General features: G+C 41.7%; 5 protein-coding genes and 3 non-coding genes across 10 annotated transcripts; 6 read left to right on the top strand and 2 right to left on the bottom strand.

Annotated features, from left to right (window-relative positions):
* Positions 1-3,708: 3,708 nt before the first annotated feature.
* LOC126284615 (protein suppressor of forked) lies at positions 3,709-113,275 on the bottom strand. The gene is made up of 15 exons (XM_049983681.1): positions 113,032-113,275; positions 112,599-112,790; positions 73,265-73,297; positions 46,888-46,985; positions 36,391-36,544; positions 26,862-27,095; positions 26,211-26,402; positions 25,177-25,368; positions 11,713-11,959; positions 11,546-11,615; positions 10,289-10,385; positions 10,113-10,201; positions 9,779-9,951; positions 6,705-6,839; positions 3,709-4,938 (listed from the first exon to the last, which is right to left on the bottom strand). Exons 1-15 carry the CDS (start codon positions 113,065-113,067, stop codon positions 4,700-4,702), a joined length of 2,181 nt encoding a protein of 726 aa, XP_049839638.1. The 5' UTR covers positions 113,068-113,275; the 3' UTR covers positions 3,709-4,699.
* Positions 113,276-172,786: 59,511 nt separating this feature from the next.
* Positions 172,787-660,749, top strand: LOC126284614 (carboxylesterase 1C-like). Its single transcript, XM_049983679.1, has 14 exons — positions 172,787-173,189; positions 270,297-270,519; positions 342,543-342,685; positions 349,438-349,584; positions 371,975-372,122; positions 402,167-402,352; positions 412,748-412,938; positions 427,591-427,762; positions 493,577-493,758; positions 520,119-520,266; positions 538,662-538,806; positions 546,800-547,165; positions 610,883-611,502; positions 660,449-660,749. Exons 2-14 carry the CDS (start codon positions 270,303-270,305, stop codon positions 660,595-660,597), a joined length of 2,814 nt encoding a protein of 937 aa, XP_049839636.1. The 5' UTR covers positions 172,787-173,189; positions 270,297-270,302; the 3' UTR covers positions 660,598-660,749.
* Trnap-cgg (transfer RNA proline (anticodon CGG)) lies at positions 366,007-366,081 on the top strand. Its single transcript has one exon. It is a non-coding gene; the product is annotated as a tRNA-Pro (tRNA).
* A 38,666-nt stretch (positions 660,750-699,415) lies between the features above and the next one.
* On the top strand, positions 699,416-785,460 carry LOC126284613 (retinoblastoma-binding protein 5 homolog). Of its 2 annotated transcripts, none has more exons than XM_049983678.1 (11): positions 699,416-699,630; positions 699,715-699,740; positions 699,931-700,103; positions 728,932-729,049; positions 732,789-732,899; positions 734,968-735,149; positions 740,632-740,751; positions 749,512-749,665; positions 767,422-767,638; positions 778,625-778,915; positions 785,031-785,460. In XM_049983678.1, exons 1-11 carry the CDS (start codon positions 699,612-699,614, stop codon positions 785,132-785,134), a joined length of 1,515 nt encoding a protein of 504 aa, XP_049839635.1. In that variant the 5' UTR covers positions 699,416-699,611; the 3' UTR covers positions 785,135-785,460. The 2 variants fall into 2 exon arrangements, with proteins under 2 accessions (XP_049839635.1, XP_049839634.1); XM_049983677.1 differs by having other exon boundaries at positions 699,471-699,630; positions 767,422-767,634; positions 778,621-778,915.
* A 26,075-nt stretch (positions 785,461-811,535) lies between these two features.
* LOC126284110 (uncharacterized) lies at positions 811,536-903,068 on the top strand. Of its 2 annotated transcripts, none has more exons than XM_049982770.1 (11): positions 811,536-812,079; positions 816,935-817,046; positions 850,015-850,108; positions 852,713-852,767; positions 871,248-871,388; positions 873,643-873,805; positions 873,907-874,003; positions 890,051-890,234; positions 895,987-896,120; positions 901,492-901,689; positions 901,851-903,068. In XM_049982770.1, the coding sequence occupies exons 1-11, from the start codon at positions 811,965-811,967 to the stop codon at positions 901,902-901,904; spliced, it is 1,347 nt and encodes a 448-aa protein (XP_049838727.1). In that variant the 5' UTR covers positions 811,536-811,964; the 3' UTR covers positions 901,905-903,068. The 2 variants fall into 2 exon arrangements, with proteins under 2 accessions (XP_049838727.1, XP_049838726.1); XM_049982769.1 differs by having other exon boundaries at positions 890,048-890,234.
* A 23,899-nt stretch (positions 903,069-926,967) lies between these two features.
* Positions 926,968-971,843, top strand: LOC126284211 (GPI transamidase component PIG-S). Its single transcript, XM_049982978.1, has 8 exons — positions 926,968-927,466; positions 927,554-927,784; positions 927,860-928,066; positions 941,234-941,452; positions 964,192-964,365; positions 967,773-968,059; positions 970,357-970,703; positions 971,510-971,843. Exons 1-8 carry the CDS (start codon positions 927,382-927,384, stop codon positions 971,622-971,624), a joined length of 1,665 nt encoding a protein of 554 aa, XP_049838935.1. The 5' UTR covers positions 926,968-927,381; the 3' UTR covers positions 971,625-971,843.
* Positions 960,523-960,597, bottom strand: Trnat-ugu (transfer RNA threonine (anticodon UGU)). Its single transcript has one exon. It is a non-coding gene; the product is annotated as a tRNA-Thr (tRNA).
* Positions 960,997-961,070, top strand: Trnat-ugu (transfer RNA threonine (anticodon UGU)). The gene has a single exon. It is a non-coding gene; the product is annotated as a tRNA-Thr (tRNA).
* Positions 971,844-1,147,422: the final 175,579 nt, after the last annotated feature.

Raw genomic sequence — 1,147,422 nt, 5'->3', positions numbered from 1 at the left:
GCAGGCCAAGATCATTAATTAATATATTCAAAACATTTTGTAAAGTTCATTTATTAAATAAGAAGTGCATTCATGCTTATAATAAAGTATTTATGAGTAATCTTTTATAAACAGTGAATAGTTTTTGGTATCAGTAGAACTTTAAGATAATGAGTAGTCATTTAAAACATGCGTCTACTTTGTAAATTTGTTATGAAGCAAATGGTGGCTCATTTACTAGATTCTAAGTAAAACACTGCAGTAACTATGGGGGAATGCATGTTATTTGTGTGAGCAGTTTTGTGCTGAAGTATTCCGATTGATTCTGGGAAGCTAGGAAGGATTTGTGGAGCAGTTTTGAAAGGAACTATATGTAGGGACTCTGGAGAGGAGACATGTTGTAGATTAGGGTGACGAGACTCAGGGCTGCGTAGACTTTGTGAGGGACATCGAGGTCTGGGTAGACAATCCGAATGAGATAAAAAGTTGGAGTTCTGCGATGCAATAGGCCAAAATACTTTAACTTTTGTTGACACTTATAAATTTTCTAAGCGACATGGGACTTAGTCTCAGAGACTCTGCTTTACGGACCAGTGTCGTATACTTAGCTTATCGGGACTACCCCTCAGTTTATGCAGTTTTTACTGCACTTGAAAATCGTTAATTTTGTTACCTTTGGGTCCCTAGACTTACCCACTACTTGGAAACTAACTTATGCTAAGAACAACACACAGACCCATGCTCCAGGGAGGACTCAAACCTCTGGTGGGAGGGGCTGCGCAATCCGTGACATGGCGTGCGGCCACTCCGCGCAGTACCATTTTAACAGTTTCAGTGTTTTGTCTGAATAAACCAGTACATATAACCTAAACCTTTTGCTGTCACCTACATCAATTATTCACTGGCATCCAATCCTTTTTTGTTTATGATTATTATTGTTATTCTTAATATATTTCTAATTGTGTCACTTAATAGTTCAATGCTTGGGTAATTCAACAGCACGATCACAGGTAAACTACAATATTGTAGTGAAATCTATTGCTGGGCATGAAAGCAGATGTAGTTAGGGCTGAGGTTCTGGGGAACAAATGAACAGAATATATCAACAATGCTTAAGCTACAAAAATGGCTGCACAAATTATAAGCAAGTGGTAAAGGATCTCACTTCAGTGAGTGTCTAACTCCTTAACTTAAAACTCTGAGTTATTTTGTTTTTGCAATTTTTATAGAAATTTAAAAACCTGTCTATGCTCAGGCAACTTAAAAAAACATCTTAATAAAAATAAAAGATTGTTTCAACGATTCAGAAATAATGATTTTGATGTAAGAAATGAAGAACGTGGAAGATCAGCAAAAAAGTTCGAAGACGCCGAATTGCAAGCAATATTGGATGACGAGACACTTTGAGTCAGAAGCAAATGGCAGCAATGCTAAATGTTGCACAACAAACAATTTCTGACCATTTGAAAGGTATGGGAAAGCTCCAAAAGTGTGGAAAATGGGTGCCACATGAACTGAATGAAAGAAAGATGGAAAACCAAAAAACCATTTGTCAAATTTTGCTTCAAAGACATGAAAGAAAATTAATTTTGCATCGAATTGTTACTGGCGATGAAAAATGGATTTATTTTAAGAATCCTAAACAAGAAAAATCATGGGTTAATCCGGGACAACCATCAACATTGACTGCATAACCAAATCGATTTGACAAGAAGACAATGCTCTGTGTTTGGTGGGATCAGAAAGGTGTGGTGCATCATGAACTTCTAAAACCCAGTGAAACTGTGAATACTAATCACTACAGACAACAAATGATCAATGTGAACTATGCATTGATCGAAAAAAGACCAGAATGGGCCAGAAGACATGGCAAAGTAATTTTTTTACATGCCAATGCACCTGCACACAAAGCAAAACTGGTTCAGGATACAATCAAAACACTTGGCTGGGAGCTGCTACCCCACCGGCCGTATTCACCAGACTTGGCCCCTTCCAACTACTATTTGTTTTCATCAATGGGACACGCATTGGCTGAGGAACACTTCGATTCCTACAAAGAAGTTGAAAATTGGGCGTCTGATTGGTTTGCTTCAAAAGACGAACATTTCTATTGGTGTGGTGTCCAAAAATTGCCAGAAAGGTGGTCAAAATATATAGAAAGCAATGGTCAGTAGTCTGAATAAAATGTTTTTACTTTTCAAATTAGTGTTTCATTTTCACAAAAAAATGCTCATTTCATACTGGTACACCTGGTACATACATCCACTGTACTCCTGTCAGCTCCTCCAAGATTTATGTTCACAAAAAACCATTGTGAAATACATGGTTAGACTTCACGGTTACATAGAAACTAAAAACTGACTTCCAGTTTCGGGATATTTTAGTCGAAGTCCATTTCATGAGTACAATTGGGATTTTATTATTGGTGATCTTTAAATTTCTGTAATGCATTATTTTTTTAGCTTTAAAAGCTGTCTTTATATGTCTGCACATAATGTCATTCTTTATATTATGTTTTTCATTGATTAAAAAAAATTATTATTTTTTGGGATATAATTTGGAAAAAAAAGTGAAGTTAAGGGAATTCTGACTGTTCCATGTGAATAGATTTTGCAAATTTAATCCACATGAAGAAAGACAGATCAGTGCCCAATGAAAAAGTCTCTTCTTGAACACAGGACCAAGTAAAACCACCATCCTCACTAGGAAAAATAACACAAAAATCCAAAATAGTTTGTCATTCAATGGAATTAAATTATACAACAAACTTCCACAAGTGGTCAAAGACATATATGCTTTCAGGAATACTCTAAACAATTATGTGCTAGAAGTGTTTTTACACTGTCTAGGATTAACTGAAATGAAATGCAGCCTTTGTTGACAATGATGCTAATGATTAACTACTGTGATTAAGAGGCATTTTTAAATATGTTCAATACAAAAGATATATTTATGTGTGAGGGCTATTCAGAAAGTTATTTCTGATTGCTCATGAAATGAAAACCACTGTGAAAAATCAGAAAAGTTTCTTTTTTTTGAAACAGCTGGCTACACCTTCCAGCTACTTCTCTATAAAGTTGCGGCTCCAACTTAAGACATTTGTCGTAGCGTTGTGTCTACTTTCCAGTGCTCTCATCATAGAGGGCAGCCACTTGTGCTTTCTGCCAATCCTCTATGCTGGTCTACAGCTCGTTTACTGTACCAAAATGTTGTCTTTAAAGCCAGCAGTGCGTGTGCAGAGAAGAATCACAGGACAGCCAGTTATGGGCTGTACTGACAGTGATCAAAAACTTCCCATCGAAAATGCTGCAAGGGTCAGCTTCATAGCCCCTGGAGACTGTGGCCGAGAGTTGTCACGAAGAAGGAACCGCATGACAGTTTTATTATGTGGGTTGCATGACATCAGGCAAAATCTTTCACCAGCCCCTCATACTTGGTGGGAGATCCTATTTCCTAGGCATCTTCATATGCTCACTGTGCACTCAGAACTGAAAGGAGCAATGTGTGACAACTGGCAGGCATAACAGACACACTGCCCAACACATCTGTGTAAAGCTTTTAACAGTGTTTTCCATTTTGTGACCGATCACAACTTACTTTCTGAATAGCCTTTGTATTAATGTGCCTGTGTTATGTACATTTGTGTGTTTACAACATCCAAAACATTTATATTGCCTTGGATGGATCAATAAATAAATAAATAAATAAAGAAGAATGGAATATGTAACAGTGAAAACAAAAATTTATAATTTATGACCAACAGCTTTATTTACAAAAAACTCAATAAGCATGATAGCCTAAAAGTTTTGTATTTACTACAAATCATACATAGTTTCATTCGTTTGATTTATTTTGTGTTTATATGATATTAACTATATACAAGTATCAAAACGACAACAATATTTTAAAATAAAAAGGCTTATTGTACTACGAATTCTTCTTGTACTATTCAGACGTTCTTATTCATCCAAAATTTACAGAGCAACACGACTCATGAGAACTGAAATATGTATAGTTTCAAATACTGTCACAACACACTGAAATGCACTTTTCAAGCACCTAGACCTCTGATCACCATCACAAAATGGTGAACTTACTGGAAACACACATTCTATTAACATAAAACAGACACGACTTCAAGCCGAAAGGTCATAAAATATTTCTATAAACTATATATTTTACAGTTCTTTTGTAAAATTACAAATGGACTATCACACAGTAGCTAAAATCCATTTCATCTCTTAGCATAACTCTTACACGTGTTTTGTGTGAATGATTCATGTCCTATTTATTGAAAGAGATGATACTACTGATTGTTCAGAATGGACGTGAAATTAACGAAAGTATGATATAACTAATGAGCACTGCTTTCTTTATCTCTTGGTTTAAAAGTAAGTACATGTGACCATAACATTTGTTTTTGTAGACAATACACTTGACTTGCATTGCTTCCCGATGTGAAGCAACATGTTTTTACATCAAAATTAGTAACTGAAGGGTGTAAATGTTACACGTGGTACAATATTATGCATAAGAACAGTACCTTGTTCGACTCATAAGTCGGTTTACAGTCATATTACTTGATAAAGTTGTTTTCAGTATGAAATTTTCTGAATGGCACGGTCATTATCAGGTGTGCTGTTGAACCAGAACTGTTTCGCATTGCTCATATCCACATGGATCATTCGTCAATGTCCAATAAATACGAAGGTGCCTGATGTCATTTAACACGTTTCTGTTGGCGGGCACGATATATATCATTAACTGGTGGAGCACCAGTCATATCATCGTCCTCACTATCATCTCCACCTGCAGCTCCTAGCCTTCGCCGTCTCTTGTTGGTATACAGGTTACCTAAGGAGATTGAGCCCTCAGAGTTCTCATCAACAATCCAGTGCACTGATTTTGCTAGATCAAAAAGTTTTGTATCACATCCATTATCTGCTATAGGAGGGGGAGCTGAAACATTAAAAACATGCACATTACTGTGGGTTCTACATTACAACACAATACATAATATTCAAACAAATAAGAAACTGTGAATAGTAGAACTGGAGAAAACAAATGGAAAAATGCAAAGAAAGATAAGAAATATAAGGTTTTCAAAGCCAAATTTTTTGGATCAGATTGCGTGGCTGAACACATGTAAAACATGAGTGAATCCAAGAAACCTAGTTGTTCTACTAGCACACACTTTTTGTATCCATGCACACTTCATTTAATAATCTCTCTCTTCCTATATTCTCTTTATTCCTAAGCATTCATCATGTACTTACCATATTTTTTCTCTGCATCTTATGTTACTAGCTTTGATATGGTGAATGCAACATTTGTAATAATGGAATGAGTAAAAGGCTCGCAATGAATCAAATTTATTAGAGCCTATTTATAAAAGGAAAAAAAAAACCACCATAAGCGAATGAACATTAAGATAAAAATGAACTGTCTCTGTGTGTTACCGCATTTAAAACAAATGGTTCCTCTGTGACACCCAAGAGCAGTATGACCAAAACACTAGCATTTGAAACAATGCATTGAGCTGGGGACATAACCCGTTGGAAGGAACTCCCGAGTCAAGAGTTCTGGCTACACAAGCCCTCTTGTTTGATTGGATGTCAGGCACTAACAGCAGCTCACCCTTTCTGCTGGGAGGAAGAGGAGAGAATTTTGAGGATTCTATCATGGTCCCACGAACAGTTTGGGAAATAAAGGTCCACCTAAACAGAGCTCCACATGCCTAGGTAGGCTATATACAACTGAGGTGTCGTAGGTTCCCCAGAGGTTGGCCGCTAACAACTGTTCCACCTCAAAAGCCATGCACCTCATCAGCACACCTTGAAACTGAAGAAGTAGTAGTAGTAGTATTTTTCCCAAGGTCAACCCAATATGCCCATTCCCTGTGGCACACAATGTTCCACCTTCACACCACACTGTATTCACTGAAGCATGCCCACATCTCACAGTGACAGAGGATTGGTGACATTTACCAGTCCCAGCTCAGGAACCTGGGGGCACCTGGCTCATACACAGAAAACAAATGCTGACTCCCTTGGGGCACGGCAATACATACGGTTAAAACTAGTAATCCTGTAACTGTTAACACAGGACCCTTGGCAAGCAAACTGGTTTTCCAAAGAAGACTATAGTACATCCTTTTTTTCAGTTTTACACTTCTGTGGTACAATGGTAGTTAACTGATATGCTAAACAGCAATGTTCTCAATAACATTATACTGAAAGGTATTTTATTCATCTATTTCACTATCTTACTACTACACCACAATGTTTACATGGTCACAAATATACCAAATTTGGAATGGTCTTTCCTGTTTGTTAATTTTCATGCAGATACAACAACTGATAATGTTCCAGTTCAAAATTTATATAATTACTGGAAAGAGCAAAATACTTCAATTATGATTAATCAAAAACTGACATGCTGAACAATGAGTTTATTAATATGTCTGGATCATGACAAACCTCATTTATGAGAGGGAGAAACATTCATGTTCATTCTTTCAACTATTTTCATACACCTAAATCCAGGTAGATGCTACTACAGTACCAGCAACAGACACTGGACTTCTTGTTTTTGATTTTGTTGTTGTTGTTGTTGTTGTTATATGAAATATTTGTTACATGTACTCACATGGTGCGTGTACTACTATATTAAACAAGTTCAGTCCAACTGTGAAACTTCCGAAATTCTCATTTGCAAGTACTTACGATTGTCAGGCAGCTGTATCTTGTTGAAGACCTCCAACAACAAATCAACAGCAACAAATGGTCCCCGAAAGCACCCCGGTGGTGGAAGTAAGGTGCACAGCTGTGCAGCTGCTGGAGGGATCGGGAATACACCACCTATAAGAGAAAGCATGAAACTAAGTATTTAAATCACTAACATTATGGAAATACTACACTCTACAATTCCACGTCTCAACATTGATTCTGCATTGCCATCAAAGAAAACACTCTTTTTATCAAACCTGCAGTTCGGTAAGTGTTTTTTTTTTTTTTTTGGAAGTTGCCATACACAATTCATAGCTATATCCCCAGTTAAAGCAGTTGTTGCAGTTTCTGACCTCAACAGCTTCTTTGACAACAGAATCCCAGTAGTTAAATACATGGGTTACGGCACAAAAGTACTTCCTGGGATTCTATTATCAAAAAAGCCAATGTGATCAGAATACAGAACAATAGCTGTAATTGAAACAGCAGTATAACCTTTGAGGTGCACCGGAATGAGCATTAGATACTGTAAGACTACAGAGAAATAAGTTAAGTTGTTGTTGTTGTCTTCAGTCCTGAGACTGGTTTGATGCAGCTCTCCATGCCACTCTATCCTGTGCAAGCCTCTTCATCTCCCAGTACCTAATGCAACCTACATCCTTCTGAATCTGCTTAGTGTATTCATCTCTCGATATCCCTCTACGATTTTTACCCTCCACACTGCCCTCCAATACTAAATTGGTGATCCCTTGATGCCTCAGAACACGTCCTACCAACCGATCCCTTCTTCTGGTCAAGTTGTGCCACAAACTTCTCTTCTCCCCAATCCTATTCAATACTTCCTCATTAGTTACGTGATCTACCAATCTAATCTTCAGCATTCTCCTGCAGCACCACATTTTGAAAGCTTCTATTCTCTTCTTGTCCAAACTATTTTTTGTCCATGTTTCACTTCCATACATGGCTACACTCCATACAAATACTTTCAGAAATGACTTCCTGACACTTACATATATACTCGATGTTAACAAATTTCTCTTCTTCAGAAACGGTTTCCTTGCCATTGCCAGTCTACATTTTATATCCTCTCTAATTTGACCATCATCAGTTATTTTGCTCCCCAAATAGCAAAACTCCTTTACTACTTTCAGTGTCTCATTTCCTAATCTAATTCCCTCAGCATCACTCGACTTAATTCGACTACATTGCATTATCCTCGTTTTGCTTTTGTTGATGTTCATCTTATACCCTCCTTTCAAGACACTGTCCATTCCGTTCAACTGCTCTTCCAAGTCCTTTGCTGTCTCTGACGGAATTACAATGTCATCGGCAAACCTCAAAATTTTTATTTCTTCTCCCTGGATTTTAATACCTACTGCGAATTTTTCTTTTGTTTCCTTTACTACTTGCTCAATATACAGATTGAATAACATCGGGGAGTGGCTACAACCCTGTCTTACTCCCTTCCCGACCACTGCTTCCCTGTCATGTCTCTTGACTCTTATAACTGCCATCTGGTTTCTGTACAAATTGTAAATAGCCTTTCGATACTTGTCTTTACCTCTGCCACCTTCAGAATTTGAAAGAGAGTATTCCAGTCAACATTAACAAAAGCTTTCCCTAAGTTTGCAAATGATAGAAATGTAGGTTTGCCTTTCCTTAATCTATCTTCTACGATAATTCATAGGGTCAGTATTGCTTCACGTGTTCCAACATTTCCACGGAATACAAATTGATCTCCTCCGAGATTGGCTTCTACCAATTTTTTCCATTCGTCTGTACAGAATTCATGCTAGTATTTTGCAGCCGTGACTTATTATACTCATAGTTCGGTAATTTTCACATCTGTCAACATCTGCTTTCTTTGGGATTGGAATAATTATATTCTTTTTGAAGTACGAGGGTATTTCAGCTGACTCATACACCTTGCTCACCAGATGGTAAAGTTTTGTCAGGGCTGGTTCTCCCAAGGCAGTCAGTAGTTCTAATGGAATGTTGTGTACACTCGGGACCTTGTTTCGACTTAGATCTTTCAGTGCAATGTCAAATTCTTCATGCAGTATCATATCTCCCATTTCATCTTCATCCTCTTCCATTTCCATAATATTGCCCTCAAGTACATCGCCCTTGTATAGAACCTCTATATATTCCTGCCACCTTTCTGCTTTCCCTTCTTTGTTCAAATCTGGTTTTCCATCTGAGCTCTTGATATTCATACAAGTGATTCTCTTTTCTCCGAAGGTCTATTTAATGTTCCTACAGGCAGTATCTATCTTACCCATAGTGATATATACTTCTACATCCTTACATTTGTCGTCTAGCCATCCCTGCTTAGCCATTTTGCAATTCCTGCCAATCTCATTTTTGAGATGTTTGTATTCCTTTTTGCCTGCTTCATTTACTGCATTTTTATACTTTCTCCTTTCATCAATTCAATTCAGTATCTCTTCTGTTAGCGAAGGATTTCTACTAGCCCTCATCTTTTTACCTACTTGATTCTCTGTTGCCCTCACTCTTTCATCTCTCAAAGCTACCCATTCTTCTTATACTGCATTTTTTTCATGCGTTCTTGTCAATAGTTTCCTAATGCTCTCTCTGAAACTCTCTATAACTTCTGGTTCTTTTAGTTTATCCAGGTACCATCTCCTTAAATTCCCACCTTTTTGGAGTTTCTTCAGTTTTAATCTACAATGACAATATTATGAAAATGATACATTGTTGCTCACCATAAAGTGGAGATGTTGAGTTACAGATAGGCACAGCAAAAAAAGAAAAAAAGACTTTCAAACAAGTTAGGTTTTGGTCAAAGAGGCCTCCTCCTTAATCAGACCCCCCCCCCAATGTGTAAACAAAACTCACACACACCTGACCACTGTCTGACTGTCGAGGAAAGACTTCCTATCTGACCTTGGCAGGCAGAGAGAGAGTGTGTGAGAGTTCTGTTTGTGTTTCTACTTTAAGTTAAACTGCATGTTAGCAATGTATCCAAAAATACCAGCTTGTAGAAAGAATGCATTACTTTACTAAAGATACGTTTACAAATATCACAAACATACAGTCTCCTTCATTACCAGGTACAGGATGATCACCAGGTATGGTATTAGCTTTAGGTTTGTAAGGTATCATCTGTGAGACATCTGGCCGAGGAACTTTGGCAGCTTCGTCTTCATCTAAAGCTGAGCAGGCAGCCAGAGGGTGAAACGCTCTCGATGCTGTGCTTGCAACTTCATTGTATCCTATTGCTCTATAAGAAAAAATAAACAGTTTGAGCACTGGTTAACAGATTAAGGATGTGGATTAATTAAGTATTTTCTAGAGGGAAGCAGACACGTTGTTTTAGAGGTCACCAATGTTCAACACAACACATACTTCTGACATTTTTCTTTAGATGCAATAAATACTTACTTTAGTTCACCTGGAGTACAGGGATACAAATCAAGGAATTTGTATCTATCCACTAGCTGAGCTGTTTCCTTTCCTTGAAATTCTTTTATCTGCAAAGAAGAAAAAACAGTAATGTTTAAACACAACATTTCTTATTTATAAATGTATATTTTATGTTGTTTAATGAAAATACTAACCTGACTGAGAACAGCACTTCGCCTCTTTTCAACTTTAACAATACTTGCGAGGTCTCCAATATTTGATTCAAATTCAAGAAAACGATTCCAGATTTCACTGTAAATTAACATCTCACAGTCAGTATGAAACAACTGTTCTAATTATACGGCTGAGAAAGGAAATTAGATATGGTACATATCACAACTCTGAAATCACCCAAAACCTTCAATATATACTCTTTCCCTTTAAATATGTCTGCTTGTGTCTGTGTATGTGCGGATGGATATGTGTGTGTGTGTGTGTGTGTGTGTGTGTGTGTGTGTGTGTGTGTGTGTGTGTGTGTGTGTGCGCGCGCGCGAGGGTACACCTGTCCATTTTTCCCCCTAAGGGAAGTCTTTCCGCTCCCGGGATTGGAATAACTCGTTACCCTCTCCCTTGAAAACCACATCCTTTCGTCTTTCCCTTTCCTTCCCTCTTTCCTGAAGAAGCAACCATCGGTTGCGAAAGCAAGTAATTCTGTGTGTGTGTTTGTGTGTTTTGTTCATTGTGCCTGTCTGCCTGTCTGCCGGCGCTTTCCCGCTTGGTAAGTCTTGGAATCTTTGTTTTTAATATATGAAGGGCTTAAATGGCTTTTACTTATCTTCTTCAAATTAAATTACATACAAAACACTTGTATACAGTCCCAAATTTATATTTATTATTCTGTGGTGCATTTCAGGGCACAGTATCTCAATTTTGTATGGCTAACAATTCTGTTTTTCTTGTATTATTGGTGATTATAAAAATACAGAAGACTGGTGCAAGATGCGTATTTATTCCAGAATGAAAATACAAAAATTTGTTTCTTTTTTCAAGAAAATTATAGTGCAAGATAGACAATATTAAAGTAGCAAAGAGACATGAGAAGCACAGCACTGTACACCGTTGCGAAACTTCGTGAAAGAGTTAAACTGTAAATCATGTGCCAGAGTAGCTCCTTCGAATTTTATTTCAGCACACAGCTATAATTTCTATAACAGCATGCAATCCATTGTGAAGTAACTTATTAAAACTAAAAACAAGCCCATAGGCTGAGGACAACTCATTATTCCATAATATCCATTATTCCAGGAGAGGTAGTCTGATAAGCTATGTATGCATGCATGAGAGTTCTGTGAGATGTGGGAAGTGGGAGGAAGGTACCCATTAAGAGCTCAGTCATGTTTTGTAAAACTCTTAAGACATTTCCAGGATACATAATAACAGGAAAATAATACTAAAATACAATTTATACTTACACAGACTTTTCAGGCTCTAAGCTACCAGAAGACAGTACTCTTTCAAACAGAACTCTTGTGTTGTTATCCTCTGAAATAATAATGAAACAAAAGGAAAAAAAATTAACTGATGTCATATCCACTGGTGATGGGGTAAACAGTATGAACAATATTTAAATGGAACTCACCATTTAAGTGGGAAAGATAGTCAATATAGCACAGTATATAATCAGGGTTATCCGAAAACTTCTTTAGGCCTAGTTCAAATATTCTGAAAGCAATATTCTTGTCCTTGCTGCAATAATATTCCATCAATGCAGCAGCTACAAAAACGTGGAACCTAGAGCGTGAATCTTCCCTCGCTCTCTTGAACACTGTGCGAGCAGATTTTATTCCTTCAGCACGTCTAGCAAACTTCATGTACTGTACATAGGCCTAGACAAGCAAAAATTTTAAATGTAACAGCAATGACACAAGCATGTATACCAGCAGTCATTATCACAGCATTGGCTTTTGTCATTCCTGCAATATTTATGTTTCAAAATTTCATTTACTGGCCCGAAGAAAACAAACTACATACTTCTTGGTCATAATTTAGTGCCTCAATCCGTGTTAATTACAAATAGAAATTCCTAAATTAGTAATTACAAGTGAATAATTAAAGGTAGTACAACTGATAAAAGTTTCTGCATTTTCAGACAAATGAGGATAACATCTTCATGAGTAGCTAAAGTAATATACATAGTGAAGTCCATCCCATGAGATAATGTCCAAGTTAACACTTTCAACTTCAATAGCAGAAGATCCTCTTGAAAAAGAGATACATCTGTTGCAGAGTTATTGAGGACAAGATTGGAAAATGAAAAACAGATGCATATTCAGAAGTTGGTAATATAATGTGTTAGCACACACTTTTAAGCACCAATGAATTACAAATATTGTAAAGGAGGAAGGGGAACACACACACACACACACACACACACACACACACACACACACACACACACACACACACACAGAGAGAGAGAGAGAGAGAGAGAGAGAGAGAGAGAGAGAGAGAGAGGTATAACAAATAGGGGAGTAGCAGATGGAGAAAAAAGGGGAAAAGAGGAGGGGGAGAGGACTGAGGAGAAAAGAACACTGACAGCTACTATTGCTAGAATGTAAACATCCTGTAGAGTCAGTATATTAAATGTCATCAGCTTGCATGCCAGTCACAACTACTATAATATTAAGACTCAGCTACATAAGGAATGAAGAAAAGAAGTGCTTAAATAAATCAGAAAAGAAATTGCACAACTGACATCAAAAGTGGTATTTCATTTTTTTAGTTTGTACTCCAAGAAACAATGTGGCTAAAGGTGTGACCTCCCCACAAATAATATCCGCTGATAGCTTTCTTTTTGTTGAAACTGCAGCGTTTAGTGGGCAGAGACTGCTCTCATGACAGGGAGAACGGTGTTTTTGAACCACAGTGGCAAGTTGTAGACCCAAACCCAAAACACTATGTTAAATAAAAAGTAGGGGACAAATTGAATGGCTGTTGGCACAAATGTGATACCAGCCAAATCAATAATTACACTCACTTGCAACAACAACTGTGCACCATCTAAAAACTATACTGTAGATGAACAGGGAATAATGACAGTGTGAAATATTTGCTGTGTTTAATTTCAAAAATTAATCAGTTATTGCAAATATGTTACAGCTTAATGACAGAATTAATATTATGAAATATCACCTGCATGAATATGATATACAGAGGGATTCGGGAAAACGTAGACACTCTTTGATGGTCAATATTAATAGAACAAAATGAAATACTGTGACAATTCTTGCACGAGGGGAAGATTATTTTGTGGGTTCAAATCACACCTTATTAGCAGCCAAACAACATCAATGTCAGAGAACAACAGCTGTCAGTGTTGCTGGTGTGACAGCAGCACAGGACACCAGCCACACAGGACGCGATCACAGTTTCTCGTAGCTCATTCAGTGTAGCTGGCTTCCGTTGACGAATTTCATTTTTCAAAGTCCACTATAGGTAGCAATAAAGAGGTGTAAAGTCTGGAGGCCACAATGAATACTCAAGAGCTCCTCTCCAAACTGTCTATCTTCCAGGTAGATTTCCATCCAAGCAGGAAGTGATGACTTTCTGGTAGAGAGGTGCAACACCATTTTGTTGTAGGTAAAAATCTTTCATTTACAAACACCACTTGCATGGGAGGTAAAAATCAATGTTTGCAGCATATGAAAATACACCTCACCAGTTACAGTACCTTCAAGTAAGGATGGACCAATCAAACCATGTGATGACAGACCAGATCACACATTAACACACGGTAGATTGAAATGTTTGTCCACATAAATGTGAGGATTTTCAGGAGCCTCGTACATGCAGCTGTGGCAGTTTACAGTACCATTCAGTTTGAATTGTGCCTCATCAGATCAGAGAACCATCCTTGAAAACTGTTCATTCTCATGAAGCATGCCTTCACACCACTCACAGTACTCCAATCCTTTGGTCTGGGCCACCCTCGTTCACACAGTGCGGCAATCCTAGAATCTACACTTTCCACTTTCAGAATTTGTCATCTGCTTGATCAGCTTATCCTACTGTCACGTGAACCATGCTTCACAGATTTTTTAGGTGACCTAGTAAAATGTTGCAACACAGCAGCACTGAAAGCTGACTTGCTGACGTTTTTGGTCAGCCTGACCCTTACTCACATCCTGAACAGTACTGCTGCCTTCATGCTTACACCAAACGTCATACATTGTTGTACATGTTGGTGGCTGAGTTCTGTACACATTATGCCACTGCCATTGTACCTCCATCATGTTTTAATACTTTCAGTATCACTTCAATATGGCCTTGCATTGCTCAAATGATAACCTTACTTCATTCACTGCTGTGCTGTCATCTGCTGGAAAATCTGTACCACAGTCTATTGAGAAAATAATGGCCTATGCTACCGTGCACAATTACAGAAATATGTCATTTCATTCCACAGATATTTACTATGAAGGAGTCTTCAACATGGGGGGCTGTAATCCCCCCTCCTTCCTAATTCCCTGTATTGTCCACATTAGTCGTCTATGAAGATTTGAGAGGGGCAAAGATTACAATAAACTTTCTAGCTTGCTTAGCTCATCATGTAGAGCTGGCTCCAGTTCTTCTTTTCTATGGATCTGATTCTTGAAGCGGAAAATGTTACATCCTAGGTCCTCACTGTTGGACTGATCTAAATAAATTTAAAGATTGCTGTTGCAGAATTTTTGTTTTTATGTAAATCTATTTTCTCAAATTTTAGTATACCATACAGTCTTTTGATTTTTCCCATTTACAAGGGCAAAATTACATTGAAACTTCCTGACAGTTTAAAACTGTGAGGACAGGTACCGAGTCGTGCTTGGGTAGCTCAGTTGGTAAAGCACTTGCCCGTGAAATGCAAAGGTCACGAGTTCGAGTCTCGGTCCGGTACACAGTTTTAATCTGTCAGGAGGTTTCATATCAGTGCACACTCGGCTGCAGAGTGAAAATCTCATTCTGAAATTAAATTGTTTGCACAAAATACAAAAATACATCTGACCATATCAGAGACATGCTTACGACTCTGACACTCTGCAGGAATATCCATATTCTAAAGTGTTAACAATTTTTCTTAACAAATGAATTTCTGCTTGTTTGTTACATTATTGCTTTTGATTATTATTTCATAAATAAATCCAGTAATAACCATAGTAACCAATACAGTACTGCGTAAATAATAGTATAAATATTAAGTGTGTCAATAGTTTATAATTTCAAATGTTCATCATCATCATCATCATTTAAGACTGATTATGCCTTTCAGCGTTCAGTCTGGAGCATAGCCCCCCTTATAAAATTCCTCCATGATCCCCTATTCAGTGCTAACATTGGTGCCTCTTCTGATGTTAAACCTATTACTTCAAAATCATTCTTAACCGAATCCAGGTACCTTCTCCTTGGTCTGCCCCGACTCCTCCTACCCTCTACTGCTTAACCCATGAGTCTCTTGGGTAACCTTCCTTCTCCCATGCGTGTAACATGATCCCACCATCTAAGCCTGTTCGCCCTGACTGCTACATCTATAGAGATCATTCCCAGTTTTTCTTTGATTTCCTCATTGTGGACACCCTCCTGCCATTGTTCCCATCTACTAGTACCTGCAATCATCCTAGCTACTTTCATATCCGTAACCTCAACCTTGTTGATAAGGTAACCTGAATCCACACAGCTTTCGCTCCCATACAAAAAAGTTGGTCGAAAGATTGAACGGTGCACAGATAACTTAGTCTTGGTACTGACTTCCTTCTTGCAGAAGAGAGTAGATCGTAGCTGAGCGCTCACTGCATTAGCTTTGCTACACCTCGCTTCCAGTTATTTCACTATGTTGCCATCCTGTGAGAATATGCATCCTAAGTACTTGAAACTGTCCACCTGTTCTAACTTAGTTCCTCCTATTTGGCACTCAATCCGTTCATATTTATTTCCCACTGACATTACTTTCGTTTTGGAGATGCTAATCTTCATACCATAGCCCTTACATTTCTGATCTAACCCTGCAAACTTTCAATCATTGGAGATGCTAATCTTCATACCATAGCCCTTACATTTCTGATCTAGCCCTGCAAACTTTCAATCGAATCTGCCATCACAACTAAATCATCTGCATAAGCAAGACTGCTTTTTTGTGTTCACATATCTTAATCTCACCCAGACAGTCTATTGTTTTCAACATATGAGCCATAAATAATATGAACAACAGTGGAGACAGGTTGCAGCCTTGTCTTACCCCTGAAACTACTCTGAACCATGAACTCAATTTACCGTCCACTCTAACTGCTGCCTGACTATCCATGTAAATACCTTTAATTGCTTGCAAAAGTTTGCCTCCTATTCCATAATCTCGTAGAACAGACAATAACTTCCTCCTAGGAACCCGGTCATATGCCTTTTCTAGATCTATAAAGCATAGATACAGTTCCCTGTTTCACTCATAACACTTCTCCATTATTTGCCGTAAGCTAAAGATCTGGTCCTGACAACCTCTAAGAGGCCTAAACCCACACTGATTTTCATCCAATTGGTACTCAACTAATACTCGCACTTTCCTTTCAACAATGCCTGAGAAGATTTTACCCACAACGCTGATTAAAGAGATACCTCTGTAGTCGTTACAAACTTTTATGTTTCCATGTTTAAAGATTGGTGTGATTACTGCTTTTGTCCAGTCTGATGGAACCTGTCCCGACTCCCATGGCATTTCAATTATCCTGTGTAGCCATTTAAGACCTGACATTCCACTGTATTTGAAGAGTTCAGACTTAATTTCATCCACCCCAGCTGCTTTATTGCACTGCAATCTATTGACCATTTTCTCAACTTCCTCAAATGTGATCCTATTTCCATCATCATTCCTATCCCATTCTACCTCGAAATCTGAAACATTGCTGATCGTATTTTTACCTACATTCAGCAACTCTTCAAAATATTCCTTCCATCTGCCCAAGGCATCCACAGGATTCACCAGCAGTTTTCCTGACCTGTCCATAATACTTATCATTTCCTTCTTACCTCCATTTCGAAGACTGCTAATTACACTCCAGAATGGTTTTCCAGCAGCTTGACCCATAGTCTCCAACCTGTTTCCAAAGTCTTCCCAAGATTTCTTCTTAGATGCTGCAAGTATCTGTTTGGCTTTGTTTCTTTCTTCAACATAACTTTCTCTGTCTACCTGAGTTCTAGTAAGTAGCCATTTTTGATATGCCTTATTTTTCCTTTTACAGGCTGCCTTAACTGTGTCATTCCACCAAGCTGTTAGCTTCATCCTACTTTTACACACTACTGTTCCAAGACATTCTTTAGCCACTTCTAGTACTGCATCCCTGTACCTTGTCCATTCCTTTCCCAATGAATGTAATTGACTACATTCAACTAACTGGTACCTTTCTGAGATCGCTGTTATGTACTTGTGCCTGATTTCCTTATCCTGAAGTTTCTCCACTCTTATCCTACTACATATGGACCTGACCACTGCACTTTTGGCCTCACAATCCCAATTTCACTGCAGATTAAATAATGATCAGTGTCATCAAAGAATCCCCTGAATACACGTGTGTCCCTCACAGCCTTCCTGAACTCCTGATCTGTTGTTATATAGTCAATGACAGATCTGGTTCCTCTGCTTTCCCAAGTATACCGGTGAATGCTCTTATGTTTAAAAAAGGAGTTTGTGATTACTAAGCCCATACTGGCACAGAAATCCAAGAGTTGTTTCTCATTCCTGTTGGCCTCAATATCCTCTCCAAATTTACCCCTAACCTTTTCATATCCTTCTGTTCGATTTCCAATCCTGGCGTTAAAATCACCCATGAGCAGAACACTGTCCTTGTCCTTTACTCTAACAACTGCATCACTGAGTGCCTCATAAAAACTATCCATCTTATCTTGATCTGCCCCTTCACAATGCAAATATACTGACACAATCCTAATTTTCTTGCTAGACACTGTCAAATCTATCCCCATCAGTTGTTCGTTTACATACATTTTTGCAACTACGCTGGGTCCCATTTCTTTGCTGATGTAAAGCCCTACACCCCATTGTGCTATTCCTGCTTTGACTCCTGACAGGTAGACCTTGTATTCTCCCATTTTCTCTTCTTTCTCACCCCTTACCCGAATGTCACTAACGGCTAAAACATCCAGCCCCATCTTACTTGCAGCCTCTGCCAGCTCTACCTTCTTCCTAGGGTAGCCCCCATTGATATTAATAGGTCCCCATCTCATTACCATTTGTTTGCCAAGTCGTATCTTAGGAGTCCCTGGTTTGTCAGTTAGAGGTGGGACTCCGTCACCTCCAAAGGTCCGAGGCATTTTGCTCTGATTGTTGCCAGCATCATATTTAAAGTATCAGGGAAGCACGTTGCTAGCCTTACTTGCCCCGAGTCCCATTGGGTTTTACCCCTAATGGCTGAGGGAGTAACTGGTGGATTTGGTAGCCTTAGCCGTATGAGCACAAAGGTGACCACGACTCAGAATATGTCCGAGATGCCTAGCCTTATTCCAAAGTAAATGGTATCCTGACTGTCGGGACCACTTACTTGGTCACTCATACGTTGACCGTGGTTCATGAACTAGGACATGACTACAGGAACCCACACCGTGAACCACAATTTCAAATGTTTCTAAAAAAAATTATTTTAACTATACATTCAGAACTAGTAGTTATCAATTATGACACTGAGCTTAAAACACTTTATAAAGTAATTCAGTTTCATAAATCTTAGCTTGAAATATAAGATACTGTGTATAAAATTACATGAAAGTTTTCAGAAAAGCAACTGAAATAATAGTGATCTGCCCAAAATTCAAAAAATAATACTGTTTTTGAAAACTACTGTTGAGGAAAGGTAATGCTAGAGGAGGATGTCCTGCTACATGGTAAATCAGCTACTGTATAAATTTGAAGAGGTTGAAAAAAATCAGACAAGCAGTTGCAAACCAATAGTTTTTTAGCCTTTGATCTAGGTTTTTATATTTTTAAAAGTGTCTTCTTTAGAAGGAATTGACCCTAAAATGTATATAATGCTTACAAACTATTTTTACATACATATCTAAATATTAATAACAGAAAATTATTTATGAGGTAAACTTGTTACATCACATGGTGGTAAATTACATTACCTAAAGCTGAGTGGCTCTTATCAAATATAAAATTGATATAAAAACCAGAAACATCACATCCCATGGCTTAAACAGCAGCCAGATTAATTATATTCAGCATATTTCATAATAAATGTGCAAATGTAATGCTCTTGTCAACATAAAATTAAAATAGGAGTACAAAGGACTGACTTTGTAACCAGGTATGAGGGTTCTTCTTTTAAAAAAAAAAAAAAAAAAAAGGGGGGGGGGGGGGGGGGGAACAACACTGCCATCAGTGGAGCTTGTGTAGTATACATTTCTGCAACTAGGTGGGAATAGTGCAACTCATCACAAGTTCAGTGCTGCCTATGTTGTCGACCTGGCTTGTTCTGTTCATTTACAGTAATTGTTTTCACTGGCGCTGTTTTCATCTTGTTTCATTTTTATGATGGCAACTTTTAAACAACATACAGTTTTAAAATTTTGTTTTCTACTCTGTAAAAATGCTGCTGAAACTGTTTTAATCTTGAAAACAGCTTAGCAAGATGATGCTACGGGGAAAGTGTACAAGTGGTTTGCTCGATTTAAAAATGGCGACATGTTGGTTGATGACAAACCTCATTCTCGACTTGCATCAACTGCCCAAATTGAGGAAAATATTGAAAAAAATCGAGAACTTGTGCTCACAGACTATCAACAGACAACTGATGACCGTCAAAGAAATTTTAAGAAGATGGTGCAACAGTGTTTGTCAAAAAAGACCCAATTTGCAAAGACAGGTTCTTCCAACACGAAAACACACAGCCATCTCTGTTACATAGTTTTTGGCTAAAACTGGCACGGTTCTGCTGCACCTTATTTGCCTGACCTGGCTCCATGTGAATTTTTCTTGTTAGCAGGCATGAAAGGACACTGATTTGACAACATTGAGGAAGTCAATGGAAAAACTCGGAAGGAGCTGTCTGTTGTTTCTAGAGATGACTACAAAAAATGCTTTGAAGAGCGGAGGCACAGTGGGACAACTGTATTAGTTGTAACGGAGAGTATTTTGACAAGGATAAGATTGCTTTGGAAACAATTTTAAAACATATAGCTTTTAAAAAGTACTTTTTTTGTACCCCTCTCATATATTCATTTTTAGGACTCACTCCTGAAGAAGAATATATTTTTAGAAACATCAAAACCTAGATCAAGGGTTAAATGAACTTTGGTTTGCAACTAGTTGGCTAATTTTTTTCGACCTCTTTGATCAAAGAGTGTCTACATTTTCCTGGAAACCTCTGTATAACTGAACAAGATTGTGTAAGGAACAGATTTGTTTGATGTTCTCTGAGAAAACAGTGTGTTACAGATATAGACAGACATTGGAATTGGTGCTCTATTTCTCTAGCACAGAAGACAGCTCACTTTAACAGCAAATAGACTGACTTCACTTCACTTCAAAATGGGTTACACTGAAATACCCATGTAACATGGAGCTGACATGAATTTGTCTTATAAACATAATGATACACTTCGGTAAACATAATTATAAATATCACACATAGATTTAGTACACAATTTTCCATCTTTATGTAATATGGAATGAATCATATTTGTGTATAAATAACATACATGTAAATATCCTCCCACTGCCCATGTATGTAATAATACCTATTACAAGTATAAAGTTAAATAAAATAAATTGTTCTTACACATGCAATGGGATTTTGATAGCAAATTTAGTAAAGTACGATTGTGTGTGTGTGTGTGTGTGTGTGTGTAAACACATAAACACATTTATATGTTTGTGCTTATTGCTCACAAGAGAGATGCCAACAGGACAAATTCCAAGAAAACATACATTTTGAAACAAACACTGATATTTGTTGGTCAGCACAAAACAACTCTCCAAATATCTCGATGAATGCGAACAATGAACTGGATCAATATAGGTCTGACAAAATACGGAAAGATCATTCGAATTTGTAGTTAACCAAGAACTTGTAGACAGTTCCCTATGTCCAGGCCTCCAGCTTGTCTTTACTGTTCCGATTGTTGTTGTATAGTGTAGCTAGAACAGGTTAGCCATTTGGCTGGAAAGATCAACTTCTCTACCAGAGTTCAGTAGTGCAGTGTCTACAACAGCCATCTAATCATTTAGAGTGCATAAAGTCATATCTACAAAACGGACACCAAATAGTTGAAGTCTTGTACAAAGAAGGAAAACATTTAACTTCCTATCAATCAGAAAAAAACAGTGTGTTAAATATGGTGGGACCAATCTTGTTCTTGCTTTTTGTAAATGACTAGAACCATCCAGCCCTAACTATAAGTACATTAAATACGCTGATGATACAAATATACTTTTCAAAGGAAATACCCCAGAAGAGCTCCAAAATGAAATAGAAAGAGCACTTCACATGTATCAGAATGGTTTGCAGTGAACAACTTAATAATAAACACACATAAAACAAACACTATGCATCTACACACAGCCTTTAACTACAACCATATAACTGTTAGGCAAAAGACTTGAAACTGTAAATAGCACCAAATTTTTGGGAGTTTGGATCCAAGATAAGAGGGCAGAAACACACACAACACCTATGTAGTAAATTAAATACCATTTGTTATAGTATAAAAATTCTTGCTGGATGCACATCAATGCAAGCCATAAAAAATGTGTACTATGCCCAAACAGAATCACTAGTAAAATATGGTTTAATTTGCTGGGGAAATTCACCACCTAGCAAAAGCTGTTTTATTGTACAAAAAAGAATTATAAGAGCCATGGAAGGCTCAGAAACTCGATCTTCATGCAAACCTTCATTTAAAAAGCTTCATATTCTTCAATTACCATGCCTATATATCCTATAAACAATAATGTTTATAAGGAAAATCACAGACGAAAATACCAAGATTGGTCCAAAAACCAAGATATCCATTCATACAATACAAGGAATAATCAAGATTTACATATGCAGTTTTCACATACAACACTAAAACAAAAAGGACCCTTGCAAGTAGTAAAAAAAACTGTATAACAAACTACCTAAAAAAATTAAGGCAATAACTGGCATGCATAAATTCAAAACTGTTGAGAGTGACTACTTGCTACAGAATTGCTACTATAGTGTTGATGAATTTTTATCTACAATATAAATATGTGAAAAATTTAAATAGTTTATACAATTAAGGCCAAAATAAGAAATGTGTACATGTACATTTATCTGTGTATTGTATGTGGTCTATTATTTTCTGTTAAACTTTATTGCAAATTATTTGACTTGTCCTATAAATATACAATACAGTACAATACAATGTTGTCCAAAGTCTCTCTCTGACATGCTACACATGTACAACAAGAACTTTTTCTGCTTAGAAGTGAAGGTGGTACTTTTTAGGTAAAAAATTTAACTTGTGTTCCACTACAATCCCTTTCAGTGTCAATGCACTTTGTCCAATGCTGTCCCAGTATGTAGATCCCATAAGTAAAATAGAATTTTGAGAGGTCTGTAGAACATTCACATGACTTTTGTAACTCTTCACTGGGATCAAAGCATTTTCCAGCCATACATTTCTTCAGATGTGTTGATAACTGAAAGTTAAATGGTGCCAAATCTGATGAATTCAGTTTAAATGCAACAGTTTTGCCAAATGGAAGCATCTTTATGGGCACAATGATTGTCCTAATGGAAGATTATTATTATTATTATTCTCTCTCTTCTCAGACGTTATGTCTGGTCAAAAACAGAAAGTGACGCGGACCTTGATCAAGCGTGACTTCCTTTTAACTGTAGGGTATATGTTACATTGCATTTAGGAACTTTCGGGTAATTGAACATGTATCAATAATTACAGATTTCTGTAATTGTATATATACGTTTGGATGTAGCTGTATTGCGTTGATGTACTGGTGGATATTGTGTGGTATGACTCCTGTAGTTGATAGTATAATTGGTACGATGTCAACTTTATCCTGATGCCACATGTCTTTGACTTCCTCAGCCAACTGGACGTATTTTTCAATTTTTTCTCCTGTTTACTTTTGTATATATGTTGTATTGGGTATGGATATTTCGATTAGTTGTGTTAATTTCTTCTTTTTATTGGCGAGTATGATGTCAGGTTTGTTATGTGGTGTTGTTTCATCTGTTATAATGGTTCTGTTCCAGTATAATTTGTATTCATAATTCTCCAGTAGATTTCGTGGTGCATACTTGTATGTGGGAACGTTTTGTTTTATAAGTTTATGTTGTAAGGCAAGCTGTTGATATATTATTTTTGGTACATTGTCATGTCTTCTGGGGTATCCTGTATTTGCTAGTATTGTACATCCGCTTGTGATGTGATCTACTGTTTCTATTTGTTGTTTACAAAGTCTGCATTTATCTGTTGTGGTATTGGGATCTTTAATAATATGCTTGCTGTAATATCTGGTGTTTATTGTTTGATCCTGTATTACAATCATGAATCCTTCCGTCTCACTGTATATATTGCCTTTTCTTAGCCATGTGCTGGATGCGTCTTGATCAATGTGTGGCTGTCTTAGATGCTACGGGTGCTTGCCATGTAGTGTTTTCTTTTTCCAATTTACTTTCTTTGTATCTGTTGATGTTTATTATTATTATTATTATTATTATTATTATTATTATTTTCAGTTGAGATTACTTCTTATGTACTTTTCCATATTATTTTCAGTTCAGGTGACTTCTCATGTACTTTTCCACATCCTTGCATAGAATTTGTTAGTTCTTGTTTTACCTTTCGGAAGGTAATTAACAAAAAAGAATCACCTTTGCACCTCATTTTTCCTTTTAGATAAAGGGTAATCAGTTTGCAACCCATTTGACTGATTTCTGTTTTGTTGCTGGCTTGAAGTTATGGACACAGGTATCACCTACTGTATTAAGTATGTCAACAAAATCTGTTGGACTCGTTTTTTTAAAATGCCCCAAACATTTTGTTCCACATTTACTTTTGAGCAGCAAGTAGCTATAGTAATATGCACATAAGAAGTCAGGTGGTGGGGCGCTGCGCAGTGGCAAGGAGCAATGTACTATGTGATATGAAACTTCCTGGCAGATTAAAACTGCGTGCCCAACCGAGACTCGAACTACTTCAGATAATAGTGTCATTCTGCCACATCAGTCTTAGCAAGTGCAATGGGCTGCACGTAGAACATTTAACATTTATTTTCATGTTAGTTAGGTATGGTGAGATTACTTAGCCATTGTCTTGTTCATTATTGGTGATATTAAAGAAACATGGCAAGTATTATGTTAAGCAGCAATAGAAATAGTTTCCCAAGCATATAAATTCTATTAGGGAGAGTCAGAAGCAGAAACAGTGGTCCACCGTCGTGCTCATTCGAGTGTTACCAGATACCATGGTATGCAACACCTGGAGTGTGAGGTGTGACAGAGAGACACTGAGAAAACTGATGATGCCTCTCTCTGGGTGGAACGCTTCACATTGACACACTATAATGCAGCAGCTATTTTACATCAAGATTTCACCAGCTATTGCATGCATCTTATTTGACAGTTGCAAAATACTAGATTCTGCACTTTCTAACAGTCCTTCATGTGGAATACATTTAAGCAAAGCAGAGCCAGGTTTAGAATCAGTGGCCTCTTCTTTATGATTAAAAGCTATGGAACAGAGTTTTCAGAAAGTTTCATCTACTACGCATAAACTGCTGTACCAAATAAACTGTCACAACTAAACATATGCAAATAAGGGCTAATTCTACTACACTATTTTAGTTATATGCAGGCATCGTCATCCTATTTCACTGCAAGAACTTTCTGGTATCATGTACAATGTAATAATTCACTCAATACAATTCTCAACAACATATATGACATTAATTAAGAAAATACAATACTGGAAAAATTCATTATAAATGTTCTAAGTCTATCTTTAAACCATCAAAACCTCTGGAAAATGGAAAAAACAAAGAAACCACACGCAACATTGATTCTCTACCACTTACCAGTGTTGGATCAATGTCAGGAATCTCAAGAAAACGACCATAGATTTGATGCACCTTCTCATATTTTAGTCTTCCTTCTTCGAAATCGGCATAAGCAAAATAGAGTAACATGTTCTTTTTCAACAAAGAAGCTGTTGCCCTCTCATATACTGCAGCAGCTTCATCACTGAACAGTTTTGCTGCTGTAACATCCTGAACAATAAACAATTACTGTGAAATTAATGTGTCATATTATCTACGCTCAGTGAGACAATTATATAAAATACTTTTCATTTACATACAGAAATTTGTAAAATATTTTTTGCACTGTGCTAATACGTCACAGGCTTTTATTTATGCACCATCTCCATTTACTAAACCCAGAACTGACTGGATACTGTATCAGAATTAAAACATGAAATTAAGATTTGCCATGCGAAAGAATATATTTCATAAACTATGAAATAACAATCATTATGGCACTTAAATGTAGTAAATTTGTTTTCAAAGTCTTATGACATTGAGCAAATATTTAATACTTAATTCCCAACTGTAGGGGAAAAAAAGCTGAGAGATTTCTGGTAGAATAAGTGGTGAATCATTACAGAAGTTAAAATGAGTATGAGTAACAGGGAGCTCTATGGTCAAGCTCTGTGAACCATATTAGATACAAAAAGGTGCAGTGACTAAGTAGTTCTATGTAAACAAGTAAGTTGAAATCATTAATAATCAAACTACAAAGCCCCAGGGACCACATCCTTGTTATTGCAGCACTTCATATAAGCATGCCACATACTGAATGGTGCTTTTTAAAAAGCTCATAGTAAATTCCAGTACAAATACTACAGTCCTCCAACATATTGCATTCATTTATAACTAATTAATAAGTAAAATAACATGATAAATCCATCTACAGCAGATGTTTTGCATCTTGAAATTTTACATTAAGAAACATTTACCATGTAAATATATTATGCATATTTATGTCTTATCTCTATTCCTGCTGACAAAAATGGACTCATGACTTCAAACTTACAACTTTCTATCGAACTTACCCCTTTCTCTGTTAGAAGCTTTGAACTCTGCTCAAGAAACTGTGCGGCCTCATACCAGATATCAGGATGATGTCCTAAACACAAAAGACATTGTTCAAAAGCAAACATAACACGCCTTGTAATCAAAGTAGTGTCCTCAGTTCGCAAAGGGTTTGATTTTTCCCATGCAATGTACTTCTTCCAGAGGTCAACCTGAAAAATAATTTAGACAGAGACAGAATACAGCTATATATTCTCAGGTATGCAGAATGGAAAAGATAAATAATAATGCAACAGGCAAATTTTGAAAAATAATCACTGTGTTTCTAACCAAATCTCGTACCAGCCAAAAGAAACATCTACAACAATACAGTATGCACTTTTCCAAAAATGAATTTCAATCTGTAGTCTAAAAACAACGGTAATGGTCCATAAAATACCTTCTTGTTACAAACACCACATAGTCGACACTCAAAATTTGAAGCAGCATGAACTGACTAAGATTCAGACTTAATCAAATTGATAGTTTTAAATTGAAATTCAACATAAACAAAAGTGACATAAAAGTTATAATTAAACATACTACACATACACCTTATTATCACAATTAATTTTAAGTGCCTCCACTTTTTCATTTCTATAGCTAAATTATGAATCAAGTAAGAGAATCACCTGCTTCAACTCTTCTGGATGGCCCATTGGAGGTATGCTAGGGCTGTTCCTATTTAGACCTCTTGTCACCGCTTCAAATTCTTTCGCTACACGACGAGCATTCATGTAGTCACGACTACGTTCCATAGACATCTTTTCTGCGATGATTGGATTAATGTTTTGTTCAAAGTTAATATAGTCCTTCCACAACTGTTCAATATTCACCATAGGATTTATTACCCCTCTCTGATAAACCTGTAATTATAAGACACTATTATTTGCAGTTAACACAGTTGTCACCTAACCTACCATGCATAAACACAGGGTTACTATAAATGATTCATTTGTTTTCAACAATCTATATTTTGCAAAGCATTAAATGTTCGAATATGACGATTCCCTGACAAAGTGGTGACAAATCAAGGAAATAGTTTGCTGTCTTGGAAATGTGAGACCTTCGATTCATATAGACAGGTAGATCACCACAATATGAAAATGAGGAGCACTGAAAATCTTCATGAAATTGCAGCACAAGAACAAGATTCGCTGAAGGCTAATATTTTCTGTGCAGTGTCACAGATGAAGCTGTATGGGACTTTTCCTTCTGTGAGAAGACTGACAGGTACCTCTTATCTTGATATGTTGCAGTTGCAGATGTTTTCACAACTGACTGCTGATTCCAAGAATTTCATCTTCCAAAAAGATGAGGCACCGATGTTTGTTGTTACCTAAACAACGAATTTCATTGTTGAATTGGACTTAGTAGTGAAGATGATGTGGCTCTATTCTATTTGCCCTGCACGCTGACTGGCTTACACTGTGTGACTCTTTCCGTTGGGGGTACATTAAGTATATTGTATAGCACCCTCAGTGTAAGGGTGGGGTGGCTACAAGTCAGGATGGTGTGAATGGGTGGTGGAGGTGAGGTGGAGCCCAGGAGGCTCCACAGACAGGCAGCTCCAAGTGTAACAAGACATTTATTGAAACATCTGCATTGTTTGACACACTGAGTCAGTCACTGGCTGGCCTCTGAATTCTGCTGGGCTGGGTGCCTGCAATGCTGACACGAATACTCCTCCAAGCCCTCAGTCTCTCTATGCAATCTCCACGCCAGTGGTATTACTCCATCTGCTATGGTCCCAAGCAACATCCAGCTGTCGAAATCCATCACAGTGAAATGCCCTTTCTGCACTGACTGTGAACTAATGATGGTGTGCACGGGGAGCACTCTGCTGCCCACTGAGCAGGAGTGAGCTGTGCTGCTGGTGTTGACCTATGAAGGCCAGCTACACCCTGGCACTAAGTCTGAAGAGGGACTCGGTGCACAATGCCGTTGTTCTGCCATGGCCTCTAACCAGTATAGCTTTACACTGTGATAAACTTGTCATGCATTTCACTGATTCCCCTGCTTCTCCAACACCTTTGTATTTGCCTTCTATACTTATTTTCATATGTCTTGCACTGTTTTTGCAAATTCCCATACCAACTCTCCATCTTTACTTTTCTTTGTCTTCATAAAATTGAACAATGATGGCATTTTCTGACCATATACCTCTCATATGGAGACAATCCTCTATTCGTTTGTACTTCTGAATTATAGGCTCACATAATGTAACTTAGATACGTACACCAATCACCATGGTGTACGTTCATGTAGTAACTTAACATTTTCCCAATTGTTCTACCTACCCATTTACCTTCTACCAATGGCTTGTGGATGAAGAGACTAGTTCTTAACTAAACTTCTTCACATGCAACAACCAACACTTCATACCTGTTTCATAGGTATCACATCTGGAACTCCCAACCTCAATATCCAGTTATTAATTATTCCTTGTGCAACTTCACTACCTGGTGGTTTGGCATAATAACTATTCTCATGTACTGTTAAAATTGATCTATTATTGTTATTACAGAGTGGTTCCTGCTGGTATACACCTGAATGGTCCAAATACATCAAACACAGACATTTCAAATGGCTCTGATACTTCTGCCAGCCTCTGCAATAGTCCTCTTTTATGATATAAGTCAACTTGTTGTGCACACTAAATGTAATTCCTCTCATATTGATCCACATTTGCTTTCCTTCCTCTTCACCAGTATCTTTCCGCCATTCTCTAGTTTGTTGCTCTGCACCCTCCATGACCAGGAATCATGTCATCATGTGCTTCCTTTAAAACTACTACTTTAAATTTTCTGGTACTAGTACCTGCTACCCTAGTCTCATGTCCTTGCACAACAATCAGTCATATATGCTGATCTGTGATTGCACTTTTTACTGATTACAGTAATTGTCAGAACTCTGCGCTGCCTAACACTTCGCAAGACCATGACCCAGAACTTTCACTACTGCTACCTTTCTTCTTAGTGCATCTGCATTCCTACGCTTCTTACCTGGCTTGTATACTACTTAACAGTTGAACCCACTACATCTCAGGGCCCATCTTTCAGCCTACTGGATGTGTCTTTCAGTTTCAATCAACCCCTTCAAAACAGTGAGATAGGTCACTACCCAAATTTTTCCCCTGTACTGATAACATTACTGATAACATCTCAAATACATCGACACCATAAATGGCGGTCAAAATCTCCTCTTCCGTTGCTTGAATAGTTGTTCTCCGCTGCATTCAGCTGGCTTGACGTGTAGGCTACAGGATTCAGTTCATCATTAATCTCCTGGCTTAAAGCACACCCCAAGGTATGATTATATGGGTCACATGAAATGAGAATCTCCTTCTGAAGTCTGAAAATACTGGAATTAGGCTGGATGTCAAAACTCACTCTCAGAGTTGGCACACTTCTATCCCACTAATTTCACCTGTTTGCATGTGTTGGCATGCTTTGTCAGTAAGCCCTTTCACAGACTTTCTGTAGTAATCCCCAAACAGGCTACAGTTCCTTAATCAATTTGGGCACTGGAAATTCTCTTACAGCTTCTACAAGCCTAAGGTCCCTCATCACGTCATCTTTACTAATTACATGGGTTAAATACCTTACCCCTGTGGAATGCAAAATGGCTCTATTCTGTGATCAACAGCAGACGAGCAACTCTTTGTCTCATAAATACTTCCTGAGACGAAGTCAGCACTACTCCAGGTCTTTTTAGAACATGGTGATACAGCCTAAGTAAACAACACAAGAAAGACTCTCAACACACCATTTATTAACCTGTGAAATGTTGCAGGTGCATTTTTCAATCAAAACAGCACTCCTTTTTCAATCAAAACTGCATTCTTTTGAACCAAATGGAAGCAAAAATGCTGTCTTTGGCCGGTATTTAAGAACAACCTCCAATAGATGGAAGCCACTCATCAAATCCATGACAGTAAAGTACCAACATTGTCCCAAGCTATCAATGATCTCGGTAAAGTTGAGGACAAGGTATCCATCTGTAACAATCTTTGTGTTCAAAAAGAACCTGTGCTATCTTTAACCATCTATATACTTTGTCAGTACAATCACAATTCCTGTGCCCCATGTACTACTACTCTCTCTTATTATCCCATCAGCTAACTGCTGGTTAGTAAAGTCTTCCATAACCAGCTAGAAATACCTAGGTATGCAATATGGTTTCTGACACATCGGTGCTTCATACCATGTTAGTTTTGGTGTTCAGTCATGGGCATTGCTGGCAACAGATTGCAAGGAAAGAGTAAATTCTCAAATTTATCTGTTTCTCTCTCCACTCTGCTTGGGGCTCCACTTTCCTATATATAATGCAGTTTTATGGCAGCTTGCAGCTGCTTGTGGTTCACACTCCTCATGCAGAATGTCCAAGCTCACTATCAACATCCCATTTCCTAACTTCATTTCCTCAGTGGAAAAATTATCCATATTTATGGGTACCACTCACCAGTCAAACCTCTCTTGCACATGCACAACACTTGTCTTAATAAAACACCTTGTTGGATCAAGTATATTATTCTCTTCCAAAGCCTTTACAATACAAAACATACCCTCAGGTAGATCAGGTTCCACACTCACCCAAAGTGACTTTCGGGTGCCACTTGGCACACAATTATGTGAATCAGGCCTTGGTGCAATTATATACTAGACAACCCTCACACAAAAGTTCTACAATGGCAACAGCTTCCCCTAGCTGTAATGTCATTCTACTAAGTTCTACTCTATGTTGCCGAAAGTAAAATATAGCACAATGTTGATACAAAAAGTCTAACACTGGGATTATGCGATACACTACTTCCACAGACTGCTTACGCTGGGCGGCTCCTACATGAAAATCCACGTCTGCCGACGCCAATGGTCTCTTATCACTATCCCTGTAACCTATAGCACAGTGGGTTCCATTACCTTCAACCCACTACATTTCTACTGGCAACCAACACATGGGCCCTTATGTCCAACAGAAATTTCTACTCTACACCTCTTACAGCACCTCCACCTCTGCATAAGTATTTGCTGCATCTAATTTCAACATGATCACCTTTAGATGGACTTTGTATTCCCTGGCTGCTTACCACCTTCTCACCAACTCTTGTTGTCTATTACCAAAATTCTACTGCTGATATCTTCCATTTCCTCTATTTCCCTGTAGCTGGCAAAACTGCCTCTGTAAATACCCTTTCTGCTTAATGTTTGCAGAAATTTTCTCACGTCCATCTCATACGCCTGTTGATACGTCAATTTCTTCAAAATCCACCGCTAATCTAAAATCAGAATACAGATGCTTTGGTGCATCTGTATACACCATTTTTGACATATCTGATATCCCCTCAGAAAAGCATTGAGTGCCCTTTGCTTAGCTTCTTGCAGCAAAACATTCTTTGTCATATCATGCTACCCTAACTTGTTTGTGGTTTCATTACATTTCCTTATCCTGTCTGTGAAATCTTATAGTTTCCCCATGTCTCTTTACAATAGTGTTCAACTGCTGCTGAAAATATCTTGCACTATTCTGTTTTTTACAAAATCCTCTGCACCAACTGTTCAAAGCTTGCTGCATTCTTCCGTACATCTCGTGTACATTTTCACTTCTCCCACTAGTCACGATTTTGGTACACATAATTATTGGCTACCAGTCCAACCACCCATCTCTACTCATTCTCTGAGGTCCTCTAAAAATGACCACACTTCCTCAGGCGATTTTCCAGGAAAGGGAGCAATTAATCCTGCAGCAACTGGCTCTGCCTAATGCTGCAGTACATGAAACAATGCTAACTGTTTTTCCTAGCTGTCAGCTGTCCTTGTACCTGAATATTATCTGTTATCAGCTGTGCTACCTTTTATAACAATATCCTCACTGCTTCCAGCTCTGGCACACATTGCATCTCTGGCTCCGCCATTATGACACACGTACTCTCCATTACACACAATAACACAAAAATAAATTATTACTCCAAAAGAGCATCACAAATTAGTCTTGTTATATCATGAGCCACCTACAGTTTCTACACTATTTTGCAATATGACAATATCGATGATATGTATAAGGCACTGACTCCGTACATGCCACAGTATGCCTAAGAAAGTTACATTGTGTACAGCTTACAGACACCAAATACTACTCTCAACCATTACCCTTCAACTCAGATAAGTCAACTGGCTCTTCTGACCTAAACAAAGTAACCTCCAAGTTACAATGACTGTCATGTCTTGCTTTCACGTCTATTACATTCTCCAAAACACAACACCAAATGGTTCATTGCTCACTGCACTGCGCTCAGCTGACACTGTAGGACATGTTGCAAGGTGCAAGTAGGTTGTGGAGGTGAGGTTGGAGCCCAGGAGGCTCAAGAGAAAGGGAGCTCCAAATGTCAAAATTTTTTTATTGATGCATCTTCACTGCTTGATACACCAGGTCAGCTGCCAACTGGCCACTGAATTCTGCAGGAGTGGCTGCCAGCACACTCCATGGATACTCAGTCAAACCGAAGACCTCATTACATAAACTGGCTGTACAATCCCTGCACCAACAGTGTGTACTGCATGATAGTGTATAATGTCCATCTTGCAATGGCAGTGGCGGTTGGTGTGCTCAGGGAATGACCCTGGGCAGGAGTCGGCCATGCTGCTGGTGTTAATTTGTAATGGCCAGCTGTACCAGGGCACTAAGTCCAGTGATGGAATGGGTGCACACTGCTTTTGTCCTGGCATGGGCTCATACTGGTGACTTCTGCTGGCATATCCGTGTGGCATTCTCATTTGGCATAGCCCCATCACCCTGGTAGGGGTACGAAACAGAATAATTCCATTACAAAAATGTCCAGTGTCTATGTCAGCAGATGTGTGTATATGCAACTACCACTCATTTATTCTAACACGCCACAGCCACTGTCAATGTGGAAATCTGTCTAGCCATTTGCTGATCTAGTCTGTGCAGTACCACTGAGTTGCTGTTCCAACAAGTAACCTGCCTCGTAACAGTGCATTGGCCTTTTTTAATTATTACAGTGACAATACCCCGCGGTTGCCTACCATCAGTGCTGCAGCAATGTACCCTCTCATGCACATGCTACACATTAAAGCACAAATGTGGGCGGTTTTCTGCAGTCGTGTGACCAGATGGGCACTCACAGAACATTTATAGAATGCAAAATGCAGACTATGTGAGTTTACAGTTCTACTCCTTCATAAATCATATTTGTACATGTAATACTTTGGAAAATGCAGAGTTTTGAATTGAATTAAACACTTGCAATAGTCCTGTAACTGACATGTGGCTCCCATCCCAGCGCAAGTCTTTTGATCTGATACCATTTCTGTGAGTTGTGTATATTTAATTAAGTAATTTCTAATGTGACACCAAACTGCTGATCAGATTTTCCTTAAAGAGAAAAAACTGAAGTGGCCACTGGGAAATAAACTCTGACCTCCACGTCAGAAAGCAATGTAATTATTCCAATTTGAAAACAAGCAGGTGTTGATAACTGTGAATATTACCAAACCATCAGTTTAACAACTCATGGTTACAAAATACTGAGACAAATAATTTACAGAAAAATGAAGACATTGGTAAAAGCCAGGTTCCAGACAAATGAAGGAACATACGAGGCAATAGACTGAAGGAAGGCAAAGCAATGTCAATTGCATTTGTGGATTTAGAGAAAACTTTGACATTGATGGCTGGAACACACTCTCTGAAATTCTGAAGGCGAGGGGGATAAAACACAGGGACCAAAAGAGGGAGACAAGACAACAATTGTAGCAATTAAAGGATGTGGAAGGAAAGGATTGGTTGAGGAGGGGGTGGGAGTGGGAGTGGGGGTGGGGGTGGGAGAGGGGCAAGCTATCCCCAATGTTATTCAATCTGTACACTGAGGAAAAAGTAAACAAAACTGAGAAGATATCTGGAAAGGGAGTCAAAGTTCAGCTCTGATATTTGCCAATGATACTGTAATTCTGTTGGAGGCAACAAAGGACTTGGGAAGCAGTTGCTTATGGAATTAGCTTAGGAAATGAGACAAGGTAGTAGACATGTTTTGCTGTTTGGGTAGCACATTAACTGCCAATGGGTGAAGAAGACATGCTATCAAATGCAGACAGGCAATGGGAGACAAAAAGCATTTCTGAAAGAAGAGAATTTATTAATTTCCAATATGAATGTATTAAGAGTATTTTCTGAAGGTATTTTTCTGGAGTGTAGCCTTGAAAAGAAGTGAAACATGGACAATCAGCAGTTTGGACAAGAAGAAAAGCTTTTGAAATATGGTGGGCAAAGTGAATAACAAATGTGAAGGTACTGAATCAAGTTGAGGAAATAAGGAATTTATGGCACAACAGCAATACGGGAGAGACAGATTGCTACACGCCAACTCAACACAGAGGTGGTGTCGAGTCGCAGGCAGGTTTAATGAAAAAGAATGCTAAAAATATTCAACTTTCGGAGTATGTCCTTTGTCTGAAGCAGCATGCACATGCAAGTGAACACATACACGCAGACGAGCACATGCACACGCAAGCGACACACACATGCCCAGCCTTAGCACTTAGCACCGAGAGACAATGGTGGCCATGTGCACTAGAATTGTGCTTTTGTGTGTGTCTATATACAGGGTGTTCAAAAAGTCTCTCTGCAATGCCGTATGACTGTTAGCCGCACATGCTGTACGATTGTTCACCTGCTGAGTTTTTCAATGAAAGAATAAATGCACAATGATACTGCAGTGATATTCCCTACCCATTCTTAGGAGAACTTGTGTCAAGTGAAATATTAAATCGTTATTTTCAACAAGATGGTGCAATTGCACATACAGTTCACGTTTCAATGTCACTGCTTGCTGATGTTTTTGTTGATCATATAATTTCACAGGGACTTTGCCATGATCGCCTGACCTAACACAATGAAAGCAAGTGTCTATAAAAACCATCCAAAATCCATTGATGAATTGGAAACTCCAAAATCCAATTTCACTGCTTCTGTTACAGAAGAAATGTTACAGCTTGTGCTTGGAAACATGATTAGACAAATTGAATTATGTATTCAACAACAGGGGGGACACTTTCAACATTTAATGTGAAAATTTGTAAGTAGAAATGAATATTCAATAAATTAATAACATGTATTTCAATGAGTTTCATTTTGGTACAGTCACTGCAGCATACGGCATGCATGGCTAACAATCACACGGCATTATGCACAACACAAAAGATTGCTGGGCGCATCTGTAACTCCACACCACATCTATATGGTGAGTAGATATCTATCCTTTCCAAGTAGTTGTTCTTATGTCCTGGACTTTCCATTGTTAAATTTGGGTCACAACTTGATTAAAAGAAGCAATCGGTTGGTAAGACATTTCTTGAGATACAAGTGTACCATCATTTTGGAAAAGGAAGGAAGCATGGAGGGTAAAAATTGTAGAGAGAGACCTAGGCATGAATACAGTAATCAGGTACAAGTGAACGTAGGTTGCAGTAGTTATTAAGAGATAATGAGGCTTACACATGATAGACTGGCACGGAGAGATGCAATAAACCAATCTCTGGATTCAAAATCACAATAGAAAACAACCCATTTTTCATCACTTAAGAATAAGTGTCAGATTAGTTCTGATCCAAAAAAGGCTCCAAATACCAACTCTAATTCCAATATGCACAACAGCAAAGATATATGTCATTCACTACAGTTATAATCAGTACAGGACATTATAAAAATTAAAAATTAATGATCTGGAAGGATTCTTGTCCTGAAACATATTTCATAGTTTTTTATCAGTGTCATTAACACATTCTTTTCTCTCCTCTTATGTAATTTTATACTTCAGTTTTTCATCCACACTATGATAATGACAGCGCATACTACGAGTAACACACTACAAGTACACCGTATGTTTATATCATCTAATGGACAAGGAACTGATTAGATCTTGGCTTAATGTATTTGGATAAGCATCTGATTGTAGTACCAAAAGTACAACTTAAACAGTGCAACTAACATATTTCAAACCATTAAAAAAAATATATTAATACATAAATGTAGTGTCTCATCTCTCTGCAAATAGCTCATTATACTGCATCAATTCTTGCCTGTAATGGCATTATGCAATCCACTTTTTCACAAACACTTTATTAAAGATTGTAGGTAACTGACCTTTCTTACAGCACTGATTTTCTGATTTTCAGCATATGACCCCACAGCCTCAACACTCTTCAAGAAATTCACATAATCGTTCCATATTGAATAAGACTGAATATCCATTCCTATTTTTTCCAGTGCAAAATCATATGCTTGTGCCATCTTCTCTCTGAAATAAATAAATTTGGAACTCCAAAACTAAGTCGCTGATAAAAAATATTAGAGTGTGTCTTGCATTACACTAAAAGTATAAAGAAACAAACAGGATAACTAGAACTTATCATCCTCAATATCAACTACAATTCAGAATTTAACTGTACATGCAAGACAGCCCAACAATACATTACCAAAAATATCCCATGTCTAATTTATGTAATGTGCAACAAGACAAACAGCGTACAAAGTCCTACCTTCGTGTGTGTGTGTGTGTGTGTGTGTGTGTGTGTGTGTGTTTGTGTAGGAGTGAAGAGTGTTAAATGGAAAAAGCTGTGTACAAGACCTTTCAAAATGGTCCATTTCAGTTCCATTAAACATAAAAATAACTACCAACTTTGCAGACATTGAAATAATCATGTTATCCATATATTTTGTGCGTTTTCATTTCTTGATTTCCTATGCGAGAATATTTTGGAGTACTTCCTTATTTAGAAGGGAAATGTATGACCTCGAATGCTGAGAATTGCACAAAAAATGTAGTTAGAATATAATCAGACAATTGAAAATTCAAGACGGAATGTAACAATATTATGAAAAGGAAAGTTGCTACTCACCATATAGCAAAGATGCTGGGTCGCAGATAGGAACACTTTCAGCAATTACGGCCTTCGTCAACAAATAGATGACACACACACACACACACACACACACACACACACACACACACACACACACACACACACACACACACACACACAAATGCAACTTGCACATACGACTGCAGTGCCAGGCAACTGAAACCACACTGTGAGCAGCAGCACCAGTGCATGATGGGAGTGGCGACTGGGTGGAGGTAAGGAGGAGGCTGGGTGCAGGGAGGGAGAGGGACAGTATGCTGGGGGTGGCAGACAGTGAAGTGCTGCTGGTTAGATAGAGGGCAGGGGAGAGGTGGGGAAGAGAGGGGGGGGGGGGGGGGGGGGGAGGAGAAGCAGAAAAGTAAAAAGACTGAGTGTGCTGGTGATGGTGGAATGAGAGCTGTGTAGTGCTGAAATAGGAACAGGGAATGGGCTGGATGGGTGAGGTTGTGACTGACAAAAGTTTGAGACCTGGAGGGTAATGGGAATGTAGAATGTACTGCAGGGAGAGTTCCCACCTACGCAATTCAGAAAAAGCTGGTGTTGTTGGTAAGGATCCATATGGCACAGGCTGTGAAGCAGTCATTGAAGTGAAGGCTATCAAGTTTGGCAGTGTGTTCAGCAACAGGGTGGTCCAGGCCACAGTTTGTTGGCCACTATTCTTGCAGACAGCTTGTTGGTTGTCATGCGCATAGTGGTTGCAGCTTAGCTTGTAGATCACATTACTGGTTTCACAGATAGCCCTGCCTTTGATGGGATAGGTAATGTTTGTGACAGCACTGATGTAGGTGGTCTTGCATCTAGGTCTATTACAGGGGAATGAGCCATGAGGTAAGAGGTTGGGAGCAGGGCTTGTGTAAGGATGGACAAGTATATTGTGTAGGTTCGGTTGACGGCGGAATACCACTGTGGGAGGGGTGGGAAGGATATTGGGCAGGACATTTCTCATTTCAGGGCACGACGAGAGGCAGTCGAAACCCTGGCAAAGAATGTAATTCAGATGCTCCAATCCTGGATGGTACTTAGTTATGAGGGGACTGCTCCTCTGTGGCTGAAATGTGGGATTTTGTGAGATGTTGGGAGACTGGAAAGGTAAGGCATGGGAGATTTGTTTTTGTACAAGGTTGGGAGGATAATTACAGTCTTTGAAGGCTTCAGTGAGAGACTTGGTACATTTCGAACGGGACTGCTCAGCACTGCAGATGCGATGACCATAGGTGGATAGGCTGTATGGAAGGGACTTCTTGGTATGGAACGGTTGGCAGTTGTCGAAGGGTGGTGTTGCTCGTGGTTCATAGGTTTGATATGGACAGAGGTAGTGATGTAGCCATCTTTGAGGTGGAGATCAACATCTAGGAAGGTAGCTTGTTAGGTTGAGTAGGACCAGGTGAAGCAAATGAGGGAGATGAGGTTGTGGAGGAATGCAAATAGGGTGTCCTCACCTTCAATCCAGATAGCAAAGATGTCATCAATGAATTTGAACGAGGTTAGAGGTTTAGGGTTCTGGGTTTTTTTTAGGAAGGATTCCTCTAGATGGCCCATGAATAGGTTGGCATAGGATGGTGCCATGTGGATGTCCTAGCTGTACCCCAGAATTGGTTTGTAGGTGATAACTTCAAAGGAGAAGTAATTGTGGGTGAGGACATAGTTGTCATGGCGATTAGGAAGGAAGTTGTTGGTTAGGAATCCATTGGGTGTTGAGAAAACTGGTGTTCAATAGTGTAAGGCCAGGTACACTAGAAATATTAGTGTAAAGGGAGGTGGAATCAGAAGCGATGAGCAGGACATTGTGTGGTAAAGGGAGGTGGAATCAGAAGCGATGAGCAGGACATTGTGTGGTAAAGGGACAGGAACTGTGGAGAGTTGGTGGAGGAAATGGTTTTTGTATCTTTTATATAGGAGGATAGGTTCCGGGTAATAGGTTGAAGGCGTTGTCTACAAGAGCAGAGATTCTCTCAGTGGGGGCACAGTAACCAGGCACAATGGGGTGTCCTGTGTGGTTCGGTTTACGGACTTTAGGAACCGTGTAGAAGGTACGAGTGCGGGTAGTGGTAGGGGTGACTAGAGAGATGGGATGGGCCAAACGATTTAAGTAGTGACTGGAGACCCTGGTGGATTTCTGGAATGGGGTCACTGTGGCAAGGTTTGTAGGTGGTAGTATCTGACAGCTGGCAGAGTCGTCCTGCCAGGTAATGCCTGCAGTTTGAAATAACAGTGATGGAGCCTTTGTCTGCAGATAGAATTGTAAGGTCGAGATCAGTTTTTAGATGGTGGACAACAATTCTTTCTGTGAATGTAAGGTTAGTTTGCATGATGTGGGATTTGGGGAATGATGGTGAGGCAAGGTTCGAGGTTAAGAAATTCTGGAAACTAAACAGGGGGGGATTTGGGAGCAGTGGAGGTGGATCACAGTTGGATGGAGGAGTGAACTGAGTTGGTCCTTGGTTGAGTCTGATTGGTAGGGTTCGTGGTGACAAAGTGTTTCCACTGTAGCGACCGGGAGAAGGAGAGAAGGTCTTTAACAAGTCCTGCTTGATTGAATTTGGAAGTTTCTTTCCTACAACTACCAAGCCACCCACAGCCATGGTCCCTCTCAAAATATACCAAGGGTCTCATTGAAGCTTTCACAGACAGTAATTATCTTGCCAACCTTGTACAATAACAAATCTCCCAAGCCTTACCTTTCCAGTCGCCCACCACCTCACAAAGTCCCACCTCCGGCCACAGAGGAGCATCCTCTCATAACTCCGTACCACCCAGGACAGGAGCAACTGCATTACATTCTCTGCTAGGGTTTCTACTAACTCTTATCATGTCCTGAAATGAGAAATGTCATGCCTACTATCCTTCCCACCCCTCCCACAGTGGTATTCCACTGTCCACTGAACCTACACAATATACAAACAATCCTGTTGGAAGAACATCCGCAACTGAGAATTATACCTGAGGTTTAAAATACTGCTTCAGCTGTAAATTTCTTTTATTATTGCGACCAGTTTTGGGCTCTCATAAGCCAATCCTCAGGTGTTGCAACCGTGTTGTGGCCCCTGGGCACTGCAGTGGACGTGTACTAAGTGCAGTGTGCTACCTATGAGCGCACAATAAGAAGGGAGAACTCCCTGTTCTGCGCTCATAGGTAGCGCACAGTGCCTAGTACATATCCACCGTGACACTCTGGGGAGGGGGAGGGGGGGGGGGGGGAGGCACTATCCTTCCCACCCTCTCACAGTGGTATACATATCCACCGAACCTACACAAGGAGGATTGACTCACGAGAGCCCGAAACCGGTTGTGATAATAAAAGAAATTTATAACTGAAGCGGTATTTTCAACCTCTGATAACCAATATGCTCATCCATACTTACACAAGCTCTGCTCCCAACCGCCTTACCTCATGGCTCATACCTCCGCAAGAGACCTAGATGCAAGACCTGCCCCATACATCCCACCACCACCACCAGTCCTGTCAGTAACATCACCTATCCTATCAAAGGCAGGGCTACCTGTGAAACCAGTCATGTGGTCTACAAGCTAAGTGGCAACTACTGTGTCTATGTAGGCATGACAACCAACAAGCTGTCTGTCCGCATGAATGGCCACCAACAAACTGTGACCAAGAAACAAGTGGACCACCCTGTTGCTGAATATGCTGCCAAACATGATATTCTTCATTAGAGTTACTGCTTCACAGCCTGTGCCATATGGATCCTTACCACCAACACCAGATTTTTTTAATTGCGCTGATGGGAACATTCCCTGCAATACATCCTATGTTCTCCTAAACCTCCTGGCCTCAACCTTCGTTAGCTGTACGCAGTCATCCACTCCAAGCTCTGTCTCAGACGCAGAGATCCGGACCACTGTTTCCTTCATTATGAGTATAAACAACCCAATTTCACACATTATCGAAGTCAGTACAATTACCTTGTAAACAGCTTTCATTCGTTTATGGTTCCAGCTGGAGGCACATTTTCTTTGGTTAAAAACTCAATTATAGCATGCTCCTCCTAATGCATAATGTAGTTATGTTACTCATTGCCATGCTATGCGCTATAATTCGCAGCCCTCTAGCAAGAGAGAGTTGCAATTTGTGTCAGCATAATGCACAAGTCAATCAAGCAATATGCATTACATGTAATACCTCAACCAATATTGAGAACTGAATAAATGAGTTAGAAGCATTACTTTTCATCATGCCCTTGTATAAAATCAAATGGAGGTAACACAGGAGCAGGTATAATAATAAATATGGAAATAGGAATGCGAGTGCTATGAACAACATAGAGAAGGCACAGTATCCTAGACAGACGCGAAATCAACTCCCTTAAAGTTCATTGGATGTTATTTATTTTTCTGAATGTAAACCACTTCCCAAGAGACATATTTTTAATATCCCGTCAGTTTGTGTCATCATAACGACCGGGAGAGCGGTGTGCTGACCACACGCCCCTCCTATCCGCATCTTCAACTGAGGATGACACAGTGGTCGGATGGTCCCGATGGGCCACTTGTGGCCTGAAGACAGACTACATGTCAGTTTGTGTATGGCAGTCGCAGCATACCGTCCCCTTGCAACACGACTTCAGTTGGGGTGCTATTTACCGCATTGTTTATCTTTTCCCCTTCTTTATGGTGCTGTTTATAATCTTCTCTCTCATTTCATTTAGTGATTGGTTACAGTGTCATCATCACGTTTTAACCCCTGACTATCGCTTTTTGTGAAATTTCCCAAATTAAAAAAAAAAAAAAAGTGTTAAGGTCAGGATGTAAAAGCGGTTTATTAATTAAAATCCAAGAATTCAGTCTTGCAGACACTTTTTATAGCTCCGATATGGTCTTTGCATAATACTATTTATGATCTGTCTCCTTTTTATTCATACCTCCTCCTGATGTTAATTTAAATTATGAGACTGGTCTTGCCTCTAATGAGGGGTTTACAACAGCTGCAGCTGTTTTTATTCAACATGCACAAGTTTATATGCCTACTAGCTGTACAGATGATTAAGAGACTGAAAGAATGTATGAAGAGAACAGAATTTAGCACTTTCATTTCTTTCATTGCAAGCATTACTGATGTCAATACAATCACCACAGTACACAGCTTTAATTCTTTTATGGATCAGAACTGGGTGATGAACCATTAATTGTGGTGAATAACTGGAACTCAATGGTCCAAACCAAAGAGATGGAAAACTAATATGGAATACAGAATAGGCGAAAGCGATTAAAGAGGAAGTCACTCGGTAGAATTTTGCACAGAGCATAATGTAATCATTGCCAACACGTTGTTCAAGGAGGAGGAAAGATGGAGGTTTAACATTCTATCAACATTTGAGGTAATTACACTTACACACAATCTCAAATTTTTTAAAGGGTTGGGAAGTAAATCAGCCTCCCTCTTTCAAAGAATCTATTCCAACATTTGTCTGGAATGATTAAAGGAAACCACAGAAAACCTAAATTTGATTGGCCGGATGTGGACTTGAATCATTGTCCTCCAGAATGTGATTCCAGTGTGTTAATCACTGTATCACCTTGCTAAATACATCATATGAAAATCATGAAAGGAGACTGTATATTAGAAAGAGACCTGGAGACCCAAGATGATTTCAGATGGGTTATATAACCATACAATAGAGGTATCAAAACCAAATTTTAAAATGAAAAATATTCTTGGAGGCAGGTGTGGACTCTGGCCATAATTTATTGGTTATGAACTGCAGATTCAAACTGAAGAAATTGCAGGAAGGTCAGAAATTAAGGAGCTGGAGAGTAAAAAGTTGCTGAGAATTTTGGGGGATGCATTAGACAACTGACGGCAACAGAGGAATGAACTATGATAGACCAAATAGGTAGCACTGACAGGCGAAAATTGAAGGCAGCAGAGGGTCAAACAAGCAAAACAACATGAGCTAATAGAAATCTTTGATAATGCTCTCAAGGCATTTAAGTTAAATAATGAAAAGAAAAAAATTTAAAAGGACAACAAATTGAGATCTCTAAAAGATGAGACCGATAGGAATTGTAAAATGGCAAAGCAAGAACGGTCACAGGAGAAATGGAAATCTTTAGAAGCACACATGACTAAAAGTACAATTAGATGCTGCCTGCAGTAAAGTTAAATAAACTTTTAGAAAAAAGACAAGCAGCTTTAAGAACATAAGGAGCGAAGATTGCAAGGCTAAACTAAGCAAAGAAAGAAAAACTGAAAGATGGAAGGAACATACAGAAAGGCTACATAATGTAAATAAACTTGAAGACAACATTACGGGAGGGAAACGGGGAATAGATGAAGATGTGATGAGTGTTGATATACTGTTAGAAGAATTTGACAGAGCATTGGAAAACCTAAATAAAAACAATGCTATGGAATAAATGACATTCCAGAGAGTTACTGAGATCCTTGGGTGAGCCAGCCATAACAAAACTTTTCCACCTGATGCACAAGATGTATGAGACAAATGAAATACTCTCAGATTTCATGAAAAATGTAATGTTTCCAATTACAAATAATGTGTGTGTGAATATTATCGTATCACCAGTTCAATAGGTCATGGTTGCTTAATACCACCACGAATTATTTACATAAGAATGAAAACTCGACTTCAGGGAAAATAGTTTGCGTTTTGGAGGAATGTGCAAACATTCAAGGTGATATTTACTCTTCAACTTGTCTTAGTAGCAAAAATGCAAAACATACCTTTGTAACATTTGTCAAGTTTGAGAAAGCTTTTGACATTTCTGGAATACACTATTGGGAAATACAGGGAGTGAAATATTATTTACAACTTGTATAATAATCAAAGGGGAGTAGTATTTTAGAAGAGAGAGATTACTGAGAGAGTTGTAATCAATTCTAAATGTTATTCAATCTTGTCATTGAGGAAGCAATAAAGAAAACCACAGAGAAATTTGGAAAGAGAACTGAAGTCCAGGGAGAGGAAATAAAAACATTACATACGCCAATGACACTGTAATTCTGTCAGAGACAGCAAAGGACTTTGGAGAGCAGTTGAATGGAATGGGTAGCATCTTGGAAAGAGGCTATAAGTTGTATATCAACGAAAGTCAAACAAAGGTAGTAGAATGTTGTTGTTTTAAAACAACTGCTGATGCTAAAGGACTTAGCCTAGGAAATAAAGACATTAAAAGTAGAAGATGCATTTTGCTATTTGGGTAGAAAAGTAACTGAGATGGCAGAAGTAGGGGGAATATGCAACACAGACTGGAGATAGCAACAAAAGCATTTTCAGAAAGCGGAATTTGTTAAAATCATATATATATATGTTTAAGTGTGAAGAAGTCTTTTCCAGAGATGTTTGTCTGGAGTATAGCCTTATATAGAAGTTGGATGATAAACAGTTCAGGCAAGGAGAGAATAGAAGCTTTTGAAATATGGTACTACCAAAGAATGTTGAAAATTAGATAGGTAAATTGAATAACTAATGAACAGAGCTGAGGAAAAAAGACATATTTGGCACAACTTTGCTAAAAAAAAAAAAAAAAAAAAAAAAAAAAAAAAAAAAAAAAGGGATCAGTTGATAAAACATATCTTGAGGTGTCAAAAAATCATCAACTCAGTAATAGCGGCCAGTACAGAGCGGAAAAAAAATATATACAACAGTGGATATTGTCCATATACAGAGAAGGGCAGTTTTACTCTTGGCACAAGGTCACAGACAAAACACACTTGACGATAAATGTAAACTTTCTCGAAAAGCCTACTTACAAAATTCCAAGAAGCATGCTTAAATGACGAATATAAGAATTTACTACAGTACCACATATTGCTCTAGTTAGGATCATGAGGACAAGGTTACATTAATAATAGTGTGTACAGAGGCATTTAAACAGTAATTATTCCCACATTCCGTACCAAATGGAATGGAAAGAAGCTAATATAATCAAAATACCCACCCTGCCCTGCACTTCACAGTGGTTTGCAGAGTATGGATGTAGCTGCAGATTGCAATCAAGATGATCATAGGCTTTCGGGTCAAGTGTGGAAGCATTTCTGAACAGCTAAGTTTGTAAACTGCTCACAAGCTGCCTTGACTAAAGTATACTGTGACTGTGAAAAATGGCACCATCCAAAACTGGCAATGAGGCAACTTAGGCCAACCACAGGCCATAATGACAACAGATTGATTACAACAATCAAGTTCTAATGGATGTAGGCTGCATTAGTTATGCAGAGATGAAGAGGCTTGCACATGATAAACTAGCACTGAGAGCTGCATCAAACCAGCCTTCTGATTTAAGATCACAATGCCAAATTATAAATTGTTTGACTTGGAATTTATAAACAACAAAACATGGAGCAAACAATAAAACCACAAAAAAAACATGCATATCATTGGACGATAAGAAAATTACAGAGTCTGAGTTAAATAGTAGCAGAGATACAAAATTATGAGCCATATAAAACACACAGCCCACTCACATTAATATGACCACATCCAACATCCGATTTCAGTGTGCAATAACCATTCATAGATGGCCGGTGGCAGCACTAGCAATGGAGAGTATATAAAATGTGTCGGGGGCGGGGGGAGGCACAAAGTGCAGTCAGTATCATAACGCAGAAATGGAGTGATTTTTCTGACATACGAAGGGGGCATGATCATTGGCTTTCGGGTCAAGAGTGGAAGCCTTTCTGAACAGCTAAGTTTGTAAACTGCTCACAAGCTGCCATGATGAAAGTATATCATGAATGGGGAAAAATGGCACCATCCAAAAGAAGCACTGTGGCAACTTCGGTCCACCAAAGGCCATAATGATGCGGATGAAAGACGCGGATGTGTGTACGGGTGAGTAGACGTGCAACTGTTGAGCAATTGACCACCCAGATAAACAAAGGGGCTACCAACTGTGTACTCAACAACAGTTCAGCAAATGTTGCTGCATATGGGCACCTGCCACAGGTGCCCGACTTACACATACATGCTGACTTGTTCATCAGTGACAAAGGCTGAAATTTGCATGTCAGTACCACAATTGGACGTCCTCTGAGTGAAGACAGGTGGTTTTTACAGACAAATCATGTTTTATGCATGCTCGTATAGATGGCCGTTGGTGTGTATGGCCTGCAACAATCGTCGGAAGGATTGATGTCAGAGGGGAGAGTGGTATGGCCTGGGAAATGTTTCTGTGGCATCCCCTGGATGATCTTGTCATTCTGGAAGCCACAGTGGATCAAAACAATTATGCATCTATCCTTGGGGGAACACATCTACCCTGCATCTAACAGCATGACAATGCAATGAGACACACAGCTCCCAGCATACATGCATGGTTCGAAGAGCATTAGGATGACTTTACCATATTCCCTTGGTCACTGTACTCCCTGGATTTAAACCCAGTTGAAACTCTGTGGGACCTTCTTGATCAGACCGTTCATCCTGCAGATCCTCAACCAAGAAACCTAGCACAGCTGGTCACAGCACTGGAGTTGGCATGGCTCCACACTCCTGTCAGTGCCTTCCAGAACCCCACTGACACTTCCTGTACATCTTGCAGTGGTAAGCACTGCAAAACTTGGTTATTCAGGCTTTTGACAGGTGATCACATTAATGTAACTGGACAGTATCACCGTTATGTTCAGGATTTGATCTGAACAAACAACATAATCATTGCACAAAAGGTACAAAACTTTATATATATATATATATATATATATATATATATATATATATATGTGTGTAGAAAAACATGTACTTACTTGTAAGTTGGGAGAGTATTCTTTGTTTCTTTCACATAGGACAGGTACAACTTCCATAATTCTATGTTAAGGACCTTCATAAGACACCTTTGGAATAGCTGAAACAGAAGTAAATCATAAGTTTTGATACAGTTCATGATTAAATTTGTGGACATTCTGGATTTCAGTTTCAGAATGGCAGCATTTTTCCTCTCATGTAGCAGCATAAATACCTGAAAATGAAGTCCTCTTGCAGCTGCACAAGGACTGACGTAAAGTAAGAGTACTAAACTCACAATAACTGTAATATAACAACAATACTAAACTTTCAATTGTGATATGGTATGCTACTACTTACGGTGATTTGGTAACACAGAGTAAAGCAACTAACTAAATATTTTTGTCAGATTTCTTGTTTCAAATATGACTAACAGTATGTAAGAAGGTGACAATATACAGTCTTAATTCAAAGTAAAAATCAGGACTATCTTAGCTCGTGAAAATTAGACTTGTGCCTGCAAGTTAAGAGACCTGCAAGATGCACTAGATACCATAACACGAACGCAATGCTTCACCTACGGCAATTGATGGTTTGGTTTAGCGAGTGATTCTGGTTATCTCATCAACTGGTTGGCTCTTGAGACTTTTTACAAACATGTCATTATTTTGGAGTGGGACTGGTAATAGTAGGAGCTTATATGCCAAAGTATGTTTTACAGCAGTTCTGAGAAAATTGTGGTTTACTGGGGAGGGGGGGGGGGGGGGGGAGATACCCTGCAGCAGTATGTGGCCCTTTTTGTGGTACATATGGATTTGGGATTCACTTGATGGATGATTATGTTGAAGCGCACAGAGCAGCTGCAGTGTGTCGATATTACATGTCTAGTGTGATCAGGTTGTTCTCTGGGCTCTCAAATCTAATTGAAAAGGTATGACCACATATTGCAACCTTAACTCCACCTTCATAAATCAATGATGCCATCGAGAGGCCGATTCTTTAGTAATAAATGGCATTACCACAAGCCGAAATGGGCAAGACTCATCCACAATACAGGGATCTGTTGTTATCTTGTACTGCCTTTCTGTAAACCATTGGTGGAGAGAGAACAAACAGTAAGTGCCCCTTACAGCTTATGGCCAGTTTCCTGGTATGTCTTGCTTCCGTATTGCCACATTACAAGTCACAATTTAAAGCCATTATGACTATATTTCGACCGTAACTGTATCAAAAATTATGAAAAAGTTTATTTAAATAACCGCTACCAGTCACAAAATTTGTTACTACTGTATTATTTATTGAGCAACATGTTTCGGGGAATACCCCATCTTCAGGCTCAAAGGCCTTACAAAAACATATTTTAACATTAAAGTCATATTAAAGCCTTTTATAAGAGCTGTTGGTGTCTTTGTCCTTCAGGCGTCGCAGTCTCGTTGTGCTGGGATGAGGCGTTTCCATTCCCGTGGTTCTCTTGGTGTCCTTGGTCACTGGTCACAAGTATTCACTGACGTAACTTACTGTTACGTCAGTGAATACTTGTGACCAGTGACCAAGGACACCAAGAGAACCACGGGAATGGAAACGCCTCATCCCAGCACAACGAGACTGCGACGCCTGAAGGACAAAGACACCAACAGCTCTTATAAAAGGCTTTAATATGACTTTAATGTTAAAATATGTTTTTGTAAGGCCTTTGAGCCTGAAGATGGGGTATTCCCCGAAACATGTTGCTCAATAAATAATACAGTAGTAACAAATTTTGTGACTGGTAGCGGTTATTTAAATAAACTTTTTCATAACAAGTCACAATGTTTTACTGCACATATTACAGCTGTGGCTACTGCCGCCTTTGCTGATTCCAAAGTTCCTTCATACAAGAGCATGTCTTTCAGACTGTTTAACACAACTGGTCAACATTATTTCACTCTGCTTACCATTAGAATTCCAGTTTCCCAGAAAATAGTGATATAACTGTGGAACAATCTCTCAACATCAAACACACATTTTTCTAGTAGAATATTTGGTTTAGTGTGTTCTCCTGAATCTGAGTATGTTGCCCAGCTCACAAAGCATTCTCTAATTTGTAAAACTCAATGACTGGCTTTTTGTAAAGGTAATTTTACATCACAATTTTATTTGGGGCTACAGCACTGGTGATTTGATTCTGGTAATGGGATGTGGTCAACAACATGCTGTTTTCACTGTCATTATGCCCAGTCATTACCACTGATACTATGCTATGATATGCTCAGCACAGCTTTATACCAGGGGTGTAGAGACTTGCTAGTATGCAGGCTGAAAATGGCTTGTCCCATGTTGCCAGAAGTCTGTATGTCCCTGCTTTATACCAATAAGAAACCTCTTTGTCAACCAAGAACAGTTGTCATGATTCACAAACATGTACACTGACTCATAATAATAATAATAGACATACTAAGCTGAATCACCGTTTTTATTTCTAAAAGGAAAGCAACTACTTTAGCACACTATAACATTTTCCCCACATTCCCTTCTCCATGCTTACATTTCTAGTTGTAATTGCCACTCTATTACTAGGTAAAGACAATTCTTCACACATATATTTTTTGTTTTTCCTGCGATACATGCTCTTCTTACTACAAAGGACAACCTGATATAAACAACCCCTTTTAAGAAAAAATGGCACTAGCTCCCCAAATTTCACCTTTTGCTGATAATCTTCTGATTACAGGTCATGCACCTAAAGCTATATCCGATATCAACATCTTGCATGTCGAGAAGAAAGTGCGCAGAGTAGATATTCTTGAAGAATTAGAGATTTTTAAACATATTTCTTGAAATGATAGCCTCATTCTCAATAAGCAGCTGCAGTTGAATAACAAATTTCTTCAACGGTACGAAGCTGTTACTTGACATTTAATTTTAGGTCTCCTCATGCGGTCCACAGAATATTTTTTTTTTTCTCCATCTGAGTAATCTAATAATTTTTCATTTATTAACACGTTTATTGGCTGTATTTCATGTTATTTCGTTTTCTACAGGTTGCGTCATTCAGCCCTTTCTGTCTTTTCTATAATGACGTTTTTATGCTTCAAACTGTACTTCTAAGATCTGATGTATACGAAATGTAACTATCTGTCACTATTAAACAAATATTGCCTTTTACATTATGTACTGAACAATATTCATTATAATTTTGCCTGTCTACATTTAAATGTTAAGTAGCCAAGTTGTACCCGCGGCTACTAGATGGCCCTCTCGCTGCAATGTCATGTTCACCTGCCACTCTTGTTAACGGCACCGCCTCAGTCTGTTGCAACCTGTGGCTGTACAGATATGAGCAGCCCCTAGAGGCTCAACTTCACACATTCCTTTTAAATATTATTTAACTAAAGCCCTTCTGGCCTGTTATTTATTTTGTACGTGACATGTAAGAACTGCCTCTGTCTCGTATCTTAAAGTCAGTACTTACACTTTTTTTTTTTTAAATATAAAAAAAAAAATTTCTTCCCACAAATTTGTAATTATGTTATAGACCACTTGAAATGTCTAAATTCTGATGAAGGCACTCTTAGAAGTGTTGAAACCTGATTAGTAAGACTAAAAAAACTGTGACTGAGGGCTCATTTGTTTCAATTTTATGTTCTTCACACTGACCCGGTTTCAAGCACACCCATAAAGCTGTCTATGACCAAACACTTATACTGTGCTAAACAACTTAACATACCAAACTCCAAGGTAACAAGAATTTCTATTAAACAAAAGATTATCAACATTACACTGTTCCTGCTTAGTGTGGTGTTGTAAGGATACCGACAGTCTTGAAATGCTCCACATGTATTTATTTCTGTGTTTGCAACAAGCTTGTGATCACCATTTAGTGGCATCTCAAATGCAATACTGTATAATTGGCATACACAATCATACATGTGAGCTTTTATGCATGTTTTCTGGTTTCCTATAAAAGACCTCTGTGTTTAAAAAAAAATTGTAAAGGAAGGAAGAATAAGATTTAATGTCCAGTCGATGATGAGGTCAACAGAGATAGAGCACATGTCTGAATTGGGGAAGGAGAGTGACAGACACTGGCAGTGGTCTTTCAAAGGAACCTTAGATGATTTGGGGGGGGGGGGGGGGAATCACAAAAAAAACTGAATCTGTATGACTTATTGGGCACTTCCGCCATCATCCTACTGAATGTGTGTCCTGTGTTTTTTGACTGCCCCACCCAGATTGGTAGGAAAATGCAAATACTTTTGACTAAAATCACGAGTGACATAAGACCGTGGACTTTGTTGATTCAATTTACGAGAGCACATTGCGACAAACAACAGAACAATTTTTGTTATTTCCAATAACTAGCTCTTTGCTTTAGGTGATCAGTCCAAGAACTTCCCTGTAAAACAGATGAATAATCCACAGTTCCTTACATAAACTAGGCACAGAGACTGAGAGAAACACTGTGACTGACTCGTAAACAAGATACTTCTATAGTATATCTCCAGCCTCAGGCCACACAAATGGTACCTTAACGGATTTTCACTTCCTAGAAAGTCATCACATGATCTGACAACATTACATAGCAAACCACTGAAGTTTTGCTTTAACTACCATTCTACCATTTATGATACACCACTTGGGTGATCTGAAGTTGGGAAAATCAATAAAAGAACTGAGTATTTTCTACTGCTTGGTAGGAGGGAAATACAATTTTTTTTGTAGCAGGTGGGGGTGTGGTGGATAGGAATGCATTACAAGATCCCTGAGGTGAGTGAAGGTTGGAGAAATAGAGAAGCTAAAAGCTGAGAGGATCACAAAAGCACAGAACTATAAAACAAGTTGGAGAGAGAGAGAGAGAGAGAGAGAGAGAGAGAGAGAGAGAGAGAGAGAGAGAGAGAGAGGAGGGGGGGGGTGGAGGTGGTAGTCAGGAGGTTACTGACTACAGGTGCTCCCAACCAGGAGAATTTTATAATCATTTGATGTGTGGGATGAAACATTTCCTCCTTGAAGATCACAGGGGCTGGTGATAGGGAGGAGGAGCCAGAGAGCAATAGCAATGACAGTTACTAATATCAGCTGTTTTACCAATCACCATGTGTTGCAGTTGAATAGTGGAAGTTGTGACAAAGTCACCACATTATGCTTCATCCCAGCACCATCAGCATCCAATTACTGTGTCACTATGGACACTGCTTCCATGATGCCAGTATACTGCCCATACCCATGGGCATATCCTCATTGATCAATCTCTCCCAACAACTGGTGGCTACACTGACATCATTCAACAGAATTAATTTATTTTAAAGGCTGAGTCTACAAATAAATTTGTGACAGCCACTCACAAACAGAAGGTACTAATTTACATGAACCTCTTTAGGTGGTCCCTAAAAGATGCTTCCCAGTGCATAGAAAACCAAACACTTCAAACCAATTCTGAGTGCTGATAGATTTAGTCCACAAACACTTAGTAATAGACATTGCTGCCACTTCTCCAGGACAATGAATCATCTCCCAAATGCATATCAGATGGTGCTCCTCTAATTTCATCAATGTTGATTTATGTATATTTGTTGGCTCATTAGCAATCTTTCCTGCAGAATATTCACCAACTACCAAGACCACCTCTTTAACAACAGCCACAAACCAAATTAACCTGAGTGTTTGTGAAAGCTGTATAAGTAATGTGAAGCAGCCCTATTCAAACATGCAACATTTACTTACGTAAGGAAGTAATTTCAAATCAGTACATAAATATCCCTTGCATTTATCTGAGACTCCCCACAGACCGCTCACAAAACACCTAAATGGTCATAAAGTATCACCTTTTAGTAAAAGTGCTTTGTGAATTACAATCAAAAGTAGATACCGAACCTAATTATACAAACAAAATCAACAGTTTATGGTCTCTGTGGACATCAAAGGACACCATTCATAGATGCATAAAGCTTAAAATTATTTTCATAGATGATCACTGGATGAATCCATGAAAAGTCAACTTTGGATCTGTTTCAAATGAATGCTTGGATGGTGCAATTGGAAAAACACTGCCCTGGTTAGGCATAAGAGTTTAAGTTTTCAATTACATTCACTACAGTATGTATACTTTGCTAAAGAATGTCATCCAGCTATACAATTATCCTTGATGACATTTCGCTTTAACCCTATGTCCTTGAAATATATGACACGAACAAAGTAAGTCGTTGGAATTCTTGGAAAACCTGCAACACATGACAACTTACCTCACACGATGACGTACAATAAATTATTGGAATTTAATGTAATGGTTACAGACTGAGCCAGCCTTCTCTTTCAATTACTATACTACAGTCTTCTTTGTAACTGTTTAATTAAAATGGTTATTAGAAATTTGAGTTATACATGAAAAAAAAATTATTTTTCTACTTCGTGATCTTTTGATTTATTTACTTCTATCTAATCTCTTAACATTAGAACCAAAGAGTTGTAATGATGTTGGAAGCTCACATTCAATCCTTTATTGATAAACAATATAAATACAATTGGACTGGCTGCCAATACCTGCCATCTGTCATTTATATGAATATATACTTGACATTTTAGACAGTTCTGAAAATCCAGTCCAAACAAATTGAAACTTTCTGATTACCAGGATACCACAGTAAAAAGTGACTTATCTCTATAAAACTCCAGTATGTTTCTGTGTATATTTGTCTACATTACAATGTCCTTATTTCTAATAAAGGTTGAATATGGGTGTAATGTGTGGATTTCAGCTTATTACAAATATTGCAAAGTAATCCTAATTGCTCTGACTGCCCTCAATAAGAATTTTCTTCCATATTCATTAAACAGTTAAGAACAGCATGAACATGCTGTCAAGAGAAAAATGCTATAATTTACTTGGGAACATGTCGTCCAAACGCATCAACATTGAGATGGAGGTAATCGTGGGTTCACTTTCGCAATGTCTTTGCCATATTTACTATCCCTTAATCCCTCAAACATATTTCCTTCTTCACTGAACAGAAGTGTCAAAGATGGAAGATTGGGAAGCACAAGTAGTCCACAAATGTTAATACAGTCTACATTTCCCATGAGTTACTTCTCTTAATGTATAGCTTTACTTATTCCACATCCTTGAATGTTATCATTTGTAACAGGGTCTTTTGTTGAATGGAAGACTAAATGAATAAATTTTTTCACAAGAAACGATACACACACATTTTTGTAGCCTTCGTGGGTAGTCTGGAAATACATATTTAAATACGTTGCTCGATACTACATAAACCTAACTTTATATTTCATATGCGCTCCACATCACTTCTACCTCTTAAAACCTTTAGACTGTTCAATTTATGTTCCCGCATTTTATCCAAGCATTTCCTGTTCTCTGCCTGAGATTTCTGCATGGAGGAGCAGGAATCAGAAAAGGAAGAAACAATAAACTGCAACATCTGAGATTCAAATCCCACAACAGGCAATAAGACTAAAGCTTGTTTCCTGCTCCCACAAGGGGCCTCACATTTATGATAGTCAATCACATACACAAAAACTATTGTTAAGCAATATTTGCATCTCATATCTAATATCACCTTCCCATTCATTTTGATACAAACAAAAGGGGTCTGCTGTGATGTGACTGGCTTACAAACCATAACCTTAAACTCGTCAAAGAACAAAACAAAGGCTATGGCAACTTAATTCCACGTGTCATTCTGCCAAAGCGCAATTAAAATGATAAATTATTTAATATTTATGGACCTCTCCTTTGTTAACGAGTAGTGCAACTCACCTAAATTGTTTGGCTAATATTGTGGTCTTCTAAGGCCCTACTTAAGACAGGGTATAATGATAATGATCACAAGCCTTCTGTTTCTCCCATTAAGACTGCACTGCATTAAACACCACCTTCAAGTCCTTAGGGGGTTCTATGCTATCCCCAGAGTTTCAGTTGGACTACTCTTCACCTGTAACCAATTCCACTGTGTAATGACTATCAAGAGTCCCTACACACAGCTTTCACCAACAAAGGCTCAGTCACACCCATTTGCCAAACTTCAGTTAAAATGTGTGGTATGGGAAGGTACTATTACAAAGCATTTCACAATAATTTCCTGCAGACTGATAGCTACTTTTTGAACACATTGGCTAAAAATTTACATAATAGTCAAACTACAGCACTTTTTAAATAATAATAATAATAATAAAACCTCGTCAACGTTTGTCGAAAGAGAATTTACCTTGTCTAAAATCTCAGATCTGAACGCATCAGAGAGAGACAAACCCATTAGACCTGTCACTTGGTTTAAGCTTTGATTATAGTGATTTATTTTTGCTGTTTGTTTCCACATTTCTTATTCTTTGAAACACCAGTTTCCCCGTCTGGTTATGTATTCATTACCAGCTGACTTCATACCTCCGGTCCCACCTTATGGAATCTTCAATTTATTATTGTTTGTTCTTTTTTTTTGCCACAATTCAGATTCAAATTCACTGGTGATTCACATAAGCATATAGGCTATTGCTGATAGTAAAAGTACTTGGGTTTTGGCACTGTGGCTTTCTATTCCAAATCTTTGGATCCAGCATTTTGGCCTCCTCTTGGGAACTGGCTATACATTGTGTTGCATCCAAAGATTCTTGAAAGAATCATGTGGTGCCAAATCAAAGAAACATTAACATCACTGATGATTCCGCTTTTCACAACGGATATGAGCCCATAATATTAAAGTTATAAATCAGTTCAACTGGCCTTAACTTAGAAAAATAAATCTGATACTATCATTATTTCTACTACCTACCTTGTTGAAGTTCTGCCAGCATATTTGAAATAAATCTCAAAGAAATATGTTCATTCACACTTCAATTGCAATTTTCAAAATAAGTATTTCACCTTCTTTCACTTAGAAGTGATGAACTTGACACTTTTATTACCTTACATACATCACAAACCTAAACCAGGTTTTTTTCCCCTCTATTTAAAGTTGTTGCAATATCGATGCTTTGTCTTTATCTACTGCCAGTTCTCCAGACAACTATGTGACAAGTTGTTTTAGAACTTTAAATTCTCCTTACATTAGGATCTCTAAAACTAGAGAAGGATGGAGAAACATACCAAGTGTTATCTTTTCAAAGCAACTGTGTGTGAGGCACTAAACTTTACAATCTAATAGCAAGTGTCTGAAACTTGTTTCATCAGGCAGCTTAACTGAGAACCTCTTACAGAACTAGTGCCTCAAATATTTTTTAAATGGAAAAGACACTTACAAGCTATCAACTTTAAAAAATAAACAAATTTCTAGTGCTCATTTCACACTGACAACACTCATTTCACACCATTCCAAATGTTACTGCTTCTTCCTAAAATATTCAACTCCTTGTACTCTGTATGCTTCTCACATTGTTACATAATCTTTATTCATTTCTAATGGTGGATCAGTGGTAAACTGTAAAGAGCTTTAAGACTGCACCTTTCTCTTTTGATTCAAATACTAAATGAATTAATAATTACTCTGCAAACCATCTAATTTTTTCTTTCTTTTATCTACTTTTTTAAAGAAAAAACAATTTTGTGAGTTCAATAACCTTCAACAATTTTATTTTAAATCTGTATCTCAGTCACTTGGCAAGTGGCAACTTCTTTTAAATTACTAACAATATGCTTTAGTTAAAATGTTGATTGCTGTATAGCTGCCAGCAGCCACAGCAGAACCACACATCTAATGTCGTGTACCTGGCCTGGCAATGAAACATCCATTACTAAGAATGCAGCAGTCAACACATTAAGGTACACAGTTTATTAGCGGTCCCTCACCACCTGCTCCTGTCACATCAAGAAATCCAATGCTTGTGAAAGCCATATTCAGAGTAATTTATAATATCTGTGTGTATTACTGAGTAACACTCTTATTACAGCAATACTTCTTGATAAATACAAAGATATTAATTTATTTACATGGATCTTGTTACTAAAAGACAGAAGTGACACTTTTTTGGAAGGTTTATATATGCAAACTACTCTAGATTAAGACACACACAACTGGCAACACGAACAGTAATTTGAACAGCAGCTACATGATGGCTATGCAGGGAGGAAGGGGGTGTGTGTGTGTGTGTGTGTGTGTGTGTGTGTGTGTGAGAGAGAGAGAGAGAGAGAGAGAGAGAGAGAGAGAGAGAGAGAGAGAGAGAGAGCACTAGCTAGCTCAATTTTTTCCAGTGACTTTGCTGAATGGTTGGTATTATACTGTAATAGGTAAAGTAAAGACATGTGCTAGTAAGGAGGGGGGGGGGGGGCAGTTGCACCTTCCACACTGGGATACAGGGAACAAAAGATTTGGAAAGTTACAGCATAGAAAACCAGGAGGGAAGGACCCTCTGTGAGAAGAGTGTGGATGAGTGTTCATAGATGAAGAATGGGATGGAGGGGGCCAAAGAAGTAACAAGTTTATGGGGAATAAAAAGAGTCAAAATAGAAGTGGGAAATGTGGTGGAGTTTAGTGAAAAGAGTAAAAAATGGACATGGCTAGTCTGAGAACAGATGAGCAGCAGAAGAGAAGGATGTGTTAGTCATGATTTTTCCTCCTATCCACTGAAAGGAAGCTGATGTTACACAGGAAGAGTCAGATGGCATACATAGTTAACAGCCACTTAGCAGCAGGCTCTATACAGAGTGAGTTGATGCTGTTCAGTTTGAAATTGGCCATTCAAACACATAATATGGTAAATTTCAACAGCTGCTTCACAATGTGTGTGATGATCCTGCTCACATAGGTGAAAATTCTCCTTACCAACACATTCTTTGTTTCTCCTATTTTCCTCTATTTCTGCTAGTACTGAGAGAGATAGTGTGGTGGTGAGACACTTGTCACACATTCAAGAAGGCAGCAATTCAAATCCCCAAGTTTTCCATGGCTTCATGAAATTGTTTGGTGCTTTTCAAAAGAACCATCCTGGTATTTGCCACAGACTGAATTCCTTCCTTAACAAAGCTTCTTGGCAACAGGACACTACATCCCCTTTTCATTCTTCAGTTAAAAAAAAAAATAAAAATCCACATTTCAAATTCTGTGGCCCATTTCTTTACTGCTGCTATGTAAGTCTGTTGTCTGAAAACTCACTCATCTCCTAAATTCTGGAGATTTTACAGGCACTGTATATCCCGTGATAATACATATATTTGCAAGGAGAATATTTGTTCTGCAATTTCTCAGTTTTTAATTACTGTTGGACCAATGTAACCAATGTGATGTAACAAAGATGATGTCAGTCAGAATTGGTAAAATAGTGTTCTGGATTGTATTTATACAGAACCTTCCAAATCATTAATTGTCTTACTGAACAATGCAGAAGCTTCCAGACAATTCCAGATTGTAACAGAACCTTCTAAAATAAGCTTGAAAATAATAATATTTAAATGTATTAGATTGGGTACTGGTTTCTGCAAAAGGTATTATGTAACAATTACTATTTGTTTGTTACTGTCTTATGAATATTACAATTAAATGCTCTGTTACACCTGATTTTTTAAAACTTATTAACAATCAGTGTTGTGTCTGTAAATATTGCATACATAATGGTTTCCAAATTTTGTTCCTTATAGATTTATTTATTTATTATGAAAGTGGTGGACAATCTTGAATAATCTAGAAAATTCTGTGTGTGTGGTCCACAAACAAAAGGACACGAACTTACACTTCAACTGTTAACAGACAAAGAAAACAAGCAGCTAATCAAATTTGTAATCCAACAGTAATGACACGCCTTTATTAGGAGTTTGTTAATTGACTGAACTGTAGGGTACGAAAGATGAATAAGCTGGCCAGGAAACAGAATCTCTTCCTGTTTCTCACCTTTCAGGGAAATTGATTTAATAGTTCATGAGCAAACTGAGCAAAGTTAGAATATCAACACAATTACAACAAAACAATACTGACAAAATTTCAAAAAGAAATTCCATCTTTAGAGGAGAATCAAAAGAAGCTTTTACTACTACTACTACTACTACTACTACTACTACGAAATTTTCATGAAACAGCAATCCAGCTGTTCATTTCCATTTCAAAAGAAATGGTTTTTCACCACATTGTGTGTGCATCAGAATACACCAACAAAGCAAGTAATGGGAGGACAAACAAAGTGTTTGGAAAACCAACTCCTCATTACAGTTATACTATGAATGAACCACGTGTTCATACCGTGCAGCAATTTTACCTAGAAGATAAATGGGGCTCCTTCCACCACTGGGCTAATGAAAGAGGCACGATCACTAGAACAGTTGTAAGAGAAAAAGTTGTGAACATCGAATGATACACAACAAAAAAAGAAACAAACATTTTCCACATTGGAAGGTAAAAATTATGATGATGAATGTGTGTGGTTCCATAACTGCCTAGAGATATCTGTTCTGTATGTATTGTATTAAGTACGCTGTTTAATACCACCTAGAGATGTCTGCTTTGTATGTATTGTATTAAGTATGCTGTTTAATCTCTAAGAACTTGGTAGACATAACATTACACCTTGGTTGAACATGTGAAATCATCAGTAGACTGTGGCAATGTGTGGGGGGTCTCTCCATCGAGAATGAAGTACGTGTATGATGCAGCACGTCTCTTGAGAACCACAGTTGTGCAGAAAAGTTTCCGTATCATATCACAAACCTCGTAATGCACAAGTTACACCAACTCAAATGGGAAACACTGAGCCCTGCAGTCCTGATCTCACCCCATGTGATTATGCCACCTTCGAACCCTTAATAAAGGCCTTGAAGGATCAACGAACTCTGTCAAACAAGGATATGCAGCACTGTCATGCTTTTGTCCAAAACACCTTCTCCAGAAACACACACACACACACACACACACACACACACACACACACACACACACACACACACACACACACCCCTACACACACCTACTTTCTCTGGCCTCTGTGGCCTGACTAAGGACTGGAATTATGTCTGAAATGAGCAGCAATACAGAGTGGTTGTGTAGTGGGTGTAAGAAGGCAGTACACCCTTGTTCCCAACCCCTTGCCTCATAGCTCATACCCCTGCAACAGACCTGGATGCAAGACCTGTCCCACACACCCTACTCATACCACCACTACCACTTCCTCCTCCAGTGCTGTCACAGACATCTCCTATACCATCAAAGGCAGAGCTACCTGCGGAAGCAGCCATGTGATCTACAAACTAAGCCATAACCACCACGCTGCTTTCTACATGGGCAACACAACTGTCAACCTGTCTGTCCACATCACAGCCACTCACAAACTGTGAGCAAGAGAGCTGGACTACACAGTTGCTAAACATGCAGCCTAACACAATGTGCTTCACTTCAATGATCGTGTCACAGCCTGTGCCAACTGGATCCTTCCTGCAAACTCCAGATTTTCTGAATTGCACAGGTGGGAACTCCTGCTACGACATATCCTTCGTTCCTGCATCCCCCTGGTTTCAACCTCCCTAGTCCTCCACCTACCTACCCCCCTCCCTGCTTCCAAAGCAGCACTGAGCATGACTTTATTCCATCAATGCACCCATCAGTCTTTTCCCCTTCTCTCCCTGTTCTGCTCTACTAACATTCATCATAGGCACTCTGCTGCAGAATAGAAGATTCCACCTCTTTCTCTCTGTTACATGCAAAAGAATGATCAACGGCAAGGCAGTGTGCTCCTTCTGTGTTTTTTAATTTGTACAATTATCAGCATATTCCAGAACATTGCAGACATTTCACCTACTTTGATTATAGCAGTGGGGCTGCCCAACGGAAGAAATTTAAAGAGATAAAAGAAAAGTTAATTTCATCTTTGGATAGAATTAAGCTGTCCTACAAAGTCAGTCATCTAACGGTAAACCCCAGCAACAATTGTGTGTGCACAGTTCACTTGTGGAACTGAGAAGTCTAGTGCAAATTGATTGTCACATGGAAAGGTAAATGACTACCAATGGCCAAAATCTGTTTATGTCTGGATGTTATTCTTTGCCATAGGCTGTCCTACAAAAAGTGCTGCCTTACCACTGGGCTGAAGGTGAGGCAAGGAACAATATTTCAAGAAAGATCACTGCCACCACATTGGGAGCTAGTCCTCACATTCCGAGGATGTCTGCTCTTGCTTTGCACTCATGAGCTTCAGAGTACACTTCATCTGTATAGCATGCATCTGCTCACACAAAGCAGGTTGACACTACACCAAGGTGTACGAAGCCAATTCCAGTTGACAAACTGTCAGAAGAGCGATCACTGCTGATGTAGAGAAGGAAAAGCAGATCAGTCATCCCCATCATCCAATGCACGATTATCAAGCTAGTCTGTCAACTAAAATCTAGAAACAGCTCCATTGCTAGAAGTCTGCTGCTGGTTGGTTGGTTGATTTGGGGAAGGGGACCAAACAGCAAGGTCATCAGTCCCAGCAGATTAGGGAAGGATGGGAAAGATGGGAAAGGAAGTCAGCTGTGCCCTTTCCAAAGGAACCACCCAGCATTTGCGTGAAGCGATTTAGGGAAATCAAAGAAAACCTAAACCAAGATGGACGGGCACAGGTTTGAACCATTGCGCTCACAAATGCAAGTCCAGTGTGCTAAACAGTGTGCCACCTCACTCGGTTCTGCCACTGGAAGGGAAACTGAAGTCTAACTGCATCACCTGAGGGAAGATTAATCTGCCATCATATATCCCGGCAAAGCAAGAGCTACAATGGTTGAAATATTTATTAATCACCATGAATTACTTCGTCTTTTGCAGCAGTTTGCTTCAGGTTATACCAGTCCCATTGTTGTTGAACTTTATTAACATATTTTTGCCTTTATAATCTGACTTCTTCATGCATGTTTTCCAACAATACGCAACTCTTTGTTGTCTGGTTTTACAATGAAACCAGTGTTTATACTGCCATTTTTGAGTTGAGAGTTTGCAGTGAAACGATGGGCACACCAGAATTATTTGTCTGTTGGTCTCAGCACCATAGAGACAGTCTCTAAGTCAGGATTTAATCAGTCCACGATTTCAACATTACTGGGAAAAAAAGGGAGGAGGGGGGGGGGGGGAGGGAGGGAGGAAATGTTGATCGTGAGAAAGGAAGAGGCTGGAAAAGGGCGTCTACTGCCAAACAGGACAGGGTATTGAAAAGGCTTTCTTTCATTCAAGTATCATCGTGTGTCACCAACTGAACTAAAGCGAGACTGGGAAGAAATGTGCAACATCTCAGTAACCAGTAGAAGTGTAAGAAATAGACTACTAGAGGCTGGACTCTCAGCCTGTAGTTCTAGAAGGAAGCCTTTATTGACCAAGATAATGCGACAACAGCGACTAAAATGGGCAAAGGCATATGTGACATGGACACCAGAGATGTGAAGCAAAGTAATCTTTTCAGACTAGTCCAAATTTAATCTGTATGGCTCAGATGGAAAAGTGTTCGTGCGTCAAAAGCTGAAGAATTTTTGCCATCGTGCAAGAAAACACATACAGCCCAACACCCAAACGGACAGATGGCTTGGCGCTGCATTTCCAGTCACAAAGTTGTCTGGACTTCATCAATGGTACTGTCAATGCAGATGCCAACATAATCATCCTTGAATGGAAGCTTACGCCAACCATTAGACACAAGTTTGGAGATGTTTCCAATTGCATTTTTCAGGATGACTCCGCTCCTTGCCATAGAACTTTGAAGGTGAGTCCTATGACTAATATTAGTACCAAACATGAAGCAGATTACTTTCTTGGTTAATTATCACACAGTTCTACATTTCAGGTAAAATCTTTCCTTTGACAAAATGGGGCTTTAATATTAGAGTGGCCTGGAAACAGCCCCAATTCAATCCTATTGAGAACTGTTGGAAGGTTATGGGAAATGCTATCACCAAAAAGAAGCCACAGAATAAACGGGAGCTGGTGGAGACCCTTGTGTATGTGTGTTTCATGAACTGAGTGAGGAGTACATTACAAAGTTAGTTCTTTCAATGCCTTCACAATGCCAAGCAGAGATTAATGTGTGTGGTGAAACAACAAAGTATCAGATGCAACAATGTATTTGTATGAGGAAATACAAACACTAAAACCCATCAGTTTTATGTTATAGCATTAATATGTAGTGTTTCTTTCAACATTAGTATTCATATTTCAGAATAGCGAACAGAATAGCTGACATATCCACTTACACTCATTTCTCAAGAAATTGTTTAAACTATAAAAAATAAACATTTTTATAGAAAGAAGAATTAAAACAAAATGACAAACGTTATTGTGTATAGTCATTTCTGATAGAAATCAAGAGAAATCAGGCAAGTTTTGCTTAGTTCTTCAATGATTGCAACAAAAAAATGTTAATTTAAAAGGTGATGCAATAAATATTTCCACTACTGTATCTGCTGAAAATGTTCTGCATTACCCTGTTTGGAGAGCAATCATCTTAAAATGGGCATCCTCCATTGCAAGACCAACACCCAAATATGGGGCATCCCTCCCAGCAGATGGAGACACATCTAGTGAGTGCAGAACCCGAATCACTTGCTCATATGCCCTCTATTGCAACACTCTTACATAATATAAGATTGGATTGTAGCAAATAATGCCGTCAGAGTTCCCACATTCTAGAAATGCTGACCATATGCATAAATGAATAAATTGAGTCAAACCGTACAGAGAAAAATCAATCTCATTTTTCCATGATTAGATAAATGAGAGGAGAAAAATATTTGAAACATGAAGCTTCATACTACATAGTTTCATCAGAGGAAAACTGAATGAAGAAAAGCAATAAATTATGAGAGAATTGTTGGGCAGTGCCTACCTTGAGGAGGCACAAAGAGTGTAGTACTGCAGACAGACATACTCAGAAGTTATGCACTTCCTGACTTTCAGAACTAATAGTTCCCTTCCTCAGGAGATTGGGAGGGGATTTGGGGGAGGACTCATTGGCAAAGGTTAAAAAGAAGGGCAAGTCACTCAAATCCTAGGATGGGAGCAACTCACTGTAAGCGACGACGAGGATCAAGTAAGATCTTTGTCAAACCTTGTCCCAAACTACAGGTGGGTATCTCTCATCCTGGAATCTGAGTGACCTGCCCTTCCTTTTAAGATTCACCTATCTGTTCCTTCTTCCCAAGTAAGGAATTATTTGTTCCAAAAGCTAGGAAACTTATCACTTCTACTTTTGTGTGTTTATCAGCAGTACTACACCTTTTTTTTATCCCTCCTGAAGGTAAGCAGTCACCAAAAATTCTGTATCATAATATATTACATATTTTCCCTGTCTTGTTAAGTGAATTATAACAGCAGCTATACCCAGTAACAACAACATTTAAATAAACTAAAACAACTACCTACAAATATAATTTCTACACAAATTACACAGTTCTGAACAATATGTTAACATCCTTTTAATACTATGTGTCACATTTTTAAGAAATTGTTATATAAGAAAGGATATCATAGGTGTGAAACGGTGGTCCAATGTAAGAGACGACCTGATGGACCATATCGCATCAGGCTAAATAAATACACTAGAAAAAGAAATTAATATGCCACTGAGGTATTAAAGAAAAAGGAGGGATACAAAGGCTAGAATTTAATGTACTTTCAACTCTGTGACAACTAGAACAGATTGAAAGGATGAGGGGAAACAGCAGTGGCCTTTGTAAGGAACCAACACAGATCCTCTAGCGACATATTTTATGGAAATTTTAAATCGGCAAAGGTGAACATGGATTTAAATCCCATTCTCATCCATACAAACCTAGTGTCTTTAACAACTGTGCTACTTCATATGTACCCTGTTAATCCACTGTTCTGTATTGCACTGTACATTTCAGTAATACTTGCTTATAATAAAGCTTTAAGCTTTATATCATCAACCACCACATCAAGAATTTAGCCCTCCACAATGATTATTTTCACCTGCAGTCACCATCAATATCATTACACCCAGTGCACTACCCAAGAACAGACTTTTTCATTTATACCTCCATGTTATGGAAATACGTCACCACCTCACTATACTTAGCTTGCTGAAGGCCAATCCTTTCTTCGAGTAATTACTTTCTGTTCTTAAATAAGGTTGTCTTCACAGATACGTATCTCCTGTCTCATTTCACAGAATCTAAATCGCCTCAACTCACCATATGCAGATTTCACGTTTATCTTTTGGTAGAACTTAAGCGATGTGATCCAGCACATGTTCATACGTAGTCTCAACTCTAACCCAAGAACATTTTGCTATTACTATAATCATTTAGATAGAGAGAAAACAATAATCACAACTAAGTCATTATCATCGTCACCATCATCAAACTATCAGCAAACTATCAGCAACTGTAACATATACACAATATAGTCCCTCAAAACCTGTCTCTGAACTTTTTTTCCATTATTTGAGCAATGAGGAAACTGCTTGAAGAAATACAAGAAGCCATTTACTTACACTTTCATTTATGACAAGACATGTTTTGGGCTTAAGCTCTTCTGCCGGTGACTTCGCAATGTTACACATTTATTTCCACTATATTAAATACATTTTTAATGCTTCAGCTGTTCTGAGCAAAATAATTTCTTTAAGCTGTACATACAGGATGTACATGAAGTCCAGGAACACTTAATTATTTCTTGCACAAGGACTAAACATTGTACAGATGTCATATTGCATTTTGAAGAGAAATTCAAACTTTTTTTACAAACATTCGATATGCGAACCGTGAGTGATCCGACAGAATGTTAATCGAATTTGTTGCACACCCGTCCCAGCATGGCATCATCGACTGTGGCAGTTGCTTCCTGTATTCTCTCCCAGAGCTCTGCTACATCACGTGGTAGAGGTGGTACATACACCAGATCTTTAATGTGTCCCCACAGAAAAAAAGTCACACGGAGGGACATCTAGTGATCAGGGAGACCATTTCATGAAACAGCTCACTCCACAACTGAACTCACCAAGTTTGCGACTAACGCTGACTATCGGCAAATTACCAAACTATGCTGTGATGGTATACATGGGGGGGAGGGGAGGGGGGACGACTTTCAGGGTTTTCTTCAAAATGACATTTGTATGATATCTGTACAATGTTTGGTTCTGTTGCAATAAATAATTGAGAGTGTTCCCAGACTTTATGCACACCCTGTATTTCCAAGTCAACCACAAAAATCTAATCCACAACTAAGGGCTCTAACTTTCATTTTACATACCTCCGTGTATAATATTAGAACATGACTGCTAAAGAAATTGTTACGTGTATAATATTAGAACATGACTGCTAAAGAAATTGTTATTTCGCACTGACAGCTGCAGCATTCAAAATTTGGAGGGAATATTGATCACAAATATTTAACTGTATTAACCGCCTTGAAAATGGTCAATCCATCTTGGATGCTGTATTTCTTAAGGTATTTAAATATTTCAACTTCAAGACAAAGACAGCTTACTGAATTCAAAATCACCTGTTGTGATGACATTTGCATCGCTGTTTCAACTGAGCAAGACCTTTTCTTATAAACATTGCATTCCAGATAACTTTCAGATCTGATTGTAATTAATGACTGAAGAGTTATTACTGTTCCATGCTAGCCCAACATCAAAATATTAGAAGAGCTAAAGTCGTACAAGCTTGTTGCCAATTTTTGTTTTTCTAAAGACAGAAATTCTGTGTTATGGGTGGAAAAATGAATGTCCCAACTAAACAATTCTGGAAACTTAGTAAATTAATGTAAAGTACATACCTATAACTTTTATTAACCATGATCACATAAATTAGGTCTAAGCCTACTGGAAAGTGTAAGATTATTAATTTATAACACACAGTCGTTTGATCAATATCCCAACTATTTACACCAAGTACACCTGCTTCAGTAGTATCCAACAGTGAAACACCAATGCAGATTTAAGAATGATACATGCAACTTTTACCTCCTTGAAACACTCCAGTGACGTATCAAAAAGAAAAAGAAATGAGAAACTGTTTCCAAAAATGGGTGAAGTACTTTTGCAGTTTTGAGGAAATACTGAAACAGCATATAAATGAAGAACATTTTTCATAACACAACTGAACTTTATTCTTCATTACAGGCTGCTACATACATCAAGAACTGTATGTTGGAAAAGACGGAATATGATAATTTACCATTAAAAAAAATGGTGTGTTGATATATATATGTGTATTACATTTACAATTTTTCTACTATTATTGTCACAAAATGCAGTGAATTACAATTACGGAAAAAAACAGATATAGCTTACTGTTTCCATAATATGGTTTGCACTGTTTCAAATTTCTCAAAACAATACAATTCTGCCTCCATACTCATGTTTCTCTCTTTAGAACTTACTACAGCCACAAAATATGTGTAACATGAGTAAAAGCAAATGATTTGCAATGGATGAACCTCTCCTATAGAGCTGGAATAAATATTCCAAAATTCTGCTGCTGCTCTCTGCCTTTGATCTACTTTCTTTCTGTTTCAAATGTAATTAATGCCTGCTCCCCAAGAGCATGGAACAAGCACCAGATTATCACTTAAATCAGGATGTTAGCCGTATATCAGCAACAGTTATAACAGCCACACACAAATATGGAGCTCTATATTACACTTCACAATGATGCAGATCCATACTGCTATTATTTATTCAGAGATTTCTCATAAATGTTGTGGTACAGTCTTTTTTTTAAGAGCTATGTTCATGTATGTGTGTTTCAAGAAGTACTATTCCCTTATTGAAGTGTAGTATACAAAATGAACCACTATAACAATGTCATTTTTATAACTAAAGTGAGAAAAAAATTTCTAAAAACGCTAAAAGACACCAAATGAGAACTGGGACTCAACTGCACAACTTAAGTATGGGGGAAGCAGAAAAATTATTCTCTCATTGACCAACATCACTAGTCGTACTGACATGTGCATTACACAATTACCTCTACTTTTTCTCCTCATGCTGAATTCAGAAGTAAAATTATGTAGCAATTTTTAGGTACATGTTTAAGAATCATTTCTTTAGTATTCAAAATGAACACTTGTTTATGGAAGGACAATACGAGATTTATCAATATTTCACCACTACTTTAGCAGAAAATATTCTTTATCTGTTTACAATATTTTTCCGTTCTTTCAAATCAGCTTCTGCCAGCAAATTACTATAGCTTACAGCTAACACTTAAGCATTTGCATTTTACCTTTTGTAAGAATACATTTTCTTGGAAATTTCCAAACAAAGCTTCTGTCTTCAAATATGGTATCTTCACTGTTTTGCGTACATTCAGTAACTGATAATTTGTTTTATGGGTACAAACTGAATGGGACTGGCTCGCATTCCTTGAACATGAAGTAGAAGTCACCTGGCAAGACTCATTAACAAGTGATCTCTCTTGGGATAAAAAACACACAAGAGTTTCGAAGTTCACTAGCGAAACCAACTCTCTCCCCATAATAATTTTTTGTTTCAGATTTCTAACAGCTGTCTTATGATTTAAGATATTCTGTAAACTTTCAGCCAATGGGCAAAATTAAAAAAAAATACCATTCCTAACCACAACATGAACTGTTACTTTACACTTTGTCTTCTACGCAAGTAAGTTCCAAATAAAACATGTTTCAAGGTTCAGTAACTTCAGATATTAAACAGCAATGTGTAAAAGGTTCAAACAGCACTAATGGTACAAAGTGTTGACAAATTTTGCCCACAATAACACAATTTACTACATACCGAGAACATACGAACATTATGGACCCTACACTGAAACTGTTCTAAACTAAACTCTGGTAAATTGAGATGAAATAATTCAATAATAATAATGTAAGTACAGTGTATTTAAATTCCATTTTCAATTACATCTCAACTTTGAAACAACAACACTTATTATTTCAATGTTATCATCCATTAACTGCTTATCAATTAACATTACAGAACATAAAATCTGTCCAAGACTTGTGTCCTCGAGATCCCTTATCAAAATTCTTAGGAAGATTATTCCTCAAACACACCTTCTACGTAAGCAAGTTTTGGTAATATTCACCTGGACTCTTCAGAAATAGAAGCTTGTTTAATTTGTTTATCCCCTCCAAAACAACAATCATTTTTTTGATCACCTTCAGAGATCCCAGTCTGTAGGGCAGTGGCTTGTACCTTGAGCCAGAATGAACTTCGAGCTGATCTTATATCTCTGGTCTATACTCTCAGTAATTTCCACACCACATATTTCCTACTTTGAATGCGTGTAGCCAGCTATTACAGGACAAAGGAATAATTACTTCAATGTCCTAGACATTGTTTCTTTCCGCAAAAAGAAAGTTTTTGTTCTTAGTTCAATGTTGTTCTAGATACAAATGCACAAATAGAATTAAAACATAAATGGTTGGTAATTATGGTAGATAACTATCATGTTAATTTTCCTATCTTTTCTTATTTTAGTTTATGTAACCATTTATTGAAGTGGGAGAAAAGTATCTTGAGTCAGGAAAATGGTCATGGCCCAGTGTACTTTGTAACAGAAATTTACAATATGGCAATGAAGTTTTAAAAAATAGAAAAGCTAGACAGACTTAAAACAATAAAAGTAATTTGTTTCTTTTAAATGTTAATTAACATGAACGTTTTAGGCCTATTTGTTAACCAGAAAAAAATAGTGTATTCATTTGGATATTAGTTTGTTAGCCAAGTGTTTATGTTCAATAAAGTTTAATATTATATGACTTGTCCACTTATTTTTTAAGCTGTGGCTCATGGTACAAGACCACATTGTACTTTAAGCCAAATACAACACTTTGAAAAATTATGATACAACCTTTTAATAAACTATTATGTATTGTGAACCATTTGATGAGTAAGAAAAGTACTGAAATGGTTAAATAAGCTCATTACAATACCAATTACTGCATCTGATGTGATGGTAAAAAAGTAATTAAAAAACCATGCTACACACAGAAGCCCATCTCCTTATACTTCAATTCAGATTAAAAGTCAATACCTGTACATTTTGATACATGTCACACACTATCATAGAGTCTGTCCTCCTTTCCGCCAAATTACACTCATTATATTAATGATTTTGACAACTATATCCTTCCACTCTCATCCCAGATGTGGATTAGTTTGCCTACAAAAACATTTCTCAAGCTATTTTTAAGACAAATACTACACATCAAATCACGTATCAGTGTTTTCTGAATCAATCTAATATTATCCTAGAATTTATGAAAGAAAAAGGTCAATGTACTTGTTTTATAGCAACTACCCCCTGCAAAGTGGTTGACTAAGTATCTCCGGATGAGACTACTCAGTTCAACTTTGTCGAGTTCCATAACCCTTTTAGCATCATCCACAACTGTTGAATCATCATAATACTTTCAGTAACAATTGAAAGAGCACACAAGTCTAGAGCATTTTCAAATCGCAATAGAGTGCTCCAACACAATCAACATTAACTCCAAAAGCATTGGAGCTTTACAAATAAAAAAAATTAACTTATTGTTGACATGAGATTAGGCTGTTTAATCTATTTACATCTAAACATAATAAAAAGTAGAACATTAGGTTTCAGCAAAACCATAGTTTCCACACACAAATAAAAAGAAAATGAGAAATTAATGTGTTAAGTTTATAATTCCTGGTATATATTGTGCTGACATTTATTCATGGAAAAAGCTAACTGACTAATCATAAAGCTTTGTGGTACTTAGATAAGGGAGTATGTCTTGCAGATGCTGCTTTAAACAGTCACAAATAGAAACAAAATTATCAACAGGTATCAATCTATAAGAAGTTAACTGGACTGGAAAGAAAAATTTACCTAGAGAGCAAGAATGAATTGACAACCCATCACCTGCAGAAACATGTCTGAAATACTGAGAATTTTTGTTTCGTTTGGTATCAATTTATTGCTGGTCACCAGACAGACAATATGCCAGTTTTTCACACTTACTGGTTTTAACAGATAACAAAGGCAAAAGCATCTGAACCAAATCAAATAAAAAATTACACAGAAATAAATGTACAAAGAGAGAAATTGCTAGGCATTTATAAAAATAATTAAAGTAAATAATTAGCAAACTGTTTAATTCTTTTCTGTGGGTCTTTGGCAGCTGAGTAAAATTATAGTACCATTCTGGACAGAAGACTTGGGACTTAGGTGAAGAAAATGGACAAATCTACTGGATCATTTTAACATATGACAGAAAATTGTGATGATGAGTTTAAGTTTCAATGCAGTATCTCTACTGTTATAACTAGTCTGTTTCCATATTATAATTTCTAAATGAACTTACTTTCTTCTCTCTCCTCTTCAGTCCATAAAGTAAAACAAAGTCTTATCACTTTCTAGTGTTTCCATCAGTCCTTTTATGACTTTCAAGAAACAGGGCTTTTGCTACTGCTTTCACACATAGGTAATTAATGTTTTTTTTGTTTTGTTCGAAAAGTCAACAGTCACTGGGTAACAGATACCCTCAATCAAGGTTTGTCCACACAAATCACTTCCATCAACAACAAAATGTCAATGGTAAATTATGAAACAAATCAAATCACAGAAACACTAAAAGGCGGATAGTGCATTAAACTAAACAAAAGTAAGAATACACCAACTCTCATCCACAATTAAATTAAACACCACTTCTTCTGCAATCCACAAAATAAAAAGTGCTTCCTAAAACCAATACTGTTTTCTGTAACAGTTGACGAGATTTATCTAACACTGCTGCTTTTTGGTTCATTAAATTGATAAAAATAGTGATATAAGGAGTAAAGTAGATGCAGCAATATAAAACACACACACACAGCAAAAATAGGCTGATTTCGAAAGTGAAATTTCTGATATTTTTAGAACATAACTTAATACAAATGTTCATGTTCTGTAAGACATACAAACTACACAGTTGAAATAATCACGAAACACTGACACAAAGTACAACATAAAATAATCTATAATACAGCTGAAGTGTATATCAAACTTCTGTTAAACCATACTGCTTTGCATTTTATTTTTATGCAGTAGAATGTGAGACGTAAATATTTTACAGAATTTATTTTACACAACGAAATTACAAATACTACTTGTTAAACAGAAACGAAGTGCAGTCCCAAGAGTTAAAAAAAAATGTCTTTATTGAATTCTATATATTACATAAGATCCATATGGGGGACTGCATATGAAATGATGGTCATGGGTCGATTAATAAATGACCCTTTAACACAGCCTTGCAATAAAGAGACACATTGAAACAGAATTTGATGAAATGAAAGAGCTCTTACAAAAATATTAGTTCTCGTTTTGTGATGCAACACGAAATACCATCTTTGTACACTTGATTGGACAGCTTCCAATATGTGCACACTATAACGGTACAAAAACACATCAAAAAAACATAGGCCATGTGTGAATTTTATACTGCAGTTGCATTTCTGAAGTAACAAAGGGGAGGGTAGCAGCATACAGGATTTCTGCCAAAGTTTATCAAGAGAGAAAAATTATGTCCAAAAGTTATTATACTAAAACTACCTCAGTAATACACTGGAGCTCTTCCACTCATCACATTCTATCTCTATTAAGGGGAAAATGTTATATCACACTCTCACTCATTCAGAGAAGTTCTTGAATATACACTGCTTCCTACTGAAGCAATCAACACAGTTCATTAAATGTTCAATTAAAAAAATTGAATACACTCAAGAACTTCATTACCCACTCAACAGAGAGGAGGGAATTAGGCATTGTTAACTCAGAAAGTGGCACTTTCTGGCACTTGGCAAACTATATTAATCAAAGGTACCAAGTCTCCTGTGAAGAATGTTTTGGTGTGTAAGATTTACACTAAATTCTCTCAACTTGCACACAATATGACCACAGTCATTTGATGAACTGCAATAAATTTATAAAAATCTCTTCATCAATTTCCATTTTCTCCCCATCACGTGCTTCATACTACTACGAAAATAAATCATTTTCATGGAAACAGGTACTACATATAGAACTCAAAAGACAGTGAACTCCCATACTATTATGACAACATACTTAGAGAGAACCACTGTTTTCGTCGTGTTTCACAAAGACAACTGTTTAAAGCTTTCATTGCTTTCCTCTCTACTCCCAATCTACAATGGAAAATAGAAACAAATACAAGGTTACTTTTGCAGAAGATAAACATTTCTGTTACCAATTCCTTTAGTTCAAAACCAACAAGGTATTGCATCAACCCACCAATGTGGAAAGGACTTGCTCAAAGGCAATTGCCAGCAAAAATGCTCTACTGAGTCTTGTTTAGACACACACAAAGAAATTTAAACAAAAATATATGTTTCTAATACAAAAATTTGTGATTTCCATCTAGTCAGCCAAAATTGCCAGAAAACATCACCTCCCAAGTGTTGTACACGAAGTCCAAATGAAAAATAACTTGTCTTAAATGAATCAGCATTTTTATTTACCAATATCAGAAATAAAACATTATCACTAAGATCACATACCTTTTCTACTTTCTCATAATTTCTTGCCTTCATCTGAAAAGGAGAAATAGAAACAAATTAATTTACAGGTAGTAATTAAGACACACAGAAAAATTTGGATGTACAGCCTCAGATATGATTTTTGACATCGATTCAAAATTCTCAACAAGTCCTAAGACTCGGAGATCAATGAACCTTCAATTTTGCGCAGTGTTTGGTCATCATGAAGATTATGGAAAATCTGCTGCGCACCATGTTCTCATATGGATTAAATGAATACAAACAGAGGGCACAATAAAAGTACACCATTTTTAATATCTAAACTTTTACAATAACATTTGTCCTCACAAACACAGAACTGGACCTTACTATAATTATATTACATATAATGAAGCCCATCTGACTTCTGAATGTGCTCAGAATTACAGGATACCATCAAGCAAGAGGTGCATGCAATGGACTTGACTAATCTCCAAGACTCGAGGAGAACTGTTGATCATGTTCAGAGAGATTTCGGGATTGCAGCTGGTCATTGTAAACTTCTCTCCACAATATTTCGACTGGACATCTGTCAGTCATCGTCAAGTGAGCCGTCAAAGACTGATGAAGCTGTTCTCCCCTGCACCTCATATAGCGCACAGAGTATTACTATGCATGTGTTAGAGTCACAGTGACCGAAGGACCACACCACTCGCTGGCAGTGCCCTAGCTAGTGAACTGCAGAGGTAAGCTGTCTTCGGCATTGTTGCTCACTGCAATCATTGGAGTATTCCCGCATCTTCGCCTGGAGCAAATCTCCAACATGACAATAATATAATCTCTAAAGAAAAGGCTGCACTACAATATCTCAGAGCATCTGGACATAGTGGTACTGAAGGCTGATAAAGGTACTTAGTTTGTATTTGGAGAAGATGTATGACCCACTTAGTGATAGTATGTACAAGACGACTAATCACACCCTCCAGGATACGTGAAACAAAAGACATATACACTCCTAAATTCTTCCTTGTTTCCTCCAGAGACAATTAAGTGGTTACGACCACATGACAGCATGCCGCCAAGTCTATATGACCTTCCTTTATGGACTATACTGAGTAATATTGATGCCCCACATATGATTTAGCCAAACATGTGCTTGCTTGCTGAGACCATTGGTTGGCAAATATCATATACAGAATTCAGCAGATTTTATCAACAGAACTTGGGCTCTCCACCTACGTAGTTAACATCTTTTATTGAGTTTTGATACAGGATCTCTTTCTACATAGGTACCTCCTGCCGATTCCTTGATACTAATTGGCAAACAGTCAGACATGCTCTTTCCAAATGTATGTGTGTAAAAAAATTTTAACTGATTGACGGCATTATCATGGGCAGCCTCTTGTCTCCCCTGGTGGCTAACTTTTTTATGGGGGATTTTGAGGAGGGAGCACTTCAGTCAGCAGTTCTTAAATCAACTGTTTTTTTGGAGGTACATATACGATATTTTTCTTTCTTTCATTATAAATATTTCCTTCACAATATCAAGAATACTTAGCGATATTCAGGTGAAAGTAATTTTCTACCCATTTTCTAAGACTTCGGACCTGCTGGGGTCAGTGAAGGATAATTTGTTATGGCAGAAGGTGGGAATTTACAAAATACCCAGCACATTTAAACAAATGAGGTCTATTTAATGTTGACAGAAAACTGTTTTAAGAGAATGCAAAATAAAAGACAATGGCCCCTTCAAGGTCTCTAGATGCAGGAGTTCGAACAGATAAAGAGAAACTTGTCTTGGCACAGGAGGGTGGAAGGTCTACTGGAGAAGCTGTAGAGAATATAGAGGCAGCATGAAAACTTACGACGTAATGAGAACGTATATGAATTGCCTAATACAAAACCCAGTGCTCCATTTTAATGATTTCTTTCGGCAAGCAAAACACACAAATCCACTACACTATCTCATATCATGTGGTAAGAATAACCTTATATTAATGACAAATGCCAGTAAAAATATGAATTTTTATCAAAGTAAGTTTCATTAATAATTTTCATTAGCATTCTGCCTTAAGCAAAGCAAAATTATTTCTTTCCAGTTTATCATGCTTAAGACTTGCAAGTTAGCTTCAAAGCAGCAAACTGATAAAGAGAAAAGGATAAAAGTTCAGTTTACTCCTTCATATTAGATAGTTTAAACATTATAAAACTGCAACTGTAGAGAGATACTGTCTGTTAATATGCCCTACATGGAGACCTACAGAAAACTGAATTTTTGCAAAATTTTCTATCTATGGTATGTGAAGCTCAGAACTTAAATATCTATACCCAAAAGCAGTTCAAGGCAACTCTAAAAAAATTCTTGATAGAACTGACTTTGATGTTTTCTGAGGAACTTTAATTCACTAAAATTATGAAGATTTATGCAATGATCCGCATCACGTCAGAAAACGGCAATTGGGTAATTAAGGGTTTGCTGTTTCTAGTCTCTCCCCCCCCCCCCCCCCTCTCCCCATTTTTTTCCATTCAGATCAAATACCTACTTCATTTAAATAGAACAGACACTGAGGTTCTGCCTGTTCTGATGTCACACGCATCTGTCTGGTGCTCCCCAGAATATGTCCAAGATAAATCACCACACCAATTCAAATAGAACCTAATTTCCTTTTACCTATAACTGCTATTATTACTTAAACCTACTCCTTTGCAATTCAATTCTCAGCCTATAAACACACAGAATCTCAAAAACTCAATTCAGCAGTGAGGGTGCATCACAAATGCCTATTTATCACCATATGCATTTGCACCCTTACACTCTGTTTTAAGGGAGTGTGTCACTAATGTATCTTTCCTCAATTGTTCTAACAGTCACCACCACAGCAGAGTAACTAACACCATCAAATCTTTGTTCACTTTGTACACAACCAGAGTCAGCTGCAATTACGGTATACATATATCGCCATCATTTTGGATGTGATCTCCCTCTTTATGAGTGTCCCATTTAGTAAAATTAAAATCTTGAAATTAATTGCAGAGAAGTTCAACAATAGTGTCTCCAAACATTTTAGGTTCCTTCTGATGGCACTTTATTTCCTGTTTGGCAGGAAATAATATGAACAAACCAATGGCATTCTAATAGGTGGTCTGTTATCACATGTCATGTCAAACCTACACATGGAACACTGACGTAAAGACACTAGACTCCATCGATTTCAAACCAACGCATTTCTATCAATACATGCATGACTTTTTGTACTGTGGCTACACGGAACAAAAAAGCTTAAAGACTTCCTGCAACATTTAAACTTCATCCTTCCTACATTCACACTCCCGAACATTAAAAAGGGGCAAACTCCCTTTCCTCAACATGTTAAGAGGAAGTATATATAGGGCGACTGTGCTAAATAGGGGAAATCAGCAGGAAATGATCCCCATGAAGATAAGAATTATTGATCCATCATTTCTGTACAGTACAATGGAGTGCATGATATGCTGTGATAAGACCATTAGACAAGGTGTTCAAGACAGTCCCCACAGACCTCTAATCATGCTTGAACACGACACAGTAACAACGGACACACATTAAAATATGCCATCCTGCAACCAAATGCTGTCACAGGCAGCATGAATACATTGTTCCAGTATCTGGATGTCCAGCATGGTCTCTGCATACAAGGCTTCTTTTAGCCCCCCCTCCCATCCACACACACCCAGAAATCTGAACAGTTGAGATCTGGCAACCGATTCAATGGCTAGAGTAGATGTTGAGATGGCTCCATATGGAAATGTGGAAGTGAGAACCTGAGCTGGTGTAGATAGTTTGTTGCCACCATACTGTGGGGATTCTCTGTAGCTCACATGTGGGCTCCTCGTAAAAGTAGCCTCATTTGCGAGTAGGATGGGTGACAGAAATCCCAGCACCATGATGGCCTCTGCAAGGAACCAGTAACAAAATCAACGACGAGGAGGTAGGACCGTTGATGTTGATAGTGGCAGCTGTCATGGAGAATGTTCCACAAAATCACTGGCTTAATCCCATGTTGGTGGGTCAATAGCCTGATAATGATACTGGAGTCATCATATACAATGTTAGGATACCTATTTCTCTAGGGCCTGTGACCACACTGGGTGCACCAACATTCCAGTTACCCACTCCTGTTAATTAGCCTGTCAGAAACAGTAACACTGTTGCAAATTTTTTTTATTGTGAGGTTTCCATCTGCGAGATACTTTTCCCAGTACAGTAGTGCTGATGTCTGCCCAGTGCTATTTGCCTGTCTGCATGTAAAGACCATGTCAGCCTTTTCCTGGTTCATATACCAGGCCACTGTGAGTCAGTTCTGCAGAACATGATACCTCAACATCACAGTGAGTCAGCAGCAGCAGTGAAGCAGATGCCCCTAGTGCCAATGTGAGAGTGCAATGCTGTCATGGACAAAATTACTGAATGCTTGAATGTGGAGCTAAGCACAACACATCCACTTGCCTTGTTTGTTCTCATGTATGCTTTCAATAACTGAAACCTACAATGACAAAGATCTTTTATCTCCACCTTCAAGTGAGTGTGCCTCTCTTGGAACATATTTCTGGCCACATGTCCATACAATCTTTTTTCTCCTTATCCTCTCATGGATTGTTTCCTCTAGTTTGTCACAATTTAGCAAAATCACCCTGAAAACTCAAACACAGACTTCTGTCTCCATGCCTCAACCTGTTCCCATCCTTCGTGAAGAAATTCAGTTATAAAGACTAGTACACAGAGTTTACATTCTTTTAGAAAAGGACAACCTTGCCCAAGAATTATGACATCTGTACATAGTGGTTAGTTGGTTGATTTTGCGGGAGGGGACTAAACAGCAAGATCATTGGTCTTATCAGATTAGGGAAGGATGAAGAGGGGTCAACCGTGCCCTTTCAAAGAAACCGTCCCTGCATTTGCCTGAAGAGTTTTAGGGAAATCACGGAAAACCTAAATCAGGATGGCCGGGCACAGATTTTAAACTTCCATTCTCCTAAATGCTAGTCCAGCGTGAAAACAGTGTTAGGAATGAATGGGTACTTAGAGCACCAAACTGAGTAGGTATCGAACTCAAAATCAAGAATGCCCAAAAAAGAGCCTCACACTGGCCCAACAGCAGGCAAGTCTGTAACTTCTATAAAAACATGGCAGCTGGTGCACTTCGGTCCTGTAAACAACTATAAAAAATTTTCTTTGTAATTTTGAACTCACTCTAGGTCTTCGAAAGCTGGATGTGTCCCTCATGCCATGGAAGTAGCACAAAATATATCTACATCTACATCTACATGACTACTCTTCAATTCACATTTAAGTGCTTGGCAGAGGGTTCATCAAACCACAATCATACTATCTCTCTACTATTCCACTCGCGAACAGCGAGCAGGAAAAACGAACACCTAAACCTTTCTGTTCGAGCTCTGATTTCTCTTATTTTATTTTGACGATCATTCCTACCTATGTAGGTTGGGCTCAACAAAATATTTTCGATTTCGGAAGAGAAAGTTGGTGACTGAAATTTCGTAAAAAGGTCTCGCCGCGACGAAAAACGTCTATGCTGTAATAACTTCCATCCCAATTCGTGTATCATATCTGCCACACTCTCTCCCCTATAACGCGATAATACAAAATGAGCTGCCCTTTTTTGCACCCTTTCGATGTCCTCCGTCAATCCCACCTGGTAAGGATCCCACACCGCGCAGCAATATTCTAACAGAGGACGAACGAGTGTAGTGTAAGCTGTCTTTTTAGTGGACTTGTTGCATCTTCTAAGTGTCCTGCCAATGAAACGCAACCTTTGGCTCGCCTTCCCGACAATATTATCGATGTGGTCCTTCCAACTGAAGTTGTTCGTAATTTTAACACCGAAGTACTTAGTTGAATTGACAGCCTTGAGAATTTTACTATTTATCGAGTAATCGAATTCCAACGGATTTCTTTTGGAACTCATGTGGATCATCTCACACTTTTCGTTATTTAGCGTCAACTGCCACCTGACACCATGCAGCAATCTTTTCTAAATCGCTTTGCAGCTGATACTGGTCTTCGGATGACCTTACTAGACGGTAAATTACAGCATCATCTGCGAACTACGTAAGAGAACTGCTCAGATTGTCACCCAGGTCATTTATATAGATCAGGAACAGTAGAGGTCCCAGGACGCTTCCCTGGGGAACACCTGATATCACTTCAGTTTTACTCGATTTGCCGTCTATTACTACGAACTGCGACCTTCCCGACAGGAAATCACGAATCCAGTCGCACAACTGAGACGATAACCCATAGCTCCGCAGCTTGATTAGAAGTCGCTTGTGAGGAACGGTGTCAAAAGCTTTCCGGAAATCTAGAAATACGGAATCAACTTGAGATCCCCTGTCGATAGCGGCCATTACTTCGTGTGAATAAAGAGCTAGCTGCGTTGCAGAAGAGCGATGTTTTCTGAAGCCATGCTGATTACATGTCAATAGGAGGAGAAATGCAAGGAACATCATCAGTGACAACCAAGAAGATCAGCTGCTTCGGAATGTGCTTCGAATGTAATTGTGAAATGAAATTTGAAGAGACTAGTATTGTGGTGCAAACAGTTTGAGGTAGAGTAATTATGGATTCTACTGAAATATAGATGTCAGAAAACCTACAAAACAGGAATGGCGGTTTCAATTTAAATAACACACAATTTATTACATTGCTGCGCATCACATCCAACAGGGCTGCAAAACACTAAGAGCATGGACTTCTTGGGAAATACCAGTACAGGCTCTGAAAAACATAAGAGAATCAAAGGGCACAGTGGGCACCAGGAGCCTAATTCAGCTATAGATAATGATGCATGAGCAAACAATAGTTCATAGTCCGATTGGAGTTCAGGCTGCACAACAGCAAAAGCTTAGCTGTTGAGGCCTGCCCAATAGATGATATAACAGCAAAACTCACAGCACCTGAAGATAACAAATGGTTTGACAGCCAAAATGTTGTTCATGTAACAGAAACTTGGCTGTATACTTGAAACCACACCATTAACATACACAATCCTTAAAATGTCACTTGTTGGAAGGCAATTATGTCAGGAATGAACTGCATGTTCAAACAAAGTAAAGCATATTTGACATATTGACAACTGACAATTTTGCGTTGACCACAAAGTACAAGAACAGTAAACTAAATGCACATAAGCCACAGCCCAAGTCGGAAATTTACATTGGGGTCATTCCATATCAAGTGACTTAGAATAAAAAATGATCCTCACTCTACCATCTCAGATACGGTTCAAAACTGTTTTTGTATACATACGTATGTGTTAGGTCAATGTGCAAAATTTTGGCTCACCATTGAGGACCATACCAAGGCACAAAGCACAGTGTGAAGAATTCGGTTAACTTTGTGCATCTTCTGTGATACCCATCACTTTGAATTTTTGTATCCTAGTAAAACTTTTGTTGCCAAATGCAGCTAAAGCATTCAAATTCCTTAGAAATGACTATCCATTATGATACTTAGCCTGAAAGTGCCTTCTAAAATTTATCGTGAAAGATTCAAGCCCTACTTTAACCATCCTTTACTATAATGGAAAGGAAGCTGGAACCTTGATTTTTGGGCTGCTAGCCAACAACCAGGTGCTCACTATACGACACCAGTATTAGCAGTTATGAGTAAATAGTTCCAATTTTATTGACCATTGCCTCAAGTATCAAATTGAAAATTTCTAGCACTTTTCAGGATCAGTTTTCTATATTACTATCAACTCTGGCCATCTTTTTATTGACACCACTGAAAAGAGCACATTTTTTGTTACAAGGGACTTGAAAAAGTAGCATGGTAATTTTCCATATAAGGTGTTAAAAGTACATTAAAAGAAACCTAAGCCGTTACGCTTACTGCATGTATTAACATGTTGGCAGCTGTTGTGCTGGCGAATGTCAAAGCACTCGTGTTGCTATTTGTTAGCACAAATTATTGGCAGCATGATACTTTTGTTCCTCTGATGTGCAGGTAAAACTGTTTCATATATAGGTTCCAGAAACTTCTGGAAATTAGGTATGACTGTTTATAACACAGGGCATGGGTTCCAGAAATTTCTGTAAATTGAGATGCAGATATTGCTGCTTTATAACACAGGGCATGGCTTACAAAAACTTCTGGAAATTCGACTTAATTGTATGACTTTTACAACAGATTCCAGAAACTTCTGGAAATTTAATATGCAGATTGATTTATAAAGCAAGGCATGGATTCCAGAAACATACATGCAGGTACAACAGTTTTATAACAAGGCACCAGGAAACTTACAGAAAATTCCAGAATGTTCTCCAGTATTCTCATTTTATACATTCACACTATATAAGATGAAGATAGGCCTGAACAGAAGCTTTGCCCTGCTTGTAGAGTTGACGTCAATGAAGGGGAGGGGGGGGAGGGGAGCACCAAGCAATTGCCATGATCAGAGTTTGATGATGCTATAGTTGCTTCAGACAGCTTGAAATTTAGCTAGACAACAATAATTGTTTCAACACAAATTCCAGCACATTTCAAACTTGGATTCTAGTGGATATGCAAAACAAACGGTAAGGCAAGTTCAAATGGTTGTGACTACCAAAACTGTTGAAACTGGCGGGCTTAAAGCAGATGTTATAAAACCGCAACCAGGTCAAAAATGCCACGATTTCTCTTCATACAAAGTGCACATCAATGAATTGAAAGGAAAACAGGTAGTGTCCTCAGGTTCTGAGAAAGTTCAGATTTTAACTTTGGCCCCTAGCAGCTGGAGCATTAAAAAAAAATTTTAAAAAAATGGACGAATTCAACGCATCTGAGCAAATGGTGAAAACTGCCAGAAAGCTGAAGGAAGGGAAAGGCATATTAGTGAAACCAGATCCAAAGGGAGGAAAGACTTTGCAAGAAGATATTAGGGGAAGTGTAGCAAAATTCTATGGAAGTGATGAAGTCGACTCTGCCCTGGAAAAATGGACTTTTTGCCATCAGGACACCAATTGGCCCAAAATTTCATATGCAGAAACTTTTGCGGCTTTGTAACTTGAAATAAGCCTATCAAGAATATCACAGACAACATTTACCAAAAGTTGGCTTTTCCAAATTTTGTGAGCTCCAGCCAAAGTGGTGCATCACAGTTGGTTCAGCAACACACTGTGTTTGTACACCTCATCAAAATGTAAAGTTGTGCTAGCAGCGACTCCAATTAAGGATGACTACAAGAGTTTGTTAGCCAAAACGACTTGCTACATGGATTCAAAAGATTGCATGCTCCGACAATGTGACCAATGCCCTGTATTGGAAGTTTTGGAAAGCTTTGTAGAAACTGCATTTCAAGGGAACGACACTGAGGAAACAACTGAATTCAAGGAATGGATACATGCTGACCGATATACCCTGGACACAAAGCAGTCAACAACTGAAGAATTTATCGAAAACATTGTGACCAAAATTGCATATCTCTCACCCCATCATTACATAGGAAAGCATCAAAGCAAATACCTAAGAGAAAGCAAAGAAAATCTGTAATATGGAAAGTTGGTTGTTCTGATGGATTTTTCAGAAAATTATTCATTTATTGTGCAGGACACTGTACAAGGCTTCCATTGTGAAAATAGTCAGGCCACATTACATTCCTTTGTTATTTACCAAAAGGCTTTGACTGGAAAGATCTGATCTCTTAGCTTCTGCATCACCAGCTACTGCTTGTGATATGATACAGTTGCAATTCACATTTTTTGCTCCAAGCTGATTGATCACCTGAGAACCAACTTTCCAGTGCTGAAGCACATCAGCTATTTCAGCAATGGATCAGCTGCCCAATACAAATATTTCAAGAACTTCATGGATCTATGTCAGTACTACAATTACTTTAGTATCAGTGCAGAATGGAACTTTTTCAACACAAGCCGTCTAAAGTCTCCATGTGATGGTATTGGGGGCACAATAAAGCAATTAGCAGCAAGAGCCAAGTCTCCAAGGGCCAACTTTCAGATCAAATTCTAACACCAAGTGATCTATTCAGAATTTGTGATGAACAAGTTAACAGAATTAAATTCCTTTTTATAATGAGGTAAAAAACTGATGCTGCAAGACCTTTGCAAGAAAGGAGATTTGAAAATGGTTGGACAGCTGCAGGGACCAGAGAAAACCACTGCTTCTGAACAATCTATGAAAAACAGTTACAAATTAGGTGTCATTTATTGCAAGTGTTAATCAGCATACTTCGAGTGTTTCAACTGACAGCATCCAATCTAGGCAATACATAGCCTCCATTTATGACAACAAATGGTGGATTGGAAACGCCTGTGACATATCACTGGAAGAATGAGATTCCTTAGCTTCATGCATCCACATGGTCCAACTCAATCATTCCATTACCCTCTATGAGAGGACACCTGATGGATCACAGAGGAGCAGATAATCAGCAGTTTGCCAGCTCCAAGTGCCAATTCCATGGGTCGGATATACACTTACCCATCAGATGTGCTGAAGAGCATTGAAGAGAATTTTAGAGCTATCAATATGGTTGCATGAACTCGTGCAACAAATTTATGATGCTCTGTTCATTTTGTGAACTTATTGCTTAGTTAAGTTCACAGCAATGTTGTTTATTAGCTCATTTCTGTATGGCATTCATTAAAATTATTTTGTCAAGCACACAGTATGCCCAAAAGCTAAGGTATCTTCAAACATAGTTTAAAAACCTTATATGGAAAATTACATTCTACTTTTTAATGTTCCCTGTAGCAAAAAATGAGCTCTTTCCAATGATGTCAGTTAAAAGATGATCAGAGATGATAGCCATATTAAAAACTGGTACCGAAAAAAGCTGTAGATTTTCAATTTTCAAATTGACACTTGAAACAAGGGTCAATAAAATCAGAACTATATACTCATAAATGCTAATACTGGTGTAGTACAGTGAGCACATGGTTGTTGGCTAGCAGCTCAAAAATCAAAGTCATAGCTGTTTTTTCCCTTTTAGTAAAAGATACTTTAAGTGTGACAAAACTTTCACGATAAATTTTACAAGACACTTTCGGACCAAGTAGCATACGGGGTCATAATTACTGAGTGCTATAGCTGCATTCAGCACTAAAAGTTGTGCTACTGTATAAAAATCCAAGGTGATAGATGTCACATCAGATGCACGAAGCTATACCAAAGTTTGCCAAATTATTCACCCCATGCACTTCACGATCTGGTATGGGTCAACTAACGTGGCCCTAGTTCTGGAACAACAAAGAATAGAGCCAAAATTTTTGCACAGTGACGAAACATATACATATGCGCTCGCGCACTTTCACTCTGCAGCGGAGTGTGCACTGATATGAAAATTCCTAGCAGATCAAAACTGTGTGCGGACCGAGACTCGAACTCGGGACCTTTGCCTTTCGCGGGCAAGTGCTCTACCAACTGAGCTACCCAATACGACTCACGGCCCATCCTCACAGCTTTATTTCTGCCAGTATCTCATCTCCTACCTTCCAAACTTTCGGGAATGCTAGTTCTGCAAGGTTCACAGGAGAGTTGAAGTGAAGCTTGTGAGGATGGTGCGCGGGTCGTGCTTGGGTAGCTCAGCTGGTAGAGCACTTGCCCGCAAAAGGCAAAGGTCCCGAGTTCGAGTCTCGGTCCGGCACATAGTTTTGATCTGCCAGGAAGTTTAATATTAATATTGTCTGCGTGAACAGCAACAAACCCAACACCCTTCCTTAGTGACACATTTAAAATTACTTCAACACATTTGAAGGACTCTATATACGAGATATACTTGGAATTTGCAAATTTCATTTTTGAAAACAGTAAGTGTCAAACTACAATCTAATATGGCCTAGCAAATGAAAAGAAAGACAGATTAGGGTTTAACATCCTGTCAATGGTGAGATAACTAAAGGTGGAGCACAAGCCCGCCTGAGGGATGGAAACTGGCCATTGTTTCCACAGAAATTACCCTGAATTTTGCCTTAAAGAACTTAATAAAGTCACAGACAATCCTAACCTGAAAGGCTGGCTAAAGATTTGAACTATCACTTTCTCAGATGTCCAGTCTCTCTCCACTTCATCATGTCAGTCAGCAACCAACAAATGTATTCAAGAACAGAGCATACAGACAAAGTTGATATATTCTTTAATTCAGTAGCTTCTGATGAACAATTTATCAGAATTCTTCTGTACAGCTGTAATAATCGCTTTTCAAGATCAATGAAGCATCTAAAATCAGTTTTCCAATGCTTTCTTATACAAATAGACTGAATTTTGAAGAAAATTTCATACAATGTAAAATTTCAGAATCAATCTTCATGAGGATGACAACAATCACCAACTACACCTATGTCATATGCCTACTTCAAACATTCACATATGCTAATAAAAAATGCTATGATGATAGAAAGTATGCCCAAGTTGAAAGTTTCGCTGAATTCATAAAGACTGAACGAAAACTTTGTGAGGATGAGAGAAGCAGAATTTGGCACCAGATGTTTGGAAAGGAATTAGCTTTCACTCAAAATTATTTAGGGAAACTGGAGGAAACCTGAATGTAAGTCTGCCAGTCAACTACTTGCACTACTTCACTTGGTACCATAGCTCGTTTCTTCATTGCCTTTTTATTTTAACATACACTCAATTTTGCTTTATGGACATTGCCAGATCTTAAAGTATCTATAATTTATTTACATATCAAGTTGATCAGTCTCTCCCAAAGGTCAATGTGACACATTTATTACGTCATCACCCAGGAAGTGCGCTACAGATATACCGTAACATTGTCTACTAGTACCAAACAAACACACTCCTGGAAATGGAAAAAAGAACACATTGACACCGGTGTGTCAGACCCACCATACTTGCTCCGGACACTGCGAGAGGGCTGTACAAGCAATGATCACACGCACGGCACAGCGGGCACACCAGGAACCGCGGTGTTGGCCGTCGAATGGCGCTAGCTGCGCAGCATTTGTGCACTGCCGCCGTCAGTGTCAGCCAGTTTGCCGTGGCATACGGAGCTCCATCGCAGTCTTTAACACTGGTAGCAAGCCGCGACAGCGTGGACGTGAACCGTATGTGCAGTTGACGGACTTTGAGCGAGGGCGTATAGTGGGAATGCGGGGGGCAAGGTGGACGTACCGCCGAATTGCTCAACACGTGGGGCGTGAGGTCTCCACAGTACATCGATGTTGTCGCCAGTGGTCAGCGGAAGTGGCACGTGCCCGTCGACCTGGGACCGGACCGCACGGATGCACGCCAAGACCGTAGGATCCTACGCAGTGCCGTACGGGACCGCACCACCACTTCCCAGCAAATTAGGGACCAGCTAGGAAGGTTTTCAAGGCTGTTCTGGGATGCCTTTTTCTTTTCTTATTTATTATTCTGTATACGGTAAAATAACTGATACTGTGCAAGTCTTCTGGATTGAGTGATTCAAAATATACCTGAGATAGGCATGGGCTGCAAAATTAAAAACGTCACCATTTATTAAAATAATGTAATTTCCCACAAAAGTGGGTTGTCAATGAGAACACTAAGGTATTTCAACTACAATATGCTGGAACTTCTAACTAGTTGGCCAGATTTGGTACATTGTACTTTTCCCCTACTCACATCTAAAGAATTTAGTGCCCAAGCCATACTTCAGGTGTGGAATACAGCTATTAGAAAAACTAGACAAAGTATATTGACCCAAAATGGGCCTATGACATAGAAAGGCATTTTTCAGTTTAATCAGACTTTCAGTGCAACACCAAAAACTTTTCATTTTGCTCTAAATTCTTACACAGCCGAAAAAACACTTAATATTTTTTATGAAGTATGTCTACACAGAAGACTTAAGGCCTATACTGTTAGAATATTTCTTTTGTGTTGTAACTATCTCCACCACAAGAATCTGTCTACTCTCTGGGTACTACTGTTAACAGCTGTAGGAGTGCAGCAGACAGATGGAATAAAATGCTATTACAAACCATCTTATGAAAGGAGTTTTGCAACTAATGGAAGCATTACACAAAGCAAAAAGTTAAGTCAACAACAGAATAAATTGTTTGTCACAGGTCTAGATTCTGCCAACTATAAAATTCTTCTGTAATTGATAGTTGGAGAGAATGTCACAGTTGAAAGAAGTCTGCAACAACCAGTTACAGATGTTGGCCACTGAAGCAATGTGTATATGGATGGTTTTATCCCCTCAGCATCAGCTTGGGCCTGAAGATCATAGCCATACAATAAATGAGATCATAAGGATAACTAGGTGTCATTTCTTACACAATTCTATTGTACACTTTAGAGAGCAATGTCATTCAGACTGTTCACAGAACGAAATGTTCGCTGATAATCTATCTGTATCTGGAATAGAACATAATTGACCATCAGTATAGGACGCAATTACTATAACAAATGAGAGATGATCATTAAGACAATGTATTAATATATTTACTGCAAGAAAGGAAACCTACCTTGCTAAGTGGAGCTGATAAGGTTAAAGAACCAAATATGATCTCTCAAAATAATTCAAGCAGCAACTAAGGAGTTGTCAATGCAATACCCAGAAATATAAAGCAAATATGAAAAATATTAAATATTTCTAGAAACAATATTTACAATGGCGAACAGATAAACGCTTATTTCCTCAACAATTCCACCACAACCAATCCGAGTACTTTTATGCTTACACTAACTGCACGAATTCCTTTTTAAGTTCTTTCAGTTTTCTACACAAACCATGCACGATTTGAACCATATTTGCATGGAGGTGAAAGTTATATAGTGTGGACATCTTGCATACTTTGTAATCACCCCTTGCATATTTTGTGGTTTATGTGCAATATACAGGGTGATTCATGTAGATATGCAAATATTTTATTACGTTATTCTACAAGTAAACCTAAATAAAAAATTTCATATAAACATATGTCAACAAATGTTTAGTTATGGAGTTACAGATAATAAAAGATTTTGCCTGAAATTTAACAACTTCGTTAATATGAACCCATCACGAAACTTAACGAGGTTAAAGTAAAGCACGATTTTCATTTATTTTGTTGTGACCTTGAGACGAGTTGGTTCTCTGTATTGTTCAGTGAAACATAATAACAGTGTATTTAAGTGAAACCATGTAGTAACTGTTGTAGTTTGTAGATTATTTATGCCTTTCAAATTTACGACAGGGGAATAAGCCGAGGTGGTGTTAATTTATGGCAAATGTGATGATATTGCTATGGCTGCAATTGGACGTTATCCAACTCTGAGGATTCCGAATTTACGAATCATTAGCAGTGGAGTATTTCAAATGTTGGGAGACCGGTTCTTTTCATAATCAGTACAAGCACTCAATATGTGAAGACTATGACTATGATGAGGATATTATGGATGTTCAACATAACCCGGCTACCAGTACACAACGTACTCTTCAACAATTAGGCATCTCACAATCTAAGGTATGGCATACACCAAAGCACAATCTGTATCCTTGACATAAACAAAAAGTGCATCATTTACACCCAGAAGATCCTGCCCTTTGTTTGGCATTGTGCAACTGGTTAAATAATAAACGGTGGTTACACAAATACATTTTATTTACTGATGAGGCACAGTTTACTGAAGATGGTATAAAAATTTACATAATGAAGATGTATGGTCTGAAGCAAACCCACAAGCAGCAGTGCAACACAATTTCCACCAGCAATTTAGCATAAATTGTGTGGGGTAGTATAATCAACACACTTCATTGAGCGTCTAGCTTGCTTCCTTCAAGAAGAAATGTTCCGCTTGCTCGAAAATGTTCCACTTGCTCCGCAACTGTAAATGTATTTTCAACATGACAGCAGACCTCCATATTTCCACAACACTATTCCTACACATTTAAATGAACATTTTCCCCAGAAATGGATTGGTTGTGGTGCTACACGTCTATGGCCACCCAGATCACCCGATTTAACACCAATGGAATTTTGTGTATGGGGATGGATGAAAGACAGTTTATCAAGACAAAGTCAATACATGTGAGGCATTACTTGCTCGCATTATGAATGCAGTAAACGAAATTAAGAAGAGCCCTGTGAAACTGAAAGGAGCAACAAAATCTGTTCATAAACATGCAGCTAAATGCATTAAACTTGGTGAAGACATTTTTGAACGTTTATTGTTAATTTGTATGTACCCTGTACAATTTCCTTAACAATGAGCTTTGTTTCTTCCAGCTTAACATAAATTCACGTGTGCTATGGTATTAATTACAGCAGATTATCTGACATATTCATACAGTTTCAGTTAACGTTATTACCATCATTTTTCCAAAATTAAATTCTCTACAACTTGTGTTGAAAACTTTGTGCAATTGTCTGGAATTTAAAAACAAATTGGGCCAAGTAGTTAATACATTAAAAATTTTACTAAATTACATCTTTGCTTATTTGTATGTTCTTTAAAACTACTTCAAATAAACGTCTGGGACATGTTTTATTAGATTCCCCAGATCAATAACAAAATAAATGAAAATCGTGCTTTATTTTCTCTTACAGTTTTGGGATGGCTTCATATTAGCAAAGTTGCTAAATTTCAGGCAAAATCTTATCAGCCATAACTATACATTTGCGGACCTATGTTTGTATGAACTTTGTTTAGTTTTACTTTTAAAGTAACATTAAAATATTTGCATATATTCATGAATCATGCTGTGTGTACATAATACACATCAAAATACTCTTAAGACTATTTCATTATCTAACATCTCGTTCTGACATTGCCATGCAGGTTTAGTTCTTAGGACAAAGGGTATTAAAAATGTCACAAACAAACATTAGACTACATTACAGATCAGTCTGCTACCATACACTTTATTCGGCATTCACATTTGTTGGCTTCACCAATTCTCTATCAAATTACCACTTTCCAATCCAACCTAGACTTTGGGCTGCATTAAATATCTTACTGTTAGAACAAAGATTTCAGGGGGTTCAATATCACACTCTAGTCTTCATTTAAAATAACATATCATTAACTCAGTGCCTCAATCACCCAAATAAATGTAGATCAGCAAACATAGTCTACAGATACAGGTGAATGAAGTTATTCACAGTAGAACAAACAGAACTTCGAGATATTGTAGCTACGTGTTAAGCAATACTTGTAGCATTGGCTTTTTTTCTTTTCAGCTTCAATGTGTCAATTTCATATACATTGTCTTTAACAAGTGTACACGTGGACAAGGAAAAAAATTCCCAAATTTTCCCCGGATGTCCCGGTTCAAAATAAGGTTTTTTCCCTGGGTGAAAATACTTTTTTCATATTAAGCGACATTTCCCTCTGAACTGGGAAACTTACAAAACTTATCAATCCTTTGAATGGTTAAGGTTTTATACAAAGTCTTAGAATTTCCAGCACTTTAGGGGAAAGAAAAGGAAACACGTTTTCAAAAGATGTTTGTTGTGCAGCAACGCATGGGCCACATATTTTCATATTACAACACTCTGAATATTTTCATACTATGAAAGTATAAATTTGAATTCCATCGAAAACAGTATGTCTGTATCCAAAACATTGAAATCGAGATTGTCGTGTGATTTAGCAAGGCTGCTTTCACAGTGGCACCGACTATGGTCATCAGACACTGTCACCTAAGACTGCTCAATAACATTGATCAACAACTGGGTCACTGTGCATCCAATCTCTCTTGTAAGTTTGTGGCAGGATCAAGGACGTAAAATTAGGTCAGAATGTGTTTCATGTATGAGGTAGGTTATATTTTAACTTCCAACGACGGGATGGATGCCACAATACTACTGCTTGGAGACGAGTGCTGAAGAGCGGCTTTTGCTATTAAAAAATGCAAGCAAATGAGCTACATCCATCTCAAAAAGAACGTGGCAAGTACTGTACACTGTCCTCAGTTACTGGAATTGCCAAACAAGACGAAAGGGAAAACACCATAGCACATAAGTTAAAAACACTTAACTCTGTGATGCCACTTTCCTTCTCTCACCATCAATTAGTGTCTGAAGGTATCACCACCTTAGAAATTAACTGACCGTAACTGATGTTTCTCATATTTACACACATGTATTATGAAAACATGCAGTTTCAGTGATACACTGCACTATCTATCTCTCCAAAACATGTTGTACACAGTGTGGTTTATTATGATAAAGTGGCAGGATGTGCGACTTTGATGTGTAAAATTTTTGCCAATGAGGTTATGAGCACTAATGGCTAATTTACATGGCGAAGGTACATGCTTCTATTGTATGAAGCACGGGTAAAATGTGTGTACGTAAGCAAATATTATTTAATGAAAGACAGATTTGAGGTTTCACAGCAGCTCACTTTATTCTAAAAATTGTGAAAAGTAATCCAGTACTGGCAGTATATTCAGATAATTAGATTCTAGTAGGCTTCGATGCTATCTAAACATTTACACAGTGGATTTGAGAAACAAAGTAAACATATTCCTGGAGGCAATATTATTTAATATTGAATATTGCTTTTAATAAAGAAAATCAATATTACATTGTCTTTTAGTGCCCTTGCATGGCTCCAAAGTTCGGCATAGAACACATTAAAAATTTCTTAGTACAGGTACCTCAGGTGCAAGAGTGAAAACATTAAATTTTAAATTAGTATTTAGGGCATTGTAAATAACATCCAACACATCACACAAAAACTTTGGAACTGAACTTTTCAGAATGTGATTAGTAGAAAGATGTAATCGGCAGATGTCAAATATAAAAAGTGTCACTTTAGTTTACTTGACCCACAACTGCATCTTTAATGTGAGAATCAGTTGTTTTTTTTTAATGGACCTCGAATCACTCCTCTACAAGTAAGGGCTTACTCAAAATCTGTTTTGCTGAATGTGTTTAATGTTGTGCAGGCATACGTCAGTTAACCTTCAATGACTGCCATTCAATACACGTCAGAAAGACAAACATGAAATTTAGTGTAAGTATTGCTGAACATCTAGAGCACTGAAAATCAGAAACAAATACATACACCACATTTGAAAATCACCCAATCTAATAGAATCACCACCCTACTGCCATAAAAACAACACCCACAAGTGTAATAATAATTTGTAAACAGCTGATGTCCACCTCAACTCAAAGAGATTCACTACAGTAATTTTAATTAAAAGATAAGCCATCCTTGTCAGTTGAACAAATTTTTCCTGGTTATAATCCACACCTCAAAATTATGATGAATATTTTGCCCACTTGTGGCAACTCCAGAGTGTGTGAACTCCAGAGTCCATAGATTCTGAACTGTATGAAGGTTAATAAATTTTTTATGCTCGGTATGCCACAGACTCCACCTTTGACTAAACTTATCAGCTTCTCATAGTTTACGTTTCGTGTCGTCCATAATGACCAGAAAAGAAAACTGATGTGAATTCCATTGGTTGTTGCCCGAATATGTATGTTTGGACAATGAGATCAGCTACATTGTCACCATACATGTAGTACCGTCCTCGGCTGATGTTGGTAGTTGGCAGAAGCTACCGACATCATTACGCAAATCGTGGCTCATGTCACGTGATTTCCCCAGCCGATGACAGCAGACATTAAGAGAACAGGTCATGTGACAGTCAGCCAGTAGCAACATCATTTTAATAGCACGACATGCAAATAGGAAAGTTAATGGTTTAAATTAATATAAATGATGTAGCTACAAGAAAAGCTACACCTTCACTTATAATATTGATCTTTTTTGCATGTATTACACTAAGATACATCATGCAAATTTTGCAGGAAACTTTAATAACGACAAATTTCTTGCTTTCTGCAATTGAAATTATTCTAAGTGGATTATCCTCATAGTGTTAAGTTTTTAATGAGAGTCAAATGCTCTGTGATTACAAAATTCATCGCACAATCTCAGATGTAAAATAATTCATCTTGTGTAAAAGGAAATTTACTTTTAAAGTAACACTTTTCAAACTAACATTCGCAACATTTTCCTGCTGCCTGTTTGAAAGAAGTTTGTTTCAGCCATTGCCAGAGAACGCCAGAAAACACTTTACTAGGCGTGCGCAGCTACGATGATGTACAAAGCCTGTATGCTCGTATGTATAAAACATTAAGAGATCTTACACTAAACCATAAAGGAAAAATCAGAGGATACTCTATGAGCATCGGGTTGGTTGGTTGGTTGTTCAGGGTAGGAGACCAGACAGCGCAGTCATCAGTCTCATCGGATTAGGGAAGGATGGGGAAGGAAGTCGGCCGTGCCCTTTCAGAGGAACCATCTCGGCATTTGCCTTGAGTGATTTAGGGAAATCACGGAAAACCTAAATCAGGATGGCCAGACGCGGGATTGAACCGTCGTCCTCCCGAATGCGAGTCCAGTGTATGAGCATCGGGACTTCATAGACCGTACTAAACTGCGTAAGCTGACAAACTACACATTCTTATGTACATATTGACAAGTATGCCGCCAAACTGATATTACAATTTTCAGTGGGGATTTCGGGACGTGAATTTTCTTGGGATACAACTGTACTAACTCATTTTATTCTTTATTATGGCATAATGCCATATGGGTCATCAGATGAAAAAGTGCACTTTAAATTCAGTGAACAAATGAAATCGGCCAATAGTGTGGAATGAAACACTTGGTTTCAAATTAACTGACTGCTTCAGCAGAACGGACTAATAAAAGCAAAATTTCTTCAGCAAACTGACAAAATAACTTCACTGTTCTGCAAGAGAATTAATGCCTGACTGCCAAACACACGGAAATGAGAAAACAAACTAACAACTATTTTTGCCTTCCGTAATTATGTGAATGTATTTTAATTAACTTGACAGCTGCTGGCCACACAAAAATATTTTGTGTTCATTTGACATGGGAGGCATAAACTATGAGGAAACAGCAAAATCACTGGTCCCTTAGATACAACCCCCCCCCCCCCCCCCCGCCTCTACAACTCTAGACTGATACTGATCTGCGCACGCGCGAATCTAGCAACTTAGGAACGACGGAAAATATTTGCCTGGCAGCGTATGGCTGCTTGTTGCTATTGCCGATATAGCTAACAGCCACACTTAAGGTAGCCAGAAGCAGGAGAAGGTACTGTTCATAGGCGACTCAACTGAATCTGACCCCACTGGCAATTGCTCAAACATAAACAGCTGCGATGTCACTAATCGGAAGCATTTTGTTGTTATTAAGTATTGTACAGTCTTTGACATTTTTCTGTTGGCAGACACTTGTCTGCGCACTGCGTTTTGTCATAAATGGCGCATTTCCTTTGCAACTTCAGTTTTAATTTGAATTTTTCTCTCGTTTATGTTTTTTGTTGCAGTATCATTCTGCAGTATCGGGATACAGTAATATCTTTGTTAAAGTGTCAGTTCTTACCAGTCACAATTACAAAAATTTAACTGAAACAATGAAAAATTTGCGGGTTTTTCCCAGTTTTCTCCTGGATGAAAAAATTCCTGAATTTTTCCCCGTTTTCCCAGGGCGTATACACCCTGCTTTAAAGAATTAAATATGCCTCTGAAAAGTTGTCTCTGATAAACAGTAAAATTAAAGCAGTATGAATAGCTGTCAGCGAGTATATTTTACAGCATAACTGTGCAAGACTCCTTGCTACCTATCTAGAACCTAAATGAATATTTAATTCTTTAAAGCAGGATGTTTACTTCTCAAAGGCATCTCAACATAGTTCATTCATATTCAAAGTATCAAAGATTTGAAATTTTTCCACCTAAGGCACTTTGCCAATGTCTTTCAGTTGGAAGTGTCCTGGAGACAATACAACCTGATGGCAACAGAACAAAGATCTGTTTCTAGCAGCATACCATCCAAAACAACCAGCTGATTGAATGCATAAAAAATTCATTAACACAATACCTCAATTTTGGAGTCATCTGGTTTAACATCCATCTGTCTGCATGTTATGAAATTAATGCACATTATGCATAATTTTGTTCTTTGCTTTTCTAACACCATCAAATTAACAAGCCCTTAAGAAGTATTTAGATGTTTATACCAAATGAGAAGTTTGGCACTGGTCTGTGGTTTATACTTCCGTGAATGAGGCTTTACTTTCATGAATGACAGTAATATGGCATACAATGAAACTATGGGTAACTTCAGATATAAGTACGTTCAAATATCCAAGAAATAAAAATAAATGACTTAACTGTATGGACAGTAAGAACATCAGTGAAGAACTTCAGGATTCTGCATTATGACTACGGTGTTCTACATAGTCCAGTCATTAAAGTGACCACCTTCTATATACAACGTCAATGTGTAACAACCACATACAGACAGCAGGTGTCAGCACTAGCGGTGGAGGGTTTATAAAGCCTGTTGAGAGTCAAGGAAAACAGTGCAGTCTTTTTCGTAATGAGGAAACTAGGCTATTTACCTTTCCAAAAAGGTAATGTTCATGGGCTTTTGGACCAAGGATGAAAGCATTTCTGAAACAGCTGAATTTGGAAACTGTTCACATGCTGTCATGATTAAAATATACTGTGGATGGCAAAACAGTGTTATCGAAACTGGTGTGGAGGAAAGTATGGTGGAGAACACACCACGGATGCCAAGGGCGAACAACAGCTATGAAGATGTGTACAGGCAAACAGACATGCAGCTGCTGATCAATTGACCACCCAGATGAACCAAGGGGCTACCAAGTGTCTCTTACACTACTATTAAGCAAACATTGCTGTATATGAGCCAACTCTGCAGCAGGTGGATGGTTTATACACCAATGCTGAGTGCTGGTCATCAGTGATGAAGGATGGAATTGTATGCCAATACTGCAACTAGACATCCAATTAGTGGCAACAGGAGTCCTCTTCAGATGAACCATGTTTTTATGCTTCAGACGGATACCCAGTGGTGTGAAATGTCTGAATGCAAACACCCTGCAACAATCATCAGAAGGTCCAGGCTGGAGGATGAAGCTTTCTCATTCTTCAAGGAACAAGTGAAATATTCGAAGCGCTGGAATTGAAATTTGTGTTCTACAGAGCTTACTCTTCCCTTGAATTTTCAGCACAACAGATTCGACATTTTTTTTAATCACTGGTTTTGAATGGAGGTTGTGGTGAAATACACGAGGATGGAGGATCCAATCTTCATATAGCTATCCTGATACAGGTTTTCCATGGCTTCTCTAATTTACTTCACAATTTCAAGTAGTTCCTACTGTAAGGCCACAGCCAACTAACTGTTGCATCCTTGCCATACTGTACTTTATATAGCTTGCTCTTGGACATCCGACTGGTCAGTCGGCGAGACTTAGCAGAGGAGCGCCTCTGAGGATGTCCAGCGCAGTCCTGGACAAAATGTCAGGAACAGAAGAGTTTATTGGACCATGACCTCACATGCCAAAAGGTCTACCAAGTAGATATGTCATTCGGCCATGAAAGCCTTCATTCTATGATTACTGACACTATTCCTATCCCACAGCAGTCCACACAGCAAAACATGGACACTCAGGCATCTGACAGATGGTCACATTAATGTGACTGGACAATTTATAATGCTGTAAATGACTGCAATTGGACACAACATAGAGAAGGCAGCAGGTGGATGGACTAAGCATGTGATGCACAGTCATCAGATCTGGTGAGGTGGGGTGACACGGAGACGTGACAGGACAGAGGAAGGGAAACTGTTGAATGGAGGGTGTGGGGACAGTGGGTTACCAAAGACTGAGGCTAGAACAATTTCAGGAGCACAGGATGAGATGCAAAGGTCACTCCCACTGCATAATTAAGAGAAGCTGGTGGCAGAGAGGAAGACACAGATGGCTCAGGTCGTGAAGCAGCTATTGAAACTGTATGTATGTGCTCTATGCTCTGCTACATATTGTGCGCCCAGGTGGTCAATTTCCTTCATGGCAACAGTTTGGTGACAGCCATTCGTTCTGGTGGACAGCTGGTGGTCACACTGACATAAAAAGCTGTGCAGTGTTTGCAGCACAGTTGATGCCTACTTTCACACATGGCCTGGCCTCTAATAGGGTAGGATAAAGTCTGTGACAGGACTGGAGTAGGAAATGCCAGATGGGTGGACTGGACACATCTTATACCTTGGTCTTCCACTGGGACGTGAGCCCTGTGGCACTAGTTTCGAGGTAGGAGCGACATAAGGGGGTGGAAAAGGATGTTACATGGGTTGGGTGGGTGAGGGTGTACTATTTTTTTTTTTTTGGGGGGGGGGGGGGGTTATGGGAAGGATCTTGGGTAGGATGTCCCTAATTTCAGAGCAATCGAACCTCTGGCAATGAATATGGTTCAGTTGTTCTAGCCCAGGGTGACATTAGGTGACAAGGAGGAGATGCTCCTTTGTAGCAGATTCTTGCAGGTGGCTGGAGGATTTGAGTTGTGTGAAAATATGGCGTAGGAAATCATGTTTGCAAACTAGGTTGGGGTAGAGCTTGTCTGAGGGTGTGCATTTTGACTTTTTTGGCACTAAGGTGAGGTTATCAGCACCCTGATACATTTTAAAAGGAACAAATGTGATACAAATCACAAATTGTTGCACACACAGAATGAAACCTACAAAATGACACTCATGTGCTCCCTCACATTCACTCACACAATCACTTATCTCACACATCTTAAGACAATGGACAAAGTGTGGGAGGTGCTACATCAGTGATTGAAACAAAAGTAAAATGACAGATCAGCTAAAACAGCAGCACAGGGATATGTGACTACCTGACCACTTCCAAAAAACATGAGTGAAGCAGTAACCTTGTTAACATATGAAGAACATCTCCCTAAAATTTTTAGAAACAAGTTGACATCACAGAACCTTAAAATGCTAACCACATTTGTTTCAATGTCACTTAAAATAGAGGGCAGATCTGCAAGCAAATCTGCTGCCGCCCTCTGGTCCCTAAATAAAAAACAATCTAGCAAAATGTGGCATACAGTGATCTGCATGCCACAAGCACCACACATTGGAGGGTCCTCTTACTGGAGAAAGAAACCATGCATCAGAGGGTTGTTGCCTTTGTGAAGACTAAAAAGAACAACCACATCCCGTCTTCATGGCTAAAAGGAGGTACTGAACAGTGCTCCTTAGTCTATCAAGGTAAAGGTTGCCTCCTTAAGATGAGCTGAAGACTTTGGGATGAATAAATCAGTGGCATGATGGATCACTTGTGTGAAGTGGTCCACTCATTCCTGGACACTGTTGTTTTCAAACACAGCCAGCTGGCCGAACAGCTTCCAGTTAGACCCATTGACCATCCATTTTGGTGGCTTCTTTTCATGCAATCTTCCATCCTGTAGGTGAATCCACTGTGGGAAGTGATCAATGAATTGAAGGTCATCAGTTGCTGTGCTAAGACTAAGATCTTGAGGGCAGGAAGAGAGGTCGATGGCCAAGGACGACCGAGTAGCAGTCAAGAAATGAGTGAGGACTGCATCTGCTGAGGATGCACAGCTCCTGAGACATCATGAAGTTCTTCAAGACTCGACCCCTGGGACAAATATAGTTTGAGCCCCATAGTACACTTTGGAACTTGAAATCACCCAGTAGGAGAAATTATTTAGGTATTTGTTCCATACTATATGAGAGAGCAATTTGAGTATCACATCTTGTGGCGGTAAATACAGGGAGCTAATAGTGATCTCCTGACCGACATGAACTGCAACTGCTACTTCCTGTAGGTCAGTTACCAAGGAGAGAGCAGAGGAATGCTGTGTGTTGTTGACACAAACAGCAACCCCTCTCGCTCTTAGTCAGGTCATCCTTTTGGTGGAGGGTATAGCTCCATAGGACAAGAAGTCAGTGGCTTTAAAATTTGTTTCTTGTAAACACATACACAGGAGTTGGTCTGTGCTAGGAGTTCCAGTTCCTCCACGTACGTCCTGAATCCCTTAATGTTCCACTACAATATGAGTGTCATCTGTCAGAGTTTGCACTTTCAGTCTGTCTTTCCACAGTCAATGGAGGCTCAGTGGCGGGGAGGGGACTGATGTGTGCCCCACGTGGACATCAAGGTCCATCAGCTTTGTCCACGAGTCTTAATAGATGTCCGAGTGACGTGGATATTGTCAGACTGTTTGCTTCCCATCTCCATTAGCAACTGATTCTTTGTCTTTAACTTTGGTTTTTTTTATTTTTGCCTCTAGTTTTTGGAGCCACAGCCATGGACATGGTAACAGCAGTATTGGCTGGACCAGTCTGAACCTTTGGAGCAGCAGGGAGCTCTGCAGAATTGGCAGCCACAACCTTGTCTGAAGTTCTCAGTAAAGGTACAAGCTTTGAAGTTACTGCAGCACCACAAAAGTGCATTGACAGATGCATGTACAAGTGCTAACACCAGCAACATCCATTCATGCAGTAGCATCTGCTTTCTGAACTGGCTGTTTAAGGGCAGATGCAAAGGATGTAGTGAACATCTGACGCCACTTGGCCTTTTAGATATTTTTGAGCTCGTTGTCCCTACTCCAAGCAAGGTGATCTCTAGCGCAGTTTAGACACTTTGAATGAGATTAACAACCAATTCCTCCATGGGTGACATTACCACAAGTGTCTTCTCCTTACAACCTAAGGTGGTGTGCACAAAGCACTGGCATTTGAAACAGCACACAGAGTTAGTGACATCAGGCGATACACTGAGGCGAACGAAATCTGCCTTAATGTGCTCTAGAAGTTTCGTGCTGCTGAAAGTGAGGATAAACGAGTCGGATTTGACAAGATTACCATCCACCCATCACATGATGTTTTGCACATCAACTATTCTTTCTTGGGCCCACTCCACTTTCAGTATTTCTTTGAAAATGTCCCCAGATCCCTGCATGTCACAACACTTTAAAAAAAGAAAATTGAGTAGAAGATATGGCAGCTGTTGAAATGCAGGTGGTTAGTGGGTTTAATGTGGACAGAGGTATGGATGAAGCCATCAGAATGGTGGAGGTCAACGTCGAGGTAAGTGGCACATTGGTTTGAAGAGGACCGGGTAGAAAAGGCGTTCATGTTGTGAAGAAATGAGAACAGGGTGTCTTGGCCCTGAGTCCAGATGATGAAGGTATCACCAACGAATCAGAACCACACTGGGGTTGAGATAGTTGGGAGGCTAGGTAGGTTTCCTCTAGATGGCCCATAAACTGATTGACAGGGGTGGTTTCAATGCAGTTGCCAATGGCTGTGCTGCATATTTGTTTGTATATCTTCCCTTCAAAGGAAAAGTGTGGGTCAGGATATAGTTGGAAAGGTGTGTAAGGAATGTGGTAGTGGGTCTGGAGCATGAATGACATTAGAAGTAGTGTTCTATAGTGGCAAGGACACAGGCAAGGGCAATGCTGATGTATATGGAGTGGCATCTACAGTGATGAGTAGGAATCCAGTAAAGAGGTGGGTTGGTTGTTTCTTTGTTGGGGTCAAAGGGACCAAACTGCAAGTTCCTCAGTCCTTTCATCCTATATGTATCAAACCAGGGGCAATGGTCAAAATAAGGATACAAATGGCAAATCCTGAGAAGCCCAGTTGTAAGCAAGATACAATAAGACATAGATAAAATCAAGGAGAAGTAGGAGGGGAGTGAGAGGGGATAAGGTGGGCAATCCATTCTGCCCAGAATGCAGTGAGAGGTCTCCCAGAGCAAAGTATGTGGTGGGAGGTGCCTCCTCTGAATCCCACCAGAACCATCTCACCACACATTACCCCAAGAAACAAGCAACACAGACAAGATGATGAAAGTTTAAAAAAGATAAAACATTAAAAACAGAGAAGACATAAAAGAACAAGGAGAATAAAAGAGTGGGAAGGGTAAGAGCCAGGTCAGATTGCCAAGCATGGGCCGCTATGGGACCCCTAGGTCACAGCAGGCAAAGGGTGCCCCTCCAAACCGTCAGGTGGTCACTGAGGTCAAAAGTGCCCCACCTTGCAGACATGAGTTGAAACAATCTTTGTTGGTGAAATGTAAAACCTTTGGCATCATCTGCTAGCACCAGAAGTACCTTATTACGAAGTTCAGGATGCAGCCAGAAAGCAGCCAAATTTAGACAGTCTAGTATGGTGTGGGCAATTGCCAGACAGGTGCCACATCAGTAACGTGGGTCCCCAAATGGGGAGAAATTAGCTGTGGCTCAGCCAAGGGTGGCCAATGCATAGCTAAGAAAGGACAATGTACTACCTGCGAGAAATGAGAATGGAAGACTGCCACATGGTAGTTTCCAAGATCGACATCCTGGTAGGTAATTTTCCCAAGTGGTCAGCATGTTCACTTCTTGATAGTCCACCATGTCCAGGGGTCGAAAGATGAGTGGCTGTCCAGCTTTATGGAGGTCCAAAAGAAGATTCTTGATAGTCATGACTGATAGGTGACAAGGGTATTATTGGTTTATAGCCTGAAGGTTACTCGTGGAGTCTCTGCAGATTGGAAACATCTTACCGGTCCTAGAACGAGCACAGCTAAGGGCTCGTTTGATGATCAATTCAGTAGTGAAGACACTGCATCTATTTGGCAAGGAGCATAGTTAACGGCACCTTGCATGTGTGTATGCAAAACCAGTTCATCCATCGACCATTGAGCTGTCAGTGGGTGCCACTTACAAGCCTGGAAATGTGTCGAGGACAGCCAGCAACAGGTGGCGAAACATCGTGGGGTCAACTGAAACTTTCAGCTGAAAAGATAAATTGTGACAATGGGGGAATATGCGACTGCTCCCTGACAAGAGGGGACAGTGAAGGCGGTTTGAATCCAGAGCAAAGACACTGTAGTGACCCCAGTTCTTGGTCTCAACACGTATAGCACAATTGAGTAGTTGCTGTTAGTGCCTGATCTGTAGTGCAGGGACCCCAGTCTACCTCAGTAGGCTGTTCACAGGACTAGTTCGAAAGGCTCCTTTTGCAAGTCAGAACCCATGGTGGTGTATTGGGTGCTATGACCACAATGCTAAGGGTGACACCAAACCATATGCCAGACTCCCATAATCAATACAGGACAGGATCACAGCTTTGTAAAGCTGCAGAAGAGTACTGCGGTCAGCACTCCAGCTGGTATTACTAAGGCAACAAAGTGCATTAAGAAGTAGCCAGCACCTCTGATTAAGTTGACAAAACCAGGGAAGCCACGTCAACAGAGTATCAACGGCCAGTCCCAAAAAAGTGATAAGTCTCTACCATATTGAGTAACTGGTCATTAAGGTAAAGTTCTGGTTGTGGGTGAACAGCACAACTGTGACAGAAGTGCATGATGCAAGTCTCAGTGGCAGGAAGCTGAAAGCCGTGGCTGAATGCCCAGGACTGTGCCTTTCGAATGGCACCCTGCACTCGGCAACAGCCACACTAGAGGAGTAACAGTAAAAGCAAAAACAATTATCTAACAAGGAGAGCGATACTTAATACAGAGCCCTGCAGGGCCCCATTCTCTTTGATATGGGGGGTAATGTGAGAAGCACCATCTCTACTGCAAAAGTACGGTAAAACAAAAACTTTAAGTGGGCCTCAGAGACACTATTCATTTAAGGTAGCAAGGATGTGGTGTCACCATGTGATATCATAAGCCTTTTGTAGGTCGAAGAAGACAATAGGGTATTTACATCAATCAAAAGGTGTCTGGAAGACAGACCGCATACAAACCAAATTATCAACAGTGGAACACCCTTGGCGAAAACTGCCCTGGGACAGAGCAGAAGGTCCAGAGACTGAAGGAGACAACACAGTCGCTGGCTCAACTTGCATTCAAGGCTAACTGGGCAATAGCTGTCCATCTCTAGGGGTGTTTGACTTATAGGTGATTGAACCTTTGATTGTGGATGTCATCTGGTCCTGGGACTGTATCACAGCACAGGGCTAGGGCACTGAATAAATCGCACTCACTGAATGGAGCATTATACGGCTCCAGGTGATGTGTTGTGAAAGGTAAGTGCAGACAATCCACTGTTTGTGGACATGAAAGGCAGGCTGATTTTTCTCAGATGCAAAGACTAGCACAATCAGGGTGCATACGTGGACGGAAAAAAAAAAAATCCCTGATTTTTCTCGCATTCCTCAGTTAAAAATACACTTTCTCACGGGTGACAGTATATTTTCCCTTATCAATACTTCGAATGAATGGTTATGGTTATGGTTTTATACACAGGCGTACAATTTCCCGGCATTTTCGGAAATGAAACTCACGGAAAAGAGATACATTTTGGAAATATCTGATGTGCAGCAACATGTACACTGCGTATTTTCGTATTACGAAAGTATACATTGGAATGCCACCAAACACAGCATGATACTTTTCGAATAATTGAAATCGGGATTTTGGTGTTTTTTAAAGCCGTTCGTAGCTCATGTCATGTGATCTCGCCAGCCGATATTCAGGGCATAGGATACGTGATGTGGTCAGGCAACAGCAACATCACTTGTTAAGTAGCACAAATACACAAACTGGGGAAGTTAATAATTTAAATTAATATACATAATGTTGCTACAATAAAATCAAAGCTGCAAGAGAAACTAAGCTTTCGCATATACCGTTGATCTTTTTGCGCATGTTACACATTAAGATATATCACACAAATGTGCCAGTAAAATTTTTAATGTCATAAATGTCTGATCTTCAGGGTTCGAAATACTTCTAAATGGCTTGTCGTTAAAGAGTTGATTTTTAAATGAGAGTCAAACGCTCTGTGATTTAATAAATTCATGGTACATTCTTGCACATAGTCCAACTTACGTAAAAGGATATTTACTTTTAAAGTAACGCTTTTCAAACCACTATTCGCAATATTTTCCCGCGACCTGTTAGAAATAGGTTCGTTTCAGCAGTTGCCAGAGGGCACAGATACCAGGTGACACCGCATTTGGGTAGCTATCATGACGTAGGAAGCCCATATGTATGTTCGTCTAAAATATTAAAAGGTCATGTATTTCATGAAAGAAACAAGACATCTGAGGATACTCCAAGAGCATCTGAATTTCGTGAAGCATACTAAAATGTGCACATTTAAAGTGCATAATTAAACTGCACATGCGTATGTCCAGATTTCCAATGAAGTAGACCTCAACCTGATATTAAGCTTTTCAGTCTGGTTTTCGGGATGTAAATTTTCTTGGAACACCAGTACTGTATATCATGTATGGTTCTTTATTATGGCATAATACCATACGTGGTAGAAAATGAAAACGTGCACCTGACATGCATTGAAAAGTTTAAACTAGCCAGTACTGTGGAATTATACATTTCGTTTCAAATACATTGACTACCTCAGTGGAAAAGGTTAACAGAAGTCAAATTTCTTTAGCAAACTGACAAAAATAACTTCATTGTTCCACAAGGCGATTAATGCTTGACGGTCAGAAAGATGGAAATAAAATAAAATCTGAAACTAATGACATCATTCAGCCTTCCGTAATTATGTGAATGTGCTTTAATTCACTTGATAGCTCCAGGCCACAGATATCCATTTTGTTTTCATTTGGCGTGAGAGTAAACGAAGGGAAACAGCAAAATCACTAATGTAAACACGGGTCACGTGGAGACTACCCACTATAACTCAGACTGCTCTGCGCATCAGCCACGGCTCTCAGACATTTGTGAACTGGGTCATTGCTATTTAAAAAAAATCGAACTTCCAAAATATGTTCATCTTGTAGCGCACATCTTTCTGAGAAGTATGAAACATAAAACATGTGTATGAGGAAATGTAAGACATTATTTGGTCTTAAGTGTGCCAAATTGCAGTGCCACGCCTCTTCATAACGCATTTTCCTACCGCACGTCCAAACTATATTCAGGACAGTGGAAGTTTAAATGTCCTCTGGTGCCTCTCCTGCTCCCAGTCGGCCAGTTTTACAGCCTGCCCCTCTTTAAAAAAATCTCGCAATTAATAGCGGATGGGATTATTTGTTATCGAGAGAACAAGAACTCTTCAGAAAATCTGAACTGTTTATTGCCTATTAGTTAATAACTTGCTGTTTTGTGTGACATAAGATTAAATATAGGATATTTAAATCCAATACTGACAGGAGATAAGCAAGAAATTACACATTTCTTCAAACCTTAGCTCCTAGCATTTTTTTCTCTCTAATCTTGCTACAGCTTTACATGACATGCCTTCCTTTCTGCGAAAGAATCTATTACCTCATCAAAGTTCATCAAACGCATTGCTACATGAAAAGTAGACATGTTGTTAAATACTGAAACAGCTTTTAATACAAATAATACCCAAGACTGGTGTGGTTTCTTTATCTGATTACATCTATTTTGTCACTGTGCTAGATAAAACAAAATAGGCCTTTCTAATATGGCAGCAATTTTGTAACACACCAAATAAACAAGACAGTTTTGGCACAAATGGCCATTTTTATAACACGACAGAATGTAATTCAGGAAGTACCAATATCAAATGCCTATTAGGCCTACTACAAGCAAAAAGCTTTATTTTAGGAAATCTTTTCACATTTCGTTAGTACACACCAGCTTCTCAAGCATGAAATGGAAAAGTAGTATTACGAATTTTTTTTATAAATTTGGAAATCATCTTATTCTTCCATAATTTTGTGATAACCCCATTTCTTCTCCTTCCTCATTCTAACAAACAATCTTGTCATCACAAATTATGTAGCTATTGCGGCCAATGTCAAAATTTGTTTGCCGATTAACTTCACTAACCCTGCCAGAATGACAGGTTTAGTTATCCCGCAATTATTTTCTGGTTAGGCGTTATACTTCCAGAATAGAACTTACGCGGCTGCTAGCTGGGGACTGTAGTACTGGCCCTTACAAAGTGTAGCAATCTGGCCAAAAGATTTCTGTCAAAATTTCATTTTCTTGGATACACCGAGAACATAATACATATTCTCTCTCAACTATTATTCCTGTCAGATGTTTATTTCCATTCTGGTAGTCTGAATATATGAAATTCGCTAGTTATTATAACAATGCTGATCATTCACAAACCAAATCAGCTTAAAATGTGTTAAAAAATGTTCAAAAACCAACAGGTAAGCATTTCAAAATCATATGAATAATCAACAGAGAAATGTGCGCTGGATGCTAGGTGATTTGTGAAACAAATTTTTTTTCCTCAAGAATATGAATTTGGTGCCCCTTTTCTCGGTAGCATCTAGCTGCTTGCTGCGACTGCTTGCACAGCCAACAGCCACATTCCTATAGCCAGAAGCAGGAGAATCTACTACTAAAACGTGACTCAACTGCGCACGTGCCCGCGTGTAACTGCAAAAACAAATCGAATGTAAACAGTTGCAACTTCATGTTATGAAGCACTGCATAGCCTTCCTAAAGCCTTTGACACATTTTCAATTGGCAGACACTTGCATGAGCACTACATTTCGTTATTCTATATTGCGCATTTCCTTTGCAATTTAAGTTATTTTGGTTTTTTCTATCGTTCATGTTTTATTGTTGAGTATTATTATGGAGCAGCGGGATACAGTAATATCCTTTGTTAGTAATATCCTTACAAAATTTAACTGAAAACTGAAACAATGAAAAATTCCCAGAATTCTAAAAATATCCTGGGTATTTCTCGGTTTTCTCCTGGATGAAAAAATTCCCAGGTTTTTCCTGGATCTCCCAGGTCGTATACACCCTGACAATGCAGAGCAAAATGTTCAACTACAATATCTGGATCAGTGAAAACAGAACTGTTCGAAGAAATACCAAAGACACCTGTTGAGAACTGGTATCCATAGAAGCTTCTTATCTTTGCCGAAACCTGTGAAGGCAGCCATGTTTAAAATCTTTACCTGTGAAGGATGCGTACGTGGTTCAACGGTTGAAATGTATTGTTCACAGCATTCTTGCTTCCTTGTTTTTTTAAGTGGGGGACCAGGTACAGAGCCAGTTGAAGGCAACGAGATGCTCGATTGATGGATGGTGCCTATGGGGCTGGAAAGCCTGCCTACAATCCCTAATGGCCATGACGATTTTCGAGGTCCCCGAGGTACTACCTTTCGACAGGGAGATCCCAAAGAATAGGGGACCTCTAATTTGGCTGCCACCAGAATGGCTGCTGTTGCATTCTAAACAGCCTCATCAATGCCTCCACTTTGCAGTAGCTCAAACGGTGGAGGTGAAAGCATCCCAGCTGGCAATGTTGAGAGTCCATCTAGGCAAGCACCCAGGGCAATGACGCTGAGGGAGAGACAGGAAGATTGGGAAACGGTCACTAAAACACAGCTCACTGTGGATCCTCCAGTGGATGGATGTGAGAAGACCAGAGCTGCAAATATAAAGATCAATGGCCGAGTAAGTGCTACAATGAAGTGTGTAGAAGTACCCAGTATTAAAGAGACAGGGGCCAAGATCTGCCAGTAAACTTTCGATGTCTTTACTGTGGCCAATTACAAATACATTCTGAGGCACTCCATGATCAGGAGGGATTAAGTATTACAGATGGTAAAATCCTGAAATGCCCTTCCCTGAACAGCCATAGCCTTCAAAGTTTTATTAAGAGTCACACGTTACTGTATGTAGAGTCCAGAACATATGTACAAACTCCACTTGACATCATAACTGCAGCAATTATTCAAATATCCCAGTAGCCAAGAAGGGCAATGCAGAAAGCAGGGGAGGAGCTTAAGAGAGGTCATAGATCAGACAGGTGGTGGTAAAAAAGCACTTCAATTCCACTTAATTGTGCAGTCTGCACATTGTGAGGGAGTGAAGGGACCAAGCAGGCAGATTGTCACAGGGTCACCTGCTGTCACAGGTTGAGACACACATTGTGTGGTGTGATCTGGATCAGTGTGTGTGGGGGGGGGGGGGGGGGGGGGGGTAACCTGGGACCACTGCTGTGACCACAAAAGAAGAGCATGTGGGATTCGTTGGTGTGAGAGCCACCTGAACTTACTTCATCTTCGAAGACATCTTTCTGTCTTTTGTATCTTTAGGGGGTTTGGATGACAGAGCTTCCCTGAATTAGTTACAGGGATTGAAGAAGATCATGATGCCCTACAACCAGCAGCTCCTTCAGCCAATGGCTGGAATCCAGATACAGGCTGGCAGAAGCATTGGAGGGGAGTGTACCAAGGGACACATTACTGGCGTGAGATTCCAAAGTTCATGTATCTCCAGATGGGGGATGGGGATTAGTGTCCACAATAGTGGGGAGCCATCATTCCAAAAGTGGATGACGGGGAACCAGCAGGAAGATATCCCGAACTATCAGGAGAGGGCATGCATGGCTGAGCAAGCCCTGAGGGTTCACTGTATGATGTGTAATGGAGAGTATCTTTGGCAGAGGGGGCAAAATCATGGGTGTTACATACGACATTGTGACGAGTGCAGGCTGTAGACACTTTTTCTTGGTCTCTCTTGGTACATCAGTCTGTCCAGAGTTTTATATTCATGCATTTCTTATTGTCTCTGAAAGACAGTGCAGTCGACGGGGACAGGGAGGAGTACAAGGAATGTTTGCATGCTACGGCCACCCGCAATGCCTACAGACTGGACTGGTGTTGCAATGCGAAGATGTGACTGGGGTGGGAAGGGGGGTTGAGGGGCTAGGGGACATACAGTTTCACGTCACATTGGTATACCACCACCTTGTCCTTTTTAGGCAATGAATCACTTTCAAAGTCTAAGATAAAGGTCCTGGTAGCAACCTATGGACATGACAAACAAAATTTACACTCTGTTGCTCCAAGTTGGTGCTAGCTCATCATCAGACTGCAAGAGGAACTCACAATGGAAAATGATGCCTTGAACTATGTTTAGACTATTATGGGGAGTGATAGTCACCAGAATGTTACCCAGCTTGTCACAAGAAAGCAACGCCCATGACTGGGCAGGGGATACAGTTTTAATCAAAACTGATCTACTCTTCATTTTGGAGATGGTGGCTACTTCCCCAACCCAGTCCTCTATAGTCTCTACAAAGAATAAAGGCCTTGTGTTCAAAAAGGAATCCCATCTGTCCTTGTAAGAACCAGGTATTGGGAGGAATATTTCTCTGCTTATCGTATAGCCCCATGTTCCTCCCACAGCTTATCAGGGAAGGAAACATTTTGGGGTTATAGCTATCTGCATTGAAAGATTTTTTCTCTTCTGAAGAGACCACTGGGGCCATGTGACCACCAGTGGGAAAAAGTTTCTTCCATTTCATATGCAAGTCATCTGCCATAGTGTCACCCATTTCAAATGGGGACTCTTCCCTTGGGCTCCTCTCGGCCACAGCAAAGGCTACCTGGCCAGTGATCCATTGCTTGAAGTCCCTGTGCTCCAGTCATAATGGGCAGATACTCCATGGTATGCATGGTGAGGAGTCAGCTCAAGTACCAACAGTGCGATCCCCGTGTGGTCACAGACCTACTACTGTGCAGGTACTTTACTACCTTCTCGCAATAGGATGGTCACCATGAAATTTTGGGCATGCTACCTTATTGTAAAGGAAGGGTGATAAGGTGGAAAGCACAAAGGTAGAACAGACACCACACTGAGGTGACCTTTCCTGCACTACTTGCACTTCTGAAAAATTTGGAAAAGTAGTGGCAGGTCAAACCCAATGATGGGGACCATGCACTTACTAATGAAAAGGTATAGAATGCACCAGAAGTGAAACATAAAACCGAGACCCTAAAACATGTGCCGTGTTCAAGAAATGCAGATGGGGAAAGGGATAGTGGAAGCACAGGCTTGCAGCACAGAAACGTGAGTAGTGCTGTGAAGGCTGGCAGCATGTGGTACCAAGACACGTATAGAGGAGTGATGGAGTCAGTGAAGAAGTGTTTAGCATCAATGTAAAAGGATGGGTTTCAGGCAATTGGTTCAAAGTGTTTGTCAACAGCTGAAATTCGTTTGGTGGGAATAAAATAGCCAACTACACTGAGACGTTAAGGATTATTGGGTTTGTGGATTTTGGGGAGCATGTAGAAATAGCCAACTACACTGAGACATTAAGGATTATTGGGTTTGTGGATTTTGGGGAGCATGTAGAGGTGGGTGTGTGGGGTGTCTTCGGGGCGATTTCTATTTGTTAAGTTTCTGGATTTTGTGAAAGGTTTGGGAGTCTTGGAGGATGAGGAATTGAAAAGGTCAGCTATGCAGGGTCTGAGTGCTATGAGAAGTTATCAAAAAAGTTCTCTGTTGGTAGGATAGATGTTGATGGATTAAGTAGTTGAAAGAGTCTTGTAGCATGAGGTCTAGGTTAGGTTGGAAGATGACTGAATTCCAAAGCCAACGAATGTGGAATGAGTAATTCTTGTCACAGCACACATTTTACACATGCAGGATTTCAACAAGTGGCTTATGTACACTATATTTATTTTATCACGGTCAAATTGTACAGCTATTATCAGTGATTTCAATTTCTCCATATCGGGTTGGAATCAGTAAAAAGGAAGGTGGTATAGGTAATCTATGAAGTTCTAATCTGGAACAAGTCTGTGGTCAAAAATATGAACTGGTTTCATTTAGTGGGTAGTCCATTAAATTTCCATACAACAAATTGGCTGATTGGAGGGGACGAAACAGAGAGGTCATCAGTCCCATTAGATTATGGAAGGATGGGGAAGGAAGTCTGCCGTGGTCTTTCAAAGGAACCATCCCAGAATTTACCTGAAACAATTTAGGGAAATCACAGAAAACCTAAATCAGGATGGCCAGATGCGGGTCTGAACTGCCATCCTCCCGAATGTGAGTCCAGTGTGCTAAAATAAAACAAGCTCTCAACCAAATGGCACCTGTATTTCAAAACATATGTATTTCTTGAATTGTTTAGATGACCTTCAACTCACTTTATGCATTTACCTCATTAACATTAGTATTAAGTATGAGTTATAATGACATTTCCATACAACAAATTGGGTGATTGGAGGGGACGAAAAAGAGAGGTCATCAGTCCCATTAGATTATGGAAGGATGGGGACACACTTTAATTTCAGATGAAACACAAAAGCTTTGTAGCTCCATGTGAATGTGTGCCATGGTCAGATGTACATGGTAGGTTGGAAAGTGATGGTCTTGACATGAGTTTGTAAAGGCAACAAATGGTAATACTTAAAATTATAAGAAACCTTGATTGTGGTGACAAACTGAAATGTAACAAAGTTTATGTCAAAGCCAAGTAGGTAGGTGACAAATTTACAAGGAGCAGAGGAAGCAGTGTGAGGAAGTTGAAAATACAAATAAATAGTATTTTAAGTACTAAGGATTACTACAGACTGCCCAGCAACTCAAATTTCTTATTTCTCTAACTGATGTCAATTCCACCTCTCAATTTTCTCCCCAACAATACAATATGCTCGCACCTGCACATTTTGAGGCAGTCATGCACTCCATCATACACATGTACAGTCCCATTCAAATACTTTACTTGGTTGACTGAACCTACCAATACTGGCTGCCACCTTTGATTCTTTACTATTATAAGATATGTGCAAACAGAGACAGAACTAAACACTGACAATTATTTTGCAGCCTTTAAGGAATACAGGTTATGGGGCCTATTGAGACCGATGCATACTTTGGCCCACAGTCACCTTAGGTTGAAAACTGAGCCTGATCCCTGAGATGGTAAAGACAACAAATATGTCATGCAAATAATTATAAGGTAAAAGTTATGTATTGGACTCCCCTCGCATTTTTCAATATGGCAAAGATGTAACCATTAGGCTTCGCTACTTGGCAATTTGTTACCACAACCAGATTTTCTGCTTTCACATTCACTGGCTTAAAGGAAAAAAGTCACCAACATAATCTAGACCTTTGGGCATACTACAAATCAGTCTGTCAAAGATTCCAGGGTGTGTCCTACCAGCCACAAATACTCAAGATAATGACAAATCTCCATAAACAATGGACTTTGAAGTTACCAATGACAGGAGGAAAAAACCTATTGTCCAAGGTCTACCAAAGAATTTCTAAGGAATCTAGTGCTCAAAAAACATTACCAAGCATTAGACAAGCATAACAAGCCAGCCCATAAGAGGTAAAATGGATAGAGAGAAGACATTAAATCATAAATAGGCACTGCTTGCTTCTGTGTCATTACAATGCTATTCTACGGCAAGTCATAATGATCTCAGTCAAAACACCACATTTACAAATTGCAATAGGTGCAGGTAAGTATAGTGAAACTCAAATAATTATGTAGTGCATTTCATAACTTATCAGAAAAATAACTGTCCATGCAGCATAGCTTCATTTGCAAATATTCTTCTAGCCAAGGCTCAATTTTTACAAATCTATTCAAAACACAAATAAAAGGTGAAAGTTGACTGTAGCAAAAAATGCCGTACATAGTAGAACCAGTGTTACCACGTAAAAATTTATAGCCCTTAGGTCACCATGTCACGGGCGCTCATTAATGTCACTTTTAGAGCAAACAATTTTGTGCTAAAAGGCAAAACAAAGCACAAGTCATTTATAGTAATGCAATACGACTCAAAGTTAAGAACGGGGATGGTCAATATTTCCACTAACTGCCCCATTATTATCCATACCTCTTGTTCTATATAAATCTTCCAGTATCTTCCAGCACTGGGAAACGTCGTGACTAGTTTCTCAAACAGAGGACGCATTTCTCCAATCCACTTGGTCTGAGCTTCGCGGATAAGGAGACTCCATGCCTCTAGGTCGAACGGATTTTCTTCGATCTGCTTCTGCGCCTTTTGCAGTTTCTCGTTTCCCCATTCCTACAACAGAAAAAACATAGTTAACGTGGCGTGTTGAATACCATAACGCGCGGGAGAAGGACGGAGAGTCTCTGCGTGTATTTCCCCATAACAAACCGAGTTCAAGCACAACACCAGCTACAAACTATTCCCTCACCTTAACAGAACCCTAGATTTCGCAGTTCGTTCCTGTTAATTAGAGATATATAAAACATGTAGCCTAAAAACATGCTGAATTTTCCAGTGTTGCACAAATACTCACCAACTCTAGTTTTCCTTCTGATGCGTTGTGATTCATGGTGAACGCCTACAAAGAAAATAATTATAAACTGCTTAATTTCTCACGAAAGAAATATAACCCCACTCCCTAACGACTACCGCAACCGTATCAACGCAACCAACACACATAGCTTCCCTCCCCCACTTCCACGACCAAGTACTCCAAAGTTTGAAAAAGGAAAGATATCAAACTTAAAGGCGTGTGTTTGCTAGCAAGTAACTTCTGAAAGTACTTGCTGAGGTTTTTCATTTGTTGAGGTGCTTACATTACAACAAAAACATGCGCAATTTCTCGTCTGTGAGTCACTTCGTCACGATGATTTCATGAACTTGCTGTAAGAACTTGAGGAAGTGCTTCCACTACAGTAATATCGTGGGATAGGCAACCAGAAGATTACAAATGAGAATGTAGTCGTTCAAGTCTAAGTGTTCAAGAAACATCGCTGAAAAAAAAATCTTTTGAGAACGTCGTATTCAAGTTCTGAACTTCTCTTGTCAACTGCATAGTCAAGTATACGTAAAAAAAAAAGGACAAATATGCAGCCACCTCTGTCACCAATGGATGGCCTTTTAGGTGTCCTTCGATTTTTAACTCACAAATGACCGACATGACCCATTCTACAATATTTCTCAATTGTGTGGGACCTGTACCAAATAAGACTAACAGGGGATATTAAATGAATACAGAGAGGGGTAGCACAACCCGTCAAAGGTTTGCCTGGCGCATGGGAGAGTGTCACATTGGTGTGGAAGAAACTGAACTGGCAGACGTAAATTATCAAAAAAAAAAAAAAAAAAAACCAGTTACAATGTTTCAAGAAAGGCTTAAATGATGACTCTAGGAATATACCAGAACATCACACGTATCGCTCCTGTAGGGATCGCGAGGACAAGATTAGATTCATTAAATTGTCTACAAATGCATTTAAACAGTAGTTCTTCCTGCACTCCTCACGGAATATGAATCGGAAAAAAGTCTTAATAACTGTTCCAATTGGATGTACCATAAGGCATGCACTTCAGAGTGGTTTGGCGAGTATAGATGTAAATAAGGAAATAAAACATTTAAATGTGAAAAAACGAAATATTTATTTTCAGTAATTACCCCTGTATTTATTTAATTTGTGTATTCTGAAGAGATTCTTTCCACTCGCTCACATATCTCCGCAAGTCCATATTTGCACGATTTCTGCTATCGTTCTCGAATGCTGTGAGGCCCTATTTCAAATTTTTGAAAAGATAATATTTGAAGGTTAGTATTTTGCTAGCCCATAAGCTCAGTAAACATTTACAGAACAGTTACCTCGTAAATGATCCACTTAGGCAGTATCAAGTAAAATAATTTCTTCATCTGACAGTGTACACATTGTTGAAGTGAAATTTCTGTCATCAGAAATCCTAGTATCTTACTCCGCAGAAAGTTCGAAAATTGATTCAATTCATATATTTTAATTTATTTTTACTTGATGCTTGTTATAACGATCTAAGCTCAGGAACAACATAGTCTTCAAACACCTGATATTCAGCAATAGGCTTCCGAACCACTTCTAATGCATTCCGAAAAATGATATCAAAACTTGCCTGACTGAGTTTCTTCCTTGCGAAAGGTGTTCTTGTAGCTTCTGTTTCAGTAAAGTTTTCCTCCAAAAGAATATTTAAGTCACATTCATTTTCCTTATTTTCATTGTCTGATACCTGAAATAAATACGATAATGTTGTATAAATCTTATTGTTCAAAAGGCTAAATTTCAGATATAATTGTTTTCTGTAATTTTAGTTAGCCTCAACAGAAGCAGAATGGTTACAAATGGATAAGGGTTTAGAAAATAGATCTTCAAAAATGTTGATGCTATGGCATGAAAACAGCTCCGAAAAAATAAGGCGCCAGAGACTGGTTTGATGCAGCTATCCATGCTACTCTATCCTATGCAAGCTTCTTCATCTCCAGTGTATTTATCTGTTGGTTTCCCTCGACGACTTAGGCCCTCCATGCATCCCTCCAATACCAAATTGGTGGTCGCTTGATCCCTTAGAACGTGTCCTACCAACTGATCCCTTCTTTTGGTCAGATTGTGCCACAAATCCCTCTTCTCCCCAATTCTATTCAGTACCTCCTCATTAATTACAAGATCTATCCATCTAATCTTCAGCATTCTTCTGTAGCACCACATTTCCAAAACCTTCTATTCTCATCTTGTCCAAATCATTTATCGTCTATGTTTCGTTTCCATAAATGGCTACACTCCATCGTATTGTATTGTACTATATCGAACTGGGGACCTAGAAACGACGGAGAGGAATTGTCCCTGTTGCAGTCCACAGTGGTGCACAACCCCACTACAGGCTACAGCAGTCCACTCAGCCCTCCACCACCCCACACTGAACCCAGGGTTATTGTGCGGTTCAGCCCTCCAACGGACCCCCCTGGGAATGTCTCACATCAGACAAGTGTAATCTCAACGTTTGCATGGTAGAGTGATTATGGTGTATGTATACGTGGAGAACGTGTTAGCGCAGGAATATCTGACATAGTGTAACTGAGGCGGAATAAGGGGAACCAGTCCGCATTCACCGAGGTAGATGGAAATCCGCCTTAAAAACCATCCACAGACTGATCGGCACACAGGACCTCGACACTAATCAATCAGACAGATTCGTAACAGGAACCGGCACATCTTCCCATCTAGAAAGCAGTGCTTTAGACCACACGACTAACTGGGCGGGCCGCTACACTCCATGGAAATTGAATTAGAAAAGACATCCGGACAATTAAATCTATACTCGATGTCAACAAATTTCTATTCTCCAGAAGTGCTTTCCTAGCAATAGCCAATCTACATTTTATATGCTCTCTACTTCGACCATCACCAGTTATTTTGTTACCCAAATAGCAAAACTCATCTACTACTTTAAAGAGTCTCATTTCCTAATCTAATTTTCTCAGCATCATCTGATTTAATTCGACTACATTCCATTATCTTCGTTTCGAGTTTGTTGCTGTTCATTTTATATTCTCCTTTCAAGACATTGTCCATTCTGTTCAGCTTCTTTTCCAGGTCCTTTCCTGTCTCTGACAGAATTACAGTGTCATCAGCAAAACCTCAAGGTTTTTATTCCTTTTCCATGGATTTTAACTTCCACTCCAGGTCTGCTTTCAAATGGTTCAAATGGCTTTGAGCACTATGCGACTTAACATCTGAGGTCAGCAGTCCCCTAGAACTTAGAACTAATTAAACCTAACTAACCTAAGGACATCACACACATCCATGCCCGAGGCAAGATTCGAACCTGCGACCGGAGCGGTCGCTCGGCTCCAGACTGTAGCGCCTAGAACCGCACGGCCACTCCAGCCGGCTAGGCTTTCTTTACTGCTTGCTCAATATACAGATTGAATAACATCGGGGATAGACTACAACCCTGACTCGCCCCTTTCTCAACCACTGCTTTCCTTTAATGCCCCTCAAATCTTATAATTGCCATCTGGTTTCTGTACAAATTGTAAATAGTCTCTAAATCCCTGTACTTAACCTCTGCCACCTTCAGCATTTGAAAGATAGTATTCCAGTCAACATTGTCAGAAGCTTTCTCTAAGTCTACAAAAGCTAGAAACGTAGGTTTGGCTTTCCTTAATTTTTCTTTGAAGATATGTCACAGGGTCAGTATTGCCTCACAAAAAATGGCTTAGAGCTACTTAAACCTAACTAACCTAAGGACATCACACACATCCATGCCCATGGCAGGATTCGAACCTGCGACCGTAGCGGTCTCGTGGTTTCAGACTGAAGCGCCTAGAACCACTTGGCCACACTGGCCGGCAATTGCCTCACATGCTCCAACATTTCTACATACTCCAAACTAATCTTCTCTGAGGTTGACTTCTACCAGTTTTAATTTACAGTTCATAACTAACAAATTGTGTTCAGAGTCCACATCTGCCCCTGGTTCCTAAATCTATGTTTTACCATTATATAATCTATCTGAAACCTTCCAGCGTCTCCAGGCCTCTTCCACATATAAAACCTTCTTTCGTGATTCTTAAACAAAGTGTTAGCTATGATTAAGTTACGCTCTTTGCAAACTTATACCAGACAGCCAATAATGCGTTCACTATGCTGTTCGTAGCTGCATATTCATGCTACTGTTTTGTATTGTTTACTGAACCTACTCCTGCATTACCCCTATTTGATTTTGTATTTATACTCCTGTATTCACCTGACCAAATCTCTTGTTTCAATTGCCATCGAACTTCGTTAATTTCCCCTATATCTAACTTTAACCTATCCTTTTCCCTTTTTAAATTCTCTATCCTACCTGCCTGATTAATGAATCTGACATTCTACACTCCTTATAACAACATCCTACTGAGTAGACCCCCCCCTCCCCCTAGAGAACCGAATGGGGGACTATTTTACATCCAGAATATTTTACCCATGAGGACGCCATCATCATTTAACCATACAGTAAAGGTGCATGCTCCCAGGAAAGTTACATCTGTAGTTTCATGGACCAGACTATCGAGCTTATAATTTAATTTGGGCAGTAATGGTGGAATATCTGATGATTGGAGTTTCTATAATCATAAACTGTCAGAATCTTTTGGGTGTAATACTTTCCTTGAACTTTAATGTCAAAAAGTCTTCAGAAGTAATATTTTACTGCTGTCGAAAATGCATTTGTTCTAAAAATATATATTATGAAGCCTTACCATTTCAGAGATCTATCAAAGCAAAATCAGGTGTTTAATTAATGGCTCTCTAGATCGACAAATATGTCTGAAAGTTGTTTTAAAACGTTACAAACTTCAGTTCTTCCAAAGAAAGAAACCCTGAGCAAAATTACCAAGGCAATTTGAGCTCTCCAAAACTTTTAATGGAAGAGGAGATCACAGCAATTCCGATTATGAACCGCATGGCACATTTTACTTTCGCAGAATTCCTAAACATATGTAATGGCAATTATCAGGAAAGGAACCGTGGGATGGATTTACCAAGAACTTTGTTTTGCTAGATGGGAAAATAGAATGGAAATTCAGGCATCTTTATGCATTAGCTGAATTTTTAATATTAGCTTAAAGATAAATGCAATACATTTATAATCAAAGGAAATTAATACTGTTTGTAGAAAGTTAAAAGTGTTTCAGTTATCAAATTATACCTCTGTTTTCCTTGCTGTGTAGGAGCTAATTGTAAATTTCACTCTGTCACTTATTCTAATTTGTTTTATTGTAAGTGCACAACTTATTGATTTCTCTCTGTGTTGTGGTGTCAGTTTTTTTAAAACCTCATGTAATATCTTCTAGAATGTACTGATTCTTAGTTCTAATTTGATAGGCTATGTGTTTTGGGTCCCACAACAGAGACAACTTCAATTTCTGAAGTAACAACTGTGTTTTCTCACAAGGTTTGAGTGTTTAAGGATACCAAACAGCTATGGTCATCAGTCTCCTATTCACCCCCTCCTCAGGACAAAAGCAACATACCCACTCTGTCTATGTATAGAGTAAATTCAGTATGCAAGTGTTAGAAAGTGTTATACATATTTGCGTACCACATATGTGAGGCAAACATGAAAGCCAACCTGGTATTAACCTAGTGGGGTGCGGGAAGCCACTAAAGAACCACACCTGGCGGACCAGCAGCCGGACCCCACATCATTAAACTGCCAGGAAGGTTCGATCTGGGGCCAGTATACATCCCTGTACTGCAAGCGGTCATGTTAATATATACAGCTCACTGGGAGGGTTTTCACTTTGACACTGATCATGTTAACATATACAGCTCACTGGGAGGGTTTTCACTTTGACACTGACATATGAACACAAAAAATTCCTGTAAAGCCATGTGTTGACTAACTAATACTTCTGCAAGTTCTTTCACTTGGAAACTCAACCAGCAAGTTGACTTCCAAGAGTTTTTCTAACTTCCGGAAGCAGCTCTTTTTTTTATGTTAGTGGGGGCAGTTCCTTCCATCTCGCTGCAACTATTTGCTGAACTTGCATATTGCTGGAAGTTTTCCTCGAAATTGCTAAAGTTTTGAGTCTTCAATACCGTTACATAAATGTCATTGTCGAAAAGGATGATGACACAAACACATATAGACCAAAACAACTGTACTATTAGAATCTGTAAATGTATATCATTGGCCACCATAGCTAAGGAAGTGTGAACTTAATTTACAGATTTCTCTGTTTCACCAGAAGGGGAACTAAAGGGGCAGAAGAGATGTCTTCAAATTTTAGCTGTTTTTTAATGTTGACACAAACATAAATAAACTACGTTTATAATAAAATACAGTATGTAGTAAAACACAGTTTGTAAAACTCGAAGAGTAGTGAAAAGGCCATCACTTGATGGTTTAGGTTGCTGCATTTTGTGTCCTGTTTTCGAATATTTGATTCTACATCAGACAAGATAAGTTTGAAACTAGTGTACAACATCCTCAGAAAGTTATAATTTGAGTGAAGTTATCAGATTTTATGTTGTTCAATAGCGTTTTTTGATAAGTTAAATATGTAAGAGAAGGGCTTGTACTTTGAGCATATTGTTTTTGGATGATTTAGCTTATCATACTAGACACAATAATTGGGTTTTTGATGTGCTTATTCAACCATTTCATTGCTTGTCTTATTTAGTATGAAATGAATTCTAAATACATAGTTAGATTATAAAAAGGCTATGTCATAGATAATTTTTCAAAATATTCTATTTGGTCATGCACCATGAGCCACAATTTAATGTAAATCCATAAGTTATAAAGGGTGACAATTATTGAGCTATATGAAATAAATTTCCATAACTTCTGAACATTTTGCATTAGAATGTTCAAACTGCATGGTTGGTTGTGGGGCATGATGGATTTAGTATGCATATGTGCATGCCTCTTGTTATTGTCGGTCATTTGTATGGGAAAATGTCACTGAATAGCATGCTTGAATGTATAGCGATTGTAAAGGGCTACTATGCGAGCAATAACAGCCCAATGGCGGTTCAAAGGAAGTTTGTGAGAGAGTTCAAGCCAAAGACAACTGGTCCAAGTGTGTTAAGAATCAAGAATTTGAATTGCAAGTTTGAGAGAACAGGTAGTGTTCCTGATGACAGTGAAAACGCCTGAAAACATTGAGAAGAACGCACTGTGTTTCAAACATGCTCCAGGACAAGCTGCACAACACGTGGAAATCAACCAGGAGACACTGTGACAAACTGTTGTTTGATACCTGCATCTCTTCCCATACAAAATTCAAACCTATCAGCCATTAAGCAATAGGATCTTGGAACAGCGGTTGTGTTTCGACAACACTATTGTCCACAGAATTGAGGAACAGGACATTGATGTGAAAATGGTTTGGTTTAGTGACAAAGAATATTTTCATTTGGACGGGTTCATCAATAAGCAAAACTGGCATATTTGAGGGACTGAAACTCCGCATTTCGCGATCAAGAAGTGTCTCCACACACAACGAGTGACTTACGATGTGCAAGGTACAGACACATAATAATCAGTGCAATTTTCCTTGATGGCACAGCGACTACCGAACGGTACATGGAGGTTTTGGAAGATCATTTCATCCTCATTATCCAAAGTGGCCCTGATTTCAAAAAGACTTGGTTCATGTAAGATGGAGCTCAAACTCATCGAAGCAGGAGAGCGTTTGATGGCCTGCAAGAGCATTTTGGGGACCACATTATGGCTCTGGGGTACTCAGAAGTGGCCTCGATTGGCCACCATATTCATCAGATCTGAACACATGCGACTTCTTTTTTGTGGGGCTATTAATGATAAGGTGTACAGCAATAACCTCAAATCCATTGCTGAGCTGAAAACAGCCATTCAGGAGGTTATCATCAGCATCGATGTTCCAACAATTCAGCGGGCCACGCAGAATTTTGCTACTCGTCTGCACCACATTATCACTAATGACAGTACACATATCAAACATGTCATAACCAAAATCCGAATACTTGTAGTGACGTTTTCATGTTGAATAAAGTGTGTGCACACCATAGTTTGTAACTAATTTACGATTTTTTTCATATAGTTCATTAGTTGTCACCCTGTATATTACGAATAGTATTTACCAAACATTAATACTGAGCTAATAAGTTGAACATCCAAATAAACACACACAAAAGTAATTTTTCTCTTGTAAAAAATCAGGCCTGAAGTTCACGTTAATAAACTTTAAAAAGTAACGAATTATTGTTATTGTTTTAAGTGTACATAGAATATCTACATTGTTTACCTCCACTGCAATATTTTTAATACCTGTTACAAAATTTTGTTCATTTCTGATTGATTAATTGATGCTGCAGCCACAAAAATGAAGAGGTAAACTCAATTGTTTACACCTTCACATTGCTGGTTCTGAAAGTAATCTGAAAACATGTTCTTCACCTACTTCAACTACTAAAGGCGATACAAAAGTACTACTTCATCTTCCATTGCTTAGGAATTTCATAGTCGGGTATCCATAATTTACAGAAATAATATTTTTCAGAGTGTTTTTTGTTTTTGTTTCAAAATTCACCAAAGCCATTGTCCAGAACATCTTGTTTCCTCTAAATCTGTGCCCACATCAAATGAAATATCATCAGCTTTAATAAACATAAACATGGTCCATAGTAGGCAATAATGTGATTTTTTAATAGTGTGATTAGCTAATTTCGACCACTTGTCATTGTCAAGTACCTGTAAAACAAACTTGGAAACACTACATTGACTGCATACATAGCCATGTATAAATAATACTTTCATGCATCTTATTAAGATAACACATTACTGCACAAATTTCTTGTAACTACATGGTACCATATTTTTGCATTCGGAGTAGAAAGTGACTGAAACTTCATGAAAAGATTCCTCTGCAGCAACAGACGCCTTTGTTTTAAAGATGTCCACCTCAAATTCTGTATCATGTCAATATACTCTCTCCCTCATTTCGCGATAATACAAAATGTGCTGCTCTTCTTTGAAATTTCTTGATGTACTCTGTTAATCCTATCATATAAGGATCCCAGACCATGCTGCAGTATTCCAAAAGGTGACGGACGGGTGTAGGGCAGGCAGTCTCTTTAGTAGACCCGATAAATATTTGAACTTTCTTGGTGTACTCTGTTATTCCTATCATGTAAGTATCCCAGACCATGCAGGAGTACTCCAAAAGATGATGGAGGAGTGTTGGATAAGCAGTCTCTTTAGTAAATCCGTTACATTTTCTAAGTGTTCTGCCAATAAAACTCAGTCTTTGCTTTGCCTTCTCCATGCATTTTCTATGTGTTCTTCCCAATTTGAGTTGTTCATAATTGTAAGTCCTTTACATTTGGCTGATTTATCATGTAACTGAAGTTAAATGTATTCCTTTTAGCACTCGTGGATGACGTCACACATTTCACATTTCATTACTTAGTCTCAATTGCCGATTTTCGCACTATTCAGATATCTTTTCTAAATCGTTTTGCAATTTGTTTTGATCTTCTGATGACTTGTCTAGACAATAAACGACAGTATCATCTGTAAAGATGGATGCTCAGAGTGTCTCCTAAATTGTTTATACAGGTAAGGAACAACAGAGGACCTATAAGGAACAGCAGAGGACCTGTAAGGAAAAGCAGAGGACCTATAACACTACTTTGGGGAACGCCAGAAATCACTTCTGTTTTACTTGATGACGAACTGTGACCTCTCTGACATAAAATCACGAATCCAGTCACATAACTGAGATGATGTTCTATAAGCACGCAATTTCACTACAACCTCTTAGTGTGGCACAGTATCAAAAGACTTCCGTATGTCTAGAAATACGGAATCAATTTTAAATGCCTTGATAATAGCAACCATCACTTCATGTGACTACACGACTGGTTGTGTTTCACAAGAACGATGCTTTCTAAATTCATGTTGACTGTGTATCAATAGACCACTTTGAGGTAAATCATAATGTTCAAACACAATACATGTCCCAAAATCTTGGTCTATATCGACATTAATTATATGAGTCTGTAATTTAGTAGCAGCTTTCCAGCCTTTGGGTATGGATCTTTTGTCAAGTGAGCAGTTGTATATAATTGTTAAGTATGGAGCAATTGTATCAGCATACTCTGACAGGAACCTAACTGACATACAGGCTGGACCAGAAGACTTGCCTTTATTAAGTGATTTAAGTTGCTTCACTGCTCCGTGGATGTCTTCTTCTAAGTTGGCAGCTCTTCTTGATTCGAATTTTGGAAAACTTACTTCATCTTCTTTGGTACAGAAATTTCAGAATGCTGCATATAGTAACTCTGCTTTGGCAGCACTGTCGTCGATAGTATTTCCAATGCTATCGTGCAGATAAGGCATCGATTGTGTCTTGGTGCTAGCATACTTTACATATGACCAGAATCTTTTTGGGTTTTCTGCCAGGTTTCGAGCAAAAATTTCGTTGCGGAAGCTATTCTAAGCATCTTGCATTGATGTCCGCTCTAAATTTCGAGCTTCTGTAAAAGATTAACAATCTATAAGATTTTGCATTCGTTTAAATTTGGCGTGTTTTTTTCATTGTTTCTGCAACAGTGTTCTGACCCATTTTGTATACCAGGTGGGATTGGCACCATCGTTTGTTAATTTATTTGGTATAAATCTCTCAATTGCTGTCGATAACATTTCTTTGAATTCAAGCCTCATCTGGTTAACATATACATTGTTAATTTGGAAGGAGTGGAGATTGTCTCTCAGGAAGGTGTCATGAGACTTTTTATCTGCACTTTTGAGGAGGTATACTTTTCATTTAGTTTTGGTGGATTTTGGGGTTACAATATTCAGTCTGACAACGACAACCCTGTGTTCAGTGCTCCCTGTTGCTATTTTGATGCTCGTTATTAGCTCAGGATTATTTGTTGCTAAGGGTCATGTGGGCTTTCACATCCATGTACTATTTGCATGGGCTGATGAACTAATAATTTTCAGAGAATGCATTTAGCACAATTTTGGATAATATTTTAAGTATATCTCCAAATTTAAACATTCGCCAACATACTGAGTGTAATTTAAAGTCACCACCAACTATAATTGTATGAGTTGGGTACGTGTTTGCAAGTTTTCTTTGAACCACTCAGCAATTTATCATCTGAGATAGTCCACCCACTTGCAATAAACACTGTGTCTTGCTGGTGCAGTGGTTACTGCAACAGCCTTTCAAGCAGGAAAAATCAGGTTCGAGTCTTAGACTGGAACAAATTTTTACTCACAGCTGCTGATTCCACATAAAAAGTCACAATGCAGCTGATATCATTAGTTCATTCCCTTTTCTTTCCTTTCTTCTCTCTTTACCTTGAATTTACATGTAATTATCATGATTGCAGACTGCACTGTTCTTTTGGTCATGTCTCAAAGAACACACACCATGAATTTATATATAATCGATTTGCCTGGATGGGCAATGAATTCACAATCTTTATTGCAGATGCACATTTACATTCATCCTCCAGTGGGGAATCCAAAATTAGTGAGCATGGAGGATGTGGATGGGGACTGCTGATAGGTGCCTTTAGATGGGAGTGTGGATCAGCCGGGGAGCGCGCCAAGATAGTCTACACATTTGCAGCAAACATTGTGTCTGGGTGGCAACTGCCTAGTAAGCAGCAGATCCCAGGTTACAGTCACAGTCCTGCACCTGTTTTCCCTCATCGCCGCTATTTCCTCATAACAAGTCCCAATGGAGCTGATATCATTAGTTCCTTCCCTTTCCTTTCCTCCCCTACACCTTCAATTTGCATAATATTTTCTTTATCATTATCCATTATATTGGACATTTCGACTCTTCTTCCCCTTTTGTTTCTTGGTACTTATTCTTGTGATTGTTTAGCACTACTAATTTCAATTTCACTGTGAATATCCTAAAAGATATCAGCTAAGTTTGTTGCTTAACAACTCTAATAGATTTTCATCATGGGTAACATGACAAATATTCTGTCGTACACAATTCCCAAGAAAGCTTTTATAACCATATCACAGGAAGTTTCGTTTCATTCATTACATATGAAGTTGTTATTTTCCTAGTCAATAATTAGGTGATTACAATTTCCTCCAGCTATTATAGCATGAATCAAATGAAACTATATGATTCCAGAGATGTTTTCAAGACTCAAACATATATGACATATAAATGCAGACTGAAGTGATCAGTGACTACATTCATACCAAAGCTGGGATTCAAACCTAGGTATCCTGCACACTAGACAAATGAACTAACTGCCACACCACCCAGGCACAGTGGCTTTGCACAACTGCACAAACTACCATAGCATGCCACACTCTCAATCCAAATTCTCATTCACACTTCAACCCACCTGGTATTACCCCTAACCCTGAACAGCATTGGAGATGCTGTCCATCTGTATTGGAAAAGCACCTCAGAATCACATGAAATGGAGAATCCTGACTGAAACCCAGGAACAGGTGCTTTAATCAAATGAAACCATATGTTTCCAGAGTCCTTTACAAGTCTCAAAATGTTTAGGGGGAATACCAAGTGAGCTGTGCATTTGAGCAAAGCTGCTATGCCTGGCATAATTGTTAGTGCATTTGCCTAGTGAGCAGGAGACCTGGGTTCGAATACTGGGCTTAGTACAAATTTCCATTCAGCACTTCAGTCTGCATATACACATTACAGAAGTTTGAGATGTGGAAAGGTTTCTGCCTAGCAACCAAGAGACCTGAGTTCAGGTCTTAGTAAAAATTTACAGTCATCATTTCTTTCTATATATACATCACAGATGTGTGAGACTTGTAAAGGTCTCTGGAACCATACAGTTTCATTTTATTCATGCTATAATAGTTGGAGAAAATTTTTATCATGTAATTATTGACTAGGATAATTAAAACTTCATGTGTAATGAATGAGATGAAACTTACATGTAGGTTGTCTGCAACTTAAATAGTTTGATCACAAAAAATGGTTTTGTCCACATTCATGCCACTTTGTATTGTTATGTTACTAGCAAAATTAAGTTTTTAAAACTAATTACACTTATACACTCCAAATTGTATCTAATTAGTAATGCCGCTGCTACTTTCAATTATCCATGTCTTATCTATAAGAAAATTCAGGTCTTAATGCACGGATTGTACATTAAGTGTAAGCATCAAATACATCAATTTTTCTCTTACAAATACATTCCATACGTGCTGGTTGCTGGTGCTGTTGCAACACGACCACATTGCATTTATTGTCAGAAGGGAGACCTCGTCACTATCAAGTTAGCTTTGAGTGAAACCCTAGCCTCTATCCGATCTAACGTTTTCCCTTCACAGACATTATTTCTGTAGAACTAGTCGACAACTCTGCTCGAAAAGTACACGTAAAACTCATGGCAGGTTAAAACTGAGACTCGAACGCATGACCTTTGCCTTTCACGGGCACGTGCACGACCGACTGAGCCACCAGAGCACGACTCACGACCCATCATCCACACACCTTTACTTCCGCCAGTACCTCCTCTCCTACCCTCCAAACTTCACAGAAATCCTCCTATGAAACTTGCAGGACTAGCACTCCTGGGAAAAAGGATATTGCGGAGATATAGTCACAACTGGGAGATGTTACCGGAATGAATTTTTCACTCTGCAGCGGAGTGTGCACTAGTATGAAACTTCCAGATAGGCACTCGTGTCACGGATCGAGGCTCGAACTCGGGCCTTTGCATTTGGCGGAGAAAAGTAGAACTCTTGCACACAGTTGCAATACGCCAGAAAGTTTCATATCAGTGCACACTCTGCTGCACAATGAAAAAATTGATTCTGAAAGTACACGTCATTTTGAATCGACTTCCCAGTAAAGTTGGTGTGAAACTGTTTCCCTTGATATATAGTTAGCCGAAATACATTGCTGACTGTGATGGAAGAACATTAAATGTCGCCATTTTCACACATCTACCGTTGCCGAACACAGACTCACAACAAACACGCAATTATATTTGACAAAATGAAAGTCTTACCCCATGAATCTACCTACTGGGATTCTGTCATCGATGAAGCCTTTGAACTGAGAATATGCAACAACAACTTTAACAATGGCGGTGGCTATGGCCTTTGTGGTATGTGGAAGCGTAGGCTCTACGCTGAAATGCTACAGAGGAATAACCTTCTTTATCTATCATCTAAAGCAATCAGTATCGCTGCTAATGTTCCTCCATCGCTGTTATCGACATAATCTCAGGTAGCATACGGAAATCCGAAACCTCCTGACGACTCCATGATATAATTCAGCCAACTACGAGGGTTGTTTTTTAAGTAAGGGCCGCTCGCACGTATAGTCCGATAGTTCGCGCGGACGCCGCAACAAGCCACCGCGCCACTTGCCGGCATCCTTCCTGTTCACACTGATGCAAATTGCAGCTCTGTAGCTGACGTGTAGGCATCGCTGTGCTACTTTATAATGTTTACGATTATTGAATCGCCCGCCGCGTGTGAGATACAGTCAGTGATACATTTTTTGACCGAGAGAAACCTATCAGCTGCAGAAATTCATCGTCAGTTAACAGAAGTTTATGGCTTGAATGCAATGAGTGAAGGTAAAGTGTATATATGGATTAAAGAGTTTAAAAATGGCTGTCAAAACGTCCATGACGAAGAACGCTAAGGCCGGCCCGCCGTGGTCACTGATGATTTGGTGGTTGCAGTCGCAACAAAAATTCGTGAGGACAGAAGATTCACAATTTCCACTCTTTCTTTGGAATTTCCACACGTTTCAAGATCGGTTTTGTACAAAATTGTGTCTAAAAACCTAAACTTTAAGAAACAGTGTTCTCGGTGGGTACTCAGACTCCTTACAGAGGATCACAAAGGGAAGAGATTTGACATTTCATTGGACTTTTTGATTCGTTACAAGGAACATGGGGATGACATGTTGAGTCAAATTGTCACTGGAGATGACACATGGGTATCCCATTTCACTCCCGAAAGCAAGCGACAAACGATGGAATGGCGACACACAACCTCACCCGTCAAGGTCAAAGCCAAACAGACGCTGTCAACGCGCAAGATTATGGCAACTATGTTATGGGACCGGCGCGGTGTTTTGCTAGTGGACTTTATGCCACGAGGAACGACAATCAACTCAGATGTCTACTGTGCAACTCTAAAGAGCAATTCAAAACAAAAGGCGCGGCATGCTGACAAAAGGAGTTTTCCTCCTGCACGATAACGCTATGCCTCACACCTCTCAAAAGACTCGGGATTTGATTGATTATTTTGGCTGGGAAGTTTTGGACCATGCACCATACAGCCCCGACCTTGCTCATAGCGATTTTCACCTTTTCCCGTACTTGAAACACCATCTTGGTGGGCAGCGCTTCAATGACGACGATGAAGTGAAAGCGACTGTGAACTCTTGGCTGTCGGAGCAGGCGGCCGAATTCTTTGAAGAGGGAATTAAAAACTTAGTTGTACGGTATGACAAGTGCTTAAATAAACAAGGCAACTATGTAGAAAAATAGGTACAAGTGCGTAGAATCAGAAAATAAGTTTTTTACAAAAGTATTTGTATTTTTAAAAAAAAATAAATCGGCCCTTACTTAAAAAACAACCCTCGAACATACGAAAGTAGCATACGGCCCACATTTGCATGGTGACCATTCAAAAAGATCTACTGTCACCTCTGCTTTCGCCAGTACTTTCGCCTGGTTTTGTAACCATTTTTAACTTTCGGAGAACTGTCATGAGTGGCAAATTTAAATTTGCTTCTTTTGCCAAAACAGAGTGAAGTTTAGACAGCCTCACCTCACTAAGGTGTTTCGCAGACGCTGTTGCAAAAGAATTCTGAAAGAAGCGGTTTGTTAAGTTTATTGAGTGAGAAACTACGGAAACGTGAGGCCACTGGCTTATGAAAAAGCACATTCTTGGTACAAAATAAACGTGTAATGTCTTCACTTATGGTACATTGAATTTCTCGTTGAACCAGCTTCTCGATGTCCCTTAAAAATTGCATTCCTTCATCAAAAAAAGTTTATAGTTAGTGGAAAAACATGGTAGATAGTGAAGTTTTGCTTAATAACCACATCGCAAAACAATCTCCTCTTTGCATGCCATTATTTGCTAAAAACTCATTTCGACATCACACACCCTTTATGAAATATGAGTAGTGTTGTGGATATTTCACTCACTCAGGCTTTATCGCTGGCGCGGCGCAATCGCAGTTGAGTGTGCTACGTCAGATCAGTTTTCTCGAGATTGGTGACAGAGACCACCAGCCAAATCATAAAAAAATTTCAGTATGGTAGGTAAATTTCATACGCTGCAACACATTATGCAATACGCACCAAATGCAAAATCACAGCGATCTCCATATTTCGTTACAAACCTTTTCGAAATTCGCGCAGTTTCTTAGTTCCACGTAAATAACACAGTAACTATGACCATTAACGAAACGATGGGCATGTCGTCAAGAGCCTGACATATAAAGCTGTAAGTAAAGCAAAAAAAAAAAAAAAAAATCCGTAAAATCGTGTGAGATAGATTGCAGGGTGTGCGCCTCGAGTCTTTTACCGCCGACCGATCCGAATGGCTGACTTTATCGGCCTATCCTTCCGAACAAACGAATGAACTTGTCCAGCGCTTTGGGCGAAAAATGGTCACTACGCATCGGCCACCGTATCCAGCGCAGGCTATACAGGGTGGTCCATTGATCGTGACTGGGTCAAATATCTCACGAAATAAGCGTCAAACGAGAAAACTACAAAGAACGAAACTTGTCTAGCTTGAAGGGGGAAACCAGATGGCGCTATGGTTGGCCCGCTAGATGGTGCTGCCATGGGTCAAACTGATATCAACCGCATTTTTAAAAAATAGAAACCTCCATTTTTATTACATATTCGTGTAGTACGTAAAGAAATATGAATGTTTTAGTTGGACCACTTTTTCCGCTTTGTGATAGATGGCGCTGTAATAATCACAAACATATGGCTGACAATTTTAGACCAACAGTTGGTAACAGGTAAGTTTTTAAAATTAAAATACAGAACGTAGGTACGTTTGAACATTTTATTTCGGTTGTTCCAATGTGATACATGTACCTTTGTGAACATATCATTTCTGAGAACGCATGCTGTTACAGCGAAATTACCAGTAAATACCACATTAATGCAATAAATGCTTAAAATGATGTCCGTCAACCTCAATGTATTTGGCAATACGTGTAACGACATACCTCTCAACAGTGAGTAGTTCGCCTTCCGTAATGTTCGCACATACATTGACAATGCGCTGATGCGTGTTGCCAGCCGTTGTCTGTAGATCACGATAGCAAATATTCTTCAACTTTCCCCACAGAAAGAAATCCGGAGACGTCAGATCCGGTGAACGTGCGGGCCATGGTATGGTGCTTCGACGACAAATCTACCTGTCATGAAATATGCTATTCAATACCGCTTCAACCGCAAGCGAGCTATGTGCCGGACATCCATCGTGTTGGAAGTACATCGCCATTCTGTCATGCAGTGAAACATCTTGTAGTAACATCGGTAGAACATTATGTAGAAAATCAGCATACATTGCACCATTTAGATTGCCATCGATAAAATGGGGTCCAATTATCCTTCCTCCCATAATGCTGCACCATACATTAACCCGCCAAGGTCGCTGATGTTCCACTTGTCGCAGCCATCGTGGATTTTGCGTTGTCCAGTAGTGCATATTATGCCGGTTTACGTGACCGCTGTTGGTGAATGACGCTAAATAGAACGCGTGCAAAAAATCTGTCATCGTCCCGTAATTTCTCTTTTGCCCAGTGGCAGAACAGTACACGACGTTCAAAGCCGTCGCCATGCAATTCCTGGTGTATAGAAATATGGTACGGGTGCAATCGATGTTGATGTAGCATTCTCAACACCGACGTTTTTGAGATTCCCGATTCTCGTGCAATTTGTGTGCTACTGATGTGCGGATTAGCCGCGACAACAGCTAAAACACCTACTTGGGCATAATCGTTTGTTGCAGGTCGTGGTTGACGTTTCATATGTGGCTGAACACTTCTTGTTTCCTTAAATAACATAACTATCCGGCGAACGGTTCGGACACTTGGATGATGTCGTCCAGGATACCGAGCAGCATACAGAGCACACGCCCGTTGGGCATTTTGATGACAATAGCCGTACATCAACACGATATCGACCTTTTCCGCAATTGGTAAACGGTCCATTTTAACACAGGTAATGTATCACGAAGCAAATAGCGTCCGCACTGGCGGAATGTTACGTGATACCACGTACTTATGCGTTTGTGACTATTACAGTGCCATCTATCACAAAGCGAAAAAAGTGGCCCAACTAAACCATTTATATTTCTTTACGTACTACATGAATATGTAATAAAAATGGGGGTTCCTATTTAAAAAAAAAAACACGCAGTTGATATCCGTTTGGCCTATGGCAGCGCCGTCTAGCGGGCCAACCATAGCGCCATCTGGTTTCCTCCTTCAAGCTAGACGAATTTCGTTGTTTGTAGTTTTTTGGTTTGATGCTTATTTCGTGAGATATTTGGCCCCGTCACTATCAATGGACCACCCTGTATATAATGGCTAATCTGGGACACAGTCGCCAAAGCCCACCACAGGTTGCCCATCTTACAGCTCCCATAGCCTTCAGAAATTTGATTTTCAGTATTTCGTACAATTGTTGACCGAATTTTAAAAAATTTAAATGCTGTCATACTCTAATGAGTATGCTGAAGAAATAACACAAATAGTTAAATATTACAGTCAGAAACTGTGTATATGTCTCTATGCAGCCTAGCTTGCTACACGGAAATTGCCCCTACTATAAAGGGGGTTTGGAAAATCCCATTACAAACTTCTATGACTTGTAGAGGGAAGTGAGTAGACAATATTCTGAACTGGAACATGGTTGGAAGTGTTCTGTTTCCGTGCAACAACCATTTGATGAAAATGTTGGAAACACTACCACTTTTACAAGTAATTAATTATGTGTGACCCAGCACATCACTTGTTTTACAAATCCACTCATTAAGAGCCAAAGAAACTGCTCTTGTAACTATCTACCGGTTCTCTTCAACGTGATGCAGTACCATCTCTTCCAATATGGGTGTGTGGCGTCTCCCTGGAGCACCACAGTCACGACTGCTGATGGTGAAAGTCTGCTTTCTGGAAGCTGTTGTGCAATTGTGGCGAAAAGGTTATGCGCTGAAGTCGGACGTTGTGAAGAGCGATCTTAAAAAAAGGCGACGAGCAGCTCTTTCATTACCGTGAGCTTCGCCATTCAGAAGGATCATGTCGGTATAGTCTGCGAACTGTGTAAGGCGCCTCTTACGTGAGGAAGACATTTTTACCAGGTTTAATAAATTATTGTCTGTTATTGATGTTATGCTGTAGTCCGTAGCCGGCCATGAGTCGGAGAGCATATCCCACGCTGGCTGGCTAGGTGGGGCTCGGCACTGGACCTTAGCGACAAGCGTCAGCCTGGGAAATATGCATGACGGGAAGTACCGCCATCTTGGCGCCAAAGTCACCGATTTTGTTTATTTATATTTAATCATTAAAGTCATTTATGACAACATGAATACTAGGAGGAGCCTCTGGATGTTTAAAACTATTTATCATAATTTTGTCTCGTTAAAATCCACATCCGTTCATTAACAAATGCATACCTTAGTAAGTACGAACTTGATCGGAAATTCAAGAACGGTGACGAAACTAGTAAGAGATAAAGACTGCGCGCCAAAGTCGGCAGTCAGCGTTAAGAGCTCTTCCTGTCTTGTTCGATGGTAGCCATGCTCTCGGTTACGAGTAGTTTGTGAGATCGAGTGTTTCATTATAGATCTAATAGGAATTAAAGTGATATTACGGCATTCTGAATGTTAATTTCGATTAAATAGATACCCCAAAGTTGATCGACAGCAATTTCAGATAATTAGCTTCCACCGTCAGAGACATCGAATGTGCCAATGAAGAATCTGCACGAGGCGACATTTACGAGAGCTGCACCGCGCACAGGTAGGAGGAAATCCGACGACACGACCCACCAAGGCGGATCACGGAAGTCCGACTTACATTCGCAAATTCCGGTTGAAACTGCTGATCAGTTATACTGTACGTCACATACACCACCTTCTACGGACTCAGTTTAGAAGCGAAGGGATCTTGCAACTTGTAATCAAACATGTCCCTCTAACACTCACATACACATGAATGAGACTCAAACTAGGTCAGAAAGGTAGGTTGGAAGTCAAATGATTTCAGCCGACCCGACGTAACCCCCCCCCCCCCCCCCCCCCACCCATGATGGTTACCTTGTTGCGTACCTACCCAGTAAACACGTTTTCAAACTGTTGTATAACGGAAAAGGTACATTTCCGGACATGAGTTCCTATTCAAAATATCAAAATATTATGTAATCACCTTCCCCCCCCCCCCCTAAAAGTACTAGAAGTTTGTAATGAGAATTTCTGCACACCCTGTATTCCTCTGATATCTGAGAAAGAGAACACTCAGCGTCTTTCAACCAGCTTTAAACATAATTTCAATCCTTTATGAAGTTGTCTCTCGCTGACACTCCCCCACAAAATGATGGAAGGACAAAAGTTAATCGTTTATGGAGTGCAAATTACCCACACTGTACTCTTCCAGTGTCTAATAATCAGAGCACTTAGCGACTTCCAACAAACTTCAAACATCATTTCAAGTCTTTTCTCGCTTACAGGTCTAACGTCAAATATTTTACACGTTAAGTCACTTGTAGAATAATCATACGCTTGGAGCTGTTTTACACGTGGGAGTTCGATTCTTCAAAGAATCGAGGGTTTATTGCTGAACCACGAATTACTCGGCGGCCGCTGTGGCCGAGCGGTTCTAGGCGCTTCAGTATGGAACAGCGCGACCGCTACGTTCGCAGGTTCGAATCCTGCCTCGGGCATGGATGTGTGTGATGTCCTTAGGTTAGTTAGGTTTAAGTAGTTCTAAGTTCTAGGGGACTGATGACCTCAGAAGTTAAGTCCCATAGTGCTCAGACCATTTGAACAATTTTTTTACTCATTTATTTATGTGTTGTATCCCTTTATTATAATACTGTTTATTTATGCATTTATTTCACTGGCAAGGTTCTTCAGACCCTTTCGTACATCAAATAAGATGTCCTTAGTGGCTGTATTATAATGTGAATACTACATTCGCAGCAGCAGCTGATGACGATGATACGTAATATTGAATATATCATAAAACTGGGCAACTTTGTGGTTGAAATATAGCTTTGTGACAAGAGCATGCTCTAGGTTTTTATTCTTGCGTACTGTTATTTGCATCAACATTCAACGTTTAGCTCTGGTGAGTTATTTTCTTACATAGTGCTGTCATTGGTGGCGGTGTTACATGACATTTTTTTCCAAAGCTGATCCACAACTTGTTTAATAATGCAATATATAGATCCGACTAGTAAATAAAAATAAAATCAGATGTAGTAGTTCTAAGTTCTAGGGGACTAATGACCTCAGATGTTAAGTCCCATAGTGCTCAGAGCCATTTGAACCATTTGAACGAATTACTCACGCTAGCGTCTTTTATGCAGTGTACCCTGATTTGGCGAAACCCTCCTAACAAATATAATTTTTCCAATTCGTTTCCCTGCTACTTATTTAATATTTTTATCCAGTTTCTTGTCGCTTAGCAGTATTACTGCTAAATACTTTAAAGATGTGACAGGCTGCGCCAGTTTACTCCTGATCTTATAATCTAACACTATCGAATACTTTGTCTTTCTACAGTCGTTGTCCTGTATTATGAGAACGTAATTTTTCGTGGTGATATTTATGCACAAACGTTTCTCTAATCAAAATATCCACGGGTGCACTGCCGGTCTATAGTGTCCAACGGGCACAATATTTCGGCGATCAAACATGTCGCCATCATCAGGTGAACTGACGGACTGAGCTCCTATGAACGTGCCGGCACGGAGATCCGTACGCTATGGCTGCTCAGGGGGAACTGGGTTCGGTCGCGGCGGCGGCCGATTTAAATACCCTCCGCCCGCGGCCCGCTCCCTCTGCCGTCCGCGCCCCGCGCCACGGTAGCGCGTTGGAACAGATTGCGGCGGCGTCTGAGATGACGTCGGTGTGATGGCTCTGTCCGCCGTGGTCGTCACAACTATGCGTTTGCTCGATTTACTCTTGATTAACCCAATCGCTGGTTCCCAAGCCTTGCTAAGATTATAGCCACAGTCACGGTTTATGAGGTCGTCATTGGTGCGAATTTCGATGGCCTCTCTAACAACGCTGTCCCAGTATCTCGACGTCTGTACCAGAATCCTCGTGCGGTCATACTCCATAGCGTGATTTTCTGACAAACAATGTTCAGCGACCGCCGACTTGCTCGGATACATCAGTCGAGTGTGCCTATGGTGTTCACGGCATCGATCCTCGACGGTACGCATCGTCTGACCAATATACGACTTGCCACATTGACACGGAATCTGGTACACGCCGGCCTTCCTCAAACCGAGGTCATCTTTGTTTGGCGCTCCCCACCAGTGCACGAGTTTTATTCGGAGGACAAAACACAGTTCCGACCCGGTGTTTCTTCAGAATGCGGGCGATTTTCCCCGAGAGTGCCCCTGTGTATGGAATAAATGCAGTGCCTACCTCCTCCCTCGTGACTTCATCCATCTCAACAGGTTGTGCTGCAGTGGTTGGGCTGAGAGCACGTTGGATCTGCCACTGTGAGTACCCATTTTTTCGAAACACAGTTCTCAGATGTTCCAATTCCTGGGGTAGACTCTCTGTGTCAGAGATAGTGCGCACCCTATGTATTAGAGTTTTAAGTACCCCATTCCTCTGTGAAGGGTGGTGGCAGCTGTCTGCGTGCAAATACAGATCAGTGTGTGTTGTCTTTCGATACACCCCATGACCTAGGGTGCCGTCAGCCCTTCTCCTGACCAAGACGTCAAGGAAAGGTAATTTACCATCCGTTTCAGTCTCCATAGTGAATTTGATGTTGGGGTGTATGGAGTTTAGATGTGTAAGGAAGTCAAGGAGTTTATCCATACCATGTGGCCAGATGACGAACGTGTCGTCCACGTAACGGAAAAAGCAAGTAGGTTTCCATTCGGATGACGACAGGGCTTCCTTCTCGAAGTTCTCCATGTACAAATTCGCTACCACCGGTGAGAGTGGGCTACCCATGGCGACTCCTTCCGTTTGTTCGTAGTATTCTCCATTAAAAAGAAAATACGTGGAAGTCAAGACATGCCTAAAAAGTTCAGTGGTATGCTCGTCAAACCTCTGACCAATCAACTCTAGCGACTGTCGCAGGGGTACCCTCGTAAACAAGGAAACGACGTCAAAACTCACCATGATATCTGACTCATCCAACCTGAAGCTATCAAGGCGTTTAACAAAATCCACGGAATTGCGGATGTGATGAGGGCATTTACCCACATAAGGACTTAATATTCCCGTCAGGTATTTGGCCAACAAATATGTAGGTGCCCTGATGTTGCTGACAATGGGGCGTAATGGTACCCCCTCTTTGTGAACCTTCGGGAGTCCATATAGTCTAGGCGGTACCGGACCTTGGGGTAACAATTTCTTAGCGTCACCCTCCGGTAAATCTGCGTCCTTGAGAAGAACCCTCGTCTTGTTCTCCACCTTCTTTGTAGGGTCAACGCTGATCGTCCGGTAGGAATCGTCATTTAGCAGGCTCTGCGTCTTATCAGTGTAGTCCTTATGGGAGACAACAACTGTAGCATTGCCTTTGTCAGCCGGTAAGACAACAATTTCAGAGCGTTCCCTCAGATCACGAATGGCCGCCCTCTCTTTACTGCTGATATTTGACTTCATCGGCTTGGATTTCGTCAACGCACGACAAGTTTCACGACGTATTTCCTCTGCTGATTCTGGCGGAAGTCGAGCTGCAACCTGTTCAACAGCACTAACAATTTCTGCGACCGGAGTGAACTTGGGGGTGGGAGCGAAGTTGAGACCTTTCTGCAAAACCGAGACCGCATCATCACTCAACACCATGCCACTCAAATTGATGACAGTCTTGCACGGAACCTGCAGAGATGGTTTGTCAAGGAGACGTGAGAACTTAGCTGTTTGACGTCCCGTAGCCAAATACCTGACGGGAATATTAAGTCCTTATGTGGGTAAATGCCCTCATCACATCCGCAATTCCGTGGATTTTGTTAAACGCCTTGATAGCTTCAGGTTGTATGAGTCAGATATCATGGTGAGTTTTGACGTCGTTTCCTTGTTTACGAGGGTATGGATAAACTCCTTGACTTCCTTACACATCTAAACTCCATACACCCCAACATCAAATTCACTATGGAGACCGAAACGGATGGTAAATTACCTTTCCTTGACGTCTTGGTCAGGAGAAGGGCTGACGGCACCCTAGGTCATGGGGTGTATCGAAAGACAACACACACTGATCTGTATTTGCACGCAGACAGCTGCCACCACCCTTCACAGAGGAATGGGGTACTTAAAACTCTAATACATAGGGTGCGCACTATCTCTGACACAGAGAGTCTACCACAGGAATTGGAACATCTGAGAACTGTGTTTCGAAAAAATGGGTACTCACAGTGGCAGATCCAACGTGCTCTCAGCCCAACCACTGCAGCACAACCTGTTGAGATGGATGAAGTCACGAGGGAGGAGGTAGGCACTGCATTTATTCCATACACAGGGGCACTCTCGGGGAAAATCGCCCGCATTCTGAAGAAACACCGGGTCGGAACTGTGTTTTGTCCTCCGAATAAAACTCGTGCACTGGTGGGGAGCGCCAAACAAAGATGACCTCGGTTTGAGGAAGGCCGGCGTGTACCAGATTCCGTGTCAATGTGGCAAGTCGTATATTGGTCAGACGATGCGTACCGTCGAGGATCGATGCCGTGAACACCAGAGGCACACTCGACTGATGTATCCGAGCAAGTCGGCGGTCGATCACGCTATGGAGTATGACCGCACGAGGATTCTGGTACAGACGTCGAGATACTGGGACAGCGTTGTTAGAGAGGCCATCGAAATTCGCACCAATGACGACCTCATAAACCGTGACTGTGGCTATAATCTTAGCAAGGCTTGGGAACCAGCGATTGGGTTAATCAAGAGTAAATCGAGCAAACGCATAGTTGTGACGACCACGGCGGACAGAGCCATCACACCGACGTCATCTCAGACGCCGCCGCAATCTGTTCCACCGCGCTACCGTGGCGCGGGGCGCGGACGGCAGAGGGAGCGCGCCGCGGGCGGAGGGTATTTAAATCGGCCGCCGCCGCGACCGAACCCAGTTCCCCCTGAGCAGCCATAGCGTACGGATCTCCGTGCCGGCACGTTCACAGGAGCTCAGTCCGTCAGTTCACCTGATGATGGCGACATGTTTGATCGCCGAAATATTGTGCCCGTTGGACACTATAGACCGGCAGTACACCCGTGGATATTTTGATTATCAAATACGCCGGGAGAAACTCAAGAATCACAAAACGTTTCTCTGTTTAATCAGCGTCGCAGGTTAGTTTGTATGCTAATTCCACGACTTCCTCCGTCGTCACTGTACGAAAATAACTGAGTTGCGAGTTGTTTCGACGGAACGGCCACTACTTCGTGTGACCTTTCCTTCCGTTTTCCCTCTCTGCAGAGCCATCCGTATTCTTCTGCACTGATACAGGGTGACAATTATTGAACTAAGGGAAAAAAACGTAAATTAGTTAAAAACCACGGCATGCACACACTTTATTCAACATGTAAACGTCACTACGGATAATCAGATTTAGGTTACGACACGCTCTTTATGCCTGCCGTCATGTGGCGTGGACGAATAGCGCTATTCCGCATGACCCACTGAAGGTCGAAATATCGATGCTGTCGATGACCTCCTGAATGTCTGTTTTAAGCACAACAGTGGTTTTGGGGTTACTGGTGTACACTTCATCCTTAATACAGCCCCACAAAAATAAGTCGCATTTTTTCAGATCCGGAGAATGTAGCGGGGAATCGAGGCCTATGCCAGTGGCCTCTGGGTACCCCAGAGCCATAATGCGGTCTCCAGAGTGCTTCTGCAGGACACCAAACACTCTCCTGCTTCGATGGAATCGAGTTCAGTCTTGCATTAACCACACCTAGTGGAAATCAGGGTCACTTTGGATAACGGGGATGAAATCATCTCCCAAAACCTTACCTAATCGTTCGGTAGTCACCGTTCCATCAAGGAATATCGCACCGATTACTCCGTGACTGGACATTGCTCACCATAAAGTTACCACTTAAGGGTGAAGAGACTTCCCGACAGCAAAATGCGGATTCTCAGTCCCCCAAATGCGCCACTTTTGCTTATTGACAAATCTATCCAAATGAAAGTGGGATTCGTCGCTAACCCACACCATATTAGTTCCCATAATGCCCCGCGGCCAACCGTGCAGTTTGAACGCCCTAACGCAAACCGTTCAAAAGTTATGACGATCTTATTTCGTATAGTTCAATAATTATCATCCTGTGCTTTGAGCGCGATGGCCTCGCCGCGCGTCACATCCACGCACCGTCCCGTCATTAACACACGCACACACCGATGCAGCCTGACATGGATTTGCCACGCAAATTGCAAGACGGCGTGTATTCCGAACCCCCTCCCACAGTGCTGAGGAAAATGTTATTCAAACCAATCGTGTATACATGGGTAGAAACGAGCACACCACATACAGCTGTTAGCAAGCTTTCTGTCATGAATGGTAATGCTCTCTCGAAGTGGATGCTTTGCGCATCATAACTGGTTTCGCCAAAACACGCCAAGCCCAGCTTTTGCTGCAGCTCGGAGTACTCCCCTTCCTGTGCACATAGTAAACACTCTTTCACCCTGTGTTCCTCAGCCCGTACCTATAATACGCGGTTAAGGGGGGTAGGACGTCAAATTGGCCGACTTGAAACAGGAGAGACACCACAGTCTATACTTTTACAAGTAAATTTATAAAACTTTGTCAGCATGACCAGGTAGGATTCAGGATTCACACTCATAACAGTGGATGTTCAAAAACATAACAAAGTAATTTTTTTTACATGTGAGAATTTCATCATTTTTTCACTTACTATTGGCTGGCTGCATTTGCGCACTTTTCTTCATATGTAAGAGAGATTCTTCGATGAATTTTGCACAGCATACAAACCATGCTTACAGGTGTATGAAACTATAGAATTTCCGAAATCTATTAAAAACTTTGGTAAATTGAGATAATTAATTATAAAACTTGAGTTTTTACTAAAAATGAAGTTTAAAGTGTAACAGCTCATTCATTTTTCCATAAAATAAATAAATTGTAGAGTTTCACACAACTGTAAGTATGGTTTGTTCAAATGGTTCAAATGGCTCTGAGCACTATGGGACTTAACTTCTGAGGTCATCAGTCCCCCAGAACTTAGAACTACTTAAACCTAACTATCCTAAGGACATCACACACATCCATGCCCGAGGCAGGATTCGAACCTGCGACAGTAGCTGTGGCGTGGTTCCAGACTGTAGCGCCTAGAACCAAGTATGGTTTGTACGCTATGCAAAATCGATCCAAAAATCTCTCTTACTTATGAAAAAAAGTGAACCTATAGCAACAAATGCACTCAATAGTAAGTGAAAAAATGATGAAGGTTCGCTTGATAAAAACTTATTTTGTTATGTTTTTGAACTTCCAGTCCTATGAGTGTGAATCCTGAATTCTTCTTTGTTGCACTGACAAAGTTTTATGAATTTATTTGTAAAAGTATACACAGTAGGAATTAAAATGTCCTGTGGTGCTCTTCTGCTCCAAGTTGGTCCCTTTGCCGTCCTTCTCCATCCCCCCCCCACCCCCCCCACCCCCACACACTCCCCACCCCCTAAGCCTTTTTATAGGTACACGTTTTCTTGTCCCAGATGATAAATCGATATACCCTTGTCGTAGGCGTAACCGAGCATTCTACTGGTTCACAGAAATTTAATGTTGAATGATACCTCCCTGGGGGACCCCTTTTTGGAGGAACAGAATAGAGTGAAAACTTCGAACTCCCTAAATTCTGATTTCGCTATCCATTCTGCCCGCCAACCAATTTATATCCGCCGGTTAGTACCTTTCTGTGTCCAGAAATTTCCTCGAAAGGTGCTAATATCGCACCCGCGGCAATTTTCATCACCTAACTTCGAACTGAACAGAAAACCCCCGCTGGCGCAATGTGAAGGCTGCTCTGGAAATCGTCGATTGTAGTTGAAGTTACGTGCTTACCGTCTGTCTAAGGCACCCTTCCCTCCAGCACCCAAGCCTCACTAACCTGCGCCGGCCACGGTGGCCGAGCGGTTCTAGGCGCTTCAGTCCGGAACCGCGAGACTGCTAGGTCGCAGGTTCGAATCCTGCCTCGGGCATGGATGTATGTGATGTTCTTAGGTTAGTTAGGTTTAAGTAGTTCTAAGTTCTAGGGGACTGATGACCTCCGATGTTAAGTCCCATAGTGCTCAGAGACACTTGAACCACTTTTCTACTAACTTTCACCACCGATTATTACTATCCCTAATCCCTTATCGAAGCGAAAGCATTCTAGGTCTGCCTATTCCAGTCATGTAAGAGAAGCCATTTTCATCGAGTTGTGTGCTAACAATTCACGCACGTATGCAAGGGTCTACACCTTTATTATTGCACCCGCTACTGCTCAAGAACTTTATGAATAGTAAGAAATTGTTTCGCTTTCCACATTACGTGTTGTAACGTTGTGTATTTCGCCTTCGACGCTACGTAGAGCGTCGAGGTTGAGAGTCGAATATTTCGTATAAGCTTTGTTCCTTACTCCTATCGTATGTCCCGAAAACAAGAGATACAATGCTGATGCATCAACTCCAAATCTTAACCACTTGCAAGCTAATGAAAGAGTATTGAATGTCTTCAACTAACCTCTCTGTCTCTAAAGCAGCCTGTCGAGTATCTGATAGCAATACCTGGAAACGATACATTGACATCGTAATATCATAATGAACTTTAGCACTGTGCCAGTCAGTGTAACATCTCAATAGTGTTTCGCATTCCATTGTTTCTGTGTCTACGTATACTCATGTGAGTAGGTGATACTGCCATTCGTGGTAATTTATCACGACCCACTGATGTTCAGAATATGTGGGTATACCATCCGACATGTTAATCTGATTTTTTCCAGATTTTTCCTGTTGCGTGACTTGGCCAGCTAGTCTCTTTTTAGCTATAAGCGCAAAAACTCAGCAGCTACATCTACACTGATGATTACGTTTGTTTACACCTTAAAATCCACTGAGTGTAGCCAGAGCAAAATAGAACGTTTACAAGCGGAAAAGCTCCAAACCCTTTCACCCGAGTTGTGTCAGTACTTAGTCATCCAGTTATTACCCTCGTAGGTAGCAGCCAGTTATATTCGTTGTAACACAATGTCGACTGTCACCCTACCAAGTTCTATTTCCACCTCCCCATTTTATATTCCCAAGGCATGGACACCCACCCACAACACAGAACTAGTTTGCAAGGAGTAGATACCAAATCTCATGTCAAACAATTTCTGTCATTCCTATGGCCTTTGAGTACTACGATAATCAGTAAAGTTAAGCAATAACTGTATTTTGAGATTCATTTATACACCCAATCGCTTAAGACGGAGAATGCGCACGCCTAAAACCTTATTCTATCGTAAGAAAAAGACTTCCCAAACTCTACGTAGTAGCTTAGCCCTCTAGAAAATTATGTACACACTATTTTGTTACCCCAATGTTATATGCGCTTTTTCATGAACCCGTGTTGCCTTTGTAAGCACTCTCCCAGGGCCTGTATTAAAATTACCCCTGTGAGAGTGTCCCAGGCGCTATGCTGTTAACTGTGCGCCAATAATCACCTACCAGCCATTACGGTGTGGTGGGCATACAAATGGGCCCGCCTCGCCGCCCTGCTGCAACCGAGTGTATGTAAGTCCAGTCGGCCATCTACCATGCAGCAGAAATTACCAATCACCAGTTTTTTGGAAGCTTAGGATTACAGAATGCCCTTGCAAAGTAACTAACTGAAAGTAAAAAGTAGAGCCTTGCCCTCCTTTTAGTCTGCAAGACCCCTATGCCCATCACCACCTTGTCTGAGGGAGCAACATCATACTCCTTTAAAATTTTTTGAATTGTAATTGCTGCTCCTGCAGAAAGGGGAGGGGTGCGCAATGTCGCTAGTTCAAAAGGAATTATGCTAGGGATAACACAAAATTTTTAAAGTTTTTATTACCTGAATTTCAATTTCAGTTAACGTAAAATACCTGCTTGGAGCTGGTTTGACACGGCTGCCCACCCGGCCATGCCACGAGCTGTCCACGTGAATACCAATCAGCTACCCATGGGAAAAAATATTGAGTGCATGAAGCCGCTACTCTCGTGGTCCGCTCAGAGAAAACCAAGTGCGAGGGATCTACGACGCGAGGCTCGCTGGCGATCAGCGATGAGATGCAGCCACAAAGGCGACACTCTCTTCTCTGCTGGCTCTTGAACCGAACAGACACACCTATCCTTGTCTCCCTGATGGCTTCCTCTCAGTACCCATGTTTCAACACCTCTGAACTGGCGACGTCCTCCTGGTGACCCTGTATACCGAATCTGAATAAATTTTCTTTATAGTCTAACCCGACATTTTGCTTCAAACGAAGGGACGTCCCAACCTCGCAGGTCCGCTCCTAACTCTTCGGAACAGGGATAGGTTTACAACTGGTTCAGAGCAAACAGCTTAACCCTTAATCTTGCAAAAAACTTATATAATGCAGTTTCAAACAAATAAAAGTGATTTGCAGGTACCAGAAGCAGAGGCAAATAGGCATACACTGAATGACACACCATTATTGAACATCCCATGCATCCTGATGGATGACAGAGTGAGGCCGCAAGTGGATAAGTTAACTACAATCATGCTCATAAATTAAGAATAATTGTAGAATGTGATGCCACACAACGTGGCACTACACAAACTGGCGCTAATAACATAGGCACATAGGGAACACACACGACCCAGATCTGTAAGTCTACGGTATTGGTGATAAGTTGAGAAACCGTCTCAAAACACGTGTTACAACCCCACTGTTTCTTGCGCATGTACCCCGACATCAATATGGGATATGATCACCATGCATATGTACACAGACTGCACAACGTGTTGGCATACTCTGCATCAGGTCGTCAAGCAGCTGCTGGGGTATAGCCTCCCATTCTTAACACCAGTGGCTGTCGGAGCTTCTGAAGTGTCGTTGTGGTCTGAAGACGTGCAGCGATACATCGACTGAGAGCATCCCAGACATTCTCGATGGGGTTTAGGTCTGGAGAACAGGCAGGCCACTCCATTCGCCTGATATCTTCTGTTTCAAGGTACTCCTCCACGATGGCAGCTTGGTGGGGCAGTGCGTTATCATCCATCAGGAGGAAGGTGGAACCCACTGCACCCCTGAAAAGGCGGACACACTGGAGCAAAATGACGTCACGTCACACCTGACCTGTTACAGTTCCTCTGTCAAAGACATGCAGAGGTGTATGTGCACCAATCACAATCCCACCCCACACCATCAAACCACGACCTCCATACAGGGCCCTTTCAATGACATTGAGAGGTTGGTATCTGGTTCCTAGTTCACGCCAAATGAAAACCTGGCGAGAATCACTGTTCAGATTATAACTGGACCCGTCTGTGAACGTAACATGGGACCACTGTTCCAATGACCACGTACTGTGTTCTTGACACCAGGCTTTACGGGCTCAGTGGAATGCACCTTGCAGGTCTCCAGGCAAATAAACTTTGTCTGTTCAGTCGTCTGCAGACTGTGTGTCTGGAAGCAACTTTTCCAATGGCTGCGGTAAGGTCCCGAGCAAAGCTACCTGCTACCGTGACCGTCTGCGGGCACTGATTGTGAGATATCGGTCTTCTTGTGGTGTTGTACACTGTGGACGTCCCGTACTGTAGCACCTGGAAACGTTTCCTGTCTGCTGGAATCGTTGCCATAATCTTGACATCACACCTTGTGGCACACAGAGGGCCCGTACTATGACTTGCTGTGTTTAACCAGCCTCCTGTCGCCCTAGTATTCTACTCCTCATAACATCATCAATATGTATTCTTTGAGCCATTTTCAACACAATCACCATTAGAACGTCTGAAAATGTCTGCATACTTACTCGCTGCACCGTACCCTGACATGCACCAACACACCTCTGCGTATGTGGACTGCTGGCAGCGCCACTGTGCGACGACCGCAGGTCAAATGCACCTCATGGTCATACCCCGAGGTGATTGAAACCCGCAAACCGCCCACCAGAGCTTTGTTTCATCATGTCTCACCATTACCCTTAATTTATGAGCATGAGTGTATTACAGGTGCATATTATTAATCGTTATTGGACCGTTTGAAAACCGAGCTGCAAGAAAAACGCCGGCGATTGGACCGCAAAAATGTCCTTTTCCATCACGACAATGCACCAGCACACACCTCAGCAGTTGTGATCGCAAATTAATGGTAATAGGATTCCAATTTATTTTACATCCCACCACCATTCACCAGACTTGACTCCGTCGGACTACCATTTGTTCCCCAATTTGAAGAAATGGCTGGCGGGACAAGGATTTTATTCAAACAAGGTGGTGATTGCAGCAACTAATAGCTATTTTGCAGACTTGGACAATGCCTATTATTCGGAAGGGATCAACAAATTAGAACAGCGTTGGACGAAGTGTATAAGTCTAAAAGGAGACTATGTCGAAAAATGAAAAAGGTTTACCCCAAACACGTAAGTAGATTTTATTTTTGCATGGACTTTTCAAACGCCCCTCATACACTGATAGGCAGAGTCCATTTAGTGTGTGTGTGTGTGTGTGTGTGTGTGTGTGTCGTTTGGGAACTTATGGGCGCCCAACGGCGAGGTTATCAGCGCCCTGACATTGATGAAAGCAAACGAATGCAGATAAGAACGAAAACTGTCGTACACGCATGCACACGAAGCGACCACACAATGACTATCTCACAGGCACTGTCACATGCATTAAAACTGATGAGGAGGCAAGATAACTAATCAAGAAATTAAAACAGAGGGAAAACAAAACACAAAAGAGCTAAAAGAACAGCATGGGGAAATGAGACTGGTTAACCACTTACGAAAAGATTTGGGTGAGCTAGCCATCACCTTGACACATAATTTTGTTAAAAATGTGGGACAATTCACAGAACTTTAAAACCCGAACCACATTCGTTTGAGTATTGCATAAAATAGACTGCAGATCCGCCGGCAAATCTGCTGCAGTCCGCTGGTCAGCAAATAAAATGCAGTCCAATAAAATGTGGTGCACCGTGATCTGCACGCCACAAGCACCACACATCGGAGGGTCCTCTCGCCAGAGTAAAACTCCATGCGTCATGGGGCTATGGCCGATGCGAAGATGAGTAAGGATGACCTCGTCCCGTCGACCTGGCTGGAAGGAAGTACGCCACGGCCGAGTTGTGGGCTTGATCACATGGAGATTGTTGTCAGTCACTTCTAGCCACTCATGTTCCCAACGACACAGGGCTTTATACTTCAACAGCGAGGTGAGGGCATGAAGTGGGATAGCACACTGAAAGACCTCATGGTCACGTCACGCCTCCTTGGCTGCTCGATCAGCCCTTTCATTACCCAGAATTCCGGCCTGCCCTGGTACACAGCAAAAAGACACCTGCTTCCCCAGTCGCTGTAGTTGGATGAGGGCGTCGTGGTTAGTCTGGATTCCTTTATCTGCTGGGTACAAACGCTGGAGATAGTAAAGGGCGCTCAAAGAATCTGAACAGACGAGAAATCTAACACTGGGAGAAAGTCTCATATGCTCCAGTGCTCGCAAAATGGCATATAATTCTGCGTCAAAGATGGTAAATTCGGGAGTCAGTCTGACCTTGAGGACACGATCCGGAAAGACGACAGACCAACCAACAGAGTCACCCTACTGAAACCCAGCTGTAATAACAGTTACATGGTCGTGGTGCTCAGATAAAATGCCAGAAACGACCCGATTACAAACGGAAACTGGAGTGCAATCTCTCCTGTACCGCACCAAATTTAAAATCGCTCTGGGCCTCTTCAGTAGCCAGGGTGGCAGGCGGTTAAAACCCTGGATTTGGGGTCATACAGACTCCACACCGAGGGACTCTAGCACACGTTGCACACAGATCCCCAACGGCAACATAGCCAGGGGACGGTGGGAAAAAAGGCGGTCCAGAGGCGGATGAGCAACAATATGGTGAGCAGGTGAGATTGGAGCTGCAAGAAACTTGCATGCCTGGCGCACCAGTAGGAGCTGCCGCCGGATCGTAAGTGGCGGTTCCCCGGCCTCAGCACAGAGGCTGGGTATGGGACTTGTCCGATAAGCACCTGTGGCAAGTTGAATCCCTCCATGGTGGACAGCGTCAAGGATCCGCAAATATGACTGCCTAGCTCACCCATACACTGTGCACCCATAGTCTAGCTGTGAACGCACAAGCCCAAAAAACTGCAGGAGATGCGCCCTGCCCGCTCCCCAAGAACCGTGGCTGAGGCACTTGAGAATGTTCAGTGCCTTCAGGGTTCTGGCTTCCAAGTCTCGTAGTTGTGGCATCCATGACAACCTGGAGTCAAAAATTAGGCACAGAAACCACACTGTGTCTCTGAAATGTAGGACAGAATCCCCCATATGCAAGGCAGGCAAATTAAAAGGTCGACGAGAACGATTAAAATGAACACAAACACACTAATCGGCAGAAAACTGAGCACTAGTCTTTGCTGCCCACTCCTCTAACCACCGCACTGTAAATTGCAACTGACGGTTCACTGTTGCAACACTGGAGGAGTAACAGAAAACAGCAAAGTCGTCCCCAAATAAGGAGCACTGTACTGGACTCCTCACTGTAGATGTTATACTGTTGATGGCTATGGCAAAGAGGGTAACACCCGAAACACTGCCCTGGGGGACACCATTCTCCTGCTCAAATCGATCAGAGAGTGTGTTACCAACCCGGGTAGGAAAGACGGAATGAAAGTGGGGAGGTGGCCACGAAAGCCCCATTCGTGTAGTTGTGCTAGAATACAGTGTCTCCAAGTAGTATCATATGCCTTACTGATATCAAAGAATATGCCGATACAGTGATGTTGACGGAGGAAAGCCTGCTGAATAGACGCCTCTAGGAGGGTCAGGTTGCCGACCATGGACCGTTATTTGCGGAATACACACTGAGAGCGGCTAAGAAGTTGCCTGGTCTCCAAAAGCCAGACCAGACGACCGTTAACCATCTGTTCCAGGGTCTTTCCTATACAGCTCGTTAGGGCGATGCTCCGATAACTACTTGGAAACGTGCAGTCGTTTCATGGTTTGAACAGAGGGACCACAATTGCCTTCCTCCACGAGTTGGGGAAGTTACCTGTCTGCCATATTATATTAAAACAGTCGAGCAGGATATTCTGGGACGCTGCTGGCAGTTGACGAAGCATGCAATACCGGATGTGGTCGTGACCAGGTGCAGTGTCAGCAGTCTCAGCCAGTGCTGATTCGAGCTCCCACATAGAGAAAGGGGAGTTGTAGGCCTCACAACCATTGAACCTGAAATCCAACTGTTCCCTCTCTACAGTTGCACGGTAGCGACAAAATGCGGGATCCTGGCTTGCATTGGCAGTAGTTTGCGCAAAATGCTCGGCCAGCGTCTGAGCAATGTCTCTGGGCGCCGTCTGGAGGCACCCCTGATTCAGTACTGCTGCAATTGGTAAACGGCTGCATGTACCAGAAATCCTGTGGATGGCTTCCCATACTTTTGTGGAACAAGTGGAATGGTTGATGGAATCCAGGAACTCCTGCCATGACCTTTTTTTGCTCTCTTTAATGACTCGGCGTGCCCTGGCTCTCACGATTCGAAAGGCGGTGAGATTGACCACTGTCGGGCGGCATTTAAATCGTCGAAGAGAAGCACGCCTGTCCTGTATGGATGAATGGCACTCTTCTGTCCACCAAGGTACAGGTCGCCACTTAAGAGGGCTAAAAGACTTTGGTATGGACAGGTCAGCAGCATGATCGATCACAAGTGTGATGTGATCCACCCATTCCTGTATGCTCTTTCGGCGTTCAAAGACAGCCAACCGACTGAACAGCAGCCAGTTAGCCCTGCCAGTCATCCATGTTGGCGGCTTCTGTTCCAGCAATACACCATCCAAGAGATGAATGCGGATGGGGAAGTGATCGCTGGAATGAAGGTCATCAATGACCTCCCAGTGAACAGAGTCGGTGAGGCTCGGAGAATAGAAAGATAGGCCAATGGCTGAGAATGACCCAGTAGCAGCAGAGAAATGAGTCGGAGTACCAGTGTTGAGGTGGCGTTGCAGCTACAACCTGAGAAATGAGAGGGGATGTAGCAGCGCTGGGCAGTGCACAAGACTTGATCTGGGGAGGGGTAGGAAGCTCTATGATGTCAGCCACCAAGGCAGGCTTCACAGGAACTGCAGCAGCACACATGTGTTGACAAACGCAGGCGCTAGTGCTGACAGTAGCAACTTCTGTTTGTGTAGTGGCGTCAATTTTCAGGACTGGCTGTTTCAGAATGGAAGAAAAGGAGGCAGCGAACGTGGGCGGCTACATGGACTTGTATATTTTCTTCACTTCACCATACACGATGCGTTTGGTGGTTTTGAGTTCCTGGATCTTCCGTTTCTCAAGGAAAACTCTGCAGTCCCTACTCCACACAGGGTGATCCCCAAGGCAGTTGACACACTTGGGAGGAGAGGAGCAACTAACTCACCCCTTATGGGTGGCTTTACCACATGTCCTGCAAGTGGCTTCCCTTCTACAGCCGAGAATAGTGTGCCCAAAGTGTTGGCATTTAAAACACCGCATTGGATTGGGGAAATAAGGCCGCACACTGAGATGTAGGAAACCTGCCTTCACATGCTCTAGTAGTTTGGTGCTGTGAAAAGTACGAATAAACGAGTCGGACTTCATGAGAGCGCCATCCACCTGTTTCATAACATGTTGCACTTCCAGAATTCCTTCCTGGGACCATTTAGCTTTCAGTTCTTCTTGGGGAATGTCAATGAGATTCCTGCAAGTCACAACACCTTTGCTGTAGTTCAAGGTGTTGTGAAATTCAGTCTCTATCGCAAACTCCCCAAGGAACTGTGACTTCTGAAGGTTCTTGACTGTTGGAAGCTAGATGTTTCAACCAACAAGGTCCCATTTCGCAAGTGCTTAACAGATTTTAAGGTGCCAGCAATGCCTTATAAACCTTTCTGGATATAAAATGGTGAAACTTTATCAAAACTCCCCTCTTTTCTTTAAACTAGAAGAAACACATTCTGTAAAGCAGCATGCGTTCTGTTACAACTAACAGAATCAGGAGGACTGGCTACGCGAGCCCTCTTGTTAGACTGGGTGTTGGAACCTACCAGCGGCCTACCCTTTCCGCTGGGAGGAGAAGAATAAAAGTTAGAGGGTTCCATCTCGGTCCCACGAGCAGCTAGGGAACTAGAAGTCCACCTATACAAAGCCCCACGTGCCTAGGTAAGCCTTAGACAACTGAGGTGCGGCAGGTTCCCCAGAAGTTGTCTGCTAACGACTGTTCCACCTCAACAGCCATACATCTCATCAGTGTGCAGCACACCTTGAGATTGAGTTTCTTTTTCATAGAGGTTTAGTCCATCCTCGCGAACCGGGCTGTCAAGCCAAGATCCCCATTCTCTGAGACACACAATGTTCCAAATGTTCCACTGCCGCACTGCACCGTGTTCGCTGAATCATGCCCAGAGCTTACAGTGACAAGAGACTGGCGGCGCTTACCAGTCACCAGCTCGGGAACCCCGAGGTCACCAAGCCTGTAGCCAGCAAATGAATACCGAGCCCCTGGGGGCATCCACTTAGTAGTGCTGTTATGGCTGTGCTGAAAACATCAGCTCGTAAAGTTTATGACGTGTTTATGGGAAGACTGTTTGACGTAGAGAAAAAACAACTAACACACTGATGTGCGTACAAACTAACGTATCCCATATAAAATTATCTACACTTACACTGATGCGACAAAACTCTTGGCACAGCGATGTGCACATATACAGATGGCAGTAGTATCACATACACAAAGTATAAGAGGGCAGTACATTGGCTGAGATTTCATTTGTACTCAGGTGATTCATGTGTATGGCCGCACGATGGGAATCAACAGACTTCGAGTGTGGAATGGTAGATGAAGCTGGAGGGATGGGACATTTCGTTGTGGAAATCGCAAGGCACCAAGTCACAGCCAACTGTCGGCGCCTGTCGATTGCATCAGTTGGCCAAAATACAGCCGCCACACTGGTAGCGTAGCAGTAACATACAGCTGCTGTCTCACACCCAGCACAACCGATGTAGGCTGAGGTGACAAAAGTCATGGGATAGCGATATGCACACAGAGAGATGGCGGCAGTAACGCGTACACAAGGTATAAAAGGTGAGTGCATTGGCGGAGCTGTCACTTGTACTCAGGTGATTCATATAAAAAGGTTTCCAAAGTGATAATGGCCGCACAAGTGAATGAACAGATCCTGGACACGGATTGGTACATGGGGCCTGAGACATTGGAAATTCCATTTCGGAAATCGTTAGGGAATTCAATATTCCGCGGTCCACAGTGTCAAAAGTGTGCTGAGAATACCAAATTTCAGGCTTGACCTCTCACCACGGACAACGCAGTGGCCGACGACCTTCACTTAACGACCGAGAGAAACAGCATTTGCTTAGAGCTGTCGGCGCTAACAGACAAGCAACACTGCGTAAAATAGCCACAGAAATCAATGTGGGGCGTACGACGAACGTATCCGTTAGGACAGTGCGGCGAAATTTGGCGTTAATGGGCTATGGCAGCAGACGACCGACGTAGGTGCTTTTACTAACTGCACGACATCGCCTGCAATGACCATACCGGTTGGACACTACGACTGGAAAACCGTGGTCTCGTCCTATAAGTTTCGAGTTCAGCTGATAAGAGCTCATGGTATGGATCGAGTTTGGTGCTGATTCCATGTGAGTTTGGTAGAGATTCCATGTAGCCATGGAGCCAATCTGTCAACAAGGTACTGTGCAAGCTGGTGGTGGCTCCATAAAGATGTCAGTTGTGTTTACAGGGAATAGACTGGATCCTCTGGTCCAACTGAACCGGCCATTGACTGGAAATGTTTATGTTCGGCTAATTGGAGACCATTCATGGACATCATGTTCCTTAGCAACACTGCGACTTGTATGGATGACAATGCACCATTCCACTGGGACATAACTGTTCGCGAATGATTTGAAGAACAATCTGGAAAATCTGACGATTGCCTTTGCTAGCGAGATCGTCTGATATGAATCCCATCGAACATTTATAGGACATAATCGAGAGGTCAGTTCTTGCACAAAAACCTACACCGGCAACCCTTTTGCAGTTACGGATGGTTATAGAGGCAACATGGCTCAGTAGTTCTGCAGAGGCCTCCAACGACTTGTTGAGTCCATGCCACGTCGAGCTGCTACTCTATGCCACGCAAAAATGAGGTCCGACATTATATTCGGAGGTATACCGTGACTTTTGTTACCTTAGTGTATACCCAATACGCCCTGTATAAGGGCTTATCAAGAAGTTTCCGTTCGAAGACCGTACAGTCCAGAATAGGTATGCCAATCAGGCAAAATTGCCTTGAGCATTGAGGCAATCATCCTACCGACGCACCAAGTTGAAGATATCCGTTTGGTAAAACACCGCGTATTGCAGTGTGAAGCGGTCTACAACAGCCTACTTCACGTCTCGTTAGACAGGAATCATCGATCCTTCAAGGCCTTTGTTGAGGGGTTGAAGGCATAATCATCGCATGGGGAGAGATCAGGATTATAGCACCCGTTCTCAAGTGTCCACCACTTAACATCAACATCATACTCCGCAAGCCACCTAATAGTGTGTGGGCAAGCCACCTAATAGTGTGTGGCGGAGGGCATGTTTGGTACCACTATCTGATTCCTCCAACCCTGTTCCACTCGCGAATAGTGCGTGGGAAGAATGATTGTCGGTAAGCTTCTGTATTAGCTCTAATTTCTCGAATTTTCTCCTCTTGGGCAGTACGCGAGAAGTAATATGTTGCCTCACTCCTCCTGAAAAGCGCTGTCCCGAAATTTCAATAGTAAATCTCTCTGTGATACATAACGTCTCTCTTGTGACGTCTACCAGTAGAGTTTGTTTAGCATTTCCGTAACGCTCTCTCACCAGCTAAACGATCCCGTGACGAAACGCGCCTCTCTTCTTTGGATCTTCTCTATCTCCTCTATCAGTCCTACCAGATAGGGATCTAAGATAAATGAACAGTATTCAAGAATCGGGCGAACAAGCGCCTTATAAGTCACGACAGACATGTTGACCCACATACGGTCTGTGTTCAGCAAAGGATATCTGCTGGTGTTTGCCTCTCCGGCAGCCAAGAAAAGAATAACAGCACGTTGATCCTGTTTGGACGCATTTGGTAATAAATACGTCATAGCCAACCTTTCGACATCTGCCGCACGTACGTCGGGGACACGAATGTCACTCTAATCCCTTGCGTACATATACCCGCAGCAGAGTAGCGCTACGTTGCATATATCGTGCAGCATCGGCCTCAAACGGAAATTTTTTGGCTGTCCCTTTTAATTCATACTCTTTGGTTATACATGAACCACGACTAAGGTTACCCATCTTTTTAGAGACAAAGGACGAATCTTATTGCCGGCCGCGGTGGTCTCGCGGTTCTGGGCGCGCAGTCCGGAGCCGTGCGACTGCTACGGTCGCAGGTTCGAATCCTGCCTCGGGCATGGATGTGTGTGATGTCCTTAGGTTAGTTAGGTTTAAGTAGTTCTAAGTTCTAGGGGACTGATGACCACAGCAGTTGAGTCCCATAGTGCTCAGAGCCATTTGAACCATTTTTTTGAACGAATCTTATTTCAAGGAGAGATAAACAAAAAGTTTCATTTTTTAAAATGAACCATTTTGAAAATTTACTTATTGATTTCGTTAGGTACGAATTTTCCGCACTTCTGTCATTAAACATCAATTTCTGATTGATTTTAAAAGTTCGATAAAAGGAGATACATTGTAAATGCTGCTGAGCGTTTCGGCATTTTGCTCCTGACACAAAGTTCACTGTTGAGTGAACGAACTATTCGTAAACACGGACTAAAGATTGAACTAAACGTTACATAATGCCATCAAATAAAAAGAAAATACAGGAACAGTAACAGCGACGACAGGCATTAGAGCAAAGGTCCGTCGCATGCAATATCGCTGCAATAGGTCGGGTGCCTCGAGCCTCCCCCACCTGCCCAGTCTCTAAACAAACACACACATGGGTTATTTTCCAAGCAATTTCAACCAGTAATACGAAAGCCACTGTCGTATCGACAGCAATAGATAGATTCATACCTCATACGTTAATAAGAGACGGGACTGATCCAAAATGGTACACAAAATACACTCCTGGAAATTGAAATAAGAACACCGTGAATTCATTGTCCCAGGAAGGGGAAACTTTATTGACACATTCCTGGGGTCAGATACATCACATGATCACACTGACAGAACCACAGGCACATAGACACAGGCAACAGAGCATGCACAATATCGGCACTAGTACAGTGTATATCCACCTTTCGCAGCAATGCAGGCTGCTATTCTCCCATGGAGACGATCGTAGAGATGCTGGATGTAGTCCTGTGGAACGGCTTGCCATGCCATTTCCACCTGGCGCCTCAGTTGGACCAGCGTTCGTGCTGGACGTGCAGACCGCGTGAGACGACGCTTCATCCAGTCCCAAACATGCTCAATGGGGGACAGATCCGGAGATCTTGCTGGCCAGGGTAGTTGACTTGCACCTTCTAGAGCACGTTGGGTGGCACGGGATACATGCAGACGTGCATTGTCCTGTTGGAACTGCAAGTTCCCTTGCTGGTCTAGGAATGGTAGAACGATGGGTTCGATGACGGTTTGGATGTACCGTGCACTATTCAGTGTCCCCTCGACGATCACCAGAGGTGTACGGCCATTGTAGGAGATCGCTCCCCACACCATGATGCCGGGTGTTGGCCCTGTGTGCCTCGGTCGTATGCAGTCCTGACTGTGGTGCTCACCTGCACGGCGCCAAATACGCATACGACCATCATTGGCACCAAGGCAGAAGCGACTCTCATCGCTGAAGACGACACGTCTCCATTCGTCCCTCCATCCACGCCTGTCGCGACACCACTGGAGGCGGGCTGCACGATGTTGGGGCGTGAGCGGAAGACGGCCTAACGGTGTGCGGGACCGTAGCCCAGCTTCATGGAGACGGTTGCGAATGGTCCTCGCCGATACCCCAGGAGCAACAGTGTCCCTAATTTGCTGGGAAGTGGCGGTGCGGTCCCCTACGGCACTGCGTAGAATCCTACGGTCTTGGCGTGCATCCGTGCGTCGCTGCGGTCCGGTCCCAGGTCTACGGGCACGTGCACCTTCCGCAGACCACTGGCGACAACATCGATGTACTGTGGAGACCTCACGCCCCACGTGTTGAGCAATTCGGTGGTACGTCCACCCGGCCTCCCGCATGCCCACTATACGCCCTCGCTCAAAGTCCGTCAAGTGCACATACGGTTCACGTCCACGCTGTCGCGGCATGCTACCAGTGTTAAAGACTGCGATGGAGCTCCGTATGCCACGGCAAACTGGCTGACACTGACGGCGGCGGTGCACAAATGCTGCGCAGCTAGCGTTATTCGACGGCCAACACCGCGGTTCCTGGTGTGTCCGCTGTGCCGTGCGTGTGATCATAGCTTGTACAGCCCTCTCGCAGTGTCCGGAGCAAGTATGGTGGGTCTGACACACCGGTGTCAATGTGTTCTTTTTTCCATTTCCAGGAGTGTACGTCAGAACATTGTTGCAGAAGCAACTAAAAAGCATGCCAAATTCAGAAGAACGCAAAATCCCCAAGACTGGCTAAGTTTCACGGAATCTCGAAATTTAGTACGGACGACAATGCGAGATGCTTTTAATAGTTTCCACAATGAAACATTGTCTCAAAATATGGTAGAAAACCCAAAGAGATTCTGGTTGTATGTAAAGTACACCAGTGGCAAAAAACAGTTAGTACTGTCACTGAGCGATAGCGATGGAAATGTTACCGATTATGCTGGCACTAAAGCCGAGTTACTAAATACAGATTTCCGTAATTCCTTCACGAAAGAAGACGAAGTAAATATACCAGAATTAGAAACCAGAACAGCTGTTAGCATGAGTGACATAAAAGTAGATATCTTAGGTGTTGTGAAACAACTCAAATCACTTAAGCAAGGAAAGACTTCCGGTCCAGATGGTATACCAATCAGGTTCCTTTCAGAGGATGCAGACACAATAGCGCCTTTCTTAGCAATCATATAGAAACGCCCTCTTGACGAAAGGTTTGTTCGTAAAGACTGGGAAGTAGCACAGCTCACACCACTATTCAAGAAAAATAGGAGTAACCCATTGAATTACGGATCCATACCACTGACCTCAATTTGCAGTAGGATATTGTACACTAACAATATGAATCACCTTGAAGAAAATGAGTTATTGATACATAATCAACACGGATTTAGAAAATATCGTTCTTTATTCCCATGAAGTAATGAGTGCTGTTGATAAGTATCTCAGATCGATTTCATATGCTTAGATTTTAGGAAGGCTTTTGATACCGTTCCTCAGAAGCGATTATTAATCAAATTGCGTGCATGTGGAGTATCGTCGCAGTTGTGTGACTGGGTTCGTGATTTCCTCTCAGAGGCGTTACAGTTCGTAGTGATAGACGGCAAATCATCAAGTAGAACAGAAGTGATATCTGGCGTTCCGCAAGGCAGTGTCATAGGTCCTCTGCTGATCCTGATTTACATAAACGATCTAGGTGATAATCTGAGCAGCCCCCTTAGATTGTTTTCAGATGACGCTGAAATTTACCGTCTAGCAAAAACCTTCAGACGGTCAATTCCAATTACAAAATGTCCTAGAGAGAATTTCTGTATGGTACGAAAAGTGGCAATTGGCACTAAACAAAGAAAAGAGCGAGTTCATTCACATGGGTACTAAAAGAAGTCCGATACATTTTGGGTATAAGATAAATCGCACAAATCTAAGGGCTGTCAATTCTACTAAATACCTAGGAATTACAATTACAAGCAACTTAAATTGGAAAGACCACATAGATAATATTGTGGGGAAGGCGAAACAAAGACTGCACTTTGTTGGCAGAACACTTAGGAGATGCGACAGACCCACTAAAGAGACAACCTACATTACACTTGTCCGTCCTCTGCTGGAATATTGCTGCGCGGAATGGGATCATTACCAGATAGTATTGAGGATATCGAAACAGTACAATGAAGGGCAGCTCGTTTCGTGTTACCGCGAAATAGGGGTGAGAGTGTCACTGAAGTGATACGCGAGTTCGGGTGACTCAGACCTCGAACGGAAAGATTTAGGTGTTCCTTTTTCCCACGCGCATTCGAGAGTGGAATGGTAGAGAAGTAATATGAAAATGGTTCGACGAACCCTCTGCCAGGCACTTAAGTATGAATTGCAGAGTAACCATGTAGATGTAGATGTGGTGGGAAGTTCTGCTATGCTATATGTTTAGCTACAATTGCAGTTGATCTGCGTATCCCCAAGAATACCTGCAAAAAAACCATTAAAAATGTTGGTTGGTTGTTTTGGGGAAAGAGACCAGACAGCGAGGTCGTCGGTCTCATCGCATTAGGGAAGGACAGGGAAGGAAGTCGGCCGTTCCCTTTGAAAGGAACCATCCCGGCCTTTGCCTGGAGCGATTTAGGGAAATCACGGAAAACCTAAATCAGGATGGCCGGACGCGGGATTGAACCGTTGTCCTCCCGAACCACTGCGCCACCTCGCTCGGTCATTAAACATGTGAATTGTAATTTAGTAAACGTATTTGGAAACTCTCTTGTTCGGAGATGTAAGTTTCATGACAGAAAATATTACATTTTTCACTGACTCCAAGTGGCTTGTCTACATCTTTCCAGTTTTCTAAAAAATGCTTTTTTCGTTTGCTGATCCTCAAATTCTTTTTCATTCATTAGTGTTACAGTTTCACTTCAAGTATTTACACAGTTTGTTCTGCAGTCTCGATGTGTTGCATATAAATGTCAATAGTAGCACTCCTGGTTACCATAACTTGTTATGACTTGTATAAGGGAGAGTGACGCCATATGAAATGACAACGGACTAAATTAAAATGCTCGCCTAATATTATGATACGTCATTGCGTTTACAAGTTAAAAACTTTATTAATACACGTAACTGTTTCATAAATAACTGAATCAACAGATAGTTTATAGTTACTATGGACTTCCTCAAATTCTACAGCACAAGTTTCACAATGCTAATCACTGCAAACGTCCGAAGTCCTATTTTGTATTACTCCTTAATACGAATGGCGCCGGCTGCGGTGGCCGAGCGGTTCTAGGCGCTCAGTCCGGAACCAAGCGACTGCTGCGGTCGCAGGTTCGAATCCTGCCTCGGGCATGAATGTGGTGATGTCCCTAGGTTAGTTAGGTTTAAGTAGTTCTAAGTTCTAGGGGACTGATGACCACAGATGTTAAGTCCCATGGTGCTCAGAGTCATTTGAACCATTTGAATAGTATGGCAACTCCATACTCTGGCTCTACTTCACTTCTCAAGAGTAGTTCATGGTCCCAGAATACCTATAAATCGTATTGCGAAGTTCTTAATCATCATGCATAAAACGAGGCGAAACAAAACTGCACAACCACGCTTAATAACTAGAGAAACGATTCACAGCCATATTGCCACACTTCGCTGCTAACCAACCAGGCAGCCATATTGCAAGTACGAATCGCATGCGATTCATGGGAATACCTGGGATAGCGACCAATTGGTGCGATATTCAGACGCACGTGCGATATACAAGGGTTGAATGACAAGTAATGCCTCCACCTTCGTTAATTGGGTTTGGATGGGAACATTTTAATAAATCAAACACAGAAATAATCCTTAGAATGTGATCTTTAGTTACCAATATTCACCTGTCCACATGATCACCAGCCAATTGGATACGTTTGTGCCAACGATGAACAAGTTTTCTGAAGCCGTAATGGAAGAAGTCGACACTTTGTTTCTGCAATCACAGTCCCAAAGTTCTGTCAACGTCGTGATCAGAAGAATAATAATGTTCCCACAGATCGTCTTTCATTACCTGGAACCGATGGAAGTCAGATGGTGCTAAATCTGGACTGTATGAAGGATGCTGTACGGTGGTGATATTCAGTCTCTTAAGTTCTACTGTGGTGGCACGTGAAGTGTGTGGTTTGGCACTGTCATGCTGCAGGAAAAGATTGCCCTTTTCCTTTCGGACCCTTGTTAGCTGTCATTTCAGAGTTCGCAGCGTTCTGATCTAACGATCTGAATTTATTGTCGTTCCTCGATCAAGGAAAACAATATCGATAACACCATCTGCGTCCCAGAACACTGTGGCCATAATCTTTTCAACTGAGGGCTGCGTCTTGAATTTCTTTTTCAGGGGCAAGTCTTTGTATCGATATTCCATAAACTGACTTTTCGTCTCCGGGTCGTAATGGTGTACCCACGTTTCGTCTCCTGTCACAACTGAATGGAGAAAGGCTTCGCCGTCATTCTCGTAACGCGAAAGGAGTTCATAGTAAATTTCAAGTCTGCAGCGATTTCATTTCAAGAGTCAGCATCCGGGGTATCCATCGTGCACAGGTCTTCCGGTAGCCAAGCAAAGCAATAATGTGACCCACATGTTCTTGTGAAATGCCGATTGTGCTTGCAATTTCTCTCTGAGTGATACGATGATCGTTCTGAATCAATCTGTCAACATTTGCTTGTGAAACTCGGCGGTTGCTGTCACATGACGTCCAACTCTTTGTCACGCAGGTGAGATGTTCCCGCCTCAGCATCTTTAGACTTACTTGCCCAACGACGCACAGTACTCACGTCAACGCAATCACCATAAACTGCTTTCATTCTCTGATGAATGTCCTTTGGGGAGTGACACCTTTTGGTGTCAAGAATTCAATGACTGCACGTTGCATAATAGCACTGACCGACCGTCTGCGCAGGGCTCCACATTTTACACTGTAACTACACAACCGTTCCCGCCAACTGGAGCTGTAGAGAAGATGCTACGGAACAAGCCAGTACCTACCGCATAGCAATGCTGCCAACTGTTGAAATGTTACGAAGGTACTCTACCTTGCTTATCAGTCGACCGTCGTACGAAGCGATCGGTCGCCTGTGCTGAGTCGCTCGTGTTTGGGGCGTAACGTTTTGTCATCAGTATTGAATGGTCATGCTCGATTTGTCAAATAAAACGTTACGTATGGACGTTAAGTGTGACAGTCTTGCATGAACTGAATGAAGTTTGACAAAGTCGCAAAAGACTGATAGGCTAGAGCTTTGTGTAATTGTTTTAAAACTTAGCCCCGCCGTCTGTCTAATCTCGATAAAGGCTCGAACTATTATTTTAGCGTGTGTAGAGGCGAAAGACAATGGCAAACTTACGACACTGTACACAGGAATTTTTCACGGAATTCACAGAGCTGTACCAAAGTTTTCCTTGCCTTTGGCAAGTAGAATCTGAGGATTACAGCAACCGAGACAGAAACGAATCCGGGCTACGGCCGTTAGTTAATAAGTACGAGGAAATGGATCCTAAAGCAGGAAAAGAGTTGGTCATCAAAAAGCATCTATCTGATCTGGAGCTGGAACGGAAGAAATTTATAAACCTTCCTCGTGCTGCTTTGATTTATTTTCCTTCTTAAGTGTCGAATCGACCAACATCCGTGTAGATCAGGGTCAAATAAAGAAAGGCACTCATTTTAATGATGATTCTATAAGGGTATCGCCATATACTTGCTGAAAAGTTCATTAATGACGTTATTTTTTAAGCTTGACTGGAAAAATTAACGAAAGACTTGACACTTGTCAACAGGGCTGGCTTTTCGGCAGGACTGAGTATAATGCAACAGAGTTTTCTTCACAATTATCGGGAAAATCTCCCCAGTGGTAAAATGAGTTAACCACTACTTAGTGTTCTAGTTCAGTCTATTATTGGCTCAAATAGAAATATAATTAATGTAGATAATTTCTCAGGCTTACCAGGAACTTCTAAACACTTTGCTGATTTCGGGAATGATTCCGTAAATTATGCAGATCCTAATCTATCTTTAAAATATTTTCTGCGACTTTAATGTGCTTGTAACTCTTGCCTGTCACTGAAAACTTTAACGTTGCAGTGAGTATCTCGTGGGGGCCCAGAACCACTACCATACAATATCTTTATTTTAGTTTCTGAGATTACAAGCTTTAACAGTTTACAGTGCGTTTCTGTGTTCATATGTAAGTTATCGCGCAAATCATCCGATTTTTGCTGCAGTTACCGGAGAAGATTCACACGAGAGAATGCCTCTCTCTTCAATAACAACTCTCGGGACCACCGTGAACGAAGTGTAGACTCTGTTTTCTTCGTTGAAGAGTACACACCGCAACCATCGTCACTAACAGTTCTTCCTGCATGATGATTTCGAAAGGACTGAGCGAAAAACTGAACAAAAAATTTAGCGAAAGTTTGAACAGTGTAGCTGTGCGATTGTTGTCAGTTTTGCTGTCAGTCTTGCTGATCGTGTAAGTCTGACAACACAGCGTTGCGTAGGCCATGCTTAACAGTCGACAGTAACTACACGGTGTCCACAAATGAGACTCCAACATTTTAATATCCTATATCTTTCTCGTTTCAGATGGTGGACCTGTGAATCCTGAAGGGGCAGACAGAGCAACTCAACAAGTTTGTGGTGTGCAAATAAGTGGCCGTAGTGGAGCTGCAATCAATTGTTTTAGCAAAATGGATATGAAGGAGCGTGCACAAGTGGTCTGGTAGTATGCAGAGATAAAATCGGCGACCCAAGTGCAAAGAAACTTTCGTCGAGTTTACAACAAAGCGCCCCCGTCGTTCAAGACTATAAAGAAGTGGTGTGATCAGTTTTTGGCTACTGGGAGTGTTGCGAAAGGGCATGGTGGTGGTAAGCCTGGGATCAGCGAACATCATGTGGAACAAGTGCGGCGGTCATTCAAACAAAGTTCACAGAAGTCAGTGCGACAGGCAGCACGAGAACTTCGTATGAACGTTCAACAGTGTTCAAAGTGCTTCATCATCGATTGCGTTTGTGCGCATATTAAGTGCAGGCTGTGCAAGAAATTAAGCCTGATGATCGACCAAAGCAAGAAGAGTTTGCATATGTCATGTTAGTTCGCACCGTCGCGGACGAGACATATGTATCACGCGTGATGTTTACTGAGGAGGCAACCCTTCACGTGTCAGGGGCCGTCAGCTGTCACAATGTGCTCATCTGGGGGTCCGAAAATCCACATGCACCTATGGAACACATGCGCGACAGTCCGAAAGTTAATGTGTGGTGTGGTTTGATGATAAATCGCATTGTTGGGCCGTTTTTCTTTCAGGAGCCGACTGTGGAAGGAGCCATCTACCTGGACATGTTGGAACAATTTGTCGTGCCACAGATAACAGATCTGCAGCAAAATGTGATGTTTCAACAGGACGGTGCACCACCCTACTGGAGCCTTGATGTCCGAAAATTTTTAAATGACACATTCCCGCAACGATGGACTGGCCGTGGAGGTCCAATTCCTTGATCGCCACCGCCCGACATAACCCCCATAGGTTTTTTCTTGTGGGGCTATGTGAAAGACCGGGTATACGCCACACCAGTGAAGGACCTGCAAGACTTGTCATCAACGCTGTCACAGAACAGATGCTCCCAACACATGGCACGAAATCGATTATAGACATGATATTGTTCGCGCTACCGGTGGCGCCCATGTTCAAGTGTACCGAACCGTCCACCTGTGTATGAAAACTTGATAAGCTGCTGTATGATTTCCCTGTATTTGTTCGTCAATAAATTGTGTTTCCTCTCAGATTTTATGAGTTCAGATGTTGGAGTCTCATTGTGGACACCCTGTATTTAGGAACTACAAAACGATTGATTGTTTCCGTTCAGAACTGAATGTGGCGGGGTCAAGCAAGCCCATTTGTCACTCCGCAGCATTCTAGAGGGATTCGAACTTGGCTAAAAGCTGTTTACCTTCTGCAATGTTGGATAGAGATATGTTTAACCGTGAAACTAAAGTAACAATGTGTACTCATACATACTTGGGACGACTGTGAAATGTTAACAGTTGTTTGTGGCGGGATGAGATTTGTACTTACGTGCGTGCTGACGTGATTTCCTGTACAAAATATTTATCTTCCACACAAGTAAATGGCTGTTATATGTTTAAAGGCTAGATTCGAATGATTTTTATTTTATGGAAATCATCATATCGTTTCAATAAAACGGAATGTAGACTGTCGCTAAAATTTGGCTACATTTCTTTCTTCCCCACTTGTTCCTAAAGGAACCTTTGCTCCACTTTGTACCACGAACGATATTTTAGCTTATTTAGTTATGCTTTAGTTGCATCTGGATCAATTTATACCACAAGTGATGAAATGAAGAATGAGTCTTTTCAGTACAAAAGGAATGGCATGTATAATGCCTACTTTAAATTTGGAATGTCCTCTAAGAAGTCTTCACTTACCCTTGGTGGTAGGTTACCTACTGCTGTATCTGGATTTTTGGATGTTGCACGGTGAGGCAAATAAAAGTGGTCCGGAGAACCAATTCTAGGGAACAAAAAACACTGCAGAGGAAAAGAAACGCAGTACTAAACCGACCATAGCATTTTAGTTGAAAATGACCACCATTCACCTCTTGACACTTCTGGGCCTTTGTCAGCAAGTTACTGACGGCGGATCGAAGCTGGACTGCTGGAATTACAGCAATCTGACCTGAAATGTTCTGCTGCATTTTTTGAAGACTATGAAGGTTGTTGCGATACACCTTACACTCTAGGGATCCTATCACAAAGTAACTGCACACTGACAGATCAGGTGACGTAGGTATCCAGCGAGTCCGCCGATCAGGCTAACCTCTGCTAACAACTCAGTCAGGCGTGAAGATGTCTAAATGTATTCCAAGGTTCGCCCGGCTGTATGAGCAGTTGCTCCATCCTGTTGGAAGTGGCTGTATGGGCAGATGAACCATCCTTTTGGGAGTAACTGAAGGTCTTTTCATCCTACGACAATGTTGCCACAAATGGTATCCACAAGTCCGGGCCACTTTTATATGCCTGTAAACATCTAGCGTAGTCAGTCTCGCATTCACGCCCAGGATGGAGTTTAGTGTACACCATCTGCATCTACAGTATATCCTATGTACAAGTGTGAGAACGTTTTCTAAATGTTTACGTAGCTTGTACCTGAGGGGGAGCGTGGGTATACATCTAGTGGGACGTGGGAAACCGCCTAAAAACCACATCCAGGCTGGCTGGCTCACCAGTCCTCGTTGTTAATTCGATCCGAATTAGGACGCCCGACCCATGTCCCGGATGCGACGTGTTAACACGCTCGGTTAACCCCACGTGGGTGTTGTATGGGTTCCTCTTGGGTTATGCGATCCCCATTTGAATAACACTGCCTTAGTCCAACTAATTTAAATACTACAGACTGGTTATAATCTGAGGAAAGAAACAATGAATAATTCACAATGGGCAAAAAAAAAGAAACGGACTCAGTTAATGGTTTCTATTTGGTTGTTCCCACAATCTCTACAGTAGTTGGTCAGACTAGCTCGGATATACTAAAAGAAGAGAGCAGGGGACTTACCTTTATATATGTAGAGGGGGGAGGGGGAATTTAATGAAACATGTTTTATTTACTTACCGAAACATGACTACAACTTATGTTTTATGTTTTCAAGGAGTAATGATCATCAATTAGGCTTTTGACAGATGATGAAAGCTATGTACAGGGTGGTCCATTGATCGTGACCGAGCCAAATATCTCACGAAATAAGCATTAAACGAAAAAACTACCAAGAACGAAACTTGTCTAGCTTGAAGGGGGAAACCAGATGGCGCTATGGTTGGCCCGCTAGATGGTGCTGCCATGGGTCAAACTGATATCAACCGCATTTTTTAAAAATAGAAACCTCCATTTTTATTACATATTCGTGTAGTACTTAAAGAAATATGAATGTTTTAGTTGGACCACTTTTTTCGCTTTGTGGTAGATGGCTCTGTAATAGTCACAAACATATGGCTCAAAATTTTAGACAAACAGTTGGTAAAAGGTAGGTTTTATAAATTAAAATACAGAACGTAGGTACGTTTGAACATTTTATTTCGGTTGTTCCAATGTGATACATGAACCTTTGTGAACTCATCATTTCTGAGAACGCATGCTGTTACAGCGAGATTACCAGTAAATACCACAGTAATGCACTAAATGTTCAAAATGAAGTCTGTCAACCTCAATGCATTTGGAAATACGTGTAACGACATTCCTCTCAGCAGTGAGTAGTTCGCCTTCCGTAATGTTCGCACACGCATTGACAATGCGCTGACGCATGTTGTCAGGCGTTGTCGGTGGATCACGATGGTAAATATCCTTCAACTTTTCTCACAGAAAGAAATCAGGGGACGTCAGATCCGGTGAACGTGCGGGCCATGGTATGGTGCTTCGACGACCATTTCAGCTGTCATAATGCTGCACCATACATTAACCCGCCAAGGTCGCTGATGTTCCACTTGTCGCAGCCATCGTGGATTTTCCGTCGTCTAATAGTGCATATTATGCCGGTTTATGTTACCGCTGTTGATGAATGACGCTTTGTCGGTAAATAGAACGCGTGCAAAAAATCTGTCATCGTCCCGTAATTTTTCTTGTACCCAGTGGTAGAACTGTACACGACGTTCAAAGCCGTCGCCATGCAATTCCTGGTGCATAGAAACATGGTAGTGATGCAATCGATGTTGATGTAGCATTCTCAACACCGACGTTTTTGAGATTCCCGATTCTCGTGCAATTTGTCTGCTACTGATGTGCGGATTAGCTGTGACAGCAGCTAGAACACCTACTTGGGCATCATCGTTTGTTGAAGGTCGTGGTTGACGTTCCTGTCTTCTTAAATAACGCAACTATCCGGCGAACGGTCCAGACACTTGGATGATGTCGTCCAAGATACCGAGCAGCATACAGAGCACACGCCCGTTCGGCATTTTGATAACAATAGCCATACATCAACACGATATCGACCTTTTCCGCAATTGGTAAACGGTCGATTTTAACACGGGTAATGTACCACGCACGAAGCAAATACCGTCCGCACTGTCGGAATGTTACGTGATCCCACGCACTTACACGTTTCTGACTATTACAGCGCCATCTATTACAAAGCGAAAAAAGTGGTCCAACTAAAGCATTCACATTTCTTTACGTACTACATTAATATGTAATAAAAATGGGGGTCCCTATTTAAAAAAAAAAACGCAGTTGACATCCGTTTGAACTATGGCAGCGCTATCTATTGGGCCAACCATAGCGCCATCTGGTTTCCCCCTTCAAGCTAGACAAGTTTCGTTCTTTGTAGTTTTTTCGTTTGATGCTTATTTCGTGAGGTATTTGGCCCGGTCACTGTCAATGGACCACCCTGTATATCCAAAGGGCAAAAGATATTTCTTACGTGATATAATCACAATATAACAACGTCCTATAGCTTTTGATAAGTGAGTTTACCTGTCCCAAAAGAGATGACGTAAATGAATGAATCATTTGCTTGCAGTGACTTAGAAGCTTCAATTTCTTAACACCGACAGGAGAACTAGACCTTACTACGTGACAAAAAAAAAGAAAATGAAATAAGCGTGTGGCACTGTTGGCATTGAGGTACTATCCGGCGAAGTTCGGCCGGGAGGCCCCCTCCGGGTCAGTTCGGACGCCGAGTCTATTTTAGTAGACGCCAGATTGGGCGACTTGCGTGCCGGTGATGAGTATGAAATGATGGTGAGGACAACACAACATTCAGTCCACGAGCAGAGAATATCTCCCACCCGGTCGGGAATCAAACCCGGGCCCGCTGCATGGGAGGCAAGCACGTTACCACTCAGCCAAGCAGGCGGACTGTACCTGACAAACATTCAACTTGATACGCTAAACTTTTCCAGAGAAAAAGGGTCTTAATAGACGAACAGATAAACAGACAGATCGACAAAAATGACAAAAAATTGTACTGTGAAACCTTGCTTCTCGGCAAATTTCATGACTCTAGGTCAACGGTAAGCACCCTATAGGTTTTGAGCCGTTAGCTTTTAAGTCTCAAAATATGTCATGTAATTAGCCATATCGTTTGACTGTAGTGAGTTAGTACACCTCCAAGCGACCATAGACCGTAACAAGTGACGCAGATTTCAACTTGATAGGTTTACGTGTTCCTGAGAAAAAGGGTTCTTAACAGTCGGTTAGATAGACGGACGGACGGACGGACAACAAAGCAATCCAATAAGGGTCCCCTTTTACAGAGTGAGGCACGGAACCCTAAAAATGAATTAAACACATAGGTTTACCGACCGTCAGCCCTCCTATACACAGTTCGCTAACGAAATAGTACGAGAAAATTACACTAGTGTTCTACGGACCCTTCGTCACGTGACATACTGTAGTAGTTGTCCTTCTGACACAACTGTAGATACACACAGGATATATGTCTACTTATTAGAGCAGTGGCTCACAACGGGGTTAGTAATGCCTACCGTTGGGCGTAGAAAAGATCAAAGGACGCTTTCCTGAGCCGTGGTAAATTTTAGGGACGATGGAGTGGTGATAATAAATATGACATCAAATGTCAAAACGTTAGTTGCACTGCATCATGCTCAGGCCTCTCGCTAATAACAATGTGTTAATTTTTAAAAATATATATTTTTAATCAACTGCTGGGCTCCGTACCTCACCTGGTAAAAACGGTGTAAGATCACTTTTTTGTTCTTTGCAAAAACAGACATAATGTCTGATAGGAAGCCGCAATTAGTGATTTTAAAATGTTACTTAAAATCAGTCTTGATTGCAAAATGTTTATTCATATGACCGGTTTCGGTTCCTTTAGAACCAGCTTAAGATCTTAATGATAATGATACTAATTTACTATTTCACGAATGCAAACCTTTTTCATCCTATCTAATCAACATCAGATGTACCTTAACGTACCTGATATTTCGGTTACAGGAGTAACCCGTCAAAACACAGTATATTTCACATGCTGCGTCACAATAAATTGGTTGGCAGAATGCACGTCATTTATATTAATTATAACACTATTACCTACTGGTGGCGTCTGGTACATTTGTTACATTTTTAATTTTGATAAGTACAGATTTTAACCTTGACATCTACAGAGAGATTTTTAGAGATAAAAGTTAATTACAAAAATCTACTGAATACAGTATGTGCATATGTAATGTAACAAATGTACCACACGCCACCTGTAGGTAATAGTGTTATAATTAATATAAATGACGTGCATTATGCCAACCAATTTTATGTGACGCAGCATGTGAAAGCTGCGGTGTTTTGGACGGTCTACGGCTGTAACGGAAATATCAGGTACGTTCCGGTACATCTGATGATCATTAGATAGGATGAAAAAGGTTTGTGTTCGTGAAATAGTAAATTAGTATCATTATCGTTACAGATCAGAAAATGATTCTAGAGGAACCGAAACCGGTCATATGAATAAACATTTTGCAATCAGGACGGATTGTAAGTAACTTTTTTGTCCGTCCGCCTGCGTGTCCAACTGTAAAATACCTTTTTCCTCAGGAACAAGTAGACGTATCAAGTTGAAATTTATGTCACGTACTAAGGACTACAGTCCCTTGGAGGTGTAAAAAATGTCACAGACCCTTGGCGGTGTAAGAAACTGAAGCTTGTAAGTTAAACTGCGGCCCGCGTTCTCAGCCGTATTTTATAATATGCAATAGCAGCCGAATCTAAAAATGGTCACATAACTTGAATAACTTCTTAAGAGTATATACTCAGTAATACTTTAAGATGTGCTTAATTTTAACTGACGTGAATTCCGTTGTAAGTCAAGCAAAGTTTGCCATTACGTCAGGGACGGAGTGGTAAGCAGCGTGGCCACTGCGGGGGTAATAGAAGTGAAGGGGGGATATTTTATTGCTTGTCTTACAACGATTACAATTCACGAGCATGTGTAACATTCACCGGTCGGGTGCTAGGATTTAAATGTGAACGGAAACAACAAGTATTCGTCAATGCGCATCACACAGATGGTTACCATCAAGTGTGGTGCACACTTGAAAAATGTAATATGATATCAAATTAGGTCTGTTGTAACCCAATGAGTAAAAGAAAAATGACATTCAAAAATTTTGTAAACATCTGTGATCGTGTCTCTTATTGTTATTACTGTTGTTGATTAATATAAGATACTAATTTATATAGAGTACCAATTAACAGTAAGATCGGTAGGGAACAGTGTGGTGAAGTGTACAGGACGGAAAAGGTGGCAGTTACATATTTTTAGTCCCGAGCAGCATTGCTGCCTGCCAAGAAGCGCTCGAACTATTTCTAATACACGTCGCCTTTGTTGTCAGCTAACTGAGGAAGCTTGTTCAGTTGTTTTTTTAGCAAAAACGTTTTTTTTTGTCTTTGACTCGTCTGATGTAGAATACGACGTATATTATTCTTGTTACCTCACTCGTATGGCGACAAACAATTGTTTACCATATCAATGTTTAAACAGCGTCCTTTGGCCTGCATATGTAGTTCCTATTTATGAACTACGGTTTGATAGTTTCTTGCGCGGATCACTAATGCCGACATGACGTCCGACCGGGAAAAGTGTCCCCATTATTCGTCGGGAAAAGTGGCTAAGGTGTTCATCCCTTTGTGACAATTTTGAATTAATTAAATTGTATTATTTATAACCATCTCCGTTCTATTGTATTTGGCCTCTGTTCCTTTCTGACAATTTTGAATTAATTAAATTGTATCTCTTCTATTGTATCTGGCCCACTACAAAAGGCCGATTGTAAATAGTCTGCTGCAGGCGCGTGGTTTTATTTCAGATACTAGAGTGTGAAAACGACTAAAAATGCGGCCCGAAATCACAAAAACAATCATGAGATCTTGTTGCGGGATCACTGGCCGCAGTACCCATTTAGGTACGGAAAATGACTTCAGAAAAATGCATGTAGTTCCAATATATTTTCTTTGTTACTTAAAACTTTTTGGTGTGATGCCCTATAACATGTGGTTCCAAATTTGTAAGTGGGAAGCTTCTTTCAGTAACCATGGGTTGGTGAAAATTAAATTTCTCTTTGAGTGGCTTTTTAACCCGCTCTCACCCTCCCTTCCAACGCTGCCAGGGATGACGCCCTACAGTGTCAATACAGGCTCTGAAGCAAAATAATTGATGAATAGTTGCTCAAGTTAGTGACATCAAAATATATAGAAATTTATGTGACGTATTTGGACACTCGCAAACTCGCTCCTCGAAATTTAGAATGTACTTCATGTTGACCTAGAACAATAAAATTTGGCAAGAAGCAAGATTTCACTGCACAACCAAAGAAAAAAAATCAAAAAGTTGTTAATTAGTAATAACATCAAACCAAAAATGGTTTTTGTCGTTTATTACCAGACTCTGTCCGTCCGTCTGTTAAGACCCCATTTTCTCGACAACAGGTAAACGTATCAAGCGGAAATTTGTGTCATACGCTAGGGTCTATGGCCCCTTGGCGTTGTAATAAATGTCAGCTTGTAAGTCAATGCAGTCCAACGACACGGCCATTTATGTCACATATTTTGATACTTCCTAACTCAGTCATCAAGATCTTTAGCGTACTTCTCATTGGTCTAGAATCATGAAATTTTGTAAGAAGCAAGGTTTCACTGTAAAAGTAAAGGAAAAAATCCGAAAATAGTGAATTTGTAATTACATCACACGGATATTTTTTTTAATCATTTGTTACCCTACAGTGTGCCTGTCTTCAATCTATTAAGACCCATTTTTTCTCAGGAAAGGGTATACGGATCACGTTGAAATTTATACTACATACTCATATCAATGGTCCTTTGGTGATGTAAAGAAATTAAGCTTCTACGTCAATGCAATCAAAAGATAGCAATTTATGTCACATATTTTGATACTCGCAAACTCACTTATTGAAACCTGCACGTGTACTTCCAGTTGACAGACTCATGAAATTTGGTAAGAAGCGAAGTTTCACAATGCAAGTAAAGAAAAAATAGATGATTGCTGATTTGTAATTAAACCACACGAAAAAATCTTTTGTCGTTTGTTGTCCGACGTCAAACTTCGAAATTATAACAGTCCTGTAAATCTTAGGATACTGCGACCGATATCTTCGGAATCGGTTAATGGTCTATATAATGGTCTATATAATGAAGTGCGAGTTCTACGCGTACCTGGCCAATTTTTGAGCAACACATCAATATTGTTAAAATCTTTTAATAAAGTTATTTTAAAAATCTAACTTTTATCGAGTATATATGTACCATACTTCATCACCGAGTATGCCATCAAATAACTGTAGGACAACGAGTGCTATGACCCGAAAAGAACTGGAAAACTATGAAATTCTTTATTGATTTCAAGAACGGGAGCCTTAAGGTTTTTTTTCTGAAACTGAGCGGTTAGCATTTTTTTTTAAAGAAAAGGGGGGAGAAGGCTGGGACCCTGCGTCGTGGGTGATGACGACTCTTCAAAGAACAATTGCATCCGCGAGCGAAAAATAAAGATTTTTTATTGACCATTATATATCAGAAACAAATGCGAGCAGGAGGAGATTGCTGTTACCTCAAGGGAAATAATTTCTATTAGCACCGCTCAAGGCAATTTACAAAGAATTTCCAAACATCGGCTCGACATCATATTCGATAAACGCAACATGTTGAAATAAATGTGATCAGAAGTAGATAGGAGCCACAAAAATTTAAGCTGACTCGTTAAAATCGAATATAAGTAAAATGCTGAAATGCGTTACATTGTTACAAATGACGTTAAGTCAGTCAAATTTTGATGAAATTCTTTAAAATACACAATGCAGGAAATATAGACCTTTCAAAGACCAACGTTTCTCGCAGCTGAGACAAGTAAAAGAAAAATGTGTGACGAAATTAAAAATAAAAAAACGACATGGCCTGTCTTTTAAGTGACATTAAGGATAAAACTTATGTAACAGAAGAAAGCAGAACAGATTCTGGGAACAGCAGAAATGAAAGAGACTGTCTTCTTAACATTAGTAAATGAACAAAAAGTCATAGCAACATTAAAAATTAAACAAATTAAGAGTATCTATTACTTAGATATAACTGTAGCAGAGCAATAATGTAGCGGACAAAGGAATCCATACTTTTGCTACGTACGTTGTTTCACACATTGAGAAAAACTGGTTTTAGAAACAGTAAATTTTCTAAAGATCTGTTACAATAATCGGAAATCCTAATCGGGATTATGAGAGAGTCTCTTATCAGTTCTGGCATGCATCTACATAGGGGGAGGGGGGAGAGGAATATGGTTCTAAGTTACGGTACAACGTAACCATTACTTACTTTAGTATCCTTCTGCACGCAGAGCACAATTTTATCGCGCATTTTTTTCGTCATCTACTGCTGGATCAAACTGCTGGATTCAAAAAATATTTCTCGTTAAAATCCAACGACGTTACGTAAAACTGAGAAAGATATGCGCTATATCACTATTGCTTCCTGAAGCTCGAATTAAATGCCAACGATCTACTTCTCAGTAGTTGACGACACCATAAAATAACTGCGATCGTAAGCGAGAAATGAACCTTCTTTTACACTCTTTGGTCCTTATGTGACAGAAAAAAATTGTTGATAATCTATAGTAGAGAAGTCGATCACGGAGGTTTTAACTAAATTAAAACGAATTAATTCACTTTCTCTACACCACTGAATGCATGATTTAAAAAAGAAATCAACGGCGATTTCAACTGTGGGAAACGCGATGTACAGCGAGAGTCATATGTTTTTATTTATTTTCTGAGTGATACGCAATTGTAACAAAGGATTTGTGATTCAGTTTTGTCCGCTGGAAGACTTATTATGGAGAGCATTTTGAGTAACCCATATTAAAAGGAACGAACGCGTGCAACTAAGCATTAAGAATATTCTCCTTACAGGCGGCCTCAACAGAGCCGGTAAGTATTGTATTTTTCAAATCAACATGTTATGCAGATATTAAGGCACCAGAGCTTACCATTGTGTGTGTAACCGATGTTGGGAATTAAAAATTGAAAGGTCCTGAAAATCCCGAAATTGTCAAGGATTTATTCGTCAGAATGAGATATCATTAACTTATTTCCTCCAGCTCTATTTTGAGAAGGTTAAGGCGTAGAAGTGCGAAACAAAAGCTTTGTAGTAGTTAGCAATACAGTAAACAAAGTATTACTGTAAACATCTCTGATGAACGAAACATCAATTCTGCATGTTTACTGTTGCCATGATGGACGTGAAGGCAATCGTTTTCACAATTTCAGTATGTGAAAAAAGCGAAAACAGTCATGCATATTCATACAGTTTTAGTAGGTATTCTTGTATGAAAATAGTTTATTTAAAGACTTCAACCAATTGGGGAAACATGTCACGTGTTTGTGTTGATCCAAGGTCTTGGCAAAGCAAGCACGATGGTGCCTGCAACAGTATTTTTCCCCTTTTTCTAGTCTTTTAAATGTTTGACATAAAAGTGATTTCCTGGCGTGAAAGCGACTTCCTCAACTGTTTTGGCTTGCGGGAATGCAAATCAGATGTTTGCGTACTATCAGCTGCCAGAGCGTTTTACGCATCGCAGTTTCCTGCAAAACTTAAATAACTTTCTTTCTTCGGAGTTTTACTGTTATTTGTAATGAAACATATATCTTTAACAATTATCTTATAATGAAATGCTATTGTTACTCTTACACATTTGTGCATCAATTTATGTAGTACATGTTGTAACGAGACATGAACAGTGCTGCCGTTTCCACACTTTGTCGATTATGTATATCAGAAACAAAAGCTCTCCATTGCGTTTTTGCTACACCTTTTGAACCATTATTTATCCTACATCGACTTTTAAGGTTTGCGAACCGTCATGTGGTACATGGCAGAGGGTACGTCCCATTGTACCAGTTATTACGTTTTCTTCTCGTTCTATTTACGTGGAGCGAGGGATGAAAAATTGTTTGAATGTCTCTGTGCGTGCAGTGATTATTCTAATCTTATCCTCACGATCCCCGCATGAGCGATACATTGGGTATTGTAGTATATTCGTAGAGTCATCATTTAAAGCTTGTTTTTGAAACTTTGCCAATAGACTTGCTCGGGATCAATCTATCTCGAAGAGTCTTTATGTTCAATTCCTTCAGTATCTCTCGGTCTCTCGCCCGCTGATCAGACAAACCTGTGACCATTCGTGCTGTCCTTCTCTGTCTACGCTCAGTACTCCCTATTCGCCCTATTTGGGGTCTAGTTTAGCAGGGGATACAACCCGTCAGCTTTGACCAATGACTTCAGAATTGGCCAGAGAGCATGTATTACAAAGATGAAAGAGCTGAGAAGAATGTTCAGAAACAAAGGAATGCAAGAGAGAAAAACTGTACTTTACATATATAAGGGCCAGAACCATTTTCACGTTAACGATATCGCGTGTTTGTATCTTAGTATTTCTCCGCAAAATACAATGGAAAGAAATGAATGAAATATATTACTAGCAAAGAATACATCACGTTACATGTATGTCAGTTGTATCTCGAAACTCTTTAGAACTGTATTGCTTAAGTGCAGTACGGGATACAAGTAATAATAATTATAATAATAATTATTATTATTACTTGTATACGGGATACAAGTAGTAGGAATAATAATAATAATAATAATAATAATAATAATTATTATTATTATTACTACTTGTATCCCGTACTGCACCTAAGCAATAAAGTTCAGCGGACGTTGATTTCTTAGTTTCGACTAGCATTGCTGTCCTGTTGTTCACTTGAACTATGTATCCTCTGCTTCACTAAACGGTAAATGAAACACCGGATACAAATTAAAAGTTCACTCGATGTGTGTTGCTTAAGTACAGTACGGAATAAGAGTTTGTCGTAAGTCGATTTCTTCGTTTTCACCAGTATTACTGTCCTGTTCTTCCCCTGAACGATGTATGCTCCGCTTCAGTAAACTGTAAGTGTAACACGGGATACAAATTGTAGATGTGTTGTTCATTTCGTCTCCGCTATTACTAACAGTCCTTTCTTACGTACGTATCAGTACTGCTGATGACAGAAGGACCTACGTATGTAATATACGTATACCAGTCTTCCGTTGACGTCTGTATATGTACACTGGTAACGAAAAGGTGGAAATAGACGTAAGTTACATTTGAAACCTGTACCACAACTGAACTACACGGAGACAAGAAGACGACACATGTAGAATTTGTAACCCGTACTTCTCTATGGGGTACAGTTTTCTTGTTGCCTTGGACGCTAATAGTATCCCATTCGTTACTTGATCTATATAGCTATACGCAACATTTGTATATTTGACATATATAGTGTCGGTGTAAAGGTGAAGTGAAGGACGGGATACAAATTTTAGTTGTGTCGTCAGTGTGAAGGCGAAGTGAAGGACGGGATACAAATTTTAGTTGTGTCGTGAGTGTAAAGGCGAAGTGAGGGACGGGATACAAATTTCAGTTGTGACAGGGGTTTCGCCTGTGATACAGTAAGTACACATTCGAAAATGTCGTACTGATACTAGTGCTGGGAAACGAAAGAATATCGACAGCTGAGAAATTTCTATTACGTAATGTCAAAATAGTGAAATACAGTGAAAGAAGCAAATGGAAGCGTGAACTTAGAACACAGAAATATCGAGGAATAACCGAAGCTCGCGTAGACAGACAGTAACGAAAATTACAAACCCACAAACAGACAAATCCATTCATATAAACGAAAATAGGACAGTATAAATTGCTCTACAATAACAAACTAATACTCCAAATTACCTCAATATCATTGCGAATAATTTTAATGTACAATGATAGCGCTTATCCGGAACACAGAACTGTTTTATTATCTATGCGTCGAAGTGAAGACATTACTATCTATGACTAATGTATGACGTCATTGGTCAAAGCCGACCGGTTGTATCCCCTGCTTCACTAGACCCCCTATTTGGTACGGGTCCCACACACTTGAACAATATTCTAGAACCGGTCGCACGAGTGCTTTTGTAAGTAACCTTCTTTGTAAACTGATTACACTTTCCTAGTCTTTTACCAATAAATCGAAATCTACCACCTGCTTTAACCATTCCTATTCGTGTCCCTATAAAGTGTTACACCCAGATATTTGTATGAGTTGGCCGATTCCAACAGTGACTCATTGATATTATAGTCACTGGATTGTAAATATTTTCGTTTTTTAATATCACATTTTACAATTTTGAACATTTAGAGCAATTTGCCAATCTTTGCACCACTTTGAAATCTTATCAAGAGCTGACTGAATATTTATGCAACTTCTTTCAGATAGTACTTCGTTATACAATACTGCATCATCTGCAAGAAAGGTTACTGTTAATATTGTCTGCAAGGTCATTAATATACAGCATGAGAAGCAAGGGACTCAACACATTTTCCTGGGGTACAGCTGAAGTTACTTCACATATGACGATGATCCTCTGTCCAAGGCAACATGCTGTCTCTTCCCTATCAAAAAGTCTTCAGTCCAGTCACAAATTTCACTTGATATCCCGGATGATCGTACTTTTGACGGTAAGCGAAGTTGTGGTACTGAGTCAAATGCTTTTTGGAATTCAAGAAATACTGAATCTTCCTGATTGCCTTGATCCAAAGCTTTCAGTATGTCATGTGAGAAAAGCGCAAATTTTATTTCGTGTGATCGATGTTTTCGGAATTAATGCTGGTTGGCACTGAGGAGCTCATTCTGTTCAAGATACCTCATCATGTTTGAGCTCAGTGTATGTTCTGTGCTGCTATGTAATATCTCAGACCAGACATTTCAAGTAACTTCCATAATATGAATTTGACCCTCACTACCCCAGCAGAAATCATGTGCATCATAAAATCTTTAAAATCAAAAACATCTAGTAGGTATAATGAAATATCAACAAAGTTAATTAAATAATGTGATTCTGAGTTAAGTAACATATAAAGCTACCTGTGTAACCAGTCGTTTATCAGTGGAATATTTCCTGAATGTTTGAAATATGCTAAAGTTAAGCCACTGTTTAAGAAGGGAGAAAAAAATAACATCAAATTTGGGTCCAATTTTACTTTTGGCAGCATTCTCAAAAATTTTAGAAAAAGTAATGTACAATCGGCTTTGTAACCATCTTATCTCAAATAACATAATGTTAAAGTCGCAGTTCGGATTTCTAAAGGGTTCTGACATTGAGAAGGCTGTCTACACTTACAGTGAAAATGAGCTTGATTCATTAGACAAAAATTGCAGGCAACTGGTATATTTTGTGACCTGTCAAAGGCATTTGACTGTGTAAACCACAATATCTTTTTAAGTAAATTAGAATATTATGGTGTAACAGGAAATGCTGCAAAACGGTTCAAATCTTATATCTCTGGCAGGAAACAGGAAATGCTGCAAAATGGTTCAAATCTTATATCTCTGGCAAGAAACAAAGGGTGTTTTTAGGAAAGAGACAGGTATTAAGCTATCAAGCATCATCCAACTGGGAACTAATTACATGTGGGTCCCACAATGTTCCATTTTAGGTCCCTTACTTTTTCTTGTGTGTATCAATGACCTTTCTTCAGCACCATTAAAAGATGCCAAGTTCGTTTTGTTTGCCGATGATACAAACATTGAAGTAAATAGCAAATCAAGCGTAGTCTCAGAAAGATCGCCTATTAAAATATTTGTGGACGTTAAGCACTGGTTCCTAGCCAATTCCTTGTCACTAAACTTTGAAAAAACACAGTACATGTAGTTCAGAACTTGTAAGGGGTGTCCCACGAGTATATGCCTAACATACGAAGCCAAGCAGATAGAAGAAGTGGACACTGTTAAATTCTTGGGATTACAGCTTGATAATAACTTCAACTGGGAGGAGCACACCACATAACTGCTGAAGCGTCTTAACAATTCTCTATTTGCAATGCGAATTGTGTCAGACATAGGGTATATAAAATCGAAAAATCTGGCATACTATGCTTACTTTCATTCCATAATGTCATATGGGATTATTTTTTGGGGTAATTCATAAAGCCAAGCTAAAGATTTCTGGGCACAAAAACGTGCAGTAAGAGTTATATGTGGTATGAACTCGAAGAACATCCTGCAGAAGCCTGTTTATGGACCTAGGAATACTAACTACTGCTTCCCAATATATTTATTCCTTAATGAAATTTGTCATTAAAAATACATCACTTTTTCAAACCAACAGCTCAATTCATGGAATCAATACTAGAAGTAAGAATAGTCTTCACAAGGATTTAAAGTCACTTACTCTTGTACAAAAAGATGTGTATTATTCAGGAACACACATTTTCAATAACTTGCCAGCAGCCGTAAAAACCTTAATAACCAATGAAATTCAGTTTAAGAGAAACCTAAAGGATTTACTGGTGGCCAAATCCTTCTACTCCATTAATGAATTTCTCAGTAGAACCAATAATAAAAACTTTTTACTTTAAATTTATTGCATTACTGTTTGTAAATGATTATTTCATATAGTGTTCATTAAAAAAATTACGACCATTCCATTTGGGACCTGTGGAATGGTACTTAAGCTTATTTGTTTGAGTTGTAAATATTTGTCATTTATTATTGTTTTTCTAACATGTTCTGCATCCTGGAGGACCTCTTCACTACGGATCAATTGGAATGAAAGTAAATCTAATCTAATCTAATCTAATGCCAACTATACTGGACGGTACTTTTGTGGAGCACTTGTACTATCTTTTTTGTAGACAGATGTGAGCTGTGCTTTTTTCCGAGAACGCGGCACGGTTTTTGTTCGAGAGATCTACAACAGATTATAATTATAAGTGGGACTAATTGAGCGCCAAATTCAGTGTAGAATCTGACAGGGATTGCATGGAGCCCTGGAGGTGTGTTCAATTTTAACGATTTCAGCCGTTTCTCAACACCAACGACACTAATATTTATTCCATTCATCTTTTCAGTGGTACCAGGATTAAACTAGGACAGTTCTCCTCGGTTTTTCTGTTAAAGGAACATTTATTTGAAAACGGAGTTAATCATTTCAACTTTTGATTTGGTACCCTTAATTTCACTTCCTGGCCCATTCGCTAGGGACTAGCCACTAACTTTGGTGGCACTAATAGTCTTTAAATACGACTCGAACTTCTTTGGGTTTTGTGAAATGTCATTTGACGTTATTCTACTGCTTTAGTCACTGAACGCTTCACGCATTTCTCTCTTGACAGCCAAACGCGTTTCATTCATCATCTCTCTATGTATAGCCCGTCACATTGTTTTTCACCTATTATGCAATAATCTCTGTTTGTTGAGAAGTTTCCTTACAGTGACTGTATACTATGGACGTTCCCTGTTGCACTGGGTGCATATCTATCCATTGCATAGTCAACTATTCTTTTGAACTTGGGCCTTAGTTTCTCTACATGCTTCTGCCCTGTGCTGACAGTTGCAAGTTCTTCATTGAGATATGACATTACTGATTTTTTATGTAGTTTACTGAACACTTATGATCTTTCTGCTTGTTTTAACACTTCTTTGTACTTTGGCAATCAATGTTGCCACAACTGCATCATGGTTACTGATGCCAGTTTCGATGTGGGCATCCTCAAAAAGGACAGTCCTATTTGCTGCATCAGATCTGGTAGATTTCCATCATGAGAGGGGTTCCTAACTACCTGTTTTAGGTAGTTGTTGTGGAAGAGATTTAGTTATACTTCAAAGGATGTCTTATCAAGCACAACACTAGCAAAACTATAATTTTCCCAATCAATTGGTCGATAATTAGAACCCACCGATGATTATAGTATGATTTGGAAACATGTAGAAGTGAACTAAGATTTTCTCTAAAGTTTTCGGTTACATCAAACGATGAGTCAGGTGAGCGATAGAAGGTTGCACTAATCGTTTTCAGCTCACCCCTGATACTGAGTCTCACATGCAGCTTCAATTTCTATCCCGGCGGATTAGAGTTTCCTGTACACTGCGACAAACACACCACCTCTATTTCCCCATTCACCTATCTTTTCAATGAAGTTGTTGTGGTCTTTAGCCCAAAGACTGGTTTGATGCAGCTCTCCATGCTACTCTATCCTATGCGAGTCTCATCATCTCCGAATACCTACTGCAACTTACATCTTTTTGAATCTGCTTACTGTATTTACCTCTTGGTCCCCGTCTACGATTTTTATCCCCCACACTTGCCTCAAATACTAAAGTGATGATAACTTTGATGTCTCACAATGTATCCTGTCACCCTATCCCGCCTTGTAATCAGATTGGGCCACAAATTTCTTGTCTCCTCGATTCTATTCAGTACCTCATCATTACTAACCACCTAATCTTCAGCATTCCTCTGTAGCACCCTCTTTCATAAGCTCGTATTTCCCTCTTGTCTAAACTGTTTTTCGTCCAATTTCCACTTTCATACATGGCTGCATACTATGCAAATACTTTCCGAAAAGACTTCCTAATAACTAAATTTATATTCGATGTAAACAAATTTCTCTTCTTCACAAACGCTTTCCTTGCCATCAACAATCTACATTTTACGTTCTCCCTTCTTCGGCCATTATCAGTTATTTTGCAATGCAAATAGCAAAAGTCGTCAAATGCTTTCATTGTCTCGTTTCCTAATCTAATCCCGTCAGCATCACCTGACTTAATTCCAATATATATCCCATTATCTTTCTTTTGCTTTCCTTGATGTTCATCTTATATCCTCCTTTCAAGAGTCTGCCCACTCCGTTCATCTTCTCTTCCAAGTCTTTTGCTGTCTCTGAGAGAATTACAATATCATCGGCAAACTACAAAGCTTTTACTTCTTCTCTCTGGGCATTAATTTCTACTCTAAATTTTTCTTTGGTTTCCTTTACTGCTTGTTCAGTGTACATACTGAGTAACATCAATCCTGTCTCACTCCCTCCTTACCCACTGCCTACCTTCCATGCAGCTAGTCTCATAACTGCCTTCTGGTTTTTGTAAAAGTTGTAAATAGCCCTTCGCTCCCTATATTTTACCCCTGCCACCTTTAAAATTTAAAAGAGATTATTCCAGGGAACATTGTCAAAAGCTTTCTCTAAGTCTACAAACGATATAAATGTAGCTTTGCCTTTCCCTAAACTATGTGCTAAGATAAGTCGTAGTGTTAATCTTGCCTCGTGTCTTCCAGAATTGTTCCGGTATCCAAACTGACCTTCCCTGAGTTCGGCTTCCACCAGTATTTTCATTCTTCTGTAAAGAATTCGTGTTAGTATTTTGCAACCATGACGTACTACACTGATAGTTCGGCAATTTTCAGACTTGTCAGCAACTGCTTTCTTTGGAATTGGAATTACTGCCTTCTCGTAAAGACTGAGGGTAATTCGCCTGTCTCATACATCTTGCTCACCAGCTAGAAGAATTTTGTCATGGCTTTCGCTCCCAACACCATCAGTAGTTCTGACGGAATATCGTCTACTCCTGGGGTCTTGTTTCGATTTAGATCTTTCAGAGGTTTGTCAAATTCTTCTCGCATTATCATATCATCCATCTCATCTTCATTTACGTGCACTTCCGTTTCCTTTCAAGTTCATCTTCATTGTATAGACTCTTTATACACTCCTTCCACTTTTCAGCTTCCCCCTTTTTGCTTAGGATTGGTTTATCATCTGAGCTCTTGATATTCATACAGCTGCTTTTCTTTTCCCCAAAGGCCTTTTTAATTTTCCTGTAGGCGGTATCCATCTTTCCCCTAGAGGAACAAGCTTCTAAATCCGTACTTCGTCCTCTGCCATTTCTGCTTAGCAATTTTAGCTTCCTGTCAATCTCATTTTCTTAACGTTTGTATTCCCTTTCACCTGCTTTTGTTTGTTGCATTTTTAAATTTTCTCCCTTCATCAGTTAAATTCAATATTTCTTGCCTTATCCACGGATTTTACCTACGTTATCTTCTGGTTCCTTAACTGTTTCGTCTCTTAAAGCTACCTCTTCGTCTTCTACTGTATTTCTTTGTCCTGTACTAGTCAACCACTGAGAGATGCTCCCTCTGAAACTCTCAACAACCTCTGGTTCTTTTCAACTTTCCAGGTCCCATCTCCGTAATTTTCTGCCTTTTTGCAAACTTCTTTAGTTTCAGTCTAAAGTTCGTAAACAACACATTGTGGTCAGAGTCGACATCTGCCCCTGGATATGTCTTACACTTTAAAATCTGGTTCCTAAATCTCTGTCCAAACATTATGTAATCAGTCGGAAACCTTCCGGTGTCTCTAGGTCTCTTTCACGGATACAACCTTATTTTATGATTCTTAAATCAAGTGTTAGCGATGATTAAATAACACTCTGTACAAAATTCTACGAGACAGCTACCTCTTTCATACCTATTCAACAGTCGATATTCATCTACTATTTTTCCTTCTCTCCCTTTTTGTAATACCGAATTTCAGTCCCCCATCACAATTAAATTTTCGTCTCTTTTAACTATGTGAATAATTCCTTTTATGTCTCCATACATTTCTTCAATCTCTTCATCGTCTACCAAACTAGTTGACATATAAATTTGTACTATGCCGTTCATATTAGCTGACCCGCATTCCTATTTTCTTATTTATTGTTATACCTACTCATAAATTACGCCTAGTTGACTATGTATTTGTAACACTGACCAGAAGTCCTTTCCTCCTGCTACCGACCTTCACTAATGCCCACTATATCTATCTTCAGCCTATCTATTTTCCTTTTTAAATTTTCTAACAAACCTACTCACACCTGCCCAATTAAGGGATCTAATATTCCAGACTCCGATCCGTAGAATGCCAGTTTTGTTTCTCCTGATGACGATATCCTTCTGAGTAGTCACCACTCGGAGATCGAATGGCGAACCATTTTACCTCCGGAATGTTTCACCCAACAGGACGTCATCTCATTTAACCATACAGTAAAGCTGCATGTCCTCGGGGAAAACTGTGCCTGTTGTTTCCTCTTGATTTCAGCCGTTCGCAATACCAGCACAGCAAGGCTGTTTTGGTTGATGTTACAACGACAGATCACTCACTCATCCAGACGTTGCCCCCGCAACTGCTGAAAAGACTGCTGGCTCTGTTCAGGAATCACACGTTTGTCTGGCCTCTTAACAGATACTCCTCCGTTGTGGTTGTTTCTGAGGTACAGCTAACTATATCGCTGAGGCACACAAGTCACCCCGCAGAGTACAAATCCCATGGCTCATGGGATCCTTTCGGTACACACTTAAATTTTCTCCAAAAATCTCACTGCTATAAATTTCAGGTTTCAGCCAGTTTTTTTGTACCTAGCGTCACTGCTTTTCATGAGCGCTTCTACTTCTAGCACTTTGTTGCCAATGCTTCGGCAGTGTATCATCAGGATTTTAATACTCTCACCTGCGATGGGCTTTCTTTCGATCTTACACTGATACTCCTATGTTTCCAACAGCTATCGTTATCTGGATTGGATGGATAGTCGCCTAATCTAAAAGCCCTTGTGCCCTCCCCACAAACACTTATCTACTTGAGTAGCAGCCTCTTTTGTGTAGTACACACCTGACGCATTTGCAGGAACCCTACAGTTCTCAACCTTCTGCAGCAAGTCCAGGAGGTCGCAACGTAGCTTTCCACAGAACCTTCGAAGTGGCTGGGTAAGTCCTCCCACTCGACTCGGAACCAATTTCCGGTGACAATGCTGCAGATTGCGAGCTTCGCTGAAGCTCCATGCATGGTCTTCTTAACCCTCTCTGCCAGTCGTCGGAATGAGCGAAGTATGAACTCGGAGCGCAAACGACAGGCATCATTTGTTCCAACATGCATCTCCAGTTGGTTGCACCCTGTTCCCTTATTGGCTGCCGGAACAGAATCTTCAACATGTTGAATGAGGTCGCCAGACGTACACACTGCGCGCAGCAGGAGTCCTTTCGTTCCCCTTACCGTCATTTCCCTAGTTGCGAATTCTTCTTCTTGATTATATCCTGCAAAGTAATTGACATCATGATTTAACTTACTTTGAACTATTTCTCATGCAACTGAAGTTAAGCCTACCATTTAGTTTCCTCGTCTGCACTTTGTACTTTGGTCGAATACTGGAAAACGCCCATTTGTCGAGAGGCGCTTTCTAGCTGCTAATTCTTCTTTTTGATTATATCCTCCAAAGTAAATGACACCATGCTTTGACTTACTTTGAATTACTTCTCATGCAATTTAAATTACGCCTACCCTTTAGTTTCCTCGTCTGACATGCTCATACATCCCTACATCTTCTTACTCATTGGGTGCCTTATTTGGCATTTTTGAGTTTAAAAGCTTATATACAGGATGAGGCAAATAAGCCCAGACAAGTGGATATGATTGGACGTGAGTGTATGGATTAACGGAGGAGGAAAAGATCTACAGTTATTTCCAACAGAAAGGAGCATCTGTTCATGCAGCCGGCCGAAACTTGGGTCACGCTTACGTAATCTTCATCACTGGCAGAGTTATTAGCAGAAGTCAGTCTGGTCGCTGCCCATATCACCTGTCCCGTCAGTGTGCGATTACTTCACGTGGGGCCCTCAAGTCTAAAGCGTGTCACAGCAACCCTCATGGTCTTCAAGAACTTTAACAGAACATTTCTGAAAAGACTGAAAAAATGCCAGCAGTGCAGTTTCGATTCGTCTTCAGCAACTTGTTAACCAGGGCCTAGAATTGCCAAGAGATGAATGATGGTCACATTCAACATCTGATATCGTCAGGTTAGTACTGTATTTCCTTTCCTCTGCCGTGTTTTCTTGTACCCTGGAACTCTCTTCTACAGTCCACTTTTATTTGCCTCGCCTTGTTCTTCTACATGTACGTCTACATGGATACTCTGCAAATCACATTTAAGTGCCTGGAAGAGGGTTCATCGAATCACCTTCGCAATTCCCTATTCCAAACTCGTATAGCGCACGGAAAGAACGAACACCTATATCTTTCCGTACGAGCTCTGATTTCCCTTATTTTATCGTGGTGATCGTTTCTCCATATGTAGGTCGGTGTCAACAAATATTTTCGCATTCGGAGGAGAAAGTTGGTGATTGGAATTTCGTGAGAAGATTCCGTCGCACAGTAAAATGCCATTCTTTTAACGATGCCCAGCCCAAATCCTGTATCATTTCAGTGACGCTCTCTCCCATATTTCGCTATACTGCAAAACGTGCAGCCCTTCTTTGAACTTTCTCAATGTACTCCGTCAGTCCTAACTGGTAAGGATCCCACACAGCACAGCAGTATTCTAAAAGAGGACGGACAAGCGTAGTGTAGGCAGTCTCGTTAGTAGGTCTGTTACATTTTCTAAGTGTCCTGCCAATGAAACGCAGTCTTTGGTTAGCCTTCCCCACAACATTTTCTGTGTTCCTTCCAATTTATGTTGTTCGCAGTTGTAATTCCTAGGTATTTAGTTGAATTTACGGCCTTTAGATTTGACTGATTCATTGTGTAACCTAAGTTTAACGGATTCCTTTTAGCACTCATGTCGATGACCATACGCTTTTCGATATTTAGGGTCAATTGCCAATTTTCACACCATACGTATATCTTTTCTAAATCGTTTTACAATTTGTTTTGATCTTCTGATGACTTTACTAGTCGATAAACGACAGCGTCCTCTGCAAACAACCTAAGACGGCTGCTCAGATAGTATCCCAAATCGTTTATATAGTTAAGGAACAGCAAAGGGCATGTAACACTACCTTGGGGAACGCCAGAAATCCCTTCTGTTTTACTCGATGCCTTTCCGTCAATTACTACAGACTGTGACCTCTCTGACAGGAAATCTCAAATCCAGTCACATAAATGAGACCATATTCCTTAAGCACGCAATTTCACTACAAGCCGCTTGTGTGGTACAGTGTCGATTTTGTTGCATACCTTCTTTGGGATTTTTAATTTTGGTTTGTTGCTCACGATGGTGTCACAATAGTGTCCCTTTTCCTCATGCTCTCCTCCTTCTGCGGTTCAAGTTCATTCTCAGAAAGAGAGGGAAGGTATTTGGAAATATTCTTATCTCTCTAGCGATTTATTTCCGTTCTTAAACTTGCTTATTATCAGAAGCAGGAAAGATATCACAATATTTACTGCAGAAATGTTTTTAAACTTGTATACTGAAGAGATAAAAGTAATTTTGTACTGTAGGCCACTATTGTGACGTCATCGTGAATAACAAACCAAAATTAAAAATACGAAAGAAGGTATTTAGCAGAAATCGGTTAAAAACTGTAACACATGTGATAAAGCAACAAAGTAAGCTCATATCTCCTGTTTAGGTAAAGAAATTTCGAGAATAACGAAGACTTCTGGCAAGGAAGACTACTTACGTCAGTTATAACAATGGTCACCGCGCAGGTCACGTGACATGTGATTACTTCTCAAGCGGAAGCAGCTCGTGGTTCGGGACGTCCACAGAAAAGTAGCGAGTGAAGCTTGCGCACCTTGTGGCGCTCTTTAATTTTTCTTCTTTAATTTTTCTTCTTTGTCATCATCCAAAACAATTAAGTCGAAAAGACGTGGAGGAGAATATAGACATTGTTAGACTGCGAAGTAGTGACGTAGTTCAGGGTGATAGATTTGATGAAAAACAGAAATTTACTGCAATTCGCGGCCAGGCGAAAAAAATGAGATAGAAGAAAACGCAAAATTGGAGATACACAAGGTTTGGAAAGATTAACGCGGCGAAACGCACTTCCGCCCTAGTACCTAGAGCTTTCAAAAACTGAGCAGCAGTGAGAGTCGTTAACGAAGAAAGAGCCACATCATTTTCGTGGTTGTTTCTTCAAATCATCTTTTGCTACGCTTTCCGGAAGGTTTACAAACTTTACGAAAAATGTGATGATATACTGTTGCTGTTTTGAAATTTAACGTATTTTTAATAGTTTATTATTTTTTTGTAACCATTTATTTAACTAGAGGTCACAAGATCTCTATAAATTCATCTTTTTGTAGAACTGATGAGCGCCTACTGCGAGGGTCTGGGATTTACGACGCAACCCCTTCTCTGGTTTTATTTTTTTTTTTTTAATTGGCCTTTGTAGGTTTTCAGTTTAATCAAAGATAAAACATTGACCTTATCATCTCATACATAGCAAAATCAATCTGACTAGTTCGTTCACAAATTAATATAGAAATGTACATAACCGCAAAGATACTATAACGACAGAAATTTCTTTTATTTCTTTTCTCTCAAATGTTTTAAAATTTACAAACTAAATTTACGTACTATCAATCTGGCTCCTGTATGTATATGAACACATCACATGGACGTAACTTAAAATTTGTCTTTAAAATCTAATTCATAGGCCTATATAAATTTATTGTTGTAGTATATAGTTTTAAGATCTACATGTAGGTATTTTCGTTTCTTATGTGGTTTTACAGGAGGTTCACGAATTTTGAGTATTTTAGTGTGAAGGACTAGTGTTTGCAGGTGCCTCGCTACAGAGGAAAATTGCATTTCATTTGATTCCGTATCTTCATTCATCTTTGTATGTGTGTCGCACTGAAACTATCTGTGTATGTGTGCAAATGTCGACGGCGTGTGCTGTGTGTCTTGTTTGGAAATCTATTTGTTCCATTCACTCGCGGTACTTCCAATTGACAACAGTAACGCCAACAAGTTTTCAGTACTGTCCAATTCGGTCTCGGGACTGTTTTTCCTGCATTGCTTCTTGTATCTTAACAATGAGACACAGAGTTTGGACACGTTCATTGATGAAGAGTTGGCCTGTATGACACTCGTGTGCAATTTCATGGAAGGTAATAGGAGAACGGTACAACGAAGAAAAGCCGAGATTTGCTCGCGTTTGTTCTGAAGGTTGTTGCATTACTCTGCGATTACAGTCGTATATTTTGGTGGTTGTATATTACAAGCTTTTTCACTGTTTGGAGATATTTTTACAGAAACTAAGGCAGCTGCAGTAAGAAACCAAATAAATTATAATTATATTATTATTCTGTAACGAGTCACCAAAGACTATGAGTCTCTTACACCAAAATTCTCAGAGCATATCCCCGAGAAACATCCGATATTTGTTTTGGGTTTTCCCTTCATAAAGCTAACGTGTGACTCATGCTTCAGCCGTGTGCAGATAGGTGTCCACAATAATAGGTTGTTTTTATTGTCGTATACAGTTTCCTTTGATGAGCGCAGAACTTTCACGCATCCCAGAATTATGTGGTTTAGGTCTACTTCTTCGTTCAAGTGATATTAGCTGTTTGGCGATTCAACTGGTTTAATTCTGTGTAGTGATTATGCTACAGCCTTAGACTACATCGTCAACAATGTATTATGGGAAGTACTCGGAAATACAGAAGTACCAGATCATCTCGTTAACCTCCTACAGAATTTATATTCTGACCAAGTAGCCACTTTGAGAACCGTATATGGAGCAAATAAACGCATCAAGATTCAGAAAGGAGATCGACAAGGGTGTGTATTGTCGTCCTATTTATTCAATCCGTATGCAGTGCACATTATGAGGAATTCCGTGTTAGATGAAAAAGGTATGCAGATGATGCCATACTGATGGTAGTAGGTGAAGAAGAGATCCTCCTACTGAAGGGGAAAGAAGAAAGTGCAAAGGCTGGTCTAATGCTGAACGTCAAGGAAACGAAAAGTATGGCAGCTACACCTATGTCTTGTAGCAGGAGAAACAATGGAGGTAGTTTCTGCTTTCAACTGTCTCCGTTCCCAGATTTCGGATGATGTGGACTGCAGCCACGAAATCAAGAGACGTTTATTATTTGGTATAAAGGCAACGTCCAACCTTGACAAATTTTTAAGGAGTGGAGAGACAATTTTAGTGACAAAGATCCAAATAGAAAGAGCTAAGATCTTTGCAGTTATGATGTACATATGTGAGACCTGGTCCATAAGAAAAGCAGAACGCCTTAGAATAGGCTTCTTTGAATTGTGGGGTTGGAGTAAACTCCTTAGAGTTCCACGGACTGCAAAGAGAACGTATGAGTCGGTATTACAGCAAACAAAAACTTACTGCTCTCTGGAAGGGCTAATACTAATAGTGAAACAGAAGCTGACCTACTTAGCCACATCACGAGAAAACATGATTCGCTGGAAAAGATGTTAATGCTGGGGAATATCTAAAAGACAGGGAAAAGAGGGCGGCAAAGGATGAGCTGGATTGATGGCATCACAAAAAAATGGTTCAAATGGCTCTGAGAACTATGGGACTTAACTTCTGAGGTCATCAGTCCCCTAGAACTTACAACTGCTTGAACCTAACTAACCTAAGGACATCACACACATCCATGCCCGAGGCAGGATTCGAACCTGCGACTGTAGCGGTCGCGCGGTTCCAGACTGCAGCGCATTGAACCGCTCGGCCACCCCGGCCGGCAATGGCATCACAGAAGTAATTGATTCCAACCTGGAGTCTTCGGGAGGTAGTGTTAAGACAGAAAGAGCTGGCGTACTTTAGTTCATCGGATCACGGAGTGAAATAGACTAAACGACTAGAAAGAGAGAGAGAGAGAGAGAGAGAGAGAGAGAGAGAGAGAGAGGTAACACGCACGACTTAATCGCAATCTAATGACGATGACTGAACATCTTCTTCTAATGTTTGCCTGATTGTGTAAATGTCGTTTAGGTGTGATCCCCCCCCCCCCCCTCTCTCTCTCTCTCTCTACTGTGATGTGTTCCACTGTGAAGATGTTTTAAAAAGTCACGTATTCAAACAGTGCATAGTTCTGGTCAAAATTAGAATAAATGAGATATATAATAGAAAATAAATGCTTTCCTTGTGACATAACGGTCAGTATTCAGTGGTGTCGTCTTGCTTACTGCTGACGTCCATTGCTCATTTCGTACTGGTTGTGGTTGTCTTTGTACTTGGGCTTCTGATTCTCATGCTGTTAACACAACACAACTATCTTCTACGTCAACCATTCCGTACGTAGCTTTTGTGACTGTGCTGGCATCAGAACAGAAATGGTGATTCTTGTGGAGTGTAAACAGTTAAATGTGGTCCTATTATTCGACATGGGAAATAGTAGACATGATGTTCTGCTATACAGGCTGTAAACGATAACTGGTTTCCGTTTACCAGAGTGGCTTACAGGAAGTCACGACGAACAATTTGATATTGGTCACTTGCGGTATACCAAGTCAGAAAACTACCTCAAATTGACCTAAAGCCACCCAAGCTACAGCGCATGTGCCTCGCGCGAGATTTTCAGTATTCTCTCGCTCTCTTCGCGCACTTTACTAGTTCTGTAGAAAAAACGAAGAGTTACTCTTTTGTTGGGTAACTGATGTAGCTTAATTTTCTACTGGGTTACGTATTCGATAGAGGCAGGGATTTTTGAGATATCTTCCCTCATCGATCAGGATTTTTACTATTTGATTTATGGGACCCCTCTTACCGCTGCGCAGTAATCGACATTTATTAGACTTCTACTTTGCGAACCACTGTGAAGTGCGTGGTTGAGGGTACATACCGTTGTATCAGTTATTAGGGATTCTTCCCGTTCCAGTCACGTATGGAGCGCGGGAAGAATGATTGTTTAAATGACTCTGTGCGTGCTGTAATTAATGTAAACTTGTCTCCTCGATCCCTTTGGGAGCGATACGTAGGTGGTTGTAAGTCCCTCGAATCATCATTTAAAGCCGGTTCTTGAAACTTTGTTAGTAGGCTGTCTCGTGATAGCCTACGTCTATCTTCAAGGGTCTGCCAGTTCACTTTCTTCATCGTCTCTTTGACCCGCTCACACAGCTGAAACAAAGCTGTGACAACTCATGCTGCTCTTTTCTGTGTATGTTCAATATTCCGTGTTGGTCCTATCTGGTACGTGGCCCAGACACTTGAGCAATATTCTAAAATGGGTTGTAAGCATCATTTGTAAACACTGTTGTTTGCAAACTAATTGTATTTCTGAATATTCTACCAATAAACCAAGTATTCCATCTGCTTTATCCACGACTGAGCCTGTGTGATCATTTCATTTAATTTTCCTACAAATATTACACCCAGATATTTGTAAGAACTGTCCGAGTTCAACAGCGATGCATTGATATTATAGTCGTAGGATACCATGTTTTTTTTTCCTTTTGTGAAGTGCACAATTTTACATTTCTCAACATTTAATGCAAGCTGCCAATCTTTGCACGAAGATCTGATGAAGATCTGACTCACCATTTATTCAGCTTCCTTCATTATAGATAAATGCGTCATCTGCAAAAAGTCTGAGATTAATATTGATATAGTCCGCAGGTTTATTAATATGCCGCAGTGGTACCACCGGTATCCGTCAGATCACCGAAGTTAAGCTCTGTGAGGCTGGGCTAGCACTTGGATCGGTGACCATCCGGTCTGCCGAGCGCTGTTGGCAAGTAGGGTGCACTCAGCCCTTGTCCGGCAAACTGAGGAGATACTTGACTGAGAAGTAGCGGCTACGGTCACTCAAACTTACATACGGATGGGAGAGCGGTGTGCTGACCTCATGTCCATTCAGTGACGCGTGTGGGCTGAGGATGACACGGCGGTCGGTCGGACCGTCAGATCTTCATGGCCTGCTCAGCGGAGTTTTAGGTTTATTACCATGTAACATAAACAGCAAGGCTCCCAACAGGCTTCCCTGGGGCAGGCCCGAAGTTACTTTTACATCTGACAATAGCTTTCCATGGAAGATAAAATGCTGCGTCTTCCCTACCAAAAAATTTATCATTCCAGTCACAAATTTCGCTTGATACCCCATATGATCGTACTTTTGATAATAATTTACTGAGCCAAACAGAAAGAAGTTGTTTCTCACGCTGCAATGTCTTACTGTGCACAGTGTGCAGTCAAGAACATTAAAATGTGAGGTCTGCAGTACATTCCGGATGTTTTAATCTTCGATTACCTGCTCTCTTTTTTCCTTCATAAATTCAACAACAGTAAATTTTAAATGGAAAAATCGGTCCACGCATTCCCCTTCGCTTAACCAACATAGTTTACAACGATAAATGAAGACTCCATACTCTTTGTTCATTTTCTTCGAGAACTGTTGCAATCAGCAGTGAATGAATGCGTGCGGCAACGGAAATTTTGCTGCTCATGCCATCAGTTTCTTCACGTGCCGCGTGCTTGCAAGTTTAGCACAAAGTGCTTCTTGATCTACTGGACAATGAATCCTTTTGCTCCTTCAGTGTCAACTAAACCTCTGAATTCTTCCTGAATGGTATTGTAATATCGTTTCATAGCAAATTTACAGTACTCGTCGCTGATATGCCTTCATTATAGATATCGAGAATCTCATCTGTATCTTCTGTTATTCTTACTCATTTTTAGGGAGTTGTTTTTGTCCAAACATCCACCGGACCTGCAAACGTCGCTCATACCACGAACAAATAGTGAAAGATAAACAGCGCTAACTTCACGAATCTGCCGAACCGAAGAGAGTTGTACCGACCGAAATATGGCACCAGCAATACTAAATGAAATGCCGCCCTGAACCGAGTAGTTCCGAGAAGGAACGAGCATACCCGAAAAAGGGCAAACTGTGGCCCACACGCATCCCGGATACTCGGCCCGTGCGAAGTTCGGCACGCCGTGGCCGGCTCTGTTTTACCTCATCCCATTGGGTTCAGATCGCGACTCAGGGCAGGCCAGCCCTTTTCAGGAATATTGTTGTCAACAAACCATCACTTCACAGATGCTGCTTCATGAGAGGGTACATTGTAGTGAAATTACGAAACAAGCTTCCTCTGTGAAACTCGCTGCAACTATGATGGTTAGAACTAGTGTGAATGAACCTCGAAAGTCAGTAGCACTTGTCAGGACCAAAATATGCAGTGGCCCCTTTTCCTGTCCTGGTTGCTTTACCCCATGTTTGCTTACATGTAGTGATACACCTCAGTGGTTCAACCCATGTGGGAATGCTTTCCTGAAACGTGCATCGGTACTTCCCCATCAACACATTGTCCTATGAGGATCATCAGACTTCACAGGTGGAGAGAATGTGATGCCCAAGTTCCATTCAGGATGTTCCCTTGTCAACATTCTTCCTGCACCAATGTGCTGCGGGAGAGGAGACCGATGTGCAGATGTTAGTAATGAGCGCCTATAGACCAAAATGGTCGAGTGGTGATTGTTGTGTGCTGCCTGAGTTGACACGTCCCTTCCACAGTTAATGTCCTCTTAAGCCCAAAAAGGGGGCTCCAATATAACTATGAAAAACCCTCCATACAATATCACCTGCACCTTATTTCACTGTCGGAATTGAACATGATACCAGGTAACATTCTCCAGGTATTTTCGAAACCCAAGCCTGTCCACATAACCAGCTTCTGGAAAGCTCGAGGGTCCCTCTCTGTCAGTACATGAAATCTGCTTGGTCTTGGATTAGCTGTGGGTGTTCCTTCGCGTTTGCACTTCACAATCATATCACCAACAGCCGACTGGCACCAGCTTTAGGAGGGTTGAAATGCATCTTATGGATTTATCACTCAGATGATGTCCAATGGCTAGTTTATGTTCGAAGTTATGAGCTGTCCTGACCGACTCATTCTGCTCTTACTGCTTTTCTACAGACAATACAATACTGACGTTTAGAGGCCAACTCCTGATTACATAAGGGTGTCCGTATATTTTTGATCAAATAGTGTGGAGTGTTCACTGTTCATCCAGTCATTTTGCCTTGAAGGGTAATTTAAAGCTTAGTCGAGCTTGGATTGTCACTTTACAGTAAGAAGAGTCGAAACTAGAGAAAGCTGCCTTCCAGAATGGTACAGGATACACTACATTGCCGACATTCGAACACTCATCCATTGCAGAGAGAAACAAAAGATGAAAGATCTGTCACGTAGTATTCTTCTGTAGCCAACATCAGCTCAAGACCGCTCTGTACAAATTGAAGGCTGAAGCTACCACAACGAGAAACCTGCCCAGGTGTGTCACGTGTGTTAAAGCGCCACTTCCAGGATGCAGAGGTGCCCTTGTCCAACATAATGGAACTCGCCTGGCGGATTAACGACGGGGATCTGTGAGAAGGCCAGCCTGGGTGTGCTTTTTAGGAACACTGGGCTGGTACCCAAGTCCCACCTCAGTTACCCGAATCGCGAACGTTTAGAAAACCTTCGTTCACTATTACATGAATAACACTACAAACAACCAGTTGGGGTTCATATATTCCATCCCAGGGAGGTAAAGGGATAGCAACAGGAAGGGCACTCGACCATCCCTTAAATTAACCATCCAAAAGGAAAAGATGTACCTCAATGCATTGTTTATTTAGAGGCAGCAGATAGACGGAACCGCCATCGGTCATCAATTTGACCTCTAGGAGTCCGTTGCGACCATTAGTACAACCCCTCCCCCCCCCCCCCCACCCAACCCCTTCCACAGCTTTCCTCCAAGCACCGTGGTGCGCCAAGAGCGTTGGCAAGCGAACGTCTTGAATGGAAACAACGTCTGTGGCGTCAGATTCTCTTCAGCCACGAGTGCAGTAAAGCCAGAAGATGAAAGTAGAACAACGTGCTTGTGGCGAAATACCAATGCACTTATCAGGAAGATAGTCCCACATGAGTTCGGGTTTAAGTTTTGAGGTGTGTCAGAATCGGTATCATACAGGGGAAGATGAGGTAAAGTGGCCTTCACATGTCTTTTGCCCTGAACGGTAATGCTGCCTGACGAGAATTGGTCAAACTAAAATACACCATCATTATTGTCAGTGAGTTTGACAGTTTTAATGAACACTGTTCTGATTTTCAGTCGTCTGGTGTAAAGGTCATTAATAATATTCTTCATACCTCACTTATATATAGAGTAATACTTTTTGACATCATCATCGATTTTGTTTACAAATGTAGTACCTTGTCGTTCCTTGCGGTTTGATTGTTTCATCTGTAAACCATTAATTCCGATATGGCGCTCGATTGGGGAAAGATGTCACACTGCTCATCAGAAAAAATGGTCAAGATGCTTATCCCAATAAGAATTTGTTGTTTCCATATGTTACACATAGTACTACAGACCAGATTGACTTATAAATAATTTTATATGTAAAGTTATTACCTGTCACACTCTCACATTGTGAAGGTTATTATTAATTAATTTATTTAAAACCGTTTATGTTCTATGAGGTGCGCTGTGATGATAAGACGACCAGATCTGCTTTTTTATATCCATTTTTTGTTTAAGAATTTTTAACATAATGCAGCCCTGTCAGCAACTGTGAGAATTGAACATGTAACACGTCAGCCTCAGTTGCAAGTAGAAACCAATCTTTACCCAGGTTTCAGCCAAAATAATTTGACCATCTTCAGAAGCCAAAGTTTGGCCATGTCAAGTACGAGTATAAAACTGTTCCACCGTAGTAACCAGTCATAAATCTACATTACTTGGGCCGAAGAGAAACAGCAGGCCCCACTGTGCAATAGTCGACATACAGGGTGTCCAGAAAAGGACTCCCTGATTTCAAAATTAAATATCTCGAAAACAAAGATCGATAGAGGAATGCAGTAAACGGTATGTTTATTGTGAAAGCTGTAAGAAGTTTATACAGCAGTTTGAAATAATAGTTACAAAAGCTGCTAACAGATGGCGCTGTACGCTGTACTGCTCATATCAGCATACATAAGTGAAATAATCGTTTGAAAACAATTTTTGCAAACAATCACATCACAATGTTTTCAAAATGTTCACCATTGGCACTACAGAGGTGGCGTAAACGAAGGATGAAATTCGCCATCACATTTCGTAGTGTCTCAACCGAAATGGATTCAGATGCCACAGAGATCGCCTGTTCATGCTCGTCCAACGTGGCGGGATGCTTCGGGTAGATCATGTCTTTTCTGTGCCCCACAAAAAAAGTCACAGGGAGTCAAATCCGGCGAATATGGAGGCCAATCCATGACTGCACCAGTAAATTTGGAATATTCCAAAGCAATGACTCGATTCCCGAAGTATTCCTCAAGAAAGCGAAACGCTTGTTCGGTCCGATCTGGTCGGGCTCCATCTTGCATAAACCATTCAGTACCTGGTCGATCCTCTAACGCTTGCTGTGTGGCGACAAATTGTTCCAAAATTGCAACGTAACGTGCACCAGTGACCGTTTCTCGAATGAAAAAAGGGCCAATAATGCCTCTGCTGCATACTGCAGCCCACACAGTATCTTTAGGAGAATACAGGGGTTTCGCTTCACACCAATATGGCTTTTCGGAACCCCAAAATCGCCAGTTCTGCTTATTCACGTATCCATTCAGATGGAAGTGTGCTTCATCTGTAAACCAGATGCAGCCAACATCAAATCCTTCACTATCAATCATTGTGAGCATCTGATTAGCAAAGGCAACTCTTTGTTGCACAGCTCGTACGGGTATGGCCTGGTGCGTTTGAATTTTGAATGGAAACATGTGTAGGCTCTTTCTCAGTATTTTCTGCGTGCTGGAACGCTTCAAACCAGTCTCAGATGCAATCCTACGGACGGATGACATTGGATTTCGCTGAATAATTCCAGAAACTGTGGCGATGTTTTCAGGCGTAACTACGGTTTGCTTGCGGCCAACATGCCCCACTAGATCACCAGTTACGCTGCCTGTTCGTTGAAATTTTGTGAAGAGCGTACGAATGGTTTTCGCATCGGATCCTTTTGGAACATAAAACCGTGCTTGAAAACTTCGCCTTGTTGCCGTAGGACTCTCTTCTAACCTGTGGTACTCTAGCACCAGAAAAACGCTTTGTTCAATGGAGTACATGGTTTTAATCTCTTCCTTCGGTACGGTAACATCCTTTCACGTTTCCATAGTGGAACTGATCGCTCTGGGCTTCGGATCGGCATTACGTATGGCGATTACAGCGTCATCTGTTAGCAGCTTTTGTAACTATTATTTCAAACTGCTGTATAAACTTCTTACAGCTTTCACAGTAAACATACCGTTTACTGGATTCCTCTATCGATCTTTGTTTTCGAGATATTTAATTTTGAAATCAGGGAGTCCTTTTCTGGACACGCTGTAGCTGCTTAAACAACTCAGACATAAGGTTCGTGCGTTGGTCTGATGGTTGTTCGTATTCACAACTGCGAATACATTTCATGTATCTCATGACAGCTGTACTCGTCGCAGTGCCTGTTTCTTTGGACGTGTATGCATGTCCGAAAAAATAGTGTACCATCCTTCTTAACAAGACAAGCACTAAAGTATCGTTTCTAAAAAGGTCAGCCACTTCACAGTTTTCTGCTGATTCGTGTAGAAAACATGATAGAAAATTTCCAGGTATCTGGCTTCTCATTCTTAGCCCGTTAATGTGGATGGTTTGTAGTCTTTGTATGTGTGTTTTCGATGCGTTACCCCATGCTACGCAGGATTACTATTTCTGCTTAGCCGGCCGGAGTGGCCGAGCGGTTCTAGGTGTTACAGTCTCGAACTGCGCGACCGCTACAGTCGCAGGTTCGAATCCTGCCTTGGGCATGGATGTGTGTGATGTCCTTAGGTTAGTTAGGTTTAAGTATTTCTCAGTTCTAGGGGACTGATGACCTCAGATGTTAAGTCCCATAGTGCTCAGAGCCATTTGAACCATTTCTGGCCGGCCGGTGTGGCCGTGCGGTTATAGGCGCTTCAGTCTTGAACCGCGTGACCGCTACGGTCGCAGGTTCGAATCCTGCCTTGGGCATGGATGTGTGTGATGTCCTTAGGTTGGTTAGGTTTTAGTAGTTCGAAGTTCTAAGGGACAGATGACCACAGATGTTAAGTCCCATAGTGCTCAGAGCCATTTCAACCATTTTTGAACCATTTCTGACTGATTAATGGTATAATGTCCCAAGAGATTGTGCAACCCGCCAGGGTAGCCGAGAACGCTAACGCGTTGCTTCCTGGAGTCGGGTAGGCGCGCAGGCCACATATTGAATCCGCCCGGCGGATTAAAGACGAGGGCCGGTGTTCGGGACAGCCTGTATGTGGTTTTTTAGGCGTTTTCCACATCGCGCTAGGTGAATACCGGTCTGGTCCTGATGTTCCACCTTAGTTACAAGGCTCGCAGACGTCTGAACACATTCGCAGTATTCTATGGATTACACTCGATGCAGACAGTTGGGGTACACTAATTCCCCGTCCTGAAGGGGGGGGGGGGTATGGGGTGGGGCAGGAAGGGCATCCGGCCACCCCTTAGACATTAACATACCAAATCTGATTAACGATGGCCGACCCTGCGTAACTGCGGGACAAGGCTCAAGCAATGGATAGAGTCCCAAGAGACTGTGAGGTTTTGCTTGTCGCTTGTTGTATATGCTATTGCCAGGTGAGTTTTCTACAAACGACGGCCTCTCGGAACGAGGAGATCCACTGTATGGGTTCGCTGAAGAGAAATATTTTTTGAAAGAATGGAGGGATGCCGTTTTAATGATGATCATCACCTAGCTCTTAGTAGTAATAAATCTATCGAAGCCACTGTTTTCCCCAGGATACAGTGTTTGACAGGCTTCTTGAAGTCGATGATGAAATGCCTATGGCCACCTACCTCTACTGTTATGAGGATTGTTTCGTCCGCATAATGAATCGCATAATCCTTGCCATCTTCGGTAGGTACGACGTGTATAGAGAGTACAATACTGGCACTGTACTGATGCCTATGGCTCACCAACCCTGATTTCACGGGTGTAACTGACCACCGAACTCTCTACTCCTAATTTCTTAATCTTTCTCAAGAGATTGAGCGGGCGAATGCTGTTCTCTTGAAAAATTTCCTTCCCTCTTCTGGCAGTATTGTTTAGTTGTGTCTTTTCGTTTAGGAAAGTGTGGCACTTTTCCTGCTACTCAAGGAGTAGCAATGTGGACCTTTCCTTAGCAGTCTTTAACTTGATGGTACTGTGCCTGTCTGCCAACTAGCTCTGCGACGCGCTCATCTTGGCATAGATGGTCTCTGCCACCGAACGGAACCGGGTCCTAAGTGTTTCCGTGTTTGCAAGAGCGTGAAAGTCAGCTGTCGGGAAAAGCATGGGGACGGTCGTGTTGGAGCTCTATTTTGAAACTTTTTTACCGGTTCTGTGGTCACTCTAGCTGTGCAGCCTCATAGAGGACACGTACGTTCCAGTATTGCTCTTAATTGATTTCCATAGAGCCATTAACCACTAGCGACACCTAAGCGCAGACGGCGTTGCAGACAGGGCACACGACCTTCAACATACACTGCTGGCCACTAAAATTGCTACACCACGAAGATGACGTGCTACAGACCCGAAATTTGACCGACAAGAAGAAGATGCTGTGATATGCAAATGATTAGCTTTTCAGAGCATTCACACAAGTTTGGCGCCGGTGGCAACACCTACAACGTGCTGACACGAGGAAAGTTTCCAACCGATTTCTCATACACAAACAGCAGTTGACCGGCGTTGCCTAGTGAAACGTTGTTGTTATGCCTCGTGTAGGGAGGAGAAATGCGTACCAACACATTTCCGACTTTGATAAAGGTCGGATTGTACCCTGTCGCGATTGAGGTTTATCGTATCGCGACATTGCTGCTCGCGTTGGTCGATATCTAATGACTGTTAGCAGAAAATGGAATCGGTGGGTTCAGGAGGGCAATACGGAACGCCGTGGTGGATCCTAACGGCCTCGTATCAGTAGCACTCGAGATGACAGGCACTTATCCGCATGGCTGTAACGGATCGTGCAGCCACGTCTCGATCCCGGAGTCAACAGATGGGGACGTTTGCAAGACAACACCATCTGCACAAACAGTTCGACGACGTTTCCAGCGGCATGGGCTATCAGCTCGAAGATCATGGCTGCAGTTACCCTTGACGCTGCATCACAGACAGGAGCGCCTGCGATGGTGTACTCAACGACGAACCTGGGCGCACGAATGACAAAACGTCATTTTTTTCTGATGAATCCAGGTATTGTTTACAGCATCGTGATGGTCGCATCCGTGTTTGGCGACATCAGGGTGAACGCATATTGGAAGCGGGTAGTCGTCATCGCCATACTGGCGTATCACCTTGCGTATGGTATGGGGTTGGTTACACGTCTTGGTCCCTCTTGTTCGCATTGACAGCACTTTGAACAGTGGACGCTACATTTCAGATGTGTTACGACCCGTGGCTCTACACTTCATTCGATCCCTGCGAAACCCTACCTTTGAGCAGGATAATGCACGACTGCATGTTGCAGGTCCTGTACGGCCTTTCTGGACACAGAAAATGTTCGACTGCTGCCTTGGCCAGCACATTCATCAGATCTCTCACCAATCGAAAACGTCTGGTCAATGGTGGCCGAGCAGCTGGCTCATCACAATACGCCAGTCACTACTCTTGATGAACTGTGTATCGTGTTGAAGCTGCATGAGCAACTGTACCTGTACACGCCATCCAAGCTCTGTTTGACTCAATACCCAGGCGTATCAAGGCCGTTATTACGGCCAGAGGTGGTTGTTTTGAGTACTGATTTCTCAGGATGTATGCACTCAAATTGCGTGAAAATGAAATCACATGTCAGGTCTAGTATAATATATTTGTCCAATAAATACCCGTTTATCATCTGCATTTCTTCTTGGTGTAGCAATTTTAATGGCCAGTAGTGTATGTTTTCTCCCGACGCTTTCCGGCAGATGCCGAAGAAGTAGACGGGCGTAGAGTCCAGGGTCGATGGCCGGCGTAGCGAAGACGTAGCACCTGGACGTTCCGGCTGCGTCGAAGCATCTTCCAGGCGGCAGTCCGCGGCGGGTCGAAAGACGCCTGCTTCCCTTTATTCCGGCTATTTAATACGGCGGCTCCAGTTTTCCTCCGCTGATACCGGAGTGATGATTGGCGGCCGTTGGCGATCCCTGACTGGTGGAGGGTGTTATCATTGTGTGACTATCCGCCTCGGAAAAAGGCTCGTGCACATGCGTAGTTGCAGGCGCCGCTTTAACTCTGCCGCGGTAGCCGATCGTTGGGTTTGTGAGGCTGTGCTCGCTAGATTCGTAACACCAGGCATACAAACTACAACGGTTCACAGTTTAAGAGATTTAGAATGCATTCCCGACAAGGCAAGTTACTGAAGAGACCTCACCCATTTCCTTCATCACTGTAGAAACTCCGAAGCAGCTCGCACCGAAACCGCACAAAGCCAAATCTGCTCTCAGACCTGATCTCCAAGCAGAGCAGAACCTAGAAACAGATGTTTCTCAGTGTGGCATTTCCATATCAGGTGGCTATCACGTGCGACATCAAGGTATTTTACGGTGCTGCCCCACGGAAGATTCTGGTCTTGTGGCTGCAGCAGTTGAATTGGTCTTCTCAGTGACCGTTTCCCGAGACGTCTGGTGGGCATGATTTTATCTGTGTGTAGAAAAATGCGCCGTTTCCTTGTCCTTTTTTCTGTCGCGTTAAGTGCGGTTTGTAGTCGTGCCAGATTCATGTTGTCGAGGAGGAAAAAACGTTGTGTCATCAGCGTACTGTGCGGTACGTAGATGAAGAGCAGTAGGGATGTCAGAAGTGCCAGAGACACAGTTTTTCATTGGTTTTAACATCGTTACGGAATCCTGAGAGTATATTTTATGGAGTAACCCAGTGCGCCAAAAGGAGCCGAAGACTTTTGCTGCGTGCATTAGGAGTAGCCCACAGTAGTCTTTGCCGTTAAAGCTCTCTGTGGCTGCTTCAACCAATATCGCGATTTAGTGTTGGTACAACTTGCTGTCTCGTCATATGGCTATAGTTTACCGAGGGTACGTAGTAGACTAATTGGCTTGTAGTGTCGCGGGAACATCGGGTTCTTTTCCTGGTTTCACGATCACGACCACTTCCAGGTGTCTCCACAATTTCAGAACTGTTGTGGTCACGCGATCTCATTAAAGACACCTGAGACATAACCAGCGCTATCTGTTGAGCTGGTCATGGCCTGAGACCTTTTTAGTTGGAAATGATTTGATACTTTGGACAACATCGTCAGAGATGAAGAGCGGAAGGTAGTCGCTGTTGTCCGACGTGTTCCCTGTTGCCCCTTCTGGTCTGAATTGTTTTTCTAGCATGGCTGGTGCATTCGCTTTATCGGCAACGCTGAATGCAGTCCACGTTCACCGTCTGGTGCATCCGCTTTCTCGGCAACCGCTGATTGCAGTCCGCGTTTACCATGCAAGGGCACCATTCTTGTAATGTGAATTATAGCTTGCTATAAGCTGTGATTCACTGAGGGTGAGTGGAAAAAGGCTTTTATCCCAGTTTTACTACCCTTCCGGAAAAGCCTTGGGAGTAATTTTCGTGACGTAGCCCGATATGCCAAACTGACCCGAAGACTTTTGGTACATCTAGTACCGAAACATTGTGAGCCGTTACCCCTCAGTGCAATCAGATATTACGCAGTACCCCCCCCCCCCTCTCCCCCGCTATCATCATATTTAGTTTTTGTAAGCATTTTATTAAACCACGAGCCAATGATTTCTTTAATAGACAAAATAATTATCAGTGCATCACGATTGTATCTATTACTCCTTTCAGAACTTCTCAGAAAAGAAAGCTAACTCTCCACATTGAGAGTAGAACGTGCTTCTTCTGCAACACTCTTCATTCTCATTTAAAGTCAGCCAAAATAAATTGTGCAGTATGCTTACTGTTTGTAAATCAGTTAATTGCTAGACAAGTTGGAAGACTCCAGGCTTATAATGCTTTATGTCTGACCACTGCCAATAATAATAATAATAATAATAATAATAATAATAATAATAATAATAATAATAATAATAATAATAATACTGCGTAGGCCTTACAGCAGTACCGAGCGATGTGGCGCAGGGGTTAGACACTGGACTCGCATTCGGGAGGACGATGGTTCAATACCGCGTCCCGACATCCTGATTTAGGTTTTCCGTGATTTCCCTAAATCACTCCAAGCAAATGCCGGGATGGTTCCTCTGAAAGGGCACGGCCGACTTCCTTCCCGAATCCCATGAGACCGATGACCTCGCTGTCTGGTCTCCTCCAACAAAAAAAAATTTTAAAAAAATGTAGTACCCATTACATAGTTACTGTTTTATTATGTAGTCAATAAGTCCGTTTATTGTCGCGATGTGAATAATGAAGCAATTTCAGATGTCTTGCGGAAACTACCTACAACTCGGAGAAGGCATTTACATGATATTTTTAAGCATATGTTGTATGTATGGCTCAATTTCACTGCCACAGACCCACGGAATAAAATACACTACTGGTCATTAAAATTGCTACATCACGAAGATGACGTGCTACAGACGCGAAATTTTACCGACAAGAAGAAGATGCTGTGATATGCAAATGATTAGCGTTTCAGAGCATTCACACAAGGTTTGCGCTGGTGGCGACACCTACAACGTGCTGACATGAGGAAAGTTTCCAACCGATTTCTCATACACAAGCAACAGTTTACCGGCGTTGCCTGGTGAAACGTTGTTGTGATGCCTCGTGTAAGGAGGATAAATGGGTACCATCACATTTCCGACTTTGATAAAGGTCAGATTGTAGCCTATCGCGATTGCGGTTTATCGTATCGCGACGTTGCTGCTCGCGTTGATCGAGATCCAATGACTGTTAGCAGAATATGGAATGGGTGGGTTCAGGAGGGTAATACGGAACGCCGTGCTGGATCCCAACGGCCTCGTATCACTAGCAGTCGAGACGACAGGCATCTTATCCGCATGGCTGTAACGGATCGTGCAGCCACGTCTCGGTCCACGAGTTAACAGATGGGGACGTTTGCAAAACAACAACCATCTGCACGAACAGTTCGACGACGTTTGCAGCAGCGTGGACTATCAGCTCGGAGACCATGGCTGCGGTTACCCTTGAAGCTGCATCACAGACAGGAGCGCCTGCGATGATGTACTCAACGACGAACCTGGGTGCACGAATGACAAAACGTCATTTTTGCGGATGAATCCAGGTTTTGGTTACAGCATCATGATAGCCGCATCCGTGTTTGGCGACATCGCGGTGAACGCACATTGGAAGCGTGTATTCGTCGTCGCCATACTAGCGATGGCGTGCCATTCGTTACAAGTCTTGGTCACCTCTTGTTCGCATTGACGGCACTTTGAACAGTGGACGTTACATTTCAGATGTGTTACGACCCGTGGCTCTACCCTTCATTCGATCCCTGCGAAACCCTACATTGCAGGTCCTGTACGGGCCTTTCTGGATACAGAAAATGTTCGACTGCTGCCCTGGCCAGCATATTATCCAGATCTCTCGCCAATTGAAAACGTCTGGTCAATGGTGAACGAGCAACTCACTCGTCACAATACGCCAGTCGCTACTATTGATGAACTGTGGTATCGTGTTGAAGCTGCATGGCTGCATGGGCAGCAGCTGTACCTGTACACGTCATCCAAGCTCTGTTTGACTCAATGTCCAGGCGTATCAAGCCTGTTATTACGGCCAGAGTTGGTTGTTCTGGATATTGATTTCTCAGGATCTATGCATCCAAATTGCGTGAAAATGTAATCATAAGTCAGTTCTAGTATAATATATTTGTCCAATGAATACCCGTTTATCATCTGCATTTCTTCCTGGTGTAGCAATTTTATTGGTCAGTAGTTAAAAAATGGTTCAAATGGCTCTGAGCACTATGGGACTTAACTTCTGATGTCATCAGTCTCCTAGAACTTAGAACTACTTAAAGCGAACTAACCTAAGGACTTCACACACATCCATGCCCGAGGTAGGATTCGAACCTGCGTCCGTAGCGTTCGCGCGGTTCCAGACTGTGGCGCCTAGAACCGCTCGGCCAATGGCCAATAGTGTATAAATCTAGTATGTAGGGGGATGAAATATTAAGGAAGATGTTCAAAGATTTGTTTCGCAAGCAGTAGGCTCCGCAAAATTTTGTCACCCAACACTGCTTGTATTTGTAAAATAAAAAAAAAAAAATAAAAAAAAAATATGGTCGAAGGTGAAATGACCGCTACGGAGGTGGAAGAGCCGTTCCTATAGTGGTCAGTCCGGCGATGCGTTTACCACCTGAGCATCGATGGGTTGGCAGTGACTATGGGAGGGGCTGCAGCAAAACCGACGACGTGCCTGTAAACTCGTTATTACTCCAACAAGCTACAGCAGTTACATGTGCGCACTCTCTATGTCCAGCGTCGTCCAACGGCGTCCATGTTCCGCGGATATGGTGCCAGATGTAGTGCAGACAGGCGACGTGACATGGACTCAGCAAGTCGTTGGAAGTACCCTGCAGAAATACTGAGCCGTGTTGCCTATACAGCCGTCCATAATTGCAAAAGTGTTGCTGTTGCAGGATGTTGTGCAAGAACTGACCTCTCGATTATATCCCGTAAACGTTAGATGGGATTTGTGTCGGGTGATGTGGGTGGCGAAATCATTGGCCCAAAGTGTCCAGAATGTTCTTCAGACCGGTGGTGAAAAATTGTGGACGAGTGATATAGCATCTTCTGGTAAACATTCCGGGATGTAAGATCGTAGTCTGTGAAACTCTTCAGCTCCTAACGTTTCGTCCAGAGCTGCGCTGGACATCTTCAGAGGCAACAGTGCCTTGTTGACATCGTAAGTGCATAGCTTCGTGAGGTCTACATCTATATCTACATGGTTACTCTGCAAATTACACTTAAGAGCGTGGCAGAGATAATTTCAATCGGAAAGAAGAGACCATGAAACTTAGTGATATTTGTACTGTAGCACTACAGAATTGCTAGACAGTTTTATCTGTGACGAGATTACGATCTATAGTTAAGTTTTATCTCTGATAAAGATTATCTCTGCATATCACGTGTAACTCTGGCCACGCCCACCTTCTACGATATATAAGTCGCTCTCAGACGTCCGACCCGGCAGTCGGCAAGACTCACCGGAGGAGAAACACCCCTCTGAAGATGTCCAGCGCAGCTCTTGACGAAACGTTGAGAGCTGAAGAGTTTCATGGACCACGACCTTACATCCCGGAAGGTTTAGCAGAAGATATGTCATCCGGTCGTGAAAGCCTTCATACTATGATATAGCATCGTTGTTTGGAAACGTGAAGTCCACGAATGGCTGTAAATGGTCTCCAAGGGGCCGAATATAACCATTTCTAGTCAGTGTTCGGTTCGGTTGGATCAGAGGACCCGGACAAACACACCACTATGGAGTCACCACCAGCTTGCACAGTGCCTTGTTGACATCGAAAGTGCATAGCTTCGTGGGGTCTACATCTATATCTACATGGTCCTCTGCAAATCACACTTAAGAGCGTGGCAGAGGGTTCATCGAACCATTTTCATCCTACATCTCTACTGTTCCACTCTCGAATGGCGCGTGGGAAAAAGGAACATCTAAATATTTCCGTTCGAGCTCTGATTTCTCTTATTTTATTATGATGATGATTTCTCCCTACGTAGGTGGATGCCAACAAAATATTTTTGCATTCGGAAGAGAAAGTTGGTGATTGAAATTTCGTAAATAGATCTCGCCGCAAAGAAAACCACCTCTGTTTCAGTGACTACCACCCAAACTTGCGTATCATATCAGTGACACTCTCACCTCTATTGACCGATAACACGAAACGAGCTGCCCTTCTTTGCACTTTTTCGACGTCCTCCGTCAATCCCACCTGATAAGGATCCCACACCGCGCAGCAATATTCCAGCAGAGGACGGACAAGTGTAATGAAGGCTGTCTCTTTAGTGGGTTTGTCGCATCTTCTAAGTGTTCTACCAACAAAGCGCAGTCTTTGTTTCTCCTTCCCCAAAATATTATCTATGTGGTCTTTCCAATTTAAGTTGCTCGTAACTATAATTCCTAGGTATTTAGTCGAATTGACAGCCCTTAGATTTGTGCGATTTATCGTATACCCACAATTTATCGGATTTCTTTTAGTACCCATGTGGATGAACTCCCACGTATCTTGTTTAGTGCCAATTGCCACTTTTCGCACCATACAGAAATTCTCCCTAGATCATTTTGTAATTGGAATTGCTCGTCTGATGATCTTACTAGACTGTAAATTACAGAGTCATCTGCAACCAATCTAAGGGGGTTGCTCAGATTATCACCTACATGCTTTATGTAAATCAGGAACAGCAGAGGGCCTATGACACTACCTTGCGGAACGCCAGATATCACTTTTGTTCTGCTCACTGATTTGCCGTCTATCGCTACGAACTGTGACCTCTCTGAGAGGAAATCACGAATCCAGTCACACAACTTCTAAACATTCATGGTGGTGTCTGTTTGTTCTATATCGTGTCTCCCTACCACTTTCGCGCAACGACGCTCTGAGCGTGGTTTTTAGGGAATTGACTAGTTTGAACCTGGGACCTGTTGCTGGTAAGGAGACGCCAGACTACACATGACATGTAGAATTTAGAAGAGTTCAGTGAGACTAGCGATGATATAACCAAATACTAAATGATCTCAGCGTCAGCTCCACTGCACTCCCTGTAAAAGAATCTTAATAGTAACTAAATTTAGTGAAAGGGGTTCAAGGCTTTCCTATTTTTAGTTAGCTGGTAAAATAACGTCGAAAAAGCAGTTAAGTTAACCATTGGAAATTTTATTCTACTCACAAAACATCGTTTATAAATTGCACTATTGATAAAAGGAAATGTTTTAATACAGGATGGTAAAAACCAACTGCGTTCAACAAAAATGTGAACGAATATTCCCTGAATGGGTTTCCAAGTTCTACAATCGATCGAAGGATGACCTATGCCATATCACATCTATAATCTAGGTTTAATTTAAGTTTCACAAAAGAGAAAACTATCAAAATGGTCTACAGTGACCCTTAATTATCTTTAATTACTTACCTAACTTGTCGTAAATTACAGTGGCTGATGTGGCTTCTCAATAACTATATAAAAGAAAAATCATCGCGTTTCAGATCTGTTCTTCAAGTGGCAAATGTGATCACCATGAGTTTTAATTAACGATCGACACTAGTATTACGCAAAAAAAGGTGGTGTAACAGATGAGACTTTTGCAGTTCTGAGTGAAGCCTTATGCGCTCAAAAATGCGGCATCGCGTGCGTTCATTACCTTGTCGGTGTTTAGGCAGCGTCAGGGCAGCGGCGGGCAGCACAGCTCCGCTCACCTTGCCATCTCGGAAGCAACTCTCTCCTAACTTCTCCTTACTACAATTTACCGAAGTTGGTTTAAAAAAACTATCTGGATGTGTTTTCATCTGACCAATCAACGTCTCAATGTTAACCTTAAGCTCCGCCTACAAAAATTCTGTCTATCCAATAAGAAACGTTGTACTTTTCGTGGTGGGGCAATGTTTTTAAAGTTTGCAACGTAACAGAGACGCGAAAAACTCTCACGCTAAAACCTGCAGCTGGTGTGGTTCTTTTAGCGTTATCGGAAGATCTATACTGTTTTTCTGGAGGGCTCTATCTTTTAACATGGGCTGGGGAGTGGTCCTAATGTAACAGACACGCGAAAAGGCTCACGCTAAAACTTACGGGTGGTAGTGGCCCTTTTTGTGTTATCGTAAGATCTATACTGTTTTTCTGGAGGGCTCTAGCTTTTAACATGGGCTGGGGGGTGGTCCTTGCCGTAACAGAGACGCAAAAAAGTCTCACGCTAAAACGTGCAGGTGGTTGTCTTAGAGGTAGGCTGGCGACGTGGGTGTCCAGTCCGTCCCTTATCGTAGGGCCTTCTAGCTTAACACGGTTCTGCTCTCGGCTTCTGCTCTCGTTTCTCCCCTCGGAACTGCGTCGGTCTCACGGTGGGAAGGTATGACATGCATTTAGGCATTCTTGTGTTAGTCTGTGGTATTCCATTTGCTCACTCGTTACTCGTATTACTTTGGTTAATTTAATGTCACGATTTATTCGGAGCTATGTGACATACTACTGGATTTGCTTATCATGTCAGGGTTTTCATGGAAGGTGTTGGATTTGCCTGACACCTTCCAAACTAAGACGATACTCCATATGCACGCAATTTGACTAAGAAAAATCACTCGCGTCGGTTTTCTGCCGCCATAGCCCATTAACGCCAAATTTTGAGCACTGTCCTAACGGATACGTTCATCGTACGATCCACATTGATTTCAACGGTTGTTTTTCCCAGTGTTGCTTGTATGTTAGCACTAACAACTCTACGCAGACGCGCTGCTGCTCTCGGTCGTTAAGTGAAGGTCATCGGTCACTGCGTTGTCTGTGGTGAGAGGTTATGCGGGAAATCTGGTATTCTTGGCACACTCTTGACACTGTGGATCTTGGAATATTGAATTCCCCAACGATTTCCGAAATGGAATTTCCAATACCTCAATCTCCAAGTACCATTCTGTATCCAAAATCTGTTAATTCACTTATGTGGCCGTAATCACTACTGAAACCTTTTCACATGAATCACCTGAGTACAAGTGACAGCTCCGCTTTTGGTTTCAAAGGGTTGGCAAGGGCTACGGAAGACCGACGTGAGGAGAAAGTAGCGTGCATGTAAATTCTTTATTACAACAACATGCTACAGCAGCTATCGGTCCGCGATCTTGTCCGGCAACGTGGTCCAGCGTCGTCCCACAGCGTCCATGTTACGCGGGGCGCCGATCTCGCGTTCCTCGGCAACGGGAAGCAGTGTCACTAACTGCTGCCTTATAGTGCCAAGGCCCTGCGTAGTCGGCATAACTTCGAGAGAATTATACAGGGTGAAAAGTATTTAAACCGACAAACTCTGGGAGGTTGTAGGGGACATCAAAACAAATACACTCCTGGAAATGGAAAAAAGAACACATTGACACCGGTGCGTCAGACCCACCATACTTGCTCCGGACACTGCGAGAGGGCTGTACAAGCAATGATCACACGCACGGCACAGCGGACACACCAGGAACCGCGGTGTTGGCCGTCGAATGGCGCTAGCTGCGCAGCATTTGTGCACCGCCGCCGTCAGTGTCAGCCAGTTTGCCGTGGCATACGGAGCTCCATCGCAGTCTTTAACACTGGTAGCATGCCGCGACAGCGTGGACGTGAACCGTATGTGCAGTTGACGGACTTTGAGCGAGGGCGTATAGTGGGCATGCGGGAGGCCGGGTGGACGTACCACCGAATTGCTCAACACGTGGGGCGTGAGGTCTCCACAGTACATCGATGTTGTCGCCAGTGGTCTGCGGAAGGTGCACGTGCCCGTCGACCTGGGACCGGACCGCAGCGACGCACGGATGCACGCCAAGACCGTAGGGGACCGCACCACCACTTCCCAGCAAATTACGGACACTGTTGCTCCTGGGGTATCGGCGAGGACCATTCGCAACCGTCTCCATAAAGCTGGGCTACGGTGCCGCACACCGTTAGGCCGTCTTCCGCTTGCGCCCCAACATCGTGCAGCCCGCCTCCAGTGGTGTCGCGACAGGCGTGGATGGAGGGACGAATGGAGACGTGTCGTCTTCAGCGATGAGAGTCGCTTCTGCCTTGGTGCCAATGATGATCGTATGCGTGTTTGGCGCCGTGCAGGTGAGCGCCACAATCAGGACTGCATACGACTGAGGCACACAGGGCCAACACCCGGCATCATGGTGTGGGGAGCGATCTCCTACACTGGCCGTACACCTCTGGTGATCGTCGAGGGGACACTGAATAGTGCACGGTACATCCAAACCGTCATCGAACCCATCGTTCTACCATTCCTAGACCGGCAAGGGAACTTGCTGTTCCAACAGGACAATGCACGTCCGCATGTATCCCGTGCCACCCAACGTGCTCTAGAAGGTGTAAGTCAACTACCCTGGCCAGCAAGATCTCCGGATCTGTCCCCCATTGAGCATGTTTGGGACTGGATGAAGCGTCGTCTCACGCGGTCTGCACGTCCAGCACGAACGCTGGTCCAACTGAGGCGCCAGGTGGAAATGGCATGGCAAGCTGTTCCACAGGACTACATCCAGCATCTCTACGATCGTCTCCATGGGAGAATAGCAGCCTGCATTGCTTAGAAAGGTGGATATACACTGTACTAGTGCCGACATCGTGCATGCTCTGTTGCCTGTGTCTATGTGCCTGTGGTTCTGTCAGTGTGATCATGTGATGTATCTGACCCCAGGAATGTGTCAATAAAGTTTCCCCTTCCTGGGACAATGAATTCACGGTGTTCTTATTTCAATTTCCAGGAGTGTATTTTCCCCTAATCTCATTTTTTCCTATGAGGAGTATTTAAACCGGTAGAGGAAGATTTCTCTGGCGGCAAATTAATTAAATCAACAAACACTTTCCTATTTTTTTATGACCAAGAGACAACACATTAAGACAACCCAATTTCAATTACAGTAGATTTTAAAATTTGCCTCCATTGACACGTAAACTAAGGTTACGTCGTCGGATCATGTTCTGTCTGACACGGGCAAAAACCCCAGAGTATCCTGTATTGTTCCTGCTGCTGCTACTATCCGGGCAACCAGATCCCCATCTGATGCAACAGGAGTTGCGTTAACAAGGCTGCGCATCTTTCCCCACACAAAAAGTCCAGAGGGGGCATATCTGGGGATCGAGCAGGCCATAGTACAGGATCACCTCTGCCAATCCACGTTTCTGAGAACCGTCGGTTCAGGAATCGACGCACACGACGACTGAAATGTGCCGGCGCCCCGTCATGTTTGAACAACATACGTTGTATTGTAAGGAGCGAGACGTCTTCCAGCAAATTCTGGCAATGCTCTGGCCAGAAAGTTGTAATAGTGCCTGCCATATAATGGCCTAGGCAGCAGATACTGCCCAGTTAAACAGTCCCCAACAACACCGACCCACACTTTAATGAAGAACCGCACTTGATGAACGCTAGTAACTTTGGCATGTGGGTTATCCTCACTCCAAACATGCGAATTGTGCATGTTGAAGACTCCATCACGCCCGAACGTTGCTTCATCGGTAAACAACACAGAGGATGGAAATGTAGTATGCATTTCACACTGTTCCAGGTACCACTGCGAAAACTGTGCTCTGGGTGGATAATAAACTGGTTCCAGGTTGTGGACGCGCTGTTAAGTGAAATGAACGTAACAATTGCTCTCGAAGGACTGTTCTTACATTCGTTTGATTCGTCCCCATGTTATGTGCAATTGCACGAGTGCTGATTGAAGAATCCCGCTCCACATACTGCAAGACAGCTTCCTCAAACTGCAGCGTTCGTACCGTGCGACGTCGTCCCTGTCCAGTAATCTGCTAAATGAGCCGGTCTCACGCAGGCGTTGGTACACAGCAGCAAAGGTCGTATGATGCGGGATACGGCGATTAGGATATTGTTGTTGATAAACCCTCTGTGCAGCTCGTCCGTTGTGGTGCGCTACGTAGTACGGTTCAAATGGCTCTGAGCACTATGGGACTCAACTACTGTGGTCATTAGTCCCCTAGAACTTAGAACTACTTAAACCTAACTAACCTAAGGACATCACACACATCCATGCCCGAGGCAGGATTCGAACCTGCGACCGTAGCAGTCGCATGGTTCCGGACTGCGCGCCTAGAACCGCGAGACCACCGCGGCCGGCTACGTAGTACGCACCAACCATATCAGTGAACTCACTCCAGGTGTATCGCTCCATTAGTTAATAGAGACAATACACTACTTCAGTGGTGGACAGCACTTGCCCAGTTGCCTACAACTGAAGAGCGTAATACGCCCTGTAACAACTGAAGAACGTAATACAGCCTCCATGAGTTTAAATAATCCTCATAGGAAAAAAAGGCCCTGCAACCTCCCAGCGTTTGTCAGATTAAATAGTTTTTACCCTGTATATTGACGAGAAGAATTACATTTCACCACCGATAGTAGGTGAGCGGAAAGCACAACATCGGCGCTCATGACGAGCCAGACAGCGGTGCTCAACAAAAATGGAGTGGGGCAGAGCAGCTAGACATGACCACGTCACTTTCGTTACATGATGAAGGTAACGCATTTGCTAATGCAACAATGCGTACCTAAAGCTTTTACGAACTAGTCCTATACTATACAAACTCGTTAAGCAAGAGAGGCTGAGTGTGATGTTGTTGCATTAATTTGTTCCGAAAGCGGTGTTGATATTCAAGACCATAAAAGTGGGTTAAAAGCTGTGTGCTGTGTGGGGAAGTTAGCCTTGCATTACTGAGCAACTGTTTCACCAGGTGTCCAGTCTAGATTACCAAATTCGCAACCAGACTAACGTTAATTATAATCTTTTAATCGTCATACGACAACCGGTGATATATATATATATATATATATATATATATATATATATATATATATATATATATATATATATATTAATAAAAAGAAATAAATCAGTTTATATTTGGAAATTTATTTTAACATTGATCATTGAAGTTTCAGCATATTAAACTTGATTCATAACGAAACTGGTGCCTTATTTAGGATTGTGAAAATGTAGTTTGTAATCTTACGTAACACATCAAATATAGAACCAAGATTGGGAGACTGCATACAACACTGCATTCATAAAATAACACACGAAGAACGTCGAAACATATGCAAGAGGAAATTAACCACAACTTTCACCCAAAGAAGTTACTTTCGTAGCACAATCCTGACCGTCATGTAATTACCACACACTGGTATACTAAATTCATACAACTCTCTGTGAAATCTTCCCGAAAAGAATAGCTGAGGGCTACTTTGATGATTACACCACATGCTTCACGTATTCAACTTGCTTTACACAAAGAGTGTAACTCCACAATAATTTTGATAGTTAAAATAAATTAGATCGAAAAGCAATTTACAAAAGAAAAACCTCAAACTGGTTACTATCGTCTTACTATTAACCTGATGGGTCAAGCAATTGTATAAGCACGTGGTACTGGTCTCACAAAGTACACCCTACGTGGGTTGAACATAAAGAAAAGCTCCTATATTGAAAAATATTGTCAAGACGAGACGTTATAATCTCACGCACATTCGCATTTAAGATTGATGATCTTAGTTAGAGTTACTGATCAATACGTGGTTCCACTTTACTCACAAAGTAGTGACAAAGCAACTAGTGGAAGATATTCTGAACTTCACACTCGAAATACACTGCGTTGCAATTTAAGATAACATTAGATATTTTGGAGCTAAACCTGAAATAAAGGTGATTAAATTTTCAGTTAGGCTGAACTTAAGAAATCCATTGTCCTACGGACTTAGCACACACGCGCTTAGCCGGAGATCTTACCACTTCAGACGCTCGCCGCGGACAGACTGACCTGGGCTCCTACCGAGCGCCGGCCACGGTGGTCTAGTGGTTCTAGGCGCGCAGTCCGGAACCGCGGGACTGCTACGGTCGCAGGTTCGAATCCTGCCTCGGGCATGGATGTGTGTGGTGTCCTTAGGTTAGTTCGGTTTAAGTAGTTCTAAGTTCTAGGGGACTAATGACCACAGATGTTAAGTCCCATAATGCTCAGAGCCATTTGAACCATTTTTTTTCCTACCGAGCGTGCTTAACAGATACAAACAGAAGTGACCAGAGAGGAATCATCCTATACCAACATGACAAGGGTCGGACAGGACCATACTAAGAATAGAAACCTCTCTGCTTTTAGAAAGCGTAGCTACCTGTTCCGACGTTGGTCCTACTGTTCTCTAGCAGACACGCTTGTCTGCTACCATCAAGCATGCAACTAGAAATACATTTCCTCATTCATTCTCTCACACAGAAGGGAAGGGGGATGACAGTATCTTATCATATACAGTATATAAAAGAAAGCGGATGTAGGTTCCATATGAGACTGTGTGACATGAATTACATATAAACTGTGTTTTAAAGTGTAGTAGTGTGACAGATCGTTCTTCTTTATGTGTAAAAGTAACACGTTCCACTGTTCAGTCTCCTCTCAGATAGTCAGAAACACCACAGCAAATTTAGAAGAGGAATTTATGTCGTAAATGACAACAGATTTAAGAAATTAACATGAAAGGAATTCAACAGAGACCTTTCAAGAGTGAGAACCGGTGATATTCATAATAGCAGGACTTGTGCGACCGTGACAAGTGACATTGGAGAAACATTAGCCACTACTTCGCTCCATAAATAAACTAGAAGTTAAGCTCATAAGGCAGTCGGTCAGAAGAATCGATGGCATACGTACCGTTAGCACTCGATTTCCTGATTACAGTAGACTGAATAGATCTGCTTGCTACTGAAAACCGACAGCCGCTACTGGGACAGATGGCTACCTCGCTGTAATCACCAGTCGCAGAGTTCAATACTACAGTCTGCTGCTGTCGCATACGGGGGGGGCGTTATTGCTGCTCAAGATGAAAGGCGATGAGCGGGAGGGAGCAGAGCACCTCCAAAATCGGCGTGTATGAATCCAACATACTCACTGGCGCGGCATCACGGTACAGCAAGCGCCGGAGCCACGGCGAGAGGCAAACAGCCTTGGCAGCACCTGACAGGAACGGAGAACGCCGCCTCAGCGACCTTGAGCAGGCTGAATACTGTTTACGACGCGAATCCTAGACGGGCACCGACAGCCTACAATCGCACCAAAAAGTATTGGTGCACACGTGCGTATTTATCGGTGCTGGCTACAAACGCTGCACCTTCCGGTACACAGCACATGTACGTGCTACCTCACGTACTAGACATTACAATTCTGCCCACAGTGCCTACCATTAAGAAAGAAATGCAGTGTTAAGGGCAAACATGTATCTACTCTACACACAAAAAGTATGGGCACAGAGCGTGTCTTCTCGGTATAATGCTGGGTTTTCGGGTACCGGAACGCCATCTGCTGGAGCAATAGACACTGCGTGTTGTTGACGGCCCAGTCGCTGGTATGTTGCTGTATTGCGCGATCTACATCTACATCTACGTGATTATGCTATTCACAATAAAGTGCCTGGCAGAGGGTTCAATGAACCACCTTCATGCTGTCTCTCTACCGTTCCACTCTCGAACGGCACGCGGGAAAAACGAGAGATAGTGGTCAGCATGGGGCCGAAGAAGAAGGAACATTCAGTGGCGTTGCGTGAGAGAGTGGTATTCACAAGGGAGAAGCTATCGACAAGTCGGAGCAACACCACGGTATGAGCCCTCATTCATAAATATAAAGAGACTGGAACTACAGTGAACAAGCGTCGTCCTGGACGTCCAAAAGTGCTTACAAGCCGAGAGCGTCGCCGTATCATCGCACTTGCTCGGAAGGAACCTGCAACAAGTGCAGCAACTATTGCTGAGGTTCTTCAGACAACGTCCGACAAGACGGTTAGTGTTCAAACTATACGGAATGTGTTGAATGAGGCTGACATGCATTGACGTCTCCCAGAAAAAAGCCATACAAATCGGAAATTAACCGGCAGAAACGCCTGCAGTTTGCCAAGGACTAAATCAGCAAACCAATAGAGATTTAGAACACTGTGATATTTAGCGACGAATCGAAGTTCAATGTGTTCGGATTTTATGCAAGAAAGAACTTTGTCGCAAGCCGAATACGGACCTCGACATCAAACATATGCATCCTTCAGCCAAACACGGTGGGGGCGGTATCATAGTTCAAATGGCTCTGAGCACTATGGGACTTAACTTCTGAGGTCATCAGTCCCGGTCGCGCGGTTCCAGACTGTAGCGCCTAGAACCGCTCTCCCACCCCGGCCGGCGCGGTATCATGGTCTGAGGCTGCATGGTGGCGTCAAGCGTTGGAAATCTAGCTGTGATCCACGGTACAATGGATCATATGAGATACATCGACGTGTTGCGAGGTAATTTACACGCTAGTGCACAGACATTGGGCCTTACTGTGGTGTTTCATTTGCAGCAAGACAACGACCCGAAACATAACCACCATGAAAACCCGAGAGTGGTTACTGTACAATGCCCCCAGAATGGTTCTAACACCACCTCAGAGCCCTGATTTGAACCCCACTGAGACCCGGTAGGTTCGTCTTGACACACAAGTCAGAAAAAGGCGTCCTTCCTGTAAAAACGACCTGGAGAAAGTGCTCCTGGAGGAATGGTCGAAAATTACCCCTGATATCACCTGGAATTTAATACAAAGCATCTCTAGGCGTTAACGTGCTGTTACAGACGGTAAAGGGATGCACACTAGCTATTAGAAGGCGAACACCAATGAAGAACACGAACACACTGTACGATTCATACGCGTGTGAAAATACTTTTTTTGGATGCAGAAGAGCGATGTTTATTTTCATAACACTGTATGTTACTTTACGGACAGGTGATTTGGACATATTTGTAACCTAAGTAATGTAAGGTGGCACGTGTCTGGCTTCTGTTCTGAAATGTATGTTTCGTTTAACCTACAACCACTAAAATGTAACTGTGCCAATACTTTTTGCTGCGATTGTACGTCAGTAGCGAGTCACGACACTGATCGTAACTTATGGAAATAAATAACTAATTCTGGATCTTCTTTCACTGTATCTACCGGCGACAACAGGACACCACCATCCTTCTCAGGAAAACTGGCAAGGAGCTAAGTGGGAGAGTGCCTCGTGACGCAGAACAACCTCTACTTCCGCCCTCCCAACAGCTGCCTCTTGCATTCTGGACAAAAGTACTGTACTATTTTCAACAGAACTTTATAGTATCACACCAGTCTCACCAATTGTCAAAGAAGGCAAGGACGTTTTACGGAGAAAGCTGAAGAAAAGCTTGGGCTAATTGAATTACATGACTATTCAGCTGTTGCCATTCTATTGGAGCCAAGGCTTAAAAGCACACATTTTCAAGGTCCAGCAGAATGAGGGCGAGCCACACATAAGTGTGTCTATGAGGAACAAAGTAGCGCAGTGAATCGGAGGAAGGTGCTGCTTCCTCTACTGTAACACAGAAACAAGACTTTTGGAAACGTCATAAATAGCTACTACATGGCAGTGAAAAGAAAATGGAAACACAACAAAGTGGCGAAATTGCGCTTAATTTGTAAAACCCTCTTATATCTTTAGAAAACAACCCATTTGCAGAACGGAAAGACATGAAAGTAATTTTTCAGTGTTTGTAGAAACATTCTCGATAATATTTTGTCGTCATTGAAACAACTGTGCCTAGTGAATGTTTACTTCCAAAAGCTGGTGCAATGGATCAGAATGCAAATAGGTTATCTCCTAAATATTTACAGCAATTCTCCTTTTGTAAAATCTTCTGAAAGGTGACTTTTAAGCATTATCATCAATAATGAAATAAAAGCATTTGTTTTATTAGACTATGTAACATAAGAAATCAAGTAAAATATCGTATAGACTCAGCATTACATCATATGAATGAAAAAATTAAGAAGTTCCGCTTTGCATTGGTATCGATATATGTGGAGTACATCTAATCTACACTACTGGTCATTTAAATTGCTACACCAAGAAGAAATGCAGATGATAAACGGGTATTCATTGGACAAATATATTATACTAGAACTGACATGTGATTACATTTTTACGATATTTGGGTGCATAGATACTGAGAAATCAGTACCCAGAAAAACCACCTCTGGCCTTAATAACGGCCTTGATACGCCTGGGCATTGAGACAGAGCTTGGATGACGTGTACAGGTACAGCTGCCCATGCAGCTTCAACACGATCGCACAGTTCATCAAGAGTAGTGACTGGCGTATTGTGACGAGCCAGTTGCTCGGCCACCACTGACCAGACGTTTTCAGTTGGTGAGAGATCTGGAGAATGTGCTGGCCAGGGGAGCAGTCGAACATTTTCTGTATCCAGAAAGGCCCGTACAGAACCTGCAACATGCGGTCGTGCATTATCCTGTTGAAATGTAGAGTTTCGCAGGGATCGAATGAAGGGTAGAGCCACGGGTCGTAACGCATCTGAAATGTAACGTCCACTGTTCAAAGTGCCGTCAATGCGAACAAGAGGTGACCGAGACGTGTAACCAAATGGCACCCCATACAATCACGCAGGGCGATACGCCAGTATGGCGATGACGAATACACGCTTCCAATGTGCGTTCACCGCGATATCGCCAAACACTGATGCGACGATCATGATACTGTAAACAGAACCTGGATTCATCCGAAAAAATTACGTTTTGCCATTCTTGCACCCAGGTTCGTCGTCGAGTACACCATCGCAGGCGCTCCTGTCTGTGATGCAGCGTCAAGGGTAACCGCAGCCATGGTCTCCGAGCTGATAGTCCATGCTGCTGGAAACGTCGTCGAACTGTTCGTGAAGATGGTTGTTGTCTTGCAAACGTCCTCATCTGTTGACTCAAGGATCGAGACGTGGGTGCACGATTCGTTACAGCCATGCCCATAAGATGCCTGTCATCTCGACCGCTAGTTATGTGAGGCCGTTGGGATCCAGCACGGCATTCCGTATTGCCCTCATGAACCCACCGATTCCATATTCTGCTAACAGTCATTGGATCTCGATCAACGCGAGCAGCAATGTCGCGATACGATAAACCGCAATCGCGATAGGCTACGATCCGACCTTTATCAAAGTCGGAAATGTGATGGTACGCATTTATCCTCCTTACACGAGCCATCGCAACAACGTTTCACCAGGCAACGTCGGTCAACTACTGTTTGTGTATGAGAAATCGATTGGAAACTTTCCTCATGTCAGCACGTTGTAGGTGTCGCCACCGGCGCCCTTCCATGGGTGATGCTGAATTTCGCCATTCCACGGATTGCTGGTTTAATTCAGGTATAACGTAAGCCACTTATATTTCACCGGCTGTGACAATTTGGCTTAAAAACTCGTCACTTTCGTGACTGTACTACTCCAGGAATGTCAAAGAACTGGCTAAACATTGGCTTTTGTGCACCTCATTTAGCAATTTCGGTATGCAGCGATGGCATAACTTTCGTTAGTTTAAAACGTTCTCCAACGACTGCAAGAGGTTCACTTCTTGACACTTGAGGAAATGCGTCATATAACGTCGAAATCGTAGTTCTCTCTCACATTTTCATTAACTTTCTGCACCAAATCGTCAGTAATGACTGAACATCGCCCACATTGTTCCTCGTATGGCCACCTTTGAAAGCTCTCACCCCATTCTGTATCCTATCGCTCATAAGGATTCCTCCATGCAATTCTCTGATCTGACGATGAATTCCAGCCACTTTGATGCCTGCAGCACTAAGAAAGCGAATCGCAGCGCGTACTTCAGAGTCGTCGGGCTTCTCAGTCGGAGGAGGCATTTCAAATACTCACAAATAAACAGAAACGCACCGAACCCAAGTCAGTGGCTTGCCATCAGAGGGCGGTACGAAGCGCGCTTACGGCAAATGCCAACAGCGGCGCTAGAGTGGTGGAATTTCAAAAGGTTCTTACTTAAAAAACATGTCTCGTATTTCAGATGACGTCACTCTCACCAAACGGGGCCGGAGTGAAATGGAACGGCAAGTAAAGTCAAAGTCAAAATCACGTCATGTCAAAGACATCTTTATACTTTAACAAAATTAGCTGCAAATAGTTTATTTCTTCTTGTTTCTACACAGGTTCAAGGCAAGCTTTCGGCATTTGTACTGTTTTAAAGTGATCCTTTTGACAATACATTTATATACCATTTTATTCTACGTCTGTGTAACAGTACTTCAAGATTTTTATCTCATGTATAATATACGTCGATGGAACGGCGTGCATAAAATATATAAGAAGGCAATTTCTTTCATTTACTACGTTGTTAATAAATGTCTCCTTCTACAGAAATTTCGTCCACTTTTTTGACAACGCAGTAAATAAAAGATATTACATTCAAAATGTTTTATGGACGTAAATGTTTGTGTTATTGTGGTCTTCAGTCTTGAGACTGGTTTGATGCAGCTCTCCATGCTACTCTATCATGTGCAAGCTTCTTCATCTCTCAGTACCTATTGCAGCCCACATACTTCTGAATCTGCTAAGTGTATTCATCTCTCGGTCTCCTTCTACGATTTTTACCCTCCACGCTACCCTCCAGTACTAAATTGATGATCCGTTGATGCCTCAGAACATGTCCTACCAACCGATTCCCTCTTCTAGTCAAGTTGTGCCAAAAACTCCTCTTCTCCCCAATTCTATTCACTACCTCCTCATTAGTTATGTGATCTATCCATCTAATCTTCAGCATTCTTCTGTACCACTACATTTCGAAAGCTTCTATTCTCTTCTCATCTAAACTATTTATCGTCCATGTTTCACTTCTATACATGGCTACACTCCATAAACATACTTTCAGAAACGACTCCCTGGCACTTAAATCAATACTCTATGTTAACAAATTTCTCTTCTTCAGAAACGCTTTCCTTGCCATTGCCAGTCTACATTTTACATCCTCTCTACTTCGACCATCATCAGTTTTTTGCTGCCCAAATAGCAAAACCCCCTTACTGCTTTAAGTGTCTCATTTCCTAATCTAATTCCTTCAGCATCACCCTACTTAATTCGACTACATTCCATTATCCTCGTTTTGCTTTTGCTGATGTTCGTCTTATACCCTCCTTTCAAGACACTATCCATTCCGTTTAACTGCTCTTCCAAGTCCTTTGCTGTCTCTGACAGAATTACAATGTCATCGGCAAACCTCAAAGTTTTTATTTCTTCTCCATCATGAATTTTAATACCTACTCCGAATTTTTCTTTTGTTTCCTTCATTGCTTGCTCAATATACAGATTGAATAACATCGGGAAGAGGCTACAACCCTGTCTCACTCCCTTCCCAACCACTGCTTCCCTTTCATGTCCCTCAATTCTTATAACTGCCATTTGGTTTTTATGCAAATTGTAAATAGCCTTTCGCTCCCTGTATTTTACCCCTGGTTTGCCCTTCCTTAATCTAGCTTCTAAGAAAAGTCGTAGGGTCAGTATTGCCTCACATGTTCCAATATTTTTACTGAATCCAAACTGATCATCCCTTAGGTTGGCTTCTACTAGTTTTTCCATTCGTCTGTAAAGAATTCGCGCTGGTATATATTCTGATATTCTTTATCTTATTATAACCATGGACCTTGCCGTTGGTGGGGAGGCTTGCGTGGCTCAGCGATATAGATAGCCGTACCGTAGGTACAACCACAACGGAGGGATATCTGTTGAGAGGCCAGACAAGCGCGTGGTTCCTGAAGAGGGGCAGCAGCCTTTTCAGTAGTTGCAGGGGCAACAGTCTGGATGATTGACTGATCTGGCTTTGTAACAATAACCAAAACAGCCTTACTGTGCTGGTACTGCGAACGGTTGAAAGCAAGGGGAAACTACAGCCGTAATTTTTCCCGAGGGCATGCAGCTTTATTGTATGGTTAATGATGATGGCGTCCTCTTGGGTAAAATATTCCGGAGGTAAAATAGTCCCCCATTCGGATCTCCGGGCGGGGACTACTCAAGAGGACGTCGTTATCAGGAGAAAGAAAACTGGCGATCTACGGATCGGAGCGTGGAATGTCAGATCCCTTAATCGGGCAGGTAGGTTAGAAAATTTAAAAAGGGAAGTGGATAGGTTAAAGTTAGATATGGTGGGAATTAGTGACGTTCGGTGGCAGGGGGAACAAGACTTTTGGTCAGGCGAATACAGGGTTATAAATACAAAGTCAAATAGGGGTAATGCAGGAGTAGGTTTAAAAATGAATAAAAAAAATAGGAATGCGGGTAAGCTACTACAAACAGCATAGTGAACTCATTATTGTGGCCAAGCTAGACACGAAGCGCACGACTACTACAGTAGTACAAGTTTATATGCCAACTAACTGTGCAGATGACGAAGAAATTGAAGAAATGTATGATGAAATAAAAGAAATTATTCAGATAGTGAAGGGAGACGAAAATTTAATAGTCATAGGTGACTGGAATATAAGATAAAAATCTCATAGTATGTTACATAGACATAGAATATCGATCTTAGTGTTGAACGTCCCGTCGACAACGAGGTCTTTAGAGACGGAGCGCAAGCTCGCGTGAGGGAAGGATGGGGAAGGAAATCGGCCGTGCCCTTTCAAAGGAACCATCCCGGCATTTGCCTGAAGCGATTTAGGGAAATCACGGAAAACCTAAATCAGGATGGCCGGAGACGGGATTGAACCGTCGTCCTCCCGAATGCGAGTCCGACATAGAATAAAATGACACATAAATGTAATGTCAAGAAGAACACTTGAAAATGGCACAAATGCCTATGTAAAAACAACAAGAAATAAATTGTTTAAAGATAATTTTGTAAAAGTATAGCCTCATGCAAGCTGCGGGCCCAGCAGAAAAGAAGTTGTTTAAGATAATGTACAGTCAGTTCCACAAGAATATGTACGCCATAATTTTAAATGTAACTTTCGCAGCGATATCCTTGGTAGTGGTAGTGATCTCGAATCTGTAATCAATGCGCTTTTCCACAGTGTATAGATACACAGTGTGAGAGTTGAATGCTTTATTTTGTCGGTTGCAGCTTAAAATGAGTGCAAAATATCGGAAGTGTCACGAGCCAATGTTCTTCGTTAAAACACCCAAAGGGACCAAAGTTTTCATATGGAGCTGTTGCTAAATTTGTTAGAAAGTCAAAGATATTCATGCGAAGACGGTCGAAAGATATTTAGAGGTTGGAAACGTGGATGATTTACCGGAGAGAGGGCTAAGGTCACAAGCTATAATCCATAATGGTGGCGAATGGATTAATTATTAGGTAATTGTGCGTTTAGTAATACCATGTGTTTTCATGTAAACGAATATTCATAATAGTGTCTTGTATTTCATACGTGTAACTGCGTACATTTTCTTGTGAAACTGACTATATAGAGGTTAGGGACAGAGGTAATGTGCAGGTACGGATGCGTATGGGTTAAGAAGCGTTGTGTCAGTTCTGAAACATTGCTTGAAGATAAATTCCTTTGAGTTTTGGTGTCGGCTATTCTCTCTTCGTATTGTCTTCTTCTCCGAAAAGGTCCATTTAAAAATTCAAGTCGTCGTCGCATTGGGATGTGGAGATTAGTACATAGCTCGGTAGGGAAACGAGAACTTGCGACTTCTGCATATTATAACATCTAATTAACACAATATTGGGAGAGTTCAAGTACATAAATCTTAATCGCATCCGTTTAAAAGACCAACAGGCACCAAGATCGGCGAAAAAAAACTATTGAGGTACAGAAAAAATCGGTAGTACAGGCTTCAGTTTTTTGTCAGGAAGCTTACTCACTTCTATCATCTCTCTCTACGATGTTTTTGGGGTACAGGGCCAGCACGAAAAAGAATCATTGCAATTATTTATTTGTATGTGTAGGCCATTTAAAAAACCTACACAACTGCCACCCCCCTCCGCTCCACAATGTATACGGCGTGATCCATGTCAGCGGAGTGGTGGTGCATTACAGTATGTGCACATTTGACCCTTGGCAGGAACGGGTACTGAGCCCTTTACTCTTGGCCGAGTTTACCTCGTTTGCCCAAGGAATGTATCATTACATTACATTCTTTCTTTCGCTTACGCCATAATCCCACAGCGATCGCAGGGTCGGCATGGTTACAACGGATTTGGCAATTTTAGTGTTAGGGATGGTCGGATGCCCTTCCTGCCGCCATCCCGTACACTCCCCCCCCCCCCCCCCCCCCCCTCCCGGACGGAATCAGTGTACCCCAACTGTCTGCATCTAGTGTAAATCGTGAAATGGTGCGGACGTGTTTCAAATGTCTGCGACGCGTGCAACTGAGGCGGAACGTGGTGATCAGCCCAGTATTCACCTAGCGGGATGTGGAAAACCGCCTAAAAACCACATCCAGGCTGGCTGGCACATCGGCTCTCGTCGTTAATCCGCCGGGCGGATTGGATCCGGGGCCGGCGCGCCTACCCGAATTCAGCAAGCAGTGCGTTAGCGCGCTCGACTACCCTGGTGGGTCACATTACGTATTTATCAAATTTTGTTTAATGTATACTTTACAAATTATTACTACTACATATAAAACTTTTTAACGGTTGATTCAACGGGCGCATTTGAATGAGTCTGCAGTGTGATTATTGGAACCTAACCGCTGCTATTGCGGCATTGTTCACTGCGCGCACTTCGCGTGTCATATGTTGCACACGTACTTGAATTTGTTAACGCTGTAGTTAAGTCGAACTGTCCATGAGGTCTACAATTTCACTTATTTACCCCAGTCAATATCGCATTGCTGCAACGTGGTGTGCTGAGGCTTGTGCTTAGTGAAACCATCGATGCGAGGAGGTTCATCTCTAAGTTCAAAATGGCTCTGAGCACTATGAGACTTAACTTCCGAGGTCATCTGTCCCCTATAACTTAGAACTACTTGAACCTAACTAACCTAAGGACATCACACAGCCGGCCGGGGTGGCCGAGTGGTTCTAGGCGCTACAGTCTGGAACCACGCGACCTCTACGGTCGCAGGTTCGAATCCTGTCTCGGGCATGGATGTGTGTGATGTCCTTAGGTTAGTTAGGTTTAAGTAGTTCTAAGTTCTAGGGGATTGATGACCTCAGATTTTAAGTCCCATAGTGCTCAGAGCTATTTGACATCACACACATCCATGCCCGAGGCACGATTCGAACCTGCGACCGCGGCGTTCGCGCGGTTCCAGACTGTAGCGCCTAGAACCGCTCGGCCACCAAAGCCGGCTCATCATTAAGACCCAGGCATTTTTTCCCGTCGTAATCCACATGTTTCAGTGGTTGAACCAGGCTCTCGCTATCAGCATTTCGAAGCCACTTGAACGGTTTCAAGTCTCCAGTACCTTTATTCGTTTCGGTACCCTGTGTGGTAGAATGTCTTGTCGATACACGAGGCCACCGAGGATATAAATGTTCGTTACAAGTCAGCACAGGTACAATTTTTTTACGCGAACACGCGGAATTATGGGTTTCATATCTTCATTAAATGTTCGTAGCACATTTTCAGTTATTAGTTCACATTTGCAGTCCTGGAAAACATGTTCAGCTTTACATTGCGTTCTATACATAGTTTTTACATGTCATCATTGTTACGATAAGCTAAGTATTTACGTTTTAAAATATATTGACACGCCGAGCTTGTGTATCTCTTACTCCGTACACGTACATTTTAATATGGCATTTACATTTCTTTACATAAATATCGTACAAAAATTTACACAAACGCTGCACGGAAATTATACATACAAGGCAGTTTATATTACGTACGTTTGTTATGATTTTTATGTCACGTAAGATTGCTCAGGTTTTACATTATCATTTTTATCACGTTTTTTTGAATGTTCGTTTGTGAACAATCTGTATTCATAGTCTCATCTTACTTTAACATTACACATGCTGGCACTTTTTCAGTCTCATTTTCCAGTATTGGCAAAATATTTGCTTACAACATTAACACATGATGAGCGAGAGTTTTGTTTTCATACATTGCATCTGACGCGAGTATCCATCGTTACAGATGCCGAGGAAAGAAAGCTTCGTAACATGAAATCGCGATGTGTTGTTGTTGTGGTCTTCAGTCCCGAGACTGGTTTGATGCAGCTCTCCATGCTACTCTATCCTGTGCAAGCTTCTTCATCTCCGAGTAACTACTGCAGCCTACATCCTTCTGAATCTACTTAGTGTATTCATCTCTTGGTCTCCCTCTACGATTTTTACCCTCCACTCTGCCCTCCAATACTAAATTGGTGATCCCTTGATGCCTCAGAACATGTCCTACCAACCGATCCCTTCTTCTAGTCAAGTTGTGCCACAAACTCCTCTTCTCCCCAATTCTATTCAGTACCTACTCATTAACTGTGTGATCTATACATTACGTTTAGCTGCTCCTCTGACAAGTTTAGTAGGATGTGTCTGCTGGTCTACAGGAAACGTTATGGACAGGAAGAAGCTTTCTATTTTACTCTGCTACTGAAATCCTTCGTTCATCAGTAGAGAACAATTGAGGACATCATTTCATGACTATCCACTCGTGTTACTCCACTTACTTCGTGTTTACCAACTACTCATACATCCTGACAGTACAAGATTGCGTTATACAAGTTTCATCATTGACTGTAAACGGGGTACTTCAGTGTCGGTGACTTATACTCCATTTTGCTACATGACATAATTCTTGTTGTGCATAAATATGTTTATACGAGAATTGTGTCAATGAAGAAGTGTAAAACAATGTTGAGACAACTTGTGTTCGTGTGCAAATGTACTGCAATAACTCTTGCTTGGCGCTCTTCTGTCACATGGACTTGTAATGGTTGGTCTGACCCCTTTTCATTTGGTAGCACAAGATGTAAGTTCTACTTTTTTATACGTCTGAAGTACTGCAGCTTTTAATACACACATTCACACCATCAGACTCCCACATGTTTTTACACACATAATTAATTATTTTCAGTGCGGCCCTTATGCTTTGGTACCAAAGACCTAACTATTGTGTCCCCTATTTTATCCAGGACGTGACTCTGTGTCATTCGCTGGAAGGACATTTAAACACTAACTTAAAAGTAAGTGCATAGTTGCTCGCTGGCTACTAATGCATCACACTTTCAACGTTCAGATATTCAATTTCTGTGAGTTCGCACAATTTTTTTATGAGTTGTAAGAGCGCACATGTTCGTACTGCGGTTGTCTTTTTGACTTACCTTTTTGCACCTCGAAGGAAAAGTGTTGTCGTAGGCGGGTCACAATTCAATCTTTCGTAGTATATTCAAGACTTAGTTTGTATCCTATTCCTTCATTGCTCATGTAGACATCTCCTTTCGTGTAGCGTATAAATAGCCACTTGTATAAATGTAACTAGCTTGTACATAGTATCATACTGTGTAGCTATTTTTCTGTAGATATCGTTTTAAGTTTTCTGTAAGTGTAGATTGCCTGGCGTTTCTTTGTAAGCTACGATCGTCGTCTGTCGGCCGTCCGTTGGATTAGTTGAGCTGTTCGCATACGTGGAGATGGTCAGCCTTAAGGCTGGTTACTGCGCGTGCGCAGTTCTGCCCTCATTCCACTTCGCCACTTCGTGCACTGCGTCTCAATCGCACGCCTACTGCATGTTTAGACAGTACAGTGTCAAATTAAATAATTTCTCGCGCTCGGCGAGGGTAATGTTTTCTGAGCTTCTGTGGCTCTTTAACATACAATGAAAACCTTACATATCTAAAACTTACATCGCCGACCGCGGTGGCCTCGCGGTTAAGGCGCTCAGTCCGGAACCGCATGACTGCTACGGTCGCAGGTTCGCATCCTGCCTCGGGCATGGATGTGTGTGATGACCTTAGGTTAGTTAGGTTTAAGTAGTTCTAAGTTCTAGGGGACTGATGACCACTGATGTTAAGTCCCATAGTGCTCACAGCCATTTGAACCATTTTTTTAAAACTTACATCCTAATAAAGCAACACACATGAATTAGGCAAAACGAAATAGTAAACACCAAAAGTAAAAAGTACAGGGTGGCGCACGAAATGTGTTATCAATTGTTTCTTTCACAATTTACGACGCACATTAGATATTCCGCTGGGATCTCTACAGCAGTACCAGCAGAGCTTGGAAAAACAAATGAGTTACGAAATGACGTGTAATTCACGATACTGCCGCTAGGAGACTAGTAACTAGCAGTGGCTGACAATGGAAGACTGACGACACAGCAACTATCGGCAATTGTGTTACTTTTTCATGAAACGAAAAGCCTTGTTGAGACTCAGAGGCGTTTTCGACAACAGTTCGACAACAACACACGATGGGCCCCATGCAAGAACATCCACAGGTTGTTCGATATATTTGTACAGGAAGGAACAGTATTGGAAGCGAAGCGACCTCGGCCGAAGCCTGTTTGTTCGCCGGAGAATATTGAAGCGTTGTGAGTTGCTGTACAGAGAAGTCCCAGGAGTTCGTGTAGAAAGGCATCAGTGCAACTGGGAATATTCAGACGCTCTGTTCAACGCATTCTGAAAAGTGACCTCCATATGTACCCATACAAAATGACCTACGCACAGAAGCTCACTGAAGAACACAAGCAGCAGAGACTACTGTTTGTTCAGTGGGGGGAGGATAGGGAAGAAACACTCAACAACGTTTGGTTTTCAGGCGCATTTTCATTTAGACGGTGTGGTTAACAAACAAAATGTACGCTTTTGGGCCACTGAAAACCGACAAGTGCTTCATGTACGACATTATGCTCTGAGGATTACAGCATGGGCAGCAATTTCCAGTTACGTACCTATTGGACCCTTTTCCTTTGAAGAAACTGTGAACAGCGAGCATTTTTTGAGCATGCTTTGCAGTAGCTTCATTCCACAGCTTCTTGCTACTGCCTTGCCCTTCAACACGCAGTGGTTCATGCAAGATGGAGCAAGGCCACATACTGCAAACACTGTGTTCGTGTTTTTACACGAGCATTTCGATATGCGGATAATTTCACTCAGGTTTCCAGGTCGCTTCAATGATGGACAAAATTGCCCCCCCCCCCCCCCCCAATAGCCCAGACCTCAATCCATGTGACTTTTTTCTTTGGGGGTGCCGAAAGGAAAAAATTTTCCCGAAACGTCTACGTGATGTAATGGAGCCCAGAAGACTTATTCTTCAAGCTTGCAGTGAAATTACGGAAGACATGTGCCGTAGGGTAACCACTAACTTCAGTGTTCGTTTGAAGGAAGTTAGGAAACGAAATGGTGGACATATTGAACATGTACTGAGTTAGAACAAATCTCCATGGATGGCTCTTCATTGTAGTATATGTTCATTTCAGATTGTATTGACAAAATCGTAACACATTTCGTGCGCCACCCTGTACATTCAAGTGGAGTGTATGTCATCTTCGATATACTCTCTTATACATTGCACCAAGCCGTGCTTGATCAGTGTCAGATTCTGTTTGGTGCACAAATTCAAGTAAATCCTTGTGTGGGTGGTGATGGTGATAAGTTTCTATGGGACCAAACTGCTGAGGTCATCAGCCTGTAGGCTAGATTACTTAATCTAACTTAAACTAGGGCAACACACGCACACCCCATGCACGAGGAATGACTCGGAGAGGGGGGGGGGGGGGGGGGGGGCGAGCCGCGCAAACTGCGGCGAGGCTCCTTATACCGGGGCTACCCCACACCGCGACTTGTGTGGGGTGTGGGTAGACCCCTTTTTCCTTACCACTGTTTGGTAAGTATTTTTTGGTAAGTATACTAACGTATGGGCTCCTGGGCGAGGGATTTTTGATGTTATGTGTTCAATGAATTTTAAGGATACAGGGTACTTATAAATGGTGAAAAATCGAAACTTTTTTATGACTTTATTAAATTCTATAGTCTTTCCTGACTACATTGATATACACATTATTCGGTTTCTAATGAAAAATGACCTATATAGACCAAATTTTTATGTTAGGGGCATGTATGCTGCCACGCCCCCTTTATTTCTGTTACAGAAACCAGTATTATTTCGAAAAATATGTGAACTTTCTGTTTCCATTGATTATACGTATGGTACATTGTATATGTTGGTAACAGTGCAGGCTTTTAGTGTCTGTAAATGATTATCTTTGCTAGTATTTACTTTTGTTTCGCTGAAGCAGTTTGTCCACGTGTTACGAGGGTCACTCCAAAAGAAATGCACACTATCTTTGTAAAAATTCAGTTCTCATTCTGCATGTGTGAAAGTTTTACAGTGTGTAGATACATCCTTCCCGCTTGTTTTCAAACTTAGTTCAACCTGTTCCCGTGAGTGACGCCATCACAGCATGTCTTCAAGACGGCTGCTACACTTGACGTTCGTCGGAAGCAACGCGCTGTCATAGTATTCCTGTGCTGTGAAAACGAGACAGTGGGAAACATCCACAAGAGGTTGAAAAAGGTGTATGGAGATGCTGCCGTCGATCACAGTACAGTTAGTCGTTGGGCGAGGAGGTTACGTGATGAAAGTGGGCACAGAAATATTGAGGCTTGTCCACGCAGCGGCAGGCCTCGTACTGTACACACTCCAGACCATGTGCAGGAGTTAACGAATTGGTGACTGCTGACAGACACATCACTGTGAACGAATTCTCACGCTACGTTGGGATAGGGGAAGGAAGTGTTTGCAGAATACTGAAATTGATGGCGTTAAAAAAGGTTTGTGTCATGTGGGTTCCCAGTATGTTGACAGTGGCTCGCAAAGAACAAGAAAAACAGTATGCAGCAAACTTTTGGGACAGTACGAGAATGGTGGAGATGAATTTCTTGGAAGAAATGTGACAGATGATGAAACATGGCTCCATCATTTTTCACCACAGACGAAGAGGCAATCAATGGAGTGGTATCATGCAAATTCAGCCAAGAAAAAAATTCAAATCTCACCTTCTGCTTGAAAAGTTATGGCTACGGTGTTTTTCGATTCCGAAGGACTCTTGCTTGTGGACATCATGCCAAGTGGAACCATATTCTGAGCCATATGTGACGACACTGAAGAAACTTCCAGCTCGACTGAGTTGTGTTCGACCACATCCGCAAAAAGCAGGATGTTTTGCTGTTGCACGGCAGTGGACGTCCGCATGTCAGTTAAAAAACCATGGAGGCGATCACAAAACTTGGAAACTGAAAGACTCTTCGTGGAACAAGGTTTGAAGATGATGATTCCCTTGTACATGCTGCCAAACAGTGGTTCCAACAGGTTGGTCCAGAATTTTACTGTACAGATATACAGACGCTGGTTCCAAGATGGAGTAAGGCAGTTGAGAAGGTTGGAAATTATGTAGAGAAATGAAAATATTGTTCCTAAAGGATGTATCTACACACTGTAAGACTTTCAAACATGTAGAATAAAAGATGGGTTTAAAAAAAAAAGAGTGCAGTTCTTTTGGAGTGACCCTCGTATGAATGTTTGTTGCTCAAGTGCTACATATATTTATGGAAGTACATATCCTTTAGTGTGCAATGAATACGAACTATGCTACACACCAAGAAATTCAATAAAAGGTAATTCTGTGGTAACCAGTTCACAAACAAAGCAGGCAACACTGTTGAAAGTAACCTATGTATCAGTTCTTCAGGGAAGAAACTCCCACATGGCACGCCTCCTGGTGATTCAAATTTTTGTGTTAACGATGACACTGTTTGCAGTGGATTTGTTGTTGTTGATGTGGGCATCTTATCTTCTTTGATAAAGGAAGTGGTGAAATGTAAACAATGTAATGGTGTAGAGTGTCTGGAAATAACTGAACAACAAAGTAGCCGGTAGGGTTTAGCGTCAAAATTAGTTGTTCTGTGCAGATCCTGCAATACATCTACCTTAAAATGACTTCGAACATTGTGCAAAATTCATGTGATGTAAATTTGTAGTTAATGCGTGCAATAGGAAAAGGAAAAGAAGGCTGTTCAAATGTTTTGTGGTTTGATGGACCTTCCTCCTCCTCCCAGTAAGTCCAGCAAGTACATAAAAATACTTCTAGTGCCTTGACGGAACTGTCTAAAGCATCTATGAAACGTGCAGTAGAAGAAACTGTAAATATTAGTGTAACCAGGGACAGTGCTGTTGCACTTAATGGGACATGGCAACGTTTAGGACATCGTTTCTTGAATGGTGTTGTAAGTGCTACTTCTCTGGAGAATGGAAAAGTTGTTGATGTTGAGTGCTTATCTAAGGACTGCCACACCTGCCATGGTAACACTGAAGGACATATTGAACATCAGTCTTCTAAGAATTATTAGGGTTACAGCGGAGGTACGGAGTGTGATGGACCTCTACAAATATCAGAGGTCGGTGCCCGTTTATAACATAAGATATACGAAGTACCTCGGAGATGGGGACTCTAAAGCTTTCAATAAAATTGATGAGTTCAATGTGTATGGTGATACCTTGGTAACAAAACTGGAGTGTAGTGGACATGTGCAAAAGAGGCTAGGTGCTAGATTGAGGAAGCTACGAGGAAAAATGAAAGGAAAGTTGCTATCTGATGGGAAATCTCTGTCTGGCTGAGGTAGATTGACAGAAAATGTAATAGACCTTCTTCAGTGCTATTATGGACTGGCCATTAGACGAACTGCACCTCTGAATGATGTTACAGGAATTAGGAAAGCTGTATGGGCTACATAGTTCCATAAGTTATCCACAGATGACCAACCTGTTCACTAAGTTGCCCTAAAGGAGCAGATTCTTGGTGTGGTTACCAAAATGCAAAATAAAATGGTCAAATATACCATCATATGCATTCTTTTCCTGAGCCTGTGATGAATAAAATAAAACCAATTTTTAGAGCCCTGAATAACCCTGTTGTGTTTAGTAAATGTCTTCATAGGGGCACTCAGAATACAAATGAAAGTTTCAACCATTGCACATCGGAAAGATAACCCAAGAATGTTTTTGTAGGACTAAATACATTAAACATAGGTGTACTAGATGAACTGATATGTTTAGATGATGTAGTGATGGGAAGGTTAAAGTTCTGAGAAATTTAGGCATAAATTGTTGCTCTAATATGGAAGACCAATTGCTTACGTGTGACAGACAACGAGTGCATGAAACTGAAAGATTCGCTCATCCAGTTACCAAAGAAGCAAGAAGTGCTAAAAGCAATGTCAAGAGGAAGTTTGAAGATGAAGAAATACTGCAAGATGAAGACTATGTTTCAGGAATGTTCTGAGGCACAGTTGAATTGGGCTCGCATCTTCATTCGCAATTTCCCACAAGTTATATTTTTCAGAATTCATGTACAAATAGTTCCTAAAGTTTATAAATCATTGATCTATTTTTTTCTGTAACCTGCAATAGTCCATACTAATGTAGTAGACCTAAGATTTATTGCAGAATCAACTAAATTATAGAAAAAGTAACATTTTTTATTGGGAAAAATTATTAAAATTAAAATTTATGATGTGATATTTTTTATCCTTGTAATATACATAATAGGTGGAATTAGATAGGTCTAGTACCTGAGCCATCATGTGATGCTTATCTGGTAAACATTTGGTCTCCTTCAAATGTATAACATTGCATTAAATGGTACCTCAATTTGAGGAAGCATTTTGGGAAAAAAATTGCATCAATTTCTTTGTAATTCTTTTAGTAACCCTAAGCAGGTTCAAAAATATTCGAAAAACTTCTGATTTGTTTAGAAAGTGTGCCAGCAGGAAATAGATGTTGATTTTTACATAATATTGAGCCAGAAAAGTACCCTGTATCCTTAACCCTTTCCCTACCGAAATATGAGTTCATTAGTTTGGCTATGACTCCGTATTCCGACGACCTACAAAAGACATGAGCTTAGAGCTTTTAAGTGCTCTCACAAGGTGGAGGTAGCAATCAGTAAACCATCAACATATACAGTGGCTTTACTTAACAAATGGTTCAAATGGCTTTAAGCACTATGGGACTTAACAGCTGAGGTCATCAGTCCGCTATGATTAGAACTACTTAAACCTAACTAACCTAAGGACACCACACACATCCATGACTGAGGCAGGATTCGAGCCATGTTTTAGTTAACAATCAGGTTTTAACACCCGATCTAAAGGAGAAATAAATACGCCTGCACTGAAGTTTAAACCAAAAGGGAGAACACAGAAATGGCTTTTACCCCCACATAAAAGGCTGTCCTTAACAGTATCTTCATGCAGTGCAGTTTATCAGTACGAGGCTAGGAGATCTATTGTGATGAGGTACTTAACGTTATGGAACTTTAAAAGATGTTCTAGATTATCAGGCTGCATCCTGACAGGCACAACGATTTTATTAGCCGTGCGTCGAGCACGAGGTGGACACTGCCTTTTCGTTTGATGATGGCCAAAATGTGGCTACAGCATAGCGATAAGAATGGTTGTATTATTTACCAGTTTAGTATTCTACTGATCTCTTTCCTCAGAGCCTCCTGTTTGGCCTATGGAATGGGTAACACGCAAAGCAGAAGGTTTCGTGCGGATACAACTCCATCTTGTATTTGTACCCCTTGATTATGCCTGGGCGTCATTAAAAACATGAGCATAACGTATTAAAAGCTCCTGCAGTTCTTCCGTTTGTTCTGGGATCGATGACCTCGCTGTTTGCCTCCCTTAAGTCAGCCAAGTCTTCTTCAGTAAGACAAGCTGACTCACTTACTTTGACGTGCACGATCACGGGGCCTATTTCCTCTTCCTGTGACTGGCCAATTCCCTGTGTGTTTACAAACATGACGGTAGGGTAGAAGAATTGTATTCGAACGTCAGCAGTGTCTTTGGTTTGCTTTCTCTAGCATCTGATTTGGCTAGGTCTACGGAATCTTGTTGGTCGTTCACAACAAAATGACACTTCCCATTACCAGTACCAGTCTGCGCTTGGTACATCCTAAAAGTGTCCATGCCGATAAGGCAGTTTATCATGAGCCTCTCAACCACAAGGAAAATGCGTTCTAAAGAGAAGCTGTCAATTTTAATAGGAACCCATGTCTGCAATTTTACGCCTTTGGACGTACCCCTTACCGCTGTTTGGATTTTACAATTTTGGACTGGAAGCGTCAGTATGTGTCCTCGTTTTTGTAATTGATCAAACAGACGCTGTGAAACTATATTCATGATAGCTCCAGTGTCTGGTACCATGGAAACGCTGAAACCAAATATTTGTGCATTGATTATTACCTGTAATGTGTCTTCATTTTCATCTACACAGTTGCTAATGTCTTCCAGGCACAGATCGTCTTTGATATCACCACACACCACAGCTGTATCTAAGAAAACAGCATTTAACTTGTTCCATGCCCCCGCCCCTATTACTGGTCATCGAACGGGGGCCTATCGAGACAGGTTCGAGTTACCCGAATTAAGCAAAGCACTGACCTAGTTAGGGGTAACCTCAACTATGTCCACATTATGCGCCGCTTTGGCCAGTTGATGTCTTGCGCGGATCCCGAATCGAAATTCCGTTGTCCCTGGCCGCTATATGAAATGTACTGCTTATAGTCAGGCGGGGCGGGTTATTTTGTCGCCCGGTTACATTTTCCTCTTGCCATCTGCCGTTCGGGCCATTGCCCACGGTCGCCGGCGCATTGTACGGTTGCTGACTATAATCTCTCTACCCATTTGTCCTGCCGGCCAGGGTGGCAGAGGGGTTCCAGGTGCTGCAGCCTGGAACCGCGCGACCGCTACGGTCACAGGTTCGAATCCTGCCTCGGGCATGGATGTGTGTGATGTCCTTAGGTTAGTTAGGTTTAAGTAGTTCTAAGTTCTAGGAGACTGATGACCTTAGAAGTTAAGTCGCATAATGCTCAAAGCCATTTGAGCCATTTGTCCTGACTGATTGGAATTCTGTCCTTGGTTATTTTTACACCCTCGCTTGAATTCTTGTCCCTTTCTGGTACCAAGTATATTCCTGTTGGTACTGCTGTGATGGAATATGGCTGGAAACCGTGTTGGTTGGTATCGCCATTCCCTCCGTTTTTTCTTTAGTTCGTGTGGGTCTGCCTACGCCCTGTCACTTCGTGGCTGTGCAGGTCTCTCTTCGTAGATAAGATCAATGGAATCGAGATCTGAGAGGAAATTCTCTGTCTCGTGCACAGGAGTGGTGATTAATTTCTCACGTATGTTAGCCGGTAGTCGGCTTTTCAAAATGTTTAGGACGTCAACGTGTGATATCGGATTTGTCCAGTAACGGATTTTATTCAGATACTTCTCGAAGTGTCTTCTGAACCCTCCGTGTTTGCTGCTAAATGGCGCCGGGTTAAACATTTCGCGCTCTGTCTCTCTCGCACTGCGGTGGACCAGAACTTGTCTAGGCATGCACTTTCAAACTGTTCGTAGGTGTGACATTTTTTCGCCATGTCAGTGGTCCACAGCAAGACATTACCCTGTGTATAACCTACTACAGGGCGTATCTTCTGCGCTTCGGACCACTTCCTTGGCAAAATGTTCCGTCAGGTTCCCATGAACACGACTGGATTGTTCCCTTACCTTCGCAAGAAAAAAAAATCAGAATCTGCCTGTGTCGTAATAAGCCTTTATCCGCAAACAAAGTAGAAAGGCATGCAGCACTGTACGTTGGTGATTTGGCATTGTTTTGATGTATCGGATTGTGTACATATTACCTGTGCACGACCGGGACAAAAGCGTGCTACATGTTATGTTTTTGATCTATTTCAAAAAAATGTTCAAATGCCTCTGAGCACTATGGGACTTAACATCTGAGGTCATCAGTCCCCTAGAACTTAGAACTACTTAAACCTAACTAACCTAAGGACATCACACACATCCATGCCCGAGGCAGGATTCGAACATGCGACCGTAGCGGTCGCGCGTTTCCAGACTGAAGCGCCTAGAACCGCTCGGCCACGGTAGCGCAGGCATCGAATGAGGGGTAGAGCCACGGGTCGTACCACACCTGGAATGTAACGTCCACTGTTCAAAGTGCCGTCAGTGCGAACAAGAGGTGACCGAGACGTGTAACCAACCGCACCCCATACCATCACGCCGGGTGATATCGCCAGTATGGCGATGACGAATACACGCTCCAATGTGCGTTCACCGCGATGTCGCCAAACACGGATGCGACCATCATGATGCTGTAAACAGAACCTGGGTTCATCCGAAAAAATGACGATTTGCCATTCGTGAACCCAGGTTCATCGTTGAGTACACCATCGCAGGCGCTCCTGTCTGTGATGCAGCGTCAAGGGTAACCGCAGCCATGGTCTCCGAGCTGATAGTCCATGCTGCTGCACAACGCCGTCGAACTGTTCGTGAAGATGGTTGTTGTCTTGCAAACGTCCCCATCTGTTGACTCCGGGATCGAGACGTGGCTGCACTATGCGTTACAGCCATGCGAATAAGATGCCAGTCATATCGACTGCTAGTGAAACGTGGCCGTTGGAATCCAGCAAGACGATCCGTATTACCCTCCTGAACCCACCGATTCCATATTCTGCTAACAGTCATTGGATCTCGATCAACGCGAGCAGCAATGTCGCGATACGATAAACCGCAATCGTGATAGGCTACAATCTGACCTTTATCAAAGTCGTAAATGTGATGGTACGCATTTCTCCTCCTTACACGAGGCATCACAACAACGTTTCACCAGGCGATGCACAACTGCTGTTTGTGTATGAGAAATCGGTTGGAAACTTTCCTCATGTCAGCACGTTGTAGGTGTCGCCACCGGCGCCAACCTTGTGTGAATGCTCTGAAAAGCTAATCATTTGCATATCACAGCATATTCTTCCTGTCGGTTAAATTTCATGTATGTAGCACATCTTCCTGGTGTAGCAATTTTAATGGCCAGTATTGTGCATGACCCTTGCGTTCCTGGACTATCTTCAGCGCCAAGGTACTGCCTTGGTCTAGCTTACCAACCTCGGCTCTATCCTTTATTTCTATAATGTCTCCATCCATCCTTTCTTTCTCCTTTCTCATGAACTGAATATTTAAACTAATGCCACCTAGTTGCAATGACAGGTCTTCTACCTGTTCATGTAGGCCTTTGTACGCTATTTGCCACCTGTCAACGGTAACTGCGACTTCATTTATATTCTGGTACTATTGTGAGTGCTGCTGCTGCTGCATTTTTGTCTGAGCCTCAGATACCTCCTTCACCTTTTCCGCGATCTGTTCTTGTCTCGCCTACTGATGACACTTTTTGGCTGAAATTATTCATATCGAGTGACAGATCAGTGAGCTATTGTGTTTTTAGATCTTTCCCCATACTTGAAAGTCTATCCCATGATTCATTTGAAAGATTAGCAGATAAATCTTTTGCCAAGTCATTGAACTGTTGCATTACATCGGTTTTGAAAGCATCAAGAGTTTGGTTTTGCTGTTCAAGTAATTCCTTTTGTGTATCTGTCACTTGTTTTATAAAATCATTAAATTGTTCGTTTTATTGTTTCCAGAAATCTCTAAATTTTTCATTTGATGTTTATTTTTTTCTCGCCCTTAAACTTCTTCTTGAGATCATTGAAGTTTTGCTTAAAAACTGTTGTAACATTTGCATCACGATCGGGGTTTCCGGTGTGCGCAATGCAACCTGTCCAATCACGTTTGCATCAGGTCTAAGTGTGGCAGGCAAAGAATGATTTAACAAGTACGCGCTGTCGCGCGTTACAATTGCATCAGGGGAAAATAATACTCCCTGGAGAATGCTGTGAATCTGTCTCATCTACTGTCATCATCGTATCATTACGAACGATAATGTTACTATCATTTTTGTCCACATTAATTGAAACATATAATTGGTTGTCGTCACTGCAACCGGCGTTTTCAGTTTCGATTTCATTTGTTGCCACGTCCATGTCGGCGGCATTTTTTTCCTTGCTCTCGGGCAATGGCCTGGCAAGAATGTGCCTATCATGTGTACTCATTTCTTGATAATTTTAAAAAATGACAACATAAATGTATACTTTTGAAAATGAAATATTCTGTTTGTAATAGTGAGATACCACTATGAAACCTATAGAGTTGTGCCTCGCTAACACGTATCAAAATACATTGTATGCGTAACTGAATGGTACGCACAGATTTCTCTCCCTAAAATTAATTTTCAGTCCAAGTGTCTACGTATTTTAGGAGAATGCTTCAATTTGGGAATTGGATTAGGAAAAGTACTTGGATCACTATTGGCAGAGACGCTGCTAAGCGCAGTCATGCACGCAATGAATCGTGAATTTTCCTTCCTTTTCGTTGCTTTTTCTCTCCTTGCGGAAGTAATTCTCCAATTGATCAGTTTTAATGTGTTGCGCATAGTGTGATTTCCATCCTCGTTGCGATAATATGGTATACCATTCATGAAACAGAGGAAGACAACAAATAATATAATAGGAAATTTACAAAATTATATAATTATTTTAAACTATTAAAAACGTGTATACTGTCTCCCGATGGCGACGTCGTAGTATAGGTCGCCAGAGAGAGGTAATGTGAGTTGGTCATAGCTGACATAGCTATGTTAATGCACGTTTTCCGCACCAGAAATTGTAAGCCCAGAAACGCGCCCAGGCGTGGATTCGTGAGGGTTAAGAACTGTTGTGTTTGTTATGGAACATTGCTTGAAGATTAATCCCTTTGAGTTTTGGTGTGCGGCTTGACATTTATTTCGTCGCACCAACGATGTACAAATCTGCCGACGTGGCTGCGTCAGCTATTCTCTCTTCGTATTGATTTCTATGAAAAGATCAGTATGCAAGTCCTCTTCGCATCGGGATGTGAAGGCAAGTAAAACTCAGTAAGGTAGTTGTAGAAACTATCGGCATTGTAGTTGTAGATTGTCGGAGCTGTGTTGGGAAAGAACCACAGCTCCGAGACCTGATAGAAAGCACTGAAGCTCAAATAGTTATAGGTACAGAAATCTGCCTAAAGCCGGAAACAAGGTTCAGCCGAAATTTTTCAAACGACCTAACAGTGTTCAGAAAGGATAGATTAAATACAGTTGGTGGTTGAGTATTTATTCCTATCAGAAGTAATAAATGTAGATGTCGTCTGACTAGGGCCTCCCGCCGCGTAGACCGTTCGCCGCGTGCAAACCTTTCGATTTGAAGCCATTTCAGCGACTTGCGCTTCGAGGGGCATGAAATGATGATGATGATTAGGACAACACATCACCCAGTCCCTGAGCGGAGAAAATCTCCGACCCAGCCGGGAATCGAACGCGGACCCTTATGATTGACAGTCTGTCGCGCTGACCCCTCAGCTTCCGGGAGCGGGTGCTGTCAGAAATAGTTTGCCTTGTAGTGAAATTGAAGTAGATAGGAACTACGGAATAGTTTGGACTAAACTATTAATTTGATCGTTATACCGACCCCCCCCCCCCCCCCCCCCCACCCCGACTCACAAGATATGGTTGCTGAACTGCTGAAACAAAACTTGAGCCTCATTTCAAATAGGTACCCCACTCATATAATTAAAGTCGGTAGTGACTTCAATTTACCCTCAATATGCTGGAAAAATTATACGTTTAGAGGCGGTGTCAGGCGTCAGGCATAAAACGTCATCCGAAATTGCACGCAAAGCTTTCTCAGAAAATTATTTTGAACGATTGTTCATGAGACCACTCGAGGCGTAAATGCTTGCGAAAGCATACTAGGCCTCTTAGCAACAAATTATCCTGGACAAATGGGGAGTGTCATGACAGATACGGGGATTAGCGACCACAAGGTAGTTGCTGCTAGGCTGGATACCGTAACACCCACAAGCATCAAAAAGAAACGCAAAGCACATCTATTTTAAAAAAGCTGATGAAAATGCTCTCAACGAATTTTAAAAGATAGTCTCCACTCCTACCGATCTCATCATGAAAGCGTAGAAAAGATGTGAGATCATTTCAAAGAGATAGTTTCGACGGCAATTGAGAGATACATACCAAGTAAATTAATAAGTGATGGTACTGGTCCCCCATGGTACACAAAACGGGTCAGACCGCTATTGCAAAAGGACCGAAAAAAGCATGCCAAATTTTAAAAAAACGCAACAGCCCCAAGATTCGCAGTATTGCAGAAGTTCGAAATATAGTGCGTACTTCAATGCGAGATACTTTTAATAATTTCCACAACGAAACACTGTCTCGAAATCTGGTAGAAAATCCAAAGAGTTTCTGGTCATATATGAAGCACAGCAAGTGGTAATCAATACCTTCACTGTGCGATAACAACGGTGAAGTCACTGATGACAGTGCCACAAAAGAAGAGTTATTGAACACGGTTTTCCGAAACTCCGTCATCAAAGAAGACGAAGTAAATATTCCTGAGTTCCAATCAAGAACGACGGCCAAGATGAGAAACGTGGAAGTAGATATCCTCGGTGTAGCAAAGCAGCTTAAATCACTTAATAAAGGCAAGGCCTCCGATCCAGATTGTATAGGTTCCTTTCAGAGTATGCTGATGCAATAGCTCATTATTAAGAGATTATATACAACCGCTTGCTCACAGAAAGCTCCTTACCTAAAGACTGGAAAATTACTCACGTCACATCAATACCCATAAAGGGAAATAGGACTAATCCCCTGAATTACAGGACAACATCACTAACGTCGATTTTCATAGGGTTTTGGAACATAAACTGTGTTTGAACATTATGAATTACCTCGAAGAGAACGATTTATTGACACATAGCAAGAATTCAGAAAATATCGTCCTTCTGAAACACAACTAGCTCTTTATAATAATGAAGTAATGAGTGCTATCGACAGGGAAAGGCAAATTGATTCCATGTTTTTAAATTTCCAGAAAGCTTTCGCCACTGTTCCTCACAAGCGTCTTCTAACCAAACTGCGTGCCTATGGAATATCGCCTCAGTTGTGCAAATAGATTCCTGATTTCCTGTCAGAAAGGTTACAGTTCGTAGTAACAGACGAAATGTCATCTATTAAAACAGAAATGATATCCAGCGTTCCCCAAGGAAGTGTTATAGGCCCTCTATTGTTCCTGATCTATATTAACTGCATAGGAGCCAATCTGAGTTGCCCTCCTAGATTGTTTGCAGATGATGCTGTCATTTACATTCTTGTAAAGTCATCAGATCACCAAAAAGAATTGCAAAATGATTTAGAGACCATATCTGTATGATAAGAATTGCAAAATGATTTAGATAACATATCTGTATGGTCCCCCCCATGAACCATGGACCTTGCCGTTGGTGGGGAGGCTTGCGTGCCTCAACGATACAGATAGCCGTACCGTAGGTGCAACCACAACGGAGGGGTATCTGTTGAGAAGCAACACTAACGTGTGGTTCCTGAAGAGGGGCCGCAGCCTTTTCAGTAGTTGCAGGGATGGATGATTGACTGATCTGGCCTCGTAACAAGAACCAAAACAGCCTTGCTGAGCTGGTACTGCGAACGGCTGAAAGCAAGGGGAAACTACAGCCGTAATTTTTCCCGAGGGCATGCAGCTTTACCGTATGATTAAGTGATGATGGCATCCTCTTGGGTAAAATATTCCGGAGGTAAAATAGTCCCCCATCCGGATCTCCAGGCGGGGACTACTCAAGAGGATGTCATTATCAGAAGAAAGAAAACTGGCGTTCTACTGATCGGAACGTGGAATGTCAGAGCACTTAATCGGGCAGGTAGGTTAGAAAATTTAAAAAGGGAAATGGATAGGTTAAAGTTAGATATCGTGGGAATCAGTGAAGTTCGGTGGCAGGAGGAACAAGACTTCTGGTCAGGTGACTACAGGGTTATAAACACAAAATGAAATAGGGGTAATGCAGGAGTAGGTTTAATAATGAATAGAAAAATAGGAATGTGGGTAAGCTACTACAAACAGCATAAACGCATTATTGTGGCCAAAATAGATACGAAGCCCACATCTACTACAATAGTACTAGTTTATATGCCAACTAGCTCTGCAGATGACGAAGAAATTGAAGAAATGTATGATGAAATAAAAGAAATTATTCAGATGGTGAAGGGTGATGATAATTTAATAGTCATGGTTGACTGGAATTCGGTAGTAGGAAAAGGCAGAGAAGGGAACGTAGTAGGTGAATAAGGACTGGGGCAAAGAAATGAAAGAGGAAGCCGCCTGGTAGAATTTTGCACGGAGCACAACTTAATCATAGCTAACACTTGGTTCAGGAATCATAAAAGGAAGCTGTATACATGGAAGAAGCCTGGAGATACTGACAGGTTTAAGATTTAGGAAGCAGGTTTTAAATTGTAAGACATTTCCAGGGGCAGATGTGGACTCTGACCACAATCTATTGGTTATGACCTGTAGATTAAAACTGGAGAAACTGCAAAAAGGTGGGAATTTAAGGAGATGGGACCTGGATAAACTGAAAGAACCAGAGGTTGTACAGAGTTTCAGGGAGAGCATAAGGGAACAATTGACAGGAATGGGTGATTAAATACAGTAGAAGAAGAATGGGTAGCTTTGAGGGATGAAGTAGTGAAGGCAGCAGAAAATCAAGTAGGTAAAAAGACGAGGGCTAGTAGAAATCCTTGGGTAACAGGATAAATATTGAATTTAATTGATGAAAGGAGAGAATATAAAAATGCAGTAAATGAAGCAGGCAAAAAGGAATACAAACGTCTCAAAAATGAGGTCGACAGGAAGTGCAAAATGGCTAAACAGGCATGGCTAGAGGACAAATGTAAGGATGTAGAGGCTTATCTCACTAGGGGTAAGATAGGTACTGCCTACAGGAAAATTAAAGAGACCTTTGGAGAGAAGAAAACCACGTGTATGAATATCAAGAGCTCAGATGGCAACCCAGTTCTAAGCAAAGAAGGGAAGGCAGAAAGGTGGAAGGAGTATATAGAGGGTCTATACAAGGGTGATGTACTTCAGGACAATATTATGGAAATGGAAGAGGACGTAGGTGAAGATGAAATGGGAGATACGATACTGCGTGAAGAGTTTGACAGAGCACTGAAAGACCTGTGTTGAAACAAGGCCCCGGGAGTAGACAACATTCCCTGGGAACTACTGACAGCCTTGGGAGAGCCAGTCCTGACAAAACTCTACCAGCTGGTGAGCAAGATGTATGAGACAGGCGAAAGAAGAATATAATAATTCCAATCCAAAAGAAAACAGGTGTTGACAGATGTGAAAATTAATGAACTATCAGTTTAATAAGTCACAGCTGCAAAATACTAACGCTAATTCTTTACAGACGAATGGTAAAACTGTTAGAAGCCGACCTCAGGGAAGATGAGTTTGGATTCCGTAGAAATACTGGAATACGTGAGGCAATACTGACCCTACGACATATATTGGAAGCTAGATTAAGGAATGGCAAACCTACGTTTCTAGCATTTGTAGACTTAGAGAAAGCTTTTGACAATGTTGACTGGAATACTCTCTTTCAAATTCTAAAGGTGGCAGGGGTAAAATACAGGGAGCGAAAGGCTATTTACAATTTGTACAGAAACCAGATGGCAGTTATAAGAGTCGAGGGACATGAAAGGGAATCAGTGGTTGGGAAGGGAGTGAGACAGGGTTGTAGTCTCTCCCCGATGTTATTCAATCTGTATATTGAGCAAGCAGTGAAGGAAACAAAAGAAAAATTCGGAGTAGGTATTAAAATCCATGGAGAAGACATAAAAACTTTGAGGTTTGCCGATGACATAGTAATCCTGTCAGAGACAGCAAAGGACTTGGAAGAGTAGTTGAACGGAATGGACTGTGTCTTGAAAGGAGGATATAAGATGAACATCAACAAAAGCAAAACGAGGATAATGGAATGTAGTCGAATTAAGTCTGGTGATGCTGAGGGAATTAGATTAGGAAATGAGACACTTAAAGTAGTAAAGGAGTTTTGCTATTTGGGGAGCAAAATAACTGATGACGGTCGAAGTAGAGAGGATATAAAATGTAGACTGGCAATGGCAAGGAAAGCGTTTCTGAAGAAGAGAAATTTGTTAACATCGAGCATAGATTTAAGTGTCAGGAAGTCGTTTCTGAAAGTATTTGTATGGAGTGTAGGCATGTATGGAAGTGAAACATGGACGATAAATAGTTTGGACAAGAAGAGAATAGAAGCTTTCGAAATGTGGTGCTACAGAAGAATGCTGAAGATTAGATGGGTAGATCACATAACTAATGAGGAAGTTTTGAATAGGATTGGGGAGAAGAGAAGTTTGTGGCGCAACTTGACCAGAAGAAGGGATCGGTTGGTAGAACATGTTCTGAGGCATCAAGGGATCACCAATTTAGCATTGGAGGGCAGCGAGGAGGGTAAAATCGTAGAGGGAGACCAAGAGATGAATACACTAAGCAGATTCAGAATGATGTAGGTTGCAGTAGGTACTGGGAGATGAAGAGGCTTGCACAGGATGGAGTAGCATGGAGAGCTGCATCAAACCAGTCTCAGGACTGAATACCACAACAACAACAATCTGTATGGTGCGAAAAGTGGCAGTTGATCCTGAATAAAGAAAAGTGACAAGTTATTCACATGAGTACTAAAAGAAATACGCTAAATTTTGATTTCGTGATAAGTCAAACCAGTCTGATGACTGTAAATTCAACTAAATGCTTAGGGATTACAATTACAAATAACCTAAATTGGAACGATTACATAAATAATGTTGTGGGTAGAGCACCCCAAAGATTGCGATTCATTGCCAGAACACTTAAGAGGTACACAACAGGTCTACTAAAGAGACTGCTTACACCACGCTTGTCCGCCCTATTCTGGAGTATTGCTGTATGGTGTGGTATCCGCAGCAGGTGGGATTGACGGTCGACATCGAAAAAGTTCAAAGAAGAGGCAGTTCGTTTTATATTATCGCGAAATAGGGGAGATAGTGCCACATACATGACACGTGAATTAGAGTGGCAATCATTGATACAAAGGCGCTTTTCGTTGCGACGTTATCTTCTCTTGAAATTGCTATCACCAGTTTTCTCCTCCTATTGTGTAAACATTGTGTTGACACCCACCTACGTGGGCAGATTTGATTATCGCGATAAAATAAGGGAAATCGAGCTCTCTCAGGAAAATTTAAGTGCTCGTTTTTCCCGCGAGGCGTTCAAGAGTGGAGTAATAGAGAGACAGCTTAAAGGTTGTTCATTGAATCTTCTGCAATGTACTTTAATGTGAATAGCAGCGTAATCACGTAGATGTAGTTGTAGATGAGATTAGCACATTGCTTGGTAGGAGAACGAAAACTTACGGCTTTGTAACATTTAATTAATACAATATTAGGAGAGTGCAAGTACATACACCTTTATTGCGTCAGCTCAAAAGACCGAGAGGCTCCGAGATCGGAGATTGGAAAAAAACCAATTGAGGTACATGAAAGGAATCGATAGTGCAGCTTTTAATTTTCTGTCAGCTTATTCAGATATAATCATACCTCTCAACGATTTCTTTGCTGCGCAGGGAGGCGCGAATAAGTATCATTATACTGTTCATCATAAGAATAAACCAGATGTAAACAAACACTAACGCGATGATTGATCAGCAGCCGTAACTCTCGAACACTGGTTTTGTTCCGCCCTTGGAAGTAGGTCCAGCTTATGTATTAGAAATCTTATTACTATGTTACTGTGTTTCAAACTTCAATACATTCTGATGTATTAACAGCCATCAACGTTTTTCGTAATCGTGCTTTAGCTAAGTAATTTTCATTTCAAAAATCGTGTACAGTCACAGTCTCTATACCGGGCTTAAGCGCTACTTGTGCTATAATTGTCTCACTGTTCATACTTACCGTGAAAACAAATGAGACTGCTTCGTGCTTCGTAGTGAAACACACATGCGGAACACCATTAATGGCTAGAAACAAGTTGTTCTTGATGTTTTCACAAGATTAGAGAGAAAAATCAGCTTTGACGTTTCCTTGATGTATTAAATATAAGGAAAAGAAGACAAATTTAGTGTGTGGCGTAACTGGTAGTATCATAGACTGTGGCGGCTGTTCAAAACCCGTCGGAAAAGACCAATTTTTTTGTTTGGTTTGAATACCTAAAGCATTTAAATACGAAACACGTCAAATAATATGGTAATTAACTCATACTTAACCACCGTTATCAAGAAAAATGCACGTCTTCTACTTTTGTAATAACATATCGCACGCAAAATTCTGGTTTACGTTGAAAATAAACATTCATGATTATCAATCTGTTATAAAAGATTGTTGAAGTTAAGAAATCCATACACAATTAAATTGTTTGGAGAAAAATGAAAAATCAAATGCTCTTTGCTTGAATACGCCCATTGTTTTGTAGGACAGATGTGGTGTCGCTCGAGCTAGCGTGGTCAGCATCGTAGAAATACAGGGGGTTTCAAAAGGAATATAAGTATTTCGAATGCATATATTTATTAAACTTTAAGACATACGAATACGAAACTTTAAACACATTTTTACAAATGTTTCAGATGTTCAATATGTCCTCCATCAGCAACACAAACATCGATACTCAAATTCCTCCCATACTCGGGATAGCATGTTCTTCGTCACTGATGTTATGGCAGTGCGGATCTGGTCCTTCATCTCTTCCAGGTTCTGTGGGAGTGATGGTACATAAACGTTGTCTTTAACGAAACCCCACAGGAAGAAGTCAGAGGGTGTCAAATCCGGTGACCGTGAAGCCCAGCTAAGACATGCTTACTCGCCAGCTCCTTGACGACCAATCCAACAGTTCGGTAGAATTTCAAAAACGGTTCAAATGGCTCTGAGTACTATGGGACTTAACGTCTGCGGTCATCAGTCCCTTAAACCGAACTAACCTAAGGACATCACACTCATCCATGCCCGAGGCAGGATTCGAACCTGCGATCGTAGCGGCCACACGGGTTCCAGACTGAAGCGCCTAGAATCGCATGGCCACACCGGCCGGCAGTAGAATTTCATTCAGATATTCACACACTTGGCTACTCCAGTGAGGGGGTGCCTCGTCTTGTTGAAAAATGAAGTTATTTTCGTGCAACCTCGGAAACAATCAGTTTTGTAACACAGCAAGATACTGCTGACCGATAACTGTGTTTCCATCAAAGAAGAATGGGTCGCAAACAAATGATTGGGATATCACACAAAACACATTCACTTTGGGCGAATCTCGTACATGTTCAACAGCTGCATGTGGGTTCTGTGTGCCCCAAATTCGAACATTGTGTTTGTTTACCTGACCACTAACATGGACAGTCGCTTTATCACTGAACACGATACGTTGTGCGAAAGAATCTCGTTGCAAAATGCCACACGTTTGCGTTTGTCATCAGGACGCAGAACTTGTAACAGCTTTAACTTTTACGGCTTCATAACAAACCGACGTCACAAAACACGCCAAATTGTTGTAGGCAGTTGTTAACTCCCGACTGGCACACTGGTTGATTTTGAAGGACTACGTTGGAAAGGAGTTTGAATTCGTGCAGCATTTTCTTCAGGAACACGAGGAGACTCTTTCCTTTACACACACAACCTATATCTAGAAACTGTCGATACCATCTGCGAATGTTCCACCCATTCGGAGGATCAATTTGGTACCTCAACCTCAAACGTCTTTGCACCGTAATCACGGAATCGCACTTCGCAAACTCAACAATAAATGATTTCTGCTGCGGAGTAGCCATTTTAAACATATGACGGTCACCACGCAAAACAGTAGACAACTGACATCTAGCGGCTGTTAATATAAACTAGACTATGTATTCCTTTCTCCAACAGCCGAGCCGAGGCGCAGCGATCGATAGTTGTGACAAAATAATACTTTGTAATACGTATATTCTTTTTGAAACACTCTGTATAGAAAACAATTTTCACGGTGTCGAACGCACTGTACACTCGCTGCATTTTTACAGTTGTCACCTTAATACTGCAATCTGAACCCAACAGAATTGATCTGGAGCCAAGTTGGGAATATTTACGCGAGAAATAAGATATTTAAGTTGTCGGACGTAATGGAGCTAATGCTCAAAGCTTTGTGACACACCTCTGCCGACCGACGGCGAAATGCAGAACAGCACGTCATAAAAGAGGAGAAGGACATGTGGACCTTTTGTTGGCTTGGAATTCTGTTGCTGATCACCTCGTTATCAACGTAGCAGTATTGAAATGTATTCCTGAGAGTCCGATATGGAAGGAGTTCAGAGATTACCACAAGACTGACTGTAATACCTTCAGTATTTTCAATATTTAACAACGAGGTAAAATGCCATCAGTGCGCTTTTGCGCCGCACATAGCTCATCCAGAAAAATTGCCATTGCTAAAGTCAGGAATTCTTATCACTCTTGTTTTTAATTACAATACTAAAAATTGCCGTTGCTAAAGTCAGGAATTCTTATCACTCTTGTTTTTAATTACAATACTATGTTAGCTAAGAGCGAGAGCGTATTGTTGTCCGCCCGATCATGTAACAAGCGTATCGCCTGAGTTTTACCATATGTTGTTTCCTTCTTTTTCGAAATTAAATGACATTCAAAGCTGTATTGTTCTCTGATCGTCTCTTTTTACGTCTGTTCACATCACTGCAGGTTAGTTGGATCACTTGCCTGACCAGTGCAGTCCACGCTAAATGCGCCGCTAAAGCTCTTGCCCCGTATTATCGAGGAGTCGATGTGCGCGTAACGCACAGATGATGAAACGTATCCTCATTATCGTACTTGACTGTACTATAGACGGCTTCCGCTCCGTGTGAAACGAAATCCAAAGAGGTTCCAGCAAAAGCGGAAGAATACGTAGTGTAATGTTTACATCGGTTTTATTTTTATGATGAACGGAGTATACAAATATTTATTTACATGTGTAGGCCGTTTAAAGAACCTACACAAATGTCAAGGACGTCGTGAGAGAATGTTTGGACGATACTGTGCGACTTTGTCTCATTCATTGAAGCTCGGTGCTCTGTCGTGGACTGACACTGATTTTTCTTTTGTTAGCTTAAGGTACGGTGGGGTCTTCGGAGTCCGCACGTTATGGAGCTAGGATGCTTTCAGGTGAATCCTGAAGCACTGAGGGTAGGGCAGACGAGATTGCAGTAGGAATGATTCTGGGGGGGATTACCAGTTCTAGTTGCCCTTGAGTTCAAGCAAATTGTGATCGCAACTGGAGCGTTGGAGAACATGTCAATGTCAGTTTTTTTTTGTGTTAACAACACTAGTGGAATATGCAACTTTTGTGTTTAAAAGCGTGAGTTGTCCGTGCATCAAGTCTGCATATGTTATAACAGGTAACAGTAATTATCTGATTGGCCGAGCGGTTCTACGCGCTTCAGTCTGGAACCACGCGACTGCTACGTTCGCAGGTTCGAATCCTGCCTCGGGCATCGATGTGTGTGATGCCCTTACGTTAGTTAGGTTTAAGTAGTTCTAAGTTCTAGGGGACTGATGCCCTCAGATGTTAAGTCTCATAATGCTCAGAGCCATTTGAACCAATTATCTGATGTACAAATATTTACTTGACTCTCAATACTTTCACCAACAGTTAAACGGTGTTCATGTAATACGGCCACCGCGATCTACCTGGTAGACGTAATTTCGAAAACAATGATGTAAAGCATCTGAAAAGAAGCCCTCAGGATTGGAAATCCATCGTATTTTTACTAAAAACTGGAATTTGTGACAGAATGCGGGTGAATTGACTTTACAGTTTAATGTAAATTAGTTCGGATATGGATAAAAGTAAAATAAAACAGTTGTTGTTGTTGTTGTTGTCTTCAGTCCTGAGACTGGTTTGATGCAGCTCTCCATGCTACTCTATCCTGTGCAAGCTTCTTCATCTCCCAGTACCTACTGCAACCTACATCCGTCTGAATCTGCTTAGTGTACTCATCTCTCGGTCTCCCTCTACGATTTTTACCCTCCACGCTGCCCTCCAATGCTAAATTTGTGATCCCTTGATGCCTCAAAACATGTCCTACCAACCGATCCCTTCTTCTAGTCAAGTTGTGCCACAAACTTCTCTTCTCCCCAATCCTATTCAATACCTCCTCATTAGTTACGTGATCTATCCACCTTATCTTCAGTATTCTTCTGTAGCACCACATTTCGAAAGCTTCTATTCTCTTCTTGTCCAAACTATTTATCGTCCATGTTTCACTTCCATACATGGCTACACTCCATACAAATACTTTCAGAAACGACTTCCTGATACATAAATCTATATTCGATGTTAACAAATTTCTCTTCTTCAGAAACGCTTTCCTTGCCATTGCCAGTCTACATTTTATATCCTCTCTACTTCGACCATCATCAGTTATTTTACTTCCTAAATAGCAAAACTCCTTTACTACTTTAAGTGTCTCATTTCCTAATCTAATTCCCTCAGCACCAGCCTATTTAATTTGACTACATTCCATTATCCTCGTTTTGCTTTTGTTAATGTTCATCTTATATCCTCCTTTCAAGACACTGCCAATTCCGTTCAACTGCTCTTCCAAGTCCTTTGCCGTCTCTGACAGAATTACAATGTCATCGGCGAACCTCAAAGTTTTTACTTCATCTCCATGAATTTTAATACCTACTCCAAATTTTTCTTCTGTTTCCTTTACTGCTTGCTCAATATACAGATTGAATAACATCGGGGAGAGGCTACAACCCTGTCTCACTCCTTTCCCAACCACTGCTTCCCTTTCATGCCCCTCGACTCTAATAACTGCCATCTGGTTTCTGTACGAGTTGTAAATAGCCTTTCGCTCCCTGTATTTTACCCCTGCCACCATTAGAATTTGAAAGAGAGTATTCCAGTCAACATTGTCAAAAGCTTTCTCTAAGTCTACAAATGCTAGAAACGTAGGTTTGCCTTTTCTTAATCTTTCTTCTAAGATAAGTCGTAAGGTCAGTATTGCCTCACGTGTTCCAACATTTCGACGGAATCCAAACTGATCCTCCCCGAGGTCCGCATCTACCAGTTTTTCCATTCGTCTGTAAAGAATTCGCGTTAGTATTTTGCAGCCGTGGCTTATTAAACTGATAGTTCGGTAATTTTCACATCTGTCAGCACCTGCTTTCTTTGGGATTGGAATTATTATATTCTTCTTGAAGTCTGAGGGTATTTCGCCTGTCTCATACATCTTGCTCACCAGCTGGTAGAGTTTTGTCAGGACTGGTTCTCCCAAGGCCGTCAGTAGTTCTAATGGAATGTTGTCCACTCCGGGGGCCTTGTTTCGACTCAGGTCTTTCAGTGCTCTGTCAAACTCTTCACGCAGTATCGTATCTCCCATTTCGTCTTCATCTACATCCTCTTCCATTTCCATAATATTGTCCCCAAGTACATCGCCCTTGTATAAACCTTCTATATACTCCTTCCACCTTTCTGCCTTCCCTTCTTTGCTTAGAACTGGGTTGCCATCTGAGCTCTTGATATTCATACACGTGGTTCTCTTCTCTCCAAAGGTCTCTTTAATTTTCCTGTAGGCAGTATCTATCTTACCCCTAGTGAGATAAGCTTCTACATCCTTACATTTGTCCTCTAGCCATCCCTGTTTAGCCATTTTGCACTTCCTGTCGATCTCATTTTTGAGACGTTTGTATTCCTTTTTGCCTGCTTCATTTACTGCATTTTTATATTCTCTCCTTTCATCAATTAAATTCAATATTTATCCTGTTACCCAAGGATTTCTACTAGCCCTCGTCTTTTTACCTACTTGATTTTCTGCTGCCTTCACTACTTCATCCCTCAAAGCTACCCATTCTTCTTCTACTGTATTTAATCACCCATTCCTGTCAATTGTTCCCTTATGCTCTCCCTGAAACTCTGTACAACCTCTGGTTCTTTCAGTTTATCCAGGTCCCATCTCCTTAATTTCCCACATTTTTGCAGTTTCTTCAGTTTTAATCTACAGGTCATAACCAATAGATTGTGGTCAGAGTCCACATCTGCCCCTGGAAATGTCTTACAATTTAAAATCTGGTTCCTAAATCTCTGTCTTACCATTATATAATCTATCTGATACCTTTTAGTATCTCCAGGGTTCTTCCACGTATACAACCTTCTTTCATGATTCTTAAACCAAGTGTTAGCTATGATTAAGTTGTGCTCCGTGCAAAATTCTACTAGGCGGCTTCCTCTTTCATTTCTTAGCCCCAATCCATATTCACCTACTATGTTTCCTTCAGGGAGTACATAAAGTCAGAGAAGGCCGCACCTTGTGGTCGTGCGGTAGCGTTCTCGCTTCCCACGCCCGGGTTCCCGGGTTCGATCCCCGGCGGCGTCAAGGATTTTCTCTGCCTCGTGATGGCTGGGTGTTGTGCGATGTCCTTAAGTTAGTTAGGTTTAATTAGTTCTAAGTTCTAGGGGATTGATGACCATAGATGTTAAGTCCCATAGTGCTCAGAGCCAAAGTCCGAGAACACTTTCAATTATTTGTTGCACAAGAACTAAACATTGTAAAGATGTCATACATATTGCATTCTGTAAGTTTTTTTCACAAACATTCGATATGCGAGCCATGAGTGACCTGGCAGACGTCAATACGGTAATCTAATTCTTGCCATACCCGTCCCAACATGGCATCGTCGACTATAGCTGTCACTTCCCGTATTATCTCCCGGAGATATGCTACGTTACGTGGTAGAGGCGGCACATACACTAGATCTTTAATGTGTTCCCACAGAAAAAAAAGTCATGTGGAGTGAGATCTGGTGATCGGGAGGCCATTTCATGAAACAGCTGTCTCCTTCTGTAGCACGGCCGATACATCGATGCGGCAGCTCCGTGTTCAGGTACCCACGGACTTCACGATGAAAATGGGGTGGAGCCCCATCCTCCTGAAAGATGAGCGGAGAGTCCGATTGCATTTGAGGCATTAGCCATTGCTGCAACATGTCCCTGCAGGAATATCCAGTGACAGTGCTCTCGACAAAGAAGAATGGTGGCCCGTACACTTTTCGACGTGACAAGGCACAAAAAACATTTACCTTTGGGGAATTAAGCTCAAATTCAATGCACTCTTGTGGATGCTTTGTACCCCAGATTCGACAATTAGGTTTGTTCACTTTCCCATTAGTGTGAAAAGTCATCGCTAACAATTAAGTGATCAACAAATCCATTCCCATATTCATTCAATTGTTGCAACCGTGAATAAAACTCAAAGCGCTGGTCTTTGTCGTCATCACTGAGCTTCTACGCTAGCTCCAATTTGAATGGTTTCATTGACAGCTTCTGCCGCAGGACTTCCCACACTGTCATTGGAACCATTTTGAGTTCACGAGATGCACGACGCACCGATTTCTTTGGACTCCTTGTGAATGTCTCTCGTACGCGCTCCATATTCACTTCAATCACAGTGGGACGTCCGCTTCTCTTTTCCGGGCACAAGCAACCAATCGTAACGAATTTGTTGTGCCAGTGGTAAATGCCTTCCTTGTTGGTGGCTTCTTACCGTATTTGATTCTAAACATCCGTTGAACAGCTGTAGCACACTTGTTTTTGTCGAACACACAGAAAGCTCGCTCCGCACATGGACTCGCCATGTTTGCGACTAGCGATGACTATCGACAATTTACCTAACAACGCTCTGGCGGTATACATGAACAAAACAATATCTGTACAGTGTTTGGTTCTTGTGCAATAAATAATTGAAAGTGTTACCAGACTTTGTGTACACCCTGTATATTTTTGTCTGCCAACCTACAAATAAATACGCAGCCAGCACAGGAAATATTTTAATAGTTTCTCTCAACACTAAGTCACAACTCGCGCCTTCCGTCGCACACAGTTGCGTGTTCTCGTCCTTAGTGATGTGACATACTCTCTCGTCATTTCAGTAGCTTTCGTTGTGACACGCTTATCCACTTGAGACTTGAGACCATATAGAGGATAATTTGATGTTCACCTACTAGAACACTTTCTGTTAGGACCTACTTCTGTAAGGTAGAGGATTCTATAACTTGGCATAATAGTGTCCAACTAACTCGATATTTTATATCTGCCTGACGTCTGAAATCGACGTACGCATCTTCGCCACCTCAACGTTCCCTGTCCAAAGCCACGTGGAATTGCTGCGTTTGTTCACTCTGATAAATAAATTATGTTGTTAGAATAGAACTGCTTTTTGATGTACAGAGTGGGACGAAAGTCACTACCCATCACAACCCATTTAAAACATTGAGAAGGTAATCTTGTTTGTTTGTGATAGTTATACTGGATAGTTATAACTACATCGAGTTTAGATTTAAGCGTCAGGAAGTCATTTCTAAAAGTATTTGTATGGAGTGTAGCCATGTATGGAAGTGAAACATGGACGATAATTAGCTTGGACAAGAAGAGAATAGAAGCTTTCGAAATGTGGTGCTACAGAAGAATGCTGAAGATTGGGTAGATCACATAACTAATGAGGAGGTATTGAATAGAATTGGGGAGGAGTTTGTGGCACAACTTGACAAGAAGAAGGGATCGGTTGGTAGGACATGTTCTGAGGCATCAGGGGATCACAAATTTAGCATTGGAGGGCAGCGTGGAGAGTAAAAATCGTAGAGGGAGACCAAGAGATGAATACGCTAAGCAGATTCAGAAGGATGTAGGTTGCAGTAAGTACTGGGACATGAAGAAGCTTGCACAGGACAGAGTAGCATGGAGAGCTGCTTCAAACCAGTCTCTGGACTGAAGACCACCACACACAGTTATAACTAAACTTTCCCTATTTAACACGTTATATGAAAGAATCTAATTACTGTACGGGTAATAAACTTGGTAGCATTAATGTTAAAGACACGAGGAAGAGAAATAATGCAGAATCGATTCAATTGAAACACTTTTGGGTACCATTACTGATACAAAAGTGGCTCAATACTCCGGCCATCAGAAGAGTTTGAAAGCGCAAGACTGCATTCTGCACAGCAGAGCGAAGTATGCCCGTAGGTATGCTGGCTACTTCACTTGCGCTTCACATCAACATGTGAATGTTCCCTTGGTAAAACCCATCCTTAAGGTCGGAAACGATCGACTGATAATTCGATCGTTTCCAAATGTGTTTCGGGGAAGCAGATAAACTTCACGAGCGATGTGCGGTGGGGCCCCATCTTTCATGAAAATTGTTGCGTTTAATGCGCCACTTTGCTGGAGGGGGGGGGGGGGGGGGGGGTGAAAAGCCTGCGACGCATATCGCAGTAACGCTGGCCAGTCACACTGCACGTCTTTGGTCCTTGAGCGCCAATCTGTTCGAAAAAGAATGGACCAACGATGAACGTAGCCGTGAAGCCACACCATACGGTGACACCATACATAGGAACAACATGCACGGCGACTGGAGGTGAAGATCACCACACTCTGCAATTCTGTGAGTTCACTTCACCAGTTAGAGAAAAATGAGCGGCGACTGGAGGTGAAGATCACCACACTCTGCAATTCTGTGAGTTCACTTCACCAGTTAGAGAAAAATGAGCTTCGTCTGTCTGTAGGATGATCCAGTGCCAGCCATCGCTAACTTCAATCGTTGCGAGAAAATGGAGAACGAAGTCAACACGTCGTTCTGCGTCCTCTGGTGCAAGCTGCCGTACGAAACGTGCGGTTCTAGGCGCTGCAGTCCGGAACCGTGGGACTGCTACGGTCGCAGGTTCGAATCCTGCCTCGGGCATGGATGTGTGTGATGTCCTTAGGTTAGTTAGGTTTAAGTAGTTCTAAGTTCTAGGGACTGATGACCTAAGATGTTAAGTCCCATAGTGCTCAGAGACATTTGCTGTACGAAATGGGTCTTGTACAGATACCATTTGAGAATGGTTCGAAGCACCTTCCGTACAGTGGACCACGTTGTACTGTTCTGACACAGTACGCGCACTGCCTGACGATCGGGAATTGCGCGCAGCGATGTCTGCAATAGCAACAGCGATCTCATCAACCACCTGTGGTGCAACCGGTCGTCCGCCTCTTCCCGGGGCGACGCCCAGTTCTCCAATTGACTGAACTTCTTCATCATGCTTCGCACAGCAGTTGGAGAAAGAGCACCCATCCGCAATCCTTTCAGCCGGCGATATTCTCGAAGTGCAGCTGCACCATTACTGTTGTTTTAAAAATAGTGCTTCACCAGTAATGCCCCGCTCCTTTTGTTCAAGCTCATGTTGACACGTCAACAAGTGCACTGCGCCCGCTCAGGTGTGTGAGACTATGAGTCACGATAATTGATCACGGTACCTGGTGAGTTGGAACTGGACGGTGACCCTGTGACGCATGGAAATCATGCACACTGTGGTGTCACCGCCAGACACCACACTTGCTAGGTGGTAGCCTTTAAATCGGCCGCGGTCCGTTAGTATACGCCGGACCCGCGTGTCGCTACTATCAGTGATTGCAGACCGAGCGCCGACACATGGCAGGTCTAGTTTAGAGAGACTTCCTAGAACTCGCCCCAGTTGGACAGCCGACTTTGCAAGCGATGGTTCACTGTCTACATACGCTCTCATTTGCAGAGACGACAGTTTAGAATACCCTTCAGCTACGTCATTTGCTACGACCTTGCGAGGCACCATATTCAGTTACTATGAATGTATTCTGAACAGATAATATTGTGAATCATGTACCGTCAAGAGCGACGCTTATCATTAATGGAGTAAAGCTAAGTATCAATCTAATTACGCCCGCTTTCTGAATTCTCATTTCATGTCATGTTCCAGACCTCACGTCAGTATAGTTCTTCCCTCCTCACGCCAGCCTGCGTAACACGGTGTTGGCTCTTCTCCCAACACAACACACACCATACTCTGGACATTAACGCTGCCAAGTTTGCAGCTCGTACGGTAGTTAGTTTCCGTGTTCTAACGTGTTAAATAGGGAAAGTTTAATTATAACCACTCAGAAGATACAAACACCAGAGTCCTCTATTATATTTTTTCAGGTAATTATTTATACAAACACCGGAGTGCAGTGCTATTATCAAACTTCTCTGACACTGTTCATTGTACATTCTGATCTCTAGTTTGTTTTGTATTCAGTTAGGTTACGATGGGTAGTGACTTTTGGTCCACCCTATATAAAGCACAAGAATTTCATTGCAGCTAAGTACCTCGAAAGTCTAAAGAAATAGAGGGAGAGGAAACGAAAAAAGTTGGAACAGAAAAAGAAATCTGATTATTAACCTTGGAAACATATAGTCGCTAAATCAGAGATGTTGGCAAGTGCCCTGTACTAATGTAGGCATTCCTCAGAATAATGCGATACGCTCTGGCATTACTGTAGACCGGTCCCCACCCTCAGCGTCTGTGAGCAGCCATCTCAAACGCATTTAATTTTAACGTAATCTACCTTTAAATTTTGGTTTTCAGATTTTGATCATTTTGCAGAGGTGTCTGGGTACACCACTTTTCACGGAAATTGTAAGAAAATGGTTCAAATGGCTCTGAGCACTATGGGACTTAACTTCTGAGGTCATCAGTCCCCTAGAACTAAGAACTACTTAAACTTAACTAACCTAAGGACATCACACACATCCATGCCCGAGACAGGATTCGAACCTGCGACTGTAGCGGTCGCGCAGTTCCAGACTCAAGCGCCTAGAACCGCTCGCTCGGTCACTCTGGCCGGCGAAATTGTAAGACCTGCCACCATTACTTTTAAGGAAACAGTAATGATCATGTGAAATCAGCAAATGGAGCTTAATATTTGGTGCTCATTTTATTGCGATATTTGGTGCTCATGTTAATGCGATTTTATTTAGGTTTATTTTAGTACCTTTGTTGGTCGTCTCGATAATGCGTGATCCTGCATGCAAATACAAGAAGTTACGAGGTTGGCTTAGCTTGATTATTAGCTCCCTAATTTTCCGCCACACAGAAGATTTATTTAGTTCCATCCAGGGATTAGTTGTTTGGGCTGCCAGCTCACTTGGTTATTCCCTTAAGCTGATTCCTGTATCTCAACAACAGCTGATTAAGTGTCTTTGTAGTCTTCGTTGAGCATGTGTTGTGTTATATGCATGAGGTATACAAAAGGAGACAGCTAATTTTCTCTCGCGTCCTTTGTCACTGAAGACAAACTATCCAAACTTCCATTGTCGCTTAATATTCCTTGTCTTGCTGTTATGCATGTGATCATCTTGTGTGTGTTTCAGCATACATTCAACATTGAGAGACTGTCGTCGCACAACTGAATTTCAGTTGAAACCACTGCGAAAAATTTTTGGAGTCTAATATAATAATCCAGTTACGTTTTGCCTCAAGTTAAACTAGTATGGGTCTCACCTGTAGTTGTGAAGATGTATCTATGGCAATTCAAGGGTTTTCTATAAAATAATTGAGTTTTGAGGAAATAATATTTTAATTTGAGGAACGTCACATATGTACATGGTCAACTGCTTGCCCTATATCTACCAATAGCTAGTTTTCATTTGACAGTCCCCACGACAATTTCATGAAAAATACAAAGGGCGTTCAAAAAGTTTTTCACAATCGTCTCTATTTGTTTTATTTTTTGCAAGTGGAGAATGAAATTTTTTGTGAACATACTTGGAACATTTAGGTATAAGTTGGTATATAAAAGTATATTCTTTTATTTACAGGAGAGCCTTATTGGACCGTGAAATAGATGTCAGGTTGCGACAACGGTCGGTGATGGAGTTCCTCTTCAAGACCGGCGATACTTCTGCTAAATCAATTCACAGTACGTTGTTCCCTGTTTATGGGGAGGACACAGTGGATCGCAACAGTATCCAGCGGTGGTTGCAGAGGTCTACTGGACAATGCACGATGCGGTAGACCATCGACGGCAGTGAGTGATGTGAATAAGGAGACCATTGATCAAATCATCCAAAATGACAGATGTGTGACGACACGACAGCTTGCTGAAATGACTCGTTTGTCATTGGGTAGTGTGGCATCACTGGTACAGTCACTAGGGCACAGAAAAATCTGTGCACGTTGGGTGGCTAGGTAATTGACAAGAGAAATGAAAACGATGAGGAAGAATGTATTCGAGGGTCTCATGAAGACCTTTACTGGAGAGTGGAAACAGTGCAATTACCCAGGATGAAACGGGGTTGTTTTTGTCCGAAGCTGAGAGCGAAACCCAATCCATGGAGTGGATTCATCTGGGTTCCCCTCGGAAGAAGAAACCAAGACTTTCACAAACAGGCCGAAAGGTATCAGTGTGGTGTCATTTTCATCGACTTTTTGGAACCTGGCTCCACAATTAACCGGGACTGTTACTTTTTGTCATTGGACAAGCTGCGACGTGCCATCAAGACCCACAGACCACAGCTTCAGGGCTAGCTCATCAGACTACACCATGACAATGCCAAGCCCCACACAGCCCTTATGACGCAGGAGAAAATCAGAAAAATGGTTTGGAAAATTGTTCCTCATCCTCCCTACAGCCCGGACTTGGCTCCGTCTGATTTTTCCCTCTTTGGTCGTCTGAAGACCCACCTGCGCGGTAAAACAGTTGATAGTGAGAAATACCTTATTTCTTGTGTCAAGCGATGATGTAAAAGTCAATCTCCAGAATTGTACAAAGTCCATTTACATGGAGAGAACGCTGGGCCACATGCGTCATAGCTGATGGAGGCTACATTGAGTAGGCCCAATGTATAGCTAACTGTTCCAAGTATGTTCGCAAAAACTTTATTCTCCTCCTGAAAAAAAAAATTGAGACGACTGTGTAAAACTATTTGAACGTCCTTTGTAGTAACAGTAAGAAGCTTTCATATTTTTCTATATTTTTACACTCCTGGAAATGGAAAAAAGAACACATTGACACCGGTGTGTCAGACCCACCATACTTGCTCCGGACACTACGAGAGGGCTGTACAAGCAATGATCACACGCACGGCACAGCGGACACACCAGGAACCGCGGTGTTGGCCGTCGAATGGCGCTAGCTGCGCAGCATTTGTGCACCGCCGCCGTCAGTGTCAGCCAGTTTGCCGTGGCATACGGAGCTCCATCGCAGTCTTTAACACTGGTAGCATGCCGCGACAGCGTGGACGTGAACCGTATGTGCAGTTGACGGACTTTGAGCGAGGGCGTATAGTGGGCATGCGGGAGGCATGGTGGACGTACCGCCGAATTGCTCAACACGTGGGGCGTGAGGTCTCCACAGTACATCGATGTTGTCGCCAGTGGTCGCCGGAAGGTGCACGTGCCCGTCGACATGGGACCGGACCGCAGCGACGCACGGATGCACGCCAAGACCGTAGGATCCTACGCAGTGCCGTAGGGGACCGCACCGCCACTTCCCAGCAAATTAGGGACACTGTTGCTCCTGGGGTATCGGCGAGGACCATTCGCAACCGTCTCCATGAAGCTGGGCTACGGTCCCGCACACCGTTAGGCCGTCTTCCGCTCACGCCCCAACATCGTGCAGCCCTCCTCCAGTGGCGTCGCGACAGGCGTGAATGGAGGGACGAATAGAGACGTGTCGTCTTCAGCGATGAGAGTCGCTTCTGCCTTGGTGCCAATGATGGTCGTATGCGTGTTTGGCGCCGTGCAGGTGAGCGCCACAATCAGGACTGCATACGACTGAGGCACACAGGGCCAACACCCGGCATCATGGTGTGGGGAGCGATCTCCTACACTGGCCGTACACCTCTGGTGATCGTCGAGGGGACACTGAATAGTGCACGGTACATCCAAACCTTCATCGAACCCATCGTTCTACCATTCCTAGACCGGCAAGGGAACTTGCTGTTCCAACAGGACAATGCACGTCCGCATGTATCCCGTGCCACCCAACGTACTCTAGAAGGTGTAAGTCAACTACCCTGGCCAGCAAGATCTCCGGATCTGTCCCCCATTGAGCATGTTTGGGACTGGATGAATCGTCGTCTCACGCGGTCTGCACGTCCAGCACGAACGCTGGTATAACTGAGGCGCCAGGTGGAAATGGCATGGCAAGCCGTTCCTCAGGACTATATCCAGCATCTCTACGATCGTCTCCATGGGAGAATAGCAGCCTGCATTGCTGCGAAAGGTGGATACACACTGTACTGATGCCGACATTGTGTATGCTTTGTTGGCTGTGTCTATGTGCCTGTGGTTCTGTCAGTGTGATCATGTGATGTATCTGACCCCAGGAATGTGTCAATAAAGATTCCCCTTCCTGGGACAATGAATTCACGGTGTTCTTATTTCAATTTCCAGAAGTGTATGTAAAAGTAATTGACGGAAGGTCATGGAACAAAACATAAGTGATTTCTGGCGTTCCCAAGGTAGTGTTATAGGCCCTCTGCTGTTCCTTGTGTACATAAACAATTTAGGAAACAATCTGAGCAGCGCACTGCAATGTTATCGTACGGGACACGCCATTTCCGTGGGAGTTATGTCCTTTGTTGAAACCTCTATAGTGGAATTCACCAACTGGCGAGTTCGCTGAACTCAGCACGTGAAGTTTATTCTTCTTCTTGTGAAAGACACATCACGCACTCTCAAACGTTAAATGCGACAGAGGGTGGCCACTCATACAAATATACGAAGTACATACATACATTAATCCTTGCTCCATAGATCCTCAATACGACATTTCGTAATGATGTGCAACGTGTCACTTTTAACATAAATTTTCTTTACACAGAATAATTAATTATTATTATTAATATTTTTTTACAGTTACTACTTCATATCTAAAAATTCATCTGTTGAGTAGAAGGAGTTGTCATTCAGAAATTCTTTTAATTCGCTTTTAAATGTTGGTTGGCTATCTGTCAGACTTTTAACGCTATTTGGGAAATGCCAAAGATTTTTGTGGCAGCACAGTTCACCCCTTCTGCACCGAAGTCAGATTTAACCCAAATAGCGAAGATCATCCTTTCCTTTAGTGTTGTAGCTATGCACTTTGCTGCTATTTTTGAATTGGGATGGTAATTAATGACTAATTTAATGAGTGAATATATGTATTGCCAAGGTACTGTGAATATTCTGAGTTCCTTAAATAAATGTCTGCAAGGTGATCTTGGGTGGGCTCCAGTTATTAGTCGGGGTACAAGCTTTTGTGCAATGAATAATTTCTCTCTTAATGACGAATTGCCCCAAAATATAATGCCATATGAAGGCAGTGAATGAATGAAAATAGGCATAGTAAACTAATTTACTGACATGTTTATCACCAAAATTTGCCATAACCTTAATAGCATAAGTAGCTGAATCCAATCATTTCAGCAGATCATCGATGTGTTTCTTCCAATTCAATTTCTGATCAATGCACACATCCAGAAATTTTGAATATTCTGCCTTGGCAACAGACTTCTGTTCATAGTCTGTATTTATCAATGTAAAACGTCCCCTTTGGAAAACTATAAAATGTAAAATGACTGTGCTGATAAACTTCTTACGTTATTTGATTTTCAAACATCTGAGCAAAACTAAACGTACTCAAGCATTTCTCTCTTTACTTATTCTGATTAACAGTAAACTTACACACAATATTTTTTTTAGCGCAGCGCAGTCTCTCTTTCAATAATCCCTACAAAAGAGTGGCCCTGACTAACAATAACCTATACCTTTCATGAATCACTTCCCTTACAAAAATCTTCGTTCCTCGAACTACTGCAGTACAGCGAGCGCCAATACTGCCACCTAAATAAAATATTCTAGTTACTGAAGGTACTAACTACTGATAGGCACAGTTAGCAAATGAAAGATTTTGATAGAGAACAAACAATGTATTTACCTCAATAATGTTCAAATTTCATGACATCCAGTCTTACAAATTTCCTTTTTCTGACGGACATACGTCCAGATCGTCCGCTCTCAAAATTCTGCCATCTCTCTCCTCACATCCACCACTGCTGGTGGCTCACCTCCAACTGCACAGCTTTACACACTGTTCACATCCAACCGTCCAACAAAACAATAGCAAATATTCCAAAAATGCTAACCAGCCACAGACTGCACACAGCACAGTCAGTGATTTTCGTACAGAGCGCTACATGGCGTTACCAACATAAAAACCTCAAGAGAAACAGCCTACTTACAAATGGTGTTATGCCATTTACTGTAAAGAATTGTATAAACTGGGTTTTCTCAAAATGTAGTGCGAATCCATTTGCTGAGAACCTCTTAATAATTTTCTGAAAGATATTACTTACAATTTCCTTATCTGATTATTGTTTGTTGCGTGTGATTACTACACATATATCATCAGCAAAAAGAACTACCTTTGCAGCTTCATGAATATAGAGTTGCAAGTCCTTGCTATACAGGGTGACTCACTAACTACTGCCACCTAGAATAACTCTGAAAGTATGGCAGTAGCTGATAAGTTTGTGGGACAAATGTTGAAGGGACAACGGGGACCATAATATGTCAAATGACTTTGAGCAGCTATTATCATCAGTCCCCTAGAACTTAGAACTACTTAAACCTAACTAACCTAAGGACATCACACAACACCCAGTCATCACGAGCAGAGAAAATCCCTGACCTTGCCGGGACTCGAACCCGGGAACCCGGGCATGGAAAGCGAGAACGCTACCGCACGACAACGAGCTGCGGACACATAATATGTTGTTGGTTCTTTTGTTACTAGGTGGAGTCGCATCAGAGATATGATGGTCAACTTTTTTTTGTAAAATGGGGTGCTATAGCGTGGCACTTTTTTTCTGATAGCTGCTATCGAGACGAATCCAATGATGTATAACAGTAAGGTCTTTTGAAGGTGAGCGAAGGTCAAAAAGATGCCATGAACGTTCGTTTACAGAAGGTGATCGAAGTGATGACCATTGGTATCAATGCAGTGCTGTCATTTTCTTATAGTGAATTGAGTGGTGTTCCTTATCACTTCGTCACTTATGAAAGCACATGCTCCGACAATTATCTCTCGTATATCGTGCAAATTTGAAATATTCGCCGAATACGGCATATCGATCTAACGTGCCGTTGACGTGTAAACACCATTTGACGGTTTCGCGATAGAACACGACTAAGAACAATAAGACAAGTATCGTCGAATCAAGCGCATGTGAATGATGTATTCCTTCGAAGAACAAGTCGATATGCTTCTCATTAACGGAGAATGCCAACGAAATTCAGTGAGAGCTGGAGACTTATACAATGAAAGATATCCCCAACGTACTCACCTTACACGTCGTACATTTAAATATGTGTATGATAAATTGAGAACAACTGGATCTTTAACGCATCGGAAACATATCCGGCAAAGGAAAGTTACTAACAAGGAAATGGAAACTGGTACTACTGTCACTGTGGTTCGAGATCATGGTGTTAGTTCGCGTCAAATCCCAAGGGAACCTGGCATGAGCTGGAGTAGTCATGTTCGTGTTCTGCATCGCCATAAATATCATCATTACCATATTAGTCTCCACCAATAATTAACTGGTACGGATTGTATGCGTTGCGTTGAATTCTGCCGATGGGCTCAACTTCAGATTAAGAGAGATGACGCATTCATTTGATTTTTTTTACTGACGAGGCTACATTCAGGAACCATGGAAATGTTAATTTGGATAACATGCGTTATTGGGAAACTGAAAGTCAATGTTAGCTGTGGAAAGATGCGCATCACAAACCGTGATCGGTTATTGTATGGTATGGGATTGTAGAGGACAGAATTATAGGGCCTTATTTCATCAAAGGAAATCTAAATGGTAGGAAGTAAACCACACTTCTGCTAGAAATATTAAGTCTGTTATTGGAAGAAATACCCTTAGGAACAAGGAACAGAATGTGGTATCAACACGATGGGTGTCGAGCACATTTTTCGCTGATGCTAGAAATGAGTAGCAGAGACAATTCCCAAATCGAGGGATTGGACGCGGAGGTGATGTGTCGTGGCCGGCTTGTTCACCAGACTTGACCCATCTGGATATTTCCTAGTGGGGATTCGTAGTGGACACACCTTCCAGCTACAACCAAAGATATGCAAGAGAGAATTGTCAGAGCATGTGGTTTGATAACTGCGATGTGATAAGGAATAATACTCAATCCATGATAAGAAAATTTGCAACACTGCACTGATACCAATGGTCATCACTTCGAACGCCTTCTGTAAATGGACGTTCATGCCACCGTTGTGACCTTTGTTGACCTTCAAAGACCTTACTGTTAAACATCATTGGATTCGTCTCAACAGCTGCTCTCAGAAAGTACCAAACTACAGCAACCCAGTAAAAAAAAAAAAAAAAAAAAACAAAGTTGACCTTCATATCTCTGAAGTGACCTCACCTAGCAAAAAGAAAAAAAATATTTTTCAGTTCCTGTCATAGCTTGGGAGTTACTCTTGGTGGCAGTAGTTACTCACCCTGTATATTAAGAACGATAAGGGACCCAAGACTGAACCCCGTGGGACACCATTGTTGATACCTTCCCAGTCTCTGCTGACTTATGCAGATGATCTGTACTATTCATTTCGACCTTCTGCATTCTTCCAGTTAGCTATGAATTAAACCATTTGTGCACTGTCCCACTCATACCACAAAACTTAAGCTTATCTAGAAGAATTTGATGATTCACACAATCAAAAGCCTTTAAGAGATCACAAATTATCCCAATGGGTGATGTTTGGTTATTCAATGCATTTAATATTTGAATAGTGAAAGGATATATATCATTTTCTGTTGAAAAGCCTTTCTGAAAAGTAAGTTGACATTTTGTTAGTACTTTATTTTTACAAATATATGATGCTACTTTTGTATACATTACTTCTTCAACAATTTTGGATAAAGCTATTAGAAGTGAGATCGAGCGTTATTTGTTAGCATAAGACCTATCCTCTATTTTATGTAATGGTTTAATAATAGCATGTTTCCGTCTTTCTGGAAAAATTCCCTGTTTCAATCAGCTACTACATAAGTGGCTGAGAATCCTAATTATTTGTTGGGAACATGCTTTTGGCACTCTGTTGTAAATGCTATCAATTACATGTTGACTTTTACTTTTGAGTGAATTTATTGTTTTCCTAATTTCAGTAGGAGAGGTGGGTTGAATTTCAATTTTATCAAATTGCATAGGTATTATCTCTTCCAATTACTGCCTTGCATTTTCTAATGGATGCCTGGATCCTATTATCTCTACAACATGTAAAAAGTAATTATTAAAAATGTTTTCTATTTCTGACTTTTCGTTAATAGATTTTTCATTGAGTTTGATAGATACACAGTCTTCCTATACTCTTGATTGTCCTGTTTCCCGTTTAACAATATCCCAAATTTTTTAAATTTTACTATCTAATATGATAACCTCAGACATAATGCAAGTATTTCTGGACCTTTAAATAACTTTTCTTACTACAGTGCAGTAGTTTTTATAATGTTTCACTCTTTCTGGATCATTACTCCTAGCTATGAGATACATTTCCTTTTCCAGTTTACAAGATATTTTTATCCCTTTAGTAACCAATGTCTTTTAGGTGGTTACTTAAATTAAATTCCCTTGTTTTCTTAGGGAAACTGTTTTCAAGTATACTCACAAAGGTATCATGACATAGGTCAAATTTTAAATTAGCGTCAGATTCCCTGTACACCTCATTCCATTTCCTTAAAATGTTCAGTTGCTAAATCGTTAATTGAATGCCCTATTTTGGAGGACAGTTTTGCATTACTGTATGGTGCTATGTTATATACTGTAACTAGCTGTGCATCATGAGTAGACAGATCGTTCTTAACAGGAAAAGTCTTTACTTGATCGAATTTATCTTGATCTGTAAAAACAATATCTATCTTTGTGCTGCTTTCCTGTACCACCCGAGTAGGAAAATCAATAACTGACATCAAATTGAAAGAAGCAAGTAATACTTCAGGGCCAAGGTATCTATCAGATTCTTTCCAAAAATCTACATTGAAATCTTCACAACCAATAATTTGCTTCCCACTATCTGACAGATAGCACAACAAAGAATCCAAGTTTTCCAAAAATAGCTGAAAATTTCCCAGTGGGGATCTATTCATGGCAACAGTTAGAAAAGTACCATTATTTAGCTCAAGATCACACACAATGTTTCCATGTGCTGCTCTACACAAAATTTTTTAGTTTCTAAATTTTTCACACTATGATAGATTTTAAAATATTTAGCAATTCCTCCTCCCTCCATAGTGTCTCTACTTACATATACTGAAAACTTATGCAGTCACATTAACCTTCTGCATATCTGTGATTATTTGATGTTCACACAGTCATAGTACATCTATTCCACCCTCATTTCTAAATCTTCTAAACCGACAAGAAGCTAATTTACTTTATTTTTAATCCCCTGATATTCTGATCAATATATTAACATAATTTTTCCACTGAGCATTTATGAGAAGCTTGTGATGTTTTAACATCTCTAGTACCTGCCTGTCTGAACTTCTCATTAAGCTTGTTTTCATTCAATGTTGACTCACTAGAGACTGATCTTAGCCTAAAGAAGAGGTACTATCTTGAGTTTCAGTCCTACCCCCCCGCCTCCCCCCTCATAAATATTTTGCTATCATTATAGCCAATTTACCCTTCTCTTTCCTGTTGCGATGCAGGCCATGTCTTGTGAAGTCCCACCTACCAATACCATCAACAGGAACCAAACCTATGCCTGGCAAGGCAGCCACCCAAAGCAATTGATCTAGCTCGATACTGACTGTCCTTGTAGATATGTTCAATTGGGGCCAATCATACTGTATGAAAGCAGGAACCAAGCCAACATTTGTATGGTTGGTTGCAGATGCTATTTTTACCAGGTCACACTCAGTATTGCAGTCCTGATTCCTATCAGTACTGTTTCCCACTCCACCAACTACCACAACATGATACTGCTCTGTAAGACCTATGAACAATGATCCTACATCCTCTATCACTTGGCTAATACATGCACTGGGCTTGAAAAACGTTGTGTATCTGGTAAACTACACTTACATTTACCTGAGCCTCTTCCTTAGTTAACTCAGGTAACAAGGTTCAAATGGTTCAAATGGCTCTGAGCACTGGGGGACTCAACATCTTAGGTCATAAGTCCCCTAGAACTTAGAACTACTTAAACCTAACTAACCTAACGACATCACACACACCCATGCCCGAGGCAGAATTCGAACCTGCGACCGTAACAGCCCCTAGGTTCCGGACTGCAGCGCCAGAACCGCACGGCCACCGCGGCCGGCCCAGGTAACAAGGCAATGTGATGTTATTGCTAATGATGAAACTGTCAGATACCGTTTCTTGCTACCACTTCCTACCTGTCTTCACCCTTCTCCCCCCTTAACCTCATCAGTTCCCACCTAACACTATCCAGTTCAGCCTTAAGGGCTCTAATCTTCCCTTCCTATTCAGCTATTTTCCTATCCATTGAAAGTACTTTGCAATACCGTGAAAGAGACCCATTTACTTCCCCCATTTTATGCCACTACATTTCCCTCAATGTAACCATCTGTCGCAACAGCTGCATGGAACCCTAGCACTAACTTTCCTACGGCAGCTCAACCACTTCTTGCTCATGGTTGTTTACAATATTTTTGCAAAATTTATCTAGGCAATGACAGTAATATTATATTAACTACAGATCACAATAGCCAGTAAAGTTATATGGAACACTAATATACGTGTATACTATTAATATAGTAATGTAATGCTTTTAAACTAACGTTAAAACTCAAAACTTGTAGACCCGAAAAATTACGCTTGTCCGTTCTCCTTTGGAGTACTGCTGCGCGGCCTGGGATCCTTGCCAGATAGGATTAACTGAGTACATCGAGAAAGTTCAACGAAGAGCAGCACGTTTTGCATTAGCGCGAAATAGGGGAAAGAATGTCAGGGATATGATACAGGATTTGGGATGGACGCCGTTAAAACAAAGACGTTTTTCGCTGTGGCGGAATCTTCTCATGAAATTTCCATCACCAACTTGCGAAAATATTTTGTTGACGCTGGCCTACATAGAGAGAAACGATCATCGTAATAAAATAAGGGAAATGAGACCTAGCACTGAAAGACACAGGTGTTCATTTTTTCCTCATCCTGTTTGAGATTGGAAGAATAGAGAATTATTGTGAAGGTTGTTCGAAGAACCCTCTGCCAGACACTTAAGTGTGATCTGCAGAGTATCCATGTAGATGTAGATGAAGTTAAGAGGCCAAGTGTTTGATCACCACATTTCATTATTTGGCGCCGGAAGCAATCAGAGAACTCAAGGTGGAAATCATGAGGAACTGAATATGTGTACTTTTTGCTTTTCTTCCAGGAGATTATGGAAACTCGAAAATGGCTTTTCGTCGCTCTTTTGGCCGCCGCTTGTGTACCATTGGTACTAGCTCAAACTACTAACGATGGTGATGTAAGTGATCAAACCAGCACTGCCGGTACGACCAGCACCACTGCTGCAAATAAAAATCCGGAAAATAGTGTTGCAACCGGAAGTGATGACGAGGCTGATGAAGACAATGGTGGTCCATCAACTACCTCAGGTACAGTATCGGTCATTAGTATAAGTAAAAATGTACATGTTAGTTTGTTCAAAATATTGTGTCTCTGAAAGTTATTGACGGATTCGGCAAAAAATTGCATTCAAATATAGGCATATATCCCGTACCTATTTCTTTAACATATACGTTCAAACATAGATGTTTGTTTATTCAAAATCTCTCAAAGTTCTTTGAAATTTTGACACAACACTGCATTAGAATACATATGTTTTTATACACCTACTGGAATGCCATCTGGTTCAAAGTGGTTCAAATGGCTCTGACTACTATGGGACTTAACATCTGAGGTCATCAGTCCCCTAGAACTTAGAGCTACTTAAGCGTAACTAACCTAAGGACATCACACACATCCATGCCCGAGGCAGGATTAGAACCTGGGACCGTAGCAGCAGCGCGGTTCTGGACTGAAGCGCTTAAAGGCGCTCGTCCACACTGGCCGGCGCCATCTGGTATACATATGTATAGGATAAGTCACTAACTATTGCCACCGAGAAGAACTCCGAAAATATGATAGTAGCTGAAACGTTTGTGGGACAAATGTTGCATGGGATAACGAGGCCCATAATACAGTATGACGATGCATTTTGTTGCTAGGTGTGGTCGCGTCAAAGATATGAGGGTCAACTTTTTTTTAAAAAATGGGGAGCTATAGTTTGGTATTTGTTTTATGATAGCGGCTATCGAGACGAATCCAATGATGTATAACAGTATGTTCTTTGAAGGTCACCGAAGATCAAAAACGTGGCATGAACGTCCATTTAAAGAAGGTGTTCGAAGTGATGACCATTGGTATCAATGCAGTGCTCCAATCTTCTTATATGGATTGAGTGGTATTCCTCATCACTTCAGCACTTATCGAAGCACATACTCTGACAATTCTCTCTCGTATATCGTGCAAATAGTAAAGATTCGCAGAATACGGCATACCCATCTAACGTGCCATTGACATGTCAACACCGTTCGACCGTGTCGCAGTACAACACTAATAGAAACGGTAAGACTAGTATCGTCGAATTAAGCGAAACTGAATAATGTATTCCTTCGAAGAAGAAGTTGATATGTTTCTCACTTACGGAGAATTCCAACGAATTTCAGTGACAGCTAGAGACTTACATGCTGAAAGGTATCCTCAATGTACTCACCCTACACGTCGCTCATTTAAATATGTGTGTGGTAAATTGGAAACAACTGGATCTTTAACGCATCGGAAACATATCCGGCAAAGGAAAGTTACTAACGAAGAAACGGAAAGTGGTGCTCTCGCCACTGTGGTTCGAGATCGTTGTGTTAGTTCGCGTCAAATCGCAAGGGAATCTGGCATGAGCCAGAGTAGTGTTGTTCGTATTCTGTATCATCATAGAGATGATCCTTAGCATATAAGTCTCCACCAGTAATTAACTGCTACGGGTTGTATGCGTCGCGGTGAATTCTGCCGGTCGGCTCAACTTCAAATTCAGAGGGATGACACATTTATTAATTTGATTTTATTAACTAGGAGGCTACATTCACGAACCATTGACATGTTAATTTGCATAACATGCATTATTGGGCAAGTAAAACTCAATGTTGCCTGTGGCAGAGTGCATACCACAAACCGTGGTCCGTGAAAGTATGGTGTGGGGTTCTGGAGGACAGAATTATGTTCCCTATTTTATCGAAGAAAATCTTAATGGTAAGAAGTACACCACATTCTTGGAAGAAACATTTGGTCTGTTATTGGAAGAAATACCTTTAGGGACAAGGAACAGGATGTGGTACCAACACAATGGGTGTCCGACACATTTTCAGCTGATGGCTAGAAACGAGTAGCAGAGGCAATTCCCAAATCAAGGGATTGGACGCTGAGGAGATGTGTCGTAGCCGGCTCGTTCGCCAAACTTGACGCCTCTGGATTTTTTTCTTGTGGGCACTTGTAAAAGAAATTGTTTATAAAGATGTTCCAACTACACCTGAAGATATGCAAGAGAGAATTATCAGAGCATGTGCTTCTGTAAGTGGCGATGTGATAAGGAATAACACTCAATTCATGATAAGAAGATTGCAGAACTGCATTTATACCAATGGTCATCATTTCGAGCACCTTTTATAAATGGACGTTCATACCACCTTTGTGACTTTCGCTGACCTTCAAAGACCTCACTGTTAAACATCATTGGGTTCGTCTCGATAACCGCCATCAGAAAATAAGTATCAAACTACAGCATCCCACCTAAAATTAAAAAAAAGAAACTAAGTTGTCCTTCATATGTCTGAAGCAACAAAAAAACCATCTAGCAACAAAAAACCAACGTCATATAATGGCCCCCGTTGTCCGTGCTTTGAAATTTTGACACAATGCTGAATTCTTATACAGGCGTATTTTAGGTCCTAATTATTTAGTATATGTATATTTTTAATACGTATAATATAAAAAATGTATGTATGTAAGTAATGTGTAAAGGGAGGACATTTTTACCAAAAATCTCGAAAAGCTCCTTTTTGATCTACTTCAGGTTTTTGCATGTTACAGTAATAAACATATAGACACATGTAAACTATACACTTTTGGTATATAATTAAATATGTAAAATATATAATAGTGAAACTTTCTAAGCAGACAGAAAAGTTGTATTTATGGCTTTCCGATTTATGATCAGAACACTGCTACAATATCTGAATTTGCAATAACAATAAACAAGGCTCAAGGTCAGCGAGATGCGGGGAGAGGTGATGGACAGAGGGGTAGGAGGAAATGAACGTAGAAAACAGGAATTAGGAGACTATAGTGTGTTAACGCCACTCTGATCTATGTAGAGGGGCCTGGCGAGACGTGAATCTGTGTACTGACAATAGCTCTGCCTTCAAGACTAGACACACCTCGTCCCAGTACTAACATAAATTGTTAAATTTTTGTCCAAGATGTTTAATCGTTTAACTGTTATAGGAACTCTGCACAATGTACGCATCCGACTGCAACATAAGTACCCAGATTACATGTACTACTACATCGTACATATTCTGTCAATACTTCACTCGTCAACAGTATTACAATGCATTGAAGTGGTGAATGGTCAACACACTTTTAGTATTGATATTTCTCATCATAGTATTTATGATTTGATGAAATCTTTGCACACTGCACGTTATCTGAAACATAAATATGGGTTGCTATTGATATCAACAGTTCAACAATTCTCATAAAACTGCGTACGTTATAACCCTTAACCTGCACCGACTACGGCGTTATTATTCAAAATTTTAAAGATTGAAACCTCTTACTGGCAGCAAACAACATTGACACCCGGAATAATTATAGCTATCGCTGATTATTTACTTTATGCACACTAACGATCGGTATAGTTTACTACGCGAAAATCTTTAACTTACTGCTATAAAACAAAATCACCTAAAAGACGTAATAAATATTTAACGTGATCAACGTCTCACTTGCTTAAGGCAAATCTCAGTTTCGTACACCCTCGTTCAGTTAAATTTAATAATCCATTTCTTATTACGATAATTCGAAACGTAGCAACCAAAGTTAATAATTTCATTGCAAACCAGCGAAATAGATAGCTATCTCTGTGATACTGTTTACTCTGTTTTCTTATTAGCTCTTTTCGTTATTGGTTTCTCTTTAAAATTCGAAGCAATGGAATTGAATGTCGTCGAATAATATTAATTGGTTCTGATAGTATACGAAGCCTTTCTTCAAAGATGAGGGGCGCTAAATTTACAGGCAACAATAACTATGACCTCTTTCACATTAATCGTGCAGGGCTATATAAAACACCAGTTAGACTTAAACTCAATGGTATACAAAATCACAATTACTACGCGACTAAACCTGTAGTGCATACTCAAAATATACACCAATATTAACCGCTCAGCATTGAACTACCTTAGAGTGGGCGGCCAAATCACACAAATCCCGCATCCGCTTATTTTCCTTACTAAGTTCATAAATACGACATCCACCAACTTAAACCACAACAACTTCTAAGAGTCTCGTGTGAGCTAGTAATAGCACAAATCGCATTGTAAGTCCAGTCCAGTTACTGACTTAACGCTTTCAAACACCAATTTCTCCAATTATGGAATGCAGTTTCGTCAAAATAGGAGCGTAATTTTACAACAACAGGCCGTCCCGTTACTTCCCACACATACACATACACGACCATAGCAAAAATCTCTCCAGCGCTACGATTCAGAATAAACTCAAATCAGTTGCTTTAAGGTACCCTACTTTATCTCGCGGAACAATATAAATTGAAGCAGATACACTGCTAAACACGTCTAACAACTAGGTCACATTAAATTCTGATTTACAACACCGACCGAACACTGTCTCATTAATTCAGTAAAACTTCTTGACAATATTCTCACAGAATTTATTGGTCACGATGCCACCTATATCCGCGAATCTATTGTCTTTCTCGGTGACTGTTGGCACGATAATTAATTAAAGCTTCTACCTATCAGCTCTAGCGTAAGCTTCCGTATCAAGACCAAAATCAAGACTCAACTTCTAAATCCCAAAAACCATAGAGGAATCAATTTAGACAATCACCTCACAATTCCATTGCTTTTAACAATTAAATGTAGTTTCTTCGGCGGCCTTCGTCCCGTTGAATAGCGGCCAGCTCGATGTGACGATATCTCTGGCTAGGACAGCTGATTGCTGCTGTCGACACGAGGAGACGCTCTGTGACAACTTGATCGTTCTGTCAAGCGCGGTCGAAAGTTCACTTTTCTACAAAAGTTGCACACATAGAAACTTTACTTACAGAATGTTCATACATTTGTAACCACTCATCACGTATTTAATACTTGCCAACCGCTAAGTAAATATGCTGAAGCATATCGAAGTCCATGACGACACCCAAAAGCTTTTGTCCTGTCACAAGATGGACAGGGAGAGGGAGCAGAAGGGAATGATGAGGGCGGGGGGGGGGGGGGAGGGGGGGATGGAGAAGATGGGCAGAGAAAGAGGGAAGGAGGTGATGGACTGACAGAGGAAAGATAGATGGGCAGGTGGAAATGGAGAGAGAGGGGCGATGAGAAGATGCACAGGGAGAGAGAGAGAGGAAGGAGGTGATGGACACATAGAGGTGGAGGGAGGAGGAATTGGACGAAGAATGAGGAAGGGTAGCTAGACAGAGACAGTGAGAGTAGGACATATTCCCACTCATATTGGAAACGCATGCTTTCTCGTTCTTTTCCAATGTATATACAGGGTGATCAGAAAGTCAGTATAGATTTGTATATTGAATAAATCACGGAATAATGTAGATAGAGAGGTACAAATTGCCACACATGCTTGGAATGACATGGGGTTTATTAGAACCAAAAAAATACAAACGTTCAAAAAATGTCCGACAGATGGCGCTTCATCTGATGAGAATAGCAAAAATTAACATAAAGTAAGACAAAGCAAAGATGATGTTCTTTACAGGAAATGCTCAATATGTCCACCATCATTCCTCAACAATAGCTGTAGTCGAGGAATAATGTTGTAAACAGCACCGTAAAGCATGTCTGGAGTTATGGTGAGGAATTGGCGTCGGATGTTGTCTTTCAGCATCCCTAGAGATGTCAGTCGATCACGATACACTTGCGACTTCAGGTAACCCCAAAGCCAATAATCGCACGGACTGAGGTCTGGGGACCTGGGAGGCCAAGCATGACGAACGTGGCGGCTGAGCACACGATCATCACCAAACGACGTGCGCAAGAGATCTTTCACACGTCTAGCAGTATGAGGTGTTTTTTTTTTTTTTTGTTCTAATAAAACCCCATGTCATTCCAAGCATGTGTGTCAATTTTTACCTCTCTATCTACATTATTCCGTGGTTTATTAAGTTTTCAAATTTATCCTGACTTTTTGATCACCCAGTATATACAGGGTGAGGCACCTAACATTACCGCTGGATATATTTCGTAAACCATATCAAATACTGACGAATCGATTCCACAGACCATTTTTAAAATGGAACCACGTTAGTTTTGTTTGCATGTCTGAACATATAAACAAATTCGTAATCAGTGCAGTTGTTGCATTGTAAAATGTTAATTACCTCCGGAGATATTGTAACCTAAAATTGACTCTTGAGTACCACTCCTCCGCTGTTCGATCGTGTGTATCGGAGAGCACCGAATTACTTCGGGATCCAAAGGGAACGGTGATGGACCTTAGGTACAGAAGAGACTGGAACAGCACATTACGTCCACATGCTAACACCTAGAATAACTCCGAAAGCATTACAGTAGTTGAAAAGTTTGTGGGACAAATGTTGCATGGGACACGGGGCCCATAATATGACGTTGGTGATTTGTTGCTAGGTGGGGTCGCATCGGATATGAAGGTCAACTTTGATTTTTTTTTAATGAGGTGCTACAGTTTGGTACTTATTTTCTGATAGCGGCTATCCAGACGAATCCAATGATGTGTAACAGTACGATCTTTGAAGGTCACCGGAGGTCAAAAAGGTGGCACGAATGTCAATGTATAGAAGGTGGTAGAAGTGATGATCATTGGTGTCAATGCAGTGCTCCAATCTTCTTCCTCATTACTTCAGCACTTATCGAAGCACATACTCTGACAATTCTCTCTCTTACATCGTGCAAATAGTAAATATTCGCAGAATACAGCATACCCATCTAACGTGCCACTGACATGTCAACACCATTCGGCCGTATCGCAGTACAACACTAATAGGAACGGTAAGACTAGTATCGTCGAATTAAGCGAAACTGAATAATGTACTCCTTCGAAGAAGAAGTTGATATGTTTCTCACTTACGGAGAATGCCAACGAATTTCAGTGACAGCTAGAGACTTACATGCTGAAAGGTATCCTCAATGTACTCACCCTACACGTCGCTCATTTAAATATGTGTGTGGTAAATTGGAAACAACTGGATCTTTAACGCATCGGAAACATATCCGGCAAAGGAAAGTTACTAACGAAGAAACGGAAAGTGGTGCTCTCGCCACTGTGGTTCGAGATCGTTGTGTTAGTTCGCGTCAAATCGCAAGGGAATCTGGCATGAGCCAGAGTAGTGTTGTTCGTATTTTGTATCATCATAGAGATGATCCTTAGCATATAAGTCTCCACCAATAATTAACTGCTACGGGTTGTATGCGTCGCGTTGAATTCTGCCGGTGGGCTCAACATCAGATTCAGAGGGATGACACATTTATTAATGTGGTTTTATTAACTGGCGAGGCTACATTCACGAACCATAGAAATATTAATTTGCATAACATGCATTATTGGGCAACTGAAAATCAATGTTGCCTGTGGCAAAGTGCACACCTCAAACCGTGGTCCGTGAATGTATGGTGTGGGATTCTGGAGGACAGAATTATATTCACTATTTCATCGAAGGAAATCTTAATAGTAGGAAGAATACCACTTTCCTACAAGAAACATTTGGTCTGTTATTGGAAGAAATACCTTTAGGAACAGCGAACAGAATGTGGTGTCAACACGATGGGTGTCCGGCACACTTTTCGATGAAGGCTAGAAGTGAGTTGCAGAGGCAATTCCCAAGTCCTTGGATTGGACGCGAAGGAGATGTGTCGTGGGCAGCTCGTTCGCCAGACATTATTTTTCCTGGCCGGGATTCGTAGAAGATATCGTTTATAAAGACGCTGTAGTTACACCTGAAGGTAGACGAGAGAGATTTGTCAGAGCATGTGCTTCGATAAATGCCAATGTGAAAAAGAGTAACACTGAATCCATGATAAAAAAAATTGCAGCACTGCATTGATACCAATCGTCATCACTTCGAATGCCTTTTGTAAATGGACGTGCATGCCACCTTTGCGACCTTCGTCGACCTTCAATGATCTTACTGCTAAACATCACTGGATTCATCTCGACATCCGGTATCAAAAATAAGTGACAAACTATATCATCCCATTTAAAGAAGCAAATTTGATCTTCATATCTCTGAACCGACCCCACGCAGCAACGAAAAAGCATAGTCATGTTATGGCCCCCGTTGTCCCATGCAACTTTTGTGCTACAAGCTTTTCAGCTCCTATCATACTTTAGGAGTTATTTTTGGTGGCAATAGTCAGGAACTTACTCTATATAGTGCTCATCATCAAAATATGTGCCTCAAGGTGAGCCGGCCGCGGTGGTCTCGCAGTTAAGGCGCTCAGTCCGGAACCTCGTGACTGCTACGATCGCAGGTTCGAATCCTGCCTCGGGCATGGGTGTGTGTGATGTCCTTAGGTTAGTTAGGTTTAAGTAGTTTTAAGTTCTAGGGGACTGATGACCACAGATGTTAAGCCCCATAGTGCTCAGAGCTGGCAGATTAAAATTGATTGCACACTGTTTTAATCTGCCAGAAAGTTTCATATCAGCGCACACTCCGCTTCAGAGTGAAAATCTCATCCTGGAAACGTCCCCCAGGCTGTGGCTAAGCCGTGTTTTCGGAATATCCTTTCTTTCAGGAGTGCTAATCCTGCAAGTATTGCAGGAGAGCTTCTGTAAACTTTGGAAGATAGGAGACGAGGTACTGGTGGAAGTGAAGCTGTGAGGACGGGGCGCGATTACTGCATGGGTAGCTCAGATGGTAGAACACTTGCCCGCGAGAGGCCAAGGCCCCGAGCTCGAGTCTCGGTCCCGCACACAGTTTTAATCTGCCAGGAAGTTTCGATGCTGATCAATTTTTCCATATTCATGGAACTGAACTGTGTACCTTAAGGTCGACCTACGAAGAGCATTCAGTAAGTAATGCAATTTTCTCGGCCACTTTAGATTGAAAAACGCGAAATCTGTTGTGGGACATCAAGGAATATTCCTGCTTCTGCCCCCGGAGTTCGATGAGGAGGCCGCACTGTACGTAGCCTTCAAAATGATGTCTGTAACGGAGGTGCTTTCCAAGCAGAGAGCTGTCATTGAGTTCATTTTGTCGGAAAACCAGAGACTCACAGATATTCACAGGCACTTGCAGAATGTTTACGGGTACCTGGCAGTGAACAAAAGCACGCCGAGTCGTTGGGCGAGTCATCATCGCGAAAGTTCGTGCAAGCCTGTCCGATTCTCCGCGTGCCAGCTGGCCGCACGTGACTGACTCCTGCAATACTGAAATGTGCGGGCACTCTCATTCGAGTTGCTCGACAGATCACAATACTTCGCTGCGCGACTGGGCTTCTTTGTTAGCAGTACTGACGCACTCGTACACCCGTTGGGGTACTCGAATCAATGCGTGCGCTAGGTTTCGCGCCGAGAAAACTGCATTACTGGCCATTAAAATTGGTACACCAGGAAGAAATGCAGATGATAAACGGGTATTCATTGGACAAATATATTATACTAGAACTGACATGTGACTACATTTTCACGCAATTTGGGTGCAGAGATCCTGAGAAATCAGTAACCAGAACAACCACCTCTGGCCGTAATAACGGCCTTGATACGCCTGGGCATTGAGTCCAACAGAGCTTGGACGGCGTGTACAGGTACAGCTGCCAATGCAACTTCAACACGATACCACAGCTCGTCAAGAGTAGTGACTGGCGTATTGTGACGAGCCAGAAGCTCGGCCACCATTGACCAGACGTTTTCAATTGGTGAGAGATGTGGAGAATGTGCTGGCCAGGCCAGCAGTCGAACATTTTCTGTATCCAGAAAGGCCCGTACAGGACCTGCAACATGCGGTCGCGCATTATCCTGCTGAAATATAGGGTTCCTCAGGGATCGAATGAAGGGTAGAGCCACGGGTCGTAGCACATTTTAAATGTATCGTCCACTGTTCAAAGCGCCGTCAATGCGAGCAAGATGTGACCGAGACATGTAACCATACCATCACGCCAGTACAACGATGACGAATACACGCTTCCAATGTGCGACTATCATGATGCTGTAAACAGAACCTGGATTCATCCGAAACAATGACGTTTTGCCATTCGTGAAACCAGGTTTGTCGTTGAGTACACCATCGCAGGTGCTCCTGTCTGTGATGCAGCGTCAAGAGTAACCGCAGCCATGGTCTCAGAGCTGATAGTCTATACTGGTGCAAACGTCGTCCAACTGTTCGTGCAAATGGTTGTTGTCTTGCAAACGTCCCCATCTGTTGACTCAGCGATCGAGACGTGGCTGCACGCTCCGTTACAGACATGTGGAAAAGATGCTTGTCATCTCGACTGCTCGTGATACGAGGCCGTTGGGATCCAGCACGGCGTTCCGTATTACCCTCCTGAACCCACCGATTTCATATTCTGCTAACAGTCATTGGATCTCGACCAACGCGAGCAGCAGTATAGCGATAGTCTGCAATCCGACCTTTATGAAAGTCGGAAACGTGATGGTACGCATTTCTCCTCCTTACACGATGTATCACAACAACGTTTCAACAGGCAACGCCGCTCATCTGCTGTTTGTGTATGAGAGATCGGTTGGAAACTTTCCTAATGTCAGCATCTTGTAGGTGTCGCCACCGGCATCAGCCTTGTGTGCATGCTCTGAAAAGCTAATCATTTTCGTATCGCAGAATCTTTTTCCTGTCGGTTAACTTTCACGTCTGTAGCACGTCATCTTCGCGGTGTAGTAATTTTAATGGCCAGTAGTGTATAAAGAGCGAAGAAGGGCCATCTGTGCGAAATTACTTGCGCATTACGTGGCTGATTTTTTTGTTGAATATCATCATAGGCGATGAAACATAGGTTCGTCGCTTTGAACCTGAAACAAAACGGCAATCCATGGAGTGGCACCACACCATCTCGCCTCCAAAGAAAAATTTCGTAGCTGCACCCTCAGCCGCTAAAATCATGGCGATGGTCTTCTGGGACTTTGAAGGGATTATGTTGTTTGACGTTCTCCCTCAAGGTGCAACGGTCAACTCTGAAGTATATTGCGCTACCATCAGGACATGGAAGTAACGGAGTCAGCACAAAAGAACATCACCTTCTCCATGACAACGCAACGCCTCACACAAGTTTACGCACCTGAAAGGATCTCAAAAACCATCGTTGGACTGTTCTTACTCTTTCATCCTACAGCCCGGATCTCGCCTTCTGACTTGGATCTGTTTGGCCCAATGTGGGATGCGAAAATGTCAAAATGTGTGTGAAATCTTATGGGACTTAACTGCTAAGGTCATCAGTCCCTAAGCTTACACACTGCTTAACCTAAATTATCCTAAGGACAAACACACAAACCCATGCACGAGGGAGGACTCGAACCTCCGGCGGGACCAACCGCACAGTCCATGACTGCAGCGCCTTAAACCGCTCGGCTAATCCCGCCCGGTTCAGTGATTGATGCACTCTATGGGAAACAGTACTGGACGACAGGGAGGTTATTGTAGCAACAGTAGAATGCTATCATGTAGGCCTACAGGCCCTACCAGTAAGGTGACGTAACTCCTTTACAGTTGATACTATGGTGTATTGGAATTCTGATAAAACCAACTAGCTTAAAAAAAAGTGTTTTATTACTTATTGAACACCTCTCGTATAAATCACCAGTACAACCTTCAGGAACTTGCTCAGTTCCATGAGAAAACAAAGAAAATACGACCCGAATAGTGGAATAATGCCATGGGTTCTGCATGAAGACAACGCACGGCCTCATACCGCACTGTATGAGGCTTCTAGGGAAGTACAGCATCCTAGTGTACGACCACCCACTTTATTCGCCTGACCTAGCAACGTGCGACTTTTATCTGTTCCCTAAAGTCAAACCTACATTAAAGGGAATACAAGTTTATTCTCTTAACGCAGGGAAAGAAACAGCGGCACAAATAATCAAGGAATACAGAGAGGAACACTTCGGGCACTGTTTCCATCAATGGAAAATTAGCATGTAGCGTTATAGCGATAGACGAGGGAAGTACACTACTGGCTATTAAAACTGCTACACCAAGAAGAAATACAGATGATAAACGGGTATTCATTGGACAAATATATTACACTAGAACTGACATGTGATTACATTTTCACGCAATTTGGGTGCATAGATAGTGAGAAATCAGTAACCAGAACAACCACCTCTGGCCGTAATAACGGCCTTGATACGCCTGGGCATTGAGTCAAACAGCGCTTGGATGGCGTGTATAGGTACAGCTGCCCATGGAGCTTCAACACGATATCACAGTTCATCAAGGGTAGTGACTGGCGTATTGTGACGAGCCAGAAGCTCGGCCACCATTGACTAGACGTTTTCGATTGGTGAGAGATCTGAAGAATGTGCTGGCCAAGGCAGCAGTCGAACTTTTTCTGTATCCAGAAAGGCCTGTACAGGACCTGCAACATGCGGTCGTGCATTATTCTTCTGAAATGTACACCATGCCATCACGCTGGGTGATGACGAATAAACGCTTCCAGTGTGCGTTCGCCGCGATGTCACCAAACACGGATGCGACCATCACGATGCTGTAAACAGAAGCTGGATTCATCCGAAAAAATGACGTTTTGCCATTCGTACACTCAGATTCGTCGTTGAGTACACCATCGCAGGCGATGCCGACATGGTTAACGGCCGCGATGGTCTCCGAGCTGATAGTCCATGCTACTACAAACGTCGTCCAACTGTTCATGCAGATGGTTGTTGTCTTGCAAACGTCCCCATCTGTTGACTCAGGGATCGAGACGTGGCTACATGATCAGTTACAGTCAAGCAGATGAGGTGCCTGTCATCTCGACTGCTAGTGATACGAGGCCGTTGGGATCCAGCGCGGCGCTCCGTATTACCCTCCTGAACCCACCGATTCCATATTCTGCTAACAGTCATTGGATCTCGACCAACGCTAGCAGCAATGTCGATATACCATTAACCGCAATCGCGATAGGCTACAATCCGGTCTTTATCAAAGTCGGAAACGTGATGGTACGCGTTTCTCCTCCTTACAGTAGGTATCACAACAACTTTACACCAGGTAACGGCGGTCAACTGCTGTTTGAGCCAGAGAAATCGGTTGGAAACTTTCCTCATGTCAGCACATTGTAGGTGTCGCCACCGGCGCAAATTTGTGTGAATGCTCTGAAAAGCTAATCATTTGCATATCACAGCATCTTCTTCCTGTCGGTTAAATTTCGTGTCTGTAGCACGTCATCTTCGTGGTGTAGCAATTTTAATGGCCAGTAGTGTATATGGAGGGTACGATAAATACACTCCTGGAAATTGAAATAATAGCACCGTGAATTCATTGTCCCAGGAGGGGGAAACTTTATTGACACATTCCTGGGGTCAGATACATCACATGATCACACTGACAGAACCACAGGCACCTAGATACAGGCAACAGAGCATGCACAATGTCGGTACTAGTATAGTGTATATCCACCTTTCGCAGCAATGCAGGCTGCTATTCTCCCATGGAGACGATCGTAGAGATGCTGGATGTAGTCCTGTGGAACGGCTTGCCATGCCATTTCCACCTGGCGCCTCAGTTGGACCAGCGTTCGTGCTGGACGTGCAGACCGCGTGAGACGACGCTTCATCCAGTCCCAAACATGCTCAATGGGGGACAGATCCGGAGATCTTGCTGGCCAGGGTAGTTGACTTACACCTTCTAGAGCACGTTGGGTGGCACGGGATACATGCGGATGTGCATAGTCCTGTTGGAACAGCAAGTTCCCTTGCCGGTCTAGGAATGGTAGAACGATGGGTTCGATGACGGTTTGGATGTACCGTGCACTATTCAGTGTCCCCTCGACGATCACCAGAGGTGTACGGCCAGTGTAGGAGATCGCTCCCCACACCATGATGCCGGGTGTTGGCCCTGTGTGCCTCAGTCGTATGCAGTCCTGATTGTGGCGCTCACCTGCACGGCGCCAAACACGCATACGACCATCATTGGCACCAAGGCAGAAGCGACTCTCATCGCTGAAGACGACACGTCTCCATTCGTCCCTCCATTCACGCCTGTCGCGACACTACTGGAAGCGGGCTGCACGATGTTGGGGCGTGAGCGGAAGACGGCCTAACGGTGTTCGGGACCGTAGTCCAGCTTCATGGAGACGGTTGCGAATGGTCCTCGCCGATACCCCAGGAGCAACAGTGTCCCTTATTTGCTGGGAAGTGGCGGTGCGGTCCCCTACGGCACTGCGTAGGATCCTACGGTCTTGGCGTGCATCCGTGCGTCGCTGCAGTCCGGTCCCAGGTCGACGGGCACGTGCACCTTCCGCCGACCACTGGCGACAACATCGATGTACTGTGGAGACCTCACGCCCCACGTGTTGAGCAATTCGGCGGTACGTCCACCCGGCCTCCCGCATGCCCACTATACGCCCTCGCTCAAAGTCCGTCAACTGCACATACGGTTCACGTCCACGCTGTCGCGGCATGCTACCAGTGCTAAAGACTGCGATGGAGCTCCGTATGCCACGGCAAACTGGCTGACACTGACGGCGGCGGTGCAAAAATGCTGCGCAGCTAGCGCCATTCGACGGCCAACACCGCGGTTCCTGGTGTGTCCGCTGTGCCGTGCGTGTGATCATTGCTTGTACAGCCCTCTCGCAGTGTCCGGAGCAAGTATGGTGGGTTTGACACACCGGTGTCAATGTGATCTTTTTTCCATTTCCAGGAGTATATGTGTTTTTGACATAAAATGTTATACAGCAGTAGTCGCGTTATTTCATAAGCACACCTCATACACACTGAAATAGCGAAAGGTGTCAGCGCCAGCTGTGTTTTCAGTGTTCTTTTCAGTGTTCCTGTGCGATAAGACTACTGTGTTCAATAGGATGGTCTGTAACTATATGCAGTTAGCTGAAAGTTAGAATTTTGCTTCTCCCACCTTTTGTGCCAGTTAACAGAAGAAAAAAAAAGTCTGGCAAAAATTTTATTTCAATCCAACAAATTCTAAGTGACCCTCAAATGCACCTTGAGGTTGGAACATCGCAAATGTAACCCCTATTTCAATTACAATGTCTATTATTCTTCCTTGTTTCCACTGTATGTTTGTTTTTCAGAGAAAACCCAGCAATATTTTAAAAACATTTTGACCCACATTGCTGTAAAGTTGATTTCAGGAATTAGAAAAAGAAATAAACGAAAAATTTATGAAATATCAGTTTTATTTTCGATGATGGACACATTTCAATCTGAGAAGCTTTTTTGTTTCCAAGAATCATTTTACAACACTGATTTCTGCGGGAACAAAAGACGATTTGATTCAATGAAAATTGAACACTATCTTTTTCTGCAGCAGCCATCTCCTATAGATTTTGAATTGCACTTTTGGAATGGGAGTCATGTTTTTTTTTTCATGTTGAAGGGCCTTCATAGAGAAAATCAATCAGTACTAGTAGAAAACCCCGCGAAGAAAATTTTCATAACAAGTGTTACAAAAGATGAAAAATGAATATTGGTACAAGAAGAAAGGTCATTTTTATGCATGATTTACCAGTTTGTTTTTCATCTTCTCTCTCTCATTCCCCTTGTACCGATACCGCCCAGATGCGGACATCGTCTCAAGTATACTTACGGTGTACTCAACGAATGTGACGAAAAAAGTGTAAGAAAAACTTAACGCCTCCTAACTTTACTGATATTTACGCCCGGCAAGAGCTTGAATAGAGTGCTTATTTGGCGGAGGGGACACAAGAAAGAATGATGATAATATGGGGGACGGGAAACAATACTTTCGTAAAATAGTTCTCTGAGCTCTGATTATTTAACAGTACGCGACTCACCGTCTTGTTAGTATAGGATTGCGTGAGACGCTTTTAGCATCTGTTAAAATTGACGTCTACGTGGAACGTTCGTAGAAGCAAGAACATAAACGTAATCTCATGGATTATATTTCGTGTTACCACATTTAAATATTGCTGCAGGATATCTTTACCGTTGTGAAATTTAATTAAAAGAAACCCTTGAATTAAAGAAACTATTTCCTTTTTTAAACAGAATAATCTTAGTTTTGCCGAGAAGCGGCCAATATCTGTACTGAACTGAATGAGCTTAGTTTTTACTTCAATAAGAAATAAATAAATTATTCAGTTTCTTTTATTTACTAATTATGATGTGAGTCTTTTAAAGCGTCAGTTGATGATGCAACGCAACGAAATTAGAATGAAATTATTCCCATGCAAGATGTCTGACAAGAATGGTCCATTGTTCGGCCGTTCTTGTTGTTTATCCAGCGTACTGAAAACCTTATAAATAATATTTTTACTTCTGCATGAAGGTCACTATGCAGATGAAAGAAAAACGCACAATCAGCATAAATTACCATATATTATTTTAAATTCGCAACTTACAATGGCTGATATTCGCCGTTGCGTGTGTTTTCTCCAAGGCTAGAACAGAGGGAGTGAGTCTAATAACGCTGGTCTTTCTGGTTTCTTGGACCAGCGAGTAAAAGAACAAATACATTGCTACATAGATTCTATACGGTTCTCTTATAGTCCTTTGCTTCGTTATCATTTCGTTTCATTACAGATTACCGTTCTGACAGTTAATTAAACGCGCATTTTCAGAGTTTTACAATGTTCATTTTACTTTGTTTTGTGTCTGACTTGTTGTCGCACAATTTAATATTTTGTACCGCGTATCGGTACACCCTCTCTTTCTAGTTCCAAGATAACTTGAGATAAGTTGAGCTACATTTGCCTTGACCTCTGTTGTAACAGTGTCATCAAACAAAACTAAAGCCACAGTTTCTGGAGATAAGTACTAGAGGAGATTCGAAATTTTTTTTGCAGCTGTCTTACTGATTATCGATCAATATCCTGATAATTTATCAGTTTGCCCACGAATAAGAAATAACCTTAACGTTGTGACAGTACCTATTGGTTACTGCTGTGGTAATTGCTCTTCCAAGCAGCATCCCATACCAACAAACCAGTTGGGTCCCTACCTATAGTTACTCATACTTTAGGTACTTGGGCTGTCCATGGCCCTGTTTAAAAAGAATAGTTCGATTTAGTCACAGGAGCAAGTCGCGCACGTCTGCTTTCATGCCCCAGAGCTAATTCGCTATAAATAATAACCTGTAGCTGTGATTCTGCAGTCAAATAGTCTATGTATTGGCTAGATAAAATGAATAATTGAATAAAAAGGGTTGTATTCTAAAGTTTGTCATTGATGCTGATGATAGAGACTTATGTTGAATACCTTTTATTCAAGAAAGGACATATAAAATAAACTGAATGGGGTCCTACGATATTCAGTTAAAATACAGACAGTAAATATCCATATCAAATGCAGCGAAGATACACTGAGAGCGTTAAGAGAAAGATAGAAAAACAACTACGAAAACTAAGTCCGTTTCGTAATCACAGTAGCCGAAATAATCACGAGCTCAGAAGAGTTCATAGTTAAACATGATGATTCACAAACTAACATACATGATACAAAGAATAAAATCACAGAATCAGTCTTCTCTCAGTTCCGTTAATCAGCCGACACTCGTTTTTTCCCTGCTCTGGAGCACATTCAGACCTCTCGAAAAATAAAATCCCTCGAGAAATTACAGTTTGTTAGCAACCGTTCACTGCCAAGTATCTATCAGCTATCCATGCAAATCATGTACGTTACCACAAGCAGGTCTGTCTTCTTCCCGCAAAAATGTAAAAAATCCCCGGAATCATTCCATTGAGCTGTTACTTGAAAAGACCAGTCTCCACTTGACTCCCATAGTCTTCCGCCACTGCCTGTTTCGAATGACTCTGAGCACTATGGGACTTAACATCTGAGGTCATCAGTCCCCAAGAACTTAGAACTACTTAAATCTAACTAACCTAAGGACATCACATACATCCATGCCCGAGGCAGGATTCGAACCTGCGACCGTAGCAGTCGCGCGGTTCGGGACTGAAGCTCCTACAACAGCGGCCGGCGCCACTGTCTGCTTTTTCGTTGGGTGAAGACCATCTCCACCAAAAATACATCGTTCTAAGCTCTGCAGATATGATTTGTTTCACGCTGACCGTTTCCTAGAGTAAACTAATATTTGCAACAATATTTAAATAAAACATACAACAAAGATTCGGTTACACTCAGATCGTTTACCATAAATATAAGCAATTGTTAGTTTATAGATAAATACGCCAGTATTCTTGTGCATGTGCGCTCACATCAAGTGACCACAGATTGTCCTTATATATTGTTTAAACAATTATGTGGGCCTGTAAGTCAGAAGCGTCTTTTAGTTCTCTGTTCAGTTGTTGTCTCTGCTAACACTTGTGACTGACCACAATTAAATTAGTACAATTTTTAACAGTTCTTGCAATCAACACTTAAGTAAAGTTACTGGCAAAATACTAAACTGTTTTTTAAGTAAATACACATGTATGACAAAATATGAGGTATTCACGTTGTATTCATTTGATTTGTATTTTTAGCGGATACGACATTCTGACAAACATTTTCATCATGAAACAGATATAACAGATATGGTATATCAATAAATAAAATAAATACAGATACGTGGATTTCACGTATGATAGCTATAGTGCAGTGCTATCATCTGAGATATTGTTTGTTGAAATCGCATGAAAGGACTAAAATTTGTTAATTCGTATTAACTTCTGTACTTGTAAAGATAATACTGTTGTGTCCTTAGATGTGTCTTCTTTTTTGGAATCGTATTGAGATTCGCTCAAATATGTAGCTGTGATTTATTGTCGCAGTTCAGAGAATTGTAACTTAACCATCTTTAAGACTGTCTGACACTCCGTCATTTCTTGCAGCATTGCTTGCTCTCCCAAGCGACTGTCCGTCGCCAAAATTCCTCATACTGGGATTAACCCACATCTGGTGATGCTGTTAGTCTTTGTACCTGGACTCGACCGTACCGGTCACCTAGCTTGAAGCTGGAACAGCTGTGGAATGCCCTTAGACCTGGGTCTGCTAGCGATTAGCATCATCATCATCATCATCATTTAAGATTGATTATGCCTTTCAGCGTTCAGTCTGGAGCATAGTCCCCTTATAAAATTCCTCCATGATCCGCTATTCAGTGCTAACATTGGTGCCTCTTCTGATGTTAAGCCTATTACTTCAAAATCATTCTTAACCGAATCCAGGTACCTTCTCCTTGGTCTGCCCCGACTCCTCCTACCCTCTACTGCTGAACCAATGAGTCTCTTGGGTAACCTTCCTTCTCCCATGCGTGCAACATGACCCTACCATCTAAGCCTGTTCGCCCTGACTGCTACATCTATAGACTTCATTCCCAGTTTTTCTTTGATTTACTCGTTGTGGACACCCTCCTGCCATTGTTCCCATCTACTAGTACCTGCAATCATCCTAGCTACTTTCATATCCGTAACCTCAACCTTGTTGATAAGGTAACCTGAATCCACCCAGCTTTCGCTCACATACAACAAAGTTGGTCGAAAGATTGGACGGTGCACAGATAACTTAGTATTGATACTGACTTCCTTCTTGCAGAAGAGAGTAGATCGTAGCTGAGCGCTCACTGCATTAGCTTTGCTACACCTCGCTTCCAGTTCTTTCACTATGTTGCCATCCTGTGAGAATATGCATCCTAAGTACTTGAAACTGTCCACCTGTTCTAACTTTGTTCCTCCTATTTGGCACTCAATCCGTTTATATTTCTTTACCACTGACATTACTTTCGTTTTGGAGATGCTAATCTTCATACCATAGTCCTTACATTTCTGATCTAGCTCTGAAATATTACTTTGCAAACTTTCAATCGAATCTGCCATCACAACTAAATCATCCTCATATGCAAGACTGCTTATTTTGTGTTCACATATCTTAATCTCACCCAGCCAGTCTATTGTTTTCAGCATATGATCCATAAATAATATGAACAACAGTGGAGACAAGTTGCAACCTTGTCTTACCCCTGAAACTACTCTGAACCATAACTAGCGATTAGCCATACAACAAATTCATGTTACCTCGTACTAGTACTGGGCGACCTATCAGCTTGTCTAAATACGTGTAACACTACACACTTCCACTTACTGCAGTACATTAGCTCGCTAATTTGGCACTTAAAGTCACACCAAATTTGACATACTTATGTAACGTAATAAATACGTACATAACATAATAAGTAGGATAGTCTACCAGCAAGTCAGAACTATAAAGTAAGTATCTTAGCAGTGGTGTATGAAACAGGATGTATCTTCAAGTATATGTGATATTATCAGCCTAAATTGTTATGAAATTATGGCATATTAATTAAATGCCAAATGTAAATTTAAATAAACTCTCCAGTCACCTCTTTGTTTTCAGAAAATTGTAGTGCTTTTGCTCTCATGTGATAGAATTTTTTTTCCTTTGACTACTCTGCAGAACCTCATCATTACCAATACAGCACATCATCGGCATCCTCGCCCAAAGTTCAGATTGTTCGCAGTGCAGCCACCTCTGCAGAATTTCATGTCCTGAAACATGTGTCAATCCATAGTCGCCGCGATTTCTGAGGAACGACAGCTGTCGAAACACGACTGTGGTGTGGTTACCAATAATCATATGACTTCCCAAATCTCATCATTACCAATACAGCACATCATCGGCATCCTCACCCAAAGTTCAGATTGTTCGCAGTCCAGCCATCTCTGCAGAATTTCATGTCCTGAAACATGTGTCAATCCATAGTCGCCGCGATTTCTGAGGAACGACAGCTGTCGAAACACGACTGTGGTGTGGTTACCAATAATCATATGACTTCCCAAATCTCATCATTACCAATACAGCACATCATCGGCATCCTCACCCAAAGTTCAGATTGTTCGCAGTCCAGCCACCTCTGCAGAATTTCATGTCCTGAAACATGTGTCAATCCATAGTCGCCGCGATTTCTGAGGAACGACAGCTGTCGAAACACGACTGTGGTGTGGTTACCAATAATCATATGACTTCCCAAATCTCATCATTACCAATACAGCACATCATCGGCATCCTCACCCAAAGTTCAGATTGTTCGCAGTCCAGCCACCTCTGCAGAATTTCATGTCCCGAAACATGTGTCAATCCGCAGTCGCCGCGATTTCTGAGGGACGACAGCTGTCGAAACACGACTGTGGTGTGGTTACCAGTAATCATATGACTTCCCAAATCCTCACAGATCGGGCACTGAACGCCCTCCCCAGTAGAATCGATATATTCACAAACAAGATAGCATGCAAAAAATGATTTATATCGTAGGCAAAACACATTTCATTCACCTCGACATTTCAAACGCTCTGCCCTTGTTCCCAGTAGAAAGCACGTCTTTTCGTGCTATGAAATTTGTTCGACGCCATAAATCAAATAACATTTTATCAATTCTCGACAATTTTACCGTGTCTAATTGGAAACTTTCAACTAATGCTACCGTGTGCAGAAATTGCTCATTTAATTTTCCTTTCAACTCAGCTGTTGTCCGGTCATACATTCAACAAATGTTCACTCATATCTGCACTAAATTAATCCCCAGGATTTTACATACATACATCTATTTAAAAATCCTTTCTAAGTAACATATATTACAGAAGTAGTCTGTTGTCATCTGCTTCGCTCGTGTTGCCCATATGTCGTGCAGAGGTTTTTTTATGAAATGGAATTTTTATGTTGTTTACAAAATTCGTAACACCTTCTAAGCTTTTCCCGATAATTAAGGCTATATAAACATGCCCTTTTCCGAATGTACTTCTGCCTAAAAAGCGGATCTGGTATCTAGAGTCCATACTTTTTGATAATCATGCCTTTTGCGCTCTTGTGGGGGGTATTTCCGTAGCAACTTTCATCTCCTAAGAAATATTTCTTTATATCTAATCTAGAAGTGAAATAACAGTTTTCATTAATATTAGATTTAAAATTTCTTTAATGTAACCAAATATAGTCTTAAATATTTTCACCCCCTATTGCATTCCCTTAGGGGATGAATTTCAAGAAACACTGAAACACGTAATTTTTTATTTCTAACTGAGAAGCCAAATACTAGTTGTCATACATGTTGCCCGAAAATCCTTTAGTACTAGTTTAGTAATTACTTATTTTCAAAAAAACTTTCACCCACTATTTTATCCCCTTAGTGGTTGAATTTCCAAAAATGCTGAACATGTATTTTTTAGTTTCTGACTGAGAAATCAGATACCAGTTTTCGTAGTTCTAGCTTCAAAATTCCCTCAATAGCGATAAATATTCAAAAAGTCTTTCATCCCCTATTTTACCCCCTTAGGAGTGGAATTTCGTACAATATCTTCTTAAACAACGCTTGCAGTACACCCTCTCCAAACTTAGCGGTTTGGGCTGTGGGATGATGGGGCGATGAGTCAGCGAATCAGTCTGACCTTATTTCACCGCCTTAGGGGTTGAATTCCCCCCTCCCCCCAAAAAAGTAAAACTATGAAACATGTTTTTTTTCATCTCTAACCGAGAAGCCAAACACCAATTTTCAAAGATTTTGCTGTAAAAATGCTTTCGCAATGAAATATTTCTTCTAACATTTCACCCCCTATTTGATCCACTTAGGTGTTGGATTTGTAGAAACAGTGTCATGTGTATGTTTTATTTCTTAACAGAAAAATCCAAATACAAATTTTGATAGATTTAGCTTGAAAATTTGCTTAGACAATGAAATATTTCCATAGAAACTTTAATTCTCCGTTTCACCCCCATAGGAGTTGAATTTCTAAAACTAGTGAAATAGTTTTTTATTTCTAATTGAAAGACAAATTTTAATTTTCATAGATTTTGCCTTAAAGATGCTTTCATAATGACATATTTCATAAAAAATCTCATCCTCTATTTCATACCCTAAGGGATTCAATTTCCAAAAACACTGAAACACTTATTTTTTTATATGTAACCGAGCAGTCGAATACCAATGTTCAGAGACGTAGATTTAAAAATACTTTAGTAGTTCTTTAATAATCATAAATTTTCAAAACAAAGTTTTCACCGACTGTTTCACCCCAATAGCGTTAAATTTCCAAACATACTGAAGCGTATATTTCTTTATTTCCAGCTGACAAACCAAATACCAATTTACGTAGGCCTAGCTTTAAAATGTTCTTTATTGCGACATTTTTCAGAAGAATCCTTCGTACCCTCATTCACCCTCTTAGAGTTGGAATTTCGAAAATCCCTTCTCATAGGACGCTTGAAATTCAAGTTTCTATCATTAGCGGTTTGGGCTGGACGATGATGAGTCATTCAGTCATTCGGGACGGTGACTTATATGTACGGAAGATTGACCCTCCAAATATTCCCTCAAAGCTATGCTTGTAGTTTGCAACTAAACGCATTTTCTACTCCCACAAGCAATAAAATTTTAATGAGGTCCGTTGACCTCCACGCACCAAATTTTGTGCGTGCAGTAATTACGAATAAACTACATATATCACACAAGAAACCCATCCACAATTCCACCAAAAACGGTTCAAATGCCTCTCAGCACTATGGGACTTAACATCTGAGGTCATCAGTCCCCTAGAACGTAGAACTACTTAAACCTAACTAACCTAAGGACATCACACACATCTATGCCCGAGGAAGGATTCGAACCTGCGACCGTGGCGGTCACACGGTTCCGGTCTGAATCGCTCGGCCACAGGGGCCGGTTACAATTCTTCAAGTAACACATATAGGCAACCTTTTGAAATTTCTTCCCACATCTTATGTACAGTACAATTTATTCCTCTCTTCCTCAAATAACGAAATAAAATACTTGTAAATAATAGATTTCGGCTATTAGTCGTTTTTTTAAAAATTTTATTGGCAGATCTAGATTTCAGCTAGAAGCTAGCCATTCTCAATGCACTATCAATTTTGATCAATGCATGTAATGCCTGTTGTTTGGGCTTCATCCACCGTTCATTGAATACCCTCATGCAAATACCCCAGTGCAAGTTGTCAAAATATCCTTTAACAATCCCACTGAATCGTTCAAAATTACACGTCCCTTTTCTGATTTCAGACTATCTACCCCACTAATATCATCTCAATCAATACTAACACGTTCAGATTTAGGACTACCTGGTTCACTCATATTACCTCAACCACAGAGACTGGGTGATTGCTTAATCGTCGGAAGCTCCATCAATGACGATGACGCTGCAGGTTCACATGTTTTAACACTATCGGTCATGCAGGCTGCTTCTGCTGTAGTGCTACTGCCCGAAATGTCGGTGCTGTTGAACTCAAAGTCGCCGCCGGTGGTTCACGTTACCATGACCGCCGCTGCCGCTATGCCGCTGTCGAGGTCTCCTCTGCTACTGGACGCTGCAGGCTCGAACTGAGTACGCCTCTGCGTGCTCTTCTCCTTTCTTGAAGAAGTTCCGCGGGGAACTTACCCACATCTAGCTTTTTCTACCGATTCCCACGCCAGCAGCTGCTGTAAAATCTTATGCTGAGAGCCCCCACGCAAACTGCCTATCATGCAATACGTTTGGGACGTGGACCGCGGAATACTGTAAAGTGCAATTGAAATTCCTAAGGAATTAGATTCATATTCCGGACGAGCAGCCAATTGCGACGGTACCTAACAGTTATTAGTGGGTTAGTGGGATAGTTGCTCCTCCAAGCAGCATCCCATACGAGTAAACCAGCTGGGTCTTTACCTATAGTTACTCATACGTTAGATATCTGGTCAATGCACGGCTCTGTGTGTAAAAAAAAAAAGGCCATTGCAGTCATAGTATCGAGCCGTGCATGGCTGCTTTTATGCCTCGCAGCTAATTCGCTGCAGATAATAGCCTGTAGCTATGATCCTCCAGTCAAATAGTCTGTGCATTTGCTAGATTGTGAATTAATAAAATACACAGAAAAATAAAGTAAAAGATAAATAAATAATTGAATAAACACTACTACGTTCAGATTTGCGACTAGCTGGTTCACTCATATATCTCAACCACCCATACTGGGTGATTACTTAATAGTCGGAAGCTCCGCCAATGACGATGACACTGCAGGTTCACATGTTTTAACACTATCGACATAAGTACTGAACTTAAACAGAACTGGTCTCAAAATTTCAACTGAAAAAACAAAATTCATGACAAATATAAAAAACGCACCAAAATCTATACACAAATAGGTGAAACAGAGCGAGTAAATGAATTTAAATATCTTGGAGAAACTATACAACAAAATGGACTAAAAAAACCTGCAATAGATGTAAGAATTAACAAAATAGAAAGAGCATATGGTTTGACCAAAAATATTTACAACAAGAAATGTATATCTAGAAAAACAAAACTAAACACCACAGTGGTACGACCAGAACGTTTGTATGGATCTGAATGCCTAACGATGAACTATAAGATAGACAAATTAGAGGTACTGGAAAGAAGGATTATTAGAAAAATAATGGGTGCAATGAAAACAGCAGATGGTTGGAAAATAAGAAGTAATGAGGAGATCTACAAAAATATAGAGAAAATATCTCAAGTCATGGCCAAACGAAGATTAACCTTTTTTGGACATCGCTGCAGAATGGATGGAAATAGACTAACAAAACAAATACTCCTATATTTCTGGAAGAAGAAATCGACAATAGCATGGATTACAGAAGTAAGAAAAGATCTTGAAAGAAACAACATCAAAGAATCAGAAACAGCAGAAAGAAACAGTTTTAAAAACAAAATACTACATCTGGAAGGCTTTCAAAGCAGAAGAAATAAAAAATGGGGAACAACATAGACAGAAGAAAGGAAGAGACTTCATGAGGAGAAAATGAGAGAATACTGGAAAAATAGGAAACAACAACAAAGGAAGAAGAGGAACTGAAGTTGTTCACGTGATCCTAGTTTGTCAATAGGATTAAAAAAAAAAAAGAAGGTATTATTCTAATGTTTGTAATCGATGCTGATGACAGAGAATTATGTTGAATATTGTTGATTCAAGAAAGGACATATCAAATAAACAGAAAGTGGTTTACAATATTGCGTTAAAATATAGAATAAAAATACCCATATCACATGCAGTAAAGTTACGTTGAGAGACTTTCAAGCATGGTGGCAAAACGTCTACGAAAACAAAGTCCATTTCGTAACTGCAGCACGCGAAATATTCAGCAGCTCAAAACAGCTCAGAGCTCAACATGATGATTTCCAAATTAACGCATGCGATACAATGAATAATAAATCAGACTCTGTCGATTCTCAGTGCCGTTAATCAAGCGACAAAAGCTAGAGTCAGCAGTGGAGCACGTTCAGACCTCTCGAAGTATAAAGTCGCTGGAGAAATTACCGTAAGTCAGCAGCCGTTCACTGCCCAGAATTTATCAGCTGTCCATCCAAATCACGCACATTACCACAGTCAGGTCTATCTTAATCCAGGACAATCGCAGAAAAGATCCTCACAATCATTCTCTTCACTTCATCATTCGTAAAGACCCTGTCTCCGTTTGACTGCCACAGTATTCCGCCACTCTCTGCTTTTTTCATTGGCTGGAGGTCAGCCCTACCAACGACACATCGTCCTTAAGCTTTACAGATATGATTGGATTCAAGTTGACCACTTCCCGTACTAAACTAATATATTACTAGAATATTTAAATAAGGAAATATCACGAACATTCGGTTACTCTCTTATCGTTTACAATGAATATAAGAAATAGTTGGTTGATAAATAAATAAACCAATATTCTTGTGTAAACGCGCTTACATTAAGTGACTACAGACGGTCCTTACACACACTACTGACCATTAAAATTGCTACACCAAGAAGAAATGCAGATGGTAAACGGGTATTCATTGGACAAATATATTATACTAGAACTGACATGTGATTACATTATCACGCAATTTGGGTGATTAGATCCTTAGAAATCAGTACCCAGAACAACTACCTCTGGCCATAATAACGTCCTTGATACGCCTGGGCATTGAGTCAAACAGAGCTTGCATGGCGTGTACAGATGTCCATGCAGCTTCAACACGATACCACAGTTCATCAAGAGTAGTGACTGGCGTATTGTGACGAGCCAGTTGCTCGGCCACCACTGACCAGACGTTTTCAGTTGGTGAGAGATCTGGTGAATGTGCTGGCCAGGGCAGCAGTGGAACATTTTCTGTATCCAGAAAGGCCCGTACAGGAACTGCAACATGCGGTCGTGTATTATCCTGCTGAAATGTAGGGTTTCGCAGGGATCGAATGAAGGGTAGCGCCACGGGTCGTACACATCTGAAATATAACGTCCACTGTTCAAGTACCGTCGATGCGAACAAGAGGTGACCGAGACGTGTAACCAAATGGCACCCCATACAATCACGCAGGGCGATACGCCAGTATGGCGATGACGAATACACGCTTCCAATGTACGTTCACCTCGATATCGCCAAACACTGATGCGACCATCATGATACTGTAAACAGAACCTGGATTCATCCGAAAAAATGACGTTTTGCCATTCTTGCACCCAGGTTCGTCGTCGAGTACACCATCGCAGGCGCTCCTGTCTGTGATGCAGCGTCAAGGGTAACCGCAGCCATGGTCTCCGAGCTGATAGTCCATGCCGCTGCAAACGTCGTCGAACTGTTCGTGCAGATGGTTCTTGTCTTGCAAACGTCCCAATCTGTTGACTCAGGGATCGAGACGTGGCTGCACGATCCGTTACAGCCATGCAGATAAGATGCCTGTCATCTCGACTGCTAGTGATACGAGGCCGTTGGGATCCAGCAGAGCGTTCCGTATTACCCTCCTGAACCCACCGATTCCATATTCTGCTAACATTCATTGGATCTCGACCAACGCGAGCAGCAATGTCGCGAGACGATAAACCGCAGTAGCGATAGGCTACAATGCGACCTTTATCAAAGTCGGAAACGTGATGGTACACATTTTTCCTCCTTACATTGGGCATCACAACAACGTTTCACCAGGCAACGCCGGTCAACTGCTGTTTGTGTATGAGTAATGTGTTGGAAACTTTCCTCATGTCAGAACGTTGTAGATGTCGCCACCGGCGCCAACCTTGTGTGAATTCTCTGAAAAGCTAATAATTTGCATATTACAGCTTCTTCTTCCTGTCGGTTAAATTTGACGTCTGTAGAACGTCATCTTCGTGGTGTAGCAATTTTAATGGCCAGTAGTGTTTTATTTAGGTTAATTATTTGGGTCTCTTTGGTTGTCTGATCAGTTGTCGTCTCTGCTAACACTGCGACTGACCACATTTCAATTAACATAGTTTTTAACAGCATTTGCAATCAGCATTTAAGTAATGTTACTGACAAAATAGTAAGTTGTGATTAAATAAATACACACGTATGAGGGTAGTAAAACACTGCAGTCTACCTCTCGTTTTTGTTACTGTTGCGGTTTTTACTCATGGTGAAATATGCTGAATGACGGCCCAGGAACTTTGGCTGTCGTTGATACCATCACTTCCTTGCGTTCTTGTTGTTGAATGATCGTTTTCTGATGTGGTAAATTCGTAAGTAGCAAAGTGTTGTTCCATTCCATTATACGTCCTTGTTCTTCTGGTAATCGGCATTGCTGTGCTTTTTGATCCATGCGTTCAGCATCAGCGACGAAATTAGATCGCCGTTTTTTGCGAGGAAGTGTTAAAAATTTTTATTTCCTTCATTTTTCATCTGTCCCAAATCGTCAGATTGGGGTATGTCAAGGAGATCATATATGTTTCCCCAAAGACATCATTTTTCTTTTTCTTTGTCTGACGTTCCAGTCAATTTCATTTTTGTAGAACTTTCCATTCATCGTACGCTCTGAGTAACTTTCCAGTGCGATGGTTTGTTCTAGTAGGAATTCGTCATTTTTCCCAGAAAAAGGAGACTTCGTTAAGCGCCAATACTGAATTTTGCCTCGTTGTAAAATTTACAACTCCTTCATTGTAGAAGAAAACAATTAAACTTGCTTGATTGAAAGTAGTTTGACTCCAATAACTTGTTTGAAATAGAACTAACAAGACAGACATTGAAATCTTTTCTTGACTTACATAAAGTAGACCATAAGGAATCTGATGCCTTTTTCGTCTAGGAGGAACATGATGGGGCAGTCAGTTTTGACCAACGGTGGAAATAGTTGTGAAACAATAATTTAAAAATTTGTGTGTTTCGTGTTCTCCCATGTATTCTTCAAAAAGCTTCTTCTTACACTTCAGATTTTCCGAAGGCAGTAAATACATTGCAGAGATATGATCACTTTTCCATGACGAAAAACTGTCCACCATGCCCATTAGACCCTATTACGGTAAATGTTGCCTAAATACGAAATCACATAATCCAAAAATTTCACAACTACGTAGGTGCGAAGGTTGGAATATAACGTTTTGCTAACAGTGAAGAAATAAAGTATCACAATATTTATTTTAATAAGAAACATTTCTCACTTACTTCAGGAAATTCGCTGACAATACCACTGCAGTCACTTTGTTTGTTTTTCAATGTTCGTCTGCAGGCTGCAGTACTCTCTAAATCATTAAAAGGAAGGGACCATTTGTACCCCCACCTGGGTATTATAGCCATCTATACTTACACTGTTTATATATATGTTCGCGGCATGTGGTACATGTCAGAAAACAAGAACACACAATAAATATTACAAAATAAGAACACATATGTTAATGTGCCTTTCACAGATCCCAAATGAAACTGTCCTTATGAACGTGGAATCGGTAAAAAAAATCTTAAGCATATAAAACTTGTAACTAAATATTAAATGTTCAGTACACGTAGGTGCATGTCATAATTCTCATGCTATTGTACCCAAGCATTATCAAATTAAAAAAATAAATAAAAAGGATTTATAGCACTTATTTACAATGATCTCACTACAACACAAAACTTGTACGAACATCAGATTGTATGCAATATTCACATTATGTGATGTTGTTAATAACATACACGCATCAATCGGCTCTGCTAACAAATTCGTCAATAGTGTAGAAGGAGGTGGCCACCAATAAATCCCTTAGATCCTTCTCAAACTGAACTTTATTATTACTTACACTTTTTGTGGCTACTGGCGAGTTATTAAAAATGTGTATCGCTGATAATGGACACCTTTCTGGGCCAAAGTAAGGTATTTTAAATGTTTGTGAAATTATTCTTGTTTCTAGTATTGATTCCATGAACTGAATTGTTGTTTTGAAAAAAAGATATTTTTTTAATGACAAGTTTCATTAAGGAATAAACATATTCGGAGGAAGTAGTTAGTATCCCCAGTTCTTTAACCAGCGCTCTGCAGGGCGTTGTTGAGTTCACACTACGAGTAATTTGTGTTGCATGTTTTTGGAAAACTTTAGCGGGGCTTGGTGAATTACTTCAGAAAATAATCTCATGTGATATTATGGATTGAAGTAAGCAGTAAGTATAGCAAATAGATATGTGTTTAGGCACCTCAGAAGTTTTGTGGCATACTCCTCTCAAGCTCTAATCCCAAGAATTTAACGCTGTCAATTTCTTCTATCTGCTTGTCGTCATATTTTAGGCATACACTGGCAAGAAACTTTTTCCAAGTTCTGAAAAGCGTTTAGTTTAAAAGTGCTTAGTTTAATGTTAAGTGACAGAATTGGTTAGGAACTATTTATTACTGCCTACAAAAATTTCATTAGCTTTACTGTTTATTGCAATGTTTGTATCAACTGCAAACAAAATAAAATTGGCATCAGGTAATATTGCCCATGAAAGATCATTGATATACACAAGAAGAAGTAAGGACCCAAAGATGGAATCTTGGGGGACATCACATGTTATTGGTTCCCAATTAGATGATGCGTCAATACTTAATGTATGTCTATTTCCTACTGTCACTCTTTGTTTTCCGTCAGAGTTAGAGGATTTGGACCATTTTGCAGCATTTCCTGTTACACCATAATTTTATAAATTACTTAGGATATTGTGATTTACACAGCAAATGTCTTTGACAGGTCGCAAAATATACCAGCAGCCTGTAAATTATTTTCTAATGAATTGAGTATGTTCTCACCATATGTGTAGACATCCTTCTCAATATTAGAACCCTTTAGAAATCCAAACTGTGACTTTAATATTATGATATTTAATATTTTATTTGTAGTCAAATGGTTAAGAAGATCTATTCTAAAATTTTTGAGATTCTGAGCAAAAGTGAAATTGGATGGAAGTTTGAAGATATTTCCTTATCTCCTTTCTTATACAAAGGCTTCACTTCAATCATTCAGGAAATGTTGCGCTGACAAAATACTGTTTACGCAAATAACTTAAAATGTTACTAAATTCAGAGGCACACTGTGTAGTCATCTCTGTTGACATATTATGGTAGCTACCATAATTTTTTTGATTTTAAGGGTTTTATGGTGTACATTGCTTCTGCTAGTGTTGTGAGGATCATACCGTTTTTTTTCAGTAGTTATTTTTATAGGCTGGTTTCAGATATTCCATGGTAGGAGCATCAACTGAACCTGACAACCCCATCTTTCGAGAAATAGTTATGAGGTGCTTATTGAAAGTTTCAGCAACACTGTGTTCACCTATTAACTGTGTATCATTTACTCTTAATGCAGTGTGCTAATCTAAATCTCTGGTTCTACCAGTCTCTTCCTTTACTGTATTACATATCGTCTTTATTTTGTTATGTGATGCGACTATCTTTTCCTGTTAACGCACTAGCTTTGATGTCCGTATTACTGTCTTCAGTAATGATGTGTAGCATTTACATCAGAGCTGTTTCTGAGTTCTATGGTTTCCTTTTGTCTTACAGAGTACCTTTAGTCCTAGAGTAATCTATGGCTTTTTATAGACTTTGGACTAATCTGGGTAAAACAGTTTTCAAATAAATTGAGGGCATTAATAAAAGTGTTGTATTTGTTATTTATGCTATGAGCATTATACACATTACACCAATTCATGTCTTTGAGGAATGTCCGGAAACAATAAGTTTTTTGCTTACTGACTACACTCTTTAACTCAGATGTAGTAGATTTTATATCCTGATCAGTATTAGCATTTAGCGTAAGGAGGTGCATTTCGTGGTCTGAGAGGCTACTTAATATTGGTTTTGTAATATAATTTTGTTCGTTTAATATTTCTGTAAAGATACTATAAGTGGTTGTTTTTGAGCCCTTAGCTTATCTCGTTGGGAAGTAAACAGTATGAATTAAGTTATGAATGCTGCTAACTGCAATAAATTCTTACTGGAAGGATTTTCAAGAAAATCTACATTAAAATCACCAGCAACCTCTAAATATTTCTGCTTTATCCTTAATTATGTTATTTCAGAGTGATTGATGAACAGATTAACCTGCTGCTACTCGATGTACACTTACTGTTTTGAATGATTTATTATGAAATTCTATTTCTGTGGCACATGCTTCCATATACTGCTATAGGCAAAATTTATGAATGTTATTAAATTTATGGTACTTCCTGATGAATATGGCAACTCCTCCCTCTTCCATTCCTAGCCTACGAAAGTGAGAAGCTAACCTAAATCCTGCAGCATTTAACACATCTATACCAGTGGTCATACGATGTTCAGAGAGGCAGATTATGTCAACTAGGTTGTTTGACTCTAACTCATTAATGCAGATACGTAGTTCATTAATTTCACTTCTTAGCCTTCTAATATTTTGATGCAGTAAATATAGTTGGCATTTCACATTATATGAGATAAAACTGGATGGAATTAAAATTTCTGCTGATTGATATAAATTTTTTAACCAGCAGCTATGTTTGCTGATTCAGTATGCCAGAATTATGCTGTTTAGTTTCTTTCTCAAACTGAAGGTTCGTTTCAATTCTGCTCTCTCTTAGAACTTGACTTCTTTATGTCCTCTGTATCCTAAAAATAGGTGCTGCTCCAATGCCTATTTTACCATCAGTATTTTACCACTCTAAGCACACTCCTTTAGCTTCTTACTATTAACCCAGTCAGTTTACCTTTCTTTTTCTGTTGAGATGCAGGCCATACCTAGTATAATCCCATCTACTGAGAGAATCAACAGGAACCAAGCCAATATGCAACCCCACACCCACCCAAGACCGCGTTCCGACTGCAAATTAACTCTCCAGAAAGAAGAGTTCAAATTAGGTCGTGGCGTCTCAGAACAGCCACAAACTCCACATTGGTATTCTTTGGTGCTAATGCAATCTTTACCAGATCACACTCGATATTGTATCCAGGATTTCTGTCAATACCGTCGCCCATCCCACCCACAATAACCATGGCGTCTTTCTTGGTAAAGTCTTTACAGAATGAGCCTAAATCTTCTGCCACCTGACCCAGACTAGCACTAGATTAAAAAAAAAAAATGGTAAGCTGGTATTCTGATCCTGATTCATGCTGCAGAAATTGGCCTTCACCTTTGACATGAGAAGTACTTAATAATAAAACTTCATTTCTCCTTGCTGACTTCCCTACATTCCCACTTAATTTACTACTTAAAGTTTTCTGTGCACTGTCAACCCCTACCTCTGCCTGAACCTCATCAGTTTCTAACTGAAGCAACATGCCAAACTTATTTTTTACATTCACTACAAAGGTGTCTCATAAAGTACTAAGCATGTTCCTTCTGTTACGTGTTGCCACTTCCCACCTCTCTTTATCCTTCTGCCACCATAACCACGTCCAGATCTTATCAAGCCTGAAGGGCAGCAGTTTTCCCCTCCTGTTCCACTATGTTTCTATCTCTACTACATACATACTGAATCACTGATGAGTCTGATTCACATCCCCAATTTTCACTCTACTACAGTCACCACAATGGAAAAGCTACTGCATCCATCACACCAAACGCCGGGTCTAAAAGTTCTACAGCAAGTCAAACACTTTTCACTCGTGGATAAAATAATATAAAATAATATTTTATTGACCACAGATCAATCAAATTATCAAAAACAAGAAAACATGTTTACGAAAATTAGGTCTACCCTCCCAACTGTATCCAAACAAAGTTAGTATGTGCAAAGTTTCTGGATCCAGTAGATTATTTTGCAAATGATAATTAAAACAATGAAGGGATATACTGTACTTAGCTTGCTGGAAAGAAAAAAGAAACAATTAAATAAGATTCTTTAAGTTACTGCGCCAAAACGTAGACATAAATACGACTGTAATCCTACTTTATGATCATTCCGTATTTTTTGGAATAATACGGAAAAAAGTGAAACCTTTAATGGTAAACTTGTAAAACACACTACTACACGTATTGAATTAGTTATCGGTATTAAACTAAGTTTTATTGTAGTCTAAATCGATTACCTGTGCGAGAACACAAACTCGCGCGTCTCGCCTGGCGCAGGGCTAGCAGCAACACTATAATCAAGACATATAATAGTAATAACAATAATAATAATAATAATAATAATAATAATAATACTAATAATAATAATAATGAGAAACCGCGTAACAAAATTCACACAGCAGAAATTCGAAAGATCATGGTCGATTATAGTCGTCTTGTAGATGTGCAACTGAGCTAAAATTTTGCACATATCATCCTTTTATTGACTGGAACAAATTAGGGGATGAGAGCTAAACTTTTAGAAATTTTAAAAATAAGGGCCACCCTATTGTTCACATGTCGTTTCAGTCATCCGTAGAAAGATGCGCTGACTTGCGTTTTATAATAAGTGTAATTTTTTTTATTGATCTGGACAAGAACGAAGAAGTCAGAAATAATATAAATTTTACGAAACTTCCTAAACTGACATGAAAACTGTGTGGCATTCCCAAATCAGCTGTATACTATATTAGCTGTGCAGTGACATCGGCGAGAATCTCCAGATGTGAGAATGTGTTTTGATTCCACAAGAAAGGGATATGAACGAAAACGAAAATTACAGACACTAACGATCTGAACAAAAAGAGCGTGTAGCTGTACTTGGTTACTACGACAGAGGAGAGTATCCTACGGCTAGAAAAATACACGGTGATCTCCGTGAAAAAAATTAATTATTCTAGCTCAGAGATCTCCGTGCTTCTTCTTCTCTGCTAACTTGGATTTCGATTTAGAAATTTTAATTATGGACGATAGTCTGTAATGGTACGCAAAGACATTGCAGCAGCAAGAACTAAGTTTTTCTGTACAATTCACTTATTGCGTGTTGAAGAAAATAGTCTTCTACACTTCAGTAAGATGTAGGCTTCCGAAATCCATACGAAAAAGTTCTGTATATTTTGCTCGACTTCAACGGAAATAGCGGCCTGAAAGTACCTACAGTTACTTTTGTATAACATATATCGACGTTTTTAGTTAGAGATGCTATTAAGGCGACTCTCCACAACAAAAATAATGGCGAACACTTAGAAATACAGCGCGATGTCGTTCACAAAAAAAATGGCTTTGAGCACTATGGGACTTAACATCTATGGTCATCAGTCCCCTAGAACTTAGAACTACTTAAACCTAACTAACCTACGGACATCACATAACACCCAGTCATCACGAGGCAGAGAAAATCCCTGACCTTGCCGGGAATCGACCATGGGAACCTGGGCGAATGAAGCGAGAACGCTACCACACGACCACGAGCTGCGGATTGTCGTTCACAGAGTTACTCGTGAAGAAATTGCGACACCATACAATAATGATGTCTTAGACATTAACAAAATTAATTTTATAGTTTTCTTAACAATTTTCTCGCCGGACGTTTCTACGAGGTCCAACAGAATGTAAATTGTTCCATAAAAACACGGGAGAACTGCCTGACGTCAGTAACGTCCTGCCATGATATTTTGGCGCAGAGTCTTCTGGCCATTTCAAGTGAGTACCACTGTAGTAGTACTGGCGAGTATGCTTTTTTCCTTTATTGTTATTTTAAACACGTGTTCATCAGGCGGGCTGGCAGAAGCATCCTACGCTGCTCTTCAGCCTCAGGATTGACAACGAAAAATATTAAGAAGACACATAGACTGAACAAAATGGTGGGCAAAAACAGTAGACACAGAATACGAAAAACACGAAGCCATTCACACTCGACGAAAAAGCACACTAAAAACTGTCGACACGACGCACAAACACTGACGACTTCGACGGCACAGGTGAACGGAGGAGCGTGACGGCAAACACTAAACACAAACACTATGGCACACGCACGAGAAACTAGTGGCGATGATCTTCGGCGCAGGAATGCCCACGCAGCGTGTGCGAGTCCGGGTACCTGCCGCGAGTACACTTTTTTTTTCTTTATTGTTATTTTTAAACCCATACATACACGCAGGCTGTCAGCAGCATGTTATGCCGCTCTTCAGCCATAGAGTAGATAAATAAACAACAGAAAGAATACACAAATCTGACATAACGGTGGACACATAAAGACAAACACGGAGCTGTTCAAACTCGACGATAAGCCACACTACAAACTGTTGTCACGGCGCACTAACACTGAAGATGGTGATGGCACAGGTGAACGATGGAGTGTGACGGTGAACACTGAACACTAAACACGATGGCACACATGAGACACTGATGGCGACGATCTCCGGCATGCGAATGTCCACTTAGCGTGAGCGAATCCGGGGACCTGCCAAGAGGGGAAGAAGGGTGAGGTGTGGGAGAGGAGAGAACAAAGATGCCAATGGCTGAGGAGATGAGGGGAGGAGGAGAGGGACAGGGGAGGGGAAGCCCGGGGGAGGAGTGGGGAGAAATGGAGGAGGGAGGGAAGAGGGAGAGAAGGATGGCAGGGTGCCCAAAGAAGCAAACACAGGAAGAGGGAGGAAGGATCAAAGTTGGTAGGAGGGGTTGATGGAGGGGAGGAGGGCATCATCAGGGAGAGGGAGTTGGCGGCAGCCACCTTGGGAGAGGGTAAGATGGGTGGAGAGATGGAGACCAGGTGGGACGTGGGAATACAGGCGTGGCAGTGGGCAGTGGGCTGGGGCGGGAGAGGATGGGCGAGTTTGCGGGAGGTGTACAGGATCCGTATCCTTTCAAGGAAAAGGAGGAGGTGGGGAAACGGAATGAGATCGTACAGGATCCGCGTGGGGTAGGGGAGACGGATGTGATAGGCGAGGCGGAGAGCATGGCGTTCAAGGATTTAAATGGAGGGGGGCGGAGATCCAGGCCGGATGGGCGTAACAAAAGATAGGGTGGATGAGGGTTCGAGTACGCGCTGAGCTCTGCTATTTAAAAGCATGCGCTTCTCTGCGTGTGCGTTCATAACAACTCCGTGCACTTCACCTCGCGCCCTCCACAGTGAAAGTTTGGCTTGTCGATATCAGGTCGATTTTCATCTTTTAAATAGCAGAGCTCAGCGCGTACTCGCCAGTACTACTACAGTGGTACTCACTTGAAACGGCCAGAAGACTCTGTGCTGAAATATCGTAGCAGGACGTTCTGACATCCGGCAGTTCTCCCGTGTTTTTATGGAACAATCGGTACGCCGGGAAAGCTTTAAACATCACAGAATGTAAATTCATCAGTGATGACATTTTTTCAACATCTTTGCGGTATTTTATTCCTTTATTAATATTGGACTGCTTTTACGTTTTCACGTGATAATAATATGAGTCACACGCATTCATATCCATAAACTTTGAGACTGTTCACATATTTGTTCGGCCCAAATATTTTAGTGATTGTTTCTTTCGACATGTTGCTGTAAAAAAGCTGTTTCTAGAAAAATTCTTGTAATGTCACTTTTTTTGTAACGACCGACAAGAATTTTCTTTTGGAAAATACTCCATCATTTTCCAGACTAAAAATAGCAATTTATATTAGCCTAATAGGCAATACTCTAAGAAGTTCGTAACTGTCTAGTCTCGTGACGGCCACTTTAACAAACAGCGCCTCTACTTCGTCACAATTTTGTCTCTTCCACATCCTTGCTTGGCGATTCCATGAAAGGGTTGCAGTTATTTACTTAGGCAGTCACAGTTTGCATTTTCATTCCGGTATTTATTCCCAGTCTGTCGCGTAAGTAATGTACACCAGAGTTCACCAATTCTGCCATCTTGTCATAGATCTCAACTAATTGAAAGACACTACCTAAACACAAGTTAACGAACACAAATGGCAGCGTTCAAAGTGCGTTCATTTGTTTCTGACGGATCGATTTCAGTACTTTTGGCATATCATTCTTTTTTATGAATGTGAGCAACATAAGAATGAAGCTATTTGCTAAAATCCTATTATTGGTTACACGGAAAATAGAGAAAAGTGCAAATCATACTATGTTATCAATGAAATTTTTACATAATACATAATTAAAGATACAGTTTCAAAACGGTGTAGAGAGAGAACTACTGCTCAGAATGACGTCAAATTTGAACAGCGTATTAATGACACGGGAAACGTCATGGAACAAGAAAAAATTTTATGCGTCTTGTCGAAAATGGGGTCAGCTACAAATGACAAGCGAATCTCGATACGAGGGCTATGGTTTGAGTTGCACATTACATATCCGTATAGTCCAGTGTGCGGGAGTGCATTAGTTCGGCACTCATAACAGTTGTGGAACTGTTAGTTAGATAAGCCCATCCACCGCGGCAAGGTAATACCACATCAGATGCCAAAAATCGGTTTCTAATTGCCCAGAGGACAAAAACTGCAAAGACCGCAAAGCAAATGACGTTGGTTTTCAAGCTGTCATGAGACTCGCGGAAGACATGTTCAATATGTAGTCCACTGCTTTCTGCCACGGTGTGAAATCGAGAGACAGGATTTTGCAAAACAGATAGGAGTGCCTCAGGGGCGACGTTCAGAATGCGTTGCGCAGTGCGAGCTTTCAATTCAGCTACGTTTGTAATTGTATCACTGAACACAGCATCTTTCATATAACCCTACAGTCACAGGGATTAAGATCAGATGATTCGGACCGCCAGATTGTAGAGAAACGATGGCTCATAATTCTACCATTTCCAATATGCCTCTCCAACAGCTGGTTCACTGGCTGTACAATAGCGGAGGAGCACCATCTTGCATAAAAATGATCCTATCCACACATTCATACTGTTGAATGGTTGGATTGGCGTTAGTGTGCCAATTGCCATAGCATAGAGGCAACAGGACCCGCAGGACTCATCTTGAAAATATAACGGCTCTACGATAAGCTGCGCCATCAACTTCGCACCACACAGGAACCTTCGCAGAATAAAGTGGTACAGGTTAAAGTGTACGCGAATTTTCCGTTGCCCATATTCTGCAGCTCTCAGTATCGACGTGTCCTTGGAGATGGAAGTGGGCTTCGTCTGTCAACAGAATGTTAGTGACCATCCATTGTCCACTTCCATGCGAGCAACTTCAAAGGAAGGTGTCTTCTCCAATTTTGTAATCATTTACTACAGACCCTTAACAGACATTGGGCCAATACCTTTTTTATTCACACCCTTGAGTGTCCGGAATTTCTGCAGGGCTACTGGCGCACAGTCACCGATCATGTAAAAGAGCTTTAGCAACAGCGAGCTATCATTTATGGAGACAGACATGTTGAGGGTCTCGGACGCAAACTGTGACTTTGTCGTGTGTCGCGCTTCCGTTGGTGTGCATATTCTGACGCCTACAGCGCCATCTCTTGGTAAAATTTTCGTTAAGTCTTTTTCGCTGACTTTTCTCATTGCGTCAAAAATATTCTGTTCAAATCTAACGTCATTCTGAGGGGTAGTTCTCTTTCTAGAGCATTTTGAAACTGAAATCATGGGCAACCTGTACATTTACATACAGTACTGACCATTAAAATTGCTACACCAAGAAGAAATGCAGATGATAAACGGGTATTCATTGGACAAATATATTATTCTAGAACTGACAGGTGATTACATTTTCACGCAATTTGGGTGCATAGATCCTGACAAATCAGTACCCAGAACAACAACGTCTGGCCTAGTAACGGCCTTGATACGCCTGGGAATTGAGTCAGAGTATGGATGGCGTGTACAGGTACAGCTGCCCATGCAACTTCAACACGTTACAACAGTTCATCAAGAGTAGTGACTGGTGTATTGTGACGAACCAGTTGCTTGGCCACCATTAACCGGACGTTTTCAATTGGTGAGAGATCCGGAGAATGTGCTGGCCAGGGCAGCAGTCCAACATTTTCTGTATCCAGAAAGGCCTGTACAGGACCTGTAACATGCGGTCGTGTATTATCCTGCTGAAATGGAGGGTTCCTTAGGGATCGAATGAAGGGTAGAGCCAAGGGTCGTAATACATCTGAAATGTAACGTCCACTGTTCAAAGTGCCGTCAGTGCGAACAAGAGGTAACCGAGACGTGTAACCAATGGCACAGCATACCATCACGCCGGGTGATACGCCAGTATGGCGATGACGAAGACACTCTTCCAATGTGTGTTCACCGCGATGTCGCGAAACACGGATGCAACCATCATGATGCTGTAAACAGAACCTAGGATACATCCGAAAAAATGACGATTTGCCTTTCGTGCACCCAGGTTCGTCGTTGAGTACACCATCGCAGGTGCTCCTGTATGTGATGCCGCGTCATGGGCAACCGTAGCCATGGTCTTCGAGCTGATAGTTCATGCTACTGCAAACGTCGTCGAACTGTTCGTGCAGACGGTTGTTGTCTTGCAAACGTCCCCATCTGTTGACTCAGGGATCGAGACGTGGCTGCACGATACGTTACAGCCATGCGGATAAGATGCCTGTCATCTCGACTGCTAGTGATACGACGCCGTTGGGATCCAGTACGGCGTTCCGTATTACCCTCCTGAACCCACTGATTTCATATTCTGCAAACAGCCATTGGATCTCGACCAACGCGAGCAGCAGTGTTGCGATACGATAAACCGCAATCGCTATAGTCGGAAACGTGATGGTACGCATTTCTCCTCCTTACACGAGGCATCTTTTATTGGAAAGATTCTTTCTTGTTGCACTATACCAGTTTTCATTTCTAACAGTCGTCACATGCATTTTCTCTGGTGTTTTGGCAGATATTTGTAGTCTCGTTCTGGGAACAAATACTGCTCATCATGTCTTTCATACGACGCCAATGGTCGGCGAAAACGTACGTATGCTCCCTGTTATCAACAAAATAAGTTTTAAAATGGAAATTTGCGTCCCCACCTAATAGAACGTTCACATATTAGCCTAGTGCTATAACCGTTCTATCAATATGTATTAACTAAGACCATTAAAACATGACGAATAACCAATACTTGAGCGGCAACTTGCCTGCTGCCCTTGCCCACACTGCTCAGTCAGTACTGGAGTACTGCTTATTCATCACGTTTTAATATTCCTGTTAACACGCATCCATTAACTGAATATCGTACTTTACTAATTTGGGACTGCGCTATGGAATGGGGATGCAAAATTCCTCTATAAAAAATTATTTTATTTCTAAGGAAACAAACCTACTCACGACGTCGACGCTGGGCGTCACTTGAAAGGAACGGTAGGCACTATTTGTTTGGGCTGACTCCAGCTGCACTATGCAGAAACAAAATTGCAAATATCTTTCAAAAACATCAGAGAAAGCGCGCCTGACTACTCTCGGCAGCAACATGCTATAAATATATTGCACTTTCATATTGTAACGCAAAATAATGAATCGGAATATTGAGAGACCCCACATGTCCAAAAAACTAATTTTTTAGGAGACACATAAAAAACTCCAGGTCTTAAAATAATATTGAAATTCCGATTATCTTCTCATTACTCGTTAAGGGGGGTAGGACGTCAAACGGGCCGACTTGGAGCAGGAGAGGCACCGCAGCACATTTTAATTGCCAATCTCTATACTTTTACAAGTAAATTCATAAAACTATGTCAGTATGACCAGGAAGGATTCAGGATTCACACTCGTAGCAGCGGAAGTTCAGAAACATAACAAAATAATATTTTTTACATGTGAAATTTCATCATTTTTTCACTTACTATTGGCTGCATTTGTTGCTATAGGTACACTTTTCTTCATAAGTACGAGAGACTGTTCGATGAATTTTGCACAGCATACAAACCATGCTTACAGGTGTCTGCTTACAGGAATGAGCTGTTACGTTTTAAACTTTATGTTTAGAAAAAAATCAAATTTTGTAGTTAATTATCTCAATTTTTACCATAGTTTTTAATAGATTTGGAAAATTCTAGAGTTTCATACACCTGTAAGTATGGTTTGTACACCGTGCAAAATTCATCAAAGAATCTTTCTTACTTGTGAAGAATAATGTACCTATAGCAACAAATGCAGCCAACAGAAAGTGAAAAAATGATGAAATTTCATATCTAAAAAAATTTATTTTGTTATGTTTTTGCACTTCCACTGCTATGAGTATGAATCCTGAATCGTTCCTGGTCATGCTGAGAAAATTTTATGAATTTACTTGTGAAAGTATAGACAGTGGAAATTAAAATGTCCTGCAGTGCCTCTCCTGCTCCAAGTCGGTCCGTTTGACGTCCTACCCCCCTTAAATGAATGCAGAGAGTATAATGCCAATGGGGTGTAGACAATCGTGATAGGTTTTCTTGACGTTAAGGTAAAGTTTATAAATGTATTTAGGTGAAACCGTGGGCTTTCTCAATATTTTATTATAAATAAGGATAAACCATTACATAGCTCATACTTTATTGCTAATATGTACAAAAAACAAACAAATTGCGTCTATTTTCCTTAATCTTTCGAATTATATTCCACTCATGGTTCATTCTTTGACACTTTTTGGCCAGTTATATATATATATATATATATATATATATATATATATATATATATATATATATATATATATATATATATATCAGTGTAGAAGTTCTACACGAATTCTTCTATTGGAAGGAATGGTAGAAATCACCTTACGTCAAACATTTTATTGCAATTTTTAGGCACATGGCGATTAGTCTCTATGTTTAAAACGAAGGTGAGAACATAAAATTCTAAAAAGAAGCCCACATCTTTTTTTACATGTGGGGGCCTCTTTTTGGTTTAGGTGACACAATAGCTGCATAACAACACAGATCATGCCAGAACATATGGGGTTTCTCTATTCCATGACTGGGCTGTATGTTTGAAGTACAAAACCATAGGTGACTCAGGGTTATCAAAAAATGGGCATGTGGAGTTTCTCAATATTTCCATTTAATACTGACAGACAGTTCCGTTTTAGAAAGCAATCACTGTTAGAATATACACTCACAATTCACATACCGACACAAACTGGGTTTGCTCCTTGACACACCTTAGCGGTAATAATGTTCATATACGAAACGGCCTGACATATTAAAACTGTATGCTGCACCGGAACTCGAACTCTGGAACTTTGCCTTTCGCGGGCAAGTGCTCTACCGACTGAGCTACCCAAACAGGACTCAGAACTCCTCCTCACAGCTTTACTTCCGTCAGTACCTCGTCTCTTATCTTCCAAACTTCACAGAAGCTCTCCTGCGACCCTTGCAGAACTAGCTCTCCAAATGTTCTTAATTGGGGAGAGAAATGGCGATTTTGCTGTCCAGTGTAGGATTTGGCAAGCACGAAGACAACCAGAAGACACTCTCACCATGTGTGGGCTGGTATTATCCTGCTAAAACATAAGACCAGGATGACTTGCCATGAAGGGCAACAAAACAGAGTGTTGCGTACCACTATGCTGTGAGGGTGCCGCAGGTGACAATCAAAGGGATCTTGCTATGAAAAGAAATGGCACCCTAGACAATCGTCCCTGGTTGATGGTCCATATGTCAGGCAACATCGAGGTATTCCACCACTGTCCACAACGTCTCCAGACACCTCAGTACAGAAACAAGCTCGTTTGAATTGGCTTCAGGCACAATCGGCTTGAAATCTCATTAACTGAAGTAGAATTGTTTACAGTGAGAACCTGTTTATGCTATCAAATACTGCCTGATAATCTTTTCGTCAATACCACTGGGAATGTTTCTTAAGCAAATTTATCAATGCTTCATTGGTCAGTAATTGATTAGAGAAACAATGACATTAACGTGAGGAATGCTTTTAACTGTTTTGTCCTGGGGGTAGGAAAGTTAGCTACTGCTCTGATTTTAGATTGGTCAGTTAAGATACAGTCTGATGGCATTAAGTGGCCCAAAAATTTTATCTTTTTATATCCAAATTTAGACTTTTGAAGAATAGCGGTAACCCCAGCCTCTGGAACCAGGCAAGGCTCTGCAGTGGTAGGACACTGACTCATAATTGCGAGGACAACAATTGAAATCTGCATCCAACCATACAGATTTTGATTATCCATGACTTCCTTAAACTGCTGCAGGCTAATCTCGGGATGGTTCCTTTGAAAGGGCTCAGCTGATTTCCTTCACCATCCTTAACACAGTCTGAGCCTGGTCTCCAACTCTAATAACCCTGATGTTGATGGACGTTAAACCCTAATCTTCCTTCCTTCCATCATCCCCAGCTACCTGAAATTTATTTAGATCCCTCCCAACCAAATCTAAATGGTGACCTTATATTCACTACGCAATGAGAAGGTCACTGACAAAGTTACCATACGTAACAACTCAGGCCAAAGTACAGTGTCTAACATTGCAGTAAATGTTTGAGAGCTTACATTAAGACTGAATGATGACACCTTGAATTGATGCCTTTTGACAGTGTGGATGAAGATGTGTATTTTTTGGATTGTGTTGTCAAGGAATTTGGCAGTAGGAGGTATACAGATCTATGCTTGTTAAGTATTTCACACCACAAACCGGTTGAACCTACTCTGCATTATTTTCAGGGTGTATTCTAACAGCACTATAATCTTATTAATTACTCTGGCATCCAGTACTAAGCATACATATGCTCCAGGTTGTGATACGTCCAGACGTGAACTATAGTATGGACTTTTAGATGCCTCTTTAATGTCCCACTGTAATATTGTGCATATTTCTTCAGTGATGGTAGATCTCTTAGCCCAATGTATGGAGTACTAGGCGTGACAATATGATGTGTGGAGAAATACATGAAGCTGACAGTCATAACAATAAATTATTCCATGTTTCCCTTCAAATACATTTGTGTACTTCAGCAGAGTTTGTATCTGTTCAGATTACTGCCTAGAATTTAAAAACTCATATTTGTTAATCACTTGGTCCACCACACATTGAATTGAACTCAACTGATGCTGCAGAATGTGGTGACTGTCATTACTCATTGTTAATTATCTCCACCTGAATGCTATAACAAAATTTACTATGACTTCATCCTTTTACTATAATTCCTACAACACTTTCCTGAGGAGAGATCAGTTCTAGTGTCACTACTGAGCAGAAAGTAGATTCCTAAAATACAACCAATAACTTAATTATCAACCACAGGGAATATCTGCTAGCGTTGAAGGCAAATGGACTTTAGAGATTTCTACCTGCTGCCAACCTCTTCCAGGATTTTGCCGTTTATAACTGGCAGAATAGGTGCTGTGTGCTAACAGATTTGCTACAGTGATTCCCATCAGATCACCGAAGTTAAGTGCTGTCAAGCTTGGCTATTGCTTGGTCAGCTGAGTGCTAGTGGAAAGAATCGTGCATTCAGCCCTTATGAGACCAATTAAAGAGCTACTTCACTGAAAAGTAGCGGCTCTGGCCACGAAAACTGACAGTGACTCGGAGAGCGGTGTGCGACCGTATGCCCCTCCATATCCTTTCCACCGACACCTATCTTTAATAGAAATGACCTGCTAGCGACAAGTTAAAAAAAATACGTAGAGGTTTGTGCTCTACGTTGAAACAAGTGTGACTCCATGTTCACTTTAATTACAGCAATCCCTCAATTTTACACATATATCAGTAAAATTGTGATATTACCATAATTCAAATACCCGATAGTCAGTTTGAATAATAATTGTAATGTCTTTAAATACATAATATTCAAATACATAATTTACTCAAAATGAGAGTGTTTAGAAACCAATACAATAAATATATAGTTAATGTAAATGAATGGCAGTTATGTGACTTAATTCATCTTACTTTGTAAAAATAAATTTGGTTAAACTAACAAAGCAAATTAGTTATCTATTAATCAGGTAACATCTCACAAAGGTATGGCATTTGTGATTACAAAACAATAACATGCAACATGCGGTCGTGTATTATCCTGCTGAAATGTAGGGTCGAATGAAGAGTAGAGCCATGGGTCGTAACACATCCGGAATGTAACGTGCACTGTTCAAAGTGTCGTCAGTGCGAACAAGAGGTGACCGAGACGTATAACCAATGGCACCCCATACTATCACGCCGGGTGATACGCCAGTATGGCGACGACGAATACACGCTTCCAATGTGCGTTCACCGCGATGTCGCCAAACACGAATGCGACCATCATGATACTGTAAACAAACCTGGATTCATCCGAAAAAATGACGTTTTGCCATTCGTGCACCCAGGTTCGTTGGTGAGTACACCACCGCAGGCACTCCTGTCTGTGATGCAGCATTAAGGGTAACCGCAGCCATGGTCTCTGAGGTGATAGTCCATGCTGCTGCAAACGTCATCCAACTGTTCGTGCAGATGGTTGTTGTCTTGCAAACGTTACCATCTGTTGACTCAGGGATCAAGACGTGGCTGCACGATCCTTTACAGCTATGTGGATAAGATGCCTGTCATATCGACTGCTGGTGATACGAGGCCGTTGGGATCCAGTACGGCGTTCCGTATTACCCTCCTGAACCCACCGATTCCATATTCTGCTAACAGTCATTGGATCTCGATCAATGCGAGCAGCAATGTCGCGATACGATAAACCGCAATCTCTATTGTCGGAAACGTGATGGTACGCATTTCTCCTTCTTACACGAGGCATCACAACAATGTTTCATCAGGCAACGCCGGTCAACTGCTGTTTGTGTCTGAGAAATCGGTTGGAAACCTTCCTCATGTTAGCACGTTGTAGGTGTCGCCACCGGCGCCAACATTGTGTGATTGCTCTGAATTTGCATGTCACAGCATCTTCTTACTGTCGGTTAAATTTTGCGTCTGTAGAACGTCATCTTCGTGGTGTAGCAATTTTAATGGTCAGTATTGTAGTCGGATTAAATGAAGTGTGAGTGAGAGAATTGGATTAGGAAACGAGACATTTAAAGTAGTTGATGGGTTTTGTTATTTGGGCAGTAAAATAACTGAGGGGGTCCAAAGCAGAGAGGACATAAAATGTATATTGGCATTATCAGGACAAGTATATTTGTAGAAGAAAAATTTATTAACAACGAATGTAGATTTAAGTGTTACGAAGTCTTCTCTGAAAGTATTTGTCTGGAGAGTAGCCATGTATGGAAGCGAAACATGGACGATAAACAGTTAAGACAATAAAAAAATAGAAGAATGCTGAAGGATGGGTAAATCACGTAACTAATGACGTGGCACTGAATAGAACCGGGGAGAAGAGAAATTTGTGGCACAATCTGACTAAACGAAGGGATATAACTAAAAGACGGGCAACGGCCTTGCCGCAGTGGATACACCAGTTCCCGTGAGATCACCGAAGTTAAGAGTTGTCGGGCGTGGCTGGCACTTGGATGGGTGACCATCCAGCCGCCATGCGCTGTTGCCATTTTTTGGGGTGCACTCAGCCTCGTGATGCTAATTGAGGAGCTACTCGACCGAATAGTAGCGTCTCCGGTCAAAGAACGGGAGAGCGATGTGCTGACCACATGCCCCTCCTATCCGCGTCCTCAACTGAGGATGACACGGCGGTCGGATGGTCCCGATGAGCCACCTGTGGCCTGAAGACGGAGTGCTAACTAAAAGAAGGGAACTAACATCAGACTTTAATAATGGGTGCAGTACATGAGTGTCTGAACACAAAGTGTACTGAACAATCCGAATGGTGGGCCTCCGCATTGGTGATCTAGGTATGTACCAATGTTAATGCCATGACATCGGCAACTACGACTCAAATGGGCACGTTACCTACAGCACTGGAGATTGGCAGTGGCAGACCATTGCATTGTCTGATGAGTCCCGATACCTTCTTCATCATGCCGATGAGAAGTCGCGAACCTTTCGCCTTCCACGGAAACAGCTCCTTGTCACCTGTACAGCAGGATGGAGACAAACTGGCAGCGGCTCCATTATGCCCTGGGGAACATTCACGTGGGCATGCATGGGTCCAGTGGAGCTCGTGGAAGGCACAATGACGACCAAGGAGTATTATACACAAATTACACACCACATACACCGCTTCATGACGATCCTGTTTCCCGACGGCTGTAGCATTTTTCTGCAAGATAATGCGTTCTGTCACAAGACCATGAGTATGATGGACTGGTGCGAGGGACATAGGGCCTAGTTCTAGCTGATGTGGTAGCCCCCTATCTCGGCAGGTCTGAACCTGACCGAAAGATCTGAGATGTAATTGAACGTGGCGTCAGAGTTCATTGGATCTCTCTCCGGAATTTACGGGAATCAGGTGACTTGTGAGAGCAGACGTGGTGCCAACTCCCAGAAGCGACAACCAAAATCTCATTCTTTCCGTGCCACGATGCATCGTGCTTTTATTCATGCCAGAGGTGGACATACCGGCTGTTAGGTAGGTGGTTTTCCGGGCACAAAAACGTGCAGTAAGAGTTATACGTGGTGTGAACTCAAGAACATCCTGCAGAAGCGTGTTTAGGGAACTACGGATACTAACTACTTCTTCCCAATATATTTATTCCTTAATGAAATTTGTCATTAAAAATATATCACTTTTTCAAACCAACAGCTCAATTCATGGAATCAATACTAGAAATAAGAATAATCTTCACAAGGATTTAAAGTCACTTAGTCTTGTACAAAAAGGTGTGCATTATTCAGGAACACACATTTTCAAAAACTCGCCAGCAGCCATAAAAAGCTTAACAACCAATTAAATTCAGTTTAAGAGAAGCCTAATGGATTTATTGGTGGCCAACTCCTTCTACTCCATTGATGAATTTCTCAGTAAAACCAACTGATATATAATATAAGTTCTGCACCATTTCAGTGCAGTGCTGTGTTCACTGTAAATAAGTATTACAGTAGTTGTATTACATATTTATTACCTTATGAATAAATAAATTTTTTTTTTATTTTACATCCAGTGCATTAGTATTTGTAAAATGACTTTCATATAGTGTTCATTAAAAATGACGATCATTCCACTTGGGACCTGTGGAATGGTACATTAGCTTATTTGTTTTAGTTGTAAATATTTGTCAGGTATTGTTTTTCTGACATGTTCCACATCCTGGAGAACCTCCTCACTACGGATCAATTGGAATGAAAGTAAATGTAAACTAAAAAAAGTCATAGTGTTCTGGCTCATTAGTGTACGTAATCACCGCTAGATGAGTGCGCCACCAGTTGTTGTTGTTGTTGTCTTCAGTCCTTTTTCTTTTGTTTCCTTTACTGCTTGCTCAATATACAGATTGAATAACATCGGGGAGAGGCTACAACCCTGTCTCACTCCTTTCCCAACCACTGCTTCCCTTTCATGCCGCTCGACTCTTATGACTGCCATCTGGTTTCTGTCATTCAAACCAGGTGAACAGCGTAACACCACCATATTCATTGAGCACCGATACTATTCTGATCGTACACTTGTTACCATCATCTACTAACAATGATGACTGCTGATGACGCTTTGCCAAGAAAATCGAAAAGCACCTGAATTTGCAGTTAGCCTATGACAGGCTACAGAAGAGCAGTTTAACAGAACAGAGCGAAAGGCAGAATCTTTACATACTTCTCTTGTTGTTGCAGTTTGATCTTTGTTAATTTCTGTTAGCTGCAGAGTAGCGGTTCCTTTCTGCTACCACAATATTCGTATGGCAATTATCGAACTGCTGACGTACATCATTTCGTTGGGAAGCGGCGTTAATTTAACTTTCTGTTTCTCACCTTACGACTTACTCAATGAGGACTGAAATGCTCTTAACAGTTGTGTTGCCTGTCCCAGGAATTCTGTACCGTATTGTTTCAGCTGGCACTCAGTACTGAATGCAGACTTGCTAAAGATCTTCACTGCTGTAGGGGATACTCTCCTTTGCTGTGTGTCCCCCACACCGTAATTAGTAAAATAACATAACGCTTATTATGATGAAAAACCGATGTTCATAATCCCTTGAACAAGAATCTATACACGAAAGGAAACAGATCGTTGAACGCAGGAATGGACAGCACTCTGCTTTTTGGAACGTTTCTGATCGGGGCTACGAGAAGACTCTTTTGTCATAATCTGCTTTAGAACACTAAGGTGTTTTATTTTCTCACTTCATACTAAAGCAAGTGCTGTAATATGAAGTGAGGAAATCAATTACATGCTTCTCATAAAATGTACTTACATTACTGGCCATTAAAATTGCTACACCACGAAGATGAGGGCTACAGACGCGCAATTTAACCGACAGCAAGAAGATGCTGTGATATGCAAATGATTAGCTTTTCAGAGCATTCACACAAGGTTGGCGCCGGTGGTGACACCTACAACGTGCTTACATGAGGAAAGATTCCAACCCATTTCTCATACAAAAATAGCAGTTGACCGGCGTTGCCTGGTGAAACGTTGTTGTGATGCCTCGTCTAAGGAGGAGAAATGCGTACCATCACGTTTCCGACTTTGATAAAGGTCGGATTTTAGCCTATAGCAATTGCGGTTTATCGTATCGCAACATTGCTTCTCGCGTTGGTCGAGGATTAATGACTGTTCGCAGAATATGGAATCGGTGGGTTAAGGAGGGTAATACGGAACGCCGTGCTAGATCCCAACGGTCTCGTATCACTAGCAGTCGAGATGACAGGCATATTATCCGCATGGCTGTAACGGATCGTGCAGCCACATCTCGATCCCTGAGTCAACAGATGGGGACGTTTGCAAGACAACTACCATCTGCACGAACAGTTGGACGACGTTTGCAGCACCATGGACTATAAGCTCGGAGACCGTGGCTGCGGTTGCCCTTGACATTGTATCACAGACAGAAGCGCCTGCGATGGTGTACTCAACGACGAACCTGGGTGCACGAATGGTAAAACGTCATTTTTTCGGATGAATCCAGATTCTGTTTACAGCATCATGATGGTCGCATCCGTGTTTGGCGACATCGCGGTGAATACACATTGGAAGCGTGTATTCGTCATCGCCATACTGGCGTATCACCCGGCGTGATGGTATGGGGTGCCATTGGTTACACGTCTCGGTCACCTCTTGTTCGCATTGATTGCACTTTGAACAGTGGACGTTACATTTCAGATGTATTACGACCGGCGGTGCTACCCTTCATTCGATCCCTGCGAAACCCTACATTTCAGCAGGATAATGGACGACCGCATTTTGCAGGTCCTGTGCGGGCCTTTCTGGCCAGCACATTCTCCAGATCTCTCACCAATTGAAAACGTCTTGTCAATGGTGGCCGAGCAACTGGCTCGTCACAATACGCCAGTCACTACTCTTGATGAACTGTGGTATCGTGTTGAAGCTGCACGGGCAGCTGTACCTGTACACACCACCTAAGCCCTGTTTGACTCAATCCCCAGGCGTATCAAGGCCGTTATTTCGGCCAGAGGTGGTTGTTCTGGGTACTGATTTGTCAGGATCTATGCAACCAAATTGCCTGAAAATGTACTCACATGTCAGTTCTAGTATAATATATTTGTCTAATGAAAACCCGTTTATCATCTGCATTTCTTCTTGGTGTAGCAATTTTAATGACGAGTAGTGTACTTCGGTGACATGTAACATGGTATTGTTTCCACATGCTCCATCGGATTTGTGAACAGAGTTACAGGCTAGCTACTTCAAGGGCGTGCAGACTGCATTTAGAGCCAAGATAATGTTTTTCTGTATAGATCTTATCGTCTATTGCAGGGTCCTTGTATCAGACAACACAAACACGTTGGGCAGTGTTTATCGTTGCACTGTAGTGCGTCAAACCTCAATAGGGTTCATGTCTCGCTAAATATATTATAGACTTTACATCCCACAAGAATTTAATTAATGTAATACGCAGGACAAAGGTTGAGCAAAAATTAACTTTGTAACTTGTGGCATTTCACAAATATAAATGTCTGTTCGACAAATTACGCACCAAATCGTTCTTTACTTGCGGCGAACTTGGAGAGATTTCTTAGTTTCTTGGCACTGAAAGACCTGTGAGAAAGAGAAAGCATGGCTTTTGCGGAAGAGCATACTTCTAATAACGACCCCATCCACCATCACTGAGTAGGATTTCTTGAAGACGTCGTGGTACTGATCCAACTAAGTACGTCGATAGCGTAACCTGATGGTTTATCTGCGACCACGCGTTTTCTTCATTCATCCAAAGGTCACTTTCGTTTCTGGGTATGCATGGCAATGAACTCGATACCTCTACCCACATATGCGTCTCTATTGGATTGGTCCTGAAACTAAACGTAAGCAACATCCGCTTCGATGGATGGGTCTGTGGTCCTGTAAATAAACTGTCATAAATTCTTTTCTATTTAATTCATCTATTTGCATTTAAAATACGTATTTGTAACTAGTACACTATATTAGCATTTCAGAATACAGATCCTGTCGTAGCTGAGAGACCTAGATTAACCACTCCGTTAGGAACGTAATTTACCAACTCCACTGTATGACGAGACACGTAATGTGCTGAGACCCACATAAAGATGGTTCAAATGGCTCTGAGCACTATGGGACTCAACATCTTAGGTCATAAGTCCCCTAGAACTTAGAACTACTTAAACCTAAGTAACCTAAGGACATCACACACACACATGCCCGAGGCAGGATTCGAACCTGCGACCGTAGCAGCCTCGCGGTTCCAGACTGCAGCGCCAGAAGCGCAGGGCCACCGCGGCCGGCCCCACATCAAGACCAATCTGCTGAATCATATACAAATGATGTGGTGTCGAACTGCGTGGTGTCGAACTGAGACACACAAAGCATTAGACAGTTTTAGTTTGTGCGTTGCAACAGCAATATGCAAATAATTCTGTTGATGGAGTAATAAGCAGCCTTTATATAAGAAAGTTTGAGGAATATGACATAGTAGTAGTTCCGAATTCAGAAAAACATCATGACGACGCAGGTGCTATCCATGCGTTACGAAAAAGGAAATTCAAAGTAACTTCAAAATAACCGAACATTAAATTACGCCAGTGATGAAAAAAGCTAAAGAGATCAACATGGATGCAAAAGCGTTGGGTACTGAAGTTAATCAAATCAAGCTGTTCGACAATCTTGGATGTAGTCCTATATTTAAAACAGATACTTAACATACGTGAATAGAAGAATGGTAATAACGAAACAACCTTTTATAGCTAAGACCTTCCAACAATTTAATATGACAGAGAAAATACATATACTATGTGATCAAAAGTATCCGGGCAACCCCAAAAACAAACGTTTTCCATATTAGGTGCATTGTGCTGCCACCTACTGTCAGCTACTCCATATCAGCGAACTCAGTAGACATTACACATCGTGAGAGAGCAGGATGGGGCACTGTACGGAACTCACGGACTTCGAACATGGTCAGGTGATTGGGTGTCACTTGTGCCATACGTCTTTACGCAAGATTTGCACACTCCTAAACATCCCAAGATCCACTGTTTCCGATGTGGTAGTGAAGTGGAAACGTGAAGGGACACCTACAGCACAAAAGCGTACAGGCCGACCTCGTGTGCTGACTAACAGAGATCAGGATCCACTCCAAGTACTGTGACAGATAGGCGGGAGGTGAGAAAACTTGGATTTCACGGCCGAGCGGCTGCTCATAAACCACAAATCACGCCTGTAAATGCCAAACGACGCCTCGCTTGGTGTAAGGAGCGTGAACATTGGATGATTGAACAGGGGAGAAACGTTGTGTGCACTGACGAAACACGGTACATAATGTGGCAATCCGATGGCAGGGTGTAGGTATGGCAAATGCCCGGTAAATGTCTTCTGCCAACGTGTGTAGTGCCAACAGTAAAATTCGGAGGCGGTGGTGTTATGGTGTGGTCGTGTTTTTCATGGAGGGCGCTTGCACCCCTCGTTGTTTTGCGTGGCACTATCACAACACATGCCTACATTGATGTTTTAAGCACCTTCTTGCTTCCCACTGTTGAAGAGCAATTCGGGGATGGCGAGTGCATCTTTCAACGCGATCGAGCACCTGTCCATAATACACGGCCTGTGGCGGAGTGGTTACGCGGCAATAACATCCCTGTAATGGACTGGCCTGTACAGAGTCCTGACCTGAATCCTACAGAACACCTCTGGGATGTTTTGGAAAACCTACTTCGAACCAGGCCACACCGACCGACGTCGATACCTCTCCTCAGTGCAGCACTCCGTGAAGAATGGGATGCCATTTTCCAAGAAACCTTCCAACACCTAATTGAACGTATGCCTGTGAGAGTGGAAGCTGTCATCACGGCTAAGGGTGGGCCAACGCCGTATTAAATTCCAGCGTTGCCGATGGAGGGTATCCGGATACTTTTGATCACATAGTGTAGCTTGGAATCAAGCAGAATTGCTATTGGAAACAACAGTAATTTGCATCCAGAGGATAAAGAACAGAACAATCTAGATGGAAACAAATTTCTGAAAGCACTACAAACAACAAAAGCAGGAAATGGGAAAAAGTAAAAAAATAAAAACGAAGAGGTAGTTCATTCGATATAAACAGTTTTAAGGCGACATTCTACACCGTGAATATATTTTAGAAAACTTACGTTAATTTTTCTATATTGAAGTTTACACATTTTTGAATCTGTAAAATTCAATTGATACACCCTTCGCATCAGTGTACTTCAGGCAATGTATGAATCTAGGAGTTATGAGGGTGACAGGGGAAACTACTTTCAGGACATCAAGACCAGACCAAAATGCATCAACAATTTTGGGAACATCAGGAGAATACCAAACGACAAAGTAGGATAGCTGCTTCCACAAGTTGTAGCCTTTAGGAAATGAGTGGGTGAGTATTTGAATACCATAAAAATCTTTAATGCTATTTGCTGTTCATATGTATAGAAAATAGATGCCCCTTTGAAGATAACAGCGCAGCTCTTGGTTTCAATATATATTCTAGAATATTAACATAGGTCTCTTCGTTGAGGTCGTCAGTTTTCCAGACCTGAGGTGTAACCCGAAGTTAACTCCTCTCCTTTTCTGCGAGATACTTCAGATTGAAGCGCTCTCCCCATGACCAGTACACCCAGTAATTTCAAAACCGTTTTCCTGTTAAGAAAACCACACATAAATTCGTTTATTTGGGAAATGCAAGATGGAGGAGGTGTGACTATAAAACAAGGAAAACTGACTTCATTACGAGTGTTCTGCATTACACTAACGTAAAGTCAGTTTCATCTAGAACATCTGTTCTTTCGATACTATATACAATCAGTTTATTGAGATTTCATCTGAACTGCGGCATTGGTAACGGCAGAAAAGATTTTCTAGTCAGAAAATATGACTCTGCTTCAGTCGAAGTCAGTATGCCATTCTGTAAAAGCCATGTAGTCGATCCTCTGATAAAGAGTCAATTGTTGCTTTATAGCAGGTCTTCATCATAGAAGCCCATTAGTGTTCAGTTTCAGCCGGCCTGTGTGGCCGAGCGGTTCTAGGTGTGTCAGTCTGGAACCGCGCGACCGCTACGGTCGCAGGTTCGAATCCTGCCTCAGGCATGGATGTGTGTGATGTTCTTAGGTTAGTTAGGTTTAAGTAGTTCTGAGTTCTAGGGGACTGCTATTAGTCTTATTACACAGGAAGCAACACAAATCACTAGTATTGTCTCAAAAAACAATTATATTTAAAATGCCAATGAGTTTGAAAATTATGCTTTCGACTACAGGTAGGTTATTTTACGAGTAAATTACAACGTCTCTTGTCATTTATGTTGTCGAAAGTCTTCTTCTTTCAGCCTTTGCTTCCTCTATAGCACTGAGGGACACATTTTTTAGTTTAGAGTCAGGTTACAGACAGAGAGCATTGAAAGAGATTATAAAACAGAACAGTGCCATAATGTCTGTAGCAGTATTATCCAAAGAAGTAAAATTTGTTTATTTGTGTATTTCATCAGAACATTAGAGGATTGAAAAGTAAGATGGATGAGCTTCTTGTATGCTTAGAAAATGGGGTAAATTCTGAAGGTATAGATGTTTTGTGTCTCTCCGAACACCGTGTAACCGCAGGGATGGAGAAGTTAAATTTAAGGGATTACAGATTAGCATCTTAATTCAAAAAGGAGGAGTTGCTACTTATATAAAAACTGGACACAAAGTCAAAAATATTGAAACAAATACTTTTTGTGTATCTCAGAACCTTGAAGCATGTGTTTGTGAGTTGCTACTGCAATATACTTCTATAGTAATTGTAACAATCTACATATCCCCTCAAGATAACTTTCAGCTATTCATGAAAAATATAGAAGCATTACTGAGCTACCTGTAAGACAAAAAGAAACAGTTAGTGGTTTGTGGTTATTTTAATGTAGATTTCTTAAAAGATACGGATAGGAAAAATGAGCTAGAATCATTGTTTGGTTGTTTCAATCTAGTATCCGTTGTAAATTTTCCAACTCGTGTGCAGCAGGATAGTAGGTCACTTTTCGATAACATTTTCATAGACAGTCCTCAGACAGAAACAATTAATTTGTAGCCAGTTGTTAATGGGCTATCTGATCATGAAGCACAGTTAATGTGAATAACACATATAGCACCTTAAAGGCTTCAGGCACGTTGATACAAAGCAGAGAGGCTTATTGAAATAGACAAGGTACAGAGTCTTAAGAGCAGCCTAGAAGAGGTAGAATGGAATGATGTATACAAAGAATATGATGCTGATGTCAAATTCAATTTATTCCATCGTAAATTTGTCTCAATATTTGAGAGTTGGTTTCCTGAAACGTTATCAAAAAAAGCCATCAGAAAGTTAAGTAAACCATGGATTACTAAGGGAATTAAGATAGCATGTAAGAGGAGGAGGGAAGTACATGGACAGGCCAGAATAAGTCAGGATCCGACGTTACTTGCTTACTACAAAAGATACTGTAATATTTTAAGGAACGTCATTAAGAACTCGAGAAGCTTATGTGACGTCACAGAAATTAATAATGCACATAATAAGATTAATACTATATAGCATATTGTCAAATGGGAGATGGGGCGGCCTGACAGTGCACGCCATACCATAGCAATAAAGCTAAATGATGATGTTGTGAGTGATAATTCACAAGCTGCAGGTATTTTTGATAATCATTTTCTGAATGTGTCAGCAAAAATAGGGTTAAAGGTTTCAGCTGAAGAAGGAAAAAAAAATGTTAAAAATATCATTCCCCAGGACTTTAGGCCTTTAGAAAATAAGAAAATTATAAATAAACTGAAAAAGAAGAGCTCGTGTGGAGCTGATGGAGTCTCTAACAGTGTTGTTCTAATTTAATAAGTGGAGTCCTTAGTGATATATATATATTGCCTTGCTGGCACAGGGAATTTTTCCAGACAAATTGAAATACGCAATTTTCAAACCTTTTCATAAGAAAGGGAACAAGAGTGACTTAAATAAATAGACCAATCTCACTGCTGACTTCATTTTCTAAAATATTCGAAAAAGTTTTATATTCAAGAGTAGTCTCACATTTAAGTGAAAATAATTTACTCAGCATGGCACAGTTCGGATTCCAGAAGGATTACTCGACTGAGAATGCTATCTACACTTTTACCCATTAAATAGTGCAAGCATTAAATAACAAATTATCGCCAGTTGATATTTTTTGTGATCTTTCAAAGACACTTGACTGTGTGGATCGTGTCACACTCTCAGAAAAACTCAGGTTTTATGGAATTGATGGCTGATTTGAATCATACTTAACGAACAGAAAGCAAAAGGTTGTGCTGAATAACACAAAGAGCGTTGGGAGGGTGCTAAATTCTAGTACAAGGGGAGTTATCACAAAGGGAGTCCCACAGGGTTCAATTTTGGGTCTTCTGCTGTCCTTATTCATGTGAATGACCTCTCACTTAACGTTCAGCAAGCAGAATTAGTACTTTCTGCCTATGATACGAAAATTCCAGAAAAATTAGCTGAAGATGTTGTGGAGGATGTCTTTCAAAGAATTATTAAGAGGTTCTCAGAAAATGGAGTCTCCCCTAATTTTGAAAAAACTCATTATATCCAGTTCTGTACACTGAAAAGAGTCATAGCGACTATTGATGTGGCATATGAACGGGGCTCAGTTAACAGGGTAGATTTCTCCAAATTTTTGGGTGTTCACATTGATGACAAGTTGAACTGAGCTCGTCAAACAACTAAGTTCAGCTTCTTTCACTCTTTGTATAAGCGCTAATCTTAGTAATAAACAGATCAGCCTCCTAACGTAGTTTGTATATTTCCACTCAATAATGTCTTATAGAATAGTTTTCTGGAGTAACTCACCACTTAGACATAAAGTATTGACTGCACAAAAAAGAGCAGTGAGCATAATTAGTGGTGTTCACCCAAGGACATCATGTACGCACCTATTCAAGGAGTTAGGTATTTTAACTGCACCATCAGAGTACATACATTCGCTAATGAAATTCGTTATAAATAATTCATCTCAATTCGCGAAGAACAGTGATGTTCATACCTACAACACTAGAGGGAAAAATGACCTTTCCTATCCGTTATTGAAGCTGTCACTTGCTCAAAAAGGAGTACATTGCGCAGCAACAAAAATCTTTGATCATTTGCCCAACAACATAAAGTGTCTGTCTGGTAGCATATCATGTTTTAAATCTAGCTTAAAATAATTTCTTTTGGACAGCTCCTTCCATTCCAAGGACGAGTTTCTGTTTCCAAAATGGTAAAAAAAATTATCTCTAAATATATTTACATGTGTCGAATTAAAAATTTCAGTAATATTAATATTAGCACTATTATTTTGTGTATATATATCTTGTAATCTGACTTGTTCTACATCACATCGATTAAATAATCGTAAAAATGATCTATAGAACATGACATAACTGAACTAAACTGAGAGAATGTTCATATTCTTGATTCCTCACTAGCTGTGACTGGATAAATTAGCAGTGGCTTTTTGAGCCCACATTTTCTTGCCATTGAGTGTGGTTTCCTGTACAGTAGCCTTTCTTGATTGGAATTTCTTTATTCTTAGCTTATTAAGTCTCCCTGCCGGTGGATGCTCACAATTTGGAATCAGTGCTGTGTTGTCCTCTCTCCATTCCTTTGTTTTGGTAACAGTGACAATGCTAGCTGCCTCAAGAAAAATAGTTTCTAAGTTTACAACTATAGAAAAAGTATATGCTGCCTACTCATAACGTTGACTGTATAAGACTGGAGACGGTCTAAAAATGAGAAACACATCTGGTGATGATCTTTTTTGAGTATGATTAAGACAGAATAATTGTGACAGCTACTGATGTGTGATGCACAGTTTGCAGTCGGTGCATCTGAATATTATTGGTAACTACGATCCAGTCCCTGAACCTAGTTACAGAAATGAGGAGAGAAGACTCAGTTACATATGCTTTTGGTATTCCGACCCTCAGCAGCCATCTGTTTGAGACAAAAACTATTAACACTTTGCAGCTCACTCACATCAGGTGGTAGTTTTCTTTTTAGTAGTATAACTGAATCTTGGCAACAAGGCAGGATATGTTAGGCAATTCTGATTCTGTGAATGACGAGTTACTTCCTGGATGACACACAATTATCCCTCTAAATTCGCTTCATCTCTTCATATCATTTTCATTGATTTGCGCATAACGTGTGAAATAAGGTTAGCAGTTTACTGTTTTGAGTCCAGGAAAGGCATTCGCATGAAAACTGCAGCTATCCTCTCTTTAACGTTGTGATACCGCTCGCATAGCCACCAGTGGGGCAATAACTTAGAGACAAATATCACAGCTCTTTGTTAGCTCTGAGGTAGGATGGTTGTCTGTGAAGTGAAGGTTGCCTTGGCTTTTGTTTCCAGTTTCTCTGAAGGCCAGATTTTTATTAGTTATGTGACAGAACCCCCCAATGAACCATGGACCTTGCCGTTAGTGGGGAGGCTTGCGTGCTTCAACGATACAGATAGCGGTACCATAGGTGCAACCACAACGGAGGGGTATTTGTTGAGAGGCCAAACAAACGTGTGTTTCCTGAAGAGGGGCAACAGCCTTTTCAGTAGTTTCAGGGGTTAACAGTCTGGATGATTGACTGATCTGGCCTTGTAACATTAACCAAAACAGCCTTGCTGTTGTGGTACTGCGAACGGCTGAAAGCAAGGGGAAACTACAGCCGTAAGTTTTGACGAGGGCATGCAGCTTTACTGTATGGATAAATGATGATGGCGTCCTCTTGGATAAAATATTCCGGAGGTAAAATAGTCTCCCATTCGGATCTCCGGGCGGGGATTACTCAAGAGGACGTCGTTATCAGGAGAAAGAAAACTGGCATTCTACGGATCGGAGCGTGGAATGTCAGATCCCTTAATCGGACAGGTAGGTTAGAAAACTTAAAAAGGGAAATGGATAGGTTAAAGCTGGATATAATGGGAATTATTGAAGTTCGGTGGCAGGAGGAACAAGACTTTTGGTCAAGTGAATACAGGGTTATAAATACAAAATCAAATAGGGGTATTGCAGGAGTAGGTTTAATAATGAATAAAAAAATAGGAGTGCGGGTAATCTACTACAAACAGCATAATGAACGGATTATAGTGTCCAAGATAGACACAAAGCCCATACCTACTACAGTAGTACAAGTTTATATGCCAACTAGCTCTGCAGATGATGAAGAAATTGAAGAAATGTATGATGAGATAAAAGAAATTATTCAGGTAGTGAAGGGAGACGAAAATTTAATAGTCATGGGTGACTGGAATTCGACAATAGGAAAAGGGAGAGAAGGAAACACAGTAGGTGAATATGGATTGGGGCTAAGAAATGAAAGAGGAAGCCGTCTGTTAGAATGTAGCACAGAGCATAACGTAATCATAGCTAACACTTGGTTCAAGAATCATAAAAGAGGATTGTATACATGGAAGAATCCTGGAGATACTAAAAGGTATCAGACAGATTATATAATGGTAAGACAGAGATTTCGGAACTAGGTTTTAAATTGTAGGACATTTCCAGGGGCAGATGTGGACTCTGACCACAATCTATTGCTTATGAACTGTAGATTAAAACTGAAGAAATTGCAAAAAGTTGGGAATTTAAGGAGATGGGACCTGGATAAACTGACTAAACCAGAGGTTGTACAGAGTTTCAGGGAGAGCATAAGGGAACAATTGACAGGAATGGGTGATGAAATACAGTAGAAGAAGAATGGGTTGCTCTGAGGGATGAAGTAGTGAAGGCAGCAGAGGATCAACCAGGTAAAAAGACGAGGGCTAGTAGAAATCCTTGGGTAACAGAAGAAATATTGAATTTAATTGATGAAAGGAGAAAATATAAAAATGCAGTAAATGAAGCAGGCAAAAAGGAATACAAACGTTTCAAAAATGAGATCGACAGGAAGTGCAAAATGGCTAAGCAGGCATAGCTAGAGGACAAATGTAAGGATGTGGAGGCTTATCTCACTAGGGGTAAGATAGATACAGCTGACAGGAAAATTAAAGAGACCTTTGGAGAAAAGAGAGCCACTTGTATGAATATCAAGAGCTCATAGGGGAAAGCAGAAAGGTGGAAGGAGTATATAGAGGGTCTATACAAGGGCGATGTACTTGAGGACAATATTATGGAAATGCAAGAGGATGTAGGTGAAGATCAAATGGGAGATACGATACTGCGTGAAGAGTTTGACAGAGCACTGAAAGACCTGAGTCCAAAGAAGGCCCCGGAAGTAGAGAACATTCCATTAGAACTACTGACGGCCTTGGGAGAGCCAGTCCTGACAAATCTCTTATCATCTGGTGAGCAAGATGTACGAGACAGGCGAAATATCCTCAGACTTCAAGAAGAATATAAGAATTCCAAACCCAAAGAAAGAAAGTGTTGACAGATGTGAAAATTACCGAACTATCAGTTTAATAAGTCACAGCTGCAAAATACTAACACGAATTTTTTACAGACGAATGGAAAACTGGTAGAAGCCGACCTCGGGGAAGATCAGTTTGGATTCCGTGGAAATGTTGGAACAAGTGAGGCAATACTGACCTTACAACTTATCTTAGAAGAAAGATTAAGGAAAGGCAAACCTACGTTTCTAGCATTTGTAGACTTAGAGAAAGCTTTTGACAATGTTGACTGGAATACTCTCTTTCAAATTCTAAAACTGGCAGGGGTAAAATACAGGGAGCGAAAGGCTCTTTACATTTTGTACAGAAACCAGATGGCAATTATAAGAGTGGACGGGGATGAAAAGGAAGCAGTGGTTGGGAAGGGAGTGAGACAGGTTTTTAGCCTCTCCCCGATGTTATTCAATCTGTATATTGAGCAAGCAGTAAAGGAAACAAAATAAAAATTTGGAGTAGGTATTAAAATCCAGGTAGAAGAAATAAAAACTTTGAGGTTCGCCGATGACACTGTAATTCTGTCAGAGACAGCAAAGGACTTGGAAGAGCAGTTGAATGGAATGGACAGTGTCTTGAAAGTAGGATATAAGATGAACATCAACAAAAGAAGAACGAGGATAATGGAATGTAGTCGAATTAAGTCGGGTGATGCTGAGGGAATTAGATTAGGAAATGAGACACTTAGAGTAGTAAAGGAGTTTTGCTACTTGGGGAGCAAAATAAGTGATGATGGTCGAAGTAGAGAGGATATAAAATGTAGACTGGCAATGCGAAGGAAAGGGTTTCTGAAGAAGAGAAATTTGTTAACATAGAGTATAGATTTAAGTGTCAGGAAGTCGTTTCTGAAAGTATTTGTATGGAGTGTAGCCATGTATGGAGGTGAAACATGGACAATAAATAGTTTGGACAAGAAGAAAATAGAAGCTTTCGAAATGTGGTGTTACAGAAGAATGCTGAAGATCGAAATGTGGTGCTACAGAAGAATCCTGAAGATAAGGTGGGTAGATCACGTAAAAAATGAGGAGGTATTGAATAGGATTGGGGAGAAGAGAAGTTTGTGGCACAACTCGACTATGAGAAGGGATCGGTTGGTAGGACATGTTCTGAGGCTACAAGGGATCACAAATTTTGCGTTGGAGGGCAGCGTAGAGGGTAAAAATCGTAGAGGGAGACCAAGAGATGAATACACTAAGCAGATTTAGAAGGATGCAGGTTGCAGTAGGTACTGGGAGATAAAGGAGCTTGCACAGAATAGATTAGCATGGAGAGCTGCATCAAACCAGTCTCAGGACTGAAGACCACAACAACAACAACATGTGACAGAACTACAGGCAACCAAATCGAAAATCAGTAAGAGATCCTTCTATACTGCAGAGACGTTTTCGACGTCCAGTATGAGTAATACCTTACTAATTCATGCCAATATAGGATGGATCGTTTACAGATACCTTATGTTTTATTACAATAAGCTTCAGGTGTATAGTTTTCATGTTAAGCAGTATTTCATTTGTATTACTACAGCGCATAATCTAATAGTGTTTTCCATTATTGCGCACCAGAGAGATATTAATCATCAACAGACTATTGCCTCACATGATCTAAAACAATCTGACAATGCTTAGGTAGCTTTTCCTCTTAACGTCTGAATAATTCTACTGGATGTAAGTTAAAGATGTCGTAAAACAGGGTTTGAAATGCAGTTTCGTCCAGAAAGATATTTTCTTTATGGTTTTCCGATTAGGAAAGAGAATGGTAAGCAGTTGAGGGTATAAGATCAGAAGAGTAATTGAGTGAGGTAAGGTTTTTAAAACAATAGTTTTTTTGTGAAATTAGCAAGAGTGCATGACAGTAAGGCAACAACACATCATTTTGTTGGTTGTTTTTCTTATATTGCGATCAAAAGAGGTCTTCGTTGTTGGCAACGAATACCAGCTGCAGTAGGCATGTTGCTGGGGAGGGGTTCGCTTACAATACACTTTTTGAGCGGACACATGGAAACCATTATGTTCAGACTGCCCTTTGCTCTAGCATATGTCTGTCTTTAGGGTTCAGTTAAGAAACTGACAAAAAGCCACCATAACTCATCGTCAATAACAATGTCCCATAGGAATTCTCGGTGAGTGAACTGATGACGTTTAAGCAAAAATTCGACTCTCCATTCTGTTAGAGAATGCAGTACTTTTGCTCCCTGCTTCTGAACATTGCCTACTGAATGCATATGTTGCACGATGTTTAAATGATAACTACCAATGTTGCCTTCACCCCTCTATTAAACCTATAGCGAATAATATGTCTCAAACGTTAGGCATTGTTTCACTTGCGACTCTATCTTGCAACTCTTGATCAATGTTCATAAGTTTCAAGCATGTAAAATCCAATATAACGGGCGATCAAAAGGCAGTATAAATTTGAAAACTGAATAAATCACGGAATAATTTCGATAGAGAGGTACAAATTGACACACATGCTTGGGATGACATGGGATTTTATTAGAACCAAAAAAATACAAAAGTTCAAAAAATGTCCGACAGGTGGCGTTTCATCTGATCAGATTAGCAATAATTAGCATAACAAAGTAAGACAAAGCAAAGATGGTGTTCTTTACAGAAAACGCTCAATATGTCCACAATCATTCCTCAACATTAGCTGTAGTCGAGGAATAATGTTGTGAACAGCATTGTAAAGCATAAAGCATGTCCGCAGTTATTGTGAGACATGGGCGTCGGATGTTGTCTTTCAGCATGGCTAGAGATGTCGGTCGATCACGATACACTTGCAACTTCAGGTAACCCCCAAGCCAATAATCGCACGGACTGAGGTCTGGGGACCTGGGAGGCCAAGCGTGACAAAAGTGGCGGCTGAGGATACGATCATCACCAAACGACGCGCGCAAGAGATCTTTCATGCGTCTAGCAATATGGGGTGGAGCGCTACCCTGCATAAACATCGTTCGTTACAGCAGATGTTTATCAGCCAGGCTGGGGATGATGAGATTCTGTAACATATCGACGTACCTCTCACCCGTCACGGTAGCAGTTACAAAACCAGAATCACGCATTTCCTTGAAGAAAAAAGTCCCCATAATGGTAGATATGGTAAATCCAACCCATACCGTGACTTTCTCGTCGTGCAGTGGAGTTTCCAAGACAGTTCTGGATTTTCGATAGCCCAAATTCTGCAGTTGTGGACACTGACAGACCTTCGGAGCGTGAAATGAGCTTCGTCGGCCCAAAACACATTACTCAAGCAATCGTCATCTTCCGCCATCTTTTGAAACGCCCACACCGCAAGTGCCCTCCGCTTCACTAAATCGCCAGGTAACAGTTCATGATGCCGATGGATTTTGTACGGATAGCATCGTAGGGTCCGCATAAGTGCCAACAAAACAGTAGTGTATGGAATGTCGGTGCGACATGCGACCGCACGAGCGCTGACTTCCCCGTGCATAGACGAACCCGCTACAGTCTCCATTTCTTCCTGAACTGCCTCAGCAGCATTACGCCTTGTGCTCGGTCGGCCACTACGGGGTCCTATCGTCTAAACAACCCGTGGCTTCTAACTTCGAAATCATTCCCGCCACAGCTGCATTTGTCAACAGACCTTTACCCGTTCGAATCCCCTTACTATGGCGATAGGATCGTAACGCTGAACTAGCACATTTCCAAGTCTGATAATACAGCTTCACTAAACGCGCCTTTTCAGGTAACGTCAATGTGCTCCGACTGCTGGCGCATCTGATTCTCTCTTTTATTACAGCTCCTTTTATACACGATTGTCATGCGCAGTCACTGACCTTTTGCTGTCCAGCGCCATCTGTCGGACATTTTGTGTACTTTTTTTGGTTCTAATAAAACCCCATGTCATTCCAAGCATGTGTGTCAATTTTTACCTCTCTATCTACATTATTCCGTGGTTTATTAAGCTTTCAAATTTATACTGACTTTTTGATTACCTGGTATAACTGCGATATAAATACTGTAACTATAGCTAAGGAAATGCAGATTGATAATACACTCACAGTTCCGCATTGCGTTCACCTGGTCGGACGTTGCTTGGAGTTAGGCTGAGGGTGCCGTATGGCCAGTGGCCGCTGTAGGGCGAGGAAACTCCAGTGTGCACTGTTCTCATCTTGACACAGCCTAAAGCTGTTTCACGGAATTGTTTCTTAAGTTTTTGCTATTACTAGTGGGTTAGACAGTGAAGCGAATTATCTTTGATGTCCAGTCAGACGTAACTCTAGGATATACCCGAAATACGATTTAAAAAAATGAGAGCACTGAAAGACCTAAGTCGAAACAAGGCCCCGGGAGTAGACAACATTCCATTAAACTACTGACCAGCTTGGGAGAGCCAGTCCTGACAATACTCTACCATCTGGTGAGCAAAATGTATGAGACAGGCGAAATACCCTCAGACTTCAAGACGAATGTAATAATTCTAATCCCAAAGAAAGCAGATGTTGACAGATGTGAAAATTACCGAACTATCAGTTTAATAAGTCACAGCTACAAAATACTTACGCGAATTATTTACAGATGAATGGAATAACTGGTAGCAGCCGACCTCGGGTAAGATCAGTTTGGATTCCGTGGAAATGTTGGAACACGTGAGGGAATACTGACCCTACAGCTCATCTTAGAAGCTAGATTAAGAAAAGGCAAATCTACGTTTCTAGCATTTGTAGACTTAGAGAAAGCTTTTGACAATGCTGACTGGAATACTCTCTTTCAAATTCTATAGCTGGCAGGGGTAAAATACAGGGAGCGAAAGGCTATTTACAATTTGTACAGAAACCAGATGGCAGTTATAAGAGTGGACGGGGATGAAAGGGAAGCAGTGGTTGGGAAGGGAGTGAGACAGGGTTTTAGCCTCTCCCCGATGTTCTTCAATCTGTATATTGAGCAAGCAGTATAGGCAACAAAATAAAAATTCGGAGTAGGTATTAAAATCCATGGAGAAGAAAGAAAAACTTTGAGGTTTGCCGATGACATTGTAATCCTATCAGAGGCAGCAAAGGACTTGCAAGAGCAGTTGAACAGAATGGACAGTGTCTTGAAAGGAGGGTATAAGATGAACATCAATGAAAGCAAAAATGAGGGTAAAGGAATGTAGTCGAATTAAGTCGGGTGATGCTGAGGGAATTAGATTAGGAAATGAGACACTTAAAGTAGTAAAGGAGTTTTGCTATTTGGGGAGCAAAATAACTGATGATGGTCGAATTAGAGAGGATATAAAATGTAGACTGGCAATGGCAAGGAAAGCGTTCCTGAAGAAGAGAAATTTGTTGCCATCGAGTATAGATTTAAGTGTCAGGAAGTCGTTTCTGAAAGTATTTGTATGGAGTGTACCCATGTATGGAAGTGAAACATGGACGATAAATAGTTTGGACAAGAAGAGAATAGAAGCTTTCGAAATATGGTGCTACAGAAGAATGTTGAAGATTAGATGGGTAGATCACATAACTAATGATGAGGTATTGAATAGAATTGAGGAGAACAGGAGTTTGTGGCACAACTTGACTAGAAGAAGGGATCGGTTGGCAGGACACGTTCTGAGGCATCAAGGGATCACCAATTTAGTACTGGAGGGCATCATGGAGGGTAAAAATCGTAGAAGGAGACCAAGAGATGAATACACTAAGCAGATTCAGAAGGATGTAGCTTGTAGTACGTACTGGGAGATGAAGCAGCTTGCACAGGATAGAGTAACATGGAGAGCTGCATCAAACCAGTCTCAGGACTGAAGACCACAACAACAACAACAAGGCATCGAGGGGGCTCTTGCTCGCGACTTTATATGTAAATTGTGTGACGTTAACCGTTTTTTTTGCGTAGGCGGGCGTTATCGACTTTTTTCTTTTTACTTAAAAAATGAAACAAAAATCAAAGCTAGCCCTCCTTTGCACCGTCACTTTTACCCTACCGTAAAAAATGAACTGTCCCTTATCAGGTATTGCCCCTAGTCAATCCCAAAAATTCTCCAATGGCGATAGGGTCCAGAATTCTATGTTTTTATTTACATGATTATAATTAGTAAATGTGTAAAACAACATTTGTATATTACTTGTGCAACTTCAGCCGAAATAATGTTTCTTCGAGAAATGGGGCAATTGGATTTGTCTTGTCCACTGCCATTGTGGTTTTCTATTTTCAGCGATGTTGTTTAAAAACATCTACAACAGACTCATTCTGCTTTTCTATTGCCTAACCGAATGCAGCTTTCCACGAATCAGCCAATTCTTTCCTTCCCGACTACTTAAAAATCGGGACTTTTTGTCTATTATGTGACACTGCGTGAAACATCAAATTGAGGAGGAGGAGATTAGTTTTTAATAACGTCTTGTCGACATCGAGGTCATCAGAGAGGGAGCCCATACGGTCGCAGGTACGAATCCTGCCTTGGGCATGGATGCGTGTGATGTCCTTAGGTTCGTTAGGTTTAAGTAGTTTAAGTTCTATGGGACTGATGACCTCAGATGTTAAGTCCCATAGTGCTCAGAACCATTTGATTTTGAGAGGGAGCACAAGCTCGGATTAGAAATGGATGAGGAAAGATAAGTGACCGTGCTCTTTCGAGGGAACCATCCCGGCATTTGCCTTAAGCGGATTAGGGCAATCACTGTAAACGTAAATCGGGATGTCCGGACGTGGATTTGAACCGTCGTCGTCCCGAATGCGAGTCCAGTGTGCTAACCACTGTGCTACGTCGCTAGGTGAGCATCAAACTGTGCTTAGAACTCCCCAATGGGCCGAGGGGGATTAAGGTATTTCATTGGCATTTGAGGGCTTTGTGAGAGTTTTGCAGATACCATCAGTTATCAAAAAATGGTTCAAATGGCTCTAAGCACTATGGGACTCAACAGCTATGGTCATCAGTCCCCTAGAACTTAGAACTACTTAAACCTATCTAACCTAAGGACATCACACAACACCCAGTCATTACGAGGCACAGAAAATCCATGACCCCGCCGGGAATCGAACTCGGGAACGCGGGCGTGGGAAGCGAGAACGCTACCGCACGACCACGAGTTGCGGACAACCACCAGTTATCAAGCTCCACTTTCTACCCTTCGCCAAAGACATAGTCGATGCTCATTCCCTTGAACAATGTAAGTGCACGATATTGTGAAGGGAGAAAGTAATTTTGAAGTAGGAAAATAATAGTCATCTGGTCAGAGGAGCGTCTGAGGTTGAATTACGTCGGTGTGACACAGAGCTAACAAGTTAAGGTCTTCTGTACCAGTTGCCAAACGATGGAGGACAACCAGCACATGGAAGTGATGTTGATTGATGTTCAGGAGATGACAGTCAGGGCAAATGGGTGAGGAGAAGGTGTCCATTAACTTGATAGCATGGAGCCAGTGTCTCCTCGAATAGTTTTGTTGGTGACTTGATACTACATTGCACATAAAGTGGTGGGCAGAGGTAGTGGTGCATTGTTTTCAACACCTGTGACCAATGGACAGTCATGTATTCGATTTCTGTCACATCATGTGGAACTGCCTAAGAAGGGCGGTGTAAAAAATTTTTGCCTTGAGTGGTTGCTGGGAGATCCAATATCACATAGCTGTATTCGAGAATCAAAATCGATACATGGGAGTGCTGAGTCACGATGGGCGCCACTGACGCTGGCAGGACATGAGAGATTGGCATCAAAACCTTCTGTAGACGATCCATCAGGCAGGTGTGTTGACTGGTCCATCATTTCCACATGTTGCTCATATAGAGGACAGCTGCCCATGCCCAGACGTTTACCATTCCCTTCCCTCCATTATGCAGGGAAGGGTGAGAGCGTTGTAACCTACTTTAAATACATATCCTGTGACTAGGTAATAACTGAGAGCATCTGAAGTCTGTGACCTGTCAGCACCTGAAAGATGATCATTTGTGACACGTGAGTTTTGACACCACTTAGAGCTTGACGTATTCCATACATTGCAGCTGGTTCAAGTCCTGGAGCAGGTTCTGGTGGACTGTCATGTGTAAGTTCTACAGTAACCGTCGACAGTTTGCCAAGGCTGTTTTGTGCACATCCTTTGTAAACATGACTCCCAAATATCTTATTTCAGTAAGTGGTGAGACCGCGCCCAATATCCAACGCCATTGACTTTTTGTTGTTACAAGACTGCCTGCAGGCTATCGGTATCGCTCGATCCAGCTTAGTACGCTATGGACATCATCTGTGGTATGACTCATTGGTAAGAGGTCGTTGGCGTATGCCGTATAGCCCCAGGATGATGCCAGATAGCCTGCAGTTGAGACCTCTGAGGAGTTGCTCAAGCTTGACTGAATAACAGTAGGTAGAAAACGGGCTTTGTTGTCGTAGAGATCTCTTAATGGATTGGGCCCACTGTTTATCCGTTGACTTGGATCTGGGAGCTGGCTGTTGCCAAAAGGCACCCCACGGTGTCGATTTGGCTCGGGGATATCCAATATGGTCCACATCTCTTCCAGGGCGAGGATTTACCGGTAATGCCGCCTTAATGTGGCCTACCAAAAACCTGGTGAAAATCTTGTAGTTGGTGTTCAACATTGTAGGTGGTCGACAGTCGTTGACCAGTCATTCTCCTACCGGCTTGTGTATTGGTATAAGAAGTCCTTCAACAAAGATAAGTGGTACAGTGCAGTTAGTGAGACACTGTAATCCAACGGGCCATCATGAAGTTACGGAAGGCTGGTAAAACTCTGCATCTACATCTACATCCGTACTCTACAAGCCACCATATGGTGTGTGGCGGAGGACAACCTGTGCGGTTACTAGTCATTTTCTTTTCTGTTCTGCTTGCAGATCAAACGAGGGAAAAACGACTTTCTGTGTGCCCCCACATGAGCGCTTATTTCTCGTATCTTATCTTCGTGGTCCTTAGGCGAATTGTATGATGGCGACAGTAGGATCCTTCTACATTCGGATTCAGATGACGGTTCTATAAATTTTTTCAGTACTGTCCCGCGAAAAGAACATCTCTTTTCTCGACGGATTCCCCACCATGTCCATAAGCGAGGTGACGGGCACTTCACCATAAAGCTGACACACAAAGGTATGCATAACGTAAAAATCATTTTTTTAGGAATAGTTGCCGGCCGCGGTGGTCTCGCGGTTCTAGGCGCTCAGTCTGGAACCGCGCGACTGCTACGGTCGCAGGTTCGAATCCTGCCTCGGGCATGGATGTGTGTGATGTCCTTAGGTTAGTTAGGTTTAATTAGTTCTAAGTTCTAGGCGACTGATGACCACAGATGTTAAGTCGCATAGTGCTCAGAGCCATTTGAACCATTTAGGAATAGTTTTTGTAATACCGTTTGAGGAAGACTACATAGCTAACAGAGTGGGCATCATGTTGTACTCATAAAGCACTGCTACATCTTGACTTGCAGGCTAACCAGCGTCCTCTGTTTGCATTTGTAGGCACGTGTAGCTGCTCTGGACAGCGCAGCGAGTCGGCATGCAGACTACTGACTTTCGTTTTGTTCCTAGTCTCTGCGGCAGCAGGCCGGTGGCAGGATTTTATGCTTAAGCCTGTACGGCAAAGTTTGTTGTTATCAGAAAAATAAAATATTTGAGGAAGGATATTAAAAAATAGTGTTTGCGAAATGGAAGCATAACCCGAAACAGTCTGACATTGTAAAGTGACTTGAATAATCGTTCGTTCATTATTCTACCCGGCAGTCACAACTACGATCTTCACAATGGGTTAGCGAAAACAGAAGTGTGTCAAAGAAGCGAAAACTATTCATCTGGCAGGAAAAAGGGAGTCGACTGTACTTGGAATTTAACAAGGTGTAAAAGGGTAAATAGCTGTTGTATTTTATTACACGCTGTTACTGGACGGTTGATTTATTTGAAGCTAAAGAAATTAGCACGCATAAATGAGCTCTCCTACCTGGGAAATGCTCTCGCTCATACATTGGTCGTTGCAAAAACGTAATTCCATGAACTGGATTACGAAATAGTGATTCTGCTCGTCCACCTCTCCTCCACTGTTCTCTTGGAGATTGATCCTATACTACTTTTATTGTTATTATCTTCGAGTAATAACTTCCCTGAATTACGGAGTCTCGCTGAAGCAGCTGTCTTTAAACTCACCGAAAGTTACGGTGAGACATGAAATTTTGGTTTCTACCGTATCAAAAACGTATCAATAGCAAAATTTTAGCAGATTTACCAATCCACCCTCGAAGAACAAGGCCGTCTGCTGAACATCTGAGGTAATAATAGACACTATTCTCAGCAATGATCTGTATGGAGTAGCTAAGCGAGTTTAATTAAAATAAGTTCCATCACAATACACTTGTGTTTTCCAGAACTGTCGCTTGTACACCCTTTCTATGGTGCTACGTGCCAGGTTGACATACTATCACGAATTTATTTCAGCTAGTACAGAAGCCGTGGAGACAGTCACAAAGAGAGAGTTTGATATAACCGGCGTACGAATGCAGTCGTACCTCGGCAGAAACTTCAGCGCCTTCTGCGGCATTCCGTATGCCGAACCACCGATAGGACTCCGGCGATTCAAGGTAAGCATAAATTTTCGTTTTACCAACGCAAGAGGAAGATTAGATAAATACAGTAAGCATGTTCTGTAGGCTTTAAGCAGTTGATGCGTAGAAAGCATATTACCTACAGCACCAAACAAAACAGTTTATGTGTTCGTAACGGCGAGAAGTACTACAGTCGAAATAGATAACCAAACGGTGAAGAGAACGAAGTCTGTATGTTGTTGGCCCATCCTTAGCCTTGATGACAGCTTCCGCTCTCGCGGGCATACGTTCAATCAGGTGCTCGAAGAATTCTTGGGGAATGGCAGCCCATTCTTTATGCTGCACTGAGGAGAGGTATCTATGTCGGTCGGTGAGGCCCGGTGCCAAGTCGGCGTTCCAAAACCTCCCAGAGGTATTCTATTATGATTCAGGTCAGGACTTTGTGCAGGCCAGTCCATTACAGGGATCTTATTTTCGTATAACCACTCCGCCACAGGCCGTGCATTATGAACATGTGTTAAAAGATGCACTCGCCATTCCCGAATTGCTCTTCAACAGTGGGCAGCAAGAAAGTGCATGTTCTGTGATAGTTCCACGCAAAAAAAACAAGGGATGCAAGCGCCCCCCATGAAAAACACAACCATATCATAACACCGCCACCGAATTTTACTGTTGGCACCACACACGCTGGCCGATGACGTTCACCGAGCACTCACCATACCCACACCCTGCCATCGGAGCGCCACATTGTGTACCGTGATTCGTCACCCCACACAACGTTTTTCCACTATCCAGTCGTGCAATGTTTAGGCTCTTTACACCAAGCGAGGTGTCGTTTCGCATTTACCGGCGTGATTTGTGACTTATGAGCAGCCGCTCGACTATGAAATCTACGTTTCCTCACCTTCTGCCTACATGTCATAGCACTTACTGTAGATCTAATGCAGTTTGGAATTCGTGTGTGATGGTCTGGATAGATGTCTGCCTATTACACATTACGACCCTCTTCAGCTGTCGGCGTTTTCTGTCAGACGAGGTCGGCCTGTACGCTTTTGTGTTGTACTTGTCCCTTCACCTTTCCACTTCACTATCGCTTCGGAAACAGTGGACATGGGGATGTTTCTGAGTGTTCAGCCGTGTGACACAAGTGACACTCAATCACCTGACCATGTTCGAAGTCGGTGAGTTCTGCGGAGCGCCCCTTTCTGCTCTCCCACGATGTGTAATGACTACTGAGGTCGCTGATATGGAGTAGCTGGCAGCACAATGCACCTAATATGAAAAACGTATGTTTTTGGTGGTGTCCGGAGACTTTGGATCACATAGTGTTCAAAAATGGTTTAAATGGCTCTGAGCACTATGGGACTTAACTTCTGATGTCATCAGTCTCCTAGAGCTTAGAACTACTTAAACCTAACTAACCTAAGGACGTTACACACATCCATACCCGAGGCAGGATTCGAACCTGCGACTGTAGCGGTCGCGCGGTTCCGGACTGTAGCGCCTAGGACCGGTCGGCCACCGAGGCCGGCTCACATAGTGTATATTGATAGCTTGCTATAAACATCACGACTGTCAAAACCTTCACGCACATGTGGAAATCGTTTGCCAGAGAGATATTAAAATCCTGAAGCAAACAGCATCATTCGGCCAAAGAAGCTTTCACTCACTTCCAAGAGCAACAGCATCGTTCTACAACGCAATCCTAATCGACATTTTAGGCTATTGGAGGAATGTATGCGCTAAAGCAAATTTGTATGCCGCGATTGGCTCTGAGTCCCTCAAGTGGGATGTTCAGCCGCCTCTTTGCAGTTTCTTTCAATTAGACATCGCTTCGGCGACTTGCCCCATTTTAACCTACCCCAGGGACCAACAGCTCAACGTGGACTCTGAACCAGGTGTGGTTCTGGCATATATTCACATCACTGAGAGGTGAAGGCCAGCATAAAGGCAAACAGAAATCTTCCTGTGCTTGTACAGGGAGTGGACAAAAATATGAAAACACAAAAACACGACACATTACTGTGCCTAATATGGTGTAGGGAACCCGTTGACATTCGAAACAGCTTCCAGTCGTCTCGAAATGGATAAATACAGTGATGCTGTATGGTTCTCTAGGGAATCTTATACCCCAGATCACATAAGACACAGATTGACCGTCCTTACGGCGGAACAGGCAACCGTAAAAATAGTTTTCCCGTCGGTCAACGGATGTTGCAGGCGATGCTACAATGCTAACTGACCTGTCCATGTCACGGAATTGACAACGCTGTATCTTCGGTGACGTGAATTACGCTGATTTGTGTTCAGCTAGAGCACTGCGCGCGAAATGCATTCGTCACACAGCTGACTGTAGCTCATGATCGGCTGTGGTTTTTCCCGAGTTTTCACTGGAAGAATGTAGATTAGCTCCTGTAATTCTACAAACCAAGTTTATTTCTACTGCAGTGATACTTCTCACAATCATATGCGAAATGAAATAAATGAAAAGTAACATACAACCATTTCTCGCGAGTTACTGTTGAAATGATGACTGTATTGCAGTCACATAGGCTTTACATTCGCCTTCCATGCCGTCTATTTCCTCTTTGTTATATAGCTTTTCTGATATGGAATAAGGTGATAAAAAAGATCTCCACGTGCAGATTAACACTATAAAGCTTTCAAAATCTTCTCAACATCTTTGTGAAATATGATCAGTTAATTTACTGTGAATAAGTTTAAGCAACAGATTTTGCTTCCTTTCTAAGTATTTCTGTAAGCGTTCTTAAGTATAACCACATTTTGAATTTGATTACTATTAGTTGTAAACCAATATAATTTCATGTACGCACTTAACAACGATATCATCGAAAAAAATAAAGAAAGGGCTGCCACCTTATATCAGAATATAAGATCGACAAAATTTAGACAGGATCGAATGCTTAGGGCTCTTTATTAATTCTTACTCGTAAGTAATTCATTGATTTACCTGGATTTAAAATCCACTTCCACAACCTTTCTTTATCTTTGGCGGGAAATCTGAACGTTTTTAGTTCAGGATTTGTCGGTCTACTCCTTCCACAGTTGACATATTCGCAGGCACACGGCATGACGACTCGATCCACTACCACCGATATGTCAGTAACAGCTGAATTCACAGACGCCAAACGGTGGAAAGCTGCATGAGTTCGGACGATGTTGCCACATATTTCAGAGAACGGAGTGCCATCTAGTAGTTGGTGCCACAAGTAAGGGTATGACGCTGTCGCTGCCTGGTGGCCGTTCCCTGACAAGGGTTGCCTGCTAGACCAAGCGATCGGGCAATCTGTTTCTTACGTGATCTTGGGTTTATACCATTGTTGTTGCAATGTAGTGGCCAGTTCAGATAACGACCATAGAGATGGATAGTGATCACGCACCCTTTTTTTCAAAGTAAACCACAAAGGCATAATAATATTGTGATCTGATTGCTGTGGAGGCCAGGACATCCTTGTGCTCACATAACCAATCCTGGATTGTGCGAGCGTTTAGAACAGGGGCCTTGTCGCCTTGGAACATAGCTTCACCATTGAGGAACAGGCATTGTACCATAACCTGGACCTTTTCTGTCAAAATTCTCACATAATCCTTGACAGTAATTTGACGTAGAAGAACAACGCTGGGGACATTGAATATCTTGATATGGCTGCTCTAATCATCGCCGAATCCCTGCCGTGTTTCACTCTTGGTATGTAAACGTGGGCAGAAGTTGGACACAGTGTGAAACAAGACTCATTAAACCAAATGACCTTCTTCCACTGCTTCATAGTCCAGGTTTATAGCTTCGACACACATTTTTCTGTTAAGGGAATTTGCATCACTGATAAGAGGTTTTGAAGTTCCAGCTCGCCATGCAATTCCCAGCTTATGAAGCGCCTTTCGCTTTGTTTTGGTGCTAACAGAATTCGCGAGTGCGACATTCAGTTCTGCAGTGACTTTGGTAGCTGTCGTCCTCTTACTTTTTCGTCACAATCCTCTTCAATGGCCGTTTGTCATGATCACTTAACATACACTTTCGTTCGCTGTGTGAATTACCAGATGATGAAACTTCCTGGCAGATTGAAACTGTGTGCCCGACCGAGACTCGAACTCGGGACCTTAGCCTTTCGCGGGCAAGTGCAGGCTCTTCGACACACAGAAAGAAATATACTCCTGCTTCTGACTGCCGTGTTCATGGAGAACAACACTGAGAAAGTTGCCTTTAGTCATACCAGCGTTACTGCCATTAGACGTAAGAGAGTTTGTATGTGTAAGGGATAGAAGGGAGGGAGGCGGGGCGAATACAATATTGGTTAAAAACTGACGAAAATGATAACGTGGAAGTGCTGGTGCGCACAAAATGTACATTGCAGAAAGAAATAAAGCCACAAATTGATTGAGAGTGGCATGAAATCTGGCTCAGGACAAAAACGTGGAAGGTAACTTAATAACTCCCCCTAACATAAAGCCGGCCGTTGTAGCCGAGCGGTTCTAGGCGCTTTAGTCTGGAACCGCGCTGCTGATACGGTCGCAGATTCGAATCCTGCCTAAGGCATGGATGTGTGTGATGTCCTTAGGTTAGTTAGGTTTAAGTAGTTCTAAGTCTAGGGGACTGATGACCTCAGATGTTAGGTTCAAAATGGTTCAAATTGCTCTGAGCACTATGGGACTTAACATCTGAGGCCATGACCTCAGATGTTAGGTTCAAAATGGTTCAAATGGCTCTGAGCACTATGGGACTTAACATCTGAGTCCATCAATCCCCTAGAACTTAGAACTACTTAAACCTAACTAACCTAAGGACATCACACACATCTGTGCCCGAGGCAGGATTCGAACCTGCGACCGTAGCGGTAGCGTAGTTCCCGACTGAAGCGCCTCGAACCGCTCGGCCACAGCGGCCAGCAGATGTTAAGTCCTATAGTGCTTAGCGCCATTTGAACCTAACATAAATGAAAAATCGAGGACGTCGTATTTCTCGTCGACCACAGGAGCAATAGACTATCTGTCGGAACATGGTCGATATCATAAATATATAATGAAAATACGCCAGCGCAGAACGCAAACCTGTGAATGTGGACCAATAGGCAAACACTGACCATATCATCTGAGTGCATACATATAAGGAAGATGCTACACAACAGCACAGGAACTTTGTAGGTAACACAGCAACGTGTAGGATAATACGGATTGAGGAGCTGTAGCACAAGCTGAACTTGCGGATAGGGAAAATATTAGCTTATAAACTTCAGATTTACAAGACCGAATGACAGGAAGGCGTACACCTTGCTAACGAGATGCAGTACGGCAGACAACTCTAGTACACAACGCCCTTTCGGAAGCTGTGACGAGATGATCCTTAGAGAGGATTTCCTGAGATTCTTGCAGCCATCTCTCCCCCAGTTTCTACACCTTAGCACAGCCCCTGTGAATATTGTGAGCACCCCAGGAACTAAAAATCCAGACCAATTGAGATAACAGTAGTGTAGTGTAGTGATGTTTAGTGCAGATTAGTGTTGTGGTTAGTATGTAGAGCTGTGTAGGATTATGAATTACCGATCTGTGATGTAGCAACGATGTTCAGTGCGAGCAGTGCAGTAGCATGTACCTTCCGGATTCCGGATGGGCATTTATCTACGTGCCAGAAACATGGAGTGATAAGCAGTTCATCTTTTCCTGAAAATTTAATTACGCTCTCTTTGTCTTTTCGCTGAGTCTTTCTCCATTTCTCTTTTTTCCTTTTCATTTTTACCCTCCTTATACAGCGCAGTGCTGAGATATATAAGTATATTTGAAATTTTATGTTGATATTTTGTGTTATATACGAAAGTACAATTTTATGTAGAACATTTGATCTGTTTCAGTACCTTGAACACAGGCTTAAAGAAAACAACAAATAAATAGATGCTAAATGTTGTTACATCTAGTGGCAGCAATACTGACTTACTCGCACTAGTGACAACTGCCCTCTAGTGGAAAAATAAAAACGAAACATCCTCCTATAATAACGCGGCATCACTAGATTGGGCGCCCTTGCGAGACTTTGGAGTTCGTCTGGGATTAGTGGTTGAGTGTGGCGATCAGGTCGACAAAGAATTAATTTTGAAAAATAAATAGTTTGATAGTGATAAGAAGAAATACTTGAGTCGCAATAATAGCTAAAAGTTCATAGGAAGTAATTTTGTCAAGCTCATTATGAAGCATCGTGAGTTATGAGATGTTTGAAGATCCCAGAGTGGTACGTTTGAAGATCCCAGAGTGATACATGAATGGCAGCCGTTAGTAGCACATGCGAAATCAATTTCTTTATAGACGATCACGAATGAAAGTTGAATCTTCGAATAAGGCGTAAACAATTTTGGATGAATATATTGATATATTCTTAACGGAACTGGATGATGGAAAGTGACAAATTTGGCTGTTCAAGATGAGTGATGCTGGACTGAGACAGACTGATCACACCCCATAAAATTGCTCTATGTTAAATGAAACTATACTTAAACTGAGTGACTTTTATCACTTCAGAACCATCGTTGAATGTAGTTCCCTACAAGCATCGGATGCAGTGTACAGGTTAGTTTGGGCATGTGGTTCAAACCTAGAGACAGCTGCGTATCTGGTGTAACAAACCCCTTTCACTCATCCGACAGCATGTTAGTGTGTGGCTGCTTTCCACGTCGAACTGCCTTTTTTTGTCACAGTTAATCATCTGGGCGGCATTGGATGAGCAGTTCACTACAAACATGCTCTTCTTCTGCAATTCAGTTCACGAAGTTCTTTGTTTTCAGCAACCGGTACGAATGACGTACGATGGTAACATTGACGCTACAAAGTGTGAAGAGACGCCCATTTGTATGCAGATACGTTGGAACCAAGACGACCAAGAACTCATCGGCAGTGAAGACTGCTTGTATCTTAACGTTTACGAACCAGAGGTGAGTTCTCCACTTTGATTCAAAATACATGGTGCGGCCTCTTTGATTTTTGCTGTTCCTCTTAAATTACTTCTGCTTGTAGTAATGGACCTCATGTAGTGCGCCAATTATACAGTGATGGTTTTTCGACTTAATCGGTTTACTATTTATAATTCAGTTACACTTGAGGGTGGCTTTCGCAACTTTACAATGAATAAATGGATTGGGTATTCGTTGTAGAAGTGTAAACAACTTACATAAATGTCTAATGTTAGAAACATGTATTTAAAAATGTATTGGAGCATGGCTAGTAACTTGATTACAATTTTCAAATTTCTGTAGCAAAATAATTGGTGTCTTTATCCGACTGATACTGAAATAATAAACTACTAATTAAGCAACATCTCTCATGGTCTTTGCTAGGATTTTTAATTGTCGTTACAGACAAAGAGGTCCTATAGACTATCAGTTTTCGATATTTTTCATACGTATAAGATCTGTTGAAGTTCAGTGCCCAGACATCAGTTTCTTAGTGCAGTATTATACACTTCTCAAAAATACACAAAATTGTCGGCTTCGAAGGTTTCCGAGTGCTGTTAAGAACAAAAATTTTCAAGATTTTTGATGTAGATCCCCATAGTTGATGGTGTAGCAATCTAGTCTTGTATTTAGGTCACTTGTTCGATTCTTGCTAAATGAAATTTTCATTTTCATTTCATTTTAAACAATTTTTTATCAAATTGTTTAATCACAAACTTTAATAAAATTAGAATCCTTTCACTTTTTAATCACTAACCCATGAAATGTGTGTATTCATCGTATGTCAAAAGTCTGATACGTTTTGTAATATCTGTCTAATCGATAAGTTTCGATATCTTCCGCGGATAAGCACTATTGACAGTCATATGAGTTGTCTGATAGAGAGAGAAAGGGATGTGATGTGAACACGGCATGTACAGTCAGAATAGAATATTTTCATAAGATTTGTGTTAATATGACTGTTTGTGTTGCGAATTTGTGTTGACTGAAGGTGAACAATAAGGAACTGGCGTTGCAGTCTAAGTTTGTGTTTGTTTCTTTCACGTCATTTTTAATAACTGAGATAATGTTACGAAGGGGAGTAAGCTAGTTTTAATACTAACTGCCTAGCTTACAAGCAAATTTTATCATAAACATACACTTTTCAATGCAGTTAGTAATCAATATAATCATAAAAGTAAATATATAATGTGCGTGCCGTTAAATCTCAGAAACGAGACTTGTTAGGATCTATCCCCCTTACGTGAAGATGGTTCCCGTTTTTACCTGAAGGGCATGGTTTTGAAGATATAAGGGCTGGGAAGTTCCGTCCTCTAGAAATATCTAGAACATTCAAGAGAATTCGAGCACATTCGAGTGGATTCGTGAGCAATCCACAACATTAAATAATGTTTGGAAATGTTTCACAGTGATTTGGGATGTTCTGAAACATTCAGGAAGATTCCAGAATTTTCGGGAACGTCTTAGATTATTGTGGAACATTCCACAACACTCTCGTATTTTGTGGAATGTTCTGGATCATTGTGGACCATTCGAAGCCTTCTGGTATGTTCTGGAATTCGCCGTTGGCGGGGCTACCCATTGGTAGGGGTAAATAAAACTAGATCCTTCGTGGGCTCGAACGTCAGTTTCTTATCAGTGACGAAAGGAGGAAGTGAAAAAAAGTAGTGCAGTGCAGAGAAATCTAATAAAGTTTGAAAGGTGTGTGAATTGTACTTAGTGTATTTGTTAATAAAAAGTTGATTTAGTTTATATTTTCGACAGTGTCCAAATGTAAAAGGAAAAGATCTTGCCAGTTCTGAAGCAAAACGGCGATAACAAATAGAACGGCAAAAAAACGAAACAGACGAAAAGCCCGAAGCACGTTTAAGTTCCCAACGAACGACAATGAGCACCGTGTGAAGCAGAGAAAGCGAAGAACAACGAAATGAACGAATTGAAGAATCAAGAATTGCCACTTAGTCTTACAGTAAAAGGCTGCAAAATCAAGCTGCCCATGAAACTATCACCCAACGAGAAACGCGGACGAGAAACACAAACACGTCGTAATCGGAAAAATGGATAACGTCTGCCAATTTTGCAACGCCAATAAATTCACTAGAAAAACACCAGGATTCTGTTGCATGAATAAAAAAATTCGGTTACCATCCGTGGAAGCACCTCCACAGGAATTTTTACATTACATGACGTGGAAAACTCCTGAATCAAAACACTTTCTTCAAAATATGAAAGCGTGCAACGCCTGCTTCCAAATGGCTTTTTTCGGTGTCACTTCGATCAGCACTAACAGAGATGAAATCTATTATGTCTTTTTTTTCATCCAAGTACAAATTTATTACAACATGGGATCATTACTACTGCTGTCTGACGAAGGCCATAAATTTATACAAGTATATTTCATCGGAAATTAAGAAACATAAATTGATCAACGACGCGCAAATATCGGTGGATTGAGGCGAGAAGTAGTCCAGTATGTACAGAGGATCTTATACAAATACAAAAACTGATTCACATATTGAAAACAGAACTAGACCGAATGATTTCTGATGACTATAAAGTTATAATTCGATACAACAAAAGACCATATGGAGAACACGAACGTCGATTTAATGCACCTCGGATAGACGAAGTCGGCATCGTAATTGTCGACAGTGAAAACGCAAGTTGTGACATAACTGAACAACGAAGAAAAGAAGGACTACAACTCACTGCAGAGACATATCGTTCATGTAATGCCCCCCCCCCCTCCAATATTCATTAATTTTGCTGCACGGAGAGGACTGATATCATTTTAATGTGAAACGAAACCAACCTGAAACAGGCTTAGAAACAAACAAAAAAGTCTTTTCCAAGTAGTTCTACGCTTACCGCTTAATGATGAGAGAAAAGAAACATGCAATCAATTTCTCAACCCTCGCCGTTTATTCCAACAATTCTTGGTAGATACGTATGCAAAAATAAAAGCAGAACGGATACTTTACATAAGACTGATTAGAAGAAACTACGCACGGAAGAATATTTCTACCTTCGAGATACGAATCGTAAATGACGGAAACATTGACGACATTGGAGTAGTGATAATCTTACCCTCATCATATACAGGAAGTGCGAGACACGTGCACGAATATACTCAAGGTGCCATGACCTACATAAGACCTCATCAAAACATTCACATGAAACTTTTAGTGGCCAGAAATCAAAGAACAACTAAGATACAGACAAGCCCCCATTCATCGACATGACGTAATAGCCCGAGTTTTCCGACAAAATCAAATGAGAGCTATTGAAGCCATCACATCTTTGGAACCGTTAGATGCTGGAAGTACATAATCGAATGGTAAAAACGAGGACTGTCTCACTCACACAATTTCATATGGCTAGACGAGAGAATTCATTCCATGGATGTCGACAAAATCATCCAAGCTGAATTTCCCAATCCACAAGAAGATCCGGAAGTGTACAACATAGTAGAGAGAAACTGTAGGGGCTTAAATCCAAATTCGCCATGTATGAGTGACGGAAAATGTACAAAAAATACCCAAAACCATACTTGGACGATACACAACCAGAAGTTGACGGCTATCCCCAGTACAGAAGACGATCACCCAAAAACGATGGCTTCAAAGCAAAAATGCGAATACGACGCAGTGATGAACTGGAAATAGATAATCAGTGGGTAATACTGTGTAACACACTACTTCCCAAAATGTCCCAAACGCGCATAAACGTAGAATACTACAACTCTGTGAAATCCATAAAATATATATGTAAGTATATGAAGAAAGTCAATGACATGACAGCATTTCAAGTAGACAAAGATAGCGAACAACAAACACAAACGACGAAATCCTCATGTACACTATGTAATTAAAAGTATCCGGCCACCTGGCTGAAAATGACTTACAAGTTCGTGGCGCCATCCATCGCTAATGCTGGAATTCAGTATGGTGTTGGCCCATTCTTAGCCTTGATGACAGCTTCCACTCTCGCAGGCATACATTCAATCAGGTGCTGGAACAAACGACGAAATCCTCATGTACACTATGTAATCAAAAGTATCCGGACACCTGGCTGAAAATGACTTACAAGTTCGTGGCGCCCTCCATCGCTAATGCTGGAATTCAGTGTGGTGTTGGCCCATCCTTAGCCTTGATGACAGCATCCAGTCTCGCAGGCATACGTTCAATCAGGTGCTGGAAGGTTTGTTGGGGAATGGCAGCCCATTCTTCACGGAGTACTGCACTGAGGAGAGGTATCGATGTCAGTCGGTGAGGCTTGGTACGAAGTTGACGTTCCAAAACATCACAAAGGTACTCTATAGGATTTAGGTCAGGATTCTGTACAGGCCAGTCCCTTACAGGGATGTTATTGTCGTGTAAACTCTCCGCCACAGGCCGTACATTATGGACAGATGCTCGATCATGTTGAGAGATGCAATCGCCATCCCCGAATTACTCTTCAACAGTGGGAAGCAAGAAAGTGCTTAAAACATCAGTGTAGGCATGTGTTGTGATAGTGCCACCCAAAACAACAAAGGGTGCAAGCCCCCTCCCTGAAAAACACAACCATACCACAACACCACCACCTCCGAATTTTACTGTTGGCACTACACACGCTGGCAGATTTCGTTCACCAGGGATTCGCCATACCCACACCCTGCCATAGGATCGCCACATTGTGTACCGTGATTCGTCCCCCCGCACGATATTTTTCCACTGTTCAATGTCCAATTATTAGGCTCCTTACACCAAGCGAGGCGTCGTTTGGCGTTCACCGGCGTGATTTGTGGCTTATGGGCAGCCTATCGACCATGGAATCCAAGTTTTCTCACCTCTCGCTTAACGGTTGTAGTACTTGCAGTGAAACCTGATACAGTTTGGAATTCATGTGTGATGGTCTGGATAGATGTCTGCCTACTACACATTAAGACCCTCCTCAACTGTCGGTCGGCCTGTACGCTTTTGAGGTGTACGTGTCCTTTCACGTTTCCACTTCACTATCGCATCGGAAACAGTGGACCTAGGTATATTGATGAGTGTGGAAATCACGCGTACAGACGTATGACACAAGTGACACCCAGTCACCTGACACGTTCGAAGTCCGTGCTCTCACATGACTACTGAGGTCGCTAACATGGAGTACCTGTCAGTAGGTGTCAGCATCTAATATGAAAAATGTATGTTTTTGAGGTGCCCGGATACTTTTGATCACATGGTGTATCAAATGGGAAGCTGAATCAACAATAACGAAGCAGCCTCGCGGATTATTTGTATTTCTACACACGAACGGGATCCCTCTATACAACAGCTAGCAGTACAAATGGAGAATGGACAGAGAGTTTGCTTCACAAAGGACACTGCCAGAAAAACTGCAAGCGAACCGCCTCAGAACTCTATATTAACAGCTTTTCTCCAACTGTGCCAAACGGATCCATTCGCGAAAACATTACTGTATGTCGACGTCCCTACCTATTATAAGTGGAACACAACAAGAAAAACCTTTCAACGACGAAAACATGGAACTCCAGTAGAAGTTAATCCACGAAACATGAAAACTGGCGCACTAGGGCGAGTTACGCCGTACATCCGAACAACGCCAAATGTTTCTATCTGCGGAAGTTACTATACGAAATATGGGGATCAAAAAGTTTCACAGATCTCAAGACTGTTGACGAATACCTATGCCACATGTACGGAGAAACATGCCAACGCTTATGACTACTTGAAAACGACAACCACTGGGAATTAACACTCACAATCTCAGCTGAACAAATGAGAGACTTATCCGCCCTAATTCTAACAACATGTAAGCCATCGAGTCCAAAACAGCTATGGGATTCCTTCAAAGAGAGTATGAGTGATGACATACTGTACCAAATCAGACAAGCTAATCCTGAACTTCTGATCGTATTTAACGACGACATCGTCAATGAAGCACTCATTTGCTTAGAATATAATGCTTAGCAATAAACAACCAGATCATAGTACAACGTGGGATGCAAGAACCACGAAAAGATACTATCACTGTGCTAAACTTAACAAAATGCAAAGGAAAAAAGCTACAACATCAACAAAATACTTCAATACATTGCTCAGAACAAACCATTTCTCACTGACAATCCAAAGGAAATATGCAACGTTATCATGGACCGGATTGACAACACTGGTGGAATTACACTACTGGCCATTAAAATTGCTACACCACGAAGATGACGTGCTACAGACACGAAATTTTACCGACAGGAAGAAGATGCTGTGATATGCAAATGATTAGCTTTTCAGAGCATTCACACAAGGTTGGCGCCGGCGACACCTACAACGTGCTGACATGAGGAACGTTTCCTACCGATTTCTCATACACAAACAGCAGTTGTGCATCGCCTGGTGAAACGTTGTTGTGATGCCTCGTGTAAGGAGGATAAATGCGTACCATCACGCTTCCAACTTTGATAAAGGTCGGATTGTAGCCTATCGCGATTGCGCTTCATCGTATCGCGACATTTCTGCTCGCGTTGGTCGAGATCCAATAACTGTTAGCAGAATATGGAATCAGTGGTTGGGTTCAGGAGGATAATGCGGAACGCCGTGCTGGATCCCAACGGCCTCGTATCACTAGCAGTCGAGATGACAGGCATCTTGTCCGCATGGCTGTAACGGATCGTGCAACCACGTCTCGATCCCTGAGTCAACAGATGGGGACGTTTGCATGACAACAACAGTTCGACGAGGTTTGCAGCAGCATTGACTATCAGCTCTGAGACCATGGCTGCGGTTACCCTTGACGCTGCATCACAGACAGAAGCGCCTGCTATGGTGTACTCAACGACGAACCTGGGTGCACGAATGGCAAAACGTCATTTTTTCAGATGTATCTAGGGTCTGTTTACAGCATCATGATGGTCGCATCCGTGTTTGGTGGCAATGCGGTGAACGCACAATGGAAGCGTGTATTCGTCATCGCCATACTGGCCTATCAGCCGGCGTGATGGTATGGGGTACCATTGGTTATATGTCTCGGTCACGTCTAGTTCGCATTGACGGCACTTTGAACAGTGGACGTTACATTTCAAATGTGTTACGACCTGTGGCTCTACCCTTCATTCGATCCCTGCGAAACCCTACATTTCTGCAGGATAATGCACGAGCGCATGTTGAAGGTCCTGTACGGGCCTTTCAGGATACAGAAAATATTCGACTGCTGCCCTGACCAGCACATTCTCCAGATCTCTCACCAACTGAAAACGTCGGTCAATGGTGGCCGAGCAACTGGCTCGTCACAATACGCCAGTCACTACTCTTGATGAACTGTGGCATCGTGTTGAAGCTGCATGGGCAGCTGTACCTGTACAAGCCATCCAAGCTCTGTTTGACTCAATGCCCAGGCGTATCAAGGCTGTTATTATGGCCAGAAGTGGTTGTTCTGGGTACTGATTTGTCAGGATCTGTGCACCCAAATTGCGTGAAAATGTAATCACATGTCAGTTCTAGTATAATATATTTGTCCAATGAATACCCGTTTATCATCTGCACACCCGGCGGCATCGGGAAAACGCTTCTAAAAAAAGTATATTTCTGGCGGAAATACGTGCTAAAGAATACATCACACTTGCACTTGCATCATCTGACATTGCAGCCACATTTATGGAAGGAGGACGAAATGCCTATTCCACCCTCCAACTACTGTTGAATATAGCCGAAGAACAATTCCCGGTATGTAAAATCTCGAGAGCCTCTGGACTGGGTGAACTTCTAAAACAAGCTAAAATTATCCTCTGGCACGATTGCACAATGGCACGTAAAAAATCACTCGAAGCCATGGACAGAACGCCACAAGACTTGCGACGGAACTCTGAAGTGATGGGAGGAGTTGTACTTACAATCTCAGGAGATTTTCGACAAACACTTCTAATTATTCTCGAGTCAACACCAGCAGACGAGATCAATGCATGCTTAAAAAAATCCCACTCATACAAATACTGTGACTAACAAGAAATATGAGAATTGAACTATCGAAAGACGAAACAACAGCACAATATGCTCAACAACTTTTACAAACAATCGAAGCAAATATCCTACTGGCTACACGACCGGTCTCATTAAACTCGACACTGATCTCTTCTGCAACATAGCCACTGTTGGAAACGAACTCATCGACCCAATTTATCCAAACATTGTTCACAGCTGTACTAGTCTGGACTGGCTATTTGAAAGGGCAATTTTGGCATCTAAATATAATATTGTAGACGACGTCAACTTTAATACTCAAAAGAAAATTCCCGGTGAAGAGAGACGGTACAACTCCATCCACAGGATGGTAATGGCTGAAGAAAGTATGAACTTGCCTACAGAATTTCTAAACTTTTTGCAAGCACCAGGAATTCTATTACACTGTCTTCGACATAAAATTGGATGTCCGATCATACTACTCAGAAATCTCAATGTGGGAAGAGGCAACGTATTTTTTGACCCTTTTAGGAAGGTACACTCTCGCAACTTTAACAGTAAACAACATCATGATGCAGAGCGCCTCTCTTGCAGCGTCTGCCACTGCAGTTGGCTTAGCATCTCTGTGACGCTTTCGCGCTTACTAAATGATGCTACAACGAAACGTGGTGTTCTTCTTTGGATCTTTTCTATTTCTTCTCTCAGTTCTACCTGGTATACATAAAAATAAAATTAGAGAGATTCAAACCCACGTGGAGGTTTACCATAATCGTTCTTTTTGCGAAACATTCGCAACTGTAAAGGAAAAGGGGGAAATGGCAGTGGTACAGTGAGCACAGAATGCAGGGTGAAAAGTATTTAAACCGATAAACTCTGGGAGGTTGTAGCGGACATCAAAACAAATATTTTTCCCTAATGTCATTTTTTCCTATGAGGATTATTTAAACCGGTGGAGGCCGTATTACGCTCTTTAGTTGTTAGAGGCCGTATTACGATCATCAGTTGTTGGAGGGCATATTACGCTCTTCAGTTGTAGGCTACTGCTGTCCACCAGTGTAGTAGTGCATTGTCTCTGTTTACGAATGTAGCGATACACCTGGAGTGAGTTCACTGATATGGTTGGTGCGTACTACGTAGCGCACCACAACGGACGAGTTGCACAGCGGGTTTATCAACAACAATGTCCTGATCGCCGTATCCCGCATTATACGACCTTTGCTGCTGTGTACCAACGTCTGCGTGAGGCCGGGTCATTTAGCAGATTACCTGGATAGGGACGCCGTCGCGCGGTAAAACCGCTGCAATTTGAGGAAGCGTGTGGAGCGGGATCCTTCAATCAGTACTCGTGAAATTGCACGTAACATGGGTACGAATCAGACGAATGTAAGAAAAGTCCTTCGGGAGCAATTGTTACGTCCACAACCTGGAACCAGTTTATTATTCACCCAGAGCATAGTTTTCGCATTGGTACCTGGAACAGTGTGAAATGCATCCTACATTTCCATCCTCTGTGTTGTTTACCGATGAAGCAACGTTCGGGCGTGATGGAGTCATCATGCACAATTCGCATGTTTGGAGTGAGGATAACCCATATGCCGCAGTTACCAGCGCTCATCAAGTGCGGTTCTTCGTTAATGTGTGGGTCGGTGTTGTTGGGGACTGTTGAATTGGGCCGTATCTGCTACCTAGGCCATTAAATGGCAGGCATTATTACAGTTTTCTCGCCAGAGCATTGCCAGAATTGCTGGAAGACGTCCCGCTCCCTACAAGACAACGCATATGGTTCCAACATGACGGGACGCCGGCACATTTCAGTTGTTTTGTGTGTCGATTCCTGGACCGACGGTTCCCACAAACGTGGATTGTCAGATGTGGTCCTGTACCATTGCTTGATCGATCCCCAGATATGTCCCCTCTGGACTTTTTGTGTGGAGAGAGATGCGCAACCTTGTTTACGCAGCCCCTGTTGCATCAGAAGAGGATCTGGTTGCCGGGTTGTAGCAGCAGCAGGAACAATTCAAGGATACTCCTGGGATTTTTGCCTGTGTCAGACAGAACATGATCCGACCGTGTAACCTTTGTTTACGTGTTAATAGAGGCAGTTTTGAAAATGAAATTGGGCTGTGTTAATGTGTTGTCTCTTGGTCATAAAAAAGGGAAAGGTATTTGTTGGTTTAATTAATTTGCCGTCAGAGAAATCTTCCTCTACCGGTTTGTATACTTCTCATAGGAAAAAAATGACATTAGGGAAAAATATTTGCTTTGATGTCCCCTACAACCTCCCAGAGTTTGTCGGTTTAAATACTTTTCACCCTGTATGTAGCCGGTAGATACGCAGTTGGGAAGGCAAGCGTGGGGCGAGGGGTGTTGGTGGGAGTTGAGGGCAAGCGGGGCAAGAGGTCAGTACACTCCAGAGAAGAAATGCCGAGTGCTGGAGGGAAAGTGCCACCCTAAACTGAAGCCTAGGCTCACATTTTTGTACATGTTAAGTGGAACACTTCCATGCCTACCCTGACATGGTGACCATCCAAAAAGCTCTACTGTCACGTATACTTTGGTTAGTATCTTAAAAGAATTCTACTGTAAATGCAAAAAAAAAAAACCAGCAGTTTATTTTCATCTGACTTGCTGACCATTTGTAACGTTCAGAGGGACGTCATGAGTGACGAATTTTGAGTAAAACCTACATTTCTCTTGTTTCCATGTTAAAATTTGGCCGGCCGCGGTGGTCTCGCGGTTCTAGGCGCGCAGTCTGGAACCGTGCGACTGCTACCGTCGCAGGTTCGAATCCTGCCTCGGGCATGGATGTGTGTGATGTCCTTAGGTTAGTTAGGTTTAAGTAGTTCTAAGTTCTAGGGGACTGATGACCACAGCAGTTGAGTCCCATAGTGCTCAGAGCCATTTGAACCATTTTGTTAAAATTTGCTTCTTTTGCCATAATACAGCGGAGTTTACACAGTGTCACCTCGCCATGAGGCACACACAATTACGAGAGAATTTTGAAACAGTGGTTTATTAAGTGTGCAAGTGTATACAAATAAGGTTACCAGATTGTGAAAAAGCGCATCATCAGAACGAAAATAAATGTCATGTCTTCGCGTAGGTTGCTCCAAAACCTGTAGCATTTCTCATTTCACCAGCTATTGACAGATTTAAATTCTATTGCTTCATCACAAAAAATCTGTTAGTGGAATAATGCGGTAGATAATGAAGATTCATAAAACAACCATATGGCAGAGTACTCGCCTCTTTGCGTACTGTCATTTTCCTAAATTATTTCAAACCTTTTACGAGATATGAGGAGTATTGTAGGTATTTACTACTGGACTTATCTCTGATACATGCAACCGCAAACGACTGCACCACAGGGAATCAGTTTTCTTGAGACGGGTGACACATAGAGGCCTCCGCCAAAGTCTAGAGAAAAATTCAATGTGTTAGCTAAATTTCATATGCAACAACATATTATGTAATATGCACCAAACGTAAAATCAAGTTGATCTCTATTTTTCATTGCAAACGTTTTCGAATTTCGCGTAGTGCCTTACATAAACGCAAATGTCACAATAACTATTACCATTAACGAAATAATGGTCACGTCATCATGAACCTGACGTAAGTAACGAAAAAATGATTTTTTAATGGAGTAGTTTCTGTTAAAATCGTTTGAGAAAGATTACAGGGCATGCGCCTCGATTCTGTCTTCGCAGCGCTTCACCAACCAGCCAAAAGCAGGCAGATAGTGTCAACTTCCCCTTTTGCACAAACGCGTGAACTCGTCTTGCGCTTCAGACGAAAACTGGTCGGTGCACACTGTTCACCATATTCAGTCTGAACTCTACACAACGCACCTTCCGCCACACACCATAAGATGGTTTGCAGAACATAAATGTAGATGTAGTACTATGCTCTCCCAATAATAGTAATAGTAATAATAATAACAATAATAATAATAATAAACTCACAAAGGAATTACAGACATGGGCTGCAAGTGGGCATTTATTGAAATCAATGGGGAAAGCTGAAAATATATGCCGGACTTGGATTTGAGCGCAGGTCTCCTGCTTATTGCGCAGATACTCTGTGCACTGAACCATCTGGCCACAGTGTTCATTGCAACTGCACGGATTACCCTAGCAAGTCTCCCATCAGACCCAAATTCTCATCTTATCCACACGATACTAATGTAGTGCCTCTTGCCCATTGTCCTCATTACTCATGGCATTTTACCAATTCTTGTAACAGTTCAAGCGTATGTGGTGTCCGTTCTTTTGGAGATGTCCAAAAGAACAGACGTCACACTTATAAATAATAAACATATTAACAACCTAATAAACTGTGACGAATGTTTCAGTTTAAACAAGACTTGGAATCTGACACTCAGTTCATTATCTCTTAGGTAGTCTCAACCACCAGTCATGGAAAGCACTTTGAGAATGTGTGTTTCACGGAATAATCGAGTGGGATTTCAAAACCAATGAGCATCAAAGCATGTAGCAGTCGCCAGGAGTCGAGCTCAACTATAAATAAAAACTTAAAACCACTTCAAAATCTGGATGGAGTTCAAGCAGTGAGTGCAGATATCGACACACACCATAGTACCAGAAAAAGGCCAGATTGGTGGTCGAAATATTGTGCATAAAATGGAATCATCGTTATGGCTGTACACTCAGAAACATACCATTAATGAACATACATGTCCAAAAGAACAGACACCTCGTGTATCTGTGACACATATTACATAAGCTGGAGGGGAAGAGTGGAAAGGAAGGGGAAGGAAGTTATGAGTTGCATCGAGACTTTCTGCAGAATCAGCAGCGATTAGTGAAAACGTGTGCAGAACTGGGACTTCGACCTTGGTCTCCTGCTTTCTATGCAGTTGCCTTAACCACTGTACCGGCGCCCGAAAACGAAACAAACCAACCACTGTGCCACTTGGACACAGTGTTTATCGAAAAAGTCGCGGTCCGTCTCGGCGCGCTCCCCGCCCACTCACATTCCTACCCAGCGTCACCTGTCCATAGTCCCTGTTCATGACCCCCATGCTAGCTTGTCGCTGGTGGTCGAACGTAAATGTGCATCCGCACTGAAAGTTGCGGATTCATTGTCCGTCTTGGTGAATCATTTACATAAATGTGTGGTGTCTGTTCTTTTAGACATATCCAAAAGAAAAGACACCTTGCATTCATACACTACTGGCCATTAAAATTGCTACACCACGAAGATGACCTGCTACAGACGCAAAATTTAACCGACAGGAAGATGATGCTGTGATATGCAAATGATTACCTTTTCAGAGCATTCACACAAGGTTGGTGCCGGTGACGACACCTACAACGTGCTGCCAGGAGGAAAGTTTCCAGCCGACTTCTCATACACAAACAGCAATTGACCGGCGTTGCCTGGTGAAACGTTGTTGTGATGCCTCGTATAAGGACGAGAAATGTGTACCATTACGCTTCCGACTTTTGATAAAGGTCGGATCGTAGCCTATCGCGATTGCGGTTTATCGTATCGCGACATTGCTGCTCGCGTTGGTCGAGATCCAATGACTGTTAGCAGAATAAGGAATCGGTGGGTTAAGGAGGGTAATACGGAACGCCGTGCTGGATCCCAATGGCCTCGTGTCACTAGCAGTCGAGATGACAGGCATCTTATCCGCATGGCTGTAACGGATCGTGCAGCCACTTATCGATCCCTGAGTCAACAGATGGGGACGTTTGGAAGACAACAACCATCTGCACGAACAGCTCGACGACGTTTGCAGCAGCATGGACTATCAGCTCGGAGACCCTGACTGCGGTTACCCTTGACGTTGTATCACAGACAGGAGCGCCTGCGATGGTGTACTCAACGACGAACCTAGGTTCACGAATGGCAAAACGTCATTTTTTCGGATGAATCCAGGTTCTGTTTCCAGCATCATGATGGTCGCATCCGTGTTTGGCGACATCGCGGTGAACGCACATTGGAAGCGTGTATTCGTCATCGCCATACTGGCGTATCACCCGGCGTGATGGTATGGGGTGCCATTGGTTACACGTCTCGGTCACGTCTTGTTCGCATTGACAGCATTTTGAACAGTGGACGTTACATTTCAGATGTGTTACGACTTGTGACTCTATCCTTCATTCGATCCCTGCGAAACCCTACATTTCAGCAGGACAATGCACGAGCGCATGTTGCAGGTCCTGTACGGGCTTTTCTGGATACAGAAACTGTTCGACTGCTGCCCTGGCCAGCAGATTCTCCAGATCTCTCACCAATTGAAAACGTCTGGTCAATGGTGGCCGAGCAACTGGCTCGTCACAATACGCCAGTTACTACTCTTGATGAACTGTGGTATCGTGTTGAAGCTGCATGGGCAGCTGTACCTGTACACGCTATCCAAGCTCTGTTTGACTCAATGCCCAGGCGTATCAAAGCCGTTATGACGGCCAGGGTGGTTGTTCTGGGTACTGATTTCTCAGGATCTATGCACCCAAATTGCGGGAAATTGTAATTGCATCTCAGTTCTAGTATAATATATTTGTCCAATGAATACCCGTTTATCATCTGCATTTTTTCTTGGTGTAGCAATTTTAATGGCCAGTAGTGTATAATATGTGATAATCCCATTTTCATTTTGAGTGTGCAGCCATGTGTTGACTCCAATTTGCCATTGATCCCGCTTAACATACCGATGCGTCTGATATCATTAGTTCCTTCCCTCTCCTTTACATAGATTTCTTGGTTTCATACCGGGAAAATTAAGTCTATTACATTATGGACACTGACTAAAAAACGATTGTGTGTCCCATCTTAGTATATTCCTCACGTTTGTGGACCCATGCCAAATAGGGCTAACAGGGTTGAACGTATACAAAGGAGGTCAGCACAAAAGGTCACAGGTTTGTTAGACTCATGGCAGAGCGTCAAAGATATGCTGAATAACCTGAATTGACTGAAACTTGAAGGTGGACGTCAATTATCTTGTGACAGGCTATTTACGAATTTTCAAGAACCAGTAACTGAAGAATATAGGAATTAACTATACCCATTATCGTTCACTTAGAGACTGTGACGACAACACGCACTAAAGCATTTAAAGTCATGCTCCCCGCAGTCCATATGCCAATGAAACAAAATGAAACCATTACATGAAAGAAAGGCGAATTTATCGGATATTTGTCGACGTGCGGTGCGGTGCTAACTTTCAACTGTAATGTTCGTCTTGCTGGAGATTTTCAGTTGTTTATAATCTGCCTGTAAACGTGCTCTCGTGTGTGTGTGAAAAGCTCTTGCAATAAAGCTTTACACTGAGTATGTTATACATTATTTTACGCTTGCTACATTTTATGTTACAGATGCTACAACAAAGTTGGCAGTTCTCATACTACATTGCTAAACAGTAAGCGTAGAAAATATCAACACAAAAGTAAGAGTTAATGATGAATAGAATTAAATGAAATTATCTATTTGCAAGAATAGAAAAATGAAAATGAAACGCTACATTAAAAGCCTATGCGCACTAGGATTCTTATGCGTCATTTGCTATGCAGGTGTCATAATATATCTCAGTTAATGTCTACACTGAGTGAGATCGTTTCTTCATTTTTATTTGCTTCACCTGTTGCCATTAAACTACTCTACCTTTATCACTTTAGCGTGAATAGCTTTAATCTTTCTCTTAACGTGTATTGAACCACCATAATCACATACCTTTCTTGTAGTCTATGTATCTTACGTGTAGGGGAGGATATTGTACCTGGGTGATAGTGTACCTAGCAACACATATTACCTTGCTGGTATTTCAGTCTAGTGACTGGGTTTAAAAGCACTTGAAGGAATGCACAAAAGAAACTGTCATAAACATGTTCTGGTATTTTGTATTGTTTTTGGTGCTGTGGGACGTGATGATGTGTTTTGCACAGCGTTTGTAAATGTTACGAGTTCTACCTATTTAAGAGCTGTATAATTTATTAAAGCTATTTGCACGTTTTCTGCCATGGAACATGTGATACTTGCAAATGAACTTAGTTCCTTTGATGTCATAGTAATTTTCCCTGTCTTTAAAACGGAAATTTGTGTTAGTTGCCGATGATTTTAACCTCTAACTAGTTTTTGAGAATAGTTCTTACTAGAATGAGATTTTCACTCTGCAGCGGAGTGTGCGCTGATATGAAACTTCCTGGCAGATTAAAACTGTGTGCCCGACCGAGACTCGAACTCGGGACCTTTGCCTTTCGCGGGCAAGTGCTCTACCAACTGCTCAGTTGGTAGAGCACTTGCCCGCGAAAGCTGCAGAGTGAAAATCTCATTCTGGAAACATCCCCCAGGCTGTGGCTAAGCCATGTCTCCGCAATATTCTTTCTTTCAGGAGTGCTAGTTCTGCAAGTTTCGCAGAAGAGCTTCTGAAAAGTTTGGAAGGTAGGAGACGGATACTGGCAGAAGTAAAGCTGTGAGTACCGGACGTGAGTCGTGCTTCGGTAGCTCAGTTGGTAGAGCACTTGCCCACGGAAGGCAAAGGTCCCGAGTTCGAGTCTCGGTCGGGCACACAGTTTTAATCTGCCAGGAAGTTTCATATCAGTTCTTACTAGTTTGATTTCACTAACTGATTACTTGTGAGTAGTAAGTTAAGAATGTAACATAGACTATTAAATACAATACTGATTTTCTTGATTGCAACATTTCAAAATTTCAATATAATATTTGTTCCTAGGCACGTGACCAAATTGTACCTTATAACTGTTTTTCAGCTTTGGAAGTACCTTACTTTTCGAGGGTAATTTATGAAATTTGAGAAAAATATTGCAGCACACATAGAGTGATGGTTCAAATGGCTCTGAGCACTACGGGACTTAACTTCTCAGGTCATCAGTCCCCTAGAACGTAGAACTTCTTAAACCTAACTAACCTAAAGACAGCACACACATCCATGTCCGAGGCAGGATTCGAATCTGCGACCGTAGTGGTCGCGCGGTTCCAGACTGTAGCGCCCAGAACCGCTCAGCCACCCCGGCCGGCCATAGAGTGAATCATATCGTTTCAAAACTGAATAAGAAAATATATTAAAGTCCTGTTGCAGGTCGAAAGCCTGAACAAGAGTTCCTAGATGAAACACTCCCCCATGCTTTTTTTATAAGTATTCTTACAGGTGTTGTACGAGATGGAAAAGTTCATGAAAGCTGGACTCGCAACAGGTTTTAAGTACTGTCTCATGAAGAATGTCCAAAACCTGTACGACCAAAATTATACAGATAGTAGAGGATTTTAAACTAAGTAATTTGAGATAAGGAACTGAACGCCCTGTTTCTTATAATGCTCTACCAGCAGGCCTGCTTCGAGTTTTCTCCCTATAGATTCGTTCGGCTTCCCAGATACTACCTCGAGCTGCACCGTGCAATACGTGCATTTTTTACAAGATCCTATGATGATTAATACTCCGTTCTAGACAGCCAGTCATGATCTATAAACTATGGTAAACACCACTGTGCACACCTCACAGACAACAGTGTATTGCTTTTCAAGGCAGTTCACCACCATTCATGTGGCAGAAAGTTATCTGTTGGTAAACATAAGCAAATTACAATCAACTACCTCACACACATTTATCATTCTAGATCTGCTGGTAGTTGATTGTAATCTGCTCATATATAAGGCAGAACCAGATAACTTTCTACCACATGAATGGTGGTGAACTGCCTTGAAAAGCAATACACTGTTGTCTGTGAGGTGTGCACAGAGATATCCTTATCTCTGATGGACACACGCCGTTGAGGATAGCATACTGTGTACTATTATTTAAGAAATATTCGAGCCACTGACATATCTGTGAAACTATTCCATATGCTCGTGCCTATATATATGATTTGACCGACAGGGTGGGCAGCAATCTGCTGTTGTTTGCTGATGATGATACCGTGGTGTACGACAAGGTGTCGAAGTTGAGTGACTGTGGAAGATATAAGACGATTAGACAAAATTTCCAGTTGGTGTGATGAATGGCAGCTGTCCCTAAATGTGGAAAAATGTAAGTTAATGCAGATGAGTAGGAAGATCAAACCAGCAATGTTCAGATGCAGTATTGCTAGTGTCCTTCTTGACACACTCAAGTCGTTAAAAAATCTGGGTGTGACGTTGCAAAACTACATGAGAATGGAACGAGCGTGTGGGAACTGTGGTAGGGAAAGCGAATGGTCGACTTCGCTTTATTGGAAGAATTTTAGGAAAGAGCGGCTCACCTGCGAAGGGATAGAGGACGCTGGTGCTACATATTGTTGAGAACTGCTAGAGTGTTTAGGATTCGTTCCAGGTCGGCTTGAAGGAAGACATCGAAGCAATTTAGAGGCGGGCTGCTAGATTTGTTACTGGTAGATTCGACCAACAAGTAATTAGAATGAGATTTTCACTGTGCAGCGGAGTGTGCGCTGATATGAAACTTCCTGGCAGATTAAAACTGTGTGCCGTACCGAAACTCGAGTTCGAGTCTCGGTCGGGCACACAGTTTTAATCTGCCAGGAAGTTTCAACATGTAATTGTTACAGAGACGCTTTGGGAACTCAGATGAGAATCCCTGGAGGGAAGGTGACGTTCTTTTCGAGAAACACTATTGAGAAAATTTGTAGAACCAGCATTTGAAGCTGACTGCAGAATGATTCTACTGCCGCCAACATACATGCGCCTAAGGACCACGAAGATAGGACACGAGAAATTACGCTTCATACCGAGGCATGTAGAGAGTCGTTTTTCCGTCGCTCTCTTTGTGAGTGGAACAGGGAAAGAAATGAGTAGTAGTGGTGCAAGGTATCCTCTGCCACGCACCGGACGGTGGCTAGTGGAGTATGTGTGTGGGTGTAGAACACTCGGATATACACCGCAGATGACGACGTTTGGCTGCAATGATTGGCCTAGTTCGGAATTTACTCAAAAAGGCATAACCGCTTCTGTGATACTTTGACAGTTGATCATGCTTCCCACAACTAGCATGGTGTATGACGAATTGACTTCTGGGTGCTGCTCTGCAACACAGCTTACACTCGGTCAGCACATGCCTCAGATGCAGGGGACATACGAGGTGTGATTGGAAAGTTTTAAGAACGGATCCGCTACTGCTTACTGGTTTGGCGGGCAGGTACACGGAGGATGGGGAGTGAGTCATTGCCTTGTCCTTGAACGGCCTCTGAAAGGAAACTGCGTTTCCATAATTCAGTTCATTGTGTCTGCTGGTTGAGTGCGGATCTGTAAGGGCTTGTTGTCGGATTCTGTCTGCATGAAACTGTATGTAAAAAACTGGGAAATCAGCTTCTGAGACCTACGAACTATTAAAAAACAGCTTTTGGAGATAATTGTATGAACCAGTCAAATGTTTTTGCCTGGTTCAACGGATTTAAAAAGGACCGCAAATCATTTGAAGATGAACCACGGTCCAGCCGTCCTTCCACCTCAAAAACGAATGAAAATTGTAGTGAAAGTTCGCGACTTAGTGCGCTCTTATTGTAGACTTCCAATTAGAGAGAGGGCTGATGACCTAATTTAAGCTTCTATGCAGTTCAGTCAATTCTAACTGAAGATCTGAACATGCGTCGAGCGTCCGCAAAATGCGTTCCAAAAGTGTTGTCAACTGACCAGAAACAATGCCGACTTGAAGTGTGCCAGAACTGGTGAATCGGACTAAGAATCACCCAGATTTGTTAAACAGGGTAATTACAGGTGACAAATCGAGGGTATATGGATATGATCCTGAAACCAAAGTGCAGTCTTCGCAGTGGAAGTCTCCAGCTTCACCACTACCGACAGAGCACGGCAAAGTCGGTCGAAGGTGAAGACAATGATGGTGATTTTTTTCGATTCTACCAGTATAGTGTATCATTAATTTACCCCTGGAGGACAGACAATTAACCAGGAGTACTACAAATGTGTCCTTGAGAGTTTGTGAGAAAAGGTTCAGAAGAAAAGGCCTGCATTGTGGAAAGACAGGAGTTGGATGCTACACCATGGCAATGCTCCGGCTAATCATGCCTTCTCCATTGTTGAATGTTTGACCAAATTCAAAATTCCTGTGCTTCCACAACCGCTATATTCCCCTGATTTGGCCCCTGCAGGCTTCTACCTGTTCCCTAAAGTGAAATTTTCACTGGAAGGGAAGCAATTTGACTCGACTGAAGACATCCAGACAAATACGGAGAGATCCCTAACACAGTTCAGCAAAAAAAAACTTCCAGGAATGCTCTCAAAAGTGGAAACACCGTTGGAGTCGGTGTGTTCAGTCAAAGGGGGACTATTCTGAAGGAGATTCATCACAGCAGTATGTAAATACCACCATTGTATAATCACAAGGCCATTCTGAAAACATTCAATCACACCTCGTACACTTCGAGGGAGATCTTTGACACTGCCTGACTCTCCCTCAAGTTTTTGAGGCACCTCAATGCTTGCTTTTCACAGTAGTGTCCTCCTATACTGGCTTCAATAATTCCGCGGTATTGTTGGCAGATATTTGGATTTTGCATACAAGATTATATCGCAATGCAAGTCAAATTTGTAACAAGAGACAAAGGAAAACAACTTTTGAGAGGTGCTAAATGTTTTCAACCAAACCACTATCCTCTGTTTAACAACTGACAATGCTATATTCCCTCTTCTCTGAGAGACTCTGGATGAGTTAAATGAAAGGTTGTGAATGCCGGGTGTCTTCTTTGATTTAACTAAGGCATTCGATTGTGTTGGACTCAAAATGTTAATACAGAAGTTGGACCATTATGGAATAAGGGGAGTAGCTCACAATTGATTCACTTCTTATTTTAAGAACAAACAGCAGAAGATCATTCTCCGAAATGTTGAAAATGGCTATGATGTGCAGTCCCAATGGAGCACAGTTAATTGGAGAGGTGCCTCAGGGATTGGTGCTGGTGCCACTACTGCTTTTTATTTATATAAATGATATGTCTTCTAATATTACAGGTGATTCTAAAATACTTTTGTTTGCTAATGACACCAGCTTGATAGTGAAGGATATTGTGTGCAATATTGACACACTATCAAGTAATGCAGGTCAAGACATAACTTCATGGCCTGTAGAAAATAAATTGGTGCTAAACCACAGTAAGACTCAGTTTTTTACAGTTTCTAACACACACCAAGAACTGATATTTTGATTACACAGAATGGGAATGTGATTAATGAGACACAACAGTTCAGATCCCTAGGAGTTCAGGTAAATGGTAAGCTGTTGTGGAATGCCCATATTCAGGATGTAGTTCAAAAATTAAATGCTGCTTTATTTACCATTAGAACAGTATCTGAAATTACGGATAGTTGTACATGAAAAGGAGTCTAATTTATTTTCATTGGTTTATGACGCAAGGTGATTTTTTTTTTTTTTTTTTTTTTTTTTTTTTTTTTTTTTTTTTATTCAGAATGGGTATCTTTGGCACAGAATCGGATGATTCGAGAAATTCGCGAACTTCTTGTCGACTCTTGTTCAGTAGTCAGAGTCTTCTGACATTGGCCTCTCAGTACATAGTCGTAGTTTCTTTGTTATAGACAGTATCAACATAATCCCAAGAGTTAGCAGCTTCCACTCACTTAATACTGGGCAGAAATCCAGTCTGCATTTGGAACGCCCGTCTTTGACTCTTGCGCAGAAATGCGTGCAGTATTCTGCTGTGTACATTTTCAAATGCTGCCGCAAGAATTTAAAAATCTTAGCAGTTATCCATGTAGTTTCGAGTCTAAACTGAAGAGTTTCTTCATGGTTCACTCCTTCCGTTCTGTCGAGAATCTCCTGGAAAAATTTAAAAATTAAGTTACTTCATGTGTTATATTGTTGATGGTGTTTATTTAAAACTTATGGGTTGTCGTTTGCATAGGATTCAAATGCGTTTCATGTTTTCTATTATTACTCTTTTGTTACAGTTTCATGTACTGATTTGTTCCATGACCATGGAGACTTGTTCCCCATCTTGCTCCTGCTGAACATGACATATAAAATAAATAAAAATAGAAATAATTGTTTCCATGTTACGTTTTTTGAACTGATGTCGGGACTTACGGAGACCCCATCTATCTTCCAAGTGAGCAGTATGTATTGTACAATACTTGTTTAGCTCGCTTTATTCCATAGTCGATTGTTCATACAGCCATATCGATACTTGAGACTGTTTTATATAACTTCGAAGTACACAATAAAAACGTCTTATTGGTCCACGTCAAAAATATATTGTTAGTGAATACATCTTAATGCCTTAGAATCCCATTTGGCAAAATGTATCACAAAACACTCTATGATCATTTCTTAGGCTTAAGTGTGTGTCACTCATGACCATACCTATTCTGAACTTGGTTTTGTATCTCCTTAGATATGTTATTAAGCTGTAGTTGTTGCACTATCGTTTAGGATTATAGTAGCACGGACATTGCTGATGCTGAGTTGTGATTGCGAGTCATAGGCGGGGAGCCCCAACATGCCGGTATTGGTGTATTTCCACGGCGGTGGCTTCTTCTCTGGCTCTGGAACGTTCGAAGATGCTGGGCCGCATTACTTCATGGACCAAGATGTCATCCTGGTCACTGTCAACTACCGTCTTGGACCCCTCGGTGAGCACCCATTATCTAAGCTCCTTATTGTAAAGCCACAATTCATTCAAACTTCCATCAAATTTTTGATAATAATTATTGTACCATTTACTACTTTCCAAATGACTGCAGGCAGGTGCTACGCAAACATCGTCTGGATCATGTGCACCAAGGCGCTAGGATCGTGGTGCTGGCGAAAATAACGGAAATTTGGTTAGTTATCGTAATATTGTAGGATATTTATAACTTCTCGTTAGCTAAATTTTCGTTACATCCACCAGCACCACAACTCTTGAGTCTTAACTGCGCATGTTCCAGATAATGTTCCTATAACACCTGCATCTGATCGTGAGCCTGCACTGGCTTGAAAAGTAAATAATGTTAAGGGAGAATGTACCTCCACAAGCAGTTACCGGAATGTTTTACTTTTTGTCTTCGCAAGACATGAGGTTGTGATTCGTGCAACATTTTTAAATACTATGAATTCTACATATTTAAGTTTTTTGTAACATTATAAGCGACCTGGAGGATACTGTTAATTCTCCAGTCATAGGGTTTTATTGTGAGTAAAATTCTGTACATTTTAACAACACACTGCATTTTAATTCTCACTTCGTCAGTCATATATCATCCTTACCTTGAAACAGAAGGTCATCTGCCATGGAGCAGGTGATATTTGCAAATGAACTGAGTTTCTTTAATGCCTTAACAACTGACACTGTCTTGGAAATGGAAACTTGTGCTAGTTGCCAATAGCTTCTATTTCATATTGTTTTTAACTCGGAATTGGTCTTTGATAATACCTCTTCTTACTTTGATTTCACTTACTGTTTATTGGTGTGTAACAGATTGGTAATGTGAGGCATAGAATATTAAATACAGCATTGACAAGATTTTCATGATTGTAACACTTCTAAACTTAAATGAAATATTTTTTCCTTGGTACATGACCAAGTTGACCTTGGAATAGATTTCACGTATGGAGAAAACTAATTTTTCAGGAGTAATTTTTGGAATGTAAAAAAAAAGGAAAAAAGAATTGCAGCACGCATAAAGTGAATGTTATGATTTCAAAATGGAATAAGAAAATATATTATACCTCTGTTACCGCACTGGTTAGAGGCGAAAGATTGAAAAGTATACCAAGGTTCAGCACTCTCCCCTACAGCGAATCGTATCAAATTCAAACAAGATGCTGGTTGCGTATTGCACCCTCATAAATCACCAGTTGCAGTTGGCCATTCAGAATGTATATAGTGAATGATTAACCCTCCTTAGAATGGCTGATGATTCAAAGACTACCAAAATGCTTCATAAATGACACCAAAAACAAAGTAAACTAGAGGTAAAAATAATGTATCCTTTTTCGCCTTCAAGATCGTTTCACTTATGCACCAGAGGGGTTTCGAGTTTGATGTTCCAATCCGACAGACAAATCTCGTGCTCACATTCCATGGGGCATTCTAGACGTCTAGGTTTGAAACTTACTGCAGGACACTAGTGCAGATACTAATGATAAATGAAGTTCAAGCCACTAACTCCCTTTTCCTTGCTAGGAAATAACGACTATGAAGATTTCTTCCACTATCAGAATTCGAACTTGAACATGTGAGTCTATCACCACTGTACAGACGGATGACAGCGAACTTGGAACAGAGGCAGGTACCTGGCATAACTTATGTCCGTCTTGAAATCACTTCAGTAACTTTTTCACGTGATCAGTGTCTTCAGAAAATGTCACCTGCTCAGGAAAGATGCGCCAGTGGTCGATGTTTTATACGCATGGTTGAGAGAAAAAAACACCATGAAATGTTTCAATAATAAACACCATGCTCATTTTCTGCCTTCGAATACGGCATGTGAACACTTTGCAGGTCAGGCATGCGCTTCACGAGAACACTTAGCAGGAACAGACGACATGGTGCTGAAGACACTGACTGCATAAACAGTACAGCTGTAGCCATTTGAAAATGGCATAGTCGCCTGAAACCAGTGATGACGATAACATACAGTATTTGGTGCTAGCTACGGTCTCCTTCAGTTTTTCGAAATTTTTATAAAGCTTTTGGAAACTTCCAGCGAATTTTTCCTCTAGAAATTATCGAAGAACTGATGTTACTTTTGTTTAGGAGTATGTCGAAACGTAATGCAGAGAAGTGTAACAATGTCCGTGGTAGTTGACTACTCTGAATCGAACTAGCTGCATCATGTCTCATTTTTTCCAACCACCGTGATGACTGAGAGAATAGATGGATCTCGAACAGAGATGACAATTATATCTCCTAAGGCCTCTAACCGTTTTGCCTTCTGGTCATCATTAAATCTGTGATGACAAATCGGGAGCAGATCACCTGCTCAGGAAACCTTAGTGAATGATGGTTTTAACGCTGTCCTTGCTAATAACGAACTCGGTGAATATCATTCTCAGCGACAGTCGTCGAGTTTAAGCCTGTATTAGTCACTCTAACGCTATGTTGTTCTCGATTGTCGCTTCCAATGAACACATCGTCAACAGTTTCCCTTCTTAAAATTGTTGAGAGTTTGTGGACACTTGTTGAAGTGTTGCTTGTTAGTGCTTGAGATCTTCGTCCGACTATCAATTAGTAGTTTTTCTGGCGCTTTTCCAGCCCGACTGGCTAGCTCTGTCAAAGATTCACAGTTCTTTGTTGGTGTCAAGAATAGATTCCTGCCTATAGTCAGAAGTGATACTAGTATACTACCGGACAAATATAACATTCTTAAGGATTGTGTTCAGCTGTACCAGGGTAAAAAATCACTATGTGATCAAAAGTATCCGGACAGCTGGCTGAAAACGACTTAACAAGTTCGTGGAGCCCTCCATCGGTAATGCTGGACTTCAGTATGGTGTTGGCCCTTCCTTAGCCTTGATGACAGCTCCCACTCTCGCAGGCATACGTTCAATCAGGTGCTGGAAGCTTTCTTGGGGAATGGCAGCCCATTCTTCACGGAGTCCTGCACTGAGGAGAGGAATCGATGTCGGTTGGTGGGTCCTGGCATGAAGTCGGCGTTCCAAAACATCACAAAGGTGTTCTTAAGGATTCAGATCAGGACTCTGTGCAGGCCAGTCCATTACAGGGATGTTATTGTCATGTAACCACTCCGCCACAGGCCGTGCGTTATGATCAGGTGTAAACAGGTGCTCGATCTTTTTGAAAGATGCAATCGCCATCCCCGAATTATTCTTCAACAGTGAGAGCCACGCAAAACAACAAGGCGTGCAAGCGCCCTCCATGAAAAACACGACCGCACCATAACACCACCGCTTCCGAATTGTAGTGTTGGGACTACACACGCTGCAGATGACGTTCACCAGGCAGTCGCCATACCCACGCCCTACTATCGGATCGCCACATTGTGAACCGTAATTCGTCACTCCACACAACGTTTTTCCACTATTCAGTCGTCCAATGTTTACGCTCCTTACACCAAGCGAGGCGTCGTTTGGCATTTACCGGAGTGTTGTGTGGTTTATGAGCAGCCTCTCGTCTATGAAATTCAAGTTTTCTCACTTCCCGCCTAATTGTCATAGTACTTGCAGTGGATCCTGATGCAGTTTGGAATTACTTCGTGATTGCCTGGGTAGATGTCTGCCTATTGCACATTACGACCCTCTTCAACTGTCGGCGGTCTCTGTCAATAAACAGACGAGGTCGGCCTGTAAGCTTTTGAGCTGTAAATGTCCCTTCACGTTTCCACTTCACTATCACATCAGAAACAGTGGCCCTACGGATGTTTAGGAGTGTGAAATTCTCGCGTACAGACGTATGATACAAGTGACGTTCAATGATCTGACCACATTCGAAGTCCGTGAGTTCTGCGGAGTGCCCCCCACTGCTCTCTCACGATGTCTAATGACTACTGAGGTCGCTGGTATGGAGTACCTGGCAGTAGGTGGCAGCACTGTGCACGTAATATGAAAGACGTATGTTTTTGGGGATGTCCGGATACTTTTGATGAAATAGTGTATGTGCATATTGAGGGATGTTTTGGCAGTGAGTCATTTGTCACGGTCGTTGGCGATCAGATGGCGCTCAGGAGGCCTGTTTATGCAGTCTCTGTTTCGACTCTTCAGGCAGTAACTGTTCCGCGTTTTGAGGTCAACGGTGTTTTGCAATGTTCATTCTAGGATACAAACACACGTCACTGACGGATATGTACTCCTGCTGAACAGCTTTAGCCATTCGAATGGTGTTGTATTGTAGGTCTGTGGTAAGCAGAATGGATGTATCGACAAACCGCTGCTTTTGTTGGGCACAGTGTATCAGTGTTGTATCGCTGCTTTCAACAGTGGTCTCTGAAACATTCCCTTAACTGTAGAACAGGTTCTGGATGCCCACGTTGTCCAGACACTCGTTAGAATCGACATACTGTGCGAACAGCAGTGGCCGACTGAACATCATCTCGGGGCAAAATCCGGCCACATATTGCACCTACAGTGTCTTCACGGACCATATGGACCCATTTGCTTGCAGCAGGATTAAGATCATGTGCACACGTTGCCAAGCTATTGCTGATAAGCTTGGCTACCAAGTGCCATGTAATAGTTGGACTGTATAGTGGAATAGCATTTGGACGTCGTCATTGAGAGTGGGTTATGTCTGTATGTGAGTGACAGAAGGGCACGTTTATGGCATAGACCTGGTAAGTTCCAGAGTCCAAAGTTCATTCACGCACAACACCCAGGTCAAATTCCAGGTTTCATACTGTGGGGGGCCATCATCTACAATTCATGGTCACACATGGTTTTTCTGCACGGTAAAATAACCAGTGGCTACTACATTGCTCAGGCTGTTGCCCCCACGCTACTGTCATTTCATCGACAGGAAGGTATTGTGCTTTTTCAGCCTGACAGTACACGTTCATATACGGCTGCTGTGGAGCAAATTGCTCTTCATAGTGTACGACAACATCCCTGACCATCAACATCACCAGATCTTTCGCCAATTGAACACATATAGGACACAATGAAAAAAATGAAACTTACTCATTCTCCAGTCCCTTCAAGGATCATTGGCGAATTACAATAAAAGTCTCAAGGTTCTTGGGACAGTCTATCGCAGGATGCCATTCGGCACTCGGAACGGTTTATCGCAGGATGCCATTTGGCACTCGTAACATTATTTGTATGCGAAAATACACACCTGCATTGCCGTCAGAAGGGGATTCACTATGTACTGATGCGACTGTTTGGGCAATCTTTACTGTGAGTGGCATTAATGTTTTATTAGCTGTGCATTCGTTATCATACAGGTTGATCGTGACCGGGCCAAATATCTCACGAAATAAGCCACAAACGAAACGACTACAAAGAAAGAAACTTGTCTAGCTTGAAGGGGGAAACCAGATAGCGCTATGGTTGGCCCGCTAGATAGCGCTGCCACAATGTCAAACGAATATCAGGTGCGTTTTTAGAAATAGGACCCCCATTTTTATTATAAATTCGTGTAGTACGTAAAGAAAAATGAGTGTTTTAGTTGGACCACTTTTCTCGCTTTGTGACAGATGGCGCTGTAATAGTCACAAACATATGGCTCACAATTTTAGACGAACAGTTGGTAACAGGTAGGTTTTTTAAATTAAAATACAGAACGTAGGTACGTTTGAACATTTTATTTCGGTTGTTCCATTGTGATACATCTACCTTTGTGAACTTATCATTTCTGAGAACGCATGCTGTTACAGCGTCGTAACCTCTAATTACCACATTAATGCAAAAAATGCTCAAAATGATATCCTTCAACCTCAATGCATTTGGCAATACGTGTAACGACATTCCTCTCAACAGTGAGTAGTTCGCCTTCCGTAATGTTCGCAAACGCATTGACAAAGTGCTGACGCATGTTGTCAGGCGTTGTCGGTGGATCACGATAGTAAATATCCTTCAACTTTTCCCACAGAAAGAAATTCGTGGACGTCAGATCCGGTGAACTTGCGGGCTATGGTATGGTGCTTCGACGACCAATCCACCTATCATGAAATATGCTATTCAATACCGCTTCAACCACACGCGAGTTATGTGCCGGACATCCATCATGTTGGAAGTACATCGCCATTCTGTCATGCAGTGAAACATCTTGTAGTAACGTCGGTAGAACATTACATAGCAAATCAGCGTACATTGCACCATTTACACTGACATCGATAAAATGGGCGCCAATTATCCTTCCTCCCATAATGCCGCACCATACATTAACCCGCCAAGGTCGCTGATGTTCCACTTGTCGCAGCCATCGTGGATTTTCGTTGGCACGTTACCGCTGTTGGTGAATGACGCTTCATCGCTAAATAGAACGCGTGCAAAAAATCTATCATCGCCCCGTAATTTCTCTTGTGCCCAGTGGCAGAACTGTACATGACGTTCAAAGTCGTCGCCATGCAATTCCTGGGGCATAGAAATATGGTATGGGTGCAATCGATGTTGATGTAGCATTCTCAACACCGACGGTTTTTCAGATTCCCGATTCTCGTGCAGTTTGTCTGCTACTGATGTGCGAATTAGCCGCGAAAGCAGCTAAAACACCTACTTGGGCCTCATAATTTGTTGCAAGTCGTGGTTGACGTTTCATGTGTGGCTGAACACTTCCTGTTTCCTTAAATAACGTAACTATCCGGCGAACGGTCCGGACGCTTTGATGATGTCGTCCAGGATACCGAGCAGCATACATAGCACACGCCCGTTGGGCATTTTGATCACAGTAGCCATAAATCAACACGATATCGACCTTTTCCGCATTACCAGTGTTAAAATGGACCGTTTACCAATTGCGGAAAAGGTCGATATCGTGTTGATGTATGCCTACTGTGATCATAATGCTTAACGGGCTTGTGCTATGTATGCTGCTCGATATCCTGGACGACATCATCCAAGTGTCCGGACCGTTCGCCGGATAGTTACGTTATTTAAGGAAACAGGAAGTGTTCAGCCACATGTGAAACGTCAACCACGACATGCAACAAATTATGATGCCCAAGTAGGTGTTTTAGCTGCTATCGCGGCGAGTCCGCACATCAATAGCATACATAATTGCGCGAGAATCGGGAATCACAAAAACGTCGGTGTTGAGAATGCTACATCAACATCGATTGCACCCGTACCATATTTCTATGCACCAGGAATTGCATGGCGACGACTTTGAAAGTCGTGTACAGTTCTGTCACTGGGCACAAGAGAAATTACGGGACGATAACAGTTTTTTGCACGCGTTCTATGTAGCGACGAAGCGTCATTCACCAACAGCGGTAACGTGGCACCGGAAAATCCACGATGGCTGCGACAAGTGGAACATTAGCGACCTTGGCGGGTTAAGGTATGGTGCGGCATTATGGGAGGAAGGATAATGGGTCCCCATTTTCTCGATGGCAATGTAAATGGTGCAATGTATGCTGACTTCCTACGTAATGATCCACCGATATTATTACTAGATGTTTCACTGCATGACAGAATGGCGATGTACTTCCAACATGATGGATGTCCGGCACATAACTCGCGTGTGGTTGAAGCGGTATTGAATAGCATATTTCATGATAGGTGGATTGGTCGTCGAAGCACCATACCATGGCCAGCACGTTCACCGGATCTGTCGTACCCGGATTTCCTTCTGTGGGGAAAGTTGAAGGATATTTGCTATCGTGACCCACCGACAATGCCTGACAACATGCGTCAGCGCATTGTCAATGCATGTGCGAACATTATGGAAGGCGAACTACTCGGGGTTGAGAAGAATGTCGTTACACGTATTGCCAAATGCATTGAGGTTGACAGATATCATTTTGAGCATTTATTGCATTAATGTAGTTTTTACAGGTAATCACGCTGTAACAGCATGCGTTCTCAGAAATGATAAGTTCAGAAAGGTACATGTATCACATTGGAAGAATCGAAGTAAAATGTTCAAACGTACCTACGTTCAACCTATCTGTTACCAACTGTTCGTCTAAAATTGTGAGTCATATGTCTGTGACTATTACAGCGCCATCTATGACAAAGCGAAAAAGTGGACCAACTAAAACATTCATATTTCTTCATGTACTGCACGAATATGTAATAAAAAGTGGGGGTTCCTCTTTTAAAAAAAACACAGTTGATATCCGTTTGACTTATTGCAGCACCATCTAGCTGGCCAACCATAGCGCCATATGGTTTTCCCCTTCAAGCTAGACAAGTTTCTTTCTTTGTAGTCGTTTCGTTTTTTATGCTTATTTAGTGAGATATTTGGCCTGTTCACTATCAATGGACCACACTGTATACTATTATAATGATAAAATGGTTTTGTCCTTGAGGATCTGGCGTTTTTCTTCTGAAAATGTAGGTACATGTCAAAATAATGTTTGGTGTTCTCAAGGGTAGTTTCGTTCCGTCATTACCAGGAAAAGAAAATGTGTGTTTTTCCCACCAGAGTCCCAAGGTGGCTTCCGGCAGCTCCCCCTGCCTGATGAAGTTCTCCTCCCCTCCATCTATCCCTCCTATCAACTTTGATCCTACCCGCCCCCACTTCCTGTGGCCTCTCCACTTGGCACCCTCCCTCCCTTCTCTCTCTCCTTTTCCCCCGTCCCCTTCCTCCACTCCTCTTCCCCCGGGCTCCCCCCTTTTTTTTCCTCCCCTCCCCCTGTCTCCCTTACCCATGGCATCAGCCCTCCCCTCTCCATGTCCCACTCCCCTTCCTCCTCCCCCTTCCTTGGCAGATCCCCTGACTCTCACACGCTCAGTGAACATTCGCGCGCCGGAGATCATCGCCGTCAGTGTCTCGTGTGTGTGCCTTCGTTTTGTGTTCAGTGTCCTTTCGCCGTCACGCCACCACCGTTCACGTGTGCCGTCGCAGTCATCCGTGTTATGTGCGCTGTGTCACCAAGTGTTAGTGTTTTTCTCATCCACAGCTTCATGTTTACTGTTTTTTTGTATCTACATTTTTTGCCCGCCGTTCTTATTGTATAGTCTGTGCCACCTATATGTTATGTTATTGTACCACTAGAGGCTGAAGAGCAGGGTAATATGCTGCTGCCAGCCCACCTTGTATTGAGGTGATTAAAATTACAATAAAGAAAAAAAATTTCCCACCAGACACAATTTTCTTTATTGAAATGAAGCATCATCGGTGATCTGTAATTAAAGATAGTTACAATCCGAGTTGTTTCCTAGATAGAAACACAGTTCGCTAGCAGATAGTTAATTCTTACTTACAGTAACTTGTGGTCGATGTTCCTCCTACACCAAGTAATGCCTTCTGGTGCCACATCTTTGCTTTCTTTCTTCGTTAGGTACTGATAATTGTGGTCTAATTTTAGACTGCTTCTTTTTTCATTTAACACAGAAGTTTCCCACGTAACAGATCACTGTTTATTTTAAAGTGTGTATTGTGTTCTGTAGTGTTACTACTTTTTCTTCGATTTTTTTTCTCTTTCTCTGTGATTCATTATATGTGTGTTATTCTGTTGACAAATTTATTTGCTGTTATTACATTAGTCAAGCCATAGTCACACTAAATTACATTACTAATTCAACTGGAGCTATGTGAACGACACATTCGTGGTACGGCCGAACGGGGTGGATGAATTACATCGATTTCTCGAACATTTGAATTCTATCCATGCTATTATAAAATTTACTATGGAAATAGAAAAAGGCGACTGCCTCCGCTTTTTGGAAGTAGTCGTTCATTGTAAAGATGATGGCACATTAGGACATGCCGTGTATTGGAAACCAACAGACACAAATCTGTATGCCAGTGGCTGCCGTCACCGTTCACAGACCATAGGTGTCCTTAACACCTTAGTGCATAGGGTGCATTGCATATCCGATAAAGATGATTTGCAAGAAGAGCTTACATACCTCAAGAGCATTTTTAAAGCGAATGGATTTTCTCCGGAACAAATTCGTAGAGCATTCAGAGTAAAACCTAGAATTCAGGCATGTGATAGGGAAGAAGATAGTATTCCTTCGGATCATGAACGTATTTGTCCTATGTGGGTACTCTTCCTCGAAAATAGGCCGTATTCTTGAGAAACACTGTGTTAAGGTGATCTTCCGGCCACTCGGCTCTGTAAAGGACGACTTACTGCTTTTTAAAGCGGGTGTGTATCAGATTTATTGCGGAAATTGTGAGAAGTCACTCATAGGTCAAACAACTCCCACCGTTTATGAGAGATGTGTGGAGCATCGAAGATACACACGCTTATCACGGCCGGACAAGTCAGCTGTGGCCGAACATTGTATTGATATAGGGCATTCCATGAACTACAGTGATGTGAAGATTTTAACATCCACCTCTTCCTTTTAGGATTCTGTCTTCAAGGAAGCTATAGAGATTAGATTAGCTAATAATTTAATAAATAGAGATAATGGTTTTAATTGGACAAAGTATGGAATCCGGCTCTTGGGGTAATTAAACTACAGAGAAGTCGTCATGGTGTCACCGCCACTGAACATACATCGATGTTGTTGTTGTTGTGGTCTTCAGTCCTGAGACTGGTTTGATGCAGCTCTCCGTGCTATTCTATCCTGTGCAAGCTGCTTCATCTCCCAATACGTACTGCAGCCTACATCCTTCTGAATCTGCTTAGTGTATTCATCTCTTGGTCTCCCTCTACGATTTTTACCCTTCACGCTGCCCTCCAATACTAAATTGGTGATCCCTTGATGCCTCAGAATATGTCCTACCAACCGATCCCTTCTTCTAGTCGAGTTGTGCCACAAACTCCTCTTCTCTCCAGTTCTAATCGATAATCGAATCGAATGTCAGTACGCCTTCTCCGCAAGCGGCGCCAAGTGTAAGCGTATTTCTTTTGCCGCTGACCAGCGTGTCTGACCCGCATGCGCAGTACCACCGCGGTGGAGCATATAAGGCCGCGCTTGGCATCTTGTCGTCAGTCTTGTGACTCACTCTGAGGATGGCGGGACGATACTCGGCCGAAATATCAGTGGAGGAAGTGGACTGGAAAACCAGAAGACTTGTAAACTGAAACTTCCTGGCAGATTAAAACTGTGTGCCCGACCGAGACTCGAACTCGGGAACTTTGCCTTTCGCGGGCAAGTGCTCTACCATCTGAGCTACCGAAGCACGACTCACGGCCGGTACTCACAGCTTTACTTCTGCCAGTATCCAGTAAAGCTGTGAGTACCGGCCGTGAGTCGTGCTTCGGTAGCTCAGATGGTAGAGCACTTGCCCGCGAAAGGCAAAGGTCCCGAGTTCGAGTCTCGGTCGGGCACACAGTTTTAATCTGCCAGGAAGTTTCATGTCAGCGCACACTCCGCTGCAGAGTGAAAATCTCATTCTGGAAACATCCCCCAGGCTGTGGCTAAGCCATGTCTCCGCAATATCCGTTCTTTCAGGAGTGCTAGTTCTGCAAGGTTCGCAGGAGAGCTTCTGTAAAGTTTGGAAGGTAGGAGACGGATACTGGCAGAAGTAAAGCTGTGAGTACCGGCCGTGAGTCGTGCTTCGGTAGCTCAGATGGTAGAGCACTTGCCCGCGAAAGGCAAAGGTCCCGAGTTCGAGTCTCGGTCGGGCACACAGTTTTAATCTGCCAGGAAGTTTCATATCAGCGCACACTCCGCTGCAGAGTGAAAATCTCATTCTGGACTTGTAAACTCATTATATCTGAATCAAAAAGCCTCAGTTAAAGTGAGAGGAGAAAGAACAAACTGGATCGGACTGGGAAAAGGAGTAAGATAAGGATGCTGTCTATCACCTACCCTTTCCAACCTATTCTTGGACAATATGATTGACCAATTCTCATTAGATGACAACGGAGTAGAAAATGGAGGAAGAAGAGCGGGGAGTTTGAGGTTTGTTGATGACATGGTCCTTCTAGCGACGAGGGAAAAAGAATTACAGGATTTTGTGGTCACCATTGAAGCTAACGGAAAATAATTATGGAATGAAAATGAACACAAATAAAGTAAAAGTATTGGCCCTAGGAGTAAATAAAGAAATAAAAACTTAGCTGAATGGAGAGATATTAGAACAGGTGCAAAATTTTAAATATCTTGGAAGCAGGATGGACTCCGACTGGAAGTGCAGCATAGAAATTAAAACAAGGATAGCAATGGCAAAAGAGGCACTTCATAAGAAAAGGAGAATTTTCTGCGGGAGTCTGGCTAGAGAACTAAAGAAAAGACTCATAAAACGTTGTGTTGGAGTGTTCTTCTGTATGACGCTGAAACATGGACTTTGAGGAAGAAAGAAAGAGAAAGACTGGAGACTTTTGAGATGCGGACATGGTGGAGGATGGAAAGAATAAGTCGGATGGACAGAGTAAAAAATGAAGAGGTACAGAGGAGCGAGGGAGAGAAACGACTGTTCTTATTTAATGATAAGAGCTTATGTCCCTTCCACCATACGTTATACCACATACTGTTATCTACATTATAAATGTTCTAATGTTTAACCAAGACCTAGAGCTAAGTTCTCAACCCAGAGATTTTGCAGCTATCACATCTACCGATACAGTAAGCTTATTGGTTTTTATCGTGTTTTACACCATAATTTGTCATCTACATCTCCATATGTAATGGATCAAATGTAAAATCTAGACTTCGAGTTACAGTTGCTCACGTTTAGTTATGCACAAATCTTTTTGGTATATCACCATATGTTTGCCATATGTTGTCATCTACGTTTTCTTTGTATAAATGATCTAATGTCATTTAGTGATAAGCAAAACCATATGTTTTCCACATGTTGTCATCTATATTTACTTTATGTAAATGACCTAAACAATAACCTAGACTTAGAGCTACTATCTTAATGCAGACCTTCTATAGCTGGCGACATCTGGTGTACTCTAAGCTTATTGGTGTTTCACCATATTTTGCATCATACATTGTCTTCCATGTTTTTGTTGTGTAAAGGGTTTAAAGTATAAACTAGATTTGGGGCTACATTTATAGTCTAGACAACCAGCAGCTGATTATGTCTACTGATACTGAAGCTTAAGTGCCCTAGATCTATCTACATTCTTAACTCAGACCTTCTACAGCTGTTCAAATTTAATAAGTGAGACATGGTGAAGGATGGGAAAGGCTCTTTTCTTTTTCATGTGTTTTCTTCCATTAATTTATATAGTGTCTCGTTTCCAATGTTTATTTGCTCATTGAGCAACTTTTTTTTCTTAATGCTCTGTGTGTATGGAAATTTTCTTGAGAAAGGGAGGAGGTGACTGTCGTTACTGAGTCTTATTATGTATAATTTCCAATAGTGCTTAGTCCGTGGTATTCCTGTTTTAGATGGTCTACTAACTTTGAATGGTTTGTAGTGTATTTCAGTGCCCTATGTTTTTTTATATTTTGTGTGAAATTCCATGCTAGTCTTCCCAGCGTATATTTCTTCACAGTCTGTGCAGCTGAGCTGACACATGTCAGATTGTTGGTATCCGTCTGGATTTGATTTCAGTTTTGGGAGTGTTTTTCTATAGAGTTATTAAACAGAATAACACACGTATAATGAACTATAGAGAAAGAAGTAACATATAGATCAAAGAAAAACTACTGGCAATGTTGGCATCTCAACAAAACGTAATACACACCAAGAAGTACAAAAATAAACAGCGAACAGTGGTGTACATCACTGTGTTGTGTTAAACGTGTGTTGTTCTGCAAAGCAGCATAAAGCATACCACAATTATCAGTGTCTAATGAAGAAAGAAACCAAAGGCGTGGTAGCAGACGGCATTTCCTGATATAGGTGAAAACGTAAACAGAAATTATCGTTAGTAAAAACCAATAATTTGTTAACTGTTTTTCGAGCTTGAAAACAAATCAAACTGAAAACGGTTCAAAATGGCTCTGAGCACTATGGGACTTAACATCTGTGGTCATCAGTCCCCTAGAACATAGAACTATTTAAACCTAACTAACCTAAGGACATCACACACATCCCCTGCCCGAGGCAGGATTCGAACCTGCGACCGTAGCGGTCGCGCGGTTCCAGACTGTAGCGCCTAGAACCGCTCGGCCAAACCGGCCGGCAAATAGAAAATATCTTTAATTACAGACTACTGGTGATGCTTTAGTTCAACAAAGTGAAACACGTTTGGTGAGAAGAACGCGCATTTTCTTGTAATTGTAACAATGGAACAAAAATGCCCTCCAGAACTGTAAAGCAACTATTGGCAATATGGCCACACAAATAAAAAATTTAATGCCTGAGATTCTTTCCCTGCCCGCTACCACTGTAATTTTGCCCTTGTTACCCGCAACAGTCATTTGCTACAAAGGAATAATTACAAGCTCCGTTGGACAGGCAAAAGCATTTGTTTTACTGCATGTGTTCAACACAGCAGAAATAGGTTCCATGCCAGAGCAGTGAGTGGAGGCAAAACATGATGTTTGAATGGATGAGACATCTGGAAAATGTGTTGGACAGGGGAAGTCTCGAACACTCTCTGTATTTTTGCAGTCATAACACCACGTTCAACGTTTGGTCTTGCATTATTTGGACAAATTCAGTGTCACACAAACTTCAAAGATACTGCACAGCTATGCCGACCAGAGGAGACTCTGCCCAATGGCACACCCATACTCTGACGCCTGGTGCTGGACTTGTGTGCTGTTGGTGAATGCGGTATGGTTACATCTGTTCTCCTCGGAGCCTCCACATGCTGTTTCATCCATTGTCATGTTGTACACAGGATAGGGGCTCATCTGAAAAGCTGATATGGTGTTACTACCGTATCCAGTGTTGTCAGCGGGTGCACAATTGTCAGGGTTCGCTGTGCTGACAGTCCGTGGTAACCCATATTTCATTGCACTACCTGTGTGTGTTCTTGTCAGGCTACAAACAAGCCCATATCCTGACGCAAGGTGTGTGATCTAACTGTACAAGCGTGTATGCAATGAAAGCAGTATATCTGTTATGTCTGGCGATAGTCGCTTGGGGCCATTGAAAGCCTGAAATGATGTTGACTATTGCCCCCTGAACTCTTCGATTCCTTGTTCGCATCGCTGCAGTGCGGTCTCCACAACCTAAGCAGCAATATTGCGGAACGATAAACTGTAGACTCAGTACCTGTGTTGACAAAAGACAAGGGGTAGCGATATGCACATATAAAGCTTGCGAGAGTATCACATATACACTACTGGCCATTAAAATTGCTACACCAAGAAGAAACGTAGATGATAAACGGGCATTCATTGGACAAATGTATTATACTGGAACAGACATGTGATTACATTTTCACGCAATTTGGGTGCATAGATCCTCAGAAGTCAGTACTCAGAACAACCACCTCTGGCCGTAATAACGGCCGTGATACGCCTGGGCATTGAGTCAAACAGAGCTTGGATGGCGTGTACAGATGCAGCTTCCCATGCAGCTTCAACACAATACCACAGTTCATCAAGAGTAGTGACTGACGTATTGTGACGAACCAGTTGTTCGGACACCATTGACCAGACGTTTTCAGTTGGTGAGAGATCTGGTGAATGTGCTGGCCAGGGCAGCAGTATAACAGTTTCTATATCCAGAAAAGCCCGTACAGGACCTGCAACATGAGGTCGTGCATTATCCTGCTGAAATGTAGGGTTTCGCAGGGATCGAATGAAGTGTAGAGCCACGGGTCTTAACACATCTGAAATGTAACGTCCACTGTTCAAAGTGCCGTCAATGCGAACAAGAAGTGACCGAGACGTGTAACCAATGGCACCCCATACCATCACGCCAGGTGATACGCCAGTATGGCGATGACGAACACACGCTTCCAATGTGCGTTCACCGCGATGTCGCCAAACACGGATGCGATCATCACGATGCTGTAAACAGAACCTGGATTCATCCGAAAAAATTACGTTTTGCCATTCGTGCACCCAGGTTGGTCGTTTAGTACACCATCGCAGGCCCTCCTGTCTGTGATGCAGCGTCAAGGGTAACCGCAGCCATGGTCTCCGAGCTGATAGCCCATCCTGCTGCAAACGTTGTCGAACTGTTCGTGCAGATGGTAGTTGTCTTGCAAACGTCCCCATCTGTTGACTCAGGGATCGAGACGTGGCTGCACGATCCGTTACAGCCGTGTGTTTAAAGTGCCTGTGATCTCGACTGCTAGTGATACGAGGCCATTGGGATCCAGCACGGCATTCCGTATTACCCTCATTAACCCTCCGATTCCATATTCTGCTAACAGTTATTGGATCTCGACCAACGCGAGCAGCAATGCCGCGGTACGATAAACCGCAATCGCGATAGGCTACAATCCGACCTTTATCAAAGTCGAAAACGTGATGGTACGCATTTCTCCTCCTTAGACGAGGCATCACAACAACGTTTCACCAGGCAACGCCGGTTAAATGCTGTTTGTGTATGAGAAATCGGTTGGAAACTTTCCTCATGTCAGCACGTTGTAGGTGTCACCACCGGCGCCAACCTTGTGTGAATGCTCTAAAAAGCTAATGATTTGCATATCACAGCATCTTCTTCCTATCGGTTAAATTTCGCGTCTGTAGCACGTCATCTTCGTGGTGTAGCAATTTTAATAGCCAGTAGTGTATGTGCATGGGCAGAACTGTCATTTGTATTCATGTGATTCATGTGAAAGGGTTGCCTATACGAATGTGGTCTCATGTGGGAATCAACAGACTTTAAATGCAGGATGGCTGTTGTATTAAATGCTTGGGTCATTACATATCGGATATCGTTAGGGAATTCAGTATTCTGAGAGCCAGAGTGTCAATGATATACCGGGACTACCAACTTTCAGGTATTACTTCTCACCATGCACAATGCAGTGGCCAACAGCCTTCACTTAACGAGCTAGAGCAGTGGCATTTGCATGGAATTTTCGGTGCTAACTGCAAGCAACACTGCGTGAAATAACTGCAAAAATCAATATGGGACATACGACGAAAGTATCCATTAGGACAGTTCGGTAAAATTTGGCCTTAATTGGCTATGGTAGCAGACGACCAAAGCGAGTGCCTTTGCTAACAACACGACATCATACGCAGTGCCTCTCCTGGGCTCGTGACCCTAGACGACTAGAAAATCGTGGCGCCGTCAGATGAGTTCCGATTCCATTTGGTAATTACTAATGATAGAGTTCACGTCTGGCGCAGACCCCACGAAACCACGGGCCTAAGTTGTCAACAGGGCACTGTGCACGCTGGTGGTGGCTCCATAATAGTGTGTTCTGTGTTTAGTGTTTGTGTTCTGTGTTTGCTCGAACACTGACTGGAAATAGTTATGTTCGATTATTTGAAGACCATTTATAGCCATCAACGACGGAATTTTTGTGGACGACAACGCTCCATGTTCTGGGCCACAGCTGTTTGCGACTTGTTTCAAGAACATTGTGGACAATTCGAATAAATGAACTGGTCAGCCAGATCGGCCGACATGAATCCCATCGGACATTAATGATCAAATAGCCGGTGAGCCTTGACTATATATATGAAGATGGTATCTTTCCTTTCGGACATGTCCGAAAGAACAGATACCATAGGTGACCGTGCAGCTCGTTAGAATGAAATTACCATTAAATCAATACAATGAAATGAATACCCTTAGCTGCATACACGCGTTGATATACGTCAACGGGGACAGTTGAAAAGGTGTCCCCGACGGAGACTCGAACCTGGGATCTCCTGCTTATATGGCAGATGCTCTATCCATCTGAGCCACCGAGGACACAGAGGATAGTACAACTGCAGAGACTCATCTCTGGCACGCCTCCCGTGAGACCCACATTCCCAACATATTGTCCTGCATTAAATTCATAGTGATCTTGCCCATTATACTCATTACTCGCGTCTTTACTGTCAATTCTTGTAAGAGTTCGGGTACTGTTTGTGCATCTGCACAGCAGAAGATGGTCAAATGGCCGGTAAGCCATATATATATATATATATATATATATATATATATATATATATATATATATATATATATATATATATATATAAAGGATGGTCCATTGATCGTGATCGGGCCAAATATCTCACGAAATAAGCGCCAAACGAAAAAACTGTAAAGAACGAAACATGTTTAGCTTGAAGGGGGAAACAAGATGGCGCTATGGTTGACCCGCTAGATGGCGCTGCCATGGGTCAAACGGATATCAATTGCGTTTTTTTTAAATAGGAACCCCCATTTTTATTACATATTTGTGTAGTACGTAAAGAAATATCAATGGTTTCGTTGGACCACTTTTTTCGCTTTGTGATAGATGGCGCTATAATAGTCACAAAGATATGGCTCACAATGACTGAATTTTGTACTGTACATATCGCTGTCAAATGTCGAAATGAAACATGAAATAATGCGGAAAAGCGAAGTTTGAAGAAAGTGACTTTAGTGACAAATCTGTACGCCCCATTGTAAAGTACATTAAAAGCAATAGAACTTTTATTTCAATTTTTTTTCAATTGTTTTACCGTTTCAGCGCCATTAATTCAGAAAAATTAAACTCAATTTTTGTTGTTGAGGATGTTTCAGCAGTCGCACTATCCTCTGTGTCCTGGGTGGCTCAGATGAATAGAGTGTCTGCCATGTAAGCAGGAGATCGCAGTCTCGGTCAGGGCACACATTTTCAACTGTCCCCGTTGACGTATATCAACGCCTGTATGCAGCTAAGGGTGTTCATTTCACTGTATTGATTTAATTGTAATTTCATTCTTACTTCTTGCAGTTACGCTGAAATGCTAATCGTTTACCAATCCAAGCATGTAGTAGATTTCTTGTCCATCTTACGTTTGTTATATGCCGACTTCATGGTATTGTAATTTTAATGGTCACCAGTGCATTAAGGAAGATGATGTCGATGTCTTTGATTTTCGTGTGTTGTTGTATTGTGGAGACGATTGTGATGTAAAATTACCTATAAGACGTTGCTTGAATTCCCTCGTTGCAGCAAACGGCCGTTGCAAGGTGATAAGAGGAAACTTCGACTGTAATGACCAGGAAAAGGCGCCACAGTCTGGAGCTGTGGGACAGCGCCGGTCGCACGTTCGAATCCTGCCTCGGGAATGGATGTTTGTGATGTCCTTAGGTTAGTTAGGTTTACGTAGTTCTAAGTTCTAGGGGACTGATTACCCCAGAAGTTTAGTCCCTTAGTGCTCAGAGCCATTTGAACCATTTTTGAATCAGGAAAAGGTTTTTAACGAAGGCGCAAAGTGCACATAACTTCCTGCCACATCTTCGGCTCCAATTCACTACTAGGAGTGGCCCATGAAGCTTTGACAATGCCTACCACTCGTGCTGGTGAAACGTCAAAAAATCTTTAAATGACTGTCCGTCAAATACCGTGGGACGAACGCCAATAGGCAACAAGTCAGTTCCTTATCACTCAAGAAAAGTGTGATCAGTCGTAAGCCTATTTTTTTACTAGTGACTTGTGTTCTCTATACTTGGACCAACATCATGCATGCCCCTGTCTACGTATTTCAGGTTGTTGTGGTGTTCAATCCCAAGACCAGTTTGGTGCAGCTGTCCACACCAGCGTAATTTGTGCAAGTCTCTTCATCTCTGCATGACTATTGAAACCTACATTTACTTGGATTTACTTGCTGTAAGCATTTCAGCCTTGGTCTCCCGCTAACATTTTAACGCCCCCCCCCCCCCCGCCCCACCGCACACACACTTACCAACTGAATTATTCGAATTATTCCTTGATGCCTCAGGATATGTCGTGTGAACCTGCCCTTCATTGTGCCATTAATTTGTGTCTTCAGTTCGTCTCGGTACCTTTCCTTTGTTATTCGATCTACTAGTCTGATGTCCAGCATTCTTCTGTAACACCACATTTCAAAACCTCCTGTTCTCTTCTTGTCTGAACTATTTGATGCTCCCGCTTCACCTCCATACAAGCCTGGGACGCTTGCCTAACTACTGAAGCGACGAAAATTCAAAATTTATGAAGTATTGCAATCATTTGGGACGAACTCGAGATACGAAACTCGTCGCTACTAAGAGATAATAAGATACTTATAAAATTTATAGCACTTTTCAAAGAGTCGAAATAACAACGATAACAGTCCACTCAAAGAAATAGCCACCGCTAGGCTGATAAGGAGCTATAGTTAGAAAGTACCACAACAAAGTTTCTTTGACTCATATCCACAAACTGGGTTGCCAGTTATGATATATGCAATTAATGAAGTGCTTGTGAAAGTTGTTACAGAACTGAAACAGTAAAAGTTTTGAAAAGTGGCACTAGTATGAGATGAACCTTGGATTATTGAAGTGCAAATCCATATGAGAGATGTGTGTCTGCCATTATAACTTTAGACTACCATCACGTTGAATGTTTTCCTCCCACAAATGCCCGGAAAATCCAAAAATTAATAAAAATCGAAAAAAACTAAGCAGTTCAAATGAGCAATGAGCGGTTAATTATCATATAACTAAGAAGTACACCTACCCAAGGGATATTTTTCGATTTTGATCTGTCTTGAATCTGTTGTAGCACAGAGCAAAATAAGAGACATATATTTTTTTTAAAACAAGCCCAAATGGCCGTTAAGGGGTGAAACACACCTTCGACGAAAACTGAGTTTAATATTTCTCAGTGAGTACCCTCAAAATGGTAACAGATATTTTAACAAACTTCAAATAAAGGTCCTATGGTTTTAATGTATGCCACAATGGTACACTCAGATTTGTCATCACAGTCACTTTTCTTCAGATCCCCTTCCTCCCACAATTTTGTTTTTCATTTAGAAAGTTGACTAACAGAGAAACTTATAGCACTGTTGATACCAAAATTAAGTCGTATATGATAAGTTGGTGTTCCAATGATGCATTTGTCAAAAACAAGCTGGAAATACCTCTATATCGCCGTATGTGCACCCAATATGTATCCACTTCAGTCATAATGAGATTTTCGCTCTGCAGCGGAGTGTGCGCTGATATGAAACTTCCAGGCAGATTAAAACTGTGTGCCCGACCGAGACTCGTACTCGGGACCTTTGCCTTTCGCGGGCAAGTGCTCTACCATCTAAGCTACCGAAGCAGGAAAATTAAACTCAATTTTTCTTCTTGAGGACGTTTCAGCCCCTTAACGGCTATCGAAGTGGATCCCTTGGGCAGGTTTACTTATAAGTAGGACAAGTTGAAATCTGGCAACAACGCAGATTGCACCTGAAACATATATTCATTATATACTGTTACAGCATTTTGTACGGTCTGAAAGATACCTGTATGATCTGAACCAATAATTTTATTATTCCCTAATTCTGTTTTTCCAAAAAATGCATCATCTGTAAGTTCCAGTTTTTCTTCGTGAGATCAGTGAATTCACTTTCTTTCATATAAAAGAGCATAGATCAAATAAGTGTAATTTTGCGTATCTCCTTTACCGAAATGTAAGTTGATGAGGTGTCATTAAGGATTTACACTAAAGTATCTCTTTTCTCAATAACTTTTGATATGCTTAACAATATGGAGATGAGCCTCATTTCACTTGTTTTTAAAGAGAACTACTTTTGCTACATTGAAAATTCTGAGGAAATAACTTCATACTACAGACCAGTTATGACTGAGATAAATAGTTATATCCTCAAAACCGCAATAGTGTATTGTTGTTTCTGTTATTGTGGTCATCAGACCAAAGACTGGCATGATGCTGCTCTCCACGATAATGTATTCTGCATAGGTCGCTTTAACTCTGTATTTCTTGAATCTTCTTAGTGTCGTCAGACCTTGGTCTCCCTCTATTATTTTTACTCATGCGCATCACTCAGTTAAGGAATTCACTATTCTTTGATGCTCTGGAATGCATCTTTTCAAACTGTTCTTTTAATAATAAAGTTGTTTCATAAAGTTACGACGGACGTTCAGTAAGTAATGTAACAGTTTTTTTTCTTTCTTTCTGAAAGCAGTCCGTTTTGTACTAGATTGGAATAAACCACATTATTCCCCACTCTTTTGGCTACAAAACAATATTTTCCACCATAATATTTGTTCAATGCGACGGCCATACGCCACTTTACTGGGAGGGCCTGTATGCCCGCATACTACCATTCTATTTGTCGACATTGGAGCCAACTTTTTAATGCGTCAATAACCTCCTCATCATCCATGTACTGCTTCTCGGAGAGTGCGTCCTTCATTGGGCCAAACGGATGAAATTCGGAAAGTGTGAGATCCAGCCACACCAAGTGGTGGATAAGTGTGTTAGCACTACCAACAGAGACGTTCAGTTCAGTAGCGAGATGCTTGATTGTGATCCGCCGATCACCTCGAATGAATGTGTGTCCACACGTTCCAACATTGCAAGTTACAGCTGCGCGTGGCCGGATAGCACGCGAGAGATCTGATGGGCTTGCGCGACCTTGTTGCGATGATGACAGACGCCTCGCCCAACGACTCACTCACCATCCTTTTGTTCACTGCCAGGTCTCCGCAGACACTCTGAAAGCGCCTGTGAATGTTTGCGATGCATTGGTTTTCCGGCAAAAGAATCTAAATTACAGCTTTGCTTGGGACGCACATCCGTTACAGATGCCATTTTGAAGGCTTGCATAGCACCGCCACCTATCGGAACATTAAGAAACTATAGGAGCTGAAGCGGGAATACTCCACGATGTCCCACAACAAACTCCGCATTTTTTTCTGCCGAAATTGGCAGAGAAAAAATGTGTTGCTCACTTATTAAACGCCCCTCGCATTTTCGCCCAATTCATTGCATTACCTTCTCATTAGTTTCTCGATACATTCATAGGAACTTTAGCATCCTTCTATTTCTACACTACATTCCTTACGGATGCTTTCAGAGAGGACTTTTTGGTACTTATTTTTATATTCCATGTTAACAAAGCTCTCTCTCTCTCTCTCTCTCTCTCTCTCTCTCTCTCTCTCTCTCTCTCTCTGAAATGCTTTCCTCACTGTTACCAGCCCGCATTTCCTGGGAATGTTTTGTGGTTTAAATTCTGGCTTCTAAATCTCTGCCTTGCCTTTGAATAATCTCTCTGAAATTTTCTGGTGTCTTTAGTATCTCCACGTATACAACCTTGCCTTCTTTTATGATTCATAAACTAAGTATTAGCAATGACTGACTCATGGTCTCATTAACATTCTACCAGCCAGCTTCTCCCTTTATTTTTTTCTTCGAATCCGTGTTCCCCTTCGATGTTTCCTTCTCCTCCTCCTGTCGAATTCCAGCATTGCTTCACACTTAAATTTTCACCTCACTGAACTGACTGAATATTTTATATCGTCACACACTTCGATCTCTTCATCTCCGACGCTAGTAGGCGTGTATACCTGTATCATTGCACGAAGACAAAATCTAACGTCTGATATTGGCTTCACACTTAGCTTTCATTATCAACAAAGCTTCTGTTTCTTGATGCATGACTTGATCATAAATGATTTTAATATATATCCAAGTTTTAATTAAAATTCCTGATCAAACATACACTCCTGGAAATTGAAATAAGAACACCGTGAATTCATTGTCCCAGGAAGGGGAAACTTTATTGACACATTCCTGGGGTCAGATACATCACATGATCACACTGACAGAACCACAGGCACATAGACACTGGCAACAGAGCATGCACAATGTCGGCACTAGTACGGTGTATATCCACCTTTCGCAGCAATGCAGGCTGCTATTCTCCCATGGAGACGATCGTAGAGATGCTGGATGTAGTCCTGTGGAACGGCTTGCCATGCCATTTCCACCTGGCGCCTCAGTTGGACCAGCGTTCGTGCTGGACGTGCAGACCGCGTGAGACGACGCTTCATCCAGTCCCAAACATGCTCAATGGGGGACAGATCCGGAGATCTTGCTGGCCAGGGTAGTTGACTTACACCTTCTAGAGCACGTTGGGTGGCACGGGATACATGCGGACGTGCATTGTCCTGTTGGAACAGCAAGTTCCCTTGCCGGTCTAGGAATGGTAGAACGTTGGGTTCGATGACGGTTTGGATGTATCGTGCACTATTCAGTGTCCCCTCGACGATCACCAGAGGTGTACGGCCAGTGTAGGAGATCGCTCCCCACACCATGATGCCGGGTGTTGGCCTTGTGTGCCTCGGTCGTATGCAGTCCTGATTGTGGCGCTCACCTGCACGGCGCCAAACACGCATACGACCATCATTGGCACCAAGGCAGAAGCGACTCTCATCGCTGAAGACGACACGTCTCCATTCGTCCCTCCATTCACGCCTGTCGCGACACCACTGGAGGCGAGCTGCACGATGTTGGGGCGTGAGCGGAAGACGGCCTAACGGTGTGCGGGACCGTAGCCCAGCTTCATGGAGACGGTTGCGAATGGTCCTCGCCGATACCCCAGGAGCAACAGTGTCCCTAATTTGCTGGGAAGTGGCGGTGCGGTCCCCTACGGCACTGCGTAGGATCCTACGGTCTGGCGTGCATCCGTGCGTCGCTGCGGCCCGGTCCCAGGTCGACGGGCACGTGCACCTTCAGCCGACCACTGGCGACAACATCGATGTACTGTGGAGACCTCACGCCCCACGTGTTGAGCAATTCGGCGGTACGTCCACCCGGCCTCCCGCATGCCCACTATATTCCCTCGCTCAAAGTCCGTCAACAGCACATACGGTTCACGTCCACGCTGTCGCGGCATGCTACCAGTGTTAAAGACTGCGATGGAGCTCCGTATGCCACGGCAAACTGGCTGACACTGACGGCGGCGGTGCACAAATGCTGCGCAGCTAGCGCCATTCGACGGCCAACACCGCGGTTCCTGGTGTGTCCGCTGTGCCGTGCGTGTGATCATTGCTTGTACAGCCCTCTCGCAGTGTCCGGAGCAAGTATGGTGGGTCTGACACATCGGTGTCAATGTGTTCTTTTTTCCATTTCCAGGAGTGTAGTAATACAACAAGAAACCGCACATTAGCTTATGTTTCACATTTGATATACACATGCTAGATTTCAGGTTCATTTTATAGTACCACACTATTTCAAAAATGTTTCTGAAGCATTTTTGTGTGTTAACAAAGAAAGAATCTATAACCATACAGGTAAAATAAGCCAGTACTCTGCTTCCAATGTACGGCCAGTTGATATTCCGGTAAACAGAAAGCAGGACCACTACTCAATACTTGGAATTGAATAACGCTTAAAGCACAGACACGAGATAAATCTCATTGACGGTTCCGAAGTACAAAATTGTTGGACTACCCATTCCATTCACCAGCTTTGATACCCTTTGCCTTCCAGGAATGCAATCCATGATGTGGAAGACCTTTGAACAAACTTCAATTAACCAGAGAGAGAGTATGTCGAAAAATAAATACGTTTTTGGGCTGAAAAATAAAGTCTTTCAGTGAAATCTTCTGCAAACTCACGTATTATACATGAGACATGAAACTGTAATGCACCGGGATTCGAATCCATAAGTAATGAAAAGGACGCTGTGGCCATGTCATACCTTGAATTGGTCCGTGAGGCGCGCTTAGATGGCTTAATTAGAAGAGCATTCCGTACAAGTGACAAGCGTCCAAGTTCAAAGCACACTGCAGTTTTGACTTTCCTGTAGTTAGTCTAATAAAATAGTTCTGATTTTGTATCCCATCCAATCTTCACCATACAGTGATCTGTATCCTGGTAGCACAGAATATGAGAGCAATGAGATTTTTTCTTCTCTGTTGTTGTACTGATTTCCATTTTTAATTAATTGTATCCAAGCTGACCAAGTTTACAAACTGTGACTTTCTGGAATAATTATTTGTATGTTTCTGCTATCAATCACATTATTTTATGCATTGCAACACGTTTCGGGCATGTTTCACTCATGATCAGGCCTTTGGCATGCAAACGTTACTTAAAGAAAAAATGTCTAAATTTAAATTAACCTTGAACTATTCTGGTAATCTGTTCTATTGCTGAATGGCTATTAGGGTATTTTGCGGCAGTGAGTGGCCAGAAATCGATGTCCATTTTTGTCTTCTTTTTGCGTGGAGCCATGCCTCGATGTTATGGTTGATACCTCAGCCCGTGCAGGTTGCAGATAGTTTTGCGCCGGTTGTCATGCCATGTTAATCGTGTCATGTACTTTTAATATGTCTGGTCTTCACTTAACGATTTTGACCTCCATAATCTTCATGTGCGTCGTTGGTGCATTGGCGGAACTGTTGTTCGAATATCCAATATTGCACTGCTTATTTTACTCTGCTTTTTGACGAACTTCCGCTGTACAAACACAGATGTAAACTCTATATATCAAAAACAATATTGTGGTCTTGCAGTGTGAGGGTTAGTATCGATTGTGGTTTCTTTCAGCAATATACCGATAGTTTCACACTGGCTTATCTTAACTGCCTTGCATTAGTAATAATTTAAGGCTACTGCAAAATTTTGAGTTTTTCGGTTCAATTATCTCATTAAGAATATTATCAACATTTTTTGTATTATGAATGAAAATTTCCATTTCTTCCATAATGTCCATTCTTTGCCTTCTTTCGATTTTATGCAAAATGTTCAATTTGTCGTAGATTATCAGAGGGAGCCCTGTGTCTCTAATGTGTGTTACAGCCGTTGATTTGCTGCATTTCTCTAGGCTATGCCAGTCTTATATGTTTTTTAAATTGAGGTCTGAAATTTCTGTCTGTCTGGTTCATACAAGATCTGTTGCATTGGTTGCAGGTTATTTTGTGAAAGGCAGATGTGCTGTGATCTGTATCTTGCGGCTTTATCTACATCTACATTTATACTCCGCAATCCACTCAACGGTGTGTGGCGGAGGGCACTTCACGTGCCACTGTCATTACCTCCTTTTCTGTTCCAGTCGCGTATGGTTCGCGGGAAGAACGACTGTCTGAAAGCCTCCGTGATCGCTCGAATCTCTCTAATTTTACATTCGTGATCTCCTCGGGAGGTATAAGTAGGCGGAAGCAATATATTCGATACCTCGTCTAGAAACGCACCCTCTCGAAACCTGGCGAGCAAGCTACACCGCGATGCAGAGCACCTCTTTTGAAGAGTCTGCCACTTGAGTTTGCTAACCATCTCCGTAACGCTATCACGGTCACCAAATAACCCTGTGACGAAACGCGCCGCTCTTCTTTGGATCTTTTCTATCTCCTCCGTCAACCCGATCTGGTACGGATCCCACACTGATGAGCAATACTCAAGTATAGGTCGAACGAGTGTTTTGTAAGGCACCTCCTTTGTTGATGGACTCTGATGAGCAATACTCAAGTATAGGTCGAACGAGTGTATTGTAAGCCACCTCCTTTGTTGATGGACTACATTTTCTAAGGACTCTCCCAATGAATCTCAACCAGGTACCCGCCTAACCAACAATTAATTTTATATGATCATTCCACATCAAATCGTTCCGCACGCATACTCCCAGATATTTTACAGAAGTAACTGCTACCAGTGTTTGTTCCGCTATCATATAATCATACAATAAGGGATCCTTCTTTCTATGTATTCGCAATACATTACATTTGTCTATGTTAGGGTCAGTTGTCACTTCCTGCACCAAGTGCCTATCCGCTGCAGATCTTCCTCCATTTCGCTACAACTTTCTAACGCTGCAACTTCTCTGTATACTACAGCATCATCCGCGAAAAGCCGCATGGAACTTCCGACACTATTACTATATTTTGAATAAGCTTTCTACTTAGGTCCTTGTTGATGCTGAAGCTGATTTTGACACCTCTGTTTGTGAATCACCTAGCCGGTTTAATAGACATTACACTATGATATGAAATTTTGACATATTTCACTGCTCGGGTGCTGTAAGTTGTGAGTGTAGTTTGTTGTTGTATGTTCAGTTTGTTTTTTATTTGTTGTGTCATTGTGTTAATGAGTGAATGATTATATCTAGTGGTTATTGAAATGCATTTTATGGTTTCTTTTTCTTGTGGGAGGCGTGTATGTTGCAGTAGCAATTTGTGGGCAGCTTTTTATGGAGGGTGGGACATGTAGAGAACTGTGGTATAGTGGTGTCTCCAGCAATAGGTTTTCTGTGAACATTGAAAGACAACTGCTGGTTCCGTTTTGACATTTTCATGGGAAGGAAAGGTATGGTGTCGTTTTCTTCATATTCAGGGGCGCACTGGATATTTATATGCAGGTTTTGAATTTAGTAAAAAGTGCTGTTATTTCATCAGCTATTCCATCAAACAGAATGAGGGTGTCATCCGCATACCTCTTATAGATTATAACTTTGCTTGTGGCACTATCTTTCAGTTCGTGCAAGGAAAGTACGTCGAAAAACGGTATAAAATCAACAGTGCAGTTGTGGAATATTGACAACAGCTCCCGCCAGTACGCCAATGATGCAGATGAGGATTTGAGATGTCAGAGTCGTACATGAACAACCGTCATATAAAACGTATATCACACGATTACATATTAAGCCATAAAATCTCATTCAAAACCACCCGCATCGTGCACAGGCTGTGGTGTCAATCACGACTGCAAGGCACAGCTCTGTACCAGCAGAAGACAATTATGCACTCTGTTTCCGGCCACCCACTGCCCTTCCCAACTCCCCCCCCCCCCTCTCCCACTACCCCCCAAATACCCATTAGCCACTTTAGCAATAAAAAAACTTGTTCTAGGTTAATTTAGACTAACACATTTTATCTCTAAGTAACACTTGTATGCACAAACGTCTGATGATAAGCGAAACATGCTTGAAACACGGTACAGTGTGTTAAGTGAAACATACGAATAAAATAAATAAATGTGACGGGTAGATCGTCACTGTGAGTCATTAAAATTGCTACACCACGATGATGACGTGTTACAGACGCGAAATTTAACCGACAGGAAGTGATATGCAAATGATTAGCTTTTCAGAGCATTCACACAAGGTTGGTGCCGGTGGCCACACTCCAACGTGCTGACATGAGGAAAGTTTCCAACCGATTTCTCATACACAAACAGCAGTTGACCGGCGTTGCCTGGTGAAACGTTGTTGTGATGCCTCGTCTAAGGAGGAGAAATGCGTACCATCACGTTTTCGACTTTGATAAAGGTCGGATTGTAGCCTATCGCGATTGCGGTTTATCGTATCGCAACATTGCTGCTCGCGTTGGTCGAGATCCAATGACTGTTAGCAGAATATGGAATCGGTGGGTTCAGAAGGGAAATACGGAACGTCGTGCTGGATCCCAACGGCCTCGTATCACTAGCAGTCGAGATCACAGGCATATTATCCACACAGCTGTAACGGATCGTGCAGCCACGTCTCGATCCCTGAGTCAACAGATGGGGACCTTTGCAAGACAACAACCATCTGCAAGAATAGTTAAACGACGTTTGCAGCAGCATGGACTATCAGCTCGGAGACCATGGGTGCGGTTACACTTGACGCTGCATTACAGACAGGAGCGCCTGCGATGGTGTACTCAACGACGAACCTGGGTGCACGAATAGCAAAACGTCATTTTTTCGGATGAATCCAGGTTCTGTTTACAGCATCGTGATGGTGGCATCTGTGTTTGGCGACATCGTGGTGAACGCACATTGGAAGCGTGTATTCGTCATCGCCATACTGGCGTATCACTCGGCGTAATGGTATGGGTTGCCATTAGTTACACGTCTCGGTCACCTCTTGTTCCCATTGACGGCACTTTGAACAGTGAACGTTACATTTCAGATGTGTTACGACCCGTGGCTCTGCCCTTCATTCGATCCCTGCGAAACCCTACATTGAGCAGGATAATGCACGACCGCAAGTTGCACGTCCTATACCGGCTTTTTATGTTCGACTGGTGCCCTGGCCAACACATTCTCCAGATCTCTCACCAATTGAAAACGTCTGGTCAATGGTGGTGGAGCAACTGGCACGTCATAATACGCTAGTCACTACTCTTGATGAACTGTGGCATCGTGTTGAAGCTGCATGGGCAGCTGTACCTGTACACGCTATCCAAGATCTGTTTGACCCAATGCCCAAGCATATCAAGGCCGTTACTACGCCCAGAGGTGGTGGTTCTGGGTACTGATTTCTCAGGATCTGTGCACCCAAATTGCGTGAAAATGTAATTGCATGGCAGTTCTAGTATAATATATTTGTCCAATGAATACCTGTTTATCATCTGCATTTCTTCTTGGTGTAGAAATTTTAATGGCCAGTAGTGTATATATAATGTGTGTGTGTGCGTGTCACCTTACATTATATTGTTCTGCAGGTTTCTTCAGCTTGAATCAACGTGATGCTCCTGGCAACATGGGGCTCTACGACCAGGTGATGGCGCTCCAGTGGGTGAAAGACTACATCAAATATTTTCACGGTGATCGGTTTCGCGTCACTATCATGGGCGAGGGAGCAGGCGGCGCCTGTGTTCACTTGCATCTCTTCTCTCCAATGTCCAGAGGTGAGTTATTCGTCGTTCTTCTTTTCGTGGGACCAAAGTTTGCTTTCATTTCTGTTAGGAAAAAGCATTGCTGGCTGTACTGTAAAGAGTTACTTAACTGGTAACTGGTGTTTCGAATTTTATGGGAAATACTGCACAAAAGTGTGCGTTCTGTATGTAGCGTACTTGGTCGAATCTGGTTAGTATTTCCACGCCTTTCTTGCGATTCACTATGTTCCTCTATGAATATTTCCTATTTGTACTGTTAATACAACATAAGCATCCCAGATTTTCCAACCATGTTCAGGAACTTAATAGACACATGTTTTTTTAGAAGCATTCTGCATGGTTGAATTTTAATTCCTGGAGACTCTTCAGATTTATTTGAAACCGATATCCACCATGAGGAGTCAGACAAGGAGATTCCATATAACTAGAACTAATTTCAGCAGTTTTTAGACCACTGAACAAGGGAAACAAAGAAGGAATACCGATTGACTGATCATATCTGACCCCTCTCCCCCTTTCGTTTTGCTGATGACATTGTACTGTTTGCCTGTGGTGCATCTACAACAAATGGAAGAACTTAACAGAGGAACTTTGCAATTATGTCTACAAGTCATTTTAATACGACTAAAATATTGTAAATCACCATATCAATTGTACAAATTAACAATAAAGTCAAGTAACAATTGATGAGTTCTTGTATTTAGGGCAGTTGATTACAGCAAAGGACAACAAGTGAAATACACAAAAGCTCAGTGTTGGAAACCAAATAGATTTTTAAAAATGAAGATTCCTACGGCCTCAAATGGAAAGTTTACCATTAGTGCGTATCCCCAGTTTTAAGATATACCAGTAAGATATGGACTTTTAATGCGAAAACCGTTCAGAAAGTAAACATTCCTAACAAGCAATAGAGAGATGCATGTTGGAAATTACCAAGAGAGAAAGGAATGGGCCATGGAGCCAGCTGAACGCGATAAACAGACCAAGTAAATTTTTTGTTGGCCTGTAAGAGATAAGAAAAGACCTTGGCGACGAATCTCTTGGAAGGCGTGTGGGTGACTAGAAACCATGTTTGAGTAGCATGGCTTTTTATGAAGGTAAAGGCAAGGGAAGTCTGTATCCAGAAATGAATTTCAAAAGGCTGATAATGGTGACGATGACTTGGCGATTCGACGGTTTCTACTGACTTACTGCCGAGAGTGTTGTCGATTTTATGGAGTCGTTCACTTGATTTACTGGTGTTACTTTCTGTTTATATAATTATTATTTCGATTTTTTCCCTTTAAAAATTATATTGTGATTAAGGACCAACGTGCAGCCAAAACGATAGTTGTGTTTTTTGCACTGAATGGAAACTACTCGGCTGTATACCCAGAAGAACACCATTAAAATGATACTTATTTATATTGAAGGACAGCTACCAGTCTTTAAGCCAAGGGCTTATCACTGGCAAGTATTTCTGCATTTCGTCACTATTATATAACAGTGTGTCCAGTCTCTACACAGTTGCGCTGTCTGTGAACAATAAAGTGATACAAACGTTATCTCTTAGGTCATTTATATTCATCGTAAACGTGAACTGTCTTCTTTGGCGCAACTTGAGAGCTAATTTCGTCTCTCACAGTGAGTTTCCTTAACAACAACGCCCCGATTGCTGCTTGCTAAGAATCGCTCGTATGACCGTTCTGATATTCGGTAAGCGCGTATTTTGTTCAGTAGATATCGAAGCAGAACGGAACTTGAGGTTCACTGCAATGTATAGAATACAGTTTGTTTTAAAAAAATGAAGGAATTTAACATATGTCTTTTCAGAGTTCCTTTGGTTCTGTTCACTTACGCAGAATATGGTCCTAAAGAAAGCAATTGTCAATAATACAGATCGCGTATTGAATAACGACTGCTGCTCAGGCAATGATATTCCCACTAACTGGTCCTCGTAAATATTTAGTTTATGTTATACACGCATCAAAAAAAAGTTCTGCATCACCCCGGTTCCCCGAACTCCTGAAAATAGGCGTTGGCTGTGGATGTTGTATCACAGACACGGCCCCTTTAACTGTTGAGATATGTCACTAAACCCGCCCAAAGATGTAAACAAACATGCATGAGCAGCGGTGGTGGTCTGACAGCCTATCAGTTCTAGTCACTCCACCAGGAAGAAGGTACACGGCTCGTGTTGTCTGTAGTTCAGCCATGCCTAGACAGTCAATACCGCGGTTAAATCGCGTCCGCGTTGTTACTTTTTGCCAGGAAAGATTCTCAATAAGGGAAGTGTCCATGCATCTCGGAGTGAACCAAAGCGATGTTGTTCGGGTATGGAGGAGATACAGAGAGACAGGAACTGTCGATAACATGCCTCGCTTAGGCCACCCTGTTGAATACTGCTTTTCGTGCAGCCACTGGTCGTAGTGTTACGACTCAATCTGTGTACAATAGGCTGCATGATGCGCAACTTCACTACCGACGTCTATGGCGAGGTCCATCTTTGCAACCAAGACACCATGCAGTGCGGTACACAAGGGCTCAACAACATGCCGAATGGACCGCTCAGAATTGGCATCACGTTCTCTTCACCGATGAGTGTCGCATATGCCTTCAACCAGACAATCGTCGGAGACGTGTTTGGAGGCAACCCGGTCAGACTGAACGCCTTAGACACATAGTGCAGCAATGTGGAGGTTCCCTGCTGTTTTGGGGTGGCGTTATGCGGGGCCTAATTTCGCCGCTGGTGGTCATGGAAGGCGCCGTAACGGCTGTGAATGCCATCCTCCCACTAATAGTGCAACCATAGCGGCAGCATATTGGCGAGGCATTCGTCTTCATGAGCGACAATTCACGCCCCCATCGTGCAGATCTTGTGAATGACGTCCTTCAGGATAACGACATCGCTCGACAAGAGCGGCCACCATGTACTCCAGACATGAACCCTATCGAACATGCCTGGGACAGGGCTGTTTATGGACGACGCGACCCACCAAACACTCTGAGGGATCTACGCCGAATCGCCGTTGAGGAGTGCCTTGATCAACTTTTGGATAGTATGCCATAACGAATGCAAGAGGACGTGCTACTGGTATTAGAGGTACCGGTGTGTACAGCAGTCTGAACCACCACCTCTGTAGGTCTCGTTGTATGGTGGTATAACATGCAATGTGTGGTTTTCATGATCAATAAAAAGGCCGGAAATGATGTTTATGTTGATCTCTGTTCCAATTTTCTGTACAGGTTCTGGAACCCTCTGAACCGAGGTGATGGAAAACTTTTTTTGGTATGTGTATATTAGCATCACATCACACTGAAGGTATCATTACTTGTTTCAATATACTGTGAAGTTACCCAGAAATGATTAAATACGTTGCATAGTAAGTCATCAACTGAACAAATATCTAGTTTTTAATTAAGCATCATTATCATGTGGTGGACAACAATGTTACTAAAAACTCTTAGCATCTAATTCAGCTTAACGTAATGAGAATATAACACATACAAAAATACAATTAGATATGAGATTATCAGAGTAAATATTGTGGAAAGTGCATGGGTACATCAAATACGTTCCTGATAATGCATAAAATTACAACATAGAATACAATTGCTATTGGTGAGTTCTATTTTCAACATAAGGGAAACAGAGAAAATCTTCATTGTAATGCAAGATGGCTGCATTGAATTATACACTTCTGTTTGTGCCTTTGTTTAGATCTGGTTCCATAATTAATGTGTAATTTCGTTTAATCGTAATTAGATCCTACTGCATTTTGACGGATCATTTAGCACTGTTGCATCAAAATACTATTATTGTCAGTGTCTAAGTTGTTGATGCTTCTGAACGCCATTACTTTTGTCTTTCATTCCCACTATTTATGGTCCCATGATATTTCATATCCTATATCAATATCTGAAAAACACATATATTCGAAAGACTCGCAGATATAATGTCAATTTGCCAATCATTTCTTTAAAATTATGATCGCGACTAGGTATATACTCAGTAGGCATCTTAATAAAATTGTCGCAACTAATGTTGCCTTGGTCATAAACTCTCCCATTTATATATTTTGTACTTTGTATAGAGTCAAGTATAATTAATTTTTCCGCCATGTAATGACTATTAGATTTTTAACTTGACTGTTGCACAATGACAGTCTGACTTCATCACCACTATACCAATATTGAATAAACGAATAATACGAAACCTCACAACAAATTTCGAAGTAATTCGAGCAGGCCTAAAAGTATTAATTCTAAAAGCGTTTATCTTACAGCACATTAAACAGTACAAGTCGAATAACAACCAGAGCCGATAAAGCTGTAGATAGATTAACCATAGAATTGAGAATGGAAATGATACTCATATAACAAATATACTATCTTGTGATCATTTCAGAACAGACATTAAATCAGAAATATGAAACAATAATTTTGTTATACACACCGTCAGGTGGCTTGCGGAGTATGGATGTAGATGTAGATTACTATTGAATTAAGTACTTCCAACGACAAGCCACTCCTTGTGGAATGTGATGATGTTTTGCTATTTCTCTAGATATTTTTAAAAACTATTAATTCTAACAGCTGTTAGGAATGGGACTATGAATACAGGATAATAAATATATATAATTACACTTTTAAACATCTATGTTCTGTTAATTATAGATATACAAAATGAAGTGCTCAAATCTACGTTTCTAATTTCCCATGTGTAAAGTTGTTTGGCACTGCCACTGTTCCATCTCCTTGTAACTTACAGGGATTTCAAAGGTCACTCACTCCATTCCTCAGGATTATCTCCTGACGATTGTGGAAGTATTTGCATCACGATATGAGTTAAAACTATTTTGAACAACTTTGGAAGCAATGTTTGAAATTGGCATTTGTATGTTTTCTGCAGCAGAAATAATTATTACAAATACATGAACATTTATTGTCGCACTACAATGTGCATCCAGCTCAGACTGAACAAAAACAAATCTGTCCAAACTGAGATCTAAGTTCCATAAAAGAACCGTCACATCCAGATGTAAACAATGTAAACACCCATCCCAAAGCAAAATCCGTTACCACATCACTGCTAATGCTGTAGTGGCCCAATCCACACAGTGCCAGCTCTCTACCAACTGCAGCTAACACAAGCTCTGGCCTGTATAGCTGATGCCCTCTGACAAGAAACAGGTGAAGACTGATTCCTGGTTGCCAACGATAACTGCTGGTTGTCAAGGATCCTGAATTCTTGGTTCTACCATTGATTTACTTTGCTGAATTCTGACAAACTCAGCTGCCGTCTCGCTGAGCCACTAATTATAAAACGGCTTGGAATAGTACACTGAAATCTTGCTACTGACTAATGCTAAGGGTAACAATAGGCACTCCCCTTGTTGGCTCCGCAAGCACGGTGTTGTCATTGTGACGCACGATTGCTGCAAATGACAAGGCATGAAAAAAGTATTCCTCTGATGACAACCACTGAAGTTCTTGCCTCTTTTGGTCTCGCCTAAAAGTAGGTATGTTGACATGCCAGTATGACAAAGGTGTGGACTACCTGGCAGGGGTAGTGACATGGGATATACCAGTACTATAGTCTGATGTTGTAAAACAGGGAAATGTTTCATTGTAGATGACAGTAGCCACTGTGTGCATCAATTGCATGTGACAGCAACAGTTACACTTTTTACTTCGTCAGATATTAAATATGTATACAAAAAAGAAATAATATAAAGATGAAAATGAGAAGTAGTACAATTCCAGTAACTGCAAATACATTTCTTACTAAATATATGTTATTTATATTTCAGTAAAGACTGTACAGGTGGTGCATTGATAGTGACTGGGCCAAATATCTCACAAAATAAGCATCAAACGAAAAAACTACAAAGAACGAAACTCGTCTAGCTTGAAGGGGGAAACCAGATGGCGCTATGGTTGGCCCGCTAGAAGGCGCTGCCATAGGTCCACCGGATATCAACTCCGCTTTTTTTAAATAGGAACCCCCATTTTTTATTACATATTCGTGTAGTCCATAAAGAAATATGAATGCTTTAATTGGACCACTTTTTTCGCTTTGTGATAGATGGTGCTGTAATAGTCACAAACGTATAAGTGCGTGGTATCAAGTAACATTCCGCCAGTGCGGACGGTATTTTCTTCGTGATACAGTACCCATGTTAAAATGGACCGTTTACCAGTTGCGGAAAAGATCGATATCGTGTTGATGTATGGCTATTGTGATCAAAATGCCCAACGGGCGTGTGCTATGCATGCTGCTCGGTATCCTGGACGACATCATGCAAGTGTCCGGACCGTTCGCCGGATAGTTACGTTATTTATGCAAACAGGAAGTGTTCAGCCACATGTGAAACGTCAACCGCGACCTGCAACAAATGATGATGCCCAAGTAGGTGTTTTAGCTGCTGTGGCGGCTAATCCGCACATCAGTAGCAGACATTTTGCGCGAGAATCTGGAATGTGAAAAACGTCGCTGTAGAGAATGCTACATCAACATCGATTGCACCCGTACCATATTTCTATGCACCAGGAATTCCATGGCGATGACTCTGAACATCGTGTACAGTTCTGCCACTGGGCACAAGAGAAATTACGGGGTGATGACAGATTTTTTGCACGCGTTCTATTTAGCGACGAAGCGTCATTCACCAACAGCGGCAACGTGGCACCGGAAAATCCACGATGGCTGCGACAAGTGGAACATTAGCGACCTTGGCGGGTTAATATATGGTGCGGCATTATGGGAGAAAGGAAATTGGCCCCCATTTTATCGATGGCAATCTAAATGGTGCAATGTATGCTGACTTCCTACGTAATGTTCCACCGATGTTATTACTAGATGTTTCACTGCATGAGAGAATGGCGATGTACTTCCAAAATGATGGATGTCTGGCACATAGGTTGCATGCGCTTGAAGCGGTATATTTCACAACAGGTGGATTGATCGTCGAAGCACCATACCATGGCCCGCACGTTCACCGGATCTGACGTCACCGGATTTCCTTTTGTGGGGAAAGTTGAAGGATATTTCCTATCGTGATCCATCGACAACGCTTGACAACATGCGTCAGCGCATTGTTAATGCATGTGCGAACATTATGGAAGGCGAACTACTCGCTGTTGAGAGGAATGTCGTTACACGTATTGCCAAATGCATTGAGGTTGACGGACAACATTTTAAGCAGTTATTGCATTAATGTGGTATTTACACGTAATCACCCTGTACATGTATCACACGCAGGTACATGTATCACATTGGAACAAGCGAAATAAAAAGTTCAAACGGACCTACGTTCTGTATTTTAATTTAAAAAACCTATCTGTTACCAACTGTTCGTCCAAAATTGTGAGCCATATGTTTGTGACTATTACAGCGCCATCTATCAAAAAGCGAAAAAAGCGTTCAAACTAAAACATTCATATTTCTTTATGTACCACACGAATATGTAATAAAAATGGGGGTTCCTATTTAAAAAACCGCAATTGATATCCGTTTGACCTATGGCAGCGCCATCTAGGGTGCCAACCATAGCGCCATCTGGTTTCCCCTTCAAGCTATACAAGTTTCGTTCTTTGTAGTTTTTTCGTTTGACGATTTTTTCGTGAGATATTTGGCCCGGTCACGATCAATGGACCACCCTGTATATACATATGTACAGTACAGTAAAAGTATTTTCATAAATATGAAGTTTAATCCCCGCTAGAAAGCTCATTGTTTCTCACGACATACAGTATCTGAGGGTTATCATATATACTTTTAATCAATTGAACTGCTTATGGAGGTTGCCCTCTGTAGTCTTCAGTGAAATAAAGTGCAAAATCGGAGTGATCCATAAGCAGAACTTACAATGAGTACATTGCCAGATATAGCAGATTAATGACAGTTGCATGGTACTTTCTTTCACCTTATGGTAAAATACAGGGAGCGAGTGGCTATTTACAATTTCTACAGAAACCAGATGGCAGTTATAAGAGTCGAGGGACATGAAACGGAAGCAGTGGTTGGGAAGGGAGTGAGACAAGGTTGTAGCCTATCCCCAATGTTGTTCAATCTGTATATTGAGCAAGCAGTAAAGGAAACAAAAGAAAAATTCGGAGTAGGTATTAAAATCCATGGAGAATAAATAAAAACTTTGAGGTTCACCGATGACATTGTAATTCTGTCAGAGACAGCAAAGGACTTGGAAGAGCAGTTGAACGGAATGGACAGTGTCTTGAGAGGAGTATATAAGATGAACATCAACAAAAGCAAAACGAGGATAATGGAATGAACTCGAATTAAGTCGGGTGATTAGATTAGGAAATGAGACACTTAAGGTAGTAAAGAAGTTTTGCTATTTTGAATTGCCCTAGTCCGTCAGAAAATACAATGGACAACAACGGATTCAGGTGATCAGACAGGATGCTTACGTACATGTCTCCTGTCAGAGTCGTCTCTAAACGTATCGGGGGTCCCATATCACATGCCCCACATCATTACAGAGCCTCCGACAGCTTGAACAGTCCCCTGCTGACATGCAGTTTCTATGGATTCATGGGGTTTTCTCCATACGCGTACACGGCCATCACCTCGATACAATTTCAAACGAGACTCGTCCGACCAGGCAACATGTTTCCAGTCATCAACAGGCCATTGTCAGAGTTGATGGGCCCAGGCGAGGCGTAAAGCTTTTGTGTCCTGCAGTCATCAAGGGTATTAGGAGTGGGCCTTCGGCTCCAAAAGCCTATATTAATCATGTTTCGTTAAATGATTCACATGCTGCCCCTTGTTGATGTCCTAGCATTCAAATCTGCAGCAATTTGTGGAAGGGTTGCACTTCTATCACGTTGAACGATTCTCTTCACTCATCATTCGTCCCGTTCTAGCAGGATCTCTTTCTGGCCGCAGCGATGTCGGAGATTAGATGTTTCCTGGATTCTTGATATTCACGGTACGCTCATGAAATGGTCATATGGGAAAATCGCCACTTCATCGCTACCTCGGAGATGCTGACTATAACACCAAGTTCAGACTCCCTTAGATCTTGATAACCTGGCATTGTAACAGCAGTACCCTATCTAACAACTGCGCCTGAGATTTGATATCTTATATAGGACTACTGCAGCGCCGTATTCTGCCTGTTTACGTATCTCTGTATTTTAATACGCATGCATTTACCAGTTTCTTTGGCGCTTCAGAATAAGAAATATGGTTGTACATTTTCAACAGTTAGGGACTAGTCTGCTAAATTTAACCTAAGGCCATACTTCTCCTGAAATAGAGCACCACAAAGGAAATCCAAAATTGGAACCTACAAATAAACGACACAGAAAGTATACATAAGCATATCGGACAATTGGTGATAAAAGGGACTTAAAATAGTTGGTCCGTTTGGCATATGATAAGATAGAATATTGAACATTTAATATCAAGAAGTAACTATAAGGGAGCTTTTTACAAAGTGAGTACCACACTTGTTGAGTGCTGAACGAAATAAAGTTTTCGACAGTGTTCTAAAAAGGATCCAAATAATTCTGTGTGCAAATCAGATGATGGGAATGGGGGATGAGTCCACAATTTTATACCAGGAGTGGAAAAGAAAGCAGTTAGAGGAAGTTGGTGACCCTGCAACAAAAAAAGTGAAGTCTATATCTGCCCAAAAGTTTCTTATTGATAATTTCAAGAAGATAAAACAATAATTGATGAATACCATGCAATTCTTGTTAAATTCTTACTAAATTCTGCACCAAAATAAAAAATAAGTCACATAATTTGTTCACGAAAAATAATCACTTTTCATCAAAACAATGCTCTCATTCTTAAAGAGGGTATGACAATATAAAAATATTTTTGCAGTGGGAAAAGTGTGGGATATGAAGTACAGATCGTACCTTATTCACAAGTGTGGCAACCACTGACTTTCACATTTTCCTGCACCTAAAGAAATAAATAGCTGAGAATGTCATGAGTTCAGTGAACGAATTATGGCAGCTGTAGGTGAGTATTTTACAAACTACACAGAGTCGCATGTTAGCGTGATAACCATCTAACTGGAAAAACTTAAAATAAAATACATAGAACTAACGTAGGAGTAAGTTGCAAGATAATGGTATTTTTGATGTGAAAATGCACTTTTCCTCTGCCAGGCCAAGACATTTTCCAATTCCCCTTGTATACTGTGTTACAAATACATTTTTCTGCATGTCTAAGTATGACAAATTAGTTGATTCATTATTTACCTGCATTCATTGTGAAATCATTTGCAACTGCGGCATTAAGTGGTCTCTTTTTAGTGTATTTGTCCTATAGTTAGCCATATGTATTTTCCATTTGATAGTACAGGAATACGTATAGAGAAGAGAGAGAGAGAGAGACTGTAAGCCTGTATGCACACCTTTAGTAAATTATTTTTGCAATGCTTACAGGTTTGTTCTCACGGGCCATTTCGCAGTCTGGTGTAGCGTTCAACTCATGGGCGCTCATGAAGGACATGGTTAACACGTCTAAGACACATGCGGCACTCCTTGGTTGTAACAAAGAAAAAGATTCTATGACTATGAAATGTCTGAGGGAAGTCGAGGCAGAACGAATTGTGAACTCTACCAGAGGACTGCATGTAAGTTATCACAACAGTATAAAAAGTAAATTGAAACTATATTCAGCTATAGCCAACATATTGCAGTAGTACACTTATATCAATAAGGAAATGGATTGCCAAGATTCACGAAATGACATTAGACTTGGCGGTAATGTATTCGATAAAACATGTACTGTCTTTGAATTCAGTAACACTATCCCAAGCATCATCTAAAACGTCACCAATGATTTGTGATGGCAGTGTTTTTTCCTCGAACCTCCTATAAATTTTCACTTCGATTTCAAGCCAAGCCACCGAAATGGGACGGTAGTTACATGACTTCATGTTGAAATTACTTGCCAATAAGTGTGCCGCATGTCATTTAAGATTATCACGTACAAGATGGAACATAGGTCTTTAAGCATCATGTTAAATTTATGGACCACGTTAATAACTTTACTCTTCGGAAATACATGTGGTGATATATACAGCGTGAGTCATGTAGGACATAACAAGCCTTTTATTTCGAGAATGGTTTCAGATATCGGAACGAGATTGTCGGCTAACTATAGTACATTAAGGGTCATGTAATTTGGTTTGTGATAAAAGAATCTGAACTCTTGTATCTATCGAGATATTGAAGCAAGTTCTTTTTAAATTGAACCCTATAGTTTCTTAACGTTCAGTATACCCTGGAAAGGCAATAATAGCGGTATAGCGCTTGTCGACAGTGACGTTGAAATCTTTCGCGAAAGAATCCGAGAAATGCACTAAAATTGGAAAGCAATGCGACCAGAGTCTGCTACTGTAGTGTAAAATCTGGCAACAGAGCTTTCATGTCATGCTGCATTGTTACATGCAAGCCTGTGCTACAACGATAGGATTTCTTTTCACATACGACATCGATACCGGAGCCAGCACGATTTTTGTGAGTAGAACTACGCCATCTGCTACCTTCTGGTGCATCAGATGGAGCTTAGGAAAACTATTTCAAATGTGTGTACGTTTCCAAGTTTTTTTATGGAAGCAACTACAGCTATGTAATCCAGTTGTCCATTGAAACCCTCCCCTTGTTGCTTATTTGCGAAAGCTGAAGCAGAAACCCCAGTCATTCATACTTGATTAAGATAAACAGCTCTATAAAAAAAGAAACTATTTCCTTAACTTCCTTAGATTGAAAATATAAAACGATTTTTGATCTGTCTGTCTGGAGACGCTTGAACGCCACTTAAAGGTAAAACATCTGCATTCAGACAAATGTATCCATAGCCATTACTCGAAGTTGTAATTGCACGGAATGCACTTTAAATAAACTAAACATTTTGTTCAGAATGACTGACTACATGTTGCCCACAAAACAAAGAATTTCTTTACATTTTGCTTAATCATGCGCTCAAATTGTTCACCATCGACTGCAAGGCACGTTTGCATAGATGAACAGGTGAAAGTACACTGGGTGATAAGCTGCTGCATGTTGTTACTGTTCGACAGCGCATATCGTCTGTTATAGTTGGGGCCTTTTGATAGACTGCATCTTTCAATGCTCCCCAACGAAAGAAAGGAGTCAAATTACAGGACCTTGCTGGCCATTCTACTGCAGCATTATGTTCTATCCAATGGTCAGGAAACATTTCATTCAGCATTTGCATTACTACTAGTGAAGATCGAGCTGAGTAGCTGTCGGGAAACAATGTACACTGTCGCTTATAAGGTGGTATCTCTTCTAGGAGAACGGATAGGAAGTGCATTCCGTTTAACAACTAGGGTTGGTTGGTTGGTTTGGGGAAGGAGACCAGACAGCGTGGTCATCGGTCTCATCGGATTAGGGAAGGATGGGAAAGGAAGTCGGCCGTGCCCTTTCAGAGGAACCATCCCAGCATTTGCCTAGAGTGATTTAGGGAAACCACGGAAAACCTAAATCAGGATGGCCGGACGCGGGATTGAACCGTCGTCCTTCCGAATGCGAGTCCAGTGTCTAACCACTGCGCCACCTCGCTCGGTAACAACTAGGGGATGAAGTAAGGTTCCACAACGTAATTTCGTATGATGACCATATGTTTATGCCTCACAGTCATTGGTGTTGTATCTCACACAGCTAGTGTAAATTTTTCACTGCCCAATAGTGCATGTCATATAAATTTACGTTATTGTTGTTAATGAATGTTGTCTCGTCTATAAAGAGTACACGTTGGAATAACGTAGGGTCATCTCCCAGAAGGCGCTGCACCAGCAAACTGGCAAGATTCTTCTCGTTCTCGTCCTCGTCCTCCTCCATTTTGAAGAGTTTTTGTTGTGTAATTACGGTGGTTCGCTCATCCATGTTTTTGTAAGTGGTCAGCCAGTCAATTTCCTGTGTAGTTATTTTAACTCTTTTCTTTTTTACTTGTGTTTTCATTTCAGTTTCGCACATTTCCAGAATTTTACATTATCTTGAGGGATCTGAAATGCTGTGCTTGTCAGGTTAACTGTTAGATTGGGAGAGAGTGAGTGAAGTTCTGTGGGCTTACCCCTCATTGCTCACGAAATTCTTAGCCATTTTAACCACATTCACTATGGCTGCTGTTTACCTCGTCGTTGAGCGCCTGTAGACTGCAAACACACACAATCCTCCTTTTTCTTCATAATCTTCTTTACTTGCCATTTTAGGATATTTACTTCCTGTTATGGTTCCCATCTCCTTCAGTCTTGCAGGATACCGTTTTTCTTTAGATCCGTATTTATTTTCATTTGTAACTGTTCAGCTTAAGTGAGCAGATGTATAGTTCACTTCTCTTTTTTTCTTCCAACTTTTAGTTATGATACATATGTTAAACTCACTTTCAATGTCACTGTATATAATTATTTTTTATTAACAAAGACTTTTTTTCCTGAAATATTGTCTATATGCTGAATATTTTGACTCTTGTTTACAGCATGAGTCATTGTCATATATTAATGTGTTAGAGCAATTAAACCTCACAAGATAAAAATTCTGAATCCCGAGACAAAATATTTGACCCAGACAAAAAAATCCAACTTTGGTCAGCAAGAAATTTGAAAATTACTTATACAAACAACTTTTTTGCAAATTTTTTCATCAAAAATAATTTTTTTCTTGTGGGTGCTGGAGCTGGCTAGTGTCAAAATTGGCTGATGCTAAAACTGGTTCATGGAAAATTAATAAAAGCAAAGTAATTTTTAAAAAAGTGAAAAACACTTTGATAAAGTGTAATCAAAACATTTAAATTTTCCTATATAAATAGGTCTCAAAGTTATTGTTTGTAGACTTGAATCTTTCAGTACACAAATTATTCAATAAAATTTCTACCATTCGATTGTGAGCAACTAGGGAAAAATTATAATAATGGTGAACACAAGTTTTCAAGTTTTGGAAACTTCTACATTAAGAGATTGGGAATTTGTAAATTTTCATTAATTTCAGTTCTATTTAAAATGCCATCCTATTTTCTATTCTTAAATTTTTGGTTTTAATTGTTTGTCATGCAACATTTTTGGGAGATAGAGCAAAGTGTTAAGAACCCAAAATCCATTTGCGATTTCTATACTAAAATTGTGGTGTCTACTTTTAAGTGGTGTCACTGTATTGGATGTACTTGCTTTTCTTATTCAAAGTTCTTAAAGGAAATGTGTTGAAAATGTTATTAAATCTTTCTGTAAAACTTGAGTTCTAGAATTAATAAATATCTAATTATTCTCATGTAGACAATTTTATAGTATATTATAATCAGTTTGCTTGTTAAATTTCTTAATTATGTGCAATTCATTTCGATCATCATGTTTCTGTGTGAAAAAGCGCCCAGCTATGTAAGACCACTGTTGAATGTTTGCATTAATCACTCTTAAGTTTTTGAAGTATTTTCTTCACTTCTTTATTGTTCTTTACTAAAGGGGTGTCTCTTAATTTCCTGATACGTTTTAACTCTTTCACTTTCATCCAGTGCCTTTATTAAGCAACGGTTTCTATGAATATAATTTATTCTAATAATACTTTCATATACTATTTGGAATTTTTAATCTTCAGACCAGAAATATTTGAACAACTGTCAACTTAATTAATTAACTTGGTATTCATCCATTTATTACTATATGATTGTAATGTTATTGATTCAAAATTACATCTTTAAACAATCAGTATAATTATCAATTTACATTGAGCTATATTGTCATATTCTAAAAGGTTTTTTTATTTGCTCATTTAAATCATTGAATTCTTGGTTTTCATCTAATGTTGTTTTCACTACTTCATGATCTATATCAGTAACATGGAACAATTCTACATACGTTGGTACATATGTGATTAGGTCTCCAAACTAGTAATTTTCTTTAAAAGTTGTTATTGCTCTCTTACAGCGTTCATTATTTTTAAAAACATACTCTCTGCAAGATTACTCATTTCATTACAGTTTCAGATGGAATAATTTATAAAATATCCTATGCATTGGTTGTTTCGACAATTTGACTGAATTCTAACAAACTTACTTCGTTTTTTTTATAATATCCAAGTGTAATTATTATTATATCCTACAATCTGTGAACTGAAAATCTAGTCTTTAATTAGGTTAATTTTCCATTTGTTTTTGAATAAATTATTTCAAAATTAGTGAAGAGTTATGACAATTACTTGAATTTTGTTTCTATGTGTACTGCTTTTGGGATTGTAGAACTGCCCAAAGCGACGGTTTTCCTTCTGATCATCAGTATGATTACAGGTCGCAATGGGAATGTTTTGAGCAAGTATGGTGTGAAAATTGCCTTCTGACCCACCAGCAAGATAAAAGAATGTTTAAGACTGGCAAAAGATATACAACATCCTTTGGCTACAACGATTGTGTATAAAATTCCCTGTAGCTGTGATCTCGTTTATGTAGGTGTTACAAAACGAAGTGTTAACACTCGTTTGGTTGACCCCCAAGAGGAAATGCTGCCTGGGACATGTGAATAAATTGGTCATAGCGGAACATCTTTATCTAGAGGGTGATCATGAAACGAAATTCACTGAGACGATCGTCATATCGAAAACATTATATTATTCCTCTTGTATGTATAGAGAAGCCGTTGAGATTTACAAACAGCATGATAAGTTTAACAGAAAAGAGGGAGATGTTAAAATAGACATAATTTTGGGTATCAACATTGTCATGTAAGAAATAAGATAAATTAATTTTCGATGAGAATGTTGGCATTACCAGAGATAATCTCCTAGCTGACGTCACGTGATGGACTGTGGTGCCTTCTACACTGCTCAAACATTCGGCGCTCCCTCGAGTTGTGGTTGCAGTTCGCCATTTTTACTCATAAGATGTCTTTCTCAGTCGGAGTGGAAACGTTAGAGGAAAGTTTTATACACCGACTATGGCCTATCAGCCCACAAGTTTTAAGTGATGTCAGTACCAGCTGCAGAAGCTTACGCTGCATGATGAAGTCTATGTCTGTACATCATTCAACTGAATTCAGTGATTATTTCATGAAGTACTTTCCAGAAGGAGTTAAACAACACAACTGAACCATAGATCAGTTCAGTGCAGAACTTCCATCAACACATACAACTGATAAACAAGAGCAGTTTACTGTTATTTCTTCAGATTACTCATATAACTCGAAGTTTATTTCCTCATCACTGCTTGAGTTTCTGAACTTGATGAAGCAGGAGTATCTGCAAGAAGCTAACAAGGTCCTATGAGTTTCAATATCTTTCGCAACATCCTACTTACACATGGTAGGTTTTTCAGTATTGGTAATCATTAACACAAAATATAGACCATGAGTTAATGTGGAGAAAGAGATGTGGGTCTTAATTTCCAGTGTTGTGCCAAGGTATGAAAAACTGATGATGAAATAGGGAAGTCACACTTCTCATTAATTTTGTTGGAAGAATATGGTGTAAAAACATTAGAAGTTGATTAAAATGTATTACTTCAATATTTAATAAAGAAATGACTAATTCATTTTTTTAGAACTTACGTGTAATTGACCAACAACCTCGTCACAGATCTCACTAGTTACCATCAGATCACCAACGTGGAACACGTTGGGCTTACTAGCATTTGAATGGATGACATTTCGTTGTGCTGAGCACTGTTGTTAAACAGGGTACACTCAGTCCTTGTGATGCCAATTGAGGAGCAACTTGAATGAGAAGTGGGGGTGGGGGATGGGGGGAGGCTTTCAGTCATGAAAACTGACAACAGCTGAAAGAGTAGTGTGCTGACCACATGACCCTCTATATCCACACCAGGTTTTGCCTATAAGCTGAGGGTGGTATGGTGGTCAGTTTTATCCATTGGGCCTTCAAGGCCTGTTCAGATTGAGTTTTAGGTTTGTATGGCCCACACTTTGAGTCATATGTCTTGTGCCGCAGATGTTTATGTTCGTACTTGCAGAAAAATAGAAGAGGTATCTAATCATGTTTAGTATCCGTTGCGGAAACTGTAAGGAACCTTTAAGAAGTTAAAAGGGAATTTGGTACAAGATAATGAGGAAACGCCCATGAAATATAAACCTTTACATTGTGGGGTTGCTTGTAGCCCTCAATGGCATAGAAAGCAGTGCCATAAGTACAACTACATTGGAGGGGTATTTACAGAAAGGCCAGACTGAAATATGTGTCCTGAATAGCGCAGCAATATTTTCAGATATTACTGTGCAGAGATGAAAAATGCCTCACTCAGCTACCTAGGGATTGGGGTGGTCTTTTCCAAAGGATGCTGTCATCAGTAACAACTAATGTGGTTTTCTATTTGTTTCAGTGATCTATACATTACATACATCTGTGCTCTTTCTAGATTATGTTTTTGGATCACAAGAGAAGTTTATTGTGACAAAATTTTTAAAAAGGAACAAAAATCCATCATGGTATAGTTTAATGAAAAATGTAAATGTTGGGATAATAAATGTTGGTAGTGCAATTTACAAATTATCTGTATGAGCAGAAATCATCATCTATCATGAAATTCATAGGTTTTTTAGAAAGTGTTTGACTCAACTTCAACAAAATCTGTACCCTTAACTCTTGAGAGAAAAAAGATGTTGATTTAACCTGTGATGATATACTCAAGACTAAAATTGTTAAAAAGAAGACTGTTGCTCCTTCTAACACAGAGCCTGAGTACATGGCTCTTCATGAGAATTGTCAGAGGACTTTTACAAGTAAACAGTTTACTCTGTACACTGATAGGCTATGACAAATGAGTAACTTAACTTTATTTAGTGATAGTCAGAGAGCATGAAATTTGTCTGTTGCTCCTTCAAATTCTAAATGGTCAAAGTATGTTTGTATCAGACACCATTGCAAAAGGTAATTTGTGTCCAAAAAGGTAGTGAACACAGTGTACTCACAGAGACAATATGACAAAAGTATTGAAAAAGGAAAAAAATAATGAACTTATGAACTGTATGGATTAAGATTTTTCAACAAAAGAATGTTTTGAAGGGAGTGTGTTGAATTTACTCAAAAGCTGTCAAATTAGCGTCTGTGGACTTTTATGTGCTACGATCATTGTACGTCTTTGCTTTTACATATCAGGATATTTTGCTTTGCTCAGTCTCAGTATCTTTCTACTAGACTGTCTGTCTAGTTGCCAGGTTTCACCTAATCCTATGTCATGCCTTATAATGTATCATGTTATGCTCCATGTACAGTATACCATATAGTACTCTCAAGAGAACATTCCCAAACTTCAATAAACGATCTTGATGAAAGTAGGCAGTTGTGTAGAGGTGGCAAAATAATGCAATATGTATTTTGTTGTTTGTGCCTAGTTTCACTTTTAAGGGGTAAAGCACACCCAAAAATCTGCTGTGTTAGTTTTGGAGGGAATATCTTTGGATCAATAACATATAAAAAATGTTATACATATGTGATTAAGGTTCTTGAAAACAGTATAATAGATTTTTTTGTAATAATTTTAAATTTGCAAATTAATTGATTAATTAATTAATTTTGAAAAATGAAGACTCTTGTTACAACATGAACTACTGACTTGTTTAATGAAGCTGGTTTTTGAAATACCAAATTTGCAAAAATACACACTATATAACAACGTGCTGTTAGAGTATTTTCAATGTAGCTAATTATGTGGGTGAGTCAAATTAAAACCTTAAATATTTTTTAAAATATTATTTATTGTGCAGAAGTGGTAGAAAGCTGTACCACTTTTCAACATAATCTCGCTCACGCTCAATGAAAGTCCTCCAGCGCTTACTAAGTGCATAAATTCCTTCAGAAATAATTCTTTTGGTAGTATGTGCAACCACTCATGCACCGCATGGTGTACCTCTTCATCAGAACGGAACTTCTTTCCTCCCATTGCGTATTTGAGTGGTCCAAACATATGGAAATCACTTGGGGCAAGATCTGGTAAATATGGTCGATGAGGAAGACACTCAAAATTCTAGTCTGTGATTGTTGCAACTGTTGCACAGGCAGTGTGGGGACTTGCATTGGCATGTTGCAAAGGGACACCTGCTGACAGCAATCCCCATCACTTGGATTTTATTGCAGGCCGCAGATGATTTTTTAGGAAAACTGTGTATGATGCACTGGTGACAGTGGTCCCTTTAGGCATGTAATGCTCCAAAATGACGCCTTTTTCGTCAGCATAACCTTCCCTGCTGAAGGTTTGTTCGAAACTTCTTTGGTTTTGGTGATGAGGAATGGCGCCATTCCTTGCTCGCTCTCTTCGTTTCCGGTTGGTGGAAGTGAACCCAGGTTTCGTCCCCAGTAACGATTCTAGCAAGGAAGCCATCACCTCCTCGTTCAAAGCGCCGAAGAAGTTCTTCACAAGCATCAACACGTCGTTCTCTCATTTCAGGAGTCAGCTGCCATGGCACCCATCTTGCAGCACTTTGTGAAACTGGAGCACATCATGCACAATGTGGTGTGCTGACCCATGACTAATCTGTAAACATGCTGCAATGTCATTCAGTGTCACTTGGCGGTTTTCCTTCACTATGGCTTCAACTGCTGCAATGTTCTGTGGAAGTCACAACTCGTTGTGCCTGACCTGGATGAGGAGCATCTTCCACTGAAGTCACACCATTTGCGAACTTCCTACTCCATTCGGAGACTTGCTGCTGTGACAAACATGCATCACCGTACTGAACCTTCATTCGTCGATGAATTTCAATAGGTTTCACACCTTCACTAAGCAAAAACCGAATAACAGAACGCTGTTCTTCCCTGGTGCAAGTTGCAAGTGGGGCTGCCATCCTTATACTGATACTGCGACGGTATGTGTGCATCTGCACTATGCTGCCACCTACAGGCCATCCTGCACATTGTTCGTAGCATGCTTACCAACTTACTGGATAACGGCGCGAAGTTTCGATTTGTTATTACAAATTTAAGGTTTTCATTTGACTCACCCTCGTAAAATATCTGAACATTCATTATTAATCAAGTTATTTATTATTTGTTTTAAGTTTTAAATTGTTATTTTACATTCATTTTTTAGTTTACCATTTAACATGTCAGTATTTTGTTTATTGAAAGTAATAATTCATTATAATGTTAAAAAATCTTCACAGTAACGATAAATTGTAAATAAATGCTTAAAACACTTTAGGTGCACTCATGTATAGTGAAAGAAATTTCTTTTCATAATATATACAACAGAGAACACAAAATAGAACAAAATTCAGCATAATTTCAAGTTGTTGTTAACGACCTTCTATACATCCTGATTTGTATTAGACATACTTCAGTAAATTGGTAAGCTGTGGCGAAAAGGACTGATTATGTATTACTAACTGCAGCTGAAGTATGTTGTTTCTCAAGTGAAGATTAACATAAAAATCATTTAACAACTACTCATAGATCTGAAAATGTTCCACAAAGTTCTTCCAGCATCTCATGACCATACATGTGCTGCCTAGCACTTTGGGGTCATCAGATCTTTCACATGACAGTCTTAAGAATCCAGCAATAATACACATCTCATGACCATACATGTGCTGCCTAGCAGTTTGGGATCATCAGATCTTTCACATGACAGTCTTAAGAATCTAGCAATAATACAGATTTTTCTCCCTCACTGGGAAAGAAACCGTCTATCAAATTCCTCTCGACCTGATCAGACGTTGTTTGACAAATTCTGATGTTGCCACAAGGACATTTAGGGCTGCAAAAAGATATTTTCGAATTCTCGTCCAAACTCAACAATAGTTTTAAAAGTGTGAAAAAACCATTCTGACCATCATATCTGAGGATAAGGAATTCGCTCCTCTGGTGATCCCAAAGGGCTTTACAGCACTTGTACAATCATGAGATGTATAAGGTTTTCGATGTTGGATGAAATTTGCGAGAATAGTTTTGGATCTAGTTCTATTGTATGATTTTGATGTCAATTTCCACTTGATAAACAATATTATTAAACTGCACCCAAAAGCACATAATTCATTCTTTTCGCCATGGCTTACCAGTCTACAGAAATATGCCTGATACAAATCTGGGTATTTAAAGAATCACCTGCAACAATTTGAAATCCTGCTGAATTTTGTTTTATATTGTGTTCTCTTTTGTGTATGTTATGTGTGAAAAAGTTCGTTCATTTTATGTGCATGGTGTAAGAAAATGTTGTATTTTTAGTATTTATTTACAGATGGTCATAATTGTAGTGATTTTTAACATAGTAATGAGTTTATTATATTCAATTAACAAAAGGTATGTATGTGAAATGACAAACTATAAACAAAACAAAAATGAGTGTGAAACATAGGAAAACAATTTGAAACGTGAAACGGATATAAGTAAAATAAATAACTAAACTAATGAATGACTAGATATTTCAATTATTTATGTTGAAAATACTCTAACAGCACATTGTATACAGTGCATTTTCCAAAACTCATGTTACAGAAACGAACTGTATTACAAATGTATATATGTACTGTAGCTTCAAAGCCTCTTTAGACCAAAGTCTTAATTTTTTTAATTAATGGTGGTGATGTAATTAGCAAAATTTCAATTATTACAAAATTCTTTTACACTGTTTTGAAGAACCTTAATTACAAACCAAGTTTTATATCAGAAACATTTTTTATATGTCCTCTTTCAAGATATTCCCTCCAGATCAAATATGCCAAATTAACTTTTGTGGTGTGTTTTACTCCTTAAAAGTGAAACTGGGTACAAATCAAAAAATATATATTGCATTATTTTGCCTCCCTACACATATTCTAAGTTTCATCAAGATTGTTTATTGGCACTTGTGAAATTTACAGTAATATGTTCATCAGTATTCTTAACAGGAGTAATTTATTAGCAGTATCCACATGTTTACCTCAACAGATACCCAATTTATCCATTTCCCACTCTGCATATGGATGTGAATATTCAGATAAAAACCCATCATGTAATGCATAGGGAGGCTTGTTGTCAAGACAGTCATACAAATGACCAACAATAAACTCATGCAGGCCCTATGTAAATTCAGTCGTATCATATATGTTTTGCTTGCTGTATCGTCGACTATATTGTAGTTGAATCCTTGAAATTGTATAAGCTAGGTTATTTATTTTATTCCAAACTAATCTTTATGAATTATAGTTCTGTGGGATACGTTTCCCGTTAACATTGTGCTGTGGGTTGCTGAAGACCATGTATTCTTGGGAACTTATGTCTCCACAGTTATAGATCTAATTTGTAGTTCCTGGATTCAATATAATTTCTACTGATATAGGTCATGAGAAGAAAATGAACCATGCAACGACTGGGACAATCAACACGACCTACCCTGCAACGTCCTTACAAGCTTTTCAAACTATTTCTGACCATCATCTGTATGTAATGACAAACGGTCCAGTGCACTCAGATTCCCTTGATGTAGACTCGATCACTGGATCATCATCAAATGATCTTTGTGGACACTCCTTAAGAATTTGTTCCATTGTTTGTCCCTCTGCTCTAATTCTGTTCAGCTTCAATGTGGCACAATAGTTGTAATCCCTCAAACTTCTTTGTTGGTTCTTGAACCAGGTGAGCATTGTTAGGTGCATGTTTACTCTAGTATTGTCGTCACTTGGTGGTCACGTCAAAAGAACAGATATATTCCATATCAACAAAGGATGGCGTAAATGATTTCATACAAGTTGATGATGAACCTTCTGAGGCATCGTACAAGCGAACATTCTCATAGGAAGTGATGTTCTTGATCAAGTTCATGTTAACTCTTTTCCTTATTAGATCTTGCGGAGCAACATTAAGCAGGACAGGAACCGTTGAATGGGAGTAGCTCTAACAGTGTCAGTGGGGATTCCTCTGGGTTCATTAACCTGAATGGACTAGCTAGCGGGTGTAGGACTCTAAATTATGGCCTCCACAGGGATATGCCATGGTTCCTATTCTGTTTAACCTATATATATCCATGACACCCCAGAAATGGATTCCATGAAAATCCAGTATGGAGACGTTCTTGCAGTAGTCTTCCAAAGTAAACACCTTATATACTGTGAGAATGTGGTGACATGCTATCTGACAAAACTGAGTAAAAATAATGTCTAGGTTGGTATGACTCCCGCATGCTCAGCTACTTGAGCCTCCCAGAAGCACCATAAATGTTGTACTCTGTAGATACCATTCCACCATATTTGTGCTGTAGTTTGCAAATGAGAAGAGTAAATGTGACAGGCATGTGGCTGCAAGAATTATGATGTGCTGCAGACAGAATACATGAACCATTCTGATATATAAATGTGATTGACTTAAGGAGATTTGGGCAGTATATATTTATTAAATCGCTTCATCTCTTCATTGTACTTATTATTCCGAAATAATATCGCTCAGATTCTCCATTTCTGTGTAAACAGCAACTGTAATTGTTGTATCAACTATGTATTATTTATATGAAATTTTTGAATATGGTCCTTTTTCGTGATAACTGTTATGTTTTATTCAGTTAAAAATTCACAAATGTCCATTTCTTGTTTACAAAATGGGTGTGATGTCTGCACAAACGTTCTCAAGATTATTGGTCTGTGGCACTAGTGCTGTTAATGAAAAAGGAAACAAACTGTGAAACTATAAATTTCGATCAATAAAAGAGCATTAGGGCATGAGTTGGAAAGAAGGGAACGACTATTCCCCCATCCTGTCGTAACTTCTGCAGGTGTTCTTCGCAGCTGCCTACTATACGAAGGGGTTACGGGATTTCAAGGTGCTGCTTTAAGACTAGTTACTACTTGTTTCAAAAACATAAATAGATAGCAACAGTTCTAAAAAAATTGACTGTCATTATTTAAATCTGCCTGGAAAATATTCAGAAAGCATGTTGATAATTTAAATTCTACAATAATTTATATCAAAATATATTTTAAGCACGTTTTGGGCGGCTTTACCTCAGAGCCTTTTAACTACGAGGTGCAGCTGCTTCCTGAAGCAATTTCCCAGTGGCACCCTTTACTGTCTGACGTGACACACATAGACACACACCGTTGAACACTCTGCAGAGAGGATCTGCGTAGAATAATATGTACCTACATGGAAATCATATAGCTAATTTTTTAATTTACGTGTTTACGTAGTATCGTTGTGGAACTGCTGCCTATGTGCTCTACACACAACTAAACAGAGCTTTCAGCAAGGTGGTTGATGGGAGTAGTTGAATTGGTAGGAATCGTATTACAGCAGACGATTTCGATTGGTTTCTGCCATACATCGACTTCAAAACGATGTCAGCACTGAGAACTTTACGCATCAGTTGCATAAATTATGTGATACATTTACTGTAGAATGTTTTGGGATTATATTATACCTTTATCAAGTCATACAAAACAAGTAAACACGAATCAGCATATCGCGATACGCTACCTACAGGATGAATCAGAACTTCACTGATAATACTTCACAGTTATTTTCTTAGTATTTTGGTATGAGCCACCCGTGGTCTCTAGCGACTCATTAAAGAGTCATGATCTCATTATGATTTATTCAGTTCGTCACCCAATTTATTTATGTGAAGCACTGTGAAAACGCTGTAATATAACAACACCATCAAAGAGGTGCAAAAGTAATCTAATTGCTATCTATGGGAGAACATGTCAGCATAGGGTGGTTGTGCAACTCTTCCATTTGCATTCACTGAAGCCATACACGAGGGTCATTTCTTTTAACTTTCCATCAGTAAATCTATCACTGCTGCCCCGAGTCACTGTTAACGGCCAATTAACTAACCCCCACTCCATCCAAAAATTGCGAAACATAACCAAGCAGTATAGTGAGTGAACATAGGAAGTGTTTCCAAACAAGAACGACGGTGCATACAGTTGGCATTTACCGTGTTTTGCAGACATTTTCATTATAATACAGATACGAAGATAAATAAGGGCAAGCAATCAAATGGGAATGCAATTAGTCTGCAATGAGCCACCAGAAACCACAGGTCCCCTACACCAAAATACTCAGAAAATGACCCTGAACAAACTCCAAAATTTTGTCAGTGGAGTGTGGTTCATCCTGTGTATTGCTCTGCAGTGTTGCATAACTTAAAATTACTTTGTCATTAGGCACCGTCAAGAGTAAAAGGGAAAACATGCATTTCCAAAAATAACACTCTTATTAGAACGTTTCACGTAGGTGCATAGTATTATAAAGGCAATCGCCTGCATTTATCAAAGATTGTACTTTCATGTAACGTATATCTCCCATCCCCCCAACATCGTTAATGCTGCCTGACAAAATGCTTGTTTCTTTTCCAGTTCTGGCTGCAGGAGCCGCTTGTGATCTACAGACCTATGGTTCAGGAAGGCAGACTTGGAAGGGATATTTTCCTGCGACATGATCCAATGGACTTACTGTTCCGAATGGAGTTCCATAATGTACCCTGGCTTGTGGGTGTTGTTAAGACGCCGGGATTCTTTCATGCTAGGCGTGAGTAGCCTGTTTTTGGTATCATTTATTTGTTCACAGTGTCATTTCTATAAGGTTTATGCGGAAAATAGCCAACGTTGAGCCGAAAATAAAATCCTGACACATTTCGATAAAATTTATTGGAACAGTCTTAGAATTAAACTGCAGTCTTATTTTTTTCTACATGATTGTCATTTAGATCTGCAGTATTATTTTTCTACATGATTGCCATTCACACTTAAGCATTTATCGTATTTCTTGATGACTTTGTCACCTCCTTCTAATGAATGCTTTGTGTCCTGATACTGCTACCAGCCCGTTGTTCGCCGGAATCAAAGCGTGTGGATGTTCAGGAACATTCCATGTGTACTGAATGAGCTATTCTTGTGTTGGGGAGAGCGTGGCGATTCTCGTCGTGCAAAATCACAGCACCGATAGTCAAAGCGACTTGTTGGATGACTATTCTAACAAATGGACAGTATGGACTTGGACCTCTTCGACTTTTTTCATACTTATATGCAAAAAGGTGAGAATTTAAGGAGATGGGACCAGGATAAACTGACTAAACCAGAGGTTGTACAGAGTTTTAGGGAGAGCATAAGGGAACAATTGACAGCAATGGGGGGAAAGAAATACAGTAGAAGAATGGGTAACTCTGAGGGATGAAGTAGTGAAGGCAGCAGAGGATCAAGTAGGTAAAATGACGGGGGCTAGTAGAAATCCTTGGGTAACAGAAGAAATATTGAATTTAATTGATAAAAGGAGAAAATATAAAAATGCAATAAATGAAGCAGGCAAAAAGGAATACAAACGTCTCAAAAATGAGATCGACTGGAAGTGCAAAATGGCTAAGCAGCAATGGCTAGAGGACAAATGTAAGGATGTAGAGGCTTATCTCACTAGGGGTAAGATAGATACTGCCTACAGGAAAATTAAAGAGACCTTTGGAGAAAAGAGGGCCACTTGTATGAATATCAAGAGCTCAGATGGAAACCCAGTTCTAAGCAAAGAAGGGAAAGCAGAAAGGTGGAAGGAGTATACAAAGGGTCTATACAAGGGCGATGTACTTGAGGACAATATTATGGAAATGGAAGAGGATATAGATGAAGACGAAATGGGAGGTAAGATACTGCGTGAAGAGTTTGACAGAGCACTGAAAGACCTGAGTCGAAACAAGGCCCCCGGAGTAGACAACATTCCATTAGAACTACTGACGACCTTGGGAGAGCCAGTCATGACAAAACTCTACCAGCTGGTGAGCAAGATGTATGAGACAGGTGAAATACCCTCAGACTTCAAGAAGAATATAATAATTCCAATCCCAAAGAAAGCAGGTGCTGACAGATGTGAAAATTACCGAACTATCAGTTTAATAAGTCACAGCTGCAAAATACTAACGCGAATTCTTTACAGACGAATGGAAAAACTGGTAGATGCGGACCTCGGGGAGGATCAGTTTGGATTCCGTTGAAATGATGGAACACGTGAGGCAATACTGACCTTACGACTTATCTTAGAAGAAAGATTAAGAAAAGGCAAACCTACGTTTCTAGCATTTGTAGACTTAGAGAAAGCTTTTGACAATGTTGACTGAAATACTCTCTTTCAAATTCTGAAGATGGCAGGGGTAAAATACAGGGAGCGAAAGGCTATTTACAATTTGTACAGAAACCAGATGGCAGTCATAAGAGTCGAGGGGCATGAAAGGGAAGCAGTGGTTGGGAAAGGAGTGAGACAGGGTTGTAGCCTCTCCCCGATGTTATTCAATCTGTATATTGAGCAAGCAGTGAAGGAAACAAAAGAAAAATTTGGAGTAGGTATCAAAATTCATGGAGAAGAAATAAAAACTTTGAGGTTCGCCGATGACATTGTAATTCTGTCTGAGACGGCAAAGGACTTGGAAGAGCAGTTGAACGGAATGGACAGTGTCTTGAAAGGAGGATATAAGATGAACATCAACAAAATCAAAACAAGGATAATGGAATGGTGTCGAATTAAGTCCGGTGATGCTGAGGGAATTAGATTAGGAAATGAGACACTTACAGTAGTAAAGGAGTTTTGCTATTTGGGGAGCAAAATAACTGATGACGGTCGAAGTAGAGAGGATATAAAATGTAGATTGGCATTGGCAAGGAAAGCGTTTCTGAAGAAGAGAAATTTGTTAACATCGAGTATAGATTTAAGTGTCAGGAAGTCGTTTCTGAAAGTATTTGTATGGAGTGTAGCCATGTATGGAAGTGAAACATGGACGATAACTAGTTTGGGCAAGAAGAGAATAGAAGCTTTCGAAATGTGGTGCCACAGAAGAATGCTGAAGATTAGATGGGTAGATCACATGCTGAAGATTAGATAGGTAGATCACATAACTAATGAGGAGGTACTGAATAGGATTGAGGAGAAGGGGACTTTGTGGCACAACTTGACTAGAAGAAGGGATCGGTTGGTAGGACATGTGTTGAGGCACCAAGGGATCACAAATTTAGTATTGTAGGCTGCGTGGAGGGTAAAAATCTGAGAGGTAGACCAAGAGATGAATATACCAAGGAGATTCAGAAGGATGTAGGCTGCAGTAGGTACTGGGAGTTGAAGAAGCTTGCACAGGATAGAGTAGCGTGGAGAGCTGCATCAAACCAGTATCAGGACTGAAGACCACAACACATGACTTGAACGCCCGCGCCCTAACATCAGTTTCCTAAAGCAGAACAACTCAATTTTTAAAATTACTCAAAAAATTGCGTTAGTAGCACAGAAGGTTTTTAAGCATTGTAAAGTACAAAACCTCTGTAAATTATTATCACAGTTGTCGGTATGTGAGTGCGTAGCATGAAGCTTTTGCAATTGTGCAGCCACTGGTCTAGATCTCGTTAATAGTAGGGCTAGCAGTTTTGGCCTTTGTTTAAATTCCTTAGTCATTAACAAATAGAAATGTTAGTAAATAATGAATCATAATTCTCTAATAAAAATAACTAATTTAAGACGCTCCTCAGTTGTTAGAAACCAGTGATGCCTTTTGACAAAGTAGAGCCTGAGAATGTTTTCCAAATTCGAAGCCACCAGACAAAACCGAAATTAACAATTTAATTAGAGAACTCAGAAATAACAAGAACTGTGGGGAGGATTCACTTGTCTTGGAAGTGTGGATAAGTGCCAGCGATGACGAGATTGGAAAAATTCAAATAGTTTTGGAGAAAATTCGAGAAACTGATAAGACTGTAGAATGGAAATGCACTCTCATACTTCCTTTACACATGAGAGGAAATAAGCCGGATGTCAACAACAAAATGTTACCAAGGCCCTTCGAAATATTTAGGAACAGCAATCAGAGAAACAGCTCAGTGAATAGCTAGGGCTGGACACGTGTAGAGCAGATTACGAATTTGAAACTGACCATAAAGCTCAACTGCCTGGGAAGCAAACATCTGCGGAGCAATGGACTTCAAGAAAAAAAAATCTAAGAAGTAAGATGGATGTAAAAACTCGAACATAGAGTTCAACTGTCTAGTCTTTGCAGTTGGTTTAGCAATATTTTTCGAAAACATCGATACAACAACTTCGCAAACCTACCAGTTGAAAGAGATGGCGGAAAAGGCTGACTAGAAATTGCTTTCGAGGAGGCAGAACTCATAACGCACATTAAAAATTCTCTGAAATTGCCACAGCGCAGGATAAATTTAAGTACTTAGAGGGAATAATACTGCCGAGCGGTCTATAGAAGCAAACAAAAACAGTGCCCTAAAAATGGAAATGACTTATGAATTAACGAAGGTCATTTCAGTAAAAAGTCACTCTCAATACAAACAAAAATCTAGCACTAAAATACGGTAAAAAAACGCAAGTGCCCTTATGTAGCACAAAGTTTAGTCCTCAACAAAAAGGGAGAAATTAGAGTCGGAGATAAAGGAAGGGAAGGTACTACGGAAAGTTTTCAGTCTGAGAATAGTTGGACGTACGTGAATGAGATGAAGTAATGAAGAAGAGATATATACCCAAACTGAAAAACTATCTGATGCTCAGGAAAAGGAGAGTTTACTTTTAGGGTTACTGGAAACACTCAGTAAAAAAAAAAAAAAAATGTTTGACCATTTCGACAAATTCCCAAAACAAATCAGGGAATTGAAAAAGAACACAGCGAAAGTGATAGTTACGAAAACAATTTTAGACGGACCAACTTTTTGAAATAAGATTACGAAGTTACAGATTTTCGAAAAAAGGTCAAAGGAAATGTTGGAAAGACCAAAAATCATAGAAGAAGACAAACGGGAAAGTTACTTTGCGTAGGCCATTGACGACCGATGTCGAGGAAAGAAGAACATCTTTTTACATTTAACTATTGAGCATTTGGATATGAATTAAAATTTGACGAATACGTGCTAAATGCATTGCACTGTAGATGAAAGGCAAAATTCTTCACATAATAGTACTGCTCTGTCTCTGGAAATAAAAAAGTATTTTAACTTCTTAACTGACGTTTCCAAGTTTTGCACAACATTTTCATTTTTGTGAGTACGGTCATTTTCATTAAATAAATAATCAAAAATTCGATGAATTGATATTCCTTAATTAACATTTATAGTTGTTAAGCTTCTTCTGTTTCTTTTCCCTTTATGACATACGTACACGGGGTAGGCGTGGTTAATTTAAGGCGTGGGCGAATGCTGATCCTGTCGCCATTCTGTTACTCCCCGGAACCGAATCTGTAGTGTTAGTAATGTGAAAGTGTGTGAACAGTTTCTAAATGTTTGCGGGTCGTACAACTGAGGCGAGACAAAGACAAGGTTGCCAGCCCGGTATTTACCATGTCGGATATGGAAAACCACCTAAGAACCACTTGCAAACAAACAAGCGTAGCTATCCGGGCGTGTCATATCTATTCCTTCATAAACAGGGAATATAAATAAAAGAAAAAAAGACATTCAGCGTTAACAAGATTAGAAACGCTACAAATTTATCATAATATTCTTACGCTATTCAATGACGTATCGAAACCAATATTAACGTCTTACAATGGCTTTGTTCTTAACGGGGTTGTGAAGTTTCTAATCTTCATGGTGTGTACTGGGGCGCCCACTTTGATGAAAATGCCGCTGAAGACTAACAAAGGTGTCGTGGTAGGACGGATTCGTGGGTTCGAGCGCAGCACATGCACAATGAAAGTAACGCAGAATAGCAAATGGTAAAATATATTACTCAACTTTGGTAACGCTAGTTACAGTAGTTATAGAATGCAGCTTTAGCTTATCCGTCTTTCCTTGACTACAGTACCATCAACACAAACTATATATATATATATATATATATATATATATATATATATATATATATATATATATATATATATGAAGATATGTAGGGTGGTCCATTGATTGTAACCGGGCCAAAGGTCTCACGAAATAAGCATCAAACGAAAAACCTACAAAGAACGAAACTTGTCTAGCTTGACGGGGAAAACCAGATGGCGCTATGGTTGGCTCGCTAGATGGCGCTACCATAGGTCAAACTGATATCAACTACGTTTTTTTTTTTTTTTTTTTTAAATAGGAACCCCCAATTCTTTATTACATATCCGTGTAACATGTAAAGAAAAATGAATGTTTTAGTTGAACCACTTTTTTCGCTTTGTGATAGATGGCGCTGTAATAGTCACAAACGTATAAGTACGTGGTATCACATAACATTCCGCCAGTGCTGACGGTATTTGCTTCGTGATACATTACCCGTGTTAAAATGGACCGTTTACCAATTGCGGAAAAGGTCGATATCATGTTCATGTATGGCAATTGTGATCAAAATGCCCAACGGGCGTGTGCTATGTATGCTGCTCGGTATCCTGGACGACATCATCCAAGTGTCAGGGCCGTTCGCAGGATAGTTACGTTATTTAAGGAAACAGGAAGCGTTCAGCCACATGTGAAACGTCAACCACGATCTGCAACAAATGATGATGCTCAAGTACGTGTTTTAGCTGCTGTCGCGGCTAATCCTCCCATCAGTAGCAGACAAATTGCCCGAGAATCTGGAATCTCAAAAATGTCGGTGTTGAGAATGCTACATCAACATCGATTGAACCCGTACCATATTTCTATGCGCCAGGAATTGAATGGCGACGATTTTGAACGTCGTGTACAGTTCTGCCACTGGCCACAAGATAAATTACGGGACGATAACAGTTTTTTGCACGCGTTCTATTTAGCGACGAAGCGTCATTTACCAACAGCGGTAACGCAAACCGGCATAATATGCACTATTGGGCAGCGAAAAAATCCACGATGGCTGCGACAAGTGGAAGATCAGCGACCTTGGCGGGTTAATATATGGTGCGGCATTATGGGGGGAAGGATAATTGGCCCCCATTTTATCGATGGCAATCTAAATGGTGCAATGTATGCTGATTTCCTACGTAATGTTTCTACCGATGTTACTACAAGATGTTTTCACTACATGATAGAATGACGATGTGCATCTAACATGATGGATGTCCGGCACATAGCTCGCGTGGGGTTGAAGCGGTATTCAAATGGTTCAAATGGCTCTGAGCACTATGGGACTTAACATCTGTGGCCATCAGTCCCCTAGAACTTAAAACTACTTAAACCTAACTAACCTAAGGACATCACACACATCCATGCCCGAGGCAGGATTCGAACCTGCGACCGTAGCGGTCACGCGGTTCCAGACTGAAGCGCCTAGAATCGCACAGCCACACTGGCCGGCGAAGCGCTATTGAATAGCATATTTTATGAGAGGTGGTCGCCGAAGCACCATACCATGGCCCGCACGTTTCACCGGATCTGACGTCCCCTGATTTCTTTCAGTGGGAAAAGTTGAAGGATATTTGCTATCGTGACCCACCGACAACGCCTGACAACATGCGTCAGCGCATTGTCAATGCATGTGCGAACAGTATGGAAGGCGAACTACTCGCTGTTGACAGGAATGTCGTTACACGTATTGCCAAATACATTGAGGTTGGCGGATATCATTTTGAGCATTTATTGCATTAATGTAGTATTTACAGCTAATCACGCTGTAACAGCATGCGTCCTCAGAAATGATAAGTTCACAAAGGCACATGTATAACATTGGAGCAACAGAAATAAAATGTTCAAACGTACCTACGTTCTGTATTTTAATTTAAAAAACCTACCTATTACCAACTGTTCGTCTACAATTGTGAGCCATATGTCTGTTACTATTACAGCGCCATCTATCAAAAAGCGAAAAAAGTGGTCCAAAATTGGGTTTCCTATTTTTAAAAACGCAGTTGATATCCGTTTGACCTATCGCAGCGTCATCTACCGGGCCAACCATAGCACCATCTGGTTTCCCCCTTCAAGCTAGACAAGTTTCGTTCTTTGTAGTTTTTTCGTTTGGCGCTTATTTCGTGAGATATTTGGCCCAGTCACGATCAATGGACCACTTTGATAAAGGTCGGATTGTAGCCCATCGCGATTGCGGTTTATCGTATCGCGACATTGCTGTTCGCGTTGATCCAAGATCCAATGACTGTTAGCAGAACATGGAATCGGTGGGTTGAGGAGGGTAATGCGGAACGCCGTGCTGGATGCCAACGGTCTCGTATCACTAGCAGTCGAGATGACAGGCATCTTATCCGCATGGCTGTAACGGATCGTGCGGCCACGTCTCGATACCTGAGTCAACAGATGGGGACGTTTGCAAGAGAACAACCATCTGCACGAACAGTTCGACGACGTTTGCAGCATGGACTATCATCTCGGAGACCATGGCTGCGGTTACCCTTGACGCTGCATCACAGACAGGAGCGCCTGCGATGGTGTACTCAACGACGAACCTGGATGCACGAATGGCAAAAAGTCATTTTTTCGGATGAATCCAGGTTCTGTTTACAGCATCATGATGGTCGCATCCGTGTTGGCGACATCGCGGTGAACGTACATTGCAAGCATGTATTCGTCATCGCCATACTGGCGTATCACCCGGCGCTATGGTATGGGGTGCCATTGGTTACACGTCTTGGTCACCTCTTGTTTGCACTGACAGCACTTTGAACAGTGGACGTTACATTTCAGATGTGTTACGACCCGTGGCTCTACCCTTCATTCGATCCCTGCGAAACCCTATATTTCAGCAGGATAATGCACGACCGCATGTTGCAGGTCCTGTACGGGCCTTTCAGGATACAGAAAATGTTCGACTGCTGCCCTGGCCATCACATTTTCCAGATGTCTCACCAACTGAAAACGTCTGGTCAATGGTTGCCGAGTAACTGGCTCGTCACAATACGCCAGTCACTACTCTTGATGAACTGTGGTATCGTGTTGAAGTCGCATGGGCAGCTGTACCTGTAGTCGCCATCCAAGCTCTGTTTGTCTCAATGCCCAGGCGTATCAAGGCCGTTATTATGGCCACAGGTGATGTTTAGGGTACTGAGTTCTCAGGATGTATGCACCCAAATTACGTTAAAATGTAATCATATGTCAGTTCCAGTATAATATATTTGTCCAATGAATACCTGTTTATCATGTGCATTTTTTCTTGGTGTAGCAATTTTAATGGCCAGTAGTGTAATTATCATACATCAGCCAATGAAAAACGTAGTTTCAGCAACCGGCAGAGAATAGTCGAAGTTTCCCACGGTCAGATCTCCAAGATGGGAAATCGTGTAAATTTTAGGACGGCTATCAGCCTCGTTCTCATGGAAAGAGCGCTGGAGCCTGGGAGGTTTCCTAAACCCCACGTGTGGTAATATTTTTATCTTAGTGTCAGGAGAGCAAACACAGCATTTAGTTTCACTGTGGACGGTCGAAATTGCCCATGGATAGCTTTAAGTTGGATCGGGTCCCAAGATGACCATAGGTGAGGTACAGGTTGTTATTGTAGCTGAGCGCCATCGGGTCTGTCTCCCACTGACCAGAGGCGATCAAACGATGTGCCGTCCTCTCGAGAAGCCGAGTCGGCGTAAGTTAGTACCTGGCAGCTGCAGCGGGCTGTGGGCAACAGCGTTTTTGTCTATCTCTCTATGGTAACACCTCAATGTTGTCACAGCTCTGTAAATGGCTACTGTTTTTACCATTAGCCTTTAGCGCTTCACAGTTGAAAGCTGACAACAGTGCTTCGACCTGTCAGGGATATTCTTGGCCATCTCGACTATCGGAAAAGGGGCTTAACTGACATCATTCTGCAGAGCGTGGGTAGGTTTCTGTCTGCAGTTATAGAAAATCCCTCGTATGAAGCCGAGTTGTTGTGTGTATAGACTGAAGCAGCGAGTGAATACTCGTACAAAGACCGGAAGTCGAATCTGGGCCTCCTCATTACTAGGCAGGTGCGTTAAACACTAAGCCACCTTGGCACAGCAGTTCACATAAATGCCCAGATTACTCTGGCATGCCTTATGAGGTGCGACAATAAAGTAATGAGACTGATTTTCTTTGCAAGATGTGGAAACCCTGCAGGCTTGCGCAGGCACAATATCTTTGACCTTGGTCTATAAGCTCCTTCTAGTCCAAGCGGCACATCAATGCAACTGCTTAGTCGTGAGTTGTGCTGTAATACGTTAATGCGTGTTTGTGTCTCTCGTCATGGAAATGGAACTGCATAATATTGCGCAATGGTACGCCATTTCTTTTTGCATTAAATTGGATGAAAACGCGATGACAACTTGCAGTAAGCTTCAGAGGACGTTTTCGAGAGCAGGTTATGTCAAGAGCTCAAGTTTTCGTTGGCGTGAAATGTTTAGTGGAGGCAGAACGAATGTTGAAGATGAAGACCGTAGTGGACGACCATCAACCTCACGGATGGATGTCAACTTGGCCAGGGTGCCTCCTGGTCAAACAGTAAACCAATATTACTACAAAGAAATTTTAGAAAGACATCATAAAAGAGTTCTTCGTGTCCATGCCAACATTGCTGATAAGGAGTCTGCTTCACGATAATGCGCCATCCCATACTGCTCTGTCAGTACAGCAATTTATAACGTCAAAACAGATTTCAGTACTACCACAGCCACCTGATTCACCAGATATCGCTCCGTGCGACATTTTTCTGTTTCCAAGAGTGAAAACGTCAGTCAAGGGACACCATTTTCAAACAACACAAGATGTCCAAAAAGCTGTGACGAGGGTCTTGGAGGATATTACAGAAGATGAGTTCCAGAAATGTTACCATCAATGCCAGAAGAGCTGGAAAAAGTTTGCGCAATCAGAAGGGAACTATTTTGAAGGAAACAACACTAAACTTGACTAAAACGGTAAGCAACTTTTTTTTCCACATCAGTCTCATTACTTTATTGTCACACCTCGCACTCTTCGATTCAAATTCACACTCCAGTATATTGTAAATTCCCTCTTACACACGACTAGAATTTCCAAGGGTTGAAGGAGAGCCTTGTCAATTCTGTTCGTGTGTAAGGGGGAATTTACAATGACTGGCGCGGCAGTGGTAATTTGTATCGAGGAGGGAGGCGTGCCAGGTTAATCAGCGCAGTTGTCTGAACTGCTGTGTCCAGGTGGCTTAGTGGCTAATGCACCTGCCTAATAGTGGAAGACACGGATCTATACTCAGCCTTGATACAAATTTTCACTCGTCGCTTTTCTATATACATAAAATAATATCTGTATGAGACCAGTAAAGCCTATGAAATTGTGTCATTTTATTTGTACAAGCCAAGATGTGAACAGATAAATCTGAATGTCACCAGAAGTGAGCTTGATACCGAAATCCAGAGTGCTCATCCATCTACATTACTAGCAACTATATCCTAATCAGTCATGTGTTCATTCATAAAATTGCAAATAATGGGCAGTAAACATTGAACGATTCGGAAAGCAAAATGAATATATGGACGTTTGATGCACTAATCACGTATGCAGAATAAGATAATATGTGCAGTAAGGCTTGGAAACGGCAGTTGCCTCACAGCTTGATAGAATTTTGCGTAGAGAACAAATAATCGCTAACATTACAATCGTGAAAGAAAGCTGTGTTTGTGGAAGATCTGTGATATATTATATGATGGTAAGCCAACGATCTTGCCACATTGGAAACACCGTTTCCCGTTAGACCAACCAAGTTATGGTCAGTCTGGCTTGGATAGACCTTGACGGTCTGAGTCTGCTGAGAGCTGTTGGCAAGTGGAATGGACTCTGCCCTTGTGAGGCCAATTGAGAATCTACTTGATCGAGAAGTAGCGACTCTGGTCACGAAAACTGACAGTGGCTGGGACAGCAGGGAGCTGACCACATGCTTCTCCATAACTGCATCTAGTGATGCTTATCATCTGAGGATGACATGGCAGTCGGTCGGTCCCGTTGACTCTTCCGAGGCCTGTTTTTGGATGGAGGAGTTTATATAATGGTAAGGCATGGCCGTAGAAGCCGGATTTTAAACAGCAAAATATATCCAAGAGCAGCTTTTGCCTCAGACTATAATTTATTAGTCATGATGTACATAGTAAGGCTGCAGAAATTGCATGAGTGTTAGATATTAAGGAGATAGGACCTAAATGAGAGCAAATATTGTTATTAGTTTCAAAGGGAGCATTAGGTAACGACTCACTGGAACAGGCGTAAGGAAGGAGCAGTAGTAGACGAACAGATAACTTTATCAGTTGAAATAGTGAACGTACCAGAGGAATAACTAGCGAAAAGGCAAGGCCCAATAGACGTTCTTGGATAACACAAGAGATTAAATCTAATTAACAAGAACAGGAAATATAAGAATGCAGCAAATGAAGTCTGGAAAAGGGAATACATATGCATGAAACATGAAATTGAAAAAAAGTATAGGGTGTCGAAAGAAAAGAAGTGAAAAGATACCAAAGCTTGGATGACTATGGGAAAGATAGATAGTAAGAATACGACTATTGTAGAAACCTTTGGAGCTAAGTGAAACAGTCGTATGAATATTAAGAGCTCTGATGTGAAACAAATACTAAGCAAAGAACACTTTGTTGAGTTAGAAGTGATGTACTGAAGGCCTATATCAAGAAAAGAAACTTGAAGATGGTTCAAATGGCTCTGAGCACTATAGGACTTAACACCTATGGTCATCAGTTCCCTAGAACTTAGAACTACTTAAACCCAACTAACCTAAGGACATCACACAACACCCAGTCATCAAGAGGCAGAGAAAAAACTTGAAGAGAATACTATGAAAAGAGAAGACGAAGAGTATGATGTGATACTATAGGAAGAAATTGATAGAATACTGAAAGACTTAAATTTAAACAACAGCAATTAGTCAACTCATACAAATACCTCAATGTAACAAATTCTGGGAAAATGAAATTAAGTGTAATGACCATATAGCCTCAGCCATGGGTACAGTGGGTGCAGGTTTTGATTCAGTTTCAGGATACTATGAAAATGTAGTCAGTCAACGAAGAAGACTGCTTAAAAATAACATGTGCTCCCCATCTTAGAATATTGCTCAAGTTTGTGGGACCTATATCACATGTTACTAACAGGGGATACTGAACGTATACAAAGAATGGTGGCGTGAATGGGCACAGGATTGTTTGAGTCGTGGGAGAGCCTTACGGAAATTCTGAAAAACCTGACCTGGCAGGCATCTGAAGATAGAGGCCGATAACCACGCCATAACCCACTTTAAAATTTCAAGCACCAATTTAAGCAGTCACTCTTTCCGCACCCCATACGTGACTGGAGCAGGAGGACATATGGTACCATGCAGAAAACCTTCTGCCATACGATCCCAAGTAATTTGCAGAGTTTGTGTTCAAAATGGTTCAAATGGCTCCAAGCACTTTGCAACATCTGAAGTCATCATTTCCCTAGACTTAGAACTACTTAAACCTAACTAACCCAAGACATCACACATGTCCATACCCGAGGCAGGATTCAAACCTGTGACCGTAGCAGCCGTGCGGCTCCAGACTGAAGCGCCTAGAACCGCTCGGCCACAGTGGCCAGCTAGAGTTTGTGTCTAGATGCTGTTGTAGAGTATGGTACATTCTTTAAGAAAGACTTAGATCCTTAGGAGAACATGGTATGACAAGATTATTCCACCTGGTGTGCAACATACACTATCTGATCAAAAATATCCAGACATGTCTATACAATGCGGAACTGGCCGCTACGTGCTACAAGAGTCGGACCCTCCAGTCAAATGAAAACCTTAAATATTTATTAAATATTATTTATTGTGCAGAAGTGCTACAAAGCTGTATCACTTTTCAACATAATCTCCCCCACGTTCAATGCAAGTCCTCCAGAAACTCAAAATGCATGTCTTTGATTCTTGCATCTGTTGTATGGGCAGTGTGGGGCCTTGCATTGTCATGTTGCAAAAGCACACCTGCTGACAGCAATCTACGTCGCTTTGATCTGACTGCAGGCCACAGATGATTTTTTAGGAGAACTGTGTATGATGCACTGGTGACAGTGGTCCCTCTAGGCATGTAATGCTCCAAAATGACACCTTTTTCGTCCCAAAAGAGAGTCAACATAACCTTTCCTGCTTTGGTTTTGGTGATGAGGAATGGTGCCATTCCTTGCTCGCTCTCTTCATTTCTGGTTGGTGGAAGTGGACCCAGGTTTCGTCCCCAGTAACGATTCTTGCAAGGAAGCCATTACCTTCTCGTTCAAAGCGCCGAAGAAGTCATTCACAAACACCAACACGTCGTTCTCTCATTTCAGGAGTCAGCTGCCGTGGCACCCATCTTGCAGACACTTTGTGACACTGGAGCACATCATGAACAATGTGGTGTGCTGACCCATGACTAATTTGTAAATATGCTACAATGTCATTCAGTGTCACTTAGCGGTTTTCCTTCACTATGGCTTCAACTGCTGCAATGTTCTGTGGAAGTCACAACTCGTTGTGCCTGACCTGGATGAGGAGCATCTTCCACTGAAGTCACACCATTTGCGAACTTCCTACTCCATTCGGAGACTTGCTGCTGTGACAAACATGCATCACCGTACTGAACCTTCATTCGTCGATGAATTTCAATAGGTTTCACACCTTCACTAACCAAAAACCGAATAACAGAACGCTGTTCTTCCCTGGTGCAAGTCGCAAGTGGGGCTGCCATCTTTATACTGATACTGCGACGGTATGTGTGCATCTGCACTATGCTGCCACCTACAGGCCATTCTGCAAGCTGATTGTAGCACGCTTACCAACTTTCGATGTATTATTGCAAATTTAAGGATTTCATTTGAGTCTCGGAGAGTACTCTAGTGTCAGTACAGAAGCAATAACTGTACACTGGGTCGGTCAAACGAGCTCATTAACTTTGGATGAGGCTTCGTCACCAGGAGGGACAGATACCGTTCGGCCAGATGGTTGAAATAAATCGCGTGAAACAAGCGGAAAGAATCACTTGTGAGTTGAAAGCTCTACCAGTAGTCCGACTAATGCAAGTACTGTGGGTAGAGAGATAAGAAGAGTGGGGGACAGTGATCGAGCAGATGCGATGAGCCACACATTTCTGTTGTCAGCGCTAAGCGACGCTTAAGGCAGTGCAAAGGATGACGCGGCAGGTCACTGGATGAATGGAAAAGTGTAACCTGGACTGATGACTCACGCAGTACCAATCCAATGGGTGGGTCTAGCTTTGGCGAATACGCAGAGAACGTTACCTGCCATAATGTGCAGTACCAACAGTGGCTTACTGAGGAGATGATATTATTTTGCGTGGTCGCGCTATTGCTCTTAAGAAAAGGCTAAATGCGGAAGGATACGAACTGCATACAATGGGGAAACATTTCAGAGACGATGATTGTTGGTATCAGCACTGCAATGCGCCCTGTCATAAAACAGCACCTGTGAGTCAGTGGTTTTGGACAATTACATCCCTGAAATTGGCTTGTCTATCCGAGAGTCCCGAGCTGAATCTAATGGACTACCTCTGGGATGATTTACTACGTCGATTTCGCTCCAGACTCCAGCATCGAACATGAATACGTTCTATGGTCACGACCCTTGAAAAATAATGGGCTATCATTCCTCCACAGACATTTAGACACATCATTGACAGTGTCCGTAACAGATTTCAAGCCGTTATAAATGCGAAGGATGGACACACCCCATAGGTATCTGGATACGTTTATCAGACAGTGTATGCTCCTACTATACAATGTTTAGTCTTCAACATGCCTTAAGACCGCTCTCACATCATCACTTTCCGCAAGAAGGGTGGTCACCAATGGAAGTCGTTAGCCAAATTTGCGTTCAGCAAAATGTCGTGACTGGAACATTCATCCGCTGTCGAGATACATGGAACACAGTACGTCTTCCTTTTAATGGTCGCTCGCAGTCAGTAACACAAACTGATGACCATTACCTGAAAATTGTCTCATAGGTCGCAACAGAACTTTGCTCTGTCATTTTGGCGACAACTGAGAAGACTGTCTTGACCTTGAACGTAAGCAATAGCAACCACAAGGACAGTTTTGCCTCTAAGCATCCATTATGGATAACAGTGCCGTCGTCGTGAGCAAGCTAATACCTGGAATCGAGCCTGGATCCATGGCTTCGAATCTCCTCCACCAACGAATGCAGGACTGTCTGTCTGACGACGAATCATCTTAGTGGCGTGTGGAGGCCATCAGTTACCAATCAGCGTCCCAGGCATGCAGACACATGGATTAACGGAGCTGGGTCGATTATATTTCGCACTTGTATTATTTATGGGGCCGGGCGCCTCTCGTCGTTATCGAGGAGACTTTAAGCGCTGAACGATATCATGATAGGTTACTACGAATTATTTGCAAGCCCTACAGTCAACATTTCAGTTTTTCACCTCAATAAACGATGTGGGCGCTGGACCCATTTTGTGAATACCTCCTTCAACCAAATGGAATGGCATGCAGCATATACCGACGTGAATCTTGTTCAACATGATTCGAACCAGCGGAACTTTGCAGGAACCGTCTTCACACACTGGATCACCGCATCAGGGTCCCTGTCAAACAGTGGAAGAGGCCTGAGCAGGAAAGTCTCAATCACATTGTGGAGATCTTTCCAAGGAATATCCAAAAATGGCACAACCAAGTAGAAGATTTCCAATTCATATACATGAAAAGAGCCCACTAACGAACAGGCTGCCTATATTTTATTTGTTGATTTTGCTGTCTTAGCTGTGAGGACTGTTTGAACTCAGTCTCCCCGCTAGTCTACCCTCTAAAACGCTGTTGTTTCTGCGTAATTACTGAGGCCTACATCTAATTGACCCTGTTAACTTCAGACAAGCCTTGGTCTCTACATCTAATTTTTAACCTCCCTCTCCCCTCCTTCCACCAACCTCTCCCCGTAACCATATTTATCATTCCTTGATGCCTCGGCATATGTGCTACCGACTTGTCAGTTTTTTTCTTTACAATTCGTTTCAGTACCAGATATGTTTGTTATGACAGCGAGTTGTTGCTGGCAACTACAATCCCCAAAAAATACAAGCGATTCTGACCTATTCGTTAGTTTTTGGGGAACATAAGGCTTTCCTCACTTGGGTCAAGAGCATTCTCATCATGGAATGGAGTGACACCTTTTTCGGTGGCATATGTAGCACGCTACAGTGTGCGAATCAGTGCTTGGACCAAGTCTCCAGCAAATTGCACTGTGTGTATAGTACAGGCTCTAACAGTTCATGCCTCGTTCCTTTACCAAATACTACCACTGTATCTAATTCCCACGTTACGGGGATAGTAGGGAGAAGCCAAGTCCAAAGACGTAGGGAATCCTATGAATGGTTTTAAATTAAATTCCGAGCTGCTACTTAGAGCTAATGCCATGGTCCACGACAATTCTTCAGCATTTTTTCCTCATCACACCATCCCACTTCTGTCAACAGAATGTAGCCGGTTGACAGTTCAATGACCACCACTGGCTGGTGGGAGCTATCTTCGTTATTGGTGGTTAAAATACCTGTATTTTTACAGTTTTGTAGCTTCCTGTTACGATGTACTTCAGATATACATACAAGTCTGAAGGACATTTTAATGTGAAAATAAACACATTGTCTAAACAAAGACATTGTAACCCTCAATAATGTATCCTTACCCAGACGGGCTAAAATGACGATAAAATATTTGTCTGTATGAGACTACAGCTGTTATGAAATACATTAAATGTATTCGCATTTGCGAAAGTAGACAACCATTGGCTGAATAATGCAAAGATGACCATGAAAAGTTGTGCCAGACCGAGATAGCCTAATGGTAAGGGGACCACTCGCTATAAACGGGAAATCCGGGTCCGACTCCCAGTCTGGCACAGATTTTCGTGAATCACAAACAGCTGACGTCAATCCAGATTCGTAAAATGTGACTCCATTTCGCAGAAGCAATCTTCGTACTTGTCAGCAGGCGTTCAACTCCCACCTGGGACATCCTGCGTTTGTTTACAGGCAAGGGACACAAGAGACATTAGTGGATGGCTGCAGCAAACAGTCGGCGAACATAACAACTCTTTATTATTCCATTAACTCGAACAACTATATGTGTGTGCCCTCGTCTGAGACACAGCCTACAATGTCCTCATGTCGATGTAGCAGGCATAGTGAACGTCTTTGCTGTTCACACACTCTGCTGGAGGCAGTGTCTAACACAACACCCCGAATGCTGAGGCGGTAGGAGCAATGGGCACACCGCTCATTTCGGCTGTCTGCGGACGGCAGCCAAGCAAAAACTTCCGTCATGAAGGGCCGGTATCCCAATAATGCGAGAGCGTTTGGTATTGTTCAAGGAAATGAACCTCATGCGACCGCTGGCTGAGATACTGTGTCAGGTAGCATTGGAACCCAGTATCATGGAGCTAGTAGGACCACCATTAGAGTCCTTTAACATGTAGAAGCAGCAGATTCCCTGGCAGGTAGTCTAATTAAAAGTGAAGGCAGCCTGATGATGAGACCATCAGGCACTGGTCGATGATTCGTAGCATGGGTGCGAACACAGTAGCTGCGTCAAGAGGACGTCGTCGACCCCTTGGTGGAGAATGACGCAGGGCTGGTGTTGATAAATAGCCCTGCCATGATGACGATCTGCTTGGGGAAGAATCAATGCGGAAGGCAAGCATTTCTGCATTTTTTAGTGCCGCTAGATTCCTATGTTCTTGTGGAAGATGAATACTGCAACATACTTCAGAGCCATTGATATTTCCTGAAGGTTGGTCACTGCCCAGAGAATGGGTGCCTGCCAGTACGACAAATGCTGAATTCGCCAGCGACGGGGAATGCCCTGGATACAGCAGTGAGCTATGACTAGGCCTGTGTCTTTAAACCATTTTCCACCAATTTTTCGGTTCTCTTCGAAATATCGGCCGCATCCTTCGTTGTAAAATTTACAACCGCAACAGACCGCTGCTTCTCATGCCGCATCAGCACATTGAACAGTAATGCATAGCACAGACACGCCACAAATTAAAAGATGAATTATTCCTTACATTACTCCACATTGATCTGAGCTCTGAACGCAGTACTTTGACAAGCAGCGCTGAAAGAATACTCTCAACTGGATAGACGAAGTCGAGCCCAACAGACATGTGAAGATGAAAAGTAAAAGTTTCTTACTAATTTCTCTGACGAGATATTAATAAAATAGTAATTAATTATCAGCATTCCAATAATAAATGACAACTCCATCCGAACAGGCCTTGTGAAGGTCCAACGGTACCTATAACACTAGCCTGTCATGACACACAAACTAATGTTACCCTCTGAGAGGATTTATAATTTTGATCGCCAGCCCAATTAGGCACATTAATTTGAAAATATATGTTTAAGAAAATTGAATATTATTTGTTGAACTGACTTTCATTAAGATTCCTTTTGAATAGCACACAGGATACGAACAGACACAGGGCAATCTCAGCTGTGGGTAGCAGTAGTTACCAATAATGCACAAACTACTACTCATAGAAAGCAAATTTGTACTCAACTCATAATAATAATAGCTACAATCACGATCATTACGTGACTCGGTACAGATATGTTACTGCTGGAAGCACTGAACTAAAGCAGTAATAAAAATAAAAAAAACAGATGTCACAATTACACTGTTTATACTCCGATTTAAAGAAACATATATATTTCCTTAGTAGCAATAATATTTCAATTATCTTTCAAATATGAGAAGAATATAGTGGGTATCCATGAACTGGTATAGTATCACTATTCAAGATCTATAATAATTTCAGTAGTAAAATTTAATTCAATTGAAGTTAATCCTTAGCTTCACTTGGAATAGTTTGTATTTTTTGCTTTTCAAGGCAAATTATTCAACAGTGAGCTCAATTAACTTCATAAATTCGCTCATGATAGTAATCAAAGCAAAATCAAGTTTGAAATGAGTATAACTTATTAGCCTTCTTTTCTTTTACCACCTGTGAAGCAGGTGTTTTAGACAGTAACATTTACACAGTCTGGATCGAATTTTTGCAAAACGGTACTTTACAATAAACTGAGATTACTTTAGCAACATTCTAAAGAACTTCTACTCTTGCTAATCCTTGCACATTTCACAAACATAAATAAATCACTAGTTCATTTGAAACAGAGTACTCGGTTTTCTGAACACTTAGGAGAGCGTGCTGCATAGGTTCATGTTAAGGATAGAAGTTAGGGTTCTAAACACAGGTTTATAGTACTTGGATTGTTATTAAAATCACTCGCACACATTAACTGGCCCATGCTCTGATATATATCTGTATGCATGAACGTGGTGGAGCAGTGGCGAAGTAGTGGTGGCAAGCACGTGGCGACTAACTGTATTAGCCGAGCGGTCTTAGGCGCTATAGTCATGGACTGTGCGGCTGATCCCGGCGGAAGTTCGAGTCCTCCCTCGTGCATGGGTGTGTCTGTTTGTCCTTAGGATAATTTGGGTTAAGTAATGTGTAAGCTTAGGGACTGATGACCTTAGCAGTTAAGTCCCATAAGATTTCACACAAGGGCTAACTGTACTCACGGCTCTTGATGTTGGAATGATCTTTACAATTTCTTCTTGGCGGCGGACTTTTAACGTGTTAGAGCCAATTCTTATTGCTGAGAGTACCATGCAACAACTTCACGTCCGAGGCAAAATTCCTTGCAAAGCAGCATCCAATTGCCTACCTTGACACCAACGATGTGTACAGTGCAACGGCTAGCCACTGACTGCGTACCGTTCCCACCAAGCAGACGCCCAGTTTGACCGCCAAAACCACATTTTACGTCGCACCGAGCCACTTCAGTTGCGGAGGGACTTCCCTACATCTTTTACATTTTACAATAAAAGTGCCCTAAGCATGAACCAGCTTCCAATATACAATGTTTTTCTTCTAAATATACACATAACATAAAATTTCATTATTTTAAACATCATTTAGCTTTTTCCATATATACCCTACAGAACTCTAAATTTCCTTGTCACAAATCAATGACCTTAACTAACGAATAATAAACAATTCATAATTGTAGATACACAGTTACATAACATAAACCTGCTTCTAATCGATATAAGTGTTAACATACCGATCGACCACAGTGTCATCCTCAGGCCATAGACGTCACCAAATGCGGATATGGTGTGCATGTGGTCAGCACGCTGCTCTCCTGGCTGTTATCAGTTTTCGCAATTGGAACTCCGCTGTCGAAGTCCAGTAGTGCCTCAATTGGCCTCACAAGGGTTGAGTGCAAAACACCTGCCAAGAGCCCTCGGCAATGCCAGACAGTCACCCATCCAAATGCTAGCCAAGCCTAATAGCGCTTAACTACGGTGATCTGACGGGAACCGGTGTTACCACTACGGTAAGGCAGTAGACAATAAATGACGACAATCACAGTTAATTAAGCAAAAGTATGTGAGGCAGTTAGGTCTATTCTTTGAAATTGTGCTGGCCACATTTCTATGTACTCAAAAAGTCCACTTACCTGGGCTGTCTTCGTAGCATTGAGTTCAGTGAGATAATGGTGGGCAGCTTTCCTTCTGTTCTGATCTCATTTCCCACTAAATTCTCCAGAAGGAAGTTTGCCCTGGGGGCAATATCAATAATCGTAATGAATTAGGGAGATGATAAGTGACAGTTTCAACCACCTGTTATCAGTGACATAATCTTAGCAAACATGGTAGCTCACGTAAAAGAAATTCTGCACCATTGCTACAGCGTTAAGATAAATTAATAGACACATCCTTCCAATAAGTCATTTGAAACTGCAAGGCTCGTTTCACAATATAATGATAGTGATGCAACAGGTGGCGGGGGTAAAATACAGGGAGCGAAAGACTATTTACAATATGTACAGAAACTAGATGGCAGTTATAAGAGTCGAGGAGCATGAAAGGGAAGCAGTGCTTTGGAAGGGAGTGAGACAGGGTTGTAGCATCTCCCCGATGTTATTCAATCTGTATATTGAGCAAGCAGTAAAGGAAACAAAATAAAAATTCGGAGTAGGAGTTAAAATCCATGGAGAAGAAATAAAAAATTTTATGTTCGTCGATGACATTGTAATTCTGTCAGAGACAGTAAAGGACCTGGAAGAGCAGTTGAACGAAATGGACAGTGTGTTAAAAGAAGGATATAAGATGAACATCAACAAAATCAAAACAAGGATAATGGAATGGTGTCGAATTAAGTCCGGTGATGCTGAGGGAGTTAGATTAGGAAATGAGACACTTACAGTAGTATAGGAGTTTTGCTATTTGGGGAGTAAAATAACTGATGATGGTCGAAGTAGAGAGGATATAAAATGTAGACTGGCAATGGCAAGGAAAGCGTTTCTGAAGAAGATAAATTTGTTAACATCGAGTATAGATTTAAGTGTCAGGAAGTCGTTTCTGAAAGTGTTTGTATGGGGTGTAGGCATGTATGGAAGTGAAACGTGGACGATAAATAGTTTAGAAAAGAAGAGAATAGCAGCTTTCGAAATGTGGTGCGACAGAAGAATGCTGAAGATTAGATGGGTAGATCACATAACTAATGAGGATGTATTGAAAAGAATTGGAGAGAAGAGAAATTTGTGACACAACTTGACTGGAGAAGGGATCGGTTGGTAGGGCATATTCTGAGGCATCAGGGGATCACCAATTTAGTATTGGAAGGCAGCGTGAAGGGTAAAAATCGTAGAGGGAGATCAAGAGATGAATACACTAAACAGATTCAGAAGTATTTAGGTTGTAGTAGGTACTGGGAGATGAAGAAACTTACACAGGATAGAGTAGCATGGAGAGCTGCATCAAACCAGTCTCTGGACTGAAGACCACAACAACAACAACAATCTCTGTGCTACTTGGCAGCCTAAATTTCTCTCCAAGTGCAGTGCAGTGGTCTCACTTGTATCTGACGTGTCGCTAACAATGTGCCACATCCACCACCATAAAGTCACAATACAGACAGGAAGTAAGGCACATTGGAGGCAGGAAGTATCAGGGGTCCTCCGGAGCTCGGTATTGGATCTCATACTCTATTAATTGCCTGTAAGTGAGACATTAGTTTTCTCCTACTGTAAAGACCACTTTGTAAATTGATGTCCTGAAAGACCAACAAACGTGAACACCACTATCGAGAATTTCAGTACAGACCTGAGTGTGCTATCAAAATTTGCACAGACTAAGTTCAGTCCAACCAAAATCTAAACACTTCTGATAGGTTATAATAGGCTTATTTGCACAAAATATCGGGAACCTGTGCAGTCTCAGATGGTACAAATATCAGCTGTCATCCTGAGCAAGGACTAATAATAAATGAGAAGCTAAATTGGGATGAGCACATAGCTGCAACGCACAAGAAGGCATCAGGAACTCTCCATTCCCTACCTGAAAAAGAAGCTTGTACAAAAGCTGGTACAGTACTTTCGATGGTTGATCTCAGCGATGTTACACTCCAAGGTCTTTCTCAAAATAGCTCGCGGCTCATGGAACTGGTGATAAGCGTCAGCTTACGATATAATAAGTGACATTCGACTCTTCGATTATATTTCACCATCTTATACACAGCTGTCCTAACTACGTATGTGCCGACAAATGCAGTGATTTCCATACACTCTGTCTCTACTGTTTGATCAATGTCCTCTGTCCCTCAGTCTCCTCTTACTTATCGCTCTTGTCTGAACAATTTGGCAGAAACACCAGTTACAATCAGAGAAAAATCCTTTCTGCCTCAACCAATACTCCGCTGCTTTCTCGAAGACCTTTACAGTAGCAGGAACCATACGAACAACGAACTAAATAACATCTCCAGTATAAAAAACAATTAATGACATATCTAAAAAAATAAGAATGAGGTCTACCCTTACCCCCATATGCACTCATTATCCCATTACGTTCTTCTTTCGAACCAGATCCTCCTCATTTTCTAGTGCTCTTATACTCATTCTTCATAAATTCCTTTCACTCAGAAGTGGCTATATCTGAACACCCTTAAGTACATTTTGTATCTGCGACCACGACAATTATTATTATAAAGGTAGCAACAGAACCAGTAGTAATCGCACTACTAGCATTAACTTACTTAGTTCTTAGTCATTAATAGTTATTCACATTCTCTCATTAAAATGTAAATTATTTTTAACGATATCAGTGCCATTTCATAACTATCTGTCATATTAAAATTATTGATATTTCTTAGGTAATTAAGATGTAAAAAATTTGCTGTATGTGTAGAACCTGGTCCGATGCAATGGAAGGTCTGGAGGCCTTAATTTGCTCAGGTTTAACAAATAATTATATCCCCACAACTTTTGGGGTTCGGTTACCGGTGCATCAGAAAGTTTCTTTTTCTGACACATTGCATGGAGTCACCTTATCAGCATGATGAGAATATGAAAAAGCAGCAGTTGTGCCCAGTTTTGAAATCTATATTAAACTGTAGGACCATCAATAAGTATTTTAAGGAGTCCGTTCACATCTCGTTGCGTGGCTTCTTCACCTCTTTGTCTTCTACAGCTCTTGCAGTCCCAGACGGCGAATATGAACGGAATTTGTCCCAGTTTGTGAGCTTGATAAACGTTAACAGGCCTCCGGGATTTTAAATAGATTACTTTTCCAACGTTGGACCGTATAATTCGTTGGTTACGTTGCCGCTAACAAGGTCGTTGGAAGCGTCCTATTCCAAACGTCTGCTTTCACTCATGATATCATGATGTGTGTTTGTAGATGCCTTGTTGCATTTGATGCTGTCTTTTGGTGGTGGATGTTGACGTGTTGAGTTTAATGTGTGGTATTGGGTTCATTTCAGTCTTGGTTATCACTGTGGAAACATGGGTTTTCTTGAGTCTGGATAGTCAGTGCTGTAATCCACATTACTCTGGAACTGTTTGATTTGTTTCCAGTGAGTTATTATGGTTTCTTTCTTTTGTTTACGCCACGCGGGATTAGCCGAGCGGTCTCAGGCGCTCCAGTCATGGACTGTGCAACTGGTCCCGGCGGAGCTTCGTGTCCACCCTCGGGCATGCGTGTGTGTGTTTGTCCTTAGGATAATTTAGGTTAAGTAGTGTGTAAGCTTAGGAACTGATGACCTCAGCAGTTAAGTCTCATAAGTTACTTAAAAACCGTCTTGATTGCAATTTTTTTTAAATTCATATGACCGGTTTCGGTTCATTCAGAACCATCTTCAGATCTGATATTTCAGTTACAGGAGTAACCCGTCTAAATCCAGCAATTTTCACATGCTACGTCAGGACAGGTGGTGAACTGTGGTGGAACTAACATCAGACTGTAATGCTGGGCAGCATACAAGTATGTCTGAACACACAGTGCACCGAACGATCCTAACGATGGGCGTCAGCAGCCGACGACATCGGTAACTATGACTGAAATGGGCATATGACCATCGACACTAGACGTTGGTGCTGATGTAGAGCGTTGCATAGTCTGATAAATCCCCACACCGTCTCCATCCTCCATGGTAGGGCGTGAATTCGTCGTTTTCCAGGGCAACTCCTTGACACCTGTACTGTGGGACCGGGACAAACCAGCGGCGGCTCCATTATGCTCTGGGCGACTTTAAGTGGAGCTCGTGTAAGGCATCATGACGGCCGAGTATCCTACTCTGGTTGTGGACCACATACACACCTTCGTGATAGTCATGGTTCTTGATGACAGCGAGTTTTTTCATGAAGTTAATGAGCCGTTTCACAAGGACAGGAGTGTTATGGGGTGGTTCGAGGAACACAGTGGTGGGGTCAAGTTGATGTGCTGGCCATCGAACTCTCCAGATCTGAACGTGATCGAACCCTTCTGGGAAGTGATTGAACGTGGCATCAGAGCTCATATCCCCCCTCCCCGGAATGACAGGTATGGTAACCGTGGTTCATTCATCTCTCCCGCTAACGAAATTGCATTCTTTCAAAATTTACGTGACTCAGAACACATGAATAAGGCATTAGCAAGAATGAACACTAAAACTAAGGGCAGTCAAAACAAAAAATCAGACAAACATGAGTAATGCTATCAGGTCTACATTTACATCAACATCTACATACATACTCCGCAATCCACCATACGGTACGTAGCGGAGGGTACCTCGTACCACAACTAGCATCTCTCCCTGTTCCACTCCCAAACAGAACGAGGGAAAAATGACTGCCTATATGCCTCCGTACGAGCCCTAATCTCTCTTATCCTATCTTTATGGTCTTTCTGCGGAATGTAAGTTGGCGGCAGTAAAATTGTACTGCAGCCAGCCTTAAATGCTGGTTCTCTAAATTTCCTCAGTAGCAATTCACGAAGAGAACGCCTCATTTCTTCCAGAGACTCCCACCCGAGTTCCTGAAGCATTTCCGCAACACTCGCGTGTTGATCAAACCAACCAGTAACAAATATAGCAGCCCGCCTCTGAATTGCTTCTATGTCCTCCCTCAATCCGACCTGATAAGGATCCCAAACGCTCGATCAGTACTCAAGAATAGGTCGAATTAGTGTTTTATGAGTGGTCTCCTTTACAGATGAACCACATCTTCCCTAAACTCTACCAATGAACCGAAGACGACTATCCACCTTACCCACAACTGCCATTGCATGGTTGTCCCACTTCATATCGCTCTGCAATGTTACACCGAAATATTTTATCGACGTGACTCTGTCAAGAGCTACACTACTAATGGAGTATTCAAACATGATGGGAACCTTTTTCCAATTCATCTGCATTAATTTACATTTATCTATATTTATAGTTAGCTGCCATTCTTTACACCAATTCCAAAAAATGTTTCAAATGGCTCTGAGCACTATGGGACTTAACTGCTGTGGTCATCAGTCCCCTAGAACTTAGAACTACTTAAACCTAACTAACCTAAGGACATCATGCACATCCATGCCCAAGGCAGGATTCGAACCTGCAACCGCAGCGGTCGCGCGGTTTCAGACTGTAGCGCCTAGAACCGCTCGGCCACTCCGGCCGGCACACCAATCACAAATTCTGTCCAAATCATCTTGTATCCTCCTACAGTCACTCAACGACGACACCTTCCCGTACACCACAGCATCATCAGAAAACAGCTGCACATTGCTATCCACCCTATCCAAAAGATCATTTATGTAGATAGAAAACAACAGCGGACCTACCACACTTCCCTGGGGCACTCCAGATGATACCCTCACCTCCGATGAACACTCACCATCGAAGACAACATACTGGGTTCTATTACTTAAGAAGTCTTCGAGTCACTCACATATTTGGGAACCAAGCCCATATGCTCGTACCTTAGATAGGAGTCTGCAGTGGAGCATCGAGTCAAACGCTTTGCGGAAGTCCAGGAATATGGCATCCGTCTGATCTTCATCCATGGTACGCAAGATGTCATGTGAAAAAAGGGCGAGTTGCGTTTCACAGGAGCGATGCTTTCTAAAGCCGTGCTTACGCATGGGCAGCAACTTCTCTGTCTCAAGGAAATTCATTATATTCGAACTGAGAATATGTTCGAGAATCCTGCAACAAACCGATGTTAAGGATATTGGTGCGTAATTTTGAGGATCCGTCCTTCTACCCTTCTTATATATAGGCGTCACCTGCGCTTTTTTCTAGTCGCTCGGGACTTTACGTTGGGCAAGAGACTCGCTATAAATGCAAGACAAGTAGCCAGTGCAGTGGAGTACTCTCTCTCCTTTCGGACTCGCAATCGACAGCTTAAGAAATCCAAAAGAAAATAACATAGGTACATCAAAATGAATGTGCCTCAAAACTTCTCGGTATATAATGCAGTCAAACAAAGCTCTCACATGTACATTTAACGTTTTTGAAGTCAGGGGAAACGGATGTGAGATATGATAATAGCCAAAGACCAGAAGTTTTTCAAGCCTACGAGGGTGGATCCAAAACTAATGCATCGTGTGTCATAAAAAATTCAATACCGAATGTATAAACCTGGAATTAGTGCAGATCATAGCCTTAACTGTCCTCTATATAACACTAACATGCATTTGTACACATCTGCACCATCGTTGAACCCATTTGAAAAAATCCAAGAGTTTGCTTCTTGACCGATGATTTTAAAGCTGTTTTAGTTAACTAGAAGAGACATCATGCGGAATCCGCAGATATGATACATTGTATGTAAATTGAAGGCGGAGGAGGGAGAAAGGAAAGGAAAGATGTTCCGGCGTAACATCAAGCACCAGCCCGTCGGCCTGGAAGTTTACAGTGGACAGGGCTGTGAGACGACGTCAGTCAATAGTTCGCTGACTAGGACGACACCACGACAGGAGCGGCCCCTATACGATGAGAATATAAGCGCTGCTCCGCTTAGCTAGGCGGCACTAGGAGACGAGTCGTCATCCAACCGCTTTAGCCGTGACTTATGAACTGTTGTATTTTGCTTGCATTGAAATTGTACGAGAGTGAGTCAAATAAAAACCTTAAATTTGTAATAACAAATCGAATTTTCGCGCCGGTATCCTCTAAGTTGGTAAGCGTGCTACAAACAGCGTGCAGAATGGCTTGTAGATGGCAGCATAGTGCAGATGCACACATAGCGCCGCAGTATCAGTATAAAGATGGCCGCCCCATTTGCAACTTGCACCAGGGAAGAATAGAGTTCTGTTATTCGGTTTTTGCTTAGTGAAGGTGTGAAACCTATTGAAATTCATCGACGAATGAAGGTTCAGTACGGTGATGCATGTTTGTCACAGCGCCTAGTCTACGAATGGAGCAGGAAGTCCGCAAATTGTGTGACTTCAGTGGAAGATGCTCCTCATCCAGGTCAGGCACAACGAGTTGTAACTTCCACAGAACATTGCAGCAGTTGAAGCCATAGTGAAGGAAAACCGCCAAGTGACACTGAATGACATTGTAGCATGTTTACAGATTAGTCATGGGTCAGCACACCACATTGTTCATGATGTACTCCAGTTTCACAAAGTGTCTGCAAGATGGGTGCCACGGCAGCTGACTCCTGAAAGGAGAGAACGACGTGTTGATGCTTGTGAAGAACTTCTTCGGCGTTTTGAACGAGGAGGTGATGGCCTCCTTGCTAGAATCGTTACTGGGGACGAAACCTGGGTTCACTTCCACCAACCGGAAACGAAGAGAGCAAGCAAGGAATGGCGCCATTCCTCATCACAAAAACCAAAGAAGTTTCGAACAGAACCATCAGCTGGGAAGCTTATGCTGACTCTCTTTTGGGACGAGAAAGGTGTCATTTTGGAGCATTACATGCCTAGAGGGAGCACTGTCACCAGTTCATCATACTCAGATCTCCTAAAAAAATCATCTGCAGCCTGCAATCAAATCAAAGCGACGTGGTTTGCTGTCAGCAGGTGTCCCTTTGCAACATGACAATGCAAGTCCCCAAACTGCCCGTGCAACAGTTATCTTCCTCATCCACCATACTCACCAGACCTTCCCCCAACTGATTTCCATATGTTTGGACCGCTCAAAGACGCAATGGAAGGAAAGAAGTTGGGTTCTGATGAAGAGGTACGCCACACGGTGCATGAGTGGTTGTGCGGACCACCAAAAGAATTTTTTTCTAAAGAAATTTATACACTTTGTAAGTGCTGGAGGACTTGGATTGAGCGTAGGGAATATCATGTTGGACAGTGATACAGCTTCTGCACAGTAAACGATTTTAAAAAACTTTAAGGTTTTCATTTGACTCACCCTCATATATACCAAAGGACATTGATTATTTGCATGTCGCCAATTTCTCGCGACACCTCTTTGTGAAAATGAAAGGTGGAGTATTTTCAATTTAACTTACTTCATAAACTTCATTAATAAGATTTTCTTGAATTGTTGACTAGCTATCGATGAAAACAGCTTCCTAGGCACCCTACATCAGACGAGTGGGCAAGGTACAACAAAAGGGGCTATTGATGTCAGCTGCATGGGAACTTGACGCGAGATCAGCGGCTGCGATTGAAGATGTTTGGCGGACCGGAATTCGAACCCAGAATCTCTTGCTTACTAAAAAGTTGCGTTAACCACTGGGCCACCCAGACATGGTGTTTGTCGCACGTGCGCTGACTATCTATTTCGTCACACCTCTCGGCCGACCAACATTCCCATGTAGCGCGACCTATCCACCGACCCTGTCCATGTCCTCGATGGTCGCTACTTTGAGATTCCACAGGTCAGACGTATTCGTGCGCCCACAGTGAAGAAGGTGGATTTGTTGCCCATCGAGGCGAATCCATTTTGTGAGAAGGGAAGGAAGTCGCACACAGAGACACTGAAACGGCCATGCCGCGGCAAGTATCCGGATGGCCTGGATAACTTTAACTGAGCCGCAAACGTCACAGCGACTCACTGTCTTTCCAGAGTCCATTTGTGACATACAGATGAGGTGGGGCAGGGGGGAGGATGAGATGGGAAAGGCACAGGAAGGCACCGGCTGAGCCGCAAGCGTCATTGCGATTCCCACTCTCTTACAGGTGTCCTCCTGTGACGTAATTTCTGGGGGAAGGGTGGGCGGGTGGTGGGGTCGGGGGAGGGTTAATGTATGAGGTATGCTCCACAGCTGAGGAGGACCCATCATCCTTTGGCAGCCTTAAAGCATCATCACCCTCAGGTAGGCAGTCAAAACTATCAGGTTGGTTATTACACTGTAACACTTTAGACTGCAGACGCCAAGGGTTATCTCCCCTCGTTAGGCAAAGCTAATCTCAAATAACTGCCTCGGTTCATTTGAATTCTGGTACTGGCGAGAGTCGTCATTACTCAAGTCAGATATGTACAATGTCTTTATCTAATCCCTCACGGCCGGCCTTTGTGGCCGAGCGGCTCTAGGTGCTTAAGTCCGGAACCGCGCTGCTGCTACGGTCGCAGGTTCGAATCCTGCCTCGGGCATGGATGTGTGTGATGTCCTTAGGGTAGTTAGGTTTAAGTAGTTCTAAAGCTAGGGGACTGATGGCCTCAGATGTTAAGTCTCATAGTGCTCAGAGCCATTTGAACCATTTTAATCTCTCAGGTTGCCACTCAAACCATCACAAATAACGGTTACTCTCCAGTTCATTTGTTCAACTTACTTGTACGTGCAGATACACTACTAATTACTTCAGCGGGTTATAAATACAGAGTATTCTGAAATTCCCGTTACAAAGTTCTAGGACTTGTAGAGGGAAGTGAGTAGATAATATTTTGAATTGAAACCCATGTCCGGAAACCTAGCGTTTCCGTGCTGTAACTATTTGGAAAGATGTTGGTAACGCGACCACTTTTACAAGTAATTGATTAAGTATGATCCAGTACATCACTTGTTTTACTATTTCACTCATTAATAGCCAAAGATATTGCTCATGTATTCGTTGATGGGTTCTCTTCGATGTGTTGTGTTGCAGTACGTCCTTTCCAATTTGGGTGTGAGGCGTCTCCCCGGAACCCCACACCCACGCCTGCTGACAGTTAAGTTACCCTATCTCGAAGCCGTTGCGTAATTGTGCGAAAAGAGTGTGCGATGGAGTCAGACAATGTGCAGAACGTTCTCGATAAAGGGGACGAGCAGCACTTCCATTACCGTGAACTTCACCAACCACAATGATCATGTCAGTATATCCTGCGAACATGTATTCAACATGTATTCAACCATGTTGCACCAACTCTCACAGGCACGTGAATTAGTCTCGAACCAGGTCAGAGAGGTAGGATCGGCGTGAAATGACATCAGCCGATCCAAAGTAACCCCTCCCCCCGGTCCCCGCCATGACTATCCGGTTGCATACCTACCCAGCAAACATTTTTTCAAACGGCTGTAGCTCGGAAACGGCATGTTTGCAGACATCTGTTCCTATTCAAAATATTCGGTAGACTTTCCCCTCTACAATTATAGAAGTTTGAAATTAGGATTTCCGAACATACTGTACATTAGTATGGGCAATTCTGAAAGCCTGAGCCTGGAAGTAGACTTTAGCTCAACTCTTTTAGAAACCAGTAACTGTCTATTGCCTCTCTCCTTATTCCTCAATGCTTTAGCAAACCTAAGATCTTAGGCCTGTTTTGGTTGGTATAGTCTCATCTGTTTGGACAGGACACATCACAGAATTTCACCATGTACATTTTCACCCATACAAAGCAGAGAGTGAAGTGTTCCTTATGCATTGCCATTCACAGACAAGGTAACATGTATACGCTTCCAGAATGAAGTTTGGAAGATAGGAGACGAGGTACTGGCGGAAATACAGCTGTGAGGATGGGCACTGAGTCGTGTTTGGGTAGCTCAGATGCCCGCAAAAGGCAAAGGTCCCGAGTACGAGTCTCGGTCTGGCACACAGTTTTAATCTTCCAGGAAGTTTCATGTATACACTTCATTGGCTGACAAGCTTGGCATGGAATAAAAATAGTTATTAATACAAGCTACTCTCTTGGCGAGCTGACTCAGCGGTGTCCAAAACCAAAACACGTTGCATCGAAGTTCGTTCAGATCTTATAAGTTACTTGGAAACGGAAGCATATGGGGTCTTGTGGTAGCGAAATTTTTCTATCTGCCCTACTGATTTCCCAAAGCCGTCAGTTGAGCGAGAAACCCATCCCAACATGAGCAAAAGGTGTGAATTGTTCTCATCAAAACCTCTCTCGTAAACAAATCACTTCCATAACGTGTCAGTTATTCTACAGACAAAAGCGTGTATTTTTCCAGTTTCCTTGTATACAGGGTGAGTCATTTTGTAGCAAATAACCCAAAGTTTGATTCACGTGGTGCCTCAGTATCCCTTTCCGCCACCAGGAACGCCAGTGTAGCGCATATTAAAATGGCTACTTTCATGTGTGCGGAGCGCGCTCGCTGTGTGTTTTGTTTTCGTGGAACGAACTTTGAAACAACTGTTCAGCTTAAATTTCGCACCTAGTATGCTAAACAACCTTCAAGCAGGCCTACAATTAATGTGTTTTGTGCTCTTAGGAAATTGAAAGTTTACGGTCCTTCCTTCTTCATGGAGAAAACTGTCACTGGCATTCTATATCTGGGTACGCTTTTAATTCCACAGATCGATAAAGATAAAAGATATGGAATGGCTTACTACCAGCAAGACGGTGCACCACCTCGTTTCCCCACGGAAACTCGAAGTTTCTTCGATAATTGTTTCCCAGGTCGGTGGACTATCCATGAAGGGCCAATTGCATGATAACTTTCGATTTCTTTCCCTGGGGTTTCATTAAAGACCGTGTGTATGTTCCTCTCCTATCAAGCAATGTAGCCGACCTGAAAAATCGAATCTACGCTGCTGTTGCACAAGTTACGCCCGATTTGTTGCAACTGGTGTGGGAAGAAACTGATTACAGGTGGGATGCTTGCACCTCACAAATGGTAGTCACATCGAACTAAGGTAACACTTGACATTTTTATATGAACCTTGAGGTTGTTTGCTACAAAATGACATGTATCGAAATCTGGCAGAAAACCCAAAGAGATTCTGGTCATACATGAAGCACACCAGTGGCAAGACGCAATCAATACCTTCAATGCGCGATAACAACGGTGAAGTCACTGATGACAGTGCCACTAAAGCAGAGTTATTAAACACGGTTTTCCGAAACTTCTTCACCAAAGAAGACGAAGTAAATATTCCTGAATTCCAATCAAGAACAACTACCAAGATGAGAAATATAAAAGTAGATATCCTCAGTGTAATAAAGCGGCTTAACTCACTTAATAAAGCCAAGACCTCCGATCCAGATTGTATAGCAGTCAGGTTCCTTTCAGAGTATGCTGATACAATTGCTCCATATTCAGCAGTTACATACAACTGCTCGCTCACAGAAAGATCCGTACCTACAGACTGGAAAATTGCTCAAGTCACACCAATACCCAAAAAGGGAAGTAGGAGTAACCCGCTGAATTACAGGCTCATATCACTAACGTCGATTTTCAGTAGGGTTTTGGAACATATACTGTATTGCAACATTATGATTTACCTCGAGAAAAACGATTTAGTGGCATATAGTCAGCAGGGATTCAGAAAATATCGTTCTTGCGAAACAACTAGCTCTTTATACTCATGAATTAATTAGTGCTATCGACAGGGGTTGTCAAATTGATTCCATACTTTTAGATTTCCAAAATTCACAAGTGTCTTCTAACCAAACTGCATGCCTATGGAATATCGCCTCAGTTGTGCGACTGGATTTGCAAATTCCTGCAAGGTAGGTCACAGTTCGCAGTAACAGACGGAAAGTCATCGAGTAAAACAGGAGTAATATCCGGCCTTCCCCAAAGAAGTGTTAGGTCCTCTATTGTTCCTGGTCTATATTAACGAAATAGGAGACAATCTGAGTAGCCATATTAGATTTTTTGCAGATGATGCTGTCATTTACCTTCTTGCAATGTCGTCAGATGACCAAAACAAACTGCAAAATGATTTAGATAAGATATCTGTATGTGGCAATTGACCCTGAATGAAGAAAAGTGTGAAGTCATTCGCATGGGTACCGGTACTAAAAGAAATCCACTAAACTTTGATTATGCGGTAAGTCACACAAATCTGATGGCTGTAAATTCAACTAAATGCTTAGGGATTACAATCACAAATAACCTAAATTGGAACGATCACATAGATAATGCTGTGGCTAGAGCAAACCAAAGACTGCGATTCATTGACAGAACACTTAGAAGGTGCAATATGTCTACTAAAGAGATTGCTTACCCCACGTTTGTCCGCCCTGTTCTGGAGTAGTGCTGTGCGGTGTGGGATCTGCATTAGGTGGGGCTGACGGATGACATCGAAAAAGTTCGAAGAACGGCAGCTCGTTTTGTATTATCACGAAATAGGGGAGATGGTGCCACAGACATGATACGTGAATTGGAGTGGCAATAATTCAAACAACGGCGTTTTTAATTGCGACGGGATCTTCTCATGAAATTTCAATCACCAGTTTTCTCCTCCGATTGTGAAAACATTCTGTTGGCACCAACCTACGAGTACGTAGGGAGACATGATCATCACGATAAAGTAAGAAATCAGGACTCACACAAAAACTTTAAGTGCTCGTTTTTCCCGCGCGCCGTTCGAGAGTGGAACGATAGATAGACAGGTAAAGGTGGTGCATTGAACCCTCTGCCAGGCACTTTATTGTGAATAACAGTGTAATCACGTAGATGTAGCTGTGCATCTACGGATTCTGTAAGTTCTCTCAATGAATTTCAGGATCATTACAAAGTTGTAAAGCCCTTTTGGACTCATGTATTGGTCAGATACAGGACTCGTAAACATCAGGAGAGCCGAATTGGTACAGTGCTTTCTGAGGTAGAAGGATTAACTTCAGTTATATAAATATTGTCGTGTGCGTGACAATTAACTAGCAAGCGCGAGTACAGGCCATGAAGGGTCGAGCCTGCTAGAGGCTTTCAGTATCTGCCTACTAACACTCAAAAACAACCCAAGTGTGAGATTAGCACTTCCATATTTGGAATGAAATAAAATCTAGTTTGGATCTGCAGGTTCACCAATGGAATGGGCCAACATTATGGCTGACTTCAAGTAATTAATCATACAGCAGTCTTTTTTACTAGCATAGACTAGGACAGATAGAACTGAAATAACAATGGCATTAACAATGCACATACAGTTCATAATGATTCTGATGTTACGGTGTCGCATCTTGTCAGGCCGGGAGCGACAAGATCTCTAATTATTGGGAGATGACTGACATTTTTGTTACTATTCCGAGGCTATGTTTTGGATTGCATTCACACGAAGCCACCACACTACACACTCTGGTGCGAAAGTTGTTACCGTTGGATAACTGGCTCAACACTAGGGCTCCAAGCGGTGAGGAAGCAAATAGTCACATGTGTAGTAAGTATAATGTTCGTTTGTATTTATTTTCTACTTCATTAACGGAATAGTTGTTGTATTTTTGCGTTCCATGCGTTAGTGAGTTACCAAGAGGCATGAATTATCGTGAAACACATGTAAACAGCCGAATCACACTGATTCAATGACATAAGCTACAACTCATGCAGAAATACTTTCGAACATGTCTATATTTGCAGCTTATTCTTCTGAAAGCAGGAGAATATAAACACATTTCATGCTTGATGATATATATCTCTTGTGTGTGTGTGTGTGTTGTTGTTTTTTTTTTTAATTTCGTTTCGGCCTACTACGGACCACAGGGCTCGTCTTAACCCTCAGCTAGGGTCTTCTGGTTATTCTTGGTCCAGTATGCCTTCACCTTCTAGCTGTGAGCCTGCTTTCCACTTAGGTCTGGTGGTGTCCGTACTCTTCTTGCTTGCGAGAGACAGTGGGAAGTCTTTCTGCAGGATGGCCTATCGGTATTGAGTTCAGTTTTCGGTTGTCTTTAATGGGATCTGCAGTTAATCTAAGTCTGATTTAGCAGAGGCGATCCACTTGGCTTTGGACACCTTTCCCTTACTTGTCACTGTGAGGATCCTTCTGGTGAGCCCGAAGTGATTCAGGTCGGTCATGTGCCCATAGGTCAGTCGCCTTTTCCCCATACATGCGACTATGTTTTCCTGATGTTTGTAGAGCTCGTTATTGTGCCTGATTCTGTAGGTGCTGTCTTCCTCTCTTATGGCTCCTAGTATCCTCCTCAGGATCTTCCTCTCTAAGTTCGAATTTCCTGAGTGGGCCCTTTCGATTCATCAAGAGGCACTCAGAAGCATACAGTGCAGAGGGTTTTACTACCGAGTTGCTGTGCTTCAGCTTTATGTTCTGGGATAGGTACTTGAAGGTATAGATGTTCTTGCAGGAATGATAGGCCCTCTTTAACTTGGTGCACCTGGCGTCTATGATCAAGGTTTGGCCTTTGCTTGCTGAGATCCATTCTCCCAAGTACTTGACTGCAGGAATTTTACAAATGGTATCGTTTCCTAGTGGAATTGCAGAAGAAGCCTTCTTGATACTGGTGAGCATCTCAGTCTTTTGAATGTTGACCCTCAAGCCAGTTTTTGCCACTATACTGTAGAGGCTCTGTAGTTGGTGAATAGCCTGCTCCATGCTGTTGGCCAATAGGGTAAGATCATCAGCAAAGGCAAGACAGGGTACACTGATATTGTACTTCTTGTACCTCTTCAGTCCTGCTTCTGGTGACAAGGTGAAAGTCCATTCTCTGACGATTTTCTCCAGAACACGCTTCAAGAGGATGCAAGAGAGGCCATCCCCCTGCCTGACTCCTGTCTGGATGGGAAAGCTCGCAGAGACCTCACCCCTGAACGTGACTTTGGAGGTGGTGTTCTTCAGGGTAGCTTGGACCATTCTGGTAATCTTCCCATCTAGGGCTAGTTCCTACAGGATAGAGAAGAGGGTCTGTCAATCTATTGAGTCACATGTCTTTTGGAAGTCTACTATAATGGCTACCCAGGGTTGTCCCCCTGGGCTGCTATATGAGAGGATGGTCTTGATGTTTAGAATCTGTTCTGTGCAGGACCTACTTGCATGAAAACCAGCCTGGTATTCACTTAGTTGATAGTCTAGCTGTTTGGTGACAGGGCTTTAGAGAAGATCTTGTAGGTTATAAACAACAAGGAGATGCCTCTGTAGTTGTTGAGCTCAGTCTTACTTCCTTTCCTGTGTAGTGGATGGACCGTGGCTGAGGTCCAACCGTATTGCAAGACCTCTGTTCTCCAAATGTCCTGAATTGTCTGGGTGATACTCTGCAAGCACCTATGCGCTACCACATTTCTGCAACTACACTACCTTCACCTGTGGCGTTGTTCTTAAGGTTATTGTTGATCTTCTCTATCTCTTCCCTATTTGGTGGTATAGAGCCCTGGTGTCTGACAGCAGGCTTGGCGAAAGCAAGTCTCCCTTTCGGTTGTTCTCCATTGAGGAGTTCCTGGAAGTATACTGCAAAGGTTTTTGTGCAGGCCATGTTATTCATTTGGAGTTTTCCATCTGGCCCTCTGAGATGTCGGGTTGGGGCCGTGTATGAAATAGTCTGTTTCTTGAGTTGCTTGTAGAGATCTCTAGAATTGTATTTCGTGAAATCTTCTTCTGTTTGTGGTATTTGAGACCTGTTGTAGTACATCTTGGTTATAAGGAATATGCTCGCTGTTGGTTTCCTTTGCGCCATGAAAGGGCTAATCTTTACACTGATTTCACTTGATCCAGGCTCTATGCCTTTCCTCTAGCGCTTGATCACAAGCTGTGGTCCACCAGGGGTGCTTGCCTTTGTTTTATGAAGCAGATGTAGTTCCATGAGCAGTATCCAGTAGAGCCCCTTGAAGAGTAGGCCACCTTTGTTTCTGTGAATTATTTTGAAGGGTGGTCTGTAAGTGGCAATTCTTATTGCTCAGCTGGTGGATGTTGAACCTTGGTATTCTAGAAACGTTTGGGGCATTGTGAGCTCTTCTCAAAGTTTATAGGTTGATCTTAACTAGGGAGGGATAGTGGTCAGCATCGAAGTTTGCTCCCCTCAGAACCTTGATGTTTTGTATTTTCTTGTGACATCTCCTGTCAATAGCCACATCTCTTGTCCTGAAATTCGCCCAGCATGTGATTTGGATTCCCCCAGGTCATCGCCTCCCTTGGTAGTCGCTTGAACGCAGTTGATAGGAGGACCAGGTTGTAGTTGTCACAAAGGTCTATGGGGCTCTCGCCATTTCTGTTGGCCTTCTTGAGGGCTGGGTAACCGCCTACTATCCAGTGATACTCCTTTTCTGTGCCAGCTCGTACATTGAAGTCACCCATGAGTATGATGGTGTGGTGGTTATGGATCTTGCCTAGGGTCTCTTCAAGGGTATTCTACTGCTTCCAAATTTTTCCTGTTGGTGTCATTTGTTCAAAAAATGTTCAGACGTGTGTGAAATCTAATGGGACTTAACTGCTGCGGTCATCAGTCCCTGAGAGCTTACACACTACTTAACCTAAATTATCCTAAGGACAAATACACACATCCATGCCCGTGGCAGGACTCGAACCTCCGCCGGGACCAGCCGCTGTGTTATTTGTAGGGGCATGGAAGTTTACTAATGCGTGTAACTAGTGTGTGTGCTCTATTGCGGGACCTAAAGGATAATGAGGAGATTGTGTCATTGAGGGATGTGAATTCTAAAACATTCTATGATGTACAGCGAAGTCAGTACCCAGGTGTGGTAGTGTCTTCATCACTCTTTCACCTGGTTTTCGTTTATAGATCCGGTATGCTTAGGATTCCATTGCATCCTCATCTGGGAACTGAATCTCTTTTAATGCCGCTATCTTTATGTTATACTTCTCCAACATATCAAGGGTGTGTTTGAAGTTTACCAACCCTTAACAGGGAGTTCATGTTCACTGTAGCTAGGTAAGTGATGTTTATTTTCTTTTTCTGTTCCTGTTTATGTGAGGTCAGTAGTGGTGGAGCACATGAAGGTGGAGGCTCCCCACAATCCGACGACCTGCTTGCCCCATCATGACTGGGGGTGGATTGGTTTCCATCTGGGGTATTATTTCTGTTGATATTTCTCTTCATGTTGAGTCCAACGAGTGTGTGTATGGGGTCACCCTAGTGGATGATGAAGTTAACTCTCAGGGTTGTTAGCCCTGAGGTGTATTCTACCAGCCGCTACTAACATGTGGAACAGACGCTGTTGGAGTACCGCCACTGAGATGTGGAACCGCCGTGCCCTTGGTACTAGTTTTGGTCCACCCCGGGTATGGTATTTCCCCGGTAACCACGATATCTGCTGAGCACCCCCCTATCTGCCACCTGAGGAGGCGCTCAGCAGGAGATAAGCAACTTCCTTCTCTTGTCTGTTGTTATTATCACAGGTACTTTCTTAGTTACTTCTAAAATTTTTATGGAGTACAAAGATTCGTCCTTTCTTACAGCTCAGTCGACTTTCTAATACACGAGGATTATTGTAAATGTAATTACTTCTGCTCCCAAAGCGAATGCTTTGAAAATTCTTACTGTTTGTGACTCAGATTTAGGAACAGCTGTGGAATTGGTTTCTTCGTGTTGGGAAACAGTTTTATTGTTTTTTATATTTAATTATCACGTCTGTGTAGTTTCCCCTTTTGCTACAATTGTGGTGATTTTTTGATACGTTAAGGAATACAGGTATTACGTTCCATATAGGTTTTCTACGTTCCAAATTCACTGATGTGGCTGACAGTGTGGCAAACAAAACTTTGCTTTGTTGGGCAGATATATGACGTCATTATGCAAGCGGTCAGGTGTTATGATGTTCACTAGCAATTTTTTGTTATTAAACGAAAATGACATTATTCAATGTATGTCTCTACATTACAAGAGAATCGTGAACAAATTGTCATGTAATGCACCATTTCGTAGTTTTTTAGTTATTATCAATTTTTATGGCATTACATACACTCCCTATTGTAAAAACTATATTACAAATCAATTCAGACCTTACTATTCGTACTCATCCGCCATCGTTTTCAGAAATGTCGTTTGCTGGCCGCTTGGGACGCTGCTATCGCCGTGGGCAACAAAAGCGAGACGGACTGTCACGAATGTTATGTTAGATTGTGGAGCCACTGAGAAGCGCTTCTCAGTGGTGCTTCCGTTGCTAAAGCATTGGTTTATATGGGTACCTTCAGATGTGGAGCGTCACTGCGCTTCTTTGGCACTCACTGGCGAAATACCGCCATCGACGGCGCACTGGGCCACTTCTGGTGGAACATTGCCTCCAAAAACTGCCTTCACTCGACGAAATGATTGGCCAAGCAACGGGTAACGCCGCATGCTAGCAGTCGGCGGTTGACATGATTGCTGATTATTTATTTGGCAGTACATTCATGTAGGTCAGTCATACTGTTGGTTAGAAACAGAAGTTAATACAGAAGATGTCATACGTGAAACTGAAAAATATCCATCGATATGTCATCTGTTAAACTGATAAATGTCCAACATAGAGTGCGAGGAATATCCATAAAAACGGCAGAAAATTTAAAATTGTATCGGACATTGGAGGCAAACGTTCATCAGAGAAGACAAGCGTCAGTCACATTTCTTCCCATTCGTGTTGTGTGTGTTGACATGTCAACGAACACGCAAGTACTCAAAGTGTCTTCCAACTGTATCTGTCCCGATCACAAACAAAACTGTGTGAAACACAGCAAGTTTTATTAATATCTTCAGCAAATTCTGAAGATGCATTTGAAGTCCGATTAGGGATGCGGAAAACTGACCGATTAAAATCTCTACCAGTATCACAAGCGGCGACACTGTCGCGAATAAAACAGTGACCCGTATATAAAATAAATTTACTTTACTTTACGTCTGTGGTCACAATTTTTTTTGTCAACAGCGGTCAGCCCTCGCCTTATCAATTAAATCCAAAAGTGAGATCAACTGGATTAGGCCCCAGATATGTGAATCATATAAACATAAAGATTTGCTAAGTAGGAAAGCTTTCGAACTTCATTTACAACTAAGTAACGAACTTTCTTGTAGCCAGTTTCAATTTGTGTGGCAAGAGATTACTAGCAGAGTTGGGAATAATGTCGAGAAAATTGAAAAGAGGCATGACAAAAAATTAGCTAAACTGATTAAACCTCAGAATGTAAAAAGTAAGGACGGCATTGGGCAACATCGGTTCAATCACAGGGTAGCTAACTTAACAGGCATTGTACTTAGTAGCGATGAAAATATGTTGCTGAATAAAGGTTTACAACATAACATCACTCCACATGTTAGTCAGGCCAATATTGAGCGAGTAAAAGTTGAAACTATAATGGCTTGCGAAGCGGCTGAAATGACGAAATTAGAAATTGCGGACACAGCTGTTAAGGTCAATAAGGGGTGTCTGTAAAAAATGGTTCTAGTAAAGTGATGAATCGCTGGATCCGTATTTTAAAGGGTCTCAATGCCAAGTTAGAGAAGGAGAAAGCAATGGTCATACGTGCTGACAAGGGGAATACAGCAGTTCTTATATATGAAGACGGTTTTTTTTTACAATAAATGATATTGTAAAAATTCACAAAGACCCAACTGAGAAGTTTCGACTCGTTTGCGAAGAAAGATTGATAGCTCCCAGTATCTTCTTAACGAATATAAAAAGAAATTGCTTAACATGATGACTGTCAAACTTCCTCAGCTTAGATCTCAAGATTCACAAAGATGGAAATCCGGTTCGTCCGATTGCGAACAATGTGTCATCACGGCGCTATAAATTAAATAAGTTTCATAACAATAAACTTAAATCAGTTCACACGTTTAACAATTATTTTGGGGTCAAAAACTGTTCTGAGCTACCAAATACAATCAAGGGTATACATATACCAAATAATGCGACATTAGCATCCTTGGATGTAAAAAACCTCTATAGTAATGTCCCAGTAAAAGAGACTATTAGCATTATTAGATGTAATCTCCTATCCCATAACAAGATTAGTATTGCAGAGTCTACAGAACTAAGTGAATTTCTAGAATTTGTCTTAGCTTACAATTTTATTACCTTCAATGACAAAATTTATTATCAAGAAGATGGGTTTGGGATGGGTAATAGCCTACTTAGTACTTTAGCATATATTTTTGTCAGTGATATAGAATGTAAATTTTTTGCCAAGCTTCCACAGCTAAAAGATACAACGATTTATTACAAACGGTATGTTGATGACATTAGGACTGATAGAAGATGACACCAGTGAGGTCAACACATTTGCCCAAGCAGTAGGTAGCATACAACCAAAAATAACTTTACCACAGAAGTTGAAGAAGAGGGCTCCATAAACTACCTTGACCTTACTGTTAAGAAAGTTAACAACAAACATATGTTTTCGATTTTTAGAAAACCTACTTATACCGATAGTGTCATCAATGCCAGTTCATGCCAACTTTCCCGACACAAAAAGGCTTTCTTCACCTCCATGGTTCACCGGCTCCTTCGTCTACTTTTAGACGATAGCGAAATACCTAAGGAAATCAGTATTTTAAGCAGATTGCGGTAGCCAACGGCTTTTCTGCAAATGATGTCACGCACCCGTACAGTAGGCTAAAGGAACATATAACAAACAGCAGGCACACACACATACACTCACAAAATAGAACCATTAAAGATAGAACAAAAACCATTCCTGTGAAATTTAATGGCAAAATGTCCCTGAAAATAGAAAAATGTTTTAAGGAGTCTGATGTCAGATGTGGCTTTCAGCTTAACAACACCATAAAACTGCGAATAAAACATAAACTGAAAGAGAAGTATGACAAGTTTGATGGCTCTGGAGTATACAGGATTGACTGCAGCAACTGTAACAAATATTATATCGGTCAAACGGTTCACTCTTTCAACTTAAGGTTTAAAGAACACTCACAGCCACGGAACAAAACTGCTTTGGGACATCATTTATCTGGAACTGGTCATTCTACAGGGAGCACTGAGAATTGTATGCGTATTCTCCACAGAGTGGAAAAAGGCCACGCTCTTAACTTGGTAGAGGAGCAGGAAACTTATAAAGCAAAAAAGAACGAACCAACAAAACTGCTTAACTGGCAGAACGACTTCGTGCCCAATGCCTACTTTGCTTTGTTTGATATGATTTACTTTAATCACTTTTTTTTCTTTATTGTAATTTCATTCTCTGCCCATACGGGGGAGGGCTGCCAGTTGCACAGTCCACTGTTCTTCAGCCAATTGGCTTTACAAAAATACAGAAGGGGGATTACATAAAAAGAGGGGATAAAAAGGGGAATATAAAAACACAGTAAATGGAGATGATGGGAGTTAAAATATACACTAAGATGGGTACACGCACTGGGGGACAGTTAAAAAGTCGATATAAAATTAAAAGAACACAGCTGGCAAATCAAAGTGCACTGGAGGCAAACTCAAGTTAACAGTCGGCCACAGGATAAAAATCACACCGATCACGAAACTTAATGAACCACTGGAAACGACGGAGCACTCATTAAGAATAATAAACCTCTGGTATGGATCTGACGAGGGACTGGTAGCTGGAGAGGAGGGAAAAGGAGGGGAGGAAGGTGCGGCGGGAAGGGGGGGGGGGGCTGGGGAAGTTGACTTTAATCACTGAACGCCTCTGTTATATACAGTTTGTTGATAGTTTCACCTAGTATAGAGTGCCTTACAATTTATTTCGTTTTCTTACATCGTACGCATAACTCTAGTATTTTCTTGTTCCTTCTATGTTCATTTAATATGCTGCATTAACCAGATTATGTTGTTCGTGCACTGGGACGGAAGGCCATGTTCCTCTAACCACTTCTCGCCCATGCGTAATTCTGGCGTTAGTGCTAACAGATTATGCGCAGCAGTATGTTTCTTTCATTTGTCTTCTTTAGCTATTTGTTCTATAGTTTTCATATTATTCTGTCCACTATGAAAGCTGTTTATTACTTATGTCATAATCTAGAATATTGGCACTTGAGCATATGTCAATTACTGTCTCTTAACTCTTCCTCTTTTTAACAATCTAACTTTTGTCATGTTCTATTTCATCGCTTTTTATTACTCTAAACCTATTATACCTTATAAGCCCATTACAGATTTTACCGATTGTATATCCCCTTTATTTTATGGTGTCCAATTAATCATTTAAGTCTTGTATATGACTACAGTAGCGACATCTGGTGAACTTACAGCACAAAAATCTTGTGGCTACTGTACGGCAGTTTGTTTTGGACAGTAGTGCTGCTGACAACATTACTCCGGCATATTCTGTTATTTATAGATATTTGACGATGCTGGTGCTGATTTTGTATTGAACAATTGACGATGCCACTATGGCTGCAGTACATTGAGACATTGTTTTCATAAAACAGGTATGCCTTTTCATACTTAAAGCGCACAAATGCATGTCAGTAGTACTTTTCATTATGGTGTATTTATTGTTTTAAGCTGTAGACAATCTGTTAATGTATTTATGTTTTCCAATATTTTGCTGCAGATCTGAAGATGCCCATTATAGACCGAAACCGGTAATTGTTGACAAAAAATTTTGTGTCCATAGACGTAAAGCAAAGGAAATTTACTCTACCAGTATTTAGTTCTGATTAACCGGTATTTTTCGGTATTTGTTTATTCTCGATTATAACAGGTGTTTTTTTAATATTTTTACTAATACCCAGGTAAAAACCGAAATACCAGAAATGCTAAAATTTTTGGTTTTCAAACAAACCTTATTCATAAAGTTTTCGTTTCTTTAAACTATTGCATTATTATAGAAAATGGAAAAAGTGATCAGTGATATTTTAATAACGACAGACAAGAGCTACACGCACATAGCATACGAAATGTTGCAGCGCTGGTGAGACAATAATGTACATGTTACCATGTGGCATGGCCTATTGGAAGGTGCGTGTAACGTCTGCACTCTGGTATGGTAGTTTCTCTCTGTTGCTGTCGGGCATTAGTTGTATTACAGAACGGCACCATTCCTAGTCAGGAAGTATGTTCTGAAGAAGTGCTATATCGAGAAGTACAGTGCTCCATTTGCTTTAAAAGATTAAGAATGGGAGGAGTCTCAACAAACATCACATACGAAAAAAACTTAAAATTAAACAATTCATAGTTTACAATAAAAGTAGAAAGTAGCTGATCTGTTGCCTGTTTACATAATATGCTATATCTTTGATCAATTTTTACGTTTTTTACTGGAAACAATAAGAATAAAAAACTGAAAATCAATTATTTCAGAAACCGGTTATTTTGGCCGGTTAAACTGACATCGAGAGAAAAAACGATACAACATATAATCAAAACCGGTTGTTCCCCCACGCCCGGGTTCCCGGGTTCGATTCCCGGCGGGGTCAGGGATTTTCTCTGCCTCGTGATGACTGGGTGTTGTGTGCTGTCCTTAGCAGTGGCCAGTTACACATGTCAATAAATATTTTGCTTTTATAGTACTTGTGCCCTTTCATCATGGCATACGAAAGAGACGATATGATTATTTACGATGAATGTGCGGACATATTGTCTCGACCAACCGGATGACTTGGCCGATTGGGAAGACGACACTGAATATTTAAAAAATGAAAGTGAAACAGGAGATAGTGAAATACGTGCAAGAAGAACTCGGCGAACGCTACAGTTGCCAGCTGATTCGGATGAATCAGAAGAAGAAGCCAGTGAACAGTGGTCAGACTTTGATTAACCGAGGACCAATAAAAAATTTGAAGGGTCTCTTGGTACAAACTTATTTCCCAAAGATACACAGAGCGTCAAGGATATCGTAGAATTATATATTGGGAATGATCTATTTGAATATATTAGCAACGAAACCAACAAGTACTACAGTCAAAATAGCAATAGAAGGAAACTGGATGAAAAAAATGCCAAATTTGTCGACGTTATGGGACCCGAACTTAGAAAATGGTTTGAGCTTGCTATCCTTATGGGAATTGTAAAAAAAAGCAAGGATCTATAATTATTGGTCAACGAATCCATTGATAGACACACCGATATTTCGCACTACAATGTCCCGCAACTGGTTCAGACAAATATTATCATTTTTACATTTTTCCAAACAGTAAAACAGATAATGTCGACTCGCTTTTCAAAGTTCAATTTGTAATTGGTTATTTTTCCAAAAAGTTTAAAGAAACCTTTTATCCAAGTCAAAACATCTCAGCTGATGAAGGAATGATACTGTGGCGTGGACGGTTAAATTTTAAAGTTTACAGTCCGTCGGAAATTACAAAATATGGCATACTCATTCGGATGCTGTGTGATTCAAGTACGGGATACATTACCTCATTCATGATATATTCCGGCGCTGGAAAGAATTTAGCAAAAACAGTGATGTAACTACTGACACCTTCTTATGGAAAGTGGCATCACCTCTACATGGATTATTATTATAACAGTGTAGAACTTGCAGAGAAGTTACTTGAAAAGGAAATTCGAATTTGTGGAACGATACGACAAAATACAGGATTTCCGGGAAAATTAAAGAGCGCAAAAGTCAGTGTTTTTGAAGCTTGTCATCAACGGAAGGGTGAAGTACTCGTAGAGGTATGGAGAGCTTCGGAAACTAGAACTATGCGAATGATCTCTACAATACATAATGCCACTTTGACTGTCACTCAAAGAAAATGTAGAAAAACCAATTACACAATAAAAAACCTGAAAGTGTATTAGACTACAACAATTCCATGAAGAGTGGATCAGGCTGGACAATATTTGAGTTATTACCCTATATACAGAAAACTATAAAATAGTCAAGAAAGGTTTTCATGTACCTCTTTAATTGCACATTATTTAATGCGTTCGGTACATGAGAATATTTCAGTACAGACCACAAGAGTCTACGATTTCACCATTTTTTATTGAAAGTGTCTGATTCGTGGATAAAAACCATGTACCTGCTTCTGAGCAAAACTTGGGGGTTGCCACTACGTCGCGCACGTCTCATCATGATCCGGCTGACAGACTTTCCGGTCACATAAAGTAGGTAATACTTATTTCTGAAACGAAGGAACTGCCAAGTATGTTCCAAAAAAAAAAAAAAAAAAAAAAAAAAAAACAGAAAAAAAGGAGAACAGCAAACTTAATGTGCAAGTCTTGTGGAGTTACGTTACATCCTGCTGTAGACTGTTTTGCTGCATATCACACGAAAGATGTGTACTCCGTATGCATACCGGGGGGAGTCATTCCAGATATGGAAAGGATCCTTCCGAATGCCATGAAGGGTACAGGGTGCACCATCTGCAGGTGGTCGCTCATCTCGGCACCAATGATGTGTGTCGCTATGGATCAGAGCAAATCCTCTCTGGCTTCCGGCGGCTATCTGATTTGGTGAAGGCTGCCAGTCTCGCTAGCGGGATGAAAGCAGAGATCACCATCTCTAGCATTGTCGACAGGACTGACTGCGGACCTTTGGTACAGAGCCGAGTGGAGGGTCTGAATCAGAGGCTGAGATGGTCCTGCGACCGTGTGGGCTGCAGATTCCTCGACTTGCGCCATAGGGTGGTGGGGTTTCGGGTTCCGCTGGATAGGTCAGGAGTCCACTACACGCAACAAGCGGCTACACGGGTAACAGGGGTTGTGTGGCGTGGACTGGGCGGTTTTTTTAGATTAGATGGCCTTGGGCAAGTACAGAAAGGGCAACAGCCTCAAAGTCAGGACATGCGGGGACCAAGCAGCAATCGGTATTGTAATTGTAAACTGTCGATGCTGCATTGGTAAAGTACCGGAACTTCAAGCGCTGATAGAAAACACCGAAGCTGAAATCGTTATAGGTACAGAAAGCTGGCTGAAGCCAGAGATAAATTCTACCAACATTTTTACAAATGTACAGACGGTGTTTAGAAAGGATAGATTGCATGCAACCGGTGGTGGAGTGTTCGTCGCTGTTAGTAGTAGTTTATCCTGTAGTGAAGTAGAAGGGGATAGTTCTTGTGAATTATTATGGGTGGAGGTTACACTCAAAAACCGAGCTAGGTTAGTAATTGGCTCCTTTTACCGACCTCCCGACTCAGCAGCATTAGTGGCAGAACAACTGAGAGAAAATTTGGAATACATTTCACATAAATTTTCTCAGCATGTTATAGTCTTAGGTGGAGATTTCAATTTACCAGATATAGACTGGGACACTCAGATGTTTAGGATGGGTGGTAGGGACAGAGCATCGAGTGACAGTATACTGAGTGCACTATCCGAAAATTACCTCGAGCAAGTAAACAGAGAACCGACTCGTGGAGATAACATCTTTCCGAATCTGTAAGTGCAGAACAGGGAATCAGTGAACATAAGGCTGTTGCAGCATCCCTGAATATGGAAGTTAATAGGAATATAAAAAAGGGAGGAAGGTTTATCTGTTTAGCAAGAGTAATAGAAGTCAGATTTCAGACTACCTAACAGATCAAAACGAACATTTCTGTTCCGACACTGACAATGTTGAGTGTTTATGGAAAAAGTCCAAGGCAATCGTAAAATGCATTTTAGAACTTGCCCCCTTGTAACAGCCGTGTACCGCAAGTCTCTAGAGGAACGGAAGGTTCCAAATGATTGGAAAAGAGGTAGTCCCAGTCTTCAAGAAGGGTCGAGGAACGGAAGGTTCCAAATGATTGGAAAAGAGGTAGTCCCAGTCTTCAAGAAGGGTCGTCGAGCAGATGCGCAAAACTATAGACCTATATCTCTGACGTCGATCTGTTGTAGAATTTTAGAACATGTTTTTTGCTCGCGTATCATGTCGTTTTTGGAAACCCAGAATCTACTCTGTAGAAATCAACATGGATTCCGGAAACAGCGATCGTGTGAGACCCAACTCGCTTTATTTGTTCATGAGACCCAGAAAATATTAGATACAGGCTCCGAGGTAGGTGCTATTTTCCTTGACTTCCGGAAGGCGTTCGATACAGTTCCGCACTGTCGCCTGATAAACAAAGTAAGAGCCTACGGAATATCAGACCAGCTGTGTGGCTGGATTGAAGAGCTTTTAGCAAACAGAGCGCAGCATGTTTTTATCAATGGAGAGACGTCTACAGACGTTAAGGTAACCTCTGGCGTGCCACAGGGGAGTGTTATGGGACCATTGCTTTTCACAATATGTATAAATGACCTAGTAGATAGTGTCGGAATTTACATGCGGCTTTTCGCGTATGATGCTGTAGTATACAGAGAAGTTGCAGCATTAGAAAATTGCAGCGAAATGCGGGAAGATCTGCAGCGGATAGGCACTTGGTGCAGGGAGTGGCAACTTACCCTTAACGTAGACAAATGTAATTTATTACGAATACATAGAAAGAAAGATCCTTTATTGTATGATTATATGATAGCGTAACAAACACTGGTAGCAGTTACTTCTGTAAAATATGTGGGAGTATGCGTGCGGAACGATTAACGTAGACAAATGTAATTTATTACGAATACATAGAAAGAAAGATCCTTTATTGTATGATTATATGATAGCGTAACAAACACTGGTAGCAGTTACTTCTGTAAAATATCTGGGAGTATGCGTGCGGAACGATTTGAAGTGGAATGATCACGTAAAATTAATTCTTGGTAAGGCGGGTACCAGGTTGAGATTCATTGGGAGAGTCCTTAGAAAATGTAGTCCATAAGAAAGGAGGTGGCTTACAAAAGACTCGTTCGACCTATAGTTGAGTATTGCTCATCAGTGTTGGATCCGTACCAGGTCTAGTTGACGGAGGAGATAGAGAAGATCCAAAGAAGAGCGGCGCGTTTCGTCACAGTGTTATTTGGTAACCGTGATAGCGTTACGGAGATGTTTAGCAAACTCAAATGGCAAACTCTGCAAGAGAGGCGCTCTGCATCGCGGTGTAGCTTGCTCGTCAGGTTTCGAGAGGGTGCGTTTCTGGATGAGGTATCGAATATATTGCTTCCCCATACTTATACCTCCCGAGGAATCACGAATGTAAAATTAGAGAGATTCGAGCGCGCACGGAGGCTTTCAGACAGTCGTTCTTCTCGCGAACCATACGCAACTGGAACAGAAAAGGGAGGTAATGACAGTGGCACATAAAGTGCCCTCCGCCACACACCGTTGCGTGGCTTGCGGAGTATAAATGTAGATGTAGATGCCGATGAAAGGTAAATACGAAGTACCAAAGACAATGCAAATAAACAAATATATGAAACAAACAAATTTTGAATTTATTTCTGTATATAAATCTTCGAATTTTAAGTAAGTAGGGTAACAGGATTGTGAACTTATGAGAACTAACGGTGAGATTAGTAAAACTTAACAATTTATAATCTCCCGATAATGTCAAGAACGGCCGGCGACAAGACAAGTAATCCGCATTAGCGTTACCGGCGACAAGCGAATACATTTGTAGGAGACGTGCAGACGGCAAAGTGTTAAGTGGATCCTCTCCACACCCCCACTTGCTTGGTGACTATTCAAAAAGATTCGTCACCTCTCCTTTGGTTAAAAAGAATTCTATCCAAAATGCAGCGATTTATTTTCGCCTGGCTTGTTAAATATTTGCAAATTACAGAGAAGCGCCACGAGTGACGATTTTTCAGTAAGACACACATTTCTCTTGTTGTCACGTTAAAATTTGCTTATTTTGCCAAACCACAGCGAAGTTTACACAGACTCAACTCATTAACATGTCGTGTAGATGCAATTGTGAGAGAATTCTGAAAAAGTGGTTTATTAAGTTTATTAAGTGAGAAGTTCGACCCTGGTAGCTGAGTGGTCAGCGCAACGGAATGTCATACCTAACGGCCCGTTCATCTCCATCGACACGCAAGTCACCGACGTGGCGTCAACTCGAAAGACTTGCCCCAGGCGAACGGTCTACCCTCTGGGAGGCCCTAGCCATACGGCATTTCCATTAAGTGAGAAACTGAGGAAAAGTAAAATAAAAGTATCTTGTCACGGTTCGTGCGGCTGTCCGCATCGTAGGTTGGAGCCCTCCCTCGGGCATGGGTGTATGTGTGGTCCTTAGCGTAAGTTAGGTTAAGTTAGATTAAGTAGCGTGTAAGCTTAGGGACAGATGACCTCAGCAGTTTGGTTCCAAAGACCTTACCAAAAATTTCCAAAATTTTTCTTCATTTACGTTTGTTGTTCTGAAATACATAACACTTCTCATTTCACCAGTCATTGATGGGCTTAAAAATTACGTTCATTAATCGATAAAGTCTGTAGTTGTTGGAAGAAAACAGTAGACAATGAAATTTGCATAACCATATGGCAAAAACCTCTCCTCTTTGTGTACTATTATTTGTCGAAATCCCATTTTGATATCTCAAACCATTAATGAAATGTGAGTAATGTTCTGGATATTTCACTCTCGCTTTATCAGTTTTCTGGAGATTGGTGACAGTCCAAAGAAAAATTCAATATATTAGCTAAATTTCACATGCAGTAGTATGTAATATGCACCAAACGCAAAATCATCGCGACCCCCATTTTTCATTGCAAACTTTTTTCGAATTTCATGCAGTTTCTTACTTCCACGTAAATATCACAATAACTATGATAATTATTATGATTATAATTAATTATAATTATTATGATTAAAAGTAATTATAATTATTTTGATTATAAGTAATTAAGTAATTATAATTATTGAGCAAGAAATAAAGAAAACAAAAAAAAGTTCAGAGTAGGTATTAAAATCTATGGAGAAGAAATTAAAACTTTGAGGTTCGCCGATGACATTGTAATTCTGTCAGAGACAGCAAAGGACTTGGAAGAACTGTTGAATGGAATGGACAGTGTCTTGAAATGAGGGTATAAGATGAACATCAACAAAAACAAAACGAGGATAATGGAATGTAGTCGAATTATGTCAGGTGATGCTGAGGGAATTAGATTAGGAAATGAGACACTTAAAGTAGTATAGGAGTTTTGCTATTTGGGGAGCAAAATAACTGATGATGGTCAAAGTAGAGAGGATATAAAATGTAGACTGGCAATGGCAAGGAAAGCGTTTCTGAAGAAGAGAAATTTGTTAACATCGAGTATAGACTTAAGTGTCAGGAAGTCATTTCTGAAAGTATTTGTATGGAGTGTAGCCATGTATGGAAGTGAAACATGGACGATAAATAGTTTAGACAAGAAGAGAATAGAAGCTTTCGAAATGTGGCTGCTACAGAAGAATGCTGAAGATTAGATGGGTAGATCACATAACTAATGATGAGGTATTGAATAGAATTGGGGAGAAGAGGAGTTTATGGCACAACTTGACTAGAAGAAGGGATCGGTTGGTAGGACATTCTGAGGCGTCAAGGGATCACCAATTTAGTACTGGAGGGCAGCGTGGAGGGTAAAAATCGTAGAGGGAGACCAAGAGATGAACACACTAAGCAGATTCAGAAGGATGTAGGCTGCAGTAGGTACTGGGAGATGAAGAAGCTTGCACAGGATAGACTAGCATGGAGAGCTGTATCATACCAGTCTCAGGACTGAAGACCACAACAAACAATGATAATTAACGAAATGATAGGCATATCTTCATGAACTTGACGTATGAAGCCACAAGTAAAGCATAAATGAATTTTTTTTACCGAATAGTTTCTGTGAAATCGTTTGAGAACTGCAGAGCGTTCACCTTGATTCTATCATCCCCGACCGGCCGAAAGGTGACAGACAGATGGTGTCGGCCTCCCCTTCAGAAGAAAACAATGAACTTGGCCAGCGCTTTGGGCGAAAATTGTTCACTGCACGACAGCAATCGTATTCTGTGCGGATACGATGCATGTACGAGCACGTTCAGTGTACAAGACGTGCCCCCACCTGGTCTATATAGCAGTTTCTCGTTGTCGACCGCGGACATGAGTTGTACTGCAGAATGGCACCATCCCTAGTTTGGAAGCATGTTACAGTGCGGTAGGGGTGAAGTAAACATAAAATTATTAAATAAAGAATATGTAGAGTAGAGGATGTGCTCAAACAGCGCTGTAATGTCAGCTCCAAACCTATTGTCAATGAGAAGTAGTGAGACCACAAGAGGTACATTTGTAAAAAGTGAAACTACGTCAAAACTGACCAACAAGCCATAACTTTGCAGCTGCAATAATTTAAGTCTGCTGATAAAATCACTAGAAGTCTTTAAGTGATGTGGACACTTTCCTACCAGTGGTTTGAGCATCGTATTAGCAATCAGACGGTGTCGCCATGGGGAGTCCTTTGTCTCGCCTGGTGGCCAATCTTATTATAGAGAATTTAGAGGAGCGAGCACTCGCCTCAGCCACTTTTAAACCAACAGTATTTTGGCGATATGTTGACGATACTTTTATAGTTTTGCCACATGGTTTGGATCATCTGCGAGAGTTCCTACAACATCTGAACTCCATCACTAAAACATAAAATTTACTATGGAGTTGGAGAAGGAGGGTTGCCTGCAGTTTTTAGACGTATTGGTGTGACCTAAGAGCGATGGCACACTTGGTCATCCGGTATACAGAAAGCCCACTTACACAGACCTTTACTTGCAAGCCGCTAGTTGCCACCATCCGACACATGATTGCTTTGATGCATTCCGACACATGATTGCTTTGATGCATAAAATGATGTAAAATTCAATATGACCTGTAATATTTTGCTTGGCGAAGGAAGCCAGTGTGCACTCCGTGGGCATTCCGGGGGGAGTCATTCCGGGTGTGGAAAGGGTGATTTTCTGTCAGAAAGGTCACAGTTCGTAGTAATAGACGGGAAGTCATCGAGTAAAATAGAAGAAATATCCGGCATTCCCCGAGGAAGTGTTATAGGCCCTCTATTGCTCGTGATCTATATTACCGACATAGGAGACAATCTGAGTAGCCGTCTTAGATTGTTTGCAGATGATGCTGTCATTTACCGTCTTGTAAAGTCATCTGAAGATCAAAACGACTTGAAAAATGATTTATATAAGATATATGTATGGTGCGAAAAGTGGCAATTGACCCTGAATGAGGAAATGTCTGAAGTTATTCACATGAGTACTAAAAGAAATCAGCTAAATTTCGATTACGCGATAAGTCACACAAATGGCTCTGAGCACTATGGGACTCAACTGCTGTGGTCATTAGTCCCCAGTCACACAAATCTGAAGGCTGTAAATACTTAGGGATTACAGTTACAAGTAACCTAAATTGGAACGATCACATAGATTATATTGTGGGTAGAGCAAACCAAAGACTGCAATTCGTTGGCAGAACACTTACAAGGTGCAACAGGTCTACTAAAGAGACTGCTTAAACCACGCTTGTCGGCTCTGTTCTGGAGTATTGCTGTGCGGTGTGGGATCCGCATCAGGTGGGCCTTACGGATGACATCGAAAAAGTACAAAGAAGGGCAGCTCGTTTTGTATTATCACGAAATAGGGGAGATAGTGTCACAGACATGATACGCGAATTGGAGTGGCAATCATTAAAACAAAGGCGTTTTTCGTCGCGACGGGATCTTCTCATGAAATTTCAATCACCAGTTTGCTCCTCCGATTGTGAAAACGTTCTGCTGTCACCCACCTACATAGGGAGAAATGATCATCACAATGAAATAAGAGAAACCAGGGCACAGAAAAATTTAAGTGCTCGTTGTTCCCGTGTGCCGTTCGAGAGTGGAACGATAGACACCTTGAAAGTGGTTCATTGAACCCTCTGCCAGGCACTTTATTGTAAATAGCAGAGTAATCACGTAGATGCAGATGTAGATATATGGAAGTAACTAATTGGGGTTAACACTTTGGCCACTTTTCCCGACGAGTAGTGTGGCCGCTTTAGCAGATCGGACGCCATGTAGGCATTAGTGACCCGCAGAAGAAACTATGAAACTAAAATGAAAACAAGAAGCTATATCTGTAAGTACTATTGTCTGTTACTGAACAAGGAAAATACACTTTTAACTTTAGTTGACGTCTTTCGATTCTGCTATTAGTTGCTAGGAGCAAATTGTTAAAAAGTACGGCTGAGAACCAGGGGCCGCAGTTTAATTGTCGCTGTCTACGTCACTGTGAACCGTGGGAATAGCAACTGTCAATGGAAGCAGCTTCCTTGTTGGCCGTTTTACTACCAGCTGTGGTGCGGCGAATGTGCACAGGCTTGGTTTATCTCTCATCCCGTGCCCAAGCACGTACGAGAGGAAGTGGTTGATGGACACTCTCAGTGGAGGTATCACATCCATCGTTAAAGGTCGCTACTCCCTTGGGTACACAATCCAATGCTCCTAAGTCACCCACCAATTGGATGGGATGCTAGTGTCCGTTACTACATTTAGGCTTCGTATCTCTATATTTACACTACTGGCCATTAAAATTGCTACACCAAGAAGAAATGCAGATGATAAACGGATATTCACTATACAATTATATTATACTAGAACTGACATGTGATTACAATTTCACGCAATTTGGGTGAATACATCCTGAGAAATTAGTACCCAGAACAACCACCTCTGGTCGTAATAACGGCCTTGATACACCTGGACATTGAGTCAAACAGAGCTCGGATGGTGTGTACAGGTACAGCTGCCCATGCAGCTTCAACACGATACCACAGTTCATCAAGAGTAGTGACTGGCGTATTGTGACAAGCCAGTTGCTCGGCCACCATTGTCCAGACGTTTTCAATTGGTGCGAGATCTGGAGAATGTGCTGGCCAGGGCAGCAGTCGAACATTTTCTGTATCAAGAAAGGCACGTACAGGTCCTGCAACATGCGGTCGTGCATTATCCTGCTGAAATGTAGGGTTTTGCGGGGATCGAATGAAGGGTAGAGCCACGGGTCGTAACACATCTGAAATTTAACGGCCACTGTTCAAAGTGCCGTCAATGCGAACAAGAGGTGACCGGGACGTGCAACCAATGGCACCCCATACCATCACGCCGGGTGATACGCCAGTATGGCGATGACGAATACACGCTTCCAATGTGCGTTCAACGCGATGTCGCCAAACACGGATGCGACCATCATGATGCTGTAAACAGAACCTGGATTCATCCGAAAAAATGACGTTTTGCCATTCGTGCACCCACGTTCGTCGTTGAGTACACCATCGCAGGCGTTCCTGTCTGTGCTGCAGCGTCAAGGGTAACCGCAGCCATGGTCTCCGAGCTGATAGTCCATGCTACTGCAAAAGTCGTCGAATTGTTCGTGCAGATGGTTGTCTTGCAAACGTCCCCATCTGTTGACTAGAGGGATCGAGAAGTGGCTGCACGATCCGTTACAGCCTTGCGGATAAGATGCCTGTCATCTCGACTGCTAGTGATACGAGGCCGTTGGGATCCAGCACGGCGCTCCGTATTACCCTCCTGAACCCACCGATTCCATATTCTGCCAACAGTCATTGGATCTCGACCAACGCCAGCTGCAGAGTCGCGATACGATAAACCGCAATCGCAGAATGGTACGCATATCTCCTCCTTACACGAGGCAGCACAATAACGTTTCACCAGGCAACGCCGGTAAACTGCTGTTTGTGTATGAGAAATCGGTTGGAAACTTTCGTCATGTTAGCACGTTGTAGTTGTCGCCACCAGCGCCAACCTTGTGTGAATGCTCTGAAAAGCTAATCATTTGCATATCACAGCATCTTCTTCCTGTCGGTTAAGTTTTGCGTCTGTAGCACGTCATCTTCGTGGTGTAGCAATTTTAATGGCCAGTTGTGTAAATTAGTATGTTATGTTACTTAATAATAGTAATTGAAATATGAGACACAATCATAAATCTGTTGAATGACACTTTTCTTTTACTCATTGCGCTGTATTACAACAGCCATAATTTGATTTCATATTACTTGCTACAAACATGTACCACATTTGAAAATGACCGCCTGTATAACGTGCGTTCTCGAGTCCACGTTACTTCTGTGAGACATTTATACCGAGTTGTCAGCACTGGAAGTCAGACAATAAAATATATCCTTGTCATTTCCATTAACCCTGCAGTGGCTGCACACATACGACTCTGCCCTGACGTACACTCAGGGTCGAATTCACCGTCGTCGATTAAAACTTAGTACATCCTAATATATTACTGTGTCTGTAAGTACTGATCTTTGTTACTGAACAAGGAAAATACACTCTTAACTTTAGTTGACGTCTTTCGATGCTGCTATTAGTTGCTAGGAGCAAACTGTTAAAAAGTACGGCTGAGAACCAGGGGCCGCAGTTTAATTGTCGCTGTCTACGTCACTGTGAACCGTGGGAATAGCAGCTGTCAATGGAAGCAGCTTCCTTGTTGGCCGTTTTACTACCAGCTGTGGTGCCGCGAATGTGCACAGGCTAGTGTCCGTCACTGCATTTAGGCTTCGTATCTCTGTATTTATTTTAATGCCGTAGCTTTTCACTTAGCGCTTGGCACTGGTTATAAGATCTTCTGGCCGCCATCTTCTACATCTTGCTAAAGAGAGCAGAACTTGTCAATAAACTCGTAAGACTTATTTCTTCTTCTATGGAACTTAGGATCGTCCCTAACTTATCCTCCATTGTTTCGATTTTAGATTTCACAATCGTTTGGACTCCCTGCAATTCCCTCCACCTGCTCATGTAATTCTTCGACCGTGCCAGGTTTCTCGTCTACTCTGCCGACGATGGTACGAATTTGCTCATAAAATCACTTCTGATATCTCCCAAATTTCCCAATATCCAACAAATCGGAGACCCTCTACTAGGAGGAATATTGCCGACACCTTACTCGGTCGAATACTGAATAGATAATTTATTATACCCGCAACCTGTCACTAGGCAAACACGTTTCGTTTTCGCCGCCTGGAATTGCAAGAGCTTGCAAGATGGCGTCCTGACTGGGCCGTGCAATCTAAATCTGGAAGCCACCCAACGGTGTGTGGCGGAGGGCACTTTACGTGCCACTGTTATTACCTCCCTTTCCTGTTCCAGTTGCGTTTGGTTCGCGGGTGAGAACGACAGCCGGAAAGCCTCCGTGCGCGCTCGAATCTCTCTAATTTTACATTCGTGATCTCCTCGGGAGGTATAAGTAGAGGGAATTACGATATTCGATACCTCATCCAGAAAAGCACCCTCTTGAAACCTAGGCAGCAAGCTACACCGCGGCCGGCTGCGGTGGAGGAGCGGTTTTGGCGCTACAGTCTGGAACCGAGCGACTGCTACATACGGAGGTTCGAATCCTGCCTTGGGCATGGATGTGTGTGATGTCCTTAGGTTAGTTAGGTTTAAGTAATTCTAAGTTGTAGGGGATTGATGACCTCAGATGTTAAGTCTCATAGTGCTCAGAGCCAGCCAAGCTACACCGCGATGCAGAGCGCCTCTCTTGCAGAGTCTGCCACTTGAGTTTGCTAAACATCTCCGTAACGGTATCACGCTTACCGAATAACACTCTATCTCCTCTGTCAACCCGACCTGGTACGGATCCAACACTGATGAGCAATACTCAAGTATAGGTCGAACGAGTGTTTTGTAAGCCACCTTCTTTGTTGATGGACTACATTTTCTAAGGACTCTCCCAATGAATCTCAACCTGGCACCCGCCTTACCAAGAAGTAACTGCTACCAGTGTTTGTTCCGCTATCATATAATCATAGAGTAAAGGATCCTTCTTTCTATGTATTCGCAATACATTACATTTGTCTGTGTTAGGGATCAGTTGCCACTCCCTGCACCAAGTGCCTATCCGCTGCAGATCTTCCTGCATTTCTCTGCAATTTTCTAATGCTGCAACTTCTATGTATACTACAGCATCATCCGCGAAAAGCCGCATGGATCTTCCGACACTATCTACCATGTCATTCATATATATTGTAAAAAGTGCAAGGCCGACATTATCTGTCAATTTGCATTTTTATTACTGAACTGAGGGTTGACGTGGCAAACAGCAAACTGCGGAGATCACGTTAAGGGTTCCGCACGCATAATTACAACTATCACAGATCCTTTAAAATGCACAATGAGCACAAGCTGCATTGCAGTAAAAATAACGTATTATAAAGAAACCAGTGCAAATGGGCTCAGTGCAGAGCAGTTGGGGGCAGAATGTACGAGGGTCATTCAATAATTAGAGACAAATTGGTCTGCGGAAAAAACTGTTAATAGGGCAAGTTTGGTACTTTTAGGCTTTACCTTGGTGTCATTGCGATGAGCCCTGATCAGCCGGTGTATCAACATTGTTTTGTTTATAATGTCAAAAATACAACACCCTCGCATGAAAGTCGAATTGATGACATTATTCGTTCCGACTGCCGTGTGACTGTGAAATTATAGTTGACAGGGTTCACGTTAGTTCTGGTATAGTTCATAACATTATCTGTAACAAGCTGAAGAACTGCAAAACATGCGCAAGATGGGTAACAAAGGAGTTGACGCGGCTACACAAGGAAACAAGGTTGAGAGCGTGCACAGAGCTAAAGGAACGTTATGAGAGAGAAGTTGAGCACCCCCTCAACAAAATGTTAACTTGCGATGAAACTTGGGTTTACTATTATGAGACATAATCAAAAAGACAAAACATGGAGCGGAAGCACACCAACTCACATGTCAAGAAAAAATTCAAAACCCGAGCATCACCAGGAAAAGTCATGTTGACGCCGAAGGTCCAGTTTTTTGTGATTATCTCGAAGAGCAGCACACAATAAACAGTCAATACTACTTGGATTTGCTTTTAAACAAGATGAAGCAAGCCACGAGAGAGTGATGTCGTAGGTCTCAGAGGAGAGGTGTCATTCTCCAGAAAGACAACACACGTCCTCATATTGCTCAACTAACCCGAGAAACCATTGACAAAATGGTCTGGGAAGTACTGCCTCATCCCCCTTACATTCCTGACTTAGCACCCAGTGATTTCCATTTGTTTGGTGCAGTGAAGGAGGCATTACGTGGGATGAGGTTCCAGGACAACGTGGATGTGAAAAAGTTTGTGGGAAATTGGTTCAGACATCAAGATAACGAGTTCTTTGCAGCCGGAATAAGAATGCTTGTAGCCTGTTGGCAAGCACTCCATCTTCAGGCCACAAATGGCCCATCCTCAGTTGAGGATGTGGATAGAGGGACGTGTGGCCAGCACTCCGCTCTCCCGGTCGTCATGATGGTTTTCTTTGACCGGAACCGCTACAATTCGGTCGAGCAGCTTGGCCTCACGAGGCTGAGTGCACCTCGAAAAATGACAACAGTGCATGGCGGTCCGGATGGTCACCCATCCAAGCGCCAGCCACGCCCGATAGCACTTAACTTCGGTGATCTGACGCGAACGGGTGTAGCCACTGCGGCAAGGCCATTGCCGTAGCCTCTTGGAGCAAGTACATAAATGTTCAAGGGGATTATGTTGAAAAGTAGAAAAAGTATTGGTTTATAAAAATAAACGCTTTTTTTCTCCAGACCAGTTTGTCTCTTTAATTATTGAATGACGTACAATGCCCAGAGAGGGCCACCCATATCGGCAACCCAGACAATGCCGGCGCCGTCACCGAGCGGTAGAGGGACATTCCGTGAAGCCTCCCTAAAGCAACGCTGATTGGACAGCGTCTGATCGCGACAGAAATTAAGGACTCGCATTTTGGCTTTGAAAGGAGCGGTCGCTTTTGGTCCGGTCCTTGTGATGAAGTGATAGCGAAGTTTTGTGTTGCGTCCGGCATCCCAGACATTACTTTTGCACATATTGGATCACATGGGGCAGTCAATGCTGCAACAATACACTGATCCACATCTAGACACTACGAGGAGGCCACCTGCTGTGGTTTCGACGTTGCACAGTTCATCACAGGTAAATATCCGCAGCTCCAGCCGTATTCAAATAGCTCTTGCCGAGATATGTGTGTGTGAAATCTTATGGGACTTAACTGCTAAGGTCATCAGTCCCTAAGCTTACACACTACTTAACCTAAATTATCCAAAGGACAAACACACACACCCATGCCCGAGGGAGGACTTGAACCTCCGCTGGGACCAGCCGCCGAGATAGGTACAGCGTGTGTAGTGCTAACATTAAAATCCGGAGGCTGTGGTGTTGTCGTGTTTTTCATGCAGGGGCTTTGCACCCCTCGTTGTTTTGCGTGACACTATCACAGCACAGGCCTACACTGATGTTTTAAGCACCTTCTTGCTTCCCACTGTTGAAGAGCAATTCGGAGATGGCGATTGCATCTTTCAACACGATCGAGCACCTGTTCATAATGCACGGCCTGTGGCGGAATGGTTACACGACAATAACATCCCTGTAATGTACTGGCCTGCACAGAGTCCTGACATGAATCATATAGAACACCTTTGTAATGTTTTGGGACGCCGACTTCGTGTCAGGCCTCACGACCAACATCGATACCTCTTCTCAGCGCACACTCCGTTCCCCAAGAAACCTTCCAGCACGTGATGGAACGTATGCCTGCGAGAGCGGAAGCTGCCATCAAGGCTAAGGATGGACCAACTGAGTTCCAGCATTACCGATGGAGGGCGCCACGAACTTGTGATTTTCAGGCAACTGTACGTATACTTTTGATCACATAGTGTGTATGTGCGGTGTGCGTCCTCACTTGACATGATTCTTCAACAGGGGCAACAACAGATATTGCGTATAGGAGTCATGTCAGAAGGATTCCCTGTGGAATTCCAAATTAGCATAATGCACGATCTGTGAACCGCCTCGTGGTAAGATTGACTCCACCTTGCAAGCTGTGGAAGACAGTGGGGCCAGGAATTAAGTAAAACACTATTTAGCCGATGGCACCTGTAACTGAAGAGTCGCAGTGATAAACGACACAGAGTGTACATGTTCAAACCATAGTTAGGTACACGGAGCAGTGATCAAGAGGGAGAGAGAGAGAGAGAGAATTGAACCAAGAAAGCAGATCGAGGAGGTGGAGGGAGAGGTTTCGATGGATCTTACCACATGGCTGGCACCAGTTAAACAGCAAGTGATTACTAGGCGGTGAGTGCTTGTAGCAAGATACATCCGCGACGCTGACAAACTGCAGCTGCTGGTCCATCTTGAAGTACAATTTGAATGGGATGGACGTGGTGGTGGCCGGGCGTGTTACAGAGTCGCTAATGCTATACACTTTTAAGCTTCTGACTTCAAAAACAGAACCTTTGTCAGCTATCTGGAAGGGCAATGGCGAAAGCCCAACTGATGAGTGACAGCCGACCACACCCATTTGCCAAAAGAGGTTTCCTATTCTGGCTAGGTTCCAGTTGCCAGAAATACTCAATGTCTCCCTACACCTCCATGACGAAGAAGAGTGATCGCTCAAACCTTGTGTAGCTTGTGAACGATTGCCGCCGTTCTGAATAATTTATATTTGGCTCCGCAGTTGTTAGGAATCATGATCAATGAATATTCTTTGCTCTCGGAAATTTCGTAAGTGCTTTGAACCACGTTCGAATCTTCACGGAACTTCAAATGATATGTGAGTGGCTCGAAGACTAATTAAGCAAGTATGTTTTCCTTGACGGCGAGTGTTCATCAGGGACGAGGGTATCGTCAGGAGCGCTGCGGGGAAGTGTGATAGAACCGCTGTTATTCTCTATACACATACATGATTTAGCGGACAGGGTCGGTAGCAATATGAGGTGGTTTGTTGACGGTGCTGCGGTGTACTGTAAGGTGCCGAAGTTGAGTTGACTGGAGGAGGATACAAAATGACAGAGACCAAATTTCTAGTTGGTATCATGAATGGCAGTTAGGTGTTAATGTAGAAAAATGTAAGTTAATGCTGATAGGTAGGAAAAACAAACCCGTATTGTTCCCATATGGCATTAGTAGTGTCCTGATTGTCAGAGTGGCGTCGTTTAAATATCTAAGGGTAACGTTGCAAAGCGATATGAAGTGGAGCGAACATGTGAGGATTGTGGTAGGGAAGGTGAATGGTCGACTTCGATTTATTGGGGGAATTCTAGGAAAGTGTGGTTATTGTGTAAAGGAGTCCGCGCATAGTACACTAGTCGGATCTACTCTTGAGTGCTGCTCGAGAGTTTGGGATCCGTACCAGATCGAATGATGAAGACATCCAAGAAATTCAGATGTGGGCTGCTATATATGTTACTAGTAGGTTCGAACAACACGCAAATGTTACGGACGTGCTTCGGAAACTCAAATGAGAAACCCTGGAGGGAAGACGACATTGTTTGAGAAAATTTTAACGAGCCAGCATTTGAAGCAAACCGCAGAACTCCGACATATATTGTGCGTAAGGACCACGAAGACAAAATACGACACATTAGGGTTCATAAAAGGCACATAGTCAGTAGTTTTTTCCTTCGCTCTGTTTGTGAGTGGAAGAGGAAAGGAAATAACTAGTAATGGTACGGGGTACCTACCGCCACGCGCCGTTTGTGGGATTTCGGAGTATGAATGTAGATGTAGATATAGAAATTATTATTACCAAACAGTCCTTAATATGCCCCCAGATTGCTTGCGTATTAATTCCTCCTCGACTCATTCTTTATTTGCAGTCTTGTGCAGACAGTCACACGCGCTTCGCAAGTGGCGGTCTTGGAAAGGTCCATTGTATTACAACTGGCAGAAATTTTCAACAGTGCAACACTTTCTGGTTCAAGCCAACCATCAGCTGGATGAGATTCCTTGCTGCAAAAGTGTATTTACATTTAATTGAATGTTCACATACTTTATTTATTTTACTGCTTCCTTTAGAACTGCTGGTCGGTGTGGCCGAGGGATTCTAGGCGCTTCAGTCTGGAACAGCGCGACCACTACGGTCGCAGGTTCGAATTCTTCCTCGAGCATGGATGTGTGTGATGTCCTCAGGTTAATTAGGTTTAAGTAGTTCTACGTTCTAGGGGACTGATGACCTCAGATGTTAAGTCCGATAGTGCTCAGAGCCATTTGAACCATTTGAACGTCATAGTGCATAGCTATCACCGGCAGGAGCACTATGTACAAGTCCAGCACACATTTAAAATCACACGTCTCGACGCACTGGAGAACAGCACCAAACACAACATTGATGTAGCACACTGATGACGATGAGCAAAACGGAGGATCTTCCAGCTGCAACGAGATGAGGGAGAAGGGACGAAGGGAGGGAGGGGAAGAGAAGGGGGATACGGGCGGGGAGCGCGCCAAAGAGTGCTGGGGAGGGAAGGATGTGGGAGGGAAAGAGGCCAGGATCGGGTGCAGGGACTCAGGGAGGGAAGGAGGAGATTCCACTCTGGGAGGAGGAGGGGGCAGGAAAAGGGGGCCCTGAGGAGGGGGGAAACAAGGCCAGGTTACAGTTGGGAAGAAGGGGATATGTCACAGCGTAGTTCAGCATCCGGGAGGGGAGGTGCTGGAAATTGCCTTGATGAAGAAGATGGAGGTTGTGGACGTGGAGAGATGGAGGGATACAGCAACAGAGGTGCAGCAACAGGCGAGGGCTGGAGAGGAAGGAGGAAGCCAGGGGGTGGGGGGATCATGCCTGTGCACAGTTTTAAGGATATGGAGATGTTGGAGGAAAAGGAGGAGGTGGGGGAAGGAGATGATGTCATACAGGATCCATGTGGGGGAAGGAAGGTGGACACGGAAGGCAAGGCGGTGCGCATGGCGTTCCAGGATTTGGAGGGCCATGTAAAAGTGGGTGGGTGGGTGCAGAGATCCAGGCAATGCTGGTCTAACAGAGGATAGGACGGATGAGGGATTTGTAGGTGTGGAGGATGGTGGAAGGATGCAACCCCCATGTCAAGCCAGACAGGAGTTTCAGGAGGCAGAGGCGGGATGGGCTTTCTACTGGATGGTCAGGAGGTGAGGGGTCCAGGTGAGGTGATGGTCGAGGGTGAGGCCAAGGTATCTCAGGGTGGGGATGAGCTGGGTGGAACGACCATAAAGGGTGAGGTAGAAATCATGGAGACAGAAGGAATGGGTGGTGCAGCCTATGATGAATGCCTGGGTTTTGGAGGGGTTGAGCCGAAGGAACCACTGGTTACACCAAGTGCTGAACTGGTCAAGGTGGGTTTGGAGGCTGCGTTGGGACCTTGAAGGATAGGATAGAGAGCCAGGAAGGCGTTGTCATAAGCACATTGGAGAAGGTGGACAGGTGGGGGTGGCTTGCTCATATCAACCATGTACAAGAGAGAAAGGGGAGGGGAGAAGACAGAGCCCTGGGGGATAAAAAATACGGGAGTTGGTGTTGTGGACAGTGACATAGGAAGGATGGCACGAGAGGAAGGAAACGACCAGACAGACAAAATTTATAGGCAGGGCGTAGGTTTGGAGTTTAAAAAGGAACTGGAATGCCATACATGGTCATAGGAATTTTGGAGGTCGAGGTAAAAAAAAATGGCGGAGCGACGGGAGTTACGCTGGAGGGAGAGAAGATGAATGAGGTTAAGGAATTGGTCTTTGGCAGAGAAGGAGGGTCGGAAGCCACATCGGGTAAGAGGGAGGAGGTAGTGTTGATTAAGGTGCTCACGGATACGACGGGAAAGGATGGATTCGAAAACCTTACTGAACGAGATGTGGACAATCCGAATCATTGAAAGTGGTTCAAATAGCTCTAAGCACTATGGGACTTAACATCTGAGGTCATCAGTCCCCTAGACTTAGAACTACCTAACTAACCTAAGGACAGCACACACATCCATGCCCGAGGCAGGATTAGAAACTGCGACTGTAGTAGCAGCGCCGTTCTGGACTGAAGCGCCTAGAACCGCTCGACCACAGCGGCCGGCGAATCATTGAAGTAACATTCACAATCTGAACGCAGACTGAGGCCATGATCACGGTCTGTGCTTCACTCGATTGTGGAAGGTGTCACACGATAGCGTTGTCAAAAATATCAAAAGAGTACTTCAGTTGTCTTAATTGAATGTATTTGTTGGAGATAATACCGGTTTGCAACAATTGTCATCTCATTTCCATGTTTTACCATTACAGAGCCATCTATCATGAAATGAAAGAAGTGTTTCCTACAAAACTTACGTATTTTTTGATGGAGAATCCAAATCTGCAATAAAAAATAGGGGTTCCTATTTAATATTTCAAAGACATCCCGCCCCCGGGGGCGATGAAAGGGATTCGAGTGTTATGTTAATGGATATTCCTCTTCGAGGTGAACAACGTTTATTACCGCTTTTTCTTAATCCGATGTGTACTTCGCTAAATATTCCGACAAACAGTTTTAAATGAATATTGGCCGAAGTGAACTGAATATTGTTTTTGCTGCTTGATGTATGTTTATCGGTGTCCTGTGTCACTGAGTGATTTCAGTCAGCACTTCTTTTGTGTTATGCTTTGTTATTGTTAAATCTCCTAATTATTTGTTTTCCATTGCAGGATATTTAGTAGACGACCAGCTACTGGCCTCTCTGTTGTCAAAATTCGACGAATATGGGCCTGCGTTGCTTGATATGCATTTGAGCATACCGGACAGTGCAGAACAGCAGAGCGCCTTGTCAAAGTTGATGGATTTGTACGAAACTACCGACGGTGCTTTCGAAAGGGATTCGCTACTACAGGTATGAACATTTATCTTCGTCATATTCTTATAGATAACTGTCACCTTCGGTGCTGACAGAATGTTGGGTGGAAAACCCTTGAACATAACGGTATAATTCCTAAAATAACTTTCTATCAGTTCGTGTGACCATGAACCTTTGCTACATAACCAATTACAGGTATACATTCTGAATCGGCATTTCATTCACACCGAATTCAATTATGCAAAGTTTTATATTAGCTTTGCTACCCATCACAGTTTTCACATCTACATCTACATTTATACTCTGCAATCCACCCAATGGTGTGTGGCGGAGGGCGCTTTATATGCCATCATCATTACCTCCGTTTCCTGTTCCACTCGCGTATGGTTCGCGGCCTCAGTGCGAGCTCGAATCTCTCTAATTTTACATTTGTGATCTCCTCGGGAGGTATGAGCAGGGAGAAGCAATATATTCGATACCTCATCCAGAAAAGCACCCTTTCGGAACCTGGACAGCAAGCTACACCGCGACGCAGAGCGCCTCTCTAGCAGAGTCTGCCACTTGAGTTTGCTAAACATCTCCGTAACGCTATCACAGTTCTTTAGATCTTCTCTATCTCCTCCGTCAACCCGACCTGGTACGGATCCAACACTGATGAGCAATACTCAAATATGGGTCGAACGAGTGTTTGGTAAGCCACCTCCTTTGTTGATGGACTACATTTTCTAAGGACTCTCTCAATGAATCTCAACATGGCATCCGCCTTACCAACAATTAATTTTATATGATCATTCCACTTCAGATCGTTCCGCACGCATACTCCCACATATTTTACAGAAGTAACTGCTACCAGTGTTTGTTCCGCTATCATATAATCATACAATAAAGGATCCTTCTTTCTATGTATTCGTAATACATTACATTTGTCTACGTTAAGGGTCAGTTGCCACTCCCTGCACCAATTGCTAATCCACTGCAGATCTTCGTGCATTTTGCTGCAGTTTTCTAATGCTGCAACTTCTCTGTATACTATAGCATCATCCACGAAAAGCCCCATGGAACTTCCGACTCTTATCTATTAGGTCATATATATATATATATATATATATATATATATATATATATATATATATATATATATATATATATATATATATATTAGAAAAGCAATGGTCCCATAACACTTCCCTGTGGCACGTTCCTTTAACATCTGTAGACGTCTCTCCATTGATAACAACATGCTGCGTTCTGTTTGCTAAAAAATCTTCAATCCAGCCACACAGCTGGTCTGATATTCCATAGGCTCTTACTTTGTTTATCAGGCGACGGTGCGGTACTGTATCGAACGCCTTCCGGAAGTCAAGGAAAATAGCATCTACCTGGGAGCCTGTATCTAATATTTTCTGGGTCTCATGAACAAATAAAGCAAGTTGGGTCTCACACTATCACTGTTTCCGTAATCCATGTTGATTTCTACAGAGTAGATTCTGGGTTTCCAGAAATGACATGATACGCGACTAAAAAACATGTTCTAAAATTCTACAACAGATCGATTTCAGAGATATAGGCCTATAGTTTTGCGCATCTGCTCGACGACCCTTCTTGAAAACTGGAACAACCTGTGCTCTTTTCCAATCGTTTGGAACCTTCCGTTCCTCTAGAGACTTGTGGTACACGGCTGTTAGAAGGGGGGCAAGTTCTTCCGCGTACTCTATTTAGAATCGAATTGGTACCCCGTCAGGTCCAGTCGACTTTCCTCTGTTGAATGATTTCAGGTGCTTTTCTATTCCTTGGACACTTATTTCGATGTCAGCAATTTTTTCGTACGTGCGAGGATTTAGATAAGGAACTTCAATGCCGTCTCCCTCTGTGAAACAGCTTTGGAAAAAGGTGTTCAGTATTTCAGCTTTACGCGTGTCATCCTCTGTTTCAATGCCATTATCATCCCAGAGTGTCTGGATATGCTGTTTCGATCCATTTACTGATTTGACATAACACCAGAGCTTCCTAGGATTTTCTGTCAAGTCAGTACATAGAATTTTACTTTCGAATTCACTGAACGCTTCACACATAGCCCTCCTTACGTTAACTTTGACATCGCTTAGCTTCTGTTTGCCTGAGAGATTTTGGCTGCGTTTAAATTTGCAGTGAACTGACTTCTTAGCTATTCTTGTCGTGTAATTTTCCGAAGCGCCCCAAGGCACTTCTTGCATTGTTGATAGCGCCATGTTGCACTTGTTGTGAAGTAAAGGCGTCCGTTGTCGAACTCTAACCGCCACACGCCGTCCAAGGAGTTCCTCAAACAAATAATACAACACAAAAATTTTTTGCCCTAAAACAAAACGTCCTATAAATTAAAATGACACTTTAGTGTATCATTTAATTACAAACACTATAATAAAGAAGTGTAGTGACATATTACCAAATGCCCCCCGCTCCCAATGAACCATGAGCCTTGCCGTTGGTGGGGTGGCTTGCATGCCTCAGCATCGCCATACCGTAGATCCAACCGAAATGGGGGTGTATTTGTTGAGAGGCCAGACAAACGTATGGTTCCTGAACAGGAGTAGCAACCTTTCCAGCAATTGCAGGGAGCTACAGTCTCGATAATTGACTGATCTAGCATTGTAACATCAACCAAAACAGCCTTGCTGTGCTCGTACTATGAACGGCTGAAAGCATGGGATAACTATAGTCGTAATTTTTTACCTGACGGCATCCAGCTCTAATATATGGTTAAACGATGATGGCGTCCTCTTGAGTAAAATAGAACCCATTCTGATCGCCGGGCGGGGATCATTTAGGAGGATGTCGTCATCAGGAGAAACAAAACTGCCGTTCTACATCTACAACTACATCCATACTCCGCAAGCCACCTGACGGTGTGTGGCAGAGGGTACCTTGAGTACCTCTATCGGTTCTCCCTTCTATTCCACTCTCGTATTGTTCCTGCAAAGAAAGATTCTCGGCATGCCTCTGTGTGGGCTCTAATCTCTCTGATTTTATCCTCATGGTCTCTTCGCAAGATATACGTAGGAGGGAGCAATATACTGCTTGACTCTTCGGTGAAGGTATTTTCTCGAAACTCCAACAAAAGCCCGTACCGAGCTACTGAGCGTCTCTCTTGCAGATTCTTCCACTGGAGTTTATCTATCATCTCCGTAACGCTTTCGCGATTACTAAATGAACCTGTAACGAAGCGCACTGCTCTCCGTTGGATCTTCTCTATCTCTTCTATCAGCCCTATCTGGTACGGATACCATACCAGTGAGCAGTATTCAAGCAGTATTCGACGTGTCACGAGCCTGGCACGATGGCCTCCTGTATAAGTTACTTACACTGGGGGTTCCCGTGTCACACGTGAGTCTCCTGCAGAGCTATCTGCTACTATCTGCTACTTCCTTTGTTTTCGGACTGCATTTTCTTAGGATTCTTCCAATGAATCTCAGTCTGGCATCTGCTTTACCGACGATTAACTTTATATGGTCATTCCATTTTAAATCACTCCTAATGCCTACTCCAAGATAATTTATGGAATTAAGTACTTCCAGCTGCTGACCTGCTATATTGTAGCTAAATGATAAAGGATCTTCCTTTCTGTGTATTCGCAGCACATTACACTTGTCTATATTGAAATTCAATTGCCATTCTCTGCACCATGCGTCAATTCGTTGCAGATCCTCCTGCATTTCAGTGCAGATCGGAAAATTTGGAAAACTGTGGTAAGTTCCTATGGGACCAAACTGCTGAGGTCATCGGTCCCTAGGCTTGCACACTACTTAATCTAACTTAAACTAACTTACGCTAAAGGACTAAACACACCCATGCATGAGGGAGGACTCGAACCTCCGTGGCAAGGCGCCCTAGACAGCGCTGCTACCCCGTGCGGCTTACAGATCGAACAGTGGAATGTTCGATCCCTTAATTGGGCAGAAAACTTTGAAAAGAGAAATAGTTATGTTGGAGTTAAATGTAGTGAGACACAATGAAGTTCGGTAGCAGGAGGAACAGGACTTCTGGTCAGGAGAATACTGGGTTATAAATACAAAATCAAACAATGGTAACGCAGGAATGGTTTTAATAATGAACAAGAAAATGGAACGCTGATAGCTGCTGTTAACAGCATAGTGAAGGCGTCATCGTGCCCAAGGTAGAACGAAACCCACATCCACCACTGTGGTTCAAGTTGTTACGCCAGCTAGCCCCTCAGATGACGAAGAGATTGAAGTAATGCATCATGCGATAAAATAAATGATTCACGCAGTTAAGGGAGACGAAAATTTGTGATAGGGGCTGGAATTCTATTGTAGGAAAAGAAAGAGAAGGAAAGGTAATAGATGAATAGGGACTGGCTAAAAGGAATGAAAGAGAAAAATGCCTGGTAGAGTTCTGCTCAAAACATAATTTAATCACCACTAACACTCGGTTTAAGAATCATGAAAGAAGGTGGTATACGTGGAAGAGACTTGGAGAGATCGGAAGGTTCCATGATATAATAGTAAGGCAGATATTTCGGAACGAAATTGTAAGCTGTAAGTCATTTCCAGGGGCAGATGTGGACTCTGTCTATAATTTATTGTTTCAGAACTGTGGACTAAAACTGAAGAACTTACTAAAAGGTAGGAAATTATGGAGATGGGCCTGGATGAGTTGAAAGAACTGAGGTTGTTCATAGTTTCAGAGAGAGCATAAGACAACGGCAGAGGGTAGAGGACGAGCGGATACCTTTGAGGGATGAAATAGTGAAGGCAAAAAATGATCAAATAAGTAAGGAAACAAGGCCTAGTAGAAATCCTTGTATAACACAGGGGATATTGAATTTAATTGACGAAATAAGAAATTAAAAAAATGCTGTAAATGAAGCAGGCGAAAGGGAATACAAATGTCTGAAAGAATGAGATTGACAGGGATTGAAAAACGGGTAAGTACGAATGTTTAGAGGAAAAATGTAAGGATTTAGAAACAGAGTTAATTGGGGTAAGATAAAAACCGCCTACAGGAAAATTAGAGAGGCCTTTGGAGAAAAGAGAATCACTTGTATGAATATCAAGAGCTTTGATAGAAAACCAGTCCATAGCAAAGAAGGGAAAGCTGAAAGGTGGAGGAAGTATATAGAGAGGTGCACAAGGGATATGAACCTGAAGACAAAAGAGGACGTAGATAAACATGAGATTGGAGATATAATACCGCGAGAAGAATTTGACAGAGCACCGAAAGACATAAATCGATACAAGGCCCCAGGAATAGACGACACTCTGTTGGAACTACTGATAACCTTGGGAGAGCCATCCATGACTAAACTCTTCCATCTGCTGTGCAAGATGTATGAGACAGGTGAAATACCCTCAGACTTTCAGAAGAATGTAATATTCTCAATTCCAAAGAAAGCAGTTGCTGACAGATTTGAATATTACCGAACTAGTAGTTCAATAAGTCATGGTTGCAAAATACTAACACGAATTCTTTACAGAAGAATGGAAAGACTGGTAGCAGCCAACCTTGGGGAAGAACAGATTGGATTTCGAATAAATGTAGGAACGCGTGAGGCAATACTGACCATACGACTTATCTAAGAAAATATATTAAGGAAAGGCAAACGTATGTTAATAGCATTTGTAGACATAGAGAAAGGTTTTTACGATGTTGACTGAAATATTATCTTTGAAATTCTGAAGCTAGCACGGATAGAACTAAGGGACCGAAAGGCTATTTACAACTTGTGCGGATATCAGACGGCAGTTATAAGGGACGTGTAGTAAAAATTAAAGTTCAAGGAGAATAAATGAAGACTTTGAGGTTTGCCAATGACATTGTGATTCTGATCAAATGGTTCAAATGTCTCTGAGCACTATGGGATTTAATCCTGTGGTCATCAGTCCCCTAGAACTTAGAACTACTTAAACCTAACTAACCTAAGGACATCACACACATCCATACCCGAGGCATTATTCGAACCTGCGACGGTAGCGGTCACGGGGTTCCAGACTGTAGCGCCTAGTGTGATTCTGTCAGACACACAAAGGAAGTGCGGTTGAACGGAATGAACAGTGTTTGAAAGCAGAAAATAAGATGAACATCAACAAAAGCAAAACAAGGGTGACCTAGAGTAGAATTAAATTAGATGATGTCAGGGAATTAGATTAAGAAACGAGACATTTATAGTAGTAGATGAGTTTTGCTATTTGTCCTAAGCAGAGAGGATATAAAATGTAGACTGGCAATGACAATAAAAGCGCTTCTGAAGAAGAGAAATTTGCTAACATCGAATATAGATTTAAGTGTTAAGAAGTCTTGTCTGAAAGTATTTGTAAGGTGTGTAGCCATGTATGGAAGAGAAGCACGGACGAAAAATAATTTAGAAAAGAAGAGAACAGAAGCTTTGAAATGTGGTGATATGGAGGAATACTGAAGATCATATGGACAGATCACGTAACTAATGAAGATTTACTGAATAGCATTGGCGAGAAAAGAAATTCGTTGCAAAACCTAAAAACCTAACTATTAGATGGGATCTATTGATAGGACACATTCAGAGACATCAAGGGATCATCAATTAAGTGTTGGTGGGAAATATCGGGGGGGGGGGGGGTTGAAGGAAAAGATATGACTGCGCATTAATCATATTCAGAAGAATGTAAGTTATTTGGACATGCAGGGGCTTGTACAGGGTAGAGTAGCATGGAGAGGCCACATCAGACGACAACATTAACAAATTTATCGAAACAGGACGAAGATGGTGGTGATTGTTTGATGACTACCGAAGGACGAACACTGGTAGACATCCGTCGAAGAACGAAGAATGTGTATGGATCAGTAAGTCTTTTCAAAACAACCGTTGTGCAATGGTGCCCAAAGTTCCGTCCTGATGCTTCATTATAACGCACGTCCCTATATCGCAAATGTCGTAACGCAGAAGTTAACACCAATTCAAGTGGGAAACACTCGAGCATCCGCCCTATAATTTTGATCTCTCCCCATGCGATTATCATGCCTTCGATCCCTTGAAAAACCCCTTGAATGGTCGACGATTCGTGCAGCAGGCAGTTACGAACTTCTTCACACAACAGGATACAGTGTTTCACCAAATGGCTGTCTCCAACCTCTTGCGTCGGAGGGATGAATGCCTCAATGCTCTCGGCGATTTTGCCTAATTGGCATACTGATTCTGAACTGTATGGTCATCGAACGGAAACGTTTTGATCGCCCCTTGTGCAGTAACGAGGGTAAAGGTAACTTCGCACTTCTAATACTCATTTCTAATGTTTACAGAAATAACCCATAATTGAATTTTGTGAAAATTCTGTACCCGCACACATATGTCAGTTTGAATGTTTATTAGAGTATCACATAAAAATTTGAAGCAAATTGGTCAATAATTTTTTGAGTTATTTGCTAACACCATTTCCCTTTACGTATTATATACTCTGGTCATATCTTACATATGTTAAAGAAATATACAGCCTTTGTCTGTCTGAATGTTCTGAAGTAAATCGGTGAAAAAGTTTTCATATATTATCTATATATTTACGTCATATGCATACAAAAATATGTTACCTTGGCCTGTATGAATGTTTACTGAATTTTCGTGTAAAAATTTGAATTCAGTCAGTCAAGAGCTTCTCAAAATTTTGTTCCTAATGTTTCCTCTCCATACGACTCTTAGAGAGGCACCCTGGATGAAACTGGTATTAGTGCAGAAATTTCTGTATGTGTTACGTCAATACGTACAAAAATCAGTGTGTTGGCGATTTATTCTCTTCGTCGAACAGTCCTTTCACAAACTCATCCAAAATTTACGACCTGATGTTCTCGGTATGGTCGTAACAGCGCCGCTAAGCGGACTACACCTGTCAGTATATAGACCAACCGTTTTCTGTCCACAGTTTTAACACTTGACTTGCCGCTCAGTGTCGTACATAGTTGGAGGTGCTAACCAACCTAAAAACATACGGCTTGTTATAGCTGTAACTTTTAGTCTGCAAATGTTATGTTGTCCGATACACCGCCTTCATTCATCAGTAGAAATATCTGCTCTTACATCCCTTACACCACATATATACAGGCCCTCCCCTCCCCTACACAGACACAGAGAGAGAGAGAAAGCGAGAGAGAGAGAGAGAGAGAGAGAGAGAGAGAAAGGTTCAGAAAAATGTGGACACTCTTTGATTGTCAATAATAAAGGAACAAAATGACATAGCCTTACAAATTTTGCTTGGGGGGAAGGTTATTTTTTGTATTCAAAGTGGCCTCCATTAGGAGCCAAACAACGGTGATGCCGCTGAACTGTTGAGCGAACTACGGCTCTCAGCGTTGCCGACATGGTAGCTGCGCAGGACACCTCGATGGTTTCTTGTAGCTGGTTCAGGGATCTGAAATGGCCAATCTGATGTTCCGTAGCTACGGAAACTCAGATTGGCCATTTCAGATCCCTTGGTCAGTTTCGACGTTGTGCTACCTTACACCAGGGTTCCATCAAAGGAGTTTGCTGGAAGTTATTGAGAAGAAATTTGGGTCCTTACTCAGCAAATATTTCGTTTGTCCTCACTTCCACATATTTACTTTTTCACGGACATTCTATGAACAGGCTGATGACGTGCCTATGGGTAGACTTCGGTCACCTGTGATGGCCAGTATGAAGACTCTGAAGATAAGGCACTACACTCAGCACCATTAAAACCGATAGTCTTTTATAGATGTGTTGACGATACGTTCATCATTTGACCTCACGGGGAAGATGAGCGTTAAGTTTTCCTGCGACACCTGAACTCTACCCACAACCATATTCAGCTCACTAAGGAGGTGGAACAAAACGGTCAGTTGCTATTCTTGGATGTTCTGATTTGGAGAAAAGCCACACAAAACAACTGTGACAGAGGTTCTATCGAAGTAAACCCACACGCACATGTACTTTCACGCCTCTAGCTGTCGTCACCCGTCACAAAGAACAGGAGTATTAAACACGTTGGTCCACACAGCTCGTATGAACCCCGATGAAGAAAGCCTAAAACTGAAAGTGCACCACCTCAAAGACGTATTCCAGATAAACGGCTGTAGAGACACTCAAATTCGACGCTCTTTCAAGCGAAAGACCACACCACAGCCAACACCCGATGAAAACCATTCAAAAAAGTAGCCTACATTCCTTAGGCGGAATACGTAGCTAGAAAAATCGGTAGAAGTTTACAACGACAAAATTTGAAATGTGTGCACCGCCCGCCAGCAAAGACCAAATCCCTTTTGGGTACAGTAAAAGACGACCTGGAATTCCGAAAATGTGGAGTGTATTACATACAATGTGAGTGTGAGAATGCGTATGTCAGGTGAATCATTGGTACAACTGAAGAAACGTGCGCGGAACACAAATGGCACGCCGATCTCCAGCATCCCGCAAAATAATTGGATACTGCCTTAAAATCAACCACAGAATGAAATACAAAGATACAAAAATTACGCGCAACACATCCCACTATTGAGACAATGTATATACAGGGTGGTCCAGTGATCGTGACCGGGCCAAATATCTCACGAAATAAGCGTCAAACGAAAAAGCTACAAAGAACGAAACTTGTCTAGCTTGAAGGGGGAAACCAGATGGCGCTATGGTTGGCCCAATAGATGGCGTTGCCGTAGGTCAAACGGATGTCAACTGCGTTTTTTTTTTAAGAGGAACCCAAATTTTTTATTACATATTCGTGTAGTACGTAAAGAAATATGAATGTTTTAGTTGGACCACTTTTTTCGCTTTGTGATAGATGGCGCTGTAATGGTCACAAACGTATAAGTGCGTGGTATCACGTAAAATTCCTCCAGCGCGGACGGTATTTCCTTCGTGATACATTACTCGTGTTAAAATGGACCGTTTACCAATTGCGGAAAATGTCGATATCGTGTTGATGTATGGCAATTGTGATCAAAATGCCCAACGGGCGTGTGCTATGTATGCTGCTCGGTATCCTGGACGACATCATCCAAGTGTCCGGGTCCTTCGCAGGATAGTTATGTTATTTAAGGAAACAGGAAGTGTTCAGCCACATGTGAAACGTCAACCACGACCTGCAAACAAATGATGATGCCCAAGCAAGTTCATATTTTTAAAAAAACGCAGTTGATATCCGTTTGACCTGTGGCAGCGCCATCTAGCGGGCCAACTATAGCGCCATCTGGTTTCCGCCTCCAAACTAGACGAGTTTCGTTGTTTGTAGTTTTTTCGTTTGATGCTTATTTCGTGAGATATTTGTCCCGGTCACTATCAAAGGACCAACCTGTATACAAGGAGGTTATCGAAATCCGGCTTCATGAGTACCTCATCAACAAGGAAAGGGATTTAAACATAGTCAAACGTGGGCTCCGACATTGAATATTCTGCAAACGAAGCGGAAGAGGAATACCGAACACGGGGAAGGCGGAGCGTACACTGTGGAGCGCCACTCGACTGCCAATTGCGAGGTACAACCCCAACACCGCGGCTGTCATTCGCACGGTCGAAGATACACGATCGTCTGCGAGGGAGCAGGCGACAGGTATATAAACATCGCTTCCACCGGTAGGATGTCAGTAAGCAGCAGCAACGTGATGATGATAATGATTTCCAGAGTGAGATTTTTCACTCTGCAGCGGAGTGTGCGCTGATATGAAACTTCCTGGCAGATTAAAACTGAGTGCCCGACCGAGACTCGAACTCGGGACCTTTGCCTTTCGCGGGCAAGTGCTCTACCAACTGAGCTACCGAAGCACGACTCACGTCCGGTACTCACAGCTTTACTTCTGCCAGTATCCGTCTCCTACCTTCCAAACTTTACAGAAGCTCTTCTGCAAGGTTCGCAGGCACTCAGTGATGATAATGATGTCATGTTACACCATCGAAATTTCGTTCTTCAACGACCAATCAGTCTGTCTGCATGACGAAGAGACTTTCAATTATAGAACGCTTACTCATTTACTTCACACTTCTAATGCCTATGGGAATAATCCTGCGTTTAATTAGGCGAAAATTCTGTAGCTTTGCAGTGCTCTCATTATTAGACATTCCTCTAAATGCATATTACAAGAATTTTTATCATTTAGCCATTCTAGAGTTCATTTTTAAATTAACTTTTATGAAATTTTATGCCTGCATTACGATTATATATCCGATTACTTTGATGGGCCTAATCATTAGGACAACCTTTGTCTTGACCTCATTATCCCTCTAGTGATGACTTTCACCTTCTGTAATGTAAATGACCATGCTATCTCAAATACACTAGTGTTGACGGGAAGTACTATAGCTAAGAATTTCCTCAGCTGCTGGAGGAAGAACTTAGACAGCCCAAGGGATAATGGGCGGTGTGAGAAAACAAGCTCCACCTGCCTCTAACAGGGCTCGTAATCTATGTACGTGTTCAGTAACTCTGAGAAATAAGAACTGACACATGATCATAAAGATCTCGAATCTCTTCTGGTAACACAGAAGTCATACTCGAAGCCGGGATTAGTTTTTTTAGTCATTTCAAAATCAAAAAGAAAGCAATGTGCAGTGCACAGTAAAATGTGGAGTACACAAAGCGTTTGGTAAGGGCAACCGCACAGTTGCTAGCTGAGGTTGTCAGTGACGTAAACAGCGTCCACACTCTACTTGCAGCAGTATCTTATTCGACCATAGTTCAAAAAACTCTCCTCTTAAAAATGCCACTTTGAAGTGTCTATGCACTGATCAGCCGAACAACAAGCAGTGTTGCGGAATGACCCGCTGTCTTGTGATTTTATGTTCTTGGACTTAACTGACTCTCCCTACTGTACTATACTGAATTTAGTTGATTTATTATTATCGATTTTGTGCGTCCTATCCCATCGTCTAGTGTGGCTGAAAACTGAAGAACATCGATAGAAAATAAGCTTTATCTATTGTCAGAATCTGTCTATAAGCTTTGCGACTATTGACAGAGTGTGTCAGATATTAGTTGGAACCCCTCCAATGCCACGACACAGTTCAAACTCCACCAACTCGCCATAGTGCTACCAACAGTCCAGAGGTTGGATGGTGTCTTAGCGTTGCAGGGATTTGTGTCTGATGTGCACAGTGAACGGTGGCAGGCTCTACAGTCACCTTACCACAGTGGACATATTTCATTTTCGTCTTATGGATATAGTCCTCAGGCACATTAGGCGATGGGACAGGATATACCGGAATTAATAAAGTGAAATAAAGTAATAAAATCAGTGCAGTGCCAGAAGGAGGAGTCAAAGCAGACAGCAAAAATAAATAAATAAATAAATAAATATATAAAAATGAATGAGTGAAATCCAAAATACCTCAGGTTTGTGGTGCTCTCATAACTATCTCATTTATTGCCTGGTCCTGTAGATGATTATATTTGCTCGTATCCAACATGTTGCTTCTGACCCAGATTGTCCTGCATGTAGGTCTCAATGGCGGGTTTTTGATTTTGAACAGTTTTCAATATTTTATTATTACTATTCACATGCGAGACTTACTGTACCAGGCGATGTACAACAAGAGGCATTTTCTGAGTTTTGTTTCAACCTTTCTTTGTTCTCATATTAACGTTCATTCTCTCTGAACTGACTCTCTACCACTTTTCGGTCTTCTCGCGTTTTTCTGCCAGGCCACCTGTTCAGTCGCGAATTTCTTCCTAAAAATTTTGTTGTTGTGTTGTTGTGCTATACTTGCATTCTTAAGTCTTGTATTACGGCGCCAGTACGTTTTATTGTTTCAATTTTAGCCTTAATGCTAGTTCCGTAGAACTCCACCACCACTTCAGTAAATCGTATAGGTTCCATTTCTTTAATACTCACATAGAATTTTAGCCTGCGTTTTTTTGGAATAAAATTTGGTCCTAATCTGTAAGCTTCTCCTTCACAATAATTCGAGCCCAAAATTTTCCTTATTGCTCCTCATTCTCCCGTCTGGATTTCTTCACTGCCTTTCTTTCTGTTTAAAACTAGTGTTCCATCCTTATAAAGACACTTACGTATTTTTTTAGTTGTAACAAGCATGAAATCACCGTGACGGAATGTTGTTGCTGTGGTCTTGAGTCGGAATATTGATTTGACGCAGTTCTCCATGCTATAGGCCGATTCACGAACGATGGCGGTTCGTGCAGGTCGAGGCTCGTACGGGGATTGTACTGTTGCTGGTTACAAGCGATAGTTGCGGTACGGGCGTTCACATCGTTTACTCTTGAAGAAAGTGTGTATTCCGTAAATTGTGTCCCAATCTTGTTTATATAGAAAATGTCGCTGATCACCACCATCAGCGATGACAACTCGCAAGAACTGGAATAAAAATTCAATAAATAATTCGTAACGACCACGTTTAATGCTTGTACTCGTTACAAAGTTCACAGCAGAGCGCTCAGAACACAGTTGGCTAAACTCGACCGCCATCGTTCGTGATTCCTAACTATAGCATACTTTATTTGGTCATACTCTATATGACCCTTCTTCAGCAGAATTTAGTTCTATTTAATATCATTTGATATTCTGTTGACTATAAATTTGAAATTTCAAACTTCCTCTTCTTTGTGTTGTAGCCTCTTCACTAACCTCACAAAGTGGTACTCATGAACATAACAGTCATAGCTCCGTCTCGTTCCTTTACTTGTCAACAACTAATCATTAGTTCGGCCTGAGTGCAGTTCAAGATTGCAGTTGAGCTTCCCTCTACTTAGTGTTGTAGATGCTGGATTTACGTGGAGACAAGGGGCGTATAATATAATATTATCGGCCAGTGGGGAAATGGCTCGAAAACATAAGTCATAACATCTGGAACTTTGTCAAGAGCTGCTCTGGGGATATTTTAATTATGTTGTCTGTACATGTGTGGGTGCCTTGCACTAACAATAACTAAATATTGGGCATTACCAAATAGTAATGCACTCCCGAGTGAAGTACACCACAGAAATTAACAAGACTCATTATGTTCTTGCATGATAAACAAATGAAAAAAAATTGTCAGCACCGTAGATAAGGTATTCGTGATGTGTCTGCCGGCCGCTGTAACCGAGCGATTCTAGGAGCTTCAGTCCGGAACGGCGCTGCTGCTACGGTCGCAGGTTCGAATCCTGCCTCGGGCATGGATGTGTGTTATGTCCTTAGGTTAGTTAGGTTTAAGTAGTTCTAAGTCTAGAGGACTGATGACGTCAGATGTTAAGTCCCATAGTGTTTAGAGCCATTTGAACCATTTTGTATTGTATCTGGGTAAGAATACTCGTTGTGGAATAACTGAGACAGCTAGTGTAGATAATACATAGTTTATTGTCAGTAGCACGATACAGAGAAAAGCCTGTGCACACACAACTGCTGTTCAGAGCGAACTGGCTCAGCAGAAGGTATGCTCACCACAGCCCCTCTAACCACTGCCCAAGGAGTCTCCTACTTGCTACAGTTATCGATGGTGGGATCGCCACATGGCTGGCTTCTGAGCAGGGCACGGGTAGACCATTTCTCAGCGAGAGAGTGAAAGAGAAGGTGTGCTGTTGTCTTCACCCCACTTTCAATACAAATGGTATTGTATAAAGTGGAGAGGGAATCAGTGGGATCGGCTATTGTGTGACTGTACGTCTGCGTTGCAGCGGCGTGGGGGGGTGAAGGTTTAGCCTCTCAGGACGGCAGGGGCAATGTTACAGTTGCCTTCACATCAACTTTCGTGTGTGGCAGATGATGCTGCATCTTAGTGGGTGTCATGATAAGCGCTCCATCAGCTGATAATCAGTGACATGACCGTACAAGGTTTGACATCGTATGGGAGTGTGTAGGTGCGAGTGAACTGTCTGGAGAGGAACCCATCAACGACCTGCCATTTCCCGCGCTGTCCTTCAATGATGATGAAGTCGTCGGCCAGTTTCACTGCCACGTCTTTCGACTGAAACTGCTGCACAGTGAGTTTCACTACGAAAGTGTTGTCGTCGTTCAATGTTTTAGATGTACATGCATGCTCTCAAGGCTGTAAGAACAGCCATTTATGTGTGTTGTACCTTCCATCGATTGTGCCTCTGGTACCCCGCAAAGTTCATGCGGGTTTAAGAAGAATCACTGTAACAGTGGTCGGTTTCCCACAGAGGAAAATATCAAAGGTTAGCTCCGTATTTTAGTACTCTGTGGGTACCTGAATATGATGTCTGCAAGGCAGGTGGGATCATCCCGCATCATGACATAGTCAGAGTCTTTTCTAGAAGTACAAAAATTTTTGGTAATCTACGTGCCTGCAGGGATGGTATTCTTAGGATCCCGTTGTACTGTTTCACTTTGCGGAAGAGAGTAGGTAGTTACTGTTTGCCAGTAGTATGTCAGCGAGACAAAGAAGGATGATAGGGAGAACGGCTCCTCAAGTAGGATTTCTACTGATGAAGCGTGGAAGTCTTTTTTACACGAAGATCGCATGCCTAAAAGTACCCACGGCAAGGATTCTCTCTAACCAGCAATGTGATACGAGTACAGTTTCTAGTGAGCAGTGCCATCACTCCACCAACTCATTGCTTTGAGGGTGACGCACTGTGATGCGCCAGTGCTGGAAACTGACCAATTTTTGACAGTGTACACCGTCCTGTATTGCAGCGTTGATAATCTGGAGACGTTTATGGCCGGTTTTTGCAGTCTTCTTTGACGTTTGACAATACAAAACAGCCCATTATTAGTTTGTTTGTGTGATGTACACTTGGGGGCGACAGCTCATATAGTCAGCCGAAATTTGCTTTCCGCATATTGAGTAGAATGAAGAGGCTGATACGGTTTTGACATATCGCATCAAACCTCCACCACCATGAGGTACACTGCTTTCAGGTCAGTCGTGCAATTATCTAGGAGGTTGAGTGTTTGTTCGACCTATTGTTGTACTTTTGCTAGCTCATCGTAGTCAGTGTCCATCAAGAGTATGTTTTCCTGGGAAAGTTGCGATTTCATTGTATGTCTGTGCAGGTCCTTGATATTTATCGTTGCTGTTGTTGTTGTTGAGGTCTTCAGTCCAGAGACTGGTTTGATGCAGCTCTCCATGATACTCTATCCTGTGCAAGCTTCTTCATCTCCCAGTACCTTCTGCAACCTACATCCTTCTGAATCTGCTTTGTGTATACATCTCTTGGTCTCCCTCTACGATTTTTGCCCTCCAGTACTAAATTGCTGATCCTTTCACGTCTCAGAAAATGTCCTACCAATTCATCCCTTCTTCTAGTCAAGTTGTGCCACAAATTTCTCTTTTCTCCAATTCTGTTCAATACCTCCTCATTAGTTATGTGATCTACCCATCTAATCTTCAGCATTCTTCTGTAGTACCACATTTCGGAAGCTTGTATCCTCTTCTTGTCCAAACTATTTATCCTCCATGTTTCACTTGCATACATGGCTACACTCTATACATATACTTTCAGAAACTACTTCCTGACACTTAAATCTGCACCTGGTTAGCCGAGCGGTCTAGCGCACGGCTTTCCGGAGTGGGAAGGAGCGCCTGGTCCCCGGCACAAATCCGCCTGGCGGACTTGTGTAGAGTTCCGGTGAGCCGGCCGGTCTGTAGATGGTTTTTAGGCGGTTTCCCTCTGCATCGGCGAATGCGGGCTGGTTCCCCTTATTCCGCATCAGCTACACTACGCCGGCGATTGCTGCGCAAACAAGTTCTCCACGTACGCATACAGCACCATTACTCTACCACGCAAACATAGGGGTTACACTCGTCTGGTATGAGACGTTCCCTGCGGAGGGGGGGGGGGGGGGGGGAGGGGGGGGTATCCACCGGGGGCCGAACCGCACAATAACCCTGGCTTCGGTGTGGGGTGGAGTGAAGTGGGATGCGGTAGTCATCGTGTGAGGTTGTGGACCACTGCGGCTGCGGTGGGGACAGAGCCTCTCCATCGTTTCTAGGTCCCCTGTTAACATACAATACAATACATGCAATAAATCTATACTCGATGTTAACAAATTTTTCTTCTTGCTTTCCTTGCCATTGCCAGTCTACATTTTGTATCCTCTCTACTTCGACCATCGTCAGTTATTTTGCTCCCCAAATAGCAGAACTCATTTACTACTTTAAGTGTCTCATTACCTAATCTAATTCCCTCAGCATCGCCCGATTTAAGTCGACTACATTCATTATCCTCATTTTGTTTTTGTTATTGTTCATCTTATATCTTCCTTTCAAGATACAGGCCATTCCGTTCAACTGCTCGATATTTATTGTAAGCTGTGCGATATATCTAGGCATCGAAAACTCCATAGGAAGCAGTCTTTTGGTGGGTTATACATGGAATCGGCCAGTGGTCGGTGATCACTGTAGGTGCTACATTGTCTGCCCTCATGGTTTCCTTTGAAATGAAGCACCACTGTATATACCACCAACAACTCCCTATCATATACTGACCACTTGTGGTGGGACTCATTTAGTTTCTGTGAAAACAACGTAACAGCTTCTGTACTTCTGCTGTGATCTGCTGAAGCACTGGTCCAAACACCATATCGCTCACGTCAGCAGGAATTGTCAGGGTAGCCAGTGGCAGCCGGTGTCCCAGTGTCGTAGCATGAGATGGACTGCCTTTAATCTAATCAGACACTTGTTGCATATGTGGGGTCCATACAAGATTTCTTTCGTCACATGCTGCCGTTGCATTCGCCAGTGAAGCCTAAATGGCAGCCTCATGGGGTAAGTACCATCTGTAAAAGTTCACCATGCCGAGTAATCGGCGTAATTCGTGGTAGTTCTGGGACCGCAATGAGTTTGTGTTAGCTTAGGTGATCGGATGCCGTCTTTGCTATCAGAGTGGCTAAGGAAGTTCATTTCATATTTTGACAATTTTGTCGTTTATCACAACGCCAAAAAATGATTGTGAGCTGTTCATTTTTGTGTGGGGAGGGGAAAGAGATTAAAATATCATCGAGATATCCCTATCAGAAAGAGGACTGTAAAAGAATTTGTCTATGAATTGTTCCAAGTTTGCATTCTTCAGATCACAAGGCATGATCAGAAGTTCATAAAGCCCAAATGGAATGACGATTTCTGTCTTGGGTATGTCCTTCTTGAGTATGTCCTTCGTGTCCTTAGGAATTTGCAAATAAGCTTTTCTACGTTCTAAAACACTGAACACAGAAGCACCTTCTAAGGTGTGGGTGAAGTCTTGAATGTTCAGGTAGCTATTGGCGATTGTATGAACTTTATAATCACCACATAATCTATATGTGCTGTCCTTCTTGGGAACAAGAAGGATGGGTGAGGCCTGAGTGCTCCAGACTGTCTGACGATTGCAGTTTTCAGCAATTCACCTACAGTCGACTACTTGAGGTCAGTGATCGCGCATTGTGGTGAAACAGAGACACGAGCATAGTATTAGCATTGAAATTATGTGCAGCCCTCTCTCAGATAGCATTCTGTTGCAACATCACGTGACTTCTGAGAAGCAGCCGGCACACATCCACAGTGTCCAGACATTGTGAGAAAAATGCACTCTAATGACCTGTTTCGGTAGTGGAACAGGTGTTGCAATCTATCCCAGTGATTTGTGTGCCCGCTGTTGAAGTCTCAACGCTCACTGTACCTCTCGTGATAGCAGTGTTGGAACAGTGTGACTGCTCATATGTGAAGTGTTGCAGATAACTGAAGCTTATATCTGGTCGAAAAAATTTTGATGTATGAGGATCTCACGCTTCAGATCCACAGAGAGTTGGAAGTGGCGAAGAAAGCCTGTCCCCAAGACAGATTCTCTGTCATGGGCTTGAGTCATGTAGATCCATGCCGACTGTTCGAGTATCATTGCCCTAAATCGCGGTAGGAGAATCGTTTGCAGCGACAAGTCAGACAGCCATGATATGAACAATTCACTCTGCCCGAGTGTCCTCACAGGGGGGTGGTGCTCAGTTCTGAGCCGTTATCAATGATAAGCAATTGGTTGGTCGACTTACCCAGTATGTAGGGTCTGCCATCGTCGCATGAATTTGTGACAAAACTAGTTAGGCCCATGTCTCGTAATAGTGGGCAACTTGGACGACTGCTGCGACCTAGGGCACCTATCTCAGATCGTGTTTCAAGTCTGGACGATTGCTCGGTGGCGAAAAGTTGCATGCTTTGTCGCCGCACTTTTTATGTTTGCTCCTCCAGGCCAGAAGTCACTGTTCTTGTGGCAGCCGTTGACAGCGTCATCCTTGGCTGTATCCGTGAATACTCAGGTTGCTCAACTTTGAGCAGCCACACGCTTTGGTGTAATCCTAGGCTGTGCTGCTCGCTGTCATTGTTGTCCAGGCCTGTTGTTGTTGTAGTCTTCTTCAGTCCGGAGACTAGTTTGATGCAGCTCTCCATGCTACTCTGTCTGTGCTGGCCTCTTCATCTCCGAATAACTACTGCAGCCTACATCCTTCTCAATCTCGTTAGTGTATTCATTTCTTGGGGTCCCTTTACTATTTTTACCCACCACGCATCCTTCTAATACTAAACTGGTGATCCCTTCATGCCATAGAACGTGACCTACCAACCGATCCCTTCTAGTCAAGTTGAGCCACGAATCCCTCTTTTCCCTCATTCTATTCAGTACCACCTCATTAGTTAAGTGTTCTACCCGTCTAATCTTCGGCGTTCTTCTGCAGCACTACATTTCAAAAGCTTCTGTTCTATTCTTGTCTACGCTGTTTATCGCCCATGTTTCATTTCCATACAAATACTTTCAGAGAAGACTTCCTGACACTTGAATCGATACTCGATGTTAACAAATTTCTCTTCTTCAGAAACGCTCTCCTTGCCACAGCCATTCCTTGCAGCCTACATTTTATATCCTCCCTACTTCGACCATTATTTTGCTTCCCAGATAGCAAAGCTTATCTGCTACTTTAAATGTCCGATTTCCTGATCTTATATCCTCCTTTCAAGACACTGTCCATTCCGTTCAGCTGCTCTTCCAAATCATTTCCTGTCTCTGACAGAATTACAATGTCCTCTGCAAACCTCAAAGTTTTTACTTCTTTTCCATGGATTTTAATTCCTATTCCAAATTTTTCTTTTGTTTCCTTTACTGTTTGCTCAATATACAGATTGAATAACATCGGGGATAGGCTACAGCCCTGTCTCACTCCCTTCTGAACCACTGCTTCCCTTCCATGCCCCTCGACTCTTATCACTGCCATCTGATTTCTGTACAAATTGTAAATATATTTTTGCTCCCTGTATTTTACACCTGCCACGTTCAGAATTAGAAAGAGAGTATACCAGTCAATATTGTCAAAAGCTTTCTTTAAGTCTACAAATGCTAGAAACGTAGGTTTGCCTTTCCTTAATCTTTCTTCTAAGATAACTTGCAGGGTCAGTATTGCCTCACGTGTTCCAACATTTTTACGGAACCCAAACTGATCTTCCCCGAGGTTGGCTTCTTCCAGTTTTTCCATTCGTCTGTAAAGAATTCGTGTTAGCATTTTGCAGCTGTGACTTATTAAACTGATAGTTCTGTAATTTTCACACCTGGCAACTCCTGGCCCATCTGCCAAAATTAATTTACATTCTATCACTTTCTCCTGATGCGAAATCATGGCAGTCTGTATCTGTGACTGTAGTTTGACGATCCACAGTGCCCATAGCGAGTTGTCTGCCATGAGAATCCAGTCATATAACATACGGAGGCGCCTCTAATCATTCCTTATAATTGACTTGATGTAGTTGTTGCTGCGGTATTTTGTCTAGATGGTGGAGCAGTGCCGCCTTTGCCATTTTGAATTTGCCATCAGCTGGTTGCGTCTTGTATAATACTGCTGATGATGTCAACATATTTCCTTACGTGGCTCAAGACAGTGGCAACTTTGGTGTTGTCGTTGCAAATGCAATAGTACTGCTGGATGCACTCAACGACGGCAAACAACTTCACCAGTTGGTCCAGGCAAATTGGAGGCATATTGGGTTGAGATCCCGTTTGAACAAATGCTCCACAGTAAATTACCATCATACGTTTTATTACAGTGCAGTACATCCTATACACACTATTGGGTTTTGAGACCCCAGTTTTTACCTCAGGCCCTTCTAGTGCTTATTAGAGAAGGTTTTGCCTTGGAACATATACTCCAATACTGTGGAGCATTTGTTCAAACGGGACCTCGACCCAATATGCCTCCAATTTGCCTGGACCAACTGGTGAAGTTGTTTGCCGTCGTTGAGTGCATCCAGCAGTACTACCCTTTATAAGGGTTACTCCTATATACTTCACTCATCCCTCTAATGGTAGTGTTTCATCAAGTAGCAAGAGATTCCAGTATACATGCTGGACTTGCTTCCTTTTACCTACAACAGTTTTCTTGGAGTTGATTCTTAGATCCTGTTTTCTGCACCAGTTTTCCAGAATGTCTAGTGGAAGTTGTGCTATTATTGTAACAGTACTAGCATATTTGACAATTATTACTATGCGTCCGTGTACGAGTATCCTTGTCAAAAGTAGCACATCATATTTAAGTCTTCAAAGCGCTCATTCATTACTTGGTTCGACAATAATGGGGACAAAATCTCTCCTTGTGGACACGTCCTGATGGTACTGATTTTCATTTTCTCATTCATCATGGTGGCTTCTATCTCTCTTCTACTTAGTATGGTCTCAATGCACCTATATACGATGGTGGTCTCAGTGCTATGCTCTTCTGCAGCTCTAACCATGAATTCGACGGTCGAATTGATAAAAGGTCCCTCGATATCCAGGAAAATGCAATGAACTATTTCACGAAATTGTAGACCTTTTCCTACCGTCCTAACAAGCTGGTGAAGTGTTGTTTCACTTGCTTTGCCCAGTTGATATGCGTGTTGGTTTACATGTAGATAAACTTCAGTTAACCTCTTCTCCCTAAAGTGCACGGTAACCTGTTTTTCTAATGTATTTAGAACAAGTAGAACAGACGGATCAATCTCATATCCTTAGCCTTGGTATGATCACTTCTCCCTGGCGTCGGAGTCAAAACAACGCTCACTGTCCGCCAAGCATTAGGAGTTATTCCTGCTGCTAGGCTAACCCTAAGGTGACAATGTAGGAATCTAATTAGATCTCCTCCTGCTTGTTGCAGTAGAGATGGAGAGATACTATCATGGCCTAGTGACTTGAATGGTTGAACCGTTCCCACTGCTCATTGGGTGTTTATGAAATCAGTACCTTCTCTGGCGAATTACCTGTTTTCTTTTTTACCACCTGTAAACCAGTGCCTCTCAGGGAAAAATCTTGGTCTGTATTGTCCACCTGAGTCCATGGATGGAAGTGAGTCTTGAGGAACACATACAGTGTCTACTTGTATACTCGCCATTCTCCTCCCTTAGAATATCTCCTGGGTTTGTTGGTATTCTCTTGTTTTTGACAATGGCACCCTGATATTCGGCCCATTGTCCTTGAGGTCTTAATGGTAGATGTCACTGCTTCTGCCATTTCCTCAAAATCTTCTAGATTCTTTATCGAAGTTCTGAAGGTTTTAAGGGAAGGGAAAGATCCACCATGGTTTAATAGTCGTGTTAGAAAAGAGCTACGTATACAATGAGCACTTCATCTCAGATTCAAGAGAAGTAAAAACCTAGCTGACAAACAAGAGCTGAACGAAGGAAATGAGCGTAAGGAGAGCAATGAGAGAAGCGTTCAATGATTTCGAAAGTAAGACATTGTCAACCGACCTGAGTAAATCATTCTCTCAGCGACCACACCGGCACCGAAACTGAAGATGACAGAGAGAAGAAATACTGAATTCGGTCTTCCGACGCTGTTTCACCGCGGAAGATCGTAACACTGTCCCTCCTTTCAATCGCCGTGCGAGCGTCGAAGTAGAAGATATTGAGATAACCGATCGCGGACTTGAAAAACAGCTAAAATCGCTTAGTAGTGGGAAGGCTTCAGGACCAGATGAGATACCTATAAGAGTGTATAAAGATTATGCGAAATAACTTGCTCCCCTTCTAGCAGTAATTTATCGTAGATCGCTTGAGCAACGACTGGAAAAAAGCGCAGGTCATTCCCGTTTTTTAAGAAAAGCCCTAAGACAGATCCACACAATTATGGAACATGTTTTATGCTCAAGAACTATAATGTTCTTGGAAAATGAACAGCTCCTCTATCAAAATCAACATAGATTCCGCAAACAGAGATCCTGCGAAACTCAATTCGCTCTGTTCCTCCATGTGATCCACAGCGCAGTGGACAACGACGCTCAGGCTGATGCCGTGTGCTTTGATTTCAGTAAGGCATTTGACACCGATCCTCATTGCCGTTTAATGAAGAAGAAATACAAGCTTATGGAGTGTGTGAGGAGACCTGCGATTGGATTCAAGACTTTCTTGCAGATAAAACTCAGCACGTCGCTCTTAATAGAACTAAATCGATAGATTAAAGGTAATATCCGGAATCCCACAGGGAAGTATGATAGGACCGTTGCTGTTCACAAAATATTTAAATGATCTAGTAGAAAGTTTCGGATGCTCTTTAAGGCTATTCGCAGATGATGCAGTTGTTTATACCAAAGTAGCAACCCCAGACGATAGTAAGAATTTGTAGAACGACCTGCAGAGAATTGATGAATGGTGCAGACTCTGACAGTTGACCCTGAACGTAAATAAATGTAACATATTGCGCATACATAGGAAAAGAAATCCACTACTGTACAGCTACATTACTGATGACAAACAGCTGGAGACAGCGTCTGCCGTAAAATATGTAGGTGTAACAATCCAGAGCGACCTTAAGTGGAATGACCATCTAAAACAGATAGTGGGAAAAGCAGACGCAAGACTCAAATTCATTGGAAGAATGTAATATCCTCGAAAGAAGTCGCTTATAAGGTGCTTGTTTGTCCGATTCTTGAATATTTTTCATCTATCTAAGATCCCTATTAGGTAGGGCTGTTAGAGGAGATAGAGAAGATCCAACGAAGAGCGGCGCGTTTCGTCACGGTCGTCACGGGATGGTTTAGCTGGCGAGAGAGCGTTACGGAGGTGCTAAACAATCTAACAATCTACAGTGGCAGAAGTTACAAGAGAGACGTTGTGCATAACAGAGAGATTTACTATTGAAATTTCGGGACAGCACTTTTCGGGAGGATTCAGACAACATATTACTCCCCCCCCCCCCCCTTGTAGTTCTCGCGTATTGACTAAGAGGAGAAAATTCGAGAAATTAGAGCTAATACAGAGGCTTACCGACACTCATTCTTCCCACGCACTATTCGCGAGTGGAACAGGATTGGAGGCATCAGATAGTTGTACCGAAATTACCCTCCGGCACACTCCATTAGGTGGCTTTTAGAGTATGATGTAGATGTAAATTAATAGGATCGATTTTAAAACGGCCCAAAAATCGCTGAGTAATTAATTCTCGGATTTTTCCCTCTCAACCATAACGTGTAAGCAAAATTCATCTCCACGCTTGCCTATATTGTCTGTCTCTCTCTGTGCAATGTGTCACTCATCTTGCACAGAGTTTCCTCATAGTTAATTCTTCACGTAAAATGTACCTATAGCGGCAGTATTAGATGTTTTTAATGACCCATCATCCAATTCCAAATTGTGTACTTCATCAATATCTCATCTGTGGGTGCAGTTGTGAGACATCTTTTGCATGTGAATCTTGATGTACCCATGGCCTATTATTTTATCCAAAAAATTGCGATGATTTAGTGGTAAACAACTTTCTTCTGCCAATATTTTGATTGTAAACTGTTAGCCATCTGGGTCATAAAAGCTGATGGTAAAGCACCTCTTTTCGATTTATATACCAGTAGGGCAATCCAACTGCATATGCGTACATGGGACATTATGGTAGGTGAAATACTACACAGCCCGTAGAGACATATGCTAGAGTGACGTCCTCTGTTAGGGATGCTGTATCAGATTTGGTCGTTAGATCTATATCGTTATCTGTGAGAGCATTATTGCTCCACAGTCATTTACTATTCTGTTTTATGATCTCATGGTTACTTCGTCTCATTGTAAAAAAATTTTCAGCTTGGAGACAAACGTTTGTAACTATTGGCAAATGGGGATTGGTGCTTATTCTTCATCAAGCGGTGTCTTTTTTGGAGAGGCTGAGCACAGAGCCTCCACGCAGCAATCAATAGACTATATCAGTGATAGCTGTTGTGTGCTTGCTGCAGATGGGCCAAACAGGACCCAATGACATTTGTTTGCAAGTTTTATCAGTTGTTTATTGCTTATGGACATAACCTAGGTGCTCATGAACAGTATCTCAGTCATTACGTTCCATCAGGAGCATAAAGCAGAAGTATTTTCAGTTAAAAGTTGCTTCCCTCTCTAATAGCAATTTACTGTAGATTACTGGAGCAGTCAGACGACTGACGCCAGTTTGTTGAAGAAATATGGAACACATTTTATCGTTATTTATTATGATCATTCCTAGGAACAAGAATCTCCTAGTTATGAACCAACATATATTTCACAAAAACATTGGCTTTGTTGAACTCAGATCGCTCCACTTCCCAAGGAGATTCAGAGGACTGTTGATAACTCAGTGCTGATGCCATTATCCTTTCCTTCCAGAAGACCGTCGAAACAGTTCTGCACTGTGCATGGGAGCGTGTAGAATTTTATTAATTCTGATACTTTGCTAATTTTCTGTTCTCCTACTGCTTTTCTTTTTAAAATCAATTCTTGCGAAGCACTGCAAAATAAAATTTCCTCCCAGATTTTCATTTTATCTTGTTGCTGGTTGACTGTTTGTGATTTTTTTCAAGTTTTTGAAAATTATTCCTCAATTCCACATAATTTTATACATGGTGGAGTTCGAAAAGCCGTGTTCTCATCATAGAAGATTGTAACTCAGTAGGAACAAGCATTATGACAGCACTGGCACTCAAAGCAGCGGACTAAGTAACATGATGGCAGTTATTCTGGTATTTTATTGTGCGACAGGTTGATTGTACATGTAGTTTGTAAGTCTATAAGATTCTTGTATGGATTTTGTTTGATGATGGGAGTATGATATTTCAGAACGCTCCACATGTGTGCCATAAAGAGCCTCATGTCAGGGGCGTCCCAGTTTTGAGCCATTCTGCACATCCTTCTCAACTAACCCTGACATCCAATAAGTATACTGTTCCCTTGGGACGCCGTGCTGTGAGGCGCATTGGACGGCGATATTCTCTGTCTAGACTCCCACACGGTCATACGTCAGACACAACCATAGCAGTTTTACGTATGGGTGCCTGCTGCAACACAGCTTGGCCACGTGGAAGATAGCTCCCTCTCTACCATAACGTGTAAGCAAAATTCATCTTCTCCACGCTTGCCTATATTGTCTGTCTCTCTCTGTGCAATTTGTCGTCCTACTTGACGTGGAATTTAAAGTGATTACACCACTATAATATGATTAATATCATTGAACATTGTGACTGGAGTTGATGACTAACTTTTAAGAAATCCTCCTGATTGCTTCTATCAACTTACCAGTGGAAATATGTTTTGTTGACAGATTTTTAATGATCGTGAACACAACTTGGGCCACATTCTGGCTGTTGCCTACCATGCACTCCTCTTTCATGAGAATCTGTACCAATACAGGTTTGAATACCGTGGTGTGCATTCCATGGCTGAGAACATCGAAGCTCTCAAAGAGGACGGTAAGTTCGAACAACCTGAAAAATTAACTTCTCTTTAATGTTAGTGAATGTGATACCAAATACAAGTATCAGAGGGTTACTTCAGCAATGTCAAATTCCTTCAGAGTGACAATTAAGGTAACGTTCCTGTCAGCCAAATAGCTATCTTTGCAATCTGTTGGTTATGTCTGCATTGTTTCGCCTAGGAGTAGAATGTGTTAACTAGTCTACAAAAACAATATACACCACACGCCAACAAACGTTTTCCATCACCTCTTGTTACGAAATTTGTGGCACAAAGAACAGAAGTTGTGACTGGGGCATGCCTATATATTCATTTGCCGCGTGTCCAGATTAAAATATGTGTACCGACAAAGTCATCTGTTTTCCATGAGGGGTTATTCAAAGAACACCAGAATGTGGTGTAACGTCCCCTTGCTTGGAACCCTCTGCAGGTCCGGGGATTAGAATAGGCCCAATATATTCCTGCCTGTCGTAAGAGGCGGCTAAAAGGAGTCTCACACGTTTTGGCCTTTATGTGATGGTCCCCAGGAGGGTTTGACCTCCATTCTTCAAAATTTTCCCGATGAGTGAGCCAATTGGGGAAGGGCGCATTACATTGTGCATCGTGTCCATTGTGCATTGAGAGTTTTAGCCCACTTTCTCGTCGTGGCATTGTAGTCCAGCTCATTCTCCATCTCTTTGGCGACGACACACTCCTGGATGCGTTTTCCACCATGCACTATGCAGTGTCGCTTTCTGCATCGACGATGACCATCGACTTCTTTGCACCTGATATCCAGCATGGTGGCCAGTCCGTTGTGATCAGGCCACCATGCACAACGTTGCTTGTAGTCCCCTGACCACACAGAGATCGCTCTGCTAGTGCCTGCACTGTTAACTCCCCACATATGCCAAGGGGTGGGTTCCCATCCCGCTGGGGCATTGGGACCCCTGGCAGTGGCCATCCTGCCAGATGGCCCTTGCTGCTGCTGGGTGGCGCCCGTGCAGAGGCCCCTTGGTCGAGGTGGGTGGCATCAGGGAGGATGACACGCAATGAAGCGTAGTCCATCTTTTCTTGCTGGTCTTGCTGGTGGTGAAACACCAGTAGTCTCTTAAGTGTTCACGAGCTCAATTCAGTGCACGGTAGTACAACCCCAGATCGTTCCCCTCCCTGGCCACACCATCAGAGGAACCTCAGGCTAAGGATGGAAGCAGATCTTATTCGCCCCAGTGCCTTGTATGTTCAAAAGCTGATGGGGAATCTTTCGTGATGATGAAGCCTCAGTTTTTGTTGAGCATTTACGGTACAAGTTTGGGAAGGTGGAGTCATTGTCCAAAATGAGATCTCAGTCAGTCTTGATCAAAACAGCATCCTCTGCCCAGTTATGCACGATACTCGCTTGTGACAAGTTGGGGGATTTTTCTGTAACCGTCACGCCCCATAAGAGCTTAAATATGGTCCAAGATATCATATTTCACAGGGACCTTCTTTTGCAGTCTGACGATGAGCTGCGCGGCAACTTAAAGCGACAAGATGAACATTTCGTCTGGTGTGTCCACTAGGGTCCGAGGGATAATCAGGTTGCCACTGGTGCCTTCATCTTGCGTTTTGAGGGCGATACATTGCCTGAGAAGGTCAAGGTGATGATCTACCACTGTGATGTAAAGCCCTAATCCCTCCCCTGATGTGCTTTAAGTGCTGGAAGTTTGGCCATATGTCTTCCTGCTGTATTTCCAGCGTCACATTCTGAGATTGTGGACGCCTATCACATCCCAATACTCCATGTGCCCCGCCTCCAATCTGTGTCAACTCTGGAGAGTACCATTCGCCTTGCTCGTCAGACTGCAGGATTCTCCAGAAAGAAAGGAAAATCATGGAGTACAAGACCCTGGACTGACTGACCTACACTGAGTCTAAGAGAAAATTTGAACACCTGCGTCCTGTATGTATGACATCGTCTTATGCTGTCGCTACAACAGTTCTGGCATCACCAGCTCCACCAACCCCAGTCACCTCTCATATCCAGAAGACTACACCTGCCCCCTTGATGGTGGGGGGGGGGGGCATTTCCCTCCCTGTTGCTCCCACACGACCTACTTTGGGAGCAACTACGCCCGCCCCAAACACTCGGGATGTCCATCACCACTTCTAAGCTTGAGAAGCGTTAAGTCTTCTTCAGCTTCTCTCGCTAGGAAGGGGTCCCTTGCGCCACTCCCTTCCTAGATTTCTGCTTGTTGCTGAAGAGCAAGGAAATTGCTGCTCCAGTACTGGTGTTGCAGAGCGGTGCCTACAGGGAGCCATCCACCAAGCGCACTCATGAGCTCTAGCCCACAGCTTCCAGTTTTCAGCTGCAAAGTCGTGTGTCATGCACCTCTGTCGGCGTTGTACCGTTCATCCGGACGCAGAACTTTACCTTCATGACGATCCACTCACTGTAGTGGAGACGTATCGATTCTTAGGACTGGTTTTCGACGCTCGATTGACATGGGTTCCTCATTTAAGTCAGCATAAGCAGAAGTGCTGACAGCACCTCAATGCCCTCTATTGCCTGAGCAACACAAATTGCGGTACTGATCGCTCTTCGCTGCTGCAGCTCTACAGAGTACTTGCTTAATCCCTAATTGATTATGGGAGTGTGGTTTATGGTTCGGCATCGCCCTCAGCGTTGCATTTACGTGACCCTGTGCACCAGTGCCGGGTTCGACTAGCAACAGGAGCTTTTAGGACGAGTCTGGTGACAAGTGTGCTGGTGGAGGCTGGGGTCCCTCCATTGCAGATCAGACGTGCACAACTGCTCCCCAGTTACGCTGCACACATTCTCAGCTCTCCTGAGCATTCGAATTACCGCCTCCTTTTCCCGCTGGCGGCGCTCCAGTTCCCGCATCGGCGGCCCAGGTCGCGGCTAACGACTGCGGTTTGCGTGCGGTCCCTTCGCTCTGAACTGGAGTCCTTCCCTTTACCACCTCAACTTGCGGTCCGTTCACGTACGCCTTTATGGTGTACGCCTCAGCCGCAGCTTCGTCTGGACCTTTTGCACGGCCCTAAGGACTCCGTGAACCCCGCCGCTCTCCGCTGTCACTTCCTCTTTATTCTTGACGTGTTCTGGTGCTCTGACGTGGTTTACACCTTCGGCTTGATGGCTGATGCCCACGTAGGCTTTGCGTATGCTCATGGAGGACATATTGAACAGCACTCCTTGCCAGATGGCTGCTGTGTTTCCACTCCAGAGCTGGCGGCCATATCTCGTGCTCCTGGGCACATCCGCTCATGCCCTGGCGTGTCATTTCTCCTGTGTACTGACTCATTGAGCAGCCTACAAACTATCGGCTAGTGCTACCCTCACCATCTTCTGGTAGCGTTTATCCAGGAGTCCATCTATGCCCTGGGACGGTCTCAGCGTTCAATGGTGTTTGTGTGGACCGCAGGACACGTCGGAATCGCAGGCAACGAACTTGCCTACAGGATGGCCAAACAGGCGACGCGGAAACCGCTTCTGGAGATGGGGATCTCCGAAGCTGACCTGCGTTCTGTCTTACACTGCAGGGTTTCCAAGCTTTGGGAGATGGAATGGCATAACAGTATGCACAACAAGCTGAGTGTCATTAACGAGACGATGAACATGTGGAAGTCTTCCATCTGGCCCTCTCACAGGGAGTCAGTTGTCCTCTGCCAGCTCTGCATTCGCCATACATGGCTAACGCATGGTTACCTACTCCGTCGCGAGTATCCACCCCTGTGTCGCTGTGGATCCCAAATGACAGTCGCCTTCCTCTTGCTTGACTGCCCACTTTTAGCCGCTCTTTGGCGGACTTTTAACTTTCCGAGCCTACCGTCGGTGTTGGTCGACGATGCCTCAACAGCAGCTTTAGTCTTACATCACTTTATGCGTGAGAGTGATGTTTTATATTTCTGTGTAGGTTTTAGTGCATGTCCTTTGTCCCTCTGTGTCCTCCACCCTAGTGCTTTTAGGGTGGAAGTTTTAATGTGTTGCATAGTGGCTGGCGTTTCCTTTTTATTCTCGTTGTCGGCCAGTCACTGTAACCTGCTTTCTTGTTTTACTCCCTTCTGTCTCTAGCGTCTCTCTGATGTTTTCTTGTATTCTTTTGTTCCTTTTAGAGTTCGTTGCCTTTCCTTCGCTCTTGTGGTTTTTCCTCTCTTTCCATTTTGTGTTATGTGTCTCGTCTGTTTTACTCTCAAACTTGTGGCATTGTTCCATCTCTCAGCAGTATTGGCAATATGATAGAGTCTCTCAGGTGCTACACAGATCAAGGAAGTTAGGTTGGGATGCTAGGGAAGAAGAGCACAAAAACAAAAAGTTAAGAATGATGACTCATATGATTAGTTTCTCAGAAAAAATAGTCAGTCGCCAGAATTTAACTAATGAAATGTTATGAACAGAAGTATATATAGACATATATCTTTGTGTATACATTACTTCCCTGAAGATAATCCTTCTCTGTGGGTATTATTCCATGACATGTTTCCATAAATATGTCTCGAAGACTGTAAGGACAAACTGCACTTGGAACTTTAAAGTCTTCGAAATAATTTCCAGTAGGAGTAGTATAGTAATGGGGGTCTCTCTGGAAAATCTCAGCCCCTCGCCTGTACCTTTCCCTTCCCCCCCTTCCCTGCCATCCCCACAGAATTTGAATTTTGCGCGCTTTTCAAGGGAGTTTCTGGTGCACTTCCTTTATTGCCATCTCAACCAATTGTTCTTTTCCATGTCAGTACTTTTTACATCAAATTAATTGACCAAATGCATTGATCGAAAAATTTGTTTGAAAATAGCTCCATTGAGGCACATTGCCTCCCCTTAACCTATTGTGCCACTTTCAGTATTCTATCATTGAACAAGAGCTGCTTCAGATGAGGCCTGAGTTATTCGAGTAGCCCCCCTCCCACCCAATCAAATTGATTGATTAAATAATTATGTGGGACAGTTTTCCATGGTGGATACTGTTCCATTCTGGAAATATTGTTTGATTGGTGGGAAATCTGTTGGAGTGTTTGGAATATTGTTTACTGAAACTAGTCAGAAAATTAATCCCAGTGTGTGGAATACTCAAACAAATGTGGCACATATTTTCTAAAGTCATATAAGGAATACCAGCATGAAGCACGCACCACACGCAATTACACTGTCACAGATGACCTAAATTACCTGGTGATCATCAGGTTGCACCACTCGCTGCTCTCTTGAGTATGCCAAGAGGCCACACCTGCACACTCAGGCCTGTGACCATTATCAGCTGCCACGCTGCCCAAAGGAGGACTCCTAGATGTCAGGTGGTATTAACACGACTCCAGTGGCTACTTCCTGCCCTGTGCCACTGCTGGGCTCACACACGAGTAGGATAATTGTGTAGGTTCTGTGATACGAAGACAACATTAAAATAAATTCTGTATTTTATATTTGAAACAACCAGTTTTTAAAATTAAATTTAAAATTTGGTATATTTAACTAAATCAACCGATTTTATTAACATTAAGTAAATTACCTAACTGTTACAATGATACAACTAAATACAATAAACAACTGATTTCTAACTTCATTATCTGCTTTACTACGTGATTGTAGCACAATAACATGTATTAGTTAATAAAGTAAGTTATTTTTTTAAAAATCACATTGTGAAGATAAGTTAATTAATTAAAATGTATAAGTTAACAAAGTAAATAATTTTAAAAATCACATTGTGAACATAAGTAAATTAATTAAAATATATTAGTTGATAAAAATACATTATTTCAAAAAATCACATTGTGAACACTATATCATGAAATTCATCATTTTTAAGTTTCTACATTCCTTTACATTTAATTATAATTTCTCCATTTTTAATTACTACAAAATAAATATCATCAATTAATTTAGTAAATCTATTTGGTACATTAACTTTAAAATCATTATTAAGTTCTAGACAAAGTTGTTCTACAATACTAGTATTTAAATAATGATGGCTCATAATATTATACAAAATGTTTATCTCTAGCTCATTTACTTTTCTAATTTCTTTAGAAATACTTAAATTATTTAGCTTCTAAATTAAAGTAGTTTCCATTTATAATGAAAAAAATTTCATTAGTTTTACAAAAATAAAATTTTAGTTTATAGTACACATATTTTTAAAAGATCGTCATTTTGATCTTATAGATAAATGATTCAATGAAAATGATTCTTTTTCATTTTTTATTTCGTATAAATGGAGAACAGAAAAGAAATGCAAGCTAAAGAAAAAGATACTTATGAAACTATTGAGCTATGTGAAAAAGATATTTATTGTTCTATTTGTTTAAGTAATGAAATAATAATCACTGTGTTAATACAAGTTGCAATCATATTTTTCATAAATAATGTATTGATAAATGGTTAAAGGAAAAATAAAATTTTCCCCTGTGTAGAACTATTATTAACAATCAAGAACCAGAAAATATTTATATAATTGATATTTATGCTATATTGATGCTCACGATGAAGAAGGATATTATGGTAATAATTTACATATTTAAATTGTAGAATTATAAAAATTTACTTTTTCACAAATCGAATATATTTTTATATGTATAAAAGGAGAGAGTTCTACAATAATTTTCTGTGAAATAAACAGTTTGGAAATAATGTATTACATAGTTGGCAACTGATAATATTCATTACAAAACTACACAAATGATGGTTATAGAACTATATGTAGACCATGTATAAATAAATATCATGTACAAAATTACAATAAAAATCGAATTCCTTGTGCATGTGCAAAAAGTGTTACTAAATATTATTTCAAAGAACATTTACGATGAAATCCAAGTGAAGAACATACAAAAATTTTATTAACAATGAATAATAAAGAAAAATGTACATCTACAATGAATAATGAAGAAGTTGAAACTGAATAAAAAGCTACATTTACAAAGAAAAGTGAAAGTTCTCAAAAAATAAAAAGATTTAAATTGTCTTTACATAAATCCCACACATAAACATAGACATAATAGTAAATGTGAGTAATGTATGTTAGAATAAATAAAGAGTAAGAAAGCTTTAACATTCTGATTTATTATTTATTGAACAATACTCCTTTATAGCTAATGTAATAAATTATTAAAACTAGATTGATTATTAAACTAAATAGAAAACTAATTGATTGCTTAACTAAATAGTAAACTGATTGTTAAATAAAAAGTTAAATATTTCTATAAAAACTAATTCTCTTTATTTTTAATTATGATTAACCAATGTTTGCAAACTTATTGTTACACTAAATAATTAAATAATTCACTTTGTGATTATTTATCTATTAAATAATAATCCTTATCTATTTGTTAAATGATAATCATTTTATTAAAAATATATTTTGCATATCTAATTAATTGTTTTGTAATAATTGAAAGATAGAAAATGGAAAGTTATATTTGAAGCCCAACAACTACAGCAATTTACTATGCTACTCTTTGTTAATTTTGTAAAGTAAATAATTTATAAAGATACTCAAATTTACATAAAGATGATTTAATTACATTAATTATTAGAAATCGTCCAATTATTGTTAGAAATAATACATCTGAAGTAAGTGAAAATAATACAAATGATGTTAGAAAATATCTCAAGTAAGTAAAATAATACAAATATTGTTTAAAATAAAAATAAATCTGAAATAACTGAAAATTATAAAAATAATATGGCTGAAGTTAATTAAAATTATACAAATATTGTTAAAATAAATATACATGATGAAGTAAGTAAAAATAAAACAAATATTGTTAAAAATTATATACCTGAATGTAGAGAGAATTTTTGGGAAAAGGTACCATATTATAATATTTGTTATGTGTTTGTAACTAAAGAAGGTAAACCATTAAAAGAAATATTTCCATTTAATACAAATATATATGTAAAACTGAAACTGAAAAACATCTCAAGATTACTTAGTTGGAAAAGCATTTGAAAACAGATTAGAGCCTATAAATGTCGAAAATAACATAATATACTTGATCCTAAATATTTTTAGCTGTTGTAAAAAAATTTTTTAAATTGTTAATGCCTATTTCAAAGTACATTATGGTTTATAGATAAATTTTAATTTATATTTGGAACATAAACTCCAAACAGAAGAAATAAATGAAAAAGTTCTAGAATTTGGACAACAAACACGAAACTATACCATTTTAACAGAACAAGATTTTTATAAGAAATTTAAATATGGTAAATGAGATATTTTAGAAAATATCTAATTTTCAAGCCCAAGGATCAGGATGGTCAATAAATAGAATTGTGTGTTTACAACTAGCAATTAATACATAAATCCAACTAAAAGGATCATCTTATATTGATTTGCCAGATAAAATAAATATAGAAAAGTATGTGTTAATGTGAAAAATAATGATGAAAGTCTTTTTTATGATCTATTAAAGCACATTTGTATCCTATAGATCAACATACTGAAAGTGTAACAAAATATAAAAGTGTTGGCCTTGATCCTGATAAAAAAACTTAAAAATATTGAATTTCTAGTATTAGTTGATCATAATCCAAAAATAAAAAATATAATTAATACATCTATTAATGTTTCTTCATTTGATGATGATGATGAAAAACATCAAGTGAATCCATTAAAAATTGCATAATCTAATATTGCTTTATTTTAAGAAAGATGATATTTCACACTATTGCTATACAAAAATTTATCTAGGATTGTATCAAGTCCAATTACAAAAAATGGAATAGTAAAATTGGTTTGTGATTTATGTTTCCTTTCTATTAATAGTAAAGAAAAATTAGATAATTCCACAGATAATTGTTTAACTAAAAAACCATTAAAAATAGAAATGTCATGTGAAGGAGAATTTGTATAGTTTAAAAGTTATCGGTATACACAGAAAGTACAGTTTGTTATCTGTGCTGATTTTGACACTTTACCTTTAAAGTGGATAATTGTGAACCAATTCAAGAAAAACCATATACAATGAAGTATCAAAAACATGTATCAAGTGGATTTTGTTATATTAAATATATAAATGAAAATTATAAAAATCGTGTTCTTTAGAGAGGACCAAATTGTCATAAAAATTTAGAAAATATATAAAACGAGAAGTTTCGCAAAAATTCAATAAAAAAGCTTTAGTGACTATCATGATTTGTATCTTAAAACTTATGTACTATTGTTAAGTGATGTTTCTGAAAATTTTAGAAAAACATGTAAACAAACTTGTAATCTAGATCGTTCTTGTTGTTTTTCAGCTCCAGGTTTATCTTAGGATGTAATGTAATAAAATTACTGATCAATAACTTGAATTATTATATGATTATGATATGCTTTTAATCGTCGAAAAAGGAATAAGAGGAGGAATTTCACAATGTTATAAATCATATGCAAAAGCAGATAATAAATATTTAGAAGATTTTAAAAATAAAGAATATCAAATTATATAAGCTCCTGATTCAAAACATGTTCCAGGTACAAATAAAAGTATATTAATAAGTACTTTCAATAATATGCATAATTATGTAGTACCGTATAGAAATCTTAAACAGTATTTATCTTTAGAAATGCGACTTATAAAAATACATTAAGTCTTAAAATTTAAACAAACTGATTGGCTAAAACAGTATGTAGATTTAAACACACAGTGAAGAACAAAAGCTACAAATAATTTTGAAAAAGTGTCAACAAATGAATGAATAATTCTGTATTTACTGTAACAATGGAGAATGTAAGAAATAGACAAGATATAAAATTAGTTTCAAATAGTTAAATATGTGTTAAACGTGTAGCTAATCCAACTATAAATGTAAAATTATATTTAACGAAAATTTGGCTGCTATGAATAAAGCTAATATAAAATTTGTTCAACCTATATATGTTGGATAGAGTATACTTGATTTATCTAAAGAATTAATGTATGATTATAGCTATAGAGTTTGGAAACCTAAATATGGAGAAAATATTGAGTTATGAAAACTGAAGATTTCTATGAAGATTCGAAATCGATGATTGATTACTTTCATACAAGTGATTATCCAGCAGAATATATACATAATATTCCACAAGTAAACAAAGAAGTTGTTGGTAAAATGAAAGATGAATGTAATAGAAAAGAAATAGAAGAATTTTGTGTCTTAATGGCAAAAATGCATGCTCATAAAGTTGGTGATAAAATAGAGAAAAAATCTATAGGAATTATAGGTTCTGTTTAACAACATACAACAATACAGATTTTTTAATTTAATTAAAAGTGAAAAACATGAACTATACAACTCAACTAAGAGAAAAAGCACTAAGTCCTCATGATAATAAAAGATATGTATCGAAATATAAAATAGTTACATTACCATTGTTGTTGTGGTTGTGGTCTTCAGTCCAGAGACTGGTTTATGCCATTCTCCATGCTACTCTATACTGTGCAAGCTTCTTCATCACCCAGTACCTATGGCAACCTACAGCCTTCTGAATCTGCTTAGTGTATTCTTCTCTTGGTCTCCCTCTACGATTCCCTCCGATGCTAAATTTGTGATCCCTTTATGCCTCAGAACATGTTCTACCAACCGGTCACTTCTTCTCGTCAATTAGTGCCTCAAACTCCTCTTCTCCCAAATTCTGTTCAATACCTCCTAATTAGTTATTTCATCTACCCATCTTAATTTTCACCATCCTTCTGTTGCACCACATTTAGAAAGCTTGTATTCTCTTCTTGTCCAAACTATTTATCGTCCATGTTTCACTTCCATACATGGCTACACTCCATACATATACTTTCAGAAACGACTTCCTGACACTTAAATCTATACCCGATGTTAACAAATTTCTCTTAGTCAGAAACGCTTTCCTTGCCATTGCCAGTCTACATTTTATATCCTCTCCATCTCTACTTCGACCTTCCAAACCTCTGCTTCCCTTTCAGGCCCCTCAACTCTTACAACTGCCAACTGGTTTCTGTACAAATTGTAAATAGCTTTCCGTTCCCTGTGTTTCATCCCTGCCACCTTTAGAATTTGAAAGACAGTATTCCAGTCAACATTGTCAAAATCTTTCTCTATATCTACAATTGCTAGAAATGTAGGTTTGCCTTTTCTTAATCTAATTTCTAAAATTAGTCGTAGGGTCAGTATTGCCTCACGTGTTCCCATATTTCTAGGGAATCCAAACTGATCTTCCCCAAAGTCGGCTACTACCAGTTTTTCCATCCGTCTGTAAAGAATTCGCGTTAGTATTTTGCAACCGTGTCTTACTAAACTGATAGTTCGGTAATTTTCACTTGTCAACGCCTGCTTTCTTTGGGATTGGAAATATTATATTCTTCTTGAAGTCTGAGGGTATTTCGCCTGTCTCATACATATGGCTTACCAGATGGTAGAGTTTTTGTTTGACTCACCCAAGGCTGTCAGTAATTCTAATGGGATGTTGTCTACTCCCAGGGCCTTGTTTCGACTCAATGTTACCATATGGCCATTATAAGTTATATAATTAACAAAATTGTTTCTATATAAAGTTAATAAAAAATTTATATAAAATTTTTCTATATAAATGGAAACTTTATACAGAGATAAAATAAAATTTTACAAAGAAGAAAAAAACACAAAGATTATTGTATATGAAAACTATAAAGACTGAATATATTAAACAATGAAATAATTAAAATAAAAGATGATGGAATTAAAATAAATGATGAAATAATTCAATTAAAAGATGATAAATTTAAATGATATATGAAATAATTCAATTACAGGTGAAATAATTCAATTAAAAGGTAAAATAATTAAGGTATAAAATGTTCGAATTCAAAATTAGATGTAAATAGTTGATACTTATTTTTAAACTTATTGTTAAACTAAGTAGTAAACAAATTCTTTAAAAAAACTAATTATTTGGAAACTAATAGATTGTTAAACTAAATAGTCAACTAATTCTTTATAAATTTACTTTATCTTCATTTACCCAAATGTTATGTGAATTATCAAATACTAACCACTTACCAACAACTGAATTATCTTCACATTCATTTAGATGAAATTTTCTTCATTATTTACAAAAAACTGACAATGTTTTCAATAATTTTATATTCAAATGTTTTACATTTTTTAAATAAATTTTTGATACTTTTGTTGTTCTAAACTTTTTGAATAAACATTCAAATGTTTAATTTTATTCCCATTGAACCATTCTGGAGTTAAGATATAATTATCAATCATTAATGTTGTGTTGCCATAACCACTTGGTCCAATTATTGCACATCTTATAGAATTTGGTAGAAGTTTACCATGTTTGTTTTTAAATTATTTTCTGGATTTCTTACTGTAGGTTCCCAATCTGTTTTGATTAATAATTGTTTCAACTATTTACATTTACTCTCTTATTAATAATTTTTCAGTAGTAACTGAGTAGATTATTTCAACTTAGTGATAAATCTTCTACACTGAGAAAAAGATGTAGTGTTCCTGTACTTAATAATTATACTAATGTGTTAGTTGGTTTCTAACACATAGTATTATAACAAAAAATAATTAACTTTATTGTGGTAGAGAAACAATAGAAATTCCTGTAGGTCAAAATAGTTAAACTAATATACACATTAAATTAGATGATATTTTAAACAGAATTGTTATTGAAAATTATGGAAAATTGTGTATCCATAGCAGATAGTACTGGAAGCTTACTTTGTTTTAATAATCAAGTTGTTCAAGCTAATGAAAAAGATCTACCTTAGGATGTTCCTAAAATAGATCCTTTTGAATTAATAAATAGAAATTTTGTTCTTGCTGATGCAACGTATGTAAAACATAATTATCACAATTTCATAAAGAAACTAATATTATTGCTTTATTTAAATGTAATGCAGCTTTTGGTGGACCCATAATTTATGAACCAAATTATCCTGTAAATGTTCCTATTTGTAATACAATTCAAGATGTAGAAGATATAACTGACGAAAATGATAATTTAAATGACTTTAATGGTGCTACTGTAACAGAAATTTAAAAAGTATCTTAATAATTTTTCCCCAAATAAATCATGAATAAAATTGAATCTTATCAGTTTTGTTTATCTCCTGTTAGTGAAAAAACAAAAAATTATTTAGATTTTCCTAACAAAGATACAGAAATAGAAATAAATATTAGTGATGGTAGGCTTCATCCAAATCTTGCACGATTATACATGAATTTTAGTATTATTGGAAATCATGGTACAGATTATCCAACTTATGATGGAAAATTAAATAAAAAATTAATTGATAAATATGTAACTAATTTCTTTGAGAACATAAAAATAAAAAGGAAATAATATACTATCTAGAATTGAACATCCTATTATTTTATCAACAGTTTTGCTAGATTTAACTTCATCAGTTACTGACCAATTAAGTGTAGAAGGACATATTCTTAACACAGGAAAAATAAATTGCAAAAGAAATTAAGTACTTTATCCATTGTCATTACTTGGTGGATTTTTTTAAAGATTATAAAGAAATTATGTTTGAAGTGGAGGGGATATATAATGTAGACTGGCAATGGCAAGGAAAGCATTTCTGAAGAAGAGAAATTTGTTAACATCGAGTATAGATTTAAGTGTCAGGAAGTCGTTTTTGAAAGTATTTGTCTGGAGTGTAGTCATGTATGGATGATAAATACGTTAGACATGATGAGAATAGAAGCTTTTGAAATGTGGTGCTATAGAGGAATGCTGAAGATTAGATGGGTAGATCACATAACTAATGAGGAGGTACTGAATTGAATTGGAGAGATGAGAAATTTGTGGCAGAACTTGACTAGAAGAGGGGATCGGTTGGTAGGACATGTGTTGAGGCATCAAGGGATCACCAATTTACTATTGGAGGGCAGTGTGGAGGGTAAAAATCGTAGAGGGAGACCAAGAGATGAATACACTAATCAGATTCAGAAGGATGTAGGTTGCAGTAGGTACTGGGAGATGAAGAAGCTTGCACAGGATAGAGTAGCATGGTGAGCTGCATCAAACCAGTCTCTGGACTGAAGACCACAACAACAACATGTTTTAAGGGAACTTAACTATAGTTTTTACACGTTGTTTTTCTTCTGGAGATTCAATTTTATGTTTGTTTCATAAAAATGATGCTGGTGTTGAAATAAAAGATACTCTTCCAAATGAAGGTAAAATTAGTATAGACACTATGGTAATTGGTGTACCAGTTGTTAAATATGTGAAAATAATTTTAAAAATCCTAAAATTCCTATTTCTTTTTATGAACTTCAAACAGAAGAAGTTGCTGGTTTATTAGTAAAAATAGTTTTGAACGAGACATAACAAATTTCTATAACTCTACAGAATTTGATATGCCATATTTTGTTTTTGTTGTATTTCAGACAAATCGTAAAAATAATAAATTAGTTGATTCGTCATTCAGAATACATATTTAAAAAATCGTAAAAATGAAGTATTTCCTCAAGGAATGTGGAATATTAATGCACCATGTAATTTTCTAAAAGCATATGATGCATTTCTAGATTTTAAAAGAATTACCTTACTAAAATCAGATATCGATATTAATCCATTTAATTTTATAACTAATTATACAATTTATATAATCAATATGGCACATAGAAAAATGTTATAAGTACAACGAAAACAAATATGAAACTTTGTGCAATTTTTAATTATAAAATTCCATATGATAAACTTGGTTATGTAATTATGTATGGAAAAAAGAGTCTTACTTATGATGGACAACATAAATTACTTACTGAAAATTTTTAATTACTAACATTTGCTTCTATGTAAATGAATGAAGAATTTAAAAAATTTATAAAAGTGTTAACTGCATGCTTATATATATTTCTGAAACACTTTAAGGAAAATAGCAAAAATAAAAACTGAACATTTTGATATAATTTACTTTTGTTAACTAATTCATTTTTTTATTTTCTTAGCTTGGATGCAAGTATAACTGTTGGTTGCACTTCAATTCTATATAATTTTTAATATAACTTTCTTTTGTTAACTAATACATTTTAATTAATTTACTTACAATCACAATGTGATTTTTCTTAAATAACTTAATTTTATTAACTATTACATGTTATTATGCCACAATAATGTAGTGAATTAAATAATGAAGTTAGAAATCAGTTGTTTATTTTTTTTAGTTATGTTATTGTAAAAAATGTATATTTAGTTAACATTAATAACATCAGTTGATTTAATTTATATATATATATATATATATATATATATATATATATATATATATATAAAATGCTCTTCTGCCTTTGCATCACAGAAGTGTAAAATTAAGTACTCATTACATGTCGTTGCTACTGTTACCTGATGTAGTGGTCCTTCCTCTTCTTTGTCGAATTCCCTTTCTTTATTCAACTCCTTGACATTATCTGCGGATGCTTATTGTTTCTTCCTCTTTGTTCAGCGGTCTCTGGTGTGTCTGCACTGTCATTGCCATCCAGCGTATCTGGACTAGCAGCAAATACCATGGGCTCATTGAGACCTGCAGTGAACTTAAGCCTATAAGAATCAGTAGCAGTAGCAGCACTGTGGGATACTGTAGTACGCATGACCAGCATGTTAGAGCAGAATAACGAGCTGCTACAATCCATCTTGTGCACTGATTTGTGTAATGAAGATACCCAGAAAGTGTCCGACTCTCAGAATAACTGTGCTTAATTGCTCTGTCACATGGTGCAGGTTATGGTATCTGATGTACACACCATCCCAGAACATTCTAGTGTTACCGCAAGGACAGAGTGTAGATGTGATGGATGAGAAGCTGCCGATTCCTCCAAGTGCTCATCTGCTTTCCACTTCAACTTGCAATCTAACACGTAGCAGTTTGAAGCACTTAAATATTGTATACAAGCATCAGTGGACAATCTCTGGCATATTGTGTTAGAGATTGAAAATGCATTGAGAAGCATTAAGTGTGGTTTATATAATTTGAATGGAATAAATGGTGTCATGCAGAATCCTACGTCAATCAACATCTGACCTCTGAGTATTCTCTATCTCCAGACATTTTCTGTTCTGGCCTGTGTTATCTATGGCATCACTGTACAGTGGTGTGACACTCATGTTGAGATCTGGATGGTGCAATCCCTTGTGTTGGAAAGACTGAACCAAAGGCTTCCATGTGTTCAAACTGTGTATAAAGATATTGTTAACTATCTCCATATGCATAGTGTGCATGCAGATGATATAGAACACTTCATCAATAGGCTGTCAAAAGAAGAAGCTAAAGGAACACCCATCAGTTTGACAGAATACACGCTGAATTCTGTGCACACAAGAAATCTTCATTTGCAAAATACTGTACTGCTGTGAAGACTGAACCAGTGAATTCTTTGTGATATACATCACTGCTGATGTGGTATTAAAAAAATATCATCGCAAATATTTGTTATTTTCGTTATTTAACTACCCTGACACCAGGAACGAGTTCGCACATATGTCAGGCACTCAGCCCGAGAAGATAGATGTGCAAAAACAGAGAATGCGTCTGCACATAGATGTAAAATTTCGGTCTCTCTCAAGAAGCTCAGTCTGTACCTACTGTATTCAGTTTCCTTCATTTATCTATAACGGGAAACTTGCATTGCATGTGAGTCCAGCAATCTGTTCATATCTTTAAAATAACGTTAAATGATATGTCAGTACCTACATGCATCTGGCAGATGTGTTTTAAGTATAGTTGATCTGTTGATTAGCTATCTTACCTTCTTTCTTTTCTTTGTTTTAATATGAACTGTCAAACATGCTAACTGATGAATAATATATTTAGATGGCACTTACATACTGCATATTTATAGAGTAAAGAGCTTATTTATATAGGAAAACCTTTACCGAGACACCTCTGCGGGTATACAGGATGACTTTTTCCACCATGTACAAACTCTAGGTATCAACAAAAACGGTCTAATGAACTTATGTCCGAAAATGCATAGTTTCCATCCTAGAAACCATTTATTCAATCATACATTGTTACAGAGACTGTGGTCTAATGTGCTCTGTACCATTCAGCCACAGTTACAGTATGTGCTGGACATGATTTCCATGTGCCTCCAGACATGCATGTATGCACTGTGGCATGTTGTGTCTCACACATTCGTATTGGCCAGATTGCATACGAACAGTGTCAAAGGCAGCTCCAGTGTCTCCACACCTGGAGGGCTCTATATGCAAGATACTTTTGAGAAGGCCCCATAACCAGAAATCACACGGATTGGGATACGGGGAAAGAGCAAGCCATGCAACTGGACCCCCTTGTCCAATCCATCGACCAGGGCCGACACAATTAACGCCGAAGTGGGCTGAAGCACCATCATGTAGCAGCCACATAATCCTTCAAATCATCAGTGGCACTTCTTCCAGCAGGAGAGGCAAAGCACCTGCAAGAAACGCCGAATGTTCCGGTCTGTTATGCGACGTGGAAGGAAGACTAGTCCACAAATACAGTCGCCAAGTATCTCGAGCCACACATTCCGGCTGCATCAATGCTAATGAATCCCTGTCACCATACCATAGGGGTTCAGCATACTATCCCACAGCTGACTGTTATAAAAGTTGAAGATACCACTCCATGTAAAGGTGGCCTCATCTATGAATAGGATGGATTACACAAATTCAGGAATCTTGGTTGCCTGGTGAAGAAACCAGTGCCAAAACTGCTCCCAATGTAGAAATTCTGTCGCTAGTAAGCCCTGCACACACTATAAGTGATAAGGGTAGTAACAATTGTCATGGAGAATCCTCCACATAGTCGTCTGGCTTACTCTGCCTGGTACTGACACGGCGCTTGCAGTCCACAGTGGTAATCACATTTTCCTCCCAAGTCTAGTGTCCGGGTACATCCTTCATGCTTTACTGCTTCCTGAAAGTGCCCTGTCTCAGACAAACGGCGAAACACTGTTGCAAACATTGTATGCTGTGGTGGTTGACGGAGGGGATAGGGGTCCTTATACAACCTTGTTGCCCACTTCCCGTTGCCATTTGGCTTTCCGGAAGTAAACATCATGTCGGCAACCTCTTGATTCGATTGTGGAATCATTGTGTACAACGCTGTATCACATCCACTGCAAGGTGAGTCGGCAAGAGAAGTAAATCGGCCACAACATCACCAATTACTTTGACAGGAGAGGACGCTAGGGCATGATGTATGAGGAACAGTACCATCCTCTAGGAGGAAACCATGCATACTGTTAACTGTCGCTGCGTGGTATAGCTCGTATTAGACTGCAGTCTATGTAACAAAGCATGATTGAATAAATGGTCTCTAGCATGGAAACCATGCATTTCGAGACGTAAGTTCATTACGCCTTTTTTGTTCTGGATCCTCTCATCGATCAATCCCAACAGTTTGTACATGGTGGAAAAAATCACACTGTATTTAAGAAATACTGAAACCGACTTTATGATGACCTGGATTACCTGTTTGACAGACGTGGTGAACGAAGATGACCTCATCTATCTGCTGAGACGGCCGGCTCTGTTTCCAGACTTCGACAGAAGCAGCTTAGAAGGCAAACGTGACTTCCAAATGATGAGAAGGCTCACTTCTATATGGGCGGAGTTCGCAGCAACTGGGTAGGTAGAATAGTTTTCTTTCGTATGACTAAATTTTGTGTTTCTCTGTGATACAGATGTGGCGTTTCACACACTCTTGTAGTCACCAAGTAGTTTTTGGTTATTTGGTTTCGTCAAGCTATATTTTCTGCTCTGGCCGTTCATTACTTTTTTTACCTCTTGTAGTGCTTTAGATCAGTGAGCATAGAACTTTTTTGTTGAAGAGCCAATACCCTCTTGTACGACGGCACCTCGGGTCGCATAGGTACCGGTCTTATTATTAACTGATTATCTGTATAAAGTAGTAATTTTATGCACCACCAATAAACTAGCGCGATAAATTGACCTCCGGCCTTCAAGCACTGATTATTATAAGTCGGTACCATTCAGAACATTTCGTGCTGAGTGTTGTCTGTTTTAGATTGCTGCCACCATCACTGGCCCTAAAATTTTGACGGAGCAATTGCCTGACGAAATGTTGTGTTTTCTGTGTCGGCGGATGCTTAACTTATTACCAACAGTAACTGTACATATATTTAAATGCAATGTGCAATACGAGACACGATCACAAATATTTACTAAATGCTTTGAATGGCATTTTTCTACTAATCATTGTGTTTATAACCCTTAATTGTCGGGGCTTGGCACGTCCTACACCGACAGAGTTATATTCTGATACTTGCCTTCCCTGTACTTTAGAAGCCACTGTCACTTTTTAGTATACTGAACTAAAGCCATTCCATTTCATTCTCTGGTTGGGGAAATATAGATTTTTAACTATAGTTAGAAATTTTTTTACAATATTTTGTACTTTTTCGAAAATAATATTCATTATACATTGACGGAAAAATTCATGGCACCAAGGAAAAGGTGTGCAACATAAACGAAAGTTGGTAGACCTGTTTCTACATCTGAAAGATAATACCTATAATTCCTGCCGTAACGATTGTGATCATTAGTTGGCTTTGAGATAGGACGTAGTAAGTTGATGTTAGCTAAGAAAGTCTTTAAGGCGACAAAGACGCCATTATCAGCATCTCACTGAATTTGAACGATTTCGTGTAATACGGCAACAAGAATGTGTGTGTGAAATCTTATGAGACTTAACTGCTAAGGTCATCAGTCCCCAAGGTTACACACAACTTAACCTAAATTAGCCTAAGGACAAACACACACACCCATGCCCAAGGGAGAACTCGAACCTTCGCCGGGACCAGCCGCACACAGCTATGAGAAGCTGAATGTTCTTTCTGCGATACTACAGAAAGACGTGACAGGAATGTAAATCACTGCACATGATTGCTGGCAGAATGTACGGTCGCTAGCAGACGTGGCTCCGGACGGCTACGTGGCGTAACCGAGAAGGCATCGTGTTCGGCGTATGATTCTGGCGCTTCGTACTGCATCTGCAATGGCGATCTGAGCAATTTTTGGCACCACTGTCACATAAAAAACTGTTACAAATCGATTACTTCAAGGACGGCTCCACGTCAGAAGCCCTTTTGCGTGTATTCCAATGACTCTAAACCACCGCCATTTGCGACTTCAATGGTGTCAAGAGTTAGCTCATTGGAGGTCAGGGTGGAGGTCTGATGTTTTTTTCTGATGAAAGCTGGGTCTGCCTCTGTGTCAGTAATGGCCAGATGTTGGTTACGACGAGGACAGTCGGCGGCCTGCAACCAACCTGTCTATATACTAGACACACTGGACCTACTCTTGTAGTTTTTGTCAGGGGTGCAGTTTCTTATGACAACAGGAGCACTTTTGTCTCCATCCCACAGACACTGACTCCAAATTTGTGTGTCAATCTGATGATTCGACCTGTTGTGTTGCCATTTGTGAAGAGCATTCGAGGGACTCTTTTCCAACAGGATAACGCTCGCCCACATATCACTGCTGCAGCCTAACATGTTGTACAGTGTAGCCCGCTCGATCATCCAGACCAAGCATTAACTGGACCTGTACTGGCCGACCAAGTGCCGCAGGCATAGAGCTCCATCCCATAAACTGACATCTGACACCTGTACAACACAATGTATGCACGTTTGTATATTTACTTTCAACATTCTGACGGTTACACAGGTTATTAATGTACACCATATGGCTTATCCCGCGCTTACGTTAACCTATGAACTTGCAATATTATTCACTTACATATGTTACCTAGACAGATGTATTCCCGAAATTTTTATTCTTTGGTGTTGCGATTTATCCCTTCAGCGTATTTAACATTACGCTTTTATTTCAGATCAGTACGCTCAATATGTCTTACCTTGCAACTCACTGAATGCCCGACCCCGGTAGCTGAGTGGTCAGCACGACAGAATGTCAATCGTAAGGGTCCGGGTTCGATTCCCGGCTGCGTCGGAGATTTTCTGCGCTCAGGGACTGGGTGTTGTGTTCTCCTAATCTTCATCATTTCATCCCCAACGACGCACAAGTCGCCGAAGTGGCGTCAAATCGAAAGACTTGCATCAGGCGAACAGCCTACCCGATGGGAGACTCTAGTCACGTGATATATATTTCAACTCACTGAATATTTGAATACTCTACTCCAAGTAGTTCCTGATATTTAGGGAATAATGCAACTGAAAAATGTAAATTTTCAGGAGCAACTTCTGAAGTTAGGAATACTTTCTTTACTCTCTCAGAAGCACCCTGCACTACACGGAGAACCAGCCTTTAGAGCATTCCTGTGAATTTCATTCTTTTCTCCCTTCAACATTCCCCAGTGGACATTTGTGCTGCATACTTTGCTTTGTAGACGTAAACTTGTCCTTATATTGAAGTTCTCTGATGTATTTTACTCCAGAATATTTCCCCATATGCTGTAGCCCTTTCATCCTATCAATTTTCCCATTATTAAAAGCAATTACTGCACGGACAGTTTATTCTCTTGCTCCCAGCAAAAACATTTTTGGGATATGAGCTAATTTTTGAAAAACACGTTTAGATTCTAAATCTGCCCGTTAGGCATTTTTAACAAGTTTCAACAACTGTTTATGACTTCCTGCTGGCATGGGGTGTTTTTGGCTGCATGAAATATTAAGAGTATTGGGCGGTAGCCCATACTGCCTACCTCATTCTAAACAATCATCAATGTTACTTCTAATAGCCATCATACAGCACTGTTCTGATTCGTCTACAATTTCTGCCAGCCTATCCCTCATAGTTCGACAATCAGAAAGTTTCTTGCTTCTCAAACTTAGTTTCAGCTTCCTCAGCTTGGTGCTATTCCTGTTCTGGAAGTGATCCACACATTCTAGTGTTGTTATAATCTTATCATCATGCTGCTACTACACTGTTAAATACTTTTGAGTACCCTTCACCTAAGAACTTAGAGCATCGATTGAAAATTTCAATTGTGCATGTCACACAGTAGCTGCAGAGGCCTACTTCCACCACTACTTCCTTCGTAATTCCTATCACGTATATCTTCTGCTTGGTTCAATTATTTACATTTAGACGAAGGCATTTCAAAAAGTAAAGATACAACGGCTCACAGTCTTTAAATAGAACATTTATTTAGAAATCGTTATTTTTCGACATAATCACCCCCATTATCCAAACATTTGTTAAGTCGGTGCACAAGCTTTTGTATCCCACAGTCATAGAAGGTTGCCGCTAGTTGTTGGAACCACATTTCAACTTCATTTTTGATCTCTTGATCGTCGTGGAATGATTTCCCACCAAGATGTGACTTCAGGTAACGGAAGACATGGAAGTCAGTGGGCGCAAGGACTGGGCTGTATGGCGGATGGTCCTATACATCCCATTTATCACCTGTTTCAGCATAGCGTGTGAGGAAGTCGAGTGCAAAGCCCATCCTAATCTTTTTGTGTTCTTCCATTTACAGTTTTGGAACCCAGTGTGCACACAATGTCCTCTATCCTAACTTCACAGTCACAACCTCACAAAGAGTTATCATTGACACGTCCGGTATGATCTGATGCACGAATTGCTTCCACCATTCTCCGAAGAAGGGCATCAAAGAACACAGATGGGAGACCTGTTCTTTGTTCGTCATGAACATCAGTCCTACCTTCAGAGAAATGACGACACCATTCCGTTACATTTTGTCGATTCATAATGTTCCCATAAACAGAAACAACTTCTTTGTGAATATCCGTTGGTCGCTAACCTTTTCCATGAAGGAAACGTATGACGGAGCGCACTTCGCATTTGGTGGGATTCTGAAAACGGCGTAGCCATTTTAAACACGACCTCCTCCAACCAGAAGCAACGTTCACGTTCAACTGCCGAACGACCGCGAGGAGAAAGCTAATGGTTCAAGGTTAACACCAGTGTTGCCAACTTGCTCGCAAAAACTCTTCTGTTCCTCTGGCGTACGGTGTAGTTTTACTTTCCGAAATACCCTCGTAACAATGTTGTGTCAGAATCCGAAAGTCGACTGCCTTTCCGGTATCCACAGTGGTTACCATAGTAACAGAATTCTTAGACCTCCTACATACAAAATGGGTTTATGTTATGAAATGCTACTATGTTGATACTGGCATTGCTACCAATAGAAACAACATAATTTCCCCTTTGTAACACAGAAATCCACAGCCTTCTATGGAAAACGTTACCGACTTTATTTTAGTCTCAAAGTAATGCTTGTAAAAATTATTAAATTTTTAAAAAAATTTGATGGTATTCCAAAAATACTTCCCAAGCCAGTTTATATAGTATTTTACTTGCGAAATTGCAAATTCCATACTGGGATGAAAACCCCAAAATGTAAAAAAAGAGTTTCGTTCTATCTTCCGGTTCCTTGTTACAAATAAGTACCACATTTTTTAAAAAAATGGCTCTGAGCACTATGGGACTTAACATCTGAGGCCATCAGTCCCCAAGAACTTAGAACTACTTAAACCTAATTAACCTAAGGACATCACACACATCAATGCCCGCGGCGGGATTCGAACTTGCGACCGTAGCGGTCACGCGGTTCCAGACTGTAGCGCCTAGAACGGCTCGGTCACTCTGGCCGGCGAAGGAACACATAGAAAATGTTGTGGGGAAGGCTAACCAAAGGCTGCGTTTTATTAGCAGGACACTTAGAAAATGTAACAGACCTACTAAGGAGACTGCCTACACTACGCTTGTCCGTCCTCTTTTAGAATACACCTGCGCGGTGTGGGATCCTTACCAGATGGGATTGACGGCGTACATCGAAAAATTTCAAAGAAGGGCAGTAAGTTTTGTATTATCGCGAAATATGGAAGAGGGTGCCGCTGAAATTATACAGGATTTTCGCTGGACATCATTAAAACAAAGGCGTTTTTCGTTGCGACGGAATCTTCTCACAAAATTCCAATCAATAACTTTCTCCTCCGAATGCGAAAATATTTTGTTGACACCGACCTACATAGGGAGGAACTATCACCATAATAAAATAAGGGAAACCGGAGCTCGTACGGAAAGATATAGGTGATCGTTCTTTCCTCGCGCTATACGAGGTTGGAATAATAGAGAATTCTGAAGGTGTCAGGCACTTAAATGTGATTTGCTGAGTATCGATGTAGATGTAGATCATGCATAAAAATGAAGTCAGAGACGGAGGCACCCCTGAAGAGACGCACGTGGGGAAGAGGTACAGTTTCACAATACAGTTGAGTGTACCGTGTTCAAAACCTTGGAACATTGTGCCTCTCCAATCCATAAGACCTGGACCTACAAAATGATCATCTTCGACAACGTTCCTTGGTGGATAATGTGTCCCAGCCCCCGTCTTATAAAGGTTCGTCCAGCGTTGTCACGGGCGTACTGAGCTCCAAATATTTGCACACGGCACACTCACTAGTCAACGTAATTGTGACACTGTATTCCTTCCCCACGTGCTGCTTTTCAGGAGTGCATTCGGCCCTGACTTCGTTTTTATGGATGACTACACGCAAGTGCATCGAACAGCGCAGGTGGAGGGGCCCTTGGAACGAGAGGATGCTCGAGGAATGGACTCGCCTGGCCATTCTTCTGATTTAAATCTCATCAGCCACCTGTTGGATGTGTTGTGGAGACGTATCGCAGCACGTCAACGACCATTCAGTAGTTGTCAACAGCAGGTGGAGAAATAGAACGCCCTACCATAAGAACTCTTTACTAGCCATGGACCGGCATGAGGACGCTTTGCAGAACATTCACCGCCATTCGTGGTGATCACACAACCTATTTTTTTTTCTTTATTGAGTTTCGATTCCCCCCCAAGGGGGCGGGCTGGTAGCAGCTTAGTACGCCGCTCTTCAGCCTACAGAATTTTTTTTAAAAAATGAAGATAATAAGTAATAAAAGCAGGCGATAAAATCAGTGACTTAAATGGTAAAATGGCTGAAAATTGTGGAACTTAAAACATAAAAGGATTGATGATGCTAATAAAATACACAGGAAGCAGACAGGTAAAATAATAGAGAGACAATTTAAAAAAACTGTGACAGTCTGGTTTCTGTTCGCAAGAGATATAAAAATCACACCCAGCGAGAGCATGATTTCTGTTCGCAACACTTTGGAAAGACACACAACACTGAACACTCACTTGAACACTGCACTAAAAAGATGTCACAAATATGACATACCACAGCCGAGGGCAGACAGGGGGAACCTGGACAGCCGGCCGCAGTGGCCGAGCGGTTCTAGGCACTACAGTGTGGAACCACGCGACCGCTATGGTCGCAGGTTCGAATCCTGTCTCGGGCCTGGATGTATGTGATGTCCTTAGGTTAGTTAGGTTTAAGTAGTTCTAAGTTCTAGGGGACTGATGACCTCAGAATGGTGCTCAGAGCCATTTGAACCTCTTTGTCTCATTGCGTGTTCATTTCAGGTACCTTCTCTAATATACTGTAGCACTTATTTCTCTGTATTGTCCATTTTGTCATCGAGCTACGTTACATGGCAGTGACGCGTGCGAGTGTTGCTTTCGCCCTCAGATTTTGCACACCAGTGTATTTTACTTGCTGGCAGAAGGTATCCCCAGAATTAGCGATGAACTTGTCCTGTGTTTTAAATAAATTAGGTATGGTAATCGTCAGCAAAAGAGCCGCATATTGTTTGTTCCTCCTGATAGAGGACCCGCTAGTTTGGAACGCAATATTTTACCTCCTTATAACGTGCTTGCTGGCAGAAGGGCATCCTCACTCTTAGCTTTCGACTTGCCCTCTGTTTTGGATAACGACCGTCCGAGTGCAACAGGTATTCCAAATGTTTGTGGAGTATCAAGACTCCTCTCTAAGTTGTTCGAACGTAGATATTAACGTCTATCAAAGTAGTTGCCTCTTTATATCTTTAAAGAGCCATTTTTAAATACTTCTGTTATAATTATCTTTAGAGGGCCAAGTATATGAACACCAATTTAAATACTTTTGTATTATTGTTATAATTAATTCATGTATTATCTCGCGAGTATTTCGGCTGTATGGAACGGTGATGGCCCTTATTTGAGTGTTTTAACATGCACTCCATTATTCTTATATTTACAGTAAAACGTGACATTATTTCATATTATTGGTCACTCAACCACACATATCAGGAAAACTGTTACAACCATATTTAATTCAGTACTGAATATTTAACAGGAAAGTATGTAGTGCCACGAATACATATTAGTGTTAACCTATTGAAAGAAGAGATTTCATAAGTCTTAGAGTCGCACATACAACTGTAATTGCCGGCCGAAGTGGCCGAGCGGCTCTAGGCGCTGCAGCCCGGATCCGCGCGACCGCTACAGTCGCAGGTTCGAATCCTGCCTCGGGCATGGATGTGTGTGATGTCCTTAGGTTGGTTAGGTTTAAGTAGCTCTACGTTCTAGGGGACTGATGACCTCAGAAGTTAAGTCCCATAGTGCTCAGAGCCATTTGAGCCATACAACAGTAATTCTGTGTGGCCTCTAATAACCTGAATTTTGAAAGCCCTATACCCAACATTTTGAGCGCCAGATACCCAACAAACCAAACCCTGTAGAATGTCAATGAATTATCGCTTTTGACAAAAGTTTAACGTTGCTTTTCTCCTTTCTTTACAGGCATGTGAAGGCTTTGCATCGCAGTAAACGTGGCAACGCTGCACTCGCCCAGCTAACCACCTTCACCCATGGAACTGGCCCACTCGCTGAACTCGTCAACAGGATTCTCGCAAGACGTCGACGAGCTAATGAAGTGGCAGTCTCTTCCACTGAAGGGGAAGACCAAGATGACCCTGATGACGACCTAACAAAAAGTGAAGAGGAAGCGTCTGACATGGGCCCAGGAGAGTGGAAAGACTTCGTACACATAACGTCGGAAAATAAGTCCACCTGTTGGGAAAATTACGGCAGCACTATGTGGCCTGCCGTCAAGAGGTTTCCTTTTACGGCTGGAAATGTGCCCTTGTTGCCATATATGTCTTTCGGGTGAGTATCCACATCTTCATTGACATATGTTATCTGGCAACTGCAACTTTCCGGGATTCTTACTGTTTCTACACACTCAATGCAGTGGGTTAGTGAAAATGTAGCTCGTTAATATCATGGAGTCATGCTGTACTCGTCTGTTTTACGCCCAATAGCTGAGACAGCTAAATAATCCATAGTAAATCGTATGTTACGATCTAGCAAGCAGTAAAGGAAACACAAGAAAAATTCGGAATAGGTATTACAATCCATGGAGAAGAAATAAAAACTCTGAGGTTCGCCGATGACATTGTAATTCTGTCAGAGACAGCAAACGACTTGGAAGAGCAGTTGAACGGAATGGATAGTGTCTTGTAAGGAGGATATAAGATGAACATCAACAAAAGCAAAACGAGGATAATGGAATGTAGTCGAATTAAGTCTGGTGATGCTGAGGGAATTAGATTAGGAAATGAGACACTTAAAGTAGTAAAGCAGTTTTGCTATTTGGGGAGCAAAATAACTGATGATGGTCGAAGTAGATAGGATATAAAATGCAGACTGTCAATGGCAAGGAAATCGTTTCTGAAGAAGAGAAATTTGTTAACATCGAGTATAGATTTATGTGTCCGGAAGTAGTTTCTGAAAGTATTTGTATGGAGTGTAGCCATGTATGGAAGTGAAACATGGACGATAAATAGTTTGGACAAGAAGAGAATAGAAGCTTTAGAAATGTGGTGCTACAGAAGAATGCTGAAGATTAGATGGGTAGATCGCATAACTAATGATGAGGTATTGAATAGAATTGGGGAGAAGAGGAGTTTGTGGCACAACTTGACTAGAAGAAGGGATCGGTTGGTAGGACATGTTCTGAGGCATCAAGAGATCATAAATTTAGCATTGGAGCGCAGCGTGGAGGGTAAAAATCGTAGGAGGAGACCAAGAAATGAATACACTAAGCAGATTCAGAAGGATGTAGATTGCAGTTAAGTACTGGGAGATGAAGAAGCTTGCACAGGATAGGGTAGAATGGAGAGCTGCATCAAACCAGTCTCAGGACTGAAGACCACAACAACAACGATCTAATAAGTTAAGCATAAACAGGTTATGCGAATTAATTAATAAAAACAAATTTCAGTTAAGACCAATGATCATAAATGATAAAACTGGGAAATATTTGCAAATTAATGTAGGCAGTTCCACGACTTTGAAGTTGCACGAGTTTGATAATTAATTTAGAAATAAAGCAGTGTTATACAATAATGGTTGCCCCACAAAACACACTTAAACGAAGTTGTATAATAATAAACATTGAACAGTAGTTGATACTGAATACAACATAGCACGAAACTTAGTAGTGTCCCAATAATTTAACAATTCGTGGCGAGTTCGAAAGTTACAAGTCACACTTGTATCTGAAATTTACGAAGTATAACACTGCAGCTCTGATGAGCCAGAATACAAGTCTAAAACTTTCCTATCACAAGAAGTATATCACCGAGTGCTAACTCCTTCAGCAGCTAGACATCATAGGAAAACTTTGTACCGTATCCTCTGATGGCCCACACAGAAAGGTCCTCCTCGCTGCTGCCCAGCCGCTCGGGGTAACCATGCGGTCTCAGGCGCCTTGCCACTGTTCGCGCAGCTCCACCCGTCGGAGGTTCGAGTCCTCCCTTGGGCATGGGTGTGTGTGTTTTGTGTGTAAGTCTAGGGATCGATGACCTCAGCAGTTTGCCCCCATAGAACTTACCACAAATTTGCTTGTGCCGAAGAGCACTTCCACTCCCTAGCATTCTCCAGTTACCTACCGCTCCCGCCAATGAGTGCTTCAGTTTAGATACCCCCACCAACAAGCATGTCTCTCTCGAAATGTCATACATTGTACAAAACGAACCACCACTTTAATACAAAAAATCCTTCAAATCAGGCATAATTTTAAATAAAAGCTTGTTTGCTAACGATTCCAATGATACTAAACAAATATTATTCAAATAAACGATTCGACTTATTTACATCTATTTCTGGTGCACGCATCCTTGAAATAAAATAACAACAATTACCTTAGAATAAATGAAATAATCAACATAAAAAACATACTGCTTCATTTTGTTGTGGGAATGTGGAGGACTCTTCTCGTTCGACACGTTTTCGTAATAAAATACTTAAAACTATACAGTAGGCAGGAACTAATCATGTATTGTAATTTTGCTTGTTGCAACAACGGCTGAGGTGCTGTATGGTTACCCGAACCTTGTTGATAATGCTTGAGTGCATTTTTTAATATTTAATATTTGAAATGTTTGTAGAAATGTTATTAGGTTTGCAGTAATTTCTAACTTATATGTTTTTATTGATAAAATTGTGGTTGACATTTTATTAGATGCAATTGAAAAAGTATGTCATATACCAGCCGACAAATAAGTTCTTCTGGTGAGTGGTGGAATCTGCTTGGACCCTAGGAGTAAGAGTCTGTAGCTATTCGGCTGATACAGACACCAATCCAATATCTCTGCTGAGCAAGTCTACAATACAGGGTGAAAAGTATTTAAACCGACAAACTCTGGGAGGTTGTAGGGGACATCAAACCAAATATTTTTTCCTAATGTCATTTTTTCCTATGAGGAGTATTTAAACCTGTAGAGGAAGATTTATCTGGCGGCAAATTAATTAAACCAACAAACACTTTTACACTTGTTTGACCAACAGACAACACATTAACACAACCCAATTTCAATTACAGTAGATTTTCAAAAGTGCCTCCATTGACACGTAAACAAAGGTTACACCGTCGGATAATGTTCTGTCTGACACGGGCAAAAACCCCAGGAGTATCAGGAGTTGCCTAATCAAGGTTGAGGAGTTGCCTAATCAAGGTTGCGCATCTCTCCCCACACTAAAAAAGTCCAGAGGGGACAAAAAATGGCTCTGAGCACTATGGGACTTAACATCTATGGTCATCAGTCCCCTAGAACTTAGAACTACTCAAACCTAACTAACCTAAGGACATCACACAACACCCAGTCACCACGAGGCAGAGAAAATCCCTGACCCCGCCGGGAATCGAACTCGGGAACCCGGGCGCGGGAAGCGAGAACGCTACCGCACGACCATGAACTGCGCACCCAGAGGGGACGTATCTGGGGATCGAGCAGGCCATGATACAAGACCACCTCTGCCAATCCACGTTTCTGGGAACCGTCGGTCCAGAAATCGACGCACACGACGACTGAAATGTGCCGGCGGCCCATCATGTTGGAACAACATGTGTTGTCCTGTAGGGAGCGGGACGTCTTCCAGCAATTTCCTCAAATTGCAGCGTTCTTGCCGTGTGACGGCGTCCCTGTCCAGGTAATCTGCTAAATGACCCAGTCTCACGCAGACGTTGGTACACAGCAGCAAAGGTCGTATGATGCCGAATACCGCGATTAGGATATTGTTGTTGATAAACCCGCTGTACAGCTCGTCCGTTGTGGTGTGCTACTTCGTACGCACCAACCATATCAGTGTACTCACTCCAGGTGTACCGATCCATTAGTATACAGAGACAATGCACTACTACACTTGTGGACAGCAGTTACCTACAACTGAAGAGCGTAATACACTCTCTAACAACTGAAGATCATAATACGGCCTCTAACAAGTGAAGAGCGTAATATGACCTCCACTGGTTTAAATAATCCTCATAGGAAACAATGACATCCGGGAAAAATATTTGCTTTGATGTCCCCTACAACCTCCCAGGGTTTGTCGGTTTAAATTCTTTTCACCCTGTAGAAAGCATGACGCCTCCATGTGCCAGTATCGACTATGTTTCAGACATTGACCTCAAAGATCAGGCAGAAGCTTCTGTAAACATGCCACATTCTTACAACTCCGTTGTGTTGCGATCCCAGCTATCGCAACAATTTTACGAGCTCGCTAAAGAGCAAGCGCGCAGTTGTGAAAGCCTTGTTCATGATCAACATTTGCAGCAACAAGGTTGGGCCGCAGTTGTGGCCAGTCTATAAGATATTACTGCAGCATTTCGAAGCCGTACTGAAGTTTTTGACCAGACCTTTAAGCAACATTTGGAATCTCGTGAAGAATACATACAATTGCTTCACAATTACAAAGAAGATCTTGAAATGTTAGCAAAAATTCCATTGATCTCAGCACTTATAACAGAGAAAGAGTCGCTAACAAGGTCTACAACGAAAGAAAGTGAAACGAAGGAGAGACCTGTTGAAGTGGTTACTGAAAGCGCAAGTACGTCAGTCAGAAGTGGTGCTGGCAATGAAGTAAAAGAGCAAGAAGAGAAGATGATGACATTGTTTGAATGGATATCTGCAAAGGACAATCAAAGCAGTCTCGAACTCTTAGCTGAGCAATGTGTCATCATCTACAGCAGTTTGATAGCCATGTTGTAGAAGCTCTAAAAACTGAGGTGTATGCGGCTTTGGAAGCAGCTAACAAGACAGAAATGAAGGAAATAAAAGGTTTAGAAGAAAGGCTTTTTGGACTAGAGCAGCTTATGTTTGAGGCCAAAAGAATAGTCCAGGAACAAACAGATTTGGCACAGGTATTTTTGCAAAATCACAATCGTGCCAGCAACTTGGGTGACCCATCCATATTGCCTGATGTATGCACATCACACAAGCGACAAATACAAGAATCATCATCAACTTCGAGATATAAAACGAAGATGTACACATGCAAAAGAGGAACTTAGCACAAACCTTTACCACAGGCCGCGATGGGTTATGTATGTTGAAAATCATATATATGAGGCGGATAGCAAATTTATGATTTATCATGAAAGCCTGAAGAGGTTGAGGCGCCAGTTGGAAATAGTATGGCAGATTCACCTGGTTCCATAAATGTATGTTAAGGCTGTAGGGGAGATTGTACGCCATCGAACATTCTCGCAGGCATTCGTCGTGTGGGCAAGTGATCTGGCATGTCAGTTGCTGACTGTGTATAATCATGAAGTAGCAAGAAGACAGGAATTCCTGAGACAGTTTGAGGGCCATTTTTTACATATACGTTTCCCTGGAATGGAGGACATGCCCCCCTCATTTGCAACCCAAGCAACGTCTGTTTTTGATTTTGGTCTTCCAAAGCTAACGGTGGATGATGCCGATCGCTTAAAGAATGAGTTACCAGAACTGAATATCTCGCTCTCTCACTTCCTGATCTTGGTGCAATTACACAGTTTTTCCTGTCTAAATCAGTCTCTGGTACAACGAAAACTGAAGAAAAGGAAGAGACTGCCCTTGAGGACAGACTAGTGAAAGTTGTAACTGATGCCGGTCTTGCGAGTAATTTGGATCCAACTCTACTCCAGACGGGAGATGCTGATACTGTTGTAAGGGTGCATACTTCTAGTCCTATATCTCTTCAGGAACCTGCTGCTGTTAAAGAACCTGACAGGGGTTTTGAGTCCAAGACGGACACTGAAGAGTTTGAAAAAGTCGGCCATAGCCCTGTGGATTTGGGATTTGACACACGGCAGTTGCTGCCCGTTACTGGAGCCGCCATTCATTGCGGTGATTATTTTATGTGCTTGGATGTGCTCTACATTTTTTCTTGAATTATTATAGATTATAAACGAGTTTAAGAATATCCATCTTTTGTAAGTCTTAAATACTTGCCAGCGTCCAGATTCACTGTCTTTATATTAGTTGAGCTGCGAGCACCCCTTCCGTGACTATTAGGGTAAAACCTGCTAAGTACCGTTCTAATCTCCCATTTGTCGCCAACTGCTCACCAGCAGGACTCTCGGCTGCCAGCCCCGGACCACAGCTTCTCCATCTGAATCACTCAAGCCTCATTTTGAAATATTTTCTTCAGCCTGCGATTTATCCAGCAAAGACATCAACTTATACAAAGCATGGCAGAGAATAGTCCCATTTTCCTGTAGGTGGCGTTGCTGTCCTTCCAGCTATCGGTTGATATCGTCGCAATTGGCCATCGAATTTGGCGCCTCACGCATGCGCACTTCCTGCATAAGACAGGCGTAAATAGGGGGCTCTGGCCCTGCCTTGCCTCTTTGTGAACCCACAGATGCCCCTCCTCTCTTCATCCCGCCGCTTCCCCAGCTGCCCCTTGCTCTTCCCTCCTTTTCCATACTCTCTGACCTTTTCCCTCGGCAGGTCCCACCTGGCAGTTTTATTGTTCATCGTGTGTGCTCCAAGTGGGTTTTAAGTTTGTTGTTCCGGAGTGTTTTTACTACTGTGGCCGACTTTTAACCTGTGTCTTCACATTCAGTGTCTTCTCTGTTTTTTAAGAATCGCCAGTTGTGTTTTTTTTAACTTTCTGGTGACTTTTTTTAACTGTCCCCCATGAACGTCTGCAGGTCAGTGTATATTTTACCTCCATTTTCTCCCCTTACTCTGTTTTATGTTCCCCTTTTTTATCTTCTTATGTATGTATCATTTTATTCTTGTTTTAGTTGTAGTGTCACTCGGCTGAAGAGCGGCGGATTGTGCCGCTGACAGCCCTCCCATATGGGGCAGAGGAATGAAATCACAATAAAGAAAAAAAACCTGCCTTAGCTGTGTGTTCATCGCACCTGAAGATGTCGGCCAGTTGCGCTGACGAAATATTGTGAGTTTTCACTATGACACCCGACATCTCGCCCGAGAACCATTTATATAACATGTCCGTCGGGAAAGCCTCAAGCAACACACCTTCTAGTTCCTTATGAGATACTGTAGGAGGAGGATAATGGGCACTTATATTTCCCATATATAGAACAGCTGCTCAGCATGGTTCACGTCGTGTTATCATCTTCAAAGACGAAATCACCTACTGTAATGAAAACCTGTGAAATTCGATGGGCAAAGGCAATTCTAGTAGCATTGGTTTCATTAACACAGTGCTGTTTAGATGCATGTTATGTGAAGCATTGCATTTAATACAGAAGTAACACTTCTTAATGTCCTCCTGTTCATTCTGTTTTTGTGAATGTAACATGAAAACAAGGCTGCTCCCGAGAGCACATTGAAAATTTCCAGGACACACATGTTTCGAAAGGGTTCTCATATAGTTCAATGCATTTTGTCCAGCATTTTTTCCAGTGACCGTCACAACATCTATATTGGAGTCAAAGTTTTCTAGCTACGAATTTCGTTAGATGTGGGACTATATGGAAGTCAAAAAGAGCCACATTAGTGTAACTTGGAACAAGCTGGCGATTATAATGAGGGAAAAGGGAGTGGACTGGAAAACCAGAAGACTTGTAAACTCATTATTTCTGAATCAAAAAGCCTCAGTTAAAGTGGGAGGAGAAAGTACAAACTGGATCGGACAAGGAAAAGGAATAAGACAAGGATGCTTTCTATCACGTACTCTTTTCAACCTCTACTTGGAAAATTTGATTGACCAATGTTCAAAAGATGACAAAGATACGCAATTGGAGGAAGAAGAGTAAGGTGTTTGAGGTTTGCTGGTGACATGGTCCTTCTAGCCACAGAGGAAAAAGAATTACAGGATCTAGTGGACAACATTGAAGCTAACGGAAAGAAATTATGGAACGAAAATTAACACAAAGAAAACAAAAGTATTGGCACTAGAAGGAAATAAAGAAATAAAAATTATGCTGAATGGAGATATATTAGAACAAATGCAAAATTTTAAGTATCTTGTAAGTAGGAAAGACACCGACTGGAAGTGCAGCACAGAAATTAAAACAAGAATAGCAATGGCAAGAGGCATTTTATAAGAAAAGGAGGATTTTCTGCAGCAGTCTGGACAGAGAACTGAGGAAAAGACTCATAAAATGCTTTGTATGGAGTGTTTTTCCGTATGGTGCTGAAACATGAAGTTTGAGGAAGAAAGAGAAAGGCTAAAAGATACTGAGAAGAATGGGAGAGAAAAGACAGTTACTAGAAGTAATAAGAGGCAGAGAAAGAAACTGGATTGAGAATGTATAAAGGAAAAATGACGGACTGATAGAAACAGTTTTAGAATGTTATGTAGAAGGGGAAAGGAAGCGAGGAGGAAGAGATTTCACATACTGGATGACGTGATGGACAGCCTTAAGAAGGAACCGATGGATCGCAGGAAATGGAGAGACAAAGGACCTGCTAGTATAGCAATACCGCAGAAAACTGATGATGATGACGACACAAGAAAAGATATATGCTGGAATGTGGTAACTGTCGAGGAATTGCGCTGTTAAACTTTTGAGTATACGGGTGGGGCGGAGGAGGCGGCGATGCAGACCACAACACATTACAATGGCTAATACGGCGTAAGAAAACCCTTGGCATTCAAAAAGCTTCTACTAGTCTCGGCATCAATAATACAGGTTCTGTACGGTTTTCAAGGGAATATTATACCATTTTTCCAGCAAACTGTTGGCAAATTAAAAGTAACGAGGATAACAGCGGATAGGGATCTCTTTTCCTTCTCCCCAGCCGTCCGCTGTGGCCGAGAGGTTCTAGGCGCTTCAGTCCGGAACCGCGCGACTGGTACGGTCGCCGGTTCGAATCCTGCCTCGGGCATGGATGTGTGTGATATCCTTAGATTGGTTAGGTTTAAGTAGTTCTAAGTTCTAGGGGACTGATGACCTCAGATGTTAAGTCCTACAGTGCTCGGAGCCATTTGAAGCTTCTCAAAGTAGAGCACAGACGCTCAGTAATATTGACATCTGGTGTGGTCGCCAAAGGAGATAGGACAATTAATCCTCGTGCACAAAACATCTGCCCTAGGCAACGTGAAATGTGTAGTGCTCTTGACCCTCCACCCCCCACTCCACCCTCGTATACCCGAAGTTTAACAGTGTAATTTCTCGATTGTTGTCACATTCCAACATATCTGTATTCTTGTGTCATAATCTTAGAAGTAACTCATGCGCCTTCAAAACGAAACTGAAGAGTTCCCTCATGGGTCACTCCTTCTGTTCTGTCGAGGAGTTCCTTGAAAATTAAGCTGATTATAGTTGTATTGTTCACTGTGTTTACTTAAACTTATGGCTTGACATTTTACGGATTGATAAACATTTTATTTTGATCTGTTATTGCTTTCACGTTGTACACTACTGGCCATTAAAATTGCTACACCAAGAAGAAATGCAGATGATAAATGGGTATTCATTGGACAAATATATTATACTAGAACTGACAAGTCATTACATTTTCACGCAATTTGGGTGCATAGATCATGAGAAATCAGTACACAGAACAACCACCTCTGCTCATAATAAAGGCCTTGATACGCTTGGGCATTGAGTCAAACAGAGCTTGGATGGCGTGTACAGGTACAGCTGCCCATGCAGCTTCAATACGATACCACAGTTCATCAAGAGGAGTGACTGGCGTATTGTGACGAGCCAGTTGCTCGGCCACTATTGACCAGACGTTTTCACTTGGTGAGAGATCTGGAGAATGTGCTGGCCAGGGCAGCAGTCGAACATTTTCTGTATCCAGAAAGACCCGTACATGACCTGCAACATGCGGTCGTGCATTATCCTACTGAAATGTAGGGATTCGCAGGGATCGAATGAAGGGTAGAGGCACGAGTCGTAACACATCTGAAATGTAACGTCCATTGTTCAAAGTGCCGTCAATGCGAACAAGAGGTGACCGAGACGTGTAACCAATGGCACCGAATACCATCACGCCGGGAGATACGCCAGTATGGCGATGGCGAATACACGCTTCCAATGTGCGTTCACCGCGATATCGCCAAACACGGATGTGACCATCATGATGCTGTAAACAGAACCTGTACTCATCCGAAAAAATGACGTTTTGCCATTCGTGAACGCAGGTCGTCGTTGAGTGCACCACCGCAGGCGCCCCTGTCTGTGCTGCAGCGTCAATGGTAACCGCAGCAATGGTCTCCGAGCTGATAGTCTTTGCTGCTGCAAACGTCATCGAACTGTTCGTGCAGATGGTTGTTGCCTTGCAAACGTCCCCATCTGTTGACTCAGGGATCGAGACGTGGCTGCACGATCTGTTACAGCCATACGGATAAGATGCCTGTCATCTCGACTGCTAGTGATACGAGGACGTTGGGATCCAGCACGGCGTTCCGTATTACCCTCCAGAACCCATTGATTCCATATTCTGCTAACAGTCATAGGCTCTCGAGCAAGCCGGCCGCAGTGGCCGAGCGGTTCTAGGCGCTACAGTCTGGAACTGCGCGACCGCTACCGTCGCAGGTTCGAATCTTGCCTCGGACATGGATGTGTGATGTCCTTAGGTTAGTTAGGTTTAAGTAGTTCTAAGTTCTAGGGGACTGATGACCTGAGCAGTTAAGTCCCATAGTGCTCAGAGCCATTTGAACCATTTTTTGATCTCGACCAGCGCGAGCAGCAATGTCGCGGTACAATAAACCGCAATCACGATAGGCTACAATCCGACCTTTATCAAAGTCGGAAACGTAATGGTACGCATTTCTCCTCCTTACACCAGGCATCACAACAACGTTTCACCAAGCAACGGTGGTCAACTGCTGCTTGTCTATGAGAAATCGGTTGGAAACTTTCCTCATGTCAGCACGTTGTAAGTGTCGGCACCGGCGCCAACCTTGTGTGAATGCTCTGAAAAGCTAATCATTTGCATATGACAGCATCTTCTTCCTGTCGGTTAAATTTCACGTCTGTAGCACGTCATCTTCATGGTGTAGCAGTTTTAATGGCCAGTAGTGTAATTCCAAGTATTGGCACATTCCATGACCTTGGAGATTTGCTCCTCAGTTTGGTGCTAAGGAACTTCACGTGTAAATAAATAAATAAGAAGGAGCCCTGCAGTCTTAGAGACAGCATCACCATGGGGTAATAAACATTGTACCGTGGGATGGACCTTATCAGGCAAAATGGTCACATATCCTTGGCAGTAATGAGACTCTGCAGAGTAATTTTGGGGGCCGTGGAATACAACGATATGGCTGCCCAAGTCAACACTCAAACCCCACCATGTTTCCTTCTTGGGACGAAAACCCGTCCAGAAGTCGGAACAGTGTGCAGCAACACTCGTCTGACCTAATGACTTTCTTCCACTGTCCCACAGTCCCGGTTTTATGGCTTCGGCCCCACGTTAACCTGTTACGGGCATCTACATCATTAATGAGTGCTTACGGAGTCCCATCTCATCCTGCAGTTCACTTCTTATAGAGCTCCCTTCGTGTTGCTTTGGTGCTGACTGGGTTCGCGAATGTTACATTTCAGTTCTGCTTTAACTTTTGCAGCTATCGCCCTCTTATTTTTCGTCACAATCATCTTCAGTGATCGTCTGTCAACACACTGTTTCGTCCGCGTTGTAACTTAGCGGATGACGTTTTTCTGTTCTTCCTACATGCTGTATAAATTTCTGATACGGTATCTCTTGAAACACCAAGCACTTCAATTAACTTGGTCATGGAAGCATCTTCCATAAGAGCATTAACAATTTGCTCACATTTGAAGTCATTGAGCTTCGACATAACTACACACAACACTCTTGTGACAACGACTAACACATTACACACGTGGAGCGACAGCAGCGACAGCGCCACCTGCAGGCGTCACTAATAGATGGACTTCTGTTCAGGCTTACATTTCTCGCGGTGTTTCCATGTAATTGTCCAACACCTGTAAGTATCCTCTAACATATTCTTTCCAATTGTTCAGAGATATACTGGGCGATACCAATGTGAATTTCTCCCAGAAAAATCAACTGATGATCAGATCTTCGGAATAAAGGAAACTTACTTGGCGTGCCTTGAGAATAAAGCCTTTCTTGCCCACATCGGGTGGCAGGCCCCTCAGTTATGAAACTTCTGTCCCGTTTGCAATGAGAGAGCAGAATGGGGCGCTCCGCGGAACTCAAAGACTTCGAACGTGGTCAGGTGATTGGATGTCACTTGTGTCATACGTCTGTACGCGAAATTTCCACACTGCTGAACATCCCTAGGTCCATTGTTTTCAATGTGATAGTGAAGTGGAAAAGTGAAAGGACACGTATACCACAAAAGGGTACAGTCCGACCTCGTCTGTTGACTGACAGAGACCGCAGACAGTTGAAGAGGGTCGTAATGTGTAATAGGCAGACATTTATCCAGACCATCACACAGGAATTTCAAACTGCATCAGGATCCGCTGCAAGTACTATGACAGTTAGGCGGGAGATGAGAAAACTTGGATTTCATGGTCGAGTGGCTGCTCATAAGCCACACCTCACGCCGGTAAATGCCCAACGACGCCTCGCTCGGTGTAAGGGGCGTAAACATTGGACGATTGAACAGTGGAAAAACGTTGTGTGGAGTGACGAATCACGGTACACAATGTGACGGTTCGATGCCAGGGTGTGAGTATGGCGAATGCCCGGTGAATGTCGTCTGCCAGCGTTTGTAGTGACAACAGTAAAATTCGAAGGCAGTGGTATTATGGTGTGGTCGTGTTTTTCATAGAGGGGTCTTTCACCCTTTGTTGTTTTGCGTGGCACTGTCACAGTACACGCCTACTTTGATGTTTGAAGCACCTTCTTGCTTCCCACTGTTGAAGAGCAATTCGGAGATGCACCTGTTCATAATGCACGGCCTGTGGCGGAGTGGTTGCACGATAATAACATCCCTGTAATGGACTGGCCTACACAGAGTCCTGATCTGAATCCTATAGATCACCTTTGGGATGTTTTGGAACGCCGACTTCGTGCCAGGCCTCACCGACCTACATCTATACCTCTCCTCAGTGCAGCACTCAGTGAAGTATGGTCTGTCATTCCCCAAGAAACGTTCCAGCACCTGGTGGAACGTATGCCTGCGAGAGTGGAAGCTGTTATCAAGGCTAAGGGTGGGCCAACACCATACTGATGGAGGGCGCCACGAACTTGTAAGTCATTTTCAGCCAGGTGTCCGGATATTTTTGATCACATAGTGTATAGTCGAGAGTCAGCTCGTCGGCAGTGCCCGAGAGTGGGGCAAGATGTCAGGTAGATACGCTCTACGAGTTTAGACCTCTCGTGTAGACGGCAACCTCTGTCTCCCAAGAGCTGCTCGCCGTAGCCCTCACACAAGAAAAACTTTACTGGCTTTGTCGGTAGAACTGAAAATACGCGATGAATGCTGAGCGGCCATACTGCATCCCAGATTTGTGGCGTATTTCACAGTTTTTACGCTACCACAGTTTTATAATATATTTTGTCGTACTCATGCAAACATTAAATGAAAATATTCACTGAACCGCGTGTTTGGAGCCATACTTTATGTCCGTGGCATGTTTCTGGTCTTATAACTGCATGAGCAGCTAGCCTATTTCAAAAGTGCTACAACAAATCATGAAACGCAGTAACGAGCACACAACATATATTACATAGCATTAATAAATGAGAAAAACTGTAACGAAAGAAGTTCAATACGACGTTGATAAGAATGCGTTGTGAAAGTTTCTAAACAAAAGACCCTCATGAGCCCAGTATTTGCCTGATGCGTTTCAGATGTTCGTCCCTATTCTGCTCTCTACACATTTGTCTACATATTCGACGAACTGCTCTTCAGATTTCTTCCCCTCACCTGGCAATCTGGCTAGAACATCCGCAGTAGTATTATCTCTTACGCTTACATTTCTGATCTCCATATCATTTGTTGCGGTTACATAGCCCGCCAGGCCAATTGAGGCTATCTTAGGTAGCACCTACTCAGAAAACTAAGCGTCTCACGACCAGTCAGTACTACTGTACGATGTCCTCAATCTATTGAAAACCGTACACAATGGCTAACACTTAGTGCAGCAGTCTCTTCTGTTTACCGTCAGTATCCTACTTGTAAACAAAATAGTGCAATATTGAACCTTGTTTTCGTTACCTCCCAGTGGAAAGATCTCCACGCCGATACAATATAACCATGTGTTAGACGACACATGAGGATGGTATAAAATTTACTGTTTATCCATTCTGAGTTAAGGCCTTCAAATGTCACTTTGATTTCTGCTGTCCATGCCCATAAGGCATTCTTTTTCAGCAACTGGTTTAAACATAGATTGTTGATTTGTGATGGGACGAAACGCCTATATAAACTGGACATGGCATGCTCTTTTTTTATTTTTGTGACTCAGAAATTACTCTCTCGCCCTTAATTTTCCTCGCTGAGGTACTATGTCAACTGCACTAAAGATAAGACTAAAAAATTGAATTTCACTCTTAATCAGTTTGGTTCTACTAGGGTTTAGTTTCATTCTGCCGCTCTGCATTGCTACCAACGCGCGCTCCTACGGTTCTCAGTGTTCTATCCAAGTGGGCATAGTTAACATCGCATCAACAATATAAACAATCAGTGATTCTACAAGTTCAGGGCAAAGGAACTTGTGCATGGCCCTCATGAATGCACAAATTGATATGTTTAAACCAAACAGCACTACACAGAATTTATAGCAGAACCTGCCAAGCAAAACTGCGCTTCACTTACTCGATTCCGTGCTCAAACTTAGACTCCAATAGTCACAGGTAACGTCCAATGATGATAAAAATTTCGTTCCATGCAAACGTTCTAGCCACTGGTCAGTCACTTTATTTCTGTGCTATCTCATTCAGCTTTCTAGCATCTAAAACCAGACATGCACTTCTGTCGTTTTCCGGTACCATAAATAAAGGACTAATGTTTTCATTTCTGGCCCTTTCTATGATACCTCACTCTAACAATCTGTTGGCCTCTTTTTGTACCATTACCTTTTGCGCAAATAGGACCGAGTGAATCTCTGCAGAAAGCTTTTAACGAGGCTTCGTAGGCAACCTTTCACGACCCCTCAGAAAATATTCGTATGCCTTCCAAAATTGAACCCTGCTCCTCGTGCTTCCCCTCACCTCGGGTATGAGAGAACATCAACGGCATTCCTCAAAAGGACTTCACGTTATCTTTCTTGTTTCCGACACGTAGCACTGTCCTGCCGAAACCACATCCACTTCATCCAGAGCACGCCAGAAGTTTTTTCTGACCATTTAACGATAACGGTCACCGTGAATTGCTAATGCTTTTACCGACGAGATCTTCAAAAAAGAAGGGACTGTGATCACACCACTTGCCAATACGCCACACCAAACTATAATTCGCAATGGATGCAAGTTGCTTGCTTAGGTCACTTTACTGTTTTCTCGACATCAAATACGACAATTTTGTCGGTTAACGAACTCACACAGATGAAAATGTGTCACGTCATTGAAGATTATTCTTTTTGCAAAATTGTTGTACTCTTCCTGTTTTGTGAGAATCCACTCGGCGAAATTTCTCCGTTTAAAATGATCTGCCAGTTTAAGATATTGCGTCAACTGAACCTTGTATGAGTGCATATAACGATCCATTTTCAAAATTATTTGCAAAGAGGCTGTCCAAATACCCAATTGTTGAGAACAACGTTGAAGCAAATTATGAGGGGTCACAGCCACACTTTCCTTCACCAATACCATGTTCTGTTCCGTATTTATGATTGCAACGGACCCGGATTCCTAGAATTTCTTTATAAATCGCAGAACTGTTGATGTTGTAGGTGCATTATTACGTCCGAAGATCCCGCGAAGTCTACGAACAGTCTCAACAAAGCTGTGCCGGTTCTGTATTCTGTTATCACAATGATAACGCGTTCCCCCTTTGTGAACCACTCCATGGAAGCTGAGATAATGAAAAGCACATACAGTGGTTGATCAATTAATCTGAATGACAATCGATACTGAAAGTAATTAATAAAAAGCTTTAAACATGAAAACAGAATTTTTCCAATTTAAAACTTGAGAAACATATGAAAGGCCCTTTGTATTTATACTGGTCGATCACATTCTTCGTATTTTGCTTCTGGTTTTAATTTCATGGTCATTCTTCAGTATGTACACTACTGGCCATTAAAGTTGCTAATCACGAACACGACGTGCTACAGACGCGAAATTTAACCGACAGAAAGAAGATGCTATGATATGCAAATGATTAGCTTATCACAGCATTCACACAAGGTTGGCGCCGGTCGCGACACCTACAACGTGCTGACATGAGGAAAGTTTCCAACCGATTTCTCATACACAAACAGCAGTTGACCGGCGTTGCCTGGTGAAACGTTATTGTGCTGCCTCGTGTAAGGAGGAGATATGCGTACCATAACGTTTCCGACTTTGATAAAGGTCGGATTGTAGCCTATCGCGATTGCGGTTTATCGTATCGCGACTCTGCAGCTGGCGTTGGTCGAGCTCCAATGACTGTTGGCAGAATATGGAATCGGTGGGTTCAGGAGGGTAATACGGAATGCCGTGCTGGATCCCAACGTCCTCGTATCATTAGCAGTCGAGATGACAGGTATCTTATCCGCATGGCTGTAACAGATCGTGCAGCCACGTCTCGATCCCTGAGTCATCAGATGGGGACGTTTGCAAGACAACAACCATCTGCACGAACAGTTCGACGACTTTTATAGCAGCATGGATTATCAGCTCGGAGACAATGGCTGCTGTTACCCTTGACGCCGCATCACAGACAGGAGCGCCTTCGATGGTGTACTCAACGACGAACCTGGGAGCACGAATGGCAAAATGTCATTTTTTCGGATGAATACAGGTTCTGTTTACAGAATCATGATGGTCACATACGTTTTTGGTGACATCGCGGTGAACGCACATTGGAAGCGTGTACTCGTCATCGCCATACTGGCGTATCACCCGGCGTGATGGTATTCGGTGCCATTGGTTACACGTCTCGGTCACCTCTTGTTCGCATTAACGGTACTATGAACAGTGGACGTTACATTTCAGATGTGTCATAACCTGTGGCTCTACCCTTCATTCGATCCATGCGAAACCCTACATTTCAGCAGGATAATGCACGACCGCATGTTGCAGGTCCTGTACGGGCCTTTCTGGATACAGAAAATGTTCGACTGCTGCCCTGTCCAGCACATTCTCCACATCTCTCACCAATTGAAAAAGTCAGGTCAATGGTGACCGAGCATCTGGCTCGTCACAATACGCCAGTCACTACTCTTGATGAACTGTGGCATTGTGTTGAAGCTGCTTGGGCAGCTGTACCTGTACACGCCATCCAAGCTCTGTTTGACTCAATGCCCAAGCGTATCAAGGCCGTTATTACTGATTTCTCAGGATCTATGTACCCAAATTGCTTGAAAATGTAATCACATGTCAGTTCTAGTATAATATATTTGTCCAGTGAATATCCGTTTATCATCTGCATTTCTTCTTGGTGTAGCAATTTTAATGGCCAGTAGTGTATATAGGCTACCAAATTCACCTGATGCACAACCTACGGAACCCGTCTGTGTCGCTGTCGGGCTCCATCACCGCGTACCTAAAACAGCGGGCCATTATTTACGCGAATTACATAGCCTGCGCATAGACATCTAATGCCATATACCTCCACAAACCTATCAACAAACTGCCGCATCCCTGATACGCAGAATCAGTGACGTATTTCGTTGCAAAGACAGACAAATAAGCTATTAACCAAGTGGTTATGATGTTTTGGCTCATCAGTGTACATATATAATTAAGTTGGTACGGAACCCTCGGAGGCGAGTCCTGCTCGCACGTGAAAAAACTAGAACGGTTTGAATTTCTCAGGGTCTCTGTTTGCAGAATTCATGTTAATTCTTAGACAGGAGATTTTCTTTCTCCAAAAACGTCCTAATTCCTGAGCATTTAACACGTTCCAAAATTCTACAAAAAATTGACGTGAACGATACAGTACTATAATTATGTGCATCTGTCCTACGGCCCTCCTTCAAAAAGGGAACTGATTTACGCTTTTTTCAAGTCGATTGATACCCTTCATTCTTCCAGCGATCGCCGATAAACTACTGCTAGATGGGGAGCCAGCCCTTTCGCATAATCTTTGCAGAATCTTATAGGTATCTCATCTTGAGCCTTACGCCTTTCCGCTACAATGTGATTGTAGTTGCTCTTCTACATCTACATCTACGTACTCACTCTACTATTTACAATAAAGTGCCCGGCAGAGGGTTTAGCGAACCACTTTCAAGCTGTCTTTCTACCCTCCCACACTCGAACGGCGCGCGGGAAAAACGAGCACTTAAATTTTTCTGTTCGAGCCCTGATTTCTCTTATTTTATCGCGATGACCATTTCTCCTTATGTACTCGTAGGTGGGTGCCAACAGAATGTTTTCGCAATCGGAGGAGAAAACTGGTGATTGAAATTTCATGAGAATACCCCGTCGCAACGATAAACGCCTTTGTTTTAATGATTGCCACTCCAATTCACGTATCATGTTTGAGGCACTATCTCCCATATTTCGCGATAATACAAAACGAGCTGCCTTTCTTTGAACTTTTTCGATGTCATCCGTCAGTCCCACCTGATGCGCATCGCACACAGCACAGCAATATTCCAGAACCCCAGAACAGGGCGGACAAGCGTGGTGTAAGCAGTCTCTTTAGTAGACCTGTTGCACCTTGTAAGTGTTCTGCCAACGAATCGCAGTCTTTGGTTTGCTCTACCCGCAACATTATCTATGTGATCGTTCCAATTTAGGTTATTTGTAATTGTAAACCCTATGTACTTAGTTGAAAATACAGCCTTCAGATTTGTGTGACTTATCGCATAATCAAAATTTAGCGGATTTCTTTTAGTACTCATGTGAATAACTTCACACTTTTCTTTATTCAGGGTTAATTGCCACTTTTCGTACCATACACATATCTTAAACAAATTATTTTGCAATTCGTTTTGGTCATCTGATGATTTACAAACGGGTAAATGACAGCATCATCTGCAAACAATCTTAGAGTGCTACTCATATTGTCCCCAATGTTATTAATATAGCTCAGGAACAATAGAGAGCTTAACACTTCCTCGGGGAACGCCGGACATTACTTCTGTTTTACTCGATTACTTTCCGTCTGTTATTACGAACTGTGACCTTTCTGACAAGGAATCACGAATCCAGTCGAACAACTGAGGCGATATTCCAGAGGTAGTCAGTTTGATTAGATGACGCTTGTGAAAAATGGTGCGAAAGCTTTCTGGAAATCTAAAAATATGGAATCAATTTAACAGCCCCTGTCGATACCACTCATTACTTCATGAGTATAAAGAGCTAGCTGTTTTTCACAAGAACGATTTTTCTGAATCCGTGCTATGTGTCAATAAATCGTTTTATTTGAGGTAATTCATAATGTTCGAACACAGTATATATTCCAGAACCCTCCTGCAGATCGACGTTAGTTATATGGGCATGTAATTCAGTGGATTACTCTTATTTCCGTTTTTGTTTATTGGTATGAATCTAGCAATTTTCCAGTCGTTAGGTACGGATCTTTCTGTGAGCGAGCGATAATACGGAGCTATTGTATCAGTATATTCCCCGATTGGCTATCGTAATATCTAACATTTCGACGTTCGTACCAGGATTGAAAGTAGAGAACGTATTACGATCTTCCGCTGTGAAACAATCTCGGCAGACTCAATTCAGTACTTCGGCCTTCTCTCTGTTATCTTCCATTTCGGTGCCTGAATGCTCACTGAGTGGCTGAATAGATGATTTCGAACAGCTTACTGATTTTACGTGAGACCAAAACCTGTAGTGTTTTTATCAGATCGGTTGACGAAATTTTACTTTCAAAGTCATTGAACGCTTGTCTCGTTGATCTCCATACGCTCGTTTTCACTTCGTTCACCTTTTGTTTGTCTGCTAGGTTTTGACTTCTCTTGATTTTGTGATGAAGCTTTTTTCCTTTACGTAGCAGTTCTCTAACCCAGCTACTGAACCACGGCAGGTCATTCCCATCCTGAAGATCATGCACGGGGGTACTTGTCTAGGGCATATTGAACGATACATTTAATTTTTTTTGTATTCATGCTCAGCACTGAATATTTTTTGTTGCTACGCAGACTCTATGCAATTTGTAACTTATCACTCTTGTTAAGCTAAATTATTTTCCTACTTTTCTTAACATTTCTTGTAATATCTGTTGTCATACTTGCTAGTACAGCCATATGATCACTGATCTCTTTCTCTACGTTAACTGATTCGATAAGTTCGTTTCTGTTTGATGCTAAGTGGTCTAAGGCGTTTTCTTCTCGAGTTGGTTCTACAATTACCTGCTAGAAGTAATCTTCGAATGAGACGACGAATCCCTATCTCTGAAACCATTTTTGATAGCATGACTCCCCCAATCTATACCTGACACGCTGAACACGTCCCCTATTACAACGGCATGATCAGGAAAGTTATTAACGATATTCTGCAAGTTGACTCTGATGCACTCTACCACTTAAGCTCTTGACCCAGGCGGTCTGCTAAAGCATCAGATTACCCCTTCTCACCGACCTTTTCCGCTTAATTTCATTCAGATTAATTCACATTCGGAATCCGTGATAACTTCGCTAGATATTATCGAATTCTTCACTGAAAAAAATATGCCATAACCTTCGGCGACAAAACTATTCTTCCGTTAAATATTCCAGTCTCATCAATTGCCTAGCAATAGGATATAGGAAATCAAATTACATTTAGGATATGCCTCGATACCGTTTATTTATCAATAGAACTCTCCTTGTGGAACGTGTGCCGCTCATAATCACAAGCACGTTTGACACATTTGAAATAGAATAAAATACACTCTTGGGCTATGTAGGTCTCGCCGTGCACGTTCACTTTCAAACTGACGCCAACCTATCGTGTCAGACATTTTTGTTCTCAAAAACTAGCCAATCAGAGGCCAGAAAAGGCAACGCTTCGTTTCAGGGGGAGCCATGGACAGTCACTAGAAGACGAAAAAAAGCATTTCGCAGTCGTTTCAAGTGATCTACCAGGCACCCAGCTATGACCACGACGCGCTGTGTATCTCCAAGTTATCCCATATTGCACAACATTACAGTTTCAACATTATTTGGCTCATACGAGAGACCCCGAATCTGAGCGTTAAACAAGAGGGGTGGTGGTAAAGTTTTAGTTACCTGCTAGAAAATAATGTTACTTCTTCTCTTCATGACAGAAATACTCTACTGGCCATTAACATTGCTACGCCAAGAAGAAATGCAGATGATAAACGGGTATTCATTGGACGAATATATTATACTAGAACTGACATGTCATTACATTTTCACGCAATTTGGGTGCATAGATCCTGAGAAATCAGTAAGCAGAATAATCACCTCTGGCCATAATAACTGTCTAGATACGTCTGGGAATTGAATCAAACAGAGCTTGGATGGCGCGTATGCCCATGCAGCTTCAACACGATACCACAGTTCATCAAGAGTAGTGACTGGCGTATTGTGACGAGCCAGTTGTTCGGCCACCATTGACCAGACGTTTTCAGTTGGCGAGAGATCTGGAGAATGTGCTGGACAGGGCAGCAGTCGAACACTCTCTGTATCCAGAAAGGCCCGTACAGGACCTCCAACATGCGGTCGTGCATTATCCTACTGAAATGTAGGGTTTCGCAGGGATCGAATGAAGGGTAGAGCCACGAGTCGTAACACATTTGAAATGTAACGTCCACTGTTCAAAGTGCCGTCAATGCGAACAAGAGGTGACCGAGACGTGTAACCAATGGCACCGAATACCATCACGCCGGGTGATACGCCAGGCGATGGCGAATACACGCTTCCAATTTGCGTTCAGCGCGATATCGCCAAACACGGATGTGACCATCATGATGCTGTAAACAGAACCTGTACTCATCCGAAAAAATGACGTTTTGCCATTCGTGCACGCAGGTCGTCGTTGAGTGCACCATCGCAGGCGCCCCTGTCTGTGCTGCAACGTCAAGGGTAACCGCAGCAATGGTCTCCGAACTGATAGTCTTTGCTGCTGCAAACGTCATCGAACTGTTCGTGCAGATGGTTGTTGTCTTGCAAACGTCCCCATCTGTTGACTCAGGGATCGAGACGTGGCTGCACGATCCTTTACAGCCATACGGATAAGATGCCTGTCATCTCGACTGCTAGTGATACGAGGCCGTTGGGATTCAGCACGGCGTTCCGTATTACCCTCCTCAACCCACCGATTCCATATTCTGCTGACAGTCATTGTATCTCGACAAACGCGAGCAGCAATTTCGCGATACAATAAACCGCAATCGCGATAGGCTACAATCCGACCTTTATCAAAGTCGGAAACGTGATGGTACGCATTTCTCCTCCTTACACCAGGCATCACAACAGCATTTCACCAGGCAACGTCGGTCAACTGCTGTTTGTGTATGAGAAATCGGTTGGAAACTTCCTTCATGTCAGCACGTTGTGGGTGTCGCCACCGGCACCAACCTTGTGTGAATGCTCTGAAACGCTAATAATTTGCATATCACAGCATCGTCTTCGTGTCGGTTAAATTTCGCATCTGTAGCACGTCATCTTCATGGTGTAGCTATTTTAATGGCCAGTAGTGTATGTAATTCAACGTCGGACATGAAGTTTTGTTTCATCTACTAGGCATTTCAGTGGTTAATCTTTATCATACGGTGGAAGCGTCTTTACATCGCTGTTCGTAGTGCCGCAACATGTGTGGTGGCCGAGAGATTTTCTTATTACTTGCTCTGCTAATAATTAAGCGAATAAGCCACTTAACTTGTGACATAACAGTTTTTTTAAAGGTATTGATGGTACTTTTAGTGCAAGATATGTAGTATCTTGGATTGCATTCTGCTGCTGGAATTCCCATATTTTTCTCGTTGCACACCAGTCATAAAATGTTGTGATAAGTAGGAAAGAAGTCACATTTTTCCGCCAAACAGTTTACAGAAAAGAATATTAACTAAAACATGTGTGTACGTTCCTTGTGTTTTTGTAGCGCAGTGACAAGGAGGGTTCTTTAATTATTTTTTTAAGAAAAGTAGAAACTGATTAAACTATTTTGAATGTTGCACAATCCAGTTGCAACAATGTTTTGTGTTATACCACATTGTAAACGAAACGTATGTAAGTTAATTGTGAAACTTCTAGAGGTACACCAACAAGGCTCTATTTACAAGGCGCTTGTTTAACTTGAGACAGCTGAATGTCTCTAAAACGACGCATCGTACAAAAAATATGTTATAGGTGAAAAATTAATAATAGTATAAGAGGAAATCTGTCTGTGCTGCATCTCGCTAATTCCTAACCACCCCCCTTGCTCTGGATACTCTCCGGAGTCAGTCACCCCAATGATGAGAGACAAGGCAGCTCACCGTATCAAGAATCCTAATGGGAACAGAAAAATCTTACAGCCACGTCTTTTTCTTGGATAGCGCTAAACATGGTTTCTAAATAGACATTGAAACGGCTACCATATTATAATGTACAATCAAATTTGCAACACTAAAGTATATCAACCGTTAGGACACGGAAGGTTTACATTTACATTGTAAATGAAATGGAGAAACAAATGCGTCCGTTTTTAATAGCAAAAACTGACCCATCCCACATTTGTCGGTTATAAGTTCGTCTGTCACGAATGAAAAAGAATGGTTTCTGTAATCCGTACGACTTATTTGGCGTACAATCCGAATATGCCATTAAAATGGGGGGGGGGGGTTCTCATTTTAAGATAAAAAAAGTGACTCTGCCCACGCAGGAGTGGTGATCAGTCAGTAAGTGGACATTTGTAGCACAGCCTGATTTCCCCTTTACTAATATTAACTTTTCACATGGAACATTTTTTTTTCGTACTGTGCGTCGTTTTCGAGTCTTTCTGGTGTCTCAAGTCAAAATAAACACCCTGTATATCGTCTATTATGACCTTTATAACTATAAGATAATGGAATATATACAGGGTGCCCGCCTGGTTGGCCGTGCGGTCTAGCACACGGCTTTCCGAGCGGAAAGGAGCGCCTGGTCCCCGGCACGAATCCGCCCTGCGGATTTGTGTCGAGGTCCGTTGAGCCGGCCAGTCTGTTGATGGTTTTTAGGCGGTTTTCCATCTGCCTCGGCGAATGCGGGTTGGTTCCCCTTATTCCTTATTCTGCCTCAGTTACACTATGTCGGCGATTGCTGCGCAAACAAGTTCTCCACGTATGCGCGTATGCCACCATTACTCTACCACACAAACATAGGGGTTACACTCGTCTGGTGTGAGTGGTGTGAGACGCTCTCCCCCCCCCCCGGGGGCCGAAACGCACAATAACCCTGGGTTGGTTGTGGGGCAGCGGAGGGGTGAAGTGGACTGCGGTAGTCGTCGTGGAGTTCTGGACTACTGCAGCTGCAGCGGGGACGTAGCCTCTCCGTCGTTTCTAGATCCCCGTTTAACATACAACATACACAGGGTGAACGAGAGCAACACCGACAAAATTTGGGAGGGGGGGGGGGGGTGTTCAGGGACATTTTATGAGTATTATTGTGTAAGGGTCCAGTGGTCTCCAGGGTTTCGTTATGTAGTTATTCCATTTCATTTGATTTCTTGCCCTCTCTCATCATTTTCTCTATACTGCAATGCAAATATCTGCATAATTCTCCAACTGTTGATAGTATGCACCTATTCCATTCACCTATGGTATTTGTTATCGACAACAGCAAAGCCCGCTTTACACTGAATGACAAGCGATTTGTAGATGTGCAGATGGGGTACTATCACGGACACAAGATATACAAGGGCGGAACACTGGTTCAAAAATGGTTCAAATGGCTCTGAGCACTATGGGACTTAACTTCTGAGGTCATCAGTCCCCTAGAACTTAGAACTACTTAAACCTAACTAACCTAAGGACATCACACACATCCATGCCCGAGGCAGGATTAGAGCCTGCGACAGAGCGGTCGCGCGGTTCCAGACTGAAGCGCCTAGAACCGCTCGGCCACACTGGCCGGTGGTACACTGGTGGAGCTGCCAACTGTACTTAGGTGATTCATATGAAAAGGTTTGCAACGTGACTGTGGCCGCACGAAGGGAATTAACAGACTTTGTATGCAGAGTGGTAGTTGGAGCGAGACGCATGTGACATTCCATTTTGGAAATCGTCAGAAAATTCGATATTCCAATATCCACAGTGTCAAGAGCGTGCCGAGAATACCAAATTTCAAACATTATCTCTCATCATGCAGTACGCAGTGACCGACGACCTTCACTTAACAACCAAGAGCAGTGACTTCTGCGTGAGTTGTCAGTGCTAACAGACAAGCAACACTGCGTGAAATAACCGCAGAAATGAACGTGGGACGTACGACGAATGTATCTGTTAGAACAGTGCGGCGAAATTTGCCGTTAATGGGCTATGGCAGCAGACGCCCGATGCGAATACCTTTGCTAACAGTATGACGTCGCCTGCAACGCCTCGCCTGGGCTCATGAGCATATTGGTTGGATCCTAGGTGACTGAAACATCACGGCGTGGCCAAATGATTCCCGGTATCAGTTTATAAAAGCTTATGGTAGGGTTCGAGTGTGGCGCAGACCCCACGAAGTCATCGACTTAAGTTGCAAATAAGGCACTGTGCAAGCTGGTGTGGCTCCTTAATGGTGTGCGCTGTGTTTACGTGGAATGACTTAGTAGACTGGCCCAACTGAACCGCTCATTGACTGAAAGCGGTTATATTCGGCTGCTTCGAGACCATTTGCAGCCATTCATGGACTAGATGTTACCAGACAACGATGTTATGTCACCAGGCCACACATGCTCGTGATTGGTTTGAAGAACATTCTGGACAATTCGAGCGAATGATTGGTCACCCAGATCGCCCGACATAAATCTTATTCAATATTTATGTAACATAATCGTGGGATCAGTTCCTGAACAAAATCCTGAAGCGGTTTCACTTTCGCAATTGTGAACGGCTATAGAGGCAGCATGGCTCAGTATCTCTCCAACGACTTATTGAGACCATGCCACGTCGAATTGCTGCACTATGCTCGGAAAAAGCGGATCCGACACGATATTAGGAGGTATCCCATGATTTTCGTCGCCTCAGTGTACTTTGGAACCACAATACTGCATTCAGTACTGCTCGGTTCTGTCTCGTTTCTTTTCCGTTGAATTAGTTGTTCTTTAACAGTTATACACAGCAGTACAGATAGGTCTATTGATGTTGAGTTTGCCAAACTGCATCTATTGTATGGGTTCACTGAATGCAATGAGAGAGGGGCACAACGACGCTATGTTGGTATGTTCTTCCACCGGTGACGACACCCCACTACATTGCTTTTGCTCCTTTGAGGGTTATTATTATTTCTGTGTTTTGTGTTGCCGTATTACTTTTTCTCTGTTGTGAAGGTAGTTGGGGTGGCAGACTGAATAAATTATAATTATGGGCCGTGCTGAAGAGTAATGCCTCATAAACTCATAAAGCTTTCTAACTAAAACAAACTTTATTAACATTCTCCATTTTTATTCTTCATGTCTACATATTTATTTCTTATCACACTCACTATGGCGACGAATTCGAGAGACCAGTTTGTTGATGCCGTCACTGTAGATCCGATGAAAATCGGATAGGGCCAAGTCGGACCTGTATGGAAGATGATCGATGACAGCGAATCTAATGCGATGGATTGTTGAAGATACTCCAGCGCTCGTCTACGGTTCTGGCACATTCATGCTTAGGGAGATGGTGCTCCATGTTTGGACAAGCTCTTCGAATTCGATCTTTAGTTTTCTCTCGTCGTACGTTGCAGAATTTCCATTGGTGCCTTTAGAAATGAATTCAAAACGCGCCACACCTTGAACATCCTAGAACATTGTGGACATGCATCTACCTGTAGATGTCATGGTCTTGAACTTTTTTGGCGATCCTTTGTGGCTGAACTTCATTGATGCTTTCTTGTTTAAGGGGTGAAAATGGTGAAACCAGCTTTCATCACCTGTCACAATATTGTTAACTAACTTGTTACCCTGACGTTGAAAACGCAAAAGAAATTGTTGACGGTTGTCCAGTCTCTTCTGTTTCATGTCAGGAGTGAGCATTCAAGGCACCCAACTAGCACACAGTTTTGTGCGTTCACAGTTCTACAATGATCAGATTGGATTAATACTTGTTCCAAAGATCACAAATATGACACTTCGTAATGATGTGGAACTTGTCAGTTTAACGAAATGTTTCTTTGTGTGCCTTAATTCAAGGTCTTTTTTTGTTGTTGTAATATTATTAATTTATATCTAAAAATTCATCTGTTAAATAGAAGGAGTTTTCATTCATAAATTATTTTAATTTGTTTTTAAATGTTGGTTGGCTGTGTACCAGACTTTTGATGTCATTCGACAAGTGACCAAAGATTTTTTGTGGCAGCATAATTCACCTCTTCTTGTGCCAGACTTAGGTTTAACCTAAAGTAGTGAAGATTATCTTCTCTCCTAGCGTTGAAGCTATGCACATTGCTGTTGCTTTTGAACTGGGATGGATTATTAATAAAAGATTTTATAAGTAAATATCTGTATATATTTCGAAGCCACTGTGAATATTCCTAGTTCCTTAAATAAATATCTCCAAGATGATCTTGGCTGGGCTGCAGCTGTTATCCTGTTTACACGCTCCTGTGCAATGAATACTTTTTTTCCCTAGTGTCCAATTACCCCAAAATATGATGCCATACGAGAGCAGTGAATGAAAACAGGCATAGTAAGTTAATTTACTTACATGTCTATTGCCAAAGTTTGCAATAAACCTAATCGTGCCAGTAGCTGAACTCATACGTTTCAGCGGATCATCAATGTGTTTCTTCCAATTCAACCTCTTATCAATGCACACTCAGAAATGTGGAATATTCTGCCTTTGCTACAGACATCTTTTCAAATTGTAAATGTATTAATTGTGTCGAGCCATTTACTGTATTTAACTGTAATACTGTGTTTTTTTCAAAATTTGATGCCATTTTGCAGAGAACCACTTAAGTATTTTCTGAAAGACATTATTTACAATTTCTTCAGCTAGCCTAATTATTATTTGTTGAATTTGATTACTATATCTGTATCATCTGCAAAAAGAACAAACTTCGCATCTTCGTGAATACAGAGTGGCAAGTCATTAATTGCATTAAGAAAAATAAGAAACACAAGACTGAATGTTGTGGGAGCCCATTATTGATATCTCTCCAGTTTGAGAAATTTCCTGGTTTTTGTGCATTATGTGAACTGTTTATTTCAGCCTTCCGTATTCTTCCAGTTAAATATTAATTAAACCATTTGTGCACTGTCCCATTCATACCACAATAATTAAGCTTATCTAGAGGAATTCCAAAATTAACACAATCAAAAGCCTTTGAGAGATCACATAAAATCCCACTTGGTGATGTTATTCAGGGCATTTACTATTTGATTATTGAAAGCGCATACAACACTTTTTGTTGAAAAGCCTTTCTGAAAACCAAATTGGCATTTTGTTAGTACTTAATTTTTCACAGATATGTGAAGCTACTCTTGAGTACATTACTTTTTCATGAATTTTGGACAAAACTGTCAGAAGTGAAATTCGGTGATAGTTGTTGGCATCAGACCTTTCTACAGACATTTCTACACAATGGTTTAACATCGTATTTCAATCTATCAGAAAAATGGCCTGTTTCAGTGAACTATTACGTATGTGGCTCAGAGTTCCATTTATCTTTTGGGAACAAGCTGTTAGTAATTTTTTGGAATTGTCATCAATTCCATGGTAGCTTTTACTTTTGAGTGAGTCACTATTTTCCTAAGTTCAAAAGGATAGGTGGGTAGAATTTCAGTTTTATCTAATTGCGTAAGTATGATAGCGTATAAGGCCCTCATGATGCCCCACACTTACCAGAGAGCTGTGTCTGTATTGTCTGACAATTTTCTCTGATCGTGTTCATCAGACAGATTCTCATGAGTTTCGTTGGTTGCCATAGCCGCTCGTCCACTCCAAGCTGTCTCACACACATTGAGGTTAGCACCACCATTTCCTACATGAAGAGCCCGGATAACCCAACGACATACATTACTGATGTCGATATAATCATCACTGTACACAGTTTTCATCCTTCTGTGGATTTCATTTGGCGGCACGTTTTCCGTGGTTAGAAACTCGATTGTAGCACGCGCTATTTCTCGTGCACCGATATTGTTACGATGCATATGCCATGTTAGACACTACGTTTCAGAGTCCTCTAGTGGCCGAGAGTTGCAACTTTCGTCGGCGAACGGTGAGAGTCGACGGAGTTATATGCAATAAATTCAATACCTCAACCGATATTGAGAACATAATAGCCCGACAAAAACTGAACACAGATCAAGCATGAAACCAACAAGAAGGTGTACTGAACTACGAAAAGAGAAGCAAAATAAAAACACTGAACTGTCCAAGCTCAAAATGTGCAACATCTACCGAATCTGATTAGCTACAGCGCACTCTTAGCTCACTTATTTGTTTTACAGTTTAATTTTTAATTTCTTTGCGTGTTTTTGGGTACTTGCATAGTTTAATTCACAAATTTCGGGCGTATTGTAATATTTGAGAGTTGTAGCATCACGGTTTAGTACCCGTATAACGTAAATTCGCGTGGTCGTCAGTCAGAATCGAGAAAGTAAAGCGCATTTTTGCTTGGTAGGTTCTGCTATAAATTCTGTGTAATGTTGTTTGGCCGGCCCGAGTGACCGTGCGGTTCTAGGCGCTACAGTCTGAAACCGCGCGACAGCTACGGGTCAGGTTGGAATCCTGCCTCGGGCATGGATTTGTGTGATGTCCTTAGGTTAGTTAGGTTTAAGTAGTTCTAAGTTCTAGGGGACTGATGACCTCAGAAGTTAAGTCCCATGGTGCTCAGAGCGATTTGAACCGTCAGTCATTTGTTTTGAACGGCTTGTAAGATAAAAGAGAGGGGAAAAATTGTTAGGGATGGATAGGGACTGCGTCTGTTGTGTACGGATTCAGGGGGAAATGGCCACCGTCCGTAAACAGCTGGAAGCTGTGTTGGCCGTGGTCGACAGGCTGCAGGCTGTTGCCCTGGGCCGCGGTGGCATTGGGACACCCGAGGCGAGCGCTTTGGCGCCTCTGGAACCTGTAGCATCGCCTGGGATCTCTGATGCCACTGCGCCCTCGGATTCGGATGTCCCTGCCGGCCGACACTTCCCTGACGGTGAGTGGCGAACCGTGGCGGGGTCGCGAATCCCTGGGCGGAAGACGAAAGTTGGTGCTGGCCGCACGGCTGTACCTTTACACCTCCGTAACAGGTTCGAGGTACTGCCCACTGCTGGAAGTACTTCTGAGCCAGCAAGGGCGGCCTCGCCTGTTGCGGCAGTGGCCGGTCTTCCTAAGAGGTCCGGACTAGCGCAGAGGGTAGGATTGCTTGACATTGGGAGCTCCAATGTTAGGGGGGTAATGGAGCCCCTTAGGGATATGGCAGCTAAGGACGGGAAGAAAGCCAATGTGCACTCCGTGTGCATACCGGGGGGAGTCATCCAAGATGTGGAAAGGGTCCTTCTGGATGCCATGAAGGGTACAGGGAGCAGCCAACTGCAGGTGTCGGCTCATGTCGGCAGTAATCGTGTGTCGTTATGGATCGGAAGAGATTCTCTCTGATTTACATCTACTTCCATACTCCGCAAGCCACCTGACGGTGTGTGGCGGAGGGTACCCTGAGTACCTCTATCGGTTCTCCCTTCTATTCCAGTCTCGGTATTGTTCGTGGAAAGAAGGATTGTCGGTATGCTTCTGTGTGGGCTCTAATCTCTCTGATTTTATCCTCATGGTATCTTCGCGAGATATACGTAGGAGGGAGCAATATACTGCTTGACTCTTCGGTGAAGGTATGTTCTCGAAACTTTATCAAAAGCCCGTACCGAGCTACTGAGCGTCTCTCCTGCAGAGTGTTCCACTGGAGTTTATCTATCATCTCCGTAATGATTCTTTAACGAAACGCGCTGTTCTCCGTTGGATCTTCTCTATCTCTTCTGTCAACCCTATCTGGTACGGATCGCACACTGCTGAGCAGTATTAAAGCAGTGGGCGAACAAGCGTACTGTAACCTACTTCCTTTGTTTTCAGATTGCATTTCCTTAGGATTCTTCCAATGAATCTCAGTCTGGCATCTGCTTTACCGACGATCAACTTTATATGATCATTCCATTTTAAATCACTCCTAATGCGTACTCCCAGATAATCTATGAAATTAACTGCTTCCAGTTGCTGACCTGCTATTTTGTAGCTAAATGATAAGGGATCTATCTTTCTATGTATTCGCAGCACATTACACTTGTCTAAATTGAGATTGAATTGTCAATCCTTGCACCATGCGTCAATTCGCTGCAGATCCTCCTGCATTTCAGTACAATTTTCCATTGTTACAACCTATCGATATACCACAACATCATCCGCAAAAAGCCTTAGTGAACTTCCGATGTCATCCACAAGGTCATTTATGTATATTGTGAATAGCAACGGTCCCATAACACTCCCCTGCGGCACACCTGAAATCACTCTTACTTCGGATGACTTCTCTCCATTGAGAATGACATGCTGCGTTCTGTTATCTAGGAACTCTTCAATCCAATCACACAATTGGTCTGCTAGTCCATATGCTCTTACTTTGTTCATTAAACGACTGTGGGGAACTGTATCGAACGCCTTGCGGAAGTCAAGAAACACGCCATCTACCTGTGAACCCGTGTCTGTGGCGGCTATCTGAGTTGGTAAAGACTGTCAGTCTTGCTAGCGAGTTGAAGGCAGTAACCCATTGAATTACAGACTCATATCACTGACCTCAATTTGCAGTAGGATTTGGAGCATATACTCTACTCGAACATTATGAATCACCTTGACGAAAATGATTTATTGATACATAACCAACACGGATTCAGAAAATATAGTTGTGCAACACATCTAGCTCTTTATTCCCATGAAGTAATGAGTACTGTTGACAAGTATCTCAGATCGATTTCATATTCCTAGATTTCCAGAAGGCTTTTGATACCGTTCCTCACAAGCAACTATTAATCACACTGCTTGCATATGGAGTATCGTCTCAATTGTGTGACTGGATTCGTGATTTCCTCTCAGAGATGACACAGTTCGTAGTCATAGACGGTAAATCATCGAGAAAAACAGAAGTGATATCTGGCATTCCGCAAGGTAGTGTCATAGGCCCTCTGCCATTCCTGATTTACATAAATGATCTGGGTGATAATCCGAGCAGCCCCCTTAGATTGTTTGCAGATGACGCTGTAATTTACCGTCTACTAAAACCATCAGACGATCAGTTCGAATTACAAAATGATCTACAGAGAATGTCAGTCACTGAAACATAGGCGATTTACTTTGTGGCGAGTTCTACTTACGAAATTTCAATTACCAACTTTCTCTTCCGAATGTGAAAATATTTTGTTGACACCCACCTAGGTAGGGAGAAATGATCATCATGATAAAATAAAAGAAATCAGAGATCGAACGGAAAGATTTAGGTGTTCCTTTTTCCCATGCGCCATTCGAGAGGGGAATGGTAGAGAAGTAGTATGAAAATGGTTCGATGAACACTCTGCCTGGCACTTAAGTGTGAATTGCAGAATAACCATGTACATGTAGATGTAGATCTTGATTATGTGGTTATGGTACTGGACTGCGAGGCGGAGATCCGTGTTCAAACCTACGAAATGGTTCTTTTTTTTTCACGGAGTTGTGAACTGGAGAGTTGACGTGTCTGTTCTGTGTATCCAAATTCCTGTCTGTGTCGTGGTGTAATGTCCGTTTGCAACAGCGAAATGTATCCAAGGGACCTCCACACATCCTTACCTCCTATTTGCTCTATATACCGAGTGATCAAAAAGTCAGTATAAATTTGAAAACTTAATAAGCCACGGAATAATGTAGATAAAGTGGTAAATTTGACACATATGCTTGGAATGACAAGGGGTTTTATTAGAACCAATAAAAAAACACCCCATATTCCTAGACGCGTGAAAGATCTCTTGCGCGTGTCGTTTGGTGATGATCGTGTGCTCAGACGCCACTTTCGTCATGCTTGGCCTCCCAGGTCCCCAGATCTCAGTCCGTGCGATTATTGGCTTTGGGGTTACCTGAAGTCGAAAGTGTGTCGTGATCGACCGAGATCTCTAGGGATGCTGAAAGACAACATCCGACGGCAATGCCTCACCATAACTCCGGACATGCTTTACAGTGCTGTTCACAACATTATTCCTCGACTACAGCTATTGTTGAGGAATGATGGTGGGCATATTGAGAATTTCCTGTAAAGAACATCATCTTTGCTTTGTTTTACTTTGTTATGCTAATTATTGCTATTCTGATCAGATGAAGCGCCATCTGTCTGACATTTTTGAACGTTTGTATTTTTGTGGTTCTAATAAAACCCCACGTCATTCCAAGAATGTGTGTCAATTTGTACGTCTCTATCTACATTATGTCGTGATTTATTCAGTTTTCAAATTTATAGTGACTTTTTGATTACCCGGTATATACAGTACTAAATGTTATGACTCTTACGTTCCGTTTTGGAAGCTTTGACGCTTGAATTCCTTTGTTGTAATACAGTTCACACTCATTTATTTGTAGTTTTCGTTTCTGTGAGAGAGTCGATACGGCATCTCTCCTGCTCTCTCTACTCATCACATTCACTTGCGACGGAAATATGTTCTTACCACATGACTCATGTTCTGTAACCATTGTATTGTATGATAACTGCCAAGACTACAGAAGGAAAACAGACACGTCAATGACCAGATGGACAGTTCATAAGTTCGTGGAAAAAAGCAATGGGACACGAGGGAAATTTGAACATGGATCTCCCAATTCGTAGCCCAACACCGTGACCCAACAACCACGAGACTGTGCTTGTTGTAATTCGATCGATCTTACACATCTTAAACTTGGATCAATGTTTCTATTTTTCACAGCCCAGTACACCTTCTTCTTGTTTTCATGCTTGATCTGTGTTCAGTATTTGACGAGCTATCCACTGTGACATTTTACCAGTAAATCTGAGGAGGATACGATGGGGAGTTTCCCATTTCCCTTATGTGAAAATATCCCTCAACGTCTGAAATTTTGTCGGTGGAATTATGGTTCACTCTATATAGATGAAGAAATAGTTGTATGTCTGATAAGTACAGAATTTTGAAGTTATTACCTACATTATAGCATTTATGACAATAATGCGTTGGAAACTGAGATCTATATGAAGAAATAGTTAAACCCACGATAAGCATAGGGGAATTAGTTAAACATAAGAAATTTATCAAGTACTGTGTGTGAGCTTTTAAAGAAATTGCTTTATTTTCTTTTTAGTGTTGTCACTGAGTAAATTTTCGCCTGCTTTCTTTCTATGGATATAAATTTCTAACTCTCCATAAAGGTCAATATTGTGGCCGTTATTGAGAGTGGGCAGTATCTTGAGTCCATTTATATTTCCAGTAAAGTGGCCTTTGTCTTTGGTATGTGTGGCTATTTTAAGTTTCTCTACCGCGTCATATTGTAATGCGTTTATATGTCCATTGAACCTAGTGTGTTAGTTACGCCAGTTTATCCTACACATTGTACAGAACATTCATTCCAGCTAATTTTGTAAATATCAGATTTGTCATCATTAGTTTTAAGCTCGTGAGGTGGCCTGTAACACAATTTTTTTTTTGTTTTACAGATCTGTTCTTATTTTGTGATATTTATAGACATTGGTAGTTTTTTGTGCAATATTGCCTAAATATGGATACAAGCAGTAGGCATATTTTTACTGAGAATTTTTATTATAGTTAATGTGAAAGCCTTGTAGATGGTTAACGTTTCATTAAATGAAAAACCAGAGTGAGTACCTCACATACAAAAATGTACAACAGCAGCAAATTAACAGTAAAATTCATGAAGTAAACAGCAAATTGTCTACCGTAACTTACATATGGCAGAATGTAGATGTTCAGTATTAATAACTGATCCAACATGCATGCTTATGAAATGAAATTTTATATCTGTGTACTTTGACCTATAACTTGTCATCAGATTCTTGGCTATCTGAATGGCTCCTTTATCATCCCATCATATTTTAAACGACATTTCTGACACTACTTGGGCCTACCTCAGACACCGGTTGTCTTAACCACAGTAAATCTCGAAGAATTTATTTTAAAACCATATAATCAGCCTCACAAGTAGGAAGTGCATTATAGTATCTGTCATTGATTTTATTTGCCCATCCTGCATCACTGAAGGTCAACATTTCTTCTTGACTGTCTACATATAGAAAATTGTAGCTTATACCCTACTATTCACTATAAAGTCCACCACCGTAGCTGAGCGGACAGCGCGCCAGAGGGCCCACGTTCGATTCCCGGCTAGGTTGGAGATTTTCTTCGCTTACGGACTGGGTGTTTGTGACGACTTCATCACCAGCATTTCACCCCCAACGACGCACAAGTCACCGAAATGGCGTCACCTCCAAAGACTTGCACCAGGCGATCAGGTCTACTCACTGGAAGGCCCTCGGCACACATTTCATTTCATCCACTATAAATATCTAAAGAGTTTTACTCATTGAGAAGTAATAGTTCTTTTTCAAACAGATATTATATTCTGCTAAGGAGATTGACAGCAAAACCTGTGTCAGTCCAATCCGAGTTCGAGTGATGTTAACACTGTTTTGGTTTCAGTCATTGAAAAATTTTTGCAGAACGTTTCTCACGCAATATTGCTTTTGTTCACAGTTTCGTGTAATTTTCGTCCATTGGTACATTGGTAATCTGTCGAGATAAAACTCTTTTCAAAAACTTTTTGTGATTCAAGAGACTTCGTCATTTGAAAATAATAGCACTTCATCAACATATGTAGCTAAGATGTTCACTGAGGCTTTTTGCGGATGATGCTGTGGTATATCGAGAGGTTGTAAAAATGGAAAATTGTACTGAAATGCAGGAGGATCTGCAGCGAATTGACGCATGGTGCAGGGAATAGCAACTGAATCTCAATGTAGACAAGTGTAATGTGCTGCGAATACATAGAAAGAAAGATCTCTTATCATTTAGCTACAATATAGCAGGTCAGCAACTGGAAGCACTTAATTCCACAAATTATCTGGCAGTACGCATTAGGAGTGATTTAAAATGGACTGATCATATAAAGTTGATCGTCGGTAAAGCAGATGCCAGACAGATTCATTGGAAGAATCCTAAGGAAATGCAATCTGAAAACAAAGGAAGTAGGTTACAGTAGACTTGTTCGCCCACTGCCTTAATACTGCTCAGCAGTGTGTGATGCGTACCAGATAGGGTTGATAGAAGAGATAGAGAAGATCCAACGGAGAGCAGCGCGTTTCGTTAAAGAATCATTACGGAGATGATAGATAAACTCCAGTGGAACACTCTGCAGGAGAGACGCTCAGTAGCTCGGTACGGGCTTTTGTTCAAGTTTCGAGAACATACCTTCACCGAGGAGTCAAGCTGTATATTGCTCCCTGCTACGTTTATCTGGCGAAGTGACCATGCCGATAAAATCAGAGAGATTAGAGCCCACAGAGAGGCATACTGACAATCCTTCTTTCCATGAACAATACGAGACTGGAATATAAGGGAGAAACGATAAAGGTACTCAAGGTACCCTCTGCCACACACCGTCAGGTGGCTTGCCAGTATGGATGTAGATGTAGATATGACTAGTTTCGTGATACGCGGATGAGTGTTTTATGTGGCTAATTTTAGTTTTCTTAACACATTATCAATCTTCTGATTCCATTTTTGACCAGACTGCTTAAGTTCACAAAGGGCTTTCTCATGCGTCCATACTTTTCCAGGAGCGGCGGAAGTTTCTGGTGAAATGGCGTAATTGTCTAGTGCATGCATGCTTGGCCACTGAAGCGAAAGTTCCCTGATAATTAACACCTAGAACTTGAGAACGCTCTTTTACTACTACGCGTGCCTTAAATGACAGTCCTGGGTTTTATATTTAACATCTTTTTAATCTTGAGAGGTTTGTGTCCTTGGTCACTGTATCTCATCAAATGCGTCGTTACAGACTAGAGATGAGAAGTCTTTCCTCACTGATTTTTCCAATATAACCTACTTATAGCTTACAAGGCCTCTTTGAAATCAATGTCTTCATCTGGAAGTTCATCTCTCAAGTAGTAAGTAAAATGGTCGGGCAGTTTCTGGTGTTTTGTTTCTCTGTTTGACCTTCGAAGTGCAAGAGCAAGAGGATCCATTTTTTGATATTCAAGTTCCGATTCTTGTGCTTCATTTTACACCAGGTCGCCATAAACCCACAAAAGGGCTAATTATCACTACCAATTTATTGAAGTTCTTCTTCATTATTTTTCAAATAATAACGGTGAGGCCATTCGTTGTGTTTTGATTCTGTTGGACCTTTGAGGTTTTTGAAACTCATATTGCTCATCTTGAGGTTCAGTTTCCATTGGATCACCTTAAAACTATAAAAGGTTTAGTTATCATCATCTACTGATTGAATTTCTTCTTCAGTATGTGAAGTACTGATGTGGAAAACGGTTTTTTGTTTCAATTCTAAGACATTGGTGATCTTATTTTTAGATCAGACTGTATAAAAAAATTGCAATCTGTAATTAGTCACGTGAATGATCAATCAGCGAAAATAAAAAGAAATCATCTAACTTATAACTAGGTTATGAACCAACTGTGGACTGCCAAAAATGACTTCTATTTTTAACATTTATAAAACATTGGTTTTACATCTGGGTCCATAAAATTTCTGCTGAGCACTTGCAGTATAATTAGCATGAAAGCTCTGTAAAATGTCAACATGTTATTAAATGAAAAACTAGAATAGGCACTACACATATGCGAATACACAACAACGACAGAGTAGTAGTGTAAATCAAGGAGTAAGCAGAAAACTATATTAATTTGGATAATTCAACGTTTTTACACCCATAGAAGGAAAGCCAATGACCATTCTGAAAGTAAATCAAGCATTTTTTAGAAGTTTAGACACAGTATTTTATAAATATCTAGATATTTAACTCATTCCCATGTGTTTAATGTGTGTGTAACTATTTCCTCATACACATCTTTGCTCCCAATACACTATAGTTATAAATGTTATGGTGTAGCTAATAAATCTAGAACTCTATACTTATAACTTTATAACTATTTTGTCATTTACGTTTTATCACCCAATATGTTATAGTTCATAAAAAATACGACGTAGACAATATATAAAGAATCTTTTTCGTGTACCTCTAACGACTCTGTAAAGTGATGGCCTAAAGAAAAGGTTAGACCTGCGCTCAGACACAATTTCTGTCTGCTACTGGGGACAGCAATACCCTTTGGTGCCGCACACGGAGAAACACTCAGTTGCTATAGTCTGTCCAAACACATATTGTCAAGTTGGAGAGAGGCACACGTTTGTAATTACAAAGGCAGAGACGACAAATGGACATGGCCACATGACAAGGGATGTCAGTTCTTAATGAACGACATGCTATTTGCCAAGTGAGAAAATGCCTAATAGGAATAATTTCCTTAGCGGTTGAGCGTGGCCTTTCTACTGTGTAAATAGTAAATATTAAAAACCGAATCCATATGTTTCATAATTTATTTAGCTGTATTTCATGTACATTAGCTGTTAAGCAAACATTTATAACTGCTGGACTATTTAATCAGTTCCTACTGCTGGTAAATGTATAATTAAAGCAAACTCCTTGTCACGGAGTCACAATAATACAAGAAATGTAAATCCATGTCTTAACCAATCTTGTGTGTGCAATTATTCTGCAATTTAAGCTCTTTGTTTTTATACTCTTTGGCAAAGAAATTTATCTTGTTTGCTATATAACCACAACATCATACCCCTGACATGCTGCTTCACAGAGTATCTCATTCTTACTACCAAGGACAGTCATGTGAAAGACGCCTTCCTTCTGATGATGATGGTACTGACACAGAGTGTTTAAGCTGATCAAACAACTAAAGTCATCGTCCTATTCAGCCCTCAGTACAGATGCTGCGCACCCAAGCTCTATGCATTTGCAGTAAATTCTATGTGCAAGTGTGAGACACTGTTCTAAATGCTTGTGTAGTGAGTGTCTGAGGCGTAACTAGGGAGTTGGTCCAGTATTCAGTTAGTGAGATACGGGAAACTACCTAAAAACCACATCCAGGCTGGCCAGCACACTGACCCCTCTTCGTTAATGCACTGTACGGATTCGACCTGGGGCCAGCACAACTCTACATCCGAGAAATGGTAACGTTAACATGTGCCGCTACCCTGGCTGAGTGATTATTGTTACCCACTGAAATGTGTATTGGATGAAATAAAACTTAATATCTTACACAGACTACACATTGTTAACAGCCAGTTCTCACATTATACTCACCCTTCAGTGCGAAACATTTTTCCAACGGTAAATGACTTGGTAGAGAAGTCTGCATTTTAGGTGTTTAGGAAACGTTCCGTTACGAAAATCAACTCTGCAGAGTGAAAATTTCATTCTGGAAACATCCCCTAGGCTGTGGCAAAGCCGTGTCTCCGCAGTATCCTTCCTTCCGAGAGTGCTAGTTCTGCAAGTTTCGCAGGAGAGCTCCTGTGAAGTTTGGAAGGTAGGAGACGAGATACAGGTAGAAGTAAGGCTGTGAGGAGGGATCGTTAGTCCTGCTTGGGTAGCTCAGATGGTAAAAGCACTTGCCCGCGAGAGACAAAGACCCTGAGTTAAAGTGTCCGTCCGGCACACAGCTTTAATCAGCCACGAAGTTCCATTTCAGCGCACACTCCGCTGCAGAGTGAAAATTTCATTCTGAACTGCAAGCTTTGTTTGACATAGGATACTTTTTCAGTTGCTTGCCTTCCCACGAAAATGGACTTGGATTCCGGCCACATTCTGTGTCATTCCAGCCACGAAAAAGGCACAATTTCACAGTCTGACCGTAACGGTAGCGAACAAAAAATGAAAAAAATTCGTGACTCCACAGGTGCAGCCAGATTGAAACACTAGAAGCTGAACAGGCCGAGAAACATATGACAATATCCACCCTCCGCCCCTTAATAAGAAAAAGTACAGGAACACTAATTCCCTGACATACATGGTGACAATTATAGAACTATGTGAAATAAAATCGTCAAAACTTCTGAACAGTTTGCGTTAGGACATTCAATCTACACGTTTGCCCGCGGAGCATGATGGAAATTAGTATGTGCATGCGTACGTGCCTTCTTGTCAAACCTTGTTATTCGTCAATACGCAAAATTGGCACATTTGGGGGACTGAGAATCTGCATTTCGCGATTGAGAAATCTCTTCACCCCCAAGGGGTGACTGCGTGATGTGCAATGTCCCGTCACAGAATAATCGGTGCGACATTCCTTGATGGCATGGTGTGGAACATGATTTCATCCCCATTATCCAAATTGACCCTGATTTCGACACGATGTGATTCGTGCAAGACGGAGCTCCACACTCTCGAAGCAGGAGAGTATTTGATGTCCTGGAGGAGCGCGTCGGGGACCACATTCTGGTTCTGGGGTACACAGAGAACACTGGCATAGGCCTCGAATGGCCGCCATATTCTCCGGATCTGAACACATGCGACTCGTTTTTGTGGGGCTATATTAAAGACAAGGTATACTGCAATAACCCCAAAACTATTGCTGAGCTGAAAACAGCCATTCAGAAGTTCATCGACAGCATCGATGTTCCAACACTTCAGCAGGTCATGCTGAATTTCTCAATTCGTCTGCGCCACATCATCGCCAATGATGGCAGGCATATCGGACATTTCATAACCTCAACCCGAATATCTGTTGTGACGTTTACATCTTGAACAAAGTGTGTGCACGCCATAGTTTGTAACTAATTTACATTTTTTGCATATAATTCAATAATTGTCACCTTGTAAATGGAAACAACAGGAAGAAACAAAAAATTACAGGAAGAGTGACTGCCCATACAAAAATGAAAATGAAAGAAGAAAATAGCACTCCCTTCTCATTTATGTGCTCTTCTGGACGTAGTCTGCAGAATTGTCTTCACAAGTGTAGTGTTTAAGTGAAACACTGACAATGGTGAACACAAACTACGAGGGTGAGTCAAATGAAAACCTTAAATTTGTAATAACAAATCAAAATTTAGCGCCGTTATTCTGTCAGTAGGTAAGCGTGCTACAAACACCGTGCAGAATGTCCTGCAGGTGGCAGCATAGTGCAGATGCACACATACTGTCGCAGTATCAGTATAAAGATGGCCGCCGCACTTGCGGCTTGCACCAGGAAAGAACAGCGTTCTGTTATTCGGTTTTTGCGTAGTGAAGGCGTGAAACATATTGAAATTCATCGACGAATGAAGGTTCAGTACGGTGATGCATGTTTGTCACAGCAGCAAGTCTACGAATGGAGTAGGAAGTTCGAAAATGGTATGACTTCAGTGGAAGATGCCCCTCGTCCAGGTCAAGCACAACGAGTTGTGACTCCACAGAACATTTCAGCAGTTGAAGCCATAGCGAAGGAAAACCGCCGAGTGACACTGAATGACATTGCAGCATGTTTACAGCTTAGTCATGGGTCAGCACACCCCATTGTGCATGATGTGCTCCAGTTTCACAAAGTGTCTGCAAGACGGGTGCCACTTCAGCTGACTCCTGAAATGACAGAACAGCGCTTTGAGCGAGAAGGTGATGGCTTCTTTGCAAGAATCGTTACTGGGGACGAAACCTGGATTCACTTCCCCAACCGGAAACGAGAGCGTGCAAGGAATGGCGCCATACCTCATCACCAAAACCAAAGAAGTTTCGAACAGAACCAACAGCTGGGAAGGTTATGCTGACTCTCTTTTGGGACGAAAAAGGCGTCATATTGGAGCATTACATGCCTAGAGGGACCATTGTCACCGGTGCATCATACACCGATCTCCTAAAAAATCATCTGCGGCCTGCAATCAAATCAAAGCGACTTTGATTGCTGTCAGCAGGTGTGCTTTTACAACATGTCAATGCAAGGCCCCACACTGCCCGTACAACAGTTGCAACAATCACAGACCTGCATTTTGAGAGTCTTCCTCATCCACCATACCCACCAAACCTCGCCCCCAGGTGATTTCCATATATTTGGATCACTCGAAAGACGCAATGGTAGGAAAGAAGTTCCTTTCTGATGAAGAGGTGCGCCACGCGGTGCATGAGTAGTTGCGCGGACTACCAAAACAATTTTTTTCTAAAGAAATTTATGCACTTTGTAAGCGCTGAAGGACTTGCATTGAGCGTGGAGGAGATTATGTTGAAAAGTGACACAGCTTTGTACCATGCACAATAAATAATATTTAAAAAATATTTAAGGTTTTCATTTGACTCACCCTCGTACTTAAGGTTTTCATTTGACTCACCCTCGTATGATTGTACACTGAGGTGACAAAAGTCATGGGATAGCGATATGTACATCCACAAATGGCGGTAGTATAGTGTACAAAAGGTCTAAAAGGACAGTGCATTGGCGGAGCTGTCGTTTGAACACAGATGATTTATTTGATAAGGTTTCCGATGCGACTACGGCGGCATGACGGGAACTAACTGACTTTGAACTTGGAATGATAGTTGCAGCAAGGCGCATGGGACATTCCATTTCAGAAATGATTAGGGAATTCACTGTTTCCAAAAAATGGCTCTGAGCACTATGGGACTTAACATCTGAGGTCATCAGTCCCCTAGGACGTAGAACTACTTAAACCTAACTAACCTATGGACACCACACACATCCATGCCCAAGGCAGGATTCGAACTTGTGACCGTAGCGGTCGCTCGGTTCCAGACTGAAGCGCCTAGCACCGCTCAGTCACAGTGGCCGGCCACTGTTTCCAGAACCACACTGTCAAAGAGTGTGCAGAGCATACTAAATTTCACGTATTATCTCTCACCACTGACAACGCAGTGTCCAGCTGTCATCAATTAACGACCGAGAGCAGCGGCGCGCGCGTTAAGTTGTCAGTGCTAACAGACAACCGGCACTGCGTGAAACAACAGCATAAATAAATGTGCAAGTACGACGAACGCAACCGTTAAGACAGTACGGCGAAATTTGACGTCAATGGGCTATGGCAGCACATGAGCGACGCGAGTGCCTTTGATAATAGCACGACATCGCCTGTAGTGTCCGCCCCCTGTAGCCGAGTGGTCAGAGCGACAGAATGTCAGTCCTAAGGACCCGGGTTCTATTCCCGGCTGGGTCGGAGATTTTTCTCCTCTCAGGAACTGGGTGTTGTGTTGTCCTAGTCATCATCATTTCATCCCCATAGACGAGCAAGCCGCCGAAGCGGCGTCAAATCGAAAAACTTGCACCTAGCGAATGGTCTACCCAACAGGAGTCACACGACATCACCTGCAGCGCCTCTCCTGGGGTCGTTACCACATCGGTAGGACCCTAGGCAACTGCAAAACTGTAGCCTGGCCAGATGAGTCCAGATTTCAGTTAGTAAGAGCTGATGGTAGGGTTCGAGTGTGGCGCAGACCCCACAGAGTCATGGATGCAGGTTGTCAATCAGGCACTGTCTGTAGGCTGGTGGTTTCGCCGTATTGGTGTGGGCTGTTTTTCTATGGAATGGGCTGAATCATTTGGTCCAAGTGAACCGATCAGGAATTTTTATGAATGACAATGTCCCATGTAGCGCCATAATTGTTCGCGGTTGGTATGAAGAACATTCTGGACAATGCGAGCAGATAATTTGGCTATCCAGACAGCCCAACATGAATCCCATTGAACATAGGTGCGGTGTAATGGAGAAGTCGGTTCGTCCACAAAGTCGTGCACCGGCAACTCTTTCGCAATAATGAATGGTTATAGAGGCAACATGGCTAAATATTTCTGCAGGGGCCTTTCAACGAATTCTTGAGTCCCTGTCACGTCGAGGTGCTGCCCTTTGCTGGGCAAAAAGAGGTCTGGGACGGTATTAGACAGCACCCCTTGATTCTTGTCACCTCAGCGCACATAGTGTAAGTTTTGAAGTTGTGAAACACATACTTCTCAAATTTTCGGACTAATGATTTTCAAATATTATGTTTTCGTGACCTGCAGTTTCCTGGAAGTTATCAAAATTGATGTTCTGTCCACTGATGTAAAGAAATTTTTACTATTATTATTATTGTTAATAGCGTTACATTACAATACTTTATATACACTGCCTGACAAAAAAAGTGAAGAACCAGAAGACTTAGTGGGATGTCAATGTAACTTTGTACACGCACACCCATCAACAGGTTTGCAGTCATCTGTGATTTGTAGAATGGCCACTGGGGTGCATTATCATTGTTCGTGTTCAGTGTTGTTATTAGGGCTGATAGGGTACATAAGGGGAGAAAAAAATGGTTCAAATGGCTCTGAGCACTATGCGACTTAACTTCTGAGTTCATCAGTCGCCTAGAACTTAGAACTAATTAAACCTAACTAACCTAAGGACGTCACACACATCCATGCCCAAGGCAGGATTCGAACCTGCGACCGTAGTGATCGCTCGGTTCCAGACTGTAGCGCCTAGAACCGCGTGGCCTCTCCGGCTGGCCATAAGGGGAAAGAAACATTTTCGAATGTTGAGTGATTAGTGTGAAGGATATCGAGGTGCCAAAAACTCGTGTGAGGCAGAGTTATCAACACCTGACACATTTTGAAAATGGCCTCATTATTGGTCTCCATTTGGCCGGCTGGTCAAGACGTGCAGTATCCAGATTTGTGGAGCATTCGAACATGGCAGTGGCCCAATGTTGGACTATGTGGGAACATGAGGGCAGGCATGCTCGTCGTCCTCAAGGTTCTGGTCGACCCCGTCTGACCACCACAAGGGGGAATCGCCGTATTATACACCAAGCAAATCGTAACTCCTCCTCATCTGCTCGTGTACTCAGAGGACAAGTACACTACTGGCCATTAAAATTGCTACACCACGAATATGACGTGCTACAGACGCGAAATTTAACCTACAGGAAGAAGATGCTGTCATATGCAAATGATTAGCTTTTCAGAGCACTCAGAACGTTGGCGCCGGTAGCGACACTTACAACATGCTGACATCACAAAGTTTCCAACCGATTTCTCACACACAAACAGCAGTTGACCGGCTTTGCCTGGTGAAACGTTGTTGTGATGGCTCGTGTAAGGAGGAGAAATGCGTACCATCACGTTTCCGATTTCGATACAGGTCGGATTGTAGCCTATCGCGATTGCGGTTTATCGTATCGCAACATTGCTGCTATCGTTGGTCGAGATCCAATGACTGTTAGCAGAATATGGAACGGTGGGTTCGGGAGGGTAATACGGAACGCCATGCTGGATCCCAACGGCCTCGTATCACGAGCAGTCGAAATGACAGGCATCTTATCCACATGGCTGTAACGGATCGTGCAGCCACGTTTCGATCCCTGAGTCAAGAGATGGGGACGTTTGCAAGACAACAACCATCTGCACGAACAGTTCGACGACGTTTGCAGCAGCATGGACTATCAGCTCGGAGACCATGGCTGTGGTTACCCTTGACGCTGCATGACAGACAGGGGCGCCTGCGATGGTGTATTCAACGACGACCTGGGTGCACGAATGGCACAACGTCATTTTTTCGGATGAATCCAGGTTCTGTTTACAGCATCACGATTGTCGCATGCGTGTTTGGCGACATCGCGGTGAACGCACATTGGAAACGTGTGTTCGTCATCGCCATACTGGCGTATCACCCGGCGTGATGGTATGGGGTTCCATTGGCTACACGTCTCGGTCACCTCTTGTTCGTATTGACGGTACTATGAACAGTGGACGTTACATTTCAGTGGACGTTACATTTCAGATGTGTTATAACCCGTGGCTCTACCCTTCATTCGATCCCTGCGAAACCCTACATTTCAGCAGGACAATGCACAACCGAATGTTGCAGGTCCTGTACGGGCCTTACTGGATACGGAAAGTGTTCGACTGCTTCCCTGTCCAGCACATTCCCCAGATCTCTCACCAATTGAAAACGTCTGGTCAATGGTGGCCGAGCAACTGTCTCGTCACAATATCCCACTCACTACTCTTGATGAACTGTGGTATCGCGTTGAAGCTGCATGGGCAGCTGTACCTGTACACGCCATCCAAGCTCTGTTTGACTCAATGTCCAGGCGTATCAAAGCCGTTATTATGGCTGGAGGTGTTTGTTCTGGGTACTGAGTTCTCAGGCTCTATGCACCAAAATTGCGTGAAAATGTAATCACATGTCAGTTCTAGTATAATATATTTGTCCTATGAATACCCATTTATCATCTGCATTTCTTCTCGGTGTGGCATTTTAATGGCCAGTAGTGTATAGACGTTTTGAAGCATTTTGTGTCCTTCCACGCCTTTGCTCGAAGACTAGCCGTAACCAGACTAGGAACTTACCGTCCCATGCAAGGGTTGTCGTTGACACCACAACTCAAATGGCTCCATTTGGGATAGTGCTGTGATGTGGAATCATGGACTGCTAATGAAGGACGTCACATTCTGTTCAGTGATGAACTGTGGTTTTACAGTACCCTTGATGACCATCGTTGGCTAGCATGGCAGCGACCCAACAAAAAGTCTCATTCTTCCAGTTTTGTGAAAGGGCACAGTGGTGTTACTTATGGCTTCATTGAGGAAGGAACCATTGAGTATGACTTCATGTTGCAGCTGGTAGTTACAGAAGGAACTATGACGGCACAAAAACACATCATGGGCGTCCTGCATCTTCTTGTGTTTCCTCTCATGCATCAGTATCGTGGTGCCATTTTTCAACAGGACAGTGCTCTTTCACACATGTAAATTGCCTTTTTGAACTCTCTGCATGATGTTGAGGTACTCCCATGGCCAGCGAGATGCCCAGATCTATTCCTGATAGAATCTATGTGAAACCAATGTATACATGAACTCTGACCCTGTGTCAGTATCGGAAATAACAAGGACCATTTACAACAGTTGTTAGATAGTCTACTGCAGGAGAGGATGCAACGGATTTCCTGCACTCTTCCCAACCAAATCAGTGCATACATCCAGACCAGAAGGTGGGCTCATATTACTAAGTTCTTTGTAAATGTGACTCGACCCTGATATCATTGAAACAACATCATACACTGTCTCAAGTTGTGAAGTTCATGGGTATTTCATTTTCTGTCAAGATGTGTATTTTATTACTATTATAATTATAGTAGCAGGCAACTATGTCCCCCCTCATCCTCTGAACCGAAGCCAAGATCAGCGTCTCAGAGGAAGGTAAGGTCTTTCCAAGAAGGCAATGCTTACCACTGTGAAATTGAAACCATTCTTTGGTCTGAGAATAGCCTAACCTTCTTTGTTACCTTCATACTGACTAACTAAGAACAAACACCTACCTCTTCTTTCTTTGCGGTTTCCTATTTTTGTACCACTTCTTCATCTTCTCCCCAAATTGTCATTTCCTCTTGAAGTATCCCCATCTCTCTTGTGGTTCCCTTTTTAGGTACTCCACGTCGACGTCTGCTCGTATCGTTGGTAGGTTTTCGGGCTTTACTTCCCGACGTGACAGCGACGACTCTCCGATGACGTGCGGGCCTTGTTTTTTGCTATTACTGCGAGTCTTGTAAATATCGCTTTTGTTTAGTAATTTGCCCGGCTAAAACTCTCCCCTTTTATGATTAAGACAGCCTGCGCCACCTTTCGAAGGGGGTGGGGACGTCAAAGAGTCACAAAAATTCCTATTAAGCAGTCCGTAAAACACTTAAACGTTCACTTCAGTTAGCGTGTTAGTTAATGCCTACGCTTTCCGCTAGATGGTGCTGACTTACTGCTGAATAGCTTTGGTTCCGTAAAACCTTCACTGATTAGTACTAGGGAAATGAAATAAGTACAACACTCTTGTATTTCACTTTCACTCTATATTCAAGGATTAAGATGGTGATGGATGATGGTCTATTTAAAAGGTTCCTAGCCTGGAGGAATCTAAATAGTCCGCAAATGCCGATTTGCACGCGCTCTACGTCCAGATTCGCAACTAACGGCACACGACACTTTCAAAAGTTCACATGTTAATATCTGAATACCGGTACCTCTGAATTCACTCGTATCAGCAGATAATTTGAGTTTCTGTCGTCTATATGTCCTTAAAGTTCCAATCTAGCACTAAAGTCCTAAAATCCCCTCCGTTGTTACCAACAGTCAGAGGTCGTACACTACATCACTTTTAATCTCCGTAATATTCTAACAGTTTATCGTGAATCTTAACACGATAAAGTCCAATCTAATTATTGTCTCGCTGACTGACACGGGTTCCCCGCCTTTAACGAAACAATCAAGGAAAAACGGCGGCAATAATGACGATCAGGCCTTTTTATAGGTTTTTCATCACATGAGTTAACGTCACTGCCTCCTCCGTGACGGAGCTTCCGTGGGTTTGCTGTACTTAGACGTTAAACTACTTGCTGATATACTATAATTTCGATCTGCAATTACCGAACTCTGATTCTACACTATTTTCTCCTCTAAAAATTATATTCTTAATTTTAAGTTATTCTTTCTACAGCTTTTGTCACTGTAAACTGAACCGAGGTGTTACACTCTCTTCTGTCCATGTTCTGATTTCTTATTTATTTTTACTTGTAAGCCTTTTCATTTTGGTATTTTATACTCAAAAGAGATTCCTTCTGTTACTTGCGATTCTGTGATCTTATTTTTTTCCCGTTCTTTGCTTATCTATGTTGCTGATGCTATAGTTGACGTCTTTGTCCACAAACGCAGGAATATTGGTTTCGTTAGTCTATTCTCATAAACTTGATGTATATGTCCATTACTTTTGATATTTTCTGTATATTTTGTTACATCTCCTCATTACTTCTCATTTTCCAGCCATCTGTAGTTTGAATTACACCTCATTATTTTGATAACAATCCATCAATCAGGTAGCTCTACTCTATTCGGTTTCTAGTCCATCATTAGGCCCTAAGTATTCACATGTTTGTAAACATTCTAGTCTTTGCATTGTGGTACAGTACCGTTCATGTGCAAAGTCTCTTCGCAGCGGCGAGTCTTACATGTCTCGCCTTACGGGACGAATAAGGTTGGCAGCACATTCAGGTCTCGCCTGCACGTGTTGCGTGGACCGGCAGTGGTAGGGTGGGGCTAGCAGTGTTGCGTATGCATTGCAGCCGTCAGTTGAGTTATCGTGTATACTCTGTACATCATAAGAATAAACCTGACGTAATCATTACGCTATGTATTTTTGCCTGGATCACATTGAATTTCGTTTCATGTGGAGCGGAAGCCAAGTTGTGACTAGTACAGTCAAGTACGATCGTAAGGATACGTTTTATGCTGCGTTACATGCACATAGACTGAGCGATAATGCGGGACAACAGCATATCTACATCTGCTTATCTACATTTCGGCACGCATCAATCTTGGGACAGCACTGCCCAGCCAGCGGTCCAACTAACCTGTAATGAAGGTAGCAGTTGCAGTTCAGAGGTAAAAAGAGACGAGCAAAGAAACAATATAGCTTCGAATGTCATTTAATTTTTAAAGAGAATGAAATAATATTCGGCAAGAATGAGATTTTCACAGTGCAGCGGAGTGTGCGCTGATATGAAACTTTCTGGCAGATTAAAACTGTGTGCCGTGCCGAGACTCGAACTCGGGACCTTTGCGGGCAAGTGCTCTACCAACTGAGCTACTCAAGCACGACTCAGGCAGCGTCCTCACAACTTTACTTATGTCAGTACCTCGTTTCCTACCTTCCAGACTTTACAGAAGCTCTCCTGCGAACTTTGCAGAACTAGCACTCCTGAAAGAAAGGATATTGCGGAGACATGGCTTAGCCACAGCCTTGGGGATGTTTCCAGAAGGAGACTTTCACTCTGCAGCGGAGTGTGCGCTGATATTGTTTTGAATACAGTCAGAGAGAGTCCCTTTAGTCAGCCATAATGCCAGTAGTGCCAGTGTCATCGTAACTGCCGCCTGCTTCACGTCTGCTGTGCAGCGAGCTACCTTAATTTAAGTATTAACAGTATTTTTCTTACTTGTCACTTGTTCATCCGTGTGTTTTTACTTTTAGGTAGCTTTAATTGTCGAGTGATAGTAATAGTGTTCCATAGATTTCGTGTTTGTTTTGAATACAGTCAGAGAGAGTCCCTTTAGTCAACCATAGTGCCAATAGTGCTAGTATTTGTTTTCAATACAGTCCAGAGACAGGTAGTGCTGTTTTCATTGTTTTCTACAAGAGAGGCTAGCAACCACAGTTTAGTCAACTATCAGCCGCCTTTAGTGAATTAGCAGTCTAGATAAAAGTTCATTAACTCTCTACAGTAAATTGACTTTTTAGTATGGATACCATGTGTGACTGCTGTGCGCGGACACAGGAGGAGCTGGCCACTGTTCGCGAACAGCTGCACGTGTTGATGGCCGCGGTCAGGCGTCTTCAGGCTGCTGCCTCGGAGTGTAGCGGCAGTGGGGAGTCTGGTGCGTCGCATGGTACACCCCAGGTGTTACATGCTTTACCCACTGTCCCTACTGTCGAGACATCTTCGCGGGTACCGGGCGCGGTTGGGCCACCCTCCCCCCAAGGGGAGTGGCGGGTTCAGCGGCGTTCGCGGCGCACGAGGCGGAGGGTCAATGTGGAGGCTGGCCGTGTGGCATCGCCCGCTCTGCCTGTGAGTGGACATGTGGCGGCTCCTTCAGCAAGGTCCGAGCAGGCACACGGGGGGAGGGGTTTATTAGTTATTGGGAGCTCCAACGTTAGGCGGGTGATGGAGCCCCTTAGGGAAATAGCGGACAGGTCGGGGAAGAAGGCCAGTGTTCACTCTGTCTGCTTGCCGGGGGGTCTCATCCAAGATGTGGAGGAGGCCCTACCGGCGGCGATAGAGAGCACTGGGTGCACCCGACTGCAAATTGTTGCTCATGTCGGCACCAATGACTCCTGCCGTCTGGGTTCAGAAGTCATCCTCAGTTCGTACAGGCGGTTGGCGGAGTTGGTGAAGGCGGAATCAGAGCTAACTATTTGTAGTATCGTTCCCAGAACCGATCGCGGTCCTCTGGTTTGGAGCCGAGTGGAAGGCTTAAACCAGAGGCTCAGACGATTCTGAGATGCAAATTTCTCGACCTCCGCTATCGGGAGGAGAAATGTAGGGTCCCCCTGAATAGGTCAGGCGTGCACTACACGCCGGAAGCGGCTGCAAGGGTAGCGGAGTGCACATGTGGGTTTTTTAGGTTAGAGAATTCCCTCCCTAGGCCCGACAAGACGCCTCCCGAGACGCGGCAAGGTAGGAGTAGGCAAAATGCAACAGGGAATAACAATATTAATGTGCTAATAGTAAACTGCAGGAGCGTCTATAGAAAGGTCCCAGAACTGCTCTCATTAATAAACGGTCACAACGCCCATGTAGTACTAGGGACAGAAAGCTGGATGAAACCAGACGTAAACAGTAATGAAATCCTACACTCAGATTAGAATGTATACCGCAGAGACAGGCTGGACAGTGAAGGAGGAGGCGTGTTTATAGTGTTAAGCAGTGCAATAGTATCGAAGGAAATTGACGGAGATCCGAAATGTGAAATAATTTGGGTGAAGGTCACGGTTAAAGCAGGCTCAGCATGGTAATTGCATGTCTCTATAGGCCCCCGGGCACAGCAGCTGTTGTGGATCAGCACCTAAAGAATAATTGGGAAAATATTTCGAGTAGATTTCCCCACCATGTTATAGTTCTGGGTGGAGATTTTAATTTGCCGGATATAGACTGGGAGACTCAAGCGTCCATAATGGGTGGCAGGGACAAAGGATCCAGTGAAAATTTTTTAAGTGCTTTATCTGAAAACTACCTTGAGCAGTTAAACAGAGAATCGACTCGTGGCGATAACATATTAGACCTTCTGGTGACAAATAGACCCGAACTATTTGAAACAGTTAACGCAGAACAGGGAATCAGCGATCATAAAGCGGTTACTGCATCGATGATTTCAGCCTTAAATAGAAATATTAAAAAAGGTAGGAAGATTTTTCTGTTTAGCAAGAGTGACAAACAGCAGATTACAGCGTACCTGACGGCTCAACACAAAAGTTTTGTCTGAAGTACAGATAGTGTTGAGGATCAGTGGACAAAGTTCAGAACCATCGTACAATATGCGTTAGATGAGTATGTGCCAAGCAAGATCGTAAGAGATGGAAAAGAGCCACCGTGGTACACAACCGAGTTAGAAAATTGCTGCGGAAGCAAAGGGAACTTCACAGCAAACATAAACATAGCCAAAGTCTTGCAGACAAACAAAAAGTACGCGAAGCGAAATGTAGTGTGAGGAGGGCGAGAGGCGTTCAATGAATTCGAAAATAAAGTTCTATGTACTGACTTGGCAGAAAATCCTAAGAAATTTTGGTCTTATGTCAAAGCGGTAGGTGGATCAAAACAAAATGTCCAGACACTCTGTGACCAAAATGGTACTGAAACAGAGGATGACAGACTAAAGGCCGAAATACTAATTGTCTTCTTCCAAAGCTGTTTCACAGAGGAAGACTGCACTGTAGTTTCTTCTCTAGATTGTCGCACAGATGACAAAATGGTAGCTATCGAAATAGACGACAGAGGGATAGAGAAACAATTAAAATCGCTCAAAAGACGAAAGGCCGCTGGACCTGATGGGATACCAGTTCGATTTTACACAGAGTACGTGAAGGAACTTGCCCCCCTTCTTGCAGCGGTGTACCGCAGGTCTCTAGAAGAGCGTAGCGTTCCAAAGGATTGGAAAAGGGCACAGGTCATCCCCGTTTTCAAGAAGGGACGTCGAACAGATGTGCAGAACTATAGACCTATATCTCTAACGTCGATCAGTTGTAGAATTTTGGAACACGTATTATGTTCGAGTATAATGACTTTTCTGGAGACTAGAAATCTACTCTGTAGGAATCAGCATGGGTTTCGAAAAAGACGGTCGTGTGAAATCCAGCTCGCTCTATTCTTCCACGAGACTCAGAGGGCCATAGACACGGGTTCACAGGTACTTGCCGTGTTTCTTGACTTCCGCAAGGCGTTCGATACAGCTCCCCACAGTCGTTTAATGAAAAAAGTAAGAGTATATGGACTATCAGACCAATTGCGTGCTTGGATTGAAGAGTTCCTAGATAACAGAACGCAGCATGTCATTCTCAATGGAGGGAAGTCTTCCAAGTAAGAGTGATTTCAGGTGTGCCGCAGGGAGTGTCATAGGACCGTTGCTATTCACAATATACATAAATGACCTTGTGGGTGACATCGGAAGTTCACTGAGGCTTTTTGCAGATGATGCTGTGGTATAACGAGATGTTGTAACAATGGAAAATTGTACTGAAATGCAGGAGGATCTGCAGCGAATTGACGCATGGTGCAGGGAATAGCAATTGAATCTCAATGTAGACAAATGTAATGTGCTGCGAATACATAGAAAGAAAGATCCCTTATCATTTAGCTACAAAATAGCAGGTCAGCAACTGGAAGCAGTTAATTCCATAAATTATCTGGGAGTATGCATTAGGAGTGATTTAAAATGGAATGATCATATAAAGTTGATCGTCGGTAAAGCAGATGTCAGACTGAGATTCATTGGAAGAATCCTAAGGAAATGCAATCTGAAAACAAAGGAAGTAGGTTACAGTACGCTTGTTTGCCCACTGCTTTAATACTGCTCAGCAGTGTGGGATCCGTACCAGATAGGGTTGACCGAAGAGATAGAGAAGATCCAACGGAGAGCAGCGCTCTTAGTTACAGGATCATTTAGTAATCGCGAAAGCGTTACGGAGATGATAGATAAACTCCAGTGGAAGACTGTGCAGGAGTGACGCTCAGTAGCTTCTTAGGCGACCAAACAGAAAGAAAAAAATGCTCTCTTTCTCACTTTTGATAAAGTTTCGAGAACATACCTTCACCGAAGAGTCAAGCAGTAATTTGCTCCCTCCTACGTATATCTCGCGAAGATACCATGAGGATAAAATCAGAGAGATTAGGGCCCACACAGAAGCATACTGACAATCCTTGTTTCCACGAACAATACCGAGACTGGAATAGAAGGGAGAACCGATAGAGGTACTCAGTGTACCCTCCGCCACACACCGTTAGGTGGCTTGCGAAGTATGGATGCAGATGTAGATGTAGATATGAAACTCCCTGGCAGATTAGAACACTAGCCCGCGAAAGGCAAAAGTCCCGAGTTAGAGTCTCGGCGCGGCACACAGTTTTAATCCGCCAGGAAGTTTAATATTCGACAAAACTCCAGCATTACTGCGCGCTTCTTAGGCGACCAGACAGAAAGAAAAAAATGCTCTCTTTCTCACATGACATGTTATTCTAATTACAAACAAAAATGATGAAAATTTCGAACTTAAACACAGGGTAAATTCTCTGAGTGAGCTGTGTGTGATGCAAAAGCATACTGCAGGGATTTCACCCTACTGTTGAATACTGAAGCCACTGAAGGTATTAATTAGTCAGTCTTCTGGTAATGTTTTAGCTTCTTCCATACCAGAATCAGAGAAATACACTTCAGTGCTAGAAGTGTGACCTGCTACGTTGATAACGAGCCTATCGACAACAGAATCTATGAAGCCAACCAGGCGCGGCATTTTCTCTTCTTCTTTGATGAAGAGCCGCTCTATATCCCGCCAGAGTTTGGCAGTGACACGTGGAAAACCTGCATGCGTTAGTTCTAGTACGTTTAGCAACTTAGTCTTGTTGCTTCTAATCCCAAATCCCGTAACTGGGCTGCAGATCAGTTCTGTTCTCATCGCAATGGTATAGTGCAAATGTCAAAATGCAGCATTTGCATGGTGTGCTCGATGCTGTGAAAATGATTGTTTTTCATGTTTCTACAACACTTATCTATGTCTGTGGTATAAAACGATGGACATAGTCCATTTTCATTTCTGCCTTAAAAATTTAAATTATGTTTCCTTAATTTTAAGAACTTTATTAACAGTATTTCATAAAATATCGATAATTAAGAATTTACATTTCAAATGAAAACGACTTTTAGCGACCAATATGTAATTAGAAACAAGAAGACGTGCATTATTAAAAAAAATGATAATGAATTTTGCAACTACGGGAGATAGGTATTTCAAATTGAACGAGAAAAAGGCAATGACTAAAACGAGATTTGAACCAGCAAACTATGAACTGCAATAGATTTTCAGTTAACTACGCTAGCGGCTCCTCTACACGTCCCGTACATATTTTTTACTCAACGGAATCTAATACAGTCACTCGGAAAACTTCAAAGCCAACTATCTCCGTAATTTTATGAAAACATTAAGAACAACCTACTTCTCGCCACTTTTTAACCGTGTTTCACTGAAGAACAGGAAACAGCCTCAACCAACTTCGTACTGCGTATCAACAGTGCGACAGTCGAGCACAAAAGTGCAGAGGCTATGACAACGATTTTTGAAATGAAAACTATGTAGGTAAAAAGTGTGATTGAGTCAAACATTAGTAGTTGTTAATAAATTTGAATATCTTGGAAGTTTCATTTGACGTAACTTAGTAATAAGGTGTATCTAATACACTCCTGGAAATGGAAAAAAGAACACATTGACACCGGTGTGTCAGACCCACCATACTTGATCCGGACACTGCGAGAGGGCTGTACAAGCAATGATCACACGCAAGGCACAGCGGACACACCAGGAACCGCGGTGTTGGCCGTCGAATGGCGCTAGCTGCGCAGCATTTGTGCACCGCCGCCGTCAGTGTCAGCCAGTTTGCCGTGGCATACGGAGCTCCATCGCAGTCTTTAACACTGGTAGCATGCCGCGACAGCGTGGACGTGAACCGTATGTGCAGTTGACGGACTTTGAGTGAGGGCGTATAGTGGCCATGCGGGAGGCCAGGTGGACGTACCGCCGAATTGCTCCACACGTGGGGCGTGAGGTCTCCACAGTACATCGATGTTGTCGCCAGTGGTCGGCGGAAGGTGCACGTGCCCGTCGACCTGGGACCGGACCGCAGCGACGCACGGATGCACGCCAAGACCGTAGGATCCTACGCAGTGCCGTAGGGGACCGCACCGCCACTTCCCAGCAAATTAGGGACACTGTTGCTCCTGGGATATCGGCGAGGACCATTCGCAACCGTCTCCATGAAGCTGGGCTACGGTCCCGCACACCGTTAGGCCGTCTTCCGCTTACGCCCCAACATCGTGCAGCCCGCTTCCAGTGGTGTCGCGACAGGCGTGAATGGAGGGACGAATGGAGACGTGTCGTCTTCAGCGATGAGAGTCGCTTCTGCCTTGGTGCCAATGATGGTCGTATGCGTGTTTGGCGCCGTGCAGGTGAGCGCCACAATCAGGACTGCATACGACCGAGGCACACAGGGCTAACACCCGGCATCATGGTGTGGGGAGCGATCTCCTACACTGGCCGTACACCTCTGGTGATCGTCGAGGGGACACTGAATAGTGCACGGTACATCCAAACCGTCATCGAACCCATCGTTCTACCATTCCTAGACCGGCAAGGGAACTTGCTGTTCCAACAGGACAATGCACGTCCGCATGTATCCCGTGCCACCCAACGTGCTGTAGAAGGTGTAAATCAACTACCCTGGCCAGCAAGATCTCCGGATCTGTCCCCCATTGAGCATGTTTGGGACTGGATGAAGCGTCGTCTCACGCGGTCTCCACGTCCAGCACGAACACTGGTCCAACTGAGGCGCCAGGTGGAAATGGCATGGCAAGCCGTTCCACAGGACTACATCCAGCATCTCTACTATCGTCTCCATGGGAGAATAGCAGCCAGCATTGCTGGGAAAGGTGGATATACACTGTACTAGTGCCGACATTGTGCATGCTCTGTTGCCTGTGTCTATGTGCCTGTGGTTCTGTCAGTGTGATCATGTGATGTATCTGACCCCAGGAATGTGTCAATAAAGTTTCCCCTTCCTGGGACAATGAATTCACGGTGTTCTTATTTCAATTTCCGGGAGTGTACATAAGTAGGACGTACTTCCACAGGCGAAATAACACCAGTGTTCATGTGCTACGGCTCTTGACCAATCATGGGGTTTGTGTGTGTTTATATCAGGTTTATTCCTGTGATGAACGGATAATAGTTCTTGTGTAATCCCACTGTAGTGAGAATGCTTACTACAGCAGAGAAAGCGTGTTTAGAGGAAGAGGTGTTCTGTGCAGAAAGAATTTTTACGGAGCATTTGATTGTGTTTCATTATATCGAGGTGTCCATAATGTGACACTGTACGTGATTTAATTCGCAAATACCAGACAACAGGTCAGTTCATGATGCACTTCAAATTGGTGAGTTCACTATTTTAACAAAACGGAAGTTTGACGACATTTCGGGCATCATGTTACGGAGTCCAACAATTCAGTGAGGAGATTATTGCAAGAAGCTAAAGTCTCTCGCATGACAGCACATAAACGCCATAACCAAACAACTGGGGATGAATCTGTATAAAATTACTGCGGTGCAACAATTAGATTGTTTTGATCACGCGAAACAAATAGTGTATTGTGGGTGGTTTCAGCGATTTATTAACAGACATTGTGTTGCTGTTTTAGATGGAATCTTTTTCACTGATGAGGCTTACTGTCATCTACCTGGCTACATTAATTCCCAAAATTCAAGAAAAGATCCACGTGTCTTACGAGAAACGCCATTGCACAAAGAGAAAACCGGAGGGTGAGTTGCCATAACACGATCGCGAATCACAGAGCCAATCTTTTTCGATAATACCGTCACTTTGAATGTCTATTGTTCCCAAATAATTTATCCATTTAGTGCCCTGATGGATAAAAATGGTATCAGTCATTAATTTTTTCAACAAGACAACGCTACTGCTCATATGGCATACCAGTCCCTACGATTTTTAAAGGAAAGTTTTGGAGACATATTACAACATATCTCTGGCGCCTCCAGTCACCAGATCTGTCTCCGCCCGGCTATTTTCTTTGGTGTACGGCTAAAACATTGATGTATCGAAATAACTCAAAGGCAACAGATGAACTAAAGACAGCATGACTGATTGATTGTCTGCACTCGGTTGTACTGGTAAAGGTGTTTGCAAATAAACGTATACATGTTGAACTATGACTCCAAGAAAGAGGAAAACGTTTCCAGCACCTACTGTGATGCTGTTGTGTACTATGTATTTAATTGTCAGTAATATAATTAATTAATTTCATTGTTTTAAATGTAATAATGTTGATCCGATCCGCCAGCATAACTGCAGCCACTAGCAGTGAATGCCGGCCCTAGCTTGTACAGCGACATGAACTTACTGCCAAACTTATGCACCCCGCAAGGCAAGCAATGCGGAGCTCATGGCTTCAGAAAGGCTTTCAGGACACAATGTATTTAGTTTCATTTTTCAGGATATGCATTTATTGCTGTAGATGTATTTAAATTTAGTAACTCGCCCTGTTTTACCTTTTTGTGTTTATATGTAGTTTCGTGCATTTATTATATTTGCCACGAATTTCTTTTTTTAATCTGAAAGTGTTACAAAATCGTCTGAAAATTCCAGCAATTTATTTTCATTTCCTTCCCATAGTTATTGGTTCAACTTTATGACTTTCTAGTTCAAAGGCAAAGGGGGACAATAAGATTGGAAGACAAAGTATTAAGTGTTTGAATTAAAGAAGGGTGTAAGACAGGGATGCAGTCTGTCACCCTTACAGTTCCGTTTACACATAGAAGAAACAATGCCGAAAATACAACGAAGGTTCAAGAGTGGAATTAAAATTCAGAGTGAATAATGTCAATGATAAGATTCGCTGATGACATTGTTATATTCAGTGAAGATGAATTACAGAATCTGTTGAATTGGATGAACAGCTTAATGAACACATAATATGGACTGAGAGTAAACCGAAGAAAAACGAAAGCAATGAGAAGTAGCAGAAATGAGAATAGCGAGAAGATTAACATCAAAATCCATGATTAAAAAGTAGGTGAAGTTATTGAATTCTGCTACCTGAGAAGCAAAAAACCACGACGCCCGAAGCAAGGAGGACCTAAATAGAAGACTAGTACAGGCAAAGAGGGCGTTCCTGGCAAAAAGAAATCAAACAGTACCAAACATAAGCCTTAATTTCAGGAAGAAATTTCTGAGACTGTTTGTTTGGAGCACTGCATTGTACGGTTGTGAATCATGGAAGGTGGGAAAACTGGAAGAGACGAGAATCATGGTGCTGATATGTTGAAAATTAGGTTGACTGATGAGGTACGGAATGAGGAGGTTCTCCACAGACTCAGAAGAATTGGACATGTTGAAAACACTGACAAGAAGAAAGTGGCAGGATGTAGGACATGTTACCCAAGGAATAACTTCCATGGTACCAAAGGGAGTTGTAGAGGGTTAAAACCATAGAAGAATATATAGATAGGAATTGCGCTAGAAATAGTTGAGGCCATGGGACACAAGAGTTACTCTGAGATGAATAGGTTGGCACAAAAGATGAATTCGTGATGGGCAGCATCAAGACAGTCAGAAGACTGATAGCTGTTTATTTATTTATTTAGTCCAAGAATCATTTTAGTACATTGTTTCAGCACATGATATAGGACAATGGTAAACATAATTTACGATTACAGTATTCATTGTGACTACATGGTCAACACAATAAAAGTGCACAATAATGTAAATTTACAAATTGATATAATACATTGCTCTACATATGATAACAGAGTTTAATGAGGATACATTATAAACACAAAGTAAATTATAGTGTTAAGTTATGTAATACATAATTAACATTATTTACTTTATGATGTTCAAGAAATTTTGAGACAGACTAGAAGCAGTGGCCAAGCAAGAATTTTTTCAGCTTTACCTTAAAAGTATTTAATATTAGCAGGCATTTTAAGTGATAAGGCATATGGTTATATCACAACTCAAGCAGGACAAACTCCTCTTTTGCATAAGTTCGTGTTTACTGTGTTTTGTGTAGGATCAGCTTCTACCTATTTCATATATATGTGTATAATAGTTACGTTTGACCATTTTTTTCTTTTTTTATGATGCTCCCTATTCTTCATATATATGCAGACAAGGCAGTAGCAATATTTTCAACCTTCTAAAAAGGGGTCTACAGGTGTCCCTGTATTTAACTTTCATTATCACTCTATCATTTTCTGTATTTTAAAAGTTTTTTTTAGAAACTGTGGAATTCCCAAAAACGCTATTCTGTATGTCAGTAATAACTGTATATTGCCACAATACATTGTCACCACTGATGAGCAGCTTGTATACTGAGTGGAAGTCATTACACCATATTTATTTCATTTGTTTGTTTATTTATTCATATCAATCTTTTTCAGTACATATATCATTCACATTATATTGGACAGAAAACATTTTTTGGCTATTGATTTTACAAATATCAACATACACCATTTAATTTTTTATAACAAACTGGACCTATAAAGTTAATAATTGCAAATTTTATTAAATGCTGTATATCTGTAACTTATTTCTACAATTAAAAATATGACTTACATATGTTCTTGCATAAGGTACTGTGAATACATTAGTGTATTCAGTTCTTTGTTTAGATTGGTAAGGTACATTCCCCACGACAAATCCTCCTGAATATGTACATCTAAAAATTTGGTATGATTGTCATTTGAAACATTATTTTCTTCAATGGCGAAAATACGGTTTGCAGGATAGAGGTGTTGCATGGTGTGTGAAAGTTAACTGTCACAATGCTCTTAGAATTTACAATGAGCTTATTGGTCTTGAAGTACTTTACTAAGCTATATGTAACTGATGTTGCAGTTTCTTACAGATTTTTCTCACTGTGTGATATAATTAGAATTTAGTGTCATATGCAAAGAGTGCTGTGGTTTCATCATGTATTTTATCAGCCAGGTCATTTACCTAAAGCAGAAATAGGACAGGTCCCAGCAATGACCATTGTAGGACTCCATACTTGATCGTTTGCTCATTACAGCAAAAACTAAAAATTTTTGTGTTTCACCATATTTCTATTTTATTTCTGTAAAACGTCGACGGTTATTGAGGTACAATTGGATCCACTTTCCGTACTGGTCTCTAATACCATAATTACTTAACTTATGCTAGAGAATGTCATGATCAGTAACATCACATCTCTAATAAGGTCGAGAAATATTCCAGACACTTGTTGCTTATCATCCACTGCTTGTAATATTTTATTTAAAAAGACAAAGACTGTTGACTGGGTTGACTTCCAGCTCTGAACCCACATTGTGAATCATTTACAGCCTTTCTTTAAGAGGCCTGTTAATTCATAGAATACAACCCTGATAAAACTGAAACTGACATGTAATTAAAAATTTCACATTTGCACTGTTCTTGTGGAGAGGTGTTACCTTTGTAGTTTTAAGTCTATTTGGAAATCCACCACTTTCAAATGATGAATTCAGTGTATCTGCTAGTGACTCCACAATAAATATTGTACTAGATTTGATGATAGCATCTCATCAGCACCCACAGATATTTATTAGGCAATCCTTTAAAGATTTTCGACATCACCTGCTAGTGATCGAAGGGATTGCTGTAATACAAAGAAGTCTATGGATACCAGTGACTTTATGATGGACCCTGTTTTGATTCTACAAAGTGTGGGATTCTTCATGCATGTCGATCAGAGGTGCAGAAGATGGCGTAATGTAATGCTGAAACAGGTAGCATAAATAAAATGAAACTGGAAATTTTGACAAGTGAAGCTGCTTTGATTTGACATATTATGTTGAACAGCCAAGGTCCCACACCCATCATGTACTCTTGCAGACTGGCTGTTCACCATGATTTTGTATTTATCAACAACTGTCCTATGTTTGAGAAATGATGGTTTGAATGCACTAGCCACTTGTCTGGAGTCATTTAGCTTATTGTTATTCATAATCAGCTGTATATTACTGCGATTAACTGACCTTTCAACCATTTCTCTTCTTGTAATTCCTCAGGTTGCTTTATTTTTATTCTTGAGACTACGCATTGTTTTATCATTTTCTAATTTTTTTGATTTGCTTTGAAATAACTTGTGTTCGTATTTGTTTGTCTCTTTTGAAAGACATAGTTAAACCAGGAGGAGGAGTAATTTGCTTGGAGTACTCATTCTATGATATACTTATCCCTTCTGTAATTGTTGTGTTTGTTTTTTAAACAGAGTTAAATTTGTTGTTTCCTTGGGAAAAGAAAAATGCTTAAATGTCGTCATAAACTTATCGTATTTTGCATTTTTATCAATACAGTTGTACACAAGATTCCTATTTTCACCCTGTAGGAGGAAACCAAAATATTCCTTTTTTATTTTCAAATTCCTTACAGTGCATCATTTTCCATTGAGTTTTGAGTTTCCTCCATCATTCATTGTAAGAATTTCTGCATAAGGGTCACTAAAACCTGTCTTTACTACTTGTATGCTACAGATAGGTTTACATGTATTTACCAAAATCTGGTCAATGGTAGATGCAGAAGTTATTGTTTTTCAAGATGATTCAGTTACAGTTCGGCTTATGTTGAATGACTGTAGTAAATTTATAATATCCTCTTCGAACTTATTCGATTTAGAGAAATCAGTATTAAAGTCACCAAAGGTAACTATATTTTTCTTGGAAGACTGAATTTCTTCCAAACATTCCTCCATGTAATTATGAAACACTTTTTTGTCTTAATCTAGTGAACTGTTAGCAATCTAAGAATTGTATTTTCCCTTGGTGATTCAACTATAGAGAGTTCTCTATCTTTCTCACTGGGTGCATTATGGTATTTAGTTACACTATTGAACAAAGTATTTTCTTTACCATATATATGACTCGATATTCTTCTATAAAACATGCTCGCAAGTTTGGACCGAGGGAGATATGTTAACTCTAACATATCTTGTTTAGTCAGTGTTTGGTGCACCATAAGGCAGAAATATCATTTTGATCATTTAACATTATTTATATTTAATTAATTTATTGGACAACAATTGAACATTCAGATGGGGCATTTTAAAAGTAGGTACTGAGAATATATGGTTTTATGCTTGACCACTTACCTCACTCTTTGTACTATTGTCTCTAGTGGAAAACAATCCTCATTTTTCCAGGAATAGTTTTCTTGGAATCTGACTTGTGGCTTGGTTCAGTGGATGTGGGATTCTGCCTTCTTCTGCTGCCAATTTGCACTTTATTACAGTCCTTTTTCATCCATTTATCCATTAATAACGGTCTTGGTGCTGTATTTTTTGGTTTGATGTTCAGCTCAGTAATTGTCTTGCTGTTTCGTCTTCTCTTGTTTGTTACTTTCACTTCAAGACAGTCGCTTTTTAGCTGTTTGTCCTTTTGTGCATGCTTTACTTTTGTAGTCGTTTTTTCTATTTTCGCCGTGTGTATGAAAGAGGAAAGCCAATTGCAGATGTGAATCTTACCTCCTTTGTCTACATGGAGTCCTTGAGCTGCATATTAGTTTCTTCCCAGTCTTTAGATTCACAGAAGACAGCCTCTTCCTACACACATTTGTAGCAACACTGATTTTATCCAACATGACGCGATTCACAGACTTGATTTTTCCATTCAGGCCTTGGGCGTCATGTCTAACAGTTACTGGGTGAATTATTACGTTCATTTTGTGCGTGAGTTTCATTGTGCGTTCCAGAGAATCCGTCATATTCTCTTGTAATTCTTCCAGAGGTTTTCAAATGTCTTTTGAGCCAGCGGTAATGATTAAGGTATCGTTCACAGAGAAGTCATCAGTTAATTTGCCAACATTTTTTACAACTTCCCCGACTACACGACCAGGTTTTACAATACTTCGCACACTGAAATTATAGCTTAATTTGTCTTGTAACATATTACCACAGATTCTACCTTGACTATCACTAAAATAGATCCAAATGACAGATCCTACAATCACATCTGAAACGCAGTTAAATATTAAAGGCAACAAACTTCTGGTTATTATATGTCATTTCGTCATTAGTTTCCTTGCTTTGCTGTTATGATACAACTGTCTGATGCGATTTATCCAATGTACACGCATAATTGTTTCTTCTCTTTGTGTGTCTGTTAAAGGAAAGGCGGGAACGACACTCCTGTCCAGTTCTGTCTACGTTACCTCATGGAATTCGACCGGTTGCTCCACTGGATACAGCTGCCACTGGAGGAAGTAAAACTACCCGACTTCTTCCTGAATATCACTACTACTACCGGCGGGACTTCTGAGACGAGTGCTATCACGGAGACGACCGGATTCATCTGCCCCACTATGCCTGTCTCCATACCAGCTGAGGAACCGCAGACGACGCCATCATCCATACTGACCATGAGGCCGGCGCCGGGTCCGATGCCGGTGTTCCCGCCGCCGCCCCCGCCGCCGCCGCCGCCACCACCACAGCCGCCCCAGCCGCCGACACAATTCCCGTTTGAAAAAGAAGAGTCTCAGCCGCCTACAACGCAGATGGGGATGGAATTGGAGACGGAGACTGTCCCACAAACTTCACAACAAAGATACACGTGGCCACGGTATCCGAAGCCTCCCGAACCGCCACAGCCCACGTATCCACAAGTCGACTTCTCGCTCCCGCCGCTGACGACTAGAGCGCCAGCGGACTCCCAGCTTCCGTGGTATCGTCCAACCAGACCGGGCCCTCCAGATCACTTTGAGACGTTCACGTGGCCATTTGCCTCAACAGGTTCGTCTTTTATTTCCTTGTTCAATTAGAGGTTTCATCTACATTTACAACCTTGGTTTGTGTCAACTGCTCGGTTTTACTGAAATTACTTTGTGTTTTGTCTACTTTACATACATGGCATAAAATCAAAGAATGGAAAAGTCCGTGGTGGAGTAACAACAATACAGAAAGGGTAGATTGCAACTCACCATAGGCGGGCAGCACTGAGTCGCTGACAGGGCCGGTGGCAAGGGGGCGGGCTATTGGGGCTATAGCCACCCCCCTCCCCCAATGGAGAATCATATTGCACTGGATAAAATGACTTCAGAAATCAGCGAATATATTACTCCAACAGATTCAATAATTTTTTTTATAATTACGTAGCAATATAGGTTTTCTCCCTGAAATGGCGTGGGAGTCGGGACAGGTTCCATCAGACTGGACGAAAGCAGTAATCACACCCATCTTTAAGCGTGGAAACGGAAAAGATTGTAGCAACTACAGAGGTATCTCTTTAATCAGCGTTGTGGGTAAAATCTTCTCAGGTATAGTTGAAAGGAAAGTGCTAGTATTAGTTGAGGACAAATTGGATGAAAATCAGTGTGGGTTAAGGCCTCTTAGAGGTTGTCAGGACCAGATCTTTAGCTTACGGCAAATAATGCGGAAGTGTTACCAGTGGACTAGGAAATTGTATCTATGCTTTATAGATCTAGAAAAGGCATATGACCGGATTCCTAGGAGGAAGTTATTGTCTGTTCTACGAGATTATGGAATAGGAGGCAAACTTTTGCAAGCAATTAAAGGTATTTACATGAATAGTCAGGCAGTAGTTAGAGTGGACGGTGAATTGAGTTCATGATTCAGAGTTGTTTCAGGAGTAAGAAAAGGCTGCAACCTGTCTCCACTGTTGTTCATATTATTTATGGATCATATGTTGAAAACAATAGACTGGCTGGGGGATGTTTCCAGAATGGCTAAGCCATGTCTCCGCTATATGCTTTCTTCCAGGAGTGCTAGTTCTGCAAGGTTCGCAGGAGAGCTTCTGTAAAGTTTTGAAGGTAGGAGACGAGATACTGGCAGAAGTAGAGCTGTGAGTACCGGGCGTGAGTCGTGCTTCGGTAGCCCAGATGGTAGAGCACTTGCCCGCGAAAGGCAAAGCTCCCGAGTTCGAGTCTCGGTCGGGCACACAGTTTTAATCTGCCAGGATGTTTCATTCGATTGAAAGTTTGCAAAGTAATATTTCAGAGCTAGATCAGAAATGTAAGGACTATGGTATGAAGATTAGCATATCCAAAACGAAAGTAATGTCAGTGGGAAAGAGATATAAGCGGATCGAGTGCCAAATAGGAGGAACAAAGTTAGAACAGGTGAACGGTTTGAAGTACTTAAATGCATATTCTCACAGGATGGCAACATAGTGAAAGAACTGGGAGCGAGGTGTAGCAAAGCGAATGCAGTGAGCGCTCAGATACGATCTACTCTCTTCTTCAAGAAGGAAGTCAGTACCAAGACTAAGTTATCTGTGCACCGTTCAATCTTTTCGACCAACTTTGTTGATGTATGGGAGCGAAAGCTGGGTGGATTCAGGTTACCTTATCAATAAGGTTGAGGTTACGGATATGAAAGTAGCTAGAATGATTGCAGCTACTAGTAGATGGGAACAATGGCAGGAGGGTGTCCACACTGAGGAAATCAAAGAAAAACTGGGAATGAACTCTATAGATGTAGCAGTCAGGGCAAATAGGCTTAGATGGTGGGGTCATGTTCCACGCATGGGAGAAACAAGGTAAACCAAGAGACTCATTGGTTCAGCAGTAGAGGGTAGGAGGAGGCGGGGTAGACCAAGGAGAAGGTACCTGGATTCGGTTAAGAATGATTTTGAAGTTATAGGCATAACATCAGAAAGACACCAATGTTAGCACTGAATAGAGGATCATGGAGGAATATTATAAGGGGGACGATGCCCCAGACTGAACGCTGAAAGGCATAATCAGTCTTAAATGATGATGATGATGATGATGATGATGATGAGCAATAAAGATTTCAACAAAAGCAAAACCAGGATAATGGAATGTAGTCGAATTAAGTTGGGTGATGCTGATGGAATTACATTAGGAAATCAGCCACTTAAAGTAGTAAAGGAGTTTTGCTATTTGGGTAGCAAAATAACTGATTGTGGTCGAAGTAGAGAGGATATAAAATGTAGACTGGCAATGGCAAGGAAAGCGTTTCTGAATAAGAGAAATTTGTTAACATCGAGTATAGATTTAAGTGTCAGGAAGTCGTTTCTGAAAGTATTTGTATGGAGTGTAGCCATGTATGGAATTGAAACATGGACGATAAATAGTTTGGATAAAAAGAGAATAGGAGCTTTCGAAATGTGGTGCTACAGAAGAATGCTGCAGATTAGATGGGTAGATCACATAACTAATGAGGAGGTGTTGTTGTTGTTGTTGTTGTCTTCAGTCCTGAGACTGGTTTGATGCAGCTCTCCATGCTACTCTATCCTGTGCAAGCGTCTTCATCTCCCAGTACCTACTGCAACCTACATCCTTCTGAATCTGCTTAGTGTACTAATCTCTCGGTCTCCCTCTACGATTTTTACCCTCCACGCTGCCCTCCAATGCTAAATTTGTGATCCCTTGATGCCTCAAAACATGTCCTACCAACCGATCCCTACTTCTAGTCAGGTTGTGCCACAACTTCTCTTCTCCCCAATCCTATTCAATACCTCCTCATTAGTTACGTGATCTATCCACCTTATCTTCAGTATTCTTCTGTAGCACCACATTTCGAAAGCTTCTATTCTCTTCGTGTCCAAACTAGTTATCGTCCATGTTTCACTTCCATACATGGCTACACTCCAAACAAATACTTTCAGAAACGACTTCCTGATACATAAATCTATATTCGATGTTAACAAATTTCTCTTCTTCAGAAACGCTTTCCTTGCCATTGCCAGTCTACATTTTACATCCTCTCTACTTCGACCATCATCAGTTATTTTACTTCCTAAATAGCAAAACTCCTTTACTACTTTAAGTGTCTCATTTCCTAATCTAATTCCCTCAGCATCACCCGATTTAATTTAACTACATTCCATTATCCTCGTTTTGCTTTTGTTGATGTTCATCTTATATCCTCCTTTCAAGACACTGTCCATTCCGTTCAACTGCTCTTCCAAGTCCTTTGCCGTCTCTGACAGAATTACAATGTCATCGGCGAACCTCAAAGTTTTTACTTCTTCTCCATGAATTTTAATACCTACTCCAAATTTTTCTTTTGTTTCCTTTACTGCTTGCTCAATATACAGATTGAATAACATCGGGGAGAGGCTACAACCCTGTCTCACTCCTTTCCCAACCACTGCTTCTCTTTCATGCCCCTCGATTCTTATGACTGCCATCTGGTTTCCGTACAAATTGTAAATAGCCTTTCGTTCCCTGTATTTTACCCCTGCCACCTTTAGAATTTGAAAAAGAGTATTCCAGTCAACATTGTCAAAAGCTTTCTCTAAGTCTACAAATGCTAGAAACGTAGGTTTCCCTTTTCTTAATCTTTCTTCTAAGATAAGTCGTAAGGTCAGTATTGCCTCACGTGTTCCAACATTTCTACGGAATCCAAACTGATCCTCCCCGACGTCCGCATTTACCAGTTTTTCCATTCGTCTGTAAAGAATTCGCGTTAGTATTTTGCAGCTGTGACTTATTAAACTGATTGTTCAGTAATTTTCACATCTGTCAACACCTGCTTTCTTTGAGTTTTGTCATGACTGGCTCTCCCAAGGCCGTCAGTAGTTCTAATGGAATGTTGTCTACTCCGGGGGCCTTGTTTCGACTCAGGTCTTTCAGTGCTCTGTCAAACTCTTCACGCAGTATCGTATCTCCCATTTCGTCTTCATCTACATCCTCTTCCATTTCCATAATATTGTCCTCAAGTACATCACCCTTGTATAAACCTTCTATATACTCCTTCCACCTTTCTGCCTTCCCTTCTTTGCTTAGAACTGGGTTGCCATCTGAGCTCTTGATATTCATACACGTGGTTCTCTTCTCTCCATAGGTCTCTTTAATTTTCCTGTAGGCAGTATCTATCTTACCCCTAGTGAGATAAGCCTCTACATCCTTACATTTGTCCTCTAGCCATCCCTGCGTAGCCATTTTGCACTTCCTGTCGATCTCATTTTTGAGACGTTTGTATTCCTTTTTGGCTGCTTCATTTACTGCATTTTTATATTTTCTCCTTTCATCAATTAAATTCAATATTTCTTCTGTTACCCAAGGATTTCTACTAGCCTTCGTCTTTTTACCTACTTTATCCTCTGCTGCCTTCACTACTTCATCCCTCAGAGCTACCCATTCTTCTTCTACTGTATTTCTTTCCCCTATTCCTGTCAATTGTTCCCTTATGCTCTCCCTGAAACTCTGTACAACCTCTGGTTCTTTCAGTTTATCCAGGTCCCATCTCCTTAATTTCCCACATTTTTGCAGTTTCTTCAGTTTTAATCTACAGGTCATAACCAATAGATTGTGGTCAGAGTCCACATCTGCCCCTGGAAATGTCTTACAACTTAAAACCTGGTTCCTAAACCTCTGTCTTACCATTATATAATCTATCTCATACCTTTTAGTATCTCCAGGGTTCTTCCATGTATACAACCTTCTTTCATGATTCTTAAACCAAGTGTTAGCTATGATTAAGTTGTACTCTGTGTAAAATTCTACTAGGCGGCTTCCTCTTTCATTTCTTAGCCCCAATCCATATTCACCTACTATGTTTCCTTCTCTCCCTTTTCCTACACTCGAATTCCAGTCACCCTTTTTCGTCTCCCTTCACTATCTGAATAATTTCTTTCATTTCATCGTACATTTCTTCAATTTCTTCGTCATCTGCAGAGCTAGTTGGCGTATAAACTTTTACTACTGTAGTAGGTGTGGGCTTCGTATCTATCTTGGCCACAATAACGCGTTCAGTATGCTGTTTGTAGTAGCTTATCCGCATTCCTATTTTCCTATTCATTATTAAACCTACTCCTGCATTACCCCTATTTGATTTTGTGTTTATAACCCTGTAGTCACCTGACCAGAAGTCTTGTTCCTTCTGCCACCGAACTTCACTATTTTCCACAATATCTAAATTTAACCTATCCATTTTCCTTTTTAAATTTTGTAACCTGCCTGCCCAATTAAGGGATCTGACATTCCACGCTCCGATCCGTAGAACACCAGTTTTCTTTCTCCTGATAACGGCATCCTCTTGAGTAGTCCCCGCCCGGAGATCCGAATGGGGGACTATTATACCTCCGGAATATTTTACCCAAGAGGACGCCATCATCATTTAATCATACAGTAAAGCTGCATGTCCTCGGGAAAAATTACGGCTGTAGTTTCCCCTTGCTTTCAGCCGTTCGCAGTACCAGCACAGCAAGGCCGTTTTGGTTAATATTGCAAGGCCAGATCAGTCAATCATCCAGACTGTCGCCCCTGCAACTACTGAAAAGGCTGGTGCCCCTCTTCAGGAACCACACGTTTGTCTGGCCTCTCAACAGATACCCCTCCGTTGTTGTTGCACCTACGGTACGGCCATCCGCAAGCCTCCCCACCAACGGCAAGGTCCATAGTTCATGGGGAGGGGGGGGGGGAATGATGAGGTAATGAATAGAATTGGGGAGAAGAGGAGTTTGTGGCACAACTTGACTAGAAGAAGGGATCGGTTGGTAGGACATGTCTCGAGGCATCAAGGAACCACCAATTTAGTATTGGAGGGCAGCGTGGAGGGTAAAAATCGCAGAGGGAGACCAAGAGATGAATATACTAAGCAGAATCATATGGATGTAGGCTGCAGTACATACTGGGAGATGAAGTAGCTTGCACAGGATAGAGTAGCATGGAGAGCTGCATCAAACCAGTCTCAGGACTGAAGACCGCAACGACAACATAGGTTTCAGTGTATTTTAAACACATTTTAACAAAATAATAAGAGCGTCAAATATGATTTAACTTCAAATGAGCGTCTGTGAAGCAGTCATTAAAGTGAGGCACATCACGTTGGGCGGCATGTTCAGCAACTTTGTCATCAAGCTGTTTCTCAGTCACAGTTTGGCAGTGGACATTCATGCAGAAAGACAATTTGTTAGTTGTCATGCCCACGTAGAAAGCAGTACAGTAGTTTCAGCTTAGCTGGTAGATCACATGGTCTTGGTGGGGCAGGAGATGCCTGTTATAGGAATGGAGTACATGGCAGTTGGAGGATGCATGGGACAGGTCTTGCAGCTATGTCTATTGCACAGATGTGAGCCATGAGACAAGGGGTTAGGAGCAGGGGAGAAGTGTCTCATTTTGACCACCCAAAATAACTTTTTGTCCCGTAGCAGAATTATATTCACAGGGGCACTGACAATCGTCGCCGGCAGCTTGGTCGCAGTGCGCCCGATCTGCTCCGTCAGATTTTGGTGATATGAAGGAGTTTAGTTTGGCATAGAATCTTTTGTGTCAAGGAGAGCGGAATCTGAATCTTCCTGGCAGATTAAAACTGTGTGCCGGACCGAGACTCGAACTTGGGACCTTTGCCTTTCTCGGTCAAGTGCTCTAATCAACTGAGCTACCCAAGCGCGACAAACTTTGCAGGATAGATTCTGTTAAGGTTGGAAGGTAGGAGACGAGTTACTGGCAGAAGTGAAGCTATAAGGACGGGGCCTGAGTCGTGCTTGGGTAGCTCAGTTGTTCCACGTACGACAGCGTACTAAAGCTCGTCTCCTCTCTCTCCAACGTGCACGACTGCATGGTGTTGTGGTGCGCTCTTGACGGCAAGACCTCTTCCACGACGAAACCCCATCCATAATCCATGCCGCATCGGACCATAGTCGTCGACGTCGACTTTTCGTCCCCAACATCACGACCTCCGATGGTGTTCACCACACAACACAGGCGGCAGTGGTGTCTGCCTTTGCTGAACATTATCGCCATTTTATTATGATGAACCGATGGCAACGCCAATTCCTGATGACCTCCGTCGTTTTCCTGATCGGACTCTCAACGTAGCGGAGTCAACGTCCATGATGTCTGCAATCACCGCAGAAGAGGTGGTAGATGCGATTAACAAACGGGCCACGAACAAATCACCAGGAGCAGATGGTCGCCCACTGGAGTTTTACCGGGCGTTCACCACGTTAATGCTTCCTCGCGGACGGAAATGATTCAGGAACTCTTCACTCCGTCCTTCCCAGTTCCACCTGAATTCGTCAGTGGCATTCTTCTACCTGTGCCTAAGCCGAAGGGAGGGTCTCATGTCTCTGCATATCGTCCCCTTACACTACTGAATGCAGACTATAAAATCTATGCACGCCTCTTAGCAGCGCGCATATGCACCGCTTATCTACGGTCCTTTCACCCGAACGGACTGGGCGTGGTTGTGGGGCCACTTTACAAACAGCCCTAGGAGAATGCCGTGACCTCATCGCACTGGCGTCGGTTTGTCGCCTTCGTGCAGCACTGGTATCCGTCGATTTCACGAGTGCCTTTGATCGCGTTCGACACCCATTCCTCCTCATGGTGGAGACACGTGTGGGCTTCCCATTACTTTTGTCGATGCCATTCGCCAGTTACTGCTTCCCGCGGTCTCGATGGTACAAGTCAATGGGAGGCTTCCAGGACCGATTCCTATACGCCGCTCTGTGCGTCAAGGATGCCCTATGTCTACTTTACTATATGCAATTGCACTTGAGCCCCTCATCACTGGTCTTACCTCTAGACTGCAGGGTCTCACTTTGCGTGACTACACCTTTCTCTGTAGGGCTTATGCGGACGACCTCCTCTTTCTCACCTGCTCCTCCACGGAACTCAATGACGCCATCCAATGGATCCACCAGTATGGACGTCTTTCTGGTAACATTCTTAATGTCCGTAAATTGACTATGCTGCACATTGGGCACGGCCTCCCGGCTATGGTGCCGACCCCACTCCCAGTCAGTACCACCCTTCGTTACTTGGGTATCGAATTTACGAGCTCCACACACCGCCCAGTGGCCCTGGCTTACCGGCGGCTTTTGCAGTCGATTCGGCACCATGTCCGCGGTCAAGTGCACCGTAACTTAAACCAACTCCAACGTGCGTACTATGTCAACATGTATGTCGCCCCTAAACTGGTAGCCGGCCGCGGTGGTCTCGCGGTTCTAGGCGGGCAGTCCGGAACCGTGCGACTGCTACTGTCGCAGGTTCGAATCCTGCCTCGGGCATGGATGTGTGTGATGTCTTTAGGTTAGTTAGGTTTAAGTAGTTCTAAGTTCTAGGGGACTAACGACCACAGCAGTTGAGTCCATAGTGCTCAGAGCCATTTGAACCTAAACTGGTAAACGTCGCCCAGATCCTCCCAATGCCGTTACTCCTTGGCCGCCGCATCCAATCAGCCTTTGGATATTTCGTGTCAGCAGGGGCACTTTTCAAAGTTGGCTACAACACTCTAACACTGTCTCCTGCAAAAGGTGGCCTCGGACCCGTCAACGTGCGGGCACGATCTTCTGCACTCTTTGTCCACGCTCTGTTGCGGCACTGGCAGTGGCCGGTCCCGTCCTTAACACGCAATCTCTTAGATATCCTCTGACCAGCTTCCCTCGATCCACCGATCAATGTGGCACCTATTTCTTCATTATTGTACCATGTCGCCAATTGTTTCATAGAATTCAGCTACGTTTGGGCCGATCTTCCAGCCACCCGTCCTCCCCGAACAAAAGATTATTATCGTTTGTTTATGCTGCTCAACCCTTGCGACCCCATGGTCCTACAGCATGCTGACATTAACTGGCGAACGGTTTGGGAGGGTGTGCGTGCACCCTTTTTACCGTCGTCTGTGTCTGCACTCTGGTATGTTTTAGTCTATGGAAAATTCCCGACTAATAGTCGCCTTTATCGCATAGGACTGGCCACCTCCACACTCTGCCCTGACTGTCAGCTCGAAGACACCGACGAGCACTGTCTTACGTGCCCCCTGAAACAAAACGTATGGCTCCTCATCCAACGAATCGTGGGCTTTTACCACCGTGCGCCGCCAACGACGGAACCCCGCATTTCCTGTTGTTGCCCCAGACATTTCACTACCCTCTTGCTAAGCACCATACCCTAATCTGGTTTCGAGGACAGGCTTTAGAATACCTCTTTCAGAGTGGTCCGCATACAGTACTTGACTTCTGGTACAAAGTTGTGACCGCGCATAGCACCCTCACCCGAACACCATCTTAGCGACAAACTTTTGCCGGTTGTCTCCGCAGCGTCTTCCTTGACCCCCCTCAAAGTTGGGGTGTGCCACGCTTACCTGTCACATAGTGCAACACCCTTATACACGTTCTCATGCATCGACCGAAAAACAAATTTAAAAAAAGGAAGAAGACAGAATATGTTATATTTTGTTGTATTTAATGTTCTTTTTAATATTTTTTGTTTAACTAACAGTCATTTGTATATGTTTAAATGGTACCTTGAAGAACTCTTGCATAGTGAATATATATGTACTTTTAGTTTGTTCAATAAAAATTATTTAAAAAAAAGAGTTGGCAGAGCACTTGCCCGCGAAAGGCAAAGGTCCCGAGTTCGAGTCTCGATCTGGCACACAGTTTTAATCTGCCAGGAAGTTTCATATCAGCACACACTCCGCTGCAGAGTGAAAATCTCATTCTGGAGAACGGAATCTGTTTTAATCTCCTTTGGCGGGATGGATGCCACTACGCCCCAGTCCTTGTAGACGAGTGTTGCATTGAGCTTTTTGCTTTCAAAAAGATGCCGAATGCATGTGAATGAGATATATCTGTTTCGAAAAGAACGTGTCAAGTACTGTACTCTGCCGGCCAGTGTGGCCGTACGATTCTAGGCGCTTCAGTCTGGAACCGCGTGACCGCTACGGTCGCAGGTTCGAGTCCTGCCTCGGGCATGGATGTGTGTGATGTCCTTAGGTTAGTTAGGTGTAAGTAGTTCTAAGTTCTAGGGGACTGATGACCACAGATGTTAAGTCCCATAGTGCTCAGAGCCATTTGAACCATTTTTACTATACTCTTTTTCCTCAGTTGCTGGATAAACCATACAAGTTTTAGGAGAATATTAGATCAAAACAGGAACTTTCTGTTACATAACCGGTATTCGAGATGATTCGTGGTGACATTAAGAAGAAAGATTGCAAGTATTCTGCACAGTTTCAAATAAACGCAGCAAAACAAACATACGTCAATTAAACTTCAGTGACTATGATTCAGCATACGTGTGAAAGACAACCATATATTTAGTGCAAGATATTCTGAACACTTATAGCAGGAAAATTGGGAACTCAGACACAACATTTGAGAACTACCTCAGATTACGGAATCACCACTCTTAAACGCCAATAAGCAATAATAATAATTCGTAGACAGCTAATGCACACCTACCACAACCCATAAAACATCCATTGGAGTAACTTTAAGTGTAATACAGCCACACGTCTCAACTGAACAAATTATTTTTCCTGATTTGCAATAAAGTTGCGAGTTCAGTCCGTAGATTCCGAACTGTATGTCGGCTATGGTATTTTCCATTTTCAGCATGCCACAAAAATGGTTCAAATAGCTCTAAGCACTATGGGACTTAACATCTGCTGTCCACAGTCCCCTAGACTTAGAACTACTTAAACCTAACTAACCTAAGAACATCACACACATCCATGCCCGAGGCAGGATTCGAACCTGCGACCGTAGCAGCAGCGTGGTTCCGGACTGAAGTGCCTAAAACCGCGCGGCCACATCGGCCGGCCAGGATGCCACAACTCCTTTCTCGAACTAAGTTTAACCTATTTCTCACAGTCCATAACATTTCATCGTTTGTAGTCTGAAATCTGTAAGTTCTGCCCACAAGATTGGCTGCACATAGTGGAGCACTGACGTGGAAAAATCGGTCGTCTTCAGCCGATGTCGGTCGTCGGCAGAATTGATCGATATCGGTGACAATGTGACCGTAGCCTAATGCGTAAATAGTGGGTGAGCCCACTTCGGATGTATCTTGTCTTTTCGCGTTTCTCGCACAGTATTTTTTTTTTTTTGCCTCTGACGTCATCGCACCAGTGTAGGTGCATGGGCGTCATTGTTACGAATCAGTTTCGTGTAAAGTTATAAATTATTGTAACGTGGGAAAGCGTGTAGCTAGGACATTGATTCAGGTGTCATTGTGAAGAGCTTCCAGAGCACTACTAACGAGGAGAACACGACAAGTGACATAAACCGATTTCCCAGAAACTTCGTTCAGTGGAAGAGGGGTCAAAATAAGTGAACACATGTCTCGGCTTATCCGTAGATCCTCGACAATGTCAGAACAATTGACGATCAAAGTTTTCGAGGTATTTTCGAGATACTTTATTTGCCTTTTACCACGTAATATTCTCAGACCAAATGTGATTTAGTGGGTTTCAAACTTCGCGACCCATGATGGGAATCCGATCATTACTTTTATTTTTGTTTTTCATTTATATACCCATGCCAGCAGAAGATTACTACACAAATGTTTTTTCAGGGTGAATTGATGTAGCGCTGTCTTTATTCACCTGTTAATTGTATGTCAGATGAATGAACTAAAAATTATTAGAAAATTATATGAGATTAATAGTTTATCTTCATTCATAATCAATTTCAAGTTCCTGTTTTTTGAAAAATGGTCAGTTATGCACGGTTTGCCGCAAAATAACTGCCATCGTGTGAGATTTTTAGCAGTGGTAACAATGTTTCTTTCCCGAGCGAGATTGATACGAAGAAATGTCACTGTGGCAATCCTCCCCTCGTGCAATGCTTGTGGTATTTGGAATATCTGTGTTTCGAATGTTTCCACGATCGATATCATCCAAGGGAATGCATCAAATCTTCCTGAAGAATTAATATATGAATAAAAGATAAGAAGTAATATAAAAATTGATATGAAAATGAAGCATCAGAATATTAGAATTTAAAAAAATTCTGACCCCTCGAGATACCATACACACATATGTAATAAATGTATGACAGTTATTGTAAAATCGAGTTATAATTTTACAATTAATATAACAACCTTGTATTTCCTAATTTGATAAGGAACATTCGTGAAGTAACCTGCTACACACATGGGTTGATAAATAAAAACAATAATCGGGTTTCGAAGATGGGGCCCAAAATTAACAAGCCGCGAGGTTAACGACTGAGCCCCCATTTCGGTTGAATGTGTCAAGCAGGAAAAGGCACATGTTGTAGCTCAAAAATACCTCGAAAACTTTGTCCGTTATTTTTTCCGAAATGGTCGAGTATCTATGTATAAGCCGAGATAATTGTCTGCTTATTTGGACTATTCTTCCACTCAGCGAATTCCTGGGAAAGCAGGTGATGGCGCTTGTTTTCCACGTAAGACCAAAAGTGAGGCAATAAAAAAATTCGCTGGAATATACGTGAATTACAAAATAATGAAAGATGTGTAATAGAGGGCCATCGGTGCCCAGGGATAAAGGGGGACGGGAAGGGGGGAGAAGGCTCTCAGGGAAAGGAAAAAATATAGTATACTCACGTGTTTTTCTTTCAAGAAACTGATTTTAAAGTGCCGCGCGAGATTAGCCGAGCGGTCTCCGACGCTGCAGTCATGGACTGTGCGGCTGGTCCCGGCGGAGGTTCGAGTCCTCCCTCGGGCATGGGTGTGTGTTTGTCCTTAGGATAATTTAGCTTAAGTAGTGTGTAAGCTTAGGGACTGATGACCTTAGCAGTTAAGTCCCATAAGATTTCACACACATTTGAACATTTTTTGATTTTAATGTCGATATTTTGCAGGTCTTCAACAGGCTCTTAACTGTAACTTTTTATAGCTACCCATTAATACCATTCGTCTTCCAATATATTAAAAATACTGCTTACTCACAGTTATAGGCCCCCGACAAATTATCATAATGGCACCCTGGATCTCATATCACTGCTTATTTTTTCCTATCATAGCCCAATTTCTGGATGACAACAATGGACCATTACATATAGAATTACACATATTGAATTTTCATGATAATCTGTTATTTTTCTTTGATTTAATTTTTTTTCTGTCTGATCACTGAATTAAGTTTAGTGTGTCTATAATACTATTTTTTTTCCTTATCTTTATTTCTTTTCACTACTACCACCCTACCTATAAGCTATTCCTTATGTAATTTACCTACAGCATTTCTTTCCACCCTCAGTCGGCTCTTGCTTTACAGTGACAGAAAAAGAGTCGTAGGTTTTGCATTATTTGATATTAACTTGGCTAATTTCCCAGTTATCCCTATACGTACCACTAGTACCGTTACACAGCATTATGCCACTACTACAGTAACAAACATAATTATTAGAACTACAAAAAGTCCTCTTTAATTTTTCTTTGGCAACTACTATTACTGAAAATTATGTTAGTAATACTAACGCTATTACTAATATATTTGTTACTATTTCATATGAAAATGTTAGAGTCACTTACGCTCGGAAAATAATTAAATAGCACATTGTTTGTGTAGTTTCACTATTTCTGTTTACTGCAGTCTGAGATGGACACACACACACACACACACGCACACGCACGCGCGCGCCCTATCATACCCACAATTTATTGCAAACGGAGTGTATGCAGTTTAGCTCTCCGTTCCGTATGAGATCGTTCATCCCAGCTGTCTCTGGACACCATGGCGACGTATCAGAGGGTATAACTTACATTTCATAGATTATTCCGGTCTTCTTATGGCCGCTGTGTTCACCTTCTTGAACCATTCCGTTACTATATCAAGCGAATGTAGTGCTATTGGGGTTATTTCTTGTTCCCTAGGGTCTATAAAGGCCTTCTCATATGACTTGTAAATATGCTCGGAATTATAGAAAATGCAACATAGAAGAAAGCTCGCATCGGAAGGAATCCAAAAAGCCTGAAAAGTCCAGTGTCGAGTGAATGCGAGAACTACGGTAGCGACATAAAGGAAATGGTTATACAGCGCAAAGCTATTACAGTACCTGACCTATTTCGCGTACAGCGGCCAGCCACAGTCCAAATGTCTATGGATCATGTGCAGACGAAGCTGGAAGGAAATACTATGTGTAGCCATAGTATTAAAGAGATTGTTAAATACACTCCTGGAAATGGAAAAAAGAACACATTGACACCGGTGTGTCAGACCCACCATACTTGCTCCGGACACTGCGAGTGGGCTGTACAAGCAATGATCACACGCACGGCACAGCGGACACACCAGGAACCGCGGTGTTGGCCGTCGAATGGCGCTAGCTGCGCAGCATTTGTGCACCGCCGCCGTCAGTGTCAGCCAGTTTGCCGTGGCATACGGAGCTCCATCGCAGTCTTTAACACTGGTAGCATGCCGCGACAGCGTGGACGTGAACCGTATGTGCAGTTGACGGACTTTGAGCGAGGGCGTATAGTGGGCATGCGGGAGGTCGGGTGGACGTACCGCCGAATTGCTCCACACTTGGGGCGTGATGTCTCCACAGTACATCGATGTTGTCGCCAGTGGTCGGCGGAAGGTGCACGTGCCCGTCGACCTGGGACCGGACCGCAGCGACGCACGGATGCACGCCAAGACCGTAGGATCCTACGCAGTGCCGTAGGGGACCGCACCGCCACTTCCCAGCAAATTAGGAACACTGTTGCTCCTGGGGTATCGGCGAGGACCATTCGCAACCGTCTCCATGAAGCTGGGCTACGGTCCCGCACACCGTTAGGCCGTCTTCCGCTCACGCTCCAACATCGCGCAGCCCGCCTCCAGTGGTGTCGCGACAGGCGTGAATGGAGGAACGAATGGAGACGTGTCGTCTTCAGCGATGAGAGTCGCTTCTGCCTTGGTGCCAATGATGGTCGTATGCTTGTTTGGCGCCGTGCAGGTGAGAGCCACAATCAAGACTGCATACGACCAAGGCACACAGGGCCAACACCCAGCATCATGGTGTGGGGTGCGATCTCCTACACTGGCCGTACACCTCTGGAGATCGTCGAGGGGACACTGAATAGTGCACGGTACATCCAAACCGTCATCGAACCCATCGCTCTACCATTCCTAGACCGGCAAGGGAACTTGCTGTTCCAACAGGACAATGCACGTCCGCATGTATCCCGTGCCACCCAACGTGCTCTAGAAGGTGTAAGTCATCTACCCTGGCCAGCAAGATCTCCGGATCAGCATGTTTGGGACTGGATGAAGCGTCGTCTCACGCGGTCTGCACGTCCAGCACGAACGCTGGTCCAACTGAGGCGCCAGTTGGAAATGGCATGGCAAGCCGTTCCACAGGACTACATCCAGCATCTCTACGATCGTCTCCATGGGAGAATAGCAGCCTGTATTGCTTCGAAAGGTGGATATACACTGTACTAGTGCCGACATTGTGCATGCTCTGTTGCCTGTGTCTATGTGCCTGTAGTTCTGTCACTGTTATCATGTGATGTATCTGACCCCAGGAATGTGTCAATAAAGTTTCCCCTTCCTGGGACAATGAATTCACGGTGTTCTTATTTCAATTTCCAGGAGTGTAAATTACATATTAATACAAAACAGCTATTACGGTTTCATCCCGATGTTTTCACGACAAGTGTCGGGCGTGGACACCAACTGCACACACCGAAATTTTTTATTCAGTAATCCACTTTTTCTCCTGAAGACCAGTCCTAGAACGTACCAAAGTGTACCATCCAAGTACACGATGTTTTCAAAGAACATGACATGTATACATTGTGATTCAAAAGTCATGTTCTATAGCACAGGTAGGTTGAACTAGAACACAACCGACCAAATTTCAGAGATGGTAGCATGGACCATCCGACCGCCGTATCATCCTCAGTTGAGGATGCGGATAGGAGGAGCGTGTGGTCAGCACACCGCTCTTCCGGTCGTTATGATTGTTTTCTTTGACCGGAGCCGCTAGTAGTCGGTCGAGTAGCTCCTCAGTTGGCATCACGAGGCTGAGTGAACCCCGAAAAATGGCAACAGCTCATGGCGGCCCGGATGGTCACCCATCCAAGTGCCGGCCTCACCCGACAGCGTTTAACTTCTGTGGTCTGACGGGAACCGGTGTATCCACTGCTGGTTCATTAATAACTGGTGTAAATTCTAGAATGTTGAATGCAAGCATGCAACCATGCATACATTATGTTTTACAAGTGCCGGATGTCAGTTTGTGGGATGGAGTACTATGCCTGTTGCATTTGGTTGGTCAATATAGGGACGGTTAATACTGGTTGTGGATGACGCTGGAGCTGTCGTCCAATGATGCCCCATATGTGTTCGATTCGAAACAGATCTGGTGACTGAGCAGGCCAAGGCAACATGTCGACAATCTGCAGAGCAAGTTGGGTTTCAACAGCGTCATGTGGGCCAGCATTATCCTGCTGAAAAATACCCCCTGGAATGCTATTTATGAATGGCAGCACAACACATCGAATCACCAGACTGACGTACAAATTTGCAGTTAGGTGCGTGGGATAGCCACGAGAGTGCTCCTGCTGTCATACAAAATCTCACCGCAGACCATAAATCCAGGTATAGATCCAAAGCGTCTAGTTCACAGAAAGGCTGCAGGCCCTCAACTGGCTTCCTTATAAACAATACGTGGCCTTCGCTGGCATCGAGGAAGACCAGCTCTCATCAGGATCTCCACCTTGCCCTCCAATGAGCTCTCGCTTGACACCACTGAAGTCGCAAATGGCGTTGGTTTGGGGTCAGTAGAATGCATGTTACAGGGCTTCTGGCTCGGGGCTGTCCTTGAAGTAATAGCTCTGTAACAGTTCCTTGTGTCACAGTGGTCTGACTGCTTCTCAGATTGCCTCTGCAGGTTCCATACGACTTATCAAAGCCATACGCCGAACACGATGGTCTTCCCTCTCGGTTATGCAATGGTGGCCGCCCGCAGTCCGGTCTTTTTGCAACTGTGACCACCGTTGCCAGCAATCATGTACAGTGGCTACATTCTGTCTGCAATATTGTGGAAGCAACATCCAACTTCTCGTAGTCCTGTTACACAAGAACGTTCAAACTCGGTGAGGTGTTGATAATTGCGACTTTGTCGCCTTAACGCATTCTTGATTAACATCAACTTACCACGTCCAATCCCAAAGGTAACTGATGATCACGATTGGTAGCGTGTATTTAAAGTAAACTTGGTTTGTATCCTCATAGTGGCATTACTAGCGCCACTCTTACGCGACTGGCGCGAAATCTAAATAGACATCATCTACAGATATAGAAACACGACTACCAACTTTTTATGTCTCACATCTCCTTCGTGGTCTTGTGAGTTTTCTCCTAGTGTATTTTAGAGCCCACGTTTACTAGACTATTTTCTTGTCTTGTTCCATGCTACCACCTCTTAAAGTTTGTCAGTGGAGTTCTAGTTCACTCTATTTGTACTATGGGACATGTCTCAGTATCTGGGTAACTTTCAAAAAGCTAACATCACACAGCGGCGAGCTGAAACGAATGCCATCTTCCGTCATCTGGGGATAGAATCGCTGCTTCCTACTCCGGTCGTCGGGCGTTCGAGTCTCACGACTTTGGTTTTAAATATAGGGGAGACCGGGGACAAAAGTAACATTTCGCATATTGCATTTTTATTACCTCCCTATAAACTTTTGAAACAAAAGGAACTAATGTGTGTGTTCTCTGAAGCTTTCCTAGCACAAATGAATTTAGTTTCCAAAAAATTACATATATATTCATGCTCATAAATTAAGGATAATGCTGCGACATGGTGAAACATCGCTCTGGTGGGTGGTTTGCGGGTTTAAATCACCTCGGGGTACGACCGTGCTGTGCATTTGACCTGCGGTCGTCGCACGGTGGCGCTGGCAGCAGTCCACATACTCAGAGATAGGTGTGTTGGTACATGTCAAAGTACGGTGCAGCGAGTAAATTTGCAGACGTTTTCAGACGTGCTAATGGTGACTGTTTGTTGAAATTGGCACAGAACACATATTGATGACGTTACGAGGGGTAGAATACTAGGTCGACTGGAGGATGGTCAAACACAGCAGGTCGTAGCAAGGGCCCTCCGTGTGCCACAAAGTGTGATCTCAAGATTATGGAAACGATTCCAGCAGACAGGAAACGGCGAGACGTCTACAGTGTACAACACCACAAGAAGACCGAAATCTCACCATCAGTGCCCGCAGACGGCCACGGAGTACTGCAGGTAGCCTTGATCGTGACCTTACCGTAGCCACTGGAACAATTGTCTCCAGACACGCAGTCTACAGACGACTGAACAGACATGGTTTATTCGCCCAGAGGCCTGCAAGGTGCATTCCCCTGACCGCTGGTCACAGGAGAGCCCGTAAAGCCTGGTGTCAAGAACACAGTACATGGTCATTGGAACAGTGGTCCCAGGTTCTGTTCACGGACGAGTCCAGGTGTAGTCTGAACAATGATTCTCTCCGGTTTATCATGTGGCGTAAACCAGGAACCAGATACCAAACCCTTAATGTCCTTGAAAGGGATCTGTATGGAGGTCGTGGTTTGACGGTGTGGGGTGGGATTATGGTTGGTTGGTTGTTTGGGGAAGGAGACCAGACAGCGTGGTCATTGGTCACATCGGTGTACGGAAGGATGGGGAAGGAAGTCGGCCGTGCCCTTTCAGAGGAACCATCCCGGCATTTGCCTGCAGTGATTTAGGGAAATCACGGAAAACCTAAATCAGCATGGCCGGACGCGGGATTGAACCGTCGTCCTCCCGAATGCGAGTCCAGTGCCTTACCACTGCGCCACCTCGCTCGGTATGGGATTATGATTGGTGCATGTACACCCCTGCATATCTGACAGGAACTTTAACAGGTCAGGTGTATCAGGACTAGCACCAGTATGTCCGCCTTTTCAGGGATGCAGTGGGTCCCACCTTCCTCCTGATGGATGATAACTCACGGCCCCACCGAGCTGCCATCGTGGAGTACATTGAAACAGATGTAGCCTGCCTGTTCTCCAGACCTTAACCCCATCCAACACGTCTGGTATGCTCTTGGTAGACGTGTCGCTGCACGGCTTCAAACCCCTAGGGCACTTCAGGAGCTCCGACAGGCACTGGTGCAAGAATGGAAGGCTATACCCCAGCAACTTCGCGGCCACCTGATTCAGAGTATGCCAACCCACTGTGTGGCCTGTGTACATGTGCATGGTGATCATATCCCATACTGATGTCGGGGTACAAGCGCAGGAAATAATGGCGTTTTGCAGCACTTGTGTTTCGAGACCGTTTTCTCAACTTATCACCAATACCGTGGACTTACAGACCTGTGTCGTGTGTGTTACCTATGTGCCTATGCTATTAGCGCCAGTTTTGTGTAGTGCCACGTTGTGTGGCACCACATTCTGCAATTATCCTTAATTTATGAGCATCAGTGGATTTGTTATTTGTAAAACTAAATTTAAGGCATCGGTGTACCTGTTACTTTTGTCCCCGTTGCCGGGGACTGTAGTAACACAGGTAGGTTACGAATGTAACATAATACACTTCTGGAAATTGAAATAAGAACTCCGTGAATTCATTGTCCCAGGAAGGGGAAACTTTATTGACACCTTCCTGGGGTCAGATACATCACATGATCACACTGAGAGAACCACAGGCACATAGACACAGGCAACAGAGCATGCACAATGTCGGCACTAGTGCAGTGTATATCCACCTTTCGCAGCAATGCAGGCTGCTATTCTCCCATGGAGACGATCGTAGAGATGCTGGATGTAGTCCTGTGGAACGGCTTGCCATGCCATTTCCACCTGGCGCCTCAGTTGGACCAGCGTTCGTGCTGGACGTACAGACCGCGTGAGACGACGCTTCATCCAGTCCCAAACATGCTCAATGGGGGACAGATCCGGAGATCTTGTTGGCCAGGGTAGTTGACTTACACCTTCTAGAGAACGTTGGGTGGCACGGGATACATGCGGACGTGCATTGTCCTGTTGGAACAGCAAGTTCCCTTGCCGGTCTAGGAATGGTAGAACGATGGGTTCGATGACGGTTTGGATGTAGCGTGCACTATTCAGTGTCCCCTCGACGATCACCAGAGGTGTACGGCCAGTGTAGGAGATCGCTCCCCACACCATGATGCCGGGTGTTAGCCCTGTGTGCCTTGGTCGTATGCAGTCCTGATTGTGGCGCTCACCTGCACGGCGCCAAACACGCATACGACCATCATTGGCACCAAGGCAGAAGCGACTCTCATCCCCGAAGACGACACGTCTCCATTCGTTCCTCCATTCACGCCTATCGCGACACCACTGGAGGCGGGCTGCACGATGTTGGGGCGTGAGCGGAAGACGGCATAACAGTGTGCGGTACCGTAGCCCAGCTTCATGGAGACGGTTGCGAATGGTCCTCGCCGATACCCCAGGAGCAACAGTGTTCCTAATTTGCTGGGAAGTGGCGGTGTGGTCCCCTACGGCACTGCGTACGATCCTACGGTCTTGGCTTGCATCCGTGCGTCGCTGTGGTCCGGTTCCAGGTCGACGGGCACGTGCACCTTCCGCCGACCACTGGCGACAACATCGATGTACTGTGGAGACCTCACGCCTCACGTGTTGAGCAATTCGGCGGTACGTCCACCCGGCCTCCCGCATGCCCACAATATGCCCTCACTCAAAGTCCGTCAACTGCACACACGGTTCACGTCCACGCTGTCGCGGCATGCTACCAGTGTTAAAGACTGCGATGGAGCTCCGTATGCCACGGCAAACTGGCTGACACTGACGGCGGCGGTGCACAAATGCTGCGCAGCTAGCGCCATTCGACGGCCAACACCGCGGTTCCTGGTGTGTCCGCTGTGCCGTGCGTGTGATCATTGCTTGTACAGCCCTCTCGCAGTGTCCGGAGCAAGTATGGTCTGCCTGACACACCGGTGTCAATGTGTTCTTTTTTCCATTTCCAGGAGTGTAAGTTAAGCCACATTTTATTACCTAAAGGACTCATACAGTAATTTAAAGTACATTACCATTACAAAACATTAATTAAACATAAATAAAGTTCAATACTCACTCATTTACACTTATTATTATAATAATTGAAATATCAATTAATAGCATTTATGAGTAAATGTTCAGTGAGTCAACAAAAGAGAAAAGTAACGCATATCTTAGTCCTATTCATATTCACAATTGTGGCACGCGTAAATATCCCCCCCTTTGGTACAAGCAACATGAGACCAAACCTTACATACCCAACACTGAATCCACTTCTCTTTTGGACGACCGTGGCGGAAAGGCTCGACACATAAAAGACAGTAGCTATCATTGTCTTCCGATGATGATTCTTCAGGTTTTGTCTACTTTCGCACTCTTGGCCGGCTGCTTTTTAAATTTAACTTCTTTTCCGCTTTTTTCGCCTGGGGACGGACCTTTAGCTCTTCTTCTATAGCCAGTTTCTTTGGAATGTCGGTCAAAATTGGAGACTTTCTCTTTTTTCTTCCTTTTCTTGTTTCTTGCCTTGGACCTGCTTTTGGTAACGGACAATCACCTTCGGGTGAAAAGGCTACACGAACTGAAGAAGATGATTGTAAACCACTAGATCCTGCATCACAGGCTGTGACATTTGAAAGTGTTTGTTGCGTATTACTACTGGATCACGATTAGATTTCCTCCCAGCTTCAGATGGGTCACTTGAAATCGCTAATTATTCGGCTAAGGGCATAGTTTGCTTTCCATAAATGGAAGCTTGTGCTGGGCGATCAGTGACAGAAGATGGTGCAAAATCATTTCACTGAACGCATTCCTATTAAATGGTACTATGCCTGTGCAGTAAACCCTGCTGCAATGTTTTTGGGAGTTACAGCAAATGGAAGTGCTTCCCTTACAATTGAAGGGGCGTCATAAATTGACACGGTCTTTCCCGGATGATTCTTGATCCAGTTGTCAGCAAAATCCTTCACAATCTTTTTAAATGGACCATAAACTGACCTGTCTAGAGGCTTCAAAAATGGTTCAAATGGCTCTGACCACTATGGGACTCAACTTCTGAGGTCATTAGTCCCCTAGAACTTAGAACTAGATAAACCTAACTAACCTAAGGACATCACACACATCCATGCCCTAGGCAGGATTCGATCCTGCGACCGTAGCGGTCTCGCGGTTCTAGACTGCAGAGACTAGAGGCTACATCCTGTATGTACAGTGCGGTGGAAATGACAGCACAACAATGCCCTTGCTTTTGCAAAAATTAAGGCTTCTGATGGATATATGAGTTTAGTGATTGTCGAGATGGATTAAACATTTGTGCTCTGGAGTTGGTTTAGTAAATTTTACGAAATGGTGCAAGAATAATAAAGATTCTTTCTCTTGCATCCAGCCACTCGCATTTGCTACTCCAATGCAACCAATTGGACCGTCTCTAATAAAATTGTCGTGATGCGGCAAGCGAGAGAATAAAAAGAGAGGTGGTGTACTGTTTCCCTGAGCGTTGATGGCAGTTTCAACTTTCAAATTTTGATGTTCCTTTGAAGAATATGTTCGTTCTGCATGCATTTCCAACTTGAAACCTGACTGGTCAGAATTGTGCACATTGGCCTCTCCAGTCAATACAATTTTTCGTTTCACGGTCTCCACAAATTCGTAAGCATTTCCCCTCAGTTCTTCTTTGTTAGCTATTCGCGTTTGAGTGATGTGTTTATTGATTCTCCTTGAAACAATCTGTTATCTTACTTTAAATTTATGAATCCATTTTTAGGAACCCTTGAAGAAATGTTGTGATAAATTACCATCAGTCCTCGCTTGTAAAGCTTACTTCTTTATATCCAGATCATGTATTGATACTAATTTGTCCACGCCAATTTGAAATTTATCTAATACATATTTGGAAATACCTAATAGCTTCTTATTTATCGTCCCTGTCGCAGCAGTTTGCGCTTCCCATTTATACAGATCTTTTTTCTTCGTGATCTTTCTGTATATACTCGTATGTTTCACAGTTTCAAATCTATTTTTATCACGATACTCCTCCATGGGTGCTAGATACGCCCTTTTGTTTCCCACAATACCCATGTGCCCTGGTAGCCAGCAAAATGAGACCTCGTTCCCCATTCGTCGCAGTTGGAGGAAGGAACCATGGATATTCCGGATTACTTTATCTGCTTGGCACAAACATTGGAGGGAGTGAGGGGCACTCAGAGAATCGGAACAGACAAGAAATTTAGCACTGGAAGAACGTCTCATCTGCTCCTGTGCCCGCAAGAACGCTTATAATTCTGCGTCGAAGACAGTAAATTCTTGAGGCAGTCGAATCTGGAAGACATGGTCCAGCAAAATGACAGAGCAACCAACGGAGTCCCACTGCCTAGACCCATCCGTAAAGACAGCTCCATAGTTGCAGCGCTTATGTAAAATGTCAGAAAATAACGTCTTAAAAACAGAAGCAGGAGTGCGCTCTCTCCTGTAGTACACTAAATCTAAAATGGCGCTGGGCATCTGCAGTAAACAGGACGGCAGACTGCTAAAACTCCGGATTTGGGGCTGTACATGCTCCACACTGAGTGACTCTAGCACACGCTGCATGCTGATCCCAAACTGCATTGTGGCTCATGGACGGTAGTAGAAAAGACGTTCCAGAGGCAGATGCAGAACAGTATGGTATGTGGGAGCCCGCCCAGTTGGCCGTGCGGTCCAACGCACGGCTTTCCACGCGGGAAGAAGCGCTGGTCCCCGGCACGAATCCCGGCGGATTTGTGTCGAGGTCCGGTGAACCGGCCAGTCTGTGTATGGTGTTTAGGCGGTTTTCCATCTGCCTCGGCGAATGCGGGCTGGTTCCCCTTATTCTGACTCAGTTACACTATGTCGGCGATTGCTGCTCAAACAAGTTCTCCGCGTACGCGTACACCACCATTACTCTACCACGCAAACATAGGGGTTACACTCGTCTCGTGTGAGACGTTCCCTGAGGGGGGGAGGGGGGATTCACCGGGGACCGAACCACACAATAACCCCAGGTTCGGTGTGGGACGGCGGAGGGATGAAGTGGACTGTGGTAGTCGTCGTGGGGTTGTGGACCACTGCGGCTGCAGCGGGGACAGAGCCTCTCCATCTTTTCTAGGTCCCCGATTAACATACAATACAATACAATACAATACAATGGTATGTGGGTGAAGCTGGAGCTGTAAGTAATTAACCTGTCTGCTGCAGCATGAGGTGCTGCACCCGGATGGGGAGTGGTGGTTCACTGACCACAGCACAGAAACTGGGTATGGGGCCTGTGGCCAGCCAAATCTCCTTGTGGTGGACACCATCAGTGATCTTAAAAAAAGAAAGCCTCACTGATCTACACACCATCCACCCATACTCCATCCAACACACGAAAGCCCTATAAAACTGGACTAGACTTGCCCTGTATGCTCCACAGGACCTGTGACAAATGCACTTTATGATGTTCAGTACGTCAGGGGTCAGGCCTTCAGGTCTCTTGAGAGTAGCAGCCACGACAATTTGGAATAAAAAATGAGGCCCAGAAACCGCACTGTGGCTCTAAAATGTGGGATGGTGTCCCTCATATGCAAGTCAGGTAAAATAAAAATGTGACGAGAATGTTTAAAATTAACACACACACATTTACCTGGAGAAAAATGAAACCCCATTTTTGCAGCCCATTCCTCTAACTTCTGCAATGGAGGTTACACTTGATGTCTCTCTGTTGCAGCACCGGTGAAGGAACAGAAAACAGCAAAATAGTCCACAAATAAGGAGCAGTGCACATGACTCCTTACTGTAGACGTGTTACTGTTTATGGCTATGGCAAAGAAGCTAACACTTCTGGAGAACACAATTCTCCTGCTCAAAACGATCTGACAGCGAGTTACCAACTCGGCTCCAAAAACGCCACTGAAATATGAAAGACCGTATGAAGACGGGGAGTTGGCCATGAAAGCACCATTGATGCAATTGTGCGAGAATTCATTGTCTCCAAGTAATTTTGTGCACCTTACTGATATCGAAGAAAATGCTGATACAGTGATGTTTACGTAGGGAAGACTGCAGGATAACTGCCTCTAGCAGTGTCAGGTTGTCGACAGTGGACCGAAATCTCCAGAATCCACACTGAGAGCAGCTGCGGAGTTGCCTAGCAACCAGACCAGACGACTGTTAACCATTCGCTCCAGGATATTTCTTATACAGCTCATTAATGCGATACTCCGATAACTACCAGGATATGTGCGGTCCTTTCCTGGTTTGAGGAGAGCTATTGAAAGGGCCGCCTCTACTCAATTTGGGTAAGTTACCTATCTGCCATATAAGACTAAAGCATTCGAGGAAGATTTCCTTTGCAGCTGGTGACAAATGTCGAAGCATGCAGTACCAAACTTGGTCGTGACTGGATACAGTATTCCGAGTCTCAGACAGCGCCGAGTCCAGCTCCCAAGTGGAGGAAGGGTAATTGTAAGAATGAGATTTTCACTCTACAGTGGAGTGTGCGCTGGTATGAAACTTGCTGGCAGATTAAAACTGTGTGCCGGACCAAGACTCATTCTGGAAACATCCCCCAGGCTCTGGCTAAGCCATGTCTCCGCATTATCCTTTCTTCTAGGAGTGCTAGTTCTGCATGGTTCACAGGAGAGCTTCTGTGAAGTTTAGAAAGTAGGAGACGAGGTACTGACGGAAGTATAGCTTTGAGGACGGGGAGTGAGTCGTGCTTGGGTAGCTCAGGTGGTCGAGCACTTGCCCACGAAAGGCAATGGTCCCAAGTTCGAGTCTCGGTCTGGCACACAGTTTTAAGCTGCCAGGAAGTTTTGAGTACCTGTAAGTCTCAGAATTATTGGATCTGAAGTCCAATTTTCCCCTCTCTTCTGTCGCACAGTCGCGACGAAACGCTAGATCCTGCCTAGCATTGGCAGTAGTTGGTGCAAAATTATCTGCCGGATTCTGAGTGATGTCTCCAGGCACTGTCTGAAGGCATCTCTGTTTCAGCACTGTTGCTATTGCTAAACGACCACATTTATCAGAAATGCTCCTGGTGGCTTTCTAAACTCTTGTAGCTGACGCTGACGCTCAAAAGACGAGCCTATCCTTGGCTCGAGGTGGTGCAGTTTAGACAAAATTTGTCATTCCTGCGGTTCCTGTAAAAGAGAGAAAGATATATTACCACTCTTGTTGATTGGTCCTAGCTGGTGTAACCAGAAAAAAGAAAAAGACATACTCTGGTGAGAGATTAGTAAAACTTAATCCCTCAGCAAGTCAGGCCAACGCGTGGTTGTCCTGTGACGAGGTTGTTCGCTCAGTCCACGGATGAGCCGGTTGCGGGAGCGCCCCGTCTTCTCTTAGAACTTCCTGGCGATGGCGCGAAACCTGTCTCGGAGAGCCAGGATCTCGATGTCCTCGTGGAGTTGGCAAACTCTTGTAGAACGTTTGATACAGTCCAGGAACACTTGCCATGATCTTTTCTTGCTCTTCTTAACTGCGCGTCGAGCGTTGACTCTCGCAACTCGAAAGGCTATGATGTTGTTTGCTGAAGGGCGGCATTTTAATCGGCGAAGAGCTGCACGCTTGTCCTAGATGGCTGGACAGCATTCATCTGTCCACCGAGCTGCAGGTTGCCTCCTAAGGATGACCTGCATGCCTTGGGATGGATAAGTCAGCAGCATGATGGATCAGTCTTGTCATGTGGTCCACCTCACTCCTGGATACTGTTATGATGTTCAAAAACAGGCATCTGGCTCAATAGCGTCCAGTTAGACCTGCTGATCATCCGTGTTAGTGACTTCTCTTCAGATAATGTTCCATCCAGCAGGTGAATGCAAAGCGGAAAGTGGTCACGGGAATTGAGGTCGTCAGTGACCTCTCATCGAACAGAGTCTGAGAGGGTTGGAGAGTAGAAAGAGAGGTTGATGGCTGAGAATGACCCTGTAGCAGTCCAGATATGACTGTGAGTATCTGTGTTGAAAATCTACAGCTCGTAACACGTCACGAGGCTCTCCCAAAACCTGACCCTGGGCGCAAGTAGAGGTCGAGCCCCACAAGACATGATAGATATTGATTTCTCCCAGTAGGAGAAATGATCACAGCTGTTGATCCACAAAATCTGTGAGAGCCTCAGAGTCTACTGCATCTGGCACATGTCTATACAGAGAGCAAACAGTGATCTTCCAACAACCATAAATTTCTACAGCAACTACTTGCAGGTCAGTAGCCAGGGGAGAGCAAAGGAGTGGTGCAAGATATTGTCAAACACAGCAGTCCCTCTCTTAGCTCTGTCCCCAATCAGGTCATACTTTCAGTGAAGGGTATGGCCCTATAGCAAATGGGCGTAAATGGCTTTAAAATATGTTTCTTGTAAACACAGGCTCAGGGTACGTTCCTGCACTAGCAGTTTCAGTTCTTCCACATGTGTCCTGAACCCATTAATGTTCCATTGTAATATGGGAGACCTCTATCATGGAGACTGAACTTTCACCCTGTGTTTCCGCCAGGGAGGTAAGCCTGTAATGGCTGGAGGCTCAGTCTTGGGGCAAGATGATTGCCCCCTTCCGACATCAAGTTCCATTAACAGTCCTGAAGAATAAAAGAGATGTCAGATATGCCTTGGAGCCACAACCGTGGCTGTAGTAGTGGCAGCACAGGACAGTGGATCAGATTGAACCTTAGGGGGTGCAGAGAACTCTTCAACGTTAGCGACCACAGACCTTTCCTATGTTTCGAGAGGAAGTGTAGTTTGTGAAGTAGCTGCAGCAGCACAAAACACTGACAAACACAGGTACTAGTGCTAACACTAGCTACCTCTGTTTGTTTAGTAGCATCGCTTTTCTGTACTGGCTGATTAACAAGTGAAGCAAAGGAGGTAGCGAACGTTGGGGGCTTTGTGATCTTATAAATCTTCTTGGCCTCACCATACGGGAATCTGCCATGTGATTTTAATCTCCTGTGTCTTTCGTTCCTCAAGGAAGACACAGCAGTCCCTCCTGCAGACAGGGTGAGCCCCAGAGCAATTCATACTTGCAGAGGAGATGACTATCTGACTCGTTACCACATTAGCCAAAAGTGTCTTCTCACTTACATTCAAGAGTGGTGTGCCCAAAGTCCCGGCATTTAAAAAAAACGCTTTGGGTTTGAAACATAGGGATGCATGGTAAAGTGAAGAAAACCTCTCTTAATATTTTCTGAGAGTTTAGTGCTATCAAATGCGACGATGAACGAGCCTTTTCATAATATTCTGCACATCTCCAATGCGCCCATTTAACTTTCAGGTCCCTTTTGAGAATGTCCACCAAATCTCTGCGTTTCAAAACATCTTTACTACAGTTTAATGTGACGTGGAGTTCAGTCTCAGTGGCATATTCCCCAAGGTTTTTAGCCTGCTGCAGGTACAAAACTTGTTGGGAAATTGATGTTTCCACCAACAGTGTCCCATTTTGTAACCGCTTGATCGATTTTAAAGTACCTGCAGTCCCCTCTAAACCTTTTTGCGTGTAAAAAGGAGACACTTTGTCAAAACTTCCCTTTTTCCTTTTGACCAGTAAAAACACATCCTGGCCAGAGGCATGCATTCTCTTACTAAACACACTATAATTTTTGACTGTCGCTGAGTCCAGAAGACTGACTACACAAGCTCTCTTATTTGATTGGTTGTTAGTACAACCGCTCGGATATAGAAAAGAAAACTTCGAAGGATCCACAGGCAGCTAAGGAAATAAAAGTCCACCTAGACAGAGCCCTGCATGCCTAGGTAAGCCTTATACAACTGAGGTGTTGAAGATTCCCCAGAGGTTTCCCACTAACAACTGTTCCGCCTCAGCAGCTCTGCATCTCATCAGCACGCATTAGAGCTTGAGACCGAAGTTTTTTTTTTTTTTTTATAGAAGTGACCAATAAGGGCTGCTGGAAACATCCTGGGACATAGCTGGTTCTAGTGGCCTCTCCAGAGCCGTCCCTTCACAGAGACCTGACATGTCCAACAGCCATGTGCACACTGGATGATGACCCATACCCTAGTCATATGGTGTCCAAACAAGTGGACCCACACCAGGGTGCCAGACCAATATCAGAGACAGATTGGGGACCAGGACAGATGAGGAGCTGGAAGAGCAGAGAGAGAGAGAGAGAGCAGTGCAAGGTTATTGTCTGTGGAGGAGTTTTGAGAGACTTTTCCACACAATTGTTGCAGACCTGTAGATGGCCAAGAACAAGATAAGAACATTCTGCTATGGTGATGATTGTGCCAAGGCCCTCACATCCTCTTTGAAAGTCTGCACCATTCATTCCACTTCCCCAATGGACTGTCGGTGAAATGATTCTGTGTGAAGATGATGTATTCCAAGCACTTCACAGAAATCGAGAAACTGAGAGGAGGCGAACTGGGAATCGACAATGGCCAATCGGAGGCTCTCATTGGTAAATATTTATGAAAGGGACTTGATCGCATTTGCCATTGTTGTGGAGCCCATGGGTTTGATGTACGGAAATTTGGAGTGTGAGTCTATCACAACCAACCACATTTAACACAAGAAAATACCATTTAAAACTTTGTGGAGGCGCTTCCAAGGACCTAATGGGTGCCAGGACGAGGTCACCATGCGGTGGTGTTGAGCACATTTGGCGCAACACTGGACAATAGTCTTGATGTCCTTATCGATGTCTGGCCAGTAGGCATGGTGGCATGTCAGCTGTCTCACGTGCGATACACCCCAGTGTCCCATATAAACTAGTGCAAGAACCTTGTGGCACAGATCCAGGGCAGTAATGACATTGGACTGTTCATGTTCCTTTTGCAGCAGTAGAATACTATCACAGATGGAGCGTCGGTTTTGTAAGGAAAATCACGTTTTGATTCGACCTCGTTCCTTCATTGAGACATGCCAGCCACCTGCATTTCACCAAATAGTCGCAGTGCTGAGAGTCGGTTCTGCTCTTGTCTGGGTTGCGACAAAGGGTAAAGTTCTACAGAGCCGACGTAAAATCCGAATCGGTGCCCACCGGATGCCAGGACAAAGCATCTGAGTTCACAATGGCTATTGTTCGGCTTATAAAGGATTTCATTCGTATAGGACGATGGGAACAATATCCAAAAGTTGCAGACTTTGCACTTTCGTACAATATGATCCAAACATTGAGAGTAATGCCTTGTGGTCACTGAGCAACTGGAATTTGATGCCATATAAATACACAGATTGGTGTGCAATTTTTTAACTAGCTAAATGATGGCCAATACGTCTTTTGCAGTCCGTGAGTCAGCAACACTGAACATCTTGGACATGAATGCAGTAGGATGCTCAGAGCCGTCGGCCTGATCCCAAGCTCTGAGGCGCCTGTGTCAAGAAGAGGCTCCCCCAATAAAAAATGGGAAGAGGTACATTGTTAATTGGAGGGCTTATTTAAGAGCAAAAAAGCTGTGTCGCACTCTGGAAACCACCATAATGGAACCCCTGTCTTCCGCAGTGCATTGAAAGGAGAGGATAATTTTGCGACATGGGGAGTGAAATGGCCATAATAGCTAAATTTTCCCATAAAGGATTTCAGTTCCGTGATATTCTGGTGCCTGGTCATGTCTTCTGTGGCAAGCGCGGCATAATGGTTAGTAGGAAAGATGCCCTCTTTGCTAGTGATAATCCTGATGCACTCAAGACTGCTGGAAAAATTTACATTTGCGGAGATTACATTTGAAGCCAGCTTCAATTGATCAGATAAAGATTGCAAGTTCTAAAAATGCGCATTAGTTGAGGCCCCTGTCACTTTGCTGTCATCTAAATAATTGCAGCACGAAGGAATGTGCCATATCAGTTGCTCTAAAAAACGCTTAAAGATCGCTGGCGTACTCGAAATACCAAAAGACTGTCTGTTATATATGTAGAGGACAAAGAGTGTATTGAGCAACAACAAATCTCGATGCACTGGTAAACGTAATTTTTGAACTTGGAAAACAGGTTTTCTGGGTTTGGAATGGGAAAAGTATCGGTGGGGACGACGACCTGGGCAACATAACAGCCTGAAACCACCACATAGGCCGAAAGAGCCGTCGTTTTTTTTCACGATTACAACAGGTGAAGTCCATTGATCGATGAGATGGGGTATTCATCTCGAGGGCCTCTAATCTGTCCATTTCTGCGTTAACCACATCCTTCAGGACGTGCAGAATTAGTCGGGCCCACGAAAAGCCAGGCATCGATCTTGATTTAATTGAATTTTGACAGCTTTATTTGCAACCTGCCCTAACGTAGGGGTAAACAGATCTGTATATGAGGCAGTTAAGTAGTCAGTGCCGAAAATTGAATCACTTTCTCCAGAATGGGAAAACCAGACTCAGAATTCATCTAACCCAAAATATCGTCTGCATTACCGGAAGTAACAACCATAAAGGAGAGTTTAATTGAAATATTTTTATAGGAGATTTCCATAATAAAAGCACCTTTCACATGTTTTCATAGTTCAAATGGTTTAATTGGCTCTGAGCACTATGGGACTTAACTTCTGCCGTCATCAGTCCCCTATAACTTAGAACTACTTAAACCTAACTGACCTAAGGACATCACACACATCCTTGCCCGAGGCAGGATTCAAACTTGCGACCGTAGCGGTCGCGCGGTTCCAGACTGAAGCGCCTAGAACCGCTCTGCCACAGCGGCCGGCTTTTCATAGTCACCATACACCAATACTCTCTGAGAGAAGGCTGTATTTGAGGAGAGCCTTACGCGATGTACACAGTACTGTTCACAAGTGTGAGGACAAACCAGCATCCACCCGAAAAGTGACTTCCAAAACACTCGCTCGTAACATGATTACCAGTCTGACAAATTGACCAGTAGCAGAATTAATCATCGTCTCAATGGAGTGCACTGCTTCAGTAAGGGAGATTGGACAAGATCCCATAATGAACAAGACAGGAGAACCAGACTCCATATTGTATGCATGGGTCCGAATGTTGGACGACCAACACACACTAGCAGTGTGAACCCTAATGCCACAAGAAAAGCAAGCAGCTGATCGATGTGGGCTCAGGTAGCGAGGAAGTCAGTCGTAACAATGAGAACAAGAAGATAGACGCCATGGATTGGAGTTCAGTCCAGAGGGAGAAACCAGAAAAGGTTCTGAAACTGAGTTATGAGAGATCTTCTGTAGACACGTGAAGTTTCACTGTCCCATTCACATGCCTGTAGGCCATTGAGCTACTGTGAAATAACTTGCTTATCGGAGCAGCTGACAGGAGCATATTATTTCGTGTTGTACTGAAAGGAAGTGCATGCTGTCGCAACGGTGGTGATGGCAGACAGTGCAATATGAGCCTCCCACCAGCTTTTGGTTTCCTGTGTGGATTCGAAAGCCTGAGCAGTTTTAAAGACTTCATCTAAGGATTGATCTGCACGCCATAAAGCCAGTGACTGGACGTCCTTGTGAGGCAAATCTTGGAGAAGCAAGTCTTGAATCTAGAAGTCTTCGATATGATTCAGTGCAGACATTGCTTTATAAATTTCTCTTCCGTGTAGTTCATTATTTTGATGCACTGAGAGTTCAGAAAGACTCGTCACCACTATAAACGTCTCCAGCTAAGAGAACAATTTATTTCTCTTATTACGCTGACACAACAGAAACATACAGTAAAGCGGATAACATATAAGTTTGATGTCACACAAACAGAAAATAGCCAGTCAATATTAAAGCCCATATGCAGTCCGATATAAAACTAAAGACATCAGCAGATAGTGGCTGGTACAGTGAGGATTCCATCAAGTGAGCACAAAAGAGAATAAGTCCTCTGCACGGCAGGTGTATGGTTATGGGCAATCGGTGGTCACAGGGTCCCTTCAGGTGACTTGATGCGTGCTGTGGGTCTTGTGATTTTACCAGAGTGCTTATCACAGAGGCATTTTGTAGACTGCATTGCCACCAGTGGTGCAGGCTGAAGCCAGGGATCGATCTCTTGACAACTGTGACAGCTCCATATCATGATCAGAGTCTGTTACTACACAAACACATATCCAGAACAAAAATTTCCTCAATAACTTCAATCACATTCTGCTAATGACCAAATTTATTTGTGCATCTCTGGGATCTCCTCCCAAGCTCTTGGGCACAGAAATAGAAGGCATAATGAGCATCAGCACTGTGAGATTTGCAATCTCTTAGTGCCAATAAGAGCAGAGATATAGTGAAAAACATACTTTTACCAGCCCCTGACGTGTAGCCTGCCTGCAAGACAAGACATGTTGCTTGGGATGAATATTGGCCTGCCAAATCAGCCTTCTGTGTGGGGCAACCTATGTTTCAGAGGCAAGAAACTATTTTCCAGTCCCCAATTTGTAGGTTGCCTTGCATGAAAGACAAATTGAGGTGAGTAGAATCAGTGTGGTTTATCGTGCCACTTTGCACTGTGGCCTACATTTTAGAGTAAATAAATGATTTTCAAGCCTCTGGTTGTAGCTTGCTCTGCATAACAGGGGTGTTGTGGTAGTAATCGGCTTGCATTTTTGAACTGTAGTGCAGGGCTGCACGTGTCAATGAGCACTGCTGGGAACATGTTGAGACTGGTAGAGGGGTTCAGATGGCTCTGAGCACTATAGGACTTACCTGCTGAGGTCAGCCGTCCCCTAGAACTTAGATCTACTTAAACCTAACCAACCTAAGGACATCACACACATCCATGCTCGAGGCAGGGTTCGAACCTGCGACCGTAGCGGTAGCGCGGTTTCAGACTGTAGCGCCCAGAACCGCTCGGCCACTCTGGCCGGCTGGTAGAGGGGGGGATGGACAAAGTGAGGGGGAAGAAGAGGAAACAGACAGAGAGTAGGGAGGAGTGGGAGAAGCATGAGGCTGATAGAAGATGTAGTAGAGGAGTGAAAAAGTAAGACAGAGAAGCAGAGAGAGGAGGAAAAGGAGATTGTGGAGGAAGGAAAATATGGTCAGAGAGAGAGGTGGAGGACATGGACAAATATAGGGGAGGAGGAGATGAAGACACAGAGAGGGGAGGAGGAGATTGACAGTGGTGGGAGGAAGAGGTGGTTAAACAGGGAGAGAAAGAGGCAGACACAGAGAGGGGAAGGAAGAGATGTGTTCAACATACATGTTGTTGAACACATAATTGGGCAAAGCCATGGGGAAATAAGCTACTTTAAAATACCAAAATGCAATTGAAATATGTAATGCATAGTTTTTAATGTAGATAAATGTATTTAAAACACGTTTACACTCAAATTACTACATTTATAGTTGTGGAGGTTCTATAATATATTCACTTCTATACAGAACCACGATGTCAGTTGAAAATGGTCTAAAACGCTAAAACTACCTCTGAACAAGGAAACTTAATACAGCAAAAGTGGATAATGCCACCTTCTTTTAATAAATTCATTCCTGTGTACGCTATAAAGAAAACAAGCAAATAAAAAGCTAACGAATATGTGTTTTAAGGAAATTACTGTGAACCAGATAGCGGTAACCATACCTACATATCTGTATCATGAACTAAACTTTCTGGAGATGGTACTCCACAGCTAAGACATCTTAAAAAATAAAAACAACAGATATGCATTCGTCTCATGGTAATAGTACTGTAGCACTTTACACTAAATCATCTTTATAATTCACAAAATATGGGTATAGAAAACTGACCCCCTATTATGGAAGGAAATGGAGTAGGCGACGTTCCTTTAGAACATGGATGCTCAACTTTTTAAAGCTAGGCATCCACTACCAGCAATTTATTTCATTAAGAGATATTGACTTAAAAATTCATAAAAGTTTAAGCACAAAACAACACCATGGCCAAAATTAACGATTTTAATTATACAAAATACATGAAAGGTAATTTTCCCTCCATCAAAAGTTGTAGGCCTGCTGCTCCATTTTCAAGATACTCTACATGTGAAAAAAATTAAAATATACACCACTGTAAATCCTGAAAAAAGTTAGTCCTTTTCGTATCATTGCCAAGTTTATTCTAATCCAGTGAATAATTTGTCAGAGGCAGTCATTCCCAGTCCAAAAGATGAGGATCAGTCAGATTAATTGTGCATCTAAATTTCACTATGTTTATCGTTGAAATCACTCCAAGAAACGATAAAATATACGACGCCTTTTTTACATTGTTGAAGTAGACTTTTACACTCACTAATTAGCAAAACGTTTCTTCATTGTACTCTGACAGGAAATGTCATTTTGAAATCAAATTGTTTCCTCAGTCTCACTACAAAAATACAAAAGCGTACTCGTTTTACTTGCAGTATCTTCCATACACCCATTTAGAAAGACTGAGTTATGAATGGTTCCATTGCCTTGAAATCTGGAAAGGTGTTTTCAAAGTCTGTCTTCAGTGGTGTCAGTTTGGCGGTGTACTTTTTAGCAGCTTCTTGTGTAATGATGTTTGTTGATCTGACAATTCTGATAATATATGTGGAAAGTGTTTCACGTTTAATTTCTGTAACTGTGCAAGACTAAAAGACTGTTGCTTGGCGCGAGCGCGAGGTGAAATGCAGATGGTGACGAAAGACATATTGTCAAATTTACCGCTTACAAATACCGTGCAAACACTCATTGTTAACAAATTGGTATATTACAAAAACAGTCCATTGAAAAAGATTTTGGACAAAGTTTTGAAAGATCGACTTATAAAGCTATGGCAATCGACCACTCGATCGCAATCGACTAGTTGAGCGCAGTTGCTTCAGAAGATGCTGGGACAACAAACTGTGACAAAAAGTTACATTTGGTGTACGGGATATATGAGATAGGGGTAATACACTTAAACTTTAAAAAGAATCTAAAAATCCTAACGCCAAATAAGGTAAGTGCTGACAGGCATTTGTATAACTCAAACATCAATTGCGAAATACTTGCACTAAATATGTGCAGAAGAAAGGTCTGCAGAAGACCATTCTGCGTTCCAGAGAGATGTAGGTAAACACAAGGCAATATGGACCCCACGACCTACGTTTCAAGATAGATTGAAGGAAGACAAATAAGCATTTATGCTAGTTGTAGATTGAGAAGATGCTGTAGACAATATTGACTGGAATACTTTTTAAAAATTCTATTTTTTAGTTATTAGGGGAAATTTGAGGAGGATTATGTTATCTACAAGCTGTACAGGAACAATACTGGAACTATAAGAATCAAAAAATGTGCAAGGAAAGTTATAGCTGTGCATGTTATTTTTTTTATTTTATTCAGTCTGCACATAGATCAACCAGTAGAGGAAACCAAGAAGAAATTTCAATTATTTAAATTTATGGATGAATAAATAAAAAGTTTAAAGTTTCTTGAGGATATTGTGTTTGTATCAGATATCCTCAGATATCCAAATGCTCATAAAGAGAAGTTAAACGGAATGAACAGTATCCTGAAAACAAGTTAAAAAGTGAACACCAAGATAAGTAAAACGGATTAATTGAATGTAGTTGAATTACATCAGGTGATACCGAGGTAATTAGATTGAGATATGAGACACTTGAAGCAGTAGAGAAATCTGAAAAAGATAAATATGTTAACATCTAATTTAAATATATGTAATAAGAAGTCATTTCGGAATGTATTTGTAAATCAAAAATAGACAATACACAGTACAGATAAGAAGACCTTTTGTAATGTGTTCTTCAGAAGAATGTTGACAAATAGCTGACTACACCGAGTAACTGATGAGGATGTACTCAATTGAAATTGGAAGAAGAGACTTTTATGGCACAACTCGAATGCAGATGTAACTGAAAAATGTGAAGTATTGACAGAGCACATCAAGGCATCAAGAAACAGTTAATATGGAAGTGGAGGAAAGAACGGCGGAGAGGATAGATAAACGTGGAGAGCTACACGAGGCCAGTCTTTGGACTGAGGACAACAGATATTTTAGAGTTGACGTTCTATTCTTGCGTTTCTACACATAGTGTTTAGCGTATCTAGGATTGTAAAACAGGAAGGCATGTGACCCACACGGTATCCCCGTAAGATTACAATTATGTTGACTATGCTACAGATATACACTCCTGGAAATGGAAAAAAGAACACATTGACACCGGTGTGTCAGACCCACCATACTTGCTCCGGACACTGCGAGAGGGCTGTACAAGCAATGGTCACACGCAAGGCACAGCGGACACACCAGGAACCGCGGTGTTGGCCGTCGAATGGCGCTAGCTGCGCAGCATTTGTGCACCGCCGCTGTCAGTGTCAGCCAGTTTGCCGTGGCATACGGAGCTCCATCGCAGTCTTTAACACTGGTAGCATGCTGCGACAGGGTGGACGTGAACCGTATGTGCAGTTGACGGACTTTGAGCGAGGGCGTATAGTGGGCATGTGGGAGGCCGGGTGGACGTACCGCCGAATTGCTCAACACGTGGGGCATGAGGTCTACACAGTACATCGATGTTGTCGCCAGTGGTCGGCGGAAGGTGCACGTGCCCGTCGACCTGGGACCGGACCGCAGCGACGCACGGATGCACGCCAAGACCGTAGGATCCTACGCAGTGCCGTAGGGGACCGCACCGCCACTTCCCAGCAAATTAGGGACTCTGTTGCTCCTGGGGTATCGGCGAGGACCATTCGCAACCGTCTCCATGAAGCTGGGCTACGGTCCCGCACACCGTTAGGCCGTCTTCCGCTCACGCCCCAACATCGTGCAGCCCGCCTCCAGTGGTGTCGCGACAGGCGTGAATGGAGGGACGAATGGAGACGTGTCGTCTTCAGCGATGAGAGTCGCTTCTGCCTTGGTGCCAATGATGGTCGTATGCGTTTTTGGCGCCGTGCAGGTGAGCGCCACAATCAGGACTGCATACGACCCAGACACACAGGGCCAACACCCGGCATCATGGTGTGGGGAGCGATCTCCTACACTGGCCGTACACCTCTGGTGATCGTCGAGGGGACACTGAATAGTGCACGGTACATCCAAACCGTCATCGAACCCATCGTTCTACCATTCCTAGACCGGCAAGGGAACTTGCTGTTCCAACAGGACAATGCACGTCCGCATGTATCCCGTGCCACCCAACGTTCTCTAGAAGGTGTAAGTCAACTACCCTGGCCAACAAGATCTCCGGATCTGTCCCCCATTGAGCATGTTTGGGACTGGATGAAGCGTCGTCTCACGCGGTCTGTACGTCCAGCACGAACGCTGGTCCAACTGAGGCGCCAGGTGGAAATGGCATGGCAAGCCGTTCCACAGGACTACATCCAGCATCTCTACGATCGTCTCTATGGGAGAATAGCAGCCTGCATTGCTGCGAAAGGTGGCTATACACTGTACTAGTGCCGACATTATGCATGCTCTGTTGCCTGTGTCTATGTGCCTGTGGTTCTGTCAGTGTGATCAAGTGATGTATCTGACCCCAGGAATGTGTCAATGAAGTTTCCCCTTCCTGGGACAATGAATTCACGTTGTTCTTATTTCAATTTCCATGAGTGTAGCACCATTCTTATCCATCATCTATCAGAGATCATTGGAACAGCAGAAAGTTCCACGGGACTGGAGAAGGCCCAGGTCATAGTAATTTATAAAAAGGGTAGAAAATCGGATGCACATAATTACCGGCCAATTTCTGACAGCTATTTGTTGCAGAATCATGGAACATATTTTGTGTTCAGACATAATGACCTATCTAGACTCTGAGAGGCTCATCTGCAGAAACCAGCACGGTTTTAGGAAACAGCGGTCATCTTTGTGCATGATATATAACAGGCTCTAGATACCGGCTCCCAAGTTGATGGCAATTTCTCGACTTTCGAAAGGCGTTCGACTCAGTTCCGCACTGTCGCTTGCTCCAAAAAGTGCGCGCTTACGGTCTATCCGATGACATGTGCGGTTGGATAGAGAGTTTTCTAGCAGACAGGGAGCAGTATGTCGTCCTGAAGGGGGTGACTTCAACAGAAACAAGCGTGCAGCGTAGTAGGTCCGCTGCTTTTTACGATTTACATAAACGACCTGGTTAATGGTATTGACAGCGGCATTAGACTGTTTGCCGATGAGGCTGTAGTGTACAGGAAAGTAGTATCACACGAAAGTTGTGAACAAATCAATGAGGATTTGCAGAAAATAAATGCGTGGTGTAATGACTGGCAGTTACCTCTCAATATTAGTAAGTGTAACCTACTGCATATAACAAAGCGAAAATCCCCATTAATATACAAGTACAAAATAAATGCCCAGTCTTTGGAAGCGGTAACATCCGTCGGGTATCTGGGTGTGACTATTCGAAATGATTCAAATAGAATGATCAGATTACACAAGCAACGGGCAAGGCGAAATCTAGATTGCGGTTTATTGGTAGAATCATGAAGCGATGCAGTCCTTCAACAAAGTAAACTGCTTGCAATACGTTAGTTCGTCCAATATTAGAGTACTGTGCGTCTGTATGAGCCCTTACCAGTTGGGTCTGATTCAAGAGATTGAGAAGGTCCAGAGAAGAGTGGCAAGATTCGTGGCTGGTACGTTTAGCCATCGCGAGAGCGTTACAAATCTCATAGAAAGTTTGAAGTGGGACACACTTGCAGATAGACGACGCGCTAAACGAAAGGGTCTGCTCACTAAATTCCAAAATCCGATCTTCGCCGAGGATGTAGAACATATATTATTACCACCAACTTTCAAATCGCGCAGTGATCACCATTTAAAGATAAGGTAAATTAGAGCACGTACTGAAGCGTTCAGACAATCGTTTTTCCCTCTCGCGATCCGCGAGTGGAACAGAGGGGGGATATGAATTAGGCGCAACTTGTGCCCTCCGCCACACAGTGCTTGGTGGCTAGCGGAGTATATTTGTAGGTGTAGATGTAAAACTTGCCCCACAAACATTGCGCAAATGGAAAGTGTTACTGATGTGCGGTTTTCACATAATGGATTAGTAGTCGGATTGTAATAATACCTAGAAAATGTTTTTTGTGCAAACGTACACTTTTTTTAAATGGCACAATGCCTGTTGTCATCGACAAACTGAAAGTGGGGTAAATAAGAATGTCAGTGGTGTTTGTTGGAGGATTCTGGTGCGACTCGTTTCGAGATACGGTATTTTGAAATGTCCCCACACCGACACTTGTACAATACCAGTGGTAGCACACACTAAAGAATAACATAAGTGCATACGCTATTATTGGAGTCTGACGAGTAAAGAGACAACTGACCATCACAGGTTGTGTTCAAAATCGCCACTGGCAGCAGCAGTACACGCTTCCAGTCTAGTATTGAATGACTGCTGCACACATGATAACAATTCAGAAGAAATGTCCGAGCAGGCTGCAGTGATACGTCGTTGCATATCATTGGATGTAGTCAGTGAGTCCTTGTAGACGGCGTCATTCAGCTTTCCCCACAAAAAGAAAGTCTACAGGCGTCAAATCCTGGGAACGGACTGGCCGAGGTACAGGTCCTCTGCCTAAAATCCAACTATTTAGAAACAATTCGTGAAGACATGATGTAGTACTTCGTACACTATGGGCCTGGACAGCCATCATGTTGTTGCCACAGGTCCCTCCTAGTCTGCAGAGGAATATCTATAAGGAGGCTGCGATTCTTGTGAACGTTCACCATTCCGTCTACGGGCCTATGAGTTGATGGTTCACTATCCCACACCACACGTTTACTTTCCATGGATTCGAACAGAGCCAACGGGGTTGTCAACGGACCAATAGTGCATGTTGTAACTTCTTTATTCAAATGAGTGTGTCTGTACTTAAATTGCAGAATGACTGAGAAGATGAAACTTCTACGTTATTTGATTCTGAAACAGCTGAGTAAAGCTGAACGTTCTGAGCCTACTTTCTCTTTACTTTTTCTTATCAGGTCAACACCGACCCACAATATTCTAGCGCAACGCAATCTGACTGCTCAAAAAAACATTACAACCTGACTTCAAATGATTAATTAAAAAGAACGGCCCTGACTAAAATGAAATCTTAACAATAACCTATTCATTTCATTAAGCACTTACCTCACAAAAAACCACATTACGTGAACTACTGCAATACAGCGACCGTCAATACTGCCTGCTAAATAAAAGATTCTAACTACTGAAGCCACTAAATACTAATAGGCAAAGGAAAGATTTTGTTGCAAACCAAGTAATCTATTTTTTTACGTTAATAATGTGACATCCAGTTCAAACACAAATATAAATCGGCATTGACATCTAGTACAAAAGTATATAATCATGAATAGTATTCAATCTCCAAATCGAACATGTACAGATCGTTAGCCTATGCTAACACTCCAAACCTTTACCCTTCATCAATGCTAACTTCTCACATCTACCATACATCATTGCTGGCTGTTCACCTCCAGCTGCCCAACAGTACTTCCATCGCTGCTGGCGACTACCTTACAACTGCCCAACTCTACTGGCGATTAACTTCCAACAACGTGTCCAACCAGCCACAGAGTCTGTTACAAAGAAAGCGCAGTCAGAGATCCAATGCAAAGCGCTATACAGTGTTCCCAACATAGAAGCAGCCCACTTACAATGTTTCGGCGTTTTACCTGGCCATGATTGGTATTGTGGCTTCACTACTAAACAAGATACGTAATACATCTGGATTATCCTGTCATAAAGGCCATTTACAGAAATTAACACGACTCTCTTGATCGTTTCCGTATGTCTCTTAATGGAGAGAGATGTGATAGGGATGGAAACTAGTCGAAGGAAAAAACGTAGGATACTTGTCTCACTCATGCCACTTCCTCATGCGATTGCGCAGGGGCTAATGCTCGGATCAACTGCAACGATTGTAAGTACATTAATTTTCACCTCTCTTGTCGTTACCTGCTTCTTGCTGTTACGTTGTCTGTTACACTACCACTTTCATGTAACTGGTTGAAGAGGTTGATGAATAGTTACCAAAATGGTTGACGTCTATTGGGATATCTTGCTGCATATGCCGTACAAGAACGAACTGCATTCTTCCTACACTCTCTATATAGCATGAGCTTGTCGTCTTTTCTGCATTGATGAATTCCATCGTCCACTGACGACCTGCTGCTATGACTCTCATACACAGGCTAGCAAGTGTTGCAGTGCACTCAAGGAACACATAAGCGCTCTGTAAGTAAACACAACAACATCGTCCCTAGCAACTACGCAGATTGAACGACACAGACAAGTAGCCATGTGGAAACTTTTCAAAATGCAACATCTCTCAAACAACTCGCATTACAATCCTCCAACAAAAACCACTGACATTCTAACTTACCCTACTTTCAGTTTGTTAATGTCAACAGGTATTGTTCGACTTAAAAGAAAGTACGTTTGCACAAAAAATACATTTTCTAAATATGTATTATTGTAATCTGTTGATTGGCTAACAATATGAGCCCCTGACTACCAATCCACTATGTGGAAACAGCACATCAATAGCACTTCCTATTTCCGCAACATTTCCGGTGCAAATTTTAGGTGATTCACCCTGTATAGCAGAGGTGATAAACTTCATCCTTGCCTTTATTTCCTCTGTTTATTTACAACCGTACTTTTCTTCGTCAATTAGTGCTGTTTGGTTCCTGTACAGCTGGTATACGGGTGCCCCGCACATATAGTCGACTTGTAGATTCGTTGGACCTTTAAGCAACAGTTTCCAGCTGACGTTGTTAAATTTCTCTCTTATATGTACAAAAATAATCAGAACATCGATTGACAAAGAGTTGTTATTACTTTGGTAGCCTGGTGTTATAGTTTTCGTGCATTCACAGATATAGCGTATGCCAGACTCCATTCCAATTTACTTTACAGATTATTCAATTACACTTGCCGGAGAGTTCGTCTGCAACAAATCTGTTGAAAGCTTCTATATTGTATCGGGTGGTTACAATGAAAATGCAGCTACTCACACAACAGTGTGAGCTGCAATTGAGGCGTTGAGATCAAAAAGGGGATATGTCACTCAATTTATGTTCTGATATATATTGAAAAAGCTGTATAATTCAGAATAGCGTTATATCCAAACCTTATAGTTAGTCCCACAGACTCGTGAGGAAGAATGCAATGTTATACCAGCAATCTATAATCATAGGATGAAGGCAACTAATAGAAAATGGTAATAGAAAATAACTGACATATCCCCTTTTTGATTTAAACAACAGTCATTGTACTGAAATATTGACTTAAGAAACACTGTCTCTCCACTCGGCGTTTTGATATGCCATGGAGTGCAATAATTAAGCTTTCTTGCATACCATAGTTTCCCTGAAGCCAACTTTAACCTGCAGATACAAGTGAATTAGTATCATAAAACAAAAATCTACGTAATCGTAATACTGTGACCCTATTAAATATATACCTTAACCATTTGCCTTAAAGATTTTACAATAATTCGGGAACAAAATGGTTAATAAAATAATATTAGAGTTGTCTGCCAGTTACCTTATAATAACTATTTGCTGTCCTGCCACGATTGGTAATGGAATCTGGGCGTGGTCTCCTAGCTTTTGGAAAAAAGGGAAGAATGTGAGCACTCAAGTACGTATCCATCCTGTTGGGCATAGTGTTGAATTCTGTCAACAATAGTTCCTTCTCAGCAAATGAGAACTTCTCAAAACACTTACGCCGGCATCTGTACACAGATATTAGCGTATTATTAACCTTTCTACCCGGCGAATAACATATTTTTACCGATTTCCTGTATTACAACTAAAACATAAATTTAAACTTTGAGTCCATGAAAGGAATTTATATTCACATTTTAGTACAATGTGTCTACACAACTTGCCTCTGCTACAGAATACTACATAATGAACAGAGAATTCAAACAATGAACGTTGTATGACTATCTATCTGCAATCTGCACCTGTTTCCCTCCTAGGAACAATGTTTCCTTTCCAGTTGGCATGCTCCAAATCCTTGACCTTCTTTTGTTTAATCACATTCCTCTTCCACAACTCGGGGCGTCTTTTCTTCCTTCTAAATTCATGTGAATCGTCTTCGGACTCGTTTGACGGTTCTGTCACCGAAGCCATTTGGAAATCTCACAGCTGATTATGCAAACCGCTAGAGTGCTGCCCTCACGCCTCAAGTTTTTTCGTGCAATATAGGGACTTGTCTCTTGTGACAAGTCCTCTTTCTGCACGAAAAGTAATTTCAACACTGATTTAGACAGAGAAAAATCACTGAACAAGTCCCATTTTAGAACCAACAGAAGCGGAATCGTGTGAAAATACCAACTACAGTAGTAACTCATATACGCCAAAAATGATGACAAGTCCCGTTTCTGATCTCAACGCCTCAATTACCGTATGAGAGAAGCTTGATACATATTCTGCTGCGTTAATGTGGAACCGATTTACGATGGGGAAAAAAATAGTTCCAATTTTGGCTACCAAGCGTAAATCTGGGGCTATGAATGCAAGAAAGACGTATAGAAATGTTTCCATATGCAATGGCTTAGGATCGGGATGTGGGCAGGAAAGGTCAAACAAGTCAAAAAGACATAATGTCGATTTATTTATTAACCGCTGCTTACATAATTTGTTCAGTATGAGCACCAGAGACGTCGACGAGATGATTCATCCATAAAGCGACGTGACCGACGGTTGCTCGCAGCAGTTTCGATAGAATATGAGCAACGTGTTGCTGTATACTGGCCTTCGGACCAGGTAGAGACTGAGCGTGTCACTGATAAACTATCCCTTTAGATATGACCAGAGCCAAAAACCACGTGGATTCAGATCAGGTGATCTTACAGGCCATGCCATATGTCGGGGAAACCGCTGGATATAATAGATTTGTGGAAGGTTGCATTAAGCAGATCTTTCACTGGCGGAGCGACACGAGGTGTTGCCCCATCTTCCATGAAAATAGTGTTTTTCACACAGTTGCGCTCTTAACAGTATCCAAAATTCGGCAGTTCCGTCTATTCGTTGGATCCTGTACTGTAAAACTTGCCTCATCACCTCATAGAATATAGCCCAGCCAAATGCCGCCAGCTTCAATCTGTGCTAGACACTGAAGAGCGACTTCGGACAGTAGCTGTGTGAGGTTTTAGTTGCTGCACTGTCTGGATCTTGTATGGTTACCACAGTAAAATAGACAGCAAAACTAACTGCAGTGTTTACCATGGGATCAACAATTCTCGTGACACTGCATGAACACTGGCACTGCCTGGGGCACATGTCGCAGGGTCAGCTACAGCAACAAACTTTGAACGGGATAGAACGTCTTCCTCTTCCAGCTGCAACACCAGGCTCACCCTCGTTTTCGAATTTTATTATCTTCTCTAAACCATTTTATGACATTGAGGCTCTCCTCAGACCTTTCAGTCGGCGATACTCCCTCAACACAGCACTGCTGTTGACGCTCTCTTCTTGATAGCCATACTGTTCACTCATGTTATGGTTTGTCAAATTTCAGTGCGCATGTCACACCGTCATAGAAACAGTGTACAGCGCCAGATTTGCACGTGGTGGCCAAAACTGGAACTAATTATTTTCCAGTGTAAACCGCTTCCGCATTAACATTTAAGCATATTTATGAAGTTTTGCTGCTGGTCGATTATTACAACCCGCACTGGACCTTCGTGAGTAGCTGCACCTTAAAAAAAAAAAAAAAAAAAAAACGGTTCAAATGTCTCTGAGCAGTATGGGACTTAACATCTGTGGTCATCAGTCCCCTAGAACTTAGAACTCCTTAAACCTAACTAACCTAAGGACATCACACACATCCATGCCCGAGGCAGGATTCGAACCAGCGACCGTAGCAGTCGCGCGGTTCCGGACTGAGCACCTGAACCGCTAGACCACCGCGGCCGGCAGCCTCACTGAAAGCCGCCCCCATATGTAAAGGGACGACGTTTATCTGTTTGTCGTGCAGCATTTAAATGTCGTCGTGAGTCTTCAAGCGTCTCAAAAACTATATGCCTGATGCTTAGGAGCTAAAGTGCGACGGGCTTGTGAGCTCTCTATGTGTATCTGGACCATAAGACAGCATAGCGTCATCCATATACGAGGGTAATCCCAAAAGTAAGGACTTCTATTTTTTTATAAGTACATAGACCTGTTTATTTCTACAGTGGTTTACATCAGTTTACAGCTTGAACATTTAGCTATTTTTCGACATAATCACCATTTCTGTCGATGTATTTTTGTAGACGCTGTGACAGTTTTTGTATACCCATGTCATACCAGATAGCCGCCAGCTCCGCGACTTCGGCTAAGAAGGATGCCGCCACTGGCGTGACTATTGATTGGTCTCAGGTGTAAAGTGGTATGCCTAGGTTTCATCACCCGTGACAATTGAGTCCAGAAAGTTGTCCTGTTCGGCTGCAAGGCGGTGAATAAATGCGCGGGAAGCATCAACTCGTTGCCGCGTGTGGTCCTCAGTCAGCATGCGTGGCATCCATCTTGCGCATACCTTCCGGTGGTTCAAAGTTTCCGTTAAAATTCTGTGAGCGGTGCTCCGGGAAACCTCAGGAACCAACGTACAGAGATCATCCAGAATGATCCGCTGATCTTCACGCACGCGTTGCTCAGCCTTCAACACTGTCTCATCAGAAATTGACGGTGTCCCGCTCCTTCGTTCTTCGTGAATTTCGGTCCGACCAGCTGCAAGCTCTCTACACCACTTACGAACATTTTCGACATCGATGCACGGCTCACCATACACTTCCATCAATTGGCGATGGATTTCAATCCGCGCAGTGCCCTTTGCGTTCAAAAACCGAGTAACTGCGCACAATTCGCACTTGGCGGTAACATCCAACGGGAGCTCCATTCTCAACGGCTACCGAGCCAAGACTGAACTCCTCAGCGTGGCGTGTGCATGTTTACACACAGCGCGTGAAACACTCTTCATAACAGTGTAACTGCCACACAAACAGATTTCTGTACATATCGGATCCGTAATTATCCCGAGGTATGTTAGCTTTCGCAGTTCTGCGCAAAATCAGACTTTCGTTTTCTGGGAGGCATATCGTAATAGTTTTAAATACGGTTATCGTGCTTACCGTCGGATTTTATTTCTGTATCTCTACAATATTTCCGAGTAAAAACTGTCCATCTTCGCCATGTGGTTTAGGAATTCTTTTTAAAATTTCGGAAACGGCGCGTACGAGTAAACGTAGGATTCGCACTGTCACGGATACTCTACAAAGGACTAAGAATCACCGAACTTCGCGCAAACGTCGGCCAGACTGGAGAGACGACTCCATGAAGCCATGCCTGGGGCAATGCGTTACAGCTACTACTCGTATTATAGGTCGGGAAAGATGTCCGTTTAGTAAATATGACAAATGAAATTACTGTTTACTGAAATTACGTGGCTCTGTATGGGTTTAGTTTGCAATTCAGTGAAAGAATCTCTTGAAGGTCGCAAGCACAAGTGGTCTTAAAAACCCCGAATACTCCTCTTTGCAAAGACGCATTTGACTCGTTTGAGCGTTCTCTCCATGCGTCCACACCCCACACATCTATTCCATATCTGAATTTTTTTAATTTATAAAGTAGGCTATGTTCTTGCCCAGAGTTCAAGCTATCTCCATTTCATCATAATCGATTTAGCACTTTAAACGTGAAGATGTAACAAAGTTACCTTGGCATTTATAATACGTATTATAGAGTGTGTCTGCGTTCAAAAACCGAGTAACTGCGCACAATTCGCACTTGGCGGTAACATCCAACGGGAGCTCCATTCTCAACGGCTACCAAGCCAAGACTGAACTCTTCAGCGTGGCGTGTGCATGTTTACACACAGCGCGTGAAGCACTCTTCATAACAGTGCAACTGCCACACAAACAGATTTCTGTACAGAGCCCAGAGAGCACTGACAACATTTTGAAACCCTTTGTGGCAGCAGAAAAGGAGGAGAAAAAGACCTACAATTGCTTGAAACACGACGGAGTAACTGCCCATAGAGGCGGCCGAGCCTTAGGAGCATATCTACACAATCTTCACGCCTGACAGAGTTCTAGTCAGGTCGCGGCCCTAGCTGGCCACCTAGGTCATCCGTCGGTCTGAGATTGCTTTGTGAGGGGAGCCCTCAAGTCTAAGGTACACCGCAACAACCCTCACAGTCTTCAAGAATTGCAGCGGAACATTTCGGATGAGACTGCAGAAATTCCAGCAGTTCAGCTTCGATCCGCCTTCAACAACTTAGTGATCAGTGCCCAAAAGTACCAAGAGATGAATGGCGGTCTCTTTCAACATCTGCTACAGTCACGTCAAATCTGTATCTCTTGTTCTTGCTGTGTTTCTATGTACCATGGAACTCTACTCTCCGGGCCACTTTTATTTGCTCAACCCTGTATTGCAGTATTGGAGTATAGATTAAACACTTTGAGAATTATATTTACTATGTTGGATCGTTTATGTAGAACATATCAGTGAAAACATTCTTACAAATATGGTAAAATTCAAAATTCAAAAAGTAAATAACTTTTTCAAAGAGTAAATATTTCTCCCTAGTTCGCGTAATATTGTTCAAGTCAGTAAATAAAACTGCTACACACTTTATAAGTAGACGACGTCACTCAGTGCTCAAGCTGTCTCCATACCAAATTTCATCAAAATCGGTTCAGCAGTTTCAGTGACGATTTCTTTCCCATTCTTAATTATTAGCGTGGATTATGCCTACCTATGTCATACGTTACTTATATTGTGTTGTCTCATACTACAACTACTTTGCACATGAGCGTCCATATGAAGATAATGTATTGAACTGAATGGAACAAAAATTAAATATTTTTATATTTAAAACAAGTTCTTCCATTACAACATCAATCTGCCGATATGCCACAAGTGTGAACTCGTATCAAAAATGCCTGCAAATAGATTGACCTGAAAATGTTACGTTGAATATATGATGAATTCCATTACAGACGTCACTTATGCAGAATTACCATGAGTAAAAACATTGAACACCAGTAAAAAAATAGTGTTTTCTCTGTATAACTGCAAAGTTCTGTAATGAGATGCCAAAATAAAACTACAGTATATTGGTGAAACTGTTTACCCCATTTGTGCAATAACTTTTTGAAATGAATATGATGTGACCTTTTCTTTGTTAGTATGTAGCGTAAACACCAGCTTGTCACTATTTTGAAATGTATTCGTAACATGTTCATCTTTTCTGAATACCATTTTCAGAAATGTCTACGGGGAAAAGTCCGCAGAAACCCGCAGCAAAGCCCACCTCGCGTCCTTCACATCCGAAGGGAACAGCGCCTCCCACGTCGCGTGTCGTTTGGTCGTACATCGCTCTACTGCTGTTGCTGCACCTGGTTGTCCGGCTCTAAGTGTCTGTCAAGCTACCATGTATTTGTCTGTGCTCCTTGACGCGTTCGTGTGTCTTATATTGGTGTGTAACATAACAATTTTCTCGTGGCATTCTTGTCAAGCTGAAATTTCTGTGTAAAATTTTCAATATATTAAATTCTTATATTTTCAATTTCCTTTTTTTAATCAAATACGTTACTGCAGGACTATGTTATTCAGACTTATCACCCATAAAGAAAAGATAAAACGTTCTCAGCATTACATAACAAATCTATTTTTCACACACTAAAAAATCATGTTTGCTAGATAACACATAATGTGTGCTTGAAATAAAATTCATTGTACGTTATGCCCGCACATCCACCGTCGTCGCGACTGCACATATATCGCTTCGCCGTAACCCCCCCCCCCCCCCCCTCCCAGCAATGGAGCTGATATCATCAGAAGTTTGTGTATATATTGTCCCGGCTAGTTAAGAACCACTCCCTGCCTGTGCTTCGGGCATAAAACATCTCTGAATCACGTTGTGAATCTAGTTGAGTGAACTAGCAGCAGGAAATTGAGTCCCAGTCTATTTTTACTAATTTGTTTTCCTGAGTAATTTGATTTAATTACTTTAGCAGTCTGTATGAATTCGTTGAATCCTATTAAATCTGTTTAAAGGTTTATCAGCTTCCTTCAATAACCATTGAAATGTTCACAGATATTATTGTCTGTGTACTAGCTGATTATGGAATTTAGTCAACACTGTGAATGTCTCGTATATTTCAGTTTTATTGACACAATTAAGTTCTTAAATTAAATGCTATTTTTACTAATTTCTTTCCCTGAGTAATTTGATTTAGTTACTTTAGCAGTCTGCATGCATTCGTTGAATCCTGTTAAATCTGTTTGTAAAAAGGTTTATCAACTTCCTTCAATAACTCTTGAAATGTTCACAGATATTATTGTTTATGTACTAGCTGATTATGGAATTTAGTAAACATTGGGAATGTCTCATATATTTCGGTTTTATTGACACAATTAAGTTCTTAAATTAATGAGAGATGTCACTGGGCGATCAATGAAAGGAGAATTGGCCCTAGTGTGTATTGTTCCGGTATGATAATAATCAGTCATTACTACAATCCTTCGTGTACCTATCACCAAAGATATGCTTTCCCATGAAACTATCCTTTGCCATTAATGTCCGAAAATTATAAATATGTCTCAGGGCCTTACAATGTCTAAGCTTCTCAATTCTCACCACACGATATCAATTATAGGTTCGAATGCTTTCAGTGTCTGTTCAGCACAAGTTTGATCTTTTAACGGGCCCTATTTTTCACTTCTCGTTTATTAGCAGAATCACCTTAACAACGAGCGGCAAAGATACTAGTGTGATAAGGTCCAAACTATTTTCGGTCCCAACACTTTTTGATAATTTGCATACAGCGAATAAAGTTCTAATTCGACATATAAGTTTCCGTATTGTCAATAAATCTCTCCACAACCATAAGTATACGATCGTAGCATTTCGTTTAACACGTACAATGACCATTCACTTGAACATCAATGTTCGTACACCCAGTGACTTCTAATTGACTCCATCTCTGAATTTATCCCAAAATGACTATTCTCCACCACTCCAATGTCTAATCATGTTCTAAGAATGCAATTTAATTAGGCTTTTGATCCCAAAATTTCGACTACCACGGAAGAACTGCGAACACACTCGCCACCGCTAAAAACAATGCTGCGCATTGGTTTATATATTACATTCAAAAGTAAAACGCAGCTCTGTTATGTCTTCCTTCGATTCCCTTTGTACTATTTTACGTTACTCTATTTCGAATGTCTACTCTTTGTAAAAATTTTAACTATTACTTCAAAATACTACTACCGTTTTTTGGCTCTTAGGCCATTTCGTATTACAGAATTCAGTGAATTCAGTGATGCTGATTACAAAACTAAGCAACATATTGCTGGCGTTGAGACCGTTTTGTCGATCATAACATAGATGGTCTGACAATATCTGAACTGCTGGACAAATTTTGAATTAGGAACACCTATACAACTGAATTAACAAAAATACAAGCAAGTGTAATTCTAGCTGTGGTAATGCTCTTGTCTACAAGACTAAAATCCCATCGTTCGAGTTGGCTAACTCTCTGTGAAGGAATATTGTTGACAGGAGGGAAGGCTATACAAATTCAAGAAGCTGCGTTCCAGATCACATAAGAAACAGATTGCCCGATCGCTTGGTCTAGCAGGCAACCCTTGTCAGGGAACGGCCACCAGGCAGCGACAGCGTCACACCCTTACTTGTGGCACCAACCACTAGATGGCACTCCGTTCTGTGAAATATGTGGCAACATCGTCCGAACGCGTGCAGCTTTCAACCGCTTGGCGTCTGTTAAGTACAGCTGTTTCTGACATACTGGTGGTAGGGATCATTCCGAGTGCCTGCGAATATATCAACTGTGGAAGGAGTAGACGGACAAATCCTGAACTAAAAATGTTTAGATTTCCCATCAAAGATAAATGTTACGGAAGTGGATTTTAAATCCAGGTAAATCAATGAATTAGTTACGAATAAGAATTAATAAAGAGTCCTAAGCATTCGATCCTATCTAAATTTTGTCGACCTCATATTCTGATATAACGTGGCAGCCCTTCCTTTATTTTTTTCGAAGACATTGTTGTTAAGTGCGTACATGAAATTATATTCGTTTACAACTGACAGTAATCAAATGCAAAATGTGGTTTTAAATAAGTACACTTACAGATATACTTAGAAAGGAAGCAAAATCTGTTTCTTAAACTTATATACAGTCTCAATGTGAAAAATATATTGTCGTTATAACTCACATAAACCCTATACATACTCTATGCAAAATAAATAATTCTGTCGGTAATGTCAGGATGCGAAACCCACTGCCCGGTGCAGTATTTGTCAGTAAATTAACTGATTATATTTCAAAGACGTTGAGAAGATTTTGAAGGATTTATAGTGTTAATCTGCACGTGGAGGGCTTTCTTACCACCATAATCCATATCAGAAGAGCTGTATAGCAAAGAGGAAATAGACGCCATGGAAGGCGAGTGTAAGACCTATGTGACTGCAATACAGTCTTAATTTCTCACTCACGGGAAATGTTTGTGTGTTACTTTTCATTTATTTCATTCCGCATATGATTGTGAGAAGTATCCCTGCAGTAGAAATAAACTTGGTTTGTAGAATTACAGGAGCTAATCTACATTCTTCCATTGAAAACTCGGGAAAAACCACAGCCAATCATGAGCTACAGTTAGCTGTGACACGAATGCATTTCGCGCGCAGCGCTCTAGCCGAACACAAATCAGCCTAATTCACGTCACCGAAGATACAGTATTGCCAATTCCGTGACATGGACAGGTCAGTTAGCATTGTAGCGTCGCCTGCGACATCTGTTGACCGACGGGGAAACTATTTTTACGGTTGCCTGTTCCACCATAAGGACGATCAATCTGTTTCTTATGTGATCTGGGGATGCACTCTTTATTCGGTATTCATCTACTTAAAACGCCGCTGCAGTGCTCCCCATTCACATATATTAGAATTTTGAAATATTGCCACTATAAAGATCTCTCTTCAAGAAAGTAGTTTGCAAACCAGTCTCTTCTTAATGCGGACTGCTTCCAGTAATTATTGTTTCTAATGTTAATAATTATTGTTGTTAATGAAATAGCTCCATCTGCTACTAAAACCGTATCTTATAGCATGCCGAGTGTTCTCAATTGTAATGCACGCAGTATATGTATTTTCAGTTCTGGGGACAGTGCTTCCTGCATTACAGTACCTTTATTCCTTATCACATAATTAACTCTATTTAGAATAAATGTGAACAGTTGTGGTGACATTCTAAGATAATGAACAGAACTTCTTGGATCTTCTGTTATAAATTATTTCAGCAAGGATGCTGAGCAACCAAGCTGACGTCTTTTCTTCATCCAGTCACGAATCGAAACACATTTTTTTTATTCTTTCCTTATGCAGCGATTCCGGGCAACAAACTTTAACTCCATCACAGCTCATACGACGTGCAGCTGCCAAAACTTTCATTTCAGATACGACTCAGGAACCCACAAAACGACGAAATAGAAGTGTATACTGGTTTCGCCGTATCTACAAACAAATATGAAACCATTTGCGTGCAACTCATTCCACGCAAAGAGTGGCGCAACCCATGTCGTCGTGTGAACTAGGCTTAAGTTTCTCTGTTGAGGATCCATGGCGCGAACCGCCTGATCGAGGTAGTTCCACAGATTCTCGGCTGGGTTTAAATATGGAGAGTTTAGTGGCCAGGGGAGCACAGTAAACTCATCTTGATGCTCTTCGAAGAATGCAAGCCGTGTGACATGCTGCATTGTCCTGGTGGTAGATGCTATCGTGCTGAGGAAAAACAAACCGTATGTAGGGGTAGAAATGGTCTTCAGGTACACTTACATATTTGTGATGATACAAAAAAAGGTTCAAATGGCTCTGAGCACTATGGGACTTAACATCTGAGATCATCAGTCCCCTAGAACTTAGAACTACTTAAACCTAACGAACCTAAGGACATCACACACATCCATGCCCGAGGCAGGATTCGAACCTGCGACCTTAGCGGTCACGCGGTTCCAGACTGTAGCGCCTAGAACCGCTCGGCCACACCGGGCGGCTGTGATGATTCACTTTGCCTTCCAGAATTGGGAGATCACCCACGGAATACCACGAGAGCATTCCCCAGATGATGACGCTTCTTCTCCGGCCTGGGCCCTTCTGACAAACGGCCGTCTGTTCAGTGGAGCATAAAACGTGATTCATCTGAAAAGGCCATCTGTCGCTACTTAGTGGATGTCCAGTTGCGGTACTGGCGTGTAAATTCCGTCCTTCGTCGCCAGTTGTGGTACATGCAAAGGGGATTAGTGATTAGTGTCGCTGGCTGCATGCTGCTGTTTACCAATCCGAACACGACCATCTTCAGTCACTCGTTATTTAGTATTTACCATTTCTGGAAGGTTCTTGAAAAATCCAGGGTGGAGTATTCAATTTCTGTGTAAATGACAGCATTCTAGAACGTTCGTGTCAGTAATAAACGTGCTTTCAGTTATGAAGTTGTATTTTATTGACGATTCGCGCCTTCCCTGCATTGTGGTATCGACGTGGCATTGTTCGGTGCAGACACAGGGTACTTCAAAACGTAAATCACTGTGGCTCAAATTGGGTAACATAAAATCCATTGCCTACACAGACAGGAGCAGTAATAGAAGCAGTACACGGTTCCCAAGATCCATATTATCAGGAGATAGATGAATTCCAAAACAGGAGTAAGGCAGTTGCTCATCAGCACTCCGGAGACAATGATCATAACTCGACAATGTCAATTGAAGAATGAGTCAATGATCATATTTTTTGGCACTTTATTTTACAGGTCCGTCTTGATCACACAAACCTATGCACTTCACTATTACTGGTTTTGGTTACTGCCATCTTCGGATCTGTTACAAACGAAAACAGTGTGTAACCAATTACGTTCACTTTGCTGACGCTGACGCTGAATCTATAAAAGGCCAGGTGCTACATAAGAAAGGTAGAGTGTTTACATGACTAACAACCATGTATACCAGCCTTACATACCACAAATCATTCTGATGTAGAATTACCGTCAAACTGAACATGTAGGTACACAGTAAGTGCTGGTGATGATCAGAATCCGTCTGGTATCTATACAGAGAAACTGAGGCTAGCAGAGGGCACCATAGCTACGATACATGATTAACCAGTATCGAAAATGTAATGACTAAAATGTGGAAGGCGTCGTCATTAATTACAATTACTTCACATGGCAAAACGAGCGTCTAACAATAAAACATGTACTGACATTCTAAATGTGGAATTACATCCATACTTAAAATCCATGTAAAAGGTTGCAAATACTAATAATGTGGAGCTCCTAGTCTGGCAAGGTAAAACATACAATTGCATAATAGTTAGTTATAAATAATATAAAACTAAAAACACATCTATAAAATGTAATTGTAATATTTTTAACGATACAGTGACTAATAATAAGAAATTGAAAAGTAGATAGTCGATAGTCGATAATACATCCGGATTGTGGTCTCAATGGCGGCACGTCGTGGCTTCTCTGTATGACGTCTTGTTTTCCTGCTGCGGAACTTCTGGAGGAAGGCCCAGCCTTTTTGTCGCCGGCGTCCGGCGCACACGACTGCACGCCAATCTGCTTGGACGCTCCTCAAACTGGTAGGTTTCTGTATACATCAAAATAATCATTTAGGTTAAACTCATTCTGTCCATTCAGCAATAATTCCGGTTGCCATTTCCTGTGCACATAAATCTTCATTTCCTAGAATAGGTTCAAAATGGCTCTGAGCACTATGGCTCTCAACTGCTGAGGTCATAAGTCCCCTAGAACTTAGAACTACTTAAACCTAACTAACCTAAGGACAACACACACATCCATGCCCAAGGCAAGATTCGAGCCTGCGACCGTAGCGGTCGCGCGGTTCCAAACTGTAGCGTGTAGAAACGCTCGGCCACCAGCGGCCGGCAGAGTAGGTTCAGTAACTGTCCCTTTGGCGCCCTATGAAACACTTTCATCTTATTCTCTATGTTTCCTACCAAATATTTTTCTTTGTCCATGTGTGTGCACTACGTGTGAAATGCAAAAGTGAAATTCTATGGATAAAGACTGAGATCAGGGAACCGTAGTAGAATGAAGAAAAATGTAATTTGATAGCATTCAGACTTCAGTTACTTTTAGGCACGTTACTCTCGCCATTACAATTCTCATGTGTTTTCAGAGGTGCTACTAATGTAGTGGACAATGAACAGAATAAGATCGCATTGAGACAGGAAGAAAACCTCCAATTTACAGACGAAATAGAATGAAAGAATAGATGAAAAGCGGGAAGGCAAACATCAATTTGCGGACAGGGTGGTTAGTCTCACTAACATAAAAATGATGGATAATGAAATAGATCTTTTGGATAAGAGTTTACATTTTAGAATTGCTCCGAATTTGAACCCAGGCGTAATCAAGAATTCTATTGCAGAAGTAAAAGTTGATTCTGACGTGGCTAAACTCAATAAATTTGATAAAATGAACATAGCAGTAAAAACCAACAAATGTATATCCATAGTAGGTCGCCCCGAACGTAATAATGCAAAACATTTAGAAACACATAAAAGTCTAAATCAAAAGTTGGAAATGGAAAGGGCTTTAGTTACGAGGGCTGACAAAGGAAATTCGGTTGTCGTAATTTATGATTGCAATTACATAAAAAAACTGAAAAATTTCTTGCAGTTAACATAGCTGAAGTCAAGAGAAATCTGTGAACAAATTTCAGTCAGATACGAGGAAAACAATTGAGAACAGTATCTTTTTGTTCCCAGATGAAAAAACAGAAATGCAAATTAAAAAGCATGAATCCGCCCATTCCTGTGCTTTGTTTGCAAATTAAATTACTGAAGAGAGGGGAACCGATTCGTCCGATTATTAATAATATTACATGTCCTTGTAAGAAGATTAGTCAGGGCGAAATAGTAGAACTTTTGATTTAACGATGAGATTTTTTATCAGGACAGACGGACTTGCAATGGGCAAGAGTTTGCGTGGTACTTTAGCTGAGATATTTGTAAATGAGCTAGAAAATAAATTTTTTTGAACAAAATCCTGACGTCTGCCAAAAAATCGTCTTATGACAGACGTTATGTCGTCTTATGACAGATGTTATGTAGACGACTTCATACTACTTTACAAAGATGACAAAATGGAAATACGCGAGGTAGCAGAAAGAATGGGTGGGATGCACGAAAAAATTAAATTCACAGTGGAACTGGAACAAAAATGAAATATAAGTTTTTTTAATCTTAGATTAACTGAAAGGGATGGAAAGGTTAATATTAGCATATTTAGGAAGACGACAGCTACTGACACGATTATAAATGTGAAATCCTGTCACCCTAAGAAGCATATAAGGGCATACTTCAGAGCTATGATCAACAGGATGTTAAAACTGCCACTCACCCCTGATGACCAGGTGGAAGAATTAAATGTGATTACACAAGTAGCCAAGGCAAATGGATATAAGGATCGTGATGTAATGAAACTTAATAGTAAACTAGAATCAAAAATATGTGACAAGGAGATAATAGAACTAGAGGGCAAGAAGTTTGTTGCTATGTCGTACAATGGTGCATTTTCCGACAGAATTGCGCAGGCTTTCAGAAAAACAAAAATAAAAATTGGATTTCAAACGTAAAGTACGATTGGTTGTAGGCTACGCCACAAAGTTGGCAACAACAGCAATAAATATTTGGAATATGATGTCTATAAGATCAGCTGCCAAGACTGACAAATTTTATATCAGTCAGATAGGAAGGAATTTCAAGACTCGTTTTACAGAGCATACGTATAACCAAAATAAGAACCCTTTCGGTACACATCTGGACAAAGAAAAACATTTGGTAGGAAACATAGACAATAACATGAAAGTGTTGCATAGGGCGCCAAAGGGACAGTTACTGAATCTGCTCGAAGAAATGGAGATTTATGTGCACTGGAAATGGCAACTGAAATTACTGCTGAAAGAATAGAATGAGTTTAACATAAATGCTTATTCTGGTGTATTCAGAAACCTACTAGTTTGCGCAATGTCGAGTGCCCCAGCGGATTGGCGTGCGGTCGTGTGCACTGGCCACCGGCGACAAAGAGACTGGGCCTTCTTCAGGAAGTTCCGGCGCAGGAAAACAAGTGCGTCATACAGAGAAGCCATGACGTGCCACCATTGAGACCACACTCCAGATGTATTATCGAATATCGACTTTTCAATTTTTAATTAATAGTCACTGTTTCTTTAATTAACTTACAGTTGGGTTTACAGTAACTGATCTGTCAGGCTGGAAGGTTTCATTTCATAGATGTGTTCTTAATTTTATATTTTTTTACTGGCTTTTATACAATTGTATGTTTTACCTTGCCAGGCTAGGAGCTCCACATCATTAGTATTTGCACTTTTTACGTGGATTTTAAGTATGGATCTAATTCCACGTATAGTATGTCAATACATATATAAAATATGTAGACACTCGTTTTGCCATGTGAAGTAATTATAATTAATGACTACATGCACCCAATTTTACCCATTACATATGCGATACTGGTTGATCATGTACCCTGGCTATAGAACCCTGTGCTGGCCTCAGTTTCTCTGTATAGATACCAGACGCATTCTGATCATCACCAGCACTTACTCTATTTCTACATGTTTAGTTTGATTTTGATTCTACATCAGAATATTTTATGGTATGTGTGGCTGGTATACATGGCTGTTAATCATGTAAACACTTTTTCTTTCTTATGTAGCACCAGGCCTTTTATAGATTTAGCGTCAGCAAAGTGAACGCTGTTTTTGTTTGTAACAGATCTGAAGATGGCTGTAGCCGAAACCGGTAATAGTGAAGTGTAAAAGTTTCTGTGATCAAGACAGACCTGTAAAATAAAGTGCCAAAAAATAACCCGACAAAATGGTTGTTAGGATCCATATGATCAGGAGACAGATGAATTTCAAAACAACAGTAAGCTAACCCGACAAAATGGTTGTTAGGATCCATATGATCAGGAGACAGATGAATTTCAAAACAACAGTAAGCTAGCTGCTCCTCAGCTCCGAAGACAATGAACAGAACCTGATGAATTGGTTGTTAGAATTCGACCGATACGCCAAATACAACAGGTAGAATTTCACTATGTGGTAGGCAAATATGTACTTTTACTTGGGAGAGCTCATCAGTGGTTCGGGAATAGTGAATAAGAGCTCAATAGCTGGGATAAATTCCAGTGAGAAATGAAGAAAATGTTTAACGACAACCACCAGCAAGTCTGTTAAGTGGAAAATCATTGAGGAAAAGTGCCAAAGAATACAGCGAAACAGCACAATCATACATATAGAATGTTTGAGCCCTAAGCTACATCGTGAATCCGAACGTAAAAGAAGCCAAAAAAATCTTACAGTTGATGAAAGAGTTCGCAGACGACATGGTGCAAGCTCTTCTGGTAATGGAACTCACAACGGTAGAGCAATTCGAAATTAATACGCTTAATGCGAATTACTATTACACAGGCCGCCGAATTCATCATCTAATGTTCACAACAAAATGGTTCAAATGGCTCTGGGCACTATGGGACTCAACTGTTGTGGTCATCAGTCCCCTAGAACTTAGAACTATTTAAACCTAACTAACCTAAGGATATCACACACATCCATGCCCGAGGCAGGATTCGAACCTTCGACCGTAGCAGTCGCACGGTTCCGGACTGCGCGCCTAGAACCGCCAGACCACTGCGGCTGGCTGTTCACAACATTATTTGGTTTCCCACAAAGGGGAGAATGAGACAGTGAGGAATCGAGACCAATGTTATCGTCGTTTATTTGCCTAGGCTCGTAATGCTTACATATATGTCTGAAAGAACATACTGTGGACGATCCACAACTGTACGAAATATTCTAAATTAATTCGCTGAATGCAAATTGCCTGAAATCGGCTACATTAGGTATAGATCTACTACTCAACAGCGACGAGTGTAATTTTTTTTCCAGACTTAAGTATTTCGTACGGCTGTGGATCGTCAACAGTGTCTGTTCTTTCACAAATGCATGTAAGTGTTACAAGCCTTGGTAGATACATGACGGTAACATCCTCGTTGTCTCATTCTCCCTGTAGCGGAAATCCAACTAATATTGCAAACATTAGGTAGTGAATTTAGCGATCTGCAACATAAGGATGTAGCCAGAGTGGCAAGTGGAAGTTTGGGTCAGGCCATGGAGTGGGCATGGATAGCCAAAGCTAGTGATAAGCGGGAATTCTGGTTAGGGGACCCGGTCCAACACAAATTTTCATGTGTCACTATAGGATAGTAGATGTACACCTAACACAGCTGGTATCAAGATCTTAATTTTCACTGGGTAATTTCTAAACATTTCATATAGCTGTGGATAGTCAACAATGTCTCTTCTTTCAGACATGCACCTAAGACAGAGGAATCCATAAAGCGGTACCATACAATCGAAAAATTCAACAGAGAAGAGTCAGACGAAAACGGTAGGACTGATTCCCGAAATTAATCCCTGTGACAGTTGTGGAAAACCGCCATCAGTTCGCCTCTCTCATACGCCAGACATCAATGAAACAGATACAGAAGTGTATGGCAGCCATAAATGTCGGACTAAGTGCATAAAAGACAGCAGTCATGAATGTCCCCTCCTTGTATCAGGAGATAATGGAAAATGTCGACTGAGACCAAATGTTTCTAAAACCGATGTAAGCTTGTTCCACCTCTTTAATCGCCTTTCATCAGCAAAGATTAGTTCACAGTTCGGCCCTCTTGGCACAGTCAGATACAACGAATGCCCAAAATACCTGGGAGCTACTCTGGACAGAACTTTAACATACAAAACACACCTTTCCAACTTGGTCAAGAAGATACAAACACTAGTGAACCTTAGTGCATGGGGAGCAACAACATCAGTCCTCCGAGAAGCATCCCTTGCACTGGTATACTCTGTAGCAGAATACTGTGCACCAGTTTGGCTCTGAAGTGCCCACATAGTGAAAGTAGAGGTCCAACTGAACTCAGTTATGAAAGTAATCAGTGATACAGTACTGTCTACACCTACTTGCTGGCTACCAGTGCTTTCAAACAGCTGTCCACTAGACCTCCGTCGAAAGGCTGCTCTTTATAATCTCTGTCAGCAAGTTTCTGAAAACCACTCGATCCTTCTTCATGACGATTTGCTATCACTGTCCAGGAAACGCCTCAAATCTAGAAGACCAGCATATGAAATGGGAGTCCAAATGCTATCCACAGGATTAGACCACGATGCAGAGTGGAATCGTGAGTGGCAAGCTACAAGAACCCGTAACCACGAACTTGTAGACAGTCCAACAGTTCCAGTTCCAGGCTTCCACCGACCAAGGGAGGTGTGGGTGCAGTTAAACAGATATCGGACTGAAGAGGGTAGGTGCAAATACAGCATGTTCAAGTGACACCCAAACAATGAGCCACATTGTGAATGAGTGTCCAATCAGACGCTTCCCTGATGACATTGAGAAGCTCCGCCAAGCATCCCACGAGACAGTCCGCTGGATTGAGTTCAATAACATCCTAGTGTAGTCTGAGCCGTTTTAAAACTTGTTTACTGTATATAATTTCACACGTGCATTTTTATATACATTTCTTTGTTTTGCTAAATGTGCATTACTGTAATTGATGAATACGGTAATAATAATAATAGAAAATGTCGAAGAAAAGGAGTATTGAAGTTTAGCAGCAAACTCGGACTTAAGGAGCAAGCGTAAAACTACTAACCAGCATCTGATCAATACCGGTCCAACCAACTCCTCCACCAAGTACAACGGCCAATAGAAGTACAAACACTAGGAGGACAGACGCCCTGGTCATTTTTTATGCTACTGCAGAGAAAGAAGACGAGTTATTGACGACTGCTACGCCGTCAGATGTCAACCATCACAACAGTTCTATTCACGTCAGTCAAATGTAGAGCATTATAGTCGACCTTGGAACGAAGACAATCGCCGTACCGTGGTCGATGACGTTTCCCAGCACTCTGTGCCCGTTTACCAACGCCGTATAGAGGTACCAGTCTCTCACCTGGACACTGACTTCAGGGAAACTGAGCGAGGCGACCATCTATCGTGGTGAGGCCGCCACAGATGCAAGTCCTCCGTGGATGACAGTCCCCAAGATGTCAGGAAGGCTCGTTAATGTCAGCATTGATGGTCAATCTGTACCGGCAATAGTCGGCTAAGGGGCTTCGTTTTCTCTAACGTCAGGTGCTTATCGTCATCACCTGAGGAAGACTTTGTTCCGTTGTATGAAAGCAATTTTGCTGAAAGTCGCAAATGGAAAATATTGTATGTGTAATTGTAAATGAGAGAACACAGGTTTCCAAATTTCAAGTTTTAATGGCATGCAGTTATAATGTGATTCTTGGATGAGACTTTTTGCAGACATCACAAACAGTTATAAACTGTTTAAGATCAAAGCTACAGATCGATGAAGCTATTCCAACGAGCACACGTAATAAATATTTCTCTGAATGGTTATTTAGCATTGATGACGTTTTTATCCTTGCACAACGAACAAAAAAAAATTAAATGATCGTATGGCATTTTTTGGCCGGGATATCCCCTTGGGGGTTCGGCTGCTGTATTGCAAGTCTTTTTAGATGACGCCACTTCAGCGACATGTGTCTCAACAATGTTGAAGGACACACAACACCCAGTCCCCTGCAGGGAATCGAACAATCGAGATCAGCCACTGGATTACAATTGTCTTGCATTAAGATCTTTTGAGCTATCTGTTGAACTGATAGTAAAAATAAATCTATTATATTCAGACGAACGTAGGTGCCTTGCAGATGAATATTCCGAAACACAACCTAATTAATTTCTGTGAACGAGTACATTATGCACAAGTGCGGTGTCATACGTGAAAAACATATTAAAAATCAAGCAAAGACAAAATATGAGATCTTCCACTTCCCCAGTAGTGGAGAGCAGTAACTGTATACATTACATTTGAAGCAATGCTCATGATCATATGCCATGTTTCTCTGATTGTTTATCACATTGCTACATTGAATAGCATGAATGACACTAAGTGTTCTTAAAAGAGCACACACATGTTTTCAGAGTAATGGGTGTGGTACATGTGATCAGTTGGCAGATATATATTTCTTGCAAGTAAAGTCATCAGCGGATTCTATGACATGATAAGAAACAAAAGTAACATGGCATTAAGAAAGTTCACTGAGTAAAATGTCCTCAGAAGACCATCAGGCGGAAACCAGCTGAATGGTATGTGGCCCAACGATATTCTGTGTCCTGTATTCCCCTTTTACCCATACCACTACAGACAACCCAGTTGAGGAAGCTGCTATCGAACTACACGTAGGTTCTTGTATGCTTGAGAAACAACATCAGCATCTGATAACCATTCTGCATCAATTTTTAAATGCTTTCAAACCTGGAGTAGCAAAATGACAGGCCAATCTTCCGATGATAGGATACTGTATCAACGATGGGGATCATCCACCAATTAGTCAGCGTTCTTATAGAGGGTCGCCAGTTGAGCAATGGATAATCTGGGGGTGTGTGGTGAAGATGCTGCAAGATGACACCATTGAACTTTCAGATATCCGTTCGTCCTCTCCTATGCTCCTTTGGCTTGGCGTCAAATACCAATGGCTGAATAAAATCAAGAAGAAAGATATTTACCCAGTTCCGTGCATTAATGATATCGTAGACTGCTTGAAACTAGCAAAGTATCATCTTTCTCAACTATGAACATGCAGGTAGATAACGCCCCAGCCACGTTCGAACGTATGAAAGACAATCTGCTTAGACGCCTTAAACGGATAACGTGTCTTTACTATTTGGGCAACTTTAACGTTTCTTAAAAAACATTTGAACACCACTATGTTGAAGTGCGTTCTGACTGAAGACCTCCACCTGAATCCAAAAAAGTTCGTTTGCTCTGCCCAAGAAATAAAATTCTTGGAGCATGTACAATGAGAATGCCCAGCCAGAACTTCACACCAATGCCAGGGAGTGTAATTTAAGTGCAGTTCTAGAGTAAGTTCAGGAAGATGCTGAAAAGGTGACAGCTTATGTTTCCAGAATACACTCCAAGATGAACTACCATACAACTGAGAAAGAATGCCTTACAGTTCTTTGGGCCATCAGCAAGTTCTCAGCCATATTTATTTGGCAAGGCATTCATCATTGTGATGGACAAGCATTCTCTATGCTAGCTGACTATTGTTTGGTGAGATGGACACAGAGGCCTCAGAAGTATGACATCACATAGAGAAGTGGACACAACACAAGGGCATCGACTCCTTTTAAAGTAATACTCTGGGGGAAATCTCAGTAATAGCTGCATTAAATAGCATTGTGGGTCAATAGAGGGTAGTTCCTACCCCACTGAAAATCATAGAAGCTTTGAAGCATGAGGAACCAACCAACATCTCAGCTCATTTATGACCAGCTATCTTGAAGTATTTCACAAATCTCCGACATGTGGTCACCTGTAATTCATGAAGACTCCAGATATAATCAGACACAGGCATTACTGACAAGATTTTTGCAGATCCCTTACAGGCTACTTGAGCCAACGTAAGGGATGCCAACAATGGAAAGGTAAGATGCAGTTACCACAGGATGTCAAATGGGAATCTATGGATAACAGCTTGCACTGACTATGCTGTCATCAACCTGTGACAACTGCCGAAACTCCACAAATTGCAAAATTCCTTCTGTAAGACGTCATTATGAAACATGGAGATCCCATTGTGATAATCTGTGATTGTGGAAAAGTTTTCCGGGAGAGAATAGTATCAGAGGCAATTTCATGTTGCGACTTGAGCCACAGGTTGACAACTGTCTCTCGAGCCGTCTGTTGAATTGATAGTAAAAAAATCTGTAGTATTCAGATACTGTTTGTTTGTGCCCTCGTTTGCAGTCGGTAAGTAATGCTGTTGATCCCTGGAAACTGGCGCTCAAAATTCTTACAAAATTGGTCTCAGTATCTGATCTTGCTTACATCATGAGGTCAAAGAAAGTTGTGAAGTTAGATGAACTTATGTTTTATTTTCGGTAGAGCCACATGAGAGGTTTACATACCGCAAGATGTCGAATTTGTTTGTAATCAAACAAGTGAAGTCTCTTTTCTTAATTTTGCCTTGCAGATGAATATTCCCAAACACAACCTAATTAATTTTGTGAACGAGTACATTATGCACAGGTGCAGCGTCATACATTAAAATCATATTAAAAATCAAGCAAAGATAAAGTATGAGATCTTACACTTTCCCCAGTATTGGAGAAGAATAACTGTATACATTACATTTGTAGCAATGCTTACGATCATATGGGGCGCTGATGACCTCGATGCTGATGGCCCATAAGCCCCCAACACACACACACGATCATATTCTATGTTTCTCTGATTATTTATCACATTGTTACGTTGAATAATATGAATGACACTAAGTGTTCTTAAAAGAGCACACATACGTTTTCAGCGTAATGGGTGTGGCACATCTGATCAGTTGGGAGTTATCTATTTAAAAGATGATTAACTGAAACCCTCAGCTGCCGACAGGTGTTGTTGATATACCTCGATGTGGACAGCTGAAAATGTGTGCCCCGACCGGGACCCGAATCTGGGATCTCCTACTTACATGGCAGACGCTCTATCCATCTGAGCCACCAAACACACAGATCAATAGCGCGACTGCAGGGACTTATCCGTTGCACGTCTCCCGCGAGACTCACATTCCCAACTGTCCACAATTCTACATATGTAATGTACCTTATAGATATTTGCTCATGCACTCATTACTCACGCACACTTTGGCAATTCCCGTAAGAGTTTGGGCAACCTGTGCGCATTCACACAGACGAAGGTCAATGGCTAGGTAGCCTTAAACTATATATATGAAGACAGTAACTGTTCTCGAAAGAATAGATACTATTCATCTGTTACTATTTACAATATACATAAATGACCTTGTGGATGACATCGGAAGTTCACTGCAGCTTTTTGCAGATGATGCTGTGGTATATCGAGATGTTGTAACAATGGAAAATTGTACTGAAATGCAGGAGGATCTGCAGCGAATTGAGGCATGGTGCAGGGAATAGCAATTGAATCTCAATGTAGACAAGTGTAATGTGCTGCGAATACATAGAAAGATAGATCCCTTATCATTTAGCTACAAAATAGCAGGTCAGCAACTGGAAGCAGGTAATTCCATAAATTATCTGGGAGTACGCATTAGGAGTGATTTAAAATGGAATGATCATATAAAGCTGATCGTCGGTAAAGCAGATGCCAGACTGAGACTCATTGGAAGAATCCTAAGGAAATGCAATCTGAAAACAAAGGAAGTTCGCCCAATGCTTGAATACTGCTCAGCAGTGTGGGATCCATACCAGATAGGGTTGATAGAAGAGATAGAGAACATCCAACAGAGAGCAGCCCGCTTCGGTATGGGATCATTTAGTAATCACGAAAGTGTTATGGAGATGATAGATAAACTCCAGTGGAAGACTCTGCAGGAGAGACACTCAGTAGCTCGGTACGGGTAATTTCATATTGTGACATCATCCACAGGATGACAACGGTCTTCCATTATGATATCTCGAGCCATCTGTTGAGCTGAAAGTAAAATAATAATAATAATAATAATAATAATAATAATAATAATAATGTATTTAGATACTGTTTGTTTGTGACCTGTCAATGGTTGGGAAATAATGCTGCTGGTCCCTGGAAACTGGCGCTGTAAATTCTTACAGTTAATCTCAGGGTCTACAGTTGCAAAGTTAGACAAAGTTACATTCTATTTTCAGTAGGGCCACATGAGTAGCTTTACACACCACAAGATACCGAAATTTTTATTAATCAAACAAGTGAAGCGTTTTTTCATAATTTTGCATTACATACAAATGGAGGCATCTTGCAGAGATAAATATTCCTAAACACAACCTAATTAATTTGAGCGTATCTAATGAGCAGATTATGCACAAGTGTGCCATCATACATGGAGATTATATTAGAAATGAAGCAAAGAGAAAAGATGAGATGTTACACTGCCCTCAGTATTGGTGAAAATTAATGTATACATTACATCTGCAGCAACAATTATGACCATACATCATGTTTTCCTGATTATTTAGTACATTGCCACATTGAATAATTTGAGTAAACAAGAAGTGTTCTTAATCTCGTACATATACATTTTCAGAGCAATTTGTGTGGTACATGTGATCAAGTGGCAATTGTCCATTAGTTGCAAGTACAGTCAACAGAAAATTCTGTAACATCATTAGAAACAAAATTAACGTGACGTTAAGAAAAGTTTAGTGAGTACAATGTGCTCAGAAAGCCATCAAGCAGAATTCAGCTGGACGGTATTTGGTCCAACGACATTTTTTGCCTCAATTCTCCTTTTAGCCATAGGAAAACAGGTCCAACACCTAAGATGGGGTGGCATAGTTGAGGCTGGGTCTGATGCAATGACTACAATGGTGAATGCTGTGTCTGGAAACAGGACCTCTCGTACCATGTAGTCATCTGTGTGGTGGTGGTTTGAGCATATATGAAACATATAATGAATAGCAGATGATTATTCGACATCTTACTATGGGTGCCCTGGAATGAAACACATTTGCTTCTGTTATCACATGGCTGTTTACAGCATCAGTGTGTGCTCTACTGTTTCTCAACATCTTACTCTGAGTGTCCTGTAATGAAACAGGTTTGCTTCTGTTATCATGTGTGGTTACAAACACAGAAATTACATTCTTGTATGGTATTGACAATAAACATTTCTCCAGCAGGAAAGAAAAGCAAAACAATCAGTACGTACATACATGTATCTATACTGTGATATTTTATAAGACAAAGTTTTGTCTTACTTAGTTGTTTTATTTTTTTGTCATGACAATAACACTTGTGTTGATATGGTACTATGGCCTACACATAATCGACATATCTACACTATTCGCACATACTAGCTGTGCCATTAATGGATCAGACCTAATGTCAGTTTAATATTTTTGTTCTAATTGACCATAGTGTTTTAACGAGTGAAGAGATACATTAATCGAGTTTTCAGCACAGATTTGGCACAGTGCATTACCACAAAACAGTCCTTGCACCTCTTTTTTTACGTTAGTCTCTACACACAGGTAAATGCTAATAATGCTAGAAACAAGTACATTATTGTTATTATTGTAATAGTGAATGAATGTTGGATTATATTTATAGTTTCAGAATTCTTAAAGAGTGATTTACATTCATTCCTTGTTTTGTTGCAAAATATTATACTCTGCCTAGTTGGAATCTAGCAGCCACATGTTGTTAATTTTTATTTCTGTTATCTGCTGTCTGTCCAGGTAGCTTAGGCAGTAAAAAAGTTTTTAAGATGCCAAACACAGCATAAGTCTATTAAAACTACTGGTCAACTCAGTTCATAACTAACCTAAGTTGAACTAATTATATAAAATACAGGCATACAATACTCACAAAACCAATTACATGGATCATTCACTCCCTGTATACATGAATGGTCACCAGTAATCACTGAGTTTATATCGCTTCAAAACTGTTTGTCAACCTTGTATTAGCTTACTTGACAAAGTCAGTCACACAAAGTATGATACATGATATGTTGTGTATACACAATCTGGTCACCTTTATTTATTTACTCTTACTTTTCAGTGTCAGAAATAAGTAACTGCCGTTGTTATGAATAGCCCATGTTTTGGACAAGTCACATCGAAAATCTACATATGCATACATTAAACTATACAAATATTCCTTACCTAATATACACATAATATAATATTCCTACTACTGTATATACAGTGCATGATGCTTCTGCCATTCTCCCAATAAACAAAGTCACTTTTTCACATTTTCTAACAATGGTGTTAATCTTGTTCAAAATAACTTTCAGACTGTTTGTGTCATGTTCGTTAAGTGAAAAAAAAGCTGTCACATTATACATAACACTTCTTTAGATTCTGATATCACTAGAGTTCCTTGATCATGCGAGATCTGGAAGAGGGTAACAGAAACCCTCCAGGATTCAGAATTCTTGTAATTAATTAAGGACCATTATCAAGTGGCTCCTATTTCTTGATTAGTTGGCTAAATGATGAAGACTTTGGGTAATTCTATATTAAAATATAATCTCAAACTTGTAATTCATGTAATTACACTACAGTAGAGTGAAAACTATTTTTTTCACTGCATGACTTTTTCTTGTAAGTTTGCAAGAACTCATTGTATTTTCTCATGTGTGTGTGTTTGCCTATGGTGGTTTGGCATAGCTTTTGACCATTAAGTTTCACTGGTTTTTCTGAATATCTGCTCTTGTGGTTTGAAATCTCAAGATGAATGCTGAACCTGAGCCACAATTTCCTCAAATTTTATTATAATTATTGACAATTTTGGTGCAACATACATGTTTCAATGAATCAGTTTAGTTGCGTAAATGAATGTGCCACAGATTTAGCCTCTGGATGGAGTCTTGAAAGGACAATCTGACGGATATTGTTTGCTTTCAAAAAAAGTTCTCCATTTACCAGATACGATATGAGTGCCACTGAGAGTATAGGTGCAGCTTTGCCAATGCCATTGAAGTAGTGCCCATGTATCCACTAGACTAATGGGCCACTCATCACTCTTTTCAATGCATACATAAGGGGCATTAAAAATTAAAATAAGACAGCTGCCAAAAAAGTAAGTAAACTATTTATTATTTCAAAAGTAATCACTGTAACTTTTAACATATTTATCCCACTGTGGGACAAGACAGTCAATGCCTTCATAGAAAAATGTTTGCAATTGCTTATGCAACCATGATTGTACCCAGGATAGCATTGCTTCAACCAAAGTAAATCAGTGACGATGGTTGTCTTCCTTCAAGGCTTAAAAATATGGAAATCTAATGGGCAGAGATCTGAACTTTATGTAGAATGTGCAATGGCTTCCCAGTGAAACTTCTGCAATATACTCAGAACAACCTTGTACACATATGGACGAGTCCACATTCATACAATGATATCCTGGTCCAGATCTACACTGGCAAAAAAAATCGCAATGCCAATAAGGTGTTGTGTGGCATAATCGAAAGTTGGTAGACATGTTTCCACATCTTAAAGATAATGTTTATTCAAATTTCACGCCAGTCGCATAAAAATGGCACTAGCAGTGCCACTATGAGGATCCCAATGAAATTTGCTTCAAATGTACTATGTAATATTCGTGAGCATTAGTTACCTTTGAGATTGAACATGGGGAGTTAATATTATTCAAGAATCTATTTAAAGCAACAAATACCTCAGTATCATCACCCCACTAGGTTTGAACAAGGTCGTATAGCAGTGCTACAAGAAGCTGGATATACCTTCTGTGATACTGCAGAAAGACTTGGCAGGAATGTAGGCACTGTTCATGATTTCTGGCATTGGTGTTCAGAGAATGTACAGTTGTAAGAAGACTGGCCACATGGCACATCAGAGAGGGTTCAGTGTATGGCTATGGCGTATTATATTTCACCAGTAGTAGCATTTTGACCTGCAGTTGGCACCACACTGACACAACAAATTGTTACAGATCGGTTTTTTCGAGAACAGCTCTGTGGCAGACACCATGTAGTGTGCAACAAATCTGAGCCAGTCACCCCTTAGTGTGTGGATTCCACTGATGCCAAATCACTGTCATTTGCGGCTTCAGTGCTGTCAAGCGAGAGCTCATTGTAGGGCAGGATGGAGGTCTGCTGTGTTTTTTGATGAAAAATGGTTCTGCGCCAGTGCCAGTAATTGCCATGTGTTGGTTAGAAGGAGGCTAGTTGAGGGCATGCTACCAGCCTTTCTCTTGGTAGACACACTGGGTGAAATTTCGACCAACACTGCATATTTAAATATACAAGCATCATTATCCTGCATCAGTACTGTGCAGCATAGAGCTGCTTGCAGGGTGCACAGTGGCTATCATGTTCCTCCATTGCACCATGCCTGTCTATTATGTCACATGGGTTCCTGAATGTCACTTGACCATTATTTGCTTCAGTAGCTCTCCTGTCATCTTTGAGCATCTCCAGTGAGCCAACAAATGATAGAAAAGTTTCTATGTCATCTTCAGGGACAGTGACTAGTTTATCACATTGTTAGGTAATTTGTTATTTAATATTGGCAAAATATCGGCCTGCTGAAGCTCTAGATAGCAGTACTTGTTTTTTTAAGCATTTCTCAAATAATTGTTGAATATATCCAATTTGGATGTTGAAAGGTTCAGGATTCATCATTTTCTTTTACAGTCTCTCTTCAATACCCATGGACCAATATTGTCAGAGGATAGCTTTTAACATAGCACAAGTTTAACTTTCGACCCTTTAACTTTTGAATACCCTTTGAACAACATTCTTAGAAGAAAGGTTGCAGCACATGATGAATTTAACTTTAGTTACTACCAGTATTCCACTTTTACCCACGATTTCTCATAATGTAACACAAAGAGATTGCATCATTATAGAAATGATGTGTAGATCTGGAATTTGTCTTTGTCATTTTTTTAATATTGGCAAAATATCAGCCTGATAAAACTCTTGATCTCAATACTTGGGTTTGTTTAAGTATTTCTCAAAGAATCGAGGAAAGTCTCTATTTTGGATGTTGGAAGGTTCAGGTTTCATCACTTAATTTTAAAGTCTCTCTTGAATACTGCAACGTTATGCATATGTAGGTGAGCAATTTGGCCACCCAGATTTGCTATGAGGTAAGGTGAATTTGATATATGGCTGAATGTTAGTGGGCCCAGGTCTCAGTGTGTGCAACAGCAGTTCCAGCTTCCAGCTAGATGACTGGTATGAGCGAGTCCAGGTACAAAGACTAGCAATAGGGAAAATCCCAGTATGGGGAATTTTGATTGCTGTCACTTGCATGGCCTCTGAGCAGCAGACAGTGCTCCATGTCATGGTGGAGTGTCAGACAAGCTGAAAGAGAGCTTCTTAGTGCTCATTAAAGTCTATAATAATTCACATTGTGTATTAAAGCAAATCTTAATGCAATGGCGATCCGAGGAAAATGTGGAAATACAATGACACACCAATGATTTCAATACCTTTAGAACTACATAGTTAATATTTACAGTGAATAAACATTTGCAAAATAAACCTCTAAATTAACAACTTTTAATCACTTCATGTGATTTCAACGAACGATATCTCAGATGATATCACTACACTATAGTTATCACCATTGACAGTTATGTATCTGTATCTATTTTATATATTGGATTGCAGTGTCTTTTATATCTTTTTAACTATGCAAATGTTTGTCAGAACATCGTATTCTCCACAATTACACAGCAAATGAATACTGCATGAATACTGCACATATTGTCAAACTTGTGTAGTTATTTAATCAACACTTTACTATGTTGCCAGTAACTTTATTTAAATGTTGATTGCAAATGTTATTAAAACTATGCTAATTTAAAAGTGGTCAGTCGTGTGTGTTAACAGACACACAGTTGGAAAGGGAACCAAAAGATGCTTCTATCAAGAAGCCACAAATAATTGTTTAAAGGATACTTAACAACAATCTGTTGTCATTTATCATCAGCAAACTTGTGCAAAAATGTTGAATTATTTATTTATGAACCAACTTTTACTTATATTTAATGTAAATGATCTAATTGTGACCAAATGTTTAAAACATTTCTTTGTTTAAATATTGTTGTAATATTTTAGTTTAATCCAGGGAGTGGTCATGTTGAGTCAAGTCGTGTCTGTAGAGCTTAAGGACAATATGTTTTTGATGGGGATGGCCTTTACCCAAGCGAAAAGGAGACAGTAATAGAACACTATAGGAGTCTCGAACCTTTCGAGTGAAGAGCTCAAGGGAGCGATTCTGGCACTTTTACGCGACTTTGAGTAAAAGGTGGGCCTGTCTGCAATAATATGCATGATTTGGTTGACTAGGTGATTGATTCTGGGTGTTGAATGGCTGCTACCATACTTTAACTTCTGAATGGACTTATATTTCGAAACGTTTGGATGTGTTTCCAGAGCAGGACTCTAACTTTTGAAAGTTTATTTATGGAAATGAGAACAGGCAGAGTCTGAGTTGCTATTCTTTGCATCATGTATGTTAATTTATGAATCATCATGTTGAACTCTGAACTGTTTTGAGCTCATGAATATTTAGCTCATTGTCATTAGAAAATGGACTTAGTTTTCACATATCTTCAATGACTACTCAGTCAGGGGTTCTGCTACCATTCTCACAAAGCTTTCAATGTAACTTTACTGCATTTGATAAGGATAATTTCTGTCTGTATTTTAATTGGATATTGTTGAACCACTTCCCTTTTATTTGAAATTCCCTATCTTGAATAAACAGTATTCAACATAATTCTCTGTTGTCTCTTTCAATTACAGACATTACAATAGAACCCTTGTTATTAAATTATTCGTGTAACTTTTCAATTTCTGTGTATTTTATGAACATGTAGTTCTAGTCAATGCATAGACTATTTGAGGGCACTATCACAGCTACAGGTTATTATTTGCACCAAATTAGCTGCAGTTTATGAAAGCACATGTGCATGGCTCTACAATATCACAACATCGAGATATTCTTGTTAAACAGAGTCGTTCATAGAAAAAGCAACTGGTTTGCATGCATGGATGCTATTTAGAAGAGCAACAACTCAGCAGTAACTATTAGGTACAATCGTAGTACCCTTCGATCTATTTGTCAGAGGAAAGCTTTCAACACAGAATGAGTTTAACTTCTGACTACCCTTTAACTTTTGAATACCCTTCGATCAAAATTCTCAGAGCAAAACTTTCAACACAGGATGAATCTAACTTCATTTACTACAAGTACTCCACTGTAAAGGTGTGATGGAACTGTACTTGCAATTTCTCAGCAAGTAGTACACAAGAGTTTGCGCCATTACAGACATGATATGCAGATCTTTAATTTTTCATTTGTCAGGCAGCTGAAGCTGTAGAACAACTTGTTACCTGTTATTATTCTGTGTTTTTACAGTTAAATGTGCACACCAATAGAAGGTTAAGTCAGTTTACCAGAAGCAGACGCACAGCACAGGACGATGGCCAAAAATTTAACTGTGCTCTTGTAAGCAGAAGCTTGCATTTAATTATTCATAACAAGAGTAGACACATTCCAATAACAATATCAAAATTATCACCTAATGACAATGGAGGTAAAATCATTAATATTGGTGGTGAGTATGACTAACAATCATTCAACATTACACTGCAGTCACTAAATGTAAAACTAGTAAATGACAACTTCATCTAAAAAGGAATACGGCATGGTTATTCATAGATTATATTCAACTCACAACATGGTTCATATTAGACAAAACTTTATCTGCAGATTTACTCAGTCGTTATGTATTCATCCAAAGAAGTTTAGTGTAACTTAAAGTCTTCAGCAGTATATGTGCCTAATCGATGCTAATGAGATATGTGCTTCAGGTATTTGAAGGACCAGATTGTTTTCCTTCAAATGTTATGGCTTTTTGTTCTATTCCTGGTTGTTTACGAGGGAAATGTGAGACAGTGCCATAGGGTAATTGCTACAACCAGTACATGTGTGCATCGTGTATGCTAGCTTGTGGAGCAGTATGAAATAGGTAGAGCATAATCAGTATTGTTGCTTATAAAAAGCGATGACACAACTGCTATCTATACTTAGCCAGACAACACTTGATTAAGTGCTCCTCCACTAACATCATTGAAAAAGCTGGACAATGCAACACCACCACAATTACTGAGTATCCATACAATTCTGATCAAATACAGTTACTAATATCACCTACTTACAATAACTACAATATGATCGCTGCTGATGCTTTGTCAAGGAAAGGGAAATGTGCCTTATGAATGAGATTTTCTATTTGCAGTATGACTAAGAAAGAGAGGACCCCAAATAATAAAATTAGCTTAATCAAACTGATTGTGAGTGAAGGGCAGAGTCTCTACCTATTTTCTCGAGTTTGATCTTCATTTTGTTCCTGATAGTTTCACATTAAATGGTCCTTTTAGCTATCAGAACATTTGTACAGGGATTATCGTAATTTAATAGCTAGAACGCTCTACTACCTTAAGAAATATTACATTTGGGTTGAATATGACTCAGAAAGCTAAGTTAATTTCACATTCAGTCAGGCCTCAATGTGATTGCCTTGAGGAACAATGTAACATGTAAAGTGACATATCATGCTGTTAATGATTGTGGGGTCAAGAGAAAGTTATGATACTAGCAGTTGGAGGGGGAGAAGGAGGAGGGAGGAGAAGGAGGAGATTGGTGTTATACGTCATTAGATATGGAGCACAAACTCGAATTATGGAAGTATGAAGAAGGAACCATCCTAGCATTTGCCTTAAGCAATTTAGGGAAATCACCAAAACCCTAAATCAGGATGGCTGCTCATCGGTTAGAACCACTGTCCTCCTGAATGTGAATCCAGTTTGATAACCACTCCATTATCTGCACTTGGTACTAGCAGTTAGCTTTGACCAGTGGCATATCAGAAATGGCTACCACGACGTCACTTGTTGATGTGCATTTTGAATAAAAAAAATTTATAACACTACTCGTTTCTTGAACTTTCATTGCTTATGAGATAAAATATACTTATTGTCTCTGTTGCGTATGAGAAATAAAATACTCTCTCTTCTGTTTTGGAGGGAATCATAGTATTTAGTCGGCTTATCAGTTTTCATTCTTTACAACAAATAGGCTTCCCAGAAGAGCAGAAGGAAACAAAACGTAACTTCATAAGTTGAGAGGATGTGTCATAATATTTCAGTGATTACATCATCGAGTCAGATTACAAAGAACTTCGCAGTATTAGCCCTCTCTGGCCTGGATGCATCCATTGATTTGGTTGAGAAGGGTGTCATAAACCCATCACATCCTCTCCTGAGAAAACTGGCTCACAACTGTTGTAACAATTCCTTGATATCCTGGATACTGGCACTAGGAAGGAGTTTGCAACTTCACTGTTGCTTCAGCAATAACAATGTGTAATTAGCTCCCCATCAATATTCATTAGTTGCTACCTACAAGGCAGCACCTTCACTTTGGCAATAACAATGTATAATTAGCTCCCCATCAATATTCATTAGTTGCTACCTATACGGAAGAGATGGAGTACAATGTATTAACTGTAAGACTGGCAAGTTCTGGAGGACCAGCAGGGAGCGGAGGAAGCAAGCCCAGCCAGCATGTCGTTTGTCACAGGGATGGAGAGCCATGCGAGGGACATGCAGCTGGTATCACAAACAGTACTTTATGCTTCCATGAAATCAAAAGTCATGCAAGAAAGTAAAAACAGCTTTAAATGTTGTTTGTAAATGAAACTGAAACCGCTGTATGCATTAATGTGGTTAATAAAGACCCTAACTGCAGCGATTAAGTACACCTGTTGAAAGGGAAGGAAACAATATGAAACAGAAATGAAATTTAAAACTCAATGAATTGCTGATTGTTTTCGCATTTCTTGAAGCTTTCATACTTCCATAAAAACATTTCTAGCTATATGACCATTCACTTTCACTGTCATGATCGTCCACTTACATTGCTGATTCTTCCTCACTTATATCTGATGTGGCTGTATTAATAATTAATTTCAATGACAGTGCACTGTACTGCATTATGGATGTGATTCGAAATAATACAATAACCCGGGGTGTTCGCATACAGAGCTGTATGGTAGTAATGATAGATACAACATAAAATAGTTCATGGAAAATAGTGGGCTCCTTCAAAGTGACTTCAAACAAAATATCTGAAGTGGAAACATCTTTTCTTCCCAGGTGTTTGCAATGATTCGTCAGGACGATTATTGGAAACAGAACTCCCAATGCTATAGTCCATGCAGAATATCATGTAGATGAGTAGATGGCAGGGCACATGTGGGGAGAGCAGTAGTGGTGGGGGTTGCAGGCAAGTGTCGTAGAGGAAATGCCAAGGGCTGGAGGGGAAGTACCATTCAAAAACTGAAGCCTATGCTCACATTTTTTGTAAATGTTATCCGGTGCCTCGCCATGCCCACACTTGCATAGTGACCATTCAAAAAGATCTACTGTCACCTCTTCTTTCGTTAGTATCCAAAAAGAATTCCACAAAAAGCAGCGATTTGTTTTCGTATGGCTTATTAACCATTTGTAGCTTTCACAGAAGCGCCAAGAGTGCCAAATTTTGAATAAAACCTGTGCATTTCTCTGATATCCATGGCAAAATTTGCTTCTTTTGCAAAAACACAGCAGAGTTTTCACTTTCTCACCCCACTAGCATGTTGTGCAGGAACAGTTGCGAGATAATTCTGAAACATTAGTTTATTAAGTTTATTAACTCAACGCCTCAGTAAGAGTAAAGTGAATAAATTATGAAAAAGTATATCCTTGGTACAAAAAGTGTAATTTCTTCACATATGTCGTTCCAAAACCCACATCATTTCTCGTTTCACCAGCTTTCAATGGCCCTTAAAAATCACATTCTTTCACCAAAATGTCCGTAGTTATTGGAATAACATGGTAGATAATGAAGTATATATGAAAACCATATGGCAAAATACTCTCCCCTTTGCGTGCTGTCATTTGCCAAAATCTCTTTTCCATACCTGAAACCGTTTATGAAATATAAGGAATGTTGTGGATACTTCAATCTGACTTTATCACTGGTGCGGCACGATCGCAAATGAGTATGTTACATCAGATAAGTTTTCTAGAGATTGGTGACAGATAGATATCTCTACCCAAGTGTAAAGAAAAATTCAGTATGTTAGCTAAATTTCATATGCAACAACATATTATGTAATATGCACCAAACGCAAAATTATAACGACCTCTATTTTTCATCGTACACTTTTTCCGAATTTCGTGCAGTGTCTTACTTTCACATGAATGACATAATAACTATGACCATACACGAAATTATGGGTACATCATCATGAGCCTGACATATAAAGTTACAAGTAAAGCAAAAATGAACCATGGACTTTGCCTCTGATGGGGAGGCTTGCGTGCCTCAGTGATACAGATAGCCGTACCATAGGTGCAACCACAATGGAAGGGTATCTGTTGAGAGGCCAGACAAACGTGTGAGGGACAGCAGCCTTTCCAGTAGTTGCAGGTTCAACAGTCTCGACAAGTGACTGATTTGGCCTTGTATCATTAACCAAAACCGTCTTGCTGTGCTTGTACTGCAAACGGGTGAAAGCAAGAGGAATCTACAGCTGTAATTTTTCCTGTGGGCATGCAGCTATTGTATGGTTAAATGATAATGGCGTCCTCCTGGGTAAAATATTCCAGGGGGTAAAAATCGTAGAGGGAGACCAAAAGATCAGTACACTAAGCAGATTCAGAAGGATGTAGGTTGCAGTAGTTACTTGGAGATGAAGAAGCTTGCGTAGGATAGAGTAGCATGGAGGGCTGCATCAAACCAGTCTCTGGACTGAAAGCCACCACACACAGTTCCTGTAAAATCGTTTGAGAAACACTGCAGAACCCACGCCTCGATTCCGTCATCGCTGACCTGTCGAAAGGTAGAAAACACCTAATCAGCCTCCCGAACAAACGAATGAACTTGTCCTGCGTTTTGGACAAAAACTGGTCAGTGCACATCGACCGACATATCCTGTGCGAACTGTACACATGCTTTGTGCTAGGCATGTAGCAGCTCACGTGGAAAATTTGTAGTGAAGTGCAGTAATATTTTCTGCTTCCTTTCCATTCTGCAGCATTCAGTTGCGCAAAATATAATTTTGGGAGCATCGCTACAGAGCACTGATTTTCTTCTAACATTGGGTCTATGGTTAGGCGTCGTAGGCTCAAGATGGATCAGGCATTGCCTCATCACTCATTTTGATAACGTATTTAGCAATAAAAAATTCTCAAAACGGTAAAGGGTAAAATAATAACAAAGCAGGCAACAGTGGCTACCTCACACAGTACGGTCAGCTACCTAACGTACGCTGCAGCCAAAAAAAAAAAAAACAAGTGACTACCACCAATACCATCCGACGTCTACCGACTTCTAGCGATTCAGGACTAGGGAGCGGTCTCGGAAACTAACATTTGGTCGGGAGACCGGTGTGTTGACCACATGCCTCTCCATATCCGCATCCAGTGACGACTATGGGCTGAGGATGACAAGGTGGCTGGTCGGTACTGTAGGGCCTCCATGGCCTGGTCAGAAGGGGTTTAGTTGGAGGACTAGGGAGCAGTGTGCCAACTAAAATTTAACTCATTGTACATGACAATAGGAGCCCTCACACACTCAACATTTATTGTACGATACGGAGTATTGCACAATAATATTGATCGTCCGATTGCAGAGTTGATGGTGTGCACATATATTGAAGAAGTCTATAAAACTTTAAAAATACTAACATTCGCTCAATATATTGCGCAATACATTGTATTTTTGAAACAATGATATTGTGCAATATGTAGCAGGTCATGCGGACATGCAAACAACTAATACAACAACGCCATACGAATATGAGTACATCAGGAAACACAGATGAAAGGAATCATCCATTGAATTGCATTCAGGGGAGTAGTTTGATCTCATATTAATACTTATTCAGTAATTAAATATAGAAACATTCGACAACAGCGTTTAAGTGAACAGATATAACACTACAAATGCTTATCTCTCCGTTGCAGAAGTTTTAATTGTATGTTACGGGAGTACACAACAGCATAACCTATCGATCCTTTGCAATAATGTAGTTTACTATTTCCAGTTTTATACATCACTTCGAGCTTTGTGGAAAGTGAAATCCGCCGAGTATATGAAGAGTAACTTTTTTGTGTACATTCGGTGTAACGAAGTTCACCAATTCGTTGAATGATTCCTTGTCCATTCTTAGGAAACTCCGATTGTCATCTAGCTTTGCTGCAACTTCTTTTGATATGGCCGTGTATATAACGCCTTCCAAGACACTTTTTCTCCCATCGCCGCATCCCCTTGCTTTACTTTCTCCTGCGAGTAGCGATAGGAACCAGAACACATGCGAGTGCTACATTTCGAGCACCGACATTTCCGCTACGAACGCAGTGACGTGAACCAGGTGTAAATATTTTGCAATAGCATCATGCCGTACTGACACAGTATTATTGCATAATAAATATTGAGTATGTTAGGACATTCGAGAGGATTCTATCTTTCACACAACACCACAAGTGTGAAAGCAGTGTGGAGATCTTGACTCATGTAAGTGCAAAATAACTGACACTGTTTTTGTTAGATTGTCTGGTCGTCCATTCCAACATGCATTAGCACCACACTTTGTTTGCCAGTGTCTACTAGTTTCACCATGCACTCACAAATGCAAAAACATTTTTTGAGTCAAGTTCACTGGTCATAGTCTTTCAGTACTGATTTCTTACAAATACTTACATTAATGTCACCGCCATGAATCGCAGTACTCCAGTGTAATAGAAGTAAGATATTTACAGGATAGATATACAGGGTGTGACAAAAAGGTACGGCCAAACTTTCAGGAAACATTCCTCACACACAAAGAAAGAAAATATGTTATGTGGACATGTGTCCAGAAACGCTTACTTTCCATGTTAGAGCTCATTTTATTACTTCCCTTCAAAACACAGCAACAGAACGTACCAGCGTGACTTCAAACACTTTGTTACAGGAAATGTTCAAAATTTCCTCAGTCGCATGGAATCCCTGATGCGCTGATGCAGCCCTGGAGAATGGCATATTGTATCACAGCCGTCCACAATACGAGCACGAACAGTCTCTACATTTGGTACTGGGGTTCCGTAGACAAGAGCTTTCAAATGCCCCCATAAATGAAAGTCAAGAGGGTTGAGGTCAGGAGAGCGTGGAGACCATGGAATTGGTCCGCCTCTACCAATCCATCTGTCACCGAATCTGTTGTTGAGGAGCATACGAACACTTCGACTGAAGTGTGCAGGAGCTCCATCGTGCATGAACCACATGTTGTGTCGTACTTGTAAAGCCACATGTTCTAGCAGCACAAGTAGAGTATCCCGTATGAAATCATAATAAGGTGCTCCATTGAGCGTAGGTGGAAGAACATGGGGCCCAATCAAGACATCACCAACAATGCCTGCCCAAACGTTCACAGAACATCTGTGTTCATGACGTGATTGCACAATTGCGTGCGGATTCTCGCCATCCCACACATGTTAATTGTGAAAATTTACAATGTGATCACGTTGGAATGAAGCCTCATCCGTAAAGTGGACATTTGCACTGAAATGAGGATTGACACACTGTTGGATGAACCATTCGCAGAAGTGTACCCGTGGAGGCCAATCAGCTGCTGATAGTGCCTGCACATGCTGTACATGGTACGTAAAGAACTGGTTCTCCGGTAGCACTCTCCACACAGTGACGTGGTCAAACGTTACCTTGTACGGCAGCAACTTCTCTGACGCTGACATTAGAGTTATTGTCAACTGCACGAAGATTTGCCTCGTCCACTGTAGGTGTCCTCGTCATTCTAGGTCTTCCCCAGTCACGAGTCATAGGCTGGAATCTTCCGTGCTCCCTAAGACGCCGATCAATTGCTTCAAACGTCTTCCTGTCGGGACACCTTCGTTCTGGAAATCTGTCTCGATACAAACGTACCGCGCTACGGCTATTGCCCCGTGCTAATCCATACCTCAAATGGGCATCTGCCAACTCCTTATTTGTAAACATTGCACTGACTGCAAAACCACGTTCGTGTTGATACTACGTACTGATGTTCTGGATGCTAGTACTGTGGAGTAATGAGTCGCATGTCAACACAAGCACTGAAGTCAACATTACCTTCCTTCAATTGGGCCAACTGGCGGTGAATCGAGGAAGTACAGTACATACTGACGAAACTAATATGAGCTCTAACATAGAAATAAAGCGATTCGGAACACGTGTCCACATAACATCTTTTCTTTATGAAAGGTACACGTAAACCAAACCAAGAAATAGGTTTCCATGACATAGCATAGTTACTCTAGCCTGAGCTACAAAAACATTGATATTCTTTAGTGTCTCATGGAGTCCAGGACAACATTATTTATCTAGTCATAACAAAATTGGCGTTTGTATATTTTGTATTAAAATCAAATATATGCATTTAATTACATTTAGAACACATAATTGGCGAATGTGTTAGGTCAAATGAGAGCAAACTATTCATATAGAACTTGTTAAGTGTGAGGTCGAAATGTAATCTTCAAAGTCTCCATACATTTGGCAGTACTATTATCCTCAGTACTTTGAAGGCCATTAACAAAAATTAAAAATTTCATCCTCATATTATAGTAAAAATTTATGTTTAATATGTACAAACTGACTAGTAATGAAGGCATAACTAGCTGCTTCACTGACTGTGCAGTGTGCACACGAACACCGTCTTGCATAAAAATGGTCCTACCCACACATCCTCACTGTTGAAGCGATGGAATAATGTTGGCGCACAAAAGATCCTCTTAATGTTTACCTGTGACGGTACAGGTAACAGGACCTGCAGGACTCATCTCCTAGAAAAACAATACAGCCCTACAACAAAGATGCCATCAATCAGCCCCACACAGAGACCTCTGCAGAATGAAGTGGTAACAGTTGATGTGCAGGCATATTTTCTGTTGCCCATGCACTGCAATTCTGGGTATCAACATGTCCTTGAAGATGGAAATGGGCTTTCTCTGTCCACAGAATGTTCCATGACTATTCATTGACCACTTCCATCTGAGCGAGAATTTCCAGAGCAGATATTTTATTTTTGGCAACTTCTGAACATAGATGGGTTTGTATGATAGCAATGCAGGGTGTTTCCTAGGATTTAACGACACATCAGCTATAAAAAGCCAATAGGAGATTCTAGATAAACAATACAAAAGCTAACATTAGTATGTGTATGGTGTGATGCTGTGGGTAGGAATAGTGGATGAAGAGGGTTTGTGTCCTGTTACTTCGAAATACTTTTTCCCATTCTCGAGTTTGCGGGTGCGCGGCTGTATGCATGTAAGGTAGCTGCAAGTTGCTTCAAATACTTTGCTGTTTCTTGCAAATATGTCGTGATCTCCGACAGTGTGGTTAGACAGGAACTTAGAAACACAGTTAAATTACTGTGAGTGGAATAAGCAGCAATGATATTTATAGCCTTGCTTATCGAAAATATTTGGCTGTGATCAAATCGTTAACAACACATTCGTGAATTCAATGGTCAAGATTTAGATTGCACAACACTAAGAATGATAATGAACTGTGTGCATAATGGAGAATGGACATAAATGTTACGGTGTCTGACTGTGACGTGTACCATAATTCCCATACTTTACGTTTTATGTCTCAATAAATGATCACTGAAAGAAGAAATATACAAATTATAGCAAGAACCACTATTCGCCAAGACAGCTATTAAATTCAGTGACTGCTACATATTAGAAAAAAGTTTTCAATGAATCCTTAAAATACGAGAATATTTCAAAGGCAGAATCCAACAACACAAGCACTCAAGTATTGAAAATGTGGACCAAGTTTTATTTCTCTCTCGTCTTTCACAAAAAGAATTGCAGTGACAAAATACATTATTCCATGAATCGTTTGCGACAAATTGTTCCTACAATGGTGCATGTGTAAACATTCAGCTTCCATTAAATCCGAGTCTGCCACAGTGCCAACAGAACACCAAAGTCCGCCAAACCATACACAGGCTCGAGCGAAAAGAAGCAACCCTATTGGCTCTCACTACTCTGAAATACTATTGGTTATTAACGTTTCAGGCCAAGCTGTGCCTAGTGAAATGCATAACGTCCAGCACAGAGGAAAACGTCACTGAAATCCACGATATCATTGCGACAGGCCAGCGAGTGAAATATCATAAGAGCTGTACTGGATATGCACAAGGTCTCATGTTGATGAGTCCCAAGGATGCTGACAGCAGGAAACAAAAGCCAGACATACATCATGTCCACTGAAAACTTGATTCATTTTCAGGCAGATTCTGTGACAGTTCTCAAAAGTTTTGTGACAATGGATGTAGCATGAGTGAATCACTTTCAACCCATATCTAAACTTCGGTGGAAAAAGTGGAAACACAGCTTCTCACTCACCCTCAAGAAGTTTATGTCAGTCACGCCAGCTGATTAGTGATGGTCTCTGTTTTTTGAGCTTCAAGGGATGTTGTCCTGTTTGATTACCTCAGAAAAGGTGAAACAGTGAACAGAGCACATTATGCTGCCTAACTAATTCGCTCGAGGGAGGTCACTAAAGTGAAAAGAATCAGAATGTTGATGAAACGAGTACTCTTACATCAAGACTATGTTCCCCCATAAACATCCATCACTGTGATGTCTACTATTAATTCCTGTCACTTCAAATTGTTTCAGCACTCACCATATTCACCCAATTTGATATCCTCTGGGTTTCATATCTCCCCTGAGCTCAAGAGACATTTAGCTGGAACCCATTTTGGGCCAGATGATAACTTCATGGCTGTGGTTGAGAACTTTTTGTGCCATGTATGAAGTAACTTCTACAAGGATGGTATAATGGTCCTGCAGCCTAGGTGTCAAAAGTGGTGGCTCTAAAATATATGTTTTATTGGTTAGGCCTAAAAAATTTCAGTCGCTCTTAGTAGTAGTTATGTATGTTCATTTCATCCAACATTAAACTAACAAAAACAAAATTTTGCATGAATAATAATACTACACTTGCCTAAACAGTATACCAGATAATTCAACAATGTATAAAATATTTTGAGATGGAGAGTGTCTTATGTTCTCAGATTGTCAGGAGGGAAGATTGAGTTCTAAAAAATATTTTTAAATGTACTGAATAGGAAATTGGTAAATATTCCTGCTCTTTCTTTTAACATTTTAGTAATTAAAAAAAGAAATTAGCCTTGACCTTTTATTTTGGATAGTGTGAAAGTATAGTGTACCTAAAATAAAAGTTACATGTAATTTAGTATGTAAAATAAAAATCAATTTTCACTATATTATGAATTCCTGTATGTTTAAATTTTTATCACACAGCAGTCACAATGTATTCATTCTTTTGCAAATTTATTAATGTTTTGTGTTGTTATATTTAAAATACTAGTAAAAAATATGTCCATTTAAGCAACAGCAGTTTTCAACATTGAGTGAAGGCGTACCTGGCATATCCGAAGCTATATGACTGTCCTAAAGAAAGATTTCATGAAGACAAGAGAAGTATCTCGAGTGTGTAAAATGTCAATTGATAAAATATTTCATGCTTGTTGTTGCGTAGTTTTTAAGTATTTATTGAAAGATATCTTGTTGTATTCCATGAGCTGCACGTAAACTATTTAATTCCCTCACCTGTATTAAGGTGTGGAGCCTATCATAGTGGCACCAAATATTGAGGACAAACAAACAAATGTGTAGGTACAAATTGGTGTCTATCACATAATAACATTGATACATATAACAGTAGAAACATAAGGTTACTCACATGTTACTTGTGCCCAAATCATTTGATATCATACTATTTGCTATATAGTCAACTAATCTTGTTTCCTCTATTAAAGAACTGTAAGCAACTGCTTTCTTTTCTTCATCGCTGGAATCTTTGTTCTTTACTTATCACAAACATATGTGACATCTATGTTTCTACTGTTATTTAAGTATCAGAAGCTACTGACGATAACCACAATGCTTGAATACTGGTCTCAGAAACACTTAACATGCAGCTCATGGTGTACAGCAACATGTCTTTTAACCAATATGTCAAATTTGAGTAATGTTTAATTTTAATTTAGCATTTCAAAATATCAATATCACTCTTCTCTGAGAAGAGAAGGGTATAGATACAGTTGCCACAATTTTACAGGACACCAAAAGCAAAGTTGAAATGACATCTAACTAAATTTGAGATTCAGAGTTTTCAGCTTCTAAGTACCATTGTGTAGTTTTATTAGTCCCCTTCACATTAGTTAGCATATCACAAGCCTTCTTGAAAGTGTAATAACAGATACTTGTTAATGATTGAATCCCTTCAGTTGTGACGTGTACCTTTTCGAACAAATCTGTGCCAACATATAACCTTTTGTCCAAGATTGGAGAGGTTTAATATTTTTACACTTTGGGAATCTTTGTGGGAAGGAGTGGACAATCTTTGCGCTACTGCTAGTCTTTAAGAATGATAAATAATTTACATTTTATGCAACACTAGGTAGAAAAACATTTTTACATTTGTTTTGTAGTACTTTGTTCTGGGAATTGTAGTATCTATGTGAATCTCAATTCAAAAACCACAAATTAAGGATACTTTAGAATCACCTGGTCTGCAAATTTTCACACAGGTTAAGATCGTAACAGTCTTCTCAAGAGGTTATTCAAACTTTCATTCTCGAATACACTTGGTGTGATGGTATTCTTCATAGTCGTCTGATGGATAGTCTGGGAGAGCATTCTTGCCACTATCTGTTGACACTAGATTACGATATTATGAGTGGAAAACATAAGGAATCAGTAGCAAATCGACAAGATCCTTTTCCTTCTCTTGACTGATAGGGACAGGGCCAGAGTAACTCAATAAGGGCTTTAGTACATGACAACTATATCCTATCTTCATAGAGAAGATTCCCCATATTTTCTTTCGTGTCACTTATCACAAAGTTCTGACTGAACTCTTTTGTAGAATAAATACCTTTATTTTTGTGTTATCTACACTGCCACAAATGATTATGGCATAGTAATGAGTGTGGTAGCAATCACATATTATGGTCGAAATTAGAGAATCAGGCCAATTCACATTAGCTGTCATTTCATGTCATGGCACCATCATGTCAACATGTATTCAAACTATACATCACATCACATCAATTCACTAAGCGAAGTACCTATGATGAAACTAATGTTATGAGTTACCATCTGTGATACAGAAAGTCTGAGTATAACACCAGAATTGAGGAACTAACGATGAAGTTTATTAATGGCCAAGTATATGCTCTTGATTAATTTTGTATGGTAAAATATTGAGAAGTGAAACATTTCAAAATATCTGCATTTATTTGCTATCAGAAATATATACACACAGATACATCAGACTATGAGAGAATAAATAGAGCCTATTTACCTTATTCATTATGTTTTTTTTTCCTTGCAGGACTAATAATGTTGTAAACAACTGTTCTTTTGTCTTTCATCAGAGCTGATACTTTCACTTAAAATGTTATGTCATAAAAATTGGTTCATCAACCACAGTGTGGGGGTCGTCTCTGATCTGTTATCGTAAAACCTACATAATTTTTCGCTTTCAGATAACTGAGATCCCTTGTGGAAGAACACTCAATGGAAAAAAAATATTCAAGTCATCACAGAACTTTTGCAATTTGCCACAAAAAAGCACTATAATAAAATTAATATTAAGAAGACATAAACGAAACACACCATTTTAATATTACTGAGGTTGGCGAAAATAGCTTAACTGCCGGTGTCACCACGACACCGGTGTCACGACGACACCATCAAAACATTGTTCTCAAGAAATCTTGAAGTGACAGGATGATCCGTTGATAGCTTATGAGAATACCACCATTTGAAATGCATTGTGGAATGTTTTGACGTGATGTGATGGCCAGTGTGAATTACCCTCATTTTATGTGCAAAGGAGCCAGAACTAATAATTTTGATTAAGTCCGCCACGGTTTGTATTTTAGAGCTGCAAGTGCAGTTTCCCGCTTCGCCACAGTGTTAAATGGTATTGTTTCCTCTATTTAAGTATAATAAGCAGCTGCCATCTTATATTCATCGTTGGAATCCTTGGTCATAATGTCCCACAAACATGTTCGACTAATACATGTTTCAATAAATTCAGCAATGAGCTCCCTAAAGTACTAACAAGTATCAACCATTTTAGAATTTACTTTGTACACAAAGACTAGAAGGACTTGACAACTGACTCAAGCACGGGACGTGTGAGATTTGCACTGATCTCGTGTGCATGATTTGTTTGCAGGGATGTATTCTGCGCCCACAGATCTGACCAACTTTGCTCAAACTTCCAGGTTTTCGAGCATTCTATATATGCGCAACTCTCCTATCCACACGCTACGAGTTGTCAGTGCAGATATGATGGTCGCATACGTATGAACAAACATATCGTTGAGTTCGGACCGCCCTATGATTTGCTTGTTGGATGCAGTGACTTTGCAGTCGTATATCTTGCCTTCTTATATCGATCGAGGGGGTATGGATAGAAACGCTGACTTTTGTTGGTGTGCGGGCCATGAAATGGTTTATCTTCTATTTTGGTTGAGAGCTTTGCTCAATGTCAGGTTCAGGCGGTATTTTGTTTACTAACCAAGTGCGGTTAAAGGAGAAGCATCGACTTTATAAGTGAGTGATAATGAATCTAGAATTACTAGGTAAGTAGGAACGTAAATGAGTTAATAAAAATGTATTATTAGTTAATTTTGAGTCACTCTGACGGTATTATTTTGCTTTTCCAGAATCTTTCGGACAAAACTACCCGGAGGTAAGTTAAGAGAGTAGTCATTAATAGGTATATGACATGCACAGCATGAAATTACTACCGTGAGTGATGTAATGGATCTGCCGCAATGCTTCTTTAAAGTGTGGTAACTGTAAATGTGTATGTGTGAATACACATGTTGTTATGCTTATTTCGTACCAAAATTGAATATAAATACAGTTTCTGTATCCAGGAGTTCGACGGTGCATTGGATTGTATATCGCTGGCCGTCACTTGCGCCTTCAACAAACGAGGGACGTTGTTAGCCGTAGGATGCAACGACGGCCGCATTGTAATATGGGACTTTTTGACTCGAGGAATTGCGAAAATAATAAGTGCCCATGTCCATCCAGTATGTTCCTTAAGGTAAGCTTTGGAGGATAAAAATTGTAAATTTGTTTAGTCCGTTCTGTCATCTCTATTCCTTTAATTTTCAGTTTTGCATTAATCGTTGTGTGGGACAGTTTATTGAGTAGGGTATAGATGTTTCTGCGGTATGTTATTTTAAACTTCGTTGGGTAAACATGTTTCTACGGTATGATACTTTAAAGTTTAAAAGTGTACAGACCCCTATTTTATGTTATAAAAACTTTCCACATTCATTTACGATTGATCTTTACTTTATTTCATGTATGAACTACAGAATTATCCTTATGGTGTATCTTTCGGCACTCTTTTAATTCTTGAAGCTCTTTGTAATCATATATACATCAGATGCTAGTGTTTAAACGTTACTGCGTAATGTATTGAAATAAAAATGAAGTGATAGACAGCTCTGTCCATCAGAATTATTGTTCACTGATGAGATTTGTTATTAGCAGTATATTTAAGTTTGAGGGTTGGGTTGTTTGGGGAATGAGACCAGACAGCGAGGTCATCGGTCTCATCGGATTAGGGAAGTATGGGGAAGGAAGTCGGTCGTGCCCTTTCAAAGGAACCATCCCGGCATTTGCCTGGAGTGATTTAGGGAAATCACGGAAAACCTAAATCAGGATGGCCGGACGTGGGATTGAAGCATCGTCCTCCCGAATATTTAAGTTCGAAAACAACTACAAATACAGTTGTTGTTGGAAATATGTAATGCTGAATGTTCTTACTATGCTAGTGTTTAAACGTTACTGCGTAATGTATTGAAATAAAAATGAAGTGATAGACAGCTCTGTCCATCAGAATTATCTCTGCTTTTTATTATTTATAATTACTTCTTGCAGATCACTGTGTAATCATCTTTCTTTTTTGTAGGAAGTTTAGCAACATTCCTGTATCATTTGTATAATGAATGTAAATGTGTTTGCTGGGCAGTATGGTTGTATGCCTTCTGTTGTCAGTTTCAGATGAACTGTATTATGATCAACCACAACAGAATTTTTTTAAATTTTTTTCTGTAGGCTAGTTCAAAGTGCAATTCCTTATGATGTGTAACTCCCTCTCGTGAGGAAGGTAAATTGTTATAATTTTACTGAGATGCAATGACTCATGAAAGGGGTAATTATTTCACCCTGAACCCAGTTATTGTGTGGAGATCTGTGTTGAAAATTTCCCGTCAGAGACAAAAAGTAGCTTCGATGAACTGCTTTTATTATTATTATTCTTCATTTAATTACTGCTTTGATTCTATTATTATTATTATTAAGGATTCAAGGAATTAGTTCTTTAGTATTCAGTCTCTCTAAGAAGAGAGTTTAGTTGTCTGAAATGAATAAATAATCAAACAGATCTCACTGACTGTAAGCTGTCTTCGATGTATCTGCCAGCTGTCAAACTGCGTGCTGTATCTGTAGGAATGTTAGTGTATGTTAACTATGGTCCAATTGTCCTTTCAATGGGAAACTGTTCGTCGAAGTGGATTTGTTTCAAAGTCTTTAAATTAATGGGCATATAGAGTTTGCGGGTTCAAGCTTCCACAATCCAAAGAAATGTCTCGAAGGCAAGCACGGATATTGTAAGTGTGAAACCATAAGATGGAAAATAATTTACACAATACACACCTTGTTTATGCTGCCGAGAAATTGGTTTATTGGCTTCTTATTCTCACATAAAATCAGAAAATGCCTTTCAGTTAAAGATGGTGGTTTCACAACAATGCTTTCTATCTTAAGCCATAATACATTTGTCCATCCTCATTAAAATCAGAAGCTAGACTGCATCTTTTCACAATAGTTAACATCGAACCAAAGCTCTCCTATTTCAAGGAATAGAGGGAGCGTCAGCGATAATGCTGCTCTCTCGTAGTCAGTTGCGCACGAGGACGCTTCAAATAATATCTTGTTTGACCACGTATCTTTTACTGTCGCATGACACTAACTATTGCCAGGCCCTTTCTATGCGAAAATTTTCTGGATTGGACAATTGTCATCTATTAGATGTTATTTTGTAAGGGAGTCTGCAGTTACTATATGATCTTAAGACCAGTAGCTTAGCGGGCATGCTACTGGGGAACAAGCTTAGTCTATCATAAATTGCCTCTGTATGTTGAAGCACTTTATGCGAGCATTTGTTTAACCTTGCCCACATTTCTAAGGTTTAAAAAATCTCATAAAACTATACAAAATTTACATACATCAGTTGTACAAAAACTGAGACGTGTTTTGAATTTACGATTAATTGATTGTAATTAACTTTCGATATCTGAATGTTACTATTGAAAATTGGAGATTCATTTTGTGAAAAGAGAAACCTTTTTTCTCCACAATCTTGTTAGAGAAGAGATGGTTGATGATGCGGTTCTTTGTTGCAGAGTTATGATGTTACAGGAGCGGGAGGTTGTTGGAGAGGCAAGAAGGAGTAGAATGTGAGGGTAACAGTAGACTTTTCTCAAAACAGTTATGTCCACTTAAGGTACTGCCCTCATCATGGTTACATGAGATGTAATTCCACATGCATTACGTTTTACCAAAGCTATATTCCCCAGAAAGAATGGATTAGTCACACCTGTAGTAATGGTGCAGCAATTTTGATACGGTATGGCTTACATCCAAATGCTTTCAATTAGATAGATTCCAGTGGCAGTTTCGGGTTTATATGCAATCCATTACACACCAAGTCAACTATTCTTATTGCTACTACCAAAAAGGTCACATTTTGGTTCACAGTAACTCAATAATTCACCACATCAACTACTGTCATCCATGATGATATTATTGGTTATTCACAGAATCACATCTTCGTCAGAATTGAACACAATAATACACCACACCAGAAACTGTTGTCCATGATGATATTGAAAAAGTAACAAAACAAATCACCATCACTCTTTTGTAGCTCCAAAAGTTCTGTTTTTCTAAGAGCATTAACAAGACTTCCATCTGAAGTTCCTTATATCCTTCAATGCATGATGTTCACTGCCATTGTGGTTTCATCCACCAAGAATTCACAATACTTCAAATTGAAGTTTCTTGTGTTCACTTTAATGGGTTTTTATCATCACACTGAGGCTCCGTATTGAGTCACTATTGTTTACTCACATTATCACTGTCTTGTATATTGTCTTCAGTTTCATGTTCACAAACTAACCTTTGTTCTTCATTAATTCATAATGTCCAGTGAATTATACCCATACCGACTCAAGACGGCTCGCCTGCACATTACTGCTCTCCTCCCTTCCAATAATTGTAATAATACTGAATACATTAAAGCTCCTGACTCTCAAGGAAAAGCTTGGGCAGTCTCAATCTGTACCTTATTGTTTTTAACCAAATCGCCAGAGCACCTGACCATCTAGTTTGAATCATGACTGGACAAAAGGTTAATTTATTTTAGTTTCAACTAACAATTGCTGTTAATAACAACATGAAAAGTGAAAAATTCAAAGTAAACCTCTCTATCACTAGCTAATTCTTTGACCTCATACGCATGAAAAGACTCAAATACATACTACCAGTAATAACTTACTGCTAAATAAATTTCATTGAAAAATCACACATTCATTGACACAGTCTAAAAACATCTCCATTCTTAACTTTTAATAATTATCTTATTATTAAATACCCGAGATTTCACACTGATATTTTCACCAGCGTCCCCTTTTTTCATGTGTTGTTTGATCAGTTGTACTCATGATAGCATTTTAGATGTTGGTGGGGGAACACCCCCTTCACTTTCTCTGACCCTATGTACTGTAAAGAAAGCAGGTGTTGACAGATGTGAAAATTACCGGACAATCAGTTTAATAAGCCACAGCTGCAAAATACTAACACGAATTATTTACAGACGAATGGAAAAACTAGTAGAAGCCGACCTCGGGGGAGATCAGTTTGGATTCCGTAGAAGTACTGGAACACGTGAGGCAATACTGACCTTACGACTTATCTTAGAAGAAAGATTAAGGAAAGGCAAACCTACGTTTCTAGCATTTGTAGACTTAGAGAAAGTTTTTGACAATGTTGACTGGAATACTCTCTTTCAAATTCTAAACGTGGCAGGGGTAAAGTACAGTGAGCGAAAGGCTATTTACAATTTGTACAGAAACCAGATGGCAGTTATAAGAGTCGAGGGACATGAAAGGGAAGCAGTGGTTGGGAAGGGAGTGAGACAGGGTTGTAGCCTCTCACTGATGTTATTCAATCCATATATTGAGCAAGCAATAAAGGAAACAAAGGAAAAATTCAGAGTAGGTATTAAAATCCATGGAGAAGAAATAAAAACTTTGAGGTTCGCCGATGACATTGTAATTCTGTCAGAGACAGCAAGGGACTTGGAAGAGAAGTTGAATGGAATGGACAGTGTCTTGAGAGGAGTATATAAGATGAACATCAACAAAAGCAAATCGAGGATAATGGAATGTAGTCGGATTAAGTCGGGTAATGCTGAGGGAATTAGATTAGGAAATGAAACACTTAAAGTAGTAAAGGAGTTTTGCTATTTGGGGAGCAAAATAACTGATGATGGTCGAAGTAGAGAGGATATAAAATGTAGACTGTCAATAGCAAGAAAGTGTTTCTGAAGAAGAGAAATTTGTTAACATCGAGTATAGATCTAAGTGTCAGGAAGTCTTTTCTGAAAGTATTTGTATGGAGTGTAGCCATGTATGGAAGTGAAACATGGACGATAAATAGTTTAGACAAGAAGAGAATAGAAGTTTTTGAAATGGGGTGCTACCGAAGAATGCTGAAGATTAGATGGGTAGATCACATAACTAATGAGGACGTATTGAATAGGATTGGGGAGAAGAGAAGTTTGTGGCACAACTTGACTGGAAGAAGGGATCGGTTGGTAGGACATGTGCTGAGGCATCAAGGAATCACCAATTTGCTATTGGAGGGCAGTGTGGAGGGTAAAAATCATAGAGGGAGACCAAGAGATGAATACACTAAGCAGATTCAGAAGGATGTAGTTTGCAGTAGGTACTGGGAGATGAAGAAGCTTGCACAGGATAGAGTAGCATGGAGAGCTGCATCAAACCAGTCTCAAGACCGAAGACCGCAACAACAACAACCACCTCGATTTCGGAAGAGGGCCACAAACAGCAGCTGATACCAAAAAAAGTGGCCTGTTAGGTATAATCGAGCTCAACAACCCTTTTCTACCTTGATGATTATCCTTTGATCTGTGGCATAAATCACATGACTTCAATATCGTGGCTATTCTCCGTTTACCGTTAGGTATTTAGCAATATTGCTTACTCTTCGACGCTCACTTAGAGGCACTGAAGTGACCCCGTGGTAAATGCATAAACCTTACCAGATCTTCTACTCTATTGTCGGGTACACACACACACACACCAGTTTTTAGACTTTTCACTCCCCCTGTGAACAACACACCATCTACTAGCTTGAAATATTCTGCCAGATTGGCATTGCTCTTTTGTTCCAGCAGCTGTTTGACCTTACTCAAATGCAGATCCTGCTCTTGTAATTCCGCCATGTTCTTACATATATCTAAATAATATCTTCGGCGTGCTGTATCCTTTATTAACGAAATCTAAAGTTCGTCTTCTGCTTCCCCTTCACATACATCCTCTTCTAAACCTTCCGGCATCCTTGATAATGCATCTGCAATCAGGTTATCTTTGTCATTAATATATTCAATGGGAAAATTGCATTCTTGGAGAAATATTGTCCAACGACTTAATCTCATGTGTAGCTACTTGCATGTTTGTAGGAAACTTAATGCCTGATAATCACAGAATAGTTTAGTCTGAGATTGGTATATATAATAGAGACATTTTCTAAGTGCCCATATTATTGCCAGTGCTTCTTTTTCAGTGGTGGTATGAGCTCTTTCGCAGTTGCTCAAGGCCCTACTAGCAAATGCAGTTGTGCAGAATGTTGTGTGCCCTTCAGTTTTCCTGATCTATAATAGGCATGCACCCAAACCAATATTCAAACAATGGAAAATCCAGGATGGAATGTAACATTATTGTGAAAAGGCAAATTGCTACTCACCATATAGTGGAGATTCTGTGTCGCAGATAGGCACAACAAAAAACATCTCACAAATAATAGCTTTAGGCCAGTAAGACCTTCGCCAGAATTAGACAGCACACACACACACACACACACACACACACACACACACACACACACACACACACACACACACATTCACACAAACTCAACTCACACACAGATGAGGCCGTGGGTCTGATTTACATACATAGCCACATCAGGTATTTCATTTAATACATTGATAAATCTAGACAACAATCTGTTCAGTTGGTCTGTCTGTTCAGTACTCAACTCGGACAATTTGTCAATTTTTGTTGTGATTGGCTAAATAACTCATTCACATCTGCTACTTTTTCCTCGTCTGGACACATGCTCGATCTGTTGCTTGTTACCAGCTGTATGCGAGCTCCCTCGCAATAGTTCCCATGAATATTTCTTGTCTACAGAAGTGGTATGTCAATGTCTTGTGCTTCACTCTCCATTCTCAAAATACCACACGCAAAAGCTATGTTTGCATGTGTTTCCCCAAAAAACTCCAGCATTAGGATGCAATTCACAATTAATCCCTCAGCAATTAGAATTGTGCCCTTATAGGCTCCATTCTCCAAATACACGATTATAAATGCCTGCCTCCTAATGAGCTTGGACTTGGAGTTTGCAGTTACTAACTGGATATACTGGAAACATTGCTTCCTGGCTCAGTTTTTCAAACAAATTGGCTGAAACCGTCTACTGTTTCACTTGTGTCCTGAATGATCTTTACTTCATTTTTTCAATTCTGTGCTTAATTGCTTATACTGAAGTTAGCCTCTCCTCAACTTCACACCTTGTCTGCTCTGAGAGTAATTTACCTCTTAAAAAATGCCCGTTGTTGTATTGTAGCATAGCCAAGTTACTACCACTGCCCCTCCAATTCTTTTCGACCCTAGCACTGGAGCTGGCGCAGGCCCTTAAGCATTTTCCTGATTTTTGTTGTTATTCCTGTTTATATTTTTGCCTATTTCTGTTATTACAAGCGTATTCTGATGCCAGTCTGTCACATTCGCATTCAGTGGTACTCTCATACTTTGTTCTTGTACGTTTACTTGGTTATTGTCCCAAGTTTGATTTCCACTGTCGTACTGTACATAACCTAGGTGATATCTCCTGTCAGGTCTTCCCACCTCATTTGTTGCCACGTGCTGCGCGCCGATCATTTGTCTAAAAGTGCTGATATTTTTTGTGTGTTGTCTGTCCATTATTCTCTGCATGCTTTTTGTCGTCCTCTTGGATTGTGTCATATGTGTCCAATGTTGACAAAAATTCTTCAGTGTCATGTTCCGGGATTGTCATGGTTTTTTTTCTGATGACAGAGGTTAATTTTGATTTTAATATCTGGATGATATCTTCTTCGCTCATCACATTTTGCTTTGTTGAGGTATTTTTTCGAAATATTTACACAATCCTCCAGACGTTGCTGTAAATGGTTCTGGGTTTAATACTTCTTTTTTAGCCTCTCTTGTGCACCGTGCGACCAATTCTTTTGACAGGAATGCTCGTGTGAACCCTTCATAAGTAGTGCACATTTTTATGGCATCAAGAAACCGCATTTTGCTTTCTCCGTGCGTATATCCTGCTAGATGCTACATCTTTCGGTACTCACTCCAACCACTTAGTAAAAATGTGAGTAAAACCCCTTATGAACACCACCAGATGTATTGTCTTCTTTTCCGGACAAATTGCTTGGAATTGTTCATATTTTAGTAGCTTTTCTTCACTATGTTTACTCTCTCCATGTTTGTCCCAAATTATGTGCTCATTTTCTGCCAACTTGTAGAATGTAAGCAGATCTGCTGTTACTTTCTGAGCTGGTGGTGACATTTGCCCAAGGATTATTCGATACATTTTCCTGTATGTTATTCATAGATGACACTTGACGCATCTCCTTCAACTAATCTGGCATGTGTGAGAAGTCTTTTTCACAGTGTTAAGTCTATTATAATAGTAATGCATACACAAATGACAAAAACTTAACCCAAAACACATATATTAATACTTTTTCATTTAACTTTCAAGTTTATCTCAGTCTTGATTACTAATTGTCACTCAGGAAAAGGAAGTTACCACAAGTCAAAATTCAGTAATTATTCAATTCGTATACCACTTCTAGACATCCTATCACGTAGGGGGCCATTCGAACCACCTCTCACATAAAATGTAATTTTACTGACATGTAATGATTCATAGGAGTCATTATTTCACCCTGAACCCATTTATTGTATGGAGATTTGTGTTGAAAATTTCCTTTCAGAGACAAAAAGTAACCTTCATGAACTGCTTTTGTTATACCACCACAAAGCTTTTGTTTCTCATGGAAATATTGAGGACAAGTTTGGTGAAGTGGAGCCTCTTAGTAAGATGCGGTTGGGCTCACTGTTAATCAAGGCTTCTTGTGCCTCCCAGTCCGCAGCCCTTCATGTCTGTGATCATCTTGGCAATGTCCTGGTGTCTGTTACTCCTCACCTATCTCGGAATATGGTGCAGGGAGTGATTTTTCATTGGGACCTCATCCTGCAAACTGATGATTAACTCCGGGCTAATCTGGAGCGGAGTGTCGTTCATTTTGTTTGATGTGTGCAGAAGGGTTGCAAAGACAACCCACCGATACTGGCTCCTTCATTCTGGCTTTCGAGGGGGTACACTCCCAGAGAAGGTCAGGGGTATGTGCTACAGACGTGATGTGAAGCCGTACATCCCTCCACCCATGTGGTGCTTGCGTTTGGGGCATATGTCTTCCTACTGTACGGCGGGCCTTCTATGTGGTGACTGTGGAGACCCTCTCCATGAGAGAAGCCCCTGTGTTCTGCCACCTGTGTGTGTCAGTAGTGCTGACCGCCACTCCCCTTGCTCGCCAGATTGCCCAGCTTACAAGAGAGAAAAGAAGATCCAAGAATACAAGTTCCTAGATCACCTGTCTTATGCTGAGGCTCGCCAAACGTATCAGAGACTGCATCCAGTGTCACTATCTTCAACTTTTGCCTATGTTACTTCATTTCCTCCTCCTGCCTCTACCTTACCCCAGCCCCCCCCCCCCCCCCCTCTCTCTTCTCCCCCCCCCCCCCCTGCAGTTCCCATGGCATCCCATCTGGAAGATGCTCCCCCTCCCTCAGTGGTGGATATAGAAAAACCTCAAGGAGGTTAGATGACCTTGGGCAAGTACAGAAAGGGCAACAGCCTCAGAGAGTGCGGGGCAAAGTCAGGACTTGTGGGCACCAAGCAGCAATCGGTACTGTAATTGTAAACTGTCAAAGCTGCATTGGTAAAGTACTGGAACTTCAAGCGCTGATAGAAAGCACCGAAGCTGAAATCATTATAGGTACAGAAAGCTGGTTGAAGCCAGAGATAAATTCTGCCGTAATTTTTACAAAGGCACAGACAGTGTTTGGAAAGGATAGATTGCAACCGGTGGTGGTGTGTTTGTCGCTGTTAGTTGTAGTTTATCCTGTAGTGAAATAGAAGTGGATAGTTCCTGTGATTAGATTAGGAACTGAGACACTTAAAGTAGTAAAGGAGTTTTGCTATTTGGGGAGCAAAATAGCTGATGATGGTCAAAGTGGAGAGGATATAAAATATAGACTGGCAACATCGAGTATCGATTTAAGTGTCAGGAAGTCGTTTCTGAAAGTATTTGTATGGAGTGTAGCCATGTACGGAAGTGAAACATGGACGATAAATAGTTTCGACAAGAAGAGAATAGAAGCTTTCAAAATGTGGTGCTGCAGAAGAATGCTGAAGATTAGATGGGTAGATCAAGTAACTAATGAGGATGTGTTGAATAGGATTGGGGAGAAGAGAAGTTTGTGGCACAACTTGACTAGAAGAAGGGATCGGTTGGTAGGACATGTCTGAGGCATCAAAGGATCACCAATTTAGTATTGGAGGGCAGCGTAGAGGGTAAAATCGTAGAGGGAGACCAAGAGATGAATACACCAAGCAGATTCAGAAGGATGTAGGTTGCAGTAGGTACTGGGAGATGGAAGCAGCTTGTACAGGATAGAGTAGCATGGAGAGCTGCATCAAACCAGTCTCAGGACTGAAGACCACAACAACAACAACAACAAGCTCCTGTGAATTAGTATGGGTGGAGGTTACACTCAACAACCATGCTAGGTTATTAATTGGCTCCTTTTACCGACCTCCCAACTCAGCAGCATTAGTGGCAGAACAACTGAGAGAAAATCTGTAATGCATTTCACATACATTTTCTCAGCATGTTATAGTCTTAGGTGGAGATTTCAATTTACCAGATATAAACTGGGACACCCAGATGTTTAGGACGGGTGGTAGGGACAGAGCATTGAGTGACATTATACTGAGTGCACTATCCGAAACTTACCTCGGGCAATTAAACAGAGAACCGACTGGTGGAGATAACATCTTGGACCTACTGATAACAAACAGACCCAAACTTTTCCACTCTGTAAGCGCAGATCAGGGAATCAGTGATCATAAGGCTGTTGCAGCATCCCTGAATATGGAAGTAAATAGCAATATAGAAGAAGGGAGGAAGGTTTATCTGTTTAGCAAGAGTAATAGAAGGCAGATCAGATCAAAATGAAAATTTCTGTTCGGGCACTGAAAATGTTGTGTGTTTATGGAAAAAGTTCAAGGCAATCGTAAAATGCGTTTTGACAGGTACATGCCAAGTAAAACTGTGAGGGACGGGAAAAACCCACCGTGGTTCAACAACAAAGTTAGGAGACTCCTGCGAAAGCAGAGAGAGCTTCACTGCAAGTTTAAACGCAGCCAAAACCTCTCAGACAAACAGAAGCTAAACGATGTCAAAGTTAGCATAAGGAGGGCTATGCATGAAGCTCTCAGTGAATTCGAAAGTAAAATTCTGTGTACCGACTTGACAGAAAATCCCAGGAAGTTCTGGTCTTATGTTAAATCAGTAAATGGCTCAAAACAGCATATCCAGACACTCTGAAATGATGATGGCATTGAAACAGAGGATGACGCGCAAAGCTGAAATAATAAGCACCTTTTTCCAAAGCTGTTTCACAGAGGAAGACCGCACTGCAGTTCCTTCTCTAAATCCTCGCACAAACGAAAAAATGGCTGGCATCAAAATAAGTGTCCAAGGAATAGAAAAGCAACTGAAATCACTCAACAGAGGAAAGTCCACTGGTCCGCCTGCGGGTTCGGGGGTTAGAATAGTCCCGCGGTATTCCTGCCTGTCGTAAGAGGCGACTAAAAGGAGTCTCAAACTTTTCGGCCTTATATGATGGTCCCCTGTTGGGTTTGACCTCCATCTCTCAAAATTTTCCGAAGAGCGAGCCGATTGGGGAAGGGCGCCTTACTTGGTGCATTGTGTCCATCTTGCGATCAGACCTTTCGCCAGCTTATACACCGTTGAACTGCAGTCCTGTCCGCTCTCCATCTCTTGGGCATGACTCTTTTCTCTGCGTGCAGATAACACCTTGCACTGTGCAGTGCCTCTTTCTGCACCAACGGTGACCATGGACCACATGTTACCTAACATCCAGCACGGTAGCCAGTCCGTTGTGGTGGGGCCGCCATGTACCCTGTTGGTTATAGCCCCCCTGACAACACAGGGATCGCTCTACTGATGCCTGCGCCATTAACTCCCCACGTATGCCAGGGAGTAGATGCCTATCCTCCAGGGGTATCGGGACTCCCGGCAACGGCCATCCTGCCAGGTGGCTCTTGCCATGGCTGGGTGGCGCCTGTGGGGAGGGCCCTTGGTCAGAGTAAGTGGCATCAGGGCGGATGACCCGCAATGAAGTGTGGTACATAGTCTCTCGCTGGTGGCCAGCCGCCAGCAGTCTCTAAGCGTTCTCGGGCTCAGTTTAATGCTCAGAAGTACGATCCGAAAACATTCCCCTCCCTGGCCACACCGTGGGAGGAACGTAAGTCTCAGGATGGCAGTAGCAGTTATTCGCCCCGCTTCTTAGTTTGTACGAGGGCTGATGGGGAGTCTTTTCTCTCCACAAAGCCTCAGTTCTTCGTCGAGCATTTAGAGGACAAGTTTGGGGAGGTGGAGGGCTTGTCAAAAATGCGCTCTGCGTCAGTCCTGATATAAACGGCATCCTCTGCCCAGTCACGACGGTTACTCGCTTGTGACAAGTTGGGGGATGTTGCCGTTACGATCACACCCCATAAGAGTTTAAATATGGTCCAGGGAGTTATTTACCATAGGGATCTTCTTTTGCAGTCTGATGAAGAGCTGCGCGCCAATTTAGAGCGTTGAGGTGTACATTTCGTCCGGCGCGTTCATCGGGGTCCGAAGGAAAATCAGATTGCTACCGGTGCCTTCATCCTGGCCTTCGAAGGGGATACCTTACCGGAAAAGGTCAAGGTGATGGTCTACCGATGTGATGTTAAGCCCTATATCCCTCCCCCGATGCATTGCTTTAAGTGCTGGAAGTTCGCCATATATCTTCTCGCTGCACTTCCAGCCCCACATGTCGAGATTGCAGACGCCCATCACATCCCAATACTCCATGTGCCCCGCCTCTTATCTGTGTCAATTGCAGGAAGCACCATTCACCTTGCTCGCCAGACTGCCGAATTTTCCAGAAAGAGCGTAAAAGCATGGAATACAAGACCCTGGACCGACTAACCTATACTGAGGCCAAAAGGAAATACGACCGACTCCATCCTGTGAGAATGACATCTTCCTACGCTGCTGCAACAACACCTGTGCTAGCCCCGTCTGTTTCTCAAATTGTGGCCGGATCGACGAGTAGTACAACTCCTGCCCCCTCGCCAGTGGGGGGGGGGGGGGGGGGGGGCTCTACCCACCGGGTTGCTCCTACGCCACCTACCTCAGGAGCAACACCATCCCACCCATCGGGGACGTCCGTCCCCACTTCTACGCTGGAGAAGTGTCCAATTTCTTCGGCTTCTCACGCTCGCAAGGGGTCCCTTGGGTCCCTCCCTTCCCAGGTTTCTGCCAGCGAGAAGGCTGACGACCGACAGTGGCGTAAGTGCCCGCAATCAGCTGGTCGTAGGGCTTCACGATCCTCCTCCGTCCCGGAGACTGAATCGGTGATGCCCTCCCAGTCGGTGGGACCCAAGGAACGGCGTGAGAAACCCAAGAAGAGCTCTCAGCCCAAGGAACTCGCGGTGGCAGCCATCCCACCGCAACCTTCCAGCTCTGCGTCTGAGGATGCGGTGGAGATTCTGGCGTCCGCTGAGGACCTCGATCTCGCCCGTCCATCAGACACCATGGAAAGCACTATCACAGGTGCTAAATCGGAGGCAGCAGGTGACCCAGCGGCGTAATCTCCCTCCCCAGTCCCATCACGCTTTTCTCAGCCATCGACAACACCATCCTCCAGTGGAACTGCAGCGGTTTCTTCCACCATCTAGCTGAGCTCTGCCAACTTATCAGCCTTCACCCTTTCCTCTGCATTGCTCTGCAGGAAACTTGGTTTCCGGCAATGCGAACCCCCGCCCTCCGTGGCTACCGGGGTTATTATAAGAACTGGGCAGCTTATGAAAGGGTGTCTGGTGGCGTCTGCATATATGTCCTGAACTCTCTTCACAGCGAGTCTGTACCTCTCCAAACACCTTTAGAGGCTGTCGCTGTTCGGGTGTGGACGCCACAGGCTGTTACCGTCTGCAGTCTTTACCTTCCACCGGATGGTGATGTTGCACAGCATGTCCTGGCTGCTCTGATAGCCCAATTGCCGCCACTTTTCTTGTTACTGGGCGACTTTAACGCCCATAACCATCTGTGGGGTGGGTCGGTGGCAACAGGTCGAGGCGCCATCGTTGAACATTTATTGGCGCAGCTCGATCTCTCGATATTAAATGATGGTGCCTTCACACACTTCAGTGTGGCGCATGGCACATACTCCGCCATTGACCTTTCGATCTGTAGCCCTAGCCTCTTACCGTCTGTCCAATGGAGAGTGTATGACGACCTTTGTGGTAGTGACCACTTTCCGATCTTTCTGTCACTACCACAGCGTCAGTCTTCTGGGCGCCCTAGCAGATGGGCTCTGAATAAGGCTGACTAGGTCTTGTTCTCCTCCACTGCTGCTATTGAGCCTCTCTCTAACGATGACATTGATGCAGTGGTTCAATCGGTCACCACCGGCATCGTTACTGCCACCATTCCCCGTTCTTCTGGGTCCCCTCGGCGGCGGACTGTGCCTTGGTGGTCGCCTGAGATCGCTGAAGCGATTAAAGCTCGCCGGCGGGCGCTCCAGCGTTACAAGCGACATCCCTCAATCGAACACCTTATCGCCTTCAAACGGCTGCGTGCGCGAGCCCGCCGCATTATCCGCCAATGCAAGCAGGAGTGCTGGGAGCGGTATGTGTCCACCATTGGCCTCCATGTCACTCCATTGCAGGTCTGGGCCAAGATTCGCCGCCTCTATAGCTATCGGACCCCTGTCAGTGTCCCTGCGCTCTCACTGAATGGAGCAGTTTGTACTGACTCCGACGTCATTGCAAACCGCTTGGCAGAGCACTTTGCTCTGAATTCCGCTTCTGCCAACTACCCCTTGGGCTTCCGCTCCATTAAAGAGTGGATAGAACGTTGGAGTCTTTCTTTTCGCACCCACCATCCTGAATTATACAATGTTCCATTCAGTGAGTGGGAATTCCGCAGTGCCCTCGCCGCTTGTCCTGATACCGCTCCTGGCCCAGATAGCATCCACTCTCAGATGCTGAAACACCTTTCAGTGGACTGCCAGCGACGCCTCCTCGACCTTTACAACCGCATTTGGGTCGAGGGTGAGTTTCCGTCGCAATGGCGGGAAAGTCTTGTTGTCCCCATTCTGAAACCAGGGAAGAACCCTTTGGAGGTGGACAGCTACTGTCCCATTAGCCTCACCAACGTTCTTTGCAAGATGCTTGAACGGATGGTGAGCCGGCGCTTGAATTGGGTACTGGAGTCTCGGGGCCTTCTGGCTCCGTCTCAGGGTGGGTTCCGTAAAGGCAGCTCCGCCTTGCCACTGGTGCCTTGCAGACCAGCCCTGTGGACAGCATACTTGTGGAGGCAGATGTCCCTCCACTGCGGTTACGACGCCAACAATTACTGGCTGCTTATTCTATCCATGTTTTTAGCTCGCCCGGGCATCCAAATTACCGTGTCCTGTTCCCGCAGTCAGTCGTCCGTCTGCCACAACGTGGGCCCCGGTCAGGTTGTCCGATCGCCGTACACGTCAAACAGCTTCTCTACGGGCTTGAGTGTTTCCCTGTACCACCTCCATTCCGGGCCCCTCTGTGTACACCCCCATGGTGTGTGCCTTGCCCTTGCCTTCGGCTCGACTTGGCACAGGGCCCGAAGGACTCAGTCCCTCCGGTGGCCTTCCGAGGCCACTTTTATTCCATCCTGGCCACATATCAGGGCTCTGGCGTTGTCTATACCGACGGTTCGATGGTTGCTGGTCGTGTCGGTTATGCACTAACTCTAGGGGACCATTCTGAACAACGTTCGTTGCCGGCTGGCTGCAGTGTTTACACTGCTGAGCTGGTTGCCATCTTTTGTGCCCTAGAGTATATCCGCTCCTGCTCAGGTGAGTCCTTCGTTATCTGTAGCGATTCCCTGAGCGGTTTACAAGCACTCGACCAGTGTTTCCCTTGTTCTCGTCTGGTGATGGCTATCCAGGAGTCCCTGCATACTCTTGCCCGTTGCGGCAGATCTGTGGTCTTCGTTTGGATCCCGGGCCATGTTGGGATACCCGGAAATGAAACTGTTGACAGCCTGGCGAAAGAGGCCACTAGTGCACCATCTCTGGAGATTGGCCTCCCGGCGACTGATTTGCGGGCACTATTACGCCACAAAGTTTTCGATTTATGGGACGCTGATTGGCGCAACCTGCCCGTGCCAAACAAACTCGGCCGTATCAAGGAGACGACGACTACTGTGTGTGGCGGTCATCCATGCGAGCCAACCGCAGGGAATCAGTCGTCCTTTGTCGGCTCCGCATTGGCCACACCCGACTCACGCACAGTTATTTACTGTGTCGTGAGGATCCCCCTCTTTGTCGTTGTGGGGCGTCCTTGACGGTGGTCCATATTCTGTTGGAGTGCGCCCTTTTAACTGTGCTCAGGCAGACTTTTGCGCTGCCTGATACGCTCCCTGCGCTGTTATCTGACGACTCTTCCATAGCGGACATAGTTCTGCGTTTTATTCGGGCAGGGGGATTTTATCGCTTAATGTAAGTGTGTGTTTTTGTGTTGATTCTGGCCTATGGCCTACAATTTTTTTTTTTTTTTTTCTCTCGGTGGTTGGCTTTTCCCCTTTTGTTTGTATGGTCGGCCAACCACCGTCACACTCTGTGTGATTTTAGTTCGTCTTGTCTGGTCTTTGTCTACGTTTCTTTTGTTCTGTGTCGTCTGTCTTATCATCTGTTGATCGTTTTTATCCTCTGTGGGTGTTTTTAGTATTTGGAAAAAGGGACCGATGACCGTAGCAGTCTGGTCCCTTTAACACCCACAAACCAACCAAAGTCCACTGGACCTGACAGGATACCAATTCGATTCTACACAGAGTATGCGAAAGAACTTGCCCCCTTCTAACAGCCGTGTACCGCAAGTCCCTAGAGGAACGGAAGGTTCCAAATGATTGGAAAAGAGCACAGGTAGTCCCAGCCTTCAAGAAGGGTAGTCGAGCAGATGCGCCAAACTAGAGGCCTATATCTCTGACATCGATCTGTTGTAGACTTTTAGAACATGTTTTTTGCTCGCGTATCATGTCATTTCTGGAAACCCAGAATCTACTCTGTAGGAATCAACATGGATCCCGAAAAACAGCGATCGTTTGAGACCCAACTCGCTTTATTTGTTCATGAGACCCAGAAAATATTCTATACAGACTCCCAGGTAGATGCCATTTTCCATTACTTCCGGACGGCGTTCGATACAGTTACCGTATTTACTCGAATCTAAGCCGCACTCGAATCTAGGCCGCACCTGAAAAATGAGACTCGAAATAAAGGAAAAAAAATTTTCCCGAATCTAAGCCGCACCTGAAATTTGAGACTCAAAATTCAAGGGGAGAGACAAGTTTTAGGCCGCACCTCCAAATAGAAACATAATTGGTCCATTGTAATATGAGACACAATTTACGTCGAATGAATGACGATACAGCTAGAGTAGTTTGACTCGGTTCGAGTCGTAAGCTTAGCAGTTAAGCTTTACCAGGTTGCCATTGCTATGCGCCAGGCACTCCGTCCGTATTTATTCGGGTACCCTTCCTTTTTCACGTGCTTCGTCTGGTTTGAATCGATTGCTTACTTTGCTTTGATCTGATAAGTGCTGTTTTCTTTGTTATAGGTGTTTACGTCACTCTAAGCTGAAAATGCTTTACTGTACTGTGGCATGCATTGTTTGTCGCATTCTAATAGTGCACGTTTACGGCCTGTCGCGAGCTCGCGGTATGGCTTGCTTTTGTGCGCGCTACCGCGGCTTACAATATAAAAAAAAGAGGAATCGTCTCATTAGCGAAACAATGGCAAGAGACTGCTATTTGCTGTTACTTACACTGCTGCTTTCTTTGATAATGATCAACAAGAACCAAATAATAGACTGCGTATGATAGAACATGTTCTGAACGAGAGTTAGGCGAAAATTTTTCTCCGTTTGAAAATCTTTGCGGCCACTTCTTTAGTACATCAAATTCCGCACAGAAATTAGAGTCACCTTAGATTTAAAAATCTAGTTAGTTGCCTTGCTTCATTTCTGACTGTATCACTATTAGGCATAAGAATAATATAAATATAAACATCACACGATACGTATATTCTTCCGTGTTTGCTGTTGTCTACTCTATTTTAGTAGTTTATTAGGCAGACAGGATTTAAATGAGATTGCAGCCAGCACGAAAGAATACATGCCAAAATGTTTATATTCGTATTATTCTTATGGTGAAGAGAATACTGCATGTGATTCACATTTCATCAGGTTCCTATTAGCAACCATCTCTGCTCACTGGTAGGAAAAAATTCAGAAAGTAGAGTTGGCGATATTGACAAATAGTTTTGCCAGTTGGATTTTCGTAGTACATTGAAATGCTGCTACATTCGAAGATGAACAATACGGAATTTGTATTTACTTCGTTGGATAATGTATGAAAATGCAGTGGTCGAAACTCGGGGCGGAGAAAAACAAGCTCATCTTCCACCTTTCTTTTTTTTTTAATTTACTTACTGACGCAGAGGTTTTGGCGCCAGTATTTATCTTTGTGCCTACAAAGCATGCCTTTGTAGTGCTACATATATTCGACGGCAGAACTTAGTTGTGGCGGCACCTACCAACATTTTTCAGAACTTCCGCTAGCTTTGCACTCGATTCTAAGCCGCAGGCGGTTTTTTGGATTACAAAAACCGAAAAAAAAGTGGGGCTTAGATTCGAGTAAATACGGTACGCACTATCGCCTGATAAACAAAGTAAGAGCCTACGGAATATCAGACCAGCTGTGTGGCTGGATTAAAGAGTTTTTTAGCAATCAGAACACAGCATGTTGTTCTCAACGGAGAGACGTTAAAGTAACCTCTGGCGTGCGAGTGTTATGGGATCATTGCTTTTCACAATATATATAAATGACCTAGTAGACAGTGTCAAGTTCCATGCGTCTTTTCGCGGATGATGCTGTAGTATACAGAGAAGCTGCAGCATTAGAAAATTGCAGCGAAATGCAGGAAGAGCTGCAGCGGATAGGCACTTTGTGCAGGGAGTGGCAACTGGCCCTTAACATAGACAAATGTAATGTATTGCGAATACATAGAAAGAAGGATCCTTTATTGTATGATTATATGGTAGCAGAACAAACACTGGTAGCAGTTACTTCTGTAAAATATGTGGGAGTGTGCGTACGGAACGATTTGAAGTGGAATTATCATATAAAATTAATTGTTGGTAATGCGGGTGCCAGGTTGAGATTCATGGGGTAGTCCTTAGAAAATGTAGTCCATCAACAAAGGAGGTGGCTTACAAAACACTTGTTCGACCTATACTTGAGTATTGCTCATCAGTGTGGGATCCATACCAGGTCGGGCTACCATAGGAGATAGAGAAGATCCAAAGGAGAGCGGCACGTTTCGTCACAGGGTTATTTGGTAAGCGTTATGGAGATGTTTAGCAAACTCAAGTGGCAGACTCTGCTAGAGAGGCACTTTGCATCGCAGTGTAGCTTGCTGTCCAGGTTTCGAGAGGGTGCATTTCTGGATGAAGTATCGAATATATTGCTTCCCCCTACTTATACCTCCCGAGGAGATCACGAATGTAAATTTAGAGAGATTCGAGCATGCATGGAGGTTTTCTGGCAGTCGTTCTTCCCGCAAACCATATGCGACTGGAACAAGAAAGGGAGGTAATGACAGTGGCACGTAAAGTGCCCTCCGCCACACACCGTTGGGTGGCTTGCGTAGTATAAATGTAGATGTAGGGGGCACTAAATATATCTTGAGCTAACTTTTCTTTTACCGGAATAAAAAATAATCAAGTCACATACAAAGTTTAAGAAAGTTTTATTTAAACTGATTAACACATGTACAAAGCCAAATACCATGTTATGATATAAAATGTGCCTATTCTTCCTGCCAAATTGGTTAATTACATTGCCAATAGGACAAGACTTCTGGCATAAGAAGCCACCCTCATTATGCCTACAGTCTTGTCAAAGAGGGCGGAGGAGCAAACAGAGGTTCAGGGCGCTCTCTTGTCCTAGGAGTGGGAAACTGCTCCTAAAGGCGGAAGAATCGGCAATGATTAACGGCATGAGGATACAGAAGGCAATGGAAACCACTGCATTAAAGATACGTAATGTGTGTCCACAGGACATATGGTCTGTAATTGACGAAGTGTCATGATGATGTCTCCATTGGCAAAGGATTCCGGAATGGTCCCCCATTTGGATCTCTGGGAGGGGACTGCCAAGGGGGAGGTTACCATGAGAAAAAGAGTTGGGTCTTGGAATGTCAGAAGCTTGAATGTGGTAGGGAAACTAGAAAATCTGAAAAAGGGAATGCAAAGGCTCAATCTACATTTAGTAGGGGTCAGTGAAGTGAAGTGGGAAGAAGAGGAGGATTTCTGGTCAGATGAGTATAGGGTAACATCAACAGCTGCACAAAGTGGTATAGCTGGAATAGGATTCATTATGAATAGGAAGTTAGGGCATAGTGTGTGTTACTGTGAACAGTTCAGTGACAGGGTTGTTCTTATCAGAATTGACAGCAAACCAACACCTACAGCGATAGTTCAGGTATACCTGCCGATGTCGCAAGCTGAATTTGAAGAGATAGTGTCTGAGGATACTGAAAGGGTAATACAGTATGTAAAGAGGGATGAAAATCTAATAATCATGGGGGACTGGAATGCATTGTTACGGAAGGAGTTGCAGAAAAGGTTACAGTAGAATATGGGCTTGGGAGAAGGTATGAGAGAGGAGAAAGACTAATTGAGTTCTGTAGCAAGTTTCAGCTAGTAATAGCGAATACTCTGTTCAAGAATCACAAGAGGAGGAAGTATATTTGGAAAAGGCCGGGTGATACGGGAATATTTCACTTAAATTATATCCTGGTCAGACAGAGATTCCGAAATCAGATACTGGATTGTAAGGCATAGATATAGACTCAGATCACAGTATAGTAGTGATGAAGAGTAGGCTGAAATTTAAGACATTAGTCGGAAAGAATCAATACGCAAAGAAGTGGGATACAGGAGTGCTAAGGAATGATGAGGTATGGTTGAACTTCTCTAAGGCTATAGATACAGTAATAAGGAATATCTCAGTAGGCAGTACATTTGAAGAGGAATGGACACCTCAAAAAAACAAAAAGAAAGAGGGGGGGGGGGGGTGCATCACAGAAGTTGGGACAAAAAACGTAGGTACAAAGAAGGTAACTGCAGAGAAACCATGTGTAACAGAAGAAATACTTCAAATGATTGATGAAAGGAGGAATACAAAAAAATCCATAAAACTCAGGAATAGAGAAATACAAATATCTGAGGAATGAAATAAATAGGAAGTGCAGGGAAGCTAAGACGAAATGGTTGCAGGAAAAATGTGAAGATGTTTAAAAGAAATGATTGTCGGGAGGACAGACTTAGTATTCAGCAAAGTCAAAACAACCTTCAGTGACATTAAAAGCAAGGGTAATAACATTGAGAGTGCAATGAGAATTCCACTGTTAAATGTAGAGGAAAGAGTGGATAGGTGGAAAGAATACATTGAAAGCCTCTATATGGAGGAAGATTTCTCTGATGTGATAGAAGAAGAAACAGGAGTCAATTTAGAAGAGTTAGGGGATCCAGTATTAGAATCAGAATTTAAAAGATCTTTGGAGGACTTCAGATCAAATAAGGCAGAAGGGATAGATAACATTCCATCAGAATTTATAAAACCATTGGGGGAAGTGACAACAAAACAACTATTCACTTTGGTGTGTAGAATGTATGAGTCTGGCGACATACCGTCTGACTTTTGGAAAAGTATCATCCACACAATTCCGAAGATGGCAAGAGCTGACAAGTGCAAGAATTATTGCACAGTCAGCTTAACAGCATTGCTTACAAGAATAATATACAGAAGAATGGAAAAGAAAATTGAGGATTCTCAAGATGGTGATCAGTTTGGCTTTAGGAAAGGTAAAGGCATGAGAGAGGCAATTTTGATGTTACGGATAATAATGGAAGCAAGGTTAAAGAAAAATAAAGACACGTTCATAGGATTTGTTGACCTGGAAAAAGCATTCAACAATGTAAAATGGTGCAAGATGTTCGAAATTCTGAAAACAGTAGGGTAAGCAATAGGGAGATACGGGTCATATACAATATGTACAACAGCCAAGAGGGAATAGTAAGAGACGACAACCAAGAACGAAGTGCTCGTATTAAAAAGGGTGTAAGACAAGGATGTAGCCTTTCGCCCCAACTGTTCACTCTGTATGTCGAGGAAGCAATGATGGAAATAAAAGAAAGGTTCAGGAGTGGAATTAAAATTCAAGGTGAAAGGATATCAATAATACGATTTGCTGATGACATTGCTATCCTGAATGAAAGTGAAGAATAATAACATGATCTGCTGAACAGAATGAACAGTCTAATGAGTACAGAATATGGATTGAGAGTAAATAAAAGAAAAGCAAAGGTAATGAGAAGTAGTAGAAATGAGATCAATGAGAAACTTAACATTAGGGTTGATGGTCACGAAGTAGATGAAGTTAAGGAATTCTTCTACCTAGGGAGCAAAATAACCAATGACAGATGGAGCAAGGAGGACATCAAAAGCAGATTAGCAATGGCAAAAAGGGCATTCCTGGCCAAGAGAAGTCTACTAATAATAAATATCGTCCTTAATTTGAGGAAGAAATTTCTGAGAATGTACATCTGGAGTACAGCATTGTTTAGTAGTGAAACATGGACTGTGGGAAACAGAAGAGAATTCAAAGCATTTGAGGTGTATGCTACAGACGAATGTTGAAAATTAGGGGGACTGATAAGGTAAGGAATGAGGAGGTTCTGCGCAGAATTGGAGAGGAAAGTAATATGTGGAAAACACTGTTAAGGAGAAGGGACAGGATGATAAGTCATCTGTTAAGACATCAGGTAATGACTTCCATGGTACTAGAGTAAGCTGTAGAGGGCAAAAACTGTAGAGGGAGGCAGAGACTGGAATACATCCAGCAAATAATTGAGGATGTAGAGGTTTGCAAGTGCTACTCTGAGATGAAGTTAGCACAGGAGAGGAATTCGTGGCAGACCCCATCAAACCAGTCAGAGGACTGAGAGATGACATGGACGCGCATGCTACATCGGAAAGTACAACTACTTGATCTCAAAGTCTACTGACAAACGAATAGCGTGCGGGCTGACTGGCGGGGGCGATGCAGGTGGCCCCGCAAGGGGGGTGGGCGTGTCCCGCACACCCCTCATGTGAATCCGCCACTGCCCTCCTGGCCAAAGAAGTGTCCTCCTCCTTCAGCACCTGCCGGTGATTGGGCTTGCTCCTGGGACCCCTCTCCCCAGTGTATTTCAGGCCAGAAGACTCCTTCCACCACTTGGCCATAAGCCACACCGCCTGTGCACCTCAAGGTCACCCGCTATCTTTCGGTTCCAGATCTTGCAGACACCTGTACTCCCTCTGTGCCCTGCCCCCCACCACCTCCAAAAGAGAAGAAGAAAAAGAAGAAACATAAGTCTCAAGACAAGGTGCCCCTAGAGGTAGCATGTCCCAGTTGCATTCTGACATTAACATTTTATTTATGGAAGTCATCCCATCCATGTTGGCGACAACTACTGATCGAGGGATATAACCTCCTCCTTGGCTTCGTTATGTCTAACTTGGACTCTCGCCACACGATCATCCAGTGGAATTGCAATGGGTACTATCATCACCCACCGGAAATGCAACATCTTGTCTTCTCTTATTCTGCGTTCTGTCTTGCCCTTCAAGAAACGCATTTCTGTGATGACCACTCTCCAATATTTTGCGGTTATCGAGCGTTCTGTTGGGAACCGTGCCAGCCTCAGGGTAGCATCTGGTGGGGTCTGCACTTTGGTTTGTTCTGATGTCATTATTGAATGTATCCCTCTGTATATCAACTTGGAAGCAATAGTGGTTCGAGTGGAAACGAATCTGGCAATCACCATTTGCAATGTCTACCTCCCTCCAGGTAGGTCGCTTCCTTACGCTGAACTGTCTACCTTAATCCAGCAACTCCTGCCCCATTTCTTCTCCTTGGGGACTTCAATGCCCACTACCCACTGTGGGGGAGTGTCACTTCAATGGGTAGGGATCTCCTGATTGACCAACTTATCACGGACCAAGGTTTGTGTCTCCTCAATAATGGTTCCCCTACCCACTTCAGTGCCGCTCATGGCACCTTCTCTGCTATCGATCTCATGACTCCCCTGGCCTCATGGCTCCCCTACATTGGTGAACCCATGATGACCTTTATGACAGTGACCACTTTCCGGTGATTTTATCGTTCCCCTGCTGTCGCCAGGCAGACAGGTCCCCACATCGGGCATTCCACAGGGCCAGTTGGCCTTTTGTAAATGTCTACTGTGCACTTCAACAGCTTCTTCTCAAAATCCATTGATGTAGTCGTACAAGGTGTCTGCCACTATTCTTCATGCTGCTGGCACTGCTGTCCCCCTATCCACAGATCCCTCTCGTCATTGAACAGTACCGTGGAGGACTGAGGATGTCGCTGTTGCTGTCCAGGACTGCCAACGGGCTCTGCAACAATTTAAGCAAAATCCTTCACAGACCAACCTCCCCACTTTTAAGCGTCTCCATGCTAAGGCTCATAACCTTATTAAACGGAGTAAAAAGGAATGCTGGGAGCACTATGTTTCCTCCCTGGGGACATATGCCTCATCATCGCAAGTTTGGTCCAAGCTCCATGGCCTTCTGGGGCACCATCGACAGTCAGTTGTCCAGGGTCTTGACCTCCAGGTTGCTCTGTGCACCGATCCATTGGACCTCACAGAACACCTTGCAACACACTTTGCGACGGCATCGGCGTCCTTTCCCTATCCTATTGCCTTTCTCTGGCAGAAACGCAGAGTTGAACAGACCCCACTCTGTTTCGTCCTGCACCACCCTGAGCCCTATAATGTGCCCTTCACTGAATGGGAATTGTTGCAGTCTCTTACCTCTTCCAAAGACACGGCCCGGATTCCATCCACAACCAGATGATCCAACACCTGGGCGTACCCCAGGGCAGCATCTCCTCAGGGTCTTCAACCACTTTTGGCTCTTGGGTGCTTTTCCGTCACAATGGCAAGACAGTATAGTTATCCCCATCCTTAACCCCAGGAAGAACCCAAAGTCTCTTGATAACTACCACCCAATTAGCCCTACGAATGTACTTTGTAAACTGCTTGAGAGGATAGTCAGCTTCAGATTATGTTGGGTAGTCAAATCTTGGAGCCTTTTGTCCCCGTATCAGTGTGGCTTCTGGACAGGACGCTCTCCAACTGACCATTTACTCAGATTGGAATCAGCCACCTGACAGGTCTTTACACACTGCCGGCACCTTGTCTAGCTCTTCTTTGACCTACATAAGGCGTACAACATGGCTTGGCACCAACACATTTTAGTAACCCTCCATGACTGGTGCTTCCACGATCCCCTTCCGATTTTTATCTGTGCGAGTTTTTATCTCACCAGCTCTTTCGTGTCCAAGTTGGCACTTCCCTCAGCAGACCTCAGATTCAGGAGAACGATATCCCACAGGGTTCTTGCTAAGTGTCATACACTTCCTCATTGTCATCAGTTGTGGGCCTCTGGTTACCCCGGTGTTGTACGTTGACGATTTTTGCATCTGGTGCAGCTCCCACTCGGTAGCATCTGCTTAGTGCGAGCTCCAAGGCGGCATTCAGTGGGCCTCTGCGTGGGCCACCTCCCATGGATTTCAGCTTTCTCCCTCCAGAATGCGGGTTATGCATTTTGTCGTTGACCTACAGTACACCCCAGTCCAGAAATTTATTTAGGCCATCACCTCCTAGATGTCGAAGCACAGTCCTGTTTCTTGGACCTTATTTTTTATAACAAGCTGACAGGGCTGCCCCACATTCGCCACCTGTAGGCTACATGTAGCCCAGACTAGATTATGGTAGTCAGGTTTATGGCTCAGCAACTCCTTCCACTTTGAAACTGCTTGACCCTGTCCATCATTGTGGGGTGCATCTGGCTATTGTGTTCCACATTAGTCCTGTTGATAGTCTCCTCACCGAAGCGGGGATTTCCCCTCTACACATACAACGGAGCCAACTCCTTGTTTCTTACACAATCACCATTCGCCAATTCCCTGACCATCCTGTGTACCCTGTGCTGTTTGCCAATCACGGATGTCTCCCTCCTAACACCCGCCATTGGGTGGGATTGACGGTTGGCCTGTGTCTCACTTCCCCCCTGTCGGATCTCCACTCACTGGACTGCACCCCATGTCTTTCCTCCCATACTGCCACCCCCTTGGATGGTGCCTAGACCACGGATTAAGACTGGCTTTGAACACCATTTATTGCTGGGATAATGTAGTGTATTCACAGCAGAGCTTCTAGCCATTCACAGGGCCCTCCTTGTTATTTCTCTCCATTTTCTTTTTATATTTATTTTTCTCGTTCTCTGATTTCATAATTTTACTTTTTGGACCATGTACTTTGCTTCTCCTTATTTTCTTTCTCACCTCTCTCCTTACAGATATTCCTTCTTTACTTGGTCCACAAAAATCTTGTTTACTCTTTGTCCAGAAAGATCATGTTCATGTGGTTCTGGACTGTAAGGTGAGATTTGTATATTCTTCTGCATCTCCAGGTCTTTTTCCCTTGTTTTCAGGGTGTTTGTAGTCCTGTTTCTCCATTCTCTCCTGATCTTTCTTCTCTCTCTATTTTCTATGTCAGATATTTTGTTTTTGCAGGTTTTTCCTTTCTCTTGTCTTCTGTATCACATGTTTTTGTGGGTAATTTTTAATCCTTTCCCCTTCTCTCCACATACTGAGGCACTTACGCTTGTTTCTTTTATGGGTCTGACGTACTTATTCCAGAAATTTGATTAATTGTATTTTAAACTTTTAAGCTAAACTATTTTTGCATTCAGAAGTCTCACATCCCGTGAATACAATGCTTTTACTGAATACACTAAAGACTGAAATTTGAAAGTTTATGAATTATAAGTATCTTTTTACCCCTATTAATAACATCAAATGTAACAATCACAGCAGCATTACCTTCCTTGTTTGGTGAGATACGTGTCTAAAATGTACACATGCATAGGTCCCACTTCAATAATTTCAATATGATGGTTTTTATTTGATAATATGTAATAAAATAATGCAATCCTACATCATATGCAAAGTAAATAAAGTGTAGAGAAAAAATTAGCTCTTACAATGACTTATTACAATTAAGCATATTTAGTTATAGTATAAGGTAATGTATTACACTCAGAAATTATAGATTATAAAGTAAGAAAAAGTGCAAAGTTTTGTAGCCTGACTTAATGTTTGTTACATCCATCAACATGAATGTCATACCTGTGGACACACCATATCCATGGATGTGATGTCTACGGGCATGAAAGATTTTCTAAAATGTTGAATTTAAACAGTTACATTAAATTTATAAATAATATGTCCATGGATGTGATGTCTACGGGCATGAAAGATTTTCTAAAATGTTGAATTTAAACAGTTACATTAAATTTATAAATAATATGTTATATAATTAATTGAAATGAATTAACAATACCTTTGATTCATAAATGATTACATGTTATCTTACATCTAAATGTAAAGCGGTCATGGGCGCAGATGTGACACAATGATGATAACAATGGACAAAAATTTACCTTAATAGCAACCTTTCCTCTCCCAAGCAAGTCATCAACTACATACAGTAATGTCTTTTGACAAAATGGCTGCTTGCTAGTCTTCGTCAATATTATAAAAATACTACTGCTGCCCTCTGGTGTGACTATAGCAATTACCATTTGTGTCTGTGAACACGACTTAAAATTTGGGTACATGAGTTTAGAATATTGTAAAACGTAGTCCCTTTTGCAATTTCTTTTTAAGTTAAAGTATGTATTTTAGAAAATAATATTTTACTGTTTACCTAAGAAATTTATTTTGAACTTGTTACAACTGTGCATACTGGAGCTGGGGCAGTCCATTCTGTGGTCAGTTTTTAAAATTACATCATAAAATTTTTGTCAGTATAGTATGTTACAATATATATCTTAATAATTTTTATATAGATTTAATAGCCTGTAAAGATTTCTGCTTCACGTATTGTGCTGGGACAAGAAAGATTTGTTTTTGTGGTAATGACCCTTACATTGGAATGTTCTGTTGTGAGTTGGCAAAGCCAAGGAATTTGGGAGCTGAAAGGTGGTGACAAACTTAACTGTACATTAGCTCGAGTTTTGGGCTAGGTTGGAATGTAGGCCTAACTGTTTGGTTGTGAGTTGGCAAAGCCAACAAATGAGAAATCTAAAATAAAATTTTTTTAAAAAAAAAACTTGGTTGTTGTAACAGTCTGATCACTGGCTTAGCTCGACACCTAGGTTCAGTTGCAGTGCATCAGTTTTACTTGCAAGCATTAAATTTATACTCTTCATTGTCACATATATTTGTTTGTTCTGAATATTTCATGAATTATAAGTTTATGGTTAGGTAATGATCTAACAGTACAGCTTAAATTAAGTTAATAAAATATTTGCCTGTTTCTTGTGAATGTGTAAAGGTTTCAGAGGTTGTGAGATAATGATGGGAGAATGAGATGATAATGGGAGAATGCCACAGTATTCCTTTGAAAGATTTTGTCTCCTGCTCTCCCGTTGGCTGCATAGACACAGTAGCAAACAGACCCATTTCCTTCCCATCATAAGTACGACACCGGCCCTGATGTAGACTTTTATATGATATCTACACTTTACATGATAACTAGACTTTTATGAGATGTCTAGATATTTATATGATAACCACAATGACAGACCTCTAAATCCATGTTACATGTACACATTTCTCACACAGGCAGACTTTTACATTTTTTTATCTTTTTAATTACCCTGTTTCAGCCTCATATTTTAGTGCGTTTAAGGTGTTATTTGGAGTTAAGACAATCTAGTTTCTTCAGAAATAGAATTTTATTGTACCTTCAACTGTGTAGTTCATAGTAGTATATGAACGGATGCAACCAAATATGATCACTTAGTGCACTATTGGGACACACTGTTTTACGAATTACATTTTTTCTACATAAGTGTAGATCATAAAAGTTTATCTTTTAAATTCCCTTATAATGTTATGGCCTGTTTTTATTTTTGCACATTTCAGTTGGTCAAGGAATGGACATAAGCTGCTTAGTGCTTCAACAGACAATAATGTTTGCACCTGGGATGTTCTATCTGGAGAATGTGACCAGAAGTATCGTTTTCCATCACCAATCCTCAAGGTAAGGAAAACAAAGACTACACTCATTTTTTAATGACTGATGGAGAGCGCCGTCTCTCCTGCTGCAAAAATAGCTAGAGCCTGGCTGATATACGCATGTGCTTGAAAACACTGTTGAATCTGGACCTAAAATTTTAGGAATTTTTTCAGCAGGATGAAAAGAGAACAGAAAAAGGAAAGAATGTTCACTCTAAGACGACAGAAACAATGCACGACGGAGGAACTATCGGAATGAGATGGAAACCAATAGATGTGATGTACATTTACAGACAAACAAATGATTTAAAATTTGAGAAAAATTGGATGAGAGGAAGAGCTTCAGAAATTGAGTAATAAGTCATTAATGTATAGGTCCATCTGTTGCCCTTATGCAGGTACCAATTTGGCGTAGCATTAATTGACAGTTGTTGGATGTCCTCTTGAGGAATGTCGTGCCCAATTCTGTCCACTTGCCACGTTAGATCGTCAAAATCCAAGGTGGCTGGAGGACCCTGCTCATGCTGCTCTAACAGGGTGTATACGCGCCGAGAAATCCAGGAAAAACCTGGGGAATTTTTTCATCTGGAGTAAAGCTGGGAATTTTTTTAGAAATCCAGGAGGTTTTCATTGTTTTGCTTTTCAGTTAATTTTTTTAACTTTGACTGGTAATAACCAATAATCTAACAAAGACTTACTGTAACCTGCTGCTGGGGAATACTACTGCAGCAATGAAATATAAAAAAGAGAAAATAATGAAAGTAAAACTTAGGTTACAAGGGAAATGCACTATATACAACAACAGAATACAGTGTTCACACAAGTGGCTGCCAACAGCAAAATGTGTCAAAGGCCTGAGGATGAAGACTATGCAATGCTTCATAAAACAAAATGCTTGTGATGAGCTTGACATCACAACTTTTTACATTAGATTTATTTGAGTAGTTGCCATCGGGCTCATGCGCATGTGCAGTTGAGATTCGTATGAGCAGTGCTTCTCTCATTTCTAGCTATATGAAGTGTCGCTGTTAGCTGTATAGGCAATAGCAGCAAGCAACCAGATGCTACCCGGAAAATCTTTTCTGTTGTGCCCAAGCTACCAGAATCTGCTACCAGAATCTGCAGAGCAGCCTCGAGTTGTAGTGCAAAGGGGGATAGTCTCATGTGACCCATATTTACATTTAGTGATTTTGCTGATTTCTCTCCGATTACAGCTCTCACGTCAAATGAAAACAAAATTGATTCTGTGGCTGGGAGCTATCAAATGAATTAAAATACATCCACATTATTCCGGAAGGCTAAAACACATTATTAGTTTCAGTTTTCAGATTTTATTTTATTTCCACCTTTTTAACAGTCAAGCATTAATCGCCTTGCCGAACAATCAAAATTTTTATTGTCAGCTTGCTAAAGAAATTTGGTTACAGAATGTATATACAGCCACTACGGTTCTGTAATTAAGTAGCATATGGGTGCTGGATCACAGCCAATAAATTTTCAAAATTTAAAGAAATTTGGCTTTTAATCATCTTTTCTGCTGAGGCAGTCAATTTACTTGAAAAAAAGTGTTTCATTCCTCACTATTGGCTAGTTTCAACTGTTCACTGAATTTCATTTTCTGGTATGTTTGGCATTATGACATAATAAAGATGCAGATATTAGATACAGTACTGGTACTCTAGGAAAATTTAAATCTCGAAAACCACACTGAAAAGCCCAATATCTGGTTGAGGCCTACTTCATTTTGTATCTGCCCGAATCTGTATTTTAAACCAAATTATGCACATTTTAGTATGGTTTACAGAATTCTGATGCTCTTGGAGTATCCCAGAAGATACTATTGTTTCTTTTATGACATAATTTAAGATCTCTTTAATGTTTTACATGTACAAATATATGGGCTTCCTAAGTCATTGTAGCTGTACACACACAATAACGCCTGTTTTCTGGCACACTCTGTCAACTGCTGAAATGAACTATTTCTGGCAGATCGCTGGAAAATATTGTGAATGGTGATTTGAAAAGCATTACTTTCAAAGTAAATTTCCTTTTACGCAATAGGAATTATGTTACGTGCAAGAATGTGCAATGAATTTCTTAAATCACAGAGTATTAGACTCTCATTTAAAAACACACACATTGAATATGAGCCATTTAGGAGAATTTCAAGCCCAGAAATCAGACATTTTTGTCATTATTTAAAATTTTACTGACACGGTTGTGCATTAGTTACTGCAGGTGAAGATCTTGGCCCTAATTCACACAGCCAACAACCTTCCAGGTGGATGGAGCAGAGTCCACCACAGGTATTCAGGTAGACAAGGAAGCCTTTACTGCGAAATCTGCGGGAAAAGACTGGTGTGGATCAACATCCTCAATTGTTGTGGTGATGACTAAAGCCACATGACGGGTGAGGCGGCAAACCAGTGGCCATTTTATGATTATGGCATGCACACAGAAAGGTGATCAAGGCTGTATTTTGCAACATGCCACTGACGATGCAACCTGATTACCTTAAAGAAGAGCTGGAGGACCTTGGGTTCGAGTTGCACATGAGATCTCCAAACAGAGCCAAGACTGGATATCTCCAGCTTGATGACACCACAGACAACTTCAAAACTCAGACATTGTTCAGAGTGTACCTGGTGACTAAGATCGCAGTCACAATGGAGAAAGAAATTTGTTTGTGATAGATTCCAGTATACCCTTGTCTATACTACGCTGAAACACTGTAATTGATCATGGCAATTTGTGCTTTTAAAGATTCTCTTGATTGCAGTTTCACAAAATTTGTAATTTCAGTTTCAGTAGGCATCAGCTTAACATTCACATGGCAACCACAGTAGTTTATCATTGTTCTGATGGACTTTCATTTCACAATGTACTTACAGTAATATTAAAAATTCTCTTGATGCGATTTGTTCATTGTTGAAGAAACCATCATAACTGACCTTTCCCCTACTGATCAACACCCATACACACAAAGATGTACCATGTTAAGATCAGTGCAGAAACACAGAAACATTTGCAATGTAAAAATAATGTCTTATTTGAAGTTCTGCTTCTGGCATGCTTGTCAGTTCCACATGTTTCTCTGCTGCGGTGGATATTCTTTGTCTGTCTCAGATGTAGACTCCACAGTGAGGCTTTTCTTCTCTTTGTCTTATTAATGTGCATCATTGAGCCATTGCGCATGTGGAATATATGAAGTAAATGCCAATAAATGTTTCACAATATTGCATACATCCATGTGATACACACTTGTGACAAAATACTACTTTATTCACTGGCCACTTTTTTTTTCTTACTAGAAACAACCTTAGCAATAAATTACAACCTGGTTTATTCGTAAAAATCTAACTCTAAAATTTTTTTGTACTGCTGAAAACTTGTAGAGAACTCATATTCAGCATACAAAAAGGTGTAAAACAGTAGAGGTGCAAATCAACTGCTACTTACACACTTGCTGAGTACAACTGTGGTATTCTGTTGAAAAGTGATGAGAGTAGTCACAAAGCAAGGGGCCTCTTACGTCGTATGTTTTCAGTCCAGCAAACTTCAGATCTCACGCTTTGTTAGGGAGCAAAGCAGCTTTTAGATGGTAATGTGTAAACATGCCTTTTATGCCTAATGCCTCAGGCATAAGACATTGCCGCATGATTGGCACATTCTTTGTTTTATATAACTGTGTATTTCAGGGAACTTGTTGCAGTCATTTTAGCAAACCCTCTATTTAAAACAATGTAATTATCTTTGTTTTTCAGGTGCAGTTCAACCCTCGTAATGACAAAATGTTCCTTGTGTGCCCCATGAGACATGCAGCAGTGCTTGTTACTACAGATGGCTCACATCAAATAGTGCCTTTAGATGAAGATGTAAGTTAAAATATACTGCACTCAAAAATGCATGACCATTGGCTTCCATGGCCATTATCAGTTTCAGTAACTCTGTTGAGCTTATTAGTATGCTGCTGCGACATAAATTTATAACCCGAACTCTGACTAAGGTGACCTGCAAAAATGGCTGAAACATTAGACTTTTACACTACACCGTCCACTCAAAAGGTACCAAGATTAATTTTATTCCCACTATTGTTGCAGCTTGAACTAACAGTCGTGAACAACAAATATTGGAAAATTTGGGATGGAATAATGGCAGTATTATGAAAAGGATAGATTACTCCTCACCATATAGCCTCAGCAGCCAGAGACAGTGGTCGTGCATGTGTGTGTGTGTGTGTGTGTGTGTGTGTGTGTGTGTGTGTGTGTGTGTGTGTGTGGTGTGACTGTGTGAATGTTTTGAAGTAGAGAAAATGTGTGCAAAGTTTGTCCCATGCATCTTGATTTGTGAAAAGAAACAGTAATGTGTGAACACCTGCCACCTCTTGACTAAATGCTAAATGCAAATTCTTTTCAATAAAAAATCATCACGGGTGATGTGAGTTGGTGTTATCAGTATAAAGCTACCACACATTCACAAAATGCAGAATTGGTCACTGATGATTCATCAGTATTGAAGGAGGTGTGAATGTGATTAAGTGTGTTGAACAGCATCCCAAGGAAGGACATTCTGACAGTTTCACAAGGCTGTATGAATGTCCTGTATGTTGTACTCATATGGGGGAGACTATGTACGACACCTGAAGCATTAAAGTCAGCCTCTTAACTTTGCTCTATATTTTATTAATCCAGTCTCAAAACTTTTAGGACTGATGGCAATGATGTTCTGGCATATTTTGATTTAAAGCAATCAGAATAATTTTTTAGGTAATTTAATAGGTGATAATTGCAGCTCTTTGGTATCAGGAAGTGAGAAATGCCCTGACCAACATTGGTCATTCTCACATACAGACTTCCTTATAAATCATTATCACAATAATCATTCTTTCTTTTGTTCTCTGTTTGTATGAGCGTGTCCTGCATTTTAGTATGTGAATTTGTTATAACTGCTCAAGGCCAAATTTGAATAGTAAGTTGGATGTTTCACAAATTTGCAGTCATATAATATTTTGCCTGTGACAGGTGTCTGATGCTGGCAGAACGCTTTCTTCGGCTGCCTATCATTACATAATATGTTTTTGCAAGGAACTGACATTAAACCGAGTTTTACATTGGCCTTCACCTACCAATCCTTATAAACAGCAATTGTTAATTATTACGAAGTCAACTTTCCTAGTACGGTTATCACAGTTTTTATTTGTGATTATTTTGTCCTCACACAATATTCAATTTTGACCACAATATTAAACTTACATTTGAGAATGCTCACATTGGCATATGTTCATCATGGTAGCCAACACTCAGTTGACTTCACAGTGGAGCTGGATATACTGTACCAGAATGTAATAAATAAAAAAAAATAAGAATTGATAAATAAATGCACAGCTTGGTTACAAGTGACATTCTTACATTTCATGCTCTGTAAAATAGTTACTGTGTAGTTGACACAGAACTATTTTACTTCTGTTACAATGTGTGTTCTATTGGTTGCATGTGTTAAGTCAGATTTATATGCTACATTGGAACTGTAGTTTGTGTCTCAAGATAATTTCTTTACAGAATTTTGGTAAATGTGTTTAAAGTTGTTATCCTACTGCGAGTGAGGGATCGTTTTTAAATATAATGTAATATCCCCCTCCAGTTTTGTACTTGGAGTTTTAACATGAAATGAAGTTGCTTTGACCTGTGGAGGAAACCAGTGAGCTTGGCATCTTAATAAAAATTGGAATTCACACTTTCTCATATTGTATTTTATTTGAACATAGTCTGTTTTGCTGCCTTACAAGATCTGTTGATGGCTGTAAAGCTGAATGTGATGATTGTGGATCCTACAATTTATGTGGTTTTAACATGTCAAGATTTGCAGTAGTACAATATCAATGTCTCTAGAGAACTCCTAATACATACAGATTTTAAAAATATAGTTATTTTGTTTTTATTACAGTCTGACTTAAATATAGTGGCATCTTTTGATCGTCGTGGTCAACATGTGTATACCGGCAACGCACGCGGAAAGGTCCTGGTTCTTTCAACACCAGGACTGGAACTCAAAGCTTCATTCAAAGTCACTCAGGGTACGACCAGTGCAACTGCTGTTAAAAGTATTGAATTTGCTCGACGTGGAGAGTAAGTAACAATTTTTCTCCTCTCTCTCTCTCTCTCTCTCTCTCTCTCTCTCTCTCTCTCTCTCTCTCTCTCTCTATCTCTCTCTCCTGCCCGCCCACTTCTCCCTCCCTCCCCCCTCTCCCCCTCCTTCCCTCCCTTTCTCCCTCTCCCCCTCCTTCCCTCCCTTTCTCCCCATCCCCCCCTCCTTCCTACCCCCTTCTTCCCCTCCCCCCTCCTTCCTACCCCCTTCTTCCCCTCCCCCTTCTTCCTATCTCCCTTCTTCCCCTCCCCCCCTCCTTCCTACCCCCCTTCTTCCCCTCCTCCCTCCTTCCTACCCCCTTCTTCCCCTCCCCCCTCCTTCCTACCCTCCCCCTCTTTCTCCATCTCCTCACCAACTCCCCACTGTTGCATTCTTTTTCATCTTGTTTTCATAAAGCTTGACATATTTGTTTTATAGTTATTGTGTGAGTTGTTGCTTGGCATTTGTGGAGGACTGTTGCCTCTGCATTGACATTGATTGTTTGAGTCTTGATTGAAATAAAATGTGCAGATTTCTTCATTGTGTGGAGGAATTTGGCAGAACTGTTTTTGTTTGTGGAAATTAATAGAGGTTAAGGAACTGCTTGTTTTAAAGTTCAGTGTTGCTCATTTTGGAGGCAGAGATAAAGAGGAAGAATAATACGACAGATGCAGAAGTGAAACAGATGATTTTGAAAGCTCTGCCAATGATATAAATGTATTCACTTATATATAAAAGAAATATATGATGACATTACAATGCTTACAATTTAAAATACTCATCACTTGAAAAAGACATCACATTTCAAGTCTTTAGACATCACATCTTGCAGGGTTGGCACTGGCATTCAATTAACTTCCTACCGAATTTGAGTCTTCCTTTCCTACATGGTGTATAGAGGGTCACACCAGATGATCCGATATTTCAAATGACTCCAAAGGAATAAATGAAACACTGAAATGTCAGGGGATCTTGGAGGCCATGAAATTTTCCCAGTTCTTGAAGACAAGATGACCAGGAAAGATGTTCTGTAGTGCATTAATTGAATGCCACAAGCTATGGCATGTGGCTCCATCTTGTTGGATGAATGCGTTAGCAGTTGCAAGAAGGTCAGGCAGCTGTCACATGAGGAAATGGTTCAACATGTGGACATATGATATGTATATGCAGTAACAGCATTTCCATAATAGTCTTCAAAAAGTAAGGCTGTATGAGTATAAAAAATTACATATCACACCACACTACCATTTTCCGACTGGGAAGCTGTGTTTCATGAAGCATTTCAAGCTTTTCATGTGACCAGCATCTAAAGTTTCAGTTATTAACAAAGCATGACACACAAAAATGGACCTCATCATTCATGATCAGATTGTCACATAGGTTCGGCTGAATTTTGTTTGGTTGGTGTTGCAGTTTCTTGTGCAATGTTAGCCTTACACTGTGATCCGATATATCAAGCTGCAGCTCATGGTTGTGTGCAGAACCACTTGGACTTCAGCTGAGGGTTTCTTCCACTCTTGCAACATCCTCTGATGTGCACAAGTGTTTTGCACTTCCACCCATCTGCCACACTGTATCACCCATTTCCTGATAATTCTGTACCGACACTTTGATACCATGTGCTGGCAGGACTGGGGCTTGACTAGCAATATTGTAATGAGCCCGAAATGTATGCTGCACAGCCATTTATGTCTAGATGATTACTCTGCAATTCACAGTTAAATACCTAGCAATGGGTTCATCAAACCACCTTCAAACTATTTCTTTACTGTTTCTCTCTCAAACGGAGCTTGGGAAAGTGTGTCCTTAAGTCTTTTTGCGCGTACTCTGATTTATTTTGTCATGATGATCGTTTCTCCATATGTAGGTAGGTGCCAACATAATATTTTCCCACTCAAAGGAGAAACTTGATTATTGAAATTTCACAAGAAGATCTTGCTACAACAAAAAAGCCTTTGTTTTGATGATTGCCACATCACTTGTGTATTGTGTCCATGGCATATTTCATGATAATACATAATGAGCTGCCATTCTTTTAAGTTTTTTAGTGTCCTCCATCTGTCCCATCTGATGCGGATCCCACACTGCACTGCAGTACGCCAGAAGAGGTCAGACAAGTGTGGTGTAAGCAGTCTCTTTAATAGACCTCTCAGATCGACTTCTATGTCGTTTATGTAGAGCAGAGACAGCAGAGGATCTATAACACTTCCTTGAGGAATGCCAGATATTACTTCTGTTCTACTCAATGACTTTCCATCTGTTACTATGAACTGTGACCTTTCTGTCTAGAAATCATGAATCCACACACAACTCTGGCGATACTCCATAGGCACACAGTTTGATTAGAAGACACTTGTGAGGAATGGTTTCGGAAGCCTTCTGGCACTCTAAAACTATGGAATCAGTTTGACATCTCCTGTCGATAGCACTCATTTCTTCATGAGAATAAAGTGCCAGTTGTGTTTGACAATAATGATTTTTTTTCTGACTCCATACTGACTATTTCTCTCTCTCTCTCTCTCTCTCTCTCTCTCTCTCTCTCTCTCTCCCTCTTCTTCTTCTAATTCTTCTTCTTCTTCTTCTTCTTCTTCTTTTTTAAGGTAATTCATAATGTTGAATATGTGTTCCAGTATCCTACTGAAGCTTGGGGACATTAGTGAAATGGGGTATCATTTTTGTAATATGCCTTTAAGCAGCAGGATGTTTTTTACCGGTCGGTAGTGCCATTTTGAATGGATATCAGTATCAGGGTCAGTGGCAAATGTATGAGAATAAATAGATAGGTGTGTGACATATGGAAGTTTTGGTCAGTCAGGGGAATATATTTGGATAGCCTAAGTTGTAAAGCGACTGCTCAAGATGAGCAGGAAATCTGGGTTCAAGTCCTGGAATGGCACAAAGTTTCAAATGTCACTTTAGGTGGAACAACTATACCTGTTATATTTAAGTTGAATTTCAGGAATAAATTTCAGCAGTCAATGGAAAATGCTTATTGTTCAGACGGCACCACTTCTATATTCAATTCCTAATGTAGCATTAGATTCACAGGGTTCCCAAATCATCCGTTTCACTGCCGCACTTTTTATGTCTGCTTGATGCAAGATACCTTTTCATGTTTTGCACTCAAATACAGTGAGTTTCCTTGAGAGAGAAAAGCTTCTAGTAAGAAGTTATCTTGAATGTAGGAAGCTTGATTCATTTGAGAAAAAGCTTCTCCTTTTCACACATACTATCTGGTGAATCATGTATACAGGCTAATAGGCAGATTCTCTGTCCCTAGATGTGTAGAAAGTTTGGATACTGTAGATAATTAACAGAGGTTCGAGGATGCACAAATTAAATAGAGTTAGTAGTAGTAGTAGCAGTATTGTTGTTGTTGTTATTGATGACACCTATTGTTTGGCTGATAAAGTGTAAAAATTTTACATAAAGAACCTAAGGGCCAATCATCTAACATTTTAAAAATGATGGGAATAATGAGTTACCTCCGAGATATTCTTGAGTTTACTGTTAACAGACAGGTAGAATTACATCGCCTTTCCCTTTTGGAAACTTACCATTGGCCCCACAAACACACATGAGTGTTAGTGAAAAAGGAGTAGGGGAGTGTGACACATAATAAATAAATAAATAAGTTACCCCTTTCTTATGTTTTTTGTGGCATTGTTTCCACCCTTCTTCTGTGGCTTAACATTTTGTATGTTATTGTGATACTGTGTTATGTTACTGTAATATTATCTTGTTGATTGTAATGCCGATAACGCTTACTATCCCAATTGTTTGTTGTATAAAGAGGTTCCTCTGTCTTACATTGCTTTCTGGCATTTACACATTGTTTTAATGTGCATTGCCATTGCATTGTGCGTTTGTTTGTCCTCTTGTCTGCTATGTTGGTTTCCCTGGTTCTGTACATGTAGTGCTGTTTGTTCTTCATAATAAAGACCTACTTATTCAGTTTGTGTTGTACTAGTGGTGTTGGTCGCTATTCCTGAGAAGATATATCACCTATGGCCATTACACCCATTTGGGTTGGGGGGGGGGGGGGGGAATTCTTCTTTGCCACGTTTTACAATGCCAGCTCTTTTCCAACAAGTTTTGTTTCAAGGGTTACACCTCTCTCTAATTTTGTGATGCCAGTTTTGTGAAGAAAACAGGGACTTCCATTATTTACCCTTATGGAGATTTTAAGTACTTATGCATTAAAATGCTCATACAGCTCACTTGCTGATCATCATTATTTTAATTTGATAATTCATCACCCGAAATAAACAATATTATGTGCTATTCCATTTATATCAGTGAATTATATCCCCCCCCCCCCTTTCATAATTAACTTGAGTTACAGTTGTTCTGCGATGAAAAGGAGTTGTCATGAAACAAGAGAGAGAACAGAGAGGGAGGCTGTGAGTGTAGAATGGGTGAAGATGAGTGTGGAATATTGGTTAGTGGATATTGAGACCTGGAGGAGTGGGACAAAACAATGTGTTGCAATGGCAGTTCTAATCTACAGTGTACACAAAAGCTGGTACTGCAAGGAATGATCTAGGTGACAGACTATAGAGCATCTGTTATAGTTAATACTGTGTCCAGGTGTGTGCTCTGCCATTAGGTTGTCAGCTCTGCCCATGATCACAGTTTGATGTTAGCCATTAATTTGGGTTGGGGCTGGGTTTGGTTCTACCTGTGTAAAAGACTCTGCACAAGCTACAGCTGTGCTGGTATATAATGTGATTACTTTCACAGATAGCCCTGTGTCTGATATGATAGAGTAAGCATATGATGGGATTGGAATGGGATGTGCTGTGTGGATATATTGCACAGGTCTTGTGCCTCAGTCTTTTATAGAGGTATGGTCAATGTAGCAAAGGGTTGGGAGTAGTTGTGGAGAAAGAATGGACTATATGATTATTTCATAGAGGGGATGGGCAGTGTATTACTGCTTTTGGGAGGGGTGGGAAGGATTGTGGGTAGGTTGGTCCTTAGCTTTTGGCATGGTGGTAAGTAGCTCAAGCTCTGGTAAAAGATAGGATATACCTGTAGTGGGACTGAAACAAGGTTTTCTAGGTGTTGCTGAAAAGGTTGAAAAACAGTCTTTGGGAGGAAAGTTAGCTATAAGACTCTGATTCTTCTGCAGTTGCCTTCAAAAGTAAATACCTGTTGCCATATTTCCTTATTGGCACCCGTTACACTTTTTTGTGTAATAATAGATTTTGTTAATGTGCTTCCTGTGAGGTGGTAGGTGTGGAAAAAATTACAGAATAATATGATTTTGTCATTGTTGTAAGGTACAGGAATTTTAGTTTGACTCAGATTATTCAAACCATTTGTTATATGTACAAGGATATGTACCATATTCATGATCTCTCTAGCAAGTATTTTCCTTATGTGTTTGTTTCTAACTGTGTTACCCACATGTTTATTTTGAAGGCTTTTTTGTATAATTTATTAAATGTTTTCATAGATATAATTAATTTTTATTGACAGCTGTTTCCTGGTGAACACTGCTGATCGTGTCATCAGAGTTTATGACAGCAAGGAAGTTTTAGCATGTGGGAAAGATGGTGAACCAGAACCCATCCAGAAGCTACAGGACCTGGTCAACAAGTTTGTACCTACCTACATTCTGTGGTGATTTTATGCAATTTTCATTTCTATCTTATAAACTACTGCATTTGTGTGTGTGTGTTTGTGTGTGTGTGTGTGTGTGTGTGTGTGTGTGTGTGTGTAGTGACTGAAATTTCTGCGTTGTCTCAGAACAAGGCCATGACAGTTTGTCAGTCACAGTTTCATCTTAGACAGAGATAATTTTTGTAAAAAAAACTGTGTGTGTGTGTGTGTGTGTGTGTGTGTGTGTGTGTGTGTGTGTGGAATTCTGCTACAAACTTTAGCCAAGCATATGGGGAGGACTGTATGAGTAGCACGCACTGCTACAAGTTCTTTAAACATTTTCAGCGGGCTGAATGTCAGTCTGCGATGATTCCAAGTCTGGACATCCTTACATATCAACAGATGATGACCATGTAGGTAGCGTTTGTGTTGTGATTCGCAGAGATCATCATTTAACTGTTAGGGAAGTTGTTGAGGAGGTGGACATCAAATTTTGAGTGAAAACTTGAGATGTGTCGTGTCAGTGCAAAATTTGTACCATGTTTGATGACTGTAGATCAGAAACAGACCTGTGTTGAAATGTGCAAGGAACTGCTTGCCGCTGTTAATGACAATGAAAACTTTCTTAAGAACATCGTAATAAGTGATAAGATGTGAGTGTGCTGGTATGATGCTGCAACTGCAGTCATTGCAGTGGGCGAGTGAAGGGTCACCTCATCCAAAATAAGCATGCATAAGTTTTTTTTTTTTTTTTGTTTTCCCCTACAAAGGCATTATCCATCATGAATTTGTGCCATGTTGTCAGATGGTAAACAAGGAAGTCTGCCAGGGAATCCTAGTGTGCATGAGGGATGCTGTGTGCAGGAAGAGGCCTGAATTGTAGGATAATGAGAGTTGGATGTAACATCATAACAATGCACCAGCTCACACATCACTGCTTTTCTGCAGCTATGTAGCAAAACATCACATTCTCGTTGTGCTCCATCCACCGTATTCTCCAGATCTAGCGTCAGTAGACTTTTTCCTGTTTCCTAAACTGAAGAACACATTGAAAGGACATCAATTTCAAGCTATAGAGGAGATATAGGACAATGTGACGAGAAACCTGCATGCTGTCCCACAAAATGTGTTCCAGGAGGTGTTTCAAAACTGGAAGGAATAAAGGGAATGGTTTATTGCCATTAGAGGGGACTATTTTGAAGGGAACAGTGCTTGAAATGTTGTACAATAAGCAATAAAACTGATACAGCAAAAGTTCATTTTCTTTTTGAGCACACCTTGTAGTTGTGATATCTAAGTTTTTCTCTTTGTTTATTAACTTAGATACTGCCGGGTCCTCAGTTGATACAAATTTATAAAACGAAGTCATTATTCCACACTGGCTGTTCTAAAGATTTTTCAGAAATCCAGTTCAGAATAATGTCCTCCTCTAGAAACTTTTTTCGTTGTGGTGATTGATAATATGTTTCTGGATTTTTGGATAAGTTTTTATTCTGTTTTTGCAACAGACCTAGTTCTCTTCTTCAGCTATTAGGTGTAACTGTTGTACGTGCTTTGCCAGGACTCCAACCAGCATATGAGGCGTTGTTGTTGTTGTTGTTGTTGTTGTACTCCTCCCTCCAATACTTAAAGTGGATTCAACTCTCACCGTTGCTGCATCAATTGAGGCATTGTTTCTTTTTTGCACCCATTACATTATTTTGTGAAGACACATTGCCTTGGTGTTTCCTCAGCCCATTTAAAAATGGATTGCAATAGCTTCTATTGAAATTTCTGTCTCTTGTTATTATTTGCCATTGTTTGGTTTTATTATTATTATTATTATTATTATTATTATTATTCAGATGCTCTTATGACTTCTTAGTTCCACTGCCCCAGAGTCTGCACCTTCATACTGATTTTGTTATGTCTAATATTGAACTTAAAATGTCAAAACTTGTATCAATCTTTTTTCCATTCTATAGATTTTTTATTTATTCTTTCACCATCACTAAGACAAATATGTTTCATAATATTTAATCTGAACAAGAATAGCGCTTCAACTTTCTTATTGCAATCCCTAGCATAAAATCACTGGTATAGCAGTAAATGACAAAATAGTGACTCCATATACCTTTAGAAACAAAACTTAACATCCAGTATATATAATGAAATATTATTTTATGTTACGTAAAACTGTCATTTGTAACTGAATTCATTTACATTAAGATGCTTACAATGTCATCTAGTGGAATATTTTCGTGCATATATATTCCATTACGTTTTCCCCTTTGATAATATTTTGTTCAAATTTGATGCCATTTGGTACAACAGTCCTTTTGTTTACAGTATTTAGAAACTGGAATTTTAATTATAATCGCAGTGCACGTTCTGTACATATAATTGTGCAGATTATTCATTGTTACTTTCTGTAGTACACTCCGGTTGTTTCAGAATGGTTTAGGGTGGTGAAGACATGGTAATATGTCTTGTAATAAACATAGAGTGTAGAGTATGTTGCATTTGCATATAGCAGTGACGGGAATTCACTGGGATGTTTGACAACTAATTACACAGGCAATAGTAGAGCCTAATGAAATGATGTATGTGGAAAGACAAACATGAGTAAATTTCCAGAATGTATTGTTCACTCTCCGGCAGATTAAAACAATGTGTAAGACTGGTACTCAAACTTGGAACTATAGTTTTCACAGGCATTCTTGTCGTCAACTGAGCTAACCAGACATCACTTAAAACACACCCTCACAGCTAACTTTGCAAATGCCTCTTTTTTTTATTTTCCAAACTTAAAGCTCTTCTCTGTGTTCCTTGCCTTACAAGGGAATGGTCAGACTTGTCATGCCGAAACATGTATTGCTTCTTTTAGCACTGTTATTTAACTGTGCAAAAGGTCCGTATGCAAAATTGTAGCTGCTGACATGAACTGGAAGTCACCTAAAAAAAAAATCACGAACATGGCTGTGTTTCCTGCTTGGCGCTTGCAGTGATGGCTGGCCACCCCTGGAAATGGCGAGTCCCTAGCATTGTTTACATGGTCGAGAAGTGCTGCCATCTTATTGTGGCGTTCACTAAAGAGGAATATCGCTGCACGGTTTTGATGGAAAGGGGAAACGAATATTCGTTTCTGTGGCATGCACGTCCTTTTAATTTTTGGTACGTATTTAAAAACATACCATCCTGAAACTGGTTAGAGATGTGAAAGATGTACTGTACATGTTCATCTATACTCCACAAGCCACTTAACGGTGAACATTCAATCTCCCCTCACAGGTGATGGCGAACCCTGTAAATGTTTTGCTGCTTGCCATGGAGATATACCACAGATGCCAAATGAAGCAATCAACAGAAATTACGCATGAAGACTGTGTTGTGTGACATGGTTGTTAAACTTCTAGACGAGCATGTAAATGGTGCAGACATGTGGCTAGAAACAACTGAAACACTCGATATTGCAGACTGTGAATCTAGAGACGGTGAAGACACCGACGAAAGTTGCACTCATGAAGACTCTTCGAGTGATAGTGTCACCTACCATCATCAATTATCTCCGAAAGTAACACCAGCAATTACAATTACCTTATCAGACAAAGAAAAAGCGGTGACGTATTGGTTGAACGAAAGTGGTAAGAAATGCCTATGTGTCAGTACTGTTCAAAATAAGTATCGATTTGTCCGTTCTGAACGTGAATTGTATAGATGGAAAAAGGAAGTCGCTGGATGATGTAAGAGTCAACTGGAAATTGCGACGGAGATAAATGCATGACTTTTTGACCTATTTTCTGTTGCCAGACAACAGTCATTTAGTGTCAGTGATACAACTTTGCATGATTAGGCATTAGAAGTTGCCAACGCAATAGGTGCTACAGAATTTACAGCTTCTCAAAGTTGGATTAGTCATTTCAAAAGATCAAATAAAATTGTGGCAAGAATAATAACAAAATTTGTATCGAGAAACAGGTCAGAAAATGAAGTGACACAAATCGAAATGATAGAAGCTTGTCTTATGAATGCAAAAAATAAGATCGCTAGTTTTAGTGAATCGTATGTGTACAATGCAGATCAGTCAGGTTTTCAAAAAGAAATGCGTGCAAAAAGAACACTGTCATTCAAAGGGCAAAAACATGTTGAGGCAATTGCGCAGTCCACGACTGCACTCACCCATTATACACTATAATGCCCATAATTAGTCTGGATGGTTCATTGCTGCCTAAATTATATGTGTGTCTTCAAGAACCAACTGGACGTTTTGGACCATGTGTCAAAAGAACAATGTTCTACGCAAACAATCTTGTGGTAGACGTTTTGGACCATGTGTCAAAAGAACAATGTTCTACGCAAATAATCTTATGGTAGACGAGAAGGCATTTTACAGAAAACTAACAGAGAAAATTATTGTGTGCAGATCACTGATGCAGATCACTGCAATTTCCTGTCTATGACCGTGACAATATTCTCAAGCTGCAATCAATAGTACATTATCAATTTTCCTCCTCACGGTTTCAGAATTTGATTAAATATGCGTGGCACTCCTCAAAATATACTGATACTAGGCCTGATTCATTCCTAACACCAGCCCAGTTTTGTCTACGGACATCTAACAACGTCTGTGATTCGCAGGGCTGTCATATGTCATCTTTGCTTGTATGTTCTTGGTGCACAAAACACATATGTTTTGAACCTAGTATCAATATTTCACATTTTTGTGGTAATTACAAGAAATAAAATTTGGACGTGTTCTAAACCATATATTTATTTGTGTCTATTTCATAGCTATTTGGAAAGAATGTTGTAGGTAACATATCAGCCATATTTGTCAACAAATGTTTAATTATCATACGATCGCTTTCACTGGGGGAATCAGCTCTCTCACTGTTGTGGCAAGAGAGCAGTGCGTAGCTAACACCACTTTGTCCCTAGATGGCGTTGGTATAACGTAGCGAGAGAGGTCAGGGTTGTACAAGAGGCAGTTATAAGTGCGGAAACCATGCGACAATAATGTCTGACTTCATAAAATTGTTTACAGACTTCCAGGTCATGTCAGCAGCTAAAATTCTGCATACCAACTTCTTGCAATGTTAACTCACAGTGGTAAAAAAAGCAACACAGGTTTTGACGTGACAAGTCTGACCATTCCCTTGTTAGCTGTGCTTGAGTATACTGATCTGCAGTAGTCATATTTTTAAGTTGGGTTACCTTGTTACTGATTTTTCATGCACTGTGAACGTGTAACCTGTTGTTTGTCATTTTTAATGATAGCTTTGCAAGTAACGTATTAGTCTTTTGTGTTTAGTATAAAGTCATAAGTTTTGTATAGCGTTATGTAGAAGTAAATGTCTGTAGTTGTTTTTTATTATGTTTTTCTTTCTATCATATCTTTAATTGTGATGCAATGTTAGATTAAATCTGCATACCACAAAAATATGAAATTTAAGTTCTGTTTAGAGATATCTACAGAGTGTTTCGAAACTCACATTACAAACTTCTGAGGCTTGTAGATTGGAGTGAGTACGTAATATTTTGAATAGGAACCCATGTCTGGAAATGTACCATTTCTGTTGTGCGACTTTTCAATTCGGGTGTTTTAACTCGGCCACATCAGTTTGAGGAATTGAATTAGGAGTGACGCAGTACAAAAGGCTATTTTTCTGTGTCAAAAGTATGGTTCAGATTGTTGTTATTCTGATCGATTAAAACATTTAAAAAGCATTTATGGTCAATAGTCTCACAAAATATGTTATTTTTAAGTAATTAAAGCTTAAAAATCATTAAATATCAAGATCTAGTCACATGTTTGAAAACACACTGTTATTGGCTGATGCTCAGGTTACATCAAAGACTGGGAGTAGGACAAAGATAAATATGTGTTATAGGAGCGCTATCTGAAGGTACGAGGTTTCTACGTACTTTTTTTGCAAACACTTTGGCTGTTGAGTGATGTAAAACACAATGACTACTTTTAAGTAGCAATAGAAAGAAATTTTGTGAACAGTGATAGTGAAAACCTTGCAAAAGTTAATGCAATTATGCTCCACCCATTTAGAGTGGCAATATGTGTAACGATTGACATTCTTTTCCCTGCTCCCTGCAACATCATTAAATTTACTCGAAACTAAGGAACTGCAGAACTTTCACAAATGGGTTCATATATTATATCTAGATTGTCAACTGTCTGTCACGAGATGGAACCCACAACACAATAAGACTATTCTTGCTAAAACTTAAGAACAGGTTTCGTTTCTATAAGACACTCAGATCTGGCAGACGTTTTGTGGTGCAACGGATAGCCATCGTATTGTAAACAAAGAGGTCACAGGTTCAAATCCTGGAAGGGTTACGTATTTTTAAAAGTTTGACATGAGATACAAAATCAGTGTTAGCAAGAACTGATTGAAGCAGGTGTTTCGATTGTGGGATGTATTATATGTAGCTTCACATTAGTCATAGTCTGAGAAATGGACAACAGTGGATGAATGCATTTACTTTGAAAACAGACAGTTCACTTTTTTGGAAAGTATTGCTAGTAGTAAAGATATTACCATACACCCATGGTACAATGAGGTGTAGGATGATGAGGTTATAAGGAGAGATATAAAGCGTATACAACATGCAGGTGACACAAATGTATAAGGGCTGTGATGTTTTTGAGTGCAAAGTAACATTAGCATCTGAAGCAGACTTATTTCAGCTTTATGCACGATGATAAAGGTGCAAAAGTTCAAACAGTAAGGTTCCTAGCTGGACAGTACACAGATAAAAACATTGTTTCTAATAAAGTAAAAAGTGTGTGGTTACATTAACTAGAAAATATCTTTTTGAATGTGACGTGTGAACAGCAATTGCAAATGTAAGTGCGTTGGTTTCCATGTGAGAGGACTGTCAAGTCATTTTAAAAAATAAGTTAAAATGTTCTTTCCAGTTAGATTCGAACCAGCAACCTATGCACGTAATCTTAAAAAATTCAACAGTCTACCGCATAACAGCCGAGCTACCAAGTAATTCATTGTAACAGCAGGAGAGCATATCTCAGAGTTAAGTTAAAGTTAACTTCAATATGCAGTGCATTTTTTATTAAGTTAGTGAATTGGTGCGTCGACTTTGTAGCAATTTGCTGATACAGTGTAGCATCAGTTTACGCATCTTCACTTTTCAGGAGTTTTTATAGACGTATTTGTACTGTATGATACTACAGACCATTTGTAACAAATTTTCCGAAACACTAATTCCAAAACAAGATGTCACTGTGACTTAAATTGTTGCAGTAGGAGCAATGAACTAGCTAGTGACGCCACAGGCATCATATGACTCGAATGGAGCGTATTAGTTGTCTTTCATATTATTTGGATTTTACTTCTGTTTTTATAAAAGAATAGTGAAATTCTAGAGGAAAAAATATGTGTTAGGTACATGAAATGACATAATCAATCATTTAAGACAATTTCTAGAAAACAGTCAAGTGCCCAATTATTAGGCAACAATTCGAAAGGAAACATAATGAAGTGTCCATTTATCACTTTAGCACATTGTTTGTATTAACACTTAAACATTATGTGTTTACATTATTCCAAAACAAAAAGAACCCAGCCCTCTGTACGTACAGAACGTAATATTTTAAGTGTTAATACAAATAAATGTGCTTAAGTTATAAAAAGATGTTTCTTTATGTTTCCTTTTGAATTGTTACCTAATAATTGTACTGTACCACACCTAATTAAATTCCTCCAGCAGAAGTGAATGAATTAAGCATCTGAATTGAAACCACAGTAGAATGGAAAAAGCATGTTTCCAGTCACGGGTCCCTGCTCAAGATATTATGTACACACTTCCCTCTACAGGTTCTAGAAGTTTGTAAGTGGAATTTCCAAACATTTTGTATGTTAATTAACTCACAACAGTGAAATATTCATTGAAGGAGTTGTACACTCACACATTGTCTGTTTTCGCTGAGCAGGACAGGGCAGTGATTTAGATAGTGAACCTATTTTCCAGAGATGTGGAATTCAGATTGCATATGACCTTGATTTAGGTTTTTTGAGAGTGTCTTAGATCAGTTGAGACAGTTGTCAAGATGCTTCCTTAAACAAGGTGCCTTCAAATCGTTATTTAACCAAGCATGTGCTCTGCCTCTCACATCAACATTGTCAAATTGTTGGACTCTAATCTTCATTCTTTAGTCTATTTCACTTTCTGTGTGTGTGTGTGTGTGTGTGTGTGTGTGTGTGTGTGTGTGTGTGTGTGTGTGTGTGGGCGCATGCGCGCACCTTTTTTTCAAGCAGCATAATGTCAGTTTAGCTTCATCAAAGCTTATGTTGTTGTTATTTATTTCAAATTGGTGTTGATGAAAGTTGTACATAAGTTTTCTTTGGTGGATGCTAATATATGAGGTCGAAAAATACAGTAATTCAGTACAACTCATACCTGTATTGTAACAATATATGGCATTTTTGAGGCTGCCAGTGTTCTTGTAGATCCGTGATGTAAATATTACGTAAAATATTTAAGCATATATTACCTCTGCATCCCAGTTTTATTTCAAATCATTCAGTATGAGCTAAAAAGAATAAATCCCAAATCTTGTGACAGCTTTGTTTGAAGGAGGTGGAGCTCCTTATTCATCCCACAGTAATCTGTGGAGTCAGAGCTTGCTCCCTCTGCTCACCCCCATTTATTATTGCCCAAGAAAAAAGTATGTGGTTCTTACATAAACATAGCTTGTTTTACCATGACATAAAATGATGCTGTGCATTTCTGCTTTTACAGAACCATGTGGAAAAAATGTTGTTTCTCTGGTGATGGGGAGTACATCTGCGCTGGTTCTGCTCGTCAACATGCGTTGTATGTATGGGAGAAAAGCATAGGAAACCTTGTGAAGATACTTCATGGTACTAAGGGAGAATTGCTGCTGGATGTTGTGGTGTGTACTATTAAATTGAAATCAAAACTATTTTAAGTATGTCATTAAGCTCCATACTCAGACTGTGCTCCTGTTGTAGTGGTTTGATTTTGCAACATTGTCCGCAAATAGATAGAGATATATTGAATGAAATGAAATGTGGTTGGCTGTCAGAAAGGCAGTGTGAGAAGCCTTCGAGGACTCTCAAAGTAGAATTGTAAAAGACATCTCACACCACTCAAAGATATTCAGGTATGTAAATGTTGTCAGTAATACCAACATTAGTGTCTGAACACTCTTGTGTGACACAGGAAATGAAATTAAGAGTAACAAAACAAAAACAGAACTTCTGAACTATTGTTTCAAATGTACTTTTATGAAGGAAGTACTGCTCTAGTTCAAGGTTTGAGAAAAAGCTGAAATCACTGAAATTGATAAGGGCCCAGGACCCAATGAAATCCCAATCGGATTTCATACAGAACCAGGTGTACCCAGCCACTCATTGCTGTCACTCAGTCTGAACATTTCTAATGTGTATGGGAACTGGGTATACATCCTAATCTCCTTCTTCCTCCTCTCTGTCCATCTCCTCCTCCTTCCCCGTCTCTCATTCTATCACTTCATCCTCCCATCCCTATGCCCCCCCCCCCACCACCACAACAACAACAACAACAACAACAACAACAACAACCCATCCATCCCAGTTTTGAGTGTGGTTGATTGTTGTTCAAATTCAGATTCTGGAGTAGTATCCTAATCATAACCTGATAAACTAGAAATAGAACTTATCTTTTTTTCTGTGAAATCCACCGTCAAAGATGAAAACAAAACACCTTATTGTTGTGCATTAACTTATGTTTAAATATGTCTATAATGAGAAACAATATATATGGAAGAAACTGTTTGTCTAATGGCTAAAATACTCCACTATCGTTGTTAGAACTGCCTCATGACGCAGGAAACAAAACAGCGAATGCATGCAGCAGAGCATTTTCTTTCTAGCAGCCAGTTTTAACAGAAAACTTGTGCATTAAAAAAAAAAATGTAGGATATGTCCGACTGGATGATTCTGTAGAGTATTGTTTAAACTTTGAAGTGAATTATTCAAGAATCTTTCAAGACTTTTGCTAACAGCATTGGTAATTGAACTCAGGATTAAAAAAAGCTGAGAATAAATGCGAAAGGTATGAATTTTGTGGACAGCCTTGCCATTCTAACCAACAGTAGAGAAAAAGTCAAACTCGCCCTGGAGAAGCTTCACAAAATTTTGCAGAAAACTGGCCTATAAATCTCCTTCGAGAAAACTTATACATGAAAAACAAGCCTACAGATAATCTCCCCAAAACAACTTAGTATGGAAAAGTGACACAAGTTACACACTTCAAATAACTAGGAGAGATCATCCAACCATCAGAACTGAACACAAATTGTTATAACCTTTAATCACAATAATTGCGTGGATATTCACTCTCTCTCTTAGAAACATTAGCTGATCACATGATTACAACTCAGTCTCTCGTATTCGACTGCCGTGCCGTGACATGCGGCCGGCGCCGTTCATAGCTAGGTGGCGCTCCCGCGCTCAGCCGATTTGCGGAGCGCCTCTATCGCCGTTTGTGCGTATTGTCGTGGCGGCACTGTTAAATGTCGTGGCACTATCACAACACTTTTCCCCCCTTGGAAAAAAAACACTCACTTCCTTGGGGACATGGACAGCGCGGAGACATCCATAGCCTCTTGTGAGGCCCCGAGGAGATCCCGCGCAGAGACACAAGAGTATGGTCAAAAATGTCCAGGACGGAAGCTCGTGCGTGTAACGTGCCTCCTGGATGAGATGATGGGTGAAAACTCCGGAGCAGCATCCATAGGTGTCATGGACCTGGGAGTGTGCTCCAGCGAGATGGGTCCCGGAGAAGGCGGCGTCCCAACTGTGGCCGGTTCCGGCATACACTGAAGCGGCAGCGACGGCGGCTGCATCAACATGGACGGTAGATCGGCAGCAGTGACAGGACTGGCGTCGCGGGCTGGTGGAGGCGAAGGATGGGGCGGTGGCACCGGCGTGGCCACCACTCGTGGGCGCATCTGGTTGTAATGGCGAACGTCTCGGGCTGGTGGAGGCGAAGGATGGGGCGGTGGCACTGGCGTGGCCACCACTCGTGGGCGCATCTGGTTGTAATGGCGAACAACCGTGCCGTCGCCCGTACGGATTTCACAAAGCCGGCGGCCGCGAAGAGCCTTGACCACCCCTGGAATCCATTTAGGGCGAGATCCATACCCTCGTGCCCACACGTCGGCGCCCACCGAGTATTTTCCCGCACTAGGGGACACAGTACAAGGCCTGACTGGGTGAAGCAGGTGCAGTAGAGTGCGCGGTTGGCGGCCATGCAAGAGTTCAGCAGGGCTGCGATCACCCAGAGGCGTGAAGCGATAAGAACTCAGAAATTGCAGCAGGGCGTCATCTGTGGAAAAATCACTAATAATTTTTTTCATCTGGCATTTGAAAGTGCGGACAAGGCGCTCGACCTCCCCATTCGATTGTGGATGGAAGGGAGGTGCAGTAACATGATGAATCCCTTGTCCAGTACAAAAATCACGGAAGGCCCTCAAAGAGAACTGAGGGCCATTCTCCGTGACGATCGTGGATGGAAGACCTTCTAGCGCAAAGATTTTGGACAAAGTCAGCGTCGTCGTCGCAGTGGTGGGTGACGGACATCTAACAACAAACGGAAACTTCGAGAAGGCGTCAATCAACAGTAGCCAATAAGTACCAAGGAAGGAGCCAGCAAAGTCGGCGTGCACCCGTTCCCATGGCTGAGCTGGATCAGGCCACAGAGAGGGCATTGTACGAGGTGCCGCCAGTTGTTGAGCACACTGGCCACACGCAGCAACCATATGGGCGATGTCCGAATCAATACCGGGCCAATAAACGTGCCTGCGGGCCAGGGACTTAGTCCGAGAAATACCCCAATGGCCTTCATGCAACAGTTTGAGAACATCTTTGCGAAGAGAGGCTGGCACCACTACCCGTGGAGATGCGCCATCTGTGGCCAGAAGAACAACACCATCACGAACAGACAGACGAAGGTGCAAGGCATGGTAGTTGCGAAGGGGATCCGATGCCCGGCCCTTGGTCCTGTCCGGCCAACCTCGTTGAACAAAACCGATCACCCGACGCAGGACCAGGTCCCGCGCAGTAGCCGACGCGACCTGCGAACCTGTAAGTGGAAAGCCCTCGACCGCACGACGTTCTTCCTCATCAATGTAGAAACAGAGGAGCTCATCACGATCGAAAACAGGGTCGGGGCCCATCGGCAATCGCGACAATGCATCAGCGTTGGCGTGCTGGGCCGTGGGGCGATAGTCAATCTCATAATGAAAACGAGACAAGTATAAGGCCCAACGTTGCAGGCGGTGAGCTGCCTTATCCAGAAGTGACGCCGATGGGCTGAACAGAGAGACCAGCGGTTTGTGGTCGGTGATGAGGTGAAACTTAGAACCATACAAAAAAACGCTGAACTTTTTTAGAGCATAAATGATAGCGAGCGCCTCCTTTTCTATTTAAGAGTAACGCTGTTGCGCCTCGTTGAGGGTCTTGGAAGCATAGGCGATGAGTCGTTCCGACCCATCCTCATACCGATGGGTGAGAACAGCCCCTAGGCCATACTGTGACACGTCAGTCGCCAGAACCAAGTGCTGACCCGGATGGAATGTGGCAAGACAAGGCGCCGACTGCAAATGAGCCTTCAGGCCGACAAAAGCCTGCTCACACCCGTCGGACCAACAGAAGGGGACGTTTTTGCGTAACAGCTGATGCAGAGGATAAGCTACCGCCGCTGCATATGGAATGAATTTGTGATAATAAGCAATCTTGCCTAGAAACGCCTGATGTTCCTTGACCGTAGACGGCCGGGGTAGAGCGTTAATGGCCGCAACGTGCTGACGGAGAGGGCGTATACCCTCACGGGACAAGTGGAAACCAAGATACTCAATGGAGGGTTGGAAGAACTGTGACTTGTCCAGATTGCACCTCAACCCAGCCGAATGCAAAACCCAAAACAGTGAACGTAAATTACGAAGGTGCTCCTCAGTGGAGGCTCCCGTGACAACAATGTCATCCAGATAGTTTATGCAGCCGGGAACGGAAGCCGTGAGCTGTTCCAAAAACCGCTGAAAAATGGCCGATGCGCTAGTGACGCCAAATGGTAATCGCTGGTACTGATACAACCCAAAAGGAGTGTTGATAACGAGAAATTCCTTGGAAGTGGTGTCCAACGGCAACTGATGGTACGCCTCCGATAAGTCAAGTTTGGAAAAGAACTTGCCCCCAGCGAGCTTGGGAAACAACTCCTCAGGACGGGGAAGAGGATAAGTGTCAATGAGGCTCTGAGCGTTGACGGTGGCTTTAAAGTCACCACACAATCGCAGACTCCCGTTTGGTTTAGAAACCACCACGATCGGCGATGCCCATTCGCTGGAGGTAACCGGAAGGAGAATCCCTGAAGCTGTTAACCTGTCTAGCTCAGCCTTGACAGGTGCACGCAACGCCACCGGAATAGGGTGTGCCCGGAAAAACTTAGGGCGAGCCGTAGGTTTAAGAGTAATGTGGGCTTCAAAATCCTTGGCACAACCCAGACCAGCAGAGAACACGGACGAAAATTCAGAACACAATCCATCCAGCTGTTGATACGGAATATCCTCAGATATGAGGTGCACATCATCATCAATGGAGAACCCGAACAATTGGAAAGCATCATAACCGAACAGGTTTTCAGTGCCCGCATGATCCACCACATAAAACGTGAGGGGCCGAACAACAGACTTGTAGGCAGTGGAAGCATCAAACTGGCCCATGATAGGAATTTTCTGTTTATTATAAGTCCTCAGATTTCGCGTAACTGGAGACAAAGGAGGGGAGCCCAACGCCAAATACGTAAGAGAATTAATGAGAGTTACTGCAGAGCCAGTGTCCACTTGCATGCAGATGTCTTTATTCAGAACACGAACAGTAACAAACAACTTATTTGTTTGAGAAAGCACACAGTGAACATCCATGTCTGACGCCTCGTCCTTCGTCGACAGGAACTTTATGGGACTGACACACAGAAGCAATGTGGCCTTTTTTCCTACATGAATTACACGTGGCCCAACGTTTTGGGCACGCTGCCCTGTCGTGCTGTACGAAACAACGGGGGCAAGAAGGAAGTGCTGAACGAACCGGCTTCTGTGGTTGCTGGTTTCGCTGCGAGCGTTGCGGCCCAACGCGACGTTGTTGACGCGAGTGAACCGCCGCCACATCATCGTTCTCCTGTGAAACAGGCAAATTGCCCGTGTCGAGAGTTGACTGTACAGCACCTACATCACACCACGCGTCGATTTGCGCGCCAGCAGCGTGAGACACTTCAAAGGATTGAGCGATGCTTAGAACTTCCGACGACGACGGGTTTGGCAGTTGGAGGGCACGTTGCCGAACTTCTTTATCAGGAGCAAGCCGTAGAATAGCATCCCTAACCATTGAGTCAGCATAAGACTCGTGATGTGTGTCCGTGACAAACTGACATTTCCTACTCAGACCGTGTAGTTCTGCCGCCCAAGCCCGGTAAGATTGATGGGGCTGTTCACGACACCGGTAGAACGCCACGCGGGCGGCAATGATGTGGGTGTTTTTTCGATAATAGGCAGACAATAAGTCACACATTTCTTGGAAGGACAGGGAGGCAGGTTCCCGCAGAGGGGCTAACTGAGGTAGCAGCTGATAGACTCGAGGGGAAATCCAAGATAGAAATAACGACTTACACATAGGAGCGTCGACAATGCCGAAAGCCAAGAAGTGTTGCCGCAAACGCTTCTCATAATCCTCCCAGTCTTCAGCGGCCTCGTCGTAAGGAGGGAATGGAGGCGGAGAAGAGGAAGACAGACGATGAGTAAGCGACGTCGACAACGCCTGAATCGCTGCCGTGAGCTGTGTTTGTTGAGCCTGAATAGTAGCCGTCAGCTGTGTTTGCTGTTCAATGAGCGCTTACATAAGCTGTTCCATGTCTGCCCCGTCACGAACACGCAACCACAACGCAGTGAAAATATCCCGACCTCGTCGCCAAAAAGTGTTATAACCTTTAATCACAATAATTGCGTAGATATTCACACTCTCTCTTAGAAACATTAGCTGATCACATGATTACAACTCAGTCTCTCGTATTCGACTGCCGTGCCGTGACATGCGGCCGGCGCTGTTCGTAGCTAGGTGGCGCTCCCGCATTCAGCCGATATGTGGAGCGCCTCTATCGCCGTTTGTGCGTACTTTCGTGGCGGCACTGTTAAATGTCGTGGCACTATCACAACACAAATGGCTAATCAAGAAAGAATCTGCAAATTACAAAAAGCATATAAGTTCACTTGCAATCACTACAATAAAATATCTGTTCCTGTCAGCACAAAACTGAGGCATTACAGCAGAGTAATTCTACAAGAAACACCTCTTTTCTGTAGAAACTACAGTGATTTGTAGTCAAACAAAAATAAGAGAAATTGAAAATCAGGCAAGGAAAATATTCAGACCAGTTTTTCGTGTAGAAATTTGGATTAAGAGGCCATAAAGAGAGATGACAAATATATAGAAACAATAACCTTTTAGAAAGAGAAGGTTGAAATATTATGAATATATCAGTGTGTATTTGCATTCATTCTTGTCTCAGAATTTCCAGTCAATCAACTAATTACTTTTTGAGTTATGCAAGCACAAACATACGCTGACTGAGTAGCCCCCCTTGAATAAAAAACTATGGCCTGTATTTTTAATAAAGCACAAACTACACTTTGTATACAAGAAGGGTATAGAAGTGGTCAACAAAACCACAATCCAGTTTCATTTACATCCATCTGTTGCAGAATTTTAGAACATATTCTGATCTCAAGCGTGATGTGGTGCCTCAATCAGAATGACCTCTGTGCCATACAGCATGGATTCCAAAAGCAACAATTGTGCATAAAACATCTCGTACATTTCTCTCATGCCATCCATAAATTGATGGATCAAGAGAATCAAGTGGATATTGTATTTGTCTTCTGGAAAGCTTGTGACTCAGTTCTACATCCGTACTTACTAGCAAAAGTATGACCATATGGCATATGAAACCTAATTTGTAACTGGATGTAGGATTTCTTAGGGTTAACATGGATGATGTACATTACTGACTTTATAAACATTATTTATAGTAACCTCAGATTTTTTGCATGTAGAAACCACACTTAGAATTAAAGATATCACCACTGGACTGCTACTTTATCATCAAAATCTAAACATGCAGCAACACTAAAATTTGAGAATTGTTCATGGAAATATCTACATCTACATAAGATACTCTGCAATCCACCATAAGACATGTGGTGGAGGGTACCCTGTACCACTACTAGTCATTTCCTTTCCTGTTCCCCCTAACAAATAGAGCAAGGAAAAAACAACTACGAGCCCTGATTTCTCATATCTTATCTTTGTGGTCCTTACACGCAATGTATGTTTGAGGCAGTAGAAGGCTGCATAACACTTGCCTGTTGTTTGAATCTACCATAAATAAATCTAGGAGCCCGCCTCTGAATTGCTTCAATATCTTCCTTCAATCCGCCCTGGTACGGATCTTAAAGACTCTATCAGCATTCAAGAATAAGTCATACTAGCATCCTACATGCGGTCTCCATTACAGATGAACCACACCTTCCTAGAATTCTCCCAATAAACCAAAGTCAGCCATTTGCCATCCTTACCACAGTCCTCAATTGCTCATTACATTTCATATCACTTTGCAATGTTACGCACAGATGTTTAAACGACATGACTGTGTCCAGCAGGACAGAGCTAATGCTGTATCTGAACACTACAGGTTTGTTTTTAGACCTATCCACGTTAACTTACATTATTTTACATTCAGAGTTAGCTGCCATTCATCACATTAAATATAAATTTTGTCCAAGTGATTTTGTACTCTCCTGCTGTCACTCAACTTTGACACCTTATATTGCACACCACAGCATCACCAGCAAACAACTGCAAATTGCTGCCCATCCTGTCCACCAAATCATTTCTGTATATAGAAAAAATAGCAATCCTACCACACTGAGGTACTCTGGATGATACCCTTGTCTTGCTGTTGAGGACAACATACTAGGTTCTATAACTGAATAAATCTTTGAGCAACTCGCACATCTGTGAACCTATTCCATATGCCTGTACCTTCTTTAACAGCCTGCAGTGGGTACCATGTCAAACACTTTCTGCAAATCTAGAAATATGGAATCTGTTCATTGCCCTTCATCCATAGTTCACAGTATGTCATGTGACAAAATGGCAAGCTGAGTTCCACAAGAGCGATGCTTTCTAAAACCATGCTGATTCATGGTCATCATATTCTCATTCATAAGAAAATGTATTAGATTCGAACTGAGACCCTGTTCAAGAATTCTGCAGTAAACTGACATTAGGTATGTCGTTGTTGTGGTCTTCAGTCCTGAGACTGGTTTGATGCAGCTCTCCATGTTACCCTATCCTGTGCAAGGTTCTTCATCTCCCAGTACTTACTGCAACCCACATCCTTCTGAATCTGCAAAGTATATTTATCTCTTGGTCTCCCTCTACGATTTTTACCCTCCACGCTGCCCTCCAATACTAAATTGGTGATCCCTTGATGCCTCAGAACATTTCCCACCAACCGATCCCTTCTTCTAGTCAAATTGTGCCACAAGCTCCTCTTCTCCCCAATTCTATTCAATACCACCTCATAAGTTATGTTATCTACCCATCTAATCTTCAGCATTGTTCTGTAGCACCACATTTCGAAAGCTTGTATTCTCTTCTTGTCCAAAGCATTTATCATCCATGTTTCACTTCCATATATGGCTACACTCCATACAAATACTTTCAGAAATGAGTTCCTGACACTTAAATCTATGCTCGATGTTAACAAATTTCTCTTCTTCAGAAACGCTTTCCTTGCCATTGCCAGTCTACATTTTATATCCTCTCTACTTCGGCCATCAGCAATTATTATGCTCCCAAAATAGCAAAACTCCTTTACTTGTGTAAGAGTCTCATTTCCTAATCTAATTCCCTCAGCATCACCCAACTTAATTCAATTACATTCCATTATCCTCGTTTTGCTTTTGTTGATGTTCATCTTATACCCTTTTTTCAAGACACTTTCCATTCTGTTCAACTGCTCTTCCAAGTACTTTGCTGTCTCTGACAGAATTACAATGTCATCGGCGAACTTCAAAGTTTTTATTTCTTCTCCATGGATTTTAATACCTACTCCGAACTTTTCTTTTGTTTACTTTATTGCTTGCTCAATATACAGATTGAATAACATCAGGGATAGGCTACAGCCCTGTCTCACTCCCTTCCCAACCACTGCTTCTCTTTCATACCCCTCGACTCTTATAACTGCCATCTGCTTTCTGTACAAATTGTAAATAGCCTTTCGCTCCCTGTATTTTACTCCTGCCACCTTCAGAATTTGAAAGAGAGTATTCCAATCAACATTGACAAATGCTTTCTCTAAGTCTGCAAATGCTAGGTACTTAGGTTTGCCTTTCCTTAATCTTTCTTCTAAGATAAGTCGTAGGGTCAATATTGCCTCACGTGTTCCAACATTTCTACGGAATCCAAACTGATCTTCCCAGAGGTCAGCTTCTATCAGCTTTTCCATTTGTCTGCAAAGAATTCGTGTTAGTATTTTGCAGCTGTGCCTTATTAAACTGATTGTTCAGTAATTTTCACATCTGTCAACACCTGCTTTCTTTGGGATTGGAATTATTATATTCTTCTTGAAGTCTGAGGGTATTTCGCCTGTTTCATACATCTTGCTCACCAGATGGTAGAGTTTTGTCAAGACTGGCTCTCCCAAGGCTGTCAGTAGTTCCAAAGGAATATTGTCTACTCCGGGGGCCTTGTTTCAAATCAGGTCTTTCAGTGCTCTGTCAAACTCTTCACGCAGTATCGTATCTCCCATTTCGTCTTCATCTACATCCCCGTCCATTTCCATAATATTGTCCTCAAGTATATCGCCCTTGTATAGACCCTCTATATTCCTTCCACCTTTCTGCTTTCCCTTCTTTGCTTAGAACTCTGTTTCCTTCTGAGCTCTTGATGTTCATACAAGTGGTTCTCTTATCTCCAAAGGTCTCTTTAATTTTCCTGTAGGCAGTGTCTATCTTACCCCTAGTGAGATAAGCCTCTACATCCTTACATTTGTCCTCTAGCCATCCCTGCTTAGCCATTTTGCACTTCCTGTCGATCTCATTTTTGAGACGTTTGTATTCCTTTTTGCCTGCTTCATTTACTGCATTTTTATATTTTCCCCTTTCATCAATTAAATTCAATATTTCTTCTGTTACCCGAGGATTTCTACTAGCCCTCGTCTTTTTACCTACTTGATCCTCTGCTGCCTTCACTACTTCATCCCTCAAAGCTACCCATTCTTCTTCTGCTGTATTTCTTTCCCCCATTCCTGTCAATTGTTCCCTTATGCTCTCCCTGAAACTCTGTACAACCTCTGGTTCTTTCAGTTTATCCAGGTCCCATCTCCTTAAATTCCCACCTTTTTGCAGTTTTTTCAGTTTTAATCTACAGTTCATAACCAATAGATTGTGGGAAGAGTCCAAATCTGCCCCTGGAAATGTCTTACAATTTAAAACCTGGTTCCTAAATCTCTGTCTTACCATTATATAATCTTATCTGATACCTTTTGGTATCTCCAGGGTTCTTCCATGTATACGGCCTTCTTTTATAATTCTTGAACCAAGTGTTAGCTATGATTAATTTGTGCTCTGTGCAAAATTCTACCAGGCGGCTTCCTCTTTCATTTCTTAACCCCAATCCATATTCACCTACTACTCTCTCCCTTTTCCTACTACCAAATTACAGTCACCCATGACTTAAATTTTCATCACTGTTCACTATCTGAATAATTTCTTTTATTTCATCATATATTTCTTCAATTTCTTCGTCATCTGCAGAGCTAGTTGGCATATAAACTTGTACTACTGTAGTAGGCATCTGCTTCGTATCTATCTTGGTCACAATAATGCGTTCACTATGCTGTTTGTAGTAGCTCACCCGAATTCCTATTTTCCTATTCATTATTAAACCTACTCCTGCATTACCCCTATTTGACTTTGTGTTTATAACCCTGTAATCACCTGACCGAAAGTCTTGTTCCTCCTGCCACCGAACTTCCTTAATTCCCAATATATTTAACTTTAACCTATCCATTTCCCTTTTTAAATTTTCTAACCTACCTGCTTGATTAAGGGATCTGACATTCCACGCTCTGATCCATAGAACGCCAGTTTTCTTTCTCCTGATAACGACGTCCTCCTGAGTAGTCCCCGCCCGGAGATCCAAATGGGGGACTATTTTACCTCCGGAATATTTTACCCAAGAGGACGCCATCATCATTTAATCATACAGTAAAGCTGCATGCCCTCGGGAAAAATTACGGCCGTAGTTTCCCCTTGCTTTCAGCCGTTCGCAGTACCAGCACAGCAAGGCCGTTTTGGTTATTGTTGCAAGGCCAGATCAGTCAATCATCCCGACTGTTGCCCTTGCAACTACTGAAAAGGCTGCTGCCCCTCTTCAGGAACCACACGTTTGTTTGGCCTCTCAACAGATACCCCTCCGTTGTGGTTGCACCTACGGTACGGCTATCTGTATCGCCGAGGCACGCAAGCCTCCCCACAAACGGCAAGGTCCATGGTTCATGGGGGGGGGACATTAGGGATACTGGTGTGTAATTTTGGGAGTCTATTATTTTGCCCTTCTTATATATACAGGAGTCAGCTGCACTTCTTTTCCCGTCAATTGGGACTTTTTGCACTGGGCTAGAGATTTGTGATAAATGCAAGCTAGGTATTGGGCAGTACTGTACAGTACTCATTGAAAAACCAAATTGGGTTCGACCTGATGACTTACATGTTTTCAGCTGTTTCATTTGTTTATCTATGTCAGGGATGCTTATTACTAGGTCATTTATACAGGTGTCTGTCTGATGGTCAAACTACAGTTTGTTTATATGGTTCTCTTTCATGAACAATAACTAAATGTGAAACTTAGAACTTTGGCTTTTATTTTGCTGTCTTCAATTGCCACACCAGTCTGATCAACAAGTGACTGGATAGAAGCCTTAGACCCACTTAGCAATTTTACATAAAACTGGAATTTTCTCGGGCTGTCTGCCAGATATTTTGCTAAGGTATGATGGTGGTAGTCGTCGTATGTTTTACATATAGATGTTTTCACATATGCATGAATCTTTACTAACCTTCTTGTCAAACAGCCTCTGCTTCCTCAGCATTTTCTGAATCTTGTTATTAAACCACGGTGGGTCTTTTCCATCCTTACTACTACTTACTAGGCACATAATTCTCCGACTACAATTTACAATCTGCTTAAACTTTGCCCATAATTCCTCTTGTCCATCTTATTGGAACTAAGTTATGTCAGTTCATTGTCTAAGAGAGAGACTAACAACTGCTTATTTGCTCTTTCCAGCAGAAACACTCACCCAGCCTTCTTATCTGATTTATTAACTTTTGTAACCATAGTTGCTGTAATTACATGATCAGTAATCCCGGTTTCTATACTGACATTGTCAATAAAGTCCAGTCTGTTTGTAGCTGCAAAGTCCAGGATATTTTCAATGCATGTGGGCTGCCAAACTAGCTGCTTAAGACAGTTTTCAGAAAGCACATTCAGAAGTACTTCACATGACTGTCTGTCTGTACCCTCTGCAAGGTTAAAGTCACCTCTGGTTAGTATAGCACGATCTGGGTATTTATGCTCTACTCACTGCAGACTTTCTTTGAATGACTCTAGAACGGTCACAGCAGAATTAGGTGAGTGGTAAAAACATCCAGCAATTAACTTGGTTTCACATAGACCTCTTATAAGCGACCAGATAACGTCACTGTCACACTCAACTTCTTCCTCAATAGAGACTATATTTTTGTCAGCTGCAATGAACAGACACACACACACACACACACACACACACACACACACACACACACACACACACACACCCACACCTCCCGCGGCCTCTAATCTGTCTTTCTGATACTTGTTCCATGACTCACTAATATCTCTGAGCTCTCACTTTGAGTTTCAGCCAGCTCTCAGTCCCAAGAATAATCTGAGCATGAGAATATTATTGGAGGACAGTAAATTCAGGAACTTTGTTAAGAGCACTTCTTAAATGAACTGGTATAAATATAAGCTACAACTATACACACCCTTTCATTCAAAGAATAACTCAGAGAACAACACTCTCTGCACTTTCACACTATAACTGAAGTTGTGACAATTAACCATTTCCGTCACGTTCAGTAGATCAGGTAAATGGTAAATAATAAGGTCACTACATGTTGCTTACAGAGTAAGGATATTTAAAGTTCCAATTCCACGTGAGCACAAGAGTAAGTCAAATAAGTATTTGCAATTTTGTCTAATTTTCTTTAGGTTAGCTGTGTAAGGCTCACCGCCTGCTAGATGGCACCGTTGTCTTCACCTGTGGTAGGTTACAGCATTATAAGATCATACAACATTGCACTGTTATGACCTGAAAATGACCATGTGATTCTCTAGCTGCACCATAGAACAATGGGATTCCATAATCCTTCTTGGTGATCTGAATGCATACCAGGAGCAACAACTCGTAGAAAACTTTCAGCACAATATGGGGACAACATATTGCCACAGTGAAGTTTTTACCTATGGACTGAATAGTTCAAAAGTGGTCCAATGAGCGTGAAGAATGAGGAAAGAATAGGGTGTCCACGTACAGCCACAACTGGTGCCAGTATTGAACAAATCCACGCCTTAATTCTGAATAGCAGGCAAGTGACTGTTGATGCGACAAATCATTTGCGGATTAGCCATGGTTCTGTATATGAAGTCATGTATAACAGGCTCAGTTTTTGCAAAGTGTGTGTGAAATGGGTTCCAAAACAAGCCGATGTAGAGAACAAGCGTAACCGTGTGAAAATTTATGAGCACCTACTGGACTTTCATACTAACAAAGGCAGAATGTTTCTGGAATGAATCATCACTGGAGATGACCATAGATTCATCTTTTTGAGCCAGAGAATAAACACTAGTGCATAGAATGGAATCACCCCAAATCTCCAGTTTAAAAGAAATTCAAGAGTCAACCTTAATGTTGAAAAGGGGACAACAGTGAACAGTAAACATTATAGTGATATGACGGTAAACAAGTTGGAGCCAGCAGTTCACAATAAATGCAGAGGTCGATTGCCCGAAGGCTTTCTTTTGTCTCATGACAATGCACATCCATACATTGGCACCCACAGTGCTCAATGTCTTCAGCCAGTGCATTCTGAGGTTTTAGAGCATCCTGAATAGTTGCATTCTCGCCCTTTGGTGTTGCCATCAGTTTTGTCCACTTAACGATGCTGTAAAAGCCATCGGTTCAGCTCTGATCAACAAGTGAAGGGAGTGGTGCATACATAGCCTGCTATGCAACAAAAAATCTTTTTCTCAGGAGGTATCAGAAAGCTTGTGCAATGGTGAACCAAGTGCATTACAAAGCAGGGTTATTATGTTGAAGAAAGATATGAAATAAAAATTAATAATTATGGAAATGACAGATTGTTACTCACTATAAATGTGGTGGTGGTGGAGGTGGTGGTGGAGGTGGAGGTGGAGGTGGAGGTGGAGGTAAGTCCCTATGGGACCAAGCAGCTGAGGTCATCAGTAGCTAGACTTACACACTACTTAAACTAGAACGAAATTCTCTCTCTGCAGCGGAGTGTGCGCTGATATGAAACTTCCTGGCATATTAAAATTGTGTGCCAGTCCGAGACTTGAACTCAGGACCTTTGCCTTTTGCAGGCAAGTGCATCGCAGGAGAGCTTATGTGAAGTTTGGGATGTAGGAGACGAGGTACTGGTGGAAGTAAAGTTGTGAGGACGGGGCGTGAGCTGTGCTTGGGTAGCTCAGATGGCAGAGCACTTGCCCGCGAAAGGCAAAGGTCAGTCCAGCACACATTTTAGTCTGCTAGGAAGTAACTTAAACTAACTTACACACACACACACACACACACACACACACACACACACACACACAAGGAAGGGCTCGAACCTCCGACAGGGGGAGCTGCGTGAACCATGGCAAGGGGCCTCAGGCAATTCAGCTATAAAGATGACACATTGAGCAGCAGACAAGCACAGTGAAAAGTCCTGGTACACACCAAGCTTTCAGCCAAAGCCTTCTTTAGAAAAGAAAGGAAAACACAAACACATTTGCTCAAGCAGGCACGCCTCACACACATGTGACCACTCTCTGGCCGCTCTAGCCTGTCTGTAACTCATCATGTCATCTTTATGGTGAGTAGCAGTCTATCATTTTCATAACTGTTGATATTCCAATGTGGACTTTCCATTGTTTGATCAATAAAAATTATGCACTCTTGTTGTAAAAATTATAAAAATTGATTTGCAGATAATATTAATAGCTTTTAACCAATCATTAATACTCATGAGATAATCAAATAAAATTAATACAGGTGAATACACTGGTGCTCTCATTGTATACTTGATGACACTGCTGCTGCTATGAAAACACTTTTGTATTTGAAATTTGTGTACATTTGAGATTAGTCTATTGTGAGATTTTCAATGAGTAGTTGTACTGATGTTGATAAGCATCCCATTTAACCATGACACAATATTCATTTCATGTGAATGGTAATGGAAGAGTTATAAGCAGTGTAGCCACACGTTAAAATCAAGGAGGAGATGAAACATTTTGGATTTGACAAAATTTTAATATTGTGTTTTTCTGTTTTCTCTTCTCACATAATAAAAGATGTTCTTCGTGGCTGATGCGTCCATACAGGAAGCATAGAATGACATACCTATAACACGTCTGGGTTCTGCAGGCTGTACTAGTTCCTCTGCCATATAAGAGAATGTAGACTCAGAAAGCTAGAACAGATCTAGGCTGTGCAAGGGGGTGAAGTTCTTCTGGGGTTTCGTGATGGGTGTCAGCTAGGTGTACTGCAGCCATATTTATGTTGTTGTTATGAATAGGGGACAGCGTGTCCAGGGGTTGGCTTTAGAGCAGACTGTTCCAACTTTAGTGTTGATTTCAGGCAGTTGGGTATGTGTGGGCACCTGGCAGCCTTTGAGCACAGGAAGTGGGGGGGGGGGGGGGGGGGCCACGGGTAGGCAAGCAGCAGATGCACTGTACTCTGGCAGCCAAGCAATAGACAGTGCAACTGAATTGCCCTTGGTGAGTTCCCACAGGCAGGAGGGCCCAACTAGCTTGTATGTCCTGGATTATGGAGCAATAGGATTACGTGGAGGGCTAGCCTACACTACCTATGCCTGAAAGAAGGTGAGTTGAAGGGCACTTGCAGTGCCCATGCTCCATGGGGCACTGTTGGAACGTCCTTGTCAGGGTGCTATACCAGTACTTTTGTGCAGATCGACCAATCATTGTGCACAGTATAACAGAAAATTTTGGTGATTCGAATTTGGCATTGTTCTGTAATGATCATCCACCTTCAGTGTAGGATGTCACCAAAATGCTACCAAGCCATAGCAAATGGCATATATACCATGAAGGGTGCCACAGATAAACAGAAATTATGTAGCGATTGTTGAAACTGAAGTGTTTAGGATGACACTCTGCAACGTAATACCAGAATATGCTAAACCTACAACTTAGTAGACTCAGTATGAGACAGAATTGCTGACCAGTACTTACCTTAGTACATTTGACAGATAACAAGTAAAAGTAAAAGTTACAACATTATTCTAGCTTTCAGAACTATTGGTCCTTCCCGTAGTGAGGAGACATGGGCAGTGGGGAAGGTTAATAACGAAAAGTGGTCACCCATACCTCAGATGAGTGTACCCACCTGTAGTGAGGACAACTGTCAATCTCGCTATACAGATAGGTCCCTTTCATCCTGGGATCTGAGTGACCTGTGTTTCTTTTTTAACCTTTCCCACTCTATCTCCTCCCTGAGGAAGGAACTTGCATTTCTGATAACTGGATTAATGTCATATTTTTTTCTGTTTTTGTCTGTTGGCAGTACTTAGTGGAATCACACAGGCAACCAGTTTTGGAGATGCATGAGAATTCTACAATGAATGAAAAGTCTGTTCTCTTAATTTCAGGGAAAGCAAGTGCCCCCTCCATGCTTGCGGACACATTTGATAACATGTATTTTGCAAATAAGCTGAAAGTGCACTCCCTGATCTGAAAACTAGTTATGGTATTTCCCTGATAAATTTAATGGAGGAGGGAGAAGCATAAGGAAAGGTTGGTTGGTTGTTAGTGGTTCCCACCTATCCCCCACCCCCAATTAAGAGAGTTCTTGTGTTTACTATACAGCCAGGTCACATTGTTGTGTTAGTTTCTGTTTGAATATCATAAAACTTGTAGCTCTTCAAGTGAACAAGGCAGTGCACTCGTTGGGACAGTGAACTTGCAGAGAGTGGGGTTTAGGTCCTCATCCAGCCATAATAATTTTAGTTTTCTGTGGTTTTCGTAGGTCATTTCAGTCAAATACCAGTATATTTAGAAAAGATTGTTGTTCTATTTCATAGTTGCATTTCTTTTCTAACAACCAGGATACAGGAGGAGATGTTGAATTCAAATCATCGTCCTCCTCCTCTGTAGTTTTGATATTGCTTTAAGAGTGGACGCTTTAGCCTTTCTAGATTTCTTATTTTATTATTATTAACGTATTTGTCCTTTTCTGCAGTGGCATCCAGTGCGTCCAATCATTGCTTCGATATCAAGTGGTGTTGTCTCTGTTTGGGCTCAGAACCAAGTAGAAAACTGGTCAGCGTTTGCTCCAGATTTCAAGGAACTAGATGAAAATGTTGAATATGAAGAACGTGAATCCGAATTTGATCTCAGTGATGAAGATAAATCTGTTGAACTTGGTCCAGAGAAACAAGAAGACGATCTTGAGGTTGGTAAAATATAGATTTTGCTATTCTTACAGAAATGTGAAGTCCACATTTGTTAGTAACTGTGGAACAACATCTTAAATGATTATTGAGTTTCTGATAATACAGATAATTTATTGAACAGATTATGTATGATATAATCCTATTAATCTTCCGTGTTTTTTTTTTTCCGCCAATTTACGTATTGTCCAACACATACAAGAAATATTTTACTTACTGCTGTGCTACGATTGTGTATATAGATGTGTTGGCAGCCAGTTGCATCATCTTTGGTAACCAAGTGAGTTCCAAAACTTATTACATACTTCATTTCGGCTGGCTTGTTGTATCAACAGTTGATTTTGCTAAACTCAAGGCAGTAGAGGTGCAATGGACATCAAACTGCTTTTAGGCATTTTTCTTATCCAACTATGGTTTTTTCGTTTCAAAAACAATCTGTCACGGCAATGCCAACTGGGAAATTACACACTCGTTTTCTGCACAGTTTATGAAAGTCGTTGTCCTCTTTATTTCTGCTGAAATATCTTAATCGAATTTCAGTTTTTAATTATGAGAAGTGATAACACCAGATCGAATGTCTGTACTGTCGCAGTCCCAGGGTGCTGATCTCTACGTGTTCACCCAAGAGTAGCAATACTGCCTGGTCATCAGATTCTTGAGTGTTGAGTATAGGTGATCTCAGAGATGGGTGATGCTGGGTCCATGGTGACAGTAAAGCTAGACAATGCTCTGAGAAGGTAAACAGCTTTTATTGGTGTAGATTCTATACAGTCAGTGCGCTTGGCAGAGAACCATTGAAGCAGTTGAATGTCGAATCCATTGCTGGCAGCAACTGGTGGGGTGGCCTTCCTGAGTTATACGATGATAACACAACCCTGCAGCGAGGGGCACACACGGCGAGTGTTGCTGGCAGTCCATGACTCTGCTAGCTGGGCTTGACATGGTCTGTGTCATGTCCAGTATCCCTGGAATCGATGGGGTGCTTGTTAGCACTGGCACAAACTAAACATCCTCACTGGGCTAGCTGACACTAACATGCCTGTGACTACATGGCACACCGACAGGAGACTGTCTGAAGCCCAGGCTGGTATTAGGGTGGGACAGATTTAACATTGGGGGATCAGAGACAAATCTTCAGTGTAAGTGATCTTTGACTGGGCTGGAAGCCCAGATATATGTTTTCAGACAGTGCTGTGTCAGAAAGACCTTCTTGCTGTCACATATGCCCAAAACTGCCACAGGCATTGGTGTGGAGCTACCAAGCTCATCTGAAGGCAGCTTGTAGAGTGCAGGATGCTGAATTAGCAGTATCACACTGCACACCACTGGAATTCCGTAACTGGCAGCTCACTTGTCCAACTCCTGTGGCCCACTCGCTTCTTAATTTATCTCTTGAGTTCTGATGTACCTTCCCTCTCTTCTTCTTTACTGCCCATTTATGTAGCCTCCTAGGTTGGACCTTTGCATGTGGCAAACCCATCATTTAAACAACCTGTAACATGAGTATATACCATCTTTTTATGAATACCGTTTTCTATTAATGCTTCAAAGCCACCCTCATTCGAACAACCAATTTTAAGCCCCCCATCCTCCCCAGAACAGTGAGTTTAATTACCAGTATTGGCTAACAACAGAGGTAAAGTAACAAAAAAATTACACTGAGAACAGGGTTTTAACTTTTGCATGTTATTTCCCGTTGATCAAAGGTGTTTCAAATCAGTTATGTAAAACAGGTTTTGTACAAGTAGACCGAATGTGATCTCTATTTGTACCACCCCCCATGAACCATGGGCCTTGCTGTTGGTGGGGAGGCTTGCGTGCCTCAACGATACAGATAGCCATACCGTAGGTGCAACCACAACGGAGGGGTATCTGGTGAGAGGCCAGACAAACGTGTAGTTACTGAAGAGGGGCAGCAGCCTCTTCAGTAGTTGCAGGGGCAACAGTCTGGATGATTGACTGATCTGGCCTTGTAACACTAACCAAAATGGCCTTGCTGTTCTGGTACTGCGAACAGCTGAAAGCAATGGGAAATTACAGCCATAATTTTTCCCGAGGGCATGTAGCTTTGCTGTATGATTAAATGATGATGGCATCCTCTTGGGTAAAATATTCCGGAGGTAAAATAGTCCCCCATTTGGATCTCCGGGCGGGGACTACTCAGGAGGACGTTGTTATCAGGAGTAAGAAAACTGGCATTCTACAGATCGGAGCGTAGAATGTCAGATCCCTTAATCGAGCAGGTAGGTTAGAAAATTTAAAAAGGGAAATGGATAGGTTAAAGTTAGGTATAGTGGGAATTAGTGAAGTTCGGTGGAAGGAGGAACAAGACTTTCGGTCAGGTGAATACAGGGTTATAATTACAAAATGAAATAGGGGTAATGCAGGAGTAGGTTTAATAATGAACAAAAAAAATTGGAGTACAGGTAAGCTACTACAAACAGCATAATGAACGCATTATTGTGGCCAAGATAGACGGGAAGCCCACGCCTACTACAGTGGTACAAGTTTATATGCCAACTAGCTCTGCAGATGACGAAGAAATTGATGAAATGTATGATAAGATAAAAGAAATTATTCAGGTAGTGAAGGGAGATGAAAATTTAATAGTCATGGGTGACTGGAATCCAATAGTAGGAAAAGGGAGAGAAGGAAACAGTAGGTGAATATGGATTAGGGCTAAGAAATGAAAGAGGAAGCCGCCTGGTAGAATTTTGCACAGAGCATAACATGATCATAGCTAACACTTGGTTTAAGAATCATGAAAGAAGGTTGTATACATGGAAGAACCCTGGAAATACTAAAAGATATCAGATAGATTATGTGATGGTAAGACAGAGATTTAGGAACCAGGTTTTAAATTGTAAGACATTTCCAGGGGCAGATGTGGATTCTGACCACAATCTATTGGTTATGAACTGTAGATTAAAACTGAAGAAACTGCAAAAAGATGGGAACTTAAAGAGATGGGACCTGGATAAACTGACAGAACCAGAGGTTGTGCAGAGTTTCAGGGAGAGCATAAGGGAACAATTGACAGGAATGGGGGAAAGACATACAGTAGAAGAAGAATGGGTAGCTTTGAGGGGTAAAACGACAAGGGCTAGTAGAAACCCTTGTTAACAGAAGAAATATTGAATTTAATTGATGAAAGGAGAAAATATAAAAATGCAGTAAATAAAGCAGGCAAAAAGGAATACAAACGTTGCAAAAATGATATCGACAGGAAGTGCAAAATGGCTAAGCAGGGATGACTAGAGGATAAATGAAAGTATGTAGAGGCTTGTCTCACTAGGGGTAAGATAGATACTTCCTACAGGAAAATTAAAAGGACCTTTGGAGAAAGGAGAACCACTTGCATGAATATCAAGAGCTTTGATGGAAACCCATTTCTAAGCAAAGAAGGGAAAGCAGAAAGGTGGAAGGAGTATATAGAGGGTCTCTACAAGGGCGATATACTTGAGGACAATATTATGGAAATGGAGGAGGATGTAGATGAAGATGAAATGGGAGATATGATATTGTGTGAAGAGTTTGACAGAGCACTGAGAGACCTGGGTCGAAACAAGGGCCTCCGGAGTAGACAACATTCCAGTAGAACTACTGACAGTCTTGGGAGAGCCAGTCCTGACAAAACTCTACCATCTGGTTAGCAAGATGTATGAGACAGGCGAAATACCCTCAGACTTCAAGAAGAATATAATAATTCCAATCCCAAAGAAAGCAGATGTGAAAATTACCGAACTATCAGTTTAATAAGTCACAGCTGCAAAATACTAACGCAAATTCTTTGCAGACGAATGGAAAAGCGGATAGAAGCCGACCTCTGGGAAGATCAGTTTGGATTACGTAGAAATGTTGGAACACGTGAGGCAATATTGACCCTACGACTTATCTTAGAAGAAAGATTAAGGAAAGGCAAACCTAAGTACCTAGTATTTGCAGACTTAGAGAAAGCATTTGTCAATGTTGATTGGAATACTCTCTTTCAAATTCTGAAGGTGGCAGGAGTAAAATACAGGGAGCGAAAGGCTATTTACAATTTGTACAGAAAGCAGATGGCAGTTATAAGAGTCGAGGGGTATGAAAGAGAAGCAGTGGTTGGGAAGGGAGTGAGACAGGGCTGTAGCCTATCCCTGATGTTATTCAATCTGTATATTGAGCAAGCAATAAAGTAAACAAAAGAAAAGTTCGGAGTAGGTATTAAAATCCATGGAGAAGAAATAAAAACTTTGAGGTTCGCCGATGACATTGTAATTCTGTCAGAGACAGCAAAGTACTTGGAAGAGCAGTTGAACAGAATGGAAAGTGTCTTGAAAAAAGGGTATAAGATGAACATCAACAAAAGCAAAACGAGGATAATGGAATGTAATTGAATTAAGTCGGGTGATGCTGAGGGAATTAGATTAGGAAATGAGACTCTTACACAAGTAAAGGAGTTTTGCTATTTTGGGAGCATAATAATTGCTGATGGCCGAAGTAGAGAGGATATAAAATGTAGACTGGCAATGGCAAGGAAAGCGTTTCTGAAGAAGAGAAATTTGTTAACATCGAGCATAGATTTAAGTGTCAGGAACTCATTTCTGAAAGTATTTGTATGGAGTGTAGTCATATATGGAACTGAAACGTGGACGATAAATAGTTTAGAGAAGAAGAGAATAGAAGCTTTCAAAATGTGGTGCTACAGAAGAATGCTGAAGATTAGATGGATAGATCACATAACTAATGAGGAGGTATTGAATAGAATTGGGGAGAAGATAAACTTGTGGCACAACTTTACTAGAAGAAGAGATCGGTTGGTAGGACATGTTCTGAGACATCGAGGGATCACCAATTTAGTATTGGAGGGCAGTAGGGTAAAAATCGTAGAGGGAGACCAGGAGATGAATACACTAAGCAGTTTCAGAAGGATGTAGGCTGCAGTTGGTACTGGGAGATGAAGAAGCCTGCACAGGATAGAGTAGCATGGAGAGCTGCATCAAACCAGTCTCAGGACTGAAGAGCACACAACAACAACAGGGATAAAAGAATATAACTGTCTGTTATGTGTTAATAATTTAAATGTATCGTTCATATATTAATATATGGGTTTTGTTATACTGGCCCAATGTACTTGACGTAATTACATTTGCCAAAGTACAGATATTTCACCATCTCAGTCACGAAGTCCATTCATTTGGCAGCAAAGTGCTACATTTGAAGAAGTCAGGCGTTGTTTGAATATTGAATAATTTTACACCATGTTTCTTTTCGATCCAGGGTTTAGACTGGGACTGGCGAAGTTAAAAATAGATTTTTTTTGTGGTAAGTCTCAAAGCAGGATACAACACATAGTGGAACGTTGCAAGTTTTGTATTTGTGTCTAGTTTCCTATCACACTTTCTGTTTCACACAAACCACACATCTGCACATTAGCATACTTTTCTGCGAATGTTCACTCACAATAACAGAGCCGGAAAATGTCCTCCTGTGAATCGTATAGGATTCTCATCATCTTAGTGCGTCCCCTACCAGCTTTCTTCCATTCTGTAGCATATTTTTCTAAAATCTCCCTTATGAGAGAAAGGTGAAACTCTGTGAGTGCCTTTTTCACCCTGTAGAGAGCATGAGCATTTTAGAATGCACAAATCCAGAATGTAAAAAAAATATTTCTTGTACCATTTCACTGATCCGACTGAGCTCAGTAACATGTCACAACAGTCAACTGCACCCATACTCGAATTGTAATCTACAGTACATTGCAGTTTCTTTATTTTTTTTCACGAGTATTTCTGTCTGTCTTCTCTGTTGCAACCATTTGTGTTGTGTGACTTGTGGTCAACGTGCACACCTGTCTCTTATCACAACAGCAGATAGCAAGGATCTAGTCAGTGGACTTAACTCAGTTTCTCCTTGTTTTAATTTCTTCTGCAGTATTGGCATGTTGCACCTATTGTTACGAACAGTACCACAGGCGGCTATTCCATGGTTGTGAAGCCAGAGGAACAAGCCCGAGCCAGAGTAACAATTATGGACAAATAGAATATTACTTGTTCCAAATACGGTCCCCTAAGAGATGCCATTACATTGCCCCAAATTGCGGAACCCAATTTCTGTTGTTGAACATGTATATACAATAAAATCCATAATATGCCCATCTGACAGACATGCAGTACAAATGTCTTTATTCCAAATCTACTTCACTTATTTGGAATAAAATACTTAAAACATAATCGGCCTTTGAACAGTAAGAGACTTTCATGTGTACAAAGCTTGTGATATGGATGAAATGAATAATGAAACATCTTACGAACTTTGTCAACAATCGTCCTAATTTTAAATAGACTGTCGCCTCAAGTACTCGCAGAGTTATCACTGAAATGCATCATTCTCAGAAGTATACAGAAACAGTCTTGGGACATTATTTTGCTTAAAACTGGTGTGTTCAAAAGTGTATCTCTGAACCAACAATCACTTAATTTTAACTTCTTTACTTGCGCCATTAGAAGGCAAATAGCAACAAAACATTTCCTCAAATCAAGTGTCTTTCCACTTTGACAGTTGAGAATTCATAGATTCTGTAGTATTTTCTCTGGTGTAAAAGTAAAAATGATTTGTTTTGTTTGCAATAAATTTCAACAGTTCTTCAGATTTAATATCACAAAAAATGAAAGAATGCTTGGGTCAGTATCTAGTTCACATATGTGTCCTAAATGCGAGTCATCAAAGTAATGCTTTCTGCAATGAGGGAACATAGCAACAAACATAACACACTCTAGAACTATACAGTCAGACCACTGAACAGTTACTGGAAAAGCAGGCGGAAAGACAGCTCTGTGTATTTACACGTCTGTCACACCCAGGTAGCTATGACCCATGCCTAAACTTGTCGCTAGCAGTGAAAAGGCCAGTGGCATGGTACGCATCAACATGTCCAAGGGCCATGCATAAACACGTCAGGCGTGCCAGGGGAATGGCAGCAAGGCAAGACAAGTTAACACACACCCAGCAATCAAGGAGTTAATTGCTCAGGGAAAATACTCTGTTAGTTAATGTAGCACTTAGGATAAAAGCCTTGTTTGCCTGTAATTTACCAATGTGAATTAATACTTTCAAATCTAAATTTAATTAAAAATAAGCACAAAACAAGGTTTACAGGTGAACAGCTGGATTATTGTATTTGACTAAATGCAACAAGTTGCACACCAGATATCAAAGACATTGGTCTTGGTCTAAAGTTTTATACGTATTAAAAATAAGATGATTCTTGTGTTATGAGTACAAGATTACACAAGTACAATATTATGAAATAAAATTTTTATGTTTTTAACAAACGGTAGAGGTAAAACTTTTAAATAGTTGTTTTACTGTATTGAGAGATTAAAAATGTAGCACTTATTGAATCTTTAAAAGAAACAGATAACTTTGATACCTTGATATGGAATAGTAGATCGCAGTGACCTCATCATGCCTATCCCTGAAAGCTGCTGTTGCAGAACACTGTAGTTCTACTGGTCATTCAGTGATTTAAAAATTTTGGTCTGTACTTCAAACTGTTGGAACACTGTTGTCTCTGAATCTGTGAAACTTAACTGTCTGAGGTCCTTACCAATTGGCACATTTGGTTTCCAGTTAGGTAACACATGGAATCATGTTATAGAAAAACTTTATGCTCCGTGTGGCCAGTGCTGTTTTGCAATTTTACTATGTGAAGAATATTGCAGGCCTCTTCCCCACAGAGGATGGCGGAGCAACTTTTCTGTGTAGGCTGTGGCTATGGCAGAGATAACAGCTGAAGATACAGCACCGTGCTCTTCCCCATGGAGGAGATGGTGCAGCCATTTGGGGGATGTGGGCGTGAAAAAAAAAAGACAGGAAGCAGCTGAATTCGTCATTGAAAAAAAGTTACCGGGCCACTGAAGGTGGTGTGACCAGGCATAGCAAGGCTTGCGGCGAACCTTGCAGGGCCAAAGAATAGGAGCACTGATGAAACCCAACTGAAGGCCCAGCAAGCGTGTAACTAGCATCCGGAAAAATTCCAGGCAGGGGCACAGCTGGCGACCAATACAAGGGCCTCAAGGCATGCCATGTGGTGGCATCTGCAGAGCACCAGTGGCCAAAGGGACACAGATGCTTGAACCAACAGTGGCTGCTGGGATATGAGGGTGCTAATGGAGCTGCCCAGATTGCAATGGCTGGAAAGGACATGGCGGCAGCCAGAACCATACATTGCAGTACTAGTTGGGTGTTACAGCAGGTCACTGGTCATCTCATTGCCTGCCATAGGAACAGCCCAGGGTGTTGAGGAACTCTCAGAAGGAAGGCCAACCATGGCAGGCTACTGGCAGAAGTTGCAAGCCCTATTGGGCACAGCTGTTGGGGAGCAGCCGCCAGGCAGACAGGGAGTGAACAAGGTGTGAGGAGTAGACATGCAAGAGCAGAGACGTGCAGGGCTATCGTCAACAGAGGACAACGTGGTCAAAAGGCAAGACCCGACATGGCCAGGCATTGCGGCTAAATTTCCACAGCTGGAAAACAGGAGGTGCACTGAGGCCCCGGTAGCTGAGTGGTCAGCGTGATGGAATGTCAATCGTAAGGTCCCGGGTTCGATTCCCGGCTGGGTCGGAGATTTTCTCCCCTCAGGGACTGGGTGTTGTGTTGACCTAATCATCATCATTTCATCCCCATCGACACGCAACTCGCCGAAGTGGCGTCAAATCGAAAGACTTGCACCAGGGTAACGGTCTACCCGACGGGAGGCCCTAGCCACACGACATTTCATTTCATTTTCACTGGAGATGATCACGATGAAGGATTGTCTGGGGATAGATTGGCCTGGCGCCAGGCAAATTCCCACAGAAAGCGGAATGTACACTAGAAGAAGGCGAGAACATCAGACAGGCAAGACTCACACACAAGGAAGGAAGGAGGCTCTGGAGAGGGTACAGTGCTCCATGGTCGGGGGCCTAATTTCAGCATGACAGTAGGCAGAAGAGGGGGATCAAGTGTTGTCAGTATTGGACTGAGAAGGAGAGGTTACCTTGAGGACAGAAATCAAAGCACCAGAAAGCACAATGGGAGCCAGTGGAGAAGTGCATTGAGTAGGTTGGCAGCAAGGAGAACACCGAAATCCAAAGAGGCAACATTGGAGCAGGTAGTGCTGGAGTGGGTGGCACTAGAGCCAGCAGAGCATGGGCAGGAGAGAAACAGCAGAAAACTGAAGGAGGCTGGTTAGTACAGTAAGGAAAGTGGGTCATATTCCAAAGCATTGTAAAGGAGGTAGCAGAGTGGAGCCCTGGGCAGGAGGTAGTCTCGGGGTAGGTGAGGTGCCATCTTAGGAGTTTGGTGGTGTGCAGGAAATGCTATGTGCAATGCAGAAGCTGTGCTGTCTCATCCATAGCCTGTGGGGCCATTGCCACCAAACAGTGCACGGTGAAGTGAGCAATGTCCTTGGTCAAACAGTGCAAATGCTGACCTCGTAAGTGGCCAACCAGCAGGAGTGATAGTTCTGGCTTGGTAGAAGTCAAGGCAAAAGGGCAAGTAAGACCAGAGGTGAAAATATGAAATAGGGTCCATTGTGGACAGAAGCAAGAGCAGCAGACACATGCAGTGAACCGGAACAAGGAAGGAAGCTTTGCTGCCATAAGACAAAAACAAGGCAAAACAGTAAGAAGAAGACAGACAAAGACAGACAGAACACCACAGATCATGAGAGAGCAAAACTAATACTTGTGCTGAAGACACTGGAGATGATATCCCACAAGTAAAATAGCCACCATTAAGATGAGAGCAGTACAGAAAAAAGAAGCATTTACCTCGTTGTTACTTTAGTATCTAGTTGCGAGTGATGCATGCTACAATAAGAGAGAATGTGCCCTGGTGATCAAGAATCATAGAACTTCATTACTAACACAGATAGTATCCAATAATATTTGGTTTTGAATAGCAATTGAAACGATTTTGAATCAAAGCAACTGAAAGGTCATGCTCGTCTGATGAGAGTTGGTTACTAACACAAAAATACATTTCTTGAGGGTACAAGCTGAGTAGACACCCTGTTGATTGCCATAAATAAACGTTGCTGTAGGCAAAGTCTCTAGGGGCTGCACTAGTGACGTTTTAGCCTCTGATTGGCAGTGCTGTCCTCTGATGAATAAACTTGCAGACTACCAGTATTGGGCACTGAGACTGGAACTTGCACACTTCCAGTATTGGGCATTGAGACTGGAACTTGCAATGAATGATAAGCTGCTGGGCAGTGTTTTACAAAGACCGCCCAGCTGAGGAATACCATGGAGTTGTCTAGTATCACACAGCTCATGGAAGTGAGCTAGTGCTGGCTGCATCTGGCAGAAGGGGCACCCTCGCATACAGCAGTAGCTGTCGCAAGCTGCAGAAGCTGCAGTTGAGTTGCAGGCATCTTGATTGGGCGGCATCTTGCAGCACTCTGGTGTCTGGTATTTGGCTGGATCCTAAGGCTACAGCCACATTCCTCTTCCCTTCAAGGGACAGACCCATCTCGCTGAGTAGAGCCAAGAATACAGTATTTCAGGACTAGGATTGTTCTACAGCAGTTTATGGAGCACGACAGTGAACTCACTTTGATATCTTTGCCACCAAACTGACGTGATCCGAATCTGATGGAACATTTCCGGGATGCTCTTGGTTGGCAACTCCGCACTCACAAACAGCCAGCCTGTAATTTACTAAAACTGTGTGACCTATGCATAAACATCGGGTACACTTACGTCCAAAAACTTTTGGACTCCATACCACCCAGAATTGTTGCTGTATTACATACCAAAGATGGCCCAACACACTCGTAAGTAGGTGATCATAATATTTTGGCTCCTCAATGTAAGAATAGTACAATAGTAAGTAGGTACAATTTTACATAGGTATCTGTGTGGGTATTATTTTAGTCACCAATCATGCTTGGGGAATCCCATCTTTCTGTAATTATTTGTCCCAAAACTGCTATGTCACCTGAAACTATGTTTCTTACACAGGTAGATGTTTCTACTATAGAGCCTGTAGCTGCATTTTGCAGCTCAGATGAGGAAACGGAAGACACTGAAGCCTTGCAGTTCCTTCCCATTGCACCTGAAGTTGAGGAACCTGAGGATGGCTGGGGAGCACCCCCGCCACCTTCTGGAGCTCCTAATCAGCCACCTGCTAATACTAACACACCATTAGGAGATGGAAATGGTGCTACAGATGGAAGCAAAGAGAATACATCACCACAACCGAAACGACGAAAATATAGGTCATTTGACATACAGTTGGAAGGTGCGCCGTGTGAAGGTATGTATGTCTTAGACAGAATTTTGATGTTAACAAAGGGAATTCTGTGGAAAGTTGGCACCTAACTACAGAGGCAATTTAATTATAATAGATTTGGTGTGCTTGAGAAGAAACACCATGGTTACCTGTTGTGAAAGGCACACTATTGCACAATCACACTGATACACAGCCATGAATTTGTATCTGAAGTATCCCAGTACCAGAAATTATGTAACATTCACTACAATTAAAATCAATAAGTGGCCCATGAACCATGGACCTTGCCGTTGGTGGGGAGGCTTGCGTGCCTCAGCGATACAGATAGTCGTACTGTAGGTGCAACCACAATGGAGGGGTATCTGTTGAGAGGCCAGACAAACGTGTGGTTCCTGAAGAGGGGCAGCAGCCTTTTCAGTAGTTGCAGGGGCAACAGTCTAGATGATTGACTGATCTGGCCTTGTAACAATAACCAAAACGGCCTTGCTGTGCTGGTACTGCGAACGGCTGAAAGCAAGGGGAAACTACGGCCGTAATTTTTCCCAAGGGCATGCAGCTTTACTGTATGATTAAATGATGATGGCGTCCTCTTGGATAAAATATTCCGGAGGTAAAATAGTCCCCCATTCGGATCTCCGGGCGGGGACTACTCAAGAGGATGTCGTTATCAGGAGAAAGAAAACTGGCGTTCTACGGATCGGAGCGTGGAATGTCAGATCCCTTAATCGAGCAGGTAGGTTAGAAAAATTTAAAAAGGGAAATGGATAGGTTAAAGTTAGATATAGTGGGAATTAGTGAAGTTCGGTGGCAGGAGGAACAAGACTTTTGGTCAGGTGAATACAGGGTTATAAACACAAAATGAAATAGGGGTAATGCAGGAGTAGGTTTAATAATGAATAGGAAATTAGGAATGCAGGTAAGCTACTACAAACAGCATAGTGAACGCATCATTGTGGCCAAGATAGATACGAAGCCCACACCTACTACAGTAGTACAAGTTTATATGCCAACTAGCTCTGCAGATGACGAAGAAATTGAAGAAATGTATGATGAAATAAAAGAAATTATTCAGATAGTGAACGGTGATGAAAATTTAATAGTCATGGGTGACTGTAATTCGGTAGTAGGCAAAGGGAGAGAAGGAAACGTAGTAGGTGAAATGGACTGGCGCAAAGAAATGAAAGAGGAAGCCGCCTGGCAGAATTTTGCACAGAGCACAAATTAATCATAGCTAACACTTGGTTCAAGAATCATAAAAGAAGGCTTTATACATGGAAGAAGCCTGGAGATACTGACAGGTTTCAGATAGACTATATAATGGTAAGACAGAGATTTAGGAACCAGGTTTTAATTTGTAAGACATTTCCAGGGGCAGATGTGGACTCTGACCACAATCTATTGGTTATGACCTGTAGATTAAAACTGAAGAAACTGCAAAACGGTGCGAATTTAAGGAGATGGGACCTGAATAAACTAAAAGAACCAGAGGTTGTACAGAGTTTCAGGGAGAGCATAAGGGAGCAATTGACAAGAATGGGGGAAAGAAATACAGTAGAAGAAGAATGGGTAGCTTTGAGGGGTGAAGTAGTGAAGGCAGCAGAGGATCAAGTAGGTAAAATGACAAGGGCTAGTAGAAATACTTGGGTAACAGAAGAAATATTGAATTTAATTGATGAAAGGAGAAAATATAAAAATGCAGTAAATGAAGCAGGCAAAAAGGAATACAGACGTCTCAAAAATGAGATCGACAGGAAGTGCAAAATGGCTAAGCAGGCATGGCTAGAGGACAAATGTAAGGATGTAGAGACTTATCTCTCTAGTGGTAAGGTAGATACTGCCTACAGGAAAATTAAAGATACGTTTGGAGATAAGAGAACCACTTGTATGAACATCAAGAGCTCAGATGGAAACCCAGTTCTAAGCAAAGAAGGGAAAGCAGAAAGGTGGAAGGAGTATATAGAGGGTCTATACAAGGGCAATGAACTTGAGGACAATATTCTGGAAATGGAAGAGGATGTAGATGAAGATGAAATGGAAGATACGATACTGCATGAAGAGTTTGACAGTGCACTGAAAGACCTGATTTGAAACAAGGCCCCCGGAGTAGACAACATTCCATTGGAAATACTGACAGCCTTGGGAGAGCCAGTCCTGACAAAACTTTACCATCTGGTGAGCAAGATGTATGAGACAGGCGAAATACCCTCAGACTTCAAGAAGAATATAATAATTCCAATCCCAAAGAAGGCAGGTGTTGGCAGATGTGAAAATTACCGAAGTATCAGTTTAATAAGTCATGGATGCAAAATACTAACACAAATTCTTTACAGACGAATGGAAAAACTAGTAGAAGCCGATCTTGGGGAAGATCAGTTCGGATTCCGTAGAAATGTTGGAACACGTGAGGCAACACTGACCCTACGACTTATCTTAGAAGCTAGATTAAGGAATTCTGAAGGTAGCAGGGGTAAAATACAGGGAGCGAAAGGCTATTTACAATTTGCACAGAAACCAGATGGCAGTTATAAGAGTCGAGGGACATGAAAGGGAAGCAGTGATTGGGAAGGCAGTGAGACAGGGTTGTAGTCTCTCCTCGATGTTATTGAATCTGTATATTGAGCAAGCAGTGAAGGAAACAAAAGAAAAACTCGGAGTAGTATTTAAAATCCATGGAGAAGAAATAAAAACTTTGAGGTTCGCCGATGACATCGTAATTCTGTCAGAGACAGCAGAGGACTTGCAAGAGCAGTTGAACGGAATGGATAGTGTCTTGAAAGGAGGATATAAGATGAACATCAACAAAAGCAAAACGAGGATAATGGAATGTAGTCGAATTACGTCAGGTGATGCTGAGGGAATTAGATTAGGAAATGAGACATTTAAAGTAGTAAAGGAGTTTTGATATTTGGGGAGCAAAATAACTGATGATGGTTGAAGTAGAGAGGATATAAAATGTAGACTGGCAATGGCAAGGAAAGCATTTCTGAAGAAGAGAAATTTGTTAACATCGAGTATAGATTTAAGTGTCAGGAAGTCATTTCTGAAAGTATTTGTATGGAGTGTAGCTATGTATGGAAGTGAAACATGGATGATAAATAGTTTGGACAAGAAGAGAATAGAAGCTTTCGAAATGTGGTGCTACAGAAGAATGCTGAAGATTAGATGGGTAGATCACATAACTAATGAGGAGGTATTTAATAGGACTGGGGAGAAGAGAAGTTTGTGGCACAACTTGACCAGAAGAAGGGATCGGTTGGTAGGACATGTTCTGAGGCATCAAGGTATCACCAATTTAGTATTGGAGGGCAGCGTGGAGGGTAAAAATTGTAGAGGGAGACCAAGAGATGACTACACTAAGCAGATTCAGAAGGATGCAGGTTGCAGTAGGTACTGGGAGATGAAGAAGCTTGCACAGGATAGAGTAGCATGGAGATCTGCATCAAATCAGTCTCAGGACTGAAGACCACAACAACAACAACAACAACAACAACAACAAGTGGCACAATTATCATCAAAGTACAGTTCTCTGAATTTGTTGTTTTACATATATCTTATTCTGTTCTTGATGCCAGAGCGTGGTTTCATCGCATAAGAAATAAATTTCCACCCACCTTTGCCCCTCCTCACAAAAGCATGAGTCAGTTATTTGGTCACGGAACAAGTCACTATGTAATTCACCACATAAAGATAAAAAAATTTCAAAATATTAATACTTTGAAACTAAGTAAAGCAAAAGGCTCTAAACTACTACAAGAAGTCTTGTACAGGAAAAAAATTGTGTACTTTCAGGAAGCCTTTCAGCTTAAGATTTGACATGTAAGGTTTCTTACTCATTTCTGCTGTAAGCCAATTAAAATGAAAACCTACAAAATTGTGCACACCCTTCTATACAGTGATGTAGGAAATGTTACCAAGGTTCAAATTATTTTTGTGCTAACTATTCACCAAGTAAATGGTTCAGACCATTTTGAATGAGTCCATGTTAATTACTACAAATCCTTTGAGGGATAATATTTCAGCCATGGCAGAGGGGCTAGAACCACAGCTTACACTGTGTTCACAGAGTGAAGCTAGAGCTCCTTCTGGCCACCCTTTTTGGGCTAAGTATCTTCATTGTGAATATGTGGAGTGACCCAAATTTCGATAGCATAAGATATAATAGATTGAAAGTAGGCATGGTAAACAAGCTTTCATAGTTCAGTATCTGTGTTAGTGGTGATTAATCTTAGAACATAGACAGCAGCATTCAGTTTCTGCATAAGAGTTTGCATAAATTACTTCCAAGGAAGCTCTTTATCTGTCTTAAGTCCTTCATGTTTAAAATGTTTGACTTCCCTGATTATTAATTACCATGTAACAATAATATTTCACTTTTGTCAGAATACCATATCAAAAATTGGATTAATCTTGTCTTGTTGTAGGTAAGGGACAGTCTGTATTCTGTAAAGCACCACTATGTTAGCCACTACCATATTCTCCATATGTTACGTGTCTGAGTTGAGTCATCTGCAGTTGACATACAGAAATATCTCTAACCAGTCACTTAATTATTGACATTCACTTTTAAAGTTAGTCAGATTCCAAAGTATGGTGTAATCCATATATATAGCTTCCCATGGTGTAATCCATATATATATATATATATATAGCTTCCCACCAACACTACAACTCCACTTTATCCCACACTATGGCAAGATTAAATGTCCTTAGCCAGCCATTTACAAAGACATCATTGATATCAATGAAATTTGTTTATTTTTATTGGAGTAAGGTTGCATAACAACAAAATTCAACATGCTCACTTGATCTGTGGAATTTTTCGTTATATAGCTTTTTAAAATAAATTTGTGTCTGTGTCATTCAAATGAAAAAACTTGGATGCTGTACCATCATCAAATTATCTTTTTGAACCATTTATCACTTACGGAATGTTATTGATGGTTTGTAAGAAGTATGATCTTTCATTTTCAATGATTAAAAAAGGTAGCTGAATAACAACCTAGCTCTGCTTCCCATTTAGATTATCCATATCATGGAAATCCCAGAACATTGACTACATACACTATCTTTATAGTGTACAATATGATAGCTGGCCGAAGTGGCCATGCGGTTCTAGGCGCTACAGTCTGGAGCCGAGCAACCACTACGGTTCGAATCCTGCCTCGGGCATGGATGTGTTTGATGTCCTTAGGTTAGTTAGGTTTAATTAGTTCTAAGTTCTAGGCAACTGATGACCTCAGAAGTTAATTCGCATAGTGCTCAAAGCCATTTGAACCACAATATGATATTGGGAGATTCGTATATTAAAATTTATACTATAGGTATTACAAGGAAAGTTATGATACATTTTACATGAGGAACTATTATGTGCAAGATTGGGCACAGCATTTGTCGAATGCTGGCCAAAAACAAATGTGGAATGAATTTCTCAGCGCTCATTGGGCAAGAAATTTCTGGATTACACAAGGTATTCTTTTTATTGATTACCTTCTATCAGGCCAGTGGAAAAATTGAAGGATTTTAAACACAAATTCTAAGAAGTATACTGTATCCACTAGATTTGGCAGCCAGTGGCTTCCACCAATTCCCACATTTAAAGAAATTTGTGCTGAAGAATGGTTAGAGTTCAGTGAAGGGGTTATACCAGCCAAGGATATTTTGTAAGCCTTCCAGAATGGCAATTCAGGGATAAAATCTACTTACTGGAAAAACATTAAACAAACATCATTGAACTAAGAGGAAACGAAATCAAAAAATTATAGCAATAATTTTTTTCTAAAATAGGCATATCAGTATCACTGTCAGGCTGCGTTCTTATCACTTCCTTATTTCATCTCATGTTGAATACTCTCTATGTAGTGTAGCTACACCATTTTAAATTGGAAGTCTGTGTTTAAATGATATGCTGATTTGTCATGTGGTATATGCTTTCTCATCTTGATCTTCACTGTACACTAGAAGCTGCTGATCCACTCCACAATCAGTTCTTTGCCTTGGCTTTGCACATAAAAGACACAAGTTTTAGTAGGGGTGTGTGTGTGTGTGTGTGTGTGTTTCGTGGACACATGCAAGTGCATGCAAGCATTTTATCCTGTCTGAATTTGAATTACACTTTCACAATGTTGATGCTCTGTTACAGAAATTCATCCACTTCTTAGTAATCGTGTGAAGGACAAGCAGCAATCTGTTGGAAAGAAAGGAATTGGTCGAGCGAGACTTGAAGACAGAAAAAGAGCAAAATGAAATTGTGGTGTAAGCAGAGTGAACATTGTTACCATGAACTTCCAAGTCATTGTCAACCAAATTTTTGCCCTGTGACCAAGCTGTTTGTCAAGACAGATGTCTGTAACAGTTGCATTGTGGTCTTCCAGGGTAACGTTCAGTGAAAAGGGCAGTGTTAGAATCTGGAGAAGAAGATAGATGCCAAGTGAAATCAGTGTGTTGAATTGTGCTCCACATAAATTAACATTATAGTATTATCATTTGTATATGTTTATTATATTAAATATTCAAATGTTTTATACGTCACTTTTCATCACACTCAATGTATAAATATGTGTTTGTAGTTACAGATGCATTTCAGTTACTAAAATCTGCTCAATCACATTAGACCCTTCTGTCTGGACTATCAGTGCATCTACTGTGTTTTTACAGTTGTAGGTTTTGTTACTTTGTGTAGCAGGTAACAAAGAGAAAGGTATCAGCATATGGAAATTTCAGCAGCAACATTCTTGATGTATATATACTGTATATTCCATTAACTTTATTGCTGTATATATAAAAAAGATGTCTCTATCATAAACTACAATAAAGTGAAGATAGAAAAGTATCTGCTTACAAGAAAGAAATAGATATGCTTGATTATAAATGAAAGTTGCAAGACCTAAAGTTTTTGGAATTAAGAGTTTCAAAAGCTTATATTTGTATCGTCTGTCAATAGTTATGCACATGACGCCTGCTTGTTGGTAAGTAAATGCCTTTTTATCATAATTCCTTTTTTAGTTGTAATACACAATGTTATCAAAAGTATCCGAACACCTGGCTAAAAGTCCGCATCTCGTGGTCGTGCGGTAGCGTTCTCGCTTCCCACGCCCGGGTTCGATTCCCGGCGGGGTGAGGGATTTTCTCTGCCTCGTGATGGCTGGGTGTTAGGTTTAAGTAGTTCTAAGTTCTAGGGGACTGATGACCATAGATGTTAAGTCCCATAGTGCTCAGAGCCATTTTAACCTGGCTAAAAATGACTTACAAGTTTGTGGTGGCCCTCCATTGGTAATGCTAGAATTCAATATGGTGTTGGCCCACCCTTAAACTAGATGACAGCCTCCACTCTCACAGGCATATGTTCAATCAGGTGCTGGAAGATTTCATGGGGAATGGCAGCACATTCTTCACGGAATGCTGCACTGAAGAGAGGTATTGATGTCGGTCGATGAGGCCTGACGTGAAGTCGGCGTTCCAAAACATCCCAAAGGTGTTCTATAGGATTCAGGTCAGGACTCTGTGTAGACCAGTCCATTACAGGGATGTTATTGTCATGTAACCACTCCGCCACAGGCTGTGCACTATGAATAGGTGCTCGATCATGTTGAAAGATGAAGTCGCCATCCCCGAATTGCTATTCAACAGTGGGAAGCAAGAAGGTGTTTAAAATATCAATGTAGGCCTGTGCTGTGATAGTGCCACACAAAAGAACAAGGGGTGCAACTCTCCTCCACGAAAAACATGGCCCGACCATAACACCACCGCCTCTGAATTTTACTGTTGGCACTACACACACTGGCAGACTACGTTCACCAGGTTCGCCATACCCACACCCTGCCATAGGATCACCCTGCCATGGGATAGTGACATTGTGTACCATGATTCGTCACTCCACACTCCATTTTCCACTGTTCAATTGTCCAATGTTTAAGCTCCTTACACCAAGCAAGGCATCATTTGGCATTTACCGGCTTGATGTATGGCTTATGAGCAGCCGCTCGGCCATGAAATACAAGTTTTCCTACCTCCCGCCTAACTGACATAGTACTTGCAGTGGTTCCTGATGCAGTTTGGAATTCTTGTGGGATGGTGTGGATCGATGTCTGCCTATTACACATTATGACCCTCTTCAACTGTCGGCACTCACTGTCAGGCAACAGATGAGGTCGACCTGTACACTTTTGTCTTTTGTGCTACATGTGTCCTTTCACGTTTGCAGTTCACTATGACATTGTTCTGCTCTCTCACAATGTGCAATGACTACTGAGGTCGCTGATATGGCGTACCTGGCAGTAGGTGGCAGCACAATGCATCTAATATGGAAAGTATGTTTTTGGGGTTGTCGGGATACTTTTGATCACATAGTGTAAGTAAATAACAATTTGTTTCATGTGATCATTTATTATATGTGCCTCAAAGAAGAATAGTTCTAAAGTAGTTGAAGAATGAAGCACCTGTCATTTATCAGTTGCAATTTTCTGTTGGATGACTAATAGGCTGTCATGTCACGCACAAATTAATATTGTGATATGTTCCTGTGACAGCACCTTAGGACTGAAAAAAGTAATGTATGTAGGATGAAAATTAATGTTCTAAAATTCAGTTGTCAGTTTTTATGTTGTAAAAAGTTTTATCATCAAAATTGGTCGTATTAATTTATTGATTCCATGTTCTTTTGTACCTTTCTCAGACTACAATATTAGACTTCCTTTTTACTAGATATCTGGACAGTCTAATTTGTTTGCATAATTTCCTGTCTTCTTTTTCCAAAGCACCTCCTGGGTCCTAAAATAGCTTTTGAAGTTTATTTTGTTTGTGCCTGTCTTTTCGCACTTTGCAGGTTGTGGTGACCATAAAATTTTACTTGTAAAACTAAAATATTATACAGCACACCTCTTACATTGATTAAGTCATGTCTTCATTACAGGAAACAGAAGGTGAAACTGATAAACTACTATAGACTAATTGAACTAAACTAAAAATAGGGAAACATAAAACATGAATTCCTACACGATTTAGTATTGGGTCCACTAATATAGACACTGGGGTTAATGATTATGAGGTCGTCATAGCAAAGATGGTTACTATAGGTAATAAATACATCAAGAAGGCTAGAAGAGCATTTCTGCTAGAAACAGCAGATAAGCTGCTGTTTGCATCCCACTTCGACAATGAATGGACATTACTGAGTTCCAATAGTGAAGTTATGGGCAAAATTTAAACAGATTGTAAACCATTCTCTGGAGGAGTATGTACCAACTAAGGGGATTAAAGACAGAAAAGACCCACTGTGATTTGATAACAAAATTAAGAAAATGTTGAGGAGGCAGAGATTGTTGACCCCTCGGTTAAAAAAAGGAGCACAAATGATGACAGGCAAAAGTTAGTAGCAATTTGTGTGCTTGTAAAAAGAACAATGTGCAAAGCATACAGCAACCACCATGATACCTTAACAGGACATCTTGGCAAGAACCCAAGAAAATTCTGTCCTAGATAAAATCACAAAACTGATCTAATTCTTCTATCCAACCATTCAATTATCAGTCTGGTATGGCAACAGAAGACAACAAAAGGAAAACTGAAGTTTTAATTTTGCGTTCCAGAAATCATTCATGTAGGATCATACAAACATACCTTTGTTTGAACATTGCACATGAGGATGACATAGTAATAGGCATTCCTGGCACAGAGAAGAAACTGAAAGAACTGAAAACAAATAAATCACCAGGTCCAGAAAGAATCCCTATTCAGTTTGACAGAGAGTACTCTACGGCATTGGCCACTTTCTCAGCTTTCAGTCATCGCAATATTTCATACGCAACACAAAGTTCCAGTTGACTCCTACTTATAAGAAGGTTAAAGGAACATACCCGCAAAATTACAGACCAATATCATAAACATCAGTTTGCTACCAAATTCTCGAACATATTCTCAGTTCAGATATCATAAATTTCCTTGACTGGAAAATCTTCTGTCGTCAGATGAGAACATATTTAGAGAGCATTGCTTGTACAACACTTAGTTTGCCCTTTTCTTGCACGGTGTCCTGTGAACGGTGGATAAAGGGCAACAGGTAGATACCATATTCCTGGATTTCCAGAAAGCATTTGGTACAGTGTCCCAATGCAGACTGTTAACTAATAGGTTCCTAGATATGTGAGTGGCCCAAAGATTTCTTAAGTAACAGAGGTCAGTATGTTGTCCTTGACAGTGAGTATTCGTCAGAGACAAGGGTATCGTCAGGAGTGCCCCAGGAAATGTGACAGGCCCGCCCTTATTCTCAATGTACATACATGATCTGGCAAACAGGGTAAGTAGCAATCTGCAGTCATTTGCTGATGATGCTGTGGGGTACAGTAAGGTGTAATTTTTGAGTGACTGTTGGAGGATGCAAAATGATTTAGACGAAATTTCTAGTCAGTTTGATGAATGGCAGCTAGCTGTAAATATAGAAAAATGTAAGTTAATACAGGTGAGTAGGAAAAACAATCTTGTAATGTTTGAATATAGCATTAGTAGTGTGCTGTCGGACATTGTTACACTGATTAAATATCTGGACATTAGGTTGCAAAGCAATATGAAATGGAATGAGTAATTCATCTGTAAAGGAGATTGCACACAGAACACTATTGTATCCCATTCTGTAGTACTACTCGGGAGTTTGGGATCCCCACTAGGTCAGATTGGAGGAAGACACCGAAACAATTCAGAGTCGGACCACTAGATTTGTTAGATTAACACACAAGTGATAAAGAGATGCTTCTTGGATTCAAATGAGAATCTGTGGAGGGAAGATGACTTTTTCATGAAACACTATTGAGAAAATTTCGAAAACCAGCATTTGAAGTTCATCTTAGAATAATTCTATTGCCACTAACATCCATTTTGCATGAGGACCATGGAGATAAGAGAAGATAAATTACGGCTCGTACTGAGGCATATAGGCAATCATTTTTCTCTTGCTGTGTGTGCAAGAGGAACAGGAAAGGAAATGATTAATAGTGATAAAGATGCCCTCCACCATTCACCATAAGGAGACTTGCGGAGCATGTGTGTGTATGTAGATGTAATCAACGGCCTTAATTCAACCATACCAGAGGTAGTCCATATTTTAATGGCCTCCCTTTTCTGGAGCTTCACAAACATCTTCCCAGATGTGTCAACTAAAATAAGGCTTTCATCAACATAACGTTGGTTGGGACACCACAGTGCTTTACTAGGCATGCTCGTATTGGAAATGGTATTTCATTACCTTCCTCCAACCTCTGAACTGATTATCCAGGCAGTTAATAGGGGGAGCTACAGTTTGACATGGACTCCAAACCAAGCTTCAGCTCACCATTTTTCACATTAAGAAATGCCAGAGGTGAAACAAATGGTAAGTGACACATAAAAATCCTAGAACTGAATGGGAGTCAAACCTGGGACCTGTGCATAAAAGCCTTTTGAATAGATGTTCTTCGGATTGCCAACAGCATGGAAAGAGATCATAGCAAGATTTTGAGTGCTGTAAATTATATTCTAGCCCAGCCACAAGAGAATGAGAGTAAAGTAGGGTTACTACTAAAAGCAAAAGGAACAAAGGTAGTAGTTTCCACAGAGTGAAAGAGTGTCTTATCACAAATTATTGCGTAAGCAGTGGGAGATTCCCCCCCCCCCCATGTGCGCCATCTAGTTCTACACAAGACCTCACGTTTCAAAATTGGAATCCATGGAGAAGAGAAGACTGGGTTTAACTGAGTTTCTCACTCCAGCCTGTTCCTTGGTCCATCTCTCTCTCCTTACAATTACCAACATGAAAATCTCAATCTTATCAATTGTTTCCACATTAAGATCCATAATTTACTGCCTTAAGTCAGAACTGGTAATACTGTTTGGAAGCTTTCCCTTTGATACTCACTAGAATCTTCATTTTGAGAACACTATGTGGTTTACTAAACACTAAAAAATTTTTCATGCTTCTGTTTACTTATTTTGCTGAACATTTAAGTTTTGTTTTGAAGTATGATTTGAGGTCTATTGTCAAACTCAAGTTTCAGTTCAACTGCTTCAGGACATTGGATATTACAAGGGTTGTTCAATAAGTAATGCCCCACTTTTTTTTCTCAGAACATATTTATTGTTAACAGTCAGAATTTGGGTACAACATACATCAAAGTCTCATCCATGTCCTATTTTTCTACTTAGTTGCCATCATGTTCTATGGCCAACGTTGTGGAAGAGCATGTATTCGCTGCTGGTAAAAGATCTTGTCCTGTAGGTGTAGCCTGGGGTGCCAGGTCTAGACTGTAGAGTGGATGAGGCAATAATGTCCAACCAAATTTGCCAATGTGTTCCCGGGTTCTCAGACTTGTGCGAGGGCGTGCATTATCATGATGAAGCAAGATTTCTGCTGGATTCTTGTCCAATCGAACACGTTGGAAATGGTTCTTGAGTTTATTCAGAGTCTTCATGTATGCCTCTGAATTGATGGTTGACCCTCGTGGCATCACATCCACGAGAATGATGCAATCACAATCCCAGAAGACTGTCACCATGACTTTTCCGGCAGGGGGGTTGTCTTGAATTTCTTCTTTCGTGATGAATGAGGATGATGCAACTGCATGGACTGTCTTTTTGTTTCCAGCACAAAGTGGCGCAACCAGCTTTCATCCCCAATAATGATTCTTGGCAGAAAGACCTCTCTGTTGGTCTCAAAATGCTCCAACAATTCGAATGATAGCCTTTCTCTGAATCTTGTGGTCCGCTGTGAGCATTCGTGGAACCCATCATGAGCACCTCTTTGAATATCCGAGAGTCTTAATCATTGCAGATGCACTTTGAATGCTGACCAGCACCTGTAGAGCCACTTGTCAAGCTGTGATGCACTGGTCAGCATGAATAATGACATCTGCAGGATTCAGCATTTCTGGAGCAGGGCCTATGACAGGACGTCCTGAGTGTGGCTGATCATGGAGCTGCTTCTGCATTTCATGAGGCTGTAACTTCCTTTACCCATCACCCAACTGTACTCCTATCAACTGCAGCATTGCCATACACTACACAGAAACATTTATGGATGTTCACCACAATTTCTTTTTCTACTCACAAGAATTCAATAACAGCATGCTGCCTGTAACGTGAGTCATATGTAGACACCATTTTGATGCAGTACTATAGCTCTACCATCTGCCAGAACTGTTTGTAACTTCACCAGCACACACAACATATATCAAATGTGAAGCACCAACAAGGATGTTTGTCTATGCGTATTAATGACTTATAAAAAAATGGAAGGCATTACTTATTAAATGACCCTCGTACAACTGTAGGTATTTCAAATTCTCTATTTTGTATCACTACCAGTCAGCTGTATTTGTACCATTTCCTTTATTTTTCATTATGCTGATATGTATAAAATGAAAATGTATCATTTAGGGAACTTTGGAATAACATAGGTGAGCAAGATGTAACATACAATAGCAGTAGAGTTAAGAGCACTTGATCTTGTTGAATATATTACAAATATGGTCCTTTCTTCTCATTCTTGTATGGTAAATCTCCCCTAACCTGCAGTTCTGGGTGACTTTCCCAAAATCTACCCCTTTTCCTAGACCTCTCCACTCCTTTTCCTTCACCCTTCTTCCTTCCTCTTCAACCCTTCTGCCTGAAGGAGGAGCCCCTGGCTCTGAAAGCTTGCTAATTACATCAGTCTTTTATGTTGTGTTCTGCCACTGCTTGGTGAATAGATTTTTTATCTATCCAATTAAATAAATATGGTATTCGGCACAATCACTGGTTAAAAGTTTTGTAACTGTGAAATACGGGCAAAAGTATATGAGGCTTTTAGAGGTTAGAAGAAAGGAAAGGTATGTATGAATGAAAGGTCTCAATAGAAATGATCAATCCTGGAAACAAATCAATGCAAAAAGCTGTGGTCTGAGTGTGTAATGTCAAAATTATTTATATGTGGTTGGCTGCCTTCACAGTTGACCTTCATTTTAATCAAATAGGATACACCACCGACACGAGTGGAGTAGGATGTTCTGGGCGGATGCACAGACCACATTTTGTACCAGACTCTGTGGCACGAATATGACGGATGTAGAAGGGGTTTTGGAGAAAGATTTGTAGAAGGTCCCAGAATCCAGAATTACTCCCTCCCATTAATGTTAACAGAGTGCACAAAACAGTAAGGGAAATTCCAGGGTGGAGCACTATATTAGATAAGGGAAAGGCAACCACTCGCCTGTAGCAGACCAATGCATGAGGCACAGAGACACACAACAGGAAACAACATTCACACTAGCTTTGAGCTCTTGCTCTTCCCCCTCCCCCCCCGAAAACTACACACACTCACGTAAAAGAGACCCATACACGCTCTCCTGCTGTGATAGTTGATGCTCGGTATTGAAAGCAGTTGTCTGAGCTGGAGGAGGTGGAAAGAGGTTAGGGAAGGATGCAAAGAGGAGAGTGGGTATTGGGAAACAGAACACATAATATCTGAAAAAGGAAGTTCGCTGAAGCCAGAAGTAAGTAACAATGAAACATTAAATGTTGAAGAGGATATACAAGCAGGACACCAGCTCTGACAGAATGTTTATTGCTGTAAAATAATCACCTCGGAGTCCAACAATATAAATTCAGAGTGACTTGGTAATCAACTTTGCACTTGGCCACAGCTTGGAGGTGGTGGTGACTATTAATTCGAGCGGACAGTTGGTTGTTGATTGTGCCAGCATTAAAGACTATGCTGAAGTTACAGCAGAGCTGGTACATGATATAACTGCTTTCGCATGTGATCTTGCTCTGATAGGCTAGGATATTCCTATTACAGGACTGGAATAGGGTGTGCTGTGTGAGTTCAAAGGACAGATCTTTTATAGAGAGGACAGGTGGCAAGGTATTGTGAATAGGTGTGAAACAAGAATAGACCAGAATATTTTGTTTATGTTGATCCATTGTAGAATCAGGATGGTGGCCAGTCATACACAGACACTCAGATATATCAATCCTGCCGTCAGCTGTCAAGCCTTCAAAGTAAAAACTAAAAATATGAATTCACAGAATCCAGATATTGATAGCTCCAGTACACAATGATCAATATATCTGAATGTCTGTATGTGGACTGCATAGGGGTCTTCAAGATGGCAGTATTGAGATGCTGAAACTGGTTGTCTGAATAAAATAACTTCTCAAAACGTACGGCTGTTTGGCTTTTTTCCTTGGTTAAGCACATTTTGTAGATTGGATGGGTGGTGGAATAACATTTGGGAGAGGTGGGATGAATTGTGGGTAGGATGTTCAAAATGGTTCAAATGGCTCTGAGCACTATGGGACTTAACATCTATGGTCATCAGTCCCCTAGAATTTAGAACTACTTAAACCTAACTAACCTAAGGACAGCGCACAACACCCAGCCATCACGAGGTAGAGAAAATCCCTGACTCTTCCGGGAATCGAACCCGGGCATGGGAAGCGAGAACGCTACCGCACGACCACGAGATGCAGGCGGTAGGATGTTCCTCATACCCAGGCACAATATTAGGTAGTTGAAATTCCTGCAAAAAAATATAGTAAATCTGTGCTAGTCCAAGGTGATAATAGGTACTTCAGGAGAGCTGGTTCTTGAGAATAGATGTAGAGTTCAGCATTCCTGCCAGTGGACATCATGATGGAGGCAGGTGAGATAGCATGGTTATGACAGCAGAGTAGTGCAGACAACTGCCAAGGGAAGCGCAAATGATGCATTGTACAGGTAGACCTGATAGAAATGTTTACCTGCCAGCAGGTATAAGCCGGGTGGGGCAGTTCTAAGGCAGAGTGGCAGATCTTGCCTAGTGCCTCACGTGATGTGCTGTCTCCATGTGCTCAGTCATGGCCACCCGCACCTGCCATGTTTTGCGCTTATGCTCTTGCATGCCTGTATGTGGTACTGGACTCTCTGCTTCACCAGAAATTGACTTACACAGCAAATTTTCATTTCCTCTTGCAGTGTTCTGTTCCCAGACTTGTTGAACCTCCTTCGGCCCGTACAGTACATTGTGCTGACAGTATTGTTTTGCAGCGTTGTTATGACTGTGCAGATACTAAAGTGATGAAGGAGGACATTCTTACACATGGAAGCTGCGTCTCCCCCCCCCCCCCTCCCCCTGTTACATAGAGTTAATTTTGGACCATCATGGACTTGACATTTCTGCAATGCAGGCAAAAACAGTTGCATCTACAGAAGGAGCAGCAGCATGCAGGAATGTGGAATTGCTTTGTCCCCATGCCACACAAGTAGCAGGCCAGGTACCCGCTGTATAGCTTTCTTCCCTGCCCATGACCATTTCCCAGTTTTTATGAGTCTGCAGAAAGGTAGGAAAATTACATGTGTCACTTCTTGCTGCACTGCCAGTTAAGGCATATTGTCAATCCAGTCAATAGAGTCGCCTTGTAATTGTCCAGCAATGAGGGTTATATGAAGTTGTGCAAAATTTGAAGCCCTCCACTGAGCCTGAGAAACACCTATTTGACAACCTTTGTCTGTTCATACAGCAAAGCCAAATGGTGGCAGCACAATTGCTGTTCAACCAGTATCACAAGTGCCTTGGGCAGTCATACGCAACCTGGATTGCCAATTTACAGGGTCTATCACGCAAGTGTCATTTTGAGTGTCCCAAATGTGCACATTATATGTCGAATCACTAATTCGAGATGTGACTGTCCAGTTAGCATCTGTTCCTGAAGTCCAAACTGGGGATCGACCTTGTCTGACCCTTCTCTAACCAAGGTTGCCCAGATTATGGAATCATATGAGCTTATGACAGTGGCAAGAGACATGCTTTCTGAGACTTGGCAGGCAAACAGCCCCCGGTAACGCTCAGAGTACCCTGACCAGCTTTGTCTCCCACAGTGCCGGTGTGTTGACGCCTTTGATAGCAATGCAGTGGTGTCATGGTACTGCCCATCTTTGCCTACTTCAAGCAAGGCGGGTTTGCATCCATCGCAGTATCATGATTCCCGCTCACAGTAGCTCCCAGGGCCTCAGCATCACTCACCTTCTCTTCATTGACTAAACCAGAGGTCCTGCCCCAATTGTCTTTTGCTGCATGTTTGACGAGACTGCCCACATGTGGAGACCATATGTGGGGTATGTCGGAAAGTAGGCCATTTGGCAATTCTTTGTGACAGTCGGTGTGTCGTGGGTCAGTCATTGGCTGCCTGTATGCTGAGACTGTCTCCGACACCACATACATGTCGTCCCAGTGTATTTTTCTGACACTGGTAGTGGATGGGTGACTGCTCGAATTTAAAGTAGACACAGGAGTGATGGTTAGCCTAATTAACTTAGAGACATAGAGGCTCTCGAGCTGCTTGGCATTGCAACAACCACTACATTAGGTTGTGTTTTATAGCAAATAGTGTATTCCTTACTCTGTCTCATCACATTACAAGAATTTGGAATGGCAACTTATATTGTTAGCGGCAAAATATTTTTGGGTTGGACACTTTCTGATTTTGACTTCCAGATAGTGGACAAAGTCCATTTAGTGTCACTGTCAGTCCCCTTTCAAGATTTGGACTCCTTACTGCTATTTTACAATCTGCTGTATGAGAATGTGTTGGGGCTGGGCAGAAAATTTTGAAGGCACACATCTCTGTTAAGCCGTTGGTGGTACCTAAACTTTATCCGTCATGCCCCATTCCCTTCTCTATGATTGACAACATGAAAGCAGAGTTGCAGGCAGGATCAAGGCATCAATTCTCCAGGCCACCCCTTTGGTGGTGATTCACAAGCCCAATGGCACCGTGCATCTTTGTGGCAACTTTGTAAACAGCCAGACGATGTGTGATGTGTTGTGGATTTGTTTCCCATTCCACAGTTAGGAGAGTTGTGGGCAAAGTTGACAGGGGAGACAGGATTTTTTATGCCTAAAGTTGTGCAATGCATACTTGTAGTTGCCTTGGTTGCAGCTTCTCATAAATTATTGCTGCTCAGCACACTCCTTGAGCTTTATCAGTTTAATCACAATCTTTTGGAATATTGTCTGTGCCAAGAATTTAACAACGATATTGGTTGCATAAACTACTTTGATGACATCTGGGTGACACGCTCTATACAGGAGGAGCATTTGTGAAATCTACAGTCAGTTTTTCAATGCCTTTTGGGGAATAGACTTTATTGCAAACTGGAAAAATGTGCTTTCTTCTACAATAAGGTGCATTTTTTGGACGTGCTTAGCAGAGATGGCCTTGTCCCTAAGGACAAGCATGTCAGAGCCATTGTCAACCTGCTGACACCCAAGAAACTGATGGAGCTCCCGTCTTTATTGGATACGATTTCGTATTATGCTAAGGTCATTCCCCAGACCATGAACATCTGTCAACCTCTTAACCAATTTTGCCAAAAAGGTATTAAGTATGTATGGTCTGTGAATTGTAAATGGGCTTTCCAGGCCCCCCGAGCAATATTTGCAACCTGCTCCCTGTTTAGCTTCTTTTACACCAGGTAAGCCTTTAAGCCTGGACCATGATGCATCACAGTAGAGAATTAGTGTGGTTCTGTCCCATTGGAACCCAGATGGCATCTAGCAGCCCATCACTTACGCATCAAAGAATCTTTCTGGCAATGCAGTGTAATTATTCACAGGTCAACAAAAAGGCACTGGTTATCATTTTGGGGAATTAAAAACTTCCATGTTTTCTTCTATGAGTCAAAATTTCCACTGATCACCAACAACAAGCTGCTGGTTTCCTTACTTAACCCTCAAGCTAGCTACCAGATGGTACTGCCCACTAATTGCAGAGATGGGCCCTCTTTCTCAGTAATATTGCTACAACATTTGTTAGCAATCCACCACCCCACCACACAAATGCTGATAAACTATTATGGCTGCAACTGGGGCTTAATCCAGAGTCTGATCGGCTGGAGGATTTTGTGTTCGCATTGGATGATGCCTTAGAGCAAACTTTGTTGCATTTTTCATTGACAGCGCAAGAGGCCACAACTGTCATGGCTGCCAGCCTGTTTTCCTTGAAGATCATTTCAGCTGTCTAGGTGGATTGGCTAGAGTGCATCTCTCCAGATATGAATCCAGTGTAGTGCTTTTTTTTTCTCCCCTGTGCTTAACTCAGTGTTGTCCATTAGACCTACATGCTTACCACTGAGGAGCAACGCTGTCGAGTGGTTGTCCCCCCCAGTGTTGTGTCCTTGCATACTCCAGCTGCTGCATGTGTCACATTGGGGTATGACTCATATGAAGGCATGGGCATCACAGCCTCTTTGCACTCTCTGCCATCTTCCCTTTGCCTGCGACCTCAGGCCCCACTGAGGTTTGTTCCCATTCTGACCAATGTTGAGCCCATTGACTTGACCTATCCTGGCTCTGCCCCCCACCTCCCCCCTCCCCGTCCCTGGTGCCTGCGGCCCCACCTCTGTTGCTACCAGTGGAGCAACCATTGCGTCCACCTCCCCTCCATTCCGCCACTCTGGTGGAGCCAGCAGCATTGCCATTTCTCCTTTGGTGGTTGGTCCACTGCTCAGATGTACAGTGCTCTCTCCAGTTCTGTGCCAGAAGCTGCGGTCCAGCCCTGATCATTTTCAGCCCTGCTTGGCCCTTTCAAGGGGGAGGGATTTAGTAAACCTGCCAGCAGGTATCACTACAGAGGCAGAAGAACTGGCATGGCTGTCATTGCAGAACAGTGTGGACAAATGCCACGTGGGGTGAGGGGGTAGCTGGGCAGTAAGCCTGGCAGGGCAGTGGCAACACTTGGTTCAACCACCACTGATCTTGCCTCATACCATGTGCTGTTTCCATGTGCTCTGTTGTCAACCCCCCCCCCCCCCCACACACACACACACCTGCTGTGTGTTGTGCTTATCACTGTACATGTCTCTACACAGTTTATGACTTTCTGGTTCCCTGTACATTGACTTGCACAGTAAGTTTACATTTCCTCTTGTGGGATTTCTTTCCCCAGCTTATTCTTGAGCCACCATCGGCCCTTACTGTACCTTGTGCTGAAAGTGTTTAACAGTATTGGCATGCCTGTGCAGATACTAAGCAGAGTTAGGGGCCCAGGTGCAGATACTAAGAAGAAGCATGTATGATTAATGCATGAAAGATCTTTTGGTAGACTGCACTTGAAGGCCAGCAGCTGACTGCAACGGTCGTAATGATACCTTCAACTTACTAGGCAAAGGATTGCTTGTCACTGCAGATGTGTCATCCATGGGCAACTGAACTATATTTTGGTTGAGGGAATCTTAAGGCAAGAGACAGTTCCTTTGAAAAAGACATGGCAGATTACCTTCCCATTCCTTCTATACTCCATTATTGTGCTTCATCTCTAATGACCTTCTTGTTGATCGTAATCTTCCTTTTTTATATGGAAGAGACTTTGTAGTGTGTGAGGGATACTAGATACCAAAGTCGGGGGCTTGATATGGACAGAGGCTCTTGTAAACCATAACAGAAGTTGATGTCAACATCCAAGAAGGCTGGACTGAGGATGAAGAGGTGGATGGGAGAGAAGCTATTGAGGCAGTGAAGGAATGAGGACAGAGTGTCTGACACTCAGTGTAGATCATGAAGGTATAATCATACAAGAACTTGGAATCTGAAAGGTTTCGTCTAGATGACTCATAAAATAGTTTGGCATAGGGGAGTGCCATGTGTGTGCCCACTACCCTGCTACAGATTTATTTGTATATCTTCCACTTAAAGGAAAAGTAGTAATGGTTATGGATGTAATTTTGTGTTGTGTATAAGGAATGAGGTGGTGAGTGTGAAATCAGAACAATGGGAGATCATTATTCGATGAAGACAAGATGATGAGCATGGCAGATTTTGGTGTGTAGCTAAATGACATTGAGAGTGACTAGTAGGTATCTAGGTGATACTGGAGTGAGGATGGTTGAGGGACAGTTAAGGAAATTGTGTGTATCTCTGACATGGGAAGTTAGGCTGTGTGCAATAGGTTGAAGGTTGTAAAGGTATTGGTCATAGGGACTCAAAATTTTTTTCTGGGGAAGCACAGTAACCATGTGCAATGGAGCAACAACTATGCTGGGGTTTATAGTTTTTGGGAACTGTGTAGAAGGTGGGTGGGATAGCTGTAGTGAAAAGTGAGATGGATTTGGTGTGTAGATTCTGGGATAAGTCAAAGGATTTGAGTAGGGATTGTATATTATGCTGGACGTTTGGGATGCGGCCACTGCGGCTTAGCCTGTAGATGGAAACCACCTGTTGGGTAACCACTGCAGTGTATCATGACAGGGATGAAGCCTTTCTCTTTAGGGGACATTATCAAACTGGGTCTGTGAAAAGGGCAGTCCCTGCTGTGTTGAGACGTTTGTGTTGTTTGCGGGGACATAGGAAAGAAGGGTGAGCCTAAGCTGTAGGTAAAGAATTCATTTAAGGGAACCTGGGGTGGTGAGGTGGGAGTAAGGTGGAGCCACAGTTGTACTGGGGTATGCACTGGACAAGGCAAGGTTTATTGTTGGTTTTTGATTGGCACAGTTGCTGGCAAAGAAATGTTTCCACTGTTGGGATCAAGAGGAGAGTAGCTCTTTGATGGGTTCAACATAACTGAATTTGTGTGTGGAGCTGAAAGTGAGGTTTTGGTTTAGAACTTAAACTTTAGTGGGATTGAGGGATTTGTTAGATAGGTTGCCAACAGTGTTTTTGGTTTGTTTATGTTCAGGGTTTTGTGGGGGTTGGGAAGGGGCTGTTTGGTGCCTGTTATCCCTTTCACACTAAAATGTATCTTCCACACAATCTGGTCATCTGTGGATGGCACATCTGCTGTGACAATCCATTGTCCAGACAAGTGAGCTGCAAACAGCTCTCATATGTTATATCTGCACATGTCCCTGATTCTCTTAATGCACCTGTGAACCAGCTGCAAAGGAGTGTCACCCAAAATCACTCTGGACTGGACCATATCCTTTTTCAAGCCTTCAACTACTCATTAACAAGTCCAGAAATGAGGAACTTCCTACCTGCAACCCTTCTCACCCCTCCCAAGTTCTACACTACTGCTAGCCCAATTTAAAATGTACCCTGGTCCCTTATGCCACATCTATTCACAACCCTTTGCAACATCTTTCATACATCTTTGAAAGACCCAGTTGCAACACTGTCCTCTGCACCCACCCAACACATCTTATTCTAATCTTGTTACAGGCATCTCTTATCCTGTCAGAGGCAACATCATTTATAGAAGCAGTCACATCATGTACCAGCTCTGCTGTAACTTCCACACGGCCCTTTATGTGGACATGACCACCGATAAACTGTCCGCCTTAAATGGTGGCTACCTTCAAACTGTAGCCAAGAGCTGAGTTGGTCACCCAGGGGTGGAGCACACTGCTGAGCAAAACATGCTCAGCTTCAAAGACTGCTTCCATCTGTGACATCTACATCCCCAATTTCCTCCCCAATACCAACTTTTCTTCTGAACCATGTAGTCAGAATGGTCCTTACAACATATTCATCCATACCACAATCCTCTTGGTCTCATTAACTACTGCCACCTGTCCCACACCCACCCCAACCTCTGTTCAATGGCTCTGAGCACTATGGGACTTAACTTCTGAGGTCATCAGTCCCCTAGAACTTAGAACTACTTAAACCTAACTAACCTAAGGACATCACACACATCCATGCTCGAGGCAGGATTCGAACCTGCGGGCGTAACGGTCGCACGGTTCCAGACTGTAGCGCCTAGAACCGCTCGGCCACCCAGGCCGACCCCAACCTCTGTACCAAAGCCTCCCACTTCCCTCATTCTGCACTCACATCCTGCTTTCCACATGCTTTCAGGATATGTTTACAAGTGCTGGGTTGTTGCTCTCTTTGCTATACTACGTAACACGGAAATAAAGGTTATTATCAATTGCAAGTGAAGATTCCCCAGGCAACTTATTGAGTACAGGTATGAACTGAGTGAAGCAAGTTTTGGCCCACTTTTGGTCAGTAGTGTAGATGTTAAGGAATAGGTTCCACTATAGGAAAAAGTTTTATGTTAAACAATTTCACAGAATTCCTAAATACATAACAATATGAAAAAGAGGTGAAAATGAAATGCTCATAACAGAAAAAGTCTGAAAACCTGAGAAGTTAGAAGTGGAATAGAAGACATGTGACAACTTGGTGGTCAAGGAGAAAGCACTGCCAACAAAAGCATAGCTATGGGGGGTAGCCGCACGGTCTTGGGCATCTTGTCACGGTCTGTGTGGCTCCCCACCCTCACGTGTGTGTGTGTGTGTGTGTGTGTGTGTGTGTGTGTGTGTGTGTGTGTGTGTGTGTGTGTGTGTGTGTTTTGTCCATAAAGTAAGTTAGTTTAAGTAGTGTGTAAGCTTAGGGACCGATGACCTAAGCAGTTTGGTCCCATAAGATCTTACCACAAATTTACAGTCATTTACAGAAGCATTGTTGAGTCAAAAATGAATAGCAACAGAGATCAAGGAAATCAGAAACAGTACACTGCAAAATATAAAAGATGATTTGGGATACACACACGAGATTGTGAAGTTGAAAGTAAATTTATATCAACAAGTTCATTAGCATGCTGCTTGTGCACTGCTACAGAAACAGGTGCAGTGATCTATGCAGTTAAAGGTAATCTGTACAAAAATGAATTAATATCAAGTAGTGCCATAGCGGATGAGCATGAGCTGTTGCTGATAACTCATTTTCAAGATGAATTTAACTGAGAGTGGCCATTGTATGCGAGAATGAAGTTCCTGTCTGTGATAAGATAAAACCCAATCACATTGTTGTCGGTATAAATTGTGATTCCAGAATAACATCCTTTCAGGAATTGCCAAAACAGTGCTGATTCTGCTGTACAATGAAAGATTTGTTCTGGCAACAACCATTAGGCTTTGGTTAAGCAATTTCTCCACAATGTAATGAACTAACAATATAATTTACTCCACGAGTGCTAGTCCAGCGAGCTAGGCATGATAGTCCATGTGAAGTTTGACAAGGAGAGCTCATTTGGTGAGAGACTGGCCCATGGAGAGTAGTGTCCTGGTTTGAGTGCCTATTCAGTACATAGTTTTGATTTGCCAGAAAGTTTCAAAACAGTTATGACTTCTCATAAGGTCTAATAGTATAGCAGTTTGTCTGGGTGCACTACACCCAATGTTTTACCCCTAATGAGACAATGTTTTGATGCAGTTTTTCAGCAGTGCACTTATCCACAAATAGCACTTAAAAGCGTGGACTACATGTGTCACGTTGCCATACACGAACATAAAACTAACACTTAGCAGGGAATGAAGTGCAACAATCACACAGGATCGATCACGAGTAAAACAGGTATCAGGCTTCAATTTGTTGGTTGAGTACTTGGGAAATGCAATAAGTTTACAGGGGAGATTGTTTACACAACCACTCTGGAGATAGAGCCAATGATGCTGGTTGTGCGAACAGCACATGAAATACACGCCGACAGCTTGTATAGTGCAAATAAAAGTGGCCGATGAATGGAAACGCAACCACCTTCTCTCTCTCTCTCTCTCTCTCTCTCTCTCTCTCTCTCTCTCTCTCTCTCGTCTGGACGGAATAACATCGGTATATCTCAATGTATATTGACGTCCATCGTGGCCTTTTTTGCAAAATTATGTACAGTAGAGTGAACACCGCCCCCCCCCCCTCACGCCGTAATTGGGAGGGGGGTTGTCATTGGCTGTCAACGGCACAATTCTATGCCCTCTACCCACGCGAATTAAAAAAAAAAATACAATGGGAAATATAAACAAAATTTCGGATTGTTTTCTATTTAAAATTAAAAATCAAGGGCGGACAGTTAAACGGAAATACATACATTTTAAAAACACATTGCAGAATGGTCAAAATTCTTCTCAGCAGGTCTAGGAGCAGACCACGGTTATGAAACATTATCCTCATTTGGATTCTGTCGTCCGAGCGGTAGAAAGAATAAGCAAATGACGTTAAGACAGAAGAATGACAAGAATGATCTCTAGAAGCAATGTGAGTGTTTGGCGCCAGTAAAACACCTGGCTGCGCATACTCTACTATTCTGAAAGCAGCTGTTATGGCGTGTGATGGCTTGCCTACTCCGACATCACTTGCTTATTCTCAGTTCACATGCCTTCTTTATTGGTTTTTTTTCATGTTTTACATTTGCCAGGAATTTACTTATTTTGTACATAGTTTATGCTATTAAAGAGTTGGATACAATAAGCAGGTTTAAAATCGGACTGAAGATAACATTAACGCTGTTTAAATACAGTGATATTCCTTGCCCATTACGTTAATTAAAAAAACACAGTTCCTATTACGTAAATAATAATACAGATGGAATACGAGAACTCTTAAACAGGGGCTTACTGGAATTTCTCGATTTACATCCTTTATGACCCTAATGGTCTTTTTTTGTTTCTGAAAACTCGCTTAACTGTTGTATTACGCCAGAATATGACCTTATAGGTACTCTTAATTGTTTTTTCACATGACATTTCAATTTCCAATAACTTTGAAGCTAATGCGCTATATAGCAATCTATTAAAACTAGTTTCATCATTCACAAATCGAACCATCGTTAAGTGAAATACAGTTGCTTACATGGTACGCTTTCTTCTGTTAAAATTTTCTTCTTTGTATTTGCACAGTCAAACATTAACACTTCTGACACTCCGTCTTTTCTCCCCCCCACTGCGATTGCAGCACGCCAAGTGGCCAGAAAGTTACGCTACTGTGTTAGGAGAGATCTTGTGAAAGCGAAAAGCGAATGGTAATTGTTTACATTGGTCTGTAGAATGGATTTTACAAACGTGAGCGTCTATAGCGCAATAAATAGCTGCAACAACAAGGAGAGGCCACCACATTTGCCTTCTTTTTACCATAGGAGGTGAAGACTGCTGTATTACAGAACAGTTTATTTACGATTTTCTTGTAACATTTGATATTTACTGGTGAATGACGTGTTCTTTAAGGGAAAAAATTGCTAGTAAACAGCAGAAGATCTGACCTTTCGCCAAAAGGTGTTGCATACCTACTAAAAAACGTTAAGTTATTTTCACTACAATTCCAGTCACATCAGAGAATGTGGAACATAGCAAACGCTTATGGAATGCAGCCCGTACATTATCTAACGCAGCAGATATGGTACCACAACTATAGCTGAAGGAAAAACCACATAGACATAATAAAAGGGATCCGCAGCAGAGAAGAAACCAGTTTCAGTATGTTGCTACATCTGACTCACGAAAGACAATACCTAATCTTAGACACATTCGCTTTTTAAGCAAAAATAGTTACATTTACAAAAATATTTGTGTGTTAGAAAGTCAAGTGAAATGAAAGACTGTGTGAAACATTAGGCTTCCTATGAAGTTGTTACAAGTGCTTCTTATTATAATAACAGACAACAAAAAATGAAATATATTCTTCTGATGCCTGAAATGTGTTTTTTTTTCCTCTTGTTTTACTCGGAGTAAGTTGCAATCATACACACATTTGCAAGTGTTTCATAACCTATAAGTTGTAGCTTATGCCACTGAATCAGGGAGATTCGGCTGTTTTTACATGTATTTCAGGATCATTCATGTGTGTTTATAATTTGCTGATGCTTGGAGCGCAAAAATGTAATAACTATTTCGCTAATTATGCTTTGATTCATCTCGTCGCTTAGGGCGCTAGTCTTGCACCATCTGTCAGAAGGAAACAATTTTCACAGCTATACTGTACATTAACAGTATTCCTATGGCAAAAGAAAAACACAGTGGAAACTATACTGTACATTAACAGTATTCTTATGGCAAACGAAATTAACTGGAGCTATTAAAGGAATACTGTATGTATGACTGCATCATATAGGCCACCCTTCTTACAATATTGATTGATTACTATCGTATGCTAAAAAAAAGTTTTATCTCAAAAGCAAACAAAAGTTGGGTGAGTATCACAAAGACATAATACACACCGACATGACCCTACATTTGGAGGCAGTCTAGATTTCGTTATAGACTGAATAAATCTTAGTAGTTTTAATTTCACTTCAATGAAGATGTAAATGAGCTACCTTTACCACATGCGTGGAAAAATATGAAAGTTTCATGTCATACACCAAACGCTAACTGAGAAGTGTTCGTGAGTTTTGAAGATTTTTTATTTGGTTTAGACCAACAATTATACAACATTAAAATAATTTATTGGCATATATTAATAGTTACATTCAACCCTCAGTGTCCCAGGTGTAGTCTCTCAGGCCTCTAGCGTTTATTGTTACTCCGTTGTTAATGCATAATGGTGGTGCAAGAGATTACAATGTTGGGTAGTTGCTCTTTCTTGAAGCTCCCGTGGTTTCCTTTGTTAGTATCAGTTTGAAAATCACTTGGAACTGTATTATCACTGCTTTTTTCGTGCTAGCAGTCTCTGAGACTGCAGCTTGGACTTGGCGTTATGGATTCAGTGGCAGCTCTACGTCTATTGTTCATGTTTAATGGACCCTGAGTTTGGGGATACTGCTTTAAAATGATTTGAGGACAGTTTAGGAAGTGATGTTGGGTCAGATAGTGACAACGAAATTGAAAGTGAACACAATACGATATAGGGACAGTGCCACCTGCGAATTCCTTGAATGAAACAAGTGATCAAAGTGAAGAAGACAGAAGCCTGCAGACTGAATATTTATCTAGAGGTTCTGCTGCAAATACGTTAGATCGAAACAAATATCCCTGCTCGTCGAAACCTCTTCCAGTGATGGCAAATGGCTTTATTTTTCTACGTCTTGGACATAAGTGGGATGAATGCTTTTGTCCTTCGCAGATCCTACAAAGACAATACTCAAACTCGTTGGTGGCACTGTAGATAAAAAAATCTAGCCAACAAATACCATATACCCCACGAATGAACTTTGTACATCCTTTGCCATGTTTTGGGTGTAGCAGAATCAAGAGTAGAAGTCGTTGTAGAACGATTGGAAAAACGCAGAGCATGCTCCTCCACCTGTTGTTGTTGTGGTCTTCAGTCCTGAAACTGGTTTGATGCAGCTCTCCATGCTACTCTATCCTGTACAAGCTTCTTCATCTCCCAGTACGTACCGCAACCTACATCCTTCTGAATCTGCTTGGTGTATTCATCTCTTGGTCTCCCTCTACGATTTTCACCCTCCACGCTGCCCTCCAATACTAAATTGGTGATCCCTTGATGCCTCAGAACATGACCTACCAACCGATCCCTTCTTCTGGTCAAGTTGTGCCACAAACTTCTCTTCTCCCCAATCCGATTCAATACTTCCTCATTAGTTATGTGATTTACCCATCTAATGTTCAGCATTCTTCTGTAGCACCACATTTCGAAAGCTTCTATTCTCCTCTTGTCCAAACTATTTATCATCCATGTTTCACTTTCAAACATGGCTACACTCCATACAAATACTTTTAGAAAAGACTTCCTGACACTTAAATCTATACTCGATGTTAACAAATTTCTCTTCTTCAGAAACGCTTTCCTTGCCATTGCCAGTACACATTTTATGTCCTCTCTACTTCGACCATCATCAGTTATTTTGCTCCCCAAATAGCAAAACTCCTTTACTACTTTAAGTGTCTCATTTCCTAATCTAATTCCCTCAGCATCACCCAACTTAATTCAATTACATTCCATTATCCTCGTGTTGCTTTTGTTGATGTTCATCTTATATCCTCCTTTCAAGACACTGTCCATGCCATTCAACTGCTCCTCCAAGTCCCTTGCTGTCTCTGACAGAATGACAATGTCATCGGCAAACCTCAAAGTTTTTATTTCTTCTCCATGGATTTTAATACCTACTCCGAATTTTTCTTTTGTTTCCTTTATTGCTTGCTCAATATACAGATTGAATAACATTGGGGATAGGCTACAGCCCTGTCTTACTCCCTTCCCAACCACTGCTTCCCTTTCATGTCCCTCGACTCTTATAACTGCCATCTGGTTTCTGTACAAATTGTATATAGCCTTTCGCTCCCTGTATTTTATCCCTGCCACCTTTATAATTTGAAAGAGAGTATTCCAGTCAACATTGTCAAAAGCTTTCCCTAAGTCTACAAATGCTAGAAACGTAGGTTTGCCTTTTCTTAATCTTTCTTCTAAGATAAGTCGTAAGGTCAGTATTGCCTCACGTGTTCCAACATTTCTACAGAATCCAAACTGATCCTCCCCGAGGTCTGCATCTACCAGGTTTTCCATTCGTCTGTACAGAATTCGCGTTAGTATTTTGCAGCCGTGGCTTATTAAACTGATAGTTCGGTAATTTTCACATCTGTCAGCACCTGCTTTCTTTGGGATTGGAATTATTATATTCTTCTTGAAGTCTGAGGGTATTTCGCCTGTCTCATACATCTTGCTCACCAGCTGGTAGAGTTTTGTCATGACTGGCTCTCCCAAGGCCGTCAGTAGTTCTAAAGGAATGTTGTCTACTCCGGGGGCCTTGTTTCGACTCAGGTCTTTCAGTGCTCTGTCAAACTCTTCACGCAGTATCGTATCTCCCATTTCGTCTTCATCTACATCCTCTTTTATTTCCATAATATTGTCCTCAAGTACATCGCCCTTGTATAAACCTTCTATATACTCCTTCCACCTTTCTGCCTTCCCTTCTTTGCTTAGAACTGGGCTGCCATCTGAGCTCTTGATATTCATACATGTGGTTCTCTTCTCTCCAAAGGTCTCTTTAATTTTCCTGTAGGCAGTATCTATCTTACCCCTAGTGAGATAAGCTTCTACATCCTTACATTTGTCCTCTAGCCATCCCTGCTTAGCCATTTTGCACTTCCTGTCGATCTCATTTTTGAGTCGTTTGTATTCCTTTTTGCTTGTTTCATTTATTGCATTTTTTTATTTTCTCCTTTCATCAATTAAATTCAATATTTCTTCTGTTACCCAAGGATTTCTACTAGCCGTCGTCTTTTTACCTACTTGATCCTCTGCTGCCTCCACTACTTCATCCCTCAAAGCTACCCATTCTTCTTCTACTGTAATTCTTTCCCACATTACTGTCAATTGTTCCTTTATGCACTCTCTGAAACTCTGTACAACCTCTTGTTCTTTCAGTTTATCCAGGTCCCATCTCCTTAAATTCCCACCTTTTTGCAGTTTCTTCAGTTTTAATCTACAGGTCATAACCAATAGATTGTGGTCAGAGTCCACATCTGCTCCTGGAAATGTCTTACAATTTAAAACCTGGTTCCTAAATCTCTGCCTTACCATTATATAATCTATCTGGTACCTTTTAGTATCTCCAGGGTTCTTCCATGTATACAACCTTCTTTCATGATTCTTAAACTAAGTGTTAGCTATGACTAAGTTATGCTCTGTGCAAAATTCTGCCAGGCGGCTTCCTCTTTCATTTCTTTGCCCCAATCCATATCCACCTACTACGTTTCCTTCTCTCCCTTTTCCTACACTCGAATTCCAGTCACCCATGACTATTAAATTTTCATCTCCCTTCATTATCCCTCCACCTGTGACCCAAAAAAGGAAACTAAACACTTAAAAAGTACTAGTGCAATTTTAATTTTTTGAATGTTTTGTGGGAGTTTTTGGGTTTTTATTATTAGATGTGTAATAAACAATAAAAATATAGCAAAAAATCAATATTTAGAGTGCAGAGTATTTGAGTTTTCGTAGCATTAACATTATCTTGTAATATTATGTTCATTTTGCTTGGTTTTCTGTTTAAATGCATTTTTTCGTAAAAATAAACTTTAAAATTTATTTGAATATATATTTTTGTGTGGCATTAACGTAACCTTTTATGTAAAATCTGAACTGTTCCATTGAAATCGCAGAAAGCAATTTGTATGGCTATTTAAATCGTGAACTCTCAATCCCCACCTGAGATAGCATGAGCCCAAAAACTGCTGAAGATTAAAATATATTTAAAGTTATCCCCAACATACCAATAGCATATGGCATGGTCTGCTACATTTATTTTGTGAGAAAAGCTTCAGCACCGTAATATATTTCTCAATAGTTAAATACTCCTTGATGATCAATTGGCCATGTACGTTACGACATTAGTTGACCACTGTTTAAATTTTAGTGTACTTCTACAGTAGTGTCACACACACGCATTACAAGAAAAGCAGTCACACACTTTCTTTCTGTAAGACGAAAGTTCTAAAGCACAACGGAAATGTAACTAGCACATTATTGTTCCCTTTATTAGCAGTCAGCAGTTTTATCATACTCGCTAACTTGTTTAGTGCACATGGACATTTGATGGATCAAAATGAGGAAGTATACACAACTTTTATAGACACTAGTATGCAATCTTATCCTAACAGGTGGCACAGTTAAAAGTAACCAGCCTCCCCTTTGAAAGCGAAAGAAAAATTTCAGCTACTAGAGTGGATTAAACCGTTACAACAATGCACAGTTTTATGCAATAATAGGTTGTTTGGATTCTTCTGTCAGCATTTCAGTTTATTTCATCGGTGAAGTCAGACGTTTCTCTTTGCGGTCTGCAAAAGTGACTTTCTTAATAGAAGAAATAATTGAAACTGTTGGAGCATAAGTGAAAACAGGTTTGATTAAGGAAACTCGAGGAACTTTCGGGGTACAAGCATCCGGACAGAGGGCTACTAGCAAAGAGAGCAATACAGAGTCTCTATAAAAACTCGCGCATCTATGAATCTGTGCATAATGTAAAAGGCAAAATTCCTTCAGTTCGCATACCAGACCTTATTTGCACACATTCACTGAAGGATTATTCAGAGCCCAAAGAAACCTACACGTAAACTGGCCCAAGAGGTAGATGTGAGTAGAAGAGTTAGCAGTGGATACTGAAAAGTCTTAATTTGAAGCCATTGTGTGGCCGTTGTGTAATAATTACGGGAGGATGACATTCGGAAACGTGTAGATTACTACACATGGCTTTTGAATAATAGCAACGATGGTTTTTGGACCCTTCCATTACATCATGAGGGATGACGCATGATTTTATCTTTCCAGTGCTGTGAATTCACAGAACACGAGGTACTGAGTAACGGAGAACCATAACATAGCGTGTCAACACTTCATGATGCAGAATTGGCTTTTTGTGTGCTATAACAGGAACGCGCACCGCTGAACCGATAGTTTTTACTCTACCTTCAACAGGGTTGCATGTATGGAAATTTTTGATACATTTTGTGGTCGGCTCATTGAGTATGAAAGACAAATTGCGTCTTCCAGCAAGATGGGGCAACATGACACACGTCCTAGATACCTCTGAACAAGTCCATGCTGTCTTCACCGAGGAGGGAACTGACAGCAAACGTCCACCATGTTCGCAGGGTCTAACGACATGCGATTTTTCTATGTGCGGACATGTCTATGAAACAAATCCATATCCAATACAGGAACTGAAAGACAACACCACCAGGGAAGTTGCCGCCATAGATATCTGAATTTTAAGACGTGCACAGCTATGTATTGGTGTTGCCGGGGGGTCACTTTCAACATTTTTTATAAATGTATTTTTCATAGTAAATAAATGGTAAGTCCATTTCAGCTCTTCGTTTCTGAAATTTCACTGAATGCAGTGAAATACTTACTCGGGCTACTTTCACCAGGTCATCCTGTACTTAGGCTTTGAGTTCCATGTAAGCTATTCGTCTATCAATGCAGACAGACGCATATAGAAGGTAGTCACGTGATGCCAGTTTCCGGTCCGCAACGTAAACGAAGACAGACGTTACTGGCGGGAGACACTCCCTACTCCCTAGTAGCAAGTTGTGACACCATGACTGGGCCTGTATTTTCAAATAATTGGAAATTTGGGCTATAATTATTAAAAAATAATGTTAATTTAAATTGTACGGTCGTGGTTATTGTACAAGACGAGTCAGTTTCATTAAAATTAACTGCTACACTGTACATGTGTAACTTTGACATTTCACACGTGTTCACTTTATCTTTGCTGCAGGTTCTGCGGAAATTCGTTTATGATGCGAGATAGCGGTGTTTTAGTTTGCTTAAGCCTTTTGAGTGTAGGCGTTGTCATTTAACCACAGTACTGTCGACTGTTAGTTTTGAACTTAGTTACGTGTTATTCGAGTAAACTGAGCGTAGAAGTGAACAGGATCATAATACTGCGTAATAATTGTCCGCAATTTCTGTTTGGTAGTACCATGCCAGTAACAACAAAGTTGAGGCAGTCTGCAAATCCTGTCGATCAGGCAACTTTGCCGATAAACGAACGAATTTTGAGAGAATGTCATAATCTATATACCGACCCTGACAAAGGTAAGATATATGGCAATCAGCTATGTCTCCTACAAAATAAATTTCTTGCATAATGTACAGAAAGGCATTTGGCCTACGAGAAGTAGCGCCAAAGTTTGAGAGCAGGAGGGTTAGTTTTTGAGTGGAAAATGAATGATGCCCTAGCTTATGCTTAAATATGATTCATTCCTAATGTTATGAATTTTTCTCCATCCAAGCTGATGACAGGTTTACGTACGCACATTTTCAGAGATAACAGAACGGTGTCGTTGATACGTCACTGACTGGTTGTATTTTACGTTGTATACATGTTTCTTTCCCTCTTAACATTTATACACCAATTCAAATAGGAAATATTTGAAGGCTCACAACTATCTCTTTAAAGTCCAGTTCATAGCTTGCCGAATGTCACAAGGAAAGACCTCCTTTTCAAACACCATTTGGATTGCGTCCCTGTAATGTCTGCGCTCTCGCCGTTATTTAACCAAAAAAATTAGTTTCTTTCCGCTGTGGAGGAATTTGAATTAAAAACTCACAATTGGTTCATTCTGGATAAAAACAACATATGTTTAAGAACTGATGGCACGTAGGCGTGTTGACCAAACACCATAAGAATGTTAGAATGATAGATTTGTAATTTAAGGAAATATATTAATAGGGCCTAATAAAGTTAGGTATGAAGACTAGAAATGAATTATCATTCACACTTTGACTGATTTCTATCTGTACCTGTGCTGCCAAAACAAAATTTGGTGAATGTGTAAGGACTAATGCAGTTGTTTCATTCTGCAGTCTGGCAGAAACACGTGATTTCTGTTCCTTGTCATCATTCTGAAGATTGGTTTGATACAGCTGCCTATGTTAATCTAGCCTATTCAAGTCTTTCCACCATGGTGTAACTATCACAACCTGCTTACTGTATTCAATCCTAGGTCTCCCTTTACTATTTTCCCCTCCTCCCTCTCTCTCATCATTTCCTTTACCAAATTAACAATTCCTCCATACCTCAGGATGCCCTAACAACTGATCCCTCCTTTTAGTCAAATTGTGGGTACAAGTTAATTCTAACATGCTCACTTGCCTAAACTTCAGCTTTTAGTGACACTGTGCACTACCTTTTGAGATATGTGAACATTCCATAAAGATTTTCTGATTCCAAGGCTTACATGGCACACACTATTGTTAAACAAAATTTTTGTTTGGGCTTTGGATTACAGTAGGACTAGGGTTTTAATACCAAAATGAAGATGCGCTACACAGCGGTACATTCAGTCTGTACAGAGCTGAGCATTCTATTACTATGATCAGTAAAATGTTTTCCCGGTCAGTGCTCCAGTAGCTAAAATTAAATGTGGAATTTTCTGTCACAATATAGTTTGCATACTTTTCATTGGGTTCCATGTTCATAAGTGTTAGCATTTTGAAATGCTGGTGTTTATTACTATTAAATGAAAACCCTCAACTTAAAACATGCCATTTTCAAAAATAAAGAAAGAGAAGAGAGAAATGTATTATTTGTTGTGTGAAATAGTTCCTGAGATAAATGGGAAGTTGGTTTAATAGAAATATTTGGTTGTGCAGCTCGCATAATAAACTTCTGTAGCCTAAGATATGCTGTTAGGGTAAAAGTGAGCAAATTATTCCTTTCATATTTAGAAACTATTATAATAGAACAGGGTTTTGTGAGGTATGTAAACTTATTTTTGTGTGCTCAGTTCATTGATGCTTCATTGAAGACTTTGAGCTACTGCCAGCCTTAGCAGACTCACAATGTTTTGTGCAAAAGTGTGGGTGTAACCATTACTGCATGCTATATGCACTGCAGTATGCAACCTAGAGACTGTTAGAATAAGGTAAATTGAAGTTTTATGGTATTGTTGGTGTGGCCACCTAATGGATAATGTCATATCTAAACAAAAGAGTGAAGAAAGTTGTATTTAGTAATTGAACCAGTATAATCCAGATACATAATTCTGACTGGGGAGAAATCACGCATGGGGCCTCCAAGGCTCTGTATTAGGTTCACTATTGTTCGTCATACATGTAAAAGATCTTCTGCCTAATGTACCGTAAGCAGAATTAGTTCTTTTTGCAGATGACACTAGCATTGTAATCTATGCCAGCATACACACAGAAACTGAAGAAGTGGTAAATTTTTTTTAAAAAAAGTAACATTGACTGGTTTTTTGTGAATGGTATAACCTTCAGTTTTTAAAAGACTCGACATATTCAGTTCTACATATCTAGGGGTACTACACCAATGAGAAGCAAAACACAGGAGGACGAAATAATAAGGTGGAAATTTCGAAATTCTGTCCTTATCGATGGAAATTTTAACTGGAAAAAGCAAATTTTGGGACACCTTAAACAACACAGTTCAGCCACATTTGCTCTTAAAATCATTTCAAATCATGGGAAGACCACAAATTAGTCATGTGACCCATTCTAGGACATTGCTCAAGTGTGGGGACCCATATGTATAACATGTGTAACAGAGGACATTGAACATATACAGAGAAGGGCAGCACAAATGATTAGAGGATTATTTGGCCTATTGGAGAGTGTTACAGTGATGCTGAAGAAACTGTACTAGCAGACTCTTGAATATAGACGTAAACTATCCCAAGAAACTGTACTAACAGTTTCAAGAACTGGCTTTAATTGATGGCTCTAGGAATATACAACAACCACCTGTGTATAGTTGACGTAGGGATTGTGAGGAAAAGATCAGAACAATTACAGTACACACAGAGGCATTCAATCAATCATTCTTCGTATGCTCCATACTAGAATGGAACGGGAAAAAACCCTAATAACTGGTACAGCGAGACATTCCATGTGGCATGCCCTTCACAGTGGTTTGCCGAGTGTGGATGTAGGTGATCAGTAAGTTGAAATATTTTACATATTTTCATTCAATAATGTCACACAGAATAACGTTCTGGGATAACTCATCTTTAATTATTGAACACCATGTATAAAATTTTCTCCTCTGTGCCGTGTACCCATGTAAAACGTTTTGGAGTAAAAACAGTTGGGAGAAATCTGGCTTATAGCTTTTCCTGATTTTTGTCAGTTACAAATAATCATAAACGTGTTATGTAATGGTTTCTCATGAAATTTTCCATAGTTGATGTCCAATATACCTACGTAACAGAGTGCAATACCAATATTAGATGAACCAATCACGAAGTTCACATGTCCTCATAATGACATGCATTAAATGTGGATCAATAATTGCTGATGGTGAAAGTAGACATTGAAGCAAGCTACTGATCAATTTGTCACCACAACCAAGACTTTTCCTTGCCTCCATTCTCTCCCCTCCCCTCCCCCCTCTCTCTCTCTCTCTCTCTCTCTCTCTCTCTCTCTCTCTCTCTCTCTCTCTCTCTCTGTCTCTCACACACACACACACCTACCTCTACCTGCCATAGTTGTTAGCACACTGGATTCACATTCTGGAGAGGAGACAGCTCAAATCCATGTCCAGCCATCCAGGTTTAGATTTTCCCTTATTTCCTTTAAATTGCTCCTGCACATGCTGGGATGATGCCTTTTAAAGGCATTGCCAATTTCTGTCTCCACCCTCAAAACATTCCGATCTATTTAGCCGTAATTTTTCCTCCTGCTGTCATCAGGGCTTAAGACTATCATGATGCCTGGAAATTAGGAACATTCTACCCACAATCCTTCCCACTCTTGCAAAAGTGGTATTCTGCTGCGCACCCAGCTTACACGACATCCTGGTCATCCCTATACCACTCAGCATTGTTTGCAAAGGTGTAATATCCCTGTGGAAGACAAAGGCGGAAGACGTGCCTACTCTTAATGTAGCACTGTCATAGGCTTGTCCTGTTAAGAGCCCTGTCCACCAGTGAATTCAGCCATGTCATATACCAGCTCTGCTACAATTTCTGCATAGCGTTTGATGTCAGCATTGACCAGTAACCAGCTGCCCACCAAAATGAATGGACACTGCCAAACTGCATGAGAGCAGTGTTGACCACCCAGTGGCAGAGCACACAGCTGAGCACAACATGCTCAAGGCCATTGTTTGCTTCACAACCCGTATGTCTGTAAACCACCTCTACCCGGCGGCCCCTCAAGCATCAGCTTTTATGAACTATTTCGAAGGAAAACTATGCCGACGGAATGATAGAAGCTATTCTTGCAACGCATCTGCCATTCCTGTAATCGTCCTGCCTTCCATCTCTGGTAACCCACTGCAACCACATGTTTGATCTGACAGTCTCCCTTTCCTCTGTCCTATCACCACCACCCAATCAATACCTGCTTGTTGTCATTATCATACACTACATGAACTCACGAGCTCCAGGGCCCATGTGTAGTCCTCTCCTGGCCCATGGACGTGCAGCCTCTCCATCCCACATTCCTGTCCCGAGCACCTGCTGCCTCTCTGAGATGTTAGCTACCCGCCTCCAATCCCTCTTCCTACTTCCAACCTCTTTGTCCCTCTTCATTTCGGTCTTTAAAAGATTGGTCCAAAAGCTAACAAAGTTTTCATTCTTTTTTATGTGTCTGTCAACAATTCGAAACAATTGATTGTTACTTTGATCCTATTCGAGGCATGGCTCAAAAACATTTAGTTTGGATATTCTACACGGTTGTTGTTTATTTATATAATTTTATTTATCTGTAGAAAGTTTAGTGCATTTGGAACACCTATTTCTGTGATTTTCTTTGCATCCATTATTAGTAAATGACTCATTTCCTTCACACTTTTAACTAATTCATGAAGAGCATTGTTACACTGCTGATAGATTATTAACAGCAGCAGTAAATATTACTGTAATTGAGATGTGTGTGCATGAAAAAACATTGTGTGTTAAAGAATTATTTATTTCTGTTGTTGCAGGATTAATTAAAATAGCAGAGCAGTTTGGTCTAAAATTATTAGCTCCAAGAAAAAAAATTATTGTCCTTTTAATAGGAAATCATTCAGCAGGAAAATCATCCTTCATAAATTGGTGTGTTACATTTAGTTCTGCATGCACAACTTTCTTTTCATTCATTAGATATGCTATCATTTTATTTATGTCTTGTCTATATGTTTGTGTAGTTGTAGAGTTTATTGTTCATAAATAGAAAGCCTCTTACTGTTTGCTGTCTTTCTTATTTGCATATAGTTACTACACCTTTTTCTGCACATTGCTTGGTATTCGGTGGCAGGATTAATGAAATTCATTTACTGAAAGTATGTTGCTGGAAGAACTAAAATGCCTGTCATCTGTTTGATGGATGCTAAGTGGAACCTCTGTTTTATTGAAATCAGCTGCACAGTCATCTACGTAACAGGTCACTCTCTATTTGTGAGTGATGTTTAACATTTATTGTTGAAAGATATATTCCTTAAGGACTTTTATTATGAATAATTGTTAATGCAATGCAATTTTGATTTTATAACACATTTTGCATATGTTTATAAAGCGACACAGGTTTATTTGATGTAATTGCCTTCCATTTTAAGTATTAACACCATTATTCTAATACACTTTCTTATCATATAGATGGTAGTGTTACTTAATGTAGTATAGTTGCTGGCATAGCTTTCAGAATTAAAGTTTATATGGTACTTGTTTTATTGCTGAGCAGAAGCAGTCATCTCTGACAGTGTGTCTATGATATGTTAGATTTTGCTGAAGACTGTTAACTTGATAATTGACAACGAAATATGCTAGGCATCATTCAAAGCCAACAGAAGTTACATCTGCAGTTACAGCTTGCCAGAACATGTTTCCATTGCTGGGTTTGATGAATGTTAATTGATTGTGGTTCATCCGGCATTAAGACATAGAGGAGTTTTTTTAATTAAACCTTTCATAAATAGTAATTAAAAAGAGGGAGTGAAAGATAGAAGTGGGTGACACATTGGTAAGATAATGGACTTGACTCTGAGAAGGTTGCAGCTCAAATCCTCATCTGGTCATTCCAGTTAAGTTTCATGATTTCCCTAACTTGCTTAAGATGACAGCCAGGACAGTTCCTTGAAAGAGCATAGTCAATTTGTGAACAGTTTGAGTTCAAACAGCAAGGAGCCTAATCTGCACTACAACCTCATGAAGACAACCCGGGGTCATTTTATGTCAAGAGACATAGCGTCTCGGCTATATCATCTTCAGTTTTGTTGTGATTGTACAGTGTATACCTACTATCACTGAATATTAATGTATAAGTTGATACAGAACAAGATACTAGTTTCTTCTCACAGAGTGAAATTGACAATAAACATTTGTGCAGAGTTCTGTTTGATACAACTATCGCACTGCTGGCTCTGTAGAGAGAAAGCTGCCACCTTCAGTGATGATTGCTGACTGGGCTGAGCAGTACTATGTTCAGATAAATCAAGCATGCTGATGCAGTGGTGTATGGAAATTCTTCTGGTCGTGTGTATGCCAACTCGGCTCATACGTTGGTGCGTCTGGCAGTGACAATGTTTACTTGGGTTTCATCACGAGGTACCAACCTTGCTTGGCACCTCATTCTTCTGACTACACCACATACGGGATGTGTTAAGGGACCTACATGAACTTCTGCGAAGTCTTAGCTTCATTAGTAACTTGGTGTAGGTAAAGTAGTCACACTACAAGATGCCTACTGTCAGTAAAGTGAGGAACAAGAGAAGAGGAATGTGCCCTGTACAGATGTGCAAGACGAGTAGCACAGTCCTGGCTCAGCTGTCTCAATGTTAGCATGGTAAGTGGGTCAGTGTTGGTGATTTAGGCTGTAGTGTCCATACCTCCTGACATGCCTCCCCCTGCGGGTTCGGGGGTACGAATAGGCCCGCGGTATTCCTGCCTGTCGTAAGAGGCGACTAAAAGGAGTCTTCAAAGTTTCGGCCTTATGTGATGGTCCCCACTTGGGTTTGACCTGCCATTTTCAAAATTTCCGTTGTTAGTGCGTGCCATTTGGGGAAGGACGCCTTACGTGGTGTTTTTCTATTGGTCCATCGTGCACCTCCATATTGCATGCTATCTATTGTCGTGTGGAGGGATTTACACCCCATGTCTTCTGGGTTGCCTCCTCGTCTTGTGCGCAATCCCCTTCTTAGCGCCCACGGCAATTGTGGACCCTTTCAACACCTAAAATCCAGCACGGTAGCCAGTCCGTTGTGGTGGGGTCGTCATGTACCCTCTTGGTGGTAGCCCCCTGACCACGCAGGGATCGCACTACAGATGCCAGAGCTGTTTCCTCCCCATGCATGCCAAGGAGTATGTGCCCATCTTGTCTGGGGCACGGGGACTCCGGGCAATGGGATATCGGCCAGGTACCCGTTACTTTGGCTGGGTGGCGCCCTTGGGGAGAGCCCTCGTTCGGAGTAGGTGGCATCTGGGCGGATGTGGCGCAATGAAGCGCAATAAATCTCAGCAAGCTGGTGGTCGCACTGCCACCAGCGTCTCTAAGCGAGGCAAAATTGAATTCGATGCTGCACAATATGATCCTCAGTCGTTCCCCTCGTTGGCTGCGCCATGGGAGGGACGCAGATCTAGTGCCAAGCAGGAGCCTTATGTACCACAATACCTTGTCTGCAGCAGAAGTGATGGTGACTCCTTTCTTTTGACAAAGCCTATGTTTTTTGTGGAACACCTGGAGGATAAGTTTGGGGAAGTGGCGGGTTTGTCTAAAATGAGGAATGGGTCCATCCTCCTCAAGACAGCCTCCCCAGCCCAGTCACGGGCGTTGCTCTTGTGTGATAAGCTGGGAGACGTCCCTGTTACCGTCACTCCCCACAGTAGCTTAAATATGGTCCAGGGGATTATTTACCATCGCGACCTCTTGTTACAGTCCGATGACGAGCTGAGAGCTGACTTGGAACGACGTGGTGTGCATTTTGTCCGTCGTGTGCACAGAGGACCCAAGACCAACAGGGTGGCCACCGGTGCCTTTATCTTGGCCTTCGAGGGTGCTGTATTGCCTGAGAAGGTCAAGGTAATGGTTTACCGTTGTGACGTCAAGCCATACGTCCCTCCCCCGATGCGGTGCTTCCAGTGCTGGAAGTTTGGGCATATGTCCTCCCGTTGCCCATCCAGTGCCACATGTCGAGATTGCGGACGCCCCTCCCATCCCGATTCTCCATGTGCGCCTCCGCCTGTCTGTGTCAACTGTGGGGAACACCACTCTCCATGCTCGCCGGACTGCCCCGTTCTTCATAAGGAGCGGAAGATTATGGAATTTAAGACCCTGGACCGGCTTACTTATCGCGAGGCAAAACTGAAATTTGAAAGGTTGCATCCTGTCCCTCTTCAAACTTCTTATGCTGCAGCTACGTTATCGTCGCCCTCGCGGGCGGCAGTTGTCGCCTCCTCTGTGCCGCCTTCAGTTGGCCCTCGGGGCCGTCCATCTCTGTCTGCCCCCCTTGTGTCTGGGGGCAAGCCTTCCTCTGTTGCCCCCTTAGCAGTTGGGGGCAAACCCCCTTCTGTCACTCCCCCCGCACATGCTTCAGGAGTGACATCTGCTCCAAAACCAGGGGGCTCGATACCTCCCCCTCCCCCTTCTCTGCCGGCGTCGTCTCTGCCGGCTCCTCTCTCGCGGAAGGGGTCCCTCGGGGCCCTCCCTTCTTCCGGTTCTTCTGCTACCCCGCCGGATGTCAGCCAGTGGCTGAAGGTTCATCCACCTGCTGGTCGTAGGGCTTCTGCGTCGTCGTCAGCCTCCGACGCTCCTTTAGAGAAACTCTCCCAGCCCTCTAAGCCAAAGGACAGACGCGAGAAGAAGGACCGGAACGTGTCCAAGAAGAAGGACGCTCCGGCAGTTTCAGTACCGCCTGCTGTCAATAGCTCTGGCTCTGGGGATGCGGTGGAGATCCTCGCCTCTGCCGCGGATCTCGCCCTCACGGAACCCTCGGGGACCTCTCCTATGGACACAGCTGACTCTCGCTCGGTGGCGGCCGTTGACTCTGCGGCGCCGTCTGTCTCTTAGTGGACTTAACGCCCTCCCAGTCCCTTCCTGCTTCCATTCTCCAGTGGAATTGCGGCGGTTATTTCCGCCACCTGCCTGAGCTCCGGATGCTTTTGAGTGTTTCCCCTGTTCTGTGCATTGCTCTTCAGGAAACTTGGTTTCCAGCAATGCGGACCCCTGCCCTTCGCGGTTATCGGGGATACTATAAGAACCGCGCTGACTGTCAACGAGCTTCAGGTGGAGTTTGCCTCTTTGTTCACCACTCTGTCTGTAGCTCACCAGTACCCCTTCTGACGCCTTTAGAGGCAGTCGCTGTCAGGATTGAGCTCTCGCCGGCTATTACTGTTTGCTCTGTTTACATTCCTCCGTATGGGCAACTCCCCCGACATGTCTTGGCTGCGCTGCTGGCTCAACTCCCGCCGCCATTGCTGCTTCTGGGCGATTTCAATGCCCACAACCCTCTATGGGGTGGGACTGTCTCCGATGACCGTGGTCGCGCTGTGGAGCATGTGTTGGCTCAGCTCGACCTTAGCCTCTTGAACACCGGTGCTCCCACGCATTTCAGTGTGGCCCATGGCTCGTTCTCGGCCATCGATCTCTCTCTTTGCAGCCCCGGACTTCTCCCATCCCTTCACTGGAGAGTGCATCCTGACCTGTGTGGTAGTGACCATTTTCCCATCTATTTGTCACTGCCCCAGTGTCATTCTTCTGGGCGCCTGCCCCGCTGGGCTCTCAACAGGGCTGACTGGCCGGCTTTTACTTCCGCTGCCACCATTACTTCTCTCCCACAGGGTGACATTGACGAGGTGGTCCGTGTCTTGACCTCGTCAATTATTTCTGCGGCCGAGATTGCCATCCCTCGCTCTTCTGGACTCCCTCGGAGGAAGTCTGTCCCCTGGTGGTCGCCGGAGATTGCTGAGGCTATTCGCGACCGTAGGCGGGCTCTCCAGCGTCATAAGCGGCACCCGTCTCTGGAGACCCTCATCGCCTTTAAGAAGCTCCGTGCCTTGGCCCGTCGTCTTATTGCACGGCGTAAGCAGGAATGCTGGGAGAGGTACATTTCATCCTTGGGCTCCCGTGTCTCCCCGTCGCTCGTGTGGTCCCGCATCCGGCGGATTTATGGATACCAGACCCCTATGGGTGTCCCTGGAATCTCCCTGGACGGCGCTGTCTGCACGGACGCCGCCACCATTGCTGACCACCTTGCCACGCACTTTGCTACGAGCTCTGCGACTGCAACTTACCCTCCTGCCTTTCGCTCTCTAAAGGAGCGCGCCGAGCGGACGCCGTTATCGTTCCACACACGTCGTTCTGAAAAATACAATGCTCCTTTCAGCGAGAGGGAATTCCTCGCTGCCCTCGCCAATTGCCCTGATACAGCGCCAGGACCGGACTGCATCCACGCGCAGATGCTGAAGCATCTCTCCAGGGACTGCCAGAGACACATCCTCACCATCTTTAACCGCATTTGGAGCGAGGGCGTGTTCCCGTCGCAATGGCGAGAGGGTGTTATCGTTCCCATCTTGAAGCCCGGTGCGGACCCTCTGGCGGTGGACGGCTATCGCCCCATTACACTAACCAACGTTTTGTGCAAATTGCTCGAACGTATGGTGGGGCGGCGTTTGTGTTGGGTCCTTGAGTCGCGCGGTCTCCTCGCTCCATCCCAGGGTGGCTTCCGTCAGGGCCGGTCTGCTATCCGTACGGCCTTTTCCCGCCGTCAGCATCTCGTTGCTGTATTTTTTGATCTGCGGAAGGCATATGACACAACATGGAGGCATCACATCCTTGCTACGTTGCGCGAGTGGGGTCTTCGTGGTCAGCTTCCAGCTTTTCTTCAAAACTTTTTATTGCGCCGCTCTTTCCGGGTGCAAGTCGGTGCCGCCTCTAGTTCATCTTATATACAGGAAAATGGGGTCCCGCAGGGCTCGGTGTTGAGCGTTTCCTTATTTCTAGTGGCCATTAATGGTCTGGCTGCAGCTGTGGGGTCGTCGGTGTCTCCTTCTTTGTATGCCGACGACTTCTGCATCTCATTTAGCTCAACGACTACGGGAGTCGCCGAACGCAGGCTGCAAGCAGCCGTTCGCAAGGCGGCATCATGGGCTCTGACTCATGGATTTCAGTTCTCTGCGGCCAAGACTCGAGTTATGCACTTCTGCAGGCGTCGGACGGTCCACCCTCATCCGGAACTTTACCTCGACGGTCACCTACTTGAAGTGGTGGACACTAGCCGCTTCTTAGGACTCGTCTTTGATGCCCGGCTCACATGGGTTCCTCATATTACTCAGCTGAAGCAAAAGTGCTGGCAGCACCTCAACGCCCTCCGCTGCCTGAGCCATGCGTCTTGGGGTGCAGATCGTAGCACGCTGTTGCGATTATACAGAGCCCTTGTGCAGTCCAGGCTTGATTATGGGAGCCTGGCCTATGGGTCTGCATCGCCCTCAGTGTTGACGTTGTTGGACCCCATACACCACTGTGGGGTTCGGCTTGCAACTGGTGCTTTCCGTACGAGCCCCGTGGATAGTCTGCTGGTGGAGGCCGGGGTTCCCCCGCTGCGGATTCGCCGCCACCGACTGCTCGCCGACTATGCTGTCCATGTGCATTGCTCACCGGGCCATCCCAATCATCGCCTGCTTTTCCCTGCCAGGGTCCTCCCTCTGCCCGACCGGCGACCTAGGTCTGGGCTTTCCATTGCTGTCCGTGTCCAGTCCCTGCTGTCGGAACTGGGGTCGTTCCCTCTTCTGCCGCCCTTCCGGGCCTGTGCACCCACGCCTCCCTGGTGTATGACCCGTCCGTCCGTCCGCCTGGACTTGGCACGGGAACCCAAGGACTCGGTTCCGCATGTGGCCCTCCGTCACCGTTTTCTTGCGCTCGTCGCCTCGTTTTCAGGCTGTGAGCCTGTCTACACTGATGGTTCCCTGGTGGATGGTCGTCCTGCCTACGCTTTTGCCCACGCTGCCCATGTTGAACAGCGCTCCTTGCCGGCTGGCTGCAGTATTTTTACTGCAGAGCTGGTGGCCATATTGCGCGCTCTTGAGCATATGCGTTCCTGCTCAGGTACGTCCATCGTCATCTGCAGTGACTCCCTGAGCAGCCTCCAGGCTATCGACCGCTGCTATACCTCTTGTCCTCTGGTATCCTTTATTCAGGAGTCTGTTTTTGCCATTACCCGCTCTGGTCGTTCGGTGGTCTTTGTTTGGACGCCAGGTCACGTTGGCATCCCGGGGAATGAACGTGTCGACAGGCTGGCCAAAGGGGCGGTCGACGCCCCCACTTTGGCGATCGGCCTCCCGGCTCGTGATTTGCAGCTGGCGTTGTGCCGTAAGGTGCTTCAGATGTGGCGTGACGAGTGGCGTAGCCTGACTTCTCCGAATAAACTGCGGGCTGTCAAGGAGACGACCGATGTGTGGCAGTCCTCCCTGCGGGCTTCTCGCAGGGACTCTGTCATCCTGTGTCGGCTCCGCATCGGCCATACCTACCTGACGCACGGACATCTTTTGCGTCAGGAGGATCCCCCCCTGTGTCAGTGTGGGTCCCGGTTGACGGTCGCCCACATTTTGTTGGAGTGTCCCCGCCTGCGCATCCTCCGGCAGACTTTTAATCTCCCGGGCACGTTGCCTTTGGTTTTATGCGACGATGCCTCCATGGCTGACGACGTTTTAAATTTTATCCGTGGTAGTCCTTTTTATGGTTCCATTTAGGGGGGACCTGTCCCTTTCCCTTTCTGTGTATCTTGTCCTCGAGTGTCTCATTGGTTCCAGATTTTAAAGTGTGTATTCGGATGGTTGACTCTTTCCCAATTTTTGTACCCATGGTCAGTCAACCAGTCTCCGACCCTCTTATTTTCTTCCGTTTCTTTCTGTCCAGTGTTCGTCTGTACTCTTCTTGTCTCTAGTGTTCGCTGACACACTGGTGTTCTTTCAGTGACTGGGGGGAGGGGCGTCTCCTCCCCCCTTGGGGTTTTACCTGTTCCGTAAATTTTGTTTCGCTGGTTTTTTTGGAATGGGGGACTGATGACCTTAGCTGTTTAGTCCCCCTTAAACATCCCAACAACAACAACATCCTGACATGCCTAAAAGTTGTTTCATCTTCTCCTGGCACAGTGATAGTACTAGAGCTGGTATCACTGAGCCCTCACTCTTCAGAATGAGGATTGTGCAGGATCCTAAAGTTTGACAAGCCATTGTTCACTGGAGTGTAACACACTCTTAAAGTGTCATAATTTGTTGTTTGTAGTCTGTCTGCCTCTCAGTAAATTAGTGACTTGTGAATGTTCTTACAAATGTAATCACAGTATTATCAGCCCAGAAATACAAAATGTACAGTGACACCACAAATTTTATAATCAACTATGCTACTGGAAAATCTCTGTAAGTCTATCAGAAACACACATTTTGATTTTGGTGTCCTTTCTGTGAAAGTATCAAAATGTGATTAATGTAATGGCCAATAATTTTTCTGTCGCCCATTTCTGTACAAAAAGTATGTCTGAAGAGGTTGCCTTATTTTGTAAAAGTCAACTCATGCACACTGTGAATGGCAGGTTGCCCTGATTCATTCGTAACGAGTTATTTAAAGGATGCTCTCCGGAAGCACTGCAAGCTGCTATAAGTCCATATTCCAAAGCAAAAGCCTGTCTGCACCATATCAAACTACCGCTTATGCCAAACAGAGACCACAACCTAAACACCGTAGCACACTCACCATGCTGTCCACAGATAGCATTAGGCCTACATTTGGTTCAGACATTCCCTGGACTAGCTTATATGCTGGATTCTAGCCTCAGAGGGCACTCGTGATGACTATTGCCCTCTGCATAGTGGTGCAGCAGTGGTCACCAGTAAAGTTCCACTAGCTATTCATTTCCCATAACAACATCAGGTGGTTTCACCTGCCCCCCCCCCCCCTTCCTAGTAGTGACCACTGGGGATGAAAGGCTGAGGCACAGTGAGGCTTGCTGGAAAGTGTAGCTGCTGCCATGGGGCCAGAGAGGTCCACCAGCATGGAGAAACGAGTGGCTACTGACCAGGACGAATTTGGTGGTGCCACCAAAGTTCATGGGCAGGGGCCACGGTATATGTCATGGACTGGTGGAAGGATATCATTTCATGGATCCAGATTGGATCGCATCTGAACATCAATGGTCCTCACTTGGGCCACCCACCTGGAAGGACGAGGCCACAATAACGTGCAGTGGTGGTAGATGCATCACGTCACAGTGGGTATGGTGAAGGTGGCTATGAAGCTGCTCTTCGATCGGTGCGGCCTTCAGTCGGGGTGGCTTTGTACGTTTGTAGAACACAACAGAGGTCATTAAGAGCAATTGTCGGGTGTCATTCCCTTGTGGGTTGTAAACGATATATAATCTATATATATCAAGTAATTGGCTGCGAGGTTGAACTCCAAATATGTCGAAGCCAATTGATGACGTAATACTTGTGCTGGTTGTATTTTAGACCTTTTGCTGCCAGCCTTTAGAGCAAGAACTTGAGTTTATGGAGGTGGTCCTCTGGAGTTTCACTTGTAAACAGTATATCATGAAGGTATGCAGCACAGTGTATAGTATCTTGTAGTACTTGATCCCTAAAACTCTGGAATATTGCAGGAGCTGGAGAGGTTTTGAAAGATAACAGATTACAACAGGAGAGACCATATGATGTATTGATCCCTGGGTAAGCTTGTGATGGAATTCAAAGGAATTTCAACAAAATGCTTCCGAGAGGTCAATTTTTCTGAATAAGGTGCCCTGGCCTAACTTTGCAAAAACTGTGTCGTGGGTCAGTAGTTTCCAATTCAGCTTGTATGTTTATCATTATATTAAAATCACCACAAAGTCTTCATGTTCCATTGGGTTTATGTCCTGTTACTAGTGGAGTGGCCCATTGATCATGGAGAATAGGCATTAACAAATATTCATTAGCGAGTCTGTTTCTATATGTTTTATGGGTGTTTTAGAGTCAGGGGCACTGGATGAGCTTTAAAAAAGTGCAGGGCAGCCATCTCCTTATGAGTGATGTGAACTTGGAAATTAGTTGCATTCTCTGACGTGGATGAAAAAATTTGAGCAGAACTAACTTTAGCCTTTAAGGCAGTGTACGGTCCTCCTGATTGCATAGTGTATACTGTTTCGTGAGCTTTAAATCCAAAAAGTTTGTGAGTAACAATGCAAATTTTTCTGACAAGGGTGTGTAATGTCTCTGTAGGCCTGAATATTTGTCTTGGCTGCTTGCAAAGGCATTGGCCCTAAACTTAAGTGTATTATCTTTGCAAGGTCACAGAAGCACTGGTGTCAAAGAGAAACTTCACCAAGTGTTTGCATATGTTTGATTTAAGTCGTTTGCTGAGTTGCATTACTAGAAGTCTGCACATAGGTAGATTTGTCACTAATTGGGTTCACTTCCACAGTGTATTTGCATCATAACTGCTACAACATACTTCTTGCAAGTGTCCATTTTTGCTGCAACTGTGACATGTTGTGTGCCAATAGAGGCACACGCTGTGTTTGTGGTAACAAGCAGTATTTACAGTTGGACAAGATGATGATGATGATGATGATGATGATGATGCTGGCATGACCCGTTGCTGTGGATGTAGTTGTTTATGGGGTCATCTGGGCTGGAGAAGTGGTGTCCTGCACAATGGCCATGGCATTTTCATCCATCATAAACTCTGGGCTTTTGTGTGCAGTTTCATAGGCTTGAACCATTCACATTGTTTCCATCTGAGAGTTATCTGATTTCTCCAATGTATGGTTCCTCACTTCAGAGTTAGGGTCAAGACACACATTAATGTCTCTGATTAGTGTGTCTGTGTAATACTGCCCACACAGAGATTTAATGTTGCAATTCTATTTAATCAAGTCAGAAGCTCAATCTGCATAAGATTGGTTGTATCCCTTTTCGGGGTGCCAAAATTCTAACTCTGTTGTAACAACATGTTTCTGCATTCTAAAACATTCTTTCAATAAAGAAAATACTTCAGGCAGATCAAGTTCTGTTGGATTCATGAACAGTTCTAGTTTGAGCATTAGATTATACAGTTCCACAATTTCCTGGCAAGAGTATTGCCATTTGTCTTTCAGTGGTGGAAGGTTGGAAGGCCATAAAATATAACTGCAGTCTTCGGCGTTGTGTGTGTCACTCTTCACTTTGTTCATTGAATGATGGAAAAGCCATAAACATGGGTGCCACAGAAGAAACGCCTGTTACACTCACTAATGCTTGCATTGCCATCAGCTTGTGGTTACCCTGTGCGGTTTGCGTTAGTAATTGTTGTGTTTCCTCCATGGTTGAAAAAACTACTCTTACCTAATTACAAAAACATTCAAAGTTGGACTTGTACATGTTACAGGTCTCGAATTCGGGCCACTTTTGTAAAAATAATAATAATAATAATAATAATAATAATAATAATAATAATAATATCTACACACACAGCCAATGGGGGCTCGCTGCGATTCGTGTGCAACTAGGGATACGTACAGGATGTGCCTCAGAAACAGTCTAAGCTATCTTAACTCCTTATTCCGTAAGAAAATCCTGTCTAGACTGTATCAAAGTTCTGCCTATCACAAATAGGGTCCAAAGTATAAACACTGTAGCGGAAGTGATAGCACACTTACCGCATACTCCACCAATTGCATCATAATTGACTCAGACTGCCCCTGGCTACTGACACGGATTCATCAGAGAGCATTCCTTACGACAGCCTTCTTCTGGGTAGTGGTGTCACAGTGATCAACAGTAATGTTACACCAGTGGCAGACAATAATGTTGCACTAGCTGTTCAGTTCCCATAGAGACATCAGGTGGTATATGTTGAATATTGTAATGAAGTACATGAAACAATGAATTCAGCATTGCTGACCGGAGTTGTTGGGACTTGAGATTCGTTGTAATTATGTCAACAATGAATTTTTGATATGGCGGTGCAATATCAATTAAACCCTTGCAGCTTTGAAAATGTTAATTATTTTGTATTTCATTTAACTATGTGCAAAGTTTGTAAAAGTCTAAAATAATTTTCTTCAGATGTGAATAACTGCTTAATCGATGCAGTAGTTAATGTTTAGGTTAAGATATGCCTTCATCCTGAAGCTGTGCACTTACACGTGTATAATTTTACGTAAAGATCACATAAAACATTCATACAGTATCCAATCGTTTTGGAAATAACTAATAAGCTACATTGTATAATGATATCTGCACTACTGTATAAAGACAAGGCATGGTTTAAAGTTATTACCAAAAATCTTGATAAGTTCTTGAGTGATTTACACCAGATTTTTACACAATGCTCTAATAAACATTCGGATGGACTAGGCTCCATAGTTTTATAAAACACAATTTACAGATTTTTTGTTAAATCTGGCTGCCAGAAAGAAAATGTTGTGCTCTGAAAACATGTGGTTTCCTCTTCCTCCTCAGTCAGTATTAAGAGCCAAGAGGAATGCTGTAGTTATGACTTATTGATTTATGATTAGAATACTGCTGTGGAACCTGAATTATCCAAAAGAGATTGAAACGATGAGAAATACTGCAATTGAAGCCACTGTTCTCACAGATCCAGCAGCTGGAGATGTCCCCTCTGTACCCCTTAGACTCCATACCCCTTAGATTAATGTCTGTAACAGATTTACCCATTCACCCCTCAGGGGCTCAGCATTCGTTTGTTGAGTACGGACTTGGCAACCCTGGTGTTCCTGAGCTGCAGACGGGTATGCGCTGCCAACCCTCTGTCATTGTAAACACTGGGCACGATTCAGTGACCAAAGTGCAGCGCATTGGTGGAATGTTGTGTCTTATGGATACCAGAGGTCTTGGCTTCACTGTCTGGACTGTGAGGAAGGTACACACCTCTATAAAAAACCTCTCAACCTCTAGGTGTGCTACGTGCTGATGAGGTGACCGTCTCTAGTGGGCAAACTCTGGGGCACCTGCCGCCGCCCCCCCCCCCCCCTCGCCCCCAATTGTATAAGGCTTGCTCAGGCATGCAGGACTCTGCCTGGGTTGACAGTTGTTTCCCTAGCGTCTCGTGGGATCTCTATAGAACGGTCTCATTAAACTACTACTACTACTACTACTACTACTACTACTACTACTACTGACGGGGCGGGTGTCCCGTCAGGTAGTACCTACACCCATTTCTCAGAGAGCTCATTTGGTCAGTCTTTCTGAAAAGAAGTCTCAGAATCATAGTAACAGGGCATTAGTGTGCCGTAACACTTTCATTGTAGTCAAGCGAACAGAGGGAACCTTTGAGAAGGTCTCCCTTCTCTATATTCACAAGGGACTGGAAGATATTGTTAGGTCTCAAAAAAAGTGTCAAACAACCTCGTAATGGAACACTTCTAGTTGAAACTGCTAATTCAAACCAAATATCTAAGCTTCTGGGATGTAAGGCCTTAGGTGACTACCCAGGTGAGGCTGAGCGGCATAACACCTTTAACTGTAATAAGAGCGTGGTTACCTGCTCCAATATAATGGATGTGGGCACCGCAGAGTTATGTGAAGAATGGAAAAATATGGGCGTCATGGAAGTACAGACCTATATGAGGAGAGCCAATGGCAAATTGGAAAAATTGGCAACACTTGTTCTAACTTTTAGTACTCAAGCATTACCTGAACGTATCCTTGCAGGCTATACCTATCTTAAGGTTCGCCTGTTTATTCCGAACTCAGTGCAATGTTACAAATGTCAAAGATTTGGCTATGCCATTATGGGATGTAATAGGAAGGCTACATGTGGCAGTTGTGGAGGGCTCAGCTCACAAATCAGGCAATTCTTGTACCCTTCTTCCAAAATGTATAAACTGCTCTGGGGATCACCCAGTGTGGGGCAGAAAGTGTGAGGATTACCACAAGGAAAGGAAAATTCAGGAATTGAAAGTCAAGAGATGCATACACCTTGGTGAAGCTAAAAAAACTTTTAAAGCTATGCTACTCTCAGGTTTTGCTACTTCTTTTGTATCAGCCCTTAAGATGCCAATCACTAAGTGTGATGCCTCCACACAAACTCGGACCACAGATTAGAGTATGAACACATGCACTTGTCGCTGTACCTATGGGGCAAACATTCCACTTGAAACTGAGGTCGTTTGGAAGCTGTCAGCAATAGGCTTGCCACCTAAGCCACATACCACAACTCAACCTCAGGAGCCAACTAAGCCATCCCTTCAACCTAGGCAACCAGCTCCAGCCGTCAGTAAAGAAAGTCCTTCGTAAAGTAGTTCTAATTCCAAGAAAATGGTAGTTAAACCTTTGGATCAGTGAACTCTCTCCCTTTCTGATGGTAACTATACTCTTGAGGATAAGAACTCCTAGCCGGGGGAAACAGAGAGCAAGGAACTGGCTAACGTTCTGCCCTGACCTTCCCAGTAAATCACCCCCTCCGATGGAGAATGAAAAGAACAACCATCACCGAACAATGGCTTCCATAGGGACTTTTGTGTTGCAGTGGTATTTGAATGGATATCGCTCACATTTGGAAGAATTGCAGCTCCTTGTCCAGGAGAAACCGTTCTGCATCTGTTTACAAGAAACGCGTCTTAGTCACCAACACACCTGCATTATGTGGTTACCATGCATACAGAAAGGACGGTACTACTCGAGACAGGGCAAAAAGTGGAGTGGCTGTTTTCATCGATGACAGGTGGCACTCCTCTCCTGTCCCTCTTACCACGACCACACAAGCAATTGCTGTGAAAGTTCTCGCATGCTTTAATATCGCAATGTGTTCTTTGTACCTTACCCCTAATGATGCCTTGGATGCAGATGCACTGGCAGAACTTGTCTGGGTGTTCCCACGCCCTTCCTCCTTGTGGGGGACTTTAACTTACACAATGTGCTGTGGGACTCGCCTACCAATTGCTCCAGGGGTCGGATAATTAAATGACTCGTCCATTCTGGAATATCTGCCTTCTGAACACAGATCAGACAACACACTTCTCCACAGATACAGGGTCTTTTTCAGCCATTGACTTTTATGTTTGTTCCCAACCTATTGCAGGCTCAGTTCCGTGGAAAGTGGCTCCAGATTTACATTATAGTGACCACTTCCCAGGATCTGTCTGCCGACTGGGACACTGGCTGACTGGAGACCATGCAGATGAATAATACAAAGAGCAAATTGATTGCAGTACAGTCGACGGGCTATTTTCGAACAAAAGAATGTGCACAGGAGACATTGGCCCATATCACTTATGAGATCCAACAGGCTGCTGCAGAGTCCATACCCGGTCTAGTCGGACGACGGTGGCCTGTACCTTAGGCTAATGATGACTGTTGATTGGCAGTTGGGGCCAGATGAACAGCTCTGCAGGACCTCAAACACTATCCTACTCCAGAAAATCTTGATGCCTTCAGACCTGCGAGAGCATAGGCACGGCGAGTGATAAAAGAACAGAAGAGGGCATCCTGGAGGGAATTCATGACTTCCTTTAATGCTCCATTTCCACTGCACGAATTTTGGAATCAATAAGATATATTTCAGGCAAGGGTAGTACATGTCCTTCTGCGGCCTTGTCAGATAATGGGGTCTTGGTTGACACACCAGAAGACATGGCTCAGGTTTTAGTTGAGCATTTCCTTACTATTACTACATCATCCAGACGAGCTTCGCTTTTTGGGTGTCCTGTAGGACTGCAGAGATGAGAAAGCTCAGTTTCTTCTTGCTTAATGAGGAAGTGTACAAACCTCCGTTCTCCATGTGGAAACTGGAATCACCTTTGTCTGCAGCCCGACACACCGCTCCAGAACCTGATGAGATCTAAAGGATAGCTCCTCTCTTGTTTCAGCCAGATCTGGTTTGATGGACAGTACCCTACAACTTTGGAAGGAGGCAATATTAATTCCATTCTGGAAACCAGGCAGGGACCGTAGCATCCCTAAGAGTTACAGAGTGTAGCCCTTGTCAGTTGTATGGGTAAGACTCTTGAACACATGGTCAACTGTCACCTCCTCTGGCTGCTCGAATCCCAAGGTTAACTGCGCTACTCACAGTGCGGTTTCAGGTGCTACCGTTTCCCTAGACAACTTAATCATACGGGAGGTGGCGATACAGGAGCCCTCCTTATGCTGAAACAATTTGGTTTGTGTGTTTTTTTACCTCAAAAAGCATATGACAATACTGGGAGGTACAACATCCTTCGCCAACTTTATGAATGAGAACTACGTGAACGGCTGCCACTTCTTATCCAATCGTTTCTGAGGACCTCTTTTTCGATATCGTGTTGGCTAGGCCATGTTCAGGAGAATGGGGTCCCTCAGGGCAGTGTCCTCAGTATCACATTGTTTGCCATTTCTATCAGTGGCATTTCCTCCACAGTCAGAAGCCCTGTTAAATGCCCTTTGTTTGTGGATGACTTGGCAATCTTCTTTTCTTCCTCTGATCTTATAACAATGATGAGGCAGCTACAGCTGACAATTAGGAGGCTGGAAACTTGGGGGCATGACAACTGGTTTTCAGTTCTCACCTAGGAAGACTGCATGTCTCAATTTTAACTGTGCTCCTCGAAGTTTTAATCAGCTTGTGCTCACAATGGGGTTCAATATTTTATGTTTTCAAGGCACTGTGCACTTTTCGGGTTTATCATTTGACTCAAAATTAATTTGGCTCCCACACATGAAAGATCTACGAACAGAGGTCTTGCAGTCATTGAATATTTTTAATTGCCTTCCTGACAAGACATTAGATGCTCTCCACCAGGAGGGCATTCGGATGTCAACTGGAGCCTTTCAGACCAGCCCAATTCAGAATCTGTGCAGCAGCTGGTGAACCACCACTCTGGTTTTGGTGACATATCCTTTGGCTTGATAGGCACTGAAAATCTCAGCAGGACTCAGGCAGGTAGGTGGACGGACAGATGGACCACAAAGTTATCCCATAAGAGTTCTGTTTTTATCGTCTGAAGTACAGAACACTAAAAATGGGGAAAATTTGCTGCAACAAGCTTTTTAAGCAGTTTAAATAACGATTTCACCATGGGCTTTGCTTTCTGATTTTCCTGTATGTTATTTCTGTGAGGTGCACAAAAAGTTGTGATGGATTGATAAGTTGGAGGATTGTAGCTAAATTAGCCTAGGAACAATGACTTCCCAAATTTGAAAATTTCGTTGTGCATTTCCAATTCCTAAGAAAGATGCACTCATAAAAAACAGCTCCATTACCTACCATAAGTTACAGATTGAGCAGAAATGCAGTAAAAGTTCCTGTAAGTCCTTTGGTGCAATCTGTGTGAACTTAATTGAAATTGAAGACAGCTTAGCGGAGAGGATCTTCCAAAATGGGTCACTTGAAGCGAAATGATCCCTAGGGATGTTGTTGAAATAATGTGCAAATAAAAAAAGACAACCCTGAACCTTCAGTTTTGCCAATCAAGACTAACAGATCACAGTTACACAGTGACTGGGTTGATGCAGCACTCCCAGATACTACTGCAGTTGTATTTCATTCTTGTCAGTGTACCTGTGACCTAGCGATCATCACATACTGCAGACCATTGCTGATTTCTGTTGGGTAATTGTCCAGCTTAAGACATGCTGTTCCCTGTGATCTAAAGCTTTGTATTTCCATGAGGCCTCACACTTCACAAAGTCTATGTATCCACTAGCAGTCTGATGCCACACACAGAACTGCCATTCAGGTGACAAGCCAGCACCAAGCAAACAAGGGAAGCCTTAATGGTGCAAGGAATAGAGAGAGGTCTTAGCACTCAGAGACGACACTACATGTGTATGCAAGTGCTACTTGTGCGAATGCTTGTCAGTTTTGTTTTGCCTGTGTCTGATACAGAACTTACTCCAGTAGCTGATTAATACCTAGCATTCCTTTTCATCATGCCTGTCTGCCACTCAGTGCCTCCACTATGTGACGAGTAGCAATCCTTTTTGTATTGTTGCCATTCCATCTCAGATTTTCCATTATGTATTAGGTTGGTGCATAAGTTTGTAGTGTTTTTCCAAAAGTTTAATAAACACAACATATACACATAACAGAGACTTTACTAATCAATAATATATTCTCCTTCACTATTTACAAGAATCTTCCAACTCTGAGATAGCTTTTAGATTCCATGACTGTAGAAGCCACACGGTTTTGAAGTGAAGAACTCATTGAGCCATGTTGAGAGTGGTGCATTTTCATCTGGAAAGGAAATCCCTTGAAGGCTGTTAGACAGAGCAGAAAAGATCAAAATCTGAGGGCGTGAGATCAAGTGAATAAAGTGATTTGAAATGACTTCCCAACCAAACTCTTGCAGAGTGTTTTTTTGTCCATCTTGCAGAATCTGTGCAGGCATTTCGTGGAGCAGCATCTCCTCACAACAGAGTCATCATGGTCATTGTTCTTGGATTGTATCTGCAAGACATCTCAGTCTTTGACAACAAATGTCAGAAGTGATGTTTACGCCTCGGGGAAGCAGTTTGTAGTACACCAAACTATTGCTGTTCCACCAGATGCATAACATTATCTTTTGCGGATGCATGCAGGGCTTTGTATGGGGAGTTGCTGCTTTGTTTGGGCTCCGCCATACCTTTCTTTTCCTTATGCTAGCATACAAGACACCATTTCTTATCACCAGTAATGATACAGGATAGGAATAGTTGATGATGAGCAAGTGGAGATACACGTATGGTCACCTGCTGATTTTTGTGGTTTTGGTTGAGTACACACAGTACACATACACACAATTTTTTTAACATTTCCCTTTGCAAGCAAATGTTCCTCAATGGTAAAATGATTACATTGCCCTGTTCTCGAGTTCTCTGCCATGGGTCATTGTGGATAAATGCATTTAAATGATTGTCATCAATGAAGGTTTTCCTGAATGTGGAAAGTCACTACTGTCCAAACAGTCCTCCTCAAAATTATAAAACCATTTTCTGCCCTTGCTCTGGCCAGTGGAATTATCCTCATACACAGTGCAAATGTTTCTGGCTAACTCTGGTGCTGTCATCCTTCTATTGAACTCAAACAGAACAACATGTTGTAACTGTTCAGATTTCTTCACTTAGTACTCCATTTTCTAACATCAACAGCTTCACTCACTTTAACCAAATGACAGTATGTAAACTCAAATAGCTACACTGAAGTACAAATGAAAACTGACAAATGATAAATAAACCTACAGCAATAGGAATATCAACATGCAAAACAAAAATGCTACGAACTTGTGCACCAACCTAATAAATAACTTGATGACAGTGTTATGGAAAGGGATTTGTGTGCAGGTGAGAGAGGTGATGTGATACTGTGAGAGAAATTCTACAAAGCACTGAAAAACCTAAGTTGAAATAAGAAACCTGGAATGGATGACGTTCCTTGTGAATTATTAAGATCCTTGGAAGAACTAACCAGGCTGCAATGCTCCACCTGATATGTAGAATATCGGAAACAGCTGCAGTCTTTTCGTCCTCCAAGAAGAATTCAATAATCCCAGTACCAAGCAGAAAGGATATCAAGAAGAAATTTGGAAAAAGAATTAAAGTTCGGGAAGAAGCAGTAAAAACTTTGAAGTTTTATGATGACATTGTAATTCGTACAGGGATGGCAAAGGACTTGGAAGCTCTGGTGAACAGAATGGATTGTGTCCTGAAAAGATTGAAGATCGACAAAAGTAAAACCAGGGTAATAGCATGTAGGTGAATTAAATTAGAAGATGCTGAGAACATTAGATTAGGAAATGAGCCACTAAAATTAGTACATGGATTTTGATATTGGGGAATAAAATAACTGATACCAGAAGTAGAGAGGAGGTAAAGTGCAGATTTCCAGTAGCAAGAAACACTTCTGAAAAAGAGACATCTGTTAAATTCAGATATAAATTTAAGTCGTAGGGAGCCTTTTTTGATGCTATTTGTATAGAGTGTAGTATTGTACAAAAGTGATACATGGATTATATGCAGTTCAGACAAGAAGAGAATAGACGCTTTTGAAGTGTGGTGTTGTAGAAGCATGCTGAAGATTAGATAAGTAGATCAAGCAATTAATGAAGAGACTGTCAAATTGGTGAGAGGAGCTTCATGGCACAAACTGACTCAAATATGGGACAGGTTGACAGGACACATATTGAGGCTTCAGAGAAGAGTTAGTTTGGTAATAGGTGTAAGTATGGAGGAGGGTAAAAATTACAGAGGGAGACCAACAATAGACTACACTAAGCAGGTTCAGAGAGTGTAGGGTACAGTAGTTAATGCGGGTGTTACATGATTTGGACAAAGTAGACTATTATATAGAGATGCATCATACAGTCTTGTGTCCAAAGACCATAAAAACAACCATGTGTAAAACCTTTGCCATTGTCTTTTCTTATACCTCACCCTGTAAGCTTTTGATACCACTTGGTTTCTAATAAACAGTATTGAATGAAAGTGGCAACCATGGTTGTTTCCCCATCATGGTAATTTAAATATAACTCCTTGTGGCTTGCTATTACAGTTGCACTATCTTTTTCATTAAATCACATACTTCATTACCCACTCTCTGTTTGAATGCTTAAGGAAGAAAATAGGGTTCTGTTCTATATCTCCAGTTAGATACCTGTCCTCATTTTCTTTTTTAAAACTATTGTAGATGTTGAAATCTGCTGTTATTTGTCACTACATGAAATATTTCAATTTTCTGTCTCCTTTATTTTAAGCAGTAGTGAAAAAAGCAACTGTTTTTTTATACATTTTGCATCATATACCAATTGTGCATTCTTTCTCATTATGCCATATGCATATGTGTTTTGCCATATACTATTTAAAAAGTTTCTGACACAAAAAATGTTCTTGGATATCTTTATTTGAGCACTGCAGATGTTCAAAAATCATAGAATGCCAAATTGTTTGTATATTTTCGATTGCGTGCTAAATTGTAAGCTACATAAAGTAGACCTGTGCAAGTAAGACAAAAATAAAAAAAAAAGTATTAGATTTAGCAGAGAAAGTACCTTTACTACACCAATTACAGATAAATTAATTATTGTCAGACATAGCATTTGCTGTTTAATATAAATCATGTGCAGGTTAACAACTGTAGGAAAACACAGCCTGTAGCTTAAATTTGTCAACCAAGTAATCTTTTCTTCTGTGGTTTCCTGTTTGGGAGGAAGTACATCCTTTGCTGCCATCTGACTCGGGATTTGAAACTGGCAGTAAGCTTGTCCTCATAAACTTACTCTTTGAAATAATACTGTTACACTATTAAGAAAAGAGCTGAAGCAAGTAGATCTGAAGTAAATAAAGTAAATCAAATACTATCATAATACCTTATTCTTGCGTCTGCAGCGATAAAATGTGAACAACAGTAATGATCAGTCTTAGAGTAGTTTTTCTTGTATAAAAATTAACTTTTGACCTCTCAGTGATTACATGTTTGTTTTTCGTCCTGGTCTCAAAAAGTTATTAATATTGAATACTTAATTCAGTTAATCCTGACTCAGAAAGGTACACAGTTTTCTGAAATGGATACTAATTTAATAATGACTCACAAGAGGCGCTTTATTATATTTTATTTACCGCCACCAGTTATGAACAATGGCTCATTCTCAAGCAGTACGTTATAAGATCTTAAATATAAATATTGTAGGAGGACTGAGCCATTTCAAGGAGAATGAGTCATCGATAGAAACTAGTAGCAGTAAAGAATATATATATATATATAAAACAGAAAGAAACTTCCACATGGGAAAAATATATTAAAAATAAAGATTCCAAGACTTACCAAGCGGGAAAGCGCCGGCAGACAGGCATATGAACAAAACACACAAACACACACACAGAATTACAAGCTTTCGCAACTGGCAGTTGCTTCGTCAGGAAGGAAGGAAGGAGAGGGAAAAATGAAAGGGTGTGGGTTTTAAGGGAGAGGGTAAGGAGTCATTCCAATCCCGGGAGCGGAAAGACTTCCCTTAGGGGAAAAAAAGGAGGGAAAAAAAGGAGGAAAAAAAGGACAGGTATACACTCGCACACACACACACACACACATATCCATCCGCACATACACAGACACAAGCAGACATATTTAAAGGCAAAGAGTTAAGGGCAGAGATGTCAGTCGAGGCGGAAGTACAGAGGCAAAGAAGTTGTTGAAAGACAGGTGAGGTATGAGCGGCGGCAACTTGAAATTAGCGGAGGTTGAGGCCTGGCGGATATCGAGAAGAGAGGATATACTGAAGGGCGAGTTCCCATCTCCGGAGTTCGGATAGGTTGGTGTTGGTGGGAAGTATCCAGATAACTCGGACGGTGTAACACTGTGCCAAGATGTGCTGGCCGTGCATCAAGGCATGTTTAGCCACAGGGTGATCCTCATTACCAACAAACACTGTCTGCCTGTGTCCATTCATGCGAATGGACAGTTTGTTGCTGGTCATTCCCACATAGAAAGCATCACAGTGCAGGCAGGTCAGTTGGTAAATCACGTGGGTGCTTTCACATGTGGCTCTCCCTTTGATCGTGTACACCTTCCGGGTTACAGGACTGGAGTAGGTGGTGGTGGGAGGGTGCATAGGACAGGTTTTACACCGGGGGCGGTTGCAAGGGTAGGAGCCAAAGGGTAGGGGAGGTGGTTTGGGGATTTCATAGGGATGAACCAAGAGGTTACGAAGGTTAGGTGGACGGCGGAAAGACACTCTTGGTGGAGTGGGGAGGATTTCATGAAGGATGGATCTCATTTCGGGGCAGGATTTTAGGAAGTCGTATCCCTGCTGGAGAGCCACATTCAAGGTCTGATCCAGTCCTGGGAAGTATTCTGTTACAAGTGGGGCACTTTTGGGGTTCTTCTGTGAGAGGTTCTGGGTTTGAGGGGATGAGGAAGTGGCTCTGGTTATCTGCTTCTGTACCAGGTTGGGAGGGTAGTTGCGGGATGCGAAAGCTGTTTTCAGGTTGTTGGTGTAATGGTCGAGGGATTCAGGACTGGAGCAGATTCGTTTGCCACGAAGGCCTAGGCTGTAGGGAAGGGACCGTTTGATATGGAATGGGTGGCAGCTGTCATAATGGAGGTACTGTTGCTTGTTGGTGGGTTTGATGTGGACGGATGTGTGCAGCTGGCCATTGGACAGATGGAGGTCAACATCTAGGAAAGTGGCATGGGATTTGGAGTAGGACCAGGTGAATCTGATGGAACCGAAGGAGTTGAGGTTGGAGAGGAAATTCTGGAGTTGTTCTTCACTGTGAGTCCAGATCATGAAGATGTCGTCAATAAATCTGTACCAAACTTTGGGTTGGCAGGCTTGGGTAACCAAGAAGGCTTCCTCTAAGCGACCCATAAATAGGTTGGCATACGAGGGGGCCATCCTGGTGCCCATGGCTGTTCCCTTTGATTGTTGGTATGTCTGGCCTTCAAAAGTGAAGAAGTTGTGGGTCAGGATGAAGCTGGCTAAGGTGACGAGGAAAGAGGTTTTAGGTAGGGTGGCAGGTGATCGGCGTGAAAGGAAGTGCTCCATTGCAGCGAGGCCCTGGACGTGCGGGATATTTGTGTATAGGGAAGTGGCATCAATGGTTACCAGGATGGTTTCTGGGGGTAACAGACTGGGTACGGATTCCAGGTGTTCGAGAAAGTGGTTGGTGTCTTTGATGAAGGATGGGAGACTGCATGTAAAGGGTTGAAGGTGTTGATCTACGTAGGCAGAGATGCGTTCTGTGGGGGCTTGGTAACCAGCTACAATGGGGCGGCCAGGATGTTTGGGTTTGTGAATTTTAGGAAGTAGGTAGAAGGTAGGAGTGCGAGGTGACGGTGGGGTGAGGAGTTTGATGGAGTCAGGTGAAAGGTTTTGTAGGGGGCCTAAGGTTCTGAGGATTCCTTGAAGCTCCGCCTGGACATCAGGAATGGGATTACTTCGGCAAACTTTGTATGTAGAGTTGTCTGAAAGCTGACGCAGTCCCTCAGCCACATACTCCCGACGATCAAGTACCACAGTCGTGGAACCCTTGTCAGCCGGAAGAATGATGATGGATCGGTCAGCTTTCAGATCACGGATAGCCTGGGATTCGGCTGTGGTGATGTTGGGAGTAGGATTAAGGTTTTTCAAGAAAGATTGAGAGGCAAGGCTGGAAGTGAGAAATTCCTGGAAGGTTTGGAGAGGGTGATTTTGAGGAAGAGGAGGTGGGTCCCGCTGTGATGGAGGACGGAACTGTTGCAGGCAGGGTTCAATTTGGATAGTGTCTTGGGGAGTTGGATCATTAGGAGTGGGATCAGGATTGTTTTTCTTCGTGGCAAAGTGATATTTCCAGCAGAGACTACGAGTGTAGGACAGTAAATCCTTGACAAGGGCAGTTTGGTTGAACCTGGGAGTGGGGCTGAAGGTGAGGCCTTTGGATAGGACAGAGGTTTCGGATTGGGAGAGGGGTTTGGAGGAAAGGTTAACTACTGAATTGGGGTGTTGTGGTTCCAGATTGTGTTGACTAGAATTTTGAGGTGTTGGGGGGAGTGGAGCTGGAAGTGGGAGATTGAGTAGATGGGAGAGACTGGGTCTGTGTGCAATGAGAGGAGGTTGAGGTTTGTTGGAAAGGTTGTGGAGGGTGAGTGAGTTGCCTTTCCGGAGGTGGGAAACCAGGAGATTGGATAGTTTTTTGAGGTGGAGGGTGGCATGTTGTTCTAATTTGCGGTTGGCCTGTAGGAGGATGCTATGTACAGCCGGTGTGGATGCGGGAGAGGAAAGATTGAGGACTTTGATTTGGGATAGGAGTTGACGGGTGTGTTCATTGGCCGAGTCGATGTATAGGTGAAGGATTAGGCGGTTGAGGGCTATGGATTGTGCTGTTTGGAACTGGTATAAGGACTGATGGAAAGAAGGATTGCAGCCAGAGATGGGAACTTTAAGTGTGAGGCCTTTGGGAGTAATGCCAAATGTCAGACAAGCCTGAGTAAATAAAATATGGGAGCGTAATCTGGCTAGGGTGAAGGCATGTTTGCGGAGGGAATGTAAATAAAATTTAATGGGGTCGTTGTAGGGATGTTGTGAGGTTGACATGGTATTGGTAGGTGGAAAGGGTAATATGAGGTTAAAGTGAAAGTAAAGAGAGATTTTTTTTCCCCTAAGGGAAGTCTTTCCGCTCCCGGGATTGGAATGACTCCTTACCCTCTCCCTTAAAACCCACACCCTTTCATTTTTCCCTCTCCTTCCTTCCTTCCTTACGAAGCAACTGCCAGTTGCGAAAGCTTGTAATTCTGTGTGTGTGTTTGTGTGTTTTGTTCATATGCCTGTCTGCCGGCGCTTTCCCGCTTGGTATATATATATATATATATATATATATATATATATATATATATATATATATATATATATATATATATAAGAATGAGTCATCGATAGAAACTAGTAGCAGTAAAGAATATATATATATATATATATATATATATATAAAACAGCTCTGGTGGATCATTATTATGTTATATACACGAAATACAATTTGTTGAGGCTGTAGAACGACAAACATAGGAAATATTCAACAAAATTTTCTACTTGTTGTAACAATATTTTTATGTTTTAGTAATGTAGTCTTTAACGTATGAGCGCAATTTTAACTCGAGTGTCTGTTATTTACTTCAGTGGATTTAATACGGCTTGAAAATGCTAAGGTTTGCAAAGAAAGTATCTTTCTGTAGAATTTCCACTTGTGAGTAGATAATGGTATTTAAATTATCTTTGCAGTGCAACCAATTGTTAACAATGTAATACTTGTGGCTGCTAGCTTGCGAACTATGTGGTTCTTAAACTTCCTGGCAGATTAAAACTGTGTGCTCGACCAAGACTCGAACTCGGAACCTTTGCCTTTCGCGGGCAAGTGGTAGAGCATTTGCCTGCGAAAGGCAAAGGTCCCGAGTTCGAGTCTCGGTCGGGCACACAGTTTTAATCTACCAGGAAGTTTCATATCAGCGCACACTCTGCTGCAGAGTCAAAATCTCATTCTGTATGTGGTTCTTGAGTTGGGTTCTCTGTGCACTCTGTTTTGGAATGAGAGCTGTCTGATCTTGAATCAGTAGAAGGCACAAGATTCCTGACTGCTGGCATTTCACGTTTATTCATTGCCAACCATAGCAGTGAAACAGTACTGTGTTCAGCAGAAGTAGCATTGTTGAATGCTAGCTGTGCTGCGAGTGGCGTATCCGTGGTAAAATAAATGTTAAAGCACTTCCTGGATCATACAGTGACTTTCTATGAAAAAAAAGCTTACTGCCCACAGTGAAGATTGATGCTTTGTGTCCTCAGAGTCTTTCGCGACAGCATACACGAATAAAATGTTCTCGGTTTTCCAACCCATCAGTTCGAATAAAATCCTCGAGCTTTTGATGGCTGTCTCCGCTATCGTCAGGAGTTCACTGACTGCCGGGGCTGCTAAGGTTTCTCACTTATATAGGGATGATGACATCATCAGCAGCCAATCAGATCGACCCAATGTGACGCTCGCGCACGTATGCCGACTCGGGCAGCTATCGGAGCTATTGCCCGTGGCAGCACCGGTGACATCCCTTTGAGCACAAGCACCATATAAAACAGAGAGATTGACAAGTCATCCATAGTGGAGCATTGCCTGAAAAACGGACATAAAATACAGTTAGAAAATACAAAAGTGTTGGCTCATGTGTCTACATATTCGGACTCTGTTATAAAGTAAGCAGCCGAGACTCATTTAAACAACAATAATTTCAACAGAGACCAGGGATACACACTCAGCAGGGCATGGGGGCGGGCGTTGGACATTGAAAGAAAGCAATGACAGATACGCGATGCGGGAGCAGCAGTTTCAAACGTAGCGCCTGCCCCTGGCGCCACCTGACGTCACCGGTGCTGCCACAGGCAATAGCTCCAGTAGTTGCCCGAGTCAACTTACATGCGCGTGCCACATTAGGTCGATCTGATTGGCTCCTGATGATGTCATCATGCCTATATAAGCGAGAAACCGTTGCAGCCCCGGCAGTCTGTGAACTCCTAATGTCGATGGCGGAGATGGCCATCGAAAACTCGAGGATTTTATTCGAATCGACGCAGCTGGAAAACCGAGAACGTTTTATTCACGATTGATGCTTGATATAAAATGTAAGTATAGTGCATGCAGTGGCTGAGGGAGGTGGGACCTGTTCTCTTTGCACCACTTCTCTCCCCATCCCAAGCTGAGTCTAATGAAAAAGTCACTTATTTTCATCCTCTTGCACTCCCTCCAGCAGCAGTCAAGAAAAAGTGTACATACTGTATTCTAAGAGGATGGCAAATGTCATGGACTGTCACCAAACGTGAAATGGCAAGATTTCTGAGTAACTGGTGAATTTATTCCCTTACTTTTGGGCCAGTATGAAATTCTGTTAAATTTTCTAGAAAATAATTACTCTAATGTCTTCTAATAATGAAATGGAAATAGTCTTGCAAGTTTTACAGAAATCATATTTTGAATGCAGCAGTATGATAATTACATAAGGCTTCAGCACTATCATTATATAGAAAAAAAGAAAGAAAAGCCCGTTATGTCAAAGAGTGAACTGCACACATTACGTACATAGTTGCTCATGTAGTTGACAAATGTGGTGTCCTTGCCAGTGTTGGCCATTAGTTCCTCACAACACCTGTCAATGCACAACGTGTGGGACATGTTCAGAAAGTAAGTGTATTGTGACATAAAGAACTTTTTTAGGGTTGGCAACACTGAGTGGTAGAAGGGGATCTGCGGATTAGAGCAAGCATTGCAGGACAACAGTATTATTTAAACACAAGTTGCAGTGCCCAGCTGTGTGGAAGATGTCAGTAAGAAAGCTTGCCAAATGCAAGCCATGTGCTGTGATCTGCTCCCTACTTGCGAAAAGAATAACACCTATAGAAATTTTTTTGTGAATAAAAATGGTTCATGGGAAATGTGTCGTGAACAGAATGAGTGTGTTTAAGGGGTGTAGGGAGTTTAGCAGAGGGAGAACAAATGTTCACGATACGCAGGTGATTGGGTTTCATTTTGGTCGAATTTCTGCCTTGGGGAGACCATCAATGCACAACAATATTGAGAGACCCTTTAAAAAAAACTCAAAAGGAGGGGAATACTGACAAGTGTGATGTGCTAGGTATTACGCTTCACCCATCCTCAAAGAGCCTTACACACCAGGGCACTCTTGGATTCATTTGGTTGGAATGTTTTGAACCATCCCCCATATTCTCCTGGATTGGTGCCTTCAGATTATTATCTTTTCAGCTCCCTGAAGGCACCCACGAGTGGAATTGAATTTTTAATCAGCAAGCAGGTGCAGAAAGATGTTCTGAAGGGGGAAAGGAGCTGGCGGTAGAGTTCTTTAAGGAGGGCATAAAGAAGCTTGTGCCATGGCTCACCACTGAACAGGATGGGGGTTGTGAAACTTCCTGGCAGATTAAAACTGTGTGCCCGACCGAGACTCGAACTCGGGACCTTTGCCTTTCGCGGGCAAGTGCTCTTCCAACTGAGCTACCGAAGCACGACTCACGTCCGGTACTCACAGCTTTACTTCTGCCAGTATCCGTCTCCTACCTTCCAAACTTTACAGAAGCTCTTCTGCGAACCTTGCAGAACTAGCACTCCTGAAAGAAAGGATACTGCGGAGACATGGCTTAGCCACAGCCTGGGGGATGTTTCCAGAATGAGATTTTCACTCTGCAGCGGAGTGTGCGCTGATATGAAACTTCCTGGCAGATTAAAACTGTGTGCCCGACCGAGACTCGAACTCGGGACCTTTGCCTTTCGCGGGCAAGTGCTCTACCAACTGAGCTACCGAAGCACGACTCACGTCCGGTACTCACAGCTTTACTTCTGCCAGTATCCGTCTCCTACCTTCCAAACTTTACAGAAGCTCTTCTGCGAAACTTGCAGAACTAGCACTCCTGAAAGAAAGGATACTGCGGAGACATGGCTTAGCCACAGCCTGGGGGATGTTTCCAGAATGAGATTTTCACTCTGCAGCGGAGTGTGCACTGATATGAAACTTCCTGGCAGATTAAAACTGTGTGCCTGACCGAGACTCGAACTCGGGACCTTTGCCTTTCGCGGGCAAGTGCTCTACCAACTGAGCTACCGAAGCACGACTCACGTCCGGTACTCACAGCTTTACTTCTGCCAGTATCCGTCTCCTACCTTCCAAACTTTACAGAAGCTCTTCTGCGAAACTTGCAGAACTAGCACTCCTGAAAGAAAGGATACTGCGGAGACATGGCTTAGCCACAGCCTGGGGGATGTTTCCAGAATGAGATTTTCACTCTGCAGCGGAGTGTGCGCTGATATGAAACTTCCTGGCAGATTAAAACTGTGTGCCTGACCGAGACTCGAACTCGGGACCTTTGCCTTTCGCGGGCAAGTGCTCTACCAACTGAGCTACCGAAGCACGACTCACGTCCGGTACTCACAGCTTTACTTCTGCCAGTATCCGTCTCCTACCTTCCAAACTTTACAGAAGCTCTTCTGCGAAACTTGCAGAACTAGCACTCCTGAAAGAAAGGATACTGCGGAGACATGGCTTAGCCACAGCCTGGGGGATGTTTCCAGAATGAGATTTTCACTCTGCAGCGGAGTGTGCGCTGATATGAAACTTCCTGGCAGATTAAAACTGTGTGCCCGACCGAGACTCGAACTCGGGACCTTTGCCTTTCGCGGGCAAGTGCTCTACCAACTGAGCTACCGAAGCACGACTCACGTCCGGTACTCACAGCTTTACTTCTGCCAGTATCCGTCTCCTACCTTTCTCATTCTGGAAACATCCCCCAGGCTGTGGCTAAGCCATGTCTCCGCAGTATCCTTTCTTTCAGGAGTGCTAGTTCTGCAAGTTTCGCAGAAGAGCTTCTGTAAAGTTTGGAAGGTAGGAGACAGATACTGGCAGAAGTAAAGCTGTGAGTACCGGACGTGAGTCGTGCTTCGGTAGCTCAGTTGGTAGAGCACTTGCCCGCGAAAGGCAAAGGTCCCGAGTTCGAGTCTCGGTCGGGCACACAGTTTTAATCTGCCAGGAAGTTTCATATCAGCGCACACTCCGCTGCAGAGTGAAAATCTCATTCAGGATGGGGGTTATACGGAAAAATAATCAGCTAGTGTGTCAACAATATCCTGTAACTTAACATATAGTTTCATGTGTTACGTGGATCTGGAAATATATTCTAGATGTCAGTAGTACACCTATATTCTGGTAGAAGTCACTCAGATTGCAATAATGCAGGCAATAATTGTTATGCATCAAACTAAAACAATGCTGGTGTCATTCCACAAATACAAGCCATGTGATTGTTTTGCTTGTTGTCCTGGCAAATACTACGGCATGTGATCGTATTTTGTTTTGCTGTGAAGGTGATACTATTTGTATACATTTGTGTTATAATGGCAGATAAAGGCATATTTACAATTGAATACAATCTTCTTAGTGTATGGGTGCATGAAAAGTAACAGACAGGTGAGACATATCATGTAATTAAGGGAAACATTTTGTAATCACTTCAAGAAGAAAGCCCCAACAGAGGCTAATATTCAGAAACTGGAAAGTCCCTTCTCAGCTTGGTCTGTGAGAGATGCACAACAGAGGAAGACCCAAGATATTTGACAACAATTGTGAAGTAACTGAACACTTAAATGCACCATTGCTTTGTTCACTAGCAAAATCAGCAAGGAAGCGGTCAGCAAAGATGGAACATTCCTAGAACATTTGTGCCATGTCTTTGGATGAAGAAAGGTGGTCACCATTTATTTTGACCCTGCAGCATAAATGAATTAAGTGGTCATGATAGTTATACCCAATGTGATTTGTGTGAACAGCTACCTACAGCTTTTCCAACATCAGCAACTCGCAGTAAGGTTGTGATGACAGATGAATCCTCTTTAAATCATAGATCCTGGTCTTGAAATCTTTATATCTGGGCAAAAAGAGCTGTCATTGTTATGAAGAACTTAACCAATACTCTCCTTATGTTATGCTACAGACTGATGTTACCCATGACCTTATCATCTGGCCATATTTCTTTGACGCGTCTGTGGTGGGGAGCATTGTACCTCGATGTTATCTCGCTGACTATTACATGAACTTGATAAAGTTGGCCTGCTGAGCAATGTTGTTATACAACAGGATGGTGCTCCTGGACACTACTGGACTCTTGTTGAAGACTGGTTGGACCACCAATTTCCATCATAGATTTAATGTGGCCACCCAGAAGTCCATACTAAAAAAGTGCAATAATTGGCTGTGGTCCTTCTTAAAGGAAAAGAGTTCCGTAACTCACATGAGTTTTGTTGAAGAGCTGAAAGAAGAGATTACCCATATCCTGACAATGACCACTCCCGAAATGCTGACCAGGGAAGCAGACACACATGGCAGTGAATCCAACTCTAAGAATGGTAGTCAGACTCCCACACCCTGCCTACGCCCTCAGAATTAAATAAAATATTGCACCACATGGGAAATTCTACAGTTTTTAGTTTATGGTGCTCTGGCTGTACCCTTGGCTGTTTTCTGGCACATGTTGTTTTATTAATTTTTCATGTTTTTAGCATAAGAAGTATGAGTACATTGATAAGTTTTCCAGGCTAAAGAAATTCCTTCAAGATTATGCACTCATTTAACTATTATAGGCCAGCGGAGTGCTTAATAACATGTTTTCTTGCAATATGTTTTCATATGAAAACTTTGTTCACCACCACTTCACTACTCTATTAATTTAAATGGAAATTGACTCTAAATAAATTAGTGTTCCTAACCACCATTGGTGCTTTAGATTTGATTGTTTTGGAAAATCTTGTTCCACCCCCTCTATGCATCACCCTGTACTGCCCAGAATGTTCAGTTGATGATGAATTCTGACATTGTCTTTTTGTTTGTCTCCCAAATTGCTAGCAAAAAGCTAGAGCATTATCCACTAATCTGCTGCACAGAATGGAAGTTGCTATGTAACAGAACAGTTGTTATTTGTTGTTGCCGTGTTGCAGAACCCCAGAATAATATAACTTTTGCATGATGTCCAGAATACGTAATCAGTGTTGCGTTTTGTGATGTTTGCAATCTGAGTCACATGATTTTTTAAACATTTTAATCATTTGTGAGATAAGTGGAAGGCAGAACTTTCCTATTTTATTCATCACCACTGTATCACCGCCTACCCAGTACAACATTTTTTTTTTTTTTTCTTTCTTTCTTTTCGTTTGTAACTCAACATCTTGCTGTCCTGTTCAAATGTGCTGGTGTCCACATGTAAACTGCCGTGTGCATGTCGTAATATTGTGTGTCATACTGAATTTCCCAACCAGCTAGTAAATATGTTTCAGCAGATAACATAAGAAATTCATATCTTTCATCCTTTATGGCTTTATCATAAGTATTTTGCAGTGATATATTAAAAATTAAATGAATAAAGAAATAAAGACTGAAGCCTATGAAAAGATGAGCAATGAAGTGGGGTTTGGGGGGAGCAAATAATGTATGAAATGGTGATTGAGTGGCAAACAAGAGGTAAAATTTGAATATGGTAACTACTTAATGGAGAAAACAATAGAAGATGAAAGAGAACCAGAAAAAAACAGAAGTTATAATGCAAGTCTGTCACGAGAGTGATGTATGTTCTTGAAGCCATTGTCCATACTTGCTATTCTAATTTCTGGTGGCCAGAAACATTACACAGAACCAGTCTGTCAGATTGTTATAGCTACAGTTAGAGTGTTAAAATGACACATGCTATCTTGTTCTGCAGTAATTGGAAAAAATATTGGGTGATGGTCATTTTGCAAGAAAGTGTGAGAGCTTGGAAATATTGCAAGAACTGCACATCAGAAAAATAAACTGTGTTAATATTGTAATAAAGAAAATATCATATGGCATCATTACAGATGTTGAAACTGTTACTCATTGTATAATCAAAATTTCAATTAACGTTTACTTTTGGGTCCTAGAGAGAGAGTGTTCCATTTTTTTTCTGTGGTGTCAGGATCCTAGTTACCTAGCAGATAGTGTACTTCCAGAACAGTCCACTGATATGAAATCAACATTATTGTTTTAACTTTAGATTTTCTGGTAAATGCTGTCTTGTTTTATTTATTTATTTTTCCATTTATACTCACCTTTTAGTGTCGGTTCTATGTTTCATCTTTTCTCCAGGTACATTGAGGAACATGTTCAGAAAACTGGTGTGGCAATTGAAACACAAGGTTTTGTGATTGTTACAAGCGGCAGGAAACGAGAGACTCTCATGGTATGACGAAATTTATTTCATTATTATTTGTTGTTTACTTGCAGTGAGAGTGTTGTACTGATTAGGAGATCTTAATTTACTTCAGTCGTGTACTCATTTACTTCCCTCAATTCTTTTTTATAGTGAGAGTTACTGAATATAATCTTGTTTCTGTCAGTAAAAGTTATAGAAATCACGGATAATATTGTGATTCTTGAGTTTCTCCCGGCGTATTTGATAATCAAAATATCCGCGGGTGTACTGCCGGTCTATAGTGTCCAACGGGCACAATATTTCGGCGATCAATCGCAGCGTGAAGAAATTTGAAAAGTTGTGCCACCGTACTGATGATGGCGACATGTTTGATCGCCGAAATATTGTGCCCGTTGGACACTATAGACCGGCAGTACACCCGTGGATATTTTGATTACGGATAATATTTATTGCAAATCCAAATTTTGGTCACTGTGTGGCCAGCTTCAGTGCTAAAAGACACACAAATAACCAGTTCCAGTGACATAATGTGCATGCCTTATCATATATACAGTTGTATAAGCTTGTAATGTAAGTCAGTTATAAAATACATACCAGTAAATGTAAGTTCAAATATTAAAACCACGTACATACACGCAACCCAAACAGGACTACTCATGTCAGAGGTTGGGTTCAGTTGCAATACAACTGGCTTCAGTGTACAGCACATTAATCCACAGTACCCTCCTTACATGTGTGGTATGTTGACAATATGTATTAACTTTATTTTACAGTTCACGTTTTAAACATCCCAGCAGTCACTTTGATGGCTGTAACAACCTATTTATGATTACACTTGTTTGCATATGAGGACATAATTTCTGGGGACAAGTATATTTCCCACATTATTACATATTTAGTTGAAAGTTTGTTTGGTTGAATACCAAACTGTGTAAGCTATAATGTATATTTATGTGAAACCTGTGAGAGAGAACTATTAAGCAGAAAGTTGGTGGGTTCATTTGACATACCATTGCTAGTATGATAAGTTGAGATATCATTTTTGTCTGTTCTAATCCCTTAAACTGTATGTGGAATTTAACACTGTTTTAAGAATTTTTGTTAAAATAGGTCTTTTGAACAAATTTTCCTGTAATTTTTAAATGATATTCAACTGTAAAGTATGCAGCAGTAAGTGATGCCACTAATTAGTTCACTCAGTTACCACCTGTATAACTGTAAAACATTGGTCACTATTTTTAGTTACAATCACTTTATTTGTTTTATGTGCATAATTTTTTTAAAGTTTAAAATAATAAATAAAATGATAAAATGTACAAAGTATAAAATAAAGTAAATATGTATTGTCGATGTATCTGCATGTGAAGAGGCCACTGTTGGTTGGCATGATGTACACTGAAACAATCTGTGTTGTAACTGTAAACAATTGTGAACTTATCCTGACGTAAATGATCTGTTGGGACTGTGTGTATGATTAAGTGGTTTTAATGTTTTAACTTATATTTACTGGTGTGGACCAAAATCTGGAATTGCAATAAACATTATTTGCAAATAGTTCCTGTACTCTTTACTGCTTGAAATAAATACAGTCACTGGTCACATCTGTTTCATGTGGAATCAAAGCTTATAAAATCTTGTTTCAATGAAAATAATAAAAAAAGATAAAGATAAAATAAAATCTACTCATCAAGCAACGGCAGGGACACACACACACACACACACACACACACACACACACACACACACACACACAAAGGATTTAACTTTCGCAAGCTTTTGGAGCCAGTGTCTCGCCCTTCTGGGAGAAGAGTTGAAGCGGAAGGAACAGGGGTGAAGGACTAGAGAGGTTTAGGGAAAGGGTTACAGTTTAGAAAAGTCAACCAGGACCTTGGGTCAGGGGAACTTACTGTACAGAATGAGAAGGAAAGACTGAGTGTTGCTGACTGCATCGGGCAAGGGTTGAAAACTTAAAGCTTAAAGGCGGAAGACAGGGTAATGTGCAAGACAGAGATTGCTACTAAAACATTGTGCACGAATTAATAAGTGTAAGAAGCTAAGTGCATTGTACATAACATAGATTGGGGGGGGGGGGCAGTGAAAAATAGATAGGAAAGACAATGAAAGATGTAGAAAACTAAAATGGAGTGAAGCGAGGAGTCTTGAGGATTTCAAATCTCATCTGGTGCAGTCCCCAACAATCAGTCTTTCCTTCTAATCCCACCCGATAAGTCTCACCTGACCCAGGGTTTTGAGTGACTTCTTCTAAACAGTTTCCCTTTCCCTAAACCTCTCCAGTCCTTGTCCTCCACCCCTCTTCCTTCCCCTTCAACTCTTCCACCAGGAGGAGGACCCAGTGTCTCCAGAAGCTTGTGAAAATTCAATCCTTTTATGTGTGTGTGTTCCCCTGCAGTCACTTGGTGAGTTCTTTTTTATCCATCCATTTATATTATAAAATCTTGTAACATTTAGACAGTGTTATACACAAAATGAAAATGCTCAGATTGATCATTTCCATGTGTTAATAGTGATTCCACCCCTCTTCTGTTCAAAGTTATATAAATTTTATATATTTTTTTCACTTCATGAATTTTCTGCTACTGTGTAGTACAGAACAGCTCACTTCTCTTTCAGGGTAATGCTACTCTGCATTTGTACCCACATTTCAAACCATTGCAACATATACCAGGTAAGAGTCAGTACTACTACTACTACTACTACTACTACTACAACATTGTTAGTCTAACGTGTAAATACTGGAAAGTCAGGATGGAATGACAACAGTATTATGAAAAGGATAAATAGCTACTTATCAAGTACAGGTGGTGTTGAGTTTCAGACAGGTGCGTTAAAGAAATTACTAAACATTTAAGCTTCTGGACAAAAATTCCATCTTCAAAACACACACACACACACACACACACTCACACACACAAAGAGCACAATTCACAGTAGCCATTTATGTGTGCGAGTTGAGCTTGCATCTGGAGTGCACACATGTTCGTTCTATTTCAGGAAGAGGGCCTTATGTCTGAAAGCTTAAGTGTTTATCAGTTGTTTTATTGTGCCTTTGTGGAATGTAATGCCTCCTGTATGTGGTGAGTAGCGATCTTTCATTTTCATAATAGTAAAGTGTAAATACAGAATATGTAACAGGTGCAGATCCCAGAATCAAGAATAAAGCAAGACAGGGCTGCAAAGTTAAATTATACTATTGACATTTCAAGGTAATGTCTGAATATTGGTTATTTATAATAGATTAAATGCCTTCATCTATAAGAGTCTATTTGTAAGATTAGCTTCAGTTCAGAATAGGATCCAGTTAAAATGTTGCTATAGTAGTCATTATATTGTATGATCAAGTACAGTTGATAGTTTCGTGTAAGGAGTTTTTCAGTATTTGAAAGTCCATGTTCTGTGCACTCATTAGGTTAAGGGAAGCTTAACAGAACTGAAGCCGTGAAGAGGAGTTGTAAGTCATGTCTGATGTCTGTATCATTAATAGCAGTCAGTTAAGAGTCAGAGCTGGAGACTTCATTCGGCACATAGTTTTTGTCCATCAGGATGTTTGACATTGACATGATACTAAAGCAAACATTCTAAGAGCCCAGTTATTCTTCGTAATTCTCTTCCTTGATGATGGTTACCTCAAATCTCTGTCTTAAAACAAATGAGCGAAAGAGCAGTCATGGCAGTAACCATTTTGTATTGCCTCTTTGTAATAGAACAGCATATTTAATTGTGAACTATTTGAGACAGAATGTTCTCAGAAAGCTATTGTGGTGGTAAATAATTTGAGTTTAAAGGGGACCACTCACTGAATAGCAGCAGCATTGAACCATCAACAGGCACACCCAAAGAGAAAGAAAATTTTCTGGCTTGCAGAAAAAATTATTCGTCAAGCTAGAGTACAAACACACAAACAAAACACAAGCACGTGCACAAACACCTGCACCTCTACATTGTGCCATCTACAGACACAATGTCAGTATTGCATTTTGGCAGGTGGACTAGGATGGGGTGGTTAAGAGGGAGAGGAAGAGAGGTGAGGAATTGGTAGCTAGCCTTTCGGAGGGAAACAGCAAGTTTACTGGCTAGGAATGTTGGAGGGAGGCCTGCTAGGCATGTGATACATGGGTATCGAAACCAACGAGGCACAGCACAGGATGGACTTGCGGAAACATGACTTGGGAGTGGTTGACAGAACACAGGAAGGGGGAAACTGTTGGATAAGGGTGAAGGGACAGTTTGTTAGCGGAGGTTGAGGCCAGGAGGATTACGAGAGTGAAGGATGTGGTGTAAGGGTAACTCTCATTTGCATAGTTCAGAAAAACTGGTGCAGCAGGGAAAGATCCAGATGGCCTGCATTGTGAAGCCTCCATTAAACTTTAGCAAGTTGTGTTCAGTTACACATTGTGCCAATGGATGGTCAACAATATTCTTGGCCCTGTTTGGCTGTGGCCATTTATTCTAATGGACAGCAGGTTGATTGTCACACTGACATAAAAGACTCTGCAGTGCTTTCAGCAGAGATGGTAGATGATATGACTGCTTCAACAGTTGGTCTCATCTCTGATGAGAGAGGATAAGCCTGTGACAGGACTGGAGTAAGAAGTGATTAGTAGGCGGATTGGGCAGGTCTTGCACCTGGATCTGCCACCAGGATGCAATCTAAGTGGAAACGGAGTGGGAATAGCTTATGGTTGGTCCAGGATATTGTGTAGGTCTGGTGAGCAATAGAATACCTCTTCGGGAGGGGAGGGAATCGTCTTGTGTAAGATGCTGATAGATATTGTAGCCGGTTCTTGAGGTTGGTGAGAGGGTTGGAGATATGTGAGGTATGGCACAGGATATCTTGAGTTCTGTCACAGGCTTGTCATATCCCATTAGAGGCAGGGTCACTTGTGAAAGCATCGATGTCATCTACTAACTCTGCTACAGTCACTGCACAGCTTGTTATGTCAGTATGACAACCAATCAACTGTCCATCAAAATAAAAGGCCACCACCAAACTATGTCCAAGAACAAAATTGACCATCCAGTGGCACAACGTGTAACTGAGCACAGCATGCTAGAGTACAATGTCTTCTTTGTGATACAGGCCTCTTGGATAATTCCCCACTGCATGAGCTTTTCTGAACTACACTCATGAGAGTTATCCTTTGCAACACACCCTGTGCTCCCATCGCCATCCTGGCACCAATCTCCTCTAACCCACTGTTCTCGCACCATCCAACTAACAGTGTCCCCTTCCTCTGTCCTGTCACCCATGTCTAGATCAAGTGTCTGCCGTCCCTCTCTCCTGCATTCCTAGCCAGAAAACCTGCTGCTCCCCCCCCCCCCCCCTTTCACATCCCTGAATGCTAGCTATCAATCCCACATGACACAACTACATCTACATCTACATCCATACTCCGCAAGCCACCTGACGGGGTGTGGCGGAGGGTACCCTGAGTACCTCTATCGGTTCTCCCTTCTATTCCAGTCTCGTATTGTTCGTGGAAAGGAGGATTGTCGGTATGCTTCTGTGTGGGCTCTAATATCTCTGATTTTATCCACATGGTCGCTTCGCGAGATATACGTAGGAGGGAGCAATATACTGCTTGACTCTTCGGTGAAGGTATGTTCTTGAAACTTTAACAAAAGCCCGTACCGAGCTACTGAGCGTCTCTCCTGCAGAGTCTTCCACTGGAGTTTATCTATCTCCGTAACGCTTTCGCGATTACTAAATGATCCTGTAACGAAGCGAGCTGCTCTCCGTTGGATCTTCTCTATCTCTACGGTCAACCCTATCTGGTACGGACCCCACACTGCTGAGCAGTATTCAAGCAATGGGTGAACAAGCATACTGTAACCTACTTCCTTTGTTTTCAGATTGCATTTCCTTAGGATTCTTCGAATGAATCTCAATCTGGCATCTGCTTTACCGACGATCAACTTTATATGATCATTCCATTTTAAATCACTCCTAATGCATACTCCCAGATAATTTATGGAATTAACTGCTTCCAGTTGCTGACCTGCTATTTTGTAGCTAAATGATAAGGGATCTATCTTTCTATGTATTCGCAGCACGCTACACTTGTCTACATTGAGATTCAATTGCCATTCCCTGCACCATGCGTCAATTCGCTGCAGATCCTCCTGCATTTCAGTACAATTTTTCATTGTTGCAACTTCTCGATACACCACAGCATCATCTGCAAAAAGCCTCAGTAAACTTCCAATGTCATCCACCAGGTCATTTACGTATATTGTGAATAGCAACGGTCCTATGACGCTCCCCTGCGGCACACCTGAAATCACTCTTACTTCAGAAGACTTCTTTCCATTGAGAATGACGTGCTGCATTCTGTTATCTAGGAACTCCTCAATCCAATCATACAATTGGTCTGATAGTCTGTATGCTCTTACTTTGTTCATTAAACGACTGTGGGGAACTGTGTCAAACGCCTTGCGAAAGTCAAGAAACACGGCATCTACCTGTGAACCTGTGTCTATTGCCCTCTGAGTCTCGTGGACGAATAGCGCGAGCTGGTTTCACACGACCGTCTTTTTCGAAACCATGCTGATTCCTACAGAGTAGATTTCTAGGCTCCAGAAAAGTCATTATACTCAAACATAATAAGTGTTCCAAAATTCTACAACTGATCGATGTTAGAGATATAGGTCTATAGTTCTGCACATCTGTTCGACGCCCCTTCTTGAAAACGGGGATGACCTGTGCCCTTTTCCAATCCTTTGGAACGCTACGCTCTTCTAGAGACCTACGGTACACCGCTGCAAGAAGGGGGGAAGTTCCTTCGCGTACTCTGTGTAAAATCGAACTGGTATCCTATCATGTCCAGCGGCCTTTCCTCTTTTGAGCGATTTTAATTGTTTCCCTCTGTCGTCTATTTCGATATCTACCATTTTGTCATCTGTGCGACAATCTAGAGAAGGAACTACAGTGCAGTCTTCCTCTGTGAAACAGCTTTGGAAGAAGACAATTAGTATTTCGGCCTTTAGTCTGTCATCCTCTGTTTCAGTACCATTTTGGTCACAGTGTGTCTGCACATTTTGTTTTGATCCACCTACCGCTTTGACATAAGACCAAAATTTCTTAGGATTTTCTGCCAAGTCAGTACATAGAACGTTAGTTTCGAATTCATTGAACCCCTCTCGCATAGCCCTCCTCAGACTACATTTTGCTTCGCGTAATTTTTGTTTGTCTGCAAGGCTTTGGCTATGTTTATGTTTGCTGTGAAGTTCCCTTTGCTTCTTCAGCAGTTTTCTAACTCGGTTGTTGTACCACAGTGGCTCTTTTCCATCTCTTACGATCTTGCTTGGCACATACTCATCTAACGCATATTGTACGATGGTTTTGAACTTTGTCCACTGATCCTCAACACTATCTGTACTCGAGACAAAACTTTTGTGTTGAGCCATCAGGTACTTTGAAATCTGCTTTTTGTCACTTTTGCTGAACAGAAAAATCTTCCTACCTTTTTTAATATTTCTATTTACGGCTGAAATCATCGATGCAGTAGTCGCTTTATGATCGCTGATTCGCTGTTCTGCATTAACTGATTCAAATAGTTCGGGTCTGTTTGTCACCAGAAGGTCTAATATGTTATCGCCACAAGTCAGTTCTCTGTTTAACTGCTCAAGGTAGTTTTCAGATAAAGCACTTAAAAAAATTTCACTGGATTCTTTTTCCCTGCCGCCTGTTGTGAACGTTTGAGTCTCCCAGTCTATATTCGGAAAATTAAAATCTCCGCCCAGAACTATAACATGGTGGGGAAATCTACTCGAAATATTTTCCAAATTATTCTTCAGGTGCTAAGCCACAACAGCTGCTGAGCCTGGGGGCCTATAGAGACATCCAATTACCATGTCTGAGCCTGCTTTAACCGTGACCTTCACCCATATCATTTCACAATTCGGATCTCCGTGAATTTCCTTCGATACTATTGCACTTCGTATCGCTATAAACACGCTTCCCCCTTCACTGTCCAGTCTGTCTCTGCGGTATACATTCCAATCTGAGTTTAGGATTACATTACTGTTTACGTCTGGTTTCATCCAGCTTTCTGTCCCTAGTACTACATGGGCGTTGTGACCGTTTATTAATGAGAGCAGTTCTGGGACCTTTCTATAGACGCTCCTGCAGTTTACTATTAGCATATTAATATTGTTATTTCCTGTTGCATTTTGCCTACTCCTACCTTTCCGCGTCTCAGGAGGTGTCTTGTCGGGCCAAGGGAGGAAATTCTCTAACCTAAAAAACCCCCATGTGCACTCCACACGTACTCTGCTACCCTTGTAGCTGTTTCCGGCGTGTAGGGCACACCTGACCTGTTCAGGGGGACCCTACATTTCTCCACCCGATTGCGGAGGTCGAGAAATTTGCACCCCAGCTCTCCGCAGAATCATCTGAGTCTCTGGTTTAAGCCTTCCACTCGGCTCCAAACCAGAGGACCACGATCGGTTATGGGAACGATACTACAAATAGTTAGCTCTGATCCCACCTCGCGAGCGAGGCTTTCTGCCTTCACCAATTCCGCCAACTGCCTGTATGAACTGAGGATGACCTCTGAACCCAGACGGCAGGAATCATTGGTGCTGACATGAGCAACAATTTGCAGTCGGGTGCACCCAGTGCCTTCTATTGCCGCCGGTAGGGCCTCCTCCACATCTCGGATGAGACCTCCCCGGCAAGCAAACAGAGTGAACACTGGCCTTCTTCCCCGACCTTTTCGTTATTTCCTTAAGGGGCTCCATCACCCGCCCAACGTTGGAGCTCCCAATAACTAATAAACCCCTCCCCCCTTGTGCCTGCTCGGACCTTGCTGAAGGAGCAGCCACATGTCCACCCACAGGCAGAGCGGGTGATGCCACATGGCCAGCCTCCACATTTACCCTCCGCCTCATGCGCCGCGAACGCCGCTGAACCTGCCACTCCCCTTGGGGAGAGGGGGGCCCAACTGCCCCCGGTGCCCGCGAAGATGTCTGGGCAGCAGGGACAGTAGGTGAAGCATGTAACACTGGGGTGTACCTTGTGACGCACCAGACTCCCCACTGCCGCTACACTCCGAGGCAGCAGCCTGAAGACGGCTGACCGCGGCCATCAACATGCTCAGCTCTCCGCGAAGAGTGGCCAGTTCCTCCTGCGTCCGTACACAGCAGTCACACATCCTATCCGTCCTAAGGAATTACCTCTCCTCGTCCTGGTTCAGCTGCTGGAATGCAATCCCAGTGTTGTGTGCCCAGTCTGCACAATGCAGGGGTGCAGGCATGTGTGTGTATGTTGGGCGATTGTATTTGTATGCTAGCTTGACAAAAGATTTATTCTGACAGGTAGCCAGTTTTCTGTCTCTTTTGTGTGTGTGCCTGTTGACAACTTGATGCTTCTGCAATTTGGTGAGTGATCTCGTAAATTGTTTACATTTTGATATTAAATAGTTCATGAGGTTCAGTACAACACATGGTTTCCCAGACACACAGTTTTCTGTAGTGGCTTTCATTTACCTTCTACAGGATGAGTAAATGATCATCTCTGTGATTAAATAAGGCATCATGAAGAAACATCAGCAGATACTTTCATTTATTGAAGACAATGTGTTGTGTTGAAATATTTCCTGGGAGCTTCCTCCTAGATGCTGCCAGGATGCTAGGTGAGCAAGCCAGCAATTATCTCTCTGGCTTCTTGGTGTCTCTTATCAGAGAGAGACTTAAATCATACTTCTTTTGTACCCAGTTATCCAAGTGGCAACAGACAACCTACGATGTCAGATGGGGATTGGGGAATGGTGGGAGGGGGGGGGGGGAGTCATGACCCTCCCACTACTACACACACAAAAAATTGCATTTATGTTTCTACATACTACAGTTGTCAAATTTTAGCCAAATTCCACAGAACAAAGTAGCAGAAAAGTTGGGCGCCTTGAAAATGGCAGAGAATTAAAGAAAATAAAAACCTATGATTAACATAGGATACTTTTCAATTGTGCATCTGAGAGCAAGTGCACTTTATCAGACTTGTGATCAATCAATGGTTGACCATCCATATTGCCTTCAGCCAACGCATTGTTTTCTGAGTTGGCAGGTAGATCTGACAAATCACAGGATTTGAGTAATGGAATACAGAAAGCGAAAGACCCTGCCACTAAGAGAATAATAACGGGAAAAGTTATATTTCATTAGCAGGGAACAGCACTTCCCCCATTCATATGTTTGAATAGCCATAGTTAACAGACTTGTGTTCAGTCATATCATTAAGTGAAATTAGTGATGGTGCATCTACACTTTAGTTTTCTTGTGTGTAGATTATGACATTATGAAAGTAGTAGCCAGTCTCCTGCTGTTATTGTTCTTAAATCAGTTGCATTGAACAAGCACTTCTCAAATTTTAACTTATACTACGGTAATGTACTAAGCACTCGTGTAAACAAATTGTAAATATTATACTAAAATATTTTATTGTTACTATTATGAAAATCATTGGCACATTAAAGCTGGGATGACTGCAAGTAATATTTGTCATATTTGAGGGCTGGGAAAAAAGGGGTAGGGGGCTGCAGTTTTGGTGGGCATGTACAAAGAATATACACTACACACTGAACAACAAGAAAAAAAAACTTGAAGGTATGCACCTTTGACTATATCTACTGAGCATCCCCGGTTGAAACAAATGATTGTCCAGTGATTGTGAATGTTATTGTTTTCTTTGAAATTTCTGAGGCTTTCCCAGAACTTCTTGATTCATTGCTTGTTGGCACTCATTTGAGATCTTCTGCTAGTGGCATTTTGTGAGTTTCCCTCTTTATTTATTTTGCAAGTACAAGTGGCCATCATTGTCAAAGAATCGCCCTCCATTATTAGTGGCAGAATGGAGTCGAACTGGTGGCTGCTGATTATATGCACTTACTACACCAACATCTGAGGGCATTTTATCTGATAATTACTTCTGTAGTGTTTCATTTGTTGCCTGCAACAGTCATACACAACAGTGAAAAATCCATGACCTGTTTATTTCCTCTTTCTTGTTGAAACTAGTATCTTGCTTGTGAATTTTGGTGGCTCCTATGAACAGATGAGCATAGCAGTTTTCTTCCACTGTGGTGACAACTTGTGTATAAGTTCATTCTATTTTGTGGTCAATCTGACGCAGTCCATGCTCCACTACCACCAACTCCTCCAACTGCCTCAACCTGCAATGCCATTTATGTCTGATGATCCAGGTACTGATGGATAAGTGATAATTCCAATATAGACTTTTCCTCATGTACACAATGTTTGTTGTACTCGGGCATTGCATGTATAATCTTTACACTGTGTTTTTCTGATATACTGTCTGTCGCTCTGGAGGTGTGTGGCAGGAAGGCTACATCCAACATTTCTTCTGGCATATCTCTTTGTTGGGTGTTAAAGTTCATGATGTATCTTAGTACAGTGGTTCGAATCTGTGTCTAGCCACTCTGATTTAGGTTTTCTGTAATTTCCGTAAATCACTTAAGGCAAATGCTGGGATGGTTGCTTTGAATGGGCAAGGCTGAGTTTCTTCCTCATCCTTTCGTAATCCAAGCTTGCACTCCATCTCTAATGACCTCATTGTCAACTAGACATTAAATACTAATCTTTTTTCTTATTTCTTATATCCCTGATGGGGTACCCTTTGTTTCTCATAATTCGTTGCAGGTGTTAAATCTTGTATCTCTCCCAGGTGATGGAACTAGCACTGAGATGCTGTGGTTCACATATACAGGATGACACCGTTAAACAGGAACATTTCCACAATCCAATAAAACTAGAAGTGATGAAAGAAAGAAATTGCATTCATAGAAACGGAAACCTTACAACTTTGCCATTTACAAAACATTGGTGGCATTTATCTTTTTTTTAGTTATGTCCTTTAGATGGCATCCCCCTTTACAAATACATTCGTGAAATCTGCTGTTGAGGTTCTTCATTGACTGCTGCAACATCTCAACCGGGATACTGTGAATTGCATCCTGAATTATCTGTTTTAACTCATCCAGGGTTCTTGGTTGAGTCATGTAGTCTTTGCTCTTGAGGTAGTCCCACAAAAAAAAAAAATCCCAAATGGATAAATCTGGCGATCTAGGAGGCCAGGGAATGTTACCAAATCAAGGGCTCACACGGTAGCCAAACAATTCTCGCATATATAGCATTTATTGGTGTGCAGTCTGTGATATCACTCCATCCTGTTGAAACCAGGATTCTTGAATGTTTGGAAAGTTGTTCAATGCAGGTGTAACGAGAGTTCGTAACATCTCCACGTAATGATTGGCATTGATAGTTATTGTTTTTCCCCAATCATTTGCGAAAAAATACGGTCCGATAATCACTTGTGATGAAACACCACATCATACTGTCACTTTACTAGCGTGTAAAGAGCACTCATGAACGTCATTAGGCTTTGTGTTTGCCCAGTAATGGTAGTTCTGTTTATTGACATAACCTGTGAGATGAAAATGTGCCTCATCTGACACCACAACGTGTTTAGAAATTCTTTGTTATTGTTTGTTTTTGTTATAATTTGTTGACAGAATCCTAATCATAACCGGTAATCATTGTCCTTCAATTGTTGCATCATATACAGTTTGTATGGATGAAATTTTAAATCAAAATGAAGAATTCCGCAAACACTCTCCTGTGACATTCCAATGCTTGCTTACAAATTGAATGCCGTGGGCTGTATAAGACAGACTCGTGTACAGCATCAATGTTCACTGGAGAACGCACACTTCTTGGTCGTCCTGTTGGTTTCTTCTTGAGGGTATATCCAGTCTCTTCAAAGTCATCCAACATTTTATTGTGTGTTTCGACAGAAAGGTATCATGATGTCTTAAACTATAAAAACATCGACATTCCATCTGTGCCGCTACCAAACTACCATTGTTTTTATAAAGCATTTTTATGGCTAACAAACACTATTGTCCATTCCACTGATCCATTATTACTGAAAAAGCGGACTGTTTACTCGCTAACTGCCATGATCCCGCAGTGCTGCCACCTGCCCATGGCTGCCACTTCTCATTTCAAACATTCCTGTTATTCTTTGTCACCCTGTACATCACACGTGCATTACAAGTGTGTTAATCAATCCATGTACACAGTGTCCAGTATAAACTGCAATTTAGGTCTTACTATTCCTTGTAAGAAGTGCGTCCTTTCCACCTCCAAAGCACTTTTAATGCTTTCATGGTGATTGTTCAGATGTTTTAGGCACTTATCGAGCCTTTCCTCACCATGGCTCCCACGATGGTGAGATTCATCTGGAAACACGTTAAATCTTGGAGTGTTTTGTGTGGCACTGACAGTGAGCAGTGCTGAAGGTCAGCAGGTGTGGATGACATTCCTGTAAATGGCAGAGAATGGTTCTCGTACATATCAGTAAATACACTGCGTACACATGGGACATGAAATGTCTGCTGGGATGATGTTTCACTTTTTACTACTACATTCTTGTGGCTGTTAAGGATATTCGTCTGCAGAATATTTGGAAAAGAGCCCCTACAATGTCTTTGTGATAAGTTATAACTCCGCATCCAGACATGTAACAAATAATTTGGGCATTTGCAACTGCATGCCGCCCCCCCCCCCCCCCCCCCCTGCTTCCCCTCCTGAGGTGCTCTTTGATAAACAGCCAGTCAAACTTTTATGACCCTGCAGTACAACTATATGTACGTGGTTTATTGTTTTATCACTGGCAGTCTGCTCAAATACTGAGACACACTATACTGCTGACTGACACTCCTCAAAACATGCACAATTATTCCTCCCCACTTATTGTGTGGCACTTGTCTAGTATTTTTTGTGGTAATAACAGTTAAATAGTGAAAATTTGTTCCTTGCTAACAATTTAATTGAACTAAAAGCATAAAGGTTTATCTGATGACACAACTGAGAAAGCCTTAGGTTAGGTTAGGTTAGGTTAGATGACACAACTGAGAAAGCCGTATTTAGTCTTTCCTTGTTCTTTTCACTTTGTCTTACGTTCTTTCCAAGAATGGAATTGAAACTTCCTGGCAGATTAAAACTGTGTGCCCGACCGAGACTCAAACTCTGGACCTTTGCCTTTCGCGGGCAAGTGCTCTACCATCTGAGCTACCGAAGCACGACTCACGCCCTGTACTCACAGCTTTACTTCTGCCAGTACCTCGTCTCCTACCTTCCAAACTTTACAGAAGCTCTCCTGCGAAACTTGCAGAACTAGCACTCCTGAAAGAAGTCTTGGTCGGGCACACAGTTTTAATCTGCCAGGAAGTTTCATATCAGCGCACACTCCGCTGCAAAGTGAAAATCTCATTCTGGAAACGTCCCTCAGGCTGTGGCTAAGCCATGTCTCCACAGTATCCTTTCTTTCAGGAGTGCTAGTTCTGCAAGTTTCGCAGGAGAGCTTCTGTAAAGTTCGGAAGGTAGGAGACGAAATACTGGCAGAAGTAAAGCTGTGAGTACCGGGCGTGAGTCGTGATTCGGTAACTCAGATGGTAGAACACTTGCCCGCGAAAGGGAAAGGTTCCGAGTTCGAGTCTCGGTCGGGCACACAGTTTTAATCTGCCAGGAAGTTTCATATCAGCGCACACTCCGCTGCAGAGTGAAAATCCCATTCAAGAATGGAATTGTTCAGTTGTCACTGTACTTGACTTCATACTGTCTTAAACAGGAAATGTGTGGGTGCTTATTAATCATTTAGATAATCAAAAAGTGTAATTATCTATCTACTAATATTTTATTTAGATACTATTTGAGGTGATACTGGAGTGAACTGCACATCCAGACTATCACCTCTGCTGATCACTAAGAGCATTGTACGGAGATTGGAAGTAGCTGTGAATCAATGTTGGTTCTAATTTTGAAAGTAGTGAAAGAAGATCCAGAAGTGTAGGAATTCTGTTGTCAGGTTCGATTCCCGGCAGGGTCAGGGATTTTCTCTGCCTCGTGATGACTGGGTGCTGTGTGCTGTCCTTAGGTTAGTTAGGTTTAAGTAGTTCCAAGTTCTAGGGGACTGATGACCATAGATGTTAAGTCCCTTAGTGCTCAAAGACTTTTATATATATATATATAAAAATTCTCCTAGCTACTGACAAATAAATAAATATTGTTGATTTTATAGACGTAGTTGACAAGTCATTCAGTAGCAGAATTGTTCTTTTAAGCTGAACAACAAATTTTTGTTTTCTTTGTCAGTAAATCATTTCCTAGATAGTCTTCATTGAGCTTTGGGCATATGTATTCCTTATCCTTTCGATGTTGAGGAGGATAGTACAGACAGCAGAAGTAATTGGCTTCAGTTTTCTGTGCAAGTAACTAAATGTACTCCTCAAACTTTCCACCTACACCTACATCTACATCTACCTTTATACTCCGCAAGCCACCCAACGGTGTGTGGCGGAGGGCACTTTACGTGCCACTGTCATTACCTCCCTTTCCTGTTCCAATCGCATATGGTTCGCGGGAAGAACGACTGTCTGAAAGCCTCTGCGCGCGCTCTAATCTCTCTAATTTTACATTCGTGATCTCCTCGGGAGGTATAAGTAGGGGGAAGCTATATATTAGATACCTCATCCAGAAACGCACCCTCTCGAAACCTGGACAGCAAGCTACACTGCGATGCAGAGCGCCTCTCTTGCAGAGTCTGCCACTTGAGTTTGTTAAACATCTCCGTAATGCTATCATGGTTACCAAATAACCCTGTGACGAAACGCACCTCTCTTTTTTGGATCTTATCTATCTCCTCCGTCAACCCGATCTGGTACGGATCCCACACTGATGAGCAATACTAAAGTATTGGTTGAACAAGTGTTTTGTAAGCCACCTCCTTTGTTGATGGACTACATTTTGTAAGGACTCTCCCAATGAATCTCAACCTGGTACCCGCCTTACCAACAATTAATTTTATATGATCATTCCACTTCAAATCGTTCTGTACGCATACTCCCAGATATTTTACAGAAGTAACTGCTACCAGTGTTTGTTCCGCTATCATATAATCATACAATAAAGGATCCTTCTTTCTATGTATTCGCAATACATTGCATTTGTCTATGTTACGGGTCAGTTGCCACACCCTGCACCAAGTGCCTATCCACTGCAGATCTTCCTGCATTTTGCTACAATTTTCTAATGCTGCAACTTCTCTGTATACTACAGCATCATCCGCGAAAAGCCGCATGGAACTTCTGACACTATCTACTAGGTCATTTATATATATTGTGAAAAGCAATGGTCCCATAACACTCCCCTGAGGCACGCCAGAGGTTACTTTAACGTCTGTAGACGTCTCTCCATTGATAACAACATGCTCTGTTTTGTTTGCTAAAAACTCTTCAATCCAGGCACACAGCTGGTCTGATATTCCCTAGGGTCCTACTTTGTTTATCAGGCGACAGTGCGGAACTGTATCGAATGCCTTCCGGAAGTCAAGAAAAATAGCATCTACCTGGGAGCCTGTATCTAATATTCTACAGCAGATCGACGTCAGAGATATAGGTCTATAGTTTTGCGCATCTGCTCGAAGAACCTTCTTGAAGACTGGGACTACTTGTGCTCTTTTCCAATCATTTGGAACCTTCCGTTCCTCTTGAGACTTGCGGTACACGGCTGTTAGAATGGGGGGGGGGGGGGGGGGGCGGCAAGTTCTTTCGCGTACTCTGTGCAGAATCGAATTGGTATCCCCGTCAGGTCCAGTGGACTTTCCTGTGTTGAGTGATTCCAGTTGCTTTTCTATTACTTGGACACTTATTTCTATGTCAGCCATTTTTTCGTTTGTGCGAGGATTTAGAGAAGGAACTGCAGTGCAGTCTTCCTCTGTGAAACAGCTTTGGAAAAAAGGTGTTTAATACTTCAGCTTTACGCGTGTCATCCTCTGTTTCAATGCCATCATTATCCCAGAGTGTCTGGATATGCTGTTTCGAGCCAATTACTGATTTAACGTAAGACCAGAACTTCCTAGGATTTTCTGTCAAGTCGGTACATAGAATTTTACTCTCGAATTCACTGAACACTTCACGCATAGCCCTCCTTAAGCTAACTTTGACATCGTTTAGCTTCTGTTTGTCTGAGAGGTTTGGGCTGCGTTTAAACTTGGAATCAAGCTCTTTGCTTTCGCAGTAGTTTCCTAACTTTGTTGTTGTACCACGGTGGGTTTTTACCGTCCCTCAGTTTTACTTGGCACGTACCTGTCTAAAACGCATTTTACGATTGCCTTAACTTTTTCCATAAACACTCAACATTGTCAGTGTCGGAACAGAAATTTTCGGTTTGATCTGTTGAGTAGTCTGAAATCTGCCTTCTATTACTCTTGCTAAACAGATAAACTTCCTCCATTTTTTTATATTCCTATTAACTTCCATATTCAGGGATGCTGCAACGGCCTTATGATCACTGATTCCCTGTTCTGCACATACAGAGTCGAAAAGTTTGGGTCTGTTGGTTATCAGTAGGTCTAAGATGTTATCTCCACGAGTTGGTTCTCTGTTTAATTGCTCGAGGTAATTTTCGGATAGTGCACTCAGTATAATGTCACTCGATGCTCTGTCCCTACCACCCGTCCTAAACATCTGAGTGTCCCAGTCTATATCTGGTAAATTGAAATCTCCACCTAAGACTATAACATGCTGAGAAAATTTATGTGAAATGTATTCCAAATTTTCTCTCAGTTGTTCTGCGACTAATGCTGCTGAGTCGGGAGGTCGGTAAAAGGAGCCAATTACTAACCTAGCTCGGTTTTTGAGTGTAACCTCCACCCATAATAATTCACAAGAACTATCCACTTCTACTTCACTACACGATAAACTACTACTAACAGCGACGAACACTCCACCACCGGTTGCATGCAATCTATCCTTTCTAAACACCATCTGTACATTTGTAAAAATGTTGGCAGAATTTATCTCTGGCTTCAGCCAGCTTTCTGTACCTATAACGATTTCAGCTTCGGTGCTTTCTATCAGCGCTTGAAGTTCTGGTACTTTACCAATGCAGCTTCGACAGTTTACAATTACAATACCGATTGCTGCTTGGTCCCCGCATGTCCTGACTTTGAGGCTGTTGCCCTTTCTGTACTTGCCCAAGGCCATCTAACCTAAAAAACCGTCCAGTCCACGCCACACAACCCCTTTTACCCGTGTAAGTGCTTGTTGCGTGTAGTGGACTCGTGACCTATCCAGCGGAACCCGAAACCCCACCACCCTATGGCGCAAGTCGAGGAATCTAGAGCCCACACGCTCGCAGAACTGTCTCAGCCTCTGATTCAGACCCTCCACTCGGCTCTGTACCAAAGGTCCGCAGTCAGTCCTGTCGACGATGCTGCAGACGGTGAGCTCTGCGTTCATCCCGCTAGTGAGACTGGCAGTCTTCACCAGATCAGATAGCTGCCGGAAGCCAGAGAGGATTTCCTCTGATCCATAGCGACACACATCATTGGTGCCGACATGAGCGACCACCTGCAGGTGAGTTCACCCTGTACCCTTAATGGCATGCGGAAGGACCCTTTCCACATCTCCACATCTGGAATGACTCCCCCCGGTATGCACACGGAGTGCACATAGGTTTTCTTCCCCTCTCTTGCTGCCATATCCCTAAGGGGCCCCATTCCGCGCCTGACGTTGGAGCTCCCAACTACCAGTAAGTCCACCCTCTGCGACCGCCAGGATCTTGCAGACTGAGGGGCAACATCTGGAACAGGACAAGCAGCCATGTCAGGCCGAAGATCAGTATCAGCCTGAGACAGAGCCTGAAACTGGTTCGTCAGACAAACTGGAGAGGCCTGGATCACATCAGGGCATAATGCCATCACCACCAACAAGCAGACACTTTGCCTAATCATGCTGTACATTTTTTCATCAGTTATCGTGTATGAATGCCCCCTCCCCTGCACACTCCTTTTTCGTGTGAAATCATTTTGAATATTTTTATCGATTTCCAAGGTTGTACTGATTGACAGTATCATAGACAATACTGTGTGTGCAGTCTTTAGAAAATGTTTTGCAGCAGTTTTATCTGTGTTGTCCGGGCAAAATCAGTGTACCCCCATAGTTGTTTATATTTGTTTTATTAAATTTTAATGTTTAAATGGGGAGTCTGTTTGTCATAAACATCATGATTTTCACTTCCTAATATATTTCGGTTTTTCTTCTCCTTCATTAAGTGTGTTGATACTGTTTCCTGCTTACTTGCATTAAGTTTTCCCCTCTTTCCAGATTTATACGCTAATGTGTCTATTTCAGTACATTGTACTTTATCGAACTGTTTATAGACTGATCCGGAAAATTGATTTTCTATTCTTGGAAGCAATGTTTGGCATTCTTCAGACTCCTTTCTTTTCAGTTAACTGATGCACTAAAATTGACCATTATACATGGTTTATTCATATATGAGAGTAGCTCTCAGCTGCCTTCCCCGTTGAGGCATCGCTATCAGCAGTTTTATCACTTCCTGTTGCAGCCACACGCTTCCAGGATGTGGCTTCCTGCAGATGGATGTTATAGCAGCAGGTTGCCCCATCAGTACAGTCCTATGAACTACTCAGTATATGTTGCAGTGTTGTTTCAATGCCAAGGTGTAATGCACTGCAATCACAGATTTAGTACACTCACAACTGATATGTAAATACTAAGTTTGTGTTCTGCCATGCATTCCTTTTTCATGTAATTTATTTTTCGTTGTTTCATTGTTCCAGTATTTAATTTTGTAGCTTTCAGTCTTCCATATGGTGATTTCTTTGACATTTGTTTTGCACTGTGGAAGGAATGGCTGGGGCAGCAAAAAATAAAATAATTTTGTTTTTCATATATTTTGAAATACATTTAGCATCCTTACAGGAGTCTTTTAGTTGTTTTTGGAGTGGTTAATAATCTGTAACAAAAAACATCACAGCTCATTTTCTGTTAAGTCAGTATCACATTATTCTTGATTTGTACTCAAGTGCTTTTCGCTGTACTTGTTCCCCAAACTGATTCTGTAAGCATTCAGTTAAGTTCTGTGTATGCAGTCCAAAAAGTAACAGGACAAGTAGCTTCCATTCAGCTCAGTCTCTTGTAGAAAGGTGTATTTTAGCTTTATCCATGAAGGCAGCACTTTACATCTAGGTGTAGGTACTGCAATGAGCAAGACACTATTTTGGCCATCTGTGTATGTAAAAGCTTGCTTAACTTCTTGGGCGGAGCTTTCCACAAGTTACGAAAGAACCAACGGTCTTTCACTTCCTGCTTCTAATCACATTTCCTGTGGCCAGTTGGTTGTTATTATATATAGCTTTACAACTCAGTGAGAGGGCTCTTATTGTGTCAGGCAATGGCAAAGGAAGGCTTATCAGTGTATCAGGTGAGTCCATTATATCATTAATAAATTATACCCATACCGTCAGGAATGTTGTAAATTTTCATCTGTGTTTTTAATTATGTGATTGTGCTGTAGGTTTTAGAAGCTGGGTGAATGTCCTTTTGCATCTCTGTAGAAGTCTCATTTTGTAACTATGTCAAGTGCAAAATATCATTTGTGATCTTTCAAGTGTTGTATTTTTTAGGTTTGGTACTGCTTTTTCATTGTTTTAATCAAACTGAAGATTCAGAGCTGATTTTCATTGTATCATTCAATGACTGCATTTCACAGGACTGATATTATGGAATCTGGTGAAGAAAATTATGGAAGAACTGGCTAAAAGAATGAAGCTTTAGTCTCGGCAGCAGTGCGGCTCATCTCTGGGCACCTTGTATAATGATTAATCACTAGCTGCCTAGAGAAGGGCATCACTGACTGAGGCTTTAGTCAACGTGCAGAATAAAAGTAGTTTTATATTGTGGGATCTATTGCTACACAAAATCATCATTGTTATAAGTTCATCCTGCTGTGACATTAACTGCAGTGTTGTCATGTTTCAAGAACACCTGTTTCTTACATTTTTCATGTTTGGGTATTACATTTGAATGATAACCATGTTTTGTTATCAAAGTTGTTTAGAAATTGTGCAGCTTTTGTTGTTTCATGTGTGCTTTTCCGTTAAGTCGCTTATTAACAAACAAACAAAAAATAATAATATCAAATATTTAATGAAGACAGTAATTGTGAAGTATTGTAGTGAGAACTCAAATTCAATGTCTTATTCTACTTCTTTTATTTTTATTGCTTTGGATCTTTTAAAAATGTTTTATTCATTACCCAGGTGTTGTGGACTTCTTATCCACGGAGATATCAACTTCAAAGCAGAAAAAATTTAGCCTTGTCACTTTTGTGGACACTCCAGGTCTTGTGGATGGTGGGATGGAGTACCCATTTGATGTTAATGAGGCTGTATTGTGGCTAGGTAAGAAAGAAGAGCTGTAAGATTTTTCAGTTGTCTACCTGTCTCTTTCATCACATTGGAAATGACACACTTAACACACACATTTTAACACAAATGTCACAATTAATAATTTGGGAGTGCCACATTTAATATTGACAATTTGATGCAAAGGGTAGATTGCTACTCACCATATAGCGGAGATGTTACAGATAGGGACAATAAAAAGACTTAAACAAATAACCTTTCAATTAAAAAGGCCCACTCACACAGATGCAACTCACTACAATTTCTAGCTGGCTATAGCAGTGTGTGTGTGTGTGTGTGTGTGTGTGTGTGTGTGATGAAGATCTTTTTGGCCAAAAGCTTACTTGTTTGAAAGTTGTTAAAGTTGTTTTGTTGTGCCTGAAAGTTGTTTTGTTGTGCCTGTCTTTGACTGAATACCTCTGCTACATTGCTAGTAGCAATCTATACTTTTCATAATATTGGCATTCTAAGAGACACTCAAGCCTTTTGAGAACAGTGGCAATCCCTCTGAGTGCAGTGTCTTTGTTCTATTCAGATGTAAAATGGCAGGGCAAGGTACACCAAAGTAATTGTTGTAGTGTGGATGAATTACATATTAGAGCCACAGAGAGAGGTTACACAATTTCATGTAAAGAAAAGAGAAAATGCGTGATACATCTACACTGCAGTCTACAGTATAGAATAAAATGTGCTGGATGTCCCACATAGTGAGTCATAATGTGTCTTTTCTTTGACATTTCTGAAGATTATATCAGTTTTACTTTCATTATGTGTATCTGCAATTAGTTAAAACAAAGCTGCTCATTAGATGTTTTATGCAGTGCACAACATCAAAACCTTCATTTTGGTTGCCATTCTGAACAATATTTTGTCCAAACTTTCATTTCATGCGTCTTATTAATACAAAAACCTCAAATTAGTTCATTGTGATATTCAGATCAAGTATATTTCATGATAGCAAAAGAACAACAACTGTCAGCTCTTCTGACAGTGTGTGGCTACTGTGATACACGTCACTGACTTGAAGTTCCACTATTGTGAAGACAGCAGTGACACAGCAGCAACACTCCTTCACTGCTGGAGACACTGATTCTAATTTTTTGTCCTTTGCTCTTACTGTCAATAAATATTCCTTAACTAAATGTCACACTGGGCTGTTTTGAAGTTTCTCTGTTAAGTGACAATATGAAATTATCTTTATCTGTTCATACTGAGAACCAATATCAAGTTTTCTGTTCCATGGGCACCGTATGAACAGATTTTCAGTCAACCTACATAACATATGCAACATTAGAGAAAATACTCCTGACAGCTCTTCAGGATGGATACCTGGCATATTGAAACCCATATGTCCCATCATACTGATCATAAAATCACAATACTTTGTACAACTGAGAATGTGAATGTGGCACTAGACTTTATAAAAGGTCAACAAGATCACTTATGATGTCAAATGGATATACCTTGATAAACAGTTTAATTCTAAAAGTTGAACACTAATTAATGTCAAGCAGTTGCAGATAAAATATTCTGTCCAGATATTTATTGTTCCATCTACTGTGGGAACAATGTTGAATGGATAAAATAGAAAATTGTGACTTAAGAAACTGACTGACATGCATAAAATTCGTATTTCTTCAACAAACTTTTAGTTTGGTGAATGATGGTAGTTTACCAACAGTGAATTTCAGTGGCTAATAAGACACAAAGTGCCTATATGATAGTTTGTAGTGGAGGTGAGTATTTTTAATATTTCTGAAGATGAATGGTGACTTGTAAGTAGCTGTAAAAAAAGTTAAACGTTTGACATTGTTAAAAACTGGTGTTGTAATAATATTAAATAATTTTCTTGAAAGAAATAAAAAAACTACACTATATTCTTTCCCTTTCCCTGAGAGCTGGAGGGAGGGGGTACGCATGCATTCATTTAGTTATTTGTGGATCAAAATTGTTTACTTTGGGTAATTTTATTAGGATTTCTATTTTTTGTAAATCTCATTTCATCAAGTTAAAGATTTGTCATTCTGTATATCACTGCATGAAAGTATGCCTTTTTTATGGATTGCTGGATGGCTCGATCTGTTACTCACTAATCGGTCTGTCTGTCGGTTTCTGAAAAATACTAAATATGTACATTAATACGGTTTTGGTATTTGTATTGATTTTTGTAAATGACTCACCTTTTTTTCCTTCGCATTAAATAATGAAGTTTTGTCTATCATGTTGTACTTATTTTTCTGTCTTTTTACAGGAAAGATGGCTGATTTGGTGTTCGTTTTCTTTGACCCAATTGGCCAGGCACTTTGTAAAAGAACTCTCAACCTAGTTGAGGCCTTAAATAAAACCCAAACAGAAAAAATGCGTTTTTATTTGTCCAAGGCAGATGATGCTGGGGATGAGTCTGATCGACAAAGGTATGAATTCTGTATGATTTTTGTAGTCACTTTCTAGTGACAGTATTTGATACTATATTAATCCCACTTCTCCTGTAATCTCTCTTTCTCCTTTTTTCCAGAGTAATGATGCAGATTGTTCAAGAATTGTGTAAGCGGCCTGGTTTGAATAGGACTGGATTTGACATGCCTACTATTTACATACCAGAATTAAACAAGGTAACATTAACTGTGTGTAAGGAACTCAAATATCTGCTTTCAGTTTAAGAAAGAGTTAAAATGTGAACTTCTCGGTGTTCATAATTAAAATTTTTCTTCTTGAAACTACACTGTGTTAGAGAAAAACAGAAAAGTTTAATGCAAATGCTAAAGAAGGGAGACATAAATCAGATTTAAAAAATCTGAGTTCAGGTAAAGAGTTGAAGGTAAGTGTGAAATGTGATAGGCACAATAGAAATTTCAGAGCATGTACTGGTCTTCAGACAGCTGACAGGTTTATTACTACAGGTGACTAAGGCACATAATGCTGGCTATTGTGGTGCAATTAACACTGTACATACAGTGACAAGTAGTCACCATTCAAATATGTTGAATCTTTTCCAAAGCCTTTACTGGCAGGAAGCACCCTCCCTCCTTGTTCCACAAAAAAAAACCCCATGTATTATTCTTATTTACTCGTGACCCCTGCATTGTGACTGACTAGTCACAAAGTAGTACTCTGCCTAAAATAGAGTATTATCTCTTTCTTGAATATATCTGTTGTGGCACAAAACACAAATGAATTTATGCGGTACAACACATGAGAGCACACTGTGCAATAACATGAAATGGGCTGTAGGTGAAAACAAGTCAGGAGTGAAACAACCACCAAATATTGAGGTGGTGGACATTGGAGGCTATGTCACGACATCTGGGCTCCAGAATGGTGGCTGCCTCACTTGTGCAACCTTTGGAGATGATCCTGGCTGCCTTAAATCGGTCCAAAGCACTGGCCTGCCTTGGGATGCAGAATCTGGTGACGAGGCCAGACTCGCCTCTCAGGCCATGGTTTCCTGGAACAATTAACAGTGGAATTATAGGGAGGCAGGTGGAGGAAGATGGGGGGAGCAGGCTCAAGCATGAGGTCTTCTTCCATCAAAGAATGAGGTGTGTGGAAATATTAGAATCATAAGACTGGGGGGCACAGTTCCATAACCGAGGCTGGTTCTGGTGTTGAGTGGTGGTCTGGTCCCTGGTATCAAGTGTAAAAACTTGTTGTTCGTGTTTCTGACAAATGGTGGCTGGGAATCACTGATCCTGTTGGCCTATACCTCTAGTCTCGTGTACCAGATTGGAATTTTGGAGAGGTGAGAGAAACGGTGGGGCAGGGCGGGGGCCTGAGTGCTGGCAGCAGTAAATGCGGAAGTGAACAGCTCTGATGGGCTCTTGTGAGCAAATGATGTTGCCCGATAAGTCACGGCATCTTGGGTAGAAGGATCTTGGACATACGTCTTCATGTGCTGTTTTAATGTCTGAGTGAATCTCTCAACCTCTTCATTTGATTGGGGATGGAAAGGGTGCAAACACACAAACTTCACTCCATTCTTAGTGTAGAAATTCTCAAAGACCTCATGTCTGCAGTAGGCCATCGGTAGCGGAAATATTTGACAGCACCGTCACTGTATTCTACTGTGGTTGTATGGCAGTTAACACTGTACAGGAACTTGGAAAAAATTTGTGACAATGAGCCACATGGTGTTGAGGAACGGGCCTGCAAAATTGAAATGCATTCATCCCCAAGATTTCGTGCATACTGGCATAGGCAAAAAAAAAAAAAAAAAAAAAAAAAAAAACCTGACATGGGATCATCTGTTGTTCCACACATGTGTTGCATTAACAGACAAGGCTCTCTATTTCTCATTTGATGTCCAGCCAATAAGTGTGGTGCTGAGCGAGCAGCTTGATCCTGGAAGTGCTCCAATGCCCCTGATGCAGTAAATGTAGGATCTGCTGCTGAAAGGTTGGTGGAATCACAGCATCCAGTGCTGTGTGGTTTGTGGTTAAGAGAAACCACACCCGCAGAGGCAATGCTGAAGAGGAGGAAATTGTTGCCTGGCCAATAGCTCTGGCCACACCCTCATGATGAAGGTGCAAACTTGTTTGAGAGCAGTGTCCACCTCTGTGGTGACAGCAGTGCGGTCTCCCATAATGGAAAAATTGCCAATGGCCAGTTGAGCCTTATCGTCCAGGTAGAAGCAAAGAATTTCCTCTTTATTTACTTGTATTATGGCCCAGGGGTAGGCAGGAAAGGGTGTCAGCATTTGCATGCTGGGATGTGCTTCTGAAGTGGTTTACATAGGTTTATCTTGATAGGAACAATGCCCCGCACTGGAGCGAATGAGCAGAATGATCTGGGACTTGAACTGTTGAACTGAATGATGATCTCAACAGCGTATGGTCTGCTACCAAGTGGAACTTGGTACCATCAAGACATATGAAATTTATTCAATGTGAATGCAATGCCCAGTGTTTCTTTTTCAATTTGGAAGAGGGGCAGCAGCCTTCTCAGTAGTTGGAGGGGCAGCAGTCTGGATAATTGACTGATCTGGCCTTGTAACACTAACCAAAACGGCCTTGCTGTGCTGGTACTGCGAACGGCTGAAAGCAAGGGCAAACTACAACCGTAATTTTTCCCAAGGGCATGCAGCTTTACTGTATGGTTAAATGATGATGGGGTCCTCTTGGGTAAAATATTCCGGAGGTAAAATAGTCCCCCATTCGGATCTCTGGGCGGGGACTATTCAAGAGGACGTCATTATCACTAGCAAGAAAACTAGCGTGGAATGTCAGATCTCTTAATTGGGCAGGTAGGTTAGAAAATTTAAAAAGGGAAATGGATAGGTTAAAGTTAGATATAGTGGGAATTAGTGAAATTCGGGGGCAGGAGGAACAAGACTTTTGATCAGGTGAATACAGGGTCGTAAATACAAAATCAAATAGGGGTAATGCAGAAGTAGGTTTAATAATGAATAAAAAAAATAGTAATGTGGGTAAGCTACTACAAACAGCATAGTGAACGCATTATTGTGGCCAAGTTAGATGCGAAGCCTATGCCTATTACAGTAGTACAAGTTTATATGCCAACTAGGTCTGCAGATGAAGAAATTGATGAAATGTATGATGAGATAAAAGAAATTATTCAGGTAGTGAAGGAAGACGAAAATTTGATATTCATGGGTGACTGCAATTCGAGAGTACAAAAAGGGAGAGAAGGAAACATAGTCGGTGAATATGGATTGGGAGTGAGAAATGAAAGAGGAAGGTGTCGGGTAGAATTTTGCACAGAGCATAACTTAATCATAACTAACACTTGGTTCAAGAATCATAAAAGAAGGTTGTATACATGGTAGAATCCTGGAGATACTAGAAGGTATCAGATAGATTATATAACGGTAAGACAGAGATTTAGTAACCTGGTTTTAAATTGTAAGACATTTCCAGGGGCACATTTGCACTCTGACCACAATCTATTGGTTATGAACTGTAGATTAAAACAGAAGAAACTGCAAGAAGGTGGGAACTTATGGAGGTGGGACCTGAATAAACTGACTAAACCAGAGGTCGTACAGAGTTTCAGGGAGAGCATAAGGGAACAGTTGACAGGAATGGGGGAAATAAATACAGTAGAAGAAGAATGGGTAGCTCTGACGGATGAAGTAGTGAAGGCAGCAGAGGATCAAGTAGGTAAAATGATGGGGGCTTGTAGAAATTCTTGGGTAACAGAAGAGATACTGAATTTAATTGACGAAAGGAGAAAATATAAAAATGCAGTAAATGAAGCAGGCAAAAAGGAATACAGACGTCTCAAGAATGAGATCGACTGGAAGTGCAATATGGCTAAGCAGCAATGGCTAGAGGACAAATGTAAGGATGTAGAGGCTTATCTCACGAGGGGTGAGATGGATACTGCCTACAGGAAAATTAAAGAGACCTTTGGAGATAAGAGAACCACTTGTATGAATATCAAGAGCTCAGATGGAAACCCAGTTCTAAGCAAAGAAGGGAAAGCAGAAAGGTGGAAGGAGTATATAAAGGGTCTATACAAGGGCGATGTACTTGAGGACAGTATTATGGAAATGGAAGAGGATGTAGATGAAGTTGAAATGGAAGATATGATACTGCGTGAAGAGTTTGACAGAGCACTGAGAGACCTGAGTTGAAACAAGGCCCCGGTAGTAGACCACATTCCATTGGAACTACTGACGGCCTTGGGAGAGCCAGACCTGACAAAACTCTACCATCTGGTTAGCAAGACGTATGAGACAGGCAAAATTCCCTCAGCCGTAAAGAAGAATATAATAATTCCAATCCCAAAGAAAGCAGGTGTTGACAGATGTGAAAATTACAGAACTATCAATTTAATAAGTCACAGCTGCAAAATACTAACGCGAATTCTTCACAGATGAATGGAAAAACTGGTAGAAACTGACCTTGGGTAAGATCAGTTTGGATTCTGTAGAAATGTTGGAACACGTGAGGCAATACTGACCTTATCTTATCTTAGAAGAAAGATTAAGGAAAGGCAAACCTACGTTTCTAGCATTTGTAGACTTAGAGAAAGCTTTTGACAATGTTGGTTGGAATACCCTCTTTCAAATTCTAAAGGTGGCAGGGGTAAAATACAGGGAGCGAAAATCCATTTACAATTTGTACACAGACCAGATGGCAGTTATAAGAGTTGAGGGGCATTAAAGGGAAGCAATGGTTGGGAAGGGAGTGAGACAGGGTTGTTGTCTCTCCCCGATGTTATTCAATCTGTATATTGAGCAAGCAGTGAACGAAACAAAAGAAAAATTTGGAGTAGGTATTAAAATCCATGGAGAAGAGGTTCCCCGATGACATTGTAATTCTGTCAGAGACAACAAAGGACTTGGAAGAGCAGTGCAACGGAATGGACAGTGTCTTGGAAGGAAGATATAAGAAGAAGACCAAAAAAAGCAAAACGAGGATAATGGAATGTAGTCGAATTAAGTCGGGTGATGCTGAGGGAATTAGATTAGGAAATGAGACACTTAAAGTAGTAAAGGAGTTTTGCTATTTGGGGAGCAAAATAACTGATGATGGTGGAAGTAGAGAAGATATAAAATGTAGACTGGCAATGGCAAGGAAAGTGTTTCTGTAGAAGTGAAATTTGTTAACATCGAGTTTAGATTTAAGTGTCAGGAAGTCTTTTCTGAAAGTATTTGTATGGATTGTAGCCATGTATGGAAGTGAAACATGGATGACAAATAGTTTGGACAAGAAGAGAATAGAAGCTTACGAAATGTGGTGCTACAGAAGAATCTTGAAGATTAGATGGGTAGATCACATAACTAATGAGGATGTGTTGAATAGGATTGGGGAGAAGAGGAGTTTGTGGCAGAACTTGACAAGAAGAAGGGACCGGTTGGTAGGACATGTTCTGAAGCATCAAGGGATCACAAATTTAGCATTGGAGGGTAAAAATCGTAGAGGGAGACCAAGAGATGAATACACTAAGCAGATTCAGAAGGATGTATGTTGCAGTAAGTACTGGGAGATGAAGAATCTTGCACAGGATAGAGTAGCATGGAGAGGTGCATCAAACCAGTCTCAGGCTGAAGCATGGATGCAATTGCTTAGGTGTGTTTCTTCATTGCTATTATATTTTCATGAGGAAAGACGTGGCCTAGGTACTCCAATAAACTGAAAAAAATCACTTTTGCTGAGATTGAACTTCAATCATGCCTCCTGCAAAACTAAAGAGTTCAGGTTCGCTAAATGTTACTTTGTGGAACGTCGTGTGAGTGCGATGTTTCCATATATAATCTGTTCATCATGAGAATAATGATGTAAACAAACACAAAGATGATGATTGGTCAGAAGCAGTAGCACAGGTACATGGATGGTGTTATGCTCTTGGAAGTAGGTTCTTCTTACGTATTAGATACATTAGTACTAAGTTACATTAAATGAAAATCAAAGGTGTACAACTGTACTAACAGCCATCAACTTAATCACACTTTAGCTAAGTAGTATTTATTTCAAAAATCGTGTACAGTCACACAGTCTGCAGTGTTGTGCTCCGATCGTCGCGCGGGTCGCAGTACGAAAATGGGTGAGGCTGCTTTCTGTTCTGTAGTGAAACGTGTGTGTGTGGAGTATATTAAAAAGTGCTGAGAAATAGGCTGTTCTTAATGTTTTTCATAAATTTACAGAGATAATCAACTTTGACATTTTCTCAGCCACTGTATGTAATACAGTTGATACATTAGCCCACGTCGTTAATGTAGCTCAGTTAGTAGTGTAGTGGAATGTAAACCTAATGCAGGTAATCGTTCATTGGTTCAAAACACCCCAGTAACGTCTCCCCCCCCCTCTTTCTCCCTTGTTCAAATTGCAATACCTACATCTCATAATTATACAACTCATCATTTTTTATGAATAATATCCATCTTCTTGTTTATGATTGATTGCATATTGGATGCAAAATTCCTGTTTTCATTTGAAATACAATTTCTTAATTATGGATCTTTTATGAAAGACTGTTCATAAAAGTTGCTTAAATTAAGAAAACATAACAGTTTAATTTTTTAACGCAAAAATGAAAAACCAAATCCTCTTTATCTGGACTGTGTCCATTGTTTCACACCACAGAGGTAGATAAGTATCTACGAAACATGAAAAACAGTAATTTTCACAGCATCGAGCACAACATACAAGTGCTGCATTTTTACATTTGCTACTGTATCATTACAATAAGAATCCAGCAAAACTGATCTGGAGCAAAGTTGTGGGATTTGGCCCGAGAAGTAAAAAGACTGTCAAGTTGCCAGACGCACTGAAACTAATGCTTGCAGCTTTTTCACATGTCACTGCCAAACGCTGGCAGGATATAGAATGGCTCTTCATAAAAGAAGAGAAAATGAGGCTCCTGTTTAGCTTCGTGTATTCTGTTGTTGATAGGCTCATTATCATTGTAGCAGGTGACACTTCCATAACTGAAATGTATTCCTCGGATCGGATGAGGAAGGAGCTAAGAGATGACCAGACAACTGACTGTAATTGACCCATTAGCGCTGGAATTAATTTTTTCATGATTTTTTTTTAAATGCGTTGTTATGTCTGTAAAAGGCATAAATTACGCAACAGAGTTGTTTTGACGAAAGTCATTACCGCCATTAGCGATATATTTGATGTTGCCATATGGCAACGCTAGGCGCTTTCACTACCTAAATTTATATAGATTACAACTTCAATTAAAATAAGTAGGTTATTGAAATTTCTTGTTACATATACAAGTTTTGTGCAAATTTATTGTTCAGTCTTCATTGTAAAATTGATACTTTATAATCAAAAATCAAACCTGGAACTCGGCATTATTTTACATGAAATGGAATAAAACAGTCAATACACAATCCCACATTATACTTTGAACGCATTGTTCTCACAATAGATTTACAGTCCTTGTATGCTCACCTCTTCTTCTTTTTTCCTTCTGTGTGTTGGACGAGGTGGTCAGTCTTATCAAATCTAATTGAATCTGATATGCAGCTGTCGGAAGATGCCCTTGTTGCAGGTGGTGTCCCGGCTCCTTTTGGTAAATTTTGGTGTCTTTGCAAGTACACTGTTTCTACTTCTCTCTTGAAATCAAGCTGAGAAATAATTTGGTTTATTGCTTTATTATAAAAAATCCAACTGTTTTGTATGGCGACATCTAACATTCATGTAAAGAGACACGAGTACCATTTCTAGCTTCTTATTGCAGTGTGATAGCATGCTAGATTCTGATCCATCTGATAAGTACCTCCCATATATGTATTATATTTGGCATCCAGTTTTGGTCTGGGAATCATTATATTTCACTTTCTTAGTTGCGAGAATATCTTGACTTGACCAACTTCTTGTGCACCACATGAAGAAGAGATAGTGACAACTGAGTTGTCCAGCCACCGCACATACAATAATCCATCATTCTTCTCTATTGCTGTCTCAAAATATCCCCAATCTTTCTTGGAAAATAATGTTTTGTTTTCCAGTGGACATTCCTTAGGAATTCAGTTGGTTTTTTTTTTTTTTTTTTTTTTTTTTTTTTTTTTTTTTTTTTTTTTTTTTTTGGGGGGGGGGGGGGGGGCAGGTACCGATGGCAGAGTATCCACCACAGTACTTGAGAAATGAAAATAGAGATGCCCCTGTAAATAAATTGTCCATGTAGAAGTTGTAACAAAGTTTTCTCTTCACTTCAGGAATTTCATAAAAAAAAAAGGTAACGGACTTGCTGCCTTGCCAAACAACTGCTCATAGACTGCCTTTACCTTAGGACCTTTTTCCTGATACAGTTCATAATTCACCAAATATCCATCTTTGGTATTTAGGCTCCAAATTTTATAGCCGAATCTAATTGGCTTACCATGAATGAATTGTTTGCATCCATGGCGGCAGTAGTACTTCACCATACATTCGTCATATGACAGGTGTTCTTCAGGTACAAAATTCACAATGCAGCGCTTCAACATCTCCATAACTGGACGAATTTTCCATGCCTTGTCATTTTCGTCGATCTTAGTGTTATCTCCACAGTGCAGAAATCTCCATACTTGTAGAAATCTGTCTCTTCTCAGAGACTGAGACACAACTGAGTTTTTCATGTCCTCTTTTTTGAGTCCCAATAATTTCTTTTAGAAGGTAACTTACTGTAGCCACTAACATACAAAATGGAGATGAAACACCGTATTTCGCCTGCTGTAATTTTTGGGCCCTGAAATTCAGAAATAGTGCTAAATGCTCAATAAATTCCTGGTCAATGAAACATTCAAATATGTCAATGATCGACATGTTTTCATACCTTGAGTAGTCAGGTTTTGGAAATGTAGAGATAATTTGAGTGTCAAAATCAGCTCCTTTCTCCCACCGCCTCCCAAACGTATCTTTTTCAGGAGCCCAGTTCACGATATTCTCTGATAATAAGGTAGATCTTACCTCAGATTCAGATGGTTCTGATAATCAACACCGATCCTTTCGTTATTTGGCATCCTTATTTTAGCATTAGCTCGTTATTGACGAGAGGACAGGTTGTCTAATAATCTGTAAAAATAAGAAATGAAACAGCTAATCATAATAAAATCGGCATCAGTATACAAACAATAACAAACCAACGGTAGGCATACTTACCCGCCAACATGTTCATTTCCCGAATCTTCATCTGTGTCTACATTTGGATCTGGGGACTCAACAAACACATCACCTTCAATATCGTCGTCATAAAGAATCTCCAGCGCCTCAGCAGGCGAGAAACCTCTTCTAAAACAAGAAAGAGAAAATTCGTCCTTTTACTGAGTACAAGCACCGAGCATTGCCATATGGCAACACCGACGTTCAAATGGCCCAAATGCACGTAATTTATTTCACAGCAAGCAGTAACCTCCAAAGAATATATATTTGAGTATTTAAAGCACAACCATACTAAATATCCAAATTATATATTGTAAGTTACTGTGTAAAACATACTTACTCAAACATATACTCCATTTTTCTTTGTCATTCAGCAAACGAAGACTTCCAACACTGCTTACGCTGCAGAATTTAAATGTATTGTTTAAACTGTTGCATTGTAGTGATCTTTACAGTCTTGCGGAACGGAATCCAGTGCTGCCAACACTCTCCCTTCGTTGATGTCGTGGAATCAACAATAAAAAAAAAAAAAGTGTTACAAACGTTGCCATATGACAACGCACGGCGCTAATGGGTTAATATACAGCAGGATCATTTGAAAATCGAATCATAAAGCAATTCTAAACATATTTTCAAATTTGGGGCAGATGTAGAAGCAAATATGACATAGGTGGTTGGAGAGTGTATAGATCAAAAGTAGTAGTGTAACTGGACCTTGCAATATATATATATATATATATATATATATATATATATATATATATATATATATTAAAAATAAAGATTCCAAGACTTACCAAGCGGGAAAGCGCCGGCAGACAGGCACATGAACAAAACACACAAACACACACACAAAATTACGAGCTTTCGCAACTGGCAGTTGCTTCGTCAGGAAGGAAGGAAGGAGAGGGATAAATGAAAGGGTGTGGGTTTTAAGGGAGAGGGTAAGGAGTCATTCCAATCCCGGGAGCGGAAAGACTTCGCTTAGGGGAAAAAAAAGGACAGGTGTACACTCGCGCGCACACACACACACATATCCATCCGCACATACACAGACACAAGCAGACATATGTGTATGTGTCTGTGTATGTGTATGTGCGGATGGATATGTGTGTGTGTGTGTGCGCGAGTGTACACCTGTCCTTTTTTTTCCCCTAAGGGAAGTCTTTCCGCTCCCGGGATTGGAATGACTCCTTACCCTCTCCCTTAAAACCCACACCCTTTCATTTTTCCCTCTCCTTCCTTCCTTCCTGACGAAGCAACTGCCAGTTGCGAAAGCTCGTAATTTTGTGTGTGTGTTTGTGTGTTTTGTTCATGTGCCTGTCTGCCGGCGCTTTCCCGCTTGGTAAGTCTTGGAATCTTTATTTTTAATATATTTTTCCCATGTGGAAGTTTCTTTCTGTTTTATATATATATATATATATATATATATATATATATATATATATATATATTAAAAACAAAGATTCCAAGACTAACCAAGCGGGAAAGCGCCGGCAAACAGGCACATGAACAAAACACACAAACACACACACAGAATTACTAGCTTTCGCAACCGATGGTTGCTTCTTCAGGAAGGAGAGGGAAAGACGAAAGGACGTGGGTTTTAAGGGATAGGGTAAGGAGTCATTCCAATCCCGGGAGCGGAAAGACTTCCCTTAGGGGAAAAAAAGGACAGATGTACACTCGCGCGCGCACACACACACACACACACACACACACACACACACACACACACACACACACACACACACACACACATATCCATCCGCACATACACAGACACAAGCAGACATATTTAAAGGCAAAGAGTAAGGGCAGAGACGTCAGTCGAGGCGGAAGTACAGAGGCAAAGAAGTTGTTGAAAGACAGGTGAGGTATGAGCGGCGGCAACTTGAAATTAGCGGAGGTTGAGGCCTGGCGGATATCGAGAAGAGAGGATATACTGAAGGGCGAGTTCCCATCTCCGGAGTTCGGATAGGTTGGTGTTGGTGGGAAGTATCCAGATAACTCGGACGGTGTAACACTGTGCCAAGATGTGCTGGCCGTGCATCAAGGCATGTTTAGCCACAGGGTGATCCTCATTACCAACAAACACTGTCTGCCTGTGTCCATTCATGCGAATGGACAGTTGGTTGCTGGTCATTCCCACATAGAAAGCGTCACAGTGCAGGCAGGTCAGTTGGTAAATCACGTGGGTGCTTTCACACGTGGCTCTCCCTTTGATCGTGTACACCTTCCGGGTTACAGGACTGGAGTAGGTGGTGGTGGGAGGGTGCATAGGACAGGTTTTACACCGGGGGCGGTTGCAAGGGTAGGAGCCAGAGGGTAGGGAAGGTGGTTTGGGGATTTCATAGGGATGAACCAAGAGGTTACGAAGGTTAGGTGGACGGCGGAAAGACACTCTTGGTGGAGTGGGGAGGATTTCATGAAGGATTGATCTCATTTCGGGGCAGGATTTTAGGAAGTCGTATCCCTGCTGGAGAGCCACATTCAAGGTCTGATCCAGTCCCGGGAAGTATTCTGTCACAAGTGGGGCACTTTTGGGGTTCTTCTGTGAGAGGTTCTGGGTTTGAGGGGCTGAGGAAGTGGCTCTGGTTATCTGCTTCTGTACCAGGTTGGGAGGGTAGTTGCGGGATGCGAAAGCTGTTTTCAGGTTGTTGGTGTAATGGTCGAGGGATTCAGGACTGGAGCAGATTCGTTTGCCACGAAGGCCTAGGCTGTAGGGAAGGGACCGTTTGATATGGAATGGGTGGCAGCTGTCGTAATGGAGGTACTGTTGCTTGTTGGTGGGTTTGATGTGGGCGGATGTGTGCAGCTGGCCATTGGACAGATGGAGGTCAACGTCTAGGAAAGTGGCATGGGATTTGGAGTAGGACCAGGTGAATCTGATGGAACCAAAGGAGTTGAGGTTGGAGAGGAAATTCTGGAGTTGTTCTTCACTGTGAGTCCAGATCATGAAGATATCATCAATAAATCTGTACCAAACTTTGGGTTGGCAGGCTTGGGTAACCAAGAAGGCTTCCTCTAAGCGACCCATAAATAGGTTGGCATACGAGGGGGCCATCCTGGTACCCATGGCTGTTCCCTTTAATTGTTGGTATGTGTGGCCTTCAAAAGTGAAGAAGGTGTGGGTCAGGATGAAGCTGGCTAAGGTGACGAGGAAAGAGGTTTTAGGTAGGGTGGCAGGTGATCGGCGTGAAAGGAAGTGCTCCATTGCAGCGAGGCCCTGGACGTGCGGGATATTCGTGTATAGGGAAGTGGCATCAATGGTTACAAGGATGGTTTCCGGGGGTAACAGACCGGGTACGGATTCCAGGCGTTCGAGAAAGTGGTTGGTGTCTTTGATGAAGGATGGGAGACTGCATGTAATGGGTTGAAGGTGCTGATCTACGTAGGCAGAGATACGTTCTGTGGGGGCTTGGTAACCAGCTACAATGGGGCGGCCAGGATGTTTGGGTTTGTGAATTTTAGGAAGTAGGTAGTAGGTAGAAGGTAGGAGTGCGAAGTGTCGGTGGGGTGAGGAGTTTGATGGAGTCAGGTGAAAGGTTTTGTAGGGGGCCTAAGGTTCTGAGGATTCCTTGAAGCTCCGCCTGGACATCAGGAATGGGATTACCTTGGCAAACTTTGTATGTAGAGTTGTCTGAAAGCTGACGCAGTCCCTCAGCCACATACTCCCGACGATCAAGTACCACGGTCGTGGAACCCTTGTCAGCCGGAAGAATGATGATGGATCGGTCAGCTTTCAGATCACGGATAGCCTGGGCTTCGACTGTGGTGATGTTGGGAGTAGGATTAAGGTTTTTCAAGAATGATTGAGAGGCAAGGCTGGAAGTGAGAAATTCCTGGAAGGTTTGGAGAGGGTGATTTTGAGGAAGAGGAGGTGGGTCCCGCTGTGATGGAGGACGGAACTGTTGCAGGCAGGGTTCAATTTGGATAGTGTCTTGGGGAGTTGGATCATTAGGAGTGGGATCAGGATTGTTTTTCTTCGTGGCAAAGTGATATTTCCAGCAGAGACTACGAGTGTAGGACAGTAAATCTTTGACAAGGGCAGTTTGGTTGAACCTGGGAGTGGGGCTGAAGGTGAGGCCTTTGGATAGGACAGAGGTTTCGGATTGGGAGAGGGGTTTGGAGGAAAGGTTAACTACTGAATTGGGGTGTTGTGGTTCCAGATTGAGTTGACTAGAATTTTGAGGTGTTGGGGGGAGTGGAGCTGGAAGTGGGAGATTGAGTAGATGGGAGAGACTGGGTCTGTATGCAATGAGAGGAGGTTGAGGTTTGTTGGAAAAGTTGTGGAGGGTGAGTGAGTTGCCTTTCCGGAGGTGGGAAACCAGGAGATTGAATAGTTTTTTGAGGTGGAGGGTGGCATGTTGTTCTAATTTGCGGTTGGCCTGTAGGAGGATGCTATGTACAGCCGGTGTGGATGTGGGAGAGGAAAGATTAAGGACTTTGATTTGGGATAGGAGTTGACGGGTGTGTTCATTGGCCGAGTCGATGTATAGGTGAAGGATTAGGCGGGTGAGGGCTATGGATTGTGCTGTTTGGAACTGGTATAAGGACTGATGGAAAGAAGGATTGCAGCCAGAGATGGGAACTTTAAGTGTGAGGCCTTTGGGAGTAATGCCAAATGTCAGACAAGCCTGAGTAAATAAAATATGGGAGCGTAATATGGCTAGGGTGAAGACATGTTTGCGGAGGGAATGTAAATAAAATTTAATGGGGTCGTTGTAGGGATGTTGTGAGGTTGACATGGTATTAGTAGGTGGAAAGGGTAATAGGTTAAAGTGAAAGTAAATAGAGATTTATATAGGGAGAGATAAAGGTGTGAAAAAAATCGAAAAAGTGTTGGTTTGAGATGAGCTATGTTGACCATGTGCAGAACTTAGGTTGGTGAACAACAATGGGTGCAAAGGTTGGGTAGTTATGTTGTCTCCAGACCACGTTAAAGGGTGGGGAAATTCAAGAAAATTTCGAAAAAAAATTTTTTCGAAAAAAGTTTCGAAAAAATAATTTCCGAAAAAATAAAATTCGAAAAAAATTTTCGAATAAAATCTCGAAGAATATGTGTGTAAATGTATTCAAAGGACTGGTTATGTACTGGCAGGTTATGAGAATGAGACTAACAATTGTTTGATGAAGAAATAATAACGTGTAAACCTGTGGGAAGCTGCTAAAAAATGATCGGTTATGTGGGAAAAACGGGAAAGGAAATAAAACGAAAGTTGTTGGAAAAAACTGACATGGTTGTGTAATGGGTGAAAGGAACTGAAGCTGTGAAATAGTATTCACGAGTTTACACGAAATGTTTGTAAACTTGGAACAATGGATTTTATAGCAGCGGTTATGTTGAAAGCGTTGAAAATTTTAGGTTATAGTTTGGAAGTAAATTACGTATTATTGAGTATAATTAGGCAGGATAAAATGTATGGTAGATTACGGAAAAATGGAAGATGAATACAAAGTGAAACTTCTTGTACAAACGAAAAGAGAAAGTAAGACGATAGAGAAGATTTCGAAATGCAACAGAGACAATAACAAACCTAATTGTTGGGTTCAAATTAATGATGATGTAAATAAAATAGAAAGAAACTTCCACATGGGAAAAATATATTAAAAACAAAGATTCCAAGACTTACCAAGCGGGAAAGCGCCGGCAGACAGGCACATGAACAAAACACACAAACACACACACAGAATTACTAGCTTTCGCAACCGATGGTTGCTTCTTCAGGAAGGAGAGGGAAAGACGAAAGGATGTGGGTTTTAAGGGAGAGGGTAAGGAGTCATTCCAATCCCGGGAGCGGAAAGACTTCCCTTAGGGGAAAAAAAGGACAGGTGTACACTCGCGCGCGCGCGCACACGCACGCACACACACACACACACACACACACACACACACACACACACACACACACACACACACACATCCATCCGCACATACACAGACACAAGCAGACATATTTAAAGGCAAAGAGTAAGGCCCTTCCTCTTTGCCTTACTCTTTGCAACCATCGGTTGCGAAAGCTAGTAATTCTGTGTGTGTGTTTTGTTCATTGTGCCTGTCTGCCGGCGCTTTCCCGCTTGGTAAGTCTTGGAATCTTTGTTTTTAATATGTTTTTCCCATGTGGAAGTTTCTTTCTATTTTATATATATATACATACACACACACACAATATAGACCCCTGTAATTCCATGTCAGCCAATTTAAGAATTAAAAATTAGGAGTGTAGGTCAAAGAACTGTTGTATTTCCAATTTGTGCAAATTCTGAGTACTATGTGAGTCATGCAGCACTAGTAAAGTGAACCTTTGAAGTCAGTGAAATACATTTGTCACAGTTGTAAAAGGTATCTTCTTCATGGTTATCAGATGACATCATATTGATTATAAATACTTTTTTTTTTTTTAATGTGAGTGCACCCTGTCTGTTTGCATGTTGACTGCTTTTCCTCTCTTTTTCTTTTTTCGAGTGCTGTGGAGCATATCAACAAAAGTTTGTTGCTGCTGAAGTTTTAGACACACAGCAACAGACTTTTACTACATAGTTCTAACACTCTAACTAATGAAAATGGCTTTGGAAGGAAGGCTTAAGCAACTATACCATAATCTGGGGGGGGGGGGGGGGGGTACAGAATGAACACGCACTTACTTTGTCATAATTTTCCCTGAAATTTCAGAGCAGGTATTGATGACAATTTCAGAGCAGGTGTTGATGACACTTGTAACATAAATACAGAACAGAAATAGCCAAGTTGTATTTAAAAAAAAAAAAAAAAAAATGTGAAATTAAGGCTAAATACCACGAACATGCTAAACAGAAATTATCAGGCACACTCAGAATCCAAAATATTAAAGGGAAGCAAAAGGGAGGAAATAACAGGCATCCAGCTCAAAATTTGCATTGTTATGTTACTGAAATTTCTCTCTGCTTGCATCATAAACTATACTCTCACGCTTAAGAGCCTGAGAATTACCTGCCAAATAACATGTGAAAAATGTTTCTTGTTTCCCTTCCAATAGAATTTTTAGTGTTATTTTAGACATAGTCAACTCTTGGGGGGTAAATGTAAAATTCACCCTGCCAACCATTTTACAGCAGCAGACAAGATGTGCCAACCAAATTGAGAATGTGTGCAAAGACATAGAACGCACTATTAATCAAACTATACAAAATACACTGAATACTTTAGAGAAAGACTGTGAAGCTATTTCAAAGCTTGTGTCTGAACGACTCCAGAAAGATGAAGAAGATCGAAATTTCAACTACAGAACTTCTGGCCGTGGTAAAACAGTTATTTAATTGTAGGCATGTGTGTCGGTAATAGCCTTTGTAATACTTTCTGTATAATGCACGCTGTTCAGTTTTTTTACTGCACATATTGCTTTCTCTTTGAGCAGATATGTTTACAAAAGTATGTGTGTAGGGTATGCTTTTTGTGTATATAAATATGAAATAGTACAGGATTTATTGTAGTATATTGTAGCTTTCAATGCAGGTAGAAATTGGGATCCTTCTTCTGCTTTATCACATTAGTCAGTTTATCACAACTTTTAAGTTTCTTTTTTAGTATCTATTTCTTGTGCTTATACAATCAATTTGGTAATATTCTCATCTCGTTTTTATTTTTCTTTATTCTATCTCTTCTAAATCTGGTGTTTTTTTTTAATAATATTGTGCTTCTCAAATTAATAATGAAAGATAAGAGCCCTAAACTGAGAGACAAATCTTACAATGATGTTAAGAGAACCACACCAGGGAAAAAGTAAGTTTTTTGAGCTACTGTATCACAAAGACAACTGAAATGATGTACTGAAAGGAGTCATGAGGATCTAGGCACAAATTCAGGTTTATCAGTGAAGAAAACTATATAATCAGTGTATTTATCATCATTGCCATAATTGTGTTATATTTGGCATTCTTGTTACTGTTTCTTTTGCGTTACGAGAAAATTTATGAGAGATAACCTAAAGAGGATCATCATGGTATAGATAGCATTTTTTCAAGTATTTTTCCTCAGATCATGCACAAGTTAGCTTAGCCACTGTTTTGAATTGCGAAACAGACATCTTATGTTTTAAGAAATTGGTTTATTGAACAACCAGTGTAAGACTAGTGGACACAAAAGTGAGAAAACACAATAAAATACATAGCTTTAGAAGACATAGGGAAAACACATAGGAAATAACAACGGTGGGAGAAAAGATGAAGGGTGGTAAGGTGTTGGGGACAGAGGAAAAATGTCATTTGATATCCTTGATTAAGACACAAACAAACACAGTTACTTCTTTCATTTTTCCTTTGTGTTGTTATTCCATTTTTGCTGAAGTTTATATAAATATTATTGAAAACTTAAAAGATGTTGTTGTTTCCAAATTAATACATAATTATCATAACTTACCTACACTCCAGTAAGAAGAGAATGCGAATTTTTGCACATTAGCTGCTAAAGTAAAGTTTACAGAAGTTATCTAGTCAGTGGTGAGGCTATGCACAGCAACTAGGGCCTGATGTACTTTGTACATATTTGTCTGCATCTGTATCTGTCTGTAGCCAACACTTCAGGGCGTGTGTAGATCTTTAGAATTGATTTTTGTTCTAGTGTAGGTATTCTGAGGCTATTGAACCATTGTGGATTCATTCTGGGTGGCACAAAGCAAACCTAACAAGTATTACATTAACAAGTAGTGACTATAGTTTTCAGAACGTACACAATATTTTGAAAGGAGAGTTAGAAGGACTGTCGGAGCACAAGTCTTCATGTGGAGCAAACTCCAACGTTGCCAGGTGACAGAACACTGCTCTCTCTCTCTCTCTCTCTCTCTCTCTCTCTCTCTCTCTCTCTCTCTCTTTCTTTCTTTTTCTCTCTTTCTCTCTTTCTGCCTGCAGAGTGTATCGTGCAGCCATCTTCATACTTCAGTAGCACCCCAGCTCTGGCAGTGTTTCTCTATCTAATATGGTACTGTACATGTAGATACTTCAACAGCCATTCATTTTCATGATGTTTTTTCAAATGCAGATAGCATGCCATAGTTACATATGCATGAATCCACAAGAAAGAGTTAGTGATCTAAGAATGTCGCCATTTTACTTTTGGCTACAGAAGATTTAGCATTAGTTTTTAACGCTTTCTCAGTCCAATTGAAAACCCACATATATGGTGAGTATAGCCTTTTATTCTGGTCTCAGTGGCAGTTGTATGCTTAAAACAGTTTTTCACATTGCACTCACTATGTTGAGCCCGTTTAATGGTTTATCAGTTGAGAATGTAGTTCATGATGTCATTTTCTAAAGAATAGTAGTCTCAGTATCTGATGCTTGAACCTAAGTATATAGCATGCTCTTATTGTATAGCACGAAACAGTACATGTATCTGAGATAAAAGTTGGTGTAATATTTTTATATAACTATAATACTTTGCTAAAGCTGTTTCTAACACACAAGCAGGAATCTCAAAAGACATATTAGTGGCAACACTGTAATTCTGTGCATTAGTCACTTATATATAATTTCATCATAGTATCATAATGGATTTCGAAAGAAACTCATGTTCATGGTGAATGTGATAGTTTTTGCAGAGATTCTGTATGTAATAGGATATCCTACTCATAAATGTTCCACCAAACAGGACTCTCTAATTCATTTTACAGACGATTTAAGTATTTTACAGTCTCCTTCCTTCTCTGTTGCAGATAGCATTTGCTCATGTTCACTACTCTTTCTCAGTCAGTAGTCTTCCCGCAATTCGCCCATTACATACTAGCTAAGCACTTCATGAAGTTACCTTTCCTACTTTTTTTGCACATCAGTTACTTTTTTTCCTAAGAAATTGAGATTTACTGTAAGTCTCTTGTTTCTGTGTTCTTGGTATGGTTCTAATGTATTGGTATGTGTAGTTTCTCTCTGTCTTTAATATAATTCATAGCTTTCAATTTACATTTACTTATTTTTATTTTATAGCAATATTGTTGTCCTGTGTTTATAAATGTGGACTTCTAAGTGAATGCTAATGCACATTAGCTAAGATAGTTGTGGGACAATTTGTCACCTTTTCTGCATTTCCAACATTAACTCCAGTGGAGCTTTGTTTTGTTTTAGACAGTATAAAATATTAAGTGAAATTCAGTGACAGGTTCTGAGAAAAAAATCGTAATAATTTTTTAAAATGGCAAAATGTGAAGATCTGTGTTCAAAAGAAAAATATTATTTTAGACTGCCACTTGCAAGCTGAACTGAAACAAAACATTGCTTTGTGAAATATAAAGAAGTAAATCAAAGTTAACCCTCATAACACTCGCAGGTATGGGGCACACTTTTTACATATGCTGTCTTTATATTACTAAGGTAAATACTTTGTTTACTTCAACAATGATAAAATAAACTTACATTAAGTGAGCTAAAACACTGTTTAATTAAACAATAACAAAATAAACTTTTATTATATCACTGTTGCCACGTACAAGTATTATCCCACAGTAATGAACCACTCAAAGCATTAAACATCACAGATACGTCATATCCTTGCCACCCACTTTTTTGATTACTAACAATCTCGTAGATAACTGTCTTGATGTGAGATTGCGCTGCTAGCTTGGAATCTGGATCATTTTCTTGCACAGATCATAATAATTTTTTTCACCTAGCCCAATGTTTATTTTATATTACTGCTGCTCATTTGGCCGTACAACAAAACAACTTATCACGGAGTTAGCCAAAGCAATAACAAAGGAATTGGTACAAAACAATGTTGTTGTGGATTGCACACTTTATACATACGTGCACCCACTTGAGAAGTAAGATCTCATATTTTTAGTATTTTATAATGTGTAAGCAGTAAGAGGGCCAGAGTTTTGAGAATTGACCCCATAACTACCGAAGATACTATATGACTTGTCTGCTCAAGTTTATTGATGATGTCTTCACGGTCTGGATACAGGCCGAGAACTCTTAATTCTCATTTCTCTACTGCCTCAGTGCCTTCTGTTCACTTGGTACTCTTCAGTTGTGCATGTCACCTTCTTTGATGTTAATACCTAGTTCTTGAACAGCTCCATAAAACTCTTCATTTATATAAAGCTTGCCACCCATCAACTGTACCTCTACTGGAATGACTGGCATCCCTTCCACACTAAAAAGTTTCTGCCAAATAGTCTAGCCACCTGTGTAAGGCAGATCTGCTTGATGAGCAGTCCCTCTACTTGATGAGCGATCCTTTTCCCAGTGTGCTGAAGTTATTGCTAAGGTTTTCACAGTTGTGCACTGCCCTCCAAAGCTAATCCACAAACAGACCTCTTATACTGTATTCACACAAGGCCCTGATTCTCCAATCAACCACATGAAGCGGCTGGAAAGAAGCATCCCTCTTATTACCCTGTTATCACACTAGGCTGGTACAGCTTCACCACATTCTCCACCAGGGGGCAACTACCATTACCATCTTCGGATGCACCTTATAGCATATATGTAATCAGTATTAGATATTTTTCCCAGGATCACAGCCACACTAGTCTGCTGTCAGTCACTGACATGTTATTTTATGTGCTGCTGGGAACAGAGGTCCTACATGTTTGCTAACCATTGATGATAGCCATCTGCGGTTCTGGGAGGGGGGGGGGGGGGGGGGGAAGGGGGGGAACTCTTTGCCTATACAAATGTCTGCTTGTGTCTGTATATGTGCGGATGGATGTGTGTGGTGTGTATACTGTACCTGTCCTTTTTCCCCCCTAAAGTAAGTCTTTCCGCTCCCGGGATTGGAATGACTCCTTACCCTCTCCCTTAAAACCCACATCCTTTCGTCTTTCTCTCTCCTTCCCTCTTTCCTGATGAAGCAACCGTGGGTTGCGAAAGCTTGAATTTTTTGTGTGTGTTTGTGTTTATATGTGTGTTGTGTCAACATACCAACGCTTTTGTCTGGTAAGTTACATCATCTTCGTTTTTAGATATATTTTTCCCACTTGGAATGTTTCCCTCTATTATATCCAAAACCTAACGTCAATTAGATGTGTACTATAAGGCGCATCCGGAGATGGGACTGGTAGTCCCAAAATCGATTATGCAGTAAAGAATGTAAAAACCATTCTTACAGCCACAGGCTTGTTTATTTATATTTGCAAATCTTCAACCAGCTGCTCTTCCACAATCTATCACAAAGAAAAGCCAAAATAAATATCACCACTATACATCAGAGTAAAATGTCACCCACAGTTGAGGAAGAGGAAAAGTCGTCATAAACTTGTGATCATGTGAAAGACAAGGTAGAGTAATATAATTTAGGTTAGGTCTTTTTAGATTCAGTATTTTATTCAGAATGTATGTAATTGTATAGAAAAAAAACCTACTCACGAAGTGATGATGAGTGAACTCGCATATGAAAGATATTAAAGTTTGAATAACTTTTGGAGTCAGTGGCTCCTTCTCCTGGCGGAAGGGTTGAAGGGGAAGGAAGAGGGATGAAACAGGTTTAGGAAAAGGGGTGAGTTCAGAAAAGTCTCAGAGAACCCTGGGTCAGGAGAGACTTACCACACAGGATGAGAAGTCTTTCCTTCTCATCCTGTCCGGTAAGGAAAGACTCTTCACATTACGTCCGGTAAGTCTCCACTGACCTGTGGTTCTGGGCTACTTTTCAGATCTCTACCCCTTTTCTTAAGCCTCACCAGTCCTTTCCCTTCACTCTTCTTCCTTCCCCCTCAACCCTTCTGCCAGAAGGAGCCACTAAAGTTTGCAAACTGTAATACCTTTTATATGTATGTTCTTCAGCCACCACTGCTTCTTAATCTACCCAGTTACTAATATTTTTTAAAAATTATTTTTGTTGTTATTTTATTGTTGAGAGAGAGGAAGTCTATCGTAATTAGTGTTACATTTGCTTGAGATATAGTTTGTATTATTTCAAGTAAAATTCTGGAAATTGTGTGTCCAATTTGATAAGCATAGCGGTCTTATTTAACATTGTTTGTTCCAAAGTTACAAAATAGTGATACTGGTATATTATTCCATCTCTTGACTTGCTTACAGGTTGCCTTTTCCTTTGATTTCAGCTTTCTTATTGGGCTCTACAGCAGCATTTGTTCCATTTCTTCTTTTTGTTAACATGGTGATATCACTACTTGGAGAAAAGAGAATAAAATCTCTCATTGGCAGTGAGAAAGCTGATAGTTTACTTCACTACATGGTTGGTATTCATTTGTGTGTTACAAAATAGTGATACTGGTATATTGTTCCATCTCTTGACTTGCTTACAGGTTGCCTTTTCCTTTGATTCCGTTTTATTCTTAGTACAATTTTATTGGTAGCTATTTCTGCATCATTTATCCCATTAAATGTTTGTAATGTATTAACTTACTTTAGCCAATTGCTTCGCTCAGGCTCTTGACATGTCAATACATTGCAGCTGATACAGCTCACAGGCATCTTCTGCATTAACACATCTGGATTTAATATTGTACACCTTGCACACACTCTCACAATGATTGGCTGTACTGTCTCAACAATGTAAATAGCAAATATTCCGAAAAATATGAGTTTTAAATCTAGAGGGGTTTGGGAATTCTGAATTTATAGTTTAGTGTGATGCTGATTGTTGTGAATGAAAAGTGATTGAAGAATGAATCACAAAAAGATATATAGAGATGAGATCCTTTTATGCTCGTGAGCCTTGAATTGTTTCTTCTAACCTGAAGATCTTATGGTGACCAATATGAAAGCCCAAAATGTAGATTCTGCTCTTAGAACTTCTATTTCTATAACACCTGGAGATTTCAGTTGAAGATAAAGGTATCAATAAACAGAATATCAATTCAGAAAGATAGCAGTAGTTTCATGGATCAGTCAAAAGGCCATTAGTATTTTCTTTTTGGCATTTATCTGATAATAAATATGGAAGCAGTAGCTTTTTTACAGTTTATTCAACCATGAACATCATTTCAAGCCACTGCAGGCTCATCTTCAGATGGAGGTGTTAAAAGAACATTATGCTGTGGACTAAGTGCAGTTAGATGCAGTGCTGGTGTTGCTGGAAGAAGTAACAGAAATTTAGTAATCAGTTATGAACCATTTATGAATCTGAAAGTTTTTTATGTTTTAGGTTCTTACAGTGCACTGCCTTGTGGCATTCACATCAGATTGCTTCTTATAATGTGCATTATTAAGCTATGTACGCAAATAAACACAGTATTGGTTTTACTCTGGCTCACAGGATGTAAACATTCGATGTTTTTACAAAGAATATGGATATGACAGATACTGAACTTAATACATAATAAGCTTTGGCAAGAGATGCATTGTAATATGATACAAATGTTACTAGTACACATTTTACATTTCAATAAATGTTGATAGTTGCATACAAAAGGTAAACAGCTAGAGGTGAATATTTAATACATAATTAAAAACATTTTGTAAATTATTGCCGTTTCTGTTTGGAAATTCTGGAAGAAAAGGTTTTGTTGTGTCTCAGTATGTTCATTCAGTAATTCATCTTCCTGCATAAATCTTCTTGGTGTGTAATAACGACTATGGTATTCTGTAAATTAGAAAAAGTTTTTAATTATGGATGAAGTATTCACCTCTGGCTGTTTGCCTTTTGTATGCAGCTAGCAACATTTAATGAAATGTAAAACCTGTACTATTAACATTTGAATTATAATACAATGCATCTCTTGCCAAAGACTGTTGCATGGTAAAGTGCAATATCTGTCATATCCATATTTTTTGTAAACACATCAAATGTTTACATCCTGTGAGCCAGTGTAACACCAAGTGTAGCTAAATACTGTGCTTATTTGTGTACATAGCTAAAACATAAAAAACTTTTAGATTCGGAAAACTTTTGTCACTGACTACTAAATTTCCGTCAGCAGCACCAGGACTGCAATTAGCATTTAATGAATAGCATTTAATGAAAAGTTCTTGTAACACCTCCATCTGAATGAGCCTGCAGGCATGTTCATGGTTGAATAAATCGTAAAAAAACGACTGGTTGCATATTTATTTCCAAATAAACGCCAATTTAAATCACAGTTGCAGTTCATCATCCACAATGGATATACTGAAAATAATGTTCTTTTTCTACCTTTATCATCATCATTATTATATATTATATTAATAAGAAAAGAAACAGAAGAAATGTATTAGTGTCTTAGGTGGTGTAAACAAAATGGAATATGACTTAAGAGAACCATATAATCTAGATTGATTGTAGCACCTAGCCATCAGAAAGGAGTGCATAACATTTAAACGAAACAAAACGTGGGGCACCTGTGCTGCCCCCCCCCCCCCCCCATATACAAGGGGGTGTCCAAAATGAATGGGAATTGGGCTGTGGTGGGGTGGGAGGGTGGGGCAACCCATTAATCGACCAGGTGTCCGTTAAGATTACGCCACCTGAGTCAGTGTGTGAATTTGTGTTCCTGTGATTGCATTTGTTCACCCAAGATTAGTAAAACAACTTTTTCAATTTTGGCGAAAATGTGACGACAGATTGTTGAGAGCAGCAGAGTTGGGGAAATAGGCTGCGGAAACTATTGTAATGCTTATGGGGCTGCTACAATAAGTAAAACCAGAGTCTACAAGTGGTTTTCACATTTTAAAAATGGAGGTATGCCAATTGAAGACCAACCTCATTCAGGGCGCCATCAGCACCAAGAGGTGACGAAAATGTCGACAAAATCGATGCACTTACTCATGAAAACTGTTGCCGAACTATTGATAAACTCTGTGAGATGTCTGGAATATAATGGAGTTCAATTCAGATTGTTTTATCTGAGGATTTGCACATGAGAAGGGTTGCTGCCAAATTTGCCCCTTGTCTTCTTGTACACGAGCAAAGGGAGCATCGACTTCAGGCATGTCTTGAGCTTCAAAATCAGCTCAAAGAGGACGCTGAATGTTTTTCCAAGATGATTGATTACAGGTGATGAATCGTAGTGCTATTGATATGACCCCGAAACAAAGCAGCAATGAAGCCAGTGGAAGACAAGTGGCTCTCCTCATCCCAAAATAGCTCATCAAGGGAAGTCGAACACAAAGACAATGCTCAATTGATTCTTCGATTGCAGAGGTGTTGTGCATGCAGAGTTCATTTGTCCCCCCCCCCCACCCCCCCTCCCTCCCCTCCGGTAAAACTGTCAACCAGGAGTTCTACTTACAGGTTTTCAAAAGATTGAGATAGAGTATTCGGAAGAAAAGGGCAGGTATTTGGCGAACAGGCAATTGGTTCTTCTATCATGGCAGTTTGCCATCCCACAACACCCTCTACAGCATGGCACAGATTGTCCACCCCCTTACTCACCAAATCTAGCCTCCTGTGATTTATTTTTGTCCCCCAGACTCATAAGGGACATAGAAGGAAAGTGTTTTGCCACTGTGGAGGAGGTAAAACAAAAATCACTGGAAGGCATAAAGAACATCCGGATGAGGGAATTTAAAAACTGTTAAGTGTGTTGTGGTCACTGGAGAATATTTTGAAGGTGATCAAAATTTGGTGTAAAAATATTATTAGGAAATAAAGATGTTATGATGAATTTCCTCTCTCTCTCTCTCTCTCTCTCTCTCTCTCTCTCTCTCTCTCTCTCTCTCTCTTTCTCATATACACATACTTTTTATAAGTCCCACAGGAAAAGCATTTCCTTTTTATTTGCTAGTAACCCACAGAGTAATGTAGCAAGGACATAAAAAGAATTTATGAAGTGGAATATACAACAACGATAACAATGATGAGGAAGGCTTAGCTTGCGTGGAAAACATGCTCATATGTTGCCACAGCCTCCAACAAATATCTTACATCTGCATCTTGGTTGGTGGTTTTATAGTTTTTAACATTCACATTCAAGTTTATACACTGAAAGGACTCTCCCACCCCCTGGCTCGGTACCAAAATTGGGGGGGGGGGGGGGGGGGAGGAGAGTGGAAAGGAACTGACCCTAACTATCATTCCACATGAGCCAGAGGCAAGCATATCTCTCAAGTGATAAGATATGGCCACATAGTGCAGAAAGGACGACTTACTCTGGGTGCTGTGCCCCTACTACTAGACTGTTGGCACACTTGATATTCATACACCAAAGGGCTGAAATTGGTGCTATTTTTCTTGTGCCAAGACTTGCAATTCGCCAATTTGTACTTCTTTGCAAAATTACCATTAATTCGAATAACTGTGTAATCAGCACCAAACTTGAAACTTTCTGGCAGATTAAAACTGTGTGCTGGACTTGCCCTTTCAGGCAAGAGCTGTACCATCCAAACTACCTAAGCACGATTCACAACCCATTCTCACAGGTATGAGACCTTTACTTTCACCAGTACCTTATCTCCTACCTACTATAAGGATGGGTCGTGAGTTGTGCTTGGGTAACTCAGTTGATAGAGCACTTAGCTATGAAAGGCGAAAACCCTGGCACACAGATTTAATCTCCAGAAAGTTTCATATCAGTGCGCACACCTCTGCAAAGCCAAACATTCATTCTGGAGTGTCAAACCTTATGGAATTAAAAATAGAAACAGGGTACAATTTAGTAAATGGACTAGCTGCTCCTGCAATTTACATTGACCATTTTTAGTTTGACATCCCAATGACAGGTATATTCATTAAATTCTGTCACATGGAGGGATTCAGCACACACTACCTATTCATTTCTGTACGTGACTGTTTACTAATAATTTGGTTTTTTTTTTTTTTTTTTTTTTTTTTTTTTTTTTTTTTTTTTTTTTTTTTTCATCGTCGTGAGAGTAGGGCAGGTACTGCCCCCTCATCTCCAGTTTTGGAAACAGTGTTACACACTCCCTCACCCCCACCACCACTACCACTATCCTTAACACTCTCTCTCCTTGTATAAGTGTATGTATATCTCTCATGTTGCTGTAGCGTTGATTTTTGGAGGCTTCATAATAAAATCAGATGGCGACAGGCAACATGCTAACCTACAGTTAGTAGTGTGACCAAAGTAGATTAGTCGACTACATCTAGTTCTTTAAATTTATTTTTAGCTAAATTGCTAATGGAAGTAGTACAAACATTGAAGAGCAGTAGTAGAATCAGTGATCGTCAGCAAATGGTGCCATCAGTATCATTGTTAAATAACATATGCTATGTAGTCTCAAACTGAAATCTGCTGTCTTATTCAGCAAAGGGTGACGTTAATATAAAACAGCTGTCATAGAATATGTGATGCGAGTGTGACACACTCTGCACATTTACAACACACGGTTGCTGCTTCTGTTCTCTCTGCACAAAAGGGGAAAACATTTTGGGGTCAACACCATATACCCTAAACACTGCAACAAATGTGCATAGCTTTTCATTTACATGTTTCCTTTATTGCCCATTCGCTCCCCACCCCACCCCATCCCCCGCCCCCCTCCCACCCCACCCCAAAAAAAGAAAAAATCACAAATACTGGTGCTTATGTAGACGGGTGACAGTGTTGTTTCATGATATTCCATGTCAGTTCTGCAACTTTTGTAGACTTGATCATCACAGGTAATTCATGAGATGATATGTAAAACTGCATGTCTCTGATTTTTATAAGTTGTTTCCTTTTTTGCAGTCACCAGTACGTATGCTGTGGTCATTTGTCCCAGAGCATCATCAGTGGAAGCTACTTATAGTTTTTGTCCTGATGTCAGTTTCTCTCTTCTTCCTGACTAAATGGTCTATTGGTCTTCGTCCAACTTTGTCACGTAAGCAGAAAAATTACTTCACGGATGTCAGGAACCATGTGGATAAGGTAGTTGCAGTTCGGAAGGTAAGATAATAAGCTAGTTATATTTTTGTCATTTGTTCCAATTATTTACTGCATTATATTGTCAGAAAGCAAGAAAGGTACATTTGTTGATGTTGAAACTACAGATTTTTTAATATTTAAATCATATTTTGTTTAATTTTAAACTTTTTTTTATTTTTCAGCAAGAACTTTATCGTGAATATTTGCTGCAAAGTGTTGGAGACCAAGATATGTAGAGAAGATAATTTTTTAAATCATGTGCAAATGTCAGTTTGTATCGGTTTAGAATGTGTGAAATTAACAGCGCTAAGAACAGTGCTACAGTATGAGCTATCATTATGTTATGTTACTGAGGTGTGCAGAAGATTGTTTCTGGGGAAAAGATTTTTGTACCCACTTAAGTATCTGAATTTAGGTTCACATTTTGCCTTCCATGCAGTAAGCATGTATTACTATAAAAATAAAATGAAAGCTTATTGAGACACATGACTGTGTCTTACAGTGATTTCTTGTATGCAAAGAAATTGGCTGAAGTAGCAAAATGGATCAATGTTCCTATCTGATTCTGTGCTATGTTTGACTGAATGTCATAATCACAAAAAATGTGATTATCTGAAACAACTGACTTCCATGGCAAAATTTATTTCAAAATAGCAACTGAAAGTAAAGTGTGCTAGTTTTAAATTCAATTCATAATTCTGTCGTTTTGTTTGAACAATACAGAAATGGCTGCTTACAAGAGGCATTCCATTTAGTGCTTTGTTATTAAACCATTAGTTTAAAGATAAAACAGTGTATTGTGTATTTTAAGTAAAATATCTGTTCTGGTTTAGTGTGAAGTTTGTCATTTTAAAATGAATTGCATTTTATTGTTACAATTAGCCAGGTGTTATACATCATTTATTCGTAATTACATTTTCCTTTTTTTCTATAGAATGTTTATTACATTGTTAACTCAAAACTGTGTGTAAGTATTTAGTTTCAAGTGAAAATGTATTAATGAGGTGCTACACTAGTGCATTGTTATAATGTCCAAAATGTTTACTCAGAATGTAATTTTGTACTACTGGTGTGTGTGTGTTAAATGAATCCCTATGTTGAAAATTACTTGTTACAAACAACATTTTAAAATGAAACTATCCTTGTATATTTTCCTATTTTTGTATGTATACAGCAAGAGGAAAATAAATTAAGTCAAAACCTCCTAAGGATGTTGATGTAAAAGTGTGCTGCTATTTTTAAACTTAGTTTTGCAGTTGCTATGTTAAATGTTTTATAATGTGGTTTATATGAAATTGTGTTTTGCAACAATTTAAATTTGTATAATTGGTTCTGAAAAATGCCATATATATTTCATTGTGTTAGATCCTGATAATATATAGCATGATTTCTTTAAAGTAGTATGGTATTTAAATTTTCATTTCAAATTCCTGAAACGTTCTGTATTTTTGTATCATCTGACATACTATGAAAAACTTCATAAACTATTATTCAGTGTGAAATATCCCCAGCAAAAATAAGAATTAAAACAAATTCAATTACAGGGGTATGAAGTGAAGTCTGAAACACACAAGGAAGGTACAAACAGATGAAGATGATTTGATAAACGACTGCAACCAGGTTGAGGGGAGAGAGACTAATTGAGGTTGCTAATGGTTGCCTAAAACACACATTATTAATATCATCGCTACTACTAATACTAATGTATTTCAGCCTGTCATTCGAAACCTACAATTACTCTTTTCACAGCATTACCAAGTCGTCATCAGATTATCTGTTGGCAAATAAAGAGAAAGGTGGTAGTAAAATACTAGAAAACTAAATCCCAAATCAAATTATATCTGTAAGCGACTATACATACTTGAATATGTTCCAAAGTAACTTGTCAATTCAATAGGTACAAAGAGACACTCCCTACAAACATATCAGCTCACTGACTGTTGAAACTGAAAACTGTGGTTAACTACATAATAGTATCGGGCTCTTTACTCTTAAATCACAAATATAAGATTAAAATATTCACAATGTAAAAGTGACTGAAAGAAAAACTTCCCAAAGTGAAAAGTTGTAAAAAACCTTAAATCCTGGAGTAGATTTAAGTGATTGCTTGTTTTTTACCCCGGTCGCCACCCGAGAGTGGAACGGTAGAAAGACAGACTGAAGGTGGTTCATTGAACCCTCTGCCAGGCACTTAATTGTGAATAGCAGAGTAATCACTTAGATGGCACAGCCTTTTACATTGGTATGACAACAACTAAACTGGCTGAGCGCAAGAACGAACACAGACGAACTGTCCGCCTAGGAGATGTCCAATACCCAGTAGTGGAGCATGCCCTCCAGCATAATTCTAGGGACCTAGGAACCTGCTACACTGTATGTGCCATTTGGCTTCTCCCACCCAACACCAGTCCCTCTGAACTGCGGAGATGGGAACTTGCACTCCAGCACATCCTTTCATCCCGCCATCCCCCTGGACTGAACCTACGTTAAACAACCTCACTCCCATTTACTTTTCAGTCTTCTCCTCTTTCCCTTTCCTCTTTAGCCATTCATGCATCTTTCCATCCTACATCTTTATACTATACACCTCTTTACTTCTGTATGCATCCTCTTTGGTTTGAAGCTGGCACAGTACCTGCAGTAGAATATCTTTGGCTTCCCTCTGACAACCATGCCTCCATCCTTGCTACCTTCCCTGTTTTCCTTTCCCTGTTGCTTCATAACCTGGGTTGTGAGTAACTAAATCCACTTTCCCTTCTTCCCTTTCTTTCCCCTCTCTCCTCCCTGATGAAGGAACATTTATTCCGAAAGCTAGGAACTTAAATTTCCGTTGTTTTTTGTGTTTCTATCAGCTGTACTGAGCTGAGGTAAGTACTGGCCAGCCTCTCTATCTCTTTGGTAGTAATTAATCACTTAGATGTATAGATAAGCTAGATGTAAATTAGAAGCAGGATAAATGAGACGTGCCTGCAGTTGTCAACTGCACACTAGCTGCTGGCTGTCACATGTGCCAACTAAACAGTCAGTTAAGAAAGAACTGAGAAATCAACTTACTGTGAGCCAAGTGTGAGCTGATAGGAAAGGGAGCCTCAACAAATGTAAAAAGGGAAAAAAAAACAGAGAAAAGAAATGATCATTGATCATATGCTATTATTGGTTGGACGACCCTGTTTGGCTGCCTGGTGCAAGTTTCTATTTGACACCACTTTGGCAACTTGCATGTTGAAGATGAAATGAAATCATTAAGACAAACACTCAGTCCTGGGCTGTAGGAAATCTCCAGCCCAGCCAGGAATTGAACTGGGAGCTCATAATCTACAGTTAGTGATGCTAACCAATAGACACGAGCTGCTGGCAAGAGAGATCATAACAAATCGGACACCACTTCGACAAAGGCTTTGTCATGGAAATTGCTTTGTTCATTTACCAACTTCTGTGGGTACTTTCCCAAATTAGTAAACATTTCAATTATGTCCAAATGGCATCCTTTATGACCATAACATGATGTTCCTTTATGAAGACAAGATGTTGATCTAAGCATCCTACTTTATGTATATATTTTTTTAAACTGAGAACGAAAGCAGTTTTATGCAGTTTTATTATTAATGGTACAGTGTTCTTTAAACTGGACATCAAGAGACCTTCTCATTTAGACAGGTGTCACATTTTATTACCTGACTTTGAGTATTTATTATAAACTAAACTGTTTTTATGTTGAAGCCGATTCTCTGTACAGAAGATTCCTCTTTTTATTCTTAACCATGCAGTAGGTGCGTGCCGTATCATTACGGGGTTAGGGGCGTGAGGGACTCCTATCTCCCATTTGTGTTTCTTAATAACACATTGAAATGAGTATCAAATGTTTTTTAGTTGCTTTTTCTATGTTTGTATATGTATAGGGATGGAAATAAAACACATTTCAAAAAAAAAAAAAAAGAATTCAATAATTTATTTAAGAGAAAGTTAACACATACAGTATGAAAATGAGGCAAACGCATCCATTTTTTTATATTTATGACACCATGTGCATGCCGCCATAATTCAATGGGAATTTGAGGGACGGCTGATCTGTACTGAATTTGAGATTTTATGATTTCCCAGGCCAACCTCTGCAGAAACTGCATTCTTTTCAAAAGGTTTGGGTGTCCTAGAATTTGTTAGGTATATACACAGTGCGTTCATGGCAGAAACATTAAGTAAATTATAGGAAACAACCATAGACCACCTATGAGTGTTTCGCAACACATCTTTTTTGATCAAGTAAATCAACTCCAATCTTTGTCGTATTGTACAAAAGTTACAATTTCTGGTTTCAGTTAATCTCGTGTCTTTTTCAATGGTATCACCATGACGTAATGTAGATATCAGCAGAACAGCTTGATTAACTTTAGGGCAGTATGAAACTGGTGTACATTTCTCTTGGAAGCCAAACAAAGAAGAATATTGAGGTCTTTGCTGATTGGGTAAGAACTCTTTGGGGATTTCCTCCTTGTTTTTCCAGAGCATTCCAGCTATCTCCCTTGTCTTCTAGTAGCTTCTTAGCCAGTGGTATACTGTTGAAATGGCCTTCTGGCTCAGTGCCAGCATATGTTTCTAAGTTGGAAGTATAGGCAGTTTTAGCATCTACCAAAGCAAATGCCTTAATGCCTTATTTGGCAGGCTTTTTAGGAAGATACTGCCTGAATTGCCATTTTCCTCGAAAAGAAAGTAACTGTTCATTGGCAGCCAGATATTAACTTGGAACAAAGTTTTTTTAAAAATTATTAACAACAGTCTCAAAATATGTCTAATTGGGGCTAATTTATCAATTTCTTTTTGAAGGCTTCTGTCCTTTATGCCATTAAAATGTAAACATCTCAGAAGAAATACAAATCTTTTTTCACTCATAGTTAGGTAACAGGATACTAAGCTGTTTCCTCTAGAGGTATCTCGGAGCATTCTAGTGTTTTTCCATAACTTCTTAGGGTTCCTATTAGGTAGAGTATGCCAAAAAGTGCTCTTATTTCAGTCTCATAAGTGAGTGTAGCATCTCTGTGTCTCTGAAATTTGCCTTTCAAATTTCTTACCTAAATATTTCTGCAGTTAACTATAATTTTGTAAACACTGCTGTCTAAGAAAAGCTCTAATAGCTTATCTTCAGAAAGTATTGCTGACGCTTGCATCTTGGGGCCGGGTAGATGAGTCGTTATATTCTCTGATCTTGTTCTCATGTTAGGAAAAAACTTAAACCATTTCATTTTACTGTCCTTCAGAAAATAATAGGAAATAATAGACTCACCATTCTTACTATCGTATTCATCTGCAGATTGTTCAGTTATCATGATCACTTTCCGTTGGTTGGTTTCATCTTTTGAATCAAATTATTCAGAATCAAATACGTTATTTTCATCACTCTTTGCATCTTCGTCTAGCCACCTCATCCACACTTCAGGGTCAGAAGATTCATCCACTCTTCTTTTCTTCGGATCTGATACTAAAATAAAAACAAGTTTATGAGTATCAGTTTCTGTAAATTATAGTGCATGTTGAAGACTGCATAAGTAATCACTTAAGTTAACATAGCTATTTTATTCAGATTATATTTTTTTAATATTATACTTACAATGAATTTAGTATGAAACTGTTAAAAAAGAAAACACCTACCTTAAGAAATTGTTACGTAGATAGGTGTGTGGTGGACGGTTGTACCCCAACTCACTTCAACGTCCTGCTGCTCTCTGTTTAGCTGGACGACTGACGTTAGCGGTAATGGATCTTCAACAATGCACCCATTTGAAAGGTACTGAACACTGCAACTTTGTACCCCACACGTCCACTCCAGGATTAATGAAAGAACAAGCAATGTATTCAGATACTTGTCCTCTGTAAGTCAATGTAATGATTTTGTTTATCGTTAGCACTGCTCGTCTACTTGTAAATAACCAAGATTTAGGCCAATGTAACAAAATGAAAAGATCACTACCACTTTTGGACTTGAAATTTTTGATGAAGCACATGATACAGTGAAGCTTATACAGCAACAATAATTTCATTTACTGTTTGTAATTAGCAAGAACAATCCTGTTAGTCACAATCAGAGGTGGTTGTCCTATTAATTTCACTTTAAAATGGGGAATAATAAGTGAGGACATGATTTTGAAGATAAATGTATGTTGAAAATGCTGTAACTTTCCATTATTTAATTTGCTTAATGTGATGGCAAATTTCATGCAAACTACTGGAATCATGAAATCTATTTAAGTAGTTCTAGACCACAATTTTTTCCCCCAATTCGTTTCGGCCTACTAGGGACCATGGGACTCATCTTAACTCTCAGCAAGGGTCTTCTGCTTTTTCCTGGTCCAGTATGCCTTCATCTTCTGGCTGTGACTCTGCTTTCTCTCCTTCATCCACTTAGGTCTGGTGGTGCCTGTACACTTCTTGCTTGTGAGAGACAGTGGGAAGACTCCCTGCAGGATGGCCTGTCAGTACCTAGTTCGGTTCTCAGTTGTCTTTAATGAGATCTGCAGTTCCTCTAAGTCTGGTTTAATAGAGATGATCCACTTGGCTTTGGACACCTTTCCCCTACTTGTCACTGTGAGTATCCTGTTGCTGAGCCTGGAGTGATTCAGGCAGATCATGTGCCCATAGAAGGTGAGTCACCTTTTCCTCATACATGTGACTATGTCTTCCTGATGTTTGTAGAGCTCCTTATTGTGTCTGATTCTGTAGATACCATCTTCCTCCCTAATGACTCCTAGTATTCTCCTCAGGACCTTCCTCTCTTTAAGTTCTAGTTTCCTTAGTGGGCCTTTTTGATTCATCGAGAGGCACTCAGAGGCATGAGTGCAGAGGCTTTTACTACCAAGCTGTAGTGCTTCAGCTTTATGTTCTGGGATAGGTACTTGGAGGTATAGATGTTCTTACAGGAATTATGGGCCCTCTCTAACATGTTGCACCTGGCATCTATGGTCAAGATTTTGCTCTTGCACACTGAGATCCATTCTCCCAAGCACTTGACTGCAGGAACTTCACAGATAGTATCGTTTCCTAGTTGGATTGTAGAAGAAGCCTACGTGATATTGGCGAACAACTCAGTCTTATGTATGTTGACCCTCAAGCCGGTTTTTGCTGCAATACTGTAGAGGCTCTGTAGTTGGTGAGTAGCTTTCGCCATGATGTTCGCCAGTAGGGTGAGAGCAGCAGCAAAGGCTTGACAGGGTACATTGAGGTTATCTTTCTTCTTCACTGTTCCAAGTTACTGATGGCTTCTGTGATGTTGGGTATGTGCTATGCATCTGTTACTGTCCTGTTATTAAGATGATGGCAGTGACAGCAAAATCTGTACTCCTTAGAATCGTCTGTAGACTTCTTAGGCATGGCTACAGCACCTGCTCCCCATGGACTATTGCTCTTCTCTCTTAGCCCATTGTCACAGCAAAATCTGTACTCCTTAGAACCTTCTGCAGACTTCTTAAGCATGACTACATCACCAGGTTGCCCAATACAATAGGCACTTTTGTTCTTCTCTCTCATCCCATCAGCTAATGGCTGGTCGATAAATTCCTCAATCACTGGTTGTAAATATCAAGGTGTCTGATAAGGTTTCAAGTAGCCTGGTGCTTCATATCCTGTTGGAATTTTTGCTATGAATGAGGATCACTAGCAGTGAACCCCAAGGAAAATACAAATCTTCAAACTTCAACAATAACTCCTCCATCCATATTGTTTTTACTCCCTTTAAATGCTCCACCATTTTATGTAATGTGGCCTATGGCTGTCGATGTTTACACCCTCTGTGAACCAATCATCCTCCAGAATGTCCAAATTTGCTGCTAACATCTGCTTCATCAACTTCATCTCTCCAGAGCCAAAATGATCCAGATTCACTGGTACTTCCCACCATCTCTCCCATGTCCAGATACAATACACTTCTTAAAAACAACTCACTGAATCTAACACATAGATCCACTACAGTAGCTCCAATACACACTACATAAGTGGCTTCACAGTCATCCAAAGTGTTTTTCGAGTGCCATCTGCTACACAGCCATGTGAATTGAGGCTTAGTGTATTTGCAAACAGTTCAACCCGATTGCCTAATGTGATAGACACAGCTTATACTGGCAACAGCTTCCCCTAGATGGAGTCCACCACATATCGCTGAAGGTAAATTTTGGGCTGATGGACACAAAATGTCCAACCACAGGCTCATATAGTAATCCTCACTCACATAAGACACTACTTTCACACTCTGCTTATACTGAACTGCTTCCACTTGAAAATCTGTCTCCACTGACCCCAATGGTCTCACATCATTATCTCCAACCCACCAACATATAAGATGGTGGGTTCCATCGCCTCTGACCCATTGTGTCTCCATTGGCTACTGAAACATGTGCCCTGTGTCCATAAAAAACTACTTCTTCTTATCCTCTAAAACACCTAGCACATCCTGCCTTTGCATATTTACTCACTGCACTCTTTAACTCTAACAGGAATTCCTTTTGGTGGACTTTACTTTGCTCTTGCATTTAACTGCTGCTTATTCCCTTCCTGCCTACCAGTATTACAGTCATTCCATTGCTGACATACATCACGTCCACCCTACTGACAAGGATAGATCACCAACTTGGCCACATACCTTAAGAAGAAAAAAGCACATTTGCAATTATCAGCCCCAGCAATTGCTCACACACCAAAAGTTTGGTCCATAATTCTGACAGTACACAGTTATGACTATCTGAAGGTACAGCATTTAAACTTTCACACACACATCTGCAGTTTGTCACTTGCTCCACCCCAGTGCAGTAATCTAATACCCAAGTGTAAACTACTGGACAGTGGGCTGTGTAAAAGATTTGTGAACTACTGTTTTGACACTGGTAATGCTATCTTCACTGCATCAGAGTACTTGGTTTCTAATCTACAGCTGGTATCTGAGACCTCTTTGCTTTGAACTTTTTTATGCTGTGGTGCACAAACATTTTAAAGCTGGCTCTGTTAAAGTTTACTACATCTGGAGGAGAAGTGCTATTCTTTAACGAGATTGTATCATTAAAATGTAAAACAAAAATCATTAACTTAATTTCATAATGATTCTTCAGTTGCTTAGATTTATTAATTTTGCTTTTGAGGCTTATATGTAGCTGCAGTTTATCAGTACATTAACATAGTTCAAATAAAAGTGAAGGTATGTATGTGTGATGCTGACGTACATTAATTAATTTTTTTCATGTAGAATAACAAGTGTTCTCAGACAAGATTTCAAAACACATTGGGCAGGTGTGTCCATCTCCCCCTCCTCTTTCCTCACCTTCAACATCCTGTAAGTAGCAGGACTCTCGTTCTTACTCCACTATAAAGTACTTTGTGCTTGGGCATTAGCCAGCTGCAGTGGGGCAGGGCATACGACAAACAATCATTGCACATGAAAGTTTCAAAGCTGTACTTTCAGAAAGCTAAAACTGCATATGGTCAGAATTAAGGGCCCAAATTTTCATGCACGCTTGATTAGTGTGGCTGATATCTTTCAAGTGTAATTTTTTGTTCTAAATATATAGTCAAGTTAGTGATGTTTCCCTGTGAAGTTGGTGGCACTGCCTCTACATGTGCCCTGTCCATCCATATCTGCAATATCCTACATTTGTGCAGAACACTCTACACCTATCATGCAGACCCAGACCCACTGACATGCCAATCTTCTTGCATTCCATTGCCAAACCAATAGCAAAATGCAGATCCTTTGGAGTACCTGTTCGAAACTTTCTTAACATATCAGGGGACAAGCCCCTCACCAAAGCACCAAGTATTCTTTGCAGCAAGACTGTGTGTCATCATTTTCCCACAGCTCATATGTATGCACATTTACCTTCTGTGTCCTAATAGCAAAATCCTCCAAGGTTTACATATGCCTCTTCGTAATAGTACTCAGTAGTTCCCAAATGAATCTTGCGTTTAAGTTTTCACCTCTTCCACTACAGGTTATTTTGCCATCCATAACAAGTGACTACTGAACTAACCACCCATAACTGCTGATGTAATCAGATTCTCCATGAACACTACCATATCTTCAGACCATCTTCCTGAAAAGGGAATGATTAGGCTGGCAGCAGCTGGATCCACCTCATTCTCTGACATCTGAAGCATTGCTATTTGCCCATCTTTAAACGCAATTTGCTGCTGCAACTCTGTGTTATATGTCAACAGTGTGCTACATTTTCCGTCAATAAGTGTACAACACCCAACTCCAAAACACCCTGTGTCCCGGACTCTGCCATTGTGAACCATTATCCCTCTTTCACGCAGAGTACACACAGTTACACAACAACTTCACAGAATGAAAATTACCACCAAATCACATTTTATGTTTTATTATTAACCACTTTGATTCCCTACATTGCCTCACAACATGGCCATATTGGTGACATGTAAAACACTCTGCTGACACTGAGTCTATACATGGTGCAATATGCCCAAGAAGATCGCACTATGAAAGTCTAACATGTTCCAAGTACTGCTCCCCACTGTTCTCCTGAAGTTCAGAAATATCATCCAGTTCCTCTGGCCTAACCAAAGTAACATTCTCACTTAAAATCCTATGTCTGTCACACACACACACACACACACACACACACACACACACACACACACACACAAAAAAAAAAAAAAAAAAAAAAAAAAACGGTTCACCCATCACCCAACTGTGAAGACTCTGCAGACCATGTGCGAGACATCATACTATGTGGATGATGAACTATCAGCTGACCACTGACCTCTTCTGACTCCAACAATAGCTTATCATTGGAGTGGTGTGGTGGCTATAGCGCAGAATGGCTGGTGGCAGAAAGTTGAAGTGGGATTCCAGGCCAGTGGCAGGTCAGAGAAATTTGGCTATTAAAACAGACACTTTATTTCACTCAAACACCTGTACTAGGCTAGGATGGAGTAGTGACCCACTCCCTACTGCATGTACTGAAGGCCATGTGGCCGGACAGTGATAGACAGCATCCAGCTGGTTGGCTGCAATGCACAGTCCCAGGATCGCTGACGGTAGTGCTCAGTGTGCAGTATGTGACTTATTGCATGAGTTGCACCCTGTGTCAGTCGCAGTGGTAGCCAGCTCCATGGTGGATGTGACCAATGAGATGTGGTTCAGTGCCACCTACACCACGATGGCTGAAGATGGATGCTAAGCCCAGGATACGACCCGCTGTCCCACGTTGGACAGGAGCCTAGCTTGCCAATGTGAAAGCCTGGGATGGCCGTGCTGCTCTGTGGTAGTAACTCCAGGAGGAGGACGCAATGCATGAGCCAGGTAATGCGACAGAGACCTGAACTCATGATGGCTGCTGGTGACTCAATTGTCATCCTCTCTCTGGAGTAGCTCACATGCTCTGGTAGAACTGTTGGGTTGTGAATGAACCTGCTATCAAAATGCTAAATTTTATACAAGGAAGCAGCAACCCTGTTATGCCAATGCAGTGCTCCTAGTTGCACTCTTGACAACACTACCAAAACCCAATGGTAGAGAAATCCCTTGCGTATACTGCAAGAACTGTATGTTATCTCTGTGCTGCGACATTTGGCCGAGACAAGCCTGACCCATCTCACAATACAACAACAGTTCTGTTACTGTAATCAGAATGCCAACAGACCATACTCGTTAGCTACCAGTGGCTGCTACAATTCTTTAACACAGTATTCTCACAGCTTTGCCCATTACATAGTAGTGGCACTATAAACAAGACACAGGGTTGCTCAGTGAGCAATGGAGAGAGTGAAAAAAACCAAGGCTGACTGTGGTTGCCAAACATCAATATTCTCTCCTCTGTGCTGCCAGGTTTGTTAAACTGGAATCCTATCTGATATCTTCCTGCCTTACGGCAACCCTATCAATCAGCTTTTATTTCGTCATAATTAACCTTAGATGTTTACTTAATCATAATTACCATTATTAAAGCAGCTATTAAAAAAGGATAAATGAGGAATTTACAACACTATTCGAATAAGAGTCATATTGAGATACAAATAAATAAAAATCTTCAGTTATCTACATAGGGAAGCTGACTGTAAAATTATGGAATGCATTTTATGGCCACATATTATGACCATTTTAGAGACTGAAAATCTCAGCACGACCAACATTATCAGTCTTGTGACTCTCAGCTCGCCCTGGTCATCCATGAGACACACAAGGCAGTACAGAATGGTGTCCAGCTTGACTTTCAGAAGATATTTAATGTTGAGCTTCTGCATTGTCACAAAATACAAGTTTATTGAATATTGGAGTAACTATGTGACTGGATTTACAACTTCCTACCAGACGGTACTCAGTACTCTGTCCTTCTTGGGTCAAAATTGTCAGATTTGTAAAAGTAACTCTGGGAATATTGCAAGGGTGTGTTATTTCATTTCATTTTTAGTTGCCCTTCAGATCATTTCCACACAGTGTTTGTATTATATCTACATCTACATCTAGATGTTCATCTACATCTACATGTACATACAGATGTAGATGTGTTTGTATCAAATGACACAGGATATATTAATATTACTAAGTAACAGCACTTGATTTATGAAAGTGTGGGTATTTTTGTAGTTTTAGCATGCATGAGATAGAATTTTATAAAGTCGATCTATCAACTATATAAAGCTGTTCTGTGGCAGAATAACTATGAGTTGATTTACCAGAATTTAAGCAATGTTAGTTGAACATGCGGTCCTAAGGTATAGAGCACAATTAATTGTCAATGAGATTAGATATGTACATAAGTAAAAATAAGTTCAGTTAACAAATTATTACAGCTATGAAAATTATGGAACTATGATGGAATAGCCTAAAAATAACTTAAATCAAAATATTACAGAATATCATAAATTACTGTTAGACCTCCAGGCATTCTGAATGGCATAAAAACTGTTTAAAATGAGATTTAAGTATTGAATCTCATTTTTTAATTTTATTTCTGTGGAAAACAGGTGTTATGGTACTGTTCATGACATAAAAGTTATCAAGTGAATAGTATCAAGAGCTGTTTTACGGTTGATCATGAATATACATAATCATAACAAGTTGTTCATAAATAGATGCCAAGTTAGTCCCACAGCTCATGAGTCAAGACCAGAAAGACCTTAACTTTGCATCTGTTAAGGTCTTCCAGATCACACAAATGAGAATGAGATGTTCCTTAAGAGAATCAAAACATGATGAGGCATGGGTCTATGGTTATAATGTTGAGACATTGAAAGGACAAAGATTTGCAACAACAGATGACATAAAAGAAAATTCGCAGATAGCACTCTGAGCGATGCAGCAAGAGGCATAGCAAGACTGCTTCCAGAAGTGGAAATGGCACTGTGAGAAGTGTATCAATTATGGAGGAGAGGATTTTGAAGGATATCATGCAGAATAAGTGAAAGGTCAGCACAGAAAAATTTTGTGTACAACGTTCCAGAATTTTTTGAACAGACCTCATATAATAATGATTTGCTCTTTTGGAACAATGAAAGTACACAACATGTCAGCTATCCTCCACTCAATCACTCCATGAATACAACTGCCTCTTCAGGACTGACTTATGAAAATAAGATGGCGAAACAGTTGACTTTTAAATCCATTGTTTTCTTGCTCTCTCATGTGTTTTACACTATTGGCTTTGGTTAACAAGAATAAGGTGATAGCTCAAGAATATGAAATTAAAAATTATGCAGTATGGTATAAAAAGTAAAACTATTAATGTAAACCAAAAAAGTTTGGACTTGCAGGTGTCCTGTCATACTCATGTGGTGACATGAGACAGGTCTAGAAAAGTAGGGACAATCCCAACAAAATCTGGAGAGGTGGCAACACTACTCACAAACATAAAATGTAAGGGTGTAGAAAACTTAAGAGGAAACAACCATATAAAACTAGGTGTAAAAAAGTCAGCTGCCAGACAGATTCATTTGTAGAATACTATGTGGAAAGTGATTCATCTATAAAAGAGATGGCTTACAAAACACTCATTCAACTGATTCTTGTGTGTTATTCATTAGTCTGGGACCCTTACCTAGTAGGATTAGTAGAAATGTATGTCCAGGTCCAGTGAATATGAGCCTTTGATATCTTCTGTATATTACAACGTATTGGGTTGTGTTACATACAACACCTATTATGTTCCTTTTTTTCTTTTAATGTGATTGAGGTCACTGAACTGTACCTTATGTTACTGTTTGTTTGTGAGTTAACAAAGCCAATGAAGGTGTGGCTTGTGTCTCCTCATTGTTATATTGGTCTATCGCATGAACCATACCAACTGACTGACCGACCAATTTTGAGTGCAGCCTGCACATATCGCAACTAAATTTGTTCAGTGATTAAAGTGCAGCCTTGTTACTTTCACTGGCTGTGAATTGCTTGTAGTAAGTTGATTGGGTTATGTTTGATGAGATGCCTTTTGTTTTAAGACAGAAACAAAAACTGGAATTTACACTGGCTGCTTTAAAGTCAACAGGGCCAAAAAGAGCCAAGAGAAAGCTGAGGGTACAGAAGTGGCTAACACAAAGAAGGAAGTTTACCCATGCTATGTTTTGTATGGGGCTGGGCACTGATGATTTTAGTAATTAACTGTTTTCCAATGTAGTGTCAACTGAAATAAAGCTTGCATTCAGCTGCTGAACTTCCCCAGATGGGGACTCCCATCCAACAATGCTGTACAATCATTTTTTTTATGGATGAAACATGTTTTTCAGAGCTGCTGAACATCATGAAACAATTCTTAATGAAAAAGAAAACAATCATGAAGGAGGCTGTTAGTTACATTCTTGCATCACACCCTAGTTGGGACCCACCCATACCAGCCAAACTCCAACACAAGCCGGCTCGAGATCATCAAGGCTAACATCATTTTTGGCCCCTCCCTTCTTGTTCACAACACTTTATTAGACACCAACAACACTTTCGCAAAGCAAAGTGCAATACATGTGGTAAAAACAGGCATACGGCAAAATTGTGCCATTCATCAGTAGCCATTAATATCAACTGGACATACATGAAGCCCTCTGATTCGGGTATAGTGGACACGGAATTATCTTCCCCAGATGTTGCTTTTCTCCAATACATGTCTATTTCCATTCATATGGATGATGTCTCAGTCAATCAACACCAGATAATCTACTACTATTACTGATTGACCGGAATGCGGTCCCCTGCCCTTCAACATTCTGGCACTCCATTAAGCAGTTTTAGCAATTACTTGATCTCTGTCAAGGGGGCTTTCAAGCCCTCATTGAAATATGGCTCCATGTCCCTCACAGCCCACATATTGATTGTCGTGGCACCAGGTGTCACCAATCTGCTGGGACTGGACCTTTTTGATGCCCTGGGGCTGAAAGTTAATGAACCAGAATCACTGTCAGTGCCCCCCACAAGGGTTCATATGAAGCCTAACTTTTGCCCCAATATGAACCTATTTTTTCATCGCCGTCCTTTGGTGTCTCTGATGTCGAGGCTCATGCATCTCTCCTTCCTTTGGCTGTGCAAAAATTTTGTAAAGCCAAAACCAACAATGCACACTTCAGGATTAACTATGTGCAGAATTACAATGTCTGCAGGATGATGGGGTGCTGACACCAGTGTCTAAAGCCGCTGGCAATGCTCATCTTCGTCTTCGAGAAGCCCAATGGGGCACTTCGTATTTGTGGAAACTCTAGTGCTACAGTCAGTGCTACCTGTCTTTCCAAACTTGAAGACATGTTTGCTAAGCTGGGTGGGGGCAATGTGTTCTCCAAGACTAACTTGAAACACACCTACTTCCAGTTACCATTGGACGCTGAATCGACACACATTTTGGGCTGTACCAATGTAATAGACTTCCCTTCAGCACTGCTAGTGCTCCAGCTATTTTTGAATGACATTTGGAACAGTTGGTATGGGGTATCCCAGGCATCACCAATTATCTTGATGACATAGTAATAGCAGGTCACTCCACTGAAGATTTAACCAAAAACTTGGACACACTTTTTGCAGTGTTTAACTTTGTGCAGGTCTATTGTAACAAGGAAAAGTGTGACTTTTTGAGTGACAAGTTGAGTACTTAGGCCACATATTCAGTGCATCCAGAATTTAACTCATACCCCTGTATGTCAATGTTATTCGACATTTTTCCATGCCAGAAAACAGATCTCGATTCAAAATCATCTTAGGACATATGAACTACTACTGCCATTTTCTTCCCCATGCAGCAGCCTTGGCAGAACCACTTCATTGTTGTTGTTGTTGTTGTTGTTGTTGTTGTGGTCTTCAGTCCTGAGACTGGTTTGATGCAGCTCTCCATGCTACTCTATCCATTTCCCTTTTTAAATTTTTCTAACCTACCTGCTCGATTAAGGGATCTGACATCCACGCTCCGATCCGTAGAACACCAGTTTTCTTTCTCCTGATAACGACATCCTCTTGAGAAGTCCCCGCCCGGTGATCCGAATGGGGGACTATTGTACCTCCGGAATATTTTACCCAAGAGGATACCATCATCATTAACCATACAGTAAAGCTGCATGCCCTCGGGAAAAATTACGGCTGTAGTTTCCCCTTGCTTTCAACTGTTCGCAGTACCAGCACAGCAAGGCTGTTTTGATTAGTGTTACAATGCCAGATCAGTCAATCATCCAGACTGTTGCCCCTGCAACTATTGAAAAGGCTGCTGCCCCTCTTCAGGAACCACATGTTTGTCTGGAGTCTCAACAGATAGCCATACCGTATGTGCAACCAAAACAGAGTGCTATCTGTATCGTTGAGGCACACAAGCCTCCCCACCAACGGCAAGGTCCATGGTTCATTGGGGGCGGGACCCCTTCATTATCTCTTTCACAAAAATGTACAGTAGAAATGGACACCCCATTGTGACAAGGCATTTCATGATCTCCGACAGGCCCTTTTCCACCACACCTTCTTACCATCTACGATCCCTCAAAGCCTCAGATTCTTGCTGCCAGTGCATCAGACTATGGCATAGAGGATGTACTCTCACATGTGATCAACAGATTGGAGAGGCCGATTGCTTTTGTATCAAAATTTTTATCATTGGCTTGATGGAACTACAGCAAAATCGAGAAGGAAGCAGTGACATCTTTGATATGAAAAAGTTTCACACTCCTCATGGTCCATAAACTGCTCCTATCCTTTGTAGTCCACTGCACCCCTCCCCACCACAATGGCTTTTCAGATCCAGTGCTGGGCTCTGTTAGTTTCTCCACAATACGCTTTCAATGTCCAGTTTTGGTCCACAGCTCATCATGCTAATACAGACCTTTCCAGGCAGCACAATGGTCAAGACCCATATATTGGCTCTGACCCAGCAGTACTCAGATGCTGAAGATGCCACAGCCTGGGTCCTGTAGGATGTCACCCTCATCTGACAACACACAGCCACTGACCCGGTCCTGTGTGACATCTTACGGTTTGTCAAACACAGTTGTCCAGTGAACTGTAAGATGCTGACATACACAGAGCTACAAGCCTTCTCAGCTTGATGACAGGAGCTCCTAGTGGGCAACAGCATTGTCCTCGTACTGGGCGACAATAGGAGAACGCACATTGCCATCCCTTGCACATACCATGATAGGGTCCTCATCCTTCTACATGAAGTAGGCAGTGCTCATCAGACACGTCACCTGTCAACATGTCTATTGGGAGATCATGCACTTTGCCATCACATCCATGGTGGCTGCCTGTTCTAAATGTCAAAGCAAACAGGTCACCATGCTCTACATTATTTTCCATGGCACTCCAACCCGTGGCCCTGAGTTCATCCCAAATTTGTGGACCTCTTTCTTGCTCGTTGCTATTGAAGCACACATTTTCCTTGTGTTATTCATTGTTGTTGTTGTTGTGGTCTTCAGTCCTGAGACTGGTTTGATGCAGCTCTCCATGCTACTCTATCTTGTGCAAGCTTCTTCATCTCCAAGTACCTACTGCAACCTACATCCTTCTGAATCTGCTTAGTGTAGTCATCTCTTGGTCTCCCTCTACGATTTTTACCCTCCACGCTGCCCTCTAATACTAAATTGGTGATCCCTTGATGCCTCAGAACATGTCCTACCAACCGATCCCTTCTTATGGTCAAGTTGCGCCACAAACTTCTCTTCTCCCCAATCCTATCCAATACTTCCTCATTAGTTATGTGATCTGCCCTTCTAATCTGCAGCACTCTTCTGTAGCACCACATTTCGAAAGCTTCTATTCTCTTCTTGTCCAAACTAGTTATTGTCCATGTTTCACTACCATACATGGCTACACTCCATACAAATACTTTCAGAAATGACTTCCTGCCACTTAAATCTATACTCGATGTTAATAAATTTCTCTTCTTCAGAAATGCTTTCCTTGCCATTGCCAGTCTACATTTTATATCCTCTCTACTTCGACCATCATCAGTTATTTTGCTCCCCAAATAGCAAAACTCCTTCACTACTGTAAGTGTCTCATTTCCTAATCTAATTCCATCAGCATCACCTGACTTTATTCAACTACATTCCATTATCCTCCATTTGCTTTTGTTGATGTTCATCTTATATCCTCCTTTCAAGACTACCCATTCCGTTCAACTGCTCTTCCAAGTCCTTTGCTGTCTCTGACAGAATTACGTTGTCATCGGCGAACCTCAACATTTTTATTTCTTATCCATGGATTTTAATACCTACTCCGAATTTTTCTTTTGTTTCCTTCACTGCTTGCTCAATATATAGATTGAATAACATCGGAGAGAGACTACAACCCTGTCTCACTCCCTTCCCAACCACTGCTTCCCTTTCATGTCCCTCGACTCTTATAACTGCCGTCTGGTTTCTGTGCAAATTGTAAATAGCCTTTCGCTCCCTGTATTTTACCCCTGCTACCTTCAGAATTTGAAAGAGAGTATTCCAATCAACATTGTCAAAAGCTTTCTCTAAGTCTACAAATGCTAGAAATGTAGGTTTGCCCTTCCTTAATCTAGCTTCAAATATAAGTCGTTGGGACAATATTGCCTCACGTGTTCCAACATTTCTACGGAATCCAAACTGATCTTCCCTGAGGTTTTCCATTTGTCTGTAACGAATTCGTGTTAGTATTTTGCAGCTGTGACTTATTAAACTGATAGTTTGGTAATTATCACATCTGTCAACACCTACTTTCTTTGGGATTGGAATTATTATATTCTTCTTGAAGTCTGAGGGTATTTCGCCTGTGTCATACATCTTGCTCAGCAGATGGTAGAGTTTTGTCAGGACTGACTGTCCCAAGGCTGTCAGTAGTTCCAATGGAATGTTGTCTACTCCGGGGGCCTTGTTTCGACTCAGGTCTTTCAGTGCTCTCTCAAATTCTTCACACAGTATCATATCTCCCATTTCATCTTCATCTACGTCCTCTTCCATTTCCATTATATTGTATAGACCCTCTATATACTCCTTCCACCTTTCTGCTTTCCCTTCTTTGCTTAGAACTGGGTTTCCATCTGAGCTCTTGATGTTCATACAAGTGGTTCTCTTATCTCCAAAGGTCTCTTTAATTTTCCTGTAGGCAGTATCCATCTCACCCCTCGTGAGATAAGCCTCTACATCCTTACATTTGTTCTCTAGCCATCCCTGTTTAGCCATTTTGCACTTCCTGTCGATCTCATTTTTGAGACGTCTGTATTCCTTTTTGCCTGCTTCATTTACTGCATTTTTATATTTTCTCCTTTCATCAATTAAATTCAATATTTCTTCTGTTACCTAAGGATTTCTACTAGCCTTCGTCTTTTTACCTACTTGATCCTCTGCTGCTTTCACTACTACATCCCTCAAAGCTACCCATTCTTCTTCTACCGTATTTCTTTCCCCCATTCCTGTCAATTGCTGCCTTATGATCTCTGTGAAACTCTGTAAAACCTCTGGTTCTTTCAGTTTATCCAGGTCCCATCTCCTTAAATTCCCACTTTTTTGCAGTGTCTTTAGTTTTAATCTACAGGTCATAACCAATAGATTGTGGTCAGAGTCCACATCTGCCCCTGGAAATGTCTTACAATTTAAAACCTGGTTCCTAAATCTCTGTCTTACCATTATATAATCTATCTGAAACCTGTCAGTATCTCCAGGCTTCTTCCATGTATACAGCCTTCTTTTATGGTTCTTGAACCAAGTGTTAGCTATGATTAAGTTGTGCTCTGTGCAAAATTCTACCAGGTGGCTTCCTCTTTCATTTCTTTGCCCCAGCCCATATTCACCTACTACGTTTCCTTCTCTCCCTTTTCCTACTACCGAATTCCAGTCACCCATGACTATTAAATTTTCGTCTCCCTTCACTATCTGAATAATTTCTTTTATTTGATCATACATTTCTTCAATTTCTTCGTCATCTGCAGAGCTAGTTGACATGTAAACTTGTACTACTGTAGTAGGTGTGGGCTTCATATCTATCTTGGCCACAATAATGCGTTCACTATGCTGTTTGTAGTAGCTTACCCGCATTCATATTTTCCTATTCATTATTAAACCTACTCCTGCATAGTCCATGCCTTGTAAATAATTTCAAAGAAAATGTATAGCTGACTTGCCAAAAATCCTTTATATGTTATAACAGTAGTTTTTGATGTTCAGGTTGTGAACATATGTTAAAATTAAAAATGTATGGCAAAATGTATACATTATTCATATCTCATCCATATCTTCCACAGACAGCATCAAAGTGCTGACCCACATTTTTTCTATAGGTAGCCTCCTGGAAATTCTGGTTACTTATAACAGTCCTCAATCCACCTCTCTCAGAATTACGCCCTTTTGCACAACCAATGGCATCGCTTTAATCTACACTGAACCTTTCTATCCAGCCTCTAATGTCATAGCGGACCAATTTGTCTGCGCTTTTACGATACAAATGTCCAAAATTTGTTGCAACCACCTCCGAATGATGCCCTGAATCTTTTCCTTGCTTCGTACAGGGCCATACTGCACCACATACAGCTCACCATTCCTCTCTTTCTTTCCTAAACCCTCAAGAACAGAGTCACGACCCCACCTGTTCAAAGAGGCACCGCTTCTCTTCACAGTGATTCTTATTTGACATACTAATCCAAGAATTAATTATCTGCAATAATTTTAAGAGATCATTTTGTTACTCAGTTTTCAACCTATTTGTTTTCGATGCAGTGATAAGCCTTTACTTATCAGTTTGTGTCTCAAACATTCAGAACTGATGTGTATGAATAAAAAGAGTTTTGTTTTGGATATTCATGGGTTCCTGTTGGAGCGTCCTTACTGCAGGACATTTCACAACATGTGCTATAACAAAACTGACTGGGAATCAATGCCTGTTTCAAATAAGCTACTCCAGTTAGCACCCTAAAAATCTTTAACAAATTACCACTCTCTGCATAGTCCATGCCTTGTAAATAATTTCAAAGAAAATGTATAGCTGACTGGCCAAAAATCCTTTATATGTTATAAGAGTAGTTTTTGATGTTCAGGTTGTAAACATATGTTAAAATTAAAAATGTATGGCAAAATGTCTGTACTGGTGTATGTAATTAAATATATCAATATCAAACATATGAGCCAAAGCCTATCTCATTGTGTACATGATCAGTGACAAATAAAGATGAATATATTATAATTACAACCAATTTTTCAGTGTTATTTCCAGTAGTTAACACATATAATGAATTTATGTACATGCTGGGACAAATGGTTGTGTTTCCAATGGTTCTATACTATACAAGACAAATTTCAATAGGAAACTGGTATCAGGAACATTGAACCTAACACCTACACCTCCACTGTTAAACAGTGATATAAATGTTACATATGTGTTGGTCGGGGACAGTGCATTTGCACTAAACAGACATATCATGAAACAATTTTCCCTTAAAATGTAATGGACAAACAAATTTTTATTTACATGTTGTCTCGAGTGAAGCTTTTGGCATACTCACATTGAGATGCACCAAATAACGACTGTGAATTTTGAAGCTGTGGACAGCATTCTACATGTGTGCTCTTAGTTGCACAATTACTTAGTAAAGAGAAACAAAGCATGTATGAGAGACTCCAGCGTTGGCAGAGAGGAAGCCATACATTTCTTGCATCAGTTAACTCCCTTGTTCCTCTGGCAAAAACCACAACAAGAGAACGAATTGAAGAAGGAAACAAATGCTGGGAAGTATTTATGAATTACTTAAATAACGAGGGATAGGTACCATTCCAAGAAGCAATGCCATGAAATGGCAAACAATTAAAATTGGAAAGGTGTGTAAGTTATATAAATCAGTGAAATAAAATATGTGAGTGGAACAAAATAATATATTATTTGTAACTTCTTCCTCCTCTTGTATTCTATCTGTCCCATCTCCTGTGTTTCTTTTTCTTTCATCTAAGAAAAACATCAGCCAAAGTACCAGACCCAAAGATTAATCTCTCACCTAAAATCTCATGCAAGAGTGAAATTAGTGCACAATCTGGAAAAAAAAGACATAAGATGTACCAAACTTTTTACTATTGTGTGGTATTCATTATAATCAGATTGTCTTACAACGTTTCTACTGTAGGAAAGTACTTACTTACCTACCTCAGTTCTCCCAAATGCCTTTCACAAGCAAAAGTGCACTGTAGCATATCATCTAAATTAAAGAGTCGAGCGGCATACTGTACTACATCCATCCACATACTTCTAGCGAAAAGATGACAAAGGGAAAATGGGAGAATTTCCTGCTTCATCAGAGGTTTCCAGACATTCGTTCCTCCCAAGTGCTATTTGGGAATAGAGGTGAATGACAACAGTAAAAAGTCATAAGTAGGGTAGTACTCCATCATTGTGGTAATGGTTTGGAAGAATCTGAACATTTTTGATTGTCATTTGTAAGTACACCATCTCGTTGCTTCATCACAAATCTTGATCATTGGAAATTTACTATACGATCCACTACAGACTGATACTCCCAGATAAGTAAAACTGTTACGATATATACCCATATGGGCAACAAGAGATTGGTATAATATGCCTTTGAACACACACTAATCATTTCAAACTACCTGCTTGAAACATCAACATTTATCTGTTGCAGAATGCTGTCTACATCTACATCTATACTCTGCAAATCACCGTGAGGTGCATGACAGAGGGTACATTCCATTGTACCAATTTTTAGGGTTTCTTTTCCTTCCATTCTTGTTTGGAACACGGGAAGAATAATTGATTGAATCTCTTTGTGTGTGCTGTCATCATTCTAACCTTATCCTCACAATCCCTGTGTGACTGACATGTAAAGGGTTTTCGTGTATCCCTAGAGTAATCATTTGAAGCCGGAACTTGAAACTTTGTTGATAGACTTTCTGAGGATAACTTCTGGTAAACCTTCCGGGATGTAAGGTCATGGTCCATGAAACTCTTCAGCTCCTAAGTTTCGTCCAGAGCTGCGCTGGACATCTTCAGAGGGGTGTTTCTCCTCCAGTGAGTCTTGCCGACTGACTTCATACTATTTCTCAGGATAGTTTACATCTGTCTTCAAGAGCCTGCAATTTCAGTTTATTCAGTGTCTCTGTGACACCCTCCTATGGATTAAACCAACCTGCAACCATATATGCAATATCCTCTGTTAGTCCTGTCTGGTACGGGTCCCACACACTTGAGCAGTAATCTAGGATGGGTCGCATGAGTGATTTGTAAGCAGTCTGTTTAGTGGACTGATTGCACTTCCTCGGTATTATACCAAAAAGTGAAGTTTACCATCTGCTATACCCACGACTGAACCTATGTGATCATTCCATTTCATATCCTTACAAAGTGTTACACGCAGATATTTGTGGGAGTTGGCTGAGTCCACCAGTGACTTGTTGATATTATAGTCATAGGATACTATGTCCTTCTTTTTTTTTGTGTGTGTGTGTGTGACTTTATTTTACTACTAATATTTTCTGCAGTGTAATTAATATATAACACAAACAGCAAGGGTCCCAACACACTTCTCTGGGGCACACCCAAAGTTACTTCTACATCTGACGATGACTCTCCATGGAAGATCACATGGTGTGTCATCCCTACCAAAGAATCTTCAATCAAATTATACATTTCACTTGATCATACTTTTGACAATAAGTTCAGGTATGGTACTGAGTCAAAAGCTTTTTAGAATTCAATAAATAGTGTATCTACCTAACTGCCTTGAGCCAAATCTCTCAGTATGTCATGTGAGAAAAGTGCGAGTTGGGTTCCACATGCTCAATGTTTTCAAAAACCGTACTGGTTGTCATTGAGGAGGTCATTCCTTTTGAGATACCTCATTATGTTTGAGCACAGAGTATATTCTAAGTTTCTATAACAAACCAATGTCAAAGATATTGGACGGCAGATTTTTGCTTCATGGACCACTTCTGCTACCAGTATCCTTCTTGTAGACGGGTGTGGCCTGTACCTTTTCCAAAAGCTGGGCATGGTATTTTGTTTGCGAGATGCTGAATAAATTATAGTGAGACAAGCGGCTAACTTTGCTGCAAATTCATTATAGAATCTGACAGGGATTCCAGCCGATCCTGGTGCTTTGTTCAGTTTTAACGATTTCAGCTGTTTCTCAACACGACTGACAATAATACTTATTTCATTGATATTTTCAGTGGTACGAGGATTAAATTAGGGCAGTTCTCCTGGGTTTTTCTTTGTAAAAGAACATTTGAAAACTGAGTTCAGCGTTTCAGCTATTACTTTGCTATGGGCTGGACACTAACTTTGGTGCCACTAACAGCCTTTACATACGGCCATTATTTATTTGGATTTTGTGAAATGTCATTTGACAATATACTGCTGTGGTGGTCATCACGCATAGCTCTCTTGACAGACAAACTAGTTTCATTCAGCAACTAACTAATTTATCTATAGCCCCACGCTGTGTTTTACACCTGTTGTGAAGTAATCTCTGTTTCTTTAGGAGTTTCTTTATAGTGACTGTATTAGGTGTAGGTTCCTTCTCGTTATGAACTGTTCTACTGCGTACATATCTATCACAGTATCAAGTGCGTGGTCAGCTATACTTATAAATTTGAGCCAGAGTTCCTCTACATACTAAACTATACTATGAACCCAAACATAAACCAAATGTCAACATTCTTTCGAAAGTAACAAAACGTCGTAAATTCAACACACTTTCAATTTATTTTATAGAAGTGTCTACGACATTTCCAATGTCATGTTAGTATTTCAGCTGTACGTATTTCTGCAGTTTCAAAGCATTCCTTAATTTCCGTTAATTTTCGGGTCTCAAATAAAGATCATATTCCCATTTTTGATCTAGACATTTAGCCTTCTATCTTTCTATTGTTTTGTCAATAACAGTGCAGAGTGCAGTCAGTCATGACCTCCTCCGCAGACAGCATTGTGGCAATTGTATTGAAGCCCATAAACAGAAGTTTTCAAAGAGACCGAATCATCAGAAAATACACAGAATCGATCACATGTGAAGGTAAAAAAATAACAATTTAAAATATATAATATTTTTCGTTTTTGTGTTAACTGGACAGAGTCTCTTTGGTAAATGTCACAGAGACAGGTATGTCTTTGGCGCCGAGATTCACTATTATAACATCTTTGTTAGTAAATAAACAAGGTGCAACATCAAGGAGCTGTGAAAGATTTAGAATGTTGTGAAGTGTTGGTGAAAAATAAGTAGCCAACGGTGATGGCAAAGTTATGTTTATATTTTTTAAGGGCAACATCAAATTAAAGTGTGTCAAGTGCTTCCCTTTTTAATTATTATGACTGTCTCGAGCAAGGAAGGCGAAACAAGCCGCGGCGGACCCTCCCAAAGCACCAAAATTAGTGACAAGAAGGACAATGACGGTAAGATATTAGCATACAAAAACATTTTAATGCTTGATCTCCATTAAAACTAATTGCATTTTAACACTGAATGTGTCAATGTTTTAGCTATTTACAGGGTGTACTCGGCTTTGTCATTTTTCTTCATGTTAATTGTTGTTGGATTTCCATTGTGGTGGAAGACAACTGAAGTACACAGAGAATCCCTACCGTACACAGAAATTTCGTCGCTTAACGATTTGAAGCTTTCGTTCCATGTTAATGCGATTGTTAGCACTCTTGATAAAAGCAGAGGAGAAGATTTCATCAGAGAGTTGAAAAAACTGTTTAGGACGTCAGGTGAGTTGATAAGAGTTTACATAATATCTTAAACACGTTAGTGAGCAAATTCTTACCTGTATTTCATTTTTGTAGAGATCTACAACATCAACTTTACTTGGGTGGATGCAGATAGAGCTCTTTTGGGTAGTATGAAAAGTATCACAGATCTCGAATTGTCATCAATGAGTCGCTTACGTCCTGGGGAAATAAAGTTACTTGAGATACCTGGGCTGTCAAGATTCTGCCCAGACCAAATTTTGGTTGGGCAGAGACGGAGCATCTATTTCAGCACTGATGCAAGTAAGGAGCTATTTGTTATTTTATTTTATAGACTAATAGGACAACTACTACAATAGAGAACATACTGCTCTAATTTAATAACAATACAAGAAGTGGTTGGCAGGTAGGGAAGCCTAATGTTTACATCCTTAACATGTTGAAAAATGCTAAGGGGAGCCCCATGAATAACGTTTATCACATTCTTAATATTAAAATGTACTATTTTTATGCATAAAATATTACCAATAAAATAAGATTACAAGAAAGAAGAGCTGTGGAACAGAAAGTTCAGAAATGATAGTAAATGGATGAGCAACCACACCTTGTGCACACAAAATCTTAAAACCTGTGTCACATTCGCCTTACCATCATTTGAAATTGAGAGCAGGTCTGCAGATAAACTTATCTTCTAATTTTGTGTCATAATTTGAAATAGGGAGAATGTGATGAATTATAATTAGCAGGCACTCAAGGAATGTTGGGTACGAGTTGCCAGCTTCAACAAGTAACATAGGAAACATGCTATACACACTGTAAACAACATGATGATTATAATTTTATTGGTGATTTTTTTCAAATGGGCTAAGCTACAGATCTTTCTGTCATCATAACCATTTTTTTAGTATCTCAGTCATGGGTTTCACCAACTCACAACCAAATTGTCAACTTATAACCTAATCTACTCGTCTGGCCAAGCTGCAGGTCCATCAGTCATGACATCAAATTTTTTTGCTTTCACATTTGTTAGCTTTGCCAGCTAACAACAAACCTGTGAATATGTGCACCAAAAGGTGGCACGGCATCAGCCATTAACACTGTCACTGACCAAAGCTGATTACTTGTATTAAACATTCCTCATCATTGTAGTTAATGTGGTACAAGGGTTGCAAAATGCAAAATCTTTGTCTGAAAAGGAAGTCATGTGCCAGGGGGGGGGGGTGCCCTTTTTGCAGACGAGTCAAGCAGATTTCATCGTCTGAGGTTGGCTGTAAGAATATACACCAGTCTTAATAGTTCCTTTTATTGATTGCAACTTGTTATACATCACACCTAGTTTCTTTTCCTTCCAATAAATGCATCGCAGATCTTATTAACTATGACTTTACGGCATGTAATCTGCAGCCGTAGAATGGCATCTGATAATATTGTTAATTTGCTGGGTTTGCCTACTTATAGTGTAGGGTCTATAGAATGCTGAGTAAATAGGAGCAGACAAGGAATTTCAATTACTGATGACATCTCATTTCATCCACTGCTTTGAGAACTGCATGGAGTTAGGCATGAAACATAAGGGTATCTACTGAGAGGCCAGACAAACTTGTGGTCCATGAAGAGGAGCACCAGTCTGGATGATTGAGTGATCGGGCCCTGTAACATCAACCAAAACGGCCTTACTGTGCTGGTGCTGCGAATGGCTGGGTGGCTGAAAGTAAGGGGAAACTACAGCTGTAAAGTTTCCCAAGGATATGCAGGTCTACTATATGGTTAAATGATGGTGGCGTCCTCTTGTGTAAAAGGTTCCGGAGGTAAAAATAGTCCCTCATTCAGATCTCTGGGCAGGGATTACTCAGGAGGATGTCATCAGGAGAAACAAAACAGGCATTCTACGGATCACAGTGCACACTGTTAGATTCCTTAATTGGACAGATGGGTTAGAAATTTAAAAAGGGAAATGGATAGGTTGAAGTTAGATACAGTGAAATTTGGCGGCAAGAGGAACAGGTCTTCTGGTCAGGTGAATACAGGGTTATACATACAAAGTCAAATAGGGGTAATGGAGGAATGGGTTTAATAATGAATAATAAACCGTGAACAGCATAGTCAGCGCATTATTGTAGCCAAGGTAGACACGAAGCCCAAACGTACTGCAGCAGTACAAGCTTGCATGCCAACTAGCTCCATAGATGATGGAGAGATTGAAGACACGTGTGAGGAAATAAAAAAAGTTATTCAGATAGTTAAAGGAAACAAATATTTAATTGTGATGGGGGCTGGAATTTGATAGTAGGAAAAAGGAGAGACAGAAAGCTAGGTGAATACGGACTGGGGGAAAGGAGGAAATTATTAACGCTTGGTTTAAGAATCATGAAAAAAGACTGTACATACATGGAAGAGATCTGGTGACACCGGAAGTTTACACATTGACTTTATAGTGGTTAGACACAGATTTAGGAAACATATTTTAAATTGTAAGACATTTCCAGGTGCAGATGTGGACTCTGACCACAATTCATTGGTTATAAACTGTAGACTAAAACTGGAGATAGTGGAAAAAGCTAGGAAATTAAAGAGATGGAACCTGGATAAGTTGAAAGAACCAGATGCTGTTTAGCGTTTCAGAAGGAGCATTGGTTAACAGTTGACTAGAACAAGGGAAAGGACTACACTAGAAGATGAAAGGGTACTTTTAAGAAATGAAATAGTGAAGGCAGCAGGGGATGAAACAGGTAAAAAGACAAGGCCTAGTAGAAATCCTTGGATAACATAGGAGATATTGAATTTAATTTATGAAAGTAGAAAATTTAAAAATGGAGTAGATGAAGCAGGCAAAAGGGAATACAAATGTTTAAAAAATGAGACTGACAGGAAGTGCAAAACGGCTAAGCAGGAATGGCTAGAGGACAGGTGTGAGGATTTAGAATCATATTTCAGTAGTGGAATGATAGGTACTGCTTATAGGAAAATGTAAGAGGCCTTTGGGGAAAAGACAAGCAGTTGTATGAATATGAAGAGCCCAGATTATAAACCATCCCAAGCAAAGAAAAAAATCTGAAAGGCGGCAGGAGTATATATAGTGTCTGTACAAGGGAGATGAACTTGAAAAGAAAGGGAGGTGAACATAGCTGAAGATGAGATGGGAGATATGATCCTGCGAGAAGAATCTTACAAGTTCTGAAAGATATAGACAAAACTACTCCGACTCGTGTGCGAGACGTACAAGACTGGTAAGATACCATAAGTCTTCAAGGAGAATGTAGTAGTTACAATTCCACAGCAATTGGTTTAACTATCAGTTTGATTGGTCATGGCTGCAAAATAATTACTCGCATTGTTTACCGAAGACTGGGAAAACTGCTTGAAGTTGACCTTGGAGAAGATGGATTTGGATTCTGGGAAATGTAGGATCATGCGAGGCAACACTGGCCATATGAAATCTTAAAAGACAAGTTAAGGAAAGGCAAACTTACATTTATAGCATTGTAGACTTAGAAAAAGCTTTTGACGGTTGACTGAATAGTCCAAATTCTGATTGTAGCAGGGGTAAAATACTGGGAGAGAGAGGCTATTTACAACTTGTATAGAAACCAGAATGCAGATATGAGTTGAGGGGCATGAAAGGGAAGCAGTGGTTGAGAAGGGAGTGGGACAAGGTTGTAGCCTATCCTTGATGATATTCAGTCTGTATGTTGAGCAAACACTAAAGGAAACCAACAAGAAATTTGGAGTAGGGATTAAAGTCCAGGGAGAAGAAATAAATAATGGCCGCTGTGGCCAAACGGTTCTAAGCGCTTCAGTCCGGAACTGCGCTGCTGCTACGGTCGCAGGTTAGATCATCATTTCTGTGCAAGTGATATTCCTATAGCACAAGGATGTCAAAAACCTTATGTGTTTCTTGAAGGCATGTACACATTAGTCTAGTTCTTAATCTGTGTGGTTTCTGAAGCCCCTTAAATTCTACTTTGGTATGTCCATTACCTGTTTGTGAAGTTTTTTCCTCTCTTTCTCTTAGTACTTTGGTGGGGTGTGCAAGGCTGTTGGAAATGAGCTAGAGGGACTTGATGATGATGATGAAGTCCCATACTCCTTGACAGAGCGTAGGGGACGATGCGAGAGACCCGCACCGCTCTACTAGGCAAGGTCCTAGCGGAGGTGGTTTGTCATTGCCTTCATCTGATCGTAATGGGGATGAATGATGATAATGAAGATGACACCCAGTCATCTCGAGGCAGGTGAAAATCCCTGAAACCGCTGGGAATCAAACCCAGGACCCTGTGCTCGGGAAGCGAGAACGCTACCGTGAGACCACAAGCTGCGGACAGAGGGACTTGGTGGGTGCTTTAATGTCACCACTTCCATTTCCAAACCTCAGGAAAGCTACACCACAAGTTTGCTTCTTGGGTTGGGTACAGGTGATCAGTAGCCCACTTGATTCATTGGGATAGTTTTTAAAGAATTAATGGACTTCACTGTAATCACACAAGCAGCTAGGGTAAGAGGAGTCCATCCTGGAAGAGCGCCATGTGCCAGGGTAAGCCTTGTACAGCTGAGGTCTGGCAGGTTCCGCAGTTGTTGCCCACTAACAATTGTTTCATATCGTTCATCACATCAGTGTGCAACTCACCAAGAGATTAACGTCCTTGCTTCTGTAGGGGTTTCTACCATCCTAGTGATCAGAGTTGTTAAGCCGAGATCCCCATTTCCTGTGACACACAGTTTCATGCAGTTGCCAATAAAGCATGTCCAGAGTTAAAGAGGTTTATGGCACCCACCAATTCCCAGATTAGGAACACCAGGATACTAAACTTATACTCGGCCAACAAAGACTGAGCTCGCTGAGGTGCTCTCCATTTGTCACGACCCAGGAATTACATGTAGCTTATCGAATGCCATCGATGTGGTGAACTTTACCCATTAGGCCAGAAGATAGCAAAGAGTTCTGACAGCAGAGAGTTGTAAGTGTATAATGAGAGAATAGTAATGATAAAAAAAGGCGAAGTAGTTGTCAGATCCTGATGCAGTTATAACTGAGTAATCTGCAATTTAAAAAAGGAGGGGGGGTTGGTTGATATCTAAAAAGTTGCAAGATATTTGCTGTAACAGTAGAAATAATTTTTTGACACAAGATTTACAGCTGAAATGGGTATGAAAAACACTGCAGCTGAGCTACTTCACATTGCATCACATTCATTTACTTTGACGCATTGTAACCAGGCCCTCACTTCCCAACCAAACACAGACCTGGGATTTCAGTACTGATCAGTCTTTCCCAGTAACACCCATCCCAAGAATAATCTTTTTGTATTATGACATTAGTTGACTTCACCAACTTACACCAAACTATCTCCTCCCAACCTAACATGGATCTGAGGCTTCAGTGCAGCTCAGTATGTCACCACAACCGTTGTTCTAAAAAACATAGCTAAGATAAATATTGTTGCCAGGTTGCTGTCAGTTTAAGGCAACTTTTCATGACTCAACCCAAACATGAATATTCTACAAATAGTATGAATTGATATCAATTTTTGTGCTCAAAATACATCTCCTATTTTCTTGTCTTTCATTGATTACGTAAAATGATTCTCCCATTGGCTGCATAAAACTGACACGTTAATCTAAGTACCTTACAGGAAAAGCAACTTGTCTGGCACAGCCATTGTTCTGGACATTAGCCTATACTAGTCAGCACCATCAGTCTTACATCTAATTGCAAGGGAGGGAGGGGATGAGAGGGGAGAGAGAGAGAGAGATGGATGGTAAGCTGTGAACATGCTTTAGTGGCAACAATTCAGTAAAATTGTGGAGTATTGGGTAACACACCAAACAGAGATCTCTTGGCTTAACTTTCTCGACCAAGGATGGTAGAAACCTATATCTGAAAATAGTCTATCTAAAAGTGTGTAGCACCTTTTGGAGTATAACTGCCACAAAACTACTTTTATTAGACTTTCTTAGGTCGACATTACACTATCAAATTTCTTTGTCAAAGATGTGACCAAATATCCCGCCAAATATATTGACAAAGATCTTTGACGTAGCGCTAGAAGGGATATTACACTCTCATCATATTTCTCGTCAGAGTTCAAGATGGCTGACAACAACAACTTGTTATTAACCGCAGCAGTTGCATATACCACAATTACACTGTGTGCATATGCAAAAGAGAAGCGAGAGGGGGGGGGGGGAGGAAACACACCTGGGTGAAGCCATGGGTTTTACGACAACACGATAAAAGCATTCAACAAAACTTGTTACATGAGCTTATAGTGAAGGATGTCAAGTCGTAGATCAATTACTTAAGAATGGATGAGCATTCATTTCTGTATGTGCTCAATGAAGTGTATCCTCATATCACAAAGCACAATATTCACTTAAGAACTGCTACATCTGCAGAAGACAGGCTAACTGCAACACTCCGATTCCTTGCTGCAGGAGAGGGTTAGGTCAGGTCAGGTCCCCAATCTTCATAATCTATTTTTGTATTCAGCGTGCCTCATCAGCTTCATACATCTCTATTAATTTTGTAGTTGTTGGCCCACACCATTTGTGTTTACCCGCAATGTTTATAAAAACACTACAGACGACAGAATGCAGCGATGCTAGCGCTCCATTTGGTAACATGTCACATTGCAGTGAACAGAAGACAAGTGATTTCTTTGATCAAATCTACAGCGAGGCCCTAGATTTGATCAAATATTGGATGACATTTGACAAAGTTCCCTATTACACCATCAAATTTCTTTGACGAAGATATTGGACAAAGATATTTGACAAAGAAATTTGATAGGTATATGGGCTCTGTCTGAATTAACTTCTACTTTCCCAATTGCGTCTACTAATTGCCATGAAAAAACACTGCCAGTAGTTTAGATTGGGCCATTGGGTGGGAGAAATACCAAACTTAACAAATTCTTGGATAGTTAGAGTGACTAGAGATAGTATCTCTCTGGTAGCTGAAAATACACACAATGGAACAGTTGGTGATTTTCAGAATTTTGTTTTTTTGGTATGGAGGTACACAGATGGTTAATCCTGGTAACTAATCAGTACAAAAAGAAATTGTATAATTATTTAGAATATTTTCAGTAAACCTACTAACCACCAACACTACCTCAATTTTGACTCTTCCCTTTCGCACCAAAAAATACCTCCCGAACAGCTTGGCCACCTGGGGCTACTATATCTCCACTGATGAAAACTCCCATGCTCAGTATACTGAGGGTCTCATCAAGGCCTCCACAGACAGGCACCATCCCCCACACTTAGTCTGCAAACAGATCTCCTGTGCCATTTCCCCTCACATCCTCGATCCTTCCACCATCCTCAAGAGCCAGCCACAAAGGAGTATTCCCGTGTCACCCATTACCACCCAGAACTGGAATGACTGAACCATGTTCTTTGTCAGGTCTTTGATTATCTATCATCATGCCCTGAAATGAGGGACATCCTACCCAAGGTACTTCCATCCTGCCCAGTATATGTGAGCCAGTTGTGTGCTGCCCTAGTCTGTGAGATCGTGTGCTCAGCTGTCTGCTGTGTGCCACCTCTACCTCCACCCCTAGGTAGCCCATGGACGGCTCCCCTCTCTCCCACAAGCTACTAGACGTTTCCCCTCAACCCACTCTCTGCCTCCCACCTCTCTCCATCCCTCACCCCCACCTCACTCCAGTACACTCACTGTGGGCCAGGAAAGAACTGGCAGTCGAATGAGTACAATGTAGGAACACACGTGTGTGTGTGTGTTTTTTTTCTTCCTTCTACAGCTTGAGAAAGGAATTCCATTCTCAAAGCTAGCCAAATAAAGCTCTGTACTTTTTGTTGTGTATTTGTCAATGACACAGTACTTCTGTCTTTAGGTGAGCTGTCTCCTTTATTCGTAAACAATTTGTTATTCTCAACCAGAAATTTCCATACATTATTATATTTACAGTATGATGGTTTTGCAGGAAAATTGTACTCCCAGTGTTGGAAGTGCATAATACAGGCTCATTAGCTTTCTAAGCTCTACACGTCACTCCTTGTGAGGAGATGCTAACAGAGCTTTTCAGACAGGATGACATGGAGACAAAACAGAGGTGTGCCAATGTGGTCCTGGGATTAAAGCCATCTGCAAAAATGTTTGGTGTGTGCAGTGATAAGTGTTGAGAGAGTAAAGCTAACGTCTTTCAAGTATGTAAATACTTAAGAGCATTGTACCTTACGTGTAACCCAGTGAAGCAGATTTGAGAGGAGGAAGGCTTATTCTCTCTGCAGCAATCATGATTAGACTTTCTGTGGTTTTCCTAAAAAACTTCAGACAAAAGATGGGTGATTCCCTCAACAAGACCATAGCCAACAATCCGACCTCTTCCCATTAAACATGTATTCATATACCTCTGTTTATGACTTAAATTTTTTAAGCTGAGGAATCCCATATCAGAATAAATTACCGTCACCATAAAAAAATGATTCTTTGTTTCTGGATCAGAATGATTTGCCTTTATTTAAAGTCCTGTCACCAGATTTGAAACTAACATGCACTTTTTTGGCTACGAATACTTCAGATAGATCATAGCAGATTTCTGCCATTTTCTCGTGCAAGTCAAATGTCAGCTGCTGTGAAATTCACTTTAAACACAATTTTCTGTGCTACATTTTCCACCATCTTCTGTAAGATATTGTGATTACAATTCAGTTACATAGCAAGCTCATTGATTTTGACGTGTTTTTGTGAAATAGGTGGTACATCCAATGACAGTTCATTCTGTTGCTCACAGTAGATAGTCTTTTCCTACACTGCTTGTGTTTAGATTAAAGCTAGATATAGTGGGAATTAGTGAAGTTCGGTGGCAGGAGGAACAAGACTTTTGATCACGTGAATACAGGGTTATAAATACAAAATCAAATAGGGGTGATGCAGGAGTAGGTTTAATAATGAATAAAAAAAGAAATAGGAGTGCGGGTAAGCTACTACAAACAGCATAGTGAATGCATTATTGTGGCTAAGATATACAAGAAGCCCACACCTACTACAGTAGTACAAGTTTATATGCCAACTAGCTCTGCAGATGACGAAGAAATTGATGAAATGCATGATGAGATAAAAGAAATTATTCAGGTAGTGAAGAAAGACGAAAATGTAATAGTCATGGGTGACTGGAATTCAACAGTAGGAAAAGGAAGAGAAGGAAACGTAGTAGGATTGGGGCTAAGAAATGGAGGAGGAAGCCCCCTGGTAGAATTTGGCACAGAGCATAACTTAATCATAGCTAATACTTGGTTCAAGAATCATGAAAGAAAGTTGTATACATGGAAGAACCCTGGAGATACTAGGTTTTAGATAGATTATATAATGATAAGACAGAGATTTAGGAACCAGGTTTTAAATTGTAAGACATTTCCAGGGGCAGATGTGGACTCTGACCACAATCTATTGGTTATGAACTGTAGATTAAAACTGAAGAAACTGCAAAAAGGTGGGAATTTAAGGAGATGGGACCTGTATAAACTGAAAGAACCAGAGGTTGTACAGATTTTCAGGGAGAGCATAAGGGAACAATCGACAGGAATGGGGGAAAGAAATACAGTAGAAGAAGACTGGGTAGCTTTGAGAGATGAAATGGTGAAGGCAGCAGACGATCAAGTAAGTAAAAAGACGAGGGCTAGTAGAAATTCTTGGGTAACAGAAGAGATATTGAATTTAATTGATGAAAGGAGAAAATAAAAAACCCAGTAAATGAAGCAGCCAAAAAGGAATACAAACGTCTCAAAAATGAGATCGACAGGAAGTGCAATATGGCTAATCAAGGATGGCTAGAGGACAAATGTAAGGATGTAGAGGCTTATCTCACTAGGGGTAAGATAGATACTGCCTACAGGAAAATTAAAGAGACCTTTGGAGAAAAGAGAACCACTTGCATGAATATCAAGAGCTCAGATGGAAACCCATTTCTAAGGAAAGTAGGGAAAGCAGAAAGATGGAAGCAGAATGTAGAGGGTCTATACAAGGGTGATGTACTTGAGGACAATATTATGGAAATGGAAGAGGATGTAGATGAAGATGAAATGGGAGATATGATACTGTGTGAAGAGTTTGATAGAGCACTGAAAGACCTAAGTCGAAACAAGGCCCCGGGAGTAGACAACATTCCATTAGAACTACTGACAGCCTTGGGAGAGCTAGTCCTGATAAAACTCTACCATCTGGTGAGCAAGATGTATGAGACAGGTGAAATTCCCTCAGACTTCAAGGAGAATATAATATTCCAATCCCAAAGAAAGCAAGAGTTGACAGATGTGAAAATTACCGAACTATCAGTTTAATAAGTCACAGCTGCAAAATGCTAACACGAGTTCTTTACAGATGAATGGAAAAACTGGAAGAAGCCAACCTCGGGGAAGATCAGTTTGGGTTCCGTAGAAATGTTGGAACACGCGAGGCAATACTGACCCTGCAAGTTATCTTAGAAGAAAGATTAAGGAAAGGCAAACCTACGTTTCTAGCATTTGTAGACTTAGAGAAAGCTTTTGACAATGTTGACTGGAATACTCTCTTTCTAATTCTGAAGATGGCAGGGGTAAAACACAGGGAGAGAAAGGCTGTTTACAATTTCTACAGAAACCAGATGGCAGTTATAAGAATTGAGGGACATGAAAGGGAAGCAGTGGTTGGGAAAGGAGTGAGGCAGGGTTGTAGTCTCTCCTCGATGTTATTCAATCTGTATATTGAGCAAGCAGTGAAGGAAACAAAAGAAAAATTTGGAGTAGGTATTATAATCCATGGAGAAGAAATAAAAACTTTAAGGTTTGCCAATGACATTGTACTTCTGTCAGAGTCAGCAAAGGACTTGGAACAGCAATTGAACAGAACAGAATGGACAGTGTCTTGAAAGTAGGGTATAAGATGAACATCAACAAAAGCAAAATGAGGATAATGGAGTGTAGTCGAATTAAGTCGAGTGATGCTGAGGGAATTAGATTAGGAAATTAGACACTTAAAGTAGTAAAGGAGTTTTGCTATTTGGGGAGCAAACTAACTGATGATGGTCAAAGTAGGGAGGATGTAAAATGTAGACTGGTAATGGCAAGGAAAGCGTTTCTGAAGAAGAGAAATTTGTTAATATTGAGTATAGATTTAAGTGTCAGGAAGTTATTTCTGAAAGTATTTGTATAGAGTGTAGCCATGTGAAACATGGACGATAAAGAGTTTAGACAAGAAGAGAATAGAAGCTTTTGAAATGTGGTGCTACAGAAGAATGCTGAAAATTAGATGGGTAGATCTCATAACTAATGAGGAGGCATGGAATAGAATTGGGGAGAAGAGGAGTTTGTGGCACAACTTGACTGGAAGAAGGGATCGGTTGGTAGGACATGTGCTGAGGCATCAAGGGGTCACCAATTTTGTACTGGAGGGCAGCGTGGAGGGTAAAAATCATAGAGGGGGACCAAGAGATGAATACACTAAGCAGATTCAGAAGGATGTAGGCTGCAGTAGGTTCTGGGAGATGAAGAAACTTGCACAGGATAGAGTAGCATGGAGAGCTGCATCAAACCAGTCTCAGGACTGAAGACAACAACAACTGTATATTGTCCCCTGATTGGCTATGGCCAGCAGAAACAAATTGCCAACCACAGTATGCAGTGGAAGAACACCTGGATGCTGGAGTTAAAGATGGATTGCATCGGTTAGAACTACATGTTGACAGTGTAGTTCTTCTTGGCTAATAAAGATGTTATTGAAGTCATCAAGAAACCATTAATTTTTACCAGATCCTAAAATAGATCATTCGTGGTTTCGTGCCAATTAATTTGCCCAAAAATGATTTTATTGTTTACCATATTATGGACAAAGGAGGATTATTGTAAAACTGATTTGGAGCAGATACTATTTGTAGCAGCCATGATTGATGCTTGCAGTGGCGTTTCTGAAGCTCCTTGAACTTTGTTGTGTCAGTAACAACCAATACTGCAGAGTGTGTGTGTGTGTGTGTGTGTGTGTGTGTGTGTGTGTGTGTGTGTGTGTGTGTGTGTGCGCGCGCGCATTTGTGTGTACATACACCTATAATCTCTTCTCCTTCTGGAGGACTTCAGCCATTATTTCCCACTGTTTCGGTTGAAACTCCAAATCTTTGTGTGAAATTGGTAGCTAGTATTTCACTTTGATTAATTTCTCCACCGTGAGAGGTGACATTAGCAAACATGTACATAATTTCACTCTGTTAATGCCACAATATGGCTTTATCCTAGCAGAGGCTAATAAGTTGGCAGTTATGGAATAATGTTAACAGTTTCTGTATATTGTATGGAATGGGGTGCTTACTGGTAGTGTATCTCAAACTTTTCCTGGTTACTTACAGAGGGCAGTTGGGGGGGGGGGGGGGGGCGGCAGTGAAAGAAGCAAGTTCTGTCCTTCACATCTACTGCTGCAGAGAGAGAGGAACAATGTGATGGAAACAAGCTCCACATATCTTATTCAGTTATGGTACAACACATGCACTATATGTTTAGCACTAAGAATTAGTACAAAAGTAGAAGTGATGCATGAAACTAACAAATGCTTTAATATTTTGTGAAAGTGCTTTATTGATATGTTTATTTTCATTATTGGTATTGTAGTGCCACAAACGGTATCTATAATGGCACTTCAATGACACAGATGTCATATTGGTTCACACAAGCACAGATTTTCTGAAGCTATTAATAATTTCCTCTCCGATCACTCCATAACTGTCTCCAAGTTGTCTTACGAACCTAGAATTACTTCCTCACACTTTTTGTGAGAAACATGCAAGACAGTGTAGCATAACTTTTGTCATCTCCTGTAATGGCTAGTACAACACTACATACTGTGTTATTGAGAGTGACTAGATACAAAACACTTATCACTGAAGTCTTCTGACTACTGTAGTTTTTTTACCTCTTCAGAACTAATGAGCCCAATATTCAGGAAGAGTTTGATAAATAGTATGTCTTCTACTGTGTAAATACTTCAGGGTAGCAAGTGCTGATTTGGAATCTGATAATACAGTGAATGGTTCCTCATTTTATTGTTAAACAGACAGGGGGAAAAAAGGACAGGTGTACACTCGCGCGCGCGCGCACATATCCATCCGCACATACGCAGACACAAGCAGACATGTCTGCTTGTGTCTGTGTATGTGCGGATGGATATGTGTGTGTGTGTGTGCGAGTGTACACCTGTCCTTTTTTCCCCCTAAGGGAAGTCTTTCTGCTTCCGGGATTGGAATGACTCCTTACCCTCTCCCTTAAAACCCACATCCTTTCGTCTTTCCCTCTCCTTCCCTCTTTCCTGAAGAAGCAACCGTCGGTTGCGAAAGCTAGAAATTCTGTGTGTGTGTTTTATTTATTGTGCCTATCTACCGTCGCTTTCCCGCTTGGTAAGTCTTGGAATCTTTGTTTTTAATATATTTTTCCCATGTGGAAGTTTCTTTCTATTTTATTTAGAAGCTAGTAAAATACGTTGGATTCCAGGTCCACTACGCATGCATGACGTTCTTCACAAGTGGCTGTTGCAGGAGGAGACACTTGTTCAAACTATGAAGTCCTTGAGTTCACAGACTGGAGAGAGAGACTATACCAGTCGTTACAGGTTGCCGCCTGCTGAGGGCTACAACCTGCTTGTCACAGCAGTTAATCCTGATCCTGAATCTTTAAATACCAGCCATTGGGATTTACCTCAGGCAATAAGTGGTAAGTTGACAGTAATTGCAGGTGCTGCAATTCATAAATGGCAACAGTGTTCTGTTGCTGATACTTTAAACAACTGGATGTATTTCTCTGCCTGCCAATGATTTGTCGAACTGCATGTCTGAAGTTCCAAATTTATGTACATTTCAGGGTTTTCTATAACTTATTCTCCAATACTGAATGACAGGTACAGTAACAGTTTTTTAATGTTGCCTTTTTGGTGATTTTCAAGTAAAGTAAAAGCATTAGAGCACACACACACACACACACACACACACACACACACACACACACACACACACACACGAGAGAGAGAGAGAGAGAGAGAGAGAGAGAGAGAGAGAGAAAAGCATATTTCATGCATATCTGTATACATACTTCATTTGTGTCTGTAGCAAATTTAGTCTGCAGTTTCATCTGGATACCGAAGAAACTGTTTGATTCTTCACTGTGTTGTGCAGAACATGTTTTGTTTGTGAACATACCGTTTCTAATTACAGCAGAACACTGAATTATTATAAGGATGTTGTTGCCTGTGGAGATATACCACATCTGAAAATTTCAGAAACTGCGAAAGGAGAATGGTTTGTGAAGTGAAAATCGTAATAAGAACAATAAAGGACAGAATAGAAAAGACTTCTACCTTTATCCTGAGAATTAATACCTTTATTGTATGATTGCATTTTCCACTGTTACTCGAATACATTAAGTCATGTTTTCTATACCTCAAGGTATGACTATACACTCCAAACCCAGTGAAAAGTTGCAAGCACTGCAAGATTCATCCACATCTACACATGTACTTCATACCAGTATTAACAATTTAGTCCTAGTCCATCTATGTATAAAGCAAGTGGCATGATTCAGTGAATGCCATAATTCTTGCTGTCTGCTTCTCATTATCACTACTTGAGATCTCCGAAGGGCACAATTGTTGCACAGTCATCCTCAGATACCAGTCCTCTAAATACATACAATAGAGTTTCACACTTTTTGTCCATAGATTTTCATTGTACTTTCCCTTGGCATATCTTTTTATACTCATGGTTGGCCAATATTGACCTGTAAGCAGTGCATCTCTGAACTCATACATTGTCCAATGTCACACCAACTTGATAAAGATTCCAAATGCTGTAGCGGTAATCCAGAATTAGTTGCATTGCTGCCTCATATACAGTTTCCTTTATAGATCGCTACACTTTCCTAGAATGCACACAATAAAATGAAATCATTTGTTCATCTTTTACACTAATGATTTGATGTGTTCATCCCATTTCATATTGCTTTGCAGTATTACTCATACACCATATGTAGAGCCAAAATTCGTATGTAATTAAATTTTTTTTTCTTCCACATACTTAAAAAGTGTAAATGTTTACGGGATTATGTTGCCACTCTTGGTATATTTCATTTTATTATAATATATCTGTGTAATTATATGTTTTTGCGGGCTACTTTCTGGACAATATCTTTATTAGACCTGAAGACAAGAAGTAAATTATTTTTAAAATTCTGGTTATATTGCAATAAAAAATAGTTAATTTCACTCGACTTGGATTATGAAGAAGATTATTATGCTTAATTTTCTAACAAGGACCCCTGGAGTGCAAGGTTGCAAAAGGCCAATAATATTTGTGGCATTTAATGTCCCACTTATTGTCTACCATGCAGCCACAATATTGTTTGCCAATGGCAACAGGGGGCGGGACTGGAGGTATGCAGTGGTGAGCACAGCATGAAGATACAAAGTGTAGTTGAACTGCTTAGCCAGTAACTCATAACAGTGCTACAGTGCTAGTGGTGTCGATAAAAAACAGAGCAATGGCAATGATAGACAAAGCAAATATTGTGTTATATCTACAACAGTTGCCGAAATTGACATTTCATCAGAAAGGAACCCAAGGAATTCTGCAGAGTGAGATAGAAGTGGCAGATGAAATATTAGTGTTTTTGCAAGGTGAGTCACTAAAGTGTGTGGCGTCATATACGCTCGACTGTGCAGACAGTGTACCTGAATAATACAGTGATGACGATACATGCTTAACAAGTGAAAGTGATACAGAACCAGGTGGCCCCCACCCTCAATGGGGCTGGCACTTCTTTGGCGGGTTTGTGCTTGGCTACTATGGCGTTTCAGCCTTTGCAGCATGTTTTCCCTTCCAGGGTGCATGTCTGTCCTCCTGCTATTCTTTTGCTCCTCCCTTGGGGAATATGTGTGGGATGTTTTTGGAAATGTGTTCTGCATTTTCAATAGCTGATATCAGAACAGTCTCTCAACTGTTTTTTTCCTGTGTGCTCCTGAAGGCCGGCCCATGTATCTGTCGTGTGACAGGTGACGTGCTAAAGCATAATTCACAGCCCCGTTTCGACAGGTTGGGTTTGCATATACCCCCTGGTACAGCTCAAGCCCTGGGAGGAGTGATTGACTGAGCTGCTACCTTCCAAAATTGCCGATTGGTCCCTCTGTCAAGTGTTCTGGAGGTGTGAACAATCACCTAAAGTGGGTGCAGCCCCTCTGAGGCCCCCCCCCCCCTCCCAGTTGGAAGGATGCTGGCAACCATTGGGGATTTTCTCACAATAAGCCAATCATCATCATCACGGTCAATGTCTATTAAATGTAAACGGAATGAGGCTAACGATTCAGAGAGCCTCCCAGCTGCACCATGGTTCCTTGTGGTTTCATGTATTGAAGACGGTCAGTCCTTTGCTACGGTAAATCCGTTTAGTATTCAGAAAGGTGTTGATGCAATTTCTGACCCTGTAAATCATGCTCTTGTTTACGCAGTTGCGTGTTGCTTTTGGAGACTATTTCTGATTCTCAAGCATAACAACTGCTTGCAGCTTTGCTCCTCCATGACTGCCCTGTCCATGTTGAGGCCAATCAAATGCTGAATTCTTCCCATGGTATTATTTACATTAGGCTGCTCAATGGTCTGACTGAGGCAGAAAACCAAACATACCTCTCTGAGGAAGGCATCATTGCAGTCCATTGGGTGATGAAAACGATAGATGCATACTTAGTGTACACACACACACACACACACACACACACACACACACACACACACACACACACACACACACACACACACACACTTTTTCTCACTTTTGATAGTGTTGTGCGTGGATCAAAGCAGGCTATGAAGTTATCACAGTCCGACCGTACATTCCGACCTGATGCACTACTACTAGTGTCATCGTTACGGCCACAATCAAATGTCCTGTCCACGCACAGCCAAATATGTAACCTGGGGTAGGGATGCTCACAAGGGCAACTGCCCATTTGCTTCTCTCCAATGTATCAATTGCAATGGTAACCATACCACCACCTCCCGAGATTTTCCTGTGCATCTCAATGAGCGGGCTATCCAGATCTGGATGAAGGAAAAATTGCCTTATCCAGTAGGTCGCGAGTTGTTGGCTAGTTGGAAACCTTGTGTTCTACCATCTGGCACTTACAGCACGGTTCTTGCTGAATTTCGCTCCATGAAAGACACGCCCACACAGACCATGCGACCTCAAATTCAGCACCATAGTTGTAAACTTGCCCAATGTTGTGGTAGCATCCCTGTCTCCTCCTTCAGCCGTGCAACAAGCCACCAAACTTTTGCCTTATGCGGCAGAGTTACCTGCAACACAACCGGCAGACCGGAAAGGGCAGGAGGAGGACTCCAGTGAAGACTTTCTGTGTCTCTCCAACCAAAAAACATCTGAATCTTGCTCTGCTGACTGGAAAGGCTCCAAGAAGTCAAACAAAGGCAAACGGTCTTCTCCTTTGCCAATTCGTAGATCCTCTTAGATGGTGTTGCCACATGATACCCTCACCCAGCCAGCCTCCTTGTCCGCCAACTGTTTTTCTGCCGTGAACTCTACAGACTAACAGAAGGAGCATGCCAACACTTCTGTAGATCTCATGGAGCAGGATCCTCTGTGCCCTGTAGCTGTGAGTCTTTGAAGGCTGGCACTGAGGTGACACCCCTCCCCTTTCCACATCGTGACTCTCCTGCAATGGAAAGTTCGTGGCCTTCGATCCAACAAAGAGAACTTACAGCTGCTCATGGAATCGCAGCATCTGCTTGTTCTCTGCCTCCAGGAAACAAAATTGCGTCCTCATGACCATTTTGATCTCTCGCATTTCTTCCTAGTCCACTTTGATCTTACCTCAGAGGACGGCACTCCATCTCATGCGGAAATCATGCTGTTCATCCAGGATGATGTTCGTAGGCAACCTATCTCTCTGACTGCTTGGCTTCAAGCTGTTGCAGTCCTCATTTTCCTTCCTCACTTTTTCCCTTTGTACAGTTTACATCCCTCTGTCATCTTACGTTCCATCACCTTCCAAACACAGCTGGTGAAAGAAATGGGCCAATAACTAGAAGAAAGGGCAGAAGTCCTCCAGCTTATTGGTTAACTCCGTTGCCCCTTTCTGCTGCTCAGTGACTTTGATGCCCATCATCACCTTTGGGGTTCTTCTCAGGACATGTCCAAGAGGTGCCCTCGTGGCTGCCACTCAATCAACTTAACCTCATCTGCCTTAACATGGGAGCACCCACGTTCCTTTCAGGCTCCATGTACAATTATTCCCATTTGGACCTCTCAGTCTGCACTGCCCAGTTTGCCAGTCGGCTCGAGTGGTACGTTCTCTCTGACACATACTGGAATAATCATTTCCTGTGTTCTGTCTGTCTGCTGACTCCTACCCCACCTATGTGCACACCCAAATAGCAGCTTTCTAAGGCTGACTGGAGGCTTTACTCCTCCCTGGCAACCTTCTACAAACAACATTTCTTCAGTTGTGGTTACCAAGTAGAATATCTTGCAAACATTATCCTTACTGATACAGAATGTTCCATTCCTTGCAATTCCTCTTTACCACGCTGTTTCTTGGTCCCTTGGTGGACAAAGGTGTGCCGCAACACAATTCACGCTCGGGGACATGCTCTCCACGTTCTTAACTGTCCTCCTACGATGGCAAACTGCATTCATTATAAACAGTTGCATGCACAGTGTTGTCACATTTTTTAGCATAGCAAAAAAGCTAGCTGGATTTCCTTTACTAGTTCTTTTAAAAGTTCCACTCCCTCCTCCGTCATGTGGCCTGACCTCCAACGGCTCTGCGACACCAAGGTCTGTTCCCCAATATCCGGCCTGACAGTAGCAGATGATGTCATAGTAGATCCTATTGCTATCTCCAACACTTTTAGCCGCTATTTTGCGGAGATTTCAAATTCCACCCACTGTCACCCTCCCTTCCTCCATTGGAAACGAGTGGAGGCGGCTTGGGCAGTACACCTCTCTTCCCAAAATCATGAGTGCTACAAATACACCTTTAATTTGAGGGAGCTAGATCATGCTCTCACTTCGTCCTGATCCTCTGCCCAAGGACCGGATGATGTTCAAATTCAGATGTTGCAGAACCTTTCTCTTGTGGACAAGTACTTTTTTCTTTATATGTACAATCGCATCTGGGCAGAGAGCACATTTCCCAGATGCAGGCATGAAGCCACTGTCATCCCCAGTCCCAAGCCTGGTAAGGACAAACACCTTCCTTCTGGATATCACCCCATTTCTCTCACCAGCTGTATGATTCATGCCTGGGTGTATGGTGGCTCGAGTCTCACAATATATTAACCACTGCACAGTGTGAATTCTGAAGTGTGCCGTTCTGCTGTTGACCATCTTGTCACTTTGTCATGAGTGGTTTTCTGCAGAAATACCAGACTGTTGCCGTGTTTTTTGATTTGGAGAAAGCCTATGACACCTGCTGGAGGACCAGTATCCACCGTACTCTCTATACGTGTGGCTTTCATAGCCGCATGCCCCGTTTCCTTCAGGAATTTTTCAAAGACCGAGTTTTCAAGGTATGTGTGGGTTCTGCCTTGTCGGACACCTTCATCCAGGAAAACAGTGTGCTTCAGGGCTCTGTGCTGAGCATCATCCTCCTTGCTATTGCCATCAACCCTATAATGGTCTGTCTCCTGCCCGGCATCTCCTCCCCCTTTTCACTGACGATTTTGAAATCTATTGCAGTTCTCCACTGACTTGTCTCCTTGAGTGGCGTCTTCAGTGATGAGTCTTTACTCATGGAGCATCAACAATGGCTTTCACTTTTCCACTGCCAAAACCATTTGTATGAATTTCTGATGGGGCAATTGGTTTCTTCCACTATCTTTCCATGTTGGGCCTGTTGCTCTTCTGTTTGAACAAACTACGAAATTCCTGGGACTCATGCTCAATAGGAAGCTTGCTTGGTCCCCCCACGTGTCTTACCTGGAGAGCAGATCGTTCCACCCTCCACCATATGTACTGGTCCCTTGTCCATTTAAAACTAGACTATGGGTGTTTTGTTTATGCATTTGCATGTACATCCCTCTTACACTGTCTCAATACTATCCACCATCATTGCATCCGTTTGGCCACTGGCACCTTTTACACTAGTCCAGTTAGAGTCTGTGTGCAGAAGCTGCCTAACTACCGCTGTGACTTTCTCCTCAGCCTTTTGTCTGCCATGTCTGGCCACCCATCCTATGCCTCCTTCAATGACTCCTTTGATTGCCAGTATGGGGCATGTCACGTTTCTCTTTTATCTCCTGGAGTTCGCTTTTGGATCTAGCTCCGACAGCTTAACTTCACGCTACCTGCCACTTTCCTGATTGGTGTGAACTCTTAACCATCTTGGTTTCCTGTGGCAGCCCGTGTTCACCTTGGCCTTCATTTGCTTCCTAAGAACACTACTCTGGCCTTGTTTTATCGCCATAAGTTTAATGACTTATGTACGGAACTTTGCAATAGTACTTTTCTGTACATTGTTGGCTCTCAGACTGACCGTGGTGTCGAGTGTGCCTTTGTTATTAACACCGACGTTTTTCGGTATCGGCTTCCAGAACAGTGCTCGGTATTTATGGGAGAGCTCTTCACCCTGTATCAGGTCATGCAGTACATCCAGCAACACAGGCTTTTCAGTTGCATCAACTGTTCTGACTCGCTCAGGGCCCTTCAGAGCCTTTGTACACCATCCATCCGTTAATACAATGGGTCCAGGAAAGCCGACACTTGCTCACTCTTGATGGAGTTACTGTGATGTTTATGTGGGTTCCTGCTCACATCGGTCTAGCGGGAAACAAGGTCGCTGACTCTGGTGCCAAGGCTGCAGTCCTCTTACCTCGGCCCGCTAGTTCTTCCATTCCCTCTGTTGATCTGTGTGTTTCTGTCTGTCAGCAGTTGGTGTTACTTTGGCATCACTGCTGGTCCTTCCTTCTTGGGAGCAAGCTCCAGGGAATTAAGGCTCTCCCAATGGCTTGGACGAGCTCCTCTCAGTCCTCTCGCCATGAGGAGATCATTTTACCTAGGTTGTATAGTGGTCACTGTCTTTTTAGCCATCACTATTTGTTAAGTGGTGCTTCGCCACCACTCTGTGCTCACTGCCCTTTGCTGTCTCAATTATCGGTCGTTGTAGCGAATGACACGTGGACTCTCGACCGTGTTTTACTTTTTACTGTTGAAGCAATATGGCAAAGGACATTTAATCTTTAGCTCAGGTCATCCATTTCTCTATGGCATATTCCATGAAACCTTCTCCAAGTCCCTGTTTTTGACTGTTTTTCCTTCCATTGATTGGGCCTAATGTGTAGTCATTTTTAACCCCTTTTTTGTCTCCATGTTGTGCAGTTCAGATGTGGGTGCATATGACCCAGGTTGTTTAAGCGCTCTAAAACAAAAACAAACAAACAATATCCCATCTCCAGTGAAACATAGTAAAACACAATTGTTGTCCAAGGAGCTGACACTAAACCTAATTACGTACATGGAAGATCATCCGCAGCATAGTAAGAAAATAATTATGAACAGATTTTGAATAACTCCGCAGCAGTATGACCATGTAGCACATATGAAAAACTACAGATGTTTAAGGGAGGACAAAGCACACTTGTTACAAAAACTGGTGTTAGTGCATTTCGAGGTCGCTCAAAACAATTTATAGGATGTGAATGATAGTGACGACATTATGCACGTCATATTGCGCGCGACATAGATTACAGTGATTTCAAAGGAAGCGGTGGATTGTCAAGTAACTTCAAACATAGCTACAGAATTGGAAGACTACAAAATTTCAAGCAAACTTGATGTGACACATCAATCTGCAGAATAAGTCCGAAAATTTGTGATGAAATAAACAAACTTGTTCCATAGTTCACTAAGGAATTTGTTTTCAACTCTGACCTATTGGGATTTGAAGAGGAAGTGTATACAAAAGGTACCTTCGAGATTAGAGGTATGAAGAGAGTTGTATCGAAATCAACTAACTTCAGTGCCTTAATGCACTTGTATACAATTATGCTGACTGTTAATCTGGATGATAAATTGGCTGGAAAGTTATTTATTCTTCTGTGAGAATTGAAGGCGCTTTACCCCCTACAATTCTTTCTTGTGTGCGTGAACTTGCAAGGGCAGTAGGGAATATTTACGTCGCAGTAAATAAGAGTGGCAAAATGGATGTAAGAGAACTGCAGCTATGGTATGAGCACTGCTTTTGGCAAGTAGCTGATCAAAGTAACTTGCTTTTGCTTGATTCCTGGTCTGCATATAAAAATCATACTCCTTTAGAGTAAAATATCCCTTCTGAAAAATATGCGACATTGCTGTTCATACCACATGGAGCCACTAACAAATTCAGCCTCTGGATTTTTTTTTCCACATCTATAACATACACTGGAGAGCCAAAGAAACTGGTACATCTGCCTAATATTGTGTACAGTCCCCGCGAGCACTCAAAAGTGCTGCAACATGTCGTGGCATGGACTCAACTAATGTCTGAAGTAGTGCTGGAGGGAATTAACACCATGAATCCTGCAGGACTGTCCATAAATCTGTATGAGTAAGAGGGCTTGGAAATCTCTTCTGAAAAGCACATTTCAAGGCATCTCTCAACAACATTAATGTCTGGGGAGTTCGGTGGCCATCAGAAGTGTTTAAACTCAGAAGTGTTCCTGGAGCCACTCTGTAGCAATTCTGGACGTGTGGGGTATCACAGTGTTCTGCTGGAATTGCCCAAGTCTGTTGGAATGCACAATGGATGTGAATGGAGGCAGGTGATCAGACAGGATGCTTAAGTACGTGTCACCTGTCAGTCTTATCTAGACATATCAGGGGTCCCCGTCACTCCAACTGCGCATGCTCCACACCATTACAAGCCTTTACCAGCTTGAACAGCCCCTCCTGACTTACAGGGTCCATGGATTCATGAGGTTGTCTTCATGCCTGTACACGTCCATCCACTCGGTACAATTTGAAATGGGACTTGCCCGACCGTGCAACATGTTTCCAGTCATCGACAGTCCAATGTTGGTGCTGATGGACCCAGGTGAGGCAGAAGCTTTCCGTTGTGCAGTTATCAAGGGTACACGTGTGAGCCTTTTACTCCAAAAGCCCATATCGATGATGTTTCGTCGAATGGTTCACACGCTGACACTTGTTGATGGCCTAGCATTGATATCTGCAGCAATTTGCGGAAGGTTGCACTTTTGTCATGTTGAACGATTCTCTTCAGTTGTCGTTAATCCTGTTCTTGCAGGATCTTTCTCTGGCTGCAGCAATATTGGAGATTTTATGTTTTACCAGATTCCTGATATTCACGGTACACTATTGAAATGATCGTACAAGAAAATCCCCACCTCATTACTACCTTGGAGATGTTGTGTCCTATTGCCTGTGCACCAACTATAACACCACGTTCAAACTCACTTAAATCTTGATAACCTGCCAATGCAGCAGTAACCAATATAACAACTGCACCATACACTTGTTGTCTTATGTAGGTGTTGCCGACCACAGCACCGTATTCTGCCTATTCACATATTGTTATATTTGGCTGTGTACTCATATACCTTGAGCCACTTGTTTGGATCTTGGCCATTATCACCAGAGAACAAGGAAGGATGTCTCATGTGGTGGCACACAGTTGCTGTCATCGTAACATCATCTTATTCTTCTGTATCCGGTAGATTGTGATCTGTTGAAAATGGCTTGAACTCGGGTTTCTCGCCATGTAAATGGCGGCTCCATCAAGGCCTGATGGAAGCCACTGTGTCGTCAATAATAGATGGTATCACAAGTTCCAATACCCGGCACCTCAACCAGAATAATGTCACATAGAAGAAGGAATTAATGATGAACACTAACTTCACTTAACAACGGTTTATTCAGCACTTGCACATACAAGAGCGGGGATCGAACTGCCTCCGGCCAGAACACATACGGTGTACATACAGCTGCAGAACATTCCAGTACAATGATTCTTGCCGTTTGTGGATACTTCTATAATGTACTTGAACCAAATATAGAAATTAAAATTTTACAGTTCAGGTGAGTTTTGAACTTACGACCTTCCATGCAACAGTCTAGTATCATAACCACTACACTTCAGCGACTGTGTTACTCAGCTTCTTCTGTGACGTTGCTCCCTCCTTAAGAGAACAGCGTCTTGGTGTTATGTCCTCCTAGTCCGGGAATAAGTCATCGGTCCTTCATACTCCGACTTCCAATGACTGATGTTCATCCTGGTGGTGATCTTCTTAGAACTTCCCTTGCCACTACGTTCTTCGTCACCTTTCCTCTTGTTGCATGTTGCTGGAGCTTCAAATTTATCCTGGGTTGCATTTGATGGACGTGGACCATATCTCTGATCTTTCGTCGTCTTGTGATGGAGTCAAAATCTTCAACTTCATAAGTAATATCAGACAACTGTCATACAACCAAATAAGGTCCAAAGTAGCACCCGAGGAGCTTCTCAGAGAGACCGATCTTCTGAACAGGAGTGAAGATCCAGACGAGGTCACTAGGCTGGTAAACAACAGGGTGGTGGCTCGCTTCTTACCTTTGGCTATTGTTTTCTTGAGCCTGCAGTGTGCTGATTCGAGCTAACTGCTGAGCTTCCTCAGCTCTGGTTAACACCTGGCTGATGTAGTTGCGTCCACATCATCGGCATGTAACAGAAACACAGTGTCCATCATCGCCATCGCCTCATGACCATGCACCAGAAAAATGGTGTAAATCTTGTGGTGTCTCGTTTGGCGGTGTTGTAGGCAAACATAATGCCATTTAACACCTCATCCCAGTTGCTCTGCTCAACATTGACGAACATTGATAGCATGTCGGCCAACGTCTTATAAGGTGTTCAGTAAGCCTGTTAGTTTACAGATGGCAAACAGTCGTCATGTGATGAGTAATGTTGCTCCAACGGTTTAGCTCTGTCACAAGATTCGATTGAAAAACTTTCCCTTGATCTGTAATTAGTGACCTAGGGCACCGTGTTTTAATACAATGTGTTCTACAATGAATTTATCTACCTCGAATGCTTCAACTGTTTTCACAGCTTGTGTAATTGCATAACGTGTCGTATAATCAGTGCAAACAATAATCCATGTGTTGCCACTAGCAGACGTTGGAAATCGTCCGAGGAGGTCAATCCCAACACGCTGGAAAGGCATTTCGGCTGGTGGAATTGGTAGGAGTCAGCCACATGGTTTCTGAGGAAATGCCTTTCTCCTCTGGCACTCTAAATAGTGCGACACATAGTGACAGACACACCTAAATAAACCTGTATAGAAAAATCTTGCAGATCCTATTGTATGTCTTAATAAATCCTAAATGTCCGGCCTCAGGTGTGTCATGGAATTTCTATAGAACATCTAAGCGCATATGTTTAGGAATCACTGGTAGCCACCTCTTTCCAAATGCATCAAAGTTTTTCTTGCAAAGCAATCCATTAACTACCGTAAATAGTCCTTTCACATCCTCTGACCAGTTTAAGGCAAGCATAATTTGAGATATCTTGGTGGCCTCCTCCTGCGCAGGAGAGAGATCCTGGAGTGTAGCGAGACAGTCACTATCTTCATCAAAGTCCTGATGGTCTTGCACAGGGTTTTTTGAGGGACAGTTGGTCTGTTGGTGTTTTTCTTTCACTTCTGTACACAGTGGTAATGTCATATTCTTGAAGACATAGTCCCCACCTGGCGAGTCGTCCTGTTGGATCCTTAAAACCTGCCAACCAACAAAGTGAATGATGGTCTGGAACAACTATGAGTGGCCTTCCATAGAGATATTGTTGGATTTTGCACGTGGCCCAGATCACAGCAAATCATTTTCTTTCTGCAGTTGAGTAGTTTCCCTCGGCTTTTGTAAGCGTCCTAGAAGCGTAAGCTATAACCTTCTGTTTTCCATCTGAAATTTGCACCAAAATAGCACCTATCCCATACCCATTGGCATTTGTGTGTAGTTCTGTAGGTGCTCTCTCATCATACAGACCAAGTACAGCGTCAGTTGTCAGAGCCTTTCACAGCACATTGAAAGAATCTTGTTGAGCACCACCTCAGATAAATGTAGCATTGGCTTTTAACAACTCTTTGAGTGGCCTGGCTTTGATACAAAAGTCTTTGATAAAACAGCGGTAATAAGAACATAATTCGAGGAAGCTTCTCACATCTCTAATACTTTTAGGAACAGGAAATTCCGTTATAGATCTCACCTTTTCTGGGTCTGGTGCACACCTTCGTTTGACACAAGGTGTCCAAGTATTTTGATTTCTTTTGATCCAAAGAGACATTTTCTTGGATTAAGTTTCAGTCCAACTTGATGGAGACACTTAAGAGAACGGCTCTGTGTTTTTATGTGTTCATCAAATGTCTCTGAGAACACTATAATGTCATCTAAATAAAAAAGACACATCGTCCACTTCAGGTGACTTAGATTATCCATCATCCATTCAAAAGTTGCTGGTGCATTACACAAACCAAGCGGCATTACCTTAAACTCATACAGGCCCTGAGGGATGATGAATGCAGTTTTCTCATGATCAACCTCATCTACTTTGATTTGCCAGTATCCAAAGTACATGTCCATGGTTGAGAAAAACGTAGGCCCCTTCAGACAATCTAGTGTATCATCAATTCGTAGAGGAGGGTAAATGTCCTTTTTAGTTAACTTATTAAGCTTCCTGTAATCAATACAAAAGCACCAACTGACATCCTTCTTCCTGATGAGGACAACTGATGATGACCTTGGGCTCTTCAAAGGCTGAATGATGTCCTTCTTCTTCATTTTCTGTACCTTGTCGTGAACTATTCGACGTTGCTGGCACATGGCATGGTCTATGGCTTATTGATTGATTGTCTCCAGTGTCAATCCAGTGCTTCACCATCAATGTGTCAAATTTGCTCTTCACCTGTGGATTGAAGCACCCAGAGAACTCTTGGCAAGTAGCTTATTCTGTTGTTCCTTAGTGAGATCTGGTGATAGTTGAGCTAGAAGATCTTGTCTCGTAGTGGTAGCACTAATTTCGCCCACAGACTCGACGTGCGAAGTTTCTATGACACTCAGCTGTTCTGCAATCAATAGCTCAGCATTTGCTAAGCACTTGCCTCTTGGAAAGATCTGTGGTTCTCAGCGACAGTTAACTATCCACAATTCACCGAATCCGTTCTTAAACGAGACGACAGAGGCTGAGATGACCAAGTTATTCTTCAGTGGTATGCTTCTCTTACATTCTACTACAAGATCCATGGGTTGATGCATGGAATAACACATGACACCTTTCTAGCGCTGACTGCAGGAATGATCACTTCATCCAGCACACACAGTCTCCTCACACTCAGATGCGCATCTTCCTGTCCACAGTATGTCATCTCGTCTAGCATAATCTTTGAGTGACCACAGTCTATAATTGCCTGAGAAGCTTTCAAAAGTCCCATCTGAGAATGACGCCATGACTACACTCTTGTAAGACGACAGATTCTGAGGGCTGTATATGGCCACTTATACCACATGAATGACACATCTTCTTGTAGGTTTTACGTATTTCCGATTAGCCACCTTCAGCAGAGATGTTTTGTTGTCGACGAATACGGTTTTCTGCAACTGGCAACGGTACTTCTCCAAAATGACTGCATATGATGCTCCAGAGTACACAAGAGCTTGAGCTGGTCAGCCATCCATGAGGATATCGACGTAGATTTCTATCATTTTTGTAGTGATCAACAGCGGAGGGTTTTTCTCTTCAGCGGCCTCACCTCCTAGGAAGGTCGCACTCTTTAGTTTTCCAGGTTGTGGCGGCTAGGTGATCGGCTGGAGCTCCTACACAGCGATGGAGACCTTGATCGGCATGTTGGGGAGCGTACTCTTCAGCGGCTACCTAGTGGCGATGGTGACCTACATCGTCCTGCACCCACATCTTCTTGTTCATCTTTCTGTGCTGGAGTTGGTGTCGGCTAAGATCAGTCTGGTGTCTCTTGGTGCGGGCATCATCAAATATCAGCTGCCTTTTGTGACAATAGCGCACCACGTGTCCCAGTCGTCCGCAGTGGAAGCATACTGGTTGGTTATCCTGGGTCCTCAAGGTGTCAATCTTTCTTGGTGCTCAAACAGGTTCCTCATGCGGCATTGCAGGAACGTAACTTTGCCTGGGTTTCGACTTTGTTACCGTTTTAAAGGGAAATGAAGGACGAGAGATTGGGTTCAAAGTCGGTTCCACTTCCTCCCTTATGACCTCTTGAAGCATCTTGGTTTTTTGCTCGCCGTACAATCCAAGTGCCTTCTGAACTTCATCTCTCACTATCTGACGAAGTTTGGAAGGTAGGAGACGAGATACTGGCAGAAGTAAAGCTGTGAGTACCGGGCGTGAGTCGTGCTTCGGGAGCTCAGATGGTAGCCCGCGAAAGGCAAAGGTCCTGAGTTCGAGTCTCGGTCGGGCACACAGTTTTAATCTGCCAGGAAGTTTCGTATCAGCGCACACTACGCTGCACAGTGAAAATCTCATTCTGAAGAACACTTGTGAAATGAGTTACTTCCTCCATCACAGACATTGATACAACGTTTGGAAGCCGTTAAAAAACTTCTTGCATGTAATTCTTTTTTGATGCATTGTCTCGATGTAGTGGCACCATTTTATGAAGTTATCTGCTGTCGAAACCTCCTCCAGGAGCAGGGCTTGATCATGTCCTCAGCAACACCCTTCATGAGATGTGCAACCTTATCTTCCTCCTTCATTCGAGGGTGCACTATTTTACACAGCTCCAAGACATTGTGAATGTAGGATGCTGTGCCCTGCACTTTAATTTACCTTCAGCCTTGCACTTCGATCGTCGTGTGTCGCCGAAATACTTGTGTATTTCCGCCTGGAATACTTCCCAGCTTGTGAACTTCTCCTTGTTGTTCTCATACCATTGCTTGGCAGTGCTCTCAAAGTAGAAAAATGCATTAGCCAAACACACAGCGCCATCCCATTTGTTAAATTTGGCTATATGCTCATATACCTTGAGCCACTTGTTTGGATCTTGTCCATCATCACCAGAGAACCTGGAAGGATATCTCATGTGGTGGCACACAGTGGCTGCCTCTGGTAAATCGCGATCTGTTGAATATGGCTCAAATTTGGGTTTCTTGACACGTAAACGGTGGCTCCGTCGTGGCTTGATGGGAGCCACTGTGTCGTCGATAATGTGCGGTATCACAATTTCCAATACCCGGCGCCTCCACCATAATAATGTCATGTAGAAGAAGATGTAATTAGATGAATGACGAACACTAACTTCACTTAATGAAGGTTTATTCAGCACTTGCACATACAAGAGCGCGGAACGAATTTCCTTTGACCAGACACATACAGTATATATACAGCTACAGAACATTCCAGTACAATGATTCTTCTCATTTGTGGATACTTCTAGAATGTACTGAAACCAAATAAAGAAATTATAATTATACAGTTCAGCTAAGTTTTGAACTCATGACCCTCCATGCAACAGTCTAGTATCATAACCTCTACACTACAGCAACTGCTCTACTCAGCTTTTTCTGCGACAATACATCTATATTTGAATACACATGCCTATACCAGTTTCTTTGGCGCTCCAATGTATTATCTCACTATCTGTAGCTACGACTTAAAGGATAGACAGTTTTACAATAAGTTCCACAACAGAACTATTTAGCATTTGGTTGCAGGCCAGCACATTTCATCAGTTCCCATCACCCCATTATGCCAATATGATTCTAGATGCATTCTTTAAGAGTTGATACTTAGCTGAACGTCCTGTTCAGTTTGTAACTCCCAAGGAGTTTGCCTCCAATCTTGATGGTGCGAACTTTTATGAGCACTGTGATGCCTCATTTTTTACTCTGTTTTCATGGTGCCAATTAATGTTTGTTTTGAACATTTTTGAATGTTGATAATGTCCATTTCTTGAAATGTAACAGATACGTCCCATAGAAGGTTTATCACTGCATCTCCCAGACAGCCATTTTCTGTCACTGTCCTGATGCACATTGTGAGTCATTAGCAGCTAATATTTTTCCTATCGTAATTGTTAACACAACATGTTCAAATGAGTCTTACTGAAGATTGAATTTGTGACCTCCCACTCGAGGGGTGCCTTGTAAGATTTGATATTTCAGTTATCAAAAGCAAAGCAGATATGATAACAGTACTTCGCTTAACATTGTTGTAGCCATTATTGTGTAGTAAAGTGCTTCATGTGCTGTCAAGATTGGCAGTGGGGCAAACAAAAGTCTAGCAGCCTGAAGTTTTCCCGATTGCTAGCAACTTCTACCAATTCAGAGCGAGGGAGTGTGTTTGTAGTAGATAGTACTTCTTAAGAGCTCACCACTGTTTGTGTTCAATATGCCTCCAGTTACACCAAACTTATTTAAATTAAGATTTTTGATTACAATGAACAACACTGTCACTGCCAATGGAGAGCTTATTCTGTGTTAAGCGTGCGTTAAGAAGATCAGACGCTCTGTGAAGTCCCAACTTCAGCAATATATACATAGTGATAAGCATACAAAGAACAAAATAGTGCAATTGTCTAAGAAGCAAATGTTGTTGATGCAAATGCAAAAGACTCCAAACCTCAAAAACAAATGTTTCAGTGATATGTGCTCCGCTATGGTTGCTGCAAAAATTCTGTGTTTCAGACTTCAAGTAATGGCCGCTATCGACAGGGAATCTCAAGTTGATTCCATATTTCTGGATTTCCGGAAAGCTTTTTATACTGTTCCTCACAAGCGACTTCTAATCAAGCTGCGGGCCTGTGGGATATCATCTCAGTTGTGCGACTGGATTCGTGATTTCCTGTCAGGAAGGTCACAGTTCGTAGTAATAGACGGCAAATCATCGAGTAAAACTGAAGTGATATCAGGTGTTCCCCAGGAAAGCGTCCTGGGACCTCTGCTGTTCCTGATCTCTATAAATGACTTGGGTGACAATCTGAGCAGTTATCTTAGGTTGTTCGCAGATGATGCTGTAATTTACCGTCTAGTACGGTCATCTGAAGACCAGTATCAGTTGCAAAGCGATTTATAAATGATTGCTGTATGGTGTGGCAAGTGGCAGTTGACACTAAATAACGAAAATTGTGAGGTGATCCACATGAGTTCCATAAGAAATCCGTTGGAATTCAATTACTCGATAAATAGTACAATTCTCAAGGCTGTCAATTCAACTAAGTACCTGGGTGTTAAAATTACGAACAACTTCAGTTGGAAAGACCACATAGATATTATTGTGGGGAAGGCGAGCCAAAGGTTACGTTTCATTGGCAGGACACTTAGAAGATGCAACAAGTCCACTAAAGAGACAGCTTACACTACACTCGTTCGTCCTCTGTTAGAATATTGCTGCACGGTGTGGGATCCTTACCAGGTGGGATTGACGGGGGATATCAAAAGGGTGCAAAACAGGGCAGCTCGTTTTGTATTACCACGTAATAGGGGGGAGAGTGTGGCAGATATGATACGCGAGTTGGGTTGGAAGTCATTCAAGCAAAGAAGTTTTTCGTCGAGGCGAGATCTGTTTACGAAATTTCAGTCACCAACTTTCTCTTCCATATGCAAAAATATTTTGTTGAGCCCAACCTACATAGGTAGGAATGATCATCAAAATAGAATAAAATAAAAGAAATCAGAGCTCGAACAGAAAGGTTTAGGTGTTCGTTTTTCCCGTGCGCTGTTCGGGAGTGGAATGGTAGAGAGACAGTATGATTGTGGTTCGATGAACCCTCTGCCAAGCACTGAAATGTGAATTGCATAGTAGTCATGTAGATGTAGGTGTAGATGAAGTGAATATCACATGTTTCTACAAAAGTTCCGTGGGCAACAGATTCCTGGTGAATCAACATTACGGAAAACGATTTTGATTTTTGTTACCTGAAGGCCCTGAAAACTTTGTGATAAGTAATTGCCACACATGAAGTAGTGGAAACTGCAGGCTGGATAATCAACAATAATGGAAAAAGATTGATTGATACTGTAAAGATTTCATGTTAAGTTGCAGACTGGCACAACGAAAAGACTGTTACACACTGAGCTTTTGGCCATTGCCTCCTTTGCAAAAGGAAGGAAGGACACACACACACACACACACACACACACACACACACACACACACACACACTGAAAATAATTTCCTATACTGAGCACCAAGTGTTGTGCACTTTGTATGCCACTCTGTAGAGAACTGCTGCTGAACCTAGCATTGCCACCTGAGCCTGACTGCCATTAGAGGTGATACTGCATAGTGGGTAGTGAATAAGATTGATGACACAATTTTGGCAAAAATCTGTGCTACTTGACTTTTGCTACTATCTTCATTATCTTTAGTGGGCAAGGAGATGTTGCTCCAACAGCCATCTCCAGTAATATTTTATGTCCTAAATTTTTGCACTATGAATGTTTTGTGATGTGGAGACATCATTTACCTCCTGCAAAAATGTTCTTTCTGGTTGCTGACATTCTGAGTCTGCAGAAAATTTTGATAAATACCTGGCTATTCGTTCTGTATCAAAATCAATGGAAAGTTTTGAGACCATAGCGATTTAAGTGAAGACGTACATTTTGGTTAGCTGATGTGACTGAAAACAGTTTTCTTGTAGTAGTGCTGTATAGACTTTCAAAATAAAAAAAAAGTATATATACACACCATCGGTGATCTTGCAACTTGTTAGAATGAAATTACAATGAAATGAACACCCTTAGCTGCTTACAGGCATTGACATACGTCAACGGGGACAGATAAAAATGTGTGTCCCGACCGGGACTCGAACCCGGGATCTCCTGCTTACATGGCAGACACTCTATCCATCTGAGCCACCGAGGACACAGAGGATAGTGCAACTGCATGGATTTATCTCTGGCACGCCTCCCACGAAACCCACATTCTCAACATATTGTCCTGCACTCCATTCGTAGTGCCCCTGCCCGTTATACTCATTACTCGCGGCGCTACTAAGATGGTATCTGTTCTTTCGGACATGTCCGAAAGAACAGATACCATATTAGTATATATATAGTTAAGGCTCACCGGCCACTTGACCATCTTCTTCTGTGCGATTGTACAAACAATGCCTGAACTCTTTACGGGAATCGGCAACGCGCTGCTAGTAATGAGTATAACGGGCAGGGGCACTACGAATGGAGTGCAGGACAATACGTTGAGAATGTGGGTTTCGTGGGAGGCGTGCCAGAGATAAATCCATGCAGTTGCACTATCCTCTGTGTCCTCGGTGGCTCAGATGGATAGAGTGTCTGCCATGTAAGCAGGAGATCCCGGGTTCGAGTCCCGGTCGGGGCACACATTTTCATCTGTCCCCGTTGACGTATGTCAATGCCTGTAAGCAGCTAAGGGTGTTCATTTCATTGTAATTTCATTCTAACAAGCTGCATGGTCACCGATGGTATCTGTCCTTTCGGACATGTCTGAAAGGACAGATACCACCTTAGTATATATATTGTTAAGGCTCACTGGCCACTTCTTCTTCTTCTGTGCGATTGCACAAACAATGCCTGAACTCTTTACGGGAATTGGCAATGTGCCACGAGTAATGAGTATAATGGACGGGGGCACTAGGAATGTAGTGCGGGACAATACATTTAGAATGTGAGTGTCGCGAGAGGCGTGCCAGAGATAAATCCATGCAGTCGCGCTATTCTCTGTGTCCTCGGTGGCTCAGATTGATAGTGTGTCTGCCATGTAAGCAGAAGATCACAGGTTCGAGTCCCGGTTGGCGCACACATTTTCATTTGTCCCCATTGACGTATGTCAACACCTGTAAGCGGCTAAGGGTGTTCATTTGAATGTAAAAAAAATAAGTAATGTAAAGCATACCTCATTTTTATACTTTTCGAGTTTCTTTTACATTTAAGTGCATGTTAAGATAATACGAGGCTTGTCTTAAAAGTATCCAACCTTTGGCCAGAAAAAATATTTCGAATACCTGATGTGGTTGAGACCCTAATCTGCTTCAAAGTAGTCCCCTTGTGCTTGCACACACTTAGCCCATCGATCCTTCCACTGCCGGAAACACCTCTGGAAGTTTTCTTTTGGAATGGTGTTCATCTCTATCGTTGTGTTCCATATTATCTCTTCCTCTTTTCTACTCACAAAATGGGATCCTTTCAGTGGTGTCTTCAATTTTGGAAACAATCAGAAGTTGCAAGAAGCCATGTCTGGAGAATAGGGAGGTTGGTGAATGGCTGTAATTCCATGTTTGGCCAAGAAATTTTGGATCAAGTGGCTTGAAAGTGCAGGGGCATTGTCGTGATACAGTTGCCAGTTTTTCACCATCCACATATCTGGTCTTTTGCACTGAACTGTGTCGCAGAGTCGCTGGAGAACATCTTGATAGTACACCTTTGCCACTGTTTGTGCGTATGATGCGTATTCATGATGCACAATTCCACCAACATCAAAGAAGACGGTCAGCATCACCTTGATTTTTCTTTGCACATGCCGCACTTTCTTCGGCCTTGGAGACTCGGTATGCTTCCATTGTGATGACTGTCTTTTTGTTTCTGGTTCATACTCGTTCCACCCATGACACATCTCCATTTATCAGAGTGTTCAGAAACCCAGGGTCAACGTTGGTGGTGTGCAGAAGGTCCTGTGCAACGTCAAAATGGAGGTCATTTTGTTCCGGCGACAACAACCTGGGCACGAATTACGCAGCCACTTGGTGCATGTTCAAATCATCACGCAAAATTGCATGTGCAGAATCTTACTCACTCCAACCTCTTGGGCAATCTCCCGCACGGTCAAGCAATGATCTGCCATCACCAAATTTTGCATCCTCTCAACAATAGCTGTACTCTGAGCAGTTTGGGGCCTGTCAGAACGCTGGCCACTCTCCACTGATGTGCATCCATTTTTGAATCGGTTGAACCACTCCTTAATTTGTGTTACACCCATTGCATCTTCTCCAAACAACTGCTTACGAATTGTTTAGCTTGGAGAATCACAAAGCTTTTGACAAAATTTGATGCAGTATCTTTGCTCAACACGTTCAGCCGTCTTGAGAGAATCGGTAATCCAACAAACACGTTGTGTAGCACCTCAAGCAGCATCCGACATGCTGCAAATAACATGCTTTAAGGTGGGGTCAAAATTCGTGCATGCACATAAAGGTCTCTTCCTTTACTGTGTACAGTGTCACCGAGCTGTCGTCTCTATTGTGCGCGGGAAAATCAAAGGTCAGTTACTTTTTAGACAGACCTCGTATAGTAGGTGATGGTGTGATTCAGATGTTGTTTTATGTTAAATAAAGTATTTTGTGTTTTACACATCTTAATTACTACAAATTTTGTGTGTTGGTATTACATAAAAATCCATAATATGTCCATAAGTTTTCCAGCAATCTTGAATGATGTGCTGTTGGATTGTTTCTCTTTTTATTGACATCATTTAGTATTTATCCATATTTAGAGAGAACTGCCATTCTGTACAGCGAGTGGAAATGTGGCCTTAAGATATTTTACATTTCCTTATGATCATCCAGTGGCAGTAGTTTGTGTACATAACAACATCCACAGGCATCCCTATGTGCTTGATTGATTATGTAACTGACAACATTAGTGGTTGTACCGCACTTCCTTGGGGCGCACATGATGTCACTTTGTTTCTGTCCAACCTAACATCCTGGCTTTTATTATTCAAAAATTCTTCAGGGCAGTCACATATTTGTGAAAATACTCCATGTGATCATATCTTGGTTGCCGGTCAGGACACATTGTTGAACGACGTTAAGAAATGTTAAGTGATGACTCAGCTATGTCTACCATTTGCAAAGTATCATCTGTGAAAAAAGCAAACTGTGTTACACATAAATAATGTATTTCTGAACTTCTGATCCTTTGAGAGAAACTGTAGCGTATAATGTAGAATGCTGTAACAGATGCTCGCTAGGGGTTTTGGTCTATAATTCTGTCTACGAATTCTTATATCAGTTTTATACCCAGGTCTGACCTGCACTAATTTCCATTTAGATTGTGCTACAAACAAGGTGATATATTGATAGATCAGATCTTAGGAAGTAGCTTGTTCCATTATTTGTTTTCACGTGTATCTGTTTTGCTGTAATATCTCCTCTTTTAACAACTGTTTATGTAAGCACCCCCCTTTTGTACCAAGTATCATATTAGAATTGAAATTGTTGATAAAATGGCATATAAATACTTGCCAAGCTTTGAATTATATTTGTAGGATGATAATTTAACTGTTTTTATTAATTTCAAAACTTTGTGTGTTTTGAAACACTGCATCCTCCTAGCTCTATGTTTAAGTGGTGGTGTTTATTTCACATCTTAACTGATGTGCAGTTTCTTTGATTAATATTAATCTGTATTTTCTCATATAAATATTGTATCTTTTCTGTTGTCACACTTTAGTGTATCACTATTATTTGTGGGTTTTTTTTTAGATTACATTACACCCTTTCTGGACAAGCTTTCGACAGTGGCTAACTTTTCTCTGCGGTCGCAGTGGATTTACTTAACTCCTCTGGAGATAAGACCATGCCGTGCTCCTGAAGGTGGATTTGTGTTGGACGCAGAGTCCTTACCTCAGCTCATCACACCACTGGAAAAGAAATTAGGTATTTATTGCTTCGTGAAGGATTAGTCGCACATTCCTAATGTTTTCTAGCTGCAGTCACAGTAGAGCTTAAATTGCTGAAACTGCTCTGAGACAGCAGGAGGGGTAAGTATAAAATCACTAGATATGTTCCATTTTTGTGGTAGTCTTATATACATTCACATTGACCAACTGTGTAATTCACATATTGCAACTTCCCAGAGCCCTGCTAGTTGGTATGATCAGTTGTGTCTTTTAGTATTTTCTTGGAAAACAAGAACCAACTTTGAGATATGATGATTGTGTATGAGAAACAGCAGATGCACAGTTGTATCTTTTCTGTTGACATACTTTAGTGTATCACTATTATTTGTGTTTTGTAGATTACATTACACCCTTTCTGGACAAGCTTTCGACAGTAAATTTAAGGTACAATCCCTCCAGTTCTTTTCATTGACTAGTAACAGATAACATTAGTTTTGAGCCAGAGTAACCAAAGTTAAGGTGAGCATTTGCATAAAAGAATACCTCTGAACCTACAATATGCGCAACACAATTAATGAAGCCAAATGGCTTTGAAAGCATGGCTCAGTTGTATGTTACAGGTCACATTATGAAGGTGTTATTAATCATATGAGTAAATTATTAAAAATAGATGGTGTTATGTAAATAGCCTACCCTCTTTCTTATAATTTCTGTCAGTATTTTAAGATTGCTGATGCAGAGCAAAATGAAGGAAGAACATTCTAGCAAGTCACATGGATTTTAATGCATCTTATATTGTGCTGGCCTTCGGTTCATTGTAATGAAGCTTTGAGTAACTTAATGGAGAGGCAAAGTAATATCACAACAGCCTCTGTTCATTTGCAAAACATTTTAGCACAGTCCATCTATCACATCTCAGATGTTAATGTTATTGAATAGGCGAACTTTACCTTCTTGTTCCAACTCCAAGTGTAATTCTGCCAAGCTGACAGATAATTATCCTCCCAACCTTGTACAAAAACAAATTCCCATGCCTTATCTTTCCAGTCTCCCATCACCTCCCAAAGTCCCACCGTCCAGCCACAGAGGAGCATTCCCCTCGTAACTCAGTACCATCTAGGACTGGAGCAACTGAATTACATTCTCTGCCAGGGTTTTGATTACCTCTTGTCATGCCCTGAAATGAAAAATGTCCTGCCCACTACTCTTCCGACTCCTCTCATAGTGGTATTCCACTGCCCACCGAATCTACACAATATACGTGTTCATCCTCACACAACCCCTGCTTCCAATCCCTTACCTCAGGACTCATACCCCTGTAATAGACCTTGATGCAAGGCCTGTGCCATATAGCCTCCCATCACCACCTACTTGAGTCCGGTCACTAACATCACTTATCCCATTAAAGGCAGGGCTACCTGTGAAACTAACCATGTGATCTACAAGCTAAGCAGCAACCACTGTGCTGCATTCTATGTAGGCACGACAACCAATAAGCTGTGTCTGCATGAATGGCCACTGACAAACTGTGGCCAAGAAACAAGTGGACCACTCTGTTTCTGAGCATGCTGGCAAACATGATATCCTTCTATAATTGCTTAGGCTTCCATGGCCAGAGTCAGTCGACATAAAAGTTTTCTGGGTTTGGTACCACTTCAGACCCAGAAGAAGGCAGCTGCAATCGTGGCCGAAACAATGGCTTTTCTATAGCAGCAGTAGTTTTTACATTATGACGTGGTACCAAACCCAGAAAACTTTTATGTCGATGATATCCTTCATTTCAATGACTGCTTCACAGCCTGTGCCATGTGGATCCTTCCCACCAAGATCAGCTTTTCTAAATTGCGCAAGTGGGAACTTTCCCTGCAATACATCCTACGTTCCGTAGCCCTCCAGGCCTCAACCTTCATTAGTTACTGTTCCTCACCCATCCAACCCCTTCCCTGTTCCAATTGCAGCACTACACAGCCGTCATTCCATCACACGCTGTATTTCTATTTCCCTCTTTTTTCATTACTCCCCCTCCCCCCTCATCACATCTCCCCTGCCCTCTGTCTAACCTGCAGCACTTCACTGTCCGCAACCTCCCCCCCCCTCCCCCCACTATCCCACCCCTTCCTTGCCCCCACCCTCCTCCTTACCACCACTCAGTCACCACTCCCATAATGCACACTAGTGCTGCTGCTCGCAGTGTGGTTTCAGTTGCCTGCCTGAGACTGCAGTTTGTGTGTGTGTGTGTGTGTGTGTGTGTGTGTGTGTGTGTGTGTGTGTGTGTGTTGTTGATGAAAGCCTTAATGGCGAAAAGCTCCAAAAGCTTTAATTGTGAGAGTCTTTTTGTTGTACCTATCAGCAACTCCGCATCTCCACCATATAGTGAGTAGCAAGTTTCCTTTTCATAATATTGAAGCTAACAGATATGATGGTGCATGCCAATTGTAGGATGCTGTATGCCAAAGTAGGAACTGCCAAGAGATTCTGTGCCTCACCCTGCGGCAGAAAAAAAATGTTGTGTTTAATGATCCATCTTGTTTATTATTTTCGTGGTAACGATTGTGTGAATGCTGAATGTTATTTTGGGCTCTAGGCGCTTCTGTTATTCATGGTGTCTTGCTACAAATTTTCTTGACTACCTTAAATATAGATTTTGAGGACATAATGTGTCATGCACTTTGTGTACTCTTGTCTCTGTGTTTTCAGGATGTACCAAAAAGCGGTTTGAGACCGTGTCCAAATGCAAACCACCACAAAAGTAACACAAAAGAATGAATAATTTAAAAAGAGTTAAAAGTTAGTAATAGGGTGAGGTTATAAGCATTTGTTATAATCAGTGTTATAGATATGAGTGGTGTCTGTTCTGTCAGAGATGTCTGACAGAAGACACGAATCATATGGACACAACATCTTTCTGATGATAAAAAGTTTCAGTGTGGATGCACAACTAACATTTGAACTGTTACGGGAATCAGAAATCTGTGAATAGGAGGTTAATGGGTTAGGGGTTGTTGCAGTGCAACTAGTGGGAAGTTGGGAATTTTGGTCTGACAGAAAGTTTGTCCAGAGGGCTGTGGCTGTTAAGATAACCATTCTAGAGAACCAGAGAATCTTGGTTCAAGTCCTAGTCTGGCAAGCAGTTTCAACTCTCACAATTGCTTTGCCCAGTGCTCTGTGTGGCTATAAGTCATTGTTTCCTTCCTACCTCTTTCACATCCTATTTCCTTTCCTTTCACTCAAATTATTCATATTAATCAGTATTGTCCAGCAGCTGGTATGATAATTTCAATGACATCTTTGTTTGAAGCAATGCTGAATATTTATTTTTTAGCCATTTCTATTTGGAGATGGGGGCATTTAGTATTACTTGTTTGGAAGTTGATTTTAATCGTGCATAATGGTTTTTATCAGCAGTGTTTTGGAAATGATATTGATTTGGAATTTATGTTGCAGCATCTCATGTATCAAATAATCCGTGCATACAACTACTTGTATACGTACCACTGTGCAGCGAGTCCCCCCTTCGCTTGCAGCCAAGTGATCCGTCAGTTTCCAAATACTCTGGCTTGCCTGGATACACAATGGGATTCCATTCACCTCGCTGGGGTGGTCTTGTTCTACAGAATCCTACTGCAGATGCATGTACGGGCCCGCAACCAGTACTTGTAAATCCTGATTGGCCTAGTCTGGCTGCGATTTGGTTGCAGCAATTGAGAAGTCTTATTGGCATTCCTGAACATGTAAGTACTGCAATTTTAGGCAGAGTTAAGATGGCTGCATGATCCCTCTCCCTCTATCCCCCTCCCTCTCCCCCTCCCTCTATCCCCCTCCCTGTATCCCCCCACCTCTCCCTCCCCCCTTTCCTCCCCCACATCTCATGGTTATGCTACTGTAGTAAAAATCTATAACTGTCACTTCTTAACATAATGCTTATCGTATTTGCCTTATACCACACACAATGAACACTGTAGTAGCTAAGTACCCTCACCATACTCAAACTAATGTGAAAGTCAATGCTAAATGATCTATGTGCACCCCAAAGTGCGTGTTGCAGGCAGATGTGATGGAATGATGCAATTGGTTGGAATATCACGTGGTACACAGCTCATCCCCCACCACATCCCTTTTTACGTGTGCACTATTAAAGCAACTGACAGTGGTAGTGTCCTCCTGAAAGTATTAATCCAGATAGTCCTGAATTATTTGTTTTTCAAAATTGATGTATATCTTATCTACATTCATTCACAAGGTTGTAAGGAAGAAAGTAAAAACAATTTTGAGTATTTATTTTTATTTAGTATTTCCAAAAATGGGCGTCCTTCCAGAAGGACGTCAGGACAATAAGGGAACAAGTTTTTAAAATAAATGACATTGCACAATTAACTTGTTTTGGTTTTTATACTTTCAAATAAACATAAATAAATTTGAATTATGGGCTAAAACAGCTAATAAATACAAAAAACAAAGAAAATAACATATACACATATTTTATGCAGTGGGGAAAGAGTGGGAATTACTAGCATAGTTGAAATGCTGTGAATGAAATGAGTAGCAATGAAATGTGCAATATTTACTGTCACAAATATGTGACCGTTTCTTCCAAATATGGAGCAGTTTCCAAGGTTGTGGTTACTGTGGGACCTGAGAAAAAAACTGTTTTCAACTACATAGTGATTTATACATCTATACTGATGTGAGAATGTGACAATATTCCTTCATCTCTTGTTTCGAAATGTGTCATCTGCCTGATTCTCTCTTAATCGTTAGTGTAGAACCAGCAGCTGACACACCCTTCTTTCCCATTATGCTACACTTAACACACAAATATGCCCCTGGTTCCTCTCTAGACCTTTACATTTTCCTGTAGAAATGTATACTGTTGTTGAGTATTTGTGTAATTTTAAAATTGACTCAATCTTGACAACAAATGGAGTTAGGAAAATAAACATGGTAGATGTTCATAAAAAACCAGGGTATATGGTGTACAGTCCCTTGAAAAAATCAATTGAGTCTCGACCACAAATAGATTCAGGAAAACTGCAGCTTAAACGTGGTAGATGTTCACAAAAAGCCAAGTTATCTCTCCCTCTCCAAAATAAATCTGCACAACATAATTGCCAAAGCTTCATATGTAGATGTAAGAACCTCTGGGGAAAGAACCACATCTTATAATGCTGTAAATATAGTATTTTGGTTAATAATGTGAATACATTAAAATGGAACTGAGGCTTTCGGTTGGTGTACACTAGACAAAAACCATTGTATGGGTAAGGTACAACAGTCTGTAGATTCTATTTTCAGTATGCTTCCTGCAAAAAAAAAAAAAAAGAAAGAAAGAAAGAAAGAAAGAAATAGTTCCATTATTGCTCCTAAACCTTTTTCATGTGGCACTACTACTGCTTTCAGTCTGGTTTCCTTTCCAGACATTAAACGGGTGATAATAGTAGTGCTACCTGACTAAGATGAGCCACATATTATCTTAAATTTATATTATTATTTTAGCCTTGTATGAGCTTTGTTGCACAACATCACGTTATATGCTTATTCTCATATCCAGTATACACTTCATATTGCTGTAACTTGGGAATAACTAACAACTTACTATTACCTCTTTTCTGACCTTCAGATACAGTAATTATAAACTTAAGACTATTGTCCAGATTTATTTGTTCAGTGCATTAAAGATTTTGTGAATAGATTTGTTAAAGGTTATAGTGCTATGCACTATGACTATAAACATCCCCACACTTTTCTCACTTCTAAGTCGAAGTAAAATCCTACAGGGATTTTGTACCAGAAGTCTGCAATGAAGGCTTTAAGAATAGTTTGATGAGAAGGTGAATAAAGTGTGCCTTATTTCAAGGCACAATTTGAAAGGTACGCTACTGGTTTCCTTGAATCTCATTATTGTTACAATGTCATCTTATCTTTCTCCTACTTTCTCATTTACTGAAAACTGTAATAGTAAAAGCTGAATGCATGTATTATCACAGTGGAGTGTTACTACAGAGCATAATATTTGTATAATCTTTTGCAGGCTCCTATTGCACGTGCATCTATAATGCCGGAGCCACAAGCAGCAGTTCGACTATGGGAAGTTGATGCTTTGATGAGGATCCGTGCTCTTGAACAACTGCTGTCTGCTCGCCTTACGCTACAGTCGTTGTCAGCACTCTTGGAAGAAATCAGCAACATAGTGATTGGGAAGGATGTGGCTGAGGCTGTTGAAGCAGGTGTAGAGGGACTGCATACTAGTGTAGAACATCTTGCAAGTGGAAATCTTGCTCGTGGACTGTCTAGTGCAAGAAATGCCTTCCTCCAAGCAGAGGCTGCATTCACTGATCCTTCTCTGCTTTCTCTTCTATATTTTCCTGATGATCAAAAGTGAGTAACATGGACTTCGGCAGCTTCTTCAACACGTGGAAACATAATTAGCCTCAGTCAAAGAAATAATATATATTGTTCCTCACTAAATATAAAATTATGGATCAGCTCTCTTCTTGACAGTAGTGAAATATGGTGACTAGATTAAGTTCAACTACCATAATGTATTTATACATAATATTTTGAGGGGGATATACCAAGTCCAGTGCTGTGAACTTCTAGTCAGAGGAGCAGGACGTAGCTTCATTTTTGGCGTTATTTAGTTTTTCCATTGATATCATAGATCACTTCAAGCAATTCTAGGATGGTTCTTCAGACTGCAGCAGTTTCTTCCCCCCTTCCTCTTACACATGAGCTAATGATTTCTGCATTTTAAGTAAGGGACTTTAATTCTGGCTGCAGTCAGGTGGAGTTGTGCACAGCACACAGTGACATGAAGGAGTGGATTGGGAGGCAAGATAGAACAGGAGACAGTCAGGAGAAGAGGGTGTGATTCCAAGATGAGTGAAATTTGGGTTGTGTGGGGAGAAATGGCCCAAAGAGAGTACAGGATAAAAAAATCCAGTATCTATTCTTTTGCACTATCTTTTCTGTGGTTTCCTACCTTCCTTGGGACATAGGAATTTATACAAATTCCAAAAGTTTGTGGCCCAGCCTCCACAGAGTTTATAATTTATGTACTGTTGCCCTGGTCTCTACTTGTTATGCATCATCTGTTATTTGTTGCATTTCATTCTGTTTTTATGTTAACAGTAGCTAACATCAAATTCCGAAATTTTAAAAATGCGCTATTGATTATTTTGCAGGTATGCTGTGTACATTCCACTTTTCTTACCTGTGATGATTCCAGTTGTTATGTCACTGAGAAAGATGAAGACTTGGATTTCAGTCTTGCGGACTGAGAAACTGAAAGTGGAATAAAGGCACTTTCAAACTTGTGGGTGAACAAATAGAAAAAAATAATTTGAGAGCTAATGTGACATTAGCTCAACTTTTAATGCCAAAGAATCACAAGGGCAATTCTAATAAATGTTAATGCTTATATCTTATCATTCCAAGAATTGTGCTTTCAGATGCTTGTTTGAAAAGAAAATTGTGAACAAAGTGAACAACAATACAAAGCTTAGTATGTAAACACAATGTGCATTTCTTCCCATGTTTTGTCTTTGACATCACAGTATGTGAATTTATTTAAAAGTCTTGGATTTAATAGTTGCAATGGATTCTGGTTATACTGTACTGTACACTCAAACTTCCGCAGACAACATGAACATCGTGTATCATATGAAGCAGCCCGATTTCTGTTGCACATCTCAGTAATTGTCATGAATGGAAATATGTGGCAGCTATCCTGTTGATAAAATATTCTATCCTTAATAGTATACTACAACACAGTCAAAATACGTTCAAGAAATGGTGCCAAAGCTTCATTTGTTTGCTGGGCGATCCAAATATGACCAGGATATGGACTGATATAATCATTTAATTCAGATGGCAGCTTTGTGTTAACTCTTTACCGGTAACACCTTTGTTGGTGGAACTGCCATTGTGGATGATAACCCTGATGAGACTTGGGCTGCAAATAAAAATTCTGGCAGATGACCGTACGCCAATCGGGCACAACTGCTATTAGCATTGAGTCAATCATCGCTAGACGCACTAGGCTGAAGGTACCAGTTTGGCAAAACACTTTGTCCCACTGTGTGAATAATTTTGTAACTAGCTGCTACGTGTTGTCATCTAACTGGAATCGCTGACCCTTGAAGCCTTTTTTTAAGGGACTGAAGGCATGATAATTGCATGGGTAGAAATCTGGACTATAGGGTGGATGCTTGAATGTCTCCCATTTGAGTCAGAGTAACTTGATGAGGCTGGCCTCCCTGATTGGTTGGCATTGTCGAATTGCAACTGGCTTGGAACTTGGTGCACCATTCCACAACAGTGGTTTTCGACAGATGTGCTGCCCCATGCGCATTCTTCTTTCTCCAGTGGATGTCTGCTGGTGTTTGTCCTTGGCCACTCAAGAAAAGATTAACTGCATATTGATCCAGTTTTGTAGCATTCGCTAATAACGTCATAATAGTGCACATTTCCACATTTACCACATGCATGTCAGAAAGACATGAATGGCACATTATACCCACACCGTTGAAACTTTGCACTTGATGAATGAATTTCAAGTTGACAGTGTAACAGGTTAACAAGTGAAGAATGAGAAACACAAGACACTAGGTGTTTTCAGCGACCCCTGGAAAGAAGAAAAGGCAGCCTCAGCCTGTCATCAACTTAGATTCTTTCAAGCTCAGGCACATTTATGCTTACTACAGGAGGAAAGATTATCTCAAGGCAGCAAAGTTACTACTGTCACTAAAAGAAAGTGAACTTTTCAGGGTTGGGAGAAGTCAGTAAAAACTTTGTTGAAAAGTACGGATTTCCGTTACAAAGTGCTGGACGAATGCAAAATCCTGTTAGAAAAGGCTCACATAGTAATGGCTCAAAGCATAACTTGCACGAAATTGTGGACAAAGACATTCTTTCGATTTGTGTTTGTGATGATGACCATGAAGCCTGTTTTGGTGCCGATTCTGACTACAGTGTTGATAGGGAGTTGCATGGAATTGTGCCATTGTCACCATAAAATGGTGAATGAAAAGCTACGAATATTGGTTATTTATTGCATCATTGTCATTATAAAATGTAGAGTGAGAAGTTACACCTCGGTTATTATTTACATTTTGAACTATGTATTGTACTGTTTTCAAGATATCAGTCATCATCAAATGCTTATTTTCTGTATTTCTTTACTCTTTTATTGAAAGCATGTGCTTTGTTTAATTTTATCTACATTATTATGCAGTTGTTTATTTGCTGTTATTGTGGTAGCAAGTCAAAAATGAATTCTTATAAATACTCTGTTATTACTCGATAGCTTATATTTATGAGATGGAATGGAAAACTATATAATCTGCTGTGTGTATAGAGGCTGTTGTTGCAACATCGCTATTGCAGTATAGCCAGCCTAACTTGATGTAATACGAACTGCCAAGTGCAATGTTTCGGCGTCACAGATATAGTCGCTTGTCTACATATCGGTGCTTACATACCCACATAGGAGTCATGCTACATTGCATATACACCACAACAATGTCCTCAAACAGGCCTTATCCTGGGTGCCTGCAGAAATTTTTCCCAGATTAAAAAATAGCATACATACATTCTTTTTATATCATCAGTATAAATATAGATGCTATGTTAACAATTTAACAATATGAAATTACATCCCCAATACGATTTAATCCAGTGCATCCAGCGAGTGAGAAAGTAAAGCTAGAAATATTCAGAAAATATATTTTTGTCCATATACCAGCAATGTTTGACACTGAAAGTTAAAAATCTGAAGTACTAAACGAGTCTGAAAACATGAATATGCTGTTGATTATTAACAAAATCAACCAGCTGAAATGTCAGCGTCACGGTCTAATGGTTAGTGTTGCTGTCCTCAGATAGTGGGGTGTCGATTTCAATTACTGGCTGGTTCAGAGATCTACTTCGCCGAAATGTCAGTGATTTAGTACTCTTCAAAGTGGAAAAACAGATTATAAACTATGAAAATGCTTAGATATCTTTGATGCCATCTGTAGCTGGTAATAGGCACTAGAATCCGTGTACTGGCATGTAGGAATGGTCCCTTTATGCGGCTTCATAAGAAAGCAGAAATGGTAGTTATTATACTGAGCGCTCTGCAGTTATAAGTAAATTAGACTTTGGCTGGAAGGATAGTTTTTAATTTCTTTAATGTGCCACTATGCTAGAAAGCTGAAGATGTCCTGGGGACTACTGTGGCAACATTCTATAAATTTTCACATTTTCCATGACTGCAGGACTGCACAGAAAGCATCACTACCCAGTGGAAAAGGCATAATTCCCTTTGGCGTGCATAACAAATCAACCCAAGTTACAGTCATTGCTAAAGCCACAAATTTTCCCATCATACTCGGCAATGCTTGATCTACATTCTAGTACGAGTACACAATCACAGACATTCACACCTAGAAATAATTTAGTACAAAGCTGAGATGGTACACTAACATGTTTTAACCGTTTTCTTTTTTCGCTAGGAATTTAAAAGTTAACGAAAAACAATAATTCCATAAATGGATGGGGCATAGTCTTAAGTACGTTCATGTTGAGGCACTGGAAGTTAATCAAGTGGCTCAGAATGTGCAGCTCTGATCATACGGCACATATCGTGCGGCTGTAGTTGTCTAAGCTGCATCGGCAGGAATACACTTTAAGCATGTCAGAAGTCTGTTCCTAATTTTAACTAGAGCCAGAGCTATCCTTTTTCTTGAAATTGCCAAGATTTTCACTGATGGAAATGTTTTCTGCTTATCGCTTGATATCTCAACTGTTAAAACACAATAAAATACCATCATGAAGTCTAACACAAAATTAAACATATTTAAAATGCAGTCCAGCTAAGGAAGTGATGTCAGCTGACATCAACTGTGTTCTTAGTCTCTCAGTGGGAAAGAGAATTTGATAAACACGGGACACAATGGAATTAAGAGAATTTGATAAGCGTGGGATATAAAGGAATTAAGAGGTTCAGTGGAGTAGATCATACACTGCTGTGACTGCTATGGTGCTCAGGGACACCAGCCACAATATACATGATGGCTGTATTGCACAAATTACAGAAAGCAATGACCACACAATCCATAGCATCCACCTGAGATTTTCAGATGTACTGCAAGGAGGTGCGCCGAGAGCTACGGGCCACCAGGTACCTTGCCAGGCAACACAAGAGGTCACTGTGTGCATCACAAGAGCATGCCTACATTCAGCCATGAAGTACTAGGGGGCAGCATGTCTCTTTGTGGAGAACCAGCTATTTAAGAAAACCTAGAGATCACTGCAGACAGTTCCTGTCAACAAGAACTGGCCAATTCATGCGCTTACTACTTGCAGTCTCTCAGTTAAGCTGCCATCAATGATGACAGCGTAATGCCAAGAAGTATGATTCTGCATTGGAAAACATCTCTCTTAGAGTGCTGGTCATTTCAGTAATTAGTTCTGGCTACAGGGAGTTAAGAGTGTGATATTTCTATCTTTGTAGCCATCACATTCAAGTACAAGAAGCTCTTCTTGGAGCAGTTGAGAAGGCAGCAGTTGCAAGATGTGGTGTGTGGTACTGATGACAGATGGTTTGTTTGATACTGCCGGAATTGTGGTCCTTCTCCACAATTGGCTCCTGCGTTTGGAAGTTGCCCACCAAAATAATAATTTTCTGTTATTAATATTAGACAAACTAAACAGCACACATACTTGCATTTCAATTTAAAAGTGTCTCTCAATAGTGTGCTATTCCATTATTTCACAAATATTAATAACTAGCACAATGATAGACAACTGCTAAACAAAAAGGCAGATGAAGCACTTTGGAGACCTTCAGATCACACTCAACTTGGATGGCGGCGATGTGGTTCGGCTGTAAGATCAAAGCTGGTTTGGCAGCATCAGAGGACAGACATATTGTCTGCCATGGCATCAGTTAAGACGTAATTTGCAATGCCTAGTTTGTAAGTGTGAGAGGCGGTTGGACAGCCATGTTGTCTGTCGCAGTCAGTGTCAAAACTTTGTTAGCAATATTTGGTTATTAGGCCAAGTAGTTGAGAACAGTGTGATAGTAATTATGAAAATATGCAGTTCATTATTTTGTTGAAGAATGGAAATTATTTGTGACTCTAAAATTGAATGTAATTGTGCAGTTTCTTGTGTTCTGCTGATAAAAAGAGAGCGGTTTCCCATATAAACAAAATAATTGAAAATTTAAGTATTCACATGATATCAGTTCCTCGGTAAGACTTTCTTACAGTCTCAAGATTTTGGTTTCACAACCTACACGCTGTCTTCTGTGCAGGGGACAACTACTACAAAAGACTGCAGATTGGTGAACATTTATTAGAACTTATGCATTGCACTCAGGGCAGGGGAAGCAAATAGGCAACTCGCGTGTACTGCAGTCTTAGTACAAATGAGATCAGTGACACGTCATCTGTGGCAACACACAGGGATATGAAGCAGAGAAGTCATTGAGGTAAGAGATTTATCATATGCTCGTGTACATAATCACTCTCTCATCTACCCTCTTTTTTTTCGACGTGCTGTAGGTGGAGCCAAATCCACAGAATTGTATTTTGTTTGGAACTGTAGAAGATGAGGAGTTAATTTGTAATTATAAATTGTGATGAACAAATTTTTTGGTTTTTGGAAGGATAATAAAGAAGATTGTACTCCTACAGGACCTCTCTTTCAGTTAGGAAAAATATACAAAATTTTACAATGATAAAGGGAAAACACCACATAGTTCAGAGTCAGATCAATGAAACTATCAATCTCACTCTTCACACTTACAGACACAATCGAAATTTCAACACACTGCTATAATGCACCTTCATTACTCCATGCCTCCCACATCCTTTGTGTCACTACATTATGCTAGTCTTAGGATGTGAGTTTTTCAGTTACCTTCTTTGAATGGTGTTCTTCAGTCTGAAGTATTTGACACTGAAGTTGATGAACACACTGATGTACTTACCACAGGTACAGTAAAAAACATGAAATAGTTTGTAACTTGTCCATGCCAAGTCAAAGTCAAGGATCCAAGCCAAGTTGCTGTAAATGGTAGCAAATCATCTACCTTAGTATTATGGTACATATCCAAATTTGTAGAAAAATGCATGTTTTTACTCGATTGGTTTATGTAATGATTTGAAACGGAGTTGCATGGTTGATGCAATTCCCACACACTGGCTGCATATTGTAGTTGACTGCACTATTTTGACATGTTGCTTCTAGCCCATGCAGCAGTGAAGGTTGGCAGTTGTATTGTGTAGATGTCAATGTCAGAACTGGAGCCTGGTTTGTGTTTCGACCAGTATACAAGATTCCTGCTTAGACGAAAATGTTTATCTGTGGGTCGTGATGAACCAAGAGTCATGAGGTGGTGACAGGTAGCCCAGCCAAAGGCTCCAACTACAGGGCTAGATCCATCTCAATGTCTGTAACACTGGTGTCCTCATTGTCCGCTAGGTCCTGTCTGTATGCTGTGGGGGTGGCCAGCTGGAAGGTGTATTAAGGTATAACAGCAGCAGCAGTGGCAGAGGTTCCACTTCCACTGCTTCCCAAATGTCTGCTAAAAAAGAATGGGAGTGAGTGAGGTATTTGTGGATCAATGGAGGACAAGGTGTATTATCAGAATGAAGTTCTTTGGCATGGTATTGGAGATTTGTCCTGTTAGTGTTTACCTCAAAAAGCATCTTACTATAGGTAGCGATAACTGTCCTTTTGGTCCCATCTGGCTGTAAGTGTGGTCCCACACTCATGACTGAGGCGATGGAATGCATTGTGAGATGCAAGATATCTAACAAGGTGTAATTGTGGTAGCCATGTAGCATCTCAGGTGGAGACAGCACTACTAAATTAAAAAGTGTCAGTACAAAGAGAGCAATCGTGCCATGGCATCTTCATTTTTGTGGTTTGTACATATTTCTTTATTAAGTTATTGTTTGAAGCTAAGCCTATGTATGAAGCATTCTGATTTGCAATTTGAGATCAAGTGGAACGGAGTTGCGAATATGTCATCAATGCAAGTAAAATGACAAAAAGAATAGAATTTGGCTAAGTAAATTGTAGCCTATTGTATGGTAACAAGGGTCTGAGGGCCCCCTCCAAAAAGAAAATAACTTTGAGGGCTGAAATTATGGTGCGAGGAGTTGCTGAGTGAATACTTGGTGAGAATCAGTAATCACCCACCAGATGTCACCAAGGAAGGTTCTGACTCCCACAGAGCTCGTGGTATGGACCAGGCTGTTTATAACTGTGGCAGAGTGTCTGCATGATTGGTACAGGGCTCTTAGATGGCCGGTATATAAATAATGTGTCTGTTGATTCCTGGCCAGTAGATGTGATGGTATGCCATGCCTCCATATGAGTAATGCCCCAGTGGTTGGTGTGGACTATCTACAGGACACGGAGGCAGTGTGATCAACACAAGTCTTGCAGTCTTCATTTTCCAAGAGGCGGACAAGAATTCAATTGGTCTAGAGATGGTTTGGTCTATAGTCGTAGAGATGATTTGGGAGGTAGATGTTTGGGCCAACTGTTTGTTATAAAGTATCATCTTAGTGGTTGGGTTCATTGCCAAGACAATGACCTCTGTGTTGACTACAAACTCCTGAATAGTTTCTTTGAGGACGTTGATCAGGTAGCACATGTGCTCTTGAGAATCAAATGGGAATCATAGCCCATGGGGATGTGGGAGTATAGCCCATGGGGATGTGGGAGTCTGTGTCTGTAATTGCATGTTGTGATATGTTGGATGGTAATACATTAGATAGTGGTACCTGCTTAAAATGTTGTTCCAATGTTGAAACTATTGAGCTGTTTTATAATGCAGCTTGGATTTAGATCTGAAGAGAACAAGGAGTGTTTTATGGTTATTGATTACGTCAGTGTGTGGAAATTGTTGAACCCCCCCAAAAAGTCAGCTTTTTCCCCAATTTGGCTTTGGTTAATCTGAGACGGAATCAGAGTTTTATAGGCATAAACAATAAATAAATTAATACTTGTATTTAAAAATTACATAAAAACAAATTGTCTAAAAAAAGTAAATTTAGAGCAATGTGTAGTTCGGAGGCCTCAGGATTACAAGACTGAACCACTCCAGTGCTATTTTGTGAGGCCTTGGGTGCCAAGATATTTGGTGGAATCAAAAGGAGCTAGGCATGGAACGTTTTTAAGGGTTGTTTTTGAGGCATTAATTGCTGCCTGAAAGGTGTCAGTACAACAAATCGTGACTTTCATATGCCAGTTGTTAAAAAATTTAACAATCCAAGATGCCTGAGGTATGAAGTTAGAGCAATTTATTTTTCCTAAGAAAACTTTTACTTCCTTTTGGTGAGTAATGGCTTCCAGTTTTGTGTTTATTCTAATCCTGTGCCACTAAGGATGTGGTTTAGATATTCTGCTTGAAGTTGGGAGAATTTCACAAGCGCATAGTTGCGCGGGACCATTCTGCTGGAGTTTCGAACGAGTAGGTACAGATTCTGAAAGTGTTCAGCTGTCATATGGCCCAAGGCAATTATAGCTTCAAGTAACTGCCACAGCTGAGGATGTCGCAGATAAGTTGCTTGACGTAGTGCTGGGATATTACCAGGTGCTATCAATGTTGAAAGGCAAGTGATGGTAGTGATACAAACCAAGTGGTATGCCAACAGCCATACACAAGCTCTATTGTTTGTTAAGTGGAAACTGGAGATATGCATCAGACAGATTGGTATTGGAGAAGAATCAGCCACTTTTTAATTTGCCAGAAGGTCTTCTGAACAAGAAATTGCATAATACACCACAAATTTAACATTGATAGTGGATTTGAACTTCCCACAGAGGCAAAGTTTGCCATTAGAGTTCTTTAAAATGATGAAAAGTGTAGCCCTTTGACTGCACGAGACCAGCATCACAATTTATTACCACTCAAGATGATGATCTGTTTTGAGAGGATCATGGAGAGCAATAGGAACAGGGGGAGCATGGTAGAACTTGGACGTTGCTGTGGTAGCATGATCTTACAGTATGCTTTGTCATCAGTCTGAAAACCAAAGGCATCTAAGCCAAAAAATTTCTGCACTCAGGCAGAAGCAACAACTTAGCAGGAGAGATGGCTTGGGACGTTTTTGAAATAATGTCTAGTTTGCAAACTCTGGAGCAGAATATTTTGTTTACCATAACAACAGAATCTCATTTAATAATGGCACTGTAGTGCCGTATTGTGCTGAATTTGAATAGAAGTTGTATTTGTGGTAAACTGGATGAATATCTACTTAGGTCTTTCCATGAATAGGTCCAGCTGGATTAACAACTTATTTATATTTTTACGTCAGTGTTCAGAGTTGTTCTTGTTAAGAAGTGAGCTGCTGGTCATGACAATTGCAACCAGGACTGTACCACCTGCCAAGGCATGCTATACGGAATATGAACTGTGTGTCCCATTTTGCCACAGTGATCACCTTCCTTATCCTGGAAAGGATACTGGGCATGAGAGTGCTTAATGAAACAACAATGGAAAGCTGGAAAAATCTGTGCAACTTGCTACACAGGATGTGAATCGCATGAGAAGCTAGTTTCTATTAAGAGGATGCTGTACTGCATCAATATCTGCTGAAAGCCTCTCTGATCATAGAGTTCAACATTTGAAGGCATTGAGTCTGTTACCAATTCAGACACCTCTCCTCCCTCATCAGCAAAACATAAATATTTCTGTAGTATACCTGTTGAACAAACATCACCATTCCCACCAGGACACACTGTTCCATTCTGCATAATTTAATCTCAACAGTAGTCTACACTTTGTTGCCCATAAATACGACCTATGGTGACTTCCTGAGACTACATTCATTTTTACATTGCAGAACTATCATTCTTAAATCTGAAGAAAATGGTTATATTATGTTGTAGGTCTGTCGTCACATTGCTTACAATTTAATTAGTAGCAATTTATGGGACATCAATCTACTCTCTAAAAGAACAGAAACACCATGGTGATATAGTTGCATGTGATTGATACATGATCATGAGATTACATTTTGTAGGATGCTTCATTATGGCAGGGGAGTGGTAGGACTGAAATGATTACATATACTATGTTTCCCAATATTTATTAAGACCACTGAACTGAATAAAATCAACCTTGCAGCCACTTAACTCCAAAGATAATAAACAGAAAAGTCTTATCACAGAGAAAGCTCTTGAATAATACAGTAAGTTTAGAACATAAATCATATAACATTTGTCTATATGGATAATAAGAATAGTATTAATATATGAGGTTCAAGAGGAACTCCATTCTTAAAGAGATGATCTCTCATCAAATAAACATTATCTTCCCAGTATTAACAATTGACCATGTAACACAGTTCAAACTACAAAGAAATAATGTATCACTTAGCAATTGATATGATGTGACTGATTTAAACATTTATTGGTAGGAGTTACACTATAACAGGTGACAATGTCCAGTACAGGATATTCATGACAATAATGGTGGACATTCTCTGACACCTGCAACTTGATTGTCTGCCAGATAATATTGGTGCCTCCACACCCAACTCCAGTCACGGGTGCACTGACCTGATGGTTGTTGTGCTCACTCTCAAGACACCTTGGTGCATGTCTTTCTGCCTCAGACTGTGCTGGAACAACACCACTCTCTGTGAGATGTGATAAAAAGTAATGTGAATTATTTCTTAAAGAATCTCTATTTATTCATCAAGATTAACTTTGTCCACTTATGCGCTACTTCAAGCTTGGAAGCAATTATGGACTCACTTTTGATTATGGTGTTCAGCTCTTTCAGTGAACCTGTTTTCATGTCTCATCAATGGTGGCAAAACAATGTCCTCTCGTGGTTCTCTTCAGCTGCGGGAATAGAAGGAATACAGGCAACATAAGTTTTCTTTTTGACAAAAAAAAGGGTGAACTAGTATTGGAGTGTGAGTGGGAGCATTATCATGATGCAATTTCCATGAGTGGTTTTGCCATAGTTCTGGCCATTTTCTTTGGATTGCTTCTCAAAAAGTGCGCATAATTTCCAGATATGATTTGCTATTGACCTTATGACTGTAAGGCTGGAACTCATGATGCACTATCCCATTGAACCTTCACATTTGATCAAACTTGTTGAATTTTGTTCAGTCTTGACCCTTCAGGCAATTCCATTGGGACAGTTGGGCTTTGGCTTCGACATAATACCCATACACCCATGCTGTAACCTTCTTTGGAAGTTCCAGATCATTGTCGAGTTCATTCAGCAATTCCTGAGCGATGTCTACATGTCGTCATTTTTGGTCAAAATTCAACAATTTCGAAACAAGTTTTGCTGGTGCACATTTTATGTCAAAAACACCCTCAAAAATTGCTTGGCATGAGACAAAATATATGCTGACATCATCAGTGATTCAGCAATTTTGCAGAACCATTTTATGTACTTCCTCCACAGTGCCGTCAGTAATTGGTGTGCTAGGGCGGCATCCTGTGCGGTCGACTTCTATGTCCCCTCGATCCCATTTGAAATTTTTGTTCCACTCGTAATCTCTTTTCTTACTCTTATTAGATTCACAAAAGCCACTGTCAACATTTCAAGTTTGGTGCTGCACTTAATTCCATTTTTCAAGCAAAGTTTAATGGAAATTCTTTGATCCATCTTTTTTGAAAGTAAAAATTTGCCAAGCACTCGTAAACACATATAACCGTTAAGACAGTCAAAATAAACTAAATATTTGAATCAGATTAAAATGCAAACATACATCAGGAACATGTGTATGGTACCAACAAGATAAAAAAAAAAGTTTTGAAAATCATAGCTAAATCCTGCAAAATTGAAAAATTCCTTTACTTTTTGATCGCACCTCATTTATAGCCCAGTGCTGTTGCTCAACAGTGCCCCTGGGAAATTCAAATCAATGTCAGCACCACTGGAATAGTGCTGTGCCCAACACAGTACATATATGCAGATAAGGGATGCTAATGCTAACCAAGCCTAATGTTTTATTTGCCAAGAGAAGTAAAGCGTGTCTTTCTTGCAAACATCCGTTAAAACAAAGACATGGCATATTCTTTGCATCAGAGCATCATAATCATAATAAAAAAGTGGAAAGGAATATTTTAGTAGATGTTTCACTCCCATATAAAGGAAAACTTTGAATACCTGATAAAATATCTCGGGATTTAGAGATGTTTTGTAACTGAACTCTTCCCTAGTAAGGCAAATATCCTAATGAGAAGCAAATGTTTCTGAGGACGTTCAATTGCAATATGCTGCACCATGCCATTATCAACAGTAAGGGCCTTGTGGCTCGCAGAGTCAAATTTATGAGACATTACTGTAACAGAATTATAGAAAGAATCAAGGTGTGTGTAATTTACAAAACATAAAAGAAGAACCAGTGGTCAGTTATTAAAAGCTGTTGTTTATGACATTGATGTTTAACACAACTATTCTCCTTAAATATATTAGCACTGGATTCATCTTGTTTAAAGAGTGGGCACAAATTCTGAAATGAATAAGATACTTCGAATATGAGATATAGACAATACTAGTTCTGATGTTCCACTGCTGCAGATTTCACACAGTATTAACCACATTTTATATTTGTGTGGTATCCTGCCCACTCGTCTAATATTGGGTTCCTAGGAAGCTGTTTTCTCAGATCGCTAGACAACAATTTAAGCAAATCGTATTAATGGAATTTCTTACAGTAAGTTATATTGACAATACTTAACTTTGTGTATTCCTGAAATTGCATCAAAACAAGTGGCAACAGGCCAATAATCAATGTTCTTCACTATATACAATTTCAATGCAAGAAAAACAAAACAGTTCATAATTCACTGCTGTAGCGTTTGTATGATGGCTCTTCTTCCACTGCAGCTGTGGCTAGGCTGTGGGACGCTTATATTCCCTTCATGTAGATGGTGCTCCTGTCCTGATGTCGTCCTTGTCAGTGTAGTATTGGCTGAGGTCTTCTCACAGCACTCTCTGCTGTAAGGTTCCAGGGAGACCCCTTACACTGAAAAAGTGAATCCTGCCTCCACCATATTGCTGAGTGTTTGTATTGCAATGCTGCTCTTTGATCTCAGACAACCCTTTGAAGACTAAGTTTTTATGCACTCGCCTGCTACTTCGTTATAGGTTTTTGAAATAATACAAAGGTACTAGCTTGTTATTTTCTCATCAGTTCATTTCATTGTATTTAATTATTTGATAAGTATTATGTGGAAATGTAAAATTAATTTAAAATATTTTCTGGGAGTGGTACTCTTGAAAACAGGGAACTATACATAAAGGACTGGAAACTGTTGATCTCCGTGTGTTTCTGAACTCTGTATTCGAGTGGATGTGTTTGTACCGACATGATCAAAAGAAAGTTAATTCATTATAAACAAGTGAATACTTAATTTTGGGTTCGATATTACTGTATGTTACATCCCGACTCCCACACTGGTGACCCCAACGCTCACGAACGCCACTTACGACGCCAGAAATATGTACTGGAACATCGCCATGGACAAACAATGCAGCAACCCTGTGTCGGATTTCTACGTCCATCGACTTCGCGTCGCGCTTAATTTCCATGTTAGAGCTCATTTTAGTTTCGTCAATATGTACTGTACTTCCTCGAATCACCGCCAGTTGATCCAATTGAAGGAAGGTAATGTTGACTCCGGTGCTTGTGTTGACATGCGACTCATTGCTCTACAGTACTAGCATCAAGCACATCAGTACGTAGCATCAACAGGTTAGTGTTTGTCACGAACGTGGTTTTGCAGTCAGTGCAATGTTTACAAATGCGGAGTTGGCAGATGCCCATTTGATGTATGGATTAGCACGGGGCAATAGCCGTGGCGCGGTACGTTTGTATCGAGACAGATTTCCAGAACGAAGGTGTCCCGACATGAAGACGTTCAAAGCAATTGATCGACGTCTTAGGGAGCGCGAAACATTCCAGCTTATGACTTGCGAGTGGGGAAGACCTAGAATGACGAGGACACCTGCAATGGATGAGGTAATTCTTCGTGCAGTTGACGATAACGGTAATGTCAGCATCAGAGAAGTTGCAGCTGTAAAAGGTAACGTTTACCAAATCACTGTATGGAGAGTGCTACGGGGGAAGCAGTTGTTTCTGTACCATGTACAGTGTGTGCAGGCACTATCAGCAGCTGATTGACCTCCACGGGTACACTTCTGCGAATGTTTCATCCAACAATGTGTCAATCCTCATTTCAGTGCAAATGTTCTCTTTGTGGATGAGGCTTCATTCCAATGTGATCAAATTGTAAATTTGCAGAATCAACATGTGTGGGCTGAGAATCCGCACGCAATTGTGCAATCACGTCATCAACACAGATTTTCTGTGAACGTTTCGGCAGGCATTGTTGGTGATGTCTTGATTGGGCCCCATGTTCTTCCACCTACGCTCAATGGAGCACGTTATCATTATTTCATACGGGATACTCTACCTGTGCTGCTAGAACATGTGCCTTTACAAGTACAGCACAACATGTGGTTCATGCACAATGGAACTCCTGCACATTACAGTCGAAGTGTTCGTACGCTTCTCAACAACAGATTCGGTGACCGATGGATTGGTAGAGGCGGACCAATTCCATGGCCTCCACGTTCTCCTGACCTCAACCCTCTTGACTTTCATTTATTGGGGCATTTGAAAGCTCTTGTCTACGCAACCCCGGTACCAAATGTAGAGACTGTTCGTGTTCGTATTGAGGATGGCTGTGATACAATACGCCATTCTCCAGGGCTGCATCAGTGCATCAGGGATTCCATGTGATGGAGGGTGGATGCATGTATCCTCGCTAACGGAGGACATTTTGAACATTTCCTGTAACAAAGTGTTTGAAGTCACGCTGGTACATTCTGTTGCTGTGTGTTTCCATTCCATGATTAATGTGATTTGAAGAGAAGTAATAAATGGAAAGTAAGCGTTTCCGGACACATGTCCATATAACATATTTTCTTTCTTTGTGTGTGAGGAATGTTTCCTGAAAGTTTGGCCGTACCTTTTTGTAACACCCTGTATATTCTCTTCTTATGGGATCACTGACGAAAGTGAAAAATACCTCATGCTCTTCAGGCACCTAAAGGACTATCACTATGTAATTATCTGTGACAACTTGAGTGACAAATACACCAAAGCAAAAGCCGCTTTAATTCAGCGCCTATCACCAACATCACATGAACAATTTCATCAAGGGCATCCTACCGATCAATGACAGTGCACCAATTACACCGACGACAATGCTGGCTGTTTCTCAGTGCAACACTGGATGTGCCATGCCTCCCTCTACGCAGCACCTGAGCCGCACCGACTCTGCTCGACCGCTATCGACAGCGACGTCACGGCTGCCGCCTTCTGGCTCACTGACCCCGGCCCCGTCAAAACAAACTGCTGCCCGACATATGATCCTGCCACGGCTACCGCACCCGCATCTTGTCAATAACTCGTCAACACTATGCACGCTTACTGCCCAGGCGTTCACTACTCGTTTGCGGCCGCAACTTGTTCACCCACCCCAGAAGACAATTTCAGCTGTATCAATGCTTCATACAGCAGTGAACATGTTCTCACTCCGTCACCGCCGAGTACTGAGTTTCACATTCACGATCGCACACACGATTTCTTCTACTCAAACTGTTACGGCAATACTGTGCCGCCGACCTTGTTTTGTACGCCAGGTTACCCTTTGATAGAGACAGATTCTGATTTCGATCCCATCTTACTCAGTGATACACAGCAGACTGCTTCATGATAAATGTTTTCGCCTGAACAACTGCGACAGCTACGTGAGCAAATTGTGACATACAACTTGTTGGTACAAGATCAGTTACACATGCTGCAGCTGACACCATCCGAGCATGACATGCAACGAGATGCTCCTGTCATTGTTCCGCCTCTGACTTCTGATGATCCTTTGCCGTTACTACCAGCTACAACTAATACTCTGATGATCACACTACATGGATCTATGTCCCAGATGTCATAACTGTCATCATCACACCGCCTCAAGTGGGAATTCTATGTTATTGATGTGATACAAGCAACTTATTTACGCCTCTGCCACCTTTCCTTGGTAGTTCCAGACACTTTGTTTCTGTACCACGGCATAACCAGCTGCATTCCAGTTCCGCTTGCTTTGCTGGCCTCTTCACTACCTCCACAATGAACAACCAACACATCTGCCGTTTCTGCTTCGACGAGTGAGCATCTTCACGCTCCAACACATGACTGAGCAGCAGTTTCACACGAGCAGCTTGCAGCCTTACAACTCGACCGCAGTGCCGACAGTGACAGCACACACGCAGCTCCAGTTCAATCGAACTATGTCGCCTCTTTGCCATTGACGAGTAGTTCATCCGTCAATTCAACTTCTTCACGTTCGCATTACGTCTCATCGCCTTCCTGCTCCAACCCGGGTTTCACCGACCCCGTCCGCCTTCCACCACCTCTCGCCGTCGCCATGCCTCATGCACAGGGCTCATGGCCACACACCCCAACCTTCGATCATGGCTGTTTCGCACATCAAAACACCGACACTGTCAACTCCGCTTGGAACATCCTGCCACCTACCGTTGTAACACACTCACCATCCACGGACTCTGAGGTGACGCTTCCGTCTACACCGAAATCATCCTCAGCCAAGGTCAGTCATGTGGAGCTTGCTGTTTTCTCCTCTGCTACGAAATCAAGCGCCTCTATAACTCCGTCATTACTGCAAGTGTTGCTCATTCGGCATCTCTTACACAATCTATTAAGCCACAGCAAGTGTGCTCCTCTATGTCATACAGCCAATAACAAACTGTTACCGGACACGTTGCACTTACCACAGCGCTCGCCGGCAAATAGTTTAGCAATACATCGCATTGCATCTTTGAAGCACTCCGCGCCTTTGATTGGATCAAAACCACACTGCGCCGCACTGCCTCGGCACGACGATGTTCTCCCCACCGACACACCACTGCCTTCTGCTTCCACAGTGCCATCAGCAGCATGGCATGGTCAACCTGTGGACACCTTCCGCGCCTCCTTCCCTCCGCTGGTTGTGCCTACCAAGACATTGAGAAACGGTACGATCGCGCCTCGCACTAGCACCTGCCACGACACAATTGGTCATGCGCACCTGCGCCATCAGCTGGCCGGGTGCACACTCGCCTCTCATCATTCTTACCGTGCTCCGCACTACCGGCGGGGGCTCTGTTGTGGTTATCGACTGCAAGAGTCGACCGCCTCATCTTTGAGAACGAACTTCTTTGAAAACTGTTGATTCAGTGTGTTCCGAACTCTGTATTTGAGCAGATGTGTTTGTACTGACATGATCAAAGTAAAGTTAATTCATTATAAACGAGTGAATACTTAATGTTGGGTTCGATATTACCGTACGTAACACCCCGATTCCCACAGGAGTATTAAACTCTACACACATAAACTCAGTGTCTTTTCTGTTTTTTGTCTATTCATGTCATGTGACTGCACACATGGTATATTCTTAGGGTTCTAGGCCCATGAGCTGTAATCTGTGTGAGACATAGTGGTCTCTCATGTGATGTTGCTCTTCCTTCCTTTGCAGACTTTCTGGAATTGCAGCATTTCTCAAGCAAGTTTCTGATGAGTTCCAAGTGGAAGTCTAGCACCTGCGGTTTTTTACGTGTTTTCCTTTGGTAAGAAACATTCATTACAGACATGTCGAAGAGGTGAAAGAAATACTTTTTGAACCATTTGATTGACTTTGTGCACATTCAATAGACCTGATCTTTAGGTCAATTTTATTAACAATGTTTCATTCTGACAGTGTGTTAATTCTGTAAATGTTAGCTGTTCCAGTTTACCGCATTGTATTTGCCTATTTCGACAATCTCCTGACAAATGATCAGGGTATTATATTCAAATGTTTTATGTTATACTTTCTGACATGTTCCACACCCATGAGAATCATCTCATTTTATGGGTCTATGGAAAGAAAACTGAATCTAATCTAATCTGAGCTTGTATACCAATTAGCACAAAACGGACTGTGACCTTCGTTGAAGCAAGGTTTCATCAGAGAGTAGTTACAACAATGCCAAGAAACACTAAGGTCACAAGTATCGTCAATTTCTGTTCCTCTTTCTCTGTACACTATAATATCTCAAATAAATCTAGTTACAATATCACACAACATAAACTGTTTTATTCCAAATCTGCGCCTTTTGATTTGTATACACTGTTTAAAACAGGCCCATCTCTCCACAATATTAGGACTCGTCAGTGCACAAGTCCCTGAATTGATTTAGAGTTGACTTGAATTTCATTGTTAAGAAATTCACCATGTACTTTATTTTATAAGGTCCATCCATCAGCATCTTCCAAAACACTCGAAGAACTGTTAGAAAACAGTTCCAAGGCACTACTTTCGAAAGAAAGGGGGGTAAAAATTACATATTGAACCCCTGCCCCCTTGCATTTTTTTCAGTATGGTGTAAACATAAAGACTTCGGTACCAGTCAATGTGTCACCACAACTACTTTTCTGATTTCACATTCTTTGACTTCACCAACTCACAACCAATTTGTCACCTTCCAATCTAACTTTCGGATGTACTGCAGATCATTCTGTCACCAAAAAAAGATTTTTTGCCCATGGGGGGGGGGGGGGGGGGGGGGGATGCGCAATACGTAACTTAAGCTGAAAGATGTTTCAGTTAGTGTGTCTGTAGACCAATAGCCCTACAGTCCACGTCCAACATGCCAACTGCTAAAAACTGACAAATCTCATCTGCACTTGTATCTGTCCATTGTATAAACAATGAAATAATGTAACTATGATTAATTTATTGTTTAAAACTGTACAATTAAACTGTGAAATAGTGTAACTATCATTAACTAAATGTGTAAAGCTGTATAATTAACTTGAATGTAAACTGTACAATGATTACTACTGAAATCTTCTGATTAATAAGAAGTTTATGCATTTATGTATATGTAAAATGATGACGTGTGTAAAATATAAAAATTACTAACTACTACAAAGATGTATTTATATATATGCATAATGTATAATATAAAATTATTAACAACTATACTTTTATGACGATGCAAAATGTACTTTGACGAATACAGTTGCATGGTAAACATTCTGAACAGCTAATAAATGAACATATGTATTCCTCTGGAATATCCTTGGCACCGTTCATTCACTACTTTGTAAAAGCTGCTAGTTTCACTGGAAATGTATCCCAGCAAATGCTTGTCAAATATAAGAACAAAACATTCATTTTTATTAGGTTCCTCATTCAAGGCCAATTCATACTGATCATCACGTCAATGTATATTCACATCACAGTCTAATAAATGCTGCCACAACACACACTGGTGCGAAAACTGTTACCGTTTCACAGATGGAGTGACATTAGCACTCTGGGCAGACAGTCACAGGTGTCACAAGAATAATGTTATTTTTTAATTACTTTTTTACTTCATTAACGGAATAGTTGTTCTATTTTTGCGTCCCATGAATTAGTGTTACCAAGAGAAATGCATGTAAAAAGAGCCAAATCACACTTTTTCAATGACATAAGCTGCCGGTATAAATAATTCATGAAGAAATACTTTCGAATATGTCTACACTTGCAGCTTATTCTGCTGAAAGCACGAGAATATAAACATGTTTCATGCACAAGAAGCATATAGTTCTGTTATTGTCTGTTATTATCAGAGGAACTTTCCTTTACACTTAAAACTTTTTACCGAGTCCAGTGATTCGCTCTTTCTTAAATGTCACTCTACTTTCTAATACAATAATATTTTTGTAAATGTATTCAGTTTTGCTTCGAACATGAATGTGTTGAAGATTCTTGCCATTTGTGGCCCAAAATTAGCAACAATTGTGGAACTGGTTTCTCTTGTGTTGGGAAACAGTTTTATTCCTTTTGATGATTCATTATCACGTTTGTGTGGTTTTCCCTTAAGATACAGTTGTGGTGGCTTATTTGATTTCATATAGGTTTTCTTCATTCCACATTCACTGCTTTGGCTGAAACTGTAGCGAACAAAACTTGCTTTGTTGTATAGATATACAATGCCTTTCTGTAAAAGATCAGGTCATCTCTTGTTTACTAGCAATTTTTTGTTAGTAAAGGAAAACGACATTATTCAATAAATGTCTGTACTTTACAAGAGAATCATAATTAAACTGTTTTGTTACGCACCGTTTCGTATCTCCCATGGTCATTAGGACAGTAAATAATCGGAAAAGTGGTGCAATTTTTAAGTTTAGTCGATTTTTATGGCACAACATATTGTAAAAACTATGATTCAAATTAGTATTAACGTTAGTATTCGTAGTCATCCGATACTGCATTCAGATTTCACAAGTGTCGCTCGCTGGTCGGTAGGAGCGCTGCTGTCGCTGGGGGTGGAGGGGGGATTAACAAAACCGAAGGGGAGTATTGTGACTGTTGTTTTAAAGTACCTTCACACCAAAAACCAATGCAACAAACAAAAACACAACTGTTGTAAGTTTGGCAAACTTGCAATTATTGTGAGTTTGGCAAACTTACACCTGTTGAAAAATGTTGACAACAGTTTCGAACTCTTGTAAACACACGTTCGGCGTTTTAATTTTTTGTTACAGAAAATCAATGGAAATGGATTCTGACTGTGAAGGTTTGCCGTTTGTTATGGTGTGAGATGATACTCTTATTCTACTGGACGAAACCATACTCAGGATGGCAAGAGAAAGGCAGCCAGGAAAGAATGTTTAATTACCGAATATCTCGCGCTGGAAGAATTTTTTCAGAATACTGTCAGCAGTTTTTCGTTATCTTAGAAGAACTATGCGCTTAAGTCCTGCAGCTTGCCCCGTTGGAGGTTCAAGTCCCCCCTCGGGCATGGGTGTGTGTGTTGTCCATAGCGTGAGTTAGTTTAAGATAGATTGAGTAGTGTGTAAGCTTAGGGACCTAAGCAGTTTGGTCCCATAAGGTCTTACCACAAATTTACAATTTTACTTAAGTCCTGAAAAAGCGACATTAGTGACTTCTACAAATGTACCTTTGCACAGTTTTCTTAATAGAAATAAAGAAAGTGCCACGGTTTACTCACCAACTGGCAGTTTTGATGTGGAATATCCAGAAACAGGCAGGGTTTCTGATGGCAGTTGGAGGATGTCACTGCAAAATAAATGTCTTCGGAGAATGGGAGGTAATGCATGAAGGACAGCAAAGAATATAAGGGATGAATTTGGAATCTACTTTCTATCAGATGTTGGTTCAGTGAAATGCCAAGGGAAATATTAATAAATAAACATCGAGACAAATGTAATTAAAAACTTCTGAACAAAATCCTTATAGCTTTAGTTATTAATAATGTAAGTCTTTAATTTGCAAATTACTTTGTATCAGATGTCGACAAAATTATATGACAAGAGAAATAAATACATTTCTGATGAAAATACAGTTGTAATTACAAAATTTCCGACCAAAAGTCCTATAGTTTCAGTTACGCCAGTGAATGATGCTTTACTTAAGATTGTAAATTTTTTCTCCCTGGCTTGTTCACACCTTCCAGATTCTTCATATGCTCGTAAAATATCAACATCGGAGTGTAGATCTCAGTTGACTCAGACCCACTTCTATACCCGCACACACGGAACATTGCACTTGATAGTTCGCCTTTTGTCAACTTAGGTTGGCTGTACTGTAATAGCGATGTTGCAACAGCAGCGTCTATACACACAGCAGACGATACAGTTTTCCGTCTCGTCTCGTAAATGCAAGTGATTGAGCAATTACAGAGTATATAAAATTTCGTTTTTAGTTATACTACAATGACAGGAAGTAAACAACCGTATAATAATGCATGTAAAAGCATAACAATGCACACCCTTTCGATAACGGAGCAAAGAAATAGGTAAAACAAGCATCTGACGAATGGTACTTTAAAATCAATACTGTACATAGTTTACAAAATAAATAATAACCGAGATTCCAACAAATAACCAATGTTAGTAATTTTTCACTCGCCATCGTCACTGTTGTCCCATTCATTGACAAAACACAAAACCATCTTCATCGTCGTCATCAGTAAGACAAATCATTAACTGTTCATGGCTTCTGATAATGCCTTCTATTGTCTGTGCTGCTCGTGTAAGCTTCTCGATGTGCTCAATTTTTTTCCTCCATGAGGCTGCATCCACAGTCACAAGAGCTTCACGCAACAGCTTTTCCACCTCTGTTATTGTGAAGGACTTGTTGTTGTTCCTTATGTACATTTTTACATCACTCCATAATAACTCAATGGGGCTGAAATGGCAGTGATATTGTGGCAGCCTAATTACACTATGACCCTGCTCCTTGACAATTTCGTCTACTTCATATGTAGGTGTCGTAGGCTTATTTTGCTTAACAAGAGAATATAACAGAACCTTTGTCATACTCATATCCGCAGCAATATTTCGAGCCTGAAACCACTGCACCATAACTTCTTTCCAATCATTTGTGGTTGGGGCTTTGTTCAGTATCACCAAATGATATGGAGCATTGTCCACTACAATTGCTGTAGGGGCAGGAAATTGTTTTAAAAGGTTCCTGAACAACTCAGCAAATCGTGTGTGATCCATATCTTCATGGTAATCACCAGTCTTTTTTGATCTAAAAACTAAAAGTGCACCGGGGACAAAACCACTGGAGGAACCTGCACGGACCGCAATTAATCTAGCTCCTCTTCCCGTCGGCTGATGGCCGCTACTGCTGGGTGTGTTATCTGTCCAGCATTTACTGACAGATTCCCTGGCATTAACCCACATTTTGTCTAGCCAGATTATGGAATGAATGTCTCTACCCACAATTTTGGGTAAGAAAATGCTTCGAGCGGTAACAATATGTGCCCTTTCTAACAGTACTTTGCGTCCGTCTAGCGTTTTGTAACGGAAATCCATATTTTTTAGCATAATTTTTAGTGATGTTTTGCCGCCTGTGAAGAGTTCACTTTCTTGTAAAGAGACTAATAACTTGCTACAGTTGGATAGTCTTTTCTGCTGTAGTAAGCATAAACATGCCTGTGAATTGCATCAGTCTGGAAAGAATCTAAATCTGTGTTAGGACTAGGCTGCTTTTTCTTCTTTCCCAGGGTCGTTAAAAATGTATTATTTGATCCAGGCAGCTCGGAATCATTACGGCTGACTTCAGTATCTTCCAAGTTTTGTTGTAATACTCTCTTACTTACTACAGTTCTCGCACTAATTCCAAGAGTTTTCGACGTATTTTCCACCACTTTATCGGCAGGAATTGATGGCTGTCCATGAATTCTTACATAGTTTTTCTCCTGCTCGTAACACTCACGACTTCTAAGTAGTAACTCCAGTGCCTGGCTGTTTAGCGGCACCCCTCGACGCAAAGGATTGCCACTAGGTGAACAAAGTCTTTTCGGCGGCATTTTCCAAGTACATAAACTCACAACATAACAAAAGTCACAACGATATAGAACACAGTACAACGAAAACACGCAGTAAACAACATACAGTTCACGTTGTTTACACATTCACTAAACAATGCCGGCAACGCGGGAACTTTGACGTCACAGCACGTGAGTAACAGCAGTGCTCACTGCGCTGTGATTGGCTGGCACCCTACGCTGAACGCCTAGTGCCTACTGTTTTTCATTTGTTAATAGAGTTGGGCAACACGATTCTTTTTCCCGATTCGATTCCTACGATTCAGTCTCACATTGCGAATTGATTCCTACGAATCGTTCATGATTCTTTCATGATTCATTCTAGTCGGCGATGGCACGATTCTTACGGAATGCAAAAAGTTCTACATCTTACTCACAGATGGCAGGACAGGTCTAAAATTGTCAATGGGATTAGAATCGAACAGTGTCATGATAAGATATGCCAGAAATAGTTTATTTACGAGTAAACATGCATATGACGGTACAAGTGTGATTCTCGATTTATATGTGTAATGCCTTAATCGTTGAAAGGGCGCGTTTGATTTGATTGCATCTATTGTTTTATTTCAGTATGCCAGGAAAGAGGAGTCGATTTGTGCGGAAGGTGGTGCAAAATTACGTGGTATGCCAGTTTGGTTGTGTGGCTTGAACACACCTAACTACAGACGTCTGTTTTATAGTAACAAAATCTAGCAGTGAGGCAGACGTGGTTTGGCTCATGTCATCCTGTGTTTTTCTGTGCTAAGATGTCTTTCCAAGTCCACATCACCCTTGTAATTCATAACACAGCTGACAGCCCTCCCACACAGCAAATTTAGCTTAACTTTCATTTCTTCTAAATACGAAGCATAGGTAGTCTGCTATTAATTTGTCAGAAAACTTGCCGCTGTCACTACTATTTACGTGAGAAGACGACATACTTCTAAACAATAGGATTCAATCGTATTCAGCGACATTACTTCTCTAAAATTTAATATGAATCTGAACAGGATAACATTCGAAAACTCGAACTGGAAATTATTAATTAAAAAGCTTTTGTTTAAAGACAGTATTACACGACGATCCACCAAGAAAGGTATTGGTTAGAGAGCCTATATTCTCTCTATATAGGCTCTGTAATATTGGTCTAGTGCGACAGCCATTTAGTGGCGGCACTGGTGGAAGCAACAGAACTAGCAAATTACCAGTGAAGTAATGTCGCTGTATACGATTGTATCCTACACTTTAGAAGTATGTCGTCTTCTCACATAAATAGTAGTGGCAGAAGCAAGTTCTCAGACAAATTAAAAGCAATATACCTATGCTTTATATTTCGACGAAACAGAACTTAAGTTAAATTTGCAGTGTGTGAGGGCTGACAATTGCTTTATTGTGAAATATAAGGTGCTGTGGAATTGGAAAGAGTACAGAAAAACGTAGGATGATACGAATCCACACATGTGCACTATATAGGGATAGTAAATGGGAAATGCCATTATGCTCGTTCCCATCAGCCACAGCCAATAGTCAGCTTGGTAATATTACGGCCCACGAACTTCCTTTGTTCACACGCATCCTCCACTTGACTGCCATCTGGCGGTCGTAATCATTTGGCACGACTCGGCATGATTCGGAAGCTGCCTTCGAAGCATAGCGTACTAAGAATCGATGAATCGTTGGAACTTGGAATCGTCACGATTCGGAAACACGCAATCATTCTTACGATTCTTTTGAACGACGAATCGGCCGTATCACGATTCGATTCTTACGATTCTTTATTTAGAGTCGTTCAAATGAATGACTCATTCACGAATCGCCACAACTCTACTTGTTAAGCTGTTACACTGCCAACTTCATACGCAAATGTCAAGTGCAATGTTTCAGCGGCCCGGATATAGTTTTGGCCATTTTACAATACTCATGAATGTACTGTGTTTTCATAGTTGTGCATTTTTCTTCACACACCATACGTGTCACACCAATTTTATCCGAAACTTCTTTCAACAACTCTTTCCTTTTATATTTGTCTTTAAATGTATAATCAGAAGGATCCTAAAGAGGTTTCCTCATTCCAGTTTCGAAAAAAGTTTAATTGTTGGATCTGATGACGATTCATGAGTTGCCATTGTCGAAAGTAACACAGCAGACGTAGAAAGAAACACAGCAGATGACACAGCAAATGTGCATGTGCAAGTCACACAACTCTCCCATGTTTTTGTTCACTGATCATAAACTAAAAACTCAAGATAAAACTTACCTCAATTAGTTGTTCAGACTCGTGACTTCAAAAAACTGTTGACAACTGTTGAAAACTAAGTCAAACTTCGAGTTGGAAACAGTTAAACAGTTGTCAACTGAGTGTTGTAGTTGGTTTTCAGTGTACATGTACAGACTGATGGAAATTTGTTTGCCAAACTACAAAATGGCGGACGCTGCAAAGCACATGAATCTACAGCCATGCTGCGGTTCTATACTCAGAGTCCAGACTTCTACATCCGGGTTATATAGAGATCACTGGGATTACACCATTTGAAACAGATTGCAGAATGTTTTGATGGGACGGAAGTGACATGGCATACAGCCAATGTGAATTGGCCTTTAGTCCACAATGAGGATTCACTCAAGAGTTAATGATGGAGAAAGCATAATTCTGAGGTGCAATTACACTGTCAATGTCTGTACTCATTATTTCCAAACTTTGCTTCTTTCTCACCAATGAAGAGACTGGTTCGTCAATAATTTCATCACTCAATGAATCTTCACGGTAATTCCTTGCGGTCCTTGTGGTCCCCCTACATTACTACCAGATTCCGCAGCTGAGTCTTCATTTAGTAATATTTCTCTAGTTTCATCATCATTGAAACCTTTTGAACATGTCACTCTCACAAAACACGAAAACGCAAGTGCAAGTATCGATTTAGTTGTCATTGTTCAACTGTGTACAAGGCCTCCTGAAAAGCAAGTACTTCTTGGTGTTTGCGACAGATGGCAGCATCATTCAGTCACAGAAGGGAGCAGTTGTACCGATGCGGATGTCAGATACACCCAATAGAAAGGCGAAAACATAACCATATGCTCATAGGCTGGCGCGACAAAATGGCCACTGCTGTATTGAAACTGTCAGCTGGGTGTACTCGGGACAGCTAGGTTAATGCGGGACAAAATTTGGATACGTTGTTTCTAGTATTGGCTCCACTGTTAAAGGGTTTGCGATGAGGTCTTTGTGGCTGTGGATTTATGAAGCTATGTGACGTAAACAAGAACAGTTATTGCCACATATTTCAGAGTGTGGTAAGTATTGATTCAAGAACATTTAAATATCAAAATTTGTGCGAAAATATGTGAAATAACTGTAATTGTCATTTGTAACTTATTATAGACAGAAGATGAGTGTCCACGTTCTATTCTAACCTCATTTAATTACCCATTTTTCTTCTTATAGTTGCCGTACAGTATTTGATTTTTCAAGGACGGCACTCGTGTGTCTTGACTCTCCCTTGGAATACCCGAGTTCAATTCCCGCTGCTGCCAGGGATATTTCCTTGGCGAGAATAATGAAATGGAGTGAACTCAACCTCGTGATGCCAGCCGAGGAGCTATTTGAATGAAAAGGGCGCCTCGAAGTTCTGAGAAGCCGATAATAGCCTGGAGAGACCCCACGCCTTTCCATATGGCATATGCATTACGCCAGGCGCCACAGGATGACGTGACGGTTGGTCAACACTGCGTGCTATTCTGAGTTTAGTTTTTAGGCATCACTTTTAACATTTTACTTTATTTTTACATTTTTGTGTTTAACGTCCTTTTGACGCAACACTTCATCCTTTTACTGTTGTCAAGAACGGACAATCCACGTACTTCTATGAGAAAACTCAACAGTTTTGCTGAAAGAAATATTACCCATGTTGAAAATAAATTGATGGTTCATCTGCTTAACGGGATTATAGCGTGACCTGTTACAGTTAATTTGTTCAAACAAATTTCAAGCTTCCAGCCTGTCGTACTTTAACCGATTGCACGATGTTCCGACCGGGCACCCGCCAGTCATCTTCAAGTGAGCCATCGAAGACTAACGAAGGCTTGCTTCGTTCTGTCCTCTATACCGCGCTGCGAGTGTTCCGCGCATGCATCAAAATTCGAGGTAACAGACGGATACAGAGCTTTAAACACTTCACGGTGTCAGCTCCCTCAGTGGTGGAACCGCGGAACTCAGCTTTCCTCTTGTGTTACCGCTCGCCGCGGCCCTTTGCGCACTCTGTCGTCTTCTATTAGAACAAATCGCATGCTCAGCTAGCCGCTGTCACGGTTCATCAAATTATTTAGTAATGGCGCCCCAGAAAGATGTAGCTGTTCTCGGGACCACAGTTCTATCACACTCTATTGAATGTACAGCGAAAATACAGTGTTCGGCAATAGCGATCATGCTTGGCTGCAAAAGGCGAGTGCAGTGTTGACGTTCAGTGCAGCTTTCGCTCACATTGCGTGTGGTCCGTCCTATGTAAGCCATACCACACTGAGGAGGTATTTTGTAAATCGGCCTTCCACAATAACGACCTGATCCCAGAAGGTGTGCAATCTTAGATGAAAGACGGAAAACCACTTTCACTTGAGATTTACAGAGTATTTTGCTATTTTATTCGTAATGTTGCCCACAAAAGGATAAACTGAAATAAACTGAATTCCCCAGAGAATCACCACTCTTCCGTATAACCAGGACATTCAAGAAAGACAGACAACCATCTTTCTCTATTTCTATTGCGAAGTGAATGTTGTTATGAACGGAGTTGAGGTGTTGAAGAAGCTCGGTCAATTTATCTTCTCCACTAGGCCACAATACGGAAACGCCGCTCACATACCTCCAAATTATAGTTGGTTTAAGCGCAGCCGATTCGAAATTCTCCACAAAAAGGTCAGCCACCAAGGGAGATAGAGGGCTGCCCATGCGACCCAGTCAGTTTGTTCAAAATATCCTGGACTGAACACAAAGTAGGCTGAAGACAGAGCATGCCGAAATGAGCAGTGATGTCCGCCTGAAAGTTTCTGTCAATTAGTGCCAAAGGATCTGCGACAGGGATCTTTGTAAGGAGTGATACTATATCAAAGCCAACCAAACGGTCAGAAATGCTAAGATGGAGAGCCCACAGTCTACTGACTAAGTCATTTGAGCTACGCATGTGACGTGGACATTTTTCCACCAAAGGTCTCAGCAATGAAGCGAAATGTTTGGCTAAATCATGTGCAGGCGCTTCAATGTTTCTCACTATTGGATGTAATGGAACACTTTCCTTATGAACTTTTGGAAGGCCATACAGTCGCGGTGGAATACAACCATGTGGTCTTAACCTCTTGATGATCTCTTGAGGTAAGGAGAGAGAATTTAATAATGCAGAAGTTTTCCGTTGCACACATTCCCTAGTGTCTTAATCAATCCTCCTATGAGTAGAGTCACTTGGTAGACCGTACATGTTATCAGCATACACACTACGGGATAACTAAATGCTTGCATTACCTTTGGCAGCCTTCAGTACCATTACATCAGTGTCCTCTCGTAGATTTCGCAGTGCAGCCCTTTCAGTAAAGGTTAACTTACTACGTTGAGGAGGAGCTTTCAAAAAAAGGACGGCAAGTTTCCCTTCTCATTTCTTTTGCAGTGTCCGAAGTAAGGCGTCGTACGGTTTCTTCAGTACCACTCACAAAACTAATAAAAGGCGGCGCTCTGAATGTCTTGATTAGACGAAAGATTGATGGTTCTCTGAGGCATTCAGTTTATCGCAAGCCCACGCATACTGATTCGTATATGCAGACGCCAATTTGTCGTCACCCTTCGCAGACTACGAGAGTGCTTAAAACACTCTTACACATAGCTCACACTGTCACTGTGGTGTGCGTACTGTAAGACACACACTATCAGATTATTTGATTTGCCGCTCTAACCCGAAAAGATTCAAATTTTAAAATTCAAATTGTTAACTTGTACCAGAGATGAGTGTTGAATGTAAAATATTGATATTGAACCAAGCGTAATGGCAGTTTGTGAAATGCCCATTTTCGTTGTCGATTTTTCAGATTAGTTTTTGAAACTAAAGCGTAATACCAAAGTGCACACAGCAGTTGTCCCAGCGAACGTTGAAAATGTTATTCTATCTACAAGCAAGTGTCTTCCGACAACAGAGACCCTCTGTTTGGTGATTGTTATACACTGCAATAGCTCTAAGATGATTATAAAACAATTTTCCTACAACTTCAAGGAATGAGATTTCTTAAAGCAAAACACTGGGATTTTAAATTAATTCACCATTCTGTAAATTCAGTTTCAACGTCCTATAAAGTTTTTCACTGGTCTATTTCATTTTATAACTCATTTTATATGTGTTTTACATCAATTTTATGCCATATTATTGGCATCTTATGGTCATTTCAGTGATTATTTGCAATTTATTTTAGGTCCTATGAATTTAGGACCTGCGGTTACAAATCATTTATCATATTTTGAAACTAAACTGACCCCCTCTGCCGGCCTCGGTGGCCGTGCGGTTCTAGACGCTGCAGTCCGGAACCACGGGACTGCTACGGTCGCAAGCTCGAATCCTGCCTCGGGCATGGATGTGTGTGATGTCCTTAGGTTAGTTAGGTTTCAGTAGTTCTAAGTTCTAGGGGACTGATGATCTCAGATGTTAAGTCCCATAGTGCTCAGAGCCATTTGAACCATTTTTTGACCCCCTGTGCGGGCGCTGTAGGAAATATAACAGAGTCTGTTAAAGCCCTTCGTCATGCTTATATCGATGTTTTTAAGGCTCTCCAAAAATAATACTGATGTCTAAGAAAATGGAAAAAAGAGAAAAAGATGTTATTTTGGAAAACCAATTAGAGGAATTTGAATTCATTTTTCAGATATTACTGCAGCTAAAGATTCTAGAATGTACTATGTTGTGGTCTTCAGTCCTGAGACTGGTTTGATGCAGCTCTCCATGCTACTCTATTATGTGCAAGCTTCTTCATCTCCCAGTACCTACTGCAACCTACAACCTTCTGAATCTGCTTAGTGTATTCATCTCTTGGTCTCCCTCTACGATTTTTACCCTCCACGCTGCCCTCCAATGCAAAATTGGTGATCCCTTGATGCCTCAGAACATGTCGTACCAACCGATCCCTTCTTCTGGTCAAGTTGTGCCATAAACTCCTCTTCTCCCCAATCCTATTCAATACTTCCTGATTAGTTATGTGATCCACCCATCTAATCTTCAGCATTCTTCTGTAGCACCACATTTCGAAAGCTTCTATTCTCTTCTTGTCCAAACTATTTATCGTCCATGTTTCACTTGCATACACGGCTACACTCCATACAAATACTTTCAGAAATGATTTCCTGACTCTTAAATCTATGCTCGATGTTAACAAATTTCTCTTCTTCAGAAACGCTTTCCTTGCCATTGCCAGTCTACATTTTATATCCTCTCTACTTCGACCATCATCAGTTATTTTGCTCCCCAAATAGCAAAACTCCTTTCTACTTTAAGTGTCTCATTTCCCAATCTAATTCCCTCAGCATCACTGGACTTAATTCGACTACATTCCATTATCCTCGTTTTGCTTTTGTTGGTCTTCATCTTATATCCTCCTTTCAAGACACTGTCCATTCCATTCAACTGTTCTTCCAAGTCCTTTGCTGTCTCTGACAGAATTACGATGTCATCGGCAAACCTCAAAGTTTTTATTTCTTCTCCATGGATTATAATACCTACTCCAAATTTTTCTTTTGTTTCCTTCACTGCTTGCTCAATATACAGATTGAATAACATCGGGGAGAGACTACAACCCTGTCTCACTCCCTTCCCAACCACTGCTTCCCTTTCATGTCCCTCAACTCTTATAACTGCCATCTGGTTTCTGTACAATTTGTAAATAGCCTTTCGCTCCCTATATTTTACCCCTGCCACCATTAGAATTTGAAAGAGAGTATTCCAGTCAACATTGTCAAAAGCTTTCTCTAAGTCTACAAATGCTAGAAACGTAGGTTTGTCCTTCCTTAATCTAGCTTCTAAGATAAGTCGTAGGGCCAGTATTGCCTCACGTGTTCCAACATTTCTACGGAATCCAAACTGATCTTCCCCGAGGTCGGCTTCTACCAGTTTTTCCATTCGTCTGTAAAGAATTTGCGTTAGTATTTTGCAGCTGTGACTTATTAAACTGATAGTTCGGTAATTTTCACATCTGTCAACACCTGCTTTCTTTGGAATTATATTCTTCTTGAATTCTGAGGGTATTTCGCCTGTCTCATACATCTTGCTCACCAGATGGTAGAGTTTTGTCAGGACTGGCTCTCCCAAGGCTGTCAGTAGTTCCAATGGAATGTTGTCTACTGCCGGGGCCTTGTTTCAACTCAGGTCTTTCAGTGCTCTGTGAAACTCTTCACGCAGTATCGTATCTCCCATTTCATCTTCACCTACATCCTCTTCCATTTCTATAATATTGTCCTCAAGTACATCGCCCTTGTATAGACCCTCTGTATACTCCTTCCACCTTTCTGCTTTCCCTTCTTTGCTTAGAACTGGGTTTCCATCTGAGCTCTTGATGTTCATACAAGTGGTTCTCTTATCTCCAAAGGTCTCTTTAATTTTCCTGTAAGCAGTATCTATCTTACCCCTATTGAGATAAGTCTCTACATCCTTACATTGTCCTCTAGCCATCCCTGCTTAGCCATTTTGCACTTCCTGTCTATTTCATTTTTGAGACGTTTGTATTCCTTTTTGCCTGCTTCATTTACTGCATTTTTATATTTTCTCCTTTCATCAATTAAATTCAATATTTCTTCTGTTACCCAAGGATTTCTACTAGCCCTCGTCTTTTTACCTACTTGATCCTCTGCTGAGTTCACCACTTCATCCCTCAAAGCTACCCATTCTTCTTCTACTGTATTTCTTTCCCCCACTCCTGTCAATTGTTCCCTTATGCTCTCCCTGAAACTCTGTACAACCTCTGGTTCTTTCAGTTTATACAGGTCCCATCTCCTTAAATTCCCACCTTTTTGCAGTTTCTTTAGTTTTAATCTACAGGTCATAACCAATAGATTGTGGTCAGAGTCCACATCTGCCCCTGGAGATGTCTTACAATTTAAAACCTGGTTCCTAAATCTCTGTCTTACCATTATATAATCTATCTTAAACCTGTCAGTATCTCCAGGCGTCTTCCATGTATACAGCCTTCTTTTATGATTCTTGAACCAAGTGTTAGCTATGAATAAGTTGTGCTCTGTGCAAAATTCTACCAGGCGGCTTCCTCTTTCATTTCTTTTCCCCGATCCATATTCACCTACTACGTTTCCTTCTCTGCCTTTTCCTACCACCGAATTCCAGTCACCCATGACTATTAAATTATCACCACCCTTCACTATGTGAATAATTTCTTTTATTTCATCATACATTTCTTCAATTTCTTCGTCATCTGCAGAGATAGTTCGCATATAAACTTGTACTCCTGTAATAGGTGTGGGCTTCGTATCTATCTTGGCCACAATAATGCGTTCACTATGCTGTTTGTAGTAGCTTACCCGCATTCCTATTTTTCTATTCATTATTAAACCTACTCCTGCATTACCCCAATTTGATTTTGTGTTTATAACCCTGTAGTCACCTGACCAGAAGTCTTGTTCCTCCTGCCACCGAACTTCACTGATTCCCACTATATCTAACTTTAACCTATCCATTTCCCTTTTTAAATTTTCTACCCTACCGGCCCGATTAAGTGATCTAACATTCCACGCTCTGATCCGTAGAACGCCAGTTTTCTTTTTCCTGATAATGACATCCTCTTGAGTAGTCCCCGCCCGGAGATCCGAATGGGGGACTATTTTACCTCCGGAATATTTTACCCAAGAGGACGCCATCATCATTTAATCATACAGCAAAGCTACATGCCATCGGGAAAAATTATGGCTGTAATTTCCCATTACTTTCAGCCGTTCGCAGTACCAGAACAGCAAGGCCATTTTGGTTAGTGTTACAAGGCCAGATCAGTCAATCATCCAGACTGTTGCCCCTGCAACTACTGAAAAGGCTGCTGCTCCTCTTCAGGAACCACACGTTTGTCTGGCCTCTCAACAGATACCCCTCCGTTGTGGTTGCACCTACGATACGGCTATCTGTATCGCTGAGGCACGCAAGCCTCCCCACCAACGGCAAGGTCCATGGTTCATGATGGGGGGGGGGGGGGGGGTTACTTTACTAGCAAATCAAATTACACAATCGGAAAATGTAGAGCCTGATAATACGTATTCTCTTGTTCAGAATGCGGCTGATAACTATCTAAACAATTTTGAACAAGTATTCAGTAACCACATCTTTGGCAAAGAAATGGGACTTCCATTACAATTTGAAAATAAAATAATTTGAAAAGTGAAAAACATTTGGATGAGTTTTGTCAGGTCGGGCGGGTCAGTGGGTTAAAATGTGTTTCATTACCATGATTTTTAATGACCCTTTGGACATTAATGTAGCCGCCTTAAAAAGTAGCTTTGATTGTATGCATAAAGTTAACCATTGCTTTCAAATTATTTTCTCAAAAGTTCTAAATTCTGGTGCAGACGAATAGATTCTCAATGCAGCAGTTATTTTTTAAAATGAATATGACAAGGATTTATCCAGGAAATTCCCACACTAGGTAATAGATTTCAAAAATGCTCTGAACAAATAAGTAGTCTCATGGTGGACGAAAATTGGTTCACGCCATTTGACATAATTGGCGTATATTTTCGGTGCGCTCAGCTTCCTCGACTAAATTCTGCTGTTTTTTGTGCAAGACAAAGTCGGAGCAATGACAAGGACACTTCAACGATGGTCTTAAAAATGGAACGAGATTACTTCGATGTATTTTCACTCTTAAATGATTTTATGGAAACCAAAGAAATTGATAAAACAACAATTACAGCCTTATAGGTCATCTCACATCTTTGACCTCTAGCCTCAGGTAATTTAAAATTATATGTTTTCCTGAATTTATTTCACATATTTCTATTACTAATTTGTAGAAACTAATTTCCCTTAAACTGTAGTTTTTCAAACACTACCATTTTTAAAACTAATAATTTAATTTATTTAGTTGTCGGAGCCTGTTATTTTATTGTTCGTCCATATGAACGAGAAATCAACCAGCTAGACTTACTAAAGCAATATTTGAGAGTTTTCATATTTCTTTTAAGAACCACTTCCCTAAAATAGAGTGCGAAATTCAGTGGATCAGAAATCCCTTTGGAGAAGGTTGTCGACAAGTGAAAAAGACTCGTGAATTGAAACTGAGGTGTCGCTCACACCTATACAGTGATCAGAGTTTACAAAAGTTTATTGGCCAAGGAAAGAAAAGTCTGCTTCGACAATAATAACAAAGACACAATTACAGTGCTTCACAGGTATGAAGGCTAGAGAGTATGGTGACTCCACAGCATGACACAGTTACGCAATTAGGATATTTATAGATATATACACTTGTATGGAAACTGTCCTGAATGACACCAGCATATGAGCAGAAAGTCTGTCCTTGATACAGTCTGATCGCGCCAAGGGAAACAACGCCGAATGCTCAACACAGCAGCGGCAGTCCCTATGATGGGGTGAATAACACACACCTGGAGGCTAGGAGAGGCTCTCGAAGCTGGAGAACTGAATTGTACTTTTTTTTTTCTTTCTTTTGTGGTAGAGTCTGGTACACCATCATCGGTGGATGGCGGTCTTACTGATTTGGTGTAAGGATAAAATTTTTCTGTCTTACAATGACATCATTGCAGTGACATCATTGACTGGCCGCCGTGGCTGAGCAGTTCTAGGCGCTTCAGTCTGGAACAGCGCGACCGCTTCGGTCGCAGGCTCGAATACTGCCGGGGGCATGGATGTGTGTGATGTCCTTAGGTTGGTTAGGTTTAAGTAGTTCTAAGTTCTAGAGAACTGATGACCTCAGCTGTCCATAGTGTTCAGAGCCATTTGAACCATTTTGGCCGGCCGAAGTGGCCGTGCAGTTCTAGGCGCTACAGCCTGGAACCGAGCGACTGCTACGGTCGCAGGTTCGAATCCTGCCTCGGGCATGGATGTGGGTGATGTCCTTAGGTTAGTTAGGTTTAAGTAGTTCTAAGTTCTAGGCGATTGATGACCTCAGAAGTTAAGTCGCATAGTGCTCAGAGCCAATTGAACCATTTTGACATCATTGGAGTGCGCGTTGAAGGTGTGAAGGTGGGACTTGCAGTCCCGTTCCACCCTCCGACGGTGAAAGTCTGAGTTTTCAAGCAAGAGGGAACACATCTGCTGAGGTAGTGAGGTAGTGATAATGACGGTCGCACTGTGGACATCACATATTGAGTGGCTGTATTAAGACTGAGATATTACTAGTGGTCGTACAAGTTCTATCCCTAGCCATAGTCCGAATCTGATTCCTCGAGGATGGTAAGAGGGACAGTATAGTGGTGCCAGTACTTGGGAGACGTGTGCCAATGTGGTGTAAGCCAATGACTGTCTCAACTTTGTCATAGAGACCCCTTTCCTTCTCTCGAATGGACGTCTTTAGAGTATCTAATAATAATTCTCATAGAAAATACTAGGCTTGTTTTTCTTTATTTATATCAATGTTTTTCCATGTTTGTCTACTCGTGGAGGGCATGCAGGCTCCACTGAAGCACATTATTCTGGATGGGCTGCATCCAGGAGGCATTAATTGTGGCCTATGTGGGGGAGTCACAGGTGATGGAACGGTGGACCGTCTGGTACAGTCGGAGTCTGGTGTCTATGTTCAGTTTCCTGCTGTCGAAGAGCGGGTACAATGCCTTTATCAGCTTCTGTTCTTTTTGGGTGACGTATTCTGCAGGCCGATGGAAGAACAATCTTTTTATCCATCTGGACACCTAGATATTTGGTATCTGGGGGCCATGGGACCTGCACTCTTGCATAGCGATGATATGACGAAGGATTGGGCGCCGTCTGGTGAACTAGACCGCCGTAGTTTTGTCGGCATTGAGGGAAATCTTGTTTGAACGACATCAGGTCACTGTTGCGTCCGCTTGCCTTTGGAGACGAGCAATGAGTTGATCCATGTTACGGCAGGTCGTATAGAGCGCCACATCGTCGGCGTATTGCGCCAGCTGGCAGTGTGGGATGACTAGCATATCAATAACATAAATGTCAAAGAGGATGGGAGACAACACAGAGCCTTGAGGGGTACCCATTGGCATGTGACGTAAGCTCGAGAGTTTTTCTTGCTGATTAACCAAGAAGGTTCTATTGTGGAGGAAATATCCACGATCTTGATATAGATGTCTGAGATAGTCATCTGTGTCAGCATTTTGTACATGAGATTGTCCTGCCAAATCTTGTTGTACACATTTTGCAGGTTCAGGAAAACAGCTGGCGTCGAGAAGGTGGAGTTAAAGGCCTTGCTGACATGTTCTGTGATACTAAGAATTTGGAGTTCGGCCTACAGGGAGGAAGCTACTCCGAACTGTTCCAGATGGATTGTCCGAGCCACAGCCAGAGGATGGGAAATGTGGTGGAGGATCAAAGGTTCTAGGATCTTTGCCATGGTGTTCAGAAGGTTAAAGGACCAATTGTTAGTAGGGATTATAGGATCCTTCAACGACTTGGGGATGGCAGTCAGTTTGACCTGCTTCCACCGTGGGGGGAAAAGGCTGGTTATGAGACATTAGTTCAGGATGATGGTAAATAAGATCTGTGGCTTGCATGGGAGCCGGTGGAGGTGTTGATTTAACGTTCATCCAAATCTGGAGCCGACTGCCCACTGACTTGTACAGTTTATTTTCTTTATTGCAATTTCTTTCCCCTGCCCTTATAGGGCAGGGGAGAGCTGGCAGCAGCACAGTCCACCGCTCTTCAGCCAAATGGCTTTACAAAAATACAGAAAGGGGGACTCTTACATATAAGGGGGGGATAAAAAGAGGGACATAAAAAAACACAGTAAATGGAGATGATGGGAGTGAAAATATACACAATATGGGGACATGCACTGAGGGCAGTTAAAAAATTTACATTAAGTTAAAAGAACACAGTTGGTAATTCAAAGTGCACTTAAAAACACTGGAGGCAAATACAAGTTAAGTCTGCCATAGGATAAAAATTAAACATAGTGAGAAACTTTTAAAAAACCACTGGAAACGACAGAGCACTCATGAAGAATGAAAACCGTTGGTGAGTACCTGCCGTGGGACTGGAGGTTGGAGAGGAGTGAAAAAGAGGGGATAAAGGTGCGGTGGGGGGTTGGGGGGGTAGGAGGAAGAGGAAAAAAGGGGGCAGGAGGCGCACCAAGAGGCAGGAGATTGGTGGGGTGGGTGATGAATAGCAAAGACAAGGCAGGAGGGAGTGCAGAGACACAGTAGGGGGGGGGGGGGGCATGGGAGAGGGAAGTAGTGGGGGAGGGGGAAAACCACTCAAGGGAAGGGAAGGGGAGGGGAGAGGGAGCTCTGAGGAGCAGGGGGGGGGGAAGGTCAGGTTAGAGTTGGTAGGAGCTCATCATCCAGGACGGGTAGGTACTGGAAGTTGCATTGGGAAAGGAGGTGGAGGGTGTGGAGATGGAGAGAGTACAGGACACAACGTTAAAGACGTGCCAATGACCTGGGGGTGGAGAGTTAGGGGGACAGTAGGGGGTGGGGGGCATCGAGTTGGCAGATGATATACAGGGTACAGATGTGTTCAAGGAAAAGGAGAAGGTGGGGGAAGGGGATGAGGTCGTAGAGGATGTGCGTGGGGACAGAAGGTGGATACAGGTGAGGTGGAGTGCATGGCGTTCTAGGTCTCAGAGGGCTTTGTAGAACCTGGGAGTGACGCTGGCATAACAAAGGATGGGGTGGATCAAGGATTTGCAGGTGTGAAGGACAGTGGAAGAAAGCAGTCCTCATGTCCAGCCAGACAGGAGTTTCAGGAGGCAGACTATGTTGTGGGCTTTGTGTTGGCTTGTAAGGAGATGGGGAGCCCAGGTGAGGTGGTAGTCAAGGTTAAGGCCAAGGTATTTTAGGGTAGAAATGAGGTGGATAGGTCGACTGTAAATGGTTAGGTACAAATCATGGAGATGGAAGGAGCAGGTGGTGCAGCTTATGGTGATTGCCTGGGTCTTGGAGGGGTTGATACAAAGGAGCCACTAGCTGCACCAAGCGGTGAACTGGTCAAGGTGGGTTTGGAGGGTACGTTAGGACCGTTGAAGGGTAGGATACAGGGCCAGGAAGGCAGCATCATCAGCAAATTGGAGGAGATTAACAGATGGGGGAGGTTTGGGCATATCAGTAGTATACAGGAGATGGAGGAGAAGGGAAGGACGGAGCCTTGAGGCATGCCAGTGGAGGGATAGAAAGTACAGGAGTTGGAATTGTGGATAGTGACATTGGAGGGACGACAGGGGAGAAAGGAAGCAACGAGACGGACGAAATTGATAGAGAAAGCACAGTTCTGGAGTTTGAAGTGGAGCCCGGGATGCCAGACATGGTCGTAGGCCTTCTGGAGCTCAAGGGAAACAAAGATAGTGGAATGATGGGAGTTAAGTTGGAGGGAAAGGACATGGGTAAGGTTAAGGAGCTGGTCGTTGGCTGAGAAGGAGGGCCAGAAGCCACAATGGGTAAGGGGAAGGAGATGGTGCTGATTAAGGTAGCAGTGAATACGGCGGGAGAGGATGGTATCGAAGACCTTAAAGAACACGGAGGTGAAGCAGATGGGAGGATAGAAAAAGGTGTCAGAAGGAGATTGTTGGGTTTAGGGAACAGAAGACACGGGAAGTCTTCCGCAGGTCAGGGTAAAAGCCAGTGGAGACGAGGACGTTATACTGGTTATCAAGGACAGCCCGCACGGATTGGGAGGTGGGGGGGGGGGGGGGAGACTTCTGGAGCTCTGGCACCGACCTATATAGTGGCCATCGGCGGAATACTCGTGGCACTATTTTAAGGTCACGTGCGTGGCGGACGCGAATAGGTCCCTCGGAAGTGGCGGCCTCTGCTAACGCTCGTACCGCCGCGTGAAGTCCATCCGTTACTGCGGCTCGACGCTGAGGCGTGCAGGGGCCATGTAGGCTGCACGCGTGACTGAGGTGCCCGAAGGGTTGACGATCGCTTTTGCGGCGATCTCCGATATAGCAGAAATATCACGTGACCAGTCTCCAAAAATCGGTTTTTGAAGCAGCGCCATTGGTCTCGTTCTGGATAAGTGCTCGGGAAGAGTATCCAGCTATAGTCAAAACTGTACTGAGACACTTAATGGGCTTTTCGATAGTTAATCTGCGTGAACGAATCTTTTCAACTTAACTTTATAAAAAAATAAGTACAGGAATAGATTGAGCATACATAGTGATTTGAGGCTAAAATTAACAGTTTGACTCCAGATGTTGATTCCCTCATGGGATACAAATACTGTCAAGAACCCAACTGAATTCTCGTTAACACTGACCACAAGATTTTGATCTTTTGTATGTAGTTGTGACAGCTAAGTGAATACAATACAACTTTTTCATCGATAAAAAATTGATATTTTCGAATCATCCTTGTGCAGTATTTGTTATGAAATAGGCCTACTGGATTTTGCGCGTATGATATACAGGGTGTCCCAGCTATCTTGTCCACCCAAAATATCTCTGGAATAATATGGAAAACGACTTTCACCGGTATCAATGAAGGGCTGGGGCCCATGAATGTAAATATTTGGAAACATTCTAAAACGAAAGCATATGTGTTTTTTAACACAAACTTATGTTTTTTTTTAAACGGACCTCCCATATTTTTTCTCCAGCAATCCATAGCATGACAAAGCACATACACAATGGCGTTGATTGCATCGCAATATTCCCATTACATCCCGAGATATTAAGACGTGAAGTTGACGCTTGAAACACCCGACATGCGCTGCTAGCGCACGTCCTGAGGCTCAGGCGTGAACCCATGCTGCCCGTAATCACGATGTGATTGACATGCGTAATCACACTTCCATACTTATCAAGAGGTCCGAAACGAATAATACGGTCTGCTGCCATCCTGCATTAACGTCGTAAATTCCAGCAGGTATTTATCCCATAGGCTAGGGGTGATGCGGTTCTGTAACATATCTGTGTACCGCAACGTTAGTCACAAAGGTAACTTCGCTTATAGTTAATCCGTTACTAAAAAGGTAATGCCGTTCAACGTTAAAACTGTACTTTACTGTAGATCTAGTGACAGTTAATCATTCACTCGTAATAGTAAAATTCATGTTGATGGTTTTAGTGAAACGAGCAAGTGGACTAAAAGTTTTACCGTTGTTTAGGTAAAAATGTTTTGATTTGGGAAGTTCAGGTAGGACATAGAAGATGAATGTAAACATGTTTAGCCAATTAGTTTTATTATCACATAATTATCACTGTTATGTTTATCTAATGCGTTAAATGACAAATTGTTGCAAACAAAAGTTTCTTAACATCACTGGGTAAAATGGCCCTTTATAGAAACTTCCACTGTGATACCAGCACTACGTACTAAACATAGCGTTCAAATCTCATGCTCAAAGTGATGCCCATTGGCTTGCATACATAGGGTCACTCTGCGGATGAAGGATGCCCCACTTCGTGCTACTGTTTCCTCTTTGATGGCTGTACAAGCATCAATAATGCGTTGCTTCATGTCCTCTGGTATTGTTGGTTCATGTTGGTAAACAGCATCCTTCACTGCTCCCCAAAGAAAATAATCCAGCGGTGTAAGGTCCGGAGATCGGGCAGGCCACCTAACTGGGCCACCTCGTCCAATCCACCTACTAGGGAACTTAGGTTAAGAAGTCGTCGTGCTCGTAAAGCGTTATGTGCAGGGCATCCGTCATGCTGATACCACATGACCATTCTCCGGTTCAGAGGTACGGTGTCCAAGAGAACAGGAAGATTGTGTCGTATAAATCTGGAGTATTGTCTGCCATTTTGGATGCCATTTATAAAGAAAGGTCCGATAATAGTATTTCCAATAATCCCACACCAAACATTAACTTTCCACAGACGTTGATGCTCTACCTGACGGAGCCATTTTGGATTGTCTGCGGACCAATAATGCATATTCCTCATATTGACAATTGCTTTGTTGGAGAATGATGCCTCGTCGGCAAAGAGAACATCTGCAAAAAAATTTGGATTAGTCTGAAGTTTTTGCTGAGCCCACCGACAAAATATTATCCTGTTGCGGAAGTCATTTCCATGAAGATCCTGGTGTAAATTAACACGGTAAGAATGAAATTTATGACGTTTAAGAATACGCTGTGCACTTGATTTCGACACACCAACTTCATGTTCAATTTGACGTGTGCTGATTTGAGGATTCACAGCTATGGTAGCGAGCACAGCAACTTCAGCACGTTCATCTGTGCGTGTTCTAGGACGATGTCGAGGTCTTGGATTTAAGCTTCCCGTTTCACGTAGACGAGATGTGAGACGACCAAACATCCGGCGCGAAGGCGATGGCTTGTCAGGGAATCGTCTTCCGTACAGTCGTTCTGCCTGAACAGCATTTCGTCCACCTACAACAGGGTACAGTCCAGGTATGTAGAGTAGGGTAGAAAACAGACATATTAACATAATAATCATAATGTTCGCTAAGAGTACTATCAACAAACAAGCAATCTCATAACGTATTTCCCGTCAACGTACATTCTCCATAGATCAGCAGCATTTCTAGCATATCTTCATGTGTGTACATTATACTGTACAGTATAAATTCCACAACACAACGTTTATTCAGAATGTGTACTACCTCCGTGCCGTCACTAGATTACTCTGATGCACGACTACACTGGCAAGCGGTGTACTGCACGCCAAAGCAACAGCAAATGGGATGCTCGGAGGGTGGTGGAGTACAGGAGTTTGCATGGGTCGCAAATCATAAACAAGGCGAAGTGGTAACTGTGGCAGTAGTGGGAACTACGTTGGACACTTGACTAGGTAGAGCCAGGCCCTGCGCGACAGGCACAATGAGTCATATAACGCATTAGATAAATCTTATTTTGGGTGTGCAGGATAAATAAGACAACCTGACGGGTGTACACCAATCGGTACTGGTTCATATTGTGTACGTAGATACGTAAAACGTGCAAGAGGGAAACCATTATGTGCTTATGAGAGTTGATGGCAGCAGACCGTATTATTCGTTTCGGACCCCTTGATAATTATATAGGTGTGATTACACATGTCAATCACATCGCTATTACGGGCAGCATGGGGTTCACGCCTGAGCCTCAGGACGTGCGCTAGCAGCGCATGTCGGGTGTTTCAAGCGTCAACTTCGCGTCTTAATATCTCGGGATGTAATGGGAATACTGCGATGCAATCAACGCCATTGTGTATGTGCTTTGTCATGCTATGGATTGCTGAAGAAAAAATATGGGAGGTCCATTTAAAAAAAACATAAGTTTGTGTTAAAAAACACATATGCTTTCGTTTTAGAATGTTTCCAGCCTTACATTGATATCGGTGAAAGCCGTTTTCCAATAGCTGCTATTGTTCCAGAGATATTTTGGGTGGACAAGATAGCTGGGACACCCTGTATATACAGGGTGTATAATAATTAACGGCGTAAACGCATGCAGTTGAAAGTACACGAAACTAGAGGCAAAAAAGTCTCAGTAAACACAGGGGCGAAAATGCATACCTTAAGATCTACGAGCAGTTTTTCAACTTCGATACTGCGAAGCAAATCTCTTCTACTGCAAGTTCTTTGCTTTCCATATTTCAGGAAGTGGTAGTATGGACCAAAATAAGAAAAAAAAATTCTAGCAAACATGTGCTCTAAAACGCATAACTTAAAAGTTACGAGCGCTTGATCATTAGAAGAGTTGTGTTTCAAAGTAGCAAAGATGAACAAGTGCTCATAGCCCTTATGGAATGCATTTCAGAGCACATGTTTACTGGTCTGTATTTTCTTGTTTTGGTTCATACTACCAGTTCCCAAAATATGGAAAGCAAAGAACTTGCAGTAGAAGAGATTTGTTTCACGGTATCGAAGATGAAAAATTGCTCGTAGCTCAGAAGGTATGCATTTTCGCCCCTATATTTTCTGAGACTTTTTTCCTTCTAGTATCGTCTACTTCCAACTGCAGTTTACGCCATTAATTATGATATACCTTGTATATATAATATATGGTATGTGTGTGTACTCATTTATTTACTTTACTCGTATATTTACGCTGAAGAGACAAAGAAGCTGACACATCTGCCTAATATCGTGTAGGACCCTCGCGAACAGGCAGAAGTGCCGCAACACGACGTAACATGGACTCGACAAGTGTCTGAAGTAATGATGGAGGGAAGTGACACCATGAATCCTGCAGGGCTGTCCATAAATCCGTAAGAGTGCGAGGGGGCGGCGATCTCTTCTGAACAGCACCTTGCAAGGCATCACAGATATGCTCAATAATGTTTATGTCTGGAGAGTCTGGTGACCAGCGGAAGTGCTTAAACTCAGAATAGTTTTCGTGGAGCAAATACGTAGCAATTCGGGAGGTGTGGGGTGTCACATTGTCCATCTGGAATTGCCCAAGTCCGTCGGAATTCACAGTGGTGATGAATTGATGTAGGTGATCAGACGGGATGCCTACGTACGTGTTAGGCATCCGAGCCGCATATAGACGTATCAGGGATCCCATATCACGACATCTGCACACGCTCCACACCATTACAGAGCCTTCACCAGCTTGAACAGTCTCCTACTGACATGGAGGGTCCATGGATTCATGGGGTTGTCTCCACACCGGCTCGATACAATTTGAGACGAGACTCGTCCGACCAGGGAACATGTTTCCAGTCATCAACATTCCACTATCGGCGTTGACGGGCCTAGGAGAGATGTAAAGCTTTGTGTCGTGCAGTCATAAAGGGGACACGAGTGGACTTTCGGCACCGAAAACCCGTATCGATGATGTTTCGTTGAATGGTTCGCAAGCTGACACTAGTTGATGGGCCAGCACTGAAATGTGCAGCAATTTGCGGAAGGTGTGCACTTCTGTCACGCTGAACGATTATTTTTAGTCGTCGTTGGCCCCGTTTTAGCAGGATTTTTCCAGCCGTAGCGATGTCGGAGATTTGATGTTTAACCGCATTCCTGGTATTCAGGTAGACTCGTCAAATGGTCATACGGGAAAATCCCCACTTCATCGCTATCTCGGAGATGGTGTGTCCCATCGCTCGTGCGGCGACTGTAATACAACGTTCAAACTCACTTAAATTTTGATAACGTGACAGTGCAGAAGCAGTAACTGATCTAATAACTGCGCCAGACACTTGTCTTATGTGGGTGTTGCCGACTGCGGCGCCGTATTCTGCCTGTTTACATTACTCTGTATGTGAATACGCATGGCTATGCCAGTTCGTTTGGCCCTTCAGTGTAGTTACTGGGTCTCTCTGGCTCCCTAAGCACTTTTTCTCTCTCTCCTTTTGTTTGTTTCTTTCTTTTTCTTTTTCTTTTTTCCAAAATAGAGGGATCCACATGTAAGAGTGCTGTTCTAGGTCATTTCGAACTTGTACAACTGCGCCTTTCTTTAGAAACAGGAAAATAAATCAATGTATGTAATTGATTACAGCATTAGTGTCTCGGATACAGTATTCCTATATCCGAGTCCTATTCAATAAGAATGCTAATAACTCTCGTTTTTTAGTCTTAAATGATGAGCTGCAATCATTCTAGCATGCCTATAGCTTGAGTTGCTTCCTTTGATGTAGTTCCGTTATTTAACACTACATGCAAATTACTAATTTCCCCTATGATTTGATGCATTACTTTCCGCCCCACTACGGTTAAGAGCTACCGCAAAACAAGTGAAATGGCAGTGTAATTATTGTGCTATCAGCCTGAGTACTGTCTGAATGCTTGAGAATAAGCATGTGCTGACACGAAAGAGAGTGAATGAGTCATTGTAATTTAATTCATTTTCATATTTTGATTAACTGGTATTGGTTCTTACTATCTGTTATTACTCTGTCGATGCCACGAGTTATTTCTGTTGACTGGGCTCACAAAGAGTTGGTAGAGATGTTTGATAATTTACTATTTGTTAGTTAATTTTGCTACATCATTATTACAGCGAGTGCAGCGTCGCGTGCTGTAGCAATCAGATTCCTTTTCTAATAATCAGATTGCCGTTTATCATAGAGAAAAGGCAGTACATCTCGAAATATATGTCTTCACAACTTTATTGAATCAAAAATACAGGCTGTACGAACTAAACATCGCGGAGTGTATACCACCTTTACTACGATGCGTATAAGTTTCTGATTATAAGTGTGTATTACAGTTACGGCACGATCCAGGGATGCTAAATAAACTACACTCCTGGAAATGGAAAAAAGAACACATTGACACCGGTGTGTCAGACCCACCATACTTGCTCCGGACACTGCGAGAGGGCTGTGCAAGCAATGATCACACGCACGGCACAGCGGACACACCAGGAACCGCGGTGTTGGCCGTCGAATGGCGCTAGCTGCGCAGCATTTGTGCACCGCCGCCGTCAGTGTCAGCCAGTTTGCCGTGGCATACGGAGCTCCATCGCAGTCTGTAACACTGGTAGCATGCCGCGACAGCGTGGACGTGAACCGTATGTGCAGTTGACGGACTTTGAGCGAGGGCGTATAGTGGGCATGCGGGAGGCCGGGTGGACGTACCGCCGAATTGCTCAACACGTGGGGCGTGAGGTCTTCACAGTACATCGATGTTGTCGCCAGTGGTCGGCAGAAGGTGCACGTGCCCGTCGACCTGGGACCGGACCGCAGTGACGCACGGATGCACGCCAAGACCGTAGGATCCTACGCAGTGCCGTAGGAGACCGCACCGCCACTTCCCAGCAAATTAGGGACACTGTTGCTCCTGGGGTATCGGCGAGGACCATTCGCAACCGTCTCCATGAAGCTGGGCTACGGTCCCGCACACCGTTAGGCCGTCTTCCGCTCACGCCCCAACATCGTGCAGCCTGCTTCCAGTGGTGTCGCGACAGGCGTGAATGGAGGGACGAATGGAGACGTGTCGTCTTCAGCGATGAGAGTCGCTTCTGCCTTGGTGCCAATGATGGTCGTATGCGTGTTTGGCGCCGTGCAGGTGAGCGCCACAATCAGGACTGCATACGACCGAGGCACACAGGGCCAACACCGGGCATCATGGTGTGGGGAGCGATCTCCTACACTGGCCATACACCTCTGGTGATCGTCGAGGGGACACTGAATAGTGCACGGTACATCCAAACCGTCATCGAACCCATCGTTCTACCATTCCTAGACCGGCAAGGGAACTTGCTGTTCCAACAGGACAATGCACGTCCGCATGTATCCCGTGCCACCCAACGTGCTCTAGAAGGTGTAAGTCAACTACCCTGGCTAGCAAGATCTCCGGATCTGTCCCCCATTGAGCATGTTTGGGACTGGATGGAGCGTCGTCTCACGCGGTCTGCACGTCCACACGAACGCTGGTCCAACTGAGGCGCCAGGTGGAAATGGCATGGCAAGCCGTTCCACAGGACTACATCCAGCATCTCTACGATCGTCTCCATGGGAGAATAGCAGCCTGGATTGCTGCGAAAGGTGGATATACACTGTACTAGTGCCGACATTGTGCATGCTCTGTTGCCTGTGTCTATGTGCCTGTGTTTCTGGCAGTGTGATCATGTGATGTATCTGACCCCAGGAATGTGTCAATAAAGTTTCCCCTTCCTGGGACAATGAATTCACGGTGTTCTTATTTCAATTTCCAGGAGTGTATTTTCTAGCTAACACCATGTATGAGAATAAGACAGAATGGAGAAGCGGATGCCAGCTCATATGGGAATCTTTTTAATGAACAATTTGACTGTTTAGCAAGAAACGCTTGAACTACAGGAATTCTTCGAAATACACTATCCAGTCACATTAACGTGACCACCACCTATGTTTGGTGTGAACATGCAATAACCACTCACAGACGGCAGATGGCAGCACTAGCAGTGGAGTATCTATAAAGCGTGTCGGGGAACGCGGAAAACAGTGCAGTCTTTGTTGTAATGGTAAATGGAGCGATTTAGCTGACGACTATAAGAACCTGATCACTTGCTTTCTGGCCAAGAGTGCAAGCATTTCGGAATCGGTAGAATTTGTAAACTATTAATGTGCCGCCGTGGTTAAAGTACACCGTGCATGGGAAAATGGCGATATCTTCAAAGGCTGTAGAACTGGCTCTTTCCACAACTTCAGGAGGACTCAGATGATTTCATTTTCCAACAGGATGGAGCTCGACAACATTGGCAGAACAACATACGTCAGTTTCTCAATGACTTTCTGCCTCATCGGTGTGTAGGGCGCTCGGGTCCCGAGACATTTCCCAACATTCGTGGCCTCCAAGATAGCCAGACATGATCCCATGTGATTTCCTCTTGTGGGGATATATGGAGAAAAGTGTGTCCATCTCCCTTCATCTCGTCACATAGAAGATCTGAGGAGCAGAATAACAGCCGCCGTAACCTCTATCAAAGCAGATACATTGCGAATAGTTTGTAACGAATTTAGTTATCGTGTAGATGTTGTTCGTGCTGCTGCTGATGGGCACATAGAGCATTTGTAATAGCATAGCTAAAACTTTAAAATTTTGTGAGTATTTTGCAATTCCTCCCATGTTTGTAGTATGTTTCTATCAATAAATATGGAGTTTTGAAATCAGGATTTTGAAAAACCCTGTACTGCTCTGAGTCTGTGGCGCCTGGATGACGTCATATCGGGACACAACCGTCGAATTGTTGAAACAAAAAACGCGATTCACCTAGCGAGTGACAACTTTCCATCGATCCTCGGTCCAATCTCGATGATCATGTGTCCACTGCAATAGTGATTAACTATATCACTGGGTCAAAGTGGAAACACGTAGGGTTCGTCTGCTGCGTTCAACAGTGCATACCGAATGGTGTGCTCCGAAACACTTGCATCGACATCAGCTTTCTACTCTGCTGTCAGATCTGCTTTGCAGAGCGGGCAAACCTCCGGTCTCCATGTTCTGTGCTGAGGCGTGGACGTAGAAGCACGCGAACAGTCAACCAGCTCCGCCGTTTCCTAGATGAACTTTCCCAGACGCCTGGCCATGACAGTCTGTCCTCCGTCAAATCGCTTACATCAATGAATTTCCCAATTTGCAGTCGGTATCGTTGATAGAATAATTCACCAGCCATCTCTGATCCGCTTATATTCTTTCATTGTCAAACCATTTGCCCTGAACGATAACAGTTGGCATTCAAACTTAACAGTCAGCAGTGGTCATACCTTTTTAGGTCATAAGCGTGTATTATACGAGTATGTACATACTATATCATATCATACTGCTCACATGATGTTGTCTGTAGTAAGGATGACTGTTTTGTGTGCTAAATACCAAACTCAAATAATAATTATACTCTAATTCAGAAATAACAACAACATTTTTATGAGTTTTCTAGCTGTTCTGATGCGGTTTGTCACGTCTTGCTCTCTTGAGCCAACATCTTCACCTCAGAGCAGCGCTTACATTCGTCGTCCTGTTTGATTTGCTGGATATATTCCATCCAGCGCAAAAAATGGGAATATGTTCATCTTTACTTAAGAGATTCTAACTGAAAATCTTCCTCAGCACCTCTTCATTGGTGTCACTGTCATAGATTCCAGTGGCTTTCACCTACTTCTAATTTCTCCTTCTCTTTATTCCTCTCCCACTGACAATATTTCCCTTACTCTTTTCCCAACGCTGTTCTGTCACTGTCAACTATGTTTCACTGCCACTATTTCTCTCTCTTTCTCTCACGCTGTCATTGCCTCCTTCGCTCTTTCTATAAACACAATCACTGTCTACTATCTTCCCCAATTTATTACTTTTACGTCTCTATGCCACTGCCACTGTCTTGTTCTCTCTCAGGATATAAAAGCGTGAATATGTTCACAAGCCAAAATTTTTGAGAAAAATGTTAGAGGTGCCGAGGAAGGTAGAATATGGCAGCTGGTACCCCACTTTTCGGTCAGTCTTCTAAATAAACAGAAACATATTTGCATTTTTTTGTGTTCTGAGAGGAGCTTTTTCCGCTGGTTCCCTTCTTTTCTCTGCTCTGGCGATGCATGTAACGCGCAGGAAAAGAAATGTGTAGGTTAGTAAATTTGGTTAGTTTAATTACGTGAAATTAAAATAACATAAAACTAATTTTACACCTAAGAACAGATCTTGCGACGAATAAACTTTGCTTGTGCTTCAGTACTGCAATACAGGGTTCACACAACCCTTATGATGATAACGGAGACGCTTTACAGAATATTTTTTCATGCTATGCCACTTTAAAAGCTACGTTTTCGTCTCACGACGGATTTTACGTGTGTGTTTTAAGTGTACAAGTTAGGCAACTTTGAATCACTGTATCTTAGAAACGGATAAAGACATCAAGAAAAATTTCAAGATTGTTTGAGATCGGGATCTTAGAAATATACCGGAAAAATTACAGACATTAGCTGCGCATAGCCATCTAGGAATACGCGGTTCGGTTTTGCTATGAAAAAAATGGTAAAGAACGCATTTTTCAGGTTTTCTAAGAAGCAGCCCGTAAAGCAGTGGCGCATCCATATACCACTTAAGGCCCAACGTAGACCACATGAAATGCAAGAAGAACCAACCGATTTGCTCAATTTTTCTAAGCTGTAGGAAGTGCGTAATGTTCAGATTTGACTTTGTACTGTAGGATAGTGACACTAGATTCGTCTGTTCGGTATACAAATGCCCCCTAGCCACAGTGCTATCCAAAACACTTGACATTACTTTTACATCATCAACAGAATCCGACGTACGATCCTCGGAGAAATCCCGTTTTTATGCGCGGCGTTTGGAATATATTGGGGAAAGACCACTGTTGCGTAGGTACCGATATCTATCCTCTTCTACAGCTCCCCCTCCCCCCCCCCCTCTCCGGCTCCCTCAGGTGCCTCGGAAACTATTCCCTGATGTCTGAATGTGTGTCCTATCACCCTGTCCCTTCTCCTAGTTATTTTTACATGTCCTATTTTCCTTGCTGATCCTGCGGATGACTTTGTTTAGCGTTTAATATCTATTATTCAATCATCAACAGTATCTGTTCTTTCGAGAACAGTTACTGTCTTCATATACAGGGTGTTACAAAAAGGTACGGCCAAACTTCCAGGAAACATTCCTCACACACAAATAAAGGAAAGATGTTATGTGGACATGTGTCCGGGAACGCTTAATTTCCATGTTAGAGCTCATTTTAGTTTCGTCAATATGTACTGTACTTCCTCGATTCACCGCCAGTTGATCCAATTGAAGGAAGGTAATGTTGACTCCGGTGCTTGTGTTGACATGCGACTCATTGCTCTACAGTACTAGCATCAAGCACATCAGTACGTAGCATCAACAGGTTAGTGTTCATCACGAACGTGGTTTTGCAGTCAGTGCAATGTTTACAAATGCAGAGTTGGCAGATGCCCATTTGATGTATGGATTAGCACGGGGCAATAGCCGTGGCGCGGTACGTTTGTATCGAGACAGATTTCCAGAACGAAGGTGTCCCGACATAAAGACGTTCGAAGCAATTGATCGACGTCTTAGGGAGCGCGAAACATTCCAGCCTATGACTTGCGACTGGGGAAGACCTAGAACGACGAGGACACCTGCAATGGACGAGGCAATTCTTCGTGCAGTTGACGATAACCCTAATGTCAGCGTCAGAGAAGTTGCAGCTGTAAAAGGTAACGTTGACCACGTCACTGTATGGAGAGTGCTACGGGTGAACCAGTTGTTTCCGTACCATATACAGCGTGTGCAGGCACTATCAGCAGCTGATTGGCCTCCACGGGTACACTTCGGCGAATGGTTCATCCAACAATGTGTCAATCCTCATTTCAGTGCAAATGTTTTTTTTTACGGATGAGGCTTCATTCCAACGTGATCAAACTGTAAAGTTTCACAATCAACATGTGTGCGCTGACGAGAATCCGCACTCAATTGTGCAATCACGTCATCAACACAAATTTTCTGTGAACGTTTGGCAGGCACTGTTAGTGATGTCTTGATTGGGCCCCATGTTCTTCCACCTACTCTCAATGGAGCACGTTATCATGATTTCATACGGGATACTCTACCTGTGCTGCTAGAACATGTGCCTTTACAAGTACGACACAACATGTGGTTCATGCACGATGGAACTCCTGCACATTTCAGTCGAAGTGTTCGTACGCTTCTCAACAACAGATTCGGTGACCGATGTATTGGTAGAGGCGGACCAATTCCATGGCCTCCACGCTCTGCTGACCTCAACCCTCTCGACTTTCATTTATTGGGGCATTTGAAAGATCTTGTCTACGCAACCCCGGTACCAAATGTAGAGACTGTTTGTGCTCGTATTGTGGACGGCTGTGATAAAATACGCCATTCTCCAGGGCTGCATCAGCACATCACGGATTCCATGCGACGGAGGGTGGTTGCATGTATCCTCACTAACGGAGGACATTTTGAAAATTTGCTGTAGCAAAGTGTTTAAAGTCACGCTGGTACGTTCTGTTGCTGTGTGTTTCCATTCCATGATTAATGTGATTTGAAGACAAATAATAAAATGAGCTCTAACATGGAAAGTAAGCGATTCCGGACACATGTCCACACAACATATTTTCTTTCGTTGTGTGTGAGGAATGTTTCCTGAGAGTTTGGCCGTACCTTTTTGTAACACCCTGTATATAGTTAAAGGCTACCCAGTCATTGACCTTCGTCTGTGCGAATGCGCACAGGTTGCCCAACTCTTACCGGAATCGCCAAAGTGTGCGCGAATAATGAGTGGATGGGCAAATGTCTATAAGGTACATTACATATGTAGAATTGTGGACAGTTGGGAATGTGAGTCTCACGGGAAGCGTGCAAGGGATAAGTCCCTGCAGTCGCGCTATTCATCTTTGTCCTCGGAGGCTCAGATGGATAGAGCGCCTGCCATGTAAGCAAGAGATCCCGGGTTCGAGTCCCGGTCGGGGCACACATTTTCAGCTGTCCACATCGAGGTATAACAACAACAGATGTCGGCAGCTGAGGGTTTCAGTTAGTCATGATTTATTCCAGGGAAAAGCTGCACGGTCATCAACAGTGTCTGTTCTTTCGAGAACAGTTACTGTCTTCATATATCCATTATTCGATCATTTGTGACTTTTTTCTCGAGAGAGTTTGGGTATGAGGAACATCAGAATTCGGCTGGTGATGCACCTAAAGCGTTTCGTTCTGCTTCTCGGTTGGCCCACAGAGCGCGCAAGTGGACGTGGTACGCAGGCAGCAGTACTACGCAGACACTGAGGGCGGCTGCAACGCCGTCCTGAGCAGCGAGGTTAAGTGGCGTCCGCAGGCACTGGACTGGACGGGACGCGCCGTTCCGTGGTAGCCGGACGTGGCCAGCTGCAGGCTGTTCTCATTTCGCCAAGCGCACGCTCGTTGCTGACGAGGCTAATCTAAACAGCGCGTCTGGCTCTGATCAGCGTAGCCAATGACGCTCCTGGAACAAGCTCTGTCCGTCACCGTTACGTAACATTTAATTCTACACCGACAAAAGTGGAAACTATGACCGGACGCTACCAAGCTCATACTCTAATGTTGCCATGCCTACAGGACACGTTCATAAAATTTCAGGCTTATGTGAGTTTATTTTCAGTGGTTTCGGTAGGGAAGAAAAGTCATCCCTACAGATGAATGGTGTGACAGCGTGATTGTTATTGGGTGTGTCTAAAATTACTGGAATATTTCCGGTGGAGACCTCAACACAGTATGCCCAAAATATGTGCGCCTGCAACTTATCGCCATCTTCACGACTTTGAGAAAGGTCAGGTCATTAGCGTGAGGCACAAAGAAGCGTCGTGCGAACAGATTGCACTATGGGACTTAACATCTGCGGTCATCAGTCCCCTAGAACTTAGAACTACTTAAACCTAACTAACCTAAGGACATCACACACATCCATGCCCGAGGCAGGATTCGAACCTGCGACCGTAGCGGTCACGCGGTTCCAGACTGAAGCGCCTAGAACCGCACGGCCACACCAGCCGGCCGATTGCTCAGTTGGCTGTTTTCCAATGGTTGCACAACAAGTGTTGAGGAGATGGACTCAGGACAGCAGTACGGTAAGAAGAACAGGCACAGGTCCTTCCAGAAGGGCTACATCACGAGAAGATGGTAGGATGGATCATGCGGGAGAGCAGCATTAACATGTGCCTGAATTAAATGGCAAAGCGGCTAAAACCACTGTTTCGGCAACGCTGTCGGTACCACCCACGCACGTTTGCTGAGCACGTTATAAATACACTCCTGGAAATGGAAAAAAGAACACATTGACACCGGTGTGTCAGACCCACCATACTTGCTCCGGACACTGCGAGAGGGCTGTACAAGCAATGATCACACGCACGGCACAGCGGACACACCAGGAACCGCGGTGTTGGCCGTCGAATGGCGCTAGCTGCGCAGCATTTGTGCACCGCCACCGTCAGTGTCAGCCAGTTTGCCGTGGCATACGGAGCTCCATCGCAGTCTTTAACACTGGTAGCATGCCGCGACAGCGTGGACGTGAACCGTATGTGCAGTTGACGGACTTTGAGCGAGGGCGTATAGTGGGCATACGGGAGGCCGGGTGGACGTACCGCCGAATTGCTCAACACGTGGGGCGTGAGGTCTCCACAGTACATCGATGTTGTCGCCAGTGGTCGGCGGAAGGTTCACGTGCCCGTCGACCTGGGACCGGACCGCAGTGACGCACTGATGCACGCCAAGACCGTAGGATCCTACGCAGTGCCGTAGGGGACCGCACCGCCACTTCCCAGCAAATTAGGGACACTGTTGCTCCTGGGGTATCGGCGAGGACCATTCGCAACCGTCTCCATGAAGCTGGGCTACGGTCCCGCACACCGTTAGGCCGTCTTCCGCTCACGCCCCAACATCGTGCAGCCCGCCTCCAGTGGTGTCGCGACAGGCGTGAATGGAGGGACGAATGGAGACGTGTCGACTTCAGCGATGAGAGTCGCTTCTGCCTTGGTGCCAATGATGGTCGTATGCGTGTTTGGCGCCGTCCAGGTGAGCGCCACAATCAGGACTGCATACGACCGAGGCACACAGGGCCAACACCGGGCATCATGGTGTGGGGAGCGATCTCCTACACTGGCCATACACCTCTGGTGATCGTCGAGGGGACACTGAATAGTGCACGGTACATCCAAACCGTCATCGAACCCATCGTTCTACCATTCCTAGACCGGCAAGGGAACTTGCTGTTCCAACAGGACAATGCACGTCCGCATGTATCCCGTGCCACCCAACGTGCTCTAGAAGGTGTAAGTCAACTACCCTGGCTAGCAAGATCTCCGGATCTGTCCCCCATTGAGCATGTTTGGGACTGGATGAAGCGTCGTCTCACGCGGTCTGCACGTCCAGCACGAACGCTGGTCCAACTGAGGCGCCAGGTGGAAATGGCATGGCAAGCCGTTCCACAGGACTACATCCAGCATCTCTACGATCGTCTCCATGGGAGAACAGCAGCCTGCATTGCTGCGAAAGGTGGATATACACTGTACTAGTGCCGACATTGTGCCTGCTCTGTTGCCTGTGTCTATGTGCCTGTGGTTCTGTCAGTGTGATCATGTGATGTATCTGACCCCAGGAATGTGTCAATAAAGTTTCCTCTTCCTGGGACAATGAATTCACGGTGTTTTTATTTCAATTTCCAGGAGTGTATACGTTCAGAAATTTCGATAGCAAATCAGCCTGGCGGATGCTCTAGCGCTTGTAGGTAGGCAAACCGCACCAAAGTGTTTGTCTAAGCCTCACGCGCTAGAGCAGTCGTCAGGCTGATTTGCTGTCGAAATTTCTGAAGGTATATTTCTAACGTGCTCAACAAAGCATTGATGCGTAATCAGCATGGTTTCAGAAAACATCGTTCTTGTGCAACGCAGCTAGCTCTTTATTCGCACGAAGTAATGGCCGCTATAGACAGGGGATCTCAAGTTGATTCCGTATTTCTAGATTTCCGGAAAGCTTTTGACACCGTTCCTCACAAGCGACTTCTAATCAAGCTGTGGGCCTATGGTGTATCGTATCAGTTGTGTGACTGGATTCGTGATTTCCTGTCAGGAAGGTCGCAGTTCGTAGTAATAGGCGTCAAATTATCGAGTAAAACTGAAGTGATATCAGGTGTTCCCCAGGGAAGCGTCCTGGGACCTCTGCTGTTCCTGATCTATATAAATGGCCTGGGTGAATCTGAGCAGTTCTCTTAGGTTGTTCGCAGATGATGCTGTAATTTACCGTCTAGTAAGGTCATCCGAAGACCAGTATCAGTTGCAAAGCGATTTAGAAAAGATTGCTGTATGCTGTGGGAGGTGACAGTTGACGCTAAATAACGAAAAGTGTGAGGTGATCCACATGAGTTCCAAAAGGAATCCGTTGCAATTCGATTACTCGATAAATAGTACAGTTCTCAAGGGTGTCAATTCAACTAAGTACCTGGGTGTTAAAATTACGAACAACTTCAGTTGGAAAGACCACATAGATAATACTGTGGGGAAGGGGAGCCAAAGGTTGCGTTTCATTGGCAGGACAGTTAGAAGATGCAACAAGTCCACTAAAGAGACAGCTTCCACTACACTCGTTCGTCATCTGTTAGAATATTGCTGCGCGGTGTGGGATCCTTACCAGGTGGGATTGACGGAGGACATCGAAAGGGTGCAAAAAAGGGCAGCTCGTTTTGTATTATCACGTAATAGGGGAGAGAGTGTGGCAGATATAATACGCGAGTTGGGATGGAAGTCATAAAAGCAAAGATGTTTTTCGTCGAGGCGAGATCTATTTACGGAATTTCAGTCACCAACTTTCGCTTCCGAATGCGAAAATATTTTGTTGAGCCCAACCTATATAGGTAGGAATGATCATCAAAATAAAATAAGAGAAATCAGAGCTCGAACAGAAAGGTTTAAGTGTTCGTCCTTCCCGCGCGCTGTTCGGGAGTGGAATGGTAGAGAGATAGTATGATTGTGGTTCGATGAACCCTCTGCCAAGTACTTAAATGTGAATTGCAGAGTAATCATGTAGATGTAGATGCAGAAAGGTGCCAGGGTGGCACAGAAAGCGTTGCCGGACTGATGGCCTTAGAGGGCCCCTTCGTCGTTTTACTCGCCCACATGTTAAAGTTGCACTCCTACGTGACCACGCCACAGAAGGGTGGAAAACAAGAGGGTTGAAAAAGCGTAAGTACCCTTCGATGCTTCGGATCCCGAAAATTTTGTCGAATGGTTTTGAACGGTCCCTAGTTGGCCCAACCTGTACACGGGAGCAAAACTCGCGGTCTCGCAGTACTGCAAAGGGATGCGATCACTTTCAGTGGGAATATAGCCCCATAATGACCTTAGAGAAGGGTTGAAACGCTCGAGAGTGTCGTCCGTGTCAAAGATTGTCAAGAAAGTCTTCCTGTTGCTCATCGAACTGTCGTTTTCCACCGCGAAATACGTGGGAATCAACGTCCTAAGATAAGTGGTGGTTTCATTGAGGCCATTTATGCCCTCCCCTGAGGCCTTTTCGTGTCGATTCTGAACGGCGTTGTGTCTGCAATGTTTTCCTCGCCCACCCACAACAAAACCGCACGATATTCATGCTGGTGACACGGTTTTGACTTTCGTCGCAGAGACGTCAGAATAAGGCGTGATATGGGGGTAAGAGGGGCTGTGACGACCTTCTCATTATGTGACACGTCCACTGAGGCGTTAGCCAGAATTATGGTAAAATTTAGTGCCGACGTGACATCATACAGACCTTCTTCTCCTTCTTTTTTTCATTTCCCGTTTTAGTAGGGGCTATTACTATATTATTAATAGATCGAAACCTAAACACACCAACACACATTATAGCGAGAGGCGTTCAATAAATTCGAAAGTAAAGTTCTGTGTGCTGACTTGGCAGAAAATCCTAAGAAATTTTGGTCTTATGTCAAAGCGGTTGGTGGATCAAAACAAAATGTCCAGACACTCTGTGAGCAAAATGGTACTCAAACAGAGGATGACAGACTAAAGGCCGAAATACTAAATGTATTTTTCCAAAGCTGTTTCACAGGGGATACCAGTTCGATTTTACGCAGAGTACGCGAAGGAACTTGCCCCCCTTCTTGCAGCGGTGTACCGTAGGTCTCTAGAAGAGCGTAGCGTTCCAAAGGATTGGAAAAGGGCATAGGTCATCCCCGTTTTCAAGAAGCGACGTCGAATAGATATGCAGAACTATAGACCTATATCTCAACGTCGATCAGTTGTAGAATTTTGGAACACGTATTATGTTCGAGTATAATGACTTTTCTGGAGACTATAAATCTACTCTGTTGGAATCAGCATGGGTTTCGAAAAAGACGGTCGTGTGAAACGCAGCTCGCGCCATTCGTCCACGAGACTCAGAGGGCCATAGACACGGGTTCACAGGTAGATGCCGTGTTACTTGACTTCCGCAAGGCGTTCGATACAGCTCCTCACAGTCGTTTAATGAACAAAGTAAGAGCATATGGACTATCAGACCAATTGTGTGATTGGATTGAAGAGTCCCTAGATAACAGAACGCACCATGTCATTCTCAATGGAGAGAAGTCTTCCGAAGTAAGAGTGATTTCAGGTGTGCCGCAGGGGAGTGTCGTAGGACCGTTGCTATTCACAATATACATAAATGACCTGGTGGATGACATCGGAAGTTCACTGAGGCTTTTTGCGGATGATGCTGTGGTATATCGAGAGGTTGTAACAATGGAAAATTGTACTGAAATGCAGGAGGATGTGCAGCGAATTGACGTATGGTGCAGGGAATGGCAATTGAATCTCAATGTAGACAAGTGTAATGTGCTGCGAATACATAGAAAGAAAGATCCGGTATCATTTAGCTACAATATAGCAGCTCAGCAACTGGAAGCAGTTAATTCCATAAATTATCTGGGAGTACGCATTAGGAGTGATTTAAAATGGAATGATCATATAAAGTCGATCGTCGGTAAAGCAAATGCCAGACTGAGATTCATTGGAAGAATCCTAAGGAAATGCAATCCGAAAACAAAGGAAGTAGGTTACAGTACGCTTGTTCGCCCACTGCTTGAATACTGCTCAGCAGTGTGGGATCCGTACCAGATAGGGTTGATATAAGAGATAGAGAATATCCAACGGAGAGCAGCGCTCTTCTTACAGGATCATTTAGTAATCGCGAAAGCGTTACGGTGATGATAGATAAACTCCAGTGGAAGACTCTGCAGGACAGACGCACAGTAGCTCGGTACGGGCTTTTGATAAAGTTTCGAGAACATTCCTTCACCGAGGAGTCAAGCAAGATGTTGCTCCCTCCTACGTATATCTCGCGAAGAGACCATGAGGATAAAATCAGAGAGATTAGAGCCCACACAGAGGCATACCGACAATCCTTTCCATGAACAATACCGAGACTGGAATAGAAGGGAGCACCGATAGAGATACTGAAGGTACCCTCCGCCACACACCGTCAGGTGGCTTGCGGAGTATGGATGTAGATGAAGATAGCTCACAAGAATTTTCGAGCCGTGGCCTGTTTTTCGCTTATTCGAAACCTTTCTGTTCGAAGCGTCGCCGAGCTTCGTAGGGCGTAACTCTTTTTCACGATTAGAGAGGAAGGTTCTAGGCACCTTTGTGTCTAATTTCAAACTTATGCATCGCAACGGGGTTAATTTCGGAGTATCGAAATGTGATACTTTAATTCTCTTGTGCAATGTATGCTTAAAAGATACCATTATTACCTTTTCGTAAGTTTAAAATACTAATTACATAAATTACGGTTAATTAATTTTTTATCAATTACTAATTTTAACATGTGACACAATGTGGTGGAGGTTGCAGCTTGTGAAACAAGTGTAAGAGTAACTTCTTCCTCACATAGTGAAAGGGTCATGCAGTCCCTTTTCATTATCATTTTATTTGCTTTCCAGTGATACAGAACTCTCTGGCATGCGTGAGTGAATGAATGTGGGTGTGTTTCATTTTGCTATACGATGGTTTAGTCTGCTGCAGAGAATCAGCGGCAGCAGTACAGAATGGCCAACCCTTGTAATTTTCAGGTAGGCAAAGATGTTTGCTCCCCTTGTGTGAAAGTTACCGGTGTTAGGTTGGTGGCGGAAGCCTCATCTCTGGCCTTTCCTGGCCACGGGGTCGTGTGGGAGACGTTGGAGTGTGTGAGACGGCCAGTCTGCTTCCAGCTCGCCGAGGGTCTGCAGCCGAAGTCTCTTCGAAGAAGGGCGAGTTGACCTAACCGCGTGGCTCGTTGTCTCATAGAGAGAGGGAAGCTGTTAATTTTTGGCCTCGCGTTTCATTAAGATTGTTTTGCTGGGTCGCAGCAAGGAATGCAAATCTTTTGCAGACTTTCAGTTTGATTCCTAATGCAGCCTTTGATCCGTAAGAAGGTGTTGCATATGTTGAAGCGCCCTCGGTTCAGTGTGAATGTTTGTGTGCCTATAACTGCGTCTTTATACATTCTAATCTTTTCCTAACCTTGATAATTCTTGCGTCTTTGTGGATTTTCTTGTCGTATTACTTTATGTCCGTTGGAAACCATCTAGTCGGTTAATATAACATTATCCTTTGGCTATTAAAATGTGTCATATATAAAATTGGTAATTGTTCGCGACTACGTAGTTTGTTATTACTAAAGTTTGGCCACGGTACGTAGAACTTGTGTCTCTACGAACCACGTGGGCACACGAGTCTGTCGTGAAACGTATAGCGTTTCACAAGCAATTGTACTTACCAGGTAACAGCAGTTGTATAGATGCCTTACACCAATGTTTTAAGGAATAAACAATTTACCTCCAATCTTAGCCAGTGTACCCATGTTACGTCTCCGTTTCCTACGCCATTTACCTTGTTTTCCTTGTTAGCCCATCCTCGGCGTTTCCATGCGCACAGATTCAATAATTGGTGTCCCCTTTTTATTTTAAACAAATGCTTTAGATCTTGTTTTCAGTAATGTCGCTGCAAGCTGCTCTTATGCAAAGTATCCACGCACTCTTTGCTTTATTTTAATATTTGATTCACATGAACAATGCCGGGATCATATTAAGAATCACATCCCATTCTTTATGAATTACTTTATAATGAATGCTCTTTTATGAGTTTTCTTATGAATAAATTAAGTAATTTTCCGACTCAGTCCAACTTCTTATTTGTCATGTGGCTAGAGTTGGTGGCGACCCAATCTTTTACGTTGACTTCAATGTCAGATAGCATTTTCTTATTCAAAGTGCACTTCACGCACCTTACACATAGCGACCCTTTATTCACGTACTTACAGTAGCCCATCCACTACACACATACTTTGTACTTTTTACCATGGATCTGTAGCAGTAAAATTGAAACATATACATTACATATGTTTAAATAAGGGATCAGTATGCCTCCTCCGAGTAGTTTAAAAAAAACTTCCCACAATAGTCCAGAAATTGCTTCATTATTCACTCCACAACAAAAACTTACAGAAAAACACAAGCGTAAAACTATGTAATAGCTGTTACGTTACTGTAGGGCCTACATTTTATTATTATTATTATTATAAATGGCAAATGTCTGACAAAAACCACTGATCTCCTGAAGTCTTTCAACTTCTGCCGATTCAGAAGTAAAGAATCCAACAATCAAGTGATTTACAAACGGTAGGCCCAAGTACAGTCCATACATTTTAATTTGGTTGATTTTAAATCAGGTGCAGACAGCGGATGAAGCAAGCGTCGCTAGGGAGGAAACATGTTTTCTAATAAGTGTCTACCGTCACTATAGAGGAGTTGTAGGTAACATTCGCGTTGCACTGAGAACTGCGCCATCATTCTATAAAAAAAAGGTTGTTCGAAACAGGAGATACCAAATGTCACATTGAATCGTTAGTACGACCCTAATAAAACACCTACAAAAAGTAAGTATCATTTATCTTTAGTTATAAAAGTTTATGGGCCCATTCTATTTAATGTCATAATTAAAAAGACATTACTTCTTTACGTTGTGAGACCAAAGATGCTGCTTTGTTTTACTATATTTGCCTATTTTGACGTGACTGCCATTTTCAGGGTATCTGTGAGAAGTACATACTTCAGTATAATATTTCAAATTTTTAAGTAGATATTTTAACATATTATAAATTTATGGTTTGCTACGTCTTGATATCCATATGACGTCGATGTTTCAATTGCTGTCACACTATTTTATAAGTTTGCTCCTTTGATGCTGCTGGAGCTACAGTAATACTTCTTTTGTATTCTCTAGGTCATATCTTTGTTCTTATCAATTGTATTATATTGCTAGTATAATTCATGTTTAAGTGGATCTACGATCACGTGAAATTTAATTCTACAGTTTTCTATGAAGTTGGTTATGCCAGATAGTGTTGTAGAGGGCTAAGTTAGTAACAATTTTCCGATGTCGTTTGCGTAAATTCATGCTTTCCAGTGGTCAGTTTAATTTCGTGGCAACATGATCTATGATATGTTTGTAGATTTTGTTTGTCTACTAGTATCTTGTTTGGAATTTCATTGAAATTATCCTCTCAAATAATAAATGGGTATAAAAACAAAATCTACAAACATAAGTCGTGTTACCATAAAATTACAGTAGGCTCTGGAAAGAATGCGTTTACGTAAATAACATCGAGAATTTGTTACAAACCTCGCGTACCAATAGTCCAGCCGGCGTAACTAATTCCACAAAAAACAGAGGGATTAAATTACATATGATCGAAGAACCACATAACGATGAATTATACGAGCAATGTAATATTGCTGATAAGAACAAAAGTGTGACCTAGAGAATACCAAAGAAGCATACTGTCTGTAACATTGTAAAATCACTGACTCAACTATCAAGACGGTTGTCACGAAATATCATTATGCAATAAAATTTCATAGCTCGACAATTACATAAATAACTATTCCAACAAAAATTATAACATCTACTATACCTCCAGCAGCATCAAAGGAGCAGACTTATAAAATAGCATAGCAGCAACTGAAACATCGATATCAGGACCGCCTTACATACACAGCAAACCATAATTTCATAATAAGTGAAATTATCTATTTAAAAGTTTGAAACATTGTACCAACTATTTACTTATCACGCATAATCTGAAGATGGCAGTCACGCCGAAATAGACTTAGAGTAATAAACAATATAATCAAAAACAGCAGCGTCTTTGGTTTCACAACGTAATATAATAAAAATGAAAATGTTCAAAGAAAATCTTGCTACATTCTGAAGTTTGGTTACGCGCTAATGTCGATGAAGCTGGGGCGAAGGGGGTGTGGTATGCCAGATGGAATGGGGGAGGGGTGGTGTTCTAGATAACATTTGATTCCACTCAGGATTAATGGTCTCAGAAATACAGGGAACCACTGACCTACACTTTCGTAAATTTAGAAATTTGTGGCAAATTCCTATGGGACCAAACTAATGAGGACATCGGTGCCTAGGCTTAACACTACTTAATCAAACTTAAACTAACTTACGCTAAGGACAACAGACACACCCATGCCCGAACGAGGACTCGAACCTCCGACGGGAGGAGCCGCGCGAACCGTGGCAAAGCGCCCTTGACCCCTCGGCTACCCCGCGCGACCTGACCTACACTCTCACAGTTAAGTATGTCCACCTAATAACAACCTTCCTTGGTAACCGTCCTAGTCACAATCAGTCAAATTTGCTCCTGCGTCGTTCGCCCAACTATTGCGTTCCTAAATGATCTTTGCAGACCCATCTCCTTTACATTCTTTATGCTGCAGACATAGGCGCCTTGTTATTTCCGTCAATACTCTTACAACACTACCCATTTAGCTACCCAATTTCACCCTCCAACTCCCTTATACCTCCCCTCGACTTCACCTCATTCTCCAGGTCGAGTGGCATAACAAATGGAAACTCCAAGTAATCCCACAGGAAACGCAAGCTACGAGGGCTATCCACAAAGTACATTACGTTTTGGAATTAAAAATAAATAAAGTAAATCACACCTTTTCTGTCCCAAAAGAGGTAACCACGTCGTTGAAGGCGCATGCGGCCGAATTTTACGACGAAGGTATTTCCAAGCTTGTCCATCGCTACGGTAAGTGCCTTAATTTAAATGGCAACTATGTAGAAAAGTAGTATTTAAGTGTGGCTTTCATCTGTATAAAATAAAAAAAATTCCAATACTTTATTTATTTTTAATTCCAAAACGTAATGTACTTTGTGGATAGCCCTCGTATGATCTTTGGGTACACCACTCGGTTCAGGAGTCTGAAATTCCTCACAGTGTTGGACGACCGTAGCGGGTAACAAGGGGAAAACTATAGGAGTAACCACTAGGGTTCAGATTTTAATGACATAAAAAACAGCAAAACACGTAAACATTTATGAGTGAAACTTACATAAATATGACCTTAAAAATAAAATATTACTTTATATAAGTTTATTTATAATATTCGTGTTGATTTTTTTATATACCATGTAACACAAAATTCACTTCTGAACAAATTGTGAATAGGGTGGTTAATTCTTGCAGTTTTGTAATTAACTGGCACTCATTTTTGAAACGGCTGCGTGTGTCTAAGAAAACATGAAGTTCAGTTAAAACAATAACTGCTGTGCAAACAATAAGACCATGCTTTTACACAGCACACCACTTGTTTTAAGTACTTCAAATTAGTCTTCAGTTTCTGCAGAGTTGCATTGATTCACAATGTGCATTTCAGGTTTTCATTTTCAAAGATCTACAGTTGTCACTGAGGATAGTTTTGTACTCGGAAAGCTCCTTTCCACATCACAGGATATAGCATGAGCGTATTTCCAGGCAGCGAGGTCACAGTAGGGCACCTTTGGTTCATAGTCTTCAAATGGTGCGGCATTCCCAGGAGAAATGTCACTAATTTTGCACACTGTAGAATATCCAAGATACCACTGGTGAACTCTTCGCAATTTGTTGCTCATTTTGCCAGTCACATGAACTCAAGCTCGAACCAACTCACTCTGCACACGTTGCACAATGTCCAGAGCATCATACAGTTGAGTCCCAGCAGCTTCCGGACGTTAAGATGGATTTTGATACCACTGAAAAGTTGGCATAGATGTATGCCAAGTTTCCAGACAAGGTATCTGCAAAGACCTTTTTTATAGTTTCGATAGCACTTGATTCATCGCTATCTAGCTCACAAAAGGATGTCTTTGTTTTAGTGTAGTTGGTGCAGTAATACTCAGCAGAATTAAGCCAGAAACCGTATGATTGAAGAACAGACTGAGGTGGAAGGCGCGTTTCGAATACAAACTCAATCTGCCACCGGAAATTAATTTGTTAACATCAGGATAGTTTAATCGCACCTCTTCTGCAAGTCTGCGTAACGCATATGCAACAAAAATGATAAACACCATATGGGATAGAGAATCCCAAGGTCGTTGGCTGCTTTAGCCACTATGAGCCACTATCTGTTACTAGCAGCAAAACGTTGTCTCTGTTCACACCATACTGGCACAGTAGCTACAAGGACTTGTCAAAATAAATGGTAGTTGCTAAGTTATTTAGTCTCTCGAGAGCTTCCCATGTTGGGAGGAAGATCTCTCCTAGCCCTTCGACTTTTAGAACACCTGAGAGGTGGCACGTCATTCTATCATTTAAACAACACAGCCAATCATAATAATATTCGCATTTCAGGTCATGATTTTGGTGTTCCCCAGTACTACATTTTGGATTGTGTGGTTTATGACTTTTCTTACATAAGGAAATTGTGGGTAGAATGTTCATACAACATGTATAGCCTATAGAGAAGTTGTACCCAAAGGGGCGTAGTGGAGGCGGTGGAGAAGAGGGGCAGAGATGGATTGCAGGCCATAAATGCTGAGTCCAGTACACCTGGCCGTGCGAGTGATTCAGGGAAGCAGCGCTCTGTGGATTGTACCTGCAGAGGGACTTCGGACTGTGGCACTCGCCTCTTTCCACTTAGGGTTGGAGCAGTAGGGCGCCTGTTCGCAAAACATTTATCTGTCCCAAGTGACAGTCAGTCGCGAAGGTGGCCAGTTAGCAGAAAGACGGTAGAAGAAGCCATTTAAGAGAGACTGCTGTAATCTGAACTTTTGTAAAAACGGTGAGCAGGTCTTAAAACTCTGAGCATTCTCGTGTTAGAAGCTGGGATGAAGATACAGAGCGGCTGGTGCATTTGTATAGTGCATCTCCTCTGATACCAGTAAGTCGCTAGGTCCTTTTAGCGAGTCGCAAAATCTTATATATGGGGACGACTGTCTGGGAAACTTAACAGCTTTCTTTCAGAAACTGAAAATAATCGGCCTGGAAATATTAGATATTTCTATAAATGAGGGACTGTGGTCCCATCTAGGTAGACGTTTTTTCCCCGAAACATGGCCATGGTTACCGCGGTGATCGACGCCTCCCTAGTCTAAAATCGTCTTTTTTTCAGACATATTCAAAGCAGAGGCTTGCTCCTCCAGCACGGGAAACGTGGTTTGGATTGGCTACCAGGACAACAGAACATCAAGAGGCGAGATTCAATGAGTAGAGGATAATCCGATTGGTCTGTACAAGGTGGAGTGTTTTTTTTTTCTATTTTGCTAATTCCGCTCCAGTACTGAGGCTTGTTGGAAAGTGATTGTGATTCTTGTCTTCTGGTCCTCCTCTGGTGATGAATTTCAGGTCTTTGCGTAGTGGATGGGACTTATGCAGCTTGTGGTGGACTAAGAGCCAATGACACTTTCCAACTGTACCGACAGTGAAACTGCATGTCACCTCAGACGTGTCGTGCGTCGCGAAGGTGAACTTGTCCGTCCTGAGTCGGCTGTCTGATGTTTGACAATTCCAGCACGCATCCTCGTCCCTGTGAGTCAAATTGGTTTGGCCAGACCAGCGAACGTGCAGACCAGCGAACGTGTGCCTCTCACATTGAAATCAGGAATGAAGTTAAGGATGTAAAAGCAGAAGTTAAAGACGTTAGGAAAAAGTCAGATGAGAAGTGAGAAGTAGCGATAGAGTCCAGACGTGAGGCTAGGAGAGCCAGATTAGCAGCACGAGATGTGCAGAAAAATGCCCAGATTGCGCGAGCGCAGGCAGCGCCGGCAAAGGTCGAGGTGAGCGCAACCAAGAAGGCTATTTCTGCTCTAAAAATACAGGGACAGAGAGTCAATGAAAAGACACAGGAAGAAACGTTAGAAATCAAAGACTAACAAACACGTCTCACTACCAAGCAGAATGAGCTGCTGTATGAAATAAAACAAATGTGCGAACGGATCGCTCGTGTAGAAATTCAGCCAGAAGCAAGAGCACGTCGCTGATGAGTGCATTGGTCACCAGAAACGTCAAGGCAAAATTTTGCAACCCAACCTGAAGCCACATCGACGGCACAGGCCGATATACGGCAGGAGCGGCCACTTAACGGGGTACGGCGCTCGGTAGAGCGCATGCAGTCAGTGTCACGTAGTACTCAAAGTACCTGGCCGGACCACGGTTGGGCGCGACTCAGACGTACGGAAACATTACTACATAACCCTGATGACACGAGACGAGAGTGTAACAGCATTTAGGGATAGTTCGGCCATGAAATCCTAGACGCACGGGTGCTAGAATTTAGAGAAAGTCCAGGGGCGCGAAATTATGAATCTTTCGACTTAAAACATTTCTCCCAATACAAAATTTTCAGGTTTACAAAGACAACCACAATTCATTACACTTCAAGTCATGGACTGCTCAGTTTTATAGGGTACCGTCTGAGTTAAGGTAACTAGTATACAGATTGGAATTTGTTAATACCTAAAAGCATGCGTAGCGTTTCAGCAAACTGCCGCAGTTGCGGCGAATTCAGAGAGGCTTTCCTAAATACCTATTGGTCACAGGACACTCAAGGAAGGATTAAATAGGAGATTATGCCAGGGAAGAATTACGAAGCAACGGGGTGCCGCAGTCCGATAAAGTTTTATGAGACGCTTGTCAACAAGAACCGTTACCTGAACCAACCATAAAGGTACAAGGAGATAATGTGACACTGCCACGTTAAACTGCCATTGAGATACCAGGAACTGCTCATTGACAAATAAAATGACACAACAGAGTCATTCAAAAGCGCTGTATGAGAATTAGACTTTGTCAAGGAAGCGCAAAACGCGAGGGACCGAACGAGACATAATGCACTAAATTCGAAACGTTCATCTGGAAGAAATAATATACAACTAGAAACAGGGCAACAAGAAATCGGCATCAAGGCCAAAGATTTGGCAATGAGCCTCAGTGGACTGACAGAAGCAGACGGGGGCTGTATGGCGATAACTTTCACGAAAACGCGAATAGCAACGGGAGGGAAATGCAAAATTCTAACCACGTTGTGCAGCCGGTCTGGAACTCAGCGCAAACGAGGAATAATGGAGGGATTGGGAGGCGAAGTCTGCAATATGATCACCAGAAAAACGTAGGGCAAATCAAACCACCTAAGCCTTCAAACAGGAGCCGCAGCAGAAGTTCGAGTAGAATTTGACAGACGGCCACTGCCGCCTTTGCCCAAAACATAGCCGCACGTGATATCGGTACGGGCAACATTAATCTATTAGAGTTTGAGGACATAGGAGAATTTTTGCGTGAGAGGGAAGAGGTGACTAGCAGACACGATTTACACATCATCATTCTTTTTAACGTACGTGACGTCGTGCTGACGGGTATCATTGACAGGGCGAGCCACACTACGGCTTTATCAGAGAATGCATATAATAGACGCATAGAAAAGCCCCCATGGCCTGCCCTCAAAATCATTACAACAAAAATAAAAGTTGCCTTGGCGGGGAAGCACACAGGTGAAGTTTCAGGTCATATGCTAGAGAAAAACTTCCTGGTCGTCCCCGTTCTGTCTATCGAGATAGCGTTTGGAATGGACTTCTTAAATGAACAGCAAGACGTTCTGGAAGTAGGAAGTGAACTAATCCTGCAGAAAGAGGGCGTGGTCAGATTGCCATTTGCAGATCGCCCAGTAAGAGCACAGATCCCGATAGAGTGCTTAAACCAAAACTACACAACCAATGGGGCCATAGGACCACCACGTCGATACGGAAGTAGATCGACAGCAAGAGGTGCATAAAGCAACAGATAGCATGTTGAGCAGTCTAGACAATATCCTGATGAGCGAGAAGGAGGATTTGGAGAATCTATTAAGCGGGAGCGCCGATGTATTCTGGCCAAAGACAGGTGCAATTAGAAATTTCGAATATGTGTTTCGGACACGGGAGCATAACAAAGTTTTTGCGCCTCCCTACACGATACCAATGGCACACCGGCAGAAAGTCTACTTGGAGATTAAGAAAATTCTGGACGATGATACACTCCTGGAAATGGAAAAAAGAACACATTGACACCGGTGTGTCAGACCCACCATACTTGCTCCGGGCACTGCGAGAGGGCTGTACAAGCAATGGACAAACGCACGGCACAGCGGACACACCAGGAACCGCGGTGTTGGCCGTCGAATAGCGCTAGCTGCGAAGCATTTGTGCACCGCCGCCGTCTGTGTCAGCCAGTTTGCCGTGGCATACGGAGCTCCATCGCAGCCTTTAACACTGGTAGCATGCCGCGACAGCGTGGCCGTGAACCGTATGTGCAGTTGACGGACTTTGAGCGAGGGCGTATAGTGGGCATGCGGGAGGCCGGGTGGACGTACCGCCGAATTGCTCAACACGTGGGGCGTGAGGTCTCCACAGTACATCGATGTTGTCGCCAGTGGTCGGCGGAAGGTGCACGTTCCCGTCGACCTGGGACCGGACCGCAGCGACGCACGGATGCACGCCACGACCGTAGGATCCTACGCAGTGCCGTAGGGGACCGCACCGCCACTTCCCAGCAAATTAGGGACACTGTTGCTCCTGGGGTATCGGCGAGGAATATTCGCAACCGTCTCCATGAGGGAAATGGATAGGTTAAAGTTAGATATAGTGGGAATTAGTGAAGTTCGGTGGCAGGAGGAACAAGACTTCTGGTCAGGTAATTACAGGGTTATAAACACAAAATCAAATAGGGGTAATGCAGGAGTAGGTTTAATAATGAATAGGAAAATAGGAATGCGGGTAAGCTACTACAAACAGCATAGTGAACTCATTATTGTGGCCAAGATAGATACGAAGCCCACACCTACTACAGTAGTACAAGTTTATATGCCAACTAGCTCTGCAGATGACGAAGAAATTGAAGAAATGTACGATGAAATAAAAGAAATTATTCAGATAATGAAGGGAGACGAAAATTTAATAGTAATGGGTGACTGGAATTCGAGTGTAGGAAAAGGGAGAGAAGGAAACATAGTAGGTGAATATGGATTGGGGCTAAGAAATGAAAGAGGAAGCCGCCTAGTAGAATTTTGTACAGAGCACAACTTAGTCATAGGTAACACTTGGTTTAAGAATCATGAAAGAAGGTTGTATACGTGGAAGAACCCTGGAGATACTAAAAGGTATCAGATAGATTATACAATGGTAAGACAGAGATTTAGGAACCAGGTTTTAAATTGTAAGACATTTCCAGGGGCAGATGTGGACTCTGACCACAATCTATTGGTTATGACCTGTAGATTAAAACTGAAGAAACTGCAAAAATGTTGGGAAATTAAGGAGATGGGACCTGGATAAACTGAAAGAACCAGAGGTTGTACAGAGTTTCAGGGAGAGCATAAGGGAACAATTGACAGGAATAGGGGAAAGAAATACAGTAGAAGAAGAATGGGTAGCTCTGAGGGATGAAGTAGTGATGGCAGCAGAGGATAAAGTAGGTAAAAAGACGAGGGCTGCTAGAAATCCTTGGGTAACAGAAGAAATATTGAATTTAATTGATGAAAGGAGAAAATATAAAAATGCAGTAAATGAAGCAGGCAAAAAGGAATACAGACGTCTCAAAAATGAGATCGAGAGGAAGTGCAAAATGGCTAAACAGGGATGGCTAGAGGATAAATGTAAGGATGTAGAGGCTTATCTCACTAGGGGTAAGATAGATACTGCCTACAGGAAAATTAAAGAGACCTTTGGAGAGAAGAGAACCACGTGTATGAATATCAAGAGCTCAGATGGCAACCCAGTTCTAAGCAAAGAAGGGAAGGCAGAAAAGTGGAAGGAGTATATAGAAGGTTTATACAAGGGTGATGTACTTGAGGACAATATTATGGAAATGGAAGAGGATGTAGATGAAGACGAAATGGGTGATACGATATTGCGTGAAGAGTTTGACAGAGCACTGAAAGACCTGAGTCGGAACAAGGCCCCCGGAGTAGACAACATTCCATTAGAACTACTGACGGCCTTGGGAGAGCCAGTCATGACAAAACTCTACCAGCTGGTGAGCAAGATGTATGAGACAGGCCAAATACCCTCAGACTTCAAGAAGAATATAATAATTCCAATCCCAAAGAAAGCAGGTGCTGACAGATGTGAAAATTACCGAACTATCAGTTTAATAAGTCACAGCTGCAAAATACTAACGCGAATTCTTTACAGACGAATGGAAAAACTGATAGATGCGGACCTCGGGGAGGATCAGTTTGGATTCCGTCGAAATGTTGGAACACGTGAGGCAATACTGACCTTACGACTTATCTTAGAAGAAAGATTAAGAAAAGGCAAACCTACGTTTCTAGCATTTGTAGACTTAGAGAAAGCTTTTGACAATGTTGACTGGAATACTCTTTTTCAAATTCTAAAGGTGGCAGGAGTAAAATACAGGGAGCGAAAGGCTATTTACAATTTGTACAGAAACCAGATGGCAGTCATAAGAGTCGAGGGGCATGAAAGGGAAGCAGTGGTTGGGAAAGGAGTGAGACAGGGTTGTAGCCTCTCCCCGATGTTATTCAATCTGTATATTGAGCAAGCAGTAAAGGAAACAAAAGAAAAATTTGGAGTAGGTATTAAAATTCATGGAGACGAAGTAAAAACTTTGAGGTTCGCCGATGACATTCTAATTCTGTCACAGACGGCAAAGGACTTGGAAGAGCAGTTGAACGGAATGGACAGTGTCTTGAAAGGAGGATATAAGATGAACATTAACAAAAGCAAAACGAGGATAATGGAATGTAGTCCAATTAAATCGGGTGATGCTGAGGGAATTAGATTAGGAAATGAGACACTTAAAGTAGTAAAGGAGTTTTGCTATTTGGGGAGCAAAATAACTGATGATGGTCAAAGTAGAGAGGATATAAAATGTAGACTGGCAATGGCAAGGAAATCGTTTCTGAAGAAGAGAAATTTGTTAACATCGAATATAGATTTAAGTGTCAGGAAGTCATTTCTGAAAATATTTGTTTGGAGTGTAGCCATGTATGGAAGTGAAACATGGACGATAACTAGTTTGGACAAGAAGAGAATAGAAGCTTTCGAAATGTGGTGCTACAGAAGAATACTGAAGATAAGGTGGATAGATCACGTAACTAACGAGGAGGTATTGAATAGGATTGGGGAGAAGAGAAGTTTGTGGCACAACTTGACTAGAAGAAGGGATCGGTTGGTAGGACATGTTTTGAGGCATCAAGGGATCACAAATTTAGCATTGGAGGGCAGTGTGGAGGGTAAAAATCGTAGAGGGAGACCGAGAGATGAGTACACTAAGCAGATTCAGAAGGATGTAGGTTGCAGTAGGTACTGGGAGATGAAGAAGCTTGCACAGGATAGAGTAGCATGGAGAGCTGCATCAAACCAGTCTCAGGACTGATGACCACAACAACAACAACAACAACTCCATGAAGCTGGGCTACGGTCCCGCACACCGTTAGGCCGTCTTCCGCTCACGCCCCAACATCGTGCAGCTCGCCTCCAGTGGTGTCGCGACGGGCGTGAATGGAGGGACGAATGGAGACGTGTCGTCTTCAGCGATGAGAGTCGCTTCTGCCTTGGTGCCAATGATGGTCGTATGCGTGTTTGGCGCCGTGCAGGTGAGCGCCACAATCAGGACTGCATACGACCGAGGCACACAGGGCCAACACCCGGCATCATGGTGTGGGGATCGATCTCCTACACTGGCCGTACACCTCTGGTGATCGTCGAGGGGACACTGAATAGTGCACGGTACATCCAAACCGTCATCGAACCCATCGTTCTACCATTCCTAGACCGGCAAGGGAACTTGCTGTTCCAACAGGACAATGCACGTCCGCATGTATCCCGTGCCACCCAACGTGCTCTTGAAGGTATAAGTCAACTACTCTGGCCAGCAAAATCTCCGGATCTGTCCCCCATTGAGCATGTTTGGGACTGGATGAAGCGTCGTCTCACGCGGTCTGCACGTCCAGCACGAACGCTGGTCCAACTGAGGCGCCACGTGGAAATGGCACGGCAAGCTGTTCCACAGGACTACATCCAGCATCTCTACGATCGTCTCCATGGGAGAATAGCAGCCTGCATTGCTGCGAAAGGTGGATATACACTGTACTAGTGCCGACATTGTGCATGCTCTGTTGCCTGTGTCTATGTGCCTGTGGTTCTGTCAGTGTGATCATGTGATGTATCTGACCCCAGGAATGTGTCAATAAAGTTTCCCCTTCCTGGGACAATGAATTCACGGTGTTCTTATTTCAATTTCCAGGAGTGTATATGGACATCCTCCTACAATAATCCAATCACTGTGGTTGAGAAACAAGACGGCTCGATTCGCTTGGTACTAGACTCGCGACAAGTCAGCACGATAATTGAACCAGAAATGGTTCGAACGGAAACGCTAAAAGAGCTGCTGCAAAATTTCCTTGGAGTTATTGTTTCCTCCGCGACTGATTTAAGATCAAACTTCTGGTAAATGTTATCAATTCAAATGGTTATTTGGTTGGAATGTCTCTTCAACTGCTTGCATTAGAGGACTAGACAGGATCCTCAGTGACCTTATTAAGCGGGGGATCACTAGCTATGTGGACGAGCTACTGATTGCGGAGCCGACGTGGGGGCAACAAAGCATGACGTCAGGGGAAATACTCTGTACCTTCAGAGTGTGTGTATAATGCAGGGTGTCCCAAAACGAATGACCCGATTTTAACTTGTAATAACATTGAGACAAATGTCACTAGGTAACTGAAATAGACCGAGCGGTGCCAGCCGGAGTGGCCTAGCGGTTCTAGGCGCTACAGTTTGGAACCGCGCGACCGCTATGGTCGCAGGTTCGAATCCTGCCTCCGGCATGGATGTGTGTGATGTCCTTAGGTTAGTTAGGTTTAAGTAGTTCTAAGTTCTAGGTGAGTGATGACCTCAGAAGTTAAGTCCCATAGTGCTCAGAGCCATTTGTACCATTTAGCCACACTGAGTGGTCTGAGGCGCTGATGATGTAACGGACTGTGCGGCTGGTCCCGGCGGAGGTTCCGAGTCCTGGCTCGGGCATGGGTGTGTGTGTTTGTCCTTAGGATAATTTAGGTTCAGTAGTGTGTAAGCTTAGGGACTGATGACCTTAGTAGTTAAGTCCCATTAGATTTCACACATTTTTTTTGAAACAGAGCTAGATGGAACGGTATGGTTTAGAGTTTCAGAAAAAACCCGCTAGATGTCGCTTCGAGCGCTGTCCTGGCACGTGGACATGGAAGATAACACTTTTATGTCACGGTTGATATTCAGCGATGAGGCAACTTTCCACATCAGCGGTAAGGTTCACCGTCATAATGTGCGTATATGGCTGCTCGAAAATCCTCATGAAACAATTGAACACGAACGTGATTCACCAAAAGTGAATGTTTTTTGTGCTGTTTCGCAAAGCAAAGTTTCTGGACCCTACTTTTTTGAGGAAGAAACCGTAACAGGACAATCATATCTTGCAATGCTGAGGAACTGGTTGTTCTCACAACTTGACTCTGACAATTTCATCTATCAGCAAGATGGAGCACCACCGTACTGGCATAACAACGTGAGCAGTTTCCTCAACGCCAACGTGCCTCAACGTTGGATATGGCGTACCAGACCGCAAAGACCAGGCTTTACATTCTTGGCTTCCTACGTCCCCTCACTTAATAACATGTGATTTCTTCCTGTGGGGATATGTTAAACAATGTTCTTACGTTCCTCCCTTACTCCATTGCATTGATGAACTAAAAACCAGAATATTTGCTGCTGTAGCTTCAGTGAAAGAAGACACCTTACGCTCAGTTTGGGATGAATTCAGCTATCGGCTACATGTCGTCCGTACAGCCAATGGAGGGCGTATTGAACATTTATGATGGATTTTTATAAACTTCTGTCTTTTCTGAGTAATTTAGTATGCAATTTGTTGGTGTTAAGCCCTATCTAAAATCAGGTATTTTCTTTTTGGGACACGTTGTATTTCTGGCTTTGTAGCCTTCATATTCAGTTACAAGAAGCTATTCTTAAAGCAGTTGAGAAGACAGAAGTGGCAAAATGACGTAATGTAGTGAGAGGTACCGATGGCAGATGGTTTATTCGGTACGAGTATCGTGAGAAAGACCGCCTAAATTGTGGCCTTCTATGTGATTGGCTGCTACGTTCGGAAGTTACGCGCCAATATGATAATCTTCTGTTATTAACATAATACAAACTAAACAGCATTATACTTGCATTTCAAATTAAAGCATCTCTCAATAGCGCGCTATCATTCCTTCATTTTACAAGTATTAATAACTATCAGAATGATAAACAACTGTTAAACAAAAAGGCAGATGAAGCACTTCGGAGATCTTCGGATTGCACGTAACTTGGATGGCGGGCGAAGTGGTTCGGTTGTAAGATCAGAGCTGGTTCGGCAGCATCAGAGGACAGATATGTTGTCTGCCACGGTATCACTTAAACTTAATTTGCAACGTCTAGTTTGTAAATGTGAGAGCCGGTATCAAGACTTCATTAGCAATATATGGTTATTAGGACCAGTATTTGACAACAGTGGGATAGTAATTACGAAAATATGCAGTTCATTATTTTGTGGAAGGATGGAAATTATTTGTGCCTCTAAAGTGAAATGTAATTGTGCAGTTTTTCGTGTTCTGCTAATAAAAAGTGAGTCGCGTCCCATATAAACAAAATAACTAAAAATTTAATTAATCACATAACATCAGTTCCTCGCTAAGACTTTCTTACAGCCTCAAGATTACAGTTTCACGACCTACACACTGTTTTCTGTGCAGGGGACAACTACTACAGAAGACTCCAGGTTGGTGAACATTTATCAGATCTTATGCATTGCACTCAGGGTGGGGGAAGCAAATAGGCACCTCGTGTGTGCTGTGTGACATTACAGCCTTTATCACTGCGATTTTTAACATGTAAAAGTTTTTTTTCTGTATTCGCGTCAGTATGTGCGAACTTTTAACATATACCAATGAATGTTGTAACCAGATATCTTTGCCGCGCTCCTGAAAAGCGCAGAATATCACGATAGCTATAAACTGTTATACGCTGCTATCGATCAGTAAAAAAAACGATGCACCTATATTTCAAAATAACAATTGCCAATTTTTACTTCAGCAGGGAGCCGCGCCGCTCTCTAGCTGTTCTTCTGTGAATGTGTTGCGAGTCGGACGCAAAAATATTGTGCTCCATACAGATATAATCATTTTATTGTAACTTTAAGAGTTTAAGTGATTAAAAATATATGTAGCCACAAACAAGCGAGAATGTGTATCATGAAAATTCGCTCCACCGCCACAATGGTGGCCATGTTAATGTAAGTTTCCGTTTCATACTTGAAGCCTTGAAGTTTATTTAATTTCAAAGAAAATCTCTCAACCTTATTTTCATTATTTATACTTGTGATAATCTTTTCTGTTTAAAAGATTTATACAGCTTATGATCCAGCGTGTGTTCTGTCGGAACAGGAGGCTATCGTGACGACATCGTTATAGTATTTATTCCAAGTTCTTTCAGTTCCGTTTATATGTTCGTACAAATCCAATTAGTTGGTCCCTTAGGTTTCTTTCATGTAACTTCCGTCTGTTTTCTCCGCGCGATCTTCCTCCGAAAAAAAATTATTTTTTAGTAATTAACGATATCGCGAATGAGAAAAGACAGCCGCCTCCTGCTCCGAACGGAACACCACGACTTTTCTAACGTCGGAGAGTACCGCACGAATTTTCCGCTAAAAGGTAATAGAATTTCTTAAAGCTGGATCAATTACACATGTTGCTGCTGTTCTCCGACAAATCTGGTGTGATTTATAGTAATTTATTCTGTCACGACAAAAATAACCAATTTTATTTTTACCAAAGCAACAAAGCTTTCAATTAAATTACTAAAAAAAAATCATACCAGATCTGGCGCCCGAACAGGGACTTGACTAAAACATTGAAAGTGTCACGGTACTAATATATGATTGTCTTATTTCACGTATCGCTCTTTGGAACCCAATGCTGCATAAAATTACGGATGAGCAATAAATATACGCAATATTGAAGGACGCGGTATTTACACAACTATCTTGGGATTTAATAAGACGCAGATTTGCAGTTTTGAAGACAATGCCGAGTGAGTACCAAATTTTCGTTTTCCATAGTTCTGTCTAAAGAGTAGCTCATTTGACCTTCAAATTCGACCTCACTCTATCCTTTCTGTAGTTTAACGTAAAATACCGCTTTTTTACGTAAATATTTGAACATTTTCTGTAACCTTTTGCTTGGACTATTTGTTTTATACTGTAGTTAGTATTCTCGTGTAAGTTCAAGATGGATGCCATTTCAGTCTTTTCTGTGTAACAGCGTTGGCAATCAATTGTTTCAACGGTGTTGACTCCATCTTGTCGTTTTGCTACAGACGTGTGTCAGTTATTACCCACGTAACATTAGACATTTGACGAACGCGCCGCGACTTTAACTTGCGCGGCAAGAATAATTGACAATCAGAATTTCAGTTGGCAGTACCCATTTTAAGTTGGCAACAGTTGAATTTCATTATGGCGGACGGACAATCGAGCGCGAAGTCTGCAGACGAAAGCGACGGCACTGTTAACAAACATTACACGCGGAACGACGGCCAGGACAGACGACAGACAAAAGGTAGCTAACGTGGACGAAACTCAGCAGGAAACACCCACCTCCCCGATAACGGTATCAATTGACATTGTCAAAATGTTACAGGAATTGATACTAGGCAGACAGGAGAGGGGATAGCGCGAACGTGATCGCGAACGTGATCGCGAACAACGTGAGAAAGACAGAGACAAGTTTTTATCAGAGTTGAAAACGGATATGACGACACAGATTGACTCAGTGAGGAATGACGTAAATACCACCATTGATGCGAAAGTAGGTACCCTCACTACGCAAGTAGGCTCTCTCACAGCACAGATAGATTCGGTTAAGGGTGACGTCACGGTGCAAGTAACCACTTTGACAACACAGATAAGCACTCTGGATAACAAAATTGATAACATTGGTCAGAATCTCACCACTCAAATCGAAGCGTGTCGCAAAGAAACCGATTCGGTAAAACTTGCGTATAAAACAGTTGCACGACAGGTAGACGAGTTAGCGACAGCGGTAGCCACTGTAGAATCAAAAGTAAGTGCAATGGCGAATGACATTTCGGACCGAACTATTGAGGAAAGAGTTAACAGTAGTGTTGCTTCGCACACTAAAGCATTTACCGAACATTACAAAGAATGGATTGATGTACAAGAGAAGCTTGTTCAGGAGAAGGTTACACGTGACTTGAAAGATGTTAAATCCGCAACCTTAGACATATTATCTGCACCCGGCAGTTCAGGAGACACTGTTTGTACTGAACTAGGCCAAATTAGACGAGTGTTTACCCGGGATTTGCCAGAATGGCGGAAGCAAGTAACAAATGAGATATCCGACCTGAAACAGCAAATTCAAACACTACAGTATGATAACCAGAGTGACGGGAAATACTCACTACCTTCTGAGCCAGATGAACATCAATACCAGACAACACAACAACACAACACACCACTGTACATTCCGCGACCGAAAAATGAATTTAACGATTCACACAACAACGACACTGAACAATGACACACACAACCCTCATGAAAGAGGAGAGTGTTGAAACACAGAGTTTTTCAACCATTCCAACCTGAAAAGCCAAATATTCATCCAGTCGTTTTCCTAAAGAACTTTTCAGGAGTCTTTCCAGTTGCCTGGAATGACAAACACAGAATACAATTCATTACCGGATACATACAAGGAGAAAGCGCTATATGGGGAACCGAGATGGTTGATAAGTGCAAAACATTTAGCGAGTTTGAGAAGAACTTTTTAAGCAAATTTTGGAGCGCAGGGGTTCAGCAACGCCTACGCAAAGAGGTCTACAACGCCGAACCTTTCCATTCGAACAGTGGCGGACTTCGCCGGTACTTTGAAAAGTACTTGAGGAAGATACAATATTGGGACACTCCCATAACAACAAAATATGTTATTATGATTCTTAAGTCAAAACTACCCATTTCCATACGCGAAAAATTAGTGAACGTGTCAGAGGAAGATCAGGACGCATTTTTATCCGTCGTTGATTCGCTCAATCTTATACACGAAGACGCGCGTGCGAATGCTAACCGTAAGAACAAGAACGCAAGCACGTTTTCGAATGGAAACGGTAGTAATGGAAATGGTTCACACGAAACACAATACGGAAACAAACAGTACAATAACCGCAATAGAGGCCGAAACAATGGTTGCCGTAATGATAAACACAAAAACGAGCATTACGGCAACCAACGGTACAATCCAATATACAATACGCAACAACAGTATTACGGGAATGCCCCATACCAATCAAACTATAACGGTAGTAACTTCTACCAGAATGGGAACAAATACAAGGGTAAACGTTGCAACGACCAAATCGCGGAGGTCAGCTACCTCCACCACAACCCTATGGGCAGCCACAACACCAGCAACAACAGCAATACACGCCTCAGCAACAACCATTCATGCAACAACAACAGTACACACCACCACAACAGGACTTTAGATACAATAACAATAAACCAAGAAAACAATACAATCCACCGGTATATTTTACGCAGACAAGTAATGTACTGATTTTTCAGCCTGGTAACCAAGTGCAGTACCAACAAGGGTTTGATACAAATCTACACACACAATGGGTAAAAAGCCAGCGAGAATGGTCAAGTGATGTGACAGAAGAATCAAATCAGTCGCATCACAAGAAAGAGGAAAACTAAAGGCAGCACCTTTTCGCCTCCTTGGGGATGCTGCGGGACATAATGGGGGCAAACTCGACCTTGGACGACTTAACGTAATACGTTATGATCGCTACACTGACTTGAGAGACGATTTGTTGCAGGAAAATATTGAGACAGACTTGAATGACGTATGGGAAGACGAAGTACAAGCAGTGACTAAAATTTACATAGCCAATACACCAATAGATGCTATTATCGATACTGGTGCAAACGTAAATGCTTTATCACTACGTATGTTTAAGAAAGTTTCTGCAGGGATGAAAATTTTAACGTTACCAGTACAAGGTTGTTCAGTAACAGGAGCGGTAGGATCTTTATCACAGCGAGTCAATTTGCAAGCTCAGGTACCGATAAGGATTAATTCTACTTCTTTCATGTGTGTATTTCTAGTAGTTAAGAATTTGTCAGTGTCATGCTTATTAAGAATGGAGTTCCTGAGGAAGAATAAGGCAGTGATTGATATAGAAAAGGGTATCTGTACAATCCGAGTAGGTGAACAGGAGGTAACGCTACAATTGTTGCGCGGCAAGGTCAAAAGAGTCAACACTGAGCACAAAGTTAAGGTACGCAGACTGGTACAGCGAATGTTTTTGAACCAAGCACACATGACAAGACAGGGTAACAGTTGGACGGATTTTGATACTGATGACGGACTTCCGACTAGAGAAGAGATTTTGAATAAAGTAAGCGAATCAAGTGAACTTGATTACATACGAAGGCAAGATTTACTGCACTTACTTATGAGGTATCTTCATGTCTTTTCTTCGAAACCTGGAGTAATACGTGACTACGAATATGACATGAAGGTCGCTCCCCATTCTACTTTTTGCAAGACAACGTACTCCGTCCCGTATGCAAGGCGCGAGGCTGTGAAAAATGAAATACGTAAAATGCTTAAGTGGGAGATCATTGAACCGTCAGACTCACCTTACAGTAGTCCGTTATTGTCAGTTTTGAAGCAGGATGGTAGTGTACGTATAGTTTTGGATTCAAGAAACATAAATAAAATAATTATTCCAGTAAGAACTCGACCTGAGGCTGTGGATGAACAATTACAAAGGTTTCATGGAGTAAAATTCCTCACATCGGTAGACTTGAGATCGAGCTACTGGCAGGTCAAGATGACATCACAGTCTCGAAAATATACAGCGTTTATATTTGCAGGTAGATCATACCAATTCAAAGTAGTTCCATTTGGTTTGAATGTGAGTTCAGGCGTATTCATAGCTGCACTTGATCATGTATTAGGACCTGAACTGTTGGATCGAGTAACAGTGTATGTTGATGACTTACTTATTGCTACGAAATCTTGGGAAGAACATTTACACATAATAAGCAAAGTTTTCCAGAGATTTGTTGACTATGGAGTCACAACTAATCTACGTAAGTCTAAATTTGGTAAAAGCGAGATTAAATTTTTAGGACATCTTGTATCATCACAGGGAATTACCCCAGATCCAGACAAACTAGCAGCTATTAAAAACTTTCTTGTGCCATCTTCTAAACGCCAGTTGAAAGGCTTCCTCGGAATGACTTCCTTTTTCAGAAAGTTTATTTCGGACCAGTCGATGAACAGTCAAGCATTGCATGATCTTCTAAAGAAAAATACTCACTGGCATTGGACGCCAGAGTGTCAGGCAGATTTTGATCGCATTAAACAAGCACTTCTTAACAGCAATATTTTGTTCCATCCAGACATGGATAAAGAATTCTGTATTTCGTCGGATGCTTCATTTCAGGGGCTTGGTTCTTGTTTGTTTCAAATAGAAGTAATTGATGGAAAACAAGAGATAAGAGTTATCAACTTTGCAAGTAGGGTTCTCACAGAATGTGAGAGGTCATACTCGGTGACAGAGTTGGAGACTCTGGCCGTTGTATGGTCCTTTAAAAGGTTCAATTACTACATCCATGGTCGGAAAATTAAGATCTTTTCTGATCACCAAGCTCTTAGTTTCTTGCTCTCGTGTAAACTTCTTCATCCCCGTCTTACACGATGGAGTCCCTTCTTGCAAGAGTATGATTTCGAAATAGTATATATCAAGGGTAAAAACAACATTATCGCGGATGCTTTGTCACGCATGCAGATGTCTAACTACCGAATTCTTCTAATGAAAGACCCACTACATAGAAAGTATTTCCTTCAGCTCTGCAAGCAGATGCGTATACTCCAAGAAACAGATCCCAAATGGCGTAAGGTCAAACAACTTCTTCTAACAAAACCCGATCACCACTTGTCCAAATTTTATAAACTACACAACGATGTTTTATTCCATCGAACTTCTCTCCTCTCTGGTAGATGGTGTGTGTGTATACCACACGCATACGTTGAACATCTTATTTGGTACACACATCATTCCTGGGGTCATTATGGACCTGAAAAATGCAAACGAAAGATTTCTGCGTATTGCTATGTACCAAACTTGCACCATCGAATCCACAAGTTGTTATGTACATGTCTTATCTGCCAGAAGGCAAAACCCTTCAACCATTCGAACCTAATTCCTCTGAATCCAATTATTACTGAGAGACGAAATCAAGTTCTGGCCCTTGATCTCGCCGGCCCCTTGCCGCAAGGGAGGGGAGGGGTGAAATACCTAGTCGCATTGATGGATCTTTTCACAAAACATGTGAGACTTTATGCAGTGAAATCATCCAGAGCACTTCCGATCATCCGTCGAATCGAACAATACTATTTTCCTCGATTTGGCAAGCCGGAGGCCATTCTATCAGATAATGCATCGAATTTCACTGGCAGACAATGGCGCAATTTTCTTGCCAGACATGGCATCAAACAAATACTTATATCTCGTTTCAGACCGCAATCTAATCCCACCGAACGTATCTTCAAAGAGTTCAATAGATTCATTCGAACGTACATACCTAATCGACAAACCCGTTGGATTGACTTTGTATCTTCATTCGAGCAGATTGTCAACAATCTTCCACACTTCTCAACTGGATTTACACCTGCGGAATTAATGACGAGTCATCGGGAAAGAAATGAATGGTTAGATCCCATACCTAAAATTGTAGGACCAGAATTAGATTTAGATACAAAACTTAGGCAAGCATTGGTATCCTTAGCTGTACAGGCGAATCTATGCAAGAAGTCTTATGACAAGAACGTATCTAAGGCTCTTACATATGATATTAATGAAAAGGTACTTTTACGGACACATTTTAAGCCATCGAAGTTGTTGAAAAGAAATCGGAAATGGAGGCTATTGTACGACGGACCATTTGTAGTAATTAGAAAACCACATAGAGGATGTTATCTAATAGCGGATCCAGCATCTGGCAGAATTAAAGGATTGTATCATCACCAGGATCTCAAGAAGTATAACGAGGCAAAGTAACAAGCAAAGGAACATAAGCCTAAGGTTTAACCTGTGAAACACTTCGGTATTCAAACACACCAATACGAGTACTGACACTTTGGCGAAAAACTATGGAGGTAATTGAAGATTTGATTTATTATGGCGTACGAAAAAGAAAACACATTCCATTTGAGAGGACAGATTCTCAGTTAGTTTCAAGTTAGTCATAGGTGTAAGCAGTCCAAGTTGGCTGTTGGCATTGAGGAATGCCGTTATTGGTGAAAGGAGATCGGAAGGAAGTAGCAGATTGCCACCTTCCAACTCCAATGAATATATACAGGGTGTTTCAAAAATGACCGGGATATTTGAAACGGCAATAAAAACTAAACGAGCAGCGATAGAAATACACCGTTTGTTGCAATATGCTTGGGACAACAGTACATTTTCAGGCGGACAAACTTTCGAAATTACAGTAGTTACAATTTTCAACAACAGATGGCGCTGCAAGTGATGTGAAAGATATAGAAGACAACGCAGTCTGTGGGTGCGCCATTCTGTACGTCGTCTTTCTGCTGTAAGCGTGTGCTGTTCACAACGTGCAAGTGTGCTGTTGACAACATGGTTTATTCCTTAGAACAGAGGATTTTTCTGGTGTTGGAATTCCACCGCCTAAAAAACAGTGTTGTTGCAACAAGACGAAGTTTTCAACAGAGATTTAATGTAACCAAAGGACCGAAAAGCGATACAATAAAGAATCTGTTTGAAAAATTTCAACGGACTGGGAACGTGACGGATGAACGTGCTGGAAAGGTAGGGCGATCGCGTACGGCAACCACAGAGGGCAACGCGCAGCTAGTGCAGCAGGAAACCAACAGCGGCCTCGGGTTTCCATTCGCCCTGTTGCAGCTGCGGTCCAAATGACGCCAACGTCCACGTATCGTCTCATGCGACAGAGTTTACACCTCTATCCATACAAAATTCAAACGCAGCAACCCCTCAGCGCTGCTACCATTGTTGCACGAAAGACATTCGCTAACGGTATAGTGCACAGGGTTGATGACGGCGATATGCATGTGGGCAGCATTTGGTTTACTGACGAAGCTTATTTTCACCTGGACGGCTTCGTCAATAAACAGAACTGGCGCATATGGGGAACCGAAAAGCCCCATGTTGCAGTCCCATCGTCCCTGCATCCTCAAAAAGTACTGGTCTGGGCCGCCATTTCTTCCAAAGGTATCATTGGCCCATTTTTCAGATCCGAAACGATTACTGCATCACGCTATCTGGACATTCTTCGTGAATTTGTGGCGGTACAAACTGCCTTAGAAGACACTGCGAACACCTCGTGGTTTATGCAAGATGGTGCCCGGCCACATCGCACGGCCGACGTCTTTAATTTCCTGAATGAATATTTCGATGATCGTGTGATTACTTTGGGCTATCCGAAACATACAGGAGGCGGCGTGGATTGGCCTCCCTATTCGCCAGACATGAACCCCTGTGACTTCTTTCTGTGGGGACACTTGAAAGACCAGGTGTACCGCCAGAATCCAGAAACAACTGAACAGCTGAAGCAGTACATCTCATCTGCATGTGAAGCCATTCCGCCAGACACGTTGTCAAAGGTTTCGGGTAATTTCATTCAGAGACTACGCCATATTATTGCTACGCATGGTGGATATGTGGAAAATATAGTACTATAGAGTTCCCCAGACCGCAGCGCCATCTGTTGTTGACAATTGTAACTACTGTAATTTCGAAAGTTTGTCTGCCTGAAAATGTACTGTTGTCCCAAGCATATTGCAACAAACGGTGTATTTCTATCGCTGCTCGTTTAGTTTGTATTGCCGTTTCAAATATACCGGTCAGTTTTGAAACACCCTGTATGTATGTGAAATATTAGGTTAAGCAATTTCTTTTTCAGCCCTCAAGATGGAATGTTAGTCTTTAAGTGTACAGAGTACAGCCTATTGCGTGTAAACTGTGCGTTATTGTAACACCACCATGAACTATACCTTTTGTTAGCGCGATCTTCAGAATTAAACAGATTTGTGTAGGCAAGTGTTTGAACTGTCAGAAGCAGTAAATAACAGAGTATCACGTAGTATTTGATAGTTTTCAGGAGATTCAATCTCAGATTCAAAGTATCATCTACGAACAGTAAGCCTCATAAAGATTTAATAGCTAAGCAACAAAGCATTTCCTTTATTCTGTTTTACAACAGCTGTTAGGTCATGTAGTCGAGAGTGCCACTACATGGAAACATATACGTCGTACTGACAAGTCTGAAGTATTCCTGATGGTAAACGTTTCTTCTTTAAACATGTAAGATGCACTAAAGTAATTAGCCATTTCACAGCCAAGCCCGACAATCGCCCCGAAGGAAGCGTGAGAAACTAGAAAGCTGTCACCAGATATGACTCACACTATAATAATAAAACTAAGATCTGATATTAGATTAAAGAATAGCCACTTGAAGGCACACGTGACGCATGTCATGCATCTAAGGTCACAAAAATATCCTAGTGTAGTTGTGCTAGAGTTTGTATATGTATATAGTGTATTTATGTTCATATTTGATCCTCTCCTCTTCCACTTCCCCATTGTATCCCATTAAAAAAAGTGAGAATTAGAATTTGACAGGCTCATCTGAGTGCTCTTTAGACGGTTGAAGTGGAAACGAAATTTTATGGAGAGATCCGTTAGCGAAAGTTTTGTTCTAATCGCGTATCGAGAGTAGCAATGTTGAGAGATTATAATACATTCCGCGAGTAGTAGTTGCAGCCAGTAACTTTATGAAGCATGAATCTTCCGGAGAAAAATGCATGAGTATGCCCGACCAGTAGAGACAGAATTTACACCTACTACAGTAGTACAAGTTTATATGCCAACTAGCTCTGCAGATGACGAAGAAATTGAAGAAATGTACGATGAAATAAAAGAAATTATTCAGATAGTGAAGGGAGACGAAAATTTAATAGTAATGGGTGACTGGAATTCGAGTGTAGGAAAAGGGAGAGAAGGAAACATAGTAGGTGAATATGGATTGGGGCTAAGAAATGAAAGAGGAAGCCGCCTAGTAGAATTTTGCACAGAGCACAACTTAGTCATAGGTAACACTTGGTTTAAGAATCATGAAAGAAGGTTGTATACGTGGAAGAACCCTGGAGATACTAAAAGGTATCAGATAGATTATATAATGGTAAGACAGAGATTTAGGAACCAGGTTTTAAGTTGTAAGACATTTCCAGGGGCAGATGTGGACTCTGACCACAATCTATTGGTTATGACCTGTAGATTAAAACTGAAGAAACTACAAAAATGTGGGAAATTAAGGAGATGGGACCTGGATAAACTGAAAGAACCAGAGGTTGTACAGAGTTTCAGGGAGAGCATAAGGGAACAATTGACAGGAATAGGGGAAAGAAATACAGTAGAAGAAGAATGGGTAGATCTGAGGGATGAAGTAGTGAAGGCAGCAGAGGATAAAGTAGGTAAAAAGACGAGGGCTGCTAGAAATCCTTGGGTAACAGAAGAAATATTGAATTTAATTGATGAAAGGAGAAAATATAAAAATGCAGCAAATGAAGCAGGCAAAAAGGAATACAAACGCCTCAAAAATGAGATCGAGAGGAAGTGCAAAATGGCTAAACAGGGATGGCTAGAGGATAAATGTAAGGATGTAGAGGCTTATCTCACTAGGGGTAAGATAGAAACAGCCTACAGGAAAATTAAAGAGACCTTTGGAGAGAAGAGAACCACGTGTATGAATATCAAGAGCTCAGATGGCAACCCAGTTCTAAGCAAAGAAGGGAAGGCAGAAAGGTGGAAGGAGTATATAGAAGGTTTATACAAGGGTGATGTACTTGAGGACAATATTATGGAAATGGAAGAGGATGTAGATGAAGACGAAATGGGTGATACGATATTGCGTGAAGAGTTTGACAGAGCACTGAAAGACCTGAGTCGGAACAAGGCCCCCGGAGTAGACAACATTCCATTAGAACTACTGACGGCCTTGGGAGAGCTAGTCATGACAAAACTCTACCAGCTGGTGAGCAAGATGTATGAGACAGGCCAAATACCCTCAGACTTCAAGAAGAATATAATAATTCCAATCCCAAAGAAAGCAGGTGCTGACAGATGTGAAAATTACCGAACTATCAGTTTAATAAGTCACAGCTGCAAAATACTAACGCGAATTCTTTACAGACGAATGGAAAAACTGGTAGATGCGGACCTCGGGGAGGATCAGTTTGGATTCCGTCGAAATGTTGGAACACGTGAGGCAATACTGACCTTACGACTTATCTTAGAAGGAAGATTAAGAAAAGGCAAACCTACGTTTCTAGCATTTGTAGACTTAGAGAAAGCTTTTGACAATGTTGACTGGAATACTCTTTTTCAAATTCTAAAGGTGGCACGGGTAAAATACAGGGAGCGAAAGGCTATTTACAATTTGTACAGAAACCAGATGACAGTCATAAGAGTCGAGGGACATGAAAGGGAAGCAGTGGTTGGGAAAGGAGTGAGACAGGGTTGTAGCCTCTCCCCGATGTTATTCAATCTGTATATTGAGCAAGCAGTAAAGGAAACAAAAGAAAAATTTGGAGTAGGTATTAAAATTCATGGAGACGAAGTAAAAACCTTGAGGTTCGCCGATGACATTCTAATTCTGTCAGAGACGGCAAAGGACTTGGAAGAGCAGTTGAACGGAATGGACAGTGTCTTGAAAGGAGGATATAAGATGAACATCAACAAAAGCAAAACGAGGATAATGGAATGTAGTCAAATTAAATCGGGTGTTGCTGAGGGAATTAGATTAGGAAATGAGACACTTAAAGTAGTAAAGGAGTTTTGCTATTTAGGAAGTAAAATAACTGATGATGGTCGAAGTAGAGAGGATATAAAATGTAGACTGGCAATGGCAAGGAAAGCGTTTCTGAAGAAGAGAAATTTGGTAACATCGAATATAGATTTAAGTGTCAGGAAGTCATTTCTGAAAATATTTGTTTGGAGTGTAGCCATGTATGGAAGTGAAACATGGACGATAACTAGTTTGGACAAGAAGAGAATAGAAGCTTTCGAAATGTGGTGCTACAGAAGAATACTGAAGATAAGGTGGATAGATCACGTAATTAATGAGGAGGTATTGAATAGGATTGGGGAGAAGAGAAGTTTGTGCACAACTTGACTAGAAGAAGGGATCGGTTGGTAGGACATGTTTTGAGGCATCAAGGGATCACACATTTAGCATTGGAGGGCAGTGTGGAGGGTAAAAATCGTAGAGGGAGACCGAGAGATGAGTACACTAAGCAGATTCAGAAGGATGTAGGTTGCAGTAGGTACTGGGAGATGAAGAAGCTTGCACAGGATAGAGTAGCATGGAGAGCTGCATCAAACCAGTCTCAGGACTGAAGACCACAACAACAACAACAATCCGGCGTGGCGTCACTGAAAAGGTTAACAGAATTTTGTGACTGTAAGCAAACTTAAGAAATGTATGTATGTATGTATGTAATTTATGGACATTGTTTAATCTTGTAATGTATTTACCTGTGAGTAACTTGAACTGTGAACTTTGAAATCGCAATGTGAGATGGGAGATGTGAATTTGCAGACACCCCAAGACGTTCTAAAGAAAATGCGAGTGATAAAGTGTACAAAATACGTGTGCAGTGACGTGTGTACACGCAAGTGCAGGTAGTGACAGCGATCACAGCAAAACATTTTGCAAACTATATGTAAAACGTTGGCTTCACTTACCTGTGTGTAAGCAGCATGGCAGGTCGCAGGGACTGTCGTGTGAAATCCTCGAAACAGACGGTGGTATTTTCTACCCAAGTTTTCGATACGCCGATCGACGATGGAGAATGGACACTAGACGTGTGTTTTCCGCGTGTTCTCATTTTAGCAGAGCGCGAGTGACACACGTTAAACTTCATACGAGCATACACGAGCGCGTGTTGCACTGGACTAGTAACCGGCAACAGCGTGGAGCTGCTTGCAGTTGGACTCAACAATTAACATTTGAAACACAACCGACGCGCGCGTTGTGGAGGCGTGTCATTGACCTTAGAATGTTTTCCGTCTCACAACTACGCAAGAGACATTGCTAAAGCTATCACAGTGAAACTAAATTATGAACTTTATTTATTCTGTAAAAAGAGAAGTCTTAGCTTCAAATTAATTTCCATTTAATCAGTCACGTCGGATATTTAGCGATAGATAATTAAATAAAGACAACGCATTACTAAGCACTGAAACGTTAACTGGAAGGGAAGGTTATCAATCCTGTCCAGAATCCTATAAAACTTTTACCTGCAAGTCTAGATTGTAGCACGAACCTAACACATGTTTCTTTCTGTTTATTTGCATGTAAACGACATGACGCTTGATGCGAGACACTAGAGAGGCAACACGAGCGAACACAAAAAAGACGCTACCCAGGGTCGTGACCTCTCGGACGACGCCGCTCACCGAACGAGAATAGACGTTCCAGACTCCGGTTAAGTGAGCGCGTGACAAATAAAAGTGTACAGTGTAGTGTCAAGTGCAACGTCCTGATTAACAACGACATTCTAAAAGGAATCTAATGAAACGGATAAAAAACATTACGAGACCAAACAGGTCACAGACAATTTTAGAGGCCTGTTTAAGTAATTATTTCAATGTATCTGTGTATGTTTGTCTACTGACATGTTTTGTTTTCTATATAGAGTATTATTCATTTATCTTTGTGTGTGTTAGACTTAAGATTGTTTTTTGTCATATTTTGTTTCACAGTAACAGCAATTAAGATAACAGTGCAAGGACACCTTACAATGAACTGAGAGAAGTGCCAAAGTGCACAAAAGACACTGAAAGACTTTATTTGTTTTCATAACTGTACTGGAAGCATAAAATAACTAGATGACAAACTCATTCCAATTTTATGTTAGAACGAAAGTAAACAGATGATAAAACACAGTAATGCCTTGAAACTACATGTGAGTCCTGATGATCCTTCCGGAATCATCATGCCTCACATGGGAGGCATTGTGACATTACAGCCTTTATCACTGCGGTTTTTAACATGTAAAAGTTTTTTTCTGTATTCGCGTCAGTATGTGCGAACTTTTAACATATACCAATGAATGTTGTAACCAGATATCTTTTCCGCGCTCCTGAAAAGCGCAGAATATCACGATAGCTATAAACTGTTATACGCTGCTATCGATCAGTAAAAAAACGATGCACCTATGTTTCAAAATAACAATTGCCAAATTTTACTTCTGCAGGGAGCCACGCCGCTCTCTAGCTGTTCTTCTGTGAATGTGTTGCGAGTCGGACGCAAAAGTATTGTGCTCCATACTGATATAATCATTTTATTGTAACTTTAAGAGTTTAAGTGATTAAAAATATATGTAGCCACAAACAAGCGAGAATGTGTATCATGAAAATTCGCTCCACCGCCACAATGGTGGCCATGTTAATGTAAATTTCCGTTTCATAATATAATACTTGAAGCCTTGAAGTTTATTTTTCAAAGAAAATCTCTCAACCTTATTTTCATTAATTATACTTGTGATAATCTTTTCTGTTTAAAAGATTTATGCAGCTTATGATCCAGCGTGTGTTCTGTCGGAACAGGAGGCTGTCACGACGACATCGTTATAGTATTTATTCCAAGTTCTTTCAGTTCCGTTTATATGTTCGTACAAATCCAATTAGTTGGTCCCTTAGGTTTCTTTCATGTAACTTCCGTCTGTTTTCTCCGCGCGATCTTCCTCCGAAAAAAATTTATTTTTTAGTAACTAACGATATCGCGAATGAGAAAAGACAGCCGCCTCCTGCTCCGAACGGAACACCACGACTTTTCTAACGTCGGAGAGTACCGCACGAATTTTCCGCTAAAAGGTAATAGAATTTCTTAAAGCTGGATCAATTACACATGTTGCTGCTGTTCTCCGACAAATCTGGTGTGATTAATAGTAATTTATTCTGTCACGACAAAAATAACCAATTTTATTTTTACCAAAGCAACAAAGCTTTCAATTAAATTACTAAAAACAAAAATCATACCAGAGCTGCAGTCTTAGTAAAAATGAGGTAGGTGACACGTCATCTCTGGCAAAACAGAGGAGGTATGAAGCTGAGAAGTCGTTGAGGTAAGGGATTTATCACATGCTCGTATATATAATCACCCTCTCTCTCCTACCCTCTCTTCTTTCGACGTCCCGTAGGTGGAGCCAAATTCACAGAATTGTGGTTTGTTTGGAACTGTAGAAGAGGCGGAGTTAATTTGTAATTATAAATTGCGAAGAACAGATTTATTGGTTTTCGGAAGGATAATAAAGAAGATTATGCTCCTGCAGGACCTCTCTTTCAGTTAGGAAAAATAGACAAATTTTGTAATGACAATGGGAAAACACCACATAGTTCAAAGTCAGAGCAATGAAACTATCAGTCTCACAGTTCACAGTGACAGACACAATCGAAATTTCAACACACTGCTGAATTGCACCTTCATTACTCCATGCTTCCCGTATCATTTGTGTCACTACATTATGCCAGTCTTAGAATGTGAGTTTTCCAGTTACCTTCTTCGAAAGAGGTTCTTCAATCTATCTGAAGTATCTGACACTGAAGTTGATGGACACGCTGATTTTTTGTTACACAGTTACAGTAAAACGCGTGAAATATTCGTAACTTGTCCATGCCAAGTGAAAGTCCACTAGAGTCGACAACAGAACAGGATTGTTTAATCATGGATCCAAGCTAAGTTGGTATAAATGGTATCAAATCATCCCCCTTAGTATTATGGTACATATCCAAATTTGCAGAAAAGTGCAGGTTTTTACTCGATTGGTTTAGGTAATGATTTTAAGTGTTGTTGATGCAATTGCCATACGCTGGCTGCATATTGTAGTTGACATTTATTCTAAATGGCTCTGAGCACTATGCGACTTAACTTCTGAGGTCATCAGTCGCCTAGAACTTAGAACTAATTAAACCTAACTAACCTAAGGACATCACACACATCCATGCCCGAGGCAGGATTCGAACCTGCGACCGTAGCGATCGCTCGGCTCCAGACTGTAGCGCCTAGAACTGCACGGCCACTCCAGCGGGTTGACATGTATTCTGACATGTTGCTTCTAGCCCAGCTTGTAGAGACGGTTGACAGTTGCAATGTGTACGTGTCAATGTCAGAACTGGAGCCCGGTTTGCCTTTCGACCAGTATACATGATTCCTCCTTCGATGAAATGTTTATGTGGGGGTCGTTGTGTGCCGAGAGTGGTGAGGTGGTGACAAGTAGCCCAGCCAAAGGCTGGCAAGAAGGCAAAAAGTGTAATGTCAGGCTGTGAACAGAGAGAAAGAAATTAGCAGAATTTTATAAAATGGACAAAAATTAGACTTTTCATCCATAAACCGATACATGAAAAGTAGTCTCCACACAGGAGAGAGTGGTTAACGAAGGCACCACCGAATCAGACTGGGGGCATGCGCATATCAACTTGCAGCAATAAAGACATTAACGTAATGTTTAAATGTTTTGGCAAAATTTGTTCAGCTGTATTTATAACAAGTTTTTGTTCGTAAGATCAGTATCAGAGACCTGGCAGAACAACCACTATCACTCCAACTTGTTTTAGAAAGTTAGGGGCATGAGTGGAAGTATCTATTTTCAACAGTCGTTCAAGAAGGTGGTGTATTGTATTCTGTAATCACATGTGCACATGATTAGACAAGGGCTGAGTGCAGAGGAGAGGAAAAAAGTTATCATTTGTAATAGCGTTAATGAACAAAGATAGCAATGGCTTCCATACTTAATCGACAGTAGGTATCTGGGCTTCACTCTGCTGAATAATTCTTGATGCCATTCTGGTGGTTGACCAACTGGCCACTAGGCTATAACACTTTACACCGGTTATTTTTGTAAGTGTGTTCTTTTTGTTCATACTATACACCAGCCACTAAATTATCTCCTTTCTTTTCTGCCAGTTAGTCAGGAACAAATGTGTAAGATTGCGTATAATTATCCACTGTACAATCATTCACAATACGAATTTGAGTCATGTTGTTGAAGAAAAAAACAGCCGATGAACAATTCAAACAAAAATAAATTTAATACAAAGTGAACAGCGGTCTGGCAATGGCGCTATTTTTTTAAATAAATTGCATTATTAACAGTGGCTGGTTTCTTTTTTCTTCTTTGCAAGAATATGGTCTAAAAATGGCAGTTTTCGACAAAATGGGAGAAAGAACGTTTTTGTTCCAACGCTATTAATATTGAGGCATTACGTTTTATTTGTACAATACAAGTGCAGAAATACAGCATTAGGTTGTTAATTCGTAGAGCTCTAGTCACCAAAAACAGCTCTTCATGTATTCTAAATTTTGGACCTCCAGTGGGAAGCATAGGTTGGTACAGAGATGATGTATCTAATAATGAATATTTGAAAACGCTTTCACAATTATTTTCTTGTAGTATGCGTCCACAACTTCTATAAATTTGTTAAAGGATTTCATCTTGCTTTCAGATGTTAGAACTTTATTTTGCACTTGCAATTTCGACATTAAACCTTTTCAGGCATCAGCAAAACGTAATACAACGTGACGAGAACAATTTACAATGGGATTAGCAGCAGGTACAGGCAATTCTGTCGTTTTCGACATTCATACGCCGCACTTACAGGCAGATATTACAATCTAATATACACAACTGCACATCAGAGAACAACTAGTCAGTGTTACTCGTCAGATTTTCCATTTTATGTGCTGCGGTTCTGAGTGCAGACTTTTAGTTGTGTGATTTATACAATTCATTCAAAATCGCAGCACACAAAATGGAATATTGACTAGTATCGCTGACAAATTGCTCTTCGAGATGCATATTACGTTGTTATCTCTACTTAACATAAACCTATATGTGAAAATCTTGTAAGTATGGTATACGAATGTCAAAAAGCTACGAAATTGGTTGTAGCTACTATTAATTCCACTTTAAATTGTTCTCATTACGTTGTATCCTGATACGTAGATGTTTCAAAATGGCTTTGTGCCGAAACTACAATCACAAAATAAAATTCTAACAGCTGAAAGCAAGATGAAGTCATCTAAACACTTCACTATTGTCTTTACCTGGATCAAGTCTAGCGACTTGCAACTAAGTACCGAGAAAACAATAACAATGAAAACGCGTTTTCTGAAGATTGGCGCTTACAATGTTTTCCGTTTCCTCTCTTCATATTTTGAAGTCGAAAAAATAGATATGCGTTGTTACATGCAGAGACCGCTATAGAGAACTGAAACTTGATGTAGGGACTGTAAGTTGACCCTAAACATAAACAATTCATAATGGCCTAACATAGGTGGTATGATGCGTTATTGGTCAGTAATATCATAGGCGATCAGGCAGTGGAAGCAGTCACAGTTATAAACATATAATAACGGATGTGACTCAGCAACGATTTAATGTGAAGGAACGGCACACAACAAGTTGTAGGTAACCAATTGCCTGACAGATTCATTGGAAGACACGCAAGGGACTGTAGTTCATCCACCAACTATGCACTACTGGCCATTAAAATTGCTACACCAAGAATAAATGCAGATGATAAACGGGTATTCATTGGAGAAATGTTTTATTCTAGAACTGACATGAGATTACATTTTCACGCAATTTGGGTGCATAGATCGTGAGAAATCGCTACCCAGAACAACCACATCTGGCTGTAATAACGGCCTTGATACGCCTGGGCATTGAGTCAAACAGAGCTTGGATGGCGTGTACAGGTACAGCTGCCCATGCAGCTTCAACGCTATACCATAGTTCATCAAGAGTAGTGACTGACGTATTGTGACGAGCCAGTTGCTCGGCCACCATTGACCAGAAGTTTTCAGTTGGGGAGAGATCTGGAGAATGTGCTGGCCACGGCAGCAGTCGAACATTTTCTGTATCCAGAAAAGCCCGTACAGGACCTGCAACATGCGGTTGTGCATTATCCTGCTGAAATGTAGGGTTTCGCAGGGATCGAATGAAGGGTAGAGCCACGGGTTGTAACACATCTGAAATGTAACGTCCACTGTTCAAAGTGCCGTCAATGCGAAAAAGAGGTGACCGAGACGTGTAACCAATGGCACCCCATACCATCACGCCGGTTATACGCCAGTATGGCGATGACGAATACACGCTTCCAATGTGCGTTTACCGCGATGTCACCAAACACGGATGCGATCATCATGATGCTGTAAACAGAACCTGGATTCATCCGAAAAAATGACGTTTTGCCATTTATGCACCCATGTTCGTTGTTGAGTACACCATCGCAGGAGCTCCTGTCTGTGATGGAGCGTCAAGGCTAACCGCAGCCATGGTCTCCGAGCTGATAGTCCATACTGCTGTAAACGTCGTCGAACTGTTCGTGCAGATGGTTGTTGACTTGCAAATGTCCCCACCTGCTGACTCAGGGATCGAGACGTGGCTACACGATCCGTTACAGCCATGCAGATAAGATGCCTGTCATCTCGACTGCTAGTGATATGAGACCGTTGGGATCCAGTACGGCGTTCCGTATTACCCTCCTGAACCCACCGATTCCATATTCTGCTAACAGTCATTGGATCTCGACCAACGCGAGCAGCAATGTCGCGATATGATAAACCGCAATCGCGATAGGTTACAATCCGACCTTTATCAAAGTCGGAAGCGTGATTGTACGCATTTCTCCTCCTTACACGAGGCTTCACATCAACGTTACACCTGGCAACTCCGGTCATCTGCTCTTTGTATATGAGAAGTCGGTTGGAAACTTTCCTCATGTCAGCACGTTGTAGGCGTAGCCACCGTCCCCAGCCTTGTGTGAATGCTCTGAAAAGATGATCATTTGCATATCACAGTATCTTCTTCCTGTCGGTTAAATTTCGCGTCTGTAGCACGTCATCTTCGTGGTGTAGCAATTTTAATGGCCAGTAGTGTACAAAAATCTGGTTCAGCAACTTCTTGAGACTGCTCTAGGACCAGCAATACTTAGGATTAAAAGGCTAGATCATATGTACGTCTTCTGATGGGTTTGGTTAAACAGTGGAAGAGCGTCACGGGGAATCATGCAGCAGCTGTAGTGGCAGAGGTTTCAAGAGAGGCGTCGTGCGTCACAGAGAGGTCGACTGTCAACATCACGAGAGCGCACGTTCCAAGAATGCTCGACGTACACATTGTCTCTGTGCTGGCGTAAGCTGTCGCCAGCACACCGGTCAGTGAGGTAGCAAAAAGATCAAGCGCGCCTGTCAGGAGAGAGGTCAAATACAGACTCGAAAGCAACACGCTGCCAACGCCCTTCCGACCACAACTATTTATATCGCCGCCACTGACCAGAGGGATCAGTCTCACTCAATCAGTCTGCCCAGTCACCAGCGGAATCTCTAGCTCAGTCACTGGCGCTCTAACTCGCATCCTAGTTTGGCGTCTGTCATTCATCACATAGTGGGACTCGTACTTTACCAGCAGTGAGGTTAACGTGAACTGTTAGTGAAGAGCTTGTCCAAAAATACATGGACTCTTAAAGCTAAGTAGCTTGCTGTTTATGTAAATAAAGAACCCTGTTAATACATGTGTGGAGTTGTGTTTTAGAAAGAGGATACCAGGCACGGAACAACATTATCTCCCTTGATCCCCATGGTACAAGAGACTACAGTCTCCTCCTACTTAATACTACATTCAAAAGAAATAAGGTTGCGCACGTTATTAGGGAACTACTTATCGTGGTTTACTACTGTGTGATGGAATTCCAATCTCGAAGTGTGACGGTGTGCAACGACCAGTTTCCAAATCGATGGTCTAGCAGTTCACTGCAGACGTGTTCCTGACTTCCTGCAGAGGGTAGAAACGGCGAAGCTGTTACGCAGCCTAACAGAAAACAAAATGCAGGCATGTCTTGACAGCTGGATGGAACGAACGCAGATGTGCCTGGACTCAAATGGATTTTAGCAGCAAACTCGTCATGTCAGGTACACTATCTGGTGAGAAATATCCGAATACCGCTATGTAATACAATGTTGGGGACTGGATGTCACGAGAGGCGAACCAGGCAGTGTAAAAGGAGGTGGGGAGTATTGTGTTGCCAGTAGAGAGGCAGTAATAGCAGAATGCTCATTGACTTCCAACGCGGGATAGTCATTGGATGTCACCCAAGTCACAAATCTATCAGGGACAATTCAGCCTCTCTAAAGCTGGTCAAATCAACTGTTCGGGATGTGACTGAAGTGGGAACTTGGAGCAATAACGACAGCTAAACCAGGACCATGCCAGTCTCATATACTGACGGGCAGTGGCCATCGGACGTTGCAGAGGGCTATCAGCATTTCAACTAGTACAATGATAGTTCGGAAGGAGTTAAAAAGAATAGGTGCAATTGCCGAGAAGCTCTTCATAAGCTCTTCATAAGCCACATATTTCTGTAGTCAGTCATAAGCGACCCTTCAGGTAACGTAAAAAGAGACATCACTAGACAGTGGATGACTGGGAACAAGTGATTTGGAGTGATGAATCAGAAAGGTTCAAATGGCTGTAAGCACTATGAGGCTTAACGTCTGAGGTCATCAGTGCCCTAGACATAGAACTACTTAAACCTAACTAACCTAAGGACATCACATACATTCATGCCCGAGGCAGGACTCGAACTTGCCACTGTAGCAGCAGCGCGGTTCCGGAGTAAAGCACCTAGAACCGCTCGGCCACAGCGGCCGGCAGTGGTGAATCACTCTATGCCTTGCGTCAATCCGATGGAAGGGTCTGAATTTGGCGAATGCCTGGAGAACGTTATGTACCACCATGTGTAGTGCCAACAGTGACATACAGAGGAGAGTGTGTGTTGTGGAGGGTGCTTTTCGTGGTTTAAGAAACGGCTAAATGTTGAATGATATGAACGTATTTTACGGCATTCTGTAATGTACACCGCTCAGGAACAGTTTGAAGACGATATTTGTTTGTACCAGCATGGGAATGCACCGTGTCACAAAGCCGCGTCTCGAGGCAATGGTTGATGGACAGCGACGTTATTGAAATGGACTGGCCTGCCGAGAGTCCCGACCTAAACGCAGTGGAACATCTTTGGGATGAGTTAGAACGTCGACTTAGGCCAGATCCTAGCATCCAACATCACTACTTTCACTGATTTCGGCTCCTGAGGAAGAATGGGTGGCCGTTCCTCCACAGACATTCAGGCACCTCATTGAAAGGGTCCAAGAAGAGTTCAAACCATCACAAAGGTGGGCACAGCCTCTATTCATTCAAAATGGTTCAAATGGCACTGAGCATTATGGGACTTAACTTCTGAGGTCATTAGTCCCCCAGAACTTAGAACTACTTAAAACTAACTAATCTAAGGACATCACACACATCCATGCCCGAGGCAGGATTCGAACCTGGGACCGTAGCGGTCGCGCAGTTCCAGACGGAAGTTCCTAGAACCGCTCGGCCACTTCGGCCGGCCTCTATTAATTTCCACTAGTAAGTGTCCGGATACTTTTTGATCAGCTAGCACACGTTTTTCATGAAAAGACCAAGAGGGTAAGTCAGGCAAAATAAAGTTTGTAAGACGCCGAAAGCCTTTCTTGCGACCCACCGTTTGTAAATGGAAAAGTTGAGGAAGGACAGGGAGGCACGGAGGCTCGTGGAAATTGCGATAGTGAGTCAGTATGTATCGTCCACCTCACGTTAAAAATTTGATTGTGAGGTGTAAAAGTAGATATCGATAGACTATTCCATGACTTTTATTCTATCAGAGTGGACAAAAGAATGCGGAATCAAGATGTTGACATAATTACACAAAATTAGAACTGATAACTCATGTGAATGTCCACACAAAGGTCTAACTATGGTGCTGGTAAGTTTGCATGTTTCAGCAGTCCTTTGTAACTTTTCATTTAAATCTGAAATTTGTAGTTGCTGCAATATGCTGATGTTAGCTTGTCACGCCTGCCCGTTAAGTAGAGAGATGCTGCAGAAGTACGCATTTCCAGCAAGAAGATGTTGACAGTGGCTGATCATTAAACAGAATCAGCGCTTGTTTGGCGCGTGTGCATTTCTCAACAGCCGGCAGCTGCGGCTCGCGGAGGTCAAGGAGACGTTTGCGGTCCTCTGCTGCGCCACGCGCGGCATTGTTGGCCACCTCGCTTGCACATCACGCGTTCGAAAACGGGTGAAGAAGCTTTCTTTTAGCTTCTGCAAACTCTCTACCCCAGCGATATCTTGCGCACTATGATTTTACGTCTGTGCTACAAACTCATAAGTTACGAGGGGGAGTCAAATGAAAACCTTAAATTTGTAACAACAATTCGAAATTTCGTGTCGTTATCCTGTAAGTTGGTAAGAGTGCTGCAAACCGCGTGCAGGATAGTGCAGATGCACACATACCGTCGTAGTATCAGTATAAAGATGGCCGCCCCACTTGCGACTTTCTGTTATTCGGATTTTGCGTAGTGAAGGTGTGAAACCTATTGAAATTCATCGACGAATGAGGGTTCAGTACGGTGAAGAACGTTTATCACAGCAGCAAGTCTACTAATGGAGTAGGAAACTTGCAAATGGCGTGACTTTAGTGGAAGATGCTCCTCGTCCAAGTCAGGCTCAACGAGTTGTGACTCCACAGAACATTGCAGCAGTTGAAGCCATAGTGAAGGAAAACCGCGGAGTGACACTGAATGATATTTCAGCATGTTTACAGAGCAGTCATGGGTCAGCACACCACACTGTGCATGGTGTGCTCCAGTTTCACAAAGTGTCTGCAAGATGGGTGCCACGGCAGCTGACTCCTGAAATGAGAGAACGGCGTGTTGATGCTCGTGAATAATTTCTTCGGCGCTTTGAACGAGAAGGTGATGGCTCCCTTGCAAGAATCGTTACTGGGGACGAAACCTGGGTTCACTTCCACCAACCGGAAACGAAGAAAGCGAGCAAGGAATGGCGCCATTCCTCATCATCAAAAGCAAAGAACTTTCTGACAGAACCATCAGCGGGGAAGGCTATGCTGACTCTCTTTTGGGAAGAAAAAGGCATCATTTTGTAGCATTACATGGCTAGAGAGATCACTGTCACCAGTGCATCATACACAGAGCTTATAAAAAATCATCTGCGGCCTGCAACCAAATCAAAGCAACGTGGATTGCTGTCAGCGGTTGTCCTTTTGCAACATGACAATGCAAGGCCCCAACAGTCGCAACAATCACAGACCTGCGTTTTGAGTGTCTTTCTCATCCACCATACTCACCAGACGTTGTCCCAAGTGATTTCCATATGTCTGGACCAGTCAAACACGCAATGCAAGGAAAAAAGTTCCGTTCTGATGAAGAGATACGCCACGCGTTGCACGATTGGCTGCGCGGACTACCAAAAGAATTTTTTTGTAAAGGAATTTATGCACTTTGTAAGCGTTGGAGGACTTGCGTTGAGCGTGGGGGAGATTATTTTGAAAAGTGATACATCTTTGTACCACTTCTGCACAATAAATAATATTTAAAAACATATTTAAGGTTTTGATATGACTCACCTTCGTACATTTACTCTCTGGAAATTTCGATTAATGTTCCTGCAGACGCCTTATTACCGTACCAAGCATTTGTTCTTGTTTTTTTTTTTTTTAGCGAGACATCAATGGTATAATAAAATTTTGGTAAATTTTCTGATTTTGCGCTTGGTTTTAGACAGTAGTAATGGATTTACTGTTTAATTTTAAATGGTTTGTGAGGCCGCAAACAAGCTAAGTTTGTCTCGCTATAAATCCACTCTTGTGTCCACGTTCTTCATTGCACATTTTGCAACAATTTTCAAAGTAAATAATACACTATAATATAAATACATAGATAATTGCAAGGGCGGCCGTAAGATAGTCTGTAGGCGGGGGATCTAGACCTGGAGGCATGCAGTATTTTTTTTTATGTTTTTGAAGACGAATGGCGACTTGTAAGTAGCCATAAAAAGTTCCATTTCCGAACTTGCTAAACACCTGCTTAATACAGACTTTTAAATAATTTTCTTGAAAGAGGAACACCTGATTGCACTGTATCTTTTGCAGTCTCTCAGAGCTAAGGAGGATGCCCTCCCTCCCCCTTTGCTCACTGGTAGCACTGGTATCACTAGCACTCGAGATGACAGGCATCTCATCCACAAGAATTTTGGATAAAGCAGTTAGAAGTGAGATTGAGTAGTAGTTGTTAACATCAGACCTGTCCCCTTTTTTATGAAATAGTTTAACAATAGAATATTTCAGCCTATCTGGAAATATGTTATTTTTGAGTGAGCTGCTGAATAACTGTCTCAGAATGCTACTTATCTGTTAGGAACAAGCCTTTAGTACTCTGTTGGAAATCCAATCAATTCCGTGTAAGATTTTATTTTTGAGTGAATTTATTATTTTCCTAATGTCAGTAGGAGAGGTGGGTGGAATTTCAGTTTTATCAAATTGTATAGGTGTTGCCTCTTCCATATACAACCTTGCATTTTCTAATGAATAGCTCGATCCCATTTTCTCTACAACATTTAAAATCAACATTAAAATATTTTCTATATTTTGGCATCCAGCACGTATTACCCTCCAGAACCGACCGATTCCATAGTTTGCTAACGGTCATTGGATCTCGACCAACGCGAGCAGCAATGTCGACGACTGTGCCGCTAAAGCGGAGTTATTGAACGCAGTTTTCCGAAATTCCTTCACCAGGGAAGACGAATGGAATATTCCAGAATTTGAAACACGAGCATCTGCTAGCATGAGTTTCTTAGAAGTAGATACCTTAGGGGTTGCGAAGCAACTCAAATCTCTTGATACGGGCAAGTCTTCAGGTCCAGATTGTATACCGATTAGGTTCCTTTCAGATTACGCTGATACTATAGCTCCCTACTTAGCACTCATATACAACCGCTCGCTCACCGATAGATCTGTACCTACAGATTGGAAAATTGCGCAGGTCGCACCAGTGTTCAAGAAGGGTAGTAGGAGTAATCCATTTAACTACAGACCTATATCATTGACGTCGGTTTGCAGTAGGGTTTTGGAGCATATACTGTATTCAAACATTATGAATCACCTCGAAGGGAACGATCTATTGACACGTAATCAGCATGGCTTCAGAAAACATCGCTCTTCTGCAACGCAGCTAGCTCTTTATTCGCACGAAGTAATGGCCGCTATCGACAGGGGATCTCAAGTTGATTCCGTATTTCTAGATTTCCGGAAAGCTTTTGACACCGTTCCTCACAAGCGACTTCTAATCAAGCTGTGGGCCTATGGTGTATCGTCTCAGTTGTGCGACTGGATTCGTGATTTCCTGTCAGGAAGGTCGCAGTTCGTAGTAATAGACGGCAAATCATCGAGTAAAACTGAAGTGATATCAGGTGTTCCCCAGGGAAGCGTCCTGGGACCTCTGCTGTTCCTGATCTATATAAATGACCTGGGTGACAATCTGAGCAGTTCTCTTAGACTGTTCGCAGATGATGCTGTAATTTACCGTCTAGTAAGGTCATCCGAAGACCAGTATCAGCTGCAAAGCGATTTAGAAAAGATTGCTGTATGGTGTGGCAGGTGGCAGTTGACGCTAAATAACGAAAAGTGTGAGATGATCCACATGAGTTCCAAAAGAAATCCGCTGGAATTCGATTACTCGATAAATAGTACAATTCTCAAGGCTGTCAATTCAACTAAGTACCTGTGTGTTAAAATTACGAACAACTTCAGTTGGAAGGACCACATAGATAATATTGTCGGGAAGGCGAGCCAAAGGTTGCGTTTCATTGGCAGGACACTTAGAAGATGCAACAAGTCCACTAAAGAGACAGCTTACACTACACTCGTTCGTCCTCTGTTAGAATATTGCTGCGCGGTGTGGGATCCTTACCAGGTGGGATTGACGGAGGACATCGAAAGGGTGCAAAAAAGGGCAGCTCGTTTTGTATTATCACGTTATAGGGGAGAGAGTGTGGCAGACATGATACACGAGTTGGGATGGAAGTCATTACAGCATAGACGTTTTTCGTCGCGGCGAGACGTTTTTACGAAATTTCAGTCACCAACTTTCTCTTCCGAATGCGAAAATATTTTGTTGAGCCCAACCTACATAGGAATGATCATCAAAATAAAATAAGAGAAATCAGAGCTCGAACAGAAAGGTTTAGGTGTTCGTTTTTCCCGCTCGCTGTTCGGGAGTGGAATAGTAGAGAGATAGTATGATTGTGGTTCGATGAACCCTCTGCCAAGCACTTAAATGTGAATTGCAGAGTAGTCATGTAGATGTAGATACGATAAACCGCAGTCGCGATAGGCTACAATCCAACCTTTATCAAAGTCGGAAACGTGATGGTACGCATTTCTCATCCTTACACGAGGCATCACAACAACGTTTCACAAGGCAACACCGGTCAACTGCTGTTCGTGTATGAGAAATCGGTTGGAAACTTTCCTCATGTCAGTACGCTGTAGGTGTCGCCATCGGCACCAACCTTGTGTGAATGCTCTGAAAAGCTAATCATTTGCATATCACCGCATCTTCTTCCTGTCGGTTAAATTTCGCGTCTGTAGCACGTCATCTTCGTGGTGTAGCAATTTTAATGGCCAGTAGTGTATTTTGGCATGCGAACATACTAGCGCTCTTTTTAACATATAACTCACTTCTCGCTCCCAAATTTACCCTGCCTATAACTATATCATATCCAAATTCAAACAGCCCAGCTGATTACCATTCTCTCTTTGAGTCTGGCACTGTCTCCTTCTCTCTTTTCCTTAGCACTGTTCCGTTACCATCAACTATGCTCTACTGCCACTGTATCCCTCTCTTTCTCTCTCTCTCCCATAGTCTCTTTTGCTCTTTCTATACTGTCTGACGTCGTCTGGTATTTAATACTTTTCAGTCTCTTTCCCACTGTGGCTGTGCGCGAATATATTTGCATGCCAAAATTTTTGGGAAAATTTTTAAAAGTGCTGAGGAAGGTAGAATGATGCAGCCCATACTCTACGTTTCAGTCTGAGTCTTTTCAACAAGAGCATATTTGAATTTTTTGGGCTCAGTTTGGAGTATTTTTCGCTGTTTCCCTTCTTTTCCAAAACGCAGAAGCGTATGTCACTCACATGAAAACAACTTTAAGGGTCAGTAACATTTTGACAGTTTACTTATGTGAAACTGAAATGATGCAAAAATAATTTTACATATCACACTGGATTTTGTGTGCTTAAAAATTCTACATGTGCTTCAGTACTACAACGTGGGGTACCCAGAACCCCTCTGATGATAACCGGGACACTGCACTGCATGTTGTCCGTGCTAAGTCACTTTATAAACTACATCTTCGCGTTACGCCGGATTTTACGTGCGGTTTTTACGTGTACAGGTAGGGTAACTTGAGCCTCTATATCGGAAACGGATAAAGATATCAAGAAAATTTTCAAGCTTGTACCGAGACGGGATCTTAGAAATATATTGCAAAAATGTCATCCATTTACTGTACACATCCGTCTTAGAACCCGTGACAGTTTTAGTGCACAAGAATGGTAAAATTCCTTTTTTTTGTTTTCTAAGGAAGCACCCATGAAGTAATGGTGTCTCCATAAGCCTCTTAAGGCCCACCATAGTTCATATCAAATGCAAAAGAACCAACGAATTTGCTCCATTTGCCTAAGTAGGAGGAAGTGTGTAATAGTCATAGTTTGACCTTGTACTGTAGGATAGCGACATTAAGATGCTCCTTCTATTGATTTAGTAACGGTTCCTAGGCCAATAGCTATCCAAAACATTTGACCCCACAATTCTGTCACTAATAGAACCTGAGGTTTTGTATGCGTTGTATTTTAGAATATAGTAGGTAGTGCGTGCTATTTAATGCTTAACGATTAAGTCCCAACATATTCCATCTGATTATTATTTTGGCAGTTTTCTGATGATTTTTCTTCTTTACATTTTTAGCAGTTCCACCGCCTATTCAATTAGCATATTTTAAACACGATTTACATGCTGTCTGAATCAGCAATTTGTATGGGACTCTCAATGTCATTTGGATACAATAGAGTAATCTGTGTATCTAGTCATCAGAATAACTTAAAATTACATGAAACTTGATTTGAGTTGTAACACACGTCGTAATTCTGACGTAAGGCTTGTCTGGCGCCATGGTAATGTCGTCACTAGTCACTGGAATAAAAGCATTACCCTAAGTTGAAGGGGAGCAGTCGGGCAGCTTAGCACAGGTCGTAACTCTGATCTAAGGCCTATTTGACGCCACTGGAATGTCGTCGCTGGCCACTGGATTAAAAGCGTTATCCTCAGTTGATTGGTTCAAATGGCTCTGAGCACTATGGGACTTAACTACTGTGGTCATCAGTCCCCTAGAACTTAGAACTACTTAAACCTAACTAACCTAAGGACATCACACACATCCATGCCCGAGGCAGGATTCGAACCTGCGACCGTAGCAGTCGCGCGGTTCCGAACTGCGCGCCTAGAACCGCTAGACCACCGCGGCCGGCTATCCTCAGTTGAAGGGAGGCACTTGACACACGTTGTAATTCTGATGCAAGGCTTGCCTGACGCCATGGCAATGTCGTCGGTGGTTCGTCGGTGGTCACTGGATTAATAGCATTAGCCTCAGTTGAAGTGGGGCATTTGGGCAGCTGTGGCGCAGTCTTGACACACGTTGTAGTTCTAATGTAAGGCTTGCTTGATGCCGTGGAAATTTCATCGCTAGTCACTGGAATAAACGCATGAGTCCTAGAGGAAGCGGTATCGACAGCTGTAGGTAGCAGTTCCTTTGACAGATGCATATGTTGATGGCGCTATACTGTTTTCGGCTAGGGCGAAGACGGCAAAAGTGAGACACCGAGATATGTCAGTGCATCGTACTTGTGTATTTGTTTTTGTACTGCACTAGAATAATAACTGGCAATTTGCGGGCCGGGTAAGCTACTATGAACAGCATTATCGCAGCGAAGATTACACAATTTCCTCACCCACCACGTAGTACAAGTTTATATGCCAACTAGCTCCACAGATGATGAACATAGTGAAGAAATGTAAGATGACATAAAAGAAATTATACAGATACTTACGGAAGACGAAATTTAATTGTGATGGGGGACTGAAATTCGATAACAGGGAAAGGAAGAGAAGAAAAAATTGTAAGTGAACACAGACTGAGTGAAAGGAATGAAACAGGAAACCGCCTGATACAGTTTTGCACGGGACATAATTTAATCATTGCTAACACAAGGTTTAAGTATCATGAAAAAGTTTGTGCACGGGGAAGAGATCTGGAGACACTGGAAAGTTCCAGATTGATTATATAATAGTAATACAGAGATGCCCGAAACCAGATTGTAAATGGGTAGCTTCGAAAGATGAAATATTGAAGGCAGTTGAGGATCAAATAGATAAAAAGAAAAGACCTAGTGGAAATCTTCGGATATCACAGGACGTATTGAATTAAAATGATGAAAAGAGGCAGTATAGAAATGCAGCAAATAAAGCAGGCGAAAAGAATTCCAAATGTCTAAAAACTGAAAGTGACAGGGAGTGCAAAATGGCTAAGCAGAAATTCTACAGGGTGGTCCATTGATAGTGATCGGGCCAAATATCTCACGAAATAAGCATCAAACGAAAAAACTACAAAGAACTAAAATCGTCTAGCTTGAAGAGGGAAACCAGATGGCGCTATGGTTGGCCCGCTAGATGGCGCTGCCATAGGTCAAAAGGATATCAAATGCGTTTTTTTAAATGGGAACCCCCATTTTTTATTACATATTAGTGTAGTACGTAAAGAAATATGAACCACTTTGTTCGCTTTGTGATAGATGGCGCTGTAATAGTCACAGACGTATAAGTACGTGGTATCACGTAACATTCCGCCAGTGCGGACGGTATTTGCTTCGTGATACATTACCCGTGTTAAAATGGATCGTTTACCAATTGCGGGAAAGGTCGATATCATGTTCATGTATGGCAATTGTGATCAAAATGCCCAACGGGCGTGTGCTATGTATGCTGCTCGGTATCCTGGACGACATCATCCAAGTGTCAGACCGTTCGTCGGATAGTTACGTTATTTAAGGAAACAGGAAGTGTTCAGCCACATGTGAAACGTCAACCACGACCTGCAACAAATGATGATGCCCAAGTAGGTGTTTCAGCTGCTGTCGCGGCTAATTCGCGCATCAGTAGCATACAAATTGCGTGAGAATCGAGAATCTCAAAAACGTTGATGTTGAGAATACTACATCAACATCGATTGCACCCATACTATATTTCTGTGGAGCAGGAATTGCATGGCAACGACTTTGAACGTCGTCTACAGTTCTGCTACTGGGCACAAGAGAAATTACGGGTCGATGACAGATTTTTTGCACGCGTTCTATTTAGCGACGAAGCGTAATTCACCAACAGTGGTAACGTAAGCCGGTATAATATGGACTATTGGGCAACGAAAATCCACGATGGTTGCGACAATTGAAACATCAGCGACCTTGGCGGCTTAATGTATGGAGCGTCATTATTGGAGGAAGGATAATTGGCCCCCATTTTATCGATGGCAATCTAAATGGTGCACTGTATGCTATTTTCCTACGTAATGTTTTTCCGATGTTACTACAAGATGTTTCACTGCATGACAGAATGGCAATGTACTTCCAACATGCCGGCCGGGGTGGCCGAGCGGTTCTCGGCGCTACAGTCTGGAACCGCGCGACCGCTACGGTCGCGGGTTCAAATCCTGCCTCTGGTATGGATGTGTGTGATGTCCTTAGGTTAGTTAGGTTTAAGTAGTTCTAAGTTCTAGGGGACTGATGACCTCAGAAGTTAACTCCCATAGTGCTCAGAGCCATTTGAACCATTTGAACTTCCAACATGATTGATGTATGGCACATAGCTCGCGTGCGGTTGAAGCGGTATTGAATAGCATATTTCATGACAGGTGGATTGGTCGTAGAAGCACCATACCATGGCCCGCACGTTCACCGGATCTGACGTCCCCGGATTTCTTTCTGTGGGGATAGTTGAAGGATATTTTCTATCGTGATCCACCGACAACGCCTCACAACATGCGTCAGCGCTTTGTCAATGTATGTGCGAACATTACAGAAGGCGTTACACGTATTGCCAGATGCAAATATAATTTTGACCATTTATTCCATTAATGTGGTATTTACAGGTAATCACGCTGTAACAGCATGTGTTCTCAGAAATGATAAGCTCACAAAGGTACATGTTTCACATTGGAACAACGGAAATAAAATGTTCAAACGTACCTATGTTTTAATTTAAAATACCTACCTGTTACCAACTGTTCGTCTAAAATTGTGAGCCATATGTTTGTGACTATTACTGCGCCATCTATGACAAAGCAAAAAAAGTGGTCCAACTAAAACATTAATATTTCTTTACGTACTACACGATTATTTAATAAAAAATGGGATTTCCTATTTAAAAAAACGCAATTGATATCCGTTTGACCTATGGCAGCGCCATCTAGCGGGCCAACCATAGCGCCATCTGGTTTCCCCCTTCAAGCTAGACAAGTTTCGTTCTTCGTAGTTTTTTCGTTTGACGTTTATTTCGTGAGATATTTGGACAGGTCACGACCAATGGACCACCCTGTATATAATAAATGTAAGTATATAGACATATATGTAACTAGCGGAAAGACAGACATCCTCTACAGGAAAATTCAAGAGGTCTTTAGAGGAAAGAGAAGCAGCTACATGAATGCCAAGACCTCTGACAGACTACAAGTCCAAAACAAAGAAGAGAGCTGAAAAGTGGGAATATGCAGAGGAGCTACACAAGGGAGATGAACGTGAAGGCAAATTATAAAATGGAAGATGAGGGGGAAATATGATATGCGAGAATAATTGGACAGAACTCTGACAGATTGAAGTCGAAACAAGGCCTCGGGAGTAGACTAAATTCCGTCGGAACTACTAATAGCCTCGGGAGAGACAACTATAACAAAACTCTTCCACCTGACGTGCAAGATGTATGAGACAGGCGAAATACCCTCAGATTTCAAGGAGAGTGTTAACAATTCCAATTACAAAGAAAGTTACCGAACTATCATTTTAATTAGTCATGACTGCAAAATTCTAACACGAATTCTTTAGAGGACAATGGAGAAACTGTTAGGATCTCGGGGGAGATCAGTCTGGATTCCGAAGAAATGAACAAATAATACTATCCTACAACTTCTCGTAGAAGATGGTTTACGGAAAGGAAAACCTGCGTTTACAGGATTTGTAGACTTAGAGAAAGCTTTTGACAATGTTGACTGGAATACTCTCTTTGAAATTCTGAAGGGAGCAGGAGTAAAATGCACCGAGCGATAGGCTGCTTACAACTTGTACAGAAACCAGACGAGAGTTGTAAGAGACGAGGATCATGAAGGGAAGGCAGTGACTGAGAAGCAGTGTTACAGGGTTCTAGCTTTTACTTGATGTTAATTCAATCTGTACATTGAGCAAGCAAAAGGGAAAACAAAGAAAAATTTGGAGTAGGTATTAAAGACCGGGCGGAATAAATAAAAACTCTTAGGTTTGCCGATGGCATTGTATTCTGTCAGAGATAGCAAAGAAGTTGGAAGAGAGTGGACAGTGTTTGGAAAGGGGGATACAAGATGAACATCAACAAAATCAAAACAAGGGTAACGGAATGCAGTCGAATTAAATCAGGTGATGCTAAGGTAATCAGGTTAGTAAACGAGACAAAGTAGTAGATGGGTTTTGCTATTTTGGCAGCAAAATAACTGATGGTGACCGAAGAAGAGAGGATATAAAATGTAGCCTGGCAAGAAACACGTTTCTGGCGATAACATCCGCAGAAATCGAAAGAGAAGAAGATAAAACGAAAGTAGTATCTTCTTGAACAATACACGAATGACGCAAGTTGACAGACTAAAATATCGTGAGATAATTATTGACAACAAGTTCGGGTTCAGTGACAACACGTCACTGATCGAGGTGCAGCCCGATTCGTCTGGCAGTTCGACTCCGAGGTTATAACAGTCATCTGCGGAGGAGAAATATTATCTTTCTTGTCGTATGCGTCACCAGTATGAATTAATGCTCTAACAAAACAGTACAACTCTAAGTACGAACTAGCACAACGATTAATTAATATCAGATCGCCGACGTCTAAAGAACAGTATGGATTGAAGCACTAACAGCAATATTGATTAAAACCAAAGAAACAGTGACTGAATTGAATGAGATTTTCACTCTGCAGCGGAGTGTGCGCTGATATGAAACTTCCTGGCAGATTAAAACCGTGTGCCCGACCGAGACTCGAACTCGGGACCTTGCCCGAGTTCGAGTCTCGGTCGGGCACACAGTTTTAATCTGCCAGGAAGTTTCAGTGACTGAATAAATGAAGAGAAACAAAACTAGAAAAACTAGAAAAGCATTAAAACAGCAAAAATTGTCAGGATGGTATTGTCATCGTTAGCGAAAGCAATAATAGGAGGCAGTGCTTGATCTAAGTATTCATTGACGCGAGTAAAACTGCATAAATAGTTTGGTAAGGAATAGAAATATCAATCAATGAGCAACCACCCAACCTAAATGCACATAACTTTTAAAGTGAATGCTAAAACAAAGAAAGAGAACTCTTTGCCATTTTAAAGCTTGTCGATAAATGTAATATATTAGATGGCTATCCAAACAACGCCATTAATACCCATCGATAATGAAACTGCACTGTATTCATTGAGGAATCCAGACCATTATAACAGGCAGTGCCGAACACTGAACTTTTCGTTAAGGTGAGCAGTTAAAAAAGAATGAAATGCAAGTTTTAAATATGCAATTGCCTTTCTGGCGAATTCGTTGATTACCAGAACTCACACTTGAACTGCCGCAGGAGATCCTTTCCAATTCATAAATACGTGAAGTTTGTAAGCCGTTCTTGATTTTGTGAATTACATACACAGTCGTTTTATCCTTTTTATAACTGAAAAGCTTCTCTCACATGAGGCCCTGGATGCAGGAATAGCCAAAATAAGTTGAGAAAATTTTTCAGTTCCGCAGTATGCAGTCTGTTTTCCAGTTGACGATAAAATTCAGAATAGCTCCAACACTTCCATCATGCATTTTTTCGGGATTATACTGGGTAACTAATCACCATCTGTGATCTTAAACAGGAAAAGAAAACAAGGAAATGACCCATAGCAATCTTTTATTCGCTGTGTAAGTTCTGGGTAACATTGTTCAAATTGATCAAAATTAAGTGCCTCTAAATGTACCCGAAATAACAAGTCTACGGTACTGAATCTACCTTGTAACTGCCCCATCACAGTGTCCGAAATCTTTCATTAGATTCGCACACAGCGTTTGTTTCGAAATTAAGCGCAGGTTCATGCTCTGGACATTTGAACCCTCTGCGAGGCACTTTATTGTGAATAGCAGAGGAATCACGTAGATGTATATGTAGTTATTGGTTCGTCCATATGTTGGCCAGGATTGACTCTTTCCCAAATTCTTTCAAATGCATCACGTTTTGCCTTCAAAATTTATCAATTCCTTAATTTTTCTTACACATTAACCAATGTTATAAGCTCAGGCTCGCATATTTCATTTTTGGTACAGGTTTCTGTTGCACCATTGATTTATTTAATCTTAGTGATTACCTAGTTACACGACGAGCTCGTTTCGGCGTTTTGCCATTACCCAGCGTACCTGTGCTGATGGTACTTGTGTAAGAAGTATAACGGTGTTCCATACGTCTGTGTTAGTTTCTATGTCTATGTATTCCACATTATGCTCATGTCCTAACTGGGTGGTCCATATTGCATCTTGAAGCGTAAGTACCAATTACTTTTGTGTTATCTTATGCTCAATTTTTTGTGTGATCTCGGCCGCACTATTCTTGGTAGCTATTTGACGGCTCCGAATCCAGAGATGCTATATGTTCACTATGGAAGTTATGCTTCGTAGAAAGTCAATGATTACGTTTAATTTTCAGAGATAGTAGTTTGTGGTTTTACGTTAATAATAAGAGCTCTATTGTTGTGCGTGTCTTAATAATTTAGTCTTTTTCTTTTATAATTCTTCTCTCTTTTTTTTGCTACTGCCTTTATCCCGCATTGTGCGCAGGGTCGGCAGGGTGAAGGACGGATTTGGCATGGTTAATTTTTAAGGGATGGCCGGATGCCCTTCCTGCCGCTACCCCATACCCCCGGGACGGAATTAGTGTACCCCAGCTGTCTGCGTCTAGGGGAAATCGAAAAATAGTGTGAATGTGTTTCAAATGTCTGCGAGTCGTGTAACTGAGGCGGGGCTTGGGGACCAGCCCAGTATTCACCTAGGGGGATGTGAAAAACCGCCTAAACACCACATCCAGGCTGGCCGGCACACCGGCCCCCGTCGTTAATCCACCGGGCGGATTCGATCCGGAGCCGGCGCGCCTACCCGAGTCCAGGAAGCAGCGCGTTAGCGTTCTAGGCTACCCTGGCGGGTTCTTTTTCTTTTATAATGTCAGTAAAATATTCCAAGTGTTTTTTAAACGTAAAATATACATGTCTTGCGCGACACTTAACGCATGCCCAGCTTGCGCTAGAGATCTGCTTGGGGGGGTTACTGTCAGTGAACAGGTCTGGCTATATTGTGGCCTGAACTTCGTAAATGTGCAGGACGGCGAATATTTAGTTTGGGGGGGGGGGGGGGGGGAGGGGCGGGGCACGCCTTCGCATACTGTAGAGTCGCTACTTCCATCTGGCCTTGAGGTACCGGGTGGTACATTGTAATTCACCCAGACCTGTTTCTTGCTGCCATGCTTGGTGGATGTGGTTACGTACACTGTCCTTAATTTTCCAAGCCCAACGCAGTAATAAAGAGTGAGCACCATGTCTTATGTACAGCAAAGCGTCAGCCGCAGTTCGTGAAAACGTCTGCGCTTTTGCTACAGAGTTTCGTTTGGTGTTCTTACCGTAAGATGGTCTGGCTCACACCACTAACCGTTACTTTGGTCGATGCCCCTACCACTAGTAAGAATGTGCCAGAATTACACACAGATTCAGTTGTAAGAGGGCTTACATTTTACCTGATTCTGTTTCGTGAGAACCTGATCAAGGAAGATCAGCTTTTATCTGCATTATTGGTATGAATTTATTTTACTGCAAGAAGCTGATCATGAGAGGAAGAAGAAGGAGAAAGACATTGGTGAATGACGTCGCTTTTGAAAACTGGGGGAAGCGTGGCAGAATAAAGCTGAATTGGAATATAGGCTATTTCATTTTTTTTTTCTGAATGATAGCTGCAGATTTCAGTATAGACTCGACTTCCTTTTCCATGCTGTGCACATGATTTTCCAACTCACTTATGTCCCTTCAACTGTCTAATCTTTTCAGTTGGTTTTTATAATCGCAGTTTGTCGGGTCCCATAAACATTCCTGTTCACTATGAAACTATCAGCTTTAATGCTGTCTTTGTGCTCCACTCCATATTGCAATATTTTTAAACACGATAAATACACATCCATTCAGAGACACGGGAAATCACTACTGAACCAACGAACAGTCGACCCGGCGTTCGCACTAGGAGGGGAGTCACAAAAGCAACCCACTGCGAACGCATTGGTGTTGCCGCAGGCTGTCCAAACCGCACTCAACGCCAACTGCTTCGTTGGTTCTGATTTGGCGCCCGTACACTAAGTACATCTCGGCCAATGAAGCTGTTGTTTGTCATTCGTTGGCCTACTGTGTGCTCGCCTTTACTCAAAACGTGCGGAACGAGTACGTGAAGTTTCCGGTTTACTCGACTGCACGCTTACCGTACACCTCATTCTGACGTCACTTTTGAGTAAGCATTGAGTGCCAGGAGCACGTCCCTCGCTTTGACAGCTACATATGTGTGTGTTTCCGAGATGGCGCTGCATTGTTTTTGGCTAGCGTGAAGGTGGCAACACTGAGGCAGCGAGATACTCGTATTTTGGTGCAACTGTCTCGTGAGATTGTTTATGTTGAGAATAAAAACAAACAAACATTATTCTAAGGTTTTGTTGTTTTTTGAGACGCTTTAACGTGTCAGTTTTAGGTGAGGGGTGATTTGAACTATCATTGTGTGAGATACCGGAGGAGATGGTACGACACTCGCACCCTCTGCGAACAATTAGACTGTGTCTGTTACTGAATGATTTGTACGCTCCTCGTTGCTCTTTACCTTTTATTTGGAAATTTGTGGTAAGGTCTTATGGGACCAAACTGCTGAGATCATCAGTCCCTAAGCTTTTTTTTATGGTCATCAGTCTCCTGACTGGTTTGATGCGGCCCGCCACAAATTCCTCTCCTGTCCTAACCTTTTCATATCAGAATAGGAGTTGCAACCTACGTCCTCAATTATTTTCTGGATGCTTTCCAATATCTGTCTTCCTCTACTGTTTTTGCCCTCTACAGCTCGCTGTAGTACCATGGAAGTCATTCCCTCATGTCTTAACAGATATCCTATCATCCTATCCCTTCTCCTTATCAGTCTTTTCCACACATTCCTTTCCTTTCTACGCAGAACCACCTCCTTCCTTATCTTATCAGTTCACCTAATTTTCAACATTCGTCTGTAGCACCACATCTCAAATCCTTCGATTCTCTTCTGTTCCGGTTTTCCTACAGTCCATGTACGTTTTAGAAATTTCTTCCTGAAATTAAGGTCGATATTTGATATTAGTAGACTTGTTTTGGCCAGGAATGCAGTTTTTGCCATTGCTAGTCTGCTTTTGATGTACTCTTTGCTCCGTCCGTCATTGGTTATTTTACTGCCTAGGTAGCAGAATTCCTTAACTTGTTCTACTTCATGACCATTAATCCTGATCTTAAGTTTCTCGATGTTCTCATTTATACTACTTGTCATTACCTTCGCCTTTCTTCGATTTACTTTCAATCCATATTCTGTACTCATTAGACTGTTCATTCCGTTCAGCAGATAATGTAATTCTTCTCCACTTTCACTCAGGATAGCAATGTTGTCAGCGAATCGTATCATCGGTAGCCTTTCACCTTGATTTGTAATTCCACTCCTGAACCTTTCTTTTATTGCCATCATTGCTTCCTCGAGGTACAGATTGAACAGTAGGGACGATAGGCTACATCTTTGTCTTACACCATTTTTAATACGAGCACTTCGTTCTTGGCCGTCTACTCTTATTATTCCCTCTTGAGTCATGCACATATCGTATATGACCCGTCTCTCCCTATAGCTTCCCCTATTTTTCACAGGATTTTGATCATCTTACACCATTTTACATTGTCGTACGCTTTTTCCAGGTCGACAAATCCTATGAACGTGTCTTGATTTTTCTTTAGTCTTGCTTCCATTATTAACCGCAACGTAAGAATTGGCCTCTCTCGTGCCTTTACCTTTCCTAAAGCCAAACCGATCGTCATCTAGTGCATCCTCAATTTTCTTTTCCTTACTGCTGTACATTATTCTTGTAAGCAACTTGGATGCCTGAGCAGTTAAGCTGATTGTGCGATAATTATTGCATTTGTCAGCTGTTGCAGTCTTCGGAATTGTGTGGATGATGCTTTTCTGAAAGTCAGACGGTATATCGCCAGACTCTTACATTCTACACACCAACGAGGATAGCTGTTTTGTTGCCACTTCCCCCAATGATTTTAGAAGTTCTGATGGAATGTTATCTATCCCTTCTGCCTTATTTGACCGTTAGTCCTCCAAAGCTCTTTTAAATTCCGATTCTAATACTGGATCTCCTATCTCTTCTAAATCGACCCTGTTTCTTCTTCTGTCACATCAGACAAATTTTCCCCCTCACAGAGGCTTTCAGTGTATTCTTTCCACCCATCCGCTCTCTCCTATGCATTTAGCAGTGGAATTCGCTTTGCACTCTTAATGTTATCACCCTTGCTTTTAAAGTCACAGAAGGTTGTTTTGACTTTCCTGTATGCTCAGCCTGTCCTCCCGACAGTCATTTCTTTTTCGATGTCTTCACATTTTGCCTGCAACCATTTCGTCTTAGCTTCCCTGCACTTCCTATTTATTTTATTCCTCAGCGATTTGTATTTCTCTGTTCTTGAGTTTCCCGTAATATTTTTGTACTTCCTGCTTTCATCGGTGAATTGAAGTATTTCTTCTGTTACCCATGGTTTCAAGCAATTACCTTCTTTGTATTTACGTTTTCCTTCCCAACTCTTAGAGAACTTTAAGGGTATCTCGTCATTCCTTAGTACTTCCGTATCCCACTTCTTTGCGTATTGATTCTACCTGACTAAAGTCTTAAATTTCAGCCTACTCTTCATTACTACTATATTGTAATCTGAGCATATGTCTGTTTCTGGGTACACTTTACAATCTAGTATCTGAGTTCGGAACCTCTGTCTGTCTATGATATAATCTAAGTGATATCTTCCCGTATCACCCGGCGTTTTCCAAGTATACCTCCTCTTATGAATCTTGGACAGAGTATTCACTATTTGCTAGCTGAAAGTTGTTACAGAACTCAATTAGTCTTTATCCTCTCTTATTCCTTGTCCCAAGCCCATATTCTCCTGTAACCTTTTCTTCTACTCCTTCCCCTACAACTGCATTCCAGTCTCCCATGACTATTAGATTTTCATATGCCTTTATATCCTCATACACTTTCACTATCTCTTCATCTTCAGCTTGCGACGTCGGTGTGTGTACTTGAACTATCGGTGTCGGTGTTGGTTTGCTGTCAATTCTGATAAGAACAACCGTACCACTGAACTGTTCACAGTAACACACTCTCTGCCCTACCTTCCTATTCATAACGAATCCTACTCCCGTTATGCCACTTCTGCTGCTGTTGATAGTATCCCATACTCTGACCAGAAATCCTTGTCTACTTTCCACTTCATTTCACTGACCCCTACTATATCTAGACTGAGCCTTTGCATTTCCCTTTTCAGATTTCCTAGTTTCCCTACCACGTTCAAGCTTCTGACATTCCACGCCCTGACTCGTAGAACATTATGCTTCCGTTGATTATTGAATCTTTTTCTCATGGTAACCTCCCCCTTGACAATCCCCTCCCGGCGATCGTAATGGGTGACTATTCCGGAATTTTTTGCCAATAGAGAGATCATCGTGGCACTTCTCTGCCTATTCCTGAAGAAAAGGGGTCATAACAGTCGGATAGTCAGATAAGGTGTACATCCTACAAGGGTTCCGTTTTTACCGATTGAGGTATCGGAACTTATGCAACGCCTCAGTCAACATATAAAGCAGTGGACTTGCAACATTGGCCAACAAACCTGTTACAAGATAACTACACTACTGACCATTAAAATATCTACACCACGATATTCAAGTTTTTAATGCGCGATTCCTAGCAAAGCTCGGAACATTCTAAATACCGGGAGAGAATGATGAAATTAAGTGTGCAATACTAGCGATTGAAAGACCACAGCACGATTAGCGCGCGCGCACACACACACACACACACACACACACACACACACACACACACACACACACGGATAGCAAAAAGTCCTTCAACTTCTGTTAGGTCTCGCGCCTAATACCAGTTCACCTTGGTAATTCATCACAAGTTCAGCAGGTGGTACGACTGCACAATAAACAGTGCGATACGAATATCACACGAATGAAGTGACCTGAAACCTTCTTTACTAGCAACCACTGCAAATAGGCGAAATGATCTCAGCAAATCTCCGAGGTGCAGCTATCGCTTCTGAGCTACCACAAATCATCACTCCATCCCCTGGTACAAAGTTATCTTCAGATTTATTCGCAAGCATGGACCGACTAACTGCTAGTTATCTGGTTGGAGGAAATAAACACAGGTAAACACGCTACCCTGCTATGTCTCAGACACTACATATCAATACTGGTTATAGAACGTCTTTGTAGAAAGCAAAGACCAGTTGGCGACTTACAGAAAACAAAACAAAAGATAAAATAGAAAGTTTCGTTGAACACACTACTTTCAACGTATAGCTGCGGTTTGTAGTGCCTAGCGAAAAAACTGCTTGAGACACTCGCGTCAGCTCGTGGTGGGCTCTAGCAAGCCTGGAGTAACTTGTGGAGGTGGAGTTCGAGGGGATATTACAACACACACAAAATATTATATTATATTATTAAACAATCTGAAGTACTTTACTTGGAAAAAATCCATGTCCACAGGAATGTCCATGAATTTTTTACTGTCCCTGAATCTATAACTTTTCACTTGATACAATTCCGAATGATAGTGTCTTCTCTCAATGTACAATTGACTGTTAACTAAGATGCTCTAAAAGGAAACTAATTGGTATACAGTCTGGACCAGAAGACTTGCTTTTATTAAGTGAATTAAGTTGCGTCACTACTCCGACTTCTACGGTACTCATGTTGGCAGGCGTTCTTGGTTCGAACTCTGGAATATTTATTTCGTCTTTTTTTGTGAAGGCTTTTCGGAAGGCTGTGTTTAGTAACTCTGCTTTGGCAGCACTGTCTTCGATTGTATCTCCGTTGCTATCGCGCAGAGAAGGCATTAATTGTTTCTTGCCACTAACATACTTCACATACGACCAGAATTTCTTTGCATTTTCTGCGAGGTTTCGATACAAAGTTTCGTTGTGGAAACTATTACAAGCAACTCGCTTTGAAGTCCTCGCTATATTTAAGCTCCTGTAAAAGATCGCCAACCTTGGGGATTTTGCGACTGTTTAAATCTGGCACTTTTGTTTCGTTGTTTCTGCAACAGTGTTCTGACCCGTTTTGTTTACCAAGGAGGATGAGCTACGTCGTTTGTTAATTTATTTTGTATAAATATCTCAACTGCTGCCGATACTATTTCTTTGAATTCAAGCCACATCTGGTCTACACTTATATCATTAATTTGGAAGGAGTGGAGATTGTCTCTTAGGAAGGCGTCAAGTGAATATCTATCTGTTTTTTTTTAATAGGCATATATTTCGTTTATGGTGTTGAGTCAGGAACTAGCCACAAATTTATTATCAGTTCCTTTATCCAAAGGGTACCGTTACCGGTTTCGAATCGTTACGATTCATCTTCAGACGCTTTTCATGCTTTCATTACAACATGTGGTGCGTTTTTTTACAGATTAACTGTCCTAAAATATAAATAATACATAATTATAAGCACGCCCCACTGATAGTTGCGTTACAGATTTTCATTGGATGTGACTTACGTGAAATGTCGGTAGCGACAGTAGCAGTAGCGCGGTTCCGGACTGAAGCGCCTAGAACCACTCGGCCAAAATTGGCCGGCTATAACTTTTGTACGTATGTATATACGCACATCGCTATCCCACGACTTTTTTTTGTCACTTCAGTGTACGTCTTCATGATGAGTGTCTGTAGACGCTCCAGTCTTCCATGATGACAAAAGCGATGTTCACAGTGCTATAGACATGTGATCCTTGTCAGGCACTCTGTCGATCAACGACTGACCCATTAAATAATCCGACCTTAATCCCATAGAAAATATCTGCAACAGCGCGGAACAACAGTTGAAACTGAGATGTACCTGTATGTTACCTTAAACGGCGCTAATTCGGGCATCTACTAGTGACTTACATTCCCTAATACAGATCTGTTTTAGATATACACAACTGACCATTAAAAATGCTACTCCAATGAGAAATGCAGATGATAAACGGTTATTCATTGGACAAATATATTATACTAAAACTGACATGTGATTACATTTTCTCGCAATTTGGTGGCATAGAACCATGACACCTTAGTACCCAGAACAACCACCTCTGGCCGTAATTACGGCCTTGATACGCCTGGGCATTGAGTCAAACAGAGCTTGGATGGAGTGTACAGGTACAGCTACCCATGCAGCATCAGCACGATACCACAGTTCATCAAGATTAGTGACTGGCATATTGTGACGAGCCAGTTGCTCGGCCACCATTGACCAGACGTTTTCAGTTGGTGAGAGATCTGGAAAATTGTACTGCCCACGGCTGCCCACGGCTGGCCAGGACAGCAGTCGAACATTTTCTGTATCCAGAAAGGCTCGTGCAGGACCTGCAACATGAGGTCATGCATTATCCTGCTGAAATGTAGAGTTTCGCAGGGATCGAATGAAGGGTAGAGCCACGGGTCGTAACACATTTGAAATGTAACGTCTACTGTTCAAAGTGCCGCCAATGCGAACAAGAGGTGACCGAGACGTGTAACCAATGGCACCCCATACCATCACGCCTGGTGATACGCGCTTCCAATGTGCGTTCACCGCGCTGTCGCCAAACACGGATGCGACCATCATCATGCTGTAAACAGAATCTGGATTCATCCGAAAAAATGACGTTTTGCCATTCGTGCACCCCAGTTCGTCGTTGAGTACACCATCGCAGGCGCTCCTGTCTGTAATGCAGCGTCAAGGGTAACCGCAGCCATGGTCTCCGAGCTGATAGTCCATGCTGCTGCAAACGTCGTCGAACTGTTTGTGCAGATGGTTGTTGTCTTTCAAATGTCCCCTTCTGTTCACACAGGGATCGAGACGTGGCTGCACAATCCGTTACAGCCATGCGGATAAGATGCCTGTCATCTCGACTGCTAGTGATACGAGGCCGTTTTGATCCAGCACGGCGTTCCGTATTACCCTCCTGAACCCACCAATTCCATATTCTGCTAACAGTCATTGGATCTCAACCAGCGAGAGCAACAATATTGCGATAGGATAACCCGCAATCGTTTTAGGCTACAATCCGACCTTTATCAAAGTCGGAAACTTCGTGGTATGCATTTCTCCACCTTACACGAGGCATCACAACAACGTTTCACCAGACAATGCCGGTCAACTGCTGTTTGTGTATGAGAAATCGGTTGGAACCTTTCCTCATGTCGGCACGTTGTAGGTGTGGCCACCGGCGCCAACCTTGTGTGAATGCTCTGAAATGCTAATGATTTGCATATCACAGCATCTTCTTCCTATCGGTTAAATTTCGCGTCTGTAGCACGTCATCTTCGTGGTGTAGCAATTTTAATGGCCAGTAGTGTATGATCATGCTCGGCAGTTTGGACGTACTCTCATATTGCAGGAGGTGGGAACTCCTGACACACCAGGAACACTGTCGAGCACGTTCGTTCTGGGTGTCCAGGTGTTATAGTGTGGGGATGCGTTATGTTGCATGGGCGTACTGACCTCCAAACCTTTAAACACGGTACACTCACAGGTCAACGTAATTGAGACTCCGTACGCCTTCGCGGTGTGCTTCTTTTCATGGGTGCAGCCACACATTTCGTCTTTCATGAATGACAATGCGCGACCGTGTCGTGAAGCGTAGGCGGAGGACCTCTTGGAGCGACAAGGTATTCGGCGAATGGACTGACCTGCCGTTCCCCCGACTCAAATCCTATCGGGGACGCGTGGAACGTTCAGGAGAAGTATCTCAGCACCCCCACGAACACCAGTGGCCATCCAGCTGGTCCCTAGGCACTTCTGCAGAGAATTACGACAACGAGAAATCATGGTAACAATTCGAAGCCAATAGATCAAAAGTCACTCAAAAATAAAATCCATGGTAACAAACGCAGTTTATTGGATTCAGTTGCATCTCGCCATGCCAGTTTCTTTGAAATACATCCTACCGTTAGAGTATGACTCTGATACGTGGTCTTCGCCTACCAATTATATACAAACCCACTAAAACAATTTTTTTAAGTGTCTGCCTAATCAGAATTCCACATATGTACATGAGAAGAGGAGTAGAATGCAAGAGTTCTCACTCGTCATTCCTTACTCCTAGTAATCGCGCTCTTTTGCCAAGTGCTGTTTGCTGCCAGGTCTCTTCGCAAGTTTATTTTCATCATGTGCTGGAAAACAGCTGCCATCGTAGGAAAGTCACTAGTATTTAAGCCAGTATAGTGAGTTCTGACTGCAATTCGATTTAGATTTATCTTATCCATAATGGGCGATGAAACTTGAATGGGGGTTACTGTTTTAGAAACTGGACTGCTATAGGAAGGAGTATATGTTGTCCTTGATTTAGTGAAACTAAGCCTTGTTACTGATAAACTAATGGCCCAACAATCAATTTTGTAACACAACCTGACTTCGAGAATAAAGAAGGGAGTACTCACAGTTGCACATATATAAAGTAAATCGCGCAACTACACTACTGGCCATTAAAATTGCTACACCATGAAGATGACGTGCTACAGACGCGAAATTTAACCGATAGCAAGAAGATGCTGTGATAAGCAAATCATTAGCATTTCAGAGCATTCACACAATGTTGGCGCTGGTGGCCACGTGCTGACATGAGGAAAGTTTCCAAGCGATTTCTCATCCATAAACAACAGTTGACGGGCGTTGCCTACTGAAACGTTGTTGTGGTTCTTCGTGTAAGGAGGAGAAATGCGTACCATCGCGTTTCCAACTTTGATAAAGGTCGGATTGTAGCCTATCGCGACTGCGGTTTATCGTATCGCGACATTGCTGCTCGCGTTGGTCGAGATCCAATGACAGTTTGCAGAATATGGAATCGGTGGGTTCAGGAGGGTAATACGGAACGCCGTGCTGGATCTCAACGGCCTCGTATCACTAGCAGGCGAAATGACAGGCATTTATCCGCATGGCTGTAACGGATCGTGCAGCCGTGTCTCGATCCCTGAGTCAACAAATGGGGACGTTTGCAAGACAACAACCATCTGCACGAACAGTTCGAGGACGTTTGCAGCAGCATGGACTAACAGCTCGGTGACCGTGGCTGCGGTTACCCTTGACGCTGCATCACAGACAGGAGCGCCTGCGTTGGTGTACTCAACGACGAACCGGGGTGCACGAATGGCAAAACGTCATTTTTCGGATGAATCCAAGTTCTGTTTAAAGCATCATAATGGTCCCATCCGTGTTTGGCGACATCGCGGTGAACGCACATTGCAAGCGTGTATTCGTCATCGCCATACAGGCGTATCACCCGGCATGAGGGTACGGGGTACCATTGGTTACACGTCTCGGTCAGCAGGATAATGCACGACCGCATGTTGCAGGTCCTGTACGAGCCTTTCTGGATACAGAAAATGTTCGACTGCTGCCCTGGGCAGCACATCGTCGAGATCTCTCACCAATTGAAAGCGTCTGGTCAATGGCGGTCGATCAACTGGCTCGTCACAAAACGCAAGTCACTACTGTTGATGAACTGTGGTATCGTGTTGAAGCTGTATGGGCAGCTGTACCTGTACACGCCATCCAAGCTCTGTTTGACTCAATGCCCAGGCGTATCAATGCCGTTATTACGGCCAGAGGTGGTTGTTCTGGGTACTAATTTCTCAGGAGCTATGCACCCAAATTGCGTGAAATTGTAATCACATGTCAGTTCTAGTATAATACATTTGTCCAATGAATACCAGTTTATCATCTGCATTTATTCTTGGAGTAGCAATTTTATTGGCCAGTAGTGTAGTAACTGCATGCACAGCGCGTATAATCGAACATCAAATACTGTGAATATCACTCGTAAATTCATGTTTCAAATACAGAGTATAAAAGTGATGCACTTATAGTTGAAATATCGGATGAAGGCTCTTATTTGTAATTACAATACTTCAATATGAAAATGGTTAACTGCTGATAAAACCTCAACAAATCAGCTGAGCAGTGATGTGACTCGAAAGACTAAAATTGTATAGACTATTACGAAATACTGAAGGCATCAGCATGATGCTCCGTGCAAATTATTACATGGTGACATGAACAAACACACACACACACACACACACACAAACAACTACAGAAAAATCTGCCACTGCAAATTTGCATTCAGGAACCACGTTCAAAATTTACGTTTTATACCCTGAAATTCATACGTGCAACCAATAGGTTTCTTATCACTATTTATGAGAAAAACTGTATACGAAATGAGTTATTTCATTACATGCACTATTTGTAACCACTGGATGAAAGGAAGTGCCTGCAACAAGTGCGCATAAGATGGCGCCAGACAAAGAATGCACCATAAATTCGTGTAAATATTCAGTAAATAAATTAGGTACGCAGAAATGAGTAATAGAAAATTTAAATGAATTATCCAAATTTGTCTTCAATCTAAAAAACGTTGAACAAACGTGTATTAGTCATCGCCATACTGGCGTATCACCCGGCATGATGGTATGGGGTGCCACACGGTCACCTCTTGTTCGCACTGACGGCACTTTGAACAGTGGACGTTACATTTCAGATGTGTTACGACACGTGGCTCTACCTTTCATTCGACCCCTGCGAAACCCTACATTTCAGCAGGATAATGCACGACCGCATGTTGCAGGTTCTGCACGGGCCATTCTGTATACAGAAAATGTTCGACTGCTGCCCTGGCCAGCACATTCTCTAGATCTCTCACCAATTGAAAACGTGTGGTGAGTGGTGGCCGAGCAACTGGCTCGTCATAATACGCCAGTCACTACTCGTGATGAACTGTGGTATCAATGTGAAGCTTCATGGTCAGCTGTATCTGTGCATGCTATCCAAGCTCTGTTTGACTCAATGCCCAGGCGTATCAAGAGGTGGTTGTTCTGGGTACTTATTTCTCAGGATCTATGCACCCAAATTGCGTGAACATGTAATCACATGTCAGTTCTAGTATAATATATCTGTCCAATGAATACCCGTTTATCATCTGCATTTCTTGTTGCTATAGCAATTTTAATGGCCAGTTGTGTACTTGTGGTCCAGGTATTATGCTGTGAGGAACCTCAACGTTGCATGGGAGTACTCACCTCCAAATTTTTGATTATTGTACACTCTCGGGTCAGCGTTATTGTGACAGTGTACTTTTTCCCATATGCATATTTTCAGGGGGGCATTCGGCCCCGACATCACTTTTATGAACGAGAATGCGCAACCGCGTTTGGCAGTGTAGGTGGAGGATCTCCAACTAGACGACATCCGTCGAAGGCACTGGCCTGCTCCTTCCCTCGGGTTAAATCCCGTCGATAACCTGTCGGATGCGTTGAGGAGAGGTATGGCAGCACATCGAAATGCACCAATTACCGTCCAGCAGTTTTCAACCCCATTTGTGGAGGAATGAAACACGATATTACAAGAACTCTTTGCTAACCTTGCGGTCAGCACATAAGCACGTTGCAGACTATACGTTGCCGTCTGTGGTGATCACACGCCCTATTAAGCATCACGTCCTGTCCTTCCTAATGTCCTGCGGATCATCGTAATTCACAGTGACTTTACAGTAATTCTTGCCTTTGAGTGAAAGAGTCACTTCTTTTTGTCTATAACGGTTTTCTTTGAGGAACCTTCTGTACTATACCACAGCAATTCTTTCTGTGTATGATCCAGGTTTCTCTGGGCTATATTACCTGGCTGTGACACATCATCGTAAATTACTTTCGTCCTTCAGTATCGCACACCAGTATAAGCGGAGTAGGGAAACTTGGGAAATAATGTTAGCAACGATACCGGCCGTGAATTGGGAAATTCGTAAGTGGCTGTTATTGCCCGAGTACCTGGGACGAGCATCTCGGAAACAGCGAAGCTGGTCCTCTGTTCGCGATGTACTATCGTGACCGTCAGCAGAAAGCTGTTGAAGGACGACGAAACAACGTGTAGGCGGCAAGGTGTTGAGCGCTCATGCCTCACCACAGGACGTGGAAACAGAACGCTTGCCCGCTCAGTTAAGCAGGACAAATGGTGATCTTTGGCCGATCTGTCGACGAAGTGCAAGGTTGGTGCAGGCACAGTTGTTTCGTCGCACACCATTCAGCGCACACTCTTGTCAAGGGGCTCCACAGCAGATAGTTCCTACTTGTTCCCACATAGACCCAACGACCTCATCAATTACGACTGATGTAGGTACGGCATCATCCATATTGTATCGTTGGAAGATGAAGACACGTTGCCTGGTCAGATGAACCACGTTTCCTGTTACAACGAGTGGATAGTCACGCCTCAATACTCCGTCAACCAGGCGAACAGGTGCTCTTGACTTGCATCACACTACAGATGCAGGCTGGTGGGGCAGTATTATATTAATGGGACAGTAATGTTCGCTTGTATCAGCTCCATCGTTAGTTAATTTATTTGCTATAAATCTGTAAATTGCTGCCGATACTATTTCTTTGAATTCAAGCCATATCTGGGCTATACTTATATCATTAATGTGGAAGAAGTGGAGATTGTCTCTCAAGAATGCGTCAAGTGAATTTATATCTGATTTTTTGAATAGGTATATTTTTCGTTTATTTTTGGCGAATTTGGCGGTTACAATTTTCAGTCTCGGTACAACAACCCTGTGTTCACTAATCCCTGCGTCCGTTTTGATGCTCGTTATTAACTCAGGATTATTTGTTGCTTAGACGTCAAGTGTGTTTTCGCAACTATTTTGCTATTCGGATGGGCTCATGAACTGACTGCTAGAAATAACACGTTTAGCACACTTTCGGTACGTAAGGGGGTTGTGGTCAGGCAGAAACACTTTTTCCAGTCAATGACCCGCAAATGAGGAGAGAGGTATGAAACGGTTCGTCGTTGTGATGAAGAAGGAAGCCACTGTCCCATTTTTTTGGTCTTTCTTCGTACATCGCTGCGCAAACGTGCAGTACGCCCAAGTAAAATTCGACGTTCATAGATGTTCCCTCTGGAACGAAATGTGATCGTACTATGCCTGCAATACCGAAAGACAAAACTAACGTTGCAAGCTGTCCGTGTCGCATGCCGAACAATATGTTCAAAAACGTCCGGGCATAAAAACGGAATTCTTCCGGGGCTCATGCTTCAGGTTGCACTGGTGACGTTTCAAGAGATGGTCAAGCGTTGTGGATAGTCCTTGCGCTAGTGACTACATGTATGTCTTACAGAAAGATCCTCTTAGTGCCACTGTCCTACTAGAGTATTGGATCAAATATTAAACACTCCTCTTGCTTAGGGAACTGGTGCAAATCAGGTGGTTCTCTTTGCATCTAATGTGGTCTATGGGGGGTTTATTGAGGCACTCGTAGTTCATGGCCGGTCCTTTAGAAGACCCCGAAAAAGGTTTTTTGCCTTTTTTCGTACCAAAACTGCGCTGCGGATCCAAGACGTCTATGTACAGCAAATGCTTGAAATTATTAGGATATAGTCAAAAGATCTCGATCTCGTACGAACTTGAAAATTCTCTTGATACACTTATTCGTTTCCGAGATTCAAAGGCGGCTATGCACAGCAAACAACCGTAATTTTTCCGGGGTATTCCTAAGATCCCAATCTTATCTTATACATGCACGTACATGTAAAATACGCATTCAAGATCCGGTGTGAGACGAAATCTAAATGAGAAATCGCTGAAGAAAATAGATCAAATTTTACTCTTATATTCTCTTCGCCTTTATCTAGAGGTACCATCTTCTATTTTTCAAAACTGTTTATCCATTATCAAGAAACACTTCAAAAACATGGTTTTCTGGTACCAAAACTGAGTCACAGATTCCAAGACGGCCGATATATTCCTAAGGTTCCAATCTGAAACAATCTTGAAAATTTTCTTGATGTCTTTATGCGTTCCCGAGATACAGAGGTTTAAAGCTATCATTCCTGTACAAGTAAAATACAAACATAAAATCCGGTATGAGACGAAAAAGTAGTTAATAAAGTGACCCTGTTATCATCATACGGGTTCCGGGAACCCCATACTATACAACTGGAGTACATGCAAAATTTTTGTGCACGTAAAATCCGGTCTAAGGTTTAAAATAAGTTTTGCGTTATTTGAATTTCACATAAGTAAATTATCAAAATTTTACTGGCCCACAAAATTCTTTTCATATGAGTGACATGCTCTGCTGTGGCAGGGAAACGAAGCGAACGAGTGGGAAAACGCTCCTGTCGGAGGACAAAAAAGGCATATATACTCCCGCTTGAAAGACTCTGACTGAAAAGCGGGGTACCACCTGCCTCGTTCAATCCTCCACAGGACAATTAAAAATTTTCCGAAAAATTTTGGCCTGCGTTAATATTCACGCTCTTTTATCCTGAGAGAGAAGGAGACAACGGCAATGGAAAGAGGCGGAAAAGTAATAAACACTGGAGATAGTAAACAGTGGTTGAGGTATAGAAAGAGCGAAGTGCGGGAAAGTGTGCAGTGTGCGACAAAGAGAGGGACACGCTAGCGGTTGGACACAGCTGACAGTGAGAGAACAATGCTAAGAAAAAGAGTGAAGGAGACAGTGCGAGTGGGAGAGGAATAAAGAGACAGGGAAAGGGGAAGTTGGTGAGGGCCAGAGACAATGAGAGACAGAAGCTATGTCAATGACAACGAGGAAGAGAGGAGTTCTGATGACCTCATTTGTTAAGTCCCATAGTTCTCAGAGCAGTTTGAACCATTTTTTGAACAAATTTTGTTAATTGCTTTCATTAGTAACAAATTTTCCTGAATGCTTTTACTATTCGAAGTAAGGCCCATGGCTTCATCCAAGTATGTTTCCTTGTTTTCCGCCGCTTCTCTTCCAAATGCACATACAGTCCAATTGTGGTACAAGCTACTGCAACGCACTGTAACAAGTTGTTGTTGATCGCCATCTTGAACTCTGACAAAAAACATGATGACAGTGTAATACCCCTTTTTAGCACCGCTACAAAGATCTTTGTCATAGAAATTTGACGAATATTTGATGACATTTCTTTGTCAAAGAAGTATGATAGGGTAATACCGGCCTAAACGAAGATTGCAGAGTCGGGCAGGGCGGCACTACGCTCTGACGTAAGTACACTTCCAACGGCGGCGGCGTAAGGAGCCTTCGGACGGCGTGTCCACGCCGACGTCTCTTATTCGTTACTGCGTCTGGCAGCGATTGTCCTTATTTGTGGTTCCGTCGTGAGGGACCAACTCTGAAGTAGAACATCGTTCCTAGGAAGACACCACACGGTTCAAAATGGGGATGGTTGAGTGTGTTGACACTGCACAGTGATTCGTCGAAATGAGGACTGGCGATATTTTGAAAAATATCGTGAATCTGATATACCAATATCAAAAATGTGTAGATATATCGATGGAAAAATATCGAGGTACCAAACTATAAAAACATCACGTGCACATTGTAAATATAAATTTCCTTTATTTCATGTTTATGGCCACGAATTTCTGAGTCATCAGACTACCGGTTCCGCTTTGTAATGACCATCTACTGATCAGTTTCATGAAAACATGTCCTAATATACTACGGTTTTAGAACTGTTTATTTAAGTATTGATTTGGCACTAGATATTCTGTACATCAACAAGCTAGCAGCCTGCCTACCCCCTTAGAGCTAGAATCGAAAGGGAAACGACGCACGTTCACGCTTGGCGATAACCACTTTGCTAACAGTGGTAACTGTATGTACACTGAAGCGCCAAAGAAACTGGTATAGGCATGCATATTCAAATACAGAGATACGTAAACAGGTAGAACACAGCACTGTGGTCGGCAACTCCTATATTAGACGACAAGTGTTTGGCGCAGTTAGATCTATTGCTGCTGCTACAATGGCAGGTTATCAAGATTTAAGTGAGTTTGAACTTGGTGCTATAGTCAGTGTACTAGCGATGGGACACAGCATCTCCGAGGTAGCGATGAAGTGGGGATTTTCTCGTACGACCATTCCACGAGTTTACCGTGAATATCAGGAATCCGGTAAAACATCAAATCTCCGACATTGCTGCGGCCGGAAAAAGATCCCGCAAGAATGGGACCAACGACGGTTGAAGAGAATCGTTGAACGTGACAGACGTGCAATCCTTGCGCTGATTTCAGTGCTGGGCCATCAGCAAGTGTCAGCGGCGAACCAATCAATGATATGAGCTTTCGAAGCCAAAGCCCCATTCGTGTACCCCTGATGACTGCACGACACAAAGTTTTATGCCTCGCCTGGGCCCGTCCCATTAACACTGGGACCTCGCGGGGTAGCTGTGCGATCTGCGGCGGTTTGTCACGGTTCGCGCGGTTCCCCCGTCGGAGATTAGAGTCCTCGCTCGGGCATGGGTGTGTGTATTGTCCTTAGCGTAAGTTAGTTTAAGGTAGATTAAGTAGTGTGTAAGCCTAGGGACCGATGAGCTAAGCAGTTTGGTCCCATAGACCTTACCACAAATCTCCAAATCTCAACAATGGGATGTTGATGACTGGAAACATGTCACCTGGTCGGACGAGTCTCATTTCTAATTGTATCGAGCGGATGGACGTGTATGGGTGTGAAGACAACCTCACGAATCCATGGGCCCTGCAAGTCTGTAATGCTGTGGAGTGTCTGCAGTTGGAGTGATGTGGGAGCCCTGATACGTCTAGATACGACTCTGGCACGTGACACGTTCGTAAGCATCCTGTCTGTTCACCTACATCCATTCATGTTCATTGTGCATTCAGACAGACTTGGGCGATTCCAGCAGGACATTGCGACACCCCACACGTTCAGAATTGCTACAGAGTGGATGCACGAAAACTCCTCTGAGTTTAAACACTTTCGCTGATCACCAGACTCCCCAGATACGAGCATTATTGAGTATATCTGGGATGCCTTGCAACGTGCTGTTCAGAAGAGGTCTCGACCCTCTCATACTCTTACGGATTTGTAGACAACGCTGGAGGATTCATGGTGTCAGTTGCCTCCAGCATTTCTTCAGTCTTTAGACGAATCCATGCCAGGTCGTGTTGCGGCCCTACACAACATTAGGCAGGGGACCAGATTCTTTGGCTCTTCATTGTAAGTGTAAGTGGCACAATAAAGGTGTCCGATGTGACCGGCATTCGGTTTCGTCACATATCGGATTTTGGCAGAACAATTCATGTCGACTTCTCTGTTTCCTGTTTTTTCATTTCTGCCAACGCCAGAAACCTAGAAGTTGCAGTGTCAAAAGTGCGGGGTGAATTTAAGAGTAGAAGGTTCGGTTGGTAGCGCCGACCGCCGATTACGTCAGCATTTCCCTCTCACACGTCACCGCCTACCGCAATGGTCAATCTTGTAATTTAGATTTTTGTTCATCATTTTCAGAAACTGTTTTTGAAGAGTGTTGACGTGAAGAAACAGCACACTAGTCGCGCAAAAATTTTTTTTAACGCAACTGGTGTGCTATTTCATTACATCGGATATGTTATTCCATTCGCACCCCATCACCCCCCCCCCCCTTCCCCCAGGACTTCTTCTTTGTGCCACTTATACTTGCTTCAGACTGTCATAGAGAAAGACTGGACGTGATGAAAGCCCGAAAGGTAGTTACTCTCCTTCATACAGTAAAAATAAAATTATTTTCTTCTACAGTTTCAAAAGAATAATGTCAAACATTTTTTTTAAATCTTTATTCAATAACATCTATAATATTTATACAAATTAACCCACCACCTTAGTGATTAGTGGGTCCTAATGTTAATACAATATTATGTGTTATCAGCAGCTATTATTATTATTATTACAGTGTTACAATGTTTGCTTATGAGCTACTGACAGTGAGACACAGTACATGTCAATAGGCAGATTACAATTATTAATCTATACGCTACTACCCAGTTGTTAATTTTCCTACCTACTTGTTAATTCCTAACTGCCTGCAGCGTTGCAGGTGATATAAACCTACTTCAAGGCCCTGCTCACCGGGTAGGCCAAAATTGCTTGTCGCTGCAGGTTCCTAATTTAGTATCTACTTCTAATGCTACTGACTACTGTACTAACCTACGCCAAATCCGGTACTATCTTAGTCAAGAATAGGTGTACCTCGGTCCCCCTAGTCCTGCAAGTGGCGGATTCCAAGTAAAAGTCGACCTATCCACGCACAGGCGGTACAGGATTAGGGTACTAGGACGCGTTCAGTGATTGTCTCTAGTAGCGAAAGTCCCTCAGGTATGCAGTCAGAACTTTCCGTGATATCTCATTTGCCAAGTTTTTCAGAGTTTCAAAAGTCTCTTCGTGTCTTAATAGGTCGTATGTGTTGTTGTTTGGAAGTTGTTGTCTTAATGTCGCTGCTACGTCATCGAAAAGGGGGCACTCGTGAACCACATGGTCGGGAGTGCCCTCCAAAGCGCCACAGTCACACTCAGGTGTAGCCCTTTTCCCAAACCGACATAGATATGTCGGGTAGGGCCCATGTCCAGTGAGAAAATGTATTAGACCCCACGTTAGTTAGAAATACCTCATGCCTAACATTTCTTTAACATTTGGCAGGAATGCGAAGGTTCTTCTGCCAGATTCATCCACTCCCTAAGATTCCTGCCATAAGTCCTCACCCCTTCTTCGTATTTCTCCCTTGTCCCTAGCCAGTGCTCCCAGCATATTCTCTATTTCCATGTCGTTCCCTTTCTTGATCCAGTACCATGCTGCTTGTCCCCGTATTTTGATATCTAGAGGACAGAGCTCCATTAGTACTAATAGGGCACTTCCTGGGGATGTTCTGTAAGCCCCTACAGATCTTAACAGCATGTTTCTTTGTAGTCTCCTCATTGTCATGGCAGGCACCACCCTTGTGAGCCTGTGTGCCCAGACTCCCGATCCGTAACCCAATATTGAAGTTAGTATACTGTTGTGATACAGCTTGATTAGGTGTGGTGGAAGGTGAAAGCTTTTGTGCCCTATGGAGATAAGGTTATTGAATACTTGTAATGCTTTTTGGGTTACGGACTCAGTGTGCCTTCCGAATTTCCACCTTTCATCGATGATGACACCCAAGTAGCGAGTCTCTTGTCGTCTGAGAACTGGTGAGCCCCCAATTCTAACTGTAGGGTTTCTTACTCGCTGTCCTTTCAGCAATAAGTATGTTGATTTAGTTGGTGAAATTGACATCTTAGTATTAGTACACCGTAGTTGCAATTTTGACATAGCTCTTTCTATATTTGGTTCGATGTCTTCGCGGCTCCGGCCGCCGACCAGCAGAAGGAGGTCATCTGCGTAGGCTATCACCTCTAGCACCTCTTCACTCTGTTTCAAACGGTCTAGAAGTGGTTCCATGTGGATATCCCAGAACAGGGGACCTAGGACGGAACCCTGGGGACATCCCTTAGTTATGGTTTTTCCAACTCTACCGTTAGGGGATGATAGCCACACCACACGCCCTTCAGAATAACTGCTCAGGCAACCATATAGCGACCGTGGACACTCTTTCTCCCGCAAGCAGGAGAAGCACCACAGGTTGTCAAAGGCGCCACTGATGTCAGCCATGATGCCGACAACGTACTTGAACGGGGTAGAGTCGCAGACCTCGGCCGCCAGAGCGATTGCATCGGTTGCCGATCGTTCCGGCCTGAAGCCGAACTGCCTGCCGCTCATCCCGCACAGCACTCGGTGTGCAGTCAGTCTATCAGCTAGCAATTTTTCGAATAACTTCCCAAAGATGTCTAATAGGCAGATCGGTCTGTAGGACTTAGCATCCGCTGGGTCCTTGTTGGGTCCTTTTTTGATATTCACTACATTTGCCACTTTCCAAATTTTTGGGAATTTTTCCTGTCTTAGACATTCGTTGTATAGATGGTTAAGTGGAGCTACCACCTCCACCACAATGCCGTCTGGGCCGGGGGCTTTTCCTGTCTTCAATGCTTTGATGTGGGCAGCCACCTCCTCTTCGGAGAGGGGGTAGACTGCCCTATCGTTTACTATTCTGTCAGGATCTTCGTTACGTAACTGTTGATAGCATCATTGGGGAGCGGCTATTTTCCCTAACTAGTTTATAGGGTACACGCCATGGGTCCAAGGCCAATTGGTCCAATACAAATCTCTCCCAGCTCTATATTCTGACTTCTTTTAGTTCTTTTTTAAATTTCTCTTTCGCCTCCCGGTATTGCAGCAACCATCTTTGCTTTTCCTACCAGACGACACTGCGCTGGTAGTGCCTCCTCAGCCTTCTGACAGACTGACGGATTTCCTCTTGTTCCGCTGATCATGGTGACAGGGTGGCCACCATGGCCCTCCTCCTGGTTGGAACAGCTGCCTTCACCGCTCTGGTAACTGCACTCACCAGTTCTTCAGCCCTCTTGTCTATGTCCAGGTCCTGTTGTGCGTCACCTTCTGGCAATGGAGGAATGTCGCACTCTCTCGCTAGTCTCTCCCAATATGCTCTTCTGAAATCAGTTGCAGCTACCACCCCATGACCCAGTGGCACTCTGTCTCTTTGGCTAAAAGTTATGAGATTATGGTCACTTGTTGCAGCGTTTCTTTGACTTCCCGGTTTTGGATTATGTTGGCAGTGTTTGGTGTGACTAGTGTTATATCGATGTTGGTGCCTTGGCGCCCTCCAGCCGCATAGGTGGGATGGTTGCCAGGTTTGTTTGCCACTACAAGTTGTAAGGCCATGATCATATCCTCCACTTTTCCGCCATTTTCATCTCTTGTGCCACTGTACCAGAGGGGGATTTTGCATTTATGTCAGCTGTTATGACCAGTTTTCGTCCCCGCAACGCCGTGGCTAATCTTGTCAAATGATCTAGGTGTTGTTCAATGTTTCTTTTATCGATATTTATCAACAGCCCAAGTGAACATACTGTACCAAAACAAAGCATTAGATAACACACTAAGTAGAATAGGGAAAATACGACGCATCACATCCAGGCTGGGAGAATCTCAACTCCACCGGCTTGCGTCTCTTATATTCCTAACATCCAAAAGGACGACCCAAAGGCGCAGCAGTGAATCTGATATCTTACAATGAGGCGAGCAACGGAATACATCCCTGACGAAATGAGAAACAAGCAAGCAATGACGATGACCAATTTAGAAGCCCAGATGGACATTAAGTGATTAACCCGGAAGACGAGGGAAGAGAAGGACGAAGAGGAGGAGGAGGCTCCAAGCCCGCCGTTGCGGCGCCGCTGTGAGGAGGGTGCGGACTCGCAGACAGAATGTCGGAGGTCGGGACGGCAGCAGCAGATGGCGGAAAGCCGATCCCGCGGCGAGCGCAGTGGCCGTGTCAAGGCCCGGGCGTGGCGCCACTGTCGCAACAGGCCGCCCGCTCTAATTGGGCGCGCGATCCGCTCATTACGGCGTCTCCTCTGAATAACTCCGTCTGGTCGGGACCGGCCACTCTGCACGAAGGGCCGAGGCCGGCGGTGGACACACTGAAGGGCTGGATCGCCGGTCTAACGTCCTATGAACGTGCGTCCGGAAACGCATCGTTGCGACGGTAGATGGCCTCTGATCACGGGCCGTGTGTTCCTTGTCTATTGCAGGCTGGTTGATGCAGCGTACTGTAAACAGCAGAATCGTACGGTGTTAATATCTGGAACGAGCTGAGGTGGTGTTTCTGTAGTACCAAGCAGATGGAAACGGTCGAGAGGCAGAACCCAGTCGCTGAAATCTGGTGCACATACAGTCCACCGCCACCGTGCACGTTCGTGTGTCTGAAAGGACTCCTATTCACAAAACACCCAAAAAGGGCTTCAAATGTTGTGTGACGTGGTTGATGCCTGTGACGGTACTTGTTTTGGTAGAGCCATGCGGCCTCTCGACCGTTTTCATCTGCTTGGTTGCACACAAACACCTTCTTTCTTGTTCCCAGCATGAATACCGGACTATTCTGCTGCTTACACTAATCTGCGTCAATCACACAGCCTGCAATATATAAGGAACACACGACACGTGGTCAAAAGAACTATCATTCGTCAGCACCATCTTTCGTGGCAACGATGCATTTCCGGACACGTGTCCATAGGACCTTTTTTCATCCATTTCCCTCCGGCCGGAGTGGCCGAGCGGTTCTAGGCGCTTCAATCTGGAACCGCGCGACCGCTACGGTCGCAGATTCGAAACCTGCCTCTGGCATGGGTGTGTGTGATGTCCTTAGGTTAGTTAGGTTTAAGTAGTTGTAAGTTCCAGGGGACTGATGATCTCAGATGTTAAGTCCCATAGTTCTCAGAGCCATTTGAACCTCGATTTCTAGTCAGGAATCAGTCCCTGCAGTTCGCCGATTTTATTAATGTTTACCCTTTATAAATAGTGAAGTGCACATACAATGCATAGCATAAAAGCAAGAATACTTTATAACTGAATATCTACGCCTATTACCCAATACACAGATCTTAGTTTCACTATACGTATTTCACGGAGTCCACACAGAAAGTTTCGAATAGACACTCTTCAATCAAATGCTGCGTAGTTTGCACAGCGACCTCACAGTAGCACGTTGGGCAATCCTGGAACTGCCGGCCATACAAACAGACACTGCGCCTTCCATTCCGTCTGTGGACTCAATTCAGAGCTGTCCATATTTTCGTGGGAAGAGCCATTTACATGTTTCGTAGGATCAGTAATGAGACGAGAAATTTCCCTGCAGTCTTGACACGCACCATATGCACTGAAGAGCCAAAGAAACTGGTGCACCTGCCTAATATCGTGTAGGGCCCCGCGAGCACGCAGAACTGCCGCAACACGACATGGCATGGACTCGACTAACGTTTCAAGTTGTGCTGGAGGGAACTGACACCTTGAATCCTGCAGGACTGTCCATAAATCCGTAAGAGTACGAGGGGGTGGAGATCTCTCGTAAACAGCATGTTGCAATCATCTCAGACATGCCTAATAACGTTCATATCTGGGGAGTTTGTGGCCATTGGAAGTGTTTAAACTAAAAAAAGTGTTCCTGGAGCTACTCGGTAGCAATTCTGAACGTGTGAGCTGTCGCATTGTCCTGCTGGAATTGCTCAAATCCGTCGGAATGCAGAATGAACATGAATGGATGCCGGTGATCAGACATGATGCTTACGTATGTGTCACGTGTCAGAGTCGTATCTAGACGTATCAGGGATTCCATATCACTCCAACTGCACACGCTCCACACCATTACAGACCAGCTTGAACAGTCACCCACTGACATGCAGGTTCCATGGATTTATGAGGTTTTCTCCATACCCGTACACTTCCATCCACTCGATACAATTTGAAACAAGACTCGCCCGACCACGTAACATGTTTCCAGTCATCAATAGCCCAATTTCGGTGTCGAAGAGCCCAGGTGAGGCGAAAAGCTTTGTGTCGTGCAGTTTAAATCTCGATAACCTGCCGTTATAGCAGCAGCAATCGATCTGACAACTGCGCCAGACACTTGTATAGAGGTTTCCGACCACAGCGCCGTATTCTCCCTGTTCACATATCTCAGTATTTGAATACACATGCCCACACCTGTTTCTTTGACGCTTCAGTGTATAAGAGAGGCATCTTGCGTTGCCCCGGGTGGCTTTCTGGATTTAAGTCCATTGAAAAGTATATTCTGTCGCTGGTTGTACAGAAGTGAGCTCTGACGGGTGCTTTGGGAACACTCTTCCAGTTGCTGCTTCTCGTCTAATTGTCGGTAGTGCAGTGTTACTTAATACTGGCAGGCATGGAAATGGCGTCGGTTTAGTAATGCCACTAATTTTTCTCACTGCATGAGTTAGCATCACATCAACTTTGTGTGCACGTGAAACGATTTCGCGTAGTGGAACACACTACTTTGCCGTAGAGTAAACCAACGCCAGTGTATCAGTAGGAAGGTTATCTGTGATTGCACCTCATCTTGATCCAGTTACTTTTTTTGATGATATCAGTTCTGGTGTTCACGTTTTTTGCTGTATTTTCTAAGTGTCTCTTAACAACAAGAAGGTGGTCCAAAATGACCGCCATGTATTTTGCGAATGGGTTATGTCCCAGAGGAACATTCTCAAATACCACATTAAATACTCGATCCGCCTCACGGTTATTAAGGCGGGAAATATTTATCTCTGTTTTGGATGGGTTTGGCTTCAATCTCCGTCTTTTGCAGTAATCACCCATTATGTTTAAATCTGTAGTAAAAGCTCTTCCGCACTCTGGGTTTCCTGCTTGATAAGCTAATGATAGATCGTCAGCAAATCACATCTTTTTAGTGTTAGTAGTGTTGAGAATATCGCCAGTATAAAGATTAAAAAGAGCTGGCGATAGCACAGAACCTTGCAGCAGCCCATCATTAAGCCCAGCTATCTAGTACAGTTTTCTCCAAGGAATACTTGGAATCGCCAGTTGCTAAACATGCTATCCATGTCCCCAGTGTCCACACCCAGAATATTGAGCGGCTGTGGAAATCTGTTAAGTCTTCCATAAAAAGAGAAGAGCGTCCCGGACAAAGCGTCGAACTGTACTGGTTACAGTACCTATACTTCCACAACTTGCGTTTGCAGGGGAAAGTTAACGCATGCGACACTCTACCGATATTCTTGCGTGATATTGGCAGAGTTTACCCTGGCCATGGGAAAAAGGGAATTGTCCCTGTAGCATAATGATCGATTTACTATCGCACGTTCGATATGTATTGTTTGGACCCCGCAACTTCGATAGGCAATCATTACTCGAAATTACCCTTTTTACCATCGGTACCATAAATAATCTATACCACTGCTAAAATAAGTGGTTTTCGTTTGATGTGCAATTTTGACTTCAAATTCAAGTTTGTACCCTTTAGAAGGTTCAGACGGCCTTTCGCTTTTGAGCTTACTATTGCACGGAGGGGCCATACTCCTATCTTCCGCGTTGTAGCAGTTTCAGAAGGCCGAATTCAGTATTTCAACTGTCTCTCTAGCACCTTCTGTTAAGGTGTCTGCACGGTCACTGAGTGTCTGATTTCGATCCGTTTACTGGCTTTACGTAAGACCAACAATTTTTTGGATTTCTTGCAGAGTTCTGTTCATGTACAACGCTCAAAGATGATACGTAGACGAGCAGGAGATTGCAGCTAATTTCAGCTATTGGAACACTGTTAGCAGTACGTATCTGATATCAGATTGCGATGAGTGAAAATTCGATTTTTTTATCTCTTGTAAGTCAGTGTCAGAATATAGCTCTAATTTCCTTAAATTATACCTTCTTTTATGATATGAATGTGAGGAAAGACAAGTTAGGTGAACATTGTCCCCTGATTGAACAGTTTTAAGGATATTTTTGGATGGTCAAGGAAGAAAGGCTTTTGGATTCCCTGGTGCAATTGCTTGCTCACCGAGCTGCGGAAGATAAAGAAGTGTTTCTTAATGCACTGTGGGAACGTGATGGTTGGGATGTACAGTAACTTGTAGAAATTTGCTGTTAATGCCTCATGAATAATGAGTTGCCCTCAGTGACAGTTCAGTATGCAGAGAATTGTGCATAGTTTACGTAATATTATATGCTTGGATTTAACATCTAGTTGCTAGTGATTTACATATTACAAATAAATAATCGAACTTTGAATTGTATATCAGCATGCTTTTATTCTGGATTTAGCCAAATATTGGTTGACCTACTTTTCTAATGTCCATTCACTTTGCGGAGCAATATTTCTCCTCTCTTAAGTGGTTACTGTTTGCTGTATGTTTACTGAGACACATAGCAGCAAACATGATGACCTCATCTATAAGCAATGGGAGGGAAAAGTTCGTAGTTTTGAGAAATTTAACAGTAAAGTTTCAATAAAATCTCAAAAATAACGTATTCAAGCACACGCAGAACATTTTTTTTTAAATTCAGGTAAGTCCTAGTTTTCAAATATAAGTTCAGTAACGACAAATCTTTGAACTGGTAAATTGTACCCCAAATTTTATTCTTAATAATTCGTCAGTGGGTACTCAACATTGTTTACTTGCAACTGATTGCATTTAATGAGGGTTAGGATTTACTTAACACTGTTTAATTGGTAGGTGAATTAACGAAATAATACTGCGCAACCTCTAAAAAATACAGATTTAAAAGATCCGGATTGTTTCAGTATTTTGTATTAGGATTTGCAATAACTGCTTTTACAACAGTGGAGTACAAGAACCTCAACAATTAATCTATGATCCAGCACAACATGAAATTAATATTAGCATGGACCTTCTACAGCGTATGAACAATGTTAAGGATTGGGTTCAAATGGCTCTAAGTACTATGGGACTTAACTTCTGAGGTCATCAGTCCCCTAGAACTTAGAACTACTTAAATATAATTAACCTAAGGACATCACACACAGCCAAGCCCGAGGCAAGATTCGAACCTGCGACCGTAGCGGTCGCGCGGCATCAGACTGTAGCGCCTAGAACCGCTCGGCCACTCCGGCCGGCAATGTTAAGAAATAGTCCTAACAGTTCTTCAGTCCCCCTGTCAAGTTAATTCACGTAAATTATGATAAGCGACACAAATTGACATTGTGTACTTATTCGAATAAATATTAACATTAACCTAATCAGCAATTTCTTTTGTGGCCCATTTGTGTTAGCGAACATATTCAGGATCTTTATCTGAGTTTTAGTGAGCCACATCGTCCTGAAATTCGTATAAATCGCCTCTGGAAAGCATTTTCCTGGCACGAACGTCACACTTGTTACTGCCGCTGGCAGGTATGTTTCTAGCACTTACTGCTGTTTATACGCACAAATCCTGAAAAAATTGCCTTTAGCGAGAATCTGAAATGAGAGATAGGGCTACCATTTCTCGGTTTATCGTGTGACTATCAGCTAATATGAGTAAAGCGCTTCACGTACCATGTTTTGCCTGCAGTAACTGTTCCTCATCGAATGTCGCTTACAATTGTTTACGGCCAAGGTCTTCAGATAATCTAGCAAAACGATATCTGGTCTCTTTAGACATCGGCCAATAATGAGTTGTAGCAACTAATGACCATCAGTTTCTAGTGAAATACGGGCACTTGAAGTGTCAGAACCACGTATCAGGGGCTGGAAAAATTTGATGATCTGTCGGGTGCATAATCTCTGAGTAACGCCCGTTCACGCGGTTCATCAGCACATGTGTTGTGGAGTCACAGACCGACAGCGGTTCACTTGGCTGCGGCAATACCAGGACTTCCGGCTCCTGGAGGCGTAATTGCGTCGTGGATTCCAGCAAAAGCGCCTGTCTTTTTCCTGCAGCGATTTTCCTTTCTGCCCGTCGTCAGATAGTTGGCTATCATCCTGCTCAGATAGGCAACTTTCCGCGAAACTCTGTGGCGTGAGCGAGCGACCACTTTCCCGGGTAATGTACGTTGTTACCGTACACGTAGCGTTGGGGAAAGAGTACATTGAATTCCGGACAGCCGCTGGAGGCCCCGATAAGCCATCCCACGACGATTACGATGATGCAAGTGGCAGAGGAGTGATCTCAGGACGTCTCTACGCCTATATGCCGCATAGAATTACTTGACAGTTGACACTTCACGCGCTGGAGCTGGTTTCCTCCACACAGGGCGCTCAACGTCACTCCCGAACCGTTCGCCGTCGTCAAACTGTCACAACGATTAGTCAGTTCACTTCCAATTCCTTGTCCGACATTATTTATTGATGTGTCTGGATCCCGAATCATGAATCTAGTAATTGTATTTCGTATTTAATCACAAGCCGTAACAACACCAAAAACAACAAACACGCACAAGAACTCTAGTGAAATACACACATTTCATAGACAGCGCTAACCAAACACTACTGGATCCTAATGCACAGGAAGCGGTTTAGCGTCGCATATGCGATAATCATAATCATAGAGGTCGGCTTACATTTGTTAAGCTTCGCACGACATTGCGTGAAGCCCATTTTTTTGAAGGCTGTAATTCATCGTAAGACCAGGACATCACCGTCATAAATATTACCACTTAATCTGATTTTGTCCACTGTAAATGATTTTTTTAACGCCTTCAATTGTGAAAACGATTGATTTGTTAATAATCAACACTCTACTACAGTTCACGATTTTCTTTTATCCTTTCGGAAAATGATTCCCATTTTCAAGTCTGTATTTCTTTGTGCTATGCCATTCTAATGATTTCGCTGGGTGAGGTTCTGCTTTGTTTTGTTGACTTCACAGCAGTATACAAAAAAGACGCAATTTTTTGTTAGTTCACGATTTTTCCGTGTAATTAGTGACGAAATTGGGAAAAAGTTGTACTTAAAGTTTTCTTATGGTCCATTTGTGCAGAGTCTCACACATGTTAAGCGTCATTACAACTTTCAGCGCACAGTAAACATCGAGAATTACTTACATAAACAAATGGTTAATGCTAATGCTAAAGGTCCTCCTCGGATATGGTTTTGTACAGAAGGTATTTAGCTTAATAATACGGATTACAATTTACTTACATCTGTAGATCAGAAATCAAACCCTCGTTTACTTTGAGACATTTATTTATACTAAAGCGCCAAAGAAACTGGTATAGAAATTCGTATTCAAATACAGAGATATGTAAACAGACAGAATACGGCGGTCGGCAACACCTATATAAGACGATAAGTGTTTGGTGCAGTTGTTGGATCTGTTATTTCTGCTACAATTGCAGGTTATCAAGATATAAGTGAGTCTGAACGTCGGCGCGCTAGTTACGGGTCACAGCATCTCCGAGGTAGCGATGAGGTGGGGATTTTTCCGTAAGACCATTTCACGAGTGTACTGTGAATATTAGGAATCCGGTGTCACATCAAATCTCCAACATCATGCGAGAACTGGACCAACGACGACAGAAGTGCAACCCTTCCTCGGATTTCTGCAGATTTCAGTGCTGTGCCATCAACAAGTGCACCGACGACGACTGAAGAGAGTCGTTCGACATGACAGAAGTACAAACCTTCCGCAAACTGATGCAGGTTTCATTGCTAGGCCATCAAGAAGTATTAGCGTGCGAGCCACTCAACGAAACATCATCGACATGGCCTTTCGGAGTTGAAGGCCCACACGTGTACCCATGATGACTGCACGACACAATGTTTTACGCTTCGTCTGCACGCGTCGACACCGACCTTGGACTGTTGATGATTGGAAACATACTGCCTGGTCGGACGAGTCTCGTTACAAATTGTATCGAGCAGATTGACAGGTACGGGTATGGAGACAACCTCATGAATCCATGTACCACGCACGTCAGGAGGGAACTGTTCAAGCTGGGGGAAGCTCTTTAATGGTGTGGGCCGTGTGCAGCTTTAGTAATATGGGATCCCTGATACGTCTAGATACGACTCTGACAGGTGACACGTACGTAAGCATCCTGTCTGATCACCTGCATCCATTCATGTCCATTGTGTATTCCGACAGACTTGGGCAATTCCAGCAGGACAATGCGACACCCCAAATATCCAGAATTGCTACATAGTAGCTCCAGGAACACTCTTTTGAGGTTAAACACTTCTCCCAGCCACATTATCGAGCATGTCTGGGATGCCTTGCAACGTGCTGCTCAGAAGAGATCTCCATCTCCCTCACTCTTACGGATTTATGGACAGTCCTGCAGGATTCATGGTGACAGTTCCCTCCAGCCCTACTTCAGGCATTAGTCGAGTCCATGCCACGTCGAGTTGCTGCGCTTCTTGATATTCGCGGGGGCCCTACACGATATTAGGCAGGTGTAACAGATTTTTGGCTCTACAGTGTAGTAGTCTTACAGTCGGAACTAACAATTCTAAAGAAAACAAAGAATAAAAATCCAACTCTCAAACTCAGTTACTCTTCCACAGAATAAACAATACACCTCACTCAAATGGTTCAAATGGCTCTGAGCACTATGGGACTTAACATTGGAGGTCATCAGTCCCCTAGAACTTAGAACTACTTAAACCTAACTAGCCTAAAGACATCACACACGTCCATGCCCTAGGCAGGATTCGAACCTGCGACCGTAGTGGTTGCGCGGTTCCAGACTGAAGCGCCTAGAACCGTTCGGCCACAACAGCCGGCAGCACCTTACTAGTCGGTGTCTTGTTCCCATACATCTATTTTATAATGGTGTTTATTTGTGTGTGCTACTGCTTTTATTTAAGTAAATTGTCGAAGCAACTGAAGAAATACACCGATTCACTTTCTAGATTTTTGTTTACCATTTTGTCTTCCTATTTTCCTTAATATGTATATATCTCCAGTTGTTCTAACGAATTTATTATTTAGTTGGTGGAGTACTTTGACATTTTGCTGTACTTTCCAAATTGGTGTCCTGTAATGTATATGTTTGTAGCTACTTCTGATGTTGTGTGTCTGTTGTGTGTGTACCTGGTGTTAAAATTTCGGCTTGGTTGTCCTATGTAGAACATGGAGCATTCCTTGCACGTTACTTTGTATTTTACAGAGTCTGAGTATGGGTCAGGATTACTCTTTTTATTATTTATTCGTTTTTTTAGGTAGTTTATTTGATGTAGAAAACCCAACTTTTACTTTTTATGTTTGAGAATATTTGCGATCTTCTTCGATGTATTGTCAATGTAAGGTAGATATACATTTGTTTTCGTCTTTTTCTTATGTGGGGCACTTTGTGGTTGGATCTTCCTTCACTTTGCTTAGGACTGTGTCAACCATGGAAGCAGTTTAACCATTAGCAACTGCAATCTGTTTCACTATATTTCTTGTTGCATGTTTTCGTGTGTCACAGGTATTTTAGTTGCCCTACGTAGCAAAGGCCTGTATGCTACCTGTTTATGGATGTCTGGGTGACATGAGGTTTCAGGGACTGTGGTGACGGTCATTGTATTATTCCTGTAAATTTTGAATGTGCTTGTGTTGTTGTTTCTGGTACTTCAAATGGTTCAAATGGCTCTGAGCACTATGGGACTTAGCATCTGAGATCATCAGTCCCCTAGAACTTAGAACTACTTAAATCTAACTAACCTAAGGATATCACACACATCCATGCCCGAGGCAGGATTCGAACCTGCGACCGTAGCAGTCGCGTGGCTGTGACTTTCTGGCACTGTTTAGATCCACGTAATTAAAGCTTTTGTTTTGATCATGTTCCACTGTAAATGCAATTATGTCATGTAGATTACTGAAGCAATTCAGAATGTCTGTTACTTCCGTGGCATCCCCTTTAACTGACAGTAGTGTGTTATCTACATAACCCAATGTTATTGCGTGGCGGAATGGGTAGCATATATTTCCGACACGTAAAAGGTCGTAGGTTCGAATCTCATTAAATGCAGCCCATTTCTTTTTATTTATAAATCTAATCAAAAGAATTTGGTTATTATTTTTGTTCAGTTTAAATGGTATATTTTTGTAACACTTTGCCACGCCATTTTCATCATCATATTCACTTTTTTATTTGCTCTTATTTTTCTTCCTACCATTCTTCTCTCATTCGAAATCTGCCTGTGTCGCCTATAATCTACAACCAAGTGCGAATGCGGACTGCTCAGCGGTTGGTAACGCGGCAGCTCGTGCAGCCAGTGATAGAGAGAAATAAGTTTACTTTTAGCGCTGAAAGTGATTTTTTTCTGTCTCGTGTTTGCTCATAAAGGTGATGTTTAATCACCGTTAACAAAGCAATCGTGATTTTAGTTCAACCGCATATTGTTGACGGCCGTTTGATCGGACACATTGCACATCACCAGTTTGTGGTGAGCTCAGGAGCCGTGTTGCTCATAAAGGTCATGTTTAATCACCGTTAACAAAGCAATCGTGATTTTAGTTCAACCGCATATTGTTGACGGCCGTTTGATCGGACACATTGCACATCACCAGTTTGTGGTGAGCTCAGGAGCCGGCCACGGCGGCCGAGCGGTTCTAGGAGCTTCAGTCCGGAACCACGCGGCTGCTGCGGTCGCAGATTCGAATCCTGCCTCGGGCATGGATGTGTGTGATGTCCTTAGGTTAGTTAGGTTTACGTAGTTCTAAGTCTAGGGGACTGATGACCTCAGATGTTAAGTCCCACAGTGCTTAGAGCCATTTGAACCATTTTTGAGCTCAGGAGATGAGTTTAAATTCACGGCTACAAAACGCGTTGACTGCTGCATTTGTCATCGGTCATTTAAAATCTGCCGTCGATAGAGCTTCTCGCATTTCCGACATACCTAGCGACGGCCACTTGCTCCGCGTTACACGTTAACAGCATTTGTGAAGCTACCCACCGTGTTTGTGTGTCGCCTATAACGGAGCGGTAGCGTACAGGCGAAGTGGTGACAAAGTGGCGGCAAGTGACTGACGTCAACTATCAAGTAATTTTAATCGGACTATAGTTGCACGTCGACAACATCGCATGTAGATACGCCGCGATGTATCATTAGTTTACGACCAAAATCTTGTCCCCTCTTATCGAATTAAGGACTGTAGTAGAGAAGGCGAGTGGTCGACATCCGTTTAATGGGAGAATTTTAGAAAACTGCGGTAGATCTATAATGGAGACCGCATACAGGACACTAGTACAACACATTTTTGAGAATTACTCGAGTGTATGGGATCCGTAGAAGATTGAATTAGAGGCAAACATCGAAGTAGTTCAAAGCTTGGCTATTAGATTTATTACCGGTAGGTTTGAACAACATACAGGCTGTAGATACCGGCTCTCAGGTTGATGACATATTTCTCGACTTTCGAAAGTCGCTCGACTCAGTTCCGCACTGTCGCTTGCTCCAAAAAGTGTGCGCTTACGGTCTATCCGATGACATATGCGGTTGGATAGTAAGTTTTCTAACAGACAGAGCAGTATGTCGTCCTGAGTGGGGGTGACTTCAACAGAAACAAGCGTGCAGCGTAGTAGGTCCGCTGCTTTTAAGATTTACATAAACGATCTGGTTAATGGTATTGACAGCGGCATTAGACTGTTTGCCGATGAGGCTGTAGTGTACAGGAAAGTAGTATCACACGAAAGTTGTGAACAAATCAATGAGGATTTGCCGAAAATAAATGTGTGGTGCTATGACTGACAGTTATCTCTCAATATTAGTAAGTGTAACCTACTGCGTATAACAAGGCTAAAATCCCTATTAATGTAAGAGTACAAAATAAATGCCCAGCCTTTCGAAGCGGTAACATCCGTCAAGTATCTGGGTGTGACTATTCGAAATGATCTCAAATGGAATGATCAGATTATACAAGTAAGTACTAAAAGCATTAAAAACAAGATTTTCATCAAACTGTATGAGCACTACCGCGGACTCACCATAATCCTGCGTTCCATAGTAGGCTTCTAACGATGTCACCTTCTAGTGTACGACTGTATCGTCTGTGAGACAATTAAAACCTGTGAGCCTTCCAATAGATAAAGATTGGGTACTGCGTCGGGGTTTGAGCCTGGCTCCTTTATTTCCTGGACAATGATCTTAGAGACTGAACTATCCCAGACACGACTCACAAGGAACCCCTTGAGCGCGAGATCGCAAGTTCAATCTTTAGTAAGGCTTTCCGGCACGAATCCGCCCGGAGGACTTGTGTCGAGGTCGCGAGAGCCGGCCAGTCTGTGGATGGTTTTTAGACGGTTTTCCATCTTCCTATGCGAATGCAGGCTGAGTCCCCTTATTCTGCCTCAGCTACACTATGTCGGCGATTGCTGCGCAAACAAGTTCTCCACGTACGCGTACACCACCATTACTCTACCACGCAGTGGGAAGGAGCGCCTGGTCTGGTGTGAGACGTTCCCTGGGGGGGGGGGGGGGGGGGGGGGGGAGGGTAGCAGATTATCAGATAATACAATACATACAAGGCTCGTTTGAAAGTGTTCTATTGATTGAGTTCTATTATTTTATTAAAATTGTCAATGTAATCCATATGGATTGTAGTTTCAATTGTTAAGGCTTTCTTTTAACTGGTACCTGTACTACTTTCCATATTTAATACCTGTTGGAGTTGTCTCATCAAGTATTGTTTTTATTTTACTTGGTTCATTTATTTAATGCACACTGTTACACAGGCATAGTTTTGAGTACAGTGTTAATGTTTTTCCTGTTTGCTCCTTTTGTATTTGTGTATTGTTGAGCCTTTTTACCTTTTAAAATGCAGTACCATCACACTCTCAAAGATTGTATTTACTGTATTTTCCCTCACACTTCTCAATTTTCCTACATCTCTTCATTTCTGTTTATCTTATTGATATTGCTTAATTTCCTTATATATTCTGTAGTTACGTTAATATTTCTTCCTTCTTTTAATTGGTTTGTGTGTCACCATGTTTTATACCTTCTGACGTGGCCTTGTCAAGTACTGATTTTGTTTTATGTTATTAGTTTTATTTATTAATATAAGCTGTCATGTAGGCTTGCTGTCCCCGTTTTGTGTTAATTTTTTTCCTGTTTACTCCGTTTTTATTTATTTACTGTTCAGCTTTTTAGTTTTTACATTGCATTACCACCACACTATCAAAGCTGTTGTTTACTGTACGTTTCTGCTTCAATATAGATGTGTAACTTCTTTTCCTATGCTGTTTACAAACATTGTAACTTCTTAGGTGATAATACCTAGTAAATGTCTGAAGATGGTCTTGTAAGCCGAAAGCCGATTAATACAATAAAAGTAATACTGTAGAACAAAAGCAGACTAGCGATTTTCATTTATTAGATGTTGTTCTACAGAGCCGACGGAAGATTCAGTTGACATGCCGTGTTAACAGTTATGACAGGAAAAATATTAGCTGCCAACTACTCAACGTGAGCCAGCAGAGCGACAGAAAATGAGTGTCTGGGAGGTACAGAGAACAATCTTCTGGGACGTATGTCACAAAATGGACATCGTCAGCGTCCAAGAAGTGTGCGAAACAAATCGTTAACTTGACGATGGACACCGAATGAAAAATAGCGCGCCACAGTAGTCACAAAGGTTCGCACCATCAAGATCGAAAGCTAACTCCTTGGGAGTTATGAACCGTGCAAGAGGTTCAGTTAGGTATCCACTCTTAAAGAATGAATATAGAATCATATTGGTGATGATAAATGGAGGAATGTGATGGCATGCAACCACACGGTCTGCCATGAAGTTTATCGTACGGGGCAGAGCACCTCCAACCTCTCACAAAACAATAATTAACTTTCCAGCCAATTTATCATCCAGATAAACAGTCGGCGTAATTGTATACGAAAGCCTTAGAACACTGATGTTAGTTAATATTGATACAACTCTTTTAGTAGATCTAATTTCCAGAGTTCCTTTCATATGCATTGCCTCTTCTAATTACGATTGGTTGAAGTTGAAAACAAATGCCTTACTCAGATGTACAAATGTGTGTGAAATCTTATTTGACTTAACTGCTAAGGCCATTAGTCCCTAAGCTTACACACTACTTAACCTAAATTATCCTAAGGACAAATACACACACCCATGCCTGAGGGAGGACTCGAACCTCCGACGGCACCAGCTGCACAGCCCATGACTGCAGCGCCTAGACTGCTCGGCTAATCCCGCGCAGGCAAATGCCTTACTGAACGATGGGATAAGTTTGTTTACCTCATCTACAAATTTTCGGGCCGGTTCCGCAGTTTGCTGTGCATCGTCAAGTTGGCGTTTTGTTTGAACTTTGCTATCTTACGTCTTCCACTTCTGTAGCATTGTTTGAAGTTCTGCAACATCCATTGCTTCTCTTGAAATCGCTTGAATCTAGGTCGCGCGCAATTTGATGTGCATAGCATAGTAGGTCACTATCATACACATCCTGCAAATTATATCGAGCATCCTTGAAACTCGCAAACACCGATGTTCGTCACAAGTAAGCCTTGTCCTCTGTTGCATATCTGTGGTTTTTCTTATGCACTACACGGTCATATTGCTGCGGACTTATTCGAGGTCTGTTCCTAACTGTTTTTTTTTACTATGCTGTGTGTGATCTTCCATGTACGTACGTATTTTTAGAACCCGCTCCTTAGATAACGATTGCCCTCTATTACGTTTCGCTGGTGTGGTGCACGTACTGTAAGACCTTCGGTACACACACCATCAGATTATTTGACTTTTCGCTCTAACGAAGTAGGCGAGTGTCAGCAATACGTCTCGTGGTCTTATCGTGGCGTGTTTATCTTCTGCCATTAGGTCAGATGATAGAAATGCCACTTGCACGCTTAGAGTAGCAGATTGACGGTGACCAACTTTAAACAGAACTTAGTTAATTTTCACACACATTTATTAAAATAATAACAAGCATAAAAATAACTTAACTTGATTCTGGATGCTATTTACAATTGACAATCTGAAGTTCCTTTTGTCTTGGAACGGTTAATCTTATTCTCACATATCTCTGATACTTGACAAAGTGTCTATACATTTCTCTTCATGGTTATGTACAGGAATATGATAATCTTATTAGGCGCAGACTGAAACTTGACTACAGACTAATGCAGACAGGTGCAGATAAATGCAGACTAATGCAGACTGACTAATCGGAGGCCTGTACACTCGTTTAATACCTTGCGCGTTCAGGTATCACTGCGCGAGTGTGATCCGCAAGGAGAAAAGGTTCTATGTTAGCAGCGATCTCATTGGCTGCGTTACATATTAATACGCGGAAGCAGAATTTGGTCCGTCTCTAAGACAGCGCCATCTCGTAGTGCGGAGACAGACGAGCGCTGCGCCTGCGCTCTTGTGCTAAGCAGGGTGCGCTCTAGTGGGAAAGTTGTGTACGCGCTGACTACGCGGAACTATGTACACAACAGCTGGAGACAGGATTTGTGGCTCCCAGTCCGACAAGGATGATGAACTACATGGCTCGACACCTGTTGCAATATCTCTTTCACTTGTCAAGCGCCTATCGTCATCATTGTACTCCACCGTATATTGTCCGCATAGTCGACCGTATACGACACTACACATTCCACTGACTCACCTTGCAGAAAAGCTAATAATTCATCTTCCACTTCTTTCTCTCTCGGCTAAATTCCTTGGGTTCGTTTCTGAAGAAGTGTCAGTTTCAATCCATATAATGCAATGTTCGCTTTGTTCATCGTTGCTATTGCTCTGCTTTATATCAACACCTCCATCACTGCAGCAGTTTAGCACTGTTGTGACTTACTTGAGGACTAAGCAGTTCAACTGGGCTCCATAGCCTCAGGCTGCACTCACCATTACATATCTTCAGACCCGCTCCATGTTTCTATTGGCAGCTAATATTGTGATTGCGTGGTAGACAATATGTGTGGCTTTGATGCCATAAACGTCATTGGCCTTTTGCGACCTCGAGTTCAGGGAGTCCTTTTTAAGCACGAAGAAATTTTGTAAGTGGGTTGTGTTGGTAGCGCTGGTTAGCGCTTTGCATTGGATCTCTGACTGTGCCTTCTTTGGAAGAGACTCTGTGGCTGGTCGGACTCGTTGTTCAAATGGTTCAAATGTCTCTGAACACTATGGGACTTAACATCTATGGTCATCAGTCCCCTAGAACTTGGAACTACTTAAACCTAACTAACCTAAGGACATCACAAAACACCCAGCCATCACGAGTCAGAGAAAATCCCTGACCCCGCCGGGAATCGAACCCGGGAACCCGGGCGTGGGAAGCGAGAACGCTACCGCACGACCACGAGATGCGGGCGGACTCGTTGTTGGAAGTTAATCGGCAGTAGTGTTGGGCAGCTGGAAGTTAGTTGCCAGCAATGATGGAAGTACTGTTGGGCAGTAGGAGCGGAATACTGAGCAGTGATGGATGTTAGATGTGAGAAGTTAACATTGATGGAGGGTAGAGGTCTGAAGTGTTAGCGTGGGCTAACGATATGTACATGTTCCACTTGGAAATTGAATATTATTCATGATTATATACCTTTGTACTACATGTCAATGACGATTTATATTCGTGTTTGAACTGGATGTCACATTATTAAGGCAAAAAAAAAAAAAAAAAAAAAATACATTCGCAGCAAAATCTTTCCTTTGCTAACCACATGCCCATTAGTAGTTAGTGGCTTTAGTAGTTAAAATCTTTTATTTAGCTGGCAGTACTGACGCTGTATTGCAATAGTTCGCGTAATGAAGATTTTTGTGAGGTAAGTGATCAATGAAATGTATAGGTTATTGTTAAGATTTCTTTTCAGGTGGGGCTATTCTTTTGAATTGAATTATTTGAAGTCAGTTTGTAATTTTTTTGAGCAGTCAGATTGCGTTGCGCTAGAATATTGTGGGTGTGTTGACATGATAAGAAAAAGTAAAGAGAAAGTAGGCTCGGTACGTTCAGATTTACTCAGCTGTTTCAGAATCAAATAACCCAGACGTTTCATCTTCTCAGTCATTCTGCAATTTAATTACAGAAACACTCATTTAAATAAAGAAGTTTCAAGTTATTGAAGTCTGGTGGCCGTTCTACACGTCAGAGAGAACTGCAGTCCAAATCATTTACATACCCGCCGAATTTATGTACGTATACGAAGATACATTGACATTTGATCGTGCCTTGTGTACTTCCGGCGCAGGGTTTATCAGAATTAGGTGGGAGAGGTGAGAGGCCGAATGTAATCATACAGTGATATTCCCTTCTCCTCATACGGGAACAGATGAGGACAGAGATCGACTTACACACTATTTTTGGACACAAAGGTATATGACACTAAATAACGAAATCAAAGCAAATGGGTTTGTCTCTGGAGAGCGATCCACAAAAAAAGTTCAAATGTGTGTGAAATCTTATGGGACTTAACTACTGAGGTTATCAGTCCCTAAGCTTACACACTACTTAACCTAAAGTATCCTAAGGACAAACACACACACCGCTACCCGAGGGAGGACTCCAACCTCCGCCGGGACCAGCCGCACAGTCCGTGACTGTAGCGCCTGAGACCATTCGGCTAATCCAGCGCGGCAGCGGTCCACAGTTCCTATTACATACAAACAACAACAAAAGTTCGGCATCACCCCTGTTCCCAGAACTTCTAAAGGTAGATGTTGACTGCGGATATTGTATCTCAGACACTTTCCCTTTGACTATTCAGAAATGTCACTAAACCCGCCCAAATATGTAAACAACCATGCTTGAGCAGCGCCTATTAGACGGAGGGAGTCCGACAGCCGACCAACTCCAGTCATTCCACCAGGAAGGAGGTACACGGTTCGTGCTGTCTGTAGTTCAACCATGCCTAGACGGTCAATACCGTGATTCGATCGCGTCCGCATCGTTACTTTGTGCCAGGAAAGGCTCTCAGCAAGGGAAGTGCCCAGACGTCTTGACGTGAATCAATCCGAAGTTGTTTGGACATGGAGGAGATACAGAGAGACAGGAACTGTCGATGACATGCCTCGCTCAGGCCGCCCAAGGGCTACTACTGCAGTGGATGACCGCTACCTACGGATTATGGCTCGGAGGAACCCTGACACCAACGCCATCATGTTGAATAATGCTTTTCGTGGAGCCACAGGACGTCATGTTACGACTCAAACTGTGCACAGTAGGCTGCATGATGCACAACTTCACTCCTGACGTCCATGGCGAGATCCGTCTTTGCAACCACGACACCATGCAGCGCGGTACACATGGGCCCAACAACATGCCAAATGGACCGCTCAGGATTGGCATCACGTTCTCTTCACTGATGAGTGTCGCATATGCATTCAACCAGACAGTCGTCGGAGACATATTTGGAGGCTGAACGCCTTAGACGCACTGTCCACTGAGTGCAGCAAGGTGGAGGTTCCCTTCTGTTTTGGGGTGGCGTTATGTGGGGCCGACGTACGCTACTGGTGGTCATGGAAGACGTCGTAACAGCCGTACGATACGTGAATGCCATCCTGCGACTGATACCGCATCCATATCGGCAGCATACTGGCGAGGTATTCGTCTCATGGGCGACAATTCGCGCAACAATTGTGAACATCTTGTGAATGGCTTCCTTCAGGATAACGACATCGCTCGACTAGAGTGGCCAGCATGTTCCCCAGTCATGAACCCCATCGAACATGCCTAGGATAAACTGAAAAAGTCTGTTAATGGACGACGTGACCCACAAAGCACTGTGAGGGATCTACGCCGAATCGCCGTTGAGGAGTGGGACAAACTGGACCAACACTGCCTTGATGAAATTGTAGATAGTATACCGGGGCGAATACAGGCATGCACTAATGCAAGGGGACGTTCTACTGGGAATTAGAGTTACCGGTATGTACAGCAATCTGGACCACCACCTCTGAAAATCTCGCTGTATAGTGAAGTTCGCTGGCAGGAGCAACAAGTCTTTTGGTCAGGCGAATACAGGGCTATAAATACAAAATCAAATAGGGGTAATGCAGGAGTCGGTTTAATAATGAATAAAAAAATAGGAGTGCGGGTAAGCTACTACAAACATCATAGTGAACGCATTATTGTGGCCACGATAGACACGTAGCCCACGCCTACTACAGTAGTACAAGTTTATATGCCAACAAGCTCTGCAGATGACGAAGAAATTGAAGAAATGTATGATGAAATAAAAGAAATTATTCAGGTAGTGAAGGGAGACGAAAATTTGATAGTCATGGGTGACTGGAATTCGAGTGTAGTTAAAGGGAGAGAAGGAAACGTAGTAGGTGAATATGGATTGGGGTTAAGACATGAAAGAGGAAGCCGCCTGGTAGAATTTAGCACAGGGCATCACTTAATCATAGCTAACACTTGGATCAAGAATCGTAAAAGAAGGTTGTATACATGGAAGAAGCCTGGAGATACTGACAGGTTTCAGATAGATTATATAATGGTAGGACAGAGTTTTAGGAACCAGGTTTTAAAGTGTAAGACATTTCCAGGGGCAGATGTGGACTCTGACCACAATCTATTGGTTATTAACTGTAGATTGAAACTGCAAAAAGGTGGGAATTTAAGAAGATGGGATCTGCAAAAACTGTCTAAACCAGAGGTTGTTCAGAGTTTCAGGGAGAGCATAAGGGAACAATTGTCACGAATGGGGAAAAGAAATGCAGTAGAAGAAGAATGGGTAGCTCTGAGGGGTGAAGTAGTGAAGGCAGCACACTATCAAGTAGGTAAAAAGACGAGGGCTAGTAGAAATCCTTGGGTAACAGAAGAAATACTAAATTTAATTGATGAAAGGGGAAAATATAAAAATGCAGTAAATGAAGCAGGCAAAAAGGAATACAAACGTCTCAAAAATGAGATCGACAGGAAGTGCAAAAAGGCTAAGCGGGGATGGCTAGAGGACAAATGTAAGGATGTAGAGGCTTATCTCACTAGGGGTAAGATAGATACTGCCTATAGGAAAATTAAAGAGACCTTTGGAGAAAAGAGAACCACTTGTATGAATATTAAGAGCTCAGATGGAAACCCAGTTCTAAGCAAAGAAGGGAAAGCAGAAATGTGGAAGGAGTATATAGAGGGTCTATACAAGGGCGATGTACTTGAGGACAATATTATGGAAATGGAAGAGGATGTCGATGAAGATGAAATGGGAGATACGATACTGCGTGAAGAGTTTGACAGAGCACTGAAAGACCTGAGTCAAAACATGGCCCCGGAGTATACAACATTCCATTGGAACTACTGACGGCCTTGGGAGAGCCAGTTCTGACAAAACTCTACCATCTGGTGAGCAAGATGTATGAAACCGGCGAAATACCCTCAGACTTCAAGAAGAATATAATAATTCTAATCCCAATGAAAGCAGGTGCTGACAGATGTGAAAATTACCGAACAATCAGTTTAATAAGTCACGGATGCAAAGTAATTAGGCGAATTCTTAACAGACGAATGGAAAAACTAGTAGAAGCCGACCTCGGGGAAGATCAGTTTGGTTTCCGTAGAAATGTTGGAACACGTGAGGCAATACTGACCCTACGACTTATCTTAGAAGCTAGATTAAGGAAAGGCAAACCTAGGTTTCTAGCATTTGTAGACTTAGAGAAAGCATTTGACAATGTTGACTGGAATACTCTGTTTCAAATTCTGAAGGTGGCAGGTGTAAAATACAGGGAGCGAAAGGCTATTTACAATTTGTACAGAAATTGGCAGTTATAAGAGTCGAGGGGTATGAAAGGGAAGCAGTGGTTGGGAAGGGAGTGAGACAGGGTTGTAGCCTCTCCCCGATGTTATTCAATCTGTATATTGAGCAAGCAGTGAAGGAAACAAAAGAAAAATTCGGAGTAGGTATTAAAATCCATGGAAAAGAAATAAAAACTTTGAGGTTCGGCGATGACATTGTAGTTCTGTCAGGGACAGCAAAGGACTTGGAAGAGCAGTTGAATGGAATGGACAGTGTCATGAAAAGAGGGTATAAGATGACCATCATCAAAACCAAAACGAGGATAATGGGGTGTAGTCGAATTAAGTCGGGTGGTGCTGAGGGAATCAGATTAGGAAATGAGACAATTAAAGTAGTGAAGGAGTTTTGTTATTTGGGGAGCAAAATAACTGAGGATGATCGAAGTAGAGAGGATATAAAATGTAGACTGGCAATGGCAAGGAAAGCGTTTCTGAAGAAGAGAAATTTGTTAACATCGAGTATTGATTTAAATGTCAGGAAGTCTTTTCTGAAAGTATTTGTATGGAGTGTAGCCATGTATGGAAGTGAAACATGGACGATAAATACAGTCCTAGAAATGGAAAAAAGAACACATTGACACCGGTGTGTCAGACCCACCATACTTGCTCCGGACACTGCGAGAGGGCTGTACAAGCAATGATCACACGCACGGCACAGCGGACACACCAGGAACCGCGGTGTTGACCGTCGAATGGCGCTAGCTGCGCAGCATTTGTGCACCGCCGCCGTCAGTGTCAGCCAGTTTGCCGTGGCATACGGAGCTCCATCGCAGTCTTTAACACTGGTAGCATGCCGCGACAGCGTGGACGTGAACCGTATGTGCAGTTGACGGACTTTGAGAGAGGGCGTATAGTGGGCATGCGGGAGGCTGGGTGGACGTACCGCCGAATTGCTCAACACGTGGGGCGTGAGGTCTCCCCAGTACATCGATGTTGTCGCCAGTGGTCGGCGGAAGGTGCACGTGCCCGTCGACCTGGGACCGGACCGCAGCGACGCACGGATGCACGCCAAGACCGTAGGATCCTACGCAGTGCCGTAGGGGACCGCACTGCCACTTTCCAGCAAATGAGGGACATTGTTGCTCCTTGGGTATCGGCGAGGACCATTCGCAACCGTCTCCATGAAGCTGGGCTACGGTTCCGCACACCGTTAGGCCGTCTTCCGCTCACGCCCTAACATCGTGCAGCCCGCCAACAGCGGTGTCGCGACAGGCGTGAATGGAAGGACGAATGGAGACGTGTCGTCTTCAGCGATGAGAGTCGCTTCTGCCTTGGTGCCAATGATGGTCGTATGCATGTTTGGCGCCGTGCAGGTGAGCGCCACAATCAGGACTGCATACGACCGAGGCACACAGGGCCAACACCGGGCATCATGGAGTGGGGAGCGATCTCCTACACTGGCCGTACACCTCTGGCGATCGTCGAGGGGACACTGAATAGTGCACGGTACATCCAAACCGTCATCGTTCTACCATTCCTACACCGGCAAGGGAACTTGCTGTTCCAACAGGACAATGCACGTCCGCATGTATCCCGTGCCACCCAACGTGCTCTAGAAGGTGTAAGTCAACTACCCTGGCCAGCAAGATCTCCGGATCTGTCCCCCATTGAGCATGTTTGGGACTGGATGAAGCGTCGTCTCACGCGGTCTGCACGTCCAGCACGAACGCTGGTCCAACTGAGGCGCCAGGTGGAAATGGCATGGCAAGCCGTTCCACAGGACTACATCCAGCATCTCTACGATCGTCTCCATGGGAGAATAGCAGCCTGAATTGCTGCGAAAGGTGGATATAAACTGTACTAGTGCCGACATTGTGCATGCTCTGTTGCCTGTGTCTATGTGCCTGTGGTTCTGTCAGTGTGATCATGTGATGTATCTGACCCCAGGAATGTGTCAATAAAGTTTCCCCTTCCTGGGACAATGAATTCACGGTGTTCTTATTTCAATTTCCAGGAGTGTAGTTTGGACAAGAAGAGAATAGAAGCTTTCGAAATGTGGTGCTACAGAAGAATGCTGAAGATTAGATGGGTAGATCACATAACTAATGCGGAGGTATTGAATAGGATTGGGGAGAAGAGAAGTTTGTGGCACAACTTGACTAGAAGAAGGGATCGATTGGTAGGACATATTCTGAGGCGTCAATGTATCACCACTTTAGTATTGGAGGGCAGCTTGTAGGGTAAAAATTGTAGAGGGAGACCAAGTGATGAATACGCTAAGCAGATTCAGAAGGGTGTAGGCTGCTGTAGGTACTGGGAGATGAAGAAGCTTGCACAGGATAGAGTAGCGTGGAGAGCTGCATCAAACCAGCCTCAGGACCGAAGACCACAACAACAACAACAAGTGGTACAACATGCAATGTGTGGTTTTCATGAGCAATAAAAAAGGCGGAAATACTGTTCATATTGATCTCTATTCCAATTTTCTGTACAATTTCCGGAACTCTCGAAACCGAGGTGATAAAAATTTTTTTAAAGTTTTTCATGTGTTTATTCCTAGAGGTTCCAGAGGAGACTTGAGAGAATATTTTGTAGTTGAGCATATTTTCAGAAAACATTCATTTACACGTTACAAGGAAAGCAAAAGCTACTCATAAAAGCACCAAATATTGATGTCCCTTAGGTAATGAACTACGAAAGCAGTTGCAAAAAGCACTTGCAGTTTACTACGTATGTTTTCATTAATGTCCTGACACATTCAGTGAAAAGTAAGGGGAAGAGGATAAGTCATTTCTGCTGGACTTATAACCAATACAAAGAAAGGAAGGAATTTTACCACTAAACCGAAGACGAGGTTATTAGAGTCGGATCCAGGTCCCAGTGGGGGGAGGGCCGGAAGAGGAAATCAGCTGTTTGCTTTTCAAAGGAACGATCCATGCGCTATCCTTGGACATTGTAGGGAAGCCACGGAAATACTAAATCTGGAAGCGGTTGCAGGACATTGAGGTGACAACAGTCATGGAAAAGCGATATGCACATAGCAAGGCGTACACAAGATATAAAAGTGCAGTGCATTGGTGGTATTGTCATTTGTAGTGAGGTGATTCATGTAAAAAGGTTTTAGATGTGATTATTGCCACACGACCGGAATTAACAGACTTTGAACGCGGAATGGTAGTTGGAGCTAGACGCATGGGACGTTCCATTTCTGGAATCGTTAGGGAATTAAATAATCTGAGGTCTGCAGTGTCAAGAGAGTGCCGAAAATACCAAATCTCAGGCATTCCCCTTCACCACGAACATCGCAATGGACGATGGCCTTCACTTAAAGATCGAGAGCAGCGGCGTTTGCGTAGTGTTGTCAGTGACAACAGACAAGCAACAATACGTGGAATAAATGCAGAAATCAATAAAGGTCGTACGATGAACATATCCGTTACGGCAATGCAGCGACGTTTGGTGTTAATGGTCTATGGCAGCAGACAGCAGACGCGATGCCTTTGCTAACAGCACGACACCGCCTGCAGCAATCAACATATTGGATGGACGCTAGACGACTAGAGACTGTGGCTGGGTCAGATGACTCCTGATTTCAGCTGTTAAGAGCTGATAGGATTCCAAGGTGGCGCAGACCTAATTTGTCAACAAGGCACTGTGCAAGGAGATGTGGGCTATGTTTACATAGAATGGACTGGGCCCTCTGGTCCATCTGAACCGATCTATCTATCTATATCCGGATCCTGCTCCAACTACTGCCGGGTCGGAGTGCTGACGAGTCCTTTCCATTTGGCGTGGTCCTCCCACCACTTTTCTTCCTCCACTTGCTGCCAGGTCACACCTCTTCTTTCCACAGATATTCTCACTCCCGTTTTCCACCGTGTTCTTGAGCACCCTCTAGGTCTTTTCCCATCCATCTTTAGTTCTTCCATAATTTTGGGGAGTCTCTGCCCATGCATCCTCTTAACATGACCATACCATCTTAATCTCTTTTTATTTCAATTTCTTCTCTCATACTTTCTTCTTACTTACTTCTAATGTCTACATTCCTTACTCTGTCCATTCTTGGTTTTCCCTTAACTGCTCAGAGAAATTTCATTTCCCCTGCTTGCAGTCTGCTCCAGTCATTGTCCACGTTTTTCCACCATAAGTGACAATAAGGAAGTAATAATTCTTATATATAAGGAGTTTTGCTGTTTATGAAACTTCCTTATTCCAAATCAAGTGTTTTATTGTTTGGTAGAAATTGCCTCTCTTATGTAACCTCCCATTAATTTCGTTAGTTATTCTCTCATCCCTAGATATTTCACTTCGTAAATAAGTGAAACTTTCTATCACTTTGAGGGGTTCTCCATTCAAGGAAATATTTCCATTGATCCCTTTCTCTCTTTCAAATACCATTACTTCACTCTTACCTTTATTTATTTTTAATCCCTAACTTTTCACTATTTCCTTCCACGCATCAAGGTGTGACTGTACATCTATTCTTTATCACCCCATATTACCATATCATCTGCAAAAATCATCTTTTTGTCTTTTTCTTTTACTATATCTTTAACTGCCCTATTCATTCACTCCATCACAACAATAAAAAGTACAGGAGATAGAATACTTCCTTGCTTAAGTCCTTGTCTTATTTCGAAGTATTCAGAGTTCCCCAATGGTGTTCTAATTCTACAATTGTGTCCTCTCTACATTGTCTTTATTACATTAATGTATCAGTTTTCTTTATCTGTCTTCTTCATTTCTTCCCAGAGTCTTTCCCTGTTAACTGAGTCATATGCCTTGTCTATGTCTATAAAAACCATTATCACCCTTTTGTTACACTCCCAACTTTTTTCTATCAGTTGACGGATAGAAAATATCAGGTCGATCGTGCTTCTTCCTTTCCTAAACCCGTGCTGTTTTTCATCCAGCTCCCTTTCTATCTTTTCTCTTATTCGATTTAGTAAACGGTTATTCCTCTGTAGTTTTTACAAAGTCTTTCATTACCTTTTATGAAGATGGGAACAATGCCTCCTCTAATCGTCAGGTATGTACTATTTCTCCACACACTTGATAGTACTCTATACAGCCACTGCATTCACACTAGACCTGCTGCTCTTATCATGTCTACTGATACTTCATCAGGTCCTGGGGCTTTCCCCCCATTCATCTTCTTCACAGCTATTTCCATTTCTCCCAGTGTAATTTCTCCTAATTCTGCTTCCCAACTTCTCTCAGTTTCTCCATTATTTGTTGTTTCCTCGAGTACCTGCTCCTCGGCGTTTAACAGTATCTGAAAATGTTCTTTCCAGAGATCTTTTATATTCCCTGGATCTTCAATCACGGTACCGTCCTCTGTTTCCATCTTTACTGGTACTTCAGGAGGCTTCCTTTTACTTTTTACCATTTTATAGAACATTTGCTTATTGTTCTTCAAATCTTCAAGTTTTTTTGTAAACTCTTCCCATGCCTTTTTCTTTGCTGTTTCCACTACTTCTTTGCACTTCTTCTTTTCCTCTAGATATCTTTTATGGTCTTCATAATTTTTAGTTTTCCTCCACTTTCTCCATGCTTCATTTTTTCTTATAATTGCTTGGATTGTGGTATCATCCCACCAACTTGTCTGTCTTACGTTTTCCTTTCCAGATGTTCTGCCACATACTTTTTGTGCTGCTTCGACTAAAGTGTCTTTGAATAAACTCCATTCTTTTTCTACATCGCAGAAAACTTCTTTTGGAAATTTTTGTGTGATAAATTCTCTGTGCTTCTCAGCACTTTCACTCTCCTTCATTTTCCAATCCCATATCCTCATCACTTTCTTCTGTTTTCTATTTTTCCCACACTGATTCATTTTCCGTTGCCCTACCAGTAATCTATCGTCTCCATCTGCACTCACACTTCGAATTACCTTCACATTTGTTACTTTCTCTCCCCGTTCCCTATCTACTGGAATATAATCGGTTACACTCTTGGTTCTTCTATCCCAACTATATCTGGTGATAACTTGACTTTCTCTCTTCATAAACCAGCTGTTTGCTATTTGCAATCCATTCCTCTGGCACAAATCCAAGAGTCTTTCCCCTTCTTCATTTCTGCCTCAATATCCAAAACATCTCAACACTTGCTCAAATCCCTTTTTGTCTTTGCCTACCTGTGCATTAAAATCTCCCATCGCTATATTAGCGCCGATCACTGACTGGAAATAGTTATGCTCGGCTACTGGGAACCATTTGCAGCCTTTCATGGACTTCATGTTCCCAAACATTGATGGAATTTTTATGAATGACAATGTGACATGTCACCAGTCCACAGTTGTACGTGATTGGTTTGAAAAGCATTCTGGACAATTCGAGTGAATGATTCGCCCACCATGAATATTTATGGGACATAATCGAGTTTGTGCAGACAACATTTACGCAATTATGAACGGCTATGGAGGCAGCGTGGCTAAATATTTCTGCAGGGTGCTTCCAATGACTTGTTGAGTCCATGTGGCGTCGAGTTGCTGCATTAGACCCGGTAAAAGATCCGACACAATATTAATTGGTATCCTATGACTTTTGCCACGTCAGTGTAAGTTACCATTGTGTCGCTACAATCGGTCCGTACAACGAGTTCTTTCTCCGAGAGCGCAGGAGTCTTGGAAACAAGAGTCGTCATGCACGCTTACAAGTAAAAGCCTGAAGACGTTTAATCCCAGGATCTCGACTTATTCACCTTCCCACGAATGTTGCGTCGAGCTATTCTCGAACGGGAACTGCAGAATATGCTGACGCGCCATCGTGTTAAAACCACGTCTCGTTACGAATGTTCAGCAGTACATCTTTTAAGAAAGGCGCCGTTGTTTCTTGCAGAAACGTCTTGTATGCTCTTACCCACTAGATGAGGAAAGAGGCCACTAATTCAACAGAAAAACAGGGATGCAATCAACGCAGTACTCACCACGTCTCTTTCATGCTTATAGTCATATTGCAATTTTCTGTAGGTGTTCTTACTACTATATCTAGTATACGAATAATTAAGTAGTGAGATTATACTAAACTTAATTATTCAGTGGTTTCCGTATGCGACTGCGTTTAGCAGTAGCACTAAATAGAAATGAATTATTCTTAGCTTGACAGAAAACGAAAGTAAAATACGAGGGTTGGAACTTTAATAGTGGCAACTATTCATTTACAGCTCGAACGAAGTAGACACGTGTTCCAAAGTTTCACTGATCTTCAAAGTAGTTACCAGCGTTCTGTATAACCTGTTGCCAGCGATGTGGAAGTCGTAGGATACTCTTAGCAGTGCCAGTTGACAGTTCGAGGGGCGCCGTCTATTTCCCGACGAATTTGTAGCAGTTCTGAAGCGAATGCCGTGAAATGTTTCCTTCAGTTTAGAAGTCGAGTTGAACTCACGAGGGCTTAAGTCAGGGGAGTGCAACAGGTGGTATAGCACTTAGCAGCTCTATCAGTCAAACAAATCAGTAACAGCTTGCACTGTACGTGCTTGAGCGTTGTCCTGCAAAATGATGGTCAGATCCTGCAGAACGTATCATCACTTCTGTCTCTATGCTGTTCCTTTTTGGAACACAACCTACTATCAGCTTAGAGACAGAAGTGATGACACTTTCTGCACGACCTGACCATCATTTTGCAGAACAATGCTCAAGCACGTACAGTGCAAGCTATTACTGATTTGTTTGACTGATGGGGCTGCTAAGTGCTATACCACCTACTGTACTGCTCTCTCTTGACTTAAGCCCTCCTGAGTTCAACTCGATTTCTAAACTGAAGGAAACACTTCACGCGCATTCGCTTCAGAACTGCTACAAACTCGTCGGGAAACAGACCGCGCCGCTCGAACTTCCAACACAACTGGCACTGCTAACAGTATCCTACGACTTTCACATCGCTGGCAACGGGTTATACACAATGTTGTTGACTACTTTAAAGGTCAGTAAAACTTTGAAACAGGTATCTATTTTGTACGAGCTGTAAATAAATAGTTACCACTATTAAAGTTCCAACCCTCGTATTTGCCGATCTTGGAGGTATGTACTTGGTAGGAACTCGTACGAGTATTGTAGACGGAGCAGGTTTCGCGACTTCGTTAATCGTCATCAGGTCCTTTTCTGCTATTTTTTATTGTACTGCGCTGAAATTCTTCCGGTTCCGGTAAGCACCAGCAGATGGTTTGCAGCTTCCCTTTTGCGATCGGCGAGTGTGGTGATAGACCGTAACATGAAGATAAATTAAGCGTGCTAACTCAACTGTGGAATTCTGAAACTGCTCTTCGTTATTCAAGATCGCTCTTAGCAGACAGGAACATTTCAGAGACTTTATTTCAAACAATCAGACAATGCGTGACACGTAAAGTAACTTACACACAGACGCTGACAAGAGCTGGTGACTTATTTAGTTATGCATTCTATAGATTATGAAGTATTATGGAATCAGCATGTGTATACAAGGACGAAGGCCGGTGGCACTGCAACGATCCGCCCCCTCCCCCACAACCTCTCTCTCTCTCTCTCTCTCTCTCTCTCTCTCTCTCTCTCACACACACACACACACACATTCTAGTTTTTTTCGGTTTCGTGCCGCAATCGGCAGAAAGGGAACCCTTGCAGTATCGTTTTGTTGATCGTATGTCTGTCTGCCTGTTCGGCTGTTGAAAGCTCTTTTTCACAGGAACGAATAGACGAATCGATTTGAAATTTTTGTTACTACTGAAGTCTATGGTCCATTGGAGGTATAAAAAAACTGAAGCTTCTAAGTCAATGTTACCAAAAGATACTGTCATTTATGTCGCATGTCGCAAACTCACTCATCAAACCCTAAAGGGTACTTCCCGTTGGCTTAGAATCATGAAATTTGGCAAAAAGTAAGATTTCACGCTACAACAAAAAAATCCTAAAACTGTCAATTTTTAGTTATATCATACGAAAAAACTTTTTGTTTGTTGTCTGAAGGTCTGTATCTCCATTCTACTTTGACCAGATTTTCTCAGGAGCGGGTGGACATATCAATTTGAAATTTACGTCCCATACACAGAGGTCTACAGGGCCTAGGCGGTACAAAAATTGGAAGCTTCTAAGTCAATATAATCAAAAGGTACGGCCTTTTATGTCACACATATTTTTATATTCAAAATCGCACTCATCAAAACCTATAAGGTGTTGTCTGCTGACTTACAATAATGGAACTTGAAGCACAGAGTTGAAATTTAACATTCGCAAAAGTTTTGGTACTCCTAGGAGCGATATCTTGCCAGTATCAGTGAAGAAACAGCAAAAAAACCGTTACTGTCATCGATTCCTGGAATGGATAAAGTGCCTATATACATAATTAAGTTTGTAGGGAACCCTCAGCTCGCCAGTCCTACTCACCCCTGGTCAAGTTTTTTATTGTTAGGTGATGTATAGTTTCATGTAACATAACTAGTAATTCCTGGTCTCCTAAGAAGTTAAGATTCAGTTGGGGTGATATTGTAAATCCCTGGTTCTTCAGCGAAAGACACGTTATTGATGGACAATTGGTGTATCTGTAACAGTTGCATCTGAGGATGAGGGTAGAAGCCTCGAAGTCGATCATAGTGTAATAAAATGAATAGCATTTAATTGCACACTCAGGACAATTTATTTTTCCTAATTAGTAATATAATTGAATTCCTCATAGCACCATCAACGATGGAAAGTTTAAGTGACAGAGTTAGCATTATGCAGCTGAAACGTCCCCTTAGAAAACTTAATGAATTCATGTGCTGGTAAACCTCTTACATTATTTGATTTTCAAACAGCTGAGCAGAACTGAACGTACTCAGACATTTCGCTCTTTACCTATTCTGATCAACGCTAAACTGACACACAATATTTTCAGCGCAACGCAGTCTGACTTTCAACAATCCCTACAAAGAATGGCCCTGACTAACATTAACCTATACTTTTCACAAATCACTTACCACACAAAAATCTTCGTTACTCGAACTACTGCAATACAGCGAGGGCCACTACTGCCAGCTAAACAAATGATTCTAACTACTGAAGGCACTAACTACTGATAGACATAGTTAGCAAATGAAAGATTTTGATAACAAACAATGTATTTAACTTAATGCCAACCAGCCACAGACTGCACACAGCACAGCCAGTGATTTTTATACAGAGCGCTACGTGGTGTTTCCAATATAAGAACCTAAACAGCCTACTTACAGAGTGTGTAGTAAGGATACGATAAATCTTAAGAAGTATTTCTTTATTGAACGGATTGCCGAACCACAGTTTTAAGTGCTGAGGAGACTGGGGCGGGAGGGCGAGTTGCGAAGTCTTGACTCGTTCCCTTCTTAGTCTGCAAAAGTGGTAGGGACAATAGTTACGAATTGCAGATGCAATAATTTAGCAGCTGCAATACTCCTGTGTATATCGTTTTCCACAAACAAATGTGTAGCCGGCCACTGTGGCCGAGCGGTTCAAAGCGCTTCAGTCTGGAACCACGCGTGTGCTACGGTCGCAGGTTCGAATCCTGCCTCGGGTATGGATGTGTGTGATGTCATTAGGTTAGTTAGGTTTAAATATTTCTAAGTTCTAGGGGACTGCTGACCACAGATATTAAGTCCCACAGTGCTTAGAGACATTTGAACCATTTTGAAACGCATGAGTTTTCCGAGAATCGAATGCTGTGAATATTACTGCAGTACTGATTGGAGAAAGAGAAACTCCAAAATCAAGACATATGATCACAATAAAATTTATTCCACGCATTAGGGATATGACACTACACAGATCATTAGATTTACAGATCTGTACATATACTGTGTCTCTGGAAATTTGGTACGGAGTAGTGGCACAATGCGCTCAAGTCAGAACCGTTAGAGGTCATGGCGTGGACTCAACAACGCCTCAATGTGCTGGTGGAAAGTACTCTGCCATGCGGTTTGTAGGCGCATCCACACAGCATCAACCGTGCCTACAGCAGGACCTGAACGAACAAGTTGGCGACCGTCCATATCCCAGATATTTTCGATGGGCGACATGTCAGGCGAACGGGCAGGCCAGGTAAGCAGTGGTACCCATCGTTCTTCGAAGAAGGGTTGCACATACCTTGCCGTATGCTGCTAAGTGTTGTCCTACTGAAATGTGGTACAACCTTCAGGAGAAGCAATGCCTCGGGCTGTAAAACCTCGTTAGTGGCAATAGCGCCCCAAACTATCACACTTTGTATTTATCCACAGCTGTAGCTTCCTACATACGTTGTGAGCAAAACGCAGTAACTGACACGCTGTGTGTCCCCGACCACTTACGTCACTAAGACCAACAACCTTGTCTCCAATCACAGCTGCATCATTTTAACTGACATAAATATTACGCTGGGCGTTTATAATTAAACTGATAGTGTTCTAAGTGCTGCAGAACGTTTCCACTCAAATTTCGTAGGTAAGTTCAGTAACCTGTGCACTCATGGAGTGTGCTGAAAAAGTAATAGTTCCACTTTCTGCCACGAGATGAAAATATGGCGCTTAAGTAGTCAGAGTCGGCCGCTGTGGTCGAGCGGTTCTAGGCGCTTCATACGGAACCACGCGGCTGCTACGGTCGTAGGTTCGAATCCTGTCTCGGGCATGGATGTGTGTGATGTCCTTAGGTTAGTTAGGTTTAAATAGTTCTAAGTCTAGGGGACTGATGGCCTCAGATGTTAAATCCCATAGTGCTTAGAGCCTTTTGAATTTTTTGAAGTAGTCAGAAGGGGAGGAACAATCAAACACATGATAACGGAATTTCTGGTACTTTTATTAGGATATGGTCGCTAGTAACAACATCTGTTCCGTACGGTCGGATCAGCAACATGCTGCTTCAGTAACACTACATTGGCGACAGTTGTTCAGAACACATCTTATATAATCAGAGCGACATATTGTGTGATGTACTTCAGCTCAGAAAGATTCCGGATACATCCCTGACAGACAGGATCTTTCAGGTATCCGCAAAACAGAAGTCACACGGATTTAGGTCTGGAGATTTGGAAGACCACACATCTTGAAATTGCCTAGAGATGATGCGGTCATTACTGAAGGTTTCTGGAAGCAATTATTTCACGTGGCAACCGACATGTGGTGCCGCTCCACCTTGCATGAAAATAGTGGTGTGGACACAGCTGTCTTTTTGCAAAGCTGGAATCACATCCTTATAACGTGCAGATGTCACATGCAACGAGGTGTCATTGCCTCGGAGGAGATTGTGAAACCCCACATGCGGCAGTTCCGTGCATTCACGGCACGGTGCTGTATAAAATCAGCCTCGTCTGCCATAAGAATATTTTCTGGCCACATGTCATCCATTTTCATACGTGTCAGAAACGGAGGGCAAAGTCACGGCATTGAAAGCTAACTTGGGGTTTAATTTGATGCAGTTTCTTAATCCACATTCTGAATCTTGTGAGGATACCAGTGTAAAATTGGCCGAAAAATCTTTTGAACCGTTGACCAGGGGAGAGACAATTGGCGATGACTGTTCTAGCATTGGGTGCAGAATTCGGGGCATGCGCTGGCACTGTCGGCTACAGCAACAGCAACTTCATCAACTGCTACAAGGGAATGAGTCGCCTCCCTCTCCTCAGAGCACCTCTTAACTCATCTGTTTTTACAAATTGTTTGATCGCGTCCTTTAGCCCATTTATTAACATGGGAGCTCTTCGTTGGCGATATTCCCGCAATGCAGCGCTGATATTGCTGCCATTCTGATAAAACAATCTTACCAGCACCGCCGCGGCCATTTTTCTCAATAAACATTGCGTGTCGCATGGAAAACTTCCATCTCCTCCAGACTTTGCAGCAACAGTCACTTCACAACAGAAATGAACCACATGTCGCCAAGCCCACTGACGTCTAAAGAGGAAACACTTCACATGTTAACTGGTTACAGCCCCACACTTTCAGCCAATGCTGGAAGGTGGAACTATTATTTTGCTGCATATTCCGAGAGGGCACCAATTAATGAACATACTTGCGAAGTTTCAGCTCCCTAAGATGTACACAGCCTGAACTGCAACACTCGGAACACCGTCAGTTTAATTATAACTACCCTGTGTTATTATAAACAGGGATGTTTTACTAACGGTTCGCCGTACGTTTTAAGTCGCTACCACACCCGTACCCATATCCAGGCGGGAAGATGGCACTCCATCCTGATGTGCCATCAACCGACTTACCCACCACCGTAGGGGTCATGTCCCGCCCACTGCATAGCACAGCAAATCATGTAACATGATTTTGTTTACGTTTTTATGGCAATGCCTCAATATGACCCCACTTACAGTTCATTATTGTTTTCATTCTGTGTCGAGGCGCGATTTGTTCTAAAGGTCTGTAAGCATATATTCCAAGGATTCTATAGATGAGTTCTTGGCCTTTATTGTGAAGATGGATTCGGTAACGGGGGAAAGGCATGTTTTGTAAAAAGAGCTATGTTGAAAGGCCAAGCACGCGAATTTACACAAGCATTTATTCCACGGATTCTATAGATGAGTTCTTGGCGTTTATCGTGAAAATGGATTCGGTAACGGAGGAAAGACAAGTTTTGTAAAAGGAGCTATGTTGAAAGGTCAAGCACGCGAATTTACATACAGATTACGTGCTTGGCTACTTTGAACGGGAGAGAGATAATGAGAGACCTTTGATAGCAGTCAGTAGAGTAATCGGTAGTATTTTAGAAGAGCTGCATTTCTGTCCAGTAACGCTGGGAAGACTGGCAAATGAGAAGGTGGCTGCAAATGAAGCCCGGAGCTCTTTCCTGGTAACACACAGAAAGGCAAGGGAGAAATCGTGTCGAATGACAGACACTGTCAGCTTTGATAAAAAGGCAATTAGTACGCATTTATCTGCGTACTAGCTGTTACCCGCAGCTGCGTTCGTATTTCAGTAGTATTTTTATGATGAGTAAACAAGCAAGTAACTTACAAACTTCTGGGTGTTTAGTGCCGTAACAATGTGCGTATTTCCGGTAATAGGGACTAATGAATGTGTTTCTATTATTTTGCTGTGGGTGAAATCTTAGTTAAAATACTGAAATCCACAAAATTGTTTTTTTTCTTTTCAGTTCTTTATTGCACAATCTTAACTGAACACAGTTCTATTAAAAAGAAAACGGCCGGCCGGAGTGACCGTGCGGTTCTAGGCGCTGCAGTCTGGAGTCGAGCAACCGCTACGGTCGCAGTTTCGAATCCTGCTTTGGGCATGGATATGTGTGATGTCCTTAGGTTAATTAGGTTTAAGTAGTTAATGTTCTAGGCGACTGATGACCTCAGAAGTTAAGTCGCATAATGCTCAGAGCCATTTTGAACCATAAAAAAACCGTTTTGGTCTTCTTTTGGAGGGACGTGAAGCTTTTGTAGGATGGAGGCTGAAAGATTAAAGATACACTGGCGGAAAAAATCGGAACACAAGAAAATAATTAATGTGGAGTGACGAAATTTGGAGAATACGTTTGTCTAAGTTACATATTCAAGTGATTAACAGTGGAAGACTACCGGTTAATGTAATCGCTAGACAAACCATTTCAAATGGGAAATGAAGGTACATTAATAGCCGGTGTAGCCGCTAGAATGTTGAAAACATGTATGCAAACGTGTATGCATTGTGTTGTACAGGTGGTGGATGTTAGTTTGTGGGATGGAGTTCCATGCCTATTGCACAGGTTCGTTCAATACAGGGACGGTTGAAATTGGCATCCGATGATATCCAATATGTGCTCGATTCGAGAGAGATCTAGTGATCGAGCAGGTCAAGACAGGATGCCAACACTCTGTATAGCACGCTGGATTACAACAGCGGTATGTTGGCTAGCGTTATCCTGTTGGAAAACACCCCTCTGGAATGCTGTTCATGAATGGCAACACACCAGATCGAATTACCAGAGATTGGAGCCCACACAGAGGCATGCCGACATCTTTCTTTCCACGAACAATAAGAGACTGGAATAGATGGGAGAACCGATAGAGGTACTCAAGGTACCCTCCGCCACACACCGTCAGGTGGCTTCCAGAGTATAGATGTAGGTGTAGATTAAATTTGCGGTCAGGGTGCGTGGAATAGCCACGAGAGTGCTCCTACTGTCATACAAAATCGCACCCCAGACCATAACTCCAGGTGTAGGTCCTGTGTGTGTAGCATGCAAACAGGTTAGTTACAAGTCCTCAACTGGCCTCTTTCTAACCAATGCACGGGCATCACTAGTCTTGACATCACTGAAGTCGCAAATGTTGTGGTTTGGGGTCAGTGGAACGCACGCTAGAGGGCGTCTAGATCGGAGCTGTCCTTGTAACCGTTAGTTGTGTCCCTGTGGTGGCAGCTGATGCTCAAATTGCTGTTGCAGATGCAGGTTGACGTCCAGAGCCATACGCCACCCTGTCGGAAGTGCCTCGTAGCTGTCCGCCGCCCGCTTCTCTTGCGAGCGTACATTCTCGTGACCATCGCTGCCCAGCAATCATGTACAGTGGCTACATTCCCGCCAGGTTCTTTTGCACTACCGCAGAAAGAAGATCCAGCTTCTCGTAACCCTATTATAGGGCCTCGTTCTAACTCAGTGAGGTGCTGATAACTGCTTCTTTGTCGTCTTAAAGACATTCTCGATTGAAATCAAGTCACCATATCCTATGTCAAAGGTAACTAGCACTCACGCCCGTTACAGAGTGTATTTAAAGCAAGTCTGATCTGCATCGTCAAAGTGGTGCTACTAGTGCCACTATTATGCGACTGGCGCGAAACTTGATAGACATCATTTTTCAGATGTAGAAACACATTTGCCAACTTTCATTTGTGTTGCACAAATCCTTTTTGTTGTTGTGGTTTTTGCCGTCAATGTAATTTGATGTCAGATGCAGCGTAAATTTCGTAATATTTCTACGTGCAATAACATCAGCTGCCCTCATGTGACTGCGTACTGAGTAATTATATACTCCTGGAAATTGAAATAAGAACACCGTGAATTCATTGTCCCAGGAAGGGGAAATTTATTGACACATTCCTGGGGTCAGATACATCACATGATCACACTGACAGAACCACAGGCACATAGACACAGGCAACAGAGCATGCACAATGTCGGCACTAGTACAGTGTATATCCACCTTCCGCAGCAATGCACGCTGCTATTCTCCCATGGAGACGATCGTAGAGATGCTGGATGTAGTCCTGTGGAACGGCTTGCCATGCCATTTCCACCTGGCGCCTCAGTTGGACCAGCGTTCGTGCTGGACGTGCAGACCGCGTGAGACGACGCTTCATCCAGTCCCAAACATGCTCAATGGGGGACAGATCCGGAGATCTTGCTGGCCAGGGTAGTTGACTTACACCTTCTAGAGCACGTTGGGTGGCACGGGATACATGCGGACGTGCATTGTCCTGTTGGAACAGCAAGTTCCCTTGCCGGTCTAGGAATGGTAGAACGATGGGTTCGATGACGGTTTGGATGTACCGTGCACTATTCAGTGTCCCCTCGACGATCACCAGAGGTGTACGGCCAGTGTAGGAGATCGCTCCCCACACCATGATGCCGGGTGTTGGCCCTGTGTGCCTCGGTCGTATGCAGTCCTGATTGTGGCGCTCACCTGCACGGCGCCAAACACGCATTCGACCATCATTGGCACCAATGCAGAAGCGACTCTCATCGCTGAAGACGACACGTCTCCATTCGTCCCTCCATTCACGCCTGTCGCGACACCACTGGAGGCGGGCTGCACGATGTTGGGGCGTGAGCGGAAGACGGCCTAACGGTGTGCGGGACCGTAGCCCAGCTTCATGGAGACGGTTGCGAATGGTCCTCGCCGATACCCCAGGAGCAACAGTGTCCCTAATTTGCTGGGAAGTGGCGGTGCGGTCCCCTACGGCACTGCGTAGGATCCTACGGTCTTGGCGTGCATCCGTGCGTCGCTGCGGTCTGGTCCCAGGTCGACGGGCACGTGCACCTTCCGCCGACCACTGGCGACAACATCGATGTACTGTGGAGACCTCACGCCCCACGTGTTGAGCAATTCGGCGGTACGTCCACCCGGCCTCCCGCATGCCCACTATACGCCCTCGCTCAAAGTCCGTCAACTGCACATACGGTTCACATCCACGCTGTCGCGGCATGCTACCAGTGTTAAAGACTGCGATGGAGCTCCGTATGCCACGGCAAACTGGCTGACACTGACGGCGGCGGTGGACAAATGCTGCGCAGCTAGCGCCATTCGACGGCCAACACCGCGGTACCTGGTGTGTCCGCTGTGCCGTGCGTGTGATCATTGCTTGTACAGCCCTCTCGCAGTGTCCGGAGCAAGTATGGTGGGTCTGACACACCGGTGTCAATGTGTTCTTTTTTCCATTTCCAGGAGTGTAGCTTGCAATGTGCGGCCTATTCCCTCCCCTCCCAAGTGTCCCAAATGCACGACGCAACTGCCGAGTGGTGCGTGTGGAGGACCGTAACAGGAGCAATTACCTATGCATTGTGCTACTGAAGTAGCTATACACTATACAGCGTGTACATAGTACAACAAAAGTAATAACTTTTTAACAAATTTCATGTTCAGTGATGTAAAAGCGTATGTTCCATTCCCTGATTCATTCTCTCAGAGATATTTTTTTCCCGTTCTAAAGTAGTCTATATTCTTCCTCAGCGCTCAAGTTATCTACATACCAGATTTCATCAAAATTTGTTCAGCGGCTTAGTCGCGAAAAAGTAAGAGAAAGAGTCACTTTCACATTTATATTATTAGTACGGAAATGTTGATTATAGCATAAAAATATATCAGACACTTAAAATGTTGATTGTTTCACTGTGCAATCCGATTTGCTTTCAGGCAAAATGATAATCCTTTCCATGTTGTCCAATGCCTACAAAAAACGGGGCCGGGGGAGGGGGGTTGTATACAGATAAGGGGCCGGGTTCGATTCCCGGCTGGGTCGGGGATTTTCTCGGCTCAGGGACTGGGTGTTGTCTTGTCTTCATCATCATTTCACCCCCATCCGGCGCGCAGGTCGCCCAGTGTGGCGTCGAATGAAACAAGACCTGCACCAAGGCGGCCGGACCTGCCCCCTAAGAGGCCTCTCGGCCAATGACGCCAAACGCTCATTTCCATTTTTTGTATACAGGTACAATCAAAACAAGAACAGATTTACAAGCATTATATCTTCATAAAAATACGTGGAACTGGAGTATTTGTTGGGTCTTAGCATCCTTTTTCCAATATTAATTTTTCAAACGAAGAGAAATGACTACACAGTTCGCGATTTGTAATGTTGTTCCCAGGGCTCAAGGTTGTGCTGTAATTTGGAACCACGTGGAAGACATGAATCAACGATTCCATTATTTCTATGTTTAACTCTGGTTAAGAGTTCTTGACCTAGACTACACGATGGAGAACAGTAGACTCAATTTCTAAGGTACACAGTATATGGAGCACATAGCTATTCTGATGACAAATGAAATGAAATGATCGCATGGCATTGCTGGCCGGGAGGCCCCCTGCGGAGTTCTGCCGCCGCATGAAAAGTCGCCACTTCGGCGACTTGTGAGTCAATCACGATGAAAGACTCACAACACTCAGTCATCTCAAGGCAGAGAAAATCCTTGACCCCACCGGGAACTGAACACGGGACTCCGTGCACTGGAAGCGAGTATGCTACCGCAAGCCCACGAGCTCTGATAACAAAATAAATGAGTACAAACTGTTTGTGTAGACTAGAGGAACCTGTCCGTAGATTTTATGAACAGTTACCTCTAATGATAGCCAGGGACACTTAAGCCACACATTAGTTTCCATAAAATTCTTCTGGGTTGTTTTACATAACGACCTTCTCATCGAATCAAAAATGTATGGGAACTGACTCCGGCTGCGGAAACCAACAGACCTACGATATTTTTTAATTATTGGTGGAAGCGTCTCCATATTATAGAAAGAAGAAAATGTAAATCTGATTTTAATTAGTTGTAGAAAAGCACAGGATGAGGTACCAAGCTCAGTCTCACTAATGTAAATCCCGTCCTCATAGCACTTTAAACGGAAAGCTGGCTGAAACAGGAAATAAACAGCGTTGAAATCTTTATACAGAACGGAGCATATGCTGGATGCCAATAGTAGAACCACATTTGTAGTCGAAAAACCACTTTTATGGTCAGCGAGATAAATATCAATCATAATTATAAATAATACGGTCGAAGATGAGCATCCGTCTCGGACCAAATGGTAACCGCTTATTTCCTTGAAGATAATCGTCCTTGCTGAGACCGCCTGCAACCTGTATCTAAGTATGAATGTGGCTGAGTGACTCTGAAGTAGCTCAGAGAATGTGGTGCATACGAGAAAACTGTCGTATCATGGTACCGTACTTGGGCGAGATTTTACTTTGTCGGCAATGTATGATACTAACACCGTAGATACTGTGCATCCTACGCTGTGTAGTGGTTTTGCGGAGTACACAGGGCTGTGGATGACAAGCCTTGACGCGTATTTACCATGGACCGTACTCTTGTAGTCAAGCCATCCCAGGACTTTGCGTGGACCACCTGAAAGCCTCAACTTCTCGCTACCTCACTGCGACTCTTGACTTTGGAAGGAATGATGAACACTCAGTCGCAAGATGAGCCTTTAGTATGGTCAGTGAGGCATACTTGGATGCGTCTACAAGACGTGGCTGAGACTCAAGCCCACAATGCCTCAAAATATTATTTTTGGGGGATAAATTTTCGTCTCTCGGTTAGTTAGCTGCTTTATTGGAAAACATCCCGGCAGATTAAAACTGTGTTCCGAACCAGTCGAACCCAGAATCATGCCTTTCGGGAGCAATGGTCTTACGAAATTTTTCAAATTTTTTTATGTCTTCGATTTCTCCTTAAGAATAAACACATTTCGGCAAACGTACGTTGCGCCTTTCTTGTCATCAGAACACTCAGTTCGTTGCGGGAATTAAAACATCTGAAGAAATACATGTAAGGAGAAACAAAAGCTCTTACTTTCCCACTGTCGCTCACACAGTTAATCTCAATGAGTTTTCTTTTCTCTCCACGAATTAGTTCAGTGTTATCCTTAAAAAATACTGCATCTGTATTTTGCAATTAGGGGGTGTAATTATGATAAAGTGATCATTGTGCATTGTCTGCACATATTCTGTCAAGCATTGATCTTTTTTTGCGCGAAGTGTGAAATACAGGGTGTTAAAAAGTTACTCCATATTTCGAAAGGTAGTAGTACTGACCACAACAGGACAAAAATGTCCAGTAAACATGAGCTCTAAATTGCATGTCTTAACGACTGTGAAGACCAGTTCATCTTGGATGGTGCGAACACGGCTCTTCTAGTGCAAGCCCTTTGTTATTACGAACGACATACAGAATGCAGTAAACGAATGAGGACACATTTCTTTGTTATTGTTCTTGAATATAGCATGCAGTAAACATCTGTTAGTGTTGTATTTCCAGTTCTGGGTAAGTGCAGTACATGCATTAGATCTGGTGGAACCAGTTTGGATTTTGATAAGTTTTTGAAATGCTTTTACATTGCAGTTTTATCTTTGCTCTTACTACTATAATGGAAGCCTGTTATTCCAAATATTGTGCAACACTTTCAGAGACGGTTCAGAAATGCAGTTCGAATACAACAAACAGATTACATTAGAAGCGCTGCTGTTTCACAGTAAAGCGCTCCCGCACAAGCGACGTACTGCAGCGATCGCTTGCAATCGGTCGCTCGTCTCGATAGCAGCCACACAAGAGCGATTGGCCAAACAATTTCAATCGGTGTAGTAGTTATTGAAATTGTCTACAATGTCACTGTATCAGAGAGCTCTGCTTTGGTAAATGAGCTGTTCTGTTTAGCAGCAGTAGCAGTTCATTTCCATACCCTCACGGACACTTACAAAACATAAATTCAGTAA

Source organism: Schistocerca gregaria, chromosome 8 (assembly GCF_023897955.1).
Source record: "Schistocerca gregaria isolate iqSchGreg1 chromosome 8, iqSchGreg1.2, whole genome shotgun sequence".
NCBI classification, from domain to species: domain Eukaryota; kingdom Metazoa; phylum Arthropoda; class Insecta; order Orthoptera; family Acrididae; genus Schistocerca; species Schistocerca gregaria.
Note: the sequence above shows the minus strand (reverse complement) of the source record. Positions and strands in the feature narration are given on the sequence as shown.

What these genes read in the sequence shown, in the direction of transcription:
- LOC126284613 (XM_049983678.1), top strand. An exon ending in TTCCATCACCAATCCTCAAG is followed by an intron (nt 729,050 to 732,788) that starts GTAAGGAAAACA and finishes TTTGTTTTTCAG; the next exon opens with GTGCAGTTCAACCCTCGTAA. An exon ending in AGAAGACGATCTTGAGGTTG is followed by an intron (nt 767,639 to 778,624) that starts GTAAAATATAGA and finishes TTACACAGGTAG; the next exon opens with ATGTTTCTACTATAGAGCCT.
- LOC126284615 (XM_049983681.1), bottom strand. Translation starts at nt 113,067, where the DNA reads ATGAATCACAACGCATCAGAAGGAAAACTAGAGTTG. An exon ending in ATCCAGAAGAGTTGAAGCAG is followed by an intron (nt 26,403 to 26,861) that starts GTGATTCTCTTA and finishes ATTATTTTTCAG; the next exon opens with GTTGACCTCTGGAAGAAGTA. An exon ending in AGCTTCTAACAGAGAAAGGG is followed by an intron (nt 25,369 to 26,210) that starts GTAAGTTCGATA and finishes TTTATTGTTCAG; the next exon opens with GATGTTACAGCAGCAAAACT.
- LOC126284211 (XM_049982978.1), top strand. Translation starts at nt 927,382, where the DNA reads ATGACTGTCTCGAGCAAGGAAGGCGAAACAAGCCGCGGCGGACCCTCC. An exon ending in TTTACCTCAGGCAATAAGTG is followed by an intron (nt 941,453 to 964,191) that starts GTAAGTTGACAG and finishes GTTTTTTTTTAG; the next exon opens with ATTACATTACACCCTTTCTG. An exon ending in ACCACTGGAAAAGAAATTAG is followed by an intron (nt 964,366 to 967,772) that starts GTATTTATTGCT and finishes TTTATGTTGCAG; the next exon opens with CATCTCATGTATCAAATAAT.
- LOC126284614 (XM_049983679.1), top strand. Translation starts at nt 270,303, where the DNA reads ATGGAAACTCGAAAATGGCTTTTCGTCGCTCTTTTGGCCGCCGCTTGT. An exon ending in TAGGACTCCGGCGATTCAAG is followed by an intron (nt 342,686 to 349,437) that starts GTAAGCATAAAT and finishes CTTTGTTTTCAG; the next exon opens with CAACCGGTACGAATGACGTA. An exon ending in GGGATTCTTTCATGCTAGGC is followed by an intron (nt 427,763 to 493,576) that starts GTGAGTAGCCTG and finishes TTTCCATTGCAG; the next exon opens with GATATTTAGTAGACGACCAG.
- LOC126284110 (XM_049982769.1), top strand. Translation starts at nt 811,965, where the DNA reads ATGCCAGTAACAACAAAGTTGAGGCAGTCTGCAAATCCTGTCGATCAG. An exon ending in GGAAACGAGAGACTCTCATG is followed by an intron (nt 850,109 to 852,712) that starts GTATGACGAAAT and finishes CTTCTCTTTCAG; the next exon opens with GGTAATGCTACTCTGCATTT. An exon ending in GATGAGTCTGATCGACAAAG is followed by an intron (nt 873,806 to 873,906) that starts GTATGAATTCTG and finishes CCTTTTTTCCAG; the next exon opens with AGTAATGATGCAGATTGTTC.